The sequence below is a fragment of the Hypanus sabinus genome, chromosome 8 (assembly GCF_030144855.1).
Source record: "Hypanus sabinus isolate sHypSab1 chromosome 8, sHypSab1.hap1, whole genome shotgun sequence".
Classification (NCBI taxonomy): Eukaryota; Metazoa; Chordata; class Chondrichthyes; order Myliobatiformes; family Dasyatidae; genus Hypanus; species Hypanus sabinus.
The window spans coordinates 34725029-35878461 of record NC_082713.1 but is presented as its reverse complement, the minus strand read 5'-3'; the positions used below and the strand labels follow the sequence as shown (position 1 = coordinate 35878461).

At 39.1% G+C, this 1153433-nt stretch overlaps 3 protein-coding genes across 3 annotated transcripts; 1 reads left to right on the top strand and 2 right to left on the bottom strand.

Moving 5' to 3' along the window:
• Positions 1 to 297373: 297373 nt before the first annotated feature.
• LOC132397883 (ferritin heavy chain B-like) lies at positions 297374 to 297913 on the bottom strand. Its single transcript, XM_059976638.1, has one exon. The coding sequence runs from the start codon at positions 297911 to 297913 to the stop codon at positions 297374 to 297376; it is 540 nt and encodes a 179-aa protein (XP_059832621.1).
• Positions 297914 to 321043: 23130 nt separating this feature from the next.
• LOC132398041 (teneurin-1-like) lies at positions 321044 to 1063575 on the top strand. Its single transcript, XM_059976960.1, has 29 exons — positions 321044 to 321263; positions 412408 to 412668; positions 707299 to 707542; positions 743650 to 743888; positions 766533 to 766703; positions 786968 to 787182; positions 787880 to 788090; positions 804058 to 804159; positions 807337 to 807531; positions 825235 to 825435; positions 853062 to 853247; positions 856714 to 856860; positions 871254 to 871470; positions 887514 to 887633; positions 895384 to 895645; positions 901339 to 901606; positions 902572 to 902715; positions 921874 to 922123; positions 926782 to 926802; positions 938890 to 939122; positions 949179 to 949333; positions 964952 to 965318; positions 975401 to 975911; positions 1007541 to 1007713; positions 1015341 to 1015576; positions 1027889 to 1028185; positions 1035082 to 1036690; positions 1051213 to 1051355; positions 1061792 to 1063575. The coding sequence occupies exons 1-29, from the start codon at positions 321044 to 321046 to the stop codon at positions 1062542 to 1062544; spliced, it is 8151 nt and encodes a 2716-aa protein (XP_059832943.1). The 3' UTR covers positions 1062545 to 1063575.
• Positions 1063576 to 1104055: 40480 nt separating this feature from the next.
• On the bottom strand, positions 1104056 to 1151057 carry sh2d1ab (SH2 domain containing 1A duplicate b). Its single transcript, XM_059976959.1, has 4 exons — positions 1150812 to 1151057; positions 1117791 to 1117854; positions 1112868 to 1112985; positions 1104056 to 1107254 (listed from the first exon to the last, which is right to left on the bottom strand). Exons 1-4 carry the CDS (start codon positions 1150943 to 1150945, stop codon positions 1107208 to 1107210), a joined length of 363 nt encoding a protein of 120 aa, XP_059832942.1. The 5' UTR covers positions 1150946 to 1151057; the 3' UTR covers positions 1104056 to 1107207.
• Positions 1151058 to 1153433: the final 2376 nt, after the last annotated feature.

Genomic DNA, 1153433 nt, shown 5'->3' with positions numbered 1-1153433 from the left:
TCGCCGACACATACTTCTGTCACATGACTTATCTGGTTCCTTAATAGAAGATCAAGTATTCCATCCTCTCTCATAGGTACCTCTATATATTGATTTAGAAAACTTTGCTGAACTCATTTGACAAACTCCAAGCCATCTAGCCCTTTCACAGTGTGGGAGTCCCAGTCAATATGTGGAAATTGAAATCTGCTACTAATGTAACTTTCTGTTTTTTAAATCAGTCTGCTATCTATCTACAGAATGGCTCCTCCAATTCTCTCTGACTATTGGGTGGTCTATAATACAACCCTGTTAGTGTGGTCACACCTTTCCCATTCCTCAGCTCCACCTATATGGCCTCTCTAGTCAAGCCCTCCGGGCTGGCCTGCCTACGCACAGCTGTGGAATTTTCCCTGACTAGTAATGCCACTCCTCCCCATTTCATCCCTCCCTCTCAATCACATCTGAAACAACGGAACCCCGGAACAGTAAGCTGCCAGTCCTGCCCCTCCTGCAACTAAGCCTCACTAATTGCAATAATGTCGCAATCTCACATGCCAATCCATGCCCTACACTCATCCACTTTACCTATAATACTCCTTGCATTGAAATAGATGCACTGGAGAATATTTCTGTCATGTACAACCCTTTTATTTCTGTCTATATGTGAAGTCCTCGCATGACCTTTATTCTTCTCCACCTCACTATCTGCTCTAACACTCTGGTTCCCCTCCCCCTGCAAATCTAGTTTCAATCCCCCTGGAGCAGCAGTAGCATGTCTACCCACAGGGATATTATTCCCCCTCCAGTTCAGGTGCAAATTGTCACATTGGAACAGGTCCCACCTTCCCTGGAACAAAGCCCAATTGTCCAGAAACACGAAGCCCTCCCTCCTGCACCATCTCCTTAGCCAGGGATTTAGGTGCATTATCTTCCTATTTCTAGTCTCACTGGCACGTGGCATGGGTAGCAATCCTGAGATTGCAACCCTGGAGGTTCTGTCCTTCAACTTTGCAGCTAACTGCCTAAACTCTCTTTGCAGGACCTCCTCCACCTTCCTATCCACATCTTTGGTCCCTACATGGAACACGACATCTGGCCCCTCACCCTCCAGAATACCTGAGATATCTGAGATATCGTGGACTCTGGTACTAGGGAGGCAACGGACCACCCGGGACTCTTGATCTCTCCCACAGAACCTCTTATCTGTCCCCCTAACTATCATATCCTCTATGACTACTGCTCTCCTCTTTTCCCTCCTTTCTTTCCGAGCTGAAAGTCCATTCTCGGTGCCAGAGACACGACCACTACAACTTGTCACTGGTAGGTTGTCCCCACCAACGGTATCCAAAACGGTATACTTATTGTTGACGGGAATGGCCCCAGGATGCTCTGCTCTTTCTGTCCATTCCCCTTCCCTCTCCTGACAGTCACCCAGCTACCTGCCTCCTGACTTTTAGGGGTGACTGTCTCTCTGAAACTCCTGTCTATTTCTGCCTCTGCCTCAGGAATGATCTGAAGTTCATCCAACTCCAGCTCCAGTTCCCTAACTCGGTTTGTCAGGAGCTGCAGCTGGATGCACCTTTTACAGGTGTAGTCATCAGGGACAATTGTGCTGTCCCTGACTTCCCATATACTGCATACAGAGCACTCGACTGCCCTAACTGCTGCCTCCATTACCTACTCCTAAGTTAATTAAATTAATTAAAGGAACTTACCCAGCTTTACTTCACTGGGAGCAAGCTCGTCCTCAGCCTCTGCTGTGGTTTCCCCCTACACTCCAAAGATGTACAAGTTAGTAGATTAATTAATCACATGGATGCAAGTGAATGGCATGGGCTCATTGATTCAAAAGGGCCTGTGATCATGCTATATTTCTAAATAATCAAAATTTAAAATTAAGAAATTTTCCTGTTTGGACTCACATCTTTAATAATTCTCCTTTTGAGTCTGCTGATCTTTATCCCATTCAATAACCTGCACCTGAAAATCTTAACTTCATTTTTAAAATGTCATTCTGATATTTCAAAAACTGCACTGAATTCCATAGAAAAGAAGCTCCAAGGTTATTTTGTTCATGTGTTTTAGATTGAACCATGATATGGATTTTGAGTACTTTGACCCAATTTAATCTTGACCCCTTTTTAGTTGGAAATTGACTATATAGCTTAAAATATTACTAAATCTTCTCTCCAAAAATAACTTAATGATACGGCTGGATTTAAATCTGAGTTCTATGGTTCAATTTCCACTATTACATTTTCTCTATCACATATAGAATAATAAATGTAAAAGGGCTAATGGCACTTTGTCATTTGATTACTTTTAGATCCAGTTTTATATTACTCTTCCAGTAATATCAAGGTATGGCTTTCTGCTCCATTTGTAAAATTATCTTGATTAGATAGCCATAGGCCGTGTTTTCCATGAAGTGTAGATTCAATTGAATATATCCTAGTGATGGTCTCTACCCATTCTCAATTGACCTCCTGTTGTCAACCTAATAGTAAAATATTAGCAATAGTAAGGGTAACATTTAAGAGCTGATTCTGTTCTTCTTAAATATTGCCTGTCAAATCAATTGCAAATATTAGTTGATAAGACTGTAGTACTTAATATGATGTCTTTAATGGTACATCGAGATTTACTTGGCATTAGATTGTGTGGTGGCACTTGTAGCTGTCCCTAACACACACTCAGGGGTGTTGTTCATTAACACAAATGTTTCAATGCACACGTCATAAATAAACTTGAATCTTGATGCAAAGCAGATTTCAAAACTGTCATCCAGACTTGTTATCTTGTTACAGCTATGGACTTCTTGTCTTGAGATTAGCTGTTTCAACCTTGATGGAAAGTAATTTAATTTGATTCTCATTCTTCCTAATTTCTGCTCTGAATTTAATGATCTGTGCAATGGATCTTGAACAAATGGCCATTTATTAATATGTGATCCAGAACAATGGAAGGAAAATGTGTACCATACGCATTATACTGGGAGATCCGCCTTCAACTCTGCTTTTGAAATTTGGTTTGATAAAAGTGTATAGAGTTGTCTTACCGCTATAATAATATAATGCATTTGAATCACTGCCCTACCTTTGCATTTCCCTCAGAGACTTCAATTTTAGGAGAACACACCTCCTGTAAACTTCTCAGTGCTTTTTCACAAATTGCTCATATTGCAAAAATAGAACATTGTATGGTAAAGTGTGGTGTCCAGGTGGCTAGTTAGATAAACTGGCTAAGCAAAGCTTGAAACTTGCTTCCTTATCTATAATCCCAGGATTTCAGCAGAACAGGTGCCAGCAGTCCCACGGTTACGACAGGGTTCTATTCCTAAGAAACGCTTGTATCCTTAAACATCGGTAAGTTGGAAATGAGCAAAGGAAGTGTGTTGGGGATGATTGCAGACACAGCTGTCATAAGCGATAGAGATATATCAGTAGCAGATGCTGACAATCCAGAACAATGCACACAAAACACTGGAGTAATTCAGCAGGTCAGGCAGCATTTATGGATCCTGATTGAGAAGTTGTGGGCCTCTGTACCTCCCTCAGTGATTGGATCCTCAGTTTCCTAACCAGAAGACCATAACCTGTGTGGATTGCTGATAACATATCCTACTCGTTGACAGTCAACACTGGTGCACCTCAGGGGTATGTGCTTAGCCCATTGCTCTACTCTCTATATACACATGACCGTGTGGCTAAGCACAGCTCAAATGCCATCTATAAATTTGCTGATGTTACAACCATTGTTGGTAGAATTTCAGGTGGTGATGAGAGAGCATACAGGAGTGAGATATGCTAACTAGTGGAGTGGTGCCACAGCAACAACCTAGTACTCAATGTCAGTAAGACAAAAGAGCTGATTGTGTACTTCTGCAAGGGTAAGATGAAGGAACACATACAAATCTTCATAGAGGGATCAGAAGTGGAGAGTAGGAGCAGTTTTAAGTTCCGGGGTGTCAAGATCTCTGAGGATCTAACCTGGTCCCAACATGTACATGTTGATGTAATTATAAAGAAGGCAAGACAGCAGCTATACCTCACTAGGAGTTTGAAGAGATTTGGCATGTCAACAAATACACTCAAAAACTTCTATATAGGACATAGAAACATAGAAAATAGGTGCAGGAGTAGGCGATTCAGCCCTTCGAGTCTGCACCGCCATTCAGTATGATCATGGCTGATTATCCAACTCAGAACCCTGTACTGATTTTTCTCCATACCCCCTGATCACTTTAGCCACAAGGGCCATATCTAACTTCCTCCTAAATATAGCCAATGAACTGGCCTCAACTGTTTCCCGTGGCAGAGAATTCCACAGATTTACCACTCTCTGTGTGAAGAAGCCCCTCCTCATCTCGGTCCTAAAAGGCCTCCCCTTTATCCTTAAACTGTGACCCCTCGTTCTGGTGTTGTACAGTGGAGAGGCATTCTGACAAGCTGCATCACTGTCTGGTATGGGGAGTGGAGGTGCTACAGCACAGGACTGAAAGAAGCTGCAGGGGATTGTAAATCTAGTCAGCACCCATCTTGGGTACTAGCCAGCAAAGTACTCAGGACGTCTTCAGGGACTGGTGTCTCAGAAAGGCAGCGTTCATTATTAAGGACTTCCAGCACCCAGGTCATGCCCTTTTCTCACTGTTACCATCAGTTAGATGGTACAGAAGCCTGAAGGCATACACTCAACGACTTAGGAACGACTTCTTCCCCTCTGCCATCCGTTTCACTATTTTTTTTAAGATACAGTATTTTTGTTTTTTTGCACCTTTTACAAATCTATTAAATATACATATACTGTAATTGATTTATTTGTTTATTTATTATTATTGGATTTTTTTCTTTCTCTTCTGGATTATGTATTGCATTGAACTGCTGCTAAGTTAACAAATTTCACGCCACATGTCAGTGATAATAAACCTGATTCTGGAAGGGAATAAGCAGTTGACATTTTGGGCTGCAGCTGTGATGGAAGAGCAAGACAGCATAGTGAATGTTCACCAGCCAGCCTCGGTGAACTCACTAGGTCTGCTCAGTACTCTTCACTTCTTGGTTCAACCCAACTCCTGATTATTGTGGCTTGAAGGAAGAGGTGGGGAGAGAACACAAGCAGAAATGGATGGAAGGGTTGGGTATGATGAAGAAAAGGGGAGAGAGTAAAATAAGGAAGGAGATGGCGAAGGAAAGAAATAGAAGGGTGAAGGAAGTGAGAAGAAGTGGGTTGAAGGAAGTGTAGAGAAAGTTGAAAGAAAGTGGAAGGTAGTATTTTATGGGCAGGACGGAGAAGAAAGAGAGTGAGAGATGCCAGTGTTCTCTCACTTTCCAATACAATTCCAACTTGACTGCATCAGCTCTCTTTGACTCTTCTCCTTCCCTTTGTCACATAACCCATAATATTTTCATCTCCCATCTCAACCCTGTCTATTTCTCCTAACCCATCATCTCTGTAACAATTCACTTGATCTTTATTTTCTCTTCTTGGCATTGAGGAAACAGTCCAACAGTAACAGAGTGGTTGGTCCAATATCTGATGTGACAAAACAGAAAAAGGTATGGCTTAACTTGATGTTGTAAACCCCAGTTAGGATAGATTTACTATTGCACACCACGGTGTCTGTGTCACAACCATACACAAACACTCAACTGATTTATATGGTATATAATGCATTTTGCACATTTGACTAAGTGTGAATTTTTACCTGTGTATTGACAGCCTGCTGAATCCAACCTGACCTTGATTTCTTTTCACATAGATACACAATATTCCTAGGTTATTGCTCTGTGAGTACAGACAGAATGGCTGATCATCCTATTAACATTGAGAACAATTGTTTTCTTCAGATTGAATTGAACATCTTGCTTCTGAAACGGTGTTTGCATGTCAGGCCTGCTCAGGGAAGCACCTCTCAGTTCCACCTGGCTAACAGCAGAGACCTGCCACTCATTTCCACCTCATTGCCTACAGTCCATTTCAACCCAGCTCTCACCTTCAATCCTTGATCACTTATTGAATCACCCAGTATTGACTCAGTTGCTCTTAGCCTTCAGTTACCATGTTTTCTTGTTGTGTTAAGAATCTCTTGTTTCGTGGCCCCTCAATGCTTGTTATTTTGAAGTTTTATTGTAAAATATTGTTTACTGCTTAATTGTTTCCTCTGCTCTGCGTTTGGGTCAGCCCTCCCCTACGTTCCCTGACATTGTGTGTCTGGTTGTTGTTACTCTCTCATGAAAAAAAGGGAAATGTTTCAAGAAAAAAATCTAAATTTCAGTAACATTAATAAACTAGGAGATCACATATTGTCTGGCCTCTGTACAGGCTGTTTTGAAAATTGCATCAACATGGTAGTTTATGATTTAGGTTTCTATCAAATTCCTTTGCTTCTTAGTGATAATTTCAGAAGGTTTAGAATGCAATCAGCCCTAAATACAGTAGCATACAACTGATAAATTCTCGTCAAGAAACTTCAGAAGTTTTGAAATCTGCAGTCTGTAGATGAGTCACTAACAAGTAGTTCAATACATGACTGTCTATGATAACTAGCCATATAATTATTCTCTGTGTTCCATGGCATAAATCAATGCACTGCTTGATATTCACCACGCATTTGATAAAAGCTTTGAAAATACAGTCAATATTGAACATCAAGAAAGCTAAAATAAATCTAAAACTTAGAATAAGTTTTACTTTTAATCTCAGAAACATGAATTGTGTAATTAAGCTTGGCTATGTCATGCCCTTCATTTGCAATAACAAAATTATAGTTGAAATAGGTGGTCAAAGCAGACATTTTGAGATTGACTCTGTGAATTTTGGCATTATATTCCCAAAAAGTTTAGCTACCTTTGGATAGAACAGCACTGTCATATAATTATCAGTGCAACGTACTTTCAGATAGAAGTATCAGCATAATTAGAGATGAGTTAGAATTCTGTCTGCATGTTGCTTTGGAGCCAATTATGGTTCAAAATGAGAGAGTATAACCTAAGATTAACAGGTCCTCAGACAACTATTTTATTAAAAATTTTAACCTTCCTTGCTGTAATTGGACTGACATCCATTGTATTTACTCTTTTGATGCAGAGTGTGATTTCTCTCTAATATGTTAAATGTGAGGAAAAGGTAGGCAATTACATTAAAAACTCCTGAAATATTAAATTTAAAGAGTCTGGAGTCAGGCGTTCTGCCTATTCCATAGTGCCTTCTTTATTTTTAAACTCAGTGTAGGTCAAGCCATCTATACAATGTAGAGCTAGCTGCCAGGTGTATGTTACACTCTGCAGCCTGTATAACTGATTCCACTCTCGAATTCAGAGAGAGAATATTGATGGTAGTGAATTAACTGAATCTGAGCTGGCTAATGTTATTGAGTGAGTTAAGTTAAATAAAATGCACAAAAAATTCAGTAAAGTAATATACTTCTCTCAGAGGATATGAAGCAGGTGTCTGAAGCAGGTGCTTCCAACCTGGAGTCCATGGGCCCCTTGCTGTTGGTCTATCAAATCAGAAAGGTTGACTCTAAAGTAAGTTAATCTCTCTAACCCTTATATGTAGCAAACCCACCACATTAATGGTATCCTCCCAACAGATTCTATTACTCTGTTTCCTTCTTGAATCTTTACTCACATAAAGAATCCTTCTGCAGATAATACAATTGCTTTCAAGGAAAATTAACTCTTGAAAGCTACCTTTTCAGTGAAATCTACCAACCTTGCTAAAGCTATCAACAACAGCAGAATCCAATTTTCAAAGTGTTAAGGAAATCTCTACCATCAAATTGCATCTTGGTCTTTTCCTCTCCTCCACTCGTGCCTCCTCTTTCTTTCAGATTGTCATCATATTTTACCTTTCTCATCTTTCTTTGAAAACTTCTGTTTAGCTCCCCTCCAAAGTCCAATATGAGTTTACTTCGAAGACCAACCTTTCTCTCTTGCTTCAGAATGAGCATATCCTCATTTTCAATCATTTCGTTCCATGTCCTGACTCATTTTTCCATACTCGGATTTACTACTGATCTGCCACAAACTGATTGTGGAATGAGAATATGTGTCAGATTGTACAGATCACTTTACCAATGAACAACTTGCCTAACCTCACTAACAAGGACATGGTTGATTAACATCACTTGGATAGGTTACTGGAAGATAGCTAGCGGGATTTGAAACAAATCTCCCTGAAAAGGTTCACCTTGTTTGCCAAGCACTGACTTGAAAAGAAATACCAAATAAATCTGCAAATATAACATAGAAACATAGAAGACTGGATCTAGAGGAGGCCTTTTTGTCCCGTAGAGTATGCTTCAAAATTGAATGTAATTCTGGTTTAACCTACATTTCAAAATCACTTTCCTGCTCTCACCAGATACCACTTGGGGCTTTTTGTTATGTTACTTCTATTTAAACATACCGTGGGTTACCAATTAAAAATCATATTCTGAAAGAATTAGAGAACTTTTATTTACAGAAATAAACAAACACATCTTAACTTCGCCACATGTTGAAACATTCTGGCAAACCCCATGCACGCTCAGTGCTGTCCAACCATGTACTGCAACATCACTGCACATGATATCACCCCATCTTCCCTTCCATAAAAAGAAAAACAATTAACAATGTTAATCAAAACAAATACGTACATAATTCAACAAGTCTCTATCAGTCTCTCTGTGAGTTTACGAACACAAATAGACCTTTTAAGTGGTACACACAGATCTTGTGCTTCCTTGTTATTATTTATATGTTTTGTCTCATCTGCATCAGTTAACTGAATCTGAAAAATCACATCTTCTTTAAAAAGTAAAACAAATAACAACATTAACCAATAAACAAATCTATATAAGCTAACTGAAATTCTGAAGTTGGCTCTTCACTATTTGAGCCATGACCCTTCTTGTGCTTCTTCTTTTTCTTCTTCTTTATTGCTTTAAGCTTTTCTTCATATATCTCAACTAAACTTTTTGGTATACTCTCACATGTCTCCTGGTTAGAATCTGGAATTTCAGGTAAGCAGTTCATGTACTCCTCCTCAGCAATCTGCTTCCCTGCTTCTGTTTGGACTGTATCTTTCCTAATTCCTTCCACTTCCATTTGTAATGAAATACAAATCTTCGTTTCTTCATCTAATTCATTCATTAACTGTGTAATCTCTTATTTTATGCTGTGACTTCATCATTTCAATAAAACTTCTCAAATCCATTACTTGTGCTTTCAATTCTTGCTTATACTGTGCCCACTGTGAGCGTTCTTGCTCTAGACGGTGATTAGACTGAATCTCATATTCTCTCAGTGTCTCTTTCATTATCACTTACATTGAAGCAACCTCTTCTTGCCATTGCTTTTTCACATCATCAATTTCTCCTATTTGGTTGTCTCAGACACTGCAGCGACTGCTTTTATATTCTCCATGTTACCATTTCCATAAAGCACATCTATATAAAATTCCTCACATTCATCTTCAATCACAGCATTTACTTGTTTCATTTCATTTTCCTTCTTTCTACTTCTACAACAGCATGAAAAATCATTAATATTACCACAGTCATAGCAAGTTTTCCCATATGTGGAACACTGATTTGGCCTGTTCCCATGCACAGCGATCACATGACATTTTTCAAATGCGGTCCTGCTCTCCGTCAGTTTTGTTGACATATCATTATATTTCTTGATACATTTGCGCTCTTTTACAGCACTTACATTACAGTTTTCAATGAAAAGCTCTTCAGCCTGTGACATTACAGTCTCAGAAGCTTTGCAAAGTGCAAAAGCTTTTTCAAACTTTAAATCTTACTCACACAAAAGCCTTTCTCTCAGAGCATTATCTCAAATTCCACAAACCAGTCTATCTTTAATAAGAGTGTCTGTGAGCAATCCAAACTCACACGTTCTACTCGGCTTTCTTAACTCAGTAACATACTGATCAATTATTTCTTCATTATCATTGGCGATAAGTATAGTTCAAACTGTTGCTTGAATACCTTCCAATTCTCAGCTACATTGCCAGTCAGCTGCAGTTTTTGTGGGGGTTGTAAACCTTCCTTATCACCAATTACCATTTGAACTTTTTTCTTCTTTTTTCCCAATTATCTTTGATTCTCAATCGTCTGGGAAAATCATTTTCTCTTCATGTCCTTCATAAATCCATTCCCCCAAAATCTTTTGCTCCCTAGCTTTTTCACTTCTTTAATATCGAACTTAACCAAAATCTTTCAGAAAATCTATTTACACCATATCTACTATTATTCCTCATCTATTTTCTCCTTCATAACCTCAGATGATATTGATAGGTCTGTCAAACATGTTCTCCCTTTCTAAAATTTATATCAGTTTTGTCTAATCCTATTGATTTATTCTAAGCTTTCTGTTACCTCAGTATTAATGTTAGGATAACCTGTCTGTATTTCCCTTTTATTTTTCTGTCCTTTCTTAAATACTGAGGTTTCATTTTGCCACTGTCTGTTCTGAATAAATGATTCTATCATTTATAAAATTCTGGAACATGATGACCAATGCACTTTTATGGTACTCTGGGATGTGGACCATCAGTGTCAGGAGTTATTAAATTTCTCTTCTCTTAATTTCTCTATTATTTGCATAATTCATTTTTATATCCTCACCTTCATTAGATTGTATTGGAATGTATACTTATTGCAGTATTACCATTACCTTTCCACTGTCACACATTATAATGAAGCTCCCCAATCACTCCCTATACTTCATTTAGATTTTGGACCCAAAGTCCTGACTGAAAGAGTTCAGTTTCAATCTTAATGAAAAATTTTATCATGTTATGAGTACCATCCTCTTCAACAATACTATCAGCTAAGCGTTACTGCATGTGCAATATGTAATCTAGGAAAACTTGCTCATGAAAAAAGCTCTCAGTCTAAAACATAAACTGTTTACTTTTTTCCATAGATGCTGCCTAAACTGCTGAGTTTTTCCAGTATTTTATGGGCATTGCTTTGAATTTCCAGCATCTGCAGACTTTCTTGTTTTTATCATTATTTAGTTGATTAACATATTTGTACAAAATGGCATTCTGTATATACTCCAATGATATCGTTACTTTGGTGTGGTCAGTCTATATATTGAATAGTCACTTTTGTTGGTTAGTAAAGCAGCTCTTCCCAAGGTGGAAAGAAAAAAAAACAATCAAGGATTCTTCCTCAAACTGGAAGAAGAGTGAAGGTTTGTAGTTTTCAGAAATGAGCTGGGTGTGGGGAGGTATGGAATTGACTACAAAAGACTACATAGAGATTGGTTAAAACAGATCTGGTGATGAGAGGCATGAGACATTAAGAAAGCATTCTGTAGAAGTAAAGGGTGAAAGGCACATGGGAAACAGAAAGAGCGATCTATTTGAAGTTAGAAAATTCAGTATTCTTTCCAGGTTGCAAAGTGGATAGACAGTTCATCAGATGATTTTCCTCTAGTTTAGCTTTCCTGTGGCAGTGAAGGGGGCCGCAGATAAACAGGTCAGAATAGGAGTTACAGTGAGAATTGAAGAGGCATCACCTGTGCATATTGAGCCCAAGTTCTCTGCAAGGAAGTCACTCAGTCTGTGTTTGGTTTCTCTATTGCAGAGACCTTGGGTCTTGGGCAAGGTTTGATCAATGTAGTTTGTGGATTGGACTCTTCCGTTCATGTTACATGTGTTTTGGTTTCTGGTTACTCCTTTTTATTGCTATTTTGTGTGATTTTGATTGAGGTGGACTGGCTTTGCAGCCTGCAGTCTACAAATGACACAGTGCTAAATTGAACTGAACCGAGGTAAACTGGATATTCTTAGACTGTTTCAAGGACTTTATGGTTTGATGTTTTCTATTCTGTGTGTTTTCTTTGAACAGATTCCATAGTGTTTCTTTGTTTCATGGCTGTCTGTGGGAAGACAAAGCTCAGGATTGTATACTGCATACATACATAATAAGTGTACTTTGAATCTTTGACCCCATGAGCTTGCACATTTAACAAATAAGCTTTCATAACTTCCAACAGCTCCAGTAAGCTTCCATTACAAAACAAATAATCTCCTCCTCTGCTCTTACAGTATTTTGAAGGGATCATTCTCTTCTGCTCACTAATCTAGTGTTTTGTCCACACCACCTTTCCTATGCAACGCAGAATGCACAATAGCTGTACTTTTGCCTCTTTCCCTCCCACCAACTTCAGACCCAAATAATATTTGCAGATACGCCAGCAATTCACTTGTACTTGATATATATATAGAAAGGTATCAGAAAAGGGCCAATATCAATATGAAGGATCCCACATACCCACTCATGGGCTGATTGTCCCAATCCCATCAGGGAATGAGATATCAGACTCTATGCAAGGACCAGCAGACTCAAAACCAGTTACCTTCCCAAGCAGTAAGGCTGATCAACACATCCACCCAATACCTCCATCACTACTTTATTATTTCTGATCAGTCACCTGATGCACCTTATGTACAACCTAACATCACTTTATGGATATACAATGAATCTATGTATATAAGCTATCCTATGTATTTATGGTATTCTGTGTGCTTTGTAATTATTATTATTATTATTATTGTGCTTGTTTTTTGTGCTGAATTGGATCTGGAGTAGCAATTATTTTATTTTGCTTACACAAGTGTAGAGGAAGTGACACCAAACAATCTTGAATTTTCTAACCTGGTGCTCTGTTTTCCTTTTGCCTCCTCTACATTAGAAGCACCAAACATAGATCGGATGATCGCTTTGCAGAGCAGCAGTGCTCAAACCCTGGGAGTTGTCTTGACTTTCCAATTCACCATCCTGCTCCTACTCTGGTCTCTTTACATATGGCCACTGTTACCAGTCCAACATAAGCTGAAGAAACAATACCTCATTTCTTGTCTGGATGAATTGCAGCCTGCAGAAATCAATGCTGAATTCTCCAAATTAAAAAAAAAACTTGCTCATTCTTTCTTTTTGCATCAGGACTGGTTATTTGTGCTTTGCAATAATCTGCCCAGTTTTTATTTCTTTCATTTGTAAACTCTGACCTTTTCATTGCATCCCAGTGCACCACACCGTACAACAGGCCACCGAGAAGACACAAAATCAGTAGTGCATTAAAAAGACAAAGGAGCTCACCTGTCTTTTCGATGGTTACATCATTTCAGTCTATTACAACTACTTTGCTTCACCCATTGCTGATTCCTGCTTTCTCTGATACTTCAACTAACTTGACTTCGCTCATTCTCAATTTTGACAATAAGTATTTGACTGAAACATTAATTATCTTTCCACAGTGTTGCCCAGCCTGCTGAGATTTTCAGGCATTTTCTGCTTTTCTGGCAGAGTCACAAAATTTCTCTTTTGATTAGAATTGAGACGAGGAGAAATTTATTAATACAAGCAGGTTATAAATCTATGAAATTTTCTTCCTCAGTAAAATGCTGTACTCAATTATACAGCATTTTCAAGGGTTACGTGTTAAATGACTTTCACCAACCGGAAATACAGAACAAAGGAAAAGAATTTCAGAGCTGAACCTGAAACTGCTGACTCTGGAAAACAAGAGCTTATGGCAGACAGCACAGCTGGAAAACAATGAAGCTCCTCTTAGTTTACCCAATGGACTAGTGGGAAGCAATCAAAGCAAACAGTAAAAAGTGAGAGAAAGACCCAGAAGGAAGTGCGGCAACTTCTGGGAGCATTGCGGAATCAGCTCCTGCTGTGGTTGATCAAGGTTGAAAGATGGAGCTGAGAGATAAAGAACCAGAAAGCCTTGTGCTTTGCTGTCAACTCCTCCAAGATCATTCTATGAGTTGGATTCTGAGATACGCTTGTGTATTTTATAAGAAGTTAACAAAAGGAGCACTGTGAAGGAAAAGGATATCTCTTAAGGAAAAGGATAGTTTAATGAAATCTTGCAACGAGTAATTTTCAGGACTTGAAGTTCCTTCTGTTCTGGACAACTTGATGTGAAGGCTGTGGAGAATTCAGTATGTAGATGTTCCCAAGAGGTTTATATGTGAATAAGCAAGAGAACCTTGATCACCCCCCTTAACCAATAAGCTTTGTCCACTATTTTGAGCCAATGGCTTGCCATCTTAATTTTTAGAGGCTGTGTGTAGTGACACTGTCAAGAACGACAGGCAGATTGCAGGGCAAAATTTCAGTCAGTGGAATGAGTTCTAGTGTAATAGGAAATGTAATTGAAAAGGGTGACAAATACAGAACTGAAGATGTTATATTTGAATGGACATGGTATACAGAATAAGGTATAGCATACATCATTGGCTTGTGGCTAAAAGATGATTATAATTAGAAGCTTGACTTCCAAGGATACACATTGCATTGAAAGGACAGACAAATAGGTAGATGGAGTGGGATGGCTCTCTTAGTAAGAAATGAAATCAAATCCTTAGAAGGAAGTGACATAGAATTGGAAGAGATATGATCATATGTAAGAGCTAAGGAATTGCAAGAGTAAGAAGACACTGATAGGAATTATATACAGGCCTCAGGATGTGGGCTACAAATTACAATGGGACATAGAAATTGCATGTCAAAAGGGAAATGCTACATTAGTCATGGTAACTTCAATTTGCAGATCAATTAGGAAAGTCAAATCAGTGTTGATATTGTATTCCAAGAAAGAAAATTTGTAGAATGACTATGAGATGGCTTTTTAGAGCAGCTTGCGGTTGAACCCGCTATAGGATCAGCTATTCTGGATTGCGTATTGTGTAATGAACTGGATTTGATCAGGGAGCTCAAGGTAAAGGAACCCTTGGGAACACTGATCATAATATGATAGAATTCACCCTGCAATTTAAGAGGGAAAAGCTGAAGTCAAATGTATCAGTATTACAGTGGAGCAAAGGGAATTGAAGTGACATGAGGGAGGAGCTGGCCAGAATAACGCCAAAGCAACAAAAATTGGAGTTACTGGGAGCAATTTGGAAGGCACAGCATAGATACATCCCAAAGATGAAGTATACCAAAGGCAGGGTGACACAACTGTGGCTGACAAAGGAAGTCAAAGCCAATAAAAAAGCAAAAGACAGCATATTAGGGAACAGAAATTAGTGGGGAGTTAGGGGATTGGGAAGCTTTTAAAGTGGAGCAGTGGAGATGAACAGCAGTTAGATATGTCTGCTCCAATCAAAGGTTTGTAACTTAGTCCTAATCACTGAGTGGAAATAAGAAAGGTTTCTTATCAAGTCTAAAGAAAGACAAGGTTGTCCTTTTTTCTGTTTTGTTTGATTTCTCATGCAAAGTCTGTAATGTTGTCCTTTCAACTGCCATGATTAAAAATAATCTCCAACTTCTGCACTACTGTATGAAGAGAATATCTTTGACCTTCAGTGACGGGTTATCATTTCAGTAGCAGTGCAATAGTTGTCATAGCGAGTCCATGACAATTGAACAGCTACCTTACCATCTCTTAAAGCAGTGTTCATTGCCCCATTTCCTACCTCTCAAAGGCATTGCTATAATCAAGGTTCTCTGCTCAAGGTTAACTTCTCCTGCTGTTTAACTCTCCTGTTGTGAGCATTTCATTTTGAACTACAGACTACCACCGTCTTACTTTTATTTCAACCTGCCACTGCTTGTCCACGATTGTCACCTCACGTACTTCCTTGAAAATCCCTGATATTTAGGCAACCTTATCTCAATGCCAACAGAAGCTTGTGATTGCCTGGTAAGTACCATTGATTGAAAGCAAATGCAATATTAGCATTCATTTTGAGAGGTCTAGAATATCAAAACAAGGAAATAAAGCTAAGGTTTTAAGTCATTGGTTAGATCACATGTGTATTGTGAGTAATTTTGAGCCCTATATCTGAGAAGGGATGTGCTAGCATTAGAAAGGGTCCGAAGGACGTTCATAAGAATGATACCAGGAATGTACATATGAGGAGGAATTGATGGTTCTGGGCCTGTATTGACTGGAGTTTAGAAGAATGAAGGAGGATCTCTGAAACGTATTCAGTATTGAAAGCCTTGGATAGAGTGGGCATGGAGAGGATGTTTCCTATAGTGATGGAGTCTGGGAACAGAGTGCAAAGACTCAGAATAGAAGGAAGTCCCTTTATTACAGAGATGAGAAGGATTTCTTTAGGTGGTGACTTTGTGGAATTCAATGCCACAGACGGCTGTGGCGGCCAAGACATTGGATCTATTTAGAGTGGAGATTCAAAGGTTCTTGTTTAGTTCAGGCATCAAAGGTTATGGGGAGAAGACAGTAAGATGGGGTTGAGAGGAATAATAAATCAGCTCTTCTAGAGTAGTGGAGTGGAACTCAATGAGCTAAATGACCTAATTCCACTCGTATATGTTATGATTTTATGGATTGCATATGCTCAATTTCTTCTGAAGAATTTCTGTAAACTGCAGACTTTCTGCAAAACTGCCAATATTTTCAAGATATGTTAGACAGATAAGGTTATCTTTATTTGTCACATGTCTATCAAAGCATCAAAACATACCGTGAAATGTGTTGTTTGCGTCAAATCGAATTGTGCTGGGGGCAGCTTGCAAGTGTCTTCTGGCACCAGTGTAACATCCCCACAACTTACTTACATAACCCGTATGTCTTTGGAATGTGGGAGGAAACCTACATAGTCATGAGGAGAATGTAGAAACTCCTTACAGAGAGTGACAGGAATCAAACCCCAATCAGTGATTTTGCTAATCTTTCTGCTACCGTGCAACACCATATGTTAGTTGTTTGCGACTACCTTCATCATCAGTTGTGTCTTTGGAGATATTCTATGAGGCAGATTTGCAGTTTACATAACTATTAATAGAACATAGAACAACACTATGTTATGAAATTGTAGATGATTTATCAGAAACACCTTGAACTCCACAACATGGCTGCACACTTTAGTAGACTAATAACTACTGACATTTATGCTTCTGTCTCACTTAAGGTGATCTCATCTACATGAATCACTGACATAGTATTCTGCCAAACTTCCAATACCCTTTTGGTCAGTGAAGACAGGTACAGCAAGCAAAAGGTAAGGCAAGATCAGATGCAGAATAATAATCAGAATCAGGTTTATTATCACTGACATGTTGTGAAATTTCATAAAATAATTATTTAAAGTTACAATAATAAATAAATAATAAACAGTGCAAAAGAGAACAAAATAGTGAGGGAGTGTTGATGCATTTACAGCCCCTTTTCAGCAAGCAGCTAAACAAAACTAAACACATTGATCTTTAGAAGTGTCAGCAGCTGTGGTTAGAAAGCTGAACTTGGTTATATAAAAAAATTAATTTCCCTTGCTCAAAGACAGTGAATATCCATTACACGTTGTAAAAGAGGTGATATATGATCTCCTCAACTTACTACAATTTAAGTTTCCATCTCAATTATAAATCAATTTGCATCCCAAACAAAAAGTTTGGAGGCAAGTGTAACTAACATGCAGAACAACAGTGTCTTGTGCTAGGTTAACAATGAAAATTAAAATTATAATAAAGAGAACTATTACTCTTATCCTATGTCTTTATTTGATACTTTAGCCTGAAGAAATTTTCTCTTTGTCTTTTGTTGGATTTTAAAAGCTTCCCAATCATCCAACTTCCCACTCACTTTTGCTACCTTATATGCCTTTTCTTTGCAATTTTATGCAATCCTTAACTTCCTTTGTTAGCCCCAGTTGCTTACTCCTATCAGTTGAGAACAACTTCTTCTGTGGGAAGTATCTATCCTGTGCCTTGTGAACTATTCCCAGAAACTTCAGCCACCTCTGTTCTGCCATCATCCCAGCCAGTGTGCTAAAAAGCCACCTTGTAGGCTTTCAACAAATTTCCTCTCTTGCATTCCACAGGTATATCTCCTTTTGCAACTGGATTCTCAACTTCCTAACCGAAAAACCACAATCTGTGCAGATTAGTGTTAATATATTCTCCTCGCTGACGATCAACACTGGTGCACTTCAAGGGTGTGTTCTTGGCCCATTGCTCTGTTCCCTCTATACTCATGGCTGTGTGGCTAGGTGTAACTCAAATACAATGTATAAATTTGCTGATGATACAACCATTGTTGGTAGAATCGCAGATGGAGATGAGAGTGCATACAGAATTGAGATATACCAACTAGAGGAGTGATGTCATAGCAACAATCTGATTCTCAACTTCACTAAGACCAAAGAGCTGTTTGTGGACTTCAGGAAGGGTTAGATGAGAAAACACGAAGTGATCCTGATTGAGGGATCAGAAGTGGAGGGAGTAGTCAATTTCATGTTCTTAGGGACAAGATCTCTGAGGATCTAACCTGGTCTCAAGCTATAAAGAAGGCAAGACAGTGGCTGTATTTCATTAGGAGTTTGAAGAGATTTGACTTGTCAACTAAAACACTTAAAAACTTCTATAGATGTACCGTGGAGAAAATTCTGACAGGCTGCATCACTGTCAGGTATGGGGTGGGGGGCTACTGCACAGGACAAAAGGATCTACAGAAAGTTGTAAAATTAGTCAGCTTCATCTTGTGTACTACCCTTTGTAGTATCCAAGACATCTTCAAGGAGCAGTGCCTCAGAAAGGCAACATCCATTACTAAGGACCCCCATCACCCAGGGTATGCCCTCTTCTCATTGTTACCATCAGAAAGGAGGTACAGAAGCCTGAAGGCACACACTCAACTTTTCAGGACCTGCTTCCTCTGCTTTGCCATAAGATTCCTAAATAAACATTGAACCCATGAGCACTACCTCACTTCTTAAGTATATATTATTTCTGTTTTTGCACTCTGTTTAATCTATTCAATATGCATCTATATACCTCCTGTAATTTATTTATTTATTTATTTTTCTTTCTGTATTGTCATGTATTGCATTGAACTGCTGCTGCTAAGTTAGCAAATTTCACAATGTGTGCCCGAGATAGTAAACCTGATTCTGATATCAATCTATTGCCTCATCTTTTATCTCCACAGCCTGAGTGGATTTTTTTTAAATACCAGGAAAAGCTAATGAGTTACTTATTATTTACAGTACACGGAGAAATATTATCCAACAAATCTGATAGCAACTTAACAGCTATGGCTTTAAGCCTCAACATTTAAAAGCAACTTTAATACCAAAATGCTTGAAATAATGTGATGAAAAGGTCCTAAAATGTGACAGAGTTAGAGAACAAAGAATTGTCAGTGCCATCACATTATCTTCATTCATTCGTTCCCTAGAGAGTGCAGAGATTAGAGAGTTTACTCTTTTATTTAGCAGCTAGTGCTTTGCATATGGAGAAATAACATCAGGTTCAATTGTAATGCGTCTCACAGCAAAATAGCCTGATAACATGTATTTTCTGAGTGTGCACGTGAACTGTGACAAATTGGGTAATGCACTGGAAGACTATTGATAGCCATTCTAAAGCCCTTGATATACCTAAAATAAATTCATCTTCTGTTGTAGGAAATGGCAAAGGAGTAGTGTTGGCTGGATCAATGCAGGCTCCTGATTTGCTACCAATCATTTTGCATCAATTTTCCCCTCAATATGCTTAGCAGCCGAGCAGAAAGAATTGGAAATGGAAAAATAGTTGCATTTTTAAATAATTTCTCAGCAGGAAAAGAGGCACTTTCCATTTTTCTGCTTTCCATGCAATCTTGGTAAATGACATGCAGCAGCAGGGTAAAACCCACGTTCATTAGCAAAACCACGAGCGGCCACATCTACAGATGTGTTCACAGAATGAGTCTCCATCCTATATTTTTTTCTCTCTGTTAGATGTCCTGCAATAACAAACCAGGTAGGTCACTGCTCAAGGAAAAAAAAATCAGATTCTACTGCTCAGCGTGTAATGTCCTATGTCATAAATCTGTGTTAGGGCAAATAGCTAAAGGTGACACCAAGCATCTGATCTCAACAGATTGTGCAGCTGATATCTGTCAGCTTGTCAGAAAGAAACATTATTAGGGAAAAAACATATCTTCTATAGCTAATAAGATTTTTATGACACATTTGCTAAGTGCAGCCGATTGTAAATGTTACCTTACTCATGCTGTGATGGAGTTTAAGAAGAATGACATTTCAGAATTGAAATCATTCATAGAGTACTATTCCATTGATACTTGCTTGTCCAGTCACCATGAAACAGCAATCAACAAAGCAAATAGAACAGCCCATTGTGGTGCTAATTTGTGGAAGATAAATTAGTGGCTGTTGTGCTGAGAATGCAGAGCACTCTTTAAGAGCTGATGAGTAGCAGAACCATGTGGAAAATGCTAAAGCCTAGACTTGAGGGGCAGATTCATTAGCAGTCATGAGTTCTGGTCTGTTACACATCATACTTCATTCCATTCTGGTGTCTGGCATAGTCCTGTATTCCTGGAGTTAGAGGGGTTTGGGGGACAAATAGAGTCATGATCAGAACTATTGATTGTCTTTGATAGGAAAGTATATGAGTCGGGTTATACATTTATTGAGCAGTTTTTGTATGTATAAAATTACGTGTCTACAATTAGATTCAGGACATAAATAAATAAATTCTGAATTGAAGCTTTTCAACTTTCCTACCCACCTGGCTTCACTTATCACCTTCTAGCTATCCTTCCGTCCCCTCCCCCCCAGCAGCTTTTTATTCTATCATCTTCCCCTTTCGTTTCCAGTCCCGAAGATGGGTCTTGATCACAAAAATTCAACTGTTAATTCATTTCCATTGATGCTGCATGACCCATTGAGTTCCTCTGGCATTTTGTGTGTGTTGCTTCTTCATTGGAGAACGTATTAAGGTTTTAAGTTTTTCTCAATTGGGAAAAAAATGTGTTGTGTAATATGCATAATGTGAGTAAAACAACTCAATGAGGCCAAAGAAGATATAAAACTATCCAAGAAACAGATATCCAAGATACTCCAGGTGCTGGAAATTTGAAACAAAAACAGGAAATGCTGTCTTTTGTGAGAGGAAGAGTAAACGTTTCAAGTCACCATCTCATGCAAGGAAATAAAATTGGTGGATGTTGGTGAAAGAATCAGAACCAGAATCAGGTTTATTATCATCGGCATGTGACATAAAATGTGTTAACTTAGCAGCAGCTAAGTTCCAATGGTTCAGGATTCCCTCACACTGTTAAATGCTGAAATTATGCCTATTCTACCAATGATTACTTATGCCAATACTTCTCTTGTTGTATCATCAGATTCAACCTAAATATAAGGCAGTGTAGAATAGCTTCAAAGGAAATTTGGAATATACCTTTTTGCTGTCTATATGTTAAGAAAATTAGTATTTGCAACCAATGAACATTTATTTTGTACCATGAACATGATGTTGCATAAGCTTTTTTTTCCCTTTTGTAATATAACATTAGCCGATAAAGATTACAACTGAGTTTATAGGAGATGGTTATCTATTTGCCTTCCACAGAGTAGGCAATCGAAATATAGATTCATGTGGTGCAGTGCAAGTATAATCTCTAACAAAAGGCAATAAAAAGCTTCTCTGTAATCTTATCTGATGATGAACTTATGATGGATATACAGTTGTGATACTCAAATTACAACCATTTGCTGATAAAACTGTTGCATGTGACAATATGATGGCCCAGATCTTCAGGTGGTTCTGTGAGAGAGGCACTGAGATTTGTAGATTTGAGGCTGTTAAGTTAAAATTCCCATTCTTTGCTGAGTTGATTGATTGCAACCAGAATAATGGTTTGTATGCAACTTTAGTCTCTTAATTAATTGACAGGGATAGCTATTTATTCAATAAGTGGCTGTTCCATTGAGGTGGGATGAAGAAACAGGATTTAGAGGAGCACCAGAACACTAATTATTGATGCTAATGAACAAAGAACACAAAACAAAACCTAGATTTCACTGCCTTTCTCCACCTTCTTTTTAAAAACAGAACAACAGATACAAGAGTTGGATAACCTGACTTATGGAATACAATATTTCCTAAAAGTCAAGATGGGAATTGTGGGGGATCTGAAAGAATAGTCTTAAATCACTATTTGTTAAGTTTCTTCTTTTTTTTGTTTTTGTAGGAGCTAAGTTACGTGGAGCAGATTCGTTTGGAATCACACTGAACTGCCAAGCAGTTGTCAGTTTTGGCAGTAAGATTTATTCATCATCTGAACCAGGTATGCCTTTAACCTTATTAGTGACTTGACACAAAATTGTCAGATGTTGAAGATTTGGAAATGAGGACTAAGGAGCATTTGGGCAATGTCGTGATGGAATTTGATTCATTGGCATCCTTAATGTTTGCAATTATAGAGTTCTGTTTAATTATTTTAATTAGGACATCAATTAAAATTATACGGAAATAACAAATCCCTTTCTTATCATACTACATGCAGTCATCTCCACAAGTAAAGTGCTGTTCTCAGATACTTACTCATAATCATGCATAATCTGCAGAATCAGGGTAACCTCAAAACTGCCTACATGACATGCTACTCTTCATTTGATAGGAATCCTCTCTAAACAGTCAGTAATAAGATCACATTTGTATTTTGTTCTTGCAATGAAAATGGATTCAGTTTATGGAAGTAATTCTCACTCTCCTCATCTCATTAATGGTTTTGAAGCATGTTATGTTTATTGGAGTCATGTTAGAATATTCACTATCTGTGCTGTTTATTTTAGCTTTAGCAAGATATCCCTCTTTTTCTGATTTAGAATCCATGATTTGTTAATGTAAATCTCACATGTGTAATCATTGATTGCCAATATCTAACTTTGACCCTGCAGCATTTTTACTTTTTCTGAACCTACTGCCTGAATTTTATGAGAAATTCCTGCTCCTCAGTCTAAATGGAACATTGTGCAACTGGATTTTGGACTTTCTAACAAACAGACCTCAGATAGTCAAGATACACAACTGCTCCTCCCTCCTCATCATCCTCAACACGATGCACCACCGGGTGCTGAGCCCATCACTGTACACTCTGCTCACACATGACTGCACAGACAACCACCTGAGTAATCACATTACCAAGTTCACCAATGATACAACAGTGGTGGAGTTCATCATCAAAAGCAATAAGATAGCCTGCAGAGAGCAGCTGGAAGAACTCGAGGCCTGGTGGCAGGCAAACAACATCATCCTCAATGTCAACAAAACAAAAAAGATGATTATTGGCCTCAAGAGAACTTGCAGCACTCACACATCCCTTTACATTGGTAGGCACAGTGCAAGCAGTTTAAACTCCTGAGAGTGCACATTTCACACTGATGCACCATCAATAATGATGTGAGTTAAGGTAGGCTTTTATTGGCTGGAAGAAAGAACAAGCGGCAAGAGACCACCACACAACATCCTGGAGACTGAGGCCGGGGCTGTGCCTCCAGTCGCCTTTATACCGGGGTCTGTGGGAGGAACCAAAGGAACAGTCAGCCGTGGAGGTGGGGGGGGGGGAGCGTGTCCAGACAGGTATATGTAGTTCACCACACACACAACCTCACATGGTCCCAAAATGCATCTGATAGTCAGCAAAACTCACTAAAGCTTCTACTGTCCAAAGAGGCCGAAGAGAGCTGGATTCTGCATGTCCATACTCATGCACTTCCACCAGATATGCAGTAGAGAGCATCCTAAGATGCTGAATCACTGCATGGTTCAGAAACTCCATTGCTCTACAACGGGTAGTCAAAATTGCCCAACACTTCACTGCCACCAGCCTACCTGCCATCAAGGACATATATACAGTAAGGTGCCTGAAATGGGCCAGTAACATTATGAAGGATCCTGGACTGGACTATTTGTCCCACTCCCATCAGAAGGAATCTACATAGCATCAACACCAGGACCACCAGAATCAAAAATAGTTAGTTTCCCCAAGCAGTAAGATCAAAACTTCTACCCACTGATGCACCTCTCCACAACCCAATACCACTACTTTATCATTTCCTCTCGAAGTTACCATGTGTACAGAAACTTTATGGATTTACAATCAACCTATGTATATCAACTATTTCATGTATTTCTAGTGATTGTGTATTTCTTTTATTGTGTTCTTCATCTATTGTGTTTTCATGTGCTGCATTGGATCCAGAGTAACAATTATTTCATTCCCCTTTACACTTGTGTACTGGAAATGACACTAAAAAAACTTGAATCTTTAACATCTTACTTGCTCCATCATTCTTCTCACCTTAACTTACATCTGATTTGCTAACTGCCCCATACCCAAACAATGCTTGCACAAAACTCCTTCCACCCCATCCAACATGTTCTGGCCTTTGACGTATTACAGAGTAACCCTCTACCATTCAAGAATTGGTATCTTCACTTTTCTCCACTTTCTACGACCTCCCTTACAAGCCCTTACTCTTTCCATAGTAAAAAAAAATCATCTCTCTGAAGTATTTTCTCTATCATAACCTTCAGCCATCTAAACTGTTCCCCAATAGTTATTCACCTTTTCATTCTGTACCTTATATTATTTTATTTCCTCCATTAACTACCCATTCTGTCATATTGAAGTTGTCATTACAATTCCATGTTTTCCAATTGCATCTCTCATATTGAATTTATCATAAAGTCACTTAAGCTTTGCAACTTTAGGAAGTAAATCACATTCAACAGGTGAAATGTAAAGAGAAGTGTAAAGGGGCATGTAACAAAGCACAAGTTTTACATGATTTCTTCAGAATTGTGTAACTTTATTTGGAGAAGATTAAAATGTATTACTTTTTGAGTTCATGGCAGAGGACCAAAAAAGTGAGAATAGTACATACAGTACCTAAGCCAGAGAGGCTGGAAGGTATCTTGTTTGTTTCTTTGTGGAAAATTTACTGAATGTAGTCAGGCTGAAGTTATCAGTAAGAAAGTCAGGCAAGATTCCTATCCTCTCTAATTGTTGTTGATTATTGCTATGTTGAAAGAAGAGGTTGCAGTGAAAATAAATCAATTATTCTCTGCCTAATTAAGAAAAATACTTTTACAGTTATAGCATCTCACTTTAGAGATCAGCTATTTAAGTGAGATATTAGAAAGGAACTGTCATTTGTGAAATCAACAAGAGACCAAGATCAAAAAGGCAGAGTCAAAGAGATTGAATTGTGACTAGACTTAAAGAATTTTGCAGTAGATGTAATCTCAACAAAGTTTGTTGGAAAATATGAAAACAATCTTACATGAAGAATAATTAATAGTGGTGAAGCAAAATAATGTCAGTGAAATGCTTAATGCATTGCTGACTTCCTGTATATGCAGTATCATATCAAAGTTATAGTAGCGTAAGGTACTGGATTAGATGTTGGAGTCCTGGACAGTTGATTCAAAGGCATGAGTTTTGATCCCACCAAGGCAGCTGGAGTATTTATTTCAAATTAAATAAATCTGAAATTAAAAGCTAGTTTTAGTAATCATAACCATAAAGCCACCAGATTGCTGTAAAAATCCATCTGGCTCACTAATGTCCTTTGGGTGAGAAAATCTGCAAACCTTATTCATTTTAGCTGCTATGTGATTTCAGGTTCATTTAAGTGTTTGATTCTTAAGTGCTGCCTTAGAAATGATCCATAAATACCAACGTTGACATTCCATGAAAAAATATATTTTTTTAAATCAAGAAGGATATAAAGTGCATCAAAATAGTTGATATTTTTCTAACACAATGTCTATTCCCTATTCTGAACAATTCATATTTATCCTGTTTCTATGGGAACCTAAGTTAATAAGTCTGTAGTCTCAGTGAAAGAGAGTTCTGCATCTTTTCCATGAAATCCACAAAGCCTTGTTACTCATCCTGGAACAAGTTACATATGATACCTTGAAAGGAGGGAATATCAGTTTGTCAAATTAACAGGTCGTGTAGAAAACAACAATTTATTCATTTTGACCAATATGCAGAATGATCTTCTGCAATCTTTCTTTCCTTTATTGCCAATGGCTCCTCGTCTGTAACTTTGTATGTTGCTCTAATTGACAATTCACAAAGCATCTCGCAAATGTCACCATGATTGGCAGCTTATGCCACAGGGAGTAAGCCTTCCTGACAGCTGGCGTTACATCACATAAAACTTCATTCACTGCATTCTCTTTTCCACCCACCCATCCAAGCTGACCCAAACACTCACAGCAATGAGGATAAAAATATCAAACAGGATTAGTTATTCCTCCTCAGTGGTTGATATGTTTTGACATATTTGCAGAACAAACAGAAAGCTGAGTTGACATTATTACACCTCTCAGGCGGTGATAGAAATATGTGTACAGGCCACGGATCTCTGACCTATATCTGTTCAAAGTACTAACCTGCTTGGTTAGCTACTTTTCAGAACAAATACAAGCAGGGTAATGGAGATGTGGATCCTTTATATAACTAGTCAGTTTGATTTAAATTGTAACAATTGTTGAAGAGTCAGAGGAGGAGTTATCTATAGTTTTCATCCTGTTAGTCTGTCAATCTGTCAGAAATAATTCAGGTTCCATATTGAATTTGAAGTTAGGTATATGCCAGTTGCATCTTTCTCAGATGAATTTGCAGAACTTCTTTTACTTTCTTTTCTGAGGTTTTTTTGGTTTTCTTTATTTCTGCTTCTCCTTTTTTTCCTAAAAGTCATAGCATTTTGTTGATGTTCAGTGTTGAAGGACACCTCTAATATAAACACTTCAAGTTTGAATGAGTATTGGTAGGCTACTTCACCATGGAACCCATCACATAAGAGTTTCGTCTTAGTGGGCATATAGTTGGTAATTACAATCTCAGCCGTGTCCCTTTATTAACTCCAATCAATTACAGGTCAACAGCTAAATTACTCATGAAATTGCTTTTAGCTAAACTTCTTGCTCTCAGTTGAGTATTTCTCTTTGGAAAGTGTTGGTTAATACAAGTGCAGCATTTTTATTTCATTGCCACTGTTATGAGTGCTGAACAGACCTGATGGAAATGGGGTGCAGAGTTAATCATTTCCCCCACCCCCTTTGAGAACTATGAACTATTACTATTGCTATGCTGCTAATGAGAGAGAGAGAGAGAGAGAGAGAGAGAGAGAGATGAAGCACAGAGGCAGGGAAATCTGCTACAGATAAGAGAGAGAGAGAGAGACACACACATTTGATTTATGTATTATGGCTTCTTCACTGATTGTTTACCTTTCGCTACAAGGACGTTACTTTGCTTGTTAACATTCCTGAGGAGACAGCAGGAGTGGCCTAGTTTGATGGACATGGTCATTTTGAGTTGATGGATGGCTGATTCCCTGTCAGTGGGGATAAAAGACAGGTGTGGGGAGACACCCTTGAGGCACACCAGTGGACACTGACCGAGTGTTGTGCACCCACAGAAAGGTGGGGGCTTCGGAGACCGAATCAGGAGATCGGTCAATAAAGCTCACAGTGTGACAGCAGGACCAGTGGGGGCTTGTGTGTGTGTCCACTCATGCCAGAGTGATGAATCCACCACAGAAGAATGGTCTAGCTGAGAACGGAGGGGTCATAACCAAATGACCACAACAGTACAATGGAATAAGAAGACAACGGAAGGTTTGCCTGCTGCAGCAGTTAGATCTTGCTCTCTCTCTCTCTCTCCAACATTGCAACACAACAACCAACTACCTCAGCACACATGGACTGAACTGAACTCTATATTCTCTTAAGACAATTCATTAACCCCCTAGACGTTGATAGAGCTTGTTTACTGTTGTTGATTATTATTCATACACTACTGATTTTATTATTGCTAACCTGTTTTATATGTATATTTGCATTATTGATACTGTATTGGGTAATTTACTAATGAACACCTTTAGTTTTCGGTACCACCAGACTCCAACGGATTCTTCTATTTCTGCTGGTCTGTAAACCCAGTTACGGGGTATGTAACCCAAGCTAACATTTTTATGCTCAAAATTCTCTCTTGTGTATTCAGTGTTTGAAAGACAATTGGCAAAGATTTTTGGTCAAGAAATATCATTTGGCTCAACTTTCTGGTTGTTGACTACTTTGCTCTGTGAAAGCATCAAAGCCAGATATTACAAAATGTTCTACTGACAGCATGTTCTATAATCCTCTTAATAATGTGGCTCATTATTTGTCCAAGGTTAACAGAACTAGAAAATACTGCTGCAGCTGAGAAAATGTAGAAAATGTCGCAGTTTTTTAAACTACTTAATTATTGTTTGCTGAGGCAGAGTGAGTAAATGTAACCAGAATATGAAAGCTCGATTTGCATTAAAATAAATCTAACTTGTTTTATTAGGAGTATACCCTTTGGAGATGAGATAAAATGCCTGAGAATAAGGTTAGAAGTAATTCAAATATCAAGTTAACACCTCCATAATTAAAAACTGCAGTCCATTTCAGAATGTATAATATTTTTTAGTCTTTTGTGTAAATACTAATTTAGCATTGTACTTTTCACAAAACCACTGTTATACAGTATAATACATGGAACATGAAATGCAGAGAAAAGTATGATATGTGTTAATGCCTGCAAACTCATGATCGAATATTGAAATATTTTTCATTACTGAACTATGGTAGTGACTATGGATCTAAAATGGCATTGTAGTTTTTGTCAGATGGCATTTTACGTGGAGTTATGGTGAAATTAAAAATTAGTATTCAAGGTACTTTAAAGGAACATAAACTTCACAGTTTAACTCAATTTCTGTCATTAAACCTTAGCATATGTTTAATCTTTAGTTGCAAATTTGCGAATAGATGATTTTTTTTATGTTGACCTTCATCCATATGGTAACTGGACAGTGATGTTTCATGTTGAATGTTACTTGCTTTTTGCAAGTAACTGAAATTCCAATAGTACAGAGTAAAATGTAAAAAATAATTCAACTGCATTTTTCATCTTCCAGAAGATACACGCGGCTTGCCAGATGTACAACAGTCAAGAGAGTATGATAAAGCTAGAGGAACTTAGTCAGAAAATAAAATTAGATAAGCTCATGAGCCTGAAAGGCAATAAGTCCCGGTGATCTAATGATCAACATCATCCGAGTTTTGTGATAACAGAGTTTTGAAAGAGGTTGCCTTTGAAATTGTAATGCTCCAGTTAAGATCTTCTGAAGTATTCTCTATTTGTGCTGTGGATTGGAGTTAGCAAATGTAATTATTTAAGAAAGAAGGAAGAGAAAAAGAGAACTATTAACCTGCTAGCCTAATCAGTGGTAGGAACAAAATGGTGAAATTTATAATTAAGGAAAAATAAATTTAAAAGATTGAGCAGAATTAAGTATTTTGAAAGGAGCATCAAAATAGGCTAATCTTGTGGCGACCCATTTCCTGGCGTATCCGAACCGACTCACAATTAGATAGCCTACGGGGGTTTGCGAGCACAGAGCTTTGGAGCCTCTGCGCCATGGGGGGCCGGTTGACAGAGGCTTAAAAGTGAGGCTGAAGTTTTCGAATAAAGTTTTTTCCTTCGACTGCAGTTACCGACTCCGTGTCGTAATTTTAGCGCTGCGTGTAGCACACCGCTACAATCTCATGATTTGAGTTTATGACATACGTTAGTTAAGGAGTAACCAGTAGATCTGGTGCTTTTGTATATTCAGAAGATTTTTGTTAATGTCTCACACTAGAATCTGGCCAATAAGATTAGACTGTGTAGAATGGAGACACAGTACTGATATAAAAGCAAAGGATGGATAAGATGTTCTCAAGCTGGCAGACTGTGACTGATGGATATGGTTTGGGCTCAAACTATTCACAACATCTGTCAAATATTTGATTGAGAGGACTAAATGTCACATTTTCAAATTTGCTTCTGGTACTGAATTAGGTGGGATTGTAAGAAGAGGAAGATGTATAAAACTGTTAAAGAGATACGAATAAGATCTGGAATATAATGTGGAAATCTATGAGGTCTTCCATTTTTGCATACATAACAAAATAAAACAGAATTTTTGTTAAAGGGTGAGAGTTTGGATAATTTTCATGTTCTAAGGGACTTGAGTATACTTGTACACAAGTTCCCGAAGGCCAATTGGCAAGTGCAACAAGTAATTAGGAAGGCAAATTGTACATTTGCCTTTATTGCCTGCTCCTGAATTCAAATTCTCTTCAATTCTTTCTGCTATTTTTCAATACCTTGTTGAAGCAGAAGTAATTTGTACAGTTTTTGTCCTTTATAGCGAGTTCTTCATTTGGCATTTGATAATTAACCCAACTTTGATTTTAACCATCAAATGATACACTCGCATTGGTGGGAATCTGGCTAAGATGCACTAGACTGATTTTGAGATTAGAAAATTTGTCGTATAATGCGACTTTGATGAATCTGGAATTATATTTCAATATATATATATATATAAAAGGAGAGGAGACATAAAAACATAGAAAACCTACAGAACATTACAGGCCCTTCAGCCTACAATGCATTGCCGAACATGTAATTATTTTAGAAATTAATAGGGTTACCCATGGCCCTTTATTTTTCTAAGCTCCATGTACTTATCCAAGAGTCTCTTAAAAGATCCTATGGTATCCAAAACATCATCAAAACTTTAAAATTTTTATAGGACTTGAGAGTCTACAATCAGGGAAGATGTTTCCCTTGGGCGAGGAACCTAGCAGAAGGGCACACAGTTCCATAAAAAAGAGATAATTGTTTAGATAGAGATGAAGTAAAAGGGCTATAGAGATTTAGTCATCTTGTTCATTTAAAATGGATGTTGCTCCACCTGCTCACGCTCAATGGTTACGTGATGTGTGGGGACCATTCTTGAACTACTTTCAAAACCTTTGATTTGGTGTTAAAGTACAGATGTTGGCTAATAACATAAATCACTATGTTATAACGATTTTTTTCTATCTTTCTTTCTTTACCATACAGCTTTGACTTTGGTAGTGGGTTTAGATTCTTTTTCTATAATAAAATTGTTACAATTTAATTAATGTACGTTTTAGATTATGAATATAGGGTACTGCGATTGCAAGTGTGATTTAAATATAATGTATTTGGTACTATTCTATCTTTTTTTTGATTCATAGTATAAATCCTCATATACTCTGCATTCTATGTGAAAATTAATAAAAATATTGAAAAAGGAAGAAAATAGAGATAAACAGATTTTCAAACTTTAAAGGAATTATGGGATATGGGGATATATATGTATTGTGCACAAGGGCAGCAATGTCTTTCAGATGTTCCAGCATTTAGAAGTTTCAAAAGTGGCAGGCCAGAGTTAAAAGAGATGGCGGAGTAGCTTTGCCAATCAGGGACAGCATTGTCATTCAGAAACAGGCAGTGAACAATCACTCTATAAAAAATATTCTATGAGCCTACAATAACAAAAGGGGCACCGAGGAGCAGATTGGTTAGCAAATTTTGGAAAGGTGCAAAAATAACAGGGTTTGGTTATGGAGGACTTCAAGTTCCCTAATATTGATTGAATCCATCTTCATGCAAGAGGTTTAGATCAAAGTTCAAACTTAAAATAAATTTATTATCACAGTACATATATGACACCATATAAAATCTTGAAATTTATTTTCTTGAGGGCACTTGTAGTAAAAATCAGAAAAACAATAGAATAAATGAAAGACCGCACACAAGATTGATAAACAATGTGGAAAAGATAACACACTGTGCAAATAGAAAAGATAATAATAATAAAATAATAACACTTCTACTATACCTATATTAACATATTAACATAAGAATGATCTGAAACTGATCTTGAAAATCAACAAAGAAAAATAAGAACAGAAATGACAAATTTCATACAATATTATTTACATTCAAATCTGCTTAGATTAAATACCTAGAACATAGGTGGAAAGGAGAATAACACACATTAAAATCTACACAACAGTCAGATAAAACTTCTAAGGATATATTTTCATTAACTAAAACAGGAATCAGCACTTCATGCAACCATATGCAATTCTGATGAAGTATACACCACTAAACTTAAAGGAGACTATAACCAATGTGACTAAACACATTGATGAAGGAAGAGCAGTAGATGTAGAGAATCTGGATTTCAGCAAGGCATTTGATAAGGTACACCATGCAAGGCTTATTGAGAAAGTAAGGAGGCATGAGATCCAAGGGGACATTGCTTTGTGGATCCGGAACTGGCTTGCCCACAGAAGGCAAAGAGTGGTTGTAGACGAGTCATATTCTGCATGGAGGTTGGTGACCAGTGGAGTTCCTCAGGGATCTGTTCTGGGACCTTTACTCTTCATGAATTTTATAAATGACCTGGATGAGGAAGTGTAGGGATGGGTTTGTAAGTTTGCTGATGACACAAAGGTTGGGGATGTTATGGATAGTGTGGAGGGCTGTCAGATGTTACAGTGGGACATTGATAGGATGCAAAATTGGGCTGAGAATTGGCAGATGGAATTCAACCCAGTTAAGTGTGAAGTGGTTCACTTTGGTAGGTCAAATATGATGGCAGAATATAGTATTAATGGTGTCTCTTGGCTGTGTGGAGGATCAGAAGGATCTTGGGGTCCAAGTCCATAGGACACTCAAAGCAGCTGTGCAGGTTGACTCAGTGGTTAAGAAGGCATACGGTGTATTGACCTTCATCAATCGTGGAACTGAATTTAGGAGCCAAGAGGTAATGTTACAGCTCTATAGGACCTTGGTCAGACCCCACTTGGAGTACAGTGCTCATTTCTGGTTGCCTCACTACAGGAATGGTGTGGAAACTATAGAAAAGCTGCAGAGGAGATTTACAAGGATGTTGTCTGGATTGGGGAGCAGGCCTTATGAGAATAGGTTGAGTGAACTTGGCCTTTTCTCCTTGGAGCAACGGAGGTTGAGAGGTGACCTGATAAAGGTGTATAAGATGAGAGACATTGATTGTGTGGATAGTCAGAGGCTTTTTCCCAGGGCTGAAATGGCTGCCATAAGAGGGCACAGGTTTAAGGTGCTTGGGAGCAGGTATAGAGGAGATGTCAGGGGTAAGTTTTTTTATGCAGAGAGTGGTGAGTGTGTGGAATGGGCTGCCGGCAATGGGGGTGAAGGCAGATACAATAGAGTAATTTAAGAGACTTTTGGATAGGTACATGGAGCTTAGCAAAATAGAAGCCTATGAGTAAGTCTAGTAATTTCTAAGGTAGGGACAGATTCGGCGCAACTTTGTGTGCTGAAGGGCCTGTATTGTGCTGTAGGTTTTCTATGTTTCTATGTAACCCAGAAAAATTAAGAATTTATCACTATGGAAGAAAAAGTTAACCAATGGGAGCACATGACCCTCCATTGAAGACATCCTCACAATCTGAGCGGACTAGATGTTGACAGGGAAAAATCAAATACCTTGCTCTGAATTGGAGGCCTCTTCCAAGAAATGGAGCTGCTCCTTGTGACAATACTGCACCAGGTGGTTAACACAAAAAAAAATCAACAATATATAACAAAAGACCAACAGATTCAAGATGTTAAATGTAGAAAATGTCAAGATAAACCTGACACAATATAACCAGTTACAGGACCTTGTAGCAGTTAAACTCAATCTGATTAGTTACACAGGCACTATCATGTGGCAAGCATCATTACCAAAATCCTGCTTTAAAATACAAACTCATAGAAGAAGTCATACCTTTCTATGAATATAAGACAGATCCAGTTTTAGAGTCAGAATACCACAAATTTTATTATGACTGATCCATTAATACAGAAAGGACAGTCCATAATAACTGTCTGGATATAATAATACAGGATAATCAAGCAAAAACAACTTACTTAATAGATATAGCCATTCCAAACACACATAACTTACAGAAATCAATAGATGAAAAACACCAGAAGTATGCTGAATTAAAAGAGGAAATTGAAAGACTTTGGAACATGAACAAGATGCACATTGTTCTGATAGTAACATCTACAACAGATATTATATCGAAGGCACTAATCAACAGCGTTACACAATTAGGGCTACACAGCAATATCTGTGTACATAAATCTTCAGAAAGCCACGATACTAAACACTACTGGAATAGTGCAAAAGATCCTAGCCATTGAGAAATGAGTATGCTTGGCTATGCCTGCACCACAGGTTTTACCAGCTTGAGTTGAGAAAAAAATGTTTCAAATTTGTATAGTAATAATAAATAAGCAATATATATTGAGAGCATGAGATAAAGTGTTCTTGAATGTGAGTCCATAGGTTGTGGTAAATTTGAATGAAGTTATCCCATCTGGTCAAGAGCCTGATAGTTGATCATTTTTCCTGAACATCGTGATGTGGGTCTTAAGGCTCCTGTACCTTCTTCCTGATGGCAGCCATGAGAGGAGAGCCAGTTCTGGAAGGTGGGGGTTATTGATGCTGGATGCTGTTTTCCTGCAACTGCTCTTCATGTGCACATGCTTAAAGGAGGGGAGGGTTTTAACTGTGATGGACTGGTTCGTAATTACCACTTTTTGTAGGTTTTTCCATGCAAGGGCATTGGTGTTTCCATGCAAGATGCAACTAGTCAATATATTCCCCACCACACATCTATCGAAGTTTGTCATGGTTTTAGATGACATGCCGAATCTTCACAAACTTCTTTATTGGAGATACAGCAGTGTTTTCTTCATAATAGCACTCACGTGCCAGACTCAAGACAGATCCTCTGAAACTGTAACACTGAGGAATTAAAAATCTCTCCCTGATGAGAACTGGCTGATGGACATCCAGTTTTCTCTTCCTGAAGTCAATAACCAGCTCTCTGGTCTTGTTGACATTGAGTGAAAAATTGTCTTATAGCATCACTCAACCAGATTTCCTGTCTCTCTCCTATATACAGATGTGTCACCACTTTTGATTTGGCCAACAGTGGTGTCACCAGAAAATTTAAATGTGATATTGGACTGTGCTATGGCACTAACTGAGCTTAGTCACACAGTCATAAGTATAATATCTTATGGTGCACCTGTGCTGCTGGAGATTGTGGGGGAAATTTTGTTGCCAATACAAACTGACGGGTGTCTGTAAGTGAGGTATTCAAGGATCCAGTTGCAAAAGGAAGTACTGAGGCCTAGTTTTTGAAGCTTATCGATTAGTTTTGAGAGGATTATAGTATTGAAGGCTATACTCAGTGAAGATTCTTAGGCACCAATATAATTGACGCATGCTTCAAGCATTTGTTGGGTATATCCAGGAAGGATTCCTGACACAATATGTGGACAGGCTCACGAGAGGAGAGGCCATACTGGAACTAATACTTGGCAATGAACCTGGTCAGCTGATAGATCTCCTGAGGTGAACATTTCAGAGAAATTAATTACAATTCCCTGACTTAGATGGTATGGAAAAGTATTTAATTGAGGGAGGCTAATTATGCTTTTATACTGGAACTTGACAGTGTAAATTGGTAACAGATGTTCTCCGAGAAATGTACAACAGAAGTATTGAAGTTGTTTAAGGAACACTTGCATTTGATAGGTTTGACCCAATAAAGGGCAATAAGGATAATCTTGCAAATTTTAGACCTGTGTGTCTTATATCAGTGGTGGGAAGCATAATCTGATAATGGATAGTCAGCATGGCTATGTGAGAGACAGGCTATGCCTCATCTGGCTCATTGACATTTTTGAGGAAATGACAAAACAAATTGATGAAGGTAGAGCAGTGGATGTGGTATATATGGATTTTTTTAAAGATACCCTGTGGTAAACCTATTCAGAAAGTTCAGGAGGCATAAGATCCATGGAAGCCTAACTGTGTGGCTTCAGAAATGGCTTGTCCACGGAAAGCAGAGAGTTGAAGTGGATGGGGCATACTCTTCCTAAAGGTGTGTGACCAGTGGTGTTCCACAGGGACATGTTCTGGGACCCCTGACCTTAGTGATTTTTATAAATGATGTTGTTGAGGAAGTCACAAGGTAGGTTGGTAAGTTTGCAGAGGACACAAAGTTTGGTGGTGTTGTGGATAGTGTAGAAGATCATTGTAGCTTATAGTTTGACATTGATTAGATGGAGAGTTGGGCTGGCAAGTGGCATATGGAGTTCAGTCCAGAAAAGTGGATTGTACATTTTGAATACAAGATTAATGACATGATTCCTAGCAGTGCAGAGGAACAGCAAGATCTTGAAATCCAAGTCCATAGATCCTTTTAATTCGCCATGCATGTTGATAGGGTGGTTATGAAGCTATATGGTGTGTTGGCCTTTATTAGTTGGGGAATGAGTTCAAAAGCCACAAGATAATGTTGCAGCAGTATGAAGATCTATGCAGATAAAATAGATCACATGGACTATTGTATTCAGTTTTGGTCACCTCATTATAGGAAGGGTGTACAAGCTTCAGAAGGGATGCAGAGAAGATTTACCAGAATTCTGCCGAGGTTAAAGAGTATATCTTACAGAGCAAGGTTCAGTAAACTAGGGCTTTTCCTTTTAGAGAAAATGAAGAAGAGAGGCAACTTGAAAGAGGTGTGTAAGATGATAAGAGGCAGCTCCCTTTTCCCAGGGAAGCAATGGCTAACATGAGAGGACATACTTTCAAGCTGATTGGTGGAAACTATGGGGGGGGGATGTCAGAGGTTGTTTCTTCACATACAGAGTATACATGCATAGAACATACTGCCAGTGGAGACGTTAGAGGTGTTTATACTCAAGACATTTAGAGACTCTAAGATAGGAATACGGATGAAAGAGAATTGAAGATCTACACAAGAGGGAAGGATAGATTGATCTTGGAGTAAGTTAAAAAATTGACATAGCATTGTGGGCTGAAAGGCTTGTACTGTGCTGCACAGTTTTATGATCTATGTTCTTTATCCTTTCAAACATTTTTAAAAGAAAATACTTGAAATCATGAACATCATCACAGCCACCAATGGATCGACTTATGTCACTAACTTTGCTACTTCAACATCATTAACCGAGCCATATGGTACTAGTAAAAAGGAAATAAAAGATCTGCTGTGCTTTTGACATGATTCCATCTATGTGCTGGGCCCAGGAGATATCGTCCAATATATTAACAACCAGAAACTTGACGGAGCTCACCCTTTCCACCCTCATTGAGGATTAAGTTCTCATTCAACTGACTTCCCCTTCTTAAAGTTAACATCAGTTTTTTGTTTATTCTGACACTTTGTGCAAGGTTGTTGTTACAATACCACTCAACCAACTGACCTGTCTCACTCCTGTACACCTCATCATCATTCATGATTCTACGAACAACAGTGAGGTCATTGCCAATCTTTAGATGTCATTGGAGCTCTGCTTAACCACACATTGGTATAGAGAGAGTAGATAAGGGGCACACAGCCCTGAAGTGCACCTGTGTTGTTGGCCAGTGAGGAATAGATGAGATTGCTGAACTGTCTTACTTGTGATCTCCCAGTGAAGAAGGTAAGGTTCCAAATGCAGAGGGAGGTACAGAGGTTCGGCAAGTTGAGCTTAGTCACCATCGTTACTGACACCAGCATTTTATTCAAATTTATTTCCACAATACCTCTATGAAAAAATAACATGTAGAAAATCCCCACTCCTGCAGAATGTGGCAATGTGAAATAAAAACAGAGACTGCAGATCAGACAGTACCCATGGAAGGAGAAAATAAATAAATTTTTCCTGTTAATGACCTTTCGTCTGAGTGTTCCAGCATTCTTGTTTTTATTTCAATTTCTGCCATCTGCAATTTTTAAAACAATATTTTAATTCTGGTTGTCTATTGTATCTTTCTTTATTATTGAGGTCATAGCAAAAAAACAGAAAATAGAGAATATATTGCAAATTTTCTGCCACTATTTCCCAAACAAGTAAAGCCCTGCGGTCAATATTTTATTTTTCCATTTTGTATAAAAATATGTTCACATCCATAGGTATTTGTCTTGCCTTTTCCTGTGGATTATAAATAAGGTCATGTTAATCCAGCCCAACCAGAATCTACTTAGCCCTGAGGTAGAGAGATGAGGTGATAGGTCTTTCCATTTCAAGAAAAAATGTGTGTTTTGAAAGCCCTAGTGTTCCAAGAAAAACCAGTTCAATGTAAGATTGATTTTGCTCCTATATACTTCTTCAAAAGAATATGCAAATCATGTGTCTAGCACCCAGTGCTTTTTGGAAAGGAACTGTGGATTCTGCGAAATATTGGACAAAGGTACATTTTCCTGATTCTGTTTTCATTGCCAGAGTTAGTTTTATTTGTTTATATTTTATAAAAGCTTATCTCCTATGTTATATATCTATTTTATGAAGAACAGTCATTAAGATAAAAGTGCACCTTAAGAAGGGCGGTATGTGCTTCTTCAAATGGATTTGCTGGAATTCAGGAAAAGGTTAACGTGCTTTCTAATCATAAGCCCACATACTGTATGTACATCTCCATCTACTTGCAGGTAAATTTGCAGGTATGTGTTGGTTGTTTCATTAAAAACTCATTACAACCAACTGTTATTTCTATAGGTGACCTGTGACCGATCATTTCAATGTTAATATTTTCATATTGGAATAATCCAGATAGGAATTCTGATCTCCTCAGTAAGAAAAAAATGTAATTTCCATCACATAACTAAAAAATAAAGTGGAATAGAACAATTAACATAGCTTCTCTTTTTTCTCTCTCTTTCTCTACTTCACACACACAGACAAACATAATCTCTCTCTCTCTCTCTCTCTCTCTCTCTCTCACAAACACACTCACTCACACCCACACAGCTTCTCTCACTCATTTATACGCTTTCATATGCAGACACTCTGACAGATATGTCCATTCTCTTATGCACCCATTTGTGTTTGTACAGGTTACTGTATGTAAGGGAACCTCCACCAACACCCCCAACCCCCAAAAGGACAGACAGGTGGGCAGAGGGGGTGGGGTGGCTCTGTTGTTGACAAATGAAATTCAGTCCCTTGCGAGGGGTGGCATAGAATCAGGAGATGTAGAATCAGTATGGATAGAACTGAGAAATGGTAAGGGCAAAAATACCCTAATGGGAGTTATCTACAAACCCCCAAGTAGTATCCTGGATATAGAACATAGAACATAGAATATAGGGTGCAAATTGAATCAAGAGTTAAAATTGGCATGTTGCAAAGGTAACGGTATGGTTGTTATGGGGGATTTCAACATGTAGGTTGACTGGGAAAATCAGGTTGGTACTGGACCCCAAGAAAGGGAGTTTGTGGAGTGCCTCTGAGATGGATTCTTAGAGCAGCTTGTACTGGAGCCTACCAGGAAGAAGGCAATTCTGGATTTAGTGTTGTGTAGTGAACCAGATTTGATAAGGGAACTTGAGGTAAAGGAGCCATTAGGAGGTAGTGACCATAATATGATGTTTTAATCTACAATTTGAGAGGGAGAAGGGAAAATCAGAAGTGTCAGTACTACAGTTGAACAAAGAGGACTATGGAGCCATGAGGGAGGAGCTGACCAAAGTTGACTGGAAGGATACCCTAGCAGGGATGACAATGGAACAACAATGGCAGGTATTTCTGGGAATAACACAGAAGGTGCAGGATCATTTCATTCCAAAGAGGAAGAAAGATTCTAAGGGGAGTAGGGGGGCGACTGTAGCTGACAAGGGAAGTCAAGGACAGTATAAAAATAAAAGAGAAGTATAAAATAGCAAGGATAAGCGGGAAGCTAGAGGATTGGGAAACTTTTAAAGAGCAACAGAAGATAATTAAAAAGGCAATGCGGGGAAAAAAGATGAGGTACGAAAGTAAGCTAGCCAAGAATATGAAGGAGGATAGTAAAAGCTTCTTTAGGTATATGAAGAGGAAAAAATTAGTTAAGACCAAAGTTGGGCCCTTGAAGACAGAAATGGTTGAATTTATTATGGGGAACAAGGAAATGGCAGACGAGTTGAACAGGTCCTTTGGATCTGTCTTCACTAGGGGAGACACAAACAATCTTCCAGACGTAATAGTGGCCAGAGGACCTAGGGTAATGGAGGAACTGAAGGAAATTCACATTAGGTATAAAATGGTGTTGGGTAGACTGATGGGACTGAAGGCTGACAAATCCCCAGGGCCTGATTGTCTGCATCCCAGGGTACTTAAGGAGGTGGCTCTAGAAATCATGGTTGCATTGGTAATCATTTTCCAATGTTCTATAGATTCAGGATCAGTCCCTGAGGGTTGGAGGGTAGCTAATGTTATTCCACTTTTTAAGAAAGGAGGGAGAGAGAAACCAGGGAATTATAAACCAGTTAACCTGACATCAGTGGTGGGAAAGATGTTGGAATCAATTATAAAAGATGAAATAGCAGCACATTTGGATAGCAGCAACAGGATCGGTCCAAGTCAGCACGGATTTATGAAGGGGAAATCATGCTTGACTAATCTTCTGGAATTTTTGAGGATGTAACTATGAAAATGGGCAAGGGAGAGCTAGTGGATGTAGTGTACCTGGACTTTCAGAAAGCCTTTGATAAGGTCCTACATAGGAGATTAGTGGGCAAAATTAGAGCACATGGTATTGGGGGTAGTGTACTGATATGGATAGAAAATTGATTGGCAGACAGGAAACAAAGAGTAGGGATTAACAGGTACCTTTCAGAATGACAGGCAGTGACTAGTGGAGTACCGCAAGGCTCAGTGCTAGACTACAGATATTTACAATATACATCAATGATTTAGATAAAGTGATTAAAAGTAACATTAGCTAATTTGCAGATGACACAAAGCTGGGTGGCAGTGTGAAATGTGAAGAGGATGTTATGAGAATGCAGGGAGACTTACAGGTTGGGTGAGTGGGCAAATGCATGGTAGATGCAGTTTAATGTGGATAAATGTGAGGTTATCTACTTTGGTGGCAAGAACAGGAAGGCAGATTACTATCTAAATGGTGTCAAGTTAGGAAAAGGGGAAATACAACGAGATCTAGGTTTCCTTATTCATCAGTCACTGAATATAAGCATGCAGGTACAGCAGACAGTGAAGAAAGCTAATGACATGTTGGCCTTCATAACAAGAGGAGTTGAGTATAGGAGCAAAGAGGTCCTTCTGCAGTTGTACAGCACCCTTGTGAGACCATACCTGCAGTATTATGTGCAGTTTTGGTCTCCAAATTTGAGGAAGGACATCCTTGCTATTGAGCGAGTACAGTGTAGGTTCACGAGGTTAATTCCCGGGATGGCGGGACTGTCCTATGTTGAAAGTTTGGAGCGACTGGACTTGTATACACTGGATTTAGAAGGATGAGAGGGGATCAGATTGAAACATATAAGATTAATAAGGGATTGGACATGCAAGAGGCAGGAAACATGTTCCCGATGTTGGGGAAGTCCAGAACCAGAGGCCACAGTTTAAGAATAAGGGGTAGGCCATTTAGATCGGAGTTGAGGAAAAACTTTTTCACCCAGAGAATTGTGGATCTGTGGAATACTCTGCCTCTGAAGTCAGTGGAGGCTAATTCTTTGGATGCTTTCAAGAAAGAGTTAGATAGAGCTCTTAAAGGTAGCGGAGTCAAGGGATATGGGGAGAAGGCAAGAACGGGGTACTGATTGTGGATGATCAGCCATGATCACATTGAATGGCAGTGCTGGCTCGAAGGGCTGAATGGCCTACTCCTGCACCCATTGTCTATTGTCTATAGACCACACTAAATAAGCAGCAAAGATGAGAGGTGGATAATGCTGAGCCGAACTGGAAGCATAGAGCACACTCACTTGCTCACTCACTGAGTCAGTGAGGCTGGCTGGCAGCTGCTTTCCTTGCCCCGTTTGCCCTTGCATCATAGTTGTTTCTGTGAGCAGCACCTGCACACAGCTTTATACATTTCTGACTTACAAAGTAGATTATGAAAAGCTCTGAGGAACAGAATCCTATCCTCACCTGGGAGCTGCCTGTACTGAAATTAACGTTGGTATATAGAAAATCACCATTAAACAGGTTGCAGTTGGTCAAGGGACATTCTATAACATAGAGAAGAAGTTTATAAACGTTCACTAGAGATGATATAAAAGATTGCCTACTTTGATATTTTTCCACCTTTTGAAAAATATGAAGTGGAAACGTTTATTTTCAGTGTTATTATCAACTTAAACAAACTACACAATTTACAGTTTAGGCTGTGGTTAAAGTTTTAATTCAGATTTGAAGGCTTGATGTAATTTCTAAAAAAAAATGTGAAACATGTCCTGTCAATAGAATTTAATTTAAGAGGCTTGATTTGTAATATATTATCACAAATTTCACAAATATTAAGTAATTTTATCAGATTAAAAAAAGTTCCAATAATTTTCTTTTGATTGCAATTTTATTGTCAGCTATTCTAGGAATGTTTTAAATTAGCTGTAATGATAGAGTTAAACATTAATTTTGCTTGTGCATTTCCTAATGAAATTTTTCAGAAAGTACTACTTAAAAAACAAATCCTTCAAGAAACAAAGTTGCTGAAAATGGTGTTGATCATTCCACAAAATAAAAAAATTTGTTTGTTAGATCTTGTATACCACATGTCAATTAAATTTAATATAGCTCAGATTATAGGAAAATTATTTATTGTGGTCAATAGTATTAAAGAAGCAATATTCTGTTAAAAATTTCATTAGCATTCAATTTAAATGCTATTACATCACAGTTGGAAATGTGCCCAAATTAATAGTGGAAGAAGTTTGAAATAAAAATCAGATGAAAAATATAATTAAAAAGGAATTCATTTTGGACATCTATACAAACTAGTTTTCAGGATGGTTTAAGATCTGGAATATTATCCACTTTGATTCATTGAAGTCTTTCTGGATAGTTGCTAGATATTGCTATCGACTTTTCTATATCTATATCCTTGTTAGCTTGTCATCACATTCTTGATCAGTTGAAGATGATCAGTTATTGCAAACACGTGTTCTTTATGGATATTTCCAGATTATAGTCAAAAGTAATCTTATATTACTAATACCTGCTGATAACAAATTTCCTGCAGCATTTATTTATATCAATTATGTCAATAAGTTAACCCTTTAGCTACCTTGGGCAAGATTAGCCAAACAGAGATCTTAATACATTTACCCACATTTACCCACACAGTCCACATTTACCAATTAAACCATCAGAAAGTTCTGATTCACAAAGAGAGGTCAAGAATAGTGCACATGAAAAATATGCTGCACTCCCAGTAATCAAGCATTAAACACACAAGTTACCAAATCTAATGCAGTGCAACTTTAGGACCAAATAAGACTCCAAACTTGATTCCTATGTCATGCTGAATGAATGCTGAGTTAGTAAGAAAGACAATGAGTCAGAAAAGAACAGGGTAGAGCCGGATTTGTTAAGGAAGTAAACATGGAAATGTGTTCAAAGGCACAGTGTGGTATTATTCCCATGGAGTGAACAAAGTTAGAGCTAACTCGAAGATGAGAGCATTTGAAGGAAAAATAAAAAAGTTGGTTGGAAGAGAAGAAGCTTTACTTTGATGTCAAATGCATTTTAGAAGAGGAGTGAAAGGCACTTATGCTCTTGTGTTTAACATTACTGACAAAAAGTTAACTATGAGTTTAATCTTCTTCAATAGGTACCTTCCAATAAGCTGATTAAGATTTCTGTTTGCAAACATAACTTGTAATTATTGGTCCAATCAAATGGATTTATTCACAGCATACCTAATGTTGTAATACACACAACATATTGGAGGAACTCAGCAGGTCAGATAGCGTCTATGGAAAGGAATAAAGAGTTGACATTTTGGTCAGAAAGTCTTGATCAGGACTCATGTCTTGGCCTGAAACATTCACTCTTTATTCCTTTTGATAGATGCTGCCTAATTTGCTGAGTTCCTCCAGTATTTTGCGATTGGTACTCTGGATTTCCAGCACCTGAAGCACCTATTGTGTTTATATGCAATGGTATTAAGCTTCTTGAGAGTTGTTGGTATTGTACTTATCCAGGCCAATCAAGTGACTTCTGTCACACTTCTAACTTGTTCCTTGTAGATGGTGAAGGGATTTGTGATGTCAGATGATGTGTCCCTCTGTATTGGATACTGAGCTTCTGATTTGCTTTTGTCCCCACTGTATTTATTGGTCCAGTTGATTTTTTGGATTATACTAATCCAGTAGATGCTGTTGGTAGGGGACTTGCGATGGTAATATCTTAAAATTTTAAGAGTAGGTGGTGGCTCTCTCGTTGTCATTGTTTCTTACTTCTGTAGTTTGAATGTTACTCTTAATAAGCCCATATCTGTAAGATGCTTAGGAAATGTTAGGTGCAGCCATAAATCAGTTCACTTACTGAGGAGTTGCAAATAGCATTAAATATTATGCCATTCTCATTGAGCATCCCCACTTTGGTTGTTTCACGGAAGGATGGGCATTAATAAAGCAGCTGAAGATAATTTGTGCCAGAGGCATTGCCTGAAAGACCAGACCTGGAGTTGGGGTGATGGACCTCCAGCGAATTCAATTGCCTTCCTTTATTTGAAATTTGATTCCAACCATAACAGTGTTTTCTCCTTGAAGCCCATTGACTCAATGATGCCTCACTTAGTCATATACAGGCATGCTCCCAAAAGCAGTCACTCTGATCTCAGCTCTGCAATTCAGTCCATTGGTGCATGTTTGTACCAAAACTGTGATGAGGCCTGGGTAAAGCAGTCCCAGCAAAATTCAAAATGGCCATCAATGGGTATGCTGTTGCATGTAAATACCCATTCCATTTTCTGTTGGTACCAGCTTCCAACTCTGCTGAACATTAAGAGCAGTTTATCAGCCAGATTGAGTCTGCTTTGCTTTTGTAAATAACCAGGTTATTTTTTATATTGTTTTTGTAAATATAATCCGATTTGATCAACAAAGTTAAAAATGCAGCTAGTTCTGGAAAAGAGCCACTTTAAATTTGACACCTTCAGCTCTAGATTGAGTTTTTCTCTGCGAGGTGTCACTAGTGAGATCCATTGATTTTTGCATGAATTGAACAGGATGAATAAAATGTTTCCTTCCTCCCCTACTCTCTTTTTCCATTCCCAACATGGACAAAGTGCTAGAGGAACTCAACAGTCCAGTCAGCATCCTCCTCCTCAATCTTCCTTATTCTTCCTTCTGTTGCTTTCTTTTCAAGTCCTGATGAGGAGTTTTGGCCCAAAATGACAACTGTTTATTCCCCTCCATAGATGCTGCCTGGCCTGCTGAGTTCTACAACATCTGCAGAATTGTTTGTGTTTATAACACAACATATAATAATTCAGCACAGCATTTAAATAACTTTTAAATAATTAAAAAAATTACAGCTACTGTATCTGGACATGATGACTGCACCTGGTCTCACATGTCATCCCAATTTTTTAAAAATTTTTGTTCAAGTAAACACATATTAATATTTCTTATAACTGTTTCTGTAACAGACATTACAAAGTTCTTTTTGTTTGCTTCAAAGAGTGCACATTTCTCTGTTATATTCTGGATGTTCCTAGAAAATTATTTTGTAATTCTTGAGGTTTACTGAGGTGTTACTGACAATTCTCATAACATGAACTATTTTCAAATTGATTATTTTTAATCCATGTTTTCCAATTTCAATAAAGATTTCAAGAATCAAAGCACACTTATCATCAAAGTATGTATGCAGTCTACAACTCTGAGATTCATCTTTCCCCAGACAGCCTTGAAAGAAAGAAGCACCATGGACCACGTTCAAAGAAAATATCAAATACCCAACACACACAAAAAAAGAAAAAAAAATCACGTAAATGCCAAAAACTGAGGGAGAAAAAGCATACAGAATGTAGCACATCAAACCAAACCACAGAGACCTTGGAATAGTCTGGGAATGTTCAGTTTCGTTCAGTTAAATTCATCTTAGTACTGTGTCGTTTGTTAACCGCAGGCCACAGAGCCAGTCTGCCCTGATCAGAATTGCACTAAATAGCAATAAAAAAAAAAGAGTAACCAGAAACACATATAACATGAACTGCAGAGTCCAAACCACAAACGACATTGATTACACCTTGACCGAGACCCAAGACTCCAGCACCATCCTCCAGCAGCAGTGAGCAGCAAGGAGAGGAAGACTGGTCAAGCTCAGGCAGATGGTGCTGAACACTTGCTCACTTTATACTTCATTCCCTTTGATTTCCATCTTGCTCAATGCTTTACTGAGTGAGGTCAGTGAGAAATGGAATCAAGCACTAGGTTGTGTCATAAAGTTTTGAATTTGAAAGTAATTATCTTACATTTATAAAATGATCCCAATGTTTTAATATCTCTATGTAGTAAAGAAATTATAAATCTTTCACAATCATCCCATTTAGTTTCTTTCTCAAATAAGGAAATATATACTTCCATTTGAAAACAGGTGTCTGTAAATTCAAATTCAAGTTCAAGTTTATTGTCATTCAATATACATTTGTCATATGTGGTGAGACCTGGGTGTTGGCAGGAAGTTCAATAGTCTGACGGCCTAAGGAGAAGAAACTGCTTCCCATCCTATCAGTATTTGTCCTAATGTTATGGTACTTCCTGCTTGATGGCAGGGGGTCAAAGAATTTGTGGGACAGATGGGAAGAATCGCTAATAATTGGAAAGGGTCCACTGTAGCAGCGAGACGGGATTTAATGCAAACTATAACCAGCCACTGAAAGCACTTCATATTGTTGAGGTCACTGCCACTGGACTGCGGTCAATGAGGCAGGTTACTGTTGCCCTCTTGAGCACTGGGATGATGGTGGCTGCTTTAAAGCTTGAAAGGACAGTGGACTGTTCTGGAGAGATATTGAAGTTGTCTGTTAAAACCACAGGTAACTAGGCTACACAGTCCCTTAACACCCAACCAGATATGTTATCAGGCCCCGCAGCTTTACATAGGTTGACCATGGTCCGAGTCTTCCTCACATCGGCCAGACAGAGTGCCTGCTCCTCGGGGGGGAAAGGACACCTTCCTCGCTGGCACATCATTCTGTGCATCAAACTGAGCACAAAAAACCTTCAGCTGACCTGGAAGAGAAGCTGTATTTGCCACACAGGGTGGACTTGTAGTCTATTATTGTCTTCATGCCCTGCCACATATGCTTCATGTCTCTGGAGTCACAGAAACAGTAAGAATTTCCCTTTCACAGATTACTGAAATACTGGCATTGCCAGCATTCATGACCCAATCCTAATTGCTTTTGAGAAGCTTGCTGTACACTGAAGAAATTTCATCATTCCGTGAGAAGGGAGGACTACAATTTGTCCAGATGCCAAAGGAGAATTGCTGATATATTTCCTGAACAGGAAAGGCTTTGAAATACTAGTTAGGTGACTCACTCACCATGGGACACCCAGTCTCTGATCTACTTTCAGTAATTACATGACTGGAGACACAATGGAACCTGCAGATGCTGTAAATCTACAGCAACAACAGAACGCTGAAGGATGTTACAGCATCTACGGAGGAAAATGAACTGTTGATAATTCAAGCTGAGATCCTTCGTCAGGACTGGGAAGAAAGAAGACAGAAGCCTGAACAAAAGGATGAGGAGAGGGGGATGAGTTAAAGCTGGTGGGTGATAAATCAATCAAGCTGACAGGGGAAGTTGGTCAAGTGGGAGAGAGGTGTGGGAATGAAGTGAGAAGGATGCAAAAGGAAAAGAGCTGAAGAAATTAGAATCTGATAGAATTGTACATGAAATAATACCTGGCTGGTCCAGCTCAGTCAACATTGGTCTCCAATGACATGGGTGGTGGGGCACTTAGCACTGGTCGATCCTTTGAATGCCAAGAGTAAATAAATGGACCCACTCTTGTTGGAGACAAGTTAGCTAGTATTTTTGAGTGCAATTTTGCTTAGTGTATATCAGTTTGGGCCTAAATGTTGTTTTGGTCTTTCTGGATATATGTAGAGGTTGCTTTTTATTTTTTGTTGGGGAGTTGCAAATGGAATTTGACTTTACACAGTAATTGTTTCAGATTTTATGGAGGAAGGAAGGACATTGATGAAAGAACTGAATGTGCTTGTGTCTGAGATATTGCAATGAAGAATTCCTGCAGTGATATTCTGGAATTGAGGGGATTGACCTTCAGCAACCACAACTATCTTTCTTTGCACAAGAAGTGTCAGCAGTTATAGGATTCTACTCTCTTTAATGCTTATTTGACTTCAGTTTTACCAGTGCAACTTGATAGCACATTCATTCAAAAGATGTCATGATGTCAAAGACGGTCACTTCTACATCATCTCTGGAATTTAATCCTTCAATCTATATTTATACCTAGATTGTGATAGAGTTTAGTGATCCTAGTAAAAGCCAAATTGGTACTGGGGTAGATTATTGATGAGTGTATGATGCTTTTGATCAGATGCCATCCCAGCCAATCATGTAAAATCCTTCTGCTGGAGATTTACAGTGGTACACGATTGTATGTGATGATATCAAAATCTTGTTGTCTTACTTATTATTCTTATTATTTGTGTGTCAGCATTTGAGGTAACTGAGTGACTTTGTAGTTTAATCCATTGGTGTTGAGTGAAATCATATTGTGGCCAAGCATGTAAAGGTGGTGGATTTCCTTTCATATTCAATATTAAGGAACCAGATGGGATTTTACAACAATCTCATGATACCATCACTGATACTAGATTTTTAATTAATTAATGTAATTTAAATTCCCCACCAGCTGTGATGGGATTTGAATTTGTGTCTTTAATTATTAGTCCAGGTTTCTGCATTGTTTATCCAATAGTTATGTTTCCCTGATGCCATGTTCCAGAATGCTGAAAGTTTTTTTTTGCTTAGAAAGGATTTATTAATGAATTACAGTTTACTGTTTCTTGTTAGGGGCACAGAAAATTTGCATGGATTCACTTTATCATGGGTTGAAACTACTGAATTCAATATTTGAGGCTTTATTGAGTTGGCTGATATTAATAAAAATCAAAATCTGAAACAAGTGAAGGAGTTGATATCTCTCTGTACCTAAATCCATACCTTTGGAGCAAACAAGTTTCAGGATTGATCCCTTAACTAGAAAATCACATATTTAAACAATAGTTAAAGTGAAATGTATTAGTGTGATAATACATATAATCACATTGAACCGAATTCTCCTAGTGAGCAAGATGGTGCCAGCAACCAACGTGACCAGTAGTTACATCCTGCAGACAGATAATGAAACTACTTCTTCTTTTAAATACTCTTCAGCTTCTAAACTGTGTGTGATTAGAGCCTGTAGTTTACATTCAGAGGATGTGATTTTGGGCTGACTGAGTGATCTCAGGCACTTTTGCTGTCTCCTGAGGAAGTTGAGAGGTAGGTGCATGTGTGTGTGTGTGCATGCGTGTGTGTGTAGTCAAGTCAAGTCAAGTTGCTTTTTATTGTCATCTCGACTATAAACTGCTGGTACGGTACACAGTAAAAGTGAAACAACGTTCCTCCAGGACCATGGTGCTACATGAAACAATAAACAACTACACTAGACTATTTGAGACAACTCAAGGCTACTCTAGACTATGTAAAACAACCCAAAAACTACACTAGACTACAGACCTACACAGGTGTACATAAAGTGCACAAAACAGTGCAGGTCAGCACAATAATAAATAAATAAATAAATAAATAAATAAATAAACAAGTCTATAGGCCCAGTAGAGGACAAATTTCAAAATAATAATGAATGATATAGATGTCAGTCAGAACTCTGGGTATTGAGGAGTCTGATGGCTTGGGGGAAGGAACTGTTGCACAGTCTGGTTGTGAGAGCCCAAATGCTCTGGCACCTTTTGCCAGATGGTAGGAGGGAGAAGAGTTTGTATGAGGGGTGCATGGGGTCCTTCACAATGCTGTTAGCTTTGCGGGTACAGCATGTGGTGTAAGTTTTTGTAATGGAGGGAAGAAAGACCCCGATGATCTTCTCAGCTGACCTCACTATCCGCTGCAGTGTCTTGCGATCCAAGATGGTGCAATTCCTGAATCAGACAATGATGCAGCTGTTCAGGATGCTCTTGATACATCCTCTATAGAATGTGATGAGGATGTGGGGTGGGAGATGGATTTTTCTCAGCCTTCGAAGAAAGTAGAGATGCTGCTTGGCTTTCTTGGCTATGGAGCTGGTGTTGAGGGACCAGGTGAGATTCTCCGCCAGGTGAACACCAAGAAATTTGGTGCTCTTAACGATCTCAATGGATGTGCCGTCAATGTTCAGCGGAGAGTGGTCACTCTGTGCTCTCTTGAAGTCAACAACCATCTCTTTTGTTCATATTCAGAGACAGGTTGTTGGCAGTACACCAGTCTGTTTGTCACTGCATCTCTTCTCTGTATGCTGACTCATCATTCCTGCTGATGAGACCCACCACAGCTGTGGCATTGGTGAACTTGATGATGTTATTCAAGCTGTGTATTGCTGCATGGTCGTGGGTCGGCAGAGTGAACAGCAGTGGACTGAGCACACAACCCCGGGGCCCCTGTGCTCAGTGTGATGGTGTTGGAGATGCTGCTCCTGATCCGGACTGACTGAGGTCTCCCAGTCAGAAAGTCGAGGATCCAGTTGCAGAGGGAGATTTTCAGGCCCAGCAGTTTCAGCTTTCCAATCAGGTGCTGAGGAATGATTGTGTCAAATGCTGAACTGAAGTCTATGAACAGCATTCGAACGTGTGTGTGTGTGTGTGTCCTAAAGGTGGTGCCCGAATCCACAATCAGGTCCATTACTTCTCACCAATTAAATCCTCAAGCAAGATTGAAACTGACAAGGAAGATTGCCAAAAGCGAGCAGATGTTCAGTGTCGTCTTGCTGTGTTTGACCGATCTCTTGCTCCCTATTCGCTCACTGCTGCCAGTGGTAAATGCAGGATTCTTCCTCAAGCTGCAAGGTTTGATCATTGAAAATCATGGCTGTGGACTCATTTTGGAGGACTCTGTGGTTCACGTTACCTGTGTTTCTGGTTTTTGGTTACTCTTTTTTGATGTATTTGATTCAATTGGGGCACTTCGGCGCAGGCTGTCCCTGTGTCCTGCAGGCACTAAATGACACAGTGCTAAACTGAACTGAACTGAATACTCCTGGATCATTTCAAGGACTCTGCAGTTTGATGCTTAATATTCTGTGTGCTATTCACTCACTCTTTGCCATTTGCACAATTTGTTCTTTTTTTGCGTGTTGACAGTTTATTGATTTCTTTGAATGAGGTCCATGGTTTGTCTTTGTTTCATTACTGCCTGTAGGAGGACAAACCTCAGGGTTGTACACTGTATACCTACTTTGATGATAAATGTACTTTGAATCTTTAAATATAGAATCTGCTTTCATTTCCTATTATGCTGGCTTACTTGTCACCCATAAAATAACAAGGCTTAATACTTTGTATTCAAAGTAAAGATTTCCTCAGTCTAGTGATAATAAGATTGGAGGAGGCACTTCAGAAAGCAAAGTTATCCTTATGAACTGTTGTTGTATCAGTATTCAGGTTGATATTAAGCAGGAGGGTAATTTCATGATTATTGGTGTTTAATCTGACAAGACCTGAAATTTGCAACACTATTATTATACCCCTAATATAGATGGAACGGAAATGCAATTTCATGGTTGCGTAAGACATGCTGGAAGCAAATGTTTTGCTCAAAGCTGGGTAATCATTGGGGAATTCAATTGCTGACAATTCAGATGTATTTGGCTGGATGTAAAGTTACATACAACAGTGATTTGTATTCAAGTGACAAAACTATAATTGACGCAGTAACTATGTTAAATGCTAGGAACCCGATTCCCTACACCTTAGAGCAAGACCATGCAGATTCAGAAACCAAGGTTCAGTTTCTGCTATGTGATAAGCAAATGTAAAAGAGATGTTACTGCATATTATCAGGAATAGTTCTGAGTCAGATGCATTGATTTTGTAATAATAAAAAGTGAGAAAATCATCTTACAGAAACAAAACATAGGAATTACAAAGTGATGGAAATTGTATAGCGATGAAAATAAGTGAATAAGACCATAAGGTATAGGAGCAGGAGTAGGCCATTCAGCCCATTGAGTCTGCTCCACCATTCAATCATGGGCTGATCCAATTCTTCCAGTCATCCCCACTCCCCTGCCTTCTCCCCATACATTTCAAAGCCCTGGATAATCAAAACCTATCTATATCTGCCTTTGATGCACCCAATGACTTGGCCTCCACAGCCACTCATGGCAACAAATTCCACAGATTTACCATCCTCTGACTAAAGTAATTTCTCTGCATCCCTGTTCTAAATGGATGTCCTTCAATCCTGAGGTCACTCCCTCTTGTCCTGGACTCCCCTACAATGGGAAATAACTTTGCCACATCTGGCCTTTTAACATTCTGAATGTTTCTGTGAGATCCCCCGTCATTCTCCTGAACTTCACGGAATACAGCCCGAGCTGCCAGATGTTCCTCATACGGTAACCCTTTCATTCCTGGAATCATTCTCGTAAATCTTCTCTGAACCTTCTTCAATGTCAGTACATCCTTTCTAAAGTAAGGAGCCCAAAACTGCACACAATCAAGTGTGGTCTCACGAGTGCCTTATAGAGCCTCAGCATCACATCCCTGGTCTAATATTCTTTACCTCTAGAAATGAATGGCACTAGAAAAAAATGTGCACTAGATACTGCACAACGAATCTCTGCTGGTTTCATGATCCCAGATTCATGAGTTGCAAGACAGAGATAAAGGTGTGCACACTATGTTCCATGGATAAATGGGCATGGTGGATGTAGGCAACAATGAGGAATATAATTGAAAATTTAGCTCAGGTAAGAAAATCCCTTAATCTGCATTTGAGCTGATCATCATCCTCTCTTGCTGACAAAGCCAGTCATTTTTTTCCTCGCACATATATGCACTCCAGTTTTGAAGCAACAATTTAAAGCATGCATTTTGTACCAATTGCTGCTGTTGTATGTCCCCAGTATGTGCTGTTTGGTAGTGATAGAGGTGTACCAGTTTTCTGTTGTGTTCCATAAATTTACATGAATGGTTTTGACCTTTAGTTCAAACCTGCAGTGTATATAAAATAAAGGTTTTGAACCTCTATTCTAATCTGCACTATATATACATATCCATTGTATGGTATTTTGATTTGGGGTCATGACAGTTTGAAATATTAGTATGATTTTTTTCTACCTGAATAAGTAAAACATAGTCTGCAAACAGTGGGAAAGTAAATATCCATTGTTTGGAATTAGCAGATTAGATATTTATCAAAGCATTATTCTATAGATAACAATTCTTCAAAGTAAAGCCTTTAACTGATCTTAAGGAAAGTAATTTTTGATTGGGTGTATGGCATAGGAAATGCAAAAGCCAGTGTTACTCAATATGAATAGCACTTTCCTTATGGGTGGGTCCTAAATTCAATTAATATTCACAGATGTGAGCAATTTATTAAGTGTGACAGTACTGCATTAGATTTCCTGTAATTGTGAATCAGGAACTAAATGAGATTTATGGCCATTATAGTTGATTATTCATTGTGAGCGGTGGGAGAGAGAGAAGTAGTACATCAATTGTTTAGAATTTGGCTGCATTAATAAGTAGAAAGTAATTTATTTTAACCTTTTAGTTTGTACTTCAACATGACAAAAGCAGGAGGAATCACAAAGATTAAGAGGATGATTTTAACTTCCACAACTTCTGAATCTATTGCTGTATTGGTGCAAGGCTGGAACTTGGCTCATGATGGTTTATCTTGTTGAGAATATTTATTATGTAGAAGCTTTATGTCTACTTACTATGGTTATTTCTGTGCTCATCAGAATAACAAATTTTGGTGTTGGAGAATTAAATATCTTCATTTCACACCAAGCTTTCCTGGGTCAGCTACAATACATTAAAATGAATAAAGCTCTTAACCATTGTTAACAACCCTGACAATCTTTCTCTCATCACAAGTGTTATTATAATATTCATGTTAGTCATCATTATTCAATAGGGAAAGATCTCCTGAAATTGGATTGAGTAATAGGAGTTCATTATTTAAAGACTGACCTGACAGAACATGACAATAGAAGACCATACAATATAAGGACAGAATTAGGCCATTTGGCCCATCAAGTCTGCTCCACCATTTCATCATGGCTGATGAAATTTTCCTCTCAGCCCCAATCTCCTGCTTTCTCCCCATATCCCTTCATGCCCTGACCAATCAAGAATCTATTAACCTCTGCCTTAAATATGCATAAAGACTTGGCTTCCAGAGCTGCCTGTGACAAAGAATTCCACAGATTCACCACTCTTTGGCTAAGGAAATTCTTCCTCATCTCCATTCTAAAAGGGTGCCCCTCTGTTCTGAGGCTACGTCTTCTGATCTTAGCCTCTCCCAAAAATAGGAAACATCCTTTCCACATTCACTCTCCCAAGGCTTTTCACTATTTAATAGGTTTCAAATGGGACACCCACCATTCTTCTGAATTCTAGTGAATACAGGCCCAGAGCCATCAGGCACTCTTCATGTGACAAGCTATTTAATCCTAGAATAATTTTTGTGAACCTCTTCAGTTTCAGCACGTCCTTTCCAAGATAAGGGGCCCAAACCTGCTCACAATACTTCAAGTGAGGCCTAATCAGTGCTTTATAATATTTCAATATCATGTGTTATATTTCACTAATGTCCATTATTAACAAGTTTAAATTTCACAGAAAGTTGAGGTAGCAGCAAATAGCAAATCTGTAAGCAGAATTGTAGAAGTCAGGGCAATTCATTTGTACAAACATTGTGCATTGGAGCGCAGAAGGTTGAGGGGGGATTTGATCGAGGTATTTAAAATTTTGAGAGGGATAGAAAGAGTTGACGTGAATAGGTTGTTTCCATTGAGAGTAGGGGAAATTCAAACAAGAGGACATGATTTGAGAGTTAGGGGGCAGAAGTTTAAGGGAAACACGAGGGGGTATTTCTTTACACAGAGAGTGATAGCTATGTGGAATGAGCTTCCTGTAGAAGTAGTAGAGGCCAGTTCAGTTGTGACATTTAAGGTAAAATTGGATAGGTATATGGACAGGAAAGGAGTGGAGGGTTATGGTTGAGTGCAGGTAGGTGGGACTAGGTGAGATTAAGAGTTCGGCATGGACTAGGAGGGCCGAGATGGCCTGTTTCCGTGCTGTGATTGTTATATGGTTATATGGTTATTTCCTCACAGTCAATGACTCAGTTTCATTCCTAAGCACTGTGGCGATTTTAAGGAGCTTCCACTTTGTGCCTGTGTTTCCTCCAGGTGCTCCCATTTGTTCACTGTCTCCAAGACATGGCCATTAATAGGGTCATCACAACAGATTCTGCAGATGCTGGAATTCCAGAGCAACATGCACAAAATACTGGAGGCCTCAGCAGGTCAGGCAGCATCTGTGGAGGGTTATAAACAATCGATGTTTCAGGCCGAGTGAGACCTAATGTATTAGGACTGATAGAAGGTCTCAGCTGTTTATTCCTCTCTATAAATGCTGCCTGACTTACTGAGTTCCTCCACCATTTTGTGTGTTTTGCTGTGTTAATAGGTTAATCAGCCCTTATTGCAGGTGAATGGTAGCACAGTCAGTGCACAGGAGGGGAGGGGGAGTGTTGCTTTGTGGATCTGTCATTTTAACTGCCACATTCTTTGGTGTACTCTTCTGTTTTTGTTGATATCTGTGAAGAACAAGAATTTCAGGATGATTATTGCATGCATATCTCTAATATTAAATGGAACTTTTGAACTATTGTATTCTGGAGTTATGAAATATAGCAAATATTAATTTCAACAACAAACAGCCTTCAGATCTGAATGTGGATTGTAGATTGAATTTAAAATGCAACTCAGAACAATGGTCTTCCTGGAGCCTCTGGGTGAGGTTGATTGTAAACCAGGAAACACCACATCGATCTGATTTAACATTCATTTTGGGTGCCTGGAGTGTTGATGTGAAGATCTAGGTGTTTGTAGCATTATGGGTGCATTGTAACTATAGAAATCTTCAGCATCTAAAAATGTGATGTAATGTTAGGTTAGGGAGCCACTCTCCAGAATAATTGTCAGCTTGAGTGTGCCAAATAAAGACTTTATACTACCAGCTGTGTGTCTCTCCAGTGGCTTTCCTTGACAGTCACCAAAAGAACCTGAGGGAAGCTGATGAGGATAATGAGGAAAACAAAATGAGATTAATGAAGGATAAAATGAATTTAGTATAGACTGGTGTAAATTACTTTTTGTGTTTGGCATGAACTCGATGGGTTGAAGGGCTTGTTTCTAGGTTGTTTATTGTTCTAATTCTGAAAATTGTTATCTAGCAAACCGAAGAATTGGAGAGGTTTATTATAGAAATTCTGCAGAGTCGTGTCTAGGGAGCTGACATTACAACTAAGAATGTTGGAGCAAATAAATTCAGGAATGACCGAGAAGGACAGCATGTGGTAGCACTGAGGGGAAAATGATGAGCTGGAGAGAGGCAAGGCCATGGAAGAATGTGAAAAAACAGAGATGGATGAAGACCTTGTACAACTGTGTAATTCATCTGAATTAGAATTCTAGCCTCCACTCTTACACACAGTTTCCAGAACCAATGAGATCGATGTTTGAACAATAAGGTGCAATAAGTGATAGGAAAGCAGTGGCTCGTTTTTATTTCCATTGGAATGAAGTATTGAACACAAAATGAAAATAAGCTCTGAATTCATTTCACACTGTTAAGGTCACAATGTACAGCTCAGGATGTGAGACGAACAAGTAAAATACTGAATAAAATGAATTACAAAAGGTACCAATGGAAAATGTTTACTTCAGATGCCTGTAGAAAAATTGGTGTAGTTGAATCACAACCTTCCAGAGGCTTGATGAAAGTGCTAAACCCTTTGTGATTAACACCTGCAATTAAAACTCCAAGCAGAATTTATGTGAATACAAGGCTTGTACACAAATAGAAGAAATTAAATTGATTAGTATCCATTTTACCTTTTGGAACTCATCAATCAGTTCTTTCAAATGCAGTTTCAAATCAGAATAATAATCAATCTAATTGATGGCAATGAAGAAAACAAAAGCCCAAACTGTGAGAATTTTGTGCTGCTTTGTCCTCTTCTATTGCAATCTGCTTTCTGTTCCACCTTGAGCAGCCAAATCTTCTTTTTCACATAAATTCACAGTATATTCATATATTCATACGTCACAAAATAATGCATTTCTGTGGTTTGGAACTGGAGAGGATGAACAATTGAACAACTGTGTGATTGAATAGTGCTGTTAAATATCCTTTCTTGTGACATAATGTTGTCTTCACTGCCATTCCTAGAACAGGAAACAAGAATTACAGCGGAAATGAACAGATGTGTAGTTAAGCCCTTCCCCAGTAGACAGAAGATCCATATCACAAAATTGCTCCTGTTCACACATTAAATTCAAATCAATAATTTTGGTAAAATACCTTGACTGCTTAAAGGCAATTTGTCTTGAAACACCTGATAATGATTTCTGGCAGATTCTAGAATTTATCCCTTCAGTAATAAATAAATTGTAAACTGGAAACTATGATGTTCTTTATTTCCAGAAACTTACTTGTGTTGGATATTGTCTCTTCAACATGATAGAGAATCAATAGAAGTATAACCACTTAATCTAGAGACTGAAAGCATTTGTATTACTTGCTGATTTGCACAGTAGCCTAGTTTATTGTGGTTTCTCTGCTGTCTGTACAGATTGTACTTCTGCTAAAAATATGCCACTGCCTTTAATGGTTTCAATAAATACAATCAAAAGAGATGAAATAATGCAGTAAATATTGGCTGCTATCTATGAAATCACCTTTTGGAAACCACAATATTTTGGCATTAAAATTACCCAACCATTCATAAATGGAGATATCTGTGAATAATTTTTGTCTTTGCTGTGCCTAGGGCATGAGCAGTTCCTAGGAGCACAGAAAAGAAAATAAGAACTGAATTCTAATGCTTAAATTCAATATTATCAAAACAGGATTGTTAAAGCATCCAAAGAGTTTTTGGAGATAATTACATGTAGGGTAATATCAATATTAATAGGAGTGATGATCTGGGCACAATTTCCCATTGCACTCTGCACAAGATACAACAGTGATGATTCAAACAGAAAGATTTCTGTAAAATGACTTGGGTATTTATGTCACAGCATTCTACAGACCAGGTGAACTGCAGGAACCTTGGGAGACCAGGAATACATTTAGACAACCATATTTAAGGAGTTCCTTTCCAGGCCCACATCTTTGAGATGCGGCAACCCTTTTAACAGGTAATGAAGTAATTTTGTCATGGAGGAAAAGTAGGTTTCAACAGCAATATAACAGTGATAGCTCAAGTAATATTAGCTGAGGAATAACCATTAGCAATGACAGCAGGTTGTTCCTCAACCATTTCCCTGCTGAAGTTGAAAAAAATCCTTGGAGACCACAGTTTAATGGTTACAAATGATAGCATCTCCACATGATTATCAGCTTGTATTCTGACGTTTAAGGACCTGGACTAAGACAAGGGGTGTAAGCGTTTGGTCAGTTAAACCAAAATATATGACCCCTGTTCTAAGTAATTAAATGTTTCGGAGTTGTTTGTATAAATGAGAAGTGTATTTAATCATCTGAAGTGGAGACACAAGAGAAGGCAGATGTTGGAATCTGGAGCAACAGCAACCTGCTGGAGGAACTCATCGGGTCAAACGGTATATGCTGGGTGAACACAATTTTCACTACTTCAAGTGAACAATTCCTTTCCAACCAAAACATGCTGCCTGACCCACTAAATTTCTTCAACAGAAATTTAGTAAATGCCTTGGCTATTTACAAATTGGTAAAACAGATTTAAAAGCACCACCTACTTGAGGAAAACCTACATGTTATTAGCCTACATGCATCATGTCCACAGTGAACCAATAATGATTTTCATGGTCTCTAGAGGTAATGCACAGATTGTTTGCCGGTCCTTATTATTGCATTTTGTAACTTTTCAGGTTTAAAACAACACCATTTATTAATGGAATATTAATGTCCCTCTCATATTCTCTCTCATTCTCTCTATCTACTCTTATTTTAATATTATAACATGAGTAATGACATTTTCTCATAGTACAATATGCAATAGATTAATTTGATAATGTGCTTACCTCTGATAACAAAGTCTTATCTATTTGAAGCTTCCAGAATTGTGATTCTATGCCATTGTGATAAGATAATTATGCAAACGTAGTTAAATTTACACACGGAAATTGTGCTAATTACAAATTACTTATATTTAAGCCCTATATTTATCAAAATTGGAAACTATTAATCATATTAAATAAACTGCTAATTAATTTCCAAACAAAAAGCCCGATGATTGTTGTGCAGTATGGTATTTTTAGGACAAGGGAAAACCCAGTGGGCATAAATTGCTTGTTCTTTTATAGATCTTTGTGTAAGAGACAGCCACATGGCCTTTCAAAAGAAACAAAATGAATGACATAAACACAGCATTTTTTATGGATTTATTGTGTCTTAACAAGTGTATTTAATAAGTTAATAAGCTTTAACAACTTAATTTTGACATCTTAAACTCATAGAATATGTTCACAAGTCAAGTAAACATAAAATCCTGGAGATACTCAGCAGGACAGACAGTGTTTGTGAGGAGAAGTAATACTTCAAAATCATGACCTTTTATTAAATCTATGGAAAGCAGGATGTATGAAAAGTTTGAAATTCCAGCAAAAGGAGGAAGCAAAGAGAACAGGAATTAAGGACGGTTGCCTGAAAGACAGTGAGATAAGTTGACAGAAAAGGGGATGGAGCGATGTGAAAAAGATGGAAGGACTGAAAAATTAAGGCAAACATTTCCTTAATAAAGAATTGCCAGCATGAAAAAAGAACTATGAATGATGAATATATATTTTTTTAACCGTTCTATTATTGGCTTTTTCCCTCTGCCAGACTTTTCCTTTTATTCTGTCCTTCTCTCATTTATTTCTCTGCCCTTTAAAGCATTTATTACTTCTAATTTTCCCAGTCCTAATGAAAGGTTATTAATCAGAAACATTCTCTCAAAAGGTTCTGCCTGATCTGCTGAATGTTTTTTTATTATTCTGTCTTAGTTTCTACAGTATTTTATACTTCTGTTAAATAACATTGAACCAGTGTTGTAATTGGTTTAATATTGTCACATATACTAAAATACAGTGAAAGTGTTTGTTTTGGATGGCATCAAGGCAGATCATACCAAGCATAAGTACATTGAGGTCGTACAAAGGGAAAAACAATAGCAGAATACAAAATATTGTGTTGCGACGTAAAGAAAAAGCATTACTAATAAAGAAGATTCAACAGCTATGACAGGGAAACTGAGGAATCAAGAGTTCTATTTCATCATAAAAAAGATCCTTTCTAAGAATCATATAGCAATGGGATAGAAGCTGTTCTTGAACTGCTATTGTAGAAGGAACAGCTTCTGTTTTATAGGTCCATACAGAATATCAGCCACATAGAAACGAGTTGGCTGTCACTGTAACTGCCCAGTTGTGAAGATACATTCAGATTTAGTGATACAAAAAAAAGGGAACTGTGTAACTTGCACAAAGGCCTTCATTACTCATTACAGTTGATTTTCTGTGAAAATTGAATGATGTACTTTGGTTGAGATAAAATAATGGTAAAATGTAAAGTTTGTTAGAAGAAATAATGGTATTTGGAAGCATTGTAGTAAACTAGAATGAGTCGCAATACAAATCATGTTCTTATTGTACATTGAGGTACCTCTGAAGACTTGATTCTATCTATATTGTTTTGTGCTTATGTCCCTGGAATTGGAAAGCACAATTTTTGTTGCATGTGTTATAAATGTTTTTTTAGCCTTCTTATACTTTATCAATGCATTTTACCAGTTTGACAAAAACAGAATAGAGACTTTTATTTGCAGAGTATTTGCATTGTTGGAGAATAATTGAGTTAAAATGGATTGTTTTGATTTACTTCCTATCTCATCCCTCCTCTCCGCATAGAGAAGATGTTGCACTTTCAATCTTCTCTGTATGATGAGGAAGTTTTGTCCTAGAAGCTTTGGTAGGAATAATCCAAATAGGACATACATGGTAAATGGTAGGGCATTGAAGAATGCAGTAGAACAGAGTGATCTAGGAATAATAGTGCATAGTTCCCTGAAGGTGGAACCTCATGTGGATAGGGTGATGAAGAAAGCTTTTGGTATGCTGGCCTTTATAAATCAGAGCATTGAGTATAGGAGTTGGGATGTAGTGTTAAAATTGTACAAGGCACTGGTAAGGCCGAATTTGGAGTATTGTGTACAGTTCAGGTCACCAAATTATAGGAAAGATGTCAACAAAATAGAGAGAGTACAGAGAAGATTTACTAGAATGTTACCTGTGTTTGAGCACCTAAGTTACAGGGAAAGGTCGAACAAGTTAGGTCTTTATTCTTTGGAGCGTAGAAGGTTGAGGGGGGACTTAATAGAGGTATTTAAAATTATGAAGGGGATGGATAGAGTTGATGTGGATAGGCGTTTTCCATTGAGAGTCAGGGAGATTCAAACAAGAGGACATGAGTTGAGAGTTAGGGGGCAAAAGTTTAGGGGTAACATGAGGGAGAATTTCTCTACCCAGAGAGTGGTAGCTGTGTGGAATGAGCTTCCAGTAGAGTGGTAGAGGCAGGTTTGGTATTGTCATTTAAAGTAAAGTTGGATAGGTATATGGACAGGAAAGGAATGGAGGGTTATGGTCTGAGTGCGGGCCAGTGGGACTAGGTGAGAGTAAGCGTTCGGCATGGACTAGAAGGGCCAAGATGGCCTGTTATGTGGTTATATGGTTATAAGCAAGAAGACGTAACCTGTCTTTTTTACTCCAACTTCAGAAGCTGCTTACCTGAAAGCTATACCAAATTAGTGGTAAGATCCATTAGGGCAATGGGTTTTGTTTGTTCATCATGTACATTGAATACTTTCATGTACATTATTCATGGTGCATACTGCAGCCAAAGCTAATCTTGCATTCGCTTGTAAATAGAAGTCACTGGATAGCAATCACCTGTGGAAACCATGGAACTTTTGTCTTGCCCCAGCTGTCAAGAACCATTGTGTTAATGTTGTTCTGACTGACAGCAGCTCATTTGGCATGGGTCAGAAATGAACTTGGAACCAGGCATCACACTAGGCCTTAGTTTTATTTGTAAAATCTCATTACCATATCTTTTGTCACAACGCCATTTCATAATTATATGCATGGTCTTAGCCAAAACATTCAACATAGGACTAATGTGCACTGAAAATCTTTTTGCTGGACTCAATAATTCGTTACATTTACTGACACGGAGTATCTCTCAAAGACCCTTGTTGTGATAAGCTACAATAACATTATTATTTCTGTTAGATACTAGATTTTCCCCTGATTGTGGTGCAATCATAGCAGTAGTATCTCCATGAAAATGATGCAGTGCTTTTGAGACTAAAGCTGAAGACAAGTATACTTGTAACTCCAGGACTTGTTTTTCTGGTCACACTGTCTACAGATAGCAAGAATGTTATTTTCTCATCTCCTTTCTGCTCAAGCAACTACTGCAGTAAAGCACAAGCAGTAAAGATCCAGAGTAAGGAATGGAATTTCTGGGATACAACATTTAAACAATTTTTCTCTCACTGTGACATTTATGCCATGGGGGTTGGATTGGAAATGTGATGATACTTCACTCATGAAGAACCATAGCTGGATCTTTTCTTGAGTTCCATATTCATTTTGGAGATTGCTCCATAAATAATAAGACCATAAGGCATAGGAGCAGAATTAGACCATTTGGTCCATTTAATCTGCTTTGCCATTTGATCATGGGTGATATGTATTCCCCCTTAACCCCATTCTCCTGTCTTCTCCTCATACTCTTTGATGCCTCTACTGACCAAGCACCTATCAACCTCTGTCTTAAATATACTGAAAGGCTTGGCCTCCATATCCATCTATGGCAATGAATTCCACAAATTCACAATGCTGTAGCAGCCAATGTTGTCTCATCCTCCCATTAGAATATCTCTACTTTGGGATAAACTAATACTGCATCTTCCAAATTACTCCCAGAAACTTCAGCTACAATTGGTCTAAAGTCATCCCTGCTAGTGTTTCCTTCCGATCCAGTTTGGTCAGCTTTCTCTCATGCTTCTGTAATTACTCAACTGTAATACTGATACATATGATTTTAGCTTCTCCCTCTCAAACTGCAGAATGAATCTTTTCCTAATATGATCACCGCCTCCATTAACTTAAGCTGCCTTATCAAATCTAGTTCATTCCACATTTCACAAGTGGCTCTAATAGCCCAAAAGCTATCTCATTGGCATTCTTCAAATTCCTTTTCCTGGGATCCAGGGGCTACCTGATTTTCTTCCAGCCTTTCTGCATATTGAACTTTCCCATTGCCATCATAACATTATGCATTTAACATATTTTCTGTCTTCCATTAATGTTTCTGGTTGATGATAATCATTGATCTGAAATATTCACTCTATTTCTGTTTACAAAGATGCTCCCAAACCTTCTAGTGTTTCTATCACACTCTGATTATTATTCATATTTAAGTACTTTACAAAACAAGTGTAATTTTGGGAGCAAAAGGACAGTTAGGCACTTGGGGAGCATGAAAATCCATAAATGCAAATAAGAATATTGACCAGTCATGCAGAGAACCCTAAAATTACCTCTGCTCCAGGTCTGTTCTTATGTTGGCACCACAAATTTAAGATGACTTCTGAAATTGAGTGTGAAGATAAATAAATGATTGATGCTTGAAAAGGTATTTTCATGTATTAATGTATTTGAATTGGTATATTTACATTGGGGTGAGTTAAAAGCCCCATAATATTGAATTATTTAGGTTGAATGTACTTCATTGATATTTTTATTGATATCCTTATTGGATTTTTTTTAGATGTGGAAAGAGCAAATGATGAAAGTGGGTGGTGTATACTTGAATCTTAGTAAGGCATTTCACATTGTCCCTCGTGGTGCAATTAGAGATTGGTCGATATGACATTGAGGGCATCACTGAGTCATGGCTGAAAGAAGGTCAGAGTTGGCAGATTAAAATCAAAGGATATACTTTGTACTGAAAGGACAGGCAGGAAGGTGATGGTATGGATTGGTGATGGATGAAATTTCATCTTTAGAAAGAGGTGACATAGAGTTACAGAATGTTAAATCTTTGTGGGTGGAGTTAAGAAATTTCATGAATGGGAATCATATATAGGCCTCCGAATATTAGCCAAGATGAGGGGTGGAGATTGGCAAAGAGAGCTGGAAAAGGCATGTAATAAGGGTAAAGTCACAATTGTAATGAGAGAACTCCAATATGCAAGGGGATTGGGAAAGTCAGGTTGGTATCAGATTGCAAGAAAGGAAATTGGTTGAATGCCTATGAGATAGAATTTTAGATCAGCTTGTGTTTCAGCCTACTTGGGGAAAGGCCATCTTAGATTCGGTGTGGTGTACTAACCCAGATCTTATTAGGGAGCTTAATATAAAGGAACCTCATGGAGGCAGTGTCATAATGATTGAATTTATACTACAATTTGAGACAGAGAAGCATAACTCACATGTATCAGTATCGCAATGAAAGGGAATTATAGGAATATGAGAGAGGAGCTTGCCCAGGTGGATTGGAGGAGGATACTGGCAGCACAGCAGAAATGGCTGAAACTTCTGGGAATAGTTCACAAGGCATGGAATAGGTATGCTCCACAGAGTAAGTTGTTCTCAAATGGCAGGGTTAGGCAACCGTGGCTGACAAGGGAAGTTAAGGACTGCAGAATAGCCCATAAAAGTGCATATATGGTAGCAAAAGTGAGTGTAAAGTTGGATAATTGGAAAGCTTTTAAAATCCAACCAAAGGCAACTGAAAAAGCTATAAGAAGGGAAAAGTAGAAATATGAGGACAAACCAGCTGATAATATAAAACAGGATACTAAAATATTTTTCAGTTATATAGAAAGTAAAAGGGAGGTGGGAGTTGATATTGGATCACTGGAAAATGATGCTGGTGAGGTAGTAATGGGGGAAAAAGAAATAGCAGATGAACTGCGGAAGACACTGGCAGTGTGCCAGTGGTCCGTGAATGCCAGGCAGCAAGGGTGAGTGCTATTCCTATTACAAGGAAAAAAGTGCTAGGCAGACTCAAATGTTTGAAGGTAGAAAGTCGCCTGGACCAGGTGGACTACATCTCAGAGTCTTGAAAGAGGTTGCTGAAGAGATAACAGACACATTAGTCATGATTGTTCAAGAATCACTTGATTCTGGCATGGTTCCAAAGGACCAGAAAAGTAAAAATGTCACTTCAGTCATTAAGAAGGAAGGAAGACAAAACAGAGGAAATTATAGGCCAGTTAGCTTAACCTCAGTGGTTGGAAAAATGTTGGAGTCCATTTTTAAGGACAAGTTTTTGGGGTACTTGGAGATTAATGATAAAGTAAGTCAAAGTCGGTATGGTTTCTGTGAAGGGATATCTTGCCTGACAAATCTGTTAGAATTCTTTGAGCAGGGTGGACAAAGGCAAGGCAGTGGATGTCATTTACTTTGATTTTCAGAAGGCATTTGATAAGGTGCCTAACATGAGGCTGCTTAACAAGATAAAATTCTATGGTGTTACAGGAAATATACAAGCATGGGTAGAGAAATGGCTGACAGGCAGGAGGCAGTGAGTGGAAATAAAGGGGGCCTTTTCTGGTTGGCTGCCTAGTGTTTAATAAAGCTTCAACATTAGTGACTAGTAGTGTTTCTCAGGGGTAGTATTGGGATGGCTACTTTTCACACTGTCTATTTTGATAGTGGACTTGATGGCTTTGTGACAAAGTTTGCAGATGATATGAAGATAGATGGAAGGGTAGGTAGGACTGAGGAAGCAATACAATTTCAGTAGGACAGACAAATTGGAAGAATGGGCAAAAAAGTGGCAGATGGAATACAGTGTTGGGAAATGCATGATCATGCATTTTGGTAAAAGGAACATTATTGCAGACTATTATCTAAATGGGGAGAAAATCCAAACATCACAAGTGCAAGGGACTTAGGAGTCCTTGTACAAGACTCCCAGAAGGTTAACTCACAGGTTGAGTCTGTGGTGTAGAAGGCAAATACAAAGTTGGCATTTATTTCAAGGGGAATAGAATATAAAACATGGAGATAATGTTAAAGCTTTATAAAACACTAGTCAGTCTGCACTTGGACTAATGTCAACAGTTTTGGATCCCTTATCTCAGAAAAGATGTATTGTCATCGGAGAGAGTCCAGAGAAGGTTCACAAGGATGATTCCAGGAATGAAGGGGTTAACATATAAGGAGCATTTGGCAGCTTTGGGCCTGTACTTACTGGAATTTAGAAGAATGTGTGGGATCTCATTGAAACCTATTAAATATTGAAAGGACTATGTAAGATGGATGTACAGAAGATGTTCCCTCTGGTGGGGCTATCCAGAACTGAAGGGCCTATCCTCAAAACTGAGTGGACGACCTTTTACAACAGAAGTACGGAGGAATTTTTTAACCCAAAAAGTGGTGAATCTGTGGGATGTTCGATCACAGACTGCAATGGAGGCCAAGTCAGTGTGTATATTTAAAGCAGAAGTGGATAGATTCCTGATTGGTCAGGGCATCAAGGGATATGGTGAGAGAGCAGGTGTACAGGGTTGAATGAGAGCGTGGAGCAGCCGTAATGAAATAGCGAAGAGACGCGATGGGCTGAATGGCCTAATTCTGCTCCTATGTCTTAAGGTCTTATTCTTTCATAGCAGGTTCATCCAGATTAAGATGCATGGAATCCATGGTGATTCTGAACTGGCTTGCCCACAAAATACAAAGTTTGCTGGTGAAAGGGACTTACTCTAGCTGAAGTGGTGTTTCTTAGTGATCTGTACTGGTGTTGCTGCTGTTTGTGATCTATATAAATGACCTGGATGAAAATGTAGGTGGTAACTAGATGTAATCTGTAGATGATGCAGTGATTGTTGGTATTGTGGATAGCGTAGACAACTGGCAAAGAATACAACAGGATACAGATCCATTGCAACTATGGGCAAAGGAATGATTAATTGAGTTTAACCTGACCAAATATGAAGTGTTGCAGCTTGGTTGGTCAAATGCAAAGATACAAAGCACTATTAATAGCAAGATCCTTAACAGTGTTGATGAGCAGAGGGACCTTGGGGTCCAAGTTCCCTAAGTTGGCTACACAACTTGATATGGTGGTTAACAAGGCAATTGGCATACTTGCCTTTATAGTTGAGGTATTGAGTTCATAAGTCAGGAAGTTATGTTGCAGCTTAAACTCTAGTTAGGCTATATCTCTATGATGCAGTGTTATGGTTACCCTATTATAGAAAGGATGTTGAGCCTTTGCAGAGGGTACAGATGAGATTGTTGCCTGGATTAGAGGGCATGAGGTATAACAAGCAGCTGGACAAATTTGGATTGTTTTCTCTGGAGTGGTGGAGGCTGAGGGGAGATCTTATAGAGGTTTATAAGGTTATGAAATGCATAGATGGAGTAGGCAGATGATGCCTTTTACAGGGGTTGAAATGCCTAATAGCAGAGGGCATTAGTTTAGGGTCGAGGGGGGAGGTGGGTGTAATATCAAAGAGGATGTGAGGGGCACATTTTTGAGGGGCCTGGAGTGATGGTAGAGACAGATGTGCTGGAAGCTTTTAAGAGATGTTTAGATAGGCACATAAATGGGAGGAACAAGGAAGGATATGGGAATTTGTGTAGGCAGGAGAGATTAATTTAGTTAGGCGTTTGATTACTAATTTAATTGCATTGGCACAACATTGTGGGCTGAAGGATCTGTTTTTGTGCTGTACTGTTCTATGTTCTATGTTTTACTTGTATATTGTCAGAATGAATAAATTATAAACAGGTACCAGCTATTAAAAGGAGACTTGCACAGACATGAAACCCTTGCAAATGGATGGATTACAAGTAAGCCTTTCAATCTGTTCTAATAGTTAATACACCAGTTAATTTCTTTAATGATCTTTGCTGCTTTTAGATTTACGAGTGAGTGATATTAATGGTTGCAGTATTCCCAATCCAGAAATTCAGTTCATAGCCCAGGACTTCTATTTCAATACTCTGCATAGAGGATACAGCATTATCAAACATGCTTTTCTCATGAGATATTAAGCAAAAATCTGCCTGTTCAGGTGGATATCGCGTCTCCTGATATTCTAGGAAAAAGAAGATGTAGAGTTCTCATTGCTAAAATAGATTAACATTACATCCAGTGGATTTTTTTTTCTGCTTGTGGACTCATTGCCTGGAATTTGCTTACACAGAATGAGTAATCATGCTATGAGAAAGTTGATACAGAAGTTTGGAATGCCTTGAATTTATAAAATAAAAATGTGAGTTAGATGAAGAACTTATAAAATCTAACTAATTGATTGTGCTCTCTATAGTTGAAATGTGCTGAGCAATATTTTTCGTTGGAAGATTCCATCAGCTTCAGAAATATTGGGGTGATGATTGTGGACTTCCCCGGAGCTAACAGTCAGCTGAAGAGGTAATAGGCACACTTCTCATCCTGCACCTGAGCTTACAAAGCTTAAACCTTCTTTCAACAACTGACACCAAGAGAAGCATGGAAGAATTTGTTATTGGTCATCCCTGTTCCGATTTTGCTTTCAGAACTAGACAAAATTTAATGGAGGGTCAGTTTGCATAGTTTATGCATGACATTCCTATTTATGATAAAGCGAGATCTCAGAACACTAACACTAACTGTGATTTGAGTTCAACACATACAATGATTATGAGTACATTTTGAAATAGTAGTTATTAAAATATGCATATTTAATTATGTGCTGGAAAGGATTTGAACAGCTTTGTTATTTTTTCCTGCAAGAGACTTTAATCACAAACAATAGGGATTTAATCACAACAGCGGGTATTTTATAAACACAAGAGATTCTGCAGACACCGCTAATCCAGATGTAATGCTCAGGTTCGGTTGGCGGCTTTAGTCCAGGGGAAGTCAATGTCCAGCCCGCCAAACTTGTGAAATCTTGTTTGTGTGGATGCTGCATGATGTTTTCCCCTGTTATGAATCAGTACCATGAAATAACAAACAGCACACCATTTGCAATTAAATGATTTAGCTTTATAATTCTTAATTTGATGAGATGGTTAGTAAAGAAAATGAAAAGAAAAGGGCCCATTTTAATGAAACAGTCTAATGCGCACATTGGAGCTCACAATTTTCCCATCTGTTCATTCTCCATCGATTTCCCTCGGGCATTGTCGACTCCCGACTCCATTCCATGTCCACTCAGTCGTGCGGTCTACGTCCTCTCCATTCTAGCATCTTTTCTCTCCACCTTCCACTGAACAAAAGCCTGTGAAACCCTCACCATTGCGTACACAAAAACACTCCCTTCATTGGACACCACACATTCCAAAACCCCCGTTATCTCTAGTCATAACCCAAGCACTACTGCTACAAAGAAAACATTACATTAGTACTGAAACCTTTCCCAGGGCGCTACACAGAGAAAGAAACACAACATTTTGGGGAAACTCAACAGACAGGCAACATCTATGGAGGGGAATAAATAGTCAGACTGAGACAATTTTAGACGGAGTTGTTTCTCTCAAATGGTGCAGCAGTTAGTGCAACTGCCCCACAGATCCAGGGATTTGAATTTCATACTGACTTTAGGCTCTGTTAAGTATAGTGTTTCCATATTTTCCCCCAGTAGTCCAGTTTCCATAACCCAAAGATATGCTGGTTGATTAAATGGCCACTGTAAATTGATCCCTTATTTTGAGTAAGCAAAAAAAAGCAATAATGAGAGTTGATAGACTGTGGAAGAGAATAAATGACAGAACTACAAGGAAGAAAGAGAATTTAGTTTAATTACTTTTTTAAAGATTTACTTAGAGATACAGTGTGGGAAAAAAAAACTCTTCCAGCTCAACGAGTGCGTCACCCAGTGACTGACTTATTTAACACTAGACTAATTAGAGGACAATTTATAAGGACCAATCAACCTACCAACTGGTATGTCTTTGGACTGTGGAATGAAACTCACACACTCTCGGGGAAAACATGCAAATTCCTTACAGACAGTTGCAGAATTAAACTCTAAACTCTGAAATACCGCAAGATATAATAGCATTACGCTAACCACTGCGCTACCATGATGCCCCAAAATTACCTGCAACAGTTGCTAAAGTAGCGGGTCTGTGAGCAGAGTGTAGTCCTTCATTGGGAAGCCCCATTAGATTTCAAGTCCACAGTGTGAACCAGTCAGTCAACATTGCTCTGGACTGGGAATGGGAATGCTACCATTGATCTTCTGGCTTTAGTGGGCTAGATGGCCTCTTTCTGTGCCATTGTAGGCAGGTAAACTACTTACTGAAGTTGGAGTTGGAGGTTAACCATTAATATCTACCGGTAAGAAAGTAACCAAACCATTCAGTATAAATTTCTTACCCTAGTAAGAAATTTAAATTTTATTCAACCCCAAGTATACAGAAACCTTGGTAATATTTATTGAAGAAAGAAAGAGTAAAACTAGCAGAGTGCTTTCAGTTTTATATTTATTGATCTTCCTGTAAGAACTTATACACAAAAATAGACACAATGGCCTACTTCCTCGCTGTGGTAAGTTTTGCAAAGTTTTTGAAGGCATAGAAGCTAACGTTTTGACTGTATGATTAGTCTAAAATTGTAATATGCCATAAACAATGCTTCCACAGCATATTATTTTGTTTTTTTGATATATCAGTTGCACCTGATTTCTGAGTTCAATGAACCTGCTGTTTTTGGGGTATAGTCAGAGCGGTGATCAAGGGTTACAGAGATGGAAAGGATTAGTAATTGCTGACCATTGGGAAGGTGTGAGCAGGAACCATTGGCAGTTGAATTGACAGTTGAACTGTTAATCAACAATTAACAGGATGTTGTGATGAACAGCAGAGTCTTGAGTATCTGAGGATGTGGCCAGATGCTTTGAGTGACTTCAACAGTGAGTTAGGGCTCAGGAGTTAATCAGGTTATGAGATTGGTGTGAGGAGTAGAGTGGCTGGAGGGAGCTGGTATGGTTTGCTTCTGTGGTGCTGTGTGTGCCTGAAGAATTAAGAAGAGTTCCAATGTAGCAAAGTACTAATAAAACCTAATTGTCCTGGGAATGGTGAATGATTGGAAAAACACGGAGCAATTTCTCAGTCAATATTCCAAAAGGACTGTTGCATGAGGAATGAATTACTTAGGTGCTTCTGGTTTGGCAAATGCGTCTATTGAAATTTCCCATGCAATGCATAACAGCTGGAAATGAGCTCTATCATGGTTTGTGCATGGATAAGTGCATTTACAACTGCATGATGCTAAACAAACACTGCTATGCATTCAGTTTTTTGGGCCTGAAAGCTTTATCTCTAGTGGTAATGAGATATTAAAGGAATTGTGCAATCAAATGTTGATTTATTAAAGCTCTTGTGATAAAGGAAGAACTCACTTTGTCTTTTAGTTTAAATCATGAAAATTGATTTTGTATTTTACCTGTGATTTTGCTGACATCTTGAAACAGTAAATCCCATTGTTGCTCTCTTTTTCTACAAATCCGGCATGACAGAACAAAGGTAATTGTTTTGACCCCACCTGGGTAAAATATGGGCAGAATTTCCAGACACAGAGAGGCATGGATTTCAACACACTATGAGCAGAAATTGGAGATCTAGTAGCTTTAATGTAGGTTTTGGGAAATGCCTTCATCATCAAACTGGTTGATAGAGGAATTTCCTATGAGCACAGAATGTGGTTTGCTATTTACAAATAGATTTTCACCCACCAAAGAAAGTTTTTCATTGCTTAATATTTTAGAATGTAATGTCTTCTTGCACTTTTTTTTTTTACAGAACTATTAATTTTTAACTTCAGTGTATTATACTTTTAGCAAGAGTCCATTAATTGCTTTCAGAACTGGTGCGGTCAACCCAGCAACAAAAAATATACAATATATACTCTTCCAGTTGTATCAGTAGTTGTGTTTAGTTACAAAGCACACTCAGACCTCAGTAATCTCTTAGTATGCTGAAGTATATCGATAATGCATGACTAGTTTATGAATGGTTTTTATTATTTTCATCACTATTTGCTGCAGGTGTACAGTAGGTTAATATTTGGTGACATGGAAGTGATTTGTGGTTACGGTAGCATTTAACTTCAAATATAATGGAATGATCTCATGTTTAATCTCCACGCCTAAGTAAAGCCAGATACATGAATATATGCTTGGTAGATTGATAGTTTGGAAAGGGAGGAAGGAAAAGTTAGGCAGGAAGGAAAGGGTGAAGAGAAAGGGGGTACAGAACAAAGTACACCCATGATACAGCTGAAAAATGTTTGACAGCCACTCTTCTTGGCTTAGTCTCTTTTCAAAGTTCTGAAAAATGTGAAACGTTCTGACAAACATTCAAAAGCTAATAAGTAAATTAAAAATACACAATACGCACACACACACACGTTATTTTATTAGGTATCCTTGTGTGCTTGCTCATTAACGCAATTATCTAATCATACGGCAGCAACTCAGTACATAAATGTATACAGACATGGTCAAGAGATTAAGTTATTCTTCAGTCCAAACATCAGATTGGGGAAGAAATATGATTTAAGTGACTTCGAGCGTGCAATAATTGTTGATGCCATAGAGAATGGTTTGAGTATCATAGAAACTGCTGATCTTCTGAGATACTCATGCACAACAGTTTCTAGAGTTTAAAGTGACAAGCAAAAAAAATCTCTTGAGTGGCAGTTCAGTGGGCAAAATGCCCTGTTAATGAGAGAGGTCAGAGGAGAATGGCCAGACTGTTTCAAGCTGAGAGGAAAGCAACAGTAAACCAAATAACCAAGTGTTATAACAACTGTGTGCAGAAGAGCACCTCTGAATGCACCGTACATCAAATTTTGAAGGGGATGGGCTACAGCAGCAAAACACCATGAACGTAAATTTAGTATCCACTTTATTAGGTACAGGGTGTACCTAATAAAGTACCAAATTAAACTATTATGAGCTCTAATTATATACTTAAACATTTAAACTTCAAGAAAACTCTCACTAATTAAGAGAAAAAGATATTTTAATGATTGCTTATCATTGTTCCTTCTGGCGATCCATTGAATTGAATGAAATAGTTGAATCTGTGCAGTGTCTATCTAGACACAAACAAGAGAAAATCAGCAGATGCTGGAAATCCAAGCAACACATACAACATGCTGGAGAAACTCAGCAATCCAGGCAGCATCTACGGAAAAGAATACAGTCAACATTTCAGCCAAAACCCTTCATCAGGAATGATGAAGGGTCTTGGTCCAAATCTTGTTACTGTACTCTTTTCTGTAGATGCTGTCTGACCTGCTGAGTTCCTCCAGCATTTTGTGTGTATTGCCAGGGTTTATCCAGATGCGCTGTGTTGTTCACACGGTGGGAAATTACACCATGGCAAAATAAACCAGTAAGGAATTGTTGGAACAATGGGGCTTTCAAATTGTGTTAAGTTTTAAGGGCTGCTTACCACTATGTGGGGCAACAGCTGACATCATCCTGCAAAATCTGTGTCATTGTATTTCATTTCACCAGTTTTACAGTGCCATTTCAGACTCAACTTCCTTCTTTTTGCTTTTCTCACCAGTAATAGTTTGAATACTTTTCAGCTTAATGGTACATTTCAGAGTATCAGTCACAAGTCACTTATCAGTGATCCATAGCTTGAGGCTGATACTAAAGATATGAGCAATATGCAGCTAAACAATTTTTATATGTATTCTAGCTTGTTGAACTCTAAAGAGTAAATGGTGCACTGAGAAGAGGGAACCGTGAAAGGATCCCAATCACAATATTTATAACCAATGGTCATTTTCTCAAGCAACATAGTCAACCATTCAAGAAAGAGATAAGAAGACATTTATCAATTCAAAGGGAAAAATAAATTGACCTTTGGATGTTAATGCAATTAAGGGTGTAATATAAGAAAGTGCAAATTAATCAAAATGTCATTAAAAGCTGTTGAATATGCGAGGGCTGAATGGCCTGCAGCTGCTTTCACTTTTTATATTCTTGTAGTTGGTTGGAAGCGAAGAATAAAGCAAAGGCAGTAAAACATTGTGCGTGTTTACTCATTTATTATAACAATAAGTATATTATGTCAAAGCCAATTGCAGCACATAATGAACCTCCTATTTTCATTAGAATCGAAGAATCCCATATGAATATCATAAAGCTGTTCCTATGCATTTTTTAATTATTATTCCTGAAATTTGCAGGGGTGAAGACTCCAAACAATTAAAATATTTTTATTTCCCAAGTAAATTCTGCCCACAGTGAGCCCACTGCTGTTTCACAGTGGAATTCGATTTTTCGAGCATTTATCTTCTGTACTTGCAATGCCTACCTTTGCCTCATTACCTCTAGTTTCCACCTTGATGATTGGCAGGCACATTGATGTAATAAGCAAAAGATAGAAATAAATTCAGAAATACGTTGATGAATGGACTTCACTATATATAAATTCATAGCAAATGATAAAAAATGAAATTATTTTGAGCAGCAATCTTATTAACACCGACAACTGCTTAAGGAAACAATATTACATCAACTGTTAAAACTGACAGCTTCGATGTACACATATAGGCATTTATTTTAACTTAAAACAGAAGAAAAACAGCTGTTGGATTTTATACAACAGCTGCTTCCATTTATTTACCACCTTTGACATAGCAAACCTCCCAAGGTGTTTCACAGCAGCGCGTTCTAACAATAATTGAAACACAGTAACATAAGAAGATTTTACAACAGATAACCTATGCAAAGGTTCTTAAAGAAACAAAGAGAGGCAGAGATTTTTAGAGAGGGGATTCCAGAATTAAGAGCCATGACATCTCTCAGAATAGCTGCCAAAGGTTGAAGAGTTAAATTCAAAGGTTATCAGGACAGGAGAATAAGATGGACTCTATTATCTTAGCAAGCTTTTGTATTGGGAATGTTATACAGTACTTGACATTTGAGTTGTCTCTTTACTATGTAAACATGAGCTAATGACTTGGATATCCAACTACTGCCTTATTCTCAACAGAATAATTTCTATCAGTTCTCAACTGTGTCAGTAGGTGGAGTGCTAAGAGAAAAAAAATTGTAAAGACACTCAGAAATTCTCTTTAAATTCAGCCAAAGTACTCAGGGAGCTACAGGGATGGTGGTGAAATCTATTTTGTTAAAACATAAACCTGAACTTAATTTTCAATGTAAATGACAATGGGCAGAATAAACACTATCATAATTCTAACAGATTCAGCAGACTTTATTTGAAAATCTAAACAAGAATTATTATCCACTTTCCCTCCATTGTACTCTTAAAAATATTCAGGTTACATGTGTATCAACAGTTCTTGCTCTCGTCAGCTTGTTTAAACTCTGAAGATTTCAGAGGAGGTTCTCATGTTATTCTCACTTGTCAATCACTAGGTTCTCAGAATAAGTAATTTGCCAATAGTTAGATGCATTGACTCTCTTATTTAAATTTGCCAATGACGCTACATCGATTGGCCTAATCTCAAATAATAACAAGGTGGCCTTCAGGGAAGAAGTCTGCTCTCTGACACAGTGGTGTCAAGAAAACAACCTCTCCCACAATGTCACAAAAGCAAAGGAGCTGGTTGTGGATTACAGGAGGAATGGAGATGGGCTAACCCCTACTGACATCAATAGATCTGGGGTTGCGAGGGTAAAGAGCTTTAAGTTCCTTGGCATCCACATCACTGAGGACCTCAAATGGCTTGTACACACCAGCTGTGTGGTGAAAAAGACACAACAGTGCCTCTTTCACCCTTGACAGTTTAGAAAGTTTGGTAAGGGCCTCTCAAATCCTTGGAACTTTCTACAGGAGCACAATTGAGAGCATCCTGACTGTCTGCATCATTAACTGGTATGGACAATGCACCTCCCTTAATCGCAGAGTGTGGTGTGGACATCCCAGTACATCTTTAATTGTGAACGTCAAAAGGATATTTACAAAGACAAGTGTGAAAAAAGGGCCTGAAGGATCATTGGGGACCCAAGTCACCCCAACCACAATCTATTCCAGATTCTACCATCTGGGTAACAGTACTGCAGCATAAAAGCCAGGACCAACAGGCTCCGGGACAGCCTCTTCCACCAGACCATCACATTGATTAACTCACTCTGATTTGAGAGTATTTCTATGTTATGTTGACTGCTCTATTTATTATAAATTACTATCATTGCACATTGCACATTTAGACAGCAGAGATGTAACATAATGATTTTTACTCATGTATGTGAAGGATATAAGAAATAAAGTCAAGTCAATTCAATTCAACTCAAGTGCAAAGGGATTCAGGAATTTTATAAAATCCTCACTTGCTGCAAAGAAGGTAGTTCAAAGTATCTGTATGAGCTTGTGTGGTGAATCTGGTGGAGTGTTTTATTGATGTGATAGCTAGACTGGCAAAGAGAAGTTTCTATTGATGTTGACCATATGGGCTTTCAGACAGTTGTTAACTTGAGATGATCAGCAAAATGAAAGTTCATATACTGAAGATAAGATTATGAAAAGTGGTACTTTTGTCTGCCTGACATACTCTTTGTATATGTCCAACTTGGTTGCATTTTCTGTAGGTTTCACCTTTAAACCTGCATTGGCTTGATGAATGTCAGCCCCTGCCACAATGGCAGCATAATTTGTTCAGCCAGGCTTGTTTCTGATCAGACGTTACAATTTTGTTCACGCTCACTTTCATTCTTGACTGTAGCTGAATTGCATCTTTGGCTGCTGTTTCCATTGACACACCTATTTCAAATGGTCTTTTAAATGTAAGTTGTGCTTCAGTTAGAAGCTATTTTTGAATACTATTTTTGAGTAAACAATGTCTCTGTACATCAATAAGCCCATCACTTAGCTGACATTGCTCAGAAAATTTCCTCAATTTAGCTGTATAAACTGGAATGTATTCCCTCTCCTTTGGATTCCACTTAGGAAACCTAAAGTATTCTGTAAACAACAATGGTTTAGTTCTAAATGTTCCTGCATTACATTCATGATATCAGCAAGGCTCATTCTGGCTGGTTCAGCTCAAACAGTTAAACTTCTAAGCAAACTGTATTCTTATTCACCCACTGCACTCTGCAACGCTTGTTTCTCACTGGCTATTTCCATTTGCTTCAAAATACTGCTCAATCCTTTCCGCAAACATATCCAGTTATCTGTTGTACAATCAAATATGTCTGTCCTTCCGATGTAGCCAGCTACTTCTACATAATTATTATTATTTTTATCTCCCAGTATTCACTGTTTATTAATCCTTGACTGTACTTACTGCTTGTTAATTTCATCCATTTTCTGCCATTTTCTAAAACATTGTACCTCTCTCTTTCTCTCTCTCCACTTCCAAAGAAAACATATACTGTGCTTTCCAAAAATTTGAATGTCTCTCTTCCCTTGCGATGACAAGTCTATACATTTGTAGCTAGTCATTTCAGTTTGGTTTTAAAACTTCCTCCTCGCCACTGTTATGTTCTGTAACTCCAGAAAGGAAGCAAAATAAAAACACATAAGCTGTGATGGTGTCTGCTTAGTTTTCCTTAGTGAGGCACTCACATATGATGTGGTGGTATAATGATATATGTCACTCAGGTACTTCTTACATTTAACTCATAATGACGTGTAGACAAACAAAGAATGCTTAATCAAGCAATATATTTTCAATATTACTTAAATATTATTGAAATATTAAAAACACACCAAGCTGGAAGCTAGATTCTGGTACAATTGATTTCCTAGTGCTAGTCCAATGGTCATTGACAATCATCCTGAGCTAAAGGACTGGATAGACCAAGTTTTCAACAGTTTAACTTTTTGTCAGGCACCACTGCCATAAGGCCTTAATTCCTTAACATGTAGGATGGGAACAGGTGAAGGCCAATCAATTAACTGCATTGACTCTTCTGTTAGCCACTTGTCCAACAGGACATGGAAGAATTGTAGAATTCTCACCTGTTGCATGGACATTATTATGAAGTATATGAATAGATAATGACCAAGCACTTAAGAACTAATTGGAGAGTCTGTATAAATTTGTGTGGGGAAACTAATGAAGGTTTTTTTTTAATGTGATCACTGGAGTGGCAGAGAGAGAGAACTTCAGAGGATGTTGACTGTACAGGCTTTCAGACATTTGTTAACCAGAGGTTATCCCTCAAGGTTATTTCAATCAATAGAATTGTGCCACCTCAAACCCTCTTTGTTGTCCTTTCTCTATAACCCATAATTTTCCATCTATTGTAGACTTTAACAGAACTGAAATACCACTAGCACTGCTCTCTGTCATAAGAAGTTTCAAAGACTGGACCCACTGAGCGAAGTAAATCTTCCTCATCTTAGTCTTAAACGAACATCCTCTTATCTTCAGACCATGCCTTTCCAGGAGAGGAAGCACCTTCACGGCATTTACTCCTTAAGAATCCTACGTTTTTCAATAAGAATGACTCCCATTCTTCTGTAACGCAATGAGTTGTGGTCCAATTTGCTTAATCTTTCCTCATAGGATATAATTTTCACACTCAGAATCACCCTAGTCAACGTTCTCTGAACTACCTCCAGTAAAGTAATATCTTTCCTAAAATAGAGGGTCAACAATTTTTCAAAGTACTGCATATGTAGTTTCACTTATGCTTTGTTTAGCTATGGTAAGGCTTTGCAACTTTTATAGCCCCCTTGAAGTAAATACCAATATCCCACTAGCCTTCCCTATTATCTGCTGTACTTCAGTTCTAGCATTCTGTTTCATGGCTCAATTTGATTGAATGGGGTCACTGAACTTGAATAAAAATGATAAAGACAAGTAAGTTCTTAATTTTTAAAAATTTTACTTTATATTTTGATTCATTTCTAGTAACTTAACTTACATTGGCAAATCATTTTTACTATTTTTAAATAATGTATTTTGAAAATTATTTAATCTAGTTTCTAATAAATTGCTATGAAGATATTTGACGCCAGTTAGTTGTCGGACCATCGTGTCATTCTGGGGGCTGGGTCTCCTGACACCTGGTTACCACCCAGAGCCTGCGCTGCCTTGCCAGGCCAATCAAGACCGCACAAAGCTGTCTTGGAAAACAACTGCAGGAAGTATGCAGAAGCAAATGTGGGTAATGGGCCAAACTGAGCACAATTTAGTTCAACTTGAACCTAGAATTAGAGAGTACTATGTCCAGGGCTGCAGATGAGAGAAGGTGAACCCACACATTACAGTATGTAAATATGGGGAGGAAGTTAAAAAATTCGAAGATGTGAATGGATATAGGAAGGATGAGACCGGCACTTTTAAACTGGAGGATGAAGAAATTATTTTTTAATGATGGCAGAGTAAGGGCAGATAAGGGCAATTAATTTTTTATATCAATGTATACAAATTATTAAAAACTGTATAAATTTCAGCAATGAAGGTCAATATTTTAAGACATTGGATCACCATTGTAAATAATGATGTTTCATTTATATCCCACTTGGGAAACTTTGGGCACCACATTTTAAAAGTGAGATAAGCTTCCATCAAACAGAATGATCCATGCCTAAAAGGATAAGGTTGTATAATATTGCTTTTATGTATTGGAGTTAATAGAGTTGAAGTTCCATACAGAGGATTCTTTTCCTCTGGCTGAAAATCCACAGAAAAGGCAATAATCTTAAAGTTATAGCTTGGGCTGGCCTTTTGAAAGCAAAATCAGAAGCATCCTTTTCATACAAAAAGTAGCAGAAACCTGGGAACTCCATGTGCTGAAAGGTGTGGGCACAGTTAATCAAAAGACTTAATGGCTGTGCTGTGTGTAAATATATATTCACAAAAGAAATATATTGTGAGATATTGAACAAATATGGTTAAACAGCATCGAAGCATATATTAGCCAGAATCCAACAGGTTTTTGAGATGCTTTTTCCCTGTTTCATGTTTCAGATCACGTAAAGCAACATTGAACTCATTAATTGAATGAAGGTCTTACAGTACAGAAAGGCCAGTCAGCCCATCACCCTGAACAAGTTTATTGAAACAACTGCCTTATTTGTTATTATATTCTCTGATTCCTCATAACCTCTTAAATGAAAGTTATTTTTAAATCTTCTGCTACCAGGCAGTAAATATGTAATTGCAATAATTCACTGGGTTCAGCATCATATGAAAACTTTAAAATTATGCCCTGCAGGCTTAAGGCCAAGTCATTAATATCTGTTAATAAGTGTCATGGTCTTAACAGAAACCTCTGGTGAACAGTGGACTTTTAGTCTTCATGGCTCTACGCTGAGTTGCCCCGGTATTAACTGTGCCACTGGTAAATGGTTATTATTAAGCCTGAACGAATAATCCTGGAACTGTTACCAACATTCATAAATGTTTTTATTTGTGAAAGAGCCTCAGACAAATGACCATGGTTTGTAATTATGCATCTGCACCAAGTGAGCTGATATGAAGTAACTCTGATGTGGTCCACTGTTACACAGTGATTATATCCCACTTTCAGAATGGTTGTAATTCATTTCCAATTTGCAATTTCCAATTTGCATGGTTTAACATTCATTAACTTAGTTCAACCAGGTTATTTTATCTTATGCATTGCAATCCTGACAGAAAGATATTGTAGCTATATTCTTAGAAATATCTCATTGATCCTTTGACTTTTTTCATCAACTGAATATATATTTTAGTGGAAATGACATGTATGAGTGCAAAGATCTTGACATTCATTATTGTTTAATTGGCTCAATTGTTGGAAACTAAAGAAGATATAACAAATTCTTCTTCTTTGATGACTTGGATTATTGTTATATTGAAAAATAGATCTTGTCTTAGAAAAAATACAGATACCTGGGGTCATTTTTGATGTAAAGGTGGAATAAATAGGGAAAGACCACTCGTCTTATAATCTGCTTAATATTTTGCCAGTCTATTGTGCTCTTTGTAAGAATATTAACCTATTACTTCTAACTTTTCCACACTAATTATTTCCAAGAAAATCCTATAATTTTGACCACTGGATTAGTAGAGATGAGCATGGTAGTAACATGAAGCTATTTCTTATCACAGGGACCAGTACCTTAGAAAACACCATTGATTCTTTCAGGATTTAAGTGCTGCAGATTTTAAACCAACCATGTCAAACCATCATATCAGTCACTGTGCAATTTATTAACCATATTTCCAATAATGGCAGTGTAAAATCAAGTACAGTTGCATATTTTTGTGACATTTATTATTTTTTATATTCACCATTTTTTCATCTTTTAAATTAAAGAAATATAAAATGTTTACACTCAGAGGCCACTGAGTGTATGTTTGTGGTCTTCTGCTGCTGTGGACCATCTGCTTCAATGTTCAACGATTTGGGTTTTCAAGATGCTCTTCTGCACACCACTGTTGTACGCAAGGCTATTTGAATTACTGTTGCCTTCCTGTCAGATTGAACCAGTCTGTCCATTCTCCTCTGACCTCTCTCATTAACAAAGTATTTTCACCCACTGAACTGACATTCACTGGATTTTTGTTCTTTTTTGGTTTTTGTACCCTTCTCTGTAAACTCCCGAGATAGTTCTGCATGAAAATCTCAGAAGATCAGCAGCTTCTGAGGTACTCAAACTATGCCACCTGACAGTAACAATCCATCAAGGTCAAAGTCACCTAGATCACATTTCTTCCCCCAATCTGATGTTTGGTATGAACAACAACTGAATGTTTTGACCATGCTTGCATGTTTTTATGCATTGAGTGGCCGCCACATGCTTGGCTGATTAGATATTTGCAATAATGAACAAGTGTCAGTTGTACTAAATAAAGTGGCCACTGAGTGTGTATTTCATCTTCTTCTGCTCTTCATAATACCTCGTGATATTTGGTGTACAAATTGTTTATAACAGATATTGGTGAAATTTTAACATATGCATAATTAATCTACACACATTGAATAGAACATCCAGCAAAGCTCCAGATGGTGTCAAATGATTGACAGGAATCAAAGTTTGGTGGTAGATTATCATATGAGACCGGTCTTACTTCTACCAGCATCATCTGTTTTAAACAGTGAGTGTTTCAAACAGTTTGAACTCTGACCTCTTAATTTGTTTTGAAATATTGTTTTATGAAATGATTAGCACCATCTTTAAAAGGTAAAAGGCTTAGCATGAACAGTAGATCATTTTCTGCAGTTGTTAATACATCAGAATCGGTTTGCATATTCGGTCAGTTCAAAGTTCAAAGTTCAAAGTAAACTTATTATCAAAGTGCATATATTCACCATATACAACCCTGAGATACATTTTCTTGTGGGCATTTAGAGTAAATATAAAGAAACAAACAAAAAAACAAGCAAAATTATAATAATTAACTAAACAATAAATATCAAGAACATGAGATGAAGAGTCCTTGAAAGTGAATCCGCAGGTCATGGTAACAGTTCAGTGTTGAGGTGAGTTAAGTTATCCCCTCTGATTCAAGAGCCTGATGTTTGAGAATTAGTAAATGTTCCTGAACCTGGTGATGTGGGTCTGGAGGCTCCTGTACCTTCTTTCTGATGGTAGCAGTGAGAAAAGAACATGACCTAGATGATGGAAGTCTCTGATGGTGGATGCTGCTTTCCTGTGGCAGCACTCCATGTTGATGTGCTCAGTAGTGGGGAGGGTATCTATTACTTTTTGTAGCATTTTCCATTCAGGGGCATTGGTGATTCTACACCAAGCCATGATACAACCAGTTGATATACTCTCCCCCACACATCCATTGAAGTTTGTCAACGTCTTAGGCGACATACCAAATTTTTGCAAACTTCTAAAAAAAGATGCACTACCATGCTTCTTTGTAATGGCACTTACGTGCTGAACCTGGGGCACATCATTTGAGATGATAACACTGAGGAATTAAAAGTTGCTAACCCTCTCCACCTCTAATCCCCCAGTGAGGACTGGCTCATGGGCCTCTGGTTTCCTCCTCCTGCAGTCAATAATCAGCTCATTGGTCTTACTGATGTTGAGTGAGAGATTGTTGTGCCACCACTCGGCCAAGTTTTTTCATTTCCCTCCTATATGCTTCACCACCTTTGATTCAGATACCTTGTGATTGTGATAGTAATTATAATTCCATTCTGCATCTTGCAGAAAAGAAGGATCCTGCCAGTGTTACCCTAGGCTGAGTACAGAATCTCAGGTGCCTCAGGAAAACAGCATCCATCATTAAAAATAGCCCTTCAGCCTCTTATGATCCTGTGCACTGTAGATTCCATACCATGCGGTGATGCAATCCAGTCAGAAAGCATTTCAGTATGCAACTATAGAAATTAGCAAAACTCTTTGGTGACATACCATATTTCGTCAAACTCCTATCAAGGTAGAGGCAACAGTCATCATTAAGGACCCTTGCCAACTGGGGCATGGCCTCTTCTCATTACTACCATCAGAGATCCAGCACAGGAGCCTGAAGACATACACTCAATGTTTCGGAGAAAGGACCTTCCCATAGAACACTACAGCACAGTACAGGCCCTTCATCCCTCCATGTTGTGCCGACCTATATAATCCTTTAAAAAAGTACTAAACCCACACCACCCCTGTGCACTGCATCTTAAAGATGTCCTTAATGGTAGGGAGGGGAATGCCAATAATGGAACTGGCTGTCCAATCAGATAGTTTGATATCTGATGTCTGATGTCATATTTGTTGTTTTGCTGCAAAAGTAGACTGCAAAGGCATTAAAATTGATATAAATTACAAAAAATGAAAAAGAATGGAAAAAGTTGGATACCACTCATAGACCATTCAGAGTACTGATAGTGAATGGGAAGAAGCTGTGTCTGAATCTTTCAGGCTCCTGTACCTCATTCTTGATGGTAGTAATGAGATGAAGGCATGACCAGATGGTAAGGTTGCTGCCTTCTTGTGGTTCTGCCTTTTGAAAATGTCCTCAATGATCAGGGCAAGGTGTGCCTGTAATGGAGCTGGCTGAGACTGCAACCACAGCTTCTTGTGATACTGTCCATTAGAGCTTCCATACCAGGCCGTGAGGCAACTAGTTACAATGCTCTAAACTGCACATCTGTAGAAATTGGCAAGAGTTTTTGGTGACATATTGGATCTTCTCAAATGCCTAATGAAGTATAATATGCCTTCTTCATAATTTCATCAATGTGTTGGACTCAGGCCAGATTATCCAAGATTTTAACTCTCAGGAACTTAAAGCTGTTCATCTTTTCCACCACACTGACTTCCTCAATAAGGACAGGAATATGTCCTCCTGACTTCTCTTTCCTGAAGTCCACAAGCATTTCCTTGGTCTTTCTGATGGTGAATGCGTCATCACTCAACAACCAACCCATCTCATTCCTGCATGTCTCCTCATTGGCACAAGATTTTACCAACAACAGTGGTGACATCTGGAAATTTATGGATACCATTTGAACTGTGCTAAGCCACAGAGTAATGAGTTTGGCATCACTGTCAATACTACTGAAGGAAGAATCATAAGTGCAGTCCATCACAGATAATGCTCTCCCCACCAAGGAGCACATCTACATGGAGTGAAGTTGCTGGAATGCAGCATCCATCATCAGGGACCCCCATTACCTAGGTCATGCTCTCTTCTCACTGATGAATTGGGAAGAAGGTACACAATCCTCAGGATTCACACCACCAGGTTCAGGAACAGTTATTCCCCTCAACCATCAGCCTCTTGAACCAAAAGGGATAATTGCATTCAGCTTCACTTGCCCCATTATTGACATGTTCCCACAACACATGGAGTCACTTTCAAACACTCTTCATTATGCTGTGCTGCTTTGTAAAATATGAATAAATAATAATGAAAATTTGAATTACAAAAACACTCTTCATTTCATGTTCTTAATATTTATTGCTTATTTATTATTATTTTTATCTATTTTTCTATTGGTACAGTTTGTTTCCTTTTGAAAACTAGTTGAACACCCAAGTCGGAATGGTCTTTCATTAATTTTATTATGGTTAGAATTCTATTATGGATTTATTGTGTATGCTCGCAAGAAAATGAATCTCAGGGTTGTGCATGGTGACGTTTTTGTACTTTGATAATAAATTTACTTTGAACTTTTGCTTTTCCTGGATCCTACTGGAATATGCATTTGTAGGCATTTGATAAGGGCTAAGCTTGCGCATTATATGTTGTTGTTAAGATGTGTGATATGTTAATGAGGTTGTTTTTACTGCCCCAGCCCAGTTACTCTGCAGAATTGGTGTTGAACAGCTTATCCCATTTGCACCATTTAATATTATATGAAATAAATTCAGTTGGTTAGAATTTGGGAGAAAGTTTGCCTACACATTGGATTTCATCCTGTTATTTGCACTAAAATGGTGCGCATATGGCATCAGTTCTCATTAGGCCCATGTAATTATTAATTAAGTTAGAGCAAACGTATATTAAAGAAATTTTGTATCAAAACCATACATTAACTCAGGGCTTGGTTTCTTCCTGACAAAGACTGCAAGAAAACCCATTACTACCCCAGTACATTTTGCCATGCTGGTAACTGGGCAAGCCTTCTGACCTTACAACTAGACTAGCTGAATACAAAGCTGCTGTTGTGTTGAGGAAGAAAGTCAAGAATGGAGAAGAGCAAATCTCTGTGTGGGTACCAAGCTTCTCACTGAATTTTATATTCTCACCTAGCCTTGGGTCATAAATGGCTACATCATAAGTGGTATAGATTGTCTTGATGTGAATTGTATTAGAAGACTGTAATCAGCAATGGAACAAGAAATTATAAGGTTTCCATTATCTTTGCAGTGTAAACTGAATGGCCAGATGCTTTGGGCAAGACATTAGTGTCAGAACAGAGACCTTTTAATTGATATTTTATTGTTGATATTGGGACCGTTATTTCTTTTTCAAGTATTCTGTAAAGCTAGGTTGCAACCTAGAATGCCAAACTATGCCAGCAGGGAAGAAAAATGAGCTGTGCTCAACTTGCAAAGTCATTAGGTACACAACTGATTTTAAGAAAAAGATGCCACTTGTGGTGTAGTGCACATGGCAGTGCCTAGGGCTATTTCTCAATGGGTGAAATTTCATCAGGATGTGAATGCTTCTGTGATTTCCAGGGGAAATCACTTTTATGCATGAATTAAACATAATAAACAAGCACCTAATAGATTCAATTTTTAGTATGCCATATCTATTTAGTACTTCTGTTTTAAGACCCATTCAACCACCATAGCTTTATTTCATGTACCTAAATGTTGGCTTACATATCACTGTTGTATATAGGTGACCATTTCTTGACTAAGATGAGAGCTTTCCAAGAGTAGGCAGGAGAAATAGTTTGGTTCAATGTGGCAGGACTGTCTATTGTATGATTTGTCTTGATCTCATGCCTGCTCTTTGCCAGAATTTATCTTTTAATCCTTTTTATAGGAATTGTTTTTCAACTGAGCTGCATGTTAGGCCAATTTAGAGAGTATTAACATTTAGTTACATTACACATTGTGTACAGACTAAACAATGATGGATTGGCATTTCCCTTTCTCTGAGGAGTAACAATAAAGAGGCTTAGGTTTTATGCCAGCCTAGCAGCTTTGTATTTTTCTCCCTTTGATGACGGCCCATTCTTTCTCAGGTTGAATAATACCAAACTCAAGGTTTGCCATATTCTGATCTGAGCCTGTTTGTTGCCTTGTTGGTACCCTAGCACAAATGACATTCTTCATCCAGGCTCAGACTGGTAGAGCAGGCATCTGGTAATTTAACTAGATTTATAACTAATTTCCACTTCATTATATAAAAGGTATGAAAATAATTGAGATTCATTTCATGCAGCTTTCTCCTTGCCTTTAATTTAGAAAGAGGCTGGAAATGTTTTTGTACAGTTTTTTTTTCTGGATTAGCTGAGGCCTACTATGCAGTCTTCATCAGTCAGAAACAAATCAAGTTCTTCATTACTACTTCATTTATAATGGGTCCTAGTTGCAAAATTAACTTACCAAGCAATTCCTTTGAGATGCAGCTAATTTCAAAAATCAGGCACTCAATAACTGAAGCAAAATGGAATTATGTTTATTTCCTTTCCCTTCCACATTAGCTCTTTCACCTTCAGTGTTATTAATGCTGATAAGAAGGATCTGGCCTGAGTTAATACGGCTACTAAACAACTAAACAACAACTATAAACTTGAGGCCAAGTCTTGTTAATGATTAAATTTTCCAGCTGCCCAAGTCTGTGAATAGTATCTCTCAGAGTGACCATTACCAGGTCAGGACTTGCTATACATGAAAGTACAGTATGTCACCGGGCCATGCAGTGTTTCTGCAATGAATTCATCACCCATTCTGTTCTAACAGGTGCATTTTTTTTGAAGTCACACAACTTCAATTGATATGAGTTGTTTCTGCTGTTGGCTTCCTTCAAATCAGGGCATGTTATGGGAGCGACTCAGACTCCCAATATGGTGACTTCAACCTGCCTGATTGTTTTTGATAATTCTAATGATCGGGGACATTTTTAACTATATGAAATAGTTTTTATTTAAAATAAAAACTTTAAAAATAGATTAATCAAAACACTCGTCTCAATTTAATCACTTTTAAATTAATTTAAAACATTGATATTAATTAACATTAGAACTTTCCTTTCCTGATGAAGAGTCTCAGCCCAAAATGTTTATTCCTGGTTTATTCCTGCTGCCTAGTTTTCTGAGCTCCTCCAGCATTTTGTGTGTGTTCTAGCATCTGCAGAATCTCCTGTGTTTGTGGCTTTCCTTCCCTTGACTTTTCCAACCGGATCAGTGACCATATTCAAATGAATCGTCCACTCAACGCATGCCTGGCACAAAGCCAGAGGACATATACAAGAGTGTCTGACTCCGGGATTCAGTGTCGGTCCAACCAGAGGTGCACAAGTTCAAAGGACCTGCATCTGAACCCAACATGTTCTGTCATTTCATGCTGTGATGTGCACCCATGGAAGTCAGAACTGCAATGACCTAGTAGGAGCACCTCACTAGTTCAAAAAGAAGCACTCTGTTGTGGGTCACTCCAGCCCACTAAGAGGCACAGGTTCATAAGGCAGCAGAGTATGCAGCACGTATGCATACTGTGAAACTTGACAACAGCATTTCTAATGCTCAGAACAGGTGTCAGGGACACGCAGAGAGTGAAACTTGAATGCATTGAACATTTTTAATTCATATCTGACAGTTTGTTTCTCAGTGGGAATAAAAGGTTATAGGTTATATTTTCTCTGTGTATTTTCTGCAGGTAAGACAGAGTTGATCATCACATCTAAATGGCATCTACATATGCATAAATGATGTTGGAGAAAGGGGCATTTAGAACTAAATTAAATTAAGCACAAAATAAATTAGATGGAAATTTATAGGTAGGAATTTTTTTTCACTAAAAGTGTCGTGAGCATTAAGCTTCGGTTATTCCATTGTCTAATCAATCACAACATTTTAAAATAATTTAAAAAACACATGAAAAGACAAGTATTTAAAATACTGGAAAAGTGCAGTGAAGGCAAACTGTGATTGTGGCTAATTCAGATCTATGATTTAACATTATTAATAGATAACTTTTTAAATTTTTATCAAACTACTATGTAATAATTTCTTTGGTGCAAAAGTAAAATAAAACCAGGTAACATAGCTATTGTTTAAAGCAATTTGACTGAGAGAAGTAACATTGACAAGAGCACTTTCAAATATTCAATTTCAGCTTGACAGATACTAAAAATATTTCAGAGTTTCATAGCATGCAGAAATTAGCTTTAAAGTCCGAATATGAATATTACTAAAATGTTATATTTATAAATAGCAGACATGCTTATTACGTTGGGTAATACTGGAAATAAAATTTGCAAAACAAAAGGTAAACATAGTTTTTTTTGATAATACCTCTAAGAAGTTGCATTTTTTCTAAATTTCTTGTGGCCAAAGTTAGGTGGTGTCTCACATATTCTGGAATATGCTGAAAATTTATTCAGTTTTTTGAACTTCCTGTATGTTGATACTGTGAGTTAATGGTTCCACAACAAAGGAAATGAGGGAATTGGAATTTTGGACAATGGACCAATCGCATATTTCATTAACCACTGAGAAATTATGGAAGATGTAGCAAATAATGACAGTGTGAGGCTACTTTCATTGAGTATCACTACATGCTCTTGTCCACTCCAACTAACTGAAGTGTTGTATGACAACTCTAATGGTTTTCTCCATGGTGTCCCTGTAGCTCTCTTCATTTCTTTGTCAATGGGCTTGTAGAGGCAATACTGCAATTCGAAACCAGGGATTCAAGGAGCAGCAGATGGTCCAATGTGGTGGCTACAGTGTGAACTGTCTTAGAATGAAAAAGTCATTAATTAAGCTCTTCAGCGACATGTCATTAGTGACTTTAATGTGCTGCATTAGGTTGGACACAAAAGTGACCTGAAGGTATGATGTGAAGCAGAAGGGCAGAGTTTCTCATGCTTTAATTGAGTAGTGTGAATTACGGAAAGGTCCATGGGTGTGGGCTGTCCGTTGCTCTACTCAAAACAAAGCAGATGATTCTGTTCATCTTGAGTTGAGAGCCTGTGTGAAACTGCAGATGGCAGACTGTCAATCTGATACACATCAGCAAAATTTTGATATTCAGCATTTGACTCTAATTGATCTTTAATTTTCTAAGTGGCTTATTACCAAGTCTTCGATAATTCTTGCAGCATTTTCTGATGCCAGACTAGCTATCCAAGGTCATCTTTTGGGGCCATTTCACAATCTAAGAAACTTTGAAGATCTATACCAATAAATTGACTATTTTGTAGCCATCTCTTTTTGAACCTTTTGCAGATTTCTGTTGCATTATTAAAAAGGAACCCAAGGCAACTGGTAGTGGGAGCAGATAAGACAATGGCATTGAAAAGACCTTTAGATAGACAATGAGTGTACAATAAATGTAAGGATAAGGATTATGTGCATGCAGAATGGATTTGTGGAATTTGGTATTATATTCAGTATGGGCATTGTGGCTGTAAGGCCTGTTCTTGTGCCGTGTTATCTTTGTTCTATGTAATCTTCTGTGCAATCAACTAGATAAGTCCACTCCGATTTGTTGACAACCTCCCCAGTAAATTGGAGCAGCATAAATTAACCACCAAGATCTGGAGAATATCAACTCATGATACTTTTGCTTTCATTCCCCTAACTTTTTGCTCCACTTAACACAGTAATTTTAGTGCATATTTAATTACTTCACAATAATCCAGGGCTGTGACTTCAGTACTGCTACCCATGCCATGTGCTAGTGAAGCCAGAAATAGGAAGATCATATAATTGAACACATGGCTAAGGAGTTAGTGTTGGAAGGGATTCAGATTTTTGGATCATTGGTCTCCCTTCCTGGGAAGGTGGGACCTGTACAGAAGAGACAGTTTGCACTGGAAAGGATTAGTATCAGAGCAGGAAGGTTTGCTGCTACTGCTACATGAATGGAGTGTTAAACTAGAGTTGCAGCAGGATGAGAACCAGCACACCAGAACAGATAGTGGTGTGGATGTGGAGACAGATGTTAAGACCTCATACAAAATCAGGAACCAAAAGATAGAATACTTTTTTGATCCCAGAGGAAATTACAGTGTCACAGCAGCATTACAAGTGAACAGATAAACAAGTATTAGAAAAGAAGTAAGAAAGAATATAAAAATAAGTTACCTTAAACAGTCTAACAGGAGGGGTCATCACTTCCCAGTATTGGTTGACTCATTATGGAGCCTAATAGCTAAGAATAACCTCATATAGTGGTCTTTGGAGCAGCACAGTTGTCTTACTCTTTTACTAAAAGTGCTCCTCTGTTCAGCCAAGGTGGCATTGTCCATTGTCCAGAATTGCCAAGGTGTTCCATAGAGCCCTTGGTTCTACCATAGCCTCCAGTGTGTCCAGTTTGACTCTTTTAATAGAGCTAGTTGACATCACCCACGTTGATGCCATTGCCCCAGCACACCACCACGTAGAAGATTGTACTGGCAACAACGGACCAGTAGAACGTGTGCACAAAAGGCCTGCAAACTCCAAAGAGCCTCAGTCTCCTCAGAAAGTAGAGGCAACTCTGGTCCTCCTTGTGCACAGCCTCTGTGTTGGTGCTCCATTCTAGTCTGTCATCCAGGTGCACCCCCCGGTACTTATAGGTCCTACCACATCCACATCTTCATCCTTAATAGTAACAGAGAGCAGCGCAGGCTTAGTCTTCTTAAAGTCCAACACCATCTCCTTTGTCCTACTGATGTTGAGCTGGAGATGATTCAACTTGCACCATTTGTCAAAGTCCTCCACCAAGGCCCTGCATTCATCCTCCCATCCTTCTTTTACACATCCATCTATTGTTGAGTTATCAGAAAATTTCTGCAGATGACATGACTCAGTGTTAAATCGAAAAAGATTGAGCATGGAGGGACTAATGTTCTGATATGCATATATTTCAATATAAGAAGTATCGTATGAAAAACAGATGAGCTCAGGGCATGGGTGAATACATGGAATTATGATATGATAGCTATTAGTGAGACCTGGTTGCAGGAGGGGCAGAGCTGACAGTTTAGGATTTTGGGGTTTCATTGTTTTAGATGGGGTAGAACAGGAAAAATTAAAAGGAAAAGGGTGATGTTACTAGTGAAGGAACATGTCACAGCAGTGCTCAGTCAGGACAGACTGGAAAACTCACCTAGTGAGGCTTTATGGGTGGAAATGAACAAGAAAGGTATGGCACATTAAAGAGGTTACACTAATTTCCACCTGACAATCTGCAGGATTTAGAGGAACAGATTTGTAGAAAGATCCCAGACTATTGCAAGAAACATAAGGTTGTGATAGTAGATGATTTTAACTTTCCACTTATTGATGGGGACTACTATACCGTAAAAGGACTAGACCAGTTAAAGTTTATTAAATACGTTGAAAGAAGTTTCCTTAATCAGAACATAGAAATCCGAATGAGAGAGGGTGCAATACGTGTTTTCCTATTAGGGAATGGGAGAGGGCAGGTGACAGAAGCTTGTTTTGGGTGAACACCGCTTCTAGAGATCATAATGCCATTAGTTTCAAGGTAATTGTGAAAAAAGATAGGCCTGGTCCTCAGGTTAGGAATCTAAATTGGAGAAAGACAAATTTTGATAGTATGAGATAGGATTTGACAAATGTGGATTGGGTCAGACTGTTTTCTGGCAAAGGTGTACTTAGTAAGTGGGAGGCCTTCAAAAGTAAAGTTTTGAAAGTACAAAGCTTGTATGTGCCTGTCAGAATAAAAGGCAAGGATAACAGGTTTAGGGAACCTTGGTTTTGCAGAAATATTGAAGCCCTGGTTAAGAAATAAAGGAGGTGCATAGCAAGTATAGGCAAGCAGGAATACCCGTACTTGAGGAGTATAAGAAATGTGAAAGAACACTTAACAAGGTAATCAGGAGAGCTAAAAGAAGACATGAATTTGCTCTAGCAGACAAGGTGAAGTAGAATCCTAAAGGTTTCTACAGATATGTTAAGAGCAAAAGGATCGCAAGAGACAAAAAAATTGATCCTCTGGAAGATCTATGTATGGAGCTAAAAGAAATGGGGAAGATCTTAAATAGATTTTTGCATCTGTATATAGTAGGTAGATGGACACAGAGTCTACAGAAATGAGGCAAAAGCAGCACGATCATGGACCCTATACAGATTACAGAGGAGAAGGTGTATGCTGTCTTGAGACAAATCAAGGTGGACAAATTCTCAGAACAGGACAAAGTTCTCCTTGGGCCCTGTAGGAGGCATGTAGAAATTGCAGGGGCCCTAACAGAGATATTTAAGTTACCCATAGTGACAGGTGAGATACCAGAGGTTTGGAGGATAGCTAAATTTGTTCAGCTGTTTAAGAAAGGTGCTAAGAATACTCCAGGAAATTATAGATTGGAGAATCTGATATCATTTGTAGTAAAGTTATCGGATGGAAGGTATTCTGAGCGACCAGATACATGAGTATTTGGATAGACAGAGTCTGATTATGGATAGTCAGCTTTGCTTTGTGTGTGGTTGGTCGTATCTAACCAATCTTATAGTTTTTCGAGGAAGTTACCAGGGAAGTTGATGAAGCCAAGTCAGTGGATATTATCTACAAGGACATCAGGAAGGTATTTGACAAGATCCAGCAAGGGAAATTGGTCAAGAAGATTCGGTCACTTGGCTTTCAAGATGATATAGTAAATTGGGTTCAATTTTAGCTTTGTGGGAGAAGGCAGAAGGTGTTAGTAAATGGCTGCCTCTCCGAGTTTAGCATTGTGACTAATGGACTGCAGCAGGAATCGGTGCTGGATCTGTTGTTGTTTGTCATCTGTATCAATGATCTGAATGATAATGTGGTAAACTGGATCAGCAAATTTGCAGATGACACCAAAATTAGGGGTGTAGTTCACAGTGAGGAAGACTATCAAAGCTTGCAGCAGATGTGGACCAGCTAGAAAAATGGGCTGAGAAATGGCAGATGAAATTTCATGCAGGCAAGTGTGAGTTGTTGCAATTTGGGAAAACAAGCCTGGGCAGGTCTTACATCATGAGTGGTAGACCACTGATAAATTTGGTAAATCAAAGGGATCTGGGAATACAGGTCCATAATTCATTGAAAGTGGTACCACAGGTAGGCAGGGTCATAATAAAAACTTTTGACACATTGGCCTTTATAGATCGCAGTATTGAGTACAGTAGTTGATATGTTATACTGAAGTTGTATAAGACGTTGGTGAGGCCTAGTTTGGAGTATTGTGTGCAGCTTGGTCAACTAAATACAGGAAAGTTACAAGATTGAAGGAGTATAGAAAAAAATTACAAAGACATTGCTGGGACTGGAGGAACCGAATTATATGGAAATATTGAATAGGTTAGAACTTTATTCTCCAGAATGTAGAAGACTGAGGGGAGATTTGATATATAATACTTTGAGAGGTATTTTGAGGGTAAATGCAAGCAGGGTTTTTTCCCACTGAGGTTGGGTGACATTACAACTAAGGTTCATGGGTTAAGGGTGAAAAATGAAATATTTAAGGGGAACATGAAGGGAAACTTCTTCACTCAGAGTTTGGTGATAGTGTGGAACAAGCTGCCAGTGCAAGATGTGGATGTAATTTTGATTTCAACATTAAAGAAAAATTTGGATAGGTATATGGATGGGACGGGTAGAGATGGCTATTGTCCAAAAGCAGGTTGATGGGAATCGACAGTTTAAATGTTTCAGCATACACTAGATGGGCCAAAGGGCCTGTTTCTGTGCTGTAATTTTCTTTGACTGTATTACTCTAACCACTTAGTGCTCTGACCTCCCAAAGTATATTAATATTAAAACTGCATATTATATTTTAATATTCAAAACCAGACTCATTAAATTGTAGGTTGCAATGGTTTTAATTGTTAATGCATTTCCCAGTTTATTTTTAAATAGAAACTTTGTGGTATGTAGAAAGCCATTTGGAGCAAAATACAGGTTAATGTACAGTTTTCTTACAACAGGATGATGATGTTACTGCTGTGTGAGAATGTAGTATTGTTGCTTTGTCTCCCCCTCTGGTAGCATGGTACGTTCCAGTGATGTTAATATGTGAGTGCTTCTGTGCCTGCTTCCAGTAGGAGCAGTTGGGGATTGGTAGTTATCTCTTGTCATTTAGGTAGCAAGAGTGTGAGGAGTCTGTAGTGTTTAGCTGATTGCCTAGCATCCACAAAGGGATTAGCTAATGCTGAACAGAAACCTAACAAACAAGCATAGCTTGGTATAATTCAGCTTGTTCTTACATCAGGAATCTGCAGGATTTGTTGAAAGAAGATGAAAAGTGGATTTATCTAATCTTCGGTAGAGAGTATTTTGGAGAGATGGGATGGCCGATATCTCTCAGCATGGCAAGACTTCAGTATGGTAATGTGACTGAGCTTGTGAATAACACTGAAACATGTATATATATATATATGTGTGTGTGTGTGTGTGTGTGTGTGTATGTGTGTGAATGTTTATATTCCTTGCTTTGTCTGCTTTTGAAAGGAGAGAGCGACTGCTTGATGTATAACGATATCAGGCTCTACACCTAAAGTATAGACATTCAGAGGCTGCATGAACACCATAGTACAGAATTTATTATCAGCCTGACAAATATAATGTTAATGATTCCTGAGATCAAATGAAATAGCATTTTTGTCTTTGCATACCTCCCAATCCATGGGTACAGCAGAATTGTGATTGTGGACTGCACAGTAGCTTCCCCTAAGCTGTGAGTATGCAGTTTGGTATCGATTAGAATGAATGTGTTGTACCATCTGCCCGTTATTTCAGTAGCTGACTTCTCAGGTGCTCTGGCACTTGTCTTGAACAAAATGGGCACTTCATAGAGATCATTCAACTTCTGCTCAGTAATTGCTGCAACAATCCTTTTTTATGGTTGTGTGCTGAAACGGAAAATATGTATTTTGTATGCTATGTATAGCTTTTGACAGCTATGTAGAGATCAGGCTTCCACTGCTTGTATTACAATCATTAAAGAATCACATCGCTTGCACAGGTTAAAGAGAAACAACTACTTGATATCAAAAAATACTGATGCTCAAAGCTATTTAGTGCCATTTCATACAGGGTGACTTGTTTTCAGGTGGCTATCCAGTTGTACTGAAGTTCATTAAATAAAAGTCAGTGGATTGAACCTATTGCCCATAATAGTTATTTTTTTTCTTGCAGTTTCTGATAAGGGGTAGCTCACCTGAGACAGCCTTCAGATGAAGGAAAAAAAAAACAAAGCATATTGTCCTTGGTAGCTGACTGGTGAAATGTGGATTTCTGAGAAGGAACTTGGATCACTGTTAATTAGAGAAATGGATTTCAACTGCATCTGTTAAAAGCATTTTAATTCTAGTTTTCTTGTGGTATTGCTACATTCTGAAAGAAGAGGGTATAGTTTGAATTAATATTATACAATTCGATAATATTATTTGAAATTGATTTACCACACCGACTTCTTATATTAGCTGCATTTCTAATCAAACATACTAAGTAATCTTATTTTGTTTTTCTTTTTTAAATATGTTACATAATCTGCAGTACAAAGGTTTACTTCGATAGAATAGTTTTGCAGAACCTTTTGAAGAGTTGCTATACAGCTTAAAACATCACTGTGAAGGCATTGTTGAAGGCTAAATCAAGTGCCAAAGGCCATTCTCACAGCAATCCCACCGATCCAGGTGTAGGTCTGACATAATAAAAATAAATCTGGTATTTTTTTAGTGGACCTGTTAAAAAAACGTTTCAATAATGGTTTCATCCTGAGGTTAGTGAGATGGGCTCCAAGCAACCTGTCAGGAGTTTTATTATTAGACCAGATAATCTTTGAAATTTGTCCATCCTACTCATGTGATTTATTTTTTTATTTCTCAGCTGCTCCACCAGAGGGAGATCCTTCCACAAGTAAACCTGTCTGTTACTGATGGTAGAACAGAGGGAAAGGAAACATAATAAATATTATGGCCTCTTGTTTTGATTGTGAGGAAAGGAAGTACTCTAACTTCCTGATCAAAGTGAATAATACAAATTCAATACATATTAGGCCATTTGATTTAAATGAAATAAGTTATATGTTTTATATATGCTGACACATAGGTACCTTGATAATAAATTTACTTTGAACTTTGATATGATCAAAAGGTGACTGAGGACATTGAAGGAAATGCCAATCATCTCACCATGTCAATCATTTAGATGGTGGTAAGCTGACAAAAGCAAATGATTGCGGACATGAGCCAAAACGTGACTGAATGTGAAAGCAGAGCTAGCAGCTGAGATGATTGTCATAAGGCCATAAGACCTAGGAGCTGAATCACGTACTTGGTCCATTGAGTCTACTCTGCTATTCTATCTGACTTATTATCCCTTTATCCTTCCTTCTCTTCATACCTTTGACACCCTTACTGATCAAGAACCTATCAACTTTCTCTTTAAATATACCCAATGCAATAGCATCCACAGCCATCCAAAACAATAAATCTCCACTCTCTGTTCTAAAGGGATATCCTTGTATTTTGCGGCTGTGGTGTCTGGTACAAGACTCCCCCACTAGAGAAAATGTCCTCTCTACGTTCACTCTATCTGGGCCTTTCAACATCTGATAGTTTTCAATAAGATCCCCCTTCTTCAGGTTTATGCAGCAGCCATTTTCTGTGATTTGATGAAGTCACTTGTGAGCTGGTACACAGCGTACAAGGACTGGATTCTTCTGAATTGTGAATGATGAGACACCACCCATTGGGATTGCAGAATTGCACAGCTGACAGATGCTGCCTCATTGAATTAGCAACTTGAGTTCGATCCTGAATTCTGGTACTGCCTGTGCGAGACTTGCACTTATCCCTGTGACCCTGCAGATTTCCTGGGTGTGCTCCTGCTTTCTCCCAACTCACAAGAACATCCTAAATTGCACTTAGTATGTTGGCAGAATCTGAGGGAAGCTGTTGGGAATGTTGGAAATTGGGGGAGGAGGGAAACATTTGGTTTAGATTAGAGTAAATGAGTGCCCCATGATTGGCATGGGCCTATTCTCACAGCATAATGAAGACAAAAAACACAATTTCTATTATTTATTCAATGGATGTGAGCATTACTAGCAATGACAGTAGTTATTGTTCATCCTTTTTTGGCCTTTGAACTCAGGAGGCTGAATTGAGTCTTTTGCATTATTGAGTCTGGAGGCACTCAGTGACCTCTTAATGGGGTACAGGAGTGGAACCTGGTGTGGTCATTGGCTGTTGAACTCCCATCCACTTCAAGGTTTGATATGTTGTGCATTTGGAGATGCTCTTCTGCTTACCACTGTTAGTTATTTGAATGGATATTGTCTACCTGTCGGTCTGAACCAGTCTGGCCATTCATGTCTGACCTCCCCCACTAGCAGTCATTTTTGCCCACAGAAATGCAGCTCATTGGATGTTTTAGTTTTGTTTCTTTGCACCATTCTCAATAAAGTCCAAGGATGGTTGTGGATGAAAATCCCCGGAGGACAGTCATTTCTGAGATGCTCTAACCACCCTCTCTGGCACAAACAACCATTCCAGGGTCAAATTCTGAACATCTCAACCTCTTGACCATGTCTGTAGGCTTTTATGCATTAAGTTGCTGCCATATGATTGACTGATTAGATATTTGTATTAACAAGCAGGTCTTTGGATGTATCTAATAAAATAGCTACTGAGTGTAGGTTGCCAGCGAACTGAGAGAGTGTTTGAAATAATTCATTACTTTTATTGTTTCTAGGTTAAGATTTTACTTATTTTAAGATTCAGGCAAGTATTTGAGTTTAAGTTAATCAGGATCCATTGTCTGATTTGAATTCATGCCTCTGATTAATGGTCCTGTCCTTTGTATATTAATTCAATAACCTAACCATAATGCTACCGTACCCACCATTAGCAATAAATATGCTTGAAGGAATAAGTAAATGTCTTGACCTATTTTGTGTCAATTTATTGATCCATGTTCCATAATAAAACTCAAAAATAAAGGTGTATTTTCATTGCAACACCTGTCTGTAGAAGAGTTTTTTTTAGCACCTTGACATGTTTACTGCGTTCATCATTCTTGATCATTGTCACCAAAAGCTTGCCAATTTTTTTGAAGCTGGAACAAACATCAAGTCCACTTTTTATCTCACGCATCCTATCTGCGCCCCAGTAGCAACATCATCCTAATTATAAACAAATTCGCACAACAGATTAGCATAATGAATGATTTGAGATTCATGTGCATTTTCTGTGATAACAGCCAGCTGAGGAAGCTGAGAAATAAGATGCTTTCAATAAAGAAGAAAGCACTGTGGGAATTCAGTTCACGGTTGATGAACTGTAATCTCATCGTCTTTCAGATTCACAACATTGTCAGAATCTAATACTGCATTCTTAATGATGAATTTATGAGCTTGGAATACGAAATAATTCCCAGTACTCCTGTCACTGCACATACGATATTGAAAGGAAATATTTCCATTTGAACCCTGAACATCAAAAGATACAGACAATAAAATCTACATTTCCATACATGAGACTGGGTTGTTTCTCAAGATGTATTCTTTTCATTAGTCTATCTAAAATAGAACTTCAGTTTCCAACGGTGAACTGATTATAAATTTAGCATTTTAATTATAAATCATTAGAATAAAATAATTTGAAACTCCTGCTCTTTAACAAGTCACTTCTTTGTCAGGATATGATCAGACTTTGTAATTGTATGTACATTTAAGATTTTTATTCATTTTATTTATATATTGAGATACAGCACAGCCCTTCCAGCCCTTCAAGCTGCACCACCAAACAACCCTCAAATTAACCCTAGCCTAATCACAGGACAATTTATAGTGACTAATTAACCTACCACCGACTTTGAGACTGTGGGAGGAAATTGGAGCGCCCAGAGGAAACCCACAATCTCACAGAGAGAATGTACAAACTCCTTACAGACAGCGGAAGGAATTGAGCCTGGATCGTTGGTATTGTAAAGCGTTGTGCTAACCATTATGCTACCGTGCCACTCTTTGAACATAGAGTAGTAGTGCATAGAAATAAGCTTTTTGGCCTATTATGTCCACGTTAACCATGATAGCCATACAACTAATCCAATCTGTCCACGTATGGCCCATCTCCCTCTTTTCTCTGCCTGGTTATGTGTCTGCCTAAATGCCTCTGAAATGTTCCTAACGTATCTGCTTCCATCACCTCCCATGGCAGTCCCTTCAACAAAAAGGCAAACAAAACAAAAAGCCTTGCAAATCTCCTTTAAACTTTCCCCTTCTTACCTTAACTCTATACCCTCTAGTATTTGACATTTCCACCTGAGGGTACAAAGTAATTTCAACTGATACTATTGCAAATGCCTTATCCGCTGAAACACAGCAAACCACCAAGGAAATAGGTACTTAAAATAATCCCAAATCAGTAAAATAGCCAACAAGACTATTTATTTATTCTATCAGAGTTGTCTTTCACCTTGTGTTGTATTTGAAAAGACATGTTGCACAGCAAGCTTGGAGTTATTAGGAGTCTTATGCTCCAGGATGTTAAGCCAGGCACCTTGTTGAAGTAACAGCTTCAGGCTATACTTTTCAATCACTCACAAATTGTTCCACATTATATCCTCTTGGAATTTGCTATGCACCAGAATGAATATGAAACACATTATTCTGTCAGTTTTCCATTAGCAATTGATTACAAGCAGAATATGATTTCTGAACTTTAATTAGTATTTTAGAAGCTAATGTTCAAAGCTATTCCCAGTTCTTGTCTTACCTTCACCTACCAAATCAATCTATTGGAAAAACTATAATTCTGCTGGTTTTATGAAAAAAAAAACTCTGAGAGTTACTTAGTTTGAGACTACGCAGAATGAATTCTATTGCAATTAAAACCTCATTTGTAGATTTTTTTTGTAGCAAAAATTAAAAATGTACCAAACATTGTTATTTTCCCTTTTTTGGGAAGCATAACATCACAAGGAGTGTCATCATAACTTCATAATTCACCTAAGTTTTTTTTAAATGGTTCAGAATATGAATGTCCTTTATACTCGTGAAAAGGGTTATCTGATTAATTTTGTTAATATACTGCCTCGGAACTGATTAATAGTCAGTCAATCAAATCATTGTTGCAGGACTGCTGAAGAGTCATTTAAATTTTAATAACTCTATGCTTAGCTCACCACCTGAAATTTGTATAGTATAAATTCTAATAACTGTTTACTTCTGTAGATTGGTGTGATTTAGTCCTCTGAGTATTTGTTGGTATGTAGCCTGCTACTGTAGTAATATTGTTTTTGACAGGTAATACATCAACATATAAGATTTTTTTCTGTTAATACAGAGGAGAGAAAAATGAATTATCGAAGTGCAATGAACAACATTGTTCTGTAACCCTATCTGACTGTTCAATTTTATGCAGTGCAGTCTTCTTAAAGTTTAATGCCATGGGTATTCCTTATCCTGTGTGCTCATTGTGGTTCATAAAGATCTTTACACTGAAATAAAATATTAATTTATCAAATAAAATACGAAGTTTTCCAAAAGTATTTGGAAATAAATGTCCATTGGTAGATTGTGCTTATTAAATGAAGGACAACAGTCTCAGACAATTAAATGTCTTTCTCTCATTCATCCCCTTTTTCTGACGTGATGGCTTTTTGAAGTACAATACTTTGAGGTAATGTTATGGACACAATGTATGCTGTCCTTAATCACAGATGAGCTCCCCCTATTGAATGACTAGGACATGTACATTAACACAATGCTTACAGATTCTGAAACTAATTCAGTTTCGAAAAAGCAAACATTGCTTTCTCACAATGTATTGTAACATTGTATTCACACCTCACATGCTCTTGATTTCAAGTTCCCTGGCCCCAGTCATCTTATTTTCATTATGGATGTCCAGTCCCTATACACTTCCATCGCCCACCAGCAAGGCCTCAAAGCTGTTTTTTCTGGACACCAAACTCAATCAGTTCCACTCCACCACCACTTTCCTCCATCTGGTCGAACTTGTCGTCACTCTCAATAATTTCTACTTTGGCTCCTCCTACTTCTTTCAAACAAAAGGTGTAGCCATGGGCACTCATCTGGTTCCCAGCTATGCCTGCCGGTTTGTCAGTTAGTGGAACAATCTATGTTTCAAGCCTACACTGATATCACTCCCCAACTTTTCATCTATTACATTGACAATTACATTGGTGCTGCTTCCTACACACATGTGGAGCTTGTTGCCTTCATTCTCTTTGCCTTCAACTTCCACCCTGCCCCCAAATTTACCTGGTCCATTTCCGACTCGCTTTCTCATTTTCTCTGTCTCTTTCTCTGGAGACAGCTTATCCACAGATGTCTATTACAAACCCACAGACTCTCACAGCTACCTGGACTATCCCTCTCCCCACCTTGTTACTTTTAAAAACGCCATCCCCTTCTCTCAATTTCTCTATTGCCGCCGCATCTGCTCTCAGGATGAGGCTTTTCATTCCAAAAATAAAGAGATATCCTTTTTCTTCAAAGAAAGGGGCTTCCCTTCCTCCACCATCAACACTGTCCTCAACCGCATCTCTTCCATTTCATTCACGTCTACCCTCACCCATCCTCCTGCCTCCGTACCAAGAAAAGGTTTCCTCTTGTCTTCACCTATGATCCCGTCAGACTCCACATCCATCACATAATTCTCAGTAACTTACACCATTTCCAACTGGATCCCACTACCAAACATGTCTTTCCCTCCCCGCCAACCCATCTTCTGCTTTTCGCAGAGATCGTTTCCCTCTATGACTCCCTTGTCCATTCATCCCTTCCCACTGATCTTACTCCTGGCACGTAGACTTGCAAACAGAACAAGTGCTACACCTGCCCCTACACCTCCTCTCTCACTACCATTCAGGGCCCCAAATAGTCCTTCCTGGTGATGGTGACACTTCACCCATGGGTCTGTTGGGGACGTATACTGTGTCCAGTGCTTCCAGTGTGACTTCCTGTATATTGGTGAGACCAGACGTAGATTGGAAGACAGCTTTGCCAACCACCTATGCTCCATCAGCCAGAAACAGTGGGTTCTTCTAGTAGTCACCCATTTTAATTCCATTTCCTGTTCCCATTCCAACATCTCAATCCACGGCTTCCTCTACTGTCACAAGGTTGGATGGGCAACTCCTTATATTCCTCTTGTCTTCACCTACAATCCATACCCATCACATAATTCTCCATCACTTCTGCCTACTCCAGTGGATCCCATCACCAAGCACATCTTTACACCTTTCCTTCCCCACACTTCCTGCTTTCTGCAGGGATCGCTTCCCTCCATGACTCCCTTGTCCATTCACAGCTGCCTGGACTATACCTCTTCCCACTTTGTTACTTGTAAAGGTACCATCCCAATCTCTGAATTCTTCCATCTTCACTGCCTTTGCTCTCAGGATGAGTCTTTTCATTCCAGAACTAAGGCGATGTCCTCCTTCTTCAAGAAAAGGGGCTTCCCTTCCTCCACCATCAGTGCTGCCCTCAACTGGATCTCTTCCATTTTGCACACATCTGCCCTCACCCCACCCCATCAGACACAGGGTTTCTCTTGTCCTCATCTACCACAGCAACAGCCTCCACATCCAGCACACAATTCTCCGTAACTTCCGCCATGTCCAATGGGATCCTCCACCAAGCACATTTTTCCCTCCTCTCCTTTTCTATTTTCCATAGGGAATGCTCTCTATGTGACTCCATTGTCCATTTGTCCCTCGTCACTGTTTCTCTCCTGGCACTTATCCTTGCAAGTGGAACAAGAACTACACCTGCCCCTACACCTCCTCCCTCACCACGTAGGGCCCCAAACAGTCCTTCCAGCTGAGACGATACTTCACCTATGAGTCTGAATTGAATTGAATTGACTTTATTTCTTACATCCTTCACATACATGAGGAGTAAAAATCTTTACGGTACGTCTCAGTCTAAATGTTCTATGTGCAATCATAGTAGCTTATAATAATTTTTAATAAATAGAACAGTCAATATAACATAGAAATACACTCAGATCAGCGTGAATTAATCAGTCTGATGGCTTGGTGGAAGAAGCTGTCCCAGAGCCTGTTGGTCCCGGCTTTTATACTGTTTGGCTTTTTGTTTACTGGGTAGTAGCAACTGGAATAGATTGTGGTTGAGGTGACTTGGGCCCCCAATGATGCTACAGGCCCTTTTTTCACACCTGTCTTTGTAAATGTCCTGAATCATGGGAGGTTCACAACTATAGATGCGCTGGGCTGTCCGCACCATTCTCTGCAGATTCCTACAATTAAGGGATATGCAGTTCTCTTACCAGGCAGTGATACAGCCAGTCAGGATGCTCTTAATTGTGCCTCTGTAGAAAGTTCTTAGTATTTGGGGGCCCATACCAAACTTCCACAACCATCTGAGGTAAAAGAGGCACCTTTTTCAACACACAGCTGGTGCGTACAGACCATGTGAGGTCCTCAGTGATGTGGATGCTGAGGAACTAGAAGCTGTTTACCCTCTCAACCCCAGATCCATTGATGTCAATAGGGGTTAACCTGTCTCCATTCCTCCTGTAATCTACAACCAGCTTCTTTGCAACATTGAGGGAGAGATTGTTTTCTTAACACCACTGTGTTAGAGAGATTACTTCTTCCCTGTAGGCCACTTCGTTATTGTTTGAGATTAGGCCAATCAATGTAGCGTCGTCCACAAATTTAATTAGCTGATTAGAGCCATGGGTGGCGACACAGTCATGGGTATACAGGGAGTAAAGGAGGGGACTCAGTACACAGGTCTGAAGAGCTCCTGTGACAAGAGTCAGAGGGGTGGAGGTGAAGGAGCCCACTTTTACTACCCGCTGGTGATCTGACAGCAATTCTAGGAACCAGCTGCACAAGGCAGGATGAAGGCCAAGGTTTGTTGGGGTCATCTACTGTATCTGGTGCTCCCAGTGTGGCTTCTTCTTCGGCGAGACCCCACATAGATTGGGAAAGCACCTTCTGTTTGTCTGCCAAAAAAAGTGGGATCTCCAAGTGGCCACCCATTTTAATTCCACTTCCCATTCCCATTCTGACATGTCAGTCCATGGCCTCCTTTGTTGTCGTGATGAGGCCATACTCAAGTTGGAGGAGCAACACCTTATATTCGACCTGGGTAGCCTCCAACCTGATGGCATGAACTTTGATTTCTCAAACTTCTGGTAATGCCCTCCCTTCAACATTCCCCATTCCCATTTCCCCCTCTCACCTTATCTCCTTACCTGCACATCACCTCTCAAAGATGTTTCACCCCCTTTTCTTTCTTCCATTGTCTTTTGTCCTCTTTTGTCAGATCCATCCCCCTTCTCCAGCCCAGTATCTCTTTCACCAATCAACTCCTCAGTTCTTTACTTCACTCCTCCCCCAACAGCCCAGTTTCACCTGTCACCTTGAGTTTCTTCCTCCCCTCCCCTTACCTTCTTACACTGACTCCTCATGCTTTTTTTTCTCCAGTTCTGTTGAACGGTCTCAGCCCGAAAAGTTGATTGTACTCTTTCTCCATTGATACTGCTTGGCCTGCTGAGTTCCTCCAGCATTTTGTGTGCATTGCCTGGATTTTCAGCATCACCAATTTTCTGTTGCTTGTGACTCTCATAATGTGCAGCTTTTTCACAGGGTCAGCTGATGCACGAGGCTAAGAATTTTATAAAGGTCAACTGTGAAGGTTTCCTGACTCATAAAGGCATATCCTGCTGTCATCTTTCTTATGAAAGAAAGATAGAGCCAACTCCTCTCTACTTTCTAACTGTGCTTCCAAAGCTTGCTATGACAACCCATAATATTATACAATTATTTGTAAGGTGTTGAGGATATTAAAAAAATACTGGGAAGGCAAATCTAAATTTTTCCTTAGAAAACAAAAAGGTGAAATTGGGGACAATAAATGAAAGTTAGTAAAATACCTGTATGATAGATACAGTATTTGAAATCCGCCTGTGAAGTAGAAACGTAGAGCACATTCGAAGTTCCAATTACAATTAGATACATGATGTGGGAGTTACTCTCAGCTGGTTGTCTGACATTGATTAAAAATGCTTAAGCTTTGCAATAATCCCATTTTAAGCTGTATTTTCAAAATGGTTGCACACTTGTCACGTTTAATAAAATATTACAGGATATTTGTTAAAGCAAGTATTTTTCAGGAACATTTTGCAACACTCTTTGATTATGCTGCTTCGCTACAGATCGAGCTGGCAATGTGTGAAATGGAAGAGAAATACAAAATCTGTGTACAGTTCATTTTCTGACTTTAGACTACAGACCATAAGGCCATTCAGCCCATCAAGTCTGCTCCATCATTCTATTATGGCTAATATATTATTCCTCTTAACTGTATTCTCCTGCCTTCTCTCCCTTTCCAATGACATCCTTACTAATCAAGAACATATCAACCTTCAGTTTAAATATACCCAATGACTTGACCTCCACAGCCATCTGTGGCAATGAATTCCACATAGTCAGTATTGTCCGGCTAAGGAAATTCCTCCTTATCTCTGTCCTAGAGGGACGTCCTTGTATTCTGAGCTGTGCTCTCTGATCCAAGACTCCCCCACTATAAAAACCATCCTCTCCATGTCCACTCTATCTAGGCCTTTCAATAGTCAATAGCTATATTCTTTAATTAGTGTTTGTGCCTAAGATGTATAATTCTTCAGCAAAATGTCCTCATAATGAGCATAATATCCAAACAATTTCCCAGATTAGTTATCATTCTGTTCGATGGTAGAAGATGGAAATGTGTAACTAATGCCAAATTAAGATTATTTTTATTTTGTTGACTGTGGATTGCCACCAGAAACCAAGTTGAAACTGCCCATATTCATTTTCACACAGTTCGCCTGACATCCGTTAGGGAGAGGAAATATTGATCCCATCTGTTTGAACTGAATTCAAACAGATGTCCCAAAGGTGAGAGGACATGTTTAACAGAGAACATAATGCAGAGTTGGCGTTACATGCATTTGACAAGTTTAATGAGGGTAGGTCATAATTTTTTAAAATCTATTTATATGTGTCCAAGAAAGGTTTTTATTTCTCCCATCCAGAAATATCTTAACAGATCACAGAAAAGAAATGCTGAAGTAAAAGGCTCATTGCCATCTGCTGATGGCTTATTGCCATTTTCTTACTGATCCCAGCAAAACAGTTCACCAGCTAAGAAAAAATTAAACTGTTGCTACTGAGCTTAGTTCATTCAATAACAAAAAAATCCTTTCTATCTAATTCCTTTCATCTTTCTATAATATTAACCCTGCCTTCTCCCAGCAGTATTCTTTTGTTGTTACATAAATTATTTCTAGCCTATCAGCTAATATAGCCAATATTTTAGCTAACAAACTTTAACCAATACTTCTCTATTATACTATCCAAGCTTACAGCATGGTGCCTTATCCCACTGAGAATGTGTCATTTAACAAGTACCCATTTATATTACTTATGGTTTAATACTGTGTTATTTTGCCCTCATTCCTATCAACTCCCTAGATTATTGTACTCATGTGGACAATTGCCGCAATTTACCATGGCCAACTGGCATTTCCTCTGTCTCGTGGAACTGGCCCTTACCCTCAGCAATTTCTTTATCGGTTCCTCCACTTTCTCCAAATCTAGGGGGTTGCCACAGGCACCCGCTTGTGCTCTAGCTATGCCTGCCCTACCTGGAAGAGTCTATATTCCAAACCAACACTGAAAACACTCACCAGCTCTTCTTAGGCTACATCGATGACTGTATTGGTGCTGCTTCATGCGCCCATGTGGAGCATGGCAATTTCATCAATTTTGCCTCCAACTTCCATCAAGACTTCAAATTTATTTGGTCCACCTCAGACATCTCTCTCCCCATTCTTGATATGTCTGTCTCCATCAGTCTGGCTGCAGATACCTTTTATAAATCTATTGGCTCTCACAGCTATTTTGACTCTTCCCAACCTGCCAATTGTGAAAATGTTATTCCCTTCTCTCATTTCCTCCTTCTCCCCCACAGCTGCTCTCATGATGGGGCTTTCCAATTCCAGAACATTTGAAGTATCCTCCTATTCCAAAGAACAGGTTTTCACTTTATTCAGTGTAATGCCACCCTCAGCTGTATCTCCTCCATTTCATGGACATTCGTCCTCATCCCATCTTCCCACCACCACAGAAAGTATAGAGCTCCACTTGCCCTTACCACCCTACAGGGCTCCGTCTCCAGCCCATCATTCTCAGCAACTTTTGCCATCTTCAATGGGATCCTACCACCAAACGCATCTTTATCTCTCCTCTCCTCACTCTCCACTGTTCACTGGGATTGCACTCTCTGTGATTCTGTTGTCCATTTGTCCCTCATCACTGATCTCTCTCTTGGCAATTAATCCCTGCAAGCACATAAAGTGCTACAATAGTCCATTTGTCTCTTCCGTCACAATCATTCAGGGCCCTGATCAGTCCTTCCAGTGAGGCAACACTTCACCTGTCAGTTTGCTGGAGAAAGCAACTGTATCTAGTGCTCCCAACTGCTGGGAGACCCAACATAAATTGGAAACCCACAGCATTCATTACCTTCACTCAGTCTGATACAGAAGACTGAATTTCCCACCATTTTCATCATACTTCTCATTACATTCCAACATGTATGCTCATCGCCTCCTTTATGGTCACATTGAGCCTATCCACAGGTTAGAGGAGCAACATCTCATACTCCATCTCAGCAGCCTCCAATCTAATGGACTGAACAGTGATTTCTCTAAATTCTGATAGTTCTTTCCATTCTCCATTCTGGCTCCCTTTCTACCCCTTCTCTTCTCACCTGCCCATCATCTCCCTCTGGTGACCCTCCTTCCACCCTTTATTCCATGATCCACTGTCCTCTCCTATCAGATTCCTTCTTCTTCAACCCTTTCTTTACCTCTTGTACCTCTCCCCACCCACCTTGTCAATTCAATCTCTCCTCCTCCACGCACTCACCTTCCCCCTCACCTGATGTCATCTATCATCTGCCATCATGTATCCCTTCCCACCCCACCTTGTTCTGTCTTCTTCCCCTTCCTTTCCAGTCCTGAGGAAGGGTCTCAGTCCACAGAATCAAACATTTATTCCTCTCTATAGATTCTGCCTGGCCTGTGCAGTTCCTGCAGCATTTTATGTGCATTGTTCTGGATTTCAGCATCTGCAGAATCTCTTGTGCTTATGATATTAACACTTTTTTTCCCCAACAATATTCTTTTGTCATTACATATATTAATCTTTGCTTATTAGTTAAGGTAGCCAATGGTTTAGCCAATGGATTTTTACCAATACTTCACTTCTGTATTGTCATATAACGTTTTACAGCATAGCACTTTGTCCCACTGAGAATATGCCAAGCAGCAAGCACCGATTTATATTGCTCCTGTGTTAATCCTGTTTTATTCCACCTGCATCCCTATCAACTTCACAGATTCTAGTACTAATCTGGACACCAGGGGCAGCTTACAGTGGCCAACTAACCGACTTATGTGTGACTGGAGCACTGAGAGGAAACCCACATGGCCACAGGGTTAACCTCAAACTCCGCATAGACAACACCAGAGGCACAGATTGAAGCTGAGTTGCTGGAGCTCTGATCCACATATTAGAATAAGGTATTAGGTGACTAAATTCTATTGACATCCAAAAGACACTCCATCTCCTGGATCTGGGTATATGTTTTGAGATTGCAGTGGTTCAGGCCATAGATTACTATTCAGCAAAGAGCCTGAAACATACTAGAGCAATTGTGAAATTCAAATTCAGTTAAGTAAACAATTCTGTCATCAGTAATAAAGACCAGAAGACTGATACTAGATCTCTATTTCTGATTGTATAATTAACAAAATTTAAATTCAGTCAGGAAGAAAATTTATTGCGCTGACAGGATAACTCTATTGGTCTTTCTACAGATCTTGCCTGATTTGCTGAGTGTTTCCAGTATGTTCTGTAATAATTTCAAGATCAGAATCAGAAACAGGTTTATTATCGCTCTCTTATCTGATGTGAAATGTGTTGGTTTTGTAACAGCAATGCAGTGCAAAGTATTAAGCTATCATAAATTACAAAATAAATAAATAGTGCAAGGTAAGAAATAACAAGAGAGGATTTACAGTATGTGTTCATGGCTCATTCAGAAATCTGATGGTGGATGGGAAGAAGTTGTTTCTGAATCATTGAGAGTTGTTCGTCCAGCCCATCTCCTTGATGGTTGTACCTTCTCCTTGATGGTAATATCAAGTAAAGAGCACATCTCAGATGGTGAGTGTATACTTCTTGAGGCACTGTCTCTCAAAGGTGTCCTTAGTGATGGGGAGACTGGTGCCAGTGATGGAGCTGGCTGAGCCGACAGCCTTCTGCTGCCTCTGGTGATCCTGAGTATTGGAGCCACTATAGCAGCATGGGATGCAATGAATCAGAATACTCTCTATGGTACTCTATAGGAATTTGCAAGAGCCTTTGGTGACAGACCAACTCACAATCAATTCCTTAAAAGTAGAACCCTCGTTGATATAAGAAACAAAGAAACACAGAAAACCTATAGCACAATACAGGCCTTTCGGCCCACAATGCTGTGCCGAACATGTACTTTAGAAATTACGTAGGGTTGCACATAGCTCACAATTTTTCTAAGCTCTAGGTACCTATCCAGGAGTCTCTTAAAAGACCCTATCGTATCTGCCTCCACCACCATCGCTGGCAGCCCATTCCACGCACTCACCACTCTCTGCCTAAAAAATCTTACCCCTAACATCTCTACTGTACCTACTTCCAAACACCTTAAAACTGTGCCCTCTCATGTTAGTCCTTTAAGCTCTGACTATTGACACGATCAATGTCTCTCATCATCTTATACACTTCTGTCAGGTCACCTCTCATCCTCCACCACTACAAGGAAAAAAGGCCGAGTTCACTCAAACTATTCTCATAACGCATGCTCCCCAATCCAGGCAACATCTTTGTAAATCTCTTCTGCACCTTTTCTGTGGTTTCCACATCTTTCCTGTAGTGAGGTGACCAGAACTGAGTGCAGTATTCCAAGTGGGGCCTGACCAGTGTTGTATATAGCTGTAACATTGCCTCTCAGCTCTTAAACTCAGTCCCACAGCTGATGAAGGCCAATGCATCGTATGCCTTCTTAACCATTGAGTCAACCTGCACAGCATCCTTGAGTGTCCTATGGACTCAGACCCTGAGATCCCTCCGATTCTCCATACTACCAAGAGTCTTGCCATTAATACTATATTCTGCCATCATATTTGACCTACCAAAATGAACCACCTCACGCTTATCTTGTTTGAACTCCATCTGCCACTTCTCAGCCCAGTTTTGCACATTATTGATGTCCCACTGTAACCACAAACAGCTCTCTACACTATCCACAACACCCCCAACCTTTACTAACCTATCCCTCCACTTCCTCATCCAGGCCATTTATAAAATTCATGAAGAGAAGGGGTCCCAGAACAGATCCCTGGGGCACACCACTGGTCACCGACCTACATGCAGAATATGACCCATTTACAACCACTCTTAAACTTCTGTGAGCAAGCCAATTCTGGATCCACAAAGCAATGTCCCCTTGGATCCCATGCCCCCTAACTTTCTGAATAAGCCTTGTGAGGGATACCTTATCAAATGCCTTGTTGAAATCCATAGACACATCTATTGCTCTTCCTTCATCAACGTGTTTAGTCACATCCTTAAAAATTCAATCAGGCTCCTAAGGCATGACCTGCCTTTGACAAAGCCATGCTGACTATTCCTAATCATATTATGCTCTCCAAATGTTCATAAATCCTGCCTCTCAGGACAAGGCAGATCTCTAGTATCTGACTCTTGGCCTTCCCTCTCCTGACTGTTACCCACTTATCTGTCTCTTGAAGCTCCGGTGTGACTACTTGCCTTTAGCTCCTCTCTATCACCTCCTCACTTTCCCTGATCAGACAAAGGTCATCAAGCTGCATCTCCAGTTCCCTACACAGGTACCTAAGGAGCTGCAGCTCAACATACCTGGGACAGGCATGGCCTTCCAGGAGGCTGGGAGTCTCCCGGACCTCCCACAACTGACACCCAGTACAGAACACTGGCCTCACAGACATACTTCCAGTTTCTAATTCTTCACAGGTAACCTACCTCGCCTCAACCCATTATCACCGAAGCCCCATTGAGCCAAACCCCTCCTACTCTGTCTACCCCATCTCCAATGCCCGCTCCTCCGTCAACAGCTGTATAAAGCTGTCTCCTTTTAAACTCTTCACGTTGGTTTACCTCGCTGATGTCCATGCGCTTGCGCAGTCATCTGTCGATCAAACCGCTGAAGAAAAACTGTCTCCTTTTAATATCCATTGATATTTTATCAGTGTGTTAGGCCTTGGATATATCCACCAAGTTGTTGGCACCAAGGAAATTACAGAGGCTTACCCTGTCCACCATTGACTCTTTACTGAGGACTAGTATGCTGTTTTTGACTTCTCCATCCTGATTTTCACTTTTACTACAACTTTTGAATTTCTGAATTTAAAATTAATCACCCTTTTCTAGATTGGTCAATGTGTAAAACACACCTACTTTCACAAACTATATTTTCACGAACAGTCTGATGTGACCCTTGTGTGCAGGGTACATATAAAATCTTCACACAGGATTGTATTGATCTATCTCTGCATTTAAATGATAGAAATTCATTCATAAATTAATGAATACGCAATATAGTAATTGCAGGATTGTAATCTGCCTGAGAAATTTACAACAATAGAAGAATTTTGGAGGTGGAGCACTCTGCACTAATCCTCTGATACAGTATGCTCAGCACTGTTGACTGAGGATGAAATTTTAGTCAATAATGCCTTAACAAATTGAATTCATACTCGTAAATGTTATCAGCACAAGGCAGAATAATAGAAGAAAACAACACAAAAAGAGATGGTGCAGTGAGATACAATGTCTTACCTCAAGGGCCATATGGTTTAACATCAACACTTTCCAAGACATTTTTATTTTGACTCTTCCTGAAACTTTGCCTGTCATAAAATTCCCACAGCAGAACCAGTTGCCTTCTCAGCCCTTTCTCTGTGTATTATTGACTTTGGTTTACCTGTATAGTTATATTCTGTTATGGTAGACTGACAGTCACTCAGGTCAAAGGAGCAACACGATTATTTAAGTTGGCAGAAATTCTCTTCAGTTTTCTCCTTTCTTGAGAACTCAAAGGCGATCTCCAGACAGACTAAGCAGTGAGTGACATTAACACGTTTCACTCACATAAACCATTTAATGTATGAAAGTCATTCAGAACCAACAACAATATTAATAGAATAGTTAGGTATGAAGGCTAAAAATGTGACATATGTGTAGGTTTGAAATGTTTTGTAAGGTGTGGAGAACGAAGAGTTTTTATAGAGTCCCAGTGTGTTGGACTGAAATAGCTGGAAGTATTACTATAGAGTAAAGGAGATTAGGCAGATTAGTATTTACAAAGGCCAAACTTAGAGAACAAGAATTTTTTTCACGATGAGGAATGTTATCATTGAACCACACCTAATTTCAATCAACACTATCAGCAGGATCTTACAACCAGATGTTGGTGGTTCCAAATGGACCAACCAATATTGTTATTTAAACGTCAGCAAATTCCAGGACTTCCATGAAAGTGTTGTCAAAGCACATTCAACATCTGTGGACAGGTGTATAGTGGTTTTCTCTACCAGTAAAAGTCTGCCAAAATTTCCCAGCATTATGCTTGGGGATCCCAAATCGAATCCTCTGCCTGGCCTGGCTCCATTGAGTTCAACAGAGATTAATAAGCACTCTGGATAAAGAGAGAAATGGGAAAGTTAAAAAAAATTGTTAATTTTTCTTGTTTAGATTTAATGTAGTTTTTAAACTTTATTTTAAGAAATGAAAGTTAACTTAGATGCCAAAAATCTAATTTTTAAAATTTTGTTAATTATTCACTATTATTTTATTTGACAATGCAAATCAAAACATTTAAGAACTGCTAAAAATCACTTCCAGTGTTAACCACTAACAAAACCAGAATTTTGTGACTTTTCCTCTTCCTGCCGAATCTGTCAACGAGTCACCTCCTCACAACACCAGTGACAGTCCAACCAGGCCATACCACTGATGTCTCTGATTCTTTGGATGAGATTAGTTATCAACATCCAGAGCAGACAAGTCAAGGCATGGAAGAATGTGAGCAGCAATTCTTAATGTAAAGAGTTGAACCAGCAAGATCTCCAAACAGCCTAACAATATCTAACTCTATATATTTATACAGAGGGGCAATCAAATAAACCCATTTGAAATGGAAGTCCAGGCTTTGAAACCCATGGATGCTAATTATATTGTTTTGGGGATCTGTTCCGAAAATGCTTAATGTAAGAAGGTTTAAAATATACTATTAGACTGCAACAATATAACATTATTTTGCATGAGGTCACAGTGATCATTTTCATTCTTCTTGTACAATATAAAGACAGGATTCTTTTTTAATTTAACTGAAAATATAGATTTCAGAATGGGTTAGACTCTGGATAATTGGGGCCTCAATCTCAAAAATTTCAAACTTAAGTATTATTCACTATCCTCATTATCTGTTTGTTTTAAGCCATGCAGGATTTGGTCATGTCTGTTCCAGCAGCAACAGACTAATGTCAGTATTCTCTTTGAGGGATACAGACTATCATTGATTTTTTTTTAAATGCAAATGGTCTTTTCACTCCTTTATTTTTTGTGTGGAATATTCTGAAGTCCTGATGCAGTTTGGGGTGGGAATGTTAACATGTTTGAGTGACATTCAATGAGGAATTAACCCAACAATAGTGGAAATAACAAACTTGTGCTTCAGCATTGTGTGATACTATAATTCCACTGTCTGGCTAAAAAAAAAATGGTGCATTGTCAAGGCTGCCATCTCTTGAAGGAGATGTCAAAAAGAAGTCCAGCTCTTTGTTTCAACAAACATTAAAAATTCCTATGGTGGTATTCAAAGAAGATAAAGAAGTTCTCTCAGTATCCTAAGCAACATTCTTTACTCAGCCAATACCTCAAGAAACAAAGTAAGATGACTTTTCTCATAGTCTGTGAGAGCTGTCTAGAGAATGCTGAATCCTGCATCTGCCAATAGAAAATCTACTTGATACACTAATTCACAGCACATAATTTATTTTTGCAAATCATACTTTGTTTAAGTTATTAATAACTTGTTTTAAATAAAGTAGCTTGAAACAATAGTAAGAATCACAAAGGCTTTATTGTACAGGCTTCTATGTAAAATGGTGGTTGGGTCCTGCTGTCTTGAAAACTATCATGCTGGATTAAATTGCAGAGCTGATGAAGATAAGATCGGAACTTTCAGAAGATAGACAGCAATATCCCAGAGGGCAGGTTTCATGAAGAAATTAATCTGCACGCCAGTCTTACTTTCTGTCTTTGGGTATAGTTAAAATCAGTTATATTGCAAATAGGACCACTAGTGCAATTTCCTACATATAATGTAACTTAGATCTGGAATAGAAGTATGAAATGCCTTCTAACCTTTGAATTAGAATTTCATGCTCAGTGACTATAGTTTATTATTATCTTCACTATCCTATCATGGAACCAAGTCGTGTGAGTGTTTCTGTGATACTTGAGTCGCAGCTGCAAAGCATTCTCACTACTTCTTAAAAACTTATAATGTAAAAGAGAAGAAATTTCTTCCCAACCTGTAAGTCATCATCAAATAAAGAATCTTATATAAGTATCTATGTAAATATAGGAGCCTCATCCCTGGAATTGTTTCAGTAAATCTCTCCTGTCCCCTCTCCAGAAGCGGTATCTCTTTCTGAAATTGTGGTAAACAGACCTGAATACAATAATTGAATATAATAATCAATATTTATTTTCTCATTTACTCTCTATCTTATTTATAGAGCCCCTGATACAATGTTGTGCTTTACCACTTTCTCATCCTGCCCTCCCGCTCTAATTGAACTATGCATATCTACCTCCAAATGTCAGTATCCCTTTTTGGAATTGAGCCCACTAGTTTATATTGTCTCTTACTTTTAATCTTCCTACCCAAGTGCAGAATTTCATTTTTCAACATCAAAGTTTATCTGCTATCCTTCCACTTACTCTACAAGTCTGTCTATATCTCTGTGAAATGCAGACAATCAGTGATATTAAAATAAAAACAGAAAGTACTGGAGATATTTTACAAACAGGGTCATCAACTTAAAATGTTAATTTGTTTCTCTCTCCATCAATGTCTCCTGAATTACTGAGTGTTTAAAACATTTTCTGGTGTTAAAAGCACCAAGAAGTTGTATTACTCTCATAAATATTATGCCTCTGCATTTATTTATTTATTTAGAGATACAGCACAATGAGTCTGCACTGCCTAATTACACACATATGACCAATTAACCTACCAACCCGTACATCTGTGGAATGTGGAAGAAAGCCAGAGCACCTGGAGGAAACCCACGCGGTCATGGGGAGAATGTATGAACTCCTTATAGACAGCAGTGGAATTGAACCCAGGTTGGTGACATTGTAACAGCAGTACACTAACGACAACACCACTGTGTCACCCCATTTTTAGTTTGTGTGTATACAGATTAAATGGTGAACTGTATACCTTAAGTCTAAGTTTTTAAACATTAAGTATATTAAACATAAGAAAAATTGCAGTGCCAAAACTGATTCCCCTGATAACTTCATTATACATAATTCTATTATATAATGCAATCTGTCAGCACTCCTAAAAATACTGGAAATGCTCAGCAGAACAGGCAGCATCTGAGAACAAAGAAATTGAATCGACAATTCACCAAATAGATAATCTTTCATCAAAACCTGCCTGTGTGTCTATGCCTTTCCAGCATTATCTGTTTTTGTTTCAAAGTGATATTCTTTCTTTACTGGTCTGCTTCAGGCAATTTTTATATCCATGCTGCTTTTATTCCCTGGATTTTCATTATTAATGGTGCTTATTTTGTGACAACTAAACAAATACTCTTTGGAAATCTATATGTATCACATCAACCACATATTTATCATTTATGCCATCAAAAAAACTCACATCAAATTAGTTAGACCAAACTTGTCTTTAATAATTAATCCATAACTTTACTAATTAATTAATATATTTCCAGATGATTCTGTCTTAGATTTCTTTTTCTAGAAATTTAATTGGTCTGTAGTTACTGGAATTTTTTTGGGGGGAAAAGTATGCAACATACTACAATTTTGAAAACCTCAGGCAGCAGCCCGGAATGTGTAGATGTTTGGAAAATCTGGCTTCTGAAGTTTCCTTTCCTTATTCTGTAACTTGCTTAAAATAACCTTTAGGAACAAATAAGAAAAGTTATATTCATGTTTCAAATGTAACGTTTTCCCATCCTCTCGGGGATTAATGAGATGAATGATCTTTCAGGCATTTAGGTTTTTCTTTCTCATTGACAACATTCACAACTTACTCTCATTTATGTAATGATATGACAACTTCTCTGCATAACCATTAAATTGACTTTTTTTTTTACAAGGGTTTCAAAAGAAATTGTTTTGCTCTGCTATTGCAAAGGAATTGATTTTAACTCAAAAACTCAAGAGATTTTGCAGATGCCAGAAATCTGCAGCACACACAAAGTGCTGGAAGAACTCAGCAAGTCAGGCAGCATCTGTGGAGATGAATGAGCAGTTGATGTTTCGAGCAAAATCCCTCCATCAGGATTGCTGGAGGGTCTTAGCCCGAACCATCGTTTTCTTAGTAAGTCTTTTCAAACTGAGTCTGAGAAGGCAATGAGGGCTGCGGAGAGCCCAAATCAGAGGAGGCTACACCTTTATCCTTGTGAGGCCTTCATATTCAAGTTTGTGTTGCAAGAGTACGTTAAATAACAATTCACTTTCCTGGAAAGTTTAAACCATTTTTCCATCAATCTGCTTCAGCCTGCCAGGAGAGATATAATGCTGCGGTTACCCAGCCTCCAGTCAAACTGCTAGCTTTCTTTCCTTATTCTGTGGAGCAGCAAATTTAATTTGTTCATGGGTCACTTAGCAAAATAGAATTGTCAGGGATGCTTGCCACCCCAACCATTTCCTTTTCTTTCTTTTTCCTTCGGGGATGATAGAGGAGCTTGAAAGCCCAGACGACTGGACATAAGAACAGCTTAATAACAACTTGGGTTCCACGCTGCAAGCTTCAATTGCCTTGACAGCTCATGGATGTGGACTTACTTTCAGCTGGGTTTTGATGTTTAATGTCGTCAGCGCTGAACACGCTTTGCTGTTTGCGCGACTTGATCGAGGTTCTTCGGTGCGGAACTGGATTCGCGGCTGTGGCCTGCAGCCATCGGCACAGCGCTGAACCGAGTGACTCGGTGGCTGTTCTGCAGCCATTGGCTCCTGTACTGACCTCATTTGCCCTTGCGGCTCATGGTTGTGGACTCACTTTTGGGCAATTTCTTCTTTTTTTGCACATTCAATGGTACTATGTGTTTTTTTTTCTTTAAATGGATTCTATGGTGTTTCTTTGTTTTATGGCTGTCTGCAAGAAGAACAATCTTTAAGGTTGAATATGTATATTGATAACAAATGTACTTTGAACTTCCCCACTGCTATCAGACTTAAGCACCAATAACCTCTTTCCTATCCCTTTCCGAGTATTGCTGCCACACTCCTGGACTCATAATTCTAGCACTCTCGGTTGTTTTGTTATAGTCACTTAAGTGGTTCTTGTTACATCACTCCAGATTGCACAACAGCTTTTGCATTATTCTGCTCTTGTTGTTGTTTTTAATTTTGCATTTATTTTTACTATATATACCGTTTACTCTGTGAGCTTCATTTCAGCAAGGAATTTCATTGCAAACTGGCATATATGATAATAAACTAATTTCAATTTAAATCTGAATCACTAGAATTTAAATCAGAAATCAATGGGAATGAGAGAAGACCTGCAGCTGCTCAACAACCCATTTTCCACTAAAGAAAATGCAGCTTTGCAGAACTAAGGAAATAAAGGAATTCTTCGAGAATATAATGAGCACAGTGTTTAGAGGAGAACAAGTGGGTGTTGTAAACTTGGTTTTCCGTAAGGCTTTCAAATAAGCTATTGCATAAAATATTATCCATAAGAATGCATGGACCTGGGACTAATGCATTGGCATGGATGGCGAATTGGTTAACCAATAGATGGCAGAAAGTTGAGATAAATGGGTAATTTTGCTGAGAGCACTAAATTGAATGTAAAAGCAAATTATGCATAGGATGTGGAGAGTCTACAGAGGTTCTAGGCCCCAAGAAACAGCTACTTTGAACTTAAGACTTAAAGATCAGTTGAAACGTAAATATTTGAAGTGTTTGAGTTTCCACCTTGGGTCCTCACCTAACCTCCCAAAACCTATGGTAAGTGTAGTGGATGTATTTTTCACTTTTTCCCCTTCATTTGTCCCTTGTTGCCATACCAGCCGGATGCTGAGAAAGACAGGCTAAAACACAAAGGCTGAGAAATGGCTCATCCAGTATCTACTTTACAGATGTGCAACTGAAGGAGCAAATCGTGGATAATGCACATGGGATAATCTGATACCAGAATGTCAATGTCCGCCATATTGGGTGCTTCTTAGACCTTGCCACTGAAAGCTGTGCTCAAGCTTGGTGTTAATATATTCACACATGCATTTTAGAAACATAGAAAACATACAGCCCTTTGGCCCACTAAGTTGTGCCAAACACGTCCTTACCTTAGAACTACCTCAGCTTACCCATAGCCCTCTATTTTTCTAAGCTCTGTTACGAACCCCGTAACTGTGTCACTTACCAGCAAAGATAGAGAGGTCCGTTGAAGTCTGATGGTACTATTTTTAACAGTATTTATTAGTAAAAATACACAAAAATAATATCAATGCAAACATACAGATAATATACGTTGTCAATACTAAATCTAAAAGAGCGGGTATAATAATAATCAATAAGAAATAAGCTCTATCGTTGTCTAGGGGATAAATGTATTGTCCGATGGAAATATAAAAGTCACTCAGTTCATGCAGGCTGCAGCCTTGGTTGGAGTCGAGAGAGAGATTTTTGAGAAACTTGCCAATTCCTTTTATGATTTCGATCCGTCAGAGTCCCATTGGTGTGGCCGTTCACTTGTGACCTCTCCTTTAGCTAAGCCATTCTTCCATGGTGAGGCTGCCAATCCTAGGCAAGGGAAAGGAATCACACGAGCCCCCCACCGGCTGTTGCTATTAAACGCTGTCACGGGATTTCTAGCGTTTCTCCTGGTGCGTCTAAAGGGGTCGTTCCCCAGACCCTCTTTTATCCTTACTTACGAGGTCTCAGATGTCAATCAGGTTGGGATGATGCAATCCCTCAACCAGCCCACTCTGGTCATTCCCTGAGGGCTTCAATGAATAGTACAGTACTCAATACACAATTCCGTCTCCAAGAGACAATGGCCATTATCCGTGGCTTTGTCTCGCGGAGGCCAGGACACATTCCAAAACCTTGTGGAATCTCTCTCATTTCCTGTGTCCCAGACCCAAATTAATAGCGATCTTGCGATTCTCAAAAAAGAAGGGGCGACTTTGTACCCTTCGGCCCCTCAGAGTTGTGGCACATTCGTAACAGCTCCATGTATCCATCCAGGAGTCTCTTAAAAGACCCTTTTGTTTCCGCCTCCACCACCGTCACCGGCAGCCCATTCCACGCAATCACCACTCTCTGCATAAAAGAAAAACTTACCCCTGACATCTCCTCTGTACTACTTCCAAGCACCTTAAAACTAGCCCTCTCGTGCTAGCCATTTCAGCCCTGGGGAAAAGCCTCTGACTATCAACACGTTCAATGCCTCTCGTTATCTTGTATACCTCTATCAGGTCACCACTCATCCACCCCGCCATCACTCCAAAGAGTGCTTGTAGACGGGTCATATTCTGTACGAAGGTCAGCCGCCAGTGGTTTGCCTCAGGGATCTGTTCTGGGACCCTTACTCTTCGTGATTTTTATAAATGACCTGGATGAGGAAGTGAAAGGATGGGTTAGTAAGCTTGCTGATGATACAAAGGTTGGAGGTGTTATGGATAGTGTGAAGGGCTGTCAGAGGTTACAGCGAGACATTGATAGGATGCAAAACTGGGCTGAGAAGTGGCAGATGGAGTTCAACCCAGATAAGTGTGAAGTGGTTCATTTTGGTAGGTCAAATACAATGGCAGAATATAGTATTAATTGCAAGACTCTTGGCAGTGTGGAGGATCAGAGAGATCTTGGGATCTGAGTCCATAGGATGCTCAAAGCAGCTGCGCAGGTTGACTCTGTGGTTAAGAAGGCATACGGTGTATTGGCCTTCATCGATTGTGGAATTGAATTTAGGAGCCGAGAGGTAATGCTGCAGCTATATAGGACCCTGGTCAGACCCCACTTGGAGTACTGTGCTCAGTTCTGGTTGCCTTACTACAGGAAGGATGTGGAAACCATAGAAAGAGTGCAGAGGAGATTTTCAAGGATGTTGCCTGGATTGGGGAGCATGCCTCATGAGGATAGGTTGAGTGAGCTCGGCCTTTTCTCCGTGGAGTGACAGAGGATGAGAGGTGACCTGATAGATGTATATAAGATGATGAGAGGCATTGAACATATGGATAGTCAGAGGATTTTTCACAGGGCTGAAATGGTTACAAAAAGAGGACACCTGTTTAAGGTACTGGGGAGTAGGTACAGAGGAGATGTCAGGGTTAAGTTTTTCACTCAGAGAGTGGTGAGTGCATGGAATGGGCTGCCAGCAACAGTGGTGGAGGCAGATATGATAGGGTCTTTTAAGAGACATCTGGTTGGGTACATGGAGCTTAGAAAAATAGAGGGTTATAGGTAAGCTCAGTAATTTCTAAGGTAGGGTCATGTACAGCAGCTTTGTGGGCTGAAGGGCCTGTATTGTGCTGTAGGTTTTCTATGTTTCTATATTTCTACTACATATTCACAACCAATGTACTGCCTCTGATACTGTGACAGGCATCCACTGTATACTAGAAGTACACAAGTAAGTTCAGCAAAGCACGATTCACTGACTGCTGTCATTCAATGCTTGCCATATGCACTGCAATGGCATTGATTTGGACCCAGTCTTAGATATTAGTCTAAGGTGTTTGACAGGATCACTGCATATATAATTCTTGCTTTTAGAGTGATCTTGGCAGTTTAAGAATGAAATCAAGTTGATTGTTATTTAACTAAATGCGTGTATACTGTCAAACGAGACAATGCTTCTCCAAACCAGGGTGTAAAGCATTGTAGTATACATAACACACATAACATATAGCGACTTATATGAAAGTAAGGATGAAATCTACAGATGGACTACACATAAGTAAACAAACTAAAGTGCATAAATTAAATATTGTAAGCTACGGAACAGATTAACTGGTGGTACTTCAAATGTGATGCAGTAGGGAATTCAGAAGCCTAGTGGCCTGAGGGGAAAAATTGTTTCCCATCCTGACCATGCTTATTTTTATGCATTGGAGCCTCCTGCCTGATAGTAGAAAGTTAAAGAGGATGCTGGATCGATGGGTGGTATCCTTAATAATAATTTTAAGGGGCCTGCCTGCACAGTGCTCCTGATTAATATCCCCTATGGATTTATAGGGAATCCCCTATGATCCTCTCAGCCATTCTCTCAGTCCAGTCTTGAATTGAATTGACTTTATTTCTTACATCTTTCACGTACATGAGGAATAAAAATTTTTACATTACGTCTCCATCTATATGTACAATAATAGTAATTTATAATACATTAACTTATAATAAATAGAACAGTCAATGTAACATAGAAATACACTCAGATCAGCATGAGTTAATCAGTCTCATGGCCTAGTGGAAGAAGCTGTCCCAGAGCCTGATGGTCCTGGCTTTTATGCCATGGTATCATTTCCTGGATGGTAGCAGCTGGAATAGATTATGGTTGGCGTAACTTGGGTCCCCAGTGATCCTTTGGGCCTTTTTTTCACGCCTGTCTTTGTAACTGTCCTGAAGCATGAGAAGTTCACAACTACAGATGCATTGGTCTGAATGCACCACTCTTTGCAGTATCCTACAATTAAGGGAGGTACAGTTTCCATACCAGCCAGTCATGCAGCCAGTTAGGATGCTCTCAGTTGTGCCCCTGTAGAAAGTTCTTAAGTTTTGGGGGCCCATACCAAACTTCCTCAACTGTCTGAGGTGAAAGAGGTGCTGTCGTGCCTTTTTCACCACGCAGCTGGTGTGTATAGACCACGCGAGGTCCTCAGTGATGTGGATGCTGAGGAACTTAAAGCTGGCTTTCCTCTCAGCCCCAGATCCATTGATGTCAATAAGGGTTAGCCCTTCTCCATTCCTCCTGTAATCCACAACCAGCTCCTTTGTTTTTGCAACATTGCAAAAACCAGTCTTCCGGTCTGATGCTCAGCTGCTCCCATGCCAGATGGAGATGTAACTTGTCAGGTTGCTCTTAATGGTGCTCCTACATAATGCAGTTAAGGTGGTGGTGGGGAGCCCTGCTTTTCTCAGTCTCCTTTGGAAGTGGAGACATTGCTGTGCCTTCTTGTTCAGAGTGTTCATATTCAGGGACCAGGTGAGGTCACTTACGAGTGACCTTTGCAATAAAATAAAATGTTTGTTCATTTCATCCATTCCCAAACAAATAAAATAAGCATATACTTACTCTTAATATCATTACATTCAATATTAAGATATTTTGTAAACATAGTAAGCTGTCGGTATATCTTAACTTAAGACATAAAAATGTATATATAAGTTTAAGCCTAGTTTAAAATGAGACAAAGGAAAGCAAAAACAAGAAGTATGAACATATAGAAAAAAATAGTTCCATTGATTTTTATGTCATTTGAGTCCTGCAGTCATTTTTTCTGTGGATTTACACTAAACAGCTAATGCCAGTGGTAGCCCTGACATCCTTGGTTACACTGTTTGTAAATAGCAGGGCTCTACTGCTTCTGGCTTTCTTGAACACCATCTGAAACAGTGGATTGACTCCAAGCTCCCAGTTGGCAGCAGAGTCAATATAACAAGCTGAATAGCTCCTGTCATCATCATGAAGAGTCGCAAGCTGCCATTTTTCTTCGACTGCTGCTGATCTGAATATCAAAGCTGTCCTGCACAAGTCAGCAACATGGTTATTTTACTGATCAAATCACGAATTCCAAGGTCCCAACAAGCCTACCTTGTACTCCTTATGTACATATTACAAGCTACCACTACCTTTTTTCAATTTTAGTAAAGATTTGTTATATTTAAGACAATGGATTAGAAGAAGAAGAAAGCAGTGATGTATTCACGCTTACTGCTGACTGACAGGGTTGATATAAATTTACTTTAACAAGTTTATTGCTGTCAGCCTGTGCTCCCAGACTGACTTGATCCTCTATGGTGAGACTCTGTGTAATGCAGAATTTATGCCATAGAATGCAATCGCAGAGTGCTGGGTGTAAGAGTCAAGGGTTGCGGGATGGTTAGTAGAACAAGTCCTGTTCACAGAACTGTGGAGAGAAAACCTTGGCAATTAGCGAAGTCACTTCTTCAAATATTCAGAATCTATTCAGAAGCTGTTAACTTATGATTTGGTAACAGAGCAGAATTTAAAAGCACTCAAGCAAATTTGAACAATCAGAAACATTTCAAAAGAATTCTTAAAATAAAATACATTGCAAATGCTTGCATTCTTAAATGAATGGCACAGTGTCTGCATTGTTCAAATATTCTCAAGTTCAATGGGCAGACTTCTGAGTGACACTGATGAGAAAATCAAAGTTCAAAGTAACTTCTATTATCACAGTGCATGTCATATACAACTCTCAAATTCTGTTTCTTATGGGCATAACAAACCAATGGAATAGTAACTATAACAGGATCAATGAAAGATCAACAAGATTGCAGAAGACAGTAAACTCTGCAAGTGTGAATATAAATAAATAGCAATAAATAACAAGGACATGAGATAAACAGTCATTAGAAGCGAGATCATTGGTTGAGGGAACAAATCAATGATGGGTCAACTCTGTGTAGTTATCCCCCTTTGTCCAAGACTCTGATGATTGAGGGGCAGTAACCGTTCTTGAACCTGGTGGTGTGAGTCCTGAAGCTCTTGTACCTTTTACCTGATGGCAGCAGTGAGAAGAGAACATGATATTGGTTGCTGCTTTCCTATGACACATTTTTCATGCAGATATGCTCAATGGTTGGGAGTGCTTTATACATGATACACTGAGCTGAATCCATTTCCTTTTGTAGGATTTTCCATTGAAAGGCATTGGCGTTTTCAGACCAGGCTGTGACGCAGTCAGGCAATGCAGTCTCCACTACACATCTATAGAAGTTTATCAACATTTTAGATGTCATGCCAAATCTCCACAGACTCCCAGGGAAATAAAGGCACTGCTGTGCTTCACTAGAAGTCCAATGTCAGAGTGCACTATAAAGTATGATTTCTACCTTCATGCAGGAATTAAAACTTGGTAGCATTTCCCCAAGGACAAAGTTCATTAGACGATCATATGCTGTTAAAACCACTTCTAATTTGGAGTGCGCCATAATCTGACAATGATGCCGTATATCCTACCAAAGCCCTGGAAGAGCTTTACACTAAGTACTGCATTCTGGAAAAGGATTGTTGGAACACGTGTTTGTAATGACAGTGCATGCCACCTCAAGTAATTTAATTCATCTTCAATGCCAAGGATACAAAACAGATTTTGTAACAAGCAAGAAATCTGAATGTTGTACTTTACCTTAATATTGAGATGAGTGTCATACTGAATTGCATTGTAATCCTCATCTGAAAAACAATATAGTCACATTGAAAGCAATTAGAAGGAGATTACCTTTACTAATTCCTGAGTGAGATGCTGTACTCTGAAGACAGGTCTGTATCACTAAAGTGCAGAAGAATAAGAGGTGACCTTATTAAGATGTGCATAAATTTGAAGAGGAGAACAGGGTAGATGTAAAGTTATTTTCACTAATGGGAGAGTTCTGAATGACAAGATATAGTCACAAGATAAGGGAATGTTACGTTAAAACAGAAGGGCATAGAAATTTCTTTGTACAGAGGGTGATGATTCTCCTGAATACTTATGTGAAGCCTAGATCAGCTGAAGTATTTCTGGCGCAGATAGGTAATGTTATATCCACAGCTACGGGCAACTGGTGTCAAAGGAGAGGTTGTCCATTTTAAATCAGCGTTTATTATATTAAATTAATTATATTAAGAAGTGGAACAGGCTTGAGGAGCCTATTCCTGCTCCTATCTGCTTACTTAGAAGTTTCAGTGAAACTTAGAATCTCATTAAGATTTTTCTAAACTCCAATCAAATTAAGTGCATGTTACTCAGTCCTTCCTCATTGGACAAACTTATTCTTTTAGGAATCAATTTGGTAAATCTTTTTCCACTATTTCAGTAGTACTCAAACCATCATCTCACTAAATTCCCTTACATCTACAGGAACTGTTCTACATACTATTCTGTAGTCCTGTGTGTTAAAAACCAACATACTATTTGTTTTCCAAATGATCTTCTGAACTTCTACATTAGTTTGATGTATTTTGTACAAGGACTCTGCAAGCCACCATTTACCTGTTTTCCCCATTAAATAAATTCTGTTTTGCTATTCCATCTCACAGAATGAATAATTTTGAATATATCCTCAATATATTCTTCTTCTTGTTCAGCTCATTCATCTTGATTTAACTGTAGACATTTTGCTAGCATTTGCAACTCATAATTCACTATCATATCTTGTCAACAAACTTGCATATATTCCCTATAATTCCTTATTTCATCCAGCTCACTATTGTAGTTCAGAAGCAACTGAGAACCAGAGGCAGAAAATGAAATATTTATTCCCATTTTGTCTTTTGTCCTTCAGTCTCACTGTGTATATACAGTACAATCACTATATCTTTTGAGCCATTATTTTTAATAACAACTTTACTTGTGGCTTCATATAAATGTATTTTGATTTTCCAGATCTATTACATCCATTGGATTATCCTTATCTGCCATGCAGGGCACATCCTTTAAAAATCTTCAAATTTAAGGAAATATAATTTCCTTTACACTAAATCATATTGACACCTCATTAATCATGAATTCCAGAGTGTTTTCTGGGATGGTGGGTCAGTCATATGCAGAGAGGTTAAGTACAAAAGGCCATTATACTGATAATTTAAAAGAATTAAAAGTGATTCCTTCACACATCAGCTGAAGAATTTAGAACAAGAGGTCACAATCTCCAAAAAAAAAAAGATGGATGGGTCAGTCAGGAGTAACTGAGGAGAATTTCTTGATTCAGTGGGTAATGAATTTTTGGAATCCTCTGCTTGAAGTGTTGTGGGTGGTCAGGCATTAGTTGTATTCAAATACGATGACTAGAGGGATAGCCCTTTAGACCAGATATGTGGAGAAGTTTCTTTAGGCAGAGGATGGTGACTCAATGGAATTCTTGGCCACAGACTGTGGGGGCTTAGCTATTGGGTATATTTAGGGCAGAGATTGATTGGTTCTCAATTGGTAAGGGTGTCAGAGATTATGGTGAGAAGGCAGGACTCTGGGGTTGAAAGGAAAAGCAAATCAGCCATGATCAAATAGCGACGCAAACTCAATGGGCTGAACAGCAACATTTTACTCCAATGTTATGGTCTTATGGAGATTGACAGATTTCTGGGTATTAGAGAAATCAAAGTGACATAGGGAGAGGACAGCAAAATGATGTTGCGATAGATGATCAAACATGAAGTGGATGAACAGCAGAGTGTGCCTGAGGGGCTGAATAGCTTAGTTCTATTCCTCTGTTATTTTCCTATTTCCATGTGACTCTGTTACCATTTCGATTATAAGCTTTTGCAGCATTTCCATGGCTAATAGAGTCTCTCTAGATCATTTGCAGTTCCCTGGTTTCTGTCCTGCTCCTGTCTTGAATAAAATTAGTATGTTTGTAATCTTCCAATTCCCTGGGACAGGGACTGTTGCAGAATCTAGGGAATTTTGGAAACTCTCTGCTAATGCATCAACCACAAACAGTACGTTAATATTATTTCACATTTTTATTGACTTCTTTTGCTGTACAATACACCAACCCAGTGAAAGGAACATCCAGGCACTTCTTCCCTCTCAGGGAAAGGTGATATAACACACTGCTACTCCTGAGCAATCCCAAAGCCTTTCATAGAAATTGTCAGTTCTCAGGGACTTATCACTGCTTTTGACTATGATAATCAGTGAATACTTTTGCGATTGAAATGAATATGTGACCTCAATTGAAATGAACAAAACACAACACAATGAATTTCTTGGTTGCATCTGATTCTGGCAGGTTTATTTTATCAGTAAAAAAAGCAGTACTAGTTTCAATACTGTATGTGCACCCCGAATGAAAAACAGAGATGGACTTCCGTGTTACTGACATAGAAGAATTGACACCTCTTACAGTCAAGCATACAATGGTTCTTATTACTTCAATATTGATTCATGATGATAAAGAAGAATTATGGTTGTGCTTGATTCCAAAATGTCAGATAGATAAAAATAAACTGTAAAAGATAAGACATGTGGCAGAGACAGACGATCTTTTAATGGAGTTTCATTTTACTGAGCATTAATAACAGCAGGTGTGAGAAAGCAAGTTGTGAAAACACTATACAGGTTTTATGTGTGACTTTATATGTTAAAGTAAATAATAATTCTTTTATGTTAACTACTTACTTAATGCCTTGGTGTTTTTGTACTTTCCTGAAACATACATTTTGATGGAGTTCCTTGCAGATCTACACAAGGTTTTGTCAGCATAGAGTACAAACATACAAGTCCATTGTTGTAATATACAGATGCCCATTATTATCAAAGACACTAAAGAAAATTGTGATAAGGCATGTGAGTATCTTATACTTTATCAATATATAAGGAAATCAATAGTGTGGATGTGGAGAGGAAGTCTCCTATGGTGAGGGGGTCTTAGACCAGAGGACACAGGCTCAGAATAGAGGGGTGTCATTTTAGAAGTTCTTTATCCAGAGAGTGGTAAATCTGGAAATCATTGCCCCAAGTGGCTGTGGAGGCCAAGTCATTGGATATAATTAAGGCAGAAGTTGATAGATTCTTGATTAGTCAGGGCATGAAAGGGCATGGAGAGAAAGCAGGAGATTTGGGCTGAGAAGGAAAATGGATCAGCCATGATGAAATTGCCGAGCAGACTTGATGGGCCAAATGGCCTAATTTTGTTCCTATACCTTATGGTATAATTAACTTATTGCATCCAATTAGAGAAGTGTTTTAACTTGAATGTTATGCAAGGACAACTTTCAAAATAAACACAGGTGTCTCGTTGATGATAATAATGGCAGATAATGTTTGAAAGACTGCGTTGCAGAAACATAGAAAATCTACAGCACATTACAGGTCCTTCAGCCCACAATGTTGTGCCGACAATGTAATCTACTCTCGAAGCTATGTGGTATTTCCCTACGACATAGCCCTCTATTTTTCTAAGCTCTATGTAGCTATCTAAGAGTCTCTTAAAATACCCTATGTATCTGCTTCTAGCACCTTCACTGGCAGTACATTCCACACACCTAACACTTTTTGTGTGAAAAACTTATCTCTGACATCCCCCTTGTACCTACTTCCAAGCACACTGATCTTGTCCTGAAGCTCATGGTCACTGCAGGCTTAAACTTGAACTTGTACATGATAATGACACAGAAAGAAGCCATAGTGCATTGCCAGATCCATCATTTCTAATCTCTGAAATCGTTCCCTGGGACATAATTCCTCTCATATCCATATCAATTGCCCTGAAACCATTCACTTGCAGGAGAGATAATGTCAGTGGCCAATTAACCTAATGATCTTTGGGATGTGGGAGGAAACTGAAGCACCAGAGAACACTATACGTTAAAGGAAAAATGTGAAAACATTCCATGGATGGATGACTGACATTGGTTGCCATCTGCATCCTAGATAGGATGGTGGATCTTGGTCTAAATATATTGAAGTTGTTCAAAGTTACCTTAAAGCCCCAGACAGCCTCTGACACAAGGAACTGCCAAGTCTTCCTGGAACAGTCATCATGAAGTGCAAGGAGGATGTGTCTGAAATCAATGTGGTTTTGTAGGATTTTGTGAGTAAAACATGCAAGAGTTGTTTTATGTGCTTAACCAAAACTGCTGCCCTTTAATTCCATTATGAACAAAGCAAGTGAAATTGTCTTACACTGATGTCTTTGTGTTAAACACCATCTCATAAAGTGAACCCAACAATGCAGTGGTGGTGTTAATGAATTATGTAGAACAGTTTCTATTATGAATTATGGGTCATCTGCCACCTATTACATTACCCTACAGTATGATGTAATCTAATTTTGTTTAACGTCTCTACTATATATTAGTTTTGAATCAGTGCAACCTGAAAAGATTTACACATTTGATGGGAAAGTAGTAAAACAGAATTATTTATTTTAAACTGGGAAGTGTCAGTGTTCAATTGAACTTGAATGTTCCTGTACTTGAATTATAGAAATTTGAACATGCAGGGAAAATGAGTGATTCACATAATAAATGGTACTTTAGCTCTTATTACAAAAGCCTCTTTACATAAGGCAAGCAATGCTTTTGCATCGAAAGACTACAACAAAGATTTTGCTGGAGTGACCCACAAAGGCCTAAAGGTTTACTGAAGTTGAAACAAGGGGTGAAGGAGATGAATGGGGAGCAGTAAGGTGGTGAGATAATGAATGTGTCACTTTCAAATTTCGTTAAACAATATCATTGTATGACATTTCTGTCAATGAGTAAAGCCAGTATTGAAAAAAAATATATTCTGTCAAATGTGCCACTAGTGTACATGATATCAGCTAATGACTAGGATATTCTGGAGGTCTCACGATGGCGCTTATGGAGTAAACCACTTTTGGCTTTGCTCCAAACCTTTTACGTTTTTTTAACCTACAAACACCCCTTAAATGATCTTTTTTTACTTATTCTAAAGGGGTTTAAATATATAGAATTTTCTTTTTAACTATTCGATCTATTTTCAACTCGCTGAAATGTCTAAAGCAAAAGAATCGAAACAGACGAAAGAACCGATAACTTTAGAAGCTATTGTAAAGCTTATAGAAGATAAATTTGCGGGTCTGGAGAGAAAAATTACCGAACAGCTTTTTGCGTTTGATGAGCGTTTAAAATCATTCGAAGGATGATCATTTATCCTTTAAAATCATTTAAAACGCTTTCGCTGGAACAACAAAAACAACAAGCAAGTATTTTGGTACTTGAAGAAGCCACTCGGAAGAAAGAACATATTATCGAAACTTTGAAACAAGAGCAAGCTTCGACTTCTCAACAGATGGATCGTTATAAATCTAAAATTATTGATCTTGAAAATCGCTCTCGAAGGCAAAACCTTCGGCTAATTGGGATTCCGGAAAAGTTTGAGAGCGGTGATCTTACCATTGTCTACCGTATCTCTCACTATCATTCTGATTCAGACAAACCACGGCATGTAATTCTCCGGATCCATTACCCTCATATCAAAGAGCGACTGATTAGAGCCGCTCGGAAAAAGGGTATGATTAACTTTCAAGAATTCAAATTTCGTATTTTGGAAGATTATAGCCCTGAAGTTTTAAGGGCAAGAATGGCTTTTAGACCGGTTATGTCTAAATTTCACCAGGAAGGCTACAAGCAAGCGTTGTTATTTCCAGCACATCTGAGAGTTACTTCTGGAGACGGAACTGTTCGGCTGTATAAATCTCCAGCGGACGCTCAAAGTTTTTTGGAACAATGACACTCTATTGCATTGACTAATGTAATAATTAGTCTATAAATATCGATCTCTTACAGAATGATAGTTTTTTTTAGGTATGGCTGACATGTATTTTTTATATATTGTAAAAGTTCTCTTTTTTTTGGTCTATTCTGATTTTATTTTTTTATATATTTTACTAATCTATTGACCTTGAAAATAACTGATTAGGGTTCCTTTTTTAAGTTTGTATAAGCTTTTTTTATATTTTTAACATTTAAATATTAAGATTTTTTTAAAAAAATAATAATAAAACGGCATTTCTTCTTCCCGACAGACTTTAGTGCCTCGAACGTCATATTCGTTTTGATGAGTTTGAAAGTTTTAAACTCTCATTTAAAATACTATTTTAGTAGTATTTATTTATGGGTTTTATCAATTTAATTTTTTTAACCCTTTTGTTTTATATATATATATATAATGCTAATTTTATATTTTAACTTTTGTTATATTAATCCTTTTTTATAATATGGGTTGTTTGTATTTTTTTCAATTTTTTTTGTCTGAGTTGCCGTCTTGAGACAGGGGGGTAATTTTAGTATTAGATTGCCTGCTTGCCTCTTTTTGGCTTTTTTCCTGTGGTTTTGAGGGTGGAGGGAGGGGGATTTTTCTTTTTCTTTTTTTTCTTTTTGCTTGCTTTTTGCATAGTTTTATTTCATGGGCTTATATGAAACTACAAAAATGGTTGCAGTGCCGTGACTTCCGGTTTCACCTTGAACTCACTTCCTTCTTCCGGGTTCATGAGTTCATTTTTTTTTTTACTTATGTGTTAACTGTAATAAATATTGTCAATATGGATAGGATTATTAATTTTGTTTCTTGGAATACTAATGGTTTAAATCATCCGATCAAACGGAAAAAAATATTCAAAGTATTCCATAGAATGAATGCTAATGTTATTTTTGTGCAGGAGACTCATGTAAGGAAGGTGGATAGTCAACGTTTTTTTTTAGGTTTTGGAAGGGTCAACAGTATCACGCAAATTCGCAAGCCAAAGTAAGAGGTGTTTCTATTTTTATAGACTCATCAACTTCTTTTATACATCATTTCAACAATTTCAGATCCACAAGGTAGATTTTTGCTTATTACTGGTCTACTTTTCAATCACAAAGTTGTTCTAGTTAACGTTTATGCTCCAAATACTGATTGTCCTGAATTTTTTAAATACTTATTTACATCTTTTCCTAATCTGAATCAATATAGACTGATAATGGGTGGGGATTTTAACTGTTGTTTAAACCCTGTGATAGATAGATCCAAGCCTACCCAAACTCTTCCAAATAAATCGGCTTCTCTTATTAACTCTTTTATGATTGATTCAGCTATTTGTGAAATTTGGCTTTTTCTTCACCCTAATGACAACGAGTTTTCATACTTTTCCCATGTTTATCATAATTACTCAAGAATTGATTACTTTTTCATTGATCACCATTTACTCACAGATGTTACTGATTGTAAATATGACTGTATTACCATATCTGACCATGCACCTCTGAAGTTATCTATTAAAATAATGGATTCATATGTCAATACTAAATTTTGGAGGTTTAATCCTATTTTATTGCAGGATTTAGATTTTGTTAACTTTATTAAACAACAAATTGATTTGTTTTTCGCAACAAATTCTACAGTAGAAATCTCTAGTGGAATTTTGTGGGATACTTTTAAAGCATATATTCGTGGACAGATTATTTCATACTCTGCTGGAGTTAGGAAACAAACTAATTCTAAAATATTAACATTAGTTGATAAAATCAAAGCAATTGATAAAATTTATTCAATGACTCCAAGTAAAGAACTTTATAAAGAAAGAGTGGAACTTCAAATGGAACATAGTTTATTATTATCCTCTTCGATTGAAAGTCAGTTAAATAAATCAAAAACTCAATTCTATATGCATGGAGATAAGTCTGGTAAATTATTGGCTAACCAATTGAAAATTGTTTTGGATAAATGACAGATTACTAGAATTCGTAAACAAGATGGTACTCTGACGATAGATCACAAAGAGATAAATAGAGCCTTTCAAGATTTTTATAACTCCTTATCTCAATCAGAATTCACTAGGGACTCTTCTATAATAAACAGATTTTTAAGGAAATTGAATATTCCAAAAGTAACTGTTGAGGATAATGTAATTTTAGATACACCTATTACAGAATCTGAAATAGAAAAGGCTATTTCTTTAATGAATTCTGGTAAAGCTTCTGGTCCAGATGGTTTCCTGTAGAATTTTTTAAATCTTTTTCTTCTATACTTTCTCTTTGGCTTTGTAAAATTTTTGAAGATGTATTAATTGTAGGTAAACTACCACAATCTTTTTATGAAGCTTCTATTACTTTAATTCTTAAAAAAGATAAAGACCCTACTGAATGTGCATCCTATCGACCTATATCATTATTAAATACGGATTTTAAGATTTTCAGTAAAATTTTGGCTATTAGATTAGAAAATATATTACCTCAAATTATTTCTGAAGATCAGACTGGATTTATTAAAAATTGCTATTCATCTTTTAACATTAGAAAATTAATTAATATTATTTATACTTCTTCATCTAAAATACCAGAATGTGTTATATCTTTAGATGCTGAAAAAGCATTTGACAGAGTTGAATGGCCATATTTATTTACTACAATGCAACAATTTAATTTTAGTTCAAAATTTATATCATGGATTAAATTAATATACCATAAACCTTTAGCTTCGGTTTTTACCAATAATCAAAGATCCCCTTTTTTTCAGTTATTTCGTGGTACAAGGTAAGGTTGCCCTTTAAGTCCTTTACTATTTGACATTGCTTTAGAACCGTTGACTATAGCTATTCGTGAATCACCTAATATTCTGGGTATTACCCGTGGGGAGAGGATGTATAAAGTATCATTGTACGCTGATGATTTGTTATTATATATATCTGACCCTGAAAAATCTATCCCTGCTATTTCGTCTTTGCTTGCTCAATTTAGTAATTTTTCTGGTTATAAATTGAAATTTTAACAAGAGTGAACTATTTCCATTAAATATGCAAGTTCCAATTTATAAAGATTTACCATATAAAATTGTTACAGATTATTTTACTTACCTAGGTATTAAAATTACTAAAAAACATAAAGATCTATTTAAGGTTAACTTTTTACCTTTAATTGATCAAATTAAGCAACTTGCTATTAGGTGGTCTCCACTATCTTTGTCATTGGTTGGTAGAGTTAATGCTATTAAGATGATGATACTACCTAAATTCTTATATTTATTTCAAGCATTACCAATTTTTATTCCTAAAACTTTTTTTGATACTATTGACTCGAAAATATCTTCTTATTTGTGGCAGAACAAAAACCCTAGATTGGGTAAAAAATATTTACAGAAGCCTAAGAAGGAGGACGGCTTGGCTTTACCAAACTTAAGATTTTACTACTGGGCAGTCAATATACAATATTTAATATTCTGGACACAAGAATGGACTATAGCTACTTACCCACAATGGGTAAATTTGGAATGTAAATCTGTGCAAGATTTTTCATTGATTTCAATCTTAGGATCTTCACTTCCTTTCTCTTTATTCAAATTGAATAAACAGATAACTAATCCTATAGTCAGATATACATTACGAATTTTGTTTCAATTTCGTAAATTTTTTGGTTTGAATAAATTTATTTTATCATGTCCTATAATATCTAATTATTTTTTTTGGCCTTCATCTATGGATCAAGCTTTTCTTTTATGGAAAACAAAAGGTATAACATGTTTTCGTGATCTGTTTCTGGATGATAACATTATGTCCTTTGAACAGCTATCTAATAAATATAATTTACCTAAAACCCATTTTTTTAGATATTTGCAAGTTAGAAATTTTTTGTATAATGAGTTACAGTCTTTTTCGAAAGAATGTCCATTGGACATTACAGATAGAATTTTAGCTCTTAATCCTTATCAAAAGGGTTTAGTAGCCATCATTTATAAGATGATCATGAATTTACAGTTAGATGTATCAGAAAAAAATTAAGAAGGAATGGCAAGAAGAGTTGCATTGTCTTATATCTACTGAGCAATGGGAAAACATTTTACTATTATCTGTGCTAAACATGCCCTAATACAATTTAAGGTTGTACATAGAGCTCATATGTCTAAGGATAAACTGGCTCGATTTTACTCTCATTTTAACTCAACCTGTGATAGATGTCATTCTGATGTTGCTTCATTGACTCATATGTTCTGGTCTTGTCCTTGTTTACAAAATTATTGGAAAGATATTTTCAGTATTATTTCAAAAGTCTTAAAATTAATTTTCAACCACATCCTCTTACTGCAATTTTTGGTTTACCAATTACGGATAATAATTGTTTATCTGCTTCATCTCAATGAATGATTGCATTTGTTACATTAATGGCTAGAAGATCTATATTATTGAATTGGAAAGAAATTAATCCTCAAACTGTATTTCAGTGGTTTTCTCAAACTATTTCTTGTTTGAGTTTAGAAAAGATTAGAAGTGTGGTTTTTGAACCTTCAGTTAAATTTGAAGAAACTTGGAGACCTTTTATTCAACATTTTCACATGAGTTGAATTGTCTTTTCCTAAACCTTACTTATATTATCCTTAATCGATTGGATGGAGGTTCGGAGTTATTGGCACTACTGTATATGTACTTAATATTATTCAATAGCCCATGTTGGTTAGTGTTTTTTTTTTGGGTTTTTTTCTCTCTTTTTTGGGATTTTTTTTTCCTTTTTTTTTCTTTTTACTTCTTTGTTCATTATTGTTCTGGGTTTGAGAGGTTATATATTTTTATTATTACATATCTGAATGTCTATTTAAACTATTAATTATGTACTCTCAAACATTTTGTATTCATGTTTCATTTATGTTTGTTTAAAACTAATAAAAAGATTTAAAAAGAAAGAAAGGATATTCTGTGGTCAGAATTGCAATGCTAGTATGTATAATGAAACTGTTGAGACCACTGATCATCATAGTAGTGTGGGACTGAATAGACATGTAATACACTAAGTGGCCTACTTATTAGGTACAAAAGTATGGTCTTCTGCTGCTGTGGCCCATCCACTTCAAGGTTCAATGTGTCGTGCATTTAGAGATGCTCTTCTGCACAGCACTATGGTAACCTATGGTTATTTGAGTTACTATCGCCTTCCTGTGAGATTAAACTAGTCTGACTATTCTCCTCTGATCTCTCCCTTAACAAGGCATTTTCACCCACAGATCTGCTGCTTACCGGATGCTTTTTTTTGTTTTTCACATCACCTGTAAACTCTACAGACTGAAGTGGGTGAAAATCCCAGAAGATCATCAGTTTCGCAGATAGTCAAAACATCATTTGGTGATCAAAGTCTGAACAACAACTGAACCTCTTGACCATGCCTACAGCCTTTTATGCATTGAGTTGCTGCCACATGACTGACTGATTAGATATTTCCATTAACACACCTAATAAAGTAAGTTCCTTGGCTTTTAAAGATAAGAATACAATCTTATTAAAGTATGTGGAACTTCTACTTCAAGAGATTTGCAATTGCACCAGTAAGGTAAAGTATATCGGCTGGAAATCAGCCTCAGTCTTCTTGAATATTGGAAAAGGCTAAAGAGCAAAGACATTGAATCCTGCTCCAACCCTTGTTCTTTTGATCAGATGTTTCATAAGTGGTTGTTATTCCCCAATTTATCAAAGCAAATGAAAACAAAAATAATCAGCTGCTTTAGAATCGGATACCAATCTACTTGTTCTATAATTAATTTGAAGCACAACCTAAATAGGGATATGTTTAATTTTGTTTCTTTTACTTTTACAACAGGGCTTGTAGGGGATGGTTTTAAGAGAATTAAGCTATAAAATGAAAGAAGTTAATCAACAATCATGGGTATCCAGCAGTAGCACTTCGTCTGTGCATGACAAATTTAACAGGAACAAGCTAACCGGGGACATTCAATCCTTTATGGCTGCAGAGATTCTAACATAGTGACAAGATTACACAGCTGGTTGCACAGTAGAAAGTGTCGAGCCCTATCTCAAAAGCTGACGATTAATGATTGTACCTTTTGGAGAAGGTGGTGTGACTATTGGGAAAATACTTCCAGCAGAAAATATTGAACAGCTGCACAACTGGCAAGATCAGGAGTGTGAAAGAAGGGTCACTTGTTCTCATGATGTATTCTAAATGGGATAATTAACTTGGCCTCTTGGTATTTTTTTTCTTGTTTGTACCTGTAAGTAAGTTGGATGAGGCAGGACAGTAAGCCACAGTAACTGACAAGAGTGAGATCAGAGTATTGAGTAATATTGCTTTCACTTCTAAGGCATGTGTCTAAGTCCAGAATAGATTGTTAAGAACTGTTCAATCTCTGATAGATGGCATAGACCCAAGACAGAATCAAAGTAGGCAAAGTCATTTCATTTCCAGGAAATTGAGTCTACACTAAATTGGCCAATAATTCAATATTCATCAGTTAGGTTTATTCAGATAGGTAGGGAAATGGGAAAAGTTTCCCCAGCATTAGTCCAGGCTTCAGGCTGCAGAACATTTTTGGTCAGCTAAGCAGAAGTTCTACGCTGCTACAAATGACTTCTGTAATACTCCTGATTGGCTGATGATATTACTATTGTGGGAAGGTAAACTGCTGTGTTAAATCTGGCTTGAAAATGGCTGAAAGGCAGAGCCATTTAGATCTCTGGTTGAGCAATTATCTGTACTTGTGTATCTAAATTGCACTAACCACTCTGATAATTGAGAGCAATGAGAAAGTCGGCTAGTTGTGATGAAGTAAGTGAAGTGTTTATTTCAAAAAAAAACTTGGTTGTCATTTGTTTGTTTATTGAAGTAAAAGGCCCACACTTATAGAAATAATGAATTTCTCTGTCGTTTTATCTACTACATGACCTCTTCTTGAAATGAATGCTAAAATGGCATTTGCCTTTCTCGCCCCTGACTCAACCTGCAAGTTAACCTGTAGGGTGTTCTGCACAGGGACTCAGGAGTTCCTTTGCATCTCAAATTTTTGGATTTTCTCCCCATTTAGAAAATTTATTCCTACTACCAAAATGCATGACCATGCATTTTCCAACATTGTATTTCATTTGCTACTTTCTTGCCCATTCTGCTAATCTGTCTAAATCCTTCTGGATCCTACCTGTTTCCTTAACACTACCTGCCTTGCCACCACTCTTCATATCATCCGCAAACATGGCAACAAATGCCATCATCTAAATCATTTATATACAGCATAAAAATAAGTGGTTCCAACACTGACCCCTGCAGAACACCACTCGTCACTGGCAGCCAATCAGAAATGGATCCTTTTATTCCAACGGGTTGCAGGGTCGGCTGTTTGCAGCCACCCAGAGGAGGTGTCGAAGTAGGGCACCCAGCCAACGTGCTGGAGGCAGTGTGGCACAGCATCCATTTTGGTGTCAGTGTTGCTGCCAGTGCTCACAAGCTGTATTATGTTTGACTGCAGACTGCTGCAACATTCACTGACTCAGGGACTTGGACTATATGTTTTTTTTTGTGTGTGACTGTATTTTCCTGACTTATATCCAATATGCCTGCTATCATATATGTGCTATATGTTCCTTGTGCTGTGTTTGACTGTTGGCACTGTGTTTGGCACTTTGGCATGAGAATAACAATTTGATTGCATGTATTCATGTGTGGTTGTATGTCAATTAAACTTGAAACAACACAATGGAAACCATTCTTCTGTATATTTAAGTGCACTGATGAAACTGAAATCAGGAGCTTTTACCCTGCTAATATAAAAAATCCATAGCAAAGACTGAGTGAAAATATTTATTTTAGTCCTAGTGTCATTGTTAATCCTTTTTAGTACCAAAACTAGTAGCTACAATAAGTGCAACTGATCAACCTAATGGATTGATTATTAATCTGAAAATATCTGCTTCTATGGACTTGCCCTCAATATATACAGTGCATGTTATCAAATTAACAAAGTTGAAGTTGGAATAAAGTTAAATAAAATTTACTTGCTGCAATGTGTTACCCTTTAAATTATCATATTATTCGAAGCACTTTAAATTATTTTTTACATAAATTAAACAATGGAGCGGGTCTTCCTCTGTTCTCAAGATCACTCACCACCTGCCTCGTTCATGTTGCTTCTTTCAGCATAGTCCAGAGTATATTCTTCCTTTGTGAGGCTGGATCCCGGAAGACTGGCATAGCTGAATGCAGCCCAGTAAGGGGCAGACTGCACTTAAGAAGGTTTCAAGAAGTGGTGAAACCCTGCACCCTCCCTCCATCAATCATCACCCCACTTCCCTGCTTGATTCCATTCAGTCTCACTGGCTATCAAACTGGAATTGACTTTGCCTATTTTCCTAACACTGAATATTTTACAAATATTGTAATATACCATATTTAAAATAATCAACACATTATTCTACAGAATTAATACACTGAAAACTAAACATGAATAATTATATGCGTGCAGAAAATGAGATTGTGGAATTGTGTCCAAAGGTATTCTCTGCCAATTATTTCAATGAGCAGGGACACTACTCCCAAGGCCTTGTGTTTAAGATAGGATATTATCTCTTTGATTTCTTGTTAATCAAAGGTGGCAACAAGGCTGACCCAAATAGGCTGCAGTGGGAATGAACCATATTCCAAAGAATTCTCTTCATTAGCTTCTCCACCACTGATGTGAGACTCACTGGTCAATAGTTTCCAAGATTATCCCTGGTTTCCTTCTTGAATAATGGAACAACACTTAGTTACTTGCCAGTCCTCTGAGACCTCACCTGTGGCTAGAGAAGAGACAAAGATATTGGCCGAGGTCTCAAAAATTTCTTCAATTGCCTCTCACAATAATGTGGGGTATATCCTATCAGGCCTGAGGGATTTATCCACCCTAATACATTTTAAAAGACCTTTTGCTACCTCAACCTTTACTTTGAAATGCCCTAACATATCGATATTCTCAGCACAGATCTCCCTTATCTTCCACGTCCCTTCTTGGCAAATATTGATATAAAGTATTCATTAAGGACATCACCCACAAACACTTTTTGTGCAAAGGAACCATATTCTATTCTCAAATTGCCTTCTCACCAACATAAATCTAAAAAGTCTCATTTACTTCTTTCAAAAAGCACTGATACAAAACCTAATCTTCCAAGCCTGTGCTGCCTTGGGTTTGGGGAAATTCAATGTTCTTTGTAGAAATTACTGAGTTAAAATTCCATAACATTACATTAGTTAACTGATTTCTGTCTGTTAAGTATGGGCAGATTAATTGTATTCTTCTAGGATATGTGAATATTTCCATCATGAATAACTCTATTTGTTTGTGCACCAAAGACATGAAGAACTATTTCACCTTCTCTGAAAGACATTCAGCTGGACAAAGCTTATTTTAAAAATTATTTTACCTTCAGAAGTTTTACTTGTATATTTCACCAAATAATTTGAATTTATGATACTGTCGGTGTAAATGTTCCATTCAAGCTGTTGATCTTGAATCATTTAATATTACTGAGATGAGCATTTTTAATTAATACACTTGTATTCTGTTATTTAATGAAATTTGCTGCCTGCTGTTTGTTTGAGTGGAGATGCTGTGAGCTGTTGGTGACATTGGTTATTTTATAATCAAAAAACAACTGTCGAGAAAAAGGGAAATAGGCTAACATCTCCCTCTGGACTGTTGCATATCCTCATTAATATTAGTGGAACAAATTATCACTTCACAGCCCAGAAAACATCTATAGAGTAGAATGCAATTGAAGTGACAAGCCAAGGAAAAGGATAAAATATACGTCCTAGAAGATGGGAAGTCATGGTACTATTTTCAAAGACGATTATGTTTGACAAATGAGGAAATGAAGAAACTCATTTAAGTTCATTAAGCAATCACAGTTATGTGATTGTTTTTAACATTGTTAGATGTTTCGTATGATCAGCTATTTAAAAATCACATAATGTAGCACGGTGGTTTGATTTGCAATTTGTATCAAGCTAAGTAAGTTTGGCAGAATCAGCATTCAGGTTCTTAAAATTAGCTGCAACACCTCCATGATAAAGAAGGGAAAATACACCCAAGACACTATTTAACTTTGTTGTTGACTTTTGGTGATTGTGTTGTAGATTTGTCCAACTGTATGTTTAAGCAAGCTGCTGATTCCCATTGACTGAGCTCATATGTGACTAATGGACCATTTGAGTGAGCTATAAATGAACTGTCATTACTCATCTAATTATCTCCCAGCCAACATTATTTCCTTCCAAAAAAAATCTGTGAGCGGTGCAAGTGGTCCGTGGTGGAGTGGAGAAAAGAGGAGGAAGCCCCATTCTATGAACAGTGGCTTGAAGCAGTTAGGTTTCAGTGTAGCATAGCGGTTACCGCAATCACTTTACAGCATCAGTGACCACAAATCGGGTTGATTCCCACTGCTGTCTGAAAGGAATTTGTGTGCTCGCTCTGTGACTGCCTGGGTTTCCTTTGGGTGCTCTGGTTTCCTCCCACATTTCAAAGACGTACTGAGTTTCAGGCATGCTACATTGGTGTTATGCACCACACAGTTGGAGGCAAGCTCATTGGAAACTGCATGGAAAAGAAATGCAGACACCTTGAAGTTTTAATAAAGCTTGATTAATGTGCATTAGATGGTGTTGTAAGATGAGCCAAAGAATGAGTTGCCGTGGGGCTTTTGCTGGAGACATCAATCATGACTGAAGTGTAACAGTTTTTCTGCTATTCAATAAGTGCCAATTGAGATAAAAGATGAGGGCCAGAGTGAACCAACAGATATCATTCCAATTCTGTCCTGGGGAAGGGTTGGTATGCAGGACCAGGGAGATGGTCTGCGATGGCCGGATAAGAGGGATAGGGATGCTGGGATGGTAATGATGGAGAAGCTGTTCTCCAAAAGTGCATATCGGAGGAATACTGGTTGATCCCATGTTAGGATATGAAGAATAAAAATCAATGGATGAGGGAGGATTGTACATGGGTACATGGCACATTGAGTGGAACTAGCAAAAAATGGTAAGGACATCGGTAGTTACAAAGGGGTTTGAATCATGGCAAGGGAGGTTGTTAAATAATAAAACCTCCATAGAGGTTTGGCATTGTGAGATGCCAGTCTGGTGTTGTAGAGGCAATGTTTATTTAAGTGATAACAGGATTTATTAAATCCATAATTCTCAAAAGACTGTGTTGAATGGAAAGGAATAAAATATGATGCATGATGCCCTACATGGAAATCATGTAAATAGGACAATTGATTTATTATTGTAACATGTGCTGAGGCACAACAAAACATTGGTCTTGCATACTATGGGTACTGATCAATTCATTACAACAACACATTGAGCTATTCCAAATAAAACAGTAACAGAATTCAAAGTAAAGTGTTACAGTACCAGAAAGTGTAGTGCAGGCAGACAATCAGGTACAAGGAGATAATAGTGTGAGGTAAATAATCCATTTTTATTGTACTATGGAACTGTTCAATAGTCTGATAACAGCAAGATAAAAGTTGTCCTTGAGCCTGGTGATATATGCTTTCAAGCTTCTGCATCTTTTGCAAATGGGAAGGGGAAAAAGAAGAATGTCTGGGGTGTGTCAGGTCTTTAACTATTCTGGCTGCTTTGAGAAGTGATGTATTTAGTTAGAGTCCATGGTGGGCAGGCTGGTGTCGGGTGTACTGATCTGTGTCCTCAACTTTTTGCAATTTCTGCAGTCTGGAGCAGAGCAGTTGCCATACCAAGCTCTGAGTCATCTGGAAAGAATGCTTTCTATGGTGCATTGATCAAAACTTGTGAGGGTTAACTGAGGCATTTAAATTTCTTTAACCTTTTGAAGTGCTAGTGATCTTTGTTGACCATGTCTTCTACTTGGTTGGATCACGTAATTGAATATATGTTTAATGAGAATCGCTGAGTTATAGCATGAAGTAGCTTGTCAAATTTGTAAAGTTGATCTGAAATTGTCACTATAATGTTTTTTAACATGAAACACATATTTTCATTCATATACTGCTGAAGTAAGAGATGCTGCAGAAATATCTAGGTGATTTTAGGTTAACTTGGACACTGATGGAGTTTTAATCCAACAAAATGATGCTGAGGTTGTAGATTATCTGTGCATTGTGGATAAATAAAATGGCACGAATGTGGTTATTAAACTTCAACTTAAATCGTAACTTTATGCAAGTTAAAACATTCATAAACATAAAGGAGGAGTTGAGTCATTTCATTATGTTGTGAATGATGCCTGTTCCATATTAAAATCACAATGAGGAAATGTCCTTAATAATAGAACTTTACTTGTATGCAGCATAAGAAATTATCATTTATTTATTTATCGAATTCTCTTATTTATACCGTTATACCTAAATAGTAAGTGATAGAGAAATATCAAATACAAATCAAAAGGATAATCTTACAAAATGTTCCTGATTATTAATATTTGATAACATTAGCTAGGTAACCTGCACAGGATTTTGACTTTAGATTAAGAATTTGAATTACCTTGTGGATTCTACATACAGTAAGCCGAGCAGCTTGGTTGATTTTAATAGGTGAGCACTGGAAACATTTTCCCAGAAATTGGACCCATTTTCTCTTGCTTTCTCTATATTAAAAAAAGCTATAAATTGATCTGTGAATGTTTTATTGGGATCAAGTCCCACTTTGGTGCAAGTCTTGTACATTATGTACCTGGATTGAGCTTGTCAAATACAATTCTCCTGAGTATTCATTTCATTTTCCTGTCATAATTCACACAGGTGATAATTCACCAACACTTCCTTCAATCTTCCCAACAGAAATTGTAGTGAGTAATGCAATTTATGATCTGAATTTTTACACACCATCCCCCTCAAATAAAACAAGAAGCAAATTACACAGGAAGTTAATAAGCCAATGTTATTGAGTTATTGCCAGTATTTCAATGAATGCACTGAGTTAGGACTGTATGCAATGAGTTAGGACTTTTGATGTAAAGTCATTACGGGATCTCACTGTGGTGAATAGCCATAATGGTATCCCAGTCCCCTTTTCTATCTCTCATCTCCATGGCAACCTTTTTTTCTGAAGCAACAATAGTTGCCATAGAGATGTTTTATTAAGTTTCTGACCTTCTTCCCATTGGTTTCAGTGGCAATGATGTAAGAGTGTTGCTGGGAATTGTGCAGGTTGAAACTTAATGCATTAAAATGTAGGGAAATTATTTGTACAAGGTAAGTTTCAACAAATTAAATAGATCTAGCAGGTTTTCAAACTGGATGCAATACGGCACAGAGCACATTAAGAATAAGTGAAATCCATTTTGTGGGTAATTATATTGCTGAAGGGAGATTCAGCATTTCTTCCATCATTATTTCCTCTTTATTAACTGGGCTTTCAGGAATTATGGAATTCTGTCACTAATTATATCATGTTCCAAAAAAAAACTTATTATAAAGAATGTCATGTTCTCTCTGGAAACAGGTGTCAAGCAAAAAACAGACCCTACTAACATTTCAATGTATTGACACTTACAATTTTGCTGTAAATTGGCAGAGTTTAACCAGCCATCTATTATAGAAGAGGTTGGTCACTGACAAATTTCAGATGGAATCTGTATTCTTGGATCTGAAAAAGAAATTCTTTTGTGAAAGGACTCCTGCTTATGATCAGGAGAGAAAACAATTTAAGAAACAGATCTTGACAAAATTGATAGAAGTACGGCAAAGGCAGATTCTTGAAACACACATCTAAAATAAAACAAGAGAATGCAGGAATGACTCAGAAAACTAGGGAGCATCTGCAGAAAGAAAATCAAATGATTTGTTTTAGGTCAATGACCTGTCATCAGAAATTTTGTTCTTACTAAGAACTGATGAGACTGACGGTTGAAAAGATCCACTGAATTAAGAAGAATAATTTCTGGAACACAAAAAATCAGCAGATCAGTAGCACCTGCAGAAAGGGAAGCAGAAATTGGTATAGTTATTGGTTTATTATGGTCACCTGTACTGTGAGTAACTGTGAATACTGTGAATATTGTGAATAACTTGTCTTACATACTGTTTATACATATCAAACCATTACACAGTATACTGAAGTAGAAAAGGTCAAACAATAAAAATACAGATTAAAGTGTAAAAGTTACACAGGAAGTGTGCTGGTAAACAATAAAGTGCAAGATCATAACAAGGTAGATTGCAAGGTCATGAGACCATCTTATAGTACAAGAACTGGCTGCAGAACTATAGCAGCAACTGGATGACCTTTGGCTTGTACAGGAGAGTGAGAATATAACTGATCAAAGTTACAGGGAAGTTGTCACCCCGAAGTTGCAGGAGGTGAGTAGCTGGGTGACTGTCAGGAGAAGTGGAAATAGGCAGTTAGAGCAGACACCCCTGTGGACATTCCCCTCAAAATCAAGTATACCGCTTTGGATACCAGGGTGATTGGGTTGCAGGCACTGATTATGGGTCCATGGTGCAGAAGGGAAAGAGAGAAATGAAGGGAGTGGTAGTGATAGGGGACTCAATAGTGAGGGGAACAGACAGGAGATTCTGTGGATGTGAATGAGACACCGGATGGTACGTTGCCTCCCAGATGCCAGGGTCTGGGATGTCTCAGATTGTGTCAACAACATCTTGGAGAGGGAGGGGGAGCAGCCAGATGTCTTGGTACATATTGGTACCAATGACACAGGAAGGAAAAGCAATGAGGTCCTGAAAAGAGAATTTAGAAAGCTAGGTAGAAAGATGAGAAGCAGGACCTTCCGGATAGTAATTTCTGGAATGCTACCTGTGCCATGTGCCAGTGAGGGGAGAAACAGGATGATTTGGCAGGTAAATGCCTGGCTGAGAAGCTGGTGCAAGGGGCAGAGCTTCAGGTTCCTGGATAATTGAGATCTCTTCTGGGTGAGGTATGACCTGTACAAAAGTGATAGGTTGCATCTGAATCCGAGGGGAACTAATATTCTCACGGGCAGATTTGTTAGAGCTGTTGGGGAGGGTTTAAGCTAACTTGGTAGGGCAGTGAGAACCAGAGTGAAGGGACTCAGGAAAGGACAGAAATTAAAGAAGTGAAGAGAGCGTGCAGTCAGATTGTCAGGAAGGGCAGGCGGATGATGGGACTCAGTTGCAGCCAACAGGCTAAAATCATTAGGGATGCAGAGTCAGAAAGGATAGCAAATACAGTACTCAAGGTGTTTTATCTGAATGCATATAGAATAAGAAGTAAGGTGGATGATCTTGTTGCAATATAATGTATTGCCAGGTATGATGTTGTGACCATCACTGAATCGTGGCTGAAGGATGGTTGTAGTTGGGAGCTGAATGTGAAAGGTTACACATTATATCAGAGGGATAGAAATGTGGCAGAGGGGCTGGTGTGGCTCTTCTGGTAAAGGATGGCATCAAATCAGTAGAAAAATGTGACATAGGATCAGAAGAATTTGAATCCTTGTGGGTTGAGTTAAAAAATGCAAGGGTAAAAGGATAACAGGTATATGTATAAACTGTGGCTGGGAGGTGGACTACAGGTTACAACAGGAAATAGAAAAGGCGAGTCAGAAGGGCAATGTTATGGTAGTCACAGGAGATTTCAACATGCAGGTCAATTGGGAAAATCAGGTTGGTAATGGATCTCAAGAGAGTGAGTTTGTTGAATGCCTAAGAGATAATGTTTTAGAACAGTTTGTCATTCAGTCTACTAGGGGATCAGCTCTACTGGATTGGGTGTTATGTAATGCACCAGAGGTGATTAGGGAGCTGAAAGTAAAAGAACCCTTAGGAATCAGTGATCACAATATGGTTGTGTTCATCTTGAAACTTAATAGGGAGAAAGTAAACAGACAGACAGACATACTTTATTGATCCCGAGGGAAATTGGGTTTCATTACAGCCGCACCAAGAATAGTGAAGAAATGTAGCAATATAAAACCATAAATAATTAAATAATGATAAGTTAATCAAGACAAGTGGAAATAAGTCCAGGACCAGCCTATTGGCTCAGGTGTCTGACACTTTGAGGGAGGAGTTGTAAAGTTTGATGGCCACAGGTAGGAATGACTTCCTATGCCACTCAGTGTTACATCTCGATGGAATGAGTCTCTGGCTGAATGTACTCCTGTGCCTAACCAGTACATTATGGAATGGATGGGAGTCATTGTCCAAGATGGCATGCAACTTGGACAGCATCCTCTTTTCAGACACCACCGTCTGAGAGTCCAATTCCACCCCCACAACATCACTGGCCTTACAAATGAGTTTGTTGATTCTGTTGGTGTCTGCAACCCTCAGCCTGCTGCCCGAGCCCACAACAGCAAACATGATAGCACTGGCAACCACAGACTCGTAGAACATCCTCAGCATCAACCGGCAGATGTTAAAGGACCTCAGTCTCCTCAGGAAATAGAGATGGGTCTGCCCCTTCTTGTAGACAGCCTCAGTTTTCTTTGACCAGTCCAGTTTATTGTCAATTCGTATCCCCAGTTATTTGTAATCCTCCACCATGTCCACACTGACCCCTTGGATGGAAACGGGTCACCGGTGCCTTAGCCCTCCTCAGGTCCACCACCAGCTCCTTAGTCTTTTTCACATTAAGCTGCAGATGATTCTGCTTGCACCATGTGACAAAGTTTCCCACCGTAGCCCTGTACTCTGCCTCATCTCCTTTGCTGATGCATCCAACTATGGCAGAGTCATCAGAAAACTTCCGAAGATGGCAAGACTCTGTGTTGTAGTTGAAGTCCGAGGTGTAGATGTTGAAGAGAAAGGGAGACAGGACAGTCCCCTGTGGAGCCCCAGTGCTGCTGACCACTCTGTCTGACACACTGTGTTGCAAGCGCATGTACTGAGGTCTGCCAGTTAGGTAATCAATAATCCATGACACCAGGGAAGCATCCACCTGCATCACTGTCAGCTTCTCACCCAGCAGAGCGGAGCGGATGATGCTAAATGCACTGGAGAAGTCAAAAAACATGACCTTCACAGTGCTCGCTAGCTTGTCCAGGTGGGCGTAGACACGATTCAGCAGGTAGACGATGGCATCCTCAACTCCTAGTCTGATGTAACAGTATTTGAGTGGAGTAAGTGAAATTACAGTGGTATGAGAGAGGAGTTGGCTAAAGTAAATTAGAAGCAGCTGCTGGCAGGGATATCAGCAGAGCAGCAATGATGAGTATTTCTGGGAAAAAATGAAGGTGCAGGGCACATGTATTCCAAAAATTAAGAATTACTCAGAAGTACAATCATGGCTGACAGGGGAAGTCAAAGCTATTGTAAAAAGCAAAGGAAAGCATACAAGAAAGCAAAAATTACTGGGAAGATAGAGGGTTGGGATTTTTTTTTAAACCTATGGGGAGCAACTAAAAAAAATCATTAGAAAGGAAAAGATGAAATATGAAAGCAAGCAAACAAATAATAGCAAAGTGGATAGTGTAGGTTTTCTCGAGTACATTTAAAAAAAGAGAAATGAGAGTGGATATAGGACTGCTAGAAAATAAGGCAGGAGAAATAATAACGGAGGACAAGGAGAAGGCTGATGAAATAAATGAGTATTTTGTGTCAGTCTTCACTGTGGAGGACACTAGCAGTATGCCTGATGTTGTAGTGTGTGAAGGAAGAGAAGTGGGTGCAGTTATTACTGCAAGAGAGAAGTTGCTCAAAAAGCTGAAAGACCTAAAGGTAAATAAATCATCAAGACCAGATGAACTCCACCCTAGGATTCTGAAAGATGTAGCATTAGAGATTGTGGTGGCATTAGAAATGACCTTTAAAAAATCATTGACACTGAAGACTGAAAGTTGTAAACATTACTCCACTCTTTAAGAAAGGAGGAAGGTGGCAGAAACAAAATTATAGCCGGACCTCAGTGGTTGGGAAGATGTTAAAGTCAATCATTAAGGATGAGGTAATGGAGCACTCGGTGACACAGGACAAGATTGTACAAAGTCAGCATGGTTTCCTTAAGGGAAAACCCTGCCTGACTAACTGGTTGGAATTCTTTGAGGAGGTTACAAGTAGGATAGATAAAGGGGATGTAGAGGATGTTGTATATTTGGACTTTCAGTTGGCCTTTGACAAGGTGCCACACATGAGGCAACTTACCAAGTTAAGAACCCATGGTATTACAGAAAAGTTACTAACATTGTTAGAGTTTTGGCTGATTAGTAGGAGGCAGCAAATGGGAATAAAAAGATCCTTTTCTGGTTGGCTGCCAGTGACTAGTGGTGTTCCGCAGGGGTTGGTGTTGTTGTCACTTCTTTTTACGCTGTATATCAATGATTTAGATGATGCCAAGCTTTGTTGCCAAGCTTGCAGATGATATGAAGATTGGTGGAGGGGTAAGTAGTGTTGAGGAAACAGGTAGGATACAGAAGGACTCAGACAGATTAGGAAAATCAGCAAGAAAGTGGCAACTGAAATATAATGTTGGAAAATGCATGCTCATGCACTTTGGTAGTAAAAATAATTGTGATGACTATTTTTTAAATGGGGAGAAAATCCAACAATCTGAGATACAGAGGGACTTGAGAGTCCTTGTGCAGAGCATCCTGAAAGTAAATTTGCAGGTTGAGTCGGTGGTGAGGAAGGCAAATGCAATGTTAGCATTCATTTCAAGAGCTCTGGAATACGAGAGCAAGGATGTAATGCTGAGGCTTTATAAGACACTGGTGAGGCCTCACCTTGAGTATTGTGAACAGTTTTGGGCCCGTTATCTTAGAAAAGATGTACTGGCATTAGAAAGAGTCCAGAGGAGGTTCCCAAGGGTAATCCATGAATAAAAGGGTTATCATACAAGGAACGTTTGATGGCTCTGGGTCTGTACTCGCAGGCATTCCGAAGGATGAGAAGCGAGCTCATTGAAACCTTTTGAATGTTGAAAGACCTAGACAGAGTAGCTGTGGGAAGGATGTTTCCCATGGTGGGAGAGCCTTGGACAAGAGGACACAGCCTCAGGATAGAGGGGCGACCTTTCAAAACAGAGATGTGGAGAAATTTCTTTAGCCATAGGGTGGTGAATTTGTGGAATTTGTTGCCACTTGCAGCTGTGGGGGGCAGGTCGTTGGGTGTAGTTAAGGCAGAGATTGGTAGGTTCTTGACTGGACATGGCATCAAAGATTACAGGAAGAAGGCTGGAGCTCGGGTTGAGGAAGAGATAGAGAAAAGGATCAGCCATGATTGAATGGTGGACCAGATGGCCTAATTCTGCTCCTATGTTTTATGGTCCTATGGTCTATAAGTTTGTTCTAAATTCTGATAACTGTTGCAAACCTATTCCTATTCTATGGATGCTGCTTGACCTGCTGAGATTTTCTAGGATTTTCTGGCTTTGTTTCAGATTTACAGCATCTGCAGTTATTTTTAAAATTTTCTGCATTTACATTGGGGAGTTTGAATGTATATCTGAGCAGTTCTTAAACACGAAAATTCTGCAGATACTGGAAACCTAAAACAAAATGCTGAAGGAACTCAGCTAGTTTGGTGGCATCTATGGAAATGGGGGAGATAAAATTTAATGTTTCAGACTGAGACCATTCTTCAGGACTGGAAAGGAAGGGCCATTCTTGCTTTGAAAAGCAGAATTTACATTTCACAAACATAAGTTTTCCAAGTATGGAGGAATCCAAAGACTAACATAGAAGAATACAGTAGCAGAGAATGACATGGTTTTATGTTAAGATGTTATATATGTTATGTTATGTTTATGTATATTAGGATGTCTAACAGTGGAGAATTCTCTCAATCATCTCAAAATATGCTTATGCAGTTTCTTTATCATGAGACTAAATTCAGATCTTCGTGGCATGGAGCCAGTAATGTTCTGGCTGAACCAAAGCTGATTTGAAACAAATAAATAAATTGAATATGAGGTAAGGAAACACACAGTGTTCTGAATTTTTTGATTAGCATTAATGAAAAGTTGTTCCAAAATTTATGATCATTGTTATTCCATTCTTCTCCACTGGTATTTACAGCAAAGCATCTTGTCTTATTTGTATAGGACATAATCATAAAATGAAACAAGCAAACTGAATGTTACCAAGAAGTCAGAAAACTAAAACAACTTGCACCGCAGGTCTTCTGTAAATAACACTTTATATTAATATTTACAGGCATCAAGCCACCCTCTGTGCACACCAGACACACCATGTTCAAGAAAGATCAGTAGTGGAAGCTTTTCAAATTTTAATTTAATATTTTCCAAAGACACGATAGCTATAAAAATAGTTCATGTTGCAAATGATAATTTTTAATTTTCAGAAATAGTGACTTTAGTCCTCATTGTGTCTACATCTTCAGTCTTAAATTTAAGTTGGCATGGATCTGGGGAATTTGGGAGAAAACCCACAGGGTTGATGGAGAAGAAGGAGAGCTGGGCATCAATCAGCTTCAGGGTAAATCATTGAATGATTCAGAGAATCAATATAAAGGAGCAAGTAAACACAGTTCCAGCATAACTACTAGTTTATGGTGCTTCAGGCTAAAATTTCTTGACACTGAGAATCAGCATTGTACTCCCATTACAGATGTGTTTCTGAAATTTCAAGCCACACTCAATTTCAACAAAGTGTTCCAAGATAAAGTGTAGTGTGCATCTTTGGAGATCAAATACTGGTGGGACATCCACAGTGAATTGTGGTGGAATATTAAGTAATAGGTGGACTTTGGTGTACTTTCAAATGTCTTTGAAGCTGGCACAGTTGAGAAGATTTTGTGAAGAAGGCACACAATAGGCTAACCTTCATCAGCTGGGGTACAATTTTTAAGACAATGAATTTATGACGTATCTTTAGAAACAATGGAGAAGCCTTGTCTTGGAATATTCTGTGCATTTTTGATGCCACAGGAAGTCACAAACACTAGAAAATCTGCAGATGCTGGAAATACAAAGAAACACACACAATGCTGGAGGAACTCAGCGGGTCAGGCAGCATCTAGGGAAAAGACTAAACAGTTGATGTTTTTAGGCCAACCTGAAACATTGACTGTTTACTCTTTTTGACAGTTGCTGCCGAACTGCTGAGCTCCTCCAACATTGTGTGTGTGTTGCATTGCAAGGAAGTGATTTCTCTGGAGAAATTGAGGAGGAGATTCACCAGGACATTTCCTGAGTGGAATGCCTCAGCTGTGAGGAGAGTCTGGATAGGCTGGGTTTGTTTGCTCCGGAGGAGGTTAAACTGAGGGGGATCTGATAGAGGGGTAGAAAATTATAAAGGGTATAGTGGGTAGAAATAGAACAAATGCTTCCCAATAGCAAAGATATTTATAAACAGAGGGTATAGTTTTGTGGAAAGGAATAGGAAGCATAGAGGGGAAATATCAGTTTTTTTCGCTCATTGGATGGTTAGAATTCAGAATGTACTGACTAAGAAGATCATAGATGCAGAATTCTCATAGTATTTTAAAAATACCTACTTGAACACTTCAATTGCATATGCATGGTAGGCTACAGATTAAATGTTGGTAAATTGGATTAATATAGATGAGTACTTGATGGACAGCATGGGTAAGATGGGCAGAAGGGCCTTATGCTGTACAAATTGATCAACTTTACTCTAGTAGTGAAAGCAAAGTTATAATTTAAAACTTGGATAGGAACTGAAAAGTAACAAATGAAATATATGTGTGCATTTTGGAACATACTAATGCAGGTACTACCCTCTGGAAGAAGTTACAATGCCGACTGAATGTCCTGCTATGGATAATACAAAATTAAACTTCAGTGAAGTCAAATGATGAAGTGGTCAGCTTAGAAGTGAACATGTGGAGTCACATTTGAAATAACAATAAATCATTTGCTTTCAGGTTGAAAAAAATTGTCTTAAAACTGGCAAAAAAATCAAGGTCAGATTTTACCTCAAATGATACCCGGTGCCATTGAATGGCATTTTAGCTGTTCTGAAGTGAAATATTTTAAGTGGCTTTTAACCTCAATGCAGATGACACCAAAGTTGGTAGACTTGTGGATAGCTTGGAGGGCTGTTGTAGGTTGGAACTGGACATTGCCAGGATTAAGAGCTGGGCTAAGAACTGGAAGACAGAGTTTAATCTAGAAAAAGTGTGAAGCAATTCATTTTGGAAGCTCAAATTTGAAGGCTGAATGCAAGTTTAATGGCAGTGTGGAGGAACAAAGGGTTATTGGGGTTCACATCCATAGACTCCACTAAGTTGCTTCATTATTTGGTAGAGTTGTTAAGAAGATGTATGGTGTGTCGGCTTTCATTTAGTTAAGTGATTGAATCCAAGAACCGCAATGTAATGTTGCAGCTGTCTAGAACCCTGGTTAGAAGATGCTTGGAACATTGTGTTCAGTTCTGGTCTCCTCACTATAGGAAGGATGTGAAAATTTTAGAGAGGGTGAAGAGATGCTGCCTGGACTAAAAGGGACATCTTCTGTAAATATGTTGAGTAACGTAGAGCTTGTCTCTTAGGAGTGAAGGAGGATGAAAGATCACTTGATAAAGGAGTGGAAGAGGAGAGGCATAAATAGAGTGGATGGGGAGGTGGAGCTATCAAGTATGAGGAGCAAACTTTTTGAGGTGATTGGAGTATAGAGGGAACACTATACACAGAGTGGTGAGTACATCCTGCCAGGGGTGGTGGTAACAGCAGGTACAATAGCAGTAATTAAGAAACTCTTAGATGGGCACATGGATGAAAGAAAAAAATGGAAGGTTATGTAGGAGAGAAGGGTTAGATTGATATTGGCGTAGCTTGGCATAACATTGCATGCCAAAGGGCCTGTACTATGCTGTAATGTTCTATGAATCACGGATAAACGTTGGAAGTATGGGTGCATAGTCTATGCCCTACAGGGGAAAGTAGGCGATTAGAGCTGAGAGGAAACATGCATCTGTCATGATAAAATGGCAGAATAGACTCATTAGACCAAATGGCCTAATTCTGCTCCTATATCTTATGGCCTTATAAAAGTTGGGCTTAGAGTAGGACTAATGTAAATGGGTTTGTGATGCCCAACATGGATTTGGGCCAAAAGGCCTGTTTCTCTGCAGAATGACTTTATGGTTCTGTGGCTATATTGTTCAATGTTGGAATGAAACAAATCAAGATTTTTCTGTGCACTTCAATTTTCAGATGACTATTGAGAAACCAAAGCAGTCAGATTATTACTGACTTGAAGATGCACATCACTGGAACTTAAATTGTGTAATACCATTTGTCTTTACTCATCTTCCTTCCATAAGTGAATCACAATAAGGAATATATCTGCAGATGGGCAAAGAATGTAGCGGGAGTGTTTGTCCTGAAAGCAGTACCATTTCAATGCTGCATCCAAAATTCAGTCAGGCATTTGCAGTCATGAATTTGTCTTGTAAGTCCAAATGACATTGCATGAGATGACATCATTGCCCATACAATGGAGTATTTCAGAGGAAATTATTCAGCAGTCATTGTGCACTTCCAGTTCAACTTCTTTCTATTCCTATGTGTACAAATGATATCATTTTGATGCAGGATAATGGTACTGTGAGAAAAAAAAAACAGCATTAATATTATTAATTGTTGGTGCGCACATGAGGGAGAAAATGGCTACCCCTGCCTCCATTTCTTATAGTCTGTACTAAAAGGACTTGATCTGAAAGGCATTCTGCTACTAAGCAAAGAATACTGTCTGAGTATTGATCCTTTGTGTAGTCTGGTTTTGGTGTTAGTAAAATATTAATCCACAGAAAAAACTACAATTTGATCATTTAAGATGGAACTCATGCTGGAGCTCACTGCCGAATTATCAAAATGTCACCTAGGTGAGTTGTGCACTAGAAATAAGTTTTGGAACTTGGTCTGAAAATGGGAATTGTGTTTCTCACTGGACACTATGAAGCCCAGAAGGAGATAAAATTTTCCCATATTCAAGGTTAAGGATATTTCAATAATACTATATGAACAGTGCAGGTGTAGTCAATAAAGAAAAGTCTAAAGTAGGTATTCGTCCTTTGCAATTGCTCCAGAGATGAGAAAAAAAGGAATTTCTAGGCCATAATCATTGGTAAGTAGTTTTATTGTCACTTGTGCTGAGATAGAGTGGAATCTTTCTTTTGCGTGCCGGCCATACAGGTGATTTTATTACAACAGTTCATAGTTATAAAGGAAAATAGCCAAATCTAGATAAAAGCTTCACAGACAAAATGCAATGCAGGCAGGTAAAAAGATGCAAGGTCAAAATGGTGTAAATTGTGAGGTCAATACTTCAATTTGTCATACAGGGAACTGTTTCATAGTCTTTCAACAATAGGATAGAAGCTGCCCTTAAGCCTGGTTGGTAAATACTTTCAGGCATTTGTATTTTCTACTCAGTGAAGTGGAAGAGAAGAAGGACATTCCAGGGTGGCTGGGGTCTTTAATTATTCTGACTGTTTAAGCAAAAGCCAATTCAAAGTTGGTGATGAAAGAGCATTTAGAAAGGAGATTGAAAATCTGACTGCTTGGTGCCATACTAACAGCCTATCACTCAATGCCAGCAAGACCTAGAGGCTGATTATTGTCTTCAGGAGAAGGAAACCAGAGTCCATGAGCCAATCCCCATTGGAGGATCAGATTTGGAGAGGGATAGTAATTTTAACTTCTTCACTGTTACTATTTCAGAGGTCCTGACCTATGTCCAACACTTAAGTGCAGTTACAAAGAAAGCACGGTGACACCTTGACTTCATAGGCTGAGAAGATAATCACATGGACTGGGCAAGCTCAATTTTGAATTGGACCTGTCAAAGTCTGTTTGCATATATTTATAAGCCATTGAGTATCAAAAACAATTCAAAATACTTTCTGAACCAATGACAATGTAGTTATTGTAATATGCACAAGAATAAAATCTAAAGAACTGGGAAAAAATCTCATAAATAATTCAACAATTCCTTTGTATTAAATCTTCAGCAACTCAATTTAATTATCCTTTGATTTTAGCCGAACAGTTCTCATTTACCTGGATGGCACTGTGGGTACAGCATTTGTGGATATGGATGGCATGTTGGCACAGCTCAAGTCAAAATAAATTTATCATCAAAGTACATATATGTCACCATATACTAAGTATTCATTTTCTTGAAGGCACATACAGGAAAATAAAGGCATCCAAATGAAGTTATAAAAATAATGACATAGAGTGGAAGAGAACTGATAAGCAAAAAAAGGAAATTGTGCAAATAAAAAGATAAATAATTACTTGTACTCCTTGAAAGTGAGTCTGTAGGTTGTGGATTCAATTCAGAGTTGAGGTGAGTTCAGTTATCTTCTCTGAAATGATTGAAAGTTACTTATTTGCTGTAAATTACCCCCTGTGTTGGGGAGGTGCAAGTGAGAGAAAATAAGTTAGAGGGAAGTAAATAGGGAAATGGGACTGAAGGTAATCTCTGAGAGCCAACATTAATTTGTTGGTGGAATATCATCCTTCTATGTCAAAAGGAAATATACACATAATATACTGTATTTAACAATTTAAGCTACGGTAGATCTCCATTAAATATTGCCATGCCCTTTACTTCTTTGAAATGCTTATAAGGCCTCATTTTAGCCTCAAAGCAGAGCTGGATTTTCGTGCTTAGCAAGTCTTGATACTTGCTTGTTTTCAATGCTTAGCATGTCTTGAGATATGAATCAAATTCAGAAGACAATGGAAGCATATTCACTTTTAAGTTGTAGAGGTCATGGTTTACCTGGAGAAAGCATCTTTGATTTGTGCAGTGTGAAGCTGCAGCACAACAATGTTCATAATACAAGTGGACATGTTGATGATTTACAAATACCATCCAAGAAAGGAATCATCAGAGCATTGTAATACAATAGCTAAAGTCCTTTCTAGTCATTTTGCCATAATCCTTGCATGGAAAAAAAAAGACTTTAAAATATAACTTGTAATTGTGTTCAGATCAGCTCTTCATACCATAGGAAGGATGTGATTAAGCTCAAAAATGTGCAGAAAAGATTCAAAGGGATATTGTCAGGACTGGAAGTCACGAGTTACAAGGAAAGCCTGGATAGGCTGGGACTGCTTTCCCTGAGCATAAAGAGACTGAGGGTTGACTTAACAGAGATTTACAAGATCATAGGGGCCATACATTGAGCCGCTGGATTTTTAAGGTAGAAGACTATAAACTAGAGGACGATGGTTTAAGGTGAGAGGGGAAGGATTTCACGGGGATTTGCCAGACAAGTTTTGCACATAGAAAAAGGTGACCATATGCAATGAATTGCCAGAGGAAAGTATAATTAAAAGTTGGGCAGAAACATGGATAAGAAAGATTTAGAGGGATAAGAGCCAAATACAGACTAAAGAGATTAGTTCATAAGACCCCCTGATTGGCATGGACCAGTTGGTTGGAAAGTCCTGTTTCTGTGCTATATCATGCTATGACTATTGAATGTGAACTTTTTTTTTTAAAGTTATTTGTTGTCTTGTACAATCCCAATATTTTCTATTCAATATTGTTTGCACTCATATTCAAAGTAGTTATGATAGTCTCTCTGTTGGACAATGCTGAGAGATGGAAACGGCTAATTTTAAATAAGGACAGACATCTTTTGCATCTCTTTTGGCTGGTATTCAAATTATTATAATGGAGCACACTCATTTGCAATGGAATTTATAACTTCCATCATTACCATATGGTAACATCATAAAATCTTGGCCACGGGAATTAATCTGCATTTTCCTTGTTCCTTCCAATATATTGTGCATTGAAATTTGCTGATTCTTCATCTTTCTCCATATAGTTGAACATCAAGGAAACTTCTTTGGGAAGTGTAATGGAGTTATTTTTATAGTCTCTGATAGCAAGTGTTTTGGACTGAACTCAAATCCAATTTGCATTTCAGTCCCAGGAAAAAAATAGCTGAGCCAATATGTAAGGCCTGTAATTTCTGGCATTCTCTAATGTATTTATGTTGTTACTCAAAACAGTTCCAGTGCTGTTCTTTTACTCTGCTCTCATCCACTGTTAGCTGGAGGTTGGAGACTGGAGATTGGGACCTATCCTGCAGCTGGAGTGTTGTCCATGTAGATGTAGGAGGGAGAGAAGGGACTTTTCTTATTGTTGTTGTTTTGTTGCTTTTTGTGTTCCATGTTGTACTGCTGAGTATTCAGGGTATGCTATATTGGTGCTGGAACAAGTAGGTGTTTCTGGCCACCCATGAGAAGGCAGTAGGTGGCGAACATTTATAACTAAATATGAATCAGATATCAAGCTACAAACAAGAAAAAATCTGCAGATGCTGGAATTCCAAATAACACACACAAGATGCTGGAGGAACTTGTGGCCAAGCAGCATCTATGGAAAAGAGTAAACAGCAGATGTTTCAAGCCAAGAACCTTCATCAGGATACTTAATCCTGCCTGGCCTGCAGAGTCCCTGCAGTATTTTTTGTGTGTGTGTGCCATAAAGCTCTATTTCTTTTTGAAAGGCCTCAAAGCTTTCCGTTTCTTTCTGGATACCATTACTAACAAATTCCCCTCCATCACCACTCTCCTCCATCTGGTAGAACTCACCCTCCTTCTCAATAATTTCTGCTTTGGTTCCTCCCACTTCATTCAAACAAAAGATGTCATGATGGATACTCACATTGCTCCCAGCTATGCCTGCCTTTTTGTTGGCTACATGGAACAGTCTATATTCCAAGCCTATCCTAGTGTCACTCCCCCATTTTTTCTATGCTCCATCGACAACTCCACTGGTGCTGCTTCCTGCACCCATGTTGAGCTAGTCGACTTCATCAACTTTGCCTCTAACTTCCACCCTGCCCTCAAATTTGCCTTCTCCATTTCTGACACCCACTCCCTTCTCTCAATCTCTCTGTCTCTACCCCTGGAGACAGCTTATCCACTGATGTCCGTTACAAACACACTGACTCTCACAGCTACCTGGACTATCCCTACCCCCACCTAGTTACTTATAAAAACATCATTTCCTTCCCTCAATTCCTCCATCTCTGCAGATTCTCCTCTCAGGATGAGGCTTTTCATTCCAGCGCAAATGAGAGGTCCTTCTTCTTCAAAGAAAGGGGCTTCCCTTCCTCCACCATCAACACTGTCCTCAACCGCATCTCTTACATTTCATTCACGTCTACCCTCACCCCATCTTCCTGCCTCCGTACCAGGAAAAGGTTTTCTCTTGTCTTCACCCACAATCCTACCAGACTCCATGTCCATCACATAATTCTCAGTAACTTCCACCATTTCCAACCGGATCCCACTACCAAGCACATCTTTCCCTCACTCCCCCCACCACTTTCTGCTTTCCACAGAGGTCACTTCCCTCTATGACTCCCTTGTCCATTCATCCCTCCCCAATGATCTCCCTACTGGCACTTATCCTTGCAAGCAGAACAAGTGCTACATCTGCCCCTACACTTCCTCCTTCACTAACACTCAGGGCTCCAAACAGTCCATCCTGGTGAGTGGACACTTTTCCCATGAGTCTGTTGGGTCGTATACTGTGTTCGGTGCTCCCAGTGTGACCTCCTGTATATCGGTGAGATCAAATGTAGATTGGGAGATAGTTTTGCTGAGCACCTATGCTCCATCCAACAGAAACAGTGGGTTCTCCCAGTAGCCACCCATTTTAATTGCATTTCCTATACCCATTCCGTCATGTCAATCCATGACGTCCTCTACTGTTGCAATGAGGCCACACTCAGGTTGGAGGAGCAACACCTTGTATTCCTCTTATCTTCACCTACAATCCCATCAGCCTCCATGTCCATCACATAATTCTCCATAACTTCTGCCATCTCCAGTAGATCTCAACACCAAGCACATCTTTACATCTTTCCCTACACTTCCTGCTTTCCATAGGGATCACTTCCCTCCATGACTCCCTTGTCCATTCATCCCTCCCCACTGATCTCCCTCCTGACACTTATCCTTGCAAGCAGAACAAGTGCTACACCTGCCCCTACACCTTCTCCCTCACTACCATTCAGTGGCCCAAACAGTCCTTCCAGGTAAGGGAACAATTTGCCTACCATATTGTGTTTCTCCCTCCCTCCCCATCTAATCCTGACTCCTCATCTTTTTTCTCCAGTCCTGCTGAAGGGTCTCAGCCTCAAACATCGACAGTTTACTCTTTACCATAGATGCTGCCTGGCCTGCTGAGTTCCTCCAGCATTTTGTGTGTGTTAACTGTAATCAAGCTATCTCCCCCGATACTTGTTGGCATTACTATCATTGAATCCTCCACTGACAATTTCCTGAGGAGTTGCCATCAACCAGAAACTGAACTAGAGTGGACAACGGTTGGTACTGATACAAGGGAAAGTTAGTTGCCAGGAATTCTATGATGAATAACTCACTTCCTAACTTCATAAAGACTGTCCACGATCAATAAGTTCGTGCAGAGTGTGATGGAAGGCTATCCATTTGACTGGGTGAAATGCTTCAACAACAGTCAAGAAACATTGTTGTACAGGGCACAGTGGCCCATTTGACAAATGTCACACACAAAACCATTCCTTTACTCCACCTCCAACACACAGGAGCAGCAGATTGTGCCATGTATAGGATTCCCACCAAGATTCCTTCAACTGCACCTTACAGACACTTGACTTCCACTAGCTATATGGACCAGTGTTAGGGTTAACCATCCCTTCACTGCTGCTGGGTGGAAACCATGGAACTTCCACCCCAATTTCATTGAGCATATATCCATACACAAGGACAGCAAAGTTTTGCCGCCCACCTACTTCTCAAGGGTGACCAGACATAGACAACTAAATTCTGGCTTGAATGAATATTGAAAAAATGAGAAATGGGATCAAATAGTGTGAAATTGAAGTCAGTGGACCTAATTTTGGATGGTAAGTTGAATACATACTCACAATTTGAAAGCACAATTTGTGCTACCAACATGGAGTTATTTTTGATTGATGTCATACCTGATCAATGGATAAACAGTTGATGTTTCTGGCCAAGATCCTTCTTCAGGACTAATCTTTAGTTTATCAAACTCAATTAAGTGAATCACAGCCAATTTGTGATTAAATATAACTTCCTGGCTTTCTTTGAACAATGCCTCACATTTCTAAATGAAGGTATAAATTGTTCCAAATGGTGCTTTCCAAGAACTTTTCCAAGATGAATTTTTGGTACCTCCCTTTATTGAAACAGAATAAAATTTAGCAATTCTTCTGTCCTCTGACACTTGTTCAGTATCCAAGGATAACAGAAAGTCTGTGAAAGACTCTGCCATTCTTGGTTCATTTTGTTCAACTGGTATTGGCTCTATTCCATCTGATCCTGTTGGCCTAACTTTTGCCAATGAAAATCGCTGCAATATAGATTCACTATCTATTACAGTGGACTTTAGTGTTGGAGTTGTTACAAATGTTTACTATGGTTTTTCCCTGGGTTTTCCTGAGAAAAAAACCTGACAATGATTTACTTCATTAGTTACATGAATGAGTCCTAAGATCATGACCCTTGAACTAAAAGAAGAATGGAATAATGTCACTCTCAATGTCAGGAAGAGATGTTTAAAATTTTTGGTTACTTAATTGTGACCAATAAATGCAAGAGGTGAACCAAGATATCAGTAGCACATGGATGAAGAGCCACAGATGGCATTGAATAAGAAGCTTGAGAGAATTTGTAGGGATGCAGAGCAAAGCATACGCGCAAGAAGATTTAAAGGGGGCAGCTGAAGTAGTGTGAATCATAAGAAAGATATAAAAATGACAAGGCATGCCGCATGAGTGATTAAGCTCCAAGAATTTCAAGTGAAGGATGAGAAAAATGGCTGAAGTATGAAGATCAAGTCTATGTTCTATTATTTTTGAATTTGCTGATCACCCTTCATTAAAGTGTTTGTCTTTCCACTTCATTTTCTCTCCATCATAACCTAATCAGGTAAGACCACATTACCCAGCTTCATTCTTTAATATTCAGTGAATCACCTTAATGGCATCCCACACCATTATCATAGGTCTCCCGAAAAGGTTGCTATTCATCCATGCCATCCTCCTATATTCAACTACATAAACACAATTATCTCTAGATTTAATTACATAAACACAATTCTGGTCAGCCTCTCTCATGTGGTTCTCATTCAAAACTCTGCTGCTCATATCCTGTTTTGCTTAAAACCAGCATTCACACATTAGTCTTGAGTTGATTGAACTGCAACGATTTGCAGTTATGCAAGCTTCGAATAGAAAATTGCCATTGTTTCCCAAGTCTTACCATAGCCTTGCTCTACAACGTTTCCAAGTGTAACCATTTATCTGACTTCCCCAAATCTGGCCTTTTGTACCTCATCATTGTAGTCACTCCATCATGGACAACTTACCCTTGAGGGGCTGAACCTCTGAGTTTTCTTTCTTATCATTTGTGCATTTATCTATCTATCTAATACACCATAAGACAGGAGCAGAATTAGGTCATTTGGCTCCACCATTCTATCATGGCTGATTTATTATCCCACTCAACCCTGTTCTCCTCTCTTCTCCCCAGAACATTTGATACCCTGACTAATCCAGATACTATCAACATTCACTTTAACTTGACCTCCACAGCTGTTTGTAGCAATGAATTTTACAGATTCATCACTCTCACTATTCCTCCCTATCTCTGTTCTCAATGGACGTCCCCCTATCCTGGGGCTATGTCCTCTGGCCATAGACACACTCGCTATGGGAAACATACTCTCCACATCCACTCTATCTTGGGCATTCAAAATTCGATTACTTTCAATTAGGTCCCCCTTCCCCCATTCTTCTAAACTCCAGAGAGTACAGGCCCACAGCCATCAAATGCTCCTCATGCATTAACTCTTTCAATCCCAGAATCATTCTTGTGAACTTAAGTTGGACCTCTCCAGGCCAACATATCTTTTCTAAGATAAGGAGTCTTATAAATCCTTAGAAATTCATCTGTACTTTCATCCTATTCCTGTCCTGGCTAGTATGTGGTACTGGGAGTAATCCAAACTTTACTACCACGGAGGTCCTGCTCTTCAGCCTCTTCACTAACTTCCTATACTCACTCTGCATGATCTCCTTACCCTTTCTATCTGTCTCATAGGTACAAATGCGTGCCACAACCTCTGGTTGCTCTCCCTCCCTGCTGAGAATCTTCTGCAGGCACTCTAGACATCCTGCTGATCACAGAATTTCTTGTCCACCCCTTAACTATTAGGTTTTCTATCACTATTGACTTTACCCTTCCAGCTGAGCCTCGGAGCTGGCCGTGCCACTGGCCTGGTTGCTGCTGTGCCCTGATAGGTTATTAGCCCAGGAATATTCAAAGGATTACACTTGGTGCTGAGGGGCATGGCCACAGGGGAACTTTGCACTGACTGCTTAATCCCCTTACTTCTCCTGATAGTCCCCTATCTACGACCTTCACTCTGGGTGTGCCCACCTCAGTAAAAATCTCATCTATGAGGATTTTGGCCTCCCAGGTGATACCGAGTACATCCAACTTCATTTCCTTGCCTTGTCAGTCAGGAGCTGCATTTGGATGCACTTTCTGAGGTTGTGTTCATCAGGGAGACCATTAGGGATCCTGCAATTCCACATCTTACAGGAGATCAGTTCACTACCTTAACCACCATCCTACCTATACTTGTTATACTTCTAACTTAGAAGCATAGAGATATAGAAAACCTACAGCACAATACAGGCCCTTCGGCCCACAAAGCTATGCCGAACATGTCCCTACCTTAGAACTACCTACACTTTACCCATAGCCCTCTATTTTTCTAAGCTCCATTTACCCAAACAGGTGTCTCTTAAAAGACCCTATCATAACTGCCTCCACCACCGTTGCCAGCAGCCCATTCCATGCACTCACCACTTTCTGCTTAACAAACTTATCCCTGACATCTTCTCTGTACTTCCAAGCACCTTAAAACTATGCCCTCTCATGCTAGCCATTTCAGCCCTGGGGAAAAGCCTCTGACTATTTACACAATCAATGCATCTCATTATCTTATACACCTCTATCAAGTCACCTCTCATCCTCCGTCGTTCCAAGGAGAAAAGGCCGAGTCACTCAACCTGTTCTCAAAAGGCATTCTCCCCAATCCAGGCAACATCCTTGAAAATCTCTTCTGCACCCTTTCTATGGTTTCCACATCCTTCCTATAGTGAGGCGACCAGAACTGAGCACAGTACTCCAAGTGGGGTTTGACCAGGGTCCTATTTAGCTGCAACATTACCTCTCGGCTCTTAAACTCAATCCCACAATTGATGAAGGTCAGTGCAGCATATGCCTTCTGAACCACAGAGTCAACCTGCACAGCAGCTTTGAGTGTCCTTTGGACTTGGACCTCAAGATCCCTCTGATCCTCTACACTGCCAAAAATCTTACCGTTAATACTATTTTCTGCCATTATATTTGACGTACCAAAATGAACCACCTCACACTTATCTGGGTGAATTCCATCTGCCACTTCTCAGCCCAGTTTTGCAACCTATCAATGTCCCGTTGTAAGGTCTGAAAGTCCTCTGCACTATCCACAACACCCCCAACCTTTGAGTCATCAGCAACTTCTCACACTTAAGTTCTAGCCTGCGCCTGTTCTTCCATAAACCTGTAGAGCCAAAGCCTAACTATACTAACACTGGTCCACTTCAACAATAACCGTTCCACTTACACCTCATTTTTTTTTTGTTGGCCCCAGCTGAGTCTCTAACAGATCATTATGATCGCAGCCTGCCAAAAAAGTTCTGAAAGGCCCAGGCTCATTTTAAATCTCACCATTGCGTTGCCTCAACAATGAGTGACTTTTCTCAATAATTGCAGGCCACATATATCTTTTAAAAAACATTTTAAAAGTGCATAGTTATCTTTTTTAAATATTTCTCTGTGTGTCTTAGTGTAATTTATTTTCAACTTGGGTCTTTCTGCAGTTTATTATATTAAATGTGTTATGCTAAAGCAAATTGTTGTAGAAGATTTTTTTCATATTATTAGTACAATCCAGTTAAAGCCTAAATATCTGTATTCTTAATTTTCCAGCTGCTTTGATTGCAAACTGACATATGCAAAAAGGTGTGAGATAGTAAATTACAACTGATATTAAATGCTTGCTCAAACAGAAATGGTCCCATTTCATTGCATAAAGCTTATTATATTGTCTGGTCTTGGAGGATCTGAAACTGTGTCCATATTTAGCCGACACTATCATTCAAAAAATTTTTGATAATCGCATTTATCATTCTATGCATTCAGAATCATTCAGATTAACTCAGGTCACCAAACCTATCACTCAGGAGGAAATCTATAACAATCAGAATGAGTTAGTACTAGCTTCAGAATGTAAGCTCTGCAATTCACAAGAGGTCTCAAGATTAACTATTCCAGTTTCACTGCCAGGAACTGCAGAGACTATAACATTGAAATTGGCAAGCCTTTCTGACCTGCATTTTGAAACCCTGGTCAGTAATTATCTTGGAAAGATGGTGACTTATTGAGAAGTCTAACAGCAGTTTTACTCATGCACAAGTCTATCCTGCATGCTTCACTTTCTGAGTCTGCTGCTGGATCATCTGGTATGCAGCTCATGTTGTTGGAATCCAAAACAGTTGATTAATATACACCCTTGACAGACAGGTCAACAATGTAATTTGTTACTCTATAGACACACTACCTGTTACACAAATCATGTTTTATTTAATGTGATAATGCAGATTCCTTGGGTTTAAAGAGCACACTCGGTTTTAGCCCTGCTCCGTTCGTAGTGAAATCAGATGTTGCTTCTAAGTGATGTAGCCAATTATTACAGAGTTGAAGGCAGAGATCATGGAGCTTCACTCCAAGTGAGGTAAGGCCGGGTAAGTTCCTTTCAAAGGAGAAAGTTTCAAAAGTTGAGGCTAATATTGGGTAGGTCATGGCAGCAGAGATCGGCCCCGTGATTTGTTCATCCTGCAGCATGTGGGAAATCAGGGATAATTCCAGTGCCCCTGACGACTATGTGTGCAGGAAGTGTGTCCAACTGCAGCTTTTGGCAGACCGCATTGAGCATCTGGAGCTGCGATTGGATTCATACTGGAGCATCCGCGATGCTGAGAAAGTCGTGAATAGCACATTCAGTGAGTTGGCCACACTGCAGGTAAAGGCTACACAGGCAGAAAGGGAAGGGGTGACCACTAGACAGCGTAGCAGTAGGCAGGTAGTGCAGGAATCCCCTGAGGTCATCTCCCTCCTAAACAGATATACTGTTTTGGATACTGTTGGGGGAGATGTCTCATCAGGGGAAGGCAGCAGCAGCCGAGTTCATTGCACCATGGGTGGCTCTGCGACACAGGAGGGAAGGAAAAGGAGTGGAAGAGCTATAGTGATAGGAGATTCGATTGTAAGGGGAATAGATAGGCGTTTCTGCGGCCACAAATGAGACTCCAAGATGGTATGTTGCCTCCCTGGTGCAAGGGTCAAGGATGTCTCTGAGCGGCTGCAGGACATTCTGGAATGGGAGGGTGAACGGCCAGTGGTTGTGGTGCACATAGGTACTAATGATATAAGTAAAAAATGGGATGAGGTCCCACAGGGTGAATTTAGGGAGTTAGGAGATAAACTAAAAAGTAGGACCACAAAGGTAATAACCTCTGGATTACTACCAGTGCCACATGCTAATCAGAGTAGAAATAGGAGGATATTTCAGATGAATACGTGGCTTGAAAAATGGTGCAAGGGGGAGGGATTCAAATTTCTGGGGCATTGGAACCAGTTCTGGGGGAGGTGGGGCCGGTGTAACAGAACAGTCTGCACCTGGGCTGGACTGGAACCTGTGTCCTAGGGCAGTGGTGGGCAAACTTTGTGACTTGTGGGCCACAAAGGGTTCTAAAATTTAACAGGGGGCCGGACCAGGAGCAGATGGATGGAGTGTTTTGGTAATACACCTCATAAGAGAAAATAAAATATCATGGGATATGTAGAAAACATGTACTTTAATTTCAATTGAAAATGAACAAATGCATTACAACAAAATATCTGTCTTTGAAGTCCCATGGTATTTAGCTATTTATTGAAATGACTTTTAAAACACTGAAAATTAAATGAATAAAATACAGCTTTTTTTAATAGTAACAGTTATTATTTTAAAGCACTGAAAATTCTGTTATCCTTCAAGATATTAACATCATCACTCTCCTCCTGACTGTCTCTATTTCAAAAATGGTAGGAGATGCAGGTCTACTTGTCCTGCTCCTTCTTATTCAATTGTCCCCTGTGCCAAAACTCAACAACGACCAGCACAAGGACAGAACAGTGACAGCGCGCCAGTATGCGGAGCGCATTATTTGATCTGGAGCGCATTTTTTATTTTGAGAACGTACGTGCACCTGCGCACTACTCATGTCCATCACTTAACAGAAATGACATGTAACATGTAAGGCTTATTGAAAAAAAAATTTCTAATGCATTTTTTACATAACACAACGAAGAAACTTATTTTTAATTTCAGTGGGAACAGTGTTGTTGGTCTCCCTTTTTAGCCAGCACATCAATGTCTGGATTTAGTTTTGTTGTGGCGATTCTCAGGATGGATCAGAGGTGTTGGTCAGTTAACTTGGATCTGTGGCTGGCTTTGTTGATGTTCATGACACTGAACGCCTGTTCACACAAATAGGTCGAGCCGAACAAAGAGTAAAGCGCAAATGTGGAGTAATACGCTGCACCTCAACAAAGGTCAATGTATATAGAGTGCGTCATCTATTGGGAAAACGCCAGAATTGCGGGGAAAAAACGTTAACAAGGTTTATTAATATAATTTCATCAAGTTCTGCGGGCCAGATTAAAAAGCTTAACAGCTAAAAAGCATATGGCCCCCGGGCCGTAGTTTGCCCATGCCTGTTCTAGGGGGAGTGTTCGCTACTGCTGTTCAGGAGGCTTTAAGCTAATGTGGCAGGGGGATGGGAACAAGTGCAGAGAGACAGAGGGGTGTAAAATGAGGGTAGAAGCAAAAAGTAGTAAGGTGAAAAGTAAAAGTGGCAGGCAGGCAAATCCAGGGCAAAAAGAGCCAATTTTCAACATAATTGTATAAGGGCTAAGAGTGTTGTAAAAACAAGCCTGAAAGCTTTGTGTGCCAATGCGAGGAGCATTCGTAACAAGGTGGATGAATGGAATGTGCAGATAGCTATTAATGAATATGATATAGTTGGGATCACAAGAGACATGGCTCCAGGGTGACCAAGGATGGGAGCTCAACATCCAGGGACATTCAATATTCAGGAAGGATAGACAGGAAAGAAAAGGGGGGTGGGGTAGCATTGCTGGTTAGAGAGGAGGATAACACAATAGAAAGGAAGGACATTAGCCTGGAGGATGTGGAATCGATATGGGTAGAGGTGCATAACACTAAGGGGCAGAGGACACTGGTGGGAGTTGTGTACAGGCCACCTAACAGTAGTAGTGAGGTTGGGGATGGCATTAAACAGGAAATTAGAAATGCATGCAATAAAGGAACAGTAGTTATAATGGGTGACTTCAATCTACATATAGATTGGGTGAACCAAATTGGTAAAGGTGCTGAGGAAGCGGATTTCTTGGAATGTATACGGGATGGTTTTCTGAATCAACATGTCAAGGAACCAACTAGAGAGCAGGCCATTCTAGATTGGGTATTGAGCAATGAGGAAGGATTAGTTAATAATCTTGTCATGCGAGGCCCCTTGGGTAAGAATGACCATAATATGGTGGACTTCTTCATTAAGATGGAGAGTGACATAGTTAATTCCGAAACAAAGGTTCTGAACTTAAAGAAGGGTAACTTTGAAGGCATGAGACGTGAATTAGCTAAGATAGACTGGCAAAGGATACTTAAAGGGTTGACGGTGGATATGCAATGGCAAGCATTTAAAGATCGCATGGATGAACTACAACAATTGTTCATCCCAGTTTGGCAAAAGAATAAACCAGGGAAGGTAGTGCACCCGTGGCTGACAAGGGAAATTAGGGATAGTATCAAGTCCAAAGAAGAAACATATAAATTAGCAAAAAAAAGCGGCACACTTGAGGACTGGGAGAAATTCAGAGACCAGCAGAGGAAGACAAAGGGCTTAATTAGGAAAGGGAAAAAAGATCATGAGAGAAAGCTGGCAGGGAACATAAAAACTGACTAAAAGCTTTTATAGATACGTGAAAAGAAAAAGATTGGTCAAGACAAATGTAAGTCCTTTACAGTCAGAAACAGGTGAATTGATCATAGGGAACAAAGACATGGCAGACCAATTGAATAATTACTTTGGTTCTGCCTTCACTAAGGAGGTCATAAATAATCTTCCGGAAATAGTAAGGGACCGAGGGTCTAGTGAGATGGAGGAACTGAGGGAAATACATGTTAGTAGGGAAGTGGTGTTAGGTAAATTGAAGGGATTAAAGGCAGATAAATCCCCAGGGCCAGATGGTCTGCATCCCAGAGTGCTTAAGGAAGTAGCCCAAGAAATAGTGGATGCATTAGTGATAAATTTTCAAAACTCCTTAGATTCTGTATTAGTTCCTGAGGATCGGAGGGTGGCTAATGTAACCCCACTTTTTAAAAAAGGAGGGAGAAAGAAACCGAGGAATTACAGACCTGTTAGTCTGACATCGGTGGTGGGGAAAATGCTAGAATCGGTTATCAAAGATGTGACAACAGTACACTTGGAAAGAGGTGAAATCATCGGACAAAGTCAGCATGGATTTGTGAAAGGAAAATCATGTCTGACGAATCATATCATTTTTTGAAGATGTAACTAGTAGAGTGGATAGGGGAGAGCCAGTGGATGTGGTATATTTAGATTTTCAAAAGGCTTTTGACAAGATCTCACACAGATTGCTCACACAGTGCAAACTTAAAGCACACGGTATTGGGGGTATGGTATTGATGTGGATAGAGAATTGGTTGGCAGACAGGAAGCAAAGAGTGGGAGTAAACGGGACCTTTTCAGAATGGCAGGCAGTGACTAGTGGGGTACTGCAAGGCTCAGTGCTGGGACCTCAGTTGTTTACAATATATATTAATGATTTAGATGAGGGAATTAATTGCAGCATCTCCAAGTTTGCAGATGACACGAAGCTAGGCGGCAGTGTTAGCTGTGAGGAGGATGCTTAGAGGATGCAGCGTGACTTGGATAGGTTAGGTGAGTGGGCAAATTCATGGCAGATGCAATTTAATGTGGATAAATATGAGGTTATCCACTTTGGCTGCAAGAACAGGAAAACAGATTATTATCTGAATGGTGGCCGATTAGGAAAAGGGGAGATGCAACGAGACCTGGGTGTCATTGTACAGCAGTCATTGAAGGCATGCAGGTACAGCAGGCAGTGAAAAAAGCAAATAGTATGTTGGCATTCCTAGCAAAAGGATTTGAGTACAGGAGCAGGGAGGTTCTACTGCAGTTGTACAAAGCCTTGGTGAGACCGCACCTAGAATATTGTGTGCAGTTTTGGTCCCTAATCTGAGGAAAGACATTCTTACCATAGAGGGAGTACAGAGAAGGTTCACCAGATTGATTCCTGGGATGGCAGGACTTCCATATGAAGAAAGACTGGATCGACTAGGCTTATACTCACTGGAATTTAGATTGAGGGCGGATCTTATTGAAACGTATAAAATTCTAAAGGGATTGATGCAGGAAGATTGTTTCCGATGTTGGGGAAGTCCAGAACGAGGGGTCACAGTTTAAGGATAAAGGGGAAGCCTTTTAGGACCGAGATGAGGAAAGACTTCTTCACACAGAGAGTGGTGAATCTGTGGAATTCTCTGCCACAGGATACAGTTGAGGCCGGTTCATTGGCTATATTTAAGAGGAAGTTAGATATGGCCCTTTTGGCTAAAGTGATCAGGGGGTATGGAGAGAAATCAGGTACAGGGTTCTGAGTTGGATGATCAGCCATGATCATACTGAATGGCGGTGCAGACTCGAAGGGCTGAATGGCCTACTCCTGCACCCATTTTCTATGTTTCTATGATGAATAACAATTTTAAGACTGAAAAAAAGTTACAATTTGTGTGTACTATTATATAAATTGATTGTTTCTTTGGGAATCTTGGGCTGATGACTTCTCTTCTTGCACAGTAGTGGAATTGGTGTCAGCCTGGATTTTCATCAATGGGACACAGTTTTGACAAAATATTTATTATAGGTGGGGTGGAATAGTGGTGGGTAATTGCATCCATCTTTCTCTCCTTTTTTCAAGCTATTTCTATCAATTCATTACGTATAAATAGTGAGTTATCACAGGATTCATCTTTTTAATCAGGCAACTACAAATGCCAGCCAGGAGAATCCTTATGAGAGACAAAAGTGGACAGACCTCTCTTAGGATTGGAGAATATTCTCCAAGGAAAGGTCATCCTTTTTTAATGGACACTCTTGCACTCCTCTGAATTGCTAATTCATTTCCTTTGCAAAGATACAGATGTGTTCAAAATAGGAAATTGAATGTGAGGTTGGTTACCAATAATGGAGCAGAAGCAGGGAGAAGGCAAGATAAATTTTGTTTTGTGAGCCAGGGACCGAGGGGGGACACAAGGACACAGAAAATAGATTATTTTGAATGAACGAATACTTTATGGAGAATAGAGAATTGAAGGGTGGTGAGAAAAATGATGGAGTTATTAACTGTGGATGTGGCTTCAGATGACAATGAATGTTTTAAAGTCAAATGGGCCTAGATGGAAATACACTTGATAATGCTCTACAATTAGGACAAGACAATTTGTGCTCTGAAGCAGTGAACGATTGAGGGCTTATTGTTCACAGGCAACATGGATGCTGTACATTCAGCTTGGCAGTAACTAATAATATAATTTGTTTAAATATTAAATTAGAAAAATTTGTAAATGCTAAGCAAGCTCATTGGCATTTACAAAAGATTTTTCATCAAACATACTTGATGAATTTCCAACTACAACACTAATTTGCGCTTTCCTTTTGATACTAATGGATCTGTCATGTTCTTTCCGTGCTTGCTGTTTTCATTTCTGATTACCAGCATTTGGAAATTTCCTTTTTATCTCAACTGATCAAATCAGTTGTGCAAAATACAGCTGGTTTCTTATGCAAATGATCTAAATTAGCTTCTAAACTTTTCTATGCAATTACATTGTGCCAATTTGTGTGAAATATGGCCTTTAACCTATGTTTGCACCCTCCACATCTGATTCCTGGAGCTGCGCTAATCTTTTGCAATGCCGTAGATCTAGAGGGGTGAGAAACCCATCTGCCTTGGCTGGTGATCATCTTTTTGCTGGCAGTTGCCTCAGGTAACACATACTGGATCTCTGGCCCAGCTCACCCTTGTGACCACTGTCAAGGACTTTTCCAAAAGTTTCTGAATGTTTCTGGTGATCTGATACTTTTGAAAACAGTTGAACTAGATTTATGTTAGGTAAAGTTTAAAAAGATATTAAATGGAAATTACTTAAGATATTAATTAAAATAAAGAAAACAAAAGTGCTGGCAGGACCCCTAGATACTGTACAAAGTAAAGCCGGTTCCTCAACTAATATTTACCCCGGATGCAATCCTACCATCAGAAATACCTTAACCCTGAACTGGCCGCTAAAGAAAAACTGATAGCCATTATCTTTATAAACATGGATGTCAAAAAATTATACATATTAGCTATTTTAATGGTGACATTTCTTTCATTTGGTCAACTATTGGAAATGGTTGTGATCACTTTACCATCACAACGATCAACTATTGTTCTAACATGAAGTATAACATCCTAAATTTACCTGTACTGCAAATATTTTAAGCTGTTTCAGTTAATGAACAAGAAGTGTTATCATTGGAGAGAAATGCAGCAGATTTACTGCTACCCAAATCATTAGACTCCTTGTCATTGGAAAAAGTTACTTCTTCCACCATGAACCAAACTGCAAAATTCCACTGTGAGCCCAACTCCCAGTATGTTGATGTAGCAGAACAAGAGCTGTCTTACCAAAGCAACTTGCCATGATCAGCTTTGACAGCTGATAATTACCTTGTTGTTAATGAATGTTTATGAATATCTTTAACATTTAAGATCATGCTTACCAAAATGTTGAAAAGAATAACTTTTTTTAGAAGTTAATAGTTTAAATATACACTCGGTGTCTACTTTATTAGGGACCTCCTATACCTAATAAAGTCGCCACTGAGTGTACGCTCATGGTCTTCTGCTACAGTAGCCCATCAGCTTGTACTTTCAGAGATGTCCTTCTGCACATCTCTGCTGCAACTCATGGTTACTTCAGTTACTGTCGCCTTCTTGTCAGCATGAATCAGTCTGGCCATTCTCCTTTGACCTCTTTCATTAAGAAGGTGTTTTTGCCCACAGAACTGCTACTCACTGGATTTTTGATTTGTCTCACACATCATTCTCTATAAAGTATAAAGACTGTGGTGTTTGGAAATCCTGGAAGATCAGCAGTATGAGAAATATTCAAGCTACCCCATACGGCACTAACAATCATTCCACACTCAAAATCACTTAGATCATATATCTTCTCCATTCTGATGTTTGGTTTGAATAACAATGGAACCTATTGACCATATCGGCATGTTTTTATGCATTGAGTTTCTGCATCATGATTGGCTGATTAGATATTTGTAGTAACAAGTATGTGTACAGGTGTGCCGAATAAAGTGGGCAGTGAGTATACATGTGAAAGATTTAATCTAACTTAACCAAACAGGAAGCTTTATTCACTCTTCCCCAAGCAGCTGAGTTCTCACATTCTTTTCAATGGGAGAGCTGAGGACCAGCAGATAGATTTCCCAGCTGGAGATATAGAAACATCCGCTGAAGTTGTATACATTGTATTATTTGCAGTTAAAGACAACTAGCAAAGTAAAATAATAGAATTGGAGGGTGGGAGATTCTGTGGCTTAGGGTAGAATTTGAAGGTTGTATGTCTATCACAGAAGAGCTAATTGCAGCTCGACATTTACTTAAGATGCACGAACAGAAGTACAGACAGAGATATAAATAATTGGCAGAGAGCCATTGAGGATTTTTCTTTCACTCAGAATATTGTTGAGATCTAGGACACTATTTGAAAGTCTGATGAAGCTGGATTCTATAGCAACTTTGAAAATGTCTATAAACGTAGATATGCAGAGTAAGATTTTGCATAGAGAGGGACAGTTCTGCCACTTGTGGTGAATCCTTTCTGATATCACGAAGTGCACCCAAGTCAACTCAGGTCAAATAAGCTACCAATCAATAAAGTGATTCTCATTTTAATTGTTATACCAATGTACAAAAAATGTGCCACACTTACAGAAAATCTTTCACAAACAGATTCTAATTTGTTAAACTTAAACTGCATGGGATGATAATATAACCAATTCTAGCTCAACCTGAATTTTAAATTGCTCCCACTCCCAGCCCCATCTCCATTTATTCATGGAGCCTCTGCAGTAAGCCAATCAAACAGTTAGCAATGAAAGGATGACGATCAGAATCAGTTTGCCACAGGTTATGCTCTTCTATAAGGTTCAAACCTGTTCCTCATTTGAATGATGGATCTAGGTTATTCATACTCAGTACTGAGATAGTATGCCATCATCAGGTATGTTCATGTTATACCAGCCACAATGCTATTTGGAGTTCTGTGTAGCTTTGCATTAAATGCATTTTATTTCTCACACTGTTATAAAATGTAATTTATATTTACAGGTACCAAGGGAGTAATTTTGGATCATTTCCACTTTCAAACCATGAGCCAAAATCAATCATATATTATCTCCAGTTTTAGGGGTTTGTTTGTCTAAAATTGATTCTGTGTTTGCCTAGATGGCAACAGCAAGCCATCATAGCGTTGATATGTAGTTGGGATTTAAGGATGTGAAAATCAATATAGAATCCAATTGTTTCCCTAGAATTAAAAATAAAATGCAATTATATCAAATTCTGTGAAGGTTTTCAATGAACTAAACGATTTTCACTTTCCAAATCATTATAACTGAGGCTCACTTTCCGCAAAGTCAGTGGCATTACACAGAACCTCATTACTATCATAATAGTCATCAACATCCTAGCACTCAATCCCCTAGATGGTTGGATTTTTTTTCAGTGGCTATAGAATGCATCTTGCACCATAATACAATAACCTAGATAATCAGAAGAAGCTGATCTTTGAACAGGGGTGAGCTGGAAACATGGTAAAGTAATTAGCTTAAGGGCCAAGGACTACTACATTATTAAAGACTTCAATTAGATAATATTTAGTGGTGCTCTTAAAATAAGCAACATCAGTTCACTAACTGCTTTCCACAGTGCGAAGAGGAAGAAAATTACCCACTCTAGTAATCTGCTTTGAAATAAAAACATTGGATTAAATGAGATTGGTACAATACTTAAGTGTTCATGCATTTTTAAGCTAGTTTAAAGGACTGTGTAACCCTCTTAAATTTTAGCTCCATTTCATGAAATTTTACATCCCAAAAAAAGCCTCATTTCTGGGAGCCCCTCACCCCTTTTCCTCTCTGATTCAAAATCTTCTTTCCTTCATTTTATGGTCTACTGTCCTTCTCTATCAGATTCCTTTCTCTTCAGAACTTTGCCTCTTCCACCTATCACCTCTGAAATGCATACATCATGCCCTATCATCCCACTTCCCTTCTCCCTCTCACCTGGACTCATCTATTACTTGCCAGATTGTACTCCTTCCCCTCCCTTATCTTTGTATTCTGGCTTTCGCCCTCTTCCTCTCCAGTCCTGATGAAAGGTTTCGGGCCAAAAGATCCAGTGTTCATTTCCCTCTACAGATGCTGCCTGACCTGCTTCTGCATTTAGCGGGCATTGCTCAATTTCAAAAAACGTTAAGGTATTTTAATGCAAGTCTTGATCAGGTCAAAACTAAAACCTCCAATTTTATGCATGTCTTATTGTGAATGTCAAATATATTTTCATTGTACAAAGCAGAATACGAGTAACAACCTCAGTAGAATCATGTTAGAAATCAATAAAATATACATTCATTGAAACATCCTCACTTTTCCTTCCAACTGAGGATACCTATATAAGTCAGATAATTCAAGTTTTCTATGTATTCTTAGGCTGATAATATTTATTCTGAATCCCATCAAGCCAGAGAAGTGGGCTTTTAACTAAAAGTCTGTACAAGTGTGTTCTCAAAACGATTTAAAGAATGATTGAGCAGCAACAATGAAAAATACTGTGATCTGTGCTGGGGGAATTGAGAAGAGTTGTATCGATTTCAAGAATTCAACCTGACAGAATTCTTCATCAAATAGCCTGCCTATTCTCCCGTATCCAATGCAGTATACTGTATGTAGGTGAAAGAAACTGCTTCATTGCAATTTCCAGCAATATTAATCACCAGTTAAAAGCTGCAAAAATATGTTTGCAGAAAGCTTTTTTTAACCATTTTCAAAAAAAAAACAAGCCTATTCATTTTTAGAGAACTCCACTTAAATATTTTCTGGCATTGAAAATATAGGTGGTTGTATATTGTTACTGATTTATTGGGTAAATTGAAATGATATTACAGTCTCAAGATGTTTGAATAAAAGCTCAAACTACATTTTCCTTCTGTCAGGCAAGCTAATGTGGCTACTACGTGGTCATAAGATGCTCCAAATAGCACTGAAACAAATGCCCAGCTAATGCAGTATTGAAGGTTTAATTAAGGGAAGAAGGTATAACTCATAACTTATTTCTGTCTTCTTTATGGGTCATTAACATTAACCTAAATTTATGAAACAATCATGATTTAAGATTGTCCCCAAATGATACCACTGCAGCACTTCAGTCCCAAATATATGCCCAAGTGATAAGAGTGAGCCTTCAATGCATGTAATTAATTTTAGTTTTAAATATTAAAATATGCACTGTGATATTTATAGAGTTTTGTGCCATGTATCATATTTCCATTAAGTCTGGAGCTTCTGTCCACCATTCCTTTTCAATTGTATATAAAAATTTGCCTATAAAAATATGATCTTCACTCCTTGAGATATTTTTCATCACTCTTCGGCTTCCAAATGATGGTTTCTAGCAGCACGGTGGGTAGAAAGCTGCAAGTAGTTTCCAGAGAGTTATAAGATCACATTGATAGCCTTGTGATCTGTGCCCCTACATTCTTCATATGAAATCGTGGCAGATGTCATTTTCCATGTGAAAAAGAAAATACAACCTGCTGGAGGAAATCACCGGGTTGAGTGGCATCTGTGAGGGAAAGGATTTGTCAGTGTTTTGGGTCAAGTACCTACACCAAGCAGGACTAGTACAGGGTCTTGATACAGAATACTGACAATTCTTTTTCCCCATTTCCCTCCCACAGATGCTACTTGAGCTGCTAAATTTGACCAGCAATTTGATCTTTGATTCTAGCATCTGTAGTCCTTTACATCCCTTCATTGTCTTGCAAATAGTATTATTTGATGTTAACAGGGGGAGCTAGTAACCATGACAATTAACCTCAGCAGGTCCAGAGACAGAATTCCGAACTAGGGACCCTACTGAATGCTTAACTCCACTCACCAACAATTATTTAAAACTGTGGCCACTTAAAAAAGTGGTCATTACATTGAATACTTTGATAAGCAGTGATGATGTCCAACTTCTATTTTTAAAAAAATTCCTATCTGAAGAAGTACAATAAGGCAGCCATAATTCCATACTTTACTTAGATTCAGCAATGTAAAGAGTGGAAAAGGGAAATAAGGGAGGGAAAATAATGACCAAATTTCAATTTTGGAAATTGCCACACAAGGGATACGTAGGAACCTCCAGTATAAATCCTATGCCATAATGGTTCGGTTGAATTCTAATTACTTCATTGTGATGAGGATTTTGTGTTGAAATGTTGGCTTGTCTGGTATCCAGCAAGCAGAACAGGACAGATGTGGTAAGAATGTCAGTGTGAAATCCTGTAAAATAAAAAAAGTGGACAGCGGCTACTCACAATGGAATCAGACCGGATTGTCATTACAAAGACTCCTCTCTGACCATCGGTTCATGCTCTAGTCTGCATTCTAAACCCGCAATGGCAGCTGATTTCCCATCTAGTGCTTAGCAGTGTCCTTTCATTTATGGTGATATTATGTGTGAGTAAACCATACATTAATGGCTGATCTGAATGCTTCTGCCCAGCAGGATTTGAGCACAGGATTTTGCTACACTACACTCAGTCCCCTCTTCCAAATCATCAATGTAAATTGTAAACAGCTGCAGGCCCAGAACCGAACCCTGTGGCATCCCACTCACCACCGACTGCCAATCGGAGAAACACCCATTTATACCAACTCTCTGCCTTCTAAACCAATCCACTATCCATGCAACTTCCTCTGATTCCATGCAACCATATCTTATTTATGTCTCTTGTGCAGCACCTTCTTGAACGTCTTCTGGAAATCCAAGTATATGACATCTACCTGTTCCCCTCTATCCATTGCACTCATTATGTCCTCAAAGAACTGCTGTAAGTTTGTCAAACAGGACCTGCCCTTTCTGAATCCATGCTGCGTCTGTCGAATGGAACCACTCTGTTCTAAATGTTTTGCTAATTCTTCCTTAATGACAGCTTCAAGCATTTTCCCGTCTACAGATTTTAAGCTAACTGGCCTACAGTTGCCCATCTTTTGCCTACATTCTTTTTCAAAAAAGTGGAGTGACATTTGCCATCTTTCAATCCACCGGGACCTGCCCAGAGTCTAGAGAGTTTTGATAAATGATTACAAATGCATTTACTATAACCTCTGCCAATTCCTTCAGCACCCTGGGATGCATCTCATCAGGACCAGGGCACTTAACTACGTTCAGGCCCTTTAGTTTGCTCATCACTATCTCTATAGTGACAGTGATTTTATTGGGGTCCTCACCTCCCATTTCATCTGTAACATCATTCTTTGGCATATTAGGCAGGTCCTCCACCTTGAAGACCGACACAAAATAATCGTTCAATGCCTCAGCAATTTCCTTATCATCCAATATCAATTTCCCCTTCTCATCTTCCAAGGAACCTATGTCGACTCTAGCCACCCTCTTCCACTTTATGTCTTTATAAAAAGTTCTGCTATCTGTTTTTCCCAAGAACGTTCTATCCCTTATGCAGCTTAGTAAACTCTAAAAAGCCAGCAAGCAAGATTTTTAACAAAATTGTTACATTTGAGCCTTAAACCATTGATTATAACTAAGAGCTTCAGATTTTACAAATAAAACCAAGCAAAAAATCAAAGTCTTTCTGAATACATTTCAAAACTACACAAACTTTCCCAGTGCTGTGACTTTAGAGAAGGACTTTCTGATTCATTAAATGGCAGGCTTGTGTGTGGCATGCATTGTCAAAGTACTCAAACGAGGCTACTGTTCAAAAGAGATCTAACCTTAACTAGGCATAGAAATTGCAATATTATTTGAGACTGCAGCAAAGGATGCAGCTGAATGGCAAAAAAAGGAGATTAGAATGTGAAATGCACAAAGTGTCTCTGAATGGTGCAAAAAGCCAAAGATATTATTGATTTGGCGAAATCTCCTGTGATGCAAATGACTGGTGGTTCAAAGAAAAGGTCTGCATGAAGTGTTACAGATAAAGTTACAGAGAAAGTGCAAGGCAAACAGAAAGCACAACCAAATGAAAAGTCACTAACACAAAGCTTAGCAAATGCATAAAGTTATCAAGTATTAAACAGTTTGAGACAATATTGAGTCCAACAAAGGTGAACTGTCATGTTTGTACCTACATAGCATAATTGAAGCAGATCACAAAATCATCTGGATCACAATAGACGTGCCTGATGTAAAACAGGAAATGGAGCTGGATAAGGGGTCAGCTTTGTCCAGAATTCTACAGGCTGACTACAACAGATGGTTTTCTAAAATAGAATTAGAGAAGACCTCAATGATACTAAAGATTTACACTGGTGAAGGAGTGTTTCTCAAAGACAAACTGGAAGTAAGTATATCGTATGGAGGCCAAAACAACAGTTTGTGCTTCATGTATCAAAAAGTGGAGGTCCAGTGCTTTTGAGACGTGAATGGTTGAGAAAAATCCAACTAGACTGGTACTCAATCAAAGCTCTCAGTATGACTTCAACAGACAATGGCAGCCCAAATAGTGGCACTTACTAGATGCTGACACAGCTGCTAAATGCTGATCAGAAGGTGTTTGAAAATGGAATAAATAAACAGATTGAAGACTTGGCCAACAGCTGCACAAGATGCGAAAAGTTGAAAATGCACCCCCATAGGTACCATTAAACCTGTGGGAGAGGCCTTTGTCACCATGACAAAGAGTACATATTGACTTTGCTGTACAATTCATGGACTCCATGTTTCTGATTACTGTGAATGCTCATTCGAAGTGACCTGAGGTCATGCCAATGAAGTCAGCCACCACAGTAAAGACTGTCTCCACTCTGAGGACCATCTTCACCAGAAATGTTTTACCAGAACAAATTGTGAGTGACAACAGACCACAATTCACATCAGAGAATTCCAACTGTTCATGAAGAAAACTGGCTTCAGGTATTTCAAATCATTTCCTTACCACCCAGCAAAGAGTGGGTTAACTGAAAGGTTTATCCGAACATTCAAGAAGTCTATCAAAGTGATGGACAAGGAGGACATTCCTCTACAGCACAAGGTTGACATCTTCCCTTATGTGTGTCAGAACTCTGTTCATGCAACAACAAATCAAACACCTGCAATGCTGTTCATGAACAGGAATCTGAGATCTCACATTGATCTCCTGAAACCAAATCTACAGAGGGTAGTGTAGAATAAATAGATCACCCAGTTGCCAAGTGAAGCAGAAAAGAGCTTCGAGATTGGACAGGAAGTCCTAGTCTGTGATTATTGAGAAGACAAGTGGACACCCGGTAGTTGATGCACCATCAATAACTCACTCTGAGACGTAAGGCAAGATATCGGCTTTTATTGACTGAAGAAGGAACCAGCAGTGAGTGACCATCATATTACATCCTGGAGAATGAGCAGAGGATCAGACCTCGATTGCCTTTATACAGGGGCCTGTGGGAGGAGCCACAGGAGCAGTCAGAAGGGGGCGTGTCCAGACAGGCACATATTTCACCACATTAGTATAGCTACAAGAACTGGACAACTGATGTACACAGGGGGTGTTGGAAATCATACATGCAGATGCCATGTGGACCAGATACTGAATGCTCAACCAAAGAACACACCTGAGTCAACTGCATCCAACAGGATGGGCATATTACAGTCACTGTACTTGCCTCTCAGTGATAATGTTACTGAGAGCAGTGTTACACAAAAAAACACAAACATTGTCTGAGACAAGACCCCTACTAAACCTGATGCCTTACCACAGCTCCAGAGGCCTGATGAGAATGTTACCTTTGACAAGACACCTACCAAACTTGATACTACTCCAAAAGTCCAGAAGCACTAACCTGAAAGAAACAGAGCTCCACCCAAAAGACTGAACCTTTAGAACTGTGAAGGTAGTTATGGACTGTTATTATGAAAGCATGTTTATTTTGAATGCAGGTTTATGAAAGGGAAATTGAATGTTTTGAATGCATACAGCTTTATGTTGCATTAATCTAAAAGGGGAGGAAGCGTAATGTGTGGATCTATTTCTTTTAGAGCAATGACACCCTTTGGACCACACATGCATATTGGTCTGTTGTCTGTCTATGCACATTATTCTGTCTCCCTTGTTGCAATGATAATGCACCAGTTAAAGCCATCTCCTGCATGCATTCTTTTATTTAATTGATACGTAGTTGTGCATAGTCACAACAACCTGGGAGGTGAAGATCCCTGATGATGGAGGATGCTTTCCCACAACAGCATTTCATGTAGATGTGCTCAGTAGTTGGGAGGTCTGTAGGCAGTGTTGAGGTACATTGGTATAGAACTGCAACACAAGTAGATAAGATAGTGATGATGGCATACTGGATAATTGTTTTTGTTAGACAGAGCATGGAACATAAGAGCAGAGGGATTATGGTGCCATTTTATTAGATGGTTAAGTTACAACCGAATTATATCCCCCTCTGGTCAGCACACTATAAGGAAAGAATAATTGTACTAATATCTTTGCACTATTCTGTTATTTGCACTGTTTTCTGCATTTGTTTTAGTATCTATTATTACCACCTACACTGTTCGCTCTGTGAGCTTCATTTGATCAAAGAGTTTCATTGCACCCTGGTGCAAATAGCAATAAACAAATATGAATGTTATTGCACTGGAGAGGATGCAGGTGAGACTCCCTAGGATGTTACTTATGATGGAACAATTCATTTATGAGATTAGATTGAACATGATGGGTTTGTTTTCCTTTGAGTGGGAGAAGTTGGAGAGGGTCTTGACTGAGATGTTACGAGGAGCAGAGATTGGGGAGAGTGTTGGAAATCTTCCCCATAGCACAGGTATCTAAAGCTAGAAGGCATAGCTTTAGGTTAAAAGTGAGAAACATAGAGGATTCCAAGGAAGAACTTTATTACCCAGTGGATGTTGAGAATTCGGTTCACATGACCTGAAGCAGATACTCTCACAACATTTTGGAAGTATTTTAATAAGCTTTTGTATTGCTAACACATTGAAGGCTTTGGGCCAAATGCTGGTTAATGGGAATAGTATGTAGTCAGCATATGGTCAGCATGGACATGGTGAACAAAAGAGCCTTCTTCTATGCTGTATGACTCATCTTTCTGTGACAAGGTGGACCACCGCCATCAGAGGCTATCTCTGATCCAATCCTTCCATAATCCCTACTTCCATCCACTACTCAAACTCACCGAGATCTGAAAATTGAATAAAACCTCTTTTTTTTTGCACAGAGTGCTGTTTTCAACATGTTTAGAGGGTCTAAATGACTGAAAATACTCAAGCTTCATTCAGTCATTGCAATCTGGTCTATGATCCAGCAAATTATTCCTTTATAGCAATTTAAGAACGCAAAGCCAAGATGACAGCTGAAAATAGGTTATCAGAGATTAAGCAAAGTAATGTAGGACCAAAATGCACAGCTATCTTATTTTTAGCTAGGCTAACTAGAAATCATGAAGTTGCAAGTTAAGTAGCAGTCCAGTTTAAAAAAAGACATATCCACTACCTGTTTCTCAGCCTTGTTATTACAGTTTTGAATACACTTTCATTACAACTAAAGCATCCATGCTCTGTCATCACAAGATTCCATGCTCTATATCAGATTTTATTTCCCAAATAAATCGAAGTTTTACCTGTTGCAACTAACATAGTAAAAATGTAAGTGCTCATTTGGTTTTGTACTGTTATTTTGTAGATGCTTGAGTTGTATAAAGTAACTTGGTACTTTTATCACACAAATAATTTTGAATACCTATTCCATCTCAATTAGCTTCAAAGTAGGTAGAATAAGAGCTCAGTGTATTCATTGATAGCAATTTTCCACAATGCTCAGATAGCATTGTAATTGATGATATCTGTAAACATTACATTATTTTACTCAGTGATTCTGCAATTCAAACTTAAATGTATTTGTTTCCTTTTGCATGATATTTATCCTCTCCAGCCATCCAATGAGACTGCATTGAAGATTTTCTACATGTCTGGATAATCTTGTGAATTTATGTTTGTGGTTGGGTAACTTGCCCCCTGGGATGCAAATCTAAAAATCAGGCACTTTTTTCTGGCCATTATGGATTGATTGCAGAATAAACTGTAAAATAAATATATGCAGTAAATGAAAAAGCAATTAACCTTTTTGTACATTGTTGTTCTGACAATCTTACTCGTGTGGGACTCAGTAAGTAACTTTTATTGGACACCCTCCTAGTTTGATTATGTAGATACATCACTTGTGTTGGGATGGCTTGCAAAATAATGAGTAAGGAGCAATTTGGCAGGCAGAAACATCCAAAAAATGGGAGTTTGACATTTAATGAGATATCAGGACAATATCCAGAGAACAGATTAGCACAGTCAGAAAGCTGGGCTTTAAGAAGTTACCATTCAACCTATCATGACTACACTGGCTCTTTGAAACATCTTAAGAAGTCTAATTTAATCTCATACCAAGCTTCTATCCCTTAACTCTGAAAATTGTTCTTTGCAGACACATATTCAACAACTATTTTGATTTGTTATAGAATTTGATTTCATCACTTTTTAGTTACGACATTCCAGATCTCAACAACTCTCAGAGTAAAAAAAGAATCCTAATTTTCTCCCTGGTTTCATTTACAATTACATTAAATCTCTGTTTAACAAGCCACTTGCCAAGGGAAATGGTTCCCTCTGCTTGCTGCTCAAAACCCTTCTTCAATTTTGATCTCTTGATAAATATGCTTGGTTCGTAGGAGAAGGTTCTCAACTTCTTTAGTCCCTCCATGTAACTGAATTCCTCAGCCCCGGTAAATTCTAGGCAATCTTTTAAGAATGCAGTTTCTGGAATTTTACAAAACAGCTGATACTTATCCAAAGAAGTATAAAGATTTATCACTTCATAATTTGTTTTTTATATACTGTGTCCACCCTTACAAAACTGAAATTCTGGTTGGTTTTATTAGATAGATAGATAGATAGATAGATAGATAGATAGATACTTTATTCATCCCCAAGGGGAAATTCAACATTTTTGGGGATTAACATTAACCATCTATATTCAAACATTTCTGAGTATACAGTTCAATATTCCTCTTTTTATATGGAAGTTTCAAAACTGTATATTTAAATTATACGGCCTGTGATTTGTACGCCATTTCACTATGAAGTATAGTAGATTGTGTCTGCTCTGTACTTGGCCATTACAGCAGTTTGTGTGTGTCTTCCTGAAGTTTCCCTACCTTATTCTGTCATCCCTTTCTTCAGCTTCTCCCTGCTCTCTTCATGTTCTTCAAATTTTAGATCACATTCCGTGTCAGTTATTTGTCATAAATAACAGCTTCCTGATTGTAATTGTTTTCTGCTTAAGGTAGAAACTTTTCTTGGTTTGCTTGTACTATGAGTAGAAAATGAAAGCAGAAGTAACCAGATTTCCAGTCAGGTCCTGTGCGTCAAAAATGCCTTGAATGTGTATGAGGTTATGTTCACGCAGGGCAATAGTCATACAGTTGCACCAAACATCTCCTAATGAACAATAAATACAGACTGCCTGACTTAGTTCACATCATAAAAATGAAGAGTAAAAAAAATCTTTGAGTTGGAACCCTTACTTCAGAAGATTACTATGGAAACTATGTGTCCTTTTTTATTGGGAGTGATCATTCAGTTTGCAACTTTGCAAATTAGGAATTGCCTCCCATGCTGATAAAGCAGCTTAGTGAATTGTAAGCTTGAGGTGGATAAACATAGATTCTGGTGTCTTAAGTAAAACTCATACCTGGACTATTTGGATTAGAGTTCCACGGATGTAATTGATTTGTGAAGACTTGGGAATTATATAAGTCTGCAGACCACAACATGATTATGGATAAAAAGTACTTAACCATTCAATCACAATCAGGGGTTTAAATCTCCATAAAATGATTTGTTGAAGTGGATTAGGATAAGTAACTCTGAAAAATTCACATTAGATATTTATTCATAGTGATATACACTTTTTTATGATTAAATCGCCTATCCTTTCCCCTCTTGTCGAGTGCTTAAGGGCCTTCATTCATGGCATTATACAGAGGTGCAAGTCATCTGGAACCTCATCAAAGTTGTTGAATCATGATAGTAAATAGAGTCAAGTAATACAATCATGCTAAGCCCTATCTTTGTAATTTCCAGACTTAAAAGTATGTTTTTATTTACAGCCAGAGACATGGAAATTTATTTATGCTTAATGAGATTTTTCAGTATATTAAAAACTAAATACGCATTTAATTCAATTGATGCAATACATTTCTCTAAAGCAAAATTTGTGATGAAATTTGTGTACATGATTTAAAGTCACATTCAATGTAATATTAGTTGGATGCTACCTGGAGATAGATGTTGAAGTGCTTCATATCAAATGTCAAAATAAGGAAATTGTTTGCAGTTTCAAGTGAATATAAAGATCCCTGAATTTCTGATCAACCTTATTTCCTCACAGTGACCAATGAATATAATTTATGCTCATGGGACATGCTGCCTGACATTTTTCTCTCTAAACAACAGAATTTAAAATTCATGAATAGATTGAGATATTTTAAAGAACTGATAATTCCTTATACTTAAGTTAATTGTTCCGCGAAAATGCGAGGAGAAAATTCTCTGGACTAATTAAATATCAAAAATTACTGCAGATGCTAGAAATATTAGTTTGAAAAAAACATGCCAGAAGCACACAAAAATTCAAGCAGAATCCAAGGTAAGAGAAATGGATTCAATATTTCAGGTTGATGGACTATTATCAGAATTTTTGTTTGATTATGAATTTTTCTGTTTTATAACTGGCTGAACAAGTATGCATATTAAATTAGGGAGTATAGCAGCTCAGTTTCAGGATGAACTGCAGTTTTCTCTTTTACCTTTGGCTTGCTGTATCTCCTATCTCTTCACTTACCACTGTGGTGGAGCATTCTACCTAGGTCCAGTCTGTCTTCGGTTCTTTCTACTTCTAATTCAACTACAATAAGTAATAACCTCTTTCCTTCCTTCACAAACTTGAAAATCTACAGATGATGGAAATCGAGGTAATACACACAGAATAGTGGAGGCTCTCAGCAGGCCAGGCACCATCTATGGAAAAGTGTAAACATCAACGTTTTGGACTGAAGCCCTTCATCAGGATTGGAAAAAGGAGATTAGAAGTCTGAGTAAGAAGGTGGGGCGAGGAGAGGAATAATTAGAAAGGTAGCTGGTGACAGGTGAAACTGAAAGGGGGAAGGAGTTGGGAAACTGTTTAGTGAAAGAGGCAAAGGGCTGGAGAAGGTGTAATCTGATAGGAGAGGACAGAAGGACATGGAAGAGAGGGAAGGGGAGGGAGCTCCTCCTCATGGTAGTGGAGGAGACTGTGGACTGACATGTCATCAAGGAACCCCTTTATCTTTCACCATTCTCCATTCCAATTTCCCTCTCTCACCCCATCTCTTTACCTGCCCATCACCTCCCTCTGGTGCTCCTCTCCCTTCCCTTTCTTCTATGGCCTGATCACTCCTGATCCACCTCCCCCCCCCCCCCCCATTCTTCTCCAGCTCTTTATCTCTTTTACCAATCAACATCTCAACTCTTCACTTCACCCTTCCCCCTCTCCTGGTACTACTTCCTCTCCTGCTCCCACCTTCCTACTCTGACTTCTAATCTATTTTTTTTCATTCGTGAAGAAGGGTCTTGGCCCAGAACATCAACTGCTCACTCTTTTCCATAGATGCTGCCTGCTGAGTTCCTCCAGAATTTTGTGTGTGCTACTCTTTCCGTCCTTTGTTAGCTTTTCCATATGAAGATCCCTTCATTTACAATAATATGCTGCATTGAAATTGTTTATGACTGCAACTCTGTTGTAACCCTAATGTCTGGTCAATGGGAAGGTCAAAAAGAAATGATTCTCAGAAAGGGAAGAAACAGCAGGATGAGATAAAGATGATTTAAAGCAGAGATGAGGAGTAATTTCTCAACCCAGCACGTAGTGAATCCGTGGAATTCATTGCCACAGATTACTATGCAGACCAAGTCATCCAGTATATTTAAAGCAGAGGTTGATAGGTTCTTGATTTGTTGGGCTGTCAGAGGTTGCAGGGAGAAGGCAGGAGAATGGGATTGAGATGGATAATAAATCAGCCATGATGGAATGGTGGTGCAGACTTGATGGGCCAAATGGTCTAACTCATCTCCTATGTTTTAAGGTCTTACGGTCTTATGATCAAGGTTTGCTACCTGAAAAAAGAAATTGTATACTGAGGCTTGTGTCACAAACACTATTTATATTAAATGCTCACCATTCCACCTACAATAAACTGAATCTTAACACTCAAAAATGGGTGGCTTGAGGCCAGAATTGAGCTTTAAATGCAAATATTTCTAACAGGATCAAAACTTATTTTGAACACATTGACTTCTGATTTTTACTGAAGTAGGATGAAAAGAAGACAATCAATTTGCCTGGGTAATACAGGTTGAGTACTGAAGTATTTTAAAAAGGCCATGAGCCTTCTTTTATCAATCATTACATTCAAAAGATAAACTTACCTCCCTCAGGTACTGATCAGAGCGACACACACTTAATTTATCACCGCATTTATATCAAAATCTTCCTAATCAACATTAGTGCAAGAATGCATTTAACACATGGACCATAGGTGTTTAGAAAGCAATTCACCACTTATATTGTCTCAATAAATATAATCAGAGGTACTGTATCTGTCTTTTTACATTGTGGCTCATGGCCAGAAAATTTATATAAAGTGTAGGCTCTGTGAATTATTTTTAATTCATGACTCTCACAGAATGACAGTTGATGTCACTGGCACCATTTTCTTGGTGGCAGCAACATCAGTTAACCTGTCATTAGATTAAATCAGGATCCATCGGCTTCAGCAGAGTGACCATTATATTGACATAACTGTCGCCAATTTCAGAGACAGTATGGAACTCTGAGTATTGTATTCACTGGAGTGAATGGAAAACTATTACAAATTTTCAGATAAGATCTGGACTTAAATTCTTCCCATGCCCATCCATGGAACAGGACATATTTAGAAATAAACAACAATTCCTACCTTAATAAAAGATCTTTAAAATCTGGGATCAAGGTTTGATGTATTTGAATAAATGTCACTGAATCTTACTGTGTGGAACATCAACTAGAATTGTAAAAACAGCAAAATGAATCAGGAACAAATCCCATATGAAAGAAATCAGGTTAACCACTGGGTAGATATTTGGAGTTCCGCTTGTTTTACCACTTTCTGTTGTCATAGTATGGTAGGGTATTGAAAACAATTGCAGAATCTTTCTTCAAATAAAGATGAAAGAATGTATCACATAGGAAGTAGAAAGGACACGGGAATTAAGTAGCTATCAAGTGTCTATCTTAAAGGAAATATAAAAGAATTCTGAGAAATTCCCAAAAGTTCTGTGTAAACCCTAGACTGAAAGAAGTAACACCTTGTAGGGGGAAAAAAAACACTTCTAAAAAAGCTGAAAGTAAAATTGATCCAGCATGTGATCAATTACATATCAGAATTTTGAAATTTGCTAGATTGTCATACTCTTAAAAATTAATTTGTGTTATTCTAAAAATTTGCAGATTCTTGAATTGTGCTTGCAGACTGTAAGAGAGCAAAGGTAATAGAATCACAGAGTTATACAACAGGAAACACAGCTTCCAGCTTATCTTCCTTATAAGAATGAAACACTCATTTAGACCAGTCTTGCATCTTATTTTATTCTCCCCATGTTCTTGTCAGTTGCCCCAGACTCTTTCTTTCATTTACACGCTTTGGGCAAATTCATAATGACCAATTAACCTGCTAAACTATACGTTCTTGGAATATAGAAGGAAGCTGGAGTATCTACATTGTCACAAGGTGAATAACAAACTCCACACTAACCAAGTGGTTAAGGCTTTCGGCTGGTGATCTGAAGGTCGTTAGTTCAAACCTCAGCCGAGGCAGTATGTGTGTCCTTGAGCAAGGCACTTAACCACACACTGCTCCTGCATGTTTATAGCCCAGTGGCAGTGGTTGGTGCAGTATGAACAAGACAAGACAATACAATACAATACACCAGAAAACACAATCGAAAAGTAAGAGTTGGATTACTTTGGCCTGAAATGTGGAGATATTTCTTCACTGAAAAGTTAGTGAATTTTTGGAAGTCTCTTTCTTGGCAGGCTGTGGAAGTTCAATTATTGACTTCATTCAGCTAAAAAGATTCTTGCATGTTAGAAGAATCAAGGAATATGTGGATAATTAATTTCATTTTTATTTAGAGATACAGTATGGTACCAGGCCCTTCCAGCCCACTGAGCCTTCACCACCCAAATACACACAGGTGGCCAATTAACCAACTAACCCTCACATCTTTGCAATGAGGGAGGGAACTGGAGCACCTGAAGGAAGCCCATGTGGTCACAGGGAGGCCATACAAACTGCTTACAGGCAGCAGTGGGGATTGAACTCAGGTTGGTAGCATTGCAATAATGTTACCTTAACCACAATACTATCGTGCTACCTCAAAAGACAGAGAAATGGTTACTGAGGTAGAAGATTAGCCTCATTTTTGTTGAGTAGAAAAAGAGACTTCAGGGCAGAATGGTCTATTCTTGTGTCGATTTCATTTTTTTCTGATTTCTTATATTTAGTGGATGTGAAATTGGGTATAGATTGTAATACAGCTGATAAGTCTTGACTGTGAAAGGAATATCCATCATATAGTTTTTGTTATTGCATTTGTTGTACAAGATGATCACTATAAGGCAAACAAAAAGAAATCTGCAGTTGCTGGAAATTCAAGCAACACACACAAAATGATGATAGAATGCAGCAGGTCAGGCAGCATCTAAAGGGAGAAACACAGTTGATGTTTCGGGCCGAGACCCTTCGTCAAGCCTAACTGAATGGAAGGATAGTAAGAGATTTGAAAGTAAAAGGGGAGGGGAAAATGCAAAATTATAGGAGAAGACCGGAGGGGGTGGGGTGAAGTTGAGAGCCGGAAAGGTGATTGGCAAAAGGGATTAAGAGCTAGAGAAGGGAAAGGATCATGGAACAGGAGGCCTAGGGAGAAGGAAAGGGGGAGGGGAGCACCAGAGGGGGATGGAGAACAGACAGAGTGATGGGCAGAAAGAGAGAAAAAAAGGAGGGGGGAAAAGCTAAATATATCAGGGATGGGGTAATAAGGGGAGGAGGGGCATTAATGGAAGTTAGAGAAGTCAATGACTTCTCTAACTTCAATTAAAATCCCTCCCCTTTGCCAATCACCTTTCCAGCTCTCAGCTTCACCCCACCCCCTCCGGTCTTCTCCTATCATTTTGCATTTTCCCCTCCCCCTCCTACTTTCAAATCTCTTACTATCTTTCCTTTTAGTTAGTCCTGACGAGGGGTCTCGGCCCGAAACGTCGACAGCGCCTTCTCCCTATCGATGCTGCCTGACCTGCTGCGTTCTACCAGCATTTGGTGTGTGTTGCATGATCACTATAAGTAAGTTTTACAAGGGACAGAATTTGATTATGATTTCTCCGTTTATCATCACTAATTAAAATGCAACATTATTAACATTAGTTTCTGATTTGGTGCCATATGTCAGAGTTAGATTATGGGTTCAAGGTTCATTCCACTAAATGTCAATATGCGACTATGAGACATTAGCCTTTTGTTAAGGTCATAAACTTAGTCTCTGTCTCAATGGACAAAATGACTCTATAGAAATGAGTAAAATTTTCTGTATTGATCAGCAATGCTTCTCTAACCTGAACAATTAAAATAAGATTAATTAATCTTTTATTTTATTGCAATTTTGGGGACATTGTGTGTACATAGAAATCAATTGTTTGGGAACCTACAGAATGGCATCTAAATTTCATGTTAATCCATTGCATAGAGATTACTTTATTCTACACAATGAAAGAAGTTTCCAATAAACCTCACAATTAAGAGGCATAACACAAAAAAAATAGCTGCAGGTGAAGCGATGGAAATTTCTTCACCCAGAGGATTTGAAGCTTTGAGGCCATTCAACTCAGAAAGCTGTAGATACCCAATCATTACAATAAACACACCATAGCTTATGGGTATTCATGCATGAGGCAGATTTTTGGATTTTGAAGGAATCAAGGTATAGAGGCAAGAAAAAAATGTTAAAACCAAAAACCGGACAAGGTCTTGTGGAATAACGATGAGACAATATTTTCCCTATTCCTGCTTCCAGTCTTAATATTCTTAAAAAAAATTGTTTGCTACCCTCAAGTCATTGCTGTCCTGGTTTAAGATGGTTTTGGTAAAGCACAGCAACAACTTTCAGGTGATAAACAAACCAAAAAATTTATTAATCACACTTGTTGATGGATACAAACACAACGATCAACAACCCGTAACTTCCCTTTTGGAGTTGAGCTGTTGACTGTCTGTATGACCTGCATTTCTGCAGTGTGAACTGAAGTCTCAAAGGTGCAGGACAGCTGTGGTGTGGTGTAGTGTGTACACGCCAAATTGAGGCAGCTTGGCCTCGATCCAAGAAAGTGGAACAAGTCAATGTATGGCCATTGCTCAAGCCAATGTGATGCGAGGCAAGTGGAGGCAACGAAGAGTCGTGGCGGTAGCCTGAGCCCGGGAGTAATTAAAGATCCGAGGTTTGATTGATTTAAGTACCAGGCAGAATTGGGAAGGTTGTGTACAGGCCCAAGAGTAAGGATCAACAGGACATTTGGACGACTTAGCACCAGGCTAGATTGAAATGGTCAGGGTGTTCTGTCAGGGGCGAAGGATGGGCTAGTTCAGCTTGCTGCTCCACAAGGTTTCCTCGTCTCTGTGCTGCACTGAGGCTGTGGCCTGCAACTAAAGTGCTCCTAAATTGGCTGGAGCAGTGGCTGACTTCGTGGCTGTGGACTCACTTACGTAAACTTCAGACTTTAATGTTACTTGCTTACTTTTATTGTTTGCATTATTTGTTTTTTTTTTCTCTCTTCACTTTGGGTGTTTGACAGTGTTCTATTCTTTAATGAGTTCTACTGGGTTTCTTTGTTTTGTGGCTGCCTGCAACAAGATCAAACTCAAGAATGAATATAGTATACATATTTTGATAATAAATGTATTTTGAACTTAGACCTTTAAAAAGCACTATTAATGATGCTTCTTAATATCAGGAGTTAGTTCAGTTTGATAACATTAATAATTATAATACTTAAAGTCACAGCATAGCATAACAGGTGTGAACTTAAATTACCATTTATTCCTATGAGATGATCTTTAACAATTCGGGTCACGTAAACTTTGCTTGTGATTTGTAATTAGCATAAATTTGTGAATAAAAATACACAATAACTTTTATCACAAACAAGAATCAGTGAATACTTTACTATGTTTACTAAATCCTGACCCAGAATCCACTTCCTGTTGGTAAGAACCTGTTTTAGCATTAAATAGCATTAGAGAGATTTAGCATTAATCATGCCAGTGCAAGTAGCAGATGCAGGTTTGATTTCAACATTCAAGAGAAGTTTGGATAAGTACATGAATGGGACGGGTATTAAGGGCCAATGGGACTAGACAGAATTATAGTTCAGCATGGACTAGATGGGCTGAAGTTCCTGTTTTTTGTTCTGTAGTGCTTTATGAATCCTTGTGATTCCAATAGCATGTGTGTGAAGATATATTACACTTAATCACATTGGAGACTTATAGAAGAAATTCAATCTTTGGCCTGTGTTTTAATCTTCAGCACAATGTGTAGAATATCCATGTCTTTCTTTTTTTATTTTACTTGACATTACCCTATATTGAGCTCATATTCTTATATTATTGCTTGCAGGATCATGCTTTATGTAAATTAACTTCATGCTTTCAATATTTCAACAGTGCAAGTACTCAAATGTCAATCACGTCAGATTATTCTCAGTCTCTGTGCATTCCAATTATGTTCCTGAAATTTCAATTGAAATACATTCTGGTCAATTTGATCAATGTTGATCAAAATTCCACTTGTTACAAATTCATCTGATTACTATTACTGGATATATTTAATTTACTAAATTTGAACTTTTTGGCATGTATTTTCCATTACAAGCTATATTACATTTTACTGGCTGAAATGCCATTATCTTATATCCGTGGTTTAGAAGGGAACTTCTTTATGGATCAGGGAGCTCCTGACTTCCATGCCCACATAATGCATTACACAAGTGGGAAATACACTGGAAGTTAGATGCTGGATTATGTGATCTCCAACCAGACTTCCAGAATCAGCACTGAGTCCAAAGCTGAGTGCACTAAACTCAGGGTGTGGACTTAAACAAATCTCAACTTAATAAGCAACTACAGATACATGGTACATACAGATTAATAAATATGCTTTCTGTATTTTTAACTATTTTAAATGCCTCTGATTAGAATATTTAAAGAACATTACAAGTACCTTTGGGATATGCAGAGAATGTATTAGACATAATGAATTTAAAATCTGAATAAAAAAGCATCAGATTGTTTTCTCATCAGTGAATTGGAGAAAGCACAGACAGCCCCTTCTTACCTACATCTGTAATTCCTTTCATGCTCTTGATGCACCATCAATAATTCTCAGAGACGGGAGGCGAATGATAGGCTTTTATTAGCTGCAAGAGACCACAATTAGCAGCAAGAGCCCGCCACACAACATCCGGGAGACTGAGGGAGGAGCAGTGCCTCCAATCGCCTTTATACAGGGGTCTGTGGGAGGAGCCACAGGAGCAGTCAGCAGAGGGGCGTGTCCAGACAGGTATATGTAGTTCACCACAGCTCTTTTACTAAAGAGTACTAATGAAGGGTCTTGGCCTGAAACGTTGATCGTTTATTGCCCTCCGAAGATGCTGCCTGACTTGCCGAGCTCCTCCAGTGTTTTCTGTGCGTTGCTCAGGAAATCAATTATCTGCAGAATCTCTTGTTTTAGTAATACTTGAACTACTTTTACAAAGGAGTTTTGAAGAAACAAATCATATACATACCCTTAATCTTAATCTGCTTTGTGATAATTGAGGGGTATCAACAACAGTTTTCTTGATCTCATTATTCCTTAATGTTGAGAGACTGGTTGCAGTAGAGAAGCAGAAGGGATCTTTGTGCCCAGTTACACAAATCTCAGTGAACTTGTACCCAAAACAGGGGTAAAATAAAAAGAGCTAATTAAATTTTGGACTTAATGCAAGGAATTTGCAAATGAAAGGATGAAATAGCACTTGAACTATGCATGGTTTCATTCAAATCCCATCTTGAGAGCCATGTTCTGTTCCGAGTGTCATTTCTGCTGATTGAAGTCTTGGACTTGGAACTCAGCTGGTACAGAACAGCATGTGGTTTTGTTGTATTACTTTAGTGATCCTGTCTTTGGGTGTTATCTGTGCATGTCCTTTGTGACTAAAGGGCTTGATTCAGGTGCTCTGGTTTCTTCCCATGTTTCAAAGAGCATGCTGGTACATTAATTAGTCAGTGTAAACTATCCCTCGTATATGTGAGTGACAGAAGAATAAAGGGGAATTGATGGGTCTGTGTAGAAATGTGGTTACAAGAAAATGAGTGGGAGCATTGACTAAATGCTTTGAGAGTTAGTATAGATTAAGTGGACTGATTGACCTCCTCTGTTATAAGAAAGCAACAACTTACTTTGATGATATTATCATTATTTTTATTTTTTCCTTTTATATTTGCACAGTTATCTTTTGCACATTGGTTGGGGGTGGTCTTTCATTGATTCTGCTGTGTTTCTTCTACTTACTGTGTATGCCAGGTTATTCACAGAAAATGAATCTCAGGGTTGTATCTGGTGCCATATATGCACTGCAATAATGAATTTGCTTTGAACTTTAAAATTATAAGAACAGGTTGCAAAAATGCAGCTTGAATTCCTTTCTATTTGGGAGTATCATAATGACAGTATTGAGAAACCTATCAAAGTGACACCATTCATTATGGGGTGGTCTATGTGAGTAGGCGTCTCTTTTATTCATTCTTCTTGAGTGGCTCTCCATATGCTAGATGATACTATTGCAAATAAACGTGTATCAGTATGATAATATATATTGAGTTGTTATAACTGAATGAACCATATCTCTTTCCTCCCTAAGTTGAATAAAAGAACATGGTTATAAAGGACATTAGCAACACAATTATAAATCGAAGGCCCATAATAGACCATCTTTGCCTGTTGGTCCTTATTGCTTAAGAAGGAATGTTCTGTGCTTCATTATAAATGCTTTTCCTGTTCATAAATTTTACCCATTTTCCCATTTTTTTGAAATAATACATAGTTCTGTTTGCATCAGATGGTAGCATCTTATTTTGAGGTGTATCCTCTTTTATTAGGTCAGGTGCTTTTGAAGGCAGGGAAATATGTTGTTCCAGCACACCTGCATCTGGTTGAGCTGAGGTCTGCAGTGAACCTAGTCTTTGGTGCTCCAAATGATACTTTAGCATGCCTCTATAATCTGCACAAACCACAAGAGAGACAAATCCTTTGCAGCCAGTGATATATCCCAAAGCCCAGATTCCTCATTTCACATGTTTTGTTAGTACAAGGCTTTCTATCTAAACGGGGCCATTTTGTGATTGTGATTGTATTGGGTTCACTGTCTGCAAAGCCCAAAGCTCAAAAGATTTTAAGCCCTTTTCAGTATGAGTATATACAGGTACTCTCACTGTATGAGCCTACTCTTTAAAGACTAGCTTACTTCCCTGTCTCATCTCAGCAGAAAGGTCTCACTGCCAATATCTACCATCTGAGTGGTGGATCTCCTTCCCTACCAAGGATGAGATACTGTCAGCTAATGAAGTTGTTTGAACACAGTTTATTTTATTTTTAATGATGCACATTAAAATTTAGGCAAGTATTTCTTAACACACATTCAAAACTCATAGGGGACTTCTGATTTCTAAAATATTTCCAAATTACAAAAGATTTCAAAACGACCAAGGATTTCAAAACATTGGTATCATTCTTACAAACTAAAAGATGATACCATGCGAATGAGTCTTCCATCGTAGAAACCAAAGGTTGAAGAATGAATTCTAGCTCTTCATCTTGTCATTCTGAACAATCTCCAATCCTTTCCAATATTAATACCATTTTATTACAAGTTGATATTATCTGCATGTAACGTTTTTTTTCAGATACCTTTGCTGGGACAAAGTAATTCACGTGGATGGTCTAAAAGCTTCTGTGGGCAGTGATCCTAACACCTGCTGAATTCTGGTGTTTTTGATCAAACATTCTCTTAAAAATCAGGAAAGAGGCTCAAATCTTGTTGTTTCATGATCATTTTATTAAGTATTGATAAAACAAAGGAAGGTTGAAAAGATGATAGTAGTCTACTAGGTGAAGCAAATGCCAAGATGATGATGTAACCTAGCATAGAATTATTTTATACCACAACAATCAGGAAAATTCCTTTCAAATTTATAAAGAAGAACTAACTGATTAGAAAGTCCTTATTCATATACTGCAGTATCAAGTTAAATAATGGGAAGGCACTACAACAAATAATACAGAACAAAAAAATTCCAGAGCTTTCCAGGATTATACTTTGTATAACCACTAGAGGAATATATGCATTCCTATATGCATATAAGAACTACTTAAAATACAAACAAATAATTAATTGTTAAGTGCGATTAAAATAACAATTAAATAGTCTAAACAAAGAATTAAAACGTTGGATTCAACAATACCCCCCCTTGATACTAGATCATATATTTAGGTTTATTACATCAGAAAAATTTCTGGTATCTATGTTATGTATAAAATAAAAAAATAAACTACCAAGGTTTTGAAATATCAAAGGATATTTATTCTTCAATATGTTGAAGTGACTAATATGCTTATGTGACTAAACACATTGATGAAGGTAGAGCAGTACAATGTGACCACACTTGTTAATAAACGTAAAGCGGTAGATGTCGTGTATATGGATTTCAGCAAGGCTTTTGATAAGGTACCTCATGCAAGGCTTATTGAGAAAGTAAGGAGTCATGTGATCCAAGGTGATCTTGATTTGTGGATCCAGAATTGGCTTGCCCAGAGAAGGCAAAGAATGGTTGAAGACGTAGCATGTTCTGCATGGAGGTTGGTGGCCAGTGGTGTGCCACAGGGATCTGTTTTGCGACTCCTTCTCTTTGTGATTTTTTTAAATGATCTCAATGAAGAATTGGCGGGATAGATTAGTAAATTTGCTGATGACGCAAAGGTTGGGGGTGTTACGGATAGCGTGGAGGGCTGTCAGAGGTTACAGCAGGACATCTATAGGATGCAAAACTGGTCTGAGAAGTGGCAGATGGCGTTCAAGCAGGTAAGTGTGAGGTGCTTCATTTTGGTAGGTCAGATATAATGGCAGAATATAATATTAATGGTAAGACCGCAGTGTGGAGGGTCAGGGGGATCTTGGTTCCGAGTCCATAGGTCACTCAAAGCTGCTGCACAGGTTGTCTCTGTGGTTAAGAAGGCACACAATGGATTGGCCTTCATCAACCATGGGATTGAGTTTAAGTGCCAAAAGGTAATGTTATAGCTATATAGGACCCTGGTCAGACTCCACTTGGAGTACTGTGCTCAGTTCTGGTCACCTCACTACAGGAAGGATGTGGAAACTATAGGAAGGGTGCAGAGGAGATTTACAAGGATGTTGCCTGGATTGAGGAGCATGCCTTATGAGAATAGTTTGAGTGAACTCGGTCTTTTCTCAGAGTAACAGAGGATTAGAGATGACCTGATAGAGGTGTATAAGATGATGAGAGGCATTGATCGTGTAGATAGTTAGAGGCTTTTTCCCAGGGCTGAAATGGCTAACACAAGAACACACAGTTTAAAGGTGCTTGGAAGTAGGTACAAAGGAGAAGTAAGGGGTAATTTTTTTACACAGAGAGTGGTGAGTGAGTGGAATGGGCTGCCGGCAACGGTGGTGGAGGTGGATATGATAGGGTCTTTTAAGAGACTCCCGAATTGGTACATGGAGCTTTGAGAAATAGAGGGCTATGGGTTATCTTCGGTTATCTGTAAAGTAAGTACATGTTCACCAAAGCAATGTGGGCTGAAGGGTCTGAATTGTACTGTAGGTTTTCTATGTTTCTATATTCATAAGATTCTGTCATGGCATGCAAATCATAGGCATACTTATGTGAGTTTGAACTATTCTATTAATGATCACTTTTAAATCAGCAAAAAGATGTAAATTATAAGAAGACATATTAGTATGAAAATTAGTACTCAGTAAGTAGAAAAAATTGGCAAAAATATAACAACATCTAATATCAAAATAAATGTCATAATGTCCCAGTAGTTGTCGACTTGCTTAAAGTCTTCTGGTTGGTTAATAATTTGCTCTCTATAGCCCGGCAGTGTATGCACTTTGGCCAAGACGTTGGTAGCACATTAACCATAGTGCTTGTCTTCGATGTGTACCACTTCTCATTTGCAGTGGCTGCCGTGTATCCACTTACTTCGTCCTTCTACTTTCACTGCCGATTTGTTAATTAATAGTACTGTATAGGAACCTTCCCATCAAACTCCCAATGGTTACTTAAGCAGTTTCATAATTAGGACCCACTCACCAGGAATCAGGGTGTGTTGGATCTTCCCGAATGTCAGAAACCCATTGAGAAGCAGACTGAACAGCTTGCGCTGGTTTCACACAATAATTAACTACACTGTTAATATGCATATGAGACTCCCTGAGAATTAGGGTTCCTGGCAGTGACATAGGACATCTTGTTACCACCTCGAAGGACATGCTTTAATTTTCTTGTTTGGGGTTTACAGCTGCAGGAAGAGCCATAGGCCATTGTACACCTTCCTTGTGATACTTACTCATTTGTTGTTTGATGGTTCCATTCATTAATTCAATTTTGCCTTGTAACTCAGGTGTTGTCTTATATCAGCATGATAGACAGAGAGACTGCTGTGGAGCCCAGGCGGTAGCCTCAGCCACTGGTATTGTTGACTATCAACTACAAAATCCAACCACAGTTGATGATCAGGCATCAATTGTATGGACCAGAATCCACTGACCGTATCATTAACTGTAAACCACTTGGGTGATGGCTTCAGAGCATTGAAAATAGTTGATGGATCTGTCAGTAGTTTGTGTGATGGCTTCAGGGTATTGAAAATTATTGATGGATCTGCCACTAGCTTGTCAATACATTGATTAACATTGGTGTCATCTTCAGTCTTGTGTGTCTTCACTCCCTTGGTCTTTATTGGAGCAAGCTGTGACATAGATATTTGATATTCAGAGCCTGCACACTTCTTTTTTCCAGGCAACAGAGGAATAGAGAAGTTCTTAACCCTTTTGTTGTGCACTAAAAAAAATCCCTTTTTCTCTTCAGTTGTTCCAAATGCTTAATTTCAGAATATCCTTTACAGACTATGCCAACTATTGGATTTTGATATTTTTGATCTAAAGTTCTTTAGAAGTTAGGAAAGAGGCACAAAACTTGTTGCTTCAGGATGATTGTGTTAAGCATTGATAGAACAAAGGAACATTGAACAGGCAGTGATAGAGGACTACTAAGTGAAGGGAATACAAAGGTTAAGATGGCGCCTTGCATAGAACAGTTATTTTTATACCAGGACTTTCCAGAATTATACTTCATAAAACAAGTTGAGACATAGTACTGTAGTAGTTTAGTGTATTGCACTGTAATACTGTTGCATAACAAAATCATGACAGAATGCACCTGCACACAACCCCCCCCCCCCATCCCCCAGCATTCCCTCTCTGACATCTAAGCAGGTGTTATTCCTATTACTCAGAGTGCTGTATTCCAGGAGCTGAATTGGGAAGACACAACTTCACCTCCTGTCATCTTCATCAGTCCACTTTCACAATATGAGCTGTTCCTTCCGTCAAACCATGGACAATTTATATGAACGAGCTGTTCCCACTGAGCTGCTCACTAAAAAGGTAGCACAGAGGCATTTCAGGTGGTTCAGCTGACTCAGTGCTCCAGGACACGGGTTCAGTTTAAACCTTTGCTGATGCCCGGATGTGATTTGTGTGTTGTACCTGTGTCCACATTGAATTCCCTTGGATGTTCTGCTTTACACCCACTTTCTACAATTGACTGATTGTTCACCCTTGAACACTTGGAGAGTTAGTAGATCAATGTTTAGGGGCACAGGAGAACACATAGAATTCAGGAAATACAATAAGTGGGGACATGAAATTGATGGGAGATGCATATGTCTGATGGGCAGAATGGTTTCATTCTATATGATAAGGTAGTATCAGTATGAAATTTTATTCAACTCTTTCTCATGACTACAATTGTCCAGACCTGGCAGCTTCTTCATACCACCCCACCCCACCAGCCTCCAGGTCCAACATACAATTTTCCGTAACTTCCACCTCTTCCAACGGGATCCCACTACCAAGCACATCTTCCCCCTCCCCCTTTCTGCTTTCCACAGGGATCGCTCCCTACATGATTCCCTTGTCCATCCGTCCCTCCCTCCCATCCCTTCCCACCGATCTCCCTCCTGGCACTTATCCTTGTAAGCGGAACAAGCGCTACACCTGCCTTTACACCCTCCCTCACCACTATTCAGGGCCCCAGACACTTCCCCCGTGAGTCAGCTGATATACTGCATCCAGTGCTCCCGGTGCGGTCTTCTACATATTGGTGCCACCCGACGCAGACTGGGAGACCATTTGGCTGAACGCCTACACTCTGTCTGCCAGAAAAAGCAGGATCTCCCAGTGGCCACACATTTGAATTCCACGTCCCATTCCCATTTTGATATGTCAATCCATGGCCTCCTCTACAGTCAAGATGAAGCCACACTCAAGTTTGAGGAACAACACCTTATATTCCATTTGGGTAGCCTCCAACCTGATTGCATGAACATTGATTTCTCTAATTTCCATTAATGCCTCTCCTCCCCTTCTTACCCCATCCCTTACTTATTTATTTGTTTGTTTATTAATTAATTATTTCTCCCTTCTTTTTTTCTCTCTCTCTTTTTTCTTTCTCCGTCCCTCTCACAATCAGTCCTTGCCTGCTCTCCATCTCCCTCTGGTGCTCCCCTCCCCCTTTCTTTCTCCCTAGGCCTCACGGCCCATGACCCTTTCCCTTCTCCAGCTGTGTAACCCTTTTGCCAATCAACTTTCCAGCTGTTAGCTTCATCCCTCCCTCTCCTGTCTTCTCCTATCATTTCCAATCTCCCCCTCCCCCCACTTTCAAATCTCTTACTATCTCTTCTTTCAGTTAGTCCTGATGAAGGGTCTCGGCCTGAAATATCAACTGTGCTTCTTCCCATAGATGCTGCCTGGCCTGCTGCGTTCCACCAGCATTTTGTGTGTGTAGCTTCTTCATATATCTCTTTTGCGTAGTTATGCTATTACTGTTGCATAGTGACCAGAGTATTCAGTCAACGGCCGAAGTAATTGTATGCAGTCCCAGCAAAGCTGACTTTTCGCATCCTATACCTTTGTTAATATTCATTGTATGTTAAATGACTTTCTAGATCACCAGTTTTTTTCATTGCAAAATGTCCAGATAATTAATCAAGATTAGATAATGGATTATACCTTTCATAATGTAGCATTCTTCTTAAAACATTTAGTGCTCAGACTTAGTGTCAGCAAGTTTGTCAAAGACACTCCTTGTGATATTGTCTCACAAGGAAGCAGCAGGAGTAGGAACTGGATGAGCTAAATGATGAACCTTATACCCTTGAAAACTGGCAACTGATCACCTTAGGAATTCTTATTAAGTTGACTGATTCAACAAGGGTATTAGCTCATAAGTGATCACTTTCATTAAATTGTTACTAATGAAGTTTAATACATTGTATTAGGTCATTTGTTAATTTTAACATAGAATCTCTTAAAGCCCTCTTCTATTAAGAATGGCCCACACCAGGACAGCAGAGGAAGCTCTAGTACATTTGAAGGCACTCTTATTGTCAGTAAACATCATTAGAAGAGAAAAATATAATGACTATGTATGCCAGAATGTTTGAGCAGATTGTGCAGAACTCTGACCCTTCCTCAGCACTTGACTGTAGACTATTTTATTGTAGGGTCTCAACTTTTTCCAAGTACTGTCATGGAAAAAGAGAAGACAAAGGGGTAGATACAGAGGTGTACTTAAAGTTTCCTTTACAAAGTACAATATCCCTGCTGGGAACTCGTTGCCCATTTCTGCTCAAAGTTTAGAATCAACACTTGGGAAGGTGTTGAAAACCTTGAGGCCACAAATTGAGTGCACACAGAAGCTCTATGTGAGCAGACTGCCTCCAAGCTAACAACTCACCCACCCCATCAAGCAATTCCTACTCACTCAATGGAAGAGTCTGTGGTTCCCACATTGATCTCATTAATCATGTCAGCAACCACAAAAAAAAATGGAGTGGAAGCAAGTCTAAAACTTTTGCTAAACTCTGGAGATGTGTGATGGAGAGTATAATGTCTGGGTGCATCATCGACTAGTATGGAAATATCAACATACTTGAATGGAAATGCCTACAAAAAGTAGTATTTACAGCCTATTCCATTGTGGCTGAAGCCCTCTCCACCATTGAGCACATCTATATAGAGCACTGTGGCAGGAAAGCAACATCCATTATCAAGGAGCTCCACCATCTAGACCATGCTCTCTTCTCACTGCTGCCATCAGGAAGAAGGCACAGGACCCTCAGGACCCACACCAGGTTCGGGAAGAGTTGCTACCCCTCAGCCATCAGGCCCTTGAACCAGAACGGATAAATTCATGCAAGTTCACTCATCCCATCACCAGAATTTTCCTGCAACCTATGGAATCACTTTCAAGGATTCTTCATCTCTTTTCTTGATATTTATTGCTTATTTCATTGTTATTATTATTATTATTATTTCTTTTTCCTTTGTTTTTGTTGTGCATAGTTCTTGTCTTGTTGGGAGTGGCCCTTCACTGATTTTTCTATGTTTCTTGTATTTACTGTGAATGCCGTCAAAAATGAATCTTAGGTTTGTATATTGTGACATATGTATACTTTGATAATAAATTTACTTTGAAGTTTGAAAGTCAGAGGGAATTATTATTAAAATTAATAATTATGCAAAATTACATAATTACTTTTTGGAACTAGAGTATGAGAATGCAGAATAATGCAGCTTCTCAGAGAAACAAATACCCTCATCCTATTATTTCCAACCTCAAAAAAAATCTGTCAAACCTTGGATATAACATTTTTTTTCCTGTTTGAGCCACAGTGTTGGTAAAATGTGTGAGCTATATTGACACGTCTTCATTTGACATGAGCATGCATCTAATATTATTTAACTATTCACAAGAGTTGTGAAGGACATTAACATTTTATTTATTAATTATATGGTCAGTGGTGTGGAATAAACCCTCTAGATTTGATCTCTTAATTAAACCTGGCAACATTAGAAATTAAAATTCAATTGGAATGAATATTACAAGCATTTTTTAAAAGAGCCATGGCCTGTATTTATCAACCTAGCACACAATAATAGCCTGAGACTGCCTCCTCTTCATGCCACTGCCTGTAAGGAGTTTGTATGTTCTCCTGTGACCACATAGGCTTCCTCCTGGTGCTTCAATTTCCTCCCACAGTCCAAAGACATACCAGGTATGTTAATTGGTCATTGTAAATTGTTATGTGATTAAGCTAGGATTAAATCAGGGAATTACCGGGTAGCATGACTTGAATGGCCAGAAGGACCTATTCTGAGCTGTATTGCAATAAACTTTTTTTTAAAGATCTTCTCTTTCATTTCATTGAAATCACTGTATTAAAGTTCCAATATTTTACAAAACTACATAATCATTTTCAATATTTACATTGACATTCAAAGTTAAATAAGAAAGTAAATAGATAAGAAACAAAAGTGCACATAGGCCAAGTGGTTCCTTGAAGCTGTTGTCCCATTCAATCAAATCATGGTTGATTTGATCTTGACCTCAGCCCTAGTTCCCTGCCTATTCCCAATAACACTTGTCTCTTCCATGGAGCAAATTCTGTCAATCTCAACCATGAAGTTATTCAATAATGCAGCTCTCTGGGAGACAACATTCCAGAGGTTCATGACTTACTGTGAAAAGAAATTCCAGATTAAATGTCCAGCCCTTATTCTCAAACTCTGGTTTGAGTTTCCTTCACATGAAAAGATGTCAAAGCATCAAACTATATTAAGCCTCCTCCAAACACTCTTTATTTTAGTATGATCAATATTTATTCTACTGAATTCCAGTGATATTGTCCCAATCAGCTCAACCCATCCACATAACACCTTTCGTCCAGGGATTCCACCAATTCCTCTACTGGATACCTCAACTGTTTCCAATGCAAGTTTATCCTTTGTTTAACATGGAATCTAAAACTACACAATTTGTCATATGCAGTAAGTCTTCCCAACATGCTCCATCGCATTTATACTAAAGATCAGTCTCGTATTTGAATTGCCTATTAATTGCTGTGTTTTGTGCTAACATCAGAATTTCCGAGTCCAATAAACAGCTCTAGTGCTTCACCCATTGTACAGAATAATGAACCAAATCGGTAGTAATTTTCACTATTTGCATCTTTTATGGTGTCTTGCAAAATTATGTTACTCCTTTAGTTTGATTTCTCAATAGCAGGGTATGTTCAATAGTAACAGGTGCCTATTTGTTTTTTCTAGCAGCCTGATTCAGATTCCCAATCTGTGACTCCGGTCTGTACAACTGACAAAGAATAAGTGAATCACTTCAGAAGGAAATGAGGGAATTAATGATAACAAAATAAATCAAGTAATAACTCACTGGCACAGTTGTTCAGAGGTGGTCTTATATACTGTTTCAAGAAAGGAAACCAGAGTGAGTCACTCATTAGTAGGCTTGAGTATTTTATATTTTAAGCTGTTCACACTGCTGAATACTACATTTTACAATATTGTAATTGAGAAGTGCAGTAACAAACCTCATTCTGGTTAAAATTGGATAGTGGGATTCTCACTAACTGAGCTACAGATGCTTCTTAAATCTTTTCCAATACGAATGAAGATATAACCTAGTAAGAGAATATCAACACAAAATGCTGGTGGAACACAGCAAGTCAGGCAGCATCTTTTGGGAGAAGTTCTGTCAACATTTCGGGCCGAGACCCTTCATCTGTCCTGATAAAGGGTCTCGGCCCGAAACGTCGACAATGCTTCTCCCTATAGATGCTGCCTGACCTGCTGCGTTCCACCAGCATTTTGTATGTGTTGCTTGAATTTCCAGTATCTGCAGATTTCCTCATGTTTGCCAAGAGAATATCAATGCTTATTCCATGGTTAAATAATATCATTTTCCAAATCCAATCTTATTTACTCTTCTTAACAAAAAGTAATTTGTACCATGTTAATTGGCATAACTTTCTTTCTAGTCAACTTTTAAAAGAATTAAGGATATTTCATTTCTTTAGAGTAGATGGTCTGCTAAGTATCCCAATATAGATAAAATCACCATTGCCACAACAAAATTAAATATGCATTGACCTTTTATATTCATTTGTGGGATCTGGATGTCCATCATTAAAATTACAGAGGGGCAGAAACAGGATTCATAGGTTGGCACAGTTTAGTGCTGTGCCAAGACAATTTTGAGAACAATTGAGAATCAGCGTCTGACCGTGGGCCTGCAGTTACATAAAGATTTCCTTCCTTATACTAATAAACTAAACAATTATTTTTCACAACAATCTGATAGTTCCATAATTATCAATACTTGTCTTTAATTCCAGATTTAATTAACTTAAGATAGGCTTGAACTCACTCAACTGCTTTTGTAGAAGTAATGAATAGCTTACATCTATATTTAATCCAGATGATCAGGCTGAAATGAAACAAAGGCTTGTATTGCATCAATTTGAAATTTGTTGTTGCTTCAGTTGTCTCTCAAGTTACCTTTAATCTTTAAAAAAACAGTGGAGTCAGAAGAATCCTGTCAACTCTGAATTTGGGTATGACTCAAAATTCCCAAAAAAATCCCCAATAAATTTACTGATGAGAACAGCTTCTAATTTCTAAAGCTTTGAATGTACACTGTAGCCACTTTATTAGTACACCTGTACACCTGCTCATTAATGTAAGTATATAATCAGCCAATCATGTGGCAGCAATTCAATGCATAAAAGCATGCAGGCATGGTCAAGAAGTTCACTTGTTGTTCACAACAAACATCAGAATGCTGAAGAAATGTGATCTAAGTGATTTTAACTGTTGGATGATTGTTGGTGCCAGATGAGGTGGTTTGAATATTTCAGAAACTTCTGATCTCTTGTGATTTTCACATTCAACAGTCTCTAGATTTTGCAGAGATTGATATGTAAAGCAAATTAAAAATTCAATGAACAGTAGTTTGGTGGGCAAAAATGCCTTGTTAACGAGAAAGGTCAGAGGAGAATGGCCAAACTGGTTCAAACTGACAGTAAATCAAATAACCATGGGTTACAACAACAACGTGCAGAGCATCACCTCTAAACACACAACACATCGATCCTTGAAGTGGATTGGCTACACTACCGCAGCAAAAGACCATGCACTCAGTGACCACTTTATTAGGTACAGAAAAACCTAATATAGTTACCACTGAATTTATTCCCTAAGTATTTAACAGACTGGTTGCCCTTGCATTTAAAATTATGTTAAAGTGAGTACGTTGCCTTGTGATGGAACAATAACACAATGCAATAAATGCACTGGCTATTAGTTAGGCTCAGCTACTTCCATTTTCACACAAATGATGCAGATTTTGAAGTGATAATGATTCATTTGACTTCTTTCCTATGACTAAATTGCTGTCAAATCCTGTGACTTTATATGCATGCATTAGCATGCTGTCATTTAGAGGAACATATGTGTGACTGCTGAATGAGGAACGGAGATGGTTAGTGATAATGTATCTCAAAGTATGTTGTTTAAAGTCACATGGGAACATTTGAAATGTACAAACAGGACATAGTTGTTTTTGGTTTTGTGCAATTATTAAGTAAGATATACCTGTAATTATTTTTCTGTACTTTTGATGCAGACATGAACAATTAAATAGAGTAATTTCTAACAGCAATATCACCTTAGATTTATAAAGCACCTAAAACACAATCGCCTGTCCCAGGCCACTTCACAGGAGCATCATCAAACCAAATTTATGACCAAGCCACTTAAGGAGATGATGAAAAAAAAATGATTAAGAAGGAATGTTTTAAAGAGCATAGTCATAGAATGAAGAGGGAGAAAATTTATGGACTGAGTTCCACAGCAAAGGCAGCTGAAAGAATTTTTATTAATAGCAGAGCAATTAAAATGTGGTATGTGCAGGATCTGATTTGAAGGAGCACAGGGATTTCTGAAGAGTAAGGAGTCAGAGGAAATTACAGAGATAACAAGGAATATGTTCCTGGTAGGATTTGAAAATCAGGTTGGGAATTTGAAATGGAGCTGTTTTAAACCTGGAAATCTGGATTCAAAGTCAACCAAGGTCAGTGACCTATCATAAGGCAGTCGAAATATTAACATTATTTCTCTCCCCACAGGCTACCTAACCTAATGAGTATTTCTAGCTCATTATAACTTTATGTAATTCAAAGGATCAGTTAATCTCAAGGGAATAGTCTTTATGTTCAATAGATATTATGTGTGGGGGATAACAGTTGTCTGAGATGCGAGGGGACCAATCTCTTCTGTAAATCCAAATATCTAAACTTTAGAAGTGTACCAAATTACATAAAATATCTGACTGACTCCTCTTTTCTTTGAAAATCACCTATTCATGATGCTCAGAAACTTAAACTACACTTTGTAGGTTAAGTGTCTTGTAACCTTATTCTTTTCATACCTGTATATCCCATCATCCGATCTGTAAGGCTTCAGATTAGTTTTGTAAGGCTTCATGCCTTTTCACAGTCCTCCCTTAGAGTAGAGTTCTTGTTGTAGATGACTTTGTGTAAGATCCAGAATGCATGAATTGTACATGGGATTGACCTGGCCATTTTTGCAGAAAAGTTTACACTAAGTTCCCATTATTTGATCTATTGGCAATGCCAAAATTTTACCTGAGTCACTGAACCAGAAATGAACCTGTTTTTTGTTATTTGCTTTAGCAATCAAATATCTTTTCAGACGAGGCCATCAAGCACTTTCCACAATTAGGTTTTCCTTGAGCGTACCAATTGTTTTTTGGCTGGAAATTTCAATGTGTGCTAGACATGGTAGAAAGCAAGTGGCAAATTGAATAATCAACTTTCAGCATAAATATAGGTTGCATTTGGAACATGGGATAAAAATAAACAGAAAATACATTTTGAAAAATAACAAGGAAGTTCAATGTTCAAAGTAAATTTATTGTCAATATACTTATATGTCGCTGTATACAACCTTGAGATTAGTTTAATTGCCACTCAATAATTCAAATAACCATAATAGAATTAGTGAAAGACTGCACTCAACAGGGTGGACAACCAATGAACACAAGACAATGACCTTAGCAAATACAGAAGGAAAAACAAGAAATAAGGATAAATAAATAAGCAATAAATATCAAGAATACGAGATGAAGAGTCCTTGAAAGTGAGTCCATATGTTGTGAGAATCGTTCAGTGATGGTTCAAGTGAAGTTGAAGGCAGTTATGAAGTCATCCCCTCTGGTTCCAGGGCCTGATGGCAGAGGGGCAATAGTCATTCCTGGACCAGGTGGTGTGCATCCTGAGGCTCCTGTACCACCTTTCTAATCACAGCAGCAAGAAGAGAGCATGGCCTGAATGCTGGGGTTCCTGATGATGTCTGCTGCTTTCCTGCAACAGTGCTCAGTGCAGATGTTTTCAATGGGTAGAAATGTTTTACAGTGATGTTAGGGGCCTTTTGCAAGATTCTTCATTACTGAGCATTAGTGATACCAGGCTGGAATGGAGCCACCATACATCTCTTGACCTCTGTCAAGTTTTAGACGTCATACCAAATCTTTGCAAACTTTTAAGGAAGTAACAGTGCTTTCTTCATTATTGCACTTGTATGCTGGCCCAGGACCAGTCCTCTGAAATTATAACACTGAGGAATTTAAAATTGCTGACCATCTCCACCTCTGGTCCTCCGATGAGGACTGGCCAAAGGGGGCTCTGACTTCCTCCTCCTGAAGTCAATAAGCAACTCTTTGTTCTTGCTGACATTGAGTGAGGCGTTGTTGTGTGGCACCACTCAGCCAGATTTTAAATTTCCCTCCTATGTGCTGATTTGCTACCAGCTTTGATTCAGCCAATGACATTGGCGTCATCACCAAACTTGAGTATGGTACTGGAGCTGTGCTTATCCACACAGTCATAAATGGAAACTGAGTAGAGCAAGGGGCTAAACACACAGACTTGTGGTGCACCTTTGCTGATGGAGATTGTCAAGGACATTTTGTTGCCAATCCGAACTGACTGGGATCTGAAAGTGAGGAAATCAAGGATGAAATTGCACATGGAGGTATGGAGGCCTAGTTCTTAAAGTTTATCGATGGGTTGATGGTATTGAATGCCAGGCTGTAGTTGATAAAGAACATCCTGATGTATGCAATTTTGCTGTATCGATGTTCCAGAGTTGAGTAAAGAACCAATAAAATGGCATTTGTTGTGAATCTATTATGCCGGTAGGCAAATTGGAACAGATCCAAGTCACTTGTCAGGCAGGATTTGATATGTTTCATCACCAACCTCTCAAAACAATTCACCACTGTGGATGTAAGTGCTACTGGACAATAGTCATTGAGGCAGGCTACCACATTCATCTTAGCCACTGATATATTGAAGCAGATGGCTACCTCAGACTGCTGGAGTGAGATGTTGAAGATCTTAATGAGCACGCCAGCCAGGTGATCAGCGCAGGTCTTTAATACCCAATCTGAGCCCAATGTTTTCCGTGAACAGACTGAAGAAGCAGAAATAGAGTATTTTCTAATTTGCTTCTCAAAGAAAGCGTTGTTTGCCAGTTTCACTTTCTATTACTGGTTTGTTCAGAGTTTACACTAAATGCAAAACCACATGCAAAGTTTAACAACATTATACAGTATAGTGGAAGAACCCACTGTGCAATAGTTCTAATGCTATGCAGATTATGTTGAATGCAGTGTAGCTAACAAGCATAATCAATTGGTCACAATGTACTTGGTTTTTCATTAGATATATTCATGAATTTCCCCATTACTCAGCAATCCCACATTGGCAGACTTCCATTCTTCAAAGAGCCCAGTGTGCATCACAACATCTGTTTGAATCTAATCAAAATCTTCTCTACACCTCCTTTAAAATCTGCAGCTTTTACATTCAGAATAGCCAATGATATCTGCAACTCGATAATAACTATGCAATGCTCAGTGGTTACAGATCTGTTAAAGCACAGATTATGCTTTGTCAGAGTGACTCAGTTAAAGAAACTGATGCCCGTAAGTCTTTGAGATAAGGAGATCAGTGTCCCAAGCTGTCATTCACAGTTACCACAGGACTGAGCAATCAGCATAACATATCTCATTCATCTGTGAACTCTTTTGGTGTGATGTAGCTATGGCTGCACACATCCCAACTGGATGTTGTATGTTGTCAGTGCAAGGTTTAGACTGACTCCTCTGTTCTTTGATGATCACCGATTCATGACACTGAGAATCTTGAACTACAATCTTGCAGGTTAGGCATTTTGTAACCCTATTCTTTTATTATACCTGCATGTCCCATCGTCGGTTCTGTAAGCTTCTGTGTCTTCTCACAGACCTCCCTTGGATCAGAGTTCTTGTTGTAGATGACTGTAAGATCTCGAATGCATGGGTTTGACAAGGCCAGTTCTGCTGTAAAAGTATACTAAGAATAGGGGCACAGGCATATGAAAAACAAAAGAAAAATAATACCTCTGAGGGCTGCATGGTCAAGGAAGTAAGATGGTTATTTTTTTCTGAGAAAAAATATGTTAATTGTTTTTATCCTCAGAACTCTGGCTGGTGCTTTTTAATAATATGTATTTTCCCAAATATTTTACACAACTTTCAGCAAAGTGATTTGCTTGGAACTGCAGAACGTCTTTGACAAATGAACCACTAGCTCTCTGGCAGAACCACAGAGATTGTATGGCACTGAGGTTAACTGAATGGAGTAAACAAGGACAGGACGGGCAGGCACCATTGACCAATTACATCCAGAGATGCATAGTAAAATTATGGTTCTTCTTTCAAGATAGACTGTTCACTGGCAGCCTGAAATCTGAGTTTCAGTGGTTTTCTCTATTCATTAAGCTGTATTTTATATTTGACTTCTATCAGGATTATAGGTCTACGTAAAAATGTATAAACTTGCAAAATTTAAGAATTCACACTGGATAACTATCATTAATTTCATTAATTTGTTATGTATGTTGAATTAAGCTGATGCATAAATCATAAGTTAATTTTTGGTTTAATCTGTGATATGTGCACCAGCTTACTGAGCTTTCTGAATCCATGTGAAGATTCAGAAAACTTCCATTTACTAAAGCAGAAGCGAGCACAGTCATTCATCTTCATTATGCACCTAAAGGGTTTACTGTATGGTGTCAAAAAAACATGATCTCAGAGTGCCTGTCCTGCACAGTCTGATATGTTTTATGTCTCTGTGTTGTTGGTCAATTCATCTCACAGTCCACCTTCTAATATTTTTGATGGCTAAAGTAAAAAAACACTAAAATATAAATCATAGCAAAATATGTCATGAATCTCTACATTAAAATTTCATGTGCATTTAGCAAGGTCCAAGGAAGTGAATTTTAATTCAGCTTTATTGTCTAATTTGGTCAGAATGTTTGCAGTCCATCTTCACAATAATTCTGTTTTATTGTTTATTACTCCATGAAATATATACTGATACAGCTATGGTTTAACACCATCATGTGTTTATTTTGGAATTCAAATTGGAATGTGTTTATTAAAGTCCACAATTAATTTATTATCAAAGTACATATATGTCATCATATACAACCCTGAGATTCATTTTCTTGCAGGCATACTCAGTAAATCCAAAACCATAATAGAATAATAACAATAACAGAATCAATGAAAGAGTTCACCAACTTGAGCATTCAACTAATGTGCAAACAACAAACTATGCAAATACACAAAGAAAGATATAATAATAACAAATAAATAAGCAATAAATATCAAGAACATAAGATGAAGAGTCCTTGAAAGTGAGTCAGTAGGTTGTGGAAATTTTGATGATAAGGCAAGGGAAGTTGTATAAAATTATCCTCTTTGGTTCATGAGCCTGAGGGTTAAGATGCAATAACTGTTTTTGACCCTGGTGGCGTAAGGCCTGAGATACCTTCCTGAAGGCAGCAATGTTCTAAGTGGTAGGAGTCCCTGATGATGGATGCTGCTTTCCTGAGATTGTGTTTCATGTAGATGTACTCAGTGATGGGGAGGGCTTTACCTGTGATGGACTGGGTCTTATCCATTCCTTTCTGCATGATTTTCCATTCAAGGGCATTGATATTTCCGTACCAGGCTGTGATGCAGCCAGTCAATATACTCTCCGGTGCACATCTATAGAAGTTTCTCAAAGTTTTAGATGTTGTGCTGAATCATCACAGGATCCAAAGGAATTAGAGGTACTGCTCTGCTCTTTTTATTTGTAATTGCAGGACAGGTCCTCTGAAGTAAAGACACTGAGGAATTTAAAGCTGCTGACTCTCTTCGTCTCTAGTTCCCTGATGAGAACCAGTTGATGGAGCTCTTGTTTCCTTCTCCTAAAGTCAATAATCAGCTCCTTGGTCTTGCTGAGTAAGAGGCTGTTATTGTGCCAAAGTTCAGTGAAAAGCTTGTCTTGTATACTTAGCACCCAGTTCAAAATATTACACAATGCATTGCGGCAGTATGATGTAGAACATTAATGCGGGGTTGCAGAATAACAAAAATGCAGAATAAAGTGCAGCAGCTACAGACAAAGTGCAGTGCAGATAGCCAATAAGTTCCAGGATCATAACAAGTTAGCACACACAAACTACTGGGGGATCTCAGCAGACCAGGCAACATCTATGGAAAAGAGTAAACAATTGATGTTTCAGGCCAAGATGTTTCAGCCTGGAACGTCAACTGTTGACTATTTTCCATGGATGCTGCCTGGCCTGCTGAGTCCCTCCAACATCTTGTGTGTGTTGCTTGGATTTCCAGCATCTGCCGATTTTCTTGTGTTTGGCATAACAAGGTAGATCGCGAGGTCAAAAGTCTATTTTGGAGTACTAAGGGAACCATACAATAGTGTTATAACAGTAGGATAGAAACTCCCCCTGAACCTGGTGATGTGTACCTCCCTTTACACATAATTCATTCTTAAAGTGCACTTTTCATCACAAAAATGTCACACTTATTACCCCCTTGCCTAGTTAGCATAGCGGTGACAACACAACCTTCTTGATTTGCAGTTGATATTTTTAAAATAAAACCGAAATCTGCCATGAAATTATTTGAAATCTTGTGCTCTGGATTACTTAACTTGAGATCCTGTCCTGGATCCTGATGCTGACTTTAATCAGAACCTTCGATATGCGGAGATTGCACTTGTTTCCTCTGTCCATGTGGGTTTCCTCCACATACTCCAGTTTACCCATATAACCACATAACAATTACAGCACGTAAACAGGCCATTTTGGCCTTTCTAGTCCATGCCGAACACTTACTCTCACCTAGTCCCACTGACCTGCACTCGGCCCATAACCCTCCATTCCTTTCCTGTCCCATCTTCCTTTCCTATCCCCATCTCAAAGATTTGTGGCCACTGTAAAATGCCCCAAGTGCGTAGGTGTAATAGTATGTGGGGAGAGGGGCTGAGTATGGGTGGAGAATAAATAAATTGGATAAATGCAGAAATAAATGAGTCACTGATGGTCAGCATGGGCCCTCTGAGCCGATGGAACTCTTTCAATACTGTATTTCTTTATGAATTAATAGATGCTTATTTAACAATCTGTCTAAATGCTTAGGAATGTGCCACTCCAACCTCATTATCTTCCTCATCACTTACTTTACTTGCATTGATCTGCCCAGAGCAATATTTATCCTGAAAAGTCCAGCATGATAGTCATTTCTACTGCGAGGTAATTCTGTCATGACTTCATTTTCATTCAATATATCAGATTTCCAGAGAGCTCACGTTACCTCTGACCACTCATTCTTTTTCTCAAACTAAAACGTGTGTTGAGATTGATATTCACTTCAATTTTAATTTTGTACTCAATTTGCTTAGCCCTTATAGTTTTCATAGATTCACAGAATCAGAGTCACACAGTACAGAAATGAATCCTTCAGCCATCATGCCCAGGCTGATATTATACCCAATTTCACCAATTCCATTTGATGCATTAAGTCTGTATCCTTCTTGTTACGTTACTTCTATTTAAACATACCATGGGTTAACAATGAAGAATCATATTCCGGAAAAATTAGGGAACTTTTATTAACAATAATAAACAAACATGTCTTAAACCAGCCCCATGCTGGAACATTCTAGTAATCCTGCGCATGCTCAGTGTTCTTTCCAATCGTACTGGCACATCATTGCATGTGATGTCACCACATTGTCCTTTCCTTAAAAAAAAACTATTATCAACATTAATCAAAATACATCTATATCAGATGACTGAAACTCTAAATTTGGCTCTTTCTTCAGGTCGTTGCAATTTCTTAACACTGCTCCCTCCTCTGTTTGGAGCATGTGTGATCTGGTCTGAGTCCATGTGATCATTTTATCTTGTGTCCTCACTTCGTCTCCTTGTCCTTCAGACAAACATCTCATTAGATCAGTCAATTCATGTTCCACTTCTATTTGTAATGAAATACGAATTTTCTTTTCTTCATCTAATTCATTCATTAACTGTGTAATCTTTTTTTTATGTTGAGCCTTCATCACTTCAGTGAAACTTCTCAATTCCTTCACTTGTGCTTTAACTTCTTTCTTATACTGTGCCCGCTGTGAGTGTTCTTGCTCTAGACAGTGATGAAGCTGTATCTCATATTCTCTCAGTGTCTCTTTCATTATCACTTGCATTGAAGCAACCTCTTCCTGCCATTGCTGTTTCATATCATTAATTACTTCCTGTTTGGTTGTCTTGGGCACTGCAGCTACTGCTTTTATATTCTCCATGTCAGCATTTGCCTCCATGAGCTGGACCTGCAGTCGAGTTACATCACCTTCTACCAACTGTAATGCAACATTCTGTAACTTCGGCTCTGTGTCACTATCCAAGACTAAAAATCTTTTCACCAAATTAAGTCTTTCACAGGCAGATAAACCCAGAATTGACTGTACATTTTTTGGCATGACCGCAAATGAAAGCGTGTGCACAATATTTTTGAGTGATACTTTTGCCACACATGTTCCTTTAATTAGAATGTCTGCACCTGAATATATTGTATATATTCACTTTTATTTTCGTTTGATGTAACTTTGGTCTTGACTTTAAAGCATTAAACTCAGATTCTGCAACAACATTTACTTGTGCTCCAGTATCAAGTTTAAACAGAATATTGTTTTGATTCACTTGCAATGGAATATTCCAGTCATTCTTTGTTTATTTTCACAAAGCACATTTATATAAAATTCTTTAAGTTCATCTTCAAGCACAGCATTTACTTGTTTCATATTATTTTCCCTCTTTCTACTTTTACAACAGCATGAAAAATGTTGCAATATGCGGGATACTGATTTGGACAATGTTCCCGTGCACAACAATCACATGACTTTTTTCTTTCAAAAGCTGTCTTGCTCTCTGTTGGTTTTGTCAATGTATTATTATATTTCTTGATATAGTTGCACTTTTTTACAGCATTTACATTGCAGTTTTTGACAAAAAGCTTCAGCTTGCAACGTCATGGTCTCAGAAGCTTTGCAAAGTGACAAAGCTTTTTCAAAATTTAAATCTTGCACTCTCAACAGCCTTTCTCTCAGAGCATTATCTCGAATGCCACACACAATCCTATCTTTATTGAGAGAGTCCGTGCGCAATCCAAACTCACATGTTCTACTACGCTTTCTTAACTCAGTAGCATACTGATCAGTTGTTTCAGCAGCTCTCTGTGCACATGTTAAGAACTTATATTGCTCATATGTTAAATTACGCTTAGGTATACAAAATATTTCAAATCTGTCCATTATTGACTTTAAATTGAAATTATCTCCATCTTCAAAGACAAAATTACTATATACCTCTACTGCATCATTCCCAATTACATGGAGCAGAAGCGCAGCTTTGTTTTTTTTTATTTTTCTTCATAATCGATCACCGATAAGTACAGTTCAAACTATTGCTTGAATATCCTCCAATTCTCAGCTACATTGCCAGTCAGCTGAAGTTTTGATGGGAGTTGTAACCCTTCCATCTTATTGTTTACAGTTTGAACTATTTTTTCTTCTTTTTTCTTGAATATCTTCGATTCTCGATACTCAATTCTCCCATACTGTTCCTCCAGAACTACTTCTGACACAATGTTCTGTTACTTCTGTTTAAATGTTCCATGGATTAACAATGAAGAATCATATTCTGGAAGAATTAGACAACATTTATTTACAGTAATAAACAAACACATCTTAACCCAGCCACATGCTGGAACTTTCTAGCAATCCTGTGCATGCTCAGTGCTCTGTCCAATCATATACTGGCACATCATTGCACGTGATATCACCACACATCTTGGCTGTACTTATTCAAGTATCTTTCTAAATGTCCCTGAAACATAGCAAATGCATATAGGGGCCTTTCAGTGGTGTCAACAGAGCTCTGTGAAGATGTGTTTCTTGCAGGTCAGTGGTGATTATTTAATAAGAGAGATTCACAGGCATTTATCCATTGTATGTGGTCTATCAGCAGCATCAACAGATCTCTATGAAGATGTGCTGCTCTCAGGTTGTCGGCCGTTATTTTAACAAAAGTATTTCAAGGGCATTTGTCCATTGTGCGGGGCTCATCAATGGCATCAACAGAACTCTATAAACTACATAAAAGTACAGAACGGATCAGTGGAGTGGTCATTGTCGGGAGTAGGCCAGTGATGAGAGCAGAATCGATAGGCTTTGGCTCAAAAGAGGCGTCAGCTCAGAAGAGGTGTTAGCTCTGTGTAAAACATCTGTTAATGTTTCCGTTTTGTTTATTTCTCCTCTCTTACTGTGCAATTTAAATGGCTGTGGTGTGTTCTTTGTGCCAGATGTTGGAGTATTGGAAGATCCCAGTGTCTCCTGGGGAACTACATCTGTGTAGAGTGCATCTGGCTGCAGCTCACTGAAGGTCGTGTTAGGGATCTGAAGCAGCAACTCGAGCAGTCTTTGGCTTATACAGGAGAGTGAAGACACAATTGATCAAAGTTATAGGGAAGTAGTCACTCTGAAGTTGCAGGAAGCGAGTAGCTAGGTGACTGACAGGAGAAATGGAAATAGCCAGTCAGAGCAGAGAACCCCTGAGTCCATTCCCTTCAAAAACAAGCATATCGCTTTGGATACTTTTGTAGGGGATGACCTCTCAAGAGAATGCCATTGCGACTGGGTTTTCGGCACTGACCATGGGTCCTTGGTGCAGAAGGGAAAGAGAGAGAAGTAGGGAGCTGTAGTGATAGGGGATTCAATAGCGAGGGGAACAGGAAGGAGATTCCATGGATGTAAACAGGACACAAGATGGTATGTTTCCTCCCAGGTGCCAGGGTCTGGGATGTCTCAGATTGTGTCCACAACATTTTGGAGAGGGAGGGGGAGCAGCCAGATGTCATGGTACATATTGGTACCAATGACATAGGAAGGAAAAGCAATGAAGTCCTGAAAACAGAATTTAGAGAGCCAGGTAGAAAGCTGAGAAGCAGGACTTCCTGGTTTGTTATTTCTGGATTGCTGCCTGTACCATGTATCAGTGAGGGTAAAAACAGGATGATTTGGCAGGTAAATGCATGGCTGAGAAGCTGGTGCAGGGACCTACGTTGAAGGTTCTAAGGGACCTATGTTGACTTTAACCACCCTCTTCTGCTTTATATATTTATAAAAACTTTTGCTATCTGTTTTTATATTTTGTGCTAGTTTATTTTCATACTCTATCTTCCCTTTCCTTATTTATTGTTTAGTTGTTCTCTGTTGCTTTTTTTAAAGTTTTCCCAATCCTCCAGTCTCCCACTACTCTTGGCGACTTTGTACACATGAGCTTTTAATTTGATACCATCTTTATCTAAGGCTGGCTCTCCCCAGACTTACTGCCCTTACTTTTGACTGGAACATACTTTTGTTGAGCACTGTGAAAAATCTCTTTGAAAGTATTCCACTGTTCCTCAACGGTCCTACCAAATAGCCTGCTCCCATCCACATTAGCCAACTCCTCCCTCATCCTGTTGTAGTCTCCCTTGTTCAAGCAGAATACATTAGCTTTAGATCTAACTATTTCATCCTCCATCTGAATGCGAAATTCAATCATACTATGATCACTCTTTCCAAGAGGATTCCTGACTACAAGATCATTAATCTTACCTGTCTCATTGCACAGGACTAGATCTAAGATAATATTTTCCCTTGTAGTTTCACTAACATGCTGCTCAAGAAAGCCATCACTGCTGTATAGTATGAAGTCTTCCTCAAGATTTCCTTGACCAACCTAATTCACCCAATCTACGTGGAAGTTAAAATCCCCCATGAAAACTGCTGTTCCGTTCTTACATGCCTCATTTATTTCTTGGTTAATCACCTCTGCCACTGCAATATTTTTATTAGATGGCCTATAGACAACACCCACCAGTGACTTTTTTTTCCCTTTAATCTCTACCCAGATGAACTCAACGTTCTGCTCCATAAATCTTATATTGTCTTTCACAATCGCCCTGATCTCATCCCTAATCAAGAGCGCCTCCTCTGCCTTCCTGCCTGTCTTCCCGTATTACCTGATACCCTTGGATATTTAATTCCCAGTCATCTCCACCTTGCAACCAAGTTTCTGTAATGACCACTAAATCATATGCCTTGGTACTGATCTGTGCCATAAGTTCACTAACCCTGTTTCTAATACTATGGGGGCATTTAGATGAAGTACCCTTACACCCATTGTCCTTTTAGAATCTAGTAACCTATGCAATTTCTGCTCTTTACTTTTATGCACTCTACTCTTACTTTTTTCTTCACTAACTCTAGCTTTGGTTTCTGCATCGCTTGTTACAATGAAAATGCAGATTTGGAGGACACAATCACTGAAAGCATTGTATCAAGGCAGATGATTAGGTTTCTGAACTGATTTTATTAACTTACAATTAATCAAAAGAATGTGACAAAATATGCTGGATTAATTCCTCCTTCGACAACTAATATAGAGCTTAATAGTACTGCAGTAGCATTGATAGTGTTCTCATTTGTTCTGTTTTTCATTTAAATGCATAATTAATTGCTTTAATGGTATTTTGTCTTTTTTAGACCTTTTTATCTATTTAAGGTCCTAATGAGTGCTAGAATAGCATGATTAGGTATATTAATGCGTGGCTGAGAGACTGCTGTAGGGGACAGGGCTTCGGGTTCCTGGATCATTGGGGCATCTGCTGGGGGAGGTACCACCTGTAAAAAGAGGATAGGTTACACCTGAACCCAAAGGGGTCCAATATCCTAGCAGGCAGGTTTAATAGAGCTGTTAGGGAGTGTTTAAACTAATTTGGCAGAGGAATGGGAACCCAAGTGATAAGACTGAGGAAGGGGAAAACAGAAATAAATCAAAGATAGTGTGCAACAGAGATGATTGAAAGGACAGCAGGAGATGAGGCATAATCACAACCATTGGGATGAGTTACAGGGCAACAGAGATGTGGTGCAGTTAAAACAAAAAGCAACAAATACTGAACGTGTCGTATTTGAATGTACGCAACATAAGAAATAAAATGGATGATCTTGAAATTCAGCTAGAGATTGGCAATATGATGTTGTGGCCATCTCTGAAACTTGGCTGAAGGATGGCTGCCATCAGCAGTTGAATGTCCAAGGATATACAGTGTATCAGAAAGATGGGTTAGTACACAGGGGGATAGTCTGGCCCTGTGTATAAGAAATAATATTAAATCATTAGAAAAGGATGACATAGGATCAGAAGGTGCAGACTCTCTGTGGGTTAAGGGTAAATAGACCCTAATGGCAGCTGTATACAGGCCTCCAAACACCAGCCGGGATGTGGATTACAAACTACAGCAGGAGATGGAAAAGGCGTGTTAGAAAGGCGATGTCATGATATTCATTGAGGATTTTATCATGAAAGTTGATTGGGAAAACCAGACAAGTACTGGACCTTAAAAGAGAGCATTTGTAGATTATCTAAGGGATGGCTTTTTAGAACAACTTGTTGTTGAACCCACTAGGTGATTGGCTGTGCTAGATTGGATGTTGTGCAATGATCCAGAGGTGATAAGAGAGCTTAAGGTTAAGTAACCCTTAGGGAACAGTGACCACAATATGATCGATTTCACTTGGAAATTTGAGAAGAAGAAACTAAATTCCAATGTGTTGGTTTTTCAGTGGAATAAAGGAAGTTACAATAGCATGAGAGGGGAACTGGCCAAAGTTGACTGGAAAGGGGCATTAGCAGGAAGGACAGCAGAGCAGCAATGGCTGCGAAAAATGAGGGAAGTGCAAGACAGATATATTCCAAATAAGAAATTTTCAAATGGAAGAAGGACACCACCATGGCTGACAAATGAAGTCAGAGCCAAAGTAAAAGCAAGGAACTGAATGCACCGGACTGCAGAGTGTCAAGAGTGCAGGGAAGTGAAGTGTGTGCAGTGAAAATTATGACCGAGAAGGTACTCTGTAAGCTTAATGGTCTGAGGGTGGATAAATCTCCTGGACCCAATGGAATGCACCTTTAGGTTCTGAAGGAAGTAGATGGGAATGTGTGGAGACATTTGCAATAGTCTTTCAAGAAATGATAGATTCTGGCATTGTACTGGATGACTGGAAAATTGCAAATGTTACTCCGCTATATAAGAAGTGTGGGAGGAAGCAGAAAGAAAACTATAGACATTTTAGCCTGACGTCAGTGATTGGGAAGTTGTTGGAATCGATTGTTAGGGATGAGATTACAGAATACATAGAGGCACATGACAAGATAGGCCAAAGCCAGCATGGTTCCCTGAAAGGAAATCCTGCCTGACCAGCCTACTGGAATTTTTTGAGGAAATTACAAGCAGGGTAGATAAAGGAGATGTAGTAGATGTGGTGCACTTGGATTTTCAGAAGGCCTTTGACGAGATGCCACACATGAGGCTGCTCAGCAAGATAAGAGCCCATGGAATTACAGGGGAGTTACTAGCATGGGTGAAGCATTGGCTGATTGGCAGAAAACAAAGAATGGGAATAAGGGATCCTATTCTGGCTGGCTGCTGGTTACCAGTGGAGGTCTAGAGGGATTGATGTTGGGACTGCTGCTTTTTGCAATGTATGTAAATTATTTGGACTATGAGATTAATGGATTTGTGGTTAAATTTGCCAATGTTACAAAGATAGGTAGGTGGAGGAGCAGGTAGTGTGGAGGAAAGAGAGAGCCTGCAGAGAGACTTAGATAGTTTAGGGGAATGGGCAACTAAGTGGCAAATGAAATACAATGTTGGAAAGTGTATGGTTGGTGCACTTTGGTGGAAGAAATAAATGGGCAGACTATTATTTAGATGGGGAGAGATTATTTAAATGCAGAGATGCAAGGTGACTTAAGAGTCCTTGCGCAAGATACCCTAAAGGTTAACTGCCATGTTGAGTTGGTGGTGAAGAAGGAAAGTGCAATGTTGGCATTTATTTCTAGAGGTATAGAATATAAGAGCAGAGACAAGAGGGCACAACTTCAGGATTGAAGGGCGTCCATTTTGAACAGAGCTGCAGAGAAATTACTTTAGTTAGAGGGTGGTATATCTGTAGAATTTGTTGCCATGAGTGGCTGTGGAGGCCAAGTCATTGGGTGCTTTTAAGGCAGAGATAGGTAGGTCATTGATTAGTCAGGGCATCAAAGGGTATGGGGAGAAGGCAGGGGAGTAGGGATGACTGGAAGAGTTGGATCAGCCCATGATTGAATGTAGAGCAGACTTGATGGACCAAATGGCCTGCTTCTGCTCCTATAACTTATGGTCTTTTTTTTCCCCCATGAAGTGTCTTATAAATTGCAGCAGCCGCTTAGTTGAGCTGAAATGTACTTAACCAGATGTGTCCCAAGTAACAGGAATCCACTCTACTTCAATCAAGTCACACTAAGTCTCCTATGATCCAGGAAAACAAGCCTGTATTTCTACGCTCTCCAAATAATTAAAGTCCTCAAATGCAGGAACATCCCAGTGAATCTCCTCTGCACTCTTTCCAGCACAGTCACATTTAATCTAAAATGTAGCAACTAAAACTACAGATAATACACAAAGTTCAGTCCAAGCGATATTTTATAAACTTATCATCATATCACAACTCTTATATTCTATGTTCCACCCTATGAAGAGAAGCATCCTATTATGCATTCTTCACAATCCTATGTCACACATTCAGAGATCTATGGACACAGACTCCTAAATCTGCTTGTTCATCAGCATTTCTAAATGGCCTTCCATTTTCTGTATGTGTTTTACTTCTATCTGACATCTAACAATGATAAGCCATCAATATCCTTGATATCCAAGTTTTGTGAAAAGTTAGATCTAGTCCAAGGGTAGAGAAATAGGAGAAAGGCCAATTTTGATGGTATCAGAAATGATCTGGCAAGTGTGGATTGAGACAGGCTGTCTTGGAAAGTGGGAGGCATTCAAAGCTGCAATGCTGACAATATAAAATTTGTATGTGCCTGTCAAAATGAAAAATAAAGATAACAAGTGTATAACAAGTTTACTCAGGAGATGGAAACAGCATCTGTAGAAGTGCAGCAAAGTGACATCAACTTCATAGACCCGTACAGATTACAGAGAAGGAGGTGTTTGTTACCACGATACAAATCAGGGTGGATAAATCCCTAGGGCCCAACAAGGTGTTTTGAGAGGCAAGTGTAAAAAGTTCTGGGGTCCTAGCAGAGATATATGAAACATCCTTTGCAACAGGAGAGATACTAGGAGATTGAAGGGTAGCCAACAGCTGTTTAAAAAAGACTCTGAAACAAAAACCAGGAAATTATTGACCGGTGATTCTGATATCAGTTGTGGGAAAGTTATTGGAATGTATTCTAAAGGACACAATATATAAGTATTTTGATGGACATGGACTGATGAGGGACCGTCAGCATGGCTTTGTGCATGGCAGATCATGTCTAACCAATGTTATAGGGTTTTTCAAAGAAGTTAACAGGAAAGTGGATGAAGACAAGGCAGTGGATGTTGTCTATGTGGACTTTCATAAGGCACTTGACAAGGTCCTGCATGAGAGGCTAGTCAAGAAGTTCCAGCCACTGAGCAATTAAGATGAGGTAGTAAATTGGATTAGAGATTTGTCTTTGTGAGAGAGGCCAGAGACTGGTAGTATATGGTTACCTCTCTGACTGGAGCCCTGTAACTAGTGGTGTGCCGCAGGGATTGGTGCCAGGTCATTTGTTGCTTGTTATCTATATCAATGAACTGAAGGATAATGTGGTTAACTGGATTGGCAAATTTGCAGATTACATCAGGGGTGTAATAGACAGTGTGGAAGGCCATCATGGCTTGCAAAGGAATCTGCATCAGCTAGAAAAATGGCAGATTGAATTTAATACAGACAAGTGCAAAGTTTTGCAGTTCAGTACAACCAAGCAGGGGAGATCTTACACAGTGAACTGTAGAGTGTGGTACAACAAAGGGATCTGGGAATACAGGTACATAATTCACTGAAAGTGACATCACAGGTAGATAGTGTCGTAAAGAAAGCTTTTGGCGCATTAGCCTTTATAAATCAATTTGTTGAGTACAGAAGATAGGATGTTATGTTGAGGTTGTATAAGGCATTAGTGAGGCCTAATTTGGAGTATTGTGTGTAGTTTTAGTCACTACCTGTTAATTGTCCTGTATTTAGCTAGGTTTCTATCAGTGGCTTGTTGGGCAGCTCAGCTCACTGGGCTGGAAGGCCTTTTCTGCACTGAATCTTTGTGTCTGTAGCTGTATGAATCGTGAGTCAGATACATCCCCTTATCTGATTGGAATATCTGTACATCATCTTAAAAAATCTATCCTTGATGAACGTAAACAAATTTCACCCCATTCAAGCCTCTTACACAAAGGCAAACCTTGATAAGGGGTTTCCATCCAAAACATCCAATAGTCCATTTCCCTCCAGAAGTGCTGTCTGACCTGTTGAGTTCCTTCCAGCAGCTCATTTTTTTGCTTCATTCAGGTCCAAATAGGTGTAGGAAGAGTTCATTATTGACATTCCTAAAACAGAAGACAATACTACACACATTTGTTCTCAATGAAGTTACAGATTTGAGATTTCTAAGTTTCATTTATCCACCCAGAAATGCATTGCCTATGACAACACAGTTGAAAATTGAAAGCAAAACTGATCTTGCAAGGAATAAACAAATAAATCAGAGAGAGTACAGATACATGATATTCTAAACGGTAACGTTATTAATAAATGTACCTATTTCTATTTTGTGAATTTGGATAACCAGCATCCCAATGTAGTTACAATCCTTTCTATTTGATAGAAATTATGTTCATTGTCAACTGGTGTCAATGAAAATACTGAGAGTTAACCAAGAACTGCTCTGCAAGTGAACAGCATCAGAATGAAGGAAAGCAGCATGTTGCATGGGCTGTCCAAATATCAACATTTTAATTTACAGATTCTGTACGAGCTATACATTATAATGATTTAAAATGGTTGCTGATCAACTAATCTAAATAACCCCTTGCAATACCCTTAAACAACTCCACTCTTGAAAGTTATTGTTATTTGAAGTCTGCTTTCAATAAAACATTGACAAGTAAATCTACTGGTCTGAACAATTACTTTATAAATGCAGATCCTCACAAATAACATTAACTAAAGCCACAATGCTTTTTTTCCCCCTTTCGTTTAGAAGATGCTTGAGCTTTCTTCAGTCTATCCTTGTCTGCTGAAATCCACTATCAACAATATCTTTGTTTTTCTACATGTGCCTGCTTTAAAATTTATGTGTGCATGGTACCAAAACATTTCCTTGCCAGAATCTATTAACCTTTAGAAGTTTCCTGCTAGATAAGGCTTCATTGTCAATCATCATTCTGTGGGTACACTCTGCATCTTAAAAAGATCAGACACAGCATAGTTGATTCATTATGCATGATGCATGAGTTGTGTAGACACTTGGTCTCTTGGGCATTGGCACATATGTGCCAAATATATTATGATCTGATCCCTTTTGGCACTGAACAACTGATAGTTGTAGTTCGACGGGTTTCAAGGTGCATGAACTATGTGTTGCTTTAATCAATATCTCCATTCAATATTTCTGGACAGCACCATAATTTAACTCATTGTAAATTTTCTTGCTGGCAAGTACAAGTCATTACATATTAAATAATAATTTTCTTGTTTTCTTCTATCACTTTTATGTTATTATTTATTCACTTTAAATTCACAACATAGACCTAATGACAATGATCAAGTACAGAATAAGCACATATAAAATGAAAGGATGAGATTATTGCACACTCAGATATTATTCTCATATGATCATTACATTAGGAACCTCCTGATTGTATGTTTGTAGTTCTGTGCTGCAGCCCATCCACTTCAATCTTTGATGTTTTGCAATGTCCAGCAATCCTCTTCTGCACACCACTGTTGTAACCCATGGTTATTTGAGTTACTGTTACCTTGAACCAGTCTGGCCATTCTCCTCTGGCCTTTCTCATAAACAAGGCATTTTCACCCACAGAACTGTCACTCACTGGATTTATTTTGTGTTTTTTTTTTTGTTTGCACTGTTCTCTAGAAGCTCTAAAATCTAGAAACTATTGTATGTGACAATCCCAGCTAATCAGCAGTTTCTGATATCCTCAAACTACCCCTACTGGCACCAACCATCATTCCACAATCAAAGTCACTTAGAACACTTTGCTTCCCCATTCTGATGTTCAGTCTGAACAACAACTAAACCTCTTGACCATGTCTGCATGCTTCTATGCATTGAGTTGCTGCCACATGGTTGGCTTATTAGATCTGTGCAATAAAGGGCAAGAGTACAGGTGTACCTAATAACATGGCAACTGGGCGTATTTTGTCTGTAATTCTGTAACCAAGTTATATGCACAAAATAACACCATCACAATATAGTGGAAGTTATTGTTTGTCCGGGATAAATTACATAACTGTGTTTAAAAACTCCTGGTGTATTCTAGAGATTATGTTAGATCATTCTCACCAGCACTCAAGACTTGGCTCATAACCTCCTACCAAATACATTATAACCAGATGCACCACTGGCTGATTAGCATTCAAGATGCAGCCAGGAGTTCAGGTGTCTGGAGGGAGAAATACTGGACCTTCTCCTAGGGAATGAGACAAGACAGGTAACTGGGTGCACATTAGCTCTGGTGATCATAATTCCATTCTCTTTTTTTAGGGTAGTGATGGACAAGGGAACAGACTAATTTTGAAGAAACCAGGCAGGATCTAACAGAGATCAACTGGGTAAGCCTATTTGAAGGGAAAGGAATGAGTGGCAAGAGGAGGGAGACAACAGGAGTTCAGCAGTAGCATGTCCCTTTAGGGTGAAAGATAAAGCTGGCAAAATTTAGTGAAGCTTGGCTGATAAGAGATATTGAGGCAGTAGTTAAGATGTAGAGGGAAGCATGTATTGGATAAGGAGGTCAGGTATGATGAATCCATTGATGACTGTAAAAAGATTAAGAATATTCTTAAGAGGGTAATTGTGGCGGCAAAGATAGGGTATGAGATGTATCTGGCAGATAAGGTTAAAGAAACTCCGAAGAAATTCTATAGCTATATTAAGAGTAAAGAGGTGGCTCGAGAATGAGTTGGTCCCCTTCAAGATCAACAGGACAGCCAATGTTCTGAGCCAAAGGAAATGGGTCAGATTTGTAGAGAATTTCTTCTTGATGTTTAAGAGGAGAAAATCATGGTTGCTCATGAGATAAAAGAAACTAGTGGAGATGATTTAGAGAACAATTCATATCACCAAAGAGGTGGTATTTGTAGCCTTATACACACCAAAATGGATTAAGCTGGAAAGAATGCTGAATAGATTTGCAAGGATGTTACCCCAAGACTTGAGGATCTGAGTTATAGGGAGAGATTGGCTAGGCTAGGTCCTTACTCCTTGCAATGTAGGAGAATGAGGTGTGATCTTATAGAGGTTTACAAATCATGAGGACAATAGATTGGTGGTAAGTCTTTTCCCCAAGGTAGGGGAGTCCAAAACTAGGGGACTGATGCACCATCAATAACTCTTGGAGATGGGAAGTGAACAATAGGCTTTTACTAGCAGCAAAAGAGACCACAACATCCTGGAGACTGAGGAAGGGGCTGTGCCTCCAATCGCCTTTATACAGGGGTCTGTGGAAGGAGCCACAGGAGCAGTCAGCAGAGGGGCTTGTCCAGACAGGTATACATAGTTTACCACAGGGACATAGATATTCTGCAGGGTGAGAGGGGAAATATTTAAAAGGGATTTGAGGGCATCTTTTTACGAAGTGGGTGGTAAGTGTATAAAACAAGCTGCCAGAGGAAATGGTTAAGACGAGTACAGTATTATCATTTGAAAACAATACATTCATGCAGGGGTAGGGCTGAAGAGATACGAGCCAAGTGCAGGAAATTGGGATTAGATGGCTGGGCACCATGGTTGGCGTAGACTCATTGGGCCAAAGGACCTGTATCCATGTTGTATTGCTCTATAACCGTATGAATCTACCCCAGGAAGGAGAGTGCAAATGGAGTTGGTTCTTTCAAAGGTAGTTACGTTATTATAGATATAGAAATACATTACCAACAACATTTGGCAATTGGGCACAAATCACTGCTCTCCCAAAGCCATCTGGGAATCTGGGAGCCAGGAACTTGGTGGTTGGTGGGAGTACAACATGACCAGTGAGGAAAGGTTGCTTATGTGACCACTTGTTGATAAGGAGAGGGCATTGTGCATACAGGTCTTTGGATACAGCGCTATTTGTATAATAGAATTTTACAGTGAGTTTTAAAGTGACTCAAGTCCAATGTGAAACTGGGGTCTTAAATCTAAAGAAAGAAAATAAGAAGGAATAAAAGAGTTGGCTGCAGTTGATTGGAGATACATCCAAAGGAACGATAGTAAATAGGATGTGTCTTGGCCCAAATATCAACTGTTCATTCCCCTTCATAAATGCTATCTGACTTGCTGAATTCCTCCAGCAGCTTGTTTGTGTTGCTCAAGATTTCCAGCTCCTGCAGAATCTCTTGAGTTGAAGATAATTTGAAGAACGCTTTATGACACCCACTGAGCATTGCTAATCAATGGCACTAACCACAGGAGTGGAAAACTCTGCAGTCTGTGAGAGAAAACCACTCAGTTGTCAAAGTTTTCCTAAATATACAGTGAATCGGTAAATCTTTGCAGCTGTTGCTAATTAAGAGAAAGCCAAAGGCAGATGGTGATGCTGTGCAACATACAGAGAAACGCAGAAGTGTAGTGACATTGTTCAGGAAGCCTTGTGTGCAGCAGTATTATATTTTAGGCAGGAATCACAATAACATGATGCCTTACAGGAACCATTTTCCGAGATAACTGTCCTGTTTAGAGTTTAACTTCAGGATTTACAGCAGGATCTCTAACTGAATAGCTTTATTCAGATTGTGCGTGTATTACTATTATCACCGTTCCCACCATCATCACAGATCACCCATGTAGCTGATAATGGTTGTGTACAAATCCAATTCTCGATATTCAGCCTCATCTGAATTTTGGCTAAAATACTTCCTTCCCTGACTGCAGCTAGTTGCAGAGAGCATTTCTAACTGCCACCAACCTCAGCAGGGCTGATTGTTTATGCCACTTGTTTGAAGTTACCATAACTTGCTATTGAGGTCCTATTTTATTTGCAAAACATACCATCTCTAGCTTGGGTCTTCATTGCTATTTTATCCTGACCTAGGCTGGGCAAGGTGTCTAGGCTTGGGCTGCTAAGGTCCTGCAAAAAGTTTTGACTTCAAAAAAACTATAAGACTCCAATTAGCAGTTTTTCATTCCCACACAATGTAGGTTTGACACATACCATGCCTACAAAAAGTATTCACCCCCCCCCACCACCACCCTTGGAAGTTTTCATGTTTTATTGTTTAACAACATTGGATCACAGTGGAATTAATTTGGCTTTTTTGACACTGATCAGCAGAAATAACTTTTATGTCAAAGTGAAAACAGATCTCTACAAAGTGATCTACATTAATTACAAATATATCAAAGTTAATGTCCTGGAGTGGACAAGTCAGGGTCCAGATCTCAATCCAATTGACAATTTGTGGCTGGACTTGAAAAGAGCTGTTCACTCACAATCCCCATTCAATCTAACAGAGCTTGAGCAGTTTTGTAAAGAAGAATGGGGAAAAATTAGTGTCCAGATGTGCAAAGCTGATAGAGACCTATCCATACAAACTGAAGGCTGTAATTGCCACCAAAGATGCAACTGGTGAATAATGACATGAAAGGGATGAATACTTATGCAATCAATTATTTTGTATTTTATATTTGTAATTTATTTAAATCGCTTTGTGGAGATGTGTTTTCACTTTGGCATGAAAGAGTCACTTTCTGCTGATCAGTGTCAAAAAAGCCAAATTAATTCTACTGTGTTTCGATGCTGCTAAACGATAAGACATGAAAACTTCCAAAGGGGGATGAATACCTTTTATAGGCACTGTATATTTTCCCATGAATGTTTCATTTTTCCATTTGACCATTTGTGTGCAGGAGGACGCTCTCAGGCTCAATCATAAGCAGGCCAAATAGACATAATAAGCATTTAAAATAAAACACATATCCTTCAAAAACAATGGATATATTAATAATATTTAACTACATTTTGCAGGAGGCAATTGATTTAAAAAACAGATGCAACAATAAATGGTAAGAATGTTATTGTGTTGTCAGAGATTAAACTTAAATGCATGCTAACAGAAAACCAAAGATGGTGCCCTCACAGAAGCTGTGCAGCAATTGGGGATAATTCCATTTCACAGCTATTTGAGAAAACAAAGAATTACAAGTTACCGATAGCATTACTCCTTAAAATAAAATCTGCATTAATCTCTGACGAATTCTTCAGCAGTGCATTGTGGGTTAAATTTTTTTGTGGATTAAATGAAGAACTAGTTCCGTCCAAACAGTGAAATGCAACAACCCTTATGGCTGACCCAACTTGCTAGATTTCAACTTGAGATGAAGTGACATTAAAAAATGCTGAGGAATTTTATCCACCATCAGGCACATACATGATAAGAATAATATTAACAAACACAGTTCCTGAAGAGTGAGGAAATTTGTTCAGCAGGAAGTGGGCGCCTACATAACATCAAGGCAGAATTGTAGTTGTTTAACTCCTACCTTTCCAATGGAGGTGGCAGACAAGATTCTGAGGTAAAACATTCAAATAAATGACATGTCAAAAGAAATTCAGCAATGTATTGTTCTGTGAAATGTAAAGATATGTATCTACAACAGCCTTTTGCCTTTGTAGACTGTAGAGGTACTCTCAAGACATATTTGAGAGTATTCTGTCTAATACTATGAATCATGTATTAAAATAACCAGTAATTAGAGGTATAATTGTGTAGATGACTGCACCATCATATCCAGCAGTGGCCCCCACAGCTCAGTCTAATCCCATGCTCATCCTCCTCCTCCATCATCTCACACTCTCCTTCATGTCAACATGAATAATTGTCATTTGATCAGTTGCTAACTTTCTCCCAGTTTAATCATGTTGCAAAGTCCAGTCTCAATAAGTGTTGCCACCCGGCTGCAATGAATGCAGTTGATCCATGGGGCTCATCGTTCATCAACACACAGACTAATAAGGAATCCTTCATTGCTTTTCTTCTGATGTGTTCTATCTCTCTTGGCATATTGTGGTTGAATGGATCTAACAAGAAACAGATTGATAAAGGAAACAGCACCGGTTACCTTGCTGTTTTAAAACCATGTTCTGCTAGTGGTATCTGCCAGTTAAACCTTATTTGTTGGGTACAAAAGGAAAACGTTGCCTCAGGCACCTTTCTGTGCTTAGAATATTAAATTAAAAGCTGAATAGTTCTGCTCATTCCAGCCATGTTCCATTCAACATTCTTATCTAACAAAGAGAAGTCAGCACTGAACAAAGATACATATCATAAATCATGAAATAAAGCATGTCAATAAAACACTGCACCAGACTTTAAAATGGGGGGATAAATATTCATGTGCACTTTTTTTGATCCATTCCAGTAACATTAGAATTCATGGGCATGGCTATATTGATGCTTAAAATAGGATGCAATTAGAAATGCTGGTGTTGATATACTCTGTGATAAAAAAAAGTGTACCTGCTTAAATGCCATAATTGTTGAGAATTTTTTTTCTTTGTTTTGTTTTGATATCAACAAAAGTAATGTACTTGCAGATAACAGTCACGGATGCAGTTCTGAACTCACAAGGCAAGATCTGAATCATCCAGTTAAACCAACTAGAAAGAGACCATGCATCATTTTTGTACCCATATCTACGATCTTACTTCAGCCTGGACCTGCTTACACTAACAGTCACACTGGAAGTTGTACATGTGCCATTCCACCCCTATCAAGCATAACCATTTACATTCCACACATGCACTTATTTACTTACGATTAACATAAGTCACTGATCATTTATATTCTTTGGTAGTTCATTGTGACAAAAGAAGGAGTGGTTCCATTTTGCACAATCCAGGATTGGTGCAGAGCTCCCAACAAGGTAAAATTGACCTCTCAGTTTCTTGCTCCATGTATGTAACTTCAGTTCATTCCACTAGCTTTGGACAGGACACTGTTCATGTAAAGGGAATGATGACAGACAATTGGAGTAGCCTGGGGGAAAAAAACTAAGCAGTCCTTGCTCAAACTGGATGTGCCTGACAGTGCCTGGATGTGTCAGACATTAATTTTATGAAATAAGTGATTTGAATTAATAGCAATACTATTTTAGCCAAGGAATATTCTAGTGTAGTCTGCTGTCTAGAATTGCAGTCTACAATGGTTTGAGCTGCACTTCAGCAATAGGTCAGGATAAGTCAGGACAAGGGGGGAAACACTGAGTCCAGTTCTATTAGTTTTAAATTAGTTATGGAAAGAGTAAAGGTAAAGGTCTAAATGGGAGAGGCTAATTTTGACAGTATTAAAGTTCAAAGTTCAATGTAAATTTATTATCAAGTTATGTATGTGTCACCATATACAACCCTAGGAGCCAGATGGTTGAAGGATCATAACTGTTTCTGGACCTGATGGTGTTTTCCATGAATCTGTTCTCGATCTATTGCTATGGCATTCACATTTTTGATTTACGTTTGTAGATGAGAATGTACAGTTTGTGACTCCAACAGAAGACACTAAAATAGGTGGTGCTGTTGGAAGTAAAGATGGTTATCTGTATTTTCAGATATATCTTTCACAGAAAGTGGTGGATGTGTGGAATGCACTACCAGTGGCAGTGGTGAAAGCAGATGCAAAAGGGTCTTTTAAGCGCCTCTTAGATAGGTACATGGTGCTTAGAAAAATAGAGGGCTATGTGCCAAGGAAATGCTAGGTAGTCTCTAGAGTAGGCTGCATGGTCAGCACAACATTGTGGGCCGAAGGGCCTGTAATATGCTGTAACTTTCTCTGTTCTATGTACAACCTCTGTCCACCTAAACAAGGCCATATACAGAGGGTCCCCATTTATCCTCCAGTCCAGCTGTAGGGTCTTTTCAGTGACTAAACTCATCTAAGGTGCACCAGTCACCTGTAAATGGAAGTCGAGTCTTTGACAAAGATGTCAAGGATCTTAAAATCAAAATAACAGCAGGTGCTGGAATCTGCATTTTATTCTAATTTAGAAGTAGTCAGAGCTGAGGCTGAATGTGATCTATTGTTAACTGTGAAATTATTTTTCATTTACATGTGACAATTAGATTTTTTTTATATAGTTTATATTTTGATTTGATTTTGATTATTGTGGATTATTTAATTAAAAAGGATATAGACACCACTGTAAATAACGAGAATCCTTTCACTGTTCAGAGATATTCACCAGAAAATGATTTTGAAAAGGCTTACTTGGAATTGGACAGAAGATGAATCATCTATTTTTTATGATGACAAATTAAGAAGTGTAGCACACTGTTAGATCCAGTGGATAAGATTTTAAGAGGACATGAACACAATTGTGCAATATGAATCTAAGTGGGAATGTGGAGAAATGTTACATAGTATATTAAGAAAAGAAAAGTGAAAGGAAGTATTACCTAAATTGTAACAGAGTGGAGCAACAAGAGATCAAAGGTGGAATGCATTAATCTTTAAAGGTAAGAACAGAGAAAGAAAGAACCATGAAACAGCAAAATAGGGTCAAACAGCCTGCACACAGAACAGTGTAATGGCAAGGAAGATATGTTGGCAGGTCTATAGTAGGTGCATGCTATGTAGCTTTGTGAATGGCATTCTTGAAACAATATTAGAACCATGGACTTAACAACAACATATAAGTCTACACTGACAGTCGAACCATGCAAACCAGACTTGTACTTTGTATTTATCCACAGCTAACAACTGCAACACAGGTTAAAGTCATATTTTATTCATTATGACCCAGGAAAAGGTGGGGCCTCTGCTCTTCTGGTTTTCCCTGTCTCAATTTGGAACATTACTATTAGAAAGAGTAACTACAAACCTAGGACTTTGACCGAATACATTTGGTGAAGTTTGAAGTCTCAAATGAAGCGATAAATACTTTATATTGGCCTGGGATTAAATTGATGGTTATCAGAAAAACAAAGATGAATGGCTTTATTAGAACACGAATCATTGACGAAGAACTTTCTTTTAAACATAAGTAATTGTCAAAATTCCATAAGGCAAGGGAATACAGGTCCATGGTGTTAGAGTAGTTCAGAGTCATTGCACAGACAGCGGTAGTTTGGTGGACTCCTCCTCTATGATTTAGATAAATATGTATTATTCATTGTTTTCCTAATTACATGAGGATTCAAAAAGTCCTCCTCCTTTGTGCTTTTTAGTTCTGTGTACTTGGACAATATATTTTACCATGAGCTATTAACATCTGTTCTAAAGACTGGAATATCTTGAAACGGATAATATTTGATTTTATTTGGTGTGGATTTTCAAATCAGATAAGAAATAAATCATGCTTTGGCATAGGACGAAAGAGGCTCTTTTGGGCCCGTATGGAAACTGGATATCTTCTACCACTAGCTCACAATGGACACTTGCTGCAAAATCTTGCCCAGTGTATCGCCCTACAATTGCATGCACGTCAACAAGCCACCAAACCACCAGATCTTCATCTGCTGGCACTAAAACCAGCTGCTTGTTATCTTTGCCTCAAGCAGGAAGCAAGCTAGTGATCTGTCATTAAGCTGGGGGCAGCTTCCCTCAGAAACTTCCAGGAAGGAAGATCAATAGTTCACTCTGGCATTCCACCAGAACATTAAATCGATGTTTCAGTGTTAACTGTTACATCCTCAAATAACAAACTTTATCACACTGTCTTCTACTGTCCTCACACATACAGACGCAGAACAGCAGGGGTGGGTGGCAGCCAGACAGCAATCAGTTACACAGGTTGGTTTTTCTCATTGTCCCTAGTTGTGGGACACTCATTGTAATACCCTACTGCTGAGATTAACTAATACCGTTTACAGCAAGGAACTAATCCTGAAGTTTCTAGTTGAGCACAGCATAGGGTAACTCTAATGACAGGTTATATAGGGCAATTTAAAATTTATTAAATTGTAATTCATGACATCTCTGGGTGAAGAAGGGTGTGGAATAATTATTAAGGATTTTTCACAACATATTAATATTCCCTCATGATATTTTACTCAGTAACTTCTCACAAATAATTTATATCCCAGCTGCTCATTATATCTGCAAATAGTTCTGTGAACATTGGTGTACAAGTGTTTGACATATGAGTATGATATTTCTGTATCTGTCATTTTAACAGAGTTATTAAAAAGTTTGCTTTCTGCAGAATATTATTCAAGCAGTGTAATTGAAATCAAGTGTTTTTGCAAATCTACAAATGCAGTGGTATGATCATAAAATTTCAGTTTGAACTCCACAGTAAAAATAAATGTTAGTGATGATGATAAAAGTTACTTGCTGACCCAAAAGCAAAACAACATCATGTTTTCTCAAAAGAACTAATTTAAAGAATTGCTTCAGGCATGTAACTGACTTTAAAAACTAAATATCCACTGGACAGGATTTTTAGAAGTGCTTTGATAATTTATCTTTTATCCTGCTTTTGGAAAACTCAAATTATTAATGCTGTCACCAACACAAGGTGTTGACAAGGTTATACTGGTAAAACATCAGGTGAGACTGGACCATGAGAGATTGGAAGGTTATCAGTCTTAGAGAAAAGTAACGGTGATGCGCAATAAGATGCTTACAAATTTCAAAGCACTGTTTCAATGGAATATCAGAGTTACTTGCCCTATGAAATTGTGCATGTGCCTTCATTGCCAAAATAACTCTGAGGGACTGAAGTGAAACAATTTTTAATTTTGGCTTGAGAATCAAGTCAAGAAGAGTATTGGTGATTATTAATAGAATCATGCAAAGAGGATCTTTCATTTACTTAAGTAGTAAGTGTCTGTTTTCAACAACAAATCTATTATTGACTTTGTTTGGATTTTTGTTTTGATTGGGATCATACATTAGACTATTCCCATTGTATCTGAATCTCACTGGCCACATATGGTCTGATGTCTGTTGACTTCAGCTGTATTTGTGGAGTAGAATCTCACAGATATGACATAAATTTCATTTTATCAAAAGTACAGTATGAGTTATTTATGCAACATTTGCAAGTTGGTCAAGATTTGATGCACAGTAGACTGTTTCTAAAAAATACAAGACTGTTCTTTTAATGAGTAAATCAAGATAGTTTAAGAGTAAACTTAACAGCATTGAAGCAGAATCACTTTAATGACATTTGAAGGAAGTTAGGGACAGTGAGGTCTCGCTTGAAAATACTGTTTTAAGCAGAGGTAAATGTTAATGTCACTGCTGCCTCAAAATAAATTAGATACTGAGAAAGAAACCCAGTAAAGCAAGTAAGATCAACATATCATGGTTTGTCTAGTGATACCTATTATCAGAAAGATGACTGTGCAAATTCTATTTGATACTGGAAAGAAAATTGTATTTATTAATGGCATTATGATTATTTGGAAGTAATAAAGAAACCAAAAGTAAACTATTCCTATTGGACCTCAGGCTGAACTATGCTAATATAGTTTTCTTGAGGTGGGTTCAGCAGTGGTCAATTTGCTGTGTGTAAAGCTCTGACAATCTGGTACTTGATTGGTTGGAGCTCCCAATGGTTTGGCATATATGCTGTTCATCAGTACCTCAAGTCTATTGTGGATTAATGTCATCACAAGGCTATTTGTGTAAACCTGAGAATGTCAGGCAGGTATCTGAGACCCAGGATCATGGACAATTTACAGGGATTAAGGATGCAGATGGTATCAGGCTCTAGGGTCCAAGCTGGAGTTCAGAGTTTTTGAATATTTTGACTTATTTTAGTAAGCTGAAATACACTGGGTTTTATTCCCTGTACTACCTTTAAACTTACTGGAGTTCAGCTTCTCAATCCATTTGAACTCGCTGAGTTATACCGCGGTGTAAGTTGTAAAAGTGGAATCTAAATATCTGGGAACTCTGCCAGTCTGTCAGCACAAGAATTCTAAAGGTGCCAGATTACCATTATTCTCCTGTTAATTCCAGTGGCTACAGAGGAGATGATCAGTCAGAATGTTGTACCCTGATTTAAAATGAACAGTTGTATAAATTACAAGAAAACTCAACTGTATTGCCTCCCAAAGTTAAACAGCTTTCCTCTTATAAACATTGTGGATTCAAATCATGGAAAATTACAGTATGAGGGAATGCCATTCAACCCACTTTTATCGTGCCAGCTAAAAAGAGTCTAAGAAGTCCAAGTAACTAGACCATAGGGATAATTTGAAATCCAGCAAAAGCTTAATTACAGTGGTTGATGTCATGCAAGACATCGAGATATTCTTATTGGAATGGCATAAATATTTAGTGTCACTTTCGAGATGTTGTATCAACTAACAGTCTGCTCAGTTAAATGAAAGTACCTACAATCAAACAGGCAACTTATCAACAGAGAAATAAATATTCTTGCACCTTCTCCCAGGACATTTTTTGCCGTGCATACTCACTGTTGCTCATGTGTTCCAATCCTTAAAGGGCTACACACCAAATAAAACTTAAACTCCATATGTTCCCTCATATAATAAATGGGGTAGGAACGAGTTAGGCAAACAAATATGAAAACCTTATAAGACATGGCAATGGGTGACTCATCTGATGTGGATGAGCAAATGATTATAAGTGAGTATTTTCTGGTATTATAATTACCAAGAGAAAAAAAAAGGAAAATAATATGGAAGAAAATTGGAGGTAGCCATATTGAAGCAGACCTAGAATCTGTTTTATTAATCTATTCAGGTAGAAATTCTGCAATGCAACCATAAGATTAAGATTCTAAGATTATGCAGGGACCATCAGCTGAATATTATATGAGAAAATCAATGTCAATTTTGCCAATACAACATCAGCTGCAAACAAGCAAAATAACTAGAACATCTTTCAGATGTGTCTAAATGTTGTAACTTATATTTCTCATGTCTACCCTCTATACTATGGACCATTTCATTATTCTTTTCTTCATGTTTTTGTACAAATCCTGCAGCAACTTTAGTGAATCACAATATAGTTGTGATCATTAGTTTTTATTATCCTCCAAATGGCAGCATATATACAAGTAATAAAGAAAAAAGGACAACTGATGTAATATCTTAATTACTGAAAGGCAGTATATTGAATTGAAATCTGTGTTTTCTATATATATTGTAGGTATCATTTCAGTCCTAAGAATTTAGCAGAAATTTGGAAGAGCAATACTATCTACAGACTCTAGCTAATAACCGGCTCTTAGAATATCCATAACTATAAAGCAGCTAGACAAAAATTAATGATTCTTCACACGCTGGTCTGTTCTGTGCCAGCTAATTTCACTCTTATCAGCATTTGGAACACTATAATTGGTCTCCAGGCCCGTGAGTAAGGGACATCGTGTCACTAATGTGTCCATTCATTATTGGAGAGCTTGAACAGTGATAGTCAGCAGGCAATTGAAAGACAGAGAAGGCCTAAAAGAAACACACCCTCATAAATACTGTTTGCCATTTTTATGATCATGATGTTGTGCTTTTGTTCCTGAGGCATCGCCATTCCCCATGAAATCATTGCACTTCCCTGAAAGATTAAGGCAATCTGTGATTACAATATTAATGACAGACTAATGAATGTTCTGAATTGGACATTACAGAAGCTTTCATTTACTTATTTTTGGCATCACTTAGTAAAACCTGCAGCATCTGCAGGAAGCTGCAGACTCAAAGAAGGATTGCAAGAGAGGAGTGTGAGGACAAAAAAAAACATTAAATACAAAGAGCTCTGCATTCCAAGTATACAAGTGATAAAGCACACCATGACTGCCATATAGTAAGTGTGTGATGCACTAAGGTAGCTTGTGGAGAATTTTATGGCTGTGTCTCTCAAACCCTCAGTTTTCGTCATTTAGAATTCAAGGTACTTTAGTTGGTAGAAAGAGACATTAGCGGCATAGGTTCAAAGGAACCAATTAATAGATATTTTTCAGAGTCATACTCTTGAGATAAATCCATGTCAACCCCTGCAATGATTACTGCCACGTTGTGCAGTAATGATCAGGTAGGCCACAGTCTCAAAATAGAGGGGTCTCCTTTCAGAACAGAGATGAGGAGAGGAATTTCTTTAGCCAGACAGTGATAAATCTGTGGAATTTGTTTTGTCACAAAGAGCTGTGGGAGTCAAGTCTTTATGTATATTTAAGGGAGAGGTTGATAGATTCATGATCATTCAGGGCATGAAGGGATAAGGGGAGAAGGCAGGAGATTGGAGCTGAGAGTAAATTGGATCAGCCATGATGAAAAGGCAGAACACACTCAATGGGCTAAATGGCCTAATTCTGCTCCTATATCTTATGATGTTATGGTCTTTTGTAGGCAAGACTGATGACACTTGGCAATATGTCTTTCACACTATGCATTATGTGAAAACTCAATTTCACCCTTTTTTTTAACAGTGTTAAGCTGTTATGTTGAGTCTCAGCCCCTATTTATGTTGCAGTCTGAGGACATCTGGTCTAGGAAGCCACCATCATCATTATCAGCGATCACTTGTAGTTGAGTATGTTTCTCCTGGTGGTTGATCTGGTCACTTGCGGATCTTGAGATGACTGAAGAGGCTGATCTATGATCAGTGTTGGCAGGTGTAGGCCATTGAAATGGTGGTGGATGTAGCTGGTCGGGCCTTTCCCAGTCTCTCCTTATGTTGAAGCTGCTTAGACTCAACGGCACAGTGGAAATATTGTTCGAGCTGTGTGGTTTCCTCATGGACAGTCCTTCTCCAGATTTTCCTGTGCTGTGCTAATTTCTCCCACCTCTTCAAGGTGATGTGGTATTTCCTCAGATGCTCTTCATATCGTCCTTGAAACACTTTTTCTGTCCTCTGGGAATGCACTTTGAATCCTCATGTTGACCAAGCAGGAAGAAGGAACATCCCAGATTTAGTGAGAGAACCAGGAACAATATGGGCAGTGAGTTGACTGCCAGGACAGATGTACAAGGAGATCCAACAGATTGGATATGTGGAAAGCCTAGTTAAAGGCAGCTACAGTTGCCCTTTCCTGGGATGACAATCCCTATTTAGCTGAGCAAAATAACCCTACCATCTTCTGAAAAAAATAATATCAGGGTAAAGTGCAGACCACTGAGAACAGTCACAATGAGCCGCTTGAGTGTATGGATCAGAGAATCTTTTTTAATGTCTTATAATCAAGGAGAGGTCTGAAAAACTGCATGTGAGTGATTATTATATGTCATCTGGTCTCCCCTGCCTGATTATTGCTGTTCACGTATTTTTGGGAACCTTCGGAGACAGGCTTCTGTTCTACTTTGTGTTCAGTGGTTTTTCATGCTCCTTGTCACAAGTGCTCGTTAAAAAGCACCTTATTACACACATGATCAGCAGCTCCTTCATCCACTTAGATGGGAATTCAGACCACGGAAACTGGGTAGGATGATTCACTTGATAGCCAGTCTCCTCCTGTAGCTCCTGATGCTCTACAGGTCTTCATACTACTCTTCCTTGGGCACCAGCAGTCTTTTTTGAATAGTTAGATTATGAGGCTTACAGCACCCAACGATAAAGCCTCCAAATCCTGTTGGCATTTTCCACTGAACACACAAAACTGGTGGAGAAAAAATTAATCTCACTTCTAAAAGTCTATGGACACCACTGAAGTTGCTCAGTTAACTTCCTTTTTTCAACAGGGAATGCCGGTTAAGAATTAAAGAAACAACAGTTTATTAGAATCCACACCTAATTCCAGTGATTCTGAACCATGACCATCACTTTATTGCAGTCTAGGCTGAAATAGGTGCATACAGAGAAATGTTGTTTTTCAGTGTGCACAGGATGCTGGGAAAAGGTCAGGCACGCTCGTACTATCTGTGCAATGGTGGTCCCTTAAAGGCTCTTATTTGGTACTATTTCAGCCAGAAGTCATCTCCGGAACAATTTATTCACAATTTTAAGTGAAATACTTCATGTTAAATAAACAGATGCAACACAGTCCAGTTTGTAGGAAGTAGCTTGCATTTTCTCTGCTCCTTTGGTTTAGGTCTGCCAGCTCAGCATGTGTGTGGACTTGAGTTTCTTTGCAGAGAACTAGTCACCTTTTGGAAGAGCTACAGTTGTTTTCTCCTTTAGGTTGTCCTGTTATTGATTTCAATTTATAAACTGACCATTATATTCCATGGAGCACTGTCCCACCTGTCATGTATATTTTGCAAGGTTTCAATAACGGCTGTTGATTGATGTGTTTGATTCATTCACTATTTTCTCTGTTTACTAAGTGATTTATGACCCCGCATTTCATTTTGTACTCCAGAAGTTGAGAAACCAGCCTTCATAATCTAATACACCATGGGCCAGAACAATTGGATCTATGTTGACAGGCAATTGAGGTGTGTTAGATATTGAACTTAACTTTAATATCTTATAAGTTTCAGGTAGTGTGAATTGAATTCCTGTCTGTCGGCTAGGCTGGCTTTGCTTTGTGGGTTCAGTATTAAAATCTGTAAATCTTTATCTTTCATCAAGTGCTGAATTTTAGATTAAAGGGCAAGACATTTGAGTACAGTCAAGGTTTTCAAGCAATTAAAAACATTAATTTCAGAAACTATAGTTAATTAACCACAGACTATATGGTTTATAGTTAATAAACCATTGAGCAAGATGTTTGCATAATTCAGTGCAGACCTTGATATTTCTGTGTTTCTATTTCATCACCAGTGGCTCCACTTACCCTGTTACTTGCCTGCAGCAAATTCTGCAAGGAAACAGAGAAAATGATGGGCCAGACAACAAAGATTTAAATACCACAAAGATGATTGATTTTAACAATAATTTCCCTGCGTATTCGCAATTTCCCCATCCCAATGAACATATTGTGTAAAGAGTAAAATAAAATTGTCAATCTTCAGTGGATCAGAATCTATGCAAAGAGAAACAGATGCAAAATTTCAGATTAATGCTTTAGTTAACATAATCAAAGAAAAGTCCTTGAGCTAAAATCCTAACGTTAAGTTTCCACAGCTGGTGCCTGTTATGCAAAATAGCTGTGGAATTATATGTGATTATTTTGGATTTTCAACACTGGTAGCATTTTAGTTTTGTACTTGGGTGAAAAGAGATATGGATTTGGTTTCAGGACCTCCCTGATTGAATAGTCCCCCATTTCACACTCTTTGTGACACAACAACTTCAAGCTGATGAGAGAGGTAATTCGGAAGTACCTAAGCATTTAGATCCAAATTTCTGCAGAAATTCCTATAAACTCAGAAAATTGAATGAAAGATATCCTTTGTAAAATCAGTGATACATATATATACACATCAGCTGATGATGTTTAAGTTTTCATTATAAATAAAAACTTTTGATTTTATCATTTCTAAACCAAGAGTCCAAGTTGTTCAATTAAGTTTTTTGTATATGAAATAACCAATTAGTGTTAAAGTAAAGTAATATAAATATCAAAAAAACGGTAACTCAACTGGTCTGGCAGCATCTGTACAAATATAATGATAATTAAGTGTCCTGAACTTCCTTCTTTATCCAACACTCAGAAAAAGAGTTGCCTTGTTTTGAAATAAAAATCTTTGCATTTCAGATGTGGTAAAGAAGATGCAATGTAAAAAATTAATTGGAAGGGTCTTGAACATCCAAAGCAAACTGGAGTGTTGAATGGAAGGCTCTGTGATTGGTGGCTGTGATGATCTTAATCAAATGGGTCTGGTTCAAGTTCAAACCAATGTCCTGTTTGTAATACACTAGGGTTGCTCAAACCCAGAAATAACTACCTCATATGATAAAACATCTCATGGCATTGAGAGAGATGAAAAAGCTGAATAAGGCACTGAAAAGATGGATAATAAGGAGATTTTCAAAAACTGAACGAGACAGAGTTACGTGGGAAATACAAAGCAGGGTTTCCCAACCTGGCATCCATGGACCTCTTGGTTAATGTTAGGGGCCATGGCATAAAAAAGGTTGGAAATCCCTGATAGAGAGAGTGGGGCTGTTTAATTAGAACACCAAAATAACTGCTTTCATTGGATGAACCTAAGGATGCTGGATCTGAGAGATGAAAATATTACAGTATAGAATTTAAGGATAAAAGTTTGGGCAAACTTTTGGCGGAAAATGTAAAGGAAGTTGTAAACTACAAATTATTGCCATAAAACTGACCCCTGTCACTGGAGATTGTTTCCACTTCACCCCCAGCTGCAGCCCTACCCTCAAAACCAAAGAGAAATTTCAATGTAAGAAAAATATTTCATCTTTTCCTACCCACTAACCTTTAGACATAACAACACCTTGGGAAACAAACAACCTTTACTGTGTGCAACATAAAATTTGGAAGTAACAAATAAGATGGGCAATAATTTGTCAATCCACTTACAAAGAAACGTGACATTCTTTGCATAATGAAACATCCCAACACAACTTGACAAAACAGCAAAACAATACAGCAGGTAGTGATGGATGTCAGAAAAAAAAACGCAAAATACCAAGGGTGTCTCTGCAGGGCAATTTTTAAAATGTTATCCCACCCACAGCTGCTAGATTTGATCAAAGGTGGGCGTGGAGGAAGTCAAGATGTTAGTAATTACTCAAGGTAGAATTTTTGGATGTTTTGCCGTTGTGAAGGAGCTACGTAACACAACTATAACCCAATAACAGTTGTGGTGTTACAGTGATTCTATGTAGTTATAACTGTCCCCAGTGTGAATAATTAACTTTTAAACGGTGTACTTTTGACTCCATTAATTAATTCAAAAAATTATGTCAGCAAGTAACCTGAAATTAGCTTGCTTTAGCAGCAGGTAAAATAAAAATATAGGTTTAACTGCAGCCTTTTACAAAGCTGACCATATCAGTCCCCCTTTGATGCCTCTCTTTTGATATCCATCTGCTCCTATCTTTGTCTATGAAAGAGAAGACATAGTATTATCTTCTGATGGATTGGGGTGTAGAATTGTTTATTTTCTTGTAGTTTAGCTTTATTTTGCTTGTTTATATTTTTAGATAATAACCTAAATACACGTAATCATTCAGCAACTGTTTCAGTGGTTACAGTTGCCTCTGTATGTTTCTGGAAATGTCTTGGTTTTGGTGGCGGGTGCCACATTACTTAAATTTGGCTATTTAATTGCTAAACTGTTATCAGTAGAACTTCAGCGGAGTTTTTTGTTATCAGTAGTCTGGTATAAGAAGGGCACACTATTTTAGTCTTTCTTTTTCCTTGCTCTCTCTTCTCTTCCCTCTGTTTTTCACCATGCCTCGTCTCCTGTCCTCTTCTTTGCTCTTGTAGCACTTAACAAAACAATCATAAGCAACGGCCTTTATGCTTCACTTTTTATTTCAGAAGAACCTTTTGATCACAAAGGCACCAGGATCCAACACTTCTTACCCTGTGCTAGCATCTATGGTGACACCCACAAGGACTTAGCCCTAAGCATCCTTCTATTTCCTTACGGAAATGACCCTAAATGACCAAAATAGAGACATAAAGTTAGAGTTGAAGAGCACAGAAACAGGCCCACCAGTTCCATACCAAGTGTTGTATATACCTCTGTGAATTCTATTTATCCATATTAGACCTCAGTCTTCTGTAGCTTGGCACTTCAAGTACTAACTTAGATGCTTCTTATGTATTGAGATGATTTGCCTCTTTCCTCAGTTCAGGCAGTGCATTACAGACTTCAATCAGCCTCTTTGTGGAAAAGATATCTCTCTCATATACCCATTTCAACATCCTACCTCTCACCTTCAACCTATCTCTTTTTGTCCTTCACACAACTTCCATGGTAAAATGATTTTTACTATCGACCATATGATTTTACCTCTATCAGATTACTCCTAAGCTTCCTTATTTCCAGGAAAATAGATCTATCCAAACTCAGTTATATCTATAATGGATGAGTCCCGCCAACATCCTGGTACTGTGATCACTGAAGTCGAGTATGATGTTGTCCCAAGGCTTTCTCACGTGTGGGTCCTCAGATGGCTGCAGAGTCCAATCCAGGATCAAAATATATAAGGTGGATTCACTGAATAGAGAACACCTGTGTGGGGGGTTGGGGGGCTGATGCATGGGCAGCCACCACATGACCTTGACAGATTGGGGTCAGGGTCCTGTGGCATGGAATGCAAGCCATCTGGGGAACCTTCATTGCTCAAGCCTTCCTCCAACTTCATTGCTCCACCATTGAGGTCTTGGTTGGATCATTCTTTATCTAGAACTTCCCCCTTGACTTTAATGACCTGGGTGACTCTCCCAGGAGCTTAACATAGACGACATTGTTATCAGGATCTCAGGAACTCACAAGGCTCTCCACCGTGGTAAGCTGATGATCCTCAGAGAAGGAACTCTTCTATACCTGACCAACACCACCACATCTTCTCCTCTCACATGGCAACTGGAACTACAAACAGTAATTGCAGGTGTGGCCTAAATAGTGTCTGTCCTGGAGCTTATGGAGCTGTATTCTGAATAGAAATACAGTCTGGAATCTTGATAAATGCTTCACTAAAAGTCACTAAGAAAACATCTATTGCACTTTCCTCATCAATATGCTCAGTTACCTCAAATTCAAAATTGTAAGTCACGATTTCTCATGAACAAAGCTGTGTGACTATCTCTAAACAGTCAATCCCTTTTCAAGTGAAAATACTGTATTTCAGTGCTTTAAAAGTTTTGAATAAATTAAATTTCCTGTTGTTGAAGTAAAGACTAAAGACCAATATCTTTTGATGTGATTATTTTGGGTCCTAGATAAATATTTTATTGTACTTGATTCCCCAACAATAGATTCCCTCCAGCAAACTATGGCAAGTTACTTATAGCACTCTCAAATTTCTAGGAAAAACAATCAAAATTAGTTCCATTCTAGTTGGTTTGGTTTATTTAAGGTTAGCTGGAGTCCATTTCAGACTCATTTGATTGCATAAAAGAAGCAAAGTCAAGGTGACTTGGTTATTTACAACTCAAAACTTGTGTGATTAAAATTTTAAGTTCATTTTTGGCACATACAATGTTAAAATATAATGATAGCAAAAGGAACTAATATTCATAGACAAAGTAGTGAATTATCTTCCTGTGCATGCTATCGCCTGCTCAATAACAGGTTATTCATTATCTGATGCAAGAAGTAGGTTCAATTAGCAGCAGCAATAAAACTTTGTATCATTATTCTGAAGGCTTGAGGTAGACAATCAATCATCCTGAATCCAGGTTAGCTGCGATTCAGAGTTCAATTGTCGCAGGAACTGTTTTCCGCACAAGAATACCAAGTAACAAAGTACCTCAAAATTGAAATCCAGCAGGAGATAATATTGAAAGTCACGATGTCCAGTAGAAAGACAATACCAAAGATATATAGACTATTGGCATTCCAATTTTCCTAACTCATTTTCTGAAAGGAAGGTAACCTTGCTTAATTTAATTAAGTTGATAGAATATTGTGAAAAGTATCCCTGCTACTTTAGGACAGAACTCTGCATGGTTTACATTTCACTGTGCATGTGATTATTTAAATGTGAATCACACTTTCATTAAAAGGAATGAATTGATTGCATTTTGAACAAGATAATCAATATAATCTATTCCGGAGTTGCAAAATGCCATGAGTCTTCACCAGATCATCTTGCACCAAGTCTTGAAAAGGAGCATCTAATTTATAAATACAATCTAACTGCAAGTTATGCAGCAGCTCTAAAGGACACTGATGGACAGGAGTAGGAAGAATGTTGGATATAGAGCAGCTGGCAAAGAGTTAAATGAGATTTCAGACAAGTGAACAAAGGTTTTCAGTAAGTAGTTTGAGGATTTGGAAAATTGTAACAAGATGAATGAATTTCGAAAGTGAAGGGCATGATGTTAACGTTAGCATTATATGAAAGGATGTCTCCATTGCATTTGTTCTCAACATGAGGATTTTTCATTCTAGAACATCTAAGATGTCATCCTTTTTCAAGGAATAGGGTTTCCCTTCCACCACTATCAATGGATCCCTACCTAGCATCTCCACATTTCCTGCACACCAGCCCCCACCTCATTCTACTATTGGCATAATGGGGATAGAGTTCCCCTTGCCCTTATCAACCACGTCCTGAGCCACCATATCCAGTGCATCATTCTCCATAACTTCTGCCTATTTCGACATGATTGTACCACTAAGTACGTTTTTTGCTCTTTCTGTTTTCCATAGGGATTTCTCTCTTTGTGACTGTCTTGTCCACTCATCCCTCCCTACTGATAACTGTTCTAGCACATATCCTTGTAAGTATGACAATGGTACACCTGCCTATCTCACTCTTCCTTCTCCACTATTCAGAGCTCCAAACTGTCCTCCCAGGTGAAGTGACACATCATCAGTGAGTCTTCTCTGCATCTAGTACTCCTGTTGCAAACTCCTGATGATCTTGTAGATGTGGATTGGGAAAACTGCTTCACTGAGCATTTTTGCATTATCCACAGCAAAAAGGTGGGATTTTCCAGTAATCACTTACTTCAATTTGACTTCCCTTTCCAACATGTCACCTCAAGGTCTCCTCTACTGCCACGGTGAAGCCACACTCAGGCTGAGGAGCAATACCTCATAACCCACCGGTAGCCTCCAACCGATGGCATAACTATCGATTTCTTGACCTTCTCATTATTGCTTCCCTTCTCGCTTCTTGTTTTTTCCATTCCACATTCTGGTTCTCCTCATTCTTTCTCTTCTCTTCAACTGCCTATCAACTTCATTTGGTGCCCTCCCTGTCCCTTTCTGCCATTGTCCACCATCTTTTCCTATTAGATTCCTCCTTCTTCAGCCTTTTCTCTCTTCCACCTATCATTCTGCAGCTTTTGACTTCTTGTCTCTCCCACCCACACACCCCCCATTCATCTCACCTGGTTTCGCCCATCACCTGCCAGAAGGTACCCTTCCCCTCACCCACCTTCTTATTCTGATTTCTGCCCCCTTCCTTTCCAGTTCAGATGAAGGCTGTCAACCCAAAATTTTGATTGCTTATTCCCCTCCATAGATGACTTGCTGAGCTCCCCAATATTTTTTGTGTGTTGCTCAAATTCCTTGTATTAATGCCACTGCAGACTCCATTGTAGAGAGAATGCAAGCTGACATTAATATTAATAGCATTTGAATTTGGACGCTGTTGTCAAAAGCCATTAAATAATCATGTGCTAATTTCAGTGTATAATTTTTGAAAGGAGAGAGAGGTCTTAGTAGAATAACATTTAATGGTAGCAAGCTATTCAGTTAACATACCTGTGCAAAACAGGGCTATATTTTTAATATTGTGATCAATATAATTAAGTTTATCCTGTTGAAATTACCATCAAGTATTTAGAACGTATGCAAAAAACCCAAAAGACATTTCTTTAAAATGGATTTTATTTCATCATTGAAATTGTACTGTCAGCTTAGGAATATATAAATGGGAGCAGGTTTTTTAAGCACCTTGCACATGTTCAACTGATAAGTGCGATCTTGATTGATCTACGATCCAACTCTTTTTCCCTTACCTCAATACATAAAATTACTATAGTAACGTGGAACTGTCTTGGGCTCTCTAGCTATATAGAGTATATGTGTATAACACTTTTGCACAATACTGTAGATCTGATATATAAGTTCCTGTGTGTCAACATCTCTGAGAATCTGTCTAAACACATTGACATAAACATGAATAAGGCATGTCATTAAGGGCTTGAGGAGATTTGGTATTTTAGCAAAGACTCTTGCAAATTTCTATAAGTGTACTGTCAAAAACATTCCAACATTCACAGGGTTGCATGAGGCTGCAGAGTACTATGTACTCAATAGCTCCATCGTAGACACAACCCTCTGCACCACAAGGGCATCTTCAAAAGGTGGTGCCTCAAGAAAGTCACATCCATTATTAAGGACCCTCACCATTCAGGTCATTCCACCCTCTCAGTACCGCTCAGGGAAGAGATACAGAAGCCTAAAGGCCCATACTCAGTGATTTAGAAACAGTCCTTCCCCTGCATCATCTGATTTTTGAACAGTCCTTGAACCCATGAACACCACCTCGTTATTCCTTTATTTTTGCATTATTTATTCATTTTGAAATTTATACAGTTTATGTTTACACTTCACTACTGCTACAAAACAATAAATTGCACATCCTATAAGACAGTGATAATGAATTGATTCTGAAAATATTATAAATCAGTATTAATTGATGTTAAATAAGTAATAAGACTTTACGCAAGGATAAACTGTAAGTTATTGAACAATAATGCTGCACCGGTTGTGTGGAAAAGAAACTGACATTTGAACACTCCAAAAAGCTTCCAAACGTATTGAGTGGCATAAATGTCAATGTTGTTCCATTGAAAAAAATCCCTGCTTCCAGCCAGAAGATTATGGGCCTGAATTCACAGTAGGAAATCAGGTTATGGTTTCAGAAGACACATCAGCGTTGTTACCATTTGCATTATGGAGGAGAAATTTTATATTTAGTCTGTTTGTTCTACTGTTTTGGGTAGCAATATTTAAAGTTCAAAATCTAATGGTACGAATCATCTTTTGTGCTCCCCAACAACTCCCCCTTCCTCAATACTTCAGTCAACAGAATCATTGCCTGGACAGCTCATGACTATTTGAGAAAAATTATTGGTGCAGAATAGCTTGCTGGGTTCCTCAACACGATGAGAGTTCGTATGCTCGACGGCAATACAGCTTGATGCATGAAATAAATGCAAACATTAATATTGGAACCAGGTGTTCATTCTTCATGAGATAAAAATAATCATGTCAAAAATCTGAATAATGGATATCTGATGGATTCCCAGTCATCCTGTTGAGCAAGTCAGAAGGTGCTATACATCACAACCACAGTAATCAAACGGTTATTACCATTATATGAATCATGAGATGAGATTTTTTTCTGAGAAATTATTCCTTTTTGAGCTGTAGTATTATTTTTGTCATCTATGCTCTTGAGTTGATAGAGTAATCTTATTCCATTTATATTTATGTTCTTTTATTGGATGAATGGGCAGGATTCTGATGTCTCGAAGTCTCCATGCCAACCACTTTTGATGTCTTCTCTGGTAAATCACTGCTACATTTATTTACGCAGTCAGAAAATAATTAAAGTTGGAAAATAAAACATTTTCCATTTCGAAACATATCCAAACACTCCCAGAAATTAGTGTAAACATTGGTTACCTCTGCTGCAGTGATATTCCTCAGTTTAAATTTCAGAGCAGTTTTTTTAACTTTTACTCATGTCTAAAATTTTCTTTTCACAGTGTCAAAGAAATAATAAAGTTTATGAATAATGCAACATGGGGAAAGATTGCTCCCATTTTCAGCATACACAACATCCTGCAGGACTTTCATTAGAGCTAGAATTATTTTTAACATATTATGTAAAACTCGCCAAAATGAATTCAACAAAAGCACAACATCCAACATTCAACTTCAGTGTGATTTAACCTCTCTAGTCTGATGACTGATAATCTTACTTTCATACAGAACAAGGAGCTTTGATTATTGTCTTTGAAATTGGGCAGATTATTTTCATTTGCATCCCACACTAGAAAATGCTGGAAGAGTTTTTGCATTTTAAAATACCAGTAGGTATAGATTACTGCAAAATTGGTCCAATGATTAATTCTGTTGAAATCCATAGAAAACTGTTACAGAATGTTAGTAATTTGACAAAATAGCCTTAAAAATGAAAGGTGGAGGTGTAAACATGTGGAAATCTGCAGGTGCTGGAAATTCAAACAACACACACAAAATGCTGGTGGAACACAGCAGGCCAGGCAGCATTGATAGGGAGAAGCGCTCTTGACGTTTTGGGCTGAGACCCTTCATCAGGACTAACTAAAAGGAAAGATACTAAGAGATTTGAAAGTAGGAGGGAGAGGGGGAAATGCGAAATGATAGGAGAAGATAGGTGGAGGTTTTTTTTCCCCAGCAGCCCCTCAAATCTATGATTTAAATGCTTAACTACCACATTGTTTGTTCCAAAGTCTTTTCATTTGAAGCTTATTCAAGAGTAACTGAAGAGACAGAAAAAGCTTGCCAACACCTCTTCTTCCTTAGGAGGCTAAAAAAACTCAGCTTGTCCCCGTCAACTCTTACCAATTTTTATCAGTGTACCATAGAAATCTTTAATATTATTTACTCTGCAGGTGACAGAAGGAAGCTGCAGAGAGTTCTGGAATCAACTCTATTAATCATAGCAACAGCTTTCCCTTTATGAGTTTTCAATACTTCTTGCTGCTTTAGGAAAACAAACAGTATAATCCAAGACAACCCCCACCCTGTAGATTTCCTCTTTTCCCCTCTCCCATTGAGCAGAAGATACAAAAGCCTGAAAACTGTACCATCAGGCTCAAGGACAGCTTCTACAGTACTGTTATTAGAATCTTGAACTGACTTCTTGCACAATAAAATGGACTCTAGGCCTCACAAACTATCTTGCACTTAATCATTCACCTCACTGCACTTCGCTGGTAGCTTTTACACTTTGCTCTGTATTGTTATTGTTTTATCTTATTCTAGTTCAATGCACTGTATAATGATGATTTGATCTGTATAAACAGTGTGTTAGGCAAGCTTTTCAATGCATCTTGGTACATGTGACAATAACAAACCAATACCTATACCAATACTAGTTTCATCTCAGTCCACGAATGAGGGAAAATGTGATACTTAATACACTGAATTTGTATTGAACAGTATTATTGAAGATCAATACATTAAACTTAAATGTTAATAAGCTAACAATAATATGAAATTTTTATATAAATGTTAAATATAAAAATTATAAGATAAAATGTTATTCAGATAGAAGGTAAAATGTTAAAATGTTTATCTAGTATTTAAGTGTGCTCCACTTTTAACCTAATATTATTGCATTCATATAGATTCTTATTATTCACTCTAAAAATTTAAGAGTAGTTATTTTCATTGAATGCATTGTTTTATCTGTCAGCTTTTTTTTTAGCAGAGATGAATATTGGGTGTTACAATTTTGTCCCCTATAGTACTGATTAAAAGGAAGTGTTCTTCAAAAGATTGGAAGAATTCCCCATTCTCCTTCAAATTGTGCCTTTGGGCTTTTGATGTCAGTACTAGAACTCCAACTGTGAAGCTCTCCACTAACACTGCAGGGAATTTTCATCTAAAATCATGAAACTTGCATCAACTAAATCTTACTCACCCTTGATTAAAAGCAAAATGGTATGTTCAGTATTCAATTTGCAAAGGAGCTGGAACGCATCATGTGGTTTCTTGCAGCCTTGCTGCACAGGCGGTATAAAGAATTTAATAATGAGTGTACATCATCACACAGAGAAAGATGATCAATTGATGAACAGAACTAGTTAGTCACCTCTGTGCTATTTGGGAACAGCACATCCATCCAGTTGATAACTCTCCATGATTAATAACCCAGATAAAAGAACCTGAACAAAATAATTTAATAAATGTATTTAATAATTTTGCTTCCACCAATTCTATGTCTTTCAATTTACTTTATTCTCCAAATTAATGATGATAGGATTTTAATAAAGAAATAGGAAAGGGACATAAATTCCCTTAGTTAATTAATGTAGGATATTTGCTCAGTATCTCTCAGCATCAGAATATTTATTTATGTTTATCAAGGATGTCATGCTATACCATCTGAATGAGAAATTATCAGCCATCAGGAACAATCTGTCATACCTTTAGATATTTTTGAGAACTGTAAATCTCATATTATTTACATTGATATTTCCAAGGAGAATAAAACGACTCCTATATTTCACTTGTCTAACTCCATATTAAGCACAATTGCTGAAGAAGCTGGTAATGATTGTGGACTCTATTCTGCATCTTATTGTGACAATTCCTATGAAGTTTAGCATGAAAATTACAAGTTGGATCAATCTCTGCCAGAATCTCCTTTGCCTTTTTGACAGAATATAAGCTTAAGCAAAATACTAGTGACTCATGGCAGATATGGACCAGATTTTGATTGATTACCAAAAACATCAATAATACCACCTCAGCATTCCAAGTCTAGACAAGTAAACAAGACATTAGGATAATTCTACTTTCTATCCATTCATTCACATTTGTGTATGACCTTGGGGGATCTTAGAGGCAGTTTCCAATAATAAGGCTTGGTGTGCGGGAGTCCATGAGGTCATGAAGAGCTGGATTCAACTTAACGACTGAACTACAACATCCATTCAAGAGATTAAAATAATTACTTAGTTGTTAAAAAAATTCTGGGATTAATTTAAGGAATTCACTTTTTCTCAATTTTTTTTGAGTTTTTTGAAATAGCCCAGCACTTGGTATTGACAATTGTCAGCTCTTTATTTAACTTGTTTCTGCATATATCTGTATCACTGTGATGGAATAAGTTACCTCTCTCAACTTCCAGCTCTTCTTGTCCATACTGTTTTTCAGTCAATTCCTCCTATTCTGTCAACTCCAGGTCCAACTGCTACTCTTCGTTCTGTTCCACCAGATGCCTCCAACTGGGCATATTCTTCCAGGCAACACACATATTGCACACACCATACCCCAATTTTAAGAACAGTGACATTTTCTCCAATAATTCTGATGGTTCCCTTCGTATCCATGTTTATTACCTCTGGTAGGACTGTGGATTGGTATGAAGTAAAGGTAAAGCCTTAATTTCCCAGGATTCCTTCCTCCAGGCACGCCAAACAAGGAAAATATTGAGCAGTTTGTATTCCATGATAATGAAGATACATTCACCATCATATAAATCATCTGATGACCCACAATATCCACATGTATAAGCAATGGAAACCCATTCTGCTGATTAAAATGTCCAAGTAATTAATGGATACAAATATCATCACTTTTGGGAAGCCAGCAATTTCCAAAGTCCCACTTTTTATTTAACTTGAAACACATGAAACCCATGAAACCTCCTCTTGATGAGCACTCCAATGCAGAAACCAGCAGTAAACTCTGAGATTCAGCAGATACATACTGTGGCTAGTTAGAAAGCTTCTGTGACAAGGAAGTTAAGAACCAATGTGACTTTGACTTCACAGAGAAAGGAGCCCAAGTGCAAGAGCATGATTGGAAATCTTCCTATAATATTTTACTTACCTCAGTGTTAACAGCCTTGGAAACATGAGTCTGGAAATAAACTAGTGGGACATGGTAAATATTAAAGATTCCATAAAGTTAATATTCCAAATGTCAATGAAATTATATTTTATGAAGACTTAAAGCTGACACATCTCTTGGCTGGATGATTTTTACAAATCAAAGATACCTAATATTAATGGACACAAAATAAAATCAAAGTACCCAGACTGAACCAAGAATAAGATGGTAATGGATCAAGATATGACCGGTCCACAGCTGACAGTGCTAAATTAGGGGAAAGGCTATTTATACTAGAATTGGGCAAGAACTGGAGAAAGTAGATAGTGAGTGGCTCTTTGGGGATAAATCCACCTTTGACATGTGTGAGGGTCATTGACAGGCCAATTGGTTAGAGTTCAGGGTCTGCATATTCTCGTGAGGATGAAAGGTGTAGAATGAAACCCTGGATGACTAGAGATATTGTAAATTTAGCAAAATATGAATAAAAAAAGAAGCAAGTGTAAGGTTCTGGAAGCTGAAATTAGACAAGACTCCTGAGGAATATAAAGGAAGCAAGAAAGAACTTAAACAAGGAATTAGGTGGGCTTAAAGAGGCATGAAGTGTCCTTGGCAGGTTGAATCAAAGAAAATCCCCAGGCATTTTACAAATGAATTTAAAGCAAGAGCGTAGCTAAGAAAAAGTAGATCCACTCAAGGACAAAGAATGCAATTTATGCATCAATTAATTCACATGGATGATTTCAAAGCTTCTGTGGATATTAAAAAATAGACATGCAAAATAAGTGCTATGTGGATGGAATCTCTGGTACACAATTATCCCTGTTATTCATTGGCAGAGCAAACATATTTATGTACATGGAGACACAAGAGACTACAAATACTGGAGTCTGAAGCACACACAAGATGCTGGAGCAATACAATGAATCAGGCAGCATCTCTGGAGGGAATAGTTAACATTTTGGGTTGAGACCCTTCATCTGGATTGGATGAAAGGCCTTAACCTAAAACATCTTCTGCCCGTTTTCCTCAATAAATGCTGCCTGACTTATTGTATTCCTCTAGTGATTCATATGATGTCCGTGGGTATCGTGCTAAGTGATGAAGTAAATCAAATTTGGAAACATCTTGGTCTATATCATAATTTTGCCTAATATGAAACAGAAGCCATCAGATGCCAGGTTTGAGGCAGGCCACTTAGATAGCCCCATTGTCTTATATTTGGCTAATGCATATGAGAATGTCTCACTGTCATGGCAGTTTGCAAACCAACTCTCCTGAGTGGTCTTCACTGTTGGCCAGTAGCCTGTGCTCTGTAGCAGGTGCTGTTTGTTTACAAAACTATCCTTTTAATTTCTAAACTGATTACTACTTGTAATTTACAATTCATATTTGAACGTGTTTTTTTGAAGTCTGATTCCAGTTTGGTTTAACAGCAGCTATCCACACAATTCTTGAAGGATATCCTATGACTAGCAATCCCTAACAAATGATTTGGATGAAAATGTTGGTGGTCAGATAAGCAAACTTTCCGATTAAACTAAGAAATGGTGGAGCTGTCGATCGTGATGAAGGTTGTCAAACGATAAAGCAGGATGCAGATCATTTGGAAATTTAGGTAGAGAAGTGGCAGATGGTGTTTAATCTAGAATAGGATGTGGTAATGCATTTTAGGAGGTCAAATGCAGAAGTAAGGTTTACAGTAAGTGGAAGGACTTTTAGGATCAATGATGTACAAAGGAATCTTGGGGGTATAAGTACATTGCCCCCTGAAAGTGGCAACAGAAGTATATAGTGTGTTAAAAAAAAGGCAAACAGCCTTCAGCATTTAGAACATTGTGTATAAATATAGGTAAGGCATATTAAAGTTGCGTAAAACTTAAAAGCTGCGTCCTGAAAATGTGTTTCGGCCTGAAATATTGACAGTTTGTCTATTTTTATGGATGCTAACTGACCTGCTGAGTTCCTTTAGTATTTTGTGTCTGTTGCTTTGGATTTACAGTATCAGCAAACTTTCTTATGTGTAAAACTTTGTTAGACTACATGTGGCATATGTGCAATTCTGTTTGCCACACTATTGGAAGGATGCAGAGGTATTAGAGAAAATACAGTAAGGGTTCATCATGACATTGCCTGGATAGGGGTGCATTGACAGTTAGAAAAGTTTGGTCAGACAGGTTGTTTTCTCAGAGGCTGAATGGCCACCTAATAGAAGTTTGTGAAAATTATGAGAGGCATACATGAGTCAATAATCAAAGTTTTTCTTCTCCCTGGGAAGAAATGAGTGTACAGGAGTGACATATACCAACTAGTGGAGTGGTGCCACAGCAACAACCTGGCACTCAACATCAGTAAGATCAAAGAGCTTCAGGAAGGATAGGACAAAGAAACACATACCAATCCTCATAGAGGGGTCAGAAGTGGAGAGAGTGAGCAGTTTCAAGTTCCTGGGTGTCAAGATCTCTGAGGAAAAAAACACAATGGCTATATTTCATTAGAAGTTTGAAGAGATTTGGCATGTCAACAAATACACTCAAAAACTTCTATAGATGTACTGTGGAGAGCATTCTGACAGGCTGCATCACTGTCTGGAATGGAGGGGGCGGTGGTGGGGGGGGGGGGGGGGGGGCGGGGGTGGCTGCTACTGCACAGGACCAAAAGAAGCTGCAGAGTGTTGTAAATCTATTCAGCTCCATCTTGGGTACTGGCCAACAAAATACCAAGGCCATCTTCAGGGAGTGGTGTCTCAGAAAGGCAACATCCATTATTAAGGACTTCCAGTCCCCAGGGCATGCCCTTTTCTCATTGTTACCATCAGGTAGGTACAGATGACTGAAGGCACACACTCAGTGATTCAGGAACATATCTTCCCCTCTGCCATCCGATTCCTAAATAGACATTGAACCCTTAGACTATTCAATATGCGTATACTATTTATTTATTTATTTTCTATTGATTGATTTAATCTCTCTCTCTCTCTCTCTCTCTCTCTCTCTCTCTTTCTCTCTCTCTCTCTCTCTCTCTCTCTCTCTCTCTCTCTCTCTCTCTCTCTCTCTCTCTCTCTCTCTCTCTCTCTCTCTCTCCCTCTCCCTCTCCCTCTCCCTCTCCCTCTCCCTCTCCCTCTCCCTCTCCTATCTTATGTATTGCATTGAACTGCTGCTGCTAAGTTAACAAATTTCATGTCACATGCTGGTGACAATAAACCCGATTCTGATTCTAAAATGTCAAATATGAGAGGACATACCCTTAAGAATGGGAGAAAGTTTAAAGGAGATGTGCAGAATTAGCTTTTCACGCAGGGGATGCATGTGGTAGGTACCCTGAATGTGCTGCTGGGGAAAAGCTAGTAGCAGGTATGATAGTAGATATAGAACGTCAAATGGAGACATAGAAAATGGAGGGATAGAGACATTATTGGCAGATTTAGATTGGCATCATGGTTGGTGCAGATTTGATGGGGCAAAGGGCCTATTCCTGTGCTGTACTGTTCTATGTTCAAAATACAAAAACAGAATCGAATCAAGTCTTCAATAAACATCTCTTTTGATCTAAATATCATCATAATTTTATAATTAAAGCTTACATTTTAGCATTTGGTCTGTTTAATTTTAAAACTGCTAATATTTAAGTGAAATGTTTCCAGTGACTTTAGACTGAACTCAGAATGAGATCCAGTTAACTGCTTTAATTATTAAAAGCATTCATTATTATTCAGATATGTGGTATTTAAAATCAAGATGAAATTCTAATGTAGAAAGTGAAAAAAAATTGATAGGTCTGATGGAAGTTATTTTCAAAATTTAATTCCTTATATTTTATAATGTAGATATAAAAACCAGACCATTGGCTTTGATGGGAAATATATCATTTATGATGCAGAATTGCAAGATAGGTCCATTCATATAGGCACAGATAGAAATGAAATTGCAATTGAAGAACCACACAAAATGAAACATTTTCTTGTTCAGGGATTTCAAGTGTCCACTTCTGTGAGAATGAGATCAGGTCTGGGTATGACACGTATTAAGGACAACATCTTTCTAACACACACAATCTCGACTCCCTTTTGAGAATAGTGGGTGTGCATGAATCTTGAAAGCTGCCAGCCATTACCAAACATATTATTGGAAGTAGCTAAACCCTTCAGGTCATGTGAGAGAACATTAGTCATGAAAATAATGAAATTGAGCTTCTTGTTCTGCAGTCTATCTGACTTCAGTTTGAAAATTCAAATATCAATTTGTATTGTAAAGAGAACTAAATGAATTCAAAACTAGCTTTGGAAAGGTTTACCTCTTTACTTCTGAGTTAATTCTCCTGGAATTAAATTAAAGTTGCTGGAACATTGGTCACAAACACACAATAGAAATAAAAAAGGAGTTTTCATTCTACACCATGAGAACTAAATGGTAATATTCCACATTAATAAATTAATGTTTGAGAATGTCACCTATAAGGGAAACTGTGCAACATCAGCACAAATGAGTATTTAGATGCAATAGCTAAGCAATCTGCTGACACATCACATTAGCTTGGGGGAGTGTGCATCAAACTGTAAGATTTCAAGGCATTGATAAGTTCTCAGACACAGCAGACCTCCTATTCAAAAATAATCTGACAGTATGGAATATCAAAATTGATACAAAATTAATCCCTTCATTTGCCACTTACTTTTCAATGCTGTTCAAGTGATGAAGAATATCAATAAATTTCCAGCACAGTACAAATTAAAAGTGGTTGTCTTATTATTTGAATGAGGCATTTGTCAGATACCCAATTTAGATTGCGTGTGCATTTTTGTCCCCTGGTCTTCAAAACTGATGCTCTTTCCTTTGAAAAGTCACATGAGGACCATCAAAAATGGTCATGTCAATGAAGTTTTACTTTCTGAAGAAGGTTTAGGGCTGCTTTATTTAGGTCATCCAGTTGAACAAGATTAAATAGAATAACAGCCAATTTACAACACAGTTACCGGTTGTCTGTCCTCTGCTTGTGTTTATATTCTACATGATAGCCTTTCTATCTCTTTTTTTCTCATAAACTATTCTTACTACCCCTTGAAGTTTAGTGTTATTTATCTCAACTATCTGCTTCTCAATTTTCACATTCTAATTACCCCAGGTAACTGAAATGGTCAGCAATTATCCTACATTTATGTCTTCTAGTTCTGAATATATTAGTTTCTTATTTTACTTTTATAATTTCAGGTTTTGGACTATCCATGCATGGAAATACATTCTCCACTTTTGCCCATTCATCATTTAGGTCAAGTTTTGGCCTTTTCATTTCAAAAGAAAAAAGCCACTGAAAGTATTTCCAAAATAGAAAGAAATTTATCACTTGGCAAAAACTTAGGTACAAGGAGAACTCATTAACAGAGAAATAGAACCATGAATCAAAAACTTTATTTTATGAAAGTGGGAACAGAAAGATGGAATAATGTATCAGCCATTGAAGCAGACAGCAAGAAAAGGTCCACAAGTAAATCACAAGTATTTCAATGGACAGGAAGTAGTGGGACAATGGCAAGAACCCAGAATCTGAATAACAAGTTGTTAGATCATAAAACCATAAGGCATTGAAGCAAAATCAGAGCATTGGGCCCATTGAGACTGCTCTGCCATTCAATTATGGCTGATCCTTTATTCCCCTCCTCGGCCCCACTCCCTGCCCCTCTCCCTATAACCTATAAATTTTTTGAGTAAGATTCCAACATGAAGACCTGTTTGTGTTCTGCATAACCAAAGGAAGAAAATGAAGTTGCATTATTTGCTTTAGGCCTTGTGATTGGTAAGTTATTCCACAGTTCAATCCCCAATTGTTTTCCAAATCACAATAAAAAATGGGCAATGATATGTAACCAAATGCAAGCCAAAAGATGGCAGGATTTACGACCATTTCACACTCACTAGCCCTGCCCTCACCCTCAGACACTTGCCTGAGCCCTGTCCTCCTGCGTCTGCTCCCATTTCGCATTTCCACTCCAGGTCACCCAGCCTCCATCATGCTAACTGCCGTCTCTCTGATCTTGAGATTCACACTTGCTTTACTCAGATTTTTCACGTTCCTCCCTACTTGGTGCACTGGCCCATCACCTCCTCATTTACCATGTCCAGTTCCACTCACACTGCACTTCCTGCTTCACGCTATATCCAATTACTGTTGTGTATTCCTTTCGCTCCTTGCATCCCTCTCTATTCCTGGTTCACCCTTTACTGTCCGCTAGGCCAGTGGCTGTTCTGGGCTGCAGATAGGCATATCATAGATCTTCTACAAACAAATGCCCACATGACACTCCAAACAGTTTTAAAAAGCTGTTCAAGCTGATCCCTGGCAGCACGTAACCACATAACTGTGAGCAACTACATTACAAATACAATTATATGGGAAAAGGATGAACTTTATACAGTATTATACAGTAATAACTTTATACAGTATTTAGTCACTGTAATACTTCAATTAAAACACTACAGTATCCAAACCAAAAACAAAAAAATAAATGTGGTCTTCAATATCAATGAAGAGATCAGTTTGAAATTCCTGTAATAATTAGGTAGCCATTACTAAAATAGGAATATAACCTAGAAGATTATATATATATTTTTTTTTAAAGAAACTGTAGACATTGAACTATCTGTATCTATCCTTTTATGAGTGGGATGTTCATTGCCATTTTTTAAAATAATTTTATTTCTAGAATTTTTTTCCCTGAACCCTTGAGTGTTAAAATTATGTAAACCATAGCTTTCACAACATTAAATTATCCATAAAATAAAAACAAACATTGCAGAAATAAATATCAATGTAATAACCAAGTGTGTCCATTAGACCTCTAATAACAGAAAAGACTACCATTCGGAAATATGCTTCACCACTACATTCACCACTATTTTACCCCCAGGAAACCTAAATATTTGCCCCATTTTTGTGTATAGATGTCCAATCTATCAAACTGTTTGTAAGACATGTGTTCAAAAGCTGCCACTTTGGCTATTTCTGTGACCCACTCCTAAAATGATCATTCCACACCCCCCCCCCCCACCAAGTTCCTCCAACCTCTAAGTATAATTTGCCTTCCTACCATTATACTTTTCTGGATCCAATTTTCAGAGTGTTTATCCCCAATTAAGCCAAGTGTGTCTCCCAAGACAAAAAGTCTGGGACAGAAAGGGAGTTGAATAACTGAAACTTAAGTATCGTAATCCAAAATTCTTAAATTCTGGGACAGGACCAGACAGCATGTACTAAGTCCCATTTATCTGCCTCACAGCAGCAGTATTGAGGGGTGTTTTTCAACCCTAATCTATGTAACCTTGCTGGAGTCCAATAGAAACAGTGTAGGATCTTAAACTGCATAAGGCGCACCCTCTGGTCCCTTGACATTGTTTTAACATTTTTGCAGATTTTGTCCCACTGTTTTGTCTCAAAAGTCAAACTCGGATTTTTTTCCCCATGCTCTTTTAAGACCTAACAGAGTTTTGTCTCCAGATGTTTGTGTTAAAGCTGAATAATAAGTTGAAGCTTTGTGACCTTTCCCATGTGCAGCCAATACAGTAGACAGTATTGTAGCAACTCATGGGGGCTGCTGTGTGGAACCAAAAGTTCTATGTAGCAAATAGCACAGTTGAAACTCCAAAACTGTGACCTAGAAATTTGATACTGTTGGGTTAATTGATTAAAAGATTTTAAACTATCGCCATTATAAAGGTCTCCCAATTTAATTATGCCTTTCAATTGCCATTCCCTCCAGAAGAAAGGGGACTTATCAATACACAACTTTGGATTCATCCAGATACTCAAGGCTTCATTCAAGTATGGATTAAATTTAAATAATCTGGTTAGTTTATTCCAGAACAAATGCATATGCAATATAATTGGGTGAGACCTTGCCTCTAGAGATAACTTGATAGACAAAGATTGTAATGGAGGGATGGGAGGAGGAGTAGAGCACTCAATACAATACCAAGAATTTTAATGTTTGGTTGATATCCATGATGCCATATGTATGATATTAACAACATCAGTATGCAAAAGTTAGCAAACAAAAAGACAAAATATGTTTGTTTAATTGTATTGAAGCAATCATAAATCCTGTCGTCTTTTGGCTAGTAGAAAGGGCGAGGGTGAGGACATGGCTGGGATTGGGTGAGCTTTAAAAGGATACTGTTATAGCAGATTGTGTTAGGTGAACTGGGAATAGGAATGGGCAAACAAGGTGAAGCACAACAATTCTGAGAAGACAAGGTGAAGCAAGAGTGAATTTGATGGTGTAGAGTTAAACGGATGGTAAAGTAAGGCACAGATGCAGCAATATGATCTGGAGTAGAGATAGCAAACTGGGAAACAGAAAGTAAGAAATCAGGGTGCAGAGCACCCAGAAAATGAAATTTTGCTGTGGAGCTCTGGCAGATTTGAAGGTCTATGTCCTACTGGATCATGCAGGCTGATCCAGGAGTAGGGATGGACAGAGTGAAAGCAAAATGAAGCAAAGAACAGGCAATAATAGTTTAGCTGCAAGATGATCGGGAGTTTTATTGGAAATTGTGAAAAGGGTGCAGACATGGGCAAATGAAGCCCAAATAAAAGCTGGTAAATGGGATTAGTGTACAGAATACAATGGCTGCTTCTGTGCACTGATTATAAAACATATATTAGAGTCATAGAAAACTACAGCACAGAAACAGGATCTTTGGCCCATCTAGTCCATGCTGAAACATTTAAACTGCCTAGTCACATTGACCTATACCTGAGCCATAGCCACTCCATGTCTCTCATCCACGTACCTGCCCAAACTTCTCTTAATCGTTGAAACAGAAATCGCATCTACCACTTACACTGGCAGCTCATTCCACACTCTCATTACGCTCAGACTGAATGGATTTTCTCTCAAGTTCCCCTTAGAGGTTTCAATTTTCATCCTTTACCCATGATGTCATATTGCTGCAGTATTTTGCACACAAGTTTAAAGTGAGAGGGATATTTCAAAGTGACCTAAGAGGCATATTTTTCACACATAGGGTGGGGGGTAAATGAATCAGAACACTGCTGGAGGAACTCAGCAGGAGGAGTAGTAACTGTGGCAGGCAGACCATGCATCAGGACTGGGAATGGAGAGACGAGATAGCTGTATAAAGAAGAGATGGGTGTTTGTGAGACAGGGGCCAGTAGATGATTGGTGGATCGAGGAGGCATGAAGGATAATTGACAAGTAGAAAAAGGTGAGGGATTGGTGAAGTTGAGAAGTAGAGGCAAATGTTTTAAAATGTAGATGGGGCCAGGTTAGTAAACAAAACAATTGGCATGAGAAGCTCAGTAGGCTGAGTAACAAAAATCAGTTTGAAGCTATGCTAGCTATCTCAGGTTTTGTTTTTAAATTTAGGAACCTCAAAACACTTGTAAGGCCAAGACAGATCATATAGGACAAAGGCAGATCATACAGGAACAAAATACAATCAACATGGATTATACAGTACCAAGAAACAGGACATTATTGGGATTAATGAGTTCAGAAAGCAGGTTGTTTATGGATTAATGAATACCAAGCTTGAGTTTAAAAGTGTAACTATGGAATAAAAAAAGCTGGAGAGTGATGTAAAATTCTGCCTTGATTTCAGCAAAACATATACTGAATGTTTTAATACTTTGAAGTGAGGAGAGAGAAGAAGAAATATTGCTTTGTTTTCAAGTTGGCAAGATTTAAATCATAATGTTTGCAGTGATCTGAGTGATGACACCATATTCATAAATGTCTTGAACGTAGATACTGCTATATCAAGCTTATTGATAGCTCCTGGTCAAGTCTTTCTACAATAATTACAGTGTGGGTATCTCTTAATTTAAGAAGGGGTTGCATTCCAGGAAAGCATTTTGCTAAGCAAAAATTCATAATCTGAAATATTTGTTCTCCATAACCATCAATGTATGAACTCTGATTCACCCTGGAACTCAAAAATGAGAAAAAGTAATGGAATGATCATGTGAATGGACAAAGCTTGGCAAATACAATGAATGTATGGAGATAGGTGTTTGTTCATTTAATGATTTAATGTTTGTTCATGCCATGATTTTTGAAAATATTAAATTCTTCATAACATTCAAGAGGCAAAGGAATTTGTATATCTTAGTCTGAAGTTTTGTACAGGAGGAAATTTCAAGAGTATTAAGTTTGAAGAACCAGGACTGGAAAACACAGGTTAAAATACAGACTAACCACATCTAATGGAATGATTAGGTAAACTTGAGGAGATAATAAATGACTTTTTTCAAATGAAGAGAGAAGCATCTGAAGCAACACTACAGTGATTTACAGAGGGCTGCATTCCAGGAAAATAATTTTATTAAGATAGATTCGTAGCCTCAAAGATTGATTCCCATTAGTTAGAGCATTCTGACAGGCTGAATAACTGTCTGGTATGGGGAGGATACTGCACAGGACCGAAAGAATCTGCAGAGGGTTGTAAATTTAGTCGGCTCCATATTCGGTACTAGCCTACAAAATACCCAGGACATCTTCAAGGAATGGTGTCTCAAAAAGGCAGCATCTATTATTAAGGACCTCCAGCACCCAGGGCATGCCCTTTTCTCACTGTTACTATCAGGTAGGAGGTACAAAAGCCTGAAGGCACACACTCAGCGATTCAGGAACAGCTTCTTCTCCTCTGCCATCCGATTCCTAAATGGACATCGAACCCTTGAACACTACCTCACTTTTTTAATATAAAGTATTTGTGTTTTTGCATGATTTTTAATCTATTCAAAATACATATACTGTAATTGATTTACTTATTAGTTAATTATTATCATTATTTTCTTCTACGCTATGTATTGCATTGAACTGCAGCTGCTTAGTTAGCACATGCTGGTGTTAATAAACCTGATTCTGATTCTGAATACTAATATTCTGTTTCAATGCAGAGCTCAAGAACATCAAGGAACTGAAATACTCAAAAATACATCAATACAATTATTTGAAGTAAAGTATTATTCATGAATTAATAATTCTTAAATTAAGATAAAATATACATAATATAGATTTGAAGTGAAACATAAAAGATCTTAAGGGGATGTTGAAGTAAATTAATGCAGATACTAGAAGCACTCAGCAGGTCAGGCAGCGTTAATAGGGGGGAGGGCCATTGTTCACTGTAGCAATGTACAACAGCAATCTTTTAGCTTTTTCATAATTTGTCAGGATTGCACTTTACCAGGTTGATGACATCAACATTTTGATTGTTTTGCACCAAGGAGTATAAAATTAAAAAAGATTTATTGACCCATCTACCCTCAGAGTAATTATCCTCATATTGCATTTCCATTCATTACTTCTTAACCAAGACTCATAGATTTCCTTTGTTGTTTATTGTTTCTTTTTTATTTTTATTTCCATGGAGATTTCATGATAAAATTTATAGTTATGCGGTAACCCATGGTCAACATAAATTGTATTTTAAAATTGATTTGTCAACAATTTAACTTCTTTGTGGTCTGCAGAAGTCGCAGTTTGGTATGTTCACAACAGACTATTCTACTCAAATAATATTAAACTTAAATTGTTTCTGAGTAAGCTAATGGATGTGGCATAATATTGTGCCATTGAACTGAACACTAGCACTTGATACATAAACTGACCTGACATTTTGCTGCACTGTTTGCAACATAGTTGGAAGAAAATTGCTCACCTCAGGTTTCATCTGTTCATGCAGGCTGCAGGAAATCAGTAGCCAATACTCAGAAGAGAATAGGTAGTTCTTCTGAAGTGATCTTTTTTTCCTTTAACTTTTCCATTGTTGTGCTTTGAATGCCAGTAGCCCCAAGGATGTAAACGTATTAAGTTCTGGGCAATCTCCCTCTCATTTTCCTGTGAGAATTGATTTTAAGATTCTCCTGTTTGTTTATAAAGCCCTAAATGAGCTTGCCCCCTCCCTTATAAAATAGACATTCTAACCCCTTATTCTACTTCCAGGTCCCTCAGGTCGGCTGACTTGGGGCTCCTGGCTGTCCCGTGATTTAAACTGAAACCCAAGGGTGACCGTGCCTTTGCTATTGTAGCCCCTGGACTGTGGAACAGCATTCCCCCCCCCCCCCATCAGATCTGCCCCGGCAAGCAACTCTTTGAAATCCAGGCTCAAAACTTACTTTTATTCATTAACATTTGAATCCTCCTGATTTGGCTGATTTTTGGCTTGTGCCTAGGCCCTTGTGTTGTTTCTTTTGTGCCTATAAACTGTTTGCCTTGTTGGTTAAGTCTGTGTTCCTTGTATTTGTGATTTTAGCTATCTGCTCTGATATGTACAGCACTTTGGTCAACGTGGGTTGTTTCTAAATGTGCTATATAAATAAATTTGACTTATCTTGACTTGAACTCCGCCAGTTTGATTCACTGCATGTGATGCTAAGGCATTGCTATGAGTACTGGGCCCAGTAATATTTTCCCTGCATTACTTAATATCTATGATTTTAAACTAACTGCACTAGTTCTAACCTATCTTTTCCACTACAGTTTCAATATTGTTATCCATATGGTAATCAACCTGTCCATTAAGACAGGAGACAGCTAATGTGAGCTGTTACCACCATACGACCATAAGACTTCAAGACATAGGAGCAGAATTAAACCATTCATACCATCAAGTCTGCTCTGCCGTTCCATTATGGCTGATTTATTATCCCTCTTAACCCCATTCTCCTCCCTTCTCCCTGTAACTTTTGACACCCTTAATAATCAAGAACCTATCAAACTCCACTTTTAATATATCCAGACGTAGCCTCCACAGCCATCCATGGCAATGAATTTCACAGATTAACCATCCTTTGGCTGAAGAAATTCCTCCTCATCCTTTTTTCTCTATTTTGAGGGTGTGTTCTCTGGTCCTAGACTCCCCCACTATTGGAAATACCCTCTGCATATCTAGTCTATCTACGCCATTCAATATTCAACAGGTTTCAATGTCATTTCCCCCCTCATTCTTCTAAAATCCAGTGACTACAGGCTCATCAAACACAGTCCATATAGTAACCCTTTCATTCCTGGAATCATCTTTTGAACCTCCTCAGGACCCTCTCCAATGGCAGCACATCCTTTCTTAGATGAGTGATCCAAAACTGTTGACAAATACTCCAAGTATGTTCTGACCAATGCCTTATAAAGCCTCAGAATTACATCCTTGCCTCCACTTGAGTCCATTTGCAATAGTCAAGACAATGAAGGGAAAAGTCATCAACAGCCTTATCAAGAGACACTTACCCTGAATTCTGAAAAATTCTTAGGTTACCTTTTATCCGGGACCACTCTGCTACAGGTCTTGAACAGATATGGCCCGTATACCTTATCTGACAACATGCAGTATCCAAATTTCTGCTCAGCTACTTCCTGATACTGGGGCATCTGTGATCCTTTATTGATCTCCTTGTGAAGCACGGCCACGAGGCACAGACCTGCACAGATTATGTAGCACTTGCAGTGGCACAAGTCCAGTATGGTCCATTGATTTTAATGAAAATAAACCGTTGCAGACAAAGTGTAAATGTAAAGTAATTTTCATGTTTGATTCATCCAACGGATGTGGACATTGCTGACAATGCCTGTGTTTATTTTCTGTACCTCATTGCTTTGGAACAGTGAACTGTTGGGTCTGGCATCACAAGTAGGTTAGACCAGATATGAATGACTAATTTCATCCTTTGAAAAATGAGTATGAAACAGATGGTTTACAATCCAGTCCTTTTATGGTCAGTGTTAACTGCATAGTAGCATTTGTCTTAAAATAATTATTCAAATTTAAATTCCCCAGTTGCCTTGATGGGATTTGAACTCACGACTCTAGATCAATGATCCAGAACTCTGGCAGTGAGCCCAGTAACTTGGCCAACATGCTGTTGTGTCCTAATTCATGCAGCTGGGTTGGTTTAAATGTATTTAATTGATTGAAATGAGTTCTAGTGTTTAAATATGTTTACAGTGGGTTTTTTTATGATTTCTCAGTAATTTTAATGTATTTTGTTAATTTTTGTGTTTTGAATTTTTGGATGCTTAATTTAGTTGAAATAAAAACTATAAACTTACGTTTAATATTATTTTAAAATCATGAAATCTAACAATCGAGTACATCATGAACAATTAAATGTATTTAAATCAGTCTGATTAAAACTGAAATATTAACAAGTACTCAATCTCAATGACAGTCCATAAAATTGAGGACAGAGTCTGCTGATTATGTTGGGAGAATCGTTAAACTGAGCTATGTTGGGAACTGCATCCAACTTAAAGACTGCATACAGAAAAGTTGCTTTGCATGAGGTCATCCTGATAAAATGTTTGGCCCACAGTTTCCCATAAAAATGAGTCAAATAACTTCTGTTGATTTAAAATGGTGTGATTGTTGTTGGACAGTCTATTTCAATATCCTGGGGAGATTGAGGCACAGTGGGCATTCCTTGTGTGGTTCTAGTCCACACACTAATAGGAAAGATGCCATTGCACTGAAGATGCTGATGAGGAGATTGATCCAGATGTTAGTACAGAGGGTTTCAACTGTGAAGAGAGGCTGTTTGTCTTCCCTGGAGAAGAAAAGGCTGAGAGATGAAGTGATTGAGAGCAAATTCTGAGGGGCATAAATAAGGTAGATTAGAGTCATAGAACAGTACAAAATAGAAGCAAGTCTTTTGACCCATCTGGTTCATGCTGAACTATTAATCTGCCTAGTCCCATCAATGTGCATCCTGTAACCTATATAAATTGCTCTCAAATATTGAGATCAAACCTAAATACACAAACTCATTCCACACTCTCACCACCCTCTGAGTAAAGAAGTTTCCCCTCACGATCCCCTTAAACAGTTCACCTTTCGCACCTAACCCATGACTTCTCATTCTAATCTTGCCTAAACTCAGTGGAAAAAAAACCTGCTTGCATTTACCCTCATAACTGTGTATACTTCTATCAAATGTTCTCTCATTCTTCTAAGCTCTAGGAAATAAAGTCCTAACCTATTCTACCTTTCTCAAGGTCCTCAAGTCCTTGCAGAAGCCTTGTAAATTTTCTCTGCACTCTTTCAGTCTTATTGATATATATTTACCTGTTGCTAGAGACCATTTGAGAAACTTTACACCTCAGTGAAGGTGTCCGTGACCAGAGGGCATTGGTTTCAGATAAACCATAAGAAATATATGAGAACACTTATAGTAAGATTTATTTTATTCAGCCAGAGGGTGGTTAAATTTTGGAAAAGGAGGTGAAGGCATGTAGTCTCAAAATATAAAAGGCATTTAGAGGAGCATTCAAGGTGATATGCCCTAGAAGGCTAAAACAGGGTAAGTAAAATAGGTACTCAATAGGCAGCACGCATGGGGTGCTGAATAGCTTTTCATAGGACTTTATATGAAGGGAGAGCGTTGGAGAGAACAAAGGAAATGTTAATAATAAGGAGATCAAACGAGCTTGATGATATTCATATTTTCTCTGACATGAATTGATTGCCGTTCAGTTCACTGAACTGAGATTTAATCTCAAATCAGCCAATTGAATTAAGTTTCCAGTGTAAAATCATCAATTGCATTTTCACACTTATTACTCTGTGACAAATTCTCAATCAATTCTACCCATTAACTTCACCTTGATTCTCCAATCACGTACCTTTAAAAGGGGTAATTTACAATGATCATTTAGTGTATTGAACAGCACATCTTTGGATCTTAGTGGACAATAGAGCACTAGAAGGAATTCCACAACAAGTGTGGGGCAGGGGTGGGGGTGGCAAAGGCTTGTTTATTGCAGTTGATCTATAAACAAACAATTGGTAAAAAGCAAGAAACAAGTGATAAAGCTGTAGGCTACAAAACACTAACAATGGTAAACAAGGGAGATGCTCACTTGCCACACTTTCCTCAGGCAGTGGAGATACTGCTGTAGTTTCTTGACTAAAGAGGTGGTATAGAGGGATCAGGTGAGAACTCCATTATGTGGACTCCCAGAAATTTGGTGCACCTAACTCTCTTATTGGAGGAATATTGGAGCTGAAGTTAGTAACGTTCTGCTTTTGAAATAAAATAATAAGAGATCTGTGATAATTGAATCAGTTTAGGTACAATGACATAAAATGCATTTGTATTACCATTTACCACTCAAACAGATAGTCTAGGAATTACCAGATATATTTTGAACATAACTTAATTTCACTAAAGTTTGATCTGCTTACATTTTATTCTAAAACATATCTTGGCATTAATTAATATTGCTTCATAAATAGTGTTTTGGGAGTTAGTTACAATATTGCAACGAATTTATTTATTTGTAACAATCTTATTTATTTTATTTTCCCCTTTCCTTCTCCGATGATCTCTTTAAAGCAGACACCACAACATTCAGTATCACGTTCTCACATTATAAATCTCAGTTATGAGCATAAACAGAGAGAGCACAGAAAAATAGGGACAGGAGTGGGCCATCAGTCCCCTCAAGCCTCTCTGCCATTTAGTATATTCATGGCTAGCAAATGTTGGTCTCAACTCTTCTATGTTAGTCACCCATAAACTTCAATTTCACAATCACTCAACTACTTATCTTTCTGCAGTTTAAATATATCTGAAAATTCCTTCCACCACCATCTAGGGCAGTGAGATTTTTCCAACGAGAGGAGACATTTCTAAACACTTCATTTTTAAGTTATAGGCTCCTTGATCATAACTTTCCCTTTAATGAAGACATCTCAAATCTTCCCTGAAACCCTCTTAGGATTTTAATGTTCTTAAATAAGGTCATCCCTTTTTACTTCTAAACTCTAAAATAATTAGCTTTATTTGTTTCACATAAATCAAAACATACAGTAAAATGCATAATTTGTCTCAACAACTCAACACAGCCTGAGGATATGCTGGGGGGGGGGGCGGGGGGTTGGGGAGCCCACACGTTTCACCAATATTCCAGCATAACATGAACTCAACTTATGAACTCATTTGTCTTTGGAACCTGGAGAACTCAAAGGAAACCCATGGTCGTAGGGAGAACATATAAACTCCTTACAGACACCAGTTTGAAATTGACCTTAATTGCTGTCATTGTAAACCGCTACACTGCCATGTCTTCGCTAAACAATTCACACACAGAACTGTTTAGTTTCTATTGATAAGTCAACTCTCTTATTGACAAGGTGGTATACATGAGGCTGCCTAACAAGTTAAGGGCCTATGGCATTACAGGAAATATACTAACGTGGATAGAACATTGGCTGATTGGCAGGAGGGAAAGCATGGGAATAAAGGGAACCTTTTTTGGTTGGCTATCGTTGATTATTGGTGTACACAGGAGACTGTAAGGATTGTGTCTTTTAACATTATTTGTCAATGCTTTGGACGATGGAATTAATGGCTTGCAGCAAAGTTTGTGGATGAATCAAAGGTAGGTGGAGAGGAAGGTAGTATTGAGAAAGTAGAGAGATTACAGAAGGACTTAGACAGATAAGGAGAATAGGCAAAGAGGTGGCAGATAGAATACAATGTCAGGAAGTGTACCATTATACACCTTGGTAGAAGAAGTAAAGTGTAGATTATTTTCTCAATAGATATAAAATTCAAAAATTAGAGGTGCAAAGGGTCTTGGAAGTACTTGTGCAGGATCCCCTAAAGGTTAATTTCCATGTTGAGTCAGTGGTAAGGAAGGCAAATGCAGTGTTAGCATTCATTTCAACAGGATTAGAGTATAAAAGCAATAATATAATGGTGAGGCTTTGTAAGGCACTGGTGAGGCCTCTCTTCTGGAATTGTGAGCAGTTTTGTGCCTCTTTATTTTAAAAAAAGATGTGCTGACATTGGAGAACTTTCAAAGGAGGTTCACAAAAAGATTCCAGAATTGTAAGGCTGACCATATGAGGAGCATTTGATGGCTCTTGGTCTGTGTTCACTAGAATTTTTAAAAATGAGGAGACGTCTCATTTAAGCGTACAACTGTTGAAAGGTCATGATAGAGTGGGTATGCACAGGAAGTCTCCTAAGGCGTGGCAGTCTAAGACCAGAGGACACATCCTCAGAATAGAGTCACAGGGAGTCATAGAAAAGTACAGCACAGCGCATCTAGTCCGTACTTAACCATTTAGAATGCCTACTCCCGCTGGTCTGCACTGGGACCATACCTCTACCATCCCTGTACCTATCCAAATTTCTCTTGAACATTGAAATCAATCTTGCATACACCAGTTGCATTGGCAGCTCATTGCACACTCTCACAACCCTTTTGAGTGCAGCAGCTCCCCCCCCACACACACATGTTCCCTTTAAGCGTTTCATTTAGAAAGCGGCGAAATCATCGGACAAAGTCAGCATGGATTTGTGAAAGGAGAATCATGTCTGACGAATCTCATAGAATTTTTTGAAGATGTAACTAGTAGAGTGGATAGGGGAGAACCAGTAGATGTGGTACATATAGATTTTCAAAAAGCTTTTGACAAGGTCCCACACAGGAGATTAGTGTGCAAACTTAAAGCACATGGTATTGGGGGTATGACATTGATGTGGATAGAGAATTGATTGGCAGACAGGAAGCAAAGAGTGGGAGTAAATGGGACCTTTTCAGAATGGCAGGCAGTGACTAGTGGGGTACCGCAAGGCTCAGTGCTGGGAGCCCAGTTGTTTACAATATATATTAATGATTTAGATGAGGGAATTAAATGCAGCATCCCCAAGTTTGCGGATGACATGATGCTGAGCGGCAGTGTTAGCTGTGAGGAGGATACTATAAGGATGCAGGGTGACTTGGATAGGTTAGGTGAGTGGGCAAATTCATGGCAGATGCAATTTAAAGTAGATAAATGTGAGGTTATCCACTTTTGTTGCAAGAACAGGAAAACAGATTATTATCTGAATAGTGGCCGATTAGGAAAAGGGAAGGTGCAACGAGATCTGGGTGTCATTGTACACCAGTCATTGAAGGTGGGCATGCAGGTACAGCAGGCGGTGAAAAAGGCAAATGGTATGTTGGCATTCATAGCAAAAGGATTTGAGTACAGGAGCATGAAGGTTCTACTGCAGTTGTACAAGGCCTTGGTGAGACCGCATCTAGAGTATTGTGTGCAGTTTTGGTCCCCTAATCTGAGGAAAGACATTCTTGCCATAGAGGGAGTGCAAAGAAGGTTCACCAGATTGTTTCCTGGGATGGCTGGACTTTCATATGAAGAAAGACTGGATCAACTAGGCTTATACTCACTGGAATTTAGAAGATTGAGGGGGGATCTTATTGAAACGTATAAAAGTCTAAAGGAATTGGACAGGCTAGATGAAGGAAGATTGTTTCCGATGTTGGGGAAGTCCAGAACGAGGGGTCACAGTTTAAGGATAAAGGGGAAGCCTTTTAGGATCAAGAAGAGGAAAAACTTCTTCACACAGAGAGTGGTGTATCTGTGGAATTCTCTGCCACAGGAAACAGTTGAGGCTAGATCATTGGCTATATTTAAGAGGAAGTTAGATATGGCCATTGTGGCTAAAGGGATCAGGTGGTATGGAGAGAAAGCAGGTACAGGGTTCTGAGTTGGATGATCAGCCCTGATCATACTGAATGGCGGTGCAGGCTGGAAGGGCTGAATGGCCTACTCCTGCAACTATTTTCTGTGTTTCTATGTTTCACCTTTCACCCTTTACCCATGACCTCTAGTTGTACTCTCACCCAACCTCAGTGGGAAAAGCCTGCTTGCATTTATCCTATCTATAATTTTGTATACCTCTTATCAAATCTCCTCAATATTTTATGTTAAAGGAATAAAGTCCTAACCTATTCAATTTTTCCTTTTAACTCAGGTCCGCTGGTCCTGGCAAAACCTTTGTAAGTTTTGTTTGTACTCTTTCAGCCTGAGGGTAGGTGACCAATCTACACATGATACTTCAAATTAGGCCTCAACAATATCTTATACAACTTCAACATAACATCCAATCTCCTATACTCAATACTTTGAATTATGAAGGCCACTGTGCCAGAAGCTTTCTTTACAACCTTACCTCACTTTGACGCCACTTTCAATGAATTATGGGTCTGCATCCCCAGATCCCTTTATAATACAGCACTCCTCGGTGTCCAGCATATACTGTGTAACACCCACCCTGGCTGGTCCAACCAAAATTTAACACATCACACTTATCTGCATTAAATTCCATCTGCCGGCTTACAGCCTAACTTTCCAGATCCAGCTACAACCTTTGATAGTGTTCTGCGCTGTCCACGACACCACAACCTTGGTGCCATCCGCAAACTTGCTGATCCAGTTAACCACATTATAATCCAGATCATTGATGTAGATGACAAATAACACCAGACACAGCACCAATCCCTGCACCACTCCATTAGTCACAGGCCTCTAATTAGAGAGGCAACCATCTATGACCACTCTCTGACTTCTCCCACAAAGCCAATATCTAATCTGATTTACTACCTCATATTGAATGCCAAGCAACTGAACCTTCTTACCAACCAAATGCCTTTCTAAAGTCCATGTAGTCAACATCCATGACCTTACCTTCATCAACTTCCTTGGTAACTTCCTGGAAAAACTTCTAAGATTGGTTAGACATGATCTGCCATACACAAAGCTGTGCTATCCCCAAGCTATCCCTGTCTATCCAAATACTCATAGATCCGGTCCCTGAGAATACCTTCCAATAGCTTTCCCTCTACTGCTGACAGGCTGACTGGACTAAAATTTCCTTGTTTATTTTTAGTGTCTTTCTTAAACAGTGCGACAACATTAGCTCTCCTCTAATTTATGGTACCTTACCTGTCACTAAGGATGATTTAAATATCTCTGCTATGGCCCCTGCAATAACTGCATTTGCTTCCCAGAGTGTCTAGGGGAACACATTGTCAGCCCCTGGGGATTTATCGACTCTAACCCCAAAGTTACAGCTGAACCCAAGGAGTTCCAGTATCCCTGTAGGCAGATTAGATTGAATTGTTTGGGTGGGTTTAAACTAAATTGGCAGTGGGATAGGAACCAGAGTGATAATACTGAAACTGAGTAGTTGGTTTACAAACAGAAGCAATATTTAGAAAGATTCCTATCAAGGAGAGACCAATGGTAGAGCAAAATTGCAGTCAACACAATGAGTTGCAATGAAAAAGGCAGACAAAATTGAAAAAAGGTGAATCCAAGACCGAAGGTGTTATATCTGAATGTGCCCAGTATACGGAATAAGGTAGAAGAATTTGTAGCACAGTTATGGATTGGCATTTATGATGTTGTTGGCATCACTGAATCATAGCTGAATGAAGATTATAGCTAGGAGATTAATGTCCAAGGATCACATTGTATCGAAAGGACAGGCAGGAACGCAAAGTGGGTGTTGTTACTCTGTTGATAAAAAAAAATGAATAAGCATTTTACATCAGTCTTCACTGTGCAAAGCATTAGCAGTATGATGAAAGTAGCGGGAGATAGGGATCATGAAGTGTGAAAAGTTACCATTACTAGGGAAACTGAAAAGTCTGAAGGTAGATAAGTCACCTAGGCAAGATGGTTTATACCCCAAGATTCTAAAAGAGATGGCTGAAGAGGTTGTAGAGGCATTAGTAATGATCTCTCAAGAATCAGTAGATTCTGGAATGGTTCTGGAAGACTGGAAAATTGCAAAAGTCATTCTACTCTAACAGAAGGGAGAAAGGCAGAAAGAAGGAAACTATAGGCCAGTTAGTCTGACCTCAGTGGTTGGGAAGATGTTAGAGTCAATTGTTAAGAATGTGGTTTTGGGGTATTTGGAGGGACATGATAAAATCAAAGTTCAAAGTAAAATTTGTTATCAAATTACCTACATACTGAATCACTGCAAACAATCCTGAGGTTCTTTTTCTATGGCCATATTAACCATGGCTTCCTCAAGGGAAAATCTTCCCTGACAGATCTTTTAGAATTCTTTGAAGCAGGATAGACAATGGAAAATCGGTTGATGTTGTGTTCTTGGATTTCAGAAGCCCTTTGACAAGGTGCCACACATGAGGTTGCTTAACAAGCTACAAGCCCATGGTATTACAGGAAAGAATTTAGCATGGGTAAAGCAGTGCTGAATTGGCAGGAGACAAAAAGTGGGAATAAAGGGAGCCTTTTCTGGTTGGCTACTGGTGACTACTGGTGTTCCACAGCGGTCTGTGTTGGGACTAATTCTTGTTACATTTTATGTTTATGTTTAAAATATTACTTAAACAAGGTTCCCTAAAGGTTAATTGGCAGGTTGAGTCTGTGGTGAGGAAGATGAATGCAATTTTAGCATTCATTTCAGTAGGATGAGAATATGAAAGCAAGGATGTGATGTTCAGAGTTTATAAAGCTCTGGTGAGGTCTCACTTGGGGCATTGTGAGCAGTTTTGGGCCCTTTATCTTCGAAGGGATGTACTGAGGCTGGGGAGGGTTCAAAGGAGGTTCAGGAAAATGATTCCAGGATTTTATGGCTTGTTGTATGAACAGAGTTTGATGGCTCTGGGCCTGTATTCACCAGAATTCTGAAAAATGAGGAGTGATCTTATAGAAACCCATCAAGTTGTGAAAGGCCTGATAGAGTGGATGTGGAGAAGATGCTTCCTATGGCGCTAGAGTCAAAGACTAGAGGACACAGCCTCAAAATAGAGGGACATCCTTTCAGAACGGAGAAAAAGAGGAATTTATTTAGCCAGAAGTGGTGAATCTGGAAAATTCATTGACACAGGCAGCAGTTGAAGCCAAGTCTTTATGTATATTTAATGCAGAGGTTAATATGGTCTTGATTTCTCAGGTCATGAAGGGATACCCGGGGAAGGCAAGAGACTGGGGCTGAGAAGATAATTGGATCAGCCATGATGAAATGGCAAAGCAGACCTGATGGGCCAAATGGCCTAAATTCTGTTCCTGTATCTTGTAGTCTTGTGGCTCTATGGTCTAATTTGCCTCAAGATAACAAACACCTTCTCCTCTGTAATCTGTGTAGATTCCATCACCTCGCTGCTGCTTTGCCTCACTTCAATAGTTTCTGTGAATGTCTCCCAAGCAAATAAAAATGCAAAAATAAAAAAATGGATTTCAGATCTCCCTATTCACTTTTGGATCCATATATAGATTAGAATTCTGATCTTCCCGAGAACCTATCTTATCCCTTGCAATCCACTTTCTCTTAACTTACCTGCAGAATCTCTCAGGACTCTCTTTCACCTTGACTGCTCAGGCAACCTTATGCCTCCTTGTAACCTTCCCGATTTTTTTCTTAATTGTTCTCTTGCATTTTTTATACTCCATGAGTATCTCATCTGTTCCTACCTACGTATACCTGCTATGCACCTCTTGTTTTTTCTGAACCAGGGCCACATCATCTCTTGAAAACCAAGGTTCCCTAAACCTGTTATCTTTACCTTTTGTTCTGACAGGCACATGCAAGCTTTGTACCCTCAAAATTTCACTTTTGAAGGCCTCACACTTACCAAGGCTATCTTTACTAGAAAGCAGCCTGCCCTGTTCCACACTTGCCAGATTCTTTCTAATACCATCAAAATTAATTTCTGCAGTTTAGAATCTCAGCCTGCAGACCAGACCTATATTTTTCCATATTTACTTTGGAACTATTGATATTATGATCACTAGATGCAAAGTTTTCCCCTACACAAACTTCTGCTACTTGCCCTGTCTCATTCCTCAATAGAAGATCAAGTATTGCACATTCTCATGTAGGGACTTCTACAGAAACTTTCCTGAACACATTTGACAAACTCTATCCCATCTATAGACAATAGACAATAGATGCAGAAGTAGACCATTCAGCCCCTTGAGTCTGCACCGCCATTCTGAGATCATGGCTGATCATTCACTATCAATACCCAGTCCCTGCCTTCTCCCCATATCCCTTGATTCCCCTATCCATCAGATATCTATCCAGCTCCTTCTTGAAAGCATCCAGAGAATTGGCCTCCACCGTCTTCCGAGGCAGTGCATTCCACACCTCCACAACTCTCTGGGAGAAGAAGCTCTTCCTCAACTCTGTTTTAAATAACTGACCCCTTATTCTCAATCCATGCCCTCTGGTACTGGACTCTCCCAACATCTGGAACATATTTCCTGCCTCAATCCTATCGAATCCTTTAATTATCTTAAACATTTCAATCAGATCCCCTCTCAATCTCCTCAATTCCAGCGTGTACAAGCCCAATCTCTCCAATCTCTCTGCGAAAGACAGCCCTGCCATCCCAGGAATCAACCTAGTGAATCTACGCTGCACTTCCTCAATTGCCAGAATGTCCTTCCTTAAACCTGGAGACCAAAACTGTACACAATATTCCAGGTGTGGTCTCAACAGGGCCCTGTACAAATGCAAAAGGACATCCTTGCCCTTGTACTCAATTCCCCTTGTAATAAAGGCCAACATTCCATTTGCCCTCTTCACTGCCTGTTGCACTTGCTCATTCACCTTCATTGACTGATGAACTAGGACTCCTAGGTCTCTTTGCATTTCTCCCTTACCTAACTCGACACCGTTCAGACAATACTCTGCCCTCTTGTTCCTGCTTCCAAAGTAGATAACTTCACATTTATTCACATTGAATGACATCTGCCAAGTATCTGCCCACTCACCCAGCCTATCCAAGTCTCCCTGTATTCTCCTAACATCCTCTTTGCATGTCACACTGCCACCCAGTTTAGTATCGTCAGCAAACTTGCTGATATAGTTTTCAATGCCCTCATCTAAATCATTGACATAAATCGTAAAGAGCTGTGGTCCCAATGCAGAACCCTGTGGTACCCCACTAGTCACCTCCAGACAGTCCGAGAAACACCCATCCACTGCTACCCTTTGCTTTCTATCTGCCAACCAGTTTTCTATCCATGTTGAAACCCTGCCCCCAATGCCATGAGCTCTGATTTTACTCACCAATCTCCTATGTGGCACCTTATCGAATGCCTTCTGAAAATCTAGGTACACAACATCCACTGGCTTACCCTCGTCTAACATCCTTGTTACACCCTCAAAAAATTCCAACAGATTAGTCAAACATGATTTACCCTTGGTAAATCCATGCTGGCTCGGCATAATCCTATTACTGCCATCAAGATGTGCCACTATTTCGTCCTTAATAATGGACTCAAGCATCTTCCCCACGACTGACGTTAGGCTAACAGGGCGATAGTTCTCCGTTTTCTCCTTCCCTCCCTTCTTGAAAAGTGGGATAACATTAGCCACTCTCCAATCTTCAGGAACTGATCCTGAATCTAAGGAACATTGGAAAATGATTACCAATGCATCCGCAATTTCCTGAGCCACCTCTTTTAGAACCCTCGGATGCAGACCATCTGGACCCGGGGATTTATTAGCCTTCAGTCCTACCAGTCTACTCATCACAGTTTCTTTCCTAATGTCAATCTGTCTCAATTCCTCTGATATCTTATGACCCTGGCCCATCCATACATCTGGGAGATTGCTTGTGTCCTCCCTGGTGAAGACAGATCTAAAGTACGCATTAAATTCTGTTGCCATTTCCCTGTTTCCCGTAACAATTTCTCCCAATTCATTCTTCAAGGGGCCAACATTGTTCTTAACTATCTTCTTTCTCTTCACATAGCTAAAAAAGCTTTTGCTATCCCCTTTTATATTCCTGGCTAGACTGAGCTCATACCTGTTTTTTTCTCTCCGTATTGCTTTTCTGATTAAGATCTGCTGTTCCTTAAAACTTTCCCAATCATCTGTATTCGCACTCATCTTAGCCCTGTCATAATTCTTTTTCTTTAATGCTATACAATCCCTGAGTTCCTTTGTCAACCACTGTGGCCCATTCCCCCTCTTTGAATCCTTCCTTCTCATTGGAATGAACTGCTTTTGCACCTTTTGTATTATCCCCAAGAATATCTGCCACTGCTGATCCACTGTCTTTCCTGCCAGGGCATCCGCCCATTTAACTTTGGCCAGCTCTTCCCTCATGGCTCCGTAGTCTCCTTTATTTAATTACAACACTGACACCTCTGATCTGCCCTTATCCCTCTCAAATTGTAGATAAAAACTTATCATGTTATGATCACTTCTTCTTAATGGCTCCTTTACTTCAAGATCACTTATCAATTCCTGTTCATTACACATCACCAAGTCCAAAATAGCCTCGTTCCTGGTTGGCTCAAGCACAAGCTGTTCCAAAAATACATCCCTTAGACACTCCACAAACTCCCTATCCTGGGGTCAGCACCTACCTGATTCTCCCAATTCACCTGCATGTTGAAATCTCCCATAACGACTGCATTACCTTTAGCACATGCCAATGTTAACTCCCTAATCAACACAATATCCACGCTACTGTTTGGGGGCCTGTACACAACACCCATTAGGGTCTTTTTACCCTTACTGTTCCTCAGCTCAATCCACACAGACTCTACTTCCCCTGTTCCCAAGTCACCTCTTGCTAAGGACTGAATCTCATTCCTCACCAACAGGGCCACCCCACCCCCTCTTCCCATATTTCTGTCTCTAAGATAGCACGTATACCCTGGTACACTCAATTCCCAGGCCTGATCCCCTTGCAGCCATGTCTCCGTTATCCCAGCAATATTGTAGTTCCCCATTTTCATCTGAGCTTCAAGCTCATCTGTCTTATTTCTGACACTACGCGCATTCAAGAATAGAATTCTTAGCCCATTCCTCCTCTCCTTGCTTAAAACACTGTCTACTGTACCTAACCCAGCTCCTTGAACTTCCATCGGGCTAATTGCACCTTGAATTTTGATGACCTTCTCAGGATCACCCAAACCTTCTACACATTTAACCCCATGCTCCTTCTGACCAACCCTCTGGATCTGGATCCCTGCCCCCTGCACATCGAGTTTAAACCCCCCCGAGCAGTACTGGCAAACATTCCTGCAAGAATGTTAGTACCCCTCTGGGTCAGATGTAGACCGTCCCTTCGAAACAGATCCCAATGTCCCTGGAACAAAGACCAATTATCCAAAAACCTGAACTCTTCCTTCCTGCACCATGCTCTCAGCCTCGTATTAATGTGCATAATCATTCTATTCTTTGCCTCACTCGCACGTGGCACAGGTAGCAATCCCGAGATTGTCACCCTGGAGGGTGTCAACCTTTCAGCTTCACTCCTAACTCCCTGAACTCTCTAAGCAGGACCCCCTCACTCACCTTACCTACATCGTTGGTCCCTACATGGACCACTACATCTGGGATCATGCCCTCACTCTCAAGAATAGCCTGCACTCGATCTGAGATGTCCCGGACCCTGGCACCAGGGAGGCAACATACCATCCGAGACTCCCGATCTGCCCCACAAAATCTCCTATCTGCCCCCTGACTATATAATCCCCTAAAACTATCGCTCTCTTCTCTTCCCTTTCTAGTTGAGGGTTCAACTTCTGTGCCAGAGGCAGGACCACTACAACTCATTCCTGGTAGGTCATCCCCATCAACAGTATCCAGTACGGTATACTTATTGTTAATGGGAATGGCCGCAGGGGTGCTCTGCTCTCTCTGCCTGCTCCCCCTGCCTCTGTGGACCGTCACCCATCTGCCTACTTCTTGGTTTTTTGGTGTGACTACCTCCTGATAACTCCTATCTATCTCTGCCTCTGCCTCCCGAATGATCCATAGTTCATCCAGCTCCCGCTCCAACTCCCTAACTCGGGCTGATAGGAGCTGCAGCTGGACGCACCTTTTGCAGGTGTGGTCATCAGGGACAACTGTGTTGACCCTGACTTCCCACATACTGCATACGGAGCACACCACTGCTCTGACCGTCTCCCCCATACCTGAACTGGATTAATAGAATAAGTCTAAAAAGCACCTAGCGACCTTACCTTCTTCCCCTCAGCGAGCAATCACACAGGCTTACCGAAGTCCCCTTACGCCGAAGCCCACTTAGCCAAAGCCCAGGACTCTGCTTCCACGGACTCCGCTGCCCGCTCGACGCTGCCCGCTCTGAAAAGAAGTCCTGCCTTTTAAAATGCACGCTCGACGCTGACATCACTCGCGCCTGCGCAGTTCCCCCTCCTCCACAGGTATTGAGCAGGTAGGCTTAAATCCTACCTACAACGGTCGAATTCTCTGAGCTCCCAGCTGAATCACAAGCTGTAACTTGCTCCCAATTCAAATGACCTTTTACAGTATTGAAATCTCAGTCAATATGTGGGAAGTGAAAATCACCTACTATAACAAACTCGGCAAAGGGTGTCGGCCCGAAATGTCGACTGTGCTTCTCCCTATAGAAGCTGCCTGGCCTTCTGCATTCCACTCGCATTTTGTGTGCGTTGCTTGAATTTCCAGCATCTGCAGATTTCCTTGTGTTTACTATAACAATGTTATGTTTCTTGCAGCAGTCTGCAAGTTCTCTGTAAATTTGTTCTGCTTAATCCCTTGGACTGTTGGGTGGTCTATAATAGAGCCCCAATAATGTTGTCATACCATCCTTCTTCCTCAGCTCCACCCTTAACACCTCACGAGATGAGCTATCCAACCTATTCTGACTGAGCACTGCCATGACATATTCCCTGACCAGTAACACCACCCCTCCTCATTTAATCCCTTCAGCACTGCACCTAAAACAATGGAACCCCAGAATGTTAAGTTGTCAGTCCCGCCCCTCCTACAACCAAGCCCCACCAATTTAGTATGGAAAATGAAGAAGAGGTTCTTTAGCCAGAGACTGGTGAATCTGTGGAATTCATTGACACAGGCAGCCATAGAGGCACGTAATTGTATATATTTAAGGCAGAGTTTGATAGATTTTTGATTAGTCAGGACACAAAGGGATACAGGGAGAAGGTAGGAGACTGGGACTGAGAGGGAAATGGATCAGCCATGAAGAAATAGTGGTGAAGATTCGATGGGCCAAATGGCTCTAATCTGTTCCAATATTTTATGGTCTATCCTCAGGAATTAGCCTTTAGACTGCTTCTGATGCTGCTACGTCTTTCTTTAAATATGGAGAATAAAACATATTTTGTAGCCTGGGGAAAAATACACACGCAAGACAACAAATACTTCTTTGGGTCTTAAATTCCTTTATCTGTTTTAGATGTTTTATTGCAGAAAGAGGATATCAAAATAAAAATGACAAAATAAAAAAAAGCTTCTGCTATTACAATCTCAGTTTAACTTCAGTCCACACCCTTGTTACATATACAGTATGAAAATAACTAAAACAAAATATACAAAACCAGTATGGTAGTGGCAATTCTAAACAGAAACGATACAAACAACATTAGAATTCAACCATCTATGTACCTCATACGCAACATTGAAAATATGAGTAAATACATCTCATCTTAACTAAGAGATATACTCACATTTGGCACACACTTGCTAAACTTCCAAACACATATAGGCGAGAACTTGAAATGAGTTCTTCTCGCTCACGCTACGTGAACAGAGATTAACACACACACATTACTCTGTTACATTCACATTCGGTCATGAAACAATAAAGAAAGACAAATAAACTTTTACAGTATATTGCCTTGCAGTTGAATTACTAAAAGACTAACCTAGTAGGCCAATTAAGGAACCTCACAATCAGGCTATCCAGTGCTGATCAACTTTCGTGCAAAAATCTAAAGCATCCACATGTAAAACACATCAAATTATTGATATTCTAGATTTACAAACAAATATGAATGAATTTGCATGGATATTATCAAATATTATTCATCTTTCCTCACCAAACCTGGGAGAAGCATTAAAACGTCATCCTTTCTAAAACATGGCAACTCTTTGTTCTACTCCACCCATGCAAAACAATATCACTGTTTACTCTTAGAGGCACAGGCAGCTATTTTAGCATTACCAAGGTGAACACATCAGTGCACTTTAATAATAAAAAAAATGATATTCAACAGTCACCTGGTTACACATAAGAATGGGAGCCTGGGTGCTTGATCTTTCCCAAGGATGCTGAAGTTAATTGCACCCCATCTGTTTAGTTCAGAGTGAACTCTGATAAATTGATGCAGTGATCAAACCATGAACCAATTTGTTTACCTGTCTTTGCACTGTGATTTATTTATTGGGCAGTGGAGAATTTTATTCTTCAGATGACAAAAGGATGAAGAATCATTCAGGCTTCAGCAAGTGAACAAGGAGATATGCACATGAAGTTTTGTGAAACATTATGAAAATACTAAATATAGACTTCTATAATTCACTGTGTTCAATATATTTTCTATATATTTTGTTGAAAACTGAGGGATAATTTAATCAGAATGATTTGTTTCAACTCATTACTAATGAACGGCCTCCTAATTGGTTGAAAAAGTATCTCCACCAGGGAAACAATTTAAATAACTGACTTTGGAATGATATTATAACTTAATTAGTGCTTGTTTGCAATCAAGTGACATTCACAAATGGCTTTCAGAATCTTATTTTTGAAGTTCAGAATTGACCTTTGTAAACTTAAAAATTGAGAGTAGAAAGCTTCAGATTCAGCTTGTCTGAATCAATGGGGTTTGTAAGTTAGTGTGTAAACATGATGAGCTCACGGTGTCCTTATTTTGTTTCCAATGACATGACGAAGTGACAGTCCCAAAGTGACTCTGACAAATCCCTCAGTAGCTACTGGCCCTGTTGTCAGCTTGCTTCATTCATCTGATGGTATATCTGACTGCACAAAGACTTAGACAGGTTTATTTGTGTATTTTAAATAAGTACTGACAAACAGCAATCAATGTGAAAAGCACTAATTGGGTTCTGAAATTTCAGCATGATATCACCTGACAGCTGAACACTTGGATATTTTGAAAAAAAAGCAACATTTCTATTCCTGGTAGGTGATAAGTGATAGGGTTTTGTCAATATAGACAGCAATTATCTGGTGAATCAAAAGTTGTGGAGAAGTATGGACTGCCGACCATGAGCACATAGAAACTTCTGAAATATACACAACTTGTAAGTTTGATTAGAATTATAAATAATACTTGTGGCATATCACAGGTGTGTTATAATAAAATCTAAATCAGTCAGAAAAGTTAAAGAAACTGAGTTCACTATCTTTTTGAAATAAAGTCCTGACAATTTTTTAAAATTATAAATGGATTTGAAGAAATGATGACTAAAATTGTCAATACCTTGAATACCAAAAGATTGAAGTTTTAAGTACTGGGAAGATAGAAGAATAAAAAGTAAGATATAAGTCACAGGGTAATGAGTAATGAATTGCCATACACACCATCAAAATGAACATTATAAATGAGTGAAAGCTCAAGAAATAGTTGTAATCTGTGACATGGGAGATGATAATGGGTGATAAAAGGTATAAAGTGAAGTTAATCTTTAAAAGTACTTGTTTATCTTTATAATCTATTCTTATTGGAATGTTCATATCAAATGTTAACTATCTGTAATTAACTTTCCTTATATTGGATGTACCAACTTTGGCTAATATACAAATATTAACCTAGCCAATGCAGACATTACTATTTCATCAACTGCAGGCATTTTCTAAAAGCAAAATGCATTCAAGAGTTGGGTAGCCACTGTGGCAAGTTCTCTGAATGTATCATAAGGAATATTCAATATTTGAGCATTTTCAAAGCTACAATCTCATCTTACAGATGGCAGTTATAAGCCTGAGGCTTGCTCAAAGCTCATGACAATCTCAAATCCTCTCAGTGTTGGGGGTTATCATGGGATCTTTTCTACATATCAGTTTATTCCATGTTATTAATTCCCTGCAGTGTTGGAAATTATTATTGTACCTCTAAAGCTATCACATTGCTGGCATCAGGCTTTTAGTTGGATATATTCATGCATCAAGCAAACTGTGCACTTTATATATCCTGAAGCTAGAAATTGCCTTAAAAAATGAAAATCTTTCAACTGAAGTTGGGGTGGTTGTATAATTGATTTTGCCCCCTTATACACCCCACAGAAGTTATAAATTTTACTCTTTTAGACTGATTTTAACTTTGAGAAGCTGCTGGCAGAGTGTGCCATCAACTAAAACAGCCATTTTAATACTGATAAAATCAGTTAAATTGAGGCCTGGCTCCTCTATGTACAGTATCATCAAACCATCCTCCCAAAGTGGGTACTTGAATGAAGCATGAATTGATTTGATTCCACATGATAACAAATACCCTGAAAATTGCTGGAACAATCAGGAGAAGCTGAGACCAGTTATGGAGATCATGCAGAAGGACAACCCAAAAAGATTGATGTAAAAATTAATTATGTGAGACCCAAGGGCACAATAGATCTGCAAGTAAAATCTGTTAAAGAGTTTATAACAATCAATTTGAATTAAATTTTGAACTAAATTGGGTTCACTTTGCAGAAGAGGGGTTTGTTTTCTGAAAAAAAAAGATAGATGCATTGGCTCCTTAGTGCAAGGATCTTGCTTAAAAAGTAAAAGGCTGATTGTTGCCATTAGCAAGGGCAAATGAGTCTACGAATTCCATTTGAGATTTTTGGAGCTAATCTCAACATTTAAATCCCTATTGCTTTAGTAACATAATCCTTAATCCTAATATAAGCAATGATAAGCAATTTCTGCATCAAATGTTTCAGAAGAATCACAGCCTGTTAAAACTAAACATTTCCAGGAAGGCAAGTTGAGATTTCTAAGTAGCATCGATATTACGTACATTGAAAACAATGCGCAAGATAAAATCTTGAGAAAGTGCTAATTTACCAATACATGAACGTGCTATACCTGTTAGACATTTGCCATTTTCAGCTGCTATTTTATTTGGCAATACATTAACACTAGTCTTGACATGGACCAATGGAGTATGTATTTCTTTCTGCAGGTGATTACAAAATTCATTTGCATCATTTTGGCCATGGGCTTTTTATTTTGTAGTGTGCTTGAGAACTAAATAGCTGTTTAGACATCCTCCTAAAGAGGATGACTAATGCTTCTTCACTCATACTGTATGGCTGTACTTTCCAAGGAGGTGAAGTCTATTTGAAGTTTTACTAGATGCAATTACTCAGTGTTGGACAGTTAGTAATTAGGTCCAGATTTTGCAATTGGTATTCGCCAATGGGAGGATTTAATTCTCACTATAACATGGTTTTTGTCAATGATAAATGTGCATGTGATACATTAATGCCATCTTCTATTTGCAATGTACTTCTAATAATGCTTATCACCAATGAGATTAAGAACTGCTTTTGCTTATAATCAGAGGCAGAGCAGCAGAAGATAAACATGTGTGTAATTTTCAAAGATAAATTGCAGCATTAATGTTGTCAGCATTTAGACAAGTTAAAGTTAGTCTTAGTAATGTTGGTTGACTGAAGAAGTGCTCACTGAAGCAGATTCTGCTGAATTCTCTCATGCACAGGAATTGAACCATGATGATCAGTCCAGCAAGTGGTATTAAAGCAGATGCATACGTTGCCTGTTTCTATATAAAAGCATGGCCTAGGACAGTTTGGAGTCATTTAATAACACCTCAGATATTTTGGTTTGTAATTTATCAAGAATATAGAAAATATTATTTGCACCATGTTGTCTGAAGTGAGAGCAATAATAATGATTGTTCTTTAAAATACCTTGTCTGGAAAATGAACTAGTCAGTCTTCTGTCCAATAAATAATTGCTCAAAAATCCAAACTCCAAGAAAAAGGTCCCATCACATTTAATAAAGATATTAACTCCCAGTGAAGGAACTGTTTATTTTTGCACCACAAATATTACATGAACAGGAAAATATGGTCACCACACACAAAATGCAGGAGGAACTCAGCAGGTCTGGCAGCATCTATGGAAAAGAGTACAGTTGACGTTTCCAGCTAGGACACTTCACCAGGACTGGAGAAAAAAAGATGAGGAGTCAAAGTAAGGAGGGGGGGGGGGAGAGGAGGAAGAAATAAAAAATGATAGGTGAAACTGGGACAGTGGCTGAGGGAGGTAGTGGAAATGATAGTTAAAAGAATGAAGACATTTTTAAAATCCTGTAAGTTGTAAATTACATTGAGTTGGTAGGACTGGCAGTAATTTTCCAGGAATATGGTCAGCTTTATTGATACGAGGCCAGATTGAAGTTAAAACTCAGGATAATTTTCTTTAATCTGTCTGAGGGCATTAAAACATTTGCTAATCATATTAGATTGAATTATTGAATTGGTATTCGTTACACAGATGGAAAATTGTAGATCATCATAATAATACTTAACTGAGTAAATTTTGCTGCAAGTCGTGATTAATATGTGGTGCAAATATCTTGACAGCATGAGGCAAGAGCCTACAATCAATTTAGAAACAATCAGATACTAAACTGGATAAGTAGATAAACAAAAATGGATCGAGGGCTATTTTCATCTATAATAATCATGTAAGCTAAAAAGAGATCAGTGATTCAAACCAGGAGTCCTTTCTTTTATAGGTCTATTGCCTACTGAATAATATATTTCTGTCTTGCCAGTGGACGTTCTGGAATTATCTTAAATACAAGGGCAAAGTTTAACTTTATTGCCTTTCCCTCAAAACACTGTTTTCTAAAATTTCTTTCTGTTTTACCAATGTGTTTACCCGCTGTTCCTCAGGGGAATTCTGGCGTTTGGCTGAGTTATGATTCCAAGGGCATATTTTGCCTTCAATATTTTTTCAGAAAAACCATTACAATGAGTGTTTATTGGATTTTCATAGTAAGTCTGATTCTTTCCTGATTTGATGTCTCAATATACATATTTTCAACAGAATTAGAGCCATCCAACTCATCCTTGTCAACCAAGATGCCACCTAACTTTGTCCCATTGATCCTTATTTGGCCCCAATCCTTCAACAGGTTCCTGTGCAAGTAATTATGAAATACTACACCAAGAGTCTTTCCATTGTATTATTAGAGGATGGACCAATTAGAAGGCTTCTCTTCCTCCCTGCCTGAGTTTGGAGAATTTAACATATGTTGATGAATCAAAATGGGGATCTTCCAAGTTAGTCTGGGTCAGCCATTCATGTGAATTACTAAATTATTAAAAGTGCCCCAGGTGTAACTTCCAATTGTTTGTCACAAATAGAAAAAGAAAAACTCATTTTAGTTAGTAAATTGAAAATAAAATAGTTTCTAAGTTAAAGAATTGCAAGGCCAAAATGGGAACATAAACGTTCAGCAATTATCATGTAGGGTTTGATTACTAGAGTCATACAGCTCAGAAAAAAAGTTCCTTTGGCCATACCAAACAATCAATACCCATGTCCTAACCTCACTTATCAGCACTTGGTCTGTGGCCTTGCATGACTTGGCATTTCATGAACTTGATTAGATATTTAAGTATTATAAGAGTCTCTGCCTCTACCATCCTCTCCAGCAGAGTGATTCAAATTTCATCTTGACTCTGGTTGAAGAAATAAATTCTTCCTGTATCTCTCTAAACATTTCATCACTTAATTTTAAACCAGTACCCTCTGTTTACAGATGCATAGTTCAAAGTTCAAATTAAACCTGTTATCAATGTACATAAATGTCACCATATACAACTTTGAGATTTGTTTTTTTTGCAGGCATAGTCAATAAATCTGTAATAGAATAACAATCATAATAGAATCAATGAAAAACACACCAACTGAGCATTCAACCAATGTGCAAAGGACAACAAACAGTGCAAATACAAAAGGAAGGAATAATAATAATAAATAAGTAAGCAATAAGTATTGAGAACATGAAATAAGGAGTCCTTGAAAGTGAATCCATAGGTGTTTAAGCTTGCCAAATCAGCGTCAGTGGGAGCTTAATTCTCTGACGCATTTCAGGAGCTGCAGGCTGTGCCCAGCAGTGCTATTCACATGTGACTTTATGAATGTCAGCTTGTTAGTTGTGTACATTGTAAAATCCATTGCCTTCTGCAGGTTTTCAAGCAGGTTTATTGTGCAGTTTCTGATCAATCATGGTATCCAAGTGCTGGTGGAAGTCTATTGGATGCCTCTGCTTAAATTTCTTTCCTGCATCTGATCTCACCCTTGGGAATTTTGTGCACTGCACCCAGCTGGGAATTTCCTGTGGTGTGGCAATATTGAAGTCTACATTCAATACTTTTGACATTGGTCCTCCGATTTAGTCTTTATGATATCATTTGAGATTTCGACTGTATCCATATGAGATTTAGATCTTCAATGTATTCTGTCTATCATTTCTTATCTGAGTCTAGGGACAATATCAGGGCCTCTGTAAACATTGACTGCTTGACTAATTTTGTTTTTGGACTGGATCTCGGATTACATTCATCTAAATAAGAGTATATGCATTCCAATAGTGGAGGGTGTGCTTCACCTGGCTGTCACCCGCATGGAACCTGATCTGTAAGTGTCAGTAAATGCGATTGAACTAACTTCAACCAAAAGCCTCTTGGACCACAGGCCAAGGATCCTGTGAAGCACTATTTGGTGCTTTCTGAATTAAAGGCAGAATCCTGCTTTACCTTCGTCACGATAACGATGCAGGTGCAAACAGGCAAATTTTGCAAAGGAGGATATGTCATTTTTCTGTGAAAAATGCACCATATCCATGTATGTTTATGAACAAAGTCTTAGAAGATTTGAGGCTTCTTAATGAAAGCAATGTTGTGTGAAGGATTTGAGTGCCCTATAAAAATAAAACTTATTTTCAGTCATTATATGTGTGCTAATCAGTTGAAAGAAACAGTATGACAGCCTGCACAGATTAAATATGTACTTAAGCATGTGTATTGGATTTCCTTTTAAAGAAATAAGCTAATCTCCAAGTGTTGCCTGCCCTCTCAGGGTTCTCAACAGCTGTGTAAAAAACTTCACAGGATTGCGATCAACTCCATTCCCTTGTTAATCGATATACAGTACCTTAGGCTGTTGCCATTGATACGAGTGAGCTGAAATTCAAAAGCATGCAAACTGTCCACGGAGGTCCAGTGTTTTGAAATTATTGCCCATGAGTGCCGTTAGTTCTGTATGGAACAGTCAACATTTCTGAGGATAACAGCAGATAAGCTTTACAGTTCCCACAGGAATATCAAAACCTCAAATTTACTGGCCAAGTTCCATGGCTACTTCCCACTTTGCTCTAATGCTCAACTCTTCAGGGTTTTCAGCAGCAGCTCATGAGAGTGCTGTGGTTCCCAAGCACTGATACAGGAATCTCAAGCCCATTGATTTAATTGGTATTTGCAGAGCTGTGAGAAAAGAGAAAAGAATGATGTTTAATGTTTCACACTTCATCAGGACTTGATAAAGGGTTTCAGCTCAAAACATTGTTCGTCTTTTCCATAGATCCTGCTTGACCTGCTGAGTTCCTTCAGTATTATGTGTGTGTTGCACTAGATGTCTAAGATGGATATCCTGTTAGCGTTGGCAACTGGCAAAACTGAGGTGAGATTTGAGCTGGTGTTATAGGTATCCAGAGGAGCAATGGCCATCCTCTCCACTTAACTCCATTGTTTGCTGCTGTTCAGTGTTAGTAGTTTACACACAAGCAGCCTGACCAAATAAAATCAGCTTCCTGCATGTTTAGAGACGTAAAGAGCATAGGTGACAAGCCCACGTCAATAAAACTTGGCCTGGATGCATTTCTGCTGCATTTGGAATGGTGTTAATCTGCTTAATGTTCCAACCAGTTTTCCCGACTCATAACAATCTATCAGCTTTCCCTTAATTATAAAACCATTTAGACTTTTCTTTAGGCTGGTATAGCTATCTTTCTTTTTTGGTTAACCTCCCATAACTGCTGGTTATGTGATTAACAAGACAATTTAATTTGTCTTGTAGAATGATAGCATATGGAGGCACTAAACATATTCTAGTTAAAGTGATTGTGTCATCACAAACTTAAAACCAATAATTGGGTTACTCTTCAAGATTTTTATCTTGATTTTTTTTTCCCCTTTATGGATATAGAAACAGCACCTTCTGGCTCACAACCCTGCTAGGAAACTCAGTGGAGATTACAAACTAGATTGACAGGTAATCCAATGAATAAAAAGCATTTGATTTTTCAGAGGGTATTGATGATAAGGTTTCACTGGGGATTATAGCATATTAGCTAACTGGATTGAAAGCAAAGGAAATAGATGGTCAGAGTAAATGGAAGGAGCTCTGGCTGAGTGAACTGACAAATGAAGGTCTATGAGATTTGCTCCAAAATTATCACTCCATTCGGTATAGCATTTCCAGCAGAGTATTACACAAGTAAGTAGTATTTACTGATGATAATCAGTATATGAGTTTAAATTCATTTAGATGAATCGTGAATGGGCATTGAAATACTAAATTTATAAGTATACTTTAATGCATGTCAGAACCGATAACATGGTAGAGGAACATTGACGGAAGTGGAAACAATGTGATATTTTGTAAGCTATTGTTTGGAAAGCCAACCAAATTAAGAATGAATTTCAATAGCAATTGAATATAAATTGAAACAAGTTGTTGGAAGCTATTAAGGTTATGTTTGTAGGCAGAATGAAGATCTGAAACATGAAATTTATTGCTGATTTACTTCAGAAAGAAGGAAACATAATTTCTGCATCTATGTAGTACAGTGGAGCTTAGGAACAGAGACCATTGATCCACAATATCTGTGCTGTCCTGGGTGCCAAGTTAAACTAATCTCATCTACCTTCGCAGGACCCATCTTTCTCCATTTCCTACAAGCTCATGTGTCTGTATAAGTGCCTCTTAAAAGTTGCTATCTGTTTTTTTTTTCCCACTGCTACATTTAGCAGTGTGTTTCAAGCGCCCACCACTCTGTGCAGGTATAAAAAAAGATACTTTGCACAACTTCCTTAAACATTTTCCTCTAACCTTTAAGCTCTGCTCTGTAGTCTTTGACATTTCCACACTTAGAAAAAGACACTGACTGTCCATCTTATCTAAGCCTCTCACAAATTTACATACTTCTACCAGGTTACTTCTCAGCCTCTGATTCTCCAGAGAAAATAACCGAAGTTTGCCCTACCTCATCTGATAGCTGATGCTCTCTAATGCAGATGCCATCTTGTGAAACTCTTCTGTACTCCTTCCTAAATCTCTGCACCCTTCCTGGGTAAATCACCTGAACTATTCCCAATGCTCCAAAAGAGGTGTAACCTAAGTTTTATATAGCTGCAACATGGCTTCTTCACTTTTGTACTTCTTGCCTTATGGTCTTCTTACTAAGCTACTTGTAATGCCACTTTTGGAGAACTATGAACTGGCACCCCAAGATCCATTGTATATTAATGCTCCAGAAGCATCACTCGATACTTTCCCCTTACATTTGACCTCATAACGTGGGCCACCTCGCATTTTTTAAATATTTCCAACTGATTTATATCCTGCTGTATCATTTGACTCTCTTTTTCACTCTCCACAGTTCTATGTATGGACTTAATAAACAACCAATCTACATTTTCATGCAAATCAGTTAAAAATATTCAAACAACAGGGGTATCAGCAATGTTCCTGTGGAACACCTCTGGTCTCAGAGCTGCAGACAAAGAAATATCCTTCTACCATTTATCTCTCTTCAAATTTGAATCAAATCCATCAACTCTGGTTGGACAAAAGAACAATAAAAACAAAAGCTTTGTGGTCATTTAAATTAAGCTGTGCTTAGGACTTTAGCACAGGAAGGTACATAAACAATTAGTGCAATTCATTTCTATGATTGAATTGCAATTATGCTGGAGAACACAGTAGATCCTGAGTTACACACACAAAATGCTGGAGGAACTCAGCAGGCCAGGCAGCATCAACGGAAATGAGTGACCAGTTGACATTTTGGGCTAAGACCCTGCATTTTGCATGTGTTGCTTGGATTTCCAGCTTCTGCAGATTGTCTCTTGTTTGTGAGTTCCTGGGTGAGAAGTTTTCATAGGCATTGCATCCTCAAAATTGTGTAATTGTACATCTGTAGAGATTATGTAATGATAGACAAACAGATTTATAAGATACTGACATTTTCAACCTAATTGTGTGGACGTTGAAGTGTCCTAATCAAAATTTGGAAATTTGACGGGGCACATTCTATGATTAGTAGATAGTGCATTTCATGTAAAGTCTGCAGTGCTGATGAGGGAAATACTCATGCAAAGTGCATATTTTGTAGGTCACTCGTATCGTAGTTTAACATATTGTACTGTCACAGATGACAATTTTGAGATTTGTCTTTGGCAATAATATCTTAAAGGGCAGCTTTTAATTGGAACTCTCTGAACACTACCAAACATTGGAGTCTGCAAAGTACATTTGATTTGAGATATTATGATCTCAGGAATTAAATTCTATACTTCCCTTCTGAATTTGAGACCGAAGGATTCAAAAGGATCATAATCTCCTTGTCATGACCTTTTTTAAATGAATGCTGCAGCTCCTTCTGAGTAGTTGGGCTTCTGCCATGATTAAGAGCTTGAAGTCCAGATCTGAAAACATGAAGCTTTGAATGTGGCTTCCTAGGCGTCACCTGAGTCATTACCAGGTAACAGTGGTTGATAATACCTTCAACTAATTAAATGTCCTTTTTTAGTTCAACAGTTCAAACCAATTTTGCAAGTGATTGTTTTCGGTGTCAGTTTGCCAGATGGTATAGAAGCAAGCAGCAGACGAAAATATCTATTGAGAAACTTGCTAACACAGCATGTTCAGTCAAATCTTGGCAGAGTCGGTCCCAAATATTTCAGTATTGATTGAAGTTGCTTCTTGCATTGATAATAGGTTCAAATAAAAAGCTGCAGCTGAATGACAGAACGCAAATGTCAATATTATGAGAATCTTATGCTGTACTCTAAGCAAACTTTCCAATTGCTCTTCAGGCTTTTGAAATTCATCACCATCCCATGAGGCAGATTGCAGTTATAAAATGAATTAGCACATTTGTTCAGTGATGATCACTGGTAACAGTGCCATTGAAAGGAATGGTAAATCATTTTTACAATATTCAATTGATCCCTCCAATTTCATATAGTGAGGAATGTAGTGTCATCAGAAATAATGGCATTTTAATTTTTCTTCTACCAATTCTGCAAGACTAAGCTTATCCTAATATACTTCACTATTCACCAGTATCCTGCCTAAATGTCTTCTCTTCATATGTTTAATTTCTGAGACCCTCCATTGGTTAGGGTTGACCATGTATGTTGAGTGCCAGCTCTCTATGTGATATGCAAGCCAGTATGCAAACAAGCCAGGGTAGTATGATATAGGGGACATGTTATTGCCCATGCAGCATGCTTCCCCCCTTTCCACGCAGCTAATGAATCCAAAGGAATGGCAGAGACTGATACAGTTTGGCACCAGTGGCATCCCGTCTTAGGGACTCCTGCTCCAGAGTTTTCCTCAGGGTTTACTCCCAAAGACATCCCCAAAAGTGGATATGGCCAAAAGGCAGCAGAGGTCTGGGGTCAGAGTTTTTCTTCTAGATGAGCTACCAACCATGACTGAAGAGCCCCATCTGCCGAAAGGCCAGTATCCTGCCTTTGCCTCTTCTCCTGTCAGTTGCTAAGCCACACATGAAGGCCAGGAGTTGGACTTGATTGTCAGAGGTTAATTGAGATGCACACTATTGGGAGCATTTAATAGATGGTTGGAGCTTACCCTGACTACCTCCTCCAGCTATGACAACCTTTAGCAACCATATGTTTCATAATACAGCAATATTTCATATTTTTTCCATTGAGGGTATTGTAATAATGTCCATGCCTGACCTTTATATGTGACCTTGTAACAAGACTCACTGGATAATGATTAAGAGCAGTAGTGTACATGTTTTTATTTGTTTCTTATCCCAGAGGCATTTTGCCCAGCTGCAGATTCCGAATGCAGCTCAAAGGTTATTGCAGGTGCAGGATCTAGTATCCTCAGGTAGTATACTACAGCAACAGCCCATCTGTGTATTTATATTCTAGCTAACACTAGAAAACAAAGATTTTGCTTCCTGAATAATTCTGGTGTATCTTATGAATTTTGGAATGCTAAGCACGAATATCACCATGAAATTTCCCTATCACACTCCATTTTTTAAAAAATTGAATTGAATTGAATTGACTTTATTTCTTACATCCTTCACATACATAAGGAGCAAAATCTTTATGTTACATCTTCATCTGAATGTTCTATATGCAATCAGAGTAATTTATAATAAATAGGACAGTCAGTGTAATACAGATTTCATGCAAATCAGTGTGAATTAATCAGTCTGATGGCCTGGTGGAAGAAACTGTCCCAGAACCTGTTGGTCCTGGCTTTATGATGCAGTATCATTTCCTGGATATAACAGCTGGAATTGATTGTGGTTGGGGGTGACGCTGGTCCCAAATGATCTTATGGGCCCTTTTTACACACCTGTCCTTGTAAATGTCCTGAATCATGTGAAGTTCACAACTACAGATGCGCTGAGCTGTCTACACCACTCTCTGCAGAGTTCTGCGATTAAGGGAGGTACAGTTCCCATACCAGGCAGTGATGCAGCCATTCAGGATGGTCTCAATCATGCCCCTGTAGAAAGTTCTTAGAATTTGGGGGCCCATACCAAACTTCCTCAACCGTCTGAGGTGAAAGAGGTGCTCTCGTGTCTTTTTCACCACACAGCTGCTGTGTACAGACCACGTGAAGTCCTCAGTGATGTGGATGCCAAGGAACTTAAAGCTGTTTACCCTCTCAACCCCAGATCCATTGATGTCAATAGGGGTTAGCCTGTCTCCATTTCTCCTGTAATCCACAACCAGCTCCTTTGTTTTTGCGACATTGAGGAACAGGTTGTTTTCTTGACACCACTGTATCAGAGAGATGACTTCTTCCCTGTCGGCCACCTCATTAGTGTTTGAGGTAAAGCCAATCAATGTAGTGTCGTTTTTTTTTAAACACTATTGAACAATTTATTTCCAATTGACATTAGCTTTACATAAATCACGTCACATTTCATTAGATGAGAACTGACAGAAGGTTTCAACTTCAGGTCTGCACTTGTTCACTCCCCAGGGACAACTTGTCAAATAGGTACTCTCCTCGACCATTCTCATTGGCTCCCAGTCTCCTCAGGTTGGTGATGTGATCTCCAAGCCTCTTCATCATCATCATTTGTTCATGCAGCAGATGTCTCGTCAGGAAGGAACACAGTTGGGGGTCACCGTGCTGAATGGCAAGCTTGTGCAGGTCCAGTAGACTCTGGTTCACATCCTTCTCCATCTGCAGAGCTCTGTGCATTGCATGACGACCATTAATCCAATCACTCTGCTCTGGTTTCTTTACGTCCTCCATCAAGATCTGGCCACCACGCAGATTCTGGAATGCTAGAAGTTTCTTAGCATGCTTCCATTTCTCATTGGACTGCTTCCTGAAGAAGTCAGCAAAGTGGTGCAAGGCAACATCATCCTGGTCAAAGTACAAGGACATAGAGCGATAAACATAGGAGGAATGGATTTCCATGTTAATCTGGTTGTTGACAGCAACCTCACATTCAATGTGGTAGTTTTGACACACTTGGGAACCCATCCTCTTCTGTACAAGAATCCACCTCACAACCACTCAGGAAGCTCCAAACAAACAAAAAGTTATCCAATGTAGTGTCGTTGGCAAATTTAATCAGCAGATTGGAGCTATGGGTCGTGATACAGATATGGGTATACAGGGAGTAAAAGAGGGCACTCAGTCTGCCTATAAGTACCTAAATTTGTTATTTCAATTCATAATTCAAGTAAAATGTGTCCTGAAAAGTTTTCTGTCTTGTCCAGGCATGCCTGGGCATACCTAGGCAGGGTGGATGCTACATGGCAGGACGGGTTTGATAAAGGCTATAAAAGCATCACACTCATACACACCATTCCATGCAACGAGTTTACATGTATATCAGTTTGCAATCATGTTGATATGCATCTCTATGCACATAGCATATTGTGGGTACACATTATAATAAAGTAATTGTACTTTCAGGAGTATTTGTGGTAGCAAAATGTCTCGCCAGTGATGCAACAGCCATGATACATTCTATTATATCTGTGCCGAGGATATGCTTAAATCTCAAAGATGGAGCAAGACTGCTCTTATTAAGAAAATCTATGAAGGTCTACCTTGGGAGTAAAATTGGTGATAAACACAAAGCCTAGGCCCCTCACCTTTGTTGCACAACATACGCTGCCGATCTTAGATCTTGGCTCAGAGATACTGAGAAGTGAATGTTGTTCACTGTCCCAATGATGTGGCGAAAGTAGAGTATCATGTAACAAACTGCTACTTCTGTCTTACCAGTGTGTCTGGTTTCTCTCCTAAAAACAAGAAATCCATTGAATATCCCAATCTCCCTTCAGCCTTGCGACCTGTGATGCATGATGATCATCTTCCAGTGTTGAAGCTACTAGAGACGTGAAGTCTGGAAGAGGCAGACAAAAATGCCATGATGCACGAGCCAGGAATGAAAAATATCTCTGACAGAGATACATACTTTGAATCCTTTATGTCGAGTGAGCTGCATCTGATAAACTCAATCTGAGTTAAATGACCTGATCAGAGACTTGGGTTTGTCAAAGTCAAAAGCAGAACTACTGCATTCAAAACTGCAAGAATGGAATCTACTGTCACCAGGTGCAACGATTTCTGCCTTTTGCAGGCACCCAGAAGTTTTGACGCAATTCCGGGAAGAAATAAGTCAAGTTGATCATCTGTCTTTCTGCACTGACATTAATGGGCTTTTGACTGTTTTGGGTTGCCAGCATGTCCCTCAACAATGGCGTCTTTTTATTGATTCTTGAGCCTGAAAGCTGTGCTGCTGCACACAGCACTGTCCATCTTTTAATACCAGTCGGCAATGCAGTACACTTGAAAGAAAACTACTGCAATTTGGAAGTCTTGTTGAAACACATAAAGTACAGCAACTATAACTGGAACATCTGTGGTGATCTGAAAGTAGTAGTGTTGCTACTAATGAATGCAGCTCTGATACAGCAAGTACTGTTGTTTCATTTGCAAATGGGACAGCTGTGTTAAGAATCTCATCACATTAAAAAGGATTGGGCACTCCGTAAGCAGTCAGTTCCAGGGCAAAAAAAGTATGACACATAATCCACTTGTAGACCTGACAAAGATATTTTTGCCTTCTCTTCATATAAAATTGTGGCTTATGAAAGATATTGTGAAAATGATGAACAAGGAATGTGATGGATTTTGATATTTGAGACAGCTGTTTCCCAGAATAACTGATGCCAAGATTAAGGAAAGCATTTTTGTTGGTCCACATGTCAAACGGATTATCAATGACAGGCAATTCAAAGAACTTTTATTAGGACTGGAGAGAATCACATGGAAGGCATTCATGGATGTTGTTAAAATTTTATTTTGGCAATCACAGAACACCAAACTTCATGCAACTGGTTGACAACATGCTTCATGCATACAAAATGATGAAATGCAACATGTCACTAAAGATTAATTTTCTGCATTCCCATTTAGACTTCTTCGCTGCAAATCTTGGTGCTGTCAGTTATGAGCATGGTGAAAGGTTTTGCTAGGATACTGCAATCTTAAAGAAATAGTATCAGGGCAATGGGAATCCATCAATGCTGGTTGATTATTGTTGGATTATTGTTGGAGAAGCCTCAGACATTGATTACAATTGAAAATCATCAACACAACATTTTTAGCTTAGTTGAACTGTTGCAAAGTGTCAGCAGTATTATGCAATTAAACTCATTATATTCAATAAAAGTTAATTTTTTGTTTCTTCAAATTTCTACATTATATAAGTAGGCTGAAATTACATTTGTGTTCAGCTTCAAGTGATCTGTCATAACCATAAAAAAACACTTCCAAAAAAAATTGAAATCCAGTGTAATTTATCTCATTGGTCTGCCTCAGATTACAGATCCAGTTACAGTTTGCTAACATGAAAATGACCCACTCATCCCAACACTTTCTTTTCTCTAACTATACACTAGGCAAAAATTTTACACAACACTTTGAGCTCTAACCTTGTATGAAGTTTCAGAAGAGCTGTGTTTGCATTCCAAGGTGGGGATAAAAGAAGCAGCTCTGAAGAAGTGAGGGAGTATAAAACAATATTTTTCTTACACTTTTCAAAAAATTATCATTTAACCAAGGTCACATTACAATAGTGCTCAAATTGGCTGCTTCTATTGAAATATTAACCATATAACCATGTAAGAATTACAACACGGAAAAAGACCATCTTGGCCCTTCCAGTCCATGCCGAAGGCTCAAAATTCAAAGTAAGTTTGTTATCAAAGAACATGCATGTCACCATATACAACCCAGAGGTTTATTTCCTTACGAGCATACTCAATAAATCCAATAACCGTAAGAGAATCAATGAAAATCCATACCAACTGGACATAACAATAGTGTGCAAAAAGTTAATAAACTAAGCAAATACAAAAAGAAAGAAAAATTAAATATACAAATAAACAAACAAATAAATAAACAAGCAAGCAATAACAATCAAGAACTGAAGATGGAAAGTTTTGAAATTGAGTCCATAGGAACATTACAGTGAAATTGAGTGAATTTATTACTTTTGGTTCAAGGCCTAAATCTGGTGCCGTGAGTCATGAGGCTCCTCTACCTTCTTCCTGATGACAACAGATAGAAGGGTCCCTGACCTCAGTGGTTGTGGTCCTTGGTGATGGATGCTGTTTACCTGCTACAAAGCTCTGTGCAAGTGTGCTCAATATAGGGGAGGGTCTTGCCCATGATGGTCTGGGCAGTATCCACTACTTTTGTAGGATTTTCCATTCAGGGCATTGGTGTTTCCATGCCAGGCACCACACATCTACAGAAGTTTGTCAAAGTTTTAGATGCTATGCCGAGTCTTTGCAAACTCCTAAGAAAGTAAAGGTGGAGTCATGCTTCTCTCAAAACTGCACTTGCATGCTGGGCCCAGGACAGGTATTCTGAAACAATAAGGAATTTAAAGTTGCTATTCCTCTCCAGCTTTGATCCTCTGATCAGGACTGGCTCAAGAACCTCTAGTTTTCTCCTTCTGAAGTCAATAATCAGCTCCTTGGTCTTGCTGACATTGAGTAAGAGGTTGGTGTTGTGGCACCATTCCTCCAGATTTTCAATCTCATATTCAGCTGTCAAAGTTGGTTTCATCGCCAACTGTGATTCAGCCAGTGGCAGTGGTATCATCAGCAAACTTGAATATGGCACTGAGCTGAGCTTAGCCACAAAGTCATAAGTGTAATGCAAGTAGAGCAGGGAACTACGCGCACATCCTTGTGGTGTATCTGTGCTGATGGAGATTATGCAGACACATTACCAATTCAAACTTACTGTGGTATTCAAATGAGGAAAGTGAGGATCCAATTGCACAAAGAGGTATTGAGGCTAAAGTCTTGAAGCTTATTGATTAGTTTTGAGGGGATGATGGTATTGAATGCCGAGCTGTAGTTGATAAAAAACCATCCTGATATATGCAGCTTTTCTGTCCAGATGTCCCAGGGTTAAGTGAAGAGCCAATGAGATGGCATCTGCTGTGGCCCTGTTGTGCTGGAGCGGATTCAAGTTGCTTCTTAGGCAGGAGTTGATATGTTTCATTACCAGCCTCTCAAAACACCTAATCACTGTGAATGTAACTGCTACTGGATAATAGTCAATGAGGCAGGTTACAATGTTCTTTTTGGGCACCAGTGTTATTGAAGCCTACTTGAAGCAGGCGATTACTTCAGACTGCTGAAGCAAGAGGTTAGCGATGGGTCCACCCTCCTGAAGGATGTTGGCACATCAGCCTTAGAGACTAAAATCACAGGTTCTTCAGGAGCTGTGGGAGTCTGTGATGGTTTATTCAAGTTTTGATGTTCAAAGCATGCATCGAATTCTTAACGCTCATCAGGAAGTGAAGTGTTGTTTGCCACCTACGTCACGATTTAACATGATAAAAAGTGAGAGTATTCAAGCCCTGTCACAACTGTTGAGCAACCTTCATTGATTCACTTGCCCATGACATGGTTTTCCAGAGATTGTACCTGGACCTCTTGGAACTCTCTTAGTCAAAAGACTTGAATGCCTCTGATTGTTCCCTCAGCAAATTATGGATCTTAAGGTTATGGATATCAGCAAATTATGGATCTCAGCAAGGCTTCTGGTTGGAGTAGTTTGTGGGGAACACACTCATCTATAACCGTTTTAATAAAGTCCATGACAACTGTGGTGTATTCATTTAGATCCACAGATGAATCCTTGAACATGGCCCAGTCCACTAACTCGTAGCAATTCCACGACAGCTCATCTACATCCATGCGGCCACCTTTTTGTGGAGCTTTGCTCTTTAGTTTATGCCTGTATGCAGGTAGGAGAAAGACAGCTAAGTGATCAGATTTACAGGTAGTCCCTGAGTTACGAACGTCCGACTTACGGACAACTCTTACTTGCAAACAGAGGAAGGAGAACACCGTCCGCCATTTTAAGTTGGATCGCGACACTGTCTGCTATTTTAAGTCATTGCCGTTGACACTGTATTTGGCTTAAATTTTTCTTCGCAAGATTCACCCTGACCACCCCCCCAACCCCCGTTCCGGTCGGCTGGTGGTGCAGTGAGATCAGCGCCGGGCTCCAGAATGGAGTTTGCCGACTTCGATCCAGTGACAGACCACTCCCATCCCGGGTTGATGTTGATCCAGTGCCAGGTTGATGTCGAGCTTGCAACTCAACCTTGTAAAAAAAAAACCACTGCCACCTCCAGTTTAAATTCCCATGCGGAGTATTGAGGAGGATCAAATACCCAAGCCCAGCACAGCCCCCACTTGTCTCATTTAACGTGTCTCAGTGCGATGGACTTTTGAATCCAGGGAATTCAGTGCGGTGGTCCTTAGGACTCAGCTGACCTCGGGAGCTGGTGGAGGTCGGGACCCACCGCCCACAGTGTTTCTGATCCGTTAATGGGAAGCGATCACAATTGAAAATAAAGTGGAAATAATAAAGTGTTTGGAAAGAGGTGAAATGCCAACGGTCATTGGAAAAGCGTTAGGCTACAGTCGGTCAATGATCAGAACAATTTTAAAGAATAAAGGATAAAGTGAGAATAATGGAAAATGTGAAAGGCCCTGCCCTGATGAAAGCCACAATTATTACTAAGCAATGCAGTGGTTTATTTATTGGAATACATAAGTTTCTTAAGTGTTTTATATGCATAGAAAGGTAAAATATATACTATGTACTAAGACAAATGTTTGACTAACTGACGCTAAATAATACTGGATGTACTTGTTCATACTTACATACAAATCCAACTTAGAGACTGACTCAGGAATGAAACTTGTATGTAACCCGGGGACTGCCTGTACTGAAATGTGCTGTGGGCATAGAAAGGTAGGTATTTCTGATCTTAGTATAACAGTGGTCAGTGTTTTGGGACCTCTGGAGCTACAGGTTATAAATTGATGGTAATCAGAGAGGGTTTTCTTCAAACAAACCTTTTTGAAGTCTCCAACTATGATTTGAAATGCATTGGGATATCTTGTTTGTAGATAGCATTATGCAGTATCTCAAGTGCTTGATTATAATCAGCCCCTGGTGCTATATAAACTGCAGTCAGGATTATGGAGGAAAACTTCCAAGGTGAATAGAAATGATGGTATTTAACCATTAGGTTTTCAAGGTAGGAGGAAGACAAGTTTGACAAAACCACTTCATTGGAGCACCACCGACATTTTATCATGAACACACACGCCTCCACCTTTTGCCTTTTCTGAATCAGCTGTTTGGTCCAACTGTAAATCGAGAGGCTTCCTAGTCTGATCATTATAACTGGCATACTGGTAGAAAGCCACATCTCTCTCAAGCATAGAACATAATACAGTAATTGCCCTCAGGTCCTCAGTTTTGTTCTCCAGTGACTGCACATTTGTTAACAAGATGCTGTGTAGAGGAGGTCACATCTTTCTGCTCTTCAGCCTGGCTTGGAGTCCACACCTCCTCCTCCCTTGCTTCCGACAACAGTGATGAACCTTTGTCCACCTAAAGGTGCCGTACCTGCTTGGTCCACTGTGTTCAGAAGATAGTGAAATCTACAGGTCATTAAGTTGATTTAAAAATACATTACTTTAAGGGACATTCCACGCTGCAGATTGCAGTGAGAGAAATTCAAAACACATACATTTAGAGGTATTGTACACAGCTCACAGAACATCACCATGGTTCACCAGCGCCATCTTGTTCATAAGTTCCGGTTTAAGATGGTGCTGGTGATGCCCAGCAACTACTTACTGGCAGCAAAATAGAAAAACAATAAAACTACTAAATGCCTTATCAATAATGTTTTATTAATTATGGTCACACCAACAATGGAGGCACGTGCAGAGGTGAGGCTAGGTGAGTGGAGGAGGTGGTGGAGGTGAGGACAAAAACATGGCAGAGGCAAGTGGAGGCAGGAGCGAGGGAAGTCTCAATGTCTGATCACCAAGTGCAGGGCTGAATTGGAAAGTTCAGGTACAGGCTGAATTGTAGTGGCAGGATCCATGCCCCATAGCTGACCAAAAGCAAGGAACAACTTGATGTTTGGACGATTTAAACATTGGGCCAGGTTGACAAAGTTAGGGTATCAGGACCGGTGGTGAGGACTGGCCGATTCTGCTTGGTTCTCCTTAGATCTGCTCGCAGCTCCATGACGTTTATTCGGCTCTGCACTGTACTGAGGCCATGGCCCTCTCGGGTGCGGTGATGTCTGGTTTTGTGTCTGTGGTCTCGTGACACTTACTTTGCTCTAAGATGAACTGAGGCGCCGGCCTGCTCCAGCTGCAGTGATGCCTGGCTTCATCTATTTTGTAAAACGTCACTTCTGAATGCTATTTTCCTACTTTTATTGTTTGCACTATTTTTTTCTCTGTGCATTCGCAATTTGACAGTCTTTTTTCCTTAATGGATTCTTTTGTGATTTCTCTGTTTTCTGCCTGCCTGTAAGGAGACAAATCTTAAGGTTGTATAATGTATACGTACTATGATAATAAATGTACTTTGAACTTTGAATTAGCCTTTCTTTCATAGATACCTGAAGTTAAAATGAGAGAATGACTTGTGGTGATGTCATGTCCCTTTTCTTTAATGAATCATTCTTAAGTCACTTCCTCTGTCCTTCAAGATCCCAAGAGTCGTGATTCCTGTTCTGTGTCATCTTGTGAATCACTAAATTCATCTGACCCCCTTATTAGAATTTGTTCTTGCTTCTAATGGCAATTCATTCCACTAGACTCAAGGACAGCTTCGACCCTGCTGTTATTAGACTCTTAAATGGTTTCCCCGTGTTGTGTCTGTGCACAACTACATATCAATTAAATATAAGTACGCACGCAGGAGATGGCTTTAAGTGGAATTGGGGTATTCACATTGCAGTGAGGTTGAGAGTCTAATGCGCATGCTTAGACAACAGCGTGTGCACAAATACCTAATGCTGGGGGGGGGGGGGAGTCATTGCACCATAAGAAATAAATCCATATATTACAGCTAGTATGATACATGTGGCGATAATAAACAAATTCCAATTCCAATAATGATGCTATGTGCTTATTGTTGGAAAGCATGTGTTTTATAGCATTTATCTTCAATTGCAAATCAGGATTTGAATCATTATTTTAATGATTACACTCAAAATTATTCACCAGCTAAGTCAATGAAACAATTTTTGCAAGTGGGATGTAAGATGTTGCACTTGCCACACAGCCTGCTTAAAAGTATTTAAATAGAGATGAATTTCTACGCAGTTCTGAAGCAAAGATTCACCCAAATCTGCCAGGAGATACGCACATAAGTAGGTGATTCATGGATATGGGCCAAAGACCAGCCTTTTCATCCCCACATACCTGCAGTATTTTGCTTGGTTCCATGGCAACTTCTGTACATTTCCCAGCTCGTCTGCCAAATGAGTCCTAAACTGGTTGCATCTGGTGCAAAGACTTTGATTCCATTAAAATGGATGGTAGAAACCTGCTGTGGGGAGAACTATGGTTTAAATCTTTGATTTCAAGAAGTTAATTTAAATCTTTAATTGTATATTTTTTCAGGTTTTTCCCAAAGTTTGTAATGAGTCCACATGCACAAATTCATCAATTGTGTTAGCTTCATTCTGTATAGGCCTTGAAGGATGGGGGTCCTCATTGGCAGTCAAAGCCTTTCTGTCAGCATAGTTGACACATTGTGCTGGGAAAGGCCCTTTGCTATGTTGCACTGCCATACAGTTTGCTAGTAGGTTGGAAACTGGTCTTTCAGCGCAAGGCAGCACTCAGGACTACATTGGAAGAACATGTTGCAGGGATAGGCAGCTAGTGATCTTGGAGTGGTGATGATTCAGTGAGTTCAAAATTTAAAGTACCTTTATTATCAAAGTATGATAACTTTGAGCTTCATCTCCTCACAGGCAGCCACCAAACAAAGAAACCCACATTAAAATAATGTGCAGAAAAAAACTAATTGTGCAACAACAAAAACAAGCAAACAGCTGAAGTTCACAAAACTGAGTCCACAGCCATGAAACCAGATGTCACTGTACCATATGATCAACTTCTAACTATATTCATAATATGTGGAGTCAGGGAACATATGCAGGATAGGTGGAAAACTAGATATAAAACAGCAACAAGGATTAAAGGTACTTATATGCAACTATCCTTGTGGAAAATGGGATTCCACAAGGATCTGTACTCCAATTCTTGTTCAATATTTATAAAAGCAATTTGGACTCCAGAATTATAAACGTTAAAACATACTTGGGAATTGGCATTCAACTGAGAGGTGCAGTCAGTGGACTGTGCAAGATTCAAGAAGATATAAATAAACTTGTGGAATAAGTGTGTAGGTGACAAATAGACCAACATAGATAGATCAAAGGTAACATATTTTGACAGGAAGGATAAGAGAACTAAATATTCAATTTTTCTACTCCAAAAGAAAGTTATACAAATTGTAAATAAGATAAGTTATTATGAGCCAACCGACCCACTATTTATTCAACTAAACACTTCAAAATTCAGAGATTTTGTAGATTTTAAAATAATACAAATTATGTATAAAGTAAAAAATGGACAGTTACCACAAAGTGTCCAAAGGTTGTTTAAAATGAGAGAAAGTCAACATGATTTGAGAGGGACATGTATATTTCAAAAAACAAAGGATAAGAACAAATGTAAAAAATCATTGTATTTCAGTCAGAGGGGTGAATCTATGGAACAGTTGTAGTGAGAATTTAAAAACTTGCACCACACTTAACAAGTTTAAAAAATTATTTAATGAACAAATATAAAATACATGATTTAAAATGAATGGGAGTATTGTAAATAAATGATATTTGAAATTGGATTTTGTGTTAAAAGATTATGAATTTTTTTGTTTTTGATGTGATGATTGACACCAAATATGTTGTTGTATTAGTAAGAGGGGTAGGCATAATAAGCTGGAGCTTCAGCCTACACCCTTTTGGTCTGTTTTAAAGAACATCTATGATTTTTGTTGTAATTTTGCCCTATGAAATCACCGTTGTAAATGATGCTTTTTGTTGTGTTTGTACTGACAGAAATAAATTAATTTCATTCATTCATTCATTCATTCAACATGATGAGTCTTAATTCATTTGGAAATGAAAGATGGATTGATCTTCATGACATCTGTGGGGCTTGACAGGATAAATACGGAAATTAGCCCAAAATATCCATTTAATGACCAGTGATTCCATTCATTACTGCCTGGTATTACCAATACAGTTAGGGGAAGTTTAACATTCTTTAGCAAAGACAGAAGTCACGAGTGATGTTCAAATGATCATTGTCCTGAGAACAAATGCAGGTGTGTCTGCAATCTTCATGGAAAGAAATAGGCAGCAATTTTTAAAGGTTTTACATTTTTTGCTGTGAAATCTGCCACAGCAGGCCATTGAAATAAAAATGAAAATGTAGCTGTGGACAGATGTACAAGGACAGTTTAGTTTCCACTGCTCTACAAGGAGGGGTATCAGGTGAGATAGATCGGCTGGTTGCATGGTGTTGACACAACAACCCCACACTCAATGTCAGTAAGGTCAAGGTCGGCACGGAAGTGTAATGGTTACAGTACAGGCAACACAGGTTCAATTCCTGCTGTTGCCTCTAAGGACTTTCTCCCCATGACCGCATGAGTTTCCTCCAGGAGCACCGGTTTCCTCCCACAATCCAAAGACATACCGATTCGCTGTTAATTGGTCATTGTGAACTTTCCTGCGATTAGGCTAAGATTAAATCTGGGGATTGCTGGGTGGTGTGGCTTGAAGGATCTGAAGGGGATTATTCCCATGGCATCTCAATAAATAAATAGATAAATAGATGGTGGTCTTCACAAAGGGGAAGTCGAAATATATGCACCAGTTCTCATTGAGCTCTGAGAAGGGTGAGCAGCTTCAGGTTCCTGGACGTCAAATGGTCAGACACAACTCCCTCTGCCTTTGAGAACATCTTTAAGAAGTGGTACCTCAGGAAGAGGTACTTTAAAGGGCCTCACCATCTGGGACATGTCCTCTCCACATTACCACCTCCAGGGAAGAGATACAAGTGCCTGAAGAACAATATTTGATGTTTAAGAACAGCTTCGTCCCCACTGCCATTAGTTTTCTGAGCAGTTATTGAACACTACCTCACTATTTTGAGCTCTTTTTGCACTTTTTATTTATTTTTTGCAATTTCTGGTATTTTTATGTATTGCTGCTACAAAATAACCAACTTCACAACATATGTCAGTGATAATAAACCTAATTATGTCTGAGATATTCAAACTTATGACACCCTTGACAGCAGTCAAGGTTGGGGTGGAGTCTAGCCAGCTGTTCTTCAATTTCAGGTGATTGGGCCTTTCAGTTATGACAGGAAATGCCAGACTGCTGATACCCAGCTTCCTTTGGGAAAAATATGTCCAGGAATCTATTCCAACTAGAAAAGGTCTCATGGGTGGAAGAGCTGAAAGCTTAATGATTCCCTAGCAACAGAAATCTGAATCTTCCACATGAGGGTTAAATTAGAATTTTAAAAAATGTTGTTATCAAATCTAATTCCGAAGGAACAGCTTTTCCCAGGGAGTGAATTAAATGTGGAGCTTAGTATCAAAGGTAATAGTTGAGTTGAAGAGGATTAATGCTTATTAAGGGGAATGCTTGCTGTGGGAGAAACACAGAAGGGGTAAAGGTATGTTACTGAGCTTAGCTGAAGAAGGTTAAGAGGAGACATCTGGTGCTTCAATAGGTGTATGACCTTCTAGATCTCTTGGCCAGTTTATGTGATGTAAATATTTTATAAATGAGTATGATGATTCATCTCTTTTCTGTACCATAGGACTATTCTCACTCTGTGTCAGACTGGCTAATAACTTTATGTAGGGATGGCTTACTGGTACTGACTGCTGAACATTTTAGGGAAATGTGGCCAGATTCCCAATTATTTTATGACTCGCAAAATGTTATCATTCGTTCAGCAGTACATGTACAACACAATTTCTCACTGATTGTGATGTGATAAACGTATTTCCTTTCTCCTGTCCTGCTGTTAACTTAACTTTGCTTTATCTGCAGCAATTTTTATGGAATAAGTAGATGTCCTGCACTATCTTTCTCTTGGTAGCAGCATCACATTAGCTCACTGTTTTATAAAGTACCATGTAACCAGACTTCTGTAAGTGCTGACAAAGTATGTTGGAAATGTCAGCAGCAACATGAGTAATGATAATATTCCTTCCACCTTGTTCTCACAAAACATTCCATATACTACTAATTTTTAAATCTATTATTATATGTTTGTACTTCATGAAGTTCATGGGATCAGCTGGGGTCAGTTACACCAAGTCAACTTAAATTGAATGTGACACTTAGAGCCCAACTTTATCAAAACTGGATTCCAATGTTTCTGGTTTCTTCTGTGCAGTATTCTTTATGTTTATTTATGACCAGCTTTATTTCTTTGCTTTGTATTCCTTGCCAAGTTTCATTCTACATTTCTACATATTGAGTGAACATAACTAGTTCAACAATGCTATTATGGGATAATAATTTTAAAATTACACAGTCGATTACATGAACAACTTAATCAGCCTTAATTAATTTAAATATACACGAAGTGTTTAGTTATGTACTATGAATTTGTTTCAAAAATGAAAACATCAATAGAAGTGAAAGGTCATAGCTGCCAAATTACTTTTCAGATTTATGTATTTTGTATGGGTTTGTTTGTTTTCAGGAATAGGTTTGAAAACCTGCTCAAGGAGGCAAGAGATAGCAAGAGGAGTGGTTTTTAACTAGAGGGTAGAAGAACGTGTTAACTTGTCTGGCTGAAAGTAGTCCATACATACTGCCGATTATCAAAAGTTAGGTTCTGCCTTTGGCAAACAATCACTTTGTAGGCAAGACACTCCGAAGTTGTTTTGTATATCTTCTTGCCTTGGGAAATTTGGGGATTCGCAAACTCAGAGAATTTTTACGATAAAGAAGGTCTTACTATCACGCATTACAGTAACAAATAAAAACATCCCAAATTCCATGGACTTCTCTTGAGTATATGCTGAAGTTCCTACAGAGATCAGCATATACATCGTCAAAGTCAACAAGATAATATTTTTTTTCCATTTGTCATTTAAAAGATGATTCACACACCCTCATAATGTGTGATAAAATGGTAAAAAAAAGTACAGGAACAGTTTTCACTCTGTCCCTTGAAAACTCCAGCTACAGAATTATAATGTATTGGCAATCATCAAGATTTTAGGTTCCATTGTGTGCTGTCTTTCTACTGCTGGCATCAGGAAGGTCTTCTGCAAAGCAGATTCTTTCTAGTCCTATTGTTTTTTAAATGTGCTTATGCAGGAAATCACTTTTACTGGATAGAAATGCCAATGTGTAAATTGCAACAATTCTCAGACCTGAAACAGGAACAATTCAGACTACGTCCATACTACACCAGATAAATCTGTAACCAAAGTTTTTTCTCTTTGTTTTTACCTTCTGTCCACACTAAAACAGCATTTTCGTCCCTCGAAACCGGAGCTTTTCAGAAACACTCTCCAGGGTGTGTAATTTTGGGAACGCCACTTGGGCAGATCAGTGTGTCAGATGGCAGCGCATCATTTCATTGTTTTCTTGAACGCAACCTAACAACTTCAGAATAGACGGCAATGAGACTGAAGCCAGAAAAGTTAGAAATGTACTCACCAAATACTTTGACCCATAATTTACTGAATAAATAAGTATACTCACTTTGCCGTTTTCTGTCCTTGCTTGTATGAAGGTGGTTTACTTATTTATGCAAGTACTTCTCTGACAATAGATGTGTAATAGCCTAATGTAACGTTGTATGGAAATACAAGATAATACAGATGCAGACACGTTTTATACATTTAACAAGGTACTTTATTAATGCAAAACAGTTAGTCAATTTTTCAATGTTCATTGTCAGCTGGGTCATATTGTCCATGAACTCCCTATCGGTTGCCTCCATACGCTCCAGTATTTGTTTACTTTTTTACTTTTAAGTCCTCCTGTGTGAGAACCAACAACTGTCTGTCATTTAAGTTTTTCTAGTCTGTAACTGAACAAACACGCACCATCTTTCACAGCAAGATTCAACACCAAACATGTCACTTGTTTTCGGTAGATGTGTCCTGCGCATGTGCAGTAGGAGGAGATTCGCCGAAATATCCATTTCAATGTGAACAGAGATTTTTTTTAAATGCATAGTGTGGACACCTATCGTTTTTATGTGAAACTGGCATTTTCAGAATTATCCGGTCTAGTGTGGACATAGCCTCAGACACGGCTCCAATACTTAAACATATTCCACAAAGAAGACATTTTGAGCAACAGAAGTGTGCAGTTCAATACATAACTCCAAATGAGATGAAGCCAAGAAATGATTTGAATATACTTTACATATCGCTAATAAAAACACAAAATGCTGGCAGAACTCAGTAGGCCAGACAGCATCTATGGGAGAAGGTAGTGACAACGTTTTGGGCCGAAACCCTTCACCAGGAGTGAAGTAACATGGGATGGTCGAGGGAGGATAAGAATTGGGGGGAGGAATGAAGTAGAGAGCTGGGAAGTGATAGGCTGAAGAGAAATGGGCTGGGGGAAGGTGGAAAATTATGGGAAATAAAAGAGAAAGAAAGGTAGGGCTGGGGGGAGATTATAGTGAGGGGGGAAAGAGAGAGAAAGAGAAGAAGACTAAAATTATAGATAGGGATGGGGGTAAGGGAGGGGCAGGGTTATCAACAGATGTCTGTGAGTTGAATGTTCATGCCGGCAGGAAGGAGGCTACCTAAGTGGGAGATAAGGTATTGCTCCATCAACCTGAGTGTGGCCTCATCTTGACGGTAGAGGAGGCCATGGACAGACATATCGGAGTGGGACTGGTCTGTCGAATTGAAGTGTGTGGCCACAGGGAGATCCGCTACTGCTGGAGGACTGAGCGCCAGTGTTCGGCGAAACAGTCTCCCAGTCTGCAGCGGGTCTCCCCAATGTATAAATGGCCACATCAGAAGCACCGGATACAGTATATCACCCCAGTTGACTCGCAGGTGAAGTGGTGCCTCACCTGAAAGGAGTGCAAACGGAATCCCTGCAAACGGAAGAAGTACTACACCTGCCCCCACACTTCTTCCCTCACCACCATCCCAGGTCCCAGACAGCCCTTTCAGTCCCTCCCTCCACTTCTTATCCCTCCTTGACCATCCCATGTTACTTCTCTCCTGATGAAGGGTTTCAGCCCGAAAAGTCGTCACTATCTCCTCCCATAGATGCTGTCTGGCCTACTGAGTTCTGCCAGCATTTTGTGTTTTTATTTATTTCCAGCATTTGCAGATTCACTCGTGTTGCCTTTACATATCGCTACTTGGGTCTATTTCATTATGCATAAAATTTTTGGATAGAATCACATAAAACAGTGCTTTTTTCTATTCAGATATTCATGTAACTGGCATTGCAAAATTTAACAATGAAAGTTGAAAAGCAAGAACTTACTAACCCAGAAAAAATTGCAGTTCTTGTCCTTGGTTTAATTGAAATGCCATCACAAAATCTGGTGCAGTGTGCTGTACTTTGGCCTAAATAATCCAGTAAAATAGTTGCTTATAGTATGTGTGTATGAAATTGTAAGTTTATGTTTTAGAGGGAAACTGTGTCCTACAAGCTATGGTTTGGACATTTAATCGTCACGGTATTGTGCAGAGTTCTGAGCAGTAGCATTGTTCCTGTCAGCAATATGATGGAAAGGTCACAAAAAAAATCTTTTGTGGACAAGCCGTATTCAGTAGCTCATTCAAAGGTCACTGAATTTTGTATCCAAAGAATCTTCCCCATTGTGCTGAGGCCAGCACCCTGAGATTGATTGGCAAGCTTTTCACAGAGACCTTTAGCCAAGCAAGATATTGTACAAAATTATGAACTGCTGCAGGGTTCTACTACTGGTTTGCTTTCGGTATTTTAACAGTGTTATGTTAATAGAATTCTCCAAATATTTTGCACAATGGCTTTTGTTATACATAGCAAATGATGCCCTAACCACATCTTTTATTAGTGTGCCAAATCACAGTCCGTGAGTTCTTATGTGATTATTTCTGGTCATAATAGAGGAAGGAGTTAAGAGTTAGGATAGAGAATGCCAGTTTTATTAGAACAGTTATATAATTCAAATGCAATACTGCGATAACAGACACCGGTAGAAATGCTGTGGAATGGCTGGCAATGCCTTGTCGGCACACTGCTATTTAACCTTCATGAGTGGTTTGTACTGCTGTTAATGACGGCCTGATTTGGAATGTGGCCAGTGACAATTTTTCAGTAATGTTAGGGCAGATTGTCATGCAGGGGACCCACTGCCCAGACTATGTTCGATCCCACACCTGCACTAATTCTGGATGTAAGGAGTTACATAAATCCTCATAAGCTGTAAGAGGCTCTAATGTGATGCCCTTGTGGGTGCAGTGGCACTACACTGGTTGTGTATTGAGAATATAAGGCTGAGGCATTGTTAGGCATTTGTCAGATCACATTTGGAATATTGTGAGCAGTGTTTTGAGCCCAATATCTGAGGGCAGATGTGCTGGTGTTGGAGAGGAGGAGGTTTACAAGAAAGACCCTGGGAACAGAAGGCCTCCAGTACTTGCTGGATATTTAGAACAATGAATAGGAATCTCATTGAAATCTATCCTATCAAATACAGAAAGGCCCACATAAAGTGTACATGGAAGGGATATTTCCATGAGTAGAAGAGTCTATGACCAGAGGGAACAGCCTCCAACTAAGATGTCCATTTAGAATGGAGATGAGGTTTAATTTTCTTTTAACCAGAGGGTGGTGAATCTGTGGAATTCATTGCCACAGATGGCTGTAGAGGTCAAGTTGTAGGGTATATTTAAAACAGAGATTGATAAGTTATTGATAAGTAATGTGTCAAAGGTTATGGGGAGAATGAGGTTGAAGGGGAAAATAAATCAGACATGATCGAATGGTGGAGCAGACTCGATGGGCCAACTGGTCTAATTCTGCTCCTATGTCTTTTGATCTTATGGTCTAAATTACTGGTATAATAATTATGAGGGCTAAAAGAATAATCAAGAGACCAGTTTAAAGGCTACCATGGCAGCTATGGAGTTTATATATGGTTTATAATCCTATATTTGGGGAAAAAACACCAAAATTGATGGATTTTCACTAAACTCCATCTGGTTCACTAATGGCTTTCAGAGGAGGGGAATCTGCCAACCTTGCTTCCTTACCTACATATGACTGCCCTTTATAGTTGACTTTTAAATGTCCCTCAGTTGGAGGTGATTTACCACTCTCTTAACTGAACATCAGGATGGAAAATAAATACTGGTATTACCAGTGATGCATAGATACCCCCACAAAAAACTAAATCAAAATTTAATGACATGTTCTCTCACATTCCTGGGCCAGCTCTCACTGAGAGCCAAATATAGCCGAACCATTTCCTCAGCAAGTCTTTCGCCAATGGAAGATCAACTACATGAAATGTTAACCTTGATTTTCTCTCTCCATAAATGCTGCCTGACCTGCTGAACATTTCCTTTCGTTTAATTTCCTTTAGTTTAATTTCCTCTTTCATTTTTTTGATTATTCGCTCTACCTTGCCCCTTGTCTGGTTTTATCTATTTTTGCACATCTTTTCCAAGGACCCACAGGAAATATTCATGAATGGACTTCACATGCACAAGTGGTCCTTTGAAGGACTGTGTAAATAATTTAAAATGTTTTGCTGTAAACAGCAATGACATGTAGATTTTGAGTTCCAAGGACATTTCCAAACCTTACAAATTCTTATGGGGTTTAACAGGTTACATGCAGGGAGAATGATTCTCCTGGATAAAAAGTTGGAACTGGGCTATGGGAGTTGGGGTCACAGTCTTAGAATGTGGGTCAGGCCATTTAGGACTGTGATAAGGAGGAACAACTTCATGCTGAGGGTGGTGAATGTTCTATCCTGAGGGCTATGAAGGCTCAGTCAATGAGTTCATTCAAGACAGTGATTGTTAGATTAAGAGAATCAATAGATAGAGAGATAGAACATAAAAATATCATTAAACTCAGCCATGATCTTAATAAATGGCAGAACAGACTTGAAGGGCTAAATGCTCTATTTCTAATCCAATTTCTTACTTTCATGTACTATTAAAATACATGCAAAGTTATCTAAACAGCTTTGAGAGAGTTAGTTGTTGTACTTGCAGAATGCTATCATTCTGAAATGTAATACCAGATATTTTGAACAGAATTTTACTCAATTTTGGAATTAGCTATCTGCATTATATTACACAGTAACATAATACTATAATTATCAAATAGCAAGAAAAACTTGCTGCAAGGCGTTCTCATCAAACTTGCGCTCCTATATTCTACATAGAACATACAAAACTACAGTACAAGCCATTCAGGCCCCAATGTTGTGCTGACCCTTTAACCTACTCCAAGATCAGTCTCACCCTTCCCTCCAACATAGCCTCCATTCTCTTTTTATCCATGTTCCTATTTAAGAATCTATTTATCTCTTGTAGTGAATGTATCTGTCTCTACTATCTCCCATGACAGCATGTTTCATGCACCTACTACTCCGTGTAAAAAATCAATAGTAATATTTTTTAATACTTGAACTATTTTACACTGTAAAATTTTAAGCAATATCCAAAAGCATCCCTTAAATGCTAAATGTATGACTGTACTTTCTGTACTAATAAATGAGCAAGCTTGCATGCAAGATGAAATGACTCTTTGGCAGGAGCAGGAACCTACACCTCCATGAGTGTAGAAGAAAATAAAGATGTTATCAGATTGCATTTTGCATCAAATAGAAATCTTCTTTCTTTATTGTAAAATCAGACCGCGCTCGGGGTAAATGGTAATTATTCAGAAAAAAATGCTGATAGAACAATAAGGTACCAATTTTCAAAGATTAAATTAGTGATAAGTGGGATTTTTTTGCTGAAAGGCCAGACATTGTGTTCTGTTGTCATGAATACAAGTGACTGCTAGATTCTTATCCAGATATGTTGCTGAAGAATAAATCTTGCAGCACAGATACAAACTGCTTCTGTTCAAAGAAAGTAGAGTTGTTTATTAATTCAAGGTAGAAAATAGAGCTATGTTGAATGTATTATAAGCACAATACAGAGCATTTTCCTCTTTCTTGCCCACTTACATTACTCCTAAATTTAATTGACTCCTGGATTAAATCCACTCTATGGCACATTACAGTCAGTGCCTCACCCTGAAGATGAACTAAACTCAAAATTAGGGACTGAACCACAAAAAAAGCTCCCAAGAAAATGTAGTGAGGAAGGAAAATAAATATTGCAAGGATTTGGGTACTAAAACTGTTGATGAGATTGAAAGTGTTAAATATATCTGCTAATGATGTAATAAACCTTTAAATTCCAAAGGAAGGCACAGATCCTTCAAACAACCTTAGATATAAGGGGCCACATCCGGGCACAAATGCTGATAGAGCGAAAATTTAGCAACTTTGAAAGACCACAATGCAGATGAACATTTACATGTTAAATGCTGCAGATGCTGGAGTTACGAAATGAAAATTGACAGTGCTGTAAATGCACAAAGTGAACCAGGAAGCATATGTAGAAAGAGGAATAATGCATTTGTCAGATCAATAAGAATCCAATTTATTGTCAGATGGAAATGTGCCAATCCATCAAAAATAAACACCAAATAAGAACTCAACAAACCTAATAGAGTTTTGTGGCATATATTGATACTGGAAGTATGGCATATTTGCATATAGATTTTCAAAAAGTATTTAATCAGAGACTTTCTGAATAAGTAAAGGCACAGAGGGCTAGAAATCAATGATATGAAATTTTTGGCTTATAATTGAATGCCCAATCACCTGACAGAGCAGGGAAGAAGCACACAGTAATTAAGTACTGGAGCATATCACTTGCTATATCAATTGTAACTAGAAAATGTACAAACAGACTCCACATCTGATTCAAATCTGAGCACAGTAGAACATAAATTCACACTGAATACCCATTTAGGGTATCAACAATCTGTTACACATAAGTGGAACTGAATTTTAGAAGGGGAATCAAAGCATGATAGCTCCTGAGTGTTTTGTTTCTCCCAATTGCTCCACCTTGACTGCTGGATCAACAGCTCTCTCACAAATTTAATCACTCCCTAATTATACCCTTTACTTGTTCTGTCTCTTGAATTCACCATCAACCTAATCTGATCTAACCAACTTTGATTATCCGCCTTCATATCAACTTGACTTTCTATTCAAAGAATTTCTGACAGTATTTACATAGAGTGCAACTGAGAAATATTCTTAAGTTCTATCATTTACAAGCTGTCTCGGGTTTTTCAGTAGATTCACACCCCTATAAGTTTGTTGATAGCTCTTCTATAGTAAGTGATTCTTGTGTGTAAGATCATGGAAACTCAACACCACAGCAGCACAAAGCTAGTTTCTACACCACAGTGTTAAAGGAAATGAGGCAGTATCAAAAGGAGGTCAGCTGAAGAGCAGAAAATATGGTTATCAGATGGGAGCAAGGCCAGATGTTCTGACTACAAGGGATATATTGGCAATATTGCATTTTCAGAGAGGAATAGTTTAGATCAATTTTGTTTTCTTTCTTATTGAATAGCTAACAGCACAGGAACATCACAGACTGACGTTTGAGGTCCTTCTGTAACTGAGTAAGTGCATTAGATATTGGTGAAAACATAAAGAGACTGTCTACATTGGAATCTAAAACAAAAACAATGGAACATTTAGTGAACGCAGTGAGTCAATCAAGTCTGCGGAGATGTAAGCCAATGCTCCTGGTCAAAATCCTTACACCAACAATTCAATCCAAATGCTGACTTACAGATGCTGCCTGACCCATAGAATTAATCTAGTTTTTTGTTTCTTTGTGTCAGGATTTGTTGATGGTTGGAATGGATGAATTAGGAAAGGGAAAAAGAATGCAATAAGTGAACTTCAAATGTATACAGGAGAACAGAAAAACTTGCGAGTTAAGATATGCAAATATGCAAAAAGATAGTTCTAATGTGCATCAAATAAAGAGAGATCAGGAATTTTGAATTTCACCATTGAAAGGGATCTTGACGTTGGTGAGGACAACATAAAACAAGCTGATATGCTAGAACATGTTGATGTTAAGAAAGAGAATGTACTGGAAATTTTGGAAAAACAATAGGGTCAATAAATCCCAAGGGTCACACATGATAAGTTTACTATGGGAAGCAAGGAAAGAGATTTCTGTACCTTTGGTGACAAACTCTGCATCCTCACTGGTCACAGGAGTAGAACAGAGAGAAAGGCAAATTATTGGAGAAGATTCTTAGAGACAGGATATATGATTATTTTAATAAGTCAATATGGCTTTGTCAGTGGCGGGTCATGCTTCACAAGTCTGATTGAATTCCTCAAGGATGTGGCAGAATATATATGAAGGTAGAGCAGTGGATGTTGTGTATATGGATTCTGGTAAAACATTGGATAAATTTCCCCATGACAGGCTTATTCAGAAAGTCAAGAGGCATGGGATCTAGGAAAAGATGGTTGTGTGAATATAGAGCTTTCTTGCTCATCAAAGGCAGAGGGCAATTGCATATGTAACATATTCTACCTGGAATATGTGTTCCGGAATGACCTGTTCTGAAACCTTTGCTCTTAGTGATTTTTATAAATGACTTGGATGAGGAAGTGGAAGGCTAGGTTAGTAAGTTTTTCAGATATCACAAAGGTTGGTGGTGTTGGAGATAGTGTGGAGGGCTGTCGTTGGTTGCAATGTGACATTGATCAGATGCAGAGCTGGGCTGAGAAGTGACAGGTGTGGAAGCTATAGAGAGGATGAAGGCGAAGATTACCAGGATGCTGCCTGGACTGGAAAGCATGTCTTGTGTGGACAAGGTGAACAAACTAGGCCTTTTTTTTGGAGATATATCACATAAGATGTGACTTGATAGAGGTATACAAGATGATGAGGCATAGATCAAGAGAATAACCAGAGACATTTTCCTAGGGCAGAAATGGCTTTATACAAGGGGCATAAATTTACAGTGATTGGAGGAAAGTTTAGGGGGGACGTCAGACTTGGGTTCAGAAAGAGGTGCGTGCATAAGAATGGCCTGTCAGAAGTCGTGGTAGAGGTAGATACAATGGGGCATTTAAGAATCTCTTAGATAAGCCCATGGATGATAGTAAAATGGAGGGCTATGTAGGAGAGAAGAGTAAGATTGTATTTTAAAGTAGGTTAAAATGTCGATATAATTCTGGGGGCTGAAGGACCTATACTGTGCTCCAGTGTTCTATGTTTCATGTAAATGGGGACATAGAATATAAATCTGAGGAAAACAGGCACAACCTGCAGAACTTGTTTGCTATGCAATCTTTTATAACACTGACTACAGTACAGCTCCTATTTCAAAAAGGACATTAAGGACAGAAATTGCAGAAGAGATTTACAAATATTAATTCTATGATGAGATGCTTTAGATAGAAGTGGACAGTGCAAAATCTGGGCTTATTTCTATTACAATTGAAGGTGAAAAGGATATGATCAAGGTGTTGAAAATTATGAGAGGCTTGTCAGAACAAATAGAATAAGAAATAATGTCCTTTAACCAGTGAGCTTATAATTAGAAGCTGTAAATTTAAGATCATCAGCAGAACAGAGGGAAATGCTAAAAGATGTTTTTTTTTCCCACATACTGTTGATACGGTGTGAAATTCCCACCTGGATCAGAAATAGCTTTTAAAGAAAAAGAGAGAAATATTATAAAATAATAACTATTTAAGTAGTTTTTGCCATAAGGTGAAAAAAAAAGAATTAGGTGACTCGATCTTCCAGAGAACCTGCGTAAGCATTTTGAGATGAGGTCCTTTTCCTGTGCTGTTGAATTCTGTGATTTATTATAATTTTAATAGTAAATCTATAAAATGAATAAGATAAACTAAATGTCATAAGATAATGTGAAAAATTTTCCTTCCCTGCCTATCCATTTGCTTTTTTTTTGAAAATTCTGGTATAGAAAAATTATATGTTTACGTATTTTTCCTTCTATCTTCATAGGTCATTCGCGATTAAGCATCTTGGCCTCCCTGTTTTAATGTCTGTGTGCCAGCAGTACAAGGAATGGATCAAATGGATTGTAAACCTTACCAGCCACTGCCTAAAGTTCGTTGCGAGATGGAATTAGCATACACAAGTTCTTCAGATGAAAGTGAAGATGGAAGAAGCCCCCACAAATCTCTTGACTCCAGAGAAACACTTCATGAATACAATAATGAGCTGAGGATGAATTACAACTGTCATAAGAAAGATATCATGCAAACAGTTGAAGAATCCAGACAAGGTATGTGCATGTGCTTTGTGTGTGTATTAAATATTAAATGTATATCTAGGTACATAATACATGCATTTTAAGTTAAGCCTGTCAAATGAAACGAGCAAGTTAAAAAATGTGCCATTGAATAATAAAAGCAGGAAATTAGCCTAATTTATTTCTCCATTTCTTTAGCTTGACACCCTGATAATTCATAGTTCGAAGGAATTTTAAAGTGGGAAATTTGGTTTTTTTATTCACTTTTTCCTGCACTTCATTCAGACTGAATATGATAACTCTGATTCATGAATTAGTCTAGTTCTTTTTAAAAGTCGTGTTCAACATAATATGCTACAGTAACTTAGACATTAATAAAACAAATAAGGTTCATGGGAATATATTTTAGTTTTTTTTCAAATTGACCTGTAGTAACAAGCCATGAAGTTTGTGCCAGCATTTTTTTTCAAAATGTCAGGAATGGCCGATCAAATACTTAAAGGTCTAATGATTATTCCAGGGTCTTACACTATAATCTATAATTCAAAATGGATTGTAAACTAATTATGAATTTTCAGTAAATTTTTAGTTTATTTGAAAGTAACGGCACTGTTAATTTGATTCCATGCCTCAGTAGTGTAGTGGTTCATGGAGAAGTATTGCAGCTTGTGGCTTCAGATTTTGAAGTTCACTTCCAGTGCCCTTGATACAAAAATGCTCCTACATTCTTCCTGTGAGTGCTTGGGTTTACCCCAGATGCTCCTGCAGTTTGAAGACGTAAATTGGTCATTGGAAATTGTCCTGTAATTATTCTAAGGTTAAAAATATTTGGGTTGCTGGGTAGTGTGGCACTTTGCACCAGAAGGGCCTGTTCCATGTTGTATCTTTGAACAAAAAAAATTTAATAATCTTGAATTATTGGATTATTGTTAATAAGAATTTTATCTTTACATACTGGACAACAATTTTTTTCAAAAGTGTTGCTTCCTCAGAATTTTTTTTTTGTTTATGATAGACTGCTTGAAGATGAACAAATATAATTTCAGACTACTTGTATCACATAGAAATTTGGAGAAACAACAAATTAACTTTTATTGAATATAATGTGTTTAATTGCATAATAGTGCTAATGCTTTTCAATAGTTCAACTAAGTTAAAGATATTTTGTTAATGATTTTCATTTGTACTCCGTGTCTGGGGCTTCTTGCTTAGGTGTCCAACAATAATTCGCCAGCATTTATGGATTCCAGTTGCCCTGGTATCTTTTCTCCATGACAGCAATGTCCTGGTGAAACCTTTCACCATGCTCATCACTAACAACACCAAGATTTGCAGGGAATAAGTCTAAATGGGAATGCAGAAAATGAACCTTTAGTGACATGTTGCATTTCATGATTTTATATGCTTGAAGCATGCTTTCAACCAGCTGCATGTAATTTGGTGCTCTGTAGATGCCAAGAAAAATTTCAACAACTTCCTTGAACGTCTTCCATGTGATTTTCTCTGGTCCCACTAGAAATTCTTCAAATTGCCTGTCATTGATGACCTGCTTGATTTTTGGACCAACAAAAATGCTTTCTTTAAACTTGGCATCAGTTATTCTGGCAAGCATCTGTCTCAAATATCAAAATCCTTCATAGAAATTTTTGTGACTGGAGATAACGAATTCCATCCTTCCAGTCCTGAACCCAATAATTATTACTAAAACCTGTCCTGCCATACAGCAGCCGTGCTGCCTAAGCATGCTCAAGCGTGCCTGAACAAGATAGGAAACTTTCTAGCTTACATTGTAGGCAACATTTGAATTGACTTGAATTATGAATTGAAATAATAAACATAAGTTTATTTAAAACATGGCGCAAGATAGGGAAATTTCATAGTGATTTCCATGATCAGTAGCCCAAAATTCATAAGATACACCTAAAGTTTATTCAGGAAGCAAAATCTTTGTTGTCTAGTGTAGAAGGTGATATAAGTTGAATTAGTGAATACTAGCTGCAACAAATCCATTGGTGTTTGTCATCATTGTTCAGTGAAGCTGACAGGGTATTTGAGCATGTGCAATTTAATGATGGCAATGATCCAATGTGTCTTCATTGGCAGCATCATTTTCAACAATTTTGCGTGCAGACAAATTCATTTTTCAAGACCTGATACAAATTTTCAAGGAAGCTGCTTTTCCTTTAATTTTTGGAAGAATGTTACAGATATATATGAGGCTGAAATGAATGTTTTGTGATATCTAGGCTAAAATTCTAGTTGAGCAAATCATCTGACTCATTAAACTGATTTTAAAAGATAAAAATTAGCTTTGTCACATGTACATTGAAACATCAGAACATACAGTGAAATACCTCATTTGCATCAATTGTGCTGGGCAGGCTGCAATTGTCGCCACACCCCCTGCGTCAATGTAGCATGCCCAGAACTCACTAACCGTAATCATACATCTTTGGAATATGGGAGAAAGCCAAAACACCAGAGGAAACACATGCAGTCACAGGGAAAATGTACAAAATCCTTACTGGCAGTGCTCGGAATTGATCCCCACTGTAATAGCATTACACTAACCACAATGCTACCTCTGATATGTATATCAAATTCCTTAAATGAATACTTCAGCTTTTATGTTAAACAAGTGTCATTGTTCTAGTCTTCTTCAAAGAGCACCCTGAAACGTTTAAAACACAAGACTGCATCCTCAGCCCGATGTTTTAATTGTCATATACTTAAGACTGTGTGGCCCAATTCTGCTCTAACTCCATCTGCAAGTTCTCTGACAGCTCCACCGAAGTGGGCCAAATCTCAAATAACAATGAGTCATCATTTAGCAAGGAGGTAGTCAGCATAGTGGCTTGGTCTCACAACAACTTTTCTTCCTCAATGTCAACAACAAAAAAAAGAGTTAGTCATTGACTACAGGAAATGGCCCAGTGCATATACTCCTGTTTATACTGACGGCGCTGAGGTCAAAGGGGTTGAGAGCTTCAAATTCCGAGGCGTGAACATCCCCATAGTGTTTCTGGGTCCAAGCACATAGACACCATAGCCAAGAAAGTGCACCAGCACCTTTACATCCACAGGAGGCTCAAAACATTTGACACATCTTCTTTGACCCTCACTGATTTTTATTGATATGCCATATAAAGCATCCTATCTGGATGTATCACAGCTTAGAATGGCAGCTGATCTGCTCAAAATCTCGAGAAACTGCAGAAGGTTGCGGACATAATGAAAACCAGCCTCCCTCTATGGACTCTGTCTGCCTTGGTAAAATTGGCTACATTATCAGAGATCTCACCCACCCCAGACATTATCTCTTCTCCTTCCATTGGTATAGATACAAAAGTCTGAAAGCACATACCACCAGTCTCAAAGACAGTTCTATCCTGCTGTTATAAGACTATTGAATGATAAGATAGACTCGTGACCTCACAATCTAACTCTTTGTGATCTTATTGTCTACATGCACTGTATTCTGTCATTCTTCTCCTTCATATTATCTCAAAGCATTATTGTAATGGAAGGAATGCAAAACTATTTTTACCACATGTATTTTTTACTGTAAAAAACTGATTTACCAATTTGGATTCATTGAGAATGACTTTTTAGTTTTCTGACTGAGAAAGCAATTGAAGTTTGAAGAAAGACTTGTATTTGAGTAGCACCTTTCCTACCCTGCAAAAACAAATGAAATATTGGATAGGCTGGGGCTATAGTTATAGCTTGGGAAGCATGCTTCTAGTTTGTATTCAGACAAAAATATAATATCATCAGATAATCCAATATTAGTGAGATTGATTGATCATTGGATAAATATTGGCCAAGGATTACACAATAGCAGTTTTGCTCTCAAGGTATAATTACATTTTACATACAGGACCTTAGTTTAATGCCTCAAACGAAATTCACCAGATCAATTAGTATGAAGCTCCCTCAATACTGTGCTGGAGTGTCAATTTGTACTAAGTATGTTTCTTCGTATACTTAGATATTTGTGTTGATAATATCAGGAGATATCATGGGTAAGTTTTTTTTATGCAGAGTGGTGAGTGAGTGGAATGGGCTGCCAGCAATGGTGGTGGAGGTGGATACAATCGGTTCTTTTAAGAGACTCCTGGACAGGTACTTGGAGGTCAGAAAAATAGAGAGCTATGGGTAACCCTAGGTAATTTCTCACGTAAGGACATGTTCAGCACAGCTTTGTGGGCCAAAGAGCCTGTATTGTGCTGTAGGTTTTCTATGTTTCCATGTTCTATAATATTGTTCAAAGCTTAACTTAACTTATGTACATATTTGAAGAACCTGCTGGTATTCTAAATACTTCTGGATTTTTAAATGCTTGTTCCAATGAATATTTATAGAAATAATCTGGATGATGGGGTGGTAAATTGGATTAGTAAGTATGCAGGTGATACTAAGATAGGTGGCGTTATGGATAATGAACTAGGATTTCAAAGCTTGCAGAGAGATTTAGGTCAGTTAGAAGAGTGGGCTGGAAGATGGAGTTTAAAGCTGAGAAGCATGAGGTGCTAGATTTTTGTAGGAATAATCCAAATAGGAAATACACAGTAAATATGAGGAAATCTGCAGACGCTGGAAATTCAAACAACACACACAAAACACTGGTGGAACACAGCAGGTCAGGCAGCATCTCTGGGAAGAAGCACTGTCGACGTCTCAGCCCAAAACATCAACAGTGCTTCTTCCTACAGATGCTGCCGATGAAGGGTCTCGGCCCAAAACATCGACAGTGCTTCTTCCTATAGATGCTGCCTGGCCTGCTGTGTTCCACCAGCGTTTTGTGTATACATGGTAAATGGAAGGGCATTGAGGAATGCAGTAGAACAGAGTGATCTCTGAATAACGGTGCATAGTTCCCTGAAGGTGGAATCTCATGTGGATAGGGCAGTGAAGAAAGCTTTTGGTATGCTGGCCTTTATAAATCAGAGCATTGAGTGTAGGAGTTGGGATGTAATGTTAAAATTGTACAAGGCATTGGTGAGGCCAAATTTGGAGTATTGTGTACAGTTCTGGTCACCAAATTACAGGAAAGATGTCAACAAATTAGAGAGAGTACGAGGAGATTTACTAGAATGTAACTTGGGTTTCAGCACCCAAGTTACAGAGAAAGGTTGAGCAAGTTAGGTCTTTATTCTTTGGAGAGTAGAAGGTTGTGGGGGGACTTGATAGAGGTATTTAAAATTATGAGGGTGATAGATAGAGTTGACGTGGATAGGCTTTTTCCATTGAGAGTAGGGGAGATTCAAACAAGAGGGCAGGGGTTGAGAGTTAAGGGGCAAAAGTTTAGGCGTAACACGAGGGGGAACTTCTTTACTCAGAGAATGGTACCAGTGTGGAATGAGCTTCCAGTAGAAGTGGTAGAGGCAGGTTCGATTTTGTCATTTTAAAAAAATTGGATAGGTGTATAGACAGGAAAGGAATGGAGTGTTATGGGCTGAGTGCAGGTAGGTGGGACTAGGTGAGAGTAAGCATTCAGCACGGACCAGAATGGCGGAGATGGCCTATTTCCATGCTGTAATTGTTATATGATTATATGATTTATAATACATTATAGAGACTGTGATTTTTTTTTATTTTCACAGTCTACTGGTAGGAGAACCAATGAAAAGCCTGCATATATTTCAGAATGGGTTATCACTAGATAGGGTCTTGCTAATCAACAAACATGTAAATGAAATATGCACAGCCTGTTTATTTGTGAGTCTTGATATTATGTTGAAATATTATTTTCTCTTCCATCAAGAGCATTACAACTGGCCAAGGTTCTGTTCACAGACAATATGTATTCTGGGGATTAATTTGCACTCCTCCTTAACAAATGCCATGAAGGCCAGGCACCTGACAATAATGAAGCTGTATCTTATGCCCCATATAACTTGGTAATATATTGTAAAGATGAGTACAAAGACCAGTAATAATTATAACCTCAGTTTAACATGTAATAGTTGTATTCACATATTAGAAGATAGAGCATCAAATTGGTTGTTTTTGCTGCATGATGCAGTGGAATGCTAAAAAGCATGGTAAAATACAGTATATAATGCATTCAGACTATGGGAGCTTAGAATTAATGGAACTATTTATTGTTGAACAAAAGCTGATCAGCCTTTGAAGAAATGTTTTACTACATTGCTTTTGTGCTTACTTGTATTACCCATCCTCAATTGTTCCTTGAGAAGGTGGTGATTAGCCATCTCCTGGTGATCGCTCGCCAATATCAATATGGCATACAGAGTTTCAGGACTTGGATTTGGACCCAGTGATGATATAGGAAGAGACATATTTTCCCATGTTCAGATGGTATGTGACTTGGGGGGCAACCTGAACGATGAGGTGTCCCGTATATTTGCTTCCTTAGGTAATTACTTGGTGATTAGGAATGCACTCCAGAAATAGTCAAGATAAATAGCTCATGTTTTCTATGTGAATCACCTCATTTCTGAAGAATTGTCAATGGAGCAGAATTCTGTGTAACCATCAGCAAACATTCCATTCTCTGTTCTAATGATAGAATGAAAACTATTGATGAAATAATTGAAGGTAGTTAGGCCATGAACAACACCCTGAAAAACTTCTGCATCTTTGTCCTAGTGTGTTCAGCTGACACCAAACCTGGGGTCCATGGGCCCTTTGCTTAATGGTATTGGCCCATTGCATAAAAAAGGTTGTGAACCACTGTTTTAGATTGTTCATTTCTTGAGTTTATTTTTACTAGGGATCTTTCAACTGCTGCTGTAATGTCCAGATTAATACTTTGAAGAAATCTGAAAAAGTCTGTCCAACTTACTGACAGTGTTAAAAAAAATGCCAACAAGTCACTCAGTGGTGTTTGGCAGCATTGCTCAGGAAAATTCCATTCCTATGCATCTTTGCATGGCATCCTTGGGGTTTTCCATGGTGGCCATATCAGCCTCATCCATTATCCTCCTGATCTGAGTGTTTGACAGGGTTTTCTAGTTGTCAGGGGAATGCTGAATTTCTTGAGAATTTCTTGCCAACCTTCCACAGCTTTGTTTTTTCTTTACACTGCAAATGGGTCTTGGGTTATCCACAGATCTTTGACAGTCTTATTAAATCCAGCAAAGTCCTTGAGCACCTGTGCAATTTACATGGACTGTGAGACAGTTCTGTCAGTAATCTCATTGTTGCCGATCTGTAGATTGTAAATGACCAAGGTTTTTCTGGATATGTTGAAGGTAGAAGCTGTCAACTGTTTCTTCTGTCCAAAGTATGTAGCCTGAATGTCACAGCCAAAAAGAATAGTATGGTGGTGCACACCTAATATACGAATGCCTTTGTGTTCAGGCTTATTGTTCCAGACAAGAGGTTAGTTTGTCAGAGTTGACAGAAACTTTGATTATTTTTACGTCAAGTGGATTGTTACGACTTGGTACATTGATAAGGAGTGAATCAAGTTAGTGGAAATGCTACTCCTTGTAAAAATCGTCATTATTAATTTAGATATTGGATGGGATGTCAGTACAATGCAATATGATAGCTATTTTCTTATCACTGATTGACATGGTGAATGACAGACACATCAGAAATCTGGTTCATCATGACTTGTGCTTCACCTGGTGAGATAGGGAAAATGCACCAATTTCTCTGAGCTAGGTGAAATAATTTTTTTGAATTACAAAGATACTCAGCCAAGGCATTTCTTCAGCCCTTCAACTACATGTCAGCCATCAATTACCCATCTATTCTATTCATATATGAACCATTTTGTTTTTTTTTATTATTTTCCCCACATTTTCAATGATTCCCTTCAGATCATACCTATACCTACATACCAAGGGCAAATTACAGAGCCCAACTAAGCTACCAACCTGTCCATCTTTGAGATGAAGGAGAAAGCTAGAAGCAGCACGGAGAACCCCATACAGTCAAAAGGAGAAGATGCAAACTCCACCCAGACAGCACCTGAGGTCAGGATTGAACCTGCTCTGTGCGGCTGTGTGGCAGCAGCTTTACCAGCCGCAGCACTCTGCCAAACAAATCTCTCTTTGAGCAAGCTGCTTCAACTGGTGCTCTTGATTGGGTATTTTGGAAAGAATGACTGAAAAGAATAGATCCAATGTGCTAATTACGATGATTCAGCTTTGCTCAGTGCTAGGTTCAGTTGATGTTTCATTTCCATAATGAGTAATTTCATTTTCATATAGAGTACCAGATAAAATGAATGTTGTGCTTGAGAGATCAGAAGGATATGAATTGGAGACTTAGGAGAGAGGACGATGAAAGATCAATGGGTCAAGCCTTCAGATGAATAAGAATGTCATGGTCTTGAATGGTCAAACTCGGGCAGTAGAGATGTGAAGCCTGAGTAATCTGAAGGTTATTGAGGGATGAGCCTGGAAGTGCTAAAGGGTGAGGGACAGGAATTATTGGAGGTGAGATCATTTGTTGAAATTACAGGGTAGACACTATGGCTTGGAGTGCAAATGTTAAGGAAAATGCTCACTTCTGGAAAGTCCTGTCAGAATCCATTTGTTCTAGGAGCAATTAATGATGTTCATTCCTTGCAGCAATTATGTTCTATTTTCCCAGCAGTAATCTGAAAAAAAGTAAGTCAGAGGCTTGGATTTCTCTGTCCAGTGACTTGCATCTCAACAATTGAAGGTTTTACAAGTAATAACTATTGCTAAATACTCTCCACCAGCCTCCATATTTGCAATTTTAAGAGCATTCAAAGTAATTAGCAGGGTGAAGCAGCTTGCTTAATCGGAATCACCCAAAATGCTCACATTCTGTACTATCAGCACTAGTTTGCATCTTCTTTCTTTCAGCATCCTTCCAAACTAATGACCTCCATTACTGAGAGGACTATGAGAAGCAGTCACAGTAGACCTCACTTCCAAGCTCCCTTCAAAGTAAAACACAACCTGATTGGACGAAGAATTTTTACTGAGTCACTAACACTGATCAATATCTTGAATTCCTTACCTAACATATATCGGAATGTACTATTATTCTGTGAATAACAGTGGCTCAAGAAAGCAACTACTTCATCATGGCCTGTTCAGAACTATTCAGACTTGGCAGTAAATGCTGGCATGGTTAATTCAAGATTCATGATTGTTTAATTCATTTCCAGTACACAAATGTAAAGGAGAATGAAATAATTGTTACTCCTGATCCAATGCGGCATAAAAATACACAATAAGATAAACAACACAATAAATATAAATACATAAGATAGCTTATATACATACGTTTTATGTCCATAAAGTGATGTTAGGCACAGGAGTGTCTATACATTAGGTAACTGACAGGAAATGATAATCTAGTAGTGATTGAAGGTGTGGAGGGGAGGGTTAGTGGGTGGAGGTGTTGGTCAGCCTTACTGCTTGGGGAAAGTAATTGTTTTTGAGTCTGTAAGTCCTGGCAATTGATATTATGTAGCCTCCTGCCTGATGGGAGTGGACGAACAGTCCATGAGTAAAGTTGCAATTGCATTGTATGAAGAATTCTATTAAGATAGTGTAAGCATCTGCTATTATAATTGATCTGCTATGTTGGCTTTTGCAATGAAGTTGCCAGTCTTAGTCTACCCCTGTAGTCTTATGGGTAACATCTCTGGCCAATAAAGCAACAGGATATATAAACCCAAAAACACCATTTTCAGATCTCAGCCTTCACTGCGTTAGATTGAATGACAAAATGTTCTCACATTCATAGTCTAGGTAGGAAAATGAAACAGCATCAAATGTTCATGATTTTTATTCAGTGAATGCAAGGTGAATATTAGTTAAAAGAGTCACTATGCTAGATTGCAGTGATGGAAAGAATAACTGATTGTTTCAAAAGTCAAATGAAAGTTACCCGAGTCTGGGACCTATTACAAGGCTGCTAGTGATTAAGGACCTATACTCTTAAACAATGAAACACTGCTGGTGAGCACTGCCAGAAGTGTTACAAATGAAGCCTTCAGCTTGAAATTTATTTCTTGCTGTCGTCTTTCTTTTCTACAAAATGTAGTTACAAAGAATCCTGTGAATTTTGCCTGCAATTAGAACTCATAAGAGTAAAGAATTTATTTACCAAATGGTTCTATCAATTTTGAGAAGCGTAACCTTTTTTAATGTCATCTGTCAGTTTCTTGTGACTGCTTAAAAGAAACAGATAATGGTACTTTTGTAGCGTTTGGTATTGGCTAAGTTCCGATAAATGATCTAGATCTTACAACCAGAGCATGCCATAGCAAGCCACACATTCTGATCTACAAGAAGGGAGGCAGGCAGAAGAAAGGAAATTATAAACCAGTTCACCCGATCTCAGTAGCTGAGAAGATGTTGGAGCCAATTAATAAGGATGAGATTTCATGGTACTTGGAGGCACTTAATAAAATAAACCAACATCGCCATGATTTCCTTAAGGGAAATTCTTGCCTGACAAATCTGTTGGAATTTTTTGAGGAAATAATAAGCAGGATAGACAGGAGAATCAGTAGGTATTGTATTCTTGGATTTTCAGAAGGCCTTGACAAGGTGCCACACATGCGGCTGCTTAGCATGGTAAGACACCATGGTATTACTGGAAGGATACTATCATGGATAGAGCATTGGTTGATTGGCAGGAAGAGAAGAGTGGGTATAAAGGGAGCCTTTTTTGATTGACTTCTGATAACTTAGTGGTCCTCCGTAGAGGCTGGTGTTGCTATTACTTCTTTATATGTTGTATGTCAATGATTTTGGACAGAACTGATGGCTTTGTGGCAAAGTCTGCAGATGATACAAAGGTAGGTGGAAAGGCAGGTAGTGTTGAGGAAGAAGGGAGGCTACAAAGGACTTACCCAGATTAGGAGAATGGCAAAGCAGTAGCAAATGGAATACAGTATCAGGAAGTAAATAGCTATGCACTTTGGTAGAAGGAATAAAAGAGTGGATTCTATTCTAAATGGGGGGGAAAATTCAAAACTCCGAGGTGCTAAGGGACTTATGAGTCCTCCTGCAATTCCCTTAAGGTTAGCTTGCAGGTTGATTTGGAGGTGAGGAAGACAAATGCAATGTTAGCATTCATTTCAAGAGGACCAGAATATAAAAGCAAGGATGTAATGCTGAGGCTTTTAAGGCACTGGCAAGGCTTCACTTGGATTGTTGTAAGAAAGAACGTGCTGACCGTGGAGCGAGTTAAAAGGAGGTTCACGAATGATTCCAGCAATGAAACGCTTATCATATGAAGAGTATTTGATGACTCTGGGTCTCAACTCACTGGAATTCAGAAGAATGGGGGCTGACCTCATTGAAGCCTATTGAATGTTGAAAGGCCTCTATAGAGTGGTTGGGAGAAGATGCTTCCTATGGTAGTGGAGTCTCAGCCAGAGGGCACAACTTCAGAACTGAGGGGCATCCATTCAGAATGGAGGTGACAATTTCTTTAACCAGAGTAGTGTATTTGTGGGATTCATTGCCACATGCAGTTGTAAAGGCCAAGTCACTGGGTGTATTTAAGGCAAGGCTGATAGGCTCTTGATTATTCAGGACATGAAAGGATATGGGGAGAAGGCAGCAAAATGTGGTTGAGAGGGAAATGGATCAACCATAATCAAATGGCAGAGCAGACGCGATGGAGCAAATGGCCCAATTCTGCTCCTATGTCATATGATCTTATACAACGCTATTGTATTTAATTCCATAAAGTATCCACAAACTCAAAATGTGATAAAAGCTGAAGGTATGATTAGGCATGCAACATGATATTGGTGAGATATTTTCAGACTGTCAAAGGCATCACATGAAATGAAGATATTACCAGATTTACAGTTATGATAAAGTGTATTTCTGATTGACTTGGGGTCATTTTAAAGTCTTTGAAATTTTAATTTGTTGATGATAATGGTGGGTTGTGCGTTTGTTTTTGGGTTCACTACCTGCCATCATCCTGTCCTTTGGAACTGCAAAACATTGAATTATTATGTGATGGAGGCGGAAGTTAAGAAGGTACAACATCCCCACTGGAAAAGTAAGAATCCACACAGGTTATTACATAACTTCCTCTGCAGCAGATTATATGAGATTTTCTCGTAATGGCGTTTTTTGCCATCTGGAATCTGCATGATCTCCGTCATTGCATTTAAGCTGAATACAAATTTACTTTCAAAAATATTTAAAGAAGTTCACACTGCAGGTGTCTTGTCAACTCACTGAAGATGTCTCTTAACTGTGTAAAACATTTCTGATTGCTCCGGGCTGGCATGATCATTCATAAACACAGATTCATTTAGTCACAGATTTATTACACTGCCACCAATGGAACCATTGTGACAAAATCAAAGAAACAGTGAAAATTAAAATGCACCATATTGAGATTTTAATAACAGTCATGAACTTCAATTGTATGTGTTTTAAAGAGATTTCAGTTTTGCTGAATGTTAAGTCATATCCAATGCACTTGAACTTATGATAAATGCATGCCATTCATTAACTGTACAAGCAAATTCCTCTGTTCAGTACTGGAAGGTACAAGTGCCAGAGGGCAGAAAGTTTAAAAAATCTGAAAGCTGGGATTAAAGAAAGGAAACCAGGCATGCATTTCTAGAAAGTAAAAGGACTAAGATAAGTGCAGAAAGATATTGCTTGTTGATCCTGCTGCTTTTCTTTATGATGTTCTTATTAACTGGAAAATTATTATCTCAGTAGTCGTTCAGCAGATAAAACTGTAGTTTTGTGTTGACAATAGGCAATAATCTAAAAATAGCAAAAGTAAGGGCAAATATTATTAAAATATGTACATGAAAAAATAACGATTTGAGAGAGGTAATTCCAACAAAGCATTATGAATGAAATAGCAAACCTTTCTCATCAAATTTGTGAATCTGGCAGTGTTTTGTCTTTTTTATGTTAAACTATTCATAACAAAATGAGAATCTGGTTTGTAAGAAACTGCTACTCTACTGCTGGGCCAGCAAATGACTGGGAACTTGCCAACTTTTCACAGAACACAGCAACCAAAAATAATTTTTGTCCAGAGAGGAAGCTGGGTCTGGATTGGTGTTGAAAACAAAGCTATGGATGGGGACCAAGTGCACTGCTGGTGCTGAGATTGGCAGTTGCGCCTGGAATGGGGATAATGCTGTATTTTCCCAGCCAACTGTGTGTTATCACAAACAGACTGGACACTGAAACCCTTTGACAAAAAAAAATACTCAGCAGGCAATGCAGCTGCTCAGCTTCAGTAAACTGAGTTCAATCCCGAATGTCGATGTTGTCTCAATGTTTATACTGTATGTTCTCCCTGTACATGGGTACTGTGGTTTCTTCCCATAGACCAAAGACAGCTGTTTGTTGGATGAATTATCTACAGTAAGTTACAGTAAGTGAATGGTAAGACTTGTGAAAATGAGAAGGGTACATGGAAAAAATGGTGAATAAAATAAATGGGAATTACTCTGAGACTCTATATAGATGCATTGGGTCTCTGTCTGTGCCACAAGAAGTTCTGAGAATTGAGGTTGGGCAGCCTCAGTGGAGAGAGGAACATAGTCTGGATGAGAGAACTCCCAACAACTTTCAAAAAGCTTGATACTATCCAAGACAAAGCAGTCTGCTTGATGGGATACAGCTCGATCACTCTGAACATACATTCACTAAAAAGGATCTCGTGCTTACTCAGCCTATATGATGAATAATCTTTTTTCAGGCTTCCAGCTGGGTACAGGTATCAATAAAAAAACATCCTTACAAAGACAAAGGTCTTGTTCTAAGCAAGAACTGGAATTTGATTGTAAACAAAATAGGACAGTGGAAACCTGATTGGATGAGGACTAACCAATCAGGAAGGACAGACGACGTGGTATAAATACCACTGAACTAGACATGCCCAGCTATCATCCCTGATGAAGGTGGCTGAGTTTGTCATTGCAACATCGGTTATAATTGATACTTGTACCTGGCTGGAGGCCCAAGAAGAGTGTATTTTTATAAAAGAAGTTTATTTTTTGAAATAAAAATAAGTTAACATTATCTTTCAAGTTTTTTAATATTAAACATTTCAATAGGATCACCAGCTCATTATTCTTTTTATCCAAGTACAGTAACAGAAAAAGTGATAGGCACCTTAGAGTTTTATGTAAATTTTGTTTTTGTTGTTTATGTTTTGTCTTATGCATTAGTGTGTCAGAAGAAAAGAACTAGTTTTAGATTTCCAAACATTTATTTTCCAAAACATTATATATGTTACAGAATTTTTTATATTTCATTGAAGAAATTAACAGATTAAGTAACAGACCACTTTGCAAATAAAATTCAGAATACCTTGTAGGTTTATAACCCAGTGCATGATTAAACAAAGATAATAAACAGGTGGTAATGATCAATGACATTATAAGGTGAATGAACTAAATTGATTAACTGAAACAGAAATGGGTACAGAAGGAATCTAACTGAGCAAAGGAAACCAACCTAAAAGGTGAGTTGTTGCAGATGTGAGAGTTTAACCTTCAAATAATCAACTCTTACACCATGGCAAGAGTGAGCATAGCAACAAACAAGGTGGTTGTCCTGCATCAGCAAGTTCCCTCCTAAGCAGCAATTAGGGGTAGACAGGAAATAACAAGATGTGCTGTGCAAGCTCCTCTCAAGAAACACAAATTAACGGTTAGAGAACCAGAAACACAATGACAGGCCATGGAAGCTGAGTGTAGCAGACAAGAAATACATCAAACTGACATTCCTTCCTTCCAGCACTGCTATCGGCTCTGAACTCACAGAAACCACTGGAATCCAAGTATACCCCTCTGCAGTCCAGAGGATTATTGTCAGAAGTGGTCTTCACGGTAGAGTTGCTGACAAAGAGCCAGTCCTCCAAAGTGAAAATAAAGCCAAGAGACTCACCTACACACAGAAACACAAGAATGATCTGAACAACAGCAACAAACAGCTCTGGACTGAGGGTGAAAAAATTTGAAATTTTTGCTCGTATAGGAAGCAGTTTGGCTGGAGAGGGCCATGTACAATGAATGTCTGCAGCCAATGCTGAAGCACGGTGGAGGTTCCCTGCAGAGTGGGGCTGCATTTCTGCTAAATGAGTTGGTGATCTGGTCAGAACTAATGGAATCATCAGTGCTGAGAAATATAAGCAGTTTCTCATCCTTTACGAAATATCATCAGAGAGGCATCTGATCGGTCCCAACTTCATTCTGCGGCAGGACAAAGACTTCAAATACTCAGCTAAGGTCATAAAGAACTATCTTCAGTGAAAAGAAGAACAATAATTCTGCAGAAGATGGTATAGCCTCCAAAGAGCCCTGATCTCAACACCATCAAGGATTTCTGAGATTACCTGGAGAGACAAAAGCAAATGAGATAAGAAGAACTGTGGCAAGATGCTTAGACCAAGCTACGAGCTGATTTTCCTATATAAAAAAAACATAACAGTGTACTACGAGAATTGATGTAGTTTTAAAGGCAAAGGGTGACGATTCAGAATTTTTTTTACTGTTTACTGCTCTTTATAGTAATTATTTTGATATTTAGAAACATTTCACTTCATTATATTTGAAAGCATCTTTGTCAAACAGAAATTTTTTTACATCTGCCTAAGACTTTTGCACAGTACTGTAAATTACTCTCTGCACTGTACTTTCATAATTTAACCTCTTCAGCTTCAGTATTGTTTGTGGTGAATGCCATCACATCTCTTACTTCTGAGGAACAATGCTCATAAGTTATAATTAAAATGGATAGGGCAAACTTTACCTCAGAAAATCCAACAGTGTAAGGGGAACTAATTAATGAAAAGGCAGGGTTACCACTTCATTGCACTTCTGACAATATCAATAATGATCTCCCTCCTCACTTCCCATCTCTTTTAGCAGTACATCTAGAAGCAGAAGCTCTGTGGGGAGCAGGAAATAGAGTACATCTCAGTTGGTTATCAACTCATTTATAAATCGGTTGGGAGTAGAATAAAAATGATACTTAGTGATGTTCTCTCTGTTCACAATCACCACTAGTCCTCCCAAATTTGTGCATATAAATCCATGCATGTAAATATGTGAGTACACACACACACACACCACCCCGCCCCCTTCTTGTGCTCATCACATCACCACACAGACTTTTTGCATTTGAAGGATTAAGTTTCACAAAGTTCACAATCAGAATGATTAATACTAAATGCAAACCTTGTCTGAACATGGTCTAAATTTATACTAATTACTTTTTTTTGCTATAATGAGCCTAGTGAACATTATGAATGATTTGTCAGCTCTCTATGATAACAAAGTGCTGCACATAGTATGTTCATCAGTGAAATTCAGTTCAGACTCCAATGAACATTTGATGGGCTTTGATAATGCTATTCTTCAATGTAATGAAGTCTAATTTGTTCAGAACCATAATTTCTTGTAGATGATAGTATTCCATTATTCTCTAGAACTAAAAGGACTAGAAATAGAATCATTCGTCTTATTATTTGTTTATTTCATGATAATACCACAGTCATACATAAAGGAATAAAGAATCCAGCACAATCTGCAGGCTAGAATAGAGGGAAAAAAAAAACCCTTATCAGATTTTTATAGTAACAACCTAACTTGTCACTCTCTGCACTAAATGCAATTCATGAGTTTTGCAGGTTATTCCTAGATCCAAGATGCTGAAAAATGTTATAGTTTACAACCAATCTTCTTTGAAATAAATACATCTGTTCTTTTTTTTCCAGTATAAAAGAAATACTTCCTGAAGATCTCTTGTTTGGCAGTCTCTACCCTCCACCCTTTAATCACTGTCTATTTTTCTTTACTCTCTGCCTTTTCATAGTTATTGAGTCATATTGCACAGAAATAGCTCCTTCAGACCAACTGGTCTATGCTAACCAAGATTCCTTTCTAAGTTTCTGCATACACTTAACCAATATCCCTCTAAACCTTTCCTATCTGTGTACCTGTGTAAATGCCTTTGAAATGTACCAGCCTCAACCACTTCCTCCGGCAGTTCATTCCTTATATGGACCACCCTCTGGGTGGAATATTTGTCCTTCATGTTCATAAATCTGCAGCCTCTCAGCTTAGCCCTTTTCCCTCTAGTTCTCAATTCCCCAGCCCCTGGAATATGACTATGCGCATTCACCCTATCTATATACCTCAGGATTTTATACACCAGTGTAAGATCACGCCTCATTCCTCTACACTCCAATAAATCAAGTCCGAACCTCCATCCATAATTTAGTCCCGAAATACACTGGAACATCTTCATAAATCTGCTCTGTACTTTTTTTTCATCTCAATGGCACTTATCCTCTTATTCCAATGGCACTTATTCCAAAAGTTGCCTGAATATTGTCCTTCAGTACTAGTTTTAATTCTGGTCCAACACAGTTAATTGACAGTGGAAAACTATCATCAGGAATCACAAATCAATTCTCAAAGGAATTTCATGAATAGCATGAAGGTAGCATCCAAAATGAGATGGTAGTAAGTAACCTGATTTGATTGCCTTATAAGCACTGCTGAGCAGTCCTTCATGTTTCTAGTGCTATAACATCCTGCATGAGTTTTATCACTTAATATAGCAGGGGAAGAAACTAAGTTGAAGGAAATAATATATCAAGCTTTAAAAAAAAGTCTTATTTGAATATTTCAGTGAGTATACTGTATATCTCCATGCCTTTCAAAGGAACTTGATTCACTGTTGTGGGTGGTGCATGGATTGTAATTGCTCCATAGCGAGACTCCTACTTGCCTGTCTTCCATGTGTAAAACATTTGCAAAACAATCATTTTCTAACTCTTTGCTTCAGCAGCATGGAACAATGAGAAAACTTAAGGAGAAAGAAAATGTCATAATGATTTGCTCAGTCAAACATCCAGCTCCTTGCTTCTTAAATGCCAGGTCCTCCCTTTGAGTTGCTCTTCAGGTGGAGAAGAATAATTGAGTTGATAGTGATTAGTTTCCCTAATTGCTTTATTAAAACCTTTGCAACCTACACAGTTTGTGGCAGCTGCACTTTGTTATTAATGAGCCTGTTTTTATACTAGTTCACCCACTCTGCTTCTGGTCCACGTGGCTTATTGAACCAGGTCATGTGAATACATTTACTTCTAGGATGAAAAGCCTGCAATTTCCAGGAGGAAGGAGTTGCCATTAATCAAACCCCTATTTGAAAAACATTTGCAATAGTGAAATATTTATGGTTGGAAAAGGTTTAGAAGTGTCACAGATTATTTCAGAGCTATATAAAATAGATAAATTTCACAAGTGTTTAACATCCTTAAATTCTTTAAAATACCAGAATATAAGACTTTTAAATACTTGTTCCACTCTCTGTAATTGATTAATTCAAAGCAATTGAGAGACATCAAAAGAACTATATCACAGACTGCTGAATCTAAGGATAGTGTATGAGATGTTCAGAAATGTTTTAAAAAATGTGAGAATTTCATTATTCTCACAAAATATTATTTAGTCTATAAATATCATTGGAGTGAGATGAAGTTATGATTTGCTAGCTCAGAACTATCAATCTCTATGCTAATGTAACAGTAGTGTTTGGACAAAAAATACCACATTCACTCTTTAAATATTAAGATAATATGGAAGAAGACCATACGATATACAAGCAGAATTATGCTATTTGGCCCATCGATTCTGCTCCGCCATTTCATCATGGCTGATCTATTTTCCTCTCAGACCCAATCTCCTGCCTCTCCCTGTATCCCTTCATGCCCTGACCAATCAAGAATCCATCAACCTCTGCCTTAAATATACATAAAGATGTGGACTCCACAGCTGGCTGTGGTAATGAATTCCACAGATTCACCACTCTCTAGGTAAAGAAATTCCTCCTCATCTCCATTCTAAAAGGACACTTCTCTATTCTAAAGGCAGTGTCCTCTGGTCCTAGACCAGGGGTCAGCAACCTTTACCACTGAAAGAGCCACTTGGACCCGTTTCCCACAGAAAAGAAAACACTGGGAGCCGCAAAACCCGTTTGACATTTAAAATGAAATAACACTGCATACAACGTTTTGTTTTGCCTTTATGCTATGTATAAACAAACTATAATGTGTTGCATTTATGAAATTGATGAACTCCTGCAGAGAAAACGAAATTACATTTCTGCATGCAACAAAAACATTTTGAACTCCGAAAAAAAGACGTTGGGTTGAAAGTTACTTTTAAGTAAATGTCTATTTGAGTCCTTCTTGTATTTATGAAAAACGCCGAACTTAAATTTTCCGCCAGCAGCAAACCAAAAATAACGTCAGCCAGCTGTCAGCCTGAAAAATAAAAGGACTATTTCACTGAACAATGAAAAAATATGAATATACATAAAATAATAGGCAATTAAAATATTTATCATACCTGGTTAATGGGATTTCTGCTCCTGGACCTCAGCGCACAGCGTCTGCACATCAGGGCTGTATGACGTCACCTTCATCTTTACACAGGATCGCAAGCTGTCATCTGTGAGGCGTGCGCGATGTTTGTTTTTAATAAAGTTCATGTTGGAGAACACCTGCTCACTTACATATGTGGATCCAAAGATCGACAGGACTCAAAGCGCATACTTTTTAATGTTTACATAAATGTCGGGCATAGCATTCCATGTTTCGAACACAAGTTTTTCAATATCACTCCATTTGTGTTTCTGAGCAAGAACGGCCTTCTGACGGGCAACATCTTCAAGGTCTGCTGTCAAGCGTCTAAACTTGGACACCCATATGTCTTTGTCGGCTATGTCGGCCAGTTCCATCTCAAGATCAGGTTGACTCACACCTGCCAATGCAGTCGTATTCAGTAGGGAAGGATCGATGCTTAAGGGAGTGACCGGGAAGGATAATGTGTTTTTTTCCTCTCTGAACTCACAGAAGCGTTTCCCAAACGATGTTTGCATTGCGATGATTGCAGAATGTAAATACTCCGAAATTATCATGTCGTGACCTTGTTTGAACTCTCTCAAATTGGGGAAGTGAGACAAAGTGCCTTTCTGTAAATCTCTGGCAAGCAACGTCAACTTGCGCTCGAATGCCAAAACATCCTCCAACATGTGCAGGGCTGTGCGTCCTTTCCCCTGAAGAGCTGTGTTCAGCGTGTTCAGGTGCGCTGTCATGTCTACCATGAAGTGTAGCTTTTCCAGCCACTCTGGCTGTTCCAGCTTAGGAAAGGTGAGCCCTTTGCTGCCCAGGAAAGTTTTCACTTCTTCCAGACACGCGACAAAGCGTTTCAGCACCTTCCGTCTGGACAGCCGGCGATAAAAACACGTTGTAGCGGTGTCAGTAAACTGCAGTCAAAGATAGCTTTATTCGAACTAAACAGCCTTGCTTTTAAGCCTCCCTCAACCCAGCCCCCATGGACGCAGATGCTGCAAAAGACGCGTACTCACAAACCCCCGTAGGCTATCTCCCTTAGCCGGAATGCTGGCTAATTGTGAGCCGTTTCGGATGTGCCCGCCACACTTAGATTGTACAAGATCACCATAATCTTCAAATTTAGAATTACATTTCAAAAGCTAACAAACTAACATAAAATACATTTTAATTAAATACTGACCAATTATTTCCCAAAGCCACAGGGAGCCGCAGCACAGAGGTGAAAGAGCCACAAATGGCTCGGGAGCCGCAGGTTGCCGACCCCCGTCCTAGACCCTCCCAATATAGAAAACACTCTCCACATACATCTTATCAAGGCCTTTCAACATTTGATGGGTTTCAATTAGGTCAACTCATTCTTCTGAATTCAAGTGATTGCAGGCCCAGAGCCATCAAATGCTTTTCATATGACAAGCCTTTCAATCCTGAAGTCATTTTTGTGATCAATACTCCAAGTCATGCCTCACCAGTGCTTTATAATACAGTATAAAATATTATATGGATATAGGGTTGGTTAAAACTATCTCCACAGTCTGAACTTCTCCCAAGAATGCACAGCAGTGACTTCATACACTTTCTCAATCTACTATAATATTGAGAAAAATATCTTTGCTGTTGTTGCTTTACCAACATGGGACATAAATAGTGCAAGTATCTCTGTGTGCTTCCTCTGCAGTTCACTCTGATCAAGCTGATCTTTCACTTTGCTCTGATTACATTTATATCCAAGAACCTTTCTTTTTCTTGAAAATACAAAGTAACTGAAATACAATAGCCTTCTTAAGTAGTAAATTCCAAAGATTCTCACCAGCCCTTGTAGAAATGTCTTTTAATTTCTGTTCTCCGCAGCCAACCCTGTATTTCAATTCACTGACTCTGGTTCTAGACACTCCTGACAATGGATTTATCATCTCTGTTTCTAGTACTGTAGAAATGTTATATGTACAAGTGAGATCACCTTTTGTTCCTAAAAACTCCGTGGGGCCTCAGCATAGTCTGCTTTATCTCTCCTTGTAGAGATTTGCAATCCCCACATCCCATATGTGAATATGATATACCATCACCATATCCATTCATCCATCCATTGCAAAAATCTCCTCCTTCAGTTAAGGACACCAGGCTTGAGGACAATATTCCAAGTGTAGTCTTCACATCTTCACACATATTCAAGCTTCTTCTGTAAAGTCTGATATCATTTGCGCTTTGAATTGTTTGGTGTATCTATGCATCATCTTTCAGAAATCCTCCTTTGGGAGTGCCCACACCCCTTTGCTCACTTGCAGACCCCAGTCAGTTCGGATTGGCAACAACATTTCCTCCATAATCAACATCAGCACAGGTGCACCACTAGGCTGTGTGCTTAGCCCCACTATAAAATTAGCATTCCTCGTTGTATACTTATGACTGTGAGACTAACGACAGCTCCAATGCCATACTTAAGTTTGCTGTTGACACTACTGTCATAAGTTGAATCAAAAGTGGTAAGCGTAGAGGAGGAAGAGTAAAAATTTTGCTGAATGGTGTCATACCAACAGCCTCTCATTCAACATCAACAAAAATAAACAGCTGATTATTGACTACAGGAGGAGGAAACCAGAGGGCCGTAAGACAATCCTCAAGAGGGAATCAGAGGTTAAGAAGGCCAGGAATCTATCATTTCAAAGGATCTGTCCTAGGTCCAACATTTAAGTGGCATTAGGAAGAAGGCACAGCAGGTCCTTTACTTTCTTACAAATTTGCAAAGATTCGGCATGCCATCTAAAATTTGACAATCTTCAATAGATGCAAGATGAAGGGTATGCTGATTGATTGCATCACGGTCTGATATGGAAGCACCAACGTCCCGAACCTTGACTAGAAAAAGGCAGGGTGGATTTGTTCAATGAAGATTGCATCTAAATTTCAGAGAGAGAGATGATGATGATGATAAAGGAATTGCAAGTAATATGGCATATGAGGAATGCAAAAGAGTATTTGATGAGGTTTTGCATAATAAGCTTGTGATCAACATTGAAAATTGCACTGAATAACAAATAGTTCAAGAACAGGATAATGAAAGAATTTGTGATCATGCTTTTTGTTGGTGAACAAAGTGTGCACTGTATTTCCTCATTGGCCAATAATAAGACCACTGCCTTACCTAATACAATGGATTCTGGTTAAATGGGCCATCGCTTAATTAGAGCTGCCACTTATTTCAAGTCAAGTCAAGTGAAGTTTATTGTCATTTCACTACATACATGTATATAATGTATATAACCATATAATGTGTATAGAAATGAGATAATGTTTCTCTGAACCAGGGTGTAAAGGACAGTAGTACACACAATACACATAATGTTAACACAATAACTTATGAAGGTAAGGATAAAATCCATGGATGAATCACACATAAATAACAAACTAAAGTGCATTAATATTAACCATTGTAAGGTATGGAACAGGTCAACCAGTGGCACTTTGAATATGATGTGGCCGGGAGTTCAGAAGCCTAATGGCTCGGCCGAAGAAACTGTTTCTCATCCTGACCATTCTGAGTCTCCTGCCAGATGGTAAAAAGTCAAATAGATGCTGGATGGATGGGTGGGATCCTTAATACCATAGTCTTGCATGTGCAGTGCTCCTGATAAATGTCCCCAAATGGATGGTAGGGAGACCCCTATGGTCCTCTCAGCTGTTTTCCAGTCATTTGTTGGGACTTCAGGTCTGATGCTCAACTGCTCCCATATCAGAGGGAGATGCAACTTGTCAGGATGTTCTCAATGGTGCACCTGTAAAAGGGGCATTGAGACAACACTTAAAGAATGAAAACTAATTGAGAAAATTGCCAGGATTCCCTTCACTTATTTGAGACATCAGGCTGCTCCATTAGGGCAGGAAACTATTGCTTAACAGGTTCTATCTAGCAGTTGCACACAATTGTGTGGCTATTGGACACTACGCCATGCTTAGAGTGAACAGTTTCCAAATAGCACCAGTTGTGTGCGTGTTCAGAAAGCAATGATGTTTGTCACTGATAGTTTATGAAAATTCCTAACTGTTTTGCTCACTGTGGTTTTAAGCATTCAGGCTTGGAGGTGCCAAAAATGGTCAGGAGTGAAGATGATACGATTGCTGTATTTCATTTCATTATGAAGGCAGTCCATTATCTGCACTAGGTGTCTGCGCTGATTTACTTATTCAGTACACTAGATGAATTCCTCCGTCGATCAGGATAGTTCTCCTTGGAACTGAGGAGGCTGTAGATGAACTTGATAGAGGTATTTTTAGTTATTTAGGGAATTTATAGGGAGTAACTATTTCAGCTGATGTAAGGCCAAAGCATCAGGGAGCGTAGAATGAAGGTGATTGGCAAAGGAAACCAAAGCAACGCTATGCTACCGTGGGGCGGCTCGGTAATGCGGTGGTTAGTGCAACTCTATTACAGCACCAGTGACCCAATTTTGCTGTCTGTGAGAAGTTTCTACATTCTTGTTGCAACTGTGTGGGTTTCCTCTGGGTTCTCTGGTTTCCTCCCACATTTCAGAGACTTAGCAGTTAGCCAGTTAATTGGTCACATGGGTATAATTAGGCAGCATGAACTGTGGGACTGTAAGGGGCTGATACCACACTGTATCTGTAAATAATCTGATCTGAAATACACTCATGGAGACAAGTTTGATTGCTGAGAACAAAAAGGAGGTGCTAAGTATCAAAAAGGAAACATCTTGAGATATGAACAGATACATAGGACTTGCTTTACATCTTTCATATGGAACTGTATATAATTGAGGACCCAAAAAGTTTCCTTGTGTCCAATAGCTATTATGTGAAACTGTAATAGGAGCACTTCCCATCCTGGATGAAATGCATTTGAAATTTTGCAATTTATAATGTAACATTTTAACTCTGATCAGAAGAAATAATTTCATTTGGCTATTTTGACATACTGCCATTATAGTAATTGCATTTAAAGAAAAAGCATTAGTAATGGATTTCATCTGTAGGATAATATTAATGCTTGAAAAGAGCAGCTGATAGGAAATCTGTACCTTTTTTTTCATTCCTGTGAATAGAAGGATCTTGATTGTTCTGCCAATGCACTTCCCAGTTTAGTAAGACTTCAAAAAACACTGGAAGGTACCATTTAAAAATAAAATTGAGACCGAAATTGCCTTTTTTTATTAAAGAAATTCTCTCTGACCTCCTAAGGTTATTCTTATGAACAGCAGATGAAATAGAAAGCACAGAAGTCACCAATTAGGTGGAACACTGCGTTCCTGAGATGTGTATGAAAGTATCTCATTTATATATACACACTTAGTTTGAGACTGGCCAATTCTTGTTAACCTGGTGATCAGAAGAACATACAGTTCAGCCAGATGTATACCCAATGTGCTTATTATAATTTGGTATTAATCAGCAGAATTAGCTAGAAAGCCACAAGAGTTTTTGGCATCTTCTTCCTTCCTTTCCAGTCCTAAAGAAGGGTCTCGGCCCAAAACTTTAACTGTTTATTCATTTCCAGAGATCCTGCCTGAGCTGCTGAGTTCCTCGAATTTCATGTGTGTTAGATTGGAACCATAATATATTTTTTAATTATCTTTTATTCAGTTTGAAATTAAGTAGATTTTTATGAACATTAGTCAAGAAAGATATTATTAAATAATTCAAAGTTTGTGCTGAGCGGTCAGAGAAGAGGAACAAAAGTTTGGTATGTATGAGTGGGAGAGACATAGAGACAGACACGTGAACAGCTTGAAAGGATGTACACATGTAAGCAAATAGCACTTTCCACATAATTTTTAATTATTTTTCTGAATTTAAAGCTATTTGCCAACTTTGTGTATCCAACAAAAATATTCCTTCACAAATCCATCAGCATGTGTGGGACAACTTTCCTTTCCAGCTCCATCATGGGCGCTATCCTTCCTAGCATTGAGGACATATTCAAAAGGCAATAAAGACAGCATTCATCATTAAATTAAAGAGGAGGCACATGAGCCCGAAGACACACACTCAACATTTTAGGAACAGCTTCCACCCCTCCGCCATCAAATTTCCTAAAAGACAATAAACCTGCCTATAAACACTCCCTTGTTATATTTACTCTCTTTTTGCACTAATTGCTTAATTTAATTTTTACATATTTCTTATTGTAAGTTACAGGTTTTGTTCCGTATTGCACAGTATTGCTGTTGCAAAATGAAAGATTTCACTATATGTGTAAGTGATATTAAACCTGATTCAGAATCTGATTCTGAGGTGTTGAAAGTTGAATCATCTCTAAGTATTTGTTGTGGATACACTGGTGGGATCCTGATTGATATTCCTAGTGACCAATCTGCAGAATAAGTTTTCAGAATGAGATATGTTTACTCAGAGCAGCTTCTTGATGCAGTAATGGCTAATAAAATGTATTGGTTCCAACCAAGGAAGGAAAAGGAAGGTGTGAAGTGGCAAGAATATAGGTAATGATCTGGCAGAGTTCTCAGAATTTAGATTTCAGCTGTGAGGATGGTGATAAACTGCAGAGAATAAGGTTGTTAAGCTGTAAGGTGAGTCAATGAATTGATAATGCCCACTAGTGGTATAGCATGTAATTTGGGGAATGTAGACCTGTCTGCAAAATATTCTACCTCTTGCTCTTCATCCATCCTTTCATCTTGTCTTCCAAAGTTCTCTGCTGTCACTCTCACCCTCATGACAGATACTCCTGTAACAAAACCTCAGCCTCCTGACCATCCTTGTTGCTGTCTACTGCTAACACACTTACATAAAGATATGTGGTAAAACATTACTGCTGTAAGTGTATACTTTCCCATGACCTCTCTTTCTGTGAGAGAAAAAAATGAAGTAGAGGTATTAGCTACCACACTTACAACAAACCTGATTAGATAGTATTAGAAAAGCTGCAGACAATGCCACACTGCAGGAGTATTTTAAGATTATCTTTTCTTTTACTTCAATGCTTTCATTTGCCTCTTGAAAATGCTGGGTGTTGTGGCATATATATGGTGCTCCGAATGGTCTTGTATCTGTGTGGCAACTTCATCCTCTTCATCTGCCCTTCTTTCTAATTGCTTTGCAGTACTAGCCAGAAGAAAAGTGAAAGCTAACATGCAAATTATTAATGTCAAAATTATACTCTGCAACTCCCAACTTCTCCCTCATCCCAGGCTAATAGGTCAGTGATTTTACAAACATATGCAGTAATTGGAATTCGCGAGCCAGTTTACAATCTACATTCGTTGATAATAATAGAAACATCAATGACCAATATTTTCAGGAAATATGGACACAATTTCTGTGTGCCAGTAATTGCTGGTGACATTAGACTGTTTAATTTATAATTTTAGAACTGGGAGTTATTTACTGTCAGTTATTTTCTTCCTGATATTGAGACTCTTTAATCAATCCAGGACTGTAATTGTTTCCTGACTCCTTGCCGTTAATCTGGTACAGCACCACTTGAGATGGTCACATTGGAATATTCCATCCTTTGGATTCATTCTTCACTTTCACCTTTGAAAGACTAATACAAGGGGTGATTGATAAGTTTGTGGCCTACGGTAGAAGGAGTCAATTTTAGAAAATCTAGCGCATTTATTTTTCAACATAGTCCTTCCTACATGTACACACTTTGTCCAGCAGTCGTGGAGCATACAGATCCCTTCTTTGTAGAAGTGGTCCACAGCAGGAGTGACTGATAAGTTTGTGGCCTAAGGTAGAAGGAGATGAGTTATTAACTTCAAACATTCTGCATTATCATTCAAAGAGTTGAACTGCACGTGCATGTAACAAGAGCATCTTGGGCCTCCAGGTGGTCCACAGCAGGGGTGATTGATAAGTTTGTGGCCTAAGGTATTGAGGGAAAGTGCAGAAAGTTTGAAGTTAATATCTCATCTCCTTCTACATTGGGCCACGAACTTATCAATCACCCCAAGCTGTGGACCACTTCTGGAGGTCCAAGATGCCAACTTCTACAAAGAAGGAATCCGTATGCTCCATGACCGCTGGACTAAGTGTGTAAATGTAAGAAAAATAAATGTGCTAGGTTTTCTAAAATTGACTCCTTCTACCTTAGGCCATGAAGTTATCAATCACCCCTCATGGTTCAAATTTTCAGGGATGGTGCAGTTGTGCAGGGAAAATGGAGAACAGTTCTATATCACATGATGGCACCATATGTGCATGCTTACAACCTTCACAATCAATGCATACCTCAGAACGAAATAGTGGACTGTTCCCGACAGTTCTGGCAGATGTCAAAGCTACAGCTACCTTGGCACCACCCATCGCTCAGTGTTATCCTGCACATTCCTGCCTTATAGTTGCTAGCAAACTGGATGGCAAAGGGATAAAAATTAAGCTTCATTGTTAAGTACATCCAGCTGTATAACTAGAAATATTATTAAAAAGGCAACCTTCAGAAAAACTGTTCCTGGCACATCAGTAATCAGCTTTGAGCAGCTTACTCTACTAATCTTTCAGTTATTTACTGGCTCATGATTAAATTCTGACATTTAATCACTCCTTAATTATATAGTAGTGCGAAAAGAATTTAAAATGTTCACCTAAATCTTTTTGAATGGAATTTTGATGCTCTTCCTGTTCATGGTAATCGATTTTCATGGATGATTAGAATTCTATGGCAGATCTAATGCCAAAGTTCTCTGACTTTGATCTTCCACAATCCTCATGAAGAACACTAAATGCATCCACACAAACCACGGAAGAAACAGATACTCTGCACTCAAATAGAAAGTTATGTGTCTGCAGTCACCAAGAGAGTAATGGAACAACTATAGAGTATGTATATACCAGCCCAATACTAACGTCATTATGTACCTGAGATTAATTATAAAATTATAGCTCCTGTAATTCATCTACATCAGATACACAAATTAAGTTGTTGATAAGCCTAGGGATATACAGAGCTAGTTTTATTGGCAACCACAATACTGTGAAGTAACTTGCTTGATATACACTTGCTTAATGTTCAGGATGCAGATTCCTCTACACTGAGGAGACCTAACAGGGTCTGTGGAACACATAATTTGCCCTAAACCTGCAGTTTAAATCTGTGTTTCATTTTCACTGTGACCTCACTGTCCTTGTCCTTCAATTCTCTCCTTTAATTCACAGGTGGTAAAGAATGCAAATGCAATGTTGCCATTTATTTCAAGGGGAGTTGAATATAAAAGCAAGGAGATAATGCTGAAGCTGTGATAATGTGTTGGCACATGGCCTAGTGGGCAAGGCATAAGACTAGTAACCTGAAGGTCACTGGTTCGAGCTCTCAGCTGAGGCAGCGTGTTTGTGTCCTTGAGCAAGGCACTTAACAACACATTGCTCTGCAAGGTCACCAGTGCCAAGCTGCATGGGTCCTCGTGCCCTTTCCTTAGACAACATCCGTGGCATGGAGAGGGGAAGGCCTGCAGCTTGGGCAACTGCCGGTCTCCCATACAACCCTGCCCAGGCCTGCGCCCTGGAAACTCCAGGCACAGATCCATGGTCTCTTGAGACCGACGGATGCCACCACCACCAATGCTGAAGCTTTACAAGACACTAGTCATGCAGCACTTGGAGTATCGTCAACAGTTTTGGATCCCTTATCTCAGAAAGGATGTGTTATCATTGGAGAGAATCCACAGGAGGTTCACAAAAGTGATTCTGAGAATGAGGGGGTTAATATATGAGGAGCATTTGGCAACTTTGGGTCTGTACTCACTGGATTTTTTTTTAATGCGAATTTGATGGGTTGAATGGCCTAATCTGCTCCCAAGTCTTCTGGTCTAAGGTCATTGGTCTGAAGGGTTGGGTCTATTCATGGCAGTATCTCTTATTACTTCAAATGTTGGAAAATTTCTGAAAATGTTAGAATTTAGTGGAGAGGAAGTTTTGGCAGTGTCAGTGTATCATCTCCAACCCTCCCATGACCTCCTGACTGCAATATGCAGCTGCAGAAGACAGGAACGAGCCTATCTGTGCACTGATCCAGACCAACCAGCTAAAACCAGTACCATCTGGTCCAATTTCAGTGAGGCATTGAGAAGATTAGCAAATGAATCTGAAAATAGAAAGACTATTAAAATGCATCATCGTCCTTATCTTCATATGACGTTGGTGGTCATGGCCACGGTCATGCACTTAGATTGTAGAAATAAATGTGCGGATGATTTTCTAAAACAGGAGAAAATCCAAAAATCTGAGATGGAATAGGACTTAGAAGTGCTTATGCAAAGCACACTAGAGGTTAACTTTTAGGCTGAGTTGGTGGTGAAGAAGACAAGTGCAATGTTAGCATTCATTTCAAGTGGTCTAGAATACAAGAGCAGGGATGTGATGCTGAGGCTTTGTTAGGCACTGGTGAGGTCACACCTTGAATATTGTGAACTGTTTTGTGCTCCTCATCTAAGAAAAGATGTGCTGGATTGGAGAGGGTTTAGAGGAGGTTCACAAGGATGATTCTGGAAATTAAAGGTTTATCATACGAGGAACATTTGATGGTTCTGGGTCTGTACTGACCAGAATTTAGAAGCATGGGTGGGGGTGGTCTCATTGAAACCTTTTGAATGTTGAAAAGAATGGACAGAGTAGATGCGGAAAGGATTTTTTCCATGGTGCGGGAGTCTAGGACAAAATGGCACAGCCTCAGGAAAGAGGTGTGTCCATTTAAAACAGAGAAGCGGAGACATGTCTTAAGCTAGAGAGTGGTGAATTTGTGGAATTTATTACCATAGGCAGCTGTGGAGGCCAGGTCCTTTGGTGTATTTAAGGCAGAGCTTAATAGGTTCTTGTTTGGACATGGCAGGAAAGGTTACGGGGAGAAAGGCAGAGACTGGGGTCAAGGGGAGGTAAAAGGATCAGCCATGATTGAATGGTGGAGCAATACTCGATGGGCCAAAATGGCCTAATTCTGCTCCTGTGTCTTATGGTCTTATGAATGTTCTTGGCAAACTTTTCTACAGAAGTGATTTTCCATAGCCTACTTTTGGGCTGTGACTTTACAAGCTGGGTGAACCCAGCCATTATAAATACCTATCAGAGATTGTCTATCCAGCATCAGTGGTTGCATAACCAGGAACTGTGATATGCATCAGCCACTCATAGAACCAACCACCACTGCTCCCATGGCTTCACATGACCCTGATCTGGGGCTAAGCGGGTGCTACACCTTGCCCAAGGGTGACCTGCAGGTCCCATTCATCCAGGTGAGAAAAAACTATTACCCTACAACCATTCACCTTGGCTCCTGATCCAGTGTGGATAATATCACTCATTTCAACCCTGAATTGATTCCACAACCTACAGAGCACTTTCAAGGACTTTGCATCTCGTGTTCTCAGTTTTATTTGTTTGTTTGCACAATTTGTCTTTTTTTTTGCACATTGGGTATTTGTCAGTCATTGTTTATGTATAATTTTTCATCAATTATTTATTTTCCAATAAATAGCTGCAAGAAAATGAATCTCAAGGTAGTATATGGTGACATATATGTACTTTGATAGTTAATTTACTTTGACTTTGACAGCTACATAGAGTTCTACAAAAATAAGTCCAATATCCAGAAGGTATAGGAATCACTCAATGTCAACCAGAAAGTGATTTGGATAGCAGATTCAAAGTACATTTATTACCAAGGTATGCATTCAGCCACAAAGCAATGAAAGAAAACCATTGAGCTAGTTAAAAGATAAACATCAAACCCCCAACCTGCAAAGTAAAGGAACAAATCACGGAAATGGCAAAATAAAACGAGCGATAAACTCAGAATATAACCACCAGACCACAAATCATCAAACCAGCCCAGGCATATTCAATTCAGCTCCATTCAGTTCAATGTAGTGCTGTGTCATCCATTCACTTCAGAGCACAGAGACGGTCTTGCCCAATCAAAATCACACAAAATAGCAACAGAAAATGAGCAACCAGAAACCATATTGATTAAACTCCAGGACTCTGACACCATCCTCCGACAACATCAAGCAGGACCATTTGAATGCAGGGACCTTTCTGTACCAGTGGTGAGCGAGTGGGAGAGAAAGACTGGTCACTCGCAGGTAGACGGCGCTCAATGCCTGCGCACCTTCCGCTCTCATCTTTGATGATTTCAATCTTCTTTGACCCATTAATTGGCGAGACTGGAGAGAAATGGAGTTGAATGCGGGATCGCGCTCCATCCCGAAGTTTTTTGGCCTGCATGCCACGCACTTCACTCGAAGCCTCACCAAATCTCCTCTGAGACAGTTTAGTGCCAGATTGCTCAACCAACCCAAAAACACATCGCCAAAAGGTAGATGACAAGCTCCAACAGTAGCAGAGCCACATTTGGAAAAAAAAGTGAAAGTATTTTCACAAACTTTCTGAAGGATGTTGCCCTTGGTTGCATTGTTTGCTGGTGCCATCTTCGCCAGTAGGTAGCATATTCCATGGAAGAGCTTAGCAAAGAAGTGTATAGTTTGAAACTGTTTTGATGAGATGATTGAGGAAATAGCTATTTCCCAATGCAGAGAACGATACAAGTAAAACTGAAGATCAGAGCTGATGCAGATGGAAAAGCTTATTTGTATTGATCAGAGGTGACCTTGTCAAAATTTTGGCCTCAGCTGCAGTTATATTTTGAACTAGGGATTACAGTGGTTCAGACTGAAGCAGGTTGTTTTACTTTCTCAGTCATGGTGTGATATAGAGAAATATCAGCAACCTGTGAAAAGTGCCAAATGAGACCTATTTTCAGATGTTCAGATTGACAATAAGATAATATTTCAGTTCATTCATTGACTTAATTTTAGGTATTAAAATAGTGTAGATTTCTAACAGAAGCCATCAGTATTATTGAGTATGATCATCCTGACCAACTCCGACACTATCTGATATACTGCCACATAAATTTCACGTATTTATTGTAGTTTTTGTTTGGTTTCTATGTTTGGTTCATGCAGAAACATTGCCATGATACTGAAAGAAACAAAAAAAACAAGGTTTAAAATATATTGTTATCCATATTTTATGAAGCAATGGATTTGTAATATTACTGAAAAAATAGAAAATAGTTTTTCTGTAACATTTATCGACATTTGTTTAGCATTCAGGGTAACACTGCTTTGACTTAGCCCTAGCAATTTGTCCTGATTCTCCTTCCATTCTATTGCAGCAGTATGATAGTTTAACTGTATTGGAAATTGTAACTTCTATGGAAATACTGAGAGCACCTCATTTAACTAGACTGACAATCACATTCAATCAATCTGTATAATTAGGTAGAAGATGACTTCATGATGAATAAATGTCTTTCTTCATGAAACCTAAAGAATTTTTTCTAGGTTCACCTCCACCCCCCCCCCCCCCCCCCCAGTCTCTGCTTTCCATAGGGATCTCTATATGACCTGGTGAAGTGTCTTGCCCTGAAATGTCAACTGTTTATTTCCATTCATTGATGCTGCCTGACCTACTGAGCTCCTCCAGCACATTGTGTGTATCTCTCTCTATGTGAATCCCTCATCCACTCATCCCATCCCACTGATGTCCCATTTGGTACTTAACCCCGTAAACATGACAAGTGCTACACATGTTCCTACACTTCTTCCCTCAACACTATTCGGGGCCCAAGCAGCCATACCAGGTGAGGTGGCACGCCAGCTGCATGTCTGTAGGGATCAGCTACTCTAGTTGATGCTCCCTGTATGGCCTTTTCTTCACTGGTGAGACTTGATGTAGATTGTTGTGTGCCTGAGCTTTGTTCACCATAAAGGGTGGTGTTTCTCTTTGGCCATCCATTTCAATTCAGATTCCCATACCTAGGCCACACTCAGGATGGAGCAGTACCTATTCTGTCTGAATACCCTCCAACCTCATGCTATGAAAATTGATTTCTCAGTCTTCTATTTCCTACTTCTCTCTTTTGTCATTCCCAATTCTGAATCCCATCTTACCCATTCTCTTTTCTTAATTACCCATCACCTCCCTCTGGTGAGCTATCTTCTTCCCTTTCTTCCAATGTTCACTGTCCTTTCACAGTCATGAATCTATTTGTAAAAAAGGGATAAAGTGTCTTCAATTTAAGTTTGAGTAATCAAGGTGTTTATACAAGATTATGCTGGTGAACCACAGCGATATTCTACAGGGTATGTGTAATACAACTTTATCTCACATCTGACGTGGCAATCCTGGACTAAACCTGAAACATCGAAAGATGCTCAACAGTTGTGGCAGGGCTTCAATACTAATGCCACTTATAAAGTTAAATCAAATGACATAGGCGAAAGCAGGGCTTCACTTCTAGATGAGCTCAGTGCTTTCTATGCTCACTTTGATCGTCAAAACATGGAGGAACTATCATGTACTCCCACATACCCCGATGATCCTATTAATTCAATCTCTGAGTTTGGCATGTGAGCAGATTTCTGGAAGGTGAACCCACAAAATTCTACCAGTCCATCCAGGGTACCCAGCCAGCTCCTATAAATCTGCACTGATCAACTGGGTGGAGTGTTAACTGAGATCTTTAACCTTTCACTTTGGCAGTCTGAGGTACCTATCTACTTTAAGCAGGCTTCAGTTATATCGGAGCCAAAGAAGACCATGCTGACTGGCCTCAATGACCACATAACCATATAACAATTACAGCAAGGAAACAGGCCATCTGGGCCCTTCTAGTCTGTGCCAAATGCTTATTCTGACCTTGTCCCACCTATCTGCACTCAGCCCATAACACTCCATTCCTTTCTTGACCATCCTGGACTATCGCCCAGCAATGCTTATGATCACAGTGATGAAGTGCTTTGAGAGGATAATGATGAAACACTTAAATTCCTGCTGAGAAGTGACCTAGATCCACTCCAATCTGCCTACCGGAGCAATAGGTCAACAGCAGATGCCACCTCATTAGCTCTTCACTTAACACTGGAACATCTGGACAGCAAAGGTGCTCTTTATTGAATACAGCTCAGGATTCGATACCATTATTCCCTCAAAACTAATCAATAAGCTCCAAGACCTTGGCCTCAATACCTCCTTGTGCAATTGGATGTTCAATTTCCTCACTTGCAGACCCCTGTCAGTTTGGTTTGGCAACAACATCTCCAGAGTCTCCATCAGCACAGGTGCAACACAAGGCTGTGTGCTCTAGTCTCCTGCTCTACTCACTTTGCACTTATGAATCTGTGGCTAAGCGCAGCTCCAATGCCATGTTCAAGTTTGCTGCTAACACCACTGTTGTAGGCTTAATCAAAAGTGGTGATCAATCAGCATTTAGGAAGGAGACTGAAAATCTGGCTGAGTGGTGCCACAACAACAACTTCTTACTCAATGTCTGCAAGAACTAGGAGCTGATTTTAGACTTCAGGTGAAGGAAACCAGAGGTCTAAGAGCCAGCCGGAGGATCAGAGGTACAGAGGGTTAGCAACTTTAAATTCCTCTGTGTTATTATGGGCCTAGCACAAAAATGCAATTACAAAGAAAGCACAGCAGCACCTCTACTTCCTTAGGAGTTTGTGGAGATTTGGCATGGCATCTAAAACTTAGTTAAACTTCTATAGATGTGTAGTGGAGAGTATATTGACTGGTTGCCTCACAGCCTACCATGGAAACACAAATGCCCCTGAATGGAAAATCCTAAAAAATATGTGGATGTGATGCAATCCATCACGAGTAAAGCCCTCCAAGTACTATTGCAGAAAAGCAGTATCGATCATCAGGGACCCCCAATACCCAGGACATGCTCTCTTTTTGCTGCTGCCATCAGGAAGAAGGCACAGGAACCTCTGGACTCTCGCCACTAGTTTAAGGAATATTTATTACCCCTCAACCATCAGGCCTTAAACCAAAGGGAATAACTTCACTCATTTTCACTCAACTTCACTAAACTTATCACTGAAATATTCTGACAACCACTGGAGTCAATTTCAAGGACTCCTTATCTCGTTCTAGATATATATTGTTTATTTATTTTGTATTATTATTTCTTTCTAATTGTATTTGAGCTGTTTTCTGCACTGTGGTTGAATGTCCAAGTTGAGCAGCCATTCATTGATTCTGTAATGTTTATTATCCTATAGATTCATTGGGTATGCCCACAAGAAAATTAATCTCAGGGTTACATTTGATTAAGTATATGTACTTTGAACTTTGAACTATATCTGTAACACAGAAATTAATAAATCGTTAAATTCTAATGATTAGAATGGAATCATACATGACATGATAACAACTGGAGAGACTATGAACACCAAAAACAAGATTGTCCTCTTTAATGTCTGTCAACTTCAGGGGCTTGATATAATCTGTCCAAGTGGTACTGAGAGTATTGAAAACAGATTCGGGAATGAAATCGCAACACATTTTTCAATATGCAATACGCATAAAATGCTGCAAGAACTCAACAAGTCAGGCAGCACTTATGCAGGTGAATAACCAGTAGATATTTCCAGCAGAGACTTCTAGCATTTTGTGTGTGTGTGTGTGTTTCTCAGGATCTCCAGTATCTGCAGAATTGCTTGTGTCTGTATTTTTCAATGTGATTTACATTGTAATAGATCAATGTATATGCTTGTATAGAGAATTAATTTTGGCACACCACCAATCATTGGTGTAACCTCACCTAAAATAATATGTATGATTCTGAAAGAATTTTCGAGCTATTGAGTGATAGAAGGTTTGAATTATAATTACATAAGCTGGGTAAGTTTAAAATAAGATATCTAATTATAGATATTCTAAAAAGTCTAGACACTTAATGACATGATCAGGTCTTCTATTATATCCATACTAGTAGAACTAAAGGATATGGCTTTCTCTTTTGGTGATAGGATAATGTCAAGTCTACTGCAGACTCTCCAGGATGTCAGTGGAACCAGGCAATGTCTATTTATTCATATGCAAATTAAATGTATTTTACTAAATTATTGTCTTAGTTTTGTTTTTGTTGTTACAGCATCATCAGACCTCAAAAGTGACAATAGCTTCTGGATTTCCGCATGTGCTATTTATCACAGAAATACTGAAGTTGCTGTCAGTGCTTCTCTACAGGGGTAAACTGTTGTTCAGCTTTATCCCGAAAAATCAAGGGTTTTTATAGACTAGTCACATAAAGAACAGTTTATGAATGCAATTTGTAAATTACTGATAAAAGTATCTTGAAATATGATATATGGTAAACTAAGCAATTCCACATGGTAATTAGGGTATATCTGGAAAGAACAACTGATTTTTAACCTATGAATGAATCCCAAAGCAATCCCTCAATGGGGATTTGCTTCTCATCTTGACCATGGTAGACTCACTGGTGGAGATTGATTGCTGTAATTAAGCAACACCTCATCATTATAGTATCACACCAGAATTCTGGAATTATATAAATCTCAGTATTATTCTTACTGTGCCAGGAGAAATAATACTGCTAAATTAATGTCAAGCACAAAAGGTAATTTTTTTTTTGACCAAGACTGGCCTTTTCACTTGATGACGTAAATAGAAATGTCAGCCTTGCAGTTTCCTTTGTCATCAATAGCTGCTGTTGCTGAAACAAAATTGAGCAGATTTTCATTATGCTAAAGATTGGCTTGCAGAATCTCCATATGAGATGGAGCAGGTTGAATTAGAGTTCAGCAACGGAAGCATTGAGTTGACTGACAAAGACTTAACAACTGAGTATTGATTGAGGTCTGTAAATCTGTCACATAAGTTCATTATTCTGTGTGCATATGTCATCATTCATTATCACCTGCCCTTTTGAAATATCTGGTGATTTGTGACTTTATTGATAATCACTTTGATCTGTTGCTTCATTATCCAGAGAAAGTAACAAGAACCATAATTTGCAATTCTAGTTACAATCCATATAAGTGAAGTATAAATCTGACATTGAAGACACAGATGACCTTGACAGAAATACCAATCTTGCCCTGACTGCCCACTGGCAACTACCATTGATAAACTAACTGGTCATGAACAAGATATACATGACAAAATAACAAAGATATGCTGAATTATAAGGAAATATATTGAAAAGGGTCTACTTTGAATAGTAAACTGAAAAGCATTGTTAATAAATATAAATATCGAAAAAGAATACAGGCAGACAAAATAGTAGGCAAATAAAATGCGAGAAGAACTTGTGTCATTTCCACACCCTTCCTGTGAGTTGTAGGGGTTCAGATATAGTAATCATAAATAGAAGGGACTTGGAATTAACTATCAGGTGACTATAATTTACTTAACAATGTGATGATCTGATACTGTTGTCTGATCTTGATTCAGGTAAGAAATGGTGGGCTGAGGTTGTATATGTGCATATAGCTTGTGATTACTGTGAGTGATACGAGATAAGTGTCATCCTGCAGAAATAATAAAAAGACTGGAAAAAGGTTGATTCTTTTACTCTCTGTTGCATTTCACTCTTGTTGAAATTAGTTTGAACATATTCTCAGCCGGTGTGTGTAAAAGTAATATATGTAGATCATAGATCATTAATAATAATGCAGCATGTGTTAATACTAAAGCTGTCTTCAAAAAATCTTGTCACTAAGTAGGATGGATGTAAGTTGTGAGTCATTGGAATAATGAAATGGACAGATTTGCTGCTCACCGCCAAAAGTACATACAAATAACCTCCTGCTGAGCTGTCCCATTAAGTTCATCATGAGTCATGTATTTATAAAGCATAAGCCTGCTCATCTAGATAGCTTCAAGAATTGAATGTAGCTGCAACCATTTTCACGTTAATTGAATGATTGTCTCCAGGATATATGAGTGCCAGACTGAGAAACTATTATGTTGTGGCTAGCTGTGCATAGTAATTCCTGTATTTGTAATGCGTAAAGTAATAGTTTTCCCATCTAAGCAATTGATCAACATTTGTACTTGTGGGAAAACAGATAATCATCAGGATCAATGTTGCTTCCACATTGACAATTTTATTCAAATGAGAGATCCCATGATTCAAGGCTAGAAAGTCAGTGGCTTGGAGCCAAGTCAGATTTGATTATATAATCCAGTGCAATATAGTGCTATTAATTTTGGATTACCTTCACCAGCCAGTCACTGAAAAAGTGGGATAGTTTCATTCTATATACTAAGTCTTTGTAACTGTGCTGCAGGGAAGAAAAAAAAGTCATTGCTAGTGGAGCATACTCTCAGATGACAATAGACAATAGACAGTAGGTGCAGGAGTAGGCCATTCGGCCCTTCTAGCCAGCACCGCCATTCACTGTGATCTTGGCTGATCATACACAATCAGTACCCCGTTCCTGCCCTCTCCCTATATCCCTTGACCCCGCGATCTATAAGAGCTCTATCTAAGTCTGTCTTGAATGCATCCAGAGACTTGGCCTCCACTGCCTTCTGGGGCAGAGCATTCCACATATCCACCACTCTCTGGGTGAAAAAGTTTTTCCGCATATCTGTTCTAAATGGCCTACCCCTTATTCTTAAACTGTGGCCTCTAGTTCTGGACTCACCCATCAGCGGGAACATGCTTCCTGCCTCCAACGTGTCCAATCCCTTAATAATCTTATATGTCTCAATCCTCTCATCCTTCTAAATTCCAGTGTATACAAGCCCAGTTGCTCCAATCTTTCAACATATGACAGTCCCACCATTCCGGGAATTAACCTTGTGAACCTACGCTGCACTCCCTCAATAGCAAGGGTGTCCTTCCTCAAATTTGGAGACCAAAATTGCACACAATACTCCAGGTGGGGTCTCACCAAGGCCCTGTACAGCTGCAGAAGGACCTCTTTACTCCTATACTCAATTCCTCTTGTTATAAAGGCCAGCATGCCATTAGCTTTCTTCACTGCCTGCTGTACCTGCATGCTTACTTTCATTGACTGATGTACAAGAGCACCTAGATCTCATTGTACTTCTCCTTTTCCTAACTTGACTTCATTTAGATAGTAATCTGCTTTCCTGTTCTTGCCACCAAAGTGGATAACCTCACATTTATCCATACTAAACTGCATCTGCCATACATTTGCCCACTCACCCAAACTGTCCAAGTCACCCTGCATTCTCATAACATCCTCCTGACATTTCACACTGTCACCCAGCTTTGTGTCATTGGCAAATTTGCTAATGTTACTTTTAATCCCTTCATCTAAATCATTAATGTATATTGTAAACAGCTGTGGTCCCAGCACTGAACCTTGCGGTACCCCACTGGTCACAGCCTGCCATTCCGAAAGGGACCTGTTAATCAATACTCTTTGTTTCCTGTCAGCCAGCCAATTTTCAATCCATGTCAGTACTTTGCCCCCAATGCCATGTGCCCTAATTTTGCCCACTAATCTCCTATGTGGGACTTTATCAAAAGCTTTCTGGAAGTCCAGGTACACTACATCCACTGGCTCTCCCTTGTCCATTTTCATAGTTACATCCTCAAAAAACTCCAGAAAATTAGTCAAGCATGATTTTCCCTTCATAAATCCATGCTGACTCGGACTGATCCTTCTACTTCTATCTAAATGTGTCGTAATTTCCTCTTTTATAATTGACTCCAGCATCTTTCCCACCACTGACGTCAGGCTAACCAGTCTATAATTCCCTGTTTTCTCTCTCCCTCCTTTCTTGAAAAGTGGGCCAACATTAGCCACCCTCCAAACAGCAGGAACTGTTCCTGAATCTATAGAAACTTGAAAAATGATTACCAATGTATCCACGATTTCTAGAGCCACCTCTTTAAGTACCCTGGGATGCAGATCATCAAGTCACGGGGACTTATCAGCCTTCAGACTCAACAGTCTATCCAACACCATTTCTTGCCTAATACAAATTTCCTTCAGTTCATCCTTTACCCTAGTTCCTTTGGCCACTATTACATCTGGGAGATTGTTTGTGTCTTTCCTAGTGAAGACAGATCCAAAGTACCTGTTCAACTTGTCTGCCATTTCCTTGTTCCCCATAATAAATTCACCTGTTTCTGTCTTCAATGGCCCAATTTTGGTCTTAACTATTTTTTTGACACTCTGGAAAAAACTCATGAGTATTGCTTTTAGTAAACTGCTTATGTAAGAACAAATAGCGTAGGTGTAGCGTCCAGGAGGGATTTGATCTGGTCATCTGAGCCATAACTATTTTGCAATTAGCTGTAAGCAAAAAATGAAATTGAAATGCTTTAAGCAGGATAGTGAAGCTTAAACTTCATCTTTGGACTGTAGACATCAACTGAACTAGGCTCTTGAATTCCTTGGCATAAACGTGGCTCAAATTTACTCTCGCTTTTGAACACAATGATTTATTAAACCTGTTGTTGCCTTTTACTGTTCACTTCAGGCTGGAAACTAGCAGTGGAACTTTAAATTATGCCAGTGATTCCCATGGGCAGTAATGTCATCACCTCTTCCTCTGACTGCCTGGGATTTCTGAGTTGGTCTCAATATTTTGCTCAGTAAATTCTATATTTTGATCAAACAATAAACTAATGAGTCATTATAGAGTCATAGAAAAGTACAGCACAGAAACAGGCACGTTGGCCTATCTAGTCCAGGCCAAACCAAGTCTGGAACGTTTGAAGAAGAGTAATGTTCTCCCAATGCCCTGATTTACTAGGTGACCTCTTGTTACCTAATTAAGTGGCCACTGAGTGCAGTTACATGGTCTTTTGCTGCTATAGCCCATCCACTTCACGGTTCAACATGCTGTGCATTCACACTTGCTTTTCTGCACACCATGCAGAGCCATCTTCTGGATGGTTATTTGAATTACTGTCACCTTTCTGTCCGTTTGAACCAGTCACTGCCAGTCACTGGATTTTTTTTTCTTTGTTTTTCACACCCTTCTCTATTAACTCTCGAGACTGTTGTGTGTGAATATCCCAGGAAATCAGTAGTTTCCAAGAAACTCTAACTACCTCATCTGACGTGGTCAAAGTTACTTAGAAAACTCACGAGAATGTTTTCAGGAATGAAAGGGTTAATGTATGAGGAACATCTGGCAGCTCCTGGGCTGTATTCCCCAGAGTTCAGAAGAACGAGGTGTGATCTCATAGAAACATTCTGATTGTTAAAATGCCTGAACAGATTAGAAATGGCAAGGTTATTTCCCATAGTAGGGCAGTATAGGACAAGAGGGCATGACTTTAGGATTGAAAGACGTCCGTTCAGAACAGAGATGCGAAGAAATTGCTTTTGTCAAAAGCTGGTAAATTTGGGGAATTTGTTGCCATGCGAGGCTGTGGATGCCAAGAATTGGGTGCATTTAAGGCAGAAATGGATAGGTTCTTGATTAGCCAGGGCATCAAAGGGTATGGGGAGAAGGCAGGGGAGTGGATATGACTGGACGAATTGGATTAGCCCATGATTGAATGGTGGAGCAGACTCAATGGGCCAAATGGCCTAATTCTGCCTCTGTATCCTATGGTCTTATGGTCTTAAAACATTTCTTTCCTATTCTGATATCTAGTCTGAGAAGCAGCTAAACCGTTTGACATGTCTGCATGCTTTTATGCATTGTGTTTTTACCACATGATTGGCTGATTATATATTTGCATTAACAAGCAGATGTAAAGGTGAACCTAATGAAGTGGTCATTCATGTAAGTTTGGATGAATAAAAACATTTCCAGTACAATACTGATATTTTAAAAGCAAAGTATGTTCAGTGTAACCATAAATGCAACATTTTTATCTGATTTTTGATTTTATTTCAATTGTAATAGTAATTTTTTAGACTATTTCCACAGTTTTGCTTCAAATATTGAACATATTTGTCCGAGAATGATGACTGACCGACTGTAGTACCAATTTAAGTTCTGGGTCGGAGGCAAGGGACAGGTCGGTGTTCAGCTTGTTGCTCCACAAAGTCTGTGCTGACCTGAAGCTCTGGCGTGTACCTTACAAGCTTGTGGATAGGCTGCACTGATGACTGGCTTTGTGGCTTTGAACTCACTTTCATGAATTTTAGTTCCAAATGTTATTTGCTTACTTATATTGTTTGCATGATTTGTTTATTTTCTGCACTTTGGGTGTTTGATGGTCTTTCTTTAATGAGTTCTATTGGGATTCTTTGCTTTATGGCTGCCAATAAGGAGACAAATCTGAATGTTGTATATAGAATACTGTACAAACTTTGACAATAAATATACTTTGAGCTCTGAAATTTATTTCTCTGAATTTTTCTGAATTTAAGATGTTGATATCTGGTAATTAACGTTTCTTTGTCCATTTTCCCAATTCAACTGCAGATTTATCTTTAACACCCTTTTTTGAATTTTTGAAGATCTTTGTCATAAAGCACCTGCTATTTGGCTCCGAATCCTTTTTTGAAAACTCAATATTTTATTTTATTGATATATTCTACTTGCAAATTGTAGATACAGTTGATGCACTTCTTACTAAGGAAATGTGAACCAATAAATAGAGAAGTCAATTGTATTAGACAGGTTGCAGAGCACAGAGGGGCACAGCATGTACAATCAGTATTAAAATGAAAATCACACAAGAGTTGTCAGAGAGACAGTTAATTTACAAAATGGAAGTGCTATAAAGGAATCAGAATTGCATTTAAATGGCATTACTGGGCAGAGAGAAAAAAAGATTTACTCTGTCATTAGGTGTGGTGTTTTCTTCCAGGACATGAGAGACATTCAGTTAGTTGAGTCAGACCAGGTTTACAGTAACATATAACTCTTCCTTGTTTTCATGAAGTAATGGCATTTGCTTTACAACTGTGCAATATTTTGGCATGTCAGGCAAACACATAACAACATTTTTATCCAAACAAACTGTCAGTATCTGTGGCTGATATTCCTAAAAGAATGTGACCTGATTTGCGGAAAAACAGAAGTGTGGCACATCCGATTTTAATTATAGATCTTGTACTCTGATTTAACAATGCAGCAGAACGTTCAGTCTGCTTTTAGATGCTTTTTGACTAGATAGTAATATTCACCATACCTGTTCTCAATTAATCCATGGTGACCGTGTCAAATACCTGATGGATCTCAGCAATCCCTCCTTCCACCAAATTGTACCAACAATAGGGAGGTCCTGTGTCCTGATGCTGTCTACCTTAAAGCTACAAAGAACAAAGACCATAGAACAGTACAGCATAGAAACAGGCCCTTCAGCTCACAACGTTGTGCAGAACTAACTAAATTAGCAATCAAATGCCAACTAAACTATCCCAATAAATAGGGTTTTTGAGTCTTGTGCTTGGGATATTAAATCTCCTAAGTGGTTTACAGAAACCAAATCCAACTATTTCCACCAATCTAAACAGAAATACAGGAAAGCAATCTCACTGAAGGAATATACCATCTGTCAGTGTCTCTTAGTATTCACATGCTTTTGTTCATAAACTCTCATTAAATAAACTTTTGGAATTGTGTCGGGGGAAACCTGCTAAATCAGTGACACCCTTGTACTTAAGGACCATGAGGAAACATTCTTTGCTAATGTATGATACTGATGGAGACACAGCAGTAAGACTTTTGGAGCACTGTTCATATTTTGCGAAATATTACTGGATAGTAGTGAGATTCCAAATAATTGCAGCACCAATATTTTAAAAAGTATGGTTATGTGGCTTAAAATTAAGAAAAATGAGAAAGTGTTGAAATCTTTTGTGTGAATATAATAACATAATGAAGAGGAAGGAAAAAAGGAGGAATAAATACAGCTCAGTCAAGGCAATAAAAGTTAGATTAAACTTTTGTGAGGACTCAATCTCAATGCCATCCCTAAACACAGGTAAACATGCCACAGCAAAAATTTTGATTAAGAGCCTTCGTACTGATCCCAAACGGAAATAGAAAGGGTGATACAGAAAGGTCAGAGAAACACAAAATTGACATTCTCCAGGAAAGAGAGCATGGGGAGGATTAGCTTGAAATTCCTCGGCAATCACAACACATTTGAGTAGTTAAACATAATCTGAATGGAGAACAATTTCAAACAATAACTGTTAGAACATGTGATTACACATTTATGTTTTTGCTCATGTGTACCACAACCCACCCACCCCCCACCAACACCAGTTCCAGACTGAGTCAGAAGCCTTGGCCTATCCTGAGGACTTGCTGGGTCAGAGGCTTCCTGCTACACCATCTGCACTTTAAAATTTTGACTGGAACCTAGATTGCTGGTAGAAATTTTCCTCTGCTGAATATCGCTAGCCCCCAGTGATAAAGTGAGTGTATGTCAGAGAGTCACCAGATTAGTGATTAGCATGTAATTCCTTCCAAAGTAAAAGCACGGCATGTGGCAGCAATTACCAGTTAGTATGTAACCTATCAACTGCCTCAACTTTCAGTTTGGCAAACCTGATCAGCTAGTTTGACTTGTCAATATGGTTGGTGTTTCCATAATATAAGTCTTCATTTGCACGGTGTGTTTGCAAGTTGTATCGAAAAGCTTTGCAACCTTTTTGGCAGTTGGTAAATAGCACAAGACAACATGGTATTCAGTTCCAGCAACAAACATCATTGAATCTGACAAGGTGCCACACATGAGACTGCTAAACAACATCAGAGCACATGGTATCCCAGGAAAGAGACCAGCAGTAATAGAAGATTGGCAGAATGTGGGAATAAAGGGGGCATTTTCATGTTGGCTGCAGGTGACTATTGGTTTTCTTCAGAGGTTTATGTCCTCTTATCTTTTCTCACCTGCCCATTATCTCCTCATGATGCCCTTCCTTCTTCCCTTTCTCCCATGGTTCACTCTCCTCTTCTATCAGATTCCATCACGTCCAGCCCATTAACTTTCCCACCCACCTGGCTACACTTATCACCAACAGGAGAAAATCTGCAGATGCTGGAAATCAAAGCAATACAAACAAAATGCTGGAGGAACTCAGGAGGTTGGGCAGCATCTATGGGAAAAAAAGTATAGTCAACGTTTCGGGGCAACATCCTTCGGCATTTTGTGTGTATTGCTTCACTTATCACCTACTAACAATGTTTCTTCCTCTCCTCCAGCCTTTTTGTTCTGGCATCTTCCCCCTTCCTTCCCAGTCCTAATGAAGAGTCTCAGCCTGAACCATCAACTGTTTATTAATTTCTATAGTTGCTGCTTTGGATTTGCAGCATCTGCAGAATTTCCTGTGTGGGAGTTTGGTCCACTACTTTTCTCTTTATATGTTAATGATCTGGATGATGGAATTGTTGGCTTTGTAGCCTAGTATGCAGATGATACAAAGATCGGTTGAAGGCCAGATACTGCTGAGGAAGCAGAGACTACAGAAGAGTATGGACAAATTAGGAGAATGGGCAAAGAAGTGGCAAGTGGAATACAGTGTAGGGAAGTTTATGGTTATTGATTTCAGTAGTGGAATAAAGGTACATATTATATTCTAAATGGGAAATGAATTCAGAAATTGGAAGGAAGTACAAAGGGACTTGTGAATCTCAGTGCAGTATTCCCTAAAGGTTATCTTTCAGGTTGAGTCAATAGTAAGAAATACAAATACATTGTTAGCATTCCTTTCAAGATGACAGGAATATCAAAGCAAGGATTTAATTCTGGGACTTTAAAGACATTGGTTAAACCATATTTGGAGTATTGTGATGAAGAGTTTTGGGCTACATGTCTAAGAATGGATGTGCTTGGCACTAGATATTCAGAGGAAGTTTACAATAATGATTCTGGAAATGGAAGGGTTAACGTGAGAATCATTCGAGAACTCTTGGCTTGTACTTTGACATGTCTCTATCTTCTGGGCATGTTTCTTTTCCCCTTGGCATTTGCACAACTTGTCGTCTTCAGCACATTGATTGTTTTTCCACCCTGTTGGGAGCAATTTCATGATTTTGAGTTGTAAGGAAAGGGTAAAGAGCTTAGGCCATAATTTCATGGAGCTCAAGATAATGAGGGGATATCTTCTAGAGCTCTACACATTTATCAGGTAGGTATAGACAGGGTGAACGCATGCCTGCTTTTTCCTCTCAGAATGGATGACAATAGAATGAGAGGTTTTGGGAAAAGGTGAATCTGAGGGGAAACTTTTTCACTCAATGGGTGGTGAAAGTTTGAATAAGCTGTCAGCATGTTGGTTTCAATATAAGATTTAAGAGAAGTTTGAAAAGATACAGCAATGAGAGGGGCTTGGAGAGATATGGCCTGGTCACAGGTTGATGGGACAGGGTAGAAGTTTTGATCAGCATGGAATGGATGGGCTGAAGGGCCTTTCAGGTCAAGCAGCATCTGTGGAGGTAGAGGGATGGTCAAAACTTTTGCTGAGATCCTGTATCAGGGTAAGGAGTCAGAGGGAAGAGGCAGGTAATTGATTGGTGGAACCAGATACATGGTTATAATGGGTTTTTGAGCCAGTGGAGGTTGGGAGAAAGGGGAATGTTGTGACAGGTTTAAAGTTTGATGGAAACCGATGGGTGGATTAGAAAGATGGGATCAAGAGGGAAGGCTAGAGATGGAGGCAGGTAAGTGTTATGTGGATTCAGTACAGGGACAATGGGTAGATAGAGGAGGATAATATGCAGTGTAATGGGGGGGGGAAGAAGGATACAGAAGGATAACAAATGGGGAGAGAACTTGTCATGAGTGAGAAAGGTACACAAGGGTTGGTTACCTGAAACTGAAAAATTTAGTATTCAAACCAAGGGTTATAGACTGCTCAAGGTGAGGTTTCATACTTACTCTATAGTTTGCATTTGGCCTCACCATGGTATTAGAGAAAGCAGAAGAAATGACAGTGTGAGAGTTAGAAGCAAAGATGAAATGTCATGAAAATGAATACTCAGTATGGTCACTGTAGCAAAACTAAGTTGCTCTGTAAAACTGTCACTTCATCTACACTTGAGAGAAGAACTTAGGCTCTAATGAATGTTTTTTTAAGGTAACAACGTCATTGAATAACTAATGTTCTTTAGTGCAGAACTCTCTCATTGATTTTAATTATAAGTTTCAACTGAAACAATACTAAGTGAATTAAAGAAAGGGTATTTCTAAAGTGGCATCAAACAGATGTTATTGATTTCTGTGTCACTCGAAGTAGAGGACACGACTGCAGAAATACTTCCAGCAGGTATTTACTACAGGGAACAATGGCATGTGCTACTCGAGGACTTTGTTGTTTCTTTTAACAAGGACAGTCTGATGCATTAGAATATGTAGAATTGGTTTAAAACATAAGTTAGGGTAGGAACAGTGGGCAGATGGAACCAGCTAGAGGATGTATAGTGTATTAATACCCACTGATGGCCAAGGGAAAGAAACAAGATGTTTTCACTTGGACTTTGTTTTATTTTTCAAATGAAATATCAACAATTGCAATACTACATTATAAAGTAATCACATAAGTAAAATGCACAAGAGACCTTTTGGGCATTCTCGGACCCAAATTAAGAGGAAGAATGGGGATTTAGAAGGATGTGAGGGGATCTGATTGAAGCATATAAGATTATAAAGGGATTGGACATGCTAGAGGCAGGAAGCATGTTCCCAGTGTTGGGGGAGTCCAGAACCAGAGGACACAGTTTAAGAATAAGGGGTAGGCCATTTAGAACAGAGTTGAGGAAAAACTTTTTCATCCAGAGAGTTGTGGATCTATGGAATGTTCTGCCCCAGAAGGCAGAGGCCAATTCTCTGGATGTTTTCAAGAAAGAATTAGATAGAGCTCTAGATAGTGGAGTCAAGGGATATAGGGAGAAGACAGGAACAGGTTACTGATTGTGGATGACCAGCCATGATTACATTGAACGGCGGTGTTGGCTCGAAGGGCCAAATGGCCTCTCCTGCACCTATTGTCTATTGGATTCATAAGCATAGTGTGTGATCTGAAGAGCCATCACTTTTAGTGGTTAGTGTAAGCTGAAGCTTTGAGTGAAAGGAATAATGACTTCTCATCAAGCTGTCAGCAGAGTTAAATGTCAGAATGAAAGGCTCCTGGCACTAGCTTGAGTGAATGAAGTGTGAAGTTTCAATATTAAAATTTCTGGGAACTGACTTAAAATGTAGAATTGATTTAAAAGCCCAAGAGAAATCGCCAGTTGAAACAAAATTTTGGCCAAATCATGATCCTATATATCATGAATTTGCTCTGACATAGACTTCCTCAAAATTTATTTTCCAACTGTGCCAATTTGCTGTTTTTACTTAAAGATTTGTGTTTGATCAAACCTGATTGAGATGCTATGCTAACACTAGCGATCATTTGCACTTGACTGGTTCAGAGCATTTAGAAGATCCAAGTAATTTTTTTCAACAACAGTGTGAAGGTATTGTGTAAAATAGATCTAGATCATTCTCTCCTAATAATCAAGGTTCTAGTGATCCATCAGAGGTCGTCTCATCAAGGTAAAAAAGCCTTAAAACTTAATTCAAATTGGGGGGTAATATGATCTGATACTGTGAAGGTTAGTATACTCTGTTTTTAAAAACAAGAAGAAAATTTTTTATGGAAAGAAGAAGTAAAAAAGATTCAGATGCACATCACTCTACATGTACTGTCACCGGTTAATGAGGTAATTACAAAGTGCAAACAAAGCATTGTGCTTCATAATTAGAAGTGCAGGAATTTTAAGTGGAGAAATTATGTTAGACTGTGGTTTAACCAAAGTGGTCTGGTGTGTTTATAAAATGGTTAAAGGAGAACATATAATCAAGGATGTATTCAGAAGAGGTGTTTTGCAGGAATGATTGATCAAGCCAGGGAATCTTTGCAACAGCACAAAGAAGTTTGAAAAAAGGCCGAAAAGACATCCTTAAGTAAGAATTGTCAGAAAAAAAGACATGCAGAAGATTATTCTGCTTAATGGGCTGAAAGTGAGAGGGAGTAGGTGAGTAAAACTAGAGGCTTTGAATGTAAGATATAGTGGGACCTCAATGAACTAGGGCTTATTTACTAGTGTGAAAATTAATAGTGCAATATTTCAAACACCCATATTGTCAGTTTAGACGCCTAAAAGCCTACCTCCAGAGGCTATATTAATTACAGCAAGTGCACAGTAATACTGTATTAGCTACATTTAAAATACAGTAAGTATGCATTAATTAAAGTGCATTAATTGAAGATACAGTAAGATTACATTAACTGCAGTGAGAGTAAAATAAGTGAATATTAAAAAGTGATTAAACCTTTCAGGCATATTGGAAGTTATTTATAGATAACACTGTAAACCAGAAAGTCATACTGTATTCTTAATTATGACTGTAAATCCCTGTAAAAGGAAAATCACAGCGCTTCAAAAGTTGGCAAAATACATCTCTGTAAAGCAACTCTGAAATAAACGATCACAGCTGAGTATTTAAATAAGCAATGAACAGAAGACTTTCAATATGTTTTAATAATGTTATATTATCCTTTTATAATGCATATTTGTTGTATTATCCATGAGAAGTTCACCGTCATTTGCCTGGATAATCAGGAAGTGCTGCCATCATTAAATAAACACAAATTTTAAGAAGATCTCTTGCTCAGATATGAGTCAAGTGCAGGATGTGCTGTGACAAGATATAGTTATGGTTTTCATTCCACATAAGTTTAGGAGAATGCTAAATAGAGGGACCCACAACAACACCTCATTCATCAAAAAGGCAGCAGCAGCTACACTTTTTGAGGGCACTGAGACATGCAAGGCGCCCCACCCCCATTCTAAGAACTTTCTACAGTCCGGCTGTATCATTGTATGGCATGGAAACTGCAAGGCATCAGACTGCAAGACCTCACAGAGGATAGTAAAAACTGTCGAGAGGGTCACTGGTGTCTCCCTCCCCACTATTTGTGACATTTACCAGGAAAGTTATATACAATGGGGCTCAAAGCATTGCTGAAAATCCCACAATCTCTTTGATCCACTAACATCAACAGGGAGATACAGGAGCTTTGGGACCAGGACTACCAGACTGGGTAACAGCTTCTTCCCTCACCATGTGAGATTAATAAATACCCTGCCACCACTGAGTTCATGTCACTAGCTCAGTGAGCTGATTACTGTCTTACTGTACTGCTTGTTGTTTACTTGTGCTACACACTACATACACTTTGAGTTATATTGAATTAACTGGTTGGTGGTAATATTTTGTTTTGATGCTGTGTGTGTGATATATGATTTGTGGGTGCACTGTGGTCTGGAGGAACATTGTTTCACTTGGTTGCAAACATGTAGAGTCAGATGACAATAAACTTGAAATTGATGTTGAAGGTGATGCAGAGTGACTATTTGTGAAAAGAGATGGGAAGAGGCCTGAGTAAAGCAAAAATACTGGCATTACCAATTGGTCTGCAAATCTTGTTTCAGGGTGCTGTGCATTCTTTGTAATTTCTACTGCAACCTTTGTGATTAAATATATTTAAAACATTTCACAGGGAAGTATTTTCTGTTCTGAGGAGCAATCACTGATGCAGTTTTGAGAATGATAGCAACCCAGTTTGTACAGTCCACAATAATACCAAGAAAAAAAGCTTTTAGTTAAATAACCAGTTCATTATTAATTGCTTTTGACTGAAATGTAAATACTGGCCAGGGAATCGGTGCCATACGATCTCCTGGATGGAGTGAAGAGAATCTCAGTTTAGCATTTCATCTTGAAGAGGACCTCTATCAATTTGATATTGACTCTGCAGGGCTCTTTAGAGACAGCCTGTGATTTATGTTCAAATCTCTGATTTGACAGTTAGTCACCATGACTTGCAGTTTTGACTGACTAAAGCATGTTGCTTAAAGTTTGTTTGGGAAAAAAAAGGCAATATGGTGAAATGGAATCACCGATATTTACCTGTTCAGGACTTAATCACAAGCATTGTGAAATGCGCAAATCCAGAACTAAGAGTTTTGAAGTAATTCTATTAGTACACTTCTCTGCTGCAATCTGCAGAGGAGAGAATTCCCAACAATTTCACTGGGAAATCAGCTTCCATTTTTTTGCATGGTATCTAAAATACCGTGGATTTCAGGGAAATCTTAAAATTACAGGGAAGCAAGCAAAGGGGAATTCAGGTTCCTTTTAGTTTAATGATTTGATTTGCTTCAACATTTTTGATGGGTTTTTTTACTAGTTTTATTTTTAATAATTTTAACTGCCTCTGGATGTCAGATGCTTTGAAAATCGGTATTACATTTGTAGTTTTTGTCCTTCACAGAGCTGGGTGGGGCAATGGGGCAAGATATTTTGATGGTCAAAATTTCCAGAGGCAAACTGGGAGCAGAACTTTTAATGTGGGACGGAGGGTTTGCTGCTGATAGCTGGGATGCTTTGGACTGCTTGGATGTTTAGAAACATATAAAATTGTGAAAGGGATAGAAAAGAGAAAGGCAGGAAAGTTGTTTCCACTGGTAGGTGAGACGAGGCCTAGGGGACATTGCCTCAAGATTAGGGGGAGTAGATATCAGACTAAGGTGAGGAGGAGCTGCATTTCCCAGAGAGTGGTGAATCTGTGGAATTCTCTGCCCAATGAAGCAGTGGAAGCTGCTTCAGTAAATATGTTCAAGATAAGGTTAGATAGATTTTTGCATAGTAGGGGAATTAAGGTTATGGGGGAAAAGTAGGTAGGTGGAAATTAGTCCATGGCCAGATCAGCCATGAACTTATTAAGTGATGGAGCAGGCTCGACAGGGCAGATGGCCTACTCCTGCTCCTATTTCTTATGTTCTTATGACTATGAAGTTAAGCACACCACACAGGACTAAAATATTGAGTTGGAGTTCATAGGCAATGATTCCAACATACAGGTCATTAGAATTCTGATCAAATTGATAAGAAAAAATAATTGACCATCAACTTCATTGCCTCCTGTGTATATTAGAAGCATGCCTAATAAAAACTGGGACAATAAGATGTTTTCTTCTTTTGAATTTGGAAATTAAGATAAACTTATCATTCAAATTGCCAAAGTTTTTCTTGTATTAGCATCTCAGACAAATGCAACTGTAATAGCATGTTTTGAGATGATGTGGATAGTATTGTGTAAAAGTCTTCAGCACATATATAATTAGAATGTTTAGGTGTTTTGCGCAGAATTGTATTTTTCAACATAGAGCGGACATCGAGTTTGTAAATTTGGAAGATGAAAAGGATGTTGGGAGTGGTGACAGTGGAGGCATGTGAGACTGGCGACAGAGAAGGATTGTCAGGGGAGGGGACTGGCGCGGGTGCAGATGCATCCAGCCCTATGACACCAGGTAAGGTCAATTGATTCAGAACAATTAGTTTATTGATCATTACAGAGTGTTTTCTGCTCTGACCCTCTCCATTCCCCTTTCTCACCCTGATACCCCGCTTCCTGCCTCTTTCCCACTGTTAGTCCACAATAGAGACCAATATCAGAATCAGGTTTATAATCGCTCACATATGTCATAAAATTTGTATTTTTGCAGCAGCAGCCTGCAATCATAAATCACTGGTGCTGAAGCAATGATGCTGGATAACCAGTTGCACTCATATGGGTGGAATAAATATGGGTCATCTTCAAAGTTGCAGGTGAACTTCAACACCAAACTTCTACCATTGGAGAACAAGTTGGTAGGATAATTATTCACCTACACAGCACAGACCAGATAACCATATAACAATTACAGCATGGAAACAGGCCATCTCAGCCCTTCTAGTCCATTACGAACGCTTACTCTCACCTAGTCCCACCGACCTGCACTCAGCCCATAACCCTCCATTCCTTTCCTGTCCACATACCTATCCAATTTTCTTTAAATGACAACATCAAACCTGCTTCTACCACTTCTACTGGAAGCTCGTTCCACACAGCTACCACTCTCTGAGTAAAGAAGTTCCCCCTCATGTTACCCCTAAACTTTTGCCCCTTTACACTCAACTCATGTCCTCTTGTTTGAATCTTCCCTACTCTCAATGGAAAAAGCCTATCCATGTCAACTCTATCTATCCCCTCATAATTTTAAATACCTCTATCAATTCCCCACCTCAACCTTCTATGCTCCAAAGAATAAAGACCTAACTTGTTCAACCTTTCTCTGTAACTTAGTTGCTGAAACCCAGGTAACATTCTAGTAAATTTCCTCTGTTGACTCCTCAGACAACAGGCCCTTCAGCCAACCTGTCCATGCCAACCACACTGTGTCATCCTACATGCAGTCAGTCATGGTCCCAGTGACACCTGTGTTTATCCATCCTGTAGATTAGCTCACATTCCAATGCAGCCAATTTGGATGCTTTAACCAGTAGATGGGAGAAAATATTGGCAATCAACATCCTAACATTTGTATAAAGAGTCAAACAATCCATGTGTGTAGTGGTTGGAAACCCCCTCCACTATGTTGCTGATTTACTTCTTGGATGCTAGATTGTATGATATCTGAACAGATTGGATGTTCTCATAGTTATTGGAATTAGTTTCCTGTCAACCTTCTGCAGTTGCACATTCTAATAAAGATATTTTCTGGGACCATCCAGAGCTTTTTTAAAAAAAAAGATACCACAAAACTCTGAAGCTTTGATATGATTTACCTGAAGTAAATTATATTAAATCATCAGGTATGATTTTATGTCACAACATAAAGTGGAACACATCATTGTGAATCATCAAAACTAAGTGGAAAATTATAAGCTAAATATTTCATCACCTTCAGAAGATTCCTGTCAAGCTAACCTCCATCTTACTGGAAAAAAAGTTTACAACTTGTACCTTAATCCTACAATGAAGTTCTTTGTTACGTAAAAGGCTCAATGTAAGTGCAGGTTGTTGTTACTGAGTTATGTGAAGTTGAAAAGAACTTCAGTGCAATAAATCTTGTGAATAAAGTGACCTATGGGAACCATGTAGAGTGCTAGCTAGAAAGGGATCCTTTTAAAAGAGGGAATTTTAATAGGTTCTTCATTTGAAAAGAAACCATAAAAGTCCATTATACAGAGACTCATATCACAGGTATTCTGAAAAAAGGACGTATTGATTCATTCAGCCAAATTGCGTACGATTAGGGCTTCTAAAGGTCCAGATATATCTAGCACTTCACTCAATGTTTGCAACTTTTCAGTTTCAGCAGACTGATTTTTGTGAGGTACTTTTAGTGGTACTAAAGATAAATATTGTGGCACTTATCACCTCAGAACAAAATGTAAAATTGTGCAAAAATGTCAATTTTATTTATTCTATTTTCATCCAATCTTTTTGGAAGGTATTGATCTTTGCAAGGTATAGTTCTACCACACTGCCAGTTCTTGTTTCTTCAATAACATGTCATGCCTTTAGCACTAGCTTTCAGAGGCTCAAGTATTAGTTTCATAAGCTATTACTCTATTACCAGTTATAAGGCATAGGAGCCGAAGCAAGGCATTCGTCCCACTGAGTCTGCTCCAGCATGCAATCATGGCATTATTTTCCCCTCTCAATCCCATTCTCCTGTCTTATTCCCACAAGCTTTGTCCTTAATAATCAATAACCTATCATCTTCTGCTTTAAGTATACACAGTGGCTTGGCTTCTGCAGTGCTTTGTGACAATGAATTCTGGAGACACTCCAGCCTCTGCTAAAAGAAATTTTTCCGCATCTCTGTTCTAAAGTGATGTCATTTTCTTCTGAGGCTGTGCCCTCTAGTCTTAGATTTTCTCAGTATTGGAAACATCCTCTTCAGCTCCACTCCTTCTCGGCCTTTCAAAATTCGATAGCTACCAAAGGTGCAGCAAGTGTCAGAGGAAGGAACCTTAACTCTGCCTGCTTTCCTCTATCAGCCTGGGCATCCCAGTCATTGGTACAATAGTGTCTCAGCCTGCAATGGCACAACATCTGCCTGTTGAAATAGTCATTGTTAAACTAGTATTCGGCTTCTACCATCAAGGTCCTACCTAAGTTGTGTAATGAACTTCAAAAACCTGGCTGAATTTGTGGACATAATAAAGATTCTAAATTGCGGTAATTTATCACATCCAGAAGATGTATTTTTTTCTGGAGGAAAATAGATTAAACTACATTTTATATTTTATACACATTTAAGTTGTGCCATTACACAATGTCTATGAGATGTTCTACCTGTGAGTTGATTGGTATTTTTTCACTGCATTTCACAAGAAGCAGTGCAATTCATTGCTCCATTCCAAAGGCGGTGTGGAGTGCTGTGGCCATCCCCCTCAACAAAAGGTATATCACTTTGGATTCTGTGGTGGGGGGGGGGGTGTGGAAGAGGAGGTTGGGGACAACCTAACAGGAAAATCACAGTGGTCAGGTCTCTGGCACTGAGTCTACCTCTGTGACTCAGAAAGGAAGAGGGAAAAGAGGTATACTGTGGTGATAGGGGATTTGTTAGTTAGGAAAATGGACAGGAGGTTCTGTGGGTGTGAATAAGATTCACAGATGGTATGTTGCTTCCCAGGTGCAAGGATGCAGGATATCACAGAGGGAGTCCTCAGCATTCTTAAGTGAGAGCTTGAGCAGCCAGAAGTTGTGCTCCATGTAGGTACCAATGACATGGGTAGGGTAAGTGATGAGGTTCTGTATAGGGAGTTCAGGGAGTTGGGTGTTAAGTTAAAGGGTAAGACATCCAGGGTCATGATCTCAGGATTGCTACCTATGCCACATACAGGTCAGGCCAGAACTAAGAAGATTATACAGTTTAATATGAGACAAAGGTGGTATAGGGGGGAAGGTCATAAGGTTTTTGGATCACTGGGCTCTCTTTCAGCAAAGGTGGGACCTGTACAGAAGGGACAGTTATACATGTACCGCCCAGGGGAAGGTTTGTTACTGCTCCACAGTGAGGTTTAAGCTAGAGTTGCAGGGGGATAGGAACATTTAGTGAGGAGGTTGTGGAGGCAGATGTTGGTTAGACCTCAGGCAAAGTTAGAAATTAAAAGGTTGTGCATGGTGCGGTTTGTGTCCTGAGCTGCATGTTTATTAATGCAAGAAGTATCATAGGAAAAGCAGACAACAGTGCTGAAGATGAGGTAGTATGTTTACAAACAGAAGCAATGTGTTGTGAGGAGACGCTGTTGATAGGGTAAAATTGCAGTCAACAGGATGAGTTACAATATAAAAGGCAGACAAAATCAAAAAGGGTGAATACAGGACTGAAGGTGTTGCTTCTGAGTGTGTGTTATATATAGAGTAAGGTAGACGAACTTGCAGCACTGGTGCACATTGGCAGGTATGATGTTGTAGACATCACTGAATCACAGTTGAGAGAAGGGTATATCTGGGAGCTTAATTTCCAAGGATATACATTGTACCAAAGGGACAGGCAAGAAGGCAGATGAGGCAGCAAAGCTCTGTTGGTAAAAAATGAAATCGAATCATTAGAAAGAGGCGACGTTGGGTCAGGTGGTGTTGAATCATTGTGGATAGAGCTAAGGAACTGCAAGGGTAAAAAGACCCTGATGGGAGTTGTATACAGACCTCTAAGCAGTAGTAAGGATGTGGCCTACAAAATTACAACAGGAGATAAAAAATGCATGCCAAAAGGATAATGTTACAATAGTCATGAGGAACTTCAGCATGCAGATTGATTGGGGAAATCGGGTTGGTGCTGAATTCCGGGAGGAGGAATTTCTAGAGTGCCGACGAGATGGCTTTTTAGAGTAGATCATAGATGAGTTCATTAGGGGATCATCTATTCTGCTCTGTGTGTTGTGCAAAGAACAGGAGTTGATTAGAGAGCTTAAGGTAAAAGACCCTTAAGGAAGTGATCATAACATGCTAGAATTCACCCTAAAGAGGGAGAACCTAAAGTCAGGTGTATCAGTGTTACCGTGGAATAAAGGGAATTACAAAGAAAGTAGCCAGAATTGATTGGAAAAGAACACTGGAAAAGATAATGGCAGAGAAGCCAAAAAATGTAATTTCTGGAAGCAATTCGGAAAGCACAGGATATATACATCCCAAAAAGGTAGAAGTATTCTAAAGACAGAATGACACAACCGTGGTTAACAAGAGAAGTCAAGGACAACATAAAAGCTAAAGAGAGGGTATATATAATAGAGCAAAAATTAGTGGGAAGTTAGTGGATTGGGAAGAATTTTAAAAACCAACAGAAGGCAACTAAAAAAGTCATTAAGAATGTAAAGATGGAATGCAAAAGTTAGCTAGCCAATAGCATTAAAGAGGATTCCAAGAGTTTCTTCAGATACACAAAGTGTAAAAAAGAGGTGAGAGTGGATATTGGACCACTGGAAATGATGCTGGAGAGGTAGTAATGAGGGATAACAAAATGGAAGACAAACTGATCTAGTATTTTGCATCAGTTTTCACTGTGGAAGACTCTACCAGTGTGGTGGTTGTTCCAGGTGTCAGGGATCAAGAAGTGTGTGGAGTTACCATAAATAGAGAGAAGGTTCTTGGGAAAATGAAAGGTCTGAAGGTAGATAAATCACCTGGACCAGATGGTGTACACACCAGGGTTTTGAAAGAAGTGGCTGAAGAGATTGTTGAGGCATTAGTAATGGCCTTTCAAGAATCACTAGATTCTGTAATTTTTCCAGAAGACTGAAAATGGCAAATGTCACTCCATTTTTCAAGAAGGGGGAGAGACAGAAGAAGATGTTTCCATGTGGGAGAGTCTAAGATCAGAGGACAGAGCATCAGAATAAAGGGATCTCCTTTTAGAATGGAGATGAGGTGGTCAGAGAATGCTGAATCTTTAGAATTCTTTGCCACAGGCAGCTATAGAGGCCAAGCCTTTACGTATATTTAAGGCAGAAGATAAATTTTTGATTTGTCAGGGCATGAAAGGATGCAAGGGGAAAGCAGGAGATTGGGGCTGAGAGGAAAATTGGATCAGCCTCGATGAAATGGCAGAGCAGACTTGATAGGCCGAATCTGCTCTGATGTCTTATAGACTTATAATTGGTCAGATTTTCAGGCAAATGCTGAAGGCAAATGAACTTGGGGCTTGAATTTGGTGAAGAGATATCAAGTCAAGATGGGCAGAGAGACCAGAGACAGTGGGGACAAATAAGAAACTATTGAAGATGTTGTGATAGAAACCAGAGACAACAGGGACATTTTGATCATCTATTTAATTCAGATGGTGCCCTGATATTGTGATATCTACAGACAATACAATTCAGGAAAGGCCTAATCTATAACATCATCATCTGTTGCCAACTATTCAGTATTATATTCAAAATGCTGGAGGAACTCAGCAGGCCAGGCAGCATCTATGGAAAAAAATACAGCTGAAGTTTTGGGACGAGACCTTTCAGCAGGACTGGAGAAAAAAAGGTGAGGAGTAGATTTAAAAGGTTATTCATCAAATACCCTAAAACCCAGTACTTAAATCATATTTTTTTTAACTTATTACATGACAAATGTAACTATTCAACTTTCTGAGTCTATGCCACAAGGGACATGGCTTCACAGGCAGAGCCAGTGTTTAATTACCCATCACTGACTGCTGTTGAGAAGCTGGTCATGGGCATAGGCTGTCGTCTTCAGCTTTTGCAGTCCTTGAAGTTCACAAATGCCCACAATGCCATCAGGGAAAGAGTTTAAAGATTCTGGCTGAGTTGGCAAAGGACTGTCAGGATGGTGTCTATGTTTCAGGGCAAATTCCATGTGGTGGTGTTACTATAATTTATATGTCCTTGTCCTTCTGGATAGTTATATCATGAGTTTGGAAGTTGTTATCTAAGGAGTTTTAGTGATTTGCAACAGTACATCTTGCAGATGGTACAAGCTGCAGCTACAATTAGCTTGTGCTGGAATAAATAGATAGTTGTTGATGGGTGCCTATCAAGCAGGCTGCTATGGAAATCTTGCTGTCAGATTATAAGTCTTGGTTATAACCAGCATTGTAGTCAGTTCATGATGTTTGCAAAGTAGGTTAGTACTGTAGGCCTTTACTGTCAGTACTATTGTGGATATACAACATGACAGTGCTGGAGATGCAGTCCATTGTGAGACTATCTTAACAACTCTGGGATCTAATCAGCATAGAGGCCAACCCAACAGCAGAAGCAAAGATTGCTCTGCTAATGGGGATACAGAAGGTCTGACATCTTCTTGTAATTCTAATTTTTATTATTATTTATTCTTATTTTACAAAGCAACACAGCATATCATAGAGCAGATGTAGTACAGCATATTTACACAGCCATCCCATGACAGGAAAACATATAAAACTAAGAAACAGAAAAAAACTTCTAATTTAAGTTTAAATTAACATACAACCAAAATTGATCCCATGCATCTTGCACTTTTCCCTCACTGTTAACTCTTCCCAACATGTGTTCATTTCCTCAGTCCATTCCCTCACAGTGGGACATCTGGGTTTTTTCCAGTTTTGCAATATAATTCTTGCAGCTGTGATGAGACCCACCTTTAAAATAGTAAATTTGTCATTGTTTACATTAGCTATCATTGTCCTGTCACTCAGGAGACAAAGACTTGGGCACAAGGGCAGCGTAGGACCCAACCAATTCCCCAACAAATGAAGAACTTTACACCAAAATGGACGAACCATAGAACACTCCCAAATCATGTGAAAATATGTGCCCACCTCATTTTTACATTTCCAGCATAAAAAATGATCAATAATCCCCGTTTTGTAGAGTCTAGTTGGTGTCCAATAATATCTGTGTACAATCTTATACTGAATAAATTTCCCTCTCGCTTCTTACCATTAAAAGTTATAAGTCAGTCTAGTGTCTGCATCAACTTTCTTCCTTCCTTCCTCCTCTATTCCTTCCATCTTTTGGAGAAGATCTGCTTTGTACAGAATTTTCTGGAACTCCTTAAAAGGAGTACACTTTCAGATCTATGAAAAACAAGCATGAATGAAATCAATTGAATAGCTATTTCAATAACACAATGGAAAAGTGGTTGTCTCTTATCATTCTTTCTACTGCATTGTTTTTTAACAACTAGGAACCATACAGTCACAGTTTCAATGTCTAAGCTTTACTTTCAAGAGTGCACATGTAGTGACTGTGGACTTTATTTTTGAACTTGACATTTTGCATTGTCTATATTACAGTCTGAAATGCAAATGCAAAATATTATTCAGACATTGAAATTTAATAGCAAAAGGATAGTAAGGGATAAAATTGTTCCCTTAGAGAATCAGAGTGGACAGCTATGTGTGGAGCCAAAAGAAATGGGGGAGATTTTGAACAATATCTTTTCTTTGGTATTCACTAAGGAGAAGGATATTGAATTGTGTAAGGTAAGGGAAACAAGTAGGGTAGTTATGGAAACTATGATGATTAAAGAAGAGAAAGTACTGGCGCTTTTAAAGAATAGAAAAGTGGATAAGTCTCCAGATCCTGACAGGATATTCTCTAGGACCTTGAGGGAAGTCAGTGTACGAATAACAGAGGCTGACAGAAATATTTCAAATGTCATTAGAAATGGGGATGATGCCAGAGGACTGACATTTTGTTCATGGGGTTTCATTGTTTAAAAAGGGTTCTAAGAGTAAACCTAGCAATTATAGGCCTGTCAGTTTGATGTCAGTGGTGGGTAAATTAATGGAAAGTATTCTTAGAGATGGTATATATAATTATCTGGATAGACAAGGTCCGATTAGGAACAGTGGATTTGTATGTGGAAGGTCATGTTTGACAAATCTTATTGAATTTTTTGAAGAGGTTAAGAGGAAAGTTGACGAGGGTAGAGCAGTGGATGTTGTCTATATGGACTTCAGTAAGGCCTTTGACAAGGTTCCACAAGGTAGGTTAGTTAGGAAGGTTCAATCGTTAGGTATTAATATTGAGTAGTAAAATAAATTCAACAGTGGCTGGATGGAAGATGCCAGAGAGTAGTGGTGGATAACTGTTTGTCAGGTTGGAGGCCGGTGACTAGTGGTGTGCCTCAGGGATCTGTACTGGGTCCAAAGTTGTTTGTCATATACACTGATGATCTGGATGATGGGGTGGTTTATTTGGATTAGTAAGTATGCAGATGATACTAAGATGGATTGAGTTGTGGATAATGAAGTAGGTTTTCAAAGCTTGCAGAGAGATTTAGGCAGTTAGAAGAGTGGACTGAAAGATGGCAGATGGAGTTTAATGCTGATAAGTGTGAGGTGCTACATTTTGGTAGGAATAATCAAAATAGGATGCACATGGTAAATGGTAGGGCATTGAGGAATGCAGTAGAACAGATCTAGGAATAATGGTGCATAGTTCCCTGAAGGTGGAATCTCATGTGGATAGGGCAGTGAAGAAAGCTTTTGGTATGCTGGCCTTTATAAATCAGAGCATTGAGTATAGGAGTTGAGATGTGATGTTAAAATTGTGCAAGGCATTGATGAGGCCAAATTTGGAGTATTGTGTACAGTTCTGGTCACTGATTTATAGGAAAGATGTCAACAAAATAGAGAGAGTACAGAGGAGATTTACTAGAACGTTACCTGGGTTTCAGCACCTAAGTTACAGAGAAAGGTTGAACAAGTTAGGTCTTTATTCTTTGGAGAGTAGAAGGTTGAAGGGGGGACTTGATAGAGGTATTTAAAATGATGAGGGGGATAGATAGAGTTGACATGGATAGGCTTTTTCCATTGAGAGTAGGGGAGATTCAAACAAGAGGACAAGAGTTGAGAGTTAAGGGGCAGAAGTTTAGGGGTGACACAAGGGGGAACTTCTTTACTCAGAGAGGGGTAGCTTTGTGTAATGAGCTTCCTGTAGAAGTGATACAGGCAGGTTCAATTTTGACATTAAAAAAAATTAGATAGGTATATAGACAGGAAAGGAATGGAGGGTTATGGGCTGAGTGCAGGTAGGTGGGACTAGATGAGAGTAAGCATTTGGCATGGACTAGAAGGGCCGAGATGGCTTGTTTCTGTGCGGTAATTTTTAAATGGTTATATGGTTATTGACCAATTTCAGTTCTGTGATAAGCAATAAAATATTTTTATCAAATATTCATGGAATGATGAATGTGTTGGTTCATTGCTAACTAAGTGTAAATTTCTGCTGTGATTTACAAATTTTTAAAAAAATCTGTAAAATACTATAACCCATTTTCTGAAGCTTACCATTCTGGTAAAATGGATATAATTTTAATAAGATATTGAAAGGTGAGATAGAATTCCCAATTGATTCTGGAGTTAATGTAGCTTTCCATATCAATGGTAAAGTGCTTAATTCAGCAGATCTATAGACTATGGCAATTTTTCCTGTTGCTTTTTATGCTATTCAGTAGATGGCAAAGGGCTATTTTGTAGAATATTACTGAAGTAGAAAAGAATGAATGGGTAAAAGCAATGTAGGTCAGGTAGTAACAAACTAAGGACAACAAGAGGCTGCAGATGCTGGAATCTAGAGCAACAAACAATCTACTGGAGGAACTCAGCAAGCCATGCAGAATCTGAGTTTAAAAATATGAATTTGAAAAGGAAGCTAAAGTATTCTGCAGCGTTGTTGATGAATGTGGCAGACTGGTAAATGCATTTTGATTTCTATACCATGAGCATTCAAGTTGGTGCAACATTATCTTTTGTATTGACAGTAGTATTCAGAACATTGTAGTTCATTAAATGGGCGAATGCATAGAATGACACAGCTACTGTGAAAGATCAATTTAATATTATGTATTTAGTGCCTATCATTGCAGTGACCTTGATGAATGCTTTGCGTCAGAAGCTGGAGAATAAAAAGAAAGAGAGTTTGCTTTTGCACTAATACATATGTGGCTTTTTGCTCAGAAATTATCCTATCTGACTAGACTGATGGAATGTAAGAAAAATTGCTCTTTGAATAATGATAATCTAGGATTCAACACCAGAATCCTTTTGTGTCTATATTGAAGTTTATTGTTCTGATTGTTTTCTTGGTGAAATGTTTTTGTTTTCCCCTACTAACCATAAGCATCAAGGTATTCGACTTTATTAGAATTATAGAATTAGGCTTAGTCAGACTAATGGAGTATGGCCACAGGCAGAAATATAGCATCATATCGTGCCCAGCAGAGAAGGAAGTGAAAGGTAAGAGAACAATAGTCATAGAGCACTTGATGGTCGGAGGGAACACAAGGAACAAAATTTTTGTTTTTATAGTAGTGAGTCTAGGATGGTAGGGTATGCCCTTGATGTCAGAGATAAGGATATCTCAGAGTTCTGTAGAAAGTTCTAGTGAGTTCATGAAGAACTGGAAATTGTCCTCCATATAGGTACGAATGACCTTGACAAAAAAAAAGCAAACATTGGAAAAAAATGCAGAAAAGATTGGGTGAGATCATTTGTATCTGAACCAGAGATCAACATCTTTAAGGGAATTAGACTAAGTAAGAACACAAGAAAATTTAAGTTAGCTTTATCATAAATACAAGTAATACATTAATTCAGACTGGTGAAACGTAGGCACATTAATGAAATGGAATAGTACTTTCTTTTAAGAACAGAGACCTGACCAAAAACAAATGGAATGGGTTTTAGATGTTCTTGGATAGAAGGTGTTTGTGACAGATAGGAAAGAGAAGAGGGGAAGTGGCAGTATTATTTCAGAAAGATTCTGTCATGCTGCACAAAGGGGATGTCCTGGAATAATCAAAATCTTGAAGGCATAGGGAGAGAAGAAAGATTTGAAAGGGACTCGAGGGATAACTACTTCACATAGATGGAAGTGTATATATGGAACTAGAAAGGGATTGTGATATACAAAATAACAGCTTTAAAAGACATTCAGGCAGCTACATGAATAGAAAAGATTTAGAGGCAAATAGGCCAATGCAGGAAAGTAAGACCGGCTTTGATGGGCACCTTGGTTGTCATGGATATATTGGACCATTTTATCTGCTGTATTACTCTGACTAAATTTGTTTAAAATAAGCCAAGAGGTGCAATTACATCTCTGTGACTATTTTATAGTCTATCATCTAGAGGAAAGGCTTCTGAGGAATGAATTTACATCAGAATTGCTGAGATGTTAAAAAGATGCCATAGAGTAATTATAACAGGGACATCAATCATCCAAGCATAGACTGCATTAATAATAACCATAAGATGTAATAAGAGGAGGAGTTTCTAAATTCTATTCAGGATATCTTTATTGAACGACTTGGTCCGAACCCATCAAGGAATGTTATGCTGCTAGATTTGGTGATGCTACATGAGCCTGGAAGGCACAAGTGAGGAACTTCCTGAGAAAAGGAAAATGTGTTGGTTGAAATAATATAGGAAATGATAATATGCCACTCAGCTGGAGAACAATCTTCAATAGAATAAGAACAGATTTGCCCTAGGTAAATTGGCAGGAATATCTGAGCAATTGGAAACCCTTTATGTTGGAGATGTTTTATCCACAGTCTGATTAGTTCCTCTGCAGGCCAAGAATAAGGAAATTAAATTCAAAACTACAAAGAGAGGAAGCAGTTTACAATGCCAGCAAAGTTGAGCACTAAAGGAATTGGAAGGTAAGCGAGCAGTTTGGTAATGAGCCTTCAGAAGAGGGAAAACAGTCATCCTGGACAAGATGAGCTTGGAGTTCTAGGGTTATACTGCTATATCATGTGTAGCTTCAGGTCTGTACAGAGAGTTCACTTTCATTTCATTTCTATTAAATTATCATTGGCTCTCTTCCAATCAGTTTTAGATGAGGTTTAAGAAGCTTTTTTAAAGTTTTTAAACTTTCCTTTCTCTTGGACACTTAAAGCAATTAGTAATGGGCAATAAAAGCTGGCAGTGCAAATGATCTCCAATTTCTATAACTGAATCCAAGAAGTATCTCATTTAAATTCATGTTCCATTTTCCATTCCCATTCCTGGTATTATCATATACCGTATGGGTCCATTTTTGGATGAATAATGTTAAGACTTAGCTAGACATCTGAGTATTTTTCTTTGTATTTTTCATTTTAATAGGCTTGCACCAGAAATTAATCTCTTTGAACGATTATTATCATTAATCATTATTAATCATTCAAGGATGTAATGCTGAGGCCTTATAAGGTATTGGCCAGACTACTCTTCAAGTTTTGTGAGTAATTTTGGGTCCATTATCTAAGAAAGGACGAGCTGGCATTCCACATGGTCCAGAGAAGGTTCACAAAAATAATCCAATGAATGAAAGAGTTGATGGATGAGAAGCATGTGATAACACTGGGCCTGTACTTGCTCAGGTTTAGAAGAATGAAGGGGGATCTTATTGAAACCTATTGGATACTGAAAAGGCGAGATACAGTGGATGGTGAAAGAATGTTTCCTATAGTAGGGGAGCCTAGGAGCAGAAGAGACAGCCTCAGAATAGAAGGATGTCCCTTTAGAACAGAGTTGAGGAAGAATTTCTTAAACCAGAGGGCAGTGAATTTGTAGAATTCATTGCTACAGATGGCTGTGGAGGCCAAGCTGTTGTGTACACTTAAAGTGGAGTTTGTTTCATGATTAGTAAGGGGGTCAAAAGTTAGGGAGAGAAGGCAGGAGAATGGGTTTGAGATCGATAATAAATCAGCCATGGTTGAATGGAAGAGCAGGCTCGGTGGGCCACAAGGCCTAATTCTGTTCCAATGCATTATAGTCTTTTAAAAATGTCACCAGATGTTTTAAAGCAAGCTAAACCATTAAAATAAAGTAACTTGCCTTCCCTTTTGCTTGCTTGCCTTCCCTTGCTTGCTTTCCAGCAATCCTAAGATTTTCCTACTTCTGTTCTTAAGAACAGAATCTATTCTAGATCACCTAGCCTTATGATCTAGAATGTACCAATGTCTGTGGTTGGAATTCTAACTTGGAACTCCTCAAAAAGACACTTGTAAAATACCACCATCCCAATAAATATTTCAAAAAAATGTCTAATTACTATTTTAAGTATTGCCTCAGGGATAGGATAATAGTTTGCAAATCTCTGGCAGAAGGTAAGAATCCTCATAAGATTCATTATTAAAGTGAAGCTTTTAAAGCAAAAATTATTTTTTTCCAAATTAAGTCCAAATTAACTCCATCAGTTTCTTCTGGATAATTGTATCTATTGAGACTTCAGCCAAAGAATCCCTCAGGCAGTTACATTTACAGGCAATTGAAAGACTGGATGGCCAAATATGACATTGGAAGGACAAGCACAGGAGTTAAATGGAAGTATTATTAATTATTGTTTTGAATAAACTAAAGCAATAGAAACTTCCATATATCTAACAGTTAATGGGTATGGAAGGTGGGAAAAAGAAATAATTTCTCTTCGGGTCTATGGATTTTGATTCCATCAGGTTTGTCTTGGAATGGAGCTGTCTCATCTGTTGGACTAGAAATGCACCAAATTTCTCTTGTGGGACACTGGCACACCTCAGGGGTGGGTAGGCATAGCTCAAATACCATCTATAAATTTTCTGACAATACAATCATTGTTGGTAGAATCTCAGGTTGTGACGAGAGGGTGTACAGGAGTGAGATATGCCAACTAGTGGAATGTTGCTGCAGCAACAACCTGGCACTCGACATCAGTAAGACAAAAGAGCTGATTGTGGACTTCGAGAAGGGTAAGACTAAGGAAAACACATCAATCCTCATAGAGCGATCAGAAGTGGAGAGAGAGTGAGCAATTTCAAGTTCCTGGGTATCAAGATCTCTGAGGATCTAACCTGGTCCTAACATATCAATGCAGTTATAAAGAAGGCAAGACAGCAGCTATACTTCATTAAGAGTTTGAAAAGATTCAGTATGTCAACAAATATACTCAGAAATGTCTATAGATGTACCGAGGAGAGCATCCTAACAGGCTTACATCACTGACCTGGTATGGCAGGGTTGTGGGGGTGTCTACTGCACAGGACAGAAAGAAGCTGCAGAGGGTTGTAAATTTGTCAGCTCCATTTTGGGTACTAGCTTACAAAGTACCCAGAACACCTTCAAGGAGTGGTGTCTCAGAAAGGCTGCATCCATCATTAAGGACCTCCTGAACCCAGGGCATGCCCTTTTCTCACTGTTACCATCAGGTAGGAGGTACAGAAGCCTGAGGGCACACACAGAAAGATTCAGGAACAGCTTCTTCCCCTCTGCTATCCAATTCCTGAATGGACATTGAACACTTGGATGCAACCTCACTTTTTAAATTTATAGTATGTCTGTTTTTTGAACAATTTTTAATCAATTGAATATACGTATAAGGTAATTGATTGCTATTTAGTTATTATTTTGTTTTTTTCTTCTATATTATGTATTGCACTGAACTGCTGCTGCCAGGTTAATAAATTTTATGTCACATGCCAGTGATAATAAACCAGATTCTGATTATGAATAATGCAATAACAAGTGTTGGGTATAGGATCAAAATTCCTAGTGACAGCATTTAACTAATCCAGCCCAAAAAGTAGTCTTAAGATGAAGGGGTTAACTGAAGCTATTTGACCTGAATTATTCACTCTGTTGTGCTTCCCATGGATGATAGCTGAACAGATACGTGGTACCAGAGTTTTATGTTTTTGTTTCTGCAAATTGCACTGATCAGCCTTGAAAACTTAGACGTTTTTGAGTTCTTTTTTCTCTGTCGTTTGGGGCTGAATCTGACCACACAACACACAATACAGTATGGTACACAATATGTTGCATGAAAGAGTGAAAATTTGTTATATAAAATAAAGATACACAATGACAGAGCTATCAGGGTGAATAACAAGTTTATATAATGATTGAAATATTGGAATAAGTAAGCTTACTGTGGACAGTAATACACAAGAAGCTGTATATTCATATTAAGGTGAACAGTTAAACTGATGCAAAATTGTTGCATGGATTGAAGTATGTGAACAGATGAAGAAGTGAAAGAAAAGTAAATATGTAGACAGGTTTCTCCCCATTCCCTGATTCATCATTCATTTCAAAATTCCCAATAAAAATAAACATTTTCACAAATATACAGTATCAATTAGCATCAGACATATAGCAGTTAAAATATGACATGGGGTCTTCATCTCAAAAAGCTCTGAAGCTCTCCTTCCCTCACCACAAATGTTTTCTGAGCTGCATTTCTGCTTTTGTTTATTTGCATTTTTAAAAATGTTATCCTTGTAGGTTATACTTGAAACGCTTAACTTTCAAACGAGCAAGAAAAATAAAGAGTCATTTTAGAGGGAGGAAAGCCGAAAATAAAGCTTGTATAAAATTTCATGTTAATTCCATCAATGTGTTGTACATGATTTATATTTTCATGCAATGATATGTTTTCTGTTAAAATTTATTTACTCCAATAGCTCTGCCTTCAATTCGAGTGATGTAGCACTTCTTCAAAATGTTTCTCACAGTATATTAGCTTGCAATATATTGCTTTGAAATACAGAGGGGAACTCTGTTCTGTAGACAGATCTGGCACACATTCTGTGGCTGCAGTGTCCCAGGAAAGCAAAGAAAAATGGCCAATGGAAAACAAATATCTGCAGATACTGGAAGATCCAGAACATAAAGTAAGGAATGTAAAAGTTGTGAAAACTGGAGATGTAGAACATGCCAGTAAAGATGGGTGTGCTGGTGGAAAAAGAAAAACAACCAAAACCACAAAAAGACTGGCTAGTTTTGCTGAATGGCCATTCAGTCATTGACAGTGAGATATTGAGAGACCACCCAGCCTTTAACTATGTAATTATTGGTCTTCAGCAGTAAGAAAAAAAAATGTTTGCTTGCATCATACACTAGGGTGTTCTCCTCAGTTACCAGATGAAGTAACGACAGACTGGCAGTGGCAGATGTCGCCAGGTGGTGCCCAACCTTCCTAGAGTGTTTCCACCCTTAACCACTACACTCTGCAAATGGGTCAGCAGTGGTGGCCAAGACACTGTCCATCTGCTCCTGACTTTCAGCTCAAGTCCTCTCACCTGTTCTATATCCAGCAAGAGGCTCTTTCTGCTTCCTTCCCCATCCTGCAAGCTGGTTGGTTCTTGCTCTTCTCATCAAGGCCCAGCACAAACAGTAGCCTCCATGCCAACCTTGCCGGAAACTGTCTACAGCCAATTTCAACGGGGAATAGCCATGTCGGCCATCTTCTGTCCCTGCAGTCCTGAACAGAGGACTGGTACTTCAGGGCCTTCCTCTCATGAGCCTCCTCGTATCCTTCCTCTCATGGTACTGTGAGCTTCACCAGAATGTTTTTTTGTCTTCGGTAGATCACAGTATGATGTCTGGTCAAATTCTGGTTTGCACCACTTCTGGGAACTGCAGCTTCCTCCCCACATCAACCCTCATCTCTCATGATTAGGCAGTTTGCAGCGGATTAGATTTAGGCCTCTTTGATATGACTGGCGTGGCCTTCTCCTTGATGAAAAAAACTGTCCTGTTTGCCTCTCTGCCAGCTGGTCTCTTTTTACACCTCTCCTGCTCCAGTGTGTCAGCAGTTAGGGTCCTCTCTTAGCCCCCATGTATGCAGCTGTGATGGTGTAGGGAGAGTGTCATAGACGGAATGCAGGAGGAAAAAAATGTGGAAGGGCTCCAGTCTCAAAAGCTCTGCCTAAGTAATCTTGTGATTGGGAAGATCCCACTTCATCCAGGCACCCTGTGACCACAGCTCCACTGCCTTTCACCCTCGCGGTTCTTCTGCCTGGACCACGTTATGCCTGTCCCTTGCACTTGCACTCCCACATCAAAGGAAGCATGCAGATCCAAGGCCTTGCCGTCCCAGGCATGGATTGCCGATGATATCTGTCAATTGCAGGGAGCTCACTGCCTGATCTGTGGCTCTCTTTCATCCCGATCTGGTTGTGATGCCTGCTTGGTTTATTAGTTTGTCGTTAGAGCCCTTCAGAGTTAACACAATTCTACATTATGCCACTTGAACTCCTCCACTACTGATGACAATGGAAGCAGTAACTGGCCTCAACTTATGTAGAGCCCACTGAAGAAAGACGTGGAGGGGGGAGTCCCCAGCTACATCCACGGGTGCTTGTTGGCTTTCCTCGTGATGCCTTCTGCAGTGGCCATGGGGAACTCGTACACCGTGAAAAGCCAGAACAGCCTTGGCAGAACACCATGTTGGTACAGCTATATCTTAAATTTAGCAAGAAGTCTGGTTTTGTTGATCTTCTTCAGCCATTCTTCCTTCTGCTTTACAGTGCTGGTAATGTTTGTGCTGCCCGTTATTGCTCTTTTAAACCACTTTCCAAGACACTTTACTGGGTTTTCCTCTATAGATAGAATGACTTCTGCCCGTACTTGAAGACTGAGCTTGCTAGTAAACTTGCTCTTTTTGAACAAGACTTCCTGGCCTTGAAAGTAATCTTTGCCCAGGTAGCTACGTTGTCCAGGGTTTCCAATACTTGCTGGGACATGGGTTACAGTGGTTACTGTGATGTCATCCATGAACCCGCTTATTGCATATTGTCGGTTCCCGGACTCCAACACTGGGCCTCAGGTTACGTCTGCTGCTGCTGATATGAGGAGGTTCATACCCATGACCAACAAGATGGGGGAGAGAGTACAGACGGTTGGATCTCTTTTTAGGAGGTCTGACCATCTGGTTGTAAAATGGGCTGAAGTGAAGCATTGCTTTAATCCTCCTAGGTAGCTAGTGATCATGTCTCTCATTACTGGCTTTACTGATGTGATATTGTTCCAGGCCAAACTGCATGAGAACGTGTGGAATTGATCTGTAGGCATTGGATAGGTCTAACCAAATAACTGTTAGGTCGCCTTTCTTCTGCCTGGCCTTGCAGATGAATTGGCTGATTATTGAGGTGTTTTGAAACACCCAGAAAAACCCAGGATGCTACCTTTCTGGATGGATGTGTTGATATAGTGGTTCTCCTTTAAGAGGTCAGCCTTCTTGCAAGCACCAAGAAGAATATCTTGCACTCCATGCTAAGAGGGAGCTTGTCCTAAACTGGATGATTGTGGAGGAATCTTTTTCCTTGGGAACGAAGTATCCTTCAGCTATTTTCTAGCTTAGTGGGATAGAGCTTCTGGTCCAAATCTTCCTCATTCTCTTCCACAAACTCTGGAGGAGTTTTGGGCATTTGTTATATACCTTGTAGGGTATATAGGTCCTAGGCGGCAGATGACTTTGCTCTTTAGATAACATCCTGGACCTCCTACCACATTGGGCACTGTCATGTTCAGCTCAGTTGTTGGGATTCTTGTTTGGAGGACTTTTGGATTGAATTTTATTCCCTGATTCCTACAGGGATTGCTGCACGATTCCCACAGAAAACTTCCCACTCCTACTTTGAGCCGGTTAGGGTGCCAGATTTTTGCTAGCTGAAGACAGTCCTCATGAACCTCAATGGGTTTTTAACAAACCGTGCTCTTTCTCTCTTTCTCCCTTCACTTTCACAGCAGCTCCACCCTCCTAAGCTTCTGTAGTCATTCCCATAGTTTGCTGGTTAGATATTTGACACCATTTTCATCAGGTGAACTGATTTTGAATTGTTTGTTCAGGACTTTATCTTGCTTCTGAAGTGGCGAATCTTCCATTTATCTCCTGTTTCGTTGTCATGATGATTTAAGATCCCCTTTCTTCTCCATTGGGCTAAATTGTTCTTTTGCAAAGTTGAACACAATGACTGTGAGGGAGTTGATTTCCTGTTGACGGGTCCTACTAACATAGCTTCCAAGCTGCAATCCATGTCATTGTCGAACTGCTTCCCAGATCCAGGCCATCTGATTCTCTCTTTCCTTGATCAATGGATTAGGGTGTCAGAGAGGGCATTCACCCGGTCTCTTCTTTGACACTGGGGCGGCTCAGGTGTGGAGAGACCATCAGCTCTGTGGGGAGATTCCTGACTAGAGTTCATCATCATCTCACCAGATGTTGAGTCCATGCATTGCATTTGAGTTGTCTTCCTTCCACAACTGGAACTGTTGTGGTGAATCTTGAGGCCTTTGATGTTTCTGCAGATTTTGCAACAAATCCCTCCCCAGTCAGTGTTGTTTCCTTGAGTCTTCTCATTATCGTATTTCCAGTCCTGGCCATTGCCATTATGTCTGTTCTATAGAGTCTCTCACTCTGCGCTCCTCTCAGGAGACTCTGGGGGTATTGCATACTTCTCAAGATCAGTAATTGGCGTTGTTCGTTAATACACTTTTTAAAAATTACTTTAGCTAACACTAAAGCTTATGAAAGAAGATTTATTGGAAGTATATCAAGAATTGAATGGTTCTTTCTCAGTCCGGAATTTTATTTTTGACCTGTATTTATCATTATCTTTCAATATATAGGACAAATCATTTATCTTGCATCTCAGTAAGACTAGTTAAACCAAAAGCTCTGATGCAGATTCCTCTGAATGCATATGTTGTTTGATAAACTTGAGCATTTGGAAAAAAAAAACATGCACAAAGATGTGCTCAAATGAACAGAACCAGGGCCATGGCTTTTTCAAAACCAGGGCTATAGATTTTTTAATACGTGTTGGTTGTTTCTTTTATTCATTTCGAAAGTAAATCAATATTAAAAATTGTCTTCATTATCCAGGGACAACTGAATTGATGGTAGCTGAAGTCCAAATATTTCAGATTCAGATTCATTTATTTATCATATGGACATCGAAACATAGAATGAAAAGCATTGTTTGCATTAACAACCTAAGGATCTGCTGAGGCAGCCCTAAAGTGGTGCTGCACATTCTGGCACTGACATGGCTTGCCTGTGCATAACCCTAATCCATAATCTTCTGCAGAGCGACATGGAACACGACAGATACAGACACAACTAGCAGTGAAACCATAATAGTAAAAGAAGTCCTGTCCCTAGACAGGTCATCTCTGGCCTCCAGCCACTAATGGACTTGTAGATTTGTACACTGGGCCTTTGACTTCCACAGTAGACTCAAAGACACAGGGTTCTGTCCATTGGGCTTGGAGTTCTGGACTTCTGATCCACCTGCAGGCTTCAAAGCTCTCTACCTACCCCAGGACTCACCAATGATGATGAATGAGGAATTTATTGTAGTTCTATTTTAAATCCATGGTTTATATACTTTCTGTCTGATTCAAATTTATTCCTGTCAGATATTACAAGAAGTTTTCAACATCACCCAGTTTGCAGTTCATCTCTGCCTCATAAGTGTCAGCATAAGCCCTTTGTTCAAAGAGAGCACAGCTCCTTCTTGGTTAAAGAACAGCAGATTGCACAAGCATGCTACGCAGTAGGTATGATGAGTTATCCCATAGATCAGGTGGTGACTAACTACATACTTGTTATTAAGAGCTCCATATTAGAATTCTGCACTGTAAATGCAAAGAGTTTTCTTCGCTAATGTTCAAGTGTTCCAACAGAATGGATAAATCATCATGAAAACTAATGTTTGGTATTGGCAAACCCATGAAACCCTACTACATATTGGCAAACCCTACTGCATTGAGACAATATGTCAGATGAGTATATATCTCTTTAGGGATAAGACATGTACTTTCAACATTCAGTTCATGATTCCATTATGGATCTAACTACCAGAGCAAAGTGGTCCTTAATATAAGCATTGAAGGTGATGACTACATTGTAGTGATCACCAATGTGATCTTGGCAGAGATTTTGATCTCGACATAATCCTGTGGCACAGCTTCGTGAGGTATTTCTAGATGTGCTATCAATTTGCTGTGTTCTGTCCAGTGTTGGATTGATGCAGATTAAGTCTTACTCATGGTGCTATAGTTGGATGAGGACATGCTGTCAGATTGCTGAATGGACAATGAATCTATACACATTACCTCAGTATTTTTGCACTATTTATTTTTTACATTTTGAATTGTAATTTATAGTGTTTTTATTATGTATTCCAATGTACTGCTGCTGCAAAACAAATTTCACAGCATATGCCAATGATATTAGTCCTAATTCTGTAAAAGAGGTAATTGGTAGAAAAGGATCATGTTAAGAAAGATTATAAAGGATCTTGATGTACTTCCTTGGGTTTATATATAGAATTCAAGGATAGAATATAAAGACAAACAGCATGGCTGGGAGAATGAGGTCATCTGTACAACCACATAATATGAATTAGATAACATTTAAGTATGGGCTGATATGATCAAGCAACATTCAGACCACCTTGTGATTATCTTGAGAAAGAAGAAATCTAATTGCTTACTTTTGATCGTCAGGTCACAACCTTCAGAACCTTGGACATGACATTTGACTGGGAAATGACTGGTAAAAAGTGTGGCCACAGAAGCATATCAGACTTTATACTATTTAAAACAGTACATCAGCATTTTGTAGGAGTAATATATCAACAATTATACCCAGAAATAGTCTATGAATACACCCAGCAATTACAAGTGAATAATAAATACAATGGAGTTTAAACATGGCACTTTAGTTTCCATTAATGTTATCAATAATATCAGTAATCTGTGAATACCACACAGATAAGCATGTCAAACCACATTCATGTCAAGACCAAACCCATCCAATCTTCAATCAGCTTCCTTTTCCCATCTAATAAGACCCCGGCTTTGAAGTATTTCTTTCTTGTTCAGTGTTCCAAGTGCAGTGCTGTATATTTGTGGAGCTGAAGGTCTCAGGAGTCTTCAGGTAGTCAGAGAGGACAATCTTGAGTAGCTCTGGGCCAAGATGACACAGCTTTGGACTGTGCTCAAGAAATGTGGCTGCAATCAGGGACGGGTGCCTCATGAACAATAGTAGTGCTGCCATGTGAGTAACTGTGGTGGGATCGTCCGTGGAAAGAACAGCCGACTTACAATTCAGGATGCTCCTCCCAAAGGGGTGCTTCAGGAACCTTTGTGATCTTTTGAATGACAAATAGCTGGAGCTGGTGAACATCTACAATACCTCTTTGACCCTCAGAACACCAGTACACATGGATGCAAAGGAGACCATTTGGAAAATACTTCACAGTTGTTCCCCGAGGCTTCTCCAACAGATCCACCCAAGCTTGCAGCCTTCATGATCAAGGAAGTTGACACAATCAGGCCACCTCCTTCAGACTTCCTCAAGATCACAGAGTGACTAAACTTGCAAATATATCTCTAATACGGGGTCTGAGTATTAGAAGTTCCAATTCAACTCAGATTAGACATTCCTTCACCTTTAAGACTGCAGTCATTCAAGGCAGCAGATTTTCTCAAAAGCAATTAGTATGGATACTAAATGCTAGTCTTCACAGAGAATCCTACATTATGTGAATAAGTAAAAATAAAGCACTGGTGTCCGTCTGAGTATGCTTGCCAGAAGCTATATGTTCTACATTGGGTGATGTATACAGTACATGTGCTGCAATCAGTGCCAAGATGTCAGCCATCAGACTGAATAGAAGTTAGATCTAAAGAAGATTGTGTGGAGCTGGTAATCACTCATTCATGAAGCTGTAAGTTTCAGCATTCAGACTGTTTGCAAGGCAAAAGCTCAGCTCCTCTGTGCTGTTTAACATTTCATGAAGACTTTCAAGGTGATCAGTTAGCTGAAATTCACTTGGTCAATAGTTATGCCATGTCTTCTGTCTTAACTAGCTGTCAAAGACATCAACAACTGTGAATGTTCTTCATTGCTTTTGGCACCAAGCTTCTTTCAGAGAAAAGCAGGTTTAAAAAACATCAATTAAAAAAGCATACGTACACGACGCTGGAAGAACCCAACAGGTCAGGCAGCGTCGTGAGAAAAGAGTAGCCAACGTTTTGGGCAGAGACCCTTCATCAGGAATAGGGGAGAAGAGAGGGCTGAAGCCCAGTAATAGAGATAGGGGAGGGGGGAGGGCTAGAGGCACCAGGTGGAGAGCCAATCAGAGGAAGGATAAAGGGGGAAGGGGATAAGCATGAAAGAACTGTAGAACTGTAAAGTTGAAAGGGGAGAGAGGCAGAGAGGGACCTAGGATAGGGGAAAGGGGAGGGGAAGGGAATTACCGGAAATTGGAGAATTCAATGTTCATACCACCAGGCTGGAGGCTACCCAGATGGTAGATGTGGTGTTTCTCCTACAACCTGAGTTTGGCCTCATCATGGCAGTAGAGGAGGCCATGTATGGACATATCTAGATGGGAATGAGAGGCAGAGTTGAAGTGGGTGGCAACCGGGAGGTCCTGTCTATTGTGACGGATGGAGCGGAGGTGCTCGACGAAGCGGTCCCCCAATCTGCATCGGGTCTCGCCAATGTAGAGGAGGTCACACCGGGAGCACCAGATGCAATAGACAACTCCAGCAGACTCGCAGGTGAAGTGTTGCCTCACCTGGAAGGACTGTCTGGGGCCCGGAATGGTGGTAAGGGGAAGGTGTGGGGACAGGTGTAGCATTTCCGCTTACAGGGATAAGTGCCGGGTGGGAGTTTTGTGGAGAGGGACGTATGGACCAGGTAGTCACGGAGGGAATGATCCCTGCGAAAAGCTGAGAGGGGTAGGGAGGGAAAGATGTGCTGAGTGGTGGGGGCCTGTTGAAGGTGGCAGAAGTTGCGGAGGATAATGTGTTGGATCCGGAGGCTGGTGGGATGGTAGGTGAGGACAAGGGGAACCCTGTCCCTGTTGTGGTGACGGGAGGATGGGTTAAGGGCTGAAGTGCGGGAGGTGGAGGAGATGCGGGTGAGGGCATCTTTGATGACGCCAGAAGGGAAACCACAATCCTGAAAGAAAGAGGACATTTGAGGACTGGGGACTGGGATTAAGGGAGGGTGAGGAGTGGGAAGTCTCAGGTCTCTTGGTGTCCATCTCTGAAGACAGACTATCTACTGACATCTTCTACAAACCCACTGACTCCCATAACTATCTTGACTACACCTCTTCCCACCCTGCCCAATGCAAAAATGCCATTCCCTATTCCCAGTTCCTCCGTCTCCACTGCATCTGCTCCCAGGATGAGACTTTCCGTTCCAGGACTTCTCAAGTGTCCTCTGGACTTTTTCTCGGAGTTTACTCCTGAATCCTTCCCCATATGTGGGTATAGCTGCGAAACAGCAGAGGTTTGAGATCAGAGTTTTCCTTCTAGATAAGCTGCCAAACACAGCTGATGAGCCAATCAGGCTGATTCAACCACTTTTAAAGCGCCAGTAACCCGCCTTCGCCCTTCTTCACTCAGTAGAAATGGTTCTGCCAGGCATCATAGTGAAGCCATGCATGAAGGCCAACATCTGGACTTGGTTATCAGAGGCTGCTTGAGACACAGGCCATTGGGAGCATTTAATAGATAATAGGAACTTATTCCCACTACTCCCCCCAGCTATGAAAGCCTATAGAAATCATAACATTACTATAAACTACAAAAAAAAGTGAAAAAGACAAATGGCGAGGCAGTTTTCCTGGAGTCACATAAATATGCTGCCAGTTTTCATATGGTCATTCTGATATACTGATTGAAACTACACTATAGTCTCTGTGAGATGCATATGTTAGCAAATGCTTTCTTCTGTCTGGCCCAGGGAAGAATATGCATTGTTGTAATTTTCCTTGATAATTTAACGAGGCGTTTTGTGACAATTCTTTTCATGTTCCTTGTGCTTCAGTTCAAACCATCTGTGCTTAGGAAGACACTGAATCTAAGAGCTTGTGTTCAGAATTCAATTGCTTTTCTCCAGTGTACATTTTAAAGAAATAAAATGGAACACTGTGGGTGAGCTGTCAGTGAAACAGAGCTGGCAGACAAATCAGTACTGCCAAGGCGGCCAGTGAAACAGATTGGATTCAGCCTTCATCAGGCACAACCTGGGAGTGAAAGCTACCAGAAGAGATGCAAACATAATTTTTCTCAATGAGCTTGCAGAGAAGCAGAACATAGTTTATAGCTTTTCAGTCTCATGGCAAACAATCCTAAGTTATACTTTTTAAAATTATGGTAATTGTATTGCATTCAAAACTCATACTTTCAATGTAGTATGAAGTGTGAGCTTTATAAGCATCTTATATGAAAGGTTGTTGAATTATTTATACTTGCACGGTATGATTTAGCAGCATAGGATATTTTAAATAAAGGTGTCATTCTTCTACTCAGTTGGTCTTATCAAGACCCAAATATAGCATCTTTAAATAAAGTGGAAAGTTGGTTAGAAAGTGAAAGAAATATCTCGGGATTATTTTCCTCATCATATGCAAAAGAAGCAGCATATCTAATCAAGGTGTTTCTTACTGAACAAGAACAATTCAATACATGGGATGACTGATAGAGATGTTTATCTCTTAACCATTTCAATTAAATGCAGCTTGGTGGAAAAGCATGATAAAGATGTTCTTATTGGTTTTAAACTCCCTGGGTTCAGGCTGAAAGCTTCTTTGCTCCAGATTTGTGTCCAGCTAGCCTTGCTTAGAATGGGTATTGTGGATATTGAAGGGTGCCAAGATATTAATAATAGCTGCTTTATTGAGGTGTCTGTTGTGCCAAGTTCATTGGCAACACTGCCATCAAATGAAAATCACCTACAGTGCCTATAAAAAGTATTCCCCCCTCCTTGGAAATTTTCATGTTTTATTGTTTTACAACATTGAATAACAGTGGACTTAATTTGGCTTTTTAAATACTGATCAACAGAAGAAGACTTTCATGTCAAAGTGAAAACAGATCTCTACAAAGTGATCTAGATTAATTACAAATATAAAATACAAAGTAACTGATTACTTAAGTATTCACCCTATTTATTTTGTCACACCAAATCATCACTGCCGCAGACAATTTGGTTTTAGAAGTCACATGATTAGATTAATGAAGATCTGTTTTTTGAAAACATGGGTGCAGTCAAATTGGTTCAATTGGTTGTAGTAATAATACACTTGTATCTGAATGGTCCAACTATTGGTGAATCAGTATCCAGGCAAAAACTACACTAAGAAGACAAAAGAACACTCCAAGCATCTGTACAAAAAAGTTATTGAAAAGCACAAGTCAGGAAATGAATATAAAAAGATTTCCCAAGTCACTGAATATAGTGACTTGGAGTACAGTTAAGTCAATCATCAAGAAATGAAAAGAATATTGCACAGCTGTTAATCTGCCTAGAGCAGGCCTTCCTCAAAAACTGAGTGATTGTGCAAGAAGGGGACTAGTGAGAGAGGCCACCACAAGACCTACGACAACTCTGGAGGAGTTACGCACTTCAGTGGCCGAGATGAGAGAGACTGCACATACAACAACTGTTGCCCGGGTGATTCACAAGTTGCAGCTTTATGGGAGAGTGACAAAGTGAAAGCCACTGTTGAAAAAAACTCACATGAAATCTTAGCCAAGTTTGCCAGAAGGCATGTGGAAGACTTTGAAGTCAGCTTGAAGAAGGTTCAACAGTCTGATGAAACCAAAATTGAGCTTTTTGGCCATCAGACTAAACGCTATGTTCGGCATAAGTCAAACACTGCACATCATCAAAAACACACCATCCCTACCATAAAGCATGGTAGGGTTTGCATCTTGTTCCGGGGAATTCTTCACTGCAACAGGCAGCAAAATGCAGGGAAATCCTGAAGGAACATGTGATGCAGTCTGCAAGAGAACTACAACTTGGGGGATGATTTGTTTTCCAGCAAGACAATGACCCCAAACATAAAGCCATTGCTACACAGGAAGGCTTAAAAACAGCAAAGATGATTTCCTGGAGTAGCCAAGTAAGAGTCCACATCTCAATCCAATTGAGAATTTGTGGTTGGACTTGAAAATGGCTGTTGACTCATGATCCCTATGCAATCTGACAGAGCTTGTGCAGTTCTGTAAAGAAGGATGGAGAAAAATTGCAGTGTTCAGATGTGCAAGGGTGTGCAAGGATAGGGTGCATCTACTAAATGCTGATTGAAAGGGGTGAATACTTATGCTATCAATTATTTTGTGTTTTATGCTAGTAAGTTATTTAGATCACTTTATAGAGATCTGTTTTCACTTTGACACTAAAGTGTCTTTTTCTGTTGATCAGTGTCAAAAAGAGCCAAATTGAATCCACTGTAGTTCGATATAGGTACTGTATGTTTAGGGAAGTTTTAAGAGTTCCCATTACAATCAATGATCCCTTAAGAGCTTCATGTTCTTTTTCCAGTTAGAATTCCAGCAGCTTTATCAGGACTCATCTAAAGTTGTCCATTCTAATTGCTGGGCCTCTTCACTTTTGCAAAATTTCTCTATTATACTCCTTGATAAGCAATATAAAGATGAAGTCTTTACATGTATCATGTTGGCAAAAGTCCGTACAAGAGATGAGAACAAAAAGAACAGGACAGCATTATCTGCCAGCTCATATTGGGAGGTTCTGCATGTTTGTCTTGGGTTTTTTGGTGGTGTTCACCTAAAATTTGTAGGATCCACCAAATATTTGAAGAATTCAATGTGCACATTCCAGTTCCTACAATCTTTAGTACTGTTCAAATACAAGTCTCATTAGAAGTAAGTCCCACCTACTGAACTAACTAATTTCACAAATTGAATTAAGAACTGCTAGGACTTCCTCTAGTTTTGTTCATTTATGCATCTTAAAGGAGTGTCTTAAAATTAGTCCTTATTTGAGGTACATATCCAGTAATTGTTACCTTCAAAAGTTTTCCTTTGTACAATCCTGAGAGTTCATATAAACATTACTGATTGAAACTAACTTGCAAGTAACTTGAATTTTTAACTTGATTAAAATACTTTTTTGAGTTAAATCCCATTTTAGTTGCGATGACTAGTTGCCCCGTTCTGAGGATTATACATATAGATCCCCACTATACCTGCCTGTTTGTCAGTGCTGTGGAACATTCTATGTTCCAGGCCTACACTGGCGACAGTCCCGCACTTTCCTGTGCTACATTGACGAATGCATTGGTGCTGCTTCCTGCACCCATGCTGAACTTGTCAACTTCACCCACTTTGCCCCCAACTTCCGTCCTGCTCTCAAATTTACTTGGTCCATTTCCGACCCTCCCTCACTGTCTCCATCTCTGGAGACTGTTTATCCACTGATGTCTAGTATAAACTCATAGACTCTCACAGCTATCTAGACTATACCTCTTCTCACCCTGTTTCTTGTAAAAATGCATTCCCCTTCTCTCAATTCCTCTGTCTGTTCTCTGGATGGGGCTTTTCATTGTTGAATGAGGGAGATGTCCTCCTTTTTCAAAGAAAGGGGCTTCCCTTCCTCCACTATCAATGCAGCCCTCAACTGCGTCTCTTCCATTTCACGCACACCTGCTCTTACCTCATCCTCCCGCCATTCTACCTGGGATAGGGTTCCTCTTGTCCTCACCTACCACCCTACCAGGCTCATAATTCTCCAAAACTTCCACCATCTCCAACGGGATCCCACCACCAAGCAGATTTTCCCTCCCTTCAATTTCTGCTTTCTGTAGGGATCTATGCAACTCTTTTGTCCATTTGTCTATCCCCACTGATCTCCCACCTGGCACTTATCCTTGCAAATGGAACAAGCGCTACACCTGCCCCTACACATCCTCCCTCACTACCATTCAGGGCCTTAAACAGTCCATCCAGGTGAGGTGACACTTCACCTGTGAGTCTGTTGGGGTCATATACTGTATCCGGTGCTCCTGGTGTGGCCTCCTGTATATCAGTGAGATCTGACGTAGATTGGGAGACCATTTTGCTGAGCACCTATGCTCCATCCACCAGAACAAGTGGAATCTACCAGTGGCCACCAGTTTAATTCCACTTCCCATTCCCATACTGGTATGTCCATCCATAGTCTCTTCCATGATGAGGCCACATTTAGGTTGGAGGAACAACACCTTATATTCTGTTTGGGTAGCCTCCAAACTGACGGCATGAATATTGATTTCTCTAACCTCCGATAATGCCTCCCATGAACCCTCCTTTCCTTCACCATTTCCCATCCGCTTTTTCCTCTCTCACACATCAGCTCCCTCTGGTGCTCCTCCCCCATTTTCATTCTTCCATGGCCTTCTGTCCCTTTCACCTCCAAGCTTTTTACTTCATCTCCCCCTTTTCAGGTTTCTCTTATCACTTTGTCTTTCTTTCTCCCCTGCGCCACTATTAAATCTACTCCTCATCTTATTTTTTTCCCAGTCCTACCCAAGGGTCTCAGCCCAAAACATCGGCAGTACTCTTTTCCATGCATGCTGCCTGTCCTGCTGAGTTCCTCCAGTATTTTGTGTAATTAATACTTCCATTTAAAAATGCTTCTTAATCTTCACTCAGCAAAGTGGTTTGTGACCTGTTTCGTGTTCAACATAATAGTAACTCATGGACAGTTTTGTCCACAGGTTTTCACTGGTTGACCAGTTGCACCCAAACTTTGTGTATTTTGGTTGGAGTTGTCAGCTTTATTGGCAGGCATTTTAGGTCTCTGCATTCGCTTGCTTCAATGCTAATAGCTGGCTCTGTTCTCATGCTCTTGTGAGAGATGCAGTTCTTTGCTGCTTTCTTGTTTTTTTTTATCATGGTGTTCACTGGCTCCTTGCTCAAAGATCAAAAGAGACCTTATTCCCCATGGCACTGATTGACAGCCATTTCTCAAGTACTCTTTGAAAAGGGAAGACCCTTAACTGGCTCTAGCACAGTGTGATGGACAGCTTGGTGAGATTTTGAGGAGGAGGTGAGAAGGTCAAAGGAAGAATTTGACAGTTTCCATGGTATGTTGCTGTGCTGTCATTGAGCAGTCACTGAGTGAATGTTCCAGCTCACAGCTAGTGAACTACCCACATCCTGAAAAAGGAGGACAGAGGAGATTAGGTTAGTCTGTGGTTGCAAAATAGTTCCTTCTTAATTTGCGTTACTTACATGTACATACACTAAGGCTCCAATAATTCATCGAGCAAACATTTGGGAATCCAGCAATTTGGCATCTGGCTCATCTGAGTGCTTATTTTCCAGCTCCTTTCTACTCACCGTGTCCCTGGTTCCGGTGTTCAATTCCATTTATCAGTGTACAGATAGCTGTGCTTCCTTCCACATGGAGGGAACCCGATTACTTTGCTCCCTACCACACAGCAGGGCCTTGTTCTGTCACTCTGAGCTCCCTTCCATCAGGACCCAGTTCCTGTGTTCCCTTCCACACAGTGGGGCCCTTGTTCTGTCACTCTCTTCCATTCACCAAAGGTTCAGTTCCCACCCTCCCTTCCATTTATCAAGGCCACTGTTCCCAACTGCCTCCTCTCCACTCACTAAGGCCCCAGTTATCTTTAACCTTACCTGGTTCTGTTTATCATTTTGCCTTTAAGTTCATCAAATCTTGTTTCCCATATTTTTGTAACATAAACCTGGTCATATTTCAAACTCCCCCTTGAAATTTACTGGAACTTTATATTTCCCCCCCACCCCCATGCTCTCTTTAAACCTATTGTGCTCATTGGAAGATTTATTAATCCTGTTTAACATAAAGAAGTGAATTAAAATTCATTCTAATTAGAAAAGCAGCAAATCAAGCACCAAAAAGTTCTGAGATTGCCAGATCAACGTAGTTTTATTATTTGATTTCAAAATTACAGTGGACCTTTAGAAAGGAATCCAAGAAATTAATGCTTTGGGAGAAAGTATGTTGTACCTTTGTTATTTCTCACGGTGCTGTTTTAAAATCTGAGTATGGCCAGTATATCTCTGGTCCACACATGGGGAAGAAGGATAATTTGTATGGAATCTCATTGAAATCAGGAAGTCAGTGCTCAAATATCTTATTTATCAATATCTGATAATATTAGTGTTGAAATTATCGTAAATGGGAATTAGGACTTGCAGATTTCCTGGAAACACTTACATTGTCATTTAAGCCTTTTTCATTGTTATATTGTTTTAGCCTAGTCTAAATTTTCAGTAATAATGGCCAACTCAGAATACCAGCAGCCAATATTCCTGTAGGGACCCATACTGAAACAATTTAGCTTATAATTGGCATCTGTGTATATAAAGCTAAAATTAGAACTACAGGTGGTGGTTAGAAGCTGGCACATCTGACAACCTCATTTACCATGGCATTGACCATTGAACCCAAAAGTATTGAATGAGGTTGCTCCATGGCCAATCTGCAGCTGAGAAAATTGTCTAGGTGTGCTAAATGAGCCAACCACAATCCTTCACTGTTCTGCAGCTGTCTTTCAGTAATGATTGTTGTTCTTTTCAAAGTCTTCCCTTTGCATTCAATTTTGCCCTTTCTGTTTTCTTTACATCATTATCGAACTTTTGTAAGTATATTTCAGTTTGTAAATCATTTTCAGTATTATAGGCCATCAAACAATCATAGAAGTTCCAAGTGGTCAGTTGTTTTAGATGCAACTCTGAAAATTACTTTGAAAAGGCAGCAATAAAATTAACTTCAGTTCATTCCATTTTCATAATAGTATGCACAAATATTTGCAAAATTGAATCTTTTCATTGATTGTAATGTTTCCAAGATCTTACTACCCTAATTTATTCACCACAAAGCCTTATAGAATAATTGTCTTTAATTGGAGATCATGCACAGAGAAATAGTAAAGTATTTTGTGAGAGGGAACAAAGAAGCTTTAAAGAGATGGAAACAGGTTAAACATTTGGACAACAATATGGAAATAAAGATATCTATTTTAATTTAAACAATGGAAAAAGTAAACTATTATCTAAATGCTGCAAGCCTGTTAAATGTTGCTACTCAGATCTGACACAAGAAATTAGCAAGCAACTATAACAGGAAAACAAAAAGTGTCATATTTTATTGCTTGGATCTTGCAGGAATGGGTAGATAGATCACATTGTGAGCACTGTACAGTTTTGGTCTTTTTGTTTAAAGGAAAATATATAAACTTGGAATCCAGTGAAGATTCACTAGATGGTTTCCTGGGATTGAAGGATGCATTATTCAGATTCAGACTGTCATGGAGCACTCTCGAAGGACTGGACCCAGGTGCAGAGGAAGGGCAGGAACCCAAGGAAGAGCAGAAACTAGCAGTCTGACAACAGAATACCAACAGAGCCTCGGAAGAGCAACCAAGTGACACCACAAGACAATTTATCATTGCCTCCTGCCATGCACTGATTGAGAGTCTTCTTTAAGTAATCATAGAATGTGGGAAGCAGGTGCTAGCCACAATTAACGACAAGATTTAAACCAAAAACACGAGGGTTTAACAACTCTAGTTAAGATATTGATTATTGAATTCAGGTGCTCCAAAACCCTGGAAACACAGCACTCTACAGCAAGCTGCAGGGCTCAGGATGGTATCTGCCCCTCTAAGGCTGGCACCTGACAGCCCAGGGAGCTTTCAAGACAAGTCGGAGAAAAAAAACACAAGGCATATCTGGAGCTTGAGACAGTGCTGGAAAATCTAGAACAGCTCTGATGGCCCTGAGGCAGGATCTGAAAAAACACGAGGCAGGCCTGGAGCTCGAGGCAGTGCTGGAAAATCTGGAACAGATCGTCTAGCTCGGAAACCTTGCATTCCACTCAGAAATCAAAAGCATTACATGGGAGATCTTATGAACCTTGTTGACCCAGAGAGCCTCAGAAAAAATCTTGAACATAGACTGGAGAAGCTCAGCACCTCTACTGGATCCACAGGGTTATGGTGGGGGGGGGGGGGGTCATGGGGTCATTCTGCCATGGTGCGCTCTCAAAGGACTGGACCAAAGTGCAGAAGAATGGCAGAATCCCCAGGAAGAGATGGAAATAAGAGGTCAGACATCAAAATGAATACCAACAGAGCCTCAGCAACTTGAGCAACACCATGAGACAGTTCATCATTCCCTCTGATACAATAACCACACCCCCTCCCCATCCCCAGGGCACTTGTTATTGCAATCCTGTTGCATTAAAGATTGATCACCTCTGCATTACCCTTTCTCAGTTCCAAGTTCAGCTTGTATATTTTTACCAAGTTGTAAAATCCTTGTTTCCTACAGACTCAGTCTGAACTCGGGGCTCTGCACTCCCCCTGTGTTTCACACCAACCAAACTAAGCACACCTAGATAGACCCCCATGTCTACAAATAGAGTTCCCAACCATTAAGTGTTTCTAATTTTTTAATTTTAATATTTCAATTAAAGTATTTTAATTAATATACTGTAAGGTAAACTTGTCTCAGTGTAGACAGGAACTGATGCCCAAAGCTATTCTAACAGTGGGTAGGATGAGACCCACACCAAGGTTAATGGTGTGTTTGAGCCCATTCATGAACATTTAAAGGCATATCAAAATAGAAAATATGGACAAAATCTAAAAGTATTTGTCTTTCTTTATATTTTCAGCATTACCTTATGAGCCAAAGGGCCTGTACTGTGATGTACCATTCTATATTTATGAAGCTCAACAAAAGCACTCACATGCAGTCAAACACAATATCATTAATGCTCTATTAGATATGTTATAAAAACAGACAAAGCTTACTCTTCTCCCAAGAGCCATTTTCTCCAAATTCTTGGAATTGTAAACAGCATCAGTTGTGTTGGGACCAATCCAGCACAGGTAAACAACAAGGAAAGAACACTACAGTTGCAGTCTGACAGACTAATTTCTACTTTGAAGAGGCCATCCTGCAACTCTCAGACACCTCCACTTATTTATCCCTTGTAAAGGACCCCACTCAGGATTATCATGAGATTGTCTACAACATCATTACCAACCTCATCATCTCTGGAGATCTCCCATCCACTGTCACCAGTCTTATTGTTTCCTTACCCCACACTGCTCGCTTCTACCTCCTACCCAAGATTGACGAACCTGACTGTCCTGGTAGGCCCATTGTTTCTGCCTGCTCCTGCCTCAGTGAACTCATGTCTGCATACCTCAACTCCATTATATCCCACTTGGTTCAGACTCTTGCCACTTACATCTGTGACACATCACATGCCCTCAATCCCCTCAACAAACTCATTTTCCTGGATTTGATTGCCTCATTTTCACTATGGATGTCCAGTCCCTATACATGTCTATCCCCCATTAAGAAGCTCTCTGCTTCTTTCTTGACAACAGACCTGACCACCACCAACCATCTCTGTCTGGCAGAACTGGTCCTTACACTCAACAATTTCTCTTTCGTTTCCCCCCTCCCCCCCCCCCACCATTTTCTCTAAACTCAAGATGTAGCCCTAGCCACCTTCACTGGCCCCATCTATGCCTGCCCTTTCATTGACTATGTACCATGTACCAAGCCTTCCCTGGTAGCTATGTGCTGTTTTATGCACCCATGCTGGCCTCATCAATTTCATCAACTTTGCCTCCAATAAGCAGTTGCCACAATTAACTGATGGCCCAATTAACTGGAATCCATTGTACCTAAAAAAGCAAAGATAAAACAGTAATTAGGGCATTTTGGATTGCTTTGTTTCTAAGCATAGCTAACTGGCAGGGACACATTCCAGTTACGTTGTAGCATTCTGAACTTCGATGGTTTGAAAATTATGTATCAGTAAAAGGCTATTACTAGAAAAATGGGAGAAAAAATGCTTTTCAGAAGTGTGTGATTTTTACTTTCAGATGTTGTCCTGAACTTGTTTGATTGTTTTTGATAAACTTATATCAAAAGGGCATACAAGTCGGCCCTCTGTATCCATGGGGTCTGCATCTGCGGATTCAACCAACCGTGGATCAGGATTGAAAAAAAAACGGAAGTTCTCTCTCTTTCTTCTTATTCCCTGAACAATACAGTGTAACAACTATTTGCATAGCATTTCCATTGTACAGGTTTCCCCCACTAACTGAAAGTAGAGTGTTTTTGAGCGTTCCCAGACCCAAAAAAATAACTTACCAAATCATACCAAATAACACATAAAACCTAAAGTAACACTAACATATAGTAAAAGTAGGAATGATTTGATAAATATACAGCCTATATAAAGTAGAAATAATGTACGTACAGTGTAGTTTCACTTACCAGAATCGGGAAGACAGCGAGCACACTGGAAGGTTCACACATTTTTCTATCATACAGTTCTTTGTAAGCACTCAAACCATCCTGCAAACCTGCCCTAAACATACGTGTCCTTTCAAAATTAAAGTCATACTTTTCTGCGATCATTGCAGCACTGTCCATCGGAGCGAAAATCTCACACAGTTCAAAGCTGTGGCGGCTCGATCCTGAGATGCTTGAGTGTTTTGTTGACAGCAAAACAAACGCTGACTGCTATTTTTGCTTTTCACCTCTCTCGATGCACAGGGTACGTGCTGCCTCTATAACGGCTGGCTGCAAAACAAACATATAACACTATTTTCGCTTTTCGTCACTCTCACTGCTCAGGGTTTGCGGAAGAGCTACAGTGGTTGCATCTGAACATGTAGAGACTTTTTTTCTTGTCACTATTCCATAAGCAATACAGTATAACAACGATTTACATAGCATTTACATTGTATTAGGTATTATAAGTAATCTAGAGATGATTTAAAGTATACAGGAGGATGTGCGTAGGTTATATGAGAATACTACACCAATTTATATAAGGGACTTGATCATCCGTGAACATGTAGAGACTTTTTTTCTTGTCACTATTCCATAAGCAATACAGTATAACAACGATTTACATAGCATTTACATTGTATTAGGTATTATAAGTAATCTAGAGATGATTTAAAGTATACAGGAGGATGTGCGTAGGTTATATGCGAATACTACACCAATTTATATAAGGGACTTGATCATCCGTGAATTTTGGTATCAGCTGGGGGCACCCGGATCAAACCCCTGCGAATACGGAGGGCCGACTGTATTGTCCAATCTTTATCTTCACCCTGGTGATTGCTGTCCCTATTTCAGGGATACACACATGCTTGACATGGGAAAATATAGACATTGAATTGAATGATCTTTATTGTCATTATACATAGGTACAGTGAATGGCATAGTGGCACAAAATCATTTTATATAATCATGTTATATAATATGATGAATGTTCATACAAGTTAATCATCAAGTGATAGTTTTTGTCAGAACTAGACAACATTAGTCAAAATCAATCAACTCAAATTCTTATTAACATTTAGCTCTTATCCAAATTATGCTTGTTTTTACTTTTGCATTTTTTCTAATTATTATAATAAATCTAATAAATCTATGTAATTTTACATAACCATCTACAATTTCAAAGTCAAGAAGCAACATCCCAAAGGAAGCTCACAGCAAGTTGGCAGCAACAGTATCACAGGCAGTCACAAGATTAGACTAATTTGGTTTCACAAGTAAGAACATGGGCAAGCTGGTCTTTTGGAAAGATGAGATCAAAGGAAGTAAATTATCATCATTGTTGGAGCCAATAACAAGCTAAATTGTGAACTTCTTCAGTAATAGGCTGCCTGGAATGATTGTGGGAAAGTAGAGGGCTGTGTAAGTTTAATGTAAACACGCTGAATTTACAGAGGCATTCCTCAGTGATCAGTTTAGCATCAGATATTATCATCGTCTCTTTCATTTCTAGATTTATATATAGAAAGCAGCAATGTAATGATTCTGGAAGATAGAAAACATGGCAGACTATTAACATTGTTTATAGTTTGGTGGATAATCTGGATAGAATGGTGACATTGGCAGAAAAATGGCAGCTGGAGCTCATGGCCAATAAGTGTGAAGCACTGCACTCAGGAAGAACTTGAAAGTAGGTACACTGCGATTAACGATAAGATCAATTAGGTATTCACATAGTTGATGCAAGTCATGTAGTATTAATTCAGCCCAAAAGGCTCAGATCAGAGCAATTCCATCATTTCCTTTATGTCTTACTTTTCTGTTGCCCTAGAACTTACTCCTGCTGTACATACCAATTTCTGTTTGCTGTTTTCACCACTTCTCTAAACAGTGTTGTGATTAACAGCAACCAGTTAACCTATGAGTATATCTTTTGGATGTGAGATCCTAACAAAGAGTTTCCAAAGTCAGGATCAAACCCCCAACACAACAATACTATCAGCTGCTCTAGATATGTCCACTTACCACCTGTGCTGTCCATAGCAAATTGGAAAGGTGCTAAAAAGCATATCAATTATTTGCATCAAAAGCATAGACTCCAACACTGAAGTATAGAGCAACACGCAGAAAATGCTGGAGGAACTCAGCAGGCCAGGCAATATCCACAGAAAAAACAAACAGTCAATATTTAGGGCCTGCTGAGTACCTCCAGCATTTTCTGTGTGTTGCTTGAAATTCTAGCATCTGCAGATTTTCATATTATTGAATTACAAAGGTCAGGTTAGAATAATATAAATCTCTGGTTAGGCCTGAATCTTAGAACTGTAGTTCATAAGACCACAAGATATAGGAGCAGAATTAGGCCATTTGGCCCATTAAGCCAGCACCATTTCATCATGGCTGATCCAATTTTCCTCTCAGTCTCAATCTTCTGCCTTCTCCTCGAATCTCTTCATGCTTTTACCAATCAAGAATCTATCAACCTCTGCTTTAAATATGCATAAAGATTTGAGCTCTATGGCTGCCTGTGGCAAAGAATTCCACAGATTCACTACTATCTGGCTAAAGAAATTCCTCCTCATTTCTGTTCTAAAAGGACGCCCCTCTATTCTGAGGTTGTGTCCTATGATCTTAGACTCTACCATCATAGGAAACATCCTCTCGACATCCACTCTATCAAGGCCATTTATATTTCATATTTTAAATTTCTTATAGATATTTCTGAGAAACACACTCCAAGTGAAGAACTTTAAAGGGGTACAGGTGAGATCCAATAGGATGTTTCTAGGGATTGGGGACTTCATTTATTAGGACAGATGGGAAAATGTAAAATGAGGACAAAGAGGTTTAAGATGTGATCTGATAAAATGATGAAATGACTAGATAGAACAGAGTAAAGCTATTCCCCCTGGCAAATGGGACAATATCCAGAAGTCAAAGACTTAAAATTATCATCAAAAGATCTGGAGGATGAAGAAAAATACTCCCAGTCAGAGAGATGTCAAGATCAGGAATGTGTCATGAGGAAAAGCGATAAAAGCTAATTCCATAATCATTTTAAAAAGGCTCCTGTGTATTAGCTTAGGAAACGCAAATTATGGGAAAAGTAGGTCTAAAACAAGTGATTTTTCAAGGAACCAGGAGGGGGCAATCGGTCTAATAATCTTCTCTGTGATACATTTGTATGATTTGATGATTAACACTGGACTGATTTTAGATTATACACCCAAAGAACATTTTTCCTGTGTTTCAACAAACATATTTGATCATTCTGAATTTTATAATTGTCTACTTAATACACTGCTGATGTTATGTACTGAAATTTCTGAGAAGGCTGAAAGGTGGCCTGGCATATTGTGCTGTTAACTGCACTTTAAATATGTTCATTCAATAAGCTTGATGACTGACTCTGCCCCCTCTCTTTTTCTCTTTGTCTTAGCAATGGAATTCTGCGAAGCTCCATCAGTGTTGTGTGGTGGGTATCAGACAGATCTATGTGATCCTTCCCAACACGGATACCCTATGATAGTGGGATCTGATGTCGACACTGAAACAGAAGGAGCTGCATCTCCAGAACATACTTTACGATTGTGGATGCGAGAGATCAAATCTGAACATAGCTCCTGTCTGTCAAGCCGTGCAAATTCAATGCTTTCCCTCACTGACACCGAACAGGAAAGGAAGTCTGATGCAGAAAATGGTAAGGATTTAAACTAAGTATTTCTGTAAAATATTGTGGTGCAATGACGCCTTCAGCTGATGCAAAAATTAATTACAAAAGCACAGTAAAATTGGAGCTCTTTTCAGAGCTCCGATATGGTTTTGTATAACTTTGTAAGACAATTCATTAGAAGAGAATTATATCAATTAGATTCATGTACTTGCCTCACAAGTTCTCAGGATAGGATTGAGTAATAAATGTACTGACTTAAGATTGTAATTTGCGCCAACTTCATGTCTGCATCCAAAGTTTGATGCCAAAGTTGCATTTCTGAAATTTTGGAGAGTTTTAATTAGCCGTCATCATTTACAGATATTTTACACCTCCCTGGTGTCTCCACTGCTTTTCATCTAAGTGTAAAATATACTTTGAAAAAACAAATTTGAATTAGATGTGTTGATTTGCAGTGCTTTGAATCATAGGTGAGGTGTGTGAGAAATAGAAACAGTCACCATTTGTTTCAAGTGTTCAGAAGTACACAAGAACTTAATAATGGCTTGAGTTCTTTTTTATTGTAAAAGCTGGACAGTGAGAGAAGTGAATTAACTCTACCTCATTGCGTGGCTATTTGTCTTCAGCATTTTCTCTCTGCTCCTCTTCCAAAAATGACAGGGAACACTTGAGTTTATACACATTTCCTGGTTCTACAGAATGGAAAATTTTGAACTTTAAAGTAATGTATCTGATTATATATCGACGTGTTATTTAGCAGCATTCTTGAAAACTGAATCCCTATAGATGGAAAAGCATAGAATCAAAGAACTGGTTTCTTTTGCACGTTTATTGGCACAATGGCAAATTATCTTTAATTATTCTTGGAAGGGTGGCACAGTGACACAGCTGTTTGAGCCACTTCCACACAGCCCCAGATACCCAAGTCCATATCTGACCTCTGATACTCCATGTGTGGTGTTTGCACATTCTCCTGTGACCAGGGGTGCAGTGCCATTTTTATTTAGGGCTGGAACTGACAAAATATTTGCCATTTCCTATATCATCTCTCTCTCTCTCTCTCTCGCTCTCTCTCTCTACATATACATATATATATATACACACATAATTTGTGTACCTGTTCACGTAATGAGCAGGGGGGGGGGTGTGTGTGTATGAATAGGTCTCATATATATATATAAATAAGAATATAATAATTATAATTATATAACATATTTTATATGAATAGGTCTTCTTATGATGTTAAGCACTAAACCAAGATGAAAGAAGTATGTGAATTCCAGAGCTCCACAGAAATATGGTGATAGTTAAGACATTAACAAGATTATATCCGATTTATATCCGATCACTACATTTCAGTGTATAACTGGTACAATAAAAAATATAATACTTAATTTAATAATATGTCAAAGTATTGCACGGTTGCACTCACTAACTATCATAAAATATAATTATCAAGCAAGTAAAGGATAAGACAGTAATTGTGTATTTTACCAATTTAAAAGTAATTTTCTGCTTACCAAATGCCACCAATGAGAAGTTTCACGATAATTTCCACAAAGGTTCAGGTGTAATATGTGTTCGGGGGTCTGAAGCAACCCTTGTCCTGGTGTCATCTGCTGATCTGTGGTACCGCAGCCATGATGTGACATATGGCTCAGGATTCCACTGAACTAGAGGAGGTCCATGCAGTTTAACAAATATAGCCATCCATCCCTTACTAGCCCTCCTCTCGCTCTCCTCAAACCCCTCACCGTGGTGCTCATAGAGATTAAGTGCTTTCTCATGCTTCATTTTGCCATCAGCAGGCTTATGCTTCTGTGACATGTCCTCTAGCCACACATTTAATGCTTTCTCAGTCTTTGCAAGCACTTCATCACGAACCAGAGAGACCATTTTTGCCGATGTAGGGGTATCTCTAACACTACTGCCAATTTCAGCTTCTTTCTGCATTATTGTGCAAAAGTTCAATGCGTTCTTACCGACCTTACGGCCCACTTCAGCAAGCAACATGCCATACTCCAAAAGATCTAAGATTTTTGTTTTCTCAGCAAACAATGCTCAAACAATGAGTGCTGGAGAGAGACTGAGAATCTGTGACATGCCGGGAGGCTACAGCATGGTATGCTGGGACAACGGGTCGAGCGAGGAGGAATTTCACAAATACCTAAATAAAAAAAACAGTCACAGCTCCAGGATTTCACCAAAAATGATCAAATATCCTAATGTTATTAGTGGTATTTTCCTCACCAGCCGCCATCTCCTCTCCCCAACCCCCGCTTCTGTAAAATTCCCTCTATTTAATATGTGTCCGCTGTTAAATTCCCCGCATGTTTATTTTACAGAGGTGCCAGAGTGGCACTCCGGTGAGCTCCGGTAGCACTATACCCCTGCCTGTGACTGTATGCTTGCTCCCAGTGCTATAGTTTCCTCCACATCCCAAAAATATGCAGTGCATGTAAGCGACTGCTAGAACCTGAGGGAGGAGCTGATGGGAATTGGGAAGAATGAAAAGAAAGTATTAACATCGGTTGAATGTAAATAAATGTTTGATCACCATTGTGGACTTCATGATCTGAAGAGCCTGTTTCCACACTGCAATTCTCAACAATTGAATATTGAAGATAAAGTGTTGACCTCTGCTTGGGATGTAACAATCCACAGACAGTGATGGGCAAATCAAATACGGACCATATCGTGTTAAGATATTAGTAAACCAGATGTTTTTATAACAATCTGGTAATTATAAATTCACAAGTGTATCCACTATATAATTAATCCAGATAAATTAAGTTATCTGGAATTAAATTTCCTAGCTGGAGCCGCAGAAACCAAAAAGTTAAATTAAAGTCGGGCTTTCCTACTGAGATTCTAACTTGCTGCTATAGTTCCTGATTACAACAAGAGAGGTAATTTCAACAAAAGCTCTCACTGGAGACTGGTCAGATTAGCTAGTTTTACCTTTGGCTGATGTTAGTAGAGTATGGTACAGTAATGTAGTTTCATTCCTGTACTTGTCATCCATCATTTAAACAATTAATCTTTAAACCAAATTTGAAATCCCACTACAAGAGCTAGGAAATTTAATTCCAGCTGAGTATGCCTAGATTAAAAATATAGTGGCAACATGGCGGAATTGCAAATGTAAAGAGATAGCACACCGTTAAAGGAAAGCCCATTAACAGTGTTGCTGAGCAGAGGGATTTTGGGGTCCAACTTTATAGCTCTTAGAAAGTGGTTCAGAAGGCAGATGGCATATTTGCCTTTATTAATCAAGGAATCATCATCTTCATGAGCCATGTCTTATGATGTAGGCAATCCTGGTTTTGGACCATGATTGTTTTTGGCATGTATTACTGCAGAAGTAGTTTGCCATCGCCTTTTTCTGGGCAGTGCCTTTACAAGCTGGGCGACCCCAGCCATTTTCAATACATTTCAGAGATTGTCTGCCTGGTCACATAAGCAGGAAATGTAAAATGCATCAGCTGCTCATGCGACCATCCATTACCTGCTCCCATAGTGTCACGTGTCTTTGATGGGGGAGGGGGATGTGGGGTCAGAAAAGGTGAAGACGCTGATCAGAAGCTACCCCTTGCCCAAAGATAACCCGCAGGCAAGCGGAGGGGAAGGAACACCTAACACATCCTTTGGTAGAGACATGTCTCTGCCCGGACACCCTTAGCCAAGGCATTGTGTTTAAAAGTCAGGAAATTATGTTGCAGGTTTATAAAACTGTAGTGGGCCATATCTCGAATATTGCAAACAGTTCTGTTCACTCCATTATAGTACTTTCATACTATAAAGGGCTTGATGGGATAGAGTTTGGAAAGTTTCCTAAATCAATACATACAGGTTCCAACTAAAGAGAGTGCAATACTAGATCTCCAGTGAGGGAATAAGACAGAGCAGGTGACAGAAGTTTGTTTGGGGGAACACGTTGCTTCTAGTGATCACAATACTATTAGATTCAAGATAATTATGGAAAGGATAGTTCTGGTCCTCAGGCGGAGATTTTAAATTTCAGAAAGGCCAATTTTAATGGATCCGAATGGATTTGACAAGTGTGGATTGGGACAATTAGTTTACTGACAAATGTGTGCTTGATAAATGGGAAGCTTGCGAAGATAAAATTTTGAGAGAACAGAGCTTGTATGTTCCTGTCAGAATAAAAGGCAAGGATAACTTTGGTTTCTGGGAGATCTTGAGACTCTGATTAAGGAGAAGAAGGAGGAAATACATAGCAGGTATAGGCAGGAAGGAACAAGTGAGGTACTTGAGTATAAGAAAGGCAAGAGAACATTTAAGAAGGAAATCAGGAGGGCTAAAAGAAGGTGTGTTATTGTTCTCGCAGTCAAGGTAAAGGAAAATCCCAAGGCCTTTTGCAGATATATTGAGAGAAAAAGAATAACAAAAGACATTTTTTTCCCACTTGAGGATCAAAGTAGTCATCTATGCATGGAGCCATAAAAGACAGGATGACGTTAACTAGATGTTTTGCATCTGTATTACTCAAAAGAAGGACTTGGTTTCTAGAGAAGTGAGACAAAACATCAGTGATGTAATGCACTGTGTACAGATTAGAGTAGGAGGTGTTTGCTGTCTTGAGGCCATTTGGGGAAGATAAATCCCCAGGGCCTGACAAGGTGTTCTGTGGACCTTTTGGAAGGCTAGTGTAGAAATTGTAGGGGCCCTAGCAAAGATATTGAAAACATCCTTAGCAACACATGAGGTGTTGGAGGATTGGAAGATACCTAATTTTGTTCCGATATTTTGAAAAGTCTCTAAGAACAAGCCAAGAAATTATAAGTCTGTAAGTCTAAGATCAGTGGTGGGAATATTATTGGAAGGTATTCTAAGGGACCGGATATATAAGCATACTATTTACATAGACCGGGACTGATTAGGAATAATGAAAATAGCATTGTGCGCATTAGATCAAGTCTAACCAGTCTTATAGAGTTTTTCAAGGAAATTAAGAGAAAACAAGGCAGTGGCCTTTAGCAAAGGGCGATTGAGAAGTTGGTAAGATTCTGCTACTTGGCATTCAGGATGAGGTAGTAAATTATATTAGACGTCCTGGAAAAGCCAGAGAGCATTTGTAGATAGTTCACTCTCTGACTGGAGGCCTGTGACTAGCGGTGTGCTACAGGGATCAGTCCTGGGTCTGTTGATGGTTGTCATCTACATAAAAGCTTTGAATGATAATGTAGTAAACTGGGTCAGCAAATGAGTAAATGGTACCAAGATTAGTGGTGCAGTAGAGAGCAGGGAAAGCTATGAAAGTTCAGACTCAGAATCAGAATCAAGTTTATTATCACCGGCATGTGACATGAAACTTGTTAACTTAGCAGCAGCAATTCAATGCAATACATAATGTAACCCCCTATGTCGCCTCAGGCTCGCTCAGCTCGTTCTCGTCTAGTGGGAGCAGCCTTCGGCCCCGCCAAACTGGGTAATCAGCTGGTGTGGATGCTGTGTGATGTCCCCGCCTCACCCAAAAACAGACAGTACACCATATGCGATTAATTGAGTACAATTTATAAAGGTTACTATAACTGTGATTAATAACGATACAGTATATATGAAGAAAAAAATAAAGAAAAGGCGCCAATCTTATCAAGGTCCAAGCCACTTCGTGCACAACCGTTGGAGCTCAATTACCGAAGTCTTCTGGCCACCATTCGATCCCCTCCGAACTCCTCGACTCGCAGCTTAGGACCATCCAAAGTGGTCAACCAAGCACATCTAGCTTCATCTCCTCTCCTTGGAGTACCTCCTGGCCTCGGACCCCCGCTTGGGGTCCATTCCTCGCCCAGCTTACAGCATCGCGTCCTCTCTCTCCCAACCCCTCGCGCCGATCTCCCAGAAGCCCGTCAACAATAGCTTACAGACTCAGAAGAAAGAACAACATTAATCCCAATTGGTTTACAAAGGAATACAATTCTCGTTATCAGTAAATTTTAACCCAAACAAGCTTCCAGCACTCTCTTGCAACAAAGAAGCATTCCTGCTTTTAACAAAACAAAGAAGCCATTTTGATTACATACACAGTAACAAAGAAAAAAGAAGAAACCCTCTTTACAATAATATAGAAGAAAAAAACCAAAATCAATAATAATAATAATAATAATAAACAAATAACTAAATCAATTACAGTATACAGTTTGCAGTGGGACCTGCATCAGCTAGGAAAATGGCAGGTGGAAATTAATGCAGACAGGTGTGAGGGGTTGCATTTTGGGAGGGTAAACCAGGGTAAGAATTGCACAGTGAGCAGCAGGGCACTGAGTAGTATAGTAAAAGAAATAGACCTGGGCATACAGATCCCTGATTCATTGAAAGATGAATTCACAGCTAGATAAAGTTGTAAAGAGAGCTATTGGCACATTGGACTTCATAAATCAAAGTTTTAAGTACACGAGTTAGAATGTTATGTTGAAGTTGAAAAAGACATTGCTGAGGCCTAATTTGGAGTACTGTGTGCATTTCTGGTCACCTAACCTACAGGAAATACAGGATTCCCCTACTATCCGAAGGTAGAGCATTCTTATGAAACCATTTGGAAGCTGAAATGTCATAAAGTGAAGAAGAAATTTCCATTAATTTATATGCAAAAAATTTTTGAGCATTCCCAGACCCAAAAAATAACCTACCAAATCATACCAAATAGCACATAAAACTTTAAATAACTCCAACATATAATAAAAGCAGGAATGATATGATAAAGACACAGCCATATAAAGTAGAAATATTGCATGTACAGTGTGGTTTCACTTCTCAAAATTGGGAAGACAGAGAGCCAAGATCGATTTGGAGAAAAAGAAATCATTAATGCACGCGCAACTGCCCACACAGGACTTCACGGTCATGGTAGTCTTTCTCGGGGTAAACACGTATAAAATGGGCGTCTTTTTTTCATAAAAGCGAAAATCCTATTTGTTTACTGAAAATAGGTACTAATGTAGGTCTTTCGTAACAGCAAGCTGTCGTAAAGTGAACGCTAGAAAATCGGGGACCACCTGTATATCAAAATGATTGAGAGAATGAAGAAAAAATTTACAAGGATGTCAGCTGCGCTTGAGGACCTGAGTTATTGGGGAAGATTGAATATGTTAGGTCTTTATTTCCTAGAACATACAAGATTGAGGGGAAGTTTGATGGAGGCATTCAAAATTATGTAGGGTATACATAAAGTAAATGTAAGCAGGATTTTTCCACTGCGATTGGTTGAGGCTAGAATGAGGGGTCATAGGTTAGGTGTGAAAGAAGCAATGTTTAAGGGGAATGTGAGGGGTATCTTCTTCATTCAGAGGTTGGTGAGAATGTCCAATAAGCTGCCAGTGAAAGTGGTGGATGTGGGTTCAATTTCAATATTTATGAGAAATTTTGATAGGTACATGGAAGGGAGGGGTATGGAGAGTTAGGTTCAGAAAGCAGACTATTGGGACTAGAAAGATTAATAGCTCAGCATGAACTAGATGGACCCAAGGGCTCTTTCTGTCCTGTATTGTTCTATGACTCTAAAACTTGAGAGTAGCAAATTCACAGTATTTTCTTTTGGCAAACAGGCTTCAAATTTAATCAGTAAGAGTGACTGAACTAGCCACTCAATAGTTCTGTCATTCCATTGGTGACTTTAAGAATGTATCCTGACTTAAGGATGCATTTTCTCAAAAAAGGGCATATTCCATCAGATGTGTAACACCACAATGTTGAATGAGATGGATTCTGTACTGATCAAATACTGTAGTCCAAAACTGGACATTCATGGAAAACAGTGACCCACCTAGAGCGCTTGAATTGTATTTCATTCCAGCTGCAAACTTGCGCAACAAAATGTCCTTCATATAAATATTGCAATCATGCATGGAGACTAAACTTGACACAATGTAGATTATATTAGAGATTTTGAATAGTGACATTAGGCACATCAAACAGAACTATTACACAGGACCATGAGTATAGTAAACAGCAAAAGCAATGTGTTGTAGGAAGAAATAGGTTGTCCCACAATACAAAAAAGAGATCAAAACTCAGTAGTTCTGTCACATCTTTTTGTGAAAAAATTTGAACACAATTAAACCAATAATGCATGAGAAGACCTGGTGAACAGAAGAGGACCTGGAAATGGATTATCTTTTATTCATCATTGCTGAATCATATCCCCAGAACTCTCTGCCCACGAGCACTATAATTACAATGACAGTGTAGATAAAGAGTAGATACTGACCATGCCAGTAACACCCACTGAATGAACAAAAAAAATCAGAAATAAAATTTATTGTGTGTAAAACAGGAGCATACCTCTCCTACTCTTTTCCTGCTGGAATAATGAGGTTAATATTTATCTTTTTTACTTGTCAGAGCAGGTACAAAAGATACCAGCTAACGTCCTCCTTTAATTATTTCAGTTGTTTTGTGATTACCAGTTTGCCAGAGCCTATTTGGAGATTATTGTAACATTCACAGCAGGCATCAGAGCCCAAATAGGTCAGTGCTTTCACTTTTATTGAAGGGAAAACTGTCCCAGGATATTTCATACAAGTCCTTTCTTACTTGCATGCACTCTTTATTCACATGTCAGTCAGTGAGCTGACTGGTGAGGACTATTGCATCAGTCCCCATTCAGTATCTTTGTCGTGCCTGGTACTTGGCTCGTGTTTTGTCCAGAAGTTGCTTTACAGTGTCTTTTGGACAGAAGATTGCTGCACAATGATCAGATGAAACCCTGAGGTTAAACTCTTAGAGGACTATTGTAACCAAAATTGGGACAGATTCCCCTGCCCCCATTCCTTTTCTCTCTCTCTTCCTTGATCTTGCCTGTATGACTGCCACCCTAAATTAAAAATGAAGCTGGAGGTTTAAATTAATATCATACATGCAAAATCTTTGAGAGGAAGATTTGACCTGACTGGACTAAGGTTGATATTTATGAAACAATTGTGAAAAGTATTTTAAGGCTTCCCGAGTCAGAATTTATCTAATTTTTGTAATAGGCCATCTTACTTTTTATTTTCGTTTGAAGAGGATATTACCTTTTCTCATTCTTGATTACCTTTAACCTGGAACTAAAAGACAATGGTGAATGAACGAGGTGATTGCAGAATAACTTGTAAATGTATTGGAAGTCATTTAAACTTGAGCTTGAACATGATTTAAAGACTTCCAGATGAATATTTTTGGCAGATACCCTTTAGAATTCCAAGGAAAATGTCATCCTGTCATTTTCAGAGGCTGACTGATGCATTATATATTCAACATTTCTTTTTTACATCAAGTGCTTAGAATTTGATTTCTCATCTACTGTAAATAACTTTGTGTGGTATTGTGTAGATTGACGTGCTATTCATAATTTCTATTTATAAAGCCACTAGTCTTTGTTAGCTAATCCCATAATGGATCCTAATGGATATAAAGTATTCATAGATTTGTGTGACACCAAAATTTATATTGCAAACCCCTGTAGTACCAGATGATAATAGCTGCAAATTGTTTTAATATTTATGAAATTATAACCCTATTCAGACCTGAAACCTAAAATGTACAATGTTACTATTTAAGTATTTCATGTAGTTAAAAATTATGCCAATGCATTAACTGGTTACTGGGGTATGAAAATTTTATTATACCACATTAGGAGCTAATATCCTTAAGGATCCTTACTGAGAAGAGTTTGGGTATCTTGATTCAATTTATAGGGATTATAAATCAAAATCAAAAAAATCATCCATAATTTAGCATCAACTTGGTTCTTTCACTGAAAAAAGACCTGTCAGAAAGTGATTGTCCCCCAAATGGAGAACAAAATCTTCTAGCAGCTTTTTTGAGGTGACATGTCTTGCCAGTTGTTCGAGTGAATATTTATTAATGATATTAGTTTTAAAGAAAAATATAGCCATCCCTCTCTTGGCATTTTAACAGATGTTAAATGTATACATTTCAACTGGTCCTACAACCTCTTATAAGGCTTCTGAGCAAGGTAATCTTCATTTTCTTCTGTGGCCCCCGGAATTGAGCAAGTGCTTACTTTCAATGATTTCACTTCCTAGCTCTTTCCACTTTGATTTCGTCTGATTCTCCATGCACATCTTAAGTTTTACTTTCCAAAATTATACATTGCTTTCATTTTAAAATCAATTTCAGGATTTAGCATAATAACTGTGGTATATCAAGTAAGAGTCCAACCTTTAGATAAGGGAACTTTTGTATGCAGTGTGTTTAATTGTTTTTCTCCACAGGGCAGGGTGAGGGTGTGCCTGATGCAGACCTGTGGTGAAAAAGATGATTTTAACTTTAAAGGGCACCAGTTTCCAAATAGGTCCCCTTTAAATTTCACCAAGGTAGATCTTTCATCTATTGTGAAGACCAGATTCTATATCAGTTATATAGTACAGTATGCCAGTACATATGTCCAGGGACCTCCATCTGTCAGTGTTTTGTATGCATGGAGGATCCAGAACAACTTTGAAAAATTAAAGGTTATTACATCTGATGATTACGTAACACATTAATGTTGCATTATGTGATAGAATTCTCTCATTAATTTATATTGAAATTAATGTTCTCATTATAGGTCCAACCTGTAATTTTCTTAACATTTTCTTATTGCAATACACTACCAATCTGACATCATAGCAAATCTGAAAATTGTTTTTGATTCCACAGTTTGAATCATTTTTATAAATCATGAATAATAATGATCCTGCACTGATCCTTGTAGGACCATCCCTTCCCACTTTGTTTAGATTTTTATGTGTTTTCCATATCACATTTGGCTCCCTATGCATCCTACTTACTTGTACCCTGACTCAATGTCATCCCAAGTGATAGTGCATTCATAAGCAATTGTTGATGTCAGACCATAAGATCATATAACATAGGAGCAGAATTAATCCTTTTTGCCTATTGAGTCTACTCTGCCATTCCATCATAGGTGATTCATTACCCTTCTCAACCTCATTATCCTGCCTTCTCCCCATAAACTTTGATATCTTGACTAACCAAAAATCCATCTATCAACTCCCACATTGAATATGCTCAATGACATGGCCTCCATAGCCATCCTTGGCAATGAATTCTGCAGATTCACCATTCTCTGGCTAAAAGAAATTCCTCCTAATCTCTGTTCAAAATGGATATTTCTATATTCTGAGACTGTGCCATCTGGTCTTAGACTCGCCAATTATAGAAAACATCCCCTCCACGTCCACCCTATCTGGACCTTTCAATATTCAATAGGTTTCAATGTGATCCTCTCCCCCATTCTTCAACCAATACAGGCCCAGAGCCATCAAACACTCCTAATACAATATGATAACACTATCATTCACAGAATTATTTATGTGAACCCTCTCTGGACTCTCTCCAAATCCAACTCATTTTTCTTAGATAAGGGACACAAAACAACTCACGATACTCCAAGGGTGGTCTGACCAATGCCTTATAAATAATCAGCTGTGCATCCTTGCTCTTATTATCCCAGTCCTCTTGAAATAAATTACACCAACTCAATCTGCAAGTTAACCTTCAGGGAATCCTCAACAAGAACTCTCAAGTTGCTTTGCACCTCTGATTTTTGAATTTTCTCCCTGTTTAGAAAATAGTCTACAGCTTTATATATTCTACCAATTGAGCTGTAGGATTGGTGTGGTGGAGCTTAAATCTTGCCCTTGCAGTATTATTTTGGATTTATGTGAAAAAGAATCACTTGCAAACAAAGCTGAATTGTGGTTATATCCGAGTAAAAGTTAATTCCGTCTAGGCAAGAGAGAAAATTGAAAAGGTCGTGGTGGAGAATAACTTCCATGAAAATATTTGGAAGTAAGTTTTTAAAATGATGAATTTCCATAATTACATAGAGTTTAATCATTCACATAACTTATTTATATATAAAACCATTGTGATAAAAAATGGTTTCTTATTATACTAGTTTGGTTGAGCATTTCATGAAGAAAAGTAGCCTTTTAAACTTTGAAATGTTCAGTTCCTTGACAGTCTAATTGATCTTCTCTCTGCTCTGCATTATGTTCCATTGATTGCTTCCACTGGTTTCATAACTGAAATGGGCTAATTATTTTTGTTTTGATTGTGATGTTGCCTCACATAGTGATAATAAATACAATGGTGAGCATTTAGAATATAAATCACTGTTCACCAGAGGCTACCACAAATAGCCTTCTTCTGCATTGAAGAATTTCTAGCTCTCTCTCGGCAAAGTCAGAGCACTTACAATAATTGACTTTGGTTGCTACTTAAAAGAATCAACGATCTTTAGTGTAGACCATCTTATATTTTAGCTACTGTTTATTAGCTTAGTTTACTTGAAGTTTTCTCCTGATAATCAATTTTATTTATATGGAACCGTAGTGACGAAAAGATCCATAGCTGTCTGTCTTCATTTTGTCAATCTTGCTGATGTAGAAATCAAATTAACCCATTTGCAGACAACTGGCATTTCCCTAGCATACATTGACTCACTTACAATGATTACCAGTATCTTGTATTCTCTTCATTAATCATTCTCAACACAAGATTAAGAAAAATACTTGTTTGCGTGTATTTGCTTTTTAGCCTTTGACGAATGTCTTTAATTTTCATCTTACAGGTTCTCATCTTACTTTGGCGAGATAACCTACTGTTCACATCCTCTCTTGAGAATAATAGGGGAAGTAATCATTCATAATGCTTACAATTTTGTCTAATTCTTAATTTGAAGTCCCTTTGTGTGTTCAGCAAATAATCCTAATCATATTCAATTTCTGTTGGAAGTCAATACTAGATTAAGTATCTATAAGTTAACAGGACTGGAGCATTTGAGCAGTAACAAATTTTATAAATGATTAACTTGCAGGTAACTTCTAAAGGCGTAATCAACTCTAACATGTTAGGTTATACTAATCATTTATGGCTGAAATAGCAAACATTCATAATATGAAAATACAAAACAGGTTTATCTACTTTCATCTGAATCATAGAACATTGCATGGTGTCAGATGGGTTGGTCTTTCAGTTCTTCAAGTTTACGTTTTAATTTAATACTAAAACCTGAATTTCTTGGATAGGATTCATCTACCGTACACAGTCTTGCACAATTTATGACTAAATGTGTGGACTGTAAACAATGGGTCTGTCTACACAAAATACTGTGAACGTATAATAACAAAAATTGTTTTTATATTTTGTCTCTATAGCTATGCTCTGTCTGACCTCTTTGAATTTCCCTTCAACTTGTTTTTGTGTGATCTAATATTATTTTTCTTCTCTTGGTAGGTTTTAGGGTATTTGCCTCAAATTCTAACTGGTGTTACTTGGCTCGTGTTATTTTCTTAAGGTATTCAGTAATGCGCCTTGTATGAACATTTCTTGTATGAACTAATTACAGGTTGTTCCAAGCTTACAAATGCCTGACTTAAGTGCAGCCCATGCATACAAATGAGCATATGGGAGACTGGCAGGATGCATTTGCTGGCTGCCGTAGAGCTGCAGGTATCTTCTGTTGTGTGAGAAGCTGGTTTGCAGCAACATTTCAACTTGTAGACTGTTCAGGTTACAAACAGTTCATAGGAATGGAAACGTTTCATAACCTGCAGAGAACCTATATTTAAAATTTTCTCTCCTCTTTGAAGTTCAAATTCTTGCTTGTGGTCTTGTACCTTGTGTTTTATATTTCAAATTGTGTTCGTTTTGTAGATAATTATTCTGCACTCATGGTTATAAAGGAGTGATTCATCTTTCATATACCTTGCCAAATGGAGATTCATTTTCTTGCAGGCGTCTAAAGGAAAATAAAGAAATGCAATAGAATTTATGAAAAACTCTAAATACCAAAAACTGACAACAGATGTGCAAAATAAGACAAATTATGCAAATAATAAAAAGTAAATAAATAATACTGAGCTGTAGTGTCCTTGAAAGTGAGGACTCTATGAGTTGTGGAGTCAGTTCTGATGCACTATCAATAACTCCAAAAGACTGCAAGTAGAGTAAATACTGAAAGTCTTTTATTAGCAGTAAAATATACCACGTCCATGCCGGATGACTGCCCTGGACTGTGGGAGGAGCAGTAACACAATCGCCTTTATCCAGGGGTCTGTGGGAGGAGCCACAGGAGCAGTCAGCAGAGGGGCATGTCCAGACAGATATACATGGTTTACCACAAGTTCAGTATTAAAGGGAGTGAAGTTATCCTCACTGTTTGTCAGAAGTTATGAAGAGAAGGCAAAAGAATAGAGTTGCGAGGGATAATAAATCAGCCATGTTGGAATAGTGGAGCAGATTTGATGAGACAAGTAGCCTAATTCTGCTCCTTGTGTTCTGGTCTATGGCTTATGGTTCAGGAGTCTGATGGCTGAAGTGTTATAACCGTTCCTGAACCTGGTGGTATGGAACCAAGACAGGCAATTTGGGATGTTCCCTTTGAGGAACCTGAAACCTTCAACTCTCTCAACCTCATCATCAGTGATGTAGTCAGCAACATGTGTACTTCTCTCATTCCTGAAGTTAATCGGTTTTGCTGAAATTAAGGGAAGGTTTGCCCTCAGAGTAATCTGTACCCTCAGCTCCAGAGAATTCCAAAGGTTTAACAAGCCTCCGAGCAAAGGAAACTTTCTGCAGTTTTAAGTGGCTGGTCTTATAATCATGAGAATGGGCCCCCATTTATTGACCCTGTATTTGGAGGTAACAATCTTTCAGCAATCTCCTCAGAATCAAACAGGCTTTTAGTACACTACCTCCCATTCTTCTGAACTGCAGAGAACATGGGCCCATCCAACTTAATTTTTCCTCATGGATCATGTCTCCAGCCCATAAAGTAATTCAATGAATCTCCACTGCAATGTTTTACAAGGCAGAATATAGTAACCAAAATTACGTACAACACCTTAATTGCAAAAACCAACATAATTGTGGCCTTCCCAACATGTAACCCTAGTTTCTGAAAGACCAACATACCATGTGCTTCCAAGTTGCTTGTTGTGATTGCTTTTTAACTATCTAACGTAAAAATTGAAGTACATAACACTTGAATTTCATGCACAAATTGCAAATAAAAGCCACTTCATACACACTTTAATGTGATAGTACCTATTCTGGTGAAGGTTCTGCACAAGGGGAAATTGCATGTCCAGGAACTATTTCTCCAGTGTTATTTAACTATATGAAGACATCATCAATGTGCACCGTGCTCATTTCAGTTTTATTGATGGCAAATGTCTAAACAATATGCAACCCATGACCTATGTTTTTAACTCCCATTAACAAAAGGAGCAAAACTTGCAGTAATTGGGTCAAGAGACATAAATTAAAGAGTCCTGTGCTTACCTATTGTCTGCCTGTGCTTACTTGAATTCTTTCCACTTACTTACCATCCAGCTGCTGGATCTCAGAGCTTATTGCATTCTCAAAACCAAGCACAGTACAAATATTCTGTGATCTCTTCCTGAATACCGAGTTCATATTTCAATGGGCCACATATGGCATGGACTGAATCAATCAGGTCAAACTTGATGAAGCTGTGGCCTGAAGGTACATGCCACCCTGCACCACAGCCTTCTTCACCTCTGTGGCAATCCTTTATGGTGCTGCAATGGAAAGAGTTATTTAATATTGTGACTTACTTCCTTTGCTTCCTTGCAGCTACAATGTCTGCAGATAGCTGCCCTTGGGTGCTGTTCTGCTCAACATTTTAACACAGTAGTCAAACTGAAAACACATTTTTAACTGTATATTTGCCAATTTTCTGATAACTTGGTGGTAACACCATTGGGAGCAATAATAGACCCCAATTACTGAACTTCGGATACTGACACCCTCAGTACTTTCAAACCCAGATTCTTATATGTTAAATTGCATTCTATTTTCTATGTTTCCTTCTGAAGGAATAATCCATTATTTCCTTTCATTATACTCCTTCGTTGGTGAACATTGATGTGATGGTGTTGTTTCCATTATCATTCCTTTGTGCTGGTCACTTTTCAGCATATAATTCAACTCATCTGAAATATACACACTTCATTTCTCATTCAGTGTTCCTTAGCACTCTCCCTTTCACTTTCTAGCTCTCCTGTCCAATCCTGTTCAATCTCAAACATTCCTCTTATTGTAGCATTGTTGCTTTGGAACCAGACAACCAGCTATTCATTTGCATTCATAGTTTGTTAAATCAATGTGCACTCAAGTAAACCTCTTAGAGAGTAAGATAATTTCTTACATTGGATATATTTCAAAACTACTTAATTGGTTCAATATCATTTTGGGACATTCAGGGGTCATTTGATATTTGACAATAATTGTCAGTGACAGTTGGTGACCAGGGTGGATTTCAGCAGTCATGTGGGTTTGTTTTAATACAAATCCCAAGGTTGAGGTCAATGTTCTGGTATGCTGTGCTATTGTCAATTTGACTTTTTTGAAGAAAGTCATGATGATCCAATAGAAAGCAATACAACCTCCTTAACACATGGATGGCTGCACCGTAAGGTGATAATACAGCTTGCCTTGCTGCTAATAAAATGCTCCTACTATTCCAGAGTGTAATGTATGTATCTAATGCCTGAAACTGACTTGTAATGTGGCATTTCTTCGGTTCTATTATGCAATGATGCAGCAAATAAGCCCCTCTATAATAATGTGAAGGAACTCTCCTTGAGCACTGTGCAATATGTTGCCGTGGTACGACGTCAAAAGAAAAAGGCAAGGGCAGCTTGCATTGATAAAAAGAAGGCTTATGAATATTTTTTCTTGCTTTCTCTCCTTTTCTGCCTGACTCACCTAGTGGAAATGACATCACTGATTAGGAGCATAACTCCAAGTACCCTCACTCCATAACAACTTAATATGTTTCAGCTTCTAACATATCACAGAAGCCTGGTACATTGTTCGCACATACACTGCTGCCAGCATGAGCCACAGAAGACAGTAACAAAAAAGTTCCTGTCATTTTTTCTTCTTTATGTCTCAGAGGCACCAAATTTAATTCTAGAACTTTAAACTTTGATTACAATATTGGAAAAAGTCTAGGCCTAAAAGAGGTATTGAGGCAGAGAGATAATCTCTGCCTCGGTCTTATTTATGGTTATTTGCAAGTGTCAAATATGTGTAAGGGGAAGTACTGCAAAATGGTGCAACATTTAGTGCTGATTCCTCACTACTCCAGCATCCTGACCTCTGTCTTCTGTGAAATTTCTCTGTTCTTCCTTTCTCTGGCTTCCCCCACATATCAAAGGCAAGCCAGTTGGCAGATTAATTGTCTGCTGGAAATAACCCTGAGTGTACACACAAAAGATCAGAGCACAAGTGCTCTGTTGGAGAACTGGGGGGTGCTGAAGGGCACGAGAGAGCATGAATGGCAAGCAAGTATAATGAAATAAGATTAATTAGATTGGCCTGATGACGAGCATAGAATCAATGGGCTGAATGGCCTCTTTTGTTGTAAGGAAGTTTGAAAAATAAATAGCTAGGCTATATGCCCAAATTCTAAAACAAATGGTTTAGGCTTAGGTCAATATGTAATTTTAGGATGTATACTGTATATATTTTTCTAGCATTAAATGTAACCATAGAACCTATTAATATGTTTGTTTCTCATGTTGGCAGTGCAGAATTTAAAATGGAAAATTTGTCTTAATCATGAAACCTCTGGATTGCAGTGAAGCTAATGTTTGGTTTGATAAAACCCTTCAGGGAAGAAAACTGCTAGCTTTGCACAGCCTGGGCTCTGTATGACTCCAGATATTGCAAGTTGATTGACTCTTCAATGTTATCTCATTTCAGGGGCAACAATGGATAGGTAATAAATACTGACATTGCCATAGATGCATAAATTTAAAAAACACAGAAATACAATGTATCATTGCAACTTCTATGTTAACTTACCCTGTAATTTATGTGATTGTCAACTATCTACAGAACTATCATAATGTAACTTATTGCAACTGTGTTTTCTGTATGAAAGCTGAAGTTCATTACCTTTTCAATGGAGTGGGCCTTCTATTAAGATTTGCCTGGATCATCCAGCAGATAAGCCCTAAAATAGTCAATTCTTGAGAAGAGGCTGAAGCAACTCTCTTTCCCTCAGCTGAGTTTTGTGACCTGGGATAACTGTGCTCAAACTCTGCTCATTTCCCAGCTCCCAGCTTCGCACCTGATCGACTTAATTAAAAAGAACAGTTTTTGTACAGTTGTAGTTTCTGAGGTCTCAGCCCAAAACATCGACTGTACTTGATTCCACAGATGCTACCTGACCGTCTGGGTTCCACCAGCATTTTGTGCGTGTTGCTTGGAATTCCAGCATCTGTAGATGTTCTCTTGTTTGTGATTAGAACACTTTTTGTTTCTGGTTTTGATGTCATGCATTATATATAAGATAATAAGTCAATTTATCCCTGGTCATTGTGGTTCTGATGTTGCATTTTTCATATTTAGACCTCATTTTATGAGTCCAAATTTCAGAATGGCCACGGGGAATTTAAATTTAGTAACATGTGGATGAAAGAACATACGGCCAAGGCTGTCAGATTGTTGTAATAAAAACTTGTGAGTTTGGAAACATTTGTCATATTGCCTTTATCCAGGTTGGCCTATCTATGATTAGAGAGCTACAGAAATGTTGTTGACTCCTAAGAGCCTAACTTACTGTATTACCCATTGCTATTCAGTACCATCTTCTCAAGCACAGTTAGCCATGGGCAATAAATTCCGTTATTTGTCAATGACACCCACAGCCCTTGAAAGAGCAATGTACAAATACTTGGATATATATGGGTATTGTTTTTTTTCACTGAAACTTTATTTTACTTCTCTGAAGTGTCATGGGTTTATGAAAGTTTGGTGAAATACAGTTTCCCTTTTACTCTGAATGAAGAGGAAAATATTTCATGGAGAATGATCCCTCGATTCCATAACTCAACTGGATCGCAGCACATCAGCTATTCCAGATGAGAGAAGCAAAACTAGGACTTTGGACAGATCCATTGATGTGATGTTAAAGTAATTGTTTAAGTAATGAGCAGAGGAGGCTGTGAAAGGACCAATAACTGCACCGTGACTATAATGTCTCATCTGGCTCTGAGTCTCCTGTATGGTCAAATGATTGATTTGAACTTTTGATGAATAGAATACCAGGTGTGAAAAGCTGCATCACAAATATCAGCACATTAATAAACAAAACAAAAAATCTATTGCATTGATGGCTGCAGGGAAATGTCAAGACCCTGAACTGCAGGGAAATGTCAAATCAGACCCTGAAGAAGAAAAAGATCCTTGACTCATGGATAACTATTCATTTTTTAAATCTATTGGTGTACAAAAGGGATTGAGAATTTAGATTGCTCAGTGCTCTTTATTTCAGGCTAACATATTGGAAGTATACTTAATCATGGGATGAAATGCTACAATGATAATTTCTTCGTTCTTTCTAATAATGCAGCCAAGCACTTCTACAAGCTGTTGCGCTTACTTATACGGTTACATGCATCTGCTTTTGCTAATGCCTTGCAACACTCTTTTCGAGTATTATGAAGAAAGGTAGGCCGCAATTTCCCAGGAGCCACCATTGCTGGACACTTCTGAAATAATTAACATTTCAGCACAGCAATAGACAATGATCTGACTGAGATGAGACCCATCTTTCGTTTGCATCGCTCCATAACATTCAGCAACTCTCATCCCTATACAGTGATCCCTTCCCTGTTGCCTTAAGCTCCAGCCCCTCTCCCTGGTGAACTTAACAAATCACAAATCTAAACTAACTGTGGATCTCAATCATGCTCACCAACATATACTCACCTATTGTATTCTCACCCCATCACCAGAACACAGGGCACTCAGATTCCCAGCCCAATCTCATGTTCCTCATCGCCACCATTGTTTACTTCCATAGCTAGTGACCTGGCCTGAACCCAAGTTTTAATCAGGCCTAGAAAAGCTGCATCTCACTTCCTGGACCCCATGACGGTCTCGGGTGGCCCAGATACTTTCACAAAAATAGCACTGGCCGTTCTGTTACTTGAACCTTAGGCAATGCTGAAGTTTGCAACAGCAGGCCAACACCTTCAACGAATCCTGCAGTAAGTACATAACGTAGCCATTTGCAATCCCGAAATTCTAGTCAAGCATATTATAATACAACTGTTCTGAACCACTGTATTTGGCATTGGGCCTGAATGGTTCATGACTCTTTGCATTCATTAATAAAAGAGTTCATTGAAGTTTAAGGAGAAAATTTCCTTTAAATTGTTTTGAATTGTTAGAATTTTAATGAAAGACCTAGAATTGTCTAATTTATACGGTAACCATTATCTCCCAACTGCGTAGGCTATTTATGATAGTTGGCAATGTATTGATCATAATACTTGTGAAGTGTTTGAAATTAGATCACTGGCAAGAACAACATTCAGTGCCTGTCCCCTGTTGTCCTTGATATGTCAGTGGAGAGAACAAAGCACAAAATATGGCTTGTGCATTGAAACAAGAGTTGGTTCCCTGCACTTTGGTTCAAGGTTAAATGTTGCATGAGTTATCAGTTTATATGCATAAAAAATGAAAGGGAACTTGAGCATTTGTACAATGCATTACCCATCATTTCACAGCAAATGCCCTCCTGGTCCTCGCTAATGACCTTTTTACATGTTTTGCTTGTTTCAAAGTAATATCCAACTTTTTTAAGTTCTTACTATTCAGATACATTTTAAAACTTCTTTCCATAGATGCCACGTGAATTGCTGAGTGTTTCAAACATGTTCCAATTTTGTTTCAGTTTTCCTGTGTCTGCAAGGTTTTATTGATTTTCATTTACAAATGAATTCAGTGCCTGTTTTATCAGGAAAACAAACCTTGTAAAATGATTTATTCAAAGTTCAAAGTGTTTCTTCTGTTGTCAAGCAGTAATTATATCTGACCTGAAATATTAACTCTGTTTACTTTTTTTTTCCAGATACTGCTCAGTTATTTCCAGCATTTTGGTTTTTGTTTTCTATTTTAAATACAGTTGGAAAAGATTTAATGCAGGTGTTCCCAATATGGGTCCACTGACCCCTCACTTAATAGTATTGGCCCATGGCATAAAAGAAAGTTTGGAACCCCTGATTTAAAGAATTAAGAGTTTAACTATGTTTAAGACATTACAAGATGCATTTCAAAAGAACCACATTCCTGATTCATGTTTCCAATCTTAGTTACATTTGCATGACAGAGGAACATGTTGGCAGTTCACTTCTGAGCACCCAGCAAAAGTGACTACATCCTGGTTCACTTTAATTGTCTCAGCTACTATCGTTCTGCAATTGGACTTGATTACATGTTTCTGTTCCAGAGCATTGAATTTGTCTGAGATTGAACAGCACAGAAATAAGCTTAGAGATGAGCGGCCCTTTAAACCAGTGCTCTGCATCTCCTGAAGGTTTCATTAGGTCCACTCAGAGAAGAGGTAACAGCCGTGCTCAGTGACAAGGCATTGTTTGACTGATGATCACTACAAGGAGACCTAGTAAAATTGACGTCAGCGATGGTCAAGGGAAAAGCCCCAAATAGCTAGAAACGTTCTTGATGCTTAAAAAAATGAAGGATGTAGTTTATCTGAGGTATGTTGTTGCCATGCGAGTTCCATAGGGAAGCAGTCTATTATATAAATATTTTTTAAAAAGCATTAGAAAAGCAAACGCTGCCAGAGGACTTGGACACTGCTAGTATTGCTTCCGATATATAAAAAGCAGATAAAACAAAACCAAGAAAATGTAGACCAATAAGCTTTACTTCAGCAGCAGGGAAGAGATAATGTATTCTTAATCAAATTTGTAATAGCAAGATATCTAGAAAGTGAAAATATAATAGAACAGTCAGCACTTATTCTGAATCAGAATGTCACACTCAAAAAACCTTACTGAATCATTTAAAAAAGTAAAAATAAAATTAGCTAAGGTTAATCCAGTAGACAAGGTGCAGAGCAGATACCCACAAACTCCCTAACTTTAGTGGTCAACGGAAATTCAAATATAAGTTAATCCCTCCCTGCGTTAACCAGGTCAGCAACTCAATGTCACTGTATGCCATTTCTCTGATATGAAACAAAGGGCTCAATACAACGTGCAAGTACTGTGGTACATCAATGTCCCACCTCTGGGCTCAATAGTATGCCCAGCTACAGAGCAATCAATTCTGTGTTCCGACTCATTACAAACCTCTGCCTTTCACAATCCACACATGGAATTTAAGATTTGCTTTGCTGCATACCCATTGATATGCAGTGTTTCCCTTCAAATGCATTAACTATAAATTAGTTTAACTTTGCTCAGTAATCTAAGCTTCTACAGAAACTTGGTTAGACTACTTGGTGACACCGAACAATTCTCCACTCTGTATTAAAGAAAAATGAGAAAGGGTAGGTTTTAAAAATGCATTTGCAAGAATTATCGCAAAACTGAGTTGTTCCATCTGTTGTGGACAGTAAAACAGAAAAGGCATAAATGAAGGTGACCACAAAGAAATCATTAATCATTACAGAAGTTTTTTTATGAGATAAAATGGAGAATACATTTCCCTTTATGTGTGAGAATAGAACTGCAAACTATAGTTATAGGTCAATCATTACTAAATCTAATAAACTTTAATTATCCAGTACCAAAGCGTCAAAATTAGCCTTGTCCTCTTCTAAGTTACTTCATTCAAATGTCAGCTCTAACAAAAGAATGTGACACCGGACCCGTGTCCCTGATCATGCTAAGGTCTGCAATATGCCTTTTAAAAAATATTTTTCTGCTAAAGAACATCATAATAAATAGCTCAGCCATGAAACATCCAACAGCAAGAATGAGATAATATATAGATAAGGTTTGATGTGCAATTTGTGGCATTCAAGCTGCACAAGTGCCAGATAATAATGTTTTTGCCAGAGTCTGACAGCTCATTTTTATACTTTAGTCATGGATAAGGTCTCAGTGCATTTTATAATTTCTTGCTCTGTATTTTTATTATTATTTACATTTAGTATGTGCTTGAAGCAGGAATGATTCCTCCTATCGCTGGCTGTTTTGGATTTTGTGATTCCCATAATACCTGGAATTTAGCACTGGTTTGGAAGTAAGTCAGGTGTTCGTCTAAATTGCTTTAGAATGCTTCATTCAAATACCTACTGATGATGACTGCTGCCTCCAATCTCATAAAGTCTTAGCAGTGATGGGTCTGTTCACCCTGCCCCGCCTCCTTGAACACAACAGATGCATTGACTGGTCCCTAATGACATTGGTTCATGACTTTCCTGGGATTCTTTTCTCTGCGAGCCCTTGTCAGCCTCTGTTACTGAGATCATAGGCAAAGTTTTCCTATACACAAACTTTACAACGTTTAGGCCTATTTGCAGTAGAGGTTTGGTGTGGTAGATCCTTGCAGAGAATTTTTTAAGCATGAATAATAAAACAGATAAAGGATATTTGTTGACATTGACTGTAATGACCTACTATTGTTAATATGTAGGCTTCTTAGAGGGCTGGTTACTTACACCCTAGCATTGATTTCTTCATCACCTGACACAAACCAAATTTGGATAGTCAAGACATGAGCATTTAGGTCTGTGAGGCACTTCTGATAGTCCTCTTCAAAGTGTAACATCTCTGAGCTATTTCCCATAAAACGCTGGAAAAGTAATGACACACTAGGGAAAGCAGCAAGTAGTGTTCAGCAGGCATTTTCTCCATTATTTGTTTTGAAATCATAAAACAGGGCCATGAATTTTAAGGATCATACCTACTAAGAGGCACTTTATTCTGCTATCATTCCTGATCAGTATCTCTTGCCCACTTGACAAGATTAAAGGTCAAAATCAGAATCAGGTTTAATATCACTGACACTGTGCATGTTGAGAAATTTGTCATTTTGCAGCAGCAGTGCTGTGGAATACATAAAAAGTATCATAAATTGTGTATATGTATATCCAGTGGGAGGTGGCGCTTTAGCACTGCGGGCCTAACACCTCAAGGGCGTCTTGATCATAAGCGGGCCGAAACTCCTGAAGACAGGTGGCAGATTAACTGATGAACCCACTGGTGATAGCACAGGACAGTTAACATCTCAGTCTAAGTGTATTTTCAATTCTTATTTATATACATGTGTGTGTGTGTGTGTGTGTGTGTGTGTGTATGTATATGTGTATGTGTGTGTGTGTGTGTGTATATAATGGAGCTGGCAGAGTCTGAAACTTTTAGTAGCTTTTTCTGATCCTGTGCTATAGCCCCACTCTGTACCAGACAATGAGGCAACCAGTTAGAATGCTCTCCACAGTGTATCTGTGGAAATTTTCTAGAGCCTTTGATGATGTACCAAAAGTCTTCAAACTCCAAATGAAACATAGCTGCTGATGTGCTGTAGCGACCCACTTTCTGCGCAGGCGAACCGGCTCACAAATAGCCAGCGCGCAGGGGGAGACTTTGGTAATGCACCTCTGACGTCATTTCCGCCTGGAGAGGGCAAACGCTAGGGATTTAAATGCCAGCACCGCGAAGTTTGAATAAACTAGTCTCGAAACGACTTACCGACTGTGTGTCGTTATTTCAGCGCTATGTGTACCACATCGCTACAGTGCCTTCATAATTGAGGTGAAAGATACTGCTTCAGCTGAAGGTTGAAAAAAACATACACAATGGATATGGAACCTCAATTTGTAAAGTCCAAGCTAAAATCCAGGCCAGGGAAAAAAAAGAAAGCTGGTTGGCTTTGGGAAAGGGCAAAAGACTGTCTGAATATATGCTATTTTTATGGTTGATTTTAATTCATCTATTATGAAATGCAAATATAGCAATAGATATGTGTTTTTCATGACTGCTTCAGGGTCAAATGGATCAGCAGATTTGTAAGCTAGTGCTTAACAAAAACTAGCATTCATAATTGATAGTAGAGGCCATTCAAGAACACTGTGGTAGAGAGCATTTTTAAGGACGTAAGGTTCAGTTTGCATGATAAATAAGTAGCTAAAACCAGCAAGCTGAAATTAAATAAATGTGACCCTGAGTGAATTACTAAATCAATAGTGAAATAAATAGAAAGGTCTCAACAAAGCCACAGGAAAAAAAAAGCTAATGTGGTTTGCTCTAAGGAATAGAAGAGACATGTCAAAGTGTGGAAATGCTATTCAGGAGAAGAAGACCCTTGAATCAAAAGCATGGCTTTAATAAGTTCAAACAGTAAGACATTTTTTCTATGTTTTAACCACATGAAAGCAGGAATAACAATTTGCATGGATATAGTGTATTTAATATAAATTTATCTTACAAAGGGTTTTGCAGAATTTGGACAGTTATGCATGCTAAGTCAAAGATGGAAATATTTCACAAAGTGACTTAAAGCATAATTGTCCAGGTTGATCTGAAGGAGTTATGTAGAGGAAGTGGAGCAAAGCAGCAAGAGCCCAAGGCCTTGTCATCTAAATAAAGGGTCTCAAAACCAGCAAAGGGAGTGGAATACACCAAATGCCAGAGTCTGTGGCCACTTTGTTAGATATACCTATATACCAGCTTCTTAATGCAAGTATCTAATCAGTCAGTCATGTGGCAGCAATTCAATATATAAAAGCACGCAGACATGGTCAAGAGGTTCAATTATTATACAGACCAAACGTCAGAATGGGGAGAAAATGTGATCTAAGTGACTTTGATCGTGTAATGATTGTTGATGCCAGAGGAAGTGGGTTAAGTATCTCAGAAATTACTAATCTCCTGGGATTTTCACCTACAACAGCCTCTAGAGTTTACAGAGGAAGACACAAAAAAAAACCCAGAAAAATACTGTCCAGTGAGCCACAGTTCTGTGGACAAAACCACCTTATTAATGACAGGGATCAGAGGAGGATGGCCAGACTGCTTCTAGCTGATAGGAAGGTGACAGTAACTCAAATAATGATGCATTACAACACATTGAACCTCGAACTACATAGACTACAGCAGAAGAAGACCATGAATGTACTTTCATGGTCACTTTGTTAGGTGTAGGAGGTAGTCAAGGTTTGAAAGGCTGAAGTAGTGAATGGAGTAGACGGCTATAAAGACGTTAAACTTTAGAAAAATAATTTAAGATCTAAAGCCTAACAAAAATGATTTTTCATATACATTCATTACATTCATCTCTCTAGGATGTCTTTAGTGATTCAAAGCATTTAATTTGTAATTACTAATTTGAAGGAAAACAGGATGGCCAAACTGTAAGAAGGAAATGAATTCAAAGATTTAAGATTCAAAGCACGTTTATTATCAATGAATGTATAAATTATACACCTTGAAATTTGTCTTCTCATATGCAGCCACAAAGCAAGAAACTCGAATAACCAACTTTTAAAAAGAAACACCGCTCAAAAAATTGAAGTAAGCCAACAGTGTCCTGTAACAGACTGAGTGCCACACCCACTCCCACAGCAGCCAGAGTAGGCCCAAGATAAGCCTTGGTCCCCAGTTTTCATACCAGTGGGGCAGAAATGCACAGCAGCCATCTCAGTGCATAGCCTCAGCGCTGCAATGAAAGGAATTAACTTTTGTTGGAGAGCAAGCAAGTCTGCCCCAACCCTTGCCTCCTTAGCCGACATTTGGCCTTCCTGTCTATCTGGACCAATGTTTAAATTGTTCAAGTACAGAGTAGTTGCATGTTCAAGGAGCTGGATCCAGGCACTCCGATACACCCGGGCCTCCCCACCCAAAGTCATTCTCGATCTCACCAAATCAGCTTGACACTTAGAGTGATCCAACTTCGTACCCTGGTTAGGTGGACGGATATCAAAACTCTTCCTCATCAACTCCTCTCTAAATCAGACACTCCTTCCCCAGTAGCGATATGAACTCTGACTGCTTCCCTGGTGGCTTGAGCACGTTGCGCCTTGCAATGCCCCAGCATGGCTCATCCCCCAAATCAGCCTCACCTCCGTCTGCCTCTTCACTCTCTGCAGTGATAGTTCACCACAATTTGCTTCATGAAAGATGTTATAATTAATGTTTTTAGTCCATTCTCTTGCCTTATGATTTACATCTTTGTCACACATCTTTGGTAGCCTCATCTTAAACCTGAATTTAGCTAATATCTGGTACATTTATTATGTAAAAATGAGAGACTTGAGGATATGTTGGTGGAGATATCCAAAAGTTTAGAAAAGAGCTAAATGTTAAAGAATATTATAAAGCAGGGGTGTCCAACCTGGGCTCCAAAGACCCCTCGGTTAATGGCAGGGCTCCATGACATTAATGAGAACCCTTGTATTAAAGGGAAATAAAAGTGTTGGAGAAAGGAGTAAGGTGAGGGAGGAAATTGCTGAATTCAAACCACAAAAGCCAGCAGTGGAGTGATTGCACTCGCAAGTACTCAAGAGCTTGAGGTCTCAGAATTGGATGACCATAGATGTTTTTGAGGATTATAAAGCAAGAAGTAACTTGCAGAAACAGAGGAAAAAACAAGACCAAGGATTTAAAAATAGTGATGACAATTTTAAAGCAATTTGTTGCATAATTGATGGTCAATGTAGAAAATTTATTGATTTGCTGTTAGTTAGGATACAGATTTTTTGATAAACTCTTAAAGTGTGAAATAAGGAAGAATAGCCTGTTGAAGTAATTAAGTCCCAAAAATTAAGGCAAGTATGGGTGTCTTAACAGCAAATAGACAGAGGCAGCAGGGATGGGGTAATGTTACAAAGATGAAACTAGACATTGAATGTGATCAGGAAGTCACCTCAGTGATGACAAAATTGGAGAGAGTCTGGCTTTAGACATTTGCCAGGAAATGGTTGGTATTAACATCTAAGACAGGGAGTTTACAAAATGGATTTAAAAAATGGCTTCAGGTTTCCTAATAATTAATTGGAGGAATTTTTTGTTATCCTGCCTTAAATGTTTGATGTGTCATTGAGGGAAAGAAGGAATAAAGGATGGTGGTGTCAGCAGTATGAATGTGGAAATATAGTCTACTGAATGGCTACATGTAAATGAACAATAGGCGCGGTCAAGAATAAATCCTTGGGGATATCAGAACTTGCAGCATGGGCGTGAAAAGTTATTAAATATGAATCTCCAGTTATGGCTGGATAGTTGATAATTTAATGTGAACCCAGCAAGCTGGATGATGGGGAAGAATGATATGGTAAACATGTCAAAAGCTTCAGGCATGTCAAGAAGGACAAGAAGTGATGGATTACCATTGTCACAGTTGCATGGGGTGTGTTGTCTCATTTTGATAAGAAGCATTTTGTTGCTGTGACAGGAAAACTAATTAGACATTGCCAAAGATGGATGTGAATTTAAGGGTCAACAATACTTTCAAGGACTTTGGAGAGGAGAAGGAGGTTGAGGATGAGTGGTTCTGCCTTGCAAAAACAACAGCCTCAGGCTTGTGCCTCTTTTAGGGGAGAGATGATCTCAGCAGATTTGAAGAAGACTGCAATAGCTCACGAGAACAGAGAACCCAAAAAATGTACCAGTCAATTTTCTAGCAAGGAAGGGAATTTAGATGGAAGGTAATTTAATAGGAAGAGGTTTGATGGAGGAGGAGGTGATTTTTATTGACAAGATGATGGTATCAGCGGAAAAGTTAGATATGGGTGGGACTTCAGCGATGTGACAAGAGAGGAACTCTTAAAAAAAAGGTATGCACTGGAGTAGAGGCAGCTGAATACATGGAGGTTAGCATGGCATTCCAGCATGCTTCAGAGTGGTTTTGCCAGACAAAAGCAAAATAATTGATGAAGGTTTTGTGGAGAGTAGCTTATCACATCCATACAAATTAATGGATACCAAAAACAATAGCTGCAGATGCTTGAAATCCGAATATAAATAGTAAGTATTGGAAATACACTGCAGGTCATGCAGCAAGGAAAACGAATGAAGATCTCAGGTTGAAGATCCAGCCCGACCTGTTGAGTTCTTCCTCCACTTTCTTTTTTTTTAATGTCCACCCAAGTCTGTGTCCCTGGATTGAAGGGAACAGAGATGAAAGCTGTACCAGGGGAGTTGTTAGGATAAGAGAGAGTAGAGGCTGAAATGCAGGAGAGTGTATCAAAACTAGCATTGATGGTGTGGTTGAGTAGGGAGGTATGAAGTAAAGTACTTGGGGCAACTTTACACCTCTGGGGGCAAGATTGAGTAAATGCTTGTTTCCCTGTCAATCTGGATTGAAGAGCATCGATCCAGAATAACTCATCATGCAGAGAAAAAGGGGATACATTCTCTTTTTGGGTCATTCATTTTTAGAATTATTTACCTTAAAGAAATGTGGTGGGAGAGTTGCTGAATATACTCAAGGTTAATGATCAGCACAGTAAACTGTGGGAAATCAAGGATTTGGGCCACAGGCAGCAAAGAGAAAACGAAGCCAGAATCAGATCAGTTATGATGGTATTGCATTCATTTCTTTTTGTTATCTATTCACTCATGGGATGTGGATGTTGTGTAATGGTAGAATTCATCACCCGCCCCTAATAGCCTCATCAGTTCTGAATGAAACACTTTGTGGTAGTTTAAATATACAGAAGCCAAGCTGAAAAAGGATGGAGTATTTCATTTTCTGAAGGATATCAGTGAACCAAAGGGGCCTTTTATGACAATACAGTCACTTCATGATTTTAGCTAATGAGACAAGATTTTTTGTCATTCTAGATTTGCTTAATTACCCAAACTTAAATTCCACAGATACTATGGTAGAATTAGTTCTAATGATCCAGACCTCTAAATGCTTAGTCAGTAATTTAACAGCTATGCTACCACATTTAATTGGGAAGCAGGCTTGAGAAGCCTACTCCTGCTCCAATTTCTTACAATTAGTCATGTTCAATGGTGACTTTTGGAAAGGTACCTCTTAATTGGATAGAAATTAGTGTCAGCAGGTACCAAAATCACCAGGAATAGTTTGTATACAAATAGCCTTAACAAGAGCTTACTACAGAACAGCTGGACTGGATGTAACATCAATAGATGACAATCTACCATTTGTGAGAGTGAAAATAATTTTTTCAAATGGCTTATCATACAGAGTCACAGAACATTACAGCATAGAAACAGGCCCTTTGGTCCAACTACTCCATGCTGAACAATTAACCTGCTTAGTCCATTGAACTGCACCCGAGCCATAGCTCTCCATACATCTCCCATCCATGTACCTATCCAAATTTTTCTTGCTCATTCCACACTCTCCTCACCCTTGGAGTGAATAGGTTCCCCCTCATATTCCCCTCAAACATTTCAACTTTCACCCTTTAGACATGTTCTAGTCTCACCTAGCATCAGTAGAAAAAGCCTGCTTATATTTGCTCTATCTACACTATCTCTATCACTATCTACACTATCTACTCTATCTCTATCTTTATCATATCACTCCACATTCTCCTACACTCTAGGGAATAAAATCCTAGTCTATTGAACCTTTTCTTTGCACTCAGGTCATCGATTCCTGGCAACATTCTTGTAAACTTTTTCTGCACTTTTACTCTTGTGTATATCTTTCCTATAGGTAGGTGACCTATGCACCCCTCATACAATCTCTTCTCCCTCCTGCCGTCTGGGAAAAGGCTCCGAAGCATTCGGGCTCTCACAACCACACTATATAACAGTTTCATCCCCCAAGCTATCAGATCCTCAATACATGAAGCCTGGACTGACACCTTGCCCTACTGTCCTGTTTATTACTTATTATAATGCCTGCACTGTTTTTGTGCACTTTATGCAGTCCAGTGTAGGTCTGTAGTCTAGTATAGTTTTCTATGTGTTTTTTTTTAAATTACGTAGTTCAGTCTAGTTTTTTGTACTGTATCATGTAACACCATGGTCCTGAAAAACATTGTCTCATTTTTACTATGTACTGTACCAGCAGTTATGGTCGAAATGACAATAAAAGTTGATTTGACTTGACAACTAGAAATGCACACTAAACTCTAAATTAGGCCTCACCAACACTTTATACAATTAGAACATGATAACCCAAGTCCTGTACTCAGTATATTGATGTATTCAATTCAACATGCCAAAACCTCCCTTTAAGAAATTATCTACCTGTGGTGACACCTACAAGGAATTATGGATTTGCATTCACAGATTCTTCTGTTCTACACACTCCTCAGTGCTATACTGCTCAGTGTATAAGTTCTACAGTGGTTGGTTCTCATAAGGTGTAACACCTCACACTTTTCTGCATTAAATTCCATCTGCACTTTTTCAGTCCATTATTCCAGCTGGTGCAGATCCTGTTGCAAGCTTTGGTAGTCTTTCTCGCTGTCCACTTCACCCCAAATCTAGCTGTCATCCATAGATTTGCTGATCCAGTTAACCACGTTATCATCCAGATCATTGATAAAGATGACAAACAAAAATAGACCCAGCACCGGTCCCTGAAGCACTCCACTAGTCACAGGCCTCCATTCAAAAAAGCAACCACCTGCTCTCATCGCGTGCACAGCATTCTGAAGTGGGAGAGTGATCAGTCAGATGTCGTGGTACACATCGGTACCAATGACATAGGTAGAAAGAGTCAGGGGGTCCTGAAGAGTGAGTATAGAGAGTTTGGTAGGAAATTGAAAAACATGACCTCAAGGGTAGTAATCTCCAGATTGCTGCCTGTGCCACGTGCCAGTGAGGGTAAGAGTAGGATGCTCTGGCAGATGAACATGTGGCTGAGAAACTGGTGTAGGGGGCAGGGTTTCAGATTTCTAGATCATTGGGACCTCCTCTGGGGCAGGTGGGACCTGTACAAGAGAGATGGGTTACACCTGAACTACAAGGGGACCAATATACTTGCAGGGAGATTTGCTAGTGTTATTGGGGAGGGTTTAAACTAGATTTGCAGGGGGGTGGGAACCAGAGTGCCAGAGTAGATAGTGGAACAGGGGTAAAAATAAATGATGTTAGTAGTTCATGCAAAGTCATAAATAGTAAGGTTGAGTTTGGTGGCAACAATCTTCTAAGGTGTGTATATTTCAATGCAAGGAGTATTGTGGGAAAGGCAGACGAGCTGAGGGCCTGGATTGACATGTAGAATTATGACATTATAGCCATTACTGAAACTTGGCTACAGGAGGGGCAGGACTGGCAGCTCAATGTTCCAGGGTTCCGATGTTTCAGACGTGATAGAGGCAGAGGGATGAAGGTTGGGGGGTGGTGCCTTTGCTAGTCAGGGAAAATATTATAGCAGTGCTTCGGCAGGAAAGATTAGAGGGGTTGTCTACTGAGGCCATATAGGTGGAGCTGAGAAACAGGAAAGGTATGACCACATTAATAGGGTTGTATTGTAGACCACTCAATAATCAGCGAGAATTGGAGGAGCAAATCTGCAGAGAGGTAACAGACAACTGCAGGAGACAGAAAGTTGTGATTGTAGGGGATTTTAATTTTCCACACATTGATTGGATCTCCCATACTGTTAAAGATCTAGATGGGTTAGAGTTTGTGAAATGTGTTCAGGAAAGTTTTCTAAATCAATATATAGATGTACCAACTATGGAGGATGCAATATTAGATCTCCTATTAGGAAATGAGTTAGGGCAGGTGATGGAATTGTGTGTAGGGGAACACTTTGGTTCCAGTGATCATAACGTCATTAGTTTCAACTTGATCATGGATAAAGATAGATCTGGTCATAAGGTTGAAGTTCTAAACTGGAAAAAGGCCAAATTTGAAGAAATTAGAAAAGATCTAAAAAATGTAGATTGGGGCAGGTTGTTCTCTGGCAAGGATGTGATTGGTAAGTGGGAAACCTTCAAAGGAGAAATTTTGAGAGTGCAGAGTTTGTATGTTCCTGTCAGGGTTAAAGGCAAAATGAATAAGAATAAGGAACCTTGGTTCTCGAGGGATATTGGAACTCTGATAAAGAAGAAGAGAGAGATGTATAACATGTATAGGCAACAGGGAGGAAATAAGATGTTTGAGGAGTAGAAAAAGAGAAAGAAAATACTTAAGAAAGAAATCAGGAGGGCTAAAAGAAGACATGAGGTTGCTTTGACAATCAGGGTGAAGGATAATCCTAAGAGTTTCTACAGGTATGTTAAGAGCAAAAGGATAGTAAGGGATAAAATTGGTCCTCTTGAAGATCAGAGTGTCGGCTATGTATGGAACCAAAAGAAATGGGAGAGATATTAAATGGGTTTTTTGCATCTGTATTTACTAAGGAAGCTGGAATGGAGTCTATGGAAACAAGGCAAACAAGTAGGGAGGTCATGGAACTTATACAGATTAAAGAGGAGGAGGTGCTTGCTGTCTTGAGGCAAATCAGAGTAGATAAATCCCCAGGACCTGATAGGGTATTCCCTCGGACGTTGAGGGAGACTAGTGGTGAAATTGCAGGGGCCCTGCAGAAATATTTAAAATGTTGATATCCACGGGTCCGGTGCCGGAGGATTGGAGGGTAGCCCATGTATTTCCGTTGTTTAAAAAAGGCTCAAAAAGTAAGCTGGGAAATTATAGGCCAGTAAGTTTGACATCGGTAGAGGTAAATTATTGGAAGGAATACTAAGAGATAGGATCTACAAGTATTTGGATAGATAGGGACTTATTAGAAACAGTCATCATGGCTTTGTGCATGGTAGGTCATGTTTAACCAAACTATTAGAGTTTTTCGAGGAAGTAACCAGGAAAGTGGATGAAGGGAAGGCAGTGGATGTTGTATACATGGACTTCAGTAAGGCCTTTGACAAGATCCCGCATGTGAGATTAGTTAGGAAGATTCAGTCACTAGGTATACATGGAGAGGTAGTAAATTGGATTAGACATTGGCTCAATGGAAGAAGCCAGAGAGTGGCAGTGGAGGATTGCTACTCTGAGTGAAGGCCTGTGACCAGTGGTGTGCCACAGGGATCAGTGCTGGGTCCATTGTTATTTGTCATTTATATCAATGATCCGGATGATAATGTGGTGAATTGGATCAGCAAATTTGCTGATGATACAAAGATTGGAGGTGTAGTGGACAGTGAGGAGGGTTTTCAAAGCTTGCAGAGGGATTTGGACCAGTTGGAGGAATGGGTCGAAACATGGCAGATGGAATTTAATGTGGGCAAGTGTGAGGTATTGCACTTCGGAAGGTCAAACCAAGGTAGAACAGACAAGGTAAATGGTAGGGCACTGAGGAGTGTAGTAGAACAGAGGGATCTGGGAGCACAGATACATAATTCCCTAAAAGTGGTGTCACAGGTAGATAGGGTCGTAAAGAGAGCTTTTGGTACATTGGCCTTTATAAATCAAAGTATTGAGTATAAGAGTTGGAGTATAATGGTGAGGTTGTATAAGACATTGGTGAGACTGAATTTGGAGTATTGTGTGCAGTTTTGGTCACCTATTTACAGGAAGGATATTAATAAGGTTGAAAGAGTGCAGAAAAGGTTTATAAGGATGCTGCCGGGACTTGAGAAACTGAGTTACAGAGAAAGGTTGAATAGGTTAGGACTTTATTCCCTGGAGCACAGGAGAATGAGGGGTGATTTGGTAGAGGTGTATAAAATTATGATGGGTATAGATAAAGTGAATGCAAGCAGGCTTTTTCCACTGAGGCCGGGGAGAAAAAAAAGAGGTCATGGGTTAAGGGTGAAGGGGAAAAGTTTAAAGGGAACATTGGGGGGGGGGGGTTCTTCACACAGAGAGTGGTGGGAGTGTGGAATGAGCTGCCAGATGAAGTGGCAAATGCGGGCTCACTTTTGACATTTAAGAAAAACTTGGACAGGTATATGGATGAGAGAGGTTTGGAAGGATATGGCCCAGGTGCAGGTCAATGGGACTAGGCAGAAAAATGGTTCGGCGCAGCCAAGAAGAGCCATTTCTGTGCTGTAATGTTCTATGGTTCTGTGGTACCATGCTCTGACTTCTTCAGCGAAGCCAATGTCTAATCCAATTTACTACCTCATCGTGAATACCAAGTGGCTGAACCTTCTTGACCAACCTCCCATGATGGACCTTGTCAAATGCCGTACCGAAGTCCATGTAGACAACATCCACTGCTTTGCCTTGATCAACTTTCCTTGTAACTTCCTCAAAAAACCCTATTAGATTGGTTAGACACAATCTACCATACACAAAGCCATATTGACCATCCCTAATCAATCCCTATCTATCCAAGTACTTATAGATCCAGTCCCTTAGAATACCTTCTAATAACTTACCCACTACTGATGTCAGGCTTACCAGACTACAATTCCCTGGCTTAATATTAGAACCTTTCTTAAATAATAGATGATACAAGGGAATAACTTGTCTGGATATGGGGATTTATGCATCATAATTTGCCACCAAGAGTAATATCCATAATCTGCATACCACCCATGACTTTACTGCTGTTCTACCTCACTTCTATAGATCATGAGCCACCTCCCAAGTAAATGCAGATGCAAAAGCTCCATTAAGATCTCCCCCATCTCTTTTGGCTCCATACATAGATGACTACTCTGATCTTCAATGGGATCAATTTCGTCCCTTACGATCCTTTACTTCTTAGTATATCTGTAGCATCCATTGGGATTATCCTTCACCATATCTGTTAGAGCAAACCCATGCCTTTTTTTAGTACTCCTAAATTTTCTTCTTAAATGTTCCCTTGCATTTTTTGCACCTTCAAATAGTACCTCATTTGTTTCTTCCTGACTGTACCTGCTGTGTACCTCCTTCTTCTTAAGCAGGGTCTCAATCTCTCTTAAAAACCAAAGTTTTCTAAACATGTTACCTTTGCCTTTTATTCTGACAGGAAAATCCAAACTCTGTGCTCTCAAAATTTCACTTTTCAAGGCCTCCCACTTACCAAGCACACCTTTGCCAGAAAACAACACTTGCCAGATCCTTTCTGATATTATTAGTTTATATTCTCAGCCCAAGGACCAGACCTATCCATCTGAATAATTACCTTGGAAATAGAGTTATAGGGCACTACAGCACAGAAACAGGCCTTTCAGCACGTTAGTCCACACCAGGATGTTACTCTACAGATTCCCATTGATCCGCATTTAGACAACAGCCCCCTATGTCTATTAATGTTCTTATCCAAAGTTCTCTTAAATATCCTTTCCCACCACTTCCACTGGTAGCTTATTCCACACTTGAACCACCCTCTGAGTGAAGAAGTTCCCACTCAGGTTCCCCTTAAATATTTCACCGTTCACCCTTAACCTTTGATCTCCAGTTGTTGTACCATGCAGCCTCAGTGATATAAGCCTGCTTACATTTACACTATTTATGCTCCTCATAATTTTTTATATCCGTATCAAGTCTCCCTTCATTCTTCTATGTTGCAAGGAATAAAGATCTAAGCTATTCAGATTTTCTAGATAACTCAGGTGCACAAGTTAGGGCAAAGTACTTGTAAATTTTCTCTCATTAATATATTTCCTGTAGGTTGGTGACCAGAACTGCACATTTGTTCTCACAAATATCTTATACAACTTTAATATAACATCCCAATTCTTGTGCTCAATACTCTGATTTATGAAGGTCAATTTGCCTTCTGCCCACAATGGCCCTATCTACCCACAATGCCATTTTTAAAGAATGATGCATTTGTATTCCCAGATCTTGTGTGGCATTACTTTAGCAGGAATGTCTACCCCAGTTTAACATCTCCATGGGCAACAAAAGGGACAGTGGAATAAAAATATGGATTATTGAAAAATTCTGTGGAGTCATAAGCCTTATTGAAAAGCTCTATAAATACATTTCAATATACTTCAAATTGTATCCTATTATATACTCCATTTGAAAAGAACAATTTAGAAACTTGTATTCCTTTTAAAAAATCTTTATTTTAAATTCTACAACTACACAGTTGGTGGGCAAAAAATAAAATATTGTAACTCTTCATGTAGGTTTTAGCCATTTCCCTCTTACACTTTTGAACCTTGTAATAATTTTTGCAGAGCTGTATTTTGATGGAAATGTAACAATGAATACTGACTAGTATTTAATTGTGGAAATCAGGCAGAAATTTACATTAACCACACTTATGTAAATAAATATGGAGGAGGTTTATCTCTGAGCTGTCAAGATACTGTCCATCAATACCTAACTGAAATGACACATTCCCACAAATGATACACCATTCAAATATATTCAGTGCTGTAAGTTTCCTGGTCTTATCTCATGGACAATGACTAAACTATCTGGAGAAACTTAGTGATTACTTATTCCAATTAACACCGTCTTCTTAATTTTTGTCAAACAATTTTCTTGACACTGAAAATTAACTTCTACAAATGTAGAGGCTTGTATAATTTTTATTGTAGTTTTTAAAAACTTTTTTCTATTTATCTTATTTCTCTTATTTGTTATTGAATTCAAAGTGATATCTGCAATACCTAATTCCAACTCTAGTATTCATAAATGGATCTCCACCCTGATTGATGAAGCCATTGCTAGTCATGTTCACATAGATTTTAGATGTGATCTTTAGACAAGGAGGATTGAAAAGGATGGCAAGCTTCGTTCGCTTGCAACTTATGGAAACGTTTTATAGGAAGGGAGACTAATTTATCTGTACACAGAAACACAGCATTGCCACTAACTTTTTCGCAGCCATTAAATTAGTCTCTTACACAATCAAAGCGTACTTTGCTGTTATACAACTAGAGTGTACTTGGAAAAATTAGCAGAAGCAGAAAAGTAGTTCATAATAATGTGTTGAATTAGTTGCCAACAGCAGAGTTAACAAATTGCACAACAGATCAGTTGTTTAGGAATCAACAAAGACAGTCAAAATCTTCAGGTTATTAACTAAAGGTGAATCCTGTTGGGAAATGATCACTTCTGAATCATGGATGAATTTTGGCATGAATGCAATGGATCATGGTCCAGAGGAAAATTAATCAGAAAATAAAATATTTTGACTTGCCATATCTTTCAGAAGTGTTTCAAAGCACTTTAAGTGCAATGAATTTAGAATTAAGTTCAGAGCTAAAATAGCAACAATCTTGAATATATTGATATTCCTTAACCAGCTAATAACCAGTTTGTTTCCTTTTGTGGTGTCAGCTCTGAGAGAAACATTGAAAACCACATGTTTTCCTAACTCTTCTTCAGTTGTGTTCACTGGAGGCAATAAACAAGGAAGTGAGGTTTCAGGTTAACCTATCATTTAAAAGACAACAGGAAATTCCTCAGTATTGTGATAAGCACAATGCTTGTTCATTACTTCAAATGCGGAGATATAATTTAAACTTCATTTAATAAATTGTAGAAAGGAATCCTACTTAATCGAACCCAAGGAATAGACCCCACAATCTACTATATCTTTATGTATTTGAGACTCCTTACATTAGTATACTTGATCCACATATGTGGAATAGAACAAATATGGTATACGCTGCTTACATAAGCTAAGTGTTAATCTTACAAATAAATTTGATCATCTGGCTTTACCAATCAAGCCAGAAGTAAAGAATTTGGGCCTTATTATTGACTCTGCTTAATTACAAAGCACATATTAAACATATTATAACTGTGATCTTTTATTTAAGGGATCTTGCAAGAGTTTGATTTCTTAAAACATCTCAAGGTGCAGATAAATTGATGCACACTTTTGATTTAAACCAATTGGACTACTGTAATGCGCTCTTTTCAGGACTGCTCAGAAAGCTATAAGTAGGCAGCAGCTTGTTCAAATTGTAGCCGTTAAGATTCTGAACCAAACAAAAGAAAATCACCAGTTTTGGCATCACGACACTGGCTGTCTCTGTCCTTTAGGAAAGTTTTTAAAGTATTTTTATTTGTATATAAAGCTCAGAATATTCTACCTTCTCCATATATTTTGGAGCATCTGTACCCTTTCATCGCAAATCATAAGCTTATCTCCACAAATACTGGTTTGCTTTGTATTCCTAGAGCCAAGCTTATAAGAGCTGACAATGTGGCCTTTTGCCTTTATGCTGACTGAGGCTAGTGCTGTGGGACATCAGAAAAACTACTTTTAAATTGGGCCTACTTATAGGATTACTTAATGCCTGTTGATGTTGATTACGTTTATATTATTGGTATATTCGATTACATTTTATTCAATATAATGTTTGTCTTTACTAATGATTTTCAATTTTGTTTTGTGTTTTTATAACTATATTGATTTATTTTTACAATCTATATAAAGCACTTTGAGCCTGTATCTTAATGTATGAAAGGTGCTATATAAATAAAGTTATTATTATTGTGCAAAAAAGACACCAAAATGAATTTTATAAACAAGAACACTGCATATTATCTAGGCAGCAATCTAATCAAGAGGTTCAAATAATGTAAAAACTGTATGTTAATATCCTGGGTTTAAGTTAAAGCATGGGGTCATTGGGTATATTTAAAGCAGAGGTTGATAGGTTCTTGATTAGTAAAGGTGCCAAAGGTTATGGAGAGAAGGCAGAAGAATGGGGTTGAGAGGGATAATAATTCAGCCATAAAAGAATGGTGGAGCAAATTCTATGGAGCAAATGTCCTAATTCTGTTCCCATGTCTAATTGTCTAATGAAATTATTCTTGTGCCATCTGATATTGTTTTAATACAATATAATTGCTTTTTCATGAGGAAGAATAAGTTATGTCTGCCTTTAATTCTATTTTAAGTTTATCTGTTTGCTGTCAATGACATCCTGCATGTCCACTGATAATTTCTTCATCTGTACTTCACTAGTGCCAAGGAGAATAGTTCAACTGCAATGTGATTTTTGCAGTCAAATAATTATGAATTGCTTGCACCAGCATTTCCAGTTTGCACTCTGAGCAGGTGATGTTTCTTGCTGCTTTTGTTGACTTGTAAGAATACCCGATCCATCTATTTGAAATTAAATGGGGTACACACAACAGGACTGATACACCACATACAGAATTGTGAATTGATTGACAGAATACCTTTTGCTCCTTAAATATTATTTTCTATTAATGTTTCCAAGGCTTCAAACTTTCAACCCTGCTCAGTGGGGGTCATGGATCATGGATATTCCCCTGCATATTGAGAAAACTTTCACAAACATGATTGTACTAAAAATTCCGAATTGATCCACTCAAATTAGTGATCACTGGGCCGAAATCCTGGAACTCCTTCCCAAACAGCATTATGGGTAGCCCCATACCTTAAGAAATGCTGCGGTTCAAGAAGGCAGTGTACCAGCACCTTCTCCAGGGAAATTAGAAGTGGGCAATTAAATGCTAGCTCACATCCTTTGAATGAATAAAAGAAATCTGTTGCACAAAATGTTCTTTACATATTGTGCTATCTTTACTGGATTGGCACATACTGCCTGAACACCTGATTTGTTCTGGTAGGCTAATTATTCTATTCATATACTCACTTTCACATCTGAAATGCAGGAGAGGACTTTTTTTTCAGCTATGTTAGCTGCTGGACTGTCACAGCTGAATCTCCTTTGGATATCACATTTGACTCTTTGACCCTTGTTCTGTGAATGCAATGAATTGCCAATTGCTAAAAGAGCACCATTCTCATTTTTATGACAACTGGAACTTACAACTCACACTGTACTGTGACTGAATTAGAATTACTGATTCAATCCAACTTTTTTTTTACAGAGAGCTGGCACAATTAAATAGACTGAAGGAAATACCTCCCCCCTCCACCTCAGTTATATCTTTATAAAAACCTGAACTAAAAGTGCAAAAAGCCCATTATCTTAGTATGTCAATTCTCCTGATTGTGCAGAGGGTAGTGAAATAATACTTATTAACTGATTAGAAAAGGTTTTTCCTTTACGCGTCTTGTGGTGCATTGGCGGCATCTTTGCCACTTATGTAGCATTTGACTGTTTTGATGAGGCTGATTTGCTAGCTCGATGCTCAACATAACAGGAATGGAAAGCATGTAAGAAGCCAGCCAAATTCAAACTTGGGACAGTTCACCTCAAAGTCCGGTGCTGATGCCACTACAACACCGGCCAGCATTCAATAAATATGCTCTGTAATAGCCATGTTTCTTAATTTTGACATATTTCTTGCATGCAAAATAGTATTATTAAAACCACATCTAGGAATTTTTGTGCTAATTAATGCTTTAATTTTGAAAAATAACTTATATGTTAGGTAGGTCAGTGGAAGGAGAGACCGAAGTAATTTTGTCACTTAAATCTTGTGGAAGTATATTTACACAGCAAGTTTAATATTGTTGTCAGGTGATTTTAATTCTGCATGAAAGAAAACTATTCTACATCTGGAGTTGACAACCTGAAATAAATTACAGTAGAATATATTGGTAAATTATTCTGTCTCTAACTTAACCTGACACATTTTAACCTCATTGAATATCAGTACAAACAGCGAGCACTAAATCCATGAAAACATCTTAAAAGATTGGATAAACATCTTCCTAAAAATGAGATTGAAGGGAAATGAACAATGACATTCTTGACAGAGCATTGTAACTTGTACAATTTGCATGGAGAAGTATTAGACCGGTAGTAAAACTAGGATAATAACCAAGAGTTAAGTGTGTCAATTGTTGGGTGTACTTCAAGACAGATAAATAATAATTTCAAAACCTTTCAAAGGTGTGGCATTACACAGGGCTAGTGAGATTCTTGGAGAAAACATGCATCTGTTGATTTTAACATTAAGCCCTATTGTAAAAAGCCTTGGGCTCCAATCCCTTATTCATCTAATCTCTTTCACTTGAACCATGAATAGTATGAAAGTCTGTTCAAGCATTTGGCCTTAAGGTTGCTATCACCAGTTCAACACTCCAGAAGTTATAATAACAGCAGCAAAAATGGTGAAATCAATGTGTCCTGTTTATGATTTGTTTAATGTTATTTTACTCGTGCAGAATTGTATAGCACCATTCCTGGCTGTATATGTAATATAAATATGATGCCTATTTACTCCAGAAATTCACAGTAGAGATTTTGCTATGCATGAATTATTCACTTGATAAGCTTTCATGTAACAATTGCCCAATTAATGAATTTGAGGTTATTCAGCTATTTAACATAACATCTATTCTTGCTTTATGCATTGATAATAGTAATTTCCTTTTAATTGGCTGGTTTTGGTTGGTTTGTGAACACAGTCCATTAATCGTGCAATTGTGGTTGCCCTTTAACTTTCTATAGGGTTGCACATTAGAATATATCATAAATTTTGGATTCAAAAATAGCAATGGCCCCTGCCAGAACTGTACAATTATGTCAAGCGACTGTGTGTCATGTTTAGTAAAGTGAGGAAACATACAAAGAGCATGTCGGGTAGACAAAAATAAATGGACTGCATGGGGAAGAGATGAAGATAAAAAATTATCGCAGGTTTAAAAAGAACACTGCTCTGCATGCTGTTGATGAAGTTCAGATAATGATTAGAATGGCACAGAACTGAGATTTACAATATAAAAATTAACAAGAGACTAGCAAGCTGGCTTATACCAGAGTAAACAACGAACTAATTAAAATGGATTTGGACACTAGCTTGGCTGTTTTAGTCATTCCACAAACTGAGTTTGAATAGCATTTCAAAGATACAAAACTGAAGACTGCAGATATCCAACTAAGAACTTAAACTGGAGAAAAGATAACCCCTGTGGGAATGACGTTTGGATCAGTGAAATGCAACAACCAACAAGCCACATTGGGCTTGTATATGGTAAAAGCTCGAGGGCCAGCACTGTGAGAGGCCATGATTGGCTGAAGCAGCTACCCACCTGATTGCAGATCCGTCCACAATTTGCATCCCACATCCCCTACAAGTTAATTAAGAAAGGTACTGAATGATGCCACAACAGTACTCAAGGTTTGCATTGGAAAACTCAAACATCTTATGGGTAAAATAGAGTTAAATGAAAATGCCATCCCCAAGTTTTACAAAGCCCATCTGGTTCCTCATAGCATCAGTAACAAAATAGCCAGTGAGCTAGGTCACATGGAGGCTAAAGGAATTTTTTCCAGGTTAAATGGAGCCCATGGGCAATGACAATGACAATGGTCCCAGTAAGTAAAGAAGGAAGGATCTGAGAGTTTCTGTGGTGATTTAAGGTCACCATCAATCCTGTACTAAAAGTAGATCAACAACCTCTGTCCAGGATAAAGGATATTTTTAAATATCTTCCTAGAGGGAAATATTTCTGCAAAGTTGTCTTAGCTGAGGCTGAGCTACAAATGAATATTGACAAAGAGTCCAAAGTGCTTCTCAATATAAGTCCCCACAAAGGGCTTTATTGCTTGCTATAGTACGCTTATTGTTGGTGTAGCATCTGCATTTGCCCTCTGGCAGAAAGTGATGGACCAGTGATGGACCAGGCCCTCAGTGTTTCCTGGAAGACATCACTGCTACTGGCAAGGGTGACAAGGTCATCTCTAAATCTCAAGACAGAGTTAAAAAGATTAAAAGATTATGGGCTCAGAACATAATTCAATAAGTGTGTATTGTTTAAATATCACTTACAATGGTCACACCATTGATGCATAACCTTTACATAAGTGTGCTGAAAAAATTCAAACAGCGGTGGATGCCTGAGGCCAAAGGACATGTCACAGTTGAGATCCTTTTTAGGATTTGTCAATAATTAAACAAATTCCTGTCAAACCCAGCTACTGTGCTCTACCCCTTGAACTCATTATTACAGTTCAGGAAAAAATGACAATGGACAAAGCAGCAAACACAAGAAAATCTGCAGACACTGGAAATTCAAGCAACACACACAAAATGCCAGTGAAACACTACAGGCCAGGCAGCTTCTATAGGAAGAAGTACAGTCGACGTTTCGGGTCAAGACCCTTTGTCAGGACAAAGCAGTATGAGGTGGCTTTCCAAAGGATAAAGGAAATGGTGATATCAGGCACTATGCTCACACATTATGATCCACGTTATCATCCAGCGAAGCTTGTCTCTGAAGACTCGTATATTGGAATAGGTGCAGTCATGTCACATGTTATGGTTGATGAAAGTGAACGCCCCATAGCATTTGCATCACATTCCCTTACTACCGCAGTGCAAAAAAAACACACATTCTGAAAGAGAGACCTTAAGTCTGGTTTCAGTTGTAAAATATTTCAAGCAGTACTTGTATGGGAGGGAGTTTACCCTCATTACCGAACATCAAACACTGATGTCCATTTTCATTCCACAGATGGGCACAAATACAGAGATGGGCTTTGTTTCCTTAAAGACTCAATTGCAAGATCAAATTCAGGAGGATGACTGATCATGGAAATGCTGACGGATTGCCCCATTTACCCTTAAAAAAGGAAATAGCTGAAACATTTACAAATTAGGATGCTCCTTTTGACTTATTCTCTCTAAACCAAATCAAAAGACAACCCATTACGGCAGAGATGATCTGAAGGGAAACCAGAAAACACCCCACACCGCTATAATCTTTCAGTCATGATTACGTGATGCCTTCCACATTTGCAATTGTGCAACTGCCAATCTGCAACAGTGTTGCAAGCTTATTGACTTTATTCCGTATACTGCGCGTACTCAGATACAACACCTTCAGTCCTGTATTCAGCCTTTTCGATTTTGTCTGCCTTTTACGTTGCAACTCATCCTGTTAACTGCAACTTTACACTGTTAACACAGCCTCTCCTCACTACACATTACCTCTGTTTGTAAACCAGTACTATTATCCACCTTTCCTATGATACTTCTTGCATTTCAGCATAGGCAGCTCAGGACACTAGTTGCATCATGTTCAACCCTTTGATTCCTAACTTTGTCTGATGTATTATCAACATCTGCCTCCACACCTTCTCCACTAACTGTTCTAGCACTCTGGTTCCCATCCCTCAGCAGCTCTAGCATGATCAGAATGAAAGCATAGGTTTGAAGCTTTGTCTGGTGGCCTCAGATAAATCAGCTCATTGAGTAGCTTGCCACACACTGTTCAGGATGCAAACACATCCAGAAGATCGGAATGTCCTGCATTGCCCTGGCAGAGGATTCATGAGGATTTTACTGGACCATTCAGAACTAATTCCTGCAGTACCAGAGTCAATTCCTTAACAACCAAGGAGAAAGCCCCAGAACCTGAGATTGTTTCACAGTCTTAAGTCTCACCTGCCAAGCAGAGAGACCCCCTCGTCAGGAAAATGTTATCTCACAAGAGTAAGAAATCCCCCACAGTGATTAAATCTTTAAGAATGAATGGTGCAGATGTCTTTATAGTAGTTGTTCTATGTAACTATTCTATAAATGACAAAAGAGCAATATATTACATACTTGAGTTGAGATGCATTCTATATTGATGGCATTTATAGCTCAGCAGGGAGCTGTGTAGTGTATTTAATATTTCTGTTATTTTTGAATAATATTGTAAAGTTATTGTTTGTTTAAGAATGCTTTGCATAATTCATTATGGGTTATACATCAGGTGTATGCGAATATCTATCTAAATAGAGTCAAGTTAGGAAAAGGGGAAGTACAACGAGATCTAGGTGCTCTTGTACATCAGTCAATGAAAGCAAGCATGCAGGTACAGCAGGCAGTGAAGAAAGCTAATGGCATGCTGGCCTTTATAACAAGAAGAATTGAGTATAGGAGTAAAGAGGTCGTTCTGCAGCTGTACAGGGCCCTGGTGAGACCCCACCTGGAGTATTGTGTGCAATTTTGGTCTCCAAATTTGAGGAAAGACATTCTTGCTATTGAGGGAGTGCAGCGTAGGTTCACAAGGTTAATTCCCAGAATGGCGGGACTGTCATATGTTGAAAGATTGGAGCAACTGTGCTTGTATACACTGGAATTTAGAAGGATGAGAGGGGATCTGATTGAGACATATAAGATTATTAAGGGATTGGACACGCTGGAGGCAGGAAGCATGTTCCTACTGATGGGTGTCCAGAACTAGAGGCCACAGTTTAAGAATAAGGGGTAGGCCATTTAGAACAGAGATGCAGAAAAACTTTTTCACCCAGAGAATGGTGGATATGTGGAATGCTCTGCCCCAGAAGGCAGTGGAGGCCAAGTCTCTGGATGCATTCGAGAGAGTTAGATAGAGCTCTTATAGATAGCAAGGTCAACGAATATGAGGAGAGGGCAGGAACGGGGTACTGATTGTGTATGATCCACCATGATCACAGTGAATGGCGGCGCTGGCTAGAAAAGCTGAATGGCCTACTCCTACACCTACTGTCAATTGTCTATTGAATGGTACACCATCACATCATACGTGACTGCCTCACTAAAGAAAAGGAACTAAGTATACAAGTTGTCTGGGGTCTCGTGTTCTTTTTTCTTTTGATTACTTCCTGGTGTTACAAAACATAAAAATGACAGAACAACTTTTCCCTAAAAAGGAGAAAATTCTATACATACTCAGCAGTATAAATTACTTCAAACAGTCAAATCAGGAGGGGGTCATCACTTCCCCAGCTATAGCTTGATTCATTATAGAGCCCAATTACAGATACTTTTGTATTTATCAACAGTTGTTTGATCTATTTTAAGGAGTTGTACAAGATCAAAATATCACAGATGCTGCTAGAGTGAAGAAGAAAAAATTAATGATGGAAGTACTCAGCAGATCAGGCAGCATCGCTCCTCAGTCATAATGAAAGGTCATTAGCCTTAATTTTAACTTCATTCTGATGGAAAGTTATTGACCTAAAATATCAAACCTATTAGTCTTCCCACAAGTACTGTCTTGTTTGCTGCATATTTCCAATTATTTTTATTTGTGTGAGAGCTGTGAACTCTATTTCTTCAGGTATATTTTATATTTTTAATCACAGACTCTCTCACACACAGACGTGGAAAGTTTGCAAGTTGCCTCATGTAAATGAAATGAAATAAATATATTGAGCATTTCCTGGTCCTACTTCAATTTGATGAGGCATCTTGGGATATTAATAGTTATGGGAAAAATGAACATTTTGATTTATTTATTAGACTTTTGGCATGATTGAACATGTATTGAAGCAAATGGCTGAATAATTTTACATATCTTTACATTTCTCTTGAGAAATTAAGATGAAAGTAAATTAGACAGAAAGCAAGCCCATCTCTCTCATGCCTACGAGATTCTAATCTAATGGATTGTGTAATTTTTAGGAAGACTAAAGAAAGCCTTCAAAGCAACATAGAGAGGTGAAGAAGAATGTCAGCAATAAGAAGGCAGATTGCTCCTAGTATTTCAGAATGACTTAATTGTCTGTAATTATCTGCTGTTGAGAATCAAATGATTGAGTGCATGGCCAATCCATATATTCTCTGGTCAATTTCCAAATGCACACTTTGCTAATTAAAGTCCATAAATGAAACCTGACAGAAAAACTTCAGGTTTTGTTTCTCAGGTGGGTAGTTTTGTTTCTTCTATATTTATTTTAAGGCTTTCAAAGCAATATTGTATTCCTATCATTTCCATTCTCCAATGCAGTAGAGTTTAGTTGGTGTGCTTTGTTGTTTCATAAGGATCATCTGGGTAGAAAGACCTAGATGCAACCATGATTCAGATAATTTATCAAAAGATTTCTCGTCTCCATGTTTGGAAATTTTAGATTTTCCTATGAATTAATTGCAATTTGGAAAGGAATAAGAAATTGTTGTAGATAATATAAGAAAGGTTCAATCTGGTTAGTCTTATCACTAAAGGTTTCTGGTGGTGAAACCCAAGTAAATATAGGTAGAGGTATTGGAAGAGCACTGACAGCATTGCTAAGTAAAATCAAATTTACTATGTAAAGTAGAGTAGCCTTTATAAATCAATTGGACATTGATTGAAGACCAGAGACATCATGTGGTGTGACATTTCAGGGATCTTGAGTCTAATCTAAAAAATCTACTAAGGCACAATACACTTGACAGCCATTGCATTTGCATAAGTTCAAGTGGTGCTGGTTCATATGAAGCCTAGCAGTATTACTATGGCATTAATTCTTTCTTTTTCTTTGTGAATTTAGAGCAGGGGTGACCAACCTTTTATATTTTCATGCGTCAATTTTTCACACAGAAGTTCGGATGTGATTTTTTTTACGCACGAGCTCTATATTAACATAATTTTACAAGAATTGAATGGGGGTACAAGAGCTGTGTGGTGCATCTGAACTCGTGAGTGAAAGAATTGATGCATGGAATGTTAAAGGTTGGCCACCCCTGATCTAGAGTCTACTCATGCAAATATTAGAAATTTTCTTTAGCATCACAATGACTTAAAAACCTACTGAGAAGGTTTATTCAAGTAGCTCAAATAGTGATGATGAATCACCACATAGGAAGGAGATTGGAAGTCTGCCTGAGTGATGCCATAACACAACATCTTGTTCAACGTCACCAAGAGCAAGTAGCTGATTATTGACTTCAGGAAGAGGAAACCAGAGGTCCATGAGCCAGTCTATATTGGAGGATCGGAGGGGGAGGGATCAGGAACTTTAGATTCTGATTATTAATTCAGAGGAATTGTCCTCGGTCCAGCATGGAAGTGCAATTAAGAAGAAAATTTGACAACGCTTACACATCCATAGGAGTTTGTGAAGATTCAGCATGATTTGTAAAACTTTGACAAATCTTTATAAGTGTGTAGTGGAGGGTATATTGACTGGCTACATCACAGTTGGGTATGGAAACAACAATGTCCTTGAACAGAAATTGCTTTATTTATTTATAATTAATATTTTTTTCTCTTTGTAATTCCACATTTTACTGTCTTCTGCACATTGGCTGAACACCCAGGATGGTGCAGTCTTTCATTGTTTCTATAATGGTAGTTATTCTATTATGGGTCTATTGAGTGTGTTCACAAGGAAATGATTCTCAGGGTTATATATGGTGACTTACATGGACTTTGATTACAAATTTATTTTGAACTTTGAACTTTCAACCAGATAGCCGAACATGTTATGGATCTATCACTGTATACTAAATGTAACACCCTGGGAAAGATTTCAATGCTAACATAATGGTCTTTCAGTAGAGGCAGTGTTTGGGTTATGATTAGAGGTAATGGGTGCTTTAGAATGTGACTTGGGTCTTTTGTTTGGTGGGAAATGAAGAAGGGAGATGCTGGAGAGAAACAGTCGTAGGATTTGACCCGGTGGGGACCGTGATTCAAATGGAGCAAGATGCTGTAGTCATCCTAAAATATTGGAAGATTTGAGCTCCACCTTGTGCACATTTGACTGTTTAATTATAATGGGCCCTTTTTGTTTCTTCTTCATTTTCTTTACTAACCCTTTAGTTAAGATTCATAAATATAGTTCCTTTAATCATATGCAGTGTGCTGTCTGTTATTTCTTGGCACTTAGTTGTAACAGGGAAGCAAATTACACAGCATCCACACAAACCAGGGTTCGGGGTGGGAGAGCCATTGCAATCTCACAGGTTTGGCAGGAATGGAATGTGTATTCCCAAGACTTACGGAGCCAAGGAAACCAGTGGGGTTTCACAAGCAAGAAGTGCAGTCACCAGCTTCCTTACATCCAATAATTCAAAGAAGATGAGACTCAATTATGTTTTCAGTTTCCTCACATTTCTCAGTAGAAGTAATTGCTGGTAGGTATTGATAAGGCCTTGAATAGTAAGGCCAGATCTTCCTGTATTCCTGAATAAATTATTCAGGAATAATTATTTTAGTCAGAGGAGTGTTCTTAGTCAGAGGATGTCGATGATGATGTTGGGGAAGTCCAGAAGGAGGGGTCACAGTTTAAGGATAAAGGGGAAGAGATGAGGAAAAACTTCTTCACACAGAGAGTGGTGAATCTGCGGAATTCTCTGCCACAGGAAACAGTTGAGGCCGGTTCATTGGCTACATTTAAGAGGAAGTTAGATATGGCCCTTGTGGTTAAAGGGATCAGGGGGTATGGAGAGAAACCAGATACAGGGTTCTGAGTTGGATGATCAGCCATGATCATACTGAATGGCGGTGCAGGCTCGAATGGCCGAATGGCCTACTCCTGCACCTATTTTCTATGTTTCTATGTTCAGAATTTACATGTGCTGGCATCTAGAGAATCAAGCATGTTCTTAACGTTGTGCTCTATGTGCATGGGTGTTTGTGAGTGTACAGGAATGAGAAAGAGTGACAGAGATGGAGAGTGCCTCCTAACTTCATCTTACATATTGTGTTGTTTATTATTGCAGTGGTGATTGGTGGGAAGCAGGACCGGAGGGAACTTGAACTGCTGCTTCCCTCATTCCTCCTTGTACATGTCCTAATCCAAGTTCCCTTACCAGCTTGGTATTTCAAAATGTGCCAGTGGTTCTAAGAGATGTAGAGAGAAAGTAAATAACATAAAAACAGAAGTACAAATTCTTAGTGATAAATATCACTTTTAGATTTCAGATTGTAAATGCAAGTTTCTGCAACTGGATTTCAGTTCTTCTATGAAAAGCTTTCCTCTGAAAATATTCAATGGTGAATCATGACAAATAGTAGCTAAAATAATTAGAGGTGATAAATTTTGTTGCATTTTATTGGAATTCCCATTTCAAAGATATTTTAAGAAGATATGAAATGTTCTGATTTTTCAAATCATATATTATATGCCTTGTGAATCAATAATTCACATGGAAATAGATAATATTAAATCTGTAATTTCACAGTGTTTTATTTATAAAAAATGTAGTTAACATGTATATTTAAAATCTCACTCTGCCACTTTAGCAGTCATTAAACATTCAAAATCATCAAGCTAACAACGTAAGAAAATCAGGAAATTTTATGTAATTGCATTATAAATGTCACATGGGAGAATTTAGATCTGATAATTGTCAGACAAGATTGGACATCAAGATGATTGAACAATTCGCAGAAGAGAACTAAGACAATAATTAGGCATCAATGATAAGAAGGCATGACAGTCAGAACATGTTGTTTCAATGAGAATATAAATTTAAAATTCTCACAAGTTGAGCTCATGATGTCTAAGGATTTGTGACAGTTTACATGGTAAGAAGACTGGTATGAACAGACAGATGCTAGCATTCTTACCAGCACATCTCCAGAACTTGCTTTGCTCATCCAGTGGAATATCTAATACCTGGTAATTTATCCAATCCATATCTCCCGTGCATTACTTTCTGCAAAATAACTCATTTTAAAGAAACTCAAGGAATAGGTATGACATTCTAAACCAGCCCAAATTTATTCATCTAGAGACAGAATCACTTCAGTTCAATTGTTATGTATGTCTATATGGCAAAGCTGAGGAATCACTGAACCAGACTTTCTATAATGAGTGGCAATACTTTGTTTGGCTAGGGGAGATTGTCCAATGCTCTTCCCTTTATAAAGCAATCTGAAAGCTCTTGGACATGATTGAGATCACTGACACAATTCAATCTTCAGTGTTTTACACACAATTCTAATGGTTTCCCAGAAAATATACAGCAGGAGACTGGCAGATTCCATATTCAGTTTCTGTCTTCATAATTTTAAGATGCAAAAACTTGCCTTGGTTCTTTTTTCATTCATAAGCCTCCCTCTTTATGTCAGAGCTTTAATTGAGTGCTATTTATAGTGTGCAATTATCGACTGACTTGCTGTTATGTTTCTGAGCAGTCAACTGATATGTGGCATAAATATTACTTATCACACCTTACCTTTGTATGGTTTTACTTATAACACATATGTCACAGACATGAAGTCCATACCTGATGAGCTTATCAAGTTTATAATTTTTTACTTTCAAGGAACAGTGCATATAAATTACTAAGATTCTCTTCTACCTAATAAATAGTTGAAAATAAATCCAGGAGAAGAAATAAAGTGCAATGTTATTTATGTTTGCTTTAATAACCAGTTTCTATATGGAACTGTTTGTGCTTGGCCTAGTGGGCAAGGCATCAGACTAGTTACCTAAAGGTCACTGGTTCGAGCCTCAGCTGAGGCAGCGTGTTTGTATCCTTGAGCAAGGCACTTAACAACACATTGCTCTGTGACGTCACCCGTGCCAAGCTGCATGGGTCCTAGTGCCCTTCCCTTGGGACAACATCAGTGGCCTGGAGAGGGGAAGGCCCGCAGCTTGGGCAACTGCCGGTCTTCCATACAATCCTGCCCAGGCCTGCACCCTGGAAACTCCAGGCACAGATCCATGGTCTCTCCAGACCGACAGATGCCACACAATTTCAATATGGAACTGAGAAACCATTAGATACTGCATTTTCTCTCATTCATTACCTGGCTCTTTCACCATTTAATCCAAGCTAGAATAGTTAAAATATTCCTTTCCTGCTTCTTTTCTGTTGGTTTGATACCTATGACTGCATCATATTGACATCAATTCTCTTTGCCAGCATGAATCCTCTGTCAACTAATTCAAAAATCTCCTCTTCAAAACAAATTATACCAGGTTTTCAGTACAAAATAAAGTTCTGAACTTTGATGTATACAACTATTTTGGTATATTTCCTAGATCACCAGATATTAACTCATGACAAAGTGACCATCAATATGCTTGTTAATGAAACATCTTCAGGCTATTAACTATTCCCACTTTATGTATCAATGATTTTCTTCTTTCAAATATACAATGTTAGCTTAATAGTTAACAAAGACATAAATACAAAAGTCTTTCTTTTGTGAAGGCAATGTCTGTAATTGTTGGGTTAGAATATCACTATGTTGCTTGAGTTCATGTTAAACTTCAGTGAGAATATCAAAAGCAAAAAAGTAACAGTGATACTGGGATTGAGAAAAATAAGGTAACAACTGGAAGCACAAGATCACCCCTCAAAACTGAATCTGAATATGAAAATCTGAAATCTAATCAGCATATGAAGACATTGTGAGCATCAAATGCAGTAAATTGGAAGAGATCCAGATAAATCAGTACTTCATCGGTAGGAATGATCTGAATCCCCAGATGGTGGAAAGGAAACAGATAAATGGGAGATGGGAGATGGGAAATAAATGGGACACCTCCTACAGTTGCTTTGGGAGCTCTCAGGAGAAAGGGATTGGATTTCATAGGCATGAAAGAGTGAACCAAAGAGTTGTGAAGTTACAGGATGCTCTAAAGAGTTGGATGGATAAACGTTTCTGATGGTGGCATCACACTGAAGCTGGCAGAAGATCTGGAGGGTCAGGCAGTGCTGAAGAAGCAGTGAGTTTGCAAAAGGACTTAGACAGATTTGGAGAATGAGCAAAGAAGTGATAGATGAAATGTAGTGTAGGAAATGTATAGTCATGCATTTTGATAGAAAGAATAAAGGTGTGAACTATTTTCTAAATGGGGAGAAAATTTTAAAAAAAGAGGTACAAATGGACTTCAGAGTTATCATTAAGGATTCTCTAAAGGTTAATTTATAGGTCGGTGGTAAAGAACGGAAATGCAATGTTAGCATTTGATTCGAGAGGATTAGAATATAAAACCAATGATATAACGCTGAGGCTTTATAAGGCATTGGCCAGACCACACTTGGAGTATTGTGAGCAATTTTGGGCCCCTTATCTAAGGAAACATACGCTGGCATTAGAAAGGGTCCAGAAGAAGTTCACGAGATTGACTCTGGGATTGAAAGGGTATGAGGAGTGTTTGATGAGTCTGGGCCAATACTCACCGGAGTTTAGGAGAATGAAACAAACCTGTCAAATGTTTGAAGGCCTAGATAGAGTGGTGTGGAGAGAATGTTTCCTAAAGTGGGGAAGTCTAGGACCAGAGGGCACAGACTCAGAATAGAGGGACATCCATTTAGAACAGAGATGAGAAGGTAGTTCTTTAGCCAGGGGATTGTTAATCTTTGGAATTTGTGGCTACCTATGGCTTTGGAAGCAAAGTCATTGGGTATATTTAAAGGGGAGATTCATAGGTTCTTGATTAGTTATGGTCAATGGTTATGGGGAAAAGACAGGAAATTGGGGTTGAGAGCGATAATAAATCAGCCATGATGGAATGGTGGAGCAGACTCGATGGGCTGAATGACCTAATTCTGCTCCTTTGTCTTATGATCTTAAAATGTTGAGAATAATCTGATGATTGTAGAGGCTGGAGCATTGGAAAGTAAGGACAAGGAAGTGGAATATACAGTGTTTAGAGTAGTTGCAATTAGGTGGCAACTGTATACAGTACTGTGCAAATGTCTTAGGCACATATATATTGCTAGGATGCCTCAGAATTTTGCACAGTGAATATTCAAATCTGGCTGGAGCAAAGCATTTTGGGAATGGAGATGATGGGGTGCAGAAAAAGGAGTGTGGGACAGGTGGCAAAGAATGAGTGCCAGGGGTGGGGGAGGTTCAGTTGCAGTCTCACTCAGCCCTGAGTGAGACATAGTCATTTGATTCCAAACAATTAGTTTAATGATCATTACAGAATGCCTCTCTGGTGTTTTCCACTCCCTCCCCTCTCTCTTCCCATTTGCCAGCCATGATTCCCCTCTGTTGGCCTTCCTATTCTCAGTCCACATTAGAGACCTATGTTTATGATCACTTACATGTTAAGGTTTTTCTTTTGAGATAGCAGTACAGTGCAATACAAAAAGGAAGTCATGGCAGTAATGTGCAAACGTCTTAACACCCTAGCTATAGAATGTGCCCCCTTCCCTCTGTCAGTTCACAAAGGAGTCCATATCAGATTTAGGTTTATTATCACTCACATATGTCATGAAATATATAAATATATAATGAAACAAGGAAAACATTGTAGAGGCAATTTTATGGAAAATGTCAACATCAGAACAGATGCAATGAAGCTAGAGAAATTAGGAAGGTGGAACAAAGCCCATTGTTGGAAGCAAGTTGGGAAGAAGTATACTCAAGAAAGCTGAGGATGTTTTCTAGTTAATAACAGACATTGGCCACTAACTTATTCCCTGAAATGGGGGTGGAATTTGAAAGTTGGAAGGGGTGAATAGGAAGGTCAAGGGGAAAGTAACAGTGGATAAAAATTGGATGCAATGATGATGAAATGTTCAGGTTCTATACAAGAATCTAACAAATAGTTCTGGTAGAGATATCAGTGGACCAGAAAGAAAAGGGAGGGAGTCTGAAGGAAATAAACATGTAGACTATTCCACACATCACATAAAACCTAGATTTCTGCAGGTTCTCATTTCTACATCTTTGCTTTGGAGAAAGAGAATGAAAATTATCTGTTGTGAGAGTACGTTCAGCAAGAATGGTGGTGGAAGAAGTGAAAAGGTATGCCATCCTGGGGAGGGGTGAAGATTATACAAATCTAAGTCCTGTTAATGGGCTGGGATTGTACTCATCTTCATAATTCCTTCAGGATCCACTAGCTCACTTCCAATTTCCATGCTGGCAGATGGATGATGGATGTCTACATCTGCCATTTTGACTCATTTAGACCCAAGATTTTTTTAAAATGCTTTTTAGATTGGTTGGAGACAGTCCTCAGACTGTATCATTTGAGGCCAAGCCACCACCTGAGACCACTTTGAGTTTGATTGGCACAGATGACTCCGACAGATTATTGTTGAAGCATAGGCTGAGTAGTCAGAGAGTACAGCAGCAGACCAGATCTAAACCGTCATTATCCGTTGTCCCAGACTGATTTATCATTTCTCAATCTTAATCACTTACTTAATTCTATATACTTTCTAATTCCAGCTCTGTAATGCCATCAGTCTCTGCTCCAAAGATTCCTGCAGAATCTGCCAGGACTCGCACAGACCAAAATCTTTAATTATAATTTGGGTTTTTGCATATAAATTGGATTTATACATTAAGCATTTTAGTTTTGATAGACTTGAACACAGCAAGAGCATACAATCATTCAGATAATCCCAACACACAGTACAATTTTAAGTCACCATCTCCAATCACCAGGGAACTGGGTCACCATTGCAATCCATGTATAAGCTTTTATTTTAAAGTTTCATAGTGCTAGGAATGTAACGGATTAGTAAGAGTAGCTAAAACATAAAAAAATTCCTGTTTCTCTGACCACACTGTATATACACATACTGTATGGTATAATGCATCATACACTTTTGTAAAGATACAATTCACATAATCACTATTTACAGATATAAACTCCATAGGGTTCACCCCAGTGTCTTGGGAATACTGTTTACTGTTTATCTGGTATCATTAGTTTTCTTAAAACTCTCAAATATAAATGAACAATACTGAGGACTATTATTTGAACTCAAATAGTCTGGTAATTTGTGGCACAAGAAAATGGATCTTGTTAAAGTACAAGACCCAATATGTTCCACTTCAATTCATTTCAAATGACTAAATATGAATACTACGAAATTGTCAAACTGTTTCTTATAATAGTCAATGTGAATTCTTTAGAGAGGTCTCATTTGGCTGCTTCCAACAATGTGAAGTTCCCTTTGTTGGATTATTCCTTGACCGATCATGCACTCATTCAATGACCTCTGCAAAAGATTAATCTACTGTAGACCAGTAAACAAACTTTCAGCTCACGAGACCAAAATGTTCATTGTAAAACTTTTCCAGAATCTGTCTTCTCACTTGGTTTGATAATTCAGTGTTCTTATTGATCACAACCTTACTCTATCAACAATTTAAGCAACATACACAAAATGTTGGAGGAATTCAGCAGGCCAGGCAGCTTCTGTGGAAAAGAGTACAGTTGATGTTTTGGGCCAAGACCCTTCAGAAAAAAAGTTAAGGAGTAGAGTTAGAAACTTTTTTTCTCCAGTCCTACTGAAGGATCTCAATCCAAAACATCAACTGTACTCTTTTCCACAGATCCTGCCTGGCCTGCTGAGTTCCTCCAGCATTTTGTGTGTGTTGCTTAAGTTGTTGATAGAATCTGCAGATTTTCTCTTGTTTGTGATTCTATCAACAACTTATTGGTTCTCAAACAATCTCTTGATAAGAACAGTTATCTGACTGAGTACCATCCACTTAAATTTTTTCATCATCTTTGTTTTAACCTATTACCTTGTTGTACATTTTCAGCTATTACCAATACTGTAACCAGAAAATCATTGAGTATTATAGACAATAGACAATAGGTGCAGAAGTAGACCATTCGGCCCTTTGAGCCTACACCGCCATTCTGAGATCATGGCTGATCATCTACTATCAATACCTGGTTCCTGCCTTGTCCCCATATCCCTTGATTCCCCTATCCATAAAATATCTATCTAGCTCCTTCTTGAAAGCATCCAGAGAACTGGCCTCCACTGCCTTCCGAGGCAGTGCATTCCAGACCCCCACAACTCTCTGGGAGAAGAAGTTTTTCCTTAACTCTGTCCTAAATGACCAACCCCTTATTCTCAAACCATGCCCTCTGGTACTGGACTGTCCCAGCATCTGGAACATATTTCCTGCCTCTAGCTTGTCTAATCCCTTAATAATCTTATAAGTTGCAATTTTCAACATGAAATCATGTTTCCATACCCTGAGTATGAATTTTCTTTTGATAATCTTGTCAATGCATTTGAAGCACATCTTGTTTCAACATTCTATATTCAATAGTACCATCATTCTGACATAAAGTGGTGGCCATTTCTTTCTCTACCTAAGCATTGGCCATATTAGGGTGAAAGATTGTTAAGGCTTACAGTTTATGATCAAAATGAGAGGTCTGCCCTGTAGCAACTAATGGCATTTTTCATTCCAGAGAGAATTCTTACGCTTTTTATCAAGTTGAAGTTAGTTCCTAGCATTCTAATAGAAACATAGAAAACCTACAGCACAATACAGGCCCTTCGGCCCACAAAGTTGTGCCAAACATGTTCCTACCTTAGAAATTACTAGGGTTACCCATAGCCCTCTATTTTTCTAATCTCCATGTACCTATCCAAAAGTCTCTTAAAAGACCCCATCATATCCGCCTCCACCACTGTTACCGGCAGCCAAGTCTACGTGCTCACTAGTCTCTGAGTAAAAAGCTTACCCCTGACATCTCCTCTGTACCTACTCCCAAGCACCCTAAACCTGTGCCTTCTTGTGGCAGCCATTTCAGCCCTGGGAAAAAGCCTCTGACTATCCACACAATCAATGCCTCTCATCATCTTATACCCCTCTATCAGGTCACCACTCATCTTCCGTCACTCCAAGAAGAAAAGGCCGTCTATGTACATGGCTATCATCCATTACAAGAATAATGACTCCTACTCCATAATTCAAAGTACTTTTGAACTTGTGTTTGGGTAGCCACTAGAATACTTTATAATTTTAAATCATATTCTCTGGTACTTGTGGCTATGAGAACACCATCTGATTGTAGAGACAATTTTTATATCTAGTATCACGTTCATTGTACATTGAAAAACCTTTGATTTCGATTCCACACTATATGATGACTTTATGTATAACGCAGATCTTTATACATGTTAATTGTTAAATATCACTGATTCGCCTTACCTATCTCCAATTAAACATGTGACAGATGTGGTTCAGAGAAAATTTCTGCCCCTTACACTGCTCTGTTTAGATCTTGTGAGACAGGTCTGAACACGTGAAAATCTACAGATGCTGGAAATTCAAGCAACACACCCAATACTGGAGGAAATTGAGTTCTGATGAAGGGTCTCAGCCCGAAACATCGAATGTTTATTCTTTTCCATAATTGCTACCTGGCTTGCTGAGTTTCTGCAGCATTTTGTGTGTCATGCTTGTGAGACAGGTAATGGATTTTGTTTCTCATCAACTTCCTGCTTCAATATCACCTACTTTTCACCAGACACTCAAAGAGTTTAGATCACATGGCTACAGTTGGTGTTATCCTGATTTGCTTTTACTAGAAGTCTCATTCTTTCTCATTTAAGACAAGGTCAAAGCTTAGTTTTTGGTTTTACACCTGCATTGATATAATCATGGACTTATTCTTGTGTGTATCCTAGTATATTTGTAAACATTTTTCCAGTAAAATCCTAATGGGCTCTAAATATGACTTCAGAGCATCTATGATGAAAATCTTCTTCCCGGGCAGCTTCAGTTTTCTAACTGCCTATTGATATGATTAAATAGTTTAATGGTTATAACCATCAGTGGTTCATTTTTATGGCAATTCTAATGAAGTAAATATTTCAACTATCTTAAATTTTCAGTCCTTCATCTGAACATGTTTTCAAATTCACTGTAGTCTTCTTCAATGGTTTTTGCCTCAACTATCTTAAAAATAAATTCTCTTTGAGTAACCTACTGCAGTGTCAATCTCCATGTTCATGCACTAACATTTTAACTATTCTCTTGCCTTGAAGACTTCCAACTTTCTGAGGTGTCTGATGATGATACAAATGTTACATAAAATCAATTCTACATCATTCACACTAGCTTTGATCTTGCATTATTTTGCTCTTCATCACTTTGTGCTGTGAAACCTTTCCTTCTGTGCAAAATTCACACTGCTTGTGTCGAATTGACAACGACCTTAACTTTAGATTGCATGTTCAGAACACGTTTTTTTTTCTGACATTAAAATATGTCGCCATTGTGCTATTTTGAATTAACAGGCGTTCTTTCATTATAGTTTATCCCAATCTTCGCCATAGGCCTTGGCTTCTGTGGCCCCTGCTCTGTTAGTGGGACATATCCTCTGTGTTGTAACTTCGCATTCAAGATTAAGCTTGAGAATCAGTGTATTTAATTTCTTCATATTCAATTGTTAATTAAACCACAAAAAGTCTTGTGACACCGAATGTTTGAATTAAACACCAATATTGCAGTGACTGGGCATGGGCAGATGCTTGAATATTCTCAGCAACAATCTCACAAAGCTTTTGCTTTCTTCTTCCAATTTATCATCCTCAACATTAGGTGCAAAAGGCAAGGCAGTTCCCCATGAACTTCAGTCAGCAAGATCAATAAGGATCATTTATTAACATATTCTAGATTTAAAGAAAAGCCCTCTAGCAATAAGTATTCCCTCTGTGGTGGAATCTCTTAACTGGGTCTCGCTATGTCCACAGTTCAGTGCACTAATTCTTGCTGGAGTTTGCTAAATTTTCATTTATGAGGCCAACCAATGATGCCTGGAGACCACATGGTAATTTTGGCATTGCTGGACTAATCAGTCTAAGTTCAGGAGATTGGCAAATGAACCTAAGCAATATCCTGCTAACCTTCCAAGATGAAAGGTATAAGTGTGACTTGTATGGATGTTACTACTGTTGGGACTTTAAAGGAACTACCTCTCTTTGTTACTAAATATTTATGAGTGCAAGTTATTTTTGTTTGTACTGTGCTGTCATGTTCCTATATACATCATGGATTCCATGACATATTTCAAAGAAATTGTACATAATTATGGTATCCTGGTCAAAATTGGTTCTTCACACATCACCACCTAAAGTGTGAACAGGATTTTTTTTCTGAAGAAGTGAGACTATACATCTTAAATAATTCAGTGCATAATATGTTCTTTGAGATATGATAAAGTACTACACAATTACATACATTTCCTTTTTTATGATGCTGGTGTAAAGCACTATTACTATACTTTGTGCTGGGAGAATATAATCAGAGCAACTACACTGAGCACCTAAAGCATCCCAACTTGCAAAATATTTCACTAGTAAGGACAGCTCATAGGAAAGTGTGAAGATATACTGTGGCGGCTCATTTCCTAGCGTATGCGAACCGACTCACAATTAGATAGCCTACGGGGGTTTGCGAGCACAGAGCTTTGGAGCCTCTTCGCCATGGGGGGCTGGTTGACAGAGGCTTAAAAGTGAGGCTGAAGTTTTCGAATAAAGTTTTTCCTTCGACTGCAGTTACCGACTCCGTGTCGTAATTTTAGCGCTGCTTGTAGCACACCGCTACAATACTAACATTCTACATCATAAACCACATAGATTTCTGATGCTGCCATCTGGAAGGCGATTAATTGGAAGTAAAGTATTTCCTCAAGGGAAAGAAAACCAAAGATCATATCTAACAAAGATGCCTTCCTGCACTCCTGGCACCCAGTTATATTTCTGTACGGTTAGAAATAGTCTGCTCGCTCTTATCAGCTAGAGAATATTGGAGGAGATGAAAGAGCCATAAATTGGTAATTCTATTGAGGGATCTCTTGGAGTATACCTGTGAGAAAAATAAAAATATCCAGTCCAATGCCATACATTTAAGGCAGTTTGTTGTGTTCAGCAAGAGGAGAGTTTAATTTGCATCTGGGTATCTTCTACTTCTCCTGGGTGCATTTTAACAGCAGATGTTCCAAGTTGAATAGTGTTCGATTCTTCAGCTCAGACATCTCCTCTTTGAAGGGAACAGGAAAGAAAATAATTAAAGTAAATAGATAGTGGTGTTGTGGAGAAAGAGATGTGGTTGGAGAGAAGAAACGATTCAATGACGTAATGACAGCCGCAGTCCATGACTCACCACAGCAAAAACATTGTTTGTGTAGAGGGCCGTGCAATGGCAAAGTAATATTTCAGAGGGATTGAGAAAAAAAAACAGTCATTTTACTCATTTCCTATCCCTCCAAGCTTCGTTACAATTGAGAGCTGAGAGCATGGTAAATAAATTTAATATTTAAAGATATTGAGGGAAATTGAAACACTACGGAAGTGAATTGTTTACTATGAAATGGGATTCAAATAGCAGGGGACAAGAGTTTAATCATTTAGAAATTAGAAGTAAATGGGGAAGTTATGCATAATATTATTTTCATCCTTGGCCAATACAGCTGTGGAGCTAGTGATGCAGAAAAGTCAATGAAATAAGTAATGTAAATCCAGTCAACAGATAACTAGATGCTTTTTCTTGATATTTTATGGACAGGGAATTTAGTTTGAAAATGATTTCTTGTAAAAATACTTCAATGTATATATTTTTTATTTAGAGATAGCATAGTAACAGGCCCTTCTAATCCAACAAGCCCACACTGCCCAATTACACCCCTGTGACTAACTAACCTACTAAACAGTACATCTTTAGAATGTGGGAGGAAACCAGAGCACCCAAAGGAAATTTATGCAATTATGGGGAGAAAGTACAAACTCTTTACTGATAGTGGTAGAATTTGACCCAGGTTGCTGGTTCTATGCCACTCTAAGTAATAAAACTAAATCCAGAAGAAATTCTAATACATTAATTAAAATAAATTAGTATCATTCAGCACTTTACTGCTTCCAAACTTTTCTTTCAAATTGTTTAGTAATGTGATCAACAGATATGTTCAGGAGAATATTTGCTTAGAATAGCACGGAAAGTTAACTGTTCTTTGTTCTTTTGGTGGATTAAAGCTTGCTGTTTTAATGGGTAACCAAGTCATCTTTGAATTTAGCCTCTGGCAGTCATGATTACAGTTGCCATTAGTAATTTCATGCAGTGATTTCTAGGTTCAATTTCTCTACCTATCATTCCTTCTTTAAGGCACTCTTGAAAACCAGTGTCTGACAAAGGCTTGAGTCTTCCATTCACAAATTTGAAAAGTGCCATATGTCAACATCTTATTGTAGTTCTCAGACAGTAGGATTCTGCAATCTAATCACATTTAATCCTTAGAAGTGAGGTGGCAGCCGAACTCTAAGGTACATACCAAGGATTATTCCAAAGGCAAGAGATTAAGCCTGGCAAAGATTATTCATGAGTCATCATCATTAAATCATTATCACTTTACTAGCAGTGGGAGTTTACCATGTACAAATTGGCGGTTATATTTAATACATTAAGATTAAGTTTAAAGAGTGACATAATTGCCTGTAAACCACTTGGATAAATCATGAAACATACCATGTAATAATTTAATTCTACCTATTATAGCCTCCTAACCTGTCTGATTCTAAAGTTCTTTCAAGTAAATCTGAAAAATATGTGAGGAATTAGAATGTACTCACCTACTCTGTTTTAAAGTACAGAACCACTCCTGTATAGACAACATTGCAAATGAGCTGGCAAAATGTGCATTGTATATAACATCAGATAAAATAGCTATGAAAGATTTTGAGGATGCAAAACAGTAATCTACTTTTTAGGTTATTATAAATATAGTACTAAATTTGCTGCCTTTCTGTAAATTGTTAAATAGAAAAATGGTATCACAATCAGCTTTAATGTAATTGGCAAATGTGAAATTTGTTGTTTTGCAGCAGCAGGAGCTGCACACAAAGAAAAAGGTTAACTGATCTTAAATGGATCATTGCATCCAACTGAAAGTCTAGGGCAGTAGTTTGCAAACTGTTTTAGGTTACCACCCCCTTAGCTTCCAGACACATCCCCAGCGCACCCCTCATCCTATCTGGCTATAACATAAAAATAAATTAGATTTATGATACACAGAGAAAGGAAATAGGAATTGAAAATACAAAATAATGACAAAAAATTGCAAAAAATATTCAAATCTCTTTAAAGCTACAAATCAGTTTATTTATTTATTTATTAAATAAAGTTAAAAACTATTTTCCTCAGCAATTTAATAATGTATTTTGTATTCCAACTGTTCACCACTTCATTGGTTTTCACCTTGGGTGGACTTGGTGAACTGATATCAGCTTTTCAACATCAGGCTGGGCGTCACTCAAAAGGAGACTCGGATCTCCCCATTCAGTAACTTGCAGATTGATTTGTTGCTTTGAAAGAATTTGGAGAACTGCACTGAATTCATGCTCTAGCAACTTTAATGACGATTTTATTACAAAACCCCGTAACTGGGTCACTTACCAGCAAAGATAGAGAGGTCCGTTGAAGTCTGATGGTACTACTTTTAAAAGTATTTATTGATAAAGGGGCACAAAAATAAGATTAATGCAAACATATAGATAATATACGGTGTCAATACTAACTCTAAAGCACGGGTATAATAATAACCAATAAGAAATAGCTCTATCGTTGTCTAGGGGATAATGTATTGTCCAGTGGATAGATAACAATCACTGTTAGTTCGTTCACGCTGCAGTGTTTTGGTTTTAAGAGAGAGGCGGTTTAAAACTTGCCCAGGTCTTTTATGATGCCAATCTGTTGAGGCAGGAGAGTGGGTTTCCCCGTTGTTAGCTAAAAGCCGTTTTCCGTGGTTCCAGCCACCAGTTCCAGCAACGGAACTGAATGCACATGGTCTTCTTCAGATGACTTCCTGCCGTTACGTGGTCGCTTAACGTTTCTTCTGGTGCGTCTGAGGGGCTGTTCCTACAGACCCTCTTTTATCCTGACTCACAGGGTCGTAGATGTCAATCAGGTTGGGGGTGATGCAATCCCTCCCTCAACCAGCCCACTTTGCCTGAGGGCGTTCACGTAGCATAGTATCTCAATCCACAAATTGATCTCCAAGAGACAATGGCCATGTCCCGTAGCTTTACATCGTCAGGGAAATGAGACATTCTGCACGTCCCTCTCTCATTTCCTGGGCCCCTTGACCCAACCCAACAGTGATCTTGTGATTCTCACAAAGGAGGGGGCTACAGACGTAACAATGGAAAGACAATAATGAATATCTTGACCTTTTTCTGCAGTGTAGTATAGTGTTCAGTGATTCTACAATCAAAAGTCTTGAAATCATTTCTTGAACCTTGGCTTCAGCTCAAAGTTATTTTGCAGTGAGATTGGTTCTTTCTCCATCCTTCCTGTTAACTCTTCATTAATGGATTTATTCCCCCATCTGGAATTTGGATAGAGAGAAGCTCTTGTAATCTCTGAAATGCCCTTATGCAGCTTACCCAGATGGGCACACTATACTTCAAGACCATCATCTGGTAATCCTTCTTTTTCTTCCAAATCGGAGAGGCTCAGTAATTGAAATAGGGCACAATGGCCATTGTTGCACTTAAATGGGGTTAACTTGGACAGAAATGTGGAGATGACTTATTTGACATTGATAACCTTCACATTATTTCTTTGCAATTAAAGAAGGATTTAATTAAACTTTGCAAATAATTCTGACAAATAAACAATGTCATGCCTAATATCCCTGAGTTGGTTTCAAAATTACGCATTCGAAGAGTTTATCACAGTTTCAAAATGCATATAAAAGCATTTCAGGCAGTTTCCTTTTGAGAGCCATTTGGCTACTGTGTGCAACAGCAAGTGTTCAAATTGTTTATCTTTCTCAGCACAAAGTTCTGGAAATAGTCTAGAATTTAGAGACTTGATTTTATTTACCACTGTATTAACAGTATTTAATCATTTGTACAGGCAACAATTGTTGCCTGTGAATTACAGTCAATGGTAAATATGTTAGGTACAGCTTCTTTTAAAACAAGTAGAAATCCAGAGGAGGTGTCCTGTCATTGGTGGTGTGCCATCTGTTGCATAAGCAAGAATGTTGTTGAGTGGAATGTCCTTCTCTTTGAAAAGTTGCTTAACAACCCGAAGTATTAACTCCTTTCGTATCTGTTTCTTGTCCCTTTGCAAGTAACAACACTCGAACCTTCTTTTATTAAGCGAGCATTACCAAGAAGCAATTTCCATTACCTGGCAAAGTTGACTCATCCAACTGCATAGCAAACTCTGTTGTCTTAACTGTGTTGTACATGTCTTCCACTATCTCAGACATTTTGCCTATTCATCTTTGAATAGAATTGTCACTTAATGGAATTATTTTAATAATTTGATCTGGTGACTTACGCAAAACTGTCCTCAAAACCTCCCTTGCTGCTGGCAGAACTGGTTCTTCTCCAATTGTATGGGTTTTCCAGATTTAGCAATGAGCAGTGAAATGTTGTATGAAGCACACAAACCATCACTGTTTTGATGTGAAGTGCTAGCAAGCATGTTTTGAAGTGCTTTTGGTTTCTGAAAGCTTTGACATAGTGAACAAAAAATAAACTAAGTTCTTGCTTGTCTCAGAATGTATTCAGAGTGTATTCTCTTCAACTGTTCAAAGAGCCTAGATGGTTTCATTGCCTCATTTAAAAAAAACAATCACACTACAGAGAACTTGACTGCTATTGGTTGCTTGGTGCTAGTATAAATCCATATTTGAGATACTCCACGAAATGCAGTCTATACTTCATTTTTGTTTGGTCTGCTTCTGTCTTTTTCATTATGGATTAGCATCCATAGTGAGTGGCCTTTTATTTAAGTCCCATCTTAAGCATTGTAATCAATAAAGGGGAAAGTATCATCATAGCTCAGGCAAAAGCTAACCCTTTGCCTGAAAGTACATTAAGAGGTACAGTGGTGGCTTCTTTCCAGATTGTTCATGATACGTCAAATACAGATGTGTCACGTTACTTTTCAACAATTAAGATATGTTTTGAGCAAAATCTAAGAGAATTGTGGGTTAGCAAGAAATGAGGCGATTACATGTTCATTGTAATCAGTAATGAGGCACTGAGGATCAAATGCCTATAATAAGTAATTCATTTAGTAACTTAAACCTTTAATCCCTCAAATCATGGAGTAATCACATGATCTTTTTCCCTCATATTTTGGAAATCAAACATTCAAAGTAAATTTATTATCAAAGTATCTACATGTCACCACGTACAACCTTGAGATTCATTTTCTTGCAGGCTGCTCAATAAATCCAATAACCATAAAAGAATCAATGAAAGACTGCACTAACTGGGCAGACAACCAATGTGCAAAAGACAACAAGCTGTGCAAATATAAAAAGAAAGAGAGAAATAATAATAATAAATAGGCAATAAATTTTGAGAACATGAGATGAAGTGTCCTTGAAAGTGACTCCACAGAGTTATAGCTACTTCTTTGAGCCATAAGACAAATGAAACAAAGAAGTTTTGAAGACATGACAGAGAACAAGGTGAGAAAAGATGATGAGGGAGTTCCAGAAGATGGGATTGTAGTAGCTAAACAAAAATTCTTCAATTGATAAGTTTCATGAACTGGGAAAGCAGAACAAGCTGAAGTCAAATACACATAGGGAAATATAAGTGGAACAGATTGGCTGATAAGGGGTGAAATGAGTCCATAGGGAGAGCTTGAAGTGTGTGATTTTCTGCTTTGTTTGATTCACTGACAAGATACGTCTAGGACATATTTATGCATTTCAGAGCAGTATGATTGTGAACTATTTCAGTTTTTCTTTGAGCACATTCATTAAAGAAATAGAAAATTGATTAAATGGATATTTTAGCAACCTGGGGAATAAAAACAGCCAGATGAGAGGGAGGCTTTTTTCAAAGGTGAAAGGAAGTCGGTTTTGAGTGAAATTGGATATGAGATAGGCAGTCGAGGTCAATATTCAGGTGTTAAATAAGATTTACTAGAGAAGAGAGCTGCTTTTTAACAGAGGAGGGGTGTATCATAGAAACAATGCTATATTCTTATTATACTTGTTGCAGATCTGTTTTTGCTGGATTTCCATTTTCGCTGCTGCAGACCAGTATAGTACAACTAAATAATGACAATGCAGATGTGTTATTTTAAAGCTGCTCTGAATTGAATTGAATTGAATGATCTTTATTGCCATTATACATAGGTACAATGAAACTCTGCTTGGCTTCCTCTCAGACAATCAAACAAAGCGGTAGATGAAAACAAGACAGTAATAGAAAAACGGTATTAAATAGATAAGTAGTAGAAAATAAGTTACAGAAGCACCTGAATTTCACAGTAATGCACAAAGTGCCATTAGTGCAAGTATTTGAATCCTTGTGTGTGCTCACAGTTTCAGTCATTGTTCTGTGGGAGTGATGTGATGGAGGCCACAGCTCTGGGGTAGAAGCTGCTCCGCAGTCTATTTGTTCTGGTTTTTATTGTTCTGAACCTTTTGCTGGAAGGAAGCGGGTCAAACAGGGAGTGGCCGAGGTGTGTGGTGTCTCTGGTTATGCTGATTGCTTTCCTCCTGAGTCTGCTGGAATAGATGGTGTCCAGTCCTAGGAGCTCCATCCTGACAATTCGCTGGGCTGCCTTCTCCACTCGATGCAGGTCTTGTTGCTCAGCAGCTGTGTAGCTGACATACCACACTGTGGCGCTGTTGGTCAGGATGGTTTCAATTGTGCTTCTGTAGAAGTTAAGCAACAGCTTTTGTGGGAGTTTGGCTTGTTTCAGTTTTCTGAGGAAGAAGAGTCTTGTGCCTTTTTTACAAGCATCAAGGTATTGGTGATCCATGTCAGCTGCTTTGACAACATAACTCCAAGGAACTTTTGGTGTTCCCCACTTTCCACTACCTCTCCATGTATATGGAGGTGGGTGTGTACTCTGTCCTTTGATCTCCTGAAGTCAATGATCATCTCTTTTGTTTTAGAAGTGTTAAGGACCAGGTCGTTGTCCTTACACCACTCCGTCAGATGATCCACCTCGAGCCTGTAGGCTGTTTCATCCTCTTCCGAGATCAGGCCAACCACTGTGGTATCGTTTGCAAATTTAATTATGGAATTGGAGGTGTAGATGGGGGTGCAATCATGTGTGAAGAGTGTGTAGAGCATAAGGCTCAGCACACAGCCCTGCTGGGTGCCTGTTTGTAAGATGAGGGTGGTGGATGTGTGCTTAACAACTCTGACTTGCTGTGGTCGGTCTGTGACAAAGTCCATGACCCATGAGCACAGGGAGGAACCAAGGCCAAGAGTGTTCAGTTTGCTGACCAGTTTATGGGGGATGACCGTGTTAAATGCAGAACTGAAGTCCGCAAATAACATCCTCACACAAGTGTTCGGTTCCTCTAAGTGAGTCAGAGCAATATGGAGGGCTGTTATGATTGCATCCTCTGTGGAGCAGTTTGCCTGGTAGGCAAACTGTAAAGTAAATATATCAGTAGCTTCACCACATTTCGACTTCTTCTTGAAAAAGGCCCTTATGCAGTGATCATGTGCGGCTAGTGATAAATGTGTGATAATCATGTTACCATTACTGCATTATCCACTTAAAATGTAGCAAATATTTCCTTTGGATCACCACAGTGCTTGAGGTTCCTTAAGCAAGAAACCTCAAGCGTAACTTGCAGCATCTTTTTTAAAAGCTGCTTTGAAATAAATTTTAGATATAGAATTCATAAACAGTGAAATGATAATTTCCTGGGAGATGGTAGCACCTGACTCGTACTATAGAACAAACACTGCTGTTTCCTTTAAGATCAAAGACATTTCTGAAACATGATAAGTCAGCAGATGCTAGAAATCGAAAGCAACACACACAAAATGCTGGAAGAACTCAGCAGGTCAGGCAGCATCTAGGGAAAAGAGTTAACAGTTGATATTTCAGGATGCTTCAGGCTGAGACACTACTTCAGGACTGAATTTCTGGTTGTGTACTAAATGATCCAGCTGGAGTTCATAACAATGGGTTTAGAACCCATAGTGTCCCAAAACCAATGCAGAAAAAGATTCTATATTGGTTTCCCTATCTGTCCAGTATAATATTACCAGAGAAACTGAGTAAATCTCCCTGCTGCAAATGAGGTAAGTAATTCTAATGTATAAGCAATTTGGGCAGCACCTAATGCCTACCCAGTGTGGAGAAAGATGATATATTTTTTAAATTAATTACCTAGTTATTAATGCTTTTTAATTGATCATACAGCTTATGTGATTTCTGGATGTTAATTACAACTTAATTACTTGTAAGATACCATGGGCCTGAAAATATACAAGATTCTAAGCAACAAAATTGTGAACTGCATTAGATATGAGATAGAGAATGCTGTAGATCAGGCTTTTCTTCCTTGGTTACTTGCCTTTATGGTTGTTGAAAATCACAAAAGTGAATAGTGGTAGTTAAGAAAGAGATAATGGGGTTTAGTGAAGTATTTTGCATGAATGAAGGTGAATACACTGAAGGAAGAGGCAAACAATTGCAGATGCTGGAAAATGGAGTGATAAAAAATGCTGCTCGGGGAGCATTTGTGAGAGGAAGGGGATTGACATTCGAGGTTGGGAATTTGCAACAGTTCTTTCCTCATTCTGTTTCCCACTGTTTCTCTTCCTTTCATGCTCTTTTCCATTCATCCTGATCATGAATTCACTCCCAAGACTACCTGCAATATAAAGTTTGTCTGAGAGACTGAACACATGTCTAAAGCTCTCCAAACTGAGTGATGAGACCTCTTTACAGTTGTCCTTTAAACCAGTTCCTCTGATGCAGGGATAGTTGCACCGAAATTGCAACAGTTTTGATGCCAAATAACAGCAAATATTAGTTGAGAGGAGAAAGGGCTTGATGCTGACAATTCCTGCAATCAATCGGTTTGCAAACATAAACTATCTTCTCCATATATGTAAAAATGCCATGTACATGTGATGGAACACCAGCTGGCCAGTCAGCATCTATGGAAAGGAGTAAACAGTCAATGTCCCAGGCTGAGACTCTTCAGAGAAGAGAAAAAAGATGGGAAATCAGAATAAGAAGGTGAGGGGAGGGGAGGAAGAAATACAACGTGATCGGTGAAACCAAAATGGGGGGAGGAGTGAAGTACAGAGCTGGGAAGTCAATTGGTGAAAAAGATAAAGGGTTAGTAATCTGATAGGTGAGGACAGAAGGCCATGGAATAAAGAAAAGGGGGAGGAGCGCCAAAGGGAGGTGATCAGCCAGGAAGGAGATAAGGAGCAAGAGAGGGAAATGGGAATGGGGATTAGTGAAGGGGGGAGGGGCATTACCAGAAGTTTGGGAAATGGATATTCATGCCATCAGGTTGGAGGCCACCCAAACAGAATATAAGTTGTTGCTCCTCCAACCTGAGTGTGGCCTCATTGTGACAGTTGAAGAGTCCATGGAATGACATGTTGGAATGGAAATGGGAAGTGGAATAAAAATAAGTGGCCACTGGGAGATCAGCTTTTTCTAGCGGTTGGAGTGTAGCTGCTCAGTGAAGTAGTCTACCAATCTATGTTGGATAATGCAGAAGTGAGTCTCTCCCCACTGATCTCCCTCCTGGCACTTATCCTTGCAGCAAGCAGAGCAAGTGCTACAACTGCTGCTACACATCTCCTATCAGTTTCCCCCTTTATTCAGAGACTCAAACTGTCCTTCCACATGAGGTAACAATCCACCTGTGAGTCTGTTGGGGTCATCTATTTTATCTGCTGTTCTCAATGTGCCCTCCTGTATATTGGTGAGACCTGACATAGATTGGGAGACAGATTCACTGAGCACCTACACTGCATGTGCCAGAAAATGCAGGATCTCCCATTTTAATTCCACTTCCTATTCCCATTCCAACATGTCAGTCCATGACTTCTTTTACTGTTATGAAGTAACTACACTCAGATTGGAAGAGCAACACCTTATGTACTGTCCAACCTGCTGGCACGAACATCGATTTCTCAAGCTTCCGGCAAGGCCCGCACCCCCCTTCTCTTTCACCATTTCGCATTCCCATTCCCCTCTCTCTCCTTATCTCCTTACCTGTCATTGCCTCCTTATGGTGCTCCCTCCCCTTTCTTTCTTCCATGGCCTCCTGTCGTCTCCTATCAATTCACCCTTTGCCAGCCATTTATCTTTTTCACTAATCGACTTCTTTGCTCTTTACTTCACCCCCTCTCCCTGTTTCACCTGTGACCTGCTTAACTCCCTGTATACCCATGACTGCATCACCAACCACAGCTCTAATCTGCTAATTAAATTTGTCGACAACACTACATTGATTGCCCTATTCTCAAATAATAACGAGGTGGCCTACATGGAAGAAGTCATCCTCTGACACAGTGGTGTCAAGAAAACAACCTCTCGCTCAAGTTAAGTCAAGTCAAGTCAACTTTTATTGTCATTTCGACCATAACTGCTGGTACAGTGCATAGTAAAAATGAGACAACGTTTTTCAGGACCATGGTTTACATGACACAGTACAAAAAACTAGATTGAATTGCGTAATAAAAAAAAACACAGAGAATGCTATACTAGACTACAGACCTACACTGGACTACATAAAGTGCACAATAACAGTACGGGCATTACAATAAATAATAAACAGGACAATAGGGCAAGGTGTCAGTCCAGGCTTCGGGTATTGAGGAGTCTGATAGTTTGGGGGAAGAAACTGTTATATAGCCTGGTCGAGAGAGCCCGAATGCTATGGAGCCTTTTCCCAGACAGCAGGAGGGAGAAGAGATTGTATGAGGGGTGCATGGGGTCCTTCATAATGCTGTTTCCTTTGCAGATGCAGCGTGTAGTGTAAATGTCCGTGATGGCAGTAAGAGAGACCCCAATGATCTTCTCAGCTGACCTCACTATCTGCTGCAGGGTCTTGCAATCTGAGATGGTGCAATTTCTGAACCAGGCAGAGATACAGCTGCTCAGGATGCTCTCAATACAACCCCTGTAGAATGTGATGAGGATGGGGGGTGGGAGATGTACTTTCCTCAGCCTTCACAAAAAGTAGAGACGCTGCTGGGCTTTCTTTGCTATGGAGCTGGTGTTGAGGAACCAGATGAGATTCCCCATCAGGTGAACACCAAGAAATCTGGTGCTCTTTACGATCTCTACTGAGGAGCCATTGATGTTCAGTGGGGAGTGGTCGCTCCGTGCCCTCCTGAAGTCAACAACCATCTCTTTTGTTTTGTTCACATTATGAGACAGGTTGTTGGCTCTGCACCAGTCCGTTAGCCGCTGCACCTCCTCTCTGTAAGCTGACTTGTCGTTCTTGCTGATGAGACCCACCACGGTCATGTCATCGGCGAACTTGATGATAAAGTTCGAGCTGTGTGTTGCAGCACAATTGTAGGTCAGCAGAGTGAACAGCAGTGGACTGAGCACACAACCCTGGGGAGCCCCCGTGCTCAGTGTGATGGTGTTGGAGATGCTGTTCCCGATCTGGATTGACTGAGGTCTCCCAGTCAGGAAGTCCAGGATCCAGTTGCAGAGGGAGGTGTTCAGGCCCAATAGGCTCAGCTTTCCAATCAGTTTCTGAGGGATGATTGTGTTGAATGCAGAACTGAAGTCTATGAACAGCATCTGAAAGTATGTGTCTTTTTTATCCAGGTGGGTTAGGGCCAGGTGGAGGGTAATGGCAATGGCGTCATCTGATGAGCGGTTGGGACAGTATGCCAACTGCAGGGGGTCCGGTGAGGGGGGCAGCAGGGTCTTGATATGCCTCATGACGAGCCTCTCGAAACACTTCATGATGATGGATGTAAGTGCAACGGGACGGTAGTCATTTAGGCAGGACTCTGAAGACTTCTTCAGCACGGGGACGATGGTGGTGGCCTTGAAGCACGTTGGAATGGTGGTGCTGCTCAGGGAGATGTTGAAGATGTCAGTGAGAACACCTGCTAGCTGGTCTGCACATCCTCTGAGCACTCTACCAGAGATGTTGTCTGGTCCAGCAGCCTTCCGTGGGTTGACCCTGTGCAGGGTTCTTCTCACGTCGGCCACGGAGAGACACAGCACCTGGTCATTTGTAGGAGGGGTGGACTTCCTCGCCGCTAGGTCATTTTCAGCCTCAAATTGGGCGTAGAAGTTATTCAGCGCATTTGGGAGGAAGGCATCACCTGCACAGTCAGGTGATGTTGTCCTGTAATTGGTGATGTCCTGGATGCCCTTCCACATGAGCCGCGTGTCGCCGCTGTCCTGGAAGTGGCTGTGGATTCGCTGGGCGTGTGCACGCTTTGCCCTCTGATGGCTCGGGACAGTTTGGCCCTCACTGTTGTTAAAGCTGCCTTGTCCCCTGCTCTGAAGGTGGAGTTGTGGGACCTCAGCAGCGCATGCACCTCTGCGGTCATCCATGGTTTCTGGTTAGCGTGTATAGTGATGGTCTTGGACAGAGTAACATCATCAATGCACTTGCTGATGTAGCTGGTCACTGATGCCGTGTACTCCTCTAAGTTGGTAGAGTCACCATCGGTTGCAGCCTCCCTGAACATGTGCCGGTCAGTGTGCTCAAAGCAGTCTTGAAGAGCAGAGATGGCTCCTGCTGGCCAGGTTTTCACCTGCTTCTGAACTGGCCTGGAGCGACTGACGAGCTGTCTGTATGCTGGGATTAGCATAACAGAGATGTAGTGAGTATCCGAGGTGGGGGCGGGGCTCTGCCCGGTACGTGTTGGGGATGTTTGTGTAAACCAGGTCCGATGCGTCTCCCCCCTCATTGCAAAGTCCACATACGATGGAATTTGGGGAGCACTGACTTAAGGTTCGCATGGTTAAAATCACCAGCGACAATAAACAGACCATCAGGGTGTGCGTTCTGCAGTTCGCTAATAGCCCCGTACAGTTCACAGAGCGCCTCCTTAGCATCAGCGCTGGGGGGAATGTAGACACTGAATATAAGGACAGAGGTGAATTCCCGTGGCAAATAAAATGGTCTGCGTCAAACTGCCACAAACTCCACCAACGATGAGCAGTGTCTGGAAACCAGCGCAGAGTTCTTAGACCATTCCGTGTCGATGTAAGCACAGATACCGCCACCACAAGTCTTACCGGAGACAGCTGCATCTCTCTTCAAACTAAGCAAAGCTAGCCTGTCTAGCTGGATGGCAGCGTCCGAAATCCCATCAGTGAGCCATGTCTCTGTGAAGACAAATGTGGAGCAAACTCTGTACTCCCACCGAGTATTACGTTGGAGTTGGATGTAGTCCATTTTATTGTCCAGGGAGCGGACATTGGAGAGCAGAATGGATGGTAGAGCCGGCCGGCTAGGGTTTACTTTTAGGCTGACATGGACCCCTGTCCATTTACCTCGCTTCCGCTCCCTCAGACATTGCTTTTGACGTCTCCAACTCCGGTTCCCAGCATCAGGCAAGTCCGAGGATTGTAGGCCAGTTCCCCTCAGCAACCCGACGTCGTGTAATTCAGCCAGCAGATCTTTGTGAAGGTTTGTTTTTGGGCGATCTTTGTATTGTAGTAGTATCTGGTGATGGTAGATAGCCGCTCTGTTATCCATGTGTCCTAATTGAAAATTGTGTATCAAACTTAAAATAGAAAATTAAAGTAACACCAGGTCTAAAAGGCCGCTGCTGCCGTGCTACGCCACAATGTCGCAAAAACAAAGGAGCTGTTTGTGGACAACAGGAAGAATAGAGATGGGCTAACCCCTATTGACATCAATGGATCTCGGGTTGAGAGAATGAAAAGCTTTAACTTCCTCAGCATCCACATCACTGAGGACCTCACATGGTCTGTACACACCAGCTGTGTGGTGAAAAAAGCACAACAGCACATCTTTCACCTCAGACAGTTGAAGAAGTCTGACATGGGCCCCCAAAATCCTAAGAACATTCAACAGGGGCACAACTGAGAGCAACCTGACTGGCTGCATCAGTGCCTGATATGGGAACTGTACCTCCCCTAATCGCAGAACTCTGCAGAGGGTGGTGCAGACAGCCCAGAGTATCTGTATTTGTGAACTTCCCATGATTCAGGATATTTAAAAAGAGAAGTGTGTAAAAAAGAGCCCATAGGTTCATTGGGGACCCAAGTCACCTCAACCACAATCTATTCCAGCTGTTACCATCCAGGAAACGATACAACAGCATAAGAGCCAGGACCACAGGCTCTGGGACAGCTTCTTCCACCAGGCTATCAGACTGATTAACTCACACTGATTTGAATGTATTTCTATGTTACATTGACTGTTCTATTTATTATAAATTATTATAAATTACTATGATTGCACATTGCACATTGAGATGGAGACGTAACATAAAGATTTTTACTCCTCATGTATGTCAAAGATGTAAGAAATAAGTTCAATTCAATTCAACTCAATTTCTTCCTCCTCCCCTCCACCCCACCTTTTTACTTTGACTTCCCCTCTTTTTTTTCTCCAATTCCAATGAGTGGTCTCGGCCCAAAACGTCAACAATAGACAATAGATAGTAGGTGCAAGAGTAGGCCGTTCGGCCCTTCTAGCCAGCACCATCATTCACTGTGATCTTGGCTGATCATACACAATCAGTACCCCATTCCTGCCCTCTCCCCATATCCCTTGACCCCACTATCTATAAGAGCTCTATCTAACTCTCTCTTGAATGCATCCAGAGACTTGGCCTCCACTGCCTTCTGGGACAGAGCATTCCACATATCCACCACTCTCTGGGTGAAAAAGTTTTTCCGCATCTCTGTTCTAAATAGCCTAGCCCTTATTCTTAAACAATACTCTTTTCCACGCATGCAGCCTGACCTGCTGAGTTCCTCCAGCATTTTGTGCGCGTTTTTTTCGGTTTCCAGCATCTGCAGATTTTCTCTTGTTTATGATAGGACACCAGTTGACCTCAGCCTACTTTTTCACTGAATCACACATAGAGGGATTCTGTTACTTTAAGAAGTGACCTCCAATCTGATTAGATGAGCAGTAAAAACATTTTTATTAAGGAAGTAGCAGCAGTGGAAGTTTGGTTGAATATGATGAAATGAGTTCAAAATCTTCCTCATTTACAGTCAGTCCAAATATGCTGTCAAGCTTATTTTGATTTTGTACAATTAAATCAAAGTAGCTGTAGATAGGAGTTTCCGGTTGGATAAGAGTTGTAATGACTGAATATCTTACTGATAGTGCATTATATTATTTAGAATCTATTAATTGCTATTATTTTCAATTTTCTATAAAACACTGTTGGAATCTTTGTATTTTAAATATATCTATTGTACAGAGTGAGAGCAAACTCATTTTCATTTTCATGCGGAGCTACAATATGTTCAGTATCACCTAGGTTACATAGACATAAATTAAGTGTTTAAGGGTAAAAGAGTTAATGGATGTACTCGCATGGCAGTTGCCAGAAGTCCAGTCTGAATAAATATTGACAATGGAATTGAAAAATAATCCTGCTGCTTATTATTCTTCCACTCGTGAAGAAGACATTCATGGATCAAATAACATTCAATTTCCCACGAAGTAATGCTCACTCAGGTGTCTGAGAAGTTCTGTGATTGGGGTGCTTTATTGTTGTAAATATATTAACCACCTGGTATCCATCTCTTATGACCATTTGCATTTGATAGCTTGTCCTGACACTGTAATAAGTACCTATACCTCTGTGGCTCAATACCTTTTACTTCGGTGGAAAGAAATGGAATTAAAGATCCAATAAAGATTAAGTCTATGCAAATCTGATACTCACCATGAGAATTAGAAAGCCACATTTTCCTCATTTGAGAATACTGTAACAATATAAACTTGAGCCATACACACAAAATGCTGGAGGAACGTAGCAGGTCAGACAGTGTCAGGTCCTGCCAGAAACACCGACCGTTTATTCATTTCCATAGATGTTGCCTGACTTGCTGAGTTCCTCCAGCACTTTGATGTGATCCTCTGAATTCTTTTTTTCTTATGCTTATCAAATGATAAGGTGATTAGTGCTGAGGAAATGAAATAATTTTATTTCAAATTATTTATTAACAAGTACATTATGGATGAGTACAGAATTAGGATTTGTTTCCCATTGCAGCATCGATTCTTAATCACAACCTTGTGAGAAAACAACTGTTCAAATGCAGACTATGGTCATCACAATTTAATATCTGCTCATTCTAGTTTTTGGGTTGATCTTATGTAGTCTATGATACCCTCTCAAAGCTTTGCTGGAAAATGGAGAAGGATGGCAATGATTCCAGAAAATTGCTTCCCTCCACATTCACAAGGGCAACAATATCTGGGCAATTGGTATCGGCATCACCAGCAACCCCAGTGATCCACTAACCCCACCTGATAAACAATCTAGGATTCTTGCAGCTATATGTGGAGATTTTTAGTTTTACTAATTTATGCCTGATTTAAATAAAGTACCTAAGCTTCACTTACTGACATAAGTGATCCTAACCCAAACTTCAACCACGCAGGTTTGAAATGTTAGTAGCAATACAAATAATGGCTTCCATTTATGTACTGTCCATTTATTGATAACATTACTGATTTTGAGACTAATGTGTAACCTTGGGCAGATTTGCATTATACCAGAATAAGTTAATCTTATTTTTAAGAAGGTAACAATCATTTGGCTAATTTAAATTAACAAGTTGTTGACAAGTTAGTTCAGCCCAAAATGTTTCCAAAAGCTTCCTTTCTTTTCTTCAATATGCACAAAATGCTACAGGAATTTAGCAGAGCAGACAACATCTCTAGAAAAGAGTAAACAGTTGATGTTTCATGCTGAGACCCTTCATCCGGACCTGTCAAAGTCAGTTGTCTGGTCACAGCAAATGCAATGCTCTGCTACCACCAATTTCTCTGGGTAACCCAAATGGATACTACCTCTTCTTTCAGTTAGTCCTGATGAAGGGTCTTGGCCCAAAGCATCAACTGTACTTCTTCCTATAGATGCTGCCTGGCTTGCTGCGTTCCACCAAATTTTGTGTGTGATAACGTTACCAATCAGTTGAATCAATTCAACTGAATTATTTTTATTGGACCAGAATTATTTGAGGCATGCACTGAAATAAGTGAATTGAAGGCAAATCTTGAAATAAATTCCTCATGAAGACTTGGCAATTTCTATGAAGATAACCTTTACCCACCCCAACTTTCCCATCCCCGTAAGCTATTGCTGTCAGTTACTGGGTTAATAGGATCTCTGGCACCAGCCACTGCAAGTTTAACAAGCTGGTTGACAAGATAATGATGTTAAAGCTTTCTAACAGACAATATATCAGAAAGCAAACAGCATAATTTTAAATTATTTTTGTAATGTTTACAGGGTTCTGAGTAAAAATGAAGTGTAGGCATTCTACATTAAAAATAAAGTATCACAAACAGTTCAGATTTTTAAACTTTATTTTAGATTCCTTATGTTTTCAAATAATTATGGGAGGTGATTACAATATGCTATGAGAGGGTGAGATAAGTTTGGTAAGCATTTAAAATGACTTAGTACATCATTTATCAGCGCAAATAAATCTCATGTAAAATGTTCTATTTCAGAATAGTTTGCAGTGACTAATTTATAGCTTCTTTAAATTCACAATACTTCATGTGATTTCCCTGAATTACGTTGGTAAAGACTGGAAAAATCAGAGCCTGTGGAGAAGAGCTCAATCATCCACAGTAAAATTGAGATTTTTGTGGAAATCCAGAAGTTGATGTCATTTTCACCAAGTAGTAGTGTTGAATAGCAGTAATTTATTTTTCATTATCACTACATTATGTGGCAATTATATTGTTCATTGTCACTGTTCACATATTAAAAAAGTCTTCAGTTCATTCATTCTATTTGTATTTTATTACAACAGGAAAAGATCTGTGTTTTATCCTCCCAAGTTCTTAATACCTTTCCAATAATGTACAAAGCTATGATTTACCTGCCACTTTAATAGTTGATGAATGAGGAGTATTTCAAACCGTTCCTTCCTGAGGGCTCCGATTACCTCTCTTTGATTAGCTCTCCACTGTTCTTGGATCTTCTTAGTGAAGCCCTTGGCTACTTGAAACTTAGGTGGTTTTAACATTCCCTTTGAATTTAAACATGTCATGGTTTTCAGCCAATATCTGAATTGCCTGCACTATATCCCTCACCATCTTTTTCCACGTTATGGGTCTTCTGTTACACTTTTGTCTTTAGATGGCTGTGGAGCTGACCCTTTTGTCTGAATGTGTACTGGGGTCTTCCAATCAACAAATAACTCACTTGGTGGTTAAATCAGCTCCTGGTTCTCTGGGTCATTCTTAATGCATCATTCCAAATGCTTGCTTGCAGAGAAGTCAAGAATCCCCTTGAATGATGGTAAAGGTGGCCTTTGGAGCAGTTTCTACCTATTGCACAATCAGCAGTCCGGGGATCATCAAATTCTACTTGTGGTTCTGCCTGGGAAGGTCTATGTGCTGTCCTTGAGACCTCAGTTATTATTTACAGAGGTGTTTCTGATGCCTGGGTTGTTTTGGAGCCAGGCCATTATATATAATTGGGTGGACTATCATTGAAACGTATCAAGTTGTAGGTGATTGGTTTCTTGAACTTCCAGTATTGCCCCCCTTCACCATTTCCCATTCCCATTTCCCTCTCTCTCCTTATTTCCTTACCTGCCATCACCTCCCTCTGATGCTCCTTCCCTTCCCTCTCCTCCATGGCTTTCTGCTCTTTCCTATCTGATTTCTCCTTCTCCAGCTCTTTATATCTTTCACCATTCAACTTCCCAGCTCTTCACTTCACCCTTTCCCCTCTACTGGTTTCACCTATCACTTACTACCTTGTACTTCATCCTCCACCTTCTCACTCTGACTTCTCATCTCTTTTCTCCAGTTCTGATGACAAGTCTCTGCCCGAAATGTTGACCGCTTACACATTTTCATAGAAGCTGCCTGACCTGCTGAGTTCCTCCAACATTTTCTGTGTGTTGCTTGGATTTGCAGCATCTTTAGATTTTCTCTTGTTTGAAGTTGTAGGTTATAATGATGTCCTTTCTTAGATAATAAAAGAACATAATAGGTGCCAGTGCCTGGATCTGCGCTGTTCCCATGAGGTCTTACATCCTACAGCCATGTGCAGCTCACTTCATCCTACATTCAACAGCCAACTAACCATTCCAGTCTCACCACCACCTAGGAGTGAAAAAGAAGCCAAATATAAATTAACAAGACCGTTGAATCAGAGAAAATTCTCACTCATGTTATTGGCATAGAGGTTTTACAGGGATCATCATTACTTTCCAGCTTTTACACATTACACTTTGGGAGATGAAAGCTAAAATTCTATTAGCTTTGAAGTGTTATCTTTAGTGTTCTGTGAACCAATGTCCCAAATTCCCTCTGCTCTTTCAGATCCCTGAGTCTATTTCCATTAAGTATAATTACTGCTCTTTTTTTACCTGAATGCATCACCACACACCAACACTAAAATAATTTTAGTGTTTTTTTAGCCCATTTTCTGTTTGCTAATACGCCTTTAAGTGCTTTGGGATGTTTTAGCACCACAAATGGTGTATAAATGGAAGCCATTTTTATTATTGCTACTAACATTTCAAACCTGTGTAGTTGAGTTTGGGGATGGGAGTGCTTATGGCAGTGAATTAAGCTTAAATATTTCATTTTGAGGGTTTTTATTTAAATCATGCATAAATGAATAAAATAAAATTTCCACATTTAGCTGCAAGGATCCTAGATCTTTAACTGGGTGGAAGTTAATGAATCCTGACATTGCTGGCAAGACCAGTACTTATTGCTCAAGTATAGTTGCCCTTGAGAATGTGGTGGTGAGCAATTTTCTGGAATCATTGCAGTCCTTCTCCATTTTCCAGCAAAGCTTTGAGAGGGTATCACAGACTGCATAAGATCACTCAAAAACTAAAGTGAGCAGATATTAAGTTGTGATGACCACAGTCTACCTTTGAAAGTGTTCATCGCATTCTAATAGTTGTCCTCTCATAAGGTTGTGAATCAGAATCAATGCCGCAATGGGAAACAAATCCCAGTTCCATACTCATCCATAATACACTTGGTAATAAATAATATTTGAAATAAAATTATTTCATTCGCTCAGCACTAATCATCCTTTCCTTTGATATAAGAAAAAAATCATAGTAACACATACAAGGTGTTGGGGGAACTCAGCGGGTCAGGTAACATCTATGGAAAAAAACCAACAGAAAGATGTTCAGAAACATCAATTGTTTATTCATTTCCAGAGATACTGCCTGACCTGCTGAGGTCCTCCAGCATTTTGTATGTGTTATTCTGAATTGCCAGCATCTGTAGAATCACTTGTGTTTATGATAGAAAAGAAATCACTGTGTGGTCAATTGAAGATGTGTCTATTTTCTCACTGGCCTGCTGGCTCTCAGAATTGAGCCATGACTCAATGTAGGTACAACTCTCCTTGATAAAAGATTTCAACCTCTTCCAGCCAATGAGCACAGTTAGAGATCCTATCTTCTGCAAATGAGGTAAAACTGTTAAAGGTAGTCAAAGGTAAATAATATTTGAAGTTGAATTCTTGTGGTGTTCTGATCAAAATATTCTGTCAATCAAAACCAGATAAAACAGAATAATTTATTTTATTGCTGGTTGTGAGGTCTAACTATGGTTTGTATTACGGTGTATGATATTAGCTTTATCTCAAAAGGATGTAATTGCAAGTAAAGGTTCAAAGGTTCATTTATTATCAAAGTATATCAGTGAAATTCTTCTTCTCCAGATATCCACGAAACCAAGAAAGAAAAGAATGGCAGCACATTCATCAACCCCCAAATCCCTCCTCCCTGTGCAAAAATGAACAAAAGCAGAACACACACTTCTATCCCAAAGATCCCACTCCCCCGCACACAAAAATGAGAAAGAAGTGTGTGTTATAAGATCATAAAAGCTGCTACATAAATAAATGTTTATTTTATTTGACTTGCCTTTGGTGATACAAGCCTGGAATAGTTGGAAAAAAAATGAGGTTTTCTTTTCCTATTTAGGTGTACAAGGGCAGTTTTATACTCTTGCAATTGTAACCTTTTCTATTCACCCTATGAATTCTTGTTTACAATAATCACATTATTTTTGTATGTATATTTTCAATTTGCTATGTGAAAATTAAAGTGAACTTTCAAAAACATTGGCACAGATGAAAAAGACAACTGAGCGGTCACAGCTCAATAACATTACACAATTAATTTTTAATATTTCATGACAGCAGTGTTCGCCAGAGATGATGGTGTCTGATAAATTCACTCTTTTGAATTAATTTTCCGGGTTTAATCTAGGCGGTCAATGTCTGTGTTCTTCTTAATATTACAGCACATGCGATTAATAAAAAATAGCCTTGCTGGGTCACCTTCAGGAGACAGATAACGTGATAACTTTGACATTAAACTGAAATCAACTTGAAACAAAATAACAAATCAAATGCTAGCTTTGGCAACTGAAAATTAGACTAATTTGTCTCGTAACAACAAACCAATGCATAGATCTTCAAACTTGCTGCAGGCATCTCTTATGTGTTTGTCTTATTATATAGTACTTCCATACTACGTCAGTGACCAAACCACCAAAAGAAAGCTTCCAGTGTCATAGAATTTTGCTTCAAATCACACTCTTTCTCTCCCAGCTGCTGTTATGTGTTGTCAACATGATTTAGACATTCCATTTATCATCTTGGAACAACAGGTTTGTTTGGTTAAAAATACATTCAGTGGCCATGATATTAGGCCCACCTGATTGGAAATGTAACTACGGAATCAGTCAATCATGTTGCAGCAATTGAATGCATAAAAGCATGCAGACATAGTCAAGAGGTTCAGTTGTTTAGACCAAACATCGGAAAGGTGAAGGAATGTAATCCAGGTGTTTTTGACCACAGGATGATCGCCAGTGCCAGATGGATGACTTGAGAACCTGAGAACTGCTAATCCCATGGAATTTTCGAGCAGAACAGTCTCTAGAGTTTACAGACAATGATGCAAGAAATAAAAAAAAAAATTCAATGAGCGACAGTGTTTTCAAGAAGTGAAAGCACCTTGCTGATGAGAGAGGTCAGAGGAGAATGGCTAGACTGGTTCAAGCTGACAGGAAGGAGGTGGTAACTCAAATAACCATGTGTAGAGCATTTCTGAATTCAACTTGAACTGGTTGGGTTATAGGAGGTACCCAATAAACTGGCAACAGAATCCACTGTATACTGCATGTTTGTTCTCATTGAAAGCTGAAGGAATTTGAGACTCTTAATGTCACAGTAATATAACAATGTTTGTAATTATTCTGCAGATTTGGAAATATTCATTATAGACACTCAAGGACATTGCTTCATTGCCAGAAATACTCCCATGTTCCAGAAATGGCTTGCCTTAGCATAATAAATGGTATTTAGTGGTATTTAATGCCCATTTTGAACAGGGGCTGCTTTGCATCAGCAACCTGCTCTAGATTGTTCAGAAAAGGGAACGGAGTACAGAGGAGGGGAATCTGTGCTTTTAACATGTGAGTGATGGAAAATTGACTGTACCAGATGAAAACTCTGACACATGCATACAGGCACACACATGTACACAGAAAATCATGACCAGTGTAGAGAAAAATCAATTAATTTCATAATTTAAAAGCATAAGAAATGCGGTGACCAATGAAGAAATGGGTGGTTGTGGTTCTTGGGAAGAGTGAGTCACAATGGAAGCTTATTGACTCTTGATTTTTAACTAAGTGAAGGAGGGTCATCCTGCAGTATATGGCGCCTGGAACTAAAGAATTACATTTTGAATTCCTTCAACTGTGCTTCATATTCACCTGGAGGCGGCAGTAAACTGGAGGACATTGTATAGATGCCATTAATCATTTGCAGATCCTAAGCTACCGTTTTGTTCATAAATTAAATAAGGTATTCTAAAATCTCCTCCATTTAGCACATCTGTTGCAACACCATTTCAGGTACACAGTAAAAATACTGGCATCTGCTTAGTCAACACACCTAGCCATCCATGAAGGCCCATGAGACGCCATAAATGGCTGATGTGAAGCTAAAATACACCTGATAAGATCCAGCCTGAGTAATCGTGAGCCCTACAGGATATGTCAGTAATTCAATCCTGATTTCTAGATGCTTATTCCAGCACAAAGAGCTTGACTTGATTTATCTTAAAGCTGTCTACAAGACAAAACTAGTAATATCGTAGTTACAGTCTTTGAAGAATTAGACATATACTCCTGAACTTTTTATAATCAGACTTCGAAACTATGATCCTTTGTAATGTTGCTTAAAATGTTTGAAAGTCCTTGATTGAGAACAAAATAAAATAATGAGGTGCATTGTTTGCACCTGTAAAGAAGTGAAGGGCTTCTTTCAGATCCAGACTGCATCATTAGACATAGGAGGAGGCAAGTTGTTAAGTTAATCTGCATGTAGAGTAAAATACACTTTGGTAGAGCCAACTTGGAGTCCACCATTCCAGGGTAAAAACCTCTGAAGTTCTTGGGGTAACCTTGTGCATTCAGCATGAAGAATTGTTCTTAAACCTACTTGTTGAGATACAAAGCAGAACAGGCCCTTCAGCCCTTTGAGTCATGCCACCCAGCAACTCCCGATTTTACCCTAGCCTAATCACAGAACAATTTACACTGATCAATTAACCTACTAACCGGTACATCTTTGAACTGTGGGAGGAAACCTACATGGTCACAGGCAGAGTGTGCAAACCCTTCACAGGTGACATCAGAAATGAACTCCGAACTCCATCCTGAACTGTAACATCATCATGCTAACTGCTATGCTACTGTGCCACGGATGAATTACTAACTGCGGGCTGCTGATTTCTTTTTAACTGCTCGCTCTTGCAATGATTGTAGAAGTGTTTGATTTAATCCAGGATTCCTGAACTTGTTCAAGTTGCTACCGAGATGCAAGACCCAGATGCCAGTCTTCTGCAATGGCGACAAAGCATCTGCACATTTCGCTGGCAGTCAGTGTTCCCCAGGGGATGGCATCTTCACTAGAAAAATGACCAGCAGAGGATCACAGCAAAGCAATTGGCTAGAAAAGAAAGGAGAAAGGTGCTAAGCCAGAATCCATTTGACTCATGTTCAGAGAGCAATTCTTCTACAGGAACCTTAGCTTATAACAGAATACAAACAATCTGTACTTCATTGTAAAACAATCTATTGCTTGCTGCAATTGCCACTATAGTTTCAAAGCAGAGTAAGGACTGCATTGCCAACTGTTGTGACCTTGAATTTCCATTGCAATTATGTGCAGCATTACTGAGCTTACTATCCCTTATAGTGTAATTAGGGTTATGGATGTTCTCCACTCAGAGAAGATGGCAATATTTCAGTTGTTCTTTCTCATGCACAATCTGTAGTGTGAAAGTGTGGGTTTGCAAAAATAGTAAACAGTGTCTGGCACAAGCTGCCATTGGCAACCATGTATGCTCACTGTATACTCACTCTGAATTGTGCTATGTATGACTTAGAGTGAGTATGCTATTCCTGTGTGGCAGTCAGCAGTGGATTCATAAGGGTTGCCTGGTATCCTTGAAACAGTCATGTTGACTATATTCTCCAGCAATCTTGCTTGCTTGCTGCATTTGATCCGTCATGATAAAACAAAAGGGTGGTGACTAGACAACATGAGCTACCTGTTGATAGTCTAACATGCCACCTATATGCGCAAGATGGCACAGATACAATAAAAGCCTAACTGCCAGATAAAATGTGATCCTTTCCATAGATGCTGCCTGACCTGCTGAGTTCCTCCAGCATTTTGTGTGTATTTACTATAATATCAGTTGTCACAGCCCTAAGGTCTGATTTGCCAAGAGTCCCACAACTTCTCTTCCCTGTCAATGAATATTTTACCACCTTGTTGGCCACAGTAGAAAATAAGCAATCAAAACCAAACATAAATTAAAATAGGTCAAAATGTATCTGAAAAATGCTGGTTCAGATGATGTGGGAGCTGGTGGACCCCATTGCAGATCCCGATCACCCCATCTGCAGCAAGTGTCGGATGCTTGATGAACTCAGGGTCAAAGTTGATGACCTGGAATCTGTGATACATCAGGAGGGGGAAGAGTTACTTGGACACTGTTTCAGGAGGCAGTCACATCCATTAGATTAATTACTTCACATTCACTCTATGGCCAGGGACAAGAGCATGTGACTATGAGTGAGGCAGGTAGAGGGATTCAAGAGGTAGTGATGGAGGAGATTAAGCCCTTGAGCTTGCCAAAAGGTCTGAGATTATGACTCCCTGTGAGAATGACAATGGCAGCTCAAGATGAATGACTAACCAAATGATGGCACCATGGTTCAGAGAACCATTCAGGGAGGGGTAGAGAAGAGAAATATTATTGTAATAGGGAACAGTATTATCAGGGGAATAGACACAATTCTCTATTGCAAGAACTGAGAGCTCTGGAGGCTGTGTTGTCTGTCTGATGCCTGTATTCAGAACATTTCATCTAACCTGCAGAGGCAACATTCGAACAAAACTGAAGAGTGGTGATGAAGGTGTTACATACAAATTCATGCAGTATACGACATAGGGTAAATGATCTTGTAGTGCTGTTAGAAATGAGCAGTTATGACATTGTGGGCATCTCAAATCATAGCTGACAGAAGATCATAGCTGAGAGCTCAACATCTAAGGATATAGGGTTAAGGTTAGCAAGTTGTGGGCATGCTATTTTGCACTGCGAACATGGTGACACTTGCAGGCTACTCAGTACAATCCTCACTGACTTGCTTTGATGCAAACGACACATTTCACTGTATGTTTTGATGTACATCCGCCCTGCTCTGCTGGGGGAGAAGCTGGCAGTGATGCAGGTGGATGCTTCCCTGGTGTCATGGATTATTGATTGCAACACTGTGCGATTGATGTGCGATTGCAACACTGTGTGTCAGACAGAGTGGTCAGCAGCACTGGGGCTCCACAAGGGACTGTCCTGTCTCCCTTTCTCTTCACCATCTACACCTCAGACTTCAACTACTGCACAGAGTCTTGCCATCTTCAGAAGTTTTCTGATGACTCTGCCATAGTTGGATGCATCAGCAAGGGAGATGAGGCTGAGTACAGGACTACATTGGGAAACTTTGGCATATGGTGTGAGCAGAATCATCTGCAGTTTAATGTGAAAAAGACTAAGGAGCTGGTGGTGGACCTGAGAAGGGACAAGGCACTGGTGATCCCTGTTTCCATCCAAGGGGTCAGTGTGGACATGTGGAGGATTACAAATACCTGGGGATACGAATGGACAATAAACTGGATTAGTCAACAAACACTGAGGCTGTCTATAAGAAGGGTCAGAGCCGTCTCTATTTCCTGAGGAGACTGAGGTCCTTTAACATCTGCCGGATGATGCTGAGGATGTTCTCCGAGTCTGTGGTGGCCAGTGCTATCATGTTTACTGTTGTGTGCTGGGGCAGCAGGCTGAGGGTAGCAGACGCCAACAGAATCAACAAACTCACTCGCAAGGCCAGTGATGTTGTGGGGTGGAACTGGACTCTGTGACGGTGGTTTCTGAAAAGAGGATGCTGTCCAAGTAGGACTAGAAGATGTAGGACCCCTGTGGGTAGAGTTAAGAAACTGCAAGAGTATAAAGACCTTGATAAGAGTAATGTACAGTCCTCCAAACAGTAGCTAGGATGTGGGATACAAATTAAAATGGGAGATAGAAAAGGCCTATTAAAAGAAAAATGTTATGACAGTCATGTGGGATTTCAATATGCTGGAAGATTGGGAAAATTAGGCTGGTGCTGGATCCCAAGAGAAGGAATTTAAGGAATGCATATAAGAAGGCTTTTAAGAAAAACTTGGGGTGGAGTCCATTAGGGAAAAGGCAATTCTGGATTGGCTGTTCTGTAATGAATTAGTATAGATTATTGACCATAAAGTAAAGGAACACTTTAGAGGCAGAGACAATAAGATGGTAAGACAGAGGAGCAGAGTTAGACCATTCAGCCCATTAAGTCTGCTCCACCATTCCATCATGGCTGATTTATTATCCCTCTCAACCTCATTCTCCTGCCTTCAACCTGTAATCATTGACACCCCGACTAATCAAAAACCATCATCCTCTACTTCAAATATACCCAAATGACTTGACATTCACAGCTGTCTGTTGCAATAAATTCCACAGATTCACTACCCTTGGAATAAAGAAATTCCTCCTAAATGGACATCTCTATTTTGAGGCTATAACCTCTGGTCCCAGACTCCCCCATTATAGAAACCATCCTCTCCACATCTAGTCTATCTAGGCTGTTGGATATTCGATAGGTTTCAATGAGATCACCCAATTCTTCTAAACTCCAGCCTTCACATATTAACCCTTTCATTCCCAGTATAATTCTCGTGAACATCCTTTGGATCCTCCTGAAAGTTAGCATATCTGTTCTTAGGAAAAGGGCCAATACTGCTCATAATAGTTCAAATGCAGTCTGACCAATCCCTTATGAAGCCTCAGTGCTACATGTTTGCTTTTATATTCACTTTTATATTCCAGTTCTCTTGAAATAAAGGATAACATTGCATTTGCCTTTTTTACCACTGACTCAACCTGCAAAGTAAACTTTAGGGAATCTTGCACAAGGGGTCCTAAGTCCTTTTGTACCTCTGATTTTTGGATGTTCCCCCATTTAGACAATAAACTGTGCCTTTATTTCTTCTACCGAAGTGCACAACCAAGCACTTCCCTACACTATATTCTGTCGAACAACCCCTCAGTCTTCCGAATGTTCTGGAGTTCATCCAGTTCCAGCTCCATTTCCTTAACACTATCTGTCAGAAGCTGCAGTTGGATGTACTTCTTACAGGTGTACTTCTCAGGGACACTTGTGATCTCCCTGCCTTCCCATATCCCTTCAAGAACATTCCACTGTCCTGCCTGGCATCCAAACTGCTCTAACTATGCAATAACAAAGGAAAATTGAACAAAAAAATCTACCTACAGCCTTCACCTCTCTTGGCCGAAACCTCTATGAACTGAAGCCTGAGCTCCCCATTCTAACACTGCCACTCATACAATGGCTGCCTCTACAATGGTCGTTTCACTTAAACCTAACTTATTTTTATTGGCCCTTGCTAAGTGCCTGATTAAGCACAATGTAAAATCTCCTCAGAAACTGTGGTGTGCAGAATGTCCCAACTGCCCCCTCTCACTTAAAAGAAGCTCTCTCTCCCACTGTGCAATCACCATACAATTTAAGAGGGAGAAGCTGAAATCCGATATGTCGGCATTACAGTTCAGTAAAGTTGACTACAGAGGCATGAAAGAGGAGCTGGATAAAGTCGATTGGAAAGAGACACTAGCAGCAATGACAGTGGAACAGTAATTGCTAGAGTTCTTGGAAATAATTCAGAAGACACAGGATTAGATCTTCTCAAAGAAGAAGAAGCATTCTAAAGGGATTCTGAAGATAAATAGGCCAAAGTCATCATCAGTTCATTGAGGGAAAATCTTGCCTGGAAAATCATGTTGGAAATCTTTGGGGAAATAACAGGAAGTATAGACAAGGGAGAGTCAGTGGGTGGCGTTTATTTGATTTTCAGGAGGCCTTTGACGAAGTGCCACATATGAGGCTGTTAAACAAGTTAAGAGCTCAGTAGTACTTCAGGAACATTACCAACATGGACAGAAGATTTGCTGATTGGCAGAAGGCAAAGAGTCGGAATAAAAGGGGCCTTTTCTGGTTGGTTGGTTGTTGATGACTACTGGACTGTTGCAGGAGTTGGTCTTGAGTCCACTAATTTTCATGTTATACGTTAATGACCTGGAAATTGGGATATATGGCTTTGCAGCCAAGTTTGTAGATGTTACAAAGACAGGTGGAGGGGCAAGTAGTGTTTAGGAAGCAGGGAGTCTGCAGAAGGATTTGGACAGATTAGGAGAAGGTGCAAAGAAGTGACAGGTGAAATACAGTGTAGGGAGGTGCATAGCATAGCAAATAGGCAATAGCAAGGTCACAGACAAAACAGAGGAACTGAGGTCATGAATGCTGCCATCTCGAGAGAGAACAGAAGATTCATACTGCATGTTGCCATCACTATTCTCAAGGGTTAGTGGTTACTAATACTGGTAATCTGATGCTAAGCACATCAGTAAGCCTTGTTGAACACTGGCTATCCGCAGCTATGACAGTAGCAAGTTGAGCCAAGAGATTTAAAAGGGACATGATGGGCAGTTTCCTCATATAAAAAGTGGTGTGTGTTTGGAATGGACTGCCTGAAATCGTGGTTGAGATGGGCACATTTAGCAACAGTTAAAAACCATCTAGATAAGGATATGGATAGGAGAGATTTAGAGGATTTTGGGTAGATACAATTAGCTTGCTAAGCAGCACAGTCAGCAGGATGAGTTGGGCTGAATGTTCTGTTTCCATGCTGTAAGTCCATGATTTTGTGTTGAGGTGATTACTTACTGTTTTTATGCAGAAATGGACAAGCTTCAAATTTTCAATCAGAATCAGGTTTAATACCTCCGGCATAGAAGGCAGTGGTGTCTCAAAAAAGCAGTGTCCATTATTAAGGACTTCTAGCACCTTGAGCATGCCCCTTTTCTCACTGTTACCATCAGGTAGGAGGTACAGAAGCCTGAAGGCACACACTCAGTGATTGAGGAACAGCTTCTTCCCCTCTGTCATCCGATTCGTAAATGGACATTGAACAGTTGGACACTCCCTCGCTTTTTAATATGCAGTATTTCTGTTTTTGCACATTTTTAAAATCTATTCAACATACATATACTGCAATTTATTCATTTATTTTTTGAATTTATTTATTTTTTCTCTTTTATGTTATGTATTGCATTGAACTGCTGCTGCTAAGTTAACAAATTTCACGTCACATGCCGGTGATAATAAACCTGATTCTGATTCTGATAGAGTATATTGTCAAATTTATTTACCTCATGGCAGCAGTACAATGCAATACATGATAATAGAGAGAAAACAGAAACTGTGAATTACAGTAAGTATCTATATATATTAAATAGTTAAATTAAATAAGTAGTGCAAAAAGGTAAGTTAAAAAACAAAGTAGTGAGTTCATGTGTTCAGTGTCCATTCAGAAATCAGATGGCAGAGGGGAAGAAGCTGTTCCTGCATTGTTGAGTGTGTGCCTTCAGGCTTCTGTGTCTCTGTCCTGATTGTAGCAATGATAAGAGGGCATGTCCTACGTGGTGGAGGATCTTAATGATGCCTCCTTTCTGAGGCACTACTCCTTGAAGATGACCTGGAGTCTATGAAGACTAGTGTCACGATGGAGCTCGTTAATTATAATAGACAAATTATTTCATGGGGTACAGCCATTAGCTGCCTTCTGTGAACTCCCCTCTTGGATATTCTTGTCAAAATTACATACAATCCTATCTTCTACCGAGTTTGTATCTTTGCTATTCTTGCACATTATCTTGGTGGTAGGTAGGCCAGTTATGTCTAATTTCTCACCACATACAGATCACAAAGCAGGTTAAATTATTCACTATGTATGCTGGTGACTACATACTGTAACATTAACATGAGAAAGTTTGCAGATGCTGGAAATCCAAAGCGACACAAAAAAAATGCTGGAGGAACTCAGCAAGTCAGGAAGCACGTTTGGAAAGGAATAGACAGTCGATGGTTCTGGTTGAAAAAAGGAGGAAGATGCCAGAATGAAAGAAAGGTCTCAGCCTGAAACATCAGCAGTTTATTCATCTACATTTTCTAGCAGCTGGCAGTCTTCCATCAAGCCTGGATGCGTTGTATTTCTTGGGCACCTGTGAGAGAAAAACAAAAAAGTGTAAGTTTGTTTAGGATAAGCAGAAATCTAGGAAGTAATTTCCTAAATTATTTGCTGTTTATAAATGAAAAGCAATTGTGGGATTCCTCAGTAGGGGAAACTTAAAAGGAGCTTTAAGTGTGAAGTGCTTTGATTAGATCTATTTCTAGATTTGTGTATCTTTTACCAGCCTACCAGCTATTAAGAACGTATATACAGAAATGTGCTGGCAAATGGTAGCAATATCATGAAGAAGCCTACTCACCCTGTTTATGCACTACTTGTCCCACTCCCATCAGGGAAGAGGCTGCAGAGATTCTAAAACAGGACCACCAGATTCAAAAACAGTTACATCCACCAAGCCTCCACCAACTAACCTATATACCATCACTACATACACATCACCTGGCATCACTTTATGTACTTGCTAACAATCATATACTGTATATAAAACAGTTATTTGCACATTATGATTTATAGGAATGCTTTTATATTTATATTCATTGTTCTTTAATTGTGTTTTTTTAAGTTGATTGCATTTTTGATGCTGCTTTAGATTTGGAGTAACAAACATTTCATTCTCCTTTACACTTGTATACTGAAGAATGACAAACAATCTTGATTTCTTTCCAACAGATTCTAGTTTGCATGACCAGTTTGACTACTCTAAGCTATCACTTACACTTTAACTCTCTGTATCTCCCCCCAACATATCCTGCCTGCTCATCCTGTCCTATTGGACTACTTAATTTAAAGCTCTGACATGCGCTAGTTATTTGTTTTGCTTGGGTAAATGCTACCTGTTCCAACAACTCAGTTGGCCTTGTTTCAATACTTGTGCCAGTACGCATGAAACCCCTTTCTGTCTTTGAGCCACGTATTCAGCTGTCTAACCTTATTTGCACATGGTTTGGACTTCACCAAGGCAGCAAGAAGTGTAGGGAGAATCTGCTCTTCTACTGCTTCTGTCTACTCTGCTCAGTGCCTCGACAAAGCAGCCAGCATAATCATAGCCCCACACACTCCAGACATTCAATCTTCTTCAAAGACCCACCCCTCTCTTCAGGCAGCAGTTACAAAAGCCTGAAAGCATATACCACTGCTCTTCAGGACAGATTCTTTCCTACTATTATAAGACCATAAGTTACAGGAGCAAAAGTAGACCATTCAGCTCATCGAGTCTGCTCCACCATTCAATCATGGCTTGATCCAATTCTTCCAGTCATCCCCACTCCCCTGCCTTCTCCCCATACCCTTTCATGCCCTGGCTAATCAAGAACTTATCAATCTCTGCCTTAAATACACCCAGTGACTTGGCCTCCACAGCCGCTCATGGCAACAAATTCCACAGATTTACCACCTTCTAACTAAAGTAATTTCTGTCCATCTCTCTTCTAAATGGACATCCTTCAATCCTGAAATCGTGCCCTCTTGTCCTAGACTGCCCTACCATGGGAAATAATTTCGCCATATCTAGTCTGTTCAGGCCTTTTAACATTCAGAATGTTTCTATGAGATCCTGTTTCATTCTCCTGAACTCCAGGGAATACAGCCTAAGAGCTGCCAGATGTTCCCCTTTCATTCCTGGAATCATTCTTGTGAATCTTCTCTGAATCCTCTCTAATGTCAGTATATCCTTTCTAAAATAAGGAGCCCAAAACTGCATGTGTGGTCTCACGAGTGCCTCATAGAGCTTCAACATCACATCCCTGCTCTTATATTCTACACCTCTAGAAATGAATGCCAACATTGCATTTGCCTTCTTCACCACTGACTCAACCTGAAGGTTAACCTTTAGGTTATCCTGCACAAGGACTCCCAAGTTCCTTTGTATCTCTGCATTTTGAATTCTCTCCCCATCTAAATAATAGTCTGCCTGTTTATTTCTTCCACCAAAACGTATGATCATACACTTTCCAACATTGTATTACAGTTGTCACTTCTTTGCCCATTCTCCTAAACTATCCATGTGTCTCTGCAGACTGTTTCCTCAATACTACCGATTCCTCCACCTATCTTTGTATTACAGGCAAAATTAGTCACAAATCCAATCATCCCATTGCCCAAATCAATGACATACATCATAAAAAGCAGCAGTCCCAACACCGACCCCTGTGAAACTCCACTGACAGCCAGCCTGAATAGGATCTCCTTATTCCCACTCTCCATTTTCAGAAAATGCTCCACCCACGCTAGTAACTTCCCTGTAATTCCGTGGGCTCTTCTCTTACTAAGCATCCTCATGTGCGGAACCTTGTCAAAGGCCTTCTGATCCCCTAGTGGGCTCAATAACAAGCTGTTCTAAAAAGCAATCTCTTGGACATTCTACAAATTCTCTCTCTCGAGGTCCAGTACTGGCCTGGTTTTCCCAATCCACTTTCATGTGAAAATCTCCAGCAATTATCATAACATTGCCCTTCTGACATGACTATTCTAACTCCTCCTGTAATTTGCACTCCACATCCCAGCTTCAGTTTGGAGGCCTGTATACAATTGCCTTTAGGGTCTTTTTAACCTTGCCATATCTTAACTCAACCCATAGAGACTCTACACCTTCTGATCCTATGTCATCCTTTTCTAGTGATTTAATATTATTTCTTATGCACAGGGCCACGCCACCTGCTCTGCTTTTCAACCAGTCTTTCCGATACACTGTATATCCTTGAACGTTCAGCTCCCAGTGGCAGCCATCCTTTAACCAAGTTTCAGAGCTGGCCACAACATCATACTTGCCAATCTGTCGCTGAATTTCAAGATTGTCCATTTTATTTCTTATGCTGTGTGATTTAAATATAAAACTTCCAGTCCAGTATTTGTTGATTTCTGTTTTAACTGCACCATGTCTTTACTGCCCTGTAAACTCATCCCATTGGATGCGATTTTGCCTCATCTCCTGCCTATCCTTTCTATCATCTCTGTTGCATGCTATCTTTGATTTATTTCTGTTTTCCCTTCCTCATCTCTATCACTCCAGTTCCCACCCCCCTGCCAAATTAGTCAAACCCTCACTAACAGGTCTATTTAACCTGTCTGCTAGGATATTGGACCCTTTGGGTTCCGGGATAACCCGTCCTTTTTGTACAGGTCATACCTCCACCAGGAGAGGCCCCAGTGAATCAGGAATATGAAGCCCTGCCCCCTACACCAGTCTCTCAGCCACACATTAATATGCTTGATCATGCTATCCTTGCACTCGTTAGTATGTGGCACAGGCAGCAATCCTAAGATTACTAATCTGGAGGTCCTGTTTTTCAGCTTCCTACCCAACTCCCTGATTTATCTCTTCAGGATCTCCTCCCTTTTTCTACCTATGTTATTGGTAACAACGTGAACTGAGACTTCTGGGCCTTCACCCTCTCCCTTCAGAATACCCTGTACCCAATTCAAGGCATCCCATACCCTGGCACCTGGAGGCAACACACCACGTGGGTATCTCTATCAGCACCTCATCTCTGTTCCCCCCCACTATGGAATCCCCTATGACTATCGCATTCCTCATTTTCCTCTTTCCCTTCTGCACCACAGAACCAGGCTCAGTACCAGAGACCCAGTCGCAATGGTCGTCCTCTGTCAGGTCACACCCCCCTGCCACACTTCAATAGGACTATTGAACATCTCCCAGGCATGATGTAGATGGAATCTTGACTTCACAGTCTGCCTCATTATGACCTTGTATCCTATTGTTTACCTGCATAGCATTTTCTCTGTAACTAGAACATTTTATTCTGCATTCTGTTATAGTTTACCTTTGCACTAACTCAATGTACTGTCGTAATGAATTCAAAGTTCAAAATAAGTTAATATCAACGTACATATAAGTCCCCATATTACAACCATGGGATTCATTTTCTTGTGTGGATACTCAATCAATTCAATAACCATAATAGAATTAAGGAAAGTCAACACCAACAGGGTGGGCAACCAGTTGCAAAAGGTAACCAGCTGTGCAAATTTAAAAAGAAATAGAAAACATAAAGAGAAAAAATTACTAATAAATAAATAACAAGAAAATGAGATGAAGAGTCCTTGAAAGTGAGTCCATAGATTATGGGGACATTTCAGTGATGGGGCAAATGATGGTCAGTGAAGAACTTCTTGTTTGTGAAGAACCCTTTTGTTTCAAGAACCTGATGATTGAAGGGTAGAAACTGTTCCTGAACTTAGTGAAGTGAGTACTGAGTCTCTTGTACCATCTTCCTGATGGCAGCAGTGAGAATTGATCTGAATGAACAGTATGCAAGTCAATTATTCCTTTTATTCTTCCAACAAATTTTCCCGTATATTTGTGGTTTCTTTATCACTTTTGTCATTGTCCTTGCAGTCTCTGCTCTTGTCTTCCCAGACAGCAAGGAACGCATAGCTGTTGCACATCTGCAGGAATGAGGTGTCTTCAACATGCCCTTTTGTTTGCATTTCCTGTTCCTTTAAGTCATCAACTCTGAAATAACTAGTCTAAGGGCTGTTAATACATTGAGGATAAATTAGGCCTAGGTAACTCTCCAACTCTCTGATGCATCTTAGAGTTTAAATCTCAGGCTCAAGTTCATTAATTCCGAAACAAATTTCATGAGGTCATGGATGCTTACTGTAAATGTGCACCATGTATCACATAGAATTCCATTGGCTCGCATATGCTGCAGCTTTAGAACAGCATTTGCCCTCCTATTCCTATTTTAATTTAGATAATTCAAATAATTATTTTAAATTAAAGCTGCTGTTTTGGATTGCTGTGTGAACCAAGTCACCAGAGAGAAGTAGCTGGTAGGCATTAAGTAGTCTCTTTATATGACAAAATGACACATAGCAGGCATCATATTGAGACCATTTCGGAGGAAGAGGCCTGCTCAACCCAACACTACTTGACATTTTATATCCGAAAGATCAAAGGACAATTTTATATTTACAATGAATCTACAATGCTTTTGTTGAACCACACATAACTCTTACACCTCCCTCTTCACATCGACACTCCAGGCAATATTAATCAACATTGACTAGTCCTTCATTCAACTGCTCCTTTTACAGCTCTAGGTTCCCATTGTCTGGAGTTGCATTTTAAATTTAATCTGCAGTCCATATTCGGATCTGAAGATTGGTGGCTGAAATTAGCAGAACCAAAGTCTTATATTCCCATGTCCCACACTTTTTGAATCAGCTGAATTTAGTTCAAATTTGTTTGTTATTCAGCTTTGCATGAATGCAGCTAAACGAAAGTGTTAAGGCTGATTTATACTTGTGTGTCGCATCAACGCCATAGGTAACGCATACCCTACGCCGTACCTACGCTGTAGGATGACATGCACTTCTCCAGAGAAGTTACTCACACGTCGCGGCGACGTAGACTGCAACAACTGCAATTGGTCTGCTTGGTAGCATCGCATTTCCGGTTGCTTCTTCTCCGCCATGTCTGTAGGTTGTGCATACACCGATGCAAAATAGATGAACCAAATCGTCAAATCTACCTGCCGCCATGCAAAAATGTTTGAAATGCATTTCCTCGTCCATGTCTCTCACGAAGAAACTCAACACAGTGGCTTAGAAAACCCCACCGCCAACTAGCATTTTGGCGCACACCAACACGTGTTTGCTACAGTGTAGAGCGATGCAGAACTGAAAATCGGAGTTACAGCATAGGCTGCGGCGTAGCCCGTTTGCGCAAGTATAAATCAGCCTTAACACTGGAGCCAAGATACAAAGCACAGTACCAACAGTCACACACAGCATAAAGCACACATATAGCACATACAAGATATCAGTAAAATACAGTCACACAGAAAAATCCTGAGTCCATGTATGCTGCAGAAAATCTATAGTTGAACACATTACAAATTGTCTTCTACCGAGCAAACACTGAGTGGTTGCACTGACTCCAGACTGGATGCTGCGTAACAACGCCTCGGGTGGAGGTCACTAACCCTGATGCTTCTCTCCTGGGTGGCTATAAACTGGCAAAACCACAGTCTGAAGCCTAGTCCTCTCACTACCACCAAAGCCCGGCAGGTCCACTGCTGTCTGCCCGTGCCATCCGCCAATAACTCAGTGAATCAGACTTGCAGAATTCCATATTAACAATGTCCAACAGGGTCTTGCAATCACAAGGAAAGTGACTATGACGATCGCTCACTGTCAGGCTGCACTCATAATTTGCAGACCAACCCCTCTCTGATGCAGGCAGCATAATCCGTGCCAAGTCCAGCTCCTTCAGTTTTTCCGCCAATGTGAAACTAACTGATGGGGTAGACTGCAGTACTTTAAGTTCTTAAATAGCAGCAGAGTTTTGCAATTGTAAAAACTACATTTAAAAAGGATAACAACACCTTTGGCTGACCCCGTAGAAGCTGCTGCGATAGAATGTACTGCCATCACACCAGAAAACTTCAGGGTTATCTACAATGAAAGCAAATGCTTTGCTACGTTGTTTACACATGTTCTGAAGATCTTTCCTACTTTTGACCACTCTGATTAACCTCTGATTCCACTATCTTTTATAAGTTTACATTGAGGATTGTCTGATCATCCCATGGTTATATTGTTCACCCTTACCACCTTCTCAACAGCAAGTTGGAAAATTCCAGAGCCTGCTCTTTCTATATTTCTGCACCATTATATACTTCTATATGTTGAAACAGGTATGAAAGGACTCCCATCTACCAGCTGCCCACAAAGCAGAAAGCCCATCTGACCAATTCTGCCATGTTGAGGCTGTTTAAATTATGTCAAAATTCACCCCAAAATACACATATTACTTTGTTCATTGCTAAAAGTACAGCTCACAAGGCATGTGCTGAGCCTCTTGTTGAAATACAATGTTGTGTGTTACTTAGGCAGTAGAACAATAAATGATCAATGACTCCCAGATAACAGCAGACAGAGCATGGCAGGAGCATCCCTTCATCTTCAGAGCTTTGCAGACTTTATATTCTTTTGAACTCTTAGTGTTTTATGTTGCAAAGTAGAAAAAGGATAGTAATGAAGAGCAAAGGATATATATTATCTTTTTTTTCTAGGAATGTAATAACACTGCATGTCAGCGTGCAATGGATCTGTGAAATGCCGTGACTAAAATCAAACTCAGTTCACGCAATTGAATGCATTTCTATTTTAATTCTTAATACCTTAACAGCAGTATTTAAATTCCAGCTTGAGGCAATATCTTTGAAAGAAGAATTCTGAAGCAAAATACTGCAGTGGACTGAAATGGGGGAGAAAATGTTTGAAATACTCAGCAGGTCAGGCAGCATTTGTGGTGAGATCGATGGGGATTTCACCAAAGGTTATTGATCTGAAATATTAACTCACTTTCTTCCTCTGCTGGATCTGCTATTTGCTGCATTTTTGAATAAGTTTTGGTGTCATTTTTATCGGAGTATTTTCAATCTAATGTAGGAAAAATGCTCTTGGGAGGCTTAGTGGTAAAAACATTCATGATAAGAATAAAAGAAAGACAAGTGTAATGTTCCCAATAGTGGCAAAATGTAAGCCAATCAGAAAGTTGTCAATCAGGATGAAAGCTCCTGCATTCAAAAGCAAGGAAAAGGAAACTTGTGCTCCTTCTGCAGATCAGTAAGCAACCTGCCTCAGTTTCACTTTCACATCAGGATATTTTGAACATAACACCTGAGATAAATGGAACATAGAGCTAATAAAATAAGTATTCTGCACAAGGTAAAAAAACATGCAATGTATCTGGTCTATGATGACATTAAAATAGCCGTTGATGAGCGCAAGATGAAACCAGAGCTATAATCAGCTTTCGTGCTTAACCTGTAACACCAGAGCAACAATCAATCAGCTTGAAATATATAAATCCTTTGGACGTGGTGTGTGCCATACAATAGCAGTACTGTGGCCAGAATACACCTTAAGTGTGATGTTTCATGTGACGACTGAGGCACAAAGAAATCATTGAGCTCCCTTCTACCGTTCAGCGAAGAGCCGTGGGATTAATTGGAGCTCTCAGTTGTGAGGATAAAGAAGTAAATGATTTTGGTTTTGAAAGGAGGTGACCAAAGGAAAGCTCAGGATAACACAATTTACAAATCAGAAATCTGTGGCGATACCACCTGTGAATTAGATCATTGACTCTTATTGAACATGAATGAAAGGTAGGTGATTTGATTAATTTAACCATTTTACTTTATTTCAACTTTTATAATTAGTTTCTTGTACTTTGAGGTGTCTTAACTGAACTTACTTTCCACATTTTATCTTTGTTTGACAAGTTTCATATTTTTTTAAATTATGTACTCTGATTTCAGTGTCCCTGTACTAGTTGCTTTTGTCAGAATGCACCACAACTGGCACTGTGCCAGTAGCCAGGCTTCACAAGTCCAATGAAGCATGTACACCTACAGTAACAGCTCAAATTTCCATTGTGGGCTGCAGAAATGTTTCAAGGATAAGATAATGACAGATATGTAGGAATAGTGAACTCATTGCCAGAACTCAGAATTAAGTCATTGGACAAAGGCACCCAGAGTTAGAAGAGTTGTTAACAATGCACAGATTTTAGAGATGTTGTAAGCAATGAAAGGTAGAGCTATCTTCAGATGAATAGTGGAAATAATCATCTATTGAAATTAGTTTTAATTATCGGCATTGAAGATGCTTCAATTATGCTTTGGCAAATCATGCTGATCTGCATTTGCTCAGGGAACTGATGTCTTCAGTCTGTGCCTGTGTCCCTTTACCCAAAATGAATAAATAGAGCCCTGGCCTGCTGCTTGTCTGCACTTCAGAGTCATTGGGCTAGTCTAGTTATTTCCTGGCCTTTGGGTAATACGAAGTATCAACATTGCCTACAAAACTCCCTGATAGAAGGCAAACCTGGGGCTAGAGCTTATCCTTGTGTCAAAGGAGTGATTAATGTCAACTATTCCAACATCAGCCTATAGCGGTCCCAATGAGGAAACGTACAATACTGGGATCTGCTAGTAGGAAATGAGAAAGGGCAGGTGACTGAAGTTTGTGAAGCAGAACACTTTGCATCCAATGATCGCAATGCCATTAGTTTCAAAGTAAACATGTAAAGAGATAGGTCTGGTCTGTGGGTTGAGATGCTAAATTGGAGAAAAGTCAATTTTGATGGTATCAGAAATGATCTGGCAAATGTGGATTGGGAAAGGCTGCTTACTGGCAAAGGTGTACTTGGTAAGTGGGAGACCTTCAAACAGGAAATATTGAGAATATAATGCTTGTATGTGGCTGTCATAATAAAAAGCAAAGATAACAAGGGCAGGGAACGGTTTTCAAGAGATAGAGAAATATTGAGGAGTTATCAGGAAAGTGGATGAAGGCAAGGCAGTGGGTGTTGTCTACATGGAATTCAGTAAGGGATTTGACAAGGTCCCACATGGGAGGCTGGTCAAGAAGGTTCAGTCGCTCAGCATTCATGATGAGGTAGTAAACTGGATTAGACATTGGTTTTGTGGGAGAAGCCAGAGAGTGTTAGAAGAGGGTTATCTCTCTGACTGGAAGCTTGTGACTAGTGGTATATTGCAGATATCAGTGCTAGGGCCTTTGTTGTTTGCCATCTATATCAGTGATCTGAATGATAATGTGGTTAAGTAGACCAGCAAATTTTCAGATGACACCAAGATAAGGGGTGTAGTGGACAGCGAGGAAGGCTATCATGGCTTGCAAAGGGATCTGCCTCAGCTGGAAAAGTGGGTTCATAAATGGCAGATGGAATTTAATGCAGGCAATTGCCAGGTTTTGCACTTTGGTAGGACCAACCAGGGTAGGTCTTACACAGTAGGATACTGAGGAGTGCGGTAGAACAAAGGGATCTGAGATTACAGGTCCATAGTTCATTGGATCATAGTTCAGTGAAGTGGCATCATAGGTAGGTAGGATTGTAAATGAAGCGTTTGTCACATCGGCCTTCACAAATCAATGTATTGAGTACAGGAGATGGGATGTTATGTTGCAGTTGTGCAAGACATTGGTGAGACCTAATTTGGAGTATTGTGTGCTGTTTTGGTCACCTACCTACAGGAAAGATGTAAACAAGGTTGAAAGAATACAGAGAAAGTTTAAAATAATGTTGCCAGGTATGGAGGAGCTGAGTTATAAGGAAAGATTGAATAGATTAGGACTTTGTTCCTTGGAATATAGAAAACTGAGAGGAATTTGATGGAGATATACAAAAATATGAGGGGTATATACAAGGTAAATGCAAGCAGGCGTTTCCCACTGAGAACGGGTAGATCTACAACCAGAGGTCAGGGTTAAGGGTGAAAGGTGAGAAAATTAAGGGGAACATGATAGGGAAACCTCTTCACTCAAAGGGTTGTGAGAGTGTGGAATGAGCTGTCAGCACAAGTGGAGAATATGAGCTTGATTTCCATGTTTAATTGTAGTTTGGATTGGTACACGAATAGTAGGGGTATGGAGGGCTATGGCTCTGGTGCAGGTCAATGGCTGTAGGCATTTAAGATGGTTTCTTGCATGGGCTGAATTGGCCAGAGGGTCTATTTCTTTTCTGCACTTCTCGATGACTGCCATCTTTGACATGGAGTCTCACAATGTTTTAGTAAATATAAAAATTCTCTAAAATATTTTAAGAATTAATAAAATGAAGCTAGTTGCTACCACAGCAAAATATTTATATTTATAACATTTAAAACAATAAAGATAATTTGTAAGGAGTGATGTAGTTTCCCCTTGACCAACTGTAAAAACTCCATTGAAAGCAGTGGAATCAGTTAGAAATGTCATCAGCCTTCCCCAAGAGTCGAGGATTCACATCACTTTTAGAAGCTAAGTGCTGGACATCCTGTTGGCAGTTTCCCATCACAGGCTGTATAATTCATTCCCATGTTATGATATTGGGGAGCAGAGACCCTAGGATCATATCTACCACTGAATGAATTTAAGCATGTATATAGGCTGGTAAATTTACCTCACAATTGCTTGTTCCTCTGTTAATTTTTCATCTTTCACTTGGTAGGGGATTCTAGGACAAGAGGGCACAACTTCAGGATTGAAGGACATCCTTTTAGAACTGAGATGCGGAGAACTTACTTTAGTCAGAGGGTGGTAAATCTGTGGAATTTGTTGCCACAAGCAGCTGTGGAGGTCAAGTCATTGGGTGTATTTAAGGCAAAGATAGGTTTTTGATTAGCCAGGACATCAAAGCGTATTATGCGGTGAAAGCAGGGGAGTGGGGATAACTGGAAGAACTGGATCAGCCTATGATTGAATGGCAGAACAGACTTGATGGGTCAAAATCAACAGTGATTCTCTACCCATTACATTCATGACATAACCATTCAGCAGAGCAATCACTGGATCATATAGGATGGCACAGTGATTATGTTACACTTATAGTTCTGTTCCACAGATGACTGAAACTTAAAAATCATACCAGTGACCAGAATTGACTTTGGGGTGGCATGGTTATGTAGTGGATAGCTATAACAGTGCCAGCACTGGGGTTCATTTCTGCTGCTGTCTGAAAGGAGATTGTATGTCCTCTCTAGGAGCAGCAGGTTTTTCCTCCTGCTTTCCAAGGATGTTTGGTTAGTAGCTTAATTGGTCAAATGGGTGGAAATGAGTACCAAAAGGGATTAATATGTGCTGTATCTCTAAGTAAAGGAAAAATACTACCTTAAAAAGGGTATTTTCTCAGATTTTGTCAGATTCATTGTTTGCATCTGTCTTCACTGTTACAGTCACTAAGCAGTGTGCCAGAGGTCCATGAGTTTCTGGGAGCAGGAGTGAATGCCATTGCTATTACAAAGGAAAAAGTGCTCGGTAAACTCAAAGGTCTTAAGGTGGATAAGTCATCTGGACCAGTTCAACTACATCCCAGAGTCCTGAGAGAGGTTGCTGAAGAGATATTAGATGCATTAGTCATAAACTTCTAAGAATCACATGATTCTGGCATGGTCCTGGAAGATTGCAAATGTCACTCCACTCTTTAAGAAGGTAAAAAGAAAGTTATAGGCCAGTTAGCCTAACCTTAGTGGTTGGGAAAGTGTTGGAGTCCAATACTAAGGATGAGGTTTTGAGGAACTTGGAGACTAATGATAAATTAAGTCAAAGTTAGCATGGTTTCTATGAAAGGAAGTAACAAGCAGGGTGGACAAAGTAGAGGCAGTAGATGTCATTTACTTTGATTTTCAAAAGGCATTTGATAAGGTAACTCACTTGAGGCTGCTTAACAAGATAAAATCCCATGGTGTTACAGTAAAGATAAAGGATTGGCTGACAGGTAGGAGGCAATGAGTGGGAATTAAGGGGACTTTTTCTGGTTGGCTGCTGTTCTCTAGTTCTTCTGGGAGGCAGAATTGGGATTGCTACTTTTCACATTGTTTCTCAATGATTTGGATAATGGAATTGACAGCTTTGTGATAAAGTTTACGGATGGTACGAAGATAGGTGGAGGGGTAGGTAGTGCTGAGGAAGCAATGTGACTGCAGCAGGACTTAGACAATGTGGAAGAATGGGCAAAAATGTGGCAGATGGAATGTGGTGTTGGGAACTGTACAATAATGCATTTTGGTAAAAGGAGCAATAGTGCAGACTATTATCTAAATGGGGAGAAGGTTCAAACATCAGAGGTGCAGAGGGACTTGTGAGTCCTCATGCAAGGCTCCCAGAAGGTTAATATACAGGTTGAATATGTGGTAAAGAAGGCAAATGCAATGTTGGCATTTATTTCAAGGGCAATAGAATATAAAAGCAAGGAGATAATGCTGAGGTTTTATAAGACACTAATCAGGCCACAATGGGAAAATTACCAACAGTTTTGGGCTCCATTTCTCAGAAAGGATGTGTTGTCATTGGAGGTTCATATAGACGATTCCAGGAATGAATTGGTTAACAAATGAGGAGTGTTTGGCAGCTTTGAACCTGTACTCATGGGATTTAGAAAAATGCATGGAGATCTCATTGAAACCTACCAAATATTGAAAGGACTTGATAAGGTGATTGTGGAAAGGATGTTTCCAGTGGTGAAGGTATCCAGAACTAGAGGGCATAACCTCAAAATTGAGAGGCAACCTTTTAGAACAGAGGTAAGGAGGAATTTTTTTTAGCCATAGAGTATAGAATCTGTAGAATGCTCTGCTACAGACTGTAGTGGAGGTCAAATCCGTGGGTATATTTAAGGTGGAAGGCATCAAAGGATATGGCGAAAAGGCAGGTGTATGGGGTTGAGTGGGATCTAGTATCAGCCATGATGGAATGGTGGAGCAAACTCACTGGACTGAATGGCATAATTCTGCTTCTATGTCTTATTGTCTCATGGTCTTATGGCAAGTAAGATTGCATCTCCCTTTATTAACTAAATATTATCAAATTATATAGTTTCAAATATGCAATCTTTCCTTTAAACTTCTGTAGAATTGAAAACAGCCCAAAAACAGTCAATAAGTGAGTCAAGAAGTGTTAGAACTCAGTTAGAGATTTGGCCACTTACATTTAGCACTATTCAAATAAAAACAAAATTCATACACTGCAAAAACTCCAAATGATAAATTGTTCACTGAAATATTTATAATGTTGTTCACTGCACAGATCATGTTGTATTTCTGCAGGACATCTGCAGAAGTTCATTTGAAAGTTTGCCTCCCCCTTTTTAATTATTCCACATTACTTTAAACACCATTTAGCTTCAACTTAATTCAATCTCCAGGAGGGATTACACGAGTCAAAGTCATTTATTCCTTCTGTTACCCACAGCAAATATTTTACCCTCGTCATTCCATTCTACAGATAACTGAAATTTGAAAATCATACCAGTGACTACAGTCAGCTATGGTGGCAGAGAAATTGTTCTATCTAGACTTTGACTACTACAAATTAATTTCTGGCAGAATGTTATTTGCTCATAGATATCAAAGGAGCAAAGTTAATGTTTGGTTATGATTTTTTAATGTATAAATAGTATGTAGGTTTCCATAAAGAATAAAGAAGAGTCATTTGATGGAGGGAGGAAAGGATATTGCTTTTGAGCCAAATTTGCCCTAGCATGAGTTTAGAATCAGAATCTGGTTTAATATCTCTGGCATATGTCACAAAATTTGTCATTTTATGCCAGCAGTACATTTCAATATATAATAATATAAACTATAAATTATAATATGTATATATAAAATTACTTTAAATAAGTAGTGCAAAATGAGAGGACAAATAAAATATGGGTTCATTGTCCAATCAGAAATCTGATGGCCAAGTGGAGGAAGTTGTTCATCCTTTGCACCGCTGATCCCTCAACGAGGACTGGTGTGTGTTCCCTCAACTTCCCCTTCCTAAAGTCCACAATCAATTCCTTGGTCTTACTGACAATGAGTACAAGGCTGTTGCTGCAACACCACTCAACAGCTGATCTATCTACCTATATGCCTCCTTGTCACCATCTGAAATCCTACCAACAACAGTTGTGTCATAAGCAAATTTTTGAACTATGCCGAACAACACAGTAATGCGTGTAGAGACAACAGAGCAGTGGCCTGAACACAAATCCTTAAAGAAGACCTGTCGTGGCTGTCAGTGAAAGCCACCTGTGAGACACACAGCTGATAATATGAAAGTCTTGGTTTGTCATACATAAGCTGGCACTTGGAGTCACTTTGGAGAGTTTCCCTACCCAGCATTACATCACATTTTTATGTGCTAAAGATCAAAGGTAAAGAAGGACAACTTCCACAATGCGTTCACAATGCTTCCTTTGAGTTGCACATAATTTCAAACACCTTCATAACAACACCTCCAAAAATGAGTGTTAATCAGCAGTGTCTCTGAGCTGCATTCATACATATGCAGGCATCTCAAATAAATGGGATGTTTCCTGGTTTTCAAATAACTCCAGTCTGCTGCTCCAGAAAGACCACTGTTCTGAGCTGTATTTTAAATTGAATCTAGAATCAACACACAGATAGGAAGAGTGGTTCCTTTAGAAATTTATATTTGTTATATTCCATATCTCCAGAATATGTCCTGACACACTGGGGTTGATTTCCAGCTAGGAGATGTTATTTCCAATCCATACAAGCTGTGGTCTCCAATGAGAAAGTTAAGGATCCAATTGCAGAGGGAGGTACTGAGGCCCAGGATTTGGAGCTTGTTGATTAGAACAGAGGGTATGATTTTGTTGAACACTGAACTGTAGTCAATAAACAGCAGCCTAGCGTAGCTATTGCTATTGTCCAGTTGTTCCAAGGCTGAGTGGACAGCCAAAGAGATTGCATCAACTGTAGACTTACTGGGTGATGGGAAAGTTGCAGCAGGTCCAAGTCCCAGCTTAGGCAGCAGTTTATTCTAGCCATGGCCAAGCTCTAAAGGCACTCCATCACAACAGATGTGAGTACTACTGGGTGATGGTCATTGAGGCAGCCCACCCAGCTCTTCTTGGGACTGGTATGGTTGTTGCCCTCTTGATGCAGATGGAAACCTCTGACGGCAGGAGTGAGAGATTGAAGATATCCTTGAACACTTGCTCCAGCTGGTTGGCACAGGTTTTCAGAGCCCCACCTGGTACACCATCAGAACCTGACGTCTTGTGAGGGTTCATCTTCTTGAAAGATGTTGAGGCATCAGCCTCTGAGACAGAGATCACAGGGTCACCAGATGCTCCACCCTTTCAAAGGGTGCTTAAAAGGCATTGAGCTCATCTGGGATTGAAACATCACGGCCATTCATAATGCTAGATTTTGTTTTGTGGGAAATAATGGCCTGCAAACACTGCCAGAGCTAGTGTGCCTTAAATTCTTTCTCTAACCTCAGCTGGAATTGTTTCCTTGTCCTTAAAATAACCTTCAATAGGTTGTACCTGGATTTCTTGTATACTTCTGTTGCAATCCTTAAGACAGTATGGGTTAAAGATCTTTCTATTAGAGAATCAAGAAACTAAATTTCTGCTAATAATCTATGACACATGTCATGAGTTCTTTAATGTGCTATGTCATTCACTAAATCTATCAACAGGATGTCTCAGAACGTATTACTGTCAAATAAAGACTAAGAGCTTTTCACTCAACCACTCAAGAACTCTTCAGAATTGTTTTATTAGGTTTCAGAAAATGCATATAGTGCTGATTTGAAGCATTTAATGGAATATAACCATGGCAACATCGGCTGTAATTACTTCAACCCCTCAACCTCGTATATGCATTTTTCTTTGTGATTGGTCCTGCAACATATGGAATAAGGGCAAAGCACAATATGGCAACCTTCCTAAGAGCTCCTATTACACTTCAATCTGAACTTCAGGAAGTACAAATGTGTGTTACTGGGCCCAGTGGTAAGCATTTAGACCCTGTGTTACTGATTTGTTTCAATTTTCCCCCTGAAAAGGACTTCTTAATTCCTCAGTGTCCAGCATGAACCTCCATCATTTGCAGTTTTTCCATTCTACCGATTTTGCCAGTCATTTGATTGAATATCAATAGAGGATTATAAATGCCCTCAAATCAGCACATGTTACCATTTTTGAATACTGTCTCATAACCTTTTCTAGTGAGTACACAACTCATAATGACAACAACAGACATTTCATTGCAGCCCTTTGTATTTGAATCTCTGCTGGGAATGTCATGACACCCACATAAATAATGGCTGTGCACAAGCTTTCACTTTGACTGCTGACAGATGTTTTGCATGTTGCTCATCGGCGCACAGTCAATGCCTTTAGGAGATTAAACAGAGAAGAGGAAAATTGGCTGAATAAGACTAAGTAATGTACTTTGGGTGCAAAGCTAGCTCTGGGAGGTGGCCTCACGTCCTTTTGGCTTCACATACCCTGCCTTGCAAAATCAAGCCCAAAGCAGAATTTAAAAGTGCTACCTGAAATCTTTTGATTTGTTATCAGCAAAAATTTCACATGTCAACCAATGTTGCTGCAATTAAAATGTTATTGGTGCTTCAATACTGCTGAATGGAGCACTGAACCTGTAGCACATGCTCTGATAGGCTTATGGCCAATGAAATTCTAACACATCACTCCCTCTATTCTCTTATTTCAGGTACCCTACTTATCTGTGATTTGCTTTTATTGTGGAATACTATCCAGAGACCATATTATTGATTAGGAGAAAATTACTACCTTGGAAGACACTTTGAGAGCGCCTTGATAAAGAAATTATTTTTTATGAGTTCCAAAAGCTCTTCGCAGCTGCAAAAACAAGGAACAACTTGTACATATCTTTTCATCATCTCTTTGCTGTCAAATTGCACATCAAAATTTTGATATGAACTCTCTAATGACCTTAAATGTAAAGATGTGCTAACCTGTGATTCCACAGGGTAAGGAGTTTTCAATTTCTTTGTTACTTCAGGTTTGAAGGAATTCATTCAGTTTTATTAGTTTTATTTTCTCTAAAGCTCCAAAGTCATTGCCTTCTTTTCTCTATCAAATAATCTATCATTCAAACTGACTTTATTCCCTTCCAAACATCTTTAATTCAGACAAAAATACATTTTTTTTCAGTTCACAAGAAAATATTACACCATATTGGTGGCTCTGATTTTTGAAGGATACTGATGGCAAGGATCATCTGAGCTCTTAAATGTATAATGAGACACTTTTCAGACAGGTCCATCTTGCCTGAACCATTAATGGAATTACCTGGCATCAAATTTCTCCACTACAAGCCCTCTTGGGATCAATTGCCTATTCATTAAAAGAAAGTCTGCTGAGTTGCTACATCAGAAAAATGAAAAGAAGAATTGAATTTCTCTTTATCATTAATCATTGTTTTAAAAAAAGTTCTGTAAGTGTGTGCTGCATCCTAACGGTCAAGCTTTCTTTAGCAGGTGATCTTCCTATTTTCAAAATCAGAATCAGGTCTATTATCACTACCATGTGTCGTGAAATTTGTTAACTTAGCAGAAGCAGTTCATTGCAATACATGATAATATAGAAAGGAAAAAGAAAGTAAATTATTTACAGGAAATATATATGTTATATGCATATTGAATAGATTAAAAATAATGCAAAAACAGAAATAATATATATTAAAACAGATGAGATAGTGTTCATATGGCAGAGGGAAAGTCGCTATTCCTGAATTGCTGAGTATGTGCATTCAGGATTCTGTACTTCCTTCCTGATGGGAACAATCAGAAGAGAGCATGCCCTGGATGATGGAGGTTACTAATAATGGCCGTTGTCTTCCTGAGACACCATTGTTTGAAAATGCAAGATGGAGCAACTTTCTGTAGCTTCTTTTGGTCCTGTGCAGTAGTCCCTCCATACCAGACAGTGATGCAGCCTGTCAGAATGCTCTCCACAGTACATCTATAGAAGTTTTCAAGTGTTTTAATTGATAAACCAAATCTCTTAATGCTTTCTTGCCTTCTTTATGACTCAATCCAAAACTGTCCTTGAATTCAGGCAAAGGATCATGCAAAGTTATTCATATTGTTTACTGCTTTCTTGAATTATTCAAAAAACAATGTCTGGTTTATGCCTCATCACCACACTTATCCTCATTCCATCTTAATGCAATGATTTAAAAATGTTCTCGTCTCCCATGGTTGTGGAAAGACTAATTTTCATTTAATTTATTTTCCTACCATTTCCAAGTGTACTTCATTCCACACCACCAAATATCATCTCTGTTTTGCTTTTCAGTGCATCTTTATCCAGATGGCTGTTTCTGGATTATTATTAAGATCAAGATGGACAGTTGGTTCCTTCTATAGATATATAAACCACCAGTACTGTGATTTTCATTGTACCCTAGCTTGGTTTATCACCTCCAGTTAATGATAGAGAGCAGATGTTGGTCTTGCTACTGAAGTCCATGTTCTGAAAAGAGAAGGAATATAATCAGAGATAAGATATTATAGGGTGTTAAAGTATTTGAATTATAGTGAGATCTAATGAATTGTTAATGTTGGATTGTCTCAAACTTCATCCCTAGTTGTTGTTAGTAAATCAACGTATCAAATCAACATATTGAATTTAGACTCCAAAATCCAGCCAGTACATTGAACACAATTAGATTGAATGTGTGTCATTGATTAGTAAATAATTGGTTCATGCAATAATGTCCACATGACAAAATTCAATCCATTGACCATTAACTGAATTTCAGAGGCAGAGCACAACACACCAAATCAGGCATCCAAACAATGCAGATCCTTCTTAGCAAAACCTTTGATTGCTCTGAATTCTTTGAGCATTTTTAAAATAATATATTCCTATTAACACTTTTAGAAAAAATAATCAGAAATAATGGAATAGAATTGTTAATACTTGTTACATAAAAAGCTGAACATTATTTTATATCAATACATAATTCTTCAATAAGTCAGAACATCACCTCTGGTAGACAATCTCTGTTATTGTGAAAACATACAAGAGTATTTTGCTTTTGAGTTCATCTGTCTTCATTATTTAAGCATAACTGTCAGGGTAATTCCAAAGCTACACAAATTCCAAGTGTTACATTTCTTGACTTAAACATCCAAGATTCTTAATCTACTGAAATTGACCTCTGCTGTTCAGTATTCCTTCTGCATTGAATAGAGCAGATTACAACAAAGAACATCTAAAGACATAATTCCTGATTTCTAATAAATTATTAAATCTCAGTCAGGAAAACAGTCATGATGCAAATATTATCATTGCTCTGGGAAAGAGAGTTGATATAAAATTTATTGCTGCTATCAAAGCTACTGTCTAAGATCTGTTCCTGTTCCTGCATTGCTTGTGCACACATTCAGACCCAATTATGTATTATCAATAAGCAAATCATTGGTTTATGCAGCATGACAAGAAATAGAACAGCTTTGTTTGGTAAGCTGTTAACATACTTAGAAAAGGAGAAAAGAAAAGTCTAGTGAGAGAAGGCAAAGTTTGAAAACCCCATAACTGAATATATTAAATCTATTGTTTTCAGAAAAATAAAAAATAAACCCTGAAGTATTTATTTGAGTTGTCCTTGACAAAAACCTGGCACTTCAACATTCCATCACTTGCATGTCATGTGTTTGTGAGGCTGAAATATTTACCCATCAAGCATTGATTTTATTGAGAGAATAATTGGGGTTTGATTAGAAATTGGCTGAAGTTTCAATAAAACTTCACTACATAAAAAAGTTAGGAATTCAAATACTCTTCAATATATCAATTTATCCCCAAAGCTATCATGGGAAACAAAAATGATTTGCACTTATATCGTGGAAAGTGTCAAGCATGTATTCTCTTCCTATCTTTCTTCCAGTACTCTTCTTTTGTGACTTTAGGATTTACAATTCAAACATTCCTTAGATAGGTAGACATTGAAAATTGGAAATGCCTCACTTTGCTGTTTACAATGTTAGAGAAGGATATAACTTACAGTCTACAAGAAGAATTTTAGATTCATATACCTAGTCAGATTTCTAAGGCTTTCCAAAGATGTTTGTGGACATTGGTCTTAGAATTACAGTGCAGAAGAACAAAGCAGTAATATCATGCAAAGGAAGTTTGATTAGTCAATCACAAATAAGAGAAAATCTGCAGATGCTGGAAATACTTCTTCAAAGAAAGGGACTTCACTTCTTCCACCATGCCCTTAACCGCATCACTTCCATTTTGTGTGCATCTGCTCTCACCCCATCCTCACACCACCCCACCAGGGATTGGGTTCCCCTTGTCCTCACCTACCGCCCCACCAGCCTCTGCATCCAGCATATAATTCACTGTAACTTCCACCAACTCCAATGACATGCTACCACCTAGTATATGCATCTCTCCTACTTTCTGCTTTCCTCAAGGATTGCTTCCCACGTGATACCCTTGTCCATTTGTCCCTTCCCACTGATCTCCTTCCTGGCACTTATCCTTGCAAGTGGAACAAGTGCTACACCTGCCCCAACGCCTCCTCCCTCACTAACACTCAGAGCTCCAAACAGTCCTTCCAGGTGAGGTGACACTTCACCTATGAGTCTTTTGGTGTCATTTACTGTCTCTGGTGCTCCTGGTGTGGCCTCCGGTATATCAGTGAGACCAAACGTAGATTCGGAGACGGCTTCACTGAGCACCTGCTCTCTGTCTACCAGAAACAGTGGGATCTCCCAGTAGTCACTCATTTTAATTCCATTTCCTATTCCGGTTCCAACATACCAGCCATGGCCTCCTCTACTGTCACAATGAGGCTATTCTCAGGTTGGAGGAGAAACACCTTATATGCCATCTGTGTAGCCTCCAACCTGATGTCATGAACATCAATTCGTCAAACTTCTGGTAATGCCCCCATACCCCCCCCTCCACCATTGCCATTCCCTTTTCCCTCTCTCACCTTATCTCCTTGTCTACCCCTCCCTTCCTTCTGGTGCTCCTCCCCCTTTTCTTTCTTACATGTCCTTTTGACTTCTCTTTATTAGATTCCTCATTTTCCAGCCTTGTATCTCTTTCACAATAACAATTTCAATAAACAAATACTTCAAAATAACAATTACTTAGTTCTCCTTTACACTTGTGGGCTGGAATGACATTAAACAATCTTGAATATTGGGAAATGGTTCTGGTTTTTTTTTTCAAACTCTCTCCTTTGATGTGCATTGCCCTATTTTAACAAGTTTACAGAAGATACTATCTCCATCAAAGCAGCAGTCCTCAATAATGTGTTAACTTGTATCAAAAACTGGACATGCTGGAGGCTGTGGAAGAGCAGAGGACCCTCCAGAAAATCCTGACATGTCTGGTCTATGTGTCTCATTCTCTGCATGCCACCTTAGCTGACCAGAGGAGCACTTTCAGTAATAGACTAAGACAACTCTGTTGCTCTGAAGAGCTGTATTTCTTACCTTCTTACCTTCATTCTTACCTTCAGCCATTAGGCTCTATAATGAGTCAACCTTTTCCCAGGGAAGTGATGACACCCCCACACCCCCCCCCCCCACCATTAGACCATTATTTACCTCTGTTTACTACACCTGGCTATCATGAACACCCTGTGCAATACTGTACAATACTACCATCACTTCTTATCTGGATAGTGTGAATGTGCACCCATTACCACATAATGTTACAGTAATTCTTGCACTACCATCTTATCCGTGTGAACTTGGAAATCTTGTAACCTAGTAATCTTGACTTTTAAATTTTGTGCTTCTTATTTTTATGGTAACTTGTATTTTTAGTCTTTCTTACTTCTCTTGTAATATTTGTATACCTGTGCACTTGTAATTTCCTTCAGGATTAATACAGTAGCTAGCCATCTGTTTATCTATCTGAGTTATCTATCTATCTACCTTTTCCCTCACACTTGTAAACACAAGAGATTATACAGATGCTAGAAATCCAGAGTAACACATACAAAAGCTGGAGGAGCTCAACAGGCCAGGCAGCATCTATGGAGGAGAATGAACAGTAATGTTTCAGGCTGATGAAGGGTCTCAGCCTGAAATATCACAGTTTATTCCTCTCAATAATTGCTGCCTCACCTGCTGAATTTCTCCAGCATTTTGTGTTTGCTTCCCTCACATTCTGTCAGATTGCACCAGAAAATAATGGAAACTCCAACTAGTTGATATCTGCCTACTTGTGTTTGACATTTCCATCTAACTTTTTCTCTTTTCCTCATTTAGGGTTAGAAGTTAATTGTGTCATTCATCTGCTGATGTCTGCCCAAGCAGTCATTTTTCATTCATGAGCCCAGATAATAATTGTCATCAGACTTTTCAACCATAGAAAAGAAAAACACATTCAACAGTCACAATTGTACATAAGGCAGTATAAAGTCACTCATCACAATGTTGGGATCAAACTAGGAATACACGATTCAGCTTCGCACTGCCTTTCATTGACTGGGCTGACTGGGTTGTATGGAAATGTTATTGTTTAACCTTAGGTACAGCTGGTTAAAACATATGATTAAGAGATTATTAGCAACTTCTTGTTTTACCCCTGTTAGTTTGGCAAATACATGTACAAACATTTGTAGGTAGAAACCAAAATTTCAAATAAATTAAGCAAAAATTTTGCAGGGAAATTTCAAATGTGCCTTGTCTCTCTGGACACAATTCTTTTTTAATATTCTCTTCATTTTTAGTATTATAGGCTTTTTCATGGTCTTTTATTTTTTGTAATTGATTTAATAATTTGACTTCTTGCTTTTAATCAGCTTTTGTTTTTTGCTTTTGCTCCCAATCCTCAAGCTTATTATTTTTATGGGCCACATTGTAGGTTTTGATCTAGTATCTCTTTAGTTAGTCCCTCCTTTTTTGTGGAGTTTTTCTTCTTAATGGAATGTTCATTTGATGAAGATCTCAAAATAGTTCCTTGAATGCTTGTGAAACCTCTCGATCTAATTTCCCTTAGCTAATGTAGACAATTTACCTAAATAACTGGCTCTGTTTATTTCAAGAATCTGTCTCTATGTGCCCTGTAACACGGTTGAACTGAAGACAAAATTTTATCAAATTGTAATTCTCTTTTCCATGAAACATTCCTTACTGTGAAAGACCTGGTCAGCCCTTTCTGATTTTAGATACTCCCGTTTATATCCTGGACATAAATTCCATAGTGCTCCTTTAAGTTCTATTCGTCCCATGGATAATTATCATTGCATTGTCACATTTTCTCCTCGGGTAGAAACTACATTTTAGCACAATTTTTTTTTTCATTTCATTTTCCCCTATATCCCTCCAATTGGTCCAATTATGAAAACGATCAAACTACTGTCTCTATGGGGTGAGTCAGTGGCTTGATAATTTTAAATACTCTCTTACTCTGTTTTGTCTCATGAATCTTTTCTTATTCTGCTGTCTTCGAGTAACAGTTCCATGCCCAAATCCCATCTTTCAGTGCAATTCATAGTGCATTAATGCAAGCCAGTTACCTCACATAGAACATCCTTCTTGCATGTGTAATGCTATCACATTATCAGGCCAGGCATGTCATATGGCATAAACATTCTTCTGCCTCTACACAGTCTTACCAATGATTTCAGAGGTTTCATCTCCTTGGATCTAATGCATCAAAAGTGGATAGGCAGCAAAATATAGTTTTCTTCAAATAAAACTGTTTGTTCACAGACAAGTTAATGGCATTCCTGCGAGGATGTTACCAACCCACTTATACCTAGATATGTTTTCCTGATCTTCTTTAGAAATATATTTTGTATGTGCACCCACACATGTTCCGAACAGCCAGATAATTACCCTAGAAGACAATTGGTTATATAATTCACAGCCTCCACTTTACATTATCTTCAATCACAATGCATGTATTAGTATTTTTCAAGAGCCTAGGGAAAATGTCACTATCATACAGTATTTTAGTATTTTCCATAATTAGCTTTGAATTTAGCAGACAAATCAATACTGAAAACCTATTTCCTCAGCCTTTTTCATGCATTGCTTACTACATGTAGTTTATATTTCCAGAGGCTGTGCCACATAAGCTTTTAAGTCACCCTGAATACTCACTTCCTTGGATAGGCAATTTCTGTCACACAGCAGAAGCAAATTTCTAGTTTTACCTATGATGCTATTTCTGATGTGGACCATGTCATCTATATCTAAGCACTCCCACTGCAAGTTCTTCTCCAATGCAAAATGAAGATTTTACTTCTGGTACTGGTAAAGCAACAGAATCTTCAAGACATTCAGTTACAGCTGTAGAGAACAATATTCATCTCAAGACTACACAGTCTCCACAATCACCTCATTCTGCACCCTGACTGATCTTCTGTGAGCACCTTGGTCAGAGTGTTCATCTGGCCTACAAGTTGAGCTGCTCACTCTCCTAGCAATGTCTGTTAAGGCCTGCTTTCTGTGGTAATGTCTGGAACACAAAGTTCAAAGCCAAAGTTCATAAAGATGCCAACTTTACAGCAGATACATGTAATACGTTCAAGATAGAAAATGTATTGTATTTGTTGAGAGAAGAGAAAAAGACACAAAGTATTGAAGAAAAGTGGAAGAGAGGTGGCTGAAATCATCATCAATAAAACAAGTTTTGAAAATTCTTTTAAAGATGGCCATGGAAGTAGCAAAGTGTTTACATGTTATTCCTGAGTCTAGGTCAAGGACACTGAAAATGTGGTCTCCATTTTTGATTGAAGTATAAAAGAGAGCAGAGTTGGAGGAATGAATGGCACAAGTTGGATGTGGCACTGTATGGTGTTAGAGTGGCTTGTTGGAAGCAATGGTATAAAACTGAAGAGCGAGGTAGTACCACTGAATGTGGAAAACTGAAGGTCAGGGAAATTGCCAAGGATAAGTGTTGAGAATGAACAGTACAGTGTCAGACAAAATGCTATTAGAATGGAAAGTTTTTGAAGCATCGCAAGGGAAGAGCTAATTCCAAATGTAAATATTGCAGATACTGGAAATCTGAAATCACCTGAAGTGTGAAACTACGCAGCTGTTGAGAGATAAAATTTTAATCAGTACTAGGGAAAGATAGAGTTAAAAGAAGTTTTAATTTGCAGGAAAATGAGGCAGTAGACAGAGAGAACAAACGGGAAGGAATGAGATGGCGTCAAAAAAAAAGAAAGATTGAATGATAGGGGCAGTGATGGACCAGATTTGTAATAGCTGAAATGTGAAGATCTCTAGAGAGTCATCCAATTGTTGCTGCATTGATGAACAGCCATTTTATTTCAATTAAATACTGAGCCTCTGTGTTGATCCAAGACAGCATAAATCTTTGTATTTACTTAAACCAACAGAGATTTGTAGCTGTGTGCCTTGGATCTCATTTGCTGTGGAATGGTTAAGAAACTGTTATAGAAATGGAAATGCTCACAAGGTATTAACTGTCATTTTAAAAAGTGAAGAAGTATTTATGACAAGACCATGTTCTTAACTGTTAGCACTATTTTGTTTAATAATATTTTTGATTTTAAATAAGATTTTAATTAAAGTAACAAGATTAAAACAATCACTGCAAATGAACTTTTGGAATAGAGAATCTTATCAAACAGTGAGAAAGGCAAAGGGCCTAAACAGCCTAATTCTGCATGTGTGTCATTATAATACAATCATTCATAACTTTAAGGAGCAAGCTGTTTTTGTTCTATGAGGAAAACAAACTCATGAAATTGATGCAGATGTTTTTAACACCACAACAACTAAAGAATAGAACAAACTTGAAAATAAAGGTTTATAGTAAAAGCTTTAAATATATTGGACTTAGTTCAGAGCTCTGAGTCTTGAATTTTGAAATATATAAAAGTGAGTTAAAAGAGTTAGATAGCAGGTAAGTGAGATGAGATGGATTTTTTCTCTACCAACTAAATAATCTTGATTGGGTTCTCAATGCAGAAGAATGTTCCAAAATTTAAATATTTATCAACGTGTAGCACACATGCTGTAAATGCCTTAAAAAGTGACTTTGTGACTCATCTTTACACAGGTTAAATATACAGATAAGCAGTTAGAGATATCAAGTTCAAAGAAAACAAGTATTTTTTTCTGACATGCCTAATAACATAGATGGATCACAATGATCATGGATACATAATATTTGTTAGTTAATAACTCAATGTGAAACAGTAGTTCCACAACATTTGTTGCCTGTTGATTTAAAGCAAACATTTATGAATGCTAAGAATACTGCTTCGACAGAACCTGCTGGATTCTTGGTCCTAGGGCGGGGGTCGGCAACCTGCGGCTCCCGAGCCATTTGTGGCTCTTTCACCTCTGTGCTGCGGCTCCCTGTGGCTTTGGGAAATAATTGGTCAGTATTTAATTAAAATGTATTTTATGTTAGTTTGTTAGCTTTTGAAATGTAATTATGGTGATCTTGTACAACCTAAGTGTAGTGACACATTTCCTGCCACATCCGAAACGGCTCACAATTAGCCAGCATTCCGGCTAAGAGAGATAGCCTACGGGGGTTTGTGAGTACGCGTCTTTTGCAGCATCTGCGTCCATGGGGGCTGGGTTGAGGGAGGCTTAAAAGCAAGGCTGTTTAGTTCGAATAAAGCTATCTTTGACTGCAGTTTACTGACACCGCTACAACGTGTTTTTATCGCTGGCTGTCCAGACGGAAGGTGCTGAAACGCTTTGTCGCGTGTCTGGAAGAAGTGAAAACTTTCCTGGGCAGCAAAGGGCTCACCTTTCCTGAGCTGGAACAGCCAGAGTGGCTGGAAAAGCTACACTTCATGGTAGACATGACAGCGCACCTGAACACGCTGAACACAGCTCTTCAGGGGAAAGGACGTACAGCCCTGCACATGTTGGAGGATGTTTTGGCATTCGAGCGCAAGTTGACAGTGCTTGCCAGAGATTTACAGAAAGGCACTTTGTCTCACTTCCCCAATTTGAGAGAGTTCAAACAAGGTCACGACATGATAATTTCGGAGTATTTACATTCTGCAATCATCGCAATGCAAACATCGTTTGGGAAACGCTTCTGTGAGTTCAGAGAGGAAAAAAACACATTATCCTTCCCGGTCACTCCCTTAAGCATCGATCCTTCCCTACTGAATACGACTGCATTGGCAGGTGTGAGTCAACCTGATCTTGAGATGGAACTGGCCGACATAGCCGACAAAGACATATGGGTGTCCAAGTTTAGACGCTTGACAGCAGACCTTGAAGATGTTGCCCGTCAGAAGGCCGTTCTTGCTCAGAAACACAAATGGAGTGATATTGAAAACCTCACAGATGACAGCTTGCAATCCTGTGTAAAGATGAAGGTGACATCATACAGCCCTGATGTGCAGACGCTGTGCGCTGAGGTCCAGGAGCAGAAATCCCATTAACCAAGTATGATAAATATTTTAATTGCCTATTATTTTACTTATATTCATATTTTTTCATTGTTCAGTGAAATAGTCCTTTCATTTTTCAGGATGACAGCTGGCTGACTTTATTTTTGGTTTGCTGCTGGCGGAAAATTTAAGTTCGGCGTTTTTCATAAATACAAGAAGGACTCAAATAGACATTGAATATTTTACTTAAAAGTAACTTTCAACCCAACGTCTTTTTTTCGGAGTTCAAAATGTTTTTGTTGCATGCAGAAATGTAATTTCATTTTCTCTGCAGGAGTTCATCAATTTCATAAATGCAACACATTATAGTTTGTTTATACATAGCATAAAGGCAAAAAAAACGTTGTATGCAGTGTTATTTCATTTTAAATGTCAAACGGGTTTTGCGGCTCCCAGTGTTTTCTTTTCTGTGGGAAACGGGTCCAAGTGGCTCTTTCAGTGGTAAAGGTTGCTGACCCCTGTCCTAGGGCATCTGAAGACGGTTTTGCAAACCACAAAGCTCATCAATCTTCCGGTTTCAGTTCTAAATAACCTCCTGCATACTTCCAACAGTTTTTCTTTTTATTCAACTCTTTAGTGATAACAGAATTTTAATATATACTTCATGCCTCTTCCTGTAATTTTCAATTAAGGCCATATTTAAGGTGAAAGGGAAGTCCTTATTTGAATTGAAGGCGGCACATTTATTTAACGCCTTTCAAGTTCAAAGTAATATATAATCCCTGTTGTCATTTAGGAAATCCCAACAACCAGTTCAGACTTTGTAAAGAGGTGATATCTTTCTTTTGAATAGGAAAATATCTGGCTTTCTTAGTACATTTTCAACAAATCAAATGAGACTAACAGATTTTATTAGTTGGGATGAAGTATTTTACTGCTCTTTTATTAAAATATGTTTTGATTTATATTACAATAAAAGTGGGAACTAGTCAACATCTGTATAGGAAAAGAGAAAATTTGGACCATCATTGGAGATGTGGAATTTACAGATTCATGTTATTTGAGAGGTTCTTCATTCAATTATGGCGCTCCTGTGGTTTTGTGTTGTAAAATTCCTTTTATAAAAATATTTGGTGATTGATTTAGGGCATTTTCACAGCCCTCCATGAATAAAAGTTTATTCCTGATGAAAGGTCTCAGCATAAAACTTTGACAGTTTATTCCTTTCTCTGAACCAGCAATGCAATTACTTCCCAGACCTCCTGTCACTTTGTCCATTCCTGCTGCCTATCTGTTGAATATTTTGTTTTTTTTTAACATTTTAGATTTCTATATTCTGCATTATTTTGTTTTTGGACTTCATTTTAGGTGTTCTGTGAAAGCTAACATTTTGAACCCTTCGCAACACACGCGAAATGAGTCCCAATGAAGGATCTTTGCCTGAAACGTTGGGTGTTTATTCCCCTCTATAAATGCTGCCTGACCTGTTGAGTTCCTCCAGCACTTTTTGTGGCTTACCCTGGATTGCCAGCACCTGGAGAATCTCTTGTGTTTACAGATATAAAAAATATATTTGAAAACCATATTTCCTATTTAGTCAGCTTCATTCTCCAAACAGAGCAAAGTTATGCAAGAGAATATCAGAACAAAATATGCAACCTGTTGAAGGAAAACTTCATACTTGATCAATGGTCAATGTTATCATTTGTTAATTTAGATTTTCAATTACCAGCTACTCAAATTAACTTTGAAACAAAATGGTCAGAGTTTGTCGATGGCTTTGAACTAATCAGGAATAAAAGCAGTAAATATAACAAGCAAGAAGGAATCAGTCAGGCTATCAATGAAGTAAAGACTACTTTTCAAACATTTATCAATTAATTGTTGGAACATTCAGACTTCAGTGTTGAAAGGAATGAATGTTCTGGCAGCAAGTTCACTTGAGCATGTCATATGAATTTTCAACAAAATAATTTATAATCATCTCTTCAAATTCTATGCATTTATTATGTTTAATAATTAACCTTTTAGTCAAAAACTGTAGAATAATATAGATTTTTTTTGCTATATGTATTATCATGTCTCTTTAGTACTAAATGTTCCAAAGTCATGAGATTTATGTCAACACTACTGTCTCCAAATATCATACTGAGTTGTAATTACATATCATGGTTACTTTGTTACTGGGTCAAACTCCTGGCAAATAATTTGACACACCTTGATGTAACAAATCTGGCACATTATTTTAACCGTAGTGCAAATATTCCTTTTAAACTGTGTTGAAGTTATTTTGCACCTTGCAAAAATTGACATAATAAATTTTTGGGCATTTGTTTCAGATGTTGCTATCAATGGAAAAAATTATATAATTCAAGGTGCACACAAAGTTACTGAGAGTGTAACCTGTTCATATGCTTTATTATTGAGTCACTAAAATGGGGTAAAGAATCACATAATGGTGACAGGTAGAAGTTTGAAATGGTTAAGTACAGGTGCAAAGGGGACACCAAAGGCTATTGTGAATCAAATAATCTTTGTGAGTTAAATAAATTCCACAATAATTCTCTGACTTTACATTCCAAAGGCGATGTTTCAATTGCATTTTTCTCTTCTGGTATTTTTCAAAATTTGGCAGGTTCTTGTTGGGCTATAAACTGAAATCTCTGTCTCTCCACACAAAGGCTACTTAATTTTTGTAGAAAGTTTAGGACTTTTCTCTTGCTTTAAAAATAAAAATGGCATCTGCTTGCTATTTGATTACAGAGGTTACAGGGGTTACAGAGATTACCTCACAGAATGCTTTGACCTGGCAGGATACTGAAAATCATTGCCAACCAACTAGCTGGAGTATGCAAAAACATCTTCAAACTGTCTCTGCTGCAGTCAGAGGTCTGCACCTTCTTCAAAAGGGCATCAATCATACAGGTACTCGGGAAATGCAGAGTGAGCTGCCTCAATGATTATCATCTCATATCTTCTGTGATGAAGTGTGTGGAGAGTTTGGTCATGGCTGGAATTAATTCCTGCTTGTGCAAGGACCTGGACCTGCTGCAATTTGCCTACCTCTTCAACAGGTCTACAGCTCATACAGTCTCACTGGCTTTCCACTCAGCTTTGGAACGCCAAGACAACAGCAAAATAGGCTGCTGTTTATTGATTGGCATTCAACACCAACATCCCCTCATTACTACTCAACAACCATCAGGACCTGGACTTCTGTACCTCCTCTGCAACTGGATCCTGAATTTCCTTCTCAGAATCCCACAGTCAGTGTGGATCAGTAATAAGATCTCCTCCATGCTGACAATCAACACTGGCACACTTCAAAGATACATGCTTGGCCTACTACTCCACTCACTCTACACTCATGACTGTGTAGCTAGGCAAAGCTCAAATGTCACTGACAAATTTGCTGATGATGCCACTGTTATTGGCAGAATTTCAGATGGTGATAAGGAAGCATTCAGGGGTGAAATAAATCAGCTGTTTGAGTGGTGTTTCAGCAACGATGTGTTACGAATCCCGTAACTGGATAACTTACCAGCAAAGACAGAGAGGTCCGTTGAAGTCTGATGTCACTATTTTCAAACATTTTTATTTATAAAGGGACACAAAAGTAAGGTTAATACATACATTCAGATAGTGCACATCGTCAACACTCAATCTAAAGCGTGGGTATAGTAATAATCATCATTAAGAAGAGAGCTCTACGGTTGTCTAGGGGTTAATAGATTGTCCATTGGGAATATAAAAGTCACTCAGAAGGCTGCAGGCCTCAGCCCTTTGAAAATCGCTGGGTTTCACGTGGGGCAACCGAGAGAGAGAGAGATTGGGGAGAAGAGGAAGAACTTGCCGAGTCTTGATGAGGCTTCCGTGAAATCGGGGGGGGGGGGGGGGAAGCGTTGGTTTCCTCTCCCCGATGTTAGTTAAAAGCGGTTTTCTGTGATTCCAGCCACAAATTCCAATCCCGGAATCTAACGCACGTGGCTTCCTTCAGAATGGCTTCCCGCTACTGCGGGAACACTCTCTCGTGTCTTCTTGGTGCGTCTGAGGGGGCTGTCCCCCTGAGACTCTCCTTTATACTTCCTCACAGGGTCGCAGGTGTCAATCAGGTTGGGATGATGCAATCTCTCTCTCAACCAGCCCACCTTGCCCGAGAGCTTTTCACGCGGTCTCCATGAGACAATAGTCGCTGTCGTCTTATTCTGTATCCCGGGTGGGACGTGCAATTTGGCACATTTCTCTCTCTCTCTCTCTCTCTCCTACTGGGTCTACTGACCCCACCCCCTTTCGACGGGTGCTCTTGCGATTCTCACAAAGGAGGGGGCTGGGATCATAACAGATGTCAGCATGACCAAGGAATTGATTGTGCACTTCAAGAAGGAAAGTCAGGAGAATTGAGGGAGAACTAGTCCGAATTGAGGGATAAGTGGTGGAAAAGGTGAGCAGCTTCAAGTTCATGGGCATCAACATCTCAGAGGATCTATACCTTGGGTCCATCATAGCTATATATTCATAATGAAGGCATACCAATGGCTCTACTTCTTTCAGAGTTAAGGAGATTTGGTATGCAACCAAAGACTCCTGCAAATTTTGGTAGATGTTCTGATTGTTAGCTTCACCACCTGGTATTGTAGCTCTAATATGCAGGGGCTGTGGAGGGATATAGACTCAGTCAGCTCTTTCTTGGGCACAACTCTTCCCATCATCAAGGGAATTTTCAAGAGGCGCTGCTTTAAGAAAGCAGCATTAAGAACCTTCATCATTGTTATGACCATTGGTGAGGAGTTGCCAGATCCTGAAGATCCACACTCAGCATTTTAGGCACGGTTTCTTTCCCTCAGCCATCAGATTTCTGAATGGTCCAACACGTATGAGCAATACCTCTTTTGCACTACTCATTTATTGTTGTAACTTGTAGTAATTTTTATGCTTTGTTCTGTACTGCTGCCACAAAACAATAAACCAAATTCTGGTTGCTTGGTCAGTTGTTCAGTCTGTCTAATGATGAGCAGAAGACAGTAGAAAGTGCAAATGCTAGAATCTGGAACAAGTAAACTGCTAAAGCAACTCAGCAGTCAGATGGCATTGTCGAGGGAAATGGGCAGTCAGCTTTTCAGGTTGAACCACTTCCTCTGGACGAGATGAATTGCATCTATAATCTGGTCTTAAGAATTTGTGTTTTCAACCAGCAACTATTGGTTACCATTTGAGTTCCCTGTGCTTTCCAGAATATAAATAAGAGGCTGTATATTGTGCCTGCATGTTAAATGCTGTTTTATTTGTTTTTGATTAGAGGTATACACACACAGGATATGTGGCAAGCTTAAAAGGACAATTGATGTGGTTCCTGCTGTCCCCATTAGCTCCTCAACAAATACTTCCCTGCTCACTAGCTGCTGACGACTACATATGGAGATTGGAAGATTTAACTTGTTGCCCGGGTGGTAGTATATCATTTACAGATTGTACGTCCCAGCAAGCAATCCATCACCAAAGATGGATAATAGGCAGCTGGATTTCCAGAAGTATTTCTATCACTTGCAGGTTGCCAGGGTAACTTTGCTCATTCTTCTTAGTCTCCTCATAAAATCTCCATAGCCTTGGAACAATTGATTTAATCTAGATGATGTCACTTATTTTTGGATTCACAATGTTGTTTGCAAGACTTTAAGAAAACAGCTCATCGAAGTTCTGTTGCATTTTAAGTATATGGTTGAGTGATGGCTGCCTTAATATAATGTTCACAATTGTGTAATCATTTTTACCTGTGTGTTATGTCATCAAAAGTACATTCCAAATGATTTCAGTAAGTATATGAGTCAACTGTAACCAAAGAATGTTGACAGTCATTCCAGATTTTGTAATATGTTCTGAGTGATAACTAGTTATATATCTTCATAATTATATATGTAGAACTGTGGGACAACAACTTACAACAGGTTAACTTAAACAGAATAAAATCCTGGTGAAACATTACCATCAGGTTCACCTTAAATATTTCACCTTTCACCCTGAAACAATAACCTATAGTTTTAGTCTCAGACGGCTGTGGAAGCCAAGTCGTTGGGAATATTTAAAGTGGAGATTGCTAATTTCTTGACTTGAAAGGGCAGGAGAATGAAGTTGACAGGGGTAATAAATCAGCCATGATGGAATAGCGGAACACACTTAATGGGCTGAATGGCCTAATTCTTCTCCTGTATCTTATCATCTTGTTATTCATTATTATCGTTATTCATTTTGGGCCCTTTGGAAAGGATGAGCTGTTGCTGGAGAGGGTTCAAAGGAGGTTCATGAAAATGATTCCGGGATTGAATTGTTTGTCATATGAAGAGAGTTGAATGGCTCTGGGCCTGCATTCACTGGAATTCAGAAGAATGAGGGGTGATCTAATTGAAACCCTTTGAGTGTTGAAAGGCCTCAATAGAGTGGACATGGAAAGGACGGAAGCATCTTGGGCCAGAGGACACAGCCTCAGAATAGAGGAGTGTCTTTTTAGAATGGAGATAATGTGGAACTTCTTTAGCCAGAGAGTAATGAATCTTTGGAAATTGTTGCCACAGATAGCTGTGGAGGCCAAGTCTTTACAAATGTTTAAGGCAGCGGTTGATAGATTATTGATTGGTTGGACGTAAAGGGATACTGGGAGAAGCAGGAAATTGAGGCAAAGCGGGACATGGATCAGCCATGATGAAGATGGCAGAGTAGTCTTGATGGGCCAATTTACCTAATTCTGCTCCTAAATCCTATGATCTTACTATATAAAAATGAGATAATAACCAAATGAAACTACAACACAGGGCTGTGTGCCTGTTAAGTAGAAGAGATGTCAAATAATATTCAGAGCCAAGTATTCCCACAGCCAACAATTCAGGTCAAAGGTTCTCAAGATCTTTTCTAGGCATAAATAATAATGGTTCTTGACAATTAAATGTGAAGTATACCTCATAAACATTCCAACATTAACAAATTTACATCATATAATGTGAAAGTGAAAAATGTGAAGGGTATGCCACCACCTTCCATCAAAATCTCTCAGCTCATTCTCCTTCATCTCCTCTTGAAATTCCCACCATCAGAGTTGCCTTGAGCCAATAATTTAATTTACATAACATTACATTTTTTTTTGGATTCAGAAGTATTCACTAACATTGTTTGAAAGGTTTTAAGAGAAACGGCTCATCAAACCAGTGCCTGTGGATTGAGACTTTATCATGAATTCTTCCTTTACAAGCATGCCTGAGGCAGCCAGCTTCTATTTGTTTGAATCCTGCTGTTTAGAGGTTTCTGTCACTTTTGTAATTTCATTTATTTGGATTTGGCTTCTTTTGTTCCCGAGCAGTTCAACCTACTACCGGTTAGACAACTTTTAATCTCATGGCATTTGCTTCAGTATTCAATCTCCATATTTCATTTGCATGTTTGGTTTATTTAAAAATATATTAAGTTATTTCTCTCACTTCATTCAACCTAAATTTCTCATTTGCCAATTTAATTAGTTTCATGGGAGTCTTGGGCTTCCAAGCGTCCTGGTTTTGGACTGATTTATTAAACCCGTGGCGAGCCGGATTTGGATATGGAGTTTAATAGCAGGCAAAAAAAAGTCATCATCCTCGCTGCTTGATAAAGAATGAAGCTTGTGCTTTTGTTTGTTATGCCACTTTCATCTTTATGATAGAGATGCAAGCTGTCTTTAGATGCCTGCATTTTTAACTCTTTCCTTACTGCTCCTTGTAATAATACATTTCCACACAATGTTATTATTTTATTAAGGCAATATCTTTCATTAAAGCTGTGATTCTTGCATCTGCTTTCAAAAAACCCTCTCTGTGCCATGCCTCACATCTCCTACCAGATCCAGTAATTGGTATAGATTTCTTCTCCTTGGGCTGTTCCTTGGAATCAGGAATGACTTATTTTCACTCCAGGCTGTAAAGAGGAGGAAGCTGGCTGTGCATGATATCTTTGAACATGCTATTTACTCTGCTTCAATTTAATACTCTCCCGCAAGGTCCATACTTAACCTTTGCATATATATACACACACAAATATATATATATATATATATATATATATATATACACACACACATACACACACATACACACACACACACACACACACACACACACACACACACACACACACACACACACACACACACACACACACACACACACACATATATATACACAGAAGCATGTACATACAGACTTGATGCTCTGGAAATACATGAATGCTGATGGACATCTCCTGTTGGCTGTTGGCTTCCTCTTTACATAGATTCGGAGCTTGCTGGCACCTATGGTTTTGATCTATATTGAGATAGCTATGGTATTGATCTATATTGAAATACCTATGGTGTTGATCTATATTGAAATACCTATGGTATTTTTCCCAGGGCTGAAATGGCTAACACAAGAAGGCACAGTTTTACAGTGCTTGGAAGTACATACAGAGGGGATGTCAGGGTAATTTTTTTACACAGAGAGTGGTGAGTATGTGGAATGGGCTGCCAGCAGCTGTGGTGGAGGTGAATACAATAGGGTCTTTTAAGAGGCTACTGGATAGGTACAGGGAGCTTCGAAAAATAAAGGGCTATGGGTAACCCTAGGTAATTTCTGAAGTTAAGTACATGTTTGGCACAGCTTTGTGGGCTGAAAGGCTGTATTGTGCTGTAGGTTTTTCTATGTTTCTACATTGAGACAGGCCAGCATTTTATCTGATCATGGAACATGGTACATAGTGCAGCATAGTACAGGCTCTTCAGTCCACGATGTGCCAACCTTTCAAACTATGCCATTATCAATCTAACCCTTCACTCCTACATAACCCATAGCCCTTCAGTTTTCTTTCTTACATATGCTGATCTAAGAATCTCTTCTATATTCTAAATGTGCCAGTATATACCATCACCTTTGGCAGCATATCCAAGGCATTTACCAGTTTCTGTGTAAAAAAAAATGTGAAAATGTGAATGTGGAAGCATTGGAAAGGGTACAGAGGAGATTTACCAGGGTGCTGCCTGGTTTAGAGAGTATGGATTATGATCAGAGATTAAGGGAGCTAGGGCTTTACTCTTTGGAGAGAAGGAGGATGAGAGGAGACATGATAGAGGTGTACAAGATATTAAGAGGAATAGACAGAGTGGACAGCCAGCGCCTCTTCCCCAGGGCACCACTGCTCAGTACAAGAGGACATGGTTTAAGGTAAGGGGAGGGAAGTTCAAGGGGAATTAATATTTTCACTCAGAGAGTGGTTGATGCATGGAATGCACTGCCTGAGTCACTGGTGGAGGCAGATACTCTAGTGAAATTTAAGAGACTACTAGACAGGTATATGGAGGAATTTAAGGTGGGGGGTTATATAGGAGGCAGGGTTTGAGAGTCAGCACAACATTGTGGGCTGAAGGGCCTGTAATGTGTTGTACTATTCTATGTTCTATGTTAAAACCTACCTCTGAAAATTCCCATAAATTCTGCTTACCTTAAAGGAATGTCCATTCTGGGAAAAAAGGTCTCACTGTGCACCATAGACTGTATACAGTATGCCGCTTATAATTTTAAACTCCTCATTATAGTTTCCTGTCATCCACATGCTCCAAAGAGAAAATGCCTTACTCACTCAAGCTTTCCTTATAGGATGTCTGGGAACTGAAATTCTCATCAGTGTATCACATGTAGTCCTTACCTGTAAAACTTAAGTGGCTTAATACCAATACCTATCTATGTTTGAAAACAATCCAGTTTCTATGAAAATCAAAATGAAAATGAAGATCAAGGACTTGTCTTATTATTTGTGGAGTCTGCAATTTCCATTCAAAGTTCATCCGTGTGTCTTCCCTATATTGAACCACGGACCACACACACTTGCAGTGGCATCCAGTGAAATGTAAAGTTAGTGTAAATCTGCCTTTTTAAGATTTTCAATTGTGTTGGATTTTCTCATTCCATCCAAAGGTCGCTTCTGCAAAAGCAAGCTCTCAATGCACTCCACAGCCATTAGCAAGCCATGTAAGTCACTCTGAGCTCCTCTGCACCTGTCAAGGAAGTTGCAGATCATGGAATTTTCCCATGACTAACTGCACAGTATCCACTGTATACCTGCACTTCTTTAATTTCCCATTCTGCAAATGCATTTTTATCAATTAAAACAATTGCCCTTGTTTAGAATAGGTATTTTGTAATCAGTTCTTTGAAAAGGGGAAAGCATAAAGCATGGCCTAGCTTGTTTTGTTGTTTATTTATAGGACATACACATTGCTGGTTAGTGTAATTATTTATTGGCCATCCCAATTTATCTTGAACTTTGTGACCTGTTAACCTAGAGGGCAGGGCAACTGAAGATTTAAGCATGTTATGGCGATAAAAAGCAGGCAAACATGCATCTGCTTTGAATTGAGAGTAGAACATATGTTCTTGCTCTGAAATGCTACTAGTTAACAGGCCATTTCCAAGGTGATAAAATAGTCACATTGATACCATATAGACTGCTTCAATATTTTCCCATTTTTTCAAGCTTCTGGTTTATTTCCACTGTCGGAATCAGTTTTTTTTTAATCACTGACATACGTTGTGAAAATTGCTGTTTAGCATACATTAAAAAAAACTACAGGTTACAATAAGGAATATATTAAAAAAGTAGTAAAAAAGAATGCAAAAAGTGAGTAGGGTTCATGGACTGTTCGGAAATCTGATGGCAAAGGGGAAGAAGCTGGTCCTAAAAAAACTGAGTTGGGAAGCTGTGCTCCCTACCTCTCCCTGATGGTAGCAATGAGAAGAGGGCATGTTCTGGATGGTAAGGCTCCTTAATGATCGGTGCTGCCTTCTCAAGTCATCATATAAAAAAGACAGTCTCGATGGTGCGGATGCTAATGCCCATGATAGAGTTGTTGAGGTTACAATCCTCCTTACTGATCCTGATGTAACATTCTCTTCCATGTGAGTCTATTGTCTGAACTGAGATGTATGAATGAACTGCCTGCCATGAATTCACGTATGTAGCTTTAATCAACCACTTCATAGCTTTTATGCACAGATTGCTTCGGAGTTCATTTGAATATTCAAACCAACTGCAGTTAAATGGATATAACTCAAAAGTGAAATCTCAAGATTTAACTTAGTTTAAGTGAGGTAAATCTGGCAGGGCATCAGCTCTGGGACACTGGGCATTAAAAACTCGTAGATTGGCACTTGAATATAAGATGGATAAAGGGTTATGGGCAGTGCAGAAGGCAAGGGCCGGATTGATCATGGGTTTGTAATGAAAGGGTTAAGCGCAGATCTTTTTAATGAAAATGGAGTTGTAAGTCCACAATCTCCACACTGAGCAGGTATGTTAATCAGGAAGATAAGCAAAACAATGGATTCTTGATTTATAGCGTCCTTTGCCTTGAAGGTGGCAGATATAAGACATTAAAGAATATAAAATCACAAGATAACTTTTTTTCCCTAGGAGATGAGCAAGACTGGTTCAGTTGACAATGTAAAATTTATTAAGAAATAATTAGTTTTAGAATTGTAGCTGACTGGAATATGATTAGAAAAGAAGTGCAGGGTTTCTTGATCATGTAAGTGTGAGGAGTGAACAACTTCATTGGACCCCATGGGCCAGAATCACAATCAGTGTCAAGAATCTCTGAGATTTTTCAGACCAGTCATCTTAAATTGGAGCCCTCAAAGAGCAAAACGTGTTCTCTCATTAATCATTCCACACTTCTATTAGACTTACTGTTTTTTTTTAAATCTCCTGTTATTCTTAAATACCCTGTAGCAACCTTGAGTGTTCTTTTCTCCCTCATTAATCCAAATCCTCAAAACCTGCTTATTTTCCATTACAAGCTTTAAATAGATCGGCATAATATCGTGCACTGAAGGACTTGGACTGTGCTGTACTGGTCTGTGTTCTATGTTCATTGTTATTTGCGTGGCTTGTGCTTTTGGTGACTGAGTCATCAGAAGAGCAAGCATGCATTATTATGTAAGCTGCAGTTTCGGTTTTCAGCCTTCACTTCCCTAACTCAAGTCATCTTGAAATAATGCTCAATGCAAACATTGCTTTATTTGTGTTTCATTTCATAACTGGATTTAGTTATACACAGGCTATAATGCTTTGGAAGTATTTCAAATCTTTTTAAAACAATCTGGTAATTTTGCATTTCTTCAATGATGTAATATCATGGTCGAGATTTTTTTTGTTACATTTTATTTGTGAGTAGTTTTAAGTTATGTATAGATTAAAATGTAAATAATTACCCCTCCGCTCAGCCCCTCCATGAATGTTTAATCTTTTCCATTCTTACTGTTACTATAGTCTTATTGTAGAAATAATTCCTTAACTGCATTTTTCACAGATGTACCTTCTCCCTTAAGGATGGTAATTATAGTCAAGCTTGTGGTCCCGAGTTGAGAGTAAAGAACTTATTCAGGATACCTTTTGCATTCAAGCATCCCTCTTGCAGCAATTAGATGCAATATGATTAAAAGTGCATTTGATTTAGTGGTTCAGTAGCGTGCTATAGTGGCAACTAACGGACTCTGTTTCTGAATGTGAAAAATCCTCGGATACTGAGCTTACAATTACAGGCAAGGCTGCCTGGGAAGGTACAAAGTGAAAATGACATGATTTCCCACAAGACCAGTGGAGTAAATTGAAATGGTGAGCACCATCCATTTAAAGAGAGGGATTGTCTGGATCCTGATGATTGGTGTGTCACTGGTGATGGGGGTGGAGCAGAGGAAGCGAACACTCAAAGAATAAAATATTTATACATATTAAAAAAAGATCTGATGACATTAACTACTAAACTGATAAAGCAATTCAAATTTAGAAACCATGACCAATTTCCAAATGACTTTATATTTTTCATGAATTTATTTTGAATTTGCCTAACTGATAATTATAATACATTTAAAATGACAGTTAAATTACCATCACACACGTCCCAAGAGAGTCTTTAAGAGAGACATTAAACTACATGCGTAGGCATGTATTGACCCTTCAGTTCCTGACAGATCGTGCTACCAGGATGCCCACACATTTGATAATTTTAAAGCCATTGGCTCAGTTATTTCAAGCTGTAGGGTGCTCAAAATGCAATGCACCTTAATGAATGCCAGCCAATTTAAGGTATCCCCAGGTTAGTGTAGTGTTAGGGCGATGAAGGGAACACGTACATATAGATAAGTGGAAGCTTCATAGTGCCTGCACACCAGATTATCTCTGTGAAACCATGAGAAGCACTCCTCAGCTCTATCATTCAAGACTTCAGTAAGTAAAGTTACGAACTTCAGCATGATTTGTCATTGCTCCTTTTGGTCTCAACATGTTAAATCGCTCCCATGCATGTAAATGTACACACACACACGTGCATTTTTTTCTATAGTACTTTGAAAGATAAAAAAGCAAAAAAAAAGAAAAAAGGTTCAGAATCCGATGCTGCCCTTAAACAATTTCAGGCAAATTTGCAATGGTTTCCATTCTCCTACTCCATTGAAAATATAGAAAGTCTATCATCTGTACTTGAAATGTTTGGTTACTTTTCTTTTCTTGCAACACACAGGAAAACCAAGAAATTTCACTCTTCAGTACCGTATGTGTATTAGGCACCTACTGCTCCGAATTTTCATATTTGTCGCATTGCTTACTGTATTCATGCTGGGAATTCACCAGAAGTCAGAAGGTCAGGCAGATCAGAATGTCAATCAATGTGCAATGTTTATCAGAAACAGCCCTGACCAATTGGACCTCAATGCAAATAATGCCATAAGCTCAACTATAGAATGCAGAATGCATGAGCTGATAAAACCTCAACATATAAACACCTTTCCATCAGTCTTGCTATTTAAACAGGCTGTCAATTACTTGAACATTGTGGTATTGTGTGGTATGTTCATTGTAAAATGTGCATGCTCACATTTGTGGAACCCACTGCAATTTCTGTAGTCCACAGGAGGGCAAAGCAAGAGAAAAAGGAGAATTTTTGTCAGTTTCTTAAGGATTGACTCTGCTAAGAAGAATGAATAGAGAGCAAAGTAGCCTGGTAGTAGTCAGAGGAAGTGTTAGTCCTCAGCAAGATGAAGCATATGCCAGGGTGCTTTGAGGAACAATATTTGAGACAGCTCGTTTACTAAGGAGTTTAGAGCCCTTACCTAAGGATGGCATATCCTGGATCCATTAATGCTACCACTGGGCAAAGTCTGGTCCATACTTCTGATGGAGCTGAAGATTAAACTAGCTATAAATTATTGTATTATTAGAAAGTTTGCGCCCTGAAAAGCAATCCTGGATTCACCAGAATTGCAAGCTTTCTGATGCTTGAGATGACTCCCTCGGCACCCCTGGAAAAACATGATAATCCAATTCCTGTGCTAGCAGATCCATATACTGGATTGTTTACCACACTCATGCTGCCTTTAGGAACCTCGACACACAAACAAGGATTTCCTGCAACCTATCTCCGATTACCATACTTGTCTCTGCTTTATCCATAATAGTCATAACACTTACTGTGCAAAGCAACACAAAAAAAATTGTCTTGTGTTTGTGACTTGCTGTGCAATCCTTTTAGCCATCATCCCAGACTTTCTCTGTTAACACACTCCTGTCTATTATATTGAGCACTCATACGACTCCCATAAGATGACAAGGGTATGTTAATTCACTGTATATTCCACTCTGAACTGTATAGCTAGTTACACTTTAACCTACATTCATTCATTGAGACAAAATTAAGATGGCTTTTATCTTTCAATGCTAAAAAATGTCTTTACTGCTTATTTACATGCCATATATTAAGCAATAATTATTTAACTATATCATTAAGGTAGGAAATGTGGTTTACAAAGAGAGTGTGCATCACTGGGAATGCCTGATGTTGTCCCAAAATGCATTTGAGAGGTGGTGAGCACTATCATGAACTGCCACAATCCATCTCAGAAAGCCATTTTCATGGTGTTATTGACTAGTGATTTTCAGCACATAGACTCATTCATGCTCAAGCAGCACTTTCCAAAGTCAAGGGTGAAGTGGTCTTTAGAAATGAACTTGGAGCGCTGCTCCAATGTGGCTCTGTCCTTTTTCCTTCATGGTTGCATGTATACTAGTTTAGAAAATGGTAAAGGAGTATTCTTCACAAGTAACTGTTGTGCATTTAATATTTTAATTATAGTTGGAGTAATATTGTAAATGAATTCTTTAATTATTCATTCTTGTTGATGCACACTTTGCTTAAAGTAAAAACAAAACTAAGACACACACCTCTCTTTTTTTGCAATTACTTCAATTACTCTTATGTATCGGAGCTACAAAACTTAAACAGTGGTGATGAGGAAGGTGTACATGAACCCAAGACAACTACTTACCTGTTGAAGAGCAGCACATTTTCTTTTCTTCACAAAGGGAAAAGAGAGGCTTGAGTTTTTAAAATAGCACAGCAAATTGATGAAATGGATAAAATAAACAGTGAGTACCAGTTGATAATAAAAATAAGTTATAAAAAACAAATATGGGTGGCTTTTTCAGAAAGATAGATGTACTCAATTGCACAAGAGATAACTGGATATTATATACTAAGTCAATTGAGCAGTATTTTGAAGCAAATGGAATAGCCACTGAGAAGCGAGTGCCAGTTTTGCTGAGTGCATTGGGTTTAAAGGCATACAGTTTGCTTAGACGTTTGACTGCAACAACCAATCCAGCTGAAATGAGCTTTGTTGATATTGTCAAAGTAATGCAGGATCATTTAGAACAGAAGCCATTGTTGGTTGCAGAACAATTTAGGTTTCATAAATGGAATCAAAAGGAAGGGGAGTCCATTTTGGTGTATGTGGCTAAATTAAATAAGTTGGCTGAGTTTCACTGAAAGATTGATTAGTTTGTGGGATCTTACAGGAAAGCATTCAAAAATGGCACTTAACTGAAGCACAGCTTACATTTAAGTGCAGTTGAAATCATTGTATCAGTGGAAACAGCAGACAGAGATACAAGTGAGTCAGAAATAAAAGTGACTATGAAAAAAATTTAAATGTCCAAACAAAAACTGATATGACTGAACAAATTATGTTACTGTTGTGACAAGGGCCCACATACACCAGATCAATGTACATTTAAAGGCAAAACCTGCAGAAAATGCCACAGATTTGGATAGATATAAAGACCATGTTGTGCAAATAAAAGTAGGTGGACTGCACCGCAAATAGAAAATGTTAAAAAGTCAAGCTGTGGTTTTTAAAAGGAACACTAATCTGCATGCTGTTGATGAAAAATCTGATAATAATGACAGTGACACAAGACTGCGTAGCCTTGAGATTTACAATGTGAAAACCAACAGCAGACAAGTAACTTGGCTTACACCAGAAGTTAACAGCCAATTTATTAAATTTAAATTAGACACTGGTTTGGCTGTTTCAGTCACTCCACAAAATGAGTCTAAACAGCATTTCAATGATACTAAACTAAAACCTGCAGATATCCAAGTAAGAACTTATACTGGAGAAAAGATAACTCCTGTGGGAATGACATTCATAACTGTGAAATAGAACAATGTACAAGCCATATTGGACTTGTATGTCATAAAGACATAGGACCAGCATTGTGGGAGCATGAATGGTTGAGATAACTACAGCTTGGTTGGAGATCCATCCACCATATGCATGGTACATTCCCTGAAATAGCATTAACTGATAGCATAGTAAGAAAGGTACTGGATGATGTCACAGCAGTGTTCAAGATAACACTAGAAAACTCAATCATATCAAGGGTAAAATAGTGTTAAATGAAAATGCCACACCCAAGCTTGGTAAACCCCATCAGGTTCCTTATACCATCCATGATAAAGTAGCCAGTGAGCTACATAGCATGAAGGCTGAAGCATTGTTTTCCAAGATTGAATGGAGCTCATGAACGAAAGCAGTGGTCCCAGTAACTAAGAAGAATGGGTCCATCAGAATCTGTAGTCATTTTAAGGTCACCATTAAACTAGTACTGAAAGTAGATCAGTACCATCTACCCAGGATAGAAGATAACTTTGCAAACCTTTCTGGAGGGAACTCTTCAGCAAAGAGGACTTAGCTGAGGTCTACTGAGAGATGGATATGGAGGAAGGATCCCATCATAAACAACGCACACGAAGGGCTTTATTGCAATCATAAGCTTATTTTTGTGGCATCTGCATAGGCACTCTGGCAGCAACTGATGCACCAGGTGTTGCGAGGTTACCCAGACACTCAGTGTCACATAGATGACATCATTGTTCCCAGTGATGCTGACTAGGAACATCTCCAAAATAATCTCATTTCATTTCATTTTTCAATCTTTTTATTGATTTTCCAATAAAGAATATACAAATCAAAGGAGAAGTTTAGCAAACAGATAATACAAAAGACATATAAACAGCAATAAAAAAACAGAAAATATATATTGTCAAAATCTGATAGGTAAAATGTTACGCTGTTATATATACAATATAGTTGAGAAAAAAACTACAACTCCTCATGACAATCATAAAAATAAGATCGGAAATTTTATTTAAAGGGAAAAAAACCACTAACTAAACTAAAACAAAAAAAAAGAAAAGAAAGATTGGGCAGTCCATTTGAGGATAAAATTAGAAAAAAGAGAGAGAGAAAGAAAAACGTCCTTCCAGTCATCTCCGAACCTTCACGGATAAGGATTTTCCCGAAAGAGAATAATGAAAAATAAATAAATAAATAAATCATGTGAAAATATTGAATAAAGGTTTGCCAGACTTGTTCAAAATTAAAAGATGTATCAAATGTCTGGCTTCTAATTTTCTCCATGCTTAGACTTGACACAATGGAGGAGAGCCAATAAAAATCAGTAGGTTGATTAGAGTCTTTCTAGTGTAGCAAGATAACTCTCCTGGCCAGTAAAGTTGAAAAGGCTATCACATATTGAGAGGAAGCAGACACTTTGCTTGCTTCCTCTGGAACAATCTCAAAAATTGCTGTAAGTGAATTGGGTTGAACATCCACATCTAAAACTTTAGATAATATGCCAAACACATCCCTCCAAAAATTATTTAAGCTTACACACGACCAAAACTTATGAGTTAGAATCACCACTTCTGCGTTACATCAGTCACAAATAGGGCTTATATTAGGAAAAGTATGCGCCAAATTATCTTTGGACATATAGGCCCTGTGTACTATCTTAAACTGAATTAAGGTATGGTGTCCACAGATAGATGATTTATTGACTAGATAATAAATTTTACTCCATTGATTATCTGAAAGTGGATGTTGAAGTTCTATTTCCCAGATGCGTTGAACCCTATCATTAGGTGTCATGCAAGCATTCATTAACTGTTTATAAATGATAGCTGTTAATCATTTTTGAAAAGGTTTAAGCTGAAAAATAGCATAAGCAAAATTTAAAGAGCAGGCCAAGGGGTAATTCGGTAAAAAAATCACGTAAAAATTTCCTAACCTGTAAGTATCTGAAAAATTGTGTATTAGAGATGTCATATTTATCCATTAACTGCAAAAAGGACATTAAACAGTCCTGTCAAAACAAATCTAAAAAAGTTTTTATTCCCTTAATTTTCCATGTTAAAAAGGCCTTATCCAAAGTTAATGGTTTAAAAAAGAAATTAGAATAAATAATACTAGAAAATAGAAAATCATTTAATTCAAAAAATCTACAAAACTAAAACCAAATTTTTAAAGTAATTTTAACTATAGTGTTCAGAGCTTGTCTACCTATTCTGGAGAGTGAAAACAGAAGGGGAGCTCCGAATAAAGAAGCTAGCAAAAACCCCATTACTGAATTTTCCTCCAACTGTAACCATGAAGGGCGATCTTGGTCATCTATATCATAAATCCAAAAAGTAATATAATGAATATTAATTGCCCAATAATAGAATCTAAAGTTTGGTAAGACCAGTCCTCCATCTTTCTTTGGTTTTTGCAATAAAAGTTTATTCACTCTAGAACTTTTATTATTCCAAACATAAGACAAAATCAGAGAATCTATTTTATCAAAAAATGTTTTTGGAACAAAAGAGGGAACTGCTTGAAATATATATAAAAATTTTGGTAGAATAACCATTTTTATAGCATTTATTCGACCTATCAATGACATTGACATGGGTGACCATTAGAAAGCACCTGTTGAGTATATTCAACTAAAGAGGAGAAATTATACCTATATAGGTCTTTAAAATTTTTAGTAATTTTGATACCAAGGTAAGTGAAATGGTTTTGGGCAATATTAAATGGTATTTGATCATAATAATCAGAATAATTATTAATAGGAAATAACACACTTCTATGTAAATTAAGTTTATATCCAGAAAAATTACCAAATTCCGTAAATATAGATAACATAAAAGGAATAGATTTCGTAGGATTTGAAATGTAAACTAATAAATCATCCGCGTATAACAAAACCTTATGTAATTTATCCCCTCTCTTAATGCCCTGCACAGAATTAGAATCCCTAAGAACAATAGCAAGTGGTTCTAAAGCCAAATTAAATAATAAAGGACTAAGGGGACAATCCTGACAGGTACCTCTATATAATCTAAAATAAGGAGACTTTTGATTATTAGTTATAACCGCAGCTACTGGGGCATGATAAATCAATTTAATCCAGGAAATAAATCCTGGACAAAAATTAAACCTCTTCGAAACCTGAAATAGATAAGGCCACTCCACCCTCTCAAAGGCTTTCTCAGCATCCAAAGATACAGTACATTGAAATACATAGATTCTTTGGCTGAGGGGGAATAAATAATATTTAACAATCTTTGAATATTAAAATGTGAGTACCTATTTTTGATAATTACTGTTTGATCACGTGATAACATTAGGCAAGATATTCTCAAGCCTATTTGCTAGAATCTTAGAGAGGATTTTAAAATCTACATTCAATAAAGAAATAGGTCTATAGGATACACATTCCAGTGGGACTTCCACTTTTTTTTGGAATCAATGAAATTAGTGCCTCATAAAAAGTTTTAGGAAGGTTCCCAGAGGGTGTAGAATCGGTAAACGTTTGATGAAGATGTGGTATAAGCATTTCATGAAAGGTCTTGTAAAATTCTACCGTATAACCATCAGGTCCCAGAGCTTTACCTAATTGCATAGAGGATATAGCCTTGGCTATCTCCTCTTGTTTAATAGGTGCATCTAACATATCAACATCTTGAATTGAAATTTGAGGTAAGTTTAACCTTTGCAAAAATCTATTCATAATAATAGTGTTCTCAGAGAATTCAGATTTATAAAGATTAGAAGTCCGTAAATATCTTTCTGATTTCATAAGGATCTAAAGTTACTGTTCTATCTAGTCAGTCTCAAAACTTGGAAGATTATGGGCTCAAACCACAATGGAACAAGTGTGAACTCTTTAAACCAAGCATCACTTGGTCACACCATTGACCCGCAAGCATTTCGCAAGTGTGCTGAGAAAATTCAAGCAGTGGTGGATGCCCCAAGGCCAAAGGATGTGTCACAGTTGAGGTCCTTTTTAGGATTTGTCAATTACTATAACAGGTTCCTGCCAAACCTGGCTACTGTGCTCCTTTCCTTGAATTTATCACTATAAATTGGGAAGAGGTGGCAATGGACAAAGCAGTCTGAGGTGGCTTTCCAAAAAACAAAGGAAGCGGTGACATCAAACACTGTACTCACACAATATGATCCACATCATCCATTGAAGCTTGCCAGGGATGCCTTGCCTTATGATGTAGGTGCAGTCATGTCACATGTTATGTGTGATAGAAGTGAACGCCCCATAGCCTTTGCATCATGTTCCCTTGCCACTGCAGAGAGACACTGAGTTTAGTTTGGGGTGTAAAACATATTAACCAGTCCCTGTGTGGGAGAGAATTTACCCTCATTACTGATCATCAACTACTCGAGTCCATTTTAAATCCATTGAATGGTATTTAACTACAGCAGCAGAATGAATGCAGAGATGGGCTCTGTTTCTTGGAGGACCCAATTACAAGATCAAATTCAAGAGGATGGCTAATCGTGGAAATACTGATGGATTCTCCCGTTTACCTCTTGGAAAAGAAAATAACTAAAAATTTTGCAAAGAGGACCCCCCCCCCCCCCCCCCCCGATATATTCTCCCTAATGTAAATCAAGCATCTTCCTATTACAGCAGAGATCATCCAAAGAGAAACCAGAAAAGATCCCACATGGTCTGCATGGCTACTCAAAGTAGCTGAAATATGCAGCAAAAATTCCAGTTCTCCCATTTTTACCAGCGCCAGGATGAACTTGACTTTGAAAGGGGTTGATTATGTGAGGATTGATAGTTGTTGTACCATCCTAGCTGAGAGCTTAAAGTGTTGGAAGAGCTACATGCTGGTCATCTAGGCATGGTCAAAATGAAAGTGTTGGCTCGAAGTTTTCCCTGGTGGCCCTTGTATAGATCAGCAGGTTGAGCAGCTTGCCAAGTATTGTTCAGAATGCCAACATATCCAGAAGATGCCAAGAGCACCTGGAAGAAAAAAGGAAAAAAAGGCGAAGAAAGGTGTCCAAAGCTGTCAGAACTAATCCTTGCAGTCCCAGAGCCAACTTTTACAACGAGAAGTATATATGTATGTGTTGAGATGCATTCTAATATTGATTGGAGTTTATAGCTAAGAAAAGAGGAGTATTGTGTAATATTTCAGTAATATTGTAAACATATTGTTTGATTAAGCATTCTTGTTTGTTTAAAAAATGCTTTACAGGTTATGTGTAAAAGTGCATGACCAGCATACGTATTCCCTGATTGGTGTCAAGCTTCTCTGGTGTTGTTGGGAGTTTCACACAGCCAAGCATGTGGAGATTATACCATGACTAATGCGTGCCTCATTGTTTGTGGAAAGCCTTTAGGGTGTTTGGGATGAATCACTTTTTGCAGATGCTCAGTCTCTTAACTGCTTTTGTAACAGCAATGTTTATGTGGTGAGTCAATCTGATCATTTAGTCAATGGTGACCCCAAAGATTTATAGCTGTGCCATTTTCCTTAGTGGAATATCAGCTGAATTTCTGTTCATGCACAAATTATTCATGATAGGTCTTGAAGAGTGACCCTATTAAGTGATGAAAGGAGACGTTTGGTTGGGTGATATTTTCTGAGCTTATTTTACTGTTATAATCTATTAACCTCCCATTCAAAACTGCAAACAGAGGAATTTCAGATGTTTTAACAATATACAATATTGTTCTGGATTTTCTGCTAATTACAAACAATTAGCAGTTACCTTCAGTTGCACCATATTTTACTTCCAATGCAATCCCAGGCCCAGTCTTCCAGTGGAGGCCAGCTCCTAGCTTATTGGCAAAGCCCAGATCAAGAAGCTGGCTGAGCTACCAGCAAGACCTGGACATCCCCAAGCTCATGGGCTGTCAAAGCTGTCATTTAAAATCAAACATTATTTAAGTATTTTAAAAAATATCTAATGAAGATTTTTTTTTCTTTCAATTAAAACCAATGACATATTTATCAAGAAATACGTTTAAAGTAAGTGAATAAAATCGGATTTATTTTTCTCTCAGCAAGTGACTTCCCATCATTTTTTACACTACAGGTTCTGTGGACCAGAAAGCTTTCATGTTTGAAACTGCCACATTTATAACAGCCAATAATCCCAATATTAATTTTTAAAATGACCTGAATTTACAAGGTGTCTTTTATAATCTCTGGATTTTCTGGTCAGTGAAGTATGTTTAAAGGTGCAGCTACTATTAAACTGTAGAAAGAATGCAGCTAATCTTAACATAACAATTCACAGCCTTGGCTACTTTTTAAATAAAGATCATTTTCTAACTCGCTCTTTCAGTATCCAGGTCAGAAATTGAAATCAAGCAGTCTATTTAAGCAGGTCATTCAAGTGTTTTGCCTGCATCTTGGAAGACTTTACCCCACAAGTGAAATTAACATCAAGGTATTTGTCATCCGCTAGGTAAAAGTTATGTTTTATAAATTTGCAAAGAAATGAGAAATACTTCATTTTCAACTGAGAGACATTTGAATTGTGTCTAACAGAGGCCTCTTCCTAGTAAAATTGATGTTTGAAAATACAGTTATGTTGTGTGTTTACTTGTACTCTATTTATGCATATTAATATTCCATGTTTTAAATTCCTTTTCCTGTCTTAAATCAAAGCTTGATCTAGAACCCTCTTTTATTGGTACCACAGCCCATGGGAACAAACTGTGAATCTTAGCTTGTTCTGACATTTAGATTTTGTATCTTTTTCAAATGAGAGAAATTATACAGTGTAGGAAATGTAAAACTGATAAAACGCCAGTGTTTTGTCAGATTCAGGGTACATTTACACACTACATTTTAAAAATTTAGGTCCTGTCACCTGCTGTGCAATGGGGGTCATCAGCACCTGTCACATTGTTAGCCAAAATGCCAAGTTTGATAATGATATGACCTTAACAGCTCAGTACTGAATGCTACATTATCATAAACTCACAGAGCAGGATGTGTGTGTGGAACCATACTGTTCCCTCTTTCATCCTGGTTTGATTACTAATTAACATGGATATGCTGTGGTTTGGCTGGAATAATGGAGGTTGTTCATCTAACAGTGATCTCAGCTGAGAATCAATACATTTTCACAGATTAAAAATGAAAGTTAAAACTTTGAGGACAGATGGCCAGGAATAAAGCCAATCATCTTAAAAGGGTATTTATTGATGAAATCCCGCTATTTAAAATCAAAGCTTTTGGTTTTCAGTCTTCAAAGCAAAACCATCACAAACTTAAATATCTAAACACTGATCAGAATTGTGTGACATGAAAAATAATTTTTGACGTTAAATAACTCTTAGCACATAATACAGCTGTAGCAGAATTTTGCAGTAGTTTGATGTGAATTAAACTTTTAAATAATTAAATCATTATATTTAATGTGGATTTTATCAGAATAAATTAAATAGGAAGACTCTTGATAGTCTAGTCATAGTTATTGTCATGGAAGAGACAAGTATACTTCTGCACACTCTAAAACAAGCTTACCATTTCTGAGGGGAGCACTTTTTTCTGTTAACTTTCCACTCTGGGCAGTGAGCTCACCTCTAATGCTGGAAGCATTTATAATAATGGGATTTCTGATAGGTTTTCTTGGTGTATCCCGTTTCTTTCATATGTTGCTCCCACTGGGAGCAACATATGAAAGAAATTACCCCTTATATAACATCAGTATAAGTACACAATGACAGTATGTTTTTATAATTTATAACTGTGCAGATTTCTTGGCTACAGCAATGGTAATGCTACTAGTGTTCAGTGCATCACACCATGAGACTGATGGCAGTTTCTGGCTTTCTACAAATCCGTAGTTTAATGCAGAATCTTTGCTTTCAGAGTTCCTGTACTTCTCTGTCCATTGCTATGTTACAGATCTTGGTGCCATCGCTAAGGAAATAAGTTGCAACAACAAACATTTTAGGCGCTTACAAATAATTTTCATGCAAAGTAACCCGATAATACTTTAATTTTGTTACAGGAGATCTGTGAATTCTTAGTGCCATTTTAAATTGAAGCATTGCTTGGTAAAACTTGGTATTTGCAAGAAATCTTCGGAGTGTCTTGCTGCTCCGCTGGTTAGATTTTTTTACAATAATAGCATTGTGGCTGCAGAATCAGGGCCCCAGTAAACTAATACTTCACAGCAATCAGCAGTGAAAATGAGATATCCTTTTCTTACAGATATTGTTAGACCTTTGGAGACAGCTTTCTTTAAAGTCAGCACTGGCCATACTTAGTTCACTGCTGACTAAAAGGATTAGGCCATATTAATTTGAAATCTGATATTTCCCAAATTTCTCTTTCTCCTCATCTTCACTTGAGATAAAATCTCACTGCACTCTACCAACTTGTTGTATTCCTGACCATGGATTTTGTTGAATTTTTTTAATCCAATCAATTTATCTTTAGAATGTTGAGACTCCTTTAACCAAAGGCTAGAAATAGCTATAGGGTTATAAAATTACAGAATTGTAATGGCTCAGAAGCCCTTTCAGCCCATCAAGTTCTTTGCTGAGCCTCAGTAAAGGAATCTCTTTCATCTCAATCCACTATATTCCTATATAGCTCTTTAAATTAATTCTCTCTTTTCTAATTTTCCCCTTTTGATAGCACTGATTACGTCTGTTTCCATAACCATCAGAGCCAACTGTTTCCACCTCCTTTACAGAGGCTGTTCCATACCCCAACAACTACTTACAGAAAAAAATAGCCATTCTTCAAATGCTTCTTTACCTTTTGTTTGTTTCTTTGAATTTAATCATTGCTAATCCTTTTATTAATCACAATTTTCTTCAAACTGTCAATCCCATCAAGTTAGCCTCTCATGAATCAAAATTGTTCATTAACTTTTCTTAACTCTTTGTTGTACTATTTTCACTGAATTGTTATTATAGAGACTCCATCTTATTGTTGCATACTTGGTATAATATTCTCATCCCTAAAGAAGACAAATCTGGCATTCATACAGAGCCTCAGCACTGAGTAGTTTATTTGAATCTGAAATTCAACACTTCAGCCTTTATAATTGATTTGGGACGTAATAGAAGAAATTGTTTTTACCCAGCTGGCAAAGAAACAACTATGTAGGCATTTCCCAGGCTCTCTCCATAACCTTGAAGAGTTAGCTTATGCATGTAATCATCCAGGTAATTTCTAAGTGTTTTGAGGATTAATGATATCCTCAACTCTTTCAAAATCTATTTCAATGGCTCAATTTAAGATTAGAGAATGTATAAAGTATACAGCCTGAAATCTTTACTCTTCGCAGACATCTATGAAACAGAAAAAAACCCGAAGAATGAATGACAGAAAACATTTGAACCCGAAAGTCCCCCTTCCCCTTACACACACACACAAACAGCAGCAAAAGCATGAACTTCCCCCATTTGGTCCAACAAAAGCAGCAACTCCCACTTCCCTCCATGCCAGCAATAGCAAAGTCCCCAGAGACCATGATCTAGAGTCCTTCAAAAACTACTGTCCATCCCAACACTTCAATATCTCAGACAGGCTCTCTATCACCAGCAAGGGTGAGAGAGCTATTTCTCCTGCTACAATGAGAGAGGAGAGTCCAGCAGGTTGATGTTTGAAATTCCAATCTGCCAATCACTTATCCCAGCCCCCCAGCTTGAAGATCTACACCATCGAGAGAGAGCGGGCAAGAGAGATCACTTGAGTGCAGGGTCCCCTGACAGCTGTGCACAGCGCTGTCTCAATGTTTCAATCTCCCATGATACTTCAAGTATCTTTTATGTTGGCTTTGACTTCTCTTGTTAGCCACGGTTCTGTCATCTTGCTTGTAGAATACGTGTTCCACATTGGGATGTTTTTTATCCTGTCCCTTCTCAACTGCTTCCAGAAATTCCAGTTGAGAATTATTGTTATTGCTCTGCTGTCATCCCTGCCAGTGTTCTTTTCCAATTAATTCTGGCCTTCTCTTTTCTCATGCCTCTGCAATTTCCTATATATATCTACTGTAATACAGATACATCTGACTTTAACTTCTCCTTCTCAAATCTCAGGGTGAATTCAATCATATTATGATCAATTTCTCCTGAGGATTCTTTTACCTTAAGCTCTCTAATCAATTTTGGTTTATTATACAACACTCAATCCAGAATAGCTGATCCCCAAGTGGGCTCAACCACAAGCAGCACTGAAAAGCCACTTCATAGGCATTCTATAAACTCCACCTCATGGAATACCACAGCAAACGGATTTTCCCAGTCTACCTGCAAATTGGAATCCCCCATGACTATTGTAACATTGCCCTTTTGGAATGAGTTTTGGAATAAAGGGATCCTTTTCTCGTTGGCAGCCAGTGACTAGTGGTGTTCCGTAGGGGTCAATTTTGGGACCACTTCTTTTATGCTGTATATAAATGATTTAGATGATGGAATGGATGGCTTTGTTGCCAAGTTTGAAGATGATATGAAGATTGGTGAAGGGGCAGGTAGTGTTGAGGAAACAGGTAGGATGCAGAAGGACTTAGGCAGATTTGGAGAATGGGTAAGAAAGTGGCAAATAAAATACAATGTTGGGAAATGCATGGTCATGCATATTGGTAGTAGAAATAAATATGTGGACTATTTCTAAATGGAGAGATAATCCAGGAATCTGTGAGAAGTGTCATGGTCCTGTCTGGCTGTCCCCATCTCGATCCTATCTCCTGGAATTAACGCATAAAATTCCAGTCGTTAGATTCACAATTGCTGCTAGTTCACTTAGTTACAGCACACCTGGTTTCCATCAGAGAATGCAGAGTAAGATCTCTGGCGTCACAACCACGGGTCGCCAGTTCATTGGACTATTCCCATGTGATAACTTTGTTACCCCCGCTTAGAACCATTAGTTCTAAATTCAGCTCTAGTTTCAATTTATTCCATGAAAATCCCATCTCTGTCAAGACTCTATATCAGTGTTCCGTGTCAAGATTCCTCCTGGTTATTTGTTCCACGTTTGCGACTGTACTAGTACCTCTCAACCCTATCTCCATGTCTGTGTCCAGCACTTGGGTTTACCTCCAGTCTCTCCGTGTAACAGGGAGTCCCCGTGCAGAACACCCAGGTTAACTTACAGGTTGAGTTGGTGGTGAGGAAGGCAAATGCCATGTTAGCATTCATTTCAAGAGGTCTAGAATACAAGAGCAAGGGTGTGATTCTGAGGCATTTTAAGGCACAGCTGAAGCCTCACCTTGAGTATCATGAACAGTATTGGGCCTTTCACCTTAGAAAAGATGTACTGGCATTGGAGAGAGTCCAAAGGAAGTTCACAAGGAATGTTCTAGGAATGAAAGTGTTATCGTACGAGGAACATTTGATGACTCTGGATCTGTACTCACTGAAATTCAGAAGGATGAGGGGGGATCTCATAGAGAACTTTCGAATGTTATGCTTATGTGAGGGAGGGACGGGAGCTGGGGGGGTACTTTGGGGTTTTAACATTTAACTGTCATTCATTCTTAGGGCACTCCTGTTTTCATGGATGGTTGTGAAAAAAAAGACATTTCAGGATGTATATTATACAGTATACATTTCTCTGACATTAAATTGTACCTTTAAAAACTTTGAATGTTGAAAGGCCCAGACAGAGTAAACATGGAAAGGATGTTCCCCATGGTGGGAGAGTCTAGGATAAGAGGGCACAGCCTCAGGATAGAGGGGTGCTCTTTCAAAACAGAGATGCGGAGAAATTTCTTTGGCCAAATGGTGGTGAATTTGTGGAATCTGTTGCCACATGCAGCTGTGGAGGCCAGGACTTTGGGTGTATTTAAGGCAGAGACTGGGAGAAGGCTGGGAAATGGAGTTGAGTAGGAGATAGAAAAAAAAGATCAACCATGAATGAATGGTAGAGCAGACTCGATGGGCCAGATGGCCTAATTCTGCTCCCATGTCTTATGGTCTATATGGAGTTCCCTATCTCCCATTGTAACTTGTAAACCACATCCTTAACACTGTTTGGGGGTCTGCATATAACTCCCATCAGCGTCTCTTTACCCCTGCAGTTCCTTAGCTCTGCCCACAATGATTCAACACCTTCTAACCCTATGTCACCTCTTTCTAATGATGTAATTTCAATTCTTTACCAACAGAGCAATGCTGCTCCCCTCTACAATGTTTATTCTTGGACATTAAGCTCCCGGCTATAATCTTCTTTAAACCATGATTCAGTGATGTCTACAACATCATACTTGCCAACCAATGACATTGCTGCAAATTCATTGACCTTATTCTGTACACTATGCACATTCAAATATAACACCTTTAATCCTGTATTCACCTTTTTTGATTTTGTCCACATTTTACATTGCAACTCATCAGTAAGTTTGCCCTGTCTTCTGCCTCTCCTTGCTGGAGTCTCACTACACATTGCCTCTGTTTTTTAAACCAATTACCTCATCTTGAGCATTATCACTCCATTTCCCAACCCCCTAGAAAATTAGATTAAACCCACACAAACAACTCAAGCCAACCTGTCCGTAATGATATTGGATCACCTCAGGTATAGGTGTAACCTTTCTCTTTTGTATGATTTCACCTGCCAAATCATCCTATCTCACTCTCACGTGCATGTGGCACAGGTGACAATCCAAAGATTACTACCCTGGAGGTCCTGTTTCTCAGCTTTCTAAACCTCTCTTCAGGACCTCCTCACCTTGTTTACCTATGTCAAAATATGTACCAAGACTTCTGGCTGTTCACCTTCAACCCTTGAGAATGCCATGAACATGATCTGAAACATCCATGATCCTGGCATCATGGAGGTAACATACCATCCAGGTGTCTCTATCACATCCACAGTGCCTTGTCTCTGTTCCTCTGACTAAGGAATCTCCTAACACTGCAGTCCCCTCCACCTCTCTGCTTTACTGAGCCACAGCAGCAGACTGCCAGAGAACTGGTCACTGTACAAACCCCTCCCACCACTCCTGGTAATTAAACTTAGCAGTTCTAAGTTATAGAAAAAGTGCAAAACAAATTAGTAAGAGTATAGATAAACAAAAGAAATTCTACAGAGGCTGTAAATCCAAAACAACTGCTGGAGAAACTCAGTAGGTCAGGCAACATCTTTGGAAATGAATAGACAGTCAATGTTTTGGCTCAAGACTCTTTTTCAGGACTTCAGACCCTTCTCTGGGACCTTCTGAGTTCCTATAGCATTTTGAGTGTGTGTGTTGCATAAAACTATAGATCCTACTTTGGGACATAGCCAGTTTTTCTAGATCAAGATATGATTGTGCAAGATATCTATTTGAAAGCAGTTCAGTCTCAGAGCCATGGGAAGCATTAAAATGAGGTTAAAAGGGTTCAGGCTAAATGTCTTTTCAAAAAATATTGGATTCAAGGCAAACAAGTTCCACATCATAAAAAGGATGAGCTAACAAATACTGAGGATAATAAAGAAAGCTTATGAGGACAGTCTGGAAGAGTATAGAAAATATATGGATGAAATTAAAAGAGAAATCTGTATAATGAAAAGAATGCCTGAAAAATATCCAGAAGTTGAGGACATTTTATGAGTATGTAAAGAGCAAGGGGATTAATTTTAAAAAAAAGCCCACATATGTTAATAGGGTATGGAAAAGGAGTATATGTGCAAGGTTCTTAAAAAAAATTGCAATTGTTTTCATGAAAGACAGATTGTTAAATATTGGACAGGAACAAAACAGGTTCTATCAAAAGGTTTAACACCTTTGGAAACAGATAAATTATCCGGCCCAGTTAAAATACCAAAGTGATAAAAGAAAGGAAAAAAAAAGACTTACAGAAACTCTGACAGCAACTTCACAATGCAAAAATGGTGCCAACGATTGGAGGATAAATAGTTTAAATTCCATGATCGGGAAAGTTTCAGACTTCATGCTGAGGGACAAAATAAATCTTGTTTAGAAAAATCAGGGGCAGTCTGCATGGTTTTGTTATGGGGAAGATCGACTCTAATTACTGATTTTTTGGTAGAGTAGCAATTGTGTGAGTGAGAATATTTAGTCTGCATGAATTTTAGCAAGCTCTTTGACAAGGTTCATGCATGAAGTAAAAGGTAAAATTCCATGGGATCAAAGAAGCTTTTTAAATAGTACCCAAAATATCACAGTGACAGGAAGCCAAGTATGTTAGTCAACATGTCATTTTTGAGTAAAGCTACTATCACTTAGGTTCCACAGGGCTCAGTGCTTAGTTCTTTGCTTCTTGTAATATATGCAAATAAATATATGCAAAAAATAATGCAAATATAAGGATGAACAACATAGAATAAAAGACTGTCAACAATATTCATATTTCATGTGCGCTTGACACTGATGAGGTAAACTGTAAATTGTAGGACCCTGACCTAGGTCAAGTGGTCTAGCCAGCTGGATGAAAAAACAGAGAGGTGTAGTTAATCCAGATACTTGATTTGTAATACATTTCAGGTGGTTCACTAAGGTATAAATGTCATGAAGCCCTCATTATCCATTCATATACTCCCCATGATCCATGTATTCATAGGGTTAGCCTTATATTACTGGCAATATTACTAAATATAGTGTATTTTCGCAGTGCCTTCTCTTGTGGTGCCTGTGAGATTGATTGGATCCGATATCTTCAACAGTGATGAAATGCTTTGAGAGGTTGGTCATGAATAGACTGAACTCCTGCATCAGCAAGAACCTGGACCCATTGCAATGTAGCTATCACAAACACAAACACCTATGTCAGGACGCTGTTCATCGACTATAGCTCAGCATTTAATACCATCATTCCCACAATCCTGATTGAGAAGTTGCAGAACCTGGCCTCCCTGTGCAATTAGATCCTCAGCTTCCTAACTGGAAGACCACAATCTGTGCGGATTTGTGATAACATATCCTCTTTACTGACAGTCAACACTGGTGCACCTCAGGGGTGTGTGCTTAGCCCACTGCTCTACTCTCTGTATACCCATGACTATGTAGCTAGGCACAGCTCAAACACCATCGATAAATTTGCTGACGATACAACCATTATTGGTATAATCTCAGATGGTGACGAGAGGGCATACAGGAGTGAGATATGCCAACTAGTGGAATAGTGCCACAGCAACAACCTGGCACTCAACGTCAGTAAGACAAAAGAGTTGATTGTGGACTTCAGGAAGGGTAAAATGAAGGAACACTTACCAATCCTCATAGAGGGATCAGAAGTGGAGAGAGTGATCAGTTTCAAGTTCATGGGTGTCAAGATCTCTGAGGATCTAACCTGGACCCAACATATCGATGTAGTTATAAAGAAGGTAAGACAATGGCTAAACTTTATTAGAAATTTGAGAAGATTTGGCCAGTCAACAAATACACTCAAAAGCTTCTATAGTTGTACCGTGCAGAGCATTCTGACAGGTTGCATCACTGTCTGGTATGGAAGGGGCTACTGCACAGGACCGAAAGAAGCTGCAGACAGTTGTAAATCTAGTCAGCTCCATCTTGGGCACAAGCCTACAAAGTACCCAGGACATCTTCAGGGAGCAGTGTCTCAGAAAGGCAGATTCCATTATTAAGGACCTCCAGCACCTAGGGCAAGCCCTTTTCTCACTGTTACCATCACATAGGAGGAACTGAAGCCTGAAGGTATACACTCAGTGATTCAGGAACAGCTTCTTCCCCTCTGCCATCTGATTCCTAAATGGACATTGAATCCTTGGATGCTACCTCACTTTTTTTAATATACAGTATTTCTGTTTTTGCACGTTTCTTACAACTATTCAATATCCATTTACCATAATTGATTTGCTTATTTATTATTTTTTAAATTTTATTTGATATTTTTTTCTCTCTGCTGGACTATGTATTACATTCAACTGCAGCTGCTAAGTTAACAAATTTCATGTCACATGCCGGTGATAATAAACCTGATTCTGATTCTGGTTGTGCTGCTGTGAAATATCAGTAGTGGGCAACTGGAGGCAGGGTTGAGGATGATTATGTGAACTTTGGGTACTAGCGAAGTTAGTTGTGCATTAGGATCAGAGTCCAGAGTATGGATTGGTTTTGCAGCTGGAATCAGGGTGAAGGGAATCCACCCAAGGACAATTATGAACACCCAACGATTTATGGAAAAACCCAATAGAAAAGAGCGCCCATAAAATTGTTAAATTCAATAATCTGATGTAAGACCATAAGACATAGGAGCAGAATTGGGCCATTTGGCCCATTGAGTCTGCTCCACCATTCAGTCATGACATAAGTGCATGTTCGTTCCTGTGAAAGGTAGAATTAGTTTCCTTTCTCTCTTTCCATGTTTAGTAATTGTTCTTTCTTGTCAGTCTTATATTCTTTTGATGCCCTTCATTCCAGTCCTGTAGAGTTACAGTTACTATATCAAGTCATTTTGGTATATTTTCACACAATATCACTCTATAGATGTTTGTAAAAACAGAATCTGTTTATTCCCTGAGGATGGCCTGCATTGATAGGTTTGTAAGTGGAGTTGAGTTGTTTCAAACAACAACACACATAAAATGCTGATGGAACATAGCAGGCCAGGCAGCATCTATAGGAGTTGTTTCAGTTCATTTGGACAAGCTGAAAGTTACGTAGAAATCATTAATATCAACGGATGGACTTATTAGTACGTATGATTAGTGCAGGGATTTAAACAAGAGGATATCAACCAGTGCAGAGGCACAGATATTCGCTGATGCTTAAAGGTAGAAAAACAAATCAATAAGTTTTTTTTTTCATTGGCTGAAACGTAGAATGTAAGAAAAGAAAGTTATGCTAGGACTGTATACAACACCGCATTGGTCACAGTGTGAGTATTGTACACAGTTCTTTTCATCACAGTACTGGAGAGATGCGTTTGGACAAGGAGAGTTATGAAGATGTTGTCAAGGCTGGTAGCTTTGAGACAGGATTGGACATGTTAAGACTGTTTTCTTTGGAAGAAAGGAAGCCAAGGAGAAAACTATTAGAGATGTATACAATTTTAAGGCATTACATAAATCGAATAGGAAAAGCCTATTCCTGAGCAGATAAATCAAAACTCAGTGAGCATTGATATTAGAGAAGTTGATAGAAAACTTAAAGAAAGATAAGAAAATATTTCTACTTGCAAGACATGGGCATTGGAACTCACTGCCAGAAAGGGTGGTAAAGGCAGAAAGTCCCAATCACACTTAAAAGTCCTTAGACAAATACTTGTCGCACTAGAATCATCTGGGATATATATCCCTCTGCTGAAAGGTAAGACTAGGTGGGATATCTCCTTATTGATAAGCAGAAACACAATGAGCTAAATGAACAATTGTCAATTTTCTATGCTACATTTGTAATTCTATTTTAAATTTTTCACCATTAGTTAACCAAGGGAAGAGACACTTAATATGCACTCCTGCTCATAATCCTACACAATGTCTGACTAGCTATTTTCCCATTTCAAATGTCCTTGGATTCTCTTACATTGCCAATTATTTGTTTTAATGTTCTGTTTGGACGGGATTAAAATATCCACAAATTTGATCTGTGTGTTCAGTTTAGTTTTAAATCCAGCATGATAAATAATAAAGACTGATGAATTTCTGTCAGAAGAGACAACTTAAAACAAAGCGAAGACAGTGGTGGATGATTTAATTTCCAATTGGTAATAAGATTAAAAATAGAGTCCTGTCCACCATTACTTTTCTGTGGAACACACTTTGCGGTTCAGCTCAAAGGATCCAGTCACAACATCATGGTTTCTATAGCAACAGAATGCTTTTTGCAGATTGTACACTGTCTCACAGTGAAGGAAGGAAAAGAAATAACACTTCGAATTAAAGGAAAGAAAATTGCTTGCTGGATCATTTGTACCCAACATAAAACATACCTGAAATGTACACAGAAGCATCCATCCTTGCAATCAAAATCATCTAAAGGAATAGAAATTAGTAGGTGTTATGACAGCAATGTAAGCATGAAACGTTTTCTCCTGGAATTCTTGTCCCAGATGCAGAGTGCAACCTCTGATACCTTCTTTCCCATGTCAATCTCCTTTTCCCATATCTGAAAAAAAACAGTACAAAAAGAGAAACAGAGAGAGGAAATCAGAGAAGAAAAAGCTATAAAGAGAATTGGAGGAAGTTGCATTATTTTCTCTGGAGTGCCAGAAGCTGAGGGAGTGACCTGATAGAAGTATGTAAAATTATGAAAGGTCAGATTTAGTAGACAGTCTTGTTGCAGGCTGGAAAAGTCATATACTATTTCTTTAAGGTGAAATGTTATAGAGATTTATGTGTAGGCCACCGTTAGTCTCGATAGACCGTGGATTTGCACCCTGGAAAGTTTCCAAGGTGCAAGCCTGGGCAGGGTTTTTTTTATGAAAGACTGGCAGTTGCCCAAGCTGCAAGTCTCCCCTCTCTATGCCACCAATGTTGTCCAAGGGAGGGCATTAGAAGAGATTTCTAGAGGATTTATGAAACAAGTTTTTATTTATACAGAGAGTGGAAGGTGCCTGGAATGTGCTGCCAGAGGAGGTGCTGGATGTCAATACTATAGACAGGCACATGATCAGTCAGGGAAGGACATCATGGTCAACCTAGACATTATGGATAGAAAAACCTGATCCTGTGCTGAGGAGAGAGGTAAAGGGACAAAATAGGATCAGGGAAATATAAGCAGAGGAAGAAGCATCAAAGATTCAAGCATTCATTTATTATCAAAGTATGTATGCAATATAAAACTCTGAGATTATTCTTCTCCAGATAGATATGAAACAAAGAAAAACAACAAACCCACCCACCCCACACAATAAAAAGATGATCAACAACTCCCCTCAAATGCCCTCCCCTTGCATAAAACACAAGACATCAGCCTGTCCCCAAATCCCCCTCCCCTGCACAAAAAACTAACAAAAGTGCACCAAGAACGTTGACTCACAAATACCCTTCCCTCACACAGAAAACAACAAGAGTACCGGCCCCCCAAATCCCCCTCCCTGCACAAAAAAACTAACATAAATGCAATAAAACCATTGACCCCCTAAAACCCCTCCCTTGCACAAAAAAGGAGAAAGAACGGGCAACAACAGAATATGAAAACCTGAAAAGGTCCATAGTCTGTAGTTCAAATCCATAAGCACAGAACCTCAGTAACATCCTTTAACATAATTGAAATAGAGACTCACCACTTGAAATTGGAGGCCTACCCTCCAGACCACAGTGATAGGCCACACAGGCTTCTTCTCCGGTTCCACAACAGCAAAGCTATCCCATCAGTGATCAAAAGGCAGGTAGTCGGCATAGAACTCATGCTCACCTTCCTTATTGGAATTGATGTTTCAATCTTCCTTGTCGCTTTAATTGGTGAATAATAGAAGCTTTAATTAGAAAAATTGAGTCAAACATTGAATCGTGCCTCATCCTGTAGTTTCTTCTCCTCCAGGCTTGTGTTCACTTCCTGGAATCTTCTCGGAGACAGCAAAGTGCTGGATCACTCAATTGATCTCAGAACTGTAAATCGTAGGGTCTAACAGTTCCAGAAACACACTTAAGATGAAAAACAAACATAAAATAAGAGAAATAAACAGCTTCACGGTCTATCCAGAAGATATCGACCAAAGGAGCCTATACTCTCTTACTTACTGTGTGTAATAATGTGGAAGTACAACTGGTCAATGAAAAATCTTACTAAAAATTTAAGACTACTGTAGTTATTTTCAACAGTTAAGCTGACATTAGGTGGATCAGCCAATACCAAGAATCCCAATAACTTTTCCTTTTATAGTTGGTACGGTAAAACATTCCAAACTTGATACCAAGCCCCATGGAAATACATTATGTCAGGAAAACAGCAGTGAGGTCAGATTTAAAAGAGAGTCTCAAAGAATGGAATGGAGAAGTAGAAAGATTTAGAAAGGCATCATTTGACCTTGACAGCTAAAGTAATGTTGCGAAAAATTGAAATTGGGGAGTAGAATTTGAGATAAGCTGAGATCCTGGGGGATTCTGGGAAACTTACAGAAGTAGGGAAGAGACAAGTGGATAGGGTACAGATTTAAGTTGCAGATGGAAAGGTTCAATAGGAATTTTTTCACCCAGAGAAAGTGCCTGAGGCAGGTTTAAAGACAACATTTTTAAGTACAGTACTTGGGTGGAAAGGAGGTACAGGAGCCTTAGGTCCCACACTACCAATTTCAGGAACCATTATTGCCCTTCAACCATCAGGCTCCTGAACCAGTGTGGATATCTTCACTCACCTCAGCACTGAACTGATTCCACAACCTATGGACTCACTTTCAAGGACTCTACAACCCATGTTCTCAGTATTATTTATTTATTTTTTGATCGATTGATTGTTTTTGTATTTTCACAGTTTGTGTTCTTTTGCACATTAGTTGTTTGTCAGCCTTAGCGTGTAGTTTATCATTGATTCTATCGTATTTCTTTGCATCTACTGTGAATACCTACAAGATATTGAACCTCAGAGTTGTATTTGGTGACATATATGTACTTCGATAATAAATTTACTTTGAACTTTGAGGTACATGGAAAGAAAAGGCTTAGAGGGATTTGGAACAAATATGTACAATTGGGAGTAGTTTAGATGGGAATCTTGGTCAGTATGTACCAGTTGGGCCAAAAGGCCTTTTTTTCCATGCTGTTTCATTCTATGACTGGGAAACAAGAATGAGATTTTTTTTAAGTCAAGTTATTAACAACCCACTCTGAGTTCTACAAATCCATTGACTCCTGTCGTTACCTGGACTATGCCACTTCCCGGTCTGTTGCTTGCAAGGATGTAATATTTCTTCTCTCAGTTCCTCTGTTTCCACTGCATCTGATCTCATGATGAGGATTTTCCTCTGCCGGAGATCTGAGACATGCACCTTTTATAGGGAATTGAGTTTCCACCCATCAAATTTCAATAGAGCCTCCTCCACATCTCTTCTGTTTCCCATCTGCTCTTGCCCTATCACCCTACTCAGATGTAAGAGGGATAGAGTCCTCTGAGTCCTTACCTACCAGGCCACAAGACAACATATCATTCGTCTCAGCTTCCATCATCTCCAACAGCACACTTTGACACTTCTTCTCCTCTCCTCTTCTTTCTGCTTTCTGCAAGGATCTCTTTCTCTTCTGTCTCTCTGTGACTCTATTGTCCGCTTATCCCTTGTCATTAACCCTCGCCCCCTCCAGGCACTTATTCCTGCAACTTCACTGAGTGTTACACTTGCCCCCACATCTCCTCCCTCACCACCATTCAGGGCCCTAGACAGTCATCCCAAGTGCAACATTTCTTCATGTGTCCATCTATCAGTGTATTTTATAGCATTTGGTGTTCTCAGTGTGACCTTCTCTATGTCAGTGAGACCTGACACCAAATGGGTACTGCTTTGTCCAGCACCTTCACTTCATCTGCCAAACAGGTGGAATCTCCTTTGATCCAGCCTTTTTAACTCCACTTCCCATTCCCACAATGACATGACAGTCCATGGCCTCCTGTACTGACAAGTTTAAGCCAGAATCAGATTAGAGGAATAGCACCTCATATTTTCCCTTGGTAGCCTTCAACTTGACGACACAATCATTGATTTCTCTAACTTCCATTAGCCATTGTTCCTTATCTCATCTGGCTCCCATCACCCCAAATCTTTCATTTCCTTCCCCATTTCAATTTGCTGTTCGCCTACACATTCCTCCCACTGGCTCTCATCTCATCTCCTTCCCTTTATTCAGTGTTCCATTGTCCTGTCCAATCAGATTCCATCCTCTTCAGCTCTTTATGACTTACACCCATCACCTTACAACTTCTGACATCATTCCCATTCTCCCTCCACTCCTCACTTGTATCTACCTATCACCTGCCAACTATTCTTCCACGCCCTCACCCTACCAGCACCTTTTTATACTTGCTGTTTCCCTCTTCTTTCAGGCCAAGATGAGGTGTCTCAACCCAAAACATTGACCATCCGTTTCTCTCCCTAGATGCTGCCTGAGCTGCTGAGTTTCTCCATCTCTATCATGTGCTGCTCAACCAGACAAGAAACCAATTTATAGCAGAAGGCTCAGGGCCAATATTTTGCAAAGAACTTAATGTGATCCAGGATATGGGCTGTAGGGTTTTGATTTAAGCACAGCTTATTAAACAACTTGGGACGAGGTTGACCAGGAAATTATTGGAATAGTTGAACTAATAAGCAGTAAAAGCATAGATATGGGTTTTAAGATCAGGTAGACTGAGGGTGTGAGGAAACAGTCAAAATACTGAGGTAATTGTATGTAATGTACATCAGGATAAAATAAAGTGCTAGGTTTGCAAGGAAACTCTGCAATATTAACAATAACTATTTAAGGCTTTGCATTTTCTAACTTATAAAGTAAGGCATACGATATTACGTATAAAACGATGTAATCCAGCAGAGCTTCCATACACATCAGAGCCTCTACAATGGATGACAGGCATTCCTTGCCTAACAAAGCATGATTATCAATCTTTTTCACTGACATTTTACAACGCAAGTGATTGCAGTGGTCTTATGGTAGCTTTGTATATATTTTCATCAGATGGAAGCTTAATTTAATACACAACACATAGGATGAAAATGGATTTTTTGATTTCCACCCAAGTCTCTTCCTATTCTTCCTCAACCAGAAATCAAAGTGATAACATGTTCATAATTTCTAAATGTCCATTAGGTCACCCTTCGGTCTTTATTCAATGAAGAAATGAGCTAGCACGTTCAATCTTTTCCAATATGTATTGTATTTAATCAAACTCAACTGCTGCTAATGCCCGCAAGTCCACCGAAAAATGAAATTTATTGCCTTTATGTCAAGCTTCCTGACAAGGATAAGGACGGTGTATATGAGTGAAGCCTGTTAGCCACCTTCTGCACATTCTGATGCCTTACCTGCATCAGTAGGCTCAACAAGCAGCCTTTCACCATCCTGCCCTGCTCCTTAATCTTCTCCTACAGCATCTGTCTTGAGCCATTTGATCTTTCTGTTATCCCAACAAATCTTTAGTGGCACACGACAGCAAGGTACACTTTCGCTACAATTAGTAATGTTGGAGGCTGAAACACTTGAAAGCTCATGATCACTGATAGAACTTCTATCCAATTCCCATCTCCACCCCAACAGCCTGAACCAGCTTCACAGTGACATTTTTTCACTCCACAGTGAGTGAGTTCCCTGTCATATTATCACAATGACATTCAAAAATAAATTTACCCTCATTCAGCTCAGAATGCAAAGATGATGGATCCATGCTGTACTAGTGTATAATTAGCTCATAACCTGCCAGATAATACTTTTTCATACAGTGCCAATGTGATTAATATTTAGTTATATTCACTGCAGCATTCTTATGCTTAAAGACTGACAGCTTTTTTTATTTGATTTGATAATATATTCTAAATTTTCAGTGGAAAACTTAGGCATGATTTAGCTAATGATCAAGCTGAGTCAAAGAGATCCAAATGGAATGGCTGCCAATTAGAACATCCCAGCCTTTGAAAGCCCTGTTGTAAATCTGGATTGACCAGAAGGACAGAGGACACAATATCAGTCCCTCTGATGTCTCAGGAGAGTGTATGGATCTGCCTTATGTTCCTACACCAGCCCAACTTGGTGTAGGATTAGAATATGGGAACTTATGAATTGAAGTAAAATGGAAGTTAGGTTACCTTCTATTATTTTATTTTAATGTTTTAATTACATAGTATTTTGAATGTTTTAAATTTGAAAATGTCATAACATTTAAGAAACTATATAAAGTGATTTTAATAGATACCTTAATATCCGTAAAATCTCTTAAAAAGGCTCTCTTAAAAATCTCTTAGAAAGGCTCTCTTAAAAAATCTCTTAGAAAGGCTCTCGGCTTTAACAGGCAGTGAAACAATTAGCCCAGCCTGTAAAAATCTGTCATACTGTCCTATGGACAAGGTCTCTGTTGAATCTTCAGCTTATTTCACAATCTAATCCAGGACAATTGGCCCCATGCACTGATCAGTATGCAATGGCGTGAGCCAGTTCAGGTAGCTGGCGCTCAATCATTCATGTCTGTATTTAGTGGCACTGCAGCCTGACTATGGCTAACTCGGTGTGCTGCCCTTTGAGGTAATTCAAATGACCTTCCCTAGAGGACAGCACTGTACCTCACTTGTCATTTGGCGGTGGTCAGGCTTAATGGCTTTAACAATACATGGGTGCCATCTACTGGCATTTGAGATATATTCTGTGCCATGTTGTATGCTGATTTCTCTAATTCGTGAGGGCATGCATCCTTTTCTTGATACATTTACAGAACCATCTGTCCGATGTGGCATATGTCACCACTCTGATTATGTAACAGCTCCTCCTGTGATCCATATTGTGTACTGGTTAATCTCCAAGAGATACCAGCCTTGTACCTCAGTCACAGAAGACATGCTGACTACACGTCCAGGAGGAAATTCTGCACTCTAAATATAGATCCTCCACAGAGAGCAGATGTGAACATGACACTTCATCTGTCACTGCAGTGGCATTTTGTCCACTTTAAACTTTACTGTTCTAAAGTATTGAGTAATAGTGAGCCCACAAAGGCATAGCATTCCTAACAACTTTTGTAATGTTTCAATTAAACTAGGAATCGAAAGGACTTTTCAAAAAAAGTTGAAGTCTTTAAAAATAAATAGATAAAATAAACATGCTACCCAGTTTCAATGGCAAATAAGAAAAAAAATTACATGAAGCATCAAATTGGAGAGTTTTTAAATGTAAAAACTAAAAGTTATCTTTGCTGCTAATTCAAGGGAATGTTAAGACTATTCAGTTTCTTTCCTATTGTAATAATTTTGACCAACTTCCTCCTGAAATCTGTAATTTGATCAGAATTTATGTTGTGTAATGATGTCTCCATGTAGCACCTTAGTTGATACAATATATAAAGAAACAGTTGTATACAAATTATGTACTAATATTTGAAATAAAATGTGGAAGTTTAAAGTTCAAAGTACATGTCATCATATACAACCTTAAGATTCATTTAATTGCGGGCATATTCATTAAATCCATAAATGGATATTAGCTGTTATGCTTTGTAACTCAAAAACATTAAATTAATCCAAAGGAAGTCACAGGCATCAGAACTGTAAGTCTAACTTCGTGTTTACTTTAAGCAAGCCGCACATGCAATGTGATAGTGTGATACCATATGCTATTCACGTATTTATACATATAACCTGTAATCATTTAAATGAACAATAATGCTTAATCAAACTATATATATATACACACATGCAAGATTACTCAAATATTATTGAAATATGAAATACACTACACTCCTTCCTATAAACTTCATATTCTCTATAAACTTCAACTCAATAGAGAATGCATTTCAATTATATACAAAGTATACTATATAATACAACTACTATTATACATATATCCACAGCATTGACAATTTTAAAATTGTCCCATTCAGGCATAAACATAGTGGGATAAAACCTTACCTGACAAGGGATGTCTCTCTTCTTGGCAGGTGAGACTTGTGGCTCTGAAACAATCTTAGATTTTGGAGCCTTCTCCATGGTGGTTGAAGGAGTTGAATCTGAGACTGCAAAAAGTGGTTCTGACAGCTCTGAACAATTTCTACTAATTTGCGCATCTTGATCTTGGGAAGACACGTTTAGTTCTTGGGAGTATTCTCTTATTAGTCCTTCACCACTGCTGTCACTACTAGGGATTATTTTTAAGGTTTTTTGTCAGTTATTACATAAACTGGATTTTCTCAGTATCATCTCATGGGTATGCATTGTCCTTGGATTGTTTACATTTTATGTCTAATTGTTTGTCTTTGCAATACCTCTGGTTTTTCACTTTGTTTTGTAGGCGTTTCATTTGGGATCACTGGGATTTGTTAAACTCTTCATTCTTACCACTTTTATTCAATTTGGGTTAATTTAATTAGCAGTGTATGGTCAATGCCCAGAAGTCTTACGTGCTCCAGGCTGTGTTTCAGGGGTGCATGCCAATCCCGCTTTGTTGGGTGAAACTCAGTCCAAACTCTTCCTTGTATCATCATTGATTTCTATTCGTCAAGATTCTGCTTAGTTTGTCTGAGCTCTTGTTAGTTTTTTGTTAATTCTTGTAATAAATCTTTAGTTTTGTTTGAATCTCGGTGACTTCTGCACCTGGGTTCACTAGTGATCCTCACAATTTCTGGTTTTACAATCTGCTCTCTCTTCTTGGTTTCCACATCCACAACATCATCTGTTCTGTACCTCCATTGATTTCTTTCTTTTTGGACACTATCCATCCAGCTGGGCTTTGGGCTTTGTATCTACTTCTACAAGCTGCTTTTTGTCTCCCACTTGAATTTCATGCAACAACCTTAATGCATGCGGAGTCGATTCGGGTTCTTTGTACTCACAAAGGCCAAATGCTTGCGACTTTCCTGAACCTCCTTGAACTCTTTTCCATCTTAAAACAATGCCACATTTCACAACATATCAGAGGCTTTCCCAGATGTTACCTACAAAGCTGTTGCAGTTGGACCACTGCTTTAGTTACTTTCATGCTTCCTCTGAACAGCATGGTCCCTTTCTCATCCAATATGCTTTCCAACCAGAGGCTCAGAGGCTGGCACCAACACTTGTTCAGCTTTGCTGGGGAACAGTTCATGGTGTACAGTGTGGAGACAGTTATGGCATCATCTAATAATGGATACCTGTACCCAGCTGGAAGCTCAAGGATATCACTTGTCACCTAGTACCATTATTATTAATTCACTTTCAGTTGGCTTCATTTGAGGGGATCTGGCATGAATATAGTGCCTCAGCCAATCACACCTCTGAAATGCTGGTCCTTCTGTTTTTACCACCTACATGCTCAATGTGGCTTGTTGGTTGTTGTATTTCACTGTTACAAATGTCATTCCTATAGGAGTTAGCTTTTCTCCATTATAAGTTCTTAGTTAGATATCTGCAGGCTTCAGTTTAGTATCTTTGAAATACTTTTCAGACTCATTTTGTGGAATGACTGAAACAGCCAAACCAGTGACTATTCTATTTTAATTAATTTGCCATTCACTTGTGTTGTAAGGCATATTGCTTTTCTACTGTTAGTTTATACTTTGTAAATCTCAAGACTATGCATTTCGGTCCCACTTTTACCACTATCAGATTTTTCATCAATAACATGCAGATTATTGCTCTTTTTGAAATTGCAACTTGACTTTTTAACTTTTTCTCTTCTCTTTCAGTCCATTTATGTTTTGTCTGTCCAACATGGTCTTTGTATATATCCTACATTGTTGCATTTTCTGCAAGTTTTGCCTTTAACCCTATATTGGTCTGGTGTATGTGAACCCTTGCCACAATGATAATGCAAATTGGTCAGCCAAGTAGTTCTCTGTATAGACACTGCAATTTCATTCATGCTCACTATCATTCCTGTTTATAACTCGATTGTGTCTCTGTCTGCAGTTTCCATTGAAACAGAGATTTCAGCTCTTTTATATGTGAGTTGTGCTTCAGTTAGGAGCCATTTTTGAATGCTCTCTTGTAAGATTCCTGTGGTAAACTATGTATACCTGTCTGGACCTGTCTGGACACGCCCCTCTGATGACTGCTCCTGTGGCTCCTCCCACAGAACCAATATAAAGGCGATTGGGGCAATGCTCCTCCCTCAGTTTTCGAGATGTCGTGCTCCCTTTTTGCTGTTAATAAAAACCTATCATTCTCTTCCAGTCTCCGAGAGTTATTGATGGTGCATCAATTCCACAAATTAAACAATCTCACACTGCATCATTAAGACCATTACCAAACTGACAATGCTCATACAAACTTTTCAATTCAGCCACATATGCTGACATGGATTCCCTTTTGGTTTTGCTTATGAAACCTAGAATGGTTTGTAATCAACAATGGCTTCATTTTTAATGCTCCTCCATTAGTTTGACAATATCAGCTAAGCTCACTTCAGTTGATTTGTTGTAGTAGTTAAACTTTAAAGCAAATTGTATGCCTTTAAACCCAATGCACTCAGCAAAATTGGCACTCAATTATCATTGGCTATTTCATTTCCTTCAAAATACTTTTCAATTATCTCAGTACACCAGCCTTGGGGAATCAAATGCCACAAATTTTTTTTATGTAACCAGTCATTTCTGCTGTTTTTTTTTATCACCTGGTACTCATTATGAACATACAAATTCTTCTGATTTCTGCCTTTTTTTAACTTGACTGTCTCTGCATTTGCTAGGCCACATTTTCCACCAGCTGTTCCTTGTTGCACTTTTTATAAATTCAAACATCTCCTTGCACATACCTACACAGGTTGGTAGCCATCCTGGTAGTTTATTTTAAAAATCCCTTATCACCACTGTTTTGTTTTATAACCTCAAGACATTAAACTAATTTAAAGGAAGACATGGAAGTCCAAAATGTGTCTAAATTTGTGTTTACTTTAAGCGAGGCATGTATGTATCACCTATGATACATGCAATTTCTGGTTTTATACATATAACCTGTAATGAATTATTTAAAGGAACAAGAATGCTTAATCAAGCAATATGTATGCAAGATTACTCAAATATTTCTGAATTATTAAATATGCCACAATAACCATAATAGGATCAATGAAAGACAACACCAACTTGAGCATTCAACACATGTGCGAAAGACAACAAACTGTGCAAGCACAACAAGAATGAAATGATAATAATAAATAAATAAGCAATAAATATCCAGAACATGAGTTGGAGTCGGTGAACGTGAGTCTATAGGTTGTGGGAACATTGCAATAATGGGGTAAGTGAAGTTGATTGGTTGCCCCATTTGCTCAAGAGCCTGATTGTTGAGTGGTAATAATTGTTCCAGAATTTGGTGTTGGGACTCCTGAGGCTCCTATACCTTCTTCCTGATGGTAGCAGTGAGAAGAAAGGTAATCTTAGTTAGTGGGTGGTCCCTAATGATGGTTGCTGTTTTCGTGCAACAACGTTTTGTGTAAGTGTGTTCAGTGGTAGAAAAGGCTTTACCTGAGATAGACTGGGCTGTATCCACAACTTTTTGTATGATTTTCCATTCTAGGGTGTAGTGTTTCCATACCAGGCTGTTATGCAGCCAGTCAATATACTCTCCACTTCACATCTCTAAAGGTTTGTCAGAGTTTCAATGTTGTGCCAAACCTTCGCAAACTTCTAAGGAAGTGAAATTGCTGGCACGCTTCCCCCACTTAAGTGCAATTAAACACCCAGGACAGGTGCTGCCAAATATTAATAATTTAAAGTTGCAACCCCTTTCCATCTTTGATCTTCTGACGAGGACTGGCTGATGGACCTCTGGTTTAACTAAAAGCTTTGAAGTTTAAAGCGAAAGGTGCCACAGTAGTGTTAGTCATAAGCACAATGTGATTACAGCTGGGGATGGGGGGGGGGTTGGAGTTCGGAGTTCATTTCTGACATCATCTGTAAAGAGTCTGGTTATCCTCCCCATGGAATGCATACGGAGCTCCAGTTTCCTCCCACAATCCAAAGATGTACTGGTTTGAAGGTTAACTGATTATTGTAAATTCTCCTTGATTAGGCTAGGGTTAAATCGGGAGCTGTTGGGTAGCATGGCTTGCAGTGCCAGAAGGCCCTGTTCTGCTCTTTACCTCAGCAAATAAATAAGTATGATTTAAACCTTTCAAAGCAAAAAGCCATGAGAATTGAATTCCTCAAAGTTTTCAATTCATTTAAAAAAATCTAAGTCACAGAACTAAAATTAAAATACATTTGCTGTGCAAAGGTTATAGAAGCAATTGTCTTATTGTGCCTTTATCATTTAAAGACTTGACATGTATATCAAGCCTTTGCATCTTATTGCATCGTGTATGACAAACGATTAGTTATTTCAGGCAATAGGGAAAAAGACTCGACAGACCAAGATCAGGTGTGAATTTCCATTGAGAATCAAAAAAAAAGCTGGAGATCTGAAAAAAAGAAATGGAAAATGCTAGAAAAACTCAGAAAATCTAAGTTACCGTTTCACATTTGAGGCCGATCATTCTGACATTAGCCTCAGATCCAAGATGTTTACTTTGTATTAATTTGGGTCCTCCTGCTGCTTACTGGAACTTCAGTGCTTTATAATTGTTGTCCTAATAACATCCATTGAATTAGCGGAAGAACATGTCTTGCAATGAAGATATTTTCTCTGTTTTCCATTATTAGCACATATCCTCACGTCTGATCGTCACAGTATTCACTGTCCTTTATGCTTGTGAATAACTATTATGAATTTGATAAGTTAAATGGGTTTTACTTGTTTTACCCATTTAATGCTCTTATGAATGCTCTCAAAAGCAAATAGTAAATTAAACTGAAATGTTGGACATTTTTATACTAAAACTCTGTTCAGAGCAAATGAATGGATTTCTTTTTAGAGACCTCCACAAATCAATTATGTCTGTAAATCAAAAATGCACAAAAATCTGTCAATATCATAACCGTATCAAAACAGTATTGCAATGAATGCATAAAACTGATAAGAAAGAACAAATACTAAAATACAAGTACATTACTGGAAAGAGAGGAAACTAGTTCTCCATTTTGAAGGACTGAATATATATTTGTGTGTATGCTGGGAATTTTAATAATATTATGGTAGCTCCTTTGTATGTAGCAATGTGCACAAGTTGGGTGTTTGTAACCCAGGGATGGCTTCTATTTATAATAAAGCTGTATTTTTCTTCCCGTGTTCAGTAAAAACACTTTAAAAATAGGGAAGAAAAAGAGGCAATGGAATTTTTTTTTGCTGACTCCTTGAAGTTTTGTCTGATATTTGCACAACTTTGGTTACACAGGCCGATGAGCTTGTTGAAAAGTGATCAAAGATCTTAATCAATTTAGTTAGTAAATGTTGAATAATTATTTATATCTTCGTTTCAACTTTATTTTCTGAAACTATTCATTGATTGCTTGAGAAAGCTGCATTGCAAAGTTATTAATTTATTTGAAATCCAAAATAATTCAGTAGGACTGTCAATAATTACTTTGATTACCAGTTCATTGGTTTGTATTTTACTTCAATAGTTAATCATTTCTATCCTCTAAATTTCATGTGTTAAAATATAAATATAAAACAAATTAATTGTTCGTTACACCACACTAACACCCTTCATCCTCGTGGAAGGCATTCTTTCAATTCTAGACTTCACAAATTCTTAGTATATTACTTCATGACACGAGCTTTCATCATGCAGGTCACTTGAAGTAGACTGACTTGGAGTGGAAACTGTAAGTGGTGCTGAAATCAAAGGTGAGAATAAAATGTACTTACACCCTTGTTCCCAACTTACAGCTTTTGATTAACTGACAAGCCATTGCTATTAGTAAAAACCCCTATAGTCAATGACTTCACCTCAGCAAGTACCAGACTGAATCAAATGAGGCTAATGGTTAAAAGCAAAGAGATATTTCGTGTTGATGTAGCTAAGCACAAGATTGCATGCCCACCAAAATAAATGGCAATATTTCTCATTCCATTGAGACATGTAGCTCAAGGCTACAATAAACGGAATTGTTAAATATTGTAATTGTTGCACTCTAGATTCTTAGTATGGATTAGAACATTGTAAATGTCAGAATTTACTGTTTTGGAAATTAAACATAATTATAAATGCTGAAGAATTATTGACCCCTTCATGCATTTACATTATTACATTATTACTGAGGGGTAGAAGGATGAATAGGCTGTTTGCTTGGTGTGAGTGAAATGGATTCTCAATCAACAAAACTGAGCTAGCATTTGAAAATAATTCCTTTCAAGTGAAATATCTTTTTGGCATTTAGCTGATGCTCAGATCAAGAGATATGAAGCAGCAGGTGTTCCTACAGGTGGAAAGAAAATATTGTCCTATCTTGTTCAACAAAACATTTCTCTTCAGATAATTCACTGGAATCTTTGTTCACTCTCCAGATCTGAGAAAGACACGGGCTGCCAGGAGGGTAGCTGAGTGGTAGGAAAATGTTGAAAAACTATTTTCCAGAAATATATGTACATACAATTAATTTATTCTTGGGGAATTGTATGAAGTGCATTGCTTTTTCTTTAAGTATTCTGCTTTCTTAATAAGTCTATACCCAGTTTAGCTTCCCTTTGGGAATCTGATATATTTGTAGTCTGCAACTTCATTATATTTTGTGAAGACAGATGCAAAATATTCATTAAGAGTTAGATACAAACTTTCCACCACTATAATAATTTTGGTCTCTAAAAGGACTACATTTCAATTATTATCTTCCTGCACTTTTTGTAGGAATAAAATATTTTGGTTTTCCTTCGGCATGTCTTAATAAGCAGCTGCATTGCAGATTCATTAGAGCTGATTCAGTCCTTCTCAGTAATCTATCCTACACCATATCACTTGCAACTTTTCTTCTGTTAGCAGAGATATCTTGAACTTTAATTATAGGGACTGCCTAACATTTACATAACACTTTATCATATCCTCAGAAATGTTCCATATGGTTTACAATCAATGAGTTCACTTTTATAGTGCAGTCAATGTTGCAAACTCAACAAACAAAGCAGCAAATCTGTGTATGCTAAGATCTTGTAAAGAGCAGATAAGATGTATGATCAAACAAAAGTAAATATTGATGTATAATATGAGGAAACACTTACATCAAAATGATATTCAGACAGTTATGAGATGTAGATGGCATTCATAAGGTTTCAGTTTAATTATATTAGCATTGAGGAGTCACCACTACAAACCCACTTCGAACAAGCTCAATGGTGACAATAAGTGTAAGTGTTGGAGGAAAAATATCCAGTTCTTGCATTGGACTCCCTCATCTCGATAGGTGCAAGATTCTAAATTATTTAAATTATTAATGCCCTTTACTTGATGAATGATTGTGCCAAGATCAGATCAGCAGTGGCACTGTGGTAATGTAAATGAAACCATTTGCCTTCTTTCAAAGATCAGGTGCAATATTAGTGGATTGAAGGCCCAAAATTATTTTGCCATGACGATCAAGCTCTAATCATAATTCTCTTTGAAAATTGCCCCACAAGCTCTTCTCAAAGATATTAAACAAGTGGAATAAATTGTTCTTTGCTTTAAATTATTTAACTTTATTTTAAACTGCCTAGTGCTGCTTTAAAAATGTGCTACTATGAGCACCTTATTCTTAATTTTGTTTCAAATAAATGTATTCAAGCATAAATCCCAGTAAATGTGTGGGTTAGTTACATTTCTGTTATACAAAAACAACCAATTTACTCAACAGTAATTTGCAATAGTTCTGTGCTCTGTGTTTAGTTTTGATCACTGGGAAGGAGACAAGGGCATAATTAAGGCAATAGGAATTAATCAAGTTCTGTTTTTTGTACCGAAAAGGGTATTTGAAAGTGCTTAGCAACAGCATTGATGAGAGCACCAACACCGTGGAACAAAGAAAGGATTGCATCACTTCAAAGTCACTTTCTGGAAAACAATTTTTACCCATCAATGATCTTTGCAGACCTCTGTGGTTTTCTTGTATGTATTTTTGCACATTTTAAAATGTAACATTCCAGAGGGAGTAGCCCCAACCTTGTCCTTGGGCAGTCAATGCTCTCGCAATTCTATTTGCATAACTCAGAGCTGAATACAGATTCACATTTCAAGTATCCATGCTCGTATCTTGCTTCAAATAAAATGATATTTGGAACAAGAAGTTGCTCTAGTAAATCATTGATATTAATGATTGGAACATTCTTTGATATTTTGAGTTGCCAGCTGGTTACTGTCATAATGCCTATTTTGATTTTATGTACTCCTTTGCAATTGTCATTCTCTTAGCAATAAAGGCCAGTGACCATTCTTTCTGCACTGAATAAAATAATATGTAAGGACAGGTTATTGAACCATTGAGATCTCAGATCCGAATTTTCACTTGATACCCTGATAAGCTGGAATGAAACATTTTTATAAGCATGAACTTCCTGTAGTGAATTCCTGGTTAAGTTCACTGTGTTTTTCCTTTCATAGCTTCTGAAGCTAAGAGGAGTGCCCTATTTTTTGTTGAAGGCTTAGGGTCCAGCTAATTTTTCACTTACCCCATCTTTTCCATTCCTGTCAGTGGTCCCTGGCATCTGAGAAGACTATTGTGGCCAGTATAGCTGTGAAGTGCAGACACAAGACTGTTGACACAAAAACCTAGAGTAACAAACAAACTAGTGGATGAGTTCAGCATTTTGATCAGCATCTGTGGCAACAAAGGCCTTGTCAAAACCCTTTTAGGTCAAAACCCTGAATAGTTATAAAATGCCTTATGAAGTGTTCTTGTTTGCAATATTTTCAAATGACAGAAATAGTTTCATCTACCACTTATAGTTGTTGCATTTTAAAAGCATATTTTTAGTGAATATGTTTTACTGATGATATCTTAAGAGATTTTGGGATTAATTACAGATGCATCACTTCATCATGTTATCAGTTTGGAAGAGTTACAGCTTTATCTGCCCCACATGCTTTTTAAGGATGTCTCCCTGCTTGCAGCATTCGCTTCATGAGTTTATTCTATAGTTGATGTGGTTAATGAGCCTAGAGTGTAAGGGAGCTGCAGGAACTACAATGAATGTAGTTATTAAGCCATCCACTCAGTTATATTATGAAATTACTTCCGAGAACATCTGCAAGCATCCAGCACTATGAATAACTTCACAGACGGGTCATCGGAAGCAAAAAAGTCCTCTTGAATTTGGCATTTACTCTTAGTCAGCACTCAAACAATGCAGATAAAGATAGGTATTGTGCCAGAAATATTTGGCGTCAGATAAGCATTTTGAATGACACAATCAGAATCAGATTTATTATCAGTGACATATGTTGCGAAATGTGATGTGTTGTGAAAGCATTCAGTGCAATACATAAAAAAAACTATAGGTTACAAAAAGAAATATCAAGAACAGTAGTGCACAAAAAAGAAAATAGTGAAGAAGTGTTTGTGTTTTCGTGGAATGTTCAGAAATTTGATGATAGAGCGGAAGAAACTGTTCCCAAAACACTGAGTGTGCCTCTTCAAGCTCCTGTACCCCCTCCCTAATGGTATTAATGAGAAGAAGTCATGTCTTGGATAGTGAATGTTCTTCATGATGAATGCTGCCTTCTTAGGGCATCACCTTTTGAAGATGCCCTTGAAGATCAGGAGGCTAGTGTCCATAATGGAGCTAACAAAGTTAGCAAAACTCTCCAGCATTTTTCTGATGCTGTGCAGCTCCATTCCAGACAATGATGCAACCAGTTATAATGCTCTCCACATTACATATGTAAAAATTTGCTACAGTCTTTGGTGACATACCAAATCTCTTCACACTTCTAAATAAATATAATCACTGGTGTGTCTTCTTCATAATTGCATCAATATGCAGGATTCAGAACAGACCTTCAGAGAGGATGACACCCAGGAACTTGAAGCTCCTCACTCTTTCCACTCTGGCACTGAGTGAGCATTGCTGAAGCAAATCAGAAAAGCACTTACAGCATTGATAACATCCATCTACAACTTCAGCATAGTACTATTGTTACCACTGTCATGTATCACGAGTACGTAACACTATACAATCATATTCACAACTTGACATTTATGAGAACTATGTACACAAAATCCCTTGGTGTTTGCTTCTTCCATCTTGTGATACACAGTAGACAGGGCTATTGTTGGAAATCTGCAGTTGCTAAATAGATGAGATTTGCTTCAACATAAGTGAGTGTGTTATTCTCACTCAATCAATTTACAGATAGACAATAATTATTAATTAGTTTGCCTGAACTTTAGGAAGTAATTGAGAAGGCTTTGGGGAAGACAGAGAAGACAATAACAATAATATTTTGTGGATTTGAGAGTATTAGCTATAAGGGGAAGTTGGACAAACTGTAACGTGCAGGAGGTTGAGGATGACCAATAGAACAATAAGAAAACATTATTCCATTGATCACTCTTCAATCTCCAACACTCATAGATGGGATAAATATTGAGAATCATTTGAGTGAAAATGTCAAATATTAGTGGCTTTAGGATGGGAAGGGGAAAGTTTAAAGCAGATTTACATGGGAAGTCTTCTGTTTCGAGTGTGATAAGTACCTGCAATGTTCTGCCAGGAGAAGTGGAGCAAAGAGTACAAGAGCAAGGATGTCCTTTTGCATTTGTACAGGGCCCTGGTGAGACCACACCTGGAATATTGTGTACAGTTTTGGTCTCCAGGTTTAAGGAAGGACATTCTGGCAATTGAGGAAGTGCAGCGTAGATTCACTAGGTTGATTCCTGGGATGGCAGGGCTGTCTTACACAGAGAGATTGGAGAGATTGGGCTTGTTCACACTGGAATTGAGGAGATTGAGAGGGGATCTGATTGAAACATTTAAGATAATTAAAGGATTTGATAGGATTGAGGCAGGAAATATGTTCCAGATGTTGGGAGAGTCCAGTACCAGAGGGCATGGATTGAGAATAAGAGGTCAGTTATTTAAAACAGAGTTGAGGAAGAACTTCTTCTCCCAGAGAGATGTGGAGGTGTGGAATGCACTGCCTCGGAAGATGGTGGAGGCCAATTCTCTGGATGCTTTCAAGAAGGAGCTAGATAGATATCTGATGGATAGGGGAATCAAGGGATATGGGGACAAGGCAGGGACTGGGTATTGATAGTGAATGATCAGCCATGATCTCAGAATGGCGGTGCAGACTCGAGGGGCCGAATGGTCTACTTCTGCACCTATTGTCTATTGTCTATTGTCTATTGTCTAAAGGGGCATATGGACAGGAACATGTATAGGCAGGGAATTGTGACAATGTTCAGGCAGTTCAAATTGGCATCATGGTTGGACCTGACTGAGAACTTTAAAATAGACCACAAGCCAATCAAACATCTTCACAAAATTCATAAGTTCCACTTAAACAAATAAGGAGTATTTTTTCCAGCACCTAGCTGTTGATGTGTTGATTAAATTGTGCTGATCTGGTGTCATTGTTGGCAGCATCCATCACTGACCAGCTGTTTCAAATGTGGGATCATCACTGCAAACTTCTGCCCCAATATTTCAGACATAAGTTGTGCATGGAAATCATGTCAGTCTTCAGTGGTTAGGAGGTCAGAGTGGGAAAGGGTATGAGATGTAAGCGTGAACTGTGAGTGGACTTGGTCCTTAAAGATGGTGGGAGATAACCAAACCTCAGAGCGTGAGCATGGTGATCTGTAGGTGATGGGGTGGACAGAGGATGGTGCGAGGTATTGCAGAGAGATTGGTTGCAAAACAAAACAAAACCCTGTAGACACTAAATCTGAAGCAGAAATAAAAAGAAGTTTGGAAACACTCAACAGGTCAAGCAGCATCTGTGAAAGAATAAACAGAGTTAAGGTTTCAGGTCAATTGATTTTGAGTGAATCAAATTGCCCACGAACCATTCAATCATAAGACTAGGCTTGTGGAGGAGGTCGGATGTAATTAATGAATTAGGCTCCTCCAACTGGGCATCAGAGAAGCAAGGGGTTAGGGCCAATGATGCACCAGAGGGATCTGTCGGGAGACATCTGTATGCTGCTTTGCATTTCTGCTTACATAAGGAAAGAAACAAAACATACTTTATTGAAGGAAGTAGTTCCCAGATAATGGCAAACAGGAGGGAATCTGCAGATGCTGGAAATCCAAGCAAAACATGCATATGTTGCCCAGGCAATGGCAATGTCTGGTACAATAATGTCCTCAAAGTCACGCTGCTTGCAGTGCTCAGCTGCTTCACTTTCAATTCTATAACTTGCTGTCATTGGAGTTCTGGGCAACTGGAGGATCAGAGGGATGATGTTTGGGAGCTCAAGCAAGCAGAGACTTCAAAATCAGATAATATGGACCTTGAGAGATTGAAGGCTTGAAGAATTTGATGTTTAGGAATTGGAATCAGAGCCCAGGGAAGTGTAACTTCTCAGATTCAAATGGTCAATAATTCAGGTCAAATGATTAGGGCCTCAGGTGAGTGGGGATGATACAGGCCAGGAGAGCATGGATTTGAGGAGATGGAATGATTGAAAAGATTAGGTGATTCAGGCATTGGCAAGTGATTATAGCACTGATCCATCAAAAGATCAGATGATCTGTGAGTCTGCCTCGGATAATCAAAATTTAGGTGATCAGCCATATGGGCGGTCAGAAGTTAGGTGATCACCACCACAGGCTGGTGGAGAGTTGAGGATCATGTAACTAAGGGCTTGTTAGCAAAATGATATGTATATTAAGACAATGGATAGCCAAGAAATTGAAGGTCCTGTGGCCAAACTTGATCAAGAGGCCACAGCTTGAGTCTGGGGTGTCAAAATGTGAGATTTTGGTGAGGACAGTTTGTTCTAAAAGGTAGGAAGGAAATCTGATGTTTAACTTTGCGGACTCCATTCTGGCAGGGAACATTGCCTGGGAGTGATACGGCTCTTTGGTAACAATTTAAAACTAGTGCACGTGGGGCTAATTTTGTGAGTGATATGAAGGAACCCAACAGGAATGCTTTTCTGTGTGTTTTATGCTGTCACTGTGGCATTTTCAATCACACAGAGCTCAGTCTATACGTAGCGACAAACCTCAAAGGAGTCATTTGTCACATGTAGGTGCGATAATGAATGTTCAGTGGCTGTTTGCCTCAGGAAAGGATGAGATGGGTTCGAAGGGACTGATCCTGTTCTTGCTTGACATCCACACAGGCAAGAGCCATTGAATAGCAGTAAGGGTTCTAAGGCCAACACTGTAACCCAGTTGCTGATTTTTCTGGGATTAGCTGTCTCTACATGTCAGGTGCATAAAACCTGATACGTTAGAATTTCTTTACATCACAGTGTTGTGTGAGTCAATCGATTCCATGAAGGAGCAAAATTCTAAAGAGTTCGGGGAAAAATACATTTATTTTGTGATTGTCCTTTTGGAAGTGTGTGACTAATTTTTACTTCTCCCTAATTTCATTAATAAACAATTGTTCCACAAAAAGAAAATAGAATTCGAGATCAGCTTCAGCACAATATACAGTCAATCAGCATGATTAACATTTGAAATAATGAATGTAATTATGAGAAATGTTTAAATTAATATTGATTTTTGCAATAAGTATTCCGGTGATTGGAAACCTTCAAAGAATTCTACACTTCGGTACGAGATTCTGTTATCAGAGTAGCTGTTGACCAGAAGTGTTAAAGAAAATTAATATTAAAAAGAAGTTTGGAAATAACATTACAAAATACTGGAAGTAGATACTGTAACTGATTGGTGGGCATCTTTTAAGGATCTTTGGTTAAAATGTTGATCAATATATTCCTGGTTTTTAAAGGCCCACAGCCATTGTAAATATTTCTGTTTATTACTGTTAAGGTAACTTATTCCCATTTGCTTCCCATTCGGTCCAGCATTATCCTCCCCAGCAGGCAGAGAGCTTTCTGTTTAGTCAGATTTCATAGTGGTTAAAATTATCCTCCACACTTCTCTCTCCTCCTTCGGCACATCATAAGTGGATGACCCAAGAAGTGAGTTTCATTTTACCATCCCCATAGCAGTCAATTAGTGGTCAGTGACAGTAATCCATCCAAGTTGATTTTCAGTTAGAATAGGGAAGTTTCTAAAATGTGTGGTCTTCCTACACTACCATTTCAGCCTAGATGCAAAATTGAAAATTATTTCCTAATTTTTTAACCTTTTCTTTGCATGTGTCTGCTGCGCAATACTCGTTAACCAACGTTAGTGTTTTCTGTCATTGTCCAGAGATGCAATGCATTTTAACAGTATGATATATGAAGACTTAATTCAGCTAAAGTGCAAACATGTGCTTAGCTTGCTGCAGTCACAACACATTCATAGATTTAGCTTAACAGTGGTACTCTGCCTTCATGCTGAGGATGTACATTATCAGGTATAATCAACAGTAGAAGGAATAACGTGCATCACTGCACCCCCTCCAATTTATTTTAAAAAAATCCTTTTTAACACAAAATCTGAGCTAAATGCAATTCAAGACCTCTGTTCAATCTGGAAAGAGCTTCTAATGAAAGCCTTTGCTATGAGAGCCAAACAGTTCATCTTATATTTGTTTTCTTTGTTAGGTATCATAATGTTTTATACATAAATAAATATTGTATTTATTCAAATTATATTTTTCTACTAAGTGAATTATTGGAAGCATTTATATTGATAGAGCTTTTTATTTTTCACCTTAGAGAAAGATCTACGTAAGAAATAATTCGCTCAATATGACAGAAAGAGAGGGACTTCAAGACACATGACATGAAAGTCTTGAGGGAAAGATTCTTTCATTTGAATGGGTGGCAGTGGGTAAAATCTTTTCACAAAATTTACGCACAGTGGATACAGAGCTAGAGAAGAGATTGTCTGTTCAGAATAACCAAAAAAAGTATCTGCATTCTTATAATCACATGATAAAGCTATCCATTTAATATCTTACAGATGTCAGCAGATTTCTGAAATGAACTGCATTGTTTAACTATCGCCTGCCTTCTGATGTGTATATTCTAACTATATGGTATTTAGCGCATTATGAAAGTACTGCAAAATGAATAAGTAACACATATGATTATGCTTATGTGATCCAAGGAGAATGTTAATATCATGCAGTGGTATCACTCTGACATTCATGAAAGGGTATCTGAGCTGACACTGATGTCCAAACAGCAGAATGACATTGCCCTATTCCCAGGAGAATGGAACAAGGCAGATAGCTTTTTGTACAGTAGTTTACAAAGCTGGTGCAGGCTTACTTTGTGCATCTGGTTTTATAATTAAAGCAGCTTTCTTTAGATAGCTACTTAATAGTTATTTTATTACCTTTTTCTTACCAGATTTTATTACCGGATGTAATAGTGGCAGAAGGAACTTGGGTAAAGGATGAGCTGAAGGAAATTTATATGAGGCAAGAAACGGTGCTGGATAGACTGTTGAGTCTGAAGGCTGATAAGTCCCCGGGACCTGATGGGCTGCATCCCAGGGTACTTAAAGAGGTGGCTCTAGAAATCATGGACGCTTTGGTAATCATTTTCCAATGTTATATAGATTCAGGAACAGTTCCTGCTGATTGGAGGATGGCTAATGTTGTCCCACTTTTCAAGAAAGGAGGGAGTGAGAAAACAGGGAATTATAGACCGGTTAGCCTGACGTCAATGGTGAGAAAGATGCTGGAGTCAATTATAAAAGAGGAAATTACGACTCATTTGGATAGCAGTAGAAATATCAGTCCAAGTCAGCATGGATTTACGAAGGGAAAATCATGCTTGACTAATCTTCTGGAGTTTTTTGAGGATGTAACTATGAAAATGGACAAGGGAGAGCCAGTGGATGTAGTGTACCTGGACTTCCAGAAAGCTTTTGATAAAGTCCCACATAAGAGATTAGTGAGCAAAATTAGGGCACATGGCATTGGGGGCAGAGTACTGACTTGGATTGAAAATTGGCTGGCTGACAGGAAACAAAGAGTAGCGATTAACGGGTCCCTTTCAGAATGGCAGGCTGTAACCAGTGGGGTACCGCAAGGTTCGGTGCTGGGACCGCAGCTGTTTATAATATACATTAATGATTTAGATGAAGGGATTAAAAGTAACATTAGCAAATTTGCCGATGACATGAAGCTGGGTGGCAGTGTGAAATGTCAGGAGGATGTTATGAGAATGCAGGGTGACTTGGACAGTTTGGGTGAGTGGGCAAATGTATGGCAGATGTAGTTTAATGTGGATAAATGTGAGTTTATCCACTTTGGTGGCAAGAACAGGAAGGCAGATTACTATCTAAATGGAGTCAAGTTAGGAAAAGGGGAAGTGCAATGAGATCTAGGTGTACTTGTACATCAGTCAATGAAAGCAAGCATGCAGGTACAGCAGGCAGTGAAGAAAGCTAATGGCATGCTGGCCTTTATAACAAGAGGAATTGAGTATAGGAGTAAAGAGGTCCTTCTGCAGCTGTACAGGGCCTTGGTGAGACCCCACCTGGAGTATTGTGTGCAGTTTTGGTCTCCAAATTTGAGGAAGGACATTCTTGCTATTGAGGGAATGCAGCGTAGGTTCACAAGGTTAATTCCCGGAATGGCAGGACTGTCATATATTAAAAGATTGGAGCGACTGGGCTTGTATACACTGGAATTTAGAAGGATGAGAGGGGATTTGATTGAAACATGTAAGATTATTAAGGGATTGGACACACTGGAGGCAGGAAGCATGTTCCCACTGATGGGTGAGTCCAGAACTAGAGGCCACAGTTTAAGAATAAGGGGTAGGCCATTTAGAACAGAGATGCGGAAAAACTTTTTCACCCAGAGAGTGGTGGATATGTAGAATGCTCTGCCCCAGAAGGCAGTGGAGGCCAAGACTCTGGATGCATTCAAGAGAGAGTTGGATAGAGCTCTTATGGATAGTGGGGTCAAGGGATTTGGGGAGAGGGAAGGAACGGGGTACTGATTGTGTATGATCATCCATGATCACAGTGAATGGCAGTGCTGGCTAGAAGGGCCGAATGGCCTACTCCTGCACCTACTGTCTATTGTCTATTGTCTTTTTCTTAAAAGATGAGAAGAAAATGCTGTCTTCTGTTACCTATGACTACTGAAATGTTAACTCACAAACTTTACCACCTTGAGTTCTAATTTGCATGTTGTGGCATTCTCAGTGCGACTATTGCCCACCTATAATTGCACTTGGGAAGGTGGTGACGAGGTGCCACATTGAATAACTGGAGTCTTTCTGATAAAGGGAGGGCAGAGTATTCCAAGATAATGATAAGAAGAAACAATAAGTTAAGATATTATGTGATAGAAATCACAGGTGTAGAGGGAAATGGTGAAGAATATAAGTTCCCGCTTTGAAGAAGGGTTTCATCCTGAATCATTGACTGTTTACTGTTTTCCGTAGATGCTGCCTGACCTCTTGAGTCCCTCCAGCATTTTGTGTGTCCTGCCGCACATATTGTAGAAAGAATGAATATTGACGATGATAGATGGGATGCTAATTAAGTGGTTTGCTTTGTTCTTGACGGTTTTAAATTGCTTGAGTGCTGTTGAAGTTGTATCACCTGCAAGGCAGAAGACATGGATATGATCGAATTTGGGAATCAGGAGTCACTTTCTGCATGATACTCAGCTTTTGATCTGTCGTAATAGCTATAGTAATTGGTTCAATTAATTTTCTTCTCAATTGCTTAGAATTTCCAGGTTACTTCTCATCCCTCCTGGGGGCACATTTTCTAAAATAATATAGTCAATGGATAGACTGCATTATCTCATTCAAATTGCCGTTGCTTAGTTATGAGCTTGAACAATTGCTGCTAGTAGACTATTCACCTGATTAAAAAATGCCAGAATCAAAGTCATTTTGTGATTTGAAAATATTTGTCTCAAAGCACATGACTTGGTACACTCTGTGTTCATCTTCAACCATTCACTAAAACTCACGTCAATATGCAACAGAAATCAGCCTAAAATAGGAGATTTTTTAATTGAGCTACTTTAGGTTTGTGAGTGTATTGGGTTCCCTGCAAAGCCTGAAACTTAAAAAAAATTTTAATCCCTATCTGATATAGGTATCTTTGTGTGTCTTCACTATAGGGAGGTTACACTGTATCCACCTACTCCTCAAGGACTAGCTTAATCCCCTCTCTAGCTCTGCAGCAAGATTTAGCTGCCAATACCTACTGCTTGAGTAGTGGGTCGCTCCTCCCTACCAAGGAGAGGATATTTCCAAATAACAAAGTAGTTTAAACACATTTTATTTTTAATGATACACATTTAATTTTCGACAAATATTTCTTAACACACAGTTAAAACTCACAGAGCATTTCTGATTAATGAAAAATGTCTGAATTACAAAAGATTTACAAACTACAAAGGAATTCCAAACACAGATATAATTCTTGCAAACTAAAAGTACATGCCAACGAGTTGTCCATCACAGAAATTGAGGTTGAGGAAAAAGCTCTAGTTCCTCTTTCTGTCACCTCACTTTCCTGTCATTCTCTTTGTCAGTCCTCATAATCCCAATCTTTTTTTCAAATACTTATACTGTTTTTCTGCCAGTTTATATTACTTGTATGCGATGTTTTCCAGATACCTTTGCTGTGCCAAGAAATTTACTCAGATGATCTAAATGCTTCCGGGGACAGAGATCCCAGACATCTAAAATCAATATTGAGGACTGACTTTCTGAGCACACAAATATCCTAACTATTGGTAGATCAGCTATGCCTGTCACAATGTTTGATATACTAAGTTATATAACCTCATTCCCTTGTATTTGCCTAATGCTGAGACGAAGTTTCACGGCCACTTCACTTTGTATGTCTGGAGCAGCCAGCTCAAGGGCAGTCTGTGCTCTGTAATCAATGTTATTCGCAAAGCTGTATTTTTAACTTCAAGCTGATTGCTGCTTGCAATTTTCATTAAGAACCGAAGACTGTTTTTTTTACGACAAGAAGCTGTGCAAGAAATACTTGTTAGAAATTTAACTTTGTCACAAACAGTTGTGACCCTCTGAAGAAGATTATGTCGGTGTGCCAGAATGCTAAGGTAGCAATAAACTTCTTGATCCCTCATAACAAAATACCCATCACAGGATCTGCTGTGGGTTCGCTCAACATTACGAGCAATGTTCAATTAAAATACTTTTTATGTTCCCTTAATTGCAATTCTTGGGAACAGTTTTGGAAAAATCCTTACTGCAATACATTCTGTTTTGCTTTGGCAAGATCAGGGATCGCAGTAAAAATTTAAGGTATTGCCAGTTGCACGTTTTATAATATATTGTTACTAATGTGCATGAAGAAAGAGTGTAGTGAGTTGGAACTTCAGATTCAAAGATGTGAATGTGGCACTGGGGCTTCCTCAGACCCTGGTTGTTTATGCTACTTTCTTTCCATTCACTCTATATATGTCCTAATGCAACTGACAGACAATTGGCTACAATTTCACAATGACAAAATGAACCATGAAAGCATAGATATTACAACACAAAATGATGACATACAGCTCCCTGTAGAACCATCAATGCAAGCCATGTTCTTTTTCCTGTAGTCTTCCAAATTATTTCTTCTCACGTTCCTAACCAATTGCCTTTTCAAAGCTCTGATTGACTCCATTTCCAATAGGCTTTCAGTTCCACATGAGTTCAATGTTGATTGCAGTTTTGTGCTGAACTCCCAATGGCAGCATTAACAGTGCTAGATGAACTCAATGGGTCAGAGATCATCTCTGGAGAGAAATAAACTTTTGACATTTTGGGCCGAGATCCGATCAGGACTGGAAAGAAAGAGGGAAGATAGCCAGTATAAAAAAAATGGAGAGAAGGGGTGGAACAATAGCTGGCAGGGAATAGGTAGATCCTTGAGAGCAGGTGATAGATAGGTGAGTGTGGGCCAGAGTTGGAATGATGTAGGAAACCAAGAGATAAGAAGTTGAAGCAACAAAGGGCTGAAGAAGATGGAATTTGATGGAGGAGGACAGTAGATGATGGTACAAAGGAAAGGAGATGATGAGGGGCATTGGTGAGAGAAATGTGTGGATGATGGGCAGAACAAGCGAGCAGAGGAGGAGTAAGAAACAGAATAAGGGAAAAAAAGTGATGGGGGAGAAGTTACCAATAATTTTTGTCAGTTTTGGCTCATTAGACCAATATTCCCTGACTTGTCTTTAGCCATGTTCTTTCACAAACTTTTCTTGTTCACCCTTTGAGAGGGATAGGGGCAGATCAGAGGTGTCAGTGTTGCAATTAAATAAAGGAGACTACGGAGCCATGAGGGATGAGCTGGCCAAAGTTAAATGGGCGGATGCCCTGGCAGGAAAGACAGTGGATCAGCAGTGGCAGATATTCTTGGGCATAATACAAAAGATGCAAATGCAGTTCATTCCAATGAGAAGGAAGGATTCAAAGAGGGGGAAGGGGCCACAGTGGTTGACAAAGGAAGTCAGAGATTGTATAGCATTAAAGAAAAAGAAGTATGACAGGGCTAAGATGAGTGGGAATACAGATGATTGGGAAAGTTTTAAGGAACAGCAGATCTTAACTAAAAAAGCAATACGGAGAGAAAAAATCAGGTATGAGCTCAGTCTAGCCAGGAATATAAAAGGGGATAGCAAAAGCTTTTTTAGCTATGTGAAGAGAAAGAAGATAGTTAAGAACAATGTTGGCCCCTTGAAGAATGAATTGGGAGAAATTGTTATGGGAAACAGGGAAATGGCAACAGAATTTAATGCATACTTTAGATCTGTCTTCACCAGGGAGGACACAAGCAATCTCCCAGATGTATGGATGGGCCAGGGTCATAAGATATCAGAGGAATTGAGACAGATTGACATTAGGAAAGAAACTGTGATGAGTAGACTGGTAGGACTGAAAGCTAATAAATCCCCGGGTCCAGATGGTCTGCATCCGAGGATTCTAAAAGAGGTGGCTCAGGAAATTGCGGATGCATTGGTAATCATTTTCCAATGTTCCTTAGATTCAGGATCAGTTCCTGAAGATTGGAGAGTGGCTAATGTTGTCCCACTTTTCAAGAAGGGAGGGAAGGAGAAAACGGAGAACAATCGCCCTGTTAGCCTAACGTCGGTCGTGGGGAAGATGCTTGAGTCCATTATTAAGGACGAAATAGTGGCACATCTAGATGGCAGAAATAGGATTAGGCCGAGCCAGCATGGATTTACCAAGGGCAAATCATGCTTGACTAATCTGTTGGAGTTTTTTGAGGGTGTAACAAGGATGTTAGATGAGGGTAAGCCAGTAGATGTTGTGTACCTAGATTTTCAGAAGGCATTCGATAAGGTGCCACATAGGAGATTGGTGAGTAAAATCAGAGCTCATGGCATTGGGGGCAGGGTTTCAACATGGATAGAAAACTGGTTGGCAGGTAGAAAGCAAAGGGTAGCAGTGAATGGGTGTTTCTCAGACTGGCTGGAGGTGACTAGTGGGGTACCACAGCTCTTTACGATTTATGTCAATGATTTAGATGAGGGCATTGAAAACTATATCAGCAAGTTTGCTGACGATACTAAACTGGGTGGCAGTGTGACATGCGAAGAGGACGTTAGGAGAATACAGGGAGACTTGGATAGGCTGAGTGAGTGGGCAGATACTTGGCAGATGTCATTCAATGTGAATAAATGTGAAGTTATCCACTTTGGAAGCAGGAACAAGAGGGCAGAGTATTGTCTGAACGGTGTCGAGTTAGGTAAGGGAGAAATGCAAAGAGACCTAGGAGTCCTAGTTCACCAGTCAATGAAGGTGAATGAGCAAGTGCAACAGGCAGTGAAGAGGGTAAATGGAATGTTGGCCTTTGTTACAAGGGGAATTGAATACAAGGGCAAGGATGTTCTTTTGCATTTGTACAGGGCCCTGATGAGACCACACCTGGAATATTTTGTACAGTTTTGGTCTCCAGGTTTAAGGAAGGACATTCTGGCAATTGAGGAAGTGCAGCATAGATTCACTAGGTTGATTCCTGGGATGGCAGGGCTGTCTTACGCAGAGAGATTGGAGAGATTGGGCTTGTACACGCTGGAATTGAGGAGATTGAGAGGGGATCTGATTGAAACATTTGAGATAATTAAAGGATTTGATAGGATTGAGGCAGGAAATATGTTCCAGATGTTGGGAGAGTCCAGTACCAGAGGGCATGGATTGAGAATAAGAGGTCAGTTATTTAAAACAGAGTTGAGGAAGAGCTTCTTCTCCCAGAGAGTTGTGGAGGTGTGGAATGCACTGCCTCGGAAGACGGTGGAGGCCAATTCTCTGGATGCTTTCAAGAAGGAGCTGGATAGATATCTGATGGATAGGGGAATCAAGGGATATGGGGACAAGGCAGGGACTGGGTATTGATAGTGAATGATCAGCCATGATCTCAGAATGGCGGTGCAGACTCGAGGGGCCGAATGGTCTACTTCTGCACCTATTGTCTATTGTCTATTTCCTCCTCCTTTTTCTCCTCCCACTATCCATTCTTTCTGAATATTTTTATTTTCCAGCTAGCTCTCTTAATCCCTTTGCATCACACTTCCATCCACAACCTCTTCCCCTTTTCTACGTTATCTCATCCCTTGCCTTCAATCAAAGCTATCTTGAAGAAGATATGCACAAGGATTGTCTCAATTTTCTTCGAGAGCTAAGGCAACCTCCATTCCCTGGGTTTTCTGCAACCCTGTAATGCCTTTTATAAGTTTTCAATCACTATAAAAAGGGATCTTCAACCCATTGATCCTGTTTCTCTTCACACAGATGTGGTCTGACCTGTTGAGTAACTCCAACATTTTCTATTTTTATTTTAAGTTTCTAGCCCCTGCAATTATTTGATTTTATTCACTACTTTTGGATCCCTATTTTCACTATTTTCTCCATCTATAGAGAAGAATAAGCAGTTGATATTTTGGCCAAGACTCTTCATCAAGTTCTGATCTGATACATCTCCATCCATGGGGCAGAAAATTCCAAAGCTTCAATAGCTTCTGAGAGAAGAATTTTCTATGCACCTCACTTTTAAATGACCAGCCTCCTATTTTGTAGTTATGTCCTCTTGTTCATAACACTTCCATTAGTGAGAATATTTCAACACTTATTCTCTGAAGCCCTGTTTGGATCTTGATTGTGTGGAAAAATCCCATCCCTTGTTCTTTTGAAATCCAAGAATGCAATACTGATCACCCTAAAGCCATGTCTCTGCAATAGGCATTAGATCATGCCCATATGTTGCTATCCATGCTGTCCTCTCATCAATCTCATTGTAAATGCCATGTGCATTTAAATAAAAACAACTAAATTTTAATTATTTATGGTTCACATTACTTCTGAATTAGCTCCATGTTACAAACTCTCTTCCCCTGTATTGGTGCAAGTGTTACACTATGACTTAATCCTTCACTTAACATGAAATCCTGAAAATCTGTGCTAAATCAAAATATTTTAATTCTAGCCCCTTCTCCAGTCTTAACCATGAGTCCTAATATCAAGCTTGACCTTGGATCTCTATCCCAAAATGGACATAATGGTGACAGGGCACGGAACAACCACTCCACGCTGAACATCGACGGCTCCTCGGTAGAGATCATAAAAAGCACGAAATTTCTTGGTGTTCACCTGGCAGAGAATCTCACCTGGTCCCTCAACACCAGCTCCATAGCAAAGAAAGCACAGCAGCGTCTCTACTTTCTGCGAAGGCTGAGTAAAGTCCATCTTCCACCCACCATCCTCATCACATTCTACAGGGGTTGTATTGAGAGCATCCTGAGCAGCTGCATCACTGCCTGGTTTGGAAATTGCACCATCTCGGATCGCAAGACACTGCAGTGGATAGTGAGGTCAGCTGAGAAGATCATCGGGGTCTCTCTTCCTGCCATCACGGACATTTACACTACATGCTGCATCCGCAAAGGAAACAGCATTATGAAGGATCCCATGCATCCCTCATTCAATCTCTTCTCCCTCCTGCCATCTGGGAAAAGGCTCCGAAGCATTCAAGCCCTCACGACCAGACTATGTAACAGCTTCTTCCCCCCATCAGACTCCTCAATACCCAAAGCCTGGACTGACACCTTGCCCTGCTGTCCTGTTTATTATTTCTTGTAAATGCCTGCACTTTTTTTGTGCATTTTATGCAGTCCTGTGTAGGTCTGTAGTTTAGTTTAGCTTTGTCAGTGTTGTTTTTTCATTACGTAGTTCAGTCTAGATTTTTTGTACTGTGTCATGTAACACCATGGTCCTGAAAAATTTTGTCTCATTTTTACTATGCACTGTACCAGCAGTTATGGTCGAAATGACAATAAAAATGACTTGACTTGACTTGACTTGAAATAGAGGTGGTGCATCAATCATCTATTATGTAACCCATCTATTTTTTGCTTCCATTAAAATCAATAAAAGGAAAGAAAAATCTGTGAGTGTTATAGCTGATGACTCACAGAAGCTGTCTATATGGTTGCGTAATGCAAATATTAAAATAGAAAGAAGGTAAGAACAAATGTAAAAGCAAATGAATGGAGTTGCACAGCATGTACAATGGCTTCTGAAAAGATAAAGTGATGTTCCTGCTCTGGATAAAAATCTTTCATGTTAGCAATTTTCAGAACTGATCACCATGAGAGGCATTCCCCAATACATGGATCTAGCATCTGTTGTGAAAATGGCTGTTCCTATTTCTGTTCATAGCACTTTGCTCTAAAATTATGGTTTATTTTTCATTTCTGAAAATGCTTCTCAGTGTCTGAATGGAAAAATTAATGCACTTCCTACCGAATGGAGACAAAAATCTGCCGAGGATCAGATCAGTGGCGTTTAGACCTGGTGACCAAGTAAAATACAAGAAGCCCAGGTATCACCTCCGGAAAGCCATTTCATATGCAAAGTGTCAATTCCGAACCAAACTGGAATCACAGAAGGATGCTGCACAGTGTAGTAGGTCTTGAATACTATCATCTCCTACAAAGTAAAACCAAGTCACAAATGTGATAACAAGGTTTTACTTCCGGATGAATCCAATGCCTTTTATTCTTGTTTTGACCATCAAAACATGGGGGGATCCATCAAAATGTCCCACAGTCCCTGAAGACCCTGTGATTTCAATCTCTGAGGCTGATGTGGAAAGCATCCTTCAGGAGGGTGAACCTATGGAAAGCATCTGGACCATACGGTGTACCTGGCCAAGCACCAAAGACCTGTGCTGATCAACTGACTGGAGTGTTCACTGAGATCTTTAACATCTCACTTTGGCACTATGAAGTACCCACCTGCTTCAAGCAGGCTTCAATTATACCAGTGCCCAAGAAGAACGTGGTAATCTTCCTCAAGACTATCATCCAGTAGCACTAACATCCATAGTGATGAAATGTTTTGAGAGGTTGGTGATGAAATGTAACAATTCCTGCTTGTGGAGCGAATGGGTCCACTACAATTTGCCTACCAGAGCAACATTTCTACAACAGATGCCATTTCATAGGCTTTTCATTTAACCCTGGAGCATCTAGACAGTGAAGTTGCATTCAATACTTCCATCCCCTCAAAACTAATCAATAAGCTCCAAGGTCCAGGTTTCAATACCTAAATGTATTGGATTCTCCATTTTCTCACTTGCAGACCCCAGTCAGTTCAGAGAACAACATCTCTTCCCCAATTACCATCAGCACAGTAGCACCACAGGGCTGTGTGCTTAGTCTGCTTCTCTACACTTATGACTGTGAGGCTAAGCACAGCATCAATGCCATATACACGTTTGCTGATGATAACACTGTCATTGGCCAAATCAAAGGTAGTGACGAATCTGCATATAGGAGGTCAAAAATCTGGCTGAATGGTACAACAATAACCTCTCACTCAATGCTAGCAAAACCAAAGAGCTGATTATTGACTATAAGAGGAGAAAATGGGAGGTTTATGAGCCAGTCCTCATCAGGGAACCAGGGGTAGAGAGAGTCAGCACCTTTAAATTCCTTGGTGTCATTACTTCAGAGGACCTGTCCTGGGTCCGGCATGTAGGTTCCATTACAAAGAAAGCCTGAATGTTCCTCTGCTTTTTTGGAAGCTTGTGAAGATTTGGCATGTCATCTAAAATCACAATAAACTTCTATAGATGCACGGTAGAGAGCATGCTAGCTGGTTGCATCAAGCCCTAGTATGCAAACATCAATGCCCTTGAATGGAAGAACTTGCAAAAAGCAGTGGACACAGCCCAGTCCATCACAGATAAAGCCCTCCCCACCACTGAGCACATCTACAAGGAGAGTTGTCACAGAAAAGCAAAATGCATCATCAAGGACTCCACTGTCCAGGCCATGCTCTCTTCTCGCTGCTCAGGAAAGAAGTACAGGAGCTTCTGGTCCCACACCACCAGGTTCAGAAAGAGTTATTATCCCATAACCAGCAGGCTCTTGAATCAGATGGGATAACCACTCAGCTTCACTTACACAACACTGAACTCCCACAACCCATGGATTCACTTTTAAGGAATCTTTATCTTATGTTCTTAATATTTATCGCTTATTACCATTTTGTTTTACTTTCTCTACTTGCATGGTTTATTATCTTTTGCACATTGGTTGTTTGGCTTTGATGAGTAAGGTTTTTCATTGATTCCATTGTGTTTCTTTGTATTTACTATGAATGCCCACAATACAATAAAGCTCAGGACTGTATATGGTGACATACATGTAATTTGATAATAAATTGACTTTGAATTTTGAATGAAATGCAGGAAAATGGAATATTACATAAAAATCAGACAGGTCTAAGTGTTACAGAAAAAAGAACAGAGTACTGTTAGATCCCATGGTGCTGGTTAAATGCTCTGTTGCAGAACATTAGATGTTGAAATGGGATTGTTTTGTTTCATTCAAGCAATTTTGTCCAGAAATAGAAGCAGTTTGTACAAATACAACATGACAATTAAAAATTCTCCTTCACTTTTCACGATCTTCCTTTCAAGCCAGTGCTACAACTTACAGATCACCTGCTTCTGGCCATACATTCACCTGTATTACATGTCAGCATGTTTTAATCAACAAGAGTCAACTTAGTTGACAACTGAAAATAGAATTATTAAATAATTTAAACTGAGAAACTATTCTGCTACCTTCTTTCTTTAGACAATTTCATATGATTTTAATAGCTTTAGTCTTCAGAAGATGCTAATTCATTATTGAATGTCAGCAATGAGAATTGATGGAATATTTTAGGAGTTAGAATACCGTACCTGTTCCTTACGTATGCATTCTTTTTTCAGCAGTAGTCAATCTAACATAAGAACTTACTTTCTCCTACTTTTTCAGTGGGGTTGCAATTGTAACAATCTCTTAGGCACTTGGTAGGCACCAATAAAAAGAAGAAATAGCTGAACGGCTATTGTTGGAGTGGGCCAGTGTTAAAGTGATCAGCCATGATTAAGCGAGAAAAGGAACAAGCTAGAACTTAAGCTTGATAAACTGGAGGTATAACAATTGTAGGTAGGATGGTAGTTAAGGTAGTGGGGGGCTCCTCCTGCAAGATGTGGCATTTCAAAGTACCTAACAGTCTCCCTGATCACTGTATCTTCAGGAAGTGCGCCCAAACTCTGCTCCTGACTGACAAGTTCAAGGAACTGGAACTGGAGCTGGATGTACTCAGGATCATCCAGGATGCTGAAAACCTTGCAGATGAGGTTTTTACAGAAGTGGCCACACCCAGTGTGCAGGCATCAGATAGTAGATGGGTGACCACCAGGAAAAGTAAGGGGAGTAAACAGTCAGTACAGGGCTCCCCGTGACCATTTTAGTCAGCAACACATATGCCCCTTTAGATACTGCTGTGGGAATGACCTATCAGGGCACAGCTGCAGCAACCAGACCAGTGGCACTGTGTCCGACACTGAGGCTCAGTGGGGAAGGGTAAAGTCAAACAGAGATAGTGATAGGGGGCTTGATAAAGGGATGGACGGGAGATGTTGTGGCCGTGGAAAAGACAGCAGGATGGTGTGTTACTTCCAAGGTGTTAGCATCTGAGATTTCTCAGAGTGGTTGCAGAATAAACTTAAGAGCTGAGTGGCCAGAAGATGTGGTACACGTAGGTAGAAATGGGGAAGTGGTCTTGTGCAATGTGTATAGGGAGTTAAGGAAGAGGCTGAAAAGATAGTAATCTTTTTCCTATTATGTGTTAGTCAGGACAAGATTAAGAGGATAATGCAGATGAATGAGTGGTTGAGGAAGTAGCGCAGGGGACAGTGTTTCAGATTTCTGGAGCATTGGGATCTCTTCTAGGAAAGGTATGACCTGGACAAAAAGGATGACTTACACCTGAAACAAGGGGAACCAATATCCTTGTGAGCAGGTTTGCTAGAGCTGTAGTGGAGAGTTTAAGTTAATTTGACAGGAGATGAGAACTGGAATGAAAGGGCTTAGAATGGGGCAGGTTGACAAATTGTCGATGCCTTGTTTAGTGAGTCTGTAAGGAAGGACAAGCAGATGATAGGGCAAAATTGCACTCAGTGGGATGAGTTGAACTGTAACATTGGGGCAAAATCAAAAAGGGTGATGAATACAGGACTGAAGGTTTTAGTTTTGAATGCACAAAGTATACGGAATAAGGTAGATTATTTTATAGCTCAGTTAAAGATTAGCAGGTATGACGATGTTGGCATCACTAAGTCATAAGTGAAAGCAGATCAGAGTTGGGATCTCAACATCCAAGAATACACATTGTATCATAAGGACAAGCAGGTCGACAGAGAGGATGGGGTTGTAAAACTGTTGGTAAAATATAAAATCAAATTGTTAGAAAGAGGTAATTTAGGATCGGAAGATGTAGAATCCTGGTTAAGAAGCTGTAAGGGTAAATAAAATGCTGAAGGGAGTTACATACAGGCCATCGAACCACAGCCAGAATGTGGGATATAAACTAAAACTAGAAATTGGGATGAATGTTAATAAGGCAATGTCGTGATTGTGGCGTTGCATTCGAATTTGCAGATAGATGTTGATTGGCGCCGGATCCCAAGAGGGAGAATTTGTAGAATGCCTATGAGATGACATTTAAGAGCAGCTTGGGTTTGGGCCCATTAGGGAAAGACAATTCTGGATTGGGTGTTGTGTAATGAACCAGATTAGATTTGGGAGCTTAAAGTAAAGGAAATCTTAGGAGGCAGTGATCATAATATGACAGAATTCACCCTGCAGTTTGAGAGGGAGAAGATCAAGTGAGATGTTTTAGTATTACAGTGGAGTGAAGGGAATTACAGAGGCATGAGAGAGGAGCTGGCCAAACTTGATTGGAAGGGGACACTATGAGGGATGATGGCAGAACAGCAATGGCTGGAGTTTATGAGGATAATTTGAATGGTGCAGAATAGATACATCCCAAAGATGAAGGAGTATTCCAAAGGGAGGATGAGCAACCAGGGATGAGAAAGGAAATTAAAGAAAGCACAAAAGCAAAGTAGAGGACATATAATACAGCAACCGTTAGAGGGAAATTCAAGAATTGGGAAGCTTTAAAAAAAAACCAACAGAAGACAACTAAAAAAGCCAGGAGAGAAACGATGAAATATGAAGGTAAGCAGGGCAATAATATAAAAGAGGATACCAAAGGTTTTTTTTTCAAACTGTATAAAGAAACAAAAAGGTGAGAGTGAATATGAGACCACTGGAAAACGATGCTGGAGAGGTTGTAATGGAGGACAAAGAAATGGCAGGCAAACTTAATAAGTATTTTGCATCAGTTTTCACTGTGAAAGACACTAGCAGTATGCCAGAAATTTGAGAGTCAAGAGGCAGAAGAGAGTGTAGTTGCTATTAATAAGGAGAAGGTGCTTGAGAAGCTGAAAGGTCTGCAGGTAGATAGGTCAACTGGACCAGAAGGACTTCACAAGGTTCTGAAAATGTAGCGGAGATTGTGGAGGCTTTAGTCATGACCTTTCAAAAACCACCAGATTCTGGAATGGTTCCGGAGGACTGTAAAATTGTAAATTGCACTCCACTCTTCAAGAAGGAAGGGGGGAGAATAAAGGAAATTATAGACCAGTTAGCTTACTTCATTGGTTGGAAAGATATTGGACTCCATTTTGAAGGATGAGCTTTTGGAGTACTTGGGAGGCACATGATAAAGTAGGCTAAAGTCTGCATGGCTTTCTAAAGAGGAAATCTTGCCTAACAGATCTGTTGAAATTCTGTGAGGAAATAATAGGCAGGATATACAAAGGAGAGTCAGTGAATGTTGTTTACTTGAATTTTCAGAAGGCCTTTGACAAAGATGTCACATGTGAGACTGCTTAACAATATAAGAACCCATAGTACTCTCTTAAACAACAAAACAACATTACTCTTTGCAGCACCTTATTTTAATTATTTCTGCTAAAACCCCTGGAATATCTAATCTAGTTTCTCCCAGGGTCCAAGGAACCCTGTCAGAGCCTGGGATTATCCTGTCTTGCCAAGACAGAAAACACCTCCTCCTCTGTAATCTTTATAGGGTCCATGACTTCACTGTTGCATTGCTTCACTTCTATAGATTTCTGTCCCAAGTAAATACAGATACAAAAAATCTATTTAAGATCTCCCACATCTCTTTTGACACCACACTTAGATTACCACTGATATTTCAGAGGATCAATTTTGTCCATTGCAATAATTTTCCCCTTCGATATATCTGTAGGAGCTCTTAGGCTGCTCCTTCACTTTATCAGCTAGAGCAACCTCTTTTAGCCCTCCTGATCTGTTTCTTAAGTGTACTCTTCAAGTATCTCATTTGTTCCTGACTGCCTATACCCGCTATGCACTTCATTCTTTTCCTTAACCAGGGCCTCAAAATCTCATGAAAGCCAAGGTTTGTGAGATATTGATCTCATGGTTAAGAATCTGGTATTCTTGCCTTTTATTCCGACAGGAACATACAAACTCATGCTCTCAAAATTTCACTTTTGAAGACCTCCCACTTACCAAGAATACCTTTGCCAGAAAACAACTTGTCCCAATCCATATCTGCTAGATCCTTTCTGATACCACTCAAATTGGCCTTTCTCCAACTTAGAATCTTAACCAGAAGACAAGACCTATCCTTTTCCATTATTACCTTGAAAGTAATGGCATTATGATCACTAGATGCCAAGTGTTCCCCTACACAAACTCCTGTCACCTTCCTTGATTCATTCTATAATAGGAGATCCAATATCACACTCTCTCTAGTTGGGACTTCTACATACTGATTAAGGAAACTCTAGCAAATGTTCCTGCTCGGATATTAGACTCCTCCATTCAAGTGCAAACAATACCTTCTGAACATGTTTCCTTCTCCCCCTAAACAAGCTGGTGTCTACTTAGGACCGAGACATGCAAAACATCTTATGGTCTAGTAACAGTTTCTGAATTGCTAACTCAACTAAAATCAGCTGAACCAGGTGCTGAATCTGGAATACCTTTAACAGTATTTTTCCTTTACCAGGGAACACAGTAGCTCTTTTATCTGCAATACGATAATGCATTACTTCAGTGATAAATTGAGGAGTATTGATCGGCACTCAGATCTCATCACCAGCGTGGATCAAATTTCTTTGTGGCTGGTGTCTTGTTTCCTCGAGCTTGATTCCTATGGAGTGGCAAACAAGCAAATCGCATCTTAGCTGAACCAACCTTCACCTCCTCGTGGCCAATCAGAAAGGAAGAAGAGTGATCCTAGTTCTTGAGTAGTTCATAACTTGTCTGCCAAACTCTCAGGGCAACTAGAATGACGGAGGAAATAATGTATGGTAAAAAAAAGGCAGAAATGCAGTTGGGTATCAGTATTGTTAAAAAAAGAGGCAAGCTTATATTGGTACAACTAGAAAAGGGTATGAATTATATTAGTCTCTGTTTGTTTTGTTATGATTCTCAAGTGTTAAATGCAAGCACTCTGTGATTACTATCATTTTCTATCTGGCTATATCCAAGATACAGCAAGAATTGCTTCCATGTTGAAACTATTGGAAGATTGTGTGAAAGCCCCTGTTCAAGCATCATGGCTTCTAAATTTGATTTTCAGACAGCTATGATGATTTTTTTTGCTGTGATTCATATTTGTAATTACCGAAAAGTAGAATGACTAAGCATGAAACACAGTAAGCAATGAAGCAGAAGCAATATATGTCTCTTGATCATTTGCAATAACAAATATAGTTACTATTGGTCTGTAAAACTCTAGATTGGTCTTAGTAATTGTGTTTTCTCCCCCAACTGTAAATCTGTGGTATATTTTACTGCAAAATTTCATTGGTTTCTGTCTGACAGTAGTTGTTAGGTCACTGACTGCCTTGGCTGGCCATAAAGTTGATATCGAATTTTTAATCTCCTATTTTTCAATGAAGAGGAGACATAACAAACTAGTGCAATATTTTTTTGTCAACTGCTTCAAAACACAACAGGGATTGAGCTATATGATTTTGTTCATGAACTGAATTTTAATGATTTCTTCCTTTCTTTTGCTACCTCTTTTCTTTCACTTGTTAAATGACTGTGCTCGTGAAGCAGTCTCTAACCAAGCTTCGTTTCCTTTGAACCTATTTTAGCAAGCATTGGCTTGAAGTCTAGTTCTCATTTCTGTACTGCAAGTGTCCTTGTTTAGTCTAGACATATTCCTCATATGAAAACTTTAAAAGGAGACAACTGAGAGGAATTTACCCAGAATATATTCAGACTTCTAATGTCTTTTAGAGCATGTTAAAGGCCTAACAATTAATCAGGCCAGCAAAGCACTGTGCTAGTCAAAACCCAGTGCATGAGATGTTACTGAACATTGACCTTTGTTAGGGAGGTTCTGGAAATAGCCATTGATCAGGGCTTGACACAGATGTGCACAGAAATTAGTGGAAAGATCAGCGGACTGAAATGTGAGGTATTGGTAGGCCTTTGGTTGTGATTGGAGGCCTGAGGTGAGAGAATGGAGTTCAGGAATTGGAAGAAGGTGGTGGGAAACAGAGAGGGTCCCTCAGTAGTGAAATAATTTGCAGGATGGGACATCAGGAAATGGTGGGAAAGGAAAGTGGCCAATGAGTATGTATACAGAGAGAAGCCACAAAGTTTAAAAGAACACAGGGAGTTTTGTTCATTCTGTGATGGTATTGTGTTTCCTGAGTAACCCCCTGGGTCACCTCAGGCTCGCTCACACTCTTTCTCGTCTAGGGGGTGCAGCCTTCAGCCCCGCCAAACTGGGTAATCAGCTGGTGTGGATGCTGTGTGATGTCCCCGCCTTGCCCAAAAACAGACAGTACACCATATGCGATTAAATGAGTACAATTTATAAAGGTTACTCTAAGTGATTAATAATGATACAGTATATATGAAGAGAAAAAAATAAAGAAAAGGCGCCAAACTTATCAAAGTCCAAACCACTTCGTGCACAACTGTTGGAACTCAATTTCTGAAGTCTTCTGGCCACCATTCGATCCCCTCCGAACTCCTCGACTCGCAGCTCAGGACCCTCCGAACTCGACTCGCAGCTCAGGACCCTCCGAACTCCTCGACTCGCAGCTCAGGACCCTCCGAATGGTCAACCAAGCACATCTAGCTTCATGCCCCCCTCCTCAGAGTACCTCCCAGCCTCGGACCCCTGCTTGGGGTCCGATCCTCGCCCAGCTTACAGCATTGCGTCCTCTCTCTCAATCCCCTCGTGCCGATCTCCCCAAAAGCCCGCCAACAAAAGCTTACAGATTCAGAACATTAATCCCCATTTGGTTTACAAAGGAATACAATTCTCCCAGCACTCTCTCGCAACAAAGAAGCATTCCTGCTAGTTAACAAAACAAAAGAAGCCCTTTTGATTACATACACAGTAACAAAGAGAAAAATTTAAAAAAAACCCTTTACACCTGTTTACAAAGTCCTAAACTCAAAGAAGATTTTACACCCAATCCAACATAGATATCTACAGGTACTGTCACTACAGGACAGTTATACTGTATCCACCTGCTCTTAAAGGACCAGCTTCCCTGTCTAACTGTTAGTACCTGCTGCTTGAGTGGCAGCTCACCCCTCCCTACCAAGGAGGAGGTTCTTCCCTCTAACAAAGTAGTTTAAACACAGTTATTTTACTTTGTAATGGAGCATGTTTAAATTCAGACAAAAAGTTCTTAACACACATTTATCAGTCACAGAGGATTTCTGATTTATAAAAGATTTTTGAATTACACAAGCTTTACAAACTAAAGGATTTCCAAACTTAGGTACAATTCTTATGAACTAAAGTTACATACCATTGAGTTGCAAGTGAATAAGTTGTCCATCAGGGAAAATGAAGGTTGAGGAGTGAGTTCTAGTTCTACTTACTGTAACTCCACCTTTCTGATAAGCTCTTTGTTATTCCTAACAATGCCTAAACTATAATGTTATTTATACTGTTTTCTATGAGATTACATCATCTGTATCATAACCTGGTATGCTAATCTTCTTCAAACACACATCTAAAATAGAGACTAAAATTAATGAGAGCTTTGGTCTTCCACGCCCTTTATAACAATGAGTTCTATAGCCCTTCTATGTAAACTTCAGTGCTGACTTACACATATGGGTTGTTTTACCCTTTCTAATTTGGTCATATTTTTGTTTCAGTCCTGAAATCTTCCTTCATTTTCTTTTGCACCGAGAAAACACATCACAATCTAATCATATTTTCCAATTCTGACAACATCCTTATAAGTCTCTGCACCCTACATCATGCTGGCATTGTCTTTCTATTGTGCAGATCTGTAGACAGTACTCTATTTGTAATCTAATTAGTGTTTTGTACTCCACAAGTTCTCAAAAATTGTCACGTCTTTTTAAGTACCTTATCTACTTGTAATGTCACCTTATGAGTTCTGTGGAGATGCACTCCAAGATCACTCTGTTGCTTTATATTGCTTGGCATCCTACATTTTATCATGTATTGAATAGCTTCACACTTTGTCAGGTCCTTGCTTATCTAACCAGTTGATTAATTTCTTCTTGTACCTTAGATGTTTTTACCTCACTATTAGCACCAAGTCAATTCTGTGTCCAAAACCATGCCTGGTGGATTGAGCACAGGGAACCTAGACTACAAAGCATGGCTTTAATTAAGTCTACTGGGAAGGAATAAGGGATTATCCAGAAGTTGTGATTTGAGGGGTAGCACCAACCCTTTACAGTTGAATTTCCACACCAATACACCGAAGGTGTTTAAAAAAAAATAATTTAGAGCAAGTCCAAGCACTGATTCAGGGTGTTGTGGAAGACAGATCATGAAGCACTGTCAGGAAGATGTACTTCATGCCAAAAGTGATTTCTGTTTGAAATAGGCTTTCAGGAATAAGAGTGAAAGTAAAAATCTTGAGTTCCCTGGTGTGAGGTATGAATATTCAACTCCTTGTAGTTTTATTTGGTTGGCCTAAGATGACCCTTCCACTTGTAATTGTGAACTTGTAAATCACAAATATTATGTTTTTAAATTTCATTTTTAAATCCCCATATGATGTAATATGGAAAGTTTGTTTATAAAATCAAACTGAAGCTATCACTACAGGAAGGATGTAGGCACCATAGAAATGGTGCAGAGGAGATTTACAAGGATGTTGTCTGGATTAGGGAGCATGCCTTATGAGAATAGGTTGAGTGAACTCTTCCTTTTCTCCGAGGAGCGACGAAGGATGAGAGGTGACCTGATAGAGGTGTATAAGATGATGAGAGGCATTGACCATGTGGATAGTCAGAGGCTTTTTCCCAGGGCTGAAATGGTTGCCACAAGAGGACACAGGTTTAAGGTGTTGGGGAGTAGGTACAGAGGAGATGTCAGGGGTAAGTTTTTTATGCAGAGAGTGGTGAGTGTGTGGAATGGGCTGCTGGCAATGGTGGTGGAGATGGATACAATAGGGTCTTTTTAAGAGACTGTTGGATAGGTACATGGAGCCTGGAAAAATAGAGGGCTATGGTAAGCCTAGTAATTTCTAAGGTTGGGGCATGTTCAACACTGCTTTGTGGGCTGAAGGGCCTGTATTGTGCTGTAGGTTTTCTATATTTCTATGATAGAGAGGTTAGAGTGCTCCATGGAAAAGATACGATAGGGAAATGATTTGATGGAGCTGTTGATAGTAATGACAGGTTTATTTAGGTGAATTGATAAAATGCTGTATACATTAGTGGATTGCTCACTGAAACAGAAAATCTGATTTTAAATTCTGCTTAAAGGTTGGGGGGAACATGGTGGATAGATGTGAGAAACATTTACAGACATGGAATAGTCAAGATCGCTGTCTGCTGCTGGAGTGGGAATTGAAACAGTCAGACAATTTGATAGGCATTTGAGGAGAAATAATTTTTAGGGCCCTGGAGAAAGACATGAAGCTACTTTTGTGGTTTTAGAGTTTTATGATTCTGAATTGTCAGTAAATCTCTCCAACTTGGAATTATGAATTTGTTACAAATAAATAGAGAAATCAGCCTTTATATTTTCATAGGAAATTATCCTTGAACCACTTTATTGAGGTGATTTTACCTTCCCTCACCTCATGTGGGAAGATAAAATTGTTCCTACTTACATCTGGGACATCACTATGTGCATAGATGTCATATTTATAAAAGGATGTATAAATCAGCAAGCTTTATAACAGTGCAGTAGGTCTGCTGAATTTGCATTCCTGGCACAGATCAAAGTCAGCAAGGTGACATCATCACTAATGACAGACAGGGTCTGCACTCAGGTTTATGCTGTCAGCCTAAGTCATGTGCCGCCCACACTTTTTGACTCAATGCTGTCGACCAAAGAAAAATGACAATATACTGTGTGGCATTCACACACAGCATTAACTGAAGGATGGCTGGTTCAGTTTCTGCCCTCCTCTTTAACTAAACACATACCCAGTAAGCTCTACCTAATTCCTTCACTATATCAAAACTATCAAAAGCAGATATCAAAACTCAAAGTACTATATTTATCATAAGCATGTGTTCAATGTCTGTAGAAGCTGATTTTTGTTAGTTTTTCACTGTGGTCTCATTGGTGACTCACCCTGTGCTGACACTTCACAAATCTCTGTAGCTTTCAAACTCTTCACTTCAAAATCAATTTTTTTTTCCTGACATTGGATAGCGAGTAACCATCAGGCAATGTAACATGGAAAATTTGATGCTGACCCTATCACGGCATCCAAAGATGAACAAAGCAAGATTCTCTTTCAAATTTCTGGGCCTTCGTTTGTTCATAATTTATTCTCATCTTAATATTAGTGTAAGTACAGCATCAGTCCTGTTTACTGACCACATATGCCTCATGAGGTTAGAACAGAGCACCGGCTGAATGTTTAATGCTAGTCAGAACCCCTGAGTATCAGGACTAATCATTTCTGTCCTTGGACCAGTAGCTCTGACCAATTGCATTGCTGAGGTTTCTGTCTTATCTATAGATGGATATACAACATAGAGCATGAATTATTAATATACAGTAGATCCTGCATGTGATCTTGTCTGTTAGGTGGCTGGAGTGGGTGTCAGAATATGCATTCACATTTATGACATTCCCATGGAACATTATTTTATTCTGATAAAACTGTTGTCCTAGCAGTTTGATAAATCAGAAATATACTAGTTCAGAAATACAAGGGTAGAGTTCAACATTACTTCCAAAGATATCATTTTCAATAAGCACTAATAATATCAAATTAGAAGTTCTACAGTCCTTTTATATCAGTTTGCCCCCACTATCAAATTTGTTTCATGTAAGCTATACAGTGGTTCAAATCAAATTTTGCAGAATGTAGTGCAGTTAATTGAAAGACATTTACACATTATAGTTTTGCATGAGCAGATTTTAAACAGCAGTCTTTGTTGAGTAATACTAAAATAATCCGAACTCCTTCATCTCGATCTCCTTTTCTCATCAGAACATTGAACTTTCCCTTAACCATTTGGTGGTATCTCTAGCACAGTGCAAATCCAACAATATATATAATTAACCCTCCACACTTACCCAAAGCTAGAGTACTTTATTATCAACAACGGCCAAAGGACATTGATTTCAGACTTGTTGCTCAGAACTCTTTTGCTACATTTATTTTTTTTATTCGCTTGATGGAAAGTTTCAGTACAGAGGACCTCATAATGAGGAAATCATGCCTCATCCAAGGGGTTAGTAATGAGAAGGAATAATATTTATAAATAAAATGTGTTTTACTGTACACCATTAAAAGCTGGCATATCTTGAAGTAAATTGTCTAGTAATTGTTTTTGCTAGTGGTAATTAAATGATTATTTCAAAAATGCTATGCTCAATTGACTTTAATTTACTTCATTATGTTTACTAATTGAAGCTGTCAGATATACTGTGATGGGAAGCAACTATAGCGGTATTTTCTCTTCACAAGCAAAAAAATATTATTTGGAAGAGGCAATGTGAGTGTAAGTTAGTAATTTAACAGCTTATAAAGGTATCATAATTCGGAATGCACTGTAAAAGTAACTGTGTGAGGTGAAAGCCAGATCGTTCTCTACGTACCTCGTAAAGCCTAATCATCGTTGGAGATTTAGCACAATTGTTACCTAATTATAAAAGCCTGTTTTCACATAAACCATGGCATTGCAAAGTACGGGGATAAATAGATATTGCAATGTACAGGGGGTTAGTTGACAAATATTGTATATGCACTCAGAGTCCACAGTTTTAGGTCATTTTTAATCAGTCAAACATGTGGCAGCAACTCAATGCTTAAAAGCATGCAGGAATGGTCAAGAGGTTCAGCTATTGCTCAGACTAAACATCTAAACATCAGAATGGAGAAAAAATGTGATCTAAGTGACTTTAACTGTGGAATGATTGTTGGTGCCAGTCGGGCTAGTTTGAATATCTCAGAAACTGCTGATTTCCTCGGATTTTCACACACAACAGTCTCTGAAGTTTACAGGGAAAAACACACAAAAAAAATCCAGTGAGTGACAGCTCTGTGAATGAAAATACTTTGTTAATGAGAGAGGTCAGAGGAAAATGGCCAGATCGGTTCAAATTGACAGGAAGGTGACCATAACTCAAATAACTCCACGTTAAAACAGAACAGCTCTGAACACACAACACATTGAACCTTGAAAAGACGAAGGGTCCTGACGAAGGGTCTCGGCCCGAAACGTCGACAGTGCTTCTCCTTATAGATGCTGCCTGGCCTGCTGTGTTCCACCAGCATTTTGTGTGTGTTGTTTGAATTTCCTAGTGTTTGAACCTTCAAAAGAATTGGCTACAGCTGCAGAAGACCACAAGCATACGCTCAATGGCCACCTTATTAGAAATAGGATGTACCTCATCAGGTGGCCACTGATGTAATTTTAGAATACTTATAATATTTCAAATATTTGGCATAATTTTAGAATTACACCTATAGTTTACTGTCTAATAAAAGAAAAGAAAATAAAGCTCATTGAGCTGACTAAGCCAGCTAGATTCAGTAAACTTTCATAACCTTCCCACCGTTTAGGCAAACACTTGCCAGAATTTTGCTGATCATATTGAAGCTAAGTGCTTCAGTCACCAGTAAAGAAAGCTGACAATTAAAATCTAATGATCACTTTGATCTGTGTACATTTTACACTTTAGTTGCCTATAGTTGTTAGTTAAATGGAATTCTAGGCATTCAGCTGCTGTGATGTTATCTACTGGTTAATCACATAGGGATGAAGCATTCTCAGAGACAACAAGCAAGCAAGCAAAACAATAATTTTAACTAACGTTTTTAAATTTTATAGTATAGGTTGGAAATTACATATAAGATAAAGAAAGAAGCTGAAAGATAGTAAAAAAGCAAAATATATTCCATAAATTAATTTCTAATTTTTTTTCTGAGAAAATTACATTCCATATCCAAGTTTTTGGAGCCAATACTTTTGCAAGACTCTAATTATGGATCGGTTTCCAATTCAACAGGAGCTGCTGGATTTCCACATGTTACTGAACATGTATCTGTGCCAGATGTTGCCAGCTGTCTAACAGCGCAATGATGGCAAACACTGGCAGGATCACAATCATGACCACACAATCTGGACCATTATTACAACAGTCCCTTGTTCTAATTACCATGTTCTCTGATACTGAGCAGATTGTTTACTTAGAAGTTAACCCACTAGGAACGTGAAAGAATTGCAAAGGACCAACTGCTGGGTGTCAATTTATACAGTGCTTTAAAGTGTCTTTGCAATTAATTTGGAAATAGTGTTACATGAGTGGAATGGTCTTGGAATTTATTTAGCAATCAAACAATTAAGTAGGCAGCGTGTAAATCCCATATAAAATATGTAAAGTAGAATACAAATAATTCGAGTTGGGCAGGATTCTTTTAAACTATGAATCATTAATTGAAAATATGAATAAAGTATTTTAAACTAATGAATGTTTCTTGCCAAGGAAGAGAAATAACAACGAAGTTGAAGCCGTATGCATCTTCAGTAATTTAACTTTTCTGTTCACCCTTAAGCATGTAATAGGGATCAACTTCCACCAGTGAGAGTTAAAGACCCAAAAAGTTTTCCAAAGATGTCACTTAAACCCGTTGATTCCTTTGGTTTCTCGGTAATATTTTCTAGTTTAATTAATTAATGCATGAATCATTCTTTTATAGGAGGCCCACATTGTAGTCATTCTGTTCTTGAAGTAATTTTTGTTGCTCTTTTTTAATCATCCCACTCACTTTCATCTTGAGTAACCACCTTCTCATATTTCATCATAAATTAGCTATGCTCAGCTTTCATTTTAGTCATCATCTCCACCTCCGTCTCATTCCACATGACCATCAGCTAAAATTCCAATCTTCCATTTTAATCCCAGTGTCTTTGAGACTCCTTATCATTATAAGCTTTGCTCTTGCTCAAAGTTCAAAGTAAATTTATTATCAAAGTACGTATACAGTATGTTGCCTTATGGTACATTGGGTTTCATTTTGTTTCAGGCACTTACAGGGAAATAAAGGAATACAACAGAATTTATGAAAAACTATAAATAACAAAGATTGACCAACAACCAATGTGCGAAAGAAGACAAATCATGCAAATACTGTGGATTCAATTACAGTAATTGGGACACATCGAGACAGTATATTTTAGCCCCAATTAACTGAAGTTTCACGGAAGTAGTTAAAAAGAAAAAAAAACTATCTTTAACTGAGAAAAATAATGCAATTAAATGAAATTACAGACCAAATTGGAACACAATCAATATTACTATTAAACTGTATTTAAGTTCCTCATTGTTATGAACAGAAGAATTCATCCAGTGTACATCATGTATGGAATACCCAGAGAGGGGTATCACCTCTGGTGAAGGGGCATGTTGTGTCCATTCTGTGGCAGCTCACTCACCTTTGATCTCCACTGGACACTCAGCTCTCACCTGTGGCTCCAAGTAGCTCTTTGCATGTGACAGCCCCCACGCCCCAGTTCACTGCTTTGACAAGTGGGCTAAACCAGCTGAAGGTAGGCTTCATACTCTGGTGAAATAGGGACATGATTGTTCTGGCTTGTGAAGTCAACTCTGATAGACTGGATGGATGAGATCACCAGTGAGATCTAACGGCTGAGTAGGCAATCCTGTAATGCTTTGTGGAAAGCAAAGGTTATCATAAGGCAGAGAAGAAGTCATGGTTATCCACTGCTAGAATTGAAGACCCCAGTCTGCGATGACTACTCGAACCACCGGACATGGACTTCAAAGGTCATGAGACTGGAGCTGTCTTTGTGCAACAGCTTTTCTATCTCCGGTACAGATTCACCATCATTGTCAGATACAATGAACAACCAACACACTGCCATGTTCTTTTGACTGTAAACGAACAAGATTAGACAGACACCTAATACAGATAGTGGACTGCCTTCGTACAATGATTTTGATGATTATAGACTTCAATTCTTCACTTTCATTGTAAAATTTAAGATCATTGTTGATACCTTCAAATTCTTTGTATTGCCTAATTTGTTGAAGTAGTGAAATTGTTTCATTTTCAGTCCCACCCATTTCTGGCATCTCCAAGCCTGAGTGTTTGAAACCGCAGTGAGCAAAAGATTCTAAATTGTCTAACTACTCTAAGCACGTGGTGTAGGGTCTAATGGCCGTGCAAGTGCATGCAACTGATGATAGTTAGAAGGTGTTAGACAAAAGTCTTCTGTCCCAATTAAGCAGTGTCATGTCCCACATAAATGAAAGGAGTCCCAACTATTTTCTTGATTAATCTTTAGTCTTTGAGTTGTCCCAAATGAGCAGCAGCCCGGATAACTATAAACCAATTAATCGAATCCATTACAATAAGAAAAAGTAAATAAATAATACAGAAAACATGAGTTTGGTCCCTTGTAAGTGGGATAAAAATTCTTCCATTTGCCACCTGCATGCATAGGGAAAGATTAATACTTCTGCTTTTACAACAGCTTTAATGAATTACTTAATGTATCCCTTTTGTATAAATTACTTAGTGCATTCATTGTTTTATCTTTATCAGTAAAAATGTGACAGATAATTATTGTTCTGGCAATTTTTGAGGTATCTTCTGATATCACGTAATAAACTGATGGCTGTTGACTGTTGTAAGTTTGAAAAGGCAACAGGATCAGTATTTCAAAAGATCAGCGTTACTGCCTCACAGTTTCTGCAACCCAAGACTCATCTCGACCAAGGGAGTTTATTTGGGGATTTTATCCATTCTGCTTTTCCTTTGGAGGTCCTGATTTACTCTGACATCCAAAAAATAGGCATTGAGGTTGATTAGCCACTGTAAGTTGTCCTTTTTGTAGTGTATGACTGTAGAATTGAGAGGTGGTGTGCAAGAGGTGTTGATAAGCATATGAGATGGAATAGATTATAGGAAATTAAATAGGCACATGAGCTTGATGGGCATGCTTTGAAAACAAGCATGGATATGATGGGTCAAATCTTTGAATTCTGTGTTAAAAGGAAATATACAATATGAGGGAAAAACACAGCAATATGAGTGAGCGGTTCCTTCCAAGCCACTAACATGGTACTGTACAGCTGTGCGTTACCTTTGTATTGATACCATTCTATGATTCAATTAATTTTGTCACAATTGATACAACACAATTTTTTTGCAAGTATTTAGCCATATCAACACAGCTGAATCCTGTCATATTCCCTCATTGGCCTTGTCTCTGACATAATTAATTAATAAAACTTCTAAGTTAAAGTTACAGCAACTTTAACAATGAAGACCAGAAAGGTGTGTAAAATAATCTCGTCATATTTTACATTCACAGATACTCGGTGGATACATATCAGCCAATTGTTTCAGAACTGCTTTGAACAAAGAAGAACAAATTGCTAAATATTTACAAGATAAACAAAAAAAAATGCAATTTAAATTCTAATAGTTAACCTGTGTTATTATCTCCTATGATGGATACCTAAGTACTAAACAGCTTACTTCAGTTCATGGCAATTTCATTTATTGATAGGTTGTAGTCCAATAGAAGGATATGAATTCATAAATAGGCTGGCATACCAAGGCTTTAGTTTGTCATAAAAGTTGAGAAGTTAAAGTGAAGACCTACCTCCTCACCCCAAAAACTCAATATCCTCATCTTTCTTTTTATTGTTGACTATGAGGGATTTCTGTCCAAGTTTAACTACTGTTACTGTGCACTGAATCACTGAATTAGCAATGATATCAATTGCTGCTTAACCAGAACAAACCTTTTGACCAATGTAGTCATGCTGAGTAATAGGTCATGCTAAGAATTGAGTGGTAATTTAGCCAACTGTGTCGTCCAAATAAAAAAAAGACACATTTAATGATGATCGCTTTTAAATGCCTTATGTAAAACACAATCCTTGTGGCAGTAAAACACAGTCCTTGTGAGTGAAAAAATGTTTACCCACGAAATTTCAATAACTTGTTTAGCATTTCATACTTCAACAGATGCAAGAATGAATACATAAATATCCTTTTAAATTGTGGGGTAGTTCTGTGCAGATGTAATTCAGTAAATGTTTGGCATCAACTATATTGTGATATTAAAGTTTTTAAAATATTTGATTTCTACACCACAGTAAATGAGAAGTAAATCATCTCAGATATCCCATACATGCCATGAGTCTCGTGTTTTAGAATTGTTTATTTTTTTGTTTTTCCCAACATACTGTATTTTCTTAGCTTTAATATTAATGATTCATTTTCACATTCATGTATCTGACTTGAAAGGTAATGAATTCAAGTACTTAACTATTTAAATAATAGCTAGCATTTTAATGCTTTACTGTGAAAGACTACATTGTAACAGGTTCCATCTTTCGGGTGATAAGTAAAAATACTTAAATGTTTAACTGCACCACAAAAATAATTAACTGACTGTTAATTTATATAGAAGAAAGTCTTGTGCATAGTTTATTGCAGAACACTGACACGTCATTAGTTATAAAACACTAATAGATATTTTGAGGCTATGCAAGGGTCCATACCAATGCAAGTTGCATTTTCATTTGTGAGTTCTGAAAATTTGATTGCATTGTCAATACTGGGAACTGATGTGCAAATTAAATTAGAGGAATAAAATATGTTACCTGAGAGAGTCTTGCCTAAAAACCAAACGTTTTCAAACTTTGAGCTGGAGCTCAGATTACCAAGGTTAATAATACAAGTTTATCTTCAACTGTTGTACTGTAAAAATGCACTGAAGCTATTTCAAAGCAATAACTTTCAAAGAAAATATTTTTACCTTTAGATTTCAATCCATAACTATTTCAATCGTAAAATAGCTTCAGATTATGAAGGCCCTTTGGTCCATTGATCTCATCCTTCCAGAACATAACACACACCATCACACAGTCAAACCTTTTAGATATTTTAGAAATAAGCTCTGTGCAACAATGACAAAGCCTGAACTATATTCCAACATCGATTTCCTACTGTATGAAGAAATACCAACTTGTTATTCCTCCATATGCCGAAATTACTAATCAAACCTTTGAGTCAATACATTCTTTGTTGTTCAGGTTCCATCTCTATTAATTAAATAATTGCCTTTAGTTAAAATAACCAACTACCGACTATGATCAAGGTGACATTCAACCTCTTCAAAGATCTGTAAAAAATGTCAATTTAAATTGATATTGACAAACTATACCTTATAATGATTCATTATCCTTCCCTGGCAGAATACTTCAAAGTAATTGAACAAAAAATGATGATACTAACCTAACACTGTGACTTCTATGGAAATCAAATAGTCTGCAGATGCTAGAAAACTGAAATAAAAACAAATTGTTGGTTAGCACTCAACACACCTTTGACCAGAAGTATTTACCCTTTTACTGTCCACAGACACTGGCTTGGTGTTTCCATTCTTATATGTGTCCACAGCAATGATCTCTTTGATTGCTTAAACTTTTGATTCAGGGAAGTTCATACAATGTGACAGATTTCTTTTGCTATGGCTGTATTGTGCAAAACGTAAATAAATTCTGTCACATTAGTGCATTAGAAATGTGTAGTTACAAGCCCTATTCCAAATATCAAATATTGTCCATTGTTTGATGGCTCTGGGCCAGTATTTGCTGAGGTTTAGGGGAATGAGGGGGCTCTCATTGAAATATTCAAAGGCCTATATAGAGTGGATGTGGAGAGAATGACTCCATTTGTGGGCGAGTCTAGGACCCAGGGGCTACAAATTCAGAATAGAAGAATGTCCATTTAGAACAGAGATGAGGGAGAATTCTTTAACCAGAATGTGGTGCATCTGTGGTATTCATTGTTTCAGATGACAGTGAGGACCAAGTTACTGGATATATATAAAGCAGAGGTTGATCAGTTCTTGCTTAGTAAGGGCATCAAAAATAACAGGGGAAAAGCAGGCAAATGCGGTTGAGAGAGATAATAAGTCAACCATAATTGGATGGTGGAGCAGTGTCAATGGGCCAAATGGTATAATACTACTCCTATCTTATATGGTTTTAAGGTTACCTTATTACTGATAGTGCGGAACAGCCTGCAGTTCCTTCTTTTGGACGCTCCTTATGTCCCAATAGCAGATGTTACAACACAATTTGAAGAACAAAGAACAGGGGTGTATTTCTGCTATTTTGGATTTTTCCCTCAGTTAACACGTAAATATTAGATTGCTGCTGATGGTTTTATCATTATTTATGGAGACTTACTTGGTATGAATGAGCTAATTCATTTTGTTGAAATAATAATTATTTTAAAACCTAACTCCATGAACCACCAAACCTTTTGAGTATCTTGAAATTATAGACAATGCCACATTCATGCTTTTGTTTAATAATTTTGATACATTAAACAATTGATATACAGTGGACTGATCAATGTTTTGATCAACAGTCCACTCTGCAAGTTTCAGCCATACTAGAGACTCAAAGCACCATTTCAGAGGACTGAAAAAAAACTTGGAAGTAAGGCTCCTGGTGAATCCTTTGGAGATGAGCTGTAGAGTGGGAGAAGTGGACAAGGTGAAACTGTGTGGTTTGGTGGGTGGGCAGGCAAAGGGGTTGATATGGAGGATAATGAAAGAAAAATTGGTGACTATATGCACTTTCTAGTAATTCCTTCATTTTTTTTAACATTTAATTTCATGTTGAAATTAAATTATGTCACACCTAGAAGTGAAATACCATTCAGACTAATATCTGAGGATAAATGTCTTCTTAACAAAGAGGTGAGGCCAGAAGTATGATATAAATTTCTGGTTTTGTTGATTTCCATCTGCAATGTTCATCTGGAGCTGCCAATTGCTAGCCATTTTAATTCTCCTCTCCAATCCCAAACTGATGTGTCTGACGTCAGCATCCTCCACTGCCAGAATATGGCTCAATGGAAACTAGAGCAACAGCATTTCTTGTACCACCTGGGTAGTCTGCAACCTGATGGCACGAACATTGAACCCTCCCATTTCAAGTAACCTGCACCTTCTGAGTCCCCTTTCTCTCTCTTTCTGATCTACCCACTTCCCCCTACACTCACGCCAGCCCCCATCACCGGGATATCTTTCCTCTCCTCCACCCACCCCATCTGCCCATCTCCCACACACTCCACCCACTAGTTCCCACCGCACTAGTTCCTAGCTAGCCTCCCTCACTTGATTTCCTGCTTTTATCTTCGGTACTTTGTCATGCCTACCTAAAACCTTCTGTTGCAATGTCCCCCCACCCCCCTTATCTGTCTATCTCCCCACTCCTCAACCCTTTATCCAGCTTTTGCTTGCTATATCTTGCTTCATCCATTCCCTTCACCATTTTCTACTGACCATCTCACCTCTGTATTTCAGTCTAGATGAAAGGTCACAACCCAAAATGCTGATGTCCACTTCCCTCAATAGGTGATGTCTGACTCATTCCGTTCCTCTAGATCTTTTTTTTTGCTCCGGATTCCAACACCTGCAGTCTCTTGTGTCATGTCAGAAGATATGAGAGTAGCATCATCTTTAATCTTAACACTTGAGACAATTTATAATTAGTTGCAATATTAGAAGATTCACTCAACTTGTCACTGACAAATAATACACAATTGGCACCTCTTAAGTTTCACTGGAAAATCATAATTTTTTTTAAGAGAGCAGATGGGGGTCAGAGATGAAAGGAAAGAGAAGGTTGTCCTTTTTGGAATACAATTCCTTTAGTAAACCTACTGCAGTGAGCTTTTGGCACAAGCTATGCAGATTTTTTGTCCATATGGCAAGGTGAAAAAAACACATGACACACAGTCCTGTTTAAAAATAGCCAAAGGCTATCTCGAGATTTCAGTGTGCCAGGGAGTCACAGAATGTGCAGTTTAAAGTGAACTTGTTGAATGTCCCTGGAACCTTGCAGAATCTTGATATCTGTGAAGGTGAAGCTACAGCATGACCAGTCCTAATGCAAGCATCTGTTAGCATGGATTTCCGTTTCCAGATGAAATATCAAATCTGAAATCTAGCCAATCCATTTTATCCACGATGCAGCCTGGATTAGGATGCATTTCTTAAGTGAATAGGTTGAGCATTTATCTCTTTGGAATGAGAGAGGATGAAGGGCGACTTGATAGAGGTATACAAGATGATAAAAGTCACAGATCAAGTGGACAGCCAGAGACTTTTGACCTGGGCAGAAATGGCCAATACAAGAGGACGTAATTTGAAGGTGAGTGGAGGAAAGTTTCGGGGGGAATGTCAGAGGTACTTTTTTAGCAGAGTGATGGGTGTGTGGAACTTGCTACCAAGAGTGGTGGGAAATACTTTAGGGGTATTTAAGGGACTCTTAAATAGAAACACTAATGATAGGAAAATGGAGATAGTTTGATCTTACAGTAAATTAAAAGCACAACATCATGGGCTGAAGGACTTGTCCTGTGCTGTGTTTGATGTTCTTGGTTAAAAGTAACAGTTTACTGAGCAACTCAGTGCAACTATTCAGAGAGGACAAGGAATTCTTTTTACTATTTCATGTCCTTCTGTTCAAGGTGATAGATATTTAGGCATGTAAATTAAAACTCAGTTAGGCATAGGAATCCTGCCTTTATCTTGAATAGCTAACAAGCACATGTACTCAACAGGGTACAAATGCATAATGGGTTAAGTTACTGAAGGAATAATCTGTGTTCTGCGTCATTATTCCAGAGGCATAACTTCATTGGATGCTAGGAACTTTAAATTGAGTAACTATATTAAAATGGAATTTTAAACTTTTAAAACTGATCTCAGTAGTAATAGCACCAATATGAACATGGTCACCACTGACCCTAATGGATGGAAATACTTCTCCCAAATCTGGTGAATTGAAATGCGACTCCAGGCTTACCAAATTGCTTGAATCTTATCAGCCTGCACATGCCAGAGCTGGAAGAGGAAAATTTAAAATCTAAATTCATATGAAGGATACCGGATCTGAATGTGTCTTGGATTCCTCTGTCTATAGACATTTATTATAACAATGCATTAACTATTCCAGGGGAGAAGGTAGACAATTACATTGTCAGTAGGGAATGAGAATTATGAAAAGGGGAAGAAAGCATCAGCTGGATTCTTAAAGCAATTTGGTATTTAAGTTATGAATACTGATGTACAATCCATCTAAAATTTAGCATCGACTGTTACAAGCTCTTCATTATTGGCAAAAAAACAACACCAGGAACCTCCTCTACCATATATGATTTAACATTAAACATTAATGTACCATGAATCCTGATTTGACTTTGATTACTTATGAGTCCCCTCATTAAATAAAGGAACAATAAAAAAAAATCCTCTTACTATCACATAGATGTTATATTGGCTCCCAAAGATATCATTAAAGAGAAGGTTTATTACGACAGATCTCCAGCACTAAACCCATTTGCTGTTTCATATCTTTCTGCAAACATGTACTTTATGACTCTCAAGGACAGTCTTACAGAAGGGGACAGCTATACTTGTGAAAAAATGATGATTACCAACAATGGATTACAAGATCATAGTCAAATTGAAGGATTCAAACAAAATCATACATAATGAAAGCAACTCAAGATATTTTACAATTATCTAAATGCCCCACCTGATACCTTAAAATCAATCTATAGTGTTTGCACTTATATCATATTCAGATTGAATACTGTTGAATTGATAGAATATTTTGTTTAATTCTGGGTCCAGTTACTGTATGATAATTGGGGTCACTGGGTAGATACCTATAATATAGAAGAACAATTTATTTGGCATAAAAAATGGTGGCTTCCTATTGGTTGAGTTCATCTTGGCTGCAAGAAAAGTAGTGGATACAGCCCAGTCCATCACGGGTAAAGCCATCCCCACCATTGAGCAGATCTACATGAAATACTCTTGCTGGAAAGCAGCATCCATATTCAGGGAACCCCATAAACCAGGACATGCTTTCTTCTCACTACTGCCATCAGGAAGAAGGAACAAGAGCCTCAAAACTCACACAACCAGCTTCAGGAACAATTACTACCCCTTAACCATCAGGCTCTTAATCCAAATGCAATAACTTCACTCAACTTTGTTTGCCCTATCATTGAAATGTTTCCTCGACCAATGGATTCTCTTTCAAGTACTCTTCATCTCATGTTCTTGATATTTATTGCTTATTTATTCATTATTATTATTTCTTTATTTTTATATTTGCACAGTTTGTTGTCTTTTGCACTCTGTTAGTATGCCCAAAGTCACATTAGAGAACATTAGTGAACTAAGCCACGATTAATTGATTATTCACTTGTTTCACAAAATCCAGCTCTAACAGAAGCAATAAACAGTGTTTTCAACTTTACACCTGAACACCATGAATCTAAACTCCCTCAGGAGGACATAGCCTTGTAGATTACTTTGGCACCCAACTATGTTATGCAAGAAGTTATGCATTCCTGGAAATGCTGTCCTTCTGATGCAATGCTATATGCACTTTGTGTTTCTCTCTCTCTCTCTCTCTCTCTCTCTCTCTCTCTCTCTCTCTCTCTTGCTCTCACTTTCACACGCTTTCTCTTTCTCTCCCTACTGATGTTTTAATTTATATTTAGAGATTGCTGAGCTCTTTAAATGAGTTGCATCTGTTCTCATTTGGGCAGTTACCTGTTATCTTAAGTCCCAGCCTTGAGACCTATCCTTTTATCTTTTACACATATGTCTGTTGGTTCCCAGATGGATGGGTTCACATGTAGCAATTATGTCTCTCTCTCTCTCTCTCTAATTGTAGAGAAGCATAGTGCCATATTGAGGCTTACATTCAATGTTGTGATAAGCAATTAACAATTTCGCTTAGAGTTTCTTTCCCTGTTAAGATTAATTTTAATTCTCTACATCGATTTTGCAAAGCTAAGAGCTAAATTGGACTATACTAAACTAAAAAGAGCTGAACTATGATTAGTATAAGAAGGTATAGAACAAATTAAAGAAGTTATGTATTACATAATTCACTCTATACAAAAGACATTTATATAAGTTTTATTATGCATTTTTGTTAACATAATCAACCAAGACAAAGAATAGAAATGATAAAAGTAAAATGTTCAAATTATCATTAGCTTTGGATTTTTCCTTACACTTTGCTCAAATTTCACTTTTTGAATATTTTCAGTTTCTCTCTCTCAATAGCCATTCCAGCTTTTCAATTCTATTTCCCAGGGTACCATTAATTCCATGTAATAGGATTAGTGACAGTAATCTGAGTAAACAGTGAAGTGGAATCTTAAACAATCAATGAGTCAAAATGTTTATGTGAGTTTTTAAAATATATTTTAAAAGAAGCAGCACACTACTTTTCATTTGTCCATGGTTACAACATGCATGCAGCGCAATTCTGTAAGAAAATCCCAATCAAGTTTCTACCTATCAAAACCTTACAACCAGAGCTACTGAACGGCAATGGAGTTTGACATTCTTATATTTCTGAGCTGAGGAATTCTAAGTAAGACTAATTCTGTAGTGTCAGCTACCATATCAGCTGTTTTTAATGCCCACTTTCCCCCTAGACTACAAGAGATCCATTTAAATTCAACTCATTCATTTAATTCATGCATTCTATTTACTTACATATTCCACTTTCTAAACCAATCCTCACATGCTTGATGGCACCATGAATTGTATGTTAAAGTATATCTGTAATTGGATTAAACCCTCAACCCTCTTCTTGTCACATAGTAATGAGTGAGAACCTAACATTATATGACAGCTGTTACCCTGAGACAGAATTGCTCAGGGACTTTGATACTGGATATTGAACACAGGAGAGTCAAACACAAGTATTAACTTAACGACCTTCAACCACTAGCCTTGCCTTATTTTTTGCAGAAGGGTTGTTCTTGTTTGAGGAGTAATAAGAAAACTAGCCTTGTTGCTTCCAATAATATGCAATATGGAAAAAAAACAAATCCTGGATGTTGAAAGCTTGCAGTTTTGGTACACATGATGAATGTCAGTGCCAAGAAGTTTCAACCAACGGTATACTATAACTATTCACATTCCCCATGCTAAGTGATTGTATCAAATGAAATTATATTTTTGACTCCATATACAGGTACAACCCATTCCCAAGTAATAAATAGGTTTCATATTGACAGGTATACAAAAATCAGTTTATCATTTACGGCAATCGTTCCTCCACAGTACTGTAATGAATGGCATCAAGCACACATAAAACTGATGACAAAGAGTAATTGCTAGAAGTGAAAAGAGAGAGGGAACTAGTTCTGTCCTTCAGTCCTGCTGAAGTGTCTTGGCCCGAAACATCAACTGTACTCTTTCCCATACTTGCTGCGTACCCTGCTGAGTTCCTCCAGCATTTTGTGGATGTTGCTTGGATTTCCAGCATCTGCACATTTTCTCTAGTTTGTGATTGGAAATTAGTTCTGCTGTTTGTCAGGACAAATGTGTGTACGTACATTGAACTTCTGAACTTTATAATGTTATAGGAGCTCGGTTGTACGTACAAGTGTTCAAAATTTAAGCAGTTGTAACCCAAGATTAGGCTGTGATATTTAATAATTAATTAAAACTATTTAAGTCTGAAGAGAAGGAGTTGTGTGCTCTCAAGTCATTTTGACAGTGCTTATAATTTCCTGAAGAACCCCATCTAAAGATCTTCAGTTGGATCTGAAAGATCTTTTATGTTATTATTCCACAAGGATTTTAAATTGAATTGAATTGACTTTATTTCTTACATTCTTCACGTGCAGGAGGGGTAAAAGTCTTTTCGTTATGTCTCAGTCTGAATGTGCAATTTATAGTAATTTTTAATAAATAGTATGTACAACAGGACAGTCAATATAGCATAGAAAAACAATTGTATTAGCATGAATTAATCAGTCTGATGGTCTGGTGGAGGAAGCTGTCCTAGAGCCTGTTCATCCTGTCTTTAATACTACAGTACCATTTACTGGATGGTAATACCTGGAACAGTTTGTGGTTGGGATGACTTGGGTCCCCAATGATCCTTCAGGCCCTTTTTACACTCCTGTCTCTGTAAACGTCCTGAATAGTAGGACGTTCACATCTACAGATGCAGTGGGCTGTCTGCACCACTCTCTGCAGAGTCCTCAATGGAGGGAAGTACAGTTCCCATACCAGCCAGCGATGCAGCCAGTTAGGATGCTCTCAATTGTGCCCCTGTTGAACGTCCTTGGGATTTGGGGACTCATGCTGAACTTCAACTGTCTGTGGTGCTTTTTTCACCACACAGCCAGTATGTATAGACCACATGAGATCCTCAGTGATGTGTATGCCAAGGAACTTACAGCTATACACCCTCTCAACCCCAGATCCATTGATGTCAATAGGGGTTAGCCTGTCTCCATTCCTCCTGTAGTCCACAACCAGCTCCTTTGCTTTTGAGACATTGAGGGAGAGGTTGTTTCCTTGACACCACTGTGTCAGGGTGATGACTTCTTCTCTGTAGGCTGCCTCATTATTATTTGAGATTAGGCCAATCAATGTAACATCATCAGCAAATGTACTCAGCAGGTTGGAGCTGTGGGTGACAACACAGTCATGGGTATACAGAGAGTAAAGGAGGGGGTTTAGGACACAGCACTGAGGGACTTCTGTGTTGAGGGCCAGAAGGGCAGAGGTGAGGGTGCCCACTCATACATCTGATCTGACAGGAAAGTCCAGGATGCAGCTGCACAAGGCAGGGTGAAGGCCGAGATCTCTGAGCTTTTTGTCAAGCCTGGAGGGAATTATGGTGTTGTATGCTGAACTGTTGTCCAAGAACAAAATTCTCAGATAAGCATCCCTTTCTAGAAACATAGAAAACCTACAGCACAATTCAGGCCCTTTGGCCCACAAAGTTGTGCCGAACATGTCCCTACCTTAGAAATTACTGGGGTTACCCATAGCCCTCTATTTTTCTAAGCTCCACGTACCTATCCAAAAGTCTCTTATCATATCCCTATCGTATCCACCTCCACCACCGTTGCCGGCAGCCCATTCCACGCATTCACCACTCTCTGAATAAAAATCTTAACCCCGACATCTCCTCTATACCTACTCCCAAGCACCTTAAACCTGTGCCCTCTTGTGGCAGCCATTTCAGCCCTGGGAAAAAGCCTCTGACTGTCCACACAATCAATGCCTCTGTCTAAGAATGGTGTGTAGAGCTGATTTCAATAGGGTTTACTTTTTATTAAATCCTGTCAACAAGGTTTACTTTGATTTCTTGAGATGACAAGTTTTACCTGCAACAACAGCACAAAGATCAGATACCCTAAGTCCACTGAATAACCTAAGGCGACAGACTCATCTCTTATCCCAAAACCTATTCACACCTACAAGACACAATCCATGAATGTGAATAGAATACTTTGCACTTGCCTGGATGAATTAAGCTCCAGCAGCTTCCAAGAACTCAATACCATCCAGACAGAAAACAATCAGCTTGATTGACACCATGTCAACCATACTAAACATACATTGCATCCACTACATGTGCATAGTAGCTGGTGTGTACCATTTGTAAAACGTTACTCTCTTGAGTTATTTCAGCAGCTCCTCCCAAATCCACAAATTCCAGCATCAAAAATGAAAGAAAGGTCATGTGCACAGAAACACCACCATCCCCAGGTTCCACTCCAAGTTTTACACTGCCTTGATTAGGTACCATATTATTAATCCTAAATCTTTGAACTCCTTCTTTAGCACATTGTGCAAGGACTTTCAGTAAAAGGGCAGTAGCAGTAAAAGAATGTAATATCCATCACATTTTCAAGGGTAATTAGACATGGCCTAAATATGCCCAGCACATAAAACAATAAAAATATAATCTCTTTATCTATTTCCCATGAAGCTGGCATCTCAGTCCTAACATGCATGAATCAACTGATTCATCCATGTATGTGCTTATCTCAAGGACTCTTATTTTCAGATCCTTTTGTGTTAGTCATCTCCTCTAGGCCTATAGCCATTGAAATATCAAGCCTGCACCAGTTACAGATGCTTCTCATTCCTTGTCCTTGCATGCACTGACAGCCATCTTTAAGCATTATTTGTTACTTATACGTTGAAACGTAGGGTGACTTGTTCCATTTTGTACCAATGACCAACACACTCTAAGAAAGTGCCAAGGTCATCCCACAAGTGTCAACATGCAACTGGCGCTGGCATAGTATGCCCACAACTAACCCATACCTGCATTTTTGGAATGTGGTAGGAAACCAGAGGACCCAGAGAAAATACACACAGTAACAGAGAGAATGTATGAGCTCCCCATAAACAGTGGTGAGAATTGAACTCTGATCTCTGATCACTGACACCTTAAACCGGGGGTCGGCAACCCGCAGCTCCGGAGCCACATGTGGCTCTTTTACGTCTGTGCTGCGGCTCCCTGTTGCTTTGGGAAATAATTGGTTGTGGCGACCCTTTTCCTGGCACATCCGAACCGACTCACAATTAGATAACCTACGGGGGTTTGCGAGCACAGAGCTTTGGAGCCTCTGCGCCATGGGGGGCAGGTTGAGGGAGGCTTAAAAGTGAGGCTGAAGATTTCGAATAAAGTTTTTTCCTTCGACTGCAGTTACCGACTCCGTGTCGTAATTTTAGCGCTGCATGTAGCACACCGCTACATGGTCAGTATTTAATTAAAATGTATTTTATGTTAGTTTGTTAGTTTTTGAAATGTAAATCTAAATTTGAAGATTATGGTGATCTTGTACAATCTAAATAAGACGTTGTGGCGACCCATTTCCAGACACATCCGAACCGGCTCACAATTAGCCAGCGTTCAGGCTAAGGGAGATAGCCTACGGGGGTTTGTGAGTACGTGTCTTTTGCAGCATCCGTGCCCATGGGGGGGCTGGTTGAGGGAGGCTTAAAAGCAAGGCTGTTTAGTTCGAATAAAGCTATCTTTGACTGCAGTTTACTGACTGCGTGTAGCACACCGCTACAACGTGTTTTTATCGCTGGCTGTCCAGAGGGGAGGTGCTGAAATGCTTTGTCACGTGTCTGGAAGAAGTGAAAACTTTCCTGGGCAGCAAAGGGCTCAACTTTCCTGAGCTGGAACAGCCAGAGTGGCTGGAAAAGCTACACTTCATGGTAGACATGACAGCGCACCTGAACACGCTGAACACAGCTCTTCAACGGGGTAAGGACGTACAGCCCTGCACATGTTGGAGGATGTTTTGGCATTCGAGCGCAAGTTGACGTTGCTTGCCAGAGATTTACAGAAAGGCACATTGTCTCACTTCCCCAATTTGAGAGAGTTCAAACAAGATCACGACATGATAAATTCGGAGTATTTACATTCTGCAATCATCGCAATGCAAACATCATTTGGGAAACGCTTCTGTGAGTTCAGAGAGGAAAAAAACACATTATCCTTCCCGATCAGTCCCCTAAGCATCGATCCATCCCTACTGAATACGACTGCATTGTCAGGTGTGAGTCAACCTGAACAAGTATGATAAATATTTTAATTGCCTATTATTTTACGTATATTCATATGTTTTCATTGTTCAGTGAAATAGTCCTTTTATTTTTCAGGTTGACAGCTGGCTGACGTTATTTTTGGTTTGCTGCTGGTGGCAAATTTAAGTTTGGCATTTTTCATAAATACAAGAAGGACTCAAATAGACGTTGAGTATTTTACTTAAAAGTAACCTTCAACCCAACGTCTTTTTTTCGGAGTTCAAAATGTTTTTGTTGCATGCAGAAATGTAATTTCGTTTTCTCTGCAGGAGTTCATCAATTTCATAAATGCAACACATTATAGTTTGTTTATACATAGCATAAAGGCAAAACAAAACGTTGTATGCAGTGTTATTTCATTTTAAATGTCAAACGGGTTTTGCGGCTCCCAGTGTTTTCTTTTCTGTGGGAAACGGGTCCAAGTGGCTCTTTCAGTGGTAAAGGTTGCTGACCCCTGCCTTAAACTGATGCACTAACCACTATCTACCATACATCTATTTGTTGCTGTGCTTTCATCAGTCCTAGTGCTTCTTTCAGATTCTCCTTGAAACACAACTCATTTTTTTTTTAACAATTCTCCATGAATGGTTCAGTGACAAATTTTATTTGTTCTTGTACTTCTGAAATACTTTGTGAGATATTTTATCATAAAAGAGTTGTTTCTGTAATTACCTCCATTCTCACTGCCAGTTAGAATAGTCTGTTTCCATGACAGAAGTGTTTTTGAGATTATCAAATGATTCTCTCGTCAGCTTTTTGATCTAGTGTAGTGGCAGATTATTGATAGGACATGTCCCACCTCATTGCCCGTCCACCAATGCAAATTAGTTAACAAGATTTATATACTTAAAATTTACAGATAATGAGAATAACACAAAAAAACTGTATTTGAAGTTTTCTCAACAATTCAACCAGCATCTAATCAATGATAGCATCCAATTGACCGTGGAGCTCAGATTATGTTCTGGTTTATTATCATGTAGTTGATATGAACTATAGTAGGAAATTATTCAACACAGAAATATAGTACACAAGTGACTAAAAGGCTAAAATAAAACACAACATGTCAGAGATGAGCAGACATTTTAGGTTAATTATCTTTCATTAAAACAGCAAAGTGTTAGAGATGCAGAGAATGAGGATTAGAAGAGAAAGCTAAAGTGAAAGTCCCTAAGAGGGTACAGGACAGGAAAAAATAAAACAACATGGGGGCAATGAGGTTGAATGGCAGAGAGTGGTAAAGGGAATCATGAATAACAAAAGGTATGTCTGGAGGTCTTAATGGGAAAAAAATCTAATATAGATATGAAATTACAAGGAGTTATGATGAAAATTCTGTAGGTGCTAGAAATATTCTGAAATTACTGATTCAGTATGTAGGTAGGAAGACTATAATGTGCTCAGTCAGAAGGCAAGGTGTTGTTTCTTGAACTTGCCTTGGACTTGGTTGGGATAGTGTAGGACATCAAAGGTAGAGAATTAAGAGAAGGCATAGAAAAGAAAATTCAAGTGACAAGTGAATGTTACTCAGGTTCACCATAGTGGATGGAACAGATATAATTTACAAAACAGTCACCCAATCTAAATGTGTTCTTCCCAATTTAGGGTACCCCCTAAATTGAGCAGTGACTGCAATGAACCATATTGGAAGAAATGCAGATACAGTATGTTTGAGGAATGGTGAGACACATCTTTGTATTATGGTAGTGACATATCTCCTGCAGCTCTCAATTCTAAGTCATAACCAGTCACTCTTTCCATTAAATGTAGCAGTATAAATGTCAGATAAAGAGAAATGAAATCTGAAGTTAACATCAGATTTTTGGATATTTTTGAAATGCTGGATATTTGCCAGCATTTACTATTAAGGTTCATGCAAGAGGATAACACAGCAGGTCGATGCAATGGGTGGATGAATTGTGCAGAACTGCATGATTACAAATTTGAAAACAATCTGTACTGAGACAGTTGATACAGGTAATGGACGAGCTCGTGATTGTGAACGTACTTGTAAATCATGACCAAAAAACTCTCATGGCCTTTAAAAGAAGGGGTAAAAGTGCCACAAAGTATGAGGCTTAAAAGATATAAATGCACAGCAAAAATTGAATCTAATAACTGACAACAGATATTTTCAACCTGGATCAAAGAAAATAAAATTAAGTGGGAAGAATACTTAGTTGGACTGTGCCTGACCTTGTCGTATCATTACATATACCAGGAACAATGAAATCTTGGAAAAACCACAATGTATGTCTGCCATCATCTAGTTTAAAAACTTTCCATTGTCCAAAATTGAATTGGCATCTGTCGAAGTTTACAGAGGCTATTGTTACGAATGTGCCACAACTCTGAGGGGCCGAAGGGTACAAAGTAGCCCCCTCCTTTATGAGAATCGCAAGATCACTATTAAGTCAGTTCAGGAGACCCAGGAAATGAGAGAAAGACATGCAGAATCCACAAAGAGTTTGGAATGTGTCCTGGCCTCTGAAAGGCGGAACCATTGATACCGGCTATTGTCTCTTGGAGACGGAATTGTGTATTGAATCCTGTACGATGCATCGAAACCCCCAGGCAATGAACCGAGGGGGGGGGGGGTTGGTGGAGGGATTGCATCATCCCAACCTGATTGACGCCTGAGACCCTGTGAGTCAGGATAAAAGAGGGTCTGTGGGAACAGCCCCTCAGACGTACCAGAAGAAACGCTGGAACTCCTGTAACAGCAAAATAGCAAAAGCCGGTGGAAACAGCCCACGTGCGTCCTTTTCCATTTGCCTCAGAATTGGTGGATCTTGCCACGGAAGCACGGCTTTAGCTAACCACAAAGGGGAAACCAGTCCCCCAACGACTCTCAAAGAATTGACATCATAAAATGAATGGGCAAGTTAAACCTCCGTCTTTCTCTTGAGTCCAACCAAAGGCTGCAGCCTACAGCCTGAATGAACTAAAGTGACTTTTATATTTCCATCGGACAATACATTATCCCCTAGACAACGATAGAGCTATTTCTTATTGATTATTATTATACCCGTGCTTTTAGATTTAGTATTGACAACGTATATTATCTGTATGTTTGCATTGATATTATTTTTGTGTATTTTTATCAATAAATACTGTTAAAAATAGTACCATCAGACTTCAACGGACCTCTCTATCTTTGCTGGTAAGTGACCCAGTTACGGGGTACGTAACACTATAGTATAATATAAAAATAATTCTGAAACTGGAAGCTGCAAGCATGAAGTGTGCTGCATTTCTCTGTAGCCTTGATAGTTCTTTTTTGTCACACAGCTTTACAGGAGATCTTTTTAGTTGTCATTTTTTCTCTTCTAAGTATATTTCCGATAAATGATGAAAATGACATAGGAATCCATCCGTACAAAGCATGAATGCCACCAATTCACTGATTAAAATTTTGCTTGTTTGGCATTAGTCGATTTTCCATACCTTTATGAGGGAATAGATTCTAGTCATTCGAATTGTAAGGTCTCTGGTGAGAGAATTATTTTATACCCTGGGACTGCTACTAGCATCTGGCTTCTAAACTGATATCAACAATAATTAAATAGAAAAAATAAATTCACATTCTGCAAATTAGTTAATTAATTAATGAAGGAACCAGCTGGTAATAAATGTTGATCAAGGATCAAGCACACTTCTCTTGAATCATGTGCAGAGCGCAACACAATTCTTTGCCAACTCGGCAGATAAACTCAAGCAAGGATCCCATGTCCAGGTCAATTTGACCGGTTCCACTCAGAAATAAAGGACCAAAAAGAGATGGCAACATTTTTGTCACAGCCTTCATATCAGGAATTAGCTTTCAAGCAGTCATGCCACTGCGCAACAATTACTGGGGAGTGTTGCAAAAATGAGTGTTTGCTAAAGTAATGTGAAGTGGGCGACAGAGTCCTCTTGGGAGACAGAAGAACTGATGGACTTCTGAAGAGCAGTGTGAGCAGAGAAAATGGAACTGATGGTAGGAGGTGCCATGGATATTTCAGCAACGGTTTGCATTCCCCTGATGAGTGGATGGGAGGAAGGGACAGGGCTCGTCTTGCTGTTGTTGTTTTGTTGTTTGTTGTGTTCTGAGTTGATCTGCCAAGCATTGTGGGCATGCTATGTTGGCACTGGAATGTGAGGTGACACTTTGCAGGTTGCACCCATCACATCGTTAAGGCTGATTTATACTTGTACGTATGGGCTGTACCGCCTGTGCTGTAGCCCTGACCTTCACTCCTGCGTCGCTCTACGCCGTAGTGAGCATGTGTTGGTGTGTGCCAAAACACTAGTTGGTGGTAGCGTTTCTATGCCACTATGTTGAGTTTCTTCGTGAGAGACATGGACGAGGAAATGCATTTCAAACATTTTTGCATGTCAGCAGGTAGATTTGACAATTTGGTTCATCTATTTTGCATCGATGTACAGACATGGCAGTGAAGAAGCAACCGGAAATGCGATGCTACCAAGCGGACCAATCGTGGTTGTTGCGGTCTGTGTCACCGCAATGCGTGAGTAGCTTTTTTGGGGAGGTGCACGTCACCCCGTGGCATAGGGTACGACGAAGGTACGGCGTACGGTGTCGATGCAACACACAAGTATAAATCAGCCTTCAGGCTGTTAAATCAAATGGCACATTTCACTGTATGTGTCAACATACATGTGTTTATAAAAGATTGCTGAGATTTTATTCACCAAAAGTGAAAAGTTTACATCTTTGATTGTAACTTGGAGGTTTTGTGACAGAAAATTATTACATCTGGCCTGCCCCTCTGCAGATTCTGAGCCAAAATGTCTAAGAGTTTCTGAATCTGGAGGAATCCTCAATTTTGTCTTTGTGGCACTTGTACTTGCGGTTCTCTGAGTCCATGGCAAATCACATGTAGCAAGCAAACATAGATACCTGCCCTACTCTCAAAGTCAAAGTCAAGGTCACCCTCAATCTCAGAGATCTTTCCTCAGTAACGTTATAGGTAATTTTTACTAATAAAACTCCCACGTAAAACTTTGTTGAACTACAAAATTCAAACGTTCACCTGACAAACCTTTGACTGTTAGTCAATGTGATTTGCAATCATATCCAGAGAAGAGAATTTGACTGCATTGGAAGGCTCACCAATGGCTTGGGTATTCATAGAATGTGTTCACAACCTTATTTTCTGACAACTTCATGTCATCAATATACTTTGCATAAGGAAGTAACTTCTAGTATGCCATGTTTGTGTGTTCAGGTTGCTTTATTTCTCTGAGAGTAAGGCAGTAGGGCAGTTTTGAAAGAAATCATAAAATCTTAATTTATTTTAAAGCGTACTTCTTGAGATCAGAGCTATGAGAATCAATGTCACTGACATGGGAAATTCAATCTCGTATGGCTGCCATGTCTGAAACATGATAGCAATACACAAGGCACTCCTCTACCACCTATTGGAATTGGGGCATCAAACTTTGCTGAGTTTCTGAACTTTCCATAGTGGTTTACAAATGCTATTGAATAACTGGAAAAATTAAGTAGTGAATTTCTAGCCTTGCTGCTCCTAACAAACTACTAAAGAGTTCCAATTCAATCCTTAACTGCAGCAAAATAACACATACTCACCGGATGACAGGGGCATTTGTTAAGAAAACTTTTCAGCAGAGGATTCCTTACAAGTATATAGGAAAGGAGGGTGAACAAGAAAGGATATGAATAATACAAAGGATATTCATGTGCTGCTATAAAAAGTGACAAATTTACAAGCATGCATTCTCCTGTAAATTGTTCTACCTCTTTGCTCCCTGACTCCTGGAAATGAAGCACTGATGATATTTTTCAACACTACCCTGCCACATCACAATTAGTTATTCAGGATCATTGGTGATTGAACCAATGCCTTGTCCATTTATTGTAGAGAATTGGGAGAACTAATATTTCCCAGCTGTCTCTTGTGCACATTATGAGGGAGTGAGGATTGATTTTATTTTCCTGTACCTTCATTAAATGGGAATTTGGACCAACACTTCCTGCAACCTTATAGTTGGGTAATAGAACTCATTTGTGTTTTCTAACATTTTCCAGCACGTATTTTGTCAGTAATTGGAGATTTACTGTGTTTCTGAACAAGGTTGTGTGTGCTTACAATTTAGCAAATGGGATTGATGGTACTTTTTAGCTGTGTCCTGAACCTCCACTCTAGGGGAATGAAAATTTATGGAGTGCTCCAGATGTATGCTGCATATTTACTACTGAGGAATCGGGATCAATGCTGTTTCCTTATAATTTTCTGTGCTTTTATGACTGTACAGTGGTGTCAGTTGGTATTTTATGATGCTGCTGTATTTTAATGCAGCTTAGAGAATGAGGATTGATAATTCTTGCCAATGTTGTCCAATATCTTCATAATTTGGCCATAGCAATAGTCTGGGGAAAAATGTATTATCAATGGGATTAATAGGAGAGGTAGCAGTTTTCCTACTGGACCCCAGCTAATTTTCCCTCTTACTGAAATCATTGAAAAAGGAAATCAGGTGTGGCAAGGTAACTGCTACATTTATTTTGAGCCTCTGTTTAAATTCTGTTGTGATTCCAACTATTGAGCCTAATGCTTAGTGCTACAAATAAAGGCACCTAAGTTTGTGGAGTATTGCTGTAACATTAGTGAATTATCTCAGTCCTCCTATAACACAACATTTCAAGGTTCAAGGTTTATTTTATTGTCAAAGTATGCATGTGCTGTACAACTCTGATATTTGTCTTATCCAAATAGTCACAAAATACAAATGGAAAAAGTAAAAGAAACAGAAATTGCAGACCCCAGAATCCCACAACCCCACCCCACAGAAAAAGAACGGCATCAATAACAATCCCTGACCCCCAGAACACTACAGCAACCAACACCCTCACTCGCAATAAAGAAGAGTGACAGTAGCATCAAAAACCCTCTACCACTCCCCCCACCCCACATACACAAAGAACTTACAGACCATCCACCCACCAATCAGCCACAAGAAATAAACCAACGGAAATTTAAAGGAGACAAATACAACATACAGTCCAATCACATAAAACTCAGAATGTCGAACAGTCCTTCAGTGACTCAGAACTCACACCTGGTCCAAAAGGTAACGTGATCACTGATCATTTTCAAGTCAAAAAGTGCTTGTATTTTGTGAGCTTTGAAATAAAGGTTAGCATAGTTTGATAAATTGTTGGCCTCAGTTGTAAGCATTCCAGAAACATTGTAACTGAATCACGTCTTATCAGGTCATTTGGATAAGGATCATGAAATGATAATACACATGCAGTTTGCAAAAACAAGCAGTGAATGTAAAGAGCACAGACATATGGCATGAACATGTATTGACTTTCAGTGACTGCAATAATGCCAAAATTAGAAAGCTATGCAGAGGAACCTAATTCTGTTATCAACTTTTATTGATAATATTTATTCATTGTTTGAGGCATTTGTCAAAATAAAAGCTGACCACAGGTTTATCTAAAGCAAAACACAAAATTGCTGGGGGAGCTTAGCAAGTCAGGAAGTATCAAAGAAGGAACATGAACAGTTGACATTTTGGGAATGAACCCTCTGTTAGGAAGGAGAGAAGAGGACAGAAGCCAGAAAAAAATGGGAGGAGTAAGTGTTTGAGCAGGAGCTGGCAAGTGATAGGTGAGAGAGGAAGATAGGGAGTTGGAAGTGGTGGCAAGTGGGAATGATGGAGGAAACACATAAAACTTACAGCACAATACAGGCCCTTCAGCCCACAATGCTGTGCCGAACATGTACATACTTTAGAAATTACCTAGAGTTAACCATAAACCTCTGTTTTTCTAAGCTCCTTGTACTTATCCAGGAGTCTCTTAAAAGACCCTATCGTATCTGCCTCCACCACCGTCGCCAGCAGCCCATCCCACACACTCACCACTCTCTGCGTGAAAAACTTACCCCTGACAGCTCCTCTTTATCTTCTTCCAAGCACCTTAAAGCTGTGCCCTCTTGTGCTAGCCATTTCAACCCTGGGAAAAAAGCCTCTGACTATCCATATGATCAATGCCTCTCATCATCTTATACACCTCTATCAGGTCACCCCTCATCCTCCGGTGACAGAAATCTAGCGGATGAGCCATTGAACACAGAGGATGGTAGGGTCAGGGCTGAGACAAGGAAAGTCTTGTTCTCACTCTGTTGGAAGGAAGGGGGTGAAGACAAAGGTGTGGGAACTGCAGCAGACAGGGTAAAGATTCCTGTCAATTGTGGTAGAAGGAAAGAGGTTAAAGATAAAGAAAGGCATCACCTAGGCACTGGTCTGGGATGCACTGACATCTGGATGGTTACTACAGATACAGGGAAAGCAGGAGGAGGGATTGGTGTCCCAACAGGAAGCATGTGGAAGGAGATGTAGCTGAGATAGCTGTAGAGTCAGGGAGCTTCTGGGTATTACTGATTAACCTGTCCTCTCAGTTGGATATAGGGATGTCAAGAACAGAACATGGAGCAGTACAGCATGTTATGAATTATTCTAGACTTGGGGAATATGTGAGTACAGCAGACATGAATGTTGACACACCTTTGCTGGGACAAAGTATTTCACACTGACAGTCTTAAGGTTTCTGGTGACAGAGATTCCAGACATCCAAAATTAATGTTGTCAGGGCTGACTCCGAGTACACAACTATCCCAAATATTGATTGATCAACTATACCTGTGACCAGGTTTGATGTGGAGCGTGACGACATCAGTCTGGTCTGCCAGCTTGTATTCAGTCACAATGGTGCAAATAAGTTAGCCCACGTTTCCTGGTTTGATGCAGGCCAACTAACATAACCCATTGTCTTATGTTTGCTTGATGCAGACAAGAATGTCTCATGGTCAATTTACTTTGCAAACAATATCTCTTAGCAACCATCCAACCCCCCCCCCCCCCCACTCTGTGGGCCAGCAACCTGTCCACTGTGGACAATACTATTTGCAAAACTATCCTTTTAACTTCAAACTGATTACTGCTTGCAATTTACATCAAGAACTGAAGACTGGATATTTCTATATTTGCATAATTTCACAACTCCAGAATAATCCCTAATTTTACAAATGAACAGACTCTTCGCTGCACAATGTTTACACCCTAACAAGATGCCAAATTAATTCAAAGCCATCTACCAGCACATAGTCTTGTTCCTCCATTCCAGCCCATTCACATAGCTGTCTCAATGCCTATTACACACACCGATTGTATCTGCTTCCACCACCTCTTCTAGCTGTCTATTCCAGGCACCCACTATCCTTTGTGTAGAAAAACACATCCTACACTTTTCCTGTAAACTTAGCCCCTCTCAGCTTAAAGCTGTGCATTCTAGTATTTGACATTTCCAACCTGGGACTCTGAGTGTCTATGCCATCTACCGATGGTGAGAGAGTGAAGAGTCTGGTGTGGACCAGGTGATGCCGAGAGCAGGGTGGAAACTGGCAGAAGACATATTGAAGTATTTGAGTTCTGTAAAACTATAAGATCATGAAATATAGGAGCAGAATAGGCCATTCAGTCCATCATCTCTGCTCTGCTACTTCATCGTGGTTGATCCATCTCCCCTCTCAAGACTATTCTCCCCGTAACATTGGGCACTTCCATCAGCCAATGAACAAACAACCTCCATCTTAAATACACCCAATGGCCTAGCCTCCACGGTGTCTGTAGCAGCAACTCTGTACAGGCCTTACAGTAATTTCCATAGGTACATATGGACCCTCTGGGCAGAACAGGAATCTTATAATGAGAATTATTTTAGAATTCATTCTGTGTTCCTCCCTGATTCAGCAATATGCATCCCATATGTATTCACAAATGAAGGAGACACTGTGCATATGTTAAATCCCTTTATTAGAGCTATATAAGACATGCAAATCAGAAAGGAATGGTTTATGAAGACTGGAAAATTACAAATGTCACTCTACTCTTCAAGAAGGAAGGGAGGCAGAAATTATAGGCCAGTTAGCCTGACCTCAGAGGTTGAGAAGAAGCTGGAGTTGATTGTTAAGGATAAGGTCTCAGGGTACTTGGAGGCACGTGATAAAATGGGCCGTAGTCAGCATGGTTTCTTCAAGGGAAAATATTGCCTGACAACTCTGTTGGAATTCTTTGAAGAAATAACAAGCAGAATAGACAAAGGAGAATTGGTGGATGTTTTGCACTTAGATTGTCAGATGGCATTTGACAAGGTACTGCTTAACAAGTTAAGAACATAAGAACATAAGAAATAGGAGCATGGGTAGGACATCTGGCTCGTCAAGCCTGCCCTGCCATTCAATAAGATCATGGCTGATCTGTCTGTAAGCTCAGCTGCATCTACCTGCCTTTCCCCCATAACCCTTAATTTCTTTACTATGTAATAACCTATCTAACTGTTCCTTCAATATATTTAGTGAGGAACCCTCATCTGCTTCCCTGGGCAGAGAATTCCACAGATTCACTACTCTCTGGGAAAAACTGTTTCTCCTCATCTCCATCCTAAATCTTCTCACCCGAATCTTGAGGCACTGTCCCCTAGGATAGGATAGCTGAGGCAATGCCTCACCTACCAATGGAAACAACTTTCCTACTTCTATCTTATCTATCCCTTTCAAAATTTTGTATGTTTCTATAAGATCCCCTCTCATTCTTCTGAACTCCAGAGAGTATAGTCCCAGATGATTCAATCTCTCCTCGTAGGTTAACCCCTTCATCCCTGGAATCAATCTGGTGAACCTCCTCTGCACTGCCTCCAAAGCTAGTATATCCTTCCTCAAGTATGGAGACCAGAACTGCACACAGTACTCCAGGTGCAGCCTCAGCAGTACCCTGTATAGTTGCAGCATGACCTCCCTGCTCTTGAATTCAATTCCTTTAGCAATGAAGGCCAACATTCCTTTTGCCTTCTTAATAACCTGTTGTACCTGCAAGGCAACTTTTTGTGATTCATGAACAAGCACTCCCATGTCCCTCTGCACAATAACATGCTGCAATCTTTCACTATTTAAATAATAATCTGCTCTTCTATTATTCCTTCCAAAGTGGATGATCTTGCATTTACCAACATTGTATTCCATTTGCCAGACCTTGGTCCACTCACTTAACCTATCTATATCCCTCTGCAGACTCTCCACATCCTCTGTACAATTAGCTTTTCAGCTCAGTTTAACGCCATCAGCAAATTTTGCTACACTACGCTCAGTCCCCTCTTCCAAATCATCAACGTAAATGGTAAATAGCTGCGGGCTCAGCATTGAACCCTGAAGCAGCCCACTCATCACTGACTGCCAGCCAAAGAAACACGCATTTATACCAACTCTCTGCCTTCTGTTGGTTAACCAATCCACTATCCATGCCAATACACTTCCTCTGACTCCATGCATCTGTATTTTACTTATAAATCTCTTGTGCAGCACCTTATCGAACGCCTTCTGGTAATCCAATTATACAACAACCACCTGGTCCCCTCTATCTGCTGCACTCACTATGTCCTCAAAGAAATCCAGTAAGTTTGATAAATAGGACCCGGCCTTTCTGAATCCATGCTGTGCTGTCTAATGGAACCACTCCTTTCTAAATGTTTCGCTATTTCTTCCTTAATGACAGTTTCAGGCATTTTCCCGGCTACAGACTTTAAGCTAACTGGCCTGTAGTTGCCCATCTTTTGCCTACATCCTTTTTTTTAAGAGGTGGTGTGACATTTGCTTTCATATTCTAGTCTTCTCGAAATGAATCGTAACATCACCAACTCAACCTCCATGTTAACCTTTTGGGAATCCTGTATAAGAGCACGTGGTATTACAGGAAAGATACTAGAATGGATAGAGCATTGGCTGATTGGCAGAATTTAAAGAGTGGGAATAAATGGGGCCCTTTCTGGTTGGCTGGTCACCTACCAACCCGCATGCCTCTGCATCACAGTTCTACACATCTTCCATTCCTTCTCCCCTTTTTTCAGGGATTTCTCCCTGTGACTCCTCACCAATCACCTTCCAAGTAAGTGTAACACCTACCTCCACACCTCCTCACCCACCACAGTTAAGGGCCCTGAACTGTCGATCCAGGTGGCACTTCACATACGAATCTATTAGTGTCATTAATTTCATATGGTGATCCTGTTTGGAAGACGTCTAAATTGAGGAAGATGAATAAGGATAGAGTAAAAAAAAGAAAGTCAATGCCATCCCCACTCATTTAGCATCAGTCCTTCTTGATCAGAGACTTCTCTACAGAAGAATCAGTGTTTTCTCACATGTGCTAATTCTGGTGAAAAATCGTTAACTTTAATTGTTTGGTCCAGTTTAGAGATAACGTGCAGTAAAGGCTCTTGCAGCCTGACAAGCCCAAGCAGCCTATTTACACCCAAGTGACAAAATAACCTGCTAACCCTTACATCTTTGAAATGTGGAAAGAAACAGGAGCACCCAGAAGAAAGCCATGAGGTCATGGGGAGGTATACAAACTCCTTACAGACAACGGCAGATTTCAACCTGGCTCAGTGGAGCCGTAATAGCACCTGATTGCCGTGCCTCCCACAGTCGTTAACGGAATTTCTCCGTCTATAAGGAATTACATACATTGAAAACGTGAAGCAGAAATGCTTCAATCTTTCTGCAGAAGATCAGCTTCTGTGGAGAAAAGAAATAAGTGAGCATTTTAAATGGAGACCTGAGGGGAAGCATTCTACTTGTGTCACTCTTACTTCATCAGGATGAGTCAAAGTGATTATTATGCATGTTAAGGGAATATCCTAAAGGTTAATTTTTAAGTAAGAACAGTAAATAAATATGGTTGTATCACAGGTAATAGCATTAAAATCAGAGAAAAAACAAACATATAATTCAGAATCTGAAGAATCAGGCTTAATATCCATCATATATTGTAAATTTTGTTATGCAGCAGCAGTAAAATGTAATACTTAATAATAAAAACTAAAAAAAAACTATATTACAGTAAGTATTTAAGACATTATATTAAATATGTGGTGCAAAGAGAGAAAATAAAGTAGTGAAGTAGTGTCCATGGGTTTAATGTACATTCAGAAATCTGATGGCAGTGGGAAAGAAGCTATTACTGAGTCACTGAGTGTGTCACTTAAGTCTCCTGTACCTCTGCCCCAATGATAGCAATGAGAAGTGGGTATGTCCTGGCTGAGTGGTCCTTCATCTTGTATGAAAACTTTTTGAGGTGCTGCTCCTTGAAGATGTCCTAGATGCTGAGGAGACTTGTGCCTATCAGGGAGCTGACAGAGTTAACAACTTTCTGCAGCTTAGTTTGATGACGCTAACCACAACCCCCCCCCCCCCCCCCGCCCCCCACCCATACCAAATAGAACAACCGTGGTTGTCAAGAGAAGTCAAAGCTAATGTAAAAGCAAAGGAGAGGACATACAAAAACAGAAAACTTAGTGGTAAGACAGAGGATTGGGAAGCTTTTAAAACCCTACAGAAAACAGTTAAAAGAATCATTAGAAAAGAAAGATGAAATATGAAAGCAAGCTAGCAATCAATATCAAAGTGGATAGTAAAAGCCTTTTTTTAAGTATGTAAAAATAAAAGAGAGATGAGAGTGGATATAGGACTGTGAGAAAATTAGGCCAGAAAAATAATAATGGGGACAAGGAGATGGAAGATGAACTAAATGAGTATCTTGCACTCTGGAAGACCCTAGCAGTGTGCCAGATATTGAAGACTGCAAGGGAAGAGAAGTAAGTAAAGTTACAAGGCAGAAGGTGCTCAAAAAACTGAAAGACCAAAGGGTACATAAGTCACCTGAACCAGAAGAACTGCACTCTTGTGTTATGAAAGAGGTAGCAATAGAAATTGTGGAAGCATTAGTAATGATCTTTGAAAATTCATTGGACTCTGGCATGAGGTCTGTAAAATTGCAAATGTCACTCCACTCTTTAAAAAAGGAGGAAGGCAGCAGAAAGGAAATTATAGACAAGTTAGTCTGACCTCAGTGGTTGGGAAGATGTTGGTATCAATTGTTAAGGATGAGGTTATGGAATACTTGGTTACACAGGACAAGATAGAACAAAGTCAGCATGGTTTCCTTAAGGGAAAGCCTACTTGATGAACTTGTTGGAATCCTTTGAGGAGATTACAAGTAGGATAGATAAAGGGGATGCAGTGGATGTTGTATATTTGGACTTTCAGAAAGCCTTTGACAGATGCCACACCTGAGGCTGCTTACCAAGTTAAGAGCCCACGGTATTACAGGGAAGTTACTAACATGGTAAGAGCATTGGCTGAACGGTAGGAGGTAGGGAGTGGGAATAAAAGGATCCTTTTCTGTTTGGCTGCCTGTGACTAGTGGTGCTCCATAGGAGTCTATGTTAGGAACCTCTTCTTTTTATGCTGCATAATAATGACTTAGATGATGGAATAGATGGCCCTTTTCCCAAGTTTTCAGATCATATAAAGATTGGGGGAGGTAGTGTTAAGGAGACAGCTAGGCTGCGGAAGGACTTAGACAGATTAGGAGAATGGGCAAGAAAATGGTTAAATAAATACAATGTTGGAAAATGCAGGGTCATGCACTTTGATAGAAGAAATAAATGTGCAGATTATTTTCTAAATAGGGAGAAAATCCAAAAATCTGAGCTACAAAGGGACTTTAGAGTCCTTGTGCAGAACACCTTACCCTAAAGATTAACTTGCAGGTTTCGTCCGTGGTGCGGAAGGCAAAGGCAATGTTAGCTTACATTTGAAGAGGTCCAGAATACAAGAGCGGGGATGTAATGCTGAGGCTTTATAGGGCACTGGTGAGGCCACTCCTTGAAGTTTTGGGCTCTCATCTAAGAAATGATTTGTTGCCATTGAAGACGGTTCAGAAGAGGTTCACAAGGATAATTCCAAGAATGAAAGCGTTATCATACAAGGAATGTTTTGTAGCTCTTGGTCAGTACTTGCTGGAATTTAGAAGGATGGGGGGATTCTCATTGAAATCATTTGAACGTTGAATGGCCTAAACAGAGCAGATTTGTAAAGGATGCTTCCATTGGTGGAGGAGTGCAGGACAAGAGAGCATAGCCTCAGAATAGAGGAGCATCCATTTAAAACAGTGATGCAGAGAAATTTCTTTTGCCAGATGGTGGTGAATTTGTGGAATTTATTACCATAAGCAGCTGTGGAGGTCAGGATGCTGGGTGTATTTAAGGCAGAGCTTGATAGTTCTTGATTAGACATGGCATCAATGGTCACAGGGAGAAGGGCTGGGAGTGGGGCTGAGGAGGGAAAATAAAGATCAGCCCTGATTGAATGGCAGAACAAACTCAATGGTCCAAATGGCCTAATTCTTCTCCTATGCCTTATGGTCCAATGGTCCATATATCAGTTAGAATGCTCTTTATGGTACTTCTGTAAAAATTTGTAAATCTCTTTGGTGACTTACTAAATCTCCTCGAGCTCCTAATGTAATATAACAGCTGCGGTGTCTTCTTTGTAACTACTTCAATATATTGGGCCCAGGACAGATCCTCAGAGATATTGACACCCAGAAACTTGAGGTTGATCACTCTTTCCACTTCTGATCTTTCTATAAGGACTGCTATGTGTTCCCTCATCTGACCCTTTCTGAAGTCCACAATCAATTCTTTGTTCTTAGTGACCTTGGGTGCAAGGTTGTTGCTGCGACACCACTCAACCAGCTGATCTATCTCGCTCCTGTATGCCTCCTTGTCACCATCTGAAATTCTGCCAACAAATTTATAGATGGCATTTGAGATGGATATGTTATTTCCAATCTTCATAGATTGTGGTCTTCTTTTAAGAAAGCCGAGGATCCAATTACAGAGGGTGATACAGAAGCCCAGGTTTTGGAGCTTTTTGATTAGGGATGATTGTGTTAAGTGCTGTGCTATAGTCAATAAATTCAGGGATGAAGCAGAATTTGCTGCGCTTAAATTGAAGGCATCATCACTGTGTATACTGCAGATACTCTACTTTTTATTCATGGGTCATTGTTCAGATGCAGACGCATGGATCCATCAACACAGAATGTAAGTTGTTTGCCCTTCCTTTCTGTTTTGGCGTCAAGTCATAGCATTCTTCTATGAACTAGGCACCAGTTGATGGAGGTTGTAGCAGCACTTAGCGTCCATCTCTTCCTAGAGTCAGGCAAAAATCCTTTAAATTCATTGAAGGAGTAAGCAAACCAGCAGCAATATCCTGTCCCAGGCCAATACCCTCTAGTTACACTGAGTTAGCTACATGAAACAAGCTAGATGTTCACATGCTCAACACCAGACTCCAGAATTAGAACTGTATTCTGGGATCTCTCATGCGAAGGGATCACCAGCTGTAATTCTCCTCCGGACGCATTTGCTGTAATTAACAAGGCTTTGGGAATAGCGTACCAGGCAGAAAGGCAGCAGCACCATGACTCGTGGGAATCGGGCTAGTGACTGCTCAGAGTAGAGGAAGCACATTTGAGATGGCATTGAGATTTCAAAAGCATGCATTGAAAGCATACAGAGCCCTTCCATAAACAGTGGAATTAACAGCCCACCTCACGAACCATGTTATCCAACTGCTCCCTTTGCCTGGCCCATCTATGGAAGAGTCAGTGATTTCTACTTTGGCTTTATCAGTCAATGAAGAGCCCTGAAAACTAGAGTGCAAATCATCTTGAATCCCATGGGATTGTCCAAGATGAAGATCTATGCAGTGGTAGTCAAGCAGCCAATGTCTAGGAATCATTTCTCAAATGCTGATGTTTTGAGCTTTAGTGAGAATACAGAGAATCGAGAAAATAAATAGCAGAGTCCTTGAAAGTGTATCCATAGGTTGGGGGGTGGGGGGGGGGATAGTTCAGTGAAGTTGAGAGAACTTATCACCCTCTGGTTCAAGAGTTGACGATTGTGGGTCCTGAGATTCCTGTTTCACCTTTCTGATGACAGCAGTGTGAAGAGAACATGACTTGGATAGTGGTTGTCCATGATGATGGACGCTGGTTTCTGGTACTCACGCGGATATGTTCACGGGCTTCACCTGTGATGGACTGAGATGTATACACTACTTTTGTAGCATATTCCAGTCAACGTGTTTCCATATCAGTCTATAGTGCTACTACTCAATATACGATCCACCACGCATCTTTAGAAGTTTTTCGAAGTGTTGGTTGCCCTTCTCCTTCTGAAGTCAATAATCAGCCCCTTGATCTTGAGAGGTTGATGTTGTGGCACCATTCATTCAGATTTTTCAATCTCCCTCCTATATGCTGATTCGTCACCACCTTTGATCCAGCCAATGACAATTCAGCAAACTTAAGTGTTGGCATTGGAGCTATGATTAGCCACATAGTCATAAGTGTAAAGTAAGTAGAGCAGGAGGCTAAGCATATATTCTTGTGGGGCACTTGTGCTGATGGAGATTCTGAAGGAGAAGTTGTTGGCATTCTCAAATGACTAGGTCTGCAAATGAGGAAAACAAGGATCAAATTGCATGAGATGCTATTGAGGCCAAAGTCTTGAAGCTGATTGACTAGTTTTGAGGGGGTGATAGTATTGCATGATGAGCTGCAGAGGATAAAGAGCATCCTGATGTATGCGTCTTTGCTGTCCAGATGTTCTAGGGTTGAGTGAGGAGCCAATGAAATGGCATCTGCTATGGACCTGTTATGCCAGGAGACAAAATAGAAATGATCCAAGTCACTTCTCAGCCAGAAATTTATAAGTTTCATCATCAACCTCTCAAAACACTTCATCACAGTGGATGCACGTGCTTTGGAATGATTGCTATTGAGACAGGTTACCACGTTCTTCTTAGGCATCAATATAATTGAAGCCTACCTGAGGCAGGTGGAGACTTCAGAATGTCAAAATGAAAGGCTAAAGATATCAGTGCATATTCTAAACACGAGGAAATCTGCAAATGCTAGAAATTCAAGTGACACACACAAAATGCTGGTGGAATGCAGCAGGCCAGGCAGCATCTATAGGGAGAAGTACAGTTGACATTTTGGGCCAAGACCCTTCGTCAGGTCTCGGCCCGAAACATCGACTGTACTTCTTCCTATAGATGCTGCCTTGGCCTTCTGCGTTCCACCAGCATTTTGTGTGTGTTGGTGGATATTCCAGCCAGTTGATCAGCACAAGTCTTTAGTAGTTGGCCAGGTGCTTTCCATGGGTTCACCCGTCTAAGGGATGCTCTCAGAGACTGAAATCTCAGGGTGAAATCATCGGGGGCTGTGGGAGCTCATGAAGGCTTTTCCATGTTTTAACAGTCATAGTGAGCATAGAAGGCATTAAGTTTTGTGATTCAAATTTGGTCCAGTATTGCCACTTTGCAAGTGAGATACCTTTCCAGGTATCATACCTGGACCTCTTGTATTTTGCTTGTCACTAGACCTGAATGCCACTGATCTGGTTCTCATCAGATTGCAGATCTCATGGTTCATCCAGGGCTTCTTGTGGGGATATGTTCATCTACATCTGCTTGTTTTGTTTATAAAGTCTGTGACAGCTGTTCAGATCCTTTAATGAATCCTTGAACACACCCCATCCTCCATTTCAGAGCAATCCTCTTCATTGTCCTTACTACTCGACCCTTGCTCTTTAACCTGTATGCAAGTAGGAGGATAGCCAAGTGATCAGATTTCCTGAAATGCAGTCTAGGTGTGGAATGGTAGGCATTCCTGATCATAGTGTATCGTGGTTATGTGTGTTGGGAGCCCAAGTGCTGCACATGGTACGTTCACGGGTAGAGATTACTTCAAGCAAGCCTGATTGAAGTCCCTGACAATGATTTGAAAGCTATCAGGGTAGGCTATTACTTGCTTGACAATTGGGGCGTTCTTCCTCAAGTGCCTGGTAACATCAGCCATTCGCTGTATGTAAACTGCGGATGGGATCCCAGGGAAGTCTCTTGGTAAGTACAGTATTATGGAAAAATGTTAGGCACGTGTAAAAAAATTCTGTATCGCAAAGATGCTTTCAAAAATAACAAAATGATTCTAAATACCAAAAAAAAATTACTATGAAGAGCAGTAAACGGTAACAAACTAAAATGTTTGGTGTGACAACCCTTTGTCTTTAAAATTGCATCAATTGACTTATGTATAATGTCATACAGTTTAAAAAGAAAATCAGCTGTTCGGTTGTACCACGTATCGTGGAGAAATTGCCACAGTTCTGCAGATGTTGGCTGTCTGGTTTGCTTCTGTTTCTCCAGATAATCCCAGACAGCCTCGATGATGTTGAGGTCAGGGCTCTGTGGAGGCCACACCATCTGAAACCATATAAAATATTTAGGTTGCCTAAGACTTGTGCACTGTACTGTAGAATAGTTGGCAATTAATCATTAGATGTTCCAAGTTGGCAGAACAAGACTGTTATTTCTGAGGACCACAAAGAGTATATCATGCAACAGAGACCCCCACATTTTGCCTTCTCTGAATCAGCAGTCTGGTCCAGAGAAAACTCCAGGTCTTACTAACATATCCGGTATGTCTGAGTGATCAGTGTATCTGTGTAACAGGGAGCGCAGCAATTCCTCATTTCCCTCCAATGCTGCAATCCTGCCTTTAGGTCCTCAGTCCGCCTCTCCATCAGCTATACATTTGCTGACAAAATACCGGGTAGAGGAAGATTCATGCCCTGACATTTTAGTCTGACGTGGAGACCTCCCATCCTCTCTCACTTTCAACCACGGTGATGTACCTTCATCCGCTTAAAGGTGCTGTACCCATATGCTTGAGAGTTAAGTCCACCATGTCCTTCAGACGTTCATGAATCGCTAGCTCATTAAGATGGTTCAAAAGTATGTTACTTAAAGAGAGATTACAGGCTGCCAATTGCAGTGAGAGTAGTTCAGAAGAAATACATTTAGGAGTTCTGTAAGCTGTTGTTGTTGTGTTTCACTAGCGTCATTTTGGATCTTGAAAAGGGAAAACCATAGAATATTGAGAATGTCCATCAGCAAGGACTTTTTCAACAGGTGGTGCCTCAGAAAGGCAGCTTGCATCATTAAACTGTACCAACTCTTCTCCATCAGAGAAGAGGTGCATGAGCCTGAAGATCCAGACTCACTGAGTTAGAAACAGCTTTTCCCCTCCACAATCAGATTTCTAAATAGCCCATGAACCTATGAACACTACCTGGTTATTTCTTTTTTCTAGTATGTATTTATTTTTGTAATTTATAGATTTTATATCTTTGCAGTGTACTGTTGTGCAAGTAACAAACTTCGCATCATATTTCATGATAATAAATTTCATCCAATTCTAAATTTCTAAGTCTGAATGCTTTTTAAACTGAGAGAGAAAATAAAATAGCTAAGTACCAATAGTAATGACCCTGGAGACAAGGTAAAGCTGTCATAATTGAATATCATAATACTACTTATTGGTTGCAAAGCTCTATAATATTTCAGACCATGTGACTGTATCATATTTTTTTTCTCCTTTTCTTTCTGAAAAAAATTGACATATGCTGGAGATACAACACCTTATATTCTATCTGGGTAGCTTCCAACCTGATGGCATGAACATTGATTTCTCGAACTTCCATTAAAGCCCCTTCTCCCCTTTTTACCCCATCCCTTATTTATGTATTTATTATTATTATTCTCCTTTCCCCCTTTTTTTCTCTCTCGGCCCCTCTCACAATCACTCCTTGCCTGCTCTCCATCTCCCTCTGGTGCTCCCCTCTCCCTTTCTTTCTCCCTGGGCCTCTCGTCCCATGATCCTTTCCCTTCTCCTGCTGTGTATCCCTTTTGCCAATCAACTTACGACCTCTTGGCTTCATCCCTCCCCCTCCTGTCTTCTCCTATAATTTTGGATCTCCCTCTCCCCCTCCCACTTTCAAATCACTTACTGTCTTTTCTTCCAGTTAGTCCTGATGAAGGGTCTCGGCCCGAAATGTCGACTGTGCTGCTTCCTATAGAAGCTGCCTGGCCTGCTGCGTTCCACCAGCATTTTGTGTGTGATGCTTGAATTTCCAGCATCTGCAGATTTCCTCGTGTTTGTGACATTTGCTGGATTCAGTTTTGAAGGAGTGGCTGCCTTCTAGTACTTTATGCTGATGGTCTTGTTCATGAGTTCCAAACCTTCAATGCATGCAGAAGTTGGCTAAAGATAGAAACTAACTCATTTGTGTTACACACCCTGTTACTTCAATAGAGGTGATAATATACTAAAATGGATAGCGTAGTCACTCTGATAAAATGTGTGAAGTACAGCACAAGTGTGACAAGTTCTCTAGGTTTGTGTATCTGTGGGTTGTATGTACAGCTACAGGTATATAATGCAAGAAATACTGAGGTCTAATCTCAACTTTACCTCTGATTGAGCAACAGTCTGCTGGAGGAACTCAGCGGCATGTAGGGAAGGAAAGAAATTCTCATTGTTTTGTCTCACTGTTGCAGGACCTTTTAAGCTCTTCCATTTGTTGCTTCCAGACTCCAGCATCAGCAACTCTGATATTTCCATTACTTTATATTGAGACTGATGCACTTCTCCAGTGGGACTGTCAAGTAAAAGGTCAGAAATAGCAACATTGGCTAATTTTTCAGCATTGTGGTTTTGAATTCAATTGTAATTTTTTAACTGAAATCTGCTATTAGTTATCACAAAACAAGGACTGAACCAGAAGTCATGAATCTTTTAATATCATTTTTACAAGAGCAAAATGCTATGTATGCTGTAACTCTGAAATTTGAAATGAAATATGCAAAAATATGCAAACTATTATTATGTGAACATTATGGTTAATGGACACAGAAGTTCACTGCTGACTAAGATAAACCACACCTTTCATTTGTTAGATCATATGAACAACAATGCTGATACACATTCAACATTCTAATTATATTTTTCTCATCCATATCTCCTTGAAATAAAATATTACATACCCACCAACGAATAAGCACACTTTACTCTGATGAAAAATAAAACTCACTGGATTTTGAAACCTTCTTAGTTATATTTGCAATCAAATCACTTTGCTAACAAGGTGCACACATTTTCTTACATCGTAGTTTGCTGGGGTGATGTTACTCCTCAATATTTTTCATTGTGTTTCCTGCAGTGCTTGACATTATTCTGGGATGACTGCATCAGTAAATCAAGGAATAGCATTACAGAAGGCTGTCAGTGTGCTGTATTTTGTGACCAAGCGGGGACTTAAGTGTAGATGAGCAACCCAATTAAATGTGACGTTTGATATTTTAACATGCCTGTCAACTTAGATTTTAATAGTGAACTGTTCTCTTGTAAAACTGAAATCATTCAGTCTCAGGGGAGATATATCTCTTATAAACCAAACTAAAAGATTTGTGCAAGCTCTTTTACAAGATGAACAAAATGGTGATGTAGAATTAGAGAATCTGTAATAAAATTTCCTTCCCTCAACTGATTAGTTACTTGAAAAATAAAAAGTAAAATGATGTTTCTCCGAAATAACTTTCAGTGTGACTTGGTAATGTTTTAAATGCTGTGTAGATATTCTATACAAAAATATAAATTTATCTGTTATTGATGTTGGCTCAGTCCAATGCAGAAAATTATTGCTAAAGTGAGTATGTGTTTATTCTGGGTTTTAGAATTATTGGTTTGCCTAGACATGCAGTAAAGTCAAGTGCTTAAACAGATCTCAGTAAGTTACCACCAAGATATATGTTCTTGCAGTTCAATGTTACCTTTCCATTATGGGCATGGGCATTTATTTTTCAATTGTGTCTGAAATCTGCTTTCTATTCTGTCTGTGAACTTTGATTTCATAGCAGCCCTCTTAATGGAGAGGAATGAAAGTGCTCTCAGAGTGAGAGAAACCATACATTTATTGATGTTGTATATCCGTTTGAGTTATCAAATATAGTGTAGTAGATGCATCATGTTGGAAAGACTCCACTCTAGTACAACAGCATATGAAATCACCTCAGTCTGATTCTGATTCTCCTCTCAGTACAACTTCTGTTAATCAAAATAGAGAAAACTAAGAACATTAGATAAATGAGAAGAAATTTAGAAAAATTTTCATAAACTACTCATACGCTGAAATCCTATTGTCACTCTCAATTTCATTCATTAATGACTACAAATATTTTCTTTTATTTTCATGATCATTACTATCTCTAAATCCAGACCTTTAAATTGAAAGTGATTCTTTCAATTTGAGCATGAGTTGCACCAAATTGAAACTATTCCTTATATTTTGCTCATGATACCCTCAATGTTATAATTCTGGGAAAGCTCACAGAAAATTGGTACATTTCTGAATTATTAAATGCAACCCTAAAACTTGCTTTCACCTGGCATAGTGAATCTATAAATGACATGAGTCAGTGTATTGTTTAATGCTGTGTTCAATGGGTAACGGTGATACAAATAGATTATATTCCTTGGAGATGCACAAAGGCATAGTGAACACAAAGAGAACATGATCAAGGCTTAAACAAATCTCAAAATCAGATTAGAATAAATCCACTCTTGCACAGTGCTACAACAGTAATAGTTACATCAATTAAAATTGACTGACTTTCAAAAACACTGGATTAATATCTGATCAGGGAAGGGATTACAGTTTATTAAAATAAGTAAATATGATCAAAAGATTTTGGGTGCACAATTGATTTATTGGAAAAACTAAGATGGGAAAACCGGATGAACAAAGGCAATTAACTTTAAATGGAAGGGAATGTAAATATTTTGGATCTCTTCTCAATTCACCTTTGCTTCAAGAGCAGATAATCTTTTACAGAACCTTTCACTTTTGAAGGAATTGCGAATGAAGCAATTTTTGTGCATTTAGGATAATAGGCCAGATCTTACTGACTGTTAACTTGCATTGCAGGCATGAGGCCTCAAGTATATCTCCCGAGGTCAACACACAACACAATTCTCAGCACTTCTTTCACCTCCGATGATACTACTCAGAAGTAGGGGTTGACATATCCAGTCGTCCCCATCCAGAAAACAAAGGCAGTATAGTTGAATGGGAATCATGAATGGTGAGCTTAGCTGGTTGGTTGGCTGTACCATGAGTGAATACAACATTTTAAGACCAGTGTTGCTGAATTGAGAAAGGTTCAAAGGATAATAAATAGAATAATTTGGCTAGCTGGAGCTCTAAATTCTGAACAACCAGACTAAGAATTTTTATTAGAGTAAGGAAACTTGCAAGATAATGTAATCCAATCCTTTAAAATGTTAGGAAGTATATGTCATTAAAGGAATAATGACTTGATTATTGTGCAAGTATGTTGAGCAATTACGCTGTACTTCTCTGTGACACAATGGCTCTAAGGTGTTAAGGTTCAGGAACAAGGGATTACACATGTAAGAAAGAGATATTTTATTCTCTCATTGTTATTAGAGCTTATTCATTCAAAGCAATAGAAGAAGAATCCAAATATTTTCAAGGTAGATGGATCAAAACTTGATAAGTTGACAGAAACTGAAATGGTATCCATGGGGATAGGAATGCTGATCTATGGTTACAATCAATCAATTCTTCTTAAATAGCAAGCAGGCTTGAGGGGCCAAGTGAATACCCTTTCATTTTCTAATTAGTGTGCTTGTAAGTAGATCATTTGGTCCGGATATTAAGATTCACCTTCAGCATGAATGGCCACTAAAAAATGCAGAAGTGAACTACTATCGAAGCATGCAAATTACCGGTAAAAGTATGTAATTATTATCTCAATATGTTCAACCAGGTATGGGCAGATAAAATAAGCACTTCAAGTAACTCTAAAGTAAGTAGAGATGCTGTCAAGACAAAAAAATAAAGTTGTAAAGTCAATAAATTAGTTGTTTACCTGGCTATTTGTACAAAATGAGTAAGTTTGAATTGATTCTCGAGTTCAGAAGGTTGTTCTGTAAAAAGTGTAATAAAATAATTGAAAACTATTACATGTTGCTCTATTCTAAAAAGAGTTTGAGCGAAATTCTATTCAAAATGGGTGCAGAGAGTTAAATCAAGTACAGACAAAATGAAACTCTGCGGATATGGCAGATCTTGAATGAAGAAGTATGAATACTTGAAATAATATGCAAGATAATGTCTTTGAAAAGAGAGACAGATTTAGTACTTCCACAAAAATCTCTCAGGGTCTTAACCTGAAATGATGACGCTCTTTCCCTCTGCCCCTCTGTAAAAAATCAAGCATTTAGACGCACATTTGTTGCTTGAAATACTGTTTGATAGAGCAGTGGCACAGCTAGTGGGCTGCTGTCACAAGCTCTAGCATTTGGGGTTCAATCTGTCTATGTTGAATTAGCACATTTAAGATAGTTAATAGTACAATAGTTCCATTTAATGTCAGAGAATGTATACAATATACAACCTTAAATTCTTGTTCTCAGCAGACAACCACAAATCAGAACAGTCCCCCAATGAATAAGTGACAGTAAAACATTAGAACTCCAAAGTCCCTCCCCCACTCCTCCCTCCCATGCACAAGCAGCAGCAAATATCGACCCTTCCCTTACCCCACTAACTTTAGCAAAAAGCAACAGCTTTCTCCACACACCAAGTAAGCAATAGGAACACCCCCCCAAAAAAATACCATGCTCTGTAGTACAACAAAAACTGATCATTCACCCAGCAATTTGACATACCACAGGCTCTCTATCTCCCTAATAAAGGGGCAGAGAGGTGTCATTCAGCAAGAGAGGAGACATAAACAAAACAACTTGCTGGTTTGTGGTGTTAAAGTCTGACATATCACTTTTTTCCCCCGAGTCCCCCAACTTAAAAATTGGCAACAAACTCTCTCCCACCAATGAGAGAAAGAAAGAGAGAGTGTGATCCAAGTACAGAACCCCAGACAGCTGACCTGCTGTTCCTGATGTTCAGTTTTCTCCTGTGACGCTTCAGTTGGTGACACCGGCATAGAATCCGGTCATCCATAGGGCTGGAAGGCCATTTGGTAGGTTAATTGCCTATTATATATTAACCCAACTGTATGGGTGAGTGATAGAATCAGGTGGGGAGGGGGCAATGGTAGTTGAAGGGAATGCAAGGTGAATTAAATAGACACTGTGTAAATTCATGCTCATTAGTAAGGATGATCCAAGGAACTGTTTCCATATTGTCACTTAATAACTGTAGCATCTAATCTCTTAAAACCTCTACTCTACAAAAGCCTGAAAGCACATAGCACCAAAGTCAAGGACAGCTTCAAAACTATTAAACCATCCTCGAGTACTATCAAGTGATTTCTTGACCTCACAATATACCTTCTTATAACCAACCACCTTATTTTCTGCCTGCACTGCACTTTCTCAGTAACTGGAATATTTTATTCTACATTCTGTTATTGTTTTCCCTTGTATTGCATTAATGCAATGATCTGGAATTATCAGTATGCAGAGAATGCAAAACAAAGTATTTCATTGCACCTCGATATATGTGACAATGATAAACCAATTTATCAAGACCATCGAACTACCACCTATGGAGTATAGCTCCATTGTATATTATCTATAAGCAGTAACATTTTTTTGAAGCACTGAAAAGAAATCATAGTAAGCTGGCAAAGTCAACCTAGTTTTGTGAAAGGGAAATCATGTTTCTGCTGTTTATTGCATTGGGTTAATAAGACGACAAAGACCTAGAAAATGGACATTAAGGTTGGAAAGGATGAACTGACCATTTGGCAAAAGAAGTTTTAAGAAAGAAGAATATTATCTAAGTGATGAGGAGTTGCCAGAGTCTGCGTTGCCAAAGTATCTGGGGGCCTGTACTACATAATTCGTGAAAAACAAGGATACAAGTAATTAAGAAAACAAATGTATTTGTTTATTGTTTGGAAGTTAAGAATAAAAATAGATTAGATTCAGTTATAGAGTATAAAACCTTATAATGATCAGATATTCTTAAATGATTTGTACAAAATTAAGTCATTAATTAAAGACATCGCAGTGAAGAAAAAGAAATATAATTTCCCTGATCTTTCTCTTTTACTCATTGTTTTGTCAAATGAATGAAGATGTTACTTATATCACCTATCCCTAGTATCCATTTCCTTAGTTCAGCACATCAGATACCTGTACTGATATCTCACCTCCACTTCCTCACTGACTTTCATATTTCAATTTGCAGGAGTGGATGAGAATTAGAATTAGAATTAGAAGTTATTTAAAACTTACATCCATCCCACAATGTGAGGGAGTAAAAATCTTTGCATTATGACTCCGTTGCAAAATACAGACGTGTGAATTTAATAGTCTAATGGCTTGTAGCAAGAAGCTGTCCTGTAGCCTGTTTGTCCTGGCTTTAGCACTGCGGTAGCATTGGCCAAGTGGAAGCAGCTGAAACAGTTTATGATTGGGGGTGACTGGTGTCCCTGATGATCTTCCAGTCCTTCTTTTTGCACCTGCTGCTATACATGTCCTCAGTGGAGGGAAACTCACATTCAGAGATGTGCTGAGCTGTCCGTACCACTCTTTAAAGTGCTCAGTGATCAAGGGTGGTGCAGTTCCTGTATCAAACGGAGAAGCATCCAGTCAGTAACAAGCTAATACATGATGACTACACAGCTACTGGTACATTTTGGCAAGGGAATTTTTGAGGGATCCATAACAGCGTATTCTATTTTAAATATTTATGGTTTATTTGCACGCAGTTTTAGGATTTCTTTAAGTTTTGTTAGTTTATCATTGATATACCCTGTTGCAACTCAAGACAATTGCAAACAATTTTTATCTTGCCATGAGTAAAAATAGAATAAAAACAAAAATATTTTACAGGGAGAACTTTGTGTTTTCCTTTCATGTTCAATTTTCTGGCTGGTATTAATTGTCAAAGTTGCTGATATCTATTGGGGGTCAGGATGGGAGTAGGGAAAGTACATGACAGGGGAGGTATAGGGCATGCATTCCTGTTTCTTCCAAACAACAGGAAACAGTTTAAAACACCATCTCCCTTAACTTTCATCTGTTCTCTTGCTCTTTGTAAAATTTATATGGCTGCCAAAACACAGAGTCCTGTTAATATTTAATAAACACTAACTTTTTCTCCTGATCTCCTCCACGTTAATGTAAACAGACATGTCTGTGTCAGTGCAGGGCAAGAAATCAAAGAATTACTAATATACTCACTACCCTGCTCGCACCAGTTTTGTAACTTCGCTGGCATTTGATGCTCAACCAGACCTCATTGCCAGCCCCTGATCCCCAAAACATTTGATCAGCTGCCATTAAAGTTGTAATGAATAGGATGTGATTGATTTTCTGGCACCAGAAGATTGAGGGGGCTTAAATCACTACATGGATTGACATTATGACAATACCTTATTTTTACAGAGCCCTTAATGTAGGAAGTAAGTGGTTATCATGCCTTGTAAAATATGTGAATATAGCATGCATGTTCAAATTTAGTAGTTGAGTAAAAGCTTTAATGCCGACAAATCACTTCAGTGCAGATTAGATTGCTTTAAGCACCTTACACAGTATTATTGGGAAGGTTATTGCAGACTCACAGTTCACTACCTCATTGAAAAGCGCTGATCATATTTTTGCATAAAGCTTTTATCTGGCTTGAAATCTAAATTCCTCATGTAAACGTGCTGGAGATGTGATTTTTAAAGATTGAGACTATGGAAAGTGATGAAAGGAGTTCAGTTTCTGGCATGTTATTGCTCAGTTCACCTGCTTTCCTGCATTCAAATTTAACTGTGGTCAGTGTATTCAATACACTTTATTTTGGAGATCAAATGTCATTGCATGCACTGAAAGTTCACCAAAGCAGAGTGGCAATAACTTCTGTAAAATACCTTTCAGACAAGCAAATTCAGAAGAGTTTAAAGTGAAGAAAATTGCTGTGGCTTTTAACAGTTCCAAAATGTTTCATGTTTCTATTTCATCCTCCCCAAAGGCTGTGTAAAAGCTCAGGACAGGAGCCACAGTGGTAATGGAATCCTGTACTGACAATCATGTGGATGGAAAGCAGGTTGGTTTTTTGTCACACTCCCACAGGACAGTAATATTGCAGGTTTGACAAGAGGTGACAGACAGGCTTAATACTGTATGCACTGCTTTCAACCTTGGCTAAATGGTAACACTCTCTGAGCCTTACCTAGAAATTGAATCAAATAGTCCATTTATTTCAGTATTATATGAAATAAAATTGACTCTGCCAGAATGAAATGTGATTATTATCAACTCCAGATTTTTTTGTGTGTCACTCCAGATGTTCAACCCGGCAATTCCTGGTGATTCACTCTTTTGCACCTAATGAAATCTAACACAAAATTACGAGAAAATAACAGCAAGAAAAGGTCACCTAGCCTTTTAAGCCTGACATTTATTCAAGGCAATCATGGCTGATCTAACCCAAGCAATTTCTTCATGAATCACATCTGGGTTGCCACCAATCCATGTATTATGCTACCTTCAGAGGATTGTTGAGGTAATTAGCCCATGCTGCCTTGCAGGTGGCTATGAAGAGCCGTTTCAAACCACAATGCTAATTGATATACCTGTAGTGTGAATTGCATATGTACAGAACCTCTGATTCTTTCAGGTCCCACTCTATTAACAATTTCCATCAACCTTCCTTCCTAACCTCAATCCCATCCCTCAATTTACTATGTATTGTACTTTGACCTGAAGCCTTAGTGGTGATTTTACTTCAGTACAGTATGTCTACATACGTATGATCCCAATTAACATCCCACTGTATGAATATGACAGTAATTCACACACACACACACACACACACACTCTCTCTCTCTCTCTCTCTCTCTCTCTCTCACTCCCTTCCTCCTTCCCTCCCCCACCCCTCCAAAAGACTGGCAGCTTATTTGCAAAGTGTATACAATGAATGAAAAGATTACTTTATATCTACCAGCTGCATCTCTCCAGTGACTTTGTTCACATCAGAGCGTTTGGAGACTTATCCAGGAAGCCTTTGTAACTAACTATCTCAGCGGTCTAAGTGGGTGAGTATTTTTAAAATTTGCGCTCATACTTGGACCTGTTCAGGTTGGTATCTATGGAGTCACGATTATCATCAGAGTTTTCAAATGCCTGGATCTTCCCAGCAACACACCCAAAGTAAGTGTTCATTACTGTTGTATTCATGCATTAGGATGTCAATGGGATTGATGCATATGCAGACATTCAGTTAAATGCCTGTTTCCTGGTAAACCTGGACTGCATTTTACTGTTTCATGCTGCATTTTAAATTTAATCTACAATCCATATTCAGATCTGAAGTTTGGTTGTTGAAGTCAGTGTTCACTATATTTATTAACCCCAAAATATGCCCTAACTTCTTGTTCACAAGAGCGAGACTTTGGGACAAAATTGACAGGAGGCATGTACATATATGAAAAGATTTTGCAAACTAATGGATGTAGTTTTATTCCTTAGATTTGACAGTATTCACAATCATGGAAGCTGTAATCAAATTGCTTTGAAACTTAACAGTCGATTTTCTCTTTACAAATTAAGAATGGTGATGAAATTTTAATTATCATAACTGAGAACAGGTAACTCCGATTTAACCAAGGAGAAATACTAATGAACTCAAAGGTGACTGGTATTCAGACTATTCAGAATTTCTAAATAGTAAGCTGACATTTTGCAATCAATTTTAAAATCCAGCTTAAGGTCTATTAGTTTCAACAAATAAAAAAGTAGAACTGTAAAATAAACAAACCACAAGTGCCAGAATATGAAAAAAAAGTTCTGATAAAGGATCGTTGACCTAAAACATTAATTTTGTTTCTTTCTTGAGAATGCTGCATAACATGCTGAGTGATTTCAGCATTTACTTTTTATTTGGAAAATTTAAACCACGATAGATGATTCCATACAACTTATCAGAGTTAATATTTTATACATTGCACAAGTTTTCTCATACTGCACTTCATCTCATTCTATCAAAATATTCTTATCCTTCTCTCTTATCTATTTATCTAGCTTCCTCTTAAATGCATCTGTGTAACTGATGCTTGTTTGCAAAAGAGACGCAATTTCCATAAGCCAAACTAGTTTTCAATAAATTTAAACCTGTGTCTTTGTGCATGGCATGACTGGAATATGATGCCACAGGATTAACAATTACATTTTGGCTTTGGTACACTCAATTGAATGATATATGTTGGCATACTATTCTGATTTGTTCTATCTCAGCATATGGCGAGTGTCATACTATTCTGCTATCATTTATATTCAAGGTAAGCTAAATCAAGATCAACATTCCTACAGAAAGATGAAATATTGAAAAACATAAGGCTCCTATGCCCCCCCAAAAAGAGATCAAGGTAATGGCAAAGAATTAACTAGGTTCTTTCTTTTTTTTCTACACCCATTTTATAATTGTTTTGGAGTAAACAGCTCTTTGTTGTTCTAGGTATCTGTGACTAAGGAAGCCGTCATTCAATTTAGATCTTACAGTTAGGCTATTTGAAAAATAGATATTAATGCTTCATTTGGCCATTGGAGGACAATCTGTGAATTCAGTATAATGCAGTTAAGCAATGGATGTTACCGCTGATGATTTACCATCCAATTTTCTGGCATAAAAGATGCAAGGCTTTGTGAGTTTTAACAGTTATTCTTTCTTTCTGATGTTTTGAACTCTCATAGCAAGGGACATAAGGGAAGCTACTTTCAGTTAGTGGAAAACAAGTCAGCAGGAGCCATGGTAGGGGTTGTGATCAATTTACTTGAATATTCAGGTTTGTTTAATGTCATTTCCAATACTCAAGTGCAAAGGAGGACAAGTACAGTATAGACATGTAAATGGTAGTTGATCAGGTCCTGAATCACATACAGATAGATCCAAAATTCAGGTTTTTTGCTTACCAAAAAATTAAATGATCTGCTTGCACTCTGTAAAAATTAGTCTTCATTCTCTGGTATTTAATGCCTTCCATCTTTGCCCAATTAACCAATGGAATTAAAATCATGTGAAAATATTAAAAACAAGATTTTCCCCAATTATGCATATTCATTGTGTCCACTGACAAGGTAAGTATGCCACATACTACAAAACCTCAATTGTAAATTAAAATTTACTAAATAAATAACTTAAAAGTATAAACAGGAGGATATTTGCTCTAGTGACTCAAGTAATTTAAATCTTTTCAACAGAAAATGAACATGGTTGCCATGGTGCATTGTAACCTACAAATCCACAAAAAGGCTTTTTTATGCTAAGTATCCTTGCATCTCACTGTGTAATCTGTAATAAAACTGCTAGACAGTGAATCATGAGCTGCCGTTTTAGAAAAACTAATTTAGTTCCCATGTTTATGCAATTCATTTTTTTATTGCTTTGACTTTTTGTCAAGGAATGTCATATTATAATATTAATAATTTAGAAACTCAATGCATTTCTTTCTTGCAGGAAATACTCATATTTTATAGAACACGAATTTTCAAATTATATTTGGTAAAATTATTATAAATAGAATTGAGAAGGTAAAATAATAATAAAAGATTGATATAAAAATGTTGTTAGGAAAGAATGCATAATTACTGTCAGTTCCCTTTATGTGAGTTCTTCATAAGTAAACATATGTAAAAATCGAATAAAAATTGAAAATTCAAGCCACAACCTTATATCCCTCTGGTGATGCTCAACATAATTCAACTTTGAAAGGTTGTTAAAATACTTTGTTTGGTTCTCCTCTGACACAATGGAGTATTAACACATTGCACAATGGTAAACATCAATTTTCCTTGGGGAATGAGAATGACTTGCTTGCATTCTGGCCTCATCAGTTACCCCAGAACTCAAAGTGTGAACCACAGCCTCTTCTATGTATGGGGCAGGAAATGCTTTATTGGAGTGCTTGATAGGAATGGTGTGGTGAAACATGTCCTCCTTCTGCTGTGAACACAGAGCTTCTGTATACTTCTGCTGCACAGACGCAAGATTCTCAATACCATCTTAAATGTTCCATCCCTAGGAAGGGATTCCCAAGAGCCTATGGAGATGTTCCATTTCAAGGATGACTTGAATCTTTATCTCAGTCCACCTAGTTACCTTTTCCCGTGATAGATCTCAGAATAGAGTGTCTCTTCTGGGAATTGGATTATTCAGTCCAGTGAGTCTGCTCTGCCATTTGATCAGGGCTGATTTAATTTCTCTCATAGCCCCATTCTCCTGCCTTCTCCCACAATTCTTTGATGCCCTGACTAATCAATTAACCAGTTCATATCTCCCCAGTAGACCATAGGATTTGTGCCAGTTTGTGCTGGGAGAGAACAAAATGTCATGAATTTCTTCATCATGGCATGCCTTTACTGTGAGGTGGCTCAAAATTTATAGGAATTTGTTCTCATTTTCCATGGATTTGCTGTATATTTCTATTTTAGCATGACAGTTTTGCATTGTGTGAGCAGGTAAGGTGCAAGTCTCATGCTTCAGTGGGTGAGCTGACAATAGTTGAGAGCTCAGCCTCTACATGCATACAAATGCAAACATGATCTGCAGTTCAGCCATTGAGATTTGAGTGGCCTTGATTCTGGTGCATAATCACGATGTGTTGAACAGTTTCTCATTAGTTCTGTAAACTAGCTCCACCTCTGTGCAAAGTTTGTTAGAACTGAGCTGCAGCATTAAGGTGAAACAGACCGAAAAATATTCTGGTCATTCCTGGGTTACAAATATCTGACTTAAGGACACCTCCTATATACAAGTGAGCTCCTTTAATATTACTAAATTTGAAAGATCGACATGTATACACTCATTCCTATGAAAGGTATAACTATTTTACTTTTTCCCTCCATCCTTAGTAATTGTTCTTTTTTATCAGTCCTCTGTGCTTTCGATGACACTTATTAGGATACTATAGACACATGATTACCATATTGCATGATTTTGTGTACATTCAACTTAAGGACCAAATTAACTTACGAATGTGTGTAAAGCAGAACTGATTCATAACCCATATGTGATCTCTACTGGGGCAACAACGTTTACATGTTTTACCCTGAATAACAGGGATACTGCTAAGCTGTGAATAGACATGAAAATCCCCAGTTTAAAATTGGGGACTTGCCTATCACCTTTTAACAATGAGCAATACTTCTGGGGGATGAAATGTCTAATTTGGTCTAATTTGGTCAGGAGTTGGGAACTGCCAGACAAAAACAACTTAACACTCAGATTAATATTCTGTTTCTGTTTTACTTTTGTCGTTTATCCTTAGAGCTTCATTTGGTGTTGGCAGGATGGTAGTTAGAGCAATGGAATGCTCATCCTGCAAGATGCAGGATGTCAGGGAATCTCATGGTCTCCCTGATGACTACGTCTGTGGAAGGTGCATCAAGCTGCATCTCCTGACTGACTGGATCACGGAAATGGAAAGGGTTCTGGAGGTAATCAAGATCATCCAGGAAACTGGGAGCTTCATGGATGAGATTTTTACTGAGGTTGTCACAACCAAGGTACAGGCTTCAGATAGATGAGAATAGAATTGAATTGAATTAAAACAACAACGCACACAAAATGCTGGTGGAACACAGCAGGCCAGGCAGCATCTATAGGGAGAAGGGCTGTCGACGTTTCGGGCCGAGACCCTTCGTCAGGAATTGAATTAACTTTATTTCATACATCCTTCACATACATGATGAATAAAAATCTTTAAGTTACCTCTCTGTCTGAATGTGCAAATTATAGTAATTTGCAATAAGTAGCGTGTACAGTAAGATACACAACAGGACAGTCAATATAACTTAGAAATGCAATTGTGTCAGCGTGAATTATTCAGTCTGATCGTGCGGTGGAAAAAGTTGTCTCAGAGCCTGTTGGTGCTAGCTTTACTGCTACGGTACCGTTTCCCGGATGGTAGCAGCTGAAACAGTTTCTGGTTGGGGTGACTCGGGTCCCCAATGATCCTCAGGCCTTTTTTATGTATCTGTCTGTGTAAATGTCCTGAATAGTGAGAAGTTCACATCTACAGATGCGCTGGGCAGTCCACACCACTCTCTGCAGAGTCCTGTGATTGACGGAAGTACAGTTCCCATACCAGGCAGTGATGCAGCCATTTAGGATGCTCTCAATTGTGCCTCTATAGAGAGTCCTTAGGATCTGGCGACTCATACTGAACCTTTTTAACTGTCTGAGGTGAAAAAGACACTGTTGTTCTGTTTTCACCACACAGCCACTATCTACAGATCAAGTGAGGTCCTCAGTGATGTGTATATCAAAGAACTTAAAGCTGTTCATCCTCTCAACCCTAGATCCATTCACGTCAACAGGGGTGAGCCTCTCTCTGTTCTTCCTGTAGGCCACAACCAGCTCCTTAATTCTTGTGACATTGAGGGAGAGGATGTTTTCTTGACACCACTGTGTCAGGGTGATGACTTCTTCTCTGTAGGCTGCCTCATTATCATTTGAGATTAGGCCAATCAAGGTAGTATTGTCAGCAAATTTAATTAACAGATTGGAGCTGTGAGTGGCAACACAGTCATGGGTGACCAGAGAGTAAAGGAGGGGGCTTCGGACACAGCCTGGAGGGGCTCCTGTGTTGAGGGGCAGATGAACAGTGTTGAGGAATCCCGTTCTTACAACCTGCCGGCGATCTGACAGGAAGTTCAGTATCCAGCTGCACAAGGCAGGGTGAAGGCCGAGGTCTCTGAGCTTCTTGTCAAGCCTGGAGGGAATTCTGGTATTGAATATGAACTGTAGTCTAAGAACAGCATTCCCACATAAGCATCCCTCTTCTCCAGATGTGTGAGGGCAGCGAGCAGATCTGTGGCTATTGCGTTGTCTGCCGATTGGTTATGTCAGTAGGCAAATTGTAGGGAGTCCAGTGTGGAAGGCAGCATGCTGTAGATGTAGTCCTTCATCAGCCTCTCAAAGCATTTGCTTATTATTGAGCTGAGTGTGAATGGACGCCAGTCGTTCAGAGAAATAAGGAAAGAAGACAGTCAGTTCAAGGTTCTTCTGAGGCCATTCCCATTACTAGCAGGTAAATCTCTTTGAACACTTTTGAGGGCTATGTTCTTTCAGTGTTGCAGTAGTCTGGTTTAGCACTGTTACTGACTATGAAAGTTCAGAGGGAGAGAGTGCAGTTAGACTGGGTGATAGTGAAAGGAAATGTGATAGTTGGGGGACTTACAGGAAATTCTGTGGCCATCAAGTAGATGCCAGGATGGTGTGTTGTCTCTCAGATGCCAGAGTTAAGCATATCTCTGAATGGCAGCAGAGGATTCTCAAGAGGGAGGACAAACAGCAAAGTGCATACATTGGTGAAAACAACATAGGTAGAACAAAGATTAAGGGCCAGTTCTACTAACTTTAAAGTAGTTATGGAAAAAGATGGAACAGATCCATATGTTTAGGTCTTGAACTGGAGCAATGCCAATTTTGAGGGCATAAGACTAGGGTCAACTGGGTGTCTCTATTTAAAGGCCTAGGACTAGTTTGCAAGTAGGAGGCTTTTAAAAGGGTAATTTTAAGAGACCAGGTCAACATGTCCCTGTTAGGGTGAACGGCTGATGTATTAAGTTCAGGGAACCCAGTCGGACAAATATATCGAGGCTCTGTTAATGAAAAAGAAGGAAGTATACATCACACTTAGGCACCTAGGCATGATGAATCCCACGATATGAGACATACCCAGCAAAGGTCCACATCAATTCCACAGTTCTTATAGGAACCTACTCCTTTAGTAAGGTGAGCCTGACATTCAGTGAAGCTGCCTTTTCATGTATACCAATATTACAATTTTGAAAGGACTTGACATTTTAACCAAAGGTCCACATTGAAAACCTATTGTGACATTCTTTTTTTTAAAGCCCCCCAATTAGGAAGAAGAGTCATGTTCAACATCAGAGTAAGTGATTTGAGTCTAATTAACTTCTTCCCTTATGGAGCCCACAGGACCATGACTTGCCCATAACAAAGGTTTTACGTGGGAAGAGGGTAGCTGAGCACACTTCTCCTTTGAGATATCTGACCCAACATCAACAAAAAAAGTAAACCCCTATTGACATCCATGGATCTGGGGCTGAGAGGGTAAGTTCCTCAGCATCCACATCACCCAGGACCTCACGCGGTCTGCACACACCAGCTGTGTGGTGAAAAAGTACAGACATTTGTACAACAGCTCCTCTTTCACCTCAGACGGTTGAGGAAGTTTGGTATGGGTCCCAAAATCTTATGAACTTTCTACAATTGAGAGCATCCTGATTGTCTGCATCACAGCCTGCTATGGGAACTGTACCTTCCTTATTCGCAGAACTCTGCAGAGAGTGGTGCGGACAGCCCAGCGCATCTGTAGTTGTGAACTTCCCATGATTCAGGACAATTACAAAGACAGGTGTGTAAAAAGGGCCTGCAGGATCACTGTGGACCCAAGTCACCCCAACCACAATCTATTCCAGTTGCTGTCATCCAGGAAACAATACAGCAGCATAAAAGCCAGGACCACAGGCTCGGGGACAGCTTCTTCCACCAGGCCATCAGACTGATTAACTCATGTTGATTTGAGTGTATTTCTATGTTAAGTTGACTGCTCTATTTATTATAAATTACTTTGATTGCACATTGCACATTTAGACAGAGATGTAACATAAAGATTTTTACTCATGTATGTGAAGGATGTAGGAAATAAAGTCAAATCTATTCAATTCAATTCAAAATATTGTTGAAAATTGTGAAGTTCATGCAGGTTACATGAAAACTGTAGCTTTCATCCTGAGACTAAAAGGTCTAAAGAAAATGACGAATACCATCTCCCTTTAATTTATCCTTTCACCCATTGTCTTTCAAAGCTAAAATATATTTTTGTAGATATTGATTTGCATCATTAATTTATCTATATTATGATTGTGATGGACGTAAACCTTAACTTTTATCATTCTAAACTATTCAAAATATTTTTGTTATGTTGCTGGTTCCTTTTAAAAGAAAGCTTCTTAATGAATTACTTCTGGTGCTTATTCTACTGTGTGAGGCAGTTGTTGAACTTTGTTCTGAATACAGCATGAACTAGACTATATATTTATCATATCTGGAACAATCTATACCCAAAAAGTGTAATACAGTAGAGCAGATCACTGGGCCATGAATGAATATTCACAAGAGTCTGTTTGAAAATACTGTATGTTTTAATAAAAGCACCATATGCAAACACATAGCAAGATTGTTTAAATCTCAACACACTGCAATGGTTTCATAATTCAACAGGAGTGCATTCACCTCTTTCCTTTGCATCACAAATGGAACTCATTTCAAAAAAATGCCTGAGTATTCATGTGAGGATGATTTTTTTTAAACCAGAATAGATGAAGAAGATAATGGATTCTGGCTTGGGTTTATGAACAACAGTCCCACACTTCAGAGAGCATCTTCTGATAACACATTCCAAAATAACATCTCAGCCAATAAGTTACTTTCATTTTCATGGCAAATGAGGTACAAATGATAAAACGTTCAAATGATTTCTTCTTTACAAGTTGAACAATACCCTCAGCCATGTTCTTTTATATTTCAAGCAAGGTTAAAAATAGGCAATACATTTAGAAGGGAAGTGCTTTCCCCATTTCTTCCTAGAAACCCAAGTTGTATAATGCAGTGGTCCCCAACCACCAGGACGCGGACCGGTACCGGGCTGCAATGCATGTGCTACCGGGCCACGAGGAAACGATATGATTTGGCGGTATGAAACAATATGAGTCAGCTGCACCTTTCCTCATTCCCTGTCATGCCCACTGTAGAACTTGAATGCACGCAGGGTCCGCAAGAATATTGTCAATATTAAACCAGTCTGCGGTGCAAAAAAGATTGGTGACCACTGGTATAATAGAATTGTTGGCAATGAAATAAAAAACAAATTCTGTTGAATTCTACTTCAAAATTCCATTTCACCACCATCCATTATCCCCACCTTAAAGTGGTTCTCTATATTTATTTTGTGAATGCTTAAGGGGGTCTCAGATGTGATCATCATCTTTGATTACAAACAGGAGATGAATGGTCTCAGCCCAAAATGTCGACTGTTTACTCTTTTCCATAGATGCTACCTGCCCTACTGAATTCCTTCAGTATTTTGTGTGTATTATAATCACCTTTGGATTGTTCATCTTGAGGGTCTGATGATAAGTAAAAGAGGGAACATTAGGATCTTTTTTTATTGTCGAACAGTCTGTTGTAAATGTAATGTGACCAGATTTTGAAGCTAGGTTGGAGAGATGCAGAAAACAGGAGTGATATGTATCTAACTGGCACTCCATGCAGGCCGTTTGGCAGTTTTTAACTACCTGCTCATTTGAATGATTTCTTCATCTTGGCACTAGCTGTAGAGAGAGGTTCTCACACTCTGCGCTGAAGGTCAAGGTGAATGAAATGCAAATCTGGAGTTAATTTAGAGTAGGCCAACTTCTTCAGATCGACAGCCAAAGCAAGTGGGAGCAGTTGCAGTTAAGGTGAATGGTAACAATCTTTTCTCCCCAAGGTTCTCTTTGTCTACAAGAGCTCAGAGAACCCATCTCATGCAGCAGTGGAAAGCAAACTGTAAGCAAAAGTAAATATCAAAATGGGAAGCAGCTATATTCCTAAAATAACATAGATAGATCCTGTGAAAGGTATTCTTACCCTGCTCTGAGTCTGCAATTGCAATTGCTTTGGTTGCAAATTTAATTCAAATCAGTCGTCTCACACATTGCTCCTTGCCAACAGTTTGTCTCTGAGTATCCTAGCCAAAACCAGCCACCTTCTCAGGACCTTTCTCTCCCATCTTTCTGTTGCTCCACTGGCAAAGTATCCTGCTTCAGTCATCTGTTTATTCTTTCAGTCATCTCTGTAGTAGGTGGAATGCCTGATAACATATCTATAGCTAGACAGCAACTAGCTTTGCTGGGAGTTCAATGTCAGCAAAGAAGCATCTGGCAAAGCAATCTCTGTAGACCAAAACAACGATAGGGCAATAGAAAGCCTCAACATGTTATTGAAATTGCAGTAATAGCAAGAAGAAAGAATTCAAAATCATTGTTGTGAGTGTTCTGCCTGTGTAGTCTGGAGAGAAAAGGGCAGCAAACTGGCTCACAGTCTCAAATGTAAAGCTGGGGGAGAAATGCTCCCCAGCTTGCTCTATCCAATGGATTTGTTTGTTCGTTTACTTACTTCTTTGTTTGAATTTGTTGATTTTTCTTATTTTGCACATTGGTTGCTGTCAGATTTTGTGTATAGATTTTCATTGATTCTATTGTATTTCTTTGTTCTACTATGAATATCTGAAAGAAAATGAATCTCAGGGTAGTATAGAGAAACATATATATTCTTTGATAATAAATTTACTTTGAACTTCGAAGCTTGATTGTAACAACTTCTTGCATAGTTGCACTCATGGGTGGCAGAAAGATGAATGCTGATCCTAAACCTAGTGAAGAGCATAAATCTTATTATTTGTGTCTTTCAATTAAAAGTTTTTAATTTGAACAATTAATTTTAACATATAAGGTCTGCACAGTGTTATAATTTTCTTTCACTCTTTCTATGTATAACCAAATGTGACTGTGTCATTCTTTTGAACATAAATCTTAATCCTTATATTTCACTAGAGTTGGCAACTTTGCTCTAAGTAATACATATGTAATAAAAATAACATATATATTGATCTCTCATACTGCCAGAGCAAAAAGATGTCAGAACTTTTTTTTATTTTCTGTGATTCATAGATTTTATTATATGAAATACATTGGGCAGACTGTTACTTTGGTTACTAACTGCAACACTGCAAATGGGCATGAGAGTTTTGCCCACTCGTTTCTCTTGCCTCCACACATTCATTTTCATTAAGTTCAGTGGAAAGTTGGTGTGTGATTTGGAAGAAATATGTATCAGGTAACCTTCTCATACAGCTATTGCCATTGAGTCCTAGACAGTATTGGCTATAGGTTTAGGAAGTGTCAATGAAGTTATATTGATGGATTGCCACAACGATTGCTGTTCTAAGCCAGTAGTTCTCAATTTTTTTTGGGTTACTGTACCTTTGGCTCCCAGACCACATCCCCAGAAACTGTGTTTCTCTTTAGACCATTCCATAAAAAAACTATAAATGATTTTTATTTACAAGCACAGCAAAAAAAAAGTAGAAACTGCAAATTCAAATCAGGAAAAAATAATTGCAAAGAAATATTCAAATCTATTTAAAGCTACTTATAAATTATTTCTTTATTTAATTACAATAAAAACAGTTTTCAGTAAAAATTTTAGAAAGTACATTAGGAGTCCAACTATTCATTACTTCATTGCATTTTCACCTTTCAATATGATGGATGGGCTTGTTGCAGCGATATCAGCTTCTCAACATCAGACTGAATGCCACTCAGAAAGCATATCAGATCCCACGTTCAGGAATTTTTCATATTTTTCATTGTTTTCAAAGAAGTTGGATGACTGCATTGAAACTGCACTCCACTAAATATGATGTTGGAAAGGTGATAAAGAACACCTTGACCATTTCCTACAATGTGGGATAGTGTTTAGAGATTTCTTACTGTGACTAAATACTTTGATATGATTTTTTGAACCTTGACTTCATCTCAAAGTCATTTCGTAGTGAGATCAGTTCTTCTTCCATCCTTCCTGTTAATTCTTCATTTCAAATGTTCCGGAATGGATTGATTACCCAATCTGGAACTTGGATTGTGAGAAGGTGCTAAAATCTCTCTGACGTGTTTTTATACTTGCAGATCATCATCTGGTACTTTTTCTTTCTCTTCAGAGAAAAAACCTCTCTTTCAGAGAGGCTCAGAAATTTGAAACAGTCGCAACGTCTGATGTTGCACTTAAATGGGTTTAATTTTGACGGAACTGTGGAGATGACTGATTTGATTTTGATAAGATTCACATAAGTTGCTTGCAATTAGAGACAGATTTCATTAAACTTTGTCAACAATTCTGACAAATTAGTATTGTTGTTCCTAAATAGGTTACTGAATGAAGCATTAGAGTCTTCAAACAATTTTACCACTGTTCCAAAAAGCACATAAAAGTGACTCAGGCAGTTTTATTTTGATAGCCACCTGACTTCTGTGTGCAACAACAAGCATTCAAACTATTCATCATTCTTAATTCAATGCTTTCTAAATTGTTGAGAATTGAGAGCATTTGACAATTTTATTCACCACTGTGATAACAGTATTTAATGATTTGTGCGGCTGATGACTTGGGTTTTTTTGTGACAAATTGTTGTCTGTGAATTACACAGTGAATGGTAAATATGTTAGGTACAGTTTTTTTCAAGAAAGTAATAACCTCACGACAGTATCCTGTCATTAATGGTGTCCCATCAAGCAAGAATGTTGGTGAGTGGAATGTCCTTCTTGCTCAACAACATGAAATATTGACTCCCCTTTCACATGTGTTTCTAGTCCCCTTGCAAATAATAATGCTTGAACCATGCATTTTTTGTGCAGCCCACAAAACCAAGAAACAAAGATACATTGCCTGACAAAATGTCTCATCCAACTGCAGAGCAAATTCTGTTGTCCTAAGTATATTGCAAATTACGTCTTCCACATTCTCAAACACCTCATCTATTTGTCTTTGAACAGAGTTCTCACTGAGTGGAATTACTTTAGTTATTTTGTCTGGTGACATATGTAAAACTGTACTTAGAACCTCCGAAGAATCAGTTCTTCTCCACTTGTATGAGGCGTTCCAAATTTAACAATGCGCAATGAAATGCTGCATGAAACCTGCAAACCATCACTGTTTTGTTGTGAAATGTTTTCTGTTTCTGAAAGTTTTCATGAAATGACTGAAAATAAGCCAAGTTTTTTGTTATCTTTATTAGAATGTTTTCTCTTCAAATGTTCAAGGAGCCTTCAAGTGCGGTCAAGACATTTGAAAGGGCAGTTTCTGAACTTTACCCCATTGAACACCATATCCTAATTCACACAGAAACTGTATGATTAGAGTACAGGAATCATACTAGCTAACACTGTACTACAGTAGTGTATGGCAATAATGCATGGGCTGAGTCTAGAAATAACATGAATTCTTCCGTTCAGATTTCTCATGATACACCAAATACGGAAGTGTCCTATTGCTTTTCAACAGCTATAACTGCTTTGAACAAAATCTAAGAGAATGGTAAGATTATGTGATCATTGAAATCAATTATAAGGCACTAAGTGTCAAATGCTTATAATAAATAATTCATTTCTTAAATTAAATCTGTAATTACTCACCTGCCCTCAATGCTACTGCCCCCTTAATCTTTATCGGCTCCCCTTAGAAACTTGCACTACCCCCCAGAGGGTGATATGGTGGAAGAGGATGGTGGATGGGTGGTAATCAAGCAGGTAAATCTATCCTGAGTGGTTCATTGGCTCTTCATTGCAGTTGCAGCTGCACTCCTCCAATTAAATGGGGATATTCCATTACATTCCTGATATCTGCTTTGCAAATATTGTGAAGGCTTTGAGGAGGCAGGAGATGAGCCATTCATCTCTGAATTCCTAAGCCGTTGACCTGCTCTAATACTTACGTTGCTGTCTGAACATTTCTGATTTCTGATTCATCTCATGTTATTGATGTGGTAGTTTAGATGATACATGATTGTCAATGATTGTCTCTCTCAAAGTATTAGAAAGGGGATGGATAATTATAAGATATAAGAAAATTCTGAGATTTGAGAATATTACAAGTAAAAAAATATGTTCTGGGACTAGATGACTTCTCAAGAATCAATGCAGATGACATTCTTTCTGAAATGGATGAAACAGTCTTAAGAGGTTATAGCTTTTAAGCAATTTTTTTTGCAGAGGATTCTGTGAGTGAAGACCATGCTGTATAGGAAGGAGTTATCTTGTGACATGAATCAGGGGGCACTGATTTCTGAGAGAAATTTTGACCATATAATGTCATCTTAAAATCTGCTTCCATTAAATTGCCCTAGGCTTTGATATTTTATCCGGCTTTTTGTGGATAGGTGTTTCTGTGCCAAAAAGGTGGATGGATTTGGTGAACATTCCTTCACTGTTACTTTCATGCCTTAGTGTAGAAAGAGACATTGTTTGTCATTACAGGAAAAAGTCAATGGACACATTACAGATCATAAGAAACCCAGTTTTCACAGTTAGAAGGCTACAAGAGAATTATACCAATGGTAATTAATAAATACTGAATGAAGAAACCCCTCTGGGTTACATAAAAGATATTAAGACATAGGACTCAAAAAGGACTAAATGATGAGTGCTACAGATTGATGATGATTTTAAAGTGGCAATTGTTATGAGGCAGATCACCAAGTTACATTAATATAGGTACTGTCATGTTTCTAAAAGCACTTTCAATTGATGCAAAAAACAAGACATCAATGTAATGAGGATGAAATTGTCAGATGCCATAGAAGAAAATAAGAACATTCAGAAAAGTATTCATAAAATGAAGTGTCAAGAATGACGGTAATTGAGACTGGTAGAGCAAGAAAGTATTTTTAATTAATCTTCTATTGCTTCTGAGAGTTTTGAACAGTTTTATTCTGATATTGAGAAAAGCAGAACTGAAATACTACAAATGCTGGAAATATGAAATAAAACCATAGAGGACTTGTTGAGTTTGAAGCTTTCTTTAGCTAAACCATTAAATATGTTCCCTCTCCCCCTCCGTCTCACTGTCACACTTTTTCAGTCTCCCTCACTCTTACTCTCTCTGTCCTCAGAGAAATGCTTTGTACTCTACTGTTTTCAGAGTTTTCAGAATTTCTGTTCGAGGAATCTTTTGCATTCTTTAGGTGAATGCAAAAAATATCTACTCTGTAAATTTACTACAGACAGAGCTGATGTGGTTATCAGTTTAAATACTTGTAAGTCATTGCCCTGTACTCATCTAATACTATTTTGGTGAATCTACAAAGGGAATCAGCTTTGAATTTTGGATCTGTAAATTAATATAGAAACAAAGGAGCTGCCGACTCAATTCTCTGCTCATAAATTTGCACATGAGTAAATTGTTGAGTGATGTTACAATACCTGAGACAGAATTTTGCAATAAGAAAGAATTTGTAGGTTCTTCTCTCAAAGGAAAAGACGCTTCATTGAAAAATGCAATTACTGCTGCTTCAACATCACTAAAAAAAGAAGAAATCTGTCATTTTCTTTGCCTCTTCCCTTAACATGAAAAGCAAGTAAAATGTTTGGTAAAGTAAATAAAAAATATCTAATACTATTTTGTAGTTTCTTTAGTTAAGACAGCCATAAGGATTTTATATCTATTCCCGTTTTTGCTTGAGATGGTGAATTTAGGCCATTGAATCAGCTTTGCTGTCATTGAGAGATCTATTTACTCATGCAACAAATCTCAGAAGATGTGCAAAGCTCTCTGGGTATCTTTGAACACAATTCATTGAAAGGTAACTTGGTATGTTGGTCCCTACTGAACGATGACTTCAATACTAAAGATGACCAACTGCAGTTTAATGGGGCTTTGAACACATCCAATAACCTGGGTACAATTTTGATTTTTAAAAATATACACTTGTTACAGGAAGAGTGAAGTGCAGGTAGTCCAACCTTTTTCCTAAATGGCAGGTCTGTCGTATGAGCAGAGACTGAGTATTCCACAAATCAGGTAGTTCTTCTTTGAGTGAACGTCTCTGGAGTTCAGAAAAAGGGGAGATGATCCTATTGATAGAATAATTAGGGGAAAGCCTTTCTTTTTCTTGGAAGTGTCTCAAACAAGGGGTTATAATTTCAAAATAAAGCTGGAATGAAGAGAAATCACTTTATTCAAAGGATGGTAGCTCTATGGAATTCTCTGCCCATAAGGGTGTAAAGACATTGTCAATGATTACACATGCAGCAGGTCAGGACATAATTTTTATTCTGAAACAGAGCTTATGTTTCAGTGACAGATCATTTGTTTTATTTCAGGTTCACTGCATCTGTAGTTTTCTTTTTCTGGTTTTCATTACTGTTGAATTCGTTGCCACTCCACTTCCGGGAATGCCTAGAAATTCCCCTCCACTCTTCAAAGGGAATTCTCTCTGGCAACTTGGAACAAAATAGCCCTGACCCAAAACAAAAACATGTTTTTTCTTTCTAAGGATGCTGCCTGACCTAATGAGCATTTCCTGAATTTACAGCTTTCAGATCAGACTTTAGTAGCTTGCTGAATATTACAGAATCCAAAAGATATAGGGATGTTACAAGAAAATGACATAGAGGTTGAATATCAGTCATAAATAGTAGAATAGTCTTCAGGGGGTCAAATAACTTACTCCTAATTGTGTTTCTTTTATTTCCTCTTCTGTCTGATATTTAATATAATTTTAAATGTTTAAAAATCATAGTTTGAAATTATATTCTAGATGGTCAATCAAAAATTAAAATCCAAAGGAGTTATCAAGCAGTAGTAAATTGAGATCACTGGGCTTGCTGTCATTGCAAGTCCAGTTGCCTTGACTTACTACTTCTTGTATACCATGACCTGGATGACTGAGAAGCTTCAAAGACATTCAAAGGGGTTAATTTACTTCCAGAGGGTGTTTATATCCCATTGCAGAGCAAATGTCAGAATTAATGAGGAAGTAGATTTGTCTTTACCTTAGCACAATATACAGCAGACTTCAAAACAATAATAACTTCAAACTTCATTTTTTTTTTAAATTTTGACCCTTTACTGTTTGCTTCTGCAGATTACTCACCATTCCTTCCACTAGTTTTTTTTTAATCTGTGTTTGATTTTCCTTTTTTTAAAAATTTTGTAAGATTTACTGAAATAAAACCACATTGCATCTGTGTGGAAGAGTGGTGTGTAATCTGGCCACCTTGAAGTACAAAGAAAAATAATAGGGCACATGAAGAGAGAACTATTCATGTAGAAGTAGATGAGCTCTGCATTAATTTTCTAAGTTCTACCCATGTATTCGCCAGGGTCTTAAGATTATCTGTGAAAGTAGGTAAGTGAGTAATAGTATAGAAAACATTATTCATGATAAAAAATAAATCAATTCTTCCAGTTACCATGTGAAAATATTTAATGACCATCTTTTTAGTATCACAATTTCATCTTCATTTGCGTTATTTCAGATTGCATGAAATATTACTCAATTTCCAGTTATCGGATGGGATTTTGTTGCAACCGTGCGTTTAATGTGCTTTGCAAACACTCCCAGCAAAACAAGTTTGCACCAGTAAAAATGATCACATGACTGTTAGTTTACCAAACAGATCCAACTGATTTGCTCTCGTCCTGAAGAGGGAAAAAAAGATCAGCCATGATTGAATGGTGGAGCAGACTCAATGGGCCAAATGGCCTAATTCATCTCCTATGTCCCATGGTCTTATGGTCTTATGGTCTTATAAAGCTTCAACATTACATCCCTGCTCTTAAATCATTGTATTTATGAATACTATGTAATTTGTTTACACTGTGAACTTCACACAGACATGGAATTTCATTGCACACTGGCATTTATGACCATAAACTAATTTGAATCTAATAGCAGTAGCTATTCAAATTTGCATAAGGAAAAGAGGATCAAGTTTTGTTGAATGTTATATATTTACTTAGCATTGCCAAACGTATATGAATTTTATTGTGTAAATTGCATCATGATTTCTCACCATCATGGATCTCTTGTCTTTGCTTTTGTCAAAGTAATTCTTTCAGATATTAAACCATAGCATACCAGATGGAGTAGACAGCACATGAATATCTTAAAGGAAAGTGATTTGCCATTTTTGTTTGTATGTGCTTATTGCACAATTTGATAATTATTTTCCAGTGTATGATCAGATATTTGTACAATCTTCAACTGATAAAGAAGGAATTGTCTCCGTTGTTTGAAAGAAATTTTATTTGGATTTTCAGAAGGCCTTTGATAAAGTAACGCACATGAAGCTGTCAAACAAGATAGGAGGACAGGAAAGGTATTAGCATAGACAGGAAACTAGCTGACTAGTAGAAGGGAAATTGTGGGACTGCCAGTGACTAGTGGTATTTCACAGGGGTCACTGTTCGGTTTGCTACTTTTCATGTTCTATGTCAATAATCTGGATGATGGAATCGACCGCTTTGTAGCCAAGCTTTTGGATGATACAAATTTAGGTGGAGGGGCATGCAGTCATGAGGACATTGAAGGACTTGGACTGATTAGGAGAATGGACAAAGAAGTGGCAGATTGAACACAATTTTGGGAAGTGTATTGTGATGCCCTTGGTAGAAGGAATAAAAGGATAGACTATTTTCTAAATGGGAGGCAAATTCAAAAATTGAAGGTTCAAAGGGACTTGGGAGTCCCAATGCTGGACTCCCTTAATACTAACTTCCAAGCTGGGTCAGTAGTAAGGAAGGCAAATGCAATATTAGAATTCATTTCAAAACTACTAGAATATAAAAAGCAAGGATACAACGCTGAGTCTTAATAGGTTATTTGTTGGTCAGACACTTATATTGAAAAGCTTAGATAGAGTGGACGTACAGAGAATGTTTCCAGTAGAAGGAAAGCTTAGACCAGAGGGCACAGCCTCAGAATAGAAGGACATCACTTTACAACAGAGGTGAGGAAGAATTTCTTCAGCCTCAGGGTGGTAAATCTATTGAATTCTTTGCCACAGACTGCTGTGAAAGCCAAGTGAGTGAGTATATTTAAAATGAAGGTTGATAAGTTTTGATTAGTAAGGCCATTAAAGGTTACAGAGCCGTGAATGAATGGCAGTGCAGACTGAATGGACCAAATGGCCTAATTGTGCTCAATGTCTTATTGTGGCGTGGTCTTATGGTCAATCAGAACAGATCATTGGAGATACATATTGATAGAGGAACCTTTGCTATGAATTATTGTTCCTCAGAGAAATTTTTGTTTGTTGGTTGAATATTTTGTTATTATCTGAAGATTTTGTGATCAATAATATGCCTTGCTTCACATTCTCAATCACCATTCATGAGTGAGAGGAACAAGATGCCAATTTGAGAAGAACCTGAGCTAATGTGGATCCAGTGATGCTCTATTCTTGAGAAGGCTGGGGATTTGTCAGTAAATCAGAATGACCCAAAGTACCTAAACAAAGCTGGTTTTATTTTGACAGATCTGAAGTTTTGGTTAGAGTTCTGTCATCAACCCACCCCCCACCCCCCACCCCCCCAACACCCATCTCACTACTTTCATTTTTTTTTACAATACATACAGCTTGCAAATTGTGAGCTGGTAACAACTGAGTAGACCTCTGATCATCTGTGTTTATATTCTCCCCTCATAACAGTAGCAGAGAAAGCACAGCATATGCCATGTAATAATCTCTCTTCAGTCACACAAAACCATCTATGTTTACTGGGAAGTTATTCAGCATCTGTTTCAATTTTATTGTGCTTTTCCTATTGATTTATTAGCTGAAATGACACCTGCTAACTTTGCTTTGAACTGTATCTGCTACAGGCTGTTTTATACCATTTTTATTTTTTATATTCCTCTAAAAAGCAAAAAATACTCTGAGAAAATCTGAGTGAAAACTCATAAAGACAAAGACGTTCAGTTATCTGAAATGCTAAACCTCAGCATTTACCGTGTCACTTTATGTATTTTATTCCAGTTAAAATGCACATAGTTTTGCAGTTAGTATAGCATTATCTTGTCTTCATTACCATCGTGTCTGCCTTTCCATATAAACACATTATTTGGATTCTTTCCTCATTATGGTAGAAGACTTCATACATTAGATTTACTGGTTTTGTAATTATCGCAGAGTTCCAAAGATGAACTAACCTTGATTCCATAGCTTAAGACAAACCATTTTGCCTCTTCATCATTATATATAAAAGGATATTTCATAAAATCACTGCAGTCTTTTCAACATAGTACAAAGTACACCATCATGTAAAGTGAATATCATTTAATTGTAGAGATTTAATTGTAGAGATTTAATAAAATGATAACCAGAAAGTACCTTTTGTCAAGAGTATGTTTGCCTGTTGCAATCACCTCTGAAGTTTTGGTTCTTTGAAGTCTATTGAACTGTGTTAGGCATGAATATAATCAGTGGCCAATTGTGAACACAAATTGTCCCTCCTTGTGGCTTCTTTTGCTTATGAAATAGAACATGTTCCAGGAGATTTTTTTCGGGGCTGGGGGTGGAGGGTGGGGAGATTTGAAAATAAAAGATTGAAGAAAAGAGAGAAATTTAATTCGGGGAATCAAAAGCTGATCAGATAAAGCAAATAAAAGAAATACTAGAATTTATCCTGATGGAGTGAAAAGCCTTGTTTGATTGGAGAACAGAAATGAAGGTGTAATCTAGTCTAATGTGTACGTTTAAAGACCAGAAACTGCAAGCAAATATTCTGCAGAATTGTAAGCTAAATGACACTGTTCCCAGTGCACAATAGAGGAGAGGAATTTAAGAATACTGATGGATAGATCACTGAAGCTATTATTGCAGGCTATAGAAGCAATAAAGTAGACCAAAGAAAATCAGAGTATACAGCCAGAGAAAAGAATGACAATTAAATCAATGAATTCCTGGCATAATTCCTATCATATTTTGAAAAGTGTATCCTGGTCTTAAATAATGTTCTCAAAAGGATAACTAACTTGCATGCTAAATTAAAGCATGCAAATTACAAGGAGACGGAGCAGAGTTTAGAAATATTTACACTGGAGAAGAAATGCCTCAGCTTAATTAATTGATGTATGCAGCATTCTAAAAGATACAGTAAAAGCAGAAATCAATGTGTCGAACATAATAGTGATTACAACGGGAGATAAAATCTCACATTTGAAAAGAGGTAGGAGCTGTCACATGGGTGGGAGGGATGAACAGGACTTGTTTTTTGCCCTTGTAGTTTGTTGCTCATTGTTGATTGTATTGTTCTGCCAAGAATCGTGGATGCTGGTATGTGTGATGGCACTTGTGGGCTGCCCCAGCACAAGCTCGGCTGTGTTGCTTCTTAATGCAAATGATAAAATTCACTGTATCTTTTGATGTATGCAAAACAAATTATCTTGAATCTTGAAAGAGTAGGAAATACGTGTGTTAGCTGTTTTATACCAAAAAAGTCAAGAGAGGATGTGGGAACTGGTTAAACCTGAAAATTCATGCAGTTGGGGTATAGGAGTTTATTCAAATACGATGGAAATTTCCAGAAATAATAATTGCCAAATAATTAGATCAGCCATTCAGACAATAGTAGTTTACTTCTTTGCCCCATCCATACCATTTTCACCATGATGGTAGGAAAACTAAAACATATTGATTATTTGACCATTTGTTTTTTCTTTGATTAAATTCACACTGCATATTTAATGCAACATTTCATAATGTTAATTCTTTTGAATTGAGAATTATTGAAAACCTCAGTGACTATTGTTGTCTGGAAGCTTCCTTATCAATGAAAGTAAATGCTACCTTGATTAATGATAGTATGTATTGTTGTGCAAAAGCCTTCGGCATATACAGTATGTAGCTAGGATGACAGACTTTTGCACAGTACTGTAGTCATTTTACGTATTGCACTGTACTGCTGCCACAAGAAAAAACAAATTTCATAAAATATGTGAGTCATGATAGACCTGATTCTGATATGGGTCTCTATTCTGGACTGAGAAGGGGAAGGGGGTAGGGAGAGGGGCAAAAGGGAAGGGAATAGGAAGCACCATGCCAGCCCCTGCCCCAGCATTCCTTCTCTGCTAACTGTCCTACACCAACTCCCATGGTGCTCCACCCTTGCCATTCCCAACATCCTTTGCTCCTGCCAGATTTACGATCTTGCTCTCCACTCCATATTGACAAATACACTGCTGTGTAAAAGTCTTAGGCACCCTAGCTATATATATGTGCCTAAGAGTTTTGCCCAATACTATATAAACTGAATTCACACATAAAGTCATATCTCTAAATTTACATGGATTGAAACAATGGCTTATAGTCAACTAATGGCAGTTGTTTAGACTTACAGCAGGGACAATATGCCTCCAGTGAAACAAAGAATTACCAACTCCTGCTGGTCTTTATGCCCCAGAGATCCATCCACTGGGTCATTTATAGTACAGTCTCGATAGTGAACTTGTCCCTACTGCGAGTACAGATAGTATGTTCATGCTCTGAATGAATAGGATGACTGTGAAACCAGCTGTAGTAGGAATCTTAGCAAAACATAGCATCCTAAAGTCATAAAACACAAAAGAATGAAACAGGCCATTCAGTCCATCTAGTCTGTGTTGAGCTATTCTCCTGCCTAGTCCCGTTGATCTACACCAGGATCAGAGCCATTTATACCCCTTCCATCCATGTACCTGTCCAAACTTATTTTGAATATTGAAATCAAAACTGTTGACTACTCACTCCACACTCTCACCACCGTCTGTGAAGAAGTTCCTCTCAAATATTTCAACTTTTGCACTTAACCTACGACCCCTAGTCTCACCCAACTTCAGTGGAAAAAGCCTCTTTGCATTTACCCTATCTAGAGCCACTCATAATTTTGTATCCCTCTATCCAATCTCTCCTCATCCTCCTATGATCCAGGGAATAAAGCCCTAATCTATTCAACCTTTCCCTATAACTCATGTCCTCAAACCCAAGCAACATCCTTTTAAATTTCCTCTGTACTCTTTTGATCTTATCGATATCATTCCTGTAGTTCGGTAACCAGCACTGCTCACAATACTCCAAATTAGGCCTCACTAATGCCTCACACAACTGAACTCCTGTACTCAATACTTTGGCTTATGAAGGCCTTTATGCCAGAAGGGTTTTTACAAACCTATTTACCTGTGACACTATTTTCAAGGATTATGGATCTGTATTCCCAGATGCTTCACATTGTTGGAGTGAGACAAATACAGAAATAAGAATCCTGATTGACTGTCAGTTTGAAATGCTACAATGACATACATGTTATGAAAAGATATTAAATACAGCTAAACCACAACGTAGTAGCGTGTTGTGTATAACTAAACATTATTCAGCAAGTACCAAATGTACTGAAGCTTTAGCAGTCCAAGTACCTACAATTCATGGAAATTTGGATATAGGTTTCAATGATCAAACAACGTATTCATGATCCACCACATATGATCCAGAGAATGTCAGCTATAAGTTGCCAAGAAGTTCCAATAAGAGAATCTTCTTTATTCAAAATGTGTTCAGAATGTAAAACTCAACATTACAGGAAGTGTTTAACTTAAATAGTTTTGGTGTTTTTTTTTAAATAGCTATGACTGTGAGGCTAAGTACAGCTCCAAAGCATATTTAAGTTTTCTGACGATACCACTGTTGCTGGTGGTGATGACTTGACATATAGGAGGAAGACTGAAAAATTGGTTGAATGGCACCACAGCAAATCCCTCTCACACAATATCAGCAAAGCCAAAGAGTTGGTTAATGAATACAGGAGGAAGAAACCAAAGATCCATGAGCCATTCCTCAAGAGGGAATCAGAGTTGGAAAGGGTCGGTGCCTTGAAACTCCTTGGTGTTATCATATCAAAGGATCTGTCCTGGGACTGGCACTGAAGTGCAATTACAAGCAAAGCATGACAGCATCTCTACTTTCTTCAAAGATTATGCAGATTCAGCACATCATCTAAAACTTGGACAAACTTCTATAGATATACAGTGGAGAGTAGACTGACTGGTTGTCACAGTCCCTTCTGGCAATCACCCACCTGGCTATTTACCTCAGAAATTGGGCCTCAATCACCTCATTTAGTTTCCAATCATTCCTAGATTCTACTAACTACAAACACCTGCTTTCCATCAGCAAATGCAGTATAAAAATCCTGTGACCACAACTGGGTGCTGCCAGTATGTTGAAGTGTGTATGAGTAACCTTGGTCCATGGTTCTTAGGACTATCAGTTCTAGTCTAGCATCATTCCTGAATTCTCTACTAAAACCAAGACTCTGGGTAAAGACTCCCTTGGCACTAATTCTGCACTTGGTACGACTGTAATGCCTCTGCACCCATGTTCAGCACTTGGGTATGTTCCACTGCCACGTCCTTGTAACACTGGAATGAAAAAGACAATGCCCAAGAACAAAAACCCTACAAAAAGTGAGGAATCCAGTCCAGTTTATTAGAGCCAAATCCCTCACTCCAATTGAGCACATCTACAAATTCTGTTAACACAAGTTAGAAGCATTCATCATCAAGGGCCCCCACCATCCAAGCTATGCTCTCTTCTTGCTGTTGCCAGCAGGAAAGGCAGCGTAGGGTTCCATGGTAGCATAGTGTTCATCATGAAGACAGTACAGTTCAAGGCATCTGAGTTCACAGTTTAATTCCCAACTCCACTGTAGGAAAGTTTATACATTCTTCTCTTGAGTGCGTGGGCTTCCTTCTGGTTTTCCAGCTTTCCCTCAAAAACATAGGTTAATTGGTCATTAGAAATGGTCCTGTGATGAGGCTGGGGTTAAATAGATGGGATGCTGAGTAGCATGTTGTGTTTGGCCGGAAGGGCTTGTTCCATGTTGTCTCTCTCAATAAAAATGTTAAAGAATAGAAGGAGGTACAGGACCCTTAAGTCCCACACCACCAGCTTCATGAACAGTTACCATCCTTCAACCCTCAAGTTCCTAAACAAGCTTGGAACCACCTCAGCAATGAACTGAATGCACAACTTATGGACTCACATTCAAAGACTCTACAACTCGGGTTCTTGGCAATATTTAAAAGGCAAACACGAGGAAATCTGCAGATGCTGGGCATTCAAGCAACAAACACAAAATGCTGGTGGAACGCAGCAGGTCAGGCAGTACCTATAGGGAAAAGCGCTGTCGAAGTTTCAGGCCGAGACCCTTTGTCAGGACAATGGTTTATTTGGCAATATTTATTTATTTAATTTTGTACTTGCATAGTTTGTCTGCTTTTGCAAATTGGTTGCATGTCAACCGTTCTGTGTAGTTTTTTTTTATCCTATTGTATTTCTTTGTTGTCCTGTAGTAAAAAGATTCTCAACATTGTGTGTGTGTGTGTGTGTGTGTGTGTGTACACCCTTAACTCCTGGTGGAGTCATCAGGGTGCTGTGATGACAAGCTTTCTGCACTGATCTTTTTGGTGATTACTCATCATACAGTGTGTCTTGGGCATCTGAAACCTGGTGGAGCCCATCCCTCTCCAGGATTTTTGGAGCCATCTGGATTCGAACTCAGGAGCCTTTACTCCGAAGTCAGGCACTGATGCCACTACACCACCAGTTCCAAAATAGTACTAACAAGTAATACACACAAATTGATATATATGCACTTTGATAATAAACTTATTTTGAATTTTGAATGAAACTAGATTACCAGACTGCAAAATGATTAGAAAACTTTGCTGGACAACTGTGGTGAGGCATATACTGTAGATTGGGAGGAGACTCCAGTGAACTATAAACACTGTGGACAGGTTGGACTGAATTGGCAATGCTATTTATGTTATATAATTTGTCAATTCTCCTGTACCTGATAAAAAGAATGATGAGTGTTTTTTACAAGGTCAGAATATTCACTTTACAATCAACTGAGTCCTTCTAAATGGTGATCACCATTTTAAAGACATGGCAACTTAATTGTGAACAATGTTCTGCCGTTAAGTTATTGTAATCTATTTATGGATCTATTAGTTTAGGGATTAAAATGCTCCTGATCAGCACCAAAACAAAAAGTCAGACGATCTCTTTGAAAAGAGCCCATGAGTTGTTTTGCTGCTGGCGTCTTCATAATCAGAATCGGGTTTACTATCACCGGCATGTGACGCGAGATTTGTTAACTTAGCAGCAGCAGTTCAATGCAATACATAATCTAGTAGAGAGAGAATAAATAACAATAAATAAAGTAAAACATAATAATAAATAAACAAGTAAATCAATTACATATATTGAATAGATTATTTAAAAATGGGCAAAACCACAAATGCTGTATATTTAAAAAAAGCGAGGTAGTGTCCAAAGCTTCAAAGTCCATTCAGGAATCAGGGAAGAAGCTGTTCCTGAATCACTGAGTGTGTACCTTCAGGCTTCTGAATCTCATACCTGATGGTAACAGTGAGAAAAAGGCATGCCCTGGGAGCTGGAATTCCTTTATAATGGATGCTGCCTTTCTGAGACACCGCTCCCTAAAGCTGTCCTGGGTACTTTGTAGGCTAGTGCCCAAGATGGAGTTGACTAGATTTACAAACTTTTGCAGCTTCTTTCGGTTCTGTGCAGTAGCCCCTCCATTCCAGACAGTGATGCAGCCTGTCAGAATGCTCTCCATGGTACAACTATAGAAGTTTTTGAGTGTAATTAGTGTATTATTTTGAGTGTATATGCTCTTCACGGTACAACTAAATAAGTTTTTGAGTGTATTTGTTGACACGCCAAATCATATCAAACTCCTAATAAAGTATCAAGCACAACCCGCTGGAGGAACTCAGCAGGTCAGGCAGCAATTGTGGAAATGAACAGTCAACATTTCGGATCAAGGCCCTTCATCAGGACTGAAGAAGGAGGGGGCAGGCACCCTATAAAGAAGATGGAGGGAGGGTGGGAAGGAGAAGGCTGGTAGGTGCCAGGTAAAAAACCAGTAAGAGGAAAGATCAAGGGGTGGGGGAGGGGATAGGTAAGAGAGATGAAGAAGGAATGTAAGGGGAAAGCACTATGGGTAGTAGAAGAAGGAGGAATCATGAGCAGCTGGAGGAGGCAGAGTGAAACTGGGATGGGGGAAGGGAGAGGGAGGGAATTACTGGAAGTTGGAGAGTTCAATGTTCATGCCAAGGGGCTGGAGACAACCCAGATGGCATATGAGGTGTTGCTCCTCCAACCTGAGTTTGGCCTCATCATGGCAGCAGAGGAGGCCACGTACGGACATATCCGAAAGAAATGAAGCAGAGTTGAAGTGGGTGGCAACCGGGAGATCCTATCTGTTGTGATGGACGGAGTGGCCTAATAAATTATAGCTGCTGTCTTGCCTTCTTTATGACCCATTGGTTTCTCATTGGTTTGGCACTTCTGACAGTGCAGCATTCCTTGTGTACACCGAATTGTTAGTTTATACTTTGAGCTTATGTTTATCAAGTAGTGAAATGTAGTATTCAGGTTGTTCTGTTTTTGTATCTTTAACTCAGGAAAGCCCAAAAAAAAGTTGAGGGCAGTCGCATTCTCAGCAATGCCTTGAAGAATGTCTACATTTTTAAATGGAAAACTTTTCTCATATTTACACATGCTTAGAACTTGATAAGCTAATCTAAATTGACCAATTAAACATCAAAAACTCGCTGGCTTTGTAATCACTCGGCAGAAAGTCTTCAGATTCTTAATACATCGATATGAAATTTCTTCATCTGCTTTTTAATTGCAAGTATCAGCTTACTTAAAATAAGATGATGGACTTCCATTATAACGTAAACGCACAAAGAAATTTGAAAGTCACAGTGAGTTTAGGGCCACAAACATTTATTACAGAGAAGGAGATCATTAACCAATCATACTTCTGTTAACTCTTTGCTGGAAAAGTCCAATTAATCTGTATTTGTAAAATTTGTAAATATTTGGTTCTTTTCCCTTTACATTTTCCACCTTTCCAGCTTGTCCATGTTTTATCAACAATCTTTACAGACCTCATTCTTTGGAAATTCTCCTATTTTTGTGCTGCCAAAACTTTTATTTAACCTAGCTCTATGCTACCTCATTGTTAGCCAACATCCTTTATCTCCTTTGCAGCACAACTGACTGGTCCTAATAAACCTTTTCATTAGGAAGTGCCTGAGATATGTTATAAAACACTTTCTTCTGAAAATCTATAAACACTTGAAAATCCATATACACTCTATTTACTGAATTGCCTTTATCTGCAAAATTGGTCACAACTTCAGGAAACTCTATTAAATTTGCCAAGTACAATTTGCTTTTTTAAAAAGTCAATGCTGGCTGCATTTGATGATTCAAAGACTTCCTAAGTACAAATTATAGTTTGTATTAGTTTTCTTCACACTGACAAATCAGCTGATTTATAGCTTTGAGGTTTACTCTTCTCTCCTAAAGCAACAGTAATTTCACTCAAAAGTTAAGTTAAAAAAATCTACCCAGGATGTTCCTCCATAGTTTCTTTTCACAATCTGGGATGCTTGTTATTAGACATTTGTGATTTTAAATTTACCCTAATTTTTAGCAACTTACTTCTATTATCCTCTTAGACACTCCATTTTGTAGTTGCAGTTTCAGATTATGAAAGAATGTACTTATCTTTTCCAACTAGCTGCACAGTTAGATGCAGGGATAGGTTTGTTCTCTTGGTATTATTTAATTATCATGGATATAAAAAAATTACTTCTTTTACATTTATCTGCTGGTTTTCTTTAATATTAAAATGAACAATTAAGAAAACTGAATGACAGAGGTGAAGTGCAAGTGGGAGACCTTGACACAAAGGTAGCATTTGACCAGTGTGAAATCTAGAGATGCTGTTAAAGCCGAAGTCAACAGACACCTGAGGGAAACACTCCAATAACTTGAAATGTAACTCACATAAAGCAGGATGGTTGAGGTTTTTGGAGATCAATCATCCAAACCTAGGACATCATTCCAGGTATTCTCAGATCATTGTCCGAGACCCAACCATTTTCAGCAGTTTCATCAGTGATCTCACTTCCATCATAAGCTCAGAAATGGTGATGGTCACTAACGATTGCACAATATTCAATTGCGTTCACACCTCCTCAGCCAGTTCAGTAGCATATTCCCATATGCAGCAACATCAACATTTAGTTATGGCTGATAAGCGGCAAACAATATTTGTGTCTCTCAAATGCCAGGCAATGGCCATCTCCAGCAAGGGAACAAACAATATGATGAGTCTCCCGCCATCAGCTCCTTAAGGATTGCCATTGATCTGATATTCAGTTGGACCGGCCATGTTATTATCATGGCAAACAGAGCAGGTGAAAAACTAGGTACGGTGCTGCAAATGACTCACTACCAGACACCTCAGTGTCTTACATAAGAATTAATTCCTTCCAGTTGCTCACTCAGATTACATTGACAGTAAGTCAAGTCAAGTCACTCTTTTATTGTCATTTTGACCATAACTACTGGTACAATACACAATAAAAATGAGACAACATTTTTCAGGACCATGGTGCGACATGAAACAATACAACAACTACACTGAAACTACGTAAAACAACACAAAAACTACACTAGTCTACAGACCTGCACAGGACTGCATAACGTGCACAAAACAGTGCAGGCAGTACAAATAATAGGCAGTACAATAAAGACAATAGGCACAGTAGAGGGCAGTCTAGGCTCTGGGTATTGAGGAGTCTGATGGCTTGGGGGAAGAAACTGTTAGACAGTCTGGTTGTGAGAGCCCAAATTCTTTGGTGCCTTTTGCCTGATGGCAGGAAGGAGAAGAGTTTGTATGAGGGGTGCATGAGGTCCTTCATAAAGCTGTTTGCTTTGCGGATGCAGCATGTGGTATAAATGACTGTAATGGTGGGAAGAGAGACCCCGATGATCTTCTCAGCTGACCTCACTATCTGCTGCAGTGATGCAGCTGCTCAGGATGCTCTCAATACAACCTCTGTAGAATGTGATGAGAATGGAGGGTGGGAATAGAGAATTGACTTTTCTCAGCCTCCGCAGAAAGTAGAGATGCTGCTGGGCTTTCTTTGCTATGGAGCTGGTGTTGAGGGACCCAGTGAGATTCTCTGCCAGGTGAACACCAAGATATTTGGTGCTCTTAGTGATCTCTACAGAGGTGCTGTCGATGTTCAGTGGAGAATGGTCTCTCCGTGCCTTCCTGAAGTCAACAACCATCCCTTTTGTTTTGTTCACATTAAGAAACAGGTTGTTGGCTCTGCACCAGTCCGTTAGCCACTGCACCTCATCTCTGTGTGCTGACTCGTCATTCTTGATGACGAGACCCACCACGGTCGTGTCATCAGCAAACTTGATGATGTGGTTCGAGCTGTGTGTTGCAGCACAGTCGTGGGTCAGCAGAGTGAACAGCAGTGGACTGAGCACACAGCCCTGGGGGGCCCCCGTGCTCAGTGTGACGGTGTTGGAGATGCTGCTTCCGATCCGGACTGACTGAGGTCTCCCAATCAGGAAGTCTAGGATCCAGTTATAGAGGGAGTATCTACCAAACCCACCAACTCTTCCATCAGAAAGCAAATAGACAACAAGCACATAGGAACTCCACCGAATGCAGGTTCTTCTCCAAGTGATATATCGTACTGACATGAAAATATATCACAGATCAAAATCTGTATTTCCCTTATCAACAGTGAAGAGACAAGAAAATTTGCAGATGCTGGAAATCCAAGCAACACACACAAAATGCTCAACTCATTTCCGTACCTGCTCATCCCTTTCCCGTTCTTCCATGACCTTATACACGCTCCTATCAGAATGTCCCTTCTCCAACCCTTAATATCTTTCATCTATCAATTTCCCAGTTGTTTACTTCACTCTTCCCCCTCTCCTGGTTTCATCTATCACCTACCACCTTGTATTTCTTCTTCCCTTCACCCCCCACCTTCTTGCCTTAACTTCTCATCTTTTTTTCCAGTCCTGATGAAGGCTCTCAGCTGTTTACTCTTTTCCACAGGTGCCACCTGGCCTGCTGAATTCCTCCAGCATTTTGTGTGCAGTGGATGTGCCTTCACCAGAAAGGCCATAGTGGTTCAAGAAAATGGCTTATCACCAATTTCCTCAGTTAGAGATGGGCAATACAGCTAGCCACAACAGTAATGTCCAACACTGGAAGTGAATTTGAATCAGGGTGGTCAACCTTTTACATTCCATGCATCAATTTTTTCACACACGAGTTCAGATGCGCCATACAACTCTTGTACCCCCATTCCATTCCTGTAAAAATATGTTAGTATAGACATGTTTAGAGTTTTTACATGATATATTGATTTAATATAAAAAGAAGATAAACATTACTTACCTTAATGAGACTTTAACAGATATATGTTGTTTTCTTTTGATTTCTTCCTTTTTCTTAATCACATATTCTTGCTGTAACTCAGACCCAAGCACTGGCTTCAGTTTCCTTCTATTTCAGTCTGATGTTGTGTTTTATAGTGTCTATTAAGATCGTGTCTTCTATTATGTGAGAAAGTGTTTTCACAAACAATGCACAATGGTTTCCTGACGGACCCGCTAAAAATAAGAACTAATTTTCCCACTGTTCCTTAAATTCACACTTACTATCTCTTTCTGCTTTTCTTTTGCTTATTTTCTTTTGCACTGTGATGGGTAACTGAATGTAAAAACAAGGCCTAATTTTCAAAAAAGTACAAAACTGCAGGTGTTCACAAAGGATGAACAAAGCACAACTCTATAGCGCAAGAGTGTCAATTGTAAACTGGCAAAAACCTGCGACGCACCGCTGGTGCAGACGCCTGGCGCCTCAGGGTCAAACAAGTATCAAACATGTATTGAACAGTTATGGAACGACTGCAGAACAAAGTCCTTCTTTCCTAGTTTGACTCATTGAACATCTTTTCTAATTGAAAATTGATTAATGTGAAAGAAGATAGCATTCAACAAAAGATGTGCACAAAATAATAAAATTGCTAAAAATAATTGCTAAGTTTTAGATTTATTCTCAGTAAAACCCATTTCTAGCTCTAAGCTACTTGAATTCCTGTTAAAGATTTTTTTTCTCTACAAATCAGTTTTTGGTTAATACTTTTTGCATGAGTAGGCTTACTTTTTTATTATTATCACTGGGGTGCAATGCGCCACTTTTGGCGCATGCGCCATAGGTTGGCCATCCCTGATTTAAATGGATGCTGTTATACAGTACCTCACAATTTCTTTCTGTACATCTCTCATACTTATTTATAGCAATGCTTTCTATAATTAACTATGCCCTTCAAGTACCAATTTAGCTTTACTCCTTTTAATCCCAATAAAACTATATGTTCATAGTTTTTAAAGGCTTCAAAGAATGAACTTCGTTTATCGTTTATAGCTTTGACTTGATATTTTCAGATTTGTTCCTTAACTTTTAATTAATTTGTGATGAGATGCATTTTTATCTCACTGCATTTTTTCAGTTTAATAAACAACAATTGACTTTGGTTCCTACTTAGTTCATCACTGCTTGATAACATACAAGCATAAATACAAATTAAAAGCAGAAGTAAGATACTTGGGTCTTCTCTGCCAGTTATTAAAATTAAGGGTGATCTAGATGCAACTTCAATTTTGCATTCCCCATGGCTCTGTTGCTTATTAAGAATCTAATTTTGGCTTAAAATTATTCAAAGACTGCTTCAAACATCCTTGAAGGAAGAAAGTTCCAAAGACTAACAACTCTCTGAGAGAGAAGAACATTGTCTAATTTGTTTCAAATGAATAAACCTCATACAGTAACCTGAGTTATGAAATAAAATGACATTTTCGCATTTACTGTTTCATCTCCTTTTGCTCTTCTAAATCCAAAAGATACAAGTCTAGATTGTCCAATAGTCCCCAAAAGAAAATCTGCCTATTCCATTCAATAGCCCAGTAAACCTACTCTGAAATACTTCTTTAAAAAGGTAACAAATGCAGTCCACAGAAAAGATTAAAGAAAGATAAGCTTTATTGTCACAAGTACATCGAAATATTGAATCACAGTGAAACTCGTTATTTGCGTCAATGACCAACATAGCCTGAAGATGTGCTGTGAGCACCGGACAAGTATGCCATGCTTCCAGTGCCAACATAACCTGCCCACAACTTACTAACCATAACGCATATGTCTTTTGGAAGGTGGGAGGATAGTGGAGCACCCAGAGGAAACCCACATAGTCATGGGGAGAACATGCAAACTCCTTACAGCCAGCGGCATGAATTGAACCCCAGTATTCCGATCGCTAGGGCTGTGAAGTGTTAACTGCTATATTACCAAGCTCCTCTTGATTGCACTCTTCTCTTTGGCAACCGTCTTAGACAAAACCAAAGTATTCTTAGACACTCGTAACACAATTAAAGAGTTTCAGAATGAATACCATGCTATTGCTAAGAGAGATTATTTTGCCCTTTGCAATGAGTTTTCTCAGGCTTTTTTTTTTTGCTGAAGCCTTAATTCATGCCTTGCTTGTCACTGAGTTTGACTGTCCCAATATGTTCTTGGGTAGACATTGTTCTTCCATTCACAGTACTATTAAAATCGTCCAGAACACTGTTTTTGAGTTCCATTGAGCTATGTTCAACCATAACTTTAACATTTATTGACCTATACTAGTTCCTATTTGAGAAATTTTGACATTTTAAAGCTCCCATCCTTGCCTTCAAACCACATTAATGCTGTAATTTCCTCAAACCCCACAACCCTCCAAAGTATCTACCCTCCTCAGAGTCTGAACACTTGAACGTAGCAGCTTCAATTACTCAGCCACTGGTCACTGTGCTTTCAACTTCCTAGCTCTGGAATTTCTTCCCTAAAGCTGCCTAGTTCTGCCCTCATTTACAGGGATTCTGAGAATCAAATATATCACCAACGTTTTAGTCATCTGTCCTAATATGTTTCAGTGTTAAATTTTCTTTGAAAATGCATCTGTGAAATGTCATAAGTATTTTTTATTAGGGTCAAGTTTCTCTCTAAATACAAGTTATTGTTGTAGAATTTGTTCAGCACCTTTCATAGGTAAAGATTTGGCCTTCTACTAGCCAAGCTTATTCTTTTCTTTCCTGTACCCCCACCAACTTCCCACACTACCTCCTCACTTCTTGCCTCTGCACTTAGTCATGAACTGTTACATCTCTAATTTCTTCCTTCTGCAATGAAATGGCAACAACCACAAATGTTTTATTTTGCTTCTTCCTTGACATGCTATTTAACCTGCCAGTGTCTTATCATTTTATTTCAGGCAAGAAGATTGCTCGGAGTCCTCTTTACAGTATGCCTCTGACGGGAGTTCCCAAATTACAACAGTGTTCTGTGTACCAATCAATTCTGTCTGCCAGGTTGAAGAGGTTGAGAGGCAACAGAACAATGATGCACTGTGGTCACCAACAGAGTACAGACAGAGAATGCAGCGTCGGGCATTAATTAGTATTCCTCATTGCACAGCAAAGCAAGTCAGCATTTTTCAGAAATTGTGCTGACCGCGTCAAGATTCTCTGTAAGGCAAACTCCCCACAACAGAAGCCCTATAATAATTCAAATTTCACCACATCAGCAGTTCACTGCATTGCTAACAAAACTACTTCCTCCTTTATCTCCGAGTGTTAAGACTCCATAGTACGGACGACTTATTGAAAGGAAGAGAGTCAGAAATTTCTTGAGAATCCAATATTTTACACAATGCTTATATAATACAGATAGTGCAGTCCTAATATAATGCAGGAAGTTTTAAGTGTGGAACAAACTCTCCTGAAACCTTTCATCATGGGAAAAATAAGAGCACTGATTAGTTTCTTGGGAATCATGGAAATTACAGTATGTATTAACCACTGTGCTCTTGCTCGTGTTAAATCTTTTAGCAGAGATACATACTCCACCTATGTCTGTTTTGCAAACTTTTGTAGTTTTATTCATAGTCTTAAAGTTAAAGAGCATGGAAACAAATCTGTCGTACCAACTGGCTCATGCCGACCAAAATTCACCATCCATGCTAGTTTCCTTTTCCAGACTATTACCTTGGCTGTTTTAATAGAGGATGTCCAATTGGAATTGTCTTTACCTGAAAATGTAGAAACAGTGTATTCAGAAAATAGGACATACTTATACTGTCGATAGGTGCCTCAGAGTTCTCTGATATCTTGCACTGTGATGGTACATGCCAGTTCCTCTTCCAAACTATTGAAGCACAGAAGACTATAGTAGCATCTCTATGGTCAGCTCCCTGTCTCTCAGCTCCCTTTTATATAGAATACAGCCCCACATCATTTCTGTGTGTACTGCTGTTTTCCTATGAATTCTCTCAGGAACTTTTAGCTTCCTCATGCATAAGATTTGCAATTCAAAAGCTGAATTGGCGCATTTTCTTGATCACCTGTTTGCTTCTGAGCACTCTTTACTTACAATGTCATCTCAGTATAGCTTAATCGAGATTGTTAAATTCTATTCGGTCTCACAGGAAAAATTTATATATTCCCTAGTGCATAAATACTTATGTTGAAAAGCTGAACAAGCAAACTTACTGCTCATCCGCTGGACTGTTTAAGCCCTTAATATGGCATATTTATGTCAGTCATATTAATATTCAGTACTTACCTTTGTGGTTAGCTTCTGGTCTTATGTTCCTTCCTGCTTTGCTGATATTGCAATTAATGTTTTATCAAGCCATTTTTTCCATCCCACGGTTAATATCAGGTGATTCTGTGGTAACTTGATTGACAGGTGCCAGACCTCTGCCACCAAGTTGTCTTCCATTACTTTCTAATCTCTATTTGTACGTAGGATTCTTCTGGACTGGACTAAATTCAAAGCCTAAATTTATATGCCAATTGCCCCACAGGGATTATCTGCAGTCCATTATTTTAGCATTTGGTACAATTAACTCTTCAAATTTGTGCTTAAAAAAGAGCTTAACTCAAAACTTAAAAACAGTAGCAAGCATTATCATTTGGCCCTCTGTGCCTTCACCACCCATGCAATGGATTATGTCTGATCGTTTACAGTACTGTGCAAAAATCCTAGGCCAATACATATAGCTAGGGTAGCTACGACTTTTCCACAGAATTGTATTTGACAATGTGGCTGGAGGGTGAGTTTGTAACTCTGACAGGAGTGGTGAGATTGGAGTGCTACAGGAGGGGTGTGGGACAAGTGGCAGAGAAGGAGTGCCACAGCGATGGATGTCATGCGTTCAGACACTTCCAGCGCTGAGCACCCTGATTCCAAACAATTAGTTTATTGATTATTACAGAATGTCTCCCTGGTGCTTCCCACTCCCCCTCCTCTCCCTTCTCCTTTTAACAACCTTGATTCCCCTCTCCATACTCCCTTCCCACTCTCAGTCCATAATAGAGACTCATATCAGAATCAGATTTATCATCACTCACGTACATTACAAAAATTGATTTATATTTTACAGCAGCAGTACAATATAATATATAAAATTACCACAGTACTGTGCAAAAGTCTTAGACACCCTAACTATATATAGTATGTGCCTGAGAGCTTTGTATAGTACTGAACCTCGGTGCCACTTTCCTGTGAGTGAGTGAAACCTCACCGTTTTCTTGGGTTCTGAAGGTTTACTCACTTCGGTGGGATGAAATATCTTCTCCCTTCAGTTCAAAGTCGCTCACCTCTTATTTTGAGATTGATCTTTTGTTCCAGATTTTTCAGGCTGGGGACTTATAATTAATGTTTCCAGGCTGTCAAGCAATATTAGAATTCTTGATTTTTTCAGTAAGATCATTTTTCATTATTCTGAATTCTATAGAGTATAATCCTAGTAGGGCAATCTCATTCAAAGTATTATTTGGCTGAAGGAGCAAATTATAACATATATATGAAAAATAACCCATCTATTATGAGAGGAATTAGCATTTGTCACAAGTGTGCATTCTGTGATGAAGTAGAATCATCTTTAATTTGGTACCATAGGATCACTGTCACTGGAGATGAAAATGTCTCATTTGTTTCATGTAGTCAGAGAGGATTCAGCTATGGTTTATTGTTGAGCTTGAGCGACAGAAGCTTTATTTGGCATTTGCCTAGAGTATGGTAGATGGAAGAGCCACTGATACTTCATCCTATGATAACAGCATTCAGTGTGAGTTTAAAAGATAATATTTTTTTATTATGTTTTTTGTGAAGAGTCCTCTTTTATTTGTTACATTGAGTTGCTGAAATACAAAAGTTGATTATTTTTATTGATCATTTATTGGTCATCAAGAAAACCAATGTTCTAGCAGGAAGGATTGAACTTCCATTTATTTAACATTGTTTGCTAGACATTCTAAAACATTTCTCAAGCAATAAGTCATATTTGAAGGAGAGTAGCTGTCATGATGAAGTTAAATCCAACAGTGGATTTTACTTTTGAATATCAATATAAAGTTGTTCTACCCTTTGGTTTGTGGGTTGAAGAATGAATGTTTTCAATAGACAATAATAGACCATAGACAGTAGGTGCAGGAGTAGGCTATTTGGCCCTGTAACCCACTGGTCACAGCCTGCCATTCCGAAAGGGACCCGTTAATCGCTACTCTTTGTTTCCTGTCAGCCAGCCAATTTTCAATCCATGTCAGTACTCTGCCCCCAATACCATGTGCCCTAATTTTGTCCACTGATCTCCTTTGTGGGACTTTATCAAAAGCTTTCTGGAAGTCCAGGTACACTACATCCACTGGCTCTCCTTTGTCCATTTTCATAGTTACATCCTCAAAAAACTGCAGAAGATTAGACAAGCATGATTTTCCCTTTATAAATCCATGCTGACTTGGACTGATCCTTCTACTGCTATCCAAATGTGTCGTAATTTCCTCTTTTATAATTGACTCCAGCATCTTTCCCACCACTGACGTCAGGCTAACCGGTCTATAATTCCCTGTTTTCTCTCTCCCTCCTTTCTTGAAAAGTGGAGCAACATTAGCCACCCTCCAATCAGCAGGAACTGTTCCTGAATCTATAGAATATTGGAAAATGATTACCAATTCATCCACGATTTCTAGAGCCACCTCCTTAAGTACCCTGGAATGCAGACCATCAGGTCCCGGGGACTTATCAGCCTTCAGAATCAACAGTCTATCCAACACTGTTTCTTGCCTAATACAAATTTCCTTCAGTTCATCCTTTACCCTACTTCCTTTGGCCACTATTACATCTGGGAGATTGTTTGTGTCTTCCCTAGTGAAGACAGATCCCAAGTACCTGTTCAACTCATCTGCCATTTCCTTGTTCCCCATAATAAATTCACCCGTTTCTGTCTTCAATGGCCTAATTTTGGTCTTAATTTCTTTTTTGCTATTCACACACCGAAAGAAGCTTTTGCTATCCTCCTTTATATTCTTGGCTAATTTACCTTTGTACCTCATTTTTTGTTGGCGTATTGCCTTTTTTGTTATCTTCTGTTGCTCTTTAAAAGCTTCCCAGTCCTCCGGTTTCCCGCTCATCTTTGCTATGTTGTACTTCTTCCCTTTTATTTTTATACTGCCCTTTGCTTCCCTCATCAGCCATGGCTGCCCCTTACTCCCCTTAGGATCTTTCTTCCTCTTTGGAATGAACTGATCCTGCGCCTTCTGCATTATTCCCAGAAATACCTCCCATTTTTGTTCCACTGTCTTCCCTGCTAGGGTATTGTTCCATTGAACTTTGGCCAGCTCCTCCCTCATAGCTCCATAGTTCCCTTTGTTCAACTGTAATACTGACACATCCGATTTTCCCTTCTCCTTCTCAAATTGTAGGTTAAAACATATCATATTATGGTCTTAGTTATTCCCACAACATCGTACTTGCCAATTTCCAACTGAGCCTCAAGCTCATCTACTTTAATCCTTGTACTTCGTGCATTCATATATAATACTTTTAATTCGGTACTCCCCTCTCCTTTCATATCAATTCTTATTTCACTTGGCCATACTGTATGATCTCTTCTTGAGCTTTCTACTCCATTGATTCTGTTGTCCTTTTTAACTTTTCTTATTTCCACTTTCCCTTTAACTCCATCCTGATACTTCCAGTTCATCCCTTCCCCCCCACTACTTAGTTTAAACACATCCGTGTTGCAGTGGCAAACCCGTCTGCCAGAATGCTGGTCCCCTGCCTATTGAGGTGCAACCTATCCCTTTTGTACAATTCATCCCTACCCCAAAACAGATCCCAGTGGTCCAAGAATGTAAATCCTTGCTTCCTGCACTAGTTCCTCAGCCACACATTCAGATCCATTATCTCCCTGTTCCTGCCCTCTCCAGCACGAGGAACTGGAAGCAAACCAGAGATAACCACCCTGGAAGTCCTGTTTTTCAGCCTCCTTCCGAGTTCTCTGAAGTCCCGCTGCAGAATGTCCTTCCTCTTCTTCTCGGTGTCATTTGTGCCGACATGCACTACCACTTCCGGCTGTTCACCTTCACCCTTGAGGATTCCCTGCAATCGGTCCATGATGTCCTGGATCCTAGCACCAGGGAGGCAACACATCATCCTTAAATCTTGCCTGTTGCTGCAGAAACCCCTTTCCGTACCTCTTACTACCACGGCTCCTCGGCTCTGCTTCTGCACCAATTTTCGGCTCGCAGACCTGTCCGCCTCTCAGACTGGCAGTATCTTCTGTCCTGACAGCTTCCAAGAGGGTGAACCTGTTTACGAGAGGTACATCCCCTGGGGTCTCCTGTACTTCAAGCATTCTTTCCTTCCTCATCGTCGCCCCCTTTCTCTCTTCCAGTATCCTTGGTGTAACAACCTCACTGTAGGTCCTGTCCAGAAAACCCTCGTTTTCACGGATAAACCTGAGGTCATCAAGTTATTTCTTCAGTGCTGAAACATGCTCCTTCAGAAGCTGAATCTGGACACACTTTCCACAACTTTAGCAGCCGGGGGCACCATCAGTGTCCCTGACCTCCCACACCATGCACGTAGCACACTGAATCAGCTTAGCGGTGATGTCTTCACCCTCTGCAATTGTGCCTGGCGTAGTCTCCTCGCCGAAGACTCTCGAGCCAAAGACTAGCACTTTTCACACCAGGCACTTCCCTCAACTGGGCCGCTTCCCATTTTCAGTTTTTCACTTTATTTATTTATTGACATACAGCACCTGTCTGGTCTTTTGAGATTTACCACCCAGAATACCCCAATTTAACCCTAGCCTAAACAAGGGACAACTTCGACCAGTAGGTATTTGGACCGAAACACCCAGAAGAAAGCTATGTATTCACAGGGAGAATGTACAAACTCCTTATAGGCAACGGTGGGAATTGAACCCTGATCACCTGTATTGTCAAGCATTGTGCTAAGTGAAATTATACATCAGACTGATAAAACTTCCTCCACCTTAAATTTAACTTTGAAAACAGTTTATAGATTTATCATAATTTAATTACAATACTTTGCATATATCATCATAATGTCTTTTTCAACAGAATAAAGATCTCAGAAGAAATTGATACAGATGAATTTACTCTCCCACTGTTGCCAATGCAACCAAAACATATCACATGATGATAAATTGCCCTGGAGTCATGTGAATTACATTGAAGGAGAATGTGAAATTCAGTTGGGGGGGGGGGGGGTGGGGAAGGATAGCCAAAAAAAGCAAAAATATCATTATTGACCTGATATTTCAAACAGAAAAACAGTTTATTCATCTTTCATTACATTCTATTTCCTTTCTATTCTCAATAAATTTGTCAGCATACATAATACCCCACATTTCTGGAAAACCTTTACAAGTATTTGATAAGAAAATTCATAACTAACTTTCTTGAGATACAAGTGAAGTGAACATTATGCAAATATTATGCAAAATGTTAAATAAAATTGTGTGAATGATGCTAAGTAACGGTATTTATAGGTATTAAAAAAAAAGCTAGCCAAAACTAAGGTATTATTGTACTCTACTTGGGACTTCTTTTCTCTGCCCCATAAATAAGTAAAAATAATGGTATGCACATATGTTATGCATTCAGTGCAAACAGGAATTTCAAGACTCATAAGTCTGAAATATTGATTCACAATCCTCAGATTGTTACTCATAGTCATATGTGTTATTGAAGAGGAAAAGCATAGTAGTCAATCACATCTATTATGATGACATAAATAAGTGACCGCAAAAGCTAGAATCTGGAGAAAAAAAAACTGCCGAAGGAACATAGTGGGACAGGCAACAGCTTTGGAGGCAGTGCATTAGTTGACATTTTGGGTTGAGGGCATAAATAAGGATATCTATTATGAACTGGTTAAATGCACATACTGGTGATTCTTTCACATAGAAGAGAAAGTCTGCAGATGCTGGAAATGCAAGCAACACACAAAAAATGCTGGAGGAACTCAGCAGGCCAGGCAGCATCTATGGAAAAGAGTACAGTCGATGTTTCGGTCCAAAATGCTGACTGTACTCTTTTTCATAGATGCTGCCTGGCCTGCTGAGTTCCTCCAGCACTTTGTGTGTGTTACTGGTGATTCTGTTCTAGTATAGGCAGGATAGAAAGGTTAATGAAACAAGGTGATTCTATCATTTTTATTACTAAACACTTTAATTAATTCTCCTAAACTTCACACAGTCAATTGTCTTTTGCATATTTGTTGCTTGTCCGTCCTGTTGTGTGCAGTCTTGCATTGATTCTATTGTATTTTTTGGATTTACTGTGTATGCCCGCATGAAAACGAATCCCAGGGTGGTATATGGGGACATATTGAGTTCTGATAATGTTTACTTTGAACTTTAAAAGTGCCCTGGTTTATAATAGATTCATAATGATGTTCTTCAGCTTCTCTGTCTAACGTTGGAGAAAAGTTATCCACTGAGAAAGACCATTGAATGTTTATAAGAAAACATCATAGTGCTTTTCACAACTTGAGGATGTTCCATGGATTTATTCCAAAAAATATACTTATGGCATATGGTCACAGTCCCAATGTAGGAAACTTAGCAGCCAAAGATCACATAACAAACTCACAGATATAGTAATTTAATGATGGCCAGACAATGTGATTTCAGGAGTTGGTTTTAGATAAATATTGTTCAGGCCACCATAAAGGTTCTCCTATTCTTCAAAGTTACATTATTATGTATTAATTCATCTTTATCCAAAACACTGATGAAGATCTAGCTGAATATTGTACCTGAACGAGGATTGATTGTTTAGTATGTTCCACTGGGAGAAAGAACTAATCATTCAAATTATGATGAAAAAATCATCAATCTGAAATCCATTCTTTATCCATACATGCTTCCTGTCCTGCTAAATATTTCTACTTTTTTTCTGCTTTTGATGTAGATTTCCAACATTTGCACTGAACCTATAATTTAAACTTACTTGTGTCAGTTGAAAAGCTTCACCAGCATATATTATGAGAACAAAAATGGAAGAAAAAAGCTTTATGTTTATGTACATCTAGCATTGCAAAGCCATGAAATACAAGAGCAGAGAAATAATTCTTGTGTTTCATAGTTTAAAAGTAAAACCACAACTGTATTGCATTCAATTTTATTCCCCACAGCTAGAGCACTGCATTCAGTTTTAATCTCCACAAGCTATTCAGTTCTAATCCCTACATCTGGAATTATTCAATTAATTCAATTTTCCACATCTGGACTAGTACAATCAATTCTATTTTCCACACCTGGAAAACTACAATCAGTGTTATTCCCTCTATCTGGAGTACTCTAATCAATTTTATTCTCCACCCCTTCCCTATCTGGAGTACAGCAGTCAATTCTATTCTCCACAGCTGAAGTACTGCAATCAGTTTTTATTCCCCACAGCTGAAGTACTGCACTGAATTCTAATTTCCACATCTGGAGGACTTCAATTAATTTTGTTCCCCACTGCTGGAGTATTGCAATTAAATGCATTCCCTGCAGTTGAAGTATTGCACTCCATTTTGATTTCCTACTTTGTTATGTAGCGCTAGAGAGATATACAGGAAAGGTTTTTTTCAGAGTCACATTAAACCTTGAACTTGGTTATGTACATATGGGGACTGGGTAAGTTTTGTTTCCTTGCTCTCTTCTAAATAATTAATGCTGATTCTTCACTAATAAGCTAACTTATAGATTAATTGCCCGGCTGTATATCTATTTATACTCAAAAAGCAGTTCTCAGGAATCTGATGTCCTGCCATAGAAAAATACTTTAATGTTATATTCACTGTTAAAAGCCTGAGGTCTCGCATTATGTTGGTATAAGAATTTTCAAATAATGCATTAAGAACCCATCACATTCACAAAATTCTCAAGTTAATATTCATGTTTTGAAGAAAAATGTTCTTTCTATATTCATGTGTTTTTTTCTATAGTTTATAATTTTTAGCTAAACAATTGAATTCACTTAACACAGCTTAATTATATTTACTTCATCCCTTCCCCTCCTGGTTTCACCTCCTGATTTTCTCTCTCCTCTCCCCCACCTTTTAAATCTACTCATAATCTTTTTTTTCTCCAGTCCTGCCGGAAGGTCTCGGCTCAAAACATCGACTGCACTTTTTTTCCGTAGATCCTGCCTGGCATGCTGAGTTCCTCCTGCATTTTATATGTGTTACTTAATTAGGCTTAAATATTTTTTAATCATTTATGCTACCGTTCATGAAGTACATAGAGGCACTTTCTGTGGTAATTTGTGCCCATGTGAAATTGTTTTTATATGTTCAGCTTTACTCAGATATCTTTGTTTGCCAAATAAGAACATCTTCCCAATGCTCTGATGTATATTTAATACTCTCCTTTCTGAAATTTATGCAAATTAAGAGATATGAAACAAAGTGCTAGCATCAAATGTGCTTACACCATTGTCAGGCATAGATTAAAATTTCTTAAGCTCAAAGATTACATTCAAGTGTGATATATAGAAGCAGAAGTTGTTGGAAACACCAACAGGTTAGGTGGTATCTGTAAGGAGAGAAGTAGAAGTCATTGTCCTGAAATATTCATTCTTTGCTTCCTTGTATGGATCTAAATTGTTTACTATTTCCACAGCTTTTTGCTTTTATTTAGGTTTCAAAAGATGTTTGATTAAGTATGTTTAGTTTGTGGTCAAGTTTGCTACTCAGAATAAAGAAGCAAGAGCTCCATGCATAGAAAATTTGTTGAGTAAAAGATACTCCAGTGGTGAATGTTTGTGCTTCATATGAGAAGAAAGACATGGTATTCTCCCTAGAAAGTGAAACTAAGATAATTGTTTTCTGTCATATAGCTTAACGGACTTGGTTATCAAAGTTATAATTTCCAAATTTGCAAATGACACTAAACTTGAAAGTGTATTAAACTTTGTAGAGAGTAATAATTGACTTCAGGAGACTGTAGACACTGATGAATAGTCAGCTCATGAATTTCTGTGCAGAGAATTGATGCATATTACATTTCGGTAGGGGGAGAAAAGGGAAAGATGTAAAATTTAAACACAGTTCAGGATCAGAGAGATCTCAAGGTATATGTGTATAAGCTTGTGAATGTGAGAGAAATTCTGATAAAGCTATGGAAATTTGAGCTTTTATTTATAGAAGCATGGAGTACATGTGCAACAGTATTCACTGGAATTTAGAAGAATGTTTGGGAACCTCATTTGAAAAGGACTAGATTGAGTTGATGTGGAGAAGATGATTCTTATAGTGGGGGGTATCCAGAACTAAAGGGCACAGCCTCAAAATTAAGGGACGACCTTTTAGAACAGAGGTAAGGAGGATGTTTCTTAGCCAAAGAGTAGTGAATCTGTGGAACGCTCTGCAATAGACTGCGGTGGAGGCCAAGTCCATGCATATATTTAAGGTGGAAGTCAATAGTTTCTTGATCGGTCAGGGCATCAAAGGATATGGTGAGAAAGCAGGTGTATAGGGTTAAGTGAGATTAAGGATTAGCTTTGTTGAAATGTTGGAGCAGACTCAATGAGTTGAATGGCCTAAATCTGCTCCTATGTTTTATAGTCTTATGATATAAGGCAGCCATGATGAACTTTCATAAAACACTCATAGGTTTGGTTACAACTGGTGTAGCTCATTAAATTCAGGCTACCACACTTCAGAAAAGATCAGCAGGCTTTAGGGATGGTGCAAGCAGCTTTTTTTTTTGTTACATTTTATTAATTTTTTAGCGATCCAGATATTAAGCCTGAGAAGGTAGTGATAGGGCAATTTCGAGAATTGCTGCAGTTGTTCTATGAGTCACTTCAACAATGCTGTTGAAAAGGCAGCCCCAAGGATGGTTTACAGTTTGCGAAACATGCAAATTGTGCTCTTCCCTTCTGTCACTGTTTGTTTTGGGAACAGAGATCAAGGGTTTGGGAGATAGCTGTTAGAGTAGCTTAGATGGGAGTTGCAATATATTTTGCAAATGGAACACAGTGCATTTGCTGTGTGTTGGTGGCAGAGAAATTGAATATTTAGGTGGTTCTCAATTGCCAATTATATAGGTTGATTTGTCTTGGATATTGCTAGCTTTTTGAGTTTCTGTACTCATCCAGGCATGTAGAGTATTGCATCAGACTCCTGATTTATGTGTTATGAATGATGGAATGGTTTTGCTCTGTCAGCAGGCGAGTTGTTCAATCAAGAAGAGATTAATAGTGGAAACATAAGAATTGACAGTCGAGAGTTGTTTTTATGATTGAAAGCCTGTGACCAATAGTGGATTATACAGATCAGTGCTGGGACCCTGTTTGTTATACACATGAATAATGAATAATTGGCTATCAATAGAGGAGATGTGATCCATAATTTTATAGTTGACACAAAAATTCATGGTGGCATTCAGAGTGAGAAGGATATTCTTAGAGTACAGGAAGATATTGGCCAGAGAATTTTCAAGTGAACAGTAACCCTGGTAAATAAAAGGTAATGTACTTTGAAGGATACATATACATAAATGGTCAGTCAAAAGATCCTAAAGCTGATTACACAGGTAGATATGGTGGCAAAGAAGGTATATGGGAAGTTATAATACAGCTTTGTAAAACATTGATTAGACCATGACTGGAGCACTATTGCAATTGAACACCACATTTTAAAAAGGATATGGTTGCACTATAAATATTTGTTCTCCTTGGAGTGGAGGAGACTGAAGAGAGATCAGTCTGAAATATATAAAAATTATTAGAGAAATAGACAGGGAAGATGGGAAAAAACCTTTACCCATAACTGAGGCATAAAATACCAAAAGACAAATTTAGGTGAATGAAGATGTTTAAAGGGGTTTGGGAACATTTCTGTCACCTAGAGATCGGTTGGAATCTGGAATGTACTTCATGAGTGGGTGATGGAAGTGAGTATTCTTAGAACATTTAAGAGTTATCTAGATAAGCATTGTATAGCCAGTGATTAGAAGATGATGGGTTAAATGTTGGTAAAAGACATTGGTGCAAGTGAAAATTGATGGCAGGTCAAATGATGTTGTCTTATTTTATGACCTGAAGACATCCAGCACTTGATCTGCTCCTGTAACAATGATTTTAAGATATTGTGCCAAATTTATTCACGCCTCTTTTACCTGCCACCATACTTCTGCTGTCAAATCAATAACTTTTACAGAATTCCAGTCTATTTATGAGACTGGAACCAATTGATCTTGAGAAGGGTCATCTTAATCAGCATACATAAAATATTTGATAGACCATGGCTTGTTATACACCTTGTACAACTTTCTCTAACATTGACTTCACTTGGTGATAAAAGTGCAAACTGCTGCTGAACTGGAGAAGCAAAATGCTATTGTGGCTCCCATTTAGAATTGGGTTGAGATGGTGGCAGGCAGAAGAATGTTTGTCCATGTGAAAATAGCATCAGAGCCGTATTAGATCCTATTTAATGTTCACACCACAGTGAATGAAATACAAAGTACTTCGCACGACTGCCCAGAGCCTGGCCAAACATCACTGTCAAGTTTTCAGATGTTTCACTGTGGCACATTTAAAAGTGTACAGGTAGAATACAAGAAACCAATGAAACCTAATTCTGATTCAATACAACAGAACTGCCTTTCAAAAATATGGATTTATCATGATTTTCTATAATGTGAAGCTGCATCATGTACAAGAGACAAGAGTTAAAAATATAATTTTGTTGATTACTGTGTTTTCTCACACAAATTTTATGAGTGAATTTTGTCCCATATTTCATAGGTTTACTAATAATTTGAGAATTCACGTCCATTTGAAATGAGAGGTAGTCAAACTTATATTTATATTCTTACACTAATTTGAATGACTACTTACTGGCTGTGCTACAATGAACTTTTGATGCAAGAGGCAAAAAAGCAGAAGATCAGAGAACAAGAAAAAGAAACTTTGAAGATCTTATGAAACTGAAGGATGGACACAAAATCACTTCCTGACCCAGATTTATCCCCTTAATAACCATACATTAAAACTGATATTTAAGTGTTTCAGAAAGGATTGGAAAAACTGTTCAATATCCGTAGGCTTATTTCAATGTAAGATGAATTCCTATGTCAGGTTTTCAGACAGACTTGCTGGATACCACTCACAAGCTGAAACTTTTTGCTATTTCTTTTCCTCTTGCAAACAGAAATTGCCAATGGCAAAATTCTGTTTCTTCCACAAATTACATGATTGAACTTGCCCAACCCAGCACAAATGTGAAACTGATGTGTTCTGTATAGAAAACCAAATGGTGCATTTTCACAGTTGGAGACCGAATCAAATTGGAATTGTTAAGTCAGAGTTTGATGCACTACTGATGTTTAGAATGAAATGTGTTGAGTTGCACTGAAACGTGAAGTCCAGCAACATTACCTCTTCTTTTTTCCAGAATTGCCTGCTGGTTCTCACAGCAAATTCACATTCAGACCCCTACCGCCACCACCTCCGCCTCCACATGGTTGCACTTGCAGAAGTCAACAAACTCAATCCTTGGACTCTCTGCAGAGGAATACAATGACAGTGCAAAGCCAGCCCAGCCCAGCTTCCACAGAACCACCTGCCAATGCCCAGCAAGATTCAGCACAACTCCATAATAGCTGGGTGCTTAACAGCAACATACCGTTGGAGACCAGGTACACATTTCAATCTCATCAATTATTTAAAATAATGAATCTGATTTGCAGCAAGCAGAATATCAAGTGACATACTGTATATTGCTTGTCTAATTTTATTTGCATGTTTAACTTTCATAGTATTAATCATGGCATTGTCTGAAAATGTAAGTTAATAGTATTAACTGCTATTAACTCAGACACAAACTATTTAATATTCCACTTTAATAGGACTGCCTTTCACCTGAAATTGCTGTGCTATTTGGACATAAGTAGCACTAACTGCATTTGTTTTTCTATCTATTTGACAGAATATATGGCAGTATTATCTCAAAGAAACAATCACTGGTTCATAATTTTGATATCCTATATTGTTAATGTGTCAGTAGAGCCTTCATAATCTGAATAAGTCAAGTTGAAGTACACTGCAAAAACTGAGAAATATGCATAATTCCCATTTCATGGTTATGGCTCCATTTTCCTTAAATGTAGTTTCCAATGAGCAGTCATTATCCTAATGTTATGGAGAGTATCCCACAGCATTGTACTGTAGTTGGTCTTTCCACTGGACAATCTTTTCCTGAGATGTTAACTTTATAATTTCAATTTCATTACTTTTTTCCCCAAAGAGAATGTAGATAATAAGAAAGTGGATGTGCAGGAGCTTTTGGAAAGCATCAATTTGGATAAGTCACTGGGACTAGAAGAGATGTACTCCAGGCTACTGTGGGAGACGAGGGAGGAGATTGCTGAGCCTCAGGCAATGATCTTTGCATCATCAATGGGAATGGGAGAGGTTCCGGAGGATTGGGGGGTTGCGGATGTTGTTTCATTATTCAAGAAAGGGAGGGGAGCTAGCCCAGGAAATTATAGACAAGTGAGTCTTACCTCAGTCGTTGTTAAGTTGATGGAGAAGATCCAGAAAGGCAGGATTTATGAACATTTGGAGAGGTATAATATGATTAGGAATAGTCAGCATGGCTTTGTCAAGGGCAGGTCATGCCTTATGAGCTTGATTGAATTTTTTGAGGATGTGACTAAACACATTGATGAAGGAAGAACAGCAGATGTAGTGTATATGGATTTCAACAAGGCATCTGATAAGGTACCCCATGCAAGGCTTATTGAAAAAGTAAGGAGGCATGGGATCCAAGGGGGCCTTGCTTTGTGGATCAAAACCTGGCTTGCCCACAGAAGGCAAAGAGTGGTTGTAGACGGGTCATATTCTGCATGTGACCTGCCTCAGGGATCTGTTCTGGAACCCCTGCTCTTCATGATTTTCATAAATGACCTGGATGAAGAAGTGGAGGAATAGGTTCGTAAATTTGCTGATGACACAAAGGTTGGAGGTGTTATGGATAGTGTGGAGGGCTTTCAGAGGTTACAGTGGGAAATTGATAGGATGCAAAACTGGGCTGAGAAATGGCAGATGGATTTCAACCCAAATAAGTGTGAAGTGGTTCATTTTGGTAGGTCAAATATGATGACAGGATATAGTATTAATGGTAAGACTCTTGGCAGTGTGAAGGATCAGAGGGAAGTTGGGTCTGAATCCATAGGACACTCAAGGGTGCTGCGCAGGTTAACTCTGTGATTAAGAAAGCATACGGTGTATTAGCCTTCATTAATCATGGGATTGAGTTTAGGAACCAAGAGGTAATGTTGCAGCTATATAGGACCCTGGTCAGACCCCACTTGGAGTACTGTGCTCAATTCTGGTCACCTTACTATAGAAAGGATGTGGAAACCATAGAAAGGGTGCAGAGGAGATTTACAAGGATGTTGCCTGGATTGGGGAGCATGTCTTATGAGAATAGGTTGAGTGAATTTGGCCTTGGTGCAATGGAGGATGAGAGGTGACCTGATAGAGGTGTATAAGATGACGAGAGGCATTGATTGTGTGAATAGTAAGAGGCTTTTTCCAAGAGCTGAAATGGCTAGCATGAGAGGGCACAGTTTAAAGTTTCTTGGAAGTAGGTACATAGGAGATATCAGGGGTAAAATTTTTACACAGAGAGTGATGACTACGTGGAATGGGCTGCCAGTGACGGTGGTGGAGGTAGAAACGATAGTGTCTCTTAAGAAGCTCCTGAAAAATAGAGGGCTATGGGTAACCCTAGGTAATTTCTCAGGTGAGGACATGTTTAACACAGCTTTGTGGGCCAAAAGGCCTGTATTGTGCTGTTAGTTTTCTATGTTTCTATGAGATCCTTTTTACTTTAGATGTTTGAGGTTGAAGTACGAATGCTCTGCTTTTTCATGAAAATATGTTCTAAGACTCACTGCTCCAGATGGATGATGCCACTTGCCTCAAAAAGGCAACAATTATACCGGTGTCTAAGAAGAATAATGTGAGCTGCCTTAATGACTATCAACTGGTAGCACTCACATCTATTGTGATGAAATGCTTTGAGAGGTTGATCATTACTGGACTGGACTGGACTGCTGCCTCAGTAAGGACTGAGACCCATTGCAGTTTGCCTATCACCACAATAGGTCAATGGCAGATGCAATCTGAATGGCAATTCACACAGCTTTAGACCACCTTGACAACACCAACACCTATGTCAGGATGCTGTTCATCAACTGTAGCTCAGCATTTAGTGCCGTCATTCCCACAATCCTGACTGGCAAGTTCCAGAACCTGGGCCTCTGCACCTCCCTCTGCAATTGGATCCTCGACTTCCTAACCCGAAGACCACAATCTGTGCAATCTGGTGATAACATATCCTCCTCACTAACGATCAACACTGGCGCACCTCAGGGGTGTGTGCTTAGCCCACTGCTCTACTCTCTATATGCACATGACTGTGTGGCTAGGCAAAGCTCAAATACCATCAATAAGTTTGCTAATGACATAGCCATTATTGATAGAAACACAGGTGGTGACGAAAGGGCGTACAGGAGTGAGATATGCCAACGAGTGGAGTGGTATCGCAGCAACAACCTGGCACTCGACACCAGTAAGTCAAAAGAGCTGATTGTAGAGCAGTTTCAAGTTCCTGGGTGTCAAGATCTCTGAGGATTTAACCTGGTCCCAAAATATCGATGCAGGTATAAAAAAGGCAAGACAGCAGCTATACTTCATTCGGAGTTTGAAGAGATTTGATATGTCAACAAATACACTCAAAAACTTCTATAGCTGTACCATGGACAGCATTCTGACATTCTGACAGGCTGCATTACTGTCTGGTATTGGGGGGGGGGGGGGGGGGGCGTTACTATACAAGACCAAAGAAAACTGCAGAGGATTGTAAATCTAGTCGGCTCGATCTTGGGTACTAGCCTACAAAGTACCCAGGACATCTTCAAGGAGCAGTGTCTCAGAAAGGCAACATCCATTATTAAGGACCTCCAGCACCCAGGGCACGCCCTTTTCTCACTGTTACAATTAGGTAGCAGATACAGGAGCCTGAAGGCACACAGTCAGCGATTCAGGAACAGCTTCTTCCCCTCTGCCATCCGATTCCTAAATGGACATTGAACTTGTGAACACTACCTCACTTTTTTATTACATAGTATTTCTGTTTTTTGCACAATTTTTATCAATTTAATATACATATACTTTAATTGATTTAGTTATTTATGTACTATTATTATTTTATTTTGTGTTTTTTTTCTTCTATCTTAAGTATTGCATTAACAATTTTCACGTCACATGCTGGTGATAATAAACCTGATCCTGGTCCTGATTCTGAAAATGCCCAGAAGCCTATTAATGCACAACCCAGCTTCTACTGGAGCTTCTGCATGTTTGGCTCTATTTACAAAGTTGAATTCTAGTGAAACACGGTAAGAAGAGTTGAACATGCAGTAACCAGAGGTAAATTTCTATGCCAAAGTCTTTCCCCTTGATCTGAAAGTACAATTTTATGATTGGCAGGCTCTCTGGAGGAAGGTGTTAAATGGAAGTCAGATACTTTGTTGAAGTAGAGAGAGATTTCCATGTAGCTTATAAGCAAATTGACAAAAATATTCTGTTGGTGGTTAACTTCATTGAAGTATAGTGAATTTCAATTAACTGGCCCATCATTTAAACAGGGTGGCCATTTACTTGGGACAGCTCTTAAAAATCAATAGTTAATTGTTTTAATAGCTAATAGTTAAGTGTGAGGTGCGACATTTTTGTAGGAGTAATCAAAATAGGACATACATGGTAAATGGTAGGGCATTGAAGAATGCAGTAGAACAGAGTGATCTAGGAATAATGGTGCATAGTTCCCTGAAGGTGGAACCTCATGTGGATAGGGTGGTGAGAAAAGCTTTTGGTATGCTGGCCTTTATAAATCAGAGCATTGAGTATAGGAGTTGGGATGTAATGTTAAAATTGTACAAGGCATTGTTGAGGCCAAATTTGGAGTATTGTGTACAGTTCTGGTCACCAAATTATAGGAAAGATGTCAAAAAAATAGAGAGAGTACAGAAGAGATTTACTAGAATGTTACCTGGGTTTAGCACCAAAGTTACAGAGGAAGGTTGAACAAGTTAGGTCTTTATTCTTTGAAGCATAGAAGGTTGAGGGGGGACTTGATAGAGGTATTTACAATTATGAGGGGGATAGATAGAGTTGACGTGGATAGACTTTTTCCATTGAGCGTAGAGGAGATTCAAACAAGAGGACATGAGTTGAGAGATAAGGGGCAAAAGTTTAGGGGTAACACGAGGGGGAACTTCTTTACTCGGAGAGTGGTAGCTGTGCGAAATGAGCTTCCAGTAGAAGTGGTAGAGGCAGGTTCGATTTTGTCATTTAAAAAAAATAGGATAAGTATAAGTATAAGGTTGAAAGGAAAGGTAAAAGGTTTGAAAGCACCATGGTTTTCAAGGGATATTAGAAATTTGGTTCGGAAAAAGAGGGATGTCTACAATAGATATAGGCAGCATGGAGTAAAGGAATTGCTTGAGGAATATAAAGAATGTAAAAGGAATCTTAAGAAAGAGATTAGAAAAGCTAAAAGAAGATACGAGGTTGATTTGGCAAATAAGGTGAAAGTAAATCCGAAAGGTTTCTACAGTTATATTAAAAGCAAGAGGATAGTGAGGGATAAAATTGGCCCCTTAGAGAATCAGAGTGGTCAGCTATGTGTGGAGCCGAGGGAGATGGGAGAGATTTTGAACGATTTCTTCTCTTCGGTATTCACTAAGGAGAAGGATATTGAATTGTGTAAGGTGTAGGAAAGAAGTAAGGAAGTTATGAAACCTATGACAATTAAAGAGGTGGAAGTACTGGCGCTTTTAAGAAATTTAAAAGTGGATAAATCTCCGGGTCCTGACAGGATATTCCCCAGGACCTTGAGGGAAGTTTGTGTAGAAATAGCAGGAGCTCTGACAGAGATCTTTAAGATGTCATGAGAATCGGGGATTGTGCCGGAGGATTGGCGTATTGCTCATGTGGTTCCATTGTTTAAAAAGGATTCTAGAAGTAAGCCTAGCAATAATAGACCTGTCAGTTTGACATCTGTGGTGGGTAAATTAATGGAAAGTATTCTTAGAGATAGTATTAATAGTTATCTGGATAGACAGGATCTGATTAGGAATAGCCAGCATGGATTTGTGCTTGGAAGGTCATGTTTGACAAACCTTATTGAATTTTTTGAAGAAGTTACGAGGAATGTTGACGAGGGTAAGGCAGTGGATGTAGTGTATATGGACTTCTCCAAAGCCTTTGACAAAGTTCCACATGGAAGGTTAGTCATTAGGTATTAATGCTGGAGTAATAAAATGGATTCAACAGTGGCTAGATGGGAGATGCCAGAGAGTAGTGGTGGATAATTGTTTATCGGGATAGAGGCCGGTGACTAGCGGGGTGCCTCAGGGATCTGTTTTGGGCCCAATGTTGTTTGTAATATACATAAATGATCTGGATGATGGGGTGGTAAATTGGATTAGTAAGTATGCCGATGATACTAAGGTAGGAGGTGTTGTGGATAATGAGGTGGGTTTTCAAAGCTTGCAGGGAGATTTATGCCGGTTAGAAGAATGGGCTGAACGTTGGCAGATGGAGTTTAATGCTGAGAAGTGTGAGGTTCTACATTTTGGCAGGAATAATCCAGATAGACCATACAGGGTAAATGGTAGGGCATTGAGGAATGCAGAGGAACAGAGAGATCTAGGAATAACAGTGCATAGTTCCCTGAAGGTGGAGTCTCATGTAGATAGGGTGGTGAAGAATGCTTTTGGAACGCTGGCCTTTATAAATCAAAGCATTGAGTACAGAAGTTGGGATGTAATGTTAAAATTGTACAAGGCATTGGTAAGGCCAAATTTAGAATATTGTGTGCAGTTCTGGCCACCGAATTATAGGAAAGTTATCAATAAATTAGAGAGAGTGCAGAGACGATTTACTAGGATGTTACCTGGGTTTCAGCACTTAAGTTACAGAGAAAGGTTGAACAAGTTAGGCCTCTATTCATTGGAGCGTAGAAGGTTGAGGGGGGATTTGATCGAGGTATTTAAAATTTTGAGAGGAATAGATAGAGTTGACGTGAATAGGCTGTTTCCATTGAGAGTAGGGGAGATTCAAATGAGAGGACATGATTTGAGAGTTAGGGGGCAGAAGTTTAAGGGAAACACGAGGGGGTATTTCTTTACTCAGAGAGTGATAGCTGTGTGGAATGAGCTTCCTGTAGAGGTAGTAGAGGCCAGTTCAGTTGTGTCATTTAAGGTAAAATTGGAGAGGTATATGGACAGGAAAGGAGTGGAGGGTTATGGGCTGAGTGCAGGTAGGTGGGACTAGGTGAGATTAAGAGTTCGGCACGGACTAGGAGGGCCGAGATGGCCCGTTTCTGTGTTGTGATTGTTATATCGTTGTATATATGGACAGGAAAGGAATGGAGGGTTATGGGCTGAGTGCAGGTAGGTGGGACTAGGTGAGAGTAAGCGTTCGGCACGGGCTAGAAAGGCCGAGATGTTTCCGTGCTGTAATTGTTTTATTATTATACAGTTAATTGAGAAAATAGCTGGGATTCCCTTCATTTATTTGGAACACTATGCTAATTATTTGGGACAGGGTATTGTTGCCAAACAGTTTCTATGCTGTGTTTAAACCAAGCATCAGCTGTCTGTGTTGGTGTTCAAAACGCAGTGATTTTTGTCGCTGATAGTAGATGAGAAATAAGCAGATAGACAATTCTGAACTGCTTTCCCCACTGTTGTGTCAAGCTTTCAGGCTTTGAAATACTGGAAACAGCGGGGAGTAAATATGAAATGATTTCACGTCTTCAACAAGTTAGGGACTACAAAGAATTTGAATGTATCAACAACTGTGTTGAATGTTACCTTTGCTCCTCATTGGACACTCAGCTCTTACCTTTGGCTCCAAGTAGCTGTTTACACGTGCTAGTATTCACACCCTGATACACTGCTTCAGTAGGCTGGCTAAACAAGGTGAAGGTAGCTGGCAACTCTCATACTCCAGAAAGATAGTGACATGCCTGTCATAGCATACAAGTCAGCTCTGGCAGTCTGGGAAGATAAGATCTGTTGTGAGCTCCAACATCCAATAAGGCAGCACGGAGACTGAATGGCACGACGAGGTACAGAAGAAGTCATGATGATCCATTGTAACCAAGGAAGACCCTGGTTGCAAAATCTACTCCACCAGAGTCTTTTCCACTTTGAAAACTCTCCCGCACAGGTTTCCTATAATCCTTGAATTGATGGGCAAACACAAGTAATATTTGTAGTGTTCTAATTAATTCTGCATTTCATTTAAAAGCATAAATTGTTGCTCAGTTAAATACTGGTTTGTCTTTTTTTTTAATACCTTTTTAACTATTTCCATGAAGCTTTAGCTAATTGGGGCAGCTGCTTAATTGGTCCAAAATGTCTTGGTCCTGATGTGTTCCAATTAAATGAAATCCACTGTATTTCAAAGGTTTCAAAGGTACATTTAAAGTCAGTGAAATGTATACAATATACATCCTGAAATTCTTTTTCTTCACAACCATCCACAAATACAGAGGAGTGCCCCAAAGAATGAATGACATTTAAATGTTGAAAGTCCAAAGACCCCCAGCTCCCCCTCCCATGTGTAAGCAGCAGCAAAGCATCAATCCCTCCTCCCCCACCAACAAAAAAAGCATCAGCACCCCCCATGAGCACTCGAGTGTGCAGGTTGATACCAGTGATATTGAATCTATAAAAACATTGCAAATGATGTTGATTCTGCAAATGCAGAACTCAAAAGGGCATAGAAACATAGAAAATAGGTGCAGGAGTAGGCCATTCGGCCCTTCGAGCCTGCACCGCCATTCAGTACGATCATGGCTGATCATCCAATTCAGAAAGAGCAGCCATATACTTTCCAACAAACACAGACAGTCTGATGTGTTTAATTATGTGTATAACCACTAGTGATTTCTGAATGATGTTGACAGTTTTTCATATCCAGTGCAAGCTTTCCCATTCCAGTTCAATCTGAGAAAAAGAAAATGCAGTTTGGCTAGAAAATAGGATGAAAAAAAACATGGAATTGTGCAAAGGGTATACCAGGATAAAGAATACATATAGGTTAGGACCTGTTAATACTCATAAACATAACTGAGAGTTACAGAATAAAGTTATGATAACTATATATTACAATTATGTGCCTACAATAGAATTTTTGAAAAGAGAGAAATGGTAAACTGGGCAGTTGCTTCACTGTTATTGGGTTATTTTACCCTATAACAGTCAATAATTTATTCATGATATTGCAAATTCAGGTCAATTATTGATAATGTTTATGACTTATTAGTAATAGTTACTTACAGCATTCTCCATGTGTTGATTTCCATTGCCCGAATGTTCCTGTAAAATAACATAAAGGTTTTTTTATATTTATTCGTTTTCATGCAGCTCTCAATGTTGATAAAATATTTTTTTCACTTCTTGAGTTTGAAGTGGTGAATCATTTTCTTGAGCTATTACAGTCTTTCTGATAAAGATAGTTCCACAATATTGCTGAGTAAGGAGTTGCAGGGTTTGGGTTCTTTGACATTGTAAGAATGCTGATATATTTCCCTGTGAAGATCATGTGACAAAGGGAAATAGAGATGCTGGTGTTTCCAAAAGCCTGTCTTTATGACTTCCTGGTGGTATGGGTCATGGGTTTGACAAATAGTCAATGATTTAATATTGTCACTTGTACCAAGATATAGGGAAAAGCTTTGGTTGCATGCCATACAGACTGATCATTCCATACATAAATACATCAAGGAAGTACAAAAGGGAAAAAAAGCAGCAGAATGCAGATTTTAGCATTGCATTTACAGAGAATGTGTAGTTACAGAGAACAGGTAGACATATAAGGTTTAAGAGCCTTGATGAGGTAGACTGAGAGATTGAAAGTTCTCCCTTTCCTTATAAGAAGGTTTTCAAGAGTCTTTAGAAGCATCCTTGAGCCTAGTGATACACGTTCTCAAGTTTTGTATCTTCTACCCGCTAGAAAGACGGTGAATAGAGAATAACCAGGATGCGAGTGATCTTTGATAATGTTGGCTAGGCTTTTCAGAAGCAGTGAGAAGAGTCAATGGAGGAGAGGTTGATTTTCATAATAGATTAGCCTATGGGAGGGAAGTTGTCCACCTTCTAGGTCAAACTCTGCATCGGGACTGAGAGGACAGAGTAGAAGAGCAGAGATGAGGTGGAGTTCAAATTAACTTGTAGACTGTGGAGAAATGAAAGATGACTATTTTATTTCGCCCCCTCTTCAGTCCACCAAGCACATCAGAAACTTGTTTCACCACTCGCCTTCTATTCTCAACACATGCCATCTGCCATCTCCACTCTCAGGGCTTTGATACTAAATGTTGACCTACAGATGTTGTTTGACCCACTGAGTTCCTCCAGCACATTGTTTGTTATTTACTAGCCCATCCCTGAGTGCTATTAATGTCTTGGCATGGACCACTTCATTTTCTGAGGAGCTGTAAATGAAATTCAACATTGAGCAATTACAAGTGAGCATCCTATCTTCTGGCCTATGATGGAAAAAAGGCCATTGAAGAAACAATTAAAGATGGTAAGTCTTCAGGCAATCCCTTAAGGAGCTTATGCTCTGATATCTAGGATGAAGGAGAATCTGAAGGAGAATATTAGGAGCAAAAGGATAGAAAGCATGGAATAAAGTAGGTCCTGTGAAGTTTAGAGTGGTCATCTACACATGGATCCAAAAGTGATGGGGGAATTTTTAAATGGATTTTTTACAGCTGTATTTACCTATGTAGCATCTGTACCCCCAATTTACCCCTGTTCGCCTAGGGTGAACCGCTGTCACCCCGCCAACAGTGCAATCCTTCGGTGTAAATACGGTGCAATGCCCCCCAGTACACAACCGCAACACAAATATCAAACAATACACCAAAGGCGAGTAAATAATTACAACTTTGTAGTTATTTCTTAGTAATGGGTTAGTAGAAACAGATAACCCAAAGGCACCAAATCAGTAAGTTCATCAGTTTGTGCACATAATATTTTAATATGTTGGAGCTCATGCCTCCGGTTCCATCCATAATGACCTTCCGAGCCTTTGGCATTGTCCAAACTGCCGACATCCAGTATCCGCCGCCCTGGAACCGCTGTCCGTTCCTCACACATCCGTCCTTCTCGCTCGCCTCCCTGAAAAAGACCGTGAACTCAGCTCACACATACAAGATAGCATAACAATTCTCCATTGGTTAGTTCCCCCTTATCAGCAGTTATAACCCGAACATTCCAGCTACAGAAACCCATATTACAGCATTAAGTAACATTACAGAAAAGCCATTTCATTATAATAATACAGAGAGGCCATTTTGTTAGCGTGAACAGTTAACACCACAGCTAATGGTACTGAAAGCCCTACACCTAGGCGACAGACAATCTATGGAAGTAAGGCAAAGCAAATGAGAGTTCATGGACTGCATACAGAATACAGAGAAGGAGGAGGTTTTTGTTGTCTTGAGGCAAATCAGGATGGATTAATCTCCATGGCCTGACAGAAAAGGTGTTCCCTTGTACCTTGAGGGAGGCTACTGCAGAAATTGCAGAGGCCCTGCAGAGATATTTAAAATATCCCTACCAACAAATGAAGGGGCAGAGGACTGGAGGATAACTAACATTCTATTGTTTAAGAAAGGCTCTAAAAATAAGCCAGTAAATTATAGGCTGGTGAGCATGACATTGGTACTGGGTAAGTTATTGGAATATATTCTAAGGGACTGGATGTATAAGTATTTGGAGAGATATAGACTGATTAGTGATAGTAGGCTTTGTGGATAGTAGCTTATGACCATCTAGTCTTATGGAATTTCGAGGAAGTTGCCAAGAAAGTTGATGAAGGCAATACAGTGGACTTTAGCAAGGCCTTTGACAAGGTCTCACCTGGGAGGTTGGTCAAAAAGGCATTCAGGATGAGTAATAAATTGGATTAGACATTGGCTTTGTAGGAGAAGCCAGAGAGTGGTAATAGGTGGTGCCTACCTGCCTGGAGGCTTGTGACAAGTGGTGTGCCATAGGAATTGGTGCCGGGTCTGTTGTTGTTTGTCATGTATATCAATTTATGTTTATATCAATGCTTCAAGCAGGCAGCAGCTCTACTTCCTGAGGAGCTTGTGGAGATTTGGCATGATATTTAAAACTTTGACAAGCTTCTGTAGATGTGTAGTGGAGAGTGTGTTGATTGGCTATATCACAGCTTGGTATAGAAACGCCCTTGAACAGAAAATCCTACAAAAAGTAATGGATACAGCCCAATCCATCAAGAGTAAAGTATTCCAAACCATTGAGCACATCTACAGTTCTGCTGAAGTGTCTCAGCCCAAAATGTCAACTTTACTCTTTTCCATAGATGCTGCCTGGCCTGCTGAGTTCCTCCAACATTTTGTGTGTGTTGCTTGGATTTCTAGCATCCACAGATTTTCTCTTGTTTATGAGTGACCTTGGTGCCTGTTAACTTCTGTTATACTAGTCTTCCTCAGTCAAATGCTGCCATTGCTTTAGGCACAGTCAGTCTTCTGGCATAAAGCTTTTTGGTCTGTGTTTGGACCAAGGTTAATGATGTCAGAGTGGGTCTGGAGAGATCTAGTCTAGCAGGTTATTAGTTGGTAAGTGTCCTTTGAAATTATTGTTGATAAAATCTTCCATTACTTTGCTGACAATGAAGAGCAAACTAATTAGATAGGATTTCTCACGGATTCTGTGGACTTGACTTATCTAGTAAATACTTCCCGTTGTCAGGTTATGCTGTAACATTACTGTAGCTGGTTCTGGCATGAAAATCTTCATGGAGTGAATGGAATTAAATGGAAATTGGTTTCTGTGATTGTGAAGATGTCAACTAGAAGTTGTGATGGATCATCCATTTAGTATTTCTGTCTGTATGTGGTTGCAAATACTCCAGCCACATTTTTACTGCTCACATTCTCGGCCAAAACAATGTTAAAGATATAAACACATGAAGCGCTGGAGGAACTCAGCAAATCAGGCAGCGTCTCTGGAAGATTAGGAGAATAAATAATCAAACTTTCAAGCCAAGATGAGATCAGTTCATGCCACAATCTCCAGAGAAACCCTACTCAGATTACAGTATACAATGCTGCTCATCACTCAATTCCTCCGTTCCTTCGATCATTCCAGTTACCCTTTTCTATGTCCATTCAACTGCTGAATTTTTTTTTAACGTAGTGCATTGGCCAGAACGAGATACAATGTTCTCTGTGTAGGTATGGTAAAGATTTCATCATGTCAGCTGGGTAATTGTCCAATACTAACTCTACTGTAAGAAGCAGGACTGTTAACTTGTTAATTGCCTAGCTTTGCCTGTTTTATAAATGCAGACAGGAAATGCTAGAATCAATCAGCAAATGATGCAACAGAGTTAACACCTTAGGTAAGAGAAGCTCCTCTTTCCATGGTTACTGCTTGACCTGCTGAGTGTTTCCAGCAGGTTGTAGTTTTTAGTTTTGATTTCCAGCACCTACGAGGCCAACTCCATTGATATCCTTCAGTAATAAAACAGATAGATTGGGGATGATGAGCTCAGTGGTTTACAACGTTGCACATGTATTTGTTAAAACGTTTTAAACAATGGGGATGACGATCAATACACACCAGCAACTGAATATAGAGAGCAATATTTATTAGATCCAAGTAGTAATCAGCAAAACATGTATTTGAAGGATTAGTGAATGCTATATGCCAAAGAGGCCCGATCATTTGAGCTGTCTTTTTCACTAGTAATATTTGAATGTTGAATGAAAAATCGATCTCTCTCAGTTAGTCTACACCAAACCCAGACATCATGCAGGTAAAAATCCCACTGAAAGAAAGCTACAGCATATAAATTGAAGTCCAAAGACATCTTTTTTTCTGACATAGATCATACTTACCTGCCATGTCTCATTTTATTCATACCAAATATCCAAGATTATTATTTTAATTAATTAAGTACTGTATTAGAATTTGAATTAAGTAGTATTATTTGCCTCCTGAGGGAGTTTGTTCCATGGATTTACCATTTATACACTGAAAAGTTTCATGGGGATTAGTTTTAATGTTTACTAGGTGTTTCAAGATTCTGTGAAACACTTTAATTTCCTTCAATATCCAGCCCCTTATGGAATCCTAAAATGAGTTCATGTCTCAATCTTTATCCAGAGAAAACCTAATCAATTTATGTATGCTGTTCCATAACTCCATCCCTTTGATCATTCTAGTCATCTTTTTCTATATCATCCAATTACTGAAATTTTTCTTAATGTACTGCATTTGTCAGAACTAGACACAACGTTCTCTGCATTGGCTTAGTGAAGATTTATAAAATGGCAGGATTACTTCGGACTTTTAGGTCTATATTGATATTTTACTGCAATTCGATATCTGATTTTATAACAAAAGATATACTGCACTGGGTTGTGCAGCATCTCTGAGGGAGAAGGGAATTGTCAACATTTCAGGTCAAGTCCTCACAACAAGAAGTCAATAATTCTTTACTTCACAGCCCCTCCCCTGATGTTGTTTGACCCTCAGTTCCTCCATCAGATTGTTTGTTGTTTCAGCTCCCTACATTTACAGTCTCATATCTACAATGTTCAATATATTCTACTGATAGATACTGATTTAGTTTTACTAAAGCATCAACTTACTGTTATTTTGGAATCTATGGTTGTTTCATTTCTCATGACATTTAAAGCTGGATTTTTTTTAAATCTGTGTGTATACAATTAATTATCAGCTGTGAATTTGGTTTTCTGCTGATCTAATTCATAATATATATATTAAGGTGCACTGTAATTTGTGCTGTTCAGCTTTTCTCCTCAGCATTATTTATTTATATTCATGAGTAACTCATACCTATACATCACAGCTTCAGATGATTCCCTACAGATAAGGCATAGTGACTGATTTAATCAGAGTAGTAGCAAAACATTCTGTAAGTGTTATTGCTTTGATTTATTTTATTTTCAGAAAGAAAACTTACTCAGTTTTCTATTTTAAAGCCTAATTGGTAGCCTGCGTCAGTGGGTTAGGGAGTTGAGATGAAAATTTAAAAATCTCAAAGTCAAACTCAAAACCCGCCCACATCATCCCCAACCACCACTTCACAGCTCCTTCCCTGCACTCACCACGTTCAACAGGAATTGAACAAGGCACAAGCAATCTGTTCTCAAGAGGCTGATTGGCACTTAAAGTACCGCATGTTTTCTAGGCCTTAACTTACCCAGCAGAAGAAGGGAAGTGATGGCAGCTTTGCAGAGTTTTACAACTATCTCTGGCCCACAAGGAGCAGCAATTCTTTATTCGTTTTTGTTCCCTTCATCAAACTGGCAATCCCTCAAAGAATCCAATGGTTAATATCAGTCAGCTCTTTTCCACACATCCCCAATTTGTCCTTCTCAGTGCTTGTACTTTGCTACAGCAACCCCTTAAAATATTCACTGTCCAATCAGATTGACTTTAAAGATGAGACCCTGTCAAGAACCTCTAATCCATGAAACCTACCTCTTTTAGCATCCAAAACTCTCTTGTCATGCATGATTCACAACCATTCAATAATATAAACTGCCCAGCATAATAGTTATCAAGTATTATTTTCTCCCTCTGCACCTGGCTAAATTATTGCTTATTGTATTGCATGATGCAAAATCAAAGCTAATCAATAATTTAATTGATATTTTCTTAGACTCTATTCATAACAAATGAATATATATTTCTCTTTAAAATATTCAAGTGAATTACGTTCTTGTTTTTGGAGAAAAAAGGTAAAAATGATTCAAAACATGACAGATAGGAAATACAGTATTAAGTAATCGTACAATAAATGAAAATCTCAATGTTCACATTATTTTACTAAAATTTAAAAAAAAAGTTTTCCTGTTTTTAATAAATGTCATCTGAGAATGTCAGAATAACTATAGAGTTTTGCCAATGGGAATCAATAGAAATAGGAATCTTAGACCATTTAGACAAATAAAGCTGGCACCTATGTGATGCCTGAAAACATTTTTGTCAGGGTATGTAGAGGAGGCTCGACAAAAGCACAAGGCAGCTGAGACGATTTAGCAGTGAGTGATACTTTAATAATGAACTGTAAAACAACAAGCTACTAGGGGCCACAAAACAAGAGAGAACAGATACGAACCACAACAAGGCAACTGAAGGCTAGCACCAACAGGCTGAGGTTGGTAGGTTCGATAGGTGAACAATGACTGTGGGTAAGAGCTGGTTTAAATTAGCTGCAAGTGAAGAGTTGGGTACAAGTGTCAGGTGGCTACTATTTGCTGTCTGAAGACTGGGAAGAGCTTGCCTGTGCAGGCCTGACAGGGCCCACCTCCTACAGCCAGAACACAGCAGTCCAGGATGATCTGGACAGGTCCAGTGGATCTCCTCGATAAGCAACAGATCCAAGATGTGACTGGACTGCACCCAAGGTCTTTCCTCCATGTTGTAGTCTTCCCAGTCTACCAGGCAATGCATACCCCATCCATAACAAGTCAAATCAAGTTTATTGTCATTTAACTATATACATGTATATAACGTACATAAACATATTGAGACCAAACAATATTTCTCCAAATTGGGTGTAAAGCAGAGTAGTACACATAACATTTGATACCTTATGAAGGTAAGGATAAAATCTACAGATAAATCATGCATAAATAACAAAGTAAAGTGCATAAATTAAATATTGTAAGGTACATTACAGATTGACAACATGAATCCATCAATTGGCAAGCCCACCTTTCACAAGGGGCAGATCTCAGGTGGACACCCAACATAGATGCTAGGCCAGGGTAGTCTGGTTGAACACTGAAAGCAGTTAGCCTGGCGGCAGTAGGCGCAGTTGGCATCTTGGATGACCCTCTGTTCCCTATTCCAAGCATTCCAGCATCGGCAAACTAGGGCCCTGGCAGGAGGGACCTCCATTGTTGGTTCCTCTGTGGGGAACACTGGGGTTTGGTAGCAATGAAGCACTTTGAAGGGTGACATATCAATAACAGAGAAGGTGTGTTGATCGGGGGACAGCTCAACCCGGAGCAGATACTTTTTCCACGTGGAAGGGTTGGAGGAGCCAAACGCAACGCAGAAACATCTCCACTTGCTGGTTGGCTCTTTTGGATGAAACATTGGTCTGCAGAGATTAGACAGAGGAAAAACTCACTGAGGTGCATGGAGGGAACAGAAGGCTCAACAAAAATGAGAGTCAAATTGAGAACTCCAGACTGAAAAATGCAGGAAACTATAGAGGACATGTTGGAGAACCAGGTCCACCATCCCAATGACTGATGTTAATTTGGGTAGGGAAATGAAGAGAGCCACCTCGGAGAAACAGTCCACCACTGATCACCGAGACCCATCAGAAGGACACATGATGAAATCCATAGTGATGTGGAACCAGGGACATTGAGGGACCAGCAGTGTTGTGTATCTGATATGGCAGTAATATTTGAGTAATCTTTTATATATGTTGTTTGATTAAGCTTTTCTGTTTGTTTAAATGATTAATTATGGGTTACATGTAAAGATACATTAACTGCATATATCAACACGCTACCATGTGTATGCACCTCACTTAAAGTAAACCTGTTGTTAGACTCACAGTTTGGACTCCTGTGTCTTCATTTAAATTAGTTTAATGTTTTGAAGTTACAAAACTTAACGTTGGTGATGAGGTATTTTTAAAATGAACCCAAGACAGCTGCTGATCCATTCAAGAGCAGCGAGATGTTGTTTAAGTTTTTTAAAAAGCACAGCAAGGAACAGCAAAGCAGAGCAGTACGTGATCTTCAGAAGGGAAGATACAATTGCGGTTTTTAAAAGTCGGCAGTAAGTGGAGGAATTCAGGATTCAGAAAGAGAATGTACTGGGTGACAATAATCATGAAAAGAGTCAGAAATGGCAGGTTACATCGGAACGATTGACAAGTTTGATTACACAATGGTTAACTGCCTCATCTATTGGAAAACTATTTTGACGCAAATGAAATTGCCAATGAAAAATGAGTGCTTATTTTGCTAAGTGTATTGGTTTCAAAGGCGTACAGTTTGTTTTGAGTTTGACTACTCCAACCAAACGAACAGAAATGAGCTTGACTACTATTGTAAAAGTGATGTAGAAACAATTAGAACCCAAGCCAATTTTGATTGTGGGATGCTTTAGATTTCATAAGTGGAGTCAAAAGGAAGGGGTGTTATTTCAGAGCATGTGGCTGAATTTAAGAGATTATCTAATCATTGTGTTCAGTAACCGGCTTAATGATACACTAAGGGACAGTTTAGATGTAGAATTTAAAAAGAAAGCATTCAAAAATGGCTCCTTACTGAAGCACCACTTACATTCAAAAGAGCAATGGAAATTGCTGTTTCAATGGACATTGCAGAGAGACACAATTGAGTTGCAGTCAGGAATAAAAGTGAACATGAACAAAAGTGCATTGTCTAAACAGAAACCATCCTGACTGAAAAAATAGTGTTAGCATTGTAGCAGGGGCTCATATGCACCAGTCCAAAGCAGGTTTAAGGGCAATAAGTGCAGAAAATGCAAGAAGGTAGGATGCATAAATGTACATGTCCAGCAGAGAGAAAGCTAAAAAGGCAGGTTGCAGTTTAAAAAGCACAAATCTACATGCCATTGATAAAGGATCTAATAATGATAAAAGTGACACAGTAATGTGTAATGACACAGGAGTGTGAAAATTAACAATAGCCAAGCAATATGGCCTACGCCAGAAGTGAATGACAAATTAATTAAAATGAAATTAGACATTAGCTCAGCTGTTTCAGTCATTCCACAAAATGAATTTGAGCAGCATTTTAAAGATACTAAACTGAAACCTGCAGACATCCAGCTAAGTACTTACACTGGAGAAAAGGTATCACCTGGAGGAATGACAGTCATAGAACAACCAACAAGTGACATTGAGCTTGTATTGTGGTAAGAACAGGAAGACCAGGCACGATTGGCTGAGACAACTACAACCTGATCGAAGATCCATCCACCATTTGTACGCCACATTCCCTACAATAAATCAACCAGAAGTGAATTAAGAAAGGTACTGGATAATGCCACAACTACCTCCATGTTGTACACCATGAACCGTTGCTCAACAGAGGACAACCAGGTGTTGGTGTCAACCTCTGAGCCTTTGGCTGGAAGAAGTAAATGCCCAGCCCAGCCCAGCTGAATGTATGGAAAGCCAAAAAGAAAGGAGTCTTTGGAGATACAAAAACAAAGGGTTTTTCAGATGATATTGTGGATGAGGAAACGAAGAGGAGAGATCAGTTTGTAAAGGAAGCAACAGGATTAATAACAGAATACTCCAATGAACTAAATGCACCTTCACAAAATCAAGATGCAGGAACTAGAAGAAGTAAGGTGTCCAGAGCTGTCAGAACCAATCTTAGTGTCAGCTCCTACAACCACCATGGAGGACCACCACCGAGAACCTGAGATTGTTTCACAGCCATAGTCACCATAGTGATCCCCCTTGAGAGGAAAGATGTACAAAATCCTCCACAGCAATTAAATCTTTCGTCCTGAATTGGATAATTTAAAATTTACTATGCTGTGAATGTCTGTATTTAGTAGTTGCAATGTATAGTATATTGTGTATATAGTTGAGAAGCATTCTATTGAGTTGGAATCTATAACTAAGCGGGGCACAGAGTGTGCATTTCATATTTCAGTAATGTTTGAGTAAGATTGTAAATATGTTGCTGATTTATCATTGTTGTTCATTTAATTAATTCATTCATTATTGTTTAATAAGTGAATTGCATACATCATGATGTTACCCCATTTTCTGCATTAATCACTCATAAAATGTTGTCTTATCTTTATCTAAGTCACAATAATAGAAAAACACAATCTGCCTAAGCTAATAACACACAAATAATTGTACATCTTTTCATCAATACTGATTAAACCATTTAAACAACAATCACAATCTAGGTTGGAAAAAAGTACAAGAACCTCTGGGAAGCCTACTCTTCAAGAAAGATCTGTTTATCTGCACCATGACTTGACCAAATCAACTTTCAAAGGACCTTAGAAGAAGAAGAGTAGAGATGCATGAAGCTGAAAAAGGCTACAAAAACATTTCTAAAGACCTAAGTGTACATCATTCCACAGTAAGAGAAATCGTCTTAAATGCAGGAAATTCAATATTGGCCATCCTGGAAAGAGCACAAAGTGCAGTGCTAAGGGAAGTGAAAAAGAAGCCAAGAATAACAGCAAAAGACCTGCAGAAATCTCTAGAACTTGCTAAAGTCTCTGTTCATGTGTCCACTATAAGAAAAACTCCGAACAACAATGGTGTTCATGGAAGGACACCATGAAGGGAAACACTGCTCTCCAAAAAAAAAAAAATTGCTGCACATCTCAAGTTTGCAAAAGTCCACCTGGAAATTCCACGTCACTTCTGGGACAATGGTTTGTTGACAGATGAGACAAAAGCTGAACTATTTGGCAGAAATACATATTGCTATGTTTGGAGGGAAAAGGGCAATGTACACCAACACCAAAACTTCATCCCAACTGTGAAGCATGATGGAAGGAGCATCATAGTTTGGGGCTGCTTTGCTGCCTCAGGACCTGGACAGCTTGCAATTATTGAGAGAACAATGAATTCAAAATTGAATCAAGACATTTTACAGGAGAATGTCAGGGTTGCAGTCTGTCACCTGAAGCTTTCTAGAAGTTGGATAATGCAACAAGACAATGATCTGAAACACAGGAGTAAATCAACAACAGAATGATTTAAATAGAAGGAAATTTGTGTCTTAGAATGACCAAGCCAGAGTCCAGACCTCAAGCCAATTGAGTTGCTGTGGCATGACCTGAAGAGGGCTGTTCATGCAAGAAATATTGTTGAACTGAAACAATTTTGTATTGAGGAATGGTCTAAACTTCCTCCTCACTGTTGGAGTGAGTCTGGTAAGCAGTTGCAGGAATAAACTTTTCTCAGGCTTTCCTGGGTTTTGATGGAGGTTGTTGTTGCTGATGGAGATTCTACCGGTTACTAAGTATAAGGGTTCACATACTTTTTCCAGCCTGGACTGTGAATGATTAAAAATTGTGTTTAATAAAGACTTGAAATGTACAATTGTTTGTATGTTATTAGTTGAGGCAAATTGTGTTTGTCTATTATTGTGACAGATGAACATCAGACATCATTTTATGAGTAATTAATGCAGAAACCAGGTAATAGCAAAAGATTCACAAACTTTTTCTTGCAACTGTAATGTCTCAGTAATGTTTGAGTAATATTGTAAACGTGTGGCCTCCGTCGGTCGTGGTCGACCATGGGTACCGCACCTGGTAGTCCAGTAGTCACTGAGTGTGGCCTCTCCAGGGCACAAGCCAGGGCAGAGTTGATATGGAGATCCATCTGTTGCCCATGCAGTGAGACCCCCCTCTCCATGCTGATGACAGGTCCAAAGGAATGACGAAGGTCGGTACAGCTTGTTGCCAGCAGCATCACAGGAGTTGCCGTGCCGGTGCTGGGTACAGCAGTCAGCCACCTTCGGGACTCCAAATCCGGATTTTTCCTCATGGTTTACACCCGAAGCCTTTCCCGTGTGCGGGTATAGCCTCAAGGCAGCGGAGGTTTGAAATCGGAGTTGTCCCTCTCCTTAATGAGCTGCCATCCGTGGTTAACGACCCCATTTGCCCGGAGCAATTGGTTTTAAGGCACCAGTGGCCCATCTTTGCCCCTTCTCTTGTCAGTGAGAACAGCTCTGCTGGGCATAAGAACTAAGCAACACGTGAAGGCCAGGAGTTGGACTTGGTTGTCAGAGACTGTTTGAGATGCACACCATGAAGAGCATTTGTTTAGCAGTGGGAGCTCGTCCCCACTACCACCCTTCGGCTATGACTTCCTTTGGGGCCTATTGTAAATATGGTGCTGATTAAGCGTTCTTCTTCATTTAAATGATTCATTATAGTTTATATGTAAAAATAAGTGAATTGCATATGTCATGACACCACCGTGTAATATGTGCATGTCTTGCTTGAAGTAAACTCAAAGCTAGACTCGCATTTCAAACTTTCATGTCTTTCCTTGAATTAGTTCAATGTTTTGAAGTTACAAACTCAACAGAAATCTATACCTGTTAAGGCTGTGGAAAGATGGGGTGAGCACAGATGTCCAGGAAATAGAGGAGATGTAGTTGAGTGCAGCATCAATGGAGATATGAGCAAGAGAAACCACATTCTTTAAAGAAGAAGGACATCTCTAACATCCTGGAAAACAAAGCCTGTTTCTGGGAAAAGATGCAGTGGAGACTAAGGAACTGAGAAAAAGGAATATTAGTTTTGTAGGAGGAGGATGGGAAGAGATATTGTCAAGATAGGCATGGGAATCAGTAGATTTATAAAATATGCTGGTAGACAGTTTGTCTCCAGAAATGGAGACAGAGAAATCAAGAAAGCGGAGACAGGTGTCAAGGATGGATCAAGTGATTTTAAGGGCAGGAATGAAGTTAACGCCAAGATGATAAAATTGATGAGCTCAGCATGGGTGAATAAAACAGCACCAATGCTGTTATTAATGCAGTGCATGAAGAGTTAGGGAGCAATACCAGGGAAAATGGAACATGGATTTTTCACATGATCAACAAAAATGGAGGCATTGCTGGGACTTCTGCAGATGCCTTTGGCTATCCCTCGAGTTTGGAGAAGTGGGATGAGATGAAGTAGAAATTGTTGAGGGTATGGATCAGTTTTGCCAGACAGAGGGGAACTAGTTGGACCTGTTGTTGAGAATGAAGTGGAGAGCATAAAGGATGGCTTGATGAGGAAATAGAAGTGTATAAGGACAGGACATCCATAGTGAAAATGAGGCAGCCAATGCCAGTGATTTGAAAATTATTGAGGAGATCAAGAACATATGAAGAGTTCATCTGAGAACACATCAGAAGTGAACATCTGAGCCAAGGTGGTTAGAATGAAGTTGAGGTATGTGGACATGAGCTCAGTAGGGCAGGAGAAAGCAGAGACAATGAGCCTATCTGGACAATCAGGTTTGTGGATCTTGGGTAGGAGGTAGAAAGTGTGCCCCAGTGTGGGGAAAGGGAAATATGAATTTGGTGGCAGTGGACGGGAGACTAGTGTGTGTGTTGGTAGAAATGTTCTGATGGTCTTTAGTATGGTCCTATTCAAGGGTTAAGTATGGGAGAAAACTGTTGCCTCTAAGCCTCAGCAATGTTGAGGTCAATTGGCCATACTACAACAACACCCCCTTTGTCCATGTGTTTCATGATAAGGTTGGGATTATTGCAGACAGTGTGGAGGGCAGTGCGTTCTGAGGCAGTAAGGTTTGAGGAGAAGAGAGGAATGCAGAAATCAAGCCAGTTGATGTCTCTTCAGCAAGTAGGGATGAAAAGTTTGAAAGCAGGCAGAGAACCAAAAAAGGGTTACCAAGGAGAGAAGAACAGTTGGAGATGGGAGAATGGGTCATTAGTACAGGGTGAGATAATCTTGCCAAAGAAGAGGGCTCAGGGATGGAGGTGACAGAAGAAACACTCAGCATCATGATGGAAGTGGAACTCACTGAGGTACTGATGAAGGGGGCAAAGGTAAGGCCCTTGCTGAGAACAGAACTGTTCCACCTCAGACAGAGGAAGGTCAGAGAAAATGAAGAAGGTACTGCAGGAATTACAGCTAGAACTTGGGGGTGGGGGGCGGAATGGGAGTTGGTGATATCAGAGGAGAGGGGAAAGCTGGATGTTCAGGAAAGATAGGATGGGAGGAAGATGGAAGCTATGAAGACCCAAGAGGTGACGGGGGAGCGTAAGAGACCCAAGGTTAGGGAGTGGTTGTTGGGGAAGGTTCCAAATACAAAGCGAAGATCTCAACCTGGAGATGCAGGTGGACAAGGTCAGGACTGGAGCTGGAGCTACAGGCCACATAATTCACGGTCTGAAGGCATCCAGGGTGTTTGGAACTAGAGTTGGAAATGGTGGGATCCACAGTCTGAAGGCGTCCAGAGTCAGCAATTAAAGGCTAGAAAAAACTGGTTGAGGCTAGCTAGTTCAATGAGTGAACAAGGACTGCGGATGAAAGTTGGGTTTAAATGGGCTGCAGGTGATGAGTTAAAAATGAGTGGAGGTGACATCTATTAGCTGAAAGGAGACTGTGAGGAGCTTGCATGTGCAGCTCTGACATTTTATGTCAAACCCATTCATTTTGCGACTACAGTTCTAGATATTGTTCACATTTATTAAGAAAATAAATGTGAACAATATCTAGAACTGTAGTCGCAAAATTAATTTTGCAATCTTGTGGTTTAATTAACGATTTTACCCTTACTGCCAAGAGGGCAATGGCTTATACGCTAATACAAAATAAAGTATAACATAGCTATTCAGAAAAGTGTAGAATGTATGCTCTCAGATTGCCTGGAAAATCTGTGCATTAACATTAAGGTAATTAGCTCTGGTTCAAAGTGACCTGAATTTTTAAGAATGTGGTGACTATTAGTGAGTAAGTAATAATTGTTTGAATGAATATATTCTATTTTAATAAAAACATTCACTTGTTTTAGTTAACACTGGCAAAATGATATTTTAATGCACCATATGTTCATAGCCTTAAATAGCACCATTGATTTTATAGTTAAATACTTGTAATAATTTAGTTGACTGAGAACAATATCCCCAAAAAGGTGGCGATTATGGACAATTTGCATTTATGGCAGAAAGTGAGAAATTGTTTGCAAGAGATTCTGCAATAATTCATATGTTGTGAATGAACAGAGGGAAAAAGAAAAAAAATTGTGTGTAAATAAATGGGTAAAGCTAATGATGTAGAAGACTATTAAAAGTCATAGGTATTCAATTGCAACTCAATGTTGAATGCAGTTTGATAAAAATCTGTATATACTAGTGCACCTTGCCACCATTAGGTATACAAATATACATATCATTAAAAGTAGAATTCCATGGAAAACCCTGCTTCGGGTGCTCTGAGTCCTAATGAAGTGACTCAGGCTGAAGCATCAACTGTTTATTCCCTGCCATAGATGTTGCCTGACTTACTGTGCTTTTTCAGCATTTGTGTGTGTTGCTCAACTTTTGCAGCTCTTGTGTTTGTGAGGAAAATAGTGAAATACAACAGGATTTTGTATTATTTATGATGGGCATAAAGTTGTGTTTCAATTTAATGTCATCCTCTGGTATGTTAGGAAGTGGTATCTCCCTACCTGCTGCTGCTTCTTCACTGTTTCCCTACCTAAACCAGAGCTAATTCCACCAATCTAACTGGCTTCTGGAATGGCAGCTGTAAAACAAGCACACTGTGAAGTCAATCCACACCATAATGGAAATTCCAGGCTACCAAACAACTCTTCCCTCCTGTTCAGAAGGCACTTACAGTAGAACGTTCCTAAGCCATAATACTGTTGCTGTTAACATCAGTTTCAGCTCTCCTACGGAATGTGCCACAGTATTTTGGTTCACAGACAGAAAGAAGATAGAAAAAAAGGCAGCGTTGGATTGAATCTGGAAAATCTGTGCATTATCTGTAAGATAATTAGCTACTGTTCAAAGTGACCTCAATTTTTAAGAATGTGGTGATTATTAGTGAATAAGTAATAATTACTTGAATGAATATATTCTATTTTAATAAAAACATTCGCTTGTTTTAGTTAACACTGTTAAAATGATAATTGTGAGGCAGGAGCACTAACTACTCCATCACTATGTAACCTGATGTTAAAGAGAGGGTAAGTGTTCACTGGTGTAGTTGTTAGAATGACAGGGTGAAATTGTTATAAGATAATTAGAGTTAAAAACTAGCATGTGAGAAATCTCTATGGAATCTAATAAAAAAAACTGAAGCTTAGAATTTCTTTTCATGGAAGATTAAATGCAAGCACATATTCTTTTGATGTAATATACAATTACGCCATGAATGTACTGCTCAATTAGTAACCACATCTCCATTCCCTTGCTCTTTGACCTTCGCCCAGAAACTTCAGTTTTAGTTTTATTTTTAAGGTCATACTTTTTATAAATTTCAGGCAGTGTGCCCCACGTCACAACAGGACGTATTTAAGGGGAAAATGCAATTCAATGCTTCTAACAACCTGAAGTGATGCAAATTAGAAGCTTAGAGTAAGGAATGGAAATACAACTTGGTTGTTGAATGAGGTACTTATGGGTAGAAATCTACAGTATTATAGAACCAACATAGTAACTGAAACTGTTCACAAGACTAAGATACAAAAAAATTAAATCATAAAATTCTGCACACATTGTGCATTAAGTTTATTGTTTGCAGTTTAGGGTATCACATTGTAAACAGATGGTAAGTGAACAGGAAGAAGATAGCAATATGTTGTTATATATTACCACTACATTTTCTTCCATGTAAGTGGCTAGAAGAGATGTTTGAAAAATATCCACTTTTTAACGAGAAAGATGTTTGATCAAGATCCTTCTGTTTCAGGGGAACTGGTGATTTAAGTGATTGTTTCAGATTATTTTCAACACATTGGAAGTTACATTTTTCCTCTCAGCCCCAATCTCCTGTCACCCCTCCTCTGTATCCCTTCATGCCCTGAACAAAAAAAAATCTATCAACCTCTGCCTTAAGTATACATAAAGACTTGGCCTCCACAGTTACCTGGGGAAATGAATTTGACAGATTCTCTACTCTCTGGCTAAAGAAATTCCTCCTCCTCTCCATTTTAAAAGGACACCCCTCCATTCTGAAACTGTGTCCTCTGCACTTAAACACTCCACCCATAGGAAACATCCTTTCCACATCCTTTCCATCAAGGCCTCTCAACTGTTCGATAGGTTTCAATTAGGTCATCCCTCATGGTTTTACCTATCTCCTGCCACTTTATACTTCTCTCCTTCCCCCCCACCCTTCTCATTCTGGCTTTTCTACCCCCTTCCTTCCCAGTCTCGGACCAAAACGTCAACTGTTTTAATCATTTTCATAGATGCTGCCTGCCCTGCTGAGTTCTTCCAGCGTTTTATGTGTTGAAACTGAATCTTTCAGTTCTTTGAAAAAAATGAGATAATGAACTGAAAGGTAATGAAAATGGGTGAAATGGGAGCAAGAAAGTTGAATTAAAATTGGTGAAATGAAAATGAGCTGCATTAAAGCATCTGTTTCTCTCTCATAACATTGTGCAACTTGAATTCTAGTCAACACATTGCCACAAGGGGTAGAATTGGAGAATTAGCACTAGATGCATAAAGAGAGGTTAGGGGACATTTTATTTGAGAACAGGGTTATTAGAAAACTAGCTCATAACTGCAAATGAGTATTAAAGCCAAGTCAATTACAACTTTTAGAAGGAATTAAGTAGATGCATAGTAAATAATATTTTCACATTGAGGATTTGGTGCTGATGCCTCTTGTAAAGAAAGGTAAAGAGAACTGATATTACTGAAATTGCACAGCTTTGAAGAAATGACCAGAACAGAGATGCCTTGGGGAAGTGTACATGTAATTTATTGAGGGTGTTGAGAAAATTATTCAGGGAGTTTAAAAAACATGGGATCCCAGGACTTAAAAGTTGTAGAACAAAGTACTAAAATAAGGCATGGTAATAGTTTTATGGAAATTTGCTATAATGACAATGAAATCAATGTGCAAAAATCTTAGCACCATTGTTACAGATGCATGAGAAAGTTTGTAGAGATGCTCACAAGTATGAGAAGTTTTATGATTTCAAATGGGAGAAGCTTGCTTCATAGACTGGAATTAGTAAATAAAGGACATATATTAAGATAATTTGCAAAATAATCCAAATGTAGAAATGTCAGTGTCACTTTTGCTGAACATATCTATATACACCTACTCTACGGCTCCGCACTTCATGTGCTTCAGATCAGCATGTGCTGGCCAGTGCAACCTAAACCCTACAAGTCACTGCAAGATGTCAGGGCCTAATGCATCAAAGGAAGACTGCATACTACATAGCTGATGCAGTACAAGCCTACAATATTTCTGAGGAAACCTCTGAACAGCAAAAACTCCAGCTCTACCACTTGCTAAAGATGACAGGCTTTGGAAAGCTTCTCAAAGTCACTGATGTCCCAAAGCAAACCAAAACATTAAAAATAGATCAACTACAAAACTTTTATATTATCTTGAAAATCATCTATATATTTTGGAACAAAAAAGTTCCTGAGGAAAGGTGATACAACTACACAAATCTTTCTCATCTTATCATGATGACTTGTAAATTTGCAACATTCATTTACTGATGGAGTAGCAGGTTTAACCTTTTCCAAAGTAAAAATGTTTTCAAGTTCTTTTATAAACCATGTGAACTCTAAACTAAGTAAATTCTTTCATCCTTGAAATCAGATTGTTATCGTATTTTTGTACTTTTCTATGTTTTCTGCAATCTAAAGGCATCTCTAAATAACACTGATTTCAACAAATCTTTTCCAATGGGGATGCAAGCATAATCTATCAGTTGGAAGGTGAATAAGCAAACAACTACACAAAACTAATCAGATGGCCTTTAAATCCAATTTATTATGGTACATAGTAGAGTGGATCTGTGTTTAGTTCAAGCTGCTCTCTGCATGTAGTAGCAAAGTAAAAGGGCAAAGTAAGTCAGCAGCATTACTCCACTTCCAAGCAGCATCTCCAAACTAATATTCTTGGGTACGTGTGGCTTTCTTTTGCATCTCTTGATAAAAGAGTAATGGAGTAATTCCATGCTCAAGATTAGCCATCAAAAGTGAAATTTATTGTCTCCTAGGAAAAATTGTATTGAGTTGCTTCTTGTCTCTTTAAGATGTTGTTGATAAATGTTCTTAATATTTGGACAGATTCCGGTAATTGATATTTTTGTATCATGAGCTTCATATCATAGTTAAAATGGTAATCTCAAAAATATAACTGAAGTCCAGTAGCTAATCTTGAACAGAATGTGAATGATTATTACTTTCCACAACAAATTTTTATGTCAGCAAAGTCATAAAAGGAAAAGAGATATTAATTATTAAGTGTTAAGCCTACAAATTTTGCAAGAACTACATTTCACTGATCTTTTGACTGATCACATAATTATATTTCATGCGGCAAAACTCAGTCTCCTCAAAAAAGATAAGCAGAAAACCTCAATAACAAAAAAGATGGAATTGTCTCTCTTCAATTTTACTCAGTGTTTTGTACACTGTGTTTAATGTTTACCAGTTTTAGAGGAGTACTTTCAACAAGCACATTATACATATATACACTAATGCACAGATCCTTAATGATTCAAAGTTCAAAGTAAATTTGTTTATGAAAGTACACCGATGTCATCATAAACAACCTGAGATTAATTTTTTCTGCCATACCCAATGTGGTGAACTATGTGCCTGTCTGGACACGCCCCCTGCTGACTGCTCCTGTGGCTCCTCCCACAGGCCCCTGTATAAAGGCGATCTGAGTCCTGACGCTCGGCCTCAGTCTCCAGGACATAGTATGATGGACACTCTCTCCTGGTTCCTTCTTCCAGTCAATAAAAGCCGATATCTCGCCTTACGTCTCAGTGTGAGTTATTGATGGTGCATCACCCAACATTACTATAGAATAGTAACTGTAACAGACTCAACGAAAGACCCCCCCCCCCCATTATGATGTTTAACCAAAACGCATAATATAACAAACCGCAAATGAAAAAAGAAGAAACAATAATATAAAAAAGCAATAAATATCAAGAACATGAGATGAGCATCTGAAACTGAGTCCATTGGTTGTGGGAACATTTCACCATTAGGGCAAGTGCAGTTGAGTGAGGTTACGGATATAAGTGCATTTAAGGAAACGAGATTTTAAACTCCCAATACTGACTATCTTGCTAGTAAACGTGCAGACTCTGGTGAATAAAATCGATGATCTTAGACCTAGGGTGCTGAATCAGAGAGTTGTTCAGGACTGCGTGTGTCCTTTGTTTCACGGAATCCTGGTCAACCCCTTCTGTACTGGATACAGCAATTCAGATCGATGGGTTTACTGTACACCAACAGGATAGATCTATACAGTCTCTCAAAAGCAGAGGTGGAGGAATATGCCTCATGATCAACTCTTCTTGGTGCACAAATATATCAGTGCTGTTATAATTCTGCTCATCAGACCTAGAAAATCTAGCAATTAAGTGCCGTCCTTTTTCCCTACCACGGGGGTTTTCAGGATTATTTTGGTAGCGGTATACATTCCACCTTAGGCCAATGTCAATCAGGCTTTAGATGATTTGAGCAATGGGATCAATGCGTATACTGTAATCAGTTCGTTTGTTTGTTTGTTTATTTATTTATTTTTTCTTCTATATTATGCATTGCATTGAACTGCTGCTGCTAAGTTAAAAATTTCAGGACACATGGTGGTGATAATAAACCTGATTCTGATTATCTCCTTTTGTTCAAGAGGCTGAGGGTTAAGGGGTAGTAACTGTTCTTGAACCTGATGTTGCATGTTCTGAGGCTCTTTTACCTTCCTCCTGATGGCAGCAGTGAAAAGAGAGCATGACCTGGGGAGTGGATTCCTGATGTGGATGCTGCTTTCCTATGACAGCATTTCATGTAGATTGTGCTCAATGGTTGGGAGGGCTTTACCCATGATGTAGTGAGCCGTATTCACTACATTTTGTAGGACTGTGCATTCAAAGGCATTGGTGTTTCCATACCAGACTGTAATTTAACTGGTCAATACAATCTCCACCACACATCTACAAAAGTTTGTCAGAGTTTTTGATGTCCTGAATCTCTGCAAACTCGAAAATGAAGTAGAGGCTTTGCCGTGCTTACTTCATAATTGCACTTGTGTGCTGGGCCCAGAACAGATTCTTCAAATTATTCACACCAAGGAATTTACAGTTGCTCATCATCTTCACCGCTGATCCTCCAATGAGGAATGGCTCATGGACCTCTGATCTCCCTCTCCTGAAGTCTCTAAGCAGTTCCTTGGTCTTGGACCAAGGAGAAAGAGGTGGTGTCCCTGCACATAGTTCTAATTTTATCATGTAAATACTGAACTGGTAGTGTAAGTACTTTCATTTAGCTGTAAGCATGATATTGTGGAATACTATGCAGACAATTATCTTCCTCAATAATAACATAAATCTGTTTTGCTGTTAGAATCTATCTTGTCGGATAGCTCTGTTCTAATGTCAATATTTTATATGTTAAGTTTATCTTTTTTTAAAATAAAAGTTCCTTTTCTGCTATACTATCCCTCCTCATGTTTTTCCAGTTTTTGACTGAAGTTGACTAGTATGTATACTTCTTGGCTGGCCATATGAGAAGACAACCAGTTGATTATTTGTTTCCTTGTACCCAACGACAGCTGATATTTTAGTCTCTGTTAGATCATTACTTTTCACTTAATTCTTTTCAACTTGTTCCAAACTAAACCATGATTCAGTCTCTTAGAAATAGATGTTAATTTATAATTATCAGAAATTTAATTGTGTTGATGCTAGTCAATATTTTTAACAAGTGCAGTCTTACCTTCAGTTAAAGGCATAAACAAAATGCTTTCATATCTTCTGAGATCAGTCTATTGACATTTTAATACAAAATTCAGTATATTTATATTTAACAAAACAAAGTAAGGCCAACTCAGCAAGAAAAAGTAACGCAGTGTCATTTATTATTTGATTACTCCAATTACTTACGCATTTGGCCCAAAGGATATCTGAGAGGCTCCAGCACTTGAATGCACAGAAGGTCATGGACTTGACCTCCAAACCTTGCCACAACTCCAACTACGTTAGTGTGTTACATGATAATGAAATGATACCAGAGGAGAACTTTTTACAGTCAGAAACACCTGTAAGTACAACTTAATTACTAAATTGCCCATCCATCCAGGTTTGAATAAAGCTGGATGAATGGCCAAAGCAAAACATGCTGAGAAAACTTCACGGTTGGGCAGCATTGTCGAAAGAGAAGCAATCAATGTTTTGGGTCCATGACCCTTCCTTAGATAAAAGGTTGCATAGCCAAAATGATGACTGTTTCTTTTTCCATCAATACCATCTGCTCTTCTGAGTTATTCTTTAGCATATTCTTGATATAATTTATATGATGTGCCCTGCAAATTATTGGAAGAAAGATCAGATAAAAATCTATATAAGCTATCAGAACACCCTTGCTGCTGAATTTCTAAATTCTTCAAACATGTACTTGAATTTCAAAATGACCTTGATTTATATTTAAGAATAAAGCAAAGTGGACCTGGGAGCACACAAAAGTACATATATTCTGATCCATGTATGCATATAAACTGTTGTGACTCATTACAGTCAATACCTTAGAAGTCCATATGAAAGCTTGATTACACAATCTGGTCAGGCATTATGTGAGGTGGAGCCAGTTCCAAATAATGACCATGTAAGACAGCACATGCTTACAGCTGCTCCCAGAATGCACTGACATCATACAGATGCGTTTAAAGGTCTTTTAGTGTTTTGGAAAAGAGTCTATAGCATGCAAAGACATTTAAAATATATTCAAATGGATTTAAAGATAGATTGATATTTTATTAATCCCAAAGGAAATTACAGTGTCACAGTAGCATTAAAAGTGCACAGATATACTGTCTAATGGGGCGGGGGAGGGAGGGGTCATCACTTACCCGGCTACAGGTTGACTTATTATAGAGCCAGATGGCCAAGGGTAAGAATGAGCTCATATAGTGCTCTTTGTGCGCAGCTCAGTTATCTTAGTCTGATACTAAAAATGCTTCTCTGTTCAGCCAAGGTGGCATGCAGAGGATGAGAAACATGATCCAGAATTGCCAGGATTTTCTGTAGGGTCCTTTGTCTTACCATTGGCTCCAGTGTGTCCATTTTGAATTCTATAACAGTCCCAGCTTTTCTAATCAGTTTATTGAGCCTGTTCGCATCAGCCATGTTGAAGCCATTGCCCTACCACACCACCGCATAGAAGGTTGTACTGGCGACAACAGACTGGTGGAGCATATGAAGGAGAGGCCTGCATACTCCGAAGGACCTCAGTCTCCACAGGAAGTAGAGGCAATTCTGGCCTTTCTTGTACACAGCCTCTATGTTGGTGCTCCACTCCAGCCTGTCATCCAGGTACATCCCCAGGTACTGATAAGTTGTCACCACATCCATGTCCTCACCATCAATAGTAACAGGGAGCAGTGCAGGCTTCGTCTTCCTAAAGTCCATCACCGTCTCTTTAGTCTTACTGCTGTTCAGCTGCAGATGAGTCAGCTTGCACCATTTGACAAAGTCCTCCACCAGAGGCCTGTATTCATCCTCCTGTCCTCCCTTTATATACCAAACTATTGCTGAGTCATCAGAGAGTTTCTGCAGGTGACATGACTCAGTGTTGTATCTAAAGTCCAAGGTATACAGGGTAAACAAGAAGGGAGCCAATACCATCCCCAGTGGGGCCCCAGTGCTGCTTTTTGCCATATCTATCACACAGGTCTGAAGCCGCACGATCTGTGGTCTGCCAGTCAGGGAGTCCATTACCCAGGATACAATGGAAGTGCCAATCTGCATTGAACAGAGCTTTTCCCCCAGCAATGAGGGCAGTATGGTATTGAAGGCACTTGAGAAATAAAAAAGAATGATTCTCACAGTGCTGCCCTGCTTATCCAAACATGAGTAGGCTCTGTTCAGCAGGTAGATGACAGCATCGTCGACTCCAATGTGCTCCTGGTAGGCAAACTCACTGAGGGCTGATCTGACCAGGAGTCGGAGGTGAGCCAGGACCACCCTCTCTAGGGTCCTTATGATGAGTGAGGTCAGGGCCACCCTTCTTGGGTACTGGGACCACACTTGATGCCTTACATACAGCCATGATCTTTTCCAAGCTGAAAATTATCAAGAATGAAAAATTTGAAAAAAAAAATCAATTAAAATCTCAATAATTCAGCCAATAAAAACATTACAATAAAACATAATAACAGCTTAGATACACAAAATGCTGAAGGAACTCTGCCGATCAGGTAGCGTCTATGGAGGGGAATAAATTGTCAACATGTTGGGCCTTGATCCCACTTAGCTTTCTCCTTAGGCCCAGAGATCCCATTCATCATTCTTCTGCCAGCCCTCCTGTCATGAATCTGCCATAACTTCATTGCACACCCTTCTTGCACAACAGATATCAACGGCAAATCCAGAAATGATTTGGGCTGTCAATTGATCTTCATGTCCCTCCTTGCTTTATTTTTTTGTACCTTGTTTTGTATTGCATCTTGTTTTCACCTTTCAGTAAATTTAATTCTTTACATCCCCTTTCCTAGTTGTTCATTTATTTTCTTTGGAATGATCAGCTGAGTTGTGTTCTAATTCACCTCCAGAATGGCTCGAGGCTCCGCTCCTGCCTCCTTTACCTGACCTTGGATTAGCTAGACATCAAGCCCTATCCTAAAAGAAAAGCTTGTACATTTCTAGCTGTCACAATGTTATTGCTTCACACTTGATTTGTTTGTCTCTTAGATATTGACTGAGTGGTAGCACATGAATTAAATGTGCTTGTATTATTGCTGCACATAATGTTTGCCAACTTGATCTGAAGTAGCATGTTCAATTTTTGTTATCTAATTAAGATAAAGATTTATTTACATAGACCCTTTATGTCCTCAGGGTCTCAAAAGTCCTTTACAACCAACATGGTACAATTTCATACATAACTGCCCAGTTTGTTTGAAGTGAAGGAAATGGTCACAACTTTGCTCACATAATATAACCAGATCTTTTTCTTCATAACGTTGACTGAGAAAAAATAATGACCAAGACACCGAGAAGGGCCCTGCTTTTTCACATTGTGATCTCTAACAGGATAGCATTGTGCTGCTGCCTCAGAGCTCCAAGGACTCAGGTGCTAATTGTGTGTTATTGGGATGTCTCTCTGTGAGCACATGGATTTCTGCCAGATACCCCAATTGCTTCATTACAAAGACACACTGGTAGGTTAATTGGCCACTGTAAATTGCCAGCTGATACACCATGAGAAAATTATTAGTATGCTAGAGAGAATCCCATGCATCAGATATCTAAGTTATTAGATAGAAGTTTTTGTTTTATTAAAACTAGCTTTCTTCAGAAAATGGAAGACAAGAAAATGTTATTGGTCAATAAAGTCTGTCATAGACTATTATGCCTCACCTTCAATACACCATCACTGCAAGTAACTCCTATTCTATCCCAACAAACATGTAATTTCAAGAAGAGGTAAATCAAAGCAAGAAACAATGCAAAATTTCATAAATATTCTCAATTCCAAAAATTGGACAAATAAAACCTCTTCTCGTATATATGCAAATATTCTGAAATCAACAAGACTGCAGAAGCAAGAAAGCTGAAATAACATGTTTGAAACCTTCAACACCGTCAGACACCAACTGTAGAAAAAGGGGTTAACGTTTGAGATCAAAGACCCTTCCTTTACAACGAACCCCAATTCCTCACCCCTTCTCTGTTCCAAGACATGCCTATTATGACCTCCACAGTTACTGATCTGTCATTGCTGTTTCCTCAAATCCCAAAACTGAGTGAGCACCCAAGCTAACACTGTAACTGTGCTTTCATAACACTGGAACAGTTCCTTTTGTCCATCATCCCTCCCTCACTGATCATTTAGCTCTTGATCTGGGAATATTCTAATTTTAAAAATTCAAAGCTTATTTTGAAATCCCTCCATGCTTTGCATTTTCGGTTATCTGTCATCAGCTCCAGCTTTGCAGACCTTTGAGAGCTCTCTGCTCTTTCAATGCTAGACTATTGTTAATTTGTCTTTAGTAATTATAACCCAAATATTCCCAGAAGAACCAAGGAATGCTTTGCTAAGTTAAAGTTGCTGTCTAAATGCAAGTTGTAATTGTTTAGCATAATGCATTAAGAGCAGACATGAAAATGCATGTCATTTATAATATAGTATATGTTGAAAGTTCAAATTGATTTTGTTAAGTACCTTTTAAAATAGGAAAACACTGCATTACTGATTATCGTTTGCTGTGAATGTTAATATTTGAGATTAGAAGTGAAATAAATGTGTATTTTGAACTTTTTAATGTATTTTACAGTAGATTCCTTCTTGTTAATTATTTATTTAGCTTTGGAACCTGGTGCTTTGTTAATTAATGGATTCTCCACCATAGTTTTCAAAACTTCCGTCTTCTTTGGTCTAAACTAGATAAGCAAACATAATAAGATTTTGTATGGATATCTCAATTGTTCAATGATATTATAATGATTTAACAGGAAATAATATTTTGATTGAATAGGCTGCATCAAATCAGGTCAGGGAGCTTTTATCAAACGTTTATATTTAAATTCATGATGCATATGTTTAAAACAGATGCTAATAACTTTGTAATATTACAATAAATTATGATAATCTTCATGGGGTAATAGTACAGACTAAAGTAGGGGGTACATTCAGACAGAGAAATGAAGGATGAGCCTCAGTGTAGAGATTGTCCTTCAAGGTCCTAATATTTTCTTGTACACGGGTAAATGGGAGAAAGTTCCTCTATCGTTGATTCAGAAGAATAAAGACTCAAAAAGAATGCTAATCAAGGAGAATTCAAAGGACTTTCATTCATTAGTTTTTAATCAATATTATGTACTGTAGATGTTTTTGGACGATATCAATTTAACAGTAACAGTCACTGCCTATTTCTTTCATTCAGTTTTGTTTAGTCTCTCTCTCTCTCTCTCTCTTTCTTCATAGGCATTTCTTATTTAAGCCAGGATCTGGTACATCCAGTCTCTATGGTACTACCAATCCAAGCTACCCTTTGACCTCCAATACTGTTTACTCTCCACCTCCAAGACCCCTTCCCAGAAGCACTTTTTCTAGACCTGCCTTCACTTTCAACAAACCTTACAAGTGCTGCAACTGGAAGTGCACAGCTCTGAGTGCGACAGCCATTACAGTTACTCTTGCTCTTCTTCTAGCCTACGTTATTGGTAAGTGTCTTCCTTAGACCCAGCTGTTACTCTTACTACATTCCTTCATTATTTCCCTCTATGCATAATACAGTAATTTATCCTGTGCATACAAATAAATTATTATTGGTAGTGTTAAAAATTAAGCTTACCTTTATTTATGCCTGCACAAAATTATGAAAGCAATATCCTGGTACATTCCGCTCTGCTGATTGTTGGTTTTGCTTCTATCCTATAATTGTTCCATCTTTAGCTCCTTCATTATATATAAAAGGAAACTACAGAGTTGCCTCAGTTGTATGCCATCTATTTCTTGCAGGATGACTCCTTAAAACAAATATGCATAAAATTCTTTGACCCCTTTCATTGTGGATGAGATTTCCAGTGGCACCTTTTTAATTTGGCATGAATTATTTACAAGTCTATTTGGATCTTCCCAATTCAACAATAAAAACTCAAGCCAAATATGAAGCCTCTTTGCCTTTTACAGTATATTGGATAAGAACTGTAATATAGATGGTTTTCATCAATGTCTGTGGAACCTTTCTGTAAATACTTTGTTTTTTGTTACTTCTCCCCAATCATCTATTTAAGCAAAACTTATTCAGTTTCATTTTTCAAATGTTAAATTCTGCAAACAAAAGGAGTTAGATAATACCATAAATCAACCTGAAACAGTAACTAGCGGCTGATGTTCTATAACACCCAAAGATAATGTTCTCACTGAATTGAATCTTATTCTGCTGTGTAGCCTCCAACCTGATGGCATAAACATTGACTTCTCTAACTTCTGTTAATGCTCCTCCTCCCCTTATAACCACATCCCTGGTATATTTAGTTTTCACCCCCCTCCTTTTTTTTCTCTTTTTCTGCCCATCACTCTGCCTGTTCTCCATCTCCCTCTGGTGATCCCCTCCCCCTTTCTTTCTCCCAAGGCCTCCTGTCCCATGATCCTTTCCCTTCTCCAGCTCTGTATCACTTTTGTCAATCACCTTTCTGGCTCTCAGCTCATCCCACTACCTCCGGTCTTCTCCTATCATTTCGCATTTTCCCCTCCCCCTCCTACTTCCAAATCTTTCCTTTCAGTTAGTCCTGACGAAGGGCTGAAACATCAACAGTGTTTCTCTCTATAGACGCTGCCTGGCCTGTTGCGTTCCACCAGCATTTTGTGTGTGTTGCTTGGACATTTAGTGCTTTCTTAAACATACAATTAATTTATCATAACAATTAGCAGAAAATTAGTGATAGACTCTCCTGTAGTACTCTGATCTCTGTCACCTTTAATCCTCGTGGACATACACAAATAACAAATTTTATCAATATTATGTTTTGCATGAGTTTATATCACACAACCAAGCAGGATAACTGATAACCGTGCTACACTCATTGATAACTTATTTACAAATGTTACTGATGGGAAAGTAACAGGAGGTTTTTTTTTATAAATTATATTAGCAATCATCTGCCTGTTTTTGTAGCTTTTGAGAGCTGCAACATGATTACTCATGAAACTAAAACTAGTAGGTTAATTCAACATATAACAGAAGGTACCATTAAATCTCTTAAGGAGGAGTTCATTAAACAAGATTGGAATACAGTTTATGTAGATGAAGCCCATGAAGCATTTGTTTCTGTAATAACTAATTTGTCTGATAAACACTGCCCTCTAGTTAAAAAAGTTGACAAAGAGAAGTATAATGATAAGCCTTAGTTAACAAAGGGAATACAAAATGCTTGCAAAAAGAAAAATGTATTATATAAGAAATTCTTAAAACACAAAACAAAGAAAGCTGAAATTAAATATAAGATATATAAAATAAGTTAACAAGTATTATGAGATCTATTAAAAGGAGTTATTTTAGTAAATTATTGGAGAATAATAGAAATAATATTAAAAATACTTGGAGAGTTTTAAATGAAATTATTAAAAAGGATAAAAGAAAAGCAATCTGCCCATATTATTATAATTCAAAGAATAATATGGTAATTAAGGATACTAATTTGGTTACAGATAGGTTTAATGATTTATTTGTTAATGTGGTAACCAAATTAGCTAAATTAATTACTGAACCCAGCAATAAAGATGGAGTAAAAAGTAATATTATCAATATAAACACTTATACTATGTTTATTAGATCAACTGAGGAAAAAGAAATAGTTGATATAGCATATAAATCAAAGAGCAAGAAATCAACAGATTGGAATGGACATGATATGCATGTATTTAATTAAAAACATCATTGACTGTGTTGTGAAACCACTGACTCATATCTGTAATTAGTCTTTGATTGCTGGAAAATTTCCCAATAAAATTAAAATAGCCGAAGTCATTCCAATATACAAAGCTGGAGATAAACATGTATTTTCTAATTATAGACCAGTTTCTTTGCTCTCACAGTTTTCCAAAATATTGAAAAAAATATTTGTAAGAAGGTTGAATGATTTCATAACAAAACATAATATACTCTGTGAACAGCAATATGGTTTTCAGAAAAAACAGAACCACTACAATAGCATTAACAGATTTTGTAGAAGAAATATCAAATGCTATAGAAAGAAATGAATATACAGTGGGAATATTTCTTGATCTACAAAAAGTATTTGACACCATTTACCATAAATTATTATTAACAGAAATAGAAAGGTATGGTATTAGAGGGGTGGCACATGACTTGTTAAGTAGTTATTTGGAAGACAGGTATCAGTATGTACATATAAACAACTTGAATTCAAAACTTTTTGAGGTAACTTGTGAGGTTCCACAAGGTTCAGCGCTTAGTCCATTGTTGTTCATTTTGTATATAAACGATATATATATGGTTTCTCAGACATTAAAATGTATATTATTTGCTGATGATATAACTATATTTTGTAGTGGGGAACATCTGAAACAACTTTTGGATACAGTGGAGGAAGAACTAAAAATTATAAAGAAATGGTTTGATGCTAACAAATTATCACTGAATCTAAGAAAAACTAAATTCATAATATTTGGAAACCGTGCACCGAAAGTAGTCTTAGAATAAATGACATTGAAATTGGTAAGGTATCTGAAACCAGATTTTGAGGAGTGGTAATAGATAAATTAAGCTGGAAACCACATATAAATTATGTTAAAGCAAGAATGACAAAATCTATTGCAATAATGTACAAAGCGCAAGATTTCTTAAATCAGGAATCTTTGTATACATTATACTGTTCACCTATAGTCCCATACATGACTTACTGTGTCGAGGGATTGGGAAATACATACAAAACAAATACAAACTCAATTTTTCTATTCCAAAAGAAAGCCATACAAATTGTAAATAAGACAAATTATTATGAGCCATCCAACCCACGATTTATTCAACTAAACACTTTAAAATTCAGAGATCTTGTAGATTTTAAAATATTACAAATTATGTATGAAGTAAAAAATGGACAGTTATCACAAAGTATCAAGAGGTTGTTTAAAATGAGAGAAAGTCAACATGATTTGAGAGGAACATGTATTTCAAAAACAAAGGATAAGAACAAATGTAAAAAATCATTGTATTTCTGTCAGAGGGGTGAATCTATGGAACAGTTGTAGTGAGAATTTAAAAACATGCACCACACTTAACAAGTTTAAAAAATAATTTAATGAACAAATATAAAATACATGATTTAAAATTAATGGGAGTAATGTGAATAAATGATACTTGGAATTGGATTTTTGTGTTAAAAGATTATGAATTTTTTTGTTTTGATGTGAAGATTGATGCCAAATATGTTTTTGTATAAGTAAGAAGGGTAGGTATAGTAAGCTGTAGCTTCAGCCTACACCCTTTTGGTCTGTTTTAATGTTTTTGTTGTTTTATGCAATCATTGTTGAGAATTATGTTTTATGTTATGTTTGTACTGACCAAAATAAAATTTCATTCATTCATTCATTCATTCACCTTTCCCACTTCACTACCATCACACGATTTTGTTGCCTTCCTCCGCCTGGTTTCATCCACCTACTATATACAGAATCCAGACACAGGCTTGGCTCTCCCACCCTTCATTCCAGTTCACCTGCCATTCACCTTTCCTCTAATTGTTTCCATTACCTCCACTGTTACATATTACATTCCATTAACAGTATTTGTGTTCATAACACCTGCTCCAGCAGCTGCCTCCACATTCACCCTCCTGACCAACCACCTCAATCCATCTGCCTCTCATTTTTCTTGTCTGGTTCTACCTAACACCCGGCCACCTCGGTCCCCCCCAACCACTTATCTCTGTCTCCCAACTTCATGCTGTCTCTTCCCCTACCTGGTTCAGCCAATATTCCCACATCCTTAGGCCATCAATCATCAGTTTCAATACTTCCCCTCTCTACGTTAGGTTCCTGACTCAGGGTTTCACACTGAAAAATAAACAATTCTCCCCCTACCCCTATCCCCACTGCTATTTGATCTACTAGTTCCTCCAGCCAATTGTTTCTCCAAATTTCAATGTCTGCAGATTCTTGTGCCTCCTGTAATGGAGAGAAGCAGAGATTTTAGAGCCGGCATTAGTAAAGTCTGCCTATCCTATCCCAGTGCAGGTCAAAACATAATTATGAATTAAATTAGTCATCCTTTTCTTGTACCTTAAAACAGTCTGCCTCTTGGAGTGTAAACACGGCAACTACGTACATTTTTTTCTATAGATACTGACTAGTAACTGCAATGATCTACTAATTGAATTCAACCTGGAAATAAAAATCAGCTTAGGGCTGACTAATAACTTCAATCTTTTGTTATATAATTCTCCCACTAGCTACTCATTTTTTTTTCTTTTAAATACATTACATCTTTCTGCTTATAGCTAAGCTCACCATTTAACTAAAGCTCTTGTTCATTATTGCAGAATAGTTCAATGGCCTTTGGTAGTGATTGGGAAATATTAAATATGTGTCTCTAACTCAAGTAGAACTAGTCTGGAAAATAAAATTTAAAGCTAAAATTTAAAATGACAGTGTCTGGCCATGTGTGACATCATTGTCTGAAAATTGACTCACATAACCCTTTTAATTCAGGGATATTCAAATGAAAACTAAATCTTTCTTGGGATGCAACATGATAATGATCATTTCCATATCATATTTATTGTTTCTTGGGAAATCAGCAAAAATGAATTATCAGAGGCTCACATCAGATGAACAGCATGTTACCTGTACTTGGGAGCTTGACTTACAAGCAAAGGTTGCATAGAATAGTCCTGAAACATAATAGACTGAGAGGTCATCTGACAAAGGTATATAGGATTATGAGGGACATTGACAGGTTGAAAGCCATAATCTTTTCCCCAGGGAGGGTGTCCTAAAATCCAGAGGGCACAGGTTTATGATCAAAGATAAGAGATTTAAATGGGGTATCGGGACAGCTGCTTCTTGTGAAATTGTGGTTTGTACTTGGACTGAGCTGTCAGAAATAGTGGTTGAAGTAGGCATATTAGCAAAAGTTAAAAGTAATTAAGACCATAAGACAGGAGCAGAATTAAGCCATCTGGCTCATTGAGTCTACTCCACCATTCAATCTTGGCTGATCTATTTTTTTCTGCTCCTCAACTCCAGTTCCTGGACATCTCCCCATAACCTATGATGCCATATCCAATCAAGAACCTATCAATCTCTGCCTTAAATACACCCAATGACCTGGCCTCCACTGCTGGATGTAGCAACAAATTCAACATCCTTTGGCTAAAGAAATTTCTCCCCATCTCTGTTTTGAAAGGGTGCCCCTCTATTCTGAGTCTGTGCCCTCTTGTCCTGGACTCTCCCACCATGGAAAACATCCTTTCCACATCTACTCTGACTAGGCCTTTCAACATTTGAAAGGTTTCAATGAGATCCACCCCCCCCCCCCACCCGCCCACCACCGTCCTTCTGAATTCCAGTATATACAGACCTAGAGCTATCAAATGTTCCTCATATAATCACCCTTTCATTCCTGGAATCATCCTTGTGAACCTCCTCTGGACCCTCTCCAATGCCTGCACGTCTTTTCTAAGATGAGGGGCCCAAATCTTTCAACAATACTCAAGGTAAGGTCTCACCAGTGCCTATAGAGCTTCAGCCTTACATCCTGCTCTTGTATTCGAGACCTCTTGAAATGAATGCTAACATGGCGTATGCCTTCTTCACCACCAACTCAACCTGCAAGTTAACTTTTAGGGTGTTCTGCACAAGGTTTCCCAAGTCCTTTTGCACCTCAGGTTTTTGGATTTTCTCCCTATTTAGAAAATAGTCCATGCATTTATTTCTACTACAAAAGTGCATGATGATGTATTTTCCAACATCGTATTTCATTGGCCACTTTCTTGCCCATTCTCCTAATCTGTCTAAGTCCTTCTGCATCCTACCTGTTTCCTCAACACTTCCTGCCCCTCCACCAATCTTTGTATCATCTGCAAACCTGGCAACAAAGTCATCTATTCCATCATCTAAATCATTTATATACAGCATAAAAAGAAGTGGTCCCAACACCAACCCCTGCAGAAAACCACTAGTCACTGGCAGCCAATCAGAAACGGATCCATTTATTCCCACTCCCTGCCTCTTACCAATCAGCCAATGCTCAAACCATGTTAGAAACTTTACTGTGATACCATGGGCTCTTAACTTGGTAAGCAGTCTCATGTGTGGCACCTTGTCAAAGGCCTTCTGAAAGACCAAATCTACTACATTCACTACATACCCTTTATCTATCCTACCTGTAATCTCCTAAGAATTCCAACAGATTTGTCAGCCGGGATTTTCCCTGAGGGAAACCATTCTGACATTGTACGATCTTGTCCTGTGTCATCTAGTACTCCATCATCTCTAACAATTGACTCTAACATCATCCCCCACTGTGGTCAGGCTAACTGGACTATCTGCTTTCTGCTGCTTCCTCCTTTCTTAAAGAGTGGAGTGAGACTTGCAATTTTCCAGTCCTCTGGCACCATGTCGGGATCCAATGATTTTTGAAAGATCATTTCTAATGCCATCACAATCTCAAACACTATCTCTTTCAGAAGCATAGGGTGCAGTTCATCTGGTCCAGGTGACTCATGTACACTTAGGTCTTGCAGCCTTTTGAGCACCTTCTCCCTTGTAACAGTAACTGCACTCACTTGTCTTCCTTCACACACTACAACAGCAGGCATACTGCTAGTGTCTTCCACAGTGAAAACTGGTGCAAAATACTCATTTAGTTCATCAGCCATCTCCTTGTCTCATCGAAACATAGAAAACCTACAGCACAATACAGGCCCTTCAGCCCACAAAGCTGTGCCAAACATGTGTTTACCTGAGAAATTACCTAGGGTTACCCATAGCCCTCTATTTTTCTAAGCCCTGGGAAAAAGCCTCTGACTATTCGCATGATCAATGCCTCTCTTTTATTTTATTTTTAACATTCTTGGGAAAAAACTTTCACTATTTACTTTGCTATTATTTGCTAGCTTGCTTTCATATTTTCATCTTTTCCCTTCTGATGATATTTTTTTAGTTGCTCTCTGTAGGTTTTAAAAATCTTTCCAGTCCTGTATCTTCCCACCAATTTTTGCTTTGTTGTATGCCCTTTCTTTTGCTTTTGTAATAGCTTTGATTTCCCTTGTCAGCCATGGTTGTACTAATTTACCATTTGAGTATTTCTTCATTTTTGGAATACACATGTCCTGCACCTTCCTCATTTTCCCCAGAAATACTCACCATTGCTGCTCTGCTGACATCCCTGCCAGCAGCTCCTTCCAATTTATTTTAGCCAACTTCTCTGTCATACCACTGTAATTTCCCTTACTCCACTGAAATACTGTGAAATCAGACTTTACTTTCTCCCTATCAAATTTCAAGTTGAACTCAATCATATTGTGATCACTGGTTCCTAAGGGTTCTTTTACCTTATGCTTCCTAAACGCCCCGGGTTCATAACATGACATCCAATTCGGTATAGCTGAACACCTAGTAGGCTCAACGACAAGCTGCTCTAAAAAGCTATTTCTTAGGCATTAACCAAACTCACTCTCTTGAGATCCATTACTAACTTAATTTTCCCAATCGACCTGCATGTTAAAATGTCACATGACTACCATAACGCTGCCCTTTTGACAAGCCTTTTCTATTTCCTGTTTATAGTCTGTGATCCACTCCCAGCCACTGTTGGGAGACTTGTATATAACTGCCATCAATGTCCTTTTACCCTTACAGTTTCTTAATTCAACCCACAAGGATTCAACACCTTCGGATCCTATGTCACATCTTTCCACTGATTTAATGCCATTCTTTACCAGTAGAACCACACCACCCCTTCTGACTATTTCCCTATTCCTCTGATATGCTGTGTAACCTTAGACATTCAGCTCCTAAATACAGGCATCGTTCAGCCACGATTCAGTGATGGCTACAACATTAAAGCACAACGATTGGACAGACTTAGAGGGTTATGTCAAAGACGGACAGATAAGACTAGTTTGCTGGGCAACACAGTCAGCATGGCAGGTCAAAGTCAAAATAAACTTATTATCCAAGTACATGGACTGTGTGTGTGTGTGTGTGTGTGTGTGTGTGTGTTTGTGTGTGTGTGTGTGTGTGTGTGTGTGTGTGTGTGTGTGTGTGTGTGTGTGTGTGTGTGTGTGTGTGTGTGTGTGTTTATTCATACTCAACTTCTGCAAAAATCTCCAGATCCCTCCAAATCCACTGGTAGGATAGCAAATAAACCAGGGTTTTTCCCTCAACCAAAATTGCCGGCACTGAAGGCCTAATTACATTTTGTAGGCTCCATGGGGAGCCCATAATGTTTGAATGCCTGGCATCACTGGGTTCGGGTACGATTATTACCCTTCAACCATCACCTGAACCAATATGGATAATTTCACTCACCTCAACACTGAACTGATTCCACAAGGATGATACAAATCATGTTCAAAGTATTTTTTTATTATTTATCATTATTATCATTATTAATCGGTTTCTCTTTTAGTATTTGCACAACTTGTTGTCTTTTACACATTTTTTTCTATGTTTATGTGTAGTTTTTCATTGACTAATGTGTTTCTTTGTATCTACAGTGAATGCTCACTAGAAAATGGATCTCAGGGTTGAATATGGTGGCATATTTGTACCTTGATAATAAATTTACTTTGAACTCTGAACTGCAATCTGCTTACTGAAGTTTGCCTGATAAAGTCTCAGACAACAATGCAATTATCACCAACGATGCTGTTATTGACACACTGCAGGAAATGTTGGCCTATAGCCTCTCTGTCTAAATGAAATACCATGCCAACTTCACATTCTTCATTAGAGTTTCTACATATATTGTAGCCTGTCAAATCCTAGCCCATCTTTCCCAAAACACATAGTTTAGATTTACACCAGCTGTAGTCTCAAGCTAGAATCTTATATTGTTTGATTAGGGATTAAAAGATAACAGAAAGAGGAAATTACGAAGTGTGTATGTTGGCAGCTTTTGAATATCAAGCAATTCCATTAGAGCAAAATAATGAAAATATTATTAATGTGGAATATTATTTTTAATTAGATCCTATTTAAATGACATTGAATTGTTGATCATAAACCACGTATTCCCTTTGTTTCTCATTTAAAATGACAAGGCAATGGCATTGCTTTATATTAAATGTATTTTGTCATCAGCACTCAGCCCAAAAAGGTGACTTTCCTTCTGCCTCCACAAATGCTGCCTGACTTGCATCTGTAGACTCTTCTGTCTCCAAATATTAATTCATCTACTTAGTTTTCTGAAGTGACAGTCCATAACTTATTTTAAAAATTCAACTTCCTTCATTAGTTTTTTTTCATCTAAGTCTAAATCTGAGTGTAAGTGACAGTTGTGTCCACATTGCTAATTGACTGTTAATCAGGTGTGATTAGAAATGACACCACTTTCCACTGAAATTTTATTGGATTTTCAAGTCATTACCAAGTGAATGAGTCATTTCCTCAATATAAGAATCAATTTTCACATAGCCAAAGTTGAAAGGACAGTCTATAAGTTCACAAGCCCTCTGGATAATAAAAAGCAATCCATTGATTTCTTTTTTCAATGACATGAACAGAAAATGCTGGAAACATGCAGCAAGTCAGACAGCACTTGCCCAGAGAGATGGGGTGAGAAGTTCAATTGCGTAATGGTTGATGCATACTGTAAAATCAGTCGAAAAATAGAATCAGCCATTGATACCCACATTGCTAATGTAATGGAAAATCATGGATTTCATTGTATCTTTAGCCCTCAAAAGATGCAGGGATGACATTGCCCTAATGCAGTTTCTAAATGGAGCCTCTTCTGTCAAAATGATTCAAGTATAGGAGAATAATACAATATGGAGAGCACAGAGGAAAGCAGATTTAACAACAGTCATGAGCCTTGTTCCTGTTCTATTTAAGAAGTTGTTCAGTTGCTCTCAGGTTTGCTATGAGAGCACAGACAATCTATCAGAGTAATTCAACAGGTCGAGCAGATCTGTTGGGAGAAAGAAACTACCAATATTTCAGGTTGAAAACTTGCATCAGGACTAATTTCTTTTCTTCCTCAGATGCTGCTCAACCCACTAAGTTTCTCCAATAGATTGTTTGTTGCTCCATATTCCAGCATCTGCTGTTTCTTGTATCTTGATATGGAGGCAGTTGAGACAGAATATGTTTCTTTGAAAGAATATCTTGCCGTTGAGTGATAGAGAATTGAGGAGAGCTAGAAAATAAAGAACTCAACTTTTGATTTCTAATTTCATTCAGGTTTTCGGATATGCTCAAGAGCACAATAGCAACTTATTGCACTTAAAGTTGCAATAGTAACTTTTTCATGTGGTTACACTGACCTGTAACAGAGAGATTTGTCTGAGGCCACTGATGTAATTATGTTTTCTGGAACTTTCAGAGCTGTCCTGCAACTACATCCCAAAGAAGTCATCATGCATTTCTGTGTATGCTTAATGTTGATCATCACAAGAAGTGGGGATAGCAGAGGATTTGAAAGTAGAGTAATTAGATAGGGCAGGCATTGACCCAGGGAGGCTGCTTCTGGATGTTATGAAGATTGCACATATGTTACTGAGCATCACCTCAGCACCCTTGTCCACCAGCTCAAGGGCCAAATGAAGAAGCAGTCGATATTAGAATGCAGGTAGGCGTTGCCATCATATTATCTCGGAATGATTATGCTGCGAGTTAACCTCATGCCACCTAATGCATGGCACTAACTATCAGTCCCAAATGAAAGCCTTACTGTTGTCAACATAACACTCAACCACAAGACCCATACTTCCAACCAAAACTGTTTTGGTAGGATTCTGATTTAGGTACATTCAGTCATAATCCTGTTGGGTTAATGTCAACAACCACCATTGGCAAGAACATAACCTGAAAAAGCACGTGTTTACTATGACCAGACCTATATGTGCCGCAATAAAGATCTCAACTCTTGTGTTCTCTATTACTTCTTAAAACACTTAAAATAATTTGCCACATTCAGTATTAAGGTCCTTGCTTAATTTGTAGTATTAACCATATGCTATGCTTGGAGCTCATAACTAACCAGTTCCACTGCAAGTAACAGCTAAATTGGCCAGAAATACAGTAAAAATAATTTTATTATCTGGAACTGATGGATCCGGTGTGATTTCTGATAGATGATAAAATCCAAACTGCATAGTCTTTGCCAAAAAGGTAATCAAGATGCTTTCAGAATTTCCTTAATCTATCCTATCGAGTTCTGTGCTCTTTCCTCATGTTTGTCAGCTCATTGGCAGCCTTTTATACAACTGTTCTCAGTTGACATAAGAGCGTTTCCTTTAAGGTCTGACACATCCTGACTATCTGTGTGGCAACGGCCAGGCAGTTAGGATATATACCAAGGTCAACAGGAAAAGAGTGAAAAAGGAAAGACTATTTAGGAAACAAAGCAGCAATCTTTGAAAGGTGCTGGAGAAGTAACACTTTGCATGATCATTCATGAGGAGAGTTCAGAGAGGGGAATCAATGTCCTGACCAATCAAAAAACTATTAGCATCTGTCTTATATATATAAAGATTTGATCTCCACACCTGCCTGTGGCAAATAATTCCACAGATTCACCACTCTCTGACTGAAGAACTTCCTCCTCATCTCCATTCTGAGATGGTGTCCTCTGGTCTTAGACTCTCCCACCATAGGAAACATCCCTCCACATCCACTTTATCAAGGCCTTTCACCATTCAGTAAGTTTCAATGAGGCCACCCCTCACTTTTCTGAATTCTAGTGAATACAGGCCCAAACCCTTCAAATGCTCTTCATATAACAAGCCATTCAATCATGGAATCATTTTCATGAACCCACTGCAGTTTCAGCATATCCTTTCTAAGAAAGGAGACCTACAATACTCCTTGAGGAGACTTACAAAGGAGACTTATAATACTCCTTGAGGCCTCAACAGTGCTTTACAAAGTCTCAACATAACATCCTTGCTTTTATATTCTAGTCCACTTGAAATGAATGCTAACGTTGCATTTGCCTTCCTCACCACAAACTCAGCTTGCAAAATAACCTTTAGTGAATACTGCACAAAGACTCTCAAGTCCCTTTGCATCTCAGCTTTTTATGTTTACTTTTCGTTTAGTAAATAGTTGACCCTTCTATTTCTTCTACCAAAGTGCATGACCCAACATTGTATTCCATCGGCCACTTCTTTTCCCATTCTCCAAATCTGTCTAAGACCTTCTGGAGCATCCCAATTCCTCAACACTACTTGCCCCTCAACCTACCTTCATATCACCTGCAAACTTTGCAACAAAACCATCAATTTCATCACCCAAATCATTGACATATAATGTAAAAGGAATTGGTCCCAACACAGACCCCTGTGAAACACCATTAGTCACTGGCACCAAATGAGAAAAGGCTCCCTTCATTCCTTTATCTTAGCCTTCTACCAATCAGCCACTGCTTCACCACGCTAGTATCGTTTCTGTAATACCATAGGCTCATAGCTTGTTAAGCAGCCTCACATGTGACATCTCCTCAAAGTCCTTCTGAAAATCCAAGTATAAAATATCAATCGATTCTTCCTTGTCTATCCTGTTTGTTATTTCTTCAAAGAATTCCAACAGATCTGTCAGGCGAGACTTTCCATTAAGGAAACCATACTGACTACTGTTGATTTATCATATGTCTTCAAGTACCCTGAAACCTCATCAAAGCAGCAATTGTGTAAGTTTCTGGGAAAAATAAGGAAGGCGCAGGACAGATGTATTTCAAAAATGAAAAAAATCTCAATTGGCAAAATAGTACAACAGTAGCTGACAAGGGAAGTCAAAGCAAATGTAAAAAAACAAAAGAGAGGGAATACAACAAAGCAAAACGAGTGAAACCTGGTCACTTATCCCACCCATGTGATTGGTACAAATGTGGATCATAACTTCTGGTTGTTTACCTTCCCACTTAAGCATGCTGAGGGCTTGATCCGAGACATCCCAGACCCTGACACACAGGAGGCACAATACCATGAAGGAATCTCGTTCTCTCCCACAGACTCTCCTGTCTCTTCCATTAATTAACATCACAGCTTGCTTTTTATTTTCCCCCCCACCCCTCCCACTGAGTCACAGAGCCAGACTCGGCGCCAAAGATCCACCACTGTGACTTTCCTCTGTCAGGTCAACACCGCGCAACAGTATTCAAAGTGAGATACTTTTTATTCAGGGAGATGGCAACAGGGACATTCTACACTGGCTCCTTAAACCCTTTCCCCTTCCTGACTGTCATCCAGTCTCCTGTGTCCTTCACCTTGGGTGTAACTAACTCTCTATGTGTCTTATCTATCACCCTCTCAAATGATCAGAGTTCATCCAGTTCCAGCTCCAACTCCTTAATGCAGTTTGCTAGAAGCTGCAGATAGATGCACTTCTTGTAATTGTAGTTGTCAGGGACATTGAAGGTCTGCCTGCCTTCCCACAATCCCGCAAGAGGAGCACATTCAGTTATCCAGCCTGGCATCTCTACTGTCCTAGCTGAAAAGCTATAAAGAAGGGAAGGGAAAAAAACCTCATTGAGCTTTTCTTTCCATTGCTTTCTCTGACTGAAGCCTTGAAGAGCTAAAGCCTCAATATCACCACCCTGAATCTATCTGTTCAGAAAACTGCAACTACAACAATGACCACTGTGCTTGCCCCTGCCTTCCTTTAATTTGCTCTTGCTAATCAATCCCAAATGGTCAAAGCTCTTTATTGTGTGTGTTGCTATGATGTTTATGGCTAGTTTCTGAATAATTGCCTATGTATTACAATTTTTGTGCCACCAACCTCCTCTTAGCCATTATTGTCATTGCTGGATATTTGTTCAGTGAGAAATGTTGTGAACAATAACTCTGATGTTATCAAACTAGGTAAGTATTCAGTAACAGTATGGAATTTTCATATGCCAAATTAAGAAAGCAAAAGCACAATGTTAACTTTTTTAAACCTATTGAGAGTGAAATTTAGACACAAGACTTAAAATTAAGATGAAATCTAAGATATTAATGATCTGGATGATGGGGTGTAAATTGGATTAGTAAGTATGCAGATGATACTAAGGTAGGTGGCATTGTGGATAATGAAGTAGGTTTTCAACGTTTGCAGAGAGATTTAGGCCAGTTAGTAGAGTGGGCTGAGCGATGGCGGATGGAGTTTAATGCTGATAAGTGTGAGGTGCTACATTTAGGTAGGACTAATCCAATTAGGACATACATGGTAAATGGTAGGGCATTGAAGAATGCAGTAGAACAGAGTGATCTAGGAATAATGGTGCATAGTTGCCTGAAGGTAGAATCTCATGTGGATAGGGTGGTGAAGAAAGCTTTTGGTATGTTGGCCTTTATAAATCAGAGCATTGAGTATAGGAGTTGGGATGTAATGTTAAAATTGTACAAGGCATTGGTAAGGCCGAATTTGGAGTATCGTATACAGTTCTGGTCACCGAATTATAGGAAAGATGTCAACAAAATAGAGAGCATAGAGAGAAGGTTTATTAAAATGTTACCTGGGTTTCAGCACCTAAGTTACAGAGAAAGATTGAACAAGTTAGGTCTTTATTCTTTGGAGCGTAGAAGGTTGAAGGAGGACTTGATAGAGGTATTTAAAATTATGAAAGGAATAGATAGAGTTGACGTGGATAGGCTTTTTCCATTGAGAGTAAGGGAGATTCAAATAACAGGATATGAGCTGAGAGCTAGGGGGCAAAAGTTTAAGGGTAACATGAGCGGGAATTTTTTACTCAGAGAGTGGTAGCTGTGTGCAATGAGCTTCCTGTAGAAGTGGTAGAGGCAGGTTCAGTATTGTCATTTAAAGCAAAATTGGATAGGTATATGGACAGGAAAGGAATGGAAGATTATGGGCTGAGTGCGGGTCAGTGAGACTAGGTGAGAGTAAGCATTCAGCACGGACAAGATGGCCTGTTTCTGTGCTGTAATTGTTATATGGATATATGGTTATATCTCAAAGTCTTTAACTTTCAAGTTTGTTAACTTTTGGAGGAGGCAGAGATTTTGCTGGCCATTAATCCCAGCTGAATATTATTAGGTACAGGCATCAGCTGGAAAGGCAAGGAGTATATTGGCCTATATTCAAAAATGAATTGAGTTATAGGAGTTCAGAGGTCTTATTGTGATTTTATAGTGCTTTGGAGGATTATGTGCAATTTTGATCTCCTTACCTGAAAAAAGATATATTTGCCACTTCATAGGACATGTAATAATGATTCATCAGCACTGTTCCCTCCAAGCTGCATAGGTGCATAGCCACACAGTCACTGAAATGCACCCCTGCTCATAGTCTTTGATGCTGTGCAGGTGGAATTTTCTATCATAAAATGTGCCATGTAGTTTTCAAGGTGTAAAAATTTCTGGCTCAGAGCAATGGTTGGTCTGCACAGCTGTACAAATAATCAGAGGGAACATTGTTCATCAGACTGATTCCTGGATTAGGGCTTTGTTATGTGAGCAGAGAGTGAGTAGACTTGGCGTGTGTTGTCTAGAAACATGAAAAATGATCTCATTGAAACCTAGCTCCACCCCTCATATCTTTTGATATTAAGGAATGAAAAGCAATACAGAGCAAAATGAAGCAGGGGTGAAGGAGAGGAACGATCTTGATCTTTGTAGCAGAGCAGCCACGAAGGGCCAAATGACCCACTCTTGCTTCTATTGTATTATTAAAATCTTATTCAAACTTTGTGATACAAACTGTATTTTACAGCAAGTTAATTGATGCCATTTGAATTCTCTTAACTCTATTGAAGAAGGCTACAAAGTAGTGTATTCTGTGGAAGAAATTGAATCACAGGCAGCAGTTTTGAGGCTTCAATTTTAAAATATATCTGAATGGAAATCACAATAAAACTGTCATTTTTTTTTGGTATTGTGATGACAATTGCCAATAATTTTACCATCATTACCAATAAAAAATCCACATTGTAAACTCTGCTTCCTTCTCCATAGTCATTGACTAATCTACTGGTCTAGCATCTGTTAATTTTCTCCATCCCTCTTCCCTTTTCTTCAGTTCCCCACTCCAGCTCCTTTGGCTATCACCTTCCCCTGGTGCCTCTCTTCCTTCACTTTCTCCCATAGTCCACTCTTCTCTCCAACTAGATTCCTTCTTCTTAACTCTTCCTATCTATCGCCTCCCAGCTTCCCACTTCATTCCCCCTTAATGCACTCATCTACCTTCCCTCTCACCTATCACCTTCTAGCTTGTAGTCCTTCCCCTCCAACCAACTTTCTTATTCTGACTTCTTCCCCCTTCCCTTCCATTCTTGATGAAGGCCCAAGACATCAACTATTTATTGCTTTCCATAGATGCTGTCTGGCCTGTTGAGTTTCTCAAGCATTTTGTGCGTGGTATTTCAAGATTTTCTAGTTCCATTTCAAATTTGCAGAATCCATGATATTTCATTGTCTCTGCAACTAATTATTTCAATCAGTTTATCCAAAGTCAGGTTAACTGTGAATTAGCAGTATGGCATTATGCACATTTTATAACAATGAAGGAGACAAAGAGAATTTGTGTGGAGCATAGTGAGATAAAGCACTGAGGGGAAAATATGACCAACATCTATGTTGCATTATACAATGTCGCAATAGATTCCAAAATGCTATAGTTCTAAGAAAGGGAAACATTGTAAGATCTGCACAACATGATCCTCTAAATAGTAATTTTATAATAACAATATATTTTAATTTGGTTAATTCAAAGTTGGATTTGACCTACACAACAAATCAAATTACACTAATTCTTTTTTAAAGTAATATTCTGAGTTCTTTTACATTAGCCTGAGAGAAAGACATGCCCTTCACTTACATTATGATCTCATGGAAGTGAAGCATATCTAATACTAGAGCATGCCATCGATGCAATGCAGGACTTCAATGTTAGGTAAGAAATGGATTTGCGTTAAAAATAATCTTTTTGTTCATGAGAAATTACATAGTATAAAGTTTTGTTGGGATCTATATTTATCTTGAGAAGTTTTGCATATATCATCTGAGTGGCATCCACAACAGAGTCAATTCCAGACTAATCTTCCTCTATTTAAAATTATGGGAAACTAAGAAGATTTCCTTGCAAGCTTTTAATTTCTTATCACCAAAGTTCTTGTATTGTCTTCCCAGTCTGCACAACTCAAAAACAATCCATCCTGCTGTATGCATTAATGGTGTTAATTTGAATAAAATAATAGACTCTGAACTCAGAAACTAACAAAAGCAGTTCAGTTGACATAAAAATGCTGACTATACCACACTTACCTCTAGGGTAATCCTTCTGTCGTGTGAAAATGCAGAATTAGATTGAAAATGAAGTGTGGACTCAACTTAAGTTAATTCATAGACACTTCTCATCCTTTTTATTGCTGGGCAAAGCTATCAAAGTACCTCTGGAAACAGTGATAGATTTAGAGCATATTAAAGGGAAATAGTGAAGAAAATAGATTTATTTATAATTAAATCCAAACACACCTTTCCAAGAAATCTAAGTAGTTTATTTTGCGGCTGATATAACTCTGTCTTCCAAGCCAAAAATAAAACATCTTGGAAAGAATGCAAAGTGTTTTAAATCTAAATCTTAAAACTCCATCAAATAAAAAGGAATGACTACTTTATCATACTACATAACAGATGCAGCAACCAGCTTCTGATAAAATTATGGTATGATATATCTCAAAATATTTTGTTACGAATTTTCTTTAAAAGAAAATTTGAATGAAACTTCCCCTACCCAGCATCTTGATAACAAATGTACAGTCACTGGAGTATCTAAGGGTTAGATTACTGTATCTAGGGGCAAGCTTGCTGTATTGGAGGGAAATTAGGAATTGCTGTGGTCTGTGTTTCACAGAGACATGGCTCACTCTGGACATCCATGATACATTGGCAAGGCCCAAGGGCTTCTCAATGCATCAATGGACGGGACTCTGATTCAGAAAAGGCAAAAGGTGGGGTCTATGTTTCATGATAAACTCTTTGCGATGCTTGAACATAGGAGTCTTGTTGCACTCTGGTTCCCCCTACCTGGAACATCTGATAGTTAAGTATGCATTCATTCTACTTACCAAGAGAGCTTTCCTCCATGATCTCACTGCAGTTTATATGCAGCCAAAGGCCAATATTAAGGAATCACTTGATGTATTGAGTGCCATGATTAGCAAAAAAGAAATGGCCTGCCCTGATGCATTTCAAATAATCATTGGGCACTTCAATTAAGCTTGTTTGAAGAAATCTCTGCCCAATTATCATCAACATATCTCCTGCAGCACCAGGGGTCCCAATACACTTAACCACTGCTATTCTAGATTTAGGAATGCCTGATGTTCCACCCCAAGACCGCATTTTGGAAACTCTGATCACTTAACTATCCTCCACCTACCTGCATACAGGCCAAGGCTAAAGACCAAGGCTCCAAAGACATGGACAACAAAGAGCTAGTTGTAAGAGACTAAGGGGTGATGATGGGATTACTTTGAGTCGGTAGACTGGGCATTTTCAAGAACTCTTTAGAAGATCGAATGAAAACACCGCGTTGTCAAAAGACTTCATTAAAAAAATGCAGAGATGAGTGTGGCTAGTCACTTTATACTTATAATTGTGAGGTTAAGCATAGCTCCAATGCCATATTTCAGTTTGCTGATGACACCAATGTCATTGGCCGAATCAAAGGTGGTGCCAAATAAGTGTATGCGAGGGAAATTGAAAATCTGGCAACCTCCCACTCAATGTCAGCAAGACCAAGAAAATGATTATTGACTTCAGGAAATGAATTGAATTGAACTGACTTCATTTCTAATCCTTCATGTATATGAGGAGTAAAAATCTTTACATTATGTCTCCGTCTAAATGTGCAATATGCAATCATAATAATTTATAATAAGTAGAGCAGTCATTGTAACATAGAAATAAACTCAGATCAATGTGAGTTAATCAGTTTGATGAACTTGTAGAAGAAGCTGTCCCGGAACCTGTTGGTCCTGGCTTTTATGCTGCAGTACTGTTTCCCGGGTGGTAGCAGAAGTAATAGATTGTGGTTGGGGTGACTTGGGTCCCTAATGATCCTTTTGGCCCTTTTCTCACACCCATCTTTGTAAATGTCCTGAATCATGGGAAGTTTACAACTACAGATGCGCTGGGCTGTCTGCTCCACTCTCTGCAGAATCCTGCAATTGAGGTACAGTTCCCATACCAGGCAGTGATGCAGTCAGTCAGGATGCTCTCAATTGTGCCCCTGTAGAAAGTTCCTAGGATTTGGGGGCCCATACCAAACTTTCTCAACTGACTGAAATGAAACAGGTATTTTTATCCCTTTTTCACCACATAGCTGGTGTGTACAGACCATGTGAGGTCCTCAGTGATGTGAATGCCAAGGAACTTAAAGCTTTTTACTCTCTCAACCCCAGATCCATTGATGTCAATAAGGGTTAGCCTGTTTCCATTCCTCCTATAATCCACAACCAGCTCCTTCATTTTTGTGACAAAACTGTGTTAGAGAGATGACTTCTTCCCTATAGGCCACCTCACTATTGTTTGAGATAAGGCCAATCAACGTCATGTCATCGGCAAATTTAATTAGCAGATTGGAGTTGTGGGTGGCGACACAGTCATGGGTATACAGGAAGTAAAGGAGGGGACTTAGGTTACAGCCCTGAGGGGCTCCTGTATTGAGTCAGAAGGGGTGGAGGTGAGGGAGCCCACTCTTACCAACTGCCAACGATCTGACAGGAAGTCCGGGATCCAGCTGCACAAGGCAGGGTCAAGGCTAAGGTCTCTGAGCTTCTTGTTGAGCCTGGATGGAATTATGGTGTTGAACGCTGAACTGTAGTCCAAGAACAGCATTCTCACATAAGCATCTGGAGGAAACCAGAGGCCCATGAGGCAGTCATGATCGGAGAATCAGAGGAGAAGAGGGTTAGCAATTTTAAATTGCTTAATGCTATCAATTCAAAAGATCTATTCTGGTCCCAGCATTTAAGTGCCATTATGAAAAAAGCACAGCAGTGTCTCCTCCTTCTTAGAAGTTAGCGAAGATTCAGCATGTTATCTAAAATTTTAACCATCTTCTGTAGGTACATGGTGGAGATTCTATGAACTGGTTGCATCATCACAACCTGATTGAAAACATCAATGCCCTTGTACAGAAAAGCCAAAAAGTAGTGGATACAGCCCAGTCCATCATGGGTAATGCACAACCCCTCCCCACCACCACTACCACAGAGCACGCTTACATTTGAGCTCTGTTGCAGGAAAGCAGCATTCATCATCATGCTCTCTTCTCACTGCTACCATCAGGAAGAAGTTATGGAAGCTTTGGGACTCACAACACCAGATTCAGAAAGAGTTACAACACTCAACCAACTTCACTCACCTCATCACTGAGCTGTTCGCATAACCCATGGGCTCATTTTCAAGGATTCTTCACCTCATATTCTCAATATCTATTGCTTATTTATTTATATATTCATTTGTTTGTTTTTTTAATCTTTTATTGTTTCTTTTGTTTTCTCTTTATTTTTGTATTTGCACATTTTATTGATTTTTTTTTGCACATTGGTTGCTTTCTGTCCTATTGGGTGAATTCTTTCATTGAGTCTCTTGCGTTTCTTTTATTTACTGAGATTGCTCACAAGAAAATGAATCTCAGTCTTGTATATGGTGACATATATGTACTTTAATAATAAATTTACTTTGGTCTTTCAACTTTGAACTTACTTTTTGTAGTCCGCTAGATTTATTTAAGAGAGTCAATAAACTAATATACTGTCTCAAAAACCAACAGCTTGCTTTATAGCTTTCTGCCTAAAGTTCACATGCAAACATGTGTTGGTAATAATGCTTTCCTAATTACTTTTGACTGATTACAGTTCCTGCTTCCCATTAACTTACTAGATTGATGTATTCAATGCCAATCCATCTACCAAATATGATTGACTAAGATTTACAACTTTTGGTCTACTGAAAGAAAATATTCATCTAAAATATAAAGAATTTGACTTCTTTTGTGTACTGATCATTGGCAGACACAGAAAGTTTATTATTTTTGAAAATGTGTTATCTTGGAATAATATATTCACAATGAAGATGTCTTCTTGCATCTCACCACATGTTCTTTCTGGAGTTAATCTTTTTGGTGTTACTAGCAGCATCATTAGCTTGCCATGATAAGTAAAGGATGAAGTAAATTAGTTTTAGAATCAGGTTTATTATCGCTGTCTTTTATAATTCAATGTTTGCTTTTTAGCACATTAGTAAGTGTTGAGATTTTGACTTGGTCGTATAGATTGCTTGCATTGTCTTTACTTTTTTTGTTGTGTTTAATGAATAAAGCACAATTTGTAACCTACCTAAGAAAAATCCTACTTAAGATATTGCCCACGTTGAGATGCAGTTGCCAAATCATGAGTAATCTTTTGGCACTTCATCCAAGTTGTCATTCTTCATGTGACTACCTAAGTAAAAGGTGCTGCCTCCAGAGTTTAATGTGAAGGTTATCAGTGACAAGTCCAATCTTGTCCTTACTACTCTGTTACCACCAAAGTTCATTCAATAGCAGTTAACAACCCTGACAGTGCTGTTCCTTTTCAGAGTAATCACTGCCTTGTAAGATAAGTCAGCAAGCACACACCAGGAATATAATCAAGGTCTGTATGACTTTGTACAATTTATTTACCTGTTAGGCCATTGGATGAGTTTTATTACTTATCTGTTAAACTGGTTTTCTTAACTTTAGGTGAGAAGTGGCATACTATCCTTTAGTGTAATTTTATCAAAAAAAGACAGTGACCAGATTTTGAAAAATGCAATGAGGAAACATATTCTTCTCTAGCATTTCCATGTAAGTGGAACATCTAGTACAGACATCTAAAGTCCTCTTTTTCAAAGATTCATTTCATTTTATGATCAGGACAAGTGTAGTAATGCAATATGATTTATCATTTACACCTGCTAAGAAATTAAGCAGCATATTATGCTTTACATGGTGAGTGTAAAAAGTTACTGGATTTGTCACAGGTGTTCCCACTGTGCCAAATCATTTTCCACATTTCTGAAAATCATATAGTGTAAGTCGTGAAATCCCATGTAAATGAGTCCGATCTTTTCACTATGTTGAATCTGTCTAACTGACCGCAGATATCTGCATACATAAATAAAACCTGCCTGTTGGTTTTACAGCAGTGCACCTGTTTGGCCTGACCTGGCAGCTGCAGCCAGTACATGGACAACTCTACGAGAACGGGGGAAGCAAATCTTTCACTGGGCTGGAAAATCTGGATATCACCTCATCTCCCCAGGGTGGAAAAGGCTCAAACAAAGATGACCTGAAAGACAAAGGAGGTCTTGAAGGTAGCAGCATACCTAAGTAATGTGAAAAAATGATGAGCGGAACCATAACTTAAAACCCCGGTTATCTATGCTGATGTTAAAATCCTTCATTATGATTGGGGCTTAGTGATATTTTTAATGCTACAAATGGCACACTGTTTGAATATGATACAGCTCTGAGCACTATTTCATTGACACATAATGAAAAACAATAATGCCAATAAGTACTACAGGTGGTTAATTTTATCAAAGGAAATCAGATTTTTTTTTTAGTTTATGTTTTGTATCTCTCAAAGAACAATTGTTACAAGTACTTTTGACAGAAGGAGGTAGGGGAGGAAAGGTATGCACAAGTCATTCCATAAAACATAGATTAGTCAGTGTTTAATGGACCAAGGAATTAAAACTATCATAATGCAATTTATGTGAGAAGAGTACAACTAATCTGTCCTGTCACTTAGGCACTTGCATCATTTGTTTTCTGTATAAGTGAGATAGTAAATTATGGTTTCCTTCCGGCAACAGCACATTATCCAGTCATTCAGATCATAGTAAGAACATGATACTTCAAACACGGAGAGCTTGTCTTATTTTAGCGTGTTGATTGCCATGCAAATTCAACTTTGTGTTTCACGGATAGTATTCTTCAGTGGAAATTATATGAGTGAAGAGCACAGGAGAAATGTAGCTTACCTTTCAGCACTGATCAATGAGGTACTCACACAAGAGGACGTGGAACATAGATCTCTTTCTCTCATGTGTATACTATTCATATGGATCAAATGGTACTTTTTTGCCTGACTACAAATTGACTATGGACAAGATTTTTCAGACATTATCCAAAGCGATGAATCTATTTAGTTTGAGACAAAGTGCATGTGATAATAGATAGTCAGTTTCTGCATATGGAGCAAAAGTGTTCGCATCTTCCAGCTTTAAAGATTATTTTTATAAAAACAGGTTTTGTATTCTACCCATTCCTTCCATTAACTGGTAATTTTTTGAAGCTGTCAGTGGATTTCTTTTCTTTAGTACTTTATTTCCTGCTTTATGCAGTAGAACCAGCTGTGTATGGTTAAGACAGAGATAGGTTCCTGATCTGTAAGGGTTATGCGGAGAAGGGAGCTGGATGGGGTTGAAAGGGATAATAAAGCAGTGATAACATCTTTGGAAAAGAGTACAGTCAACATTTCGGGCTGAGACCCTTCACAGGACTGGAGAAAGAAAAGCTGAGGAGCAGATTTGAAAGGTGAGGGGAGGGGAGAGAGAAGTACAAAGTAATTGGTGAACCTGAAGGGGGCGGGATGAAGTAAAGAGCTGGGAAGCTGATTGGTGAAAGAGATACTGGGCCAGAGAAGGGCAAATCTGACAGAAGAGGATTGAAGGCCCCTACACCTCCTCTCTCATTGCCATTCAGAGCCCCAAACAGTCCTTCCAAGTGAGGCTGCACTTCACTTGTGAGTATGTTGGAGTCATATATTGTGCCTGGTGCTCCCAGTGTGGTCTCCTCTTTACTGGTGAGACCCAACATAGATTGGGAGACTGTTTTGCCGAGTGCCTATGTTTAGTCCTCCAGAAAAAGCAGCATCTCCATGCGGCCACCTTTGTAATTCCACTTAGCATTCCCATTCCAATATGTCTATCCATGGCCTCCTCCACTGTCATGATGAACCCACACTTAGTCTGGAGGAACAACACCTTATATTCTGTCTGGGTAGCCTCCAACCTGAAGGCATGAACAGCGATTTCTCGAACTTCCGGTAATTCCCCCCTCATCATTCCCCATCAACTTTTCCCTCTCTCACCTTCTCTCCTTGCTCACCTATCACTTCCCTTTGGTGTTCCTCCCTCATTTTCTTTCTTCCATGGCCTTCTGTCCTCTTTTATCAGACTGTCCCTTCTCCAGCCCTGTATCTCTTTCACCAATCAACTTCCCAGCTCTTTATTTCATCCCTCCCACTTCACGTTTCACCTATCACCTTGTGTTTCTCTCTCCCCTCCCCTAACTTTTAAATCTACTCCTCAGATTTTTTTTCTCCAGTCCTGTCAAAAGGTCTCAGCGCAAAACATCGACTGTACTCTTTTCCATAGATGCTGCCTCGTCTGCTGAGTTCCCTCAGCATTTTGTGTGTGTTGCTTGGATTTCCAGCATCTGCAGCTTTTGTCTTGGCCCTATTCTGCTTCCATGTCTTAGAGTCTTATGGCATTGTGCAAGCTAATATAGCATACAATTTATGCAATAATCAAACATAAAATACCAGCGAAAAGCCATGGTGTGTTCTGCTTTCAGCTAATTATCTTCTGGAGGAACTCAGAGGGTCCAGCAACTTCCATGAAGGTAAAGTGATGGAATATGTTCTGGCAGAGCCTTGATCCAAAATATTGACTATCTTTTGCTTCCACGGATGCTGCTTGATGCATTGAATTCCACCAGCAGTTTGCTTTTCATTTTTCTCCAAATTCCAGTCTTGAGTTACTTAGTCAGTTGCACTTTGGATATTTATGTCACACCAGACTAGGATTGTGTTGTATCTTTTTAAAACTTGAAGACTATAAATGTGGTTTTATAAAATTAGAATTCTAAAAATTATTAATTTTTTGAAAAGATAATTCATAAGCATAGGAACACAAAATATTAGAGGAACAGTTGGCCACATAGTTTCCGAAGTCTGCAGTAACACTGAAGAACATTACTCTAGTCTTTCACTTTACTCTATCTTGATTTTCCCCTGGATGCCAAACATCTCCTGAACTTGGCTTTGGTTTTTCTGGGTTATCAAATCCAGAATTCTAAAGAATACCAAAGATTCACAAGCCACTGAGGAGTCTACTTCCAGCTGCGTTGGTGTCCGACCTCTTAACCTGAGATTATTTCCTCTCAGTCTAAAGCTTCCAGTCAACTGAAAAAACCTCTCAGTATTCACTCCGTTAACTCCTGTTTATAATTTTACATTTTAATTTAATAACCTTTCAATCTTTTAAACTCTAGAGGATGGATCCTTTCTATTCAATATCCTTATTGAAGTATCCTTCCAATCCAGGAATCTAATTAATGTAGCTTCATAGCACTTCTTCCAAAACAGGTGTATGATTCCTGAAATAAAGAAGCTGAAATTATCCACAATTTTAGGCATGGCCTTACCAAAGTTCAGCATAATTATTGTGAGATTTTCTTACTCTTGTACTCCAAACAAGGCTACCATACTGATTCCCTTTCTAATTAATTGAATGCTAATTTCACATAATTCATATATGGGAAGATCAAAAATCTTTCTAAATAGTTAGGATGTTGCCCTCTGTTTCAAACATATCCAAAATGAATGTTTTCATGTAAAACATATTATACTCATCTGCCTCTTACTTGCCCATAATTTAACAAGTCTAAGTCTTCTTCAGTCTCTTTGAGTCGTATTCACAGCTACTTTCATGTCTCTCATGGTATTTCCTGCAAATTTTGCACTCAGACCTTTTTCTTGAATCATTAATGTAGACTAATGTCTGAGCTCTGATCTTCATTAAAAAAACACATTAGTTATAAACCTAACACACTTTTTTTAAAACTTAATCAATCTTTTACTGATGCAAAAATACAACCCCAAAATCAATCTACAGTCAGGAAGTGGGAGTTCTTTGAAAGTGAAAAACTGAGAAATCAAAGTTATTGTCTAACCATAAGAGAGAAGGATAAGAAAGGCAAATCCAATTGACCCTTTGTCAAGGAGTATAGAGGGGTTGATAAAAAAAGCACAGGGTAGATATAGAACACTGAAAATGTAGAGCCTTTTCTGACTGGGTAGGGGTTGCAAAAATAGAAATTAGAGGGACAAAGAGGAGCACAACATGGTGCTGTAACAGTGTTATGCTATCTGCTATGGTAGTGTGGTGGTTAGCAAAGCGCTAATGAAGTACCTGCGACCCAGGTTCAATTTGGCCAATGTCTGTTCTCCCCGTGACCGTGTGGACTTCCTCTGGGTGCTCTGAATTCTTCCCACATTCCAAAGATAATCAAGCTAGTAGGTTAATTGGTCACAGGAGTGTAATTGTGTTGTGCAGTCTCATTGTCATGCTGTATCTGTAAATAAAATTAAATTAAAATTCTCAGTGCATTCTGTAAGTATTTTATGAGTTGGTTAGTAACCAACAAAGGAGTATAGTCCATTAGGGACCATATGCAGATAAATTAATACTTATTTCAAATTGTCCCCAGGTGTTGCACATATACCCAGATCTTTCCTCTCCCAGGGATGAGGGCTTTGAGCTTCTGTTGCCATTTCTGTAACAATAGGTTTTTATAGAATGTGGTTGCTAGCCCCATAACCAGCCATCTTCCTCTTACAGCCAGGCTTGGGACCATTCATGGTGGAGTTCTTAAATTATTAGCTGAAGGATTATTTTTCCAACAATGTTGGAAAGTTGACTAGTGGGTACTATAGTAGGGTAGTTAGCAAAATGTTATTATAGCTTGGGGCATCTGGGCTCACCGTTCAATTCCAGCATTCTCTCTAAGAAGGTTTGTATCATCTTCCCGTGTGCATGGGGCTTTCCTCCCACAGTCCAAAGATGTACTGGTTTATAGCTTAATCACTGTAAATTGTCCTGTGATTAGACTAGGGTTAAGTCAATGAATTGCTCGGTGGTAGAGCTCATGGACCAGAAAGGTCTGTTCCGTGCTCTGCCTCTAAATAAAATAAAAATAAAAATGGATAAACACCTGTTAGCAAAATAACTTGATCTTATGTACATTACTGTCAGATGATTCAATTATTTTAGTTATAAACAATTTAACATTTCGTTTTACAAAAGGCAGCAATTCTCAGACACCTTCTCTTACATACCCTATGAAAGAGACCCCAATAAGGAGCATCACCCCCTTGCCTCTTACCCCATCACTAACTTTATTGACTAGAGATCTCCCATCCACTGCCACCAACCTCATAGTTCCCTTATCCCACGTTGCTCATTTCTTTCTTGTACCCAAGATCCACAACCCTGACTGTCTGGATAAGCTTATTGTTTGTGCCTGCTCCTGCACCTCTGAATTGAGGTCCACATACTTCAACTCTATTTCCCACCCTCCTTCCCACCTTTGTTTTAGTCCACTCCAACCTACATGCGTAACATTTCACACTCTTTTGATCTCGTCAAACATTTTAAGCTCCCAACCCCTGATCACCAATCCCTATAAACTTCTATCCTCATCAGGAGCAAACGAGTGAGAATGAAAGTATCCTTTTCTGATTGGCTGCCAGTGACGAGTGGTGTTCTGCAGGGGTCGGCGTTAGGACCACTTCTTTTTATGCTGTATATAAATGATTTAGATGAAGGAATAGATGGCTTTGTTGCCAAGTTTGCAGATGATACGAAGGTTGACAATAGACAATAGGTGCAGACGTAGACCATTCGGCCCTTTGAGCCTGCACCGCCATTCTGAGAGCATGGCTGATCATCTACTATCAATACCCGGTTCCTGCCTTGTCCCCATATCCCTTGATTCCCCTATCCATAAGATACCTATCTAGCTCCTTCTTGAAAGCATCCAAAGAATTGGCCTCCACTGCCTTCCGAGGCAATGCATTCCAGACCCCCACAATGCTCTGGGAGAAGTTTTTCCTTAACTCTGTCCTAAATGACCTACCCCTTATTCTCAAACCATGCCCTCTGGTACTGGACTCTCCCAGCATCTGGAACATATTTCCTGCCTCTATCTTGTCCAATCCCTTAATAATCTTATATGTTGCAATCAGATCCCCTCTCAGTCTCCTTAATTCCAGCGTGTGCAAGCCCAGTCTCTCTAAACTCTCTGCGTAAGACAGTCCGGACATCCCAGGAATTAACCTCGTGAATCTATGCTGCACTTCCTCTACAGCCAGGATGTCCTTCCTTAACCCTGGAGACCAAAACTGTACACAATACTCCAGGTGTGGTCTCACCAGGGCCCTGTACAAATGCAAAAGGATTTCCTTGCTCTTGTACTCAATTCCCTTTGTAATAAAAGCCAACATTCCATTAGCCTTCTTTACTGCCTGCTGCACTTGCTCATTCACCTTCAGTGACTGATGAACAAAGACTCCTAGATCTCTTTGTATTTCTCCCTTACCTAAATCTACACCATTCAGATAATAATCTGCCTTCCTGGTCTTACTTCCAAAGTAATAACCTCACACTTATTCACATTAAACATCATCTGCCAAGTATCTGCCCACTCACTCAGCCTATCCAAGCCACCCTGAATTCTCCTAACATCCTCATCACATGTCACACTGCCACTCAGCTTAGTATCATCAGCAAACTTGCTGATGTTATTCTCAATGCCTTTATCTAAATCATTGACGTAAATCGTAAACAGCTGTGGTCCCAATACTGAGCCCTGTGGCACCCCACTAGTCACTACCTGCCATTCCGAGAAACACCCATTCACCATTACCCTTTGCTTTCTATCTGCCAACCAGTTTTCTATCCATGTCAATATCTTCCCCCCAATGCCATGAGCTCTGATTTTACCCACCAATCTGCTATTTGGGACCTTATCAAATGCCTGCTGAAAATTGAGGTACACTGGATCTCCCTTGTCTAACTTCCTGGTTACATCCTCGAAAAACTCCAATAGATTAGTCAAGCATGATTTGCCCTTGGTAAATCCATGCTGGCTCGGTCCAATCCTATCACTGATATCTAGATATGCCACTATTTCATCTTTAATAATGGACTCTAGCATCTTCCCCACTATTGATGTTAGGCTGACAGAATGATAGTTCTCTGTTTTCTCCTCCCTCCTTTCTTAAAGAGTGGGATAACATTAGCCATTCTCCAATCCTCAGGAACTGATCCTGAATCTAAGAAACATTGGAAAATGATTACCAATGCATCCGCAATTTCCGGGGCCACCTCCTTTAGTACCCTAGGATGCAGACCATCTGGATCTGGGGATTTGTCAGCCTTCAGTCCTATCAGTCTACTCATCACCGTTTCCTTCCTAATGTCAATCTGTTTCATTTCCTCTGTTACCCTATGTCCTTGGCCCATCCATACATCTGGGAGATTGCTTGTGTCTTCCCTAGTGAAGACAGATCTAAAGTACTTATTAAATTCTTCTGCCATTTCTCTGTTTCCCATAACAATTTCACCCAATTCATTCTTCAAGGGCCCAACGTTGTTCTTAACTATCTTCTTTCTCTTCACATACCTGAAAAAGCTTTTGCTATCCTCCTTTATATTCCTGGCTAGCTTGCGTTCGTACCTCATTTTTTTCTCCCTGTATTGCCTTTTTAGTTAAATTCTGTTGTTCCTTAAAAATTTCCCAATCAACTGTCCTCCCACTCACCTTAGCTCTGTCATATTTCCTTTTTTTTAATGCTGTGCAATCTCTGACTTCCTTTGTCAACCACTGTGGCCCCTTTCCCCCCTTTGAATCCTTCCTTCTCCGAGGGATGAACTGATTTTGCACCTTGTGCATTATTCCCAAGAATACCTGCCATTGCTGTTCCACTGTCTTTTCTGCTAAGATATCTGTCCAGTTAACTTTGGCCAGCTCCTCCCTCATGGCTCCATAGTTTCCCCTGTTCAACTGCAACACTGACACCTCCAATCTGCCCTTATCCTTCTCAAATTGCAGATAAAAACTTATCGTATTATGGTCACTACCTCCTAATGGCTCCTTTACTTCAAGATCGCTTATCAAATCCTGTTCATTACACAAGGCTAAATCCAGAATAGCCTTGTCTCTGGTCAGCTCTCATACAAGCTATTCCAAGAATGCATACCATAGGCAGTCTACAAACTCCCTATCCTGGGGTCCAGCAGCAACCTGATTCTCCCAGTTCATCTGCATGTTGAAATCCCCCATAACTACTACGACATTACCTTTGCCACATGCCAATGTTAACTCCCTATTCAACATGCACCCAATATCCATGCTACTGTTTGGTGGCCTGTAGACAACACCCATTAGGGTCTTTTTGCCCTTACTGTTCCTCAGTTCTATCCACACAGACTCTACTTCTCCTGATCCTATGTCCCCCCTTGCAAAGGACTGAATCTCATTCCTCACCAACAGGACCACCCCACCCCCTCTGCCCACATTTCTGTCCCTACGATAGCATGTATACCCTTGTACATTCATTTCCCAGGTCTGATCTCCCTGCAACCATGTCTCCGTTATCCCAACAACATCATAGTTACCCATTCGCACCTGAGCTTCAAGCTCATCCTCCTTATTTCTGACACTTTGTGCATTCAGATATAGAATTTTTAGCCCATTTCTCCTCTCTCTGTTTGAATCACTGCCTATTGTGCCTAACCCAGCTCCCCGAACCATCGGGCTATTCGCCCCTAGAATTTTGTTGTCCTTCCTAAATTTACTTATTCTTTCAGCACATTTAGCTCCATGTTCCGTCAGACCATCCCTCTGTACATGTACATGTTGGTGTAGAGGTAGGTAGAGTCGAGGAAAAAAGTAGAATGCGGAAGGTCTTAGACAGATTAGGTGAATGGGCAAGAAAGTGGCAAATGAAATACTATGTTGGAAAATGCATGGTCATGCACTTTAGTAGTAGAAATAAATGTGCAGACTATTTTCTAAACAGAGGGAAAATCCAAAAATCTGAGATGAAAAGGTACTTGGGAGTTCTTGTGCAGAACACCCTAAAGGATAACTTGCAGGTATAGTTGATGGTGAGGAAGGCAAATGCCATGTTAGCATTCATTTCAAGAGGTCTAGAATACAAGAGTAAGGATGTGATGCTGAGATTTTATGAGGCACTGGTGAGGCCTCACCTTGAGTATTGTGAACAGTTTTGGGTCCCTCATCTTAGAAGTGCAGGCATTGGAGAGAGTCCAGAGGAGGTTCACAAGGATGATTTGAGGAATGAAAGGCTCATTTTACGAGGAACATTCAATGGCTCTGGGTCTGTACTCGCTGAAATTCAGAAAGATGAGGGAGGATCTCATTGAAACCTTTGAATATTGAAAGGCCTAGACAGAGTAGATATGGAAAGGGATGTTTCCTGTGGTGGGAGAGTCCAGGACAAGAGTGCACAGCCTTAGGATAGAGGGGCTCCCTTTCAAAACAGAGATGCGGAGAAATTTCTTTAGCCAAAGGGTGGTGAATTTGTGGAATTTGTTGCCACATGCAGCCGGGCAGGCCAGGTCATTGGGCGTACTTAAGGCAGAGATTGATAGATTCTTGATTGGACATGGCATCGAAGGTTATGGGGAGAAAGCCGGGAACTGGGGTTGAGGAGGAGAGAAAAAAGGATCAGCAATTGAGCAGACTCGATGTGCCAGATGGTCTAATTCTGCTCCTGTGTCTTCTGATCTTATGGGCTTATGGACCTAAGTCTCTTTGCTTCTTTCTGGACTACATTCCTAACCAGTTTCCCTACACTACTATCTTCTTTCATCTGGTGGAACTGATGTCACCCTCAACAATCTGCCTTTCAGTTCCTTGCACTTTCTCCAAACCCGTGGTATGGCCATGGGAACTTACATGAGCCCCAGCTATGCCAATCATTTTGTCAGCTATATGGAATAGTCCATGATCAAGCATACACTGGTAACACTCCCCAACACTTGCTAGGTTACATTGATAACTGCGCTGATGCTGCTTTCTGCACCCATGTAGTCAATTTCATCAACTTTGTCTCCAACTTCAGATTTCAAATTTACTTGGTCTATTTCTGATATCTCTTGCCCCTTTCTCAATCTCTTCACCATTCTCTGGAGTTAGACTGTCTACTGATACCTTTTATAAACCTACTAACTCTCACAGTATCTTTTCTTTTCCCACCATGTCACTTGTAAAAATGCCATTCCCTTTTCTCAGTTTCTTTGTCTCCAACGTATCTGTTCAAGATGAGACTTCCCTTTCCAGAACATCAGATATTTCTTCCTTCTTCAAACAACAGGGTATCCTGCCTCCTCCATCGATGCTGCCCTTATCTGCATCTCCTTCGTTTCCTGACATCTGCCCTCACCCCATCTTCCCACCATAACCGGGATAAAGTTCCCCTTGTCATTAGCTGTCACCCCATGAGCCTCCACACCCAGCAAATCATTCTCAGTAACTTTGACCATTTTCAATGGGATCCTGCCACTAAACCCACCATTCCCCCTCTCCCATCATCCTTTGCTTTCAGCAGGAATCTCTCTCTATGTGACTCGCTTGTCTCCAAAAGACAGAATTTCCCAGTGCCCACTCATTTTAAAACTACTTCCCATTCCCATTTCAACATATTGGCCCATGGCCTCCTCAACTGTCATGGTGAGGCCACTCTCAGGTTGGAGGAGCAACTACTCATATTCTGACTGGGTAGCCTCCAACCTAATAGCATGAACTTTGATATCTCCAACTTCTGGTAATTTCTTAAACTTCCCTTTCTCCTCCTCTCACCAGCCCATTACCTCCACCTGGTGCCCCATATTCCTCCCTTTCTCCTATGGTCTACTCTCCTCTCCTATCAAATTCTTTCTTCTTCAGTCTTTTATCTCTTCCACTTTTCACCTCCCAGCCTCTCATTTCATCCCCCCTCACCTGGTTTCATCTATCACCTGCCAATGTGGTGATACTGGGTTTCTTGACCACAAAGTTCTAAACTCAGATTAAGACTTTGAGACCTTTCAGATGTAAATAACCATGAGTACTCTCACTAAAGAGAGATTATACTGTAAGTACCCAATCTTCAAAGACTGGTTCACCCCCTGTTTATTCTCCATGGTGAGTTCAGCTGCCACTGCCTACTATTTGAGTGTTGGGTCCCGCCTCCCTGCCAAGGAAAAGTTACTTCCAGCTAACAAAGTAGTTTAAAACACAGTTCTTTCATTTTCAGTGATACACATTTAAATCTAAACAACATTTTTAAAACATTTTCAAAATTCACAGCGGATTTCTAACTTATTTTTAAATTGCAAAGCTGGCCAATGATGAGAGCAAATGAATCACCTGTCACAGAAATCAAAGCCAAGGAATGGATTCTAATTTACCCTGTGTTTCCTTTATCTTTTTTGATGTTCCTTACTCATTCCTCATCAGTTTGAACTGCTCTCTACACTTATACAGTTTTTTCAGCAACTTGGGTGACTTCACACATAAATGATATTTCCTCAGATACCCTTTTTACACAAAAGGTCTAAAAGATTTTTGCAGACGTTGTTCCCAGCTACCTATAATTAATGCTGTAAAGCTAACTTCTCCAAGTGCATAAACCTTCCAACTATGAACACATCAGTTATTTGATATACTAAATTACTTTATCGATCTGATCTGCAAGCTTCCTTGAACTAAGAACTCAGTCAGCTTGTTTGTATGATTCAAGTCAAAATAATTAACCCATTGTATTATACTGCACCTCTTCAGCAATGAGACAGGTGTTGTGGGCTAGCACTCTGCTCAATAGACAGAGCTTGTTCGCAAAGCTGTAATTTTAAATTCAGGTTGATTTCTGCTTGCTATTTACATGTTAAGAAATGAAGATTGACTCCCGTTTATGACCAGAAGCTAAACGAAGCATGTAGTTGGAAGTTCAACTTATACTGTTTGATCTTACAAGTGACATTTTAGAAAGATGAGCGTGGCAAAACATGAGGCTCACTGGCACAGGAAGTGAATACATATCACACCAGCTTGCACTCCTTCCCCTTTCCCCACTTTATTATTCTTACTTCCTTTCCAGTCTGATGAAGCAAATCGGCCTGAAATGCAACTGCATATTCATCTCCATAGATGCTGCCTGACCTGCTGAATTCCTATTATGTTTTGTGTGTGTTGCTCCAATTTAATATATTCATTATGTTCAGCAATGGGAAATTGGTTTGACTGAAATAACTGGTTTAATTCCCAACTAAGCGGAGATTATTATGGGCATTTATTATAAACTGCAATGGCCATCAATTACTCAACAGCTTTTCAGTTATTTTAACATCTAGTAGTGAAAGATCAGTATATTCAGTTATTAAACAGTGTAGAAGAAGATCATCTCATTGATAATTGATTTTAACTTTGGTTCTATACTCTATATCCCACACAGTCCATGTGCCACAAACCTCAGCTTGATTTTCTATTGATTATGAAGCCCTGCTTCAAATAAAGGAGTATCCTTTTAAATAATGAAATAAATCATCATATTTCATTATTCACCAAAGTGATATTCAGCTATTTACATGAATAAATAAATGCATGCATTATGACATGCATGTGAATTTACTAAGTAATCCTGTTTCTGTTTTCAAAAGTAATGTATTTATGTGTTCAGATTCTCGTTACTAAAAGGGTTATCTCAGTATTCAGTGGGGATTTTTTATTCCAAGAAAACAGAGCTCATTGACTATGTCATTGACCTGAAATTTTATTTTGCTATTTTATAGTGGATGGTGCTTCGGAGTAGTAAAAAGATTTCTGTTGCTGCATCTTAGTGAGATCACATTAATATACGTCGGATTGTGGCCAGCATTAGAAAGTTGAGCATTTTGACTAAATCTACAAACTTAAATGGTTTTTTGCATTTAGTGAAATGTCATGGCAAGCTAATGACAGTGATAAAAGTACACATCCTCCTAGGGATAAGAAAAGCTTGACATTTGATAAATTGCTTTCAAATATTTGTCTTAAAAAAACAAATATACCAACCACTCTGGCACAACAGTATCCAATCAAGCTCATTGACAAGTTCACCTGTTTTGTTCTGAAGAAATATATCTGTGTATATTTGCTCTAAGGTCAATATAAGGGAATAAAATACTCACTGCCAATATTAACCACTGTATTCTAAAACTGAGAATAAACTAAATTATTGACAAAATCAACCATGGTCAAGTCCTGACTTCATCCTTCCAATCTTAAATTTCTCATAGTATTGGGCAATTTGTAAAAGTATATGCAATCAATGTATGTCATTTTTAATGAAATGGAATGGAACTTCATACTATACATACTTAAGTGTCACATTTATATTCATATTGCAACTTAAATACATCTTCCCCTTAGTAAATGAGGAAAGCTGCAGCCAGTGTCACCACTTGTAAATGTCGGTGAATAAGTAATGCCCGAATGGTTTCAGCATCAATGGTAGGCATTACTGCTGCCTGCCATTGGGCTAATGCTGTTCCAGAACCCATCAGGATCAATATGATTGTGGGCCCATGTTTTCTGTAGTTACAGAGTGCTACAGCATAGAAGCCAGACCTCCATCTCATCTAGTCCACGCCGCCCTCCTCCTCTGCTTTGTCTCATTTACATGCACCCAGATCATATCCCTTCACACTCATACCTATCCGCATACCTATCCAAATTTCCAAATTTCTCTTAACGTTGCAATTGAAGCCATATCTATCACTTCCACTGGCAGCTCATTCTACCCTCTCATCACCCTCTGAGTGAAGATGCTTCCACTAAGGTTCTCCTTAAATATTTCACTTTTCACCCTAACCCTATGACCCCTAGTTCTAGTCTCACCCAATAGGAGGGGGAAAAGCCTGTGTTCATTAACCCTCTCTGCACCCCTCTTAATTTTGTATAATGAGAGAGTTTAATTGTGGTCATCTGTATGTCCATTAAAATCAGTCAACCACTGAAGATCTAACATGTAGCATGCCATGTTCTAATTCTCACCCTAAAGAGTATTTATGCAAAATAAGTAGATTGCTTCATAATGACACCAGAACAGTTACCTCACAATAATATCACTACATAGGTCTCCTTCACAAATAGGAGGAATCTTATTTGTGGTGTTTGGCCATTGTGTAACCAATATATATGATGATGCCCAGTAAGCAAGATAAATTCAGGTCATTACTAATGGAAAATGCTGATATCCCAAGTTTTTCCAGCAAAAATAATCAACTCATTTCCCTCATCTACAAATTGTTGAATAAAATAAATTCTAGAAACTACATGTTTCACAATAACATAATTAAATTAGTCTACTGAATTCTAAGATATCTTTTAGTGCCTTCAATGAACTAAAGGTTCTAATTGGGCTCTGTGAAATATTTTTCTCCCAAAATAATTAAAGCAAGTTTTTAATCACACCTGGACATCGACAGATATCCAAGTTGATTTAATCCTGAATTATAAGGTCATTATTTTTTTGGATTTAAGACTGACAACAAAGCAGTAATCTGAAATTTCCTGGCCTAATTTCAGCTTTATTATTTAAAATGTTATTGTTAATTTATTCTGTTGTGAACACTCGATAGCAACAGCATTAACAAACCTGTTACTATAAACATTTTCTACTAATTCAGAAGATTGAAAAGGATTTTGGTTTTTATTTCAAGTGACTTAAATTTAAGGCACGAGTTTGAATGATTGATTTGTCTGTTTTAGTTGGTATCCAACCCAAGCACAGTAATGAGAGTACAATAAGTGGAAATGAAATTTGTTTGTTTTAGCTAGAATAAATCAGAAATAGAATTTTTTCAGAGAAATAATGAATAGCATATAGTAAGTAGTTTTTACCTTTCAATTTAGAGAGAAAAATATTGTTCACACAGATTCTCCCTGGATAAAAAGAAATAGTAAGACATCCATTACTGTATTGGGAGTATAATACAGTCAACCAATTATGCCCAAGAATCCAGGATTATAGTGATGTGCGATTTAGAAGAGCACTTACCAGTCACAAGATTTTTAAGAATAGATTACTGGTCTGTGCTTTGAATGTTTTGTATATTTGGATACCCTGTTGTATTTTCCACTTACAAAAGAAGTGCTATTTTTTCAATTCTGATAACTTCTTTAATGCAGAGTTGTGCAGAATTTCTCCTGTCCTGAATTGGACTGGGATAAGTCAAAGTCAGCAAGGGCTTCTGGTAAGCATACAGGATAGTTTCTATAATTACTAGAATGAAGGTAACGAACCGGGTCAGGTCACAGATCTGTCAGGGGTGAGCATCTGGGGCACAGTGATCACCGCTCCCTGACCTTTAGTGTTATCATGGAAAAGGAGAAAATCAGAGAGGTCAGGAAAATTTTTAATTGGGGAAGGGCAAATTATGAGGCTATAAGGCTAGAACTTGCGGGTGTGAATTGGGATGATGTTTTTGCAGGGAAATGTACTCTGGTCATGTGGTCGATGTTTAAGGATATTTTGCAGGATGTTAGGGATAAATTTGTCCCAGTGAGGAAGACAAAGAATGGTAGGGTGAAGGAACCATGGGTGACAAGTGAAGTGGAAAATCTAGTCAGGTGGAAGAAGGCAGCATACATGAGGTTTAGGAAGCAAGGATCAGATGGGTCTATTGAGGAATATAAGGTAGCAAGAAAGGAGCTTAAGAAGGGGCTCAGAAGAGCAAGAAGGGGGTATGAGAAGGTGTGTAGGGTAAAGGAAAACCCCAAGGCATTCTTCAATTATGTGAAGAACAAAAGAATGACAGGAGTGAAGGTAGGACTGATTAAAGATAAAAGTGGGAAGATGTGCCTGGAGGCTGTGGAAGTGAGCAAGGTCCTCAATGAATAGTTCTCTTCGGTATTCACCACTGAGAGGGAACTTGATGACGTTGAGGACAATATGAGTGAGGTTGATATTAAGGGAGAGGAGGTGTTAGAATTGTTAAAATACATTAGGACGGATAAGTCCCCTGGGCCTGATGAAATATTCCCCAGGCTGCTCCACGAGGCAAGGGAAGAGATTGCTGAATCTCTGGCTAGGATCTTTATGTCCTCGTTGTCCACGGGAATGGTACCTGAGGATTGGAGGGAGGCAAATGTTGTCCCCTTGTTCAAAAAAGGTAGTAGGGATAGTCCAGGTAATTATAGACCAGTGAGCCTTACGTCTGTGGTGGGAAAACTGTTGGAAAAGATTCTTAGAGATAGGATCTATGGGCATTTAGAGAATCATGGTCTGATCAGGGACAGTCTGCGTGGCTTTGTGAAGGGCAGATCGTGCCTAACAAGCCTGATAGAGTTCTTTGAGGAGGTGACCAGGCATGCAGATTAGGGTAGTGCAGTGGATGTGATCTACCTGGATTTTAGTAAGGCATTTGACAAGGTTCCACACAGTAGGCTTATTCAGAAAGTCAGAAGGCATGGGATCCAGGGAAGTTTGGCCAGGTGGATTCAGAATTGGCTTGCCTGCAGAAGGCAGAGGGTCGTGGTGGAGGGAGTACATTCAGATTGGAGGGTTGAGACTAATGGTGTCCCACAAGGATCTGTTCTGGGACCTCTACTTTTTGTGATTTTTATTAACGACCTGGATGTGGGGGTAGAAGGGTGGGTTGGCAAGTTTGCAGACGACACAAAGGTTGGTGGTGTTGTAGATAGTGTAAAGGATTGTCGAAGATTGCAGAGAGACATTGATAGGATGCAGAAGTGGGCTGAGAAGTGGCAGATGGAGTTCAACTTGGAGAAGTGTGAGGTGGTACACTTTGGAAGGACAAACTCCAAGGCAGAGTACAAAGTAAATGGCAGGATACTTAGCAGTGTGGAGGAACAGAGGGATCTGGGGGTACATGTCCACAGATCCCTGAAAGTTGCCTCACAGGTAGATAGAGTAGTTAAGAAAGTTTATGGGGAGTTAGCTTTCATAAGTCGAGGGATAGAGTTTAAGAGACGCGATGTAATGATGCAGCTCCATAAAACTCTAGTTAGGCCACACTTGGAGTACTGTGTCCAGTCCTGGTCGCTTCAGTATAGGAAGGATGTGGAAGCATTGGAAAGGGTACAGAGGAGATTTACCAGGATGCTGCCTGGTTTAGAGAGTATGGATTATGATCAGAGATTAAGGAAGCTAGGGCTTTACTCTTTGGAGAGAAGGAGGATGAGAGGAGACATGACAGAGGTGTACAAGATATTAAGAATAGACAGAGTGGGCAGCCAGCACCTCTTCCCCAGGGCACCACTGCTCAGTACAAGAGGACATGGCTTTAAGGTAAGGGGAGGGAAGTTCAAGGGGGATATTAGAGGAAGGTTTTTCACTCAGAGTGTGTTTGGTTCGTGGAATGCACTACCTAAGTCAGTGGTGGAGGCAGATACACTAGTGAAGTTTAAGAAACTACTAGACAGGTATATGGAGGAATTTAAGGTGGGGGGGGTTATATGGGAGGCAGCGTTTGAGGGTTGGCACAACATTGTGGGCTGAAGAGCCTGTAATGCACTGTACTAGTCTATGTTCTCTGTTCTATGAAAACCTGGTTAAAAAGAAGATGCAGAACTGAACCTTTTCCTGGGTAATGAGATCAGACAAATAACTTACTAATAACAATAGTGTGAAAGAAGAATTGCAATAAAAGTTCTTCAGATTGATTCCAAAGATGAGGAGTTCATTCTGTAAAGGCAGAATAATAAAAACTGGGCCTATACTCTCTAAAGTCTATAACAATGAGAAGAAATCTCATTGAATCTTCCAAAAGTCTTATAGGGCTCAATAGAATAAACGCAATATTTTTGAGAATTTCAAAATAAGGTAGAACCCTTCAACAACCGGGTTGAATGGAGCTTCCATTTCAGCGAATTTTTGAATGTTGATATCCAGAGAGAGGCTTAGGCTTAGACGCAGAGACAGGGCCTCACCAGGTTAGAAATATCCAACTTGTACAGATGGCACCAATAAATGAGCACATGCACCTGGGAAACCAGCAGGACAGCCTTTTTGGCTGCTGTGCGGCTACAGGCATCTTCTGCAAGCTGGGAGTTTAGCTACTGACCACACTTCTGACTTGCAAACTCTCCAAGTTATGAGCAATTCACAGGAATGGAACTCTGTTATAACCTAAGGCAGACATGTACAGTATATCCTGGAGAGAGATCAGCGGAAAGAACCAAGGGATATAAAGGAATGTGACTCGGAGCTAATAGATCTGGTTACCTGAAATTGGAGAATTCAGTGTTCATGTTGAGCTATTGAGACTACCCAGGTGGGAAATGAGGTGCCCCATCTGCTTACTAGAGAAGGATGAGGACAGAGAGGTTGATGTGAAAATAGAAAGGGAAAATACATTGGTCATTACTACCTGTGCTCTGTCTGCAACAACCATCTTGATATCCTATTTGCATGCCAATTCACCTACCCTCTCCATTCTTCATCCGTCCTTTTCCCTCTTCTTCTGATCTACCCAGGTACTTTCACACTCCTCCTTATTTCCAACCACATCCCCCCAATCCAAACATTTCTGCTTTCACACTTACCCCACCTGTCCATCACCCACTCCTCCCATTGTGTCCCAAGCCCTTCTCTCTACTTATCCCATCAGCTCGTGATCCTTCCCTTTTGGATTCCACTCTTCACTTTCCTTTCTTATCAGATTCTATAGTCTGCAACCCTTTGTCACCTCGACTTTAACATTGCCCAGGCTCTCACCCACCTTACTCCATCTGCCAGCTCATTTCAGATGAGAATATTTAGCCAATTGCAGTTTACCATGCCATTGAATACTCACTTGGTTATCATGTAACAAAGCAAAAACAAATTCAGAAATGTGGCAGGAATGGTTCATAAATACCAAAATTCTGGTTAATTTACTGATTTCTACAGATTCTGGTAGAGAAAGCTGCAGAACAGTGTCCGCACTTCCGACTTGCAAACTCTCCAGATTACAAACAATTCACAGAATTTCTTGTGTAAAGACACAAGAGATTATGCAGATTTGAGCAATACACACAAAGTGCTGAAGAACCTCAGCAGATGAGGCAGGATCTATGGAGGGGAATATGTTTAAGACCATAAGAATGAGGCCAACTAGTCCATCGGGTTCACTCAGCATTTAGTCAAGGATAATTTACAAGGGGTGATTGATAAGTTCATGGCCTAAGGTAGATGGAGTCAATTTTAGAAAACCTAGTACATTTATTTTTTTCAACATAGTCCCCTCCTACATGTACACACTTAGTCCAGTGGTCGTGGAGCATACGGATCCATTCTTATTAGAAGTGGTCCACAGCAGGAGTGATTGATTAATTGTGGTTATGGCCTAAAGTAGAAGGAGGTGAGTTATTAACTTCAAACTTTCTGCATTTTCACTCAAAGAGTTGAACTGCACGTCCATGTAACGAGAGTGTCTTGGACCACAGCAGGGATGATTGGTAAGTTTGTGGCCTAAGGCAAAAGGAGATGAGTTATACAGCTGTCGTTACATGGACGTGCAGTTCAACTCTTTGAGTGAAAATGCAGAAAGTTTGAAGTTAAGAACTCACCTCCTTCTACCCTAGGCCACAAACTTATCAATCACCCCTTGTATTATCCTCTTAACCCCACTCTCCTGCCTGCTTCAACATGACTGGGTGAAGGGTCTCAATCTGAAATATCAACTATTTATTCCCCTCCATAGATGCTACCTGACCTGGTGAGTTCCTCCAGCATTGTGTGTGTGACGCTCAATAAAGGAGCAGGGAATCATTGACAGTAACTACTGGAGTTCTATATTTAACTATGTATATCCTTGCACTAGACATTGCTATCAGCTTCACAGTGAAATAATTTTGAATACTGAGAGTTTTGTTATCACTACAATTGCAAAATCCAGGCCAATGCTTCCATTGTCTGATTGACATATTTTGTATTATTTAATACTATGTACTAAATCTGTATTACATGAGCAATGACTATGGTACAGCTGATTAATGTTATATAATCTTCAATCATTTTTAAAAGCAGTATTCAACCTTGATCTGACAATTATTCTTAATGATAAATAAATGGATAACTATTTCAGTTCTGCCAGTATTGTTTTCAAGCTCATACTAAAATATATGATATCCATTAAGTATTTCTTTCCAAGTAATGTCATTTTGAAAACTTGATCATAAATATGTTGAAATTTAAAATCATCTACCAAAGTTTTCTGAATATAATTAATGTTTTTCACTGGTCTTTGCCCGTCAATATACTTCATATATTTGTACTGTGACTAAATAAAGGTCAACCATCAATGTTTATATTTCTAGGTTTGGCTAATAATCACATATGGCCTGTGCAGATATACTTTACCTGAAGGTTTCGCATTGTAGGTGAACATAAAATAAAGCTTGCCAATGCTCACAAGAAGTAGTGGACATGTCAGACATATGTAGGAGATTAGTTAGGATAGTATATTACACCTGAGTGGGAATCAATAACTTCAAGCGAGTAAAGACTATTCAGTTAAAAATTGTAGAAGAACACCAAATATACACTGAGAGGTTTCTGACTGAAATGGGATTTGTTTAATCTGCTTAATACCCACCCAAAGAGATTAGTGTGATACGGTCCTGAAGTGCTTCTGCTTTAAAACCAGTCACTTTGATGAAACTGAAATTTGAACTTTCCAATGGATCATGTTGGTGTAAAATTCTTTGCTTTTCTGTTGTGTGTTTCTTTCAGGAAAAACAGTGAATGTGTTTCAGCGAGGAAGAGCCATTGACACAGGAGAAGTGGATATTGGAATGCAAGTGATGCAGACCATTCCTCCAGGTCTCTTCTGGCGTTTTCAGGTCACTACAGAGCATCCCCTCTACCTGAAATTCAATGTGTCTTTGGCTAAAGATGCCTTATTGGGGATTTATGGTCGGCGGAACCTTCCACCCACGCATACTCAGGTTATTATGGTTATTATCTTTTTGGTTTTTATTAATGAGGTAACTAGTCTGGGTGGTGTAGTGGTTAGTATAGCTAGGGTGTTCCAGAGTTCAGAGTTCAATGCCACTAAGGAGTGAGTACATTTTCTGAAATCACTTTCTGATAGCCTTTGCTGAAAGCATTTTTTTAGCTTAGAGATTTTTTTCTCAAGCTGAATTCAAATGGCCAAACTGCCATTAGATTTGGGTGGATTAACTGGTCCAGTAAATATCGTCACATAGAAGAACAATGGAAATATCAAAAAATATTGATTCTGAGGTACTATCAATGGAATTTTCACAAAATTGGAAAACTACAATTACTTTTATCACTTCTGCTATGATTGCCCTCAAAAATCATTCATTATCATTAACAACATCACATAAACTTTAATTACCAATTGTAATGCAAATGATTAACTAGAGGCACAATTATCACAGAACAAAAGGAATGAGTAACAAGGGCCTTCTCCTTGATGTGTTGCAGTTCCACTTGGCGAATCTAATGGTGAAATAATGAAACTCATCACAGATGGTCTACCAGCTTGAGCCATCAGTACTAAAGAATTGCTTGAATATGATAAAATGCTTTAAATTAATCCAAGGAATACAGTATGATTGCAATCTGTATAGACTTTCAGTTGGAAATAAAATTATTTATACACTTGTACCTTCACAGTTTGATTTTGTGAAACTTTTGGATGGCAAGCAATTAATTAAACCAGAAGCAAAAACTCCAGAGAAGCTAAAGAACACACCTCAGAATTTGATTCTGATGACTCTTCAGGAAGCTGGATTCATTGAATACATGGATTCAGGGACTTGGCACTTTGCCTTCTACAATGATGGGAAAAAAATGGAACAGGTCTTTGTGCTAACTTCTGTGATAGGTGAGGAATCATCAATTATATATTTGAATCATGTTTAAAAGTAATGTTTTATTTGTCTTTTAATGAATCACAATAAATGCCTTTTCTAAATAGCTTCACCTCAAAACTAGACCAAATGATGTGTGTATTTCATGCATGACATGTTATTGAAATCATTTTGTGAAGTCAATGATTATCATTTCTGACATCATTAGCAACTATCAGGAAACTATCCCACGAACTATCAGGTGCAGTTTATCTTAGCATATCAGCTTTGTGTCAAAAATACATACCACTGTTGCATACAATGCACAGCAGTCGTTTCCTTGTTTTCTCACAAAAATTGGATTTTGAAGTTCAAAAAAAGTAAATTTATTATCAAAGTACATATATGTCACTACATACAACCCTGAGAATTATTTTCTCACAGGCATACCCAATAGATCTATTAATCATAATTGAATAAATGAAAGACCATGCCACAGGATGGACGAGTGTGCCAAAGACAACAAATTATAACTACAGAAAAAAGAAAAAAAATAATAATAATTTACTTGGCTTCATCTGTAACTATTAATATATAATAACAATTTTCCTAAAAGTCTTGAAAAAATGCCTGTTTTTTTGACAGAAGATAAAATGTATCTCTTACCTAAAGGAGAAATTACAAATGCCAGATTAAAATATTATCCTACTACTTGTTTGAAAACTATACATAAGATTGCAACATCATACATCTAGCACCTAATCACCACTCTCTTAGATAACCACAATAAACTTAAGAGAGGAGCAGAAAGGATGCTGCCAGGGTATCAAAGGATGTAAATAACAACTGCTAATAATGTAATTCTAAATGAAGGCCAGTGGAAAAGCAGAAATGTTCATTGTTGCCATATTGACTACTAAAAAGCATTTTATTCTCTCCCACCCTCATGGTTAATAGAAGTTCTTAATACATATAAGCTGCACATAATACTTGTTAAATTCCTATGTCTGATGAAGCATTGGCCTACTATAATCACCCAGTCTATTAACAATTAAAAAAGAACAACCATCATTATCAAAATAAACAGACATTTTTCAGGGTGACTCTTGAAGTCCATTCTGGTTTTGTCCAGCTTTAAATTCATTCTCTAATTTACTGAAACAGATGAAAATAAGATGTCAAATCAGAGGCAACCAAATGAATTATGCTTTGACACATGGACAGTAAATATGAACTTTGGACAAGTCTAGCTGAAGTGCATCAGGATGATTTATGATTTGAAATGCATCAGAATGGACTTTCTTGTTTAGAGAGAGTTGGAGACCTCTTCCCAGCAACAGAGAAGCTCATCATAATAATAGAGGACCAGGTAGCTAAGACAAAAAAAAAATTATCAAAAACACATAATAAAAGACCAATAAATTCAAGGTGGTAAATGTAGAAAATTTGTCAAGAGAAACCAAAAACAAACCAACATATTTCAGGATCCTGCAGCAGTTTAACTCAATCTTATTGCTTACACAGGCATAATCAAGTGGGAAACATCATTCACCAAAACCTTACGTTAAAATATATGAACTCATAAAAGACACCTTATCTTACCTTACTATAAATACAAGCCTGGTCCAGTTTTAGAGTCCATTATTAAAGGCAGGACAATCCATAATAACCATCTGGATATAATAATACAGGATAAAAAAGCAAGAACAACCTACTTAATAAATACAGCCATTCCAAACACACATATAGAATTATTAAGTGAAAACTCGAGAAATATGCTGAACTAACAGAGGAAACTGAAATCCTTTGCAGCATGAACAGGGTATAAAACGTCATAATAGTAAAATCTACAACTGGTATCATCCCAAAGTCTCTACATAATAGCATTAAACAATTATGGCAACATAACAATATCAGAATCAAATTTAATTTCACTGGCATATGTTGTGAAATGTGTTAACTTCACAGCAGCAGTATGATGAAAAGTAATTACGTTAAAATAAGTAGTACAAAAAGACAAGAAATAATGAGTGGTGAGATAGTGCTCTTAGGTTCAAAGTCCACTTATAATCAGATGGGATTAGGATATTGACTTTTTTTCCCCACATCCTACTCCAAGGTCTGGTTTCTGAGCTGTATTTTTGACAAGTAGCACTGCCAATAATCTCCAATTTGCACAGTTGATTAAAATATAATTGTAAAATTTCTTTCAGTGGTTCCTCAAAGTAACTTGGTCCATGGAATTGATTATGAAATGGATCTCTCCATTTTCATGCCTCCAAAGAATATGGCTTCCCATAATTTGCTTGTCATTAAAGTTGATAGGCAGAAAATCACAGAATGTATTTTGTGTACAGCATCCATTTACAAAGACTTGGATTTCATGTGTTTCATCATGTCAGAAGCCCAATTGAAATTCTTTGAAGAACAATACTGCTCTTTTGTGAACGAGTAATTGCTCTCAAAGGAACTCAACCCCTTTGTGCGAGTTTTACCTAAACTCTGTTTGCCATTATTAGCAATATTAGAGAATATTGCCCTAAGTAAAACATGCTTCAAAGTAATTCAATAGAAAAAATAATAAACCAATTCCCATATGAATTAGCTTTATAATGTATAATATCACATTGAATACCCTAGGCTTCATCTTTTCAAGGTGAATAATATCCTTCCTCAGCAGCATAAAGTACTTTAGATGAAATATAACTAGTTCCTCTTTGCCTAAAGTATTGATCCAAAGGCTATTGCTGCACGTTCTAGCTACTTTTCTCATATTACAATCTGAATGAGCCAAAACCTTCTCTGGGTTAGTGTCAGCTAAACTAAAGACCTCTTTTTTAACCTCCATCTGTCACCTACATGTTTCTTATATTGATACCAGCATGTAATAAGCAGATGAAGAATATGAGATTTAATCTCTAACTGAGGGTTTCATTTAGTCTCCCTAATGACCTTCAAGCTCTTCCTCAAACTTGCACTTTAATTCAAAATTCTACTGACAGAGTTGCCACTCTTATAATGAGCTAGTGTAGCGATGCACTACATACAGAGCTAGAGATGACACGCAGTCGGTAAGTCGTTTCGAGACTAGTTTATTCAAACTTCACGGCGCTGGCATTTAATCCCTAGCGCCTGCCCTCTCCGGGCGGAAATGACGTCAGAGGTGCATTACCAAAGTCTGTCCCCACTTGCTGGCTATTTGTGAGCCAGCTGGCCTGCGCAGAAAGTGGGTTTCCACATAACCCCCTCCCCCCCAGAACCGGTGATACACCCCCCAATGTCCACAGTCTGGATCAGCCTCTGTTTGGGAGGTCTGCCTCTGCGCCACGGTGCCGAAACCTCGACTGGCTGCGCCAAGTCCACATGGGTTGGTTTGAGTCGGTCCGCCGTGAAAACCTCCTCTCTCCCCCCAGTGTCCAGAACGTACATGGACCCGTTGTTGTTGATCATCTTGAATGGCTCCTCGTACAGCCGCTGTAGCGGTGCCCAGTGTCCGCCCCTTCGTACAAACACAAACTTACAGTTCTGCTGGTCTTTGGGTACATGGATCAGGGTCCGTCCATGCTGTGAAGTTGGCACGGGGGCCAGGTTGCCAAGCCTTTCGCGTAGCCTGTCCAGGACTGCTGCAGGTTCTTCCTCTTGCCCCCTTGGGACTGGTATGAACTCTCCTGGGACGGCCAGGGTGAGCCGAACACCAACTCGGCTGATGAGGCATGCAGATCCTCTTTGGGCACAGTGCGAATTCCAAGCAGGACCCAGGGAAGCTCGTCCACTCAGTTAGGTCCTCTCAGGTGGGCCATGAAAGCCGACTTTAAGAGACGGTGGAAGCGTTCCACTAGTCCGTTCGACTGTGGGTGATAGGCAGTAGTGTGGTGTAGCTGCATTCCCAACAGGCTGGCCACAGCCGACCACAGGCTGGAGGTGAACTGGGCACCTCGGTCAGGGATAATGTGGGCCGGTACCCCGAAACGTGCTACCTAGGTTGCGATCAGTGCTTGGGCACAGGAATCAGAAGATGTGTCGGTGAGCGGGACCACCTCTGGCCACCTCATGAACAGATCTACCATAGTTAAGAGGTACCGCGCTCCTCGGGACACTGGTAGGGGGCCCACGATATCCACATGAATGTGGTCAAACCTCCGGTGGGTTGGTTCAAACTGCTGTGGCGGGGCTTTAGTGTGCCGCTGCACCTTGGCTGTTTGGCACTGCGCGCACGTTTTGGCCCATTCACTGACCTGTTTGAGAAGTCCGTGCCACGCAAACTTGCTGGAGACCAGCCGGATGGTTGTCCTGATAGATGGGTGCGCCAAACCATATATGGAGTCGAAAACTCGCCGCCTCCAGGCTGCCAGGACGATGGGGCGAGGTTGGCCGGTAGCCACACCACACAGGAGGGTCCTCTCACCTGGGCCTATGAGAAAATCCTGCAGCTGCAAACCCAAGACTGCAGTCCTGTCGCTGGGCATCTCATCGTCTGCCTGCTGCGCCTCCGCCAGTGCTGCATAGTCCACCCCCAGGGACAGGGCCTGGACAGCTGGTCTGGAGAGTGCGTCCGCCACGACGTTGTCCCTTCCCGAGACATGCTGGATGTCCGTCGTGTACTCGGATATGTAGGACAGATGTCGCTGCTGGCGAGCCGACCAGGGATCGGACACCTTCGTGAATGCGAAGGTCAACGGTTTGTGGTCCGTGAACGCAGTGAATAGCCTGCCTTCTAAGAAGTACCTGAAATGCCAGATTGCCAGATACAGTGCCAACAGCTCCCAGTCGAAAGCACTGTACTTGAGTTCGGGTGGTCGTAGGTGCTTGCTGAAGAATGCCAGGGGTTGCCAGCGCCCCTCGATGAGTTGCTCCAGCTCCCCACCGACTGCTGTGTTGGATGCATCCACCATGAGGGTGGTTGGAACGTCCGTTCTGCAGTGCACCAGCATCGCGGCATCTGCCAAGGCTTCCTTGGCTTTAACTAAAGCGGCAGCGGCCTCCTCGTCACAAGTAATGTCCTTGCCTTTACCCGACATCAGGGTGTACAAAGGGCACATGATACGGGCTGCTGAGGGGAGAAAATGGTGGTAGAAGTTCACCATACCAATGAACTTCTGCAGACCTTTGACCCTGTTGGGCTGGGCAAAGTGGCAGATCGCGTCAACCTTGGCGGGCAGAGGTGTTGCCCGGTCTTTAGTAATCCTGTGGCCCAGGAAGTCGATGGTATCGAGACCGAACTGGCATTTGGCCGGGTTGATCGTGAGGCCAAAATCACTCAGGCGGGAGTAGAGCTGGTGGAGGTGGGACAGATGCTCCTGGTGACTACTGCTGGCTATAAGGATGTCATCTAAATAGATGAAGGCAAAGTCCAGGTCACATCCCACCACATCCATTAGCCGCTGGAACATCTGTGCAGCATTCTTTAGGCCGAACGGCATTCGGAGGAACTCGAACAGGCTGAACGGGGTGATGAGTGCTGTTTTGGGGATGTCATCAGGGTGCACCGGGATCTGATGGTATCCCTGGACGAGGTCTACTTTGGAAAATATTCTTGCCCCATGCAGGTTTGCTGCAAAGTCCTGTGTTGCAGCACGGGGTAGCGGTCTGGAGTTGTAGCCTCGTTCAGTCTGCGGTAGTCGTCGCATGGTCTCCAACCCCCGGCTGCTTTGGGCACCATGTGCAGGGGGGAGGCCCATGGGTTGACGGACCTCCGTACGATCCCCAATTCCTCCATCCTCTTGAACTCCTCCTTCGCCAGGTGGAGCTTTTCCGGGGGAGCCTTCGTGCGCGGGCGTGGAGGGGTGGTCCCTTGGTCAGGATGTGGTGCTGAACCCCATGTCTGGGCATGGCTGCCGTGAACTGCGGTGCCAGAATCGATGGAAAGTCCGCCAGGATTCTGGTGAATTCGTTGTCTGACAGCATAATGGAGTCCAGGTGTGGGGCCAGCAACTTGGCTTCACCCAGGGAGAACCTCTGCAAAGTCTCGGCGTGTACCAGTCTTTTCCCATGCAAGTCAACCAGCAGGCTGTGAGCTCGCAAGAAGTCTGCCCCCAGGAGTGGTTGGGCCCCGGCAGTCAGTGTGAAGTCCCACGTGAACTGGCTGGCGCCGAACTGCAGCTGCACTGTGCGGGTGCCTTAGGTCCATATCGTGCTGCCATTTGTGGCCCTCAGGGTGGGTCCTGGTTTCCTGTTGTGGGTCTCGTACCCCATCAGGGGCAAGATGCTGATTTCCGCTCCTGTGTCGACCAAGAAATGACGTCCCGACTGTTTGTCCCAGACGTACAAGAGGCTGTCCTGGTGGCCAGCCGCCATAGTCATTAGCGTCTGTTGGCCCTGGCCCTGGCCCTTGCAGGGCTGGTGACAACGGCAGGATTCTGTGCCCCACCGCTGGTGGTAGAAACACCACTGTTCACTGTCCTCCTCACTCCTGCCTCTGTGTTGTGTGCGCCCCCCTGCTAGGCCTGGTCTGGTCTGCTGTTGGGCGCGTGGCCTGGTAATCTGACTGACGGACGCCACACTCTCCCTCTTGGCTTTCCACAGCATGTCTGCCTGGGCCACCACCTTCCAGGGGTCACTGAAATCTGCGTCGGCCAGCAACAGATGTATGTCCTCAGGCAGTTGCTCTAGGAACGCTTGCTCGAACATGAGACAGGGCTTGTGTCCAACAGCCAGGGTCAGCATCTCATTCATCAATGCTGACGGCAGCCTGTCTCCCAAACCGTCCAGGTGAAGCAGGCAGGCACCCTGCTCATGCCGCGAGAGGCCAAAGGTCCCAATGAGCAGCGTTTTGAATGCTTCATATTTGCCTTCTTCCGGGGGCGACTGTATGAAATCCGCAACCTGGGTGGCCGTCTCCTGGTCAAGGGTGCTCACCACGTGACAGTAACGCATGGAATCAGAGGATATCTGCCGAATCTGGAACTGGGCTTCTGCTCGGTTAAACCACATGCGTGGACGCAGCATCCAGAAAGTCGGCAGTTTCAGCGAAACTGCGTGAACAGATGAAGAGTTGGTCATCTTTGGTCCAAATCCCGTTTGGACCGTCGGGGTTACCAATGTAGCGATGTACTACATAGAGAGCCAGAGACGACACGTAGTTGGTAAGCCATTTCGAGACTAGTTTATTCAAACTTCACAGCGCTGGCATTTAATCCCTAGCGCCCGCCCTCTCCGGGCGGAAATGACGTCAGAGGTGCATTACCAAAGTCTCTCCCTGCGCGCTGGCTATTTGTGAGCTGGTTCGCCTGCGCAGAAAGTGGGTCGCCAAACTAGTCTCTCACTTTCTTTTTCTTTCCAAGTTCTAATGATGCCAACAAATTGATTTCTAGATTGACTGCCTGGCTCTCAAATATCTCCATGCCATTGCCTCTAACTAATTTGGTTACATTTTCCAGTCATTCATTGATGTTTAAAGAGATCTAATGACTTAAGCATTTCTTTTATTCTTACATCCTGCCATCAGATGACCACTTTCTCTCACACCAGGAGTTGCTTTCCAAGTTCCCACTTTAGATCCATTGTTCCATTTGATCACTTGTTCGCTCTAAGCTCCTTAGAGTCATGCACATTAGCTGCACTGTTGCTTTAATTGCATTACACTTTTCCATTTTTGATGCCCAAGATTTTTCTACCCTCAAACTCAAATATTTAAGACATGTTCCTTCATATGGTGAGTACCAGTGGGGTTTAAATGGTCCTTTCATAAACAGAAGTTAAATCTTAGCTTATTTTCCATTGACTTTTGCCATTCAAACAGTGGGATGATTAAGCCTGAAGCAACAATTTTCTGATTCAGAATACAAATAACTGAGCAAGATGCAACCTTAGTGCTGGTTTTTATGAGTTACCCAGTCAGCATGTATATAAGGAACTTAAGAAAATAACGCCTCTGAACTACTCTCTGAAGACCATGGATAGAAGTCAATTTCTCGATACCTACAGTCAGCACATCTGTGTTGCTTGTCCATACCATATAAAATCTACCATTCTTAGTACTGGTCTAAAATTAATTTTCCAGTATCTGTATTAAAGCTACAGCTAAAGGGATCAACTTTTTGTCAGTCTCTTTGGCACTGCTTTTTTAATATAAGTGCTTTGATAAAGGATCAGTTGGTCAGTTATTCAACATTAATGCGTTGTTTTGTTAATCAACCTAATAATTATTTGCAATAGCATATAGATTTCCTTCCTGATTAACAAAGCCTCAAACAACCTTTGGTGATGAATTTTACCAGCGATAAATATTTGACATAACCTCAATCATTGGAAAGAATGGTTGATATTATTGAATTTTCAGTTTTCTAATCAAGGTCTAAAAAAACAAACAAAATAAAATATGTTTTCAATTGTTAACTGCATTCATACTGATATAATTCCCCATAGTATTTTGCGAAGTCATATTTCAAGTTGGGTTTGTTGATTAGTTATAGCAGACTCCTCATAATATTGTATTTGACTTATGAATCTCAAGAAGCTTAAAATTGATTTAATCTTCCATTTGGAATGTATGGTCTGTCTTCAGTAGTGCAGTCTAATCATTTTAGTAATATGCTGTCTTCAGCTAGATCAGTGTCACTTTAGGCAAAGTATCTTATCCTCATGAATAATTCTTGATGCAATTTCACCATCAGAGGGGTCTCCCAATGTAGAGGCATAGTTGGAAATTAGAAAAATAATGTCAGTTACCCTTTTAAAAGTTTTAGCCCATCTAACATATATTCACTCCACCCGCAGGACATATTGTCCACAAAATTCATGGCAGTATACACCACCCAAAAAAGGTATCTCCACTATCAAGAATAAAAAGAAACAGCACTTGCAAAGGCAGATTTCTACCTCCAGGTCCCTTCATAGTTAGTCGTTATGATGGGTCTCAGCCTGAAATATTGACTGCTTACTCTTTTCCAGGCTCCTGTATCTCCTCCCTGATGGTAGTAATGAGAGGAAGGGAGGTTCCAAAATGTGAGGATAAGTAGTGATGGATGCTATTTTCTTGGGGCAATGCCTCTTGAAGGTGTCTTCAATGGTAGGGAGACTTGTGCCCATGACAGAGCTGATTGAGACTGCAATCATCTGAAGCCTGTTAAGATCCAACGCAAAGGCATCTCCATACCAGATGGTGATGCAGTCAGTCAAAATGCTCTCTATTGTATATCTATAAAATTTTCTAGAGTCTTTGGTAACATACCAGATCTCCTCAAGCTCTAATTAAGTATAGCCTTTGGCCTGTCTTCTTAAGGGTTGCATCACCGGGGTGGGGCCAGGATAGATGATCTGAGATTATGGTGTCCTAGAACTTGAAACTGTTCACCCCTCACCCTTTCCACCACTGACCCCTGACACACCAATGGGGATTGGTGTGTGTTCTCCCAACTTCTCCTTATTGAAATCCACAGTCAATCCCTTGGTCTAGCTGAATTAGAGTGCAAGGTTGTAGCTGTGACACCTCCTAACTAGCCTATCTATTTTGCTCCTGTATGCCTCCTCATCACCATCTGAGATTCTGCCAATAACAGCAGTGTCACTGGCAAATCTGTAGATAGTGTTTTTCAGCTGTGCCTAGTCACACAGTCATGAACATAGCCATGGGCTAAATATGCATCCTTGAGGTGTGTCTGTGTTGATTGTCAGTGAAGAGAAGATGTTATCACCAATCTGTGGTCTGAGGTCTTCCAAAGAGGAAGTTAGGAATCCAATTGCAGAATGATCCCAAGTTTTAGAACTTCTTGTTCACTTGCTTCTACTTCTCAAGCTTTCTGTGCCTTGTGATACACTATGCCCTTCAATTCCTCTCTCAGATGATCCAACTGCATAAAACTACCCTTACCTGGTTGCATTCTGATCTATCACTGCATCCAAACTCAGGAGGAAAGCAATCAGCATAACCAGAGACACCACACACCTCGGCCACTCCCTGTTTGACCCGCTTCCGTCCAGCAAAAGGTTCACAACACTAAAAACCAGAACAAATAGACTGAGGAACAGCTTCTATCCCAGAGCTGTAGCCTCCATCATGCCACTCCCACAGAACAATGACTGAAACTGTGAGAACACACAAGGACGCAAATACTTGCACTAATGGTACCTTGTGCATTACTGTGACATTCTGGTGCTGCTGCAACTTATTTTCTGCTACTTATCTATTTAATACTGTTTTTCTAGTATTGTCTTGTTTTTATCTACCACTTTGTCTGATTGCCTAAGAGGAAGCCAAACAGAGTTTCCTTGTACCTATGTATAATGAAAATAAAGATCATTCATTCATTCATTCAAAAATAGGTCTGCCATCCGCCCACAGGCATCTCATTGTTCTTCAAGGATCTGCTTCTTGGCTCCCTCCAATTTTTCATACACCTACTGGCTCTTTGTAATAATATTGCCCCTCTCAGTCACTGCCACAGTTCACCTATTGATGAAATCTATGTTGTGCTTCTGTTACCTCCAAGCTTTTTCATTCCAAAGCTTGCTAAACTGGTTTCCTAAATCCTACCTTCTATAACATTAGTTTTCCAAAAAAAATTTCTGCCTGTATCCTTGCTCCAAATCTAGCTCTGATGCTATCCCTCTGCTTGCTCATTAATCTTCCTTACTTCAAATAAAAATCTCACACTTGATTTGAACTCCCTACCTGTACAGCCCTATGTCTGGGTTCTCCTTCCATCCTTCAGTACACTGAGAAATGTTCTCTAGTTTCTGTCTCTTGAACATGTTGACTTTAATTATTTCACATTTGGCAATTATGCTTTGAGATACTGCAGCCCTGAGCTCTGGAATTCCCTCTCTAGTTCTCGTTCCCTTTATCACTGTTTCCTTTTTTTTAAGATGCCCCTCAAAGCATCTCCATTTATTGCTTAATACCCCATTTTAATCATCTTCTCATGGACTTCCTTGGGACATTTGACTACACTAATGATGCTATAGAAAAACACATTGTGTTTTTATTGCTGTTCTGGGTTAGATTGCACAATCAACTCATGATAGGTTTACCAAGGCTTTTAGCAATGTGCTAACTCACAAAAATATATCTCCTCTACTTCTCACATTTGCACTGAACACTTGCTTTTCTTAGATGAATATAACATCCATCATTATCCTCAAGAATCATTTGGCTTGCCAACATATTTCTCTTCTATTTTATTCTGTCTTTCTGGACCAATATTTGAAAACCTTTTTTTTAAATTGTGCCCTTTCTTAATTGAAGCAACATACTTAGCCCCTTCATTGAATTAATAATCCTTAATTTTTCCTTCATGCTACAATTTCTAGTAGGATCACTTATACAAGTACATTTAACAAAACCTACCTGCAACATTTGTGAGCCAGCATAAAATTTGTTGCAACTATAGCTTGGTTGGTTATCCTGTACTAAATGACTTTAGCTACATGCATGTCCAAAGACACTATAGAGTTACTGTTCAGAATTATTATAAGGTTTTATTTAATATCTTCAGTAAGATGTTGTGCAAGTATTCATTTATTTAATGATTGTATGAAGATTAACCTCAAATTGTTTAGCTATGAATGGACCAAAGACTACAGAAAGCCTTGGAATTTAAAACTCCTCACTATTATTATTTTATTTGTTCAATGGATACCTCATGTTTAAGGTTAGCTTAACTTGGAAGCCTATAATAAGTACAAATGATTAATATTGACGAATAGCTAAATGACCTATACCTCTACCCAACTAACATCAAGGCATCAACTGCAACACACGAAGTCTCAACACACTCAGCCACTGCTACACTATCATCAAGAATGCCTACCATTCCATCCTTTGACTAGATTTCGGGGCATCTGATTATCTAGCTTTCCTCCTCCAACTAAAGAGCAGGACACCTGAGAAAAGGACACCAAAGAGGTGGTCACAGGAGTAAGAGGAGTGGCTATGGGACTGCTTTGAATTGCTGGCCTGGGCTATGTTTAAGGACTCACTCATCAGAGGACGTGAAAGAATACACCACAGTTGTCACAGACCTTATAAAGACATTCATCGCCACAAAATCATTCAGAATTTTCCTACCCAGAAGCCCTAGATCATAGGTGTCAAACTCAAGGCCCGCAGGCCATATCTGGCCCGGTGTACAATTATATCCGGCCCACGAGATCATTTTAGATAGATCTATTATTTTAATTATTAATGGCCCTGTGATATGAAGCCTATGATTGTAAGTTAAAAAAATAAAAATATTGCTTGCTCAGCAGTCTTCTTCATAAGAAATGGAATTTGTGAAGTGAAACACTTTGTAGTTATAGCAAAGACTGAGACACATGAGAACAGGCTGAAAAAACGGAGGCAATGAAAGCTGCATTCGCAAGCGCCCGACTGATCCGGCCCGCATGAAGCTGCATTTTGCCCAATCCGGCCCGTGACCTAAAATGAGTTTGACACCCCTGCCTTAGATGAACCAAAAGATTGGTAATCTGCTGAGAACTGGTGTTCAGGACTAGCGATCCAGGGAAGTAAAAGAGATCTCGGTTTGTTATTCAGGAAGTCATCTCTCATACAAATTGTCAATTTTGGACTAAACTTGAATCATAAAGGGATGCTTTACAACTGTGGAAGGGTTTGAATATCATCCCCTCCTACAAAGCAAAACCTAGCCACATAAATGACAGCAAGTTTCCACTCGCAGATGAACTCAATGCTTTTTATGCTCACTTTGACCGTCAAAACATGGAGGCACCTTCACAAATCTCTGCATCTCCTTAAGTCCCTGTGATTTCAGTTTCTGAGCCCTATATGAGAGCATCCTTCGGGAGGGTGAATCCACGGAAATCTTCTGGTCTGTTTTGCATAAATGGCCGAGTATTGGAGACGGGCACTAATCAACTAGCTGGAGTGTTTATGGACATCTCCAACCTCTCACTTTGATACTCTGAAGTAACCACCTGTTTATATCAAGCTTCAATCACATCAGTGCCTATGAAAAACGTGATAGCCTGCCTCAATAGCTATCATCCAGTAGCACTTACATCCAATAGCATGAAATGCTTCACGAAGCTGGTCATAAAGCATATAAGAAGTGAATCCACTCCAATTTGCATCACAACAGTTCAACAACAGATGCTGTTCAGCTCTGGAAAACCTGGACAATGAATGAAGATGCATACTGTACATCAGGATGCTCTTTATTCATTACAGTGCAGTATTCAATACTCTATCCCCCTCAAAATTTATCAATAAGCTAAAAGCTGTGGACCTCAATACCTCCCTGTGCAATTGGATCCTTGATTTCCTAACTGACAGACCTTAGTTAAAATAGATTGGCAAAAACAGCATCTCCTGCACACTCATCATCAGCACAAGTACATCACAAGACTGTGTGCTTAGACCCCTGCTTTGCTCTCTTTATACCAATAATTGTGAGGCTACATATAGTTTAAATCCTTTGTTTAAGTTTGCTGTCAACACTGCTGTTCATGGCCGAATCAAAAGGTGGTGAAAAATCAGCTTACAGGAGGGAAGCTGAGGTCCATGAGTCAGTCCACATTAGGGGATCAGACATGGAGATGCTTTAAATTCCTTGCTGCTGACACATCAGAGGATCTGCCTGACATGAGGCTGCTGAACAAGATAAAATCCTGCAGTGTTACAGGAAATATACTGGCATGGACAGAGGAATGGCTGATGGGCAGGAGGCAGCAAGTGGGAATAATGGGGCCCTTTCCTGGCAGTCATTAGTGGTGTTCCACAGGGGGTCAATATTGGGACCGCTACTTGTCACATTGTCTGTCAATGATTTAAATAGTGGAATTGATGGCTTTATGGCAAAATTTGCGGATGACATGACAAAAGGTGGAGGGTTGTAGTGCTGAGGAAGCAATGTGATTTCAACAGGACTTAGGCAAATTGGAAGAATGGACAAAAAGGTGGCAGATGAAATACAATGTAGGGAAATGTACGGTAATGCATTTTGGTAAAAGGAACAATACTGTATTGCAGACTATTAGCTAAATGGAGAGAAAATTCAAACATCAGAGATGCAAAGCGACATAGAAGTCCTTGTGCAAGACTCCCAGAAGATTAATTCACAGGTTGTGGTAAAGAAGGCAAATGCAATGTTGGCATTTATTTCAAGCAGAATCAAATATAAAAAGGAGATAATGTTGAAGCTTGATAAGACACCAGTCAGGCTGCACTTGGAGCATTGTGAACAGCTTTGGACCCCTTATCTGAGAAAGGATGTATTGTCATTGAAAAGAATCCAGAGGAGGTTCACGAAGATGATTCTGGAATTGAAGGAGTTAACATATGAGGAGCGTTTGGCAGCTTTGGACCTGTACATACTGGAATTTAGAAGAAAGCGTGGGGATCTCATTGAAACTTACCGAAAGTTGAAAGGACTAGATAAGGTGGATGTGGAGATAATGTTTCCTCTAGTGGGGGTATCCAGGACCAGAAAGCACAGCCTCAAAATTGAGGGGTGACCTTTTAAAACAGAGGTAAGGAGGAATTTTTTTTTAGCCAAAGAGTGATGAGTCTGTGGTATGCTCTGTCACAGACTGCAGTGGAAGGCATGTCTAGGTATATTCAAAGTGGAAATTGATAGATTCCTGATTTGTCAGAGCATCAAGGGACATGGGGAGAGGGCAGGTGTATGGTGTTGGATGCGATCTGGGATCAGCCATGATGAAATGGCGGAGTGGACACAATGGGCTGAATGGCCTAATTTTGCTCCTACATCTTATGGTTTTATGGTCCTGGGACAAGGATGTCAGCACTATCATAAAGAAGGCACAAAAGTGTCTCTACTTTCTTAGAGGTTTGTGTAAATCTGGTATGTCAACAAACTTTGACAAACTTCATTCAGTGCATAGTGGAGAGTGTGGTAACTGATTGCATCAGGGCCTGGTATCAATACACCAATGCTCAGAAATTGAAAAAACCCATAGGAAGTGTGGATACAACGCAGTCCATCATAGGCAAAGACCTTCCCACCACTGAGTACATTTACATGAAGCACTGCCACAAGACAGCAGCACCCATCTCTCCTCACTGAGCAAGCAATATAGAAGCTAATGGTCCCACACCACCAGGTTCAAGAACAGTTATTACACAACAACCATCAGGCTTCTGAACTGGAGTGGATTACTTCATTCACCAAACCTCTGAAATGATTCTACAACCTACACTCTCACTTTCAAGGACTCTTTACAATTCATGTTCTCATTATTATTTTTCTTGTTTGCACAGCTTGTCTTCCTCTGCACATTGGCTGTTTGCCAATCTTTGTTTATGTATGTTTTTTTCATAAACTTTATTGCATTCCCTTATGTTTCTGAAAATGCCTGCAAAAAATAATCTCAAGGTGGTATTGTGTTGACATACTGTATGATAGTATAATAGTAGCTTTGATAATAAATTCCCTTTGATCTTTGAACCTAAGTTGCTTCGACCTTACTCTACAGATCATTAGAATCTCTCTCAAGGTGCCCTAGGTCTTCATTAACAAGTGGATCTATACCCCCTGTTTTATGCTGTTCTGGAATTGCAAATATTTTATTGCACTGCTGCACCAATTCATTCTCTTTTTAATTACCTTTACTGCCTTGATTCTACAAAGAAATGACGAATACGAAAGAAAAAAATAAGACTGAAAAATGATTAGAAAGTAGATTTTCTTTGGGGGAAATAAAATTGGTGCAACACCAGAAGTGGAAATATTGCATTCAAAGTATAATCTATGAATAGCCCTTGACCGAAGTGTCTAGAGGAAAAATCTTTATGAAGATTCATGTTGTTCAGTCTAGTCTTGATGAATGCTTATCATAAGTCAAGTGCATACCACGGTTAGACAGTGCATGCAAGATCTCAACCTGACGCTTTGAGAATTCCTTGTCTCTGCAGATGCTGCTTGACTTGTTGAGTTAATTCAGTAGTTCCTTTTTATACACACCAGAGTGGGGTAAACATAATTTTGGCTGATTTGGCACTTTTTATTCTTCCTTTCTAATGGAAAATGGAAGTGGATTTGTACCCTCAGGTAACCATGAAACATTTATTTTCATTGCTTTTAGAATCAATGGACGAATGTACCACCAATTGTAATGGGAATGGAGAATGCATCTCTGGCCGCTGTCAATGTTTTCCAGGATTTGTTGGGCCTGACTGTGCAAGAGGTAAAACCAATTATGACAAGCTCAGAGCAAACGTGAATGTATTGTACTATGCAGTTGTTATTTATCAAACTGCACAGCAACTAGAACAAATTGAAGAGACAGCAGGGAATAATCTGCCAGGCTAGTGAGAGTCGGCAATAAAAGTTACTTTGCCAGCATTGCTGCCATCCTGGAAAAGTTATACTGAGGCAACAGTTCTTAAATTGGCTGCACTCATATACAAATTATCAAGGGGTTCTGAACATGGTGAATCATACTACAAGGAGCCAAAAGTATAAACTAGTACAAATGAAACTGATTCCTACTCATACCCAAAAACAAGACCAACGATCTCTTCAAATCATTCAACTGTTGCGACAAAGTGATTAATTTTTGACAGAGGTTTGGAAATCCCTACATAAAAGGCTACAATTAAGCATCTGAAATGGACAATTCATTAAATCAGGTGTCAGTCTGCTTATTATATTCTTTCGCTCAGCTCAAAGCTGGTTGTAAAGGAATACATATGTTAAAGGAAGATATCCCCAACAGCCTGAGTTGTGGTTCCTGTATTGACTCGTGCAGATCAGATTATGTTTAATACAAAGTAAACAAGTATCTCAGGAAAAAGAATAGGAAAGAAAATCTACAGAACTATAATCTTATGTCAAAAGGAAAATTGTTTTAAGCAAGTTTAAGTTTAACAGGGAAGTTAGTGCAAAAGATAGTAGGAGATTTAAACATCTTCTCTATGAAAGGAACTGTGTTCCCTCTCACTGTGAAGGTTACTAGCACCAATTTTCTTCACCAGTGGCTTTTCTATTCTCTTTGTTCTGTTTGTTGAGCATAACCTAAAGAGATTGCTAGCCTGCTGGAGTGAGATAATTGTACCTCTGTGCAGGTTTGGTCTGTGGGCTTCATAAACTGAGGATGTACCAGGAGTATTTAGCAGCTTCTATAGTATCCTCTTAATACTCACTTCAATACATTGCATTAACAATCCTTCCGTTAAAGATCACACCCTTTGGTTACTTAAACTGTGCAAGATTATGTGTCATTAATTGTACTTACCTTCCATATTTTTAACTCCAATGCGATCCATATTGAATGTGTGGAATAGGTGGATGATCTTTTGAACATATTTAGCATGAATGATGAAATGGAGATTTCACATATGCTGCTCCTCCTGGCATCTTACATGAAGATCATTTTCAATGAAGGGTTTGAATTGAGATATCTTTGGAAATTATTAGTTTCTGTGATTGGGATGACAAAGGTATTTTTTCATGGGAGCTTACTTATGTCCATGTTGCAGTCCTCACTTCCTTGAGTTAATTACAGTCATTCTCCCAAGTTTTGTTACATTCAAGGCAGGGGTCATTAAATATATGTAGATATTAAGGGAGCTGAAGAATATGGTCTCAGTCACAAGATTGCTCTTATAAACTGAAAATAGTTAAATTTTATATATATATATCAGAAAAAATAGGATATGAAGATAGGGTGGGCAAATGTCATTGAGGTAGTAAACCTGCTGTGGTTTTGTCGAATGTGGCACAGCGCAAAGAGGCCAAGTTAGCTAATTCTATTTCTTCTGATCTTATGTTTGGCAATGTGTTCAGCTTTCCTCATTCATAATGCAGTATGAACAAATGGTGTAAAATGATTAAAACAAGACTCCTGAGTCACTTACTTCACACAGTGAGAAGCTAAGCCACACAGCTGAAGCATGATCTCGGGTCTAGCTGTTATTTGATCTCATTCGGAGTTTTACCATTGGTCTCAAGAAGTCAGTGCCTTATTGATGAAGGAGAGTTTCTTGGATTAGGTTGCTGAATGGTGGCCTTTTCTTCTGAACTGGCAACGAATCATGTCCTTCAGCAAAGAGGAAAAAGTATTTAAAAATTAAATAAGCAAATATTCACACTTACACTCAAATTCAAAATTTTCAAATAACAGGGCTGTTGTAATACTTTGGCAAGTCGCTCTGGCATGTAGTCTTAAAAATGTACCGAATATTGAAAGGCCTAGGCAGAATGGAGACAGGCAGGATGTTTCTAATAAGACCAGAAGACATTACAGCAGAATTAGGCCATTGAGTCTGCTCTACCATTTGATCGTGGGTGATCAGTTTGCCTCTCAACCCCATTTTTTTGCCCTCTCCTTTAACCTTTCATGCCCTGACTTATTAAGAATCTATCAACCTTTCCCTTAAATACACTCAATGACCTGGCCTCCACAGCTGCCTGTGACAACAAATTCCACAGATTTGCCACCTAAAAAAATCCCTCCTCATCTCTGTTCAAAATGGTGTTCCCTCTATTCTGAGGTTGTACCCTCTGAGCCTAGACTCCTCCAATATAGGAAACATCCTCTCCACATCCACTCTATCTATGCCTTTCAACATTCAGTAGATTTCAAAGAGATCCCACCTCAGTCCTTTAAGTTCCAGCGGGTAAAGACCCAGAGCCATCAAATACCTTTCAATAAGCCTTTCAATCCCAGAATCATTTTAGTGAACCTCCTTTGAACCCTCTCCAATGTCAGCACTTCCTTTCTTAGATAAAGGGCCCAAATACTGTTCCCAATACGTCAAGTGAGGAATTTGTAGAATGGCCAGAAGATGGCTTTTTAGAGTAGCTTGTAGTTGACCCCACTATGGGAAAGGTAAATCTGGACCATGTGTTGTGTAATGAACCAGATTTGATTAGGGAGCTTTCAGTAAGGAACCCTTAGGAGGCAGTTCTCATAATATGATAGAATTCATCCTGCAGTTTGAGAAGGAAAAGCTAAGATGGTGATACAGCTGGTCAGGTGCTCCTGTAAAATTGGTGAGACTGATGGTGGGAGGGCAGTGGGAGCCTCGCATCTAATGCATCAAGCGTTGTGGGTGAAAAGTAGGAGAAAGGTGTTGAAAGGGAAAATAAATTAGCCATGATTGAGTGCAGAGCAGACTCAATGGGCCAACCAGCCTAATTCTACTCCAAAGTTTTATGGCTTTATATTCTAACCTTCTAAACAGAACACAAAAGAAACTGTGTCCATTCATGGTTATCTCCTAATGCAATGTTATATTTACCTGATTAACACAATTTGCAATTCTATTAACATTCAAGCTACTGATGACATCATAAAGCATAGAGAATGAGTTTTAAAGGTGTTAGTAGGTGTAGGTTTAATATTTTTTCTCTTTTGCAGACTCCTGCCCTGTCCTGTGTAGTGCGAATGGTCAGTATGAGAAAGGTCACTGCTTATGCCACAATGAATGGAAGGGGCCAGAATGTGATGTGCCAGGGGATCAGTGCATTGATCCAAGCTGTCATGGTCATGGCACATGTGTCGCAGGGATATGCATCTGTATTCCCGGCTATCGTGGAGAAAGTTGTGAAGAAGGTGAGCCAACCTGGAACAAAATATTTTTGGCTGGAAGATTGTTCACAAGTCTTAGAAGAGCTTTTGGAAGTTAACTCAAGTTAAATAATTCTGCTTACTTTTCTCGGTGCCCATTGCAAAATTAATTCCCACGTTTTTTAACAGGGTTTTAATACTCCTTGGCAATTTTCCCAGAATAAATCCCCCCTCATATGATATTAGTACGATGCATCTATGGAGATTTCTGACCTCTCTGCTTCGAAAAATGACATTTCCAATTGCTCAGAACAACCATGCTTTATTGATCTTGTATTCACTGAGACCACGGTGATTTGAAGACACAGCGTTCAGACGGCATTCTTTGTCATCACTGATACCTATGACAGCCTAAGACTAGCATTCAATGTGCCACAGCTACTTTCCCCATAGAGGACCAGATGAAAGTACATAAAACAATAAGACACAGATGAAGAATTAGGGCATTCGGCCCATCAGGTTCACCATTTCATCATGGCTGATCCATTCCCCTCATTCTCTTGCCTTCTCCCTGTAACTTTTCATGCCTTGACTTATCAAGAAAATGTCAGCCTCCACCCAAATACATCTAATTACCTGGCTCCCACAGCTGCCTGTGGCAATAAATTCCACAGATTTACCACATTCTTGCTGAAAAAAAATTACTCCTTATCTCCATTCTAAATGGACATCTCTCTATTCTGAGGTTGTTCCCTCTGCTCTTAGGCTTCCCCACAACAGAAAACATCCTCTAATGAGGCCTTTCAGCATTTAATATGTTTCAGTGAGACACCCCCTCATCCTTCTAAGTTCCAGCAAGTACATGCCCAGAGCCATATAACCATATAACAATTACAGCACGGAAACAGGCCATCTCCTGCCTTCTAGTCCATGCCGAATGCTTACTCTCACCTAATCCCACTGACCCACACTCAGCCCATAACCCTCCATTCCTTTCCTGTCCATATACCTATCCAATTTTGCTTTAAATGACAATACCGAACTTGCCTCTACTACTTCTACTGGAAGCTTGTTCCACACAGCTACCACTCTCTGAGTAAAGAAATTCCCCCTCATGTTACCCTTAAACATTTGCCCCCTAAGTCTCAACTCATGTCCTCTTGTTTGAATCTCCCCTACTATCAATGGAAAAAGCCTATCCACGTTAACTCTATCTATCCCCCTCATAATTTTAAATACCTCTATCAGGTCCTCCCTCAACCTTCTACGCTCCAAAGAAAAAAGACCTAACTTGTTCAAGCTTTTTCTGTAACTTAGGTGCTGAAACCCAGGTAACATTCTAGTAAATCTTCTCTGTACTTTCTCTATTTTGTTGATATCTTCCCTATAATTCAGAGAACAGAACTGTACACAATACTCTAAATTCGGCCTTACCAATGCCTTGTACAATTTTAACATTACAGACAGACAGACAGACAGACATACTTTATTGATCCCGAGGGAAATTGGGTTTCGTTACAGTCGCACCACTAGGAACGAGACATCCCAACTCATATACTCCATGCTCTGATTTATAAAGGCCAACATACCAAAAGCTTTCTTCACCACCCTATCCACATGAGATTCCACCTTCAGGCAACTATGCACCATTATTCCTAGATCACTCTGTTCTACTGTATTCTTCAATGCCCTACCATTTACCACATATGCCCTATTTGGATTATTCCTACCAAAACGTAGCACCTCACACTTATCAGCATTAAACTCCATCTGCCATCACTCAACCCACTCTTCTCACTGGCCTAAATCTCTCTGCAAACTTTGAAAACCTACTTCATTATCCACAACTCCACCTACCTTAGTATCATCTGCATACTTACTAATCCAATTTACCACCCCATCATCCTGATCATTAATGTATATGACAAACAACATTGGACCCAGTGCAGATCCTTGAGGCACACCACTAGTCACCAGCCTCCAACCTGAAAACAGTTATCCATCACTACTCTCTGCTATCTCCCATCCAGCCACTGTTGAATCCATTTTACTACTTCAATATTAATACCTAACAATTGAATCTTCCTAATAACCTTCCATGCGGAACCTTGTCAAAGGCCTTACTGAAGTCCATATAGACAACATCCACTGCTTTACGCTCATCAACTTTCCTCGTAACCTCTTCAAAAACTTCAATAAGATTTGTCAAACATGACCTTCCATGAATAAATCCATGTTGTCTGTTCCTAATCAGACCCTGTCTATCCAGATAATTATATACACCATCTCTAAGAATACTTTCCATTAATTTGCCCACCACTGACGTCAAACTGACAGGCCTATAATTGCTAGGTTTACTCTTAGAACCCTTTTTAAACAATGGAACCACATGAGCAATACGCCACGTTTCTAATGATATTTGAAATATTTCTGTCAGAGCCCCTGCTATTTCTACACTGACTTCCTTCAAGGTCCTTAGGAACATCCTGTCGGGACCCGGAGATTTGTCCACTTTTATATACCTTAAAAGCGTGAGTACTTCCTCCTCTTTAATTGTCATAGTTTCCATAACTTCTCTACTTGTTTCCCTTACCTTACACAATTCAATATCCTCCTGATAACCCTTTCATTCCTGGACTCATTCTTGTGAACCTCCTCTGAACCCTCTCCAATGTCAGCACATCCTTTCTTAGCTAAGAACCCCAAAATTGTTCACAATTCTCCAAGTAAGGCCTCACCAGGGCCTTGTAAAGCCTCAGCATTACGTCCTTATTTTTATATTCCGGTCCTCTTGAAACGAATGTTAATTTGCATTGCGTTCCTCAGCACCGTTTCAACCTATAAATTGACCTTTAAGGAATCCTGCAAAGGAATCCCGCAAAGGAATCCCAAAACCTTTTGCACCTCAGATTTCTGAATTTTCTCCCTGTATGGAAAACAGCTACGCTTTTATTCCCTCTACCAAAATGCATGACCGTATACTTCCTAACACTGTATTTCATCTGCCACTTCTTTGCACATTTCCTAATCTGCCTAAGTCCTTCTGCAGCTTCTCTGCCTTCTCAACACTATCTGCCCCTCCTACTATCTTCATATTTTCTGCAAACTTGACCAAGAAGCCATGAATTCCATCATCCAAATCATTGACATGTAGCACAAAGAGAAATTGTCTCAATACAGATCACAGTAGAAAACCATTAGTCACTGACAGCCAATCAGAAAAAGCTCCTTTATTCCCACTCTTTGCATTCTGCCTACCAGCCAATGCTCTATCCATTCTACTATCTTTCATGTAATGCCATGGGCACTTAACTGGCTAAGCAGCCTCAAGCGTGGCATCTTGTCAAAGGCCTTCTGAAAATCTAAGTACACAACATCTATTGATTCTTCTTTGTCTATCTTACTTGTTATTTCCTCAAAGAATTTCAAAAGGTTGGTCAGGCAAGATTTTCTCTTAAGGAAATGATACGGACTTTGGCCTATTCTTTCATGTGCCTCCAAGTACCCCGAAACCTCATCCTTAACAATCGACTCCAACATCTTCCCAACCACTGAAGTTAGGATAACTGGCCTACAGGATAATTTCCTTCTCCCCTCCTCCCTTCTTGAAGAATGGAGTGAGATTTGCAATTTTCAAGTCCTCCAGAAACATGCCTGATTCTAGAAATTCTTGAAAGATCATTACTAATACTTCCACAATCTCTTCAGCTCTTTCATAACCCTCAGGGTGTAGTCCATCTGGTTCAAGTAACTTATCTACCTTCACACCTTTCAGTTTCCCAAGCACCTTCTCCTTAGTAATAGCAACTGCACTCACTTCTTACCCCTGACACTTTTGAAATTCTGGCATAGTGCATCAGTCTTCCATATGATGACAAATGAAAAAAACTTATTCAGTTCATCGACCATTTTCTTGTCCTCCATTGCTATCTCTCCAGTGTCATTTTCCAGCAGACTACTCTTCCAGTCTTTTATTCTTTATATATCTTTAAGTCTGAAATATCTGCAAGCCCATTCATCGTTCACCTTCATGTTTCATGTTTTTCCTCCTTTTGGCTTTTTTAGTTGCCTTCTGTTAGTTTTCAAGAGCTCCTCTCTCATACCTCCATAATTCCTTTTGCCTGACTGGTATGTCTGACTTTAGCTTCTCCTTTTCAAAATTCAGCGTGAATTCGATCATGTTATGATCACTTTCCCCTAAGGGTTCTTTTATCTTAAGCTGTCAAATAAATTCTGGTTCCTTGCATAACACCCAATCCAGAACAGTCAATCCACTAGTAGGCTTAACCCAGCTGCTCTAAAAAAGCCATGTCTTAAACATTCTACAAATACTCTCTCTTTAGATCCAGCACCAACCAGATTATTCCAATCTACCTGCATATTTAAACATCCTATTACTATCATAACATTGTTCTTTTGATATGCCTTTTCTATCTCCCATTGTAATTTGTAGGCCATGTTCGGTTACTGTTCATATGCCTCTATATAACTCCAATCAAGGTCTTTTTACCCTTGCAGTTTCTTAACTCTACCCATAAGGAATCTACATCTTTCAATCTTATGTCTTCCTCAGGTTCAGATGTAACCCATTCTTTTGTACAGGACATACTCTTCCTAGAAGAGATATTCTTACGTTCACAGGCACGTGCCATGGCAGAAATCCAGAGATTACAACCTTTGAGTTCATGCTTTTCCGCTTTCTACCTAGCTCCCTAAAACCTCTCTTCAGGATCTCCTCTCATTTCCTACCTTTGACATCGGTGTCAATATGTACCAAGATTTCTGACTACTCACCCTTCCCCATTAGAATGCCCTGGACCCGATCTGAGATGTCCCTGACCCTGGCCTCTGAGAGACAACATATCATCCAGGTGTTCATATCGTGTCCACAGAGACTTGTGTCTACTCCTCTAACTACGGAATCCCCTATTACTACTGCAGTCATCTTCTCCCCCTTCCTTACTGAGCCACAGCATCAGACTCAGAGACCCGGTCACCGCAATCCCCCCCAGCAGTTTGTCCCCGCAAACAGTATCCAAAGTGGTATACTTATTATCGAGGGTAACAGCCACAGGGTTACCCTGTACTGACCGCCCATTTACTTTCCCCCTCCTGCAGTTCACCCTGCCTCTTGCAAATCAGGGGTGACTACCTCCCTGTAGCTGCTATCTGTCACCTCCTCAGTTTCCCATATGAGCTGAAGGTCATCAAGCTGCATCTACAGTTTCTTAACACATCCTCAGAGGAGCTGCAGCTTGCTGCTCCTGATGCAGATGTGGTTAACCGGGAGGCTGGAAGACTCCCCGAATTCCCACATCTCACACAAGTCAAGTCACTTTTTATTGTCATTTCGACCATAACTGCTGGTACAGTGCATAGTAAAAACGAGACAATGTTTTTCAGGACCATGGTGCTACATGAAACAGTACAAAAACTACACTGAACTACGTGAAAACAACACAGAAAAAAACTACACCAGACTACAGACCTATTCAGGACTGCATGAAGTGCACAAGACAGTGCAGGCATTACAATAAATAATAAACAAGACAATAGGCACAGCAGTTGTCAGTAAGTTGGTGTCAGTCCAGTCTCTGGGTATTGAGGAGACTGATAGCTTGGGTGAAGAAACTGTTACATAGTCTGGTCATGAGAGCTTGAATGCTCTGGTGTCTTTTCCCAGATGGCAGGAGGGAGAAGAGTTTGTATGAGGGGTGCGTGGGGTCCTTCATAATGTTGTTTGTCTTGCGGATGCAGCGTGTAGTGTAAATGTCCGTCATGGTGGGAAGAGAGACCCCGATGATCTTCTCAGCTGACCTCACTATCCGCTGCAGGTACTTGCAATTTCTGAAATTGGCAGTGATGCAGCTCCTCAGGATGCTCTCAATACAACCCCTGTAGAATGTGTTGAAGATGGGGGGATGGGAGATGGACTTTCCTCAGCCTTTGCAGAAAGTAGAGATGCTGCTGGGCTTTCTTTGCTATGGAGCTGGTGTTGAGGGACTAGGTGAGATTCTCTGCCAAGTGAACAGCAAGAAATTTGGTGCTCTTAACGATCTCTACCGGGGACCATCGATGTTCAGCGGGGAGTGGTCACTCAGTGTCCTCCTGGAGTCAACAACCATCTCTTTTGCTTTGTTCACATTCAGAGACAGATTGTTGGCTTTGCACCTGTCTGTTAGCCTCTGCACCTCCTCTCTGTAAGCTGACTCATCGTTCTTACTGATGAGATCCACCACGGTCGTGTCATCGGCGAACTTGATGATGTGGTTTGAGTTGTGTGTTGCAGCACAGTCATGGGTCAGCAGAGTGAACAGCAGTGGACTGAGCACTCAGCCCTGGGGGGCCCCCGTGCTCAGTGTGATGGTGTTGGAGATGTTGCCTCTGATTCGGACTGACTGAGGTCTCCCAGTCAGACAACATAGCCCCTGGAACCATTCTCACTGCTCTAACTATGTATGAACAGATGAAGAATAAAGAAGAAGAAGCTTATCTTATCTCGCCCAAGCCTGTTCTTGCCAAAGCCTCCCCACTAACACTGGTCCACTCCAAAAATGGCCACTCCGTTTGTCCCTGCCTTTTATTTTTTGCAATTTGATTTGATTAGGCCACTGGAAAACAACGAAAGCCCATGATCACTCCTTTTAAAATCTCACTCACTAACCTATGAGCCACTTCCTCTCTTGCTCCTGATTTGATTTGGCCCAGAAAGGTAATCTCCAGTTTTTTGCAACAGGATCATCCCAAGCTGCTGCTGCTAATATCTATCACATCTCACAGTTTGCTGCTGAACGATAAATCAGAGAACTTAATTCTCAAGAAGAGACATCATCCCACAGGAATAAATTAAATATGATGACCAAAAACACTTGACTGCTTCTCACACTTCACCAATTCTGAAATTCACTGAGAGCTGTCCTTATAGAAACCTCCCTGACAACTTCTTCCCAGAGTTTGTCTGGTTGTCTCTGTAGCTGTTTCCTGCACTAACCCCTTCCAGCACCACCTCGGTATACATGGATGAACAAACAACGTTCCTTCTGTGGGCACTGTTCTTCAACAACCTGTTCACGCTTCTCTGATTCCTTGGAAGCATGCTCCCAACACCCTCTCTATCCTCGGAGCATCCATCCACTCACTGGCGACATGCCTCATTGCTGCAAGTGTTACTTCTGATGTGGCAGATCCCTTTAAAAGCAGTGAACATAGCTCATATTGCAACAACTGTGAAAATTTTGCAATCAGATAGCCCTCTGAAGTCAACAATATCAGTTTCAGCGTGGCATTATGAAAGTCTGCAATGCTGATCTCTGACTCTCATGTGTAAAATCTTTGCTCTTCATGCAATTTTTCATGAATGCTGTTTCAACTCAGAAAAATCCACTGCTCAATTTCTACGCCTTTGTGAGTTGCCTAAGTTCTTTCATATCATATAATAATTAAGAAACACAGTGGTTGCAGATTCCCTGATTACAATGGAGATAAAAATTTAATTCTTGTTGTGTTAGCACTGATGGCACATTAAAGAATGTTTGCTTACTCTCCTAAATTTGTTGGAAACCAAAGCTGATTGCTGTATTTTGAACCTGGAGTTGGCATTTTGTTTACCTTTTGGGAGAAGGGAAGTATTCCAGAACTATTTCTCCGGTTAGCAATCTCTGTGCAGAATGCATATTTGTTGACATCAGGTAAAGATTAAATTACATTCTGTTGTGTTCCCTCTATAATTAAAATAGCCTGACAACATTCATTGCCTGGACTCTGAGGGTGAAATGCTGAAGTGTTATTTGTACTATTGGGCAGTATTCCAACATCTTTGGTGAGGGGAAGGTAGTGGAGGAAACTAATCATTCATTGATTGTAGAAACTCAAGTATATTGTAATTGTTGGCAAGTGATAACTGCTTGAATTCATTAAGAACCAGACATTCCATGTACCTCCAAGCAAGATTGCATCATAAATTAAAACTCATGGCATTATCTCTTCACTGTTACATGTCACATTCAATTATTTACCGACATATTCTGATTTTCCTTCCAAATACTTTGAAAGACAGACAAACCTTTACTAAGAAGGCTGCTAAGCATAAACCAGCTTTTTCTTTCCTCAGGTATAACATTCTGATCCAACATTGTCTTTATGGACAGCCCTTCATGCAAACATCATTTGATATTTATTTTCTAATGAACACAAAAATCACTATTTTGTGCTGGGATCTATTTTTCACCATGATCTAAGTGAAAAGCAGTATTAGAAAATTGTTCCATGGAAGGTGATAAGTTCGATGTTGAGGGATAATGCACAACATGCCAGCATGCAAGATATTCAACTTAACTTTATTGGTAACTATACTTGTACAGTATCTGAACTCTTCCTATGTGGGCGTGGCTAACTAAGTCGCATAGTAATTATCTATTAACTACCCCATCACCCCTTTTTGAAAAAAAATTGTACTTCTAAAGTGCTGGAGCTTTTAAAAAGCATTAAGTTAGATAAGTTGGACAGGTTCAGATGAGATATACCCCAGGCTACTGTGGGAAGCAAGAAAGGAGATTACTGAGCCTCTGGCAATGATCTTTGAATCATCTATAAGGATGAGAAGTACCAGAGGATTGGAGGGTTGCAAATATTGTTCCTTTGTTCAAGAAAGAGAGTACAGAAAACCCAGGCATTTATAGACCAGTGAGTCTTATTCAGTGGTGGGCAAGTTAACACCATAGGACCATAAGATATAGGAGCAGAAGTAGGCTACTTGGCCCATTGAGTCTGCTCTGCCATTCAATCGTGGGCTGATCCAATTCTTCCAAAACTGCTGCTAAGAATGTAGAGGACAGCTTGGACACCACAACATTGCATGAATAGTAAGCCACAGTGAGAAGATATTTGTCTCTCTTCAGTTCGAAAATGTAGGTGCCTGCAAATTGCTATAGAAGATCTTAGAATTCTGTGGGAATAAAAGATTCAATGTGATTTTTGTGCAGCTTTCTTCATGTTTCACATTGCTTTACATAATCTTCCTGCTGTGTGCTCAGACCAGGCCACCACATGTATCGCCTTCATGTCCTTGGTGGAGATGACTAATAATTTTGACATGCATGGAAATAGGAATGACAAGTCTTGAGCTCTTTAGCAGCAAACCATCAAGAAAGACCATAAGGTATAGGGGCAGATTTAGGCCATTTGGCCCATCGAGTCTGCTCCACCAGTTCATCATTGCTGATCCATTTTCCCTCTCAGCCCCAATCTCCTGCCTCCTCCCCATATCCATTCATGCCATGACTAATCAAGAATCTATCAATCACTTAAATACTGTCAATGACTTGGCCTCTACAGCTGCCTGTAGCAATACATTCTGCAGATTAATCACTCTCTGACTAAAGAAATTCCTCATCTCTGTTCTAAAAGGACAATCCTCTATTCTGAGGCTGTGTCCTCTGGTCAAACTCCCCCACCATAGGAAACATCCTCTCCACATCCACTCTATCAAGGCCTTTTACAATTCAATAGGTTTCAATGAGGTCACCTCCTCATTCTTCTGAATTCCAATGAGTACAGGCCCAGAGCCATCAAACACTCTTCATACGACAAGCCTTTCCATCCTGGAATCATTTTTCTAGACCTTCTTTCAACCTTTTCCAATGTCAGCCTATCCTTTCTTAGATAAGAGGCCTAAAATTGCTCACAATACTCCGAGTGGGTCCTCACAAATGCTTTATAAAGCCTCAACATTACATTTTTGTGTTTATATGATAGTCCTCTCGAAATGAATGCTTTTTGGAACACCTGACCAACCATGCTCACAGTGTTGCATAACCTTGCTGCAGGCTTGGTCCTTTTTCAACTCAGCGTGGATTTCATCCAGTTTGCTCTATGATACAGGAAAGCGTTCACGTACCTGAGCTAAGTAGATGTGGATATCTTTCAGGAGGGTGGGGTGAGCTTCTGTCCACTCACTTTTACATGGCATCCTCAACTAGGTGTCTGGTTTAATAAAACATTTGCCAATGTCAGAACAGTATTGTATAACCCTCATTTTGAATTTTTGCAGATGTGGAGGTAAGTTGTCGAAGTGTTTTGAGCTGAGCAGGCTGTCAAGTGGTTTGTGGTGTGTTTCAAGTAGGAATTTAGTGCCCATCAAGTTGCAGCTGAAGTGTTCACAAGGCCATAAGAGAGCCAACGGCTCATTTTCGATTTAGGCGTGATGCGGTTCAGTAAGGGGCAGTGCTCTTGAAGCATATGCACTGGTTTTCATACACCATTGCAGTATCAAATGAGCACTTCCCATAGGTCGAAGGAAGAGATATCTACCGAGACTTTGGTTGCTTTGTTTAGATCACAGAAAGCCAATGTTGGTGGAAAGATAACCTTTGCTTTAAGTGATGAGAATGACTTTTCCTGTGGTGCATCTCAGGTCCAAACGTTTCTCTGAGAGGGGACATCATGCAGTGGCTTTGTTTTATCTGCCAGACCTGGAATGAACTTCCCCAGCCGCTTTGCCATGCCAGTGGAACTGTGGATCTCCGATACATTTGTAGCTTGTTCCATCTTCCTAAATGCTGCCAGTTTTTTTGAATATGGTTGAGCTCCCTCTGAGAACAGCTGGTGGCCAAAGGACTTCCCCTCCAAATTTTCAAATTCACATTTCTTTTTGTTCAGGGTGATCCCTGCCTGTTTCATTTTCTCCAAGATGACTGCCACTCTTTTATCATGTTTCTCACTTGAGCCTCTGAAGATGAGTATACCATCCATGTGGCAGTCTTCCAGTCCCTCCAAAATTTGCTTCATACTCATCTGAAAGAGTTCAGGGGCTGATGAGATGCCAAAAGGGAGTCTCTTGAAGGCATAGCGTCCATATGGTGTGATAAAGGCTGTGAGCTTCTGTGACTCAGGAGCTAAACGGATCTGCCAGAACCTTCAATTTGCATCTAATTTGGTGAAGAACTTTGTTTCACCCTGCATACCCAATGTGTGCTCAACAGAGGGCAGAATAATCTTCTCACACCTCACTGAATTATTCAACTTTGTTAGATCAACACAGACCCTCACTGTGCCATCTGGTTTAGAAACAGGAACAATGCTTACACTCCAGTCAGTAGGTCCATTCACTCTAGTTATGATGTCAAGCACCTCTGTTCACTTAAGTTCAGCTTTGACTTTGTTCATCAATTGGACTGGTATACACCTCACTATGGGCAGAGAGTAGGGTGTCATTCCTGGCCTCAGTTGGATAAAATTATCTTCTTTCAGTACCCCAGGCCAGTGAACAAATCTGGGTACTTCTCCTGCCATTGAACATTGTTCAGCAAATCCAATCTGTAATGAGAATCAGCTTCTTGATGATATACCATTCCAGTAGTGGTAAGAAGAGATTCTAAACAACATAGACATCCTCTTTTAACTGTTTCTCAGTTTTATGGATGTTAGTAGTTAATATTCGTTTCACACCGAGCTTATGTTTCTATAGCCCCATAAGCACTTTCTTTGTTGGGTTTAATGTAATGCCTGTTTTCTTCATCAGTTTTGTGAACAGACATTCAGGAATGACTGTGACATGTGCTCAGTGTCCATTTTAAATGTCATTTTGCAACTGAACCAGCCTTGTCTATTTGAATCTAAAGCCCCAAGGAAAGCTCTCTCTTCGTCTGAATCATGGTCTTCTTTGACCTCCTGAAGAACTGTGTGACTGACTCTGGCTTTTTTAATTACCAACTCTATTGCATTGGTGGGATTTCTGGACAGAGCCCTTTGATGTGGAATGGAGACTTGCCACATCTCCTACAGTTGGACATTTTACCTGCTTTTTGTTTCACTTGTCTGTTTTGTTTGAGCTGAACTTTATTGTCACCTCCTTCTGTAGTCTTTTTGATTGCACCTTGTCTGTACCCTTTAGCTCAGGGTCATTTTTGTGCCTGAGTTCTGCCTGTTGCTGGTGAACATTCTCACTCTGCCTGATCATAGTAATAGCTTTCTCTAGTGTGAGATTTGACTGCAACAGAAGTCTTGCTGACAATTTAGTGTCTAGTAACCTGACAATAATCCTGTCTCTAATGAGTTTATCTCTCAGATTTCTATATACACGGTAATCTGACATGGTGATACAATGCAATGATGAAGCCATTTACACTTTCATCTGGCTCCTGTTTTCTGGAGTTGAACTTTTCCCTCTAATATACCGTATTTCACTTCCCTGTGAAATACTCTTTGAATCCTGCTTTGTATTCCTTTCTCTAAGCATCTGTCAGTCCTAATCCACCTGTGATGTTGTCTGCTTAGTCGCGTATGCAGTATATCAGTGTGCCTACTTGAATCTCTTCTGAAGCTTGAGTGAGGTTGCTTACAAAACTAAATCTCTCAAAGCACCTGAACCATCTCTCAAAGTCCCCTGATTTAGAGAAATCAAAAGTCTGAGGGGAGGAGAGTGTGCTTTATTAGCTAAGTAGGTGTAGGTATTGAAGGTATTTGCTCCATTTTTCTGTTTTTTTTTGTCTATTTACTATTTTATTTATTTCAACTACATGAGAACTTGACTGACTTCTGTGCCTTCTCTGCTGTGTCAGTGTCTCTGTGCACTTCCTCAGGCTTGTGGCACACAGATTATTACAGTTTATCCACCTTTGGCTGTAGCATCAAGACATTGCCTAGCAACCCTGGCTAGTTCTGAGTTCATGCAGTACAACTAGCATAGGATGTTTAGGTTGATAAGTCTCTGGATATTTTTCATAAATATATACGAATGAAAACAGTCTTGCTGTAAATTCTTGCTTGATGGGGTTCTTAGCACCAATCCATTGATGATCAACTACTTCTGACACGATGTTTTGTTTGATATTGAGGGATAGTGCAGAGCACACCAGGATGCCAGCATGCAGGATATTCAACTGAACTTTATTGATAACCATGTTTCAACAGTATGTGAACTCCTCCCATGGGGGAGAGGCTAATTGAGTGGCACAGGAATAACATACTAACTACCACCACAGAAGTCAGTAATATTTAAATCTTGAACCATAGAAGCATGCTTACTTCTCCTAGAGATATATTCCTATGCAAATGAAAAAATCCGCACAGTGGTTACTTGTTCATTTTCTAGTTGGAAGGATTTTAGTAAGATGCTAATCTCACAGTATGATCTGTAATTGATCCACTTTGTTCTTCATTACCCCCTTCTTACAATCTATATCATCAGTTTGTTGATTAAGCCTCCTGTGCATCTCATCTTGTTCTACAGTCAATGTTTAACCTTCAGCCAAAATCGACTGAATGCTGGAAATAAAACCTTACACATGAATGCTACAGAAGAAAAGTTGCTGAGTTTCTATTTACCCAGTTTCAATTCCACCACCACACCTGTCCGCTACCCCTAACCCCCCATTAATTAAGTTTCTGTTTCTATCTGCTCATCACCCACACAGCTATCCACTTGATTTTCATCTCCCTTGGCAAACTTTTCTTATTCCCTTCCTTAGCTAGTTCCATTTGTCCATCATCTCTTTCTGTCTATTTCCACTTATCACCTTCCATTCTCTTTACCATCCCTCTCACCCCTTCATACTAGCTATTTTCCTTGATGCAGGGCCTCAATCCAAAATGGCAACCAGCTCTTTGCCGTTTGACCTACTGAGATCCACCAATAGTTTGCTCTTTACTCACAATTCCAGCATCTGCAGTCCCTGTACCTCCAAATATCATTGTATTATCTACAACAGAAGATGACTCTGATATTGTTCTATGTGATTTTTCTGCCTTAATTCTACTTTTAATCCTTTTAATTAATATGTAATGCTCATGTGAATGCTTACTGTAGCAATTAAGTAAGAAAGTTGGGAGTATAGTAAACCTCAGCAACTCCACAGAGATTCTGCCAAGATCAGACATCTGCTTCACACTTTGTCCATGCTTCCTTTCACTGAAGTCATACACATTACCTTCAGAGACTGCCTATGTTAATTTTCTTACTCCGCTAACAGTGCCATTTATGCTTCATCCTACTAAAGTGATATTGAGTAGAAACTCCACCTCTCCCAGACTGTAGAAATATACAGAACATTGCTATGCAATTATGGTTACTCTGCACCAAATGTGTTATACCTGCACCTTCACCTATTATTTTTTTAATCTGTAGCTCAGCTCTCTGACAGCTCATTGAGTTTATCCAATGTAAGTAGCACTTTCTGGAGGACAAGTAGGTTTTATGTTCTTCTCCAGATTTCTGAAGACTTAGCTTAGATGGTAATAGGATCAGTGGTATTAGATTTGTCTCCATCAGAATAAAAGGACACAAAAAAAACAAGCAGGAGGAGTTCACTTGGACTCTCAAGCCCACCATGCCTTTCAATACGATCATGGCTGATCTGCCCCAGACCTTAACTCCCTTCTGCACCGTTTTCACATAGTTTTCAATACCCCTCTCAATATCTCTTTTCAAATACCTCCAATAATGCAGCCTCCACAAACAAAATTCCAAAGATTCACTCACTCTCAGCAAGAAGGAATTACCATGTATCTCAGTGATTGTCCCCTTACCTTGTAACTGTCCCACCATTCAAGACTCCCACAGGTGGAAATATTTCAACAGGTATCCTGTCCTGCCCCTTTTGGATCTTCCACATTTTAATCAGACTGCCCTCATTCTTCTAAAGTTTAGGAGTACAGTTATACCTTTGTTCATCTTCTGTGATTGGACTGTCTTCTCACTCCAGAAATTAGCCAGTGTGTTTCTTACGGACTGTTCCCAAAAGTGGAATATTGTTCAACAGCTCCCCCTCTGTCCGTTTCCCCCATTCCTCTTGATTTATCTGGTCCTCATCTACATGCCTCTTTCTCCTCCTCTTGACACTCATACACACCTCTCACTGGTTCTCTTTCCCCACTGCTCCCTACAGGTCACCCTCCCCACCTTCCTCCATTTCTTCAATACTCCACCTTTCTCTCCTGTTAGACTATATCTTTTTCAGCCCTTTGTCACTTCCCTTATCTCCTCCCAGTCTCTGCTTCTATTCTCACTCTCCCCTTCCCCAGCTTCTGAGAATTGCAGGAATTATTTGTCAGCCTCTTTATTGACTAGATTAAATGTTCTGCTTATATGATTTTAAATGAAGATCTCATTGCACCAGACCTTAATTTGCTGAGGCTTTTAGAACAAGCTAAAAATTCAGCAACAGAAAAATAGTTACAGAGAGGTTTTAATAAACATAAACTTTAAATTTCAGTTTTAACATTACAGTCATTTTGTCACTTTGTAAATGACACACAAGAAAAATAAATATCTCACAGACTCCCTCAAGGGAAGTCAAAAGTTTTCTGGTAATTGTTAGTGAATCATAACCTAATTGATTTTGGTTGCATAAGGTTTCCATTCTCCAGTATAATGGACTGTTCTTCTTCCCAGTCGCAACAGGATATTTAACAGCAGTATTTTGCTCATAGGCCTATTTCCACAAAGGATTTGCTGAGGCATTAAGAAGTAGCCCTGAGCAGCTCCCTTGCAATTTAACTGAAGATGTTTAGATTTCTTTTTCCCTATTGTTTTATCAATAATTTAAATGCTCTTCAGCAAAACTGGAATGGAGTCACATACTAAAGAACTATCAAAGATATTTTTCAGTCACAGCATCGCATTGGATTGTTCAAGGGTGTTTGACATTACCCTTTCACAAAGAGGAGGCTAACTTAGACCTGACTGCTAGAGAGGAACTCTTTTCTCTTTGAAAGCCACAGTATTCAGTGAGTTCACAACACAAAGTTATGGTTAATTTAGTGTTAAGTAACACAAAGTAACTTGTACTCTGAGAAACCCTCAAATCAAGTCTCACTTTGATCTTTTATGTCAGTTTAAAAATATTTTTCTGAAAATAGAATTGTAACAAAAAACAGCCATGCACCAAAAAACACAGAGATCTAACGGACTTCCACTTGTATTTCTGCCAATTATTCCATCTGTAGTCCTTTGAGAATGTTTTTCAAATCATTTTCAATTTTCTAGAGGACTCACATGTGCACAAATTAATAAATGGATCAAAATGGATTACCCTAATCACTTTAGTCATATGATTGATAATTCTGTTAATATGCTCCAAAACAAAATATTTCAGATGCTGGAACCTGAATATGAAACCAGCTAATAAGGACTCATATAGCCAATTGTATCTGTGCTGACCACAAAACAGCCACTTACGTCGATCTTCTTTATTCTCCCCTATTCCCATCAATTATATCACTCACCTACACACCAGGTACAATTTAGAGTGGCCAATTTCCATTTTCTTGGGAAGTAGCTGGAGCACCCGAAGGAAATCCATGCAGATGCGCAAACAACAGACCAACTCCAAACAGACAGCGTCAGAGCTCAAAATTGAACCTGGGTGTCTAAATACCATGCAAATATATTATCCTGATGAATGCTTAAGAATATCGATTTCTATAAATGAATAGAATTGAAACTTCAACTATGACTTCCACCTTGGAAATAATTGCAATTTGCTTGTCCCCAAATTAGAAAGGCTGACCTGAAAATGTATATTGCTATCATTATTCTGATCATTAATTTAGCACAACTTATTCCATGTGCAGTTGTTTAAAAAAAGGCAAAAGGGGATATTTTTGGTTTATGAATTTGACTTTTTTTATTGATGGATGGATTGTTTTTTTGGCAATTTTTGGTTTTCCGGCTCTATCTCTCCACTGCATCTCCCGAGTGAATGTCATTTTTCAACGTCAATTCTTGATGAGGCATGATTTTCATCTGTTAAGCATTGAATGGTTTTGATGGCTTAAACCTTGCCAAAAATTTGTCACTGATTCCATCCCCTCCTGCATCATCATTTCAGGTTAAAGGAACACAGCCCTATTTAATCCCACACTAGTTGGGATCAAACAACTGCCTATTTGCTTATTTCATGATACAGCATGGAATAGGTCCTTCTGCCCTTTTAGGCCACACTGCTCCAGCAACACCACAGCTCCAATCAACTCTAATCTAATCAAAGGACAAGTTGCAATGACCAATTAACCTACCTGGTATGTTTTAGACTGTGGGTGGAAAGCTGATCACCCAGGGAAAACCCATGCATTCCACAAGAAGAACATACAGGCACTCCTTCCAGAACAGCACCAGAATTGATCTCTGAACTCTGGAATGCCCCAAGCTGTAACATGATCATGCCAACTACTTCGCTACCTTCATGCCCTTTCTGTCATTCTATGCAACATCTGATGGTTCTGTTTTTGCCTTAGCCCATCTCTTGTCCCTACTTCTAGAGGTTTAACATGGTCATATCTGACTTCCTTCCTTCACCATGAACTTCAGTTTAACTCAATCTTTTCTGCCTTCACTTTATAGTGCACCAATTACACTCACTTATGGTCCCTGTTCACTTATATTAGCTTACCACCTTTCTTTAGAAATCACTTGACAACTTTGTCCCACCCCATACCCCAAGAAGAATTGTGTGCTACACAATCTCAGACCTTTTCCTCCATTCTTGGCAGCACAGCCTTCAAACTCTTAGTCTCCCGGGTTTCTCATTCTCCCCTCAAGTCTTTCTTCCTCTATTCTTTTGTTGCTCTTTAAAACGATCTGCATAATTGTCTTTGAAAGCATCTGCAGATTCTTTAAAGTGGTATCAATACTATAATTAATGATTTTGTTCTGATTCTGCATCACTTTCTACATATTACAGGAGTGTTTATATAGCAAGTACTCGTTGATTATTTTGTCTCAACCTGTTGTTCTATCATTTTACTCTCTAGAAGACTGTTTGGATCCGACATGTTCAGGACATGGTGTGTGTGTGCAGAGTAAATGCCACTGTGCTGCTGGCTGGGGAGGACTCAAGTGTGAAACTCCAGCACCCATTTGTCATGAGCAATGTTCAGGTCATGGGACCTTCTTGCCAGAAACAAATACCTGCAACTGTGACCTCAACTGGACTGGATCCGACTGCTCAACAGGTAAATCCATGCACCTTTTGTTCATGAATTCCATATGGAGCCTTAACTTTCTCAATACGTATTGGTAACACAATGGCCCTAAATTTAGCTACTTAGATTCATAAAGTCATTGAACACTACAGCATAGAAACAGGCCCTTCATTTAATTTGCTGAGTCCCATCAACATGGACCTGGAGCATAGCCCTCCATACCTCTCCCTTCTAAGTACCTATCCAAATTTCTCTTAAATGTTGAAATCAAATCCACACCCATCACTTGCACTGGCAGATTATTCCATTCTCTCATCATCTTCCTGAGTGAAGAAGTTCCCTTTCATTTTCCCGTTAAACACTTCACCATTCACCCTTAACCCTTGACCTCTAATTGTAGACTCATCCAACCTCAGTGTAAAAAGCCTGCTTGCTTTTACCCGCTCTGTAACCCTCATCATTTTGTATACCTCTGTCAAATCTCCCCTCAATCTTCTATGTTCTAAGGAATAAAGACCTAACATATTGAATTGTTCACTATAACTCAGGTCCACAAGTCCTACCAACATGCTTGTAGATTTTCTCTGAGCTCCTTTAAAGTTATTTACATTTTTCCTGTAGGTAGTTCGCAAAACTGCACAGAATTATCCAAATTAAGCCTCACTAATGTCTTCTACAATTCCAGCATAACATACCAATTTCTGTACTCAATAGGTTGATTTATCAAGACCTATGTGCCAAAAAAAATCTTTACAACCTTATCTATCTGTGATGCAACTTTCAAGGAATTATGGATCTGTATTCCCACATCGCTCTGTTCTGCACACCTCAGTGTGCTACTGCTCACTGTGTAAAATGCACCCTGGTCCCAAAATGCAACACCTCACACTTGTCCACATTAAATTCCATCTGCCATTTCTCAGCCCATTTCTCCAGCTGGTCTAAATCCCATTGCAAGTTTTGATAGTCTTCCTCATTGTCCTCAACACCTCCAATCTTGGTGAGATCCAAAAATTTGCTGATCCAGTTTACCACATCCAGGTAATTGATATAGATGAAAAACAGTAAAGGAAAGGACCCAACACTGATCTCTGATCACAAAACTCCTGTCAGAGAGGTAACTATCTACTCCTACTCTCTGACTTATTCTGCGAAGCCAATGTCTAACCTGAATTTACTACCTCATCTTGAATGCCAAGTTACTGAAACTTCTTGACCAACTTTCCATGTTGGACCTTGTCAAAGGCTTTGCTGAAGTTAGACACCATCTATTGCCTTGCTTTCATCAACTTTCCTAGTAACTTCCTCTAACAACTCTATAATTTTGTTAGACACAACATACATGGACAAAGCCATGTTAACTATCCCTAATCAGTCTCTGTCTATCCAACTACTTATATATCTAGTCCCTTCCTATAACTCTTCCACTGCTGATATCAGGCTCACCTGACTTCCTGATTTATTCTTAGAGCCTTTCTTAAACAACAGAACAATATTAGCTATCCTCCAATTCCCTGGCACCTCACCAATGAAACTCAATCATACTGTGATTACTCCTTCCAAGAGGATCCCTAACTACAAGATTGTTAATTTTACCTGTATCATTGCAAAGGACCAGAACCAAGATAGCACATTCCCTTGTAGGTTCAGTAACATGCTGTTCAAGAAAGCTATCATGTATGCATTCTATGAAGTCCTCCTCAAGACTGCCTTGACCAACTTTATTCCCCGAATCGGTGCAAGTTAAAGTCCCCCACAATAACTGCTATTCCATTCTTGCATGCCTCAGATATTTCTCGATTTATTGCCTGTGCCACCGTAATGTTACTATTGAGTGGTCTATAGACAACACCCACCAGTGATTTTTTTCCCCCTTACTATTCCTGATCTCTACAGAGGTGGATTCAACATTCTTCTCCTTAGATCTTATATCATTTCTCATTATCGCCCTGATCTCATCCCTAATTAAGAGCATTAATTAGGTAATACGTAAGGATAGTCAGGAAGGTAAGGGAGGTGATACCCCACCTCCCTTACCTTCCTGTCTATCCTTGCATATTACCTGATATCCCTGGATATTTAATTCCTAATCCTCTCCACCCTGCAGCCACATTTCTGTAATGGCCACTAATCATATCCCTTTATACTGATTTGTGCCACAAATACACTACCTTGTTTCAAATACTACAGGCATTCAGATAAATTTGCTCCTCTAAATCTTGTGGACCGTTGAATGGTCTATAATATAATCCCATTTCTTATTCCTCAGTTCTACCTATAAAGCCTTAATAGACGAGTTCTCCAGTTTGCCCAATCTGATGTTTTCCCTCACTAGTACTACCATCCTTCCTGCTCTATGTCATCTAAAACAACAGAACAGTGAGCTGCCAGACCTGCCCTTCCTGCAACTGTCTCATTAATATCTACAATGCCATAATTCCTCATTCTGATCCATGATCTAAGCTCATCCACCTTTTCTGCGGTACTCCTTTCACAAAATACATGCAGCTCTGAACAATAATCCCACCATGCCCAACCTTTTGATTATTTTACTTCTTTTGTGTATGAGGATGTGGACTCCATGTGGAATTGAAGTGCACATTTATTGATGAATGTGCACTCTACTAAATAGGAGTTAAACAGCTTCCTACTTAAAGCCTCTCTGAAAAATATTTCGGCTTGGTGAACATTTAACTCCATACTTCAGTCAGACCCTGCCCACAGTCTACTCTGTAAAATGACAATGTGATTGATTAAGTTCATTCTGATGAAGAGTGGTTCTCTGAATATTAATATTAACGCATTGTCTTGCTCTGCATTTCCAAAATTCTTTTAATTTATTATTTTTCTATATGAAATATCATTAGCCCCTCCCCTTACCATAATTATCTTAAAGTGATAGAATTTACTCACTGTTCAATCAACCATATCTTAGGTTATTGTAAAATTTCTCTTTGTGCTTTTATCAACTATACAAAAGTCAGCTAGTTTCACAATTCTATGTGGCATCTATTAGGTGTGTAATATGCAAAATCTGGTGATCATTAAAAGTTAAGAGATGAAGAGTAAAGAGAGGGATTAAATGGAAATTTTCCATTCAAGATAACCCAAGTTGTCATGGAGATCAACAAAACAAGTAACAGTAGGTTCAAGACCTCTTTCCAGACAGAAATAAACTTAAAAAAATGGACAGTAAGAATGCATTTAAAGGAAGGGAACGAATGCAGCCTTGTAGCTTACTATTTTTTAATATTCATTTTGTAGTTTTCTCATATGCCGACTTACAGATTAAATAGAAATGATGAATTTACGCATGAAGCTAAGCACATGATAAGACACCAACAACAGATGTCACTTTTGCTCATTGGTAGATTATTCTATGATGTTTTCTTTGCAGTGGCATCAACTCTGCTCATTTATCAACTCTATTTCATGATTAAAGATACTTGAAGTTACACTGTAACCTTGGTTTAAAAATAGTAACCTGAAAAGCACAGGGATTTGTCAAGGAAGAGGGAACTGAGGAAAATAGATTGAATCTGACAGTTATATTGAAAAAGCTTGAAGCTGCTGATTACACACTTGATAATTTATCAGTGTGTGAAAGGATCTCTCTGCAAGGACAGGGTCCAAAGCTCTCTTTCATTTCTAGGTTATGGATTCATAGGTTAGGCTGTGTACAAGTCTGGACTTCGAAGTTTGGCTTTTCAAAACAAATTTGGGCACACTTATGCTAGTTTCTCCATTGATCAAAAGCCCACAACCCAATAGCAGTTGAAATTAATTGGAAGCTTTACAGCTACTGAGGAAGCTTTTGTGAAAATGGTGGAGGTTAGGGGATGATTTCATGGTACTAAAATAGTAGAGATGGAAAGTGATTGTTTTCAGTGACTGTATAATCCAAAACTAAACTAGCTGGATACAGGATGCAGAATCAAGAGAGGGAAGAATCTTTGAGCACATAGGTTGCAAGGCTGAGACATGCAATTTTGGAGTTGGTGAATGAAGCAAATTAATATCATGCTGTATGAGAAAGAGAAGAAAAGAATATTAGTATTAGTGTTCCTCTCACAAGAGAAAATCTGCCGATGCTGAAAATCAAAGTCATTCACACAAAATACTAGAGGAACTTAGCAGGCCAGGCAGCATCTATGGAAAACAGTAAACAGTCAACATCTTGTGCCAAGACCCTTCATCAGGACTAGTGTTCCTTTGGTGGGCATATATAAGTGATTAGTTATGCTGGACATTTACTGAAATCTTTCAAATATAAAATGCAAAATGGCTCATCTGTAAACTCAATGCTGAAATATCACTAATGCTAAATATAGTATATCTAACTCTCAATTAAATATAGTATTTTCAAATGTTGCCAGTGCCTTAGATTGCTTAAAATGCTCCAAGAATTTTATCAGTGATCAGTAATAAAAGTATTGAACCCCTTGGAAAATTTACACCTCAGGAATTATTATGTGCAAGGATCAAAAAACACAGTTTAAATTCCTGTATTTTATCAGAGCAAATGTTAATCTGTTTGGTCTGCATTGAAATGTTATGTGAAGGATTATTATCTGTACATAAACTGTTTTTTTCTTAAAACAACTGCTGGAATAAGTGAACTTTTATTCTTAGCATCTTTCAAACATAGGTCAAAACCAGCCAGATTTATTCAGCTGACACCTAACTGCAATAATTACCTTGATTAGGGTTTTGGTTTCTCATTCCTTTATTTAACACCATGCTTCTCATAAATGTGGACAGCGCAGAATGACTGTAATCACCATGTGTTGGATTACAACCAGTAGCACCAAACCACAGTCAGTGGTAAATATTTGGAAATATGACCCCAAGTAGGATGAATCAAGCATGGTGTAATACAATAACCCTAACAGAATCAACATGCTTCGAACAAGGAGACTTAATAAATTAATGAACTTCCAGTACTATAGCACTTGTAGTAATGTTTTTTGTTTTAAATGTCAATGATAATTCGACTAATAAACTAGCATTATGACTAACACCATTTATAGAAGGTGCATGAAGTAAGAACATCCTATCTTAGGCTCAGAGAAAAGAGCCATGGGTTTCCCTTTGTAATGTGGCATTGAAGTGAATCATAAATGAAGCTTCATTTCTTATGCAGCAACAAGTAGTAAGATACAAGATGAAATGAAGTAACCAGCAGCAGCAGTAGCCTGGAATGATCTTGAAACTGAGAAGCTGAGAGCATCTCTGATCCTGATCCGCAGGATCAAACCACATTTGTGAGAGTGGACGTGGTGATGAAGGAGAATGAAAATGAGAAATGCTGGCGAGAAGTGATTAAGCTGTTTTTGGTTCTTGTAAGTAGATAAATCCCCAACACCTGACAAGGTGTTCTCTCGGACCCTATGGAAGGCAAATGCAGAAGTTGCCAAGGTCCTAGCAGAGATGTTTAAAATATCCTTAGCGACACAAGACGTACCAGAGGATTGGAGGATAGACAAGGTTGTTCCGCTGTTCAAAAAAGGATCTAAGCAGAAACCAGGAAATTATAGGCCGGTGAATCTGACATCAGTTGATGGGAAGTTATTGGAAGGTATTCTAAGCGATTGGATATATAAGTATTTGGATAGACATGGACTAATTAAGGATAGTCAGCATAGCATTGTACGTGGTTGGTCATATCTAACCAATCTTAAGGAGGTTTTCGAGGAAGTTACCAGAAAAAGTGGATGAAGGAAAGGCATTGGATGTTTTCTACATGGACATTAGTAAGGCATTTGACAAGGCCCCACATGGGATGTTGGTTAAGAAGGTTCAGTTGCTTGGCATTCAGGATGAGGTAGTAAATTGGATTAGACATTGGCTTTGTGGGAGAAGCCATAGAGTGGTAGTAGAGGGTTGCCTCTCTGACTGGAGGCCTGTTACTAGTGTTGTGCTACAGGGATCAGTACTGGCTCCTTTGTTGTTGCCATCTATATCAATGATCTGGATGATAATTTGGTTAACTGGATCAGAAAATTTGTGGATGACACCAAGACTCGAGGTATAGTGGACAGTGAAGAAGACTATCATGGATTGCAGAGGGACCTACATCAGCTGGAAAAATGGGCTGAAAAACTGCAGATAGAATTTAATGGAGACAAGTACAAGGTTTTGTACTTTGGTGGGACCAACCAGAGAAGTCTTACACAGTGAACAGTGGGGCACCAAGAACTGTGATAGAACAAAGGGATCTGGGAATGCAGGTCTATAATTAGTTTAAAATGGTATCACAGGTTAATAGGATTGTAAAGAAAACTTTTGGCACATTGGCCTTCATAAGTCAATGTATTGAGTACAGAAGATTGGATGTTCTATTGAAGTTGCATGAAATAGTGAGACCTAATTTAGAAGGATGTTGCCGGGTCTGAATGACCTGAGTTATTAGGAAAGATTGAGTACATTAGAATGTAGGTTCAGAGGAAATTGATAGAGGTGTACAAAATTATGAAGAGTATAAAGAGGATAAATGCAAGCAGGTTTCTTCCACTGAGGTTGGATTGGACAACAATCAGAGGTCATGGTTAAGGGTGAATGGTGAAAAGTTTAAGGGGAACATGAGAAACTTCTTCACTCAAAGGTCTGCAAGAACGTGTGGAAAGAGCTGCCAGCACAAGTGGTGCATGTGAGTTTGACTTCAATGTTTAAGAGAAGTTTGGTTACGAGCATAGATAGTGGAATATGGAGGGCTATGGTCCCAGTGCAGGTAAATAGGAGAAGGCAGTTCAAATGGTTTTGTTTTGGATTAGATGGGTCAAAGGGCCTGTTTCTGTGCTGTATTCCTCTATAACTCAGTAAAGTTGAAAAGTCTACAGAGGCAAAGTGTGCTTGTTGCTTCATGCCATTTGGGTCCAGAAAAAAAAATGGACGTGAAAACAAAATTCCCGTCCAAAAATGAACAGACAGATTTCTAAATGGCTTCCAGAATTGCTTTACACTGGGATCTGATTTTCCTATGCACAGCATTGTTTATTTTGGAGTCGTCTGAATGCAACTCATTCTGGGATTTTTATTTTTGGTCTAAGTCTGCACCTTTGAAATTTAAAAAAAAACCTGTCTAGCTATGTTTACCTTCATGTCACACATGAACCTGACTTGAAAATAAGCAGATATTATTGTTTCTGCAAATTTGCCACTTAACTCCATGCCCAAAAACAATATGGAAGAGTCTTCCAAAGAAGGACCATTACATTTCAAAAGGGGACTATGCAAGTTTCCATGGCAATGAAGAATGAACAATAGATTCTGGCCTTGCCAAATGCCCCACCCCCCATAGTAATCAGAATAAAAAAAATTAAGTCATTTTCTTTCATCTGTTTTAACAAATATAATTCCCTCAAGATTTGATGTTGCAATTCTTTTGAGAACATATGTATTTAATTCTGTTTTTTGTTTAACAAAAAAGGTAGACATATCTATTGCTATTCCTTCTATTTACTGAGGCTTTCTGAATTATTTTCTGTCTTGAAATTAAAGTCAATTTGATACTACTGTGTTGGGTCATGAGGATGCATTGGAAGAAATGGAAAAATTGCAATATTCCCTATAAGGGAAGAAGCTAAGAGAGATTTCTCATGCAGTGTAAGATGAGATCTCAGACAAGGTTGTCTTCTATTACATCTGACCTCTGAAATATTATAATGTACAAAAACTGTTTTATACCAAACCACAACTCTCCCTTGATTTGCAAATATTGAAGGTAGCTGTATTTCAGAATTAAATGAAAAGTGACAATGAAATGGCTATCTGCATTTTATGCTTTCTCAGTGCATTAAACCAAAGGATAAAATTATCATATGGTAATTAACAGTTTTACTGGTAATATAAATGTGTAAATGAAACCTGACCAGTTTCTCTTCTAAAATTCAAGCAGCTGCAAAGAATTGTTCTTGGTATTATAATTTTCTGCCTATTTTGCTAATTGTATGAATAGTTTTATTACATGTGAAAGGAATAATAAGCAAAAGCACTTGAGGTATTTTTGTCATTTAATATAGTGCTTCAATGCCAGACAAGGTTAGACATTGGCCTGACAATAATGGAACCTGGATTTAAATCTATCCGGTCTAATAGCTTTTAAAGTCCCTCCTGATAGTAAAGCTTGAATGTAAAATCAATCTAAATTGCTTTTAATTTGTCAATAATTGGGTCTAAATAAGCAGTATGCATGCCAGCATGTTTAGACTGAGTAATTCAGTTTAAAATTTAAGTTCCAGAGATGTTTGGTTTTACAAAGGTGTGCTGCCTTACTCTATCTGTCATAGGAAATCTTAAACTAATATTTAATTCACCCTATCTTATTAATTTCATTGTCAATCCATCTCATCAGCTTCCTTAAAGTATTTGAAAATAGGCTGATTATGACCGGCTGGGAATTTCAAGGCCTTGTGGAAGCTATGTGTCTTGAACAGGGGATCCCAACCTGGGGTCCATGGTATTGATCCATGGCAAAAAAAAAAGGTTGGAATGTCTGGTCTCAAAGATAAGAGAATGAGAAAGAATAGGGAAGAAAGGACAAATGAGGCTGCTAATATTTTTCAAGTGTTCAGAAACAATAAATCAGCTAAGTACACGGCTGTCTTTCCTGTTCCCTCTCATCCCTGAAACCCAAATCCTTCAGTCTCCTAATCCCTAACTCCTCAATGCCCCAATTTTGCTGCTCCCTTATTCTCCAACCTTCCAATCTCTCAATTCTTAACCCACATTTCCAGGTCTCTGAAGAGTATAAATGGACAAGAAGTCCCTGGAGTCCAAGTACATAGTTCCCTGAAAATGGTGATATAGGTAGACAAAATGGTGTTGAATGTGTGAGGTATGATTGCCTTCATCAGATAAAGCCATTAACTAAAGGAGCTGGGACATTGTTATGGTTTACAAACAATGATTAAACTGCTGTTGGAGTATTTTGTACATTTTGTGTTGCCATATTGTAGGAAGCATGTGCTTTAACTAGAGAGGATGCAGAAAAGATTGACAAAATTGTTGCCAGAACTGGAGAGCTTGAGTTATAGGCTGGGATAATTTTCCTTAGAGTGAAAGATGCCGAGGGGTGACCTTGCAGAAGTTTATATAATGATGAGGGGCATATTTTGGAAAGATAGTCTTTTTCTCAGGCTAAGGGAATCTAGATCTTAAGTTGGGAGGGGAGAAATTTGAAGGGGTTCTAAGGGTCAGGTTTTTCAACACAGGATTGTAGATAAATGGAGCAACCTGCCAGAAGAGTTGGTAGAAGAAAGTACAGTGTAATTAGAGAGTTTAAAAGACGTTTGGATAGGAACCAGGATAGGAAAGGTTTAGAGGGATGTGGGATAAATGCAGGCAGCTGGGATTAGTGTAGATAGGTGAGTTGGTTGTCATAAAGTTTGGGCAGAAAGGTTTCTTTCCATGCTATACAACTCTAAAATTGAAAAACTGAAGTTATTTCAAAAGAAGGTTGTATCTATTAGATAAGATGCATCATCTGCAAGAGTGTGCATGGCATCCACAAAGGATACTTTGCTGAAACTTAGCTTTGTCAGTTTCAAGCTGAACACATAGGTAAACATAGCAATGATATCTGTGTGTTTTACATTGATAGTATTTTTATGACTAGCATTAGAATGACCCAACAGTGTTCATTTAATACTATCAAATGGTAACAAAGCAGTTTCTAATCCATAGATTAATAAAGCAGGAATATCAAATTGGACCTTTATTATAAAACCAGTAACCCAATGTAATGTTTTTAGTTATCACACTTCAGGAAAATTGAATGTATACAAAAAATATAATTTTAGACCGGAGGATCACTGCAACAAAAGGTTCAGAGGAGATTTGATAGGTCATAATAGTTTTAAATAGTTTAATATACATTAAGAGAAACTGCATGAATAAAAGGGAACAAATTTAAAGTTATGGCAAAACATTTGAGGAATGTGAAAATAATAATTATTTTTATTCAGAGTGATTATGATCTGGAACTCATTGCCTGTGTGGAAACAGAATTAATTAGGGCTTTCAAAAGAAAATTAGAGTGGAACTGCAGTCCCATGAAGGACACTTATAGCAACCACCACAATCTATCCACCATGTATTTCTGATGGTACTATGTTGGCACTAGAGGAACTATAGAGGCCAAAAGGGCACAGAAGTCAATAATGACAATGGTACATCAAACAGAAATAGGCATATATCTACATCATCTAATTTCTGTAGTTCAGATCCTATATTTTCTCACAGCATAAAAAGAGGCTGGTTTCTCATTATTATTTCTCCAAGTTATTTACTTGTAACCCACGCACAGGTTCCTTGAGGTATGCATGCAACGGTCCTTAATGTTTCCTTTGCATAAAGTACCAGAAGCTTGGCTGTCCTTGTGAATCAAAGATATCTGCCAAATGTAGACCCTGTTGGCAGTTCTCAGGGACAATGAAAAGAGCACGTTAAGTGCAAGTCTTGACCAACTGGTATGCACCAACCAAAGCAGCTAATCTTATAGGTAGCAGAGTTAGCAGATTTAAAGACATAGATGTGAAAGGTAGCAGGGAGAACATTATTATTCCTCCCAGCTGATGGACATTGATGCAAATGATGCCCAGATTGGATTCCTTTCTCCCTTCAAACTGCCAGCATCACTGAATCCTGCAGTTGAGTTCTCATAGTTCTTCACAACATTAAGAGAGGCCATTCAGCCTAATGCCTGTGCCAACTCCCTAAACAATCCTATCAGTTTTTCCCTTCATCTGAAGATGTCTCGTCCAGAAAACAACCTTTCAACTCCAAACGAACCAACAAGAAAGAGGCTAACCTTACCATAGTTCAGGAGCATTTCTGAAACGACAGCAGACTGCTCTAACCACTTTGAATAATGGTAGCACACAAACATAGCAGAACCATCAGAATGCCCTCCTCGACACCTAAAGATCCAACATCCCACATGAAGAGAACATACGTAATATACCAAATCCAATGTGGAAACTGCCCCAAACACTATGTAGGACAGACGGGGAGAAAACTATCCACGAGACTACATGAAAATCAGATAGCCAGAAGGAGACAAGATCCGCTATCCCTCATCTCAGTACATGAAGACCAAGAAGGTCACAAGTTTGTCTGGGAAACTATAAAAATCCTGGCACAAGCACAAATTAAAAATTCAAGGGAATTCTTAGAAGCAGCAGACACAAAATGCTGGAGGAACTCAGCAGGCCAGCCTGCAGCATTGACTGTACTCTTTTCCATAGATGCTATCTGGCCTGCTGAGTTCCTTCAGAATTGTGTGTGTGCTGCTTGGAATTCCAGCATCTGCAGCCTTTCTTTTGTTTTTGCGGCTGAATTCTGAGAAGCTTGGTTCTCAATGGAAGACTCTATTAATAAACATATTGAACTGGGCACAATTTATAAATCTACGCATCTGTGAGATTGAGGCGAAGGGGTGAGCCGGGGACACCTGAAGAACCTACGCTCACAACGACGGATAAACAGGGATACAGGCTAGTGGAGATTATTCAGCTATCTGGTTGGCCAGGATTAGAGGAGGCCGTCAACCAATCAGAGCATCAAGTTGGAGGAATATAAACAGGAGCACTCGGCAGAAACAACTATCAATTGCGCACTGGTTATGCAACCTAACCTCCAGGGTTGGTGAACAAACGAACAAACAAGCAGCCAACCCAAGCTACCTGCCTTCTCTTTTGTTTCATTTTCCCCTCACTTGTTTTGTTGTAATCTCTCAAATTCTCATTAAATCTACCCTGATTCGCTGACCACCTGCCTATGATAGAGCTAATCTACAGTCACAAACTAACCCATCAATCAGCAAATCTCTGAGGTGTGGGAAGAACTGGAACACCTGAAGAAAATCTGTGTGGTCACAGAAGGAGGTGCAAACTCCACGTAGACAACTCTAGTGGCTATGATATAGTCCAGGGCTAGATAGCAGCAGCAGCACCTGCTGCACACTGTACTGACTTATTGACACAAACCATTCTCTGGTTCATGAATGATATAAAAAGTGGAGAACAATCATGTCTCTTTAATGACTTCCATACTGAGATTTTGCCAAAGTGACCTGTACAACAATGGATCTCAGATAAAGTTAATGTTTGAGACATCAGAATAATTGGATTCTGGAACCTGCTGCCAGAAGAGGTGATGGAGTCAGATGCAGTCACCATATATAAGAGGTATTTAAACAGGCACTTTATGAGACAAGGCACTTAAGGATACCAAAGTAAAGGTTGAGTTTATTGTCATATTCAAGTGCACATATACACGTGTCCAATGAAAAACTTATTTGAAGCAGACTCACAGGCACACAACATCAGATACATTTTCACAAGAGAACATCAATTAAGCATAAATTATACAAAAAATTTACACTAAAAAAACACAATTTGAATAATGAAGATAAAGTCCATTGTAGAGTAAAGTGGTGAAAGTGTTGCTACACTGAGATGGTGATTCAGGTTTATGCAAGTAGTTTCAAGCATTGAATGTTTGAGGGAGGTAGCTGTTCTTAGAGGATAGAACATTACAGCACAGTCCAGGCTCTTCGCTCCACAATGTTGTGACAATCTTAAAAACCTACTCTATGCTTAATCTAACCTTTTTCCCTCCTATATAACCCTCCATTTTTCCTTCATCCATGTGCCTATCTAAGAGCATTTTTAAATGCCCCTATCGTCCTCTACCACCACCTCTGCCAAGGCATTACATGCACCCACCACCCCGTGTAAAGGGCTTACCTGTTTTTGAACCCTGTGGTGTGGGAATTCAAGTTTCTGTATCTTCTGGCCTATGGTAGCAAAATGTCAAAGGTGTGGTCAGGTGGTGGGGATCTTTAATGACAGATGCTACCTTCTTGAGGCAACACCTCAAGTAGGTACTACCAATAGCATGGACCTAATGTAGGCAAATTGAATGAATATACATGGACAAAGTGGTAAGTTTAAACCATAAAAACATAAACATGATGGGTCAAAGAACCCATTTCCGTGCTCTATGATATGGCAGGAAAAGGTTAGAGGAAGGTTTTTACTCTTCATACCTCAGATTCCTTCTCATTTAGGTCTGTGTGAAATTTTTATCTTGCACCATCAATCAGGAATCACATCTAAAACACGAATACTGGATTCATAAAATCTAAAATTAACCAAAACAGAAAGCTCAGCAGCTCATAGTTTGCTTTAGTATTAGCTTTTGCTAGAGATAAATATGCAACTTCAACCAAATGGGTGTAGAATGAGTAAAATTAAAGCACTTAGATAATGTTCTATCAGCACTAATTTGGGGAATGAGCAGATAATGGTGATAATCTCTTTCAAACAGCAGGCGTGTTTGATGTGGTTTCTCTGTCCTTGCCAGTCAGGTCATGATTTTTAATAACACATTAGCACCTAATCTTGCTGCTTTTCTCTTGTCCTGCTGTTAAAGCAGATTCAAACATCCATAGTATTCTCAGAGGACATGAGGAGAATGTTACACAAAAAGCAAGAAATCAATGCGAAAGTTAATGGTGCATGATGCCTCTGAAGTTAGAAATAAATAGAGATGAAATTAATCCGGAAGTAGTTGTATGACCACAGCACCCTGAAAAAAAGTTCAAAGTAAAATTCTTATCAGATTATTTACATGTCAATACATACAACACTAAGCTTCTTTTTCTGCGGGCATACTAAGCAAATCTATAGAATAGGAACTGTAAACAGGATCAATAGAGAACAAACTGTGGAAATGTAGATACAAATAAATAGCAATAAATAATGAGCATGAAACAACAAGATAAAAAAGAGTCCTTAAATGAGTGTAGTTATTTACTTTTGTTCAAGAGCATTATGGTTGAGTGGTAGTAACTGTTCTTAAACCTGGTGGTGCGAGTCCTGAGGTACTTGTACCTTCTACCTGATGGCAGCAGTGAGAAAAGGGCATGGCCTGGGTGGAGAAGATTTTTGATGATGGACACTGCTTTCCTACAACAATATTTCATGTAGATATGCTCACTGGTTGGGAAGGTTTTATCCATGCTGTACTGGGCCACATCCATTAGCTTTTGTTGGATTTTCCACTCAAAGTCATTGGTTTTCCCCATACCAAACTGTACTGCAGCCAGTCAGCATACTTTCCGCCACAGATGATGCAAGGATGAAATTCCTTTTTTTTATAGTTTAAACTTTTTTTCTTTCAGAATAATATAAAATAAATACATTTTATTGAAAGAGTAACTTAAAAATGTAAATACAAAAAGATATACAAAATCTTTAAATGGTCTGGAAATTTAATGTAATTTTTTTAATAAAGTTCATCATCAAATAAACATTTCCATAAGATGGCAACACACACAAGATGCTGGTGGAACGCAGCAGGCCAGGCAGCAACTATAGGGAGAAGCGATGTCGACGTTTCGGGCCGAGACCCTTCGTCATTTCCATAAGATGTATTTCAGACATTGTACATATATATCACAAATCTCCACAAAGTATTTATCTGAGGTATACACTTATAGAAAACAGCGGAAAGAAAAAAACAAGCAAAAGGAAAAAACTATGTACAAGTAAGGAGTGATCTTTTTTTACAACATATTCATTGATTTGTGAGAATAAAATCAGGCCTATGAGGCATTATGTAGTTAAACCATTTTTCCCAGTATGAATCAAATTGTTCCAGCTTTTGATTAACAGATGCTGTTACCTTCTCCATTTTGTAAATGTCCATTGTAATTTCCATCCATGCATTTAAAGCTGGGCTCTCCTGTGATAACCATTTCCTAGTAAGAGTCTTTTTACCAGCCACCAACAGTATATTCATTAAATTTTATCTCTTCTCAACCATTCTTGAGGTAGATATCCAAAATATATGGTCTTACTCTCTAAGGGTATTTCACATTTAAAGATGTCTTGTAGGGCATTGTGTATCTCCCTCCAATAGTTTTTGATAACAGGGCAGTCCCAAAAGATATGATAATGATTGCATTTTGATTTCCACAATTTCTCCAATAAACAGGGAGGTTACTATCATAGTGTGATTTCTGAGAGGGTGTAATAAAATACCTTATCAAGTTTTTCCATTCAAACTCCCTCCATTTCTGTGAATTGGTACACTTCCATTGATAACTTCATATTATTTTCCATTCTTCCTCAGATATAATTATCCCTCCTTCCTTCTCCCATTTTGTTTTAATGTACGAAGTCCAATGTGTTTTAAGATTTGACAACCCCTTATACATGCTTGAAATGTTTCTACTACAGTTATCTGAATTATATGCTTTTCTGAATAGTTCTATCAAGCATGTACTTGCCTTGGTTACATTTTTAAGTGTCTTATTAACATATTGTTGCATCTGTAAATACCAATAAAAATCTTGTTTTTCTAATAAGTGTTTCTCTTTAAGCATTTCAAAACTGAACATTGTTCCTTCTTTCATTATGTTACAAAGAACTGTTATTCCTTTAGCTGTCCAGTCCTTAAATCTAGCATCCAGTTTATTTGGTGTAAAATCCGAGTCAAATGCACACCATTTAAGAATTGCAATATCTCCCTCTAGATTATATTCTTTTATAGTAGTTTTTCCATATTTTAAGAGTCACTTTCACCCATGGGTTATCAATAGTATTTATGTACCTTTGCAGGTTGTTATCAGCCAAAATTGCTTGTATGGGGATGGGAAGTACCTGCTCCTCAATGTTTTCCCATTGAGTGTCATATGATGGGTTGCACCAACATATCACAGCTCTCAACTGTGCTGCAAAATAATTATCTCTAAGAAAAGGTAGGCCCCATCCCCCCTTTTCCTTTGCTAATCGCAAAGTTTTGAGACAAACTCTAGGCCTTTTACCCTGCCAAATATACATCTTGTTCCATTCATTGAATTGATTTTGATTAATCTCTGTTGGTAGGGTCTAAAAGAGATATAACAGTCTGGGCAGTATATTCATTTTAATAGACTCAATCCATGAACTGAGACTGAAGAAAGGAATCAGGTTCCATCTTGCCATATCCTCCTCATTTTTTTTAATATAAAGGCTGATAATTACATTCTGATAATTTTGCCAAATCTTTTGGCAAAATAATGCCCAAATATTTGAAAGACTCTGTTTGCCATGCCCAGGGATATCTACTTTCAATTTCTCTTGGTGGGCTATAGTAATATGAAAGTAATTGGGTTTTATCTATGTTGATCTTGCATCTTGATAATTGACCATATTTTTCAAAGGATTGCATCAATTTAGGTAAAGGGTATGTTGGTTGCCCTAGATAGATCAAAATGTCATCCGCATAACAAGCCAATTTATGCTCTGTCCCTTTAATTGTAATTCCCCTGATATCTTCATTTTGTCTGATGTATTGAGCTAATGGTTCTATATATAATATGAAGAGTAGCAGTGAGCATGCACAACCCCATCTCATGCCTCTTTCTAGAGTAAGACTATTTGATAAATATCCATTGATTTTAATCCTAGCAGTAGGGTTGTCATATAGTGTCTGTATAGTTTTAATAATTGTGTCTTGGAAACCAAATCTATGTAAAACTCTGTAAAGAAAATTCCAATTAACCGAATCAAATGCCTTTTCAGCATCCACGCTTATCACTATTGCTTCAATTTTATTTTTTTTGTATATGATCCATAATGTGAAGTGCCCTTCGTATATTGTCTTGTGTTTGGCATTGTTGTATAAAGCAAGGATGAAATTCCAATGCAAGTATGAATCATGATGTGCACTTGCAACACAGTTTTAAACTGTGTCTGGTGTGCACAATGACGAATATATTTGGAAATTTTTTATTCCATATGATACAACTTTGGATCGATCAGTTATTGAATGAAGTTATGTCTTGTACTGTACTGCTGCAAATAGCAATTTTCATAACATATGTCAGTGTTAACACACTAATTCTATGTTATAGATAATATAAAGGAATATTAAGCACATTTTAAAATGTGGTCAGACATAACTATTACCAAGTTTAAACAATTTTGCTTATTTTCAACTGTTCATTATCTAACTGGAGTGTAGGCAGGTATAAATCATTCAGTCTGAACACCTGCAGAGACAGGAGACCATACAGAGCCTTTTATCTCAATACAATGTAGTGCTGGTAGTTATCCCCTGCCCACTATGTTTATAACCAGCTGATAGTTGAATTACTACTGGTTGCCAAAAGTCCCACCTAAGACGTTTTAATAAATGACAAAAAACAGAGTGCTGAGATATTAAAATTTAGCTCAATTTCTTGTGGATTGTGGACCATAATCTTCATGTAAAGCCTCTGAACAGGTTCTTGAAGATGCAATTATCCATACCCTGCATGGTATGCATAATTTCCACAATGAGATTCCTCTGTTAGGGTCTAACATGGATTTGATGAGCAAAATAGCCCCCTTCTCTATGTAAGAGTAAATAATATCAGAAACAGCAACTTCTGTATCATTGCATGTTGATGCGTCCAATCCAAAATAATTATAATGATGCAGATTCACTGTGGTCATAGCCAGCTCCTGCCCATATAATGTATTGATCACATATTTTTAAAAATACTTCATTGCTGATGAAAATCAATACAGTGCATTCATTAGGAATTGAATTTGGATCAGGAGAGCAAAGTGCATTGGCGCGAAATCTCAACAGAATTAATTCTCTTTCCATATTGATTGCATCGTCTCCATCACATTATTTCTGATTGCCATACATTTTGAAACCAAGATTTCTGAGAAACTCACAGGCTCAGTTTTGAAATGTTGGCAATCTCTTCAGTTTTAGCACTGGCTGTTATCTTAACTTAACTGGGACCACTTAATGCCTGATAATATTACTGGTTTACTAAGGAAAAAGTTCTTTTCAGTGTAGTGAAAAAGTTCTTTGGAAAAAGAAAATTTTCCTTTCCCAGCCTGTTACCTCTTCTCACCTGCCTGTCACTTTCTCCTGGATTCTTTCCTCCTGTGGGCCACTCTCCTCTCCTATCAGATTCCTTACTCTCCAACCCCTTACCTTTCCCACCCACCTGGCTTCACCTATCACCTTCCAGCTATCCTCCTTCCCCTTCCCCTTCTCACCCTTCCCCTCCCACCTTCCAGCTATCCTCCTTCCCCTTCCCCTTCTCACCCTTCCCCTCCATCCTTATTCCGGCATCTTCCCCCTTCCTTTCCAGTCCTGAAGAAGGGTCTCGGCCTGAAATGTCGACTGTTTATTCATTTCCATAGATGCTGCCTGGCCAGCTGAATTCCTCGAGTAGTTTGTATGTGCAACTTGGTCTAATACCCGATACGTTATTAGAATCCATCCTTTTGCTGACATTCATGGCTTTTATACCTTGAACTGCACAAACTAATATTCCCAGAGGACTGAATGAGAAAGTTTTGCGCACACACACACACACACACACACACACACACACACACACACACACACACACACACACACACACACACACACACACACACACAACCCTCCCCCCCCCCTTAGACTTCGAAGCCAGCTCTAGCACAGCTTTATTAGTAGTAGTGATCATTACAGCTGCATTGATTTTTGTGAGTGTGTGGCAAGCTCCTTTAAGGCAAGTGTGGGTAATCAGTTCTCTCAATCTACACTACTCTAGTACTTCAAACAAATCATTAAATATTATAGCAGCACACACAAAATATTAAATATTGTTCTTCAACTCTATCAATGGCTTCATCTGCTTTCCTCTGAAGCAGTCATAAGAAAGGCATTTCTGATTTCAATTGTACAGCAGTACACCAAAAGCAGATCAGGTATTGGTATCCTGCAGCCATTCTGATTCCTTCTAAGGTTCTCTATTATTTACAAAGCACATTAAGAAAATGATTAGTCTGCACTTGCCTGCAAGAATATAACTACAGCATTCAAGCACTTCAACATCATTCAAAACAAAATCTGACTGGTACTCCATCCATATTCTGAACCTTCACGCTGTCCATGTGCTGGTGGATGAACGTATATCAAGACTTTAATGAAAATAAGTTTTTCTATGACTTTTATCTAGTTCATTCCAGGAGACAATCTAGTTATGGACAGATTAAGCTCAATTAATTCTCAGAACCAAGATATACATGCATAGTAGGTGTTTTAGTTCAACACTTACAATAGCACAGATGAACTGTGCATGTCTGCCATTTCTTCAACATGCTGAAAAAGTCCTATTGTGAAAGGAAATAAGTTTTGGTTGTCACTGTGTCAGTGTTAAAGCAAATTAATTTGGACATTCAGATTTTGCGCCAATCTAGTAAAAATCTCCATTACAGGTTCAAACAGTTCAATTCAATATCAGAGAATGTATATGGTAATAATCCTGAAATTCTTATCTTTGCAAGACATCCATGAAACAGGAACCCCCAAGAATGAATGATAGTAAGATCAGAGCCCGAAGCCTGCTCTCCTCCCTCCCATGCACAAGCAGCAGCAGAAGCATTGATGCTCCCACTTCCTCTGCCCCCACTTGCACCAGTAGAAGCACTACCCCTCCCAGCGCACACCACCTGCTGCCTCGATGCTTCAGTCCACCACAACGCATCAGCTGGCGAAATCAGCAAAGAATTGGGTCATCCCCATGGGGCCGCCCCACAAAGACGGACATATTCCAGGACACTCCTGCAGATATCGAAACACCAGGCCACACGGCCAGTGTGATTACCCACCACTTGTGGGGAACCATAATTTGATCTGTAGATCATGAGCCCCAACAGAATCATGGCCACATTGAAAAGAAAAGAAAGACATACAAAAGAAAGAAGATGCTACAATTGACAGCTCTGCCCATTTCTTCAATTCTCCTTGAACAATGATATAATCTGTGTAAGGACAGACGACTTGATGTCAATGTACAATGTACATGTACATGCTAAATAACCATTAGGGCCCCAAAAATTGCATTATGCAAAGACATGTGTAGTATTAATTATAGTAGGTGTGAATTTAGTCACTGATGGCTCTTCCATCATGTAACATTATTCAATATGTGGCTTTCATATTGATTTACAGCCATAAAATGGCTGATGTTTCAGATGTGTGGACACTGTTATGGAGTAGGGCCTGCCTTTATTTGCAGTTGGATAGTGACAGAGCTGTTAACGTGACTTGCTCACAAAGCTGCAACCTGCTCAGTTTTTGGAATAACGGGCTGCCCTGAACTTAAGCAATCTGACTCCAGTGAGATTCTTCAGTACAAATAGACAACTGAATGATGGGAGACCTATAGATGAGTGAGTTCTTGGCTTATGGACCACTGGACTTGAGGAAGTGGTGGGATGGAAGCTAGAGGAAAATTGAATTTGATGACTATTTCTCATTTAATTTTTCTGATACAATATCTTGAGTAAGGCAGAGGTGCTTTGAGCAAACAATGAAAGGCAAGGTTCTGCCCCTTTTGTTAACTTAATCTCCACTTCAATAACTGACATGAAAACCCCAGTGATATTCATCAACTGTCTCCTTTTCTTCAGTGACAGAGCAGATATGAGATCATCACCTCACCTCCCCAATAAAAGATTCAGCCAAGAAGCATCTTCAAGTGTTTCATGTCAACTATTAGCACGCTTACAAGGGTTGATCATGTAACTCCACACATCACGCTCCTGCTAATGTCTAGTGTTATGGTGTAGGCTACCAACTGAATCAAGAGCATCCAGCACATGCATTTCTTTTCAACTTGTCCAACATTGCACAGGCCAGGCTGGTGCAGTCTTTTTCCTGTACTCACACTATTAGGTCCCCAGTCTGGTTGATTATACTCTTGCATTTAGTCTGGGTTCACACTCCCAAAGGAATTCATGGACTGTTGCTGAGTATTTCTGGTATTTTACTTTTCTGGTATTTAATTCCTGAGAGGTCAAGATGCCTGTATTCAGTTGCTAAAAAGGTGTTTGCATTGATCGTTCACAATAGAGCAGCATTTTTCATTGACATTATACTGTTAATGTGCAAGGTATGCTGAATAACTTCACAAAACTGTCAGCTGTTAGATATCAGCTTCAAACTAAGGAGGAGATTAAGGGAAGTTACCAGGATTTTGTTCAAATGGCTTTAAGGGATAGACTTAAGATGAAAAGATAAAAAAAAAGACTTGGGGAGAGAATAGAGTCTGGATGTGCCAAAGATATGGATAAAAATTTTGGCAACATACAGTATATACTAGGCTGAAGCAGTGATGTTAAAGTAGAAGGTGTTTGTGAAGGAGGAAACCTTGAAGACACTTGTGTAGCCTAGGAGTGGGCTTCTTACTGAATATTATGAGATAACGGGATAAATTGGTCCTTTAGAATCACAGACACTCAAACTCAACGTAACACTATAGCTCAGGAACTTAAAACTCATTTGCTTCCTGCCTTTCTCTGTTCTTACCTGAAGTATTCAATCTTTCAATGGGTGCTCCCTGGCTTACTATATTGTCTTCAGCAGTTTCAATTTACATTCCATTTTTGCAGCATCTATACTCTTTTAATTTTCATTTGTTGTTGATGAGAAGGGATTTAGAAATACTTCCAAAGATACAGAAGTGTGACTGTTGTCAAAGATGATGATTACATCCTTTTCAATATTTAATCTAAATCTGTGGTGCTCCATTTTGTTGTAAAGAATAAAGAGTGGCCATGCAGATTGAAAAATAAGTGAGTATGAAAAATGGAGATCAGCAATTTTGATAGACTTAGTTATATTAAAATACAGAACACTTGTAGTGATTGGAGCAAGTCAATGCCATAAAAGTATTTGGCAGTCACTTCTCAAAGATTAGAGAAGTTATGTTAAACATATTGACTCTTGATTGGATCATATTTGAAGTGCAAAATCTTTTCTGTATTGTTGAAGAGATATTGAAGCTCTGGGGAAGGTGAAGGTAAATACAAAAGATTCTGCGGGCGCTGAAAATCCAGAACAGCCCAAACAAAATGCTGGAGGAACTCAGTAGGTCAGGCAGCATAAATGGAAATTGAATCAAGAGTTGAAGTTCACCAATAGATTGGATAAGCTGGGTTTGTTTTCCTTAGAGCTAAGGAGGCTATGTGGTGCCCCAATAAAAGTATATAAAGTTACCTGAGGCAGAGATGGGGAAGATGGTCAAGATCTTTATCACATGGTCGGAATACCAAAAACTAGAGCACATACATTTAAGGTAAGAATAAATAGATTTAAAGAGATTTGAGGGCAGCATGTTTTTTGAGAGCGAGTGATATGCTAGCATAGAGGTTAGCACAACACTGCCTTAAAGGAGCTTGTACGTTCGCCCGTGATGGCATGGGATTCCTCCAGGTGTTCCGGTTTCCTCCCACAGTACAAAGATTGGTAGGTCATTGTAACTTGTCACATGACTTGGCTAGCATTAAGTTGGGGAATTGCTGGGTATTGTGGCTCAAAAGGCCAGAGGGCCTACTCGACACTGTGTCTCAAAAAACAAATTGGTAGATAGATAGAAAGATAGATAGATAGATAAAGATACCTGAAACTTCCTGCTATAGGAGCTGGTGGAGTCAAACACAATCACTATGTTTAAGAGATACCTATTCAAGCACTTAAATTGGCAAGGCATAGAAGGATGAATACCTTATGCAAATAAATGTGATTGGTATAGATGGACAAAGTATTCGGCATGGACATGGGGAGCTGCAGAACATTTCTCTGTGCTATACAACTCTATAACTGTGACTCTAAGATGCAAAGAATGTCAAACCATTTAAACTAACAACCCTTGCATCATCAAGAGGATGGGTCATTTATGACGGATGAGGTCATTTGTTTTAAAGCAATGGAAATACATTATCACCTCCTTCAAAGCCGGCTAAAATGCTATTGTAAGGTTCTCTAAGTACTTTTATTTTCCCATGGGTTTCTGCTCCAGTGTGGATACTTGCCTTTCCTGAAACAACAGATAGCTCCAGGGAGAACACTTGGAAGAGTAGCAATGTTCACTCATGTGAGTGAAATGAATGAACACACATTTGAAAGTTGCTGCAGTGCTACAGTTAATGGTTCAAAGTGAACTGATCATAATTCAACTCCTTCATAGCACAGGGCTCAAAGAAACTGCAAATCAATTCAGCCACTGCAATGATTTAAACAAAACGCCAGAAGTACACAGAAGGAAACTGCTGATCATGATCTCTCAGAAGCACATGCAGTAGTTGTTTCTATATAAGAAGTACTAATGATAGAATTAACTTAAAAGGAAAATTGCACCTTTTATGGCCTTAAATTGGCCAATGCACTTCACATATAATTAAGTAAGTTTGAAGAGTAGTTACTGTTAAAAAAAAATGCTTCAGCTAATCCACCCACAAAGACTGATGTAAAGACATCAAATGACCTAATTACCTATTTTCATGATATTGATTCAAGGATAAATGCTAGCCAGGATATCAAGGATAGCTCCCCTGCTCTGCTTCATAAAGAGTGTAATTAGATCTTTTCTGTCCTTTGGAATATACAAGCAAGGCCCCAGTTTAAGATCATAATGAAAGATGATACCTTCGCAGTGCATCACCCTTTTCATACTCCAATTACCAGCCTAGATTTTTATGCTTAATCTCCTGGAAGAGTGCTCAGACCCACAGTCATTTGACTCAGAGCTGAGAGTACTGAGCCACAGTGAAGCAATTATTTCCCCTACTTTACCTCTGTATTAATTTGAAGACACGAGTACTCTGAGATATATATATCGACAGACACTGGTATCCCTCTAGTTTGTTATACACATAGCTATTCATCATCTTAAGGTCTGGGCAGTTTAATATTGCCAGGCTATTAAATGGTGGAAGCAAAACAAAAGCCTAATGTCATAACCATTCAATATCTCCAGACTTGCACTATTGATCAGCTATCACTTAGCTGTGATTAGAAGAAAGCTTGTAATTTGATTTTTAGTCAGGTTCCATGCAAGAAAAATTATAGGGCTGCTACCAGTACAGTGAATATGAAAGACATTTCAGTACAAATAAAGAAATAATTCCTTTAGATTCTGATTTTATATTCAAGTGCCAAACAAATGCTTTGCCCCATTAGGCTATTGAGAGAACAAAAACTCACTTTAAAGAGAGTGCAATGTCGTCTGTTTTCAAAATCTAATAGAAAGTTCAATCACTGCCATATAAATGAGAATTTAGGCCAGTCAGATGTGGCCAAACAAGGAGATGGGCCTTCGTAATGGAGTGAAAAAAGTAGGCTAACATAAACTAGACTAGCATTAAAATTAGCAGTGGAATTTTGACGTATATTTTGACAGTTCTCTTATTAGCCACATTATGATACTGAATAGATTGTACCTTTCTACATGTCCAATCTTTAAAATATAAAGGGTTGTTTGTACATTGTTACAAATAGTTGAAAAACTCTACAGTTGCAGGAGTAGACTGTGCCCTTTGTATTTTGGCCTGTAATTCCAGGTTTCGTGTTTTCAGTGAGCTAAAACGTTGCCTGGACCTTGATTTCATTCCTCTGTCTGACCTGCAGAGTTCTTCCAGTTTGTTGGGGTTTTATTTTGCTCCAGGTCCCAGCATCTACAAAGTCTCTTGAGGCTTCAAATTCTTTCCAAAACACTGTTCAGTAGTATTTGTACTAGGTTGGATTTTTCACTGTCTGTTCACTTGAAGGGAAATATGCAAGAGGACATCAGCTCACAATGCATTCATAAGTTACTAAGGTTTGTCATGTTTGGGTAATTCTCCAGATAATATTTTGTCTTTCAATGGGAAGAGAATAGCTTGTTGGGTCTTCTCATCCTCTAAGAATTTATGATTTAAAATGCATTTTGAAAAGTTATTAAAAAGACTTTTGAACTGTCAGAAATTTTATTTCAGGCTTGCTAAGAATTTAGTTACGTGTTCTTAAAATATGCAAGTGAACACAAGAATATAAGAAATAGAAGTAGCAATAGGTTTTATTGATTAGTCTTTCAACATAAATGGATTAGCAGAGACCAGATGGGCTGAAGAGCATGTTTCTATGCTGTGGTTTTCTACGAATCTATGGCTCTAAATATAACAAATCCTTTTCTTCAAGTCCCTTTTTGAAACATTGAAAAGCCAACTCTATCTCCAAGACTATGTCCCTTGACCTGCAGCCAGAAGAAACTATAAACATCCATCCAAATCTCTAGATATTTTACCTAAAATATTTCTAAATTTCAGTAAATATAAGGAGATTCTATTCTGTCTCTTTTGATATGATAATGCATTATCCCAAGAATCCATCTAGGGTACATTATACTACCCCCACCCCACCCCCGCTTAAGCAAGAACAGTCCTTCCTTGAGAAAGCTGACCAAAGTTCAATGTGGTTTATATGTCTGTTTCATCACAATGTTATACTTGTGAACTCTAATTAGTTTGAAATAAAGACCAATATATCAGTTTCTGTTTAATTGCATACTCAGCTGGAACATGCATGGATAAATTCATATATAGTAATGTTTATTACATCTAAGTTACAGGGCTGATTGAGATCTGTGCAAACTTTTTGTTAGAATAATCCAAAATTAATACCAGTGACTTGTTCATCGATGTTGCCTAATGCTTTTTTTCCCTTTCTTCAAATACTTATCTAATTGTTCCTTAAAATATGTACTGATATTTTCTTCATCATTTCCCAGTGGTAAACATAAACCCAGAGTAAAGGTGCTACATGTTTTCAAGTCACTTTCCTTTCAATGTCTATTTCAAAATCAGTCAGGTTTAATATCAGCAACATTTGACACAAAATTTGTTATTTTCCAGCAACAGTACATTGTAATACATAATAACTTTTTAAAAAAACTTTTAATTACAATAAGAATAGACAAAAAATTAAATTAATTTAGTAGTGCAAAAACAGAGCAGAAATAGTGAGGTAGTTTTCATGGTTCATTGTTCATTCAGAAATCTGATAGCAGAAGGGAAGAAGCTGATTCGAACATGTTGAGTGTGTGTCTTCAGGCTCCTGCAACTTATCCTTGATGGTAACATTGAGAAGAGGGTATGTTCAGGGTGATAGGGGTCCTCAATGATAAGTGCCACATTCTTGAGGCATCCCCTTTTGAAGTTATCCTCAATGCTGGGGAGGTTAGTGCCATGATGGAGCTGGCTGAGACTTTTTCAATCAGTTTCAATGCAGTGGCCCCTCCATAGCAGACAGTGCTACAACCAGTTAGAAAGTACAGTACTTTCCAACTGGTGTAGTTTTATTCTCCTTTTCAAAGCATACGTAAAAGTTGTCGAGCTCATAGAGTATATTTTAATTGCTCATAACATGCCCATAACATTGTATACTTGTAACCCCTTATAGTTTCTGATCTCCTTGCTGCACCCACCTTCCCCAAAAAAATATCATATAGGCTTTCTGTATTGAACTGATAAAAATTCCACAAAATTCCAAAAGTTGTTGTTTTAACCCAAAGAGCAGTTGGACAGAGACATAGTGTTGAAGTGACAGCAGCCTTAAAGTATTGTTAATCCCTAACAATGTTACATAGACCAAACTTTATCTCCCATAGGATATCCCAATGAGAAACATACTTGCCAAAAATTCTATGAATTGAAGAAAAATGAGCCAGATATATAGTAGATAAAAACACAAAATGCTGGCAGAACTCAGCAGGCCAGACAGCATCTATGGGAGGAGGTAGTGACGACGTTTCGGGCTGAAACCCTTCATCAGGAGTTCACTCTTCACCCTCCTGATGAAGAGTTTCGGCCCGAAACGTCGTCACGACCTCCTCCCATAGATGCTGTCTGGCCTGCTGAGTTCTGCCAGCATTTTGTGTTTTTATTTATTTCCAGCATCTGCAGATTCACTCGTGTTGCTCCAGATATATAGTAGCCCTCCTTATGATCTACTAAAGGGAATTTAAATTTGTTGGCTTTTGGAGAAGAACCTGTTTGCAACCCTGAAGTGAAATGATGAATACTTGCATATACCTGTATATTGCATAAGCTTACAGAAAATTCGGGAGATGATATCTGTGTCCTTATATGCAACCAGTCCCCAGCTACTCCTTTGCACATGACATCATTTCATAAGTAACATTATGAGAAATGTATTTCGTGACCATCATATATAGTATTAGATAAAATTATCTCCACATTTCATATGTGAATTTATAAAATGTTGAATTTATGTGGTAACCAAAGATGTATTTTTGCTGAGATTCTTACTCTCATTTTACTGGGTTTTTTTTTATTCTGCTTAACCGAGCAGTAAGGTAAAACATATTTGCATTTTTGTTGCTTTCAAAAATTCCAGCTACAAAAGTATGTAAAAGTCAGCAGAAGTCCATTCTAAAATAAGGAAATATTTGAACCCAGTGAAGTCTCAAGCCAACTAATAGTGTGTGAACAGTTTGCAATATACAGCTACATGGGACATTCAGATATGTTGCAGATGAGGATAGTACAACAGCCATCTGCCTCCAGATTATATGGGGAGATTACGTTCATCGATGGCGTAGAAAACAATGTGTCTCTCTGTCACAAATTTGGACTACAGTCAGGAACTCAAGCCAAATATTCAGATTTTCCCAATGCTAATTCATTCTGGCTCATATTTAAAATCCCCTCTGTTGACCTAAAGAAATTTTTATCTTGGCATGCTCATGGCCACTTGTCCAAATTTGCCAAGTGTAATCGGTCAAATGATTAAGATATTATAAATGCAATTAATTCTTTCATCTCTTGCAGAAATCTGTGAGGTGGATTGTGGCGAACATGGCGTGTGTTTAGGTGGGTTATGCCACTGTGAGAAAGGGTGGGGTAGCCAAGCCTGTGACCAGCATGTATGTCACCCCCGCTGTACAGAGCATGGAAAATGTAAGGATGGCAAGTGTGAGTGCAGTCCTGGCTGGGAGGGAGAGCACTGTACTGTTGGTAAGATAAATTCAGATACTATATTGTTTTTTCCAAAATAGAACTTACTTTAATACTTCTATATTTATATTATTCTTGCCTGAAATCTCCCTTTCTTTTAAGCACAACATTTGGATAATGTTGTAAAAGGTAAGATTGAATTCCATAATATCTCTCTATATATCTGTATAAAACTTTACCCAAAATGTTTTGAAGATGATTATCTACTATTTTAAATATCAAATTCAGATGTACTGTCATTCAGCCATACACACCTACATAGCTAAACAAAACATTGCTCTTCTGTGGCCAAGGAGCAAAACACAGAACATACAGTCAAATGATTAAGGTATATATTGTTGCAATCTTCTCACAAAATAACATTAGCACAAGTCCCTGAATGGCATGGCCTGAAGATTGACATGATGACATAAAGTTTGAGGTGCATGCTTATGTAAGGCAGCATCATGTTACCAGCACTATTAAAATACACAAGCAGTCATATAAATATGTGAAACAGCAGCAATAAAAGATGAAAAGTGACTAGGGCAGGATGAGAGTGTGTCCATGAGTTGGAAAGTGTTTTAAAATAAAAGATAGCAAAGTAGGTAATGAAATAACCTCTTTCTTTTCTTTTTCAATCTTTTTATTATTGTTATTAAAATCAACAAAATAAAATTGATTTATTTTTGGATAATTGTTTTATGTCTTTTGAGCAATTATCTAATAAATATAATTTGCCTAGATTTCATTTTTTTTAGATATTTACAGATTAGGAATTTCTTAAATACTGTACTTTCTACTTTTCCAAATTTTGTGTCTTCAGGTATTTTAGAGAATTTGTTTGAACTAAACCCTTTTCAGAAAGGGATAATATCAAAACTTTACAATATAATTATGAAGGTACATTCAGAGCCCTTTTATAAGACTAAAAATGATGGGGAAAGAGAACTTAACCTTACTATCCCTATTGAGAATTGGGCTAAAATTCTTCGATTAGTTAATACATCATCTATATGTGCTAAACATTCATTAATACAGTTTAAAGTTGTGCACAGGGCTCATATGTCCAAGGATAAATTGGCTCATTCTTATTCCTATATAAATCCTATTTGTGACAGATGTCATTCTGAGATAGCGTCTTTAACTCATATGTTCTGGTCGTGTCCGCTTTTGAAAAAAATATTGGAAAGATATTTTTGATATTATTTCTGCGGTATTGAACATTGATTTACAACCTCATCCTATTGCTGCAATTTTTGGTTTACCAATGATGGACTCGCTCCATTTATCCTCTTCCGCTTGTCGAATGATTGCATTTCTTACACTAATGGCATGAAATAACTTCTAGCAGTGATTAAGGATCTTTTGACTTAAATAGAATGAAAGCTCACCAAAAATAAAAGAAAGGCTGTCAGTTTACCAGCAACAATTCAGCACCATCACCCTGTTCAAAAACTACCCAAAGCAAGGACCAAATTCAAATCTGTTGATTACACCAAGTATATATGATTGCTGTTATCTTGCTAAAATCTGCTATGTTCTAACATTTAACTCAGAATCTGATAGTATTTTTTAATGTCAGGTTGTTCCCTGACTGGATTGGCTGGATTGTTCCCAAAATATATATTTATATAATCTTGGTTAGTTTTTTTTGTGTGATACCCCAAAGGTATAATTAAGGCAAAAGCAGGCATCTTACTCACAGAACTGCTCGTGTCTGCAGAATGAACTCACAGAGGGTAGCTATTAACTTAATTTTGGCCCCGTGAAATCCCACAGCACATGAGCTGTGTTAGATCAACATAATGTTAATTCAGCTCATTACAAATTGTATCTTCTTGCCAAATGCAGAAACCTCCAAAATAGGATCCTCAGTATTTGAGAGAAAATTGAATTAACAAAAGCAACAGTACTTTATCCAAGTAAGCAAGAAAAACTATTATCCTTATCAGTTTATTTATTTATGGTGGTGCAGGTATAGTGTCCTGGTATATTAATGATTTAGCATATACTATAATGCAATGTTGCAAGTTCCTACTCTAAATGTACATTGTAATGCATCATGATAAAATCTATAAATCAAAATAAGAAAATATTTTTAAAAATTAAATAATTGCAAAAAGAGACCAAAAATGAATAAAAATACAATGAGATAGTGTACATAAGTTTATTGTCCATTTTGAAATCTGATGGCAGAGGGGAAGAGGTTGTTCCCAAGTCTTTGGGTGTGTGTCTTCAAGTTCCTGCACTTCCTTCTTGATGGTAGCAATGAGAAGAGGGCATGTCCTAGTTATGTGGGTCCTTAATAATGGATGCTGGCTTTTTGAGATGTCACCTTTTGAAGGAGCTGGTTGAGTTTTCAACTTTCTGCAGTTTTTTTTCCCCAATCCTGTGCAGTGTCCTCCATACCAGATGGCGATGTAACCAATTAGAATGCTCTCCATGGTACATTTATAGAAATTTGCAAGAGTCTTTGGTATCATACTAAGCCCACGGCTTCTCAAACTCCTAATAAAATATAGCTGCTCCCATGACTTCTTTATAATTGCAACAATATGTTGGGCTCAGATAGATCTTCAGGGATGTTGATATCCAAGAACTTGAAACTGCTCACCCATTTCACTGCTAATCCCTCAATGAGGACTGGTGTGTGTTCCCTTGACTTCCTCTTCCTGAAATCTACAATCAATTCATTGGTCTCATTGACACAGAGTGAGACATCACTCAGCCTGCTGATCTATCTCACTCCTGCATGCCTTCGCGTCGCCATCTAAAATTCTGCAAACAATATCTGTGTCAGCAACAAATTTGTAGATGGTAATTGTGCTGTGCCTAGCAACACCAGTGTGAATGTAGAGAGAGAGCAAAGCAGTGGGCTTGATTCTTATCGTACTTCAAAAGAAAAGTGATGACCACTCTAATATAAATAATTTTCTACACAATTATCAATTTATATCAGTTAATCTTAACAAACCTATTGTAACATGCACATTGAGAGAAATCTCTGACACTTCCTTTTATCCCACACCATTTTCCCAGGCACAAGAAAGTGGACAAGGTTGTAACCTGAATGAGCAGAGTGTGGTTTTCTGTGTATTTTTGCAACAAAATGTAAATCACGTGACCCAACTGCCAAATCTACACATGCATAATGTTGGTTGCCTTTTCAGTGGTATTGTTCCACTCATATTGTACTCTTCCACATCTGGCTGTCCACTGAAGTTCTGTCTCTTGGCAAATCATAATGACATGCTGAATATCGCCAGTATTTTATTTTATTATTTCAAACTACATATACACTTGCTCAATCAAGAGAATACTTGCTATTTTAACACTTTAAACATGTCCTTCCTAAATGTACCACAGTTAAAACAAGAGCGTTTCCCTTTTGCTTCCAAACACTATGTTTTCATAAATGCATATTACATTTTACCTGAACAAAATTATTTGTTATTATCAACTGTTGAATCTTTGTTTTGGACAGAGGGATGTCCTGGCTTATGCAATGGAAATGGAAGATGTACACTGGACCAGAATGGATGGCACTGTGTCTGCCAAGCAGGTTGGAGTGGGACAGGATGCAATGTTGTTATGGAAATGAAGTGTGATGACCACAGAGATAATGATGGAGGTAATTAACAATTTGAATGTTCCTAATGCCTTCCCAATCTTGTCATTCAACTTTTCCCAAATCATTACCAGGTGCTTTTATACAGTGTTGTATGTACTGAGAGTTCCCAAGTGTTTGTATGAACAGAGAGAAAGGAAGAGGTGAACAAAGAAAGTGAACATTTAAAAGTAATTCAGCCTAAAAATATCCTCATAACCAAGCTTGGCCATATTCTCATCAAACATATATCCTTGATTACAGTCTGGATGCAACAAATAAGTTTTTTTCTTGCTTATAAAAATTGACACAAATGAGAATATCCCTGTGCTACTTGTCTGGTCTAAACTAACTAACAGGCCAAACCATTGCACATCTTCTCTTATACATTATTTAATATATTCAACCACTAAGCTGCCAGCTCTCTCCTCACTGATTACATCATCTTAAAAACAGTAAAACTCTAAGATTCCACTAGTGATTTGATAACTGACTGACAAATAATTGTTTTTCTCCACCCATTTGAAATTTACAGGTTACCCCGGTTTACAAAATTTGGCAAGGTCTCATTCCAGAATGCCCCAAAATTCATCTCAATGAAAGTTAATATATTCACTTCAAACTCACAAATGCCCTTCTTCCTATGCTTCTTTTAAAGTTACTGTGCAACTTGTAAAATAAGCGTGAGTTAGAATTGGGTTGGAATATAAATCAAATACAGTGGATTCCAGTTAATTGGGACACAGGGACCAGTACATTTTGGCCCAATTAAGCAGTTGCCCCAATTAGCTGAAATTTCACAGAAATATATAAAAGTGTGTTTAAAAAAGGCAAACTACCATCTTACTGAGTAACATTTAAAATGAAATACAGAACAAATAACACTATCAATGCTACTACAGTACTATAAAACTATGTATTAGTTCAAAGGAATTCATCCAGTGTACACAATAAACAAATTAGCACAGGCACCTAGTGCAGATAATGGACTGCCTTCATATAATGCTATTGATGATTTAATCCTCCAAATCTTCATTTTCATTGTGATCAAGATGTTTGTCGCTGCCTTCAAATTCTTCACAGCCCCTAATTTATTGAAGTAGGGAAATCATATCCTGAATGCTTGAACCTGCAGTGAGCAAAAGAATTCTGAATTGTTTTACTGCTTATTTCTTGCCAACTATCTGCAACAAAAATGACTGTTTTTTGAACACAAGCACACACAACAAGTGCTAATTAAAAACTGATCACTCTAACCATGGTGTAGTGTCTAACGGCTACACAAGTAAACCTGTCTGACGTTAGTTAGAAACTGTTCAGCAACAATCTCTGCCCCCATTAAATGGCATAGTGTCCTGAATAAACGAAAGGAACCCCGGCTATTTTCTCAATTATTATTAGTTATCCCAAATAAGTGGCTTCCCCGATTAGCCAATGGCCCGATTAGCCAGAATCCTCTGTAACACCAAATACTCCAGAAAATGTGTCAATCTGGAGCCACCAAAATCATGAGCATGTTGGATTATCAGAGTTTTACCATGAAATAACATTCTATATTAGTTTGAAAAAAAAAAGCGCTTTATAGAAAAGGAGGACAATTAAAGTAAAATATTTTCTCTCACTTCTTAAAATATTATAATGTATTTTTGAGTTGGTTCTTTCAGAATACTCCAGCCTTCTGGAGCTTTCATACTGTATCTAGTTGTGAATAGAACAACAAGTGAACAGCTGTTTCCCTTCTTTTGATACAGTTAAATTATCATACCGTCTTATACCCAATGAGGAACATAAAACTATATACTAATGAAAGGAATGCGAATTCTGTTTATGAATGCACAGTTCTCAAGAACAATATCAGAGATCCTTGCTCATACTGTGAAGTACTAGCCTATGGTGAAATAACGTCCAAACACACGTTTGGAACAATTCGCTATTTGTTATTAATAATCATTGGATTATTTTAATTGATGTCAGTGTATGACTTTAACAATATTTGTTGTAATGTTTGGAACAATGCAATTATGCATTAATTTAAATCCATTTCAGTGGAAGCATAGACAGGGGGTGATCTGACCAGACTACTATATATGCAGAAGTGAAAACAATTATAATAGCATTCACTTACTAAATGAAAAGGTAACGTTTGTTTTAATATGTTTGACAATATAACTTGAAACAATTAGTTCAAAGTTGATTTTTTAGCATTGTTCTTTATCAATCTCAAAGTTGACCACTGCCAATTTTGGAAATATTTCATAATGAAGTTTCTAACAGTGACACCCTGGGCTGATTAGTCCTCCCCACCCCATCCCATAATCACATGTGAAATAAAAATATGGCCTCCCATTGCAGAATAGAGTGTGTTTCAACATTGGTCTTGTCTTAACAAGTTTATTTCTCCATCAGTGTTCTCCCCACCTTTGTTTCCAGTAATTATTAATTATTAATAAGAGCATAGTATAATATATTCTGCTATGAACGTACATGGTTATACGCCGCATAAGAAAATATTCTGTGAATGATGTTTATGTGATTGTAAGCTGTGGACTAATGTACAGAGATAGCAAAATAAGGCCAGCTGCAACAAATGCATCTTCCATCTAAAGGCAAAACCACTAAATATATTTTAACAATCCTTCATTTAGCTTTCAAAAAGGGCAATGGTAAAAGTAAACTGAGCTTGTGCAAAATGATTATTTTATGGAATTCATGTTTTTCTGTGGATTGTCATCTTTCATCTTATTCTATTTGTTCAAATGGCTGGTGAAAGCTTCAAAATGACAACTGAAGAAATAATTACCACAGTAAGGCACATCATTCCCAGCTATCACTTGGTGTTCTTGTCCTTTCTTGTCATGTTCCATTTTCAATATGTAAATGCATTTGTAGCAAAGCAATTCAGTTTCCAAACTGTCTGACTCCCAATGATAGATAATGCATTTGGTGTTTATCATGCAGTGGATTAAAATCTTAATAGACTTCAGAATGCTTTGTGATCGTTGAGAACATAGACACATTTCCCTCAGACATCGTTGGAGAGAAAAAATGAGTCATTTCATGATATCTTTCTGAGGAAAAAAAACAATTTATGGAAAATGCATGCAGATTAATGTTGGTTTTCCTTCAGATCACAATTCATGAGATATGACCCATGTTCAAGGTTACCTTCCAGATTAGTTTATAAAGTATGGGTTTTATCCTCATTTTCTAGTCAAAACATGCATTTTTGGTTTTGGTTGTTGTCCCAAATGTAAAACTCTCAATAACTGAATCACTTTAATTTATGCATTAATACAAACAACTTCGGATCAGTCCTTGAGCAGTTTGATTTGTATAGACCAAAAAAAAAACACTGAATAAGTAGTCATTACTTTCATTTTCACCCAACCATACTTTGGGATCCACACTGACTAAGTGGCATCCGCCTCTTACACATGTCCATAAAAATTTTGTGGCTTCTGCTCTGGAATTTATTAGAAATTCAGAACAACCTTATGTCAGTTAAAAGGCATATTGTTTTTTGTTAAAATAGTATTTGGATGAATAATTACAGATGTCTTACTGCAATTATATAAGACATTTGGTCAGATTGTACTTTGACTACTGTGTGTATAGTTTTGGTTCCTTTGCCACAAACTGATATACTTGCTGTGGAGGCAGTTTAAAAAGACCAATAAAAATTCATGTTGCATTAGCCAATAAGAAATAAGAATAACCCCATATGAACATAAGAATTATTGATAGAATAGGTATCTCGTCTGGGAGCCAGCTCTGACATAAATCACTATAATGGCAATCATTTCTACCTTCTACCAATATAACCACATTCACTGCAGCCATCTTATCTATTCCATTAATCACATCCTTAAAGAGCTCCAATATTGGTCAAAGGTAATACCCCTTTCATAAATCCATGTTGACACTGCTCAGTGCTATTATTGTTTTCTCAATGTTTTATTTGTCATTTTTCTGCACTGTTGTCAAATCACTTCATTCCTTTAATATGCTGAAATTTATCAATCTCATTGTTACTGAGCTCCCACACCTATCAGAGCTGGAAAATACCAGAGAGCCTCTATCTTCAGAATGAAGGAATTTTTTCTCAGTGTCAGTTCAAAATGGTTTATTCCTTACTTGGAAACTGAGACAATTGGTTCTAGACTGCTCACCCAAGAGAAGCAACCACCCCATTGAGCTCTGTAAAAATGCTTCAGTGTGATCAGCTCTTGTGATGGCTCTTACTGGCCATTTCTACCTAATCTCTTCTCATTCAGCAAGCCCCCCATCCTAGCTATAGACTGGTAATTCTTTCCCGTACTGCCTCCAAGACAAGTATATCTGCTTACGGTAAGGAAAGGCAAAGCATGTATACAATAGTCCAGAGCAGCTTCAGACATTGGTAATCCAATTGTCCTGTATTTCTAGTATCAGTAGAATCTCTTGTGTTTACGGACACAATGGTACAAGTGTAGTCTGACTAATTGCAATAAGACATTTTCAGTCATGCATTCAAAGTTTCATCATAGCTTTTTCCTTCTTAAATCCTTGCTACACATAATTGTTAGCTTCTGTGATTGTGCATGCAGTTCCCAAAGCATCTTAAAACATCAACATTTCTCAATACTTCACAAGATAAAAAATACTTAGGATTGGAAACAGCTTCTTCCCCCAGGCCGTAAGACTACTGAACTCCCTGCCAAGACGTGCAAATTTCTTCAGACAGTCTCATCACGTATGAAGCAGCAGTAGCATTATACTGTTTACTTTTTATCTTGTATTATTTATGCACCTTATTGTTTATTAATTTATTTGTGGTAATATTACTTTATGTATTATGTGTGTGAGGTTTATGTATCGTTTTGTGCACCTTGATCTGGAAGTACTTTGTTTTGTATGGTGGTATACATGTGTACAGTTGAATTACAATAAACTGAATTGTATTTTCCCCATAATATATTCCATCTGCCATGCTATCGCACGCTCATTTAGTTTGCATATGCCTCCTTCCCCTCTACTCACAATTCCACCCTATTTTGTATCATCAGCAAACTTCGAAATGTAATATGTTGGCTAATCACCAAATCATTAAAGTAATTTGTAAAACATTGGAGGCTAACATGCAATTCATGTGGTAAATCACTAATCACCAAAAGACCATAAGACACAGGAGCAGAATTAGGCCATTCAGCCCATCAAGTCTGCTCCTGAATCCCATTCAACACCATACACCTGCCTTCTCACTATATCTTTGACACCTTGACCGCTCAGGAAACTTAACTTCCAACTTAAATATACCTGCAGACCTGGCCTCCATGACAGTCTGTGACAGAGTATTCCACAGCTTCACTACTGTTTGGCTAAAAAATTCCTCCTTACCTCTGTTCTAAAAATTTGCCCCTCAGTTTTGAGGCTATGCCTTCTAGTTCTGGATACCCACATGACTGGAAGCATCCTCTCCACATCCACCCTATCTAATCCTTTCAACATTCAGTTGGTTTCCATGAAATCCTGCTGCATTCTTCTAAATTCCAGTGAGAATACGCCCCTAACTGACAAACACTCCTCTTATTTTGACCCCTTCATTTCCTGTACCATTCTTGTGAACCTCCTCTGGATTCTCTCCAATGAAAATACATCATCTCTGAGATCAGAGCCCCAAAACTGATGATGATACTTCAGGTGTGGCCTGGCTAGTGTCTGAGAAAGCCTCAACATTATCTCCTTATTTTTATATTCTATTCCCCTTGAAATAAATGCCAACATTGCATTTACCTTCTTTACGACAGATTCAACCCATAAATTAACCTTCTGGGATTCTTGCATGAAAACTCCAAAGTTCCTCTGCACCTCTGAAGCTTGAACCACCTCCCTATTTCGATAATAGACTGCACTATTGTTCCTTTTACCAAAATACATTATCGTACATTTTCCAACACTGTATTCCACCTGCCACTTATTTTGCCCTTTCTTCCAATTTGTCTAAGTCCTGCTGCAATCACATTGCTTCCTCAGCACTACCTACCCCTCCACCTAGCTTGGTATCATCTGCAAGCAGCAATCCCAATACTGACCCTGAGAAACACCACTAGATACTGGCACCCTACCAGAAAAGGCCTCCTTTATTCTCACTCACTTGGCAAAATGACGAAGACCCATTTACTCCCTTTCTACGTTAACCAGTTCTTAATCACGTATCCCAGTTTCTTGTATATTAACTCAGTTGATCAACCTTCTGTGCCAGACCTTATCAAGAATCTGAATATTCACATTCACTAGCTCAAGTAGATTTGACTTGGGAAGGTTTGGTGATCTGTCGCTCCCAGTGGGGACTATGCTATGTCGGGACATGGGAAATTTCTCATGTGCAACACCTCTCTACCCCTTGGGAATGCAACATCAAATAATGGTCTAAGTCAACAAAATAGAGAGAGTACAGAGGAGATTTACTAGAATGTTACTTGAGTTTCAGCACCTAAGTTACAGAGAAAGGTTGAACAAGTTAAGTCTTTATTCTTTGGAGCATTGAAGGTTGAGGGGGGACTTGATAGAGGTATTTAAAATTATGAGGGGGATAGATAGAGTTGACATGGATAGGCTTTTTCCATTGAGAGTAGGGGAGATTCAAACAACAGGACATGAGTTGAGAGTTAAGGGGCAAAAGTTTAGGGGTAACACAAGGGGGAACTTCTTTACTCAGAGAGTGGTAGCTGTGTGGAATGAGCTTCCAGTAGAAGTGGTAGAGGCAGGTTCAATTTTGTCACAAAAAAAAATTGGATAGGTATATGGAGAGGAAAGGGTTATGGGCTGAGTGTAGGTCGGTGGGACTAGGTGAGAGTAAGTGTTCGGCACGGACTAGAAGGGCCGAGATGGCCTGTTTCCGTGCTATAATTGTTATATGGTTATAACCTTATCTATTCTATCAATCAAAGAGCTCCAATAGATTAGACAAATAAATATCCTTTTCCTAATCCGTGCTGGCACTGCTCAAAGTTATTATTTGTTTTCTCAATGTTCTATTATTACATCCTATTTCATAGATTCCAGTATTTTTCCAACTACTTACATTAAGCTCAAAGTTCAATAGTCCCCTGTATTCTCTTTCTCTCCTTTCTTAAATTGTGGGATCACATTTGCTATTGATTATACTGCAGGAGCCATTACACTACTTCTTGAAGTTTGAAAGATAAAAACTGATGCATCCACAAAAGGCTCCACTTTCAAAACACATTTTTTACAATAAATTCTGATTTCCTTCAGGTTTTCTTTCTCATGAGCCCCTCAGGTTGTCTTGTAATTCTGGGAGGTTTTTTATGTGTTTGATTGATGATGGTTCCCAGTCATAGTGTCATGGAAAAGTACAGTACAGAAACAGGCCCTTCGGGCCATCTAGTCCATTCTGAAACCATTTAAACTGCTACTCCCATCAAGCTGCCCCCGGATCATAGTCCTCCATTCCACTACTATCCATATAGCTAATCAAGCTTCACTTAAACATTGAAATTGAACTCACATGGACTTGTGCTGGCAGCTTGTCCCACACCCTCATGACCCTCTGAGTGAAGAAGTTTTACCTCATGTTCTCCTTAAACTTTTCACCTTTCACCCTTAGCCCATGACCTCTAGTTTCCACCCAACCTCGGTGGAAAAAGCCTGCTTGCATTTACCCTATCTATACTTAATTTTGCATCTAATCTCCTCTCAGTCTTCTAAGGAATAAAATCCCAACCTAATGAATCTTTTCTTATAATTTAGGTCCTCCTAAATTATACATTATACAAGGAAATATCCTTGTAAATCTTTCTCTGCGCTCTTTCAAACTTATTTACATCTTTGCTGTAAGTAGGTGAACAACACTGCACACAAAGCTTCATATTAGGCCTCACTACTGTCTTATTCAACTTCAACATTTCATCCCATCTTTTGCACTCAATATTTTGATTTATGAATGCCAATATGCCAAAAGCTTTCTTTACGGTCCTATCTACCTGGAACATGACTTTTAATGAATTATGGACCTACTCTCCCCAGATCCCTGTGTACTACCACACTCCTCAGACCCCTACCATTCATTGTGACCTACCTTGGTTGGTCCTGCTGAAGTGCAATGCTTCACACTTGTCTGCATTAAATTCCATCTGTCATTCTCAGCCCATTTTTCCAGCTGTCAACCCTGCCCCAACTAAGCCTCACTGAGGGCTGCAAAATCATAATTCCAGGTGTTGATCCATACCCTGAGCCCATCCGCCTTTCCAGTGATACTTCTTGCATTGAAATATATGCAGCTCGAGACATTGGTTGCACTATGCTCAATCTTTGGATTGCTGACTTCGTCTGAGGTGTTACCAATATCTGTCTCCACAGCCACTCCTCTAACTGTTCTGGCACTCTAGTTCCCATTCCCCTGCAACTCGTTTAACCCCACCCCCCACTACCACTGTCCCCATGCAGCACTAGCAAACCTTCCCACTAGGTGCAAACTGTCTTTTCTTTACAGGTCCCACCGTCCCTGGAAGAGAGCCTAATGATCCAGAGATTTTATGCCCTCTCTTCTGCACCAACTCTTCAGATATGTGTTAAACTGTATAATCTTCCTTTTTCTGACCTCACTAGTACATGGCATTGATGATAATTCTGAGATTACATAACTTAACACCCAACTCCCTGAAATCACTGCAGAAACTTGTCATTCTTCCTAACTTTGTCATTGGTACCTGCCTGTACCATGATCCCTGGTTGTTCACCCTCCTATTTAAGAATGCAGAGAACTTGATCAGAGATGTCCCAGACCCTGGCTCCCGGGAGGCAACATACCATCTGAGAATTTCATTCTCGTCCACAGAAACTCCTTTCTCTATCCCTAACTAATGAACGACACCACAGCGTGCTTCTTCTCTCTCTTCGCTCTGAATCACAGAGTCAGACCGCTGTGACTTTCCTCTGCTAGGTCATCCCCTCCCAACAGTATCCAAAGTGATAGACCAGTTGTTGAAGGGGATGGGCATGGGGATACACTGCACTGACTGTTTAAGCCCCTTTCCTTTCCTCTCTGTCACCCGGTTTCCTGTATCCTGAATCTCAGGTGTAACAACCTCTTGATATGTCCTATCTATCACACACTCAGCCTCCTGAATGTTCCGGAGTTCATCCAGTTCCAGCTCTAACTCCTTAACACAGATTGTTAGAAGCTGCAGCTGGATGCACTTCTCACAGGTGTAGTCGTCAGAGACACTGGGGTTCTCTCTGCCTTCTCACATCCCACAAGATGAGCACTCAGCTATTCTTCCCGGCACCTCTACTGTTCTAAATGAGCAAATGTAAGGAAGGGGAAGAGAAACTCTACCTACAGTGATTTTGCCTTCTCTGACTCAAGCTTCTCCATGCAGAAGCTTAGAAGAGCTAAAGCCCCAAAATCTCCACTCCAACAATGGCCTCTGAGAGGATGCCCACTTTGCTTTAATTTGTTCTTATCAATCAATCCCAGATGCTGATTGGCCACTGCTCAAAGGTCCAAAACTACCGCAAGTTGCTGCCTTTTTCACTTGAACAGCAAACCTGAGTGAATCTACATCTTCTCAGGCTTCTAATCTCTTCGACTGACTGCTCAAAGCTGTAGCAGACTCTTGTTTGCCCTCAATGATATATTATTTTCTAGCTTTACTGAAAGTGATTACTGTCGAAACAAGAAAGTACGTACTTTGTAATAAAAGAGATAACAATGGACAAATAAGGTGGGGGAAAAATCTGCTGAACAGAAATCAATCTAGTATAAGGAAGAGCATTTGGGACAGGAAAACGAGACAAATACTGCATACACAATAATTGCTGGACGGCTGAGAATTGTACAGAAGGACCTTGAATCAAACTCTATTTCATCCACCTTCCTATCCATTCCAAATTCCTTACTTCATTTCATGATGAAAGCCTGGCTAAGCTCGGCCTTAACTATACTTACCCAGAAATCCTTAATTTTCTATACCAAAAAATTCCAAAGAATTCATATTTTTTATTCATTTCAATGCAAAGCTTCCAGCTGAGCAAGGAAAATTGAGTAATAACTTCCTGAATTCTATATTAAACTACATTTGAGCAGTTGTCAAGAATTGTTGTCAGGCATACTCTTTAATGATGGTGAATACTGATAGCCACTCGTATTTTAACCATAATATCCAAACCACTAAGTTTTATTTTGGAAGCCAATCAATAACATTGTTTCAACAATGCACGTGCAATACAAACAGATGGCTTCTGCAATAGTATGCAAACTGATACCACACTGTGTGTTACATCAGTGGTTTCCTGTTATCATAATAGTTATTTCGTATTAGCATGTGTCCACTTAAATTGATGGTTCCTTCTTCCACGGCAGCAAGTTAGACCCCCAGAGCATTTTCTCGCTGTAGACTATATTCCCATTCAGTGAGAAAGACAATATAGTGAACTAGTTCACTGTTGCCTATTGTACCCACAACAAATTGATGCCCTTCAGTCAACTAGACTAGAGATTGAAATTCAAAGGTTGGGGAATTACAGTTTAGTACAGCACAGCATTCACCGATTTCAGATTTTAAAAGTGTAAGTTTATTGCTTGGAACACATCGCTGCTTGCTCAACACTGCACCTGATTTGTCATCCTTATAATACTGTTGTCAGATGCAAACTGCAAAGAAAAACACCACTGCCATCATCATTGTTAATCCAATGTTGCAAGGATTTTATTTTAGGCAACAGGGGACTTAACCTATATTGTATTCTATGAGTTATTGAGTAATTACTTTGTAAAGCACATCCAAATTATTGTTGAATTACTCATGCCACATCTGAGTTCATGAAAAGTCAATTGAATGGAAGAGCTGTAAAAAGCTAGAAACCAGTTGGTCTTTTGAGTCACTATAATGATGAATTCCTTTGGATTGAATAAATATTAGAATTATATGTTTTTTATTAGAACTGACTATGAATATCAATACAGTAGAGACCATATTCTTTTTCATCGTTATTGCAAATATGATTTTAAAAAGCTCATAATTTTGTTTTAAAAAATGGGTAATTATAGTTCCCCAAAAATATGAAATTTTGCACATTATGGAGGTCAAACAATAAATTAAGTATTTCACAGGGCATTTGAGTTCTTGTTCAGATTGACAGGATGATACAGAATGCTGAAAGATATAATTAAACAAATGCAGAATTTTTAAAAATTAGATTAATGTTGCAGGGAAGATTTACATTATTTTTCGCAGCCATCAGGTGGAAAAATGATAACCTGAGAGTTTACTTTTCACATTAGAAGTGTATTCAATAGAAAAAATATATCCAAAATATATGGCTATTGCACATTGCATGACAGTTTCAGGATTCTGGATAGTGATATAATATCAGTGAATGTGTCAGGTTTCTAGGTTGCAATTGCAGACCAATGATACTGTCAGTGCACTGGATAGCATATGAGCTGCTTCACTTAATGTCACAGATCTGGGAACATAACTGAGCTTCAGCCCATGAACCCATCTGCTGATCAATTCATGCAAAGCAGGCAGAGCAACATTAAGGCATCAAATTTGATGGAACTGCACTCTAATGAACCCTAGAATTTAATACTTTATCAGTTCCTGGTTAAAAAAATTGGGTTACAGATTTACAATAACTAATTTTCTTTGTGCATGTTGAAACACTTTGCGGTGTGTTCTAAACTGAAAAAAAATCTACTAAACTGAGAGATACATTTAGGAGTTAAAACCAGATAATATTTGTAATGTACATATCAGCAAAATGCTCCAAAACATTCTGCACTAGTTTATGTGCCATCTAGCTCTGCAGAACAGACTTAAAGATGCAGCAAAATATGTTTTCCAGATGACGTAGCTGTTGAGAATTCCATGCCAGGAACGGTTTGTATTTCAACACTTGCTGAGTTAGCTGAAGCTAAGGAGGCCAATGGGACTTCATGATCGCTATTGCCTAAGTAGAAGAAAAATAAGTTTGTTGTTAGCTACTATACGATAACTCCCTCAGGATGAGCTAATATCTGGGTGCTTGATGCAAACTTATTGTGCTAGGTGTTGCCATTTTAATCTCCCTGACCTTTTGTTCTCAACTCTACATATAACCAATGGCTCATTTTCAAATTTATGTTGAATGGTTTTTGTACAACTTGTAATTCAGAACTTGACTCATAATTTAGTGAGTGCAGGAAGGGCACTTCGTTGAATCAAAAGCAAGTAAACCCATTTTTCAATAAACTCATATTTGGCAAGTTAGATAACAGTGACTTGTTACATAAAACTTGTTTGCACATTAGTATTTCAGTACCAACAAGAAGACTCATGAGTCACATACGAAGTTCAGACCTCTTCTGTGGTTCTGCTTCATCCATTTTGAAGGATAGCCCTGTTCCTTCTATGGTTCTATTGACCAAGGTTTGCATCCTGCATGAACAAGGATGACATAAAGCATATTAATCATTAACTTCCTCTCGCAAGACTTTTATTAGTGTAGCCGGAGCTGCTGTGGTGGAGGTTTGCAGGCCAGCTGGACATGGTGAAATCAGAAATAAATGACCCTTAATTAGTTACTATACTCTCATTTGCCTCTCATTTATTCCACTGAATCAAAGTTTGGCTCCCAGAGCAGGCATCAGCTACCTCATATAGCAATTCCACTGTTCTCTTTAGCGTTGCTGAAAACAAGCTAGGGGCTCTCTCTTTATATTGTTCATTTTCTCTTCAATTTCATCTGTCTTATTGTTTTTACCACTTTTAATAATTTAATAACCACAATGACAGTCATTCTTTATATATTATGCTAGTATTATGTGTTCAATAATTGTAACTCCTTTGCAGAACAGATATTTTAACATCCATATTATTTTTTGAAAATATTCAGTGCAAAGGAAAGAAAAGTTAAACATGATTTTAGCGAAATTGTGACAATCCTGAATGTTCTGACTCGCTGGATGATGTTGTCATGCACCCTGTTCACTTACAGCACATGTGTCCCCTTTAAACTCACCTGCTTCATTTGGTAATACTGTCTCCAGAGTTACCTTGTTATGTTTTGTATGATCCCTTTAAATGCATCATGATCACTGGAAGATGTATTATTCTGCTGTGAAACATCTTAAAAGAGTGAATTAACTGTGTGTCATATTATTGGCTTGGAAACCGGGACTAAAGTCCAGACCATGCTAGACTAATGGATTTTTATTTTAGTCAGTTACCACTACCATCTTAAGCTATTCTCTTCTATAATTCCAGTTTTTGATACTGCCTTCTTCCCCTTGTTTCGGTAACAGTGGCACACCTTTCACCAATCCATTACCTGGAAGCCACTCTCACTCACTTCTTCTATCTGTTCAAAACTTTACTAATAAACCGTGCACTCCCTTAGCTTTATACATTATTTTCTGTATTTGTTCTTAACCTTTTGTGCAACCTACTGGGACAAATTTTATACAAAAATTGTAATATTTGTTGGTTCTGGTCGAAAAAAAAGCGAGAGTGACTCATTAAAGAAGCCATCACCCAAGGACAGACTGTTCTCAAATGCAGTGATTCAATTATAAAATGGATTATAGCCTTCAGAAAATTTTGAGTCATCATGCCCCCAGAAATCAAGTTGATGTTTTATTAAAAAACACAAAATGCTGGCAGACATCAGCAGGCCAGACAGCATCTATGGGACGAGGTAGTGACGACGTTTTGGGCCGAAACCCTACCAATGATTGCTGTATATCACATATACGGTTTTGTGAATTGTACAAATGGAGATTTCTTGTTCTGTTTAATACTGACCAGTCCCTAATGTTGAAAGCAAGTAGGAAGATTGCAACACAGAAATCAGACTTGTAAAGTACATGGCAAAGATATTTTATTGATTAAAATTTACAGATATTGGAAACTAAATTATAAATAGTGATGGAAAAGATGATGTCAGTCATCTTAAATTTGTTGAGAAAATTGCCCTGTGTATACTGAGCTATGCATACTGTCTGATGTACTGTATAATGAATGATCCCTGGTCAAGTGAATATAAAACAAAAACAGGACAAAAGGAGTTATTGAACCTGTTGACAAAGCATCTCACATGCAGTGCTGCATTACTCTATAAATATAACAATGAATATGGCTATGAAGATAGAGCAGAGGAGCCATTAGACCTGGAAATACATCCAAACATCAGACCACACCTTCAAAAGGGAAGTGACTCACTTCCTATCTTATTAATTAACTTTTTTTACAATACTTCTTGCATGTCTTAAATATATCAAAATACACAATGACATGTTATGTGAATAAAAGGAAACTTCCTTTGTTTGTCCCATTGATAATATGTTGGTTGTAGCAAAATATTATGAAAATGGTGCTAAAATAGTAATTTTCAAAAGGAAGGCCTCATATTTCACTTCTGTTTTCTTCTAGATGGTTTAACAGACTGCATGGACCCAGACTGTTGCAGACAAAGCATTTGTTACACCGGACAGCTCTGCCAAGGATCACCTGACCCACTTGATCTGATTCAGCAAAGCCAATTGCCCTTTCCCTTCCATCCTCCAAGACTCTTCTACGATAGAATCAAGTTTCTGGTTGGCAAAGGCAACACACATGTGCTCCCCAGTGATGGTCTGTTTGACAGCAAGTAATTGAAGCTTTTTAATTCTCTAGAGTATCTACTTATCAATATTTCTGAGGTCATAATGATACGTACAAGTACAAAATTATAACTGTTTAATAAAATTACAGGAATCATTTGGCTTTTCTTCAGCTGGGTCAATCCCACCATTGTCTTTCCATTAGGCTCCCCCTATATCCTCTATTCTACTATTCTCCTTGTTTTCCTGTTAAAAACATTAGCTTACAGAGTTACTTTCATAAATAATTTTATCATCAATGCCAAAAAAATTATTATTTTCAGATGCTAGTGTTAATGGGTTAAAGTTAAACAAATATTCTATTAGAATGAACAAAGTATTGAAATTGCTTTGTCTGTTATTATTAGATATAATAATGGCAAAAATAATAAGACATTATCAATGCCTAATTAATAACATTATTAATTATATTGGTAATTATTAATAGAAATCTTTAAAATACAGGAAGATGTTAAACAGAAGTGATAAGAAATTGGAGCAACAAAAAACTGCTGGAGGAGTCAATCATCATTCAGCTACCCTTGGATCTCCTGTTGCTGGGATCTTTAATAGTGCTTTGACAAGAATCACACTAAATTATGAGCAGTACATTCACATGATGAAACTGGTGCACATGTGCCATTGGGTATGGTGCCTTTTGACCCAAATGGCTAAACTAGCAACTCTTCAGAGGATTGCCACAGATTACTTGAAACCAAAAAGCAAGTTAAAAGTTTAGAATAATTTTTTGTGCCACCAGGAAACTGTTGTCATACTTTCCTTGAGATCACTCTGTGTGCCACAACAGCACCAGCAACCTTCGCCTTGTCTTCCCAGCACTCTATTAAGTGTCAGAGACCGGCTGGTGTTCTTGCCCATTGTCCCCTTTTCCAATGTCTGATCAGCAAGCTGTATGACAGTCTCCTATGGCTGCCAATTACTGACAATCTCAATACTTACAGTTTGACCTTGAGACCTTAATCCTAGACAAAAAAAGGTATGTTCCAGCAATGAATGTCCAATGAAATATAAATTGAACCGTTATTTGCTAATTAGATAGTATGATCTTAGCTTTTAAAATGGCCACATATCTACAAAATCACTTTGTAATTATTTCCAAATTCCAGTGACAGTCTCAATCAGAATGGTATTTCTTGGATAAGTATTTCTGTTTAATCATTCATTACATTGCTATCAGTTAATTCAGGATAAATGCATATTTACAATAACATAGGGTTTAGGAGTGAAAATAATTGAATAAGCAACGGTGATCAAATTCAATCACCATTGTAAAAGTACACATTCTGCCCTTAACAGAACATTAACTAGCCTCTATATCTACAGATGTAATGTATACTGTTCGAGTGTATACCATCTCAATAGTGGTGATACAGGTAGAAAATATAACAGAAGTATAACAGTTTTCCAGAACCACCTTTATCAAAGGCTGTCTGGAATTTGCACTAGGAAGAATTCAAAAGAAATAATACAGAAAGTAGATTTTTTTAAAAATGCATAACAATAAATTAATATCAATAAATAGTTTGTGCCACAATATTTTATGTTTTATGAAATTACATCAGCAAACAGCCAGACTAAATAGCTGTTACCTTGGACTGTAAACTTGAAACTGAGTTTGATACACTTCCCTGAGATACAGCCCTTTTTAGCAACATTTACTGCAGGGAAACCTGCTATCCAATAAATTACTCTAGACCAAAGTCAAATCTGTAATCTAACCAATGGCTTCAGAAGATTTAAACTAATCAAGTTTCTACATTGCAGTTTATGGTATCTCAACTCTTTAATTAAAGAGTTGAGATATCATAAGCAACAACCCTATATTCATTAATACTGCACAACTTTGAGCTTGAATTATCATGAGAGAGATTCATATGAAGGTCTTTCCATCCACTTGGTCTTACTTTTCCAGAAAAAAACAAATCCATTGGGAATACAATGTAGAAAACTGAGTGAGATCAGTGTGATTAGATCATAAGACATATGAACTGAATTAGGTCATTCAGCCTATCAAGTCTAATCTGCCATTCAATCATTACTGATTTATTTTCTCTCTCAACCCTGTTCTCCTGCCTTTTACCCATTGCCTTTGATGCCCCTACAAATCAAGAATCTATTAACCTTCACTTTGAATATACCCAATTACTTAGCCTCCACAGCCATCTATACAAAGAATTTCATAGATTCAATGCCCTCTGGTTAAAGAAATTCCTCCTCATCTCTGTTCTGAAGGGACGTCCTTCTATTCTGAGGTTGGGCCTTCTGATCCTTGACTCCCTCACTATTGAAAACAACCACTCTATGTCCACTCCATCGAGTTCTTTCAATATTCAATAGGTTTCAATAAGATCTTCCCTTATTCTTTTAAATTCCAGCAAGTACAGGCCTACAGCCATCAAAAACTCCTCAAAAAGTAACTCTTTCATTCCCAGGATCATTCTTGTAAACCTCCTCTGGACCCTGTCCAATGCCAGCACTTTCTAACTATGCAGCCTAAAACTGCTTGCAATCCTCCAAATGTGGGCTGATCAATGCCTTATAAAGCATCCGCACCACATGCTTTTATCTGATATTCCTTTCAAAATGAATGCTAACACTGCATTTGCCTTCCTTACTAGTGACTCAAGCTGCACGTTTCTCTACCCAAGCGCCATGCACCTCTGATTTCTAAATTTGCTCCCCGTTTATGCCTTTATTCCTTCTATGGAAGTGCATGACCATAGATTTCCCTCCAGTGCATTCCATCTACTATATCTCTTCTTTGCATATTTTTCTAATCTGTCCAAGTCCTTCTGAAGACTGCTTGCTCCCTCAAAAGCATTTGCCTGCCCTCCACCCATCTTAGTATCATTGGCAAACTTGCCCACAAATCTATCTATTCCGTCATCCATATCATTAACTTATAACACAAAAAGTAGTGGATCCAACACTAACTAGTGTGAAACTCCACTAGTTACAGGCAGCCAACTAGTAATGGGCCCCTTTATTCCTATTCATTGGCTTCTGCTAGTCAGGTAATCTTCTGTTTTTGCTAGTATCTTTCCTGTAATACTATGGGCTCTTACCTTGTTTAACAGTTTATGTGTGGTACCTTGTCAAACACCTTCTGAAACTCCATGTGAACAACATCCACTCACCTTCCTTTGTCTATCCTATCAGATATTTGCTCAAGGAATTCCAAAAATTTGTCAGGCAAGATTTCCCTTTAAAGAAACCATGCTGACTTTGGCCTAATTTATTGTCTGCCTCCAAGTACACTGAAACCTCGTTTTTAATAATGGGCTCAAACATCATGCCAACCACTGAAGTCAGGCGAACTGGCCTATAATTATCTGTCTTTTGCCTCCCTTCCTTCTTAAGGAGGGAAGTGAGATTTGTTATTCCCCAGTCCCCTCGAACATTTCCAGAGTGTTGATTCTTGAAAGATTATCACTAATAACTGCACAATCTCTTCATCTACCTCTTTCAGAACCCTGGATGTAGTCTATTTGGTCCAAGTGAATTATCTATCTTCAGACCTTCAGCTTCACAAGCACCCCCTCCTTAATAATAGCCATTACACACACTTCTTTCCCCTTGACATTCTCAAGTTTCTGACTTGTGGCTAGATTTTTTCGAAAGTGAAGTTTGAAGTAAATACTTATTCAGATTGTCTGTCATTTCTTTATTCCCCAATACTGCCTCTCCAGCCTCATTTTCCAGCAGTCCAATGTCCACAATTTCCTCTTGTTCATTCTTTTTATAACTTCTGGTATTCTCTTTTATATTATTGACTGGCTTACCTTCATATTTCATTTTTTCTCTCCTGATGATTTTTTTTTTTGCCTTCTGTTAGTTTTTAAAACCTTCCCTATCCTCCAGCTTCCCACTGTTTATTACTATACTGTATGTCCTCCCTTTTGCTTTTGTGCTGTCTTTGGCTTCCCTTATGAGTTATGGTTGCTTCATCCTCCTTTTGGAATGCTTCTTATTCCTTGGAATGAACTGATTGTACAATGTCCAAATTGTTCTCAGAAACTCCAGCCATTGGTGCTCTACAATCATTGCTGCTAGTGTCCCGTTCCAATCAGCTTTGGCCAGCTCCTCTCTCATGTCTCTGTAGTTGCATTTACTTAACCGTAATACTGGTACATTCAATTTTAGCTTCCTCCTCTTTTCCTGCAGGGTGAATTCTATCATTTTATGATCACTGAATAATTAGGGTCCCTTTCCCTTCAGTTCCCTTATATAATCTGGTTCGTTACACAACACACAGTCTGGAATTGCTTTTTCACCAGTGGGTTTGACCGCAAGCTGCTCTAAAATGCCATCCCATAGGCATTCCACAAAGTCCTTCTCATGGGATCCAGCACCAGCTTGATTTTCCCTATCTACCTGCATATTGAAATCCCCAAGACTATCATAACATAGTCTTTTTGACATGCCTTTTCTATCTTTCATTGTAATCTGTTCGCCACATCCTGGCTACTGCTCAGAGGCCTGTATATAACTCCATCAGGGTCTTTTCACCCTTGCAGTTTTTTAACTCTACTCATAAGGACTTTATATCTTCTGATCCTATGCCAGTTCTTTCTGAGGATCTGATTTGATTTTTTCCAGCAAAGCCACTCCACCCCCATGCCCACCTGCCTGTCTTGTCAATACAATGTGTACCCTTGGATGTTAAGCTCCTGCTGTGATGGTCTTCGAACAGTGACTCTGTGATGCTCATTTCTAACTGCACTACAAGATCATCTACCTTATTTTGTATATTGTGTGCATTTAAATGTAAAACCTCCAAGTCCTATATGTACTCACCAGCATTCCTCTCAATTTTGCCTTCATATTGCCTAAGGTTAAATTCCAAACCTTTTGTCTTATTCTTTATTCTGAACTCTCCGTCTCTTTTTACTTTATCCATATTTTCCCAAGCCCTTGGACCACCCATGATTTAGTTTAAAGTGCTATCCTTAGTCCTGGTTTTGTGATTTGCAGGTACCCTGGTCCCTGCAGGGTTCTGGGTGGAGCCTGGCCCATCGAAATAGCTCTGTCCTTACCCGATACAGTGTTAATGATCCATGAATCCAAACCACTTCTCTCATACCAATCTCTGAGCCATGCAATGAGCTCTCTGATCTTACTAACCCTTTGCAAAGTTACACATGGCTCAGATAAAAATCCAAAGATTATTACCTTTTTAGTTCTGGATTTTAATTTAGTCCCCAGCAGCTCAAATTATCTTAGCAGATCCTCTTTCCTTGTTCTTCCTACATCAATAGTACCCAAATAGACTATGGCAACTGGATCTTTCCCCTCCTGCTCCAAATTTTTCTGCAGGTCAGATGAGACATCCCAAACCTGGACACCAGGCAAACAACATGGCCTTTTGAGACTCTCAATCCTTATTACAAAATGTTGTGTTCATTCCCCTGATGATACTATCCCCAATTACAACTGCATTTCACTTCTCTCTCCCCTCTTGAATGGCTCCCTGAAGCACGGTGCCACAGTTCATCTTTCCCTCAGCCCACACAGGGAGCAAACATCTCAAACCTGCTGGGCAATTTCAAGATCCGAAGCTCTTCTAACACTACTTCTTGGATCCCCTTACCTGCCTCGCTCATAGTCACATGATATCCTCTTGCCCCTGGCCACAGGTTGAACATGAAGTAGTTCATTTAATGGGTGTGGCAGCTTCCTGAAATACAATGTCCAGGTAACTGAACCCCTCCCTGATACAGAAGCTCAAATTCCAGGTCATCAATTTTGAGCCTGATTTCCTCGAACTATCAACCTTTGCTGCAAAGGTAACCATCAGACGCCACAACAAACAGCTACAACACATCATGAAAACATATTCAGTAAAATTTATCACCTTCATGCTAGTAGCCTGAATGCCTGTAAGCAGAAACTTCACTCAAAACCCTGGATTTCTCCAAGGCAGTTAAACTGTATAGCCAGCAATGATTACAGGATGACTAATTTCAAAATCCTCCATTACCTCTCTATTATTTTCAGCATAAACAAGATGGATATTTGCAGAAGCTAATATTTATCATGTTTATGGCCTTTTTAATCAAAAACGTGTTACTCTTTCATCATTTGCAGTGTCATTTGGTAAAATTGACTTCAGCAATGCATTTGTTACTTCAAACTAAAGATAAACGGCACAATATGATATTAACCCTCAGTAACCTGGATTTGCTCTACAATTTATCACATAAGTATTCACTCCATCCTGAACTTTCCAGGGCAGTTGTCATCTATTGAATGAATGGGAATTGTGTGTATTGGATGGTGTTAAAGTAGCCCAGGCTACTCAACTGTCGGAAAGCTGCCAATATCTCTTCGTTAGCTATTTTACCTGAGCAGATAACAAGAACAGCTGCCTAAAGCCATTCAATACATATGCATGTTGAGGCCCAATGACACTGATAGAATGGGTCAAAATGAGCTTTTAACATGTTAGCATGAAAATAATTTTCTATTGGCTGTCTGCCAAATAGTGTGGTGTATTGGGAAAATAGAAGCCTACTCTTCACAAATCATTCACTTTAGAATATTATTACTTTTGCCAGAAAATATAGTCACTTGACACCTTGTTATTGGTAGAATCCTACTAACAGCAAATATCCAACAATGCTGACAACTGATTGCACCTATTTAAAACTCATTATTACCTGTAAAAGAACTGCCTCAATGGTTCCTTCGGGAAAATTGTCGTTCCATTTTCAAATGCATTGCTTATTCTCACCGTAAATGTTGGAGCAATCTTTAATATTTGTTGAGTGTACTGCATGTTCCCATAGCAGCCTAAAATCCCAGGACAATCTCAACAGTGAATGTCCTGAACAGCTCTGCTGTCACAACCTGGCAGATTAATATTCTGACAATAATACTGGTATACTTGTCAAGGCAGCAGGAATGCTGTCTTCTTACAGAATGAGAGATCTTTGCTATTAAGATTAAGGTAGTGCAGTGAATCAACAACTACACCCTCCAACCCCCAAACCTCCGTGGAACTAATGAAGATCTTATGATTCCTTGGTTCATTCTAAAAAGGAGCCAAAATGTTACTGACATTATTGCAACCCTTGTAGCTTCAGAAGAGAGAAAAGACTTGTACTCCAATTTTGAAAAAAATCTGGTCTGCATTAGACAAACTAATTCTGCTGGGTAACTTCATTGCCAGGGTGGTAAAGGGTGCAATCCTCTTACGAGGCTTGTTCAACAACAAAGAGGTAGGGAAGGCAAATTACAATGGGCTCTTCTCCTGAAGTGTTGTTCAGAGCACAGTCTTGCCATCATGAACATGCTGTTTCATCAGAGAAGATAAACTGTAGAATATGACATTAACTGTCTGTAATCTTAAGTGAAAACAATGGTGAATTTTAACTTTGATATATTTGATTTGGCTGAGTTGTAGGTACTGAGGTGTGGAAAGTGGTTCAGATTTTCAGTGGTCTCATCAAGAACCATTATTTTCAGGTAGCGTGATGCAGGGAGAGCCATTTAACTTGTGGGTGTTAACGTAAGCCTCACTGATACTGAGATTTGGGTGATTTTGATTCTGGAGTGTAAGTGTTATAGCCTGAATTGTTTCTTATTCGTTCTGAGTATTAGCTCTATTCCTGGGAAACTGAGGTTGAAAGTTAGGTTCAATATGACATGATAAAGATTGAGAATAGTGTTAGTACAATGGTACATTTTTGCTTAACACCAGTCTTCGGTGCAACCCATTTGCTAGAATCACGATTTGCATGCTACTGTGAATAAACACAAGGTTGTGCTGAATTTGTACAGGGTGTTCCATAGTCTTTCCTGATTGACAGAGTGAAAAGCTTTTGTGAAGTTGTAAAAGACCATGCATAATTCTGCTTGCATATTTCTTATTGTTGTTTTCTCATGAAGATTGTGTCCACTGAGCCTTTGAATGAACACACAGCAATTTGGTGAATAAATTTTCAGCCATTGGGAGGAGGCCAGTCTGATGGACCAAGACAATGACTTTCCATGTAGTAGACAGCTGAAAAATCCTGTATCACTTCCAGTTGTTTCCTTTCTGGAGGATGATCACTATTGTAAGTCCTCTAGCATATCCTCTTCATCTTCTATGCAGTCTTTGTTCTTCCTGGCAGAGAAGATAAGATTTTCTTTGCACGTACCTACCATGGTAGACTTCAGGCAGCCAGTAAGATGTGGCCAGAAAACCAAAGTGCAACCATGTCATCTTTGATCTCAAAGGACTGCCAAAGAAAGAAGGACATGTCAAAAGTCTCTAGTGAAGCAATAATGAGAAGTAGTGTGTGAGATGCCCCCTTTAGATTGATATTTCCTCGAAGCCTAATCACAAAAGGAGTTTTCCCTACTATATTTTAATGTTTTTTTGTTTTCATTTCATAACTTCACAGTCTTTTGATCAATAAAAACTATTATAATTACAGATGTTTGTAAATGTTGGAGCATTGTGCTTATCATTGTGAAAAATAGAAAATAATATCAAGCTTTTAAAATTAGACACAGCTGATACAGTATAAAGTTATTTCCAAAATCGGCCCTATTAGGAACATTTCTTTCAACAGTGGAAATCCTCTCAGGACGTATATCAAATTAGAAGCTGGTTTATAAGACCTTAAGGTATATCAGCAGAATTAGTCCATTTGGCCTATCGAGTCTGTTCTGCCATTTCATCGAGGCTGATCCATTTTTCCTCTCAGCCCTAATCTCCTGCCTTCCCTGCTGACCAATCAACAGTCTATCAACTTCTGCCTTAAATATACATTAAGACTTGGCCTCCACAGCTGCGTGTGGCAATGAGTTCCACAGATTCGTCACTCTCTGGCTGAAGAAATTCCTCCTCATCACTGTTCTAAAAGGACACTCCTCTATTTTGAGGCTATGTTCTCTGATCTGAGACAATCCCACCATAGGAAACATCCTTTCCACCCACTGTATCTAGGCCTTTCTCCATTACATAGATTTCAATTAGGACGCACCTCATTTTTCTAAATTCCGGCGAATACATGAACAGAGCCATCAAATGCTCTTCATATGGTAAGCAGTTTAATCCTGCAATCATGCTCATGAACATTCTTTGAAGCCTCTCCTGTTTCAGCACATTATTTCTAAGACAATGGGCCCAAAATTGCACAAAATACTCTAAGTGATGCCTTACCAGTGCTTTATAAAGTCTCAACAATACATCCTTGCTTTTATATTTCTGTCCTCTTGAAATGAATGCTAACATCAAATTTGCCTTCCTCACCACAGTCTCAACCTGCTAATAGGGAATCCTTCACAAATCCTTTTGCACCTCAGATTTTAGAAAATAGTCAACCCTTTCATTTCTTTACATCAAAATGCATAACCGTACACTTCTCAACACAATATTTCATCTGTCATTTCTTTGCCCATTCTGCTAATCTAAGTGCATCTGTAGCATTTCCTCAAAACTATCTGCCCTTCCACTTATCTTCATGTCATCTTCAAACTTTGCAACAAAGCCATCAATCCATCATCCAAATTGTTGACATATAACGTAAAAAGAATCAGTCCCAACACAGAACCCTCTGGAACAGCACTACTCATTGCCAGCCAATCAGAAAAGGCTACCTTTATTCCCTTTGTTAGCCTCCTGCCAATCAGCCACTGCTTTATCCATTCTAGAATCTTTCCTGGAATACTGTGGGTTCATAGCTTGTTAAGCAGTCTCCTCTGTGATACCTTGTCAAAGGCCTTCTGAAAATCCAAGTACATCAACATCGACCGATTCTCCCATGTATATCCTCCTTGCTATTTCCTCAAAGAGTTCCAGCAGAATTGTCAGGCAAGGTTTTCCCTTGAGGAAACCATGCTGACTATGACCTATTTTATCATGTACTTCCAAGTACCCTGAAACTACATCCTTAACAATCAACTCCAACATCTTCCCAGCCACTGAAGTCAGACTAACTAGCCTATAATTTCCTTTCCTCTGCCTCTCTCCCTTCTTGAAGAGTGGAGTAACATATACAATTTTACAGTCTTCCGCAAGCTTTCGATATCCAATGATTCTAGAAAGATCATTACCAATATCTCCATAATCTCTCCAGCCAGCTCTTTCAAAATCCTGGAGTGTACACCATCTGGATTAGGTGACTTATCTACCTTCAGACCTTTCAGTTTCCCATGAACCTACTCTCTAGTTATGGTAATTTCACAAACGTCATGACCCCTGACACCTGGAACTGTCACCATATTGCTAGTGTCTTCCACAATGAAGACTGATGCAAAATACTTATTCAGTTCATCTGCCATTTCTTTGTCCCCCATTACTACCTCTCCAGCATTGTTTTCCAGTGATTCAAATTTCACCCTTGCCTCTCTTTTACCCTTTACCTATCTGAAGAAACTTTTGGTATCCTCTTTAATATTATTGGCTAGCTTACATTCATATTCCATCTTTACCTTCTTAATGACTTTTTTAGTTGCCTTGTGCTGGTTTTTAAAAGCTTATCTTTTTTTGTTTTATTCTATGCCCTTTGGCTTTTATATTGGCTTTGATTTCTCTTGTTTGCCATGATTATGTCATGTTTTCTTTAGAATACCCTTTCCTCATTGGGATATGTATATCCTGTGCCTTCCAAATTCTTTCCAGAAATTCCAGCCACTGCTGCTCTGCCATCATCCCTGCCAGTGTTCTTTTCCAATTAATTCTGGCCAGCTCCCCTCTCTCATGCTTCTATAATTCCCTTTATTTCACAGTTATAGTGCTACATCTGACTTTAGCTTCTCCTTCTAAAATTTCAGGGTGAATTCGATCATATTATGATTATTTGCCCCTAAGAGCTCTTTTACCATAAGCTAATCAATTCTGGTTCATTGCACAATACCCAATCCAGAATAGCTGATCCCTGGTGGACTCAACCATGAGCTGCTCGAAAAGGACATCTCCAATGCATTGTGGAAATTCCCCTTCTTGGAATCCTATTCCAACTTGGTTTTCCCAATCTACCAGCATACCTCATGACTATAGTAACATTGCCCTTTTGGCATACATTTCTAACTCCCATTGTAATTTGTAGACCACATCCTTGCCACTGTTTGGGGGTCTATATATAACTCTTATCAGGGTCTTTTTAACACTAGCAGTTCCTTGGCTCTATCCACAATGATTCAATACCTTCCAATCCTACGACAGCTCTTTCTAATGATTTAATTTATATTTTTTACCAGCAGAGGCACACCACCACATCTGCCTTGCTGCCTGTCCTTCCAGTACAATGTGTATCCTTAGACATTAAGCTCCCAGCTATAATCTTCTTTCAGCCATAATTAAGTGATGCCTAGAACATCATACTAGCCAATCTGTAACTGTGCTACAAGTCCATCAACCTTATTCTGTATTCTGCATGCATTTAAATATAACACCTTTAGTCCTATATTTACCTTTCTTGATTTTGCCCACATCTTACATTGCACCTCATCCTGTTGATTGCAATTTTGCCCTGCCTTCAGCCTCTCCTTGCTAAGAGTCTCACTATACCTTGCTTCTGTTCTGTTTGTAAACCAACTACATCATCTTCCGCACTTTCACTCCAGTTTCCATCCGCTGCCAAATTAGTTTAAGCCCATCCGAACAATTCTAGCCAGCCTGCTCACAAGGATATTGGACCCCACTGTGGTTCAGGTGTAACCTGTCCCTTTTGTAAGGTCATACCTTCCCCAGAAGATATTCCAGTGATCCATAAATCTGAACCCCTGCCCCCTGCATAATTCTTCAGCCATGTATTCATCTGCCAAATCATCCTACTCTTACCCTCATTGGCATGTGGCACAGGCAGCAATCCAGAGATGACTACCTTGGAGGTCATGTTTTTCAGCTTTCTACCTCTTTCCCTAAAATCTCTTGTCAGGGCTTCCTCACCTTGTATGCCCATGTCGTTGGTGCCGTTATGTTCCAAGATTTCTGGCTGTTCACCCTCGTCCTTGAGTATGCCATGAACACAACCCGAGATGTCCCTGATCCTGGCACCAGGGAGGCAACATACCATCCGGGTGTCTCTATCATGCCCACAGTACCTCGTCTCTGTTCCTCTGACTAAGTCATCTTCACCTCTCTGCTCTTCTGAGCCACAACACTAGGCTCAGTGCCAGAGACCTGGTCACTGTGGCTTCCCCCCCAGTAGCTCGCCCCCCTCAAAAGTATCTAAAGTTATATACGTATTACTGAGGGGCATGTCCACAGGTGTACTCTGCACTGACTGTGCATTTCCCCTCTTTCTCCTGATGGTCACCTGTCTCCTGCAACCCAAGGGTGACTGCCTCCCTGTAGATCCTGTCTATCAGCTCCTCATTCTACTGTATGACTCAAAGGTTATTGAGCTGCAGCTCCAGTTCCTTAATACATTCTCTGAGGAAGTGCAGCCCAGTGCACTTGGTGTAGATGTGTTTATTTGGGAGACTGGAGGTTGCCCAGACTTCCCACAGTACAGAACACTGCCCCTGGAGCCATTCTCACTAATCTACAGGTGAGGAAGGAATAAATAAGAACAGAGAGAGAATAACTTACAAGGCAATCTTTCTCACCCAAGCTTGATCTTGCCTAAGCCTTGTGAACCAAAGCCATTCTAAAGACTGCCCCACTTGATAGAATGGCTGTTCCACTTGCACTGAATTATACTTATTGGCCCTTTCTTATGAATCCCTCTTGATGATTGGTTGCTCCTCAAATCAGGAAAAACTCCCATGAAACTCTGCCATCAAAATCTTGTTCACTGCTCTGATTAAAAAGTAGCTCTTTTCACGTACCCCTGATGTAGACTGTCCAACTCAGAGAAAAGGGGTTTGAGGCTCTGCTTTTGAAATCCTGAACACGGACCTGACTGACAGGTAGTTCTATTTACTCACTGCTGCCCGCTGATTGGTCACTCCACAAATCAGAAAAACTGCCGCAAAATTCTGACTTCAGAATCTTGATCGCCGCCCCAATTAAAAAGTAGCTCTTTCTATGCACCCCGGATATGGATTGTCCACTTTATGGTGCATGTTATTCTCATTCAGAAACAGAATTAAAATATCTCTCACTTAATGCACATGAAACCCTTGAAAACAGTTGACAGAAGAGAAACCTCCACCTTTCGTATGGACTGCTTTGATCCCATTTGGTATATTAATCTAATTACCACTTGATCATGGAATTCAAAACATTAAAATAAATAAAGGCAACCTGTAGGTAGACTATTCAGAGAAAAAGTCTGAGGAATCCAAAATTTATTTCTGTCATTTCTTCACAATGACATTGGGTATGGCATCATGAGTATGAAATCACGTTAGCTTTCCAGTGCAAGTAATTTCATGTCAAATTATCTGTATAGAAGTAAAAGAAAATAATTTGTATTTACATGGACTACGGAAAACCTCAGGGCATTGCAAAGACCTTCAGACTCCTTTCTCTAATATAATATAGTGTAAAGTGCTACTCCAATTCTCAGTTAGAAAAGACCATGAACAACAATTAGTTGCAATTCTACAAAATCTATATTTCACATTTTAAATTGTTAGAAAGTTATGAGCAGGACACTAACAGAAAACCTCTGCTTTATTTTCTGTAAAATTTTCTTAGTTCTGTTGCATCTATATAGAGCCTGATTTTAACATCACCTCTGACATTACAGCACTCAGGAATTGCACTAACTTAAGCTGAGATCTTGAACCTCCGGGCTTGAATTAGCGACCTGGGTTTTACTAACTATTGGAAATAGATTTGGTTTATTATTGTAACATGAAATGAGTACAGTGAAAAACATTTGTTATCATGCCATCCAGTCAGATCGTTCCATACACGAGTACATCTGCGCCGTAAAAAGGAAAGCAGAATTCAGAATATAATATTGCAGTTTACAGTAGGTGTAGTGCACATAGAAAAATTAAATGCAAGGGCTATGCTGAGGTAAGTTAGGAGATCAAGAGCTTAAAGTGTATGAGAGGTCCATTCAGAGTCTGATAACAGTGGTACATGAGCCTGGTGGTACATACTCTCAAGCCTCTTTACCTTCTGTCCAATGGAAAGGGGGAGAAAGAGAATTACAAAGATGGGAGCAGTCCTTCATTATTACCAGAGAACTACCAGAGTAAGAGGATGTTTAACAAGATAAGAACCAATGGTATTAGAAGAAAGATACTAGCATGGATAGAGCATGAGCTGATTGGCAGGAAGTAAAAAGTGGGAATAAAGGGAACCTTTTCTGATTGGCTGTTAGTGACCAGTGATGTTCCACAGGGGTCGGTGCTGGGACAGCTTCTTTGTACGCTGTATGTCCATGATTTGGATGGTGGAATTGATGGCTTTGTGGTCATGTTTGTGGATGATACAATGAGGCAATGGTGAGGCCTCACTTGGAGTACTGTGAGCTGCTTTGGGCTCCTTATATAAGAAAGTAAATTGGACATCGGAGAGGGTTCAGAGAAGATTCCCAAGAATGATTCCGGGAATAAAAGGCTAATCATATGAGGAGCAATTGATGTCTCTGGGCCTATACTCACTGGAACTTATAAGAATGAGAGGGGGTCTCATTGAAACCCAATGAATGTTGAAAGGCCTCGACAGAGTGAACATGGAGAGGACATTTCCTATATGGTGGAAGAGTCTACGACCAGAGGACACAACCTGAGAATAGAGGACATCCAGGCAGAACAGAAATGAAGAGGAATTTTTTTTAGCCAGGGTGGGGTGAACTTGTGGAATTCGTTGCAAAAGGTGGCTGTGGAGGCTAGGTCGCTGGTTTTTGGTTAGTCAGGACATCAAAAGTTATGAGGAGAAGACAAGAAAATGGGGTTGAGAGGGAAATTAATCAGCCATGATGATGGCAGAAGAGGCTCAATAGGCCAAATAGCCTAAATCTGCTTCAATGTTTTATGGTCTTATTATGTTTGCTGCTTTCCTGAGGAGGCAGGAAATGTAGACTGAAATTATTAAATCGTGAATACAGAAAACATATCCACATGGCTGATTATATTTGTAAGGAGAGATAGCCATTTATAACAGAGTGTTGCTTCTGTTGATTTTTCAAACACTTTCAACTCTGCTAACTTATAAATAGTTCAGCCTTCATTTCTTGAAAGTTGCTAATAACTATAAATTCTTGTAGCTGTTCATCTCTGCTTCTTTTGAGCTGCATGAAAGGAAATATTACTCTGGTGCAATAGCAAGTACTCTTCCTCAGTTGAAATCTGAAGCTGTGGAGCATTTTGGAGGCAGCTTCAAGTTACCTTAGTTTGCACGAATCACACTATCCTGAGCTAGGGATCACTTATCGTTAATCAACATGCACAACTGAGAAGATGATCTATTTTTCAACACAAACTTCCGTGATGAATGCACCTACGGATATAACAGGGAAAAATAAATCTGGTGTGATGTAGTGAGAGGTGAGTACAGAGTGGAAGGTGTGAGTTGGGTGAATGATATTCAGCCAGAATTTGTCTGATTAAATATCACACAGAGAATATTTTAGAATTAAGATAGAAGGTATACTTGAATTTCCAGTAACCCAGGCAATAATTATTTTATTTAAAGTTTGATTGCCACAAATTCCCATTGATGTGAGGATTGCACAGAAATCCTAGTGCATATTTACTTTTGTACATCTGCATGAAGTTTCTGCATAGGCTAATTGCTCCTTAACAACAAGAAGCTCCTTATGATATAAAAAAGCATAAATTAGAATACTTAATCGTTAGTCTAATCCTATGTAGTCCAGTTGAGATAAATCCAAGTGTTATGCAGGCACTCATCTGATTAGATATAACATCAAAATAAGCCATTCCCAGGTTCACCCATCATAGAGAAACCTTTATCTTTGTTTAAATATACATTGGGTTTACATGACTGATAGGAACTTGTTTAAATATATTGGGTTTATTATTTATATATTGTTATTTATATACATTGGGTTTACATGACTGATAGGAACCAATGTCAATTTTCTTAAATCAGGAATATGGAATAAAATTAATTGGAACTGTTTAATTCTATTTGCAATATGTTTATCTGCATGTTGTCTTCTTTCAGCAGTGTCTGTGTTGTTCGAGGGCAAGTGGCAGCAGTGGATGAAACCCCACTGGTCGGTGTAAACATCAGCTTTCTGAACCATGACAATTATGGGTACACCATCAGCCGTCAGGATGGCAGGTGCAGAAGAATGTTTTTTTTTCATTTTTCCCACTGTATTCCTATTTTAAAGATGCATTTTGAGTTAAATTTACATAGTAAATATACACACAGTAAGGGGAATTCTCACCAAGGGGAGAAAAAACTAGGGCTGAGACAGGAGGCATGTAATGAGAAAGCTTGACTGAATAATAGCAATAAAACTAAACATATATAGTGCAATTAGAGATCTCCTGCCAAGTAAAAATATTGATTTCTTTTGTTCTGTACACATTATAATAAGATGCTTTGAAAAGGATAATGATAGAGATGAAAGTCTTTTGTGAATAATTATAAGTTAGTTATATTATTTCCTGCTTTGTTAACATTTTTCAAAATGTATAAAAAACTTTGAACCTTTGAATTGCACCTTAGGTAACTCATCTAATTTAGCTAATAAAAATAATCTGCAACTAATGAGAATAAACTTTAAATGTCTTTTATCTAAATTCACAGACTATGACATTTGGTAATGGATTAATTTCTAAAGTAACAGCTATTTTGCCTATTTGCTTTGAGAAACAAAATACAGTTGATTCTGTTTAAATGGGACACGTCAGGACCAGAACATCTCAGTTAAGCCCGATTAAGCGGCTGCCCCAATTAGCCAAAGTTTCATGGAAATAGTTAAAAGGTATAATAAAGACAAACTACTGTTTAACTGAGTAACAAATTATGTATTTAAATGAAACACAGAACAAATTAGATCACTACCAATACCTCTACAGTATTATAAAACTGCACATTGATTCCTAATAGTTATTGCCAGAATTCATCTACTATGTTCTTTTGATTGACTGTAAATGAGCAAAATCAGTGCAGACACCTAGTACAGATAAAGAACTATCTTCAAACAATCCCTTAGACGATTGCATCTTCATTTTAATTATAACATTCAAGATTGTCGATACCTTCATAATTTCAAGCCTGTTAAAGTAGAGAAATGGATTCATTTGCACTCCTGACCATTTCTAGCATCTCCAAGCTTGAGAGATAGTCAAGTCCCTCAAAAGCAGAGGTGGAGGTGTATGCCTCAAGATCAACTCCTCTTGGTGCACAAATGTATCAGTGTTGTTCCAATCCTGCTCACCAGAACTGAAATATCTCACAATTAAGTGCAGTCCATTTTACCTGCCACAGGAGATTTCGGCAATCATTTTGGTAACCCTGTGCATTCCACCTGAGGCTAATGTCAAGCAGGCTTTAAATGATCTTACCAACAGGATTAACATGCATGAAACAGCACACCGTGACATCTTCACAATCATTATGGGGGATTTTAAACAGGCCAGCTTGAAAAAAATCACTAATTAATTACCATTAACAAATCGCTGTAGTATCAAAGGAAACAACACACTAGACCACTGCTACACCACAATCAAGAATGCTTACCATGCTATTTCATACCCACACTTCAGGAAGTCCGAGTAGCTGGCTGTACTTCTGCTCCCTGAGTACAGGTAGAGACTGAAGACTGCAGCACCTGTAGTGAGGAACAAGAAGGTAGGGACCAGGGAAGCGAAGGAATGCTTACAAGAGTACTTTGAATTGGTGGACTGGATGTATTCAGGAATTCATCTTTAAATCTGAATGAGTATGCTGCAGTAGTTCCCAACTTCATTAAAATCTGTGTGGGTGAGTGTGTATCTACAAAAACTCGCTGTACATTCTCAAAACAAAAGTTGTGGATGAACCAGGAGGGTTGTCATCTGCTGAGGGCTAGATCACTGGCATTTAAACCTGGTGATCCATGTCTGTACAAGAAAACCAGGTATGACTTGCAGAAGTCTATTTCAAAATTGATGAAGCAATTCTGAACGAGGTTGGAGGTGACATCGGACACGTGTCAACTCTGGCAGGGTTTGCAGGACATGATTTCCTGCAAAGCAAAACTCAATAGCAGCAATGCTTCACTATCAGATGACCTCAATGTCTTCTATGCCCACTTGGAAAGAGAGAATACACAGTAACTACAGCTGTGAAGATCCCTGCTACATCCGGTGACTCTGAGGTTTCTGTCTCAGAGGCCAATGTCCGGCTGTCTTTTAGGAGGATGAACCCTCGCAAGGAGGCAGGTCCACGATGGAGTACCTGGTAAGGCTCTGAAAACTTGTGCCAAACAACTGACAGGAGTATTCAGGGACATTTTCAACCTCTCACTGCTATGGTCGGAAGTTCACACTTGCTTCAAAAATGCAACAACTAGACCAACGACTAAGAAGAATATTGTGAGCTCCCTTAATACTATCACCCAGTAGCACTCACATCTACAGTGAACTCCTGCCTCAGCAAGGACCTGGTCTTACTGCAATTTGCCTATCACCACAATAGGTCTGCGGCAGAAGCAATCTCAATGGCTCTTCACCCTACCTAAGATCACCTGGACAACACAAACACCTATGTCAGGATGCTGTTCATTGACTATATCTCAGCATTTAACACCATCATTCCCACAGTCCTAATCAATAATTTCAGAATCAGAATCAGAATCCTTTATTATCGCCAAGTATGAGGACACATACAGGGAATTTGATGCCGGTTTCCCTGAGCTCTCTCTCTACAGAATTAAAAGCAAACAAAAACAATAGTGCAAATAATCATAAACTATATACAATGAGGTCCACCTCATTGAATGTACAAGTGGACTTGATTTATAATAGTCTAAAATTCAAGTGTTCATAAGACTGATGGCATACGAAAAGAAACTGTTCTTGTACCTATTTGCCCTGACATGCAGTGATCTAAAGCGCCTACCAGAAGGAAGGAGTTGGAACAGGTGATGACCAGGGTGTGATGGGTCTACAATAATGCTGCTTGCTCGCTTCCTGACTCTAGATGCATATAAGTCCTGGATCGAGGGCAGCTTCACACCAATAATCTTTTCCGTAGCCTTGACAGTTCTTTGGAGTCTATTCTTGTCTTGTTTGGTAGCTGATCCAAACCAGACAGTGATGGACGAACAGAGAACAGACTGGATTATTCCTGAATAGAATTGAATCAGCAGCAACTGAGGCAGGTTGTACTTCCTGAGTCGACGTAGGAAATACAACCTCTGCTGAGCCTTTTTGATAAGAGTGTCCATGTTGGGTGTCCACTTCAGGTCCTGGGAGATTGTGACACCCAGAAATCTGAAGGTCTCCACAGCAGACACAATACTGTTGAGTATAGTGAGTGGGGGGAGTATTGGGGGGCTCCTCCTGAGGTCCACTGTCATCTCCACAGTCTTGAGCGTACTTAGCTCCAGATTGTTTTGACCACACCAGAGGGCCAGCCGTTTCACCTCCCGTCTGTATCTAGACTCATCACCGTCTCGGATAAGGCCAATGACAGTTGTGTCGTCTGCAAACTTCAGGAGCTTAACAGATGGATCCTGTGAGGTGCAGTCACTAGTGTAAAGGGAGAAGAGCAGTGAGGAGAGCACACATCCCTGGGGGGCACCGGTACTGATTGTCCGGGTGCTAGAGATGATGCTCCCCAGCATCACTTACTGCACCCTGTCAGTCAGGAAGCTTGTGATCCACTGACAGATGGCAGGGGAGACAGTAAACTGGGTGAGTTTGGAGTGGAGGATTTCTGAGACGATGGTGTTAAACGCCGAGCTGAAGTCAACAAACAAGACCCTCACAGAAGTTCCTGGGTTGTCGAGGTGTTGTAGAATGTAATGCAGTCCTATGTTGACTGCATCATCCACTGACCTATTTGCCCGATTTGCAAGGGGTCCAGCAGGGGACCTATGATGTCCTTCAGGTGAGCCAACAAAAGTCTCTCAAAGGACTTCATGACCACAGATGTCAAAGCAACAGGCCTGTAATCATTTAGTCCCTTGATAGTGGGTTTCTTTGGGACTGGAATGGTAATGGAGCACTTGAAGCAATGAGGGACTTCACACAGCTCCAGTGATCTATTGAAGATCTGTGTGTAGATGGGGGCCAGCTGATCAGCACAGGTCTTCAGGCAGGAGGGCGACACACCATCTGGGCCTGGTGCTTTCCTGGTCTTCTGCCTCTGGATTCCATCATCTAAATTATTTATAAACAGCATAAAAAGAAGTGGTCCCAGCACTGACCCCTGCGGAACACCACTAGTCATTCCTCCTTGATAAGGGATGTGCTTAGCCCACTGCTCTACCCTCTATACCCATGATTATGTGGCTAGGCATAGCTCAAATACCATCTATAAATTTACTGATGATACAAACCATTGTTGGTAGAATCTCAGATGGTGACAAGAGGGCATACAGGAGCGAGATATGCCAGTTAGTGGGGTGGTGTCGCAGCAACAACCTGGCACTCAACATCAGTAAGACAAAGAGCTGATTGTGGACTTTAGGAAGAGTAAGACGAGGGAACACAATCCAATCCTAATAGAAGGATCAGAAGTGGAGAGAGTGAGCAACTTTGAGTTCCTGCATGACAAGATCTCTGAGGATCTAACCTGGTCCCAACATATCGATGCAGCTATGAAGAAGGCAAGACTGTGGCTATATTTCATTAGGAGCTTGAAGAGATTTGGTTTGTCATCTGTGTGTTTTAGGTATCATGTGGAGAGCATTCTGACAGGTTGCATCACTGTCTGGTATGGGAGGTGCGCTGCACAAGACTGAAAGAAGCTACAGAAAGTTGTAAAATTAGTCAGTCCATCTTGTGCACTAGCCTCCAAAGTATCCAAGACATCTTCAAGAAGCGGTGGCTCAGAAAGGTGACATCTATTATTAGGGACCCTTGTCATCCAGGACATGCCCTCTTCTCATTATTACTGTCAGGAAGGAGGTACACACTCAGTAATCAGCAGCAGCTTCTTCCTCTCTGCCATATGATTCCTAAATGGACATTGAACCCATGAATATTATTTTGTTTTTTAAAAAAAATTTGCACTAATTTTAATCTATTTAATATACATATATATATTTACTGTAATTGCTTTACTTATTTTTTTCTTTTTGTGTACTCATCTATTACATTGTGCTGCTACTAAGTTAACAAATTTCATGACAAGTGCCTATGATAATAAACCTGATTCTGATTCTGAAATGCTTGACACTGCAGTGAGCAAAACAATTCTGATTTGTCTTACTGTTTATTTCTCACCAACCATCAGTGACAAAAATCACTGCTTTTTGAACATAATCTCAGATGGTGTTTCATCTTACTGATGTTGAGTGCCAGGTTGTTGCTGAGACAACAATCCACTAATTGGCATATCTCGCTTCTGTATGCCCTCTCATCACCAGCTGAGATGGTGAGTTTGAATTAAAGAATAAAGGGTAGGCCATTTAGAATGTTCAGGAAAATTTTTTACCCAGAGAGTTGTGGATCTTTGGAATGCTCTGTCTCAGAAGGCAGTGGAGGCCAATTCTCTGGATACTTTCAAGAAAGAGTTAAATAGAGCTCTTAAAGATAGTGGAGTCAAGGGGTCTGGGGAGAAGTCAGGAACAGGTTACTGGTTGTGGATGATCAGCCATGATCACATTGAATGGCAGTGCTGGTTTGAAGGGCCGAATGGCCTACTCCTGCACCTATTGTCTATTGTCTATTATCAAACACATGTTAACTGATTGCTCTAAGCACAATGTAGTGTCTAATGGCCACACAAGTGCACGCTCCACATTCTAGTTGGAAACTATTCGGCAACAGTCTCCTGCCAACTAAGCAGCTTATTGTTCCATGTAAATGAAAGGAATCCTGGTTATTTTCTTGATTCAGTTTTTGTTCTTTAAGAATTCCTCTGGATTAACCAATGGCCCAGTTACCTGGAATCCATTGGATTGAGCCAGACCTTCCACTGAAAAGCTGTCATCAGAGCAGTTGGATTTTACACAACCTATCTGGGTGGAATCTCCCACTTGGGGTCAATAAAGTACTACTACTTATTATTATTATTATTATTATTATTAATGATAATATTCTCAGGATATCTGAGATAAAGTTGATATACAGCTGAAATGCAGCCTTCAACACCAGTCCAATGTCACCTTCAGGAAACCTGCACAACAGGTGGTTCCTTATTAGTCTATCAATATAGAACAGACATTTTGCTTCAGGTTTCATTCTTAGCTCAATGGCAAAAATATTAAAATCTTCTCTGGATGCACTCCATGACAGGAGTAAAACAGATGATTATGAGAATCCAAACAGAAAGTCTGCATTCATTTACACTATGCCTTAAATGTTCCTTGCATTTCTGCCTTTAGTTTCTAACCTCATTTGAGCTGTTTGTGAGAAGCATCCCTCTAAGTTGAGTGAGATAAATCCAACTATCATGCTGGTTAGTTTTGTTCTTAATGAGCCATAAGAATTTTAATCTAACAAAATTTATATCTAATTAAAATGAATTTAGCTGACAAATTTACACCGTATAAAACTACAATAATTAACCCCCAGTTGTTCATCTACCTATTTCTGTTATAATGGTTCTTTCTGACAGAATGACTACCTTGAAAGGTTAACAGAATCTAGAATACAATATATTTTATGATTAACTTAATAAAATTGGTTAAGTAGCTTCTGTACTGGTAGGTGATCTTCAAGATGGTATCAGCAACCAATGTGACCAATGACAACATCCTGCAGGCAGTTCGCAAAACTTCTTCTTTTAAATATGCTTCTACTGCCTAACTGTGTGCAATTGGAGGCCGCAATTTACATTTTGATTATGGACCAACTGAGCGATCTTGTGCTTTTGATGTATCTGGGTGATTTCGGCCAGGTTAAGAGCAGAGCGTGCACCTAAAGGCAGAGTGCAAACCCATGAATGGCTCCATTACTTCTCACCAATTAAAGCCCTAAGCAAGATTGAATTCAATGAGGATGAGAGCGGAAGGCAAGTGGATGTTCAATGCCATCTACCTGTGTTTGTCCAGTTTTCCTTTGCCAGAGGAAGGTGCACGAGTTTTGGGTGGCGTGCTGCAAGATTAGATCAATGTGACTAGTGGCTGTGGACTTGTTTTTGGAAGAATCTACAGTTCATGTTACAAGCATTGCTGAATCTTGATTACTCTTTTTTATACTAATTTGTGCAATTTGATTGAGGTGCTTCAGGATGGACTGGCGCTGCAGCCTGCAGTGAATGATACATAAAGGGACTGAATTGAACTGAACTAAACTGAACATTCTTAGACCATTTCAATGACTCTACAGTTTGATGTTTTATATTCTGTGTGTTATTTGTTTGTTTTTTGCCCTTTGCCTGATTTGTTCTTTATTTTCATGCATTGGGTGTTTGATGTTTTCTTCGAATGGGTTCCATGGTGTTTCATTGTTTCGTGACTATCTGCTGGAGGACGAATCTCAGAGACGTATACTGTATACATACTTTGATAGTAAATATACTTTGAATCTTTGATGTGTCATGATAAATTGAAAATCTGTTTTTTATTACTACCAAATTCATATTTACAAATTGCACATGTTCCATACTGAAGGAAAAAAATAACTTTTTCTCAATTTCTTTCAAAGTACAAAGCATAAGACCAGACATTTCAGATATTCCTAAATTAATACGATAAGCTTAAAGGAATGTAAAACTTTTGATGTGGAATAATACTCCACAAGGAGTACAACTTACAATCAAAGGCTAACTTCGAATGTGTTCAAAGCTGGTTTAGATGGTAATCATCCTTCAAAATGTAATTTATGTCAAACCTGATACTCAGATTACATTTAGATCAAAGTCTGATCCAATTTCAACTTCTTAACATTTATTTATTTGTAATTCTTTCTTTCTTTGTTACCAGTTTTGATCTCGTAGCAATTGGAGGAATCTCTGTCACACTAGTCTTCGAGCGTGCTCCCTTCATCACTGAAAACCGCACTCTCTGGTTGCCATGGAACAAATTTGTTGTCATGGATAAAGTCATCATGAAAAGAGTAAAATCTAATCCTCCTCTCTGTGACCTCAGAAGCTTTTCTACTCTGAATCCAATTGTACTTCCTTCGCCCCTGACCACGTTTACAGGATCTTGTCCACAGAGAGGACCGGCCATCCCGGAAATACAAGTAGGGACAGCTATTTCATGTTTTGGTGTAAAAACATAGTTTTGCCTTTGCACTTATTGGGATATAAACCTTATTACAATATTAAAATATTTATGAAATTAAAATAATGAATGTTGATGCAAAAAGAAGAATTGCCTTTCGATACTAATATCAGCTAGCACTAATGGTACTAGATCCTTTATTAATATTGTTCTTCAAAGCATTCATTCATCTGCTGGAAAAAATATTCCATTTTCTTACTGCAAGCAATGTGGAATATAGAACCATCAAAATACGATTATGCTTATAATAAAGCCATGGAGACCTTTACCTTCTATATACTGAATGATATACTGATTCATGTTTGAGCTGGATCAGCCATACAACGAATCATTATTTTATCATTATTATTTTCTCATGTACAAGTTATGAATTCTAGTGGTAGAATCCACTCTAAAAGTAATATAACTAACAGGAAGAGTTTAGTCTCAGAGCCTACTCTCTATGGCTTCTGACAATAGAGCTGAAGTATGATTATTTTCAGTGCTGATGCAAATAACAATCATCTGTTCATTTTTGTAAAGCACAATTGCACACTCATTAATGTCGTCTTTTGAATGTGGAAATATTAATTTATGGGAGCTTCCATTTCACTCATGAATAAGCAGCACCACTACTAGGTCCGGCTTATTCATGGAACCTGGAGGTGCGGATTTGTTCCAGGGAATGGAATTCATCCTATTGATTGGGAGATAATCCTGAGCTCCAACTTCTAATGCTGTCATATTTATCAAAACAGCATAAAAACCTGCTTATACTCAGTATACTGTATTATACTGAGTAACCTTTACCGGTTAAGCTTCACCGAAAGCCTTGTGCATTGGGATGCCCATAGACTTTGGCACTTAAACATTTTCGACTGATCACTGGTTTACAGCCATCAAAGTTAATTGACATCAGACCATATGGGATTTGCAGAGTTCAGTGTATTCAATGATTAATCTGAATATGTCAATTCCTTGATCACAAGCACTAATTTATTATTTCCAGCCCATAAATATGCTCATTTCTCTTGCAATTCAACTGAAATTGTGCCCTTTACAGCTGATAAAGTAGAATTGCTTTCAGCAAACCAGTAAGGACTGATATATATCATTTTAAATAGTTTCTCTCCAAAACTGGAAGGGACAGAAGCTGGACATACTCAAAAAATAGCCCCACATTTTAGGGAGTAAATATTCAAAAGGTAATTGTTAGAACTCATTTGATGAGGAATTGATCACATGTGTAGCCATTATTTCAGGGTGTAACTTGGAGTAACTTGATCTGAAATGGTCAATCTATTTTATGTATTTCTTGCATAATGTGAAATGCATTAATACTGAGACGTAACTAATTTACCAACGGAAGGCCGAATGCACAAATTGGCAGCTGTTGTGTGTTGCCCTTCTTTTCCAAAATTCATCGCCATTAACTTCAAGGAAAAAGACTTCCAGAAATAAAGTAGTGTTATTTACTAAAAACAACAAGGTGAAATATGTCCACCTGGGTGCTAGGAGCAAGAACGTACAGAACTCATAAAGATGCATGCAGTATAAAGCTCACTCTACCCCATTGATGTGATTCACAACTGCATGAGCACACACTTGGTGTAATATTTTAAACAACACCAAAATTATGGTCAGTCTGAGTAAATTTACCAGCTGATGCTAAATCGAGAAAGTATGAACATATGAATTAGGAGCAGGAGAAAGTCATTGAGCCCCTTCAGCCTGCTCCGACACTTCAAGTCAAGTCAGGTTTATAGTCATTTGACTATATACATGTATATTGTCAAACGAGGCAACATTTCTCCGAACCAGGGTATAAAGCACTGTAGTATACATAACGCACATCACATAATAGCTTATGAAAGTAAAGATAAAATCTACAGATGGATTACACATAATAAACAAAATAAAGTGCATAAATTAAATATTATAAGGTACAGAACAGATTAACCAGTGACACTTCAAATGTAATATTGTAGGGAGTTCAGAAGCCTTATAGTCTAGGGACAAATCTGTTTACCATCCTGACCATTCTTGTTTTTATGCATTAGTGTCTCTTGCCTGTTGGCAGGAAGTCAAAGAGGAGGCTGAATGGATGGGTGGGATCCTTAATAATACTAAGAGTCCTACGTACGTAGTGCCTCTGATAAATGTCCCCGATGGATGGTAAGGGAAACCCATATGATCCTCTCAGCCATTCTCACAGTCCTTGGTGGAGACTTCCAGTGCAATGTTCGGGTGCTCCCATACCAGTTGGAGATGCAACTTGTCAAAATGCTCTCAATGGTGCTCCTATAAAATTCAGTTAATATGGGGTGTTGGTGGTGGGGGTGGGAGAGACTCACTTGCTTCAATCTCCTTCAGAAGTGGAGACAGAGTTTTTTTGTTCAGGAAGGTGATAATAAGGGATGAGATGAGGTCAACTATGAAGTGAACTCACGGGAACTCGGTGCATTTAACTCTCTCTACGGAGGAGCTACGTAATCACAGAGGTGGGTAATTCATCTGCACCTTTCTGAAGTCCACAATGATTTCCTTGGTGCTCTCCACATTTGGACTTAGGCTGTTTTTCTCACACTAGTCCACCAGCCACTCCCCTTCCTCTCTGCACTCCAATTTATCATTGTTGTTGATGCAAACTTGATGACATGGTTTAAGCTGACTCCTGCAAAGCCTAACAAGATCATCATTAATTTCATTTGTAACCTCAAGTTTGCATTCCTGTCCATCTGCAGTAACCTTAACCATTGCTTATCAGGAACCTAGTTCTTGCCAAGAATCCTTCTATCTATCTATCTATCTATCTAAATATTAAAACACTCTACTTCACTGCCCTTTGAGGAAAAGTGTTTCAAAGTTTTTCCTCTTCTCTGTCTTAAGTAGGTGATACCATGCTTTTGAACACTGATCTTTTGTTCCAGAATCTCTCACAAGAAGAAGCATCCTCTCCATATACACCCTGTCAAAACTACTTAGGCCCATTTAGGACAGGCAATTCAAGCTCTTACTCTTCTAAATGTCAATGCATACAAGCCATGTCTGTCCACTCCTTTCTTATTGGAAAATCTTTTCTTTCCCAATATTGGTTTTAGTAAATTTCCCCGCTATTTCCAATGCATTGACCTCCATTCATAAATAAGGAGGTGAATTCTGTATTCATGCATCAGGTATGGTTTTTATTGAAACATGGCCTCCTTTTTGTTGCATTCAATTCCCCTCATAATAAACAATAACATTCTATTCAGTTTCTCAATTTATCGTGTATTGGGTTTTTGTGAATCATGCACGAAGAGATCCGATGGTAGTGTGGAGATATGTCTCTACCAAAGGAGGTGTAAGGCTAGTCTGCAGGTCACCCTTGTTTAGCTCCCTCCCTACTACCCTCCCGCCCTGCCTGATCATTGGTCACATGAAGCCATAGAAGCAGATGGTGCATACCTTAAGTCCTGGCTATGCGACCACCGACACCCTGCAGACAGTCTCTAAAGATTATTGATAATGACTGGGGTCACCAATCTTGTAAAGACACTGCCCAGAAGAAGGCAATGGCAAACCACTTCTGTAGAAAAAATTTGCCTAGAACGATCGTGGTCATGGAAATACCATGATCACCTACATCATACTCTGACATGGCAGATAAGAAACGAAAACCAGGAGACTCAGTTCATTCTAGTTCTGAGTTATGTAATCTCTCAAAATTAGGTATTAAGCATTATTATTTGGTAACACATCTACAACTTCTCACATCTTCTATTTGCCAGATGTTTATTCAGTCATTAAGTTATTTATGTCCCTTTTCTGTTTCTTTTCACTAATTTCACAACTTACTTTCCTATCTTTCCTTGTCAGCTAATACTTCTGGCACATCATTTGTTGCAACTGGTCAAACAGAAAACAACCCGCTTATGCCTGGTCCATGCTTCCTCTTTGCCAGTTCTACCAATGCCAATATGTCACCTCCTACATTTTATTTTCTGCAGTAACATTTCATGTGACTTCTTGTCAAATGGCTTCTGGAAATCTCAGAGCTGTTTAGCTGCCGGTCTTCATTTGATCACTAGACATTTTAGTTCTTCAAAGAACACTAATAAAGTGGTCAAACAAGACTTTGCTTTCAATAATCCATGTGCCCTCATAATCTTGTGCTGGGTATCCTGCTATAATATCTTTATTAAAGCATCTAACTATTTACCTCTGACAGATACCTGTATTGGTTTCATCCTGGATTTCATCCTGGAATAATAAGAAAGGTACCATATAGAAGGAGGTAATTTAGCCTATCTTGTCAACGCCAGTCAAAAAATAAGACATAGGAGCAGAATTAGGCCTTGTGGCCCATCGAGTCCACTCCGGAATTTACTCATGGTTGATCCATTTTCTCTCTCAACCCCATTTACCTGTCTTCCCCCATAACATTTCATGCCCTGAATAATCAAGAACCTATCAACCACTGCCATAAATGTACCCAGGGACCTGGCCTCTAAAGCCGCCTGTGGGAACAAATTCCACAGATCCACCACCCTCTAGCTAAAGAAATTCTTCCTCATCTCTGTTCTAAATGGACATCCCTCTATTTTGAGGCTGTGCCCACCGGGCCTAGACTTCCCCACAGAGGAAACAGCCTGTTTACAAATAGACGTTAAGTAAATCTTAACTTCAGCATCTTGAAACACAGCCATGGAAGTTATAATTCCTCTCTGATCCTTCTGTCAAATAACTTAAATCAATGCTCCTAAATTATATCTTCCTGTTTGTGGGATCCTCGCTCCTCATAGATTTTTTGCACCTCTGTTCAACTTCATTTTTATCTTATTGCTACATAAAACAGCACCATCCCAGACAACCTTATCCCGCAACATTGATTTGCTGGGCCTCAAGTAAATCTGACACCTCTCTGTCACCCTCTAATATGGAGAGAAATAAACTGTCGATATTCCGGGCCGGCCCAAAATATCGACTGTTTAATCCCCTCCATAGATGCTACCTGACCTGTTGAGCTCTTCCAACATTTTGTGTGTCGCTCCAGAGTTCTTGTATCTGCAGAATCACGGTGTTTATGATTTATTGTCTCTCTGCTCTATTTCTATTGCTTTCACAAACTTTCTGTTGTGTGGTGACCAAAGCTGCACACTGTATTCTAGAATTGATGTTTTTCACAGTATGTCTAGACATCCCTGCTCTTGTATTCTGTAACTTACCCAATAAAGATGAGCACTTCATCTACTTACTTAACGTTTACCTTATCTACCTAAGACACTTTCAATGATTTATGGCCAAGAAATTCAATTATGTTGGTCAGTCATGATCTTTTCTTAACAAATCCATGCTAGTTGTCCTTAATGAACCTGTGACTGTTTATTGATTCTTGCTGGCACCTAAAAAATTTATCCAGCAATTTATCCAATAATCCTTCAGGCATTACTTTACCATAACCACAACTAAAGTTTTCAAAGAATGATTTGAACTAGCAGAAGGAGGAGATTGTCTTTTGTCATTCTAATAGTCATCTGAAATCAAATTAAGGTAGAAATGAATTTCAGGCTCTTTTGCAAAGAAAATGATGATATTAAATAAAAAGATTACTTGTGCTGGATCATTACTGTTTATCCTTCGTTTCTGTTACAAAACGACTTCAAACTCAAAGACATTAACCTTTCTTGCCAGGTTGTACAGGAAGAGATTGCTATCCCAGCCAGTTTTGTGAAGCTCAGTTACCTCAGCAGCCGTGCTCCTGGATATAAATCATTACTGAGGATTATCATGACTCATTCTTCTATTCCAACTGGATTAATCAAGGTTCATCTTACCATTGCTATTGAGGGTCGACTCTTCCAGAAATGGTTTCCTGCCAGGCCTGACCTGGCTTATACTTTCACATGGAACAAAACAGATGTTTACGGGCAGAAAGTTTCTGGTCTCACTGAAGTAGAGGGTAAGTTACTATAATCAAAACTCAAAAGTTCAAAGTTAATTTAGTATCAGAGTAACCATATAACTATATAACAATTAACAGCACAGAAACGGGCCATCTCAGCCCTTCTAGTCCGTGCCAAACACTTACTCTCACCTGGACCCAGACCTGCACTCAGCCCATAACCCTGCATTCCTTTCCTGTCCATATACCTATCCAATTTTACTTTAAGTGACAATATCGAACCTGCCACTTCTACTGGAAGCTCATTGCACACAGCTACCACTCTCTGAGTAAAGAAATTCCCCCTCGTGTTACCCCTAAACTTTTACCCCCTGACTCTCAACTCATGTCCTCTTGTTTGAATCTCCACTACTCTCAATGGAAAAAGCCTATCCATATCAACTCTATCTATCCCCTCATAATTTTAAGTACCTCTATCAAGTCCCCCCTCAACCTCCTGCGCTCCAAAGAATAAAGACCTAACTTGTTCAACCTTTCTCGGTAACTTAGGTGCTGAAACCCAGGTAACATTCTAGTAAATCTTCTCTATACTCTCTCTATTTTGTTGATATCTTTCCTATAGTTCGGTGATCAGAACTGTACACAATAAGTACAGATAGTATATATCACTACATACAGCCCCAAGATTCATTTTCTCGTGGACATACTCAATAAATCGAATAATCATAAGAGAATCAATGAAAGACTGCAACAACAGGGTAGATAGCCAGTTTACAAATGACAACAAACAGTGAAAATACAAAAAGAAGGAAATAAGGAATAGTAATAATATAATATTTAACAACAATAATTGAAGCAATCTGATTACTGACACAGGCACAATCAAGTATACAGATCATTGGCTTTTCCCCCACAGATTTATTATTGAAAAACATTTAATTGAAATATATAATGCCTCTATTTCAGCATACAGTATAATATCTATATGAAGAGATTTGAAGTTTTGTTTTATTTTTTCTCAGTTTCAGTGGGTTATGAATATGAAACCTGTCCTGATTTGATACTCTGGGAGAAAAGAACAGCAACTCTCCAAGGATTTGAAAAAGATGCCTCCAATCTCGGCGGATGGTCTCTGGACAAGCATCATGTCTTGAACATACAAAGTGGTTGGTATCTACTGTGCAATGTAAACATTAAATTGATTACAGACTTTGGAGCAAACCATGTTTGTCATTTTTTAAATCTCATTTAAAAACCATGGACATGCTGTTAGGCTCTCTAGGTCTTCGTTCTAACACAAGCCATCCAAATGACAGGATTGTCTTTCTTTTCTGCTCATGCAACTCTTTGACAATCTTTGTCCAAATCCTGACAGTTCTATACATTTGATGCACATTGGATTTTTATTTTTGCCAGATGATTGAATAGCTGATGCTAGAAATTACATGAGAAGCTTCTTTTAAAGGTTAACGCGAACTCATATGATTGGTGGAGCAAGCTTTACTCAGCATTTAACATTATCATACTTGGAATGCCAGTGTTTATCACTGATCCCAGAATGTCAGTGGTAATGTGCTCTTAAATCTCCCAATAAAAAGAAACATACCTAAAACAACAGACAGGTAGCATGTGCAAGATGCTGTGTCCCTATAGGTAAAGGCAACAGAATAAACTTTGAGGACTAATGCACAAAAAGATAATTATTACTTTGTTTATAGAATGGTGTTCTTGCCATTTATAACCTTCTCAACCCCTGAAGTACTCAAGTAAAAGTGTCTCACCTAAGCTAGAGGGCTTGAGAGCATGCTCTGCTAGCGAAAGATACTAAATAAATACAAGTCCTTATTCCCATATTACTGCTTTAGGTACCCATTGGTTAACAGAACTGAGTACACTCATGAGAGATTTTAACCCTGTTTGTCATCCTTAATTTCTGAGAAAAAAAATAATAACTAACCATATTTTTGAGTTGTGTACTTTTTCTTCTAACCTTGTGATGGTGTCCTTATTAAATCATCTACTTAATTTCGGGCTTATATTTTTCATTCTTAATTTATTCTTGTCTAATATATTATTGGACGTTGAACTGGCAGTCTTCAGTCATCGAATTTTAAGAATTGCTGAACACAAGAATACCTCCTCGGTATAAGTGAATGGATCATTCCTTTCAAAGGTTGGGAGGGGGGTGTGTGTCAGCAGAGATAGGAAAAGCGAAGTTTCATGTTTTGCTCGTTTAATTGAATATTTTTAATTGAAGTGAATGTGTTTGATGTTAAGGAAAATGCTGTGGATATTGTTATGACTTCCAAAAGTTATTTCATATGGTCCCAATCATATTGTTCTATGATAGTTTTACATGACAAGAATCTGAAATTCTGGTTTTGTTTAAGTATTGCTGTAACCTTGAATGGTTAAACAGAAAGAGACATGCTTAATATGTTAATTGGAAATCCTGCTCTCCAGAAGCTAATCAATAAGCAACCCATTAACTTATCAAGGAAATCAAGGGAAAGAAGCACTTCAGACTTATTTTGTTGACAAACCTCTTTATGTGTCTGTGTGAAGAGTAAGTTACTGCCTGTTACTCTGCTGGCATTTGGAGCAGCAATGACGGTCCTCCATCTCTGTCTGTCCTCAACCATCTTCTTTATTGTGCCCCAAGTGTGGTTCAGCGTCTTCATTTCTGCCTCGTGGTACAGCACAAAGTTGTTGGTCTCCCGCATTTCCTCTGCCCTTCAGAGTTACAATGAAATGTGGTCTTGATGAGAGAGTTAGCCTCTCTTCTCCTCACATGCCAAACCCATCTTCAGTGTATCCTCATGATGGTTGTGGCCATGTCCTCTTGGTGAAACTGAAGGAGAATGGTGTGGTTGGAAATCTTTCCTGATCAGAAAATGCGGAGGATCTTCCAGAGGCTCATGATGTGGAATGTCGCAGCTTGGCAAGATCACTTAGGGTCATGTGCCGGCATTCTGATCCATACAAGAGTGTCAACAGAACACAGCTCTGGTAAAGCTTCACCTTGGTGTGGACACTGTAGTATGTTGATCCCCATATGTTTCTCATTGATCTGGAGACATTTCTAGCTTTGCTGAGTCTCCACTGACTGTCATCCTAGGTTCCACCATCCTGCCAAATAAGGCTGCCCAGGCAGGTGAATCTGCCGGTGCTGAGTAAGTTAATACCATATGCCTTGACAGGAGGAAGAGACTCATGAGGGTCATTATCTCAGTCTTTCTCTGACTAACTCTGAGCCCAAACAATCCACCAAAGGTGCTCAGGCTCTGAATGTTCTCTTGCTGGTGCTGGTATGTATGTGATAGGAATACGAGATCATCTGCAAGACAAGGTCTTCTAAAGTAGAGAACAGAGTCCAACTAATTCCTCTCTGCCTGTCGTTTGTTGTATGCCAGAGTCCATCACTAGAGGAAAGTTAATAATAGGCTTCATGAACTGCAAAAATACTCAAAAAATGACAGACTGCAGAACAACAATAAGGTTCCAAATTTTAGTCAGAGCATTGAGGAGATTTTTTTATTGGTTCGAATTTGCTGGGAAATTTTGACCGTCTTGTGCAGAGCTTCTGCGGGTCCTCTGTGCAGTGAGTTCAGAACCTGCACGTGTTTGTGTAAGCGGGGAAGTCCAAAGCTTGACCAACTGTTCAGTGCTGTTTTGCTGTCGGCGCACCAATATTTGACAACTTTTGGAGATTACCATCGGAACTTAAGGTTACAGCAGATCCTCTTCACTTACTAAAGACTCTGACCACTTGCAAACGATTAAACTCACGTGGTTGAAGCAGGGGGCTGGGTGGTCTCCTTTCTTTTCTCAATTAGAGAAAATAGCTGAGAGGATTATAAGAAGTGTTTTCAAACATATCTGGTTTGAGTGTTTTAAATGATTTAAATAAGTTCCCATAGTTGTTAATATTTATTTTAGACCATATGAATATAACATCCTAAGATATTGGAGCAGAATTAGGCCATTTGGCCCATCAAGCCACCTCCGCCATTTCATCATGGCTGATCCTAGTTTCTTCTTAGCCCCAATCTCCTCCCTTCTTCCCATATCGCTTCAGCACCTGATCAATCCAGAACCTATCAACCTCTGCCTTAAATATACATAATGACTTCAACCCCACTGCCACATGTGGCATTGAATTCCACAGATTCACTACTGTCTAGATAAATAAATTTTTCCTCATCTGCATTCTAAAAGGATGACCCTCTATTCTGAGGCTGTGTCCTCTGGTCTTAGATTGTCCCACCATAGGAAACATCCCCTCTACATCCACTATGTCAAGGCCTTTCACCATTCATTCAGCTCTCATTGTTCTGAATTCTAGTGAATATAGGCCCCAAACCATCAAACACTCTTCATATGACAAGCTGTTCAATCCTGGAATCATTTCCATGGACGTCTTTTAACCATCTCCAATGTCAGCCCATCCTTTTTAAGATATGTGGCACAGAACTGCTCACAATACTCCAAGTGAGGCCTTACTGGTGCTTTATAAAGTCTCAGCATTACCTCTTTGCTTTTATATTGTAATCCCCTTGAAATGAATGTTAAAATTGCATTTGCCTTCCTCACCGCAGACTCAACCTGCAGATTAACCATTGAGGAATCCTGCACAAGGTTTCCCAAGTTCCTTTGCACCTCAGATTTTTGAATTTTCATTCCATTTAGAAAATAGTCTACCCTTTAATTTCTTCTATCTAACGCATTTCACAACACTATATTCCATCTGCCACTTTGCTCATTCTCCTATTTTGTCCACATCTTTTTGAGGCCTCTCTGCTTTCTCAGAATACCTGCATTGTCCACAAACTTGGCAACAATGCTTCAATGGTTTCAAATGTTTCAAAGATGCATTCAATGTCAGAGAAATGTATAAATCCCGAAATGCCATCAATTCCTTCATCCAAGTATTTGACATATAACGTAGAACCCTATGGTACACCACTTGTCACTGGCAGCAAACCAGAAAAGGCTCCCTTTATTCCCAACTTTTGCCTCCTGCCAATCAGCAACTGCTTTATCCATGTTAGTATCCTTCCTCTAATACCATGGGGTCTTAACTTGTTAAGAAGCCTCATGTGTGTCACCTTGTCAAAGGCCTTCTGAAAATCCAAGTACACAACATCAACTGATTCTCCTTTGTTTATCTTGCTTGTTATTTCTTCAAAGAATTCCAGCAGATGCATCAGGCAAGATTTTCCCTGAGGAAACCATACTGACTACAGACTATTTTATCATGTGCCTCCAAGTACCCAAAACCACATCCTTAACAATCAGCTCCAACATATTCTCAACCACGGAGGTCAGACTAACTGGCCTATAATTTCCTTTCTTCAGATTCTCTCCCTTCTTGAAGAGTGGCGTGATATCTGTGACTTCCCAGTCTTCTAGAATAATTCCAGAATCTAGTGATTCTTGCCAAACTTCAGGTGACTTATCTACCTTCAGACATTTCAGACTCCCATGAACCCTCTCCCAAGTAATGCCAACTTCACACACTTCTGACCCCTGACACTAGAACAGGGGTGGGCAAACTTTTTGACTTGTGGGCCACAAAAGGTTCTAAAATTTGACAGAGGGGCCAGACCAGGAGCAGATGGACGGAGTGTTTTGGTAATACACCTCATAAGAGAAAATAAAATATCATGGGATATGTAGAAAACATGTACTTTAATTTCAATTGAAAATGAACAAATGCATTACAACAAAATATCTGTCTTTGAAGTCCCATGGTAATTAGCTATTTATTGAAATGACTTTTAAAACACTGAAAATTAAATGAATAAAATACAGCTTTTTTAAATAGTAACAGTTATTATTTTAAAGCACTGAAAATTCTGTTATCCTTCAAGATATTATCATCATCACTCTCCTCCTGACTGTCTTTATTTCAAAAACGGTAGGAGGTGCAGGTCTACTTGTCCTGCTCCTTCTTATTCAATTGTCGCCTGTGCCAAAACTCAACAACGACCAGCACAAAGACAGAACAGTGACAGCGCGCCAGTATGCGGAGCGCGTTATTTGATCTGGAGCGCATTTTTTATTTTGAGAACGTACGTGCACCTGCACTCTACTCATGTCCATCACTTAACAGAAATGACATGTAACATGTAAGGCTTATTGAAAAAAATATTTTCAAATGCATTTTTTACATAACACAACGAAGAAACTTATTTTTAATTTCAGTGGGAACAGTGTTGTTGGTCTCCCTTTTTAGCCAGCGCATCAAAGTCTGGATTTAGTTTTGTTCTGGCGATTCTCAGGATGGATCTGAATTGTTGGTCAGCTAACTTGGATCTGTGGCTGGCTTTGTTGATGTTCATGACGCTGAACGCCTGTTCACACAAATAGGTCGAGCCGTACAAAGAGTAAAGCGCAAATGTGGAGTAATACGCTGCACCTCAACAAAGGTCAATGTGTAGCGGTGTGCTACATGCAGCGCTAAAATTACAACACGGAGTTGGTAACTGCAGTTGAAGAAAAAAACTTTATTTGAAATCCCCAGCCTCACTTTTAAGCCTCCCTCAACCTGCCCCCCGTGGCGCAGAGGCTCCAAAGCTCTGTGCTCGCAAATCCCCGCAGGCTATCTCCCTTAGCCGGAACGCTGGCTAATTGTGAGCCGGTTCGGATGTGCCAGGAAATGGGTCACCACAAATGTATATAGAGTGCGTCATCTATTGAGAAAACGCCAGAATTGTGGGGAAAAAATGTTAACAAGGTTTATTAATATAATTTCATCAAGTTCTGCGGGCCAGATTAAAAAGCTTAATATGGCCCCCGGGCCGTAGTTTGCCCATGCCTGCTCTAGAACATCCACCATACTGCTAATGTTCTCCTCAGTGAAGACTGATGCAAATTATTCATGTTGTCTGCCATTTCCGTGTCCCTCATTACTACGTCATTTTCCAGTGGTCTGATAACCACTCTCACCTCTTTTTTACACTTTATGTATCTGAAAAAACTTCTGGTGTCCCAGAAACATAGAAAACCTACAGGGCAATACAGGCCCTTCAGCCCACAAAGCTGTGCCAAACATGTCCTTACCTTAAGAACTACCAAGGTTTACCCAGAGCCCTTTATTTTACTAAGCTCCATCTGCTTTAATATTATTGACACGTTTACTTTTATATTCCATCTTATCCTTCTTTATGACTTTTCTAGTTGGCTTCTGTTGGTTTTTAAACGTTTCTCAATCCTCTAGCTTCCCCGTAATTTTTGCTCTATAATATGTTGTCTCTTTGGCTTTTATGTGGCTTTGACTTCTCTTATTAGCCACGGTTGTGTCCTCTCTCATGCCTCTGACTTTAGCTTCTCCCCCTCAAATGTCAGGGTAAACTCAATCGTATAATGATCACTTTCTTCTAAAGGCTCTTCTACCTTATGCTCTCTAATCACTTCTGATTCATTGCACAATATCCAGTCCAGAAAAGCTGATCCCCTAGTGGGCTCAACCACGAAATGCTCTAAAAAGCCATCTCCTAAGCATTCCAGAAATGCCCCTTTTTGGGATCCACCATCGACCTGATTTTTCCAAACTACCTAAATATTGAAATCCTCCATGACTATTGTAACATTGCCTGTTTGGCATGCATTTTCTATTTCCTATTTTAATTTGCAGATGACATCATTGCTACTTTTTGGGTGTCTATATATGTTCAGGGTCTTTTTACTCTAGCTGTTCCATAGCTTTACACAATGATTCAACACCTTCCGACGCTATGTCACCTATTTCTAATGATTTGATTTCACTTTTTACCAACAGAGCTGTGCCATTCCATCTACCTACCTGCCTACCCTTTCAATACAATGTGTATCCTTGGATGTTAAGCTCACAGCTATAATCTTCTTTCAGTCATGATTCCATGATGCCTATAACATCATACATGCCAATCTGTAACTGTGCTACAAGTAAATCTACCTTTTTCCATATAATGCACGCATTCAAATATAATACTTACATCCTTTTCAGTTTTGTTCGCTTTTTACATTGTAACCCATCCTGTTGATGAAATTTTGCTCTACCATCAGCCTCCCCTTGCGAGAAGTCTCATTACAGATTGCCTTTGTTTGTAAACCAACTACCCATTCTTCAGCACTATCACTCCCATTCCCATCCCTCTGGCAAATTAGATTAAACCCTCTTGAACTACTCTAGCAAACCTACCCACAGGAAACTGGACTCCTTCCTGTTCAGGTGCAATCCGTCTCTTTTGCATCAAGGATTCTGGCTGCTCATCCATGAGCCCAACCTGAGACATCCCTGCCAAGGGCACTAGAGAGACAACATACCATCCGGGTGTCTCTATCGCGCCTACAGAATTGCATCTCTGTTCCTCTGACTATGGAATCTCCTATCACCTCCCTTCTCCTTTGAGCTACAGCACCAGACTCATTGCCAGAGACCCGGTTACTGTGGCAGCCCCCGGGTAGTCATCCTCCTTAATAGTATCTCAAGTTGTATACTTATTATTGTGGGGAACGGCCACAGGTGTACTCTGCAGTCCTGTGCATTTCCCCTCCTTCTCCCAGTCACCCAGTTACCTGTGTCCTGCAATTGAGGTGTAACAACCTCCTTGTAGCTTCTGTCTATCACCTCCTCAGTCTCCTGTATGAGTTAAAGCTTATCAAACTGCAGCTCCATTTTCATTACATATTCTCTCAGGAGCTGCAGCTCAGTGCACCTGGTGCAGATATGTCTATCTGCGAGATTGGACGTCTCCCAGACTTCCCATATCTCACACACACAGTACAAACACACTGCACGTGAAGCCATTCTCACGTTGCACCTATGCTCTAACAGATGAGGAATGAACGAATAAGAACAGAAAGACTTACCAGATACTTTACCTCGCCCAAGCCTGATCTTGCCCAAGTCTGAAAGGCCAAAGCCACTCTAAAGGAAAGTCCATCTCCAACCCCACGTCCTCATCACATTCTACAGGGGTTGTATTGAGAGCATCCTGAGCAACTGCATCACTGCCTGGTTTGGAAATTGCACCATCTCGGATCGCAGGACCCTGCAGTAGATAGTGAGGTCAGCTGATAAGGTCATCAGGGTCTCTCTTCCCGCCATTACAGACATTTACACTACACGATGCATTCACAAAGCAAACAGCATTATGAAGGACCCCACGCACTCCTCATACAAACTCTTCTCCCTCCTGCCATCTGGGAAAAGGCACTGAAGCATTCGGGCTCTCATGACCAGACTACATAACAGTTTCTTCCCCCAAGCCATCAGACTCCTCAATGCCCAGAGCCTGGACTGACACCTTACTGCCCTATTGTCCTGTTTATTATTTATTGCAATGCCTGCAATGTTTTGTGCACTTTATGCTGTCCTGGGTAGGTCTGTAGTCTAGTGTAATTTTTTTTTTATGAAGTTCAGTCTAGTTTTTGTACCGTTTCATGTAACACTATGGTGTTGAAAAACGTTGTCTCATTTTTACTGTGTACTGTACCAGCAGTTATGGTCAAAATGACAATAAAAAGTGACTTGACTTGACTTGACTTGACTTGACTTGAAAAGAATCACAAACAAGAGAAAATCTGCAGATGCTGGAGGAACCCAGCAGGCCAAGTCACATCTAGGAAAAGAGTACTCTGTGTTTTCTATGTCTTTGCTTCTATATCTATGTCTATGTCTAGTCGATAGGACTGGAGGAAAAAGCTGAGGAGTAGATTTAAAAGGTGGGAGGAGGGGAGAGAGAAACACCAAATGATAGGTAAAACCTGCAGTGGGAAGGATGAAGAATAGAGCTGGAAAGTTGATTGTCGAAAGAGACAGAAGACAATGGAAGGAAGAAAAGGCGGAAGGGGCACTAGAGGGAGGCAATGGGTGGGCAAGGAGATAAGGTAAAAGAGGGAAGAGGGAATGGTAAATGGTGAAGGGAGGGGTGGGGGAGGGCATTACCAGGTTTGTAAAATGGATGTTCATGCCATCAGGTTGAAGGCTACCCAAACAGAATATAAGGTGTTGTTCCTGCAAGCTTTATCACAACAGTAGAGAAGGCCATGGATGGACATATCAGAATGGGAATGGAAAGTGGAATTAAAATAGGTGGCCACTAGGGGATCCCCTTTTGCTCTGGCAGACAGAGTACATCTGCTCAGTGAAGCGGTCTCTGAATCTACGTCAGTTCTCACCGATGTACAGGAGGCCACACCAGGAGCACCGAACTCTGTACATAACCCCAACAGACTCACAGGTGAAGGGTCACCTCACCTGGAAGGACTGTTTAGGATTCTGAATGGTAGTGATGGAGGTGGTGTAGGGGCAGGTCTAGCACTTGTTCTGCTCTCAAAAGGATGTCTGCTCCGCTTACTCTTACGTTATTTTTGTTTTGGCCCTTTTTAATGAATCCCTCTTGTTGATTGGTCATTGCCAACTCAGAGAAACTGCCGCAAAACTCTGCCTTTTAAATCTTAATCATGGACCTGATTGAAAGGTAGCTCATTTTACACACTCCCTCTCATTGATTTCATTTTGAAACATTTTTATTATTTCTTAATAGTAGAGAAATTCAAAAATTCTTGGAAGTTTTGATGGACAGGGAGAGGGTGATGCTGAGGGGTGAGAGGTGTGACATAGCTAACTATCTAAATATATTCAATATTTGGTGGATGAAACATCCTCTGCATCCCACACTCTCACTCCCCATAATGTGACGGAGCATATTACAGCCCAAGATTTCACTGCTACATCTTGCCTTTCCTCATCCACCAAATTCCCACTCTAGAATGTGCCTAGAGGTCAACTGTGAACCTCAGCAGCTTGTTGATGATCATGAAATCACTCCAATTATACCAGACCTGAGGTTGAATGGTTGAATTTGTGTTTTTTTAACTATCATTAGATTAATTGAATCAGATCATAGTTTTTGTCAAAGTTTGCTTCAACCAATTCTTTAGTAAATGTGGATTTGAAGTTGGATATGAAATTCAAAGCAGATATATTGCATTTTAAGCAAGCAGGTTTTCAGATCTGTTCCAATTATATTGTGCTCTCTGATTCCTCTTTACCAAAAGAGTACATTTGTTCTTAATTTGCTGTCTGCACAGCCACAGGAGATCAATTAGTGCATAAATTACAACTCATTTATGGCTTTCATGGAATAAGAAGCAGAGCATTTTTCAAAGTATTAGTAAAAGTTCATGAATATTATTCCAGTCAAAATTAGGTCTTCTAATTCACCTATGTGACTTTTGGAAAATGCTTTGTTAATAGACTTACAAATATGTTCACAGTTAAGATAGGAGGACATTTTCCTAAAATGAGGCAAAGTTCATTTCTGCCATTAAAAGAGCCATATTACTGTTCAATTTCAAATACCGGTAGGTATTGCTGAAAATCCCAGTATGTTTTGAGTCTAAGATCAATTTTTGAAAATATGAAACATTTTACCCCTATTGTTATTTAATGCAGGAAGAGTTTGTAAAACCTTGTTGGTTTATAATTTAAATTATTCTTATCCGGAAGTATAAGATTGTACGCTCTTGCACTATTCCCTTTAAATTCTTCATCAACATCATTGCTCTGTTTTATGTCCTCTGTCCATGGTTAGCCACACATGATCACTGCTGACCTACAGCATGGCATTTGCAGTGTCCTTTTCTAATCCACTAATCATCAATCGCTGTCCATGCAAGATTTCCTTACAATTATTTTAGACCTATCCCACATTTTCTTCTCTGTAAAATGAATGGAATTACTCTTTCTAGGCCAGGTCTAATCTGCCATAGATTTAGCAGGCACTTTCAAAACTGTAACTGTTGGGCTTGCTACCAAGTTCACACTCCTAAACATTGGAGTACAGTTTAGGAATCACTGATGAAGAGCATGCTGATTTTGGTGAAATCTCAGCATTTGTGTGGGAGCCACAGAATCAGGTTTATTATCATTGGCATATGCCGTGATTTGCGGCAGCAGTACTCTGCAATACATAATAATTTTTATAAACTCTAAACTACAATAAGAATATACATAAAAATAAATTAAGTAAGTAGTGCAAAAAGAGCAAAAAAAAAGAAAGATATTGTTCATGGGTTCATTAACCATTCAGAAATCTGATGGCAGAGGGGAAGAAGCTGATACGGAAATGTTGAGTGGGTGTCTTCAGGCTCCCTGATGGTAGCAATGAGAAGAGGGCAGGTTCTGTGTGATGGATTTCTTAATGACAGATGCTGCTTTTTTGAGGCATTCCCTTTTAAAGGTGTCCTCAATGCATGTGAGGCTAGTGCCCATGATGGAACTGGCTGAGTTTAGAAATTTCTGCAGCTTTTTCCGATCCTGCACAGTGATCCCTCCATACGGTGATGCAACCGTTTAGAAGTTTTCCACGGTACATCTGTAGAAATTTGCGAGATTCTTTGGTTGCAATCAATTCTCCTAAACTCCTAATGAAGCATAGCTGCGGTCATGTCCTGGCAATAGCATCAATATTTTGGGCCCAGGAAAGATCTTCAGAAAAGTAGACACCCAGGAGCTTGAAATTGCTCACCCTTATCACTGCTGATCCCTCGATTTCCCCTCCCTGAAGTCCACCATGAATTCCTTAATCTTAAGTTGAGCACAAAATTGTGTGACTCCTATATGCCTCCCCGTCACGATAGACAATAGACAGTAGGTGCAGGAGTAGGCCATTCAGCCCTTCTAGCCAGCACCACCATTCACTGTGATCATGGCTGATCATACACAATCAGTACCCCGTTCCTGCCCTCTCCCCATATCCCTTGACCCCGCTATCTATAAGAGCTCTATATAGCTCTTTCTTGAATGCATCCAGAGACTTGGCCTCCACTGCCTTCTGGGGCAGAGCATTCTACATATCCACCACTCTCTGGGTGAAAAAGTTTTTCTGCATCTCTGTTCTAAATGGCCTACCCCTTATTCTTAAACTGTGGCCTCACCTATCAGGGGGAACATGCTTCCTGCCTCCAGCGTGTCCAATCCTTTAATAATCTTATATGTTTCAATCAGATCCCCTCTCATCCTTCTAAATTCCAGTGTATACAAGCCCAGTCGCTCCAATCTTTCAACATATGACAGTCCTGCCATTCCGCGAATTAACCTTGTGAACCTACGCTGCACTCACTCAATAGCAAGAATGTCCTTCCTCAAATTTGGAGACCAAAACTGCACACAATACTCCAGGTGGGGTCTCACCAGGGTCTTGTACTGCTGCAGAACGACCTCTTTACTCCTAGACTCAATTCCTCTTGTTATAAAAGCCAGCATGCCATTAGCTTTCTTCACTGCCTGCTGTACCTGCATGCTTGCTTTCATTGACTGATGTACAAGAACACCTAGATCTCATTGTACTTCCCCTTTTCTGCCATACATTCTGCCATAATCTGCCATACATTTGCCCACTCACCCAACCTGTCCAAGTCACCCTGCATTCTCATAACATCCTCCTGACATTTCACACTGCCACCCAGCTTTGTGTCATCGGCAAATTTGCTAATATTACTTTTAATCCCTTCATCTAAATCATTAATGTATATTGTAAACAGCTGCGGTCCCAGCACCAAACCTTGCGGTACCCCACTGGTCACAGCCTGCCATTCCGAAAGGGACCTATTAATCACTACTCTTTGTTTCCTGTCAGCCAGCCAATTTTCAATCCATGTCAGTACTCTGCCCCCAATACTATGTGCCCTAATTTTGCCCACTAATCTCCTATGTGGGACTTTATCAAAAGCTTTCTGGAAGTCCAGGTACACTACATCCACTGGCTCTCCCTTGTCCATTTTCATAGTTACATCCTCAAAAAACTCCAGAATATAGTCAAGCATGATTTTCCCTTCATAAATCCATGCTGACTCAGACTGATCCTTCTACTGCTATCCAAATGTGTCATAATTTCCTCTTTTATAATTGACTCCAGCATCTTTCCCACCACTGAGGTCAGGCTAACGGGTCTATAATTCCCTGTTTTCTCTCTCTCTCCTTTCTTGAAAAGTGGGACAACATTAGCCACCCTCCAATCAGCAGGAACTGTTCCTGAATCTATAGAACACTGGGAAATGATTACCAATGCATCCACGATTTCTAGAGCCACCTCTTTAAGTACCCTGGGACGCAGACTATCAGGTCCTGGGGACTTATCAGCCTTCAGACCCAACAGTCTATCCAACACTGGTTCTTGCCTAATATAAATTTCCTTCAGTTCATCCTTTACCCTAATTCCTTTGGCCACTATTACATCTGGGAGATTATTTGTGTTTTCCCTAGTGAAAACAGATCCAAAGTACCTGTTCAACTCGTCTGCCATTTCCTTGTTCCCCATATTAATTCATCCATTTCTGTCTTCAATGGCCCAATTTTGATCTTAACTATTTTTTTGCTATTCACGTACCTAAAGAAGCTTTTACTATCCTCCTTTATATTCCTGGCTAGTTTACCTTCATACCTAATTTTTTCTTGGCGTAATGCCTTTTTTGTTATCTTCTGCTGCTCTTTAAAATCTTCCCAGTCCTTCGGTTTCCCACTCATCTTTGCATATTATACTTCTTTTCTTTTATTTTTATACTGCCCTTTACTTCCCTTGTCAGCCACGGCCGCCCCTTACTCCCCTTAGGATCTTTCTTCCTCTTTGGAATGAACCGATCTTGCACCTTCTGCATTATTCCCAGAAATACCTGCCATTGTTGTTCCACTGTCTTCCCTGCTAGGGTATTGTTCCATTGAACTTTGGCCAGCTCCTCCCTCATAGCTCCATAGTTCCCTTTGTTCAACGTAATACTGACACATCCGATTTTCCCTTCTTCTTCTCCTCAAATTATAGGTTAAAACATATCATATTATGGTCACTACCTCCTAACGGTTCCTTTACCTCGAGATCCCTGATCAAATCCGGTTCATTGCACAACACTAAATCTAGATTTGCCTCTCCCTGGTAGGCTCCAGTACAAGCTGTTCTAAGAATCTGTCTCGGAGGCACTCCACAAACTCGCTTTCTTGGGGTCCAGTACCATTCTGATTCTCCCAGTCTACCCGCATGTTGAAATCCCCCAATCTGAAGTTCTGCCATTGGCATTGACATTGGATGTAAGCTGATACTTCCACTGAGAACTATTCTCAGTTACCGCAGGTAGATATCATGACGGTACAATTGTTAGCACAATGCAAGAACAAATAGGATTCCCTTTCTTCAGTTACAATGACCGAGATTTGATTCTGACCTTAGGTGCTGTCAGGAGTTTGCACATGCTTTCTGTGATAGCATGTATTTGGTGCTCTGCTTTCATAGATTTATAGAATATTTGCAAAAGTTTTACCTCAATTTTTGAAAATTTTGCAGAATGTTTTCATAGATTTATAGAAAACCACTCTGTAGTCTCTGAAAGGGTTCCTGGATGCAGAAGCAATGTTCATGAACCTTGTGGCAGGCAGGCTGCAGCACGGGGCGCAGGCCAATGTTTGACTCCGTTTCACCGTTTAAAGCTTCCATTGTGTGCCGATTAAAATGATGAGGGAGATTGAAGCGTCAGGGCATGTGCATCGGCTGCTTATCTTTTAATGACTCTGCTTCCAGAGAGGGCAGAGTCTTCCACTGTGCCCATGCATTTTGGATCTGCACTTGGGCTAAAGATTTTTTTTCAGCCTTACAGTTTTTTATATTCTGTGTTTTTCACCTGATCCTTCTCATTTTTTGTGTGTGAAGAGGGGGATTTGGGGTCAATGTGCCTGTTCCATTTTGTTGATTTTTTTGTGCGGGGGGGGGTTGTTGCATTTTGCTCTTTTTTATTGTGTGAGAGGAGTGATGGGGGGTGGGGATTAATGTGTCTATTCTGTTTTTCTTTGTATTTTGTGTGGAAGGGGAGATTTAGGAGGTTGCCTTTCTTTGCTTTCTTGGTTTCATGGCTACCCAGAAAAAATGAATTCCTGAGTTGTATATTTTGATAATAAATGAAGCTTTGAAATTTGTGATGTTAAAAGAAGATGTGTTCAACCAACTACAATTGCACTGGCTGGAACAGCTAATCCAACCTCCCTACTTTAGCCCTGGAGACCATAATATTTCAAGTGTACATCCAAGTACTACTTAAAAATGATAAAGTTTTCTGACTAACCTTCCTCTTCAGTCAATGAATTCAAAACGCTTCCAACCCTCTGGATGAAAATATATTCCTCCTGCACCTCTGGGTCAAAACATAGTGCTGCTGGCCCTTCTAATTCTTCTACCAATTAGTTTAAATTTATGGCCCCTTGATTTCTGACTCATTTCTATTTGTTTTTTTCTGAGTACTTTATACACCTACTACATCTCTCAGTTTCCTCTGCTCAAAGATGACAAGCAACATATCCATCCTTTTCTTGGTGCGAAAAACATGCTCATCAAGTTTCCTTGCTGTCTTTCCAGTACAGTAACATCTCTTCTACACATTGGTGACCAGAAGTGTACATGATATTTATTCTGTGGTCTAATAAAGTGCTTTCTGTAGTTCTGGCATGATCTGCCAACTCTTTCTTTTTATGTCTTATAGAGTGAAAGCATCTTGTAGGTCTTTATAATTAAATTATTGACTTAAGAAATACTGATGAGCATGCACTCTGTTTCTATTTCTTCCCCTGTATCTCTGAGTATCCTTTTCTTTATTGTGTAATTTCTTGCCTTGTTGCACTTCCCCAGGGGTATGATCAACCAGACTGATCTCCATATGGAACTTTTTAGCCCAACCCACCAAACCATCTGTAACTTCCTGCTCAATTTCTGTATTATTTGGACACACAAGTTTCAACAACCCCTCATTTAAGTCTAACTCACTAATGAGCCCGGCAGAAGCATGTTGGTTGGCAACACGTTGCTTACACCCAGTAAAATAATTTTGGAACAAGAAGATTGTTCCAGACCCTCAGAATTGATTCTTATAATTTGCCCACCACCAAAGTTAAATTTACTCTCCTCTAATTACTCAGTTAGTTCCTAGCTTCCTTCTTAATTAAATACTATAGAATGTAAGTTTAAAGTTAAGCTTTAAAATACAAACTCAAATAGAACTTCTGTAAATCAGCTAAACTTATTACAAGGAAGCACAGTGAAAGATAAAATATAAATGGTTCAATTAGATATGTTTAATGGCAAAGTGAAAGAGAGGGATATTGAGAAATCAAGTGGCTGGTTACAACCTGTGAAAAAGGACACGTTTGTTATTTTTTGATGGTCATTTCCCTTTAACAAATGGAACACAAAGAATCACGGATTCCTGGAGCAGAACACTACATAAAGCTAAACAAAGGCAATTTAACCCTGGTTTCCTTGTTGCACTCCTATCCCCAACCTTCTCCTTCTCATATGGATGCAATTAATTTCACACGATTTTTTGTGAACAGGAACTTCCATCATGATTTTCTTAATCAACTTTAGTAGAGATTCTGCATTTGATTATTAGGAAGTTGAATTGACCTAAACAGCTCTAATATGTCTAGCATGATCAAAGTGGATTGAATGACATCCCTCTTGGCTGTAATTTACTGTCACGTGTGATTCTTTGGTTTCTGCAAATCTCCTATCATAGCTATGATACAGGTCAAGAGAACCCCTGAGAAGATCCCTAGTGAGGTTCCTTCATCTCCTTTGTAAGTCTTTATATGCCATTGCTTTCATTTTGCTTATTTTGCGAGCACCTTCTCAGGTTTGGAGTGCCTTAATCTTACAACAGTTGACTGATATAACCTACTATGTACTTATTCATGACATAACCCTGGGACAAAAGATGAGATCTTTGGCAACTAAAGCCAGATAGACTTTTACTTCCTAACTTCCCTGTAACTCCTAATGACGCACAAAACTAGTGCTAGAATTAAACTGCATTCTTTCAAAATTGGCAAACTTCCAAGCACCATTTAGGTGAAACGTTCACGACTCCACTTGCAGAGAAGTGAAATTGGAAAGAATGTATCTTTCAAATATCATATATGATGACAACAAAAACATTGTAGTGGTAAAATTAGAAAATATTGAAAGGTCTTTGAGCACTTGTCATACAAAAACAGTGAAGCTAAACAGACAAGACATGAAGTCAGTGAACTAAATGGAGTTTAGGTATAAAATGAGATTAGACTCTCCTGAACATAAAATGCAGCTAATTATCAAAGCATGTGTAATGACAGGGTTTATAGCAAAGGAAAGTTCCATGTCTCAATTTATGTTCTATTCCTGAGTCGATATTCACCACACAAGACTTCATGGATTTTCCCAGCCGTTCCACTCTGCAGAAAAGACATTGGAGTAAATAATAGGCTTCCATCCAATTGCCTGCAGTGGAAAAACTAAATGGATAGCTTAGACTTGATAAGCCAAATAGCATCTTCCTATCTCAAACTAAATATATGATATATAATAATATATGATAATACATGCTTTAAGATGCTCTGCACTGGTAGAACTGACTTATAAAATTTACAACTACAGGTGATAGATTTCTTGCTTTTAACCTTCCAGACATTCGCCTTTACAGCCACTCATGTCACTTTGTTTTATTGGGAATGCAGTCCTCTAATGTCTTCAATACTTCCCTTTATTATCCCCCCAAACTACTAGAGGCTCTGCTGGGCATGCTTCCTGCTCCTTATAGTCCCAGTGTGCAAAACAAATATTATGGCAGTCTATTAGTGGGATTTTACTTATTTTATGTAACTATAAACCCCCTCCCTTTCATTTTCAGAATAAGCATGTCATGAAATGTTAACTTAGCAGCAGCAATTCAATGCAATAAATAATATAGAAGAAGAAAAAGAATAATAAGTAAATCAATTACAGTATACATAAAATAAATAGATTAAAATTATGCAAAAACAGATAATATATATTTAAAAAGTAAGGTAGTGTTCACAGGTTCAATGTGCATTTAGGAATCGGATGGCAAAGTGAAGAATCTGTTTCTGAATCACTGAGTGTGTGACTTCAGGCTTCTGTATCTCCTACCTGATGGTAACAGTGAGAAAAGGGAATGCCCTGGGTGCTGGACGCTGCCTTTCTGAGACACCGCTCCTTGAAGATATCCTGGGTATTTTGTAGGCCAGTACCCAAGATGGAGCTGACTAGAGTTACAACAGTCTGCAGCTTCTTTCAGTCTTGTGCAGTGCCCCCCCCCCACCCCATATACCAGACAGTGATGCAACCTGTCAGAATGCTCTCCATAGTACACCTATAGAAGTTTTTGAGTGTATTTGTTGATATAGTAAATCTCTTCAAACTCCCAATGAAGTATAGTCACTGTCTTTAAACTTACTCCTACAAATTATAGGCTCCTAATCCATCTAATCTATTAATATCCTCAAACCTTGTGTCCTTCGTAGTATAAGTCATGTCGTGCCATCTTGATTGATCAATGAAATATGAGGCTGTCTGTAATCATCATTCTGCCTGTATTGGTATGTTTTACTATCGAAGAATGCAGCTGCCTTTCTCTATCAGCACTACTATTGTAGTATCGATTGTGAGATTTTTAGATTAAGCAGTACTGTGTCAGGATTCTGAAATATGCAACATTTCCAGCACTTCGAGCAGGAATCAAATAATAATGTACAGAACATTTGGGTGTTTGAAAGTATTACTTAAGGTAAAACTGACTGGATGCAAAATTCTGCTATGTGGTTTAATGTTAGGAAAGCTATTTGTTTGTCAAAATAGCTTCAAGTCAGTTTACAATACCTACAATACCATGCAATATTCTAACATTTGAAAGGTTCCTCTTACCAATTGCTACAATTACTGTGACAAACAAAATCTGTAGATCATATATGACCATTGTGGAATCTAAATAATTAACGGTTGGGCACTTTGTCCCTGTCTATAATTACTAGCAGAAACCATGGACACTGCGGAGAGATAAAAGCACAGCTGACACCAAACATGCCAATACTAGTTATCTGAAAGAGCAGTCATGCTTGGTACCTAACCCAGCTGTGAAGAATCATTTCAGAATTGTTGCTTATCTTGGAAAGTCACCATACAAATAATGACCAGCTTCTCGCAATGAAGAAATTACATTAAAAAATAAGAGAATACAAATAATAAAATGTATGACATATAAATAAACATTCAAGTGATCCTTGAATTGCACCATTTGTCAGTTCTCAGCAGTATTTAAATATATCATCTCATTAGAATGGGTTCATATTTTTAAAGTGCATGGAACCATGATGTAGACTTTTTCTGATTCAAATATGCAATTTTCTTTCACATGAATTGTCAAGATCATATCTTAATCCCATACAATCTCTACACAGCAAGTGTTCAACGAAACAAATATAATCCCCCTTAGTTATGTCCTCCTTTTAATTTTGTTTTCAGGAATATTACACAAAGGGAATGGAGAGAACCAGTTTATATCCCAACAGCCATTTGTCATTACAAGTATCATGGGAAATGGTCGTCAACGGAGCGTTGCATGTCCAAACTGTAACAGTCTGGCAAAGGACAATAAACTCTATGCACCAGTTGCACTGGCGTGCGGCCCAGATGGCAGCATCTACATTGGGGACTTCAATTTCGTACGCCGGATCTTTCCATCTGGAAATGCCATAAATATTTTAGAGCTGAGGTATGCCATGCTTGGACTGATTTATATCTGAGAGTTTCACACCTGAAGTTTAGCTATTATAAGTCTGACATTTTAAACCATTTACTGATGTCAAGAGACAGGATGTATAACTAAGCACAAAACTTATTTGCTATGAATATTCCAGAAGTAGTGAGGAGATACTTTTTTGCCATGAGCATTTGAGCTTAATTGTTGTTTCCAATGCATTTGGTTGTTTTTGTGTAAAAAGAAAGTATAGCACTGCACTGCATATGTTTCACAAGGATTGCTCTCTTCCGCTCAGCCCCATTAGCCAACAACCATTGTACCTGGCCAACAGAAATGAGGAGAAGGAAGCAGGTCTAGGGAGCAAGCTCTAGTAATATCCTATAAGTGGAGTGCAACCTTGTTCCCTACCTGCTTTGTCTACCATGCCACAGAACAGTGTAGATGAAAGCAGTCAGTCGCTCAGCTGAGGGTCATTAAGACTGAATATCTGATCACTGGAAAGAAAGAGCTGGAGGCCTTGGAATATCTAAATCTTCATCAGCCTCCCACTCATCCTAACAAAGTTTAATATGTTAGAAATAGATTGCAGAGTGTTCCTTGGGATTTTCTCAGCAGAATGAGATCACCGTGTGTTGCTTTGTCTCTGCTTTTGCTACTTATGAGGACACTCTGCTGTCATTGGGAGACATAATTAAGCAGCCTCAAACCTCATTGATTGTTTAAAATCCAGAGTGTGCTTAAATAAAGCTGAGGAATTCTCTCCAACATTGATCTGTTTAGGAACTCAGTGCATTCTGTCTCAGCTGTAATGCACTTGGCAGAAAATATTGTTGTGCCCAAAGCTAAACACGCAGCATAGGAATATCCAGCATCCTCTTTGACTTTCTCCCATCAGGGGTGACATTACAATGCATAAAAACAAGCTGAGAAACAGGTTCTTTCCCCAGGCAACTGGGCTTCTGAACTCCCTGCCACATTGTATTCAAAGTGTGGCTGGTTAATCTGTTTGTACCTTACAATGGTTAATATTAATGCACTTTAGCTTGTTATTTATGTATGATTCATCTGTAGCATGTTATCCTTACCTTACAAGTTATCAGGTGTTCTGTGTGTTATGTATACTACAGTGCTTTACACCCTGGATCACAGAAACATTGTCTCATTTCTATATACATTATATGGTTCTATACATTATATACATGTATATAGTGAAATGACAATAAACATGACTTTACTTGAGTTGAGGGGGAACCTCAGAGCAGGGGATAGCAGTATTTCTATCCATCAGCAAAGATACTCCCAGATAATCTTAAAGACACTGTATTTCATGCCAGCTTAACCTGCTTTCATTAAATCAGGTTTTCCAATTCTGTCAGTGCTGAGATGTGCGACATCCTGCAGGCAGAGCTTCAGCCAGTATGTCCTGTCCTGCTTTGTTCTCAAGGGTAATGGTCTTAATTGCCACACAATCACTACAAGCAGACACAGGAGATCTCTGCTGTATCTCTCAATTTACTGCTCATGGCTTCATCAGTGAGATGATCCCAGACACTACAGTCATGAAGAACTGATTTCATCCACTTTGACTTCAGTGAGGTACAAGTGGCACCTCAGGCAGTGGGACTTGACTGTGTTGTTCGCTTCCTACAAATACAGGCAATCATTGACAGCACTAGAATGAAAAACCCAGAGATGCTAAGCACTAATCGGGGAGTGTGGGGGGCGGGGGGAGGGTATAAAAATCCCTCCAATCTATTTTGCATGTTTGCTTGCACTGATCATAACGCATCAAGAAATAAATCTTTTCTGCATTTACTTATGTAGTTTGCTAGTCATACTGATCATTGGAATCCCATTTAAAGATTTTATGGAATTTTTTTTATGAGTTTCCCTCTCCAGCTATATGCAGATCACCCTAATATATCTTACAAAGCTGTAAAAACAGCTTTATTAAATGGGGTTTATCACATCTAGAGGAAACCGTGTTTACCATCTCTTGACAGACTCTTTGACACGAGGCCTGGAAGACTTCCACACGCCTGTGGCGCACTAGACATTTTTCTTTGTATTATGGCACTGGCTAGGACTTGGTTTTCACTTTAAGTGTCCATGAAAGGTGTCTCCGTCTCCCTTTCCCCTGCAGTTCCAGTTTCCTCCTGAGCTGTCCAGATCTATCTTGACTGCATCAGGGAGTATGTTTTTTTATATAGTAATCTAGATACAGAGTGGAACAACCCCTTCCGGTCCTTCAGGTCGTGATGCCTAGCAATCCCCCGACTTAATCCTAGTCTAATCATGGGACAATTTACAATGACCAATGTGGGGAACTACATATACCTGTCTGGACACGCCCCTCTGCTGACTGCTCCTGTGGCTCCTCCCACAGACCCCTGTATAAAGGTGATTGGAGGCACTGCTCCCCCTCCCCCAGTCTCCAGGATGTTGTGTGGTGGTTTCTTGCAGCTAATAAAAGCCTATCGTTTGCTTCCCGTCTCCGAGAGTTATTGATGGTGCATCAACCAATTAACCAACCAACCTTGGACTGAGGGAAGAAACTGGGGCTCCCAGAGGAAACCCACGCAGTCACATCTCCTTCCAGGCAGCAGTGGGGGATGATGTTGTTTACAGAGTATCAAGAGATGTGCTACATTGGGTGAGGCCCAGTCACGAACTACATAGGTCCTGGTTTCACATTGATCTCTGGGTATCGTGGGTGTAAAACAAGTGAAAACATTTCTGATGTCCTTTTAACAAATTTCACAATCGTATGTGTGGAACAGAACTGAACATTAGTGCCAGGTAGGTACGATCCAATTTCCACATAAAGTTCATGAAGAGACCAACTTTATAATGTTCCTGCTTCAGTGCTTAACATGGCAGCGGATTAAGTGACGTTCAAAGAAATATCACAAATGACACAACATCATTTAAAACCACAAAGGAACACATGCTTGAATAGTTAATGAGATTTACAGGAAAATGTTTCCCACTTGGCATTGCTGTCTGTCACACCTCCAACAGTGCCCTTAGGTCAGCTGCAGGATCATCAGCCAGAGACCAACATCCATCAATGTTTTGTTTCCTTAGCCCTGGTAAACCTTGTGGTGGTGGAGCAGTGGTAGGAACATCTCTCTGTCAACCCCTGCAGCTTCCAATGGGGTTAGTTGGTCCTACGATTCATGTCCTTCCCCCTCAGCCAAAAGTTGCCCTTCTCTGCCTCTCTAACCAGCAGGTGGCGCTCCTGAGCCACGCTCCAGTCACAGCCGTATCACAGAGTAACCTTATCGTCAATGCACCAACGAAGCCCCGTTATCCTACTGCCACAGGGTAGATAATGGTCCTCCAGCCAGCTTCCCTACACTCATCTGCCAGGTCTGAGTACTTCAACCTCCTCTGCTCATTATCCACTCCTTCCTCTCATAAGATGGTTAACCCAAAGAGGAGGACTGTCTTGGTGGCCATGTACCACAGTATTATGTCTGAGTGGAAAGATTTGGTGGTGAGTTCAGTAGGGGAGCTGTAGCCGTTAATAAAGTTAGCAGTAGACGAACTCTTTGTTCCAAATGAATTGCATCAGCATATTTTGAAATAAACTTTGGATAAGATTGCAGAGACACATTCACATTAATAAATAATTTATAAAGAAACATCTTTATGCCAGAGAATCCAAGGATAGCTAACACAATGCCAGAATTTAAAGAGGAGAATGTGTACGATCATGGAACACAAGCATTTTCACATCAGAAATATAATGAATCCCTATTCAAGGAGAAAATAGAAAATGTATCATGGAACTAAAAATTTAATCAAGAATAGTGCATCGCAATATGGCAATTCTGCCTGAACATTCTTTGAGAGTGTAGACAAGGACACTGTGGTTAATGTAATACATATCTATTTCTTAAAGGCATTGTGAAAAGTTAGTATACAACATATGAGCCAATCACCTGAGAACATATGGGTTAATTATCAGATTAAGTGGCTTGCAAACAGTGAATAAATTTTAAAATTCAGAGTGGGGCTTGGAGCAGCACTCAGATTGCTTTTATTCACAATATGGACAAAATCATATTCCTACATTTGCTAAAAATGCAAAATGAAAACAATATTTCTGAAATGATCAGGAAGTCAAACAGAATCAAGACAGAGAAATTGAGTTAATGTATAAGATCGGCGACCTTTCCTGAGAAGTGTTCTGAGGCAAGTTGAGGTGAAGTTGTATTGTGTATTAGCACAACATATTGATGTGCAGAAACCTTAACTTATTTAACGTCCAAGATATTCATTTGAACAGTAAATTATTTCCACAGTAAAATCTTAAGTCCTTTGCCTAGAAATCAATTTATTGTTAGTAATGCTAAATGAGCAGAATCATTTCCTGTACTCTGCCCCTGAAGTCCATTTCCTTGACTTCAAGAAAATGAATTTGGAAGGAAGGCTAAGGTCTGGAATATAGGAAGTATTTACAGAAAATCTACATCTATTACCAACAAATGGTGAATTTCCAGACAATTGTGCACCAAAATAGAGTATGATTTCACCCATTGTATGTTTATATTTATTGGGTGGGTAGTTCTGTATGCCTTACTGTGGTTTATGTAACAATTAAATTGTCTTTCTTTTCTGTTCCTCCCATGTTGCATTGATGACTTTTCAACCTGCTGAATCAGAAACAGAGACATGAGGCACAGGTAGGTCAAGGCTTCTGAGCAGTTAATGCAAAATTAAAAATTTTATGCAATGTCTCCATAAAATTAAGTGATAGGTGTTCAATCACACAGTTTATCTGGTGACTTGAATCTAACCGTAGTGTTGTCTAATCAAGTTCCAAAGATTGGACCTCGTCTCGATTATTGTGGGTTCAGTGACTGATGGATATAATAGTTTACCGTAAACCTCTATTAATGGGCTCAGGACAAAAGATATAATTAGGTATCAGTGGAAGGAGGTAGGGAATTCCTGACCAAAAAAAAATGGGAATTGCTAGCTTCTGTTTAAACCAAAGCAGGGATCTTTATTTTTAATTTCCACAAGTTTCCTGATTAACAGCTGGCCAACTTGGTGAGGTGGGAAAACAACCAGCTAGGTAGTTAAGTAGGAGATTGTAGTGGAGGTGATAAGTTAACTGTAAATGTGGGATGAGTCAGGGAGTGTTGGTGATGTGCAATTGAAGTTTGACGCTGTCGGAATGTTTATATTGGTTAGACAAGGACTGAGCTGATGGTGCTGTGCCAGTTACAGGAACTTCATAGAGGCTTGCATGTGGGACTCAAGAAACTAACTCCACTGCCCTGGAACAAGGATCGCAGAATCCGGCTCTTCCATCTTGCCCTATTTACTATGATTTTCATGATCTATAAACATGGCCTCCAAGGTCTGAAAAATCATGCATTGAATTGAAGCCTATCAACTGTTGCCTGTGGGGTGTAGTTGATCTCTTGATCTATTGTACTTCTGCTAAAACCAGAAGTTAGTGGAATTAAAGCACTTTGGCTCAAAGATTTTGCCCCACAGAGCCTCCACCCCATATCATCTCCCATCTGTCTCCAACTCATCAATCCCTGGGCATAAAGTTATTCCCAAGTTCATCTGCACACGGAATCCTCTGTGCTATAAAACTTCCTAAGCAATCACTCTATTCTAATGATACAAATTTAAACACATAACTTTCATGTCTGGTGCAGTGCAGCTTCAAGTTGTGCTAACTTAGCTGTTTGAAGTTTGGTCAATTATGTCTCTCAGCTGGGTGGACAAGTAAGTACTTAGAGACAAATGATATTCTGCTTGACAAAAATATGGCTGGTTATATACAGAATGTATGGAATATATTTATAGTGAGTATACATTGAGGAGGAGCACCCCACAGTCTCAACATGAATCAATGCATGATGTTGAAAATTGAAGAATTATTTTACCTTTTTGGGTAATGTCACTTTGAAATTGTGGAAATAAAAGGATATAAAACCATAAGAACATAACATATGGGAGCAGAAGTAGGCCATTCAGCCCAACAAGTCTGCTCTGCCATTCAATCATGGGCTGATCCATTTCATCCAGTCATCCCCACTCCCCTACTTTCACCCCACACCCTTTGATGTCCTGGCTAATCAAGAACCTATCTATTTCTGCCTTAAGTGCACCCAATGGCTTGCCCTCCACAGCTGCTTGCGGCAATAAATTCCACAGATTTACCACCCTCTAACTAAAGTAATTTATCCGTATCTCAGTTCTAAAAGGATGGTCCTTCAATCCTGAAGCCATGCACACTTGCCCTAGAATCCTGTACCATAGGAAATAACTTTGCTATATGTAATCTGTTCAGACATTTAACATTTCAGATGTTTCTATGAGATCCCCACTCATTCCCCTGAACTTCAGGGAATACAGCCCAAGAGCTGCTAAATGTTCCTCATACAGTAACCCTCTCATTCCTGGAATTATTCTTGTGAATCTTCTCTGAACCCTCTCCAATGTAACTATCTCCTTTCTAAAATAAGGAGCCCAAAACTGCACACAATACTCGAAGTGCGGTCTCACAAGTGCCTTATAGAGCCTCAACATCACATCATGGCTCTTATATTCTATACCTCTAGAAATGAATGCCAACATTGCATTCGCCTTCTTCTCAACCGATTCAACCTGCAGGTTAACCTTTAGGGTATCTCCCACAAGGTCTTCTAAGTCTCTTTGCATCTCTGCATTTTGAATTCTCTCTCCATCTAAATAATAGTCTGCCCGTTTATTTCTTCCACCAAAGTGCATAACCATGCACTTTCCAACATTGTATTTCATTTGCCACTTCTTTGCCCATTCCCCTAAACTATCTAAGTCTCTCTGCAAGCCTTCTGTTTCCTCTACTCGCTCCTCCACATATCTTTGTATCATTGGCAAATTTAGCCACAAATTCCTTAATACTGTAGTCCAAATCATTGACATACATTGTAAAAAAGTAATGGTCCCAACACCAACCTCTGTGGAACTCCACTGGTAACCAGCAGCCAGCCAGAATAGGATCCCTTTATTCCCACTCTCTGTTTTCTAGTGACCAGCCAATGCTCCACCCATGCTAGTAACTTCCCTGTAATTCCATGGGCTCTTATCTTGCTAAGCAGCCTCATGTGTGGCACCTTGTCAAAGGCCATCTGAAAATCCAAGTACACCAAGTCTACTGCATCTCCTCTGTCTACTCTGCTTGTAACTTTCTGAAAGAATTGCAGTAGGTTTGTCAGGCAGGATCTTCCTTTCAGGAAACCATGTTGGTTTTGGCCTTTCTTGTCATGTGCGTCCAGGTACGCTGTCATCTCATCCCTAACAAATGATTCCAGCAACTTCCCAACCACTGATGTCAGGCTAACAGGTCTATAATTTCCTTTCTGCTGCCTCCCACCCTTCTTAAATAGCACAGCAAGATTTGCAATTTTTCAGTCATTCAGTACAATGCCAGAATCTATCAATTCTTGAAAGGTTATCATTAATGCCTCCACAATCTCTCCAGCTACTTCCTTCAGAACCCGAGGGTGCATTCCATCAGGTCCAGGAGATTTATCCACCCTCAAACTATTAAGCTTCCTGAGCACTTTCTCAGTTGTAATTTTCACTGCACAAACCCTACTTCCCTGACTCCTTTGAATGTCCGGTATACTGCAGATGTCTTCCACTGTGAAGACTGATGCAAAATACACATTCAGTTCCTCTGCCATCTCTGCCTCTTTCAATACAATATCTCCAGCGTCATTTAGTATTGGTCCTATATCTACCCTCAACTCTTTTTTATCCTTTATATACTTAAAAAAGCTTTTAGTATCTTCTTTGATATTAGTCACCGCCTTCCTCTCATAATTCATCTTTTCCTTCTGAATGACCTTCTTAGTTTCCTTCTACAAGTTTTTAAAAGCTCCCCAATCCTTTATCTTCCCGCTACCTCTGGCTTCCTTGTATGCCCTCTCATTTGCTTTTACTTTGGTTCTGACTTCACATGTCAGCCAAGGTAGTGTCCTTCTTCCCATTTAAAATTTCTTGTTATTTGGAATATATCTGTCTTGCACTTCCCTCATTTTTCGCAGAAACTCCAGCCATTCCTGCTCTGCTGTCCTTCCTGCAAACATCCCTTTCCAGTCAACTTCGGGCCAGTTCCACTCTCATGCCATTGTAATTTCCTTTATTCCACTGAAATACCGACACGTTAGATTTTATTTTTTCCCCTTTCAAATTTCAAAGTGAACTCGATCATATTGTGATCATTGTTCCCTAAGGGTTCCTTAACCTTAAGCTCTCTTATCACTTCTGGATCATTGCACAACACCCAATCCAGCACAGCAGATCCCCTAGTGGGCTCAACAACAAGCTGTTGTAAAAAACCATCCCTTAGACATTCTACAAATTCTCTCTCTTGATCTCCAGTACTGGCCTGGTTTTCCCAATCTACTTTCATGTTAAAATCCCCAAGGATTATCATGACATGACTGTTATGCTACAGACATACAAGATCTGCAAGAAAAAGTATAAAATTGCTTAGACATATACATAAGAATAAGAACCTATCATAAAAGGAGCAAGTTACAGACAATTACTGAATCATAGACAAAACAGTAGAAGATATAATTGGCTGAGCTATCAGTTAGCACTTGCCAATTGTTTTCAATTTGATTCCTGATGTGGTCCGTGGATTCAGTGAAGATCACTTAGCCCTTTGAAATCTCACTCTAAGCATCATCAAAATAGCTGAATTCATGGTCAAAGGCTACATACAATGAAGAGGAGATAAAAGGCTAATAACAGAAGAATGGTGTAATTGTCTGTGGTCATAGAGTTATAGGAGATATTGGAGACAGAGAGAGATGAAACTGAACCATAATAAGTACTGAGATCTTTTTAAAACTGAGTTGTCAAGGCAGGATTGGTTAAAGACACCATATGTTTGGATGATCTGAATGTTAAAAAGCATAGACGTAACAGGCTAACTATGAGATGAAGGCATTTGCAGAGACAGGGTTGAGATAGGATGGAAATAATAAGTGCCACAGGGAGAGAGGTAAATATTATTTATTATGGGGAAATTTGGAGCTCAGAACCTCAGCTCAAGATGGAATTGAATATCAAAGTTGTGAGAAAGTTGGTTAACGCAAAATTAGTAGCTCACTGATGGCTAGATTTTGGATAGGTAGACTGTAAACAAAACTGCAGAGAACTTAGAGCTGATAATTTTGCCAAGGGACTGCACTTTAATGAGTGGAAGAGAGTAGGCTGAGAAGGCATCTTTGAAGGACAGCATAGGTGTGATCTTGGAGCGGGGAAAACAAGCCTTTTCTGAAACAAAAAAAAAACAGAATTGTAAGAAGTTAACAAGTTCATCAGCATCTGTGGAAGCAAAAGTTCTATTAATTTTTCAAGACAAGACCCTGCTTTGGGATTGAGAAGGAAAAAAGTTTGCTAGTATTTAGCATTACTGGGTGTGCCAATGGAAACAGAAGATGATAGTTGATAGATGGAACAAATTTGGGAGGAGAAAACTAGGTGGACAAGTCAGTTATTATGGGAGAAGAACATCAAGGATATGGGACACCTAAAACTGAAGTATTTATTCTTCTTTCCATTGGTTTGTTTTCTACATAAGTGAATTAAAATAGATGCCATCTATCACATGCCATACCCTTCCCCATTGGTTCCATCTGCCTATCATCCCCTCACCATCTGGTACCACCTATCATCAACCAACCTTTTCTCTCACTCTGCAATCCTCCATCCTTCTCTCCCTGAACAATACTTTCCATTGTCATATTCTAGAAATCTTTCCTTCTCCCTCAGTCCTGATGCAGACATCAATCCAAAACATTAACACATCTTCTGCATCCACTTTATGGATTTAACTGCTCAACCCTTCCAGTGTTCTATTTTTCTCTTCCTGATTCTAGCATTTTTTTAAATTATCTTCAAGCCTTTACTGGAGAAGCTTTCACTGGAGATTCTCGGGTAACAATCTGCACCACAAGGATGAAACCAACCAAGGGCAGCCTCTCTTTGAAAGAGTAAAGCCATTAAAGTATTGTAGTATCATGGACAAGATAAAGAATTGTAGTTTTAATGACAGACTATTTCATTTTTAAGATCCTCTTGATGTTGTGAAAAGGACTGAAGTATCAAAAGAGAGATTGAAACATAAAGTAACAATACATTCAAGAACTTTATGTGGTCATCGAAGTTAGAAGTGAGGCAAAACTTTTTTAAAAAGTCAATATTCATTTGAAAAAGCTTATGAGAATGATGATTTTAAATGGGGAAGCTGTGTACTTGAGGAGAGACACCAAATTAGCTCATCTCCTACTTCGGGAAGAGTATGGAGAGCAAGATAATTGAAGTGTATAATCAATTTAGTAGAAATTAGGTCAAAATAAGAGAAAATTTTGAAAAACAATTGTGTTCAGGAGAAGGAAATTAAGAAAATGGATTCTTTCAGTGAGCAAGGAGAATCTGTAGGAGCAACAACTGGCTCATTTAATAATATTAATGATCTTCATGTTTGCTGGAGTGAGGACAGAGGTAGCTGGAAAAAGGGCTACAGGAGAACATCTGGCCATAGATTAAAGAATTTCAGGTTGCTTCTCAACTGGTCCACTTGAGCAGTTCTCAAGGTCAAACCAGACTAGGCCAAATTCAATAGCCTCTGGCCATTTATAACTTCAAAGATAAATTTACAACACTATTATTAGTGTGAGCTGCAGAATGAATTAAATCAGGACAGTGCAATCAAAACATTCCAATTATATTTATATTCATTGTTCGTTATGTCGAGGTTTTCTGTATTAATTAGATCACTTTATTCTGTCCTTCAAAATATTAATTAATAGTTTTAAATGCAACCTGCGGCTGCAATAAATTTTAAGCCAATGTTTTTTGGACTCTGTTGAAAATTCCAGAGCTGATATTCTTCAGCCAGCTGGCTCTTTGTGAGCAGCATTTTAATTAGTGAAAATTCAGGGAGAAAGAATGACTCGAGGCCATATATGACATATAGCAGATGCCTTTATTTGTTTCAACTGAATAAATTCATTAATTTTAAGTCAATATTGTATGTTGTACAAATAACTTTTACTTCCTATAACCAGGGCCAAGAAATTCTTTTGAGCAGATATGTTTTTATTGCTGCACCATGGAATTTTAGCAAAAATTCTGTTGCTGAGCATGATTAGGCACCAAATGTGTTAGTAGTGAACTTCTGTAACATACATGCAGTTTATATGTGGACACATAAAGCCTGTTAGGCATCCACAGTAACATCACATGATGTACAGTGCAGGATTTGATGTCATTAACGCAAAGTTTCCCTGTGAATCTGAGAACTGGTATTGGAAGAGGCCTTGGATGTTGGCTTGAGGGTGGATATGACATGTTTTAGAGAAGGTTTGGCCTTGGTTACCCATTGCCAGGAAGTCCAAGATGTTAATTATGTATATAGTATTTTTTCCCATTCCCCTTCTCTTCTCTGATCACTTTATCATTTCACCCCTAATCTCCCAATTGCCTCTTCCCAATCTACTGCAAGTGGCTTCAAATCAATCCTTCCCCTGTCTAAACTGACCCTATTCCATTCCCCACCCCTTTTCCCTCTAATCCTTGCACATCCTTTTTGCATCATCTTACTTCCCCCTTCATCTACTCTTTCTGACTCCATTAGTGATAAAACCCTTTCTTATTTATCAGGACACAGACGGAGGTAACTCAGTCATTCATGTCATGTTGACTCCGAGCACAGCAATCCCTTTTCACTTCTCCACACAGGTAGCACACCAGGTTAGGATTAAACCCCACTTTCAGAGGCTATAAGGCATGGATATTCTGCAAGCATTAAAAGGGTATCTAACATCACTACAAAATCGAAATCAACTCAGTAAATGATGGGACGCTACAAAGTGCTGCAGAACAGAGAGACTCAGGGTACAAATACATAATTCCCTGAAGATGGTGACACTTGTGGACAGGATGGTGATGAACACACTTGCTTTTATTAGTCAAGGCATTGAGTACAATTATGCCATGTTGCATGTGAGACTATATTTGGACTATTGTGTACAGTACTGGTTTTCTAGTTATAGGAAGTATATCATTACATAGGGGAGAGTACAGAAAAGATTGATAAGGATATTATTGGGACTGGAGGGTTTTAGTTATGAGGGCCTTTTCCCCTCGGAGCATAGAAGGCTGAAGGTTGACTTGTAGTGGTATATAAAATCATGAGGGCAAAGGTAAGATGAGTGTATATTTTTTTACTGGGGGAGGGGAGTCCAAAATTAGAAGGAATAGATGTAAGGTGAGATGTATAAGGTTTAAAGGGGGCATAAGGAGCAACCTTTTGCACACAGAGGACGGTGGGTATGTAGAACAAGTTGCCAAGGGAAGTGGTAGACATGGTGAAATTCAATGTTTTAAGGAACTTGGACAGGTACATGGGTAGGAAAGGCCTAGAGATAAAGACCAGATGCAAGATAGCTCAGGTAGACAAACTGAATGGCATGGACATGTTGAACAGAGGATTTACTTCCATGCAGTTAATTCTTTGGCTGCATGAGATACAGACTCAGTTTTAAGCATCACCCATGGCTTAAACAGGCCAAACAGATTTCACTAATCTAACATATGTACAACTACAATAACCTTCTGGGTTAAGCAATAAAGCAGGCAGGTAGCTGTCTCTGAGTAAATATGCAGCAGTGCAAGATCTGTAATAGCAACCAGAGCCTGCATGGGAGAAAGTTATATGCTGGGACCCCAGAACAGGAACCAGATTGAAGGCTGTCAAGTCTGGTACAGAAGTTTTTTATAATAACTAACTAAGAGTTATGATTCAAGAAGTGACATATCTCATAACTGATCTTGGAGAAAAAAATCAATACTCATTTTCCATCATTCATTCTACCTTTATATCAATTCCCAATCAGTCTTCCAGTCTTTCCTATCCTTCCCAGACATTGCCCTGATCTCACCACCACAAATGTGATTCTGAGAATCCAACATTCCCCCTCTACCGCACTGAAGTCCAGGGACAATTCCTACGTGCTTCACAGATGAGGCCTACTACTACTTGCTTCTGTATCTCTTTACAAGCCAGATGTTAAATTTTGACAATAACAAGTCCTTAGACGTTGTTGCTAGAGTAGCACAGAGAGTAGAGCTGCTGCCTCACTGTTCCAGCCACCTGGACTCAATCTTGGCCTCTGCTATTGTCTATGAGGGATTCACACACTTCAGTTTCCTCACAATTCCCAAAGCCATGAGGGCTCACAGATTAAATGGTCTCTTTAAATTGCCTCCAGTGCAGGTGAGTGGTTGGAATTTGTGAACATAAGAGGTTACAAGAAAATTTAATGAGGCAATAGCATTTTCTGCAAACCTGCATAGGATCAATGGGCCAAACGTCCTCTTCCTATTTTGCAAGAGAATATGGAAAGACAGATTTGCTATTCCCTCCCCTGACCTTGCTACTTTTATAACCCAGATCACCTCATCTTGCTGATGATTTCTGCCTCCACACTCATATCAAAGCCTTGCCAACACAGGTCTCTACCTCCTTCTCCAAATTTTAACACATAATAGTACAAATGAAGTGTTCTGGACACAAAAATAATCCTGAATAATGTTCAAGAGAAAAGTAGTTCTGGAAATGGCCCTCTTTTCCAAAGAATTAGATTGTCAGTAACTTTCTCTAGACATTAACACTAGTCAAGCAAATTTCTATTATGTTTCTCATTCCCTTTGTTCTCCTGAAACCATCACTTCAGCACAGCTGATCTGTGTCCTGTAATGGATTACTTTGGTCCATGAGATGATCAGAATCAGGCAACTGTACAATGAACTACATAATAAATAAATATAGGGAAAGAAAATGGAGTTTTGCGCGTGCACGCACACACACACACACACACACACACACACACACACTTACTTGCCGAACAGTGTGAAGAGGGAATGACCTGGGTGGTGGAGATCCTTAATGATGGACGCTGCCTTCCTAAGGCACTGCTCCTTGAAGATATCTCAGATGCTACAGTGGCTGTTACCCATGATGGAGCTGACTAATGTTTTCAAGTTTCTGCAACTTGTTTTGATCTTATGCAGTGGCCCCCACCCCCCATTCCAGATGGTGATGCAGCCTGTCAGAATGCTCTCCATGGTACATTTGTAGAAGTTTTCAAGTGTTTCAGTTGACAAAGCAAATCTCCTAAAAACTCCTAATGAAGTAGAGCTGCCATCATGCCTTCTTTATAGTTGCATCAATATAATGGGTCCAGGTTAGGTCTTCAGAGATATTGACACCTGGAATTTGAAATTCCTCACCCTTGCCTCTTCTGATCCCTCTATGTGGATTGGTTTGTGTTCCCCTGTCTTACCCTTTCTGAAGTCCACAATCAGCCCTTTCGTCTTGCTGACGTTGAGTGCCAGGTTGTTACTGCGACACCACTCAGCTAACTGATATATCTCACTCCTGTACGCCCTTTGTCACCATCTGAAATTCTGCCGACAATGATTGCATCATCAACAAATTTATAAATGCTGCTTGAGCTATGCCTAGCCACACTGTCATGGGTGTAGAGAGAGTAGAGCAGTGGGCTAAGCACACATCCCTGGGGAGTGCCAGTGTTAATTGTCAGCGAGGTGGAGATATTATTTCCAGTCTGTGCAGATTCAGTGCCTATTTCTGACACAGTGAAGCAGGAGGCAATTTCAACACCTCCACAATGAATTGAGCACCTTGTCACATCTCTAGCCTTCATTAACTAATCAGCAATGTTCTGGATTTGTTTTTGACTGTACATAGTGTATGAATTTTATAACATATGTATTACTCTTAATCAGTTCCATCAAAATACAACCAGGAGCAAAAGAAAGACAGAACTCCATACCCAAACTTTTAGGCCTCATGTGAGAGGTGTTGAAAATCACTGGCAGTGAAACCAATGTGCAAATGATAGGTCCTCAAACAGTATTGAACAAAATGACAGGATCATCTGGTTTTTTTCTGGGTGGGGGGGGGGGTTGTTGTTTAAGTATGAGTTGAAAAGAATGCAGCCAGGAGGCCAAAGTTGGATGCGTTTCACCGTCTTTCTTCACACATCCTGGCAGTATTGGCTCGACAAGTGAAATTAATCTTGTTCTCCAGCTGGGAAAGATACCATCTGGAACTCTTACTCCTTCATCAAGTGGTTGCTGACGTGTACTTAGATGGATAGTTATCTGCCAAAACACTGTCCCAGTAGCCCATGAGGATATACTGTTGACTTCTGGGGTATGCTCTGTGGCTGTTGGTAGGATTCAGAAGCTGTCCTTTACTATTACTAACAATACATCACAAATTGCTAAACACTAAATGGCAACCCAGAACTATTTCAATTATCTTTGCATAACATGGAGAAAATGGACTTACAAAGTAAATGATGGTGAAATAAAATTCTGAAAGTAGTGAATTGTATTCCCTATTCAGATATAACTCTATCAGTTTACCAGAGAGTGAGATCTGCATTTTTATTGGTATTCAATTAGTTTTGCTTAAAGCTACTTTACTTTAATCCTGGTACAAAATAATGCTTACAGAGGCTCACTTCATACACTAGTCCAGTCAAATTAGAATGATTTGCACTGAATATAACATCAGTATAAAAAATAACAGGGTGAAAAATATGACAGACAGCAATGTTTGTCCAATATTGTCTTAGTTGTTGATGTGACAAAGTAACAGATTTTGTGTTAGGTGAGATACAAAGCTTCCATCAGGCAAGCAGCTTGATGCCAGATGAGAGCTGGCAAAACTTACAAGTACAGCTGGTGGATGAAATGTTTTTGTCCAAAGGGACTCAAAGCAGACACCCAGCAATGTTTAACAGACCGAGTTTAGCCATGCCATCAGTCATCTATTTAGAGAGAAGGACACACACATTGCCACCCGTTCGCTCAGCGACAAATCTGGATATCAGTTACTCCACTCTTTGGCAGCGCTACTACCACATCGCAGCAGGAACTGGTTTTTCATCGGTGGAGTGAGCCTTTGCACAAGAGATTCAGAGATATTTATCTACAAGCTTCAGAACAGACAGCAATGACATGGCAGATGGTCAAAGACACTCTATGGTATTGTGTACCTGACAGAAACTCAGCAAACGAAAGATGGTTAGCCTGTAGCTCAAACTCTACATTTGCGCATAAGCCTCTGTAAATTATAGTTAAAATTACCTGAAGTAAACACAGCAGAGATCTGCTTTGAGCTTTCCATACACCACAAACTATTCACCTAAAGCTGTGCAGTTTATTAAGTGAATCAATTGGAAACAGTGTGTTCCAGGTTGTTTTCAGCTCATGTCCTCAGAGACAGAATGCATTTGCTTGTGTTGTTTCCAGAGAGCCTAATGCTATTTAAACCCTGAATACTTCTCAGAATGGGTTACAAACCATTTCTTAAACATGGTCAAAGGAATAGTAAAGAAGAGTTAGTATTTCATGGTCATTTGAATGAGCTCTTGAATTGGTTGCCATGGAAATAACTTACTTTTAAGCAGCTTAGCCTCTCAAATCTGTAAAGAACATTCCAAACAAATATAATAGCAGTTGAGAGGTGACCTTCAACTGAAAAGCTATGAAAAATTTTTTAAAAATTATAGTTAATATGGTAGAGATATTAATGCACAATTTGCAGATTTAACTATTTGACATGATTTCCCTTAAGATAAAAAAAAATCACAGAGAATAAAATCCAAACCAGTGAAGTTCTGATATATGGTCTTCTTCTCTTTCAGCCACAGTCCTGCTCATAAATACTACCTAGCTGTGAACCCTGTTTCCGGACTGCTTTACCTATCAGACACCAGCACCAGGAAAGTGTACAGAGTGAAGTCCTTGACTCAAACCAAAGATCTCTTAAGGAATTCTCAGGTGGTGGCTGGAACTGGAGATCAATGTCTCCCTTTTGATCAGAACCATTGTGGAGATGGGGGGAAAGCAGCTGAAGCCTCTCTCACCAGCCCCAGAGGTAAAGAGCATTGTCAATTGAACACAGAAATTTTACCTGTAGCTTCAAAAATTTACAACAAGTTGTCCTCCTTGGGTTGATTGAAAATGTAGGCAACAACTGAACGTTTAGGATGCCAGCTATACCATACGATGATGTGTAACTCATTAAAGTACAAGTACATTAAACTAATTGGCAATCCAGCTCATATTTGGGCTGCATCAGGTGCCTTCTTTGTTATAGAAATTTCCTTCAAGTTGAAACATTATAATCATGGAACAGAAAGTAGTCTACAGTGTTATCACATTTTGTTTAAAATGCCTTCAATTATTTGAATGAGATTGCAATCTGTTAAAACAGTGGGGATCTCATTAAAATGTATTTTCATGGTTTCAAAGGTACATTTAATGTCAGAGAAATGTATACAATATACATCCTGAAATGCCTTTTCTTCACAACCATCCACAAAAACAGAGGAGTGCCCCCAAAGGATCAATGACAGTTAAATGTTAGAACCCCAAACTCCCCCCCCCCCAAGATCCCCTCCCTCACGTGCGTAAGCAGCTGCAAGCAACGAACTTCAACCAGCAAAGAAAAGCGTTGGCACCCGCCACCGAGCACGCAAGTGTGTAGCAAACAACAATAAAGACACAGTCTTGCAGCACTCCAGAGACTACTCATTAACCAGGTATTTGACATACCACAGGCTCTCGCTCTCCCTAATAGGGGAGACAGAGATGTCTCTGTTTCACAGCGAGAGGGGTGACATAACAAATGACTTCTGGTTTACGATGTTAAAAGTTTATTGCGTCACTTTTTCTGAGCTCTATGCCCAAAGATCTCAGGTCTCCGGGCACATACTCTTAGATCTTGCTACTCCCATGACACACTAATCTCCTGCCCAGGAACTGACCTCCAATCCTCCCATCTTCAGCATCACGAAATCTCAGACCTCCAAAGGCAAGAGCAGCTCTTAGGTCGCACCCTAGGCATGCCGAATAACGGCCAGTCATGAAATCCCGAGAGTGGGTCTCATTCCCGCAAAAAACAGCAAGTAACTCCAGGTCAGAGTCTTCAAAAGAATCCTGAAAAGGAAAAACAGAGATATTAAAGATAGAAATAGAGCTGTGTCCGAAACTGTATTTTGTGCTTATACGGTTTTAGAGGTGATGCATGCATTCAGTCACATATTCTTTTTTTCCTTTCTTTTAAAAATTTAGTTGATTAAAACCCTAGTTTGCACATCACACCATAAGTCTGACTTTCAAGGTCAGAGTGAATCCCCTGTTGTGCCTTTGATATTGTGTGCAGATGATATAATTCCTTCTGCCACATTCCTTGTGGAGCTTTATAAAGGAATTTCAAACTACATGGTTTGCAGGATGGCAAGCACACAGGTTTCATTTCCAGTGACCTGAGTTCAAACCTGTGCTCTCTGTCCATATTTAATGCAGTTTTCCTGCAACAAATAGCAAGGGTTTCCTCCATGAGCAGTCGCTCCCTCCTACGTCCCCAAAGATGTACTGGTTAGTTGGATAAATGCCATCATAAATTGTCCTGAGTATGTAGATAAATTTTAAAATATTGACGGAGTTGATTGCAATGTGAGGAGGACAAAATCTGAATCAGATTTATTATCACTGACACGTCATGAAGTTTGTTGTTTTGTTTCAGCAGTACAGTCCTAAGACACAAATATCGATAAACTATAAAAAAAACTGCAAGGAAATAAATAACCAGATATTGTTCGTAGGTTAATGCACTGTTTATGAATCTGAAGGTAGAGGGGAAGAAGCTATTCCTAAATCATTGAGTGAAGGTATTCAGGCTTCTATTCCTCCTCCTCCTCCCCGATGTTAATACTGAGAAGAGAGCATGTCCCAGATGGTGAAGGTCCTTGATAATGGATGCCACCTTCTTGACTTACCTTCTCTTGAGAAGACCTTGACGGTGGCGAGGGCTGTGCTATTATGAATCTGACTGAGCCTACAACTCTCTGGAGTCAAGTTCCACACAAGGTTGTGAAGCAACCTGTCAGGATGCTCCCCACCATATTTCTAAAAGTCTGTGTTGACATACCAAACCTCCTCAAACTCCTAACAAAATAGAAGTAAAATGAGAATTGTGTAGTATCATTGTTATTGGATGCTTGATGGTCAGTTGGTACAGGCTTATGGGGACAGGGTCTGTTTATCTGTTGTTCTATAAAATAGTATTGCTATCTAATCTTTCTTCCTTCAGCTCATAGTACCATCCTATCACTCTACAATGACAACATACACCCCAGACCCCCAACACCACCACCAGCCAGCCACAGAAATCTATACCAACTTCCACAACAAGATAGAGGACCCTCATTTCATTCCTCTCATCCAGTATTAGGTACCAGCACAAATACTGTATCTCTCCCCTCACCAACATAAATCACATTCCACCAATGTTCACTATCCACCCATTTAATATCGACATTTTGCTACTTATTTCAAGAAAGCTGATGCCTTTACTATTGTAATCCATGATGTATAATGTTCCCAATTACTTCCAGTATTCCACTAGAAATGTTGTACTGAAGTACGTTAAGTATTAATCCATTCAAATCACCAATATTAATCACCAGATATGCATCTTTTACACAAATAATGCTTAAAAATTCACTGCCCAATGCATCCAGGTAGACAGCCTTATTTCTGTCAATATTTGTAAGATAATATTCCTGAAGCAAGAATGTATTGCAGTCACGTGAAATTAGTTGAGAAGGTGATGGACTGCATTTAGATTCAATTGTGAGCACTTTACAGATATGTAAGCGTTCAATATTCTGACATAGGTACAGTTGTCTCAAACTGGCTTACCTTTTTCTCAAGCCTTCCAACCCCAATTGAATTAAAAATAAGAATACTTTATAGCTGGTTAAACAAAGCTTTGAATATTGTGTTTACATTCACTCATGTACTTTAGTATTTGGCACCAGGTTTGCATTTTAACCCTTTTCCCCCTCCCCCTCCATACCTCCAGAAAGTCCATACACATGATTTCTAGTGCTTTAACTTCTTGAAACTCTGGACAGAAGTATAATGAAGTATTTATTGTAAATAATAGATAATATCATTTGAACCCTTAAAGAAGAAATAGAATTAAAATTCCATCCAATGTAATTTAGTTCATTTTGCTTAGTTTACTCTTGAAGAAACAGCACAACTGTCCAATCCATTTTCAAAATGTACATTACAGCCCTGTAGTACTCCGACCACATTTATTTCAGCCTCAGTGGTAAATAGTCATGGGTCAGAGTATCACATTGAAGCATCGTTATTTACTAAAAACGACCACTGAATTCATTATCCATTTAACATGAATTTAGAACTATCAAGGCTGTGAACAACTTTGATCATGGTGCCACCAATCACAAAAGGAATTATTATTCTTTTCACTTGGCTCATCTGGAGAAGAGGACAGAGTGTGCCTGAGTAACTTTCAAGATTAATTTAAAGTCACAAAAGCTTAAGTGGTGAAGTTGTTAGCTGATATGTTCAAGTTCACATCAAGTTCCCAGTATTATTTCTGTAAAGTCAAACCAATGACTTTGTAGTAATGATCAATATATTTGAGAAATGGGTGATTTTCTTTTGCTTTAACCTAAGGTCCCCATAATATGTGGCATGACATTATCCAAAATATTGGATTTTGCTTTCCCATTGAATTTAATTAACTCTATGTGACTCACTGCTAAAATAAGTGGTTTCACAAGATACAATGACTGGCAATACTTATTTTGCAGCAGTGAGTTGAAAAAGCAGTCACTTCTATCAAGAGGAAAATCAACTACCTTCGTAATGCAATGCTGCGATTTCTCAATATTGCCTCATGACCTATAATGTTGCTTTTGCTTTCAATTTGCTTTCTGACTATTACCAATCAGACGGGCAAGTATTCCCACTCAAAAAAAATCAGAAGTTAAGAATAAACTATTGCAGTGAAAGGCTTCAGCAGAGCTTATTGTTAAGATCATGCCATAATAATTTATTTTGTACTGCTAGCCTGTTAGAGACTCTTTATTGAATACCATTGCTATCTTAATAGTCAGGATGGTAGCATGAGTCAATAATCATTTTGCTTTTAAGAACATTGCTGAAGTAACATTTTACGTGGATTGATTGAATTCTTCAAAAATATGTCTTCCACAAAAGTGAGACTGCACTATTAAAGGCTTTGTGTGAGAGACAGAGATGAAAGCAAGATTGCATCATTAATAACTTACAGGCAGGCAAAATGCTGCTATTTTAGCCACAGGTATCAGGAGAAATATCCAGAAAATGCTGGATACAGTCAGCAGGTCAACTAGGAACTGTGACAAATGAAATTGAAATTGCATCTCAGCTCACTTCATCATAACTGGATGCTTGCCTACCTGCGAAGAGTTCCCTGCATTTTTCCAGCACCTGCAGTATTTTGGTTTGAAAATCATTTTGACACAGTAGATTGAAATGACTTAATCCACAATGATAACAAATAGAAAAATGCCTTGATTAGAATTATATACTTAGATTAATATAAATATGTAAAATATTCTTCACTAATTATGATATTTTACTTTTTTCAAAATACCATGTTGCTTCTTCATGCACAATGGAAATACTTGATAGAGTATGTTAAGACCCATAATGTGAAAAAATAGAACAGTACAGCATTGGACAGACCATTTGGCCCACAATGCCGTGCTGATCTTGATGTCAATTTATACTAAATGTCCTCCTCCTGTCTGTTATCTATATCCCTCCATTCCCTTCACATTCATGTGTCTATCTAAAACTCCTCCAAGCTGCCTGCTTCCCTGATAACAGATTCCAGTTGCTTACCACCCTCTGTGTAAAAAAAACTCACCCTTCACATACTTTCAACTCCTCCCTCTAACCTTAAAACCATATCCTCCAGTGTTTGACTCTTTTACCCTGGGGAAAAGATTCTGGCTGTTAACCCTCTCTTGGTTTCTCATAATTTTAAAAACCTCTGTCAGATCTCCCCTTAGCCTTTGAGACTCTAGGGAGAACAACCCAGGTTAGTCCAGTCTTTCCTTATGGCTCATATCTCTAATCCAGACAGAATTCCAGTAAACTTCTTCTACATCCTCTTCACATCTTTATAATGAGGTGACCAGAACTACACACAATTCTCCAAGTGTAGTCTGACTAAAGTTTTATATAGATGCAACTTGACTTCCTTACTCTTATACTCAGTACCCCTAATAATGAATGAATGCAAGCATGCCATGCACTTTCTTGACCACCTTATCCACTTACATTGGCAATTTCACTGACCCCAAGATCACCCTGTACCCCAATGCTATTAAAGGGTTTACCATTAATTATATACCTTCTTCTTTCATTTGACATCCCAAAATGCAACACCTCACATCCATCCAGGTTAAACTCCAATCTGTCACTTTTCTTCTCACACCTGTAACTGATCTATATCCCTCTGTTCTCTTTGATAGTCCTTTATGTTTTCTTGCTTTCAAGCACAAACTTGCTGATCCTCCCATTTACATTTTCATCCAAATTATTGATATATGTCACAAATAACAGAGGTCCTAGCACCAATACCTGCAGAGCACATTGGTCACAGACCTCATCCAAGAATAAAAGCCTTACACCCCTATTCTCTATCTTCTATCAACAAGCCATTTCCAAATCTAAATTTGCAATTTACCCTTAATGCCATGCATCTTTAACTTTCAAATCTCCCTTCTATAAGGAACCTTATCAAATGCCTTACTAAAATCCGATTAGATAATACCCCCTTGCTCCACACGAAACTGTGCTCATGCAGGCCACATCTTTCCAAATGCACATAAATCCTATTCTCAGTATCCTCTCCAATAGCTTCCCTTCCACTGACAAAAGGCTCACTGGCCTATAATTACCTTGAATGAATACATTACATGAGCTACTAACAAGAGAAAATCTGCAGATGCTGGAAATCCAAAGCAACACACACAAAATGCTAGAAGAACTCAGCAGGCCAGGCAGCATCTATGGAAAAGAGTACAGTTGGCATTTCAGGCCGAGACCCTACATGAGCTACTCTCCAGTTCTCTGGGACATTGCCTGTTGCTAGTAAGGACACAAAGGTCTTTGTCAAAGGTCCACCAACCTCCTCGCTTGCTTCCTTCAATATTTTGGAAAAAATGCCATCCATATATGAGAGCTTAGCTATCTTAATGCTTCTCAGAAAACCTACCACTACCTCCTCATTAATCTCAAAATATCCCAGTATATTAACAAGCCCAACTTTGCTTTCACTATCCTCAAAAACTTTCTCCTCAGTAAATACCACTGCAAAGTACTTATTTTGTACCTTAGCCATTTGCTGTGAATCCAAGCACAATTTTCCTCTTTTCTCCTTCAGTTGACCTACCTTCTTTTGGATTTTCCTCTTTTTTCTTAAAACAGATATAAAATGCCTCAGGACTCTCATGATCCTGCTTATCAAGGAGATTTCATGTTTTTTTTTGATTTTCCTGATTGCTTGCTAAAGCACTTTCCTGTTGTCTTTATATTCTGTCAGTCTGGTTTAAACATTATGTATGTTTCCTTTTCCTTCCTGACTAAATCTAGGACCTCTTGGGTCAACCAAGGTTCCCTTACTTTGCCATACATGTCTTTACTCTGTACTGAAACGTATCTACTTGGACTCTGATCATTTGGTCTTTAAATAACACAGCAGCTGGTCCCAATTAACTGCCCCGGATCTTGTCTTTTCCTATAGTAATTTGACATCTTCCCACCAAATCCAATTGTATCCTTATTCATACCTGGCTTAAAACAATGAGTTATGGTCACTATTCCCAAAATGTTCGCCCACAATCAGGGCTGTCATACATCCCAAGACCAGGCCTGGTCTTAGATCTTAGATGCACCATGTGACTGGTAGTAGTAGTAGTTCGATCACTCGAGTTAGTATGATGCTCTCCTAAGGGATTGTCTACTGGTAGGTCCTCAGTAGGTGTAGAGGCCAATCCAGGATCTACTCTGAATACATACAAAAAAAATTCAATTGATTGAGGGAAATAATCTGCATAAAGTGAGTATAGTGAAATACTGTGAAATATAATGCATTGCAGGATGTCACAAACATGAATATCCAGGTAGTCTTTATTTCCTTTCTTGTGGTGTTGATGGTGGAGTAAATGTTGTCCAGGTTTGAAGAACCTATCCCCATCTCTTCCTCTTGCCTATCTGAGAAGACAATATATAAGAGCTTGAATAAGATTTGGTTTCACTGACATACATAAAAGCATTCAACCCCCAACCCTTTGTTCACCTAAATGAGCATTATAAGCAGGGATTTTGTTCAATTAAACAGAATTTTTATTTGTGAATTATATGCTCCTTTTTTCTCACAGAGCCCAGAAAAGCAGGGAAAACTGTAAAGCATGAAAACCAAAAACTTCAAAAATTGAAATGTCAGCAGCTCAAAAGTATTCATCCCCCTTTGCTCAGTACTTGGTTTAACCATCTCTTGCAGCTAGTACAGCCAGTAGTCTTTTTGGATAAATCTCTATTAGTTTTGCACAATGTGATGGAGCAAGATTTGTCCATTCTTCCTTGCAAATTCCTCAAGATGCACCAGGTTAGTTGGGGAGTGGCAGCAGACAGCAATCTTGAGGTTTTGCCTGCGATGTTTGATTGGGTTAAGGTCAGGACTGACTGGCCCACTGAAAGACATCAATTTTCTTCACCTGAAGCCACTCCATGGTTGTTCTGGTTGAAAAATTGACTTTCTCCCCAGTTTAAGTTTGCTGGCAGAGGCTATCAAGGATCTCTTTGTATTTTGCAGCACTTAATGTCGAGGTCAAAAAGTTCCACTTTAGCCCCATCTGACCACAAGACATTCTTCCACATCCTTACAGTATCCTCTAAGTGATGCTTTTTTAGCTGGGGCTTCTTCCTTGCTACTCTTCTATAAATAACCTTTTTGTGCAAGGCCTTAGAGATTGTGGAGCTATGAACTTCATCTCCAGTTGCAGCCATTGACTTCAATAGCTCACTCAAAGTGAATGTCGACATCACAGTAGACTCTTTTACAAGTGCCATTCTTCTCCAGAGAACTGAGCTTAGAGAGGCAGCCTGACCTAGGCAGAGTGGCTGTGATTTCATATTTGGGTTTTCACTTTTTCACGATAGACTGCATTGAGCTCCAAGGTACGTTCAGTGCCTTTGAGATAGTCTTGTACCCTTCCCCTGATTTGTGCTTCTCTGTTATCATTTCCCTGATTTGTCTTTGTTTTGGTTTGGTCTGTTGAAAATCTACCATACTATTGGACCTTACAGAGAGAGGGGTTATTTATGCAGGTGATCCTCTAATTTTCTACATCAACAAATTGGGTGAGTTGGTAAGGTAATATAGAGTATTGTAACTGAGGAAAGTTAGCATAGTAATTAATTAAAGTGAATGGATACCATTTCAGCCTCACAATTTTGGTTTTTAATTTTTAGTAAATTGTTGACAGGCTTTGGATATTTTTTCTTTTGATTTGACATGATGCACAAGATTTTGTAGATTAGCTCAAAAAGTCCTCCTTCAATATATCTTAAAATTAGAAAATGTGGAAACAGTTGTGGGGGCTGAATACTTTTTCGGGGCAGGGCATTCTGTGAAATAGGTTGCTTTGCAGCCACAGTACAGAGCAATACATAAAAATACAATATGAAATATAAAATAATAAATACGTAGTGCAAAAAGAAAGCTAAATAGCGAGGTAGTGTACATGGGTTCATGAACCTTGCAGAAATCTGATGATGGAGAGGAGGAAGCTGTTCCTAAAACAGTGAGTTTGCATCTTCAGGCTTCTGTACCTACTTGCTGATGGTAGTAATGAGAAGAGGGCATGTTCTGGATGGTGAGGGTCCTTAATGATGATGCCACCTCCTTGAAGAACTACCTTTTGAAGACATTTTTGATAGTGGATAGGCTAGTGCCCATGAAGCAACTTATGATGAGACAAGGGAATTATCTTGTACTCTCCCTGAAGTGCTGCCCTGATGATGAGCTCAAGTCTGCATTGTGTTCCTTGAACAAATAATCTCATGACTTACCATCAGAGGTGCTTTCACTGAGCATGTTTAAAAAAGGTCCAAGCCATATTGACTCAAAATAAATGGAAGATGCTAATCTTACCTTGGGTTTGGATGGAGCACATGCAACCCATGAATAATTCCCTGATCTATTGCAAGGAAAGGATTAATGGAAACATTATTTTTATCAAAATGACAGTTTAAAATTTCAGCTCACTGTTTGAACAGAATAATGACAAAACTTTTTAATAGATCACAACTTTAAAAATATTTTAATATGTCAAACTCACTACATTTGGAAAACTACTTGTTATGTTCCTAATAAAATATTTAAAGAGCTGCAAAAATGAATGCAAACATTAAAAACAAAGGAGAAAATTGCACTGAATGTGGCCAGTAAGGTAATGGTAGCTTCTATTTGTATTTGGTTCTAATTAAAAATATTTCATGTTTATCCAAATCACATTGGTAGCATTGTAATGTGTTGATAATTGTATCTAATTACAGTTTGGAAATTGCCACTGCCCCCGGTGCCTTGTTGCTTGGCATAAACAATAAGTTGGAGAGCAGAGTTAATTGGGCTTCAGTAATTTCATAAATTTTTCATTTCCTTTTCTCTAACTTGAGTTGGTATTGTGGGAGTATTTTGTAAAAAAATAGAGAAAGTATTATTCTATTTCCAAACTTATGCTTGCCTATGAGGACTGTTAGATCTATCCTCTGGTTATATAGGTGGAAAAAAGTAGCCTTTGTAAGTAGAATTTATCCTTCAAATGACACAAGAAATGGATTGGATAGGGAGTTACTTCATAAGTATATGTGTAAATGGCTGCTGTATTTTCTATAGTTCAATCATAATTACAATGTTAAAGTACATCTGAAGTTCTGGCAAGCCTTAGTGTGACAAGCAATTTTGAAAGATTCTAAATAATTAATTTTGTTTTCTTTGCATGTTGCCAACTTCTCTCACTCATATTTTCTTTACCTTGCTGCTTTCAAATAGGGATAGTGGTAGATAAGTTTGGATTTATCTTCTTTGTGGACGGGACCACCATTCGGAAGGTTGATCAGAATGGCATAATCACAACGATAATTGGTTCCAATGGTCTAACGTCAACACAACCTCTAAGCTGTGACTCGGTAATGGATATCTCCCAGGTAAATATGTAACACTACAGATCAGACTTTCAACCATAATAGAAAGTAGATGCAATTCAATAAGAGACATTGAGGTGGATAGTGAGCCCAGAATTCTGACTGTATTTCATGTGTGCCAATCAGAAGTCTGGGGATTAACTTGAAGAGACTTCAGACCTCATTGAAGTTCTTTGCAAGAGGCTTTGGTAAAGATGATGCCTCCACAGGTAATCTTTGCATTCACTCAGAATAATTTGGAGTATCCCTAAAGTAGTTTTTGGGAGGATGGTTGGAAGAGGCTATGGAAGGGGATATAAATAGAAAGGCCATTATGAAAATTCAGTCAGCTATTGCTATTGCTCCTGACTGCACAAAACAAAAGAACTTAGAAGCTCAGTAACTGGTGAAGTTTCTTTTTGCCTGCCTTTTTCTATAAATAAACCATAAGACAAACCTTGGGTCATTCAATTAGAAAGTGCTAAGTGACCACCAGCTTCCCTTAAGGCTGAAAACTCACTCTTTTGATTGCTTCATTTTTTTTGGCTCATCTCGCATTCCAAGAAGTTGGACTCACAACATTTGGCTTTTTAAGGAGCCTAATTTGTTCATATTTCTAACCCCCAAAATGTGGTCTTTCAGATGTACCTAATGGTTTGAAAATGGAAGTCAAGTCAAAAAGATAGATAGTGAAAAGTCTACCAAAGTGAAACAACCTCCAATGAAGTTATTGACACTTATCGCATGTTTAAATTTAATAAGTTTCAGGACCACAACCCGTTCTCAATTACGCTACCAGAACAGGTGGTTTAACTGGCTCTTGAAAGCTTGTCTTTGATCAGAAGTAGCCTCCAAGTTTTCAAGAGTCTGCTGTTATTAGAAGGAAGCCATATATAGCATCATATTAGTGAGCCAGCTTCTGAAGTTAAACCACAATTAAATAAAAGATTCTTTGTATTCTCCATAGTCACTATTAGGAACTTGGAGCAAAACCATCTCTGATCCTCCAAGCACAATATGTTCTTGCTTTCCTGTGTAAAATTCAATCAAGTTATGCATTACATATTAATTGAAAAATTGATGAATCCATTGCAAGTATGACTATGATTTTATCATTATTCTCCACCAAGACTTCAACCTACAGCACCGTGATGTGAGGTGAGAGCTGTACTACTGTGGGGACAGAATGTTAATGAGAATAGAGTGAGGTGTGGAATTCAAGTTCTTACAGTGTAAGGTGCATAAATAAATTATAGAATAGCAGAAGAATATCCCACAGGGTAATGTCAAAAAAAAGTTGCATTCTTTCATATTTAGGTTTTGCAAGCTTTTTCTTGTGATTTATTCACTTTAATTTCATTTTCAGTTGTATGCAATCCAGGTGTTATCTTTCATTGTTGAAGAGATGCAGAGATTGTTCCATGGCTTCAGTGGTTTCTTCTCTGATCAATAAATCCCAGATATTTGGTAGAATGTGTGACTTTGTTCAGTTGAGATGAGAGCGTTAATAATTACATTTGTAAGGAATTCATTATCATAAATTTAATATGGAAATCTGGTGACAGCAGGAAAACATATCACTATGGAAGATATCTGCTTTGTAAGATATGAGACAGCAAATGTTAAATTAGCTGACACACCTAGAATGGTCCAAATGACCTGTTTACATCATTCTTGGATAATGCAACTCATTGGTTTTATGTATTCCTGAAATCTTCAGAAGAGAAAAGCATGCAGAATAAATAATGGGAACCAGGTGACTTATAGCAAAAATAATTTTATTGTTTTGTACTTCAAATGAACAGAAAGATACATGTTTTTTCATAAAAGAGATTAAAATTCAGAGGAAATCTTTATTCTGATTTCTTTGTGCCAATTTCCTTTTCAGCATCAATATCCACCACAAGATTTTTCTTCCCTCTTTCCTGTGGTACAGTTTCACAATGCTGCAGCATACTGTGGTATCTCATTCACGCCAACCTAATCTTCTCTTCATGCAACACACACACACACACACACACACACACACACACACACACACACACACACACACACACACACACACACACACACACACACACACACACACACACACACACACACACACACACACACCATCCAGAGTGCACTGCCTAAAGCAATCAAGTGTAGAAAACAGAAAGTTTATTCATCTCTCCAAAAGTACAGGCAAAAAAGCCAGCAATTTCCCTCAGTAACTTGTTATGGTTATTGCTTAAAAGGATGGCTGAAGCTGACTCAATTGTGACTTCTAAAAGAGTATACAGAAATGTGAAAAGGAAAAGAGTAGAGACTGAGACAGGAGAAATTATTTTGAGGAATATGGAAACAAAACAAATACTTTATGTCTATGTTCATGACAGAAAACATAGAAAACCTTCTGAAAATAGTAAAGAATAGTCTTAGTTTTGGATAAATCAGTCGGACTGAAAAGCATTATATTCCCAGCATTCAAATTCCTGAATTCCAGGATTTTGAAGATAGATGTGGAAATAATAGATGTATTGGTTGTCAACATCTAAGTTATTCCCATAGGTTCCAGAATGCAAGTTTGTAAATGTACAAACTAGTTAGCCAGACATCAGGAGTGAGTGAAGTCATGAAATCTTATCACTAGAAAGACACTGAGAAAATAGAAATAAAATTGGGGTGTATTAATTGAACTTATGAAATGGAAATCATGTTTGAAAAATCAATTAAGAGTTTCTATTATGAATTATTTCATCTAACAGATTATTATGTTAAGGCCAAACCAGCTGATGTAGTGCATTTAGACTTTCAACTGACTTTTGAGGCACTTTTGAGACTTTTGAGAAATTATTAAAAAATAAGTTAAGTGTCTGTAGATTATATTAAATTGGTTATATATCAGATAATGGATTAAAAAATAGAAGAATTGGAATAAACTGGTTACTCTTAGTTCAGACATGCGTCTGATTGGGAGCCACAGAATTTGGCCCTGATGTTCACAACCTATACCAACAAGATGCATGAGGAATTCAGGTGCAGGCAAGGAAAGGGATACTTGTGGTATAGGGAACATCGTGATGGCTGTCTAGTTTGGAAAATCAGTCCTGAGGAAAAAGGCCAGTCAAGGTTTGACTGAATGCTGAGCAGGACAGAATAGTCCACTCACTCATTTAATTCTTATGTTCCTATGAATAAATTCCTAAAATTAAAATAGAATGCTTCATTTTCTGATACAGCAGAGTCTGGGACTAATTGGTTTGTTCCTTCAGTTGTCAGAAACACAATGATCTGAATGGACCCTTCTATATTATTACCTGGCTGAAATCATGTAACTCAGCATAGAATACATTCATAGCTGGGACATTACTGGCCTTTATAAATTAATGGAAATGAAGCATATTTTCACTGTCACAATGATTAAATGCAACTTTCCATGTGCCAAAAATATGCTAAAACCAATGGTTTTACTGGAATACAAATGTTATTTCTCAAACTGGAGCCAGGGAAAAAAGAAGCATTAGGCGATGTGACTTGAATTTAAAGATTTTTTTTTGGCAAACCTCCAAATATAATGAATAGATAACCTGATTGGTCACCAGAGAAAACTATGATTAGCTTCAAGCAAAGTAGGTGACTTGCAGGATTGAAATAGCATTAATTTTTCAAATATTCTTCCCTTGGTTTGCATTAATTCCATAGTCTTTGATTCAAAAAGATTTTGATGAATATAACTGACTTCAAATTGTTGTAAGGTATCTTAATTGACCATTTATAAAACTCATGACCTCAACTCCAATCCTTTGTACACTCGGTTGACTATCAATGGCTTCTGGGCAAGGAAAAAATAAGCAAATCTTCAGGGTTCCACAAACAAGAGCCCTTGTAAGGGGAATGTGCAGGTTAGGATGAATCTTGACACTTTGGTATTTGTTCTGAATGGTAGACAGGAAGTCTGTTTAGTGTATGACTTCTGATATGTGCAGAAGAGTTCCTACTTCTGATTTCAAATCATAATTTGGTCTTAGAATTCAACCTTATGAAGTTCAGAGAAGATTTGAGTCAGAAAATGCTGAAGCAAAAGCTGAAAAAGAATTTGATGTGGAGGAATAATATCAAGTCACTCAGAAACAGCAATTAATGGAGCAACTAGATTGTTGAGTTTACTTTTATTTACTGTATGACAGTAAGCTTCTCTAAGACTATACACTTCTCTAGTTAGTTGCATAGATATTGTACCTGTTTGCAATTGTTTCTTCAGTTTCTGAATTGCATGTAAAAATGCAAAAATCACATTCTTTGAGATGTTTACACCATTTCCAGTGCAAATCCTGTACATTGGGAAACTAGATTGAATAATTCAAAACTGCATTCATTCTCAAGCTTGCGTTTACCCATCATATATTCTGAATGTGATAACATCATCAATGTTTTAATCAATGAACCACAGAAACTCACCATAAAGCATGAGATACATCAGAATGAGAAGGAACCACGTGTGATTTAAAGTTTTCTCCTGGGGTTATCATGTTTATGTTCAAAGAAATTATCTTATGAATATTTTATCAGAATAAAATCAGTGCCAATAAGCATCTGAAGGGCTCAAGACTTCTACAAGCTGTTAACTATAGTTCACAGACATATTGCTCACTTGGCCCAATGCTACCATGGATCATGTAGATCAGAACAACACACAATCATAAGAGAACACCAGGCAACAATACCCACCTGTAAAGTGAGTAGTCCTGTTTCTCTCCTCCTCATTGATGTGGATGTATCTCTTTAGAAGCACTAGTCAACTGATCAGCATACAAATGATGAGGTGCTGTCGATCATACTTTAATGCAAGTAGCAATACAAAGATTTCATAAGGTAACCATGACCCGATTTCATAATTTTATGAACTTCTGATTTGGCATGAATCACTGTCTCTGGTTGTCTGATCTGCTGAGTTCCTCCAGCATTTTGTGTGCTACTTACAGTTTAACTTTTAGGTAACTATATCCACATTAGACAGCAAAATGCCCAGACTAATACAAAAACCAAGATTTATCAGAATGATCACCAGGAAAACTTGGTCTACAACCTTGAATGAAGGTGAATGAGAAAAAGGAGTCTTTATAACTTGGTTGTTACACAGAAGGTAATATATATCTTTCTAGATGCTGAAATTTCCCTCAGTGGCTACTTTATAAGGACACCTGTACACTTGCTTGTTAATGCAATCATGCAGCAGTAACTCAATACATAGACAAGCATGCAGACAAGGTCAAGAGGTTCAGTTGTTATTCAGTCCAAACATCAGATTTGGAAAGAATATTGATCTAAGTGACTTTGGCAGTGAAGTGATTGTTGGTGCTAGAATGGGTGGTTTTAGTATCTCAGAAACTGCTAATCTCCTGGGATTTTCAGGCATGACAGTCCTGAGAGTTTACAGAGAATGGTGCAAAACACCAAAAAAAAAACATCCAGTGAGCAGCAGTTCTGTGGGTGAAAACATCCTGTTAATGAGAGAGGTCAGATGAGATTGGCTAGACTGGTAACTATATCCAGCTCAAGCTGACAGGGAGGTGACAGTAACACAAATAACCTTGTGTTCCAACAGTGGTGTGCAAAATAACTTCTCTGAGTACACAACACGTTGAACATTGATGTGGACTGGCTACAACAGCAGGAACCAATGAGCATACATGCAGTGACCACTTTATTAGGTGCTGACTAATTGACAATCTGTTCAGGAAAATTATTTTCACATGGACCAAGATACAATAAAAATGTTTTCTTGCATTCTGTTATATATATGAAATCATAACATAGCACATTGAGCTAGAATAAGGTAAAACAATAACAATGCAGAATAAAGTGTAAAAGCTACCAAAGAAATGTCAAGCAGGTAAACGATAAAGTGCAAGATCCTAATGAGAAAGATTGTGAGGCCAAGAGTTTTTCTTGCTGTACAGGAAGTCCATTCAACAGTCTGATAACAGTGGGATAGAAGTGGTTTTGAATTCTCTGCCCAAATAGAGACAGGAAAAGAGAGAACGTCCAAGGTGGGTGGGGTTTTTAATCATGCTGGCTGTTTTACTAAGGCAGTGAGAAGTATAGACAGAGTCCAGGGAGGTGAAGCTGGTTCTTCTTGGTACAGGCTGGATAACAACTGTGTCTCAGCCACATAAAATTTCCAGCTATGCTTTTTGTTGTTCAAATATGCAACATTAATCTGCTTATCAAGTTGCATATTTTTCCATATCAAGTTAGCTTTCACAGAGCTAGTGTCAGTTCCTTTGAATTTTTCAAAAGTGTTGAAGTGACTTTATTCATGCTTTTAGCACTAAAGGTGATAATTATAGTAATAATGTGTTGTGGTTTCCTGATATTTCGTCCACTTAATTCAATGAAATGTATTTTGCAGGCAGGGTATAACTCAACCAACTGATGCCCCTTATATATTATAGTGTTTCTAAGCCAATTTCCCTTATTAAGACAACTTAGAAATATTGAGCAGGAATGCTTCAGTTGCCCCCAACCTGTGGTGAAGAGCTCTTCAGAGATTTGTTGCTTTCATTTCATCCACAAGTTATAATGCTGTGAAGTAAAATAACAATGTGGTATTGTACAGTGGAGGTCAAACTTAATTGAAAGTATTCCATGTCCTAACATACATATGTATTTATCAACATGCATTTTTTTAGAGGAAAGAAATCATCAGAGAGGATTGGTACTAGGCCACACTACGAGCTTTGCTGAAGTTTCAAATATCACAAATCCTGTAGAGAACAAGTCAACAAGGACATAGTTATCACTTGCTGCCAAGAGATGTCGGATAATGAGCAAGAAAGGAAACCTTGGCTTATTTTCATTTTTCTAGCTAAAGGAAAATTAACCCACCAATCACCGAACCATTGGCAATCATTGAGCAAAGCTTTGAAACTATCACAAAAATTATTCGATATTGCTTGGCAGAATCATTTAGGTGAAAATACCTTTCAATTGAAGTATGTTTTTATAGGCCAGTATTACCAAATGTTCTTATGACTTTAAATTATTTTATTCTGCCACATTTTCCATTTGAGTTTACCTACCTGGTAGAGTTTTGCCATCTTAGTTATTTGTTAAAGTCGCCTCACATACCCAATGAGCTAAATCTTCCTGAACCTCCAGATCAATTAGTATGGTTCTTACCTACACTCACCTGGTCCATTTATGGAAGACTCTCTACAGAAGGTGAGGCGCTGATAAGACAGGTGGTACAATTTTGTCTGCAATTAATTTTAATTTTTTTATAGATCTCTGATCCTAATGGTTTAAAAGTGAGGAATAATTTTAATATAAAGTTAAATGAAACACATCAAAACACTTCAAGAAAACCAAACTAAAGTAAAATAGTTGAAAACACAGCAATTGTCTCTTAGTCTGCAAACCAAGAATACCTTGTGAAATTAAATGAGTTTCCAATCTGAATCCATATCTAACCTGACACGGGAACAGAAACAGTGCCTGAAGGCAAAGCAGTAGAATCCCTGAAGGCTCAACCTTTTTTGCTGTACTCCACATGGATATCCGTAACTTACTATTGTTTGAATGGACCAACATTGATGGTTCCCTTCAGAACAATTCGCCAAAAAATTCACCCATTATTTCTCTGAAGTTAAATGACCATTCTCCTGCATGTTATTTAGGCACTGCAGTCATGTTCTGATGAACTACTGCAATTACACCACCAGTTCCACCATATTGCATTGCCTTGATGTTCTTTACTTTTTCTTATAGTCAGCCTTTCTGCACGCTAATAACCCATTGATTCCAAAGTGGCAGTATCCAATTCTTCAATTCATAATCCATTCCCTTGCTTTCTTTTGTGGGCCTTGTCATGAGTTAGTCTTCATTTTAATGTATTTCTGTCACCTTGCAATTGAAGTGACAGTAATCATTTGTTACCTGAGTTCTTCAAGTCAGTTTTGTCATTCATATAATGCAATCACCACCTGTAACCCCTATGCATTCTGCTGTAATTTTTCTTCCTGTTGGCAATGCATGAGTTGTTAATCTAAAACAGTCTCCTATCATCATCTTAATTTAAAAGCTAGACAGATTTTTTTTCATCTTTTTAAAGGCTATTTTTGTACATTCAGTTCTGTTTAATATCCTTCATACTTCAATTATTATAAATGGAACCAACTGAAAATCAGCTTGATCCAGTTCATATTTTCACATTCCACAATGTATTATGTTCAAAGGTTCATTTATTATCAAAGTTTGTATGCAGCATACAACTCTGGGATTCTTCTCCAGATAACTGCAGAACCAAGAAAAACCATGGAAGTCAGTTCAAAGAGGAACAGCAAGCCCACCCCCTGCACAAATAAAGAACTGTAAAACCATAAGACATAGGAGCAGAATTAGGCCATCCAGCCCATCGAGTCTGCACCACCATTTCATCATGGCTGATCCCAGATCCCACTCAAGCCCATGCACCTGCCTTCTCACTATATTTTTTGTTGACCTGACAGATCAGAAAATGATCAACTTCTGCCTTAAGTATACCCATGGACTTGGCCTCCACCACAGTCTGTGGCAGAGCATTCCACAGATATACTACTCTCTGGCTAAAATGGATTCTTCCTTTCCACTGTTCTAACAGGCTGACCATCAGTTTTGAGGCTGTGCCCTCTAATTCTGGATACCCCCACCACAAGAAACATTCTGTCCACATCTACCCTATCTAGTCCGTTCAACATTCAGTAGGTTTCAATGAGATCTCCCACATTCTTCTAAATTTCAATGAGTACAGGCCCAAAGCTGCCAAGCTCTCCTCTTATGTTTACACCTTCATTCAAAAAATCATCCTTGTGAACCTCCTCTGGACTCTCTCCAATGACAACACATCCTTTCTGAGATATGGGGTCCAAAACTGTTGACAATACTCCAAGTGTGGCCTGACTAGTGTCTTATAAAGCTCAGCATTAGCTCCTTGCTTTTATAATTTATTCCCCTCGCAATAAATGTCAACATTGCTTTTGTTTCCTTTACCACAGACTCAACCCTTAAATTAACCTTCTGGGAGTTTTGCTCGAGGACTCTTAAGTCCCTCTGTACTGCTGGTGTTTGATCTTTCTCCCCATTTAGATAATGATCAGCACTACTATTCCTTTTATCAAAATGTATTATCATATATTTCCCAACACTATATTCCATCTGCCAACTTTTTGTCCTTTCTTCCAATTTGTTTAAGTCCTGCTGCAATCGCATTGCTTTCTCAGCATTACCTATCTCCATATTATCCGTGAACTTTGCCACAAAGCCATCAACTCCATTATCCAAATCATTGATCATCAATGATCATCAACTCCCAAACCTCCCTGCCCCGCACGAAACACAAGAACATCAGCCCTAAATACCCACTCCCCACACAAAAAACTAAGAAAATCATTGATGCCCCCCACACAAAATTCCACAGGAACATCAACTCCCATTCTGTAGGCAATTATTTGTCCACGCATGCAAAATGAAATTCTAGATTTAAATTGATGTAAGTGGATCTACAGATGATTCAGGGTACCATCAGTATTTAGCAGGTGCCAAAATAACCAACTAAATCATGAAAGTCAAAATTAGGTGATAACCAATCTTGAGTTTTAAAATCTGAAGGTCAGAATAATTAGATTGAAATGAATGGAATAAAGTTCCCCTTAATATAGGATATTATCTATGATGCTAATTCAGAATATTCAGTAAATAAATGGTGCAAAGGCAGCTGTGCTGGAACCACATAAATGTAATCAGATTTGGGTAAACAAGCTGATTTCAATCACTAAACAGCCTGTGCTCCAAAGAAGCTTTATAATCTGGTTAATTTGATCAGGATTGATTACTGTCTCTCACTCTGGCCAGCAACGTGAAACAATTTTTGAAATTGGATGCTTATTGCCTTTAAATTACATTCACTTTCTGCTTTCTTATTCATTTAGAAACCAACTTCACATTCATTCTAAGCTGTATTATGTGCATTCCAGTTATTCTTATAAATTTAAATAAGTCTAGATTCATGCAAAGCTTTGTGTTATTGAGCCAGTAAATCAGTTTGCATAGGGATGTCTCTTCCCATCTTGTGTACTCGAAGAGTTGATGTTATCTGAAAGACTTCACAAAGGCTATTCTGTCCCTTCAAGCTGTTTTGCCTTTTAACTTCATTTACCTACCTCTGTTCCATATTTTGTTACATATGCTTGAACAATAATTCACCAATTTCAGACTTCAAAATAGCACTTTATCCAGTGTTACTGTTGTCTGCAAAAGTTGATTACAAACATTTACTACTATTTACCCACGCAATTATTCCCCAAAAATTCTTAAAGGGTCGACTCTAATTTTTAGTCTTTACCCTGATATCCTAGACTCCCACCAGTCTCTCCCTCAGTTTTATCTTTTTCCTTTTAGTATCTTGAAAATTGATCAAATCATCCTTTAATCTTCTAAATTCCTTAGGATGCAACCAGTATTTGTGGAATCCCTTTTATAACAAATGCTTGTAATCCAGGTAAATCTACCCTGCACTATATCCAAGGCCAATATACCCTTCTTATTGGTCAGAACTTTTAATGATATGCAAATATAGTATCAATGACTGAAACATTATTCATTTTCCCTTAAACTCAAGCCCACTAGATCTATAGAAGGCAGCACACTATATGCCTTTTCCACTCTTTTCTTATTTGTGTTATTCTAGGGTCTGTATTCTTGAACCTCTGTCTCTCTTTGAACCACAAAAATCTCTCTCTTTATACCATTTATAAAGTATTACCTCCAAAGTATTGGTGACCCAATTTTAGCTTACATTGAATTGCCACAAAAAGACCCCATTATTAATTCTAATAATAGGTTATGTTATTCCCCTATTAATATTGCTTACAAAGTTTTTTTCGCTTTTTCATCAGCATGGTATACCTTCAAAAAACAATGAATATTTGAAACCACAAACAGATCCCTGTGGAACACAATTAATAGCATTTTGCCATTAAGGGTCATGATTAAAAGATTTGAGTACAGGAGCAGGGAGGTTCTACTGCAGTTGTACAAGGCCTTGGTGAGACCGCACCTAGAATATTGTGTGCAATTTTGGTCCCCTAATCTGAGGAAAGACATTCTTGCCATAGAGGGAGTACAAAGAAGGTTCACCAGATTGATTCCTGGGATGGCAGGACTTTCATATGAAGAAAGACTGGATCGACTAGGCTTATACTCACTGGAGTTTAGAAGATTGAGGGGGGATCTTATTGAAACGTATAAAACTCTAAAGGGATTGGACAGGCTAGATGCAGGAAGATTGTTTCCGATGTTGGGGAAGTCCAGAATGAGGGGTCACAGTTTAAAGATAAAGGGGAAGTCTTTTAGGACCGAGATGAGAAAAAACGTCTTCACACAGGGAGTGGTGAATCTGTGGAATTCCCTGCCACAGGAAACAATTGAGGCCGGTTCATTGGCTATATTTAAGAGGAAGTTAGATATGGCCCTTGTGGCTAAAGGGATCAGGGGGTATGGAGAGAAAGCGGGTACAGGGTTCTGAGTTGGACGATCAGCCATGATCATACTGAATGGCGGTGCAGGCTCGAAGAGCCGAATGGCCTACTCCTACTCCTAGTCCTGCACAGATTATAGATTCCTACACAGGTGTAGGAAACAGAGAAAGTAAAATATGCTGTCCATTACTGATATCATGCCTATGTAATTAGTACAGCAGTGATTGGGGTGGGGAAAGATCGTCATCACTTGAAAGCTCACTTGTGATCTATAGGGTGTGATAGGAGATACTGAGTTTTCAGACGTGAGCATCAGGCAAATAGAACCAGTAATGAAAGCTATTGATGCTGTGCTGATCAGAGAATGGATCTTGGTGGTCAGGTAGTAAAGGGGAAGGCATGATTCCATTGGGTGGGAAGAGGGCAAAGGGAAACAAAGGGATGCTTTTTTCGAGATCCTAGTCAGGGTGGTGTATTAAAATCTAATTGTTCCAGGAGGAACAAATTATGGCATCCCTTGAAAAACATGGACTAGTTTTTCCATGATATTCCAGAAGGAGTGATGCACAGAAATAGCATGTTTAGTGCTGATTTCACCAGCAAGTTCATGGTCAATTTATTGAAAAATGGAAATGGTCGCTAATGCATTTCATTCTGAGAAAAGTCCATTGTCAGCTGTAGCACACAAATAAACAAAGCCATGTTATGAAATTTCTAAGTATCCCTATCTTCTCTTCCGTTGAGCTAGTATCCTAACCAGGTCATAATTTTTCTTTGATTCCTTAAGTTTCAACATTTGCAGAGTCAGTTATGATAAATTTAAAAAATGTCTCCAAGAAATTTGAGAAAATAATATTCATATTCATTTCTCTACCTATTAAATTAATCATTTTTCAATTCAAATCAAATTGCAATGTAGCTTCCCTAAATCCAGACTGGCTTTTGTAAATTGTTGACATTTTTCAGGGCGTTCAATCACTCTGTCATTAATTATAGACATTAGTCATTTTTAACAGCAGATGCTCAGCTAATTGATTTGAATAATCAAAGTTTTTCTCCATCAACGTGTTAAATTAGCAGACTGAAGGAATGGTTCTTGGATTGACAAAATATGGAAAAATCGTAGATAGTGGAAGTACAAGGTTCTCATCCATTCCTTTTACAATATTAGGAGAGAACAATTCTATCCTGGTAATTTACAGAGTTATTTTCTTCAAAACTATTACTTTGTTAATTATTTATGGATATGTGTATAAATAGTATTAGAAATATATTTAAAACAAGGTTGGATATATTTTTGCATAGTAGGGGAATTAAGGGTTGTGAGGAAAGGCAGGTAGTTGGATATTAGTCCATGGCCAGATCAGCCATGATCTTATTGAATGGCGGAGCAGGCTTGACAGGCCAGACAGCCTACTCCTGTTCCTACTTCTTATGTTCTTACGTCATGCTATGCTCTTCCTATAAATACTAATGTTACATAATTATTCAATAAGTGCACTATTTCCATACTTTCAGTTGCAGTCTTGCCTGTATTTTAAGATGTCCATTTTACCCTTGATCATTACAAAATAAATTCAAAACACTGAGCTGATTTAAATACACCTTTTAATGCTTGGGATCATTGAACACTTTTCTGATAATCTGCTGCAGCACCTTTTCTCTCTGCTGATCATCAAGATCTACAGTAGTGTTTACAATTTTTTCTTGGTTTTTCCTGTATTTTTAATGTAGTCCTTACCATTTCACATATTCATGACTGTTTTAAGTTTGGAGAAATAGTCTAGTTTCATTAAACTGCTGCTGCATTACATCAAAGATCATTTTTGAGAACCACCCATGCAAACCTTAAAACCTTGACATTTGCTTCCCCAGTCATGACCAATTCTGTAATACTCATCATACTGTTCAAAATGAAATGTAATTCAACTATTTAATGAACAGTCCTTCTGCCAATGTTCAGTAAGTAAGAATTAGACAGTAACATTAGCCAGCCTACCTGAACCTGGACTCTGAATAGTTTGAATTTAACTATGTTTTAAGATAAATGATTGCACTTTTCAGACTGTTAATGCAAAGTAGCCCATTGATCGTAACTAAATTAGATACAGTCCTGCTTCTTTGTTGGAAAGGGCATAATGCTGCAAAACAAAATCCTGAAAGTGGTTAGAGGTATCAGAATGCTAGATAACTCTGCTTTATGTTATCATTAAAAAGGAGAAAGTATTAAATGTCTTAGCAGGCTTAAAGATGGATGAAGATCCAGGATTTGATTAGATGTATCCCAAGCTGTTATGGAAGGCAAGGGAGGAGATTGCTGGAGCCCTGACGTTGATTATGATATCATCTCTGGCCACAAGCAACATCCCAGATGACTGGTGAACAGCAAATGTGGTACTCTTACTCACAAAAGCCATGTAATTTCAAGACCTTCAGTCAAACATCAATGGCAGGGAAGTTGCTGGAAAATATTCTAAGGGTCAAGATTGCGGAACTAGGAAACTAGGAAACACTAGGATTAATCAAAGTTATTCGGCATGTTTGTGTTAGGGGAAGATCCTATCTGACTAATTTTCAAAGAGAATACAGAACCTATTATGAAGGCAAAGTGGTTGTTGTCATCTACGTGGCCTGATAACAAAGGTGACTGGTCCAAGTGGTTAAAAATCAATGTGATAGGACAAGTTGTCTTAATGGATAAAAACTTGGCCTTATAGTAAGAAGCAGAAGATAATGTTGGTGTGTTTGCTATGTTATTGGAAGTTGATGACTAGTGAGACCTGAGGCCCTCTGTTGGTCAGGGTCAACCATGGATGTTGCATCCTGGCTGTCTACATTATACGATGAGGAGAGCAAACTATTGTCCATGCAGAAGGCTCCTCCTCTTTGCTCAGCTGATGAATTCAAAGGAATGTCAGAGACTAATACAGTTTGGCACCAGTGGTGTTGCAGGGAGAGACTCATGGAAGCACTGTTTAGGATGGGACTTTTGTTTTGAATGATCGGGCCCAAGAAAATATTGAGGAACAGAGGGACTGCAGTATGCAAGTCCAAAAATCCCTGCAAGTGGTAGCACAGGCAAGCATGGTCTTGAAGAAGACATGAGAATACTTGCTTTAGTTCAGCAAGTGATAGAATATCAGAACTAGGAGGCTAATATGTGATCTTTGTTCCGCCAGATAGAGTACTGTATTCACTTTTGGTCCACACTCTATAGGAAGTATGAGACTGCATGAGAAAGAATGCAGAGAAGATTCTATGGGATATTGCCTGGAGTAAAACATCTCAGGTAATAGGAAAGATTAGTTGCATTAATTCAGGTTTAATTTTTCTAGGGCTGAAAAGGCTGGGGAGAAGTTATAGATAGACTAGATAGACTAGATAGTAGGAATATTTTCCTTGGTAATGAAGAATGTGATTGCAATCTTTAAGATTAAGGCAAGAAGAATGAGGATAAGACAACATTTAAGGAAACAGTCTTTGACCTCAGAGAATAATTGGAATCCAAAATAATTGTGGATGATGAAAGCCAGTACTGTAACAACCTTGCAAATGAATATAGTTGAGCACTTCAATTGCCATCTCTAATCAATTACGAGCCAAATGCTGGTAAATCGGATTAGTGTAGACTTGATAGTTGGCATGAACAACAAGGGGTGAAGGGTCCTATTTCTGTGCTGTATGAATCTATGCCACTAACTCTAGTGCAGAAATTCAAAATGATTCTGACACCTCCTAATATAATTTATTTGAACTGAAAATACCAGATTAAACTTCTGTAACCTTCTCAGTATGCTTGTCTAATATGTTCTATACTAATGCATTCTGCAACTGGAGCCTATACATAACTTTGACTACAAATTTAATTTGTTTTCAGTTCATTGTGTCCTTCTCACTATGATACGTCTCCTCTTATTTTTTGAATTGTTAATCCTTATTTATTGTCTATTCCCCAACCTATACTTTTGTGAAGATCCTAAAATCTGATACATTTAGACCTATTCAAAATGAAATATAATTCAACAATTAAATGATTTGATTCAAAACCCACCACTTACCATTGCTAAATAAATAAGAAATTGGACAGTACAGTTAGTGATTGCAATAGTTCACTAATAGAATAAATTATTACACTTTATAGGTGCGCCTCGAATGGCCAACTGACCTGGCAGTCAACCCAATCGATAATTCTCTCTACGTGCTTGACAACAACATTGTGCTACAGGTGTTAGAAACTAGTCATGTACGAATCATTGCAGGCCGGCCTATCCACTGCCAGGTCCCAGGCATCAACCATTACCTCCTGAGCAAGATGGCCATTCACTCCACTCTGGAGTCGGCCAGAGCCATTGCTGTTTCTCACAGTGGGGTACTGTTCATAGCGGAGACAGACGAGAGGAAGATCAATCGGATACAGCAGGTGACTACCAATGGGGAGATCTTCATTTTTGCCGGCACGTCTACGGAATGTGACTGCAAGATTGACCCCAACTGCAACTGCTTCTCAGGTAATGATTGATTTAGTTGTGTTGTGGAGAAAATAACTGGAAAATCCAAGAATAGTACACACACACATATTTACTGGTCGTCAGGTTCAAAAGGTTCATGTTGGTAATGAAGTCCATGAGTCACATTATTTTCAGTCATAATTTAATTGACTGAAAAGGGTTTTCCATTTGACTGAGTCTGACTGTCAGAATGTTCAAATTGGAGAATGGATAACCCAGTAATTTTAACAATTGAAAGCTAAACTACACAGTTTCAAAAATGTTTAAATGACATATTGGAGATATACCTTGGCATTTTATCCATCCAACATGTCAAAATTTGGAAGATACTTAGGTTTAGTTTAGAATGTATTGTGCAAGTCGTCTGCTTACACAATTTGTTGCACCAGTTGAGGTTATGATTGCACTTTTAAATATTATTAAAGTGTTTATTTTTGCACAAGATGAAGTTCAGTCTGACACCAATTCTGATGGAGGGAGCATTATTTCCAATATCTTGCATTACTGCATGCTTTGATATTTAACTGACAACAGAAGAGAGTGGAACTGAAACAGACATTTGTGATTATCACTCATGGATCTCATTGTTTTTACTTCCTAGTATTGCTGCAATCATTTTTGAATCAATTGGATCACATACTGAACACCAACTCTGAAAGCTGATTATAGACGTTCTTTTATGAACTTAACAATCTGAAAGAATTTTATGAATCTGGAGCAGGAGCAAGGCACTTGGCCTTTCAAGTTTGCTCCAACACTTCATAAGATCATGGCTGAACTCACTGTTTAAATTGAAATTCAAGTTTATCGTCATCTGACTCTGCATATATACAACCAAATGAAACAACATACCTCCAGACCACAGTGCACCCACAAAACATGTGCAAAATTCTTAGGCATGTGCAGTATATATACTGTAGTTCGGATGCCTAAGACCTTTGTACAGTACTACATTTGTCAATGTAGAGCGGAGAGCAAGTTTATAAATCTGGCGGGAGCCAAGGACATTGGGAATGGGGAGGGCGGAGTACCACGGGACGGGTATGGGACAGGTGGCAGAGTAGGAGTGTCAGGGGCAGGGTGTGGTGTGGGACCAGGTGCACCCATCCCTGAGACACCAGGCAAAGTCATTTGTTTCCAAACAATTGGTTTATTGATCATTACAGAATATCTCGCTGGTGCTGCCTGCTCCCTGCTCTCTCCCTTCCCCTTTTCCAAACCATGATTCCCCTCTCCCTGTCCCCTTCTCAGTCTTTGTCCACAATAGAAACCCATATCAGAATCAGATTTATCAACACTCTTATATGTCATAAAATTTGTTTTTATTTTTGTTGCACACCAGCAGTCCTGTGTAATGCATAAAATGACTACAGTACCATGCAAAAGTCTTACAACGCACCAGCTATGTATATATATATGTGCCTAAGACTTTTGTACACTCCTTTACATCACACACAGCACATCAACCAAAAATATATGATAAGTAAGTGCAGCACTGGTAAATAGTACTGTAAACAGCTGGCCATCATAGGAAAAAGACCTCAGTGGTAACAAGGTATTCTTTACATTCATGCTGCTTACAAATTAAATAATGAATTCAACTTCTGCTGACCTGTGATGACAACTACTGCAAAATTCATGACTCTGAGAGAGAAACATTCACCCCATCTTTCTCTTAAACAAACAACACCTGATTTTAGTCCCAGGAAGGAATAAGAATCAGTCTTGGATGCTGTCAGAAGTATAATGGTTAACAATGCACAGACAATAGTATTCCTATTCATAGGTATCAAATAGTCAACCAAGCACCCACAGCATATGCTTGGTAAAAAGCTTTCCATGATCAATGGGCACTTTGAAATAGCGAGGCAATAAAATTAGTTTCTGTAGACACATCTGCGATTATATAATATGCCAAATTAATTCCTATAAAAAGCCCAATGCATAAGTAGCCTTCACATTGTTGAGAGCGCTGATGTTTGCATGACTGGATGTTTTGCATTTTTAGCAGATTGTGCAGCAGTTTGGACCTGCCGTGTTCCAGGACGTCCAAACTCCAGTCTCTGCCCTCTTACCGTTACAGCATTGCCATTTGAAAGTGCTCACTATTGTCACTTGAAAGGATTGCCAGACAGTGAGGTGTTTGCAGACTGGTACCGCTAGCCCTTGCTTTTTTTTCTACAAATTGTTAAAGTTATCCATAGTGTGTAACATCTACAAGGAATTGCGTGCCAAATGATATGCTTTTATCTTGATTTTGACACCTTAGTGCAAACTAGTTGAGCCCCAAATTGAGTGCTTAACAGCATGAATGTGAAAAAGGAAAGTGCAAGCAGAACAGGACAAGCTGATATAGAAATGACTACATTTACCCAATATAGTAAGAAGCCATTCTTCTCCCCATATCTCTGTAATGTGTAAGTCATCAATCTGGATATAATAGACAGGATAGACAAAGGAGAGTCAGTAGTTTTTTTTTCTCTCTCTTGGATTTTAAGGAGGCCCTTGACAAAACACCACACATGAAGTTGCTAGACAAAGAGCCCATGGTATTCCAGGAAATATACTAGCACAGATAGAAGACAGTCTGACTGGCAGAAGGCAAAGTGTGAGAATAAAGTGGGCCTTTTCTGGATGTCTCCTTGTGACTAGTGGTTTTCCACAGGGGTCAGTGTTGCGTCTGCTACCATTCACATTTTATGTTAATAATCTAGGTAACAGAATTGATGGTTTTGTGGCCAAGTTCTCAGATGATACAAAGATAGGTGGAGGGGCACATAGTCTCGAGGAAACAGTGAGTCTCCAGAAGTTTGCAAAAGGGCGATCTGGTAGGGAAGCGCTTTACAGTACCAGCCACCCGGGTTCAATCCCAGCTGCTCACTGTAAGGAGCTTGTATGTTCTCCCTCTGATCATATAGTTTCCTTCCACAGTCCAAAGACATATTGGCTGATAAGGTAATTGGTCATTGCAAATTGTCCCATGATTAGGTTAGGGTTAAATTAGGATCCTATTCTGCACTGTGTGTCAATAAATAAATAAATTGGACAGATTAGGAGAACAGCCAACGATGTGACAGATGGAATACAGTTTAGGAAAGTGGCATGCACTTGTATGATCATGCACTTTGAAAGAAATAATAAAAGCGGAGACTAAACAGGGAGTGAATTCAGAAATCAAGTTACAAGCAGACTTGGGAGTGCTAGTGCAGGATTCCCTGAAGATTATTTTGTAGGTGGAATCAGTAGTAGGGAAGGCAAATGAAATATTGCCATTCATTTTGAGAGGAGTTGAACACAGAAGCAAGGTTGTAATGTTAAGGCTTTATAAGGTATTGGTCAGACCACATTTAGAGTATTGTGGGCAGTTTTGTCCAATATCAAAGAAAGCATGTATTGGCATTGGAAAGGGTCTAGAAAAGGTTTATGAGTATGATTATGGGAATAAAAGAGTTAGTATATGAGGAACATTTAACAGCCGTTGGCCTGTAGTTGCTGGACTTTAGAAGAATAAGGTGTGATCTTATTGAAACCCACCGAATATTGGTAGATAGTGTGGACTTGGAGAAGATGTTCCAAACAGTGGGAGAGAGGCCACAGAAGAGAGATGAGGAGGAATTTCTTTAGCCATAGGGTGATGAATCTGTGGAATTCATCGCCACAGATGATTGTGGAGGCCATGTCATTGGGGATATTTGAAGAGTAAGAGTGTTACAGGTGATGAGGAGAAAACAGGAAAATGCAATTGAGAGCAAAAGTAAATCAGCCATGATCAAATGATGGAGCAAACTCAATGGGCGAATGGCCGTATTCTGCTCCTATGGCTTATGCTCTTCTCAATGTTAACACCAAAACCTGCACTGGCAGAATGAGATCGCAAACATTCTCATCATATTTGATTTCTATAGGGCCATTCCTGTTGGCTGGCATTTTTGCAACCCTGTAACTATATTTGGAGGAATGGTTGCTGACTTGCTGTTACAGCCTGCAAATTTCTTTGAACACAGGTTTACACAGAAATAATAGAAGTTGACTTAGTTTCTATGACCACAACCCATTGCAGCACAAAGCCATTGGTCGATGATATCTTGATTGTGCAACAGAAGCTAGGAAACCAGGTTTCACAACACACGGCTGGACCTCCAACTGCACAAGTGATAGGGCCCACCCTTTCCATGCAGGCAATGTAGTCTCTGAGCACTGTACAAAAGCTTATAAAAGTATGATGACATACTTCTCCGTACACCTGGAATTGCATACATTCTTTCTTTTTGCTCTGCCAATTTATTAAACATTTCATTATGGGTACCCATCTGTCTTTTTCTGTAAACTGCTCTCTGACAATCTGAGACATCTGCAATAAGACTTGAGAGAGAACTGTAGTCAAGGACACTGGCATCCAGACAACTACCTTCCATTCCCTGGATACATTGCTTTCTCACAAAGTGCCTCACTGTATGTTACCCTCTTCTCAATTATGCCGAGTATCATTATTTTAGCTGGTGACTGCAAGCATTAAGTTAATAATGTGCTTTCCTTTTCAACCATATTTTGCTCCTTCTGCTCTGTATTTCATTTATCGGCTATTTGAAAGATACAAGCTTTAAGTTTTGATGAAAAGAATTGGGGTAATCTAAGGTACACACGAAAATCATCTGCAGGCTGTAAAACATATCAACAAATATTTCAAGTATGGTGAGCAATCTCCACTCCATGGAAGTTAAGGTGATGTAGCAGCCCTTGTCCTCACCTAGTTAGCCCTTGATGCCTCCAATTATTTGCCATATTGTCATGGACAAAAGAAGCATTTGTGTTAATGGATGTCTCACAGTGCATTGTATTATGCTGGCTATAGTCAGTGGTTCTGAAAGAGCCCAGCATTCGCTTGCAGACCTGCAGAGTGACAGATGCCAATGCTTTATTCAATATTCTAATAATAGACTCCACTTGGAATTGAACTGTCGATCGTTACTTTGCAAATCCTGTATCTGCCAGCTCTGTCAGTCCCAACCAGTAGAATGGGGAGTCCCAGCATGGAGATTCAGAGGGAAAAGTTTACATATAATAATGCTTAAAATTATATATTTAATTAAATATGCATTAGTAAATTAATTCATTAATAATAAAAATATTCTTTTCAAAGTGTTTTCATTTTTTTAAATGATTTCTAACTGCCTGAATACATTTCTGAATAAAGTCATAAAATAAATCTTCCTACTTTGACAAAAGTTGAAGCTCCTCTCACCTGTCAAATTCAGTAAATTGTTTTCTAGAGGTAGGTCTTAGCAGATGACTACTTTGGCCTATTGGTCACTGAGTTGATAAGTCTCATCATATGACCTTTGTATGTACACATGGCCACAGTTGGCTCAGATAAGTGATGGTTGGTGCAGACAGGAGGTAGCAAGGACCAGTATCAGACCAAAACCAGTTCACCTTGTCTGAAAGGTGATATGCATCAACTGTGAGATACGGGAGTAGAATAATCAGCAATGACAAGTGTAAGAGGATGCATTAGCACTATTCACCAAAATACTTGGCAAATTATTTCTAGTACTTAACATCACACTTAAGGATAGCTACAAAATGGTGTCCTTGTCAACATTGCCTACGCTCCACTAATTTATAGTGTGTGCTATAGTAGAGTATCCTGGTCTATGAGGGATTCATACATTTATCCTATGTTGCACTTCCTCCACAAGGATCTTCAAAAGCTCTGGAGGATGTAAAGGAAAGATGTAGAGGTTTTCAAGAGGGCGAAGAAGAGGTTTGCTAGGTTGCTGCTTGGACTCAAAGATATGTGCTATGAGGAAAGGTTGAACAAGGTCCTACTCTGGAGCAATGAAGATGGAGGGGATACTGGATAGTTTATAAGATTATGAGAGGCATAGATAGAATACATTGACAGAGGTTGCTAATATAATAGAGGTGTTTAGGAGTATCTTCCATAGGCACATGAATCTTGAGAGAATGGAGTAATATAGACATTGTGCAGGCAGTGGGGCTAGTCTTGTTAGACATTAAATTACTAGTTTGATTAGTTCATCACAACAACATGGGCTGAAGAGCTTGTTATGGTCTTGTACTCTTTATCTTAAAGTTGAGCTCCTGAGTCCATTCGGTCATATGCTATCCTATTCTTCAATGTTACCCAATCAGAACGATTCACATAGTGCCTCTTGGTACCAGCAGTAACAGTGCACAGGATTTATGTAATGCAATCCAGCTTTAAGTGGTGTTAACCACTCAGAATATTGGGCAAACTGCTGAGGCAATGAATTCATGAACAACATGAGTAGCAGATTTGGAAAGATGCCTAGATTGAAATTAGTGAAAATGGGTTAATCATCTGAGTTTAATTTTGTAGAAATTATCCCCCTAAATATATTAATGACACAGATTAAACAAATGATTTTTAGATCGAGTGTAATTCATTCAAGCTGTCCTCAATGTGGGATAGGAAGAAGCTTAATGTTCCTGAATAGCACTTCATATAAAAAGAGATGTTTGATGGGCTTTGCCTATCAATGCAATATACTCTGTCATTAACATTCCTAAGGTTTAAGAAAATTGATTGGAAAGTACAAGATGAGAATGGTGACTTTGCTATCAATCAGATCATAAAAATCTCTCAAAATGAACAGATGTTATGTGGATGTCCATGAAAGTTTTCTTTTTCAAAATCAAGTTTAAGTTCAAATTCAAGTTTCAGCTTAATTACCATTCCGCGATTTAGGAATATAGACAACCAAACAGCATTGTTTCGGGGCCATGGTGCAACACACGTTACCATCACGTAGCACAAAGCACAAGTAGTGTATATAGTAACGATTTCAGAAAAACATACAGTCACAAAGAAAAAAATATATATAGCCCATGTCCCTGAGTGGCATGACTGCATACTAATAACAAACAAGAGAGATCTGCAAATGCTGGAAATCGGAGCAACACACAGAAAATGCTGGCAGAACTCAGCAGGCCAGGCAGCATCTAGGAAAAGAGTAGAATCAATGTCGCGGGTCGTCCTGCCAGAGGGTTTCAGTCTGACATGTCAGCTGTACCTTTTTCCTAGATGCTGAATTCCTCCAGCATTTTGTGCTATGACTGCACTCTCCCGGTCCAGCTTGTTCTTCTACTGAGTGAACACTGGGGAGCAGCACCAATATGAGGGGTCAGGACCCAACTTAGTACAGATTCCGGTGCGTCCCACAGAGACTCCCACACACTGCCCTGGCATCTCCTCTCCTGGGCAGTTTCAGCCTGGTCCTCACACAATGGAGTCAGTTCAGCTCACCCGCCATCAGTGGCACCAATGAACCAGTGAACCAGACTTACAGTATATTCCATTACCAATCGTCACACATTATAGCTTATAGTTTGGTCCACATCTTAAATTTGCATTAATTTTTATTTTCTTCCCTTCTTATCCTGATGTAAGATTCCTTGTGCAAGTGTAGGGGTCTCTGAGCGAAGTGTCCATTTTTTGTGTCTGATTCTGCAAAGTGAGGATCAGCATACACTTCCACGTTGAGGCTGATGAAGTCAAGCATAAACCTGTGATTGGTATACTTGCACGCCGCTCTGCAACAGGGTTAGCTAGCCAGTTCTCAGGACTAAGATTTGTGGTTCACATTTCCTTCCCTAATATCTTACATAGAGAATTTAGCTTCCCAGATTTGTTGCCTGGACATTGTGGATTTAACCAATCTTAGCTTACATGCAGTTGGACATTGCTGTAGGTGGTGGCGAGTGAAACGAGATGATGGAGGGCAAGGTGCGAGGAGGAGTTGAAAGGGAAGGTTGAACTCAAATCCTGTTCAGTGAACCCATTTCAGTAAAGGCAAGTTGTGGGCAATAGGTAAGCAGGGCATGTTATGCAGCAATCCTGCCTTCCCCTGTGAGAGTCCTGTCCACCCACCTTAGTAAGATTGTTAGTTCGCTGAAGTGCTGGAAGACCAACTGGAGACTAGAATGAGAAGTGAGCAACAGTTTGTACCATCGAAAGATCAAAACTGAAACAAAATAGTTTTCAAAATCAAATAAGAATTCACCTGAAGAGGCAGAGTGACATGAAGCTGTCAAGGCTTGGACAGTTTAATTGTACTCTCAGCAAAATTCAAACATTTGGTTCTGTAAGATTATTACCAGTGGGTTTACATCATTCATTTGAGTTTCCAAGTTGCCTCTGTTCATTGCTCTTGTGGTATTGTTATAAAGAATTCAGGCTGAGGGCTATGTTTTGGAAACGCAGATAAACATCATTCATAAAGGGAAGAATTTTCCCTTCAACAGTAACAGTATTGATATGCTTGCCAAATGTCATATATGTTTCTTCCCACACCACTCTTTCTCTTCCAATTTCTGGTGTCTTCCCTTGCTTTTCTGAAGTTTGTAATTCAAGAAATGTTCTTCAGTAGTTTATGCAAATGAATATTTTTTCAACTATTAGCAAATAAGGCGTGAAAATCCATCAGGTTTTCTCCTGCCTAACCTTCATCACCTCAGGATATCATAAGTTGTTTCATAATGAATCACCAGGTATAATCTCATAATTTTTATATTTTCACAACTTTATTCTTATCAGGCCGCTCCAGAACAAATCACTGTATGGTTTTGAATTTTTAATCTAACCATCGGGCTGCAGAATAATATGGTTTATTATTTCATAAAGAAATAATTGTTCATATAATTATTAAAATACATAAACATGGAAGACAAAAGTCATAATTGTGATCAAGGAAACAAGCAGCAAAATATCATGCAATTGGTTTCTGGCAGCTAACAGCAGCATCTTGTCTTTGGTTCCCTTTTCCAAATGAATTAAGATAAGGAAGGCAAATGCTAATATAAGTTCCTCCTCAAGGAATTTGATGGCCACTATCCTACTATTCCCTCACATATTCTACATTCTGTAGAGTTATGAAGTGCTTCATCTGCATCATTATTCTCAATTCCTGCAGCTGTCTCCAAGGAGTTTATTTGTTCTCCTCATGCCGATACGGGATTCCTCTTGGTGTTCGGGTTTGCTCCCACATTCCAAAGTCATATGGTTAGGGTAGTAAGTTATGGGCTTGCTATTTTAGCATGGTGACTCTTGCAGACTGTCCCCAGCACATCAACAGCATCCATCAATAAGGACCCCCACCACCTGGGACATGCCCTCTTATCATTGTTACCATCAGAAAGGAGATACCAGAAGACAAACACTCAATGATTCATGGCCAGCTTCCTTCCTCTGCCATCTGATTTCTTGATGGACATTGAATCCATGAACACTACCTTACGACTTCTTTTTTATTTCTGCATCTGCACTACTCATTTAACTCAGGTTTTTTTCCCTCTATATTTATCATGCTTTGTACTGCTGCCACAAAGTTAACAAATTCCATAATGTATTCCAGTGATATTAACCCTGATTCTGATTCTGATCAGCCTGTGGTGGTCATTGACACAAGTTTTACATTCCACTGCGTGTTTCAATAAACATGGAACAAATAAAGCAGATCTTAATTCGGATCCTTGTTCAGTGAACAGATGAACTTGAGTCACCAGGGAAATGTGAAGCAACAGCTATGCTGTCTGATCGTGGAATATAGTAGGATTAGATTTGACTGAGATTTCTCTGAAAATTCAAATATGCTAATAATTTGCTTATTATTTAGATTCTCAGCAAAAAAGCCTGTCAGTGGTGGTAATATTTATGAACTTCTGCATTCACCAATTTAAATACACAAGTGTGCACATTTTCGGATAGTGAAAGTGAAATTTATAAAGTTGTTTCACTTTCTATATTGTAATTTGGTGAAGGGGGCATGGGAGGGTAGTTGACTTCATTTTAAAGACAAGCTAATCAAATATGCAGAAAATGAGAATTAATAAATATGTATCTTACACAGAGGGACAGAAGTTTTCAACATCTCAAATTACAGTTTTAGAAGAGTGACAAGCTTTTCATATCATATGAATTGTTCTGAAACTTTGTCAGCTTTATACTGTATGGGTGCATAGGTTTACTCCAACCTTTCCACTTCTGATTAAAATTTATACCAGATATTATTAATAATTTCCTATCTCCTTCATTCTAGGTGATGGTGGCTATGCCAAGGATGCCAAACTGAAAACACCGACAGCCTTGGCCATTTCTCCAGATGGGACCCTGTACATCGCAGACCTTGGCAATATCCGTATCCGCGCTGTGACTAAGAATAAACCCCGTCACAGCCGTTCAAATGTATATGAAGTAGCTTCACCCACAGATCAGGAGCTGTATCTCTTTAATGTTAATGGGACTCACCTGAACACCTTGAACCTTATAACAGGAGATTACATATACAACTTCAGTTACAACAGTGAGGGCGACATCAGCACTATCTCTGGTAACAATGGCAACTCACTCCATATTCGCCGTGATGCCAATGGTACACCCCTCTGGCTCGTGGTTCCAGGGGGTCAGGTGTATTGGCTAACCATCAGCAACAATGGGGCCTTGAAAAAGGTATCTGCTCATGGTCATGACTTAGCAATGATGACTTACCATGGCAACACTGGCCTTTTGGCAACGAAGAACAATGAAAATGGATGGACCACAGTTTATGAGTAAGATATTAACATTGTTGCTTATATTTTTAAATATGCTTTATATAAATTCTCATTGAGATGATGAATTGTGTTAAGGATAGAAGTGCTGGGTGGGTTAAAATATAAAACAGAATAATAAAACATGCTGGGTTTATTTTCCAGCCACATAGATTGGAAGGAGAGAGATTGAGCTGTGAGGTGCTTCAAAAGGGAGCTCACTGCCTTACTCTACCATTTCTAGTCTAGTTCAGCTGTCCACCTGTCCAGGGGCACAGCTAGTAGAGCAGCTGCCTCATGGCTTCAACTTTCCAGGTTCAATCCTGACCTCCAGTGCTGTCCAGGTGGAGTTTGTATATTTGCCCTGTGTCCCTGGGGGCTTTCTCTAGATGCTCCAGTTTCCTTCTGGAATCAGGTACATTAGAGGTTAATTAACTGCAACAAATATGCAGATGGTTGGTAGAACGGAGGGCAGAGATTGGAATTGGTGGGAGTATGCGAAGAGAAAGAAAAAATGAGGTAAGAATTAGAGCAAATAAGTACATGGTGGTCAGCATGGACTTGACGGGCACAATGGCTTGTTTCCATGCTATATAACGCTTAGAGATCAGACAGACGGTTGAAAAGAATATTTAATGCATCAAAGGATGACTAAACATGTAATAAAGAGGGAAGAAATTAGAGTACAAAACAAAGCAACCCAGAAATGTGAAAACAATTGCTAGAAATTTCTATAGATAATAAAAGTTAGTAATGGAAATAAAATTTTTGAATCTTTTTACGGTAAAGTGAGCATTGGTCCTAGAGAAAGTGAGTCTCATAAATTAGCATTAGAAATAGACGGCAGATGAATTGAACAAATATTTTGCATCACTGTCCAGGACAGAACTGTAAATCAGAAATTGGAAGGAAGTGATGAGTTCAGTAACGTTACAATCACCAGAGAAGTGCTCCAAAGAAGTTGTTGAAGCTGCAGTTGACAAGTCCTCAGATCCCAATGGACTGCAACCTTCCTGATGGGATCATTGAATTGATGGAAAATAACATGAGATTGGAAATTAACAAATGTGATGCCTTTATTCTAAAGAAAGGGAGAGGGAGACAAAACAGGAACTACAGGCCAATTAGCTTAATATCTGTTATAAGAAAGTGTTAGAGGTTATTATAAAAGACGTTATATCAGGACACTTAGAAAAATTCAAATGAATCAGGCAAACTAAACATTCTTTCATGAAGGTGAAATCCTGATTGACTATTTTATTAGAGCTCTTTGAATAAATAATGCGCTGTGGATAAAGATATTTGAGCACTACAATCTTGAGGAGAAACCAGATTGCTTGGAGGGAGGATAAAAGAAGAATACGGGACAGTCAGCACATTTCCCATGCCACAGTCCCAAGGAAACATTGTATTGAGCATAATTAGGCACGTGACAAGTACCAATGAAAAAAGTTAGGTTTAAGCAGTGCGGCCATTGTGTGAGTGGGCCAGAGTTGCAGTAGAGAGTTGAGGCTTTGATTCAGCAAGGAGAGGCCAAGCCAAGGGTAGATTTTTCTTGTTACTTATTCTTTATTTCTTATTGCATATTTAGAGCACTGGGGATGCTTGTGCAGGGAGACCTCCAGTGTCCATGAACCACACACCTGCAAGGCGGACATCCAGCTGCAGCATAAGACAGACAGTGTTAAGGCACTGGAGGTGGAATTGGATGAACTCTGGATCATTCAGGAGGCTGGTGGAGGGTGGGTTTGATCGACAAGCAATTCAGCAAGGTAGTTATACCCAAGGTACACGACACAGGTGACTATCTAGAGGGGGCAATGGGAGAGGCAGCCAGTGCAGAATACCCCTATGGACGTTCTCCTCAACAAAAGGTATGCCACTTAGGATGACAACCTAGTAGAGGAAAGCTACAGTGGTTAGGTCTTTGGCACTGAGTCTAGCTCTGTGGCTCAGAAGGAAAGGGGGGAGAAGAGACAAGCTGTAGTGATAGGGTTTCATTGTCTAGCGGAACACAAAGGAGATTCTGTGGATGAGAACGAGATTCCAGGATAGTCTGTTGCTTCCCAGGTGCTAATATAAGGATATCTTGGACTGAACCATAGTATTCTTAAGTGGGAGGGTGAGCAGCCAGAGGTTGTTGCCCACACTGGTACCTATGACATGGGTAAGAGGGGTGATGAGGCCCTGGAAAGTGGGTTCAGGGAGTTAGGTGCTAAGTTAAAGGACAGGACTTCCAGGATTCTAATCTCAGGATTGCTATCCATGCCATGTGCTAGTGAGGTCAGAAATAGTAAGATCATACAGTTAAAATGTGACTACGGAGTTGGTGTACAATGGGTGGCATCAGGTTTTGGATCACTGGGCACTCTTCCAGGCAAGATAGGACTTTTACACATGGGATGGTTTACATCTGAACTGGAAGGAGATTAATATCCTAGTGGCAAGGTTTTCTTGCGCTGCAAGGAGGTGGGGGTAAGGGGGGAACAAGCTTGAGTTGCACAAAGATGGGAAACAGTGCACCAGAACAGGTAGTGGAGTGATTCCAGAAAAAGATGTTTTTACGCCTCCATAGAAAGTCAGGTATCGAAAGATGGGTCCAATGTTCTGAGCTACATAATCAATACAAAGAGTTGGAGGAAAGGTGGATGAGCATGGATCAACAAATGGAATGATGACATTGTAACCATTAGTGAGCTATTAGTGCCAGCTCAGTGTTATGGGATTCCATTGTTTACACATGATAGAGTGGGAGGGATTAAAGAGAGAGGGGTTGAATTACTAGACAGGGAAAATGACAGAGCAATGCTCAATCAAGACAGACTAGAGAGCTCATCCAGTGAGGCTTTATGGGTAGAACCAAGGAATAAGAAAGGGATGACCATATTAATGGGATAATATTATAGATCACTCACTTAGAGGAGCAAGTTAATAGAAAGATCATAGACTGTTGCAAGAAATGTAAGGTTGTGACAGTAGGTGATTTTAGCTTTCCACATATTGACTGGGTCTGCAATACTGTAAAAGGGCTGGATGGGAAAGTGTTTGTCAAATGCATTCAGGAAAGTTTCCATAATCAGTACATAGAAGGCCCAACTAAAGAGAGTGAGATACTAGATCTCCTATTAGGGAATGAGACAGGGCAGATGAGAGAAGTTTGTGCAGGGGGACACTTTGCAGGTGGTAAGCATAATGCCATTAGCTTCAAAGTAATTATGAAAAATTATCAGGCTCAAAATGTCAACTATTTACTCTTTTCCATAGATGCTGCTTGTCCTGTTGAGTTCTTCAAGCATTTTGTTTGTGTTGCTTGGATTTCCAGTATCTGCAGATTTTCTTGTGTTTGTAATACTGGAAAAGGACGGGTCTGGTCTTGGGTTGAGATTTTAATTTGGAGAAAGGCCAATTTTGATGGTTTCTGAAAGGATCTGGCAAGTGAGGACTGGGACAGAGTGTTTTTTGGCAAAGGTGTACTTGGTAAGTGGGAGGTCTTCAAAAGTGAAATTTGGAGTGTACAGAATTTGTATCTTCCTCTCAGAATAAAAGTCAAGGCTAACAGGTTTAGGGAACAAGCATAAGGAAATCTGCAGATGCTGGAAATTCAAACAACACACACAAAATGCTGGTGGAACACAGCAGGCCAGGCAGCATCTATAAGGAGAAGCACTGTCAACGTTTCGGGAACTTTGGTTTTTGAGTGATACTGTCCTTGGTTAAGAGTCCTTGGCAGGGGGATGGGAACAAGTGCAGAGAGACAGAGGGGTGTAAAATGAGGGTAGAAGCAAAAAGTAGTAAGGTGAAAAGTAAAAGTGGCAGGCAGGCAAATCCAGGGCAAAAAGCAAAAAGGACCATTTTTCAACATAATTGTATAAGGGCTAAGAGTGTTGTAAAAACAAGCCTGAAGGCTTTGACTGTCAATGCGAGGAACATTCGTAACAAGGTGGATGAATTGAATGTGCAGATAGTTATTAATGAATATGATATAGTTGGGATCACAGAGACATGGCTCCAGGGTGACCAAGGATGGGAGCTCAACATTCAGGGATATTCAATATTCAGGAGGGATAGACAGGAAAGAAAAGGGGGTGGGGTGGTATTGCTGGTTGGAGAGGAGATTAATGCAACAGAAAGGAAGGACATTAGCCTGGAGGATGTGGAATTGATATGGGTAAAGCTGCATTAACATGAAGGGGCAGAAAACGCTGTGGGAGTTGTGTACAGGCCACCTAAGAGCAGTAGTGAGGTTGGGGATGGCATTAAACAGGAAATTAGAAATGCGTGCAATAAAGGAACAGTAGTTATAATGGGTGACTTCAATCTACATATAGATTGGGTGAACCAAATTGGTAAGGGTGCTGAGGAAGAGGATTTCTTGGAATGTATGCGGGATGGTTTTCTGAACCAACATGTCGAGGAACCAACTAGAGAGCAGGCCATTCTAGATTGGTTATTGAGCAATGAGGAAGGGTTAGTTAGCAATCTTGTCGTGTGAGGCCCCTTGCGTAAGAGTGACCATAATATGGTGGAATTCTTCATTAAGATGGAGAGTGACATAGTTAATTCAGAAACAAAGGTTCTGAACTTAAAGAAGGGTAACTTTGAAAGTATGAGATGTGAATTAGCTAAGATAGACTGGCAAATGATACTTAAAGGGTTGACGGTGGATATGCAATGGCAAGCATTTAAAGATCGCATGGATGAACTACAACAATTGTTCATCCCAGTTTGGCAAAAGAATAAACCAGGGAAGGTAGTGCACCCGTGGCTGACAAGGGAAATTAGGAATAGTATCAAGTCCAAAGAAGAAACATATAACTTAGCAAAAAAAAAAGCGGCACACCTGAAGACTGGGAGAAATCCAGAGACCAGCAGAGGAGGACAAAGGGCTTAATTAGGAAAGGGAAAAAAAGATTATGAGAGAAAGCTGGCAGGGAACATAAAAACTGACTGTAAAAGCTTTTATAGATATGTGAAAAGAAAAAGATTTGTCAAGACAAATGTAGGTCCCTTACAGTCAGAAACAGGTGAATTGATCATAGGGAACAAAGACATGGCAGACCAATTGAATAACTACTTTGGTTCTGTCTTCACTAAGGAGGACATAAATAATCTTCTGGAAATAGTAAGGGACCGAGGGTCCAGTGAGATGGAGGAACTGTGGGAAATACATGTTAGTAGGGAATTGGTGTTAGGTAAATTGAAGGGATTAAAGGCAGGTAAATCCCCAGGGCCAGATGGTCTGCATCCCAGAGTGCTTAAGGAAGTAGCCCAAGAAATAGTGGATGCATTAGTGATAATTTTTCAAAACTCCTTAGATTCTGGATTAGTTCCTGAGGATTGGAGGGTGGCTAATGTAACCCCACTTTTTAAAAAAGGAGGGAGAGAAAAACCGGGGAATTATAGACCAGTGAGTCTGACATCGGTGGTGGGGAAAATGCTAGAGTCAGTTATCAAAGATGTGATAACAGCACATTTGGAAAGGGGTGAAATCATCGGACAAAGTCAGCATGGATTTGTGAAAGGAAAATCATGTCTGACAAATCTTATAGAATTTTTTGAAGATGTAACTAGTAGAGTGGATAGGGGAGAGCCAGTGGATTTTGTATATTTAAATTTTCAAAAGGCTTTTGACAAGGTCCCACAAAGGAGCCTAGTGTGCAAACTTAAAGCATTGGGGGTATGGTATTGATGTGGATAGAGAATTGTTTGGCAGACAAGAAGCAAAGAGTGGGAGTAAACGGGACCTTTTCAGAATGGCAGGCTGTGACTAGTGGGGTACCGCAAGGCTCAGTGCTGGGACCCCAGTTGTTTACAATATATATTAATGATTTAGATGAGGGAATTAAATGCAGCATCTCCAAGTTTGCGGATGACATGAAGCTGGATGGCTGTGTTAGCTGTGAGGAGGGTGCTAAGAGGATGCAGGTGACTTGGATAGGTTAGGTGATTGGGCAAATTCATGGAAGATGTAATTTAATGTGGATAAATGTCAGGTTATCCACTTTGGTTGCAAGAACAGGAAAACAGATTATTATCTGAATGGTGGCCGGTTAGGAAAAGGGGAGGTGCACGAGACCTGGGTGTCATTGTACAGCAGTCATTGAAGGTAGGCATGCAGGTACAGCAGGTGGTGAAAAAGGCATATAGTATGTTGGCATTCATAGCAAGAGGATTTGAGTACAGGAGCAGGGAGGTTCTACTGCAGTTGTACAAGGCCTTGGTGAGACTGCACCTAGAATATTGTGTGCAGTTTTGGTCCCCTATTCTGAGGAAAGACATTCTTGCCATAGAGGGAGTACAGAGAAGGTTCACCAGATTGATTCCTGGGATGGCAGGACTTTCATATGAAGAAAGACTGGATCGACTCGGCTTATACTCACTAGAATTTAGAAGATTGAGGGGGCATCTTATTGAAACGTATAAAATTCGAAAGGGATTGGACAGGCTAGATGCAGGAAGATTGTTTCCAATGTTGGGGAAGTCCAGAAGGGGTCACAGTTTAAGGATAAAGGGGAAGCCTTTTAGGACCGAGATGAGGAAAAACTTCTTCACACAGAGAGTGGTGAATCTGTGGAATTCCCTGCCACAGGAAACAGTTGAGGCTAGTTCATTGGCTATATTTAAGAGGAAGTTAGATATGGCCCTTGTGGCTAAAGGGGTCAGTGGGTATGGAGAGAAAGCAGGTAACAGGGTTCTGAGTTGCATGATCAGCCATGATCATACTGAATGGCAGTGCAGGCTCAAAGAGCCGAATGGCCTACTCCTGCACCTATTTTCTATGTTTCTATGAAAACGAAGGAGCTGCATAGCAGGCATAGGCAGGTCAGAACAACTGAGATATTTGAAATGTAAGAGAACACTTAAGAAGGAAATCAAGAGGGCCAAAAGAAGGCATGAAGTTGGTCTAGCAGACAAGGTGAAGGAGAATCCTAAGGGCTTCTACAGATATATTAAAGAGAAAAAGGATAGCAAGGGACAAAATTGGTCCTCTGGAATATCAGAGTGATATTCTATGCAAGGAGCCAAAATAGATGGAGCTGATCTGATGCACCATCAATAACTCACTGAGACATAAAGCGAGATATCGGCTTTTATTGGCTGGAAGAAGGAACCAGCAGTGAGTGACCACCATACTACATCCTGGAGACTGAGAGGCCGGGCTCAGGCTTCGATCGCCTTTATACTGAGGTCTGTGGGAGGAGCCACAGGAACAGTCAGCGGGGGGCATGTCCAGACAGGTATATGTAGTTCACCACATGATCTTAAATGGATTTTTTGCATTGCATTAGTATTTACTTGGGAGTCTGACAGTGTCGATAGATGTGAGGCAAAGCAACAGTGAAGTCGTGGACCCTGTACCAATTGCAAAGGAGAAGGTGCTTGCTGTCTTGAGGCAAATTAGGGTGGATAAATACCCAGGGTCTGAAAACGTTTTCCCCCGAACCCTATGGGACACTAGTGCAGAAGTTACAGGAGTCCTAGCAGAGATATTTAAAACACTCTTAGCTACGGATGAGGTGTTAGAGAACTGGACAATAGCTAATGTTGTTGTGTTGTTTAAGAAAAGGGTCTAAGAATAAGCCTGGAAATTATAGGCCGATGAGCCTGACTTCAGCAGTAGGAAAGTTATTGGAAGATATTCTAAAGGATGGGATTCTGCATCTGTAAGGGAAGAGTGGTGAAGTGAGAATAGCTCCAGGGGCAGTGTTTTGCACTATCTCCTGGATAAACACATCTGCACCAGATGCACCAAGCTGTAGCTCCTAGGAGAACGTATTAAGGAAATGGAGCTGCAGCTTGATGACCTTCGACTCATAAACGAGAAGGAGGAGGACATGGACAAGAACCACAGGGACATAGTTACTCCTAAGTTTCAGGAGACAAGTAACTGGGTGACTGTCAGAAGGAAGGAAAATGCACATCCAGTGCAGAGTATACCTGTGCCTGTTTCCTTCAATAATTTATACCACTTTAAATGTTGTTGAGGGGGATGACCTTCCAGGGAAAGCCACAGTGACCGTGTCTTTGGCACTGAGTCTGATTCTGTTGCTCAGAAGAGCAGGGAGGTGAAGAGGACTGCAGTGGTGATAGGAGATTCCATAGTTAGAAGCTCAACAACAAGATTCCTTGAGTGCGATAGAGACACTCGGATGGTATGTTGCTTCCCAGGTACCAGGATCAGGGATGTCTTGGACCGGGTCCACGACATCTAAGAGGAACATTCTGAGGAACTGGTGCAGGGGTTCAGATTTACAGATCATTGGGATCTCTTCTGCAGAAGGCACGACCTGGAAAAAAATGATGGGTTACACCTGAACCTGACAAGGACCAATATCATTCAGATTTACAGAAACTGTTCAGGATGGTTCAAACTAATTTGGCAGGGGGATAGGAACTGGAGTGATAGATCTGAGGATGAGGTTAGTTTACAAATAGAGGCAACATGTAGTGAGACTGTTAGCAAAGAAATGCTGATGATAGGTCAAAATTGCACTCAACAGGATGAGTTGCAATGTAAATGATGGCCAAAATCAAAAAGGGTGAATACAGGATTGAAGGTGCTATATATGAATAGGCGCAGTATATGGAATCAAGTAGATGAATTTGCAGTACAGTTACAGATTGCATTATGATTTTGTAGGCATCACTGAATGATGGGTGAAAGAAGATTATAGCTGGGAAAGGCTAAGAACCTTTGTCAGGGCTAACCGAAAGGAAAGATAGTAAGAGATTTGAAAGTAGTGGGGGGAGGGGGAAATGCGAAATGATAGGAGAAACTCCCCCCTCCTTTCTTTCTCCTGAGGCCTCCAGTCCCATGATCCTTTCCCTTCTCCAGCTCTGTATCACTTCTGCCAATCACCTTTCCAGCTCTTAGCTTCATCCCACCCCCTCCGGTCTTCTCCTATTATTTCGCATTTCCCCCTCCTCCCACTACTTTCAAATCTCTTACTATCTTTCCTTTCGGTTAGTCCTGATGAAAGGTCTCGGCCCGAAACATCGACAGCGCTTCTCCCTATAGGTGCTGCCTGGCCTGCTGTGTTCCACCAGCATTTTGTGTGTGTTATTTGAATTTCCAGCATCTGCAGATTTCCTCGTGTTTGCTCATTAGACAGTTGAAATAGGATCCGAAGGTGTTGAATTGTTGTGGGTAGAGCTAGGGAACTGCAAGGGTAAAAAGATCCTGATGGGATTTATATACAGTCTCCAAACAACAGAAAGGATGTCAACAAATTAAAATGGAAGACAGAAAATGCATGCCAAAAGGGCAATATTACAATAGTCATGGGGGATTTCAATATGCAGGCAAACTGGGAAAATCAGGTTGGTGCTGCATCCTGAGCAGAAGAGTTTCTAGAATCCCTATGAGATGTCCTTTTAGAGCAGCTTGTGGTTGAACTTACTAGTGGATCAGGAATACTGGGTTAGGTGTTCTGCAATGAACCAGAATTGACTAGATAGCTTAAGGTAAAAGAGTCCTCAAGGGCCAGTGAACATAATATGATAGAATTCACCCTGCAATTTGATAAGAAGAAGCTAAAGTCAGATGTATCAGTATTACTGTGGTGTAAAGGGGATTACAGAGGCATTGCAGTGGAGCTTTCCAAAATTGATTGGAAAAGAGCACTGGCAGGGATGATGGCACAGTAGCTATGGCTGGAATTCAGAAGCATAGGATGCATACATTGCAAAGAGGAAGAAGTATTCTAAAGGCAAGATGATACAATCATAGCTAATAAGAGAAGTCAAAACCAATATCAAAGCCAAAGAGAGGGCATATAATAGAGCAAAAAATAGTGGGAAATTAGAAGATTGAGAAGATAATAAAAACCAACAGAAGGAAACTAAAAAAGTCATTATGAGGAAAAGATGAAATACAAAAGTAACTTAGTCAATAATATTAAAGAGGATACAGGAAGTCTGGCCACTTCTTCTCCTCACCAGCTTATCACCTCCCCTGCTGCACCCTCCTTCTTCCCTTACTCCCATGGTCAGTTCTCCTATCAGATTTTTTCTTCTTCAGCCTTTTACTTTTCCCACCCACCTGGCTTCACCTATCACCTTCCAGCTTGTCCTGCTTTCCCTCCCCCGTCTTTTTATTCTAGCATCCTCCCCCTTCCTTTTCTCAGCCCTGCTGAAGGATCTCAACCTGAAATGTCAACTGTTTATTCATTTCTGTAGATGGTGCCTAACCTGCTAAGTTTCTCCAGCATTTTGTGTGATACTGTAATTGGATAAGCTACATGAATGATATAATTTATTGTCAGGGAACTGAATGCAAAAATATGAGCATTGTGATTCAGGTATGTGGTAAATGATGAATCTGTACCTAGTGCTGTGCATACAATATTCATCTTCATGGTTAAGGATGATCTTAATGCCAGACTAACAACTGGAAAGAACAGTTCACCAGTTGAGGACAAAGCTAGGATTATGTTCGCTGAAGAAGAAGGCACCTGATAAAAAGTATTCAAGGTTCTGAGTCATCTTGATAGAATGAATGTGAAAAGAATATTTCCTGTAAAAGGTGAATCTATAACATGGGGTTACTCTTTTAAAAAAGCGATTACCAACTTAACACAGTTGTGGCATTTTTCCTTTCATTGAGTCAGTAAAACCCTCTTCTTCAGAGGTGATGGAACGGAATTTTGAAGATTATTAAGGTAGATAGATTAAAAATAATGTTACTGTAGGTAGACAGAAATGTGGAATTGATGGTACAATGTGAGCAACTGTGATCCTTTTGAATAGCAAAGCAGGACTGGGTGGCAAAGTGGCTTAGTTTAGCTAAAAATTCACATGTTCACATGAGCAATAAACTGTGGATCAGTGTAATTCCTTATTACTTGTTTATTAAGTTGTTTGTTCTAGTTAAGAAAAGGTCAATGCCTTCATTCTAATTCCATTCAAAGCATGAATTAATTTGTTTCTCCCACCCCCCCACTTCACCAGTAATATCTGAAGGGATCATAAACTGCTTAAAATTAGTTACTAGTTTCTTTTTAGTGTTGACTGAACTATTCAGAAAGTTTTCTCAAGTTTTCCATGGTCATTGCATTTCTAAAAGTCTACAAGAATTGATGATACACATACTGAAATTCTTGGAGCAATACATGAGATGCTGGAGGAGCTCAATGGGTTGGGTAGCATCTAAGGAGGGAAACAGACAGTCGGCATATTGGCTTGAGATCTTTCTTGTGTCTTGGAAATACTTGGCCTTGATGACATTGCTGGAAAAGATGAAATAGAGATGCAAAAGGACTTTAAGCAGGAAACCAAATCTGCCAGGATGTTAAAAAAAACTCTCTGATGGAGTCAAAGAGTTATATACACAGCTTTTATTTGTATACATAGAGTCATAAAAAAAAGCACCAAAACAGCCCCTTCAGCCCATTTAGTCCATGCAGAATCATTTAAACTGCCTACTCCCATTATCCTGCTGGGACCAGAGCCCTCAATACCCTACCAACCATATACCTATCCAAACTTCTCTTAAACGTTAAAATAGAACTCACATGCACCTCATGTGCTGGTAGCTTGTTCCGCACTCTCACAACCCTCATGGTCCCCTTAACCTTCTCACCTTTCACCCTTAAACCATGACCCCTAGTTGTAGTCCCACACAACATATGTGTGGAATCCCCTGCTTGCAGTTACTCTATCTATACCCCTCATAATTTTGTATAGTTCTGTCAAATCTCCTCTCAGTCTTCTACATACCGTAATAAAGTGCAAACCTATTCATTCTTTCCTTATAATTCATTCCCAGTAACAGCCTTGTAAATTTTCTTTATACTCTTTCAACCTTACTTACATCTTTCGTATAAGTAGGTGACCAAAGCTGCACACAATACTCCAAATTATAGCTCAACATTACGTCCCTTCTCCTGTCCTCAATACTTTAATTTATGAAGGCCAATGTGACAGTTGTTTTCTTTATGATCCTGTCTACTTGTGCCATCACTAGTCACAGGCTTCCAATCAGAGAGGCAACCATCTACTAGCAGACTCTGGCTTCTCCCACAAAGCCAATGTCTAATCCAGTTTGCTACTTCATCTTGAATGCTATGCGACTACACCTTCTTGACCAGCTTCCCACATGTGACCTTGCTAATGTCCATGTAGACAACATTCTCTGCCTTGCCTTCATTAACATTTCTGTTAACCTCCTCAAAAAACTTTATAAAATTCATTAGGCATGACCTACCAAGCACAAAGACATGCTGATATCCTTAATCAGTCCATGTCTATCCTAATACTCATGTATCTGGTCCTTTAGAATATCTTGCAATAACTTTCTCACTATTGATGTCAGACTCACCAGCCTATAAATTCCTTGTTTATTTTTAGATTCTTTCTTAAACAGTCGAACAATATTAACTATCTCCCATTCCACCAGTACCTCACCAGTCACCAGGGATAATTATCTCTGCAAGTATCTCTGCTATGGTTCCTGCAGTTTCTGCACTGGCCTCACACAGGGTGCAAGGGAACACCTTGTCGGGGTCTGGGAATTTATCCATCCTAATTTGCCTCAAGCAGCAAACACCTCCTCCTTTTTAATCTGTATGGGTCCATGACCTCACGATCCTTTTGCCTCATTTCTATAGACTTAGATTTATATAATCTATAGATCTATAGATTATATAAATCTATAGATTTAGTCCAAAAAAAAATGCCGCTGTAATGCACCATTGGAGGTCACAAACGGAGCATGAGAATTTTAGTAGTGTACTAGACAACCAGGTGATCTGTCGGGGCACCCTTCGAGGGAAAGGTAGTGCAGTGGGATGTGACGAGAATGAACGTTAAATTTCCTTGAATGCTGTTGCTATCGCTTTGCTTTGGAAATTAAAGAAGAAAAACTCAGTTTATTAAAGAAGAAAGATGCGTAGCAAGACAAATATAGCTCCTCCTTGTTTAACGAAGGGCACTTTTGATGACAACATTTCTGATTCATCTGCCACCCTTCAATCTTATCAGCCATGTCGACCAAGTATTGTTGGAATAGACGTCCTCCTCTGAGAAGGTTATTAAACTCATTCTCATGGTTCATTATTCGATACGCATAATAATGCATTGCCATCAGTTTCTTGTTGTTCGTCATTCGGAGTTGATGATGCCAGCCATCATCTCCAAGTGGAAAGAAAAGTACATATTGAAAGCTGTCATATGAGCGATGGGACTCTGAAATTATTTGCAAATCACCTCCTTGTTCTTTCAACACAATGTGTCGTGATCTTGCTTCAGGTTCGATGCTGTTTGGTTTAATGTCAGCGACTTCATTGGCAATTTGTGCATTAAATCTTCTCTCATGTGCAAGTCAAGTCAAGTCAACTTTTATTGTCATTTCGACCATAACTGCTGGTACAGTGCATAGTAAAAATGAGACAATATTTTTCAGGACCATGGTGTTACATGACACAGTACAAAAAAACTAGACTGAACTACGTAATTAAAAAAAACACAGAGAAAGCTACACTAGACTACAGACCTACACTGGTCTGCATAAGGTGCACAAAAAACACTGCAGGCACTACAATAAATAATAAACAGGACAATAGGCAAGATGTCAGTCCAGGCTTCGGGTATTGAGGAGTCTGATAGCTTGGGGGAAGAAACTGTTACGTAGTCTGGTCGTGAGAGCCCGAATGCTTCGAAGCCTTTTCCCAGATGGTAGGAGAGAGAAGAGATTGTATGAGGGGTGCATGGGGTCCTTCATAATGCTGTTTCCTTTGCGGATGCAGCGTGTAGTGTAAATGTCCATGATGGCAGGAAGAGAGACCCCAATGATCTTCTCAGCTGACCTCACTATCCACTGCAGGGTCTTGCGATCCGAGATGGTGCAATTTCCGAACCAAGCAGTGATGCAGTTGCTCAGGATGCTCTCAATACAACCGCTGTAGAATGTGATGAGGATGGGAGGTGGGAGATGGACTTTTCCTCAGCCTTTGCAAAAAGTAGAGATGCTGCTGGGCTTTCTTTGCTATGGAGCTGGTGTTGAGGGACCAGGTGAGATTCTCCAGTCTCCAATACTGGTCTTCAGTCAGGATCAATGACAATGGATGCCTCTGACATGCCTCAAATTTGTTCTTTTGCAAGTGGAAGAGACGCAATGTACAGGTTTCATTGTCATAGTAGGTTTTCCAATAATTCAACAATCTCCATCATTCTGTAGTATTCTCATTCTCAATTCTACGCTGTCTTGAGGATCAATGAAGTAAATTTGAAGGAATCAGGCTTGCTGGTTGAGGTCTGGCATTTAATGTCCAATGTAACGATGGATTTGGCCTTGAATAATCACAGAAGGATTCCATCCATTTCTCATTGGAAAGACTTCTTTGGCACCAAAGGATGTCATTTGGAAGAGGCAACTGTGTTGTCTAACATTCTTCCTGAATTCGTTTGCAATAGGTTCATCATTGCTGTATAAATTGAGGAGTTCATTAAGTAGAGATTGCAAATTGTCTATCCTGACCTTACCCTTCATGAAGCAGAAATTTGCGGTTTCTGCAGTGAATAGGAAGGCACAAGAGTGAGGGTGTACTCAGGTCATCGTACCAACATCAACAGAAATGTTATGGCATGCAAGTCATGCATTTTGCCTTGCTCTTTCTCTGTCGAGGGATTGTCATTGAAAGTGGGCATTGTCATCTTCAGCTACTCTCACAATAATTACTCTTTGCCACATATTCTCAAGTTGATCTTTTCTTTTCTCCTCTGTCTCTTCCTCTCTCCTTCTGTGCTTATTTTTGTCATTCTGGAGACGTGCAGCCTTTTCATTCTTCATTTATTCTGCTGTTTGTTCTTCCTCTCTGATCCTGGAGTCATGCGGCCCTGGCCTGATCTGATTCTTGTTCACTCCTCCTTCTGTGCCTATTGTTGTTATTTTGGAGACGTGCATGCCTCTCCTGCTCGGCCTCTTCTTCTCTCATCTTTTTTTGTCCTGATACTTTGATCCTGGAGTCATGTGTCCCTGGCCTCATACGATTCTTGTTCTCTCCCTCTCCTTGCCGCTTCCCAATGACATCTGGCATCTCTTGTCCATAATGTCCCCCTTCTCTTTCCACGCAGCATAATTAGGCCGACCATTTTTTTTACATTAATGCTGGATAGAAGACACAAAGCAGTAACACCAAAGCCTCCAGGATGCTGATTTCTCGTGATGATGTGGTTGACCGTCTCCTAAATGGATGTGATATAGTCACTGCTGTCCTTTGAGTGTAGCAAAGGATTTGATGGGTGTTTCAAAGAACGTCATTCCATAAAGATTTAATTATCTCTTATTGGTGGGTGACAGTTTGATCTGTCCCAATCTGACATGCAAATGGTGATTAGCAGAATGTGACCGCTCGAAATAGAACTGCCCTGCCCTTTTGCTCCAGTTGGTGTCGTTGCTGTGAGCATCATAAGTCACTTCTGAGGCTGGCCGTGCGCATGAGTCGTGGTGTCGCGTCACGGTTTTCATTAAAGCTGGAACCAGCTCGTGTTGTTGAAAGCAAGGCCTGTTGATTAACGAGTGAGCAATTTTATACGAATATGTAACCCTGAACTTCGCATGCATTCTGTAAGTTAGTGCATCTTAAGTCGATTTAGTCAAAAAAAAGTGCCGCCGTAATGCACCATTTGGGCTAATTGGAGGCCACAAACAGACAAACAGAGCAGAAGAGTTTTAGTAGTATAAAAATAGACTATTTCTATTGTGTCACCTCTCAGCTTCTTCTTCTCCAGGGAAAACAATCTCTATTATAATTCAAGCCCTCCAATCCATGAAATATCCGTCAGATTCTTTCTGCAGTCTTGCTCAAGTATATTCACACTTTCTCATGTTGTGGCCACCAGAAATGCACATAAAGCCCCAAGTGCAACCATGCACATAAAGCCCCATCTTGTTCAACTATAACCCGACATCCAAACTTTTGCATTTAATGTCTCAGCCAACGAGACTAGAATCTTATAACCTTTTTTCACCACTCTGCCTAACTGTGTCACCCTCAGGGTCTTTCTGCTTAACAACATTCCCCAGACTCCTGACATTTACTCTTTGCGTCCTGCCCTGGTTTCACTACCCAAAATGCATCACTTTGCCCTTGCATGAGGTAATTTCCAGCTACCATTCCTTTTTTTCACTTTCCCTGTCAATCAGTATCTTGTTGTAACCTCAGATAACCTTCTTTACTGAGCAGAGTGCTACCAAGTTTGGTGTCATCTGCAGACTTACTAATGATGCCATCTATATTCACATCCAAATCAATAGTACAATCGACAAGCAATAAAGAATTCAGCACCTTAATCTTGTGACACACCACAGGTCTGGGTCCTAAAGTCTGAAAAACAACTCTTGACGATCATCCTCTCCTACCACTAAAGCTATTTTGTATCTAATTTGTTAATTCACCATGAATCCAAAGTACTCTAACCTAATGGACCATGCTACCATGTTGGATGTGGATCACCTCTGTGGACACGGAATACTTCTCCTGTCTTGCAGTTCCTCCAGCAACCCACCAGAGGTGCATCTGAAAATATGGAAGCCAAGCCTTCCCCTTAGATAAACCTACTCCCCCTATGTTCCTTTCCCATTTCCATCAGACACCCAATTTCGCTCTCCTTTTTTTCACCTTTTCCATCTCTCCCCCTATACTTGCCATATTACTGCACATCACACACCACCCCCCCCCCCATTTGATTTGCCCATCATCCACACACCTCTCTAACCTGGGTTTCTACTCCTTTGCTTGAGCTTTCCTATCCCTTCCCCCACCTGGGTCCATCTGCCCGTCATCTAGTTCCAGACATCACCCACCAGCTGTGACTCATCCCTCTCGCTTACTTCTATATACTGGCTATCTTCTCCCTACATTCTCTGTCCAGCCAGATGCAGATTCTAGACCCAAAATTTCGACCATCCCTTTGCCTCCATTGGTGAATGCTTATCCCACAAAGTTTATTTTTCTGCTCCTTCCCATAACTTGCCACTCTTCACCATATTGCAGATTAGACTCACATCCAGTGCAAATGCTGGCTTCAGCCAGAAGTACTTTTTAAGAGAAGTGGGTTAGCTTTAAACCATGCAAAATAGCTTTAAATGGTGCTAGCAAATTATGATAGCTGCTGAGGGCAGCTCATCAACATGGCAGTGAGCACAGAGTGGATGTTGAAAACATTCTAATGAGCAGGCAGCAGGAAAGTAGCATGCTGCCTGCATTGAAATCAAGGAATATGGGTTTATAATGCACCATAATCCCTGAACCCATTTCCGAGGCTATCAAGTTTAGCCCCCATAGTGCGGATTGTATTTTAGTGCTTGCCCTGTCAGCTCTCTGACAGCTGGCCATTTGTGCTTGGGGAAGTCCGTCAATTGACACCAAAGCACTTATGCTCAGCTCTGTCAATCATCTGAGCCCAGGTTGCTTGTGCTTGGGGCTGTAGATTTATCTCATGTTCTATCATTTCCCATGCCCAAGGATTGTCAATCATCTCGTACCTGTCCACTCGTACTCAAAGTTATCAGCCAGCCTGCAACTTAGCATTTGATCTTTGACAGTCTCACAAGTAAGCTGCAGCCAGACCTTTAACATCAGAGAATGTTTTCTCTTTTCATTCGTCTTTTTAACTCAGTGCATTAAAAACTCTCACAAACCCAGTTCTTATTTTTGTTCACAAACAGATGCTGGAAATCCAAAGCAACTTATATAAAATGCTGAAGGAACTCAGAAGGCCAGAGATCATCTACAGAAAAGACCCTGAAGCAGGGTCTCAGCCTGAAACAGCAACTGTTTACTCTTTTTTCATAGATGCTGCCTGGCCTGCTGAGTTCCTCCAGCATTTTTATATTTTGCTCTTACTTCTGCTCCATGTTTCACCTGGACCTCTTTTCATTATTGGTACTGCGGCTCCAGACCTGGTTCTGTATGCTTCCATTGTTCGTTGTGTATCCAAGCTCTCTAGCACCTGGCAAAGCAATTTATTGCACATTAGTGCCTTTACTTTCTCCTTCTACTTTAGCTTGTTTCTTAGAAATATAACAACAGTGGAAGAAGCAGAGTGAAGCATTATGCACATTGCTCCTGTCGCATTACGAATGGGCAATGAAGGGGGTTACCAGGCACCTGCTGCAGGATTAAAATAATGATCGTCAAAGCGGGTAGAATTATGCGTGAAGCAGAAACAAGAATTGAATTAATCAAAGCACTGAAGTGGGATTGCAGTGAATCAGTTCATTTTAAGCTGCATTTACCAGCATTCCCTGTTCTCATTCATAGGTTTGTGAGCAGTCATGTTTCTTATTCATGGACATTTGATAGGATCTATTCCTTATTTCATGTACAGTCAGATGTATTTGGTGTCAGTGTATGTGTGACTAGACTAGTTTCTTATTAAGCATTCTGTAGATGGATACATCTCTCCATTTACTTTCACACCCCTTAAGACTAATATATAGGAGCAAAATTAGGTCATTTAGCTCCTCATGGCTGATCCATTTTCCCTCTCAGCCCCAATCTCCTGCCTCTCCTTGTAACCTTTCATGCCCTATCTAACCAAGAACTTATCAACCTCCAGCTTAATGCACCCAATGGCCTGGACCACACAGCCACCTGTGGCATCAAATTCCACAGATTCCCCACCCTCTGGCTAAAGAAATTCCTTTTCATCTCCGTTCTAAATGAACGACACTCTATTCTGACGTTGTGCCCTTTTAGTTCTAAGCTCCCCCGGTATAGGAAACATCCTCTCCACATCCACTCTATCCAGGCCTTTTTACATTCAATTCCCCCTCATTCTTCTTAATTCCAGCAAGTACAGACCCAGAACCATCCAACGCTCCTCATATGATAACCCTTTCATTCCCAGAATCATTCGCATAAACCTCCTCTAAACCCTCTCCAATGTCTGTACATCCTTTCTTAGATAACAGGTCCAGTTCTGCTCATGATACTTCAGGTATGGCCTCACCAGTGCCTTATAAAGCCTCAGTATTACATATTTGCCAGTCCTCTCAAAATGAATGCTAACATTGCACTCACCTCCTCCTCACTGAGTCAACTTGCAAATTAACCTTTAGGGAAACTTGGACGAGGACTCACAAGCTCATTTCTACCTCAGATTTTTCAATCTTTTCCCTGTTTAAAAAATAGTCTATGCTTTCATTCCTTCTACCAAAATGCATGACCATACACTTCCCATCACTGCTTTCCATCTACCACTGCTTTGTCCATTCCCCTAATCTGTCTGAGTCCTTCTGCGGCCTCCCTGCTTCCTCAGCACTACCCGCCCCTCTACCTATCTTCATATCATCCACAAATTTTGCCAGGAAACTATCAATTCTGTCATCCAAATCATTGACAAATCATATAGCATAAGAAGAAGCAGTCTCAACATCAACTCTTGTGGACCTTGATGTATTAATGCTGGTTTGTCCAGACCCTGTTGAGAAGGGCAGAGTTTCAAATCTTGTGGGGACAAATACTCCTATTGTGAGAGGGCTAATGGAAGCCTGCAAGGAGCAAGTTGGAGAGAATTTTCTGAAAAAGCTGTCCATTCACCCAGAGCTTCAAGCTGCTCTTGAGGAGGTGTGTGGCTGCACTGAGCCGGATAATGAGCTTAGACGAGGGTCTGTGTGGCTCACCCAGTCAAAACCCATTGTGTTAAGGCCTGGGGAAGTAGCGAGATGGGAAACTCCAAATTTCCCGGAATGCCTGAGGCCCTGTTGGTGGATGCTCTGGAAGACCACGAAAAGGAGTCAGGCTTACTTGTTGGGGTACTGTTAAGGCCTGAACTGCAGAAGGCCCTCGGTTGTACAGGTGAACAGGATGACAGTGAGTGTCAGGAGCACTACGAAGAGGAAGGTCACCTTCAAGCGGGGGATGCCACGGGCACACCTCTTCCTGGTCACGGTAATGTCTAGTGTCCCTGTGAGACAAGCCGGGGAGAAGCTCCCTCTGAAAAAGGGAAGGTTGACTGCTGAGTCACTCTGCTTTGGGGACTCTCCGGTACCAGGAGATTGGAGTTGAGAAGCCAGATCCTATACAGAGTCTCGTAGTCTCTGGACCAACCTCATCACTTCCAGCTGTTTCTACCTGAGAAGTATTGGAGGACTGTACTGAAGTCACTTTATGATGATTTATGGAGAGCAGCTCTACAGACCCCGGATGAGGCCAGAGGTCGAAGAGTACTGCTACTCATGATTCAATGTATACAGAGGAAGACGCTACCTACGAGGGCCATTCTGTTGTCTCACTTATGGAGTGCGTGGCCACTTGACCTTCTGTGCATGGATTTTCCATCAATTCAACCCGATGTCAGCAATATGGCAAACACCTTGGTCATTCATGAATCCTGCTGGTTTCTAAAAGCTACCCAACCCTCTAACTTCCCATCAGTTTTTGTTCTATTATATGCCCACTTTTGCACTTATGTTATCTTTGCATTCCCTTGTCAGCTACAGTTGCAGCATCCTACTTTCTGAATACTTCTTGTTTAGGATGTATCTATCCTGCACCTTCTGAATTACTCCAAGAAACTTCAGCCGCTGCATTGCTGTAATTATCCCTGCTAGTGACTCCTTCCAATCAAGTTTGGCCTGCTCCTCTCTCATGCCTCTATAATTCCCTTTATTCAACTATAATACTGATATACCTGACTTCAGCTTCTCCCTCTCCAGTTGCAGGGTGACTTCTATCATGTGAGGATCACTGCCTCCTAAGAGTTTCTTTACCTTAAGCTCCCTAATCAAATCTAAATCATTAACCAACCCCAATCCAGAACAGCAACAACCACAACCACAAGCTGCTCACAAGCCACCTCTTGGCATTCCCCAAACTCTCTTTCTTTGGATCCAGCATCAAATTGACTTTCCCAATATGCCTGCATGTTGAAATCACCATGGCTATCATAACATTGCCCTTTTGACATGAATTTTCTATCTCTCATTGTAATTTGTGGCCCACATCCTGGCTTCTACTTGGAGCCCGTTATACAACTCCCATCAGGTCTTTCTGCCCTTGCAGTTTCTTAACTCTACCCACAAGGATTCTACATCTTCTCATCCTATGTCACCTCTTTCTAAGGATTCGATTTCATTTCTAACCAACAGAGCCACACCATCCCTTTTGGTTACCTACCCATCCTTTCAATACAATATGACTTCTTGGATGTTAAGCTCCCAACTATAATGTTCTTTCAGCTATGACAATGATGCCCACATATCTGCCAATCTGTAACTGTGCTGCAAGATTATCTACCTTATTCCAAACACTGGGTGCATTCATATATAACACCTTCCATTCCATATCTGTCACCCTTTTCGCTTTTGTCCCCATATGACACATGCAACTCATCCTACTGACTGCAATTTTGCCCTATCACCTGCCTGTCTTCCCTGACTGTCTCACTTTTCACAGTATCTGCTTTTATACAGAGATTTATCCCATCTCTGGCAATATACTTGGTCAGCCTTTTGCCCAGCTTTAGTTGTAGAGTTAAGCTACAGAGACCTATGTGAGCATTTTGATTCCAGTGGTGTTTCCTTTCCTCATGCCAGTTGATATACAGTGACTCACACACAAAATGCTGATGGAATGCAGCAGGCCAGGCAGCATCTATAGGAAGAAGTACAGTTGACGCTTCGGGCCGAGACCCTTCATCAGGATTCATGGAAGTCGATTGTACTTCTTCCTATAGATGCTGCCTGGCCTGCTGCAGTCCACCAGCATTTTGTGTGTGTTGCTTTAATTTCCAGCAGCTGCAGATTTCTTCATGTTTGCTATATACAGTGTTACGAACCCCATAACTGGGTGTCTTACCAGCAAAGATAGGAGTATCCGTTGGAGTCTGGTGATACTATTTTTAACAGTATTTATTAGTAAAAATACACAAAAATAACATCAATGCAAATATACAGATATACATCATCAATACTAAACCTAAAAGTGCGGGTATAATAATAATCAATAAGAAATAAGCTCTATCGTTGTCTAGGGGATAATGAATTGTCCGATGGAAATATAAAGTTCAGTTCATGCAGGCTGTGGTAGTTGTTGGTTGCTGTGTTGCAATTGTTGGAGAGAGAGAGAGTAACAGCTATTGACTTGCCGACTTTCCTTTACGATCTTGATCCGTCGATGCATTGTTGTTGTGCCCATTCACATATGACCCCTCCGTCCTTTAGCTAGACCGTTCCATGGTGGACTCATCACCCAGGCAAGGGTGGACACACACACAAGCCCCCACCGATCTCGTAGCGTTTCTCCTGGTGCATCTGAGGGGTGTTCCCTAGACATTACTTTTATCCCCACTCACGGGGTCTCAGGTGTCAATATGGTTGGGATAATGCAACCCATCAAACCCGCCCCCTCTGGTTGCCCCCTGAGGGGTTTCAATGAATAGAACAGTACTCAATACACAATCCTTCTCCAACAGACAATAGCAGTAATCAGTGGTTCCGTTCCGCTTTTGTTAGGAGGAGACATTCCACTTTGTGTATCTCTGCGTTGTCTCTCTCACATTAACTGACATGAGCTGTTTATCAATAACAACTATCTTTTGCTGTTATCTCTCTCATTTCCTTGGTATCAGACCTGAAATAGTAGCGATTTTGCGATTCTCAAAAAGGAGGGGGTGACTTTGTACCCTTCTGCCCATCAGAGTTGCTCCTCATTCGTAACAACAGTGCATGACATTATTAACAGTATTGCCGAATCTTAGTAGCCCTTGACTTTTTCAGACAGTTAACTTATCCAGGCTTCAAACAGAAACAAACTGAGGAAAGAGCATCCAACAAAAAAAGAGTTAACAGGCACAATAAATAAAAGCAATTTCCCTGCAGTTCAATGTCTACCACTAGTAATTAGAATAAACCTAAATAAAGACTGAAAATGATTTAACTGCATAATTTAAGAATTAATTTGTGTTGGTGCCATGCTCTGCAGTACTTTACCATTAATTTTAATGCTTTTTTTCCAAACCATTTACATTTCATGCTCTAATTAGCATATGATTGAGATTAACCTTCATTCTTTAGTAACTCTGCAATGTTGTAAGACAACTAAAAAGCAAATGACACCACATCCATTAAAAAAACTAGGACTGTTTTTTTAATGGTCCCAATATCTTTTCAACCCATATGGTGAAAGGTTGTAATAATTTGGATTTTGCAACCGCAGGTATCCTCTATCGCCTGAAGCAAACCTAAAATCAATGTTTTCCACAAATTCTTCCAGAGTCTTTATATTACTCTGTGGATTTAAAAATAGAGGAAATAAGAGGAAGAGTAGTACAATCAGCCCCCTCACGTCTGCTCTGCCATTCAGCAAGATCATGACTGATCATCATTCTCAAACATCTGTTTTCCTGCTCTCTCATTGATCCATTTTATATTCAGAGACATACCAATTTATTTTTGAAAACAATCAATAATTGAGCATCTATGGCTTCTTCCATGAGACCATAAGATATAGGAGCAAAATTAGGCTATTTGCCGATCGAGTTTGCTCTGCCATTTCATCATGGCTGATCCATTTTTTTTGTCTCAGGCCCAGTCTCCTGCCATCACCCTGTATCTATTCATGTCCTGGCAGGTCAAGAATCTATCATCCTCTGCCTTAAGTGTACATAAACACTTGACCCCAGGTTTGTCAGGGAAGATTTTCCCTTGAGGAAACCATGCTGACTACAGCCTATTTTATTATAAGTCTCCAAGTACCCCAAAACCACATCCTCAGCAATCGACTCTAACGTCCTCTCAACCACTGAGGTTAGACTAGCTGGCCTTAGAAGTTTATGACATCTAATCCAGGATGAAAGTTACTTAAATTTCTTACCATATCACCAACATTGCCAGTTTATATTATTTATGCTGATAGTTCCACTTAATTTTTACCACTACGCAGTATGGACCCATTCTGCCCAACTCATCTCTAGTTCTCCATTCCTTCACCAAGAATCACATTCTCTCCACATCTGTCTAGTCTGAATTTTGCATGTTTCAGTATAGTCACCGCTCATTCTTCTGAACTTTAAAGAACAGAGGTGTGACCTGATCAGTCTTTCCCCATATGACAGAGTTGCCAGAATCCAGTTAGTGAACTTTCTATACTCATTATTCAATAGCCAGTACTTTCTTCTTTAAGTACAGAACCCAAAACTGTACAGCTAGCACTGGATGGCCTCTCACAGATACTATCCTAGTCGAATGCCCCAAGCAATAAGAACCTAAAGACTACTGGCTATCTTATCGGCTGAATGTTGACACTCAATAATAAGTGCAAAAAGGGTGCTTGAGACAGCAGCATTTCCCATTCATTTTTTACCAAAGCCACATTTTTCATCCTCTGTGTTGTTACTCATTCACTTAGTTTCCTTTTGTCCTCTTAAAGCCTTTTCAAGTCTAGTTTATTATCATATTCTCAAGAAAGGTGAGATACAGGGTGATGGGTAGAATTCTGGAATTCCAGAGCATTGGAATTGCCACTTCAGGCCATGAAGCAATCAATCAAGGTAATTCCAAAAGTGAATCACATCCTTTATTATAAAGTTCAGCTTCTTCCTGATGTCAGTCTATCAGTTGGCAGTTTCCCATTTTCTCCTATTTAATTGGCAATTGATTAAATCTTGTTAGGTGTATTGAGATATAGTAAAAAGCTTTTGCTTGCATGCATCCATTCCATGCATAAGTGCACGAAGGTAGTATGAAGGGAAAATAAAAGCAGATAAGAGTTATACATGCTGAGGTCATATTTGCTATCCTCCACATGGTTCTCCAGGAATCATTCAAGATCGGTACAAACTGGAAGATGATATCCTGAATGTCCAGTGTCTCTATACCACCTCTTTGAAAACCTTGTGAAACAGATCATCAGGTCCTTTAGATTTATCAATTTCTAGGCTTATAAAATTCTCTAGTCAGATTTCTTTTCTAATATTGATTTTGTTTATTTCTTCATTTTCAGTAGGTCCATTGTTCATTATTTCTGGGTTATATTTTCTGTCTTCTTCCATCAAGATTAGTGCAAAGTATTTGCTTAATTTCCCTTCCATTTAATTATTCCTTAATATACATGTTTCCACTTGTAAGGGAGCTACATTTGTTCTCATTAATTAGTTCCTTCCTGTGCAATACCACAGAGTCTGTTTTTAAGTTGCTTGGCAATGCACTCCATTTCTACTTGTACTTTCTATCAGTTTTTCCTCTGTTGATTACTTTTCATTTTCTTCTGAGTTAATACCAATTTTAATTTCTCTTGCATACATGATTGGATGATTTCTAAAGCTGTGCCTCTGTTATTACATCACTTATCATTTTTCAATGAGAGTTGTTACCTGTGCTTTGTCGTATCTTTTAATGAAATTTACCAATTTAACTGAAGCCAGCATATTGGTACATTGCACCCTCTGATGGCCTTGAATGCCATTGCAGAATCTGTTAAAGACCGTTTGAATTTAGAAATTCAATTCTGTTCACTTCCATTAAGTGGATACACTGTTGTATTCCCCATTCTAAATATTGCTGGAGAAATACAATAAATGGCTTGTGATCAGTTAGTGCTGGTGAACAAAAACAAATTTCTATCCTACTGTATTTAAGAATATTTGAGAAACTGAGCTTAGAACTTAACCTGTATGATGAAAGAGATACTGTTGTGAGATTTTTTGTGCCATCCAATTATATTTTCCTTGGTTCCCAGCTTGCCTATATGATGCCAATGTTAGTGTAAACTCAATGAAATCTGCAATCACATTGTTCTGAATCACAATTCACATATTTCACTTAAAAGAGACCTAGCTGTACATAATGGCAAAGGATCAAGCTGTTAATTAAAGATATATATATATATCTTGCAGTCCTAGGCAGAGTGCAATACAGCTCTCAAATGACCCAAACAGCGACCAAATATCACCCTCTCAATTTTAAGCGGCAAGGAACGCAAGAAGAAATTTTGCAATAAAAAAGGACATATTCCATGTTCATTAAATGAGAAATTAGTAAAAGGACTGAAGGAAAAAAAGGCAACAAGTAGCTTCTTTATATTTTTCTTAAACACCTGGAAATATTTTGTAAAAATTTGTGCAATAATTAGAAGGGAGTGCCTTTGTCTTTCCAGAGGAGCAGAGAAAGGAGGCATAGTCTCTCAAAAGGTAACTTCGTGCAAGGAAATTCAAAGTGAGTTTTTTGGCAAAAGCACCAGAACATGTATGCATAAGGTCAATGAAAATCTTACTTGCAGCAGTATTGCAAACACATAGCATTAGAGGCACAATCAGAAGAAAAACATACACTAAACATAAATTCTACAAGATTTGCTCAAGAAAGAACTTGATTAAACCCAAAAAATAAACAAAGCTCATTATAGTGTAAAATGGTTGAAATAGTCATAGTGTCCCTATTCTGTGCTTGTGATTAGGGTTGTGTGGTTTGGGTCAAGAATCAAGTGGTTAAAGGGAAGTAGCAGTTCTTGAACCTAGTGGTGCGGGACTTAAAATTTCTGTACCTCCTGCCCAATGATAACTTTGAGAAGATGGCATAGCTGGGATGGAGGGGGAATTTAATGATATATATTGGGTTTTTTTAGGTAATGCCTCATATAGATACATTCAATGATAAAGACAGATGTGCCCATGATGCATTTAGTTAATCCCACTGCTCATTGCATCTTATATTCCTGTGCTATCAAGTTGCCATACCTGACCATAATACAACTGTGAAACTTTAAACAAAAAATCTGTAGAGGTTCATTGGAGTATTTAATCACATACCGAACCTTCCCAACATTCTAAGAAAGCAATGGCTCTAGCATGCCATCCTTGTTAGAGACTTTGCAGGTGTCTGAAAGACTGGAGGAAAATGTTTTCTGGCTTGCTAAGTTGTATGTCACGATGTGCCCTCATGGTCCTAACTGGGACGTTAGGTTGTACATTTCAGAAGATAGAAGGGCATAAGGAAGTATATTTTGAATCATAAGATAGTAAAATGTAAGAACAAAAAAGACCGAAGGCACACAGAACAGAAAACTAAGCATATGGAGATGACATCAGATCAGAAGTTGTAAAATTCTTGAGGGTAGAGTTAAGAAATTGAAAGGTTAAAGAAGATTCTAATGGGAGTTATATACAGGCCTCTGAACAGTAGTCACACCATGGGACACAAATTACAATGGAAAATAGAAAAGGCATAGGGGAATTTCAATATGCAGGTAGACTGGGAAAATCAGGTTATGCTGGATCCCAAGAGAGGGAATTTGTAGAATGCCTTTGATAAGGTGCTACACATGAGGCTGCTTAACAAGATAAGAGTCCATGGTACCAAAGAAAAGATACTAGTATGGTTAGAAGATTGGGTGACAGGCAAGAGACAAAGAGTGGGAATAAAGGAGGTTTTTCTGGTGGACTGGTGGTGTTCTGCAGGGGTCAGTGTTGGAACCGATTCTTTTCACGTTATATCTTAATGATTTGCAGACAAAATGAAAATAAATGGATGGGCAGGTAGTGTTGAGGAAGCAGTGAGTCTGTAGAAGCACTTTGATCAATTGGGAGAATTGGGGAAAAATAGCAGATGGAATATTGTGCAGGGAAGTATATGGTCATGCACTTTGGTAAAAGGAAGGAAAGCATAGACTATTTTCTGAACAAGGAGAAAATTCAAAAATCATTCATGCAAAGGAACTTGGGAATCCTTGTGCAGGATTCCCTAAAAATTAACTTGGAGGTTGAGTTGGTGGTAAGGAAGGCAAATGCAATGTTAGCATTCATTTCGAGAGGAATAGAGTAGAAGAATGATGATGCAATGCTAAGGCTTTATAATGTGTTTGTCAGACTGCACTTGGCATATTGAAAGCAGTTTTGTACCCTTATCTAAGAAAAGGTACTGGCATTGGAGAGGGTCCAGAGGAAGTTCACAAGAATGATTCCAGGAATGAAAGGGTTAATCTATGGGAAGTGTTTGATGGCTCCAGGACTGCACTCACTGGAGTTCAGAAGAAAGAAAGGGGATCTCATTGAAACCTATTGAATATTGAAAGGCCTAAACCAAATGGATGTGGAGTGGATGTTTCCTATTGTAGATGAGACTAGGTACAGAGAGCACAGCCTCAGAATTGAGGGATTACCATTTAGAACAGGGATGAGGAGGTATTTCGTTTGCCAGAGGGAGGTGAATCTGTGGAATTCATTACCACAGACTTATGGAGGCCAAGTCATTGAGCATATTTAAAGTGGAGCTTGATAGATTCTTGATTAGTCGGGAAATCAAAGGTTATCGAGAGAAGACAAGAGAGTGGGGTTGAAAGGGATGATGGATCAGCTATGTTGGAATGGCTGAACAGACTCGATGGACCGAGTTGCCTTGTTCTGTTCCTATGTCTTATTGTCTTATGTTGCTAAATTTGCAGGAACCTTTAGAAATCTAATGTTGAATTACTTCTTTCTCAGGAGGCTGTTAGAGTCAAAGGAAGAACCAAATAATAATAGGATTAAAACAATAAATAGCGTAGTAACCAGGTTAATAGAAAATCAGGTCCTCCAGCATTTTATGTGTTTTGTTTTAAAATGGTGATCCAGTAATGACATATAAGTCATTTCAATGAATCTGAGCAAAGGGTTTGAATATGCTCCTTAGATGTAAACTGGAAACATTCTATGGTTTTCTATCTTGCCAACATGCACAGCTTTATGGAATCAGCTATTTATATTAATGTGCAATGCAGAGTGTAAAAGGAAGAAAGAGGATTTTCAGCTCATTTTCACACTCCTATTTTTGAAGCATGTTCCTGCATTTCAAAAGAGACAACTGTGTAAAGTGCTTTGAATTGTTTGTAGGGTAACATAAAACAAGCATTTTTGAAGTGATAAAAAAACTTCAGTTAATAATTAATGAACATAGAACTGCGGCCTATGTCGACACTTAATATCAGAATAGTAAGTAGAATAGAAAACCCAATGAATTAACCAGTTTCACTCTTTGGCAAGTGCATATTGGTAAGTCTGGAGTTTAATTTGGGCTGAGGTTTTACCCTAAATGTGCAGTTTGTTGGAAACTTTATCATATTAAAATTAGTTTATACTTTTAATTATGTTAAAAGGTGCTTGGAGCACTTTCAACAGATTGAATGATAGTTCACCATAATCTGTCACTTTATAACCCTGCACAGCCTCAGAATAGAGAGGGGTCCATTTAAAACAGAGATACAGAGAAATTTCTTTAGCCAGAGAGAGGAGAATTTGGGACCTTATTACCACAAACAGCTGAGGGGCCAGGGTGTTGGGTGTATTTAAGGCAGAGGTTCTTAATTGGACATGGCATCAAAGATTACGGGGAGAAGGCAGAGGAGTGAGGCTGAGGAGGGGAATAAAGAATCAGCCATGACTGAATTACAGAGCAGACTCACGGGGCCATATGGCCTAATTCTGCTCTTTAGTTCTATAGTCACAGCTTTCACTCAAATACCATTGAACTATGTCATCAGCCTGGGAGTGTTGAAGGACTCACTCAGATTGGGATGGTGAATCACTCCTGTATTCAGTCTGTTGGAGCAATCCTTATTTTCAATTTGCCTGCTGTTTCAATTGGCTCCCCACTTCCACTCTGGCCATTTTGTCAGGTCTCCTGCACCATTACTACAAGATATAACACAAGCTTGAAAAACAGCTTCCATCTAGGCATGTTGATCTTCCCAGACTCAATTAGGTCTGAGCCACTTGTGAATTCCTCAACTTTCAGCAGCTGACTCTTACCTTTTGTCCATGTGAGAACTGTCCATTTCTGTCTGTCAGCACTTTGTCTCAATTTTTCTTATTCTGTTTGTGTAACCTGGTCTGCCAAGCATGTCCCACGGCCTCAACATTTACAACACATTGCACACAGAAGCTTTATGGGCTGGTAACTGCATCCAATAAACCAGTAGGATGCATCCTATATGAGATAATTCATGGCCCTACACATTCCTCACCGAATTTCTCTCCTATTGAAAACTAACTCATACCCAGTTCTAAAAAAAAAGGTCTTAAACTCGGAACATTAGGTGTTTCCCCTTTGAAACATACTGTCTGATCTGGTAAGCATTTGCTTCATTTTTTGTTTTTGCTTGAGAACTCATGTCCTAGATGCTTGTTGACCTCAGTTGTGTAGACTCAGCTATTTATCTTCCTGAATTTGCACACTGCCTGGATCAGATTGTCCCAAGGCATTCTGAAGTAACGCCATCCAACACTGCATAGTCAGCTAACTGAAAGATTCATTGATTTTCCTTCAACTGACAAATAAATGGGAAATTAACAAAAATAAAATTTGCACTTAAAGAGAAGAGGTTGTAAAATAATTATAGTATTCCTAAGAGAGGGAGAGGATTTTAAATACTTGCCAAGACGACACAAATGAAAATTGAAAACTATCTTAGGCATGGATCAGAGTCTTTGGGCAAGAAACAGAATGTAAAGCAATCTAGAGACACAAGAGACTGCAGATGTTGGAACCTAGAGCTACAAACAAAAGACTAGAGTAACAATGCAGCATCTGTGGTGGGAAATGGGCAGATGATGCTTTGGGACGAGACCCTTCATGTGCACTCCATTGCTCTTCAGCGATGCTGCCTGACCATAGTATGTGAGTGATTGAGGTTCATAAGAGCACTTACCACAGAGAACCGGTCCTATCAGGTGGTAGTAACCACTTTATTTTCATGTGTCACAACCTGCGTTCCATACTTTGAACATGAGTATTGTTGACCTCTTTTCCATCCCCCAGAAGAAAAGTTTCAAATTGGCTGCTTGACCACTTATAAACCAATACATTAGATTCTGGTCTCTTGCAGCAAATTGAACTCTAGATCTGACTGGTGTATATTTATGGGCATGCCTTTCCAATATTGTCATAAAATGGTCATTTTTACAGAAAACCATATGGTGAAAAATAGAATTTGTGGAACAAACAGAAGGCAACAAGTTCTGACTTCTGCGTTTTTTTATTGAAGGAAATTTTAACTCGTGCAGAGCTGGAAACCAGCCAAAATGTCTGACTAGTCAGAGATGGTGATCCAGGGATGTAGCAGTGAAACAGAGCTGAATATCATGTCTATTCATTTGAAAAATAATACTGTGGTTTCAGACAACAACAACAAAATTAATCTGAGTCATCCAGTGACATTTCCTATTTACAGCCAAGTCTGAAACTTGAATTCCTCCAACCCAATGGCAGGTAGATCCCTGAAGAAAGAGGACATCTTTCACTTTTGATTCTCTTCACACTATAATGAGAACACAATTCAGTTCATTTGGTGATGTCCAGGTTTTATAATAGTGTTTGACAATGATGGTTAATTACACATAACTTATTTTAATCTAAAAGGAAGGATGAATATTTGATCATTTCTACCCTAGAGAAGACTCTCTAATAAGGCACTAAAAACAAACTGCTGGAGGAACTCAGCAGGCCAACCACCATCTGTAGATGAAAATTAACATTTTGATTTGAGACCCTTCAAAGTTCTCCACCTGATGTTGCATTCTACACATGCTACCAGACCTATTAAACTCCTCCAGCAGTTTATTTTCACTCAATTGCTGCATCTACAGTCTCTGGTGTCTCTCCTAAAGTAATTTTATATGTTGTCAACATGCATTATTATTTCTAATTATCTATTTTAAACTTTTTTTTTTACCTAGGTATGACAGTGATGGTCACCTGACAAATGTGACATTTCCGACTGGACAAGTCAGTACTTTTTTTAGTGAGGTGGACAAATCAGTGCAAGTCCAGGCAAACCTATCAAACAAAGAGAACTTTGCTGTAACAACCAACTTCTCCGCTACCAGCGCAGCATATATATTCAAGCAAGGTAATACAAACTGCATTCATTGCCAAATGCAAACACATTGCCTATTTGTATTTAACTTCATATTTGCTTCCTAAACCTAGTGAATCAGTCACATGGAATCTTATGGACAATTGCCTTGGTTAAGCAGGCTTTGATATGGAATCTGAAATCAACTCAAGACAATACTGTATGTTCTTTGCACTGAAAAGTCAGGCACTGAAATGTGCTCACATCTTGTTTAGAATGAGTTTTATGCATATTTTATCCATCAAAATGTGCCCCAGTCAGGAGCAAAGATGGAAACGGACAAAATTGCAAATTGTATTTGCAAGAAAAGTAAAGATGGTGAGGTACATGAATAAAATAACTGAAAATGTAGTGATTAACATCATTAATGCACCCCCCATGAAAGTTTCTTGATTCTTGGCAACAACAAATTAAATTAGTTCTGTTTGAAGTTACGGGAAACTTTTTTATAGAAAAAAAATTCTCTCGTTGTGCATGGAGCTCATCTTCTTCTATCTTAATAAGCTCAACGGATGGATTGTATGTCATAAATAAAATAGAATTCTGGCACTCCAAAAAAAATTGTCAAACCTGTTCTCGTTAAAGATAGCAGCAATGGGAGTTCACATTGCAGAACTATCAATCAATCAGTCAATTACCTGTCAATCTGTTGATTCAAAATATGCATTTAAATTGTCTCAAGTTAAGGCAAACAGTAAACCAAATAATAAAAGGCTGATGTGGAACGATTGGAAACATTACTGTAGTTTTTGAAATATCTTTTTCGTTGGCCTAGTTACCAACAGTCTGAGACCAAATATTTTGCAGATTTCTCTTTGCCTATCTAAACATTCCTCTCCAAAAAACACAAACTGGGTTTGTTACTTTTGCAGAAGTCCAGTGATGTTTAGCAGGGCCAATCTATTGGCTCCAATGGGTCACCTTGAAAACATGACGGATCTAGAGTGAAGAATTTCTAATTTTGTTTTTGGTTTAAATCAGGCAGAATTAGCAAATTTAAATGGATGGAGGCATTGGAGGCAAAATAACTTCAGAGACAATGTTATTAACTGCAAACACCGTGGTTGGTGATATTTTAAATTTTAAATCTGCCTCCCACCACTGGACACCAGGACTACTTAAGATTTCCTTTTGTCCATTGTGGCTAGGACACAAATGATAGGAACTGTAAACCTTGATGTTTCAATATTACTTCTACATCCTTTCAGAATAACAACAGATCCTAAAAGTGATGAGAGAGTGTGAGGATTACATTCCTGAACTTCATCCACCCAAATTGATCTTGAGTTATTCAGTTAAACATTTATGGAATATTCTATCTTTTTGACTTTCAATTCAATAATTTGATACATTCATTTTGACATTCTCTTCTAACGAGGAAATTTTAAAGCTATTCGGTGAATTATCAGGCTGGGTCAATTTTGTGACGATATAAGCTGGAATGCTTATAATGCTTTGAAGCTTTCAATGCTTCAAAGCATTTCCCCCTCACTATCTCTTACACTGGTATAAGGATAATTAAAAAGTTGGCATAACATACTGCAAAAGCAGATAAATTAATAAAATAACAAACCTGTGCCCAAGTTTCTGCTGAAGATAGTAATTCTGTCATTAGCAAACAAAAGAAGCCAACACTGACACCTTTCAAATAATTGCTGGGGACTTCATTCAGGCTTGTTTGAAGAAAACTGTACTCGGTTATAATCAACATATCATCTAGAGCACTAGGGTTCCCAACATACTCAACCACTGTTACATCATAATTAGGAATGTCTACTGTTCCATGCCTAAGCCATATTTCGGGAAATAGGATAATTTGGCTGCCCTCCTCCTACCTGCATACGTGCAGAGGCTAAAAAGCAAGGTGCCAGAGATAAGGACAATAAAGAGGTGGGCATGGGAGACTGAGGAGTGGCTAGGTTTTGCTTCAAGACAGTAGACTAGGCTGTGTTCAAGATTGTCACAGACATCATTAAATCAGTCATAGACAGGTGTTTCCCCACAAAATCTATCAGAGTCTTAACTTATCTGAAGCCTTGGATAAACCATGAGATCCACAATCTTCTGAAGGCCAGATCAGTGGCATTCAGGTTTAGCAACCAAGTTAAATAGAAGAGATCCAGGTATGATGTCGCATGTGAAGTGGCAACTCTGGACCAAACTTCAATCACTGATGGATGCTCGACAGCTCTGGTGGGACTTGAATGCCATCAACTCCTACAAAGTGGAACTAACTGACATCGATGACAACAAGGCTTCACTCCAAGAAGAGTTCAATGCCTTTTGTACTCTCTTTGACCATCAAAGAATGGAGGCATCTTTACAAACTCACACAACCCCGATGATGCTGTGATTCCTGTCTCTGAGGCCGACATAAGAGGATCCTTAGTAGGGTGAATGCACGGTAATCATCTGGCCCAGATGAGGTACCTAGCTGAGTACTAAAGTCTGTGCTGATTAACTAGCTGGAGTGTTCACCAATACTTTTACCCTCATACTTCAGCAGACTGAGATACCCAGCTGCTCAAAGTAGACTTCAAATTATACCAGTGCCAAAAAAGAAATGGATAACCTGCCTCAATTACTATTATCCTGGGGGCATTTACATCCACTGCAATGGAGTGCCTTGACAGGTTGGTGATGAAACATATCAACTCCTGCTTGAAAAGCAGCTTGAATCCACATCAATTTGCCTACCACCTCACCAGGTCAACAGCAGATGCCATTTTGTTGACTCTTCACTTAATGCTGGAACATCTGGACAGTGAACATGCATACATCAGCATACTGTTCATTGACATCAGTTCAGCATTTAATACTATCACCCACTCGAAACTAATCCATAAGCTTCAAGTCCTAGGTCTCAATTCCTCCTTGTGCAACTGAATACACAATTTCCTCACTTGCAGACACCACTCAATTCAGATTGGCAATGACATCTCCTCCACAATCTCCCTCTATACAGTGCACCACAAGGCTGTGTGCTTAGCCCCTTGCTCTCCTTGCTTTATACTTATGAGTGTGTGACTAATCTCCAATGCCAGACTTATTTTGCCAATGACACCACTACCTTTGGTCAAATCAAGGGTGGTGATGAATCAGCGTGTAAGAGGGAGATTGAAAATCTGGATGAGTGGAGCCACAACCACAACCTCTCACTTAATGTCAGCAAGACCAAGGAGCTAATTGTAGACTTCAGGAGGACTAAACCAGAAGTCCATGAGCCAGTCCTCATTAGGGTTCAGAGGTGGAGATGGTCACTAACTTTAAATTACTCAGTGGTATCATTTCAGAGGATTGGACTTGGTTCCAGCACCTAAGAGCCATTATGAAAAAAGCATGGCAGTGCCTCTACTTTCTTAGAAATTCGAGAAGATTCGGCATATCATCTAAGACTTTGACAAACTTCTACAGATGTGTAGTGGAGAGTATGTTGACTGGTTGCATCACAACCTTGTATGGAAGCATCAATGCCCAAAGTAGCAGATATAGCCAGGTCTATCATGGGTAAAGTCCTCCCTACGTGGAGTACTGTCACAGGAAATCAGCATCCATCAGCAAGGACCCCCACCATGCTCTCTTCTCACTGCTGCCGTCAGGATGAAGGTACAGGAACCTCATGACCCATACCACAAAGTTCAGTATCTGCCTGTTAAACCAAAAAGGTTAACTTCCCTCAACTTCACTCACCTCATCATGGAACTGGACTTACTTTCAAAGTCTATTCATCTCATGTTCTTGATATTCTTGATGTTCTTGATGTTTTTGACATTGGAAAGGGTACAGAGGAGATTTACCAGGATGCTGCCTGGTTAAGAGAGTATGGATTATGATCAGAGATTAAGGGAGCTAGGGCTTTACTCTTTGGAGAGAAGGAGGATGAGAGGAGATATGATAGAGGTATATGATACAAGATATTAAGAGGAATAGACAGAGTGGACAGCCAGCACCTCTTCCCCAGGGCACCACTGCTCAATACAAGAGGACATGGCTTTAAGGTAAAGGGAGGGAAATTCAAAGGGGATATCAGAGGAAGGTTTTTTACTCATAGAGTGGTTGGTGCATGGAATGCACTGCCTAAGTCAGTGGTGGAGGCAGACACACTAGTGAAATATAAGAGACTACTAGACAGGTACATGGAGGAATTTAAGGTGGGGGGATATATGGGATTCAGGGTTTAAGGGTCACACAACATTGTGGGCTGAAGGGTCTGTACTGTCCTGTAATTTTCTATGTTCTATGTTCATTACTTATGTATTATTATTATTATTATTGTTACTATTTCTTTTCTCTTTCTTTTTGTTTTTGCACAATTTGTTGAGTTTTATTTGCATATTGGTTATTTTCCACCCTGTTGGGTATGGTCTTTCATTCCATTTTGTTTCTATTATTTACTAGGATTGTTGCAAGGATAAGAATCTCAGGGTTGTATATAGTGATGTATATTTACTTTGAACTTTGAACCCCTCTGCACCCCAACCACAACTACTTTATCATTTCCTGTCAGTCACCTTATGAACAGACACTCCTGTGCTTATCATCACTTTATAGCCATACAATAAATGCATCTACATAAGCTAACTTATGTATTTATATTTATTGAGTTTTTTTCTTTATCTTATTGTGTTGTTTTTCTGTGCTGCATCAGACCAGAGTAACAATTATTATATCCTTCTTTACATTGTGTGCTGGAAGTGATATGGAACAATCTAGATTTATGAATCCAAATCTCACACTGAATTCTGGTGAAAATTGCTAAAGCCGGTACTCATTTGCCAAAAGTTGTGTAGACTGAGCTCAGAGAAAATATCACAGTTTGATCTGCTAAACTGGGTGAATGAACCATGGAATGTTATTTACAGAGGAAATTCAGCACAGAAACAAACCATTCAGCTCAACTAATTTATGGCCATGTTCATGCCCACTTAAGCTTCTCTGATTTTTCCTCAGCTAAAAATATTATTCCATCATTATTCCTTTATGTCTCACTGGAGTCTCATGTTTGTTTATTTTGTTCTTTTCTTACAGAAGAATATGTTTAACCTACACTGTGTTAAACACCATTTTAAATGTTACCCATTATTTTTTGCATTGGTGCTTGTAATATTGGTGTCCATTTTACTTAACTAAGTTCTGTTCTCAGTACTTCAAGATAATTTTTTTTGGACCTTGTGCTGATCCTGATTGTACCCTTCTCAATTATCATCTTAAATGTATAATACTATGGTCACTACTGCCCTTAAATGGTCTACTACTTGTGCTTATCTACTCTAGATCATTTATTGTGTTAGAAAAGGGAACTGATCACACTTTAGTAAGTCCTTCCCTTTGTCCACTTTACTTACCACATTTGATCTGGTTAATATCTGGGTCAGTGAAATCTCCCATAATTATTAATTTACGCATTTTACTTATTTCCCTAATATGTATGTGTATCTCTTCTTCCACTATAAAGCGATCTGTAGACAATGTCTGTGAGAGGCAAAGCATCTTTGATTTAAGATGTTAACTCTGTTTCTCTTTCCGTAGGTGGTCCTTGATCTGCTGAGTTTTTTCCTGGTACATTCCATCTTTCCAAATATTTGATTCTTCATCCTCTTCATTTAAATCAACATGAATTCTAATTTTGTATCTTACACCTGTATTCATTTTTTTCTACTGCCTTCATGATACCCTATTAACAATCACAACTCCACCTATTCCTTTTACCTCTATCATTTCTGATTATTAATCCACAGTCCTGACTTTTCAGTATATCTTAATTTTCACATAAATTTTCTTCAACCTCATGAACGTCTTTAGCTTCCCTTTTTATTAAGGACACTGTGTATATTGCTGTACAATAGCCTTTGTCTGTGTTGTGGCAATCTGGTCTGCAGCATTTCTCATTGTCTTCACAGATCTTACCAGATTAACAGGAGTAATATCTATTGAACTTTGCTCTCCCCTTCTTGTAGCTACCGATTATCTGAATGCCTAACATACAAAAACTCTATTTTCAAAATCTGTGTTTGTTTTTCTGGGTTAAGATTGTTTCCTGGATAAACACCTTCAACATTATGTGTTGCTCTAACTTCCCTTAATGACTCTGAGCCAAGATATTTGTGCTAGAGATTTTCCTTTTAGATGTGGTAGAATTTCATTAAGTGATGATTTGTAATTTATTTAAATAATTAATTAAGCTATTTGTTTTATAGTTCTTAACTCTATCTTAAAACAGGACTATTCTTTAAAAAATACAAATTTGATACTATACTTGTTGCCCAATCTCCTACCTGCTATCCTAAAGTATAACAACTCAACTTCCCCTCACTTCACCAAATTCCCCCAACTTGAACCTTGAGTTTAGATCCTTGCAGAGGCAACATTTGCAGCACCTCAACTAATCAATTTGTTCCCAAGCAATAAGGAGAAGCTCATTTTGAAATTCTCTTCTTGATCATTATCCATTGAAACGTATGTGTATACGTTTAATGGCTGTCATACATAAAACGAACAACACCTTGCCAAGTCTCACTGTTATCAGGCATGAAGGTCATTTAAATAGGTCACAAAAGACTACTGATAACCAGAGCAGACAGACCGCAAAGTGAAAGATTTAGAAAAGGAGGGAAAAACAAACATGTCATTTAGTAAAAAATTAATCTACATAAAAATGGAAGAGGGTACTATAGTGAGATGGGCTAGTAGTAATCATTATGATGTAGGACAATGGAGAAGAAGCCCCTCACAGTTCCATCCAAGTAAATTATGTCCATACTCAAAAATGTTTCATCTTCAGTGAACAACAGTTTCATAGCTTATAGCTGATATACTATGATCATTATTACTTCCCATACATAATCTAACACTTGAGTACAGCTTCAGCAATGTACAGAATTTCTTTCAATCTATGACAGTCTGATAGGTAGTTTTTGTCTTCTAAAACATTTTTATATTACTTGCTTGCACAGTTTTCCTTCTTGCTATAGATATGGAAAGCACTGACATTCTTCCAATCAAGCTCATGTGGAAAAAAAACTATCTGCAGAATCATAATGGAAATAAATGATTATATAAGGGTAACCAACTCCACTGGATTAATCAGTAAAAACTACTGTAAGGTCTCCCCTATTCCTCTTGGCTCTATTAATATTTAAAATGACAATACTTTGATTACCACTGGGGTGACCACCAAAAGTTTATTCTGCATCACTGTACTGGCCCGTGCTCTAATCAGCTAACCAACAGTTAACCTCTTTAAAATATAAACTGAACAACTCCAAAATCTGTGGGGAGCAATGTATGACATTTAAATTTTGAACATAATGGAAAGTCACTGTCCAACCACATGAGTAGACAGCTTTGCGCATATATGTGTGCGATAGAAATAAAGATAAGTAAGCACTTTAACAACTACTGACTCATGCAAGTTCCAGTGTTTTTATAGCATTTTCAGTCTTAATAATGTAGTTTATTTCTTAATTATCACAAACGTTATTTTCTACCCTTTAAGCTTCACTGCCAGCAACTGCATTATTGTGTGAAATTTGATATTAGTGGGCTAAGTGGAAGCCACTATCAGTAGTTTAATTAGAAGCAAAATTGAATTATTAATCATGCTAGGGACCTTCTATTCCAGAGCATATTCAGAATACTTACTGGGTTGATCCTGACGGCTCTTTGCAAGTAACCTTTGCCAGTGGAATGGAACTGACTCTACAGACAGAACCTCACATTCTGGCTGGAGCTGCAAATCCAACAATGGGAAAATGTAATATTTCATTGCCCGCTGAACACAATCCTAACATAGTGGAGTGGAGGCAGAGAAAGGAACAGTCAAGGGGGACTCTTGCAGTCTTTGGAAGGAGGTTTAGGGTAAGTATATTGAAATTTTTATATCGAAAGGTCTAATTAGATTGGCGCTCTGATGATTGGAAGTCAATTTCAAAATCTGTTGATGAAATGGTGAATCAAAAGGTAAGAGGCTAGTGGAGGAATATAGCACTGAGGTAAATGATCATCAATAATCTTATTGACAGGTTAGGCACAAAGCACCAAATAAACCTACTCCTATTTCTTATCTTCTGAAGCTTTTCTTTCTAATAAATCGAAGTCTCTGCTTTTGGTGCCCACTTCCGGACACTGATCTGGATAAGGAGAGAATTTTTTTTTAAATTATGAAGCAAAAGTAAAAAAAAGAGATGCCATAAGGTACTTAATAAAAGAATCATCATTAATGTCAAATGAAAAGGAAATAAATGGCTAATCCGCACTTGACATTTTACTTACAGTTAGCAACTCCATTCAATTATTGTGTAAGGGAATATGAGAAACTCGCTGTACACTAGTTACAACAGTCATAGCTGTCATTAAGTTGAAGAATTAGATGTGAAGTGCTTCTGGCCTCTTACAAACTTAACTCAATGGTGAGTCCATTGGTGGAAAAGAATGTATCATCATATTCTGACCTCCAAATCATCTTTGATTTCTGCATTACAAAGCACAGTTGCTTACAGTGATCAGTAAAGAGCTGGCCAGAGGCAAAATGCTTTGGCCCAATATCGGCCAAATGAGACATTGGAGCTCACATGCTCAATGTAGAAACATCCATCTAAAATCATGACTGCTTGTACAGTGGTGTTGATGTATTTTTGCACCATTTAGTAAACTGCAATTATATTCCATAAAAATTGAATATAATTTTATCAAAAATATAAATGCCACAGAAAATATCCATGCAGACCAATCAATGGAAGTTGAACCATCAGTTTCTAAATCTACACTCCATCTGCAATATCAACATTGTCTGTTTTATTTTGCAGCCTTATCTCTCACTCCAAGTCCATTCTGTCCAGCGGTCTGCCAACTCTCTCCATTCACGTCTTCTCTCTCCAACTCTCACCAACAAAAGAACATAAAACCCCTTCTCTCAGACCCACAAGAAAGAACAGCATACCTCTCATTGGTTGGCACACATTCCAAGGCCCCCATTATCTCTAGTCATAACCCAAACTATTGCTGCTACGGAGAAACCATTACATTAGCAGTGAAACCTTACAGTGCATTACAGTTGCAATTGTCTAAATTCCATGTTCCAAGATCATGTCAATAAACCAATTAAATTTGAACCTGCTACATTTGCACAATGATATAATGGGGAGCAACATGTCCAACCATTGCTACTGGATTTAGGCTTGCTGTTGTTGCAGGACCCTGGTTAGACCCCACTTGGACTTCTGAGCTCAGTTTTGGGTACCTCACTACAGGAAGGATATGGAAGCCATAGAAAAGGTGCAGAGGAGATTTACAAGGATGTTGCCAAGATTGGGGAGCATATCTTATGAGGATAGGTTGAGTGAACCTGGCCTTTTCTCCTTGGAGTGACAGAGGGTGAGAGGTGACCTTACTGAGGTGTATAAGTCGTTGAGAGGCGTTGATCGTGTGGATAATCAGAGGCTTTTTCCCAGGACTGAAATGATTGCCACAAGAGGACACAGGTTTAAGGTGCTGGGGAGTAGGTACAGAGGAGATGTCAGGGGTAAGTTTTTTACTCAGAGGGTGATGAGTGCGTGGAATGGGCTGCCAGCAAAGGTGGTGGAGGCAGATACGATAGGGTCTTTTAGGAAACTTTTGGATAGGTACATGGAGCTTAGAAAAATTGAGGGCTATAGGTAAGCCTAGTAATTTCCAGGGTAGGGACGTGTTCGGCACAACCTTGTGGGCTGAAGGGCCTGTATTGTGCTGTAGGTTTTCTATGTTTCTAATACAACTAGAAATAATCTTTCAATTAACAATAAATTTAATTATTAATTATGCTTGAATCTTAATGTTAAGTCTCTACCACAGCCATAATACATTGTAACCCAGAACCAACAACATCAACAAGTCCATTGGTTAAAAGGGAATGAAATCAAGACCAGAAAGATTATATTGCAATTTCCTGATATGTTCAAAAATCCTGATAGTAATTTGGATGGTGGTATAGCAAACAACAATTGATCTTAAATCTTGGTGAATGAGACTTACCAAGAAAACTTAAGTAAAACATTGCAAATATTCAGCAGGCCAGGCTGCATATGTGGGAGGACAAACAAAGGCAATGTTTCTTACAAACGAGCTTTGACTGAAACATTGACCCTATTTCTCTTCCCACACACGCAGTGTGACTTGCTGTTTGTGCTTTTGTTTCCGATTTCAGGCATCTGTAGTTTTTCTGGTTTTCTCTTATCAGAGTATGTCATCCTGGGATTGTGGACTAGCTCCATCAAGAATATAGAAGTGATTTCTTGTTTAATTTATTTATATGTAAATATTGCACTGTGACTGTCGGTGGACTTTCTACAATGACCTTTTTGAATTGGTGACACCTCAAAACAGGAAAGTTGGAATATTCCAGCATCTGTAATATCTTGTGTAAGCCAAAGTTTCTGACTTATGTGGAAAACAGATACCAAAATTATGCCTTTGAGGGCACTGGTATCATTCAGAAACCATGAAGATTAGCTTGTCTCACCCCTTGAACGTTTTTCTCTCTTGTGATTGACAACCTGAAAAATCCAGGCAGGTGTAAGATTTTGCACTTTGACAAGTCAAGTGAATGGGCAGAATACATAATTAATGGCAGGACCCTTAACAGTACTGAAGTACAGAGGAATATTGGGGTCCTAGTCCTTAGCTCCCTAAAAGTGGTTACACAGTAGATAAAGAAGACATCCTTGTTGGTCAGAGTACTGTGTACTGGAGTAAGGGAGTCATGCTGCACACAGTTGTATGCATTTCTGGTTGCCCTATAAACAGAAAAGATGTTACACACACAAAAAGCTGGTGGAACGCAGCAGGTCAGGCAGCATCTATAGGGAGAAGCACTGTCGATGTTTCGGGCCGAGACCCTTCGTCAGGACTAACAAGAAAGGAAAAAGAGATTTGAAAGTAGGAGGGGGAGGGGAAAATGCAAAATGATAGGAGAAGGCCGGAGGGGTTGGGGTAAAGATGAGAACCAGAAAGGTGATTGGCAAAAGGGATACAGAGCTAGTGAAGGGAAAAGATCATGGGATGGGAGGCCTAGGGAGAAAGAAGGGGGCAGGGAAGAACCAGAGGGAGATGGAGAACAGGCAGAGCGATGGGCAGAGAGAGGAAAAAAAACTAAATATATCAGGGATATATCCCAGTCTGTGTCAGGTCTCACCAATATATAAAAGGCCACACTGGAAACAACAGACACAGTATACCACACCAGCCGACTCACAGGTGAAGTGTTGCCTCACCTGGAAGGACTCTCTGGGGCCCTGAATGTTGGTGAGGGAGCAAGTGTAACGGCAGGTGTAGCACTTGTTCCGCTGGCAAGGATAAGTGCCAGGAGGGAGATTGGTGGGAAGGGATGTGGGGGGATGAATGGACAAGGCAGTCGCGTAGGGAGCGATCCCTGTGGAAAGCAGAAGGGGGGGGAGAGAACGATGTGCTTGGTAGTGGGATCCCGTTGGAGGTGGCGGAAGTTACAGAGAATTATACTTGTGCCCAAAACATTGACAGTGCTTCTCCCTATAGATGCTGCCTGGCCTGCTGCATTCCACCAGCATTTTGTGTGTGTTGCTTGAATTTCCAGCATTTGCAGATTTCCTCGTGTTTGCCGAACAGAAATGATGTGGATGCTTTGGAAAGGATACGAAGAGCTAAACCAGGATATTGCCTGGATTAGAGGATATGAGCTACAGTATAAGGAGAGTTGAAATAAATTTGGATTGTTTTCTCTCAAGCACTGGAAGTTGAAAGGAGACCTGTTAGAAGTTCATATAACTATGGGAGGCATAGATAGGTAGACAGTTAAGACCTTCCCAGGGGCAGATATGTCAAATGCTAAAAAACCTGCATTTAAAAAAGTGGATGAAAGTTTAAGGGAGATATCCCTGGCAAGTTTTTTTTTACACAAAGACTGGTAGGTACTTGGAAGGTGCTGTCTTGAGTGTGGTGGAAGCAGTTATGACAGAAGAGTTTGAGAGGCTTTTTTTAAGATAGACACATGAATATGGTAAGGAAGGGATATTGGATCAGGTGCAAGCAGAGGAGATAATTTAATTTGGCATCATATTCAGCACAGACATGGGTCAACTGACAAAATATGCAGAACTAATAAAAGAGTTTTACTTTGAAAATAAGTTGATCTGTCATGTTGTATTGTTCCTTGAAATAGTTTATGTTATTTATTAAGGGAACATTGTGGCCAATGAGCAAACGTGACTGAGCTATTCCCCAGTTGATCCTGTTTCGTGACTGAGACTGATTTTCTGCACACAATTAGTAGATAATTGTGTTTCCCTTACAGCAGTTATTGAAGAAATTGCTCTTTTTATGTAGAGAATTTTCTATTTTATGCTTCCTTCATTCTTTAAAGACACTGAATCAATTGGTTTACTTTCCTGAACAAAAGACTACTTACTGTAAGTCATTGGCTTGCTCCACCTCTAATTCACTGCCTTTCATAGTCTTTTCAATAAATATGTAAACAGCTTATTCAAATATTCTCATAATAATCCATCAAGATTTCAGGCATTAAATTTACAATGGATTCAATTTTTGAAAAAATCAAACAGAGCAAGAGTAATTTATCCACTGGAATTTCTCACATACGCCTACCTTAATATAAAACAATAATAGTAACAAATTGACAAACTGCATGATGACTTGAATACTAAATAAATGTTTTTCACAAGTTAATAAATGGGTGAATCAAGATAATTCAATTGTATTGTAATTTTTTTTTGTATTGAACCTGAAAAGTTGGTTTGTTTTCTCTCCGGTGTGAAATGCAATAACCAATTTGGACTACAGTACTTCATCTCATAACTTACTTCTATGGTAGGTCATCCTTGCACTCTGATGTCACTGCTGTATCTATGACATATATCATAATGTGATTGCCTGCACATTTAACATAGAACAATCACAGCACGGAAGCAGGCCATCTCGGCCCTCCTAGTCTGTGCCGAACTCTTAATCTCACCTAGTCCCACCTACCCGCACTCAGACAATAACCCTCCACTCCTTTCCTGTCCATATACCTATCCAATTTTACCTTAAATGACACAACTGAACTGGCCTCTACTACCTCTACAGGAAGCTCATTCCACACAGCTATCACTCTCTGAGTAAAGAAATACCCCCTCATGTTTCCCTTAAACTTCTGCCCCCAACTCTCAAATCATGTCCTCTCATTTGAATCTCCCTTACTCTCAATGGAAACAGCCTATTCACGTCAACTCTATCTATCCTTCTCAAAATTTTAAATACCTCGATCAAATCCCCCCTCAACCTTCTACACTCCAATGAATAGAGACCTAACTTGTTCAACCTTTCTCTGTAACTTCAGTGCTGAAACCCAGGTAACATCCTAGTAAATCGTCTCTGCACTCTCTCTAATTTATTGATATATTTCCTATAATTCGGTGACCAGAACTGCACACAATATTCTAAATTTGGCCTTACCAATGCCTTGTACAATTTTAACATTACATTCCAACTTCTGTACTCAATGCTTTGATTTATAAAGGCCAGTGTTCCAAAAGCCTTCTTCACCACCCTATCTACATGAGACTCCACCTTCAGGGAACTATGCACTGTTATTCCTAGATCTCTCTGTTCCTCTGCATTCCTCAATGCCCTACTATTTACCCTGTATGTTCTATATGGATTATTCCTGCCAAAATGTAGAACCTCACACTTCTCAGCATTAAACTCCATCTGCCAACGTTCAGCCCATTCTTCTAACCGGCATAAATCTCCCTGCAAGCTTTGAAAACCCACCTCATTATCCACAACAACTCCTACCTTAGTATCATGGGCATACTTACTAGTCCAATTTACCACCCCATCATCTAGATCATTTATGTATATTACAAACAACATTGGGCCCAAAACAGATCCCTGAGGCACCCCGCTAGTCACCGGCCTCCATCCCGATAAACAATTATCCACCACTACTCTCTGGCATCTCCCATCTAGCCACTGATGAATCCATTTTATTACTCCAGCATTAATACCTAACGACTGAACCTTCTTAACTAACCTTCCATGTGGAACTTTGTCAAAGGCTTTGCTGAAGTCCATATAGACTACATCCACTGCCTTACCCTCGTCAACATTCCTCGTAACTTCTTCAAAAAATTCAATAAGGTTTGTCAAACATGACCTTCCACGCACAAATCCATGCTGGCTACTCCTAATCAGATCCTGTCTATCCAGATAATTATTAATACTATCTCTAAGAATACTTTCCATTAATTTACCCACCACTGATGTCAAACTGACAGGTCTATAATTGCTAGGCTTACTTCTAGAACCCTTTTTAAACAATGGAACCACATGAGCAATACACCAATCCTCCGGCACAATCCCCGTTTCTAATGACATCTTAAAGATCTCTATCAGAGCTCCTGCTATTTCTACACAAACTTCCCTCAAGGTCCTGGGGAATATCCTGTCAGGACCCGGAGATTTATCCACTTCTAAATTTCTTAAAAGCGCCAGTACTTCCACCTCTTTAATTGTCATAGGTTCCATAACTTCCTTACTTGTTTCCCACACCTTACACAATTCAATATCCTTCTCCTTAGTGAATACCGAAGAGAGGAAATCTCTCCCATCTCCCTCGGCTCCACACATAGCTGACCACTCTGATTCTCTAAGGGGCCAATTTTATCCCTCACTATCCTCTTGCTTTTAATATAACTGTAGAAACCTTTCGGATTTACTTTCACCTTATTTGCCAAACCAATCTCGTATCTTCTTTTAGCTTTTCTAATCTCTTTCTTAAGATTCCTTTTACATTCTTTATATTCCTCAAGCAATTCATTTACTCCATGCTGCCTATATCTATTGTAGACATCCCCTTTTTTCCGAACCAAATTTCTAATATCCCTTGAAAACCATGGTGCTTTCAAACCTTTAACCTTTTCTTTCAACCTAACAGGAACATAAAGATTCTGTACCCTCATAATTTCACCCTTAAGTGACCTCCATTTCTCTATTACATCCTTCCCATAAAACAACTTGACCCAATCCACTCTCTCTAAATCCCTTCGCATCTCCTCAAAGTTAGCCTTTCTCCAATCAAGAATCTCAACTCTAGGTCCTGTCCTGTCCTTCTTCATAATTATATTGAAGCTAATGCTATTGTGATCACTGGACCTGAAGTGCTCCCCAACACATACATCTGTCAGTTGACCTATCGCATTCCCTAACAGGAGATCCAACACTGCCCCATCTCTAGTCGGTACTTCTATGTATTGTTGCAAAAGACTATCCTGCACACATTTCACAAACTCTAAACCATCCAGCCCTTTGGGGAATTTGGGGAATCTGAACCTCATTATGTTCAGGCTTACTTTTGTTGACCCTTTCCTCAATATGCTGAATGAAATCCTGTCAGCTAACTATATTACCTTAGTCAATCTATCTTCTGGATCTACAATGTAGCCACGCCACCCAACCAGCCACACTCCCATGTCATTTCCTGAACTACTGATTCTGAAATCCATTTCCTTTCTTCCTACCTCCATGCTTAATCCAAGGCACAAGCTCAGTAAGACTGATTAACACTCCTGAGACCAGCCTTCAGCACGATTTCTGGGTATTGTATATTGATTTTCAAAATAGAGGTGCCATTGGCCACACAAGAAAGAAGTAATTGCTGTCCTGCTTCAGTGATCTCTTGGTCTATTAAGCTTCCTATCTTTGACAGAATATCTCTGTGGATAAACTGAAAGCTCTAATCTAATCTAATGAAATTAACGCTTGCAATGTTGAGTGAAACAACATAACACCTAGGAGCAGAATTAGATCATTATGCCCATTGATTCTGCTTTGCCATTCAATCATGGCTGATTTATCTTCCCTCTCAAGTCCATTTCCTTGACTTCGCCCCAGAAACGTTGACACTCTCATTTATCAAGAACTAATTGACCTCTGCTTTAAGTATACCCTCACAAACACTTGTGGCAATATGTTCCACAGATTCACCACCCTCTGGCTCAAGATATACCACCTCATGTAAAAAACATCCTTTTATTCTAACACAGTTCCCTCTGATAAGAAGCTCTCCCATTAATGGAAACATCTCTCCATGTCCACTCTATCTAGGCTTTTCAATATTTGATGACAGATTTCAAAGGAATTCCCCACCCCCATCCCTGTTCTTGTAAGTTCCACAGGCCTAGAGCTAGCAAACATTCCTCGTATATTAACTCTCCCATTCTCCATGTCCTTTCTTAGATGTAAGGCCCAAAAGTGCTCACAAAACTCCCAATATGGTCTGACCAATACCTTATAAAACTGCAGCATTACATCCTTGCTTTTATATTCCCGTTCTCTTGAAATTAATGCTAACATTGAACTTGCCTTTCTTATTACTAATCCAGTTATTACATGAGAAATTAAAGCCATGTTCACTGCAACATCAGAAATCAGGAAATGTTTTGCTGCAGGCACGTTCCAACTGTGGTATTTCCAGAAGGAATTTGCTTAGCTGTTTGAGCCAAAACATGGTGCTAAGGATGTACTCATACACGTACTCAAGCCTTTCAATAGAAAACTGGAGCAGTCAACACTACTTTTCAAATCACAAAATGTAAACATTTTTAAAAGTTTAAAACTGACATGCACAACTTTGAAAACAGGAAGAAGATATTAATATAGATATATATATATAAGATTGATCAATGTAATAATTTGTCATGTTTTATGCTATGTATGCATATTCCAAATACAGTGTTTTCATTTATCAAAACTAGGTGCCTGAAGAGCATAAATTTTGAGAAAAGTAGTTGCCCAGTTCAGAAGATTTATACATTGAAATTCAATTGGTGCATTAGTAAAACATGCCTCAGGCAGATTAGTTATAATGCAAGTCTTCCTTTTTAATGCTTTGATCAGGTATCTGAAGCAAACCAGCATTGCAATGTTTTTGTAACATTAACGATGGACCAGTTAACAACCAATATTTTCGCCTCCTATTGCACAATTCTAAGTGCTGTTTCTATTCACAAGTGTTTGGCACAGCAATATTTATACATATTCTGCAGGCTGTCTTTCTATAATTCAAATGAACCTGCAAGTTGCTTATCAAGTATAGTTACATTAAAGCTTCAGCATAATTGTAAGACCATGTTGGTAAAACAAGTCAACTAAAGTACAACTTTCCATACCTGCTAATAATGCACTATTAATGAGTGTTAACTGTGATACATTGAGTGCTGCAATATGTGGCAGAAAGGTGACCAGAGTGTGAATAAGTGAGTGAAATCTGATGGGAGAGTTGGTATGAAGATTTATTGATTTGGTGATACAGCACAGTACAGGCCCTTCCACCCCTTTGAGCTGTACCACACAGCAACCATTGATTTAACCCTAGCCTAATCATGGAGCAATTTATCATGCAACACACAAAAAATGCTGGAGGAACTCAGCAGTTCAGGCAGCATCTATGAAAATGTTCCAGGCTGAGACCCTTCTTCACAACCGAAAAGGAAGGGGGAAGACACCGGAAAAAAAAGTGGGGGGGTGGGGGGGTTGAAGGACAGCTGGAAGGTGATAGCTGAAGCCAGATGTGTTGTAAAGATAAAGGACTGAAGAAGGAATCTGATGGGAGAAGAGAGTGTACCATAGAGGAAAGCAAAGGAGGAGGGGATCCAGGAGGAAGTGATAGGCACATGAAAAGAGATAGGAAGCTAGAGTGGAAGAGGGGAGAGAGAGGGAATTTCTTTTTTAACGCAAGGAGAAATTGATATTGATGCCATCACATTGAAGGCTACCAGATGGAATATAATATGCTGGTCAATTTATAATGCCCAATTAACCTACTAATCAGTATGCCTTTGTACTGCGACTGGAAACCAAAGAACCCAAAGGGAGCCCAGACGTTCCATGGGGAGGACGTACAGACTCCTTAAAGATGACGTCAGAATTGAATTCTGAACTCCAACACCTCGGGCTGTAATAATGTTGTGCGAACAGCTATGCTACCGTGGCAGCCAAAATGAAGGATGGGAAGGAAGAAGTACAGCTTACTGTACTTGGGCCTTGCTAACTGATTCTCACATGATTGGCATCATCTGTGTTTTGAAAGGGGCAACCCTTGTGCAATGTCCAAGTTCTCTATTAGACCTTGAAACAAGGTGCTGAACAAATTCATTTAAACCTCAGGAGCTTCAGTAAGAATGACTATTCAAGTCAATGAAGTTTCAGACACTGACTCCAGAGGATTGTCCACAAGTAATGTGGCAACAAAGAACACAGAAACCATGCAACTTAGTACTACATTATTTCCACAACAGAGTAACGAGCACCTTTTTACTGTGATTACTACATACGCTACTCCTGGATTGAGCAAAATCCAGCAATTCTGCTTCACTCCAGACAGAAGTCAATGTCAATGGGCCACAGTAGAATAAAGGCAGCATGATACCTACTGGGAATCTAGTATGCCCTTTCATGAAGATATTTTGGGGGTTGCACCCAGTTACACCTTGATGGAGTGTGAGCCTTTCTGCTTGATGACCACTCTTGGGTGATTTGATGGCAAATATTTGCCAGATGTATGCATACTAGTACCAGTAGGAAGAGAGTCAGAGTCAAAAAACAACCTGTGCACACTGGCTTCAACACAAGCAAGGGCGATATATATGCCCAGTGCAGAAAACACCTGCCAGGCTTGCACACTTGTAAACAACTCAATGTGTGATAGTACACACATCTCCAAAACAGTTTTGGGAGGGAGTTGGGACAAAGAAGCAGAGGACATTTTCTAATATGATAGTAATTGTACAGATTCTCAGACAGTCATATTCAGATATTTTAAAGGAAATCAGTTTCTATTTCTCGCTGTGAGCTGGGGCTTTTGCTGATGTCTTCTCCAGCGGGTATTAGAGAATAAACACAAGAAGGTCTGCAGGTGTCAGAAATCCATAAAAACACACACACAAAATGCCAGTGGAACTCAGCAGGTCAGGCAGCATCTGTGGAAAACAATGAACAGTGAACTTTTCCAGCCAAAACCCTTCGTCAGATCTGAAGCCAGGATAAAAAGGTGGGAGGAGGGGAAGCAGGCAGGCAGGGATGTGATAGGTGAGGCCAGGTGGGTGGGAAAAGTAAAGGGCTGGAAAAGAAGGAACCTGATAAGAGAGGAGAGTGGATCATAGGAGAAAGGGAAGGAGGAGTGGACCGAGGTGGAGGTAATAGGCAGGTGAGAAGACATAAAAGACCAGACTGGAGAACAGAAAAAGAAGAGAGGGGGAGAGAAAAAAAATTACCGGAAGGAGAAACTGATATTCATGCCATCAGGTTGGGTGCACCCAGACAGAATATAAGGTAATGCTCCTCCACCCTGAGGAGGGCCTCATCTTGCCACAAGAAGAGGCCATGAACCAACACATCAGAATGGGAATGGCAATTAAAATATTTGACCACAGGGAGGTCACGCTTTTTGGCCGATGTGCTTGACAAAGTGTTCTGAAGTTGCTTCAGCTGTTACTGAGATGCTGGTATGTCCTCTGGATCCCATTGAATCAATGTTCAAGCAATATTCACAGGGATATTTTGAATTATTTGGGATGCACTATCTGTGAAGTGAACATGAAAATTCATAGACTGAACAAAAAATTCAACAAAATTTACAACTCAACAAAGCTTTACAATTAATTTTCCAGACACAACCAGTGGAAATAGAGCTTTTAGAAAGCTGAGAGGTTGCAGTGATTTTCAGAGATTGCCTACCAATTCTGCAACTTCTTCCATTTCCATTGCTTAAAGCCTGGAAACCCTATTCAGAGTAAGTTAAATTTACAACGTCCTGTGAAAAGCACTTTTAGTGATTGATTACCATTTTGAAATTGCCTCTCCCAAGGAGATTTCTACATTTACCAGATGCAATGGATTAAATTTGGAAATGTCAAATCTGAATCAGTAAGCACATTTAAACTAGCTCAAAACTAACCATTCTAAGTGATTAAACTTTTTTTTGTTGTGTCAATGCTACTGAGACCCTTAAGGGCTTCATAGAGAATCCTGTTGAAAATTTATGAGAAATTTAGCGAGTTTTTTTATATCAGATATCATAGCTTACTTTTATTTCATCCTGATCGTGTTGGCTTAAGCAAAACCTGTAATGACTTCCACTAATTAGGTTTTATTTGCTATTAGGCTCACAACAGAAATCTTCTGTCTATCGACTTTGACCGGGTCACCAGGATCGGAAAGATTTACGATGACCATCGCAAATTTACTCTCAAGATCCAGTACGACAGATCAGGGCGCCCAGTTCTGTGGAAACCCAGTAACAATTTCAATGAGGTCAATGTCACCTATTCCCCGATGGGACTGCTGACAGGTATTCAACGAGGAACTTGGGTTGAAAGAATGGAATATGATCAAAGTGGCAGAATTATATCCAGAGTGCTGGCAGATGGAAAGATATGGAGTTACAGTTATTCAGAAAAGGTAATACAAAAGCATTGCTTTGTGGTTTCAAAACAGTGAACGTCTAGAGTTTCTAGCAAAAAAATCTTTGCAAATAAGAAAAAATGCATGGTCTGAGATTGCTGATGTAAATTATAATTACATGATGAAACTGCAAATCAAAGAACAGAATTTGATTCTCCTCTCTCAGGAACATGTGGGGAGAGAAACTGAAAGTTCTGTGGTTAAATGATGTTGCACTATATGTTTATATTGAGCCAAGAGACCACCTACACTCAATGTGAGTGCTGTGAATACCCCAGTGTGATTGACTGCTGTAATAGCGTAGCTCATTTCTTTCTAATTACTTATTCAGTTCTTCTTTCTCCGGGGTTTTGACTTCAGTAACTTTTTTGGTTAGGCTAATGCCCAGCAAGTTTTCCACTAAATATGTGCCTGACTGATGTGAAGCTCACTTCCTGCCACACGAAGTGAGGCATACCATGCCACATGTCACTTCCTGCAGTTCCACTCCCGTCCTGCCAACATGTGACATTTCCAGTCAAAAAAAATCTGTGGTAGCTTGTTTAATTAAGCTCATCATTCAAAAAGCCAAAAAACAAATTTGATGAACTACAGAAGAAATAAAACTTAAAACTGCTGTAAACACCATAGGATATTTCATCACAAGTAGCTACTAAATTAAACTTAATTTCAAATGCAGGAAAATGAAGGGGACTAAAGTTACATGAAAAAGCACTGCAGCCAAAGACCTATTCCAGTGTTGTAAGGCCCTTTTTCAAGTTTAGGCTCAGCTAGTACATTAGTAACATTAGTATTGAAATGAGCTGTGAACAGTCTGCCTTGCGGTGGACAAGTCCCCACCCCCAATTTCTCCCATTTATGAAATGTCTATGATCTGGCTGGTAGAAGCATATACGTACATGAGAAACATTCACAAGTTCATAGTTGCACAAGAAAATTTTCAGAGCTGTGAAAAATAAGTAGGAAATTAGATCAGGTAAATAGCTTTTTCAAAAGAGCTGGCAAAGGTACGATGAAATGAGCGGCCACCTTCTGCATTATCATAGAAACATACATCTTGGAAACTGATCAACCAAATCCACTGACTGTTAAACACCCACTTTACACTAATCAAGCATTTATTCTATATTTTATTCCTCACATATTCTCCTCAACTTTCCCCATATTCTATCATTTCCCTACACATGAAGGATAATTTTAAATATCCATTTAACCCACCAACCTACGTATCTTAGGAAATGCATTTGAGTCACAGGGAGAATGCATAAACTCCCCTCAAGTTTATGTTGGAGCTGTTGATTCAGATCTACACTGAACATTTCTTGTAAAGCTATCAAGTTTAATTTTGGAAAGAATTTTACACACATTTTAACATTGTTAAAACATTGTATTATTTTATCATTACAAAAGCATACTGTGCACAAAGATCAAAATGCTATGTCCATCATGCTAGGAGAAATTCAAGAGAATAGCACATCATATTGTGCTAAAATACACATGCCACCAAATTACTGATTATACTTTTCCATCATTACTCAAGACCAACTTAAAACTTAAGATAGTTTTAGGATGTGGATGAAAAATTCCTTTTTTAAAACTTGTACATGAAAACTTGATGAATTAGTTTTTTTTGTTTTATTAAATGCATTATATATATATAGGCTATAAAAATATTCACCCCTCCTCAGAAGTTTCATGTTTTATTGTTTTACAACATTGAATCACACTGGATTTAATTTGGCTCTTTAAACACTAATCAGCAGAAAAATAATCTTTTGTGTTAAAGTGAAAACAGAGTGATCTAAATTAATCACAGATATAAAACACAAAATAATTGATTGCATAAGTATTCACCTCCTTCAAGTCAGTAAATGCACCTTTGGTGCCAATTACAGCCTTCCATCCGTGTGAATAGGCATCAGTCAGCTTTGCACATTTGGACACTGTAATTTTTCCCATTCTTTACAAAACTGCTCAAGCTCCGTCAGAATGTATGGGGATTGTGACTGAGCAGCCTGGTTCAAGTCCAGCCACAAATTCTCAATGGGATTGAGGTCTGGACTCTGACTTGGCCACTCCAGTACATTACCTTTGTTGTTTTTTAAGCCATTCCTGTATAGCTTTAGCTTTATGCTTAGGTCATTGTCTTGCTGGAAAACAAATCTTCTCCCAAGTTCCAGTTCTCTTGCAGGCTGAATCAGGAATCCTCTGTATTTTGCTGCATTCATTTTACCCTCTACGTTCACAAACCTTCCAGGGCCTGCTGCAGTGAAGCATTCCCCACAGCCACCACCATGCTTCACAGTAGGAATGGTGTGTTTTTGATGATGTGTGGTGTTTGGCTTACACCAAGCATAGTGTTTAGTCTGATGGCCAAAAAGCTCAATTTTGGTTTCATCAGACTAGAAAACCTTCTTCCAGCTGACTTCAGAGTTTTCCACATGCCAACTCTAGCCAAGATTTCATGTGAGTTTTTCTCAACAGTGGCTTTCTCTTTGCCATTCTCCCTTAAATCTGTGACTGGTGAAACACCCGGGCAACAGTTGTTGTATGTGCAGTCTCTCCCATCTCAGCCACTGAACCTTGTAAAACCTTCAAAGCTATCAAAGATCTCAAGGTGGCCTCCCTCACTTGTCCCCTTCTTGCATAGTCACTCAGTTTTGGAGGACAGCTTGCTCTTGGTATGCCATATTCTTTCCATTTCTTGATGATTGACTTAACTGGATTCCAAGGGATATTCAGTAACTAGGATACTTTCTTGTATCCATCTCCTGTCGTGTACTTTTCAATAACCTTTTTGTGGAGATGCTTGGTGTGTTCTTTTGTCTTCATGGTGTAGTTTTTGTCAGGATACTGCCTCAACAGCAGTTGGACCTTCCGGATACAGGTGTCTTTTTACTACAATCAACCGAAGCACCTTGACTGCACAAGGTGATCTCCATTTAACTAATTATGTGACTTCTAAAACCAATCGGCTTCACCACTGATGATTCGGTGTGTTATAATAAAGGAGGTGAATGCTTATGCAATTGATTATTTTTTGTGTTTTATAATTATTTATTTAGGTCACTTTGTAGAGATCTGTTTTCACATTGACTCAATAGAGTCATTTTCTGTTGATAAGAGTCAAAAAGCCAAATTAAATCCACTGTGATTCAATGTTGTAAAACAATAAAACATGAAAGCTTCCAAGAGGGGATGAATACTTTTTATAGGCACTGTACATTATTTCAGAAACAAAATCAGGTTCATTATCACCGACACATGGCATGCAGATTTGTTTTGCAGCAGTGTATTGCAGACAATGAAATATGACTATGTTACAATAAGAAAAATAAAATTAGATGAAATCATAGAATATGAGAGCAAAATAGTGAGATATCATTCATGGGTTCAAGGGCTATTCAGAAGTATGGTGGCAGCGGGGAAAAAGCCGCTCCTAAAATATTGAGTGTGCATCTTCAGGCTCTTGTACATCTTCCCTGATGGTATAATGAGAAGGTGGCATATCCTAGATAGATGCTGCATTCTTGAGGCACCGCCTATTGACGATGGCCTTAGTGGCGGAAAGGCAAGTACCCATGATGGAGCTGACTAAGTCTACATCCTTCTGAAGCTTTTTTTGATCCTGGAGTTTGTACTGGAGCCTCCATAGCAGGCAATGAATGCTGTCAGTGGTACATCTGTAGGAATTTGCTGGAGCCTTTGGTGTCATGCCAAATCTCCTCATTAATTGTATCTAATCTATACATTGCTTTTATATATAAAGATTCAACTTAACTGTTGGGATAGTTAATTTATTTATTTTCAAATGTATCTCGGACTATTTTAAGGAAGGAGAAGTATTATAAAAAGAATTTTAAAATATGTGTCTAAAATTTGCTATAGGAGTGGAATGCTAATATTGCTCAGCAAATCTGTGGATAGCTAAAGATATAAAAGATTCACAAAATGATCAGATAATGGTCTGTACCCTGGAGAGGACTTTGCATTTTGTCTACTGGATATGGAATGTTCTCATCATCAAATTTTCATTGCTTCTCTCCTCTTCTGGTCTCCTGTTTTAAACATTCAAAATGTCTCTAAATTTAACTTTTACTCGTCTACTTGCCACATTACTTCTCCCTTCTGTAATATGTCATCGTGCTTTTATCACTTGTCCTCCCTGTTATTATTTTGTTGACTCACTCTGATTGTTACTGCATTTCCATTTTAATGTTATGTGTGCATACGTACTTCTGAGTAATTTGAAGCATCTTTTCTGTTTAAGCAATATTACTGAATACTTAAAGCAGATCAGACAACAAATCCAGTGAGTTATTGTACCGTACTGTTATAGGGCAGATGAATTTTTAGATTATGGACAGTGCATACCTGGACACATTTCCATATTGTCATTAAATGCCAATATTTTATTTATTTCTTTATTTTATTTAGGGAAGGGCTGAGTAGGCCTTTCGGGCACTTTGCACCGCAATGCCCCAGCTATCCCCAAAAACCTCGATTTGACTCTAACCTAATCATGGCACAATATACAATGACCAATTAAACTACCCGGTACACCTCCGAACTGTTGGAGGAAACAAGAGGACCTGGGGAAAACCCACGCATTCCATGGGGAGGACGTATAGGCTCCTTACTGAGGATACTGGAATTGCACTGCCAACTCCAACGACCTAAGATATAGCAGAATCACACTAATTCCTATGCTACCATGGTGCCCAAGTAACTGTACTGGAACAAACTGGCAAGAGATGCAAGCAATTTAGAAGCACAACTAGGATATTTTCTGGTTCTATGGCCTTTTTTAAGTCCAATATTCTCAACCATTTCATGATATTGTGTGAAGCGAATCAAATTAGTTGAAGACCAGTTTCTGCAATGGGAGGCATCCAAGAAGGATATCCACTTAGGAATGGCTGGACAAAGTCAGTTTTGACTTTGATGAGGATAAGATGTTTTTGGATCTCCTCTTTGCATTAACTTCTAAATTATCCTTCACCATTTAAGAATGGGAGAAGGTTTTGCTGCAGTTGTTACAAGCCTGGGGTAAACAACTTCTGGCTGTCCTGTACAGTTCTGGTGACCTTATCTTGGCAAGGTATAAGAGAGATACAGCACAGAATCACTGGAATGTAACCAAGTCTCCAAGGATTAAATTATGAAGAAAGATTGGATAAACTCTCTAAGCATTTCCTGGATATGCACTGAAGGACAATTTTCAGGATTTTCACATGAAGTGATGGTGTGAGTAAAGGAATCGTTTCCATCTAGAACAAGGGGAGATAACCTTACAATCAGAAATAGGTTTCCCATAAATTGCAGCAAAGACTATCCCAGTTAACATATTTTTTTGACTGGCGCATCCAGGTGTACGGACCTGGCCAGATGGATGGAGTTGAGGTAAGGATCAGGCCTGATCTCGCAGAATAGCAAGGCATATCCTGGGAGATGAAAGGCCTGCTCTGCTTCCATGTTCCTCTGTCACCGATGAAAAAGTTTTTCAAAATGAATGGAGCAAAGGAGGGGAGAAGGGCAAACAAACACATGTGCACATTTTCAAATACACACACACATACAAGACACACATAAACAGAAGAAACAAAATGGAACTACGAGGGGTGACTGATAAGCTTGTGGCCTAAGGTAGAAGGAGATGAGTCATTTACTTCAAACTTTCTGCATAATCACTCAAAGAGCTGAACTGCACGTGCATGTAACGAGAGCGTCTTGGACCTCCAGGTTGTGCACAGCACGGGTGATTGATAAGTTCATGACCTATGGTAGAAGGAGATGAGTTATACAGCTCTCGTTATATGCACATGCAGTTCAACTCTTTGAGTGAAAATGCAGAAAGTTTGAAGTTAATAACTCATCTCGTTCTATCTTAGGCCACAAACTTATCAATCACCCCATGCTGTGGACCACTTCTATAAAGAAGGAACCCGTATGCTCCACGACTGCAGGACTAAGTGTATAAATGTAGGAAAAATACATGTGCTAGGTTTTCTAAAATTTACTCCTTCTACCATAGGCCACACACTTATCAATCACCTCTCGTATCTTGAAATTAAACAAGATGTGATTAGAAGGTAAGCGATGTGACCTTGTGGTCACCAGGTTCAGACTAAGGAACGTACTGAAGCAAATCCATCAGAATTGCACCGCGTAAGGGTGAGGATTGAGGATCTAATAGGCTGTATCCCTGGGATCTCCCTGCCTTTCTTCCACATGTTCCTCACATGAATATTTTCTGCTAAAGTTTCCATGCCCTTTACATCACTGCTATTTTGCTGTGATGTTTTTTTTCTCTCCTACTGCCTCATTTTACATGATAGCATCATTCATTTGGTTGTGAAATAACTTCTTCCCCTTTCTCTTTCCCTGATTCTCTTGTACCAGTTACTCTTGTAGAGGAGCTGCTTATTTGTCACACCTTTCAGTGATGAAGAGGAAGGTTTCATATGTTAATCCTGCTGAGTGGTTGCATTGAACTTTTGTTTATAACGAGTGATGGTTGAATTGATAACTCACTTTGTTCATGTGCATCTTCATGCAGTCGACTTTAAATTTAAACAGTGTGAGCAGCACCTTTTCTATTGAGGGAATAATTCAATTTATTACAAGTAGGTGAAAAAATGTGTTCAGGAAGGACTGCCCCAGAGTACTTTTTGCACCTGATTTAAATTGAATTCACAATCTCAAAGAACTCAAGGACATATGGTATGAGACCACACTCAGCAGGAATGAACTCTCCTATTGCATCTTTCCACATAACATTGACATTGAAAATTGTAGAGTAATTCTACCTTAAATGACTGTGTTCTGCCTTAAAATTGTTTCAGGTATCTGGAATTATCATCAAGTAACAATTTTTTTTTATTTTTCAACAGTCTGTGACACTTCTATTGCACAGCCAGCGAAGATACATTTTTGACTATGATCAGACTGATAGACTTTTCTCAGTCACCATGCCAAGTATGGTTCGACATACCATGCAGACCATTTGCTCTGTAGGGTATTACAGGAACATCTACACACCGCCTGACAACAGTGCCTCCATCATACAGGATTACACAGAGGATGGGCGCCTGCTGCAGACATTATTTCTTGGCACTGGACGAATGGTGGTCTACAAATACACTAAACTGTCCAAGTTTTCTGAAATTCTTTACGACACCACTCAAGTCAATTTCACCTATGACGAAGCGGTTGGAGTGATTAAAACAATCCAGCTGATACATGAAGGGTTCACGTGCACAGTCCGATTTAGACAAGCAGGCCCACTTGTGGCTCGACAAATCTTCAGGTTCAGTGATGAAGACCTTGTTAATGCTCGATTTGACTACAGCTATAATAACTTCCGAATTACTAGCATGCAGGCTATGATTAATGAAACTCCACTGCCCATTGATCTTTATCGACATGATGATGTCTCAGGCCGGTCAGAACAATTTGGCAAGTTCAGTGTGATCTACTATGATCTCAACCAGATTATAACCACCACTGTTATGACGCACACCAAGAAATTCAATGCCAACGGTCAAGTGAGAGAAGTCCAGTTTGAGATCCTGAGATCAATTACATACTGGATGACAGTTCAGTACGATAACATGGGACGGATGATAGTATGTGAAATAAGAGTGGGATCAGATACCAATCTCACAAAGCATTCCTATGAATATGATGCCGATGGGCAACTACAAACTGTGTCAATTAACAACAAACCTCAGTGGCGTTACAATTACGACTTAAATGGAAACATTAACCTGGTGAGCTATGAAAGTGGTGTTCACCTAACCCCACTGAGGTATGACCTACGAGATAGGATTACCAGGTTTGGAGAAGTCCTGTACAAAATGGATGAGGATGGCTTCCTCCAGCAGAGGGGAGATACCATATTTGACTACAATTCCAATGGTCTCCTCATCAAAGCATACAGTAATAAGGAAGGCTGGAGTATATTGTACCACTACGATGGACTCGGAAGGCGTGTGGCCCGCAAAACAAATGCAGGACAACACCTGCAATTTTTTTATGCAGACCTCATTAACCCAACCAGAATCACTCATATTTATAACCATACAAACTCAGAAATCACATCACTCTACTACGATCTTCAGGGTCATCTCATTGCTATGGAGATCAGCAATGGTGAAGAGTTTTATGTAACCTGTGATAATACAGGAACTCCCCTAGCTGTGTTCAGTAATTCTGGACAAGTTATTAAACAGATGCAATACACACCTTATGGGGATATTTACCAAGACTCCAACTCAGATTTTCAAGTGATTATTGGTTTTCATGGAGGGCTTTATGATCCCCTGACCAGGCTCTTGCTTTTAGGCCGTCGTGATTATGATGTTTTGTCTGGCCGTTGGACTACACCAAACTACGAACTCTGGAAAGACTTAAACAACAATCTATTTCCATTCAACCTGTATTCATTTAAAAATAACAACCCGGTCAGCACTGTTCAGGACATCACACAGTTCACAACAGGTAAGGAATAATGTACAACTTTATATTTGTCTGAAATATCTCTCTGCAGTAAGCATGCCATAAAACCTGTTAAATTATCCATAGCATGTATGTAAGAGTTAGAATGTGACTCTTTGAGGTGATTTTCCAAAATTGTTGGAGTTGGGAAGTATGGTTTTCATTAGAGTTGTTTTAAATAGATCATAGTATGGCAAAGTACAAACCCTTCAGCACACAATGTTGTGCTGACTAATATAAGCCTACTCCCTGATCAACCTAACCCTTCCCTCCTACACACCCAATAATCCTGCTTTTTTCTTACACCCTTATCTTTTAAAAGAGTCTATTAAATGCCTCTATTGTATCAGCCTCTACCACCACCCTTAGCTGTCCATTCCAGACACCGTCATATCATATGATGTCTATCCATCATACTCTGTGTAAAAAAAAATCTTCAATATCCCCCCTGAACTTTCTTCCACTCACCTTAAGCGCATGTCTGCTGTGAAAAAAATGTGTTAGCTGTCCATTCTATGTCCCTCGTAGCCTTATACATTTTTATCAAGTTGCCTCTCATTCTCTGTCGATCCAAGGAGAAAAGCCTTAGCTTGCTCAACCTTTCCTCATAAGGCATGTTCTCTAATCCAGGCAGCAACCTGATAAACTTCATTTCACCCTTTCTGAAGCTTCCAGTTCATTCAGTATAATTAGACAAACAGAACTGAATACAATAATCTAACTGTGGCCGACCAGAGTTTCATAGAGCTGCAACATTGCTTCGTGGCTCTCAAACCCCACTTCTGATTAATGAAGACCATCATATCAAATGCCTTCTTAGCTGCCCTACCAATTTGCAATGCCAGCTTTAAGGGATCCATGGACTTGGATCCCCAGATCCCTATGTTCCTCCATGTTGCTAAGTATCCTGTCATTAACCCTGCACTCGACCTCAACCTTCCAAAGTGTATTATTTTACACTTTTCCTGTCTGCTATGTCTTCACCCAACTCTGCATCCTGCGGCTGTCCCATTATAACCCACAGCAACCATCTACACTGTCCACAACACCTCCAACCTTCAAGTCATCCACCATCTTACTAACACTCCCTTCCACTTCCTCGTCCAGGTCATTTTTAAAAATCACGAAGAGCAGGGGTCCTAGAACAGATCCATATGCCTAGTTATCAAAAAGTACTCTGAAAAGGAGAAATAAAGATATTAAAGATGGAAATAGTGCTGTTTCTGAAGATACAAACAAAGGAGTTGCCGTTTAGTGCCTTCATAACTAAGCTCCGCCCTCTTTTAGCTACTTTTTCCTCCTTACATACCAACATAAACTCTTCTTATCTGTTTTTCTTTCATATCTACTTGTTTTTGAGGAACTTATACATCAATGGTAGCCAACTTCTTTCACGTTAGTCTCTCAATTAAGTAAACTACCATTGTCTCTTCCCAGGACTGTTAGGTCTCCAGGCAATCAGTTTCATGACTTATGTCAGCCTTAACCACCATCTGCCCCACTGACTTGTAAAAATTTGTACTCTCATTTCTCTTTCTCTTTGTTTCAATTCAGTTATACTCAGGTCTATTTATACATTTCTGCTAAATTTTTAGGTTACGTTTGTCGAGTTAGGGAGTTTTTGATAGATGCCTATATCAAATTTGATATTATCTTCAGTCTAGCTGGAGGTACTGCATCCTTCACTGAGTGACTTTCGTTCTCCCAAATCTTTCCTGAGATTTATAAAATATCTCTTTAAGTATCTAATATTGCTAATGTACCAGCTCATCTTTTAATCTATTTTCCCAGTCCAATTGGGCCAACATTATTCTCACACTAAACTAATTGCCTTTATTGAAGTTTAAGACACCAATTTCATATTTTAACTCTATTTGAAATTGTACAGGGCTATGATTACATTTTCATGTTCTTCACCATAAGATCATTGCTAAATCCCATTCATTACGTGATCTAAAGTCTAAAACAGCCTATTTCTGGTCAGTTTCTCAACAAATTGCCCTAACAAGCCATCCCAAATGTGCTCTGTAAACTCATTCTCAATACCATCCTTCAAGAACTTATATTAGATCATTAAAATCACAAAAAATTATTGTAGCACTTTCTCACAGTCCACATTATTTTTTTAAATTAATCCTCTGTCCTACGGTATAGCTACTAATAGAAGGTCCATACGCTACTTCTGTCAGAGGCTTTCTACTCATATTATTTCTATTCCTCTCCTACTCCTGGGGGAGTCCAGAACCAGAGGCCACAGTTTAAGAATAAGGGGTAGGCCATTTAAAACAGAGTTGAGGAAAAACTTTTTCACCCAGAGAGTTGTGGATCTATGGAATGCTTTGCCTCAGAAGGCAGTGGAGACCAATTCTCTGGATACTTTCAAGAAAGAGTTAGATCGAGCTCTTAAACATAGCAGAGTCGAGGGATATGGAGAGAATGCAGGAACAGGTTACTAATTGAGGATGATCAACCATGATCACATTGAATGGAGGTGCTGGCTCGAAGGGCCGAGTGGCCTACTCCTGCACCTATTGTCTATTGTTTACACTGATTCTACATCCTGAACTTTGGAGCCATATTTTACTCAGCACTGCAGTGGTTTCATCTTTTATAAACATAGCCATCCCCCCTCCTTTCTCTTTCTGTCGATCCTTGTGAAATAGCAAATCCTCTGAAATACTCATTTTCAATTAATCAAACCTATTTATTTCTATTTCTGTATCAACTCATTTACCATGTTATGATTACTATGCACAATGAGATACAGAGTCTTTAACCTTGTAATCCCATTTTCCCTTTAGCTCTATGTACTTTCTCTTTTTATGTTGTGCTCTGGCAGTCAACTAGTCACTGTCACTGGCAGCCAACTAGGAAAGGCTACCTTTCTTGCCACACTTTGCTTCCTGCCAATCAGCCAATCCTCAATCCATGATAGTATCTTTCCTGTAATAAACTGGACTCTTATCTCGTGTAGCAGCCACATGTGACCCACCTTGTCAAAGACTTTCCAAAAATCCAGTATGTAATATTCACTGATTCTCCTTTATCTATCTTGCTTATTATTTCTCAAAGAATTCCAATAGATTTGTCAAACAAGACTTTTCCTCAAGGAAACCATGCTAACTTTGGCCTATTTAGTCATGTGCCTACAAGTACCCTGAGGCCTCATCTGAACAATCACTCCAACATTTTCCCAACCACTGAGGTCATGCTAACTGGTCTATAATTTCCTTTCTTCTGCATCCCACCCTTTTTAAAGAGTGCAGTGACATTTGCAGTTTTCCAATCCGCTGGAACCATAGCAGAATTGCCCTGATTCTTGAAAGATCATTACCAGTGCCTGCACAATCTCCCCAGCTACCACTTTCAGAACCCTGGGATATAGTCCATCTGGTCCAGGTGACTTATACACCTTCAGACCTTTCAGCTTTCCTATCAGCTTCATATTTGTGATAGTAATTGTACTCGCTTCTGCCCCTGACACTCTCAAATTTACAGCATACTGCTAGTTTCTTCCACAGTGAAGACTAGTGCAAAATACTTATTTAGTTCATCCAGCTCTTCCTTGTATCCCTTTACTAACTCTGCAGAATTATTCTCCAGCAGTATGGTATCTACCTTCATCTCCCTTTTAGTCTTTATATATCTGAAAAATGTTTGGTAGCTTCTTTGATATTATTTGATATGCTTGCCTTCATATCTCATCTTTTCCCTCCTTATGACCTTTTAGCCTTCCGCTGTGTTTTAAAATCTTCCCAGTTCTCTATCTAACTTCCCACTAATTTTTGCTCAATTGCATGTCTTCTTTTGCTTTTCTGTTGTTTTTGACTTGTCTTATCAGCCACATTTGTGTCATCCAGTCTTTAGAATACCTATTGTTTGGGATGTATCCATCCTGCATCTTCCAAATTTCTCCCAGAAAGTCCGGCCTTTGCTGTTCTGCTGTCATCCCTGCTGGTGCTGACTTTAGCTTCTCCCTTTCAAATTGCAGGGTGAAGTCTATCATACTGTGATCACTGTCTCCTAAGGACTCCTTTGCCTTAAGCTCCCTACTCAAATCCAGTCCATTACACAATACCCAATCCAGACTGGCCTTTCCCCCTCGTGAGCTCAACCACAAGCTGCTCTAAAATCCCTTTCTATAAGTATTCTACAAATTCTCTCTCAGGATCCAGCACTCACCTGGTTTTCCTAATCTACCTGCAAATTAAAATCCCCCATGACTATCATAACATTGCCCTATTGACATCCATTTTCCACCTCTCATTGTAATTTGTAGCCCACATCCTGACTATTGTTGTCCCGTCAGGGTTTTTTTTTACTCTTGCAGATTCTTAACTCTACCCACATGGATTCTAAATCTTTCAATCCTGTGTCACCTCTTTCTACAGATTTGATTTCACTTTTTATCAACAGAGCAATGCCACTCCCTCTGTCTAGTTTCATGCCAACTACCCCATCCTCAGCCCTATCACTCTGGTTCCCATCCCCCTGCCAATTCAGTTTAGACTCTCTCCAACAGCTCTATCAAACCTGCCCCCAGTTTGTCCTTTCTGTTGTCTTACTAATTACTGTTTCACGTGAATCCGCACCTTCTACTCCCCCAACTGATTTTTGCCTCTGGGTCATACTCCTCTGCCAAGCTCATTTAAACTCTCCCTGACTACCAAGCCACCTCTGCTTTCAGAGGATTGAATATTAACAAGTGACTTGTTCACAATTCCCACAATATAATGAAGAGGTTATGTGAATAAAACTATTAACCATGATTAAATGGTGAAGCAGAAGTGAAGGTCCAAATGGCCTGATTCTCTTCCTCTTTTGCCTTCGTAATTCAAAGTATTGAGTATGGGATCTGAGATGCTATATTGAAGTTGTTTTAGACATTGGTGGGGCCAAATCTGGAGCATTGTGTGCAGTTCCATTCACCTACCTACAGGAAAGATAACAATAAATTGAAAAATATAGAAAATATTTAAAAGGATGTCGGCAGGACTTGGGGACCCAAGTTATCAGGAAAGGTTGAATAAGTTAGGACTTTTTTTCCTCTGGGGTGTAGGAGAATGAGGGGGATTTGATAGGGGTATACCAAATTATGAAGGGTATAAGTAGAGTAAATGAAAGCAATTTTTTTTCCACTGAGGTTTGGTGAGACTAGAACTAGGGGTCACAGGTTAAGGCTGAAAGGTGAAAAGTTTAAGAGGAACATTGTGCTCATTATATATTTTGTGGTCTAAAAGAATGCATTGGGAGATGAGGTCAACTCAGGTTTGAAGTTGGATACCCTTCCCAGTAGGGAAAAATATGGTGCAGACATTGAATAAGCTTTTTAGAATACTTGTACTAAAGTGATAGAAATACATTCCAGAGAGAATTATAAATAAGAGATTAGTCTAGAAGCTTATAATGTATATTTCAATAATAAAATGAGGAATTAAGTCTGCACAGGAATAACCTGAAGGTTGTGGATAAGGTATTCTCATGTAGAAATGTATCTGCAGTAGCTTTCACTAAACTTGCAACTTAGTGACAGTGTTGCATTGTACGTGTTTCTAATATTCAGTTCCATTACCTTCAATAAAGCCAAATTTAATAAGACATAACATAGACATGAAGTACCAGATATGTAATGTAATGCGTAAATTTAAAGAGAAGAGAACAGATCTAGGGACTTATACTCCAGTCAGTCCTAAGTCAATAGTGGGAATATAATGGACTTCACACTAAAGGAGAGAATAGAAGAACAACCAGTGATGTAAAGTATAATAACGAATTGTCAGCATGCATTTCTAAAGAGGAAATTTAGATTGACTAGCCGTATTGAATTTTTGTGGAGTAACAGTGAGAGTAGACAATGATAATACGGTAGAAAAAAATCCATCTCAATTTTGAAATGCCTTCAATAAGGTTCTCCATTATAGATTAATGAATGTCAGATAATGTGGAGTCAGAAAACAAGAGGTAGACTAGATTGCTGGCTGGCTTCAGGACAAAAAGCAAAGACTGGGAGCCATGAAGGTGAGTAGTAGGGTCCCACAGGGATTAGTCCTGAAACCACTGCTGTTAATAATTTAAATTAAAAATTTGAACACTGAATTCAAAAACACAATTCTTAAATTGGCAAATGAATCGCAATTACAGGACAAAAGGAGCCAGTCAGTCTCAATGTAAATTGCAGTTCAAATAGTCGCCTTCCTCACCATGTCCCATTGTTTTAATTTTGTTTCTTTTCAGGTATTTACCCAGGATCTTTTAAATGCTATCGTTGAATCTGTTTCCATGATTACCGGCAGCATTGTGTTTCAGATCCTAACCTCTCATTAGATTTTCCTTTTGTAACATTTGAATTTTATGTCAGTCATTTTTTATTCTACACCTTGCTTCTTGCTTCTTGCTTCTCACACTAATGTGAACAGTATTTTTGTTTCTGTCCATGTTCTTTGTGATTTTATACACCCTACTGTGAGCAAATTAATGTTCCCTAAGGTGCCATCATATCTTGCTTTGTTCTTATACTCAGAAGGACATAAGAAATTGAAGCAGGAGCCCATTCAGCCCCTGTCCATTTGGGAGTCCATTCAGCCCACTTCACCTTTCAATAAGAAAGATTATTTTACAGTGCAACATCTTTTGTTCTTTTAATATCCAAAATTCTATCAGATTCTGTCAACAAAATAGGTAAAAGCTGCAATAGCAGTATAAGTTATCTATGTCATAACTGGCACCAGGAATTTTCCATTAATTCCACCCCTGATTGAGCAAGCCCTTTGGCAGAGCCTTCAATTCCATTCCTCTCTGTGACTACTATATGAAGTTGAACCAAAAATGTTCACAACTTTGAACTTCAGATGACTTAGCTGGTCCATCATCAAAAACTTCACAGTTCTCTTGGGTGGAAAACAATTTCAAATCTCCACCATCCCCAGGTGAAAAATATTTCTTATTTCAGTTCTGAGTGGCCAACCTCTTATTTGGAGACTTTTGCCCCAGGTTTCAGATATCCCAGCCAAGGGAAATATTGTCCCTGCATCTATACTGTCAAGACCTGTCAGAATATTTATGATTCAAGAAGATCATCTCTCATTGTTATAAACTCCCTCAAGAGTGTAGGACCAGTCTACTTAATCTCTCCTAATAGAAGAAATTCTCATCCTGGGAATAATCAACCTCCCTAATCCAAGTGAATGACTTATTTCAGTTTATTGTTGTGTTTCCGTTATTGAAATTTTAGTTTGTATTGCTTTAAATGTGAAAGCGCTATCAACCAAATATAAACCTGAATTGATTTATATATTTTGTGTTAGCCTTTTTAGCTATCGTGATTTCTGAATGATATACCGAGATATGATATGTTAATATAATTTATTGATTAGATTGGCTAACCTAATATGAGGTTCGTAAACCTACAATGCCTGGGTGATTCAAATAAATGCATTAATTACAAAAATGGCATTCTTTCAGCCATGCAGGAGCCCTAGTTTATTGAATTAAATATACTTTTACATGTAATTCTGTCTTGTATAAATAACTATAACCCAGATAAAAATAGTTTGAAATTTTAATTGAATTATTTTCAGAAATATTCCAATCAAAAACTGATATTCAGCATTCTAGGAAAATATATTTTTTTAATTTTCTCTTAAAGCAGAGTGAACGGATTTTTAAATAAAATAAATTGTTTACAAGCTAACTTCAGAGTCACACTTTAAAAAGAATGCTTCAAGCAGATATTACTATCAAGTCTCAGATTGATTCTAGTTGAATCAAAATAAATGTGGCCAATGCATAGTGGGCTTTATTTATAATTTATTGTACTCTCAATAATACCAAGATATCACTTCAGTCAAAGTCCCTGAAGACATTTGTACATAGTTCCTGATACAATCCTGCACAGAGAACATTGGAAAACAGCCAAGAATCTAATATAAATTTACAATCTAAATCAACACTCTCTCAGATGCCCTGATCCTTGTGGAGTTGACATTGAGTACATGCAAGCTAGTTCCTATTGATGTGAGCTCATAGACCGAGACTAGTCCTTTTAACACACTCATTAGCAGTCCACAGACAAATACATCAAATGCATATATCTTCTGAGATGAACTTGCAAACTGAAAACATTCTGATTTCTGGAAACCCACTTTAGAGGTATACCACCCCCACCTTAAGTAATAACCTTCCATATTACAAGCCTTCTTCAACATGCCACCTGCCTTCACCCTCGGTCACCACCCTCACGACTTATCTCAGACGTCTGAAGTCCTGAGACAACAAAAGCTTCAGCAGTAAAAAATCTGAGACAGAGAAAGTGATGGAAGCAGGAACTTTTGATGGTGGACCAGCTGTTGTCAGATGTTCAGAGTCGTGAAAATTTTTGGTTGAACTTCATATAATAGTCACAGAGAGAATGAAACTGAAGGCTCAGAGAAAGGGCTTGTTCACTCAGAGGTGAAATTAATGGCAAACTCCTGCTCCCACATATGGCATAGACACTTTATACTGCAGATATGGCATTTACCTATTTGTTGGTCATGTGCAATATATCTCTGATGTATGTAAATCCTACCTGCCAGAGTTGATGGGTTCATTAGTAAGAGCAACAAACACAAAATACAGATGAACTCGGGCAGATTCAATGGAGGGAAATATACTGTCAATGTTTTGGGTCAAGATTCTTTATCAGGACTGCTTGCAGCATCTGCATAATCTCTTGTAGTTCGGGTCCATTAAGATATTTGTAATATATAGCATGCTATTGCATACAAATTGTGTGTCAGAATCTGTTTTTCATGTTCAATATCCATAATCATAGAGATTTATCCTTGAATAGATTATTTTCGAAGGAAATAATGCACATTGGGATGATTGGACTAATTTCACAATAACACATCTGGCTATTTGGAAGTTTGGTTGATCATCAAGCTTGGCAAAATATTTGCAGACATTTTAGCCCCAAATGGGAAGCCATCTTCAGTGCGCAGTTGAGGGTGCTGCCTCCTCAGAATGCCAGCTTATATACTCCTCCAGGGTCCCAATGGGTGTTGATTTGATGTCATGAACCAGCCAACCAGATCATGATGTCTAATCAATATCCATTGGAACCCTGGAGGAGTATATAAGCCGGCATTCTGAGGAGACAACACCCTCAACATCCTCAACTGTGCACTGATGAAGGCTTCTCAATTGGAGCTGAAATGTCAGCAAACATTTTGCTAAGCTCAGCGAACAACCAAACATCCAAATAGCCCACCCGAGCTACCAATATTCTGCAATATTTCTAACATCTGGCTATTTTCTGGTATCAGATCCACATTTAACGATGTTGTTAATCCTCTGGTTCCCATTTCCTCTCTTGCCTACATAATCCAGAAGTCTTTGACTTTGCCTGTCATACAACAATTTCAGTAAAACTATGATCTTTCATGCTACCTTGCTGCATTTTTGATATTTCAAAAGGTCACTCTGCTAACATCAGGATATCTGACTGGACTGTGTCAAAGCTTGCTGGAAAAAGTTTAAATGCTTTCCAAGTTCCAGGGAATATACTCATACCAATATGGAATGCATTATCTCAGTGAGCAACCTGATGGCAGTACACCATTGCATCCTTTCTAGATGACGTATAGCAAAGTCTACATCAACACAAGCAGGTGCCACACAAGTGCTGTTTATATCTGCACAATAAAGGATGTGATTTCCCCAAAATGAAAATATATTCAAGATGGGTAATGTGTTCCGAGTCATTTGCAGCAACAATGAATAAATGAATGCAAAAGATAATATCAATATAGTCTAATCATAGCAGTTGGATGGCGGTACTATTTTGGTGTTCCAGATCTAACTATTCTGTGACTGCAAACTGGCCACTAGAAGATTGATACAATTCCCCTGAAGGTTCCACAGGTATCTTTGGCAATCCATACTACAACCATGCCCTAAATTGAGCATGATCTTCACACTGTAGCTCAAGGTTACTTGAAGGAGTAAGCTGTGATGGTTGGCTTTGAGATGAGCATACAGCCAGAGGAACCATGACAGAAGATTCATTACAGCCCACTTAAGAACAGGCACTAATGTCTTTTACGTGTACCCCATTCAACCTTTAGGTTTTGGCACCTGCACGCATTTGAGTGCAGGCCCGTCAGTAACTACGAAGATCTATTTTAGCTCTTTGTTCTGGGTGTAAACCACTCTAAGATCATTTCAAATATAGTCAACCAGCTAAATTGTAAGTGAAATGCACAATGGTTTAGTCTACCACCAAAGAGTGGTAGACTAAACCTCTAGGGATTTTTCTTTGACTGCTAATATAGACAAAAAAGTTAGAAGGCTGTTGATACTCCTGAGTTGCAGATTTTTCCAGTTCTCTGTCAAATTTTCCTGGGTGATTGATTGCTTTAATGGTTGATCAGCATTCTTATTTCAGATGTGTCAGATTTATGAATATTTCACTTTTAAAAGCTGTTAAGGATGTTGAAAACTACAGGGCAGACTGACAGATAATTGTACTGAAAAGGCTGTACAAACATATAATGAAGTAATTTTATTCAGTGTCGGAGTCTGATGCACAGAATTCAATCAGTGTGAAATTAAAAAGGAGTTCACTTCAGTGCAGATAGTTACAATAACCGTCACTAATCTGCTTCAAAGAAAAGTGCTTATTTTAGCTGTAAACTATTCATCGTTCTTTTGCAGGGATGGTAAATGACAATTTGCTCCTTCATATATAAAATGTGGGTAATCTGGTGAGGGTGCTTTCTGAAAAAGCTCTCCTTGTGCAAAACAGAATTAGCATGCAACTTGGACCTTTTAGTTATGATACATTTATTGCTATCACTCATAAGACTAAAGTAGGTTGTTTAAATGGAAAAATCCTGCACTGCATTGAAGATAATACACTATACAAGTGGAATACGCAAACAATATAAGACATAATCAGGACGTTTACAACATTAATGGAATATATATTCTGCACTCAGTCGGAAGTTTAGTAAATATAGTTACATCTTATTTTGGGAATTAGTACAGTGCTGTGATGTTTGTTTTATTTAATCCACAATATAAAACATTATTATAAAAATGAACCAAAGATAAACTACAACAGATCATATAAGTACCATTATGGAATGGCAAAGCAGGCTCATTGGGCCAAACAGCCTATTTCTGCTCCTATGTTTTATAGGCTTATGGCCTTAATAGTTAGAATTGAATGTGTTAAATTGTGTGATCTAATGTGATGATGACATAACTACAAGAACTTTGCTGAGAGGCAGCATAAATAATTACGTATCCCCAATTCTGATTTCACATTCCATAGTTCACTATATATCTTATTTCTAAATATAGAAGCAAAATAATTCTTAAACCTCATAAATTCTTCTTGATTGTGAATACTCAAAAACCTTTATGATCAGTGCAAAGGCCATATTGTCATATGTGGTTCATTATCCTGAAACTTACTCTGAATTTAAAACCATCAAAGCCTCTGGGACATCTTATGCAAAATTATGTACAGAAAATGATACCACAGGTTTTGAGTGTAGGCTTTTAAGATTTGTCACAGCATGTCACCAAATTATATATATTCATCATCTGTGTCATAACGGCATCAATGGCTGGGCAGAGGGAAGGATGTACATTGTGTATGTATTTAATTTTGCAGCCTCTCAATCAATACTGTGCAAGAATGGTCAGTTTCTTATGTGAATGTATAATGACGGGCAACTATTCTCCCTCAGAAGCATGTTGGCCAAGTTCCCCCATGACATTCTAAAATGAGCTCTGTACTCACAAGGGGACTGATGCCAGAAAGAACCAGTCTGAATTTCCTGACTTGTACAATGTGCCCCCAAAACAAATGTGTATGTGATCTATTCTAGATAAGAGAACAGACAACCCTACAGCACTGAGAAAAAAACAATAATGCTTTTCAGTGTCGTTTCTCAGCAGTATATATGTTTTAACCATCTTACTTCTCATTTAATATTTCCTGAATAAGCTGATCATTTTACATTTTATAGTTCAATCACTGATTGGATCTGCTTTAGATTTCCTAATTAATTCCCCTAACATTGTCCAGAATGGCAAAGAATATTTTATATTTATTTTTAATCCTATTCTTATCCAAATTAATTCAGACAATCTATAACTCAATACTATGAGAAGCATTACATACTTTATGTTTCAAAAATGTGGAGAAATTTATTTTTGTTTTTTAGAGTTAATTGCATGTATAAGTATTGACTCCACTAGAATCAATGGAAGTAAATGCTCAGGCATGAGTACAGCCCATTACCAATACTCACATGCATTTGGTCCCAGTATAAGTGATTATTTGTTCCCATTGTCTCTAAACATTAAATTTAATCAGATTTTTTAATGACTATGATCTGAAAGTTAAGTAGCACTGAAATTAATAGGAATATTTCTATTAGATTGATAGTAGAAACATAAGCACATTATTTTAAACTGGAATCATAATCAGTTCCATGAAATTCTCAGTAATTCGAAAGGAACTCTATGAAAATATGATGAATCCTGTTGCCTGCAAGTCTGTGACATCTCACAATGTCATACTTGTTATTTTAGCACCCTGGCAGCTCAAAATATTCAAAGGCATTACAATAAATTATAACCTTAAAGAACTGTTTCATTAAAAAACAGAAAATCTTTCATCTCGACAGGTTTTTGTTGAACTTGATAATCTCCCAACAGCCAGGAACAGCAACTAAGGAATTACAAGGAGCTGCCAATATAGATGCCATCAAATGTTTTCTTTCTGCTGGCTCCTGTGTCAGTGCTGCTTAGTGGATGCTTCTCATTAGCACCAATAGCTAGCCTATGTTTGATCTCCTGTTTTAGATTTATAGAATTAAGTCATAAGGACAATTTTCATAGATATGACTTTAGATAGGTTTAATAATAGGGAAGCTCAGTTCTCCAGTGAGGGTACAAGACTAATGGTGTTAATCTGAAAATTATAGCCAAAGCACGAGGGAGAAAATCAGAAACATTTTAGTTATACAATGAGCAGTGAAAATCCCTTCCTGAAAGGCTCTCAATGGTAGTTCAGTTCCAATTTTCAAGACTAAGATCAGAAGGTGTGTCAGGAGACATTCAACAAAGAGAGTAGAGGTACTGATCACCATGATGTTGGCTGAATGGTGGAACTGGCTTTACCATGTTTCCTATCTTCATAACTTTTTACATGTCATGATTGAACAGGCAGTAGATCAATTTTGTGTTCTGGAATCTTAAATGAACTTAGCAAATGTTGGCTTCATTTGGTGTAGTCTATTTAAGATTCATCAGAAAGCATTTAAAGGTAGTATATACAGTCAAATGCTCTTCCTTTGTATGTGCAATGGTACGGAAGTTTCCTCAACTAATCCATATAACTCACCATTTGCAACCAAACTTATTTACAACTTCAGCTTTTAGTATCATGCAAAATATCAGAGCCAAATGTGAGGGAATCCTCAACTAATTACCACATAAATGCACTTGTTTCCAGCAACAAAAACTTGCGTCAAGTTAATTATAACTGAATTTCAAAAATGCAAAAAATGAATATCATAATACCATAAGATACAGAAGCAGAATCAGACAATTTGGCCCATAAGGTCTGCACTGCCATTTCATCATGGTTGATCCATTTTCCTGTCAGTCCCAATCTTCTGCTTTGTCCCTATAGCCCTTCATGCCCTGACTAATCAAGAATCTATCAACCTCTGTGTTAACAGTGTATAGGAAGAAACAGTAAAATCATTTAGTAAATCTTGATTCAAGTAAATATTTTTGCTTTTGATATGCCATAACTGGGCTTGAATCTTATGCCCTGCCTTTCTAGATATACCAGAACTATATATTGTACTTAACATAGTTTTTAATATTGATTTTGTTTCCTGTATTTCTAAAAGTGTTTGCATATAAATTGCAACTGTATTTTGCATTAATCATGCAAAATGTTTGCCATCTTGTGAACAACATTGGACACTGAACCAGATCTTACTGGCTGTTGCCAATAGTTCCAAACACAACTGCCAGCATTTGGCCATTCAAAATGGCAGTAACTCATGGAGTCCAACATGGGGTCCAGAATTTAATGACAGAATTGGAAGTCTACATATGTCAGTTTCTCTGCAGTTTGACTCCACACAGAGTCCATCAGCAAGATACAGTCTGACTGGGATGTCCTGATATTGCAATGGTGAAATTATCACTTACTTCCCATGGCAGCTTAGAATCCCACTGATTTTGGTGAGAACTGCAGTATAAACAATTTAGCTTCAATGTTTTTTAATGAATCCTTCCTTAAATTCTTTGCTTTGCAGTCAATATATTTATAATACATCATAGAGTTTTCAGTGAAGGACTAGAATACACAAAGCAATTGAGGTCTTTTAATAATAATTAATAAAGCTTGAATTAGTGTAATGCACAAGAGGTGAATCATAATTTACAGAATTATCCTGGAGTGAGCATACTTTATCCTACTGTTTTCATTGTGCTTCTTCTGTTTATAGATATTGGGAGCTGGCTGGAACTTTTTGGATTTCAGTTGCACAATGTGGTACCTGGATTCCCTAAGCCTGAAATGAATATCATGGAAGCAACTTATGAACTTCTGAAAACTCAAACCAGAACGCAAGACTGGGATCCCAGTAAGGTATGACAAGTAAAATACATTCCACTGGTTTTCATTTATTCTTCAATATCTCCCCATTTTCTCAAAAGCAATGCCTTATGCTTTGAATACTATTGACTCTCCAAAAACCTAACTCAGCAGGCATTATACACATCACCAGCTGGCGGACCTAAAGCAAATGATGACTGAATCCAACCTTGTCCTCATACAACTTCCATATATTTTCCAGTAGACTTACCGGACTGTGATCGGACTACATACCTTCTCTACCCCAGGGATTATGGATTCGTATGTCACCTTGGTTGTCATTGATAACTCTGAGAATTTCCAATTATAAATAAATCTTCATTGAAAGTCAGTCTGAGTTACTGTAGATGCAAGGGCCGATCCCTTTTAATGATACTGTGGGATGCTGCAGCAAAAAAATATGTTTTGGGTGTTGTCCTTTTGAAAAGGACCACTTTAGCAAAAACAGGGTTAGTAAAAACTGAGTTTTGCGTAAAAAAAAATCAAGAACTGAATTTTTTAAACCTGTGAAGCTGAAAATCACACCTTGAGTGAATGTGGGACGTTGTGCTATTGTTGATGTCTCATGAGGGATTTATGCTGGGAATACGTTACTAATGTCAGCAGGAATCAAACTGGGAAGTCAAAGTTTATGTCCCATACCAGGTACCAAGAAGACCAACCGGTAGTAAATGCAAATTGATATTCTCTATGATTATCTTATTTTTAACTGTGAGGTGAAGTTTACGTCAGGCATGATATTTTTGATGTCACTTAAGAAATACTTTGAAGAAAGGTGGGGTACAGTTCGGCAAACCAGTCAGCATTTACATTTGAACCAGTATATCTAAATCAACTTAATCCATCAATTATCTTTCAACTGTTTATGGGTTTTTACAGCATGCAACCTTTCTTCCCACATTATTCACTGCACTTCAGAAATATTAACCTGCTTGCACTGTGCCACATTCTTTCTGACATCTGAGGCTGAAAAAGATATTAATGAAATGGAAGTTCTTATGGAAATTCTATGTTATAAAGATGCTTCTATTTATATCCCTAAATAGGCCAGGTTATGCTGACAAATAAGCACATGAAGAGTTTTTAGGAGCAAACTCAAATAAAATACTCAGGATCAACCTTGAACAACTCAGGATTTTTATTTCTTTCTATGTGATATTGGAAATTTGGGTGCTTGCTGCCATCCCTAATTCTCCTTGAGTGTGTTGGTCAGCCAGTTCAGAGTACACATAGAAGTTACATACAGTGGGAAGTCTGGAGTTACACAGAGCTCAAGACGGTAGATGCTTTTCTTCTATGAAGGATGTTTATTTGAGTGTATCAGAGGGCACACGTGAGTGTAGTTGCTATTACTAAAGAGAAGGTGCCTCAGAAACTGAAAGGTTTGAAGGTAGATAAGTCACCTGGACCTTATGGATTGCACCCAAGGATTATGAAAGAGGTAGCTGAAGAGACTGTGGAGGAATTGGTAAAGAGCTTTCAAGAACACTAGGTTCTGAAATGGTTAAAGTGTACAGGAAAATTGCAAATGCCGCCCTACCCCTTTAAGATTGAAGTGAAGCAAAAGACAGGAAGAAGGAAGGGAGATAGAAGAAAAGAATTTATAGGTTAGTTTGCTTGACTTCAGTTGTTGGGAAGATGCTGGAGTCCATTATTAAGGATAAGGTTTCAGGTTACTTGGAGATCCATAATAAAATGGGCGAAATCCAGCACGGTTTCCTTAAGGGGAAATTTTGCCTGAAAAATCTGTTGAAATTCTTTGAAGGAAAAATCAAGCAAGATAGACAAAGGATCATCATTGGATGTCATTAACTGTCAGAAGGTCAGTGATGAGGTGACGCAAATGAGGCTACTTAGTAAGATAAGAGTCCATGATATTACAGGAAAGATAACAGCATGGGTAGAAGATTGGCTAACTGGCAGGAGGAAAAGAGTAGGAACAAAAGGCGCCTTTTCATTGGCTGCCAGTGACTAACGGTAAGCCACAGGGGTTGGGGTTGGGACTGCTTCTTTTCACGTTATATGTCAATGATTTGGATGATGGAATTGATGGCTTTGTGACCAAGTCCAAAAGCGATATAAAGACAGGTGGAGGAAAAAGTTGTTTCAAGGAAGCAGGGAATCTACAGAAGAAAGATACAAAGCTCATAGTACATTTATTGTCAAAGTATGCATACAGTATACAACCCTGAAAATTGTCTTCCACATAGACAGTCATGAAACAAAGAAAAAACATGGAACCAGCCCATTCAAAGGAAAACATCAAGCATCAAATCCCCTCCCCACCCAAGCACAGAAAATTCACGCAAAGGGCAAAAAAAAATCAAAAACGCAAAATATGAAACACATACAGCATATTTCAGTACAGTTCAGCTCAGTGTTCGTTATCCACAGGCCACCTTTTTCAAAAATTGCCTAATAGTCACAACAAAAAAAGAACAAACAGAATCAGAACTAGAAATAGAACAATTCACGAAAACTGAAATAGAACCATAGAACATTACAGCAGAGAAACAGGCCTTTGGGCCCTTCTTGGCTGTGCCAAACCATTTTTCTGCCTAGTCCCACTGACCTGCAACTGGACCATATCCCTCCATACACCTCTCATCCATGTACCCGTCCAAGTTTTTTCTTAAATGTTAAAAGTGAACCTGTATTTACCACTTCATCTGGCAGCTCATTCCACACTCCAGCCACTCTGTGTGAAGAAACCCCCCCCAATATTCCCTTTAAACTTTCCCCCCTTCACCCTTAACCCATGTTCTCAGTGGAAAAAGCTTGCTTGCATTCACTCTATCTATACCCATCATAATTTTATATACCTCTATCAAATCTCCCCTCATTCTTCTATGCTCCAGGGAATAAATTCCTAACCTATTCAACTTTTCTCTGTAACTCAGTTTCTCAAGTCCCAGCAAAATCCTTGTAAACCTTCTCTGCACTCTTTCAACCTTATTAATATCCTTCCTGTAATTCCTGTAATTCAGTAACGAAAACTGCACACAATACTCCAAATTCGGCCTCACCAATGTCTTATACAACCTCATCGTAACATTCCAACTCTTATACTCAATACTTTGATTTATAAAGGCCAATGTACCAAAAGTTCTCTTTACTACCCTTTCTACCTGTGATGCCACTTTTAGGGAATTTTGCAACTGTATTCCCAGATCCCTCTGTTCTACTGCACTCCTCAGTGCCCTACCATTTACCTTGTATGTTCTACCTTGGTTTTCCCTTCCAAAGTGCAACACCTCACACCTGTCTGTATTAAACTCCATCTGCCATTTTTCAGCCCATTTTTCCAGCTAGTCCAAATCCCTCTGTAAGCTTTGAAAACCTTCCTCACTGTCCACTACACCTCCATTCTTTGTATCAGCAGCAAATTTGTTGATCCAATTTACCACATTATCATCCAGATCATTGATATCGATGACAAATAACAGTGGACCCAGCACTGATCCCTGCAGCACATCACTAGTCACAGGCCTCCACTCAGAGAAACAATCCTCCACTACCACACTCCGGCTTCTCCCATTGAGCCAATGTCTAATTCAATTTACTACCTCACCATGTATACCTAGCGACTGAATCTTTCTAACTAACCTCCCATGCGGGACCTTGTCAAAGGCCTTATTGAAGTCCATGTAGACAACATCCACTGCCTTCTCTTCATTCATTTTCCCTGTAACCTCCTCAAAAAATTCTAATAGGTTCATTAAACATGATCTACCATGCACAAAGCTGCATTGACTCTCCCTAATAAGTCACTGTCTATCTAAATATTTGTGGATCCTATTTCTTGGTACTCCTTCCAATAATTTACCTATTACCGACATCAAACTTACCAGCCTATAATTTCCCTCTAAATTACTTTTAGAACCTTTTTTAAACAACTGAACAACATGAGCTATCCTTCAATCCTCCAGCACCTCACCCATAGATACTGACATTTTAACTATATCTGCCAGGGCCCCTGCAATTTCAACACTAGCCGGTCCAAGGGAATACCCTGTCAGGACCTGAGGATTTATCTACTCTGATTTGCCTCAAGATAGCAAGCTCCTCCTCCTCTTCAATTTGTATAGGTTCCATGACCTCACTACTTGTTTGCCTTATTTCCATTACTCTGTGCCAGTTTCCTTAGTAAATACAGACTTAAAATCCTTTTAAGATATCCCCTGTTTCTTTTGATTCCATACATAGCCGACCACTCTGATCTTCAAGAGGGCCAATTTTATCCCTTACTATCCTTTTGCTCTTAAAATACCTGTAGAAGCTCTTTGGATTATCCTTCACCTTGACTGCCAAAACTACCTCATGTCTTCTTTTAGCCCTCCTGATTTCTTTCTTAAGTATTTTTTACACTTTTTATACTCCTCAAGAACCTTATTTGCCCCGTTTCCTATACGTGTCATACATCTCTCTCTTCTTCTTTATCAGAGTTCCAATATCCTTAGAGAACCAAGGTTCCTTATTCTTATTGACTTTGCCTTTAATCCTAATAGTCCAAATCTACAATCCACGTCAATTAAACCTTGCTCCGGCCCCATCTGCTGGCAGCATTAATAGAGACAGAGATCACTTGAACGCAAGGACTTTCCCTTGGAAGCAGTGAACAGGAGAAGCAAGAGTTCACCATACAGAGACAGCTTCATCGGCAACAGCAAGCGAGAGGCTGGTAGATGCTGAGTATTCACTTGCTTCCAAACTCATCTCAATGTTTTCTAACTTCTTTGAAGCCTTAATCCGTGAGATTGGCCACAGATGGAGTCATACATTTTGGTCAAAGAAATAAAGGCATAGACTATTTTTTAAATGGGGAGACAATTCAACAATCAGAGGAGTAAAGCGTCTTGGGAGTCCTCGTGCTGGGTTCCCTAAAGGTTAACTTGCAGGTTGAGTCAGTGGTAAAGAAACAAGTGCAATGTTAGTGTTAATTTTGAGAGGACTGGAATATAAAAGCATGGATGTAATGCATAATCTTTATAAGGCATTGGCCAGACCACTCGGCATACACAAAGTGGTTTTGGGTCACTGATCTAAGAAAGGATGTGCTGGCATTGGAGAGGGTCTAGAGATGATTTAGGAGTATAATTCCAGGAATGAGAAACTTAATGTATGAGGAGCCTATACTCATTGGAGTTTAGAACAACAAGGAGGGATTTCATCGAACCATATCAAATATTGAAAGGTCTAGATTTAGTGGATGTGAAGAGGATGTTACCACAGGGCTCAACCTCAGAGTTAAGGAAATCCATATAGAACAGAGAAGAGGAGGAATTTCTTTAGTGAGTGGGTGGACATTGCCACAAACAACCATGGAGGCCAAGTCATTGAGTATACTTAAAGCAGAGATTGATATGCTCTAGAGTAGTGAGGGCATCAAAAGTTACAGGGAGAAGGAAGAAGAAATGAGGCTGAAAGGGATTCTGTTCCTATGCCTTATGGTCTTATGATCTTGAGGACCCAGATAGGTTTTTAACAGTCCAGTAGTTGCAAGGTCTAATTACTAATACAAGCTTTTACTTTTGAAGTTATGTCACTACTTGATTTTAAATTCCCAAGCTACCAGGATGAGACTTCAGAATCAGAATCAGAATTAGAATTAGGTTTATTATCAACAGCATATGACGTGAAATCTGTTAACTTAGCAGCAGCAGTTCAATGCAATACATAATATAGAAGAAAATAATTATAAATAAGTAAATTAATTACAGTATACGTATATTGAATAGATTTAAAAATCATGTTGTTACGTATCCCGTAACTGGATAACTTACCAGCAAAGATAGAGAGGTCTGTTGAAGTCTGATGTCACTATTTTCAAACGTTTTTATTTATAAAGGGGCACAAAAGTAAGGTTAATGCAAACATTCAGATAATGCACATCACCAATGCGCAATCTAAAGCCCGGATATAGTCATAATCATCATTAATCCCGGCTGTTGTCTAGTGGATAATATTTTTGTCCATTGGAAATCTAAAGAGTCATTCAGAAGTCTTTCGAGGAATTGTTGGGTTTCACGTGTCTTAGAGGGATTGGTGAGAACGAAAAGAAGACTTGCCCGTATCTTTTTGACCACTCCGTTAAAATCAGGGGAGCGTTGGTTTCCCCGTTGTTAGTTCGAAGTCCTTCTCGGTATTATCAGCCACCCACTCCCCAGGCAAAGGAGTTAGGAGCACACGTGGCGTTGAGTGGCTTCCAGCTCTCCCGGGAGCGTTGAGCGAGCAAGTTCCTCTGGTGCATCGCTAGGGTACTGCCTCCTGCAGTCCGCTTTTATCTTTACTTGCAGAGTTGTAGCTGTCCATCAAAGTAGGGGGATGCAATCTCCACCCCCACATGGCCCGAGGGTGTTCATGTTCTTGGTAGTTGTCACGTAGCCGGGACTTGCACAGGTGCCTCTAAGAACAAATGGTCAAAACCGTTGCATTGTCTCTCACTTCCAAGTCCCAAATTAATAGCGATCTTGCGATTCTCCGGAAGGAGGGGGCTGCTCCCGCTCCTTCGGCCCCTCAGAGCTGTGGTACCTTCATAACAATGTGAAAAAACAAATACTGTATATTAAAAAAAGTGAGCTAGCATCCAAGGGTTCAATGTCCTGAATCACTGAGTGTTTGTCTTCAGGCTTCTGTACCTCCTACCTGATGGTAACAGTGAGAAAAGGGCGTGCCCTGGGTGCTAGAGGTCTTTCATAATGGACACTGCCTTTCTGAGACACCACTCCTTGAAGGTATCCTGAGTACTTTGTAAGCTAGTACCCAAGATGGAGCTGACTAGACTTATAACCCTCTGCAGCTTCTTTCGGTCCTGTGCAGTAACCCCTCCATACCAGACAGTGATGCAGCCTGTCAGAATGCTCTCCATGGAACATCTGTAGAGGACTTTCAGTGCATTTGTTAATATGCCAAATCTCTTCAAACTCCTAATGAAGCATAGCCATTGTCTTGCCTTCTATATAACTACATCGATATGTTGGGACCAGGTTAGATCCTCAGAGATCTTGACATCCAGGAACCTGAAACTGCTCACTCTCTCCACTTCTGACCCCTCTATTAGGATTGGCATGTGTTCCTTCGTCTTATTCTTCCTGAAGTCGACAATCAGCTCTTTTGTCTTATTGACGTTGAGTGCCAGGTTGTTGCTGTGGCACCATTCCACCTGTTGACATATCTCACTCCTGTACGCCCTCTCGTCACCACCTAAGATTCTACCAACAATGGTTGTATCACAGCAAATTTATAGATGGTGTTTGAGCTAAGCCTAGCCACACAGTCATGTGTATATAGAGAGTAGAGCAGTGGGCTAAGCACACACCCCTGGGGTATGCCAGTGTTGATCGTCAGTGAGGAGAATATGTTATCACCAATCCGCACAGATTGTGGTCTTCTGATTAGGAAATCGAGGATCTAATTGCATAAGGAGGTACAGAGGCCCAGGTTCTGCAACTTCTCAATCAGGGTTGTGGGAATGATGATATTAAATGCTGAGCTACAGTCGATGAACAGCATCCTGACATAGGTGTTTGTGTTGTCCAGGTGGTCTAAAGCTGTGTGGAGAACCATTGAGATTGCATCTGCTGTTGGACCTATTGTGGCAAAAGGCAAATTGCATTGGGTCCAGGTCCTTGCTGAGGCAGGAGTTCAGTCTAGTCATGACCACTCTCTCAAAGCATTTTATTACTGTACTACTGGTCAATAGTGTTACGAAATCCCGTAACTGGATCACTTACCAGCAAAGATAGAGAGGTCCATTGAAGTCTGATGGTACTATTTTTAAAAGTATTTATTGATAAAGAGGCACAAAAATATTAATGCAAACATACAGATAATATATGTCGTCAATACTAAATCTAAAGCACAGGTATGATCATAACCAATAAAACATAACTCTATCGTTGTCTAGGGGATAATGTATTGTCCGATGGAAATATAAAAGTCATTAGCTCGTTCAGGCTGCAGCGTTTTGGGTTTAAGAGAGGGAGGCATTTAAACTTGCCCAAGTCTTTTATGATGCCAATCCGTTGAGTCAGGGGAGCGGGTTTCCCCGTTGTTAGCTAAAAAAAGCCATTTTCCGTGGTTTCAGCCACCAATTCCAGCCACAGAATTGAACGCACGTGGCTTGGTTTCCGATGACAGTCTGCTGTTACGTGGTCGCTTAACGTTTCTTCTGGTGCGTCTGAGGGGTTGTTCCTCTTTTATTCTGACTCGCAGGGTCGTAGATGTCAATCAGTTTGGGGGTGATGCAATTTCTCCCTCAACCAGCCCACTTTGCCCGAGGGCATTCACATAGCAGAGCATCTCAATCTACAAATCTGTCTCCAAGAGATAATGGCCATGTCCCGTAGCTTTACATCGCTATGGGGAGGGGAAACGTGACATCCTGCACGTCTCCCTCTCATGTCTTGGGCCCCCTTTTGACTCAACCCAACAGTGATCTGGCGATTCTCACAAACGAGGGGGCTACGGATGTAACAATAGTCATTAGTGCAGCTCGCATTATTCTTCTTAGGCACTGGTATAATTGTTGCCTTTTTGAAGCAAGTTGGAACTTCTGTCCATAGCAGTGAGAGGTTGAAAATGTCATTAAATACTCTCGCTAGTTGGTTAGCACAGGTTTTCAGAGCCTTACCAGGTACTCCATCTGGACCTTCTGCCTTGCAAGGGTTCACTCTCTTTAAAGACAGCCTAACATTGGCCTCTGAGACGGAGATCAGGGTCATCAGATGCAGCAGGGAACGTCACAGTGTTCTGCCTTCCAAGGCAGGCATAGAAAGTGTTGAGTTCATCTGGTAGTGAAGCATCGCTGCCATTCATGCTGTTGGGTTTCGCTTTGTAGGAAGTAATGTCTTGCAAACTCTGCCAGAGTTGCCATGCATCCGATGTCACCACCAACCTCATTTGAAATTGTCTCTTCACCCTTGAACTCTTCACTCCCATATTCAGGCCCATAGTATTAGTTAAGTAATCTAACAACTATCTTACCAGACCTTTCAACATAGCAAGTCATTGCAGCCAAGTAAAATTCCATAGATCGCAACACAAATAAGCTTCTCAACTCTTAGTGAGGTTTGTAATACCCCTTGAAAAACAGGACGTTTCATTCAATTGATGCTGGGGGATGTCCTAATTAAAAGGCTATGACAAACTCATTGTACAGTTACTGACATTATTACACATAAGTGTGTAAAAGCTGTAGGATTCCCCATTCCCAACACTAAAAGCATGCCAGAATATCTTCGCTTCTAAGTTCCCATTAGTCCGGCTGGCCAACAACTAGCCAAAAATAAGATTTACCCTGCATCCCATGATTTAGAGTGATTACATTAAAAGTGTACTCTAGGTTACATCTCATTATTGGTGCTCTGTTGTGATGAGCAACACAATTCTTTCACTCCAGTGTACTGTGATCTGTCCAATAATATAATTTCCAGAGCAAGCAGCAAAGCAGAATATTTATTCACTGAAAAATGTCAAGTAGAATAAAAATTCATTTCTCGAAGGCATGTTATAATGGTCACGAAAGGTTTATAATACCCAATACCATTCATATAGTAACTCTGCTATGTGGTCTATTTTACCCTATGTCGAGCTCTGATTGTGCCAGTGTCGAGCAGGTTAACTGAGAGCATGTCAACAAGTCAGGTCTTAGACCTCAGCTAAGGGAGAGCTGTTTGTGTTGGGAGGGTCACATGGTGAAAACTTCCTTAAAAATATGTTTAAATTGAGTTATAGTGCGAAGTTTTACATTTGTATTAAATATATAAATTCCATGTGTGGTCTTTTGCAATTACTGTAAATAGGCTCTGCAGTATTTATATTTCACTCCTTTTACAAGACCTGTGACTGTGATAGTTCTATTGAAAAAGTGATGGAATGAATATATAAAAAGCCATAGTTTGATCCCCAGTTACAGTAATGTGCGTGGGATTAGTTTATCTTCACCCTGATTCTTATAAGAATGGGTGGATTATCACAAGTAGCAATTGAAAGGAAGTCATTCACAATACGTGGGGAAATTAATTCTGTGTATAACTCTAGAGTGAATGCAGCACAACTTATGTGGTCCATAAGAGAAGATGGTTGTAAATTATTTTGACATTGCTGTGTTAAACATTCCCAGAATTATTCAAATAAGACTGTGAGTGACCTCATTCAATATATCTCTCCCAAAATACACCTTAGTAATCATAGTATGTCCTGCTAATTGAATATCTGATATTTGGGATGGAATTTTATTTTGTTACTGCCTGTTAATGGCATTTTGAATGTGTGGATTTATATTTATATGCTGATAATGAAATTGAGACCTTGTACAGTTTTGGGAGAGTATTGGCAAATCTTCTGAGAACTTCATAACCACTCTGTTAAAAATATTTTCTTTGAAGCATGTACTTGAACAGGAGCTCTCTCTGCTTGTTTTTTCTCAGGTTGTATTAGGCATACAGTGTGAACTTCAGAAGCAACTCAAAAGCTTCATCTCTCTGGAACGGCTGCCCCAGACCTCCATAAGGAGCTACCAGAAATGCCAAGATAAACGGCCGAGATTTGCTGCAGTTCCTTCTGTCTTTGGCAAAGGAGTCAAGTTTGCCATCAAAGATGCTAAGGTAACTGCTGACATCATCGGGGTTGCCAGTGACGACAGCAGACGCATAGCCGCCATCCTCAATGGTGCTGATTATCTGGAAAATCTCCACTTCACCATTGATGGTCGAGATACGCATTACTTTGTTAAATCGGGACCTTTAGAAGAAGACCTGAACATAATTGGGAATACCGGAGGGGGCCGTGTGCTGGAAAATGGAGTCAATGTGACTGTCTCTCAGATGACCTCTGTGGTAAATAGAAGGACTAGAAGGTTTGCAGATATCCAGCTCCAGTATGGGGCTCTAGGCTTCAACATCCGCTACGGTGCCACCATTGAAGAAGAAAGAATCCATGTGTTAGAGATGGCCAGACAGAGAGCTGTAGCCCAAGCCTGGGCAAAGGAACAGCGTAGAGTGCAAGAGGGAGAAGTGGGGGTGAGAGCGTGGACTGACGGAGAGAAGCAACAGCTGCTGAGCAGTGGAAGAGTATCAGGCTATGATGGTTATTTTGTATTGCTTGTGGAACAATATCCGGATCTTTCCGACAGTGCCAACAACATCCAGTTTATGAGACAGAGTGAAATAGGAAAGAGGTAACGGTGAAGAAACGCCTGCCTTTCAGTCACCAAAGACTGCCTGTTTTTAAAACATTTATTGATTTGCTGTACTCTTTTCTAGAATGATATTCTGTACATATTGTGATGGAGAAAAAAGTCAATTTTCAAGCTGCCTTCAAATGTGATAAAATATGGTATTTTAATAATACCCTTGTTTAGCATTCCTTTGAGTGGTTGGACACCTGATCTGGTCCATAATCAATAACATCAGACAACAGTGCTCAGTCCAGATCAGACGTAAATCTATACTATAGTTCCAGAATACACTAGTAGGGGTTGAGTGCATTCATTAAATACTGTACTTTGTCTCTAATGTACGATTAGAAAAAGATGCCAACTGTGTTCTTCATAACAGTTCAGAATCGCATATCTTCTGTCACATAATGATTGTCCAAGGGTGCGTTGCATTATTGGGCTAGATACGATAGCTACAGATGTTTAATTTTGATATTCTTCATTTTTTATTTAATTGTGAATGGTCTACAATGCTGTGAACAAAAAGAGTATGTATGATTGGTGTGTAAAGCACAGTACACCTGTTTTAAACTGCTTATGGTGGTGGGTGCGGTTAAAGCCTGTTGTGCATTATTTCCCACAGTAAAACATATCTTTATTGTTCACCATTAAAACCAGTTATTTCCTCATTTAAATCAAATTGGTGGTGTAATTGCTAAAGTAAAGAGCAATTTGGTTTTCTTTTCTAGGTATAACCATACCAGGAAGTATACATTAAAGTGTAACTTCTTCACTAACTTTGTGTAATTAATTTTAGAATGTAGTCTGGCGCAACGTCAACACACGTTTACAGTATGTGAGGGGCAAGCCAGACAAGTTGTTAATATTTTTAATTATGATGTAAAATTCCTGGTAAACATTATTAACGCCAGCCATTGCGACCTGCTAATTGTTACGTGTTTTCATGTACTGAGTATGCAATCTGCATTCAAGCAAGATATGATGGAAGTTGGTTCTGGATTTGTGGAATCAACTGATTCTGTATGGAAGTTTATAAATAAATATAGCACAATGGGGCTGGATATTAAATCTCATTCATTCACCAGTATATAAGTGAATCAATGCAGGCCTACAATTTTACCAAATTTCACACAGAAGTTTTTTTTAAATTCCTTAAAGGAACAATAGTCTAGATTTTCTATCACATTGTGTAAAGTTTATATGTTATTCTCAAATTAACTCTTCGGAAGAAAAATCTTATTAATTAAAACTAGAATCATGCTCTATGTATCATAAATTCCTAATTCTATCAACTGTACCCTGTACATGTTTGGCATGTTAGTGCATTTGCATAGTGATCTCAACTGCCAGGTGATGCAAGTTTTCATGTCACCTCGACGATAGTCTAGACTATATCCAGGCCATTCATGCAGAGTCAGGCTTTTGCAACACAAGATGGCATCCTAAGAGGACTGACCGCACCCTTCTTCTAGCTGTTCTGTAACTTAAAACCTTGTGAACTCTGTAACTTCAAACTTTGTATCTCACTCCTTCTGGATTTCTTGACCATTTCTCAACATTAATTCAGCTTCATATCCAAAATGTCCGAGATCCTTTACTTACTTAACTCAGTCCAAGCCTTTTTCCCACAGGAATCATCCCCCAAGAACCCCAACAGCCCTTCGTCCACAGCCAGATGGAACATTTATTGTTCAGGACCAAACAATGGCAGACAAGCGAAGGCCAGCATCTTACTGCACTTTATAACAAAACACATTTGGTGAGAAATATTTTGACCAGGTGCTCACTGACCTGACAAGGCTTTCTGGGCTGTGAGGAACTTTGTGGCCAACATCTCAAGGAGCACCACTAGAGAATGGTAGCAGCACTCTACAAGGAAGGGTTCTCATACCTTATGCATACATTATCAATAAGAAAATTGGAAGAAAGACAGATTGGGTGAACTTTTTACTGAATGGATAATAAAGTTGTGCGGTAAATGACCAGAGAACATCATTAAAACCAGCACAATCATAGTAATCCAGTCAGGCTTGTTTTTGTGCATCATGTAGGGCTGAAGGACAAAGGATCAATCAAAATTGTGTTCCAACTTTTATCTGGATATAGCTAGATAGTTACATTGCCCAATTTTGCATCTGGTGTTAATTCAATGGTTTGCTTCAGACATTAGTAGCCACCTTCTCTGATCATTGAAGGAACAGAGGAGGTGAAACGTAAGACCATAAGACATAGGAAAAGAACTACACCATTCAGCCCATCATCTGCTCCACCATTTCATCATAGATGATCCATTTCCCTCACAACCCGATTCTCCTGCCTTTTACCCATAATCTTTCATGCCTTGGCTAATAAAGAACCTATCAACCTCTGCCGTAAATACACTCAATGAAGCCTTTCAATATTCAAAAGGTTTCAGTTAAATACCCTCTCATTCTTCTAAATTCCAGTGAGTATAGGCCCAGAACCATCAATCACTCCTCATGTGATTAGTCTTTTACTCCCAGAATCATTCTCGTGAACTTCCTCTGATATCAGAACATCCTTTCTTAAATAAGGAGCCCAAAACTGCTCAGGATACTTCAAGTGAAACCTCACCAGTGCTTTATAAAGCCTCAGCATTACATCATAGCTTTTATATTCCAGTCCTCTTGAAATGAATGCTCAAAAGGATCGACCCCTGCAAAACAACACTAGTCACCGGCAGCCATTCAGAAAAGGCTCCCTTTATTCCCACTCTGCCTCCTGCCAATCAGGCAAAGCTCTATCCATGCTAGTATTTTTCCTGTAATACCATAAGCTCTTGTTAAGCAGCCTCATTTGCAGCCCCCTTAAAAGTTTCTGAAAATCCAAGTACATAACATTTACCAGTTCTCCTTTGTCCATCCTGTTTGTTATTACCTCATAAGAATTTTAAGGAATGCAATGCAGCATAAATCAAAATGTTTTCATATATTTATTATATATTATATTAGTTTATATAAAAGGGCACTTTTACTTCACATGTGCATTATGATTTGAATCAAGATTCAAGATTCAAAAACTTTAGTCATTCTAACTGTACATCAGCTCTGCAGGGCAGAATGAGACAGTGATTCCTGGGAGCAGTGCAATCATAACATAACAAACGCAACACTAAATATTAAACATAACAATAAACAGTAAAACACAACAGTCACATGTTAGTTAAAAACAAGTTATAAGTGTCCAGTGCAAGTTAAATGTGTCCAAAGAGTCAGTTAGAGAAGCTATTTAGCAGTCTGACTGCCTGTGGGAGGAAGCTGTTTAATAGCCTTGTAGTTTTTGTTTTGATGCTCCTGTAACGTTTACCTGATGGCAGAAGAACAAACAGTTCATGGAGAGGGTGTGAGGGGTCTTTAATGATGTACCCTGTCTTCTGGAGGCATTGAATCTGAAAGAGGTCTTGGACAGAAGGTAGGGAGACCCCAATAACATTCTCTGCTCCCCTAACCACCCTCTGCAAGGCTTTTTTGTCGGCAGCATTGCAGCTGGAGTACCAGGTTGTGATGCAAAAGGTCAGCACACTCTCAACCACGCCTCTGTAGAATGTAGTTAAGATGTTAGTGGGGAGTGATGCTTGTTTAAGCTTCCTCAAAAAGTGTAATTTCTGCTGGGCTCATTTCACAATCCCAGTGGTGTTCCTAGACCAGGTGAGATTGTCCAAGATCTGCACCCCAAGGAACTTGATGTTTTCCACTCTCTCCACTGTGGAGCCGCTGATGCTGAGGGATGTGTGCTCAGGCTGAGACCGTCTGAAATTGACGATCATCTGCTTGGTTTTGGTGATATTAAACATCAAGTTGTTGTCACTGCACCAGCTCTCTAGGTGTCTAACCTCCTCCCTGTACATTGTTTCATCATTTTTGCTGATGAGCCCCAACACTGTGGTATCATCAGCAAATTTAATGATCAGGTTTTCCTTGAATCTGGCTGCACAATCATGTGTTAGCAGTGTAAACAGCAATGGGCTGAGCACACAGCCTTGTGGGGATCCAGTGCTCAGTGTGATGGAGTCAGAGATTTTCCTGCCAACACGGACTGACTGTGGTCTCTCAGTCAAGAAATCCAGAATCCAGCGACACATGGCAGTGTTAAGGCCAAGCAGCGACAGTTTCTCCACAAGTCTCTGCGGGATGATGGTATTGAACGCTGAACTGAAATCAATGTACAGGATTCTGGCATAAGCGTCTTTGTTGTCCAAGTGAGAGAAAACTGTGTGCAGCATGGTGGATATTGCGTCCTCCGTAGAGCAATTTGGACGATAAGCAAACTGTAGAGGATCCGGCGATGAGGGGAGGCTGGCTGTGATATGAGGTTTGACAAGCCATTCAAAATATTTCATCACTATGGGGGTCAGGGCAATGAGACGGTAATCATTCAGACAGGCTACAACTGATTTCTTTGCTACAGGGAGGATTGTGGAGGTTTTGAAGCATCTGGCGACAATGGCTTGACTAAGGGAGATGTTGAAAATGTCTGTCAGGACATCTGCTAATCCATCAGCACATTCCTTGAGCACACGTCCAGGGATGTTGTCGGGACGTCCCGCTTTTCATGGGTTAACCCTGGCAAGGGTCCTCCATGTTTGCTCTGAATCAATAATTGGAGCCGGTTGGTCAGATGGTAAGAAGGGACTGGCTCTCCCCTTTGCTGCATTGTTTGATGCTTCGCAGCGTGCAAAGAAATTGTTAAACCTGTTAGGAAGAGAGGTGTCGCTGTCATCAATTTTCTGCCCGATAATGTAGTCTTTCAGAGGTTTAATTTCCTGCCACATCCGTCTGGTGTCACAGAAGTGTCCATGTATTTTGCCTGCGTAGGGCCCTTTTTGCTTTCCTGATCCCTAGTGAAAGCGCAGACCTGGCTGAGCGAAGTGTACTCCTGTCCCCCGATCTGTAGGCTGTGTCACGGGCCTTCAGTAGTGAACGCACCTCTGTTGTCATCCATGGCTTTTGATTACCACGAGTGGTGAAAGTTTTCATCACAGTGACATCCTCCGTGCATTTGGCTATGTAGCTGATTACTGCCTCCGCATACTCCTCAATGTCTATATGGTCATCACAGGAGGCTGCTGTCTTGAATATGTCCCAGTCTGTGTGCAAAAAACAGTCTTGTAGTTCTGAGGCTGCTCCTTTTGTCCAGACCCTTATCTGTCTTTTCTCTGCTCTCTCACATTTAAGCAGTGGTTTATATGCTGGTGTTAACATGACAGATATGTGGTCAGAGTGGCCAAGATGGGGGCGGGGTGCTGCTTTGTATGCCTAGGGTGTGTTTGTATAAACCAAGTCCAATGTGACAACATTGATCATAACATAAAATTAAATGCTGGTTTTTGAAGCAACTGCATCAATATCTTCACTTTCAGGTAATCCAGCTCACCTGTACTCTTTCAAATGTTGATGCTGCGAAGATCAAGGTCACTCATGGGACATGCACTCTTGTGTGATGTAGAATTGAAGAAAGATCAAGTCTATGACTGGCTTAAATCACTTTTCCAATGTTGAGATGAAAACAAAAATTACTGGAATATTCTGAATCCAAATGTGGTTTGCAGAGAAGCAGCTTCATGGTGGGGCTGGTGACCTGGATGGAATCATGTGGAATGGGGATTAGTCTGGGACTATCAGGACGTGAAGTGTGAGGGTATCTGGATGGTGTTGTGATCACTTGTTGGAGTATGGGGTGAGGCTCAGTGAATTGGGGGGGGGGGGAGTAATTGGACTCAACACAGATGTGGCCTAATCTATAAAATATTTGTAGCTTTTTCTGTTTTTATTTCAGATATTCAGCATCTGTGTTTTTTTCCTGGGGTATGCAGCAACCAATTCAATCAGTGATCAAGCATCGTGATGATATACTGCCTGCTCTATATCTCCACCAGAACATACTATAACATTGAGTGAGAAAGGTACAAGGCAACAGAGAAATCTTTGAAGAAACAGGAACAGCCAGCCAACAATCATTGTTTAGGAGATTGGCAATGCTACCAAGAGTCTGAGAATTTGAATACGGTCAAAAAGCAAAGTGAGCAAGATCAGAAGGGCACAAATCACGAGAATATTACTGTACATTACCGGTTTTGTTCCCCATTTGAAGTAGGTTGCCATGGCTTTATTGCGCTCACTTTCCAGAAGTGGCTGCGTGACCTTGGCTTCACCAGAAGAGAGATCAAGTCAACCAGCAGTGCTGTAGCTGAGGCAGCAGGGACAGGATCATCATGGGTGTGGACCAAGTATGTCCAGAGGGGCAGATAGTCGGACAGTGTATCCATCTTTTGTAAACTCTTCAGTAGTTGCATAGACACCTGAACAGTAGACTATCTGTTGGATGGAAGTGACCAACGACTCTGATAGAGGCAGATACCAAGTTTTTAAGCTCACCAGTGGGAGGTGGTGCTTTAGCACTGCTGGACCACCACCTCGAGGGAATCTTGATCATAAGCGGGCCGAAACTCCTGAAGACAGGTGGCAGATCAACTGATGAGTCCACTGCTGATAGCACAGGACTGTTAACATCTCAGTCCAAATGTGTTTTTTCAATAGATATTTGAAGATAAAGCAATTGTGCTGGTATATTGTGGATTTCCTGTTGTGCTGTTTACAACAGATATTTACAGATGAAGAAAATAAAGTAGTGCCTTAGTGCCTTTCTTTCCCATTGTTTTCGAAGGTAAGTTGGCTACGTGCCCTAAAACTGATTCTGACTGATCTCGTAGAATTTGTGACACAGCTCCCAGGTACAGGGTTATGAGACACAACACTTGAGATTGTGTGCGATTTTTTTGCCAAATTTAAAGCATGTCTATGTGGACTTACCTGTGAATTTTGCAAACTATCAAAAGGATTTTGTTGCTGTCAGAACTAAACTTCAATCACAACCAAGTTGATAGGGATTGCTGCTATTTTAGGAAGGAAGTTACAATGGGAGAGCTTTTCCTACGTAAGTACCACTTGGAAAATAAATCTGAAACTAAGTTGCTTTTGGAGTGCTCTATAGGTTATTGTCTTTCCCTCAGGAAATGGGTAATGGAACAAATTTTCCAACTCAGTGTAACTACATTAAAGCAAATTATTATAGCAGAGGATAGAATTATTTGTAAGTTAGTGATTAACAAGGATCTGTTGATATGGTAACAGTAAGAAGATTGGGAAAAATAAACAATGGGGATCAGCTAACCCTAAGACCCCTAATATACAATAATATACTACTGAAAGATCGAAAATAAACAAAAAAAAATAACTGAAAGAGCAACATGCTGAATAATGAAAGATGAATGCGGAAGAGTCATATATTAAGGTAAGTCAGTGAAAATGTATAATCATCCTAACCACCGATAATGGTTTCCTTTAAAGAATTTGTAATAAATAATGGGGCAGGGTGTACCAAGTAATGCCGGCAGATCTACATCTACTCCTGTAGAACGTATGAAAGGCAAAGAGTCCTCATGAAGAATCTCAGCCAGAAACATTGATTGTTTGCTCTTTTCCAGAGATGCTGCCTGGCCTGCTGAGTTCCTCCAGCATTTTGTGCATAGTTCAAAGGCAAAGTCTTGGTGGCCATGCTGCTTCAGTGAATGTTCAAGCTGTGCCCTTGGACTGATCAATGCATGGATTTCCCAAGAACCACTGAACTTTGTTAGACCTTGCAGAATGACAGCCAGTTATTTGAATGGATAGGAATATCGAAGAGGATAAATACTTTTAGGTAGGTATAAGGTAATGTGGAATTTGTTGAGGTGAGTGTGACTTAAAGTTTTCAAGTGTTAAGTGTGTTTATAAATCCTTTTTTAAAAAAATAACAATTTGCTGTGATTCCAGACATATAAGCCTACCTGATTCCAACTCACCAGCTGGTTACAGCAACATCATTTACCGATCAAGCTAAGACAATATCATTCATACTTTCCCATTAAAACAACCATCTGCAGAAACATTGCCCAGATTTAAACTGCAGTCACAGAATGTCATAAATTATCAACTATAGTAAACTTGTCTTACTCCTATTTTTAAAAAAGCAACAATTTCCCATAACTAAACTTGCTTTTCTGGAATCTGGAGTTAGGAAAAATAAGATATTGACCATATTAAAGTATTCTAGCATTGAATGAAATTCATCCACATCACAAAGGATAAGATGGTAAAATGCACATAGCATGAATTGATTGGTCTTGAGAAATGGTAAATTTAACAAGCTAACAACCTAGAAACTGAAAGGTCCTTTTAACCACGGATCAAAAAAATTTCTGAAAACTAAGTCCATCTCAGTAAGTGCATAAGAGAGTAAAATAAAAATAAAAGCAAGTGGAACTTAAACTTATTGGAAATACATTGAGAAATCGGGATAAATTGAGATTACTGGGTCTTTTATTCATTATTCACAAAAACTATTTGGATTCTGGAATCTGAAGTATAATTTTAGAACCAAAATCATTCAAAAGTATATTAATACATTAAGCAAATGCCTATGTAAAAAGAATGTGAACTTCAGTATAAATTAGTGAGAGTTAGTATTCTTTGATTGGAAGGGTAAGAAAGCCACAAGAATCTGCAAATTGGTTTGTGGAACAATGAGATTACTGAAATATTAACAGTACCATAGTCAGTAAGATTGTAACATGGGCAAAGTACTGGGATTGAATTCAAAAGACACAGCAGTGTAAAGAAAAATGTTAAAGTAATGGAAAACAATGTGAAATAAGTATTTGATTCAATCATGTGATGTACTTTAGAATTGGGTAGATGGACATGGGCAAAAGAATTGTGCAGAAGGATAAATTGATGGGTTGAGATGGCATTAAGTAGGAGGAAGTTCTTGAGGAACATAAAAATCCACCTGAGAACAAAACTGGACAGAATTTAATATGGCACTATATTGTTAAGAATATTATAATTGTGTGCATTCATCACATTTTACGCACTGACATGGAATCACAAAATAGGATTACAGCAACTACTTTGTACGCAAGGAGGCCACTTGATCTATCTTGTGCCAGCTCTTTGAAATCTATCTATTAATCCTTCTCTCTTGTTCATTAATGTTACCCTTGCAACTTGTTTATTTTTGTTATTTATCTTATTAATTTCTGGAAGTTACTATTTGATCTATTTGTAACCATTTCAGCATTTTTGTCTCAATAATTTTCCTTATAAGAAATTGATCATCATTTTTATCTATGTCCTCTGGATATTAACTTTCCAGTCATCAGAAACAGTCTCTGTAGATGTTTTCTGCATCGAAACTACAAATGATTTGGAATAGCTTTAGTCCATAGTGTCATTCTTTTATAAGCAAAAGCATTTATAAGTCAACCAAAAATATCTTTCAGTAGATTTTTAATTAACTCAACTCACCTTTATCACAAAAGCCTACACAATCTAGGAAACAGGAGGCAGGAACTGATGAGGGGTGGAAGTGGAGAGAAGAGAAGGGATTGTCCTATTAGTGAGTTGTCTGTCCTCCCTCGGGTGCTTGTAATCCTACCAACATTACTCTGCCAGAGCCAAATGGTCCAGATTGCCATAGATTGTGAAGACCCAAGCCCACAGGATATAGGGATGGTGCAGGAAAATTAAAATGAGGAAGAAGATTAGCTATGAGGTGGATGGATGGTTTAAAAAATAGAAAGCATTTTTGGCACAACCTATAACAGCCTGGACTCATTCACTGAAGAGTGACAAAGGGTACTGACAGTCACATGAAGGGATTATAAATACAGTCATCAGCGGTCTAATTCATTGGACAAGTAACATCCCTCAACATCCCCACAATCTCTAGGATGACAGGTGTCAAGCTGCTGTGAAACACTGCACACCACTTTGAACACAGATATCTAGAAGCATAATGACTGCAATCTGAGCTCATATGTAATCTTGGGAGCTGGCCATTTGGTCACCTTATCCTGTTGTTCTGGGTCATGTCACCAGTGTCAAAATATATATATATCCTACCTCTCAGTCAGTGCATAATCACTACCTAAGCTGGTGGCCTAATGTCCCAAATTGCGTAATATCTTCACACGCTGCTTGCTCTTCTTGCAGCATGAGAGAACTTGCGACTCTACCTGAAAGAGCGGAGACATAATGGTAGGTTTGATGTGTGAGAGGTGAGGGTAAGTCAGAAATCTATGATTATATCATTGCAATCTGAACATCTGTTAAGAAAAACTGTGACATAAGGAGGCGGCAGGGTGCAAGCAGGAGAATTAGGAATAGGCATCACTGTTCACATTGAAGCCTCAGAAGACAGAGAAAAAAAGAGTCTGGCTTTCAGCAGCTGGTCAATGAATTCATATAATGACTAGATGGCACAAATTTGGTGCAGGATGCTGCACTGGGACAGATAGGCAAAGGTTAATTTTCCGTCATGAAGCGTATGTTATTTTCTGGTGTGATGCAGATTGGTTCCCTTTATGTTTTAATAATACGTACATAATGAGTAGGGAAAATAAAGGTGAACCTACACACTTGTTCTCAAAAATGTATGGGAGACTTTGATTTCCTCTGCATTTCCTGATACTGTGAAGCAGGAGGAAAGGACAGATGATTACAATAATTTTAAAGCACTTTGAAGCATGACATTCATGACAATTAGTTCCTAACTTGGAAGTTCTGTGCTGCCATCACCAGAATATCAGTGGCTATTGCAACTTTCAAGCTGGGCATTTTGATAAAATTGCACTTGTAAATGGTAGTTTATTTAATAATTATGACCTTATTTAATAATGGGTACGTGGCAATGGCTAAAATATAACTAGTTATTAATTATTACAGGATATCATAATTACTTTACCAGTTTTCATACAGAGATATAACAGTGAATTTTCTAATATAATTCATTAGAAATTGAATATCCAGCATGACAGAACTGTTAATCATTTTCAGCAATTCCTAAGTCTTTCAGAATCAACTAGAGATAATATTCAGTCCATTATTATGAAGGATTTTTAGTTATTTGCATACATCAAGTTTTAACCAGTAAATGAAGTGATTATCACATTCCATCAAAGCTGATGCTGGTTGAGTTCTCTCCTGAGTTAACTGACTAGCGACTGAGTTTTAAATGGAACTGCATTTGAGTATTTTTTATATACAGACTAGTTTACTAACTTGCAGAAGTTGCATTTTATCTTCATGCATTTATATAAAATTCCTCTTAATATTTTAAATGTATTAATAATTCATTTGAATTATATAATAACCAAAGTTAATAAGAATCTTAGCTAAGACATATTTAGAAAAGTACCTCCGTAAACATACTGCCCTCAGAATTTAGCCTTAATTATTATGACCGAATTTTAACATAATCATGACTTCAGAGGTAATTGACCTTTGGTACCAAAATTTGAAAAAATAACGAAATGCTGAATAAGTTTCAAAAATTGCAAATAACTCTTGCTAATGTGATAAACATATTTAAAATAAATTATAAAAATATACATGGATTATGTGTATGGATACTAGTTCTTAGGGAACTAGTCATTCTTTATCTTTTTTCTCTCTCTTGGACATGTCAAGTTAGACCAATATGAGAAAAGACGAAGATAGTTATCAGTTGAAAAAAAAATGACATAGTAATGATTTCCTTCTTCATAGCTGTCAGTAGTCCCCTTGCAAATAACAACTCTTGAACCATGCTTTCATCTCTTCTGAAGAAACCATTATTAAGAAACATGTTGATCATCCAATTGTAGAGCAAATTCTGCTGTCTGAAGTGTCTTGCACAATGTGTCTTCTGCATACTCTGACATTTCAGATATTTCAACTATTTGCCTTTGAGTAGTGCTGTTGCTGAGCAGAAATGCTTTAATTATTTGGTTTGGTGACTTATGCAAAACCATACTGAAACCTCCAATGCTGTTGGCAAAATCAGATCTTCTTGGCTTTCCAAGTTTAGCAATGAGCAATGAAATGTTGTATGGAACATGCAAACCTTCACAGTTTTGTTGTCAAATGCTAGCAATCCCTTAGTTTGCGCCCTTGCTACCAAGCATCCCTCCTACTGCCCCTTTATCTTTATCACCCCTTTAGAAATTCCCACCACTCCTGGGGGATGATGTCATATATTGTAAAGTCTCACTAGAGAAGGAGCATTACATGACAATGTCATAGAAAATGAAACAGGAAAAATACTTTGGAACAATGATTTTTATACTGTAAAATTCAAAGTGCATATTAAAAGTGATAAGGTTGGTCCTCAAGGCCTTGGACTGAGAGAAGGCTGGTTTCAATAGCATGAGAGAGGACCTGGGACAAGTAGATCAGGAGCCAGTATTGTGGGTGCTGAAGTGGTGAGAATATTTTAAAAGAGAGTTTGTAAGAGTCCAGGGGTAGATTGTTCCAGTAAGGGTGAAAGGCAAAGATAGCAGGATTAAGGAAAACTTTGATGACAAAGGATATTGCGGTTTGACAAGGGAAAAAAAGAAATTATATGACAGATGAAGGCAACTGGGACCAAGGAAGTTTCTTGAGGAATTTTGAGTGTGTATTAGAGAACTTCAAAAAAGTAGAATGGCAAAATTGTCAAGTAAGATTAAGGAATATATCAGGAGCAGGATGGTTGCCATAGTGATATTAGCATTGGTTTATTATTGTCACATGTATCAATATATGGTGAACACCTCATCTTGCATTCTATTCTTACAGATCAAATCATGTCAGAGTGCACTGGAGTAGAACAGCATAAAACAATAACCATAGTGGGTCCAGTAAGGGACAAAAGGAGTTTCTGTGTTCAGAGGCAATGGATGTGGAGGGTGTCCTCAATGAATACTTCTAATCTATATTCAACATAATGAAAGATATGGAAGTTAGTGAGTTCAGGGAGAGATATATGGATAATATGGAGCAGATCGGTATTAAGATGGAGGAGATATTAGATGATATAGATTGTTTAAAGATGGATAGATCACCAAGGACAGAAGAGAGCTATCTCAGGCCATTAAGAAAATGATTGGAGGAGATAACTACAGCCTTGATTGATGTTCTTGTATGTTTATTAACCAACGCTGAGATGCCAGAAGACTGGAGGATTGCTTATGTTGTTCCTTTACTTAAGAAGAACAGCTGGAAATAATGAGGGACTAGCAGGCCAGTGAGTATATTTGGACAGGTAAGAGGAAGGAAAGGATGCTTGAAGTACAGGAGACCCCAGGGGATGTACCCCTCGTAAACAGGTTCACCCTCTTGGAAGCTGTCAGGACAGAAGATACTGCCAGTCTAAGAGGCGGACAGGTCTGCGAGCCGAAAATTGGTGCAGAAGCAGAGCTGAGGAGTCAGACATCAGGAAGAGCCGTGGTAGTAGGGGACTCCATAGTAAGAGGTACGGAAAGGGGTTTCTGCGGCAACAGGCGAGATTTAAGGATGGTATGTTGCCTCCCTGGTGCTAGGATCCAGGACATCACGGACCGATTACAGGGACTCCTCAAGGGTGAAGGTGAACAGCCGGAAGTGGTAGTGCATGTCGGCACAAATGACTTCGAGAAGAAGAGGAAGGACATTCTGCAGCGGGACTTCAGAGAACTCGGAAGAAGGCTGAGAAGCAGGACTTCCAGGGTGGTTATCTCTGGTTTGCTTCCAGTTCCTCGTGCTGGAGAGGGCAGGAACAGGGAGATAATGGATCTGAATGTGTGGCTGAGGAACTGGTGCAGGAAGCAAGGATTTACATTCTTGGACCACTGGGATCTGTTTTGGGATAGGGATGAATTGTACAAAAGGGACGGGTTGCACCTTAATAGACTGGGGACCAGCATTCTGGCAGACAGGTTTGCCACTGCAACATGGATGTGTTTAAACTAAGTAGTAGGGGGAGGGAATGAACTGGAAATATAAGGATGGAGTTAAAGGGAAAGTGAAAATAAGAAAAGTTAAAAAGGACAACAGAATCAATGGCGTAGAAAGCTCAAGAAGAGATCATACAGTATGGCCAAGTGAAATAGAAATTGATATGAAAGGAGAGGGGAGTACCGAATTAAAAGTATTATATATGAATGCACGAAGTATAAGCAATAAAGTAGATTAGCTTGAGGCTCAGTTGGAAATTGGCAAGTACGATGTTGTGGGAATAACTGAGACATGGCTTCAAGCGGACAGGGCCTGGGAAATGAATATTCAAGGATATACATTTTATCGAAAGGACAGATTGACTGGCAGAGGGGGTGGGGTGGCTCTGTTGATGAGGAATGATATTCAGTCCCTTGCGAGGGGGGGGGACATAGAATCTGGGGATGTAGAGTCAGTATGGATAGAACTGAGAAATTCTAGGGGTAGAAAGACCTTATTGGGAGTTATCTACGGGCCCCCAAACAGCAGCCTGGATGTAGGGTGTAAGTTGAATGAAGAGTTAAAATTGGCATGTCGCAAAGGTAATAATACAGTTGTCATGGGGGATTTCAACATGCAGGTAGACTGGGAGAATCAGAATGGTACTGGACCCCAAGAAAGCGAGTTTGTGGAGTGCCTCCGAGATGGATTCTTAGAACAGCTTGTACTGGAGCCTACCAGGGAGAAGGCAATTCTAGATTTAGTGTCGTGCAATGAACCGGATTTGATCAGGGATCTCAAGGTAAAGGAACCATTAGGAGGTAGTGACCATAATATGATATGTTTTAACCTACAATTTGAAAAGAAGAAGGGAAAATTGGATGTGTCAGTATTACAGTTGAACAAAGGGAACTATGGAGCTATGAGGGAGGAGCTGGCCAAAGTTCAATGGAACAATACCCTAGCAGGGAAGACAGTGGAACAACAATGGCAGGTATTTCTGTGAATAATGCAGAAGGTGCAGGATCGGTTCATTCCAAAGAGGAAGAAAGATCCAAAGGGGAGTAAGGGGCGGCCATGGCTGACAAGGGAAGTAAAGGGCGGTATATAAAGAGAAGAAGTATAACATAGCAAAGACGAGTGGGAAACCGGAGGACTGGGAAGCTTTTAAAGAGCAACAGAAGATAACAAAAAAGGCAATACGCCAAGAAAAAATGAGGTACAAAGGTAAACTAGCCAAGAATATAAAGGAAGATAGTAAAAGCTTTTTTAGGTATGTGAAAAGCAAAAAAATAGTTAAGACCAAAATTGGGCCATTGAAGACAGAAACAGGTGAATTTATTATGGGGAACAAGGAAACGGCAGATGAGTTGAACAGGTACTTTGGATCTGTCTTCACTAGGGAAGACACAAACAATCTCCCAAATGTAATAGTGGCCAAAGGAACTAGGGTAAAGGATGAACTGAAGGAAATTTACATTAGGCAAGAAACGGTGTTGGATAGACTGTTGATTCTGAAGGCTGATAAGTCCCCGGGTCCTGATGGTCTGCATCCCAGGGTACTTAAAGAGGTGGCTCTAGAAATTGTGGATGCATTGGTAATCATTTTCCAATATTCTATTGATTCAGGAACAGTTCCTGCTGATTGGAGGGTGGCTAATGTTGTCCCACTTTTCAAGAAAGGAAGGAAAACAGAATTATAGACCAGTTAGCCTGACGTCAGTGGTGGGAAAGATGCTGGAGTCAATTATAAAAGAGGAAATTACGACGTATTTGGATAGCAGTAGGATCAGTCCAAGTCGGCATGGATTTATGAAGGGAAAATCATGCTTGTCTAATCTTCTGGAATTTTTTGAGGATGTTACTATGAAAATGGATAAGGGAGAGCCAGTGGATATAGTGTACCTGGACTTCCAGAAAGCTTTTGATAAAGTCCCACATAGGAGATTAGTGGGCAAAATTAGGGCACATGGTATTGGGGGCAGAGTACTGACATGGATTGAAAATTGGCTGGCTGACAGGAAACAAAGAGTAGTGATTAACGGGTCCCTTTCGGAATGGCAGGCTGTGACCAGTGGGGTACCTCAAAGTTCGGTGCTGGGACCGCAGCTGTTTACAATATACATTAATGATTTAGATGAAGGGATTAAAAGTAACATTAGCAAATTTGCTGATGACACAAAGCTGGGTGGCAGTGTGAAATGTCAGGAGGATGTTATGAGAATGCAGGGTGACTTGGACAGGTTAGGTGAGTGGGCAAATGTATGGCAGATGCAGTTTAATGTGGATAAATGTGAGGTTATCCACTTTGGTGGCAAGGACAGGAAGGCAGATAACTATCTAAATGGAGTCAAGTTAGGAAAAGGGGAAGTACAATGAGATCTAGGTGTTCTTGTACATCAGTCCATGAAAGCAAGCATGCAAGTACAGCAGGCAGTGAAGAAAGCTAATGGCATGCTGGCTTTTATAACAAGAGGAATTGAGTATAGGAGTAAAGAGGTCATTCTGCAGCTGTACAGGGCCCTGGTGAGACCCCACCTGGAGTATTGTGTGCAGATTTGGTCTCCAAATTTGAGGAAGGACATTCTTGATATTGAGGGAGTGCAGCGTAGGTTCACAAGGTTAATTCCCGGAATGGCTGGACTGTCATATGTTGAAAGATTGAAGCAACTGGGCTTGTATACACTGGAATTTAGAAGGATGAGAGGGGATCTGATTGAAACATATAAGATTATTAAGGGATTGGACACACTGGAGGCAGGAAGCATGTTCCCGCTGATGGGCGAGTCCAGAACTAGAGGCCACAGTTTAAGAATAAGGGGTAGGCCATTTAGAACAGAGATGCAGAAAAACTTTTTCACCCAGAGAGTGGTGAATATGTGGAATGTTCTGCCCCAGAAGGCAGTGGAGGCCAAGTCTCTGGATGCATTCAAGAGAGAGTTAGATAGAGCTCTTATAGATAGCAGGGTCAAGGGATATGGGGAGAGGGCAGGAACGGGGTACTGATTATGTATGATCAGCCATGATCACAGTGAATGGCGGTGCTGGCTAGAAGGGCCGAACAGCCTACTCCTGCACCTACTGTCTATTGTCTATAATCAGGAATTGTCAGCATTGCATTGTGCAGGGGAAATAATTTCTGACTATTTTGATTGAGCTTTTTGAGGAGGTACACTAAGAAGACTGATGAAGGCAGGATGGTGGATGTTTATATAAATTTTAGTAAGGCATTTGACAAGGTATCACATGGTACAATGGTCCAGAAGGTTAAGTCACATGAGATCCAAGGCTTGTTGGGTTGCCTTGGATACTGCAGGATAGAAATAAGATCTATTATGAAATCAAGTATTGTCAGATGGAATTTAATCTCAGTGTGATGTGATGCATTTCTGGAACTTAAATAAGAGTTGAATGCCTGTGGTGAATAGTAGAGCAGCAAGGAATGGCGATGAACAGAGGGACCTTAGGATTCAATCCAGAGCTCCCTGAAAGTGGCAACACAGGTACAGATTACACAGGTGGTGAAAAGGCATATGGCATGTTTACTTTTATAGGTCAGGGCATGGAACACCTAACAGCCAAAGAACTGCAAGCCAATAGAATTCAAAGGTCAACTGAAGGGGTATCCAATCAAGACTGAGGCAAGTGAATGGGGGCCTATATGAACACAAGCACTGCCCTAGAGAAACACCAACAACCGCACACTGATGATGTCACCTTGACTGGTGCCAAAACGTCAGCAAGCTAATTGCCAACCTTGACGAACACCACAACATCAAACAATCACAACATTTAAGAGTCATGTAGGCAGGCACTTAAGCAGGCAAAGGCAATACTGACGTGGAAGAGAAGTCATGTTTGAACAATTTATTGCAATTCTTTGAAATAGTAGCATGTTGTTGAAAAAAGAGAATCAATGGATGTACGAAACCCAAATTCCTAGAAGGCATTAAAAGGTGTCAGAAGCTAAAAGCTAATGACATAAGAGCGACATAAATATAACGTCAGCTAACTAACAGAAAACAAAAAGTAAACATAAATGGTTCTCTTTCTGGCTGGTAAGATGTGACATGTGCTTTACCTTAGGAACACACACAAAATGCTGGAGGAACTCAGCAGGGCAGACAGCATCTAGGGAAAAAAGTACAGTCGATGTTTTGGGCTGAGACCCTTTTATATGGGCAAATAAAAGAATGTATGAAAATATGTAAGTGTCCATAATGGTCCCAAATCATGTATTCATGTTTTCACGCTCTCTCAAGTTGTTTTCTTCGGAAAAGTTTATAGTGTTGGAAAGGAATCTTGATAAATCATTAGCTTTGCTTTATACTGAGTAACATGGTCATCAAAAACCTGTTTCCTCAGAAAGCTAAAGGCTCCATATAGCACTTTAGGCAATGTGGATTTATTTGTTGATTATCAATAATTTGTGGGAGATGTCTTCTCAGATATGGGATGTGCTCAGTGTTTCCCAGGATTTCTCTGAGAACATGAATGGCCAGAGTTTGGGGTGCACTTACAGGAAGAAGTAGCAATTAAGAATGTTTTCTTTTCTCTCTGTTATCCAAAGGCACTAAGATTTACTGCGTTACTCTGACAATTGTCTTTGCTGAGACCAACGAAATACACAAAGCCAATGACGTAACCAAAATCATTCAGAATTCATAGCTTTGTACCTTCCAACATCTATCCAAAATTAAATTCCTCTGTTGCTATATTTTTGCTGCTGCTTTTACGCATATTCTGTTTAACCTAAATTAGGACAACAAAGAGAGAAGCTGATAAGGATAATAAAATCAAGCATGTTTAGATACTGATGAATGGCTGATAATTAATTCAACATTAATTTAACTTAAATGCAGCAGAGCATAATCATCGGACAAAGAGATGGTACAGTGCAATTATTAAACTTTTAGATTAATTGCTAAGATTATTGGAAAGAGAATAATCTTTGGAAATGGCACGTTGATGAGAAAAAAATGGTCAGTGTTCCAACCACAACTGTAACTTCAGTGGGGAACCCATACAATAAGTTGGATTGAGCCAGATTTGATGTTCTGAACAGATTCTTAACATGCAGTCTTCACTGATTTGAAATCATCTGGTCTGGTAGAGAAGGCTGTCTAGGCTGAAGGTGACATAGTGTGGAAGCCATTGACTCTTTAACACCTATGACAGTCTTTAACAGGAGGATAGAAGTTATGGGTAGGACTTTAGCTCCAGTTGAAGTCACCAAGGATTTCTGCAGGCCATAACAGTAACCATAAAAACACCAGATCATTGTAAAGATCTGTCTACTTCACTGAAGTGCCCGGGGGAAGAAATTTAATGTCCTTATCTGATCAAGGCTATATGTAGGTCCAGGGCCATTGTAGCATAACTGACTCTTAACATAAAATATGGGAATTAAACAGTCATCAAAAAACAAGACACTGCAGATGGAAATCCGAAAGGATGTAAAATGTTAACTCTATTTCTCTCTCACAGATGCCGTCTGACTTGTTCAGCCTGTGCTGTTTAAACTGCCTTTGGGGATATCAGATAATTGCCAGCTTTGCCATGATGTCCACATCCTTGAATGAATAAATGAAATGAAACTGCCTGGCGACCAGTTTGTTATTTTTTAGATTATGAAGAGAAGAGTTATTTTTCAAACTTGATTTGTCAAGCTCCTCTTATATCCCAATGCATCTATAATGGATCAAAAGTTGACAGATTTGAATTCAAAATCAGAGCTGAAGAATGAATCTATATATAACACATTTCTGGCAGCAGGTTGTATCCATTTAACTTAATCACCTCCTTCAATGATAAATCTATATTAATTATTCATAACATGTAATAACCATGAACCTCTTCAGATGTCAGCAACTTGTCTGGTTCCTTTTGAAGCTCCACGAAATTTTATGGCCAACCTGTACAAGCAGTCTGTTCTGCACGTTGATCATTGCCTGGCTAAAGAAATTCCAGCAAAGTTACTTATTTCACTTTCACTATTTTTTTCTTGAGTTAATGTATAGTTCTGCATATAGAAATGCAGATTCCATAATATCAAATCTCTTCAATATTAAATATGTATGACTTCTCCTATCAATCTACTCTCTTCCCATTCCCATCTCCCACTATCCCCCATCCTGCCCCAGAATCAGACTATTCTCAGCAAGAACAGAAACTCACAGGATTCAAATTGGCAACATACAGCTCATTCTTTTTAAGTTCCAATCATAATTTTAAGCTTTCCATTGAATAATTTCCAATAACATGAGAGCAAGTTCTCAAATACACGGGGTGATTGATAAGTTAATGGCCTAAGGAAGAAGGAGTCAATTTTAGAAAACCTAGCACATTTATTTTTCAACATAATCCCCTCCTACATTTACACACTTAGTCCAGCGGTTATGGAGCATACAGATCTTGGACCTCCAGAAAGTGTCCACAGCATAGGTGATTGATAGGTTTGTGGCCTAAGATAGAAGGAGATGAGTTTTCAGCTCTCTTTACATGCACATGCAGGTAAACACTTTGAGTGATTATGCAGAAAGTTTGAAGTTAATAACTCATCTCTTCTACCTTAGGCCACAAGCTTAATCAATCACCCCTGATGAGTCATTAACCAAAACTTTCTGCATAATCACTCAAAGATTTGAACTGCATGTGCATGTAATGAGAGCTGTATTACTCATCTCCTTCTACCAGGCCACGAACTTATCAATCACCCCTGCTATGGACACTTTCTGGAGGTTCAAGATCTGTATGCTCCACGACCGCTGGACTAAATGTGTAAATGCAGGAGGGGACTATGTTGAAAAATAAATGTGCTAGGTTTTCTAAAATTGACTCCTTCTACTTTACGCCATGAACTTATCAATCATCCCTTGTCTATCTTTGGGATGAGAAGTACTTTATTATCGCTTCAGAAACATGGGATATCTGGGTGTAAGCTATATCTGTTACAGATGTAATATCTTTTCCATAGTGCTAGACTATGAGAATGGCAAACTGGAAGAAGCTCCTAAAAGTAAAAGACCAAGAGCCATGTCTGATGAAAAACATTGACGAAGATGGTTCAGCCCCACTTGCTGGAGTGTCCGAGACTAAGATCAAAACATGACACAAGTCTGAAACTAGAACTGAGGTCAAAACAAGTTGCTAGGCAATTTTCCCAGTGAGTCATCCCACCTCCGTTCAGGTGATCCTTAAACAATGAAATTCTGGCTTCAAAACATGGGAGCCAATTAGCAGAATGGCGCTGAATTCCTAACGGGTCCACGCCAGCTATCCGTACGATAGAGAGTTAGAGTATCAGAATTCTGAAAGCTGGTGCGGCTGGGTGCATATCATAATAGGAACAGTTCACCTACCATCGACCCCAACAGCCTTTCTCAATCTTTTTATTATTAATAATAATATGGACAAAATACAAATGATATATTAATAAAGAAATTACAAACATACAAATTCCATTACAGATGAAAAAAGACGTAAACAATGGTTACAGTATAAATGGGTTTACCAAGACATGAACCATACAGTATATGTATGAACCTGGTAAGTCTAGATATTTCATAATATAAGATATAAAAAAACAGAAAAAAGAAAAAGGAAAAAATATATAATGCAAAGTTAACTAATCTACTAATCTAATGACTAATAAAGAAGAAAAAAGAAGCAAAAAAAGGGAAAAAAAGAAACGTTGGAAGAAAAAAAAAGGGCTGTTTATAATATCTCACAAGAAAAAATAATCATCAATGCCGTCACTTCCGGTCCTCTCAACATACATAAGCTAAAAGCTGGAAAGTCAAATGAACTTGGAACGGGGTCATATTACATCATATGAAAATATTGAATAAATGGTCTCCATATCTTTTCAAATTTCATAGAAGTATCAAAAACACCATTTTTAATTTTTTCTAAATTTAAACACAACATAGTTTGAGAGATCCAATTAAATACAGTGGGAGGATTAATTTCCTTCCAATTCAACAATATAGATCTTCTAGCCATCAGAGTTAGAAATGCAATCATTCGACGGGCGGAAGAAGATAAATGCAGTGAGTCCATCATTGGTAAACCAAAAATTGCGGTAATAGGATGAGGTTGCAAATCAATATTCAAAACCGCAGAAATAAGACCCCAACAGCCTTGGCTGCTCAGAGAGATAGTGATGGAAGTTGTGGATGACAGTCAGATGCAAGGTGTCCTTTTCAGGCACCCAGCACCTCTCCTCATGTCAGAATCAGAATCAGGTTTATTATCACTGGCATCTGATGTGAAATTTGTTAACTTAGCAGCAACAGTTCCATGCAAGACATAATCTAGTAGAGAGAGAAAAATAAATAAATAAAATAAAACATTATTATAAATAAACAAGTAAATCAATTATGTATATTGAATAGGTTTTTAAAATGTGCAAAAATAGAAATACTGTATATTAAAAACAAGTGAGGTAGTGTCCAAACCTTCAATATCCATTTAGGAATTGGATGGCAGAGAGTAAGAAGCTGTTCCTGAATCACTGACTGTGTGCCTTCAGACTTCTGTATCTCCTACCTGATGGTAACAGTGAGAAAAGTATATGCCCTGGGTGCTGGAGGTCCTTAATAATAGACACTGCCTTTCTGAGACAACGCTCCCTCAAGATGTTTTGGGCATTTTGTAGGCTAGTGCCCAAGATGGAGTTGACTAGATTTACAACCTTCTGCAGCTTCTTTCAGTCCTGTGCAGTAGCCCCTCCATACCAGACAGTGATGCAGCCTATCAGAATGCTCTCCACAATACAACAATAGAAGTTTTTGAGTGTATTTGTTGATATGCCAAATCTCTTCAAACTCCTAATAAAGTATAGCCACTGTCTTGCCTTCTTTATAACTACATTGATATGTTGGGACCAGATTAGATCCTCAGAGATCTTGACACCCAGGAACTTGAAACTGCTCACTCTCTCCACTTCTGACCCCTCTATGAGGATTGGTATGTGTTCCTTCATCTTACTCTTCCTGAAGTCGACAATCACTCTTTGTCCTACTGACATTGAGTGCCAGGTTGTTGCTGCGACACCATTCCACTAGTTGGCACATCTCACTCCTGGACACCCTCTCCTCACCACCTGAGATTCTACCAACAATGATTGTATCATAAGCAAATTTATAGTTGGTATTTGAGCTATGCCTAGCCACACAGTCATCCTTATACAGAAAGTAGATCAGAGGGCTAAGCACACACCCCTGAGGTGCGCCATTGTTAATCATCAGCGAGGAGGATATGTTATCACCAATCTGCATAGACTGTGGTCTTCCGATTAGGAAGTCGAGACAATTTCTGATGGAGGTACAGAGGCCCAGGTTTTGCAACTTCTCAATCAGGATTGAAGGAGCAATGGTATGAAATGCTGAGCTATAGTCGATGAACAGTATCTTGACGTAGGTGTTTGTGTTGTCTAGGTCATCTGAAGCTGTGTGGAGAGCCATTGAGATTCCATCTGCTGTTTACCTATTGTGGCGATAGGCAAATTGCAGTGGGTCAGGTCCTTGCAGAGGCAGCAGTTCAGTCTAGTAATAACCAACCTCTCAAAGCATTTCATCACTGTCGATGTGAATGCTACCAGGCAATAGTCATTAAGGAAGCCCACGTTATTCTTAGGCATTACTATAATTGTTGCCTTTTAGAAGCAAATGGGAACTCCTGTCCATAGCACTGAGCAGTTGACTATGTCCTTAAATACTCCTGCTAGTTGGTTAGCACAGGTTTTCAGAGCCTTACTAGGTACTCTATCAGGACCTTCTGCCTTGCAAAGGTTCATGTTCTTTAAAGACAGTGTAACATCGGCCTCTGAGAGAGAGATCACAGGGTCATCGGGTGCAGCAGGGATCTTCACAGCTGTAGTTGTGTTCTCCCTTCCAAAGCATGCATAGAAGGCATTGAGTTCATCTGGTAGTGAAGCGTCACTGCCATTCATACTATTGAGTTTCGCTTTGTAGGAAGCAATGTCTTGCAGACCCTGCCAGGGTACCTGTGCATCTGATACTGCCTCCAGCCTCATTCAAAATCATCTCTTCTCCCTTGAAATAGCCTTCTGAAAATCATACCTGGTTTTCTGGTACAGGCCTGGGCTGCCAGACCTGAATGCCACAGATCTAGCCTTCAGCAGATGACGTACCTCCTGGTTCATCCACAGATTTTGGTTTGGGAATGATGTACAGTTAGTTTTTGCAGGCACACACTCGTCCACACAGGTTTTAATGAAGTCAGTAACAACAGTAGCATACTCATCCAGGTTCAAAGATGAATCCCTGAATACCGTCCAGTCCACCAATTCAAAGCAGTCCTATAGGCGCTCCTGTGCTTCCCTTGTCCAAACCTTCTTGGTCCTGTGATGAACCCCTAGGTTTATCTTACCATGGACTGTCATTTTAAGACGTCAGCCACTGGCTTTTTGGCTCCTGTTTAATTCTGACTAAGAGAGAGAGAGAGAGAGGCAGAACTATTTGACTCTGCAGCTTGTTTTGATTTAAGCAAGGACACTCACTCACAACACGCTCAGTCGCAGTTGGAGTCGGACAATGGAAGGAAGCCAGTGACTAAAGGGGTTGCTGGTTGGAACATTCGAGTGCCCACAAGATTGGGATGAGCATTGACCCAGCACATCGATAAGTGTCTATCACGTTGTGTGATTGGGGCAACCTTGTGGAATCTATCGATGTGTTAACCCTTGCCTGGGTGGTAGTTCCCTTTGAAGACGGTACCCCTGTGATAAGCTACTATTTGTGATAATTCATAAGTGGATTTGGAATGACGATGGATAAAACCTACGGCGATTGTTATCCTGTTTTACCACCGTGGAACCTGTGGAACAAGACATAAATACCTTCTCTCAACATTCACCTTGGATTACAAATACCTCTCTCACATCACAACCTGTGGATGAACTGAGCTTTCATACCTCACCATCTCAAAATTTTAAGACTGGTGCCCCCCTCCCCACCCTCGAGCTCAATAGTTTTGATGTTATATTTACATATGTATACTCATAACACAGTTAACTTTTCGTTATTCTTGTTTAAGTTGCTATATTAAGTAGATACTAATAAAGACAGTGGATTTAACATTGAAATCAGACTCTAGGCCTGGTCTATTGCTGCTGGTTCATTTAAACCGTTACGGGTAAATAACAGTCCTCACTGCTGTTGCTGCAGTCTTCAGTCTCTGCCTATACTAAGTGAGTAGAAGTACAGCCAGGTGATCAGACTTCTCAAAGTGAGGGTGTGGAATAGTATGGTAGGCATTCTTGGTGGGGTTGTAGCAATGGTCCAGTGTGCAGTTTCCTCTGGTATTGTAAGTGATCTATTGATGGTAATTGCTTAGTGATTTTTTCAGACTGGCCTTGTTAAAATCTCCCAAAACAATGGTGAATGTGTTAGGTGTACCATTTAGTGCATGTTGATCCCATTGCTCAGATCAACTAAAGCCTGCTTGACATTGGCCTGAGATAAACTGCTACCAGAATGACCCCAGAGAACTCCCGTGGCAGGTAAAAAGGACGACACTTTTTTGCTAGATATTCCAGGTCTGGTGAGAAGAGTTCTGACAGCACTGATATATTTGTGCACCAAGAAGAGTTGATCATGAGGCATACTCCTCCACCTCTGCTTTTGAGACGCTCAAAAGATCTATCCTGACGGTGAATAGTAAACCCATCAATCTGAATCATTGCATCCAGTACAGAAGGGGCTAACTAGGATTTTGTGAAACAAAGGACACATGCGGTCCTAATGTCCCTCTGATTCAGCACCTGGCTCTGAGATCATCGATTTTATTCCGAATCCTTCCCGGTCCACAAGGTACTGCCGAACACCCCAAACAATTCCTGAGTCAAAAATTCTTCTGACTGTGAAGACCCATTCAGGTCTAAAGGGGTAAGGGTCTGGTACTGACAGGTTTTAATTTAGAGATGTGGAAAGTGGGATTGATCTTCCGGCTCTTGAGGAGTTAAAGAGTGTAAGCCACAGGTTTTGCTTCCTTGAGGACTTTGAAGAGTCCAGTGAACTTGGGCACCAGCTTCCTAGACTCCACCTGAAGAGGCAAATCTTAAGTGGGCAGTCAGATCTGTTGCCTAGGCTGCAAAGCGGGTCCCTTGGTTTCCACCTTCTAGGTAGAGGCTAGCAAGATCTCTCTCACTCTGGTCCATTTCTACTTGCAGTGTTGGGCAAGATCTTCGGCTGCAGGAACCCCAACCGCAGCCTTCTATTCCAGGAAGAGTGGCAGATGATAACCAAAATGACACTCAAACAGTGTCATTCCCTGCACCAAATGCTGTAAGTTGACCTCTGCCTACATCAAATGGTCACGCCATTGATCAGGTCTTTTCAAACCCAGACATCTTAAGGCTTGTTCCTAATCTTGGTTGACCTGCTACATCTGGCCGTTGGACTGCAGGTAAATCCTAGAGGAAAGAATCACTGTTATTGCAACCTGCTTACAGAAAGCCCTCCAGAAATGTGATATGAATTGTGAACCACAACCCTTGACAATGCCCACCAGGAATATGTGGATCCTGAAGATCTGGTCCAAGATAATTTCAGCCACCTCCCTTGCAGATGGTGGATGTCCAAGGCAATAAATTTGCAAGCCTTCAAAAACTGATCTACAATGACCATGATGACAGTTGTGGAAGAAAGTTATGAATTTAAGGTTAAACTTTGTAGTCAAGCTTGACTAGCTAGGCACAAAGTACACTGCAGATGCCGGGGTCAAAGCAACACGTACAACAAGCTGGAGGAACTCAGCAGGTTGGGCAGCATCCATGAAATGAACAGTCAGTGTCACAATTTCTCTCTGCCAGGGATAGCCAGCTGGAGAAGAATGCATATAGGTGCAGTTTACTGTCCAAAGGTGACCATTGAGATAACTCTGCACCAACTCCAATGTCTGAGATGATGAAGAGAAGGTCCAGGTTAGGTGAAATTAACATAGGAGCTGACGTGAACTCTTGTTGAGCCTCTGCATTGGTAGTCCAGACAAAAGGGCCCATGGATTTATGGGTCAGAGCTGTCAGCAGAGCCACCTCTCAGCTGAAATTCCTGAGAAACTTCCAGTAATATCTAGCAAATCCCAGGGATCTTTGGACCTGTTTTATATTGGATGGTTGTGGCCAATCTCTGACTGCGTGGGTCTTAATGGGCCTCATCTTGAGATTGCCGTTAGAAATGACAAATCACAAAAATTGAAAGAGTGGTCATGTGAAATTCGGACTTCTCCAGTTTGACATAAAGTCTACAGTTTAGAAGCCTCTTTAAAATGTCCCTGACGTGAGCGACATGCTTCTTCATGGACTTTGAGAAGATTAAGAAATCACCCAAGTAGACGAAGGCGTACTTATGGAGAGTATCCCGATCATGTCATTTATGAAGACCTGAAAATCTTCTGGGATTTTCACAAGACTGAAGGGCATAACCAGTACTGATCTGGTGTACTGATTCTGGTTTTCCATTCAGCACTCTACTTTATGTGGACCAGGTTGTATGCTTTCCGCCTGTTTGGCTTCGTGAATACTCCTGCGCCGTGGAGAATCTTGAAGAGCATATTCATGAGTGGAAGGAGGTAGCAATTTTTGGTCATTTAGAAGTTTAACCCTATATAATCAATGCATGGCCACAGGCTGCCATTTTTCTCTCATATGAAGAAGAAGCCTGCGCCGGCTGGTGAGGTGGAGGGCCGAATGAAACCCACAGCAAGAGCCTCCTTTATATATTCTTCCATTGCGCTTCTTCCTAGGCATGATAGTGCATATAGTTGACCACATGAAGGACAGCAGGTCTATATAGCAGTCATAGGGTCAGTGCAGTGGAAGAGTTGAGGCCTTTCTCTTGCTGAGATCACTTTCAACTCTTCTAAACAGAAGGAATTGCGACTGGTGAAGGTGTTGCAAGTTCCTCAAAACATTCTTTCAAGGATGACCTCTCTGGCTTCTGAGGTGGCAGAAGTGATTCAACGTACCTCAGAGTTTCCTTCCTAGGATTAGTAGACTCCTTCATTGTACCAATAGCTGAATCAGAGTTCAAATCCTTGTCTGTATCCTCAGGCAATGGCAACAAGGTTTCACAGATGGTCCTTGCCCTCCCCAGGAACAGGCTCCAAGGGTCTATGTTTAGGAGTCTTTCCTTTAGTCTTGATTTGACAACTAGAACCATTAAACTTAACTGCAAGAGTTCCCAACTGCTTTAGCACCTCCTTGGTCTTCACCCGAACTACAGACTCCCTGTCTCTACTTCCAGCGCATCCCTGACTAGAGAGGGTTGGGACTCACAGGCTCCTATTGGCCGAGACCGACTTGTCTGTTTTTGAGAGCAGAATGAGGTCTCCAGAAAGAACTGAAGTCTGCTCCCTTGTTTGTCATTGGTCTTGGGAGATTCTGGGGGTTGGATCCCCAGACCACAAACATACCCTCTTACAATGACTGGACCAAGCAAAGATCCTCCCTTCCTTCCAGTCCACGGTTGGGTTATGCTGGGACAGCCAAGAGTGCACGAGGATCAGGGGTATGAGTGTCCTCCACACGATCCTCAATGCTCATCTGCAAGACCCAAGTCTGTTGCTGGATCGGCCTGGAACCTAGTGGACGGCAGTCCAAGTCAGTGACGGGCATAGATTGACTCAACTCTTCCAGTAGCATATTGAGCTGACAGCTGGTCTCCAAGACCAGAAAATTACCATCTGCTCCAGAATTCACAAAAGCCCTTATCTCTCTTCATTTCTTTTCCCAGAAGATCTCTACATTCAGTATGGCACCCAAACCCATAGGGTTAGGAGCGATGGCTGCAACCATCCTAGTCCTCTCAGCACAGGATGATCTTAGCAGTTCTCCAACAGCTGCAACCTCGAGCATCATAGTTGATGTGTCTCCCGCAGTAAATCAGCAGCCTTTACTTCGACACAGGACCTCTCATCGGTAGAGAGTCTATTTGCATAGGCTCGTCAGGATCTTGAGTAGGAGAAGGGCTGGTCATGGTCCAAGGTTGGGGGTAGGAGGTTGGAGTGAAACTGCGAAACATTGAGGCATGGCTCATGCTAGCCCTCTTCGACTTCTTGATGTAACCCCACTTTCGCTCTGCCAGAAGATTACTGAGTGAATGGACTAGTCAATCAGAACCTCTAAGTCCACTGTTGGCTCTCCCAAAATGAGTTCAGCCTTCAGTTCATCTCTGAGTCTGTGGCAGTATAGAGTGGCCAAGGCCTTCCCTTTCCAGCCACTCATTTGGGCCAATAGCATAGCTGGCCACTGACTGTCTACCCTGACACATCTTCATCAGAAGGCTCAATTTGCTCCAGCAGATAATCAAACACCTTCCTCATGGTGATCACGACTTCCTCCAAATCCAAGCAAATCTCCAACCTTCATTCCCAATGCACAGTGGCCCAGGCCAGGGCTCTCATGGTCAGGAGAAAAGTCATGAAGGCCACTTTTCTGTGCTGGATGGCTGGAGTTTGAACAATAAAGAGTATTAAGTGAGGAAGCCGCAATGAGAACCCTGGTCGCTGTCGAATCTCTCTGGGGTCAGAAGATGTACTAGCTCTGCAGAGAGACCAACAGCTTCACCAAGCAACTCTGGCTTCCTCCTTGTAAAAGTTGATGAACAACAACCTGGAGGTCATCTATCTCCATACTCTGTCTAGAAATCCTTTCACTGTGGCTGACCACAGCAGACAAAAGACTCTGTTACAGCACTGAGTCCATATTGGCTCAATCATACTGTGATGAGAAACTTTGATAAGGATGGTCAGGACCCAAATACTGAGTATCCAAGATTATGATCAAGACCCAATATGAGATTGAAATTAGAACTGAGTACAAAACAATTTGCTCAATGGTAATCCAAGCGGGTTTACAATATACAACAGAACCTCTGTTCTGGTGCTCCTTAAATACTGAAATCTTGATGCCAAAACATGGCAGCCAATTAGCAGGTTGATCCTGAATCCTTAAAGAGGCCACCCCAGCTGTCCGTACTTCAGTAAGTTTGAGTGTTGGAATTCCAGAAGCTGGCACGGTGGGGTAAGTATCATGACACTATGTGAGTTTAGGAATAAACGTCACCCAACAAAAGTCCACAGAAATGGAAAGTAATGAAAGTTAAGAAAACATCAAGTATTGTTAATTCAAAAATTGAAGACATGAAGGTTTGGTTTCAGCCATTGAAGCACAGGAGGGGTGTGTAGGTCTTAGAATGGTCACAGGCAGTATGGTACCATGAGAATTATTAAATTATAAATAGATATTTGTATTTATCTTACTGAAGAACCTTTTGTCTTCATTTCTAGATATAAGCTCACATCAACAGCTGCAATTAAACTGTATTTAATCTCAGGATCTTGGGGGAAGCAAAGGGGATAATTTCACTCAACTTCACTTGCCCCATCACTGAAATGATGACACAACCAAGAGACTCACTTTCAAGGACTTTTCACCTTATGATCTTGATATTTATTGCTTATTTATTATTATTATTTCTTTCTGTTTTATACTTCTACAGTTTGCTGTCTCTTACACACTGGTTGAATGCCCAAGTGCTTTCAAAGAACAAAGAACAATACAGCACAGTAAAGGCCATTCAGCCCCCAATGTTGTGCCAACCCTTAAACCCTGCCTCCCATATAACCCTCACCTTAAAGTCCTCCATATACCTGTCTAGTAGTCTCTTAAATTTCACTAGTGTATCTACCTCCACCACAGACTCAGGCAGTGCATTCCACTCACCAACCACTCTGTGAGTAAAAAACCTTCCTCTAATATCCCGCTTGAACTTTCCTCCCCTTACCTTAAAGCCATGTCCTCTTGTACTGACCAGTGGTGCCCTGGAGAAGAGGCACTGGCTGTCCACTCTATCTATTCCTCTTAATATCTTGTACACCTCTATCAGGTCTCCTCTCATCCTACTTCTCTCCAAAAAGTAAAGCCCTAGCTCCCTTAATCTCTGATCATAATCCATACTCTCTATACCAGGCAGCATCCTGGTAAATCTCCTCTGTACCCTTCCCAATGCATCCACATCCTTCCTATAGTGAGGCAACCAGAACTGGACACAATACACCAAGTGTGGCCTAAACAGAGTTTTATAGAGCTGCATCATTACCCCACGGCTCTTAAACTCTATCCCTCAACTTATGAAAGCTAACACTCCATAAGCTTTCTTAACTACCCTATCTACCTATGAGGCAACTTTCAGGGATCTGTGGCCATGTACCCCCAGATCTCTCTGCTCCTCTACACTACCAAGTATCCTGCCATTTACTGTGTTCTCTGCCATGGAGTTTGTCCTTCCAAAGTGTACCACCTCACACTTCTCCAAGTTGAACTCCATCTACCATTCCTCAGCCTACTTCTGCATCCTATCAATGTCTCTCTGCAATCTTTGACCATCCTCAACACTATCCACAACACCACCAACCTTTGTGTCATCTGCAAACTTGCCAACCCACCCTTCTACCCCCACATCCAGGTCATTAATAAAAATCACGAAAAGTAGAGGTCCCAGAACTGATCATTGTGGGACACCACTAGTCACAACCCTCCAATCCAAATGTACTCCCTCCACCACGACCCTCTGCTTTCTGCAGGCAAGCCAATTCTGAATCCACCTGGCCAAACTTCCCTGGATCCCATACCTTCTGACTTTCTGAATAAGCCTACCGTGTGGTACCTTGTCGAATGCCTTACTAAAATCCTTGTAGATCACATCCACTGCACTACCCTCATCTATATGTCTGGTCACTTCCTCAAAGAACTCTATCAGACTTGTTAGACACAATCTGCCCTTCACAAAGCCATGCTGACTGTCCCTAATCAGACCATGATTCTCTAAATGCCCATAGCCCCTATCTCTAAGAATCTTTTCCAACAGCTTTTCCACCACAGACATAAGGCTCACTGGTCTATAATTACCCAGACTATCCCTACTACCTTTTTTGACAAGGGGACAACATTCACTTCCCTCCAGTCATCCGGTACCATTCCTGTGGACAACGAGGACATAAAGATCCTAGCCAGAGGCTCAGCAATCTCTTCCCTTGCCTCGTGGAGCAGCCTGGGGAATATTCCATCGGGCCCCAGGGACTTATCCGTCCTAATGTATTTTAACAACCAACACCTCCTCTCCCTTAATATCAACATGCTCCAGAACATCAACCTCACTCATATTGTCCTCACTGTCATCAAGTTCCCTCTCATTGGTGGATACTGAAGAGAAGTATTCACTGAGGACCTCGCTCACTTCCACAGCCTCCAGGCACATCTTCCCACTTTTATCTCTAACTGGTCCTACCTTCACTCCTGTCATCCTTTTGTTCTTCACATAATTGAAGAATGCCTTGGGGTTTTCCTTTACCCTACTCACCAAGGTCTTCTCATGCTCCCTTCTTGCTCTTCTCAGCCCCTTCTTAAGCTCCTTTATTCTTATATTCCTTAATTCTCTGGAGTCCTGAAGACAATACTTCTTTCACTTGACATTTCTGACAGTGCGCACCAAAAAGGTAGGCATTACAGCTCTTGCCTTAAAAACATGGACTCTTGTTCACCTCTCAGCTCTCAGGAGAAGAAACAAAGGCTGATTTATTTCCTTTCTTTCTCTTAGCTTCTGGGCACTGACTCTGACAGTCCATGTGAAAGGAATGAAAAATAAATAAACCAAATGTTCCCTCTGTAAGTTGAAAGCAACATGTTATAAATTTAGAATAATGGTAAGTGAACTCTTAAAATGTATATTCATATGTATGTCACCATCATTGCTGCTTTCACCCCACTCTTGTGGTCTACTCCTTTATTCCCTACATTCTTCAATAGACCCATCTGATACTTGCTTCCTAAACCTCATGTATGCTGCCTTCTTCCACCTGACTAGATTTTCCACCTCACTTGTCACCCATGGTTCCCTCACCCTACCATTCTTTATCTTCCTCACCGGGACAAATTTATCCCTAACATCCTGCAAGAGATCCTTAAACATCAACCACATGTCCATAGTACATTTCCCTGCAAAAACATCATGCCAGTTCACACCCGCAAGTTCTAGCCTTATAACCCCATAATTTGCCCTTCCCCAATTAAAAATTTTCCTGTGTCCTCTCTGATTCTATCCTTCTCCATGATAATGTTAAAGGCCAGAGAGCGGTGATCACTGTCCCCCAGATGCTCACCCACTGAGAGATCTGTGGCCTGACCCTTTCATTGATTCTATTGTAGTTATTATTCTATTGTGGATTTATTGAGTATGCCCTCAAGAAAAAAATGAATCTCAGGGTTGTACATGGTGACATACGTAAACTTTGATTTTAAAAATTTACTTTGAGCTTTGAATGGCCTCATTGAGGTTCATCACTCACCTGGTCTGATTGACGATTCAGTATACAACTCACAGGGCCATAGATAAAGGAGTAGTCCACAAGAGTGGGGTGAAAGCAGCAACGATGGTGACATACATATGAATATACATTTTAAGAGTTCACCAACCATTATTCTATATTTATAACATTTTGCTTTCAACTTACAGAGGGAACATTTGGTTTGTTTATTTTTCATTCCTTTCACATGGACTGTCAGAGTCAGTGCCCAGAAGCTAAGAGAAAGAAAGAAAATAAATCAGCCTTTGTTTCTTCTCCTGAGAGCTGAGAGGTGAACAAGAGTCCATGTTTTTAAGGCAAGAGCTGTAATGCCTACCTTTTTGGTGCACACTGTCAGAAATGTCAAGTGAAAGAAGTATTGTCTTCAGGACTCTAGAGAATCGCACATGGATTGTGGTTTGAACAGTCAGGAAGTGAGTCACTTGACAGAAAATAGCCTAGCCGCTTTACATTCAAAGTTCAAAGTTCAAAGTAAATTTGTTATCAAAGTACATATATGTCACCATATACAACTCTGAGATTCATTTTCTTGGGGGCAAGCTCATAAATTCCAAGGAGTATAATAGAAACCATATTCGCTCTCACCCTTGACAGCTCCAACACCATATTCCAGTTTGCTAATCACACCAGAATTGTGGGTCGTATCAAGTGTGGTGATAAATCTGCATACAGGATGGAGATTGAAAATTCAGCTGAGTGGTGTAATAACACGAACCTCTTACCTCTTGTCAGCAAGATCAAGGAGCTAATTGTAGACTTCAGGAGAGGGAATCCTGATGAAGAGTGTCCATAGTTCAGTGATGGGGTGAAGGATGTTAAATTAAGTTATCCTCACTGGTTGAAGAGCCTAGTGATTTAAGGGTAATAACTATTCCTTTCATTTTGATTGCAAAGCACAGTCCTGTGATTGTTATTATTCTACACCAGATTCAATGTGTAAAAATATTCTTGCACATTTTAAAATTGAAAGACTAAACATATAAAAAACACAAAGTGCTGGCAGAACTCAGCAGGCCAGACAGCATCTATGGGAGGAGGTAATAACGACGTTTCGGGCCGAAACCCTTTATCAGGAGTGAAGTAACATGGGATGGTCGAGGGGGGATAGGAAATGGGGGGAGGGATAAAGTAGAGAGCTGGGAAGTGATAGGCTGAAGGGAAATGGGCTGGGGGAAGGTGGAGAATTATGGGAAATAAAAGAGAAAGAAAGGTAGGGCTGGGGGAGAGAGATTATAGTGAGGGGGGAAAAAAGAGAGAAAGAGAACCAGACTAAAATAATAGATAGGGATGGGGGTAAGGGTGCGGGGCAGGGGTATCAACGGAGGTCAGTGAGTTGGATGTTCATGCCGGCAGGAAGGAGGCTACCTAGGCAGGAGATAAGATATTGCTCCATCAACCTGCGTGTGGCCTCATCGTGACGGTAGAGGAGGCCATGGACAAACATGTCGGAGTGGGAGTGGACTGCGGAATTGTGGTGAACTACATATGCCTGTCTGGACAGGCCCTCTGCTGACTGCTCCTGTGGCTCCTCCCACAGACCCCGGTATAAAGGCGATCAAGGCCTGAGCCCGGCCTCTCAGTCTCCAGGATGTAGTATGGTGGTCAACCACTGCTTGTTCCTTCTTCCAGTCAATAAAAGCCGATATCTCGCCTTCACATCTCAGAGTGAGTTATTGATGGTGCATCAGGAATTGGTGTGTGGCCACAGAGAGATCCCGCCACTGCTGGAGGACCGAGCACCGGTGTTCGGCGAAACGGTCTCCTAGTATGCGGTGCGTCTCCCCAATGTATAAATGGCCACATCGGGAGCACCGGATACAGTATATCACCTCAGTTGACTCGCAGGTGAAGTGGTGCCTCACCTGAAAGGACTGTCTGGGGCCTGGGATGGTGGTGAGGGAAGAAGTGTGGGGGCAGGTGTAGCACTTCTTCCATTTGCAGGGATGAGTGGCTGGAGGGAGGTCAGTGGGGAGGGATGGGGGGGATGAATGGACAAGGGAGTCGCGTAGGGAGCGATCCCTGTGGAAAGCCAAGAGTGGGGGGGGGGGAAGATATGGCTGGTGGTGGGATCCCGTAGGAGGTGGCGGAAGTTACGGAGGATTATACGTTGGATCTGTAGGCTGGTAGGGTGATAGGTGAGGACCGGGGGGACTCTATCCCTGGTGGGCTGGCGGGGGGATCGGGTGAGGGCAGAGGTGAGTGAAATATGGGAGACGCAATGGAGGGCAGAGTTGACAGTGAATGAAGGGAAGCCCCTTTCTTTAAAAAAGGAAGACATCTCCTTTGTCCTAGAATGAAAGGCCTCATCCTGAGAGCAGATGTGCTGGAGGCAGAGGAATTGAGAGAAAGGGATAGCATTTTTGCAGGATACAGGGTGGGAGGAGGAATAGTCTAGGTAGCTGTGGGAGTTAGTAGGTTTGTAGTAGACGTCGGTGGATAGGCTGTCTCCAGAGATAGAAACAGAAAGATCTAGAAAGGGGAGGGAGGTGTTGAAAATAGACCAGGTGAATTTGAGGGCGGGGTGAAAGTTGGAGGCGAAGTTAATGAAGTTGACGAGCTCAGCATGTGTGCAGGAAGCAGCGCCGATGCACAGAGGTCGACATAACGCAAGAAAAGAGGAGGACAGATACCAGTGTAGGCTTGGAACATAGATTGCTCCACATGGCCGACAAAAAGGCAGGCATAGCTAGGACCCATGGAGGTGCCCATGGCTACACCTTTAGTTTGGAGGAAGTGGGAGGAGCCAAAGTAGCTAATCTCTGCCTCCGCTGCATCTGCTCTCAGGATGAGGCCTTTCATTCTAGGACAAAGGAGATGTCTTCCTTTTTTAAAGAAAGGGGCTTCCCTTCATCCACTATGAACTCTGCCCTCCATCACATCTCCTGTATTTCACGCACCTCTGCCCTCATCCCATCCCCCCGCCAGCCCACCAGGGATAGAGTCCCCCCGGTCCTCACCTATCACCCTACCAGCCTACAGATCCAACGTATAATCCTCCGTAACTTCCACCACCTCCTACATGATCCCACCACCAACCACATCTTCCCCTCCTCCCCCTCACTCTCGGCTTTCCGCAGGGATCGCCCCCTATGCGACTCCCTTGTCCATTCATCCCACCCATCCCTCCCCATGGACGTCTCTCCAGGCACTCATCCCTGCAAATGGAAGAAGTGCTACACCTGCCCCCACACTTCTTCCCTCACCAGCATCCCAGGCCCCAGACAGTCCTTTCAGGTGAGCACCATTTCACCTGCGAGTCAACTGGGGTGATGTACTGTATCCGGTGTTCCCGATATGGCCATTTATACATTGGGGAGACCTGCCGCAGACTGGGAGACCATTTCGCCGAACACCGGCGCTCAGTCCTCCAGCAGTGGCGGGATCTCCCTGTGGCCACACACTTCAATTCCACAGACCACTCCCACTCCAATATGGCTGTCCATGGCCTCCTCTACTGTCAAGATGAGGACGCGCAAAGGTTGATGGAGCAATACCTCATCTCCCGCCTAGGTAGCCTCCTTCCTGCTGGCATGAACATCCAACTCACTGACCTCCGTTGATACCCCTGCCCCCCACCCTCACCCCATCTCTATCTATTATTTTAGTCTGGTTCTCTTTCTCTCTCTTTTTCCCCCCCTCACTATAATCTCTCCCCCCAGCCCTACCTTTCTTTCTCTTTTATTTCCCAAAATTCTCCACCTTCCCCCTAGCCCATTTCCCTCCAGCCTATCACTTCCCAGCTCTCTACTTTATCCCTCCCCCCAATTCTTATCCTCCCTCGACCATCCCATGTTACTTCACTCCTGATGAGGAGTTTTGGCCCGAAACGTCGTTATTACCTCCTCCCATAGATGCTGTCTGGCCTGCTGAGTCCTGCCAGCATTATGTGTTTTTTTATTTATTTCCAGCATCTGCAGATTCACTCGTGTTGCCTTTGAAGATTAAACATATTTTAGTTCTGCAGGAATCTGTGAGGAAGACTTTTATTTTAATATCCCATGAATCCTTAAATACATTAAAACCCACAGCCCCTGGCAGAATTGTGAATTGCTTACCCTTCTGGATAACAAATGTTGAGCTTGTAAAAGATTTAGGTAGGCATTGCTGGATGTTCTATAGTAAGCCATGGGTTCATAAAAGAACAAAGCTCTTTTCTTGATCATTTCTCAAAAGATCAGGAACTTGAGTTGATAACATAAAATGAACTGCGGCCATTTTTAAAGGCATATTGAAGATTGAACTTTAATTGCTCAAAGCTGGGTCTGGTATCTCATTTTTCAATGCCTATGACAGTTTGGGATGCCAGTGATGGGTCATTTAAGGTCATATTAACATTGGCTAGAATCCTAGTTTATGAATAAAGAACATACTGCAAAAGGTTATCCAGTGTTTCAAGCACCAGAGGGAGGTGATGGGCAGGCAAGGAGATAAGGTGAGAGAGGGAAATGGTGAAGGAGTGGGGGTGGGGATCATTACTGGAAATTAGAGAAATCAGTGTTCATGCCATCAGGTTGAAGGGTGCCCAAACGGAATATGAGGTGTTGTTCCTCCAACCTAAGTGTGGCCTCATCACGACAGTAGAGGAGACCATGGGTGCTCATCTTTTACCCTCTCTCATCTTATCTCCTTGCCCACCTATCACCTTGCACTAGTGCTTCTCCTGCTTTTCTTTCTTCCATGGCCTTCTGTTTTTTTCACCAATCAACTTCCCAGCCCTTTACTTCAGCTCTCCCCCTCCACATTTCACCCATCACCTTGTGTTTCTCTCCCGTCTCCCCACCTTTTAAATCTACTCCTCAGCTTTTTGTCCTCCAGTCCTGCTGAAGGGTTTCAGCCCAAAATGTCAACTGTACACTTTTCCATAGAGGCTGCCTGGTCTGTTGAGTTCCTCCAGCATTTTGTGTGTGTTGCTGGAGAGTACTGATAGGTTTGGGAGAATAGTGTCATAGATCACTACAGTCAAAGAGTCAGCAGTCACTACAGTCATCGAGTCAGAGGTCACTATGGTCATAGAGTCATGGATCACTACAGTCATAGAGTCATAGGTTTCTACAGTCAAAGAGTCAGAGGTCACTACAGTCATAGAGTCATAGGTTTCTACAGTCAAAGAGTCAGAGGTCACTACAGTCATAGGTCACTACAGTCATAGAGTCATAGGTCACTACAGTCATAGAGTCATAGGTTTCTACAGTCAAAGAGTCAGAGGTCACTACAGTCATAGGTCACTACAGTCATAGAGTCATAGGTTTCTACAGTCAAAGAGTCAGAGGTCACTACAGTCATAGGTCACTACAGTCATAGAGTCAGAGGTCACTACAGTCATAGAGTCAGAGGTTTCTACAGTCAAAGAGTCAGAGGTCACTACAGTCATAGGTCACTACAGTCATAGAGTCAGAGGTCACTACAGTCATAGAGTCATAGGTCACTACAGTCATCGAGTCAGAGGTCACTACAGTCAAAGAGTCAGAGGTCACTACAGTCATAGAGTCATAGATCACTACAGCACAGATACATGCTCTTCAGCCCATCCAGTCCATGCCAAAATGTTATTCCACCAAGTTGCATCGACCCACACCTGGACCATAGCCCCCTATATCCCGCCCATCTATGTACCTATCCAAATTTTTCTTAAATGTTGCAATTGGACCCACATACACTACTTCTGTTAGCAGGCTGTTCCGCATTCACACCACACTCTGAGCGAAGAAGTTCTCCTTAAATAGTTCACCTTTCACTCTTAGACAGACAGACATACTTTATTGATCCCGAGGGAAACTGGGTTTCGTTACAGTCGTACCAAACGAGAATAGTGTAGATATATAGCAATAAAAAACTATAAATAATTAAATAATAAGGAAATTATACCACGTGGAAATTAGTCCAGGACCAGCCTATTGGCTCAGGGTGTCTGACACTCCAAGGGAGGAGTTGTAAAGTTTGATGGCCACAGGCAGGAATGACTTCCTATGACGCTTAGTGTCGCATCTCGGTGGATTGAGTCCCTGGCTGAATGTACTCCTGTGCCTAACCAGTACCTTATGGAGTGGATGGGAGACATTGTCCTATGACCTCTAGTTCTCATCTCACCCAGCTTCAGTGGAAAAGGCCTGCTTGCAATTGCCATTACTATATACCTTTATCTCTATCAATCTCCCCTTATTCACCTATGCTCCAGAGAATAATGATGACGTTGACTCGGGCCTGAGAGGCCAGCATCAGTAATTTTCATGCCTTACAAGGCGTGGAACAAGAGAGTGTGGCGCGCCACTCCTCACACAGACATATCACAGTATTTTTTCTTTATTTTACGAGGTCGAGTTGCAGGCTCAACACTCAACCCGGCGCAGATGGAAAGCGTACTCGGGAGCGGCCTGACCGGATTTGAACCCGGGAACCTCCGTTCCGGAGTCTGGCGCTGATGTCACTGCGCCAACAGCCAGAAAATAAAGTTCTAACTTATTCAACCTTTCCCTGTAACTCAGGTCCTCAAGTCCCAGCAACATCTTTGTAAATTTTCTCTGCACTATTTCAATCTTATTGATACCTTTCCTGTAGGCTGGTGACTAGAACTGCACACAATACTCCAATCTTGGCGTCACCAATGTTTTATATTGGAACTTCAACTTAACATCCCAATTCCAATACTCAATGCTTTATGAAGGCCAACATGACATGAGTTCTCTTTACAACCCTGACTATTTATGCTACCACTTCCAATGAACAATGGATTCATATTCCCAGATCCCTCTGTTCTACTGCATTCCACAGTGCCCTGTGTCTAAGTCACTGTGTAAGTCCTATCCTAATTTATCCTCCCAAAGTCTGCATTAAATTTCATCCACCATTTTTCTGCCTATTTTTCCCATTGGTCCAGATCCTGCTGCAAGCTAGGAAAGCCTTCTTTACTGTCCAATACCCAATCTGGGCTTCATCCTCAAATCTGCTGATTTAGTTTACCACATTATCATCCAAATCATTAATATAGATAACAAACAACAACGGACCCAGCACCAGTCCCTGCCGCACTCCACTAGTCACAGACCTCAGGTCAGAGAGGCAACCACATATCACTCTTTTGCTTCTCCTGTGAAACTAATGTCAAATCTAATGTGTTACCCCATCATGAATACCAAATGACTGAAACTTCTTGACTAACTTCCTATGCAGAACCTTGTCAAAGGCCTTGCTAAAGACAATAAGAGAGAATTAAGCCATTTGGCCTATCGAGTCTGCTCCACCATTTCACCATGGCTGATGCATTTCCCTCTCAGCCCCAATCTCCTGTACCCCTTCATGCCATGACTAATCAAGAATCTATCAACCTCTGCTTTAAATATATCCAAAGACTTGGCCTCCATAGCTGCCTCTGGCAATGAATTCTACAGAATCACCACTCTTTGGCTAAAGAAGTTCTTCCGCATCTCCATTCTAAATGGATGTCCCACTGTTCTGAGGCTTTGTCCTCTAGTCTTAGTCCATAGGAAACATCCTTTCCACATCCACACTTTCAAAGCAATTCCCCCCAGCAATTGTTCAGTGAGCACAAGCTAAGAGCCGTCAAATGCTCCTCGTATGATAAGCCTTTCAATTCCAGAATCATTTATCTCCTTTGAACCCTCTCCAAAGTTATTGCAGAATCCGTGTTGACAACATCCACTGCCTTTCCTCCAGGTATCCTCCTCGAAAAACTCTATTAGTTAGACATGACCATGTTGACTATCCTTAATCAAGCCCTGTCTGTCCATGTACTTCTATATCCAGTTCCTTAGAATACTTTACAATAATTTACCCACTACTGATGTCAGCTTCACTGGTCTATAATTTCCTGGCTTATTCTTCAAGTCTTTTTTGAACAACAGAACAACATTAACCTCCAGTCCTCTGGCACCTCACCCATGGCTAAGGAAGTTTTAAATACTTCTACCAGGACCCATTCTATATCTGCACTAGCCTCCCAGAATTTCTGAAGGGACACCTTGTCAGGTCCTGAGGACTTATCCAACCTAATTTGTCTCAAGACAGCAAGCACCTCCTCTTCTGTAATCCTGATTCTGTCCATGACCTCACTACTGTCTTGCCTGAATTCTATAGACTCTGTGCCCATCTCCCAAGTAAATATAAATTTGTGGAGAAAGAAAGAGTTAATGTTTTGGAAAAATAGTCTTTCATATGATGAAACATCTGAAGCATTAACTCTGTTTTTCTCTTTCTCCATACAAGCTGCTTGACCTGCTGAGCATCTCCAGTATTTTCAGCTTTTATTTCAGATTCCCAGCAAGTGGAGTTTTCACCTTTTGCTTATTGGAAAAATGTGTGTCATGATACATAAAAAAAACAGCAGTCTGGATTGATAATATTTTTATTTGTTTATGTAGAGAGCTATTCAAAAAATACTTATCATCCATTACTTAATGAAAGCTATGATATAAAAACGAATATACTGCATGTAACTAGTCCAATGGAATGTATTTCCTTACTAATTTTAACAACGATAATCACATAACTATACAACAAGCTACTGTTTAAGTCCCAAAGTCCAAGATAGCCAATGAATAAAGGCAACTCCAGGTTATGTGAGACTGAAAGCTTCAGCGCATTTTTTTTCTCATTAATCTCAATCAGGACAGAGATTAGCCTGTTAAAAGTGCTCTGAACATTCCACATTGGAGAATGAGGCCAATTAAACAAGCCAGGGTTCAAAGTCAGAATTATTATCCAATAACTGCTAGACATGAGAATGATTAATCTCATTTATATCATCTAAATAGTTAAAGACCTGGCGAAATGAGTGAAATTTTTTATTAGAGTTGCTGCTGCCATCCATAGAACTGGATGCCAAGTGTGACTTTAGGAGGTAACAGAGGAAAACTGAAAGTACAAATCCAAAATAATGTCAATTTCACTTTTAATGTTACAGTTATTTTTCAAACAGATTTCAGAAAACTTTGGAACCATAACTATCCTGCTACAGATGACATGAAGAGCAAAATGTGTCCAGCTAAGTAATCTGATGCATTAATCAAAATAAAAATATATGTTTCATCAAACTTGACATTTTGGTCTAAAAGCTGTCACTAATAATAAAGAAAGTTTGAAGGGAACTTGATTATTGCTAGATCACTCAAGTTTTATGCAAGTAAAGATTTAGAATCAGTTACAACAATATTATGAAATGGAGGTGAGCAGATATCCCAAATGTCTCATAGCTTTCTAATTATGTATTGTATTGTCATTTCTCAGAATGCCTTACATGTAAATTTACAAGATACTTAGTCATAAGTACCTAAAGCAACTCCTCGACTAATGACATTTTTTGTTAGTTATTAAATATATTAAATATTTTTCTCTCTAATTAGTGATGTTTCTCAATGAAATCCAAGGCAATGTCATTGTGGCAGGTTGTTTTATCTCATGATGCAGTCCTAATTTGTCTTCCATGTATTCACCTCAATTCCTGTGTGACCATACAAGACTCTCCTAAAGGCCACAGAAAACTAACTCATGTCCTGTCCCTGTTTGTGACATTTGATGAGATGCACCCACATAAAGTAATTGAGAGATATTGATTCCTCACTAAGTCTAGGAGGTGTCATAACATTAGATGAATGTCAGTAGAACCCTGGACACAGAAATCAAGACAACCTTTAATTTCTTAAACTCAAGGTTTCAAAGATTTCAAAGGTACCTTTAATGTCAGAGAAACATATACAACATACATCCTGAAATGCTTTTTCTTCGCCATGTAGTTAGTGAAAGTTTATCTTTGCACTGAGTGCTACTTCTCACAGTAATACTATAATCACCCTGCAAAAAAATGTGTTCTCATATAAAATAGGAAATGCTACCAATATTCAGCAAATTAGCAGCACATGTGGAACAGGACTAGCATTTCACATAAATGATAATTCATCGAAACTGGGATACCTTTTTAAGAAGCAAGATAGAAATGTAATCTCAACTTCTGCAATAATGTTCCTCAGCATCCACAGCTATTTTGAACATATTTGTATAATTAACTATAAGTTTTAAGAGAAAGGGAAGTGGGACAGAGAGGCAAGAACAGTCCTTTGCTCAGCAGCAATTTTCATCAGTTAAACTCCCCTACCTTCTGCCCCACAGCTGACTTTCTGCTTTGTTCTTTCATCTACAGCATTTTCCTATAATTTAACTAATTTACCACAAAAGCAGTTTCATAATTTCAATACCTTTGGGATTACATTGCTGAAATTAATGTGCTTCCATTTTATAGAACAATGTACTGACATACATTTATGGTGAGAGTCATCTGTGATTTTGGATGGTCAAGCCAGTAGCATGTATCAAGCCTGCATATACATTAATCAGTGGACAATGCTGACTGGCCACCATTTGTTGCAAAATGGGATCCCAGTTATGCAGATGATCATGTGCATTTAACCCACATGGAGAACCCTAAGTTCAGTTAACGCTCATTCACGTGCATGCATGTCAGATATGTACTAGAAACAACTCTCCCGCATCACACTACCAATCACTGCATGCTCACTCCAGCAGACCTAGACACACTTAGAAACTTCGATTCAAAAATTCAGATATATGTATATATATATATATATATATATATATATATGATCTGGCAGAACTGGGTTGAATGAGTTACAAGTTAGTCTATGCTGACTGAGTCAGCAAAAAGTGCTGATTTAATCTTCAAAAGAATGCACTCTGATCTATTGGCAAATCCACAGATATGGCTATTCCATTTGTTCTTCCAGCTGTCTGCTCTCTAGAAAAGGACAAGTGACAAAGTTCACTCTTCCCAAGTAGGTGCACTGATGACCTCCTAAATACAGCAGTATGTTGCAAACTGAGCATTTTGTTGATGCTCTCAGTGAATAAACAGGACAATCAGTTTCTATTAATACTGAGTGCAGCTCGCACCAGAATGTAGGTCGTTTGTCAATAATCCCAATGCATTTTCTTGTATACATTCTGCCCTTACATATGTAGCTATTGCCAATTCAATGAAAGTTAATTAACATGAAATGATAAACCTGTTTCTTTTTCCACATATGCCAACTGACCTGCTGAATACTTGATAAGATTTTAAGATTCCCAAATTGCACAGCATAATTTTTCCCAAAAAAACACGTCAATCATTTTTTAAAATATGGATTTTTGGGTTTACTACCAAACTACAGTAGCTGTCTTGGAACAACATTGAATACGGTATATAGAAAACACTTCTCTAACAAGTTTGAAGGCAAAATAAATAAATAATGAAATACCAGGAGCCATCCATTGTATAAACTACTGACGAAAGAAAAATATATGCCTCAAACTTATTTTGGAAAAGTTTGAATTACAAATTAGCTTGGCTACAAATTTAACTGAAACAAAAATTAGAATGTTCAATGGTGGAAGATGTCAAAGATCAATTAATGTGTATCTAAGCTACAATGTATTTTGATTGAAAACACTTCTGGCAAATTCAGTCAAAATTCGGTTTGATAATGTAAAAAATTGGGCATCATTCAGTTGGGTGCATCATCAGATAATCTTCATCCTTTACATTATCTGCAGAAACAAATGAAACTTCCTGTTAAAAGAACAATTTCATCAAACTAAGCTGCATGTTACTCTTAAATTATTATAAAGTTTAGCTATAATTTTCATTAGTTTGTTAGTTAAACATAGAAGCTAAGAATATTTCAAAGTTTTGTTCTCTTGGGAGGTTTTGCAATATCTTGTCAATGGTATATTAATTATTCTTTTGCAAAGAGTACCTATGCTGGATCATGGAAGAAATTAAACTCAGCTCAAGTTTCCATTCTTGATCTCTATGCTGTAACATCAGCTTTAGAAGCTGCAAAGAATGGCCTTCACACAAATTATAATAATAGTCACTCACATTATCTACTACAATTACAATTACAATTTGCATTTATAGATCAAATGCAATACAAAAAGACACCAAAGATATTTAACAAAACAAAATCTGAACCCTAAATAAAAATATTAGTGATAATAAATACTTGGTGAAATAAATAAGTTTAAAGGAGGACACTAAACAGCAAAAGATGGTTCAGGGTGGAAATTCTACAGATTAGTAAGATATTGATAAGAAAAGCCTAGGACTCATGGGGTGCATTAAGCTTTCTGGAAACAGTAGTGAGCAGGGTTTGGCAGCAGAATTTTCTGTTTCCCTGAAGGCGCTAGACTTCCTGCCCAAAAGTGAAAAACAAGGTGTGACCATTCAAGAGGGCTCCCTCTGCTGCAAGTTCCAGGTTTTACAGCTCACTAAAGAATCATCACAATGGGATTAAATCTCTTAGCAGCTAAGTGATTTGCTTGAGGGAGGGTGAACTTTCTTGTTCTTGATAGTGACCACTGTCCCATTTCCCTTTGATGTCCATTGAAGGTCAGTTTTCAAAGTGTGGTGAACTACGTGTGCCTGTCTGGACACGCCCCCTGCTGACTGCTCCTGTGGCTCCTCCCACAGGCCCCTGTATAAAGGCGATCGAGGCCTGATGCTCGGCCTCAGTCTCCAGGATGTAGTATGATGGTCACTCACTGCTGGTTCCTTCTTCCAGTTAATAAAAGCCGATATCTCGCCTTTACGTCTCAGAGTGAGTTATTGATGGTGCATCAACATTGGTGATTGCACAGGAGACGGAGGTTGTGCTTGTTCCAGCCCACTAGGCGCCAGTGATCCCTCACGCATGTGCGAGGTGCCTGGTATATATGCGTATGAAACGCCCGGTATATAAGTGTCGTGAGGAGTCTGTGTAGGGCCTGGTGAGCACGGTGTCACCTCAGGTGCAGGGTTCGTAGTTACCAGGGTAGTGGTCTGCTGCACCTGCGGGCGCCAGGTCGCGGATGGAGACCGTGTCCTCCCGCCCATCAGGTAAGACCACGTAGGCATACTGGGGGTTCGCATGTAGAAGGTGAACCCTCTCGACCAGCGGGGAGTATTTATTACTCCTCACATGTTTCCGGAGCAGTACTGGTCCCGGGGACGTCAGCCAAGCTGGTATGGTGGTCCCAGTGGCAGACTTCCTGGGAAGAGAGAATAGGCGCTCGTGAGGGGTGGCATTGGTGGACATACATAACAGGGAGCGGATAGAGTGGAGTGCCTCAGGGAGGACCTCCTGCCATCGAGAGACCGGCAACCCTTTTGACTTAAGGGCTAAAAGTGTGGCCTTCCACACCGTGGCATTCTCCCGCTCCACCTGTCCATTTCCCCGGGGATTATAACTCGTGGTCCTACTAGTAGCAATGCCCCTAGCTAGCAGGTACTGGCGCAGCTCGTCACTCATAAAGGAGGACCCTCTATCACTGTGGATATAGCAGGGATACCCGAACAGAGTGAAGAGCTGGCGCAGGGCTTTTATGACGGACGTGGCAGTGGTGTCGGGGCAGGGGATGGCAAAGGGGAACCGCGAGTACTTGTCGATAACATTGAGAAAATAGACATTGCGGTCAGTGGAGGGAAGGGGGCCCTTAAAGTCAACACTCAGTCGTTCAAAAGGGCAGGTGGCCTTGACAAGTTGCGCCGTGTCAGGATGGTAGAAGTGCAGTTTGCACTCAGTGCAAATTTGGCAGTCCCTGGTCATCGTCCTGATGTCCTCCAGGGAGTAAGGCAGGTTCCGAGCTTTCATGAAATGGTAAAATCGGGTGACCCCCGGATGGCAAAGATGTGCATGAAGGGCGTATAGCTGGTCGAGCTGTGTGCTAGCACACGCTCCCCGGGATAGGGCATCAGGGGGCTCATTGACTCTGCCAGGCCGGTACAGGATATCATAGTTGTAGGTGGAGAGTTCTATTCTCCACCGCAAAATCTTATCATCTTTGATTTTGCCCCACTATTGGTTGCTGAACATGAACGCAACCGAGCACTGGTCGGTCAGCAAGGTGAACCTTTTGCCAGCGAGATAGTGACTCCAGTGCCTAACAGCCTCCACTATGGCCTGGGCTTCTTTCTCCACCGCAGAGTGCCAAATTTCAGAGCCTTGGAGGGTACTAGAAAAGAATGCTACTGGCCTGCCTTCCTGATTGAGGGTAGCAGCCAGAGCGAAATCGGAGGCGTCACACTCCACTTGGAAGGGAACGGTCTCGTCCACCGCATGCATCTTAGCTTTGGCAATGTCCTCTTTAATGCGGCTGAAGGCCGCGCAGGCCTCAGCAGAGAGGGGAAACGTGGTAGACTTGACCAGGGGGCGAGCCTTGTCTGCGTAATGGGGGACCCATTGGGCGTAATAGGAAAAAAAACCCAGGCACCGTCTGAGGGCTTTGAGAGTGGTGGAAAGAGGGAGTTTTAACAGGGGGCGCATACGGTCGGGATCAGGGCCAATGATCCCGTTTTCCACGACATACTCAAGGATAGCAAGGTGGGTGGTTCCGAACACACACTTGTCCCTGTTATAAGTAAGGTTCAGAGCTGCGGCCACTTGGAAAAATCGTTGGAGGTTGGCGTCGTGATCTGGCCAGTCGTGACCACAGATGGTGATGTTATCCAGATAGGAAAATGTGGCCTTCAGTTGGTACTGGTCCACTATCTGGTCCATTTCCCTCTGGAAGACAGAGACACCATTCGTGACACCGAAAGGGACGCGCAGGAAGTGATAGAGCCTGCCGCCCGCCTTGATGGCGGTGTAGGGGTGGTCCTCCGGGCGGATGGGGAGCTGGTGATAAGCGGATTTCAGATCTATTGTCGAGTACACCTTGTACTGAGCTATCTGATTGACCATATCCGCGATGCGGGGTAGGGGGTACGCGTCAAGCTGCGTGAACCTATTGATGGTTTGACTATAGTCCACGACCATCCTATTTTTCTGCCCAGTCCGAACAACGACCACCTGGGCCCTCCAAGGGCTTGTGCTTGGCTCAATGATCCCCTCCCTGAGCAGCCGCTGCACCTCTGACTGAATGAAGGCCCTGTCCCCCGCGCTGTACCTCCTGCTTTTAGTTGCCACAGGTTTACAGTCGGGGGTCAGGTTGGCGAACAGCGGTGGGGGAGGGATCTTGAGGGTGGAGAGGCTGCAAGTGGTGTCGGTAGCGCAGCTGTCGGCATGGTGCTGGATGGGACATGTGGGCCCGTGTGTGTGTGTAGTCAGTAGTGATGAAGTCCCACAAAACTGAGGATTCCAGACAGTGAGTGGTGGGAGTGGCCCGTAATATACCATAGTCACACTTTCGAGATGGCTCTGTAAGTCCAGCCCCAATAGCACAGGTGCAAACAGTTTAGGCATGACCAGTAGCGCAAAGTCCCGATATTCTGTGCCTTGCACCACCAATGTCGCTACACAACCCGCCCGGATGTCTGCGGAATGCGACCCAGAAGCCAAATTGATCCTCCGACTTACCGGCCATGTTGCGAGTCCGCAGCGTTGCACTGTGACTGGGTGAATAAAACTCTCAGTGCTGCCCATGTCAAACAGGCATCTAGTCCTGTGCCCCTCCACCAGAATGTCCATCATGGACCTTGCAAGCTGGTGTGGGGCGCTTTGGTCGAGGGTTACAGTGGCCAGAGTTGAGCCGTCGGGGTACCCGGTAAGCATCGGAGGGTCGGGGGCAGGGCATGCTGACGCCGACAAAGATGGCCGCCCACATCTGGGGTACCCGGTAAGCATCGGTGGGACGGGGGCAGGGCATGCTGACGCCGACAAAGATGGCCACCCACATCCAAGGTACCCAGTAAGCATCGGCGGTTCGGAGGCGGGGCATGCTGACGCCGACAAAGATGGCTGCCCACATCCGGACATGCAAGATGGCAGCCCCCACGTCTCACCCGCAGCGCTGCACTCCGCTCATAGTTTAGACTTACAGACCTTGGCGAAATGGCCCCGCTTTCCGCAGCTGGAGCAGGTCGCTTCTTGCACTGGGCAGCGTTGTTGGGGGTGCTTTTTGAGTCTGCAGAAGTAACAAAGCATGGGCTTCTGACGAGCCGCAGCCATGATCAAGTTCAGGGAGCTCGTGGAATCGCGACTGGCAGCAGCGTTGCCGAATTCGCTCCCGGGAGCCGCCGGTGGTGGTGTCTGAGGTGTCCACGGAACCGGCGGGGAATCGCGCAACTGGACAGCATCAGCGTTGTGCAGAGCAGCTTCCAGAGCGTTGGCCATCTCGATCGCCGAGCATAAGGTAAGATCGGCTTTTTCCAGCAGCCGCTGGCACATGTACACTGACCTCAGTCCCGTCACAAAGGCGTCTCGCACTAGCAGCTCCGCATGCTGTTCTGTCATGAGCATCTTGCAGTCACAAGTTCGGACGAGTGTCTGCGGTGCTCGGAGAAACTCGGCGCTCGATTTGCCAGGCCGCTGTCGCCGGGTAGCTAAACGATGTCTTGCGTAGACGGTATTCACCGGCCGCAGGTACTGTCTTTTGAAGGCGTCCAGTGCCCCATCGTAGGTCGGCAGGTCCCGGATAATGGAATAAACTTTTGGGGTGACCCTCGAGAGGAGAATTCTGTGCATAACGGCAGGGTCAGTCGCATGAACCTCCTCCAAGTATGATTGGAAGCATGCAAGCCAGAGTTCAAAAGCAAGAGCTGCTTCAGGGTCTTGAGGGTCCAAATCCAACCTTTCCAGATGTAAAACGGTTTCCATGTTTTAAAACCATCAGTCAATAAAATTGATGCACCATCAATAACTCACTCTGAGACATAAAGGTGAGATATCGGCTTTTATTGACTGGAAGAAGGAACCAGCAGTGAGTGACCATCATACTACATCCTGGAGACTGAGGCTGAGCATCAGGCCTCAATCGCCGTTATACAGGGGCATGTGGGAGGAGCCTCAGTCTCCAGGATGTAGTATGGTGGTCACTCACTGCTGGTTCCTTCTTCCAGTCAATAAAAGCCGATATCTCGCCTTTACGTCTCAGAGTGAGTTATTGATGGTGCATCACAAAGCACATTGAGATTGGTTGGGTAATAAGGAGACAGGTCATAACATCAATTGATCATGACCTCAATGCCCCAATAGTATACAGAGAGAAACTTTACAGCTTCAAAATATATTACAGTTTAAAATCCACTCAAACTTCAATGGTTTAAGCAAATCTGGTCAGTACAACAGGATGAAAGGAAAATGTTGAAATAAGACACAACAGCATCAAACATGCAATGGAATGGATAAGAAGAGTATTATTGCTAAACACACATACTTCCGTTCAGTAAAGAACATTTGATACCTTTTTGCTTGTACACTGGGTATAATAAGGGTATTGCTAAGCCTTGATCTTCCTTTTGGTAGGCAGAAATTAAGTTCTTCACCTTACGAAACAACCTCCGATTGACTCCAGGTGCTGTCTGTGAAGAAAACAAAAAAATAAATCGGAACCAAAAGAAAATTTAGCATGCTGAATTAAATCTAACTCTTGGTATCAGATTAGACCCATCTTGATTCCTCACCTCACTAAAAATCTAACATTAATAACAACCATTTTTAAGCAACACACAAAAAGTGCTGGTGGAACTCGACAGGACCAGCAGCATCTATGGAAATTAATAGATAGTTGACATTTCAGACCAAGGCCCTTCTTTGGGACTGAGAAGGAAGGCCGAAGCTGCCAGAATAAAAAGGTGGGGGGAAGAGGAAGGAGATTAGCTAGAAGGTGATAGGTGAAGCCAGGTGGGTGGGAAAGGTCAAGGCTGGAGAAGAAGGAATCTGATAGGAGAGGAGAAAGAACCACAGAAGAAAAGGAAGGGGCCCAGTGGGCAGTACTAAGCAGGTGAGAAGAAGTAAAAAGGTCAAAGTGGGGAACAGAGGAAGGTGGAGGGGGAACTTATATCCCTATCAAGCCAGGCATTTCACAAAATCATGACCTGCTACCCAAAACATCAACAACCCCTTCAATTTGTCCAACATGGACCCCTCCCATCCATCCCACAGTCTTTTTGACCTCCCACCATCAGACAAAACGTACCACAGTATAAGGTGAAGGTCTGTTAAGCTGAGTAACAGCTTCTTCTCAGGCTGTGAGACTTCTGAACATCCTGCTACCATCCAGTACATATTATTTATTACAGCATCAGTAGCAGTAATAGTGTTGTATGTTTAACTATATGTCATTTATGCACTTTATGTCAACTTATATATCCACAGAATACTTCATTTTTATCTGTTAATATTATTTTACATACTGTATGTGATCTATGTACTGTGTACCTCATACCTTGGTCCTTGAGGTACATTGATTCGTTTAGCTGTATACATGTGTACAGTTGAATGACAAAAAACCTGAACTTGAACTTGAACTTGAATGTTCAGGAAGTTAAAGCAAACTGTGAACAATTCATTTCAAGTTTCAAGATTGTTTGATATCATTTCCCATAAGCAGGTGTAAAGGGGAACAAAATAATTGTTACTCCTGATCTGATGCAACACAAAAATAACACACAAGATAAAGAATGCAATAATGATAATTTAAATAAAACAGAATAAATGTAAATACATTAGATGTCTTATATGCATAGATTGATTATATGTTTGTAAAGCGACACAAGGCAGTACTGTGACTGATGGGAAATAATAAAGTAGTGGTGGAGTTAGTGGGTGGAGATGTTGATCAGCCTTTCTGGTTCAGTAAAGTAACTGTTTTTGAGTCTGATAGTCCTGGTGTGAATGCTACATAGCCTCCTACCTGATATGAGTGGGACAACTGGTCCATCATTAGGGTATGTTAGGTCCTTCATAATGCTACTGGCTCATTTCTGGCACCTTTCTCTGTGTGTGTGTGTGTGTGTGTGTGTGTGTGTGTGTGTGTGTGTGTGTGTGTGTGTATATATATATATATATATATATAGATATATATATATATATATATATATATATATCATTAGTGCCAGTAATGCATTGAGCAATTTTAACTACCCCTTGCAGAGCCTTCCATACCAATAGCATCTCCTGTATATACAATTCCAAAAGCCTATTATCCTCTGGGTAATAAAGGTGGAAGTGGAATATTTTTGCAAGTATCATTTCTTCAGTACAGTCAAAATGGAAATGTTACAAGTTTGGAACAAACAGAACAAGGAATGTAGAACATGAGAAAGTCTGTAGATGCTGGAAATCCAAAGCAACATTCACACAAAATGCTGGAGAAACTCAGCAAGTCAGGCAGCTTCTGTGGAAATGAATAGTTAGTCAACGTTTCAGACTGAATCCGTTCTTCAAGAATACAGAAATAACAGCAGGTGTATATTTATGTAAAGATACTACGATGAGTTAGAATGTGCTGACAGCAATGACAGGTTGTTTTAGCAGCTGATGAACATAGTTTTGTTTATAAAAAAAATAAGGAACATTGAATAAGTGAAACTGAAACAGCTAAATTCTGAATGTGTATTTTGGGGAATACTGTTAAAGGATCAAAAGGTTGAAAAATGAAGTAGAGGCTAGGGAAGACATTCTGTTTATGTGGAGCATAAATATCAGCACAGACCAGATAAAATGTAACCTGCTTATGGGGTGTAAATCCAACACAAAAAGCAAAGAGATGGCTTTGGCCAGCTTTATATTCCAAACTCAATAAGAGCTAAGCAGGTATCAACTTCCATTATTTAGCATCCTATTTATTGAGTTGAAAATCCCCACTGTCCTACTCTTCAGCACATGTTAGATGATCTTGCCCTCTGCCCCATCTACTTTCAGAATATTAATATGCTGCAGTATAAAGAGAAGATAAATAGGACTGATATAAAAAATTGTGAAATTAAGGAATAAATTACTGAGATAAGTTGAATTAAAGAGTGTAGATACAGGTTTTAATAGAGTAATGAATCGCAAAGTTGCTGAAGATAAACTTCAAATGATGATAAGGTCTGAATCTTAGTCTATCTTTACAAAACTACTCAGAATATTAATTCTATTTTTTTCATTCAAGTATATTACCAGGGGCAATAGAAATAATCTGAGGTTTGTGTCCAATCAAGCATGCAAAAATTAATAAATTATTTTCTTGTTTCTAACCTCAATTCACCTTTTTTTGGACCAACTTTGCTGGGCAGTTCTGAGGCAGAGTTCCAAGCATTCAAGTAAGAGGATACTTGTGCATTGCACTGAAGAATCCACCCCAATGGTACAATGCCAGTCAGACAAGGTGCAAAATCAGAGATCCATTTCAATTAGTGCAGATGTTCAGCTCAGGGGAGGAATAAAAAGCCTCAATGTAAGTCAAAAGTCGCAAGGTAACATTGTTCTATAAACATCTGGTTGAAACACATTTTGAATACTGTGTTCAGTTCTGGTCACCTTATTATAGGAAGGATGTGGAAGCTTTCGAGGGGGTGCAGAGATTTACCTGGATGCTGCCTAGATTAGGGAGCATGTCTTGTGAAGAGAGGTTGAGTGAGCTAAGACTTTTCCCTTTGGAGTGAAGGGGAATGAGAGGCAACTCGGTGGAGGTGTATTAGTTGATAAGATCCATAGTTAGTGTGGACAGTTAGTGCCTTTTTTTTCCCCAGGACAGCAATGGCTGAGTAAAGTATAGGGAAAGGCAAAGGTGAGTAAAGTATAGGGCCAATGTCAGAGATAGGGCTTTTATACAGAGAGTGATAAGTGCCAAGGGTCATGGTAGAGGCTGATATATTAAGGGCTCTTCTCACATGGATGAAAGTAAAGTAGAGAGTTGTGGGCTATGTTGGAGGCAAAGGTTAGATTAATCATGTAGTAGGTTAGAAGTCTGGCTCAACATTGTGAGTCAAAGGGGCTGTACAGCTCTACTATATATTCTATGTTTTAATTTGGAAGATTTTAAATATATAAGGTGGCATCTGTCTCTTTACTTTGTGTAAGTTATCATCTAAGGTTCTCCAGTGAGCTGCCTAGAGCAGCATTGGTTACAATAGGTGACAGCAGGAAGGTTTGCAACAGAACAACAACATCCCCTTGCACTTATGCGACGCTGTTATGTCAAGCTGACACCAATCTAACAAAACCACTGTTAAGAAGGCAAGGTAAGAGTTTGCTTGGTTTTACAGTGGGGTATTGTCAGAAAACTAGAGGACTGACATTCACTAGTGTTTCAACCATTGCCAGTGTCACCTCATGTTCCCAACCCCGTGAGAGAACATACTGTAAGCCTCCATGACAATGGGACTTCTGAAAAAAAATGTGATCCAACATCAGAAATATTTCCATTTCATGAAAAGACAGTAATGTGTGCTTTGTATTTTTACAGCTGTACCCTTGTTAAAACATGTGATCCATTTCTAAAGCACTTGTATTGATCAAGGATAGCAGAGGTTAGTACCATTGATCAACGCATGAGTTTTGGAAACGCATACACAGACTTTAACAAGGGCATATAAAAAAAAAGCAAAATACAAGACGCTGCAAATCCAAAATAAATTCAAAGATGCTGGAAGTACAGCAGGTCAACCAGCACTGAGGGAAAATTGGCAGCCAATGTTTTAGGTAAAGACACTTCATTTGAGCAGAAAGTGGGAATTGGATAGACATTCTAATAGGCTGAAGAGAAAGCAAAGCCCTATATTGTAAACAGTATGTAAAGAACCAACCAATAAATACTGGTACCAAGAAATTATATAAAAGATCACCTCAGTCAATTTAAACAAAGTTACATGTGAAACAGAAGATATTACACATTAAAGAAAGCAGAAAAGATGATGGTGGGAAATTGCAGCAGTCCACCAGCTCTTTCCCAAGGAGAAAATTATAACAACAATAAACAAACCGATTCCTTCTTTACAGGAACCTCAAAGGGAAGAAATGGTTTCTAGTATCTTTCCTTATGCTCTAGGTGAAAAATATGAATTGACGACTCCTCATCAATGCCTCCCCAGCCAGAGGAAAAGTTCTTTCTCAACTCATCCTTCAAAATACAACTTAACACTAAAAGCAGTTGTTAGGTCACCCTCAGCCTTTGGTGTTCCCATGAAATACGTCCAAGCCCCAGCAGCGTAACCTTCTTCAGACAATAAGAAAGTGATCTGCAGAAGGCAAGCCCCACAAGGGCTCGTAAAACCACAACTAACCACCATAAACCTTGTCATGCTCATAGTCTGAAACCCTAAGCATGTATACATAATGGCTTTGAAAGGAATTGAAACAGTGAAGTAAACATTGATATTAAAAACCAAATTTCTCTTACCTCAACAGTCCATGAATCGGTCGGAGTCTTAAAGACACGGTATGTGTAAACTAATCCAGAGCACCTGCCAAATAGAAAGCATGGTTTTAGTGACCAAAATTTGCAGTTGTTTACAATTCAAAACAGATATTCCACATTAATTTCCACATTTTATCAGATATTATGCAAACTTCCTGTTAAAGAAAATATCGCCTGTGTGAAAATAAAGCAGCTTGGCTTAAATTTATTATATGTGATGGTTACCCTGTTTTAAAAAGTCCCAGGAACACAGTGATCTTTTGCTGTGAGGTTGGCAGAAAAACAATGCCAGGTTACACCGAGCAACAAAAACATGAGGAAATCTGCAAATGCTGGAAATCCAAAGCATTACACACAAAATGCTGGAGGAACTCAGCAGGTGGAGATAACAGAGACCACAGATGATGGAATCTCAGAGGGAAGGAAGGTGGAACATGGGGACATTGGCTGGAGGGCACCCAGTGAGAGGAGAACGTGGGTCAGGAGCAGATGGAGAGGTGGATGATGGGAAAGAACTGGGTGATGGAGGCAGAGGTTGGGTGTTGAGTATGAGTAGGAGGATTAGAGATAAAGAGACAAGAGGAGTAACTTCCCTCACTCCCCTCCAGGCCATCAGGTGGTAGACTTAAAGCAGAAAATCAGGTGCTGGTCCTCTAGTGTGTAAATGACCTAGAGGTGAATTTTAGGCATGACACTTGGTGGCATTGGAATCCAGTAAAAGTTAATAGTATAAAAATCCTATGAGAAAATTCTCTACCCCATAAACAGATTTTAAAAAATCAGTGAAAGACTGGTAATGAAAATAATCAGCACCATCCATCAGTGAATCTCTACCTCTCTCCAGTTTGATCATTTATTTTTCTGTACCCAAACAACCTGTCACCTCAGTGTTGTCCTTCAACAACAGTGTTAAGAGTGTGTATGATAAAGCCTTTCAAAAGTGCCTGAAGAGACACCGGATTAATACCATCCACAAACCCGTAAGGAATCTCAAACAGGTGGGGTGAAGCTGAGAGCTGGAAAGGTGACTGGCAAAAGGGATACAGAGCTGGAGAAGGGAAAGGATCATGGGACGGGAGGCCTAGTGAGAAAGAAAGGGGGGGAGCATTAGAGGGAGATGGAGAACAGGCAAAGAATGATTGTGAGAGGGGCAGAGAGAGAAAAAAGGAAGGGGGAATGAATGAATGAATGAATGAATGAATGAATGAATGAATGAATGAATGAATGAATGAATAAATAAATAAATAAATAAATAAATGGATAGATAAATAAGGGATAGGGTAAGAAGGGGAGGAGGGGTATTAATGGAAGTCAGAGAAATCAATGTTCATGCCATCAGGTTGGAGGCTACCCAGACGGAACATAGGTGTTGTTCCTTAGGGCAAAACGTTGACTGTGCTTCTTCCTATTGATGCTGCCAGGCCTGCTGTGTTCCACCAGCATTTTGTGTGTGTTGCTTGAATTTCCAGCATCTGCAGATTTCCTCATGTTTGATGAAGCTCAAATCACAGCTTATAACGGTCAAAGATGGCCTGGGACTCAGAATGGCTGGTGTTTACAGGATTCCCTGAGAATGTGGAGCGACACATATTGACCAGATGGGGTGCACAGTGGAAACTCGGATCAAGGAGCCAAGGAGCATGGGAGGTGTATCCGTTTCGGTTACCCAGACAAATCGGCGGTAGCAGAAAATTGCATTAGCAATGGTCAAAGGATTGACTTCAACGGCACAAAACTACTGTTTGTATCGCCTGGTGAAGGAAGCCACTGAAATAAAACTAGAGAAAAATAATTTTAACAAAGGTGAAGGTCTCGCTGTAAGTGAAAATGTGGAATTCAATTGCACACATGGTGAGGCAGCAGAAGCCTGATTGGATGAGGGCTAACCAATCAGGAGGAACAGATGACGTGGGTATATATACCACCAGACTAGACATGCCTAAGCATGGCAGAGTTTGTCATTGAAACATCAGTTAAAATTGATACCTGTACCCGACTGGAAGCCTGAAAGGGGTTTATTCATCATAAGTGTCAGGAAAGCACTAGATCCTTTTTCAGTGTAATCTTGCTCAGCTCTGGGAAATACCCATTTTCATATTTTCACATAAATTACTGGACAATGATTTTCTTTTTTTTGTAATTTATTTTTTTTATTGAAGTTCATCACAACGCTAAGTTTGTTTTATTTTATAAAGCAGAAGCTATGATTTTGCAATTTTGCATCTGAAAATATTTACAAAACTGTAGAACTGTTTCAATGTAGAAGGAGAGCTCTTTGTACAACTGTCTAGTCTGTCCCATTTCCCCCATGGCCTTGCAAATCATTTCCCCACTACTTCCTGCTTCCCTTTTGACAGCATTGGCAACCTTTATATCCTCCATGCTAACAGTGATACAGTTACAGATCATTATCATTCCGCAGAAAATAAATTCTGCCTGTCACTTGGAAATACTTCCCCAATTCTTGAAAAGACCAATACTAGGAATCACCTCTCAGTCTATTCTCTCTAAACCTATCATGATCTCAAACGTAACTATCAAATCTCCAATCAAAATTCCTTACCCCAAGGAGAACTCCAGCCCGTTCAACTAACTTCACACCACAATTCCCCATCTGCAGAACTATTCTAGTATATGCCTTGTGTGCCTTGTCCAAGATTTTCAAATCAGTTCAATTTCAAAGTACTTTTATGTAACACCATGGTTAAGATTCTTTTTACTGCTATGCTGTGGATATTTAAGTTGTTCAGTTCCATAAGATCAGTCTGTTCTACTTTCAGTCTGTTTGGGTTTGAGCTGAGATAACGGGCTTTGTTGTTCTTAGGAATATGGTATTAGCCAATTAGGATGGTGGAATTCTAGAAAAGGTTCTGGAGAACACAGGGCCGAGAGGTCTTTGTGAGCAACACTGGAATGGGTCAAGGTCTTTTTGGCGGGAGCCAGGATGTGATGAACCCCTAGGTTTATCTTGCCATGGACTGTCATCTTAAGACATCAGCCACCGGCTTTCTCGGCTCCCGTTTAATTCTGACTAAGAGAGAGAGAGAGAGAGAGAGAGAGAGAGGGGGATGGAACTATTTGACTCTGCAGCTTGTTTTGACTTAAGCAAGGACACTCACACCCACACACAGTCAGTCGCAGTGGAGTCGGACAATGGAAGGAAGCCAGTGACTAAGGGGTCACTGGTTGGAACATTTGAGTGCCCGCAAGGTTGGGCTGAGCATTGACCCAGCACATCGATAAGTGTCTATCACGTTGTGTGATTGGGGCAACCTTGTGGAATCTACCTATGTGTTAACCCTTGCCTGGGTGGTAGTTCCCTTTGAAGATGGTACCCCTGTGATAAGCTACTATTGGTGATAATTCATAAGTGGATTTGGAATGACGATGGATAAAACCTAAGGCGATTGTTATCCTGTTTTACCACCATGGAACCTGTGGAACAAGACATAAATGCCTTCTCTCAACATTCACCTTGGATTACAAATATCTCTCTCACATCACTGAATCTGTGGATGAACTGAGCTTTCATACCTCACCATCTCAAGATTTTAGGCCTGGTGTCCCACCCCTCCGAGCTCAATTGTTTGGAAGTTATATTTACACATATGTATACTCATAACACTGTTAACTTTTGATTATTCGTGTCTAAGTAGATACTAATAAAGATGGTGGTTCTAACATCAAAACCAGACTCCAGGCGTGGCCTATTGCTGCTGGTTCATTTAAACCATTACGGGTACGTATCAAGGAGAAGACAAGGGGAAGATGGCTGAGGATGCCGACCCTGTTGCACAAGGTGCTTTGTGCAGATGAATGGCTACAAGGAAGAAGACCAATACTCACATAAGAGACCAATACTCCCAGTCTGACATGTCTGTCCATGGCCTCCTCTACCGTCAAGATGAGGCCACACGCAGGTCAATGGAGCAATACCTTATCTCCCACCTAGGTAGCCTCCTTCCTGCCGGCATGAACATCCAACTCACTGACCTCCATTGATACCCCTGCCCCACACCCTTACCCCCATCCCTATCTATTATTTTAATATGGTTCTCTTTCTCTCTCTTTTTCCCCCCACACTATAATCTCTCCCCCCAGCCCTACCTTTCTTTCTTTTATTTCCCATAATTCTCCACCTTCCCACTAGCCCATTTCCCTCCAGCCTATCACTTCCCAGCTCTCTACTTTATCCCTCCCCCCACTTCTTATCCCCCCTCGACCATCCCATGTTACTTCACTCATGATGAAGGGTTTCAGCCCAAAACGTCGTTATTACCTCCTCCCATAGATGCTGTCTGGCCTGCTGAGTTCTGCCAGCATTTTGTGTTTTTTTACTCACATGAGAGAGCCTGTTTGTTCAAGATGGATTTTGATCGATATTCTTAAGGTGGTGTGGGCTTTCACGCAGACTGAGGGTCCAGCGCATGAGTTACAGGCAACTTCAAGATGAGCTCCAACATATTTGCACATTTGACTGTTTAATTATAATGGGGCTTTTTTGATTTTTTTCTTCTTTCCTTTCTTTAATAACTCTTTGGTTAAGTTAACGTTCATGAATATCCTTCCTTTATAACTGAATGCAGTGTACTGTCTGTTACTTCTTGCCCACAGGCGACTGCAAGGAGGCAGTAAATCGCACAGCATTCACACAAACCGGGGTTTGGGTGGGCAAGACACCCCACCCTCACGGGTTTGCTGGGGCCCAAGACAAACACACCCTAGATGTACGGAGCCTGATAAAGGCAGGGTTCTCACCACAGGGTACAGCGGCTGTTACCGAGGGGCTTAGAAACCGCATTTCCAGAGATGCTCAGTAAAAAGGGGTTTTCAATTATTACCAAAGAATGTATAAATAATACAATCTTGAGATTTGTGTGCTTACAGGTAGCCACAAAACAAGAAACCCAAAAGAAAAATTATTTTAAATAAAAGCTGATACCTAAAGTGCAACAGAAAGGGGAAAAAAAACACAAAAATTCCAAATCAAATTGAGTCCTCCCATCCAAAACATAAGTAGCCCAGAGCAGAACCAAAGCCTCGCTTATAAGTTCATCATATTAGTGGTTATGGACCAAAGCAGTCTGGCGGTCTTCATAGCCTCAGTGCTATGGAGAGAGGAGTGACCTTCACAAAGCATGAGCAAAACCGGCTCTCACCACAGATGCCGAAACCCTGTCTTTTCAGAATATCTGAGCCGGTGCTTAAATTGACTATACAATGGAACAGCAAAATGGGCAGATGAAAAGGCCTATCTAATAAAGGGACCACTGAATGTAGGTCATAATTTTTTTTTGTTTTGCGGCAACAATATAATACAAAACATAAAAATTACCACAGGTTGTAATTACCAATTACAAGACAACATCACCTGACTGTGCAGGTGATGCCTCCCTCCCAAATGCGCTGAATAACTTCTACGCCCAGCTTGAGGCAGAAAATGATGTGGTGGTGAGGAAGTCCACCCCTCCTACAAATGACCAGGTGCTGTGTCTCTCCGTGGCCGACGTGAGAAGAACCCTGTGCAGGGTCAACCCACGGAAGGCTGCTGGGCCAGACAACATCCCTGGTAGAGTGCTCAGAGGATGTGCAGACCAGCTAGCAGGTGTTCTCACTGACATCTTCAACATCTCCCTGAGCAGCGCCACTGTTCCAACGGGCTTCAAGGCCACCACCATCGTCCCCGTGCCGTAGAAGTCTTCAGTGTCCTGCCTCAATGACTACTGTCCACTTACATCCATCATCATGAAGTGTTTCGAGAGGCTCGTCATGAGGCATATCAAGACCATTCTGCACCCCTCACTGGACCCCTGAAGCTTGCGTACCGTCCAACCGCTCAAAAGATGACGCCATTGCCACCACCCACCACCTGGCCCTAACCCACCTGGACAAAAAAGACACATACGTTCGGATGTTGCTCATAGACTTCATTTCAGTATTGAACACAATCATCCCTCAGAAACTGATTGGAAAGCTGAGCCTACTGGGCCTGAACACCTTCCTCTGCAACTGGATCCTAGACTTCCTGACTGGGAGACCTCAGTCAGTCCGGATCGGGAGCAGCATCTCCAACACCGTCACACTGAGCACGGGGGCCCCAGGGCTATGTGCTCAGTCCACTGCTGTTCACTCTGCTGACCCACGACTGTGCTACAACACACAACTTGAACCATATCATCAAGTTTGCCGATGACATGACCATAGTGGGTCTCATCAGCAAGAACGACGAGTCAGCTTACAGAGAGGAGGTGCAGCGGCTAACGGACTGGTGCAGAGCCAACAACCTGTCTCTTAACAAAACAAAAGAGATGGTTGTTGACTTCAGGAGGGCACGGAGCGACCGCTCCCCGCTGAACATCGACGGCTCCTCGGTAGAGATCGTAAACAGCACCAAATATCTTGGAGTTCACCTGACGGAGAATCTCACCTGGTCCCTCAACACCAGCTCCATAGCAAAGAAAGCCCAGCAACATCTCTACTTCTTGCGAAGGCTGGGGAAAGTCCATCTCCCATCCCCCATCCTCATCACATTCTACAGGGGTTGTATTGAGGGCATCCTGAGCAACTGCATCACCGCCTGGTTCAGAAATTGCACCATCTTGGATCGCAAGACCCTGCAGTGGACAGTGAGGTCAGCTGAGAAGATCATCGGGGTCTCTCTTCCTGCCATCACGGACATTTACATTACATACTGCATCCGCAAAGGAAACAGTATTATGAAGGACCCCATGCACCCCTCATACAATCTCTTCTCCCTCCTGCCGTCTGGGAAAAGGCTCCGAAGCATTTGGGCTCTCACGACCAGACTATGTAACAGTTTCTTCCCCCAAGCTCTCAGACTCCTCAATACCCAAAGCCTGGACTGACACCTTGCCCTATTGTCCTGTTTATTATTTATTGTAATGCCTGCACTGTTTTTGTGCACTTTATGCAGTCCAATGTAGGTCTGAAGTCTAGTATAGCTTTCTCTGTGGTTTTTTTTTATTATGTTCAATCTAGTTTTTGGACTGTGTCATGTAACACCATGGTCCTGAAAAACGTTGTCTCATTTTTACTATGTACTGTACCAGTAGTTATGGTCGAAATGACAATAAAAGTTGACTTGACTTGACTTGAGGTTACAATAATGAATCAATTAGCAAAAAAGACAAGTAATAAGATAGTGTGCATTGGTTTAAGGACTGTTCAAAAATCTGATGGCAGAGGGGAAGGAACTGTTCCTAAAAGTCTTCAAGCTCCTGTACTTCCCATCCCACCCTCCCCCCATTGCTAGTAATACAAAGAGGATGTGCCCTGGATGGTGACAGTCTTTACTGATCGATGCTGTCTTCTCACAGATGTCCTCAAGGCCCATGAAGACGGAGCTGTGAAGTTTCTACGTGCAGTTCAGAAGCAAATCATCAAATGCTCCAATTTGGGAATATTACAGTGGAAACCTGAAGTCAAAGACTGCAGTAAGTAACATTGTTTCAAGTCATTTAAGAGAATTAGTGATTTTCAGACCTGACAAATCTGGGACTCCATAACAGCCATCAGAGAGCGCAACAGTTGGAAGTTCATATGATGTCTAGATTGTCTCAGGAAACATGTGCGCTGTGGAGAACTGCAGATAAAACTGAAATGCAGGACCCTAAAGATTCCTTCTCTTCCATTCTCCTGGCTAACGTACAGTCTCTGGAAAATATAAGTGAGGACCTCAGAGCAAGACAACAGTGCTATAGGGACATATCTTGATGTAATTTACAGCATGGGGGGCTCTAAATTTTATTGTAAATAAAACTTAGAGTTTACCTTCTTGAAAGTTTGAATAAATATGCAAATACGTATGCGATGCACTTTCACATTGTCAATAAATCCCTAAACATTTAAAACAGTTAAAAGCAGCTACAAAATCCAATTAAACTATTGCCTGTACAATCAATTGCTTGAATGGTTCTTAAATAAGATGTTAGCACAGCACGTGATGCTTATGATGGTCAGATGATCCAGCTGGCAAATTAGAAATGCAGATCATTCTGAGAACCTGTCAGACTGGGGCCATAATCTGTATCAGAAATCCAGTTTGCAGTCAAAACCCTACATGTATTAACGTGAAATACCATTGGTTGGTCTGCATAATGGCTATCCATAGCGTCTGACGACGATGGTCGTTCTTATGAAGTTCATCTGTTATGGACCCAAAGGTGTCTGGACAGTCAAAATCTTGAGCAGCAAACTTGTTCACAGTGCAGGCAGGGTAACTGTCCTGAGTCAGCAGGGGTGACTGCCGCTGCTTTGTCACTTTCTGTCGCTCTGGCAGCCAATGGGTCTGCATGATGCCTCTCCTCAAAGTGGTTGCGGATGAGTATGACAGAGGCACGTCATGCAGTCCATTCATGTGTGCACTGCTCCAGCTGCTTTGGAGTAAGTTCAGCATGTGCAATGTTAGCTTTCGCACAATCTTTGAACCCCTTGTGAGGCCTACCTTGGTCCCCCTTGCCCAGAGATAGAACACCATACGGTAGCTGTTTGAGGATTCTGGAACCCCTATGTATATGACATGTCCTGTCCATTGAAGCTGGGTCCATGGCCTTATTGCTCGTGGTCTCAGCTCTGTGGAGGACTTCCCAGTATGTAACTGCAAAGTCTCGCAATAATCTGCAAACTGAATTGATGTCTCCACAACAGAAGAGAAAGAAACAACAACAAAATCAATTCTGTTTAAAGAAAAATGTCAAGTTATCTAACATAATGAAAATTTTCAAATAGTCTTCTCAAAAAAACAAGTCAACTGAGTAATAGCCATGTTACTTGTGAGTCTGTATCTAGAAAAGGTTATGAACAGAAAATCTTAAAAATACGTCTCAAACGAAAGAAAATGTCACCCCACATTCTGTAACCAAAATCTGTGGTCAATAACAAAGGAATGCCTCTCACTATTCATTCCACATACTCCTGCCCACAAATGTTTTGGGAGGTTTTGAACAGAAGTTTATTGCTCCTGAAGATACTTATGATTGCAATGGCTTCTACTGACAACAGCGGGTTTTAGATATGCTCCTATGACAACAGGGAACACTAATACAAGAAGTACAAATTAGGGAAGTTGTAAACATGTAATTGGATCTACATTCAGTTGCCACATTATAAGGTACACCTGTTTATTAAACCAAATATCTAATCAGCCAATTGTGTGGCAGCAACTCAATGCATAAGAGCATGCAGACATGGTCAAGAGGTTCAGTTTGCAGACCAAACATTTGATTAGGGAAAAAATATGTTTTAAGTGAAGTACCTCAAAACTTGCTGATCACCTGAGATTTTCATGCACAACAGTTTCTAAAGTTTACAGTGAATGGTGTGAGAAACAAAACAACATGCAGTAAGCAGCAGTTTTGCAGACAAGAACACCTCGTTCATGGGAGTGGTCAGACGTGAAGGGCTAGGCTGGTCCAAGCTAACAGGAAGGCAACAGAAATTCAAATAACCACACATTATAATGACAGTGTGCAGAAGAGTATCTCTGAACACACAACATGTTGGCTACAGCAGCAGAAGACCATGAAGATACAATCAGTGGCCATTCAAGAGGAAATGAGTGAAGTGGTCACTGAGTATAAATAATAAGAAGCAAACAACACTGTAAGTGAAAAGTCATATGGTGGTTCCCACTGAGACAATGAGAGTTTGTTCAAGGTCTTGCCACTTTAACATTTTTAATGCATGGTTATCAAGTTATCACAAACTATCACAGCCCTTACATCTCTAATGCAGTCAGAAGCCTTCCTTCTGAGACTAAGACCTGCAGAATGGAGACTGTAGAAGGGTGGATCAGGGTATCAATCAGAAGGAATGGGACCTACAGCCTTTGTCAAATCTTCTGGGGAGAAGGGGGGTTTGTGCTCCACTATTAGAGTATGGGGATGAAGAACAGGCTGAAGATCTGCTCAGCATGGAGAATGGCAAGCGACAGACTGGCAGTCAGTATTAATGTACTATGAAGGCTGAGAGTTAGGATGGAAATTGGAAGCGAGAACTTGGAAATCAGCCTACTGATATTGAGTGGGGTTAAATCTACTTTTGTTCAGACTCAGAAGTGAGTTGAATTCAACTTAAAGATGTTTAGATACTGTCACTTCATCAAGTTAGAATACTTGTGAATATTATCACAGTTATTCTGTAATAATATTATGGAAGGGTTGCAGGAGATCTCATAGATATGTAACCAAGATGTCTTCAAGTTATTGTAACAATACCTGTTTCATCACATCCTCTAAGCTTGAATACATGTGAATATTGTGGTTTAGTTGTGACAGTGGAGTGGGGGAATAGGAGCGGAAATGAATTCAAAGCCAAAATGTCTGCAATTCTCTGTAACTTTTTACAATAAAACACGGTGGTTTGAACAGCAGGGTCATCTGCAAGCATCATGTTTCCTGATTTCCCATCAAAGAAGAAAGTAAGTTCTGGTCTGTATACGAAGGAAATCGAGATACTCGATTTTTGGGAAAGATGGAAGTCACTAAGAAGTCAAATCTTTGTGCAACCATGAATACTTATCTCTGGTCAGGTTGTATAAGCCTACTTACATCTACCTCTCTAACCACTCTCTTTAATTTTACTTCATTTTACATTTTTTTTTCTTGTGAATGCTGCTTATGTAATGTTATGTGCCTGAGTTGCTGCTGGACGTATGTTTTCTGTGCTTACATGTACTTCTGCATATGATAATAAACCCGACTTCAATTTTGAATGCACTAATTAGATGGATCTATAAATATTGGGATCAACTGGGCAAACATTGCCTTACACAATCAGAGGTGTCTCCTTCGTCACATCCATCGCTCCCCCATTCTCTTTGTAAGTAACATGCTTTTCTATCTTTTTTAGCTCTAATGAAGGGTCCCAGACTCAAGTTTTTTAATTCTGATTCTCTTTCCAAAGATGCTGCTTAACCTGTAGAGTGTTTCTGGCACTTTCTCTTTTAGTTTGAAGTTAATATATAACCGATAGTTTCTGTTGTTTTAGTGCTGCCGCAATAAAAATATTGAGAACACACTTGAGTTTGAGCAATTGGAAATCATTTAACTACAGGCTGTCCTGGAGGAACAAATAAGTCAATTTTTACCACGTCCATAAGTTGATTTTGTCAGAAAATATACAAAAATGGTATTGTAGTGAATGGCATCAAAACCACAAAAGACCGTTGAAGAACAGCTACCAAAAGTGGAGTGAGAAAGGAAACTAGATTTGCTGTTCATCAGAACAAATTTCTGTATTTAAGTTGGACTTTTGAGTGTAACAATGTCATAGGAGTGATTTACTATGAATTTGATGTTTGTAATCTGGGGTGGCCTGTATGGCTAAAGTAAGTCACTTCTAATAAAAGACATGGAGCCAAGTGCAACTCACACATAACCATACATAACACCCATTCTAGGCCATGGCACTTTCCTACTTCAAAGCAGAAGATGCAGCAAATGTCTTTTTTTTCCTCAACTATCCATACATTCTATTTTAACAGAACCATTTTGTATTTAAACCATGTTGTGAATGTCAAACATTTTCTTAAGGAGTAGCAATTTATCCCATTTTTCTGATTCCTAATGTCAATAGCATTTCAAAATAAAGCATAATTTAACAGAAAGGTTCAAGGGTGAAAAGGAGGTCAGAATTTGGAATGGGAGGTTGAGGTAGAGCCCTCAAAGTGAAGGGACTTCTGGGGCATGGAGTGTTCGAGGGTCAAAAGGAGAATAGGTGAAGGGTTGGGGAAGTGGAGAGAGAGGCATCTGGGCCTGAACCCATGGTCATGCATCTGTAAATGAGAGAGCAAAGTACAGTATATTTGAAGTGGTTCACCAATAAATGAGCAATTACACTGAAGTAGCAGAGTCTGGTCACCAATTATCTTGGCTGCCTTGATCAAGGGCTGACTCTATAATACCCATGCAGAAACTTATTTGAAACAGTTACTCACTGCCCGTTATACTGCTGGCATTTAGGGCAGCAATGGACATCCTCTATCTCAGGTGGTGTTCATGGCTTCCTTTGTCAAGCAGGTAGCTTCCTCTCAGTTTTCACTACTGTCAGTCATTGCTGTTTCCATATCAATTTTGTCTTACCAGTCAAGGTGTTAGCCCTGAGCTGAACCCACAAACCTCGAGGACCAGTGGACCACTCTTAAACCAGTGAGTCTTACTTCAGTGGCTAGAAAGTTGATGGAGAAGATCCTGAGACATAGGATTTATGAACATTTGGAGAGGCATAATATGATTAGAAATAGCCAGCATGGCTTTGTCAAAGGCAGATCATGCCTTACGAACCTGACTGAATTTTTTGAGGATGTGACTAAACACATTGATGAAAGTAGAGTTGTAGATGTAGTGAATATGGATTTTAGCAAGGCATTTGATAAGATACCCCATGCAAGGCTTATTGAGAAAGTAAGGAGGCATGGGATCCAAGGGCCCTTACTTTGTGGATCCAGAACTGGCTTGCCCACAGAAGGCAAAGAGTGGTTGTAGATGGGTCATATTCTGCATGGAGGCCGGTGACCAGTGGTGTGCCTTGGGGATCTGTTCCGGGACCTCTACTCTTTGTGATGTTTATAAATGACCTGAATGAGGAAGTGGAGGGATGGGTTAGTAAATTTGCTGATGACACAAAGGCTGGAGGTATCGTGGATACTGTGAAGGGCTGTCAGAGGTTACAAATGGACATTGATAGGATACAAAACTGAGCTGAGAAGTGGCAGATGGAGTTCAACATAGATGAGTGTGAGGTGGTTCATTTTGGTAGGTCAAATATGATGGCAGAATATAGCATTAGTGGTAAGACTCTTGGCATTGTGGAGGATCAGAAGGAACTTGGGGTCCGGGTCTATAGGACACTCAAAGCTGCTATGAAAGTTGACTCTGTGGATAAGAAGGCATATGGTGCATTGGCCTTCATCAATCATGGGATTAATTGAAGAGCCAAGAGGTAATATAGCTATATAGATCCCTGGTCAGACCCCCACTTGGAGTACTGTGCTCAATTCTGGTTGCCTCACTATAGGAAGGATGCCGAAACCATAGAAAGGATGCAGAGGAGATTTACAAGGATGTTGCCTGGATTGGGGAGCATGCCTTATGAGAATATATTGTGACTCGGCCTTTTCTCCTTGGAGCGGCGGAGGATGAGAGGTGACCTGATAGAGGTGTACAAGATAATGAGAGGCATTGATCATGTGGATAGTCAGAGGCTTTTTCCCAGGGCTAAAATGGCTAGCATGCGAAGGCATAGTTTTAAGGTGCTTGGAAGTTGGTACAGAGGAGATGGCAGGGATAAGTTTTTTATGCAGAGAGTGGTGAGTGCATGGAATGGGCTGCTGGCGACAGTGCTGGAGGCAGAAATGATCTTTTAAGTGATTCCTAGATGGATATACGGAGCTTAGAAAATTAGAGGGCTATGGGTAAGCCTGGGTAGTTCTAAGGTAAGGACATGTTCGGCACAGCTCTGTGGGCTGAAGGGCCTGTCTTGTGTTGTAGGTTTTCTATGTTTCTATGTTTCTACCCTTTGATCTGTTTGGCATGGTTGACCCTACCAAGAGCCAAAGCATAAATGGCCTGACTCCAGCCAACATAGCTCTCCGGGTCATTGAGGCATGCAAGCCTCCAAACCATATGACAAGTCTGTAGTCCTCTTGGAAGTGTGAAGCAATTAGCTCACGTTAAAAGAAACCACACACAAGAAATTTCCACTCCATGTACTGTACTCTGCTATGCATGAAGCTTGCAAATACAGTTAACCGATACATGGTTGTTCTTTTAAAAAGGTTTTATGAGGTTTTTCAATAAGAATTTAAGTTCTTGAAGAAGGACAGTTGCCCTCCATAATTACTATTTGTGAGATGTGTGAAGATCCTTTTCAATTTATCTCAGCAACCAAAAGTAATATTGCTTCACAATGTTGAACGAAACAACAATGGTGCTGAATGTAATCAGTGCAAATTCAAAAGATTGCATGTTTCCTTTGTAAAGAATGATACAGAAGATAACCATATCTGCCCACCATTCTATATCAAACAGATAAAGATTTAGGTCCAATGATTTTACATTGCAGTTGATTTAAAAACTTCACTGACCAAAACTGTCATTCACACAGATAAAGTAGTTCATTCATCTCACCTAGGATAGATACAATAAAAAAGCACAAACTGTGCCCAGTTATGCTGCATTACTTTTTTTCAAGTCTGAAAATAAAAATCATAACCAGGGATGAAGATGGTGGAGTCAGTCATTGAAATATAATTGATATCTGTACTTGGCTGGAATCCCAAGAAGAGTTTATTTGTCATTTACACCAGTAAAGCACAAAATCCTTTTTCACAAACCGCAGACTTCGTTTCTCTACCAGCAAAAAAATCCTAAATTGCAATGTGATTTTGGTCTACAAGTGATTATAACAAAAATAATACATTTTTGTGGCACTAAACAAACTGATTAAAAAATATGAGGGAAACTACAGGTGAAACAAGTGTAATAGATATTTTGGATCAATAGGATCACAAAAGTGACTACAGAGGTTGGAATGTGGAACAAAAATTAAATTGCTGGTGGTACCATACTCAGTGGGCCAAGCAGTGCTTGTGGAGGCATCGGGACGGACAGTTACATTGATTATCTCTTTTTCTACATTTTATTCCTCCAGTGATTTACCATTTTGTTTCAAATAAATTGTTGTGCTCACATTACTTTCTACTCCCATTTACTTGGCTGCTTCCCTGAGAAAATTATTTCCCATTTACATTGTTTCCAAAGAGGAATTGAAAGACTCCTTCAATTTGTCAGCCTTGAGTATTCCAGTTTTCTAGAGCAATTGATTCCTCTATCGTAGATTAACATTGTTGATTTTTGATGGACTGAAGATGTACTTTATATCTGGAGGAAAGTACTCAATTTTCACTCAAGATGAATCTTGCGACAAATCCTTGTTTGCTTATGCTAATAAACAAATACCCACCTTTCAGAAGCATTTAAAATTGTGTCTTCAGTTGAAGTAAGACAAATGAACTGCCAGTGACGAGCACAGTAATCCATGCTCTTTACAAAAATAAATGCCATACACCAAATCCAGTTCAACGGTTCATTAAAATGTTAGAAGAGCAAATGAGCTACTTTGATACGTTTACCTTGTAAATGGGGATATTGGTGAAGGAAGATTCTATATTACAGTCAGAATATTTTCTAAGCTTCTCACTGAATTACTTGGATCTGTGCAAGAACAAAGAACATGCCAAAGTGAATAACTTGCAAAATAACCTTCCCACTTGCTAAAAAAAGGCTGCCATCCTAAACTTAATAGACAAGAATTATTTTTAGATGAATTGGCAAATGCACAATAATAAACTCCAAAATGGTTGAAAGAACTGGTTCCTCGTAGACAGCACAATATTTTCAGAAGGCCAAAAATGTGCAGAATGCCCAGGTGTTTACAAAAGCAGTCTGAGCTCACATTGTGTCTACCTGACATCTTAGCTCCCTTTAGATAAGTCTCTACAAAAGCATGATCCTGAGTCAGTTTGAGGAGCGGAGAGCTAAACAGAGAGCACAGCGGACACTGGACAACAACTCCACAACTCCCTTCACATGCAGCAACAGTGGCAGAGTGAGCCGTTCCAGAATCGGCCTCAATAGCCACAGTCGACGCTGCTCGACAAACCAGTGACTACCAGAGGCGCAGTACCCACAGTCGGCCACGACTGACAGAGGCCACACACACACACACACACACACACACACAATATTAAAACAGGCTTGTCACCTAAAAGTCATATTCCAGAGTCCCTACAATGAAGACTATTTTGACTGTGTGTGAAAACTTTGAGCTTGACTGCACAGCCTTCAATGAAAAATTACTGAAAAGCAAATGGACCTAAAATAAATAGTTCAAAAGAAAAACTCAACCCACAGGAACAATTGCACTGCAGATTTTGCAAGAACCAGAAGGCAATTCCATTTAAATAAAGTAACTGCTTAATTATACAGCATTTTATTAATGCTGTCGTGTAGTATAAGTAGTGAAGCTTTTGCTTATCATTATTTTGGATGAATGTGTTTCATGCCTGCATTTCTCAATGATTTCACTAAACACACTGGCAGAAGTAGGTTTGTTGTGGTGTTTATCTTCACATTTCCAAAAGTCAATGTCCCATAATAAGTAATGATTACCCTGCCTCTTATCTCTTCTCTTTCCTTCACACCAGCCTCTCTCCAGGTGAAGCAGTGGTTCATTTCTCTCTGTGCAAGTTAATAAACAGTATTTGGAAAGTCACTGGTCATGAGTCACTATCTGATCACAATGCATTAAAATACTTTCTGACCTGCAAGTTGGAGGCAAGCAGACAGATCATGGAATCACTAGCTGCCAGCCTTTCAAGACACAATTGTAATGGTAATGATAGATTTGAAGTAAAGTCATAGACTCCATAATTGACTGAGTCACTAAAATCCTTCCAATGAAAGCCACAATGAAAAATGTAGATGAAAAGAAGTGAAAAACAATAAAATCGTAAACTCTAAGGTGTAGTACTACCATTTTATAAGCCCTCTGTTCAGAACTACACGAGAATCCAGAATTCATGGTGCTGGAAATGTCATAGAGACTATTCAAAATGAGAAATTAACTGGACACAAAGTAGTAATGGAAATTAACTAAAGATGGTGGAGTTAAAATACATAACAGAACATACATATATATATATATATATCAGCTGACATGAAGTATGGATTATGGGTTTTGCAGTGACTTTTAAAGTTTTAAAGGTCACTGCAAAACCCATAATCCATAATTCAATAACACAGGTCCCTCACAATAACATTTTGATTGTACATACATATTAATCAAGATTTTGATAAAGAAGTCAACATGCAAATGAATAAAATGGTGGGACATGATGATACGATATGATAGACAAATCACAAGCCACATAATTCACAGTGTGCATCTATTTTTCAATTTATACAATTTTCAATGGTAATTAAATTCTGAAGGAATTAGCTCCATATTTATAAAGTCACACTTACAGATGCAGACAGGTTAACACTGAGGCTAAGCATGGTATTTTAATTCAATTACAGCAGAATGCAAAAATGCATATTTTCTGGGATGTTCATTAGGTTTCTAATGTTCAACTAGCTGAAATTTGCTGCCTTTCCATAGTTTTTGTCAAGTCAAGCTGCTGGTACAGTACACAGTAAAACTGAAACAACGTTCCTCCAGGACTCTGGTGCTACATGAAACAACACAAAACAACACTAGACTATGTGAGACAACCCAAGGCTACACTAGACTACGTAAAACAACACAAAAACTACACTAGACTACAGACCTAAACAGAACAACATAAAGTGCACAAAACAGTGCAGGGCAGTACAATAATTAATAAATAAATAATAATAAAGACAATAGACACAGTAAAGGACAAATTTCAATATAATAATAAATCATGTAGATGTCAGTCTAGACTCTGGGTATTGAGAAGTCTGATGGCTTGGGGGAAGAAACTGTTAGACAGTCTGGTTGTGAGAGCCCAAATGCTTCGGTACCTTTTGCCAGATGGCAGGAGGGAGAAGAGTTTATATGAGGGGAGCGTGGGGTCCTTCACAATGTTGTTAGCTTTGCGGGTGCAGCGTGTGATGTAAATGTCTATAATGGCGGGAAGAGAGACCCCGATGATCTTCTCAACTGACCCCACTATCCGCTGCAGGGTCTTGTGATCCAAGATGGTGCAATTCCCGAACCAGGCTGTGATGCAGCTGTTCAGGATGCTCTTGATACATCCTCTATAGAATGTGGTGAGGATGGGGGTGGGAGATGGACTTTTCTCAGCCTTCAAAGAAAGCAGAGACGCTGCTGGGCTTTCTTGGCTATAGAGCTGGTGTGAGGGACCAGGTGAGATTCTCCACCAGGTGAACACCAAGAAATTTGGTGCTCTTAACGATCTCAACGGAGAAGTCGTCAATGTTCAGCGGAGAGTGGTCACTCCGTGCTCTCCTGAAGTCAACAACCGTCTCTTTTGTTTTGTTCACATTCAGAGACAGGTTGTTGGCTCTGCACCAGTCCGTTAGCCGCTGCACCTCCTCGCTGTAAGATGACTCGTCGTTCTTGCTGATGCGACTCACCACGGACATGTCATCAGTGAACTTGATGATGTGATTCAAGCTGTGTATTGCTGCACAGTCGTGGGTCAGCAGAGTAAACAGCAGTGGACTGAGCACACAGCCCTGGGGGGGCCCCGTGCTCAGTGTGATGGTGTTGGAGATGCTGCTCCTGATCCGGACTGACTGAGGTCTCCCAGTCAGGAAGTCCAGGATCCAGTTGCAGAGGGAGATTTTCAGGCCCAGCAGTTTCAGCTTTCCAATCAGGTGCTGAGGACTGATTGTGTTGAATGCTGAACTGAAGTCTATAAACAGCAATCGAACGTACGTGTCTCTTTTGTCCAGGTGGGTTAGGACCAGGTGGAGGGTGGTGGCAATGGCATCATCTGTTGAGTGGTTGGGACGGTACGCAAACTGCAGGGGGTCCAGTGAGGGGGGGGCAGCAGGGTATTGATATGCCTCATGATGAGCCTCTCGAAGCACTTCATGATGATGGATGTGAGTGCAATGGGACAGTAGTCGTTGAGGCAGGACACTGAAGATTTCTTCAGGATGGGGACGATGGTGGCGGCCTTGAAGTACGTTGGAATGATGGTACTGCTCAGGGAGATGTTGAAGATGTCAGTGAGAATATTTGCCAGCTGGTCACACACCCTCTGAGCACTCTGACAGTGCCTTTCCTGCCACAGATGCTGCTCAACCCACTAAGTTCCTCTAACAGTTTCTTGAATTAGGTTCCACATTCTGCAGTTTCCTATGTCTTAAAAATGTGTGTATATATATGTATATACTTTTTACATATACTAATCAAATTTTGAAAAATTGACTTATTACTTCATTTGAGAAGTAGTACTATGGTTAATATGTTTCATTTTGTGGCCTATGGTTCAGGAAATCCTGCTTCTGTGAAAGATGAAGTTGCAAGTTAAACTTATTTGTCATTCCCTTTTGACTCCCCATCTATAAGACGATATCTATGAAGGAAGAACATTTTTCCTGTTCAGTCTTATTTGTTCATAAGGTATGTGCAGAAATGCATGCACACATTTGAGCCTTGGTTTTGCTCAGATGGCAACTACTGTTCATATCAGAACCAGAAGTGTTAGATAACTTATGTCAAGAGTGCATTGCTGAGAGAAAGTCATGCAGCTGAACTGGTGGTTGTCAAGTGTTAAGCTGAAGTATTGTTTGTTCTGCAGCAGTGGTTTGACATAAAGCAATAAAGTCAGGTCTCTTATCAATGGCTATGTCACAACCTACAGAAAACAGTAATTATGTATCTTGTAAATTTTCCTATAAAGCTGATAGTCACTGCAATTCTAAGTAATTTGTCCTATGTTTTGCATTTCATTGTCTGGAGAGAAATAATTACCTTTTCAATAGGAATACAGAAATGGCAAAGCAATTAGCACACTGTCTATATGGGGCATATAGATGCAGTTACGTGTGGAAATCCTAAAGTTGCTGTCTAACTTGGTGGCTGCTCTGAACACAAACAGAATCAATGTTGAAGCAGTTGAGTGAGCAATACTTTGCCACTAATGAACTATTTAACATGCCAACAGAAGTTAGCATTGGTCGATTCAAGTCTAAATAACTATGTTTTAATTAAAACCTAAGCTTTAATCAAGCCTAAGTATTAATTTTTGATGAAAAATCTCACTAGAATTTTAATATTGCATTCATCCAATATAAAACTGTATGTAGAGACTGAAGTAAACAAATTTTAAATATTTTTCTTTTATATTTTCATTATTTGTCTTTGACACTTCTCTTAATTTTCTTTTTATCTTTATTTTATTTTCTTTCCTGTGAAGCATTTAAGTTTAAATAAAATACTAAATTTTGTTGTAAATTTGGACTCATGGGAAATAATTTAAATGTTTATTATGGGTGAAAACAGTAAAAATAAACCAGCCATCTTCTTTATTTTCTTCACCATTCTCATTAATACCAAAGAGCTCTGATGTGGAAAAACCATCAACATGATTGATATGAATCAATTTTGATCAAATTTCCACCCATTGTGCAATTTGACACTGGGGGGGGGCGGGTCATTTCATAAAATCTAAATATTAAGGTCAAATGCATTTAGCAACAGAAGTTCATAAAATCATCAGTTATATATTAAAACCAAATAAAGAAAACTGTTTTCCACAAATTGTTGATATATCTATTCTATATGGAAATGCATGAAAAAAACGCTACAGATAATGCTTTGTTTTCAGCTTAGTTATGGCTTAAGAAGTAAACAGTAATCCTCTTTAAGTTCAAAGTTCAATGTATATTTTATTATCAATGTATGTATACATTATAGAAATCTGAGATTCATCTCCTAGCAGGCAGCCACGAAGCAAAGAAATCCAGAAACAATCTCCATATATATGAAAAAAGGTTGTCTATCACCCAGTGTACAGTGAATAAAAAACTATGTCATGTCCATAATAAAATAAATGAATAAAATAACCCATAATAAAGACTGTCGAACACCCAATGTACAATAAAAAAAAACATCATGCCAACACTGACCACAAGCAAATAGTGCTCCTGAGCCGAAGTTCACAAGAGTGTCCTATAGTTCAGCGCAGAGCCAAGTAAGCATCGTGGAGCAACGATCTTAATCAGCCTGTACCTCGCCCTGGGCCCCCGAGACCCTGCCCTTCCCGACACCTTGACCTTTTCAATCTGGCCCGGCTCCATCTGAACACCCCATTCTGCTGCTTCAAGCAGTGATCTGAACTGGCCCAAACCTCATCTTGGGCACAGGCACCCTGAACTTTTCAACCTGGCCCGGCACTTAACTCTCCATCCAAACAATAGGTTCTATTGCTTGGATACGCTGAACTGCCACTTCAGTTCAGCCTGTAAATCTCCATCCACTCATCGTGCTCAGTTGTATATGGTGCCTGGGCCCCGAGGCTTCAGTTCGGCCTGTAAATCTCCATCCACCCATCGTGCTCAGTTGTATATGGTGCCTTGGCCCCGAGGCTTCAGTTCGGCCTGTAAATCTCCATCCACCCATCGTGCTCAGTTGTATATGGTGCCTGGGCCCCGAGGCTTCAGTTCAGCCTGTAAATCTCCATCCACTCATCGTGCTCGGTTGTATATGGTGCCTGGGCCCCGAGGCTTCAGTTTGGCCTGTAAATCTCCATCCACCCATCGTGCTCGGTTGTATATGGTGCCTGGGCCCCACAGCTTCAATTCAGCCTGTGCCCCACCTTTCATGCTCTTCTATGCAATTGGCTACAAGCCCACCACCTCGCCTTGCCTCGTCACATCAAATTCCCTCCAAGTCCAAAGTGAAGTTACAGACTATGACTTGTGATGATTATTTGCCAGGAAAAGTATAATTAGCATTACAAGATAAATTACAAAGCCACGTTTACATCAGTATAAAGTTTGTAGTTTTTGCTTTCATTGTGTCAGTTTTGCACTGAATTTATTCTGAACTCTTTAGGACACTAGGACACTTAAAAGCACTTATCTATTTTGGTAAGTGAAAACTTTACTGACCATCCATAGATTAATCTTATATAGTATGTCTAGACCAAAACAATGAGTAGCTCTGTATGTAAATATCATCTAACAATACGCTGGTGAGTACATTGGTACATCACAAACAAGAGAGAATCGGTGCTGGAAATCCAAGCAGCACACACAAAATGCTGGAGGAACTCAGCAGGCCAGACAGCATGTGTGAAAATGAGTACAGTCAACATTTCAGGCTGAGACCCTTCACCAGTCCTGACTTCAGGAAGGGGAAGTCGGGAAAACGTGCATCAGTCTGTGATGGAAAGGTGCGCAGCTTTAAGTACTTGGTGTCAAGATCTTCAAGGGTCTGTCCTTCACCCAGACTGATGCAATCATGAAAAAAGCACAGTAGGGAGCACTCTGACTGTTGCACCACAGCTCGGTATGGAGGCCGCCATGCTCAGGATTGCAAGGGGCTTCAGAGGGTTTTAGACTCTGCCTGCTCCATTACAATCCTCCCCACCATTAAGGACATCTTCCAGAGGCAGTACCTCAAGAAATCAGCATGCATAACTAAGAACATTCCCATCCAGGACATGCCCTCTGATCATTACTACCATCAAGAAGGAGGTGTAGGAGCTGATGACACACATTCACTGATTCAGGAACAGCTCTTTCCCTTTGCCATCAGATTTATGAACAGCTCATAGGCCCATGAACACTAACCTCATTATTCCTTCTTTTTAGCACTATTTATTTATTTTGTTATCTATAGTTAGTTTATGTCTTTACACTGTACTACTACCACAAAATAATACATTTCACGTCATGTAAGTTCGTGGCAATGAACCTGATTCTGATTTTGATTTTAATTCGACAATAATTCAACACAAACCAGTAATCAGTTCAGGAATCATTTGACTTCTATCTCATTTTGAAATATTAAAAGATAAACAATTTTTCTATTCGTAACAAACAGGATCTGCTATTGAATTCAATTAAAATGAATGAGATTTGCTCAATGATTCTGCAATCACAATTGCACTACACCATGAAGTACTGATTCATTTGAATTATAAAAATTTGCTTGACGCATGGATACAATAAAGATTTTTTTGACAAATGCAAAATGGTAAAAGACATCAAAAAGATCTAAAATATATTCGTGCTCAATTTTCACATTTATTATTCAACTTAGAATTCAGTTTTTGTCTGTCAGTTTCATTATTGTGTAAAATGTTCCAGTCTTTGCCATTAGTTATTGTCTGCTCTAATTCTTTGGGAGGAATGGGTTGTTGTATTTCAGTATATGCACAGGAGATTCTGCATATGCTGGAAATCCAGAGGAACACACACAAAATGTTGGGGGAACTCAGCAGGTCTGGCAGCATCTATGAAGAGAAACAAACAATCAATATTCTGGGCCAAAACCCTTCAGCTAGGAGTCCATGAAGAGACTCAGCCTGAAACGTTGCCTATTGATTCCTCTCCATAGATGCTTCCTTCTCTGCTGATTTCCTCCAACATTTTGTGTGTATTAAGTAGCTTTCATATAAAACTATTCCCCACCATGTGGAGAACTATAATTTCTCAGTGATAACAAGTCCTGTTCTGTGCTTTATGTATGCTCCAAAATGGAAAAGGCTGATGGGGTTGGTCAAGCTAGGAATCACACCTCTACTTTCTTAGAAGATTACATGGATTTGGCATGCCATCTAAAACTTTGACAAACTTCTCTAGATGCACAGTGGAGAGTTTCTGTCTGGTTGCATCACAGCCTCGTATGGAAACACCAATGCTCAGGAACAGGAAAGTATTTAAAAAGTGACGGATACTGCCCAATCCATCACAGGCAAAGCCCTCTCCATAACTGAGCACGTTTATAAGGCGAGGTGCCACAAGAGAGCAGCCCATCATCCAGGTCACACTCTCTACTCGCTAGTCATTGGGCAGGGGGTACAGGAGTGTAGGTCCCACACAACTAACTTTAGATACAGTTATTACTCTCCTGAACCAGCATGGATAACGTCACTCACCTCAACACTGAACTGACTTCACAACCTATGGATTTATTTGCAAGGACTCTACAACCTATATTCTTAGTATTATTTATTTATTTATTTATTATTGTTATTTACACAATTTGTCTTCTTTTGCACATTGACTTTTGTTAGTTTTTGTTATTTAGAGTTTTTCATAAATTCTGCTGGATTCCTTTATTTTCCTGTAAATGACTTCAAGAAAATGAATCTCAGAGTAAAATATGGCCAAATATATTGTACAAACTTTGATAATAGATTTACTTTGAACTTTGAAAACCTAGCTTATCTTTGGAAAGTTTTACTCTGTTGAACTAATTGGTCCAATAGAAAGTCTGCAAGCCCACTCTCAGTTAAAATTTCATCTAAAACTTTCCTATGTATCCTTTCAACATTTCTTTCCCTCATGTATTCTTAAGTTTCTCTGAATAGCATCTATGTATAAGTATATATAAGGACATGCTCAGCACAGCTTTGTGGGCCGAAGGGCCTGTACTGTGCTGTAGGTTTTCTGTATTTCTATGCTCTTCCTCTTCCACTCAGCAGCAAGTTTCAAATTCTAACCATTCTCCGGGTAGGAAGTTTTATTCTTTAATTTTTAATTAGTTTATTAGTAAATTACATGTATTAGCAGCCTCTACACTGGTACTTTGCTTAATGCTCAGAGTGTATTCCCGTGAATGATAGAACTACAGGGATCACTGCTAAAGAGCTTCTTAAAGAATTATACACACGGAAATGTACAATAAACACTAACCGTGCATGGAATTCGACACAAGCCTCTGCTATCTCAGCTGCTGCATGAAACTTGTACCAAGATCCGGAAATCTGGGATGAGCCCAGCAGTGTATTTCCAGCAGTCGCTCCACACTGACCTTTAGGGTGATTCATTGCAGCACGGATGCTTGCAGAGGACAGCGATGCACACCAATTTCCTGGTAGGCAGACTCCAACATGACGGCTCAGCAATATATAGCAGCAGGGAGAAGAGGGGCATTGGCACACAGTTTCCTGGCAGAGCAGGACAGAGGCCATGGATCCATGCCAGGCTTCCAGCACAGCAGTGTGTAACCTAAGTGAAAGTTTATTTGAAAATACAGCAGGGTTCATACCTGAGCATGTTGGAGATCAATTGTTCCAACCTCCAGTTCTTCAAGACCATATTCTAAACTCAATTATCTTCAGCTCTCTTTCTTCTACCCAAAGTAGGAGCTTTTGCTAATAATAGCACAATGTTGAATTTCATTCACACTCATCAACAAATAAAGTAGATTGTATTTCCATGTAGGAAGACATCAATGACATTCAGAAATGGCTGGTAAGTAGAATGCAAAATTCATGCCAGTTAATTACTATACCTTCTCCAGCAAAAGAAATTCCAATCAACTACCTCTGAACCATAGTAGTAACACCATCACTAATTTTTTCCAATATCCTAGGGTTGCCATTGAAATCTAACAGTAACTTAAATGAGCCAACACAATAAAATTAGAACATAGAACAGTACAACACAGTACAGGCGTTTTGGCCCATGATGATGTGCTGACAGATTAACCTAATCCAAGATCAATCTAACAGTTCACACCCACATAGCCCTTCATTCTTCTTTCATTCATGTCCCTAATTTATCTGCCTCCACCACCATTCTAGATGCTTTCCTCTTTCTATGTAAAAAAACCTACCCCTGACATCTCCCCATACTTACTCCAAACATCTTAACGTTGTTCCCGCTTACATTAGCCACTTCCATCCTGGGAAAAAGATTCTTGCTGTCTACTTAATCCATACCTATTATCATCTTGTGCAGCCATATCAAGTCACCTCTCATCCTCCTTCTCTCCAAAGAGAAAAGCCCTAGCCTGTGCAGCCTACCTTAGAAGACATGCTCTCTAAGCCAGGCAGCATCTTGGTAAGTCTCCTCTCTGAAGATTCCAAGTCTTTCCTAGAATGAGGAACTGCACACAACACTCCAAGTCTGGTCTAACTAGAATTTTATAGAGCTGCAATATTACCTCACAGCTCTTGAACTCAATTCCCCCAACTAATGAAGGCCAATACACCAGATGCCTTCTTAATCAGCCTATCAAATTGCACTGAAATTTTGAGGGATTTATGGACGTAAACCCAAAGATCACTCTGTTTCTTCACACTGCTAAGAATCCTGCCATTAACTCTGTATTAGCTAAGGGAGCAAATCACAAGCTAGGAATCCTGATACTCCAAAGGATTCCCACCATCTAGAAGGAACAGATTCAGCGTGTGATGGAACACTCTCCACTTCGATGGACGAGAACAATTCTTGAGAATCTCATCAACAGCCAGGACAAGTCAGCCCACTTGGCTGACTTCCCAATGCACAAGCCAAAACATTCATTGCTTCTATTATCTGTGCATGCTAGATGCAGTACTGGACTAAAAATTTAAATTGGCTTATTATTGTCACATATACTGAGGTAGAATATAACACTGTCTTGCACACTGTTCATATAATAAATATTGATCTTGCAAGCCATGTTCACTTCATTGAAACTGGTACCTTCCTTAGTAAGAGACTGAGGTACAATTACGATAGCTGTCTCTAAGTTTATAAAATCTGAATGAAGAATACATGTTTCCATTTAGGCAAATCAAAATCTGTTCAACTAGGAATTCGAGGGAAATTTATTTACACAATGATTAATTACAATGCAAAATTCATCACAAAAAAGGAGCATTTGAAAATATAATTTAGTTACAATTAAGATAAAATTGGTTAAATATTCTTGGAAAAACATGAGCCAAAAATCTTGTTTCTCTGCTCATCAACAAGATTTTAAGTACTTTCCTGACATGAATGCATCTGACACTGAGCTATTAGACTATTGACACCTATAGCTTAAAGACTTGTAATATAATATTAAGGACATGCATTAATAGAAATAGGCACAACATATCTATTTTATATGAAAAAAATAATTTTACGTATTATAGATAAAAACAATTTGGTCCTTTTGGTAGTCTAAAATAGATTTGAAGATTAGTTTATCAAGGGATAATAAATTAGACACATGCTATGAAATTACAAATTCTGTTTGCAACTCAAATAATCCATTACCTAGCTTTCTCTTTCTTTATTGAACCCATATTCTCTGTGGTATTCTTTAAAGCTTCATCTTGCCCAAAATAAGTAAAGACCACAAGATAAAGGAGTAGAATTAGGCCATTTGGCCCAATGAGTCTGCTCCACCATCTCATCATGGCTGATCCAATTTTCCTCTCAGCCCCAATCGCATGCCTTCTCCCCGTATCACTTCATGCCCTGACCAATCAAGAATCTATCAACCTCTGCCTTAAATATACATAAAGATATATGGCTGGACTATAGTTCACAGTAGAAATAAATCTGAACATAGCTTCAAAGAAACTTGTTTATTCTTTATAAATAGATCACTGAATATTTTACTAATATGTATTTCATGTAAATGCTGGTGGTGCAGAATATTGGTTTATTTGCATTTGTCTCACTGATGATTTCACATCATAATCATTCAGCTGAAGTGTAGTCACTGTTGTCTGTCACATTCAGCAAGATTTTACAAGAAGGGACGAGCACATATTGTAAGTGCATTTTTTTTTACTTAATGATCTGGGTTTATCAGAATGCAGGTTCAGCACAATGGGCTGATTCTCTCTGGAATTTGGAAGAATTTAAAGAAATCACATAGTTCATTCACACCAAGTCTATGGAGTCACATCAAATAAGTTTAGCCTTTCAGTATCAGAATCAGAATCAGAATCAAGTTTACTATCACTGGCATATGTTGTGAGATTTGTTGAATTTGCAGCAGTATAATGCAGTACATAATACTAGAAAAAAATCTGTGAATGAAAGTAAATATATACCTGTACCCACCCCCCATGCCAGATGGTGATGCAACCAGTTAGAATGTTATCCACGGTACATCTGTAGAAATCTGCAAGTGTTTTTGGTCACATACCAAATCTTCTTCAACACCTAATGAAATACGGCCACTGTTGTGCCTTCTTTGTAACTGCATCAATATGTTGGGTCTAGGTTAGATCCTCAGAATATTGACACCCAAATAACTTGAAATTGCTCTTTCCACCTCTGATCCCTCTATGAAGACTGGTGTGTGTTTCTCGTCTTATCCTTGCTTAAATCCACAATCAATTCAGGACCGAGAAGAAGAATTTTTTGTTTGCATTCAGAGAGTAGTGAGTCTTTGAAATTTTGAGGACAATGCGGGCTCAGTCACTGGACATTCAAAGAAAAGATTATAAAATGTTTCAGTATTAAATTAATCAAAGGATATGGGGTTAGGGCCAGAAATAAAAGATCAAGCAGAAGTATGTTCACATACCTGAATGGATTGTTTCTATTTTTATTTCTTGTGTTTATATGTTCTTACGATGCAGTTTGAGGGATTATTATTGGTTAGATCTTTATAAATTTTGAAATAAAATCACAGAGTTTTTTCCATACAGCTGATAGGAAAGGTAGGAGAGTGATGTAATACCTAATCTAAAAGACATATTTCCATTAATGAAGCATTCTATCCTCAGTGCATTGAAGTATCAGCTGAGATTCCAAACTCAGTGTTCTAGAGTGGGATTTCAAATCATTAACTTTTTTTCTTTGACAAAGTGCTATCCACAGAGTCAAGGAAAACATGTCATATGTTAACCAAATCGGCAAGCTAAACTATCAGAAATAACAAATGTACAAAATATATCCCCTAACATTTGTAATTTCATTATTTACCTTAATAGAATCTCTTTCACTAGTTTTGTAATTTTGGTAAACTCTTCAAAATTGCTTAAGTCAAAGAATTCCAGCCACTGTATAAAAATATATTTTATCTCACATTAAATTTGTTTTTGAACATACTTAAGGAAAATACTTACATGCTGAACAATGTATCTAGAATAATACTGACGTTAATTGATATGCAAATGACATTGCAGTTTTCAGACCAAATCAAAACTGAATGAGTGGAAATTAATGAAAATAAGGAAGAAACCAACTGAACCCACTGAATTATTTGGGAACAATCCTGCATCTAAGTGAATAAGTAGGTTACAGCTTAATTCCACTTGGAAGTTAAGACATAATGATCTTGACTGGTACTTCAATGCAGTACGAGGGGAATGCTACTCTTTCTAGTCTAGAGATTCGCAAACATTTTATGCCATTAACACCCCACTTACCAAGGAGTCTGTGGATCCCAGGTTTGGAACCCTTGCTCTAGTTAATGTTAAAGATCCCATTAAACTACTGCCATAGAGCAGGGAAGTTTGGTAAATATTTACATGTTACGCAAATGCAATGAAAACTGAACTGCTGGATACTGTGCTCTGAGATACATCAAGCAACTTAGACATAACGTAAACAGGTGCACAGGTGCATGTGAGCATAAACTTAACCGAAAACTTTATTTTTTGCTGAAACGTTCTTTATTTATAAAAACGTTAGGAGATGGCAAGAAGTGAAGTTGCAGATGTATACTCTTAGACATCAAAATTCTTTTGATTGTGGTAAATACTTCTTTAAGACGAAGCAAATATTTTTAAGCATCGAGAAGTGACCTACTTTTAAAGTTACTGTTTACAACGAATATTTTACTTAAAAGTGAAATGCCACCAAACTTTTGATATGCTAATTTCAGCAGCAAGTTTTGCAGTGAAGCATGAAGGAAGATTAAAGCTGTTTAAGCTTCACAGTTTCAAAAACTTAAAATGCTGCTTAATTCGGAAGGGTTTTCCTTGATATTTGAAAAATGCTTGAAATTATAAACATGACAAATCAACATCACTGTTTCAGATAAGAAAGCAGCAAAAAAATGAAAAAGACATGCAAAATAGCTACAAGCTACTAAATACCTTACTATATTTCCTTCGTTAACTTTAGCCTAGCTGAACTATATTTATGTGCAATGTTGCAGCATTTGAATCACCAAGACATACCGTAGAAGGATAAGGAACAAGTGCTATCAAATGAGAAATGTACAATAGATTCTTGATGGCTCGTATAGACAATGTGGGATGAAGGGGTTGTCTCTGTGTTACATGATAGGAAGGCAGAAGAATGGGAATTATAGACTAGTTAGCCGGACCTAGGTGGTTGGGAAGATGATGGAGTTGATTGTTAAGGATGTGGTTTCCAGGTACTTGGAGGCGTATGCTAAAATAGATGGAAGTCAGCATGATTTCCTTAAGGGAAAAACTTGCCTGACAAATCTGTTCAAAGTCTTTGGGGAAATAACAAGTAGGATATACAAAGGAGAATTAGTGAATGTTATGTACTTGGATTTTCAGAAGTCCTTTGACAAGGTGCTGCACATGAGGCTGCTTAACAAGATAACAGCCCGTGTATTACAGGAGAGATACTGGCATGGATAGAGTATGGGCTGATTGGCAGGAGGCAAAGAGTGGGAATATAGGGAGCCTTTTCTGATTGGCTGTCAGTATGGCATGGTGTTCTACAGGGGTCGGTGTTGGGACCACTGCTTCTTACGTTTTATGCCAATGATTTGGATGATAGAACTGATGGCTTTATGGCCATGTTAACAGGTGATACATAGATAGGTGGAGGGGCAAGGGGCAGATGGAGTTGAGGAATCAGGGAGGCTGCAAAAGGACTTAAACAAATTAGGAGAAACGGCAAAGACGTAACAAATGGAATACAGTGTTGGGAAGTGTATGGTCACGCACTTTGGTAGAAGGAATAAAAGCACAGACTGTTTTCTAAACAGGAAGAAAATTCAAAAATCCGAGGCGCAAGAGACTTCGGAATATCGGTGCAAGATTCCCTAAAGGTTGATATGCAAGTTGCGTCAGTGGTGAGAAAGGCAAATGCAATGTCAGGATTCACTTTGAGAGGCCTAGGATATAAAAGCCAGAACGCAATGCTGAGGATGAAATTCCGCGTCAAACTAAAGTCTATGTGTAAATGAACTTAGCCGTCTTCTGGGACATGTACGCGTCTTCTAAGCTTCTCTCAGTGTAAACGCATTTGTAAGTCCTTGCCCACCTACATACGGCTTCCCCCACCCCATGGAAAGTGTTAGAAAAACAAGTGTCTCTGTTTCTGAAACTGGACAAAAGGCTGAGCAAACGAACGTTTCGCTGAGACCATGTCTCATGCACCTGCTGCGGGCTGTTCACATCTGCCAGTTTACCGTGCACCTGTACCCTGAAGCTTTTCACCTCAGCATTATCAAACGCAATCAGTCACACTATTCAGAAACGTATTTCAAATCCTCGATTGAATTTCATCGTTCTGGACTTCCAATTCTGTTTTCCGCTCCCAAGCTCTGTCCAGAAGGTCAGTGTGAAGGTACACTTGGAGCAACACATACAAATCCACAACTCCCTGAATGGTCCTCTTCAGCTGATGGATGACATGTGGGAACTATGCTTCAATTTAATTCTCTACGGGGGATGAGACGTGTATAAGATGATGAGAGGCATTGATCTTGCGGATAGTCAGAGGCTTTTTCCTAGGGCTGAAATGATTGCCGCAAGAGGACACAGGTTTACGTTGCTGGGGAGTAGGTACAGAGGAACTGTCGGGGCTAAGTTTTTTACTCAGAGAGTGGTGAGTGAATGGAATAGGCTGCAGACACCGGTGGTGGAGGTGGATATGATAGAGTCTTTTAAGAGACTTTTGGATAGGTAATTTCTGAGGTAGGGACATGTTCAGCACAACTTTGTGGGCCGAAGGGCCTGTACTGTGCTGTAGGTTTTCTGTGTTTCTATTTCTTAATCCTGGGCACAAAACAATTAAAATATATTGAAGCAGATTGCACTGAGTTCTGCAGACGCCGACGGTAAAGGGTGGCTCAACTTTAAAGGACCAACTTCTTTTCCTGTACTGTAACAATTCTATGATTCAATGATTCTATATTAAAGGTACATCTATATTAAAGTTATTGTTATTCATTTCTGCAAAACACAAATCTCCTATAACTGTTAAAAACAGTCTGACTAAGAAAATCTGGCTGACAACAACCTCTTACTTAATCTCAGCCAGACCAAGGAGCTGATCACTGACTTCAGGAGGAGAAATCCAGAGGTCCTTGAGCCAGTCTTCAACAAAGGTGGAGAGGGTCGGCAACTTTAAATTCCTCAATGTAAAATTCGGAGGACCTATCCTGGGCCCAGCACACGGCAGCACCTCAACTTCCTTTGCGGAGATTCAGCGTGACATCTCAAACTTTGATACACTTGTAGTAGAGAGTATATTGACTGACTGCATCACAGCCTGGTTTGAAAACACCAAACCCCTTGAATGGAAAATCCTACAAAAAGTACTAGATGCGGTCCAGTCCATCACAGATAAAGCCCTCCCCACCTCTGAGCAAATTTACGACAACAGTCGCAGGAAAACTGCATCCATCTTCATGGATTCCTTCCCCAGCACACCCCAGCTCCCAGGTCATGCTCTTTTCTCGCTGCTGCCATCAGGAACAAGGTACCGGAGCCTCAAGACTCACACAGCCAGGTTCAGGAACAGTTACTACCGCTCAACCATCAGGCTCATGAACCAAGAACCAAATTGAGTGAAGCCTGATACCTTCACTCAACTTCACTTGCCTCGTCATTGAAATGTTCCCACAATCTATGGACTCACTTTCAAGGACTCTTCATCTTATGTTCTCAACATTTATTGCGTTTTTTTTTTCTTTCTGTATTTGCACAGTTTGTAGTCTTTTTGCAAAATGATTTAACACCCAATTTGATGCAGTCTTTCATTTATTCTATTATGGCTATTATTATATTATGGATTTATTGAGTATGCCCGGCATGAAAATGAATCTCAGGACTGGATAAGGTGACATATACTTATCCTGATAATAAGTTTACTTTGAACTTTTGTACCTTGACTTAGTCTGCATTGCAAACAAAGTTAAGTCCCATACAGCTTTCCCAGTGCACTGTCTGGTAATGTTCGGTCAGAATGCTTCCGTCAGAAACCAGTCGGCGGTCAGTCATCTGAATTTAGAATTAAGCTGGAATTAACCGAAGCGGGATAACCCGATGCACAAATCAAGAGCAAAAAGAAATTATTCGTTGTCCGATCTGCAAACACGAGCACTTGCATCGCTTAAATGTGCAGCAACACTTCACACGCACACCAGCTATCGAAAAGGAGTAATAGTTTAACTGGGCGCCGTCACTCTCTTACCTTTTAAGCCCTCGGGAGAATTAAACTGCATTAAATTGTAATATTTGACCTCTTATAAAAAGTGACTCCAATGTTGGATGGTCTGTAAAAGTATTGGTAGGGACTGATTTCCCGCAATATGATTTCCCTACGGGGAATTTGGATTGCTCAAGTGCTTACACAGCTGTCTGACTGACAGGGTACTTACAGAACACACAGGCAGTAGACGCCCGGCATGGACTCGCTGTCCCTTATCAAGTAGCTGCCGTCCTTGCCGCTTTTGCTCAGTAGCATTTCCCCGCGCTCCCTGTTGATTTTCCCGTGATAGACAGGATGGTCCATCTTTTCTCTAACGCGTCGCGGAGACCGGTATTTACTCTGTTTGCTTTGGACGAGGTTCCGGCAGCAGTGGCGGCGGATGCACAACGCCGTTTGACACCCAACAGTGTAAGAGTAGGTTAGTGTATTACTTCAGTCCCACCACCACCCACCCTTCCAAAAACAAAACAGAAAGACGTAGGATGTTAGTGGAAAGGTAAACAGAGTTTACAACTAACGGGACAGAGATCGCTACGCATTCATCCTGGGCTCTCTCTGACTCAAAAACAAAAGGGCAGGTATTACTCAGCAGATTACTACTAACCTGCTGGCGGTTTCCAACGTTTTCAGGTTTTATCTTTTTTGATTTCCAGCATTCGCGGGCTTTGTTTTACTTTTCACCACTGACTCAGTTCGTCCAGACCACCAGTAACAGAGAGGTTGTCCACCCCCGACCTTTGGAGCCCTTCCGACTTATTTCCATTTTACACTGAGTGAAAGTTAACAAATTTCACTACATATGCCGATGATATTAAACTTTACCTCTACAGTCACGTTACCTTTACCTTACAGAGTCACTAAGATCTCTTTTAAAGCAAGCACAAACTACACGTTGGCATATTGTCAAGCTTTCTTATCTTCTTTAATCTTAGCAATTTAACAGGGATATTCTCAAGGAAAAGATAAAACTTCAGACCCATAGAATTTGCTTTTCTTTTTGCCATGAATACAGACTTTGTTTGAAAGTGTTTGCAGTGTGTGCAGATTCATTGCACAAATTCTGCCAGCTATCACATTGTTAAAAGAGCTTAGCCAGCAGTTTCATTTTGGTTAATTGATGACATTTGAGTTTTAAAAATCTGTTTTTCTCTCTGTTCTGCAATTTTGGCATTCAGTTAATGCCCCATAGCTACATACCATTGTACTATCAACATCTTGCAAGTCTGACACCAATTGATGGACTGTCCTGGAGTTGACAGACTATCCTGGATTTGGAGGGCTGTCTGTGTTTGTGGGTGGGTGAGAGGGAAGCTGGTAGGTGATAGACAGAACCACATGGGTGGCAGGTTGTTGGGCAGATGAATTATGTGGGGAAGATGGAAAAGGTGAATAGAGAGAGGAGAAACCTCGGTGGACAAGTGAGTGGATAGGTGAATTAAAAAATTCAGGTAACACAGCCAATGTGACTCTAATGTAGTCATCCCATGGCCAAATAAATCAGAGCAGGAAATGCTGCTTTTGCTAAAGATATGCAAATCCTTAAAAAATGAATAAATAAGAAAACAATCTTGTTTCATGAAGAAACAAGGGACTGCAGATGCCAGAATGTTGCATTGTTTTGACACAAGTCATTGAGAATTCCTTTCCTGTAACAGATGTTTCATGACCCACCAGCAGTTTGTTGATGCAATGTCTATGAATTTGAGAAAATTCTGCAAAGATAGATGTATTATGAGATGATGCTCAAAGTAGTTAAATCACCCAGTTCAGATGAGATGCATCCAAAGTTGATGAGAAAGCTAAAGATTGAAATTAGAGGTACCAGCCTTAATCTTTAGAATATTTTGTAGATAAAGGTATGGTGCCAAATAAATGAAGCATTGAAAATGTCACGCTTTTCTTCAAGACAGGGTGTAAAGATAAACCCAGTAACTGCAAGCCAATCAATTTCACCTTGCTCATGATAAACTCTTAGCAATGATATTTAGCCTTATACTTATGGATTCTTATTATGAATACTTATGGATTCATTAGAAAATATCATCTTGAATTTTTTAATGTCAATCCATCTTTAACTTATTTAATAGTCTTCTTTGTTGACAGAAAGTATTGATGAATGAAACATAGTAGATCTAGCGAATACTGACTTTTGAAAAGCATTTGTTAAATGCCACAAAATAATACTTTCAGCAAAGTTGAACTTCTTGAAATTAAAAAAAAAGCTGCATCAATGCAGAATGGATCATTCTATCAAGAAACAGGGATTGCAGTGAATGTTTACAGTATAGTCTTTGAATCAAAACATTATCTCCTTTTCTCTTCCCACAGACTGGGCTATGTTGTAGCATTTTCTGTTTTTATTCACAGATTTCCAGGTAGTTAAGATCATAAAGGTGCAAAAGTTAATGAGGAAATAGTTTTGCTTACAAATAATTGCTCTGCATTCAGACTGAATTACAAGTGTCAGGGGAGGGATGGGGTTGGTGTCACAGGGAAAACAAATTCAAAAAGGAACTGAGTAAATAGCTTAAAAAGTTATATTATTTTTAAATTCTTAAAATAGGGAAAGGAAAAGGGACAACAAAGCCAGCAAGAACATCATAGGTGCCCTCCATGTTGTAATTTTTCAATTACTACGTTACATTACTGAATTTCACTGGAGGGTGATATTCTGGACACAAACAATCTGATGGTTCTTGGACCATTTGGCTATTTTTCAGATGCAACACTGTACAATTCACCATTTTATTGCTAAACTTCATCTTTTTCTTGGTAAGTATCACTACATGTG

What these genes read in the sequence shown, in the direction of transcription:
- LOC132398041 (XM_059976960.1), top strand. Translation starts at nt 321,044, where the DNA reads ATGGATCAAATGGATTGTAAACCTTACCAGCCACTGCCTAAAGTTCGT. An exon ending in ATCAGCCGTCAGGATGGCAG is followed by an intron (nt 887,634 to 895,383) that starts GTGCAGAAGAAT and finishes CTTTGTTACCAG; the next exon opens with TTTTGATCTCGTAGCAATTG. An exon ending in AAGACTGGGATCCCAGTAAG is followed by an intron (nt 1,051,356 to 1,061,791) that starts GTATGACAAGTA and finishes GTTTTTTCTCAG; the next exon opens with GTTGTATTAGGCATACAGTG.
- LOC132397883 (XM_059976638.1), bottom strand. Translation starts at nt 297,913, where the DNA reads ATGGGTTCCCAAGTGTGTCAAAACTACCACATTGAATGTGAGGTTGCT.
- sh2d1ab (XM_059976959.1), bottom strand. Translation starts at nt 1,150,945, where the DNA reads ATGGACCATCCTGTCTATCACGGGAAAATCAACAGGGAGCGCGGGGAA. An exon ending in GTCTACTGCCTGTGTGTTCT is followed by an intron (nt 1,117,855 to 1,150,811) that starts GTAAGTACCCTG and finishes TCTATTTGGCAG; the next exon opens with GTGCTCTGGATTAGTTTACA. An exon ending in CCGATTCATGGACTGTTGAG is followed by an intron (nt 1,112,986 to 1,117,790) that starts GTAAGAGAAATT and finishes TTTTCTTCACAG; the next exon opens with ACAGCACCTGGAGTCAATCG.